This window comes from Lissotriton vulgaris, chromosome 4_1 (assembly GCF_964263255.1).
Source record: "Lissotriton vulgaris chromosome 4_1, aLisVul1.2, whole genome shotgun sequence".
NCBI classification, from domain to species: domain Eukaryota; kingdom Metazoa; phylum Chordata; class Amphibia; order Caudata; family Salamandridae; genus Lissotriton; species Lissotriton vulgaris.
Genome location: NC_141691.1, coordinates 1,868,215,386 through 1,869,368,818, shown reverse-complemented (window position 1 = coordinate 1,869,368,818; position 1,153,433 = coordinate 1,868,215,386). Strand labels below are relative to the sequence as shown.

The window sequence follows — 1,153,433 nt, the reverse complement described above, 5'->3', positions numbered from 1 at the left end:
AAGAGATCAGCAAGGTTGTTGCAGAGTTCTTGTGAAGGGGCGATGTTGGTTGCTGCGGCTGAGGGGTTGAAGTTCCTTGTTGTTGTTGGGGTTGGTTTTGTTTCTTGCTGCGAGGGCTTTTATCCATGTTTCCCATAGTTGGAGGTGGTAGTGATTTAATGCTGTTTTGTACATGGCCCTATCAGTGGTGTATTTGCTTGTTATCCATCTCCTTTCTAGTTGTTTGGAGTTTCTGAGGTCTTCAGTATACCATCTTTATTGCTTGTTTGTTCTTCTGCGTTAGGTGTTCTTGAATGGTGCAAGCGTGATGGCTTAATCTGTGTGCCAGATGTTGAACTTTCTGATGCTGAGCTTCAGACTGCTGGGCCAGCTGACCAAATGGAGTCAATCCACCCACCAGGACACATCCGCCATCATGAAGACAATTCACTCAGGGGCCCCCAGTAACCCTTGCCCACACAGCATTGTCAACTTCGGTGTACCCAAGATCAGCCTTGAACTTACAAACATCATCAATGCCTCAATCTACACCTCCACCTTCCCAGAAAACAGGAAAAACACAGAAGTCAATGCCCTCCTAAAGAAACCATCAGCTGGCCCTAGCAACCTAAAAAACTATTGACCAATCTCACTACTACCTTTCCCGGCAAAAGTGATGGAGAAAGCAATCAAGCAGCACCTCGCCAAATACCTGGAGCACCACCTACACCTGGACAGTTCACAAACTGGATTTTGCAGCAACCACAGCACCTAAACGAACCTCATCACAGACACAGGCAATATTCATGTCATACTCGATGGAGGCGACAATGCTACACTTATACTCCGCAGAATTCGAACCGTCTCACACCACAAGCTTGTCACCCAACTCCGCCACACTGGAAACCGGGGAACAGCACTCAAGTGGATCACCTTCTCTCTCACAGGATGAACCCAAAGAGTACGCCTAAATTCTTTCACTTCTGAACCTAAGGAAATCATCTGCAGAGTCCCACAGGCATTGTCTCTCAGCCCCACCCTATTCTACACCTACATGACTCCACTAGCGATCATCGTCAGATCACACAGACTCAACATTACCTCCTATGCTGGCAACACACAACTCATCCTCTCGCTCGCTGAAGGCCCCACCAACACCAGGACTACTTCCACAACTGCATGACCAGCATCATAGACTGGATGAAGCAGAACTGCTTGAAATTCAACACTGACAAGATGGAGGTGCCGATCTTCGGAATCAAGAACTCACTCAGAGCTTGGCCCACACTAACCCCGACTGCGCATGTCAGAAATCTCAGATTCATCCTAAACAGCATACTATGAATGGTATCAAAAATCGATGCCATCACCTCCTGCTTCTTCATCCTAAGCATGCTACGCAAGACCTTCAAATGACTTTCGCAGGACTAAAGGTGTACCGTCATCCAGGCCTTCATCACAAGAAGACTGGTGGTTTATGGCAGCTCATTCTATGTAGGAATAGCAGTTCTTCTCCTCCAAAAGGCTCCAGACCAACCAGAACTCCGACACCAGACTCATCCTTGACCTCCCACATCACCCCCCCACCTCAGGCACTGGCTCCCGGTTTAGAAACAATGTGAGTTGAAGCGCCTCACCTACACATTCAAGGCACTGCACAACACCGGACCATCCAACTTCCACTACCACCTCCACTTCCATCAACCTTCCAGGCACCTTTACTCTGCCTTTCTCACTCGCCATGCACCTGAGTACACCTGAGTACACAGAAGCAGAGCCAGAGACAAGAGACTGATCCTTCTCCCACCTTAAAGCAAAGTCCTGGAACAACCTTCTCCTTCACATCAGGATCTTCACATCTCTGAATGAATTCTGAAAGAAGCTGAAGATCTGGCTCCTCGACTAGTACACTAGTTCCTCAATCGTCCTCAGGCAGACTCAGATAATATCCTTCTAAAGCCTGGATACCCTGAACGGTGATAAGCCACCCTCTACAGATCCACTAACATAACATATGTAGGTGAGTTACGGTTAGTAAGGTGTTGTGGGTATACTAGGTAAATATGGTATTTATGTTAGCTAGGTATGGTAGGTAAGTAACATGGTAGGTAAATAGGTATTGTTAGATTTGGCACAGTAATTAGGTGAGGTGTGATAAGCTAGGCATGGTTGGTTTGTTAAGTAATGATAAGTATTGAAGGTATGGTAGGCTAGCTATGGTAGATATTTCTGGTTAGATAGACAAAGTATGACAAGTAAGGTGGGGTAGGTAATTAGGTAATGTAAGTAAAGTAATTAGTTTTGCTTGATTTCGTAGGAAGGTATGATAGGTTACGTTTGTTTTGTTAGGTATGTGAGGTAAAATAGATACGGTATGGTAGGCAACTATGGTAGGTGTGGATGGTATAGTAGACTTGTAATGGTAGGTAAGGTAAAGCAGATTGAATATTATTGGTATGATAGGCATGATAAGTTGTGCATGGTAGGTAGGGTAAGTTTTGTATGGTAGGTAGATATGACAGATAGGTTAGGTATGGTAAGTGAGATATGGTAGGCAGGTGTGGCAGGTTGGTATGGTAAGTTAAGAATGGTAGGTATAGTAGGTAGTAAGCCGATGGATAAGCATAGTAGCCTATGTATACGTGATACATATTGGCTGGTTAGATATGGTAGTTTAGGTATGGTAGGTTGGATATTATAAAACATAATATTAGTTTTGCCTGGTATTGATCAAATTAAAGAAAATCATTATCTAGACTTCTGGCTTACCAATTGTTAGAACTGGGGGTCTCTAGTTGGCTGAGGTAAGTACCTTAATCCAAATAGGGACCCTTGCTTCTAAGTCAGGGAAAGGAAGGACACCTTCTCAGATAGCCCATGCTCACCCCCTCAGGAGCTTGGCACGAGCAGCCAGGCTTATCTCCAAGGCAAATGCGTAAAGTATTTGCAACCACTTTCTCAGTAGCCCAGTGATAACACCACAAATGGACTCCACTCAAGTTTCATAACAAACAATTATATGTTTATAAAAAAAGATATACGATGAGACCACACAATAAAAATTCAACAAATGCGTATTTGTAATATTTCATCCTACCGGTTATTAGCCCAGCAAACCCTTGTAGGTTCTTGCAGTATTAATGAGCAATTCTCAATGATCCAATGCAGTCCTAATGCAATGCTATGCAGTTCGTAATGCAAGAATCAGGCACTTCGTAATGTAAAAATAATGCAGTTCGTAAAGCAACAATCAGGCAGTTCATAATGCCAAAATAATGCAATTCTTAATGCAACAATCAGGCAGTTCTTAATGCAAAAATAATGCAATTCGTAATGCAACAATCAGGCAGTTCATAATGCAAGAATAACATATTCCGGCACCGATCGTGGTGCTCTGGATGGTCTCTATGCCACTCTTACTGACTCGCGGTCAGCTACTGCCAAAATATGCCCCCAACACTGTTATGATGGAAAACAAAGTACAGCTCCACACTCCGGCCTCTGTACTGCCATTCCTCGGCAAGTACGGGCCACGATACAGACTTTAGCAGAGGCTCGTGCTGCAAAGATGGAAAAGGCCGAGAGCGTTCCTCTCGTAGCCTTCACCCCTTCCCAGGCGGCAACACACGCACGCTCGCTTGGTGTTACCTGGCGGATTTGATCTCACTCTCCTCTCCTGGTGGCTTTGGCCTCCGATGCGACTTCATTGATCTTGCGCAGTAGAACTCAGACCCCGACGGTGATTGTTCGAGGTCTCTCCTTGGCAAAAGCAGGCTTGGGCCGGTGGCAGTGAATTCTCACATCTCCTCTGGCAATGTCGATCCGGGCCGATGGCAATGACGATCTCAGCACTTCTGGTCACGCTGTCGATCGAAGCAGAGAACAAGACTGCTCTGGGACACACAGACACAGGGCAATTTCTCACAAAGGTCTCAGGCTGCAACAGGGCACACGCACATAGTGTCTCTGAGACTCACTTGAGCTCTGGGTTCACATGATCACAGGGCAATGCTCATGAAGGTCTCAGGCTGCACAAAGAACAAGCACACAGTGTCGCTGAGACTCACTTGGACTCCGGGTGCACACAATCACAGGGCAATCCTCATGAAGGTCTCAGGCTTCAAGAAGCACACGCACACATCGTCGCTGAGACTCACTTGGACTCCAGGTGCACAAGATCACGGGGCAGTTCTTACGAAGGTATCAGGCTGCAAAAAGCTCACGTGCACACAGCGTCGCTGAGACACACCTGGAAACTTTTATGTTTCTGAGTTTCCACAACAAGGAGCCAACTCACCTTGGGCCCTTGGAGACATGTTACATAGAGGCACAGCACAGCAACGCCCTTTCAAGCAAGGGGTCACAGCACACAGTAAAGTCCCTTAGCCTCTCCTTAGTTAAACCAGCAAAGTGCAGTCCAGCCCCAGAACACACAGCAAGGGTCAGTCCTTCTCTTCAGTCTCTTCAGCTGTTCTTCCTTTTGGCAGAGGTTCCTCTGGACCATGAAGTGGTTTCAATCCTTTACAGTCTTGATCAGTCCAAAGTCCAGGGGTTTCGGCTCTCATAGTTATACCCCTAAATGACTTTGAAGTCTTTGTGTTCAGGGGCACTGACCCCTGTCCAAGCCAGTTCTGGGTGTCTCCCTGCCAATGACACCTTCTTCCATTGATAGTGGGGGTCTGGATCCTCAATCTCTCAGCAAGAGATGGAGTCATTGTTTCATGGCAGCAGTCCAGGCCTCTTCACCTCCAGGGGCTACTCCTCCTCCATGGCTGTCTCACATACTCCTCTCCTGGGTCAAGACATTTCCCAGATCCTATCACATTCAAATCCAGACAGTCCATTCACAACCAGGCAGAGACACACAGAATTGTTAGAACAAAACAACCAGCCACATCTAAAAGTGTGGTTTCTAAACACACTATTCAAGAACCAACCTTCATAAAAAGATGTGTTATTAAATTTGTGCTTTCAGGCACACTAAACTTCACCTCTCCTTCTTAAATCTAGGGGAAAATAGGCTGAAAACATATTACAGGGCCTTCCCCATTCTGTCCTATGGGCAAGATGGCCTTGCAGCAGTGAAAAACGAATCAGGCAGTTTTTCACTGTCAGGATATGGTACACACTTTAGTACATGTCTTTCACATACACTACACCCTGCCCAGGGAGCACCTTGATCCTACCATAGGGGTGTCTGATGTGCATAAAAAGGGAAGGGTAAGGCCTGGCAAGTGGGTGCCCTTGTCAGGACAGCACTGCAGTGGCAGGCCTGAGTTCTCTCTTTAGGGCTTCTTGTGTGGGTGGCACAATAGGTGCTGCAGTCCCACTAGTAGCATTTGCGTTACCAGCCCTGGCACTCATAGAGCACTTTACTAGGGACTTTACTAATAAGGCAAACATACCAATCATGTACAATCAATTGCTATTACACCTTACATAGGTGAATAGATCATTGGAAGAGGTAGAAAGGGATGATACTCAGCAGATCTCTTCCACCTCCATTCTTTCCTAGACCTATGTGGGCCTAGATATTACAGCAACCCTTTCCTCATGATTGTTAGAGGTGAGTTTTCAAATTCAGAGAACCCTCCAGGAAATATTAGAAGCTCTGACGGTAAACACTGGGTTGGGGCAAACTCATGAAAATCAACTACAAGTGATTACAGAGGAGATAAAACAAATTAATAATTGCATGCTTACTCTAGTGCAACCCATGATAGAGAACAGCGACCAGGATGTGATCACGTTGGTTGATGTTGATGTGGTAGAATCTACCAACACGCAAGATTACCAGCAGTATATATATCAAAGCAACCTATGCTGGTAATGAAATGAGGGAGGTAACAGGGGGGGGAGGGGTTTAAGGGCGTTATACTCCACACAGAAAGTACAGGGAAGAAACAGGGGTTGGCCAAAAATAAAGAGGTCAAAACAACTAAGAGAAGAAAGAGCAGCAAAGTTCTGAAGCACGGCAGAAAAGTGAAACAGAAGACACAGGCTAAAAAGGTGCCACCCTGTAGACCCGCAAAAAATACAGTTAAAGGCATTATCTCCATGGAAAGAGAGAAATGCAGACTGAGGGGTGTGACACCTGAGGTAAGTAACTGGGGAGAGGCCCTTTTAGAACAAGCTAGTATTAGTGAATTCTTAATGCCAGCCAGGGAATTTGAAAGCAGGGGAGAAAAAGCTGGGGACAGTCTATGGGTATACTGAGAACCCCAGGAAAGAGGGACAGGTAGGAAATGTCAGAGGAAATTCAAGCCCCTGAACTGCTCACATCTACTGTAAGTGCTGACCAAATGAACTAGCCTACGTAAGATTGCAACTGGCGATATAAGGTAAATAGGGTCCATAACAAACCGAGAGGGAAAGGATGTGACCAAAGCCCTGTAAAAAACAGATGGTGGTGAGGTGGGAGGAGGAACTAGGGAAGAAGGGTTTGAGACTGGAACAGATGGGGAATTAGGAATAGAGGTGGGGAGTGGACATAGGGCCCTGACCTGCCATGCAGGCATATGCACTGATCAAGTGAGGAACTGCTCACAAGTGGTCCAACATAGAAGAACATTTTCTGACCCAAGTGTAGGCAGCCTGAGAGTGACCATAGCAGCCGGAGATAAAGGTCAAATTCAATTTGAGTGCCTATGTAATATAGTAATAAGTTGTGAGGATAGTAGAAGAGGGGAATGAGTGACCTGGACTAGGGTTCAGAAACATCACTCAGCCTAACAGTCTTGTCTTGAAATATTGGAGGTTATAGAAAACAGCTAAACCAAAACAGCTTCATGCTGGGAAGGTATGGAATTATGTGTTTACAAGAGATTTGGCTGTGCAAAGCACCCGAACCATTAGATAGATTTTTTATGATTTCTAAGAATGCTAAACATTTGGGCCCAGGTCATCCTTTGTGTGGCCAGCCTACTTTAGCCGCAACAAAAATAGTCAACAAAGTAACCACGTTGAAGGTTAAAAGTTGATGGTTATTAGCCGTCCAAAGCCCCCAGGTAAAAAAACATATATAACTGTAATTAATATATATATCCAACCATGGAATGCAGCAGATTATGTGACACAGTTGAGCTTGTTAGAAGAAGATATGGAAGCAATTTGTTTGACAAATTCAACCGAAATCAATATGGTTAGAGGGGACTTCAATCATAAGCTAGATCCATCTTTCAGCAATAAGATGTACAAAGATTTGTTAGCAGACACACAAGTGCCACCTGCGTTTTTCCTAAAATCATGCTGCTCAGCTCGTGATGAAGCCCTAGTGAAATTCCTAGGTTCTCTTGGGCTGTTTTGCCTAAATTGATGGGTGGATCCAGACTGCCCTGCGGGTCAGACATTCCGGGTAGGCAATGAGGTCTGTTCAATTGATTATGTTTTTGTTAAGGCTTGCCACTTTTCCTCAGTAAAGATATTTGAATTACTGCATACAAAGGGCAGTGATCATAGGCAATTTATAGGTATTGGTTGATAAATAGCTGTGCTTGGTTTAACTGCTAACACAAGAACAGTCACAGTTGAGAGGGCTCGACATTAAAAAAAAAACTATTCTTTCCGGGTGGCAACCCTAATTGTGTCCTCTTATATGCCTCTGTGAGTTGGGTCTAAAGCATCTAAAATTGGAATAAAATGACTATTGATTTACAGAATGGACTGTGCTCTCTTTGCACTTCTGATATGTGGTCCCGGCCCCACCAGAAGACACAGGGACCAGTCACCTTCCGGAGACCGACCCAGGTACACGTGACTCACTTTCCTCGCGTGCTTCTGTGTCTGTGTCCCTTACCTACCTTACTAGAGGTAGGTACTGTGAATGGTGGCGAGCCCTTTTCACCCACTACATGGTGTGACTCGTTCCTTACAAACACAAGCAAAAGTATCCTCTACTTTAACCCCTTCATCGTTCCTTAAGGCGTCCTGCACTTTATAGTCAGTCGCTCACTCTATAATGCACACATGTAATCAGCATACTTTATTATGCATTGCACTGTGGGCCCTGTTCTAAATTCTAACCAATCACCGGTGACTTTGGGACTGGAACACAGGGACATACATTTGCTAAGGGCACCTGCTATGTATGGGGAAGCATATTACAAAACCTATTTGTAGGAATAGGAAGCAATGCAATTCACGGCACAGGCGGTCTGATTTCATTCTCCGAACAGCTTCCCTATTTTTCTTGGATAAATTGTTTCTGTCAGTTTCCGTCGCTGCGGGGAGCAACAGGGACAGAACACGAGTTCTCAGCAGATGGTTTTCACGCATTCTTTACTGCAGTTTTCGAGAGAGCGGTGGGCACTCAAGAGTGACTGCATAAATAGCTGTGCTTGGTTTAACTGCTAACACAAGAACAGTCACAGTTGAGAGGGCTCGACATTAAAAAAAAAACTATTCTTTCCGTTTTACTTTACTGAGATATTTATGCACACAGAAATATGGATATAAAAATGTTTGTGAAATGTAATACAAGCTGACCGACTATCTAAGACTTAATCGGGGTAACAAGACACCTGCTTATCGAATATGTTCATTTCTATGTTTTGTGACACCTTTGCATTTTAAAATGGACGTCTACTCATTTCATTTATTTTTGTTTAAAATTATTTCCCATCAAAAGGACGGAAAATTACAATGTAAGTAATAAACTGTGCTGCAACTAATGGCGCGTCCTCGAGGGCATCATAACACTGAATGTACCTCTTTCCCTCTTGTTTCTCCCGAGGAGACTATCCGTTTTGTATAACAATCTATAAATGACATGTATTGGTAAAGACAATAGTTTTGTTGGAAAGACTCACCTGGCAGAGGATATTTCAGTTTGTGTTTATGTGCTGCAGGGCTTCTTCTGTCTATGCTCCTTGTGTTACTACCCGCTTAAGTCTTCCATTAGCTGCCCGTTTTAGCTGTATCAGGGTTGAGTGATTTTGATGATGGTTGGCGTTTGCAGCTAGGAGGAGCTTTATTGATTGCCCTATAATTCATTCTTCAGGGATTAGCAGAAGACACAGCCGTGGCCTAAGAAGAGGATCAAAAACCTCATTCTCCGGGTCACTCTTTTGGTGCTTCTCCGAAGATGTCCCTGTATACTCGATGATGCTTACAGTAGGTACCATGCACCACTTGTAGAGCCAATCACGTCATCCTGGAACCCAAAGCTGCTGTCTGCCTTGTAAAGGCAGGCACCATGTCAGAGTCAGGCAGTTGGTTTAACTGCAGCCTCCAGCCTGAACAGTGAAACATATTCAGTGCAAATTATTACAAAAGCTGCAGACCCACCTATATGGAGCAGGAGGACCTACTTCCAATAAAAACATGTGAGATCACACCTTAACAGCATGAAGGCAAAGTTCGGATGGGACAACACTGTTCGACATTGCCACTGAGACAGGAAAAAATCAGTAGCAGTGTTGTGGGGGACAGCTTTTTCTTGTAGCGTGCCCTACGCAGGCCGTTAGGTGAGGCCTAGTCGGTTGCAGTGCTGCGCTGCACAGAACAATCGTGCACTCAGTGATACTGTGTGAGCGAAGGCCTCGAGCGACCTTACACTCCTTAATTTATCTCCTCAGGCAGCGCCCGGCCCATGGAGTGATGTGATGGGTGAATTGTGGGGTAGAGGCAGGGTGGCTCTCTTTACAACCCTATGAATGAAACGTGAGGCTAGAGGTGTCTCTAGTCGCATCCCTTAGCAGGCACACACATTGTTGTCTTTAGTGAAAACAAGAAAGACTTCCACTCAAGGTTTGATTAGAATTCTGTTGTATTTCTTGTAAATTATATATTCAGTTTCTTCAATTTTTCAAAAGTTCATTTGTACATTTTCAAGGACTTTATGAACAATTTCTTAGTTCAGGCAATGTCTATGTTGTACATCCAATGCATTTCGGGCATTTTACTATGCCCTTCATCAGGGATTTGACACTGTAAATGATAATGTGAATGACCATTAGTATGGGGTCTAAACATATAAATAAACATCAATTTGATAGGTATACTGATAAAGTAAGCCTACTTTTAAATCAAACATGCTGTACATTTGCAACTGAGTGTACAGATATTATGCAATTTGTGACAGGTAGCATTTAACCCCTAAAAACGCTGAATTTAAACATGATATCGGCGTGTCACTTACATGCCTGGCGGTAAAGAAGGCTTGATTCTGTCAAGGGATAAGGAGAATAGATTTGCAGTGAATTGTTTACTCTCTTCGTTACAATGGTGAAATTTGAGCACATTGTCGTGCGTGTAACTAACCTGAAATGGGGTTTGGACGGGTTACGATCTGGTGTTAATCTCAAAAAACGCCAGCAAGACGCTGTTTGCCGCGTTTACCTAATTTAAAAGTTGCCGGTCACGTAACGCCGTGTTAGAGCGCGTCACGTGTGGGGGGCGGGGATAGAGACGATTGAGGTCTCGTTACTTGTGATAGATAGTACGGTTCAGGTAGCATTTCAATCATAATAAGGGTAAATTATATCACTGTGCTCTGGGGCACGTTATGTTCAGTGTGGAATTAAAAAATTAAAAAAATAAAAAATGGATAAACCGGGATGGTGGTTAGAAAAAAAGTCGGGGATCGAACTCCTAAGGTGGGAGGTGCAAGTGGGTGTCACTCACGTGTTGAGGCAACTGGAAGGTGGGTGAAAACTAGGGAAAAGGGTTGATAAAAGGTGTCAGTGTCTAAACTAAACATGAACAAACACAGTGGAAACACAGTTCGATCTACTGAGCAAATATTTACAGATAGCACGAAAGTTCAATTCTATCATTTAAACCACTTGGTTTCTGGGTTGACAATTTCTGTATCCAAAAGTTCTCTCTTTTAAGGAGGTGTTTGTTATTGTCTCTTCCCTCCAACTTATCAACTGTTTCTAGGATGATGAATTTGATTTGTGACACATTATGATGCTCTTCCACGTAATGTGAGGATAATGCTGATTTCAGATTTTTTAACCTGATGTTGGACTTGTGTTCCGTGAGACGCACTTTGATGCGTCGTTCAGTCTTGCCCACGTAAATCTTGCCGCATGGGCACTTAATTCCATAGATTAAATTGCTTGAATCACAGGTTGCGTTGACCCTAAGTTTGATAGGGTAGCCTTGTCGGGGGTGGTTAATGGTGTTTCCTTTTATTATAGAATTACAGTTACCGCAGTTGAGGCAAGGTTTCGTTCCTGTGAAGGCTATGTCTTTCTTCGGTTTGTATTGAAGGATTTCCCCCAAGTTTTTGGCCCTGGTGAAGGCAAATAGAGGCGGTTGACAAAACGAATCTTTGAAGTCTGGTTCAATACTTAATATTGGCCAATGTTTCAGAATAGCTTGTTTGTATTTTTTAGTCACTGTTGAATATTTGGAGACAACTACTGTACGTGTTTGTTCGTTTTTTTCTTTTGGTGTTAAGAGTTTGTTTCTGTTGATGTGGTCAATCCTCTCTTTGGTTTCTTTCAGTAGGGTTTGGGGGTAACCTCTGTTAGAAAATTTGTTGGCCATCTCATCAAGTCTTATGTTGAGTGTGTCTTCTTCAGAGGTGATGCGCTTGACTCTAGCCATCTGGGAAAATGGAAGGTTCCGTATCAAATTTGGTTCATGGAAGCGTGAATGTAGTAACATATTGTTTCTGTCTGTCGGTTTGACATGCAGATCCGTTGTATATCCCTGTGGGGTGATTGATACTTTCACATCCAAAAAGTTGACTGAACTGTCTGAGATATTCCAAGTTAATTGAATCCGTTGGTCTATTGCGTTGAATTTGATGAGTTCAGCTAGTAATGTTTCCTCAGTATTGGTCCAAATCATGAAGTAATCATCGATGTATCGGATTATCATCCTTAGGTTGTTAGTCCAAGCTGTCTTTGTTAAGATATGTTGGTGTTCATACCAGTGCATAAAGATGTTAGCGTACACGGGTGCGGCCGAATTGCCCATGGCCATCCCGGTAAGTTGTTGGTACCATTCTTCTTTGACTTTAAAATAACTATGGTACAAGGTAAAGTACATTAGTTCCATTAGGAACGTCTGTAGTTCTTGATCCAAGTTTGTGTTCAAGAGTGCTGCTTCCATTGCCTCAATCCCCATGTCATGGGGTATGCTCGTATAAAGGCTGCTGATGTCTGCGGTGCATAGAATTATCTTTTCATCTGGGTTCCATGGTATTTGTTGTAGCTTCAGTATAAATTGTGTGGTGTCCTTAATATACGTGTGTGTGTGGATTGTACTGAAGGTTGCAAGTATTTGTCGATCAGTTGACCTATTGGTTCATGCAAACTACCTCGGGTGGAGACAATGGGTCTCATCGGTGGGTCCCTGATGTTTTTGTGAATTTTCGGTGTCATCCGTAATGTTGGACTTCTTGGGTTGAGAGTTATGAGGAAGTTTTTAGTTCTTTCAGTTATTACTCCCTGTTTGTGTGCTCCATCGATGATGATCCTGAGTGTTTTCATATATTCCGTGGTTGGGTTGTTGTCCAATTTCCGGTAGGTGTTACTGTCTGTGATATGTTCAGTTACTTTAGCATCGTACATTTTGGTGTTCATGATTACGATTGCTCCTCCCTTATCAGCTTTCGTGAATGTTGTTAGTTCATTGGTTGCCAATTTTTTTAAGGTGTCCTAATCCTTTTGTGTGATGTTCCTCGTTTTAGGTTTAGTATGCTTAATCTTGCTAAGGTCTTGTTTAACTATATTTTCAAACAGATCCAGCGTTTTGTGGCTAATTGGTGCTTGAAAAGAGCTTTGAGGGCGTAATCCCAGCAATTGGTCTTTCTCTTGATGTGGGCGTTCCGGTACCACATTGTCAAAAAAGTGTCTCAGTCTGATTTTTCGCATAAGTTTGAAGAAGCTTACTTCAAGCTCCAGATGGTCCGTGGATGTGGTGGGTACGAAAGAGGTTCCTTTTTGGAGTAACCCCAATTCGTAACTGCTGAAATCATGGTCACTGATGTTGATGACTAGTTGTTCTGTGGTTGGTTCTTTTTGGTTCTTTTCTCTTTCTCCTTCTCTTTGGTTGTCGCAGTTGTACTTCGTGTGGTTGGGGGATCTCTCTCTTTGTCTTTTTCTCTGCCCTCTCTTGGGTCTCCTTTTTGAGCCTGACCCTGATCTAAAAAAGAATTGGTATCTTGTGTTTTGCTGGTAGTTGGTTCTTCAGTAGATGTTTGTTCCTGTGTTGTCCTAATAGGTTGGGATTTACGTGGTCTCTGGGTTGATTCGCTATCAGTAGATGAGGTATCCGTGTTAGAATTATATGGGCGATTCCGCCGTTTCTGGGCATATATGTCCGCCCAAGTATAAACTTCACCCAGTCTGTAATCCAAGGTGTCCCTCTTGTACTTCCGGATTTTGCGTTCATTTATTTCTCTGGAGTGGCGTTCAATTTGAGCATGTAAGTGACACGCCGATATCATGTTTAAATTCAGCGTTTTTAGGGGTTAAATGCTACCTGTCACAAATTGCATAATATCTGTACACTCAGTTGCAAATGTACAGCATGTTTGATTTAAAAGTAGGCTTACTTTATCAGTATACCTATCAAATTGATGTTTATTTATATGTTTAGACCCCATACTAATGGTCATTCACATTATCATTTACAGTGTCAAATCCCTGATGAAGGGCATAGTAAAATGCCCGAAATGCATTGGATGTACAACATAGACATTGCCTGAACTAAGAAATTGTTCATAAAGTCCTTGAAAATGTACAAATGAACTTTTGAAAAATTGAAGAAACTGAATATATAATTTACAAGAAATACAACAGAATTCTAATCAAACCTTGAGTGGAAGTCTTTCTTGTTTTCACTAAAGACAACAATGTGTGTGCCTGCTAAGGGATGCGACTAGAGACACCTCTAGCCTCACGTTTCATTCATATAGTAAGACGCCGTTGGGCCCTCGGAGTCACCTTGCGGAGCACCTGTAAACCTTAACCTACAGTATTCTATATAGTGTGTTCACCTTTTCAACAAACTACAGGCTGTGCATCTATCCAATACTATTCTCTTTACAACCCTCCCATTCTTTATAAAGTTCACACCTGGTACAAGTCAAGGGGATGGCGACGTCGAACACACAAAGTCTTGCAATATTCGGCTAGGGGCAGGGTTCAGCTGGAGAACATACTTCTGGCTCCAGGAGATGTTTCTGAGTCCATGTTCTTCAGGTCCTCAGCCCGGGTGTGTCTCGACGGGGCTTCCGTTGCGCTGTTTTCAGGAGATTGCCTCACTGCCGGTGATCCCTGGATGGAGGGATCACCAGGGTGGTATCTGGTGCTCAAGTTGTGTCCTCGGCTTCATTTTCCCTGTCATCTGGGGCATCCGCTACTTCCTTGAAACAGGAAAGGTTTCTTGTGACCGTGCAGTGACCACTCTGAGCAGTCACCATGGTACCATCATCCTGACTACTTTCTGATAGTGGGTCCATACGGGGTCCTGAACTTCCAACCCAGGCAACTGTCCTTGATGATGCCTGTGGATCTCACTTGCAGTGATGAATTTTGCACCCTCCAACGGATACATGCCTTGCGGTTGGTGATCACTCGCTTACCCTCTATTACAATGAAGCCGCCCGCCACTCTGGAACAACCAGGGTGCAGTCTTGTGCAGGTTTCCGAAATAACAGGTGGGCCTGAGGACAGTTTGTTGTGCTGTGTGGCGTCTGGCGGTAGGCATTTAAGAATTGGTGTAAACATATCTTATCTCCGCAATGTTTCAGGGATGGGGCCTACGCGACCCGTTGCGCACCAGGTACCTGTCGTTGCAAGGGGGGACAGCACGCAGCTTCTCAAAGAAGCGGAGAATGTGACAGGCAGACTCCCAGCAACCACAATACAGGGCGGCACAGGTCTGCAGCGTGCATCCACACTGACCCAGGCCCTTGGGGACAGGCGGGCTCTCCGCAGTAGCAGCACGCAGCTGCGGTAGCCCGGGTCAGGGAAAGCAAGGACTCTCGTCGTGTTGCTCCGTGGTGGGCGAACAGCGGCAGCAGCCCTCTCTCAGTTGTGGCGGCCCATACTCGCAACAGCCCACAGTAAAGCTTTAAACAAGAAGCTACCGTGCTTTCAGGAAAGGCATTTTCACAGCATATAATACCTAAACGGTCCTCACGAAAAGGTGGCCCTAGCTGGCCTGATTATAAACATATTAAACTCATAGTTCCTATCGGGTTCCTAGGTCCAGATAGGGTGATAGAAAGTAATCCTTAACAAAACAGGCTATACTAATGTAAGCGTCAGAGTTATTCTAATTCCCACAGTCATTTATATACATGGAGCATTTCAGCTGTGGCAACGAGTAGCAGTGGCACAGGGATGTATGTCGTTACAACGCATACTTTTACTCCGCATACCATTACAACGCGGTATTTACAACGCATACCGCTACAACGCATAGCGCTTTGGGGTGCTGGATAGTGGTAAGTATAATTTACTATTCTAACTCCAGTCCCCGTGGACCCTAGGGAAGGTGTTGGATAGTAAATTAAACTTACCTCTTATCCTAGAGCGCCCCCCAGCGCAATGCGTTGTAACGGTATGCGTTGTAATGCCTGCGTTGTAGTGGTAGTGCGGAGTAAAAATTGCGTTGTAACAGGTGCATACCGTGGCACAGCGCCCAGAACATCTATATCTAGCCAACATACAGGACAGGAAGAGTAGCAGGAGAAGGGAGACCTATGCCAATGATGCCAGGTCTAACAGTGCCCAAGGTCACAGTTGCCACAAGTCCCACTTTGTCTTGAACAAGTAAACTGGCGTGAAGAACCTGGCCTTTGCTGGATTGCCTCAACTCTTTCTATTTTGTTGCTGGGAGCCTTCGAAGGGACTGGCATTGTGGGTGGTTTGCTGAGTGCAGCTTTCATTTCTTCTGCCCTTGTATCTGACAGTTCGCGGGAATCTGCTAACTCCACAAAGTTTTCCAGAGGGATACCAGGCTGCCAAAGTGTCAGTCGTTTCAGTACTGCAGACCAACACCCCTGAATGATTTGATCATACAACGTGCACATGCTTGCTAGCTTTCTTAGTCTTGCATAAAACATGTCTACTGACTCGGTGTCTGATTGCGTAGCTTGTAGCAATTTGAATCGTTAAAAGTCTGGGTTGATTTTTGAGTCGAAGTGTTTGTTGAGCACTGTGACAGCCGCATCGAAATCCAGCATCATCTCCTGAATCTGGCAGGGTTTGGGAGAGTTTGTAGAGTTCAGCGCACGGAAATGCATGAGTAAAGTCCTTTTGACAGCGCAATCTGTTTCTCTGGTGCCTCGAAAGTAGTGTTTTAACCACCCAAGCCACGGCGCCACCTAGCTGCTGCTGTCGCGGGATCAGCTAAATTTCTGACTGGTCAAAGTGGCGCCACTGAGGCATGTGAACATTGCTGGTGTTCAGGTGCGCCGGGGCCTGCCACTGATCTTGGTCGCTCATAATGGCATGTGTTACTCTCTCCACAAAACAGTCTTCAGACTAATGGCATCAGGGTGCGGTTGCCGAACAGTAAAACTTGTGCCTTTGTGCTGCTGCGCCCGGCTCCGGAGAGGTGTGTGTAGTCTGAGATGACCGCAACCCTCCTTTGCCTTGCTCCGTTTTCCTGACTCATGTGCATATGTGATGAGTGTTCACCCTGTGGTTGTATTGCGCACCACATTGCAGGTAGCTACCCCTCCTTATTCAGGCCCACAGTCCAATAACTTACAGTTTAACTTTGGTTTGTTGGATTGAAGACGCACGGCACGCAGGAACAGGAGGTGTGAGGCCGAGCCACGTGTCAGGTCACAAATATAACTGCAGTAGATCGCTGAGGCACCCGGCATTGGTCGCAGCTTCGGGGATCTGAAGTGGGAGTGCTGGTGCAAGGCAGTCACAGGCGTAGCAGGCTGCAATGCGTGGCCCACCTGGCGTGGAGTAGGCCAAGCAAGGCGTCTCCATCATGGTCAAGGCTGCAGCCTGCTCACCCACAGAAATGAGCAGCAGTGCTTGGGCTGGGCCACAGGGACACAGCCACCAGCAGTTAGGGCGACATCAGGGCCCGTAGACGCATTGAAGTGACCGCGGTCTGATGTCAGTAGAGGACCGTGGCCAAGGGCAGCAGCGGGCTCTGGCCACAGTTTAGACATGCAAACTGGATGGCGGTCGAGGACAGGAGGTGACACTGGACAGGTGCCTCTAGCTGTGGTGGGGTGCGCAGGGCCGGACCACCATTTGTTGCCAGTGTATCGTGCCCTGTGCAGGCCATTAGGCAAGGCCTGGTCGGTTACGGCACAGAACAGACGTGCACGATTCTGTGTAAGCGAAGGCCTTGAGCATCCTTACGCCCCTTTATTGATCTCCTGTGCCGCGCCGAGCCCAGGGAGTGATATGGAGGCTGTATCGTGGAGTAGAGGGTAGCTCTCTATATTTATCTGAGGTGCAGCATGAAGAGAAATAATTTGAGGAATGCTGATGGCTTAGGAAGATTAAGGCACCAACATAGCAACCTGCCTCTGCATTGCAAAAAACAGAATGGGGATTTTGCAGGAACCCTGCATTATACCTTCAATGGCACCACAAGGTTATGCGTTGAGCTTTTACTGTCTGGAGCAGACCCGGACATGGTCTGTAGAACGAAAGTGCTAGTAGCTTTCACAAGCAGTCCAAAACAGGCATGTCATGCTACTGAAAGGTGAGGAAGCTGAGTGGGTCTCAGGCATTGCTCCTGAGAAAAGACCTCCCCTGCATACACAACTCTGCAAATAAAAGCCCTCTCACACCAATAGCACTACATATGTCATTAAATGACACTTCAAATACAGAGTGGCTTTATTGTGGGCTGTTCCAAAAAGTGAATGACACTACAAGTAGACAATGGCTAAAGGGGGCTAACCCAAAGGCCCATTGTATACATATGTAATATTATGTTTTGTTTCTGAGTGCTCTGGGAAACATCTGAAGCTCTCATTAGGCCAGAACTTAAAACTAAAAGGCTCATCAAGGTGAAATTTAGGGCCTGATTACAATGTCGGTCAGAAACTAAACCTCCCGACTCCTTGTCGGATTCGGTTCTGACCGATCTATTATGATGCTTCCGAACACCGTTCGGAAAGTCTCCCTTTGACTTCAATGGGGGCCTGTGTTCAGACCGACAACACAGGCTCTCATTGAAAAAAGCGGTCTTTGTGGAAAATCTTGCACCCTGTGGCAGGCACACTATGGTGCTTGTGACACTGTCCATGGTTCTATAGGGGGGTCCCTTGGGTAGCCCCACATCCCCCAACCGGAGACCTTAGGATCAGTTTCTGACGGCCTTTTTGTGTTGGCCTGTCCGAGTCGCAACAGGCTGTCCGAATCCTACATCGTAATATAATATGTCGGTCGGAAACGTGTTCCGTAGAGCTGTACAATTCGGCTACGACCGACTCGGAGTTTCCGAATGTCGGTCGCAACCGATTCGGAAAGACCGAACTGTTACTTTCCATCGTAATCGGTTGCTCTGAAATGTTTCAGACTCGGTCGGAAACATAGGTTCTGACATGGTGTAGGAAAATTCAAAGGCTGTTCAGAGCCTTTCCGACCGACATCGTAATCAGGCCCTCAGCGTGGAAAAGATGTTATATTTTAGGGGAGTAGTTCTTATCTGGTATTAGCTTTACTCCTGTTGGTTATACATTGGAAAGCCGACTATAAAATTATTGTGACACAAAAATATTGATGTAAAAAATACAGAGTTTCTATACCTATAATGTAAAAAAATCATGTAGTACAAAAATATTGACAGTAAAAATGTAGTAAATACAAAAATGTTGACTACTGGCAGATAAGAATACAAACGGGGACGATTACAATGTCGCTCGGAGGCTCTCTGACTGACACGGTCGGTTTGGGGTCTGACCTCCCGATTACGATGTCGCAGATAAGAATACAAACGGGGACGATTACAATGTCGCTCGGAGGCTCTCTGACTGACACGGTCGGTTTGTGGTCTGACCTCCCGATTACGATGTCAGTGGTCCGAACGTAAACCGACCGGTCATTCCTACTTGGTTCCAACCCGCTCTCGGAGTCATCCTGCCGGTCGGAACCTCCCCGTAATCCCCTATAGACGGCGGTTCGGTCATCGGGATTATGATATTGGTTTACCACAGCCTTTTCGTGCCGGCCTTTCTGACATGGAAAGGCTGCCGGGAAGTGTCTTCGGGGGTCCCTAGCAAGTCCTCTTTGGATCTGCAGCCTATGCTTGGTGGTTGAGGGGGTACCAAGGGTACCTCCTGTAAAACCGTGCACTGTGTGCAGGGTTTTACACACACCCCCATTCCTCTATTGAAGCCGGTCTTATGGCCATTATACAGCCGTAACACAAGCTCCCCTAGGGAAAAGTGAGTATGCAATCAAACACTGTTCGGTCCAATCGTAATCAGGCGGTCGGAACGGCCAACCGGAGGTCAGGCAGTCCTCAGACTGAGACGGTGTTGATCGGAGCAACTCCGACCGACATAGTAATAAGCCTATATTATTTATTAAAGAATAAAATTAACCATAATATCAATCAAACATATAGTTTAGGATTGTTTTTAATAGAAATATGTATCCAATCAAATATATTTAATTAATTAATTTATTTTTGATTTTATATTTAATACTTTCTGCAAATATTTCCATTGAAAATAAAAACATTTCTATAAATTTAGAAACCATCTGTAAAAATGAAAATATATGTATTGTGTATTTAAATAACTATCTTGTTAACAAATTATAAAATTGTTCATATTTATATTTTTTTAAATAAAGTGTACCGTTGATTACATTGTACAGTATATTAAAGTTGGCAAAACCTACAGAAATATAATTAAATTAAATAAAATATACATGTGAAATACAATTGAATGTATTAAAAATAAAATAATGCTAATATAAATATGTATTGTTTTATAAAACAACAATTTGAAATAAAGATTTATAAATACAAAATAACTGTATTAGCTATTAAAACATTAAAACTTAGCATAAATATTATTTTACTAATATGCTAATATTGTAAACTGTTTCACAAATATGATAACCCTTTTATCTAAAATGTTTTTAGTAAATAGGAAAAAATAAAACAAAACACTATCGCTTGAATGTATTAATTCCAGTTCTAGAAACATTTAGGAAAACACATCACTTGCGTGGGATTCAAATTTAAAATATAATATCCAGTCCCACAAATATTGCGGGAAATATATAAATAATGTGAGTCTGATTTACTATTCTATCTATATAAATTGGGGAGAGTGCATATACTAGTAGGCATGTGGTGTTACATTTACTATTTCAAACTCAATCCCGCAAACATTGGGGAAAGTGCATACATTGGGGGGCTAGTCTAAATTACTATTTCAACTCCAACAAACGTTTGGAAATTGTGTTATTGAGGGATGTCAGATTTAGTATTCTATTTCCAAATCAGCAAACATTGGGGAAAGTACGTACATTTTGGGTGGTCAAATATACCTTTCTAACTCCAATCCCACATACATTGAGAGAATTAAAAAACACTTATTTAGAGGGGTGTCTACATTACAATTATGAATGCAATCCTAAACACTGGTGAAAGTGCATATGTAGAAATAATGCATGTTTGCTATTCTAATTCCAGTCCCACTACACTTGGTAAAGTGCATATTCTAGGGACTCAGATTTCAACAAACATTTAAGGAAATCCAAATATTCAGAGGACTTACATTTAGGGCTAATTTCAATGTAGGTCAGAAAGCCCCTGACCAGCGGAAATTGTAATATTAAACTTATTACAATGCCGGCGGTCAGAGTTGAAACTGACCGGGGGGATACGACTTGGTTCCAACTGGGTCAAGGACCCATAAGCCAGTCAGAATGGCTTCAAAATCCCTCAAGGGCGACGTTTCTGCCGTCGGAATTATGATGTGGATTTCCGACAGCCTTTCCATGTCAGTCTTTCTGACATGTAAAGGCTGTCAGAAAGTGACTTTGGGGGCCCATACCAGGACCCCCGTGGCCCTCCAAATGTGGCCGGGGAGGGGGGGTGGGGGGAACTATGATGTCCCCCTGAAAATCCTTGCACCATGTGACAGGCACCGTGAGGTGTCTGCCACACGTTGCAGGGATTTTCACAAACTCCCATTTGTCCAAAGGAGTTAGTGCTGTGGGCGGTTTTTAAACCCCTAAATATGAATTCAAATTAATCATCCGAATACTAAAACAATGCCCACCCAATCCCACTATACAAACTCGCCACCCATTTACTGTACAAATTGCATTAATACAAAATAAAAAAATATGTACCCCAATATTATATTCAAAACATTTGTACAATTATTTTGTTCTGAATAAATAAAATGTAGAAGTACCCCAGTAGTACGTTTTTATACCCTCTTACATGCCTTTGTGAATAGGTATTGAATAATCAGAATGGGAATACAATAGGAATATTCAGTTACTGTTCATATACAATTATAAAAATAGAAAGGACAGTGCATTATTTACATTTCTACTAACAGGGATTTGACATTTGTGAGGCCAATTCCCAAAGGCATGATAAATGTGTAAAAGAACCCTCCTGTAGCACTATTTATCATATTCATTTTTTTTTAGTTGAATCAGTCTTTTCAATTATTCAAAACTCTACAGGAAAACATTCACAAATATAAACCAACTTTGATGTATTCACAAATGTTTAAAACAAAAACATTACCCATCCAAACCCTCAAAAGAATATGCCCCACAAAAAAATGACTTAAAAAAAGGAAACACTAACAGAAAATATGTTTATCTAAAATAGCAAAAACATACATACTACAACAATAATAGAAAATGTATTAAATAAAATATATTTTAGTAAACTATATTTTTAACATTGATATTAGTTGAAACAACAAAAAATACCCTTACATGTGATATTATTAGTAATTGTGCTATCCCTCTTACATACAATCACCCCAGTTTTTGAATAAATGGACTTAGAATTGTAAGAAGTCCTCTTTCCTGTTATATGCCTATGGTTAATGTTTAGTGGATTGGAGTTTGAACGGTAAATGTGACCCTGTTCCAATTATAAGCACTTTCCCCAATGTTTGTAGGACTGGACTTAGAATAGTGTTAGAAATTCTTTTTCTGGTTGACAGGGATGTGAGTCCTGGACAAGCAGCAACTAGAATACTAATCAAGGTAAGGCACATGCAAATCCCAAATTAGCCTGAGCTCAACCCCCTGGTAGCTTGACACAGAGCTGTCAGGCTCAACCTAGAGTCAATGTGTAGAGTCTTTATGCAGCACTTCAAACAATAAAACACTGAAAACACAACACAAAAAAGACCCCGCACAAGTTTAGGAAAATAGTTCTTAATTTAGTAAATAAAACAAGAACAAAATGACAAAAATCCAATCAGTTGTACCGGAAATACAACATTTTTAAGATTTTGGTCCAAATAGTGCCTAAAGGTATTAAGCATCTACTGTGCATATATGGCCACACCGGACTGGGACAAAGTCACAAGTTCAGGCCAACAGTGATGGAGCGCTGGCCGGTTACAGGAACACAGTTAGGCCTGCTGAACAGAGTAACTTAAATCCTGCTTTGCAGAGTGTTACGTGGATCTACGTCGAAGGTGCATTAATAGGTATGGCTCATGTTTAAAGAGCTACTTCAGTGGGTGTCGTATCAGTGCTGCAGGCCCACTAGTAGTATTTAATTTGCAGGCTCTCTTCACATGTAATACACTTTTCTAGGGACTTATAAGTAAATAAAATGTGCCAATTGGGTATAAGCCAATGTTGCCATGTTTTGAGCAGATAGCACAAGCACTTTAGAACGGTTAACAGTGGCAAAGTGCGCAGAGTCCTAAGTCCAGCAAAAACAGAAGGTCTGAAAGCAAAAAGTTAGGGGGAACCACTCCAAGGATGCCAGGTCTAACAAATGGTAAATATGCTGCACAGTCAATTACATGCGCTTACCTCAGTTCTTGTAGGATGAGAGATTAGTAATGAAGTGCCTGATTTATATTTTGGCAGACGGATTACTCCGTCACAACTTTGAAGTTTCCTGGCTTGCTGCTTCCTGGGCCTCTGTGGCAAGACCACACCTGAATCTTCACTTGCCTGCTCTTAAGCTTCTCTTTGCTTCCTTGTTGGTTTTGGTGTATTCACCTTGAGCTTCTGCTTTTTCTTCTCATGTTCAGCAGGTGTTGACTGTAGCTTTCCATTTCTTTCTATCTTAGATTTTTGGGAGAGTCTTGGTGGAGATCCATTTTTTATGCTGTGATTTCTTGAGCCTCAGTCCCTTCTGGGAGGTTGATTTTACTGTTTCCTTGATTTTCTCCCACTGACTTTCTATTGGGTCTCTGTCCTCTTCTAGTTCTTGCATGACTTGAAACTTGTTACTGAAGGTCAATGAGTATTCACTCCATTTCTGTGTATCTTTGAGGGAGGGGTATTATATCGCTGGCATTGGTTTGTCAGTTCCACTCATGCTTTCTTCAGGTTTTGCTTTAGTTTGGCCACGACAAGGTGAAAGGTCTAATGTCATTTCCGCTCCTCTCATCAATCTCACATCCTGCAGGGACCTCTGGAACTTCTTACCAATGCAGACATGGTCCATCTGATTCTCAATTGAATGGTCTGCGACATCCACGTTGCCTTGTGTATTCTTTTGTGTGGGAATACACTGTTGCTTATCATCAGACTAATCAGGGCACATAGATCTGCAAGTCTTTCACCATTCTCCTTCATATCGCGAAGCCTATGGTTGCCCTTGACTTCTTTGTACCCAGTATTGTCACTTCTAATCTTGAAATTGAGGTCCCACATCAGTATGGTGATGTCTCTCTCATGGTTTTTTCCAGGATGAACTAGAGTCTGTTGTAAAACTGTTTTTTTATCTCTTCTTCTTTTCATTTGTAGGTGCAACGCACTGGATAACATTCATGTTGATCCTCTTTTTATTTTTGCTGAAGGTCACTGAAATGATAAAAAGACTGTGGGCTTCCCATCTAATCAGAGCTCTGCGTGGACTGTGTCCATCTGGTCTCACTGATGCCAAGCAGGGCAAGGGTAATTTTTTATCTCCACTGCTACTTGCGCTGTCTAGCTTGTCTTGTACATGGTCCTCACATTCCATGTCCTAATGGTGATGGTCTTGGTTGAAAGCAGGTGGTCCGCTTTGTGGCCTCCAGGGATTTCATTCTTTCACCACAGGCTGTCATAGCTTTCCATTAAGAAGATTCCGCGCTCCCCAAGGCTAGAATATCTTTTGGCTGACATTTCTGTAGCTTGGATTTTTTACATGGTATGCTAGCTAGCCACACGCAATACCCTCTTCTTTCCACAGCAGGGCTTGGGACCAGCCATGCCAGAATTATATTGTACTTTTGCTTTCTCAAAACAAATTGTCTTTAACTTTTTCTTTTTCTTTAGAGGTATTCAGAGTCTCAGCCTCACCAGTAGAGCTTTAAGGTAAGTTACTGAATCAACTGTAGGCACCTCCACTTTACCTTATTACACTCATGGCTCCAGTCTTACTTCAGGTTGTAATTTTTTTCGGCCAGGAATTTTCCAGCCTCAGACCGGTCACTGAATACACTGGTTTCACTGTGAGGAAAAAAGAGGTAAGTCACTCTGCTATGGGACGCAGTATACAAGGAGCTCCTGCTATTCTGTATGCCTCTGAAGAATGAGCAACAGTGACTTAAATAGAAGAGCAAAACCCAAGATGGCCGTCACACCTCATGACAGTGATTTGGAAGTCTCTAGAAGCTTCTGGATGTGCCTATAGATTGCCTTGGCTGGAGTCTCAAGAAGCTTCTAGTGTGTCCATAGCTTGTTTGAACTTGAAGTTTCTGGAGGCTTCTAGAAGTTCTTATAGCTTGTTTGGGCTACTAGTGAACAACTGGTTCTGTTTGGTTTTTGAATTCTGACCTCCCCTACATGCACGCACACAACCAAGTCCTTTTAGGATGGTGATACCGACACATGATCCTTATTCCACATGATTGACAAAATGTGCGCAGAAAAGCTTGCAAAAGAGGTTTCTTAGTAGTTTACAACAGGTCCTAGTGAAGTGAAGTAACAAAAGTCTGTCTAATGCAGACCTTGAGCAGCACACATTTGAAGCAACCAGTGGTGAATTTGGAGTAATAAAGGGCAAGAGACAGGTCAACATGAAATGGCCAGAGTGGTTGCAGGACGGTGCTGTGGGCTCTAAAATAAACTTCCTGGCATTATTTTCCATGCTGGCTGCTGTGATGATTTTGGGAGGTAAGTGAACCTATAAGAGCCTCACGTTTCTGTCTGAAAGACAGCTGGTGAATTGTGACGGCGCTCAATAAGTACTTAGTACAATGTCACAATATCCTTCTACTGAAATTGCATCAAGTTCTTATTTATTAAATGTCTGAGGTTAAGCCTTAGGATGAAGAGGGGAGGTCACCACTGGATGGAGGCGGAATTAAAGGCTGCCTTCATGTAATTAACTTACCCAGCAGTGAAACATAATTCTGGGTGGTAATGAGATGATCAGCATTAACAGTCATTGCAAAGGTCTCAAAAGGGGAAGGAGACTCCTGTGGAGTTCCTCGTTCACAGAATGATGATCTTTTGGGGGAGATCTATGAGAGTACCACCCTACGGGGTGGGCTTATCTTTCTGAAGACCTTGAAGGGTTGGTGTGAGTCTTTCCACACATGTGCTAAAATGCTTTAATGAAGGCAAGACATTTTGCCCCTTTTCTGGGTCTATGACATCAAGGTTATGGCATTGGCCAGAAACAAACAGGGAAGATCGTGTATTATACAATACAAGGGTCACTGGATGGAGAAATAAAACAAAGACGACAGATAGATAAGACAAAGAAAGGCAAAAATGTATCTAATTTATTTATTGTAAATCATTGTTACATTTTCGCCTTTACCTGTCTTATCTATCTAAATTATTGTTAATACTCAGTTTGTGCTCAGTTCTTTAGAGATGACCAGGGTCAGACCCTAGAAGAGGGGTAGTGTTGTTAGACTATATGGGCCTATGCACTTTGCACTATGCTTTGGTCATGCAGGTTTCATCGAACTACGTTCTTCAATACTGGGTAAGCTTCTCACGCAAAAGCCACAGTACTGTCAGAGGAGGGCATTGTAAAAGTGGCCAGGAGAGGGATCCAAGTGCTTTCCAGTTGCCAGAGGGTTGCCATGGAGGGCACCATAGGCTGTTTATGGCTCAATTGAGGAGGTTCGAGATACATGTTCCTCCTATGTGTGTTGTTGATTTCTACTTCTTTCTGGTAGGCAGCATGTGATGGTCTCTGTGATGGAAGCTGTCGTGCAGAAAATTCGGGGAGTGACTGGTGTGCTGTGAGGTTTGAAATAAGCATGGGCAAATTTTGCGAATCTCGCGTTCGCGAATTTTGCGGATTTGCGAACTCGCAATCCGCAAAATCCGCGAATTCTCGCGAATTTGCGGATTTTTTTTTTTTGTGTTTGCGCGGGTTTCTGCCAGTTCGCGAGGGTTTTGTACAATGTCGCAAATTGCGAACTTACCTGTCGGGTCGCAAGTTTCGCGAACTTGTTGTTTCTACGTGTCCAGCCTGTTTGGGACACTCTTCTTCATCACTGCCACTCTCTGTCACCACTGCCACTCTCTGACTACTCATGCCACCCTCTGGCCCACCCATGCCACCCTCTGTTTCATCACAGCACCCTCTGGTTGTCCAGTCAGTGTACATTATTGTGGCAACGCAAGCACACCTTCCCTGCCTCAAGTGACCTGAATTAATTTGGGGCTGATTAATGTGTCACAGAATATTTTTTTAGCTGGCACCTGCTTCCTTAGTGCTTCCTGATTAGTGATCTTTTGCACTTGCTAAGTGCTTTCATTGTTGCAAAATTAGTTACAACACCTGCCCTGCCCCAACTGACAATAATGAATTAGGGGCTGATTAATGGATTTGAACTTCCAGCCTGGCTCCTGCTTGTCTCCCTTAGCTGTAATTCAGGACCTTTGTGGCATATGTGTAACTATTCTGAGGTTCAGAGCAGGGTCACATAATAGTTTCAACTGGCAACTGAACTCTGGAGGGGCCCCTCAGGAAGCACTACAGGAAATGGCTACTAATGATGAGCCTGAACTTTTGAACCTGGTAAGTAGTTTCAGTTTTGCTAAGATCGTATTTCTGCAATTTTGCACTTATTCGCGGGGCGCGAACTCACGCGAACAGTGCGAACAGTGCGAGCAAAATCCGCTGCTCGCGGATTTGCGGATTTTGCGGGAGATTCGCAAATCTCGCGGATTGCGAATTTACCGAAAATCCGTAAAATCCTCGAGCGAAACGGATTTTCCGCCCATGCTTAGTTTGAAAGAACATGGGGCATGCTATTCTGCATGGCTCCTTCTCATGTGTGCAGGGTTAGCTTATGGGTCTGTCTGATGTGTGTGTTATGAAAGGACAGCGGTGTGTGGAGTGCTGTGTGTCCCTACTATGTGAGTTTGTGAGTGTGTTTGTGGTTGTAGTGTTGAGTGTTCTTTTTAAGTGATACACTGTAACGTACTTGCAGTCCTTCTTGCCTTACACTTAGAAATCACTTCACTTCACTTCAGCAGTTATATGGTTAATAGCAGCTGATTGTGTTTTGACAAAGGGAGGACAGCTGGAAGAGCTTGTAACACATCTGCCTCAGAGGAGGGCAATGCAGTACTTTGGTCTAGACGTTTAAAGTATTTGGGAAGGAAGGAGGCTGAAATAAAATAACTACTAGAATTCTCTGCAAGAAATATTATTCACCTAGGGTGACCGCTTCACTCCAGGGCATTACGGTCACTGACTTCCATATGGCTTTTCCCACCTAGAAATCATTGTATTCAGGTGTATCAATCTAGATAGTTCAAAGGTTGCAAAGCAGACTACAGCGACCAGAATGCATTAGATAATCGCATGAAAGTCCAATGGGAAACAGCGTTCGTAATAACCTGGAGGGAGGTAGTCGTCACTTTAAACTCTTCCCACTGCCCACACCACTTCTTCAACTGCACACTGATACGTGTCAGAGTGAGGGCTGCATTTTACTAGTGGTTTTAGCAAGGCTGCTCAAATAATCAAATGCTATGCTATGAAAGCTCTTTAGATATGCAAATGATGATATCATTTGCATATAAGAAAATACATCCAAATTAGGCAGTTTTCTCATTACTGTCTTTGGAATCAGTTTATTTTTAATAATCTTCCCACAGTGCACCTACCCGGGCCCTCCCCAATTCTCCCCGCCAGCACAATCTCTAATAAAGCACTATTGTTTAACAGAACTGGAAAATGACACCTTTTATTATATTTCTTTTTCTGAAATCTGGACATTTTAAGCAACCGACGGCTCTTTGTTGTTTTCAGTTTACTGAATGACGAGACAGCCTGTTTGACAGCAGAAATGGAAGGACAACAGATACTAGGAGCTATTTTTAGCAGCTGAAGTTCTGCAGTGGAATCAGACAAAGGCAGGCAGATAATGGATGGAGAATAGTGCTGCAAATTAAAGACACACAAGATAATGGAGGAATGCTCACAAATAGCCTCAGGCTAGAAGTTCAACGCATCGTTTTTCATCCACTGTGCCACTCCGGAGAGGGGCCCACCGTATGCAAAACATTATTAACACGGACCTCGTTGGAACAACCCATCCGGAAATGCAAGGCACAGAAGGAAATACCAGCAGTCCCGGACCAGTTTTAACATTGTTACGCCTCCTCAGTGAGACATATCATGTATCATGAGGCACAGCGAGCAAGGGTCAACAGTCTGGGCACACCCATCATTTTGTGTCTGCCGTTCAGCATGAACTGTCCCCAGGGCCAGACTAGGTACCCAAAGCAGTGCAGGTAATTTTGTCAACCCAGCCCCTGTGGGTGGGGGAACGGCCCTGAGGTGCACGTGTGAAGTACTGCTGCTTTAGTTACTGTGGGCCGATATTGCAGCACACTGCAAAGGAAAAGCCCAGTGCCCGAAATGGCCAGTCCGCCCCTGACTGCCCCATAATGCAAAGCATAGACCTGAACTGGATGAGCTGTGCATGCATGGACGTGGGAAGTTGCAGAGCTCTTTAGATGGCAGGCTCCATATTTTCATGTTAGGGAAACTGTCAAGGACTCAAATAGAGTCCAGTAAGGACTTTTTTCAACACTGCTTTTTAGGTCTTGCCTAGGGTTGCAGCGCATGCGCTGCTCGCTTGCGAGTTCTATTGTCGTTGGTTTTCTGTTGGGTTTCCTTCAGAAGTGGGGTGGAAGCTCCGCCTATGCTTTCCACTGGCATGCGTCATACTTTATGTAAAATGCTCGCTTTTCATTTGGTGTTAGGCTTTTTGGTTCCCTCCCCGTCTCCTTCCTACCTCGCCCATACGGACTGGATTTTGTACTGGCGGTCTTACACGGTTGGATGTATATTTGTCGGAGGCGTTTTCGCTTTTTAAGCCGCAGCATTTATTTTTGTTATGCGAGTCATTGGTTTGTCATGCCGCATCTACTTTAGCAAATTGCGGCGTAGCGTGCTCCCATGCAGCGCTCATGCCCCATTCACTTATGTACTCATGTACTCTTACAGTAGACGGCGGCGCTTTCGCTTTTTAAGCCACAGCGTCCATTATTGTTATGCAAGGCATTTGTTTGTGTGCATCCTCTTATTTGGCGCTTTCGCTTTACTAAGCTTCGGTGCCCAGTCTTGTTCTATTTCTACAACACACCAGGGAGCAACACTGAGTCCGCCGTCACAAGATGCTCTTTGTGCCCCAGCGCCGTAACTGGTGTACTGCGCTTCCTTGTGAGCTACTCACCATATAATTTCCCAGGAATCTTTATGTATTTAATAGGCTGCAGGCAGGATGGAATGTGCATGAGGCAATTCATTACTAAAGAACATGGCGGGCAATCATCCCTGGTTTTACTTTTGGCAGAGCGGGATATAATCTACCTCGTTATTGTCAGCGCTTTACCACTTTGCCATTCTCGGAGACCTCGTAATCTAGGTGATTTACATAACTATCTCGACCCTGTCCTTCAGTGGCATCTAACGCAGCTTTTCCTCGCAAGGTAAAACACAGTTCCCATCATGCTGTGCTGCCATCAGGAAACCGTACGCACTTCGCAAGGAGCCAGCTCCTTCTCCTGTCGTCTTGCTCACCATGGTTTATTTAGATAATGTAATACCTTTTACTTAGCGATGTTTTTTTAGCTGAAATTAGAGCCAAACCTTCTCACAATTTAATTCGAACTATAATCTCCGGATATCAAGGTCTGCATCTACTCTCCATTCTCCCTAAACAAACCAATAAAAAAATGACACTTGAATGGCAGTAAGGGTATCGCATATCATTCGATTCTGCCTCCCAGCCTGCCCTCTCTACTTTATATTGCATCTGCTCACTATACTGTTCCTGTTCTCTACCTTCACCAAACAAAGCCTTAATTATTATACTAGGGTGGCATTAAGAGTACTAGAATTTGCTCATTTCCAGCTTCTGTTGTTATATTTCAGTCTACTGGCTTTTCTGGTCCTGCTAGCTACCTCCACTAACACGCATTTGCAATGCAATCAATCAATCAATCAATCAAGCATTTGTATAGCGCACTACTCATCCGTGAGGGTCTCAATGCGCTGAGGGGTGGTGGGGGTGGCAGCTACTGGTTGAACAGCCAGGTCTTGAGAAGTCTCCTGAAGGTCAGTAGGTCCTGGGTCTGACTCAGGTGGGCGGGGAGGGTATTCCAAGTCTTTGCGTGGGATGGTGGCGAGGGCGAGGTCGGCGGAGCGAGGCTGGCGATTCGAGGTGTGGAAGGACACTCATTCGTTGAGGTATGCTGGTCGGCGTTGTGGAGAGCTTTGTAAGCGTGGGTGAGGTGTTTGAAGGTGATCCTCTTGTTGACCCGGAGCCAGTGCAGATCTCTCAGGTGGGTGGTGATGTGGCTGTGGCGTGCGGAGGAGTTTTGAATGCGTTGGAGTCTCTTCTGGAATGTAGCGGTGGTTCCTGCTGCTAACGAGTGCTTGGGTAACTATTCCCCTTGTTTCGGTGGGGATCCATCTGTAGATCTTGCGGAGCATACAGAGGGTGTTGAAGTAGGAGGAGTTGACTAGCTGGGTCATAGAGAGTCTTGAGTCCAGGATGAACCCCCGGTTGCGTGCGCGATTAGTGGGTGCCTGGGCAGCTCCCAGCATGGTCGGCCACCAGGAGTCGTCCCATACGGAGGACGGTAGAGCCGAGGATGATTTCAGTTCAGTTTCAGGCGGCTGGTCTTCATCCAATCTGCGATGGCCTTCATTCCCTCATGGAGGTTGGATTTGGCGGTGTTCAGGTCCTTGGTGAGGGAGAGGATCAGCTGGGTGTCGGCGTGCGAGATGATGTTGAGGTGGTGTGCTCTGACGATGTTGCTGAGCGGTGCCAAGTAGATGTTGAGGAGTGTCGGGCTGAGGGATGATCCATGGGGTACGCTGCAGGTGACTGTGGTGGCTTCGGATCGGTAAGGGAGGTGGACTCTCTGGGTTCTGCCGGTGATGAAGAGGTGATCCATTCCATGGTTTTGCCTCGGATCCTTGTGTCATGGAGGCATGTGTGCAGGGTGTGTTAGCAGATGGTTCCTGATATCGTCAGTGGCGGCAATGAGGGTGGTTTCGGTGCTGTGGTTGCTGCAGAAGCCTGATTGGGAAGAGTCCAGGATGTTGTTCTCCTCCAGGAAGTGGGTCAGTTGTCTGTTGGCAGTCTTCTCAATGACTTTCGCCAGGAACGAGAGCAAGGAGATGGGTCGGAAGTTCTTGAGGTCCTTTGTGTCCGCCTTGGGATTCTTGAGGAGGGCGTTGTTCTCGGCGTGTTTCCAGCTCTCAGGGAAGGTGGCGGTGTCGAAGGAGCTGTTGATTATTTTCCAGAGTTGGGGTGCGATGATGGAGCTTGCCTTGTTGAAGATGGGGTGGGGGCAGGGGTCAGAAGGTGTGCCAGAGTGGATGGTGTTCATGATTTTGAGGGTGTCTTCGTCATTGATGTTCTTCCAGGAGAGCAGAAGCTCACTGCGTTTAGTCGGTGTTGGGTCAGGGGGGTTGGTGTTTGTCATTGGCGTCTGGGTGTCGAAGCTGTTCTGGATGTCTGTGATCTTGTGGTGGAAGAAGGTAGCCAGGGGATCGCAGAGTTCTTGTGATAGCGGTAGGTCATTGGAGCTGGAGCTGGGGGTGGCGAGTACTTTCACGATGTTGAAGAGCTCTTTGCTGCTGTGTGCATTGTTGCCATTGCGTTCCTTGAAGGAGGTTCTTTCGGCGGATCGGATGAGTTGGTGGTGTTTGCGTCTGGTGTTTATGAGAGCTGCGCGGTTGTCTGGTGTCTGTTCATTGTGCCATTGCTTTTCGAGTCTTCTGCAGGTGCGCTTGGAGTTCTGAAGGTCGGCGTTGAACCAGGTGGCTCTTGTGTCGGTGTGCCTATTTTAGGGTTTCCTGATTCGGGCGAGGTTGTTGGCGCAGTCGTCGATCCATTGTCTAAAGTTGTGGGCTGCTGCATCGGTCTTGGTGGGCTTAGGTGGAGGGTCTCGAGCGAGTGTGATGATGAGTTGGTCTTTGGTAACTTTTTTCCAGTTGCGGTGTTGCATCCGTTGCGGTTGGTTCTGTGCGGTGTGTTTCTTGAAGGAGAAGTGGATGAAGTGGTGGTCGATCAAGTGGAGTTCGGTAGTGTGGCTGAAGGTGACGTGGTTGCTGTTGGAGAAGATGGGGTCGAGCGTGTGTCCGGCAGAGTGGGTGGGTGTCGTGACGAGTTGTTTGAATCCGAGGTTGGCGAGGTTGTTGATGAGTGTTGTGGAGTTGTTGTTGTTGGTGTTCTCAAGGTAGAAAATCAGGTCTCCGAGGAAGATGTAGTCTGGGGAGGCGAGGGCGTGCTGAACTGTGGTCGGGGTCCCAAGGGTCTGTAGATGAGGGTTCCTCTAAGGGTGGTGTTGTGATCGACGTGGATCTGGAAGTGTAGGTGTTCGGCCATGCTGAGGGTGTCTTCGGTGTTGGTTGAGATTCTGATGGTAGTCCTGTGGATGATAGCGATGCCTCCTTCTTGTTTGTTGTTGTTTCGGTCCCTGCGTGTGACCTTGTAGCCAGCCGAGATGGCTATGGCTATGTCCGGTGCGGAGGAGGTGTTCATCCAGGTCTCCGTCAGGTAGGCGACGTCCGGGGCTGCGGAGTCGAGCAGGTCCCAGAGTTCTATGGCGTGCTTGTGGACTGAGCGGGTGTTAAGTGGTATGCAGCTGATCTGGTTGTTGCCTTTAGTTTTGGGATGGGCAGGATGTGCTGGTGTGCGCCGGCTGGTGTAGCTGCAGTTTTAGCAGGTGAAGGGCCCGTGGGGGAGCTTCGGGTGGCCTGGAAGCAGGTGGGATGCAATAGGTCTCGCATTTGTTAAAGTGAGAGCTGTTGGTGTTAAAAATTACAATACTTTTACTTCCACTATTTTATACCAATGGCCATAAAGCTATGAATATGTAGATACTCCACTACTGCTACCTACTCCTCTTGCCACCATCTTTATCTGTCAAATACATTCACTACACTACAAATAAAAACATTAAGCAAGCTTGTAATTACAATGCCAATAACTCTAACTCAAACTGATGCGAGACCTGTTGCATTGCAAATGCTTTTTTACAGTCTTGCTACTGACAGCTTTTGCTGTCCTCTGCAAGGAGCATTGTATTCATACTTTGCAATGACCTTTTGGCTATTGCATTGGAGGGATTTTTTGGTTTTTTACTGTTATGCTCTATTTGCTACTGTCCTCCCTATTGTTTGTTTGGCACACTTCATAACATAGGTCTTTCAACTTGCTTTTTTATTGGCTGTCTTGTGTATTCTTCCACTTCTGATATTATTAAACTCATTTTTTAAAATGTGATGTTACCTCTCTACAGCTCATTTAGCATGTCATAGCGTTTTGCTGTTATTTGCAGAGTGTTTTAAAATATGCCTGCATTAGCAAAACAAATTGTTTTCTATACTTGCAATATCGCCATCTTGTTGCATGACGCAACAAGCGATGCATCGTCACATCGCATAATACAATGCAGCATCTAGAATATATACAAAACAATGTTTTCTATAATTTCCAAATGTCCACTGAGTATGTGATGTGCACTATATTTTTACGCCATATCACTAAAAGCAAAGGCCATCTAGAGAGTACAGATACAACGTTTTCAACAACTTCAAAATAGCTGCCACTTTGAGTGATGAGACATGACAATTGCAACACATGTTATGTCGCATCACACAATGCAGCACCTTTCTTGGAAGTACAGAAATCAATTTTCTATATTTTTAAAGTAGTCAGTCAGGCAAGAACGAAGTCAATCATGTTGCTTGCTCAGCACTGGCAAAGCAAAACACATTGGCTTTGCTAGTGGTTGATTTCCTGAAAGCACTAGCAGCATCCATCTACTGAAAGCAGTTGAGTTATGGCCATTGCCTAGATCTGTGTGCAGGTTTCACAGGTATATAGTAGTAAATTATCCCTTCAGCAAGGGCAATAACCACCAGAGTTAGTTATCCTTTCAGTTTCAGGTTACAAGTCTGAAGTTTCAGCGTGTTAATATGACTGATGTAGAGCAAGTTGTGTAGTATCCTATTACTTACCGGTAGTCTTCATTACTCCTGGTCCTGTTGTCCCCGTCCCATTCATTACTTACTGAGATGCTCATCTCCCAGATAAAAAAAAGATCAAAAGGATTAGGGCATTTCCCCCAGATCCCTCCTATCCTTGTCTCATTCATGACTTACGGAGAACACCAAAGCCAGAAACCCAGTCATCCAAACTCCCAAAGACACCACACCGAAATCAGTATCTCAAGTGAAGTAATTTGAAGAACCACGGGAAAAAACAGGCAGGAACACATTGCCCATAACACTACAAATCAACAAAGGGGGTCTTACCACCCAGAAAAAGCAGGAAGCACCCCAAAAAAGACATAACCAGGAAGGGAGGAAGCAGCGACCAAGGAGCAACCCCCCACCAACCTGACGAGCATGGCCACCAGAAAGTTCAGATGACACCACTGCCACTGACAGACCCAGAGGAGGAGCAGGCCTTTCAAAGATTTGCCTCTTTCTGCTTTTCCATCTTGCAGCAAAGATACATAGCGCACCTTATCACCCGGAGAAATTAGGTGAGTTGCCCAGAAACGTAGAGCCACGGAGACTCGAACCGGGATCCCCAGCTCTCGAGCGGACACCAAACAACCCACAGGCAAGAACGTCCAAAACTGACCACCGGTGCTGACACAGGACGAATGCCAATGCACTCAGACCAGGGAAGGAGATCCGGAGTCGTGGAACTGGGACAGACCAACAGTCAAAGACAGAGCCACCCACAAAGATCGCAGGTGAAACTGGGTCTCAACAACTGGAGCACCGCCCACCACCCACCTTACTGGTATCCAGACAAAACATACTAACACAACACGTCTTCCACCTGACACCCGCCACTAGGAAGACACCCTACTGTAACCCGGAACTGCCCTGCAGACCCGGCTCACGAGCGGCATAAGGCCGGCAGTCAACATCCAATCCTCCCGGCAAGCCCACCAAAACACCATCAAAGAGCCCAGTAGACCAACCGACTCACCAGAGAAGAAACACATAAAACCACCACACCCACCTAGCAGGAGCAGTCACCAGCACACCTCATTCCATTCTGTAGGCAGATAGAAAACAGAACAGAACAAATGCTGGGTAAGTACTGTTTAAGTAATCCAGGTGGGAGGGGTGGGGTAGAGGGTCCCAGCATTCCTTTTTGTCCTTGTTTTCTTTTTGGGAGATAGTTATCTCCATAAGTCATGAATGGGACAAGGAAGGGAGGGCCCGGGGGGGGGGGGGGGTGGGTATTGTGTAGGCCATAGCTCTGCGTTATATGTACGATGGCTGTTAGTTATCTTATTGCAGAAATCCTTGTTTTGCCACATTCACAGTCCTTGTAAAATAGTTGTATGATTAATACGGCAACTTCAAACACCTCTGGGCAACCTGCTAGGCATAGGTTTTATACCCTGTGTTGCTTTACCTAAGCTATTATTATTCAAATATTAATATAATTGATTCTTTTAGGAAGTATTCAACACCCATTAGTGCCATCAAATTATGGTTGCAATGTATTCTATATTTGTAGTTATTATGAGAACATTAACACACATAGCTATAAAGAACTGACATTCTCACAAGCCAGCATAACTTATATGGATACTTAACTTGAGAAAACTCTGGAAAACTATTTTAGCTGTAACTATATTTCTTAGCGACGGGTGAAGTGACAGCCTGCTTGCATCTTTATTTCCCCTCCTGCCCAGCATTAGGCCCCAATAGCTCCCAATTAAGATGCAACTTGGAGAGTTGATTGTCCGTGAAGGAAGCCACCTGCACCTACACGGCAGGCAAAGCCAATCACACAGTGTGCGCTGGTGCCTGTGTCCCAAAGTCCACATACTGCACTCAGACACTAACATGGTTTATTGCTGTGACCGGCCTGTATCCCAGATTTAGCTCAAGAGTGGCTGATGGATTTGATATCGGGCAGTATTCCACTCTTTATAGAACTCTCCATCACAGAAACACAGAATGATAGGATGCGAGAAAGTGCAGTAAAAGAGAAAGGCTGTGGGCATCAGGGGAGCACAGGATGGTCCACTTCATGTGAGCATGGATGGTGCACTTCATGTAAACAGATTGAGCAGTGCATTGAGAAACACGGTATTTAAACAAAAATATTGGATTAGAAATATCGAGTTGTAGAAATATCGAGAAAATATTGTGATACAAAAATATTGCGATGCAGAAATATTGTCAAGAATATACATTTTTCAGGTAAGTAATATTGTTTTCAACAAGGTTGTTAATATCATTTTTAATAACATAGTTGTGAAAAATATCGATTTTTAATTATCTTCATGTGTGTTAGTTCATATATTAATTGTATGTGTTATTGTTAGTATAATTGTTAATAATATTTTTACATTTAGTGTGTAAATTTAAGAGATTTATAGGTTTTTACTCTAATTGCTAACAGCAATGCATATTGTCACAGTGGGTTGCTACACTTGTAGGGATGTAGGGTGGGGAGTTAATTAATTATAATTAATAAAATTATATTTGTTGGACTTCTCCAAACTTAGGGGCTGATTATGATGGTGGACGGACTTTAGTCCGTCCGTATCGTATCGGGGAAGTGGGGCCACCTGCCTACAAGGCGGGAGTCCCACAGGGGTTATTACAATGTGACCACCACCACGTTGGGGGCAGTATCTATATTTTATAATGCTGCAATGTAAAAACAGGACATTTAACATATCCCTGCACCATGTGGCAGGCACCAAGCGGTGCTTGCCACATGGTACAGGGATATGTAGGGGGCACCATAGGTTCCCCCCAACACCCACAACCAAGGGCCAGAGGGAAGGGGTGCTGGCTATGGGACCCCAATGTCCCTTTCCACCAGCCTTTTCATGGCATGTAACCCGCCATGAAACGGCTGGCGGAAAGGGACATCGTAATCCCTACGGCGGTGCCAGAAGGCAACACCAGCATTGTAGGAACTACAAGCCCCTCTGCCGCACCGGTGGGCTCAAGGAGTCCGTCAGATGTGTGGTGGTCTGTCTTTATGACCGCCACGCATCCGCCCGCCATTGTTATTGGCATGTGGTAAACTAGCTTATCATGGCGGGGAGAAAGCCACCGATAGCCTGTCAGTGGCAGTCTCCCCGCCATCGTAATCAGCCCCTTAGAGTCGACAAATTTTGGCCTTAACAGTGTAAGGCCTCCTAAGGGCAAAGGAAGATAAGAAAACACATACCTAAGAGACAGAACATAGTAACAATTTCTGACACATTCAATTACATACATATATACACATATGTTTACACCCCTTTACAGAGACCAACTCTGTCATGGGTAGTCATATGTCAGGACCTGGGCTTAGTATATCATGCACCATACGACACTCCGATGAATCTGTCTCCCGTGCAGATGTGAAAACTAAAACTCTGCGTTAGACTAGCGTCGATTGCAATAAACGATAAAAGTTAACACATCCATAGTCCATTTATACCGATCACACTGTGAGAGTCGTACAAAACCACAGTTTACAAGTACTTATGCATCATGCAGCATCTAGTTAGGTGTCTGTTCTTTCATGCGAAGCATGCATAGTCCGCCAATGCATATCATAAGATTAAAATCACAGAGTCATTAAGGGACATGCCAGTAAACATCTTACAGCAGCAAGCGCAAAAATGAATGCAAAAAGGAAGAAAGCTGCCAGCATCATAAGCAAAAACCAAATGCATTGGCATCAATTCAAAAATAAAGATGCAAAATTGTATATCTTCATTAGCCCTATCCAAGACTCACTCCAAGCGAAACATTAGCCAAAATGAATTTCCATGATGGAAGACCCGATCCACCAGGGGACGTTTCTGGGGTTAAAATGCCAAATGGAAAACCTCATAAAAGAGGACCAGAATTGGCTTGCCAGATGTTTATATGCAGGGGATAGAAGACTATCCTTATATACATTCTACTTTAAAATAAAAGGCCCTAGAAAGTACAGAATACTTTTTTCCATGTGCTTTACATTCGCCATATGTAAACCCCAGTGAAGCAAGAGTATGTGCCATAAAGGGCTCATGTCAGACGCGGTGCAGCGATATGAAACCCAGGAGACACTATTGAAAATAGGGTGCGTAAAGCATGCTGGTAATAGGAGTGAATCCTATAATCGATTTTTAATGTGATGTATACTAATGTGTGTCAGTCATCAAGATACATTTCGATGAATATGCATAAGAAGGTTGATATTGTGGACATACCGGTCATTTGATGTTGTGTTGTTTTGTGTAAAACTTGATACTTGTATATATCATATATGGATAATCTCTTATTAATGAAAATTAAAATACTCTTGCAATACATAGATTAGAACCCATTCTTGACATACCGGTCAAACATTAATGTACAATACCAGATTGCTAGTGTATTGCTTCCACTTCAACCAACTTCCTATAAAATTAGAATGCCATGGTACATGTCGCGTAGCTTGACACATGTAAAGGTATATGCTGGACTACACACAAATATTACTAATCAACGACCATATTTCATCAAGATCATTCAAACCAATTGTAGCTGTTTGAAATATTACAATCATTTTGACTTCCAACTTGGACTGTGCAGACAGAAATGAGCCACCTCTGAGCTGTGCTACGAACAAGACAGACAAAAATCGATTGTTATGAGGGTGATTCATGGTCACAAATTGTTCAACCATAGGTATACTTGATGCGAGACTTGTGTTTGTGACTTAACTAGTTTGATGGATTGTCCTATATGCACTTTCTCACAAGGGCATTTTTCAAAATGTTCGTGTTACAATTAGAAAATCTAGTCTGATCGTATAAGATTCCATTAAGTGTCATATTTTTAGTATTATTTGTAAATATGCAAGCTACACAACTTTGACATCTGTAGTGGTCAAACACCGGAGTAGGCCATGCATTTGTGGAAGATCTTTAGTCTGGTCTGCAGCACTTGTAGCCCTACCTAGATGTTGGCACAAATTGTTCCTTTTTTAAAAAAGAATTAAGTTCGTGGAACATCAAAACTGGAGAGTATTTTACAATTTTTATCAATGATCTGCTTGCCTTTGTTTATTGATGGTTATAAGTCAGCACACCAGTGAGAGGGTTACTACTTGTCTTGTTTTTAAGTGCTGGGGGTTTCACAAAGGGTGTACCATGCCCTTTTAACCCCTCCCATGCTGGTGACGGAACCGCTCCGTCACCAGCCACGGACGAGCTGTGATGATGACGGAGCGGTTCCGTCACGGCCCACTCGGCGCGCCTGCGTGGCGCGGATTCCGTGCCTGCGCTGCAAATCTGCTGAGCGGGCGGGGCCTTGACGGAACCGCTCCATCATCAGCACAGCGCACCCGAGGCTCGTGATGGAGCGGTTCCGTCACGAGCATGGGAGCGCCGCGCGGCCCCACACCCCACTAGCGCTGCGGTGGAATTGCCGCCGCAGCGAAGGGGTTAAAGAAGTTTTAACTAATTACTTAGGATATCCTCTATTGATGAGTTTGTTAGAAAGTGTATTGGCATTTGAAAAGTAGTCCTATTTAGGGGTATAGTTTCTATGGATACACAGACATTGTCTATAGATAGGTTTTCTTTCAATGTTCTTGGGTGCTGTTGCAAAGTCACCCAGTGCCCTGGGCACCCCTCACAACTTTCTGCTGACTGATACTGCTGGTAACTGACTCTGACTGACCCTGGGCTCTGCCTAACCAGGCCCAGGGCCATGCTATGGCCAAAGAGACACACTAGAATACAGTTACAACACCTGCATACACTAGGGTACACAATGGTATGGTGAGGTACCCTGTGATTGGCATGACCTACCCTATAAGCACCGAGTATATAATAGGGCAGGGGGATTGAAACTACTTAGAAGTCCCTAGTACCCGAGGGCATGGCAGTTTAGAGGTCAGCAGCTTTTTTTGAACTTGCATGTGTGCACTGCTGAAGCCTGAGGTCAGTTTAAAAGCAGCCCTGGGTGCCAGGACTGCTTTTAAAAAGTAAATTGTGCCCAACATCGACTTTTGGGTTTGGGGCACTTACAAATGGATAACCTACAATGTTTTGGCATATTACCCCCAGGGTCTCCCCTAGGTGTCCCAGAGATGGGGGGGGGGCAGATAATTATAAGGTACACCCTTATAAAAATGAGTTTTATATGCCCTGGGTTAAGTGAAATTTCACATTTCACTCCCAAAGTTGTGCTAAAATTCTGCCCAAATTCGACTTTGATGCAAGGAGCACTGTGGAGGGAGGGTCTGCAATATTTCTACAGATTCAGAACCCTTAAAGTATCATCTAGTTGTCCCATAGGGTGGTGGTCCTGTAGATATAAGCAACGTACTTATAACAACTACAATGGATAAGGGAGGATCCGCAATACTAATACTTTTAGATCTCTCTGCAGCTTTTGACACGGTCGATCATGTCACTTTGATCGACCGTGTCTCTGCCTTAGGAATAAATAATAAAGCCAAAGAACTTCTTGCCTCATTTTTGGCTAACCCTCCTCAGACAGTGAAGATGGGCAATTACATCTCCCAGACCTTTTCTCTCGCTTGCGGAGTACCACAGGGCTCCTCGCTAAGTCCGACACTTTTCAACATTTATGTTTCGGACTTAGCGAGGGTTATAAAATCTTATGGAATCGCCCTCACAACCTATGCGGACGACACCCAACTGGTGTTATCTGTATACAATGATGGTATATCGGTTGCGGCTAACTTCCAAGAGGGAATGAGGGCAATAAGTTCCTGGATGTCATCAAACTGTCCTAAATTAAACTCTGACAAGACAGAGGTGATGACATTCGGGAAATTGGAACCTATCTGGTCCCCCCAATGGTGGCCACCTGAGATGGGGACGCCCCCCCAACCGGTAGCCAAGGTACTTAACCTAGGAGTCATATTTGACAACAAAATGACTTTCCACCAACATGCCAACTTCGTGGTCTCCTCATCTTTCTATATCTTAAAGAGGATCAAAAAACTAATTCCATACCTACCTCCTTCCGCGGGCAAAACCTTAATCAGTACTCTGGTTTTCTCAAGAACAGATTACTGCAATGCCCTCCAATTGAATGCCCAGAAAAAGGTCCTCAACAGATTGCAGATGGTCCAAAATGCCTCGGCCAGGACCCTACTAACCATCCCCAAGTTCACATCCTTCTCCCCGTACATTAGACAGCTGCATTGGCTCCCAGTGAGGAGTCGGACCAAATTTAAGGCTTTATGCATAGCCTACAAAGCCATCAACAACCAAGGCCCACTATTTCTAAAAAAAGCCTTCCGCCCGCTCGAACATTCAAGAACTTTACGTTCATCATCAGCCCATCTGTTGAGGGTTCCACGTACAAGAAGGGCCAATTGGGGAGACAGATGCTTTACCACCTCGACAGCCAAACTCTGGAATACGTTACCCCTCCATATCAAAACCGCTCCCACGCTCATCAACTTCAGAAAAAAACTTAAGACTTGGTTGTTCTCAGCATAAATTATTATTTTTCCTGTCACAGTGAGAGTTTCTGTTACGCTAGCGCCGAGACACCCGTCTGGGTATTTGCGCGCTTTAAAAATCGCATTAAATAAATAAATAAATAAATAAATAAACATATGTTTGTGTAAGTCCTTGTGCTGGAAAAATGGCCCAAGTCATTTTTCTCATTGCAAATCCCCTCCTACATAGGTTAACATGGTAGGAAGTTATTGATTAATAACTCTTGATTGGAGAGGGCTAGAAGTGCCAATCAAAGACTTCCCCGAATGATTAATAAATTCAACAATATGATATTGTTGAATTTCTCCTAAAGTGTACATACAAGAAATTATAAGACGTTCTTGTTTGTAAGTCCAGATTCAGCCTTACAGAGGTCTGCCCTGATTGGTCAGAGTTAAGTGGATTGGCCAGGCTGCCTTGAAGAAGTGATAAAGATCCCTTGGGGTCAACCAGCTATGCTGGCAGGGCAGTTTGCTGTTCCATAGGAATGCCAGGCCAAGGGAGGCCAGGGAGTCGTAAACTATGTCCTTCAAAGAGGAGGGCAGAGAACAGTGTCATTTACAACTCTGAACTCTCCACTTTAGGCAGATGGTAGGATTAAGGAAGGTACGAGCAGATGCAGGGGGGAGAGTCAGGTAAATTAGCCATCCTAGGGGTGTGTTTAGTCAGCTCTTACCTCCTTGCTGGAAAATAAGCCATTATGGATTTGGAAGATTTGATGCACTTTGGGACAAAATAATGCCACACTCTACAGGATGTGGTCATATCTTTGAGGAGTTACCCTGCTCCCATTGGTCAGGAGTGACCTACTGCCTGACCCAGAGAACTTGGGATAAGTATCTGAGAGGGGCAGAGCCCTCCAGATCTGCTGCTTGAAACATACTGGATCAAGAAGTGCCCTGTTGAGAAGTTTTGCGGGCAAAGATTTCTAAAGCCTGACCTCTGAAGACTGCACCATCTTAAACTACAGCCCTGTGAATTATCTTGCTGGAAAGGAACTAGAGTGGACTCCCTGAAATCTACAGGTTAAAAGAGCTCATCTGGAACATTACCAACTAAATCTACACCTTGGAGAACTAACAGTGGATTTGTAAGGGTTTTGTACCAGTGGATTGCGAGAACTGACATCCTCAACTTTCAAGGTCAATCTTGGAGCTTCCAGACCCTTGGAGTGAGTTTGAGACACTTCGGGACTCCTTGAGAAACTTCAGGAAGAAGTTCAAGAACTTTGGAGAATTTTGGGGCAACTTTGAAAAAAAAAGCTCCATACAGGGACCAGCTCAACCTGGTCAGCTCAACCTTCAACCACGGATTGGCTAAGACAACCAGGTTTGTTCCACAAAAAGCTCCATGCCTCCAACTTCCAGAGATTGCCTGGGACTAGAAGAAAACTGAAGCCGGCAAACCCTCACCAAATCTGGCTACATGAGGAGCATCGAGAGACCATGAGAGAAAAAGCTTCAGAAAAGTTTCTAAGTGCGCTCGTAGAAAAGGTGACCGGGAGCAACCGTGAGAACCAAGCCGCCTGCATTCCATCACATGCCGGCCTAGATTCCTGGGTTGACCTGCTGAAGCATTAAAGGAAAATGTTCTAAGTCCACTCCAGGGAAGTTGACTGGGAGCTCGTCGAAAAGGCAAGCCGGCGAACCCTCACCAGGTCCGGACTGGCTGGGAGCTTTGAGGACCCTCGAGAAGAAAAGCTCCAGAAAAGCTTCTAAGTGTGAAGGTAGAAACTGAGCCCGGGACCTGCCATGAGCTGTAGTCGCTCAGGGCTCCATCGCGCCCGGCCTGAAACTGTGACTTTGGCCCGGTCACAACATGGTGCTATAATCTTCTAAGTGCTATATTTTATTAAATCATTGAAAATTCATATCTCCAGTTCCCTACATTGGATGTTTGTCGTTTTGGTGTCATTTTAAAGTTAAAAATATTTCCTATTTTTATAAATTGGTATTGAATTTTTATTATGTGTTGTGTCTTTAATTATTACTGAATTGGTGTTTTTAAATGCTTTACATACCTGTCTTTGAGGTTAAGCCTGCCTGCTCGTAGCTAAGCTACCAAGTGTTGAGCATAGGAATAATTTTCTAAGATCTATGCTGAGTCCTACCATGTGTTAGTGGCCTTATTGCCTGTGGCAGTCCTACATTTGCCCCTACCAATAACCCGCTTTCCAACAGGTGTTCACTGGTAAAGTGTATTATTGTGTTACAATCTGTGGGTTTGGTGTACGAGTAGCTGTTAATTCACTTTCTCATAGTTCAATAGATAAGTCCAAGAAATTGACTTTATCCTTGTTGTACGTCTTAGTTAATCTTAAAGCCTCAGTCCGGTGGTTCAGCCAATTGCAAAAGTCATTCAGAGGAGGCAGAGGACCTTCCTAAATCATAAACACGTCATCTATTCAGCTGTACCACTTTTTGATGAAAAGTTGGATTATCTGCACCATTGACCCACTTATTTAAAAAAAAATATATGACATACAGAGGTTAGCCAAGTCTGGGCAAAACTAAACCCCACAGCTACGTCTATGGTTTGTAAAACAAAAAGGTTATTTTTAAATGAAAAGATTTTTTTTTTTTTTTTTACAAATCGATGTCAGTTCAACCAAGAATTCCATGGGCACCTTATGTGGCTGTGCCTCTGAATTCTTTATTTGAAAAATGGCGGTGCACCGGGCTTAGTGCTGAAAATGCAAAATGTAGCTCTCAAAGCATAGATCTAAATACAAAACATCCAAAGATCTGATATCTTATAAAAATATATATTTTTTTATTTCATTTGATTTTTTCTCTTATTCTTTGTGATCAATTAATTCACGTTTTATAAAAATATACATACATATATATAATACTAATACAAAAAATTATTAACTTCTTTATCTTTCTATATATGTGAAGAAAACCACAAATTTACACAAAAAATATAATGTACCTAAGGAACAGCAGGTGTCTTCCGTTGTCACAATAGCAAACACAGTGAATATAATGTAATATGTGTGATGATTTGATAAACAATAAACCTGTAACGGTTTGTACCCAATATATAAAGAACCAAATCACAGATACCACTTGTTGGTATCACATGTACACTGGATTAAGAGAGACACTGGTTACAGATGTTAACCTTCACCAACGCGTTTCGGCTGTAGCCTTCCTCAGGGTATGCACATCAGTGGTTTACTAAAAATGAGGAAAAACATTTATTTACACAGTATTGTCTTTGTATTAGATCTATGATATGAATCAAAGCTATCTGATAATAACAATAGGTGGCCCTCTGGACCCTCCCTCTCTCTATTGGTTGATGGCACTCAAAATTCAAGGCTCATGCTCCACTGTCACATATATACATAATTCTTAGGACAAAGATACAAACATTTAACCCACTAAACAACACATTGAATTTTATGTGACACTTGGGTCACATCTTTGTTTTAAAAACATCACTTACATGTGTGAAATGCTACTCTTAATCTATTATTGGGTGTAGATGGTAATATCCAATGGGTTAAAATATCCACCTATTTCTGAAAGGGGCCTAATAGTTGTCTATCACACTCATTATTTTAAACTGTCATTGATTTTATAAATGTGAAAGCATTACTTCAAGTTATCTTGTACTTTATATCTCTGGAGTAATCTTGTACTTAATATCTCTAGAGTAATCTATTGGTATTTCAGGCATATCCAGATCTACCCTCATCAGAATAAAAATATCATAGAATATCTTCTGACCAACATTCTATCATTCTTGCACTGTATAACATCATATGTTTCAGTGACTGTTCATAAATCCTATATCTCAAATGGTAAAATAGCAAGTATTTAGCACTGACCCTCAGATCTGCGTGATAATGCTTAATGAGCTAAGGGAAATGCTTACCTAGACTAACTATCAATTATATATCGATAGTATGATTCTTGTCCGGTTTTCGAGATGAAAGATCAATAAGCAATGGAAGTCCTAGGGACATGTAGGTCAGCTGAAATTATAAAGGAACTTTCATTACTGTGGGCAGATAAGGTATATATTGTCTAAATCTACCTCTACTGTTACAATCACTAGCTGGATTTAACATGATCAATCTAAGTTTGTAGAGAAAGACAGATAGAATGCTTACCACGACTGATCTGAATGTGGGTACTCAAAGAAGGGTATTCCATAAAGATTTCCTCATGCTGGTGAGATGATAGCTCAATATGTATCAAGGGACTTGTAGCAGATGCCAAAAAATTAATTATTTTCCTCAGAAATTCACCATTTTGGTGTCTAAGTTCCTTGGTAAATTGGGAAGACCTTTGGTAATTCCAGAAAGATATAGATGGACTGTCTTGACTCATCACGATCAAAAATTAAGAATTAGCAGCCTAAATTAGTCACGTTAAATGTTAACCAGAGGAATTTGCATGACTTTAACCTCTCTTTTCTGTTATAAGATCTAAACGTGCTAAATACAAATGGTAGATACCTATCTTCTAGACATGTATCTATTGATGGAAGTTACTTAGATTTGTTGGATAGTGAGTACCCTTGTCGGTAGTTCTTTTGGATACCATATAAATCCAAATATCTTATAAACTATAAAGTTCAGATGCGCTGAGTCTAATAGAAAAATCCTTATATTTCCTCTGAATTCATCAGCTCTTTAATCAATGCTATGGTCTTGTACTGGGGGATGTTAGTGTAGAGAACGTCTTTATCAAACGTTGTAAGAATTTTTTCTCGATTATTAAAGCTTGTTCCCTCTACTTTATTGATAAGATCCATACTCTCTCATGTATGCATTGGTGGAACATACAAAAGGTTTCAAAGACGTGTCTATATATTGTGCGATAAGTTCTAGCAGGGAACCGTATGCAGAGATGATAGATCTACCTAGAGGATTATTAAGGTCTTTGCGAACTTGGGAAGGATATACATCACTGGTACACGTGGATTTTTATTTAAAAATGTGAACTCTTTTGAGCAAATGCACCCTTCCTCTATAACATTTTTGGTTATTTCCTTGATGTTACTGGTCAAGCTCATTGGAGGATCATTGGAGGATTCTATGATTAACTTATGGCGGACTTCCTGATTATAAGTCTCACTGTCAAGTTCAACTATGCCTCAAACCTTTGTAGGCATTTTTATAATGATTGAGTTGCTTGTGCCAGGTTGATGTAAGGCTTCTATTTCTAGCTTCTTACAATTGTAGTTGAAGTGAATTTTCTTGGTGTTTAAATTGTCAATCTCTTTCAAGACCAAGAGTGTTTCAGTGTAGCATAGTATTGTGCATCTGAACACTCTTTGCTGTGCTTCGGGGAGACATCATTTGCCACATTTTTGGCACTAATTTTGAGCATGGAGTTGACCATGTGATGATTGGACATCTTAGCTTTGGATGTAAAAATGGTGATGTTCAATTATGCGTGCACTCTGTTCAATAATAATGCATGTAAATGAAATAAATGACTACATTTTGCTGTCTACATTCAAAAGGCTCATGCCACACTTCCTTATATGCTTTAGAATTTTACTTATAAGAACCTTTATCCTTCTGTTCTTTATTGAACCCATTTATGTTTTTGACCATTAGTAAAACATGTTCCAAGCTTTGCAGGTTTATGCAGGTTCAACCTGCCAACACACATTAAACCGAACCAGGACGAGGCGGGCACTTTCTTTTCTACATAAACATCCATTGTTTTAGGGGGTGCAGGGCAACTCAAAACCTAAAAAAGGTTTACCAAGCCACGCGAGCTCACGTTGCATGACCCTGTGTGGCTTGGTTAATCTGGAGTATTTCAAGGCAGCACAAGTTGCTGCCTTGCATTACTCTGCCCCAGACAGGCATTGCGGGTGCAGTGTGGGTGTTCCCACACAGATTGTGTCGCATTCCTAGATTTACAAATACGGGTAGACCTGGGAATGCATCAGAATGCTACGCCTTCCTGGGGGAGTTGTAATAAGGAGAGATATCTTTATTTCTCCTCGTTTTTTTAAAGAGGAAAAAGCCACAGAGGATTCTTTTTGTATAGCAATCTTAATGCAGGCACCCTTGCTCCGTCGTGCAAGGGTGCTTGCATTGGTGCGAGGCAGCAATTTGTGCACCATAGCAGGCAGAGAGCAGGAATGTGCCATATCTATGGCACACTCCTGCCTTCTCCCTTTCACACAGTGCAGCGAGTTGAGTGAAATAATGATAAATATGGCCCTAAGTATCTGATAAAAAGTAAATGCATGTCATCCCATGTGAAAATTCATTTCAAGTTAAAATGAAGCAAAATTGAACTGAAATCAAAGGACACCATTAGACACCAATAACCAGCTTTAAGATTTAACTGGAATGAATTACAGTAGTTGTCATGGCAGTTCAGTAAACGCATACACTGCAAAATGAATCCAGTTGAAGCGACTCATAATGGTCACATTAAATTCCTGGCAGGGACAGAGCATGTTTAGCATGCTTTACCTTTTTCTTTCTCCATATAAAAAGCCATTTATTGTTTCCAATTATTGTAGCTGCATTTGCGCTGTGCCTGCTCACGGTTCATCCAGTTCAAGAAGCTCTTGGTAACCATGACAGATGGAACCTGCTGCTCTGGGGATGAGGGGCTTTTAATTGCTTTCAGCAAAACTATAATTTTCCATGGCTGTTCCACTGATTAATTTCATGATAAGGGACATCGGTTATCCTTGTGATGGGGAACTTATGATCTTGTAAGTAAAGGTCACATCTAGAATTAATTGTGGCTTCTGTTTGAAGGCTGGTATCCTTTCTAAACAAAACTAAGACAAGATGAAGCACCTGGCCTGCAAAGGGTTCCTAGCAATCCATTCACCTTTAAATTAGCAAACTACTTATTAATATATTAATAAAGTCTTTTAATTGCGATTCCATTGACAATATTTGCTTTTTTTAATTGAATAAATGAATGACTGTCATGTTTAAAAAAGAAAAATGATTGTGGACATTTTACATGAGTGGGACACGAGTGCATGCAGAGCAGTAACTTCATAGCCCACTCCAAGAAGATAGGTTAGGGAGGGTCTTATACAATGAGATCAAAATTTGGTCTGAAGATAATTCTATTTTACAACCTTGTCAAATGGGCTTTAGGAGCAGTGTGGGCACGATCGAGCAATGCCTCAATTTAAATGTAAAATTAGGGAAATACACCATTGCACAGAAGTCACCCATTTATGTGGCCTTTATGGATTTAAACTTTGACTATGTAAATCGGTCACGGCTGTGGTCAACTCTGTTAGACTATGGGTTAGACAAGGCCCTGGCACACTTTTTAGCACACCTTCATAAGGATCTGAGAGCCTGTGTCAGGATTAAAACCAGGGCAGAGGAATTAGGCAGGGGTGCATACTGGCTCCCTTGCTCTTCATCATATAAATCAATAACTTATACAGAAAATTAACCGATTTAACCATTGATGTTCCCAAAGTTAATGCTAACGTACTCCCTGCACTATTATATGCTGACGATGAGGTTTTATTGGGCCGCACACCTGGGGAAGCTGGGATTTTTCTCTAGATGTTCTTACTCATCTCTAGAATCCCAAACCAGGTTAACTGGAACTTTTTCCCTGTTCTAGAAATATAAAGAAAGATTTAGCAATGATGTCTTTAAACAACTTCCAAACAAATAAATTTGAACTCAAAGGACCACTGAATTTTAAAGATTTATTACAAAGCCAAAAATATTTGAACGTACCAACATCTCAGCAAGAGATTAAAAAAATAAACTGGCACTAATACAAACATAATTCTACGCAAAATTCTTAAGCGACTCAGGATAAAAAGCAAAGTCAATTCGAGTAACATCAAGCAACCAAGAACAGTCCCAGCTTGAAGTTTGGACTACATTTACAAAAAGAAAGAAAGGGGTTAGTCTGTTCCTACACTACTCTACGGTGACATCCCTACATAACATTCCCATCAAACAAGAGTAAAGGTGTCAACAGTGAAGACTTCCAAAGAAGTACGTTCACTTTCTTTAGGCAAATAGTCTAACTGTCAAGCTCGTTCTAAGATGCTCCTTCTTACACCCCACTTTACTCTAAGTTCCCAAGACTCCTTCTCTACAGCTTTCTACATCCTGCTCTGTCCATTCCCTAACTAAGATCTGCCCTCCACCTCAGGTGCTGTCCCTAATAGAAAATCCCCAAAACAGTCGACATGCCCAAAGGTATGCCCCTCTAGCAGGTGAAAATCTTCGGATTTTTCCAATATGGCACCTCTCCATCCAGCGTCCGTTGGTGTGTCCTTGGGTACCAGGCACCTTCCTCGCTAAATGTTGCACTCCCAAATTCTTGGCAGCTTTTATCCATTTGCGCCTACTATCCTAACTCCAAAACAATGGACCCTTCTATCTAACGAGCCTTGTGACCTTGCACCTGCAAGCCGAAATACACAGGAACATCTCTGCAAACATTCGAAGTTACAATTTCATATTTTGCTGAGGACAGCTTTTCCCCGGAGAGAGAAAATCATTCCTTCTCGACTAAGGCTCTAAAAAGAAAATATGACTAGGCCTCTCCTGGCTTCAGCATGTTTCAGGCCCTTGCACTTTCAAATGCATTTCTAACACGGTGTAACATTACATTTCACTACTTCAACACGTTAATTCTATTTTCAATGTAGCACCAGCTTTCATTATAAAGCCTACGTAAATTCACTCATTAATAAACATGTATTTCAAAAACATCCCATTAATAATACGACATTTCACAGGTGATTACATTTCTGTATTAGGCAACACTGCATTTCCATTAAAACTCTACATTATTCTCTGGTTAATAAACACATCCATATGTATCGTGCTGATTCTCAGCCTAACATTATAAGTCTAAACTACATTAGTAGGCCCTCTAAATTTGTGGGTGCTGACTACTCGGGATTATGGTCACCCCTACGAATTTCAAAATAACATGGCGTTCTCTCAGTTCCCCCCTTTGATGACCCCTGTCATCACACCCTACACCATCCTTAGGGGAGAACCTACTTATACAGAGCTTGTTGCCATTTTTCCTCTCCTAAGCAACTCCATATTTTTCAGAGTTTGATACTGACTGTCCTGCAGTCTCTCCATTCGTCTCCCTTGCATTCGCATTGACCTCTCCAAGCGGCTTGACCTATACCACTTGTACGCTCTAACCAATCCCCACAATCCAATTACACAACACACCACTATTATTATGGGCTTCAGGTTGTTACCAAGAATCCCTTTTCCAAGGTTAGCAAACCAACTTCCAACCTTTCCAAAGCCCTTTCCAATCTTTTCCCACACAGTTTCTCCAGCCAAATCTTCAATCTCATAATGAATCGCAGTAATGTTGCTTATATATTTCTCCAGATCCTTACAATTGTCTGGTATATAAGTGCAACATTCATGGACCTGTAAAAGTTTACAGACTCCTCCCTCTTTAGCTAGAAGGATGTCTAATGCAAGACGATTTTGTAAAACCATAGTCTTTATCGACAACATCTCACCTTCCATCAAGACCAACGACTTAGCTGTAGTCATCGACAACTCATCCACAACAGTCGCCAATCGTCTTATTTTCACATCATTCATGATCACTCCCAAAGTTGGTATCATTGCTCCAAAAATATCCCCAGCTAGAGCTCCTGCACTTTCACCTCGCTTCACTCTTACATGTGTCCTCCTTCAAGAGGTTCAAAATCATCTGTATGATAAATCTTAGGAAAAATGATCGCTAAATAGCATGTTCCATACCATTTCTCAGGCAGTCGCACATATGCATTCCTCCCATAGACAAAATACACCGTCAGAGTCACTTGCACCACACTCTGCAAGAAATCCTTTGCATAATACTCCAAAGCGAAAGTATGCTCACACGTGGTGTAACCGACATTAACATTCTCATAATATGTCTGTGGTCGGTGAATGCACAACTTCCCCTTCTGTACTTCATCTAGAGCTATTGGACCATAACTCCCTTTAGACTTGTGCAGCTTCTCTTCATCTGTCCAATCCAATTTGCCCTGTCTTGAATCTCGCAACTGTTTTTGTTTTTGGTATCTATCTTCTACCTGATCAAAGAATTTCTTCTCTGTGTCTGACAACAGGCACGTCAAATTATGACGATGCGCATAAGCTGTATCTAACTCCTGGGTTAGAATAAAATACTTTACAAGTCGATCCTCTGACTTATAATAATCATACTTGTTCAAATGCTTATAGGCAGGCATTTCAGGGAGCACCGCATCATAATTAGAAAAGAAATACTCAAAATGATTGCGACCATAAAATATGCTAAGCAGCAAACTACATGAAATTCAATATGTAAATGGAAGATGGTGGTATCTAATACCCTCGTGTACAGAAGCAGGCAATTGCATACACACATAGCAATCTTTTGCATCCATTGCATCAATGTACTCATACAACAATTTCACATACGCATTAAGCTTGAAAATAACCTTGGACAGATCTACATGTAATCTACGGCTCTCTTCTAGCAGAAAAGCTCTGTCATGTCCTACCTTTATCTCTTCTTTGCTAGGAGTAGGATGTGTAGGTGTACCCTCGACCTCTACTGCCTGCTCATGTGGTACTAAATAGAAGACTACAACTACTAGAATAATGAAGAGTATAACTCCTCCTATAAGTGTGCCTACAATGCACTTAGCTCTACGATTCGGGTTTACAGCTTCCATGGTCTCAAGACTTGCTTTTCAATATAGTCGTTTAACAGCAGGGTTCAAAAGTCTTTTTCTCCTGAAAGTCCCCCTTTATTTTCAGTTCCTTATTTACAGCGAACAATAGACAACCCTAACCCTTCTCCGTCCTCTATGGGAAGTCCCTAAATTTCTTCTTCTTCCACTCCGACCTAGCTTATTTACAGCAAATATTTATAACAGTCTCATTCATAAATAATAAGATTAGTTCCAACCGCTTCTAGCACATATTCCAAAAGTTCAAGACGAATAACAATGGAGTTTTGAGCTGATATTTCAGGGCCAAATGTAGAAAAAGCAATCTATTCAAAATTAGATGACAAATTCTGCTTAAAATCGGTGGATTTGGAACAGTGATGTCAGTACACCTTCGATCTCAAGTCCCGGCACCAACAACAGCACGTCCAGTTTGATGTTAGGACTGTTACTGATCACTGTCAAAGCCCTCACCCTCTCCGATCTCAATATGCCTGGCAACAGTCACAGGGTAGGTCCACTCAGGAGTCGCGTACCTTCGACAAGGCACTCTCTTTTGCCTTGATCTTCTCAATCGTCCGGGAGCTTGCCCTTCCCCCTCTCCATCCGATTCAGACTCCTCAGACACAGGAGCAAGGTCCCTTTCGGAAACCAACCTCAGGTTCAGCCGCCTTTGTCTTCCTGGCCACTGCTCCCCTGCTCTGCTGGTCCTCCTGCTCTCGACTTGCTCACTTTGTTCACTGTTTTCTTCAGCTGAGTTCGGTTTTGGGCCACTTTCACAGTCCCTTCCCCTTTCAGAGACAGTCTCAGACTCACTTCCATAGTGACCCTCTTCAGCTTGATCTGGTGAGTCCCCAGCTTCTTCAGGCACCCTCACAGCTTGGCATGTCCGCTCCTGTGGCCCTGTCACCTCAGCTGGATTTTCATCAAGGAAAGGAGCTGTTTCTTCCAAGGGTGCTGGAACTCGTCGGGTGTGTGAAGCATGCACCCAATTTGGCAGCCCACCACACTTCATAGCAGTTTTCGTTATAAGGATGGCTTGACAGGGCCCCTTCCAACAAGCATCCAAGCAGCTTTTTCTCACGTGCTTCCGAACCAGCACCCAGTCCCCCGGACTCAGGTCATGGCAGAGATCACTGGAAGCCGGAACCACAGCAGCCTGCACCTGATGGGACACAGAACGGATGACATCAGCGAGTCCCTTGCAATAATCAAGGACCAGATCATCTGTGATACTCAGCAAGGCTATTGATGGTACCGCTGGTAACCTCATTGCCCTCCCCATCAGCACTTCATGAGGCAAGAGACCTGTTCTCCTGTTGTCGCGTTCTAATCTAGGACCCTGATCGATACTGTGACCTTATGCCCCTATACAGCTATAATCCCTTTGTACCCCTATATTGGCATAACCGATCAAATGCAATATTCAGAAACTCGTCTCTGGCCTCACACGAACAGAGCCACATTTCAGAATCGCTTCCTCTGCAACTTCCTTTGCAGCTCATTAGTGCAAATGACACAGCAGAAGCCACTATCTAAGATTCCTGGATTACACTCCGAGTTCTTCAACAAGATAAAAACTCAGCAACCTGGGAAAGCCCCGCTTGCTATGTTTTGATTAGTAATAGAACTCTAATGAGCACTGAGAGACGATCACTTCCTAGTGACATCTTTATTGACGTCTTATGTCCAAAAACTTACGTCAAACCAGGCACCTTTCAGGTATAAATATTACCAACGTTGCCTTAAGCAAATGCTGATGATACCATCGCTGATGCAGCTGACCCTAACACGGCTGCTACTATCGCTGCTAACGAGCGAACGATGGTGTGGTGCACATAGGAGCAGAACAGCTGTCTCCTGAAGAGCCCAGCAGATGCAAGCTGCCTGCGGACGCTGCCCCTCCTCTTCCTCGACGCGCTGAGAGAGACGCTGTCTTTTCTCCTGCCGAGAAATCCAGCTCCTGCGTTTCCAGCCTACTCTTGCGAGTGACTCGGATATCGAGTCCCTGGAAGGAGATACCAGACCTCCAACATTCTATTCCAGAGGTATGGTGTTGACTAAACCCTTAGAGAGAATTCTTGAAGCAAACCTTGGCAAAACCAACTTAACTAAAGCTACTTACTTACTCCCCTCCCAAGTATTATATAGTCCCCAGCTTCTTCAGGCACCCTCACAGCTTGGCATGTCCGCTCCTGTGGCCCTGTCACCTCAGCTGGATTTTCATCAAGGAAAGGAGCTGTTTCTTCCAAGGGTGCTGGAACTCGTCGGGTGTGTGAAGCATGCACCCAATTTGGCAGCCCACCACACTTCATAGCAGTTTTCGTTATAAGGATGACTTGACAGGGCCCCTTCCAACAAGCATCCAAGCAGCTTTTTCTCACGTGCTTCCGAACCAGCACCCAGTCCCCCGGACTCAGGTCATGGCAGAGATCACTGGAAGCCGGAACCACAGCAGCCTGCACCTGATGGGACACAGAACGGATGACATCAGCGAGTCCCTTGCAATAATCAAGGACCAGATCATCTGTGATACTCAGCAAGGCTGTTGATGGTACCGCTGGTAACCTCATTGCCCTCCCCATCAGCACTTCATGAGGCAAGAGGCCTGTTCTCCTGTTGTCGAGTTCTAATCTAGGACCCTGATCGATACTGTGACCTTATGCCCCTATACAGCTATAATCCCTTTGTACCCCTATATTGGCATAACCGATCAAATGCAATATTCAGAAACTCGTCTCTGGCCTCACACAAACAGAGCCACATTTCAGAATCGCTTCCTCTGCAACTTCCTTTGCAGCTCATTAGTGCAAATGACACAGCAGAAGCCACTATCTAAGATTCCTGGATTACACTCCGAGTTCTTCAACAAGATAAAAACTCAGCAACCTGGGAAAGCCCCGCTTGCTATGTTTTGATTAGTAATAGAACTCTAATGAGCACTGAGAGACGATCACTTCCTAGTGACATCTTTATTGACGTCTTATGTCCAAAAACTTACGTCAAACCAGGCACCTTTCAGGTATAAATATTACCAACGTTGCCTTAAGCAAATGCTGATGATACCATCGCTCATGCAGCTGACCCTAACACGGCTGCTACTATCGCTACTGCTTTCGCTGCTAACGAGCGAACGATGGTGTGGTGCACATAGGAGCAGAACAGCTGTCTCCTGAAGAGCCCAGCAGATGCAAGCTGCCTGCGGACGCTGCCCCTCCTCTTCCTCGACGCGCTGAGAGAGACGCTGTCTTTTCTCCTGCCGAGAAATCCAGCTCCGGCGTTTCCAGCCTACTCTTGCGAGTGACTCGGATATCGAGTCCCGGGAAGGAGATACCAGACCTCCAACATTCTATTCCAGAGGTATGGTGTTGACTAAACCCTTAGAGAGAATTCTTGAAGCAAACCTTGGCAAAACCAACTTAACTAAAGCTACTTACTTACTCCCCTCCCAAGTATTAGGCTTAGGTCAGGCACACTGGGGTAGGCGTAGTTAGAAGCACCAGTTGAGTACGTTAGCTTAATGTGTATATGAATGCATATATGTTTTATTCATTTTAAACCATTGTATGGCTAAGAAACCATATCAATGCTTTTACAGTATTATTTCGCAATACTCATTTTACTGTACGCACTTTTTATAATAACTAGTCTTGCAATTGTGGCAATACATTTCTCTTGTACGAGAAGAAAGACTTCAATAAATAATACCTTTTATTGAAAACGCCCATCTCTCTATTCTCTGCACTTTGGTGAAAGTAATCTGCACAAAACTGACTGAGTAAAATAACTGTCTATTGTTTCACACGACTCTAGAGATTGACTCTTATTCTAAGGAGCAAAGTTGTCATGTTTATGCGGTTGTTGGAAAACTGAATCCCTTCTTGTCTGTACCAGGGAAGCTGATCACTTCCTATTCAGAGAAGAAAGTTTCCAGTGACCTCTGAGCTAGTTGGTAACACACCCAATTAAATTTAGCATAGTCAGTGGAGACCTGGAAGATCCGCACTTCTACGTCCATACTACTGTTTATGTTATTCCAATGCGCAGGGCATATTGGGAAAATAGGAACTACACTACATGGCGCCCAACGTTTGGTAAGGCGATAAACTAACGCAAGACGTTAGAGTAACTCAGTCGTGCATTTTTCACACAGACCCCTTTCTTCCGTAAATACTCCAATAGACGTCTGGAGTGGGTGAAAGGTTAAAATCCGCCCGACCTTAGTAGGAAGAGATTCCTATGTAAAGCTCTGGTTTATTCAACGTTGAAGGATACAGTGCTCCAAAATATTGTGCACCTAATCTTTGTCTCCTTGGAGACCTGCTCTGCAAAACCTGCATTTATAAAATGTCAGTAGAAAACAACAGAACTGATGCCGCAGTAGATGCGACTCAGCAGGGTCCCGACGGGACTACTGAACCGGGTGCAATAATCATCCCGGCACATTTAAGAAAATCTATAACGTCAAAACTTATAGAAAATGGACTGACCACACAAGGTGGCACAGTCGTCTTCATGATAGAGGCACACGAATATCGGCAGACAGAGGTTTTCTATTCATGGATAAAATTTCCAGCGGCAAATGCTGCAACACATGCATTCCACTATTATAAAAATAGACGTTACACCGGGAGAGTACGCTCCTTTCGAGGAGATTGAAATCCCATTAAAATTCCAAGAGCACCTGCTCTGGTTTAATGGCGCCCTAAAACATAATGATCATATTACCAGGCTAGGTCCACTAGGAAGACCAGGAGCAACGTGGCCGGTTCTAGCCAGCTACACACCACATCCGGACATTGATAAAATGTCTAGAGAAGAACTTTTAGCACAGCTAAAAACATTAATTAAAATACATAGGCAATTAGTCCAATATGTAATGCGGACTGCTACAGTCCAATCAGCTGTTAATGTACCACAGCTGACCCCTCATCAGGGGAACACTAATAAAATTACACCACAGAACATACAGTCATGTCTTGGTAAAACACCCATAAAACGGGAACAAATTCCTTTCTGGTTAGCGCAGAAAATCACTCAAATAGAGGCAGTATTTCCGAATACTACCCCTATTGAGAAACATAGGATCATGACCATCTGCCTTCCTATGGGGGTCGCACCACACATGGAGGACTGTGACACTTGGGGTACAGTCTTTGCTTCCATTTACACAAAAACTCATGGTGTTCCGTCCATGGCGGTAATACCAGAAGTGCTAAAACAGATTCAAAATGAATACGGTCCAGAACCTACTTTACCTCTTGGTATGAAATTACTGAAAGACTTCAAGCAGGTCTCGGCTATATTACTAGCCAACATAAAAGGAGAAGAAGCATCTGTGGTGATCCGCCAGAAGTTGAAGGAAACAGATATAACAGATCAACCCATTGAGCTTGCCAGAATCATAGAAAAATGCTATGAAGAACTAGGTAGAGACAGCTTGGGTGGAAGACCAGTAAAGCCCCAACTGCTCGAAAATCCTGAAATTTTTTTTATTAAAAATAATTCAAACACTCCTAAAAAGACCTGGGATGGAAATAAACAATCCACTCCCAAAGAAAAAGTTTTCCAGTCCAGAGGAAGGTCTCCTCGATGGAGGGAAAGAACTCTGACTCGAGAACACCAGTCTCCCCAGAGGGAGCCCTCTGAGAAAAGATACAACCTTAGAAATAGGGATAATTTAAAGAAGCTTGATAGATATCAAAGTATTGATACACGTCCCTCTCGATCTTTTTCGCAGAAATCGGAAAGAAGAGGACGGTCAGACCCAGGAGAGCACACCAAGTCCAAAGACAAGGAACCTGCTCAGAGTAAAAAATCTCAATTTCCAAAAAAGAAGGTAGCCAGTATTAGAGTAATCAACCATGCCGAGAATACTGAGGACACAGACAATGCTAGACAGTGCAGCAGAAATCAGTATAGCCCGCAAGATCCTGATGAGTCATCTGGAGACAGTGGACACGAATAAATACAGTCAGGTTGAAACTGCCGACACCAGACTTAGCGAGCCCCATAAGATATACGAAATAACATTGCGTATAGAGGGTGATAAGACTAGGAAAATAAAGGGTCTATTTTGGGATAAACTCTCAAAAGGCTATGATATTCTGTTAGCTGAAAAAGATTGGCCCCCAGAGTTTGTCAGGGAGTGCCCTCGTGGCGAAGAAATGATTATGCCTGCCTTCTCGAATCACATTCCGATTCACAAAAAATATACATATGCAAGGAAATGGGCAGTAGCCCAGGCACCGGCATTATATAAAAATCATGGAGGATGGGATGAGGACTCCCCTCCTCACAAAATCCAGTTAAAAAGTGAACCGACTGCCCAAAGGCAGTATCCCATTAAGCAAGAAGCTAAATAACAAGTCAGGGAGATTTTAGATCAACTGGAATACCAGGGGGTGATTGAAACATGCACCTCTCAAATGAACAATCCTTTGTTTCCTGTCTCCAAACCAGACAATTCATATCGTCTAGTTTTGGACTACAGACACCTTAATGCATGTTGCAAAACATTTGCAGTACAAAATTTGCATAGTCCTGCACTATTGAATAACATAGTTAGGAAAAAATATAAAACGACATTAGACATATCTAATGGTTTCTTTTGTCAAAACATTGCACCAGAAAGCAGATACTTGACCGCTTTCTCAGGAATGGGGTCTCAGTAAAATTTCTGTAGGCTCCCACAGGGGTTCAAGAACAGCCCAGGACTATTCTCAGCTAGAGTAACAGAGTTACTACAAATATATGATGATGAGGCATTATCTTACGTAGATGATATCTATCTCACAGACGACGACTTGGAGACTCACTTGAAAAGAGTGAACACCATTATACTTGGGTTCGCAGCAGAGGGTTACAAATTCAACTTTAAAAAGTCTTGAATTGCCCATCTGACAGTATTATTTTTAGGATACGAATTGTCAAGTGAAGGAAAAAGCCTAGCGGACAACTTCTTAGAGAAGTGCGCTGTACTCCAAGCTCCAAAAACACTGAAGAATTTACATTCGATTCTAGGCTTCCTGAATTTCGGTAGAACTTACATTCTAAATTACGCGGAGAGGGTTAAACCTCTCTACGAACTAATTAAACCTGATTTTAAACAAATCACCTGGACTCAAAAACACACAGAAATTTTGAGATCACTGCAAACAGACATGTTAGCAAAAACAAAATTAGATACACGTGACAACACACGCAATCTTGTAATCCGAGTCATCCCAGGAAGATGCGGATTCACGTACCTAACCTCTAATGACGGAGAAAAGGTACCAATTTCAATTAAATCTCACTTGTACACACAAGCAGAAAAAACATTCAGTCTCACAGAAAATACTGTGAAAGCAGTGCAAACAGTCATAGCTAATGAACGAGAACTAGCACACGGCAAAAGGATTAATATCCTCACAGCGGAATCCGCCTTTGAGGCGCTATTCAGCCCAGTAAACCTGCCTACAGTGTCACTGGATCCGAAATGGATACAGTGTGTGGATTCTCTAGGAGCGGAAGATGTGAAATACTATTTCGCCCCGCAATTAAAAAAACGGAATGATTTAGAATATGAAGAAGAATATCCTCTGCCAATCGAACTTCTGCCTCTCCCACAGTACGCCTGTATAATCTATACAGATAGATTTGTACAGCATTTCAACGTAGAGAACAAATCCTACGATGCAGCCTACGCGATTGTTAAAGGTTGTTGGCTGAGCGGTAAATTCAGACCGAAAATAACAAAAACTGAATCAGTAAAGTACTGTTCGGCTCAGAGAGCTGAAATCAGATGTTTAAAGATGGCGCTTGAAAATGCAGAACGTGAATTCCCGACACTAATCGTGTGCGATTCTCATTTATGCGTCAACTCTTACAATAATAAGTTGCAGAGCTGGATTGAAAACGATTACAAAGATGACACAGGTGCCACAGTAAAGCATAAATTGCTCTGGAACCAGGTAGCTCTTTTACAGAAAGAACAACAAAAGACTCATGTGATACACGCACAGAGTCTTCAACGTGATGGCGTTCGCCTTACAGGGAATTCATTGGCTAATACAGCCACAGCGGAAGCAACTAAACCGGCTTCCGTAGCCACAAAAAAGCGTTCAGAAAAATACATAGACGGGGAAACCATGCTGGCAGTCAAAACATCCGTAAAAGGCGACTGTGCAGCACTACCCGTGAACTATCCACTCAATTATGCATACGTAATTGATGCAAACTCTGTTCCTTTTGCTCAAATCCCTGGAGTGGGGGATAGGGTAATTCCAAACATGAACAGGAGAGGTTTCCTATTACAGGAGACACATATGGGGTTGGGTCTGAGACACCAAACAATCAGGGACTCTCTGAGAGAATTGCAATCAGAGTACTGGTGGCCGGAAATGAGTGAAGGAATTCATGCTTTTGCAAAAAACTGTGAAGATTGCAACAGAGATCGCAGTGGAGAACCAGCCAGTGTAGTGTCAGAAACCCTAATAGAGAGCATAAGGCGATCTATCCGCGCAATCAAGCAAGAGAAACGCGTCCCATTGTATATCATCAAGGCTAAACCCACTTAAAAAATGTGGCCCCAGCGCTCGGCTGACGCCAGAACGGTTATAAAAGATCTGCGAGTCTTTATCGGCACATACGCAATTGCCATGTTCCATTCTGACCAGGGTCCTGCTTTTAGCTCTCGAGCTTATAAGGAGGCCATGGCCAGCATGGGTGTTGGATTGCGGTTTTCTTGTCCGTCACACCCCGAAGGGAACAGTGTGGTAGAAAGAAAAAACCGGGACATAAAGCAATCTATAACAGCGAAGGTATTAGGTTCGGGTGCTGGGTGGGTCAAACATTTAATAAGTGTCCAGTTAAGCCTAAATAACTTGCCAAGAAATTCTCTAAAAGGTTTCAGCCCATACGAACTATTGTTCGGACCTAGAATGCGAATTCAGGACTTAGATAGTCAGGTATCAGTGGTACAAGATAAGAAAACAGACTTTGAAATCAAAGATCGTTTGGCTGTTTTACAGGACTTGAATGAAACAAGAAAATCCTTAAGCACCATAAAGTTAAAGCAACAGCCAGCTACCACTGACGAGGCACCACCAGCCCCAGCAAGGCCTGTCTGGATTCCAAAGATTGGGGATCTAGTCAGAGAAAAAATACCGATGAAGAAGGAATTTGGGCCTTCTTACAGAAAAGCAGTACCTGTCTTTGCTATCAACGGAACAAGATCAGTAGTACTACCGCCCCTTGCTGGTAAAAAGGAGAACAGGGTTGTATCAATCGACCTGGTAAAACCACAAGCATGTGGCCTATAATCAACAGTAGGCCCAGTGGACTCCCGAGAAACAACAGAATACCCAAACTTGCAACAATCCAAGAGGTTCAAACTGAAAGACTAATCACATTCGATCAGCCTGCAGTGCACAGAGAGGGACTATGCAATAAGGCCATGGAACTCGTGCCTCTTGAGACACAGATTGAAACAGTTCGTCAAGAAACACCAGTCTACAATGATGTGGCATCTGAATGTGCTACTGAAAGACAAATTGAAAGAACAATTCCAACAATTGACAGAACTGCCTCTGGCTACTTTATCAACTTCGATAACTTTTCTGAGGATCAAAACGACCCCGAAGTGATGCAAGAAATAAAAAAGGCTTTTAAAGAAAAAGCAACAGAACTCTTTCATCAACTCAAGGAAATTTACCTTATTTCTCCATGGTTAGAGTTCTGGTTTGGTCTAGGTATATTTTTCCCCCTGCTTTGGCTCATCATGGTACTTTGTTTGGGAAAATTCATTGAGGGAAAATATAGTACAATGGACACAGCAAGTCAGAACATCAACTTAGTCCTCAAACCACACAGATCATCCCACGTGAAGAAAAGAGAACTGTCAACAGTAAATGTCACAGCCATTCCAATACCCGGTGGGGTAGTATGGGAGAAAACTGACTATGAAATCTATGGTCCGGTCGAGATCCTGAAGTATCCTCATCAATTCAAGGTTTCCTTAAGTGACTATGTAAAACCTAGTACATTCTCTGATGATTGGGACTTTGAAAGTATTAATAATATGATGTCTGATTTGGTAATGTCAGCTAGATTCACAGATCATGATTATTTACAAGGTTCGTCTAGTTATGAACAAATGTTCTGCTTCACACACTATGTTGATCATTATTTGCATAAATCTGCACAGCCTAGAAATGTTTTTAAGTATAACCAATGGGAACATTGTGCTACACAAAAGAACAGACCAGGTCTGGGGACAATGTGCGGCTATACCAGTCACCGTGGCCACACGTAGTGCATGTGTTAGTGAAGGTTGCTGACAGCATAAATACAACTTCAACAGCAATTGTTAAGAAAAAACTTAAAACAGTTAGAAACAATTCCCATCAGACCACCCTTTGTGGTGGATTTCGCGTCATGTGGGAATTGCTGAACACTCCGTCCGACCTTGTAGTGCCGGAGATAGAATGGATAACAGTAATGTAGTCATGATAAACATCCTAGTGTAATACTGGTGAAAACGTGCAGTGCTAAAGTGATAATGATGGATAAAAAATGACTGCACAGACTCTGAAAAAGGTTTGAACAGAAGTCCATGTGTCACAGTTAAAAAGTGTGCCAAGTAGTAAGACTACCTACTGGCATAGTGCAGATCGGTCGACATGTTTCAGCCAAAGGGGTAATTACCCCGGCTTTCTTCAGGACCTATAAACATTTAATGGCTACTGCACTTATATTAAAGTGTAAGATATGAAAAAATGTACTACAAAACAATATAATAATTAATTATCCACAATGAACTTCAATACTTAAGTGTCCACTGGAGGAGGAGCAATATGTCTTCTTCCTATCAAAAAACATGGAAGCATTAAGTCAGGCCACGCCAACCTATACACAGACATCCACATATGTAAACAGAGACCGATTAGCCACATCTGCATGAATGTTTTTCATTCTGCAATTTTAAACAAGCATACTAGCTTCATCACCCTAAGGCATTTCCTTACAGTGATACTCACCCAGCTTTGTGTGGGTGAAGACCTCACCTCACCCGGCGACCGCTCGGGAGTATGAGGCCCCGCTCTGAAGTGTAGAAAAAGGGGTACAGTGAGCACACTTCTTCACGGCACCTAGTCCAATGACTCTACACTTATAACCCAACAGACGTGTGAGAGCAATCCATCTGTCTAACAAGAGAACCGACACCCAAGAGACACCATCAAGCACATAAAGGCCATGCAACTTGCAGCATTTCTCCTATCCCAGGGCAAGATACAAGCACTAGTGTGCGTATCTGGATAGCTAATCCTTAAGTGACATAGAAAGACTGTGTACTTCTTAAACACTTGGAAAACAAGTAGGAGAGTAAGGAGTTGTGTCCGTGAACGTCGGACGGGAAATACTCCTGATTCCCTGGTCAAGGATCAAAAGAACAAAATGGAGGAGTACTACCCGATGAGGGTATGTGAAGGCTCTTGTCTGAACTCAGGAAGAATTGTTCCTTTGTTAGGAAACCCCTCACTCACCACCTAGTGGTGACTTGCTTCATCATCGGGGCCCACCCAAGTGGCCTAGCGTCACTTGGGTGTGTTTCAACACCTGCAACTGCAGTGGAGCTGGTAGTGAAATGTGGGGTGCAAACAAAAAAGAATGTGAGTGTTAAAAATGTCCTGGTATTCTTTTGTATAGAGTTTTAATAAAAAAGATACTGGACAAAATTAAAAGATAAGGTTGAGATAGTAGTGGGGAAGTTACGGCCCACTTATCTCTATTTTATGTGTTGGTCTATCTCCGGCACCACAAGGTCGGACGGAGTGTTCAGCAATTCCCACATGACGCGAAATCCACCACAAAGGGTGGTCTGATGGGAATTGTTTCTAACTGTTTTAAGTTTTTTCTTAACAATTGCTGTTGAAGTTGTATTTATGCTGTCAGCAACCTTCACTAACACATGCACTACGTGTGGCCACGGTGACTGGTATAGCCGCACATTGTCCCCAGACCTGGTCTGTTCTTTTGTGTATTATATATTGACAGTAGGGGTATGAACAGACAGGTCGTAAAAGATTCCCCTCGACCCTCCACACACATGTTTTGTATTGTAATGTTTAGAGCAACTGTTCAGTTGCGGGTCAATTAGATATAGATGCAAACGCAGTTTTGTTTGCACTTTCAGCTCCCCCAACTCGGGTGTGTTTGTTGTCCTTCTGTCTACATCTCATGACGCTCAAAGATAACTATGCCCATCAAGAATAATAGAGAATATCAGTAAAGGGTCTTAATTGAGTGCCCCAGATTTTGTGTGCGAATTATGATGGTATTCATTCTGTTTTACCATTAATGCTGGAAATAGCCATGATCTTTTTTCCGCTTTCGACCCTTCTTGGTGTAGATCTATTTCTGACATCCTTCCCCTTTGTACATCATATATCTAGAGACCATGTAGGACGCATCACCTGTCTAGTGAATGTGCTTTCTAATACACGTGTTAATACACATCTATGATACACGATTGACCAAGTGTAATATATAATCTAAGATTCGTACACTTGCATCCATTTGGAGCGAGATTGTTATACACTGGTCTGTAAGGATGCAGTATACCAGTGTACCTCCCTGATTAAACTAACGTTTTGCATTGACGCTAATATCGTGCGTCTGCGTTCTTATGCGCATGCGCGACAAAGGAGTGACTCCGTCGCGCATGCACGACGAAGTAGTGTTTTGCCCTGCATTTTCGTCCGTTGAATCTCCTCATAAACAACGTGCAACGCGGATTATTCAACCACCGGTTGCTATTTAAGGAGATAGGGCGGCATCACCGTCACCTCCACTTCCGCTCGCTGCAACATGCGAGGTACCGACGGAGAGGTGAGCCGTTCGCCGTCACGCTGTGCACTGTTCTTTACCGTTGTTTAGTTGGGGTCCAGTGTCTATCCCTCTGTGATCTACTGATCATTTCGCATCAAGGAGGGTGCGCTAGCACTTGCACCACAAGGGAATATGACGTGGAGTAGAGAAAGTGCTTACACACTCTCTGGCAGGTTTAAAGGTTGGGAAAGAGTTAGTATGCTCCTACTATACTGTGTCTCTAGTGTTTCTCTGTCGTTTATGCTCCCCAGTGGGGAAGGAATAATGGGACTTTGGGTGGCAGAGTTGGCCACTCATTGGTATTTGACAGTACCCCCCACTCAGTAATGAACGCATAATGAAACTATGGGTGGCATAATTGGCTACTCAGTGGTATTCTATAGTATCTACCACATATGTCAAAGCACTGTGGTCTTTAAGAAGTACACAGTCTTTCTATGTCACTTAAGGATTAGCTATCCAGATACGCACACTAGTGCTTGTATCTTGCCCTGGGATAGGACAAATGCTGCAAGTTGCATGGCCTTTATGTGCTTGATGGTGTCTCTTGGGTGTCGGTTCTCTTGTTAGACAGATGGATTGCTCTCACACGTCTGTTGGGTTATAAGTGTAGAGTCATTGGACTAGGTGCCGTGAAGAAGTGTGCTCACTGTACCCCTTTTTCTACACTGCAGAGCGGGGCCTCATACTCCCGAGCGGTCGCCGGGTGAGGTGAGGTCTTCACCCACACAAAGCTGGGTGAGTATCACTGTAAGGAAATGCCTTAGGGTGATGAAGCTAGTATGCTTGTTTAAAATTGCAGAATGAAAAACATTCATGAAGATGTGGCTAATCGGTCTCTGTTTACATATGTGGATGTCTGTGTATAGGTTGGCGTGGCCTGACTTAATGCTTCCATGTTTTTTGATAGGAAGAAGACATATTGCTCCTCCTCCAGTGGACACTTAAGTATTGAAGTTCATTGTGGATAATTAATTATTATATTGTTTTGTAGTACATTTTTTCATATCTTACAATTTAATATAAGTGCAGTAGCCATTAAATGTTTATAGGTCCTGAAGAAAGCCGGGGTAATTACCCCTTTGGCTGAAACATGTCGACCGATCTGCACTATGCCAGTAGGTAGTCTTACTACTTGGCACACTTTTTAACTGTGACACATGGACTTCTGTTCAAACCTTTTTCAGAGTCTGTGCAGTCATTTTTTATCCATCATTATCACTTTAGCACTGCACGTTTTCACCAGTATTACACTAGGATGTTTATCATGACTACATTACTGTTATCCATTCTATCTCCGGCACTACAAGGTCGGACGGAGTGTTCAGCAATTCCCACATGACGCGAAATCCACCACAAAGGGTGGTCTGATGGGAATTGTTTCTAACTGTTTTAAGTTTTTTCTTAACAATTGCTGTTGAAGTTGTATTTATGCTGTCAGCAACCTTCACTAACACATGCACTACGTCTGGCCACGGTGACTGGTATAGCCGCACATTGTCCCCAGACCTGGTCTGTTCTTTTGTGTATTATATATTGACAGTAGGGGTATGAACAGACAGGTCGTAAAAGATTCCCCTCGACCCTCCACACACATGTTTTGTATTGTAACATTGTGCTACACCACCTAAAAGCAGTTCTAAAACATTCTATGAGAAATTTCAGTACTTCTCAGGGTTTAACACCAGTGATGCAGAAACATTTTGTTACAAACTGTTAGATAAAACAGGATTGAAAACAATGCTGACAAATACTAAATTGATATATTCAGAAGCATTTTATGAAACAATTATGACATTTGGTTTTGATTATTGGAAAAATAACATTGAAACAAAAACCATCTGGGGTACAAAAGAGTGGCAGGTACAAGGCCTAGAAGCACTATTTTGAGCCTGCATGATCCCAGAGCAAATAATATTTTTAAATGAAACAATTCAACAAACAACTTGTCTTGGCCTAGCTAAGATCAAAGACCTTAACAAACCGTCTATTCCAAAGCCAATACCTGATAATGCAACAACAGATATTGAGATAGACGTATCTAAAATTTTACATTTAAACAGAACACATCCTGATAGGAAAAAGTGGTTAATCTGGCCTACTGACACAAACAACTGTCAAGATAGATTCCTGAACAAAACACAGGGGTTAACTATGTCCAGACAAAACCCTAGATACTCCCAGAGACAACATCCAGGGATAGTAACAACATACAGTGTAGGGAAGCTGTGCCTTGAATGGCTAGAAACATCCACACTGGCTGAAATTAAGCAACACTTATCTTTACTTAAAGATGGTGCTGATTTGCGTGATTTTATTATGGGACCACGCAAACAGCGTCAAAAGCGCTTCATAGCGGCCAGCATCTATGCTGCATACAACGAGGCTTGGAAAGTCACACAAATTGAAACAGCTGAAAAAATACGAGAAATTGATCGTATTAATTTGGAAAAATCACTTTCTGTTGTGGACAATTCAATTCAATTCAATTCAAATGATTTATATAGCGCGCTACATACCCAGAGGGTCTCAAGGCACTTGGAGAAGGGTGGGGAATTACTTGTCGAATATCCAGGTTTTAAGTTGCTTTCTGAATGCTAGGTGGTTCTGAGTGAGGCGAAGGTGAGTGGGAAGTGAGTTCCAGGTTTTGGCTGCCAGGTAGGAGAAGGATCTTCCTCCCATGGTGGTTTTGTTGATGCGAGGTACAGCAGCAAGGGCTTGGTGGGAGGAGCATAGCTGGCGGGAGGGGGTGTAGAAGGAAAGTCGTGTGTTGAGGCATCCGGGTCCAAGTTCGTAAAGTGCTTTGTGTGCGTGGGTTAGGAGGCGGAATGTTATCCTCTTATTGACGGGGAGCCAGTGGAGGTTTTTCAGGTGACCAGAAATGTGGTCTTTACGCGGAATGTCTAGTATGAGTCTGGCTGATGCGTTCTGGATGCGTTGGAGTTTTTTCTGAAGTTTTGCGGTGGTACCGGCGTATAGGGTGTTTCCGTAGTCCAAGCGGCTTGTAACCAGTGCGTGGGTGACCGTTTTTCTAGTTTCGGTGGGGATCCAGCGAAATGTTTTTTTGAGCATGTGAAGGATGTTGAAGCAAGATGATGAAACGGCGTTGACCTGTCTGGTCATCGAGAGTGAGGAGTCCAGAATGACGCCCAGGTTCCGTGCGTGGTCCGTCGGGATGGGTGCTTTTCCAAGGGACTCTGGCCACCACAAGTCGTCCCAGGCGGAGGGGGAGGTACCTAGGATAAGGACTTCTGTTTTGTCGGAATTCAGTTTCAGACGGCTGAGCTTCATCCACTCGGATACTTCTCTAATTCCTTTATGTAAGTTTGTTTTGGCGGTGTTAGGGTCTTTGGTGAGTGAGAGGATCAGTTGAGTGTCATCAGCGTAGGAGATGATGTTGAGGTTGTGTTGGCGTGCGATGGCCGCGAGGGGGCTCATGTATACGTTGAAGAGGGTGGGGCTGAGTGAAGATCCTTGTGGCACGCCGCAGATGACTTCCGTGGCCCCTGACTTGAATGGTGGGAGGCGGACTCTCTGGGTTCTTCCGGCAAGGAACGAGGGGATCCATTCCAGTGCTTTTCCTTGGATTCCTATGTTTCTGAGGCATTGTAACAGGGTGCTATGACAGACTGTGTTGAAGGCTGCGGAGAGGTCGAGGAGGATGAGGGCGATTGTGTCTCCATTGTCCAGTAGAGTTCAAATGTCGTCTGTTGCTGCGATGAGTGCGGTCTCAGTGCTGTGTTTGGCTCGGAAGCCAGATTGTGAGGAGTCTAGGGATTTGTTGGTTTCAAGGAAGGCGGCGAGCTGGTTGTTGACAGCTTTCTCAATGACTTTGGCCGGGAATGGAAGGAGCGAGATGGGGCGGTAGTTTTTGAGTTCGGAGGGGTCAGCTGTAGGTTTTTTCAGAAGGGCGCTGAGTTCGGCGTGTTTCCAGCTTTCCGGGAAGGTGGCGGAGTTAAGGGAGCAGTTGATGACATCTCGGAGGTGGGGTGCGATGACGGAGTCAGCTTTGTTGAAGATGTGGTGAGGGCATGGGTCTGTGGGGGATCCTGAGTGGATGGAGTTCATCAGGCGGATGGTGCCCTCAGTGGAGATTGGGTTCCAGTCATTAAGGATGTTCAAGGGGGGTGGGGGTACGGCAGAAGGTAGGGTGGGTTGGTCTCCAGGATGGTTGTCAAAGCTGTTGTGGATGTCTGCTATTTTGTCGTGGAAGAACGAAGCTAGGGAGTCGCAAAGGGCTTGAGAGGGAGTGATGTCGTTGGAGTTGGCAGTGGGGTTGGTAAACTCTTTGACGATGTTGAATAATTCCTTGCTGTTGTGGGTGTTGTTATCAAGTCGGTCTTTGAAAGCGGCTTTCTTGGCGGTTCGGATCAGTTGGTGGTGTATGCGGATGGCGTTTTTGAACGCGTCCCTGGTGCTGGTGTTTGGGTCTTTTTTCCATGTCTTTTCAAGGGAGCGACAGAGTTTCTTGGATTTCTTAAGATCATCGTTGAACCAGGGGGCGTTTTTGCTGCCTAGTTTGATTTGACCTTTTTTCAGGGGTGCTAGGCTGTTGGCGCTGTTGGTTAGCCATTGAGTGAAGTTAATGGCTGCTTGGTTGGGGTTCGAAGAGTGGGCAGGGGGGTTTTGAAGAAGCGATGAGGAGATCTGGTCGATGGTGATTTTGTTCCAGTTTCTTCGCAGAGTAGGTTGAGGATGGTTGTGGGTTGTGGTCTTTTTGTAGATAAAGTGAACACAGCTGTGGTCCGTCCAATGGAGAGCTGTGGTGTGACTGAAGGAGATATGTTTGCTGGAGGTGAAGATAGGGTCGAGAGTGTGACCTGCGTGGTGAGTGGGGGTATTAACAAGTTGTTTGAGTCCGAGGTTGGCGAGATTGTCCAATGACTCTGTCCTCCAGAATATATTCGTTGGACAATATTGTATCATCTGCCATCGATATAATAGACAAAGACTTGCTAATGTTACAGCATGGCCAGTCGCAATTGCGTTCTATTGTACAATTAGGCTGGACGCTGCAAAATCTTCGTTCAGGCTATGTGCCTTGGCGTTTAATAAACACAACGTCATTGTTTTCCATCTTTAACCTTACTGATAAACAAATCAGCTTGGCACAGAAAGGAGCAGACTATACAATCCTGAGCATCGAAAAACTTGAGAGACTACCTTTGACAATGTCGGAAAGTCCTGTCAATTGAATGGATAATACACGGGATTATCACAATTCCGATAACAACTTTCCGATTTAAAAATTGCCTTGAATACATACCTACTGGCCAGTATGAACGATTGGGTAAAGGATATGTTAAGTCAACATGGAAATTACCATACACACACACATGCTATAGTGACAGCAACAAAAATGTATTTCTTAGTGGTGAAAACTGTAAACATTCACTAAGCGGTATACTTTTGTGCCAGGGTATGAATTTACACAGAGCCTGTGAAGGTAATTCTAACAACCTTTCATGCCACCAGCATGTCACACCTGCAACGCAGATAGAGCCGTTCTTTATGCAACTCGCAAATGGGAGTTACATTCTAAGAACGGATCACAGATGTTGTGGCCTTTTGCCAGGAAAAGCCTATCTCGTAAGCGTAACATCCATGGTCAAATGCTGTATGCAAGCATTGTTCCCGAACGGCCCTGGAAACACTGAGACTCCCATCTGGCCTCGTCTGAATTTCTCTTCTATATGAATTGATACTTTAAGCAGAATGAAGTCTGTGCTTTTGCAGACAACAGTGCCCATCACGTCATCAAAAGAGACGAATGATCTCCTAGTTGCAAGGACAGCTACAGAGATTCATGACCTTTTATCAACAAATTGCCCCGTGCATTTCACAGAAATGCTTAGCCAAATTCTTAACATGTCTAGTGCCATAGGCATCCCAGGCATATTTAAGACGAATTTTACAGGACTGCTAACACCATTCAAAGCAATTCTGGGAATCATTCCTAATTGTGTCCATTCAGTCTTTGGCGGCATACCGCTATTTTTGGGACTTGTAGCAGGGATTTTTTTTTTTACCCTCCTGCTCCGATATGGCAAGCCAAAGCTCAGACATGACTCCTACAAGGATGGAAGAAACAATCCTAGCAATCCGCTACCGGGACAGAATAACTAGAGTCCTTGGATTGGCCAGGCTGAGAGATCTAAACATGACCTGGTTTCTTTCATTCAGACCCATATGGCTATCCTGCATCTTACCTGTGCTTCGATGTATGCTATGCGGAGTTGAGTGCATGTTGGACATCTGTCTTGCACTTCCATCAGCAGTACCAATGGATATCGATACTTTGCTAAGTCCGATAACAGCTCACGCATTGTGTTGTCCCCAGCCGCTACCAATCCTGATGACGGCATTCGTTGAGACTCCTGTGCTACGACTAGGTGGTGACAGTGGAGCGAAAAACAAAAGCAACTTCACCCAGGTACGACCTTCTGTGAGCATTGCCGATTCAGACTTTGATGACAGCAATCATTCTCACACCTGCCAAGTTACAGCACTATCGAACTTGGTCGAACTGTCACCTGATTTTGTAGACCAATTCTTTGAGAGCCTGTCTGATATGATGTTCTCACCCGAACAGAAACAATAACTTTAGAAAAGCATTCAGACACCCAGCATTCCCATGAACTCTGAATTCGGCCTTCAGTTTTGAACAACAAAAACTGCTAAAAAGCGTTGAAACTCTATTCCCCTGTTCAACAAGAATTTTTTTGAATTGAACACTTTAAAAAAATATTTACCTTTTTCTGGCACGAAATTTCTTTGCTTAAAGTAGACCTATTCATAAAGAAAAGAAGCTTCTACTTCTATTTTTATATACATCTAGATACATAATAACTTTACACCAGCCTCTAGCACATTTTATTGCAATGCATTTATATGTGATGAAATGATCTCGCCTTTTCTTTTCTGTATTGAGAGATATTTCATGTGTAATTTCTGCAAAATAGTTCATTGATTACATATGCTATAATTTTGAATGATTTCTATGCTTAAAGACGTACAGTACCAAAATTGCCACGTATTACGAATACGCCATTTCAAATGCATATATGTATTGTGGGCTGGGTAATGTTACACATGCATCTTTTGCTATAGTTTTAGTAAATTGATGGACATAAATTCGTGGAGTTGGTGTCGCATTCTAATCTAGGACCCTGATTGATACTGTGACCTTATGCCCCTATATGGCTATAATCCCTTTGTACCCCTATATTGGCATAACCGATCAAATACAATATTCAGAAACTCGTCTCTGGCCTCACACGAACAGAGCCACATTTCAGAATCGCTTCCTCTGCAACTTCCTTTGCAGCTCTTTAGTGCAAATGACACAGCAGAAGCCACTATCTAAGATTCCTAGATTACAATCCGAGTTCTTCAACAAGATAAAAACTCAGCAACCTGGGAAAGCCCCGCTTGCTATGTTTTGATTAGTAATAGAACTCTAATGAGCACTGAGAGACGATCACTTCCTAGTGAAATCTTTATTGACGCTTTATGTCCAAAAACGTACGTCAAACCAGGCACCTTTCAGGTATAAATATTACCAACGTTGCCTTAAGCAAATGCTGATGATACCATCACTGATGCAGCTGACCCTAACACGGCTGCTACTATCGCTACTGCTATCGCTGCTAACGAGCGAACGATGGTGTGGTGCACATTGGAGCAGAACAGCTGTCCCCTGAAGAGCCCAGCAGATGCAAGCTGCCCGCGGACGCTGCCCCTCCTCTTCCTCAACGCGCTGAAAGAGACGCTGGGCCCGATTCACAGAACTAACTTAAGACAAAATCCTAAACTTACTACTTTTGTTATTCACAGAAGTTAGGATTTTGTCTTAAGTTTGTCTTAAGACAGACTTAAGACAGACTTTAGACAAAATCCTAACTTAAGTCTGTCTTAAGTCTGTCTTAAGACAAACTTAAGACAAAATCCTAACTTCTGTGAATACCAAAAGTAGTAAGTTTAGGATTTTATCTTAAGTTAGTTCTGTGAATCGGGTCCGCTGTCTTTTCTCCTGCCGAGAAATCCAGCTCCGGCGTTTCCAGCCTACTCTTGCGAGTGACTGGGATATCGAGTCCCTGGAAGGAGATACCAGACCTCCAACATTCTATTCCAGAGGTATGGTGTTGACTAAACCCTTAGAGAGAATTCTTGAAGCAAACCTTGGTAAAACCAACTTAACTAAAGCTACTTACTTACTCCCCTCCCAAGTATTAGGCTTAGGTCAGGTACACTGGGGTAGGCGTAGTTAGAAGCACCAGTTGAGTACGTTAGCCTAATGTATATATGAATGTATATATGTTTTATTCATTTTAAACCATTGTATGGCTAAGAAACCATATCAATGCTTTTACAGTAATATTTCGCAATACTCATTTTACTGTACGCACTTTTTATAATAACTAGTCTTGCAATTGTGGCAATACATTTCTCTTGTACGAGAAGAAAGACTGTTCAATAAATAATACCTTTTATTGAAAACGCCCGTCTCTCTATTCTCTGCACTTTGGTGAAAGTAATCTGCACAAAACTGACTGAGTAAAATAACTGTCTATTGTTTCACACGACTCTAGAGATTGACTCTTATTCTAAGGAGCAAAGTTGTCATGTTTATGCGGTTGTTGGAAAACTGAATCCCTTCTTGTCTGTACCAGGGAAGCTGATCACTTCCTATTCAGAGAAGAAAGTTTCCAGTGACCTCTGAGCTAGTTGGTAACACACCCAATTAAGTTTAGCATAGTCAGTGGAGACCTGGAAGATCCGCACTTCTACGTCCATACTACAGTTTATGTTATTCCAATGCGCAGGGCCTATTGGGAAAATAGGAACTACACTACACTGTCTGGGGTACTGCGCATACTCATTAGCACCAAAGGCAAGGCATCTGGCCACTTAAGAGACGTGAATGAGCACACTTTCGCCATCCGAGCTTTCAAAGATCCGTTGATCTGCTCCACTATCCCAGAAGCCTCTGGTCGATAACTACAATGGAGACTCTGATCAATGTTCAGTGCTGTACAAATCATCTTCATGATTTCATTATGGAAATGAGTTCCTCTGTCTGATTCCAAAGAGGTCGGGCCCCGAATCTAGGCACTAATTCCCTCAACAATAGCTTAGCTACTGTAAGTGTCGGGTCGGGTATGCCTCCACCCACCGTGAGAACACACACCAACACCACCAAAATGTACCTCAAGTGATTGCATCTGGGCATCTCGATAAAATCCAATTGCATTCTATTGAACGGTCCCCCAGACCTCCCAATGTGACTCATGGTGACTGCAGTCCTCTTTCCAACATTCATTTGTTGACACGTAACACACCTTTGACATACAGCTTCTGCCACTGCATGAAACTTTGGATTGTACCATGTCTGTCTGAACACTCGTATCATTGCATCTCTTCCCAAATGAACCGCACCATGAATTTGTCTCGCCATCGGACTCAACAGCTCATCTGGCAACACCCTCTCCTATCAGTCGAGACTCAAATATCCACATCTCCTTTCACGTAGCCTGAATTGAACCACACATTTTTCTCATGGTCAGACACCTGTTCCTGCATGCATCTGAGCTCATCCCAAGTATTCACTATGGCCAGCATCATGTCTAACTAGGTTCTTTCCTCGCACCCTTCTATATCTTGTTCAGTGAATGAATAACCTTGCTCAGCACAGAATCGTGCAACTTCGTCCGTGTAGAGGTTTCCAAGTGACAAGAAATCTGTTCCTTTACCATGAGCCGTGCACGTCACAACAGCAATCTCTAAGGGTACCTGCAAGGCTTCTAGAAGCAGCCTTACAAATTCTCCAGTCCGGATTGGTGATCCTGACGAAGTCATGTAACCTCTCTGAGACCATAGCTGTCTATAGTCATGAACCACACCAAACGCGTATTGGCTGTCAGTGTAAATGGTAATCCGAATTCCTTTTGCGGCCAAGCAGGCACGTGTCAAAGCTATTAGTTCAGCCACCTGAGCGGAGTATACTCCTTCCAGGCATGCAGCTTCCACGACGCCTGAAATTGTACTTAGAGCAAATGCCGCTCTCAACTGACCAACACTGTCTCTTATACACGAACCATCGACAAAGAAAGTTTCATCAGGGTCGATCAATGGTTCATCAACAATGTCAGGTCTCGGTTTGGTGCAAAGTTCAGTCACATCAAGACAATCATGGTCCTCACAATCTTCATCAAGCGCGTTTGGCAATGGCATCAAGGTAGCAGGATTCAAAACAGAGCACCTTTTAAGGGTCACATTCTCCGCACAACAAGTATAACCTGCTCGTAGTGCGTGAGCCTATTATTCGTCAAGTGCTGTGTCTTGGTCCTGGTCATTAACAACTCAACTGAGTGTGGTACAAAAACAGTCAATGAATGACCCATCACAATGCTTTCACACCTTTCAATGCTGACACCTGTTGCAGCAAGGGATTTGAGACATCCGGGCAACGCTGAAGCTACTGGAGCTAAAGTAGCTGAGAAGTTGGCAACTGGTCTACGGACACCTCCATGATCTTGAACTAGGGCTGCTAATGCACAACCCTCTCGTCAACAGCAGAACAATGAAAAAGGCTTTTTGTAGTCAGGCATTCCCAGGGCCGGAGCACGATAAAGGTCTTCTCGCAACTCAAGGAAAGCCTTCATACAGTCGTTGTCCCATGGTACCAGATCGCTTACGTCCTTGTGCGTCAGTCTCTGCAAAGGCTTTGCTTTTAAGACGAAGTCAATCCACTGGCGACAGTAGCCAACCATCCCTAGGAACATCCAAACCTCTCTCTGGTTGGAAGGCATCATCATGTTCAGTATTGCCTCAATCCTATCTGGTGACACTTTCCGTTTGCCCTTCTCTATCCTGTGCCCCAAATACTGCACCTCGTTCAAGCAGTACTGCAACTTATTTGGCGACACCTTGTGTCCGTTCTCTGCAAATGGTTCAGTAGGGCAATGGTATCAATCCTGCACCCATCTTCAGTCTCTGACGCAACAAGGAGGTCGTCTATATACTGGATGAGAACGGAGTTCTGCGGCAGAAATAGACTCTCAAGATTCTTTTTTAAGATCTGATTAAAGATCGATGGGCTCTCTGTGTACCCCTGAGGGATACAACACCAAGTTAAGACACGATTTTCCGGCCTGAAAGCAAGTAAAAATTGGCTCGCTTCATGCAAGGGTATCGAGAAAAAAGCCTGGCAGAGATCTATCACAGTGAACCTCTCAGCTTGGCACTGGATCTGAAATAAGATTACAGATGGATTCGGTACAACTGGACAACAGGGAACAACTATGTTGTTCACTCGGCTCTAGTCCTGTACAATCCTAAACTTCCCACTCAGCTTCTGCAATCCCATGATTGGCGAGTTACATGGACTCCCCATTATCTCCTTCAGCATTCCCTGTTTAATCGTAGACTCAATCAAAGGCTTTATCCCTGCAATCCTTTCTGGGGTCAAATTGTACTGGGGTGTTTGGGGGAAATCAACATTCTCCTTGAACTGAATCTAAACTGGCTCATCACCCTCAATCATTCCTATGTCTTCTCCAGGAAAGTGAGGAGTCTTACACCGAGTAAGAACTGCCCTGAGCACTCTTGGGGCACTGGAAGTGCGTGATTATAGATAAACTAGGAGTAAATAACGTAGAAATCAAAACTTCATGGATAATTTTATTCCTTTGATTAAATCCAAAACGATATCCATTGAAACATATTTCTTGTTCTGTAGATTTACACATCCATTTTAGAATAAATCCATTGCAATTCATGGCACATATTCAACATAAGGTAGAATGGAAACCCCAATGCATTTCGTGCTAAAACAGCACTTCTTCAGGGGGATATATTTCTAGGAGAAAAAGAAATGAAACAGACTGTAGGTATGCTGAAGAACAGGAACATGATGACACAAAAATATGGACTGAACAGACGTAAAGGAAAGTAGGAAAACCTCACAGGAAAACCTAGTGTAAACGTCCTGAATAAAATGGAGAAGAAAAAACAAGTAGATCAGAATTTAGTGCTCGTGAAAAAGAACCGGAGTGATCTTAGAGTGAAGGAAACGTTGTCACGAGAAATCCCAGTTATGGTAGAGAATCGCAGTGAAAAGAAATGAATTGAAATGTGCACGAATTTAGAAACACACCCAGTGTGAGAATATGAATGCTGTGTGTAAAAACGATACAATGAAGGAACCGCCACCTAAACCGGGGAAACTACAATGTAGAACTTACCCATCACCAAGAACGGGCGCGTGAAAAGAATCACGTCGGTGAGCTCAGGCCGCAACCCGGAAGACGCCAGGTGTACGCACTGGCACCCGTAAAAAGGAAAATATACGAAATAGAAACAGGACTCGAGGACGCAAGGGGTGCGTCAGACCGTCCGTGTGAGAACGAATAGGTGCAATGGAAATAGGACTAGACGGCACATACACAAATAGAAAAAGAATAATGGGAGAGTTTATTAACTGCAAGCGAAAAAGGAGAAGGGAAACGAACGAGTCTGGGTGAGGGTGAAAAATAAAAAATAAAAATAAATAATAAATAATAATAAATAGTGGATGACAATAGAAGGCACAAAGAATAGGGGAGCAGGTTGAAGTGGAACAGGTCTAAAGGGAACGAAAAGTGAACGTGATTCTTTTCACGCGCCCGTTCTTGGTGATGGGTAAGTTTTACATTGTAGTTTCCCCGGTTTAGGTGGCGGTTCCTTCATTGTATCGTTTTTACACACCGCATTCATATTCTCACACTGGGTGTGTTTCTAAATTTGTGCACATTTCAATTCATTTCATTTCACAGCGATTCTCTACCATAACTGGGATTTCTCGTGACAACGTTTCCTTCACTCTAAGATCACTCCGGTTCTTTTTCACGAGCACTAAATTCTGATCTACTTGTTTTTTCTTCTCCATTTTATTCAGGACGTTTACACTAGGTTTTCCTGTGAGGTTTTCCTACTTTCCTTTACGTCTGTTCAGTCCATATTTTTGTGTCATCATGTTCCTGTTCTTCAGCATACCTACAGTCTGTTTCATTTCTTTTTCTCCTAGAAATATATCCCCCTGAAGAAGTGCTGTTTTAGCACGAAATGCATTGGGGTTTCCATTCTACCTTATGTTGAATATGTGCCATGAATTGCAATGGATTTATTCTAAAATGGATGTGTAAATCTACATAACAAGAAATATGTTTCAATGGATATCGTTTTGGATTTAATCAAAGGAATAAAATTATCCATGAAGTTTTGATTTCCACGTTATTTACTCCTAGTTTATCTATAATCACGCACTTCTAGTGCCCCAAGAGTGCTCAGGGCAGTTCTTACTCGCTGTAAGACTCCTCATTTTTTCTTAGCATTGTTGCCACACCTCTTGGAACCGGAAGGTGTTTCCCTGAGTACCTATAAAATATTTCACTAAGTACTACCTGACTACTGGGTTCTTTACTTTTTGGAGTGCAGCGGTTTTCTTCTCTAGTGTACATTTTCTCCAGTAAAGTCCCACAACACATGTGAAACTGACTCTCTCAAATCAAAAGGAAGCTCTTCCACTGTCAAAGCAGGGTACATTTCTATGCACACATGCTGATTCGCAACCTTAAAGGTGGCATCGTCATCATTAGTCTGTAGTTCCACTCCCTTGGAGATGCAATAGATGGTGCATTCAGGTTTGCACAGGAGATCCTTCCCTAGCAAACAAACAGGACTTGAATCACACACCGCATATTGATGTCTATCCCTGAACGTTCCTATCTTCACAGGAATTGGTTCTGTCAAAGGATTAGTCATTTTCCTATTGGCAACATCTACAACTTGGATTGTCTTCCCGAGAGGGGTAGGTTTGGGACAACTGCAGATCTCAAAGTAGAACGGGTAGCACCAGTATCAACCAGAAAGGTGGTAGGGTGACCATCAACAGCAGCTTCTACAAATGGTCCCCTCTGGTCTACCTCCAGGACCGCCCCAAGAGTGCAGTCCTCCTCCCCTCTCAGGCACCGTCAGGCCAACGGGTCCAAGTAACAATCATCACTCTCCTCAAAGAGAGGCATCTGTCGGACAGTCCGAGTTCCTGTTGATATTTTTGGTGGCTGGGGAACCTGTACTCGAGGAGCCAAAGTCCCCCCTTTTATCGACTTTGTCTTTGCTACTGCTGTTGGGGTAACCTGAGGTACCTGTTCCTGAACCAGTTCCTCCTCCTGCTGTTCCTGAATTGCAGGATTATAGGAACACTCGCGTCTCTAGTGTCCAATCTGATGACACGGGTGGCACTCAGTAGTCTTTTTCAACATCGGAACATCTACCCTTGGCTTGGAGTCGTCCCCATTTCCCTTTTTCTGACCATTCTGTTTCCTTCCTAAAGTACCTCCCTTATCAGCAGATTACATCTGGACCAACATCAGCTTGTCTTTGAGCTTTTTGTGCTTCAAGTCGATTTCATCACTACAGTATCTAGCATACCTCAAAATCTCGTCCAGCGGTTTATTCAGCCAACAAATTAAATGTTGCTGGATCATAAGACAAATATCAGGCCTCACCCCTAGAATGAACTTTGAGACAAATTGTCCCATGTCCCTAGGATCCATCACATCTAACCCACTGTACTGCTTAAAGACCTGTAACAGTTGTTCATAATGCTCATGCACTGTCTTTTAAGGCTCCTGAACTGTCCGATCTATCTTCACCAAATCGATATCCTGTGGAGGTACCTTAGATTTCAACCACATGATCACTTGCTTATATTTTTTCATCACAAGAGGTGATGGTCCATTTGTGGCAGCATCCCTCTCTGGCTCCACATGGGCCATTCAACAGCGACCTTGCAAACTACCCACAAGTCTCCTGGTACCACAATGTCATATAAGGTGTTCAGATCAATCCATAGCACCTTCAAGATATTAACAAACCTTTCTACCTGCTTGTACCACTCAACTGGGCTCTCTCGCAACTTTAGGAAATCATTCCTAAAGGCAGCCAAATCTCCCCGACTCCAGGGCACATGCACATACCCTCCATTGGCCACCTCCCGTAAAGGGTATGCTTCAATTCCTGCCAATCCTCCTCCGGAAGGGGGTGTCTCAATAGTACTTCTTGTAACGCTCTTTTTCTTTGACCACCTTTCTTCCCATTTGTCAAGTCTACTCCAAGCTCGTATCCCTATAATCAGTTCTCGAATGTGAGTCTTCAATCCGATCACCCTTTTCTCTTCTAGATCCTGCTCAGTATATTGCAATCTGTGATTACCCTGCAGCATTTTTGTTTTGGACAAATCCACATCATATTTGTCTGCCAATTCAGTTAGTTTCACATGAGTCGACCTAGCTTTCCGAGTCACATCCTTCGCCACAAACAAGAACTCATCTGGTTCATAAAGCTCAATCCTCTCTAAAGGCAAATTTCCTTCAGCAATCTCATCCACTTCTGCTTTTAATAGCATCACATAAATTCTCTTTGCCTTTATTGCCGCACTCATAGTTCCTCGACTAGAGCCACTACTCCTTTCTTCACAAACACTGTCCTGTTCTCTGCATCTGTTCTCTCCAGATACAACTCTGCAGGGCGTTCGGTTCTCGATGCTCCCTTTGTCCCAGTTCTCCCTTGGCCTATCACTCTGAGCCCCTTCAATTGTCTCCCATGTTCTCAAGTCCGGCCTTAACTCCCCTATAGATTTTGGTCTCGGGCCCCTTAAATCCATCGGACCTCTTGACGAGTCTGCTGTCGCTGCCAATGGGGTACTCCATTCTGGAGGCCTTGGCATTTGACCCACCCTATCCACCACACTATTTCTTTCATTAATTATGCTCCCTTACATACCCATCCGCGAATGACCTCCACTTCGCATCTGCCCTGGATTATACACTGACACTATAGGACCAATAGTGACCGGTACTGTGAGAGCATCTGGCAACCTCTGAGAACTGACACTTTCTACATTCTGTCCTTCTCCTGTCGAGAGATTTCTTACTACCTAAGTTCTAGGAGGAACTGGTGGTACCCTCACTTCCTCCACCAGGGCTGACTTCTCCCCCTGCCTATAAGTTGTATGGGGGTGGTCTCTCTGATGACAGTCTTTCTATCAAGCTATCATCCGTATCACTGCCATCGTCCTCTGTGCTCTTTTTCTGCGCATCCTCTGCTTTAACCAACAACGGGTATAACCTGTCTCCCTCAATCGTCTGTATTCTCCATCTCTTTTCCATTGCATCCCACCTCGCGTCCTGTACTACTCTAACTGATCTCTTCACTCTTTCCTGTCACCTGTCCCTGTTTCTTTCATGCGCCGCCCTGATCCATGCATTCAATGCCTCAAACTGTGTCGGTCTAGGCAAAAGGTCGCATATAAGCCATAATCGCTTTGGAATGGAATGGAATTGGATTTGTAGAGCGCGTGGCTACCCGGGGGCGTTCCAGCGCTGAGTTGTGGACTGGTTTAATGAGCAGGGGTGACCTAGGGGAAAAGGCAACTTTTTAGGAGTTTACGGAATTTCAGTAGATTGGCTTCTCTGCGAATGTTGAGGGGGAGAGAGTTCCAGAGCTTTGCGGCATTGTAGGAGAATAGACGTCCTCCTGTTCGAGCCTTCCTAATTCTGGGAGTGTTTGCGAGGAAGAGGTGGTCAGATCTTAGCTCTCTGTTGGCTTTGTAGGGTGTGATCAAGGCTCTTAAGGATTTTGTGCGTTATGCAAAGGGACTTGAATTTGATTCTTTTCCTGATAGGGAGCCAGTGGAGGAAATTTAGGGCGGGTTTGGCTGAGGACCGTTTGTTTGTCCCTGTAAGCAGTCTGACTGCCGAATTCTGGACGAGTTGGAGTTTATTTATAACAGATTCCGGTGCGCCTAAGTAGAGGGCGTTGCCGTAGTCCAGTCGGGATAGGATGAGGCCCTGAATGAGGAGTCTCTTGGAGTGAGGAGGTAAAAGGGGGAGGATTTTCCGTGCAGTGCGAAGCAGGCCAAAACAGACACCAGCGGTTTTCCTGGCTTGAGTTTGGAAGGTAAGGTCCTGGTCGAGCCAGACACCGAGATTTTTGATTTCTGTTTTTGGTGGAGGGGCTAGCCCCATGCATGTCGGCCACATGGATTTGGGGATGAAAGTAGATTTGTGACCCAGTAGATTTGTTGCTCATCAGCTTTCAACTGATAAAACATTTCCAATCTGAAAGTTCCATATCTAGGAAAAGTCAAATCCTCATTTCCATCCGTCATTTTAGCCCAATTCTCGAGCCACAATATAGTGTGCAACCCAACATTTGTAGCCATGTAATGAGTTGGAGTATCCTCGGGTGGGGCCTCTTCTCCCCCCTGGGGTCCTAACCTTTTTTCTTTTCTAAACAAATCTCGCAAAACTTTAAAACCTTTCATGATGAGAACCAGCGCCTTTCTCTCGCATCGCTCTTTTACTTCCTGATGACACTCCACCAATCCCAGCACGGCTTCACACCAACCGCCTTATCGCAGCGTGGTAACTACTGACGTCACTCACCTCTGCTTCGCAGCAGTTCCCCTCCTTTACAGTTCGTCTCTCACTCACGCACATCCCAAGCATACACTGAAATGATCACTTCCGACCAAGCAACCACTTTGCTGACAGTACGTCCACAGTTGCGTAATTGTCACCAAACGGGTAACTGTCTGTCCACGAAACGACCGGACAATCACCCCAACTGATAGGTTACAAACACACAGCAACTCACGACCAGTGTCAGTTACTCACGCACTCACACATTTGTTCCCCTATCTCGGTCCAGCGGGCGATCAATGGTACCTCACGATCCCCTTTACAATGGTCGACAATTACTATGAGTGTTCGATACAGCCAAACCACTTAAGCTACTCCGTGAGCCTAAGATTTTCCCGGGCTGCGCGCGCTCACAGCCTGATCTCCTTTGATTCAACAGGCATTCCAACTCCGCAAGACATTACAACACAACACAACATATATAAACACCGCAATCTAGCAACATATAACCCTATTCATACTCACTCTCCTACGAACTGCTGCTTTTCGCCGCACCGTCACTCTCCTTCAGTTTCCATGAAGCGCTGTCTTCTGCCGACAATCCACTGGGCAATCATCCTCTAAATTCTATGGGCCTTGGGAGACTCTTATCCTAATCTAGATTAGATCTTTCCCTACTCTAGAAAGAGAACCATCCTACACTGCTACCAACTGGGGAAGCTGGAATTTTTCTCTAGATTTTCTTACTCATCTCTAGAATCCCAAACCAGGTCGACTGGAACTTTTTCCCTGTTCTAGAAACATAGAGAAAGATTTTGCAATGATGTCTTTAAACAACTTCCAAACAAATCCAATTAAACTCAAAAGACCACTGACTACGACTGTAATTTTAAAGATTTATTGCAAAGCCCAAAATAATTAAACGTACAAACATCCCAGCAAGAGATTCAAAAAAGAAACTGGCACTAATACAAACATAATCCTACACAAAATTCTTAAGCGACTCAGGATAAAAAGCAAAGTCAATTCGAGTAACATCAAGCAACCAAGAACAGTCCCAGCTTGAAGTGTGGACTGCATTTACAAAAAGAAAGAAAGGGGTTAATGTGTTCCTACACTACTCTACGGTGACATCCCTACATAACATTCCCATCAAACAAGTGTAAAGGTGTCAGCAATGAAGATTTCCAAAGAAGTACATTCACTTTCTTTAGGAAAATATTCCAACTGTTGAGCTCGTTCTAAGATGCTCCTTCTTACACCCCACCCTACCCTAAGTTCCCCAAGACTCTCTCTCTACAGCGTTCTACATCCTGCTCTGTCCGTTCCCTAACTAAGATCTGCCCTCCACCCTCGGGTGCTATCCCTAATTCAAAATCCCCAAAACAGTCGACACGCCCAAAGGTACGCCCCTCTGGCAGGTGAAGATCTTCGGATTTTTCCAATATGGCACCTTTCCATCCAGCGTCCGTTGGTGTGTCCTTGGGTCCCAGGCACCTTCCTCGCTAAATGTTGCACTCCCAAATTCTTGGCAGCTTTTACCTGTTTGCGCCAACTATCCTAACTCCAAAACATTGGACCCTTCTACCTAACAAGCCTTTTGGCCTTGCACCTGCAAGCCGAAATACATGAGAACATCTCTGCAAACATTCGAAGTTACAATTTCATATTTTGCTGAGGACAGCTTTCCCTGGAGAGAGAAAATCATTCCTTCTCGACTAATGCTAACAAAAGAAAATATAACTAGGCCTCTCCTGGCTTCAGCATGTTTCAGGCCCTTGCACTTTCAAATGCATTCCTAACATGGCATGACATTACATTTCACTACTTCAGCACATTAATTCTATGTTCAATGTAGCACCAGCTTTCATTCTAAAGCCTACGTTAATTCACTCATTATTAAACATGCATTTCAAAAGCATCTCATTAATAATACGACATTTCACAGGTGAGTACATTTCTGTATTAGGCAAAACTGCATTTAGATTAAAACTCTACATTAGTCTCTGCTTAATAAACACATCCATGTATATCCTGCTGATTCTCAGCCTAACATTATAAGTGTAAACTACATTAGTAAGACCTCTAAATATGTGAGTGCTGACTACTCGGGATTATGGTGCACCCTTACGAATTTCAAAATAACATGGCGTTCTCCCACACATAATGCCCTACACATCTTAGTACTGGGTTTTGTTGATTTTATGGCCTTCCTAGATTTATGCACCAATTAAAAAAATCTTTTATAATGGCATGTGGACAAAGGAAGCGCCTTTTAAACTCAATTTCTGTGGGCAACTAGAGCTTACGACGAACAGGCACTTTCCCCTAATTGGGGCTCGTTTTTGCTGCTAATGGTTCCTGGACTGGCCACATGGCCTTTTGTAGGAACAAGTTGATTAAAGCCATTAACTCGGTCCTCAGCCTCCCACAACCAAGGATGATAGGAGCCGTTCTAGTTATTTTAAATTTTTTTAAACTTCAGTGCATTCCCACAGCTACTTATGGCGCAGAAGCTTTGGGAATCTTGAGGGGTTGCAGTATCCAGCGCAAAGAAAACAGGTTTTGTCAGAAACTTTTGGGCTCCCCTATCTCTACATCACAATATGTCTGCCATAGCAAATTGAACCTTCATTATTTCAAAGATTACATACAGGCAAGCCCTGCCTTATTCTGGCTAGCTATCTGGAAAAATCAAGTGGCAATCCTCACACAGGATATCATAGGAGATTGCCTAAAAAGGGAATGGACATTCCATGGCTAGCAGAGTTGCACCTAAGTCTAAGCAGGGTTAACTATGAGCATCTTTTTACAAATCCAAAAGAGGCACATACCATCTTTTAAAGAGATGTACGCACTGCACTTTTCACGCACTGTACTAAGGCATGATTAGATAGGGAGGCAAAGAAATCAGCTATGGCTGCTTTTCTGCCCATTGAGAACACCTCCTACCAGCTGGCTAGTTACCTTACAAATCCCATCGGCCGGTGGGAGAGGGGACTCCTTTTTCGCCTAAGAGCTGGCACTGTGAAATGTTTACTTTGCTTCCCTCTCGGGTTCCATATTAAACTTGATCTCCTGCCATTCCAGTGCGATGGCCAGAGTGGGCAATCTATATTCCACTTTTTATTTTTCTGCAGGTTTTATAACAAATATGCTATATGGCTTCTAATACCCTATTTTAAAAATAACTTACCTATCCACCTCAAATCATCATACAGATCCATTCTCCTTCTGGAAGAAGACGAACTGGCGTTTTGAGTAGGTGCCTTTTTGAAAACTGCTGTGCGGGCCTGCAAAACCATGTGCACTTTATGAACACTGTTTTATACTTACCTGATTTTATATATTTTATTATGATGTAACTGTTTTTATGTGCTGAAATACAATTTGTGCTTTTATGGATATGTACCTATCCGAATAAAGAATTGAATTGAATTGAATTTGATGAGTTTATATCAATATTTCAGTGTGTTCTCTTTCTTTGATTCACCCATTGAAAAGGATGTGATGTAGTGTAAATGGGCGAGAGGGATTGCCGGTATTGACGACGGATCACTGAATACGCTGTTTAAGAAATCTGATGCATACATTCACTTTGAAATACATTCCCGTCAGCTCTTCATTGTATCCTATGTATTATTTATTTATTGTTCATTAAGGGATTCATCATCAAACTGGCAAAGAGGAAAGCGCTTAACTTTATCCTAAAATGTCATGGGCGCTTCTCATGTATACCAGAAGCATATGAAATATTATACATGTAAACATAAATAACATTTATTGCATTTATGTCATGTTTAATGTGCATGATCAAGTTTTCACTGAAGCTGGGTGCAGTTATTGCCAGGCAGAGATGCATGAAGTCTCACTGAGGTAGCCAGAGCTCAGCATGCAGTAACTGGTTTTAGTTCCATTATCGGCGCAAGATTATCCCCACCCGCACCCAAGTGGAAAAGGCATGCATAAATAAATACACAACACAACTTTTTTGTTTGGAGAAAATATGGCCGCAGGTTTATTCCATACAACAGTATGCAAATTATGGTGAGTTATCTTACGGGCGATCTAAGGGCAGGTAGCCGTACTAACCTATGCTACCCTGCCCACCTGATGAGCCAAGCACTGTGGAAACCCAATCAGCGCTACCCTTATAGGGGTGATCCCCTTACTGGATTACGTGACACAATGGTCCCTTATTACTCATGCCCCTTTCAGGGTGGAGCGTAGCAAGGCAAGCCCCCGGTTGTTCCGGCCACAACCGCCCGAAGGACTAACAGGGCGCCAACGTCATTGTTCCAGGACCCTCCCCCGAGGCTCCTGGGATTTGGCTCTCGCCCCCTATTGTGCTCTTGCAGAGGTATCCTTCTGTACCCAGACTGCTTCCAGATCACCCTGTAACTCCGCCACAGCTCTGGCGGCGGCCCCCGCCGCCTACTGAGCCCCCACCAACCAAACAGCACTTTCTTCACTTGCAACCGGATCCTTCCAGTGTCCAAGAGGATCAGGTCAATTCCAACCTGTGACAACTGAACCTCATCAGCATCAAAATAGCCTCACCTTTCTTTGGATCGGCTCATGCCTGATGAAACCCAAATCCTCTTTGGTCTGAACTTGCACATAGCACTATTCACTCTTTGCAGGAATGCTCCACTGCTTCATTAGACTTGGCCCCGTGCCAAGGGAGGCGTATCCCATGCCTGCTGAAGCCAAAGCCCCTTGCTCAGCGACTTGCGCATGGAGCTGGTTATCCTTCTCTGAGAATGTATCAGTGCCTCACATGCCCTCAAGACTGTGATGGCTTCCCAGGAGGGAACTCTCTCTTAAACATCGCTATGTCACCCTGCAAGCTGATGTGGCTCCCACCTCCTGGACACTGCAGTTGCAGCCCTTCTAGCATTTTGAGCTCCCTAACACTTGTTTCCCCAATTTATGGAACAGCAGCACACTTGGACCTGGGTCAGCAGACTCGATAATTCTCGCCTCGGTGCCTACTCTAACCTGGGATCACACTCGGCAACTCTGGGCATTAGCTTGCCTCATCTCTACAACGGCCCCCCACATTCGCTGGGGATGCCTGGTTTCACCTTGGAGATACCCAGAAGGGACCATCTCACAGGGATAGCCAGGACGGGTTTCCTAGCGGTCTACAGCGCCATGACGCCTCAGGGCAGCAGTGCGCTTTACAAGACACATACATTACATTACATTACTTGCGAAGAAGACCGTTTCTACAACGAGCCTACGTACTCTGGCTATGCGGATGAGGCATGTCATGCATCACTGAAGCAGCCCGTAACCTGCCCAGGGAGCAGAGTGCACCAACTTTGTTGGGGTTGACCAAACATGTGCACAAACCTTTGCGGTTAATAAACCATGGCGAACAAGTCTGTTCGCATAGCGCACACTATCGCAGTCACAGCAACCATATGGAGTGACAACTTACGCCAACTACCAGGCTTGCTTAACTAAAGCTCGATCACAGAAACCCACATACGTGCTAACCAGCTGTGACCCTTGATGCTCTTTAGGTCTTACCCCTTCTCTATACAGATTCCTGCAATGTACCCTTCTGCCCCTGTATGGGCGGGAAAATACCTGTAACATTGCGAATCCCACTGCACTGGCATTCTAGGTAGTCCAATGGGGGAGGGTCCTTAGCATTGTTTCTCCTACATTACCTGGCCTCCTAGCCTGTAAGCACCCTCGTCTGACAGCAGACTATCTGCTGTGTCGCCCGTTCAATGACCGCACCAAGGCGCAAGACGTCCCGTTCTACACCTCTGCTAACAGACTTCCTTCAGTGAGGCTGGAGTGAAAGGTGGTATGTTGTGCATCTGACCCTAAGAATTTTTTGTTTGCTTTGGCAGGGATAAAATTGTTGCACCCGTCACACTCAAAATAGTGCAATGTGCAGTTCTTTTGCATTCTACACTTCCGAGTGGGACTACATACCCCACGAGATAACGGAGTTGTGTGTATATTACCAACGATACTACTAGAATCTAAGGTTCCCCGGTGTCAATTGGTGACTATCCCGCCATGGAATATGGGACTTTAGGCAAGGGAGTCTTTGTGTACCTGCCATCATCCCTCCCGTTGTACGGTAATTTGCCTTTATAGTTCAATCTGAGGTATTGGCCCCCAGACTTCGCGGGCTGTGTACTGCTGGCCCCGTGCGCAGCTGCTGGCGTAATAAGGGAAACTCCTGTTGCAGCTTGCAACAAAACAACACCTGCTTGAATGTGCTACGTTGTATGCATTTAAGTGCCTAACATTTCACTTCCCCTCGTAAAGATACCACAAACCGCACTGTTCATTAGAACATTAAACAGTTCACAATTTTCCCTGGACCTACCTCTAACTGAGAATGGCTCTACACCGCCGCTTCGATGCTGACAATGTGACCAGTTGCTGAAATTGAAGGAATCTCACGCTTACCACTTGCAACTAAAGCGATTATTAAAATGAATATGATACAATATCTGCAAGAACTATGCACAGGCAACTGTCCCTGTACATGGGATTTTAATTCCCCTAACAACTGCACTGAAGGCAAGCCAACCTCACCGTTACTGGTGTCTGACTAATCGAACCTTGGAGGCCGTAGCAATGCTGCCCGGTCCGCAAGTATGCCCACTGTACCGCTGTAATGTTTTAATAACCCGTGGCGCCAATCTGCACGTGCCAAATACTGGGCTGTGTGTATGCCGCCAAAGAAACTAAGCTACAAGCTTGGTGTGGAAAAGTTGTTAACAATGCCTGGCAATGAGTGTAATACCTTTGACAGACCTCTCCTGACTAGCATCTATGTCATTCTTAAACATATTTACTGGTCTTACCACATGGCACCCTTCAGGTTGGTGATACGGAACCTTCTACCCAGCATAAGCTGACAGTCTCGCGTAGCCGTCATACCACCTGTGTATCTTGAATCGCCCTCCTCTGTCACCTAACCTTGGTTCTAGAGTGCACTTAATCTGCGCCGTTGAGCAGACAATTTCACAGACCTCCTCGATTGCTCGACCCTGGTGAACACATTACTGGTGTAACATCTGGTTTGAAACAACATATGCATTGGCCCTCTACTGGAGCCAGCTCACCCCTTCGTGGAGTGACAGCTACACAGGTGCCTACACATGTCACCCAGCCAACAAGTTGGCCCTGACTACGTTTGTGTTCTGGTGCCAGATTTGGAAAGAGCCTTGCCTTCACTTGCTGCACCCCGAGAAATAATGCCTGTGCTCTGGCCGAAGCATGGCAATGCCTTCGTGTAGCATCAAACCCATGGTCAAATAAGAGTGCCAACTCTAATTAAATAAACCAACACCTTGACCATGAGGGGAGACTTGCTCTCCTGAAACTTCTGCTGGTGTAACCTATGGTCACGCCTCTTGTTCAGTTCAATGTAGTAATTTATGGCACTGACAAACACAAAGGCCTAATACTGGGCTGTGTAAATGCAGCCCAGGGTGACCGTAAACAATCTGCTTGGTGTGGATGGATGCTAACATTACCTGGCTGAAGTGCAATCCCTTTTGACTATCACTCCTGACCCAATGTGCCAGGGCATGTAGAAGAAAGTTATCTAGCCCGCCTTTAATTTCTGTCCCAGTTATCGTTATAGTAAATTATAGAAAGATGCCTGCAAATGCTCTGCTCAGGGCAGCCCGCTAGACAATGGCTTCCATTGAAAGACTGTGCCAACAGACCTCCAAGGACTTAAGGCGGTACCTCAGAGTAGGGCTCTATTCTAACAGATGCCACTTGCATCTGATACCGCATCTGGCTGTAAGCTGCTCAGTGCTACTGATGCCTGGGCCCTTCCTGATCCACAGCCCGCTCACCCTAATACAATCCGCTCGTGGCTGGGACTCAACCATTCAGTGAAAGTGCGAGACATCCTAGCCTGACCTTAGCTCTTCGACAGACTCCCCCACAAGAGCCCTCCGCAAACCTTGTGGCCTAAAACATTCGCCCTGTGGGGTTGTTACAAATGGACTGCAAACAAATCCTAGGCATACTCTACCAATGTTGTAAATAGAGTTTCTGTTTTTTTTTGTTGCTTTTTTTATGTCTTCTTATATAGTGCTCGAATCACCGTGATGCATCTCGGCGCTTGCATTGGGAACCCGTCCTGGCTTTTCCCTGTGAGATAACCCATACAGGGCATCCCCAAGGTGAAAGCCAGGCATCCCGCCGCGAGGGGGCCGTTGTGGAGATTAAGCAAGCTAATGCCCAGAGTTGCAGAGTGTGAACCCGTGATTAGAGTAGGCACCGAAGCAAGAATTATCGAGTCCATGGACATTGTGGGCTCAAGACCCTGCCGAATCGGGAATTGAACCCTGGTCCCAGGTCTGACCTCTGCTTCAGGGTCTGCCTCCTCTAACCAGTGAGCCACACTTCTCCAAGGCTTGGCGAGGGTATGTGCCTGAGCCTGGCTGTTCACGACTATCTAGTCAGGAGAAGGGAGTACACACTTAAACTGAACCCAGCCCACCCCTTTATTGGCTAGGAAGAGATTTAGGCTTAGCCCAGAGGCAGTGTAACTGTAAAGTGCCAACCGCACTCCCACGATGGCACACTAGAGGACTCAATACCAGGGTATTTCAATTACCCTGGATTACATAACTCACTAGGTCAATCGGGCCACAGTCCTACTGCTCCAGTTAGCACAACCCTGTAGCTGCTGGTAGGAACTGTACTTAGCATAACACCTTATGCATCCACTCAATCAGCAGTGTACCCTACTAACACTTGTAGCAGGGCGCATATCATAAGTACCTCATGCCCAACCGAGGCATCACATATCACCATAGTGCTGTGTACCATTGGCTTCACGCTGGGAGTAGGGTGCAGCTTCTACCCCCTCAGGCTGCCTTGCCCCCACAACTGCACAAAACTGCATTCCGCGGCCATGACAACACAAATGGGGGGGGGCGAGATCGCACCCCAAAACGCTGGCTAGATTACCCCTTACTCTCATTCCAGCTAGGGTAAAACTGACCACAACAGCGGCCGGATACTGGGCTGGACATCTGCGGCCCAAGATGACCTTTCAATTGGTTCGGTGTGGATGGGTGTTAACCTTTCCTGCCTGTAGTGCAAAATTATTTTACCATCACTCCTGACATTAACAGCTAGATTCATCAAAGTGAACTGCGCAGACGACCTCGCCCCTCTGAAGACCCCGCCCAGCAGACCCGGCAGCAAGAAAGCCCCATGGTTCACCGACGAACTCAAGAGCTCCAAGAAGAACTGTCGAGCCCCCGAGAAAGCCTGGCGCAGAGACCCTACACCGAACAACATGACGGCCCTCAAGCTCGCCACCCGAAAACACCACCAACTGATCCACGCCACCAAGAAAACTGCATTCAAGGAACGACTGGACAACAACGCCCACAACAGCAAGGAACTCTTCAACATCGTCAAAGAGCTCTCCAACCCCAACGCCGGAAACAACGACATCACCCCTTCGCAAGACCTCTGCAACTCCCTCGCCTCCTACTTCCACAACAAGATCGCGGACATACACAACAGCTTCAGCTCTCAACCGACGCATGCCACGACTGAACCACCGCCCCCCACCACCACCCTCCGCGCCTGGACCCCGATCAGCACCGAAGACACCATCCGCACGATGAACTCCATCCACTCCGGATCTCCGACCGACCCCTGCCCTCACCACGTCTTCAACAAGGCCGACGCTGTCATCGCACCCCACCTGCGGGACATCATCAACACCTCCTTCGACACCGCTTCCTTCCCGGAGAGCTGGAAGCACGCCGAACTCAGCGCTCTACTAAAGAAGCCATCAGCCGACCCCACCGACCTCAAGAACTACCGTCCCATCTCGCTGCTCCCGTTTCCTGCAAAAGTTATCGAGAAGACCGTCAACAAGCAGCTGGCCGCCTTCCTCGAGACCTCCGGGCCAACCACAGCACCGAGACCGCCCTGATCGCAGCTACCGATGACATCCAAGCCCTGCTCGACAACGGAGAAACAGCGGCCCTCATCCTCCTAGACCTCTCCGCGGCCTTCGACACTGTCTGCCACCGCACCCTACTGCAGCGCCTCAGCAACGTCGGAATCCAGGAGAAGGCACTGGAATTGAACACCTCGTTCCTCGCCGGAAGGACACAGAGAGTCCGCCTCCCCCCATTCAGATCAGAAGCCACCGAAGTCATCTGCAGCGTTCCTCAAGGCTCCTCGCTCAGCCCAACCCTCTTCAACGTCTACATGAGAGCCCTCGCAGCCATCGCACGGCAACACAACCTCAACATCATCTCCTACGCTGACGACACCCAGCTGATCCTCTCCCTCACCAATGACCCTGCCACCGCCAGAGCCAATCTACACGAAGGGATGACAGACGTAGCCAAGTGGATGATGAGCAGCCGCCTGAAACTGAACTCGGACAAGACGGAAGTCCTCATCCTGGGATCTTCACCCTCACCGACAGACCACGCACGCAACCTGGGCTTCATCCTGGACTCCTCCCTCTCCATGACCAGACAAGTCAACGCCGTCTCCTCGTCATGCTTCAACATCCTGCGCATGCTACGTAAGATCTTCCGGTGGATCCCCACCGAGACCAGGAAGACAGTCACCCAGGCCCTCGTCACCAGCCGTCTGGACTACGGCAACTCCCTCTACGCCGGAACCACCGCCAAACTCCAAAAGAGACTCCAGCGGATTCAGAACGCCTCAGCATGACTCATCCTGGACATCCCCCGTCGCAGCCACATCTCCGGACACCTGAGAGATCTGCACTGGCTCCCGGTCAACAAGAGAATCACCTTCCGTCTCCTCACCCACGCACACAAGGCCCTACACAACCAAGGCCCAGGATACCTCAACAGCCGCCTCAACTTCTACGCTCCCACACGCCAACTTCGATCGACCGGCCACGCCCTCGCCGCTGTCCCCCGCATCCGAAGAGCCACCACAGGAGGAAGGTCCTTCTCCTACCTGGCCGCCAAGACCTGGAACTCCCTCCCGACCCACCTCCGCCTGACCCAGGACCACCTCGCCTTTAGGAAGCAGCTCAAGACCTGGCTGTTCGAGCAGTAGCGGACCCCCCCCCCCCCCGAGCGCCTTGAGACCCTCCGGGTGAGTAGTGCGCTATATAAATGCTGTGATTGATTGATTGATTGATTATTTACCGCAAAGTCAAACCTCGTGGTAAACAGCGGAAACTTAGAAAAATGCACTTAAGTGCATTTTTCTAAGTTGTATGTTACACACACACATGTCCTTGGGACATGTTTGTGCGTAACACCAGCATCCAATATCATTTCAGGGGTGCAACAGGGTGTCCTTTGGACACCCCTGCACCCTTGAAATCGCAAACTCAACATGCGAATCGCTACTAGCGATTCGCACATTGATATGTCTTCCCATTCATTCGGATGTATGACGTTACCACACATACTATTACCATGCATACCATTACAACGCGGTATTTACAACGCATACCGTTACAACGCATAGCGCTTTGAGGTGCTGGATAGTGGTAAGTATAATTTTATATTCCAACTCCAGTCCCCGTGGACACTAGGGAAGGTGTTGGTTATAAAATTAAACTTATTCCCTATCCTAGAGCGCCCCCCAGCGCAATGCGTTGTAATGGTATGCGTGGTAATGCCTGCGTTGTAAGTGTAGTGCGTGGTAAAAAATGCGTGGTAAACGTTGTATACCATTCATTCCTATGGGCCTTTAGGCCCATAGGAATGAATGGGGAGTTATTCCTTATTTGCGATTAGCAATTAGCTAATCGCAAATAAGAAAGCTGTAGAAATCGCAATAATTATTGCGATTTCTACATGAATCCCGTTTTGCGAATATGTAATAGCGATTCCTTAATAATCGCTATTACAGACTCGCAAAACATGCCGATGATGAATCTATATGAAAGTGCCAATGCAGGTAGAAGCCAGAGTCATCAAGCCCGCCTTACTTCTTATTCCAGTAAAAGTCGACAAGTGTGACTGACACTGCAATCACTCATCACCTACTTTGTGTGATCTTGACTCACTTTAGTGTGGGCGGAGCCCTGCTTATATTTGTCTTCATGGCCACTAATGCACAAAGTGAAATCCACTTCCCATCAAGGTGGGTCGCACTGTACCAACTCAGGGAGCAGGGGGCTAGCTGCTCTCCTGGGGGCCCACTGTCACTGTGCTTGCAGCGCTAATTTCCATTGGCTTAGTCAGTGCTTCCACCTGCATCAAATAAGAGCCACAAGTATAGCTCAGTTGCATAGCCAACCCAGCGCTAGCCAACCCCCTCCATGGCTGCCAAGGTTTCAGATTGCATGTTTGGCATTTCCATCATTTGAGTGCAACTATGAGTGACCTTTAAAGGACTATGACTGTCCCTTCCTTGACAGCAAAATCAAACAATGAAGATGAGGGAGACATATCCATATCAGTCATCACACCCATTAAACCTTGCGCAATGGACATGTGTTTCATAACCTATGGTTGCAGGAGGACCTCGTTGGCCAAGCAGCAAAGTATTCACACAATGCAATGAAGCGAAAACCAATAGCTTACAGCGTACGCCCTCCTAGGTACCAACGGGACAAGCCGAGGTTTGTACAGAGCATCCAAACTCCAAGGAAAAGCACCACAACAAACCAATCCACTGCGCAGGTCACACACCCAGGCACCACTGTAAGGACCCCACCTTAACAACGGCTCCTACATGCAACTTGAGTGTACCCTGCGAATAATGTAGGCTCATCCCCTGTCATTTCATGCAGAACGAACAGCGGTAGACACGGAGCTATTCCCCGGAGATACCACTGCTGGTCTATGGTGACATCATCTCTAATAAAAGAGAGAGGGACCCTCTACCAAAGGGATGGGGTACCAACTTATGACTTCGTCAAATAAGAAATTCCCTCTGGCCACATTAATCAGAACAACATAAATGACGACCAACAATACAGGCAAACTTAATAGTGCAGTAGAAACCAAAACTATGAAACAACAAATAAATTACCGAATGTATAAATTTATTAAAATCTAATTAAAAACTAAACAAATAGTAATGGTAAAATCAAGGGAACACAGTCAATATAGGGAACAAAAAGAACAGTGGTACATTTCTTACTTTGACACGGTAAGAAATGGACTCAATTCCCGGGAAGAGTGGGATAGGCTGATTGGGTGACCAACAGGGGTCCCGTTTTTATTTTTGTTAATCGATATTGCAGCCTAAGAGTCAAGACAGAGGGTACTTACCTATGGACTAATTTAGAGTAGCACCCTGTGCCTATAATATTAAATACTGATCCATTAGATAGTGTATAATCTTCGTTCTAATTTGCACATTGACAACCATAAGATAGCATATACCGGCGTCTACTTGACATATTGATATGCATAAGATTGGAACTAAGGATAGGCTGATAGTTACCGGGTTGCTAGATGTGCATATATAATACAGGCATATTTGGTAACTACCAATAGGATCTATACCCTTGTATCCCACTAATGAATTACAGAGACATTATACACACTTATATGCCGACTGAAGTTCGATAGAATGAGTAGGTACCTTCATTATGCTTACTTGCCCACTTATTTTATAACTTCATGTACGTGCTCATAGCATCGATAGGTTAATAGCCGGTACACATACATTCACGCGTTGGTGTAAACAATGAACGCGCGCATGCGCAGGCGCGGTCCTTTTAACATAAACAAAAGTGACATTCCGAAAATATTTATTGAAACGAGGAAGTTATAACGCCTATTGCGCTATTAACGATTATCCATACTAATAACGTTCCGTACAGTTTTTTTCGCAACTGAGGCGATTAGTTTTCGGAAAGCCTTCACTGTGTATCACTGTGTATCGGTAGCTTCTTTCGATGCCCATGCTTAAACTCCTGGGGTCGAACTTTCACTTCCGCATCGAGACGCCAGGTGAAAGTATTTAAACGGCGTGTACGTTTGCCATGTTAATTACAGGAAAGCACTGTACGGAGAAGACACACGGGAAGCTTGGAGTTTCATTTCTAAAGGTATGTGACAGCGCGTAGTGTAGATTCTTTGTTCAGCCCACATAATTACTTCCATACTCGTATACTAAGGCGTTTTTTCGCTTTGTAATTATTACAGAAGCAATAGCCACCACTGTATGGGAGACGGAGGCAGCCCCAGTTCAGTTGAGTTGGCGCCAATATTATCTTATGTAAGTACTAGCTTGGCTTTAATATCGTATGCTTAACGTGAAGGAAGCATGGGAACTTAACGTGTCCCGTTCTGCTTTATCTGCAGTATTTCCATTGTTCCTGGATGATTTCAAATCTAACAACCCTACTACCGCGTGATCACTAGATTGCTAGACTGCTTTTCGTAAGTAAAATATCGAGTATAAGTTGGTTTCATGTTAAGTAAAAAAGAACCCAAACGGTGACACACTGGTTCTATATTTTTTTTAAATCTACTAGGAAGAACAGACCCCTGGTATCCGCTCGAATGAATATGAGCGCTGATTATTAAGAGGAATATAATAATTATCTCATGTGAGTATCTGATCTGGGTACCCTCTAAACTAAATGTATTGGCGGCAGAACCAGTAGATAGTTTGTTTTTCTAGCTCTAATTTCATGAGTAATTAACGAGGTAGCGGGCATACTGGCTAGTCATCTTTAGAGAGAGACAACTGCGTATATGAAGGCTCCCTAAAATGTATATTTTTATACATTTTTTTCAGTTTTGCACGTATATACGGCATTGAAAAGAGAAAACTTTCCCCTTTTAATCAACAGGAGTGAATGACACCCCTTTAAAAGGTTAGTATTATTACGAGTAGGAGATATTGGGGGTACTACCTAGAAAAACTAGTGAATATTCATCACAGGGTAGAAACAACTTAAGCCATTTTTGGAACCCCAATCACCATTTGCAAAAATTTTTGTTAAATATGGCAACAGAGAGTACTTATGTTCTAAATGTGAATGTTTACTCTGATATGATTATTGTATGGCAAAACTACTCAAACAACATTGTGGTTTGAGAAAATAACACTATGTCATGTGCATATGTGAGTACTATCAAAAAAGTGAGGAACTTAAAATAATGGATGAACAGCAGTGATATGTCTCTTTATATGTGATGTAATGTTCTTTATGTAATTGTCAATGAGAGGTGTTATATTGTTTTGTGCAGTAGTGAGAACTTTTAAAAAACTATTGGGTAGCAGATGGATTAAGCCTTATGTATGTTTTTTGTGTAATATTTTTACATTTAATGATGAGACTTATCTCTCTTTTAACCTTTAAATCATAGTATCTCTGGGGAATACAGCTAATAAACTTCCTGAAGAAGACGGCTACAATTTCTCTGGTCCGTCGAAACGCGTTGAGAATTGGGGGAGAGAACTCATATCACCAACTAAGGACTATTCTGACTGCTGCTGAATATAACCTTAATGAGTTCCTCCTTCTATTATACTTTAGGAACCTGTGTGATTAACTGTGAAGATTTTTTGTTCCCTATATTGACTGTGTTCCCTTGATTTTACCATTACTATTTGTTTAGTTTTTAATTAGATTTTAATAAATTTATACATTTGGTAATTTATTTGTTGTTTCATAGTTTTGGTTTCTACTGCACTATTAAGTTTGCCTGTATTGTTGGTCGTCATTTATGTTGTTCTGATTAATGTGGCCAGAGGGAATTTCTTATTTGACGAAAACTATGGTGACATCAAACACCTCACCTGTGTGCTCTTAAAATCCAATCTTTTGCCCAAAGTGATATATTCCTGTGACAACAACTAGCTATGAACCGAACGCTTTATCGCCCTTATGCAGAAACTAGGGCTGGTCCACCTAGCAAGGACCCTGCGACTATATAATTCGGCATTCAAAGCATAACCTGACCCGCCAAACATATACTGTGACGCTACCTGCTCAGCGCTATCCCGTGCCTGGAAAACCAGTTAAATTACATCTGCATGAGGGAAAACATACAAATCACCCATGAGTAGCCGTTGGCAAGTGGGCACATGTTTGTAAGCAAAATGCTCCCAGTACATCCAAACGACGTTGTCTGTTCTGTGCCCCCCTGTGCCTGAGCAACGCAACGACCCTGACAATTAAACCAATTGCCGAAGCACACCGGGGGAATTGGATGTCCTTTGTTACTTCTTCGGCTATTGCACAAAACCACACTATCTCTGCCGGAATTCCTCTAAATTGTGCCTCTGCACTTAGGGGCTAATCAGATCACGCCTGACTCCGTAGTTTCCTGCTGCGGTTTTCCCCACTATGATCACTAGGCTCCAGCATGGCAAGCGGTTGACACCTTCGACCAAATGTAAAACACACCCATGGGACAGTGCCATCTGGTGATAAAGCACCCCCTTGATGATAGGTGATTACCCCTCACAGAGCATCAAAACAACCCTGTAAATTATAAAGAATTGGTGGAAATCCGCATTCTGTATCTGAAACCGGAAGCAGACCTGGTCCTTCCCGGACTATTATCCACTGTTCTCCCTGGGGGTTTTCCTCGAGATCCGCTAGATATTCAAACTGTTTCATCAACCTGCTGGGCATGGGATAGATTGCGCAGACTTCTCGGCCTAGCCCAATTGTATTCGCCGGCCCTTCCTTTGCCCAATGCCTCTTGGCTCCCGATCCCCGGGGAATCAGTAGTAAAACACACCTTAGCCAAATTCCACATTTGCACAATTGGCGATCTCTTTCCTGATGGCCATACTTTTTCAGTATCCTAAGATCAACGTTTCACAGACCGCTCGTTCATGGACTCCTTTGTATTGACTAGATTACGATCCTTGTTGAGGGCCTCGTTTTCTACATTTCCGCTTGCTCCCTTTGAGGCTTCCCCTCTCACTTTTCTCCTCCAGCACCCATCGGGAGCTCATTTAGTCTCCAAATTATATCAAATGTGTAGTGCTTCACTCCCCGCCCTTGATGCTAAAGTGCGAGATGCGTGGGAGGGGGACCTGGGTAACCCCATATCTGATGAACAGTGGGAACAGTGCTGCAGAGCCACTAGAGAAGTTTCACTAAACAGTAGACACAAACTAATCCATTTTAATTTTTTGAATCAGGTTGTATGTGCTCAAGTGGTGTGAGTGCAGAATTTAAAAAATCCCAGCAGTACCTAAAAAAACTTTATTAATGGGCCAGCTGGTCACATTAAAAAACAAGTGTGGACTATATGGTGATTTTGCTGGAAATCACTATGTCCTAATAACAAGAGATTAAGCATGGGCGAATTTTGCGAATCCCGCGTTCGCGAATTTTGCGGATTTGCGAACTCGCAATTCGCAAAATCCGCGAATTCTCGCGAATTTGCGGATTTTTTTTTGTGTGTTCGCGCGGGTTTCTGCCAGTTCGCGAGGGTTTTGTACAATTTCGCAAACGCGAACTTACCTGTCGGGTCGCAAGTTTCGCGAACTTGTTGTTTCTACGTGTCCAGCCTGTTTGGGACACTCTTCTTCATCACTGCCACTCTCTGTCACCACTGCCACTCTCTGACTACTCATGCCACCCTCTGGCCCACCCATGCCACCCTCTGTTTCATCACAGCACCCTCTGGTTGTCCAGTCAGTGTACATTATTGTGGCAAAGCAAGCACACCTTCCCTGCCTCAAGTGACCTGAATTAATTTGGGGCTGATTAATGTGTCACAGAATATTTTTTTAGCTGGCACCTGCTTCCTTAGTGCTTCCTGATTAGTGATCTTTTGCACTTGCTAAGTGCTTTCATTGTGGCAAAATTTGTTACAACACCTGCCCTGCCCCAACTGACAATAATGAATTAGGGGCTGATTAATGGATTTGAACTTCCAGCCTGGCTCCTGCCTGTCTCCCTTAGCTGTAATTCAGGACCTTTGTGGCATATGTGTAACTATTCTGAGGTTCAGAGCAGGGTCACATAATAGTTGCAACTGGCAACTGAACTCTGGAGGGGCCCCTCAGGAAGCACTACAGGAAATGGCTACTAATGATGAGCCTGAACTTTTGAACCTGGTAAGTAGTTTCAGTTTTGCTAAGATCGTATTTCTGCAATTTTGCGCTTATTCGTGGGGCGCGAAGTTGTACTGGGAAGCCGCGAACTCACGCGAACAGTGCGAGCAAGCCATAAAATCCGCTGCTCGCGGATTTGCGGATTTTGCGGGAGATTCGCGAATCTCACGGATTGCGAATTTACCGAAAATCCGCAAAATCCGCGAGCGAAACGGATTTTCCGCCCATGCTTACAAGAGATCGACATGTTTCTGCTGTTACGTGCCACATTTGACTCAGCTTTCATCAGGACCATAAAGTGAAATCCCCCGGGGGGTCCACGCTCGCTAAGGTGCCTCCACTCCGTGAGGATATGTATGTGAATTTTTTTTAAAAGATTCTTTTTCACACATACAACCTGCAACATGCAATTGCAGGCGTCGTAGCACACGGTGGGGACATTCAGTCTCCCCTGTGGGAACCCTATGATGAAGCATATCACCACTAGGGTGACTAAGGCTTCTTTTAACCAATAGAGTTGTTCCTTCGCGATTCCTGTTCTTTTTACTTTCTTTAATCCCCCCTTTTTCACACTGTGTACATCACTCTTTAGTTGTTTAACTATAATTGATAGGGGTAGAAGAGTGGCTTCTTAAACCCTAACTCTCCTGTTGGTTGGATATACCAAACTCACATTGCCATTTCTCAGTCAAGCAGCAGGTTATTAGCTAATGCACCGTTGAGCGGGGTCGCAACCAGCAATGTGCGCCTCATAGTTAATGTGCATTTTGACCTTCATTCCCGGCGCATCAGAGTTACGCCTGGGCTCGCCGCACCACAACGCCAACAGGGCCTAATTCCAGAACATAACTGTTACCTAACATAGTCTCTACATACAGCCATCAGATGAGGGTCTGAATGGTGCCCCATTGGGATCCACTCGTGACATTCCCGTCGCGCTAGGCTTAATGGTGATTAATATCACTTAGCTGCCTCAACTAGCCACCCGCAATGACCTGACTGATCAACAGAGGTTGCTGCGGTTCCTGAACCGCACACCCCGCACTTCCAAAGCCACCCCAGCGTGCTGAAGCTGGGGCGGATGCCTCCTGTCTGCGGCGCAGGGAGGGCCCAAGATCTGTTGTGGCACCCTCCCCGCAAATGCAGGCTCGCAGAATGGGGCCACAGCATTGTGTCTCTCACTTCTCTCGCTGCCCCCTGCGGCTCGCTCCAGGCAAAACAAGGGAATCATTGTGCCCTACAGCGCGATGTGGACATTGGGGCCCAACGGGGGAGAGAGGGGGGGAGAAAACAGAACCGACCAGGGACTCAAAATTAGGTGTGATAAAGGCCGCTTTATTGGAAGCAGTTGCACCTTACACAATGAAAACCCTTGCCTGCGCCATACAAAACTATACCTCACTAAATATGCAATTTCATGACAACCCCCCAACCCCCTCCCCTAAATTGTTCCCCCAATCCACAAACAGTAAATAGTTAGCAGAACGTCAATTTGCCTCTCCACCTGGCTAAATCCTTTATTATGCTTGACCTACCCCCGATAATCCAACAACAGGCTCCTCTACTTCCCCCATATATTTGGAAGAACCGCCCCAAAGGCAGAACATCACCCCCACGCCTGCTCCAGCGACACGACTAACCCCACAACCATCAAACAAAAACCAGAGGCACCGGTCCCCAAGAAAACTCCTTCCGAAAACCACCGAACACCACAAAAAAAACCCTCCTACACCCTGAAGAAAGGCAATCACCCCTCCCCCTGCCCCCAGGCCCCCTAACTTGAACCCCTCCCCCATCATCTGATCGAAAAAATTGGGAGGGAGGGTGGGAAAAGAATTACCTCCGCCACAACCCGCCCGGCTGCCGTGTCACCTGCCACCAAAATGGTGGCCTATAACGTAAAATGTCCGGTTTTAAAGAGGCCCAGCCCAAAAGCAGCCCAAAACTAGCCCACCCCAGCCCAGGGCTACCAACTAGCCCAAAACCAGCCCACGTACGGTGCTGGCTCTACCCCCCCTCCCCCGGCCCCAAACCCCCCCCAGGGTAGCAGACCTCCCGCTGGTCGGCCGCTCCCCAAAGCCCTATTGGGGCCCAACGGGGGAGAGGGGGGGGGGAGAGAAAACAGAACCGACCAGGGACTCAAAATTAGGTGTGATAAAGGCCGCTTTATTAGAAGCAGGTGCACCTTACACAATGAAAACCCTTGGCCTGCGCCGTACAAAACTATACCTCACTAAATATGCAATTTCCTGACAAACCCCCCACCCCCTCCCCTAAATGGTTCCCCAATCCACCAACAGTAAACAGTTAGCAGAACGTCAATTTGCCTCTCCACCTGGCTACATCCTTTATTATGCTTGACCTACCCCCGATAATCCAAAAACAGGCTTCTATACTTCCCCCATATATTAGGAAGAACCGCCACTCGAAAGGCGTGCTAACGGCTTTCGACCCCCCCCTAGGACTCCTGCACTTCTGGGTATCTGCGCACCACTGGCCTGCTCCAGAGCCTCCCTCAAGGGTAGCACATAACTCCACTCCGTACTAACAGGTGAACCCCATCCTCCCTGCACATCCACTGCCCCGTACCTAAGCTCCGGGTGCTCCATTCTTACCACCTTCTATCTCCTCAAAAAACCTTCATTTCCTTGTAAATGTCCTCCTGGTCCTATCTATGGCCGCTGTCTTCTCAGCCCCCCCTCAAACCGCCTGGGACCGAAACTCTGACCAAATGCCCGGACACCCCGCCTACCCACACCGTATATCTAACAGGTCCCTCTTCACTTGTTTAAACCAACGCTAACCCTTTGCACGGTACCAAGCCCACGTCAGGCACCCTCTCCCCTTTACCACTGCACACAAAGCCTGCAACAACGCATGCCATCTCATGCCCCTTTACCCTGCCGCTGACAATGAAACAACCTGTCGTCCGACTCCAACCTCTGATTCCGGTGCTTAATCCCAGTTCCCCTTTTTGCCTGCTTTATAAATGAGTGTTCACCAACTTAAATCTCCAGCGCCGCCGCAGTTAGCCCCGCCCCTGCACCTGAAAAGACACACATGTGAGAGGCGAGAAATGTCCTTTATGTCGTATGTTCACTCCCCACCCCCCGCAGCCTGACAGATGCCTGCTAACCGACCGACCGAGGCTTTCCCCAACCCTGATGCGCAGCCTCCGTTGCCACCCCCACTCAGACGGAATGCCTCTATAACTCCTTCGGGTCCTCACCCATACACCATAGGGCGTGCCGCAGGACCCCCGACCCTGTGCCGCATATACTCTGCCACCTCCACCTCGATCCAAGGTGGCAGCGTGAACCGGACAGCGTCAGACCTAAACGACGACGTTGCCGTCCCCTTGTCTTCCGGCAGGCGTGTTTCTGTGGCCACTGAGTCGAGCTCTTCACCATTGAATGACAGCACCGAAGCTGGGACCGTGCGTCTTCTCTGGCGCCCGGGGCACCCCCAGGTAAGCCACAAGGCCCGTAAAACCGTCCAGCTCCGCTGGCAGTCCGTCGAAACCCAGCCGTCCCACCAGAAAGAAGACAACCAGATAGTGCGTCATGACCAGAGCCTGTCCACCAGGAAAAAGCCCACTGCAAAAGCACTGAATGGCTCACACAGCACACACGAAATCGAACATCCCATGGGCAGTGCTGTCACCCCCCATGCCAACATCGCCGCCCCCTCGTCCTTTGGCAGGCGTTATTCCATGGCCCGGAGTTGAGCTCTATACCAAGCAAGGACAGCACCGTACTGCGACCGTACGTCTTCTCTGGCGCTAGGGGCACCCTCAGGCAAACCACGAGGCCCGTAAACTGACCAGCAACTGATGGCAGTCCGTCCAACCCGGCCGTCCTACCAGCAAGAAGTCATCTGGATCGTGCGTCCGTCCCAGAGCCTGTCCGCCCGGAAAAAGCCCACTGCAACATGGACTGAAACGCCCAAACCGCGCAAGCGAGATCGAACCCCCCATGGGCAATGCTATTGTCCCCAAAAGTGCCCCCTGTCAAACCGGTTCCCCCCGAAACCACCAGAACGCCAACCTAACCTCGCACTCTACCTGAATGACCTTTAACACTGCCGCCGCGCCATGTCCATGACCTATACGACACCCCCGGGAGCTCTGCCACCACAAGTCACCGACCGACTTCCCCCCACGACCCCGACCGCTGCTGGCACAACCGATACTGACCGGGCTCCTTCCTGAGCACCACCCCGATAGGGGAACATTCAAACCCAGCTTCGGCGGCTCCAAACAAAAGGAGGAGTTAGACCCCATCCTGGCCCCGCTCACCTCCTTAAACAACTGCCCAGCACTATCCCTGTGTTCACATTGCCGGCTCAACTTCTCCACCCTCACTGGCGACGAGCCTATGCCCAGACTCTTGACCCCCTTCCCCACATCCCCGCACCCCCCTGGCACCCCTTCCAACCGCGCCATTCCCCGACGCCCCCCCAGGATCCCCGGTATCTGCACCAAACGACAGCCGAGGATTCCCCAAACCACTTCCCTGCTCCGCCACCATCCTTACCTGGTGTCAAGGCCGGCGTTGTCACTGGATCCCGCCGCCTAACCAGTCGAGGCGGGGGGGAGGGCCGACACTCTCGGCGCTCCTTGCCGTGGGCATACCTGAAACACACTACCAACACCGTTACTCTGAACCCCCCCTTCCCGCATCTCCCCCTCCTCCTCCGAATCCTCCACAAAGTTCAATCGCACCATGGCCTCACCCCCTGTCCGCTTCTCCCCCTCCTCCACAGAATCCTCCACATAGTCCAAAGGCACCATGGCCTCCTGCCCAGCATTGGGCCCAACCTTCCACTCATTCCCCCAGTCCCCCCTTAGGGGCTCCGTCCTACTCCACCCGCCTCATGCTGACAAAAACCACATCAAAATCCCCCCGATCCAAGTCCTCTCTCCTCTCGTCTCCTCCACTCCTCCTTACTTTCTCCTCTCCCTAGTGCAATCATGGATGGACAAGCTGAGTCATTGAAACAACACACCTGTCATTGTCGACAGCGCAAAATCCCTTGGAGTCCTCATCGATACACAACGCAATCTACCCTCCCTATTAATTCAACTGGAAAACGTGCTCGATACCAACTGCCCCCTCTTAGTGGGATCCCTCACTTCTTCCTGCAGCATGACCTCAACAACCCTGGTCCCCTCGCTAGTCCTCTCCAAGACTGCTTCACTGCAATTCTCTTCCTACTGGCCACCCCAAATCCCACTTGTCCCCCTTGAATTCTGTTCCCCTTACAGCAGCTTGCTTCATTTATAGGGCCAAAAGGAGCGACCACAGCCCACCTATGTTATCCACCCTCCGCTGGCTTCCCATCGGTGCAAAATCCATCTACAAGACTGCCCGCAGCGCCCACCAAGCCTCACGCTCCTCCTCCCCCGCTATCTGGCGAATAAACAGAAACTCCCTGGAGGCTCTAGCCCCTCACAAAATGCGGAAAATCTACAGCTTGAACCTTCCACTTTCAAGAAGGAAAGATCGATGGCCCAATCCTTCTCAGGTGACGTAAGGAGAATCCGGAAGTCACTTCCGCCCCAGCTCCGGACCACCAACTCCTCCCCGGCCTTCAAAACTGACCTCAAAGGTCTCCTCCTTCAAGGAACTTCCAAAGTTAAATCATGCCCCCACTATTACCTGCAGGAAGACCCTTTACTAATGAAAGTTTTAGTCCCTCCAACTATGGAAATGCCGGCCCAGTGTGTACGTGTTGCCTGTGAGACTGCCAATATTTCAGTAATACTCTTTACCTGTGATTGAGACTCCTAGTAACATGCACACGTCACCGGGCCATTGTAAAACACTGTTTGCTACCTCCTACATTTGTTTGGTCTCAATACCTTCCCAAGGAACACCATGCCCACGTAACCCCTGCTCTTTTGTTCGAGTGTCCTCCACTTATTGCAGTATTATACCTCTACTCGCACATTACCCGCTTTCGTAACCTGCACACGTGTCACTCTTTCTCCTGTAACGCACCGTTTGCCACCTCTTGCATTTTGTTCACACACGATTGTCACTTATGCCTCATGTACTGTAACGTTGCTTTAGCAAGTCATTCACTTGTAATGCTCCTGTATCATGTCTGTTCCTATAGTGAAGTGCTCTGACACCTTCGAGTAAAGTCCGCGCCATATAAAACCCATAAATAAATCAATCAATAAATAATACTCCGCATCTGATCACCTGTCTCTTGCCTTCAGCCCCAGCCCCCGGCGGCCGTTCTGACCTATTGGGGTGGGAGTGGCGGGGGCGCACCGCCCTGCTTCCCCTCCTGCTTCCAAGAATGGTCCCTCGTGGGAGCATCATTGCCTGTACCGGGCATAGCCGGCCCATCCCCTCGGTCGAGTGGAGCCGCATGCTGCTCTCCCGAGCGCCTATCTCAGCGTCCCTGCCCAGAACAAGAGGTGGGGTCCAGCATGCCGGGGAAGAGAACCCCCCCTCCCACCCCCGAACACCCCCACCCCCCCTGCCTTGAACCCCCGCACCAGCCCCCGCAGGACACCCCACCCACCCACTCAAAGGCCTCCCCCCGAAAAGGACCTCCAACCCCTGTGAACTCTCGTTGTAAACGTGGGTTGACGAAAAAGCGGGAATTGGGCTGCGGTTTTGCAGGGGGCACTCAATGTCATTGACTTGCCTCGAGGGGGCATAAAGTGTGCAGATGCTGGTGTGCGCTTGCGCTCCCTGTGATTAGAGTGCCTGCCTTTCGCGCGGCGGTGCGAACCTCAGCGCCGAGGTTCTGAGATTAGGCCCTGGCTGGTGCGCACATAACCTGAGAAAAATGAAGAGGCATGGAGGCGGGCCAGCGCACTTTTATTGGTGCGAGGAGGGGAGAGGGTCAGCGAGGAGACACTTCGGGCCCAGCCTGCACCCACCGAGAGCACGGGGAAGCCCAGCCCTATCTGCGTCCGGCACTTCAAAAGGGGGGGGGGGAGTGGAGCAGCAGGGCTGCCGCCTGGAATGAAAGCAGCGGCTGAGCATGCTATCAATGCAACAGCTGGCCTCCCTCCCCTCCGAGGAGCGGCAACGCGTCCTCTGCTCGCACGCGGTAAGGATTCTCTCATGTCCTGTCCGCAGGCAGTGATTGTCTGGGTGCGTCGTGCAAGTGAAGTGCTCAGTGTTGTATTCATTTATTGAGCCTGTGCGGCGCTGGCTGCTCCATATATCCCCAGAAGGCCCCCCACAAAGAGAATCCACACCATCGCCATCCCCGAACCCCCCACACCCACCATCCACCCCCCTAACCCAGCCGCCTCCAAAACAAAAGAATTACCTCCGCCACAACCCGCCCAGCTGCCGTGTCACCAGCCACCAAAATGGTGGCCTATAACGTAAAATGTCCGGTTTTAAAGGGGCCCTGCCCAAAAGGAGCCCAAAACTAGCTCACCTCAGCCCAGGGCTACCAACTAGCCCAAAACCAGCCCACGTTCGGTGCTGGCTCTACCCCCCCTTTCCCCGGCCCCAAAACCCCCCGCTGGTCGGCCACCCCCCCAAAGCCCTAGTGTGTCCCGCGGGGAACAAAGGAGACCGTGCAGACGAGGCCAGCCACCAATTACGGGGACACGAGCCCGAAGAATGAGAAGGCCCCCGCACACGCTCTCACACCCAAGGCATCTATCTCCACAACCCTACCAACACGGGCTCGAGAAACTGGCTGCCTGACTGGGTGGGGCATTGCTCTGCCCCCGTAGGCCGCCCTCCCGGACCATGCCGCCCAGAGGAAGGAAACACAACTCCCGATTTGTACAAATCGGGCCCCACGAAGCGGGACAACCGCCCAGACGGCGTGTCGGGCAGCAAAGAGCTACACTCACCGAAAGTATGACGCTTAACAAGTGCAAACACCACCTTCCAGCCCGAGGAGCAGCAACGACGAAACAATGGGCAGAGACAGCGTGTCGGGCAGCAAAGAGGCCCAACAATGGCGGGGGGAGGCCTAAATACCCCTGCCAATCCCCGGCACGCCGGACAAGACGTGTCCAGCACGCCCTGTAACAAAAGCGAGTAGGGAGGCCCCTAAATACCACTAAGGGTGGCCGCCCTCCGAGGTAGCCCCCTGCGTGGGGCGGTGGGCAGCTGCAGAGCCACAAAATGTCATGTAGGATGTAGGAAAAACGTGTCTCATTTCTAAACAGATTAAATGATAAATGGAGAGCAGACAATTCTTGACAAAAGGTCAGAGTCTTCAGAAGGCTCTCGAGTGACTAAACCTGGTTGGAAATGGGCGTTGTCGGTTAATGGCAGGAGATGGGAACATAGAGGGCACGTAAAGTTGTCGACGAAGGGAGTGCTAAAGAAGTATTGTGTCATGAGGGGTTACTTAAGGTTCAGTCACAGGAGGAAGCTGCAAGTACATGTGCAGTACTTAGGAATGCATTCCAAAGGCAATGGTACCCGGGCTGAATATATGCAAAAAGGAACCACAGGAAGCTCATCACAACACACCTACTCCCCATGATTGATAACTAAAGACAACAAGGAGTAACACCTACCATGCCGCATACATCATACACAGGAACACACTGAAGATGGCTGCACCCAACTAGAGCGCCTTGTAGACTGACCCTCACCACAATTTATGACGTAAACAGTGAAGAAGGGCGCATGCCAATCTATTAATAACAGAAACACTCAAAAGCATAGACTTCAGTGAAGATGCTCCATCAACCAGTCCTCTGTTTACTTTCAGCAGGTAACATTAGATCTCAGGTAATAAATCGCTGCAATCAGACAAGCCACCAAGCAGCCGAGTCTCTCCTCAGCCAATGGAATGATCGGAAGATCAACAGCGCAAGGTGGTACACGCCCACTTTAAAATGGCTGCTGTCAAGCATTAACTTGCTTTCTAGCGAAAGTACCCAAGGAAATCAGAAACAGGTTTGTGACAGCTGTGGAGTAAAACCTGAAATCTGTCTCTGAAGCATAGTGTAATTCATCTTTACCACTCGTAAGGATATGGATCCTTTACACCTGTATTAACTCTAAAGGTATGTGGAATTCAAGAAATAGTTTGTGAACTATCAGCCAGATTCATGAAGATTAATTGCGCTCGCAAAGGGCCAGATTCTGAGAATCTGGCCCTTTGCGAGCGCAATTTTTGCATTTGGGATTCATCATCCCAAATGCAAAAATCAGTAAATGCGACTTCGCAAAATTGCGAGGAATTACATTTAAGGAATCTCTATTTGAGATTCCTTAAATGCAATTCATTAAGCATTTATAAATTGCGAATTTGCAATTTCGGGCCGCTATTTACCGCGAGGTCAAACCTTGTGGTAAATAGCGAAAACTTAGAAAAATGCTTTTAAATGCATTTCTCTAAGTTGCATGTTGCACACACAGGACATGTGTGTGCACAACACGGATGTAGATTACATTTTAGGGGTGCTACAGGGTGTCCTTTGGACACCCCTAGCACTCTTGAAATCGCATCCTTATTTGGATTAGCAAATTGCTAATCGCAAATAAGGAATAACTCCCCATTCATTCCTATGGGCCTTTTGGCCCATAGGAATGAATGGGGAGTTATTCCTTATTTGCGATTAGCAATTTGCTAATCGCAAATAAGGAATGTGTAGGAATCGCATTTGATTTTGCGATTCCTACATGAATCCCGTTTTGCGAGTCTGTAATAGCGATTCCTTATGAATCGCTATTAAAGACTCGCAAAACGGGCCTTGATGAATCTGGCAGTAAAACTAGAAACATTTTGCGCAAAACATTGGCCTGCACTTCTGGCAACACACCTGGCTTTGTAAGCCCATTGCTACGTTATGAGACATTACGTTACTTTATGTTATGTTGAAGACCCGTACTGTCAGTGTACGAACACGTGTACAATCTAAGCGGTTGTTACACTAGGGGTATTGAACTTCAAGGCATCACTGATGGCCACATATGGAGAAGTTCAGTGTTTTCCGGAGTTTATACGCTATTGTTTCCAATGTGAATCTGATGCTGATCAGATATTCTTTTTAGTATAATCCCTCTCACTGAATGTAAAAAAAACAACAACAAAAACAACAAAAGATAAAAATAAGGTGAAAAAAGGTACCTGCAGCTTACATCTGTGACCAATCAAGTTGCCTACCTTGCGGGCTGGCTATTTTTGGTAATTCGATTTCCACAACTAGTTCTGTGTCTCCATAGCAACCACTTTTTCGCTCCGACGAGCACATGGTGCATATTCATGTTTTAGCTATTCATGCACAACATGCCATAATACTACCCAAAAGGAAAATATGCTCTTCCTCAACATAACTCCTCTCTTAAGCATCACAGAAGCGACTCCATTAATTTCCAGGAGCTTTTGCGGTAATGCTGCGAGATTTCAAGGAATACTGCACACCTGCTGGAAAGGATCAGAGTTGCCTGTGACTGCCTTTTGCTCCTGGCCTGGAGTTCCAAGAGAGATAGGAGGAAATAACGACTCTTCTGGTTATTTCCCGAAGTATACTCCTACTTTATCCAATGTAAATTGATACTTGTATAGCGCACTACTCACCCACAAGGGTCTCAAGGCGCTTGTACGAATACCACTGTGGAGCCCATCCTGGCTTTCCCTGTGAGGCGTCCACTCCTGGGCACTCCCAAGGTGGAGGCCAGGCATCCTTAGCGTTGTGGGGGCCGTAGTGGAGATTAAGCAAGTTATTGCCCAGAGTTGCAGAGTGGGACTCCATGATTGGAATAGGCACCGAGGCAAGAATGATCAGGTCCGAGGAATTTTTGAGCCCAAGACCCGCTGAGGCGGGGAATTGAACCCTGGTCCCGGGCCAGACCTCTGCATCAGGGTCTGACGCTCTAACCATTGAGCCACACTTCTCCACTCATTGCTTTACATGACAATATTATCACATACATTGCATTAACCTAATAAGCGCATTGCAAGTTAAGATAAGGAAAGTAGATATGGAGGTTAAAATAGTAATATTATACTCAGCTTGCAAGGTGGGTATAAGTGGAGTATAGGTTGAGGCCACAAAAGTAAATGTATGGTCACGTTGTGGTGTAGTGGTTGCAATTTTATTGAGGCTCATTGTTACTGTCCTCAATTTAGGCCCAGATTTAGCAAACTGTCACACAATGCCGCGCAGCAACCACAGTTGCTGTGTTGGGTTGCTTGAACGGGAGAGGCCAGTAAAGCACCATATCTAGGGGGATGTGGCGCCCTACTCTCTCCCTGGTGCTGGCACTCAATCAGACTGCCAAGCACCGCACACACATCTTTGCATCCTAGTTCTGATTGAGTCTAGCATAGGCTTTGTACTGGAAGAGCACTCTTCAAGTGTAAAATACCATGCTTAGGCTAACTTGAAAACTTGTCTCGCTTTGGATGTTTGCTGTACAGTGCAGCTCACATGCAGTGGGAACACTTAGGAGAGGTGAAAGCATTTCTCATTTTTAATGTCTTCTTCAAAGTGGCATAATGAAAAAAATAACAAATCTGTTTAATTTAGTGTTTTGTAACATTAAAACGACAGAGAACTAAACAACAACCCCATACATGGTGGCTTACAAACCAGGAAATCATCTGCAGGATTACAATCAACAATAAGATGGATCAACCTCACCTGGATTCCAGCCCATCACTACCACCTCCCATCAGCGTCCCCCCATGACTAATTATGCTGTTATCATGTCATCAGGATCAACAAACCACATTGAGGCAGTAGATGTTACAACCCATGCGTTTACCACACATATGCCTTTACCACAAACGTCTTTACCACGCAGGTAAGTAAAAATGAGGTACGGTTTTTAGGGCAACCCCAATCCTTATATACTTGTTTTTCAGCCCGCATGCACCAGACCATATTGTTGTGTAATTATTTGGTGCAAAACTCTGTCTTCTATTGTTAGAAGATTGGGGGGCATATTTACAAGGGCATACAAGGGCATTTCGCCACCGGAACATCACTTTTTTCTGACATTCGGGTGGCACAATGCTCTGCTCCATATTTACAAAGTGCAATACCACTTTGCATGGCTTAACGCCGCTTTGTAAATATTGTCCCCTTTCACGTATCCGCTTGAAAGGGGCGTGCAATGGTGTTGCTGTGGGTACTGCACCGCAACACCCATTGCTTTTTGACGGTGTCCCAGATTTACAAGGATCTGTAAATCTGAGGCAATGCCACTGAATAGCAGGCGCTAGATTGGCGCAACAGGGATAAATACTTGTATTTCTCCTCGTTTTTACAGCACATAGAAAGAGCAAACCCCCTTTGAAGGTTGTTTATGAAAAAAACGAGTGTTGCACTGAAAAGTAAATCTAACAAAAACATTTGTGACCCAAAGTAAATGCAAAACGTTTGTAAATCTGACCCTGTATTTTACAAACTAACCTAACTCAGAAATACTGCCAATGTCCACAATATTGCCGAAACAAATGCCCACTGGGCACCCAGACCTGCAGTTTTACTAAGCATTGATACACTGATCCCTTAGACCGGTCTGTACCATAGACTAGAGGTATAAATATATGAGGCCATATTTACAAGGAAGTAACACAGCACGGTGCTGCAAGCCATTTCCCTGTACCGCTCTGTGTTACTTCCAAAGCAAAGGGATGCGTCATATTTACAACAATATGATCTATCCCTGAGCTCTCCCCGATGCTGGCACACAATTGGATCCCATACGCCAATGCAGGCACACTGCACAATGATGCAAGGGTGCCTGTTTTGCGGGGATGTTTGCTTTGTGCAGGAACGGACACCTTCTTGCACAAAAACAATCATGAAAGGTGTTTTCTTCTTTCTATGTGTGCCGCAGAATGCAGCACTCATAGAAAAAAGAAAAAATGTGGAGAAATAAACGTATTTCTCCTTGATGCCCCTCCATATGCCTCCTCTGGGGAGGCGTAGGATTCTGACGCATTACCAGGTTTACGAAACGTTATAAATCTGGGACTGCAGTAAATTCAAGGGGGGTGTTTGAGAACCCCTGGAACGCCCCTTTCACACAAAGTGCTGAGTGAAAATGGGCCATATTTACAAGGACACGAAAAGCCACGCAGGGTGGCTTTACGTGTCCTTGTAAATATGGAGAACTACTATGCGCCGCCAGTGCATCACAAAAACTGACACACCGGCGGTGCAGGAGGCTTGTAAATATGCCCCATGCTGTGAATCACCGTTTGTTTACAATATTGACAACCTTCCACCATCTCTTGTGTGCTCTGACCCTTGTTGAGAGCTCGGTCCCATATCGGGGCCTTAGATATGAAATTAACACACCGAGGCATATCCCCGCCTCAACCCACTAGATTATTCAAAATTGTGCAGGGCGAGGAACATCAAAGAGCATCAAATATTCCTTATTCAAAAGCGTTTCCTAATAAAAATAAAACATGAGACAATATAAATGCGCTCAGTGTAGAAAGCCGACAGGAAAGAGGGCGCAGAGGAAGATAAAAGGGTTTAGAATATCATTTAAAGGGACATGAAAGTGATTAAAATATCATGAATACCTTATTGGGTGGTTGAACCATTCAATACGAGCTTTTCAAACCATTACAAGCCACCGCACGCAGCTGCCACCTGGAGTTTCCATTAGCCCAGTGGAAACATGTCTCAGCCAATCTCTTTTGCCATACCAACTTTTCATTTCGAATCATCGAAATCTGGGAAGAGGCTCATTTCAGCATCATTATTTGCATAACAAAGCGTTACTTGCCAAAAATAAAAAGTTATTGCCAACCTGCTTGAGAGTATTGAAGGCCCAAAGTAGCCTTTGATCGCCTTCCTTTTATTGCTGAACCTGTCCTCAAAGGTGTTTGCAGCTGTTTAGAAATTCAGATGAGCAGCATCACAGCTAATGTTAAGCGCCATCTGCACTGTAAACACCTAAATGTTCCTTTAAAAATGCATTACATTCTTCCTTGCAGTACAAATAAAACGAAAGCCATGTGTACCGGCTCTGTTTAAATGTGTGCCCAATAGCCTTTGAGGTTGCCCAACCACTTCACAATACAGCATAGCATAACACACCATAACCTATTACCTGCCAATATTACAGCCAGTTACCCCAGGTGGACTTTGTGTTGATCACCAGCTCTCGCGCTCAAGGATTTACGTCATCTGAAACCTTATTATTCTTGCTTTCATAACTTGTCTCTATGACTTCTCCTTCTCCGGCAGCGTTGCTGCTTGTTGCGTTTATCAGTGTTTGTCCCCCTTCTCTGGAGCTCCGAGACACAAATCAGTGGTTTGAGCAGTTTACAAAAACTCACAAAGAAGTATATAATTAATAGTATGCGCACAATGGGACATTCCCTCTCCCCAAAGCCCTTCTCTTACCACCCCCTACGCCCAAGAACTCTCGGAATCAGGACATGTTGTCTACGGCGTAGCCTTTTATACACATCAATCCAAGTGAATCATCAAAGTCCATTACCAAATGAAAGTATCCTTCTTGGATATATAAGAACTATTCACAGCATCACACTTTATCTGCATCAATATGTCAATGGCAGAAAGGAAATTAGGTACAACATTACACTTTAACATTTATTTCAGCTGTACACTAGAACAACTTGGCCGTACATTTCGAACTTACACTTTAACTTTTAACTCGGCCGTTCACAAGAACTTGGCCGTACATTTGAACTTGGCCGTCTAGTACGCCAATCTCCCAATCGGCTGCGCACATTGCGCCACCAGGGCCCAACGCGCTACAGCCAACAGTTACATTACTTGATATCCTGGGCACCGCATACCGGACCGGGACACTGGGGTACCTGAACTCAGGCATCTTCCCCACAATCCCCAATTCGGCTGCGCACATTGCGCCGGCAGGCCCCAACGTGCTACCGCCAACAGTTACATAACTTGACATCCAGGGCACCCCATACCGCACTGGCCCACTGGGGCACCTGAACACAGGCATCCACTCCAAGATTCCACTCAGTCCATAAATGATGGGTTAGGGCATTAGAGTCAAGGATTACTGGCAGGCCAGTCCCTCCTCCCCACCTACCCCCTGCACTTGTGGAATCTACCCCTTCCAGGGGTCCATCGAATGGCTGCATCCCCATTGTTGTGCACCACCCTTTGTTGTAAACTGTCAGCGCTCCGCAACAGGGTGAGAAGCCCCCCGGCACACTCGCCCTCCCCCTACCCCTCCTTGATGCTGACACTGCTCCATAACACCTTTACCTACAGATGAACCTTAGCCTTAAAGAACCACACCGATGTCCTGATCGGAAAGAGATGAGCCAATAGTGAATTGTTTTGATTATTTTGTTATTTGTGCATCTTGGCCTGGGGGCCCCCAGCCTATAACGCCAAAGTAATTGACCCTCCAGCTATAAGCTGAATACCCAAGTGAACCATAACTGTTCCCATTTCCCGAACCTCCCGCATATGTTAATGTGACATCCGTAGTGTCACCATAGTGAACCATCACTTTTCCATTTCCAGAACCTCTTGCACATATTAATGCAACCTCTGCAGTGTCCTCCCCGGACACGTTTGCCCGTGCATACACAGCATCTACTGGAACATACGCTGGATAACTCCACCACATGTCCATGTTCTCCTACATCCAAGGAGAACACCCTTTTTGAGCCGTCCGCTGTGCGCGGCGTGCCAACAAGCCCTGCCTTGCCACAGCCTGTCCAAGGACCATTTATGGAGAACATAGTTGCAATACCCCCGATTAACCCACCCTGCCCCAAAGGGAGTTTGCAGAGAATAAGTCTGCACCACCTATCCAACTCCTCCACCATCAGGAAGGAGGGGAGCACTGCATACTGCATTGGCCCCCTGGGCAGCCGTTGAGTGGCACCATAGCAAGCCCGTATTGTGCACTAAGTTATTTACATGGACCGGCATTTATGTTTGACTAATAGGCTTCGGATCAGAGGAAATTTGTGCACCTACCCCCACTGTTTACAAGGAAAGCAGATCCGCCGGTATACCTGATCACAGGAGACTACCTCCTTGTCCCACTGAATAGCGCTTAACCGGCACTAGAGCAAGCCAATACTGTGCACTAAGTTATTTACATGGACCGGCATTTATGTTTGACTAATAGGCTTCGGATCAGAGGAAATTTGTGCACCTACCCCCACTGTTTACAAGGAAAGCAGATCCGCCGGTATACCTGATCACAGGAGACTACCTCCTTGTCCCACTGAATAGCGCTTAACCGGCACTAGAGCAAGCCAATACTGTGCACTAAGTTATTACCTAGACCAGAACTTATGTTTGAAGAAAGGGCTTTTGGAAAAAATGTGTGCCCCTGCCCTCACTGTTTACAAGGAAAGCACCGCCACCAGCATACCTGATCACAAGAGACTCCTGCAAATAACTAAGAGTGTCTCCCCCCAATCTGGTATTGATGATTACTTTATGGAAAATGCTATCCGGCCACAAGGCAGCTGCAGCATTTCTTATGCACCTACACCAAAATGAGTCACCATTGCACTGATTTAACTCCCCTGATGTTTGTTATGACCTTAATAGTTATAAACACACTGCATCAGCCAGGGTGCCTGGAGCCTCGCTCACACCTGACACCCAACCATCGAGCATCTCAGGTAAGGCCAGAAATGGTGTGATCACCAGCAGGTTAGCCCCCTCTCTCTCGCCAGCCCAAAGCCCACTAAGCTCAATTGCACCGAACTGAAGCTTGTTGGGAGCCACACCAGGTGTCCCATGTACCGGGAGACCGCGCACACGCTAAGCTAGCTTGTGTTCTGCATGAGGTAAAGATATTACCTTACATGTACCGCTCCCACTAACGCGGCCTGGTGACTGTCCAGATTATGTACTCCACTTAAGAAGTAGTTGCCAGTGCATCCAAGCAATCCAATACCCTGATGTTTTGATGTCCTCCGATCAGCAAGATGACTAACTACTTGTCCCAACTTTGGGAAGGAGGCGATCCTCTTGCGACAATGGCCGTCTGACTGATTTCGCTTAGGCTGTTAGCCATATAAGTAGGACCAGTGCACCTCGCTTTGCTATCACCCCAGCCAGGTGGTTAGATGATGGCAAGTGTATGTAGGCTGGTACTGAACTAGCCGAGACTCGCGCGGATAGCATTGGACCGTTGGGAGCTGTTTTGGGACACACCGGACTGAGACATCAGTACCCAACGGCTGCCCTCTATACCACCAGGGCGCTTAGCCCTGCAATACATACCAAAATGTGCAAGCAGGTGTCCACTGGAATAATTTCCCCAGTCGTGCCCACTTGCCTGTCACTTCGAGTGACAGACCATACACCCCATTCTTGTCGCCGCCCATATGAATGAGCTTAAATAGCTTATAAACAATGGCTGTTATGTTTCCGCCTTATGTTGTGCACAGGGGAATCGGGAAATCGACTCCCCGTAGGCTAGGCATGATAACATGTTCCGGCTAACCCAAGCCAACTTCTAGTGCCAATACATACCCAGACAGCCGTCGTGAAATCTCTCCACAAGCACCACGCCGCTGCTGGCCATACCCTTCCCGATATGTCGTCCTTGTTCCCATGCCATTATCATAGCCAGATGCCTCTCGGTGAGCGCAGGCAATAACACCGAGGAGTTATGATCTTTTTTTTTTAATGAACAGGTGAGAAGGTAAATATGCTCTCAATAGAGCTATATCAAATGTTCCTGAAAGCAAAACCACTGAGGGCTAATGTGCGCCTGTCCCCGCGCCTACTAAGGAGAGCTGCCTTATTGTCCTCAATTTACCAACTTCTGTAAATAAGAGAAGAGTGTAATGTTGGCGAACGCTTCCGCTGGGGCAGCTGCTGCTGGGAAATGTTGTCAGCCTTTAGCAATATTGTTCCTGCTGCAAGGGCTTTGGGAAGTATTCCCTGCCAGACGACCCCTGTACACCAAGCTTCCGCCTTCCCAGTGAAGCTCGCCTCCGGATATCACCGATATAAACAAGCATTTGCAATGCAATAGGTCTCGCATTAATTAATTTTTAGCTATTGGCATTGCTAAATATTGCAACACCAATTGCAACAAAAGTCTGTAAATTGTAGGCCAAAAAAATGTGTATTTATTTTTGTAGCAATGGTGGCATGCTGCGCTTTAGATGAAGATGTTTAAAAGTAAACTGCGCTATACTGCGATTGCTACAATAGTTAATTGTGGATGCGTTAACAATTGATGTGTGCACTGATGGCTGGTGGTATGTGTGCCTGGTGGAAGCGTGCACTGACGGCTGGTGATGTGTGTGTGCCTGGTGAAAGCGTGCACTGACGGCTGGTGGTGTGTGTGTGCCTGGTGAAAGCGTGCACTGACGGCTGGTGGTGTGTGTGTGCCTGGTGAAAGCGTGCACTGACGGCTGGTGGTGTGTGTGTGCCTGGTGAAAGCGTGCACTGACGGCTGGTGGTGTGTGTGTGCCTGGTGAAAGCGTGCACTGACGGCTGGTGGTGTGTGTGTGCCTGGTGAAAGCGTGCACTGACGGCTGGTGGTGTGTGTGTGCCTGGTGAAAGCGTGCACTGACGGCTGATGGCAAGATTGAGATGTCCTTTGATACCCCTTAGAATTCCAATGCTAAAATGTTGCATCAAAACTTTTCATTGTTTTTTTTCTGAATCTAAAAATTTCACTTACATCTGTGATGTTGATATAAAATAAAGTAGGTAATGAAGGATGCACAATTGATTAATGGAAAGAATAGTAATGCTCTTAAATGTTCTCCTGATTTACAACTGACAGTATCATCTATATTCCTGTACAAAATCAGTGTCCTCTAGGATGGCTGTGAGGTTCAGGGTTGTTCTCTGATCTCATTTATGGAGACCCTGCTCACCTGTGAGTGCTGGTGCCAGTGACACTATACCTGTATATGTGCCTGTTAATAATGAGAGTGTTTGATAGGACACTATCAGAGTTTTATCTGAGAAGAACCCTTGTCTTTGTGTTCTAGTTTGATGTCAGAGGCCTATGTTAGAAACATATACATGTGAATATGTCTGCTGTGTTCGCCAAATAGTCCCTACAAGCTGCTGCTGCCCTTAAAAGCAATGTACCTAATGCACTACAACCCCAACACTATTTAGAAGGTAGTCTGATATACCTGGTGGCCAGCAGGGTGACAGCGAGCAAGAAATAGTGCTCTAGGCTGATCCAAGAAGCGTTTCACAATGTATACTGAAGAAATGTCAATCCTATCTCTCTGCTCTGCAGCACTGATATACGCTTATTTGGGTTATTTAATATTAACAATATACTTCAAAATAGGAACTAGGGCTCATAACACCTCTTTGTATGTCCCTGTGAAGCTGAAATATTGACAAAAAAACTATTAAAACAATTCTTCATATCTACTTGTGGGTTACGAATTCGCCTTAGCAGTATACCATTAATTATAGCATCCAGACACTTTTCAGGCGATCATGAGCTTGGTATTAAACCGAAGGTTTACTAAGAATTCATGCAACGCTTTGCAGCAAGGAAAGATTCTGGGGTTGCGTGTTTGGGAGAGAGTGGAAGCGACATAATTACAAATGTAACACGCTCTTCAGCTGTTTCCCAGCACTGGCATACTAGTGGCTGCCTAGAGGCCTTATGTTATGCTGCAAGGGTGCCTGCATTACCAGCAGGATTGTTTTTGTGCCCAAAGTGATAACTTCAGGCACAAAACAATCCAAAAATGAATTTCCCTCTTTCTATGTGTGCAGCAGAATGTATCAGGCTCGAAAGAATAAGTAACCAGGAGAAATAAACATATTTCTCCTTGTTACACCTCTCTGTGATTGGTGTATCAATTTCAAGCAATTCCAGCTTTACAAACCTTGGTAAACCTGGAATTGTGTGAAATCCATGAGTGGAAGCAATGGAACACCCATGCTCCATCCATGGAAAGCACACCACTAAAAAATGTAATGCAGTGCTGCACAAGCTGCTGCGTTGAGTTACATTTCTTTACACAGCCACTCAATGCCACGTAAATCAAACCGTACATGGCTGTGCATACCCCAAGTAAGGCTTTGCGTTGCCCAGTGTTGCCTTGCGTGATGCAAGGGCGATGCAAAGACATAGTAAATTTGGGAATCATCTTTTGGGCAAATAATCAGAATGATTTGCTTCCTGCTCTGGTCATTTTAATTCCTGTTATGTAATGAAGAGTTCTAGCAGAAGCCTAGAATTTGAATCTCCTCTTACAGTGGTTTTTGTGCTTAATGTTTAATTATTAGGGTGATTAAATCTGCCTCAGGCCTCCACTAGCAACCAATATACTCATCTCAGGGCAAATGTTGCACAATCATTCTGAGGCATATTCGTGACAGCTCTGACATTAATATTCTTTCTCTACCATGTGGGTAGTATATATAACACCTTAGCTTTGAGTCTTCACATGGAATAGTTTTGTATCTCTGCATTCTTCTGCCAACCATGGGAAAACACACTTCGAATGTTTGGTGTTCTAATGAATCCACCTGCTGTGATACTGACCCATAGGCAGTATATATTTATTTACCTATTCATTAAATATATTTATATAATGCAGACCTAACAATGTGGAAAGCAGAAGGCTTCACATATAAACGCAAGTTGTAGGAGAGAAAATTGATGAAAAGTAGTAACAACCTGAAAGGGAGATGTTGGTAGTAGAAATAGGGTAACATTAAATTAATTCTTTCCGTTGGGCAGCAGAGGGCTTTGCACGTAGAAGAAATACAATGCAAGATGTGATGGTAGATGGAATTTGTAGGTAAAATGTAGGTGGGATCTGAATAGGAGGGTCTTCAGGTTTCTCCTGGATGATAGCAGGGTGTTATCGAATCATTGATCCTCAGGTAGACCATTCTAAAGTGTTGGAACCGGAAAGGAGGCAGCTGGATTCAATGTTTTTTAAAAGACTTTCTAGAATTTTAGGATTAATCATGATTTGCTCAGGCACTTCCCACCAGAGATCACGAGTTTGTCTTTTCAATATGTGGGCAGGCCTTGGTGTTGAGTCTGTGGGCATTGCATTTCCGTTTGAAGGGATTTCTGGCCTCTATGGGCAGCCACTGTAGTTCTTTCCTAATGTGGATGGTTTGATCCTGACTTCGTAATACAGTTAATGCGATAGTCAGCAGCATGTAGTATGACCACGAGAGGTGCTACAGCTGTTTTAGGGAGGTCTGAATGTACTACAATAAAGCCATCGATGTGTGAGAAGACCAAGGCCTGTACCGATAACACTGTCGGTAACACTTTCTAGCCAGTTCTGGTCCGATGGTGGATGTAGTGCGCTGTGGAACATGTTCTAGTGTCCTGCAGGAAGCTGTCATCCCAGCCACTCCCTCAAGAGCTGGACACACTGCCCCCCACACCCATCCATCACGGGTGCCACGAGTGACGTGGCCCCGTCAATAAAAGGGCCCGGGTGCACATGCTCGTGGCCAGTTATCTCACCATACTGCAACGTGTCTGTGTCCATCATTCCACGCCATGTGGGCCTGAGGCCCAATACTATGGTGTAGGTACGTGAGAGTAGGGTACGTGGCTTTCTGAAGGGATTAGTTTGAGAGTAAATGTATTGTTCCAATTCAGGAGGGTTTTCCAGCAATATATGTAGGGTCAGAATTATTTATTATTTTGAGGTAAAGTTGTATGACATCAGCATACTAATGTTATGACATCTCTGTTGTGTTTAGTGTCGGTCCAAGCAATTCCATGTAAAGGTTAAATAGAAGAGGGGAGAAAATAGACCCTTGTGGTACTGCACAGCAGAGGAGTTTGGAATGTGATCTAAAGGATTATATCTTCACAAATTGAGATTTCAATCTAATGAAGGATGAGAGCCATTTTAGAACCAGACCTTCCATTCTTATTCTTCGGAATAGGATGTTAAGTAGGATCTCATGGTCGATGATGTTTGATGCTAATGAAAATTTTAACAACACAAGAAGACAGACATCTCCTTCAGGAGCTTATGTAGGGCATCACTTATTTGTAGGGTGACTGGATATGAGTTGCTTAGAGGCAGCTTTTCTAAAACGTTTCCAAGGAATGGTGTTGTGGAAACAGGTCTCAGGTTTTGGAAGTCACTAGGGTCCATGTTTATTTTTTTCTGTAGCAGTAAAATCTGTCTTGGCTTAGGAGAAGAGTGACATGTGCCTTTGATGATAGAACAGTTGACAGTACTCAGGATTAAGCCGCAAATGTCCTGGACACAGTTTTTTTTTATCAAGTTTTCTATGATGTGGTCATCATCGTATAATAAAGTCATGATTTGCAGGCGGTTGTCCTACAAAGGATGCCCATTTTGCAGCCTTTCTGTCAGAAATGCATGCTGTGTCCTTTGTTAGGGAGCGTTTTTAATCTCATTCTGAATTTTTAGGATCTTTCCAGATCAGACGTTTTTCTATGTTGCTTTTATTTATGTGTTTGATATTTTTGCTCCTTGAACTTATCTGTGTTTTTAAAATATGTGGCCATTGAAACGTAATTAGAACCAAGTTTGTAACCAGAGAGATGGTATTAAACTCGAGGTTGATGTCCATAAGGATACTTAAGTGACTTCCTCCCAATGTACATGAAGTCTAATAAATGAAATGCTATGTTGTTTGTGTACTAGGGTTTTGAACCAGAGCTGGTAAGAAGTGTTTCTTGTGACTTGCCTTCAGTATCTGATACGAAGGCTGCCTTACACATGAAAAATCTCTTGAAAATCATTTGCATACCTTTAATTAAACTGAGGAAGCAATCCACATAAATCTTTGCAAAAAGGTCGCTGAGGCCCGTGTTAGGCAGTGAGGAGCAATCCTATTTTATTATTTCGTTTTAAATAAATAGTTTAATTTACATTTATTTGCAATTACACATTGGTAGAGCAGTGAAATGCAATAAAGTGAAGAATGCCGCCTGATATATAAATTACACGAATATACGGAGGAGCATGGTTTGAAATTAAACTACAATAAAACAAAGATGATCTGTTTTTCTGCAAATGGGCACACTCACAACCTGGATCCTAAATTAAAATATAAAGAACATCTAGTCCACACACGGGCCCAGGCAAATAAACTTCGATTCGCACTTAATACACTACGACCAAAGTTGGGGTGCCTGTCCCATGCTCACCTTTCAAAAGTAATTTGTATTTTGAGCTTATATAGCGCACAGCTACCCGCAGTGGGTTTCCCGGCGCTTGCTTAGGGAACCCGTCCTGGTATTCCCCTGGGAGATAACCCATTTCTGGGCATCCCCAAGGTGAAAGCCAGGCATCCCGCCGCGAGGGGCCCTTGTGGAGATTAAGCAAGCTGTTGCCCAGAGTTACAGAGTGGGACTCCATGAATGGAATAGGCACCGAGGCGAGAATTGTCAGGTCCGGGGAAATTTTGAGCCCAAGACCCGGAATTGAACCCTGGTCCGGGCCAGACCTCTGCATCAGGGTCTGCCACTCCAACCACTTGAGCCACACTTCTCCACTAGTAATCGAAGCCAAGTTTCTACCCACATTTACTTATGGTTTCAGAACCTTTAAAGGGAAAGGATGCGACTATATTGAATCAACAGCAAGCCACTCTGTTTAAATGTATCTTCCACCTCCCGCGATTAATCTCTCAGGCACAGATGCGATTGGAATTTGGCCTATTTTCCCAATGGCTGGTTAGGACGGCTGCACTTATCAAACTGTGCTGGAGATTGAAAGTAGAAGGGTAAGGTGCCTTCAAGGGACTTAATTTAGTTTATATTTATTTATTTGAATTGTTTTGAAGAAGGACTAGTCAATCGTCCTTAAAGTGAACAAATCAACAATCTATTGTATTTATAAAAAAACAACATATAACATATAAACAAAGACACAAGGTGTATACGAAAAAGTGTTTTTTATATCAAGTAGTTCATTAAAAGAAACCAACTTCATATACAGATAAATAAACAAATAGAATTTAGGACTGTAGGTACACATATAAATAAATTACTAAGTGACTCAACAGAACCTAAAAAACACCTATCCCAAAATACATTGAATCAAACAAACGAGAGGGATGAGGTGTGCTGTCGACGTTTCGGTTTCTTAATAGTTACTTGCTGAAACCATCATCAGGACTGTTATTTTAGATCTGTATAGAAATATTGTAATCTGAAAATCAAAAGATATTTGCAATTACAATATTGTACTGACTATATACGTAACACCCTGGTGACAAAACAGTGAAGCTAAACAAGACTGACAAGGGACAATGTTATAATATGTATAACATGAACACAATATGAACCTAAAGTTCACTTAATTTAAAACAAAACATGACGGTCATTTTTCTAAAAACAGAAAAACATTCCAGTAGTTCCTGCAACTTTGTCTTAAGTAGGACAATAGTTCATGACATTATCTACATAGTTTGTCAAAATAAATTGTGGTTCACAAAGGGAAAAAAATTAGATATATCTATCCTTTGAGACATTGGGTCTCCATTTCATTAAAGTTTGTAGCATCATTATTCCATCGCTCATTAGAGAAATTAATATAACGGATGTTTTATGAAACCACGTTAGATGATGAATATATCTGAGTCTAAGTTCTCAAGGTACCTGTTTGTAAAGATGCTGCCACTTCCATACAAGGAAGAGTAGTATAGTGAATCACACTGTCTTTAAATCCTGACTGAAATAAAAATAAGGGTTTGTCAGATACGTCGAATCTAAGTTTTAGGTTAGACCAAGGTAGATCTATTCATTTATCAGAAACATACCTATTCATTATCGAGCAAAGATCCTCGGAAATAGTATGAAGTTTGGGTATGGGGTGGATTCTTCACTTGTAGAACACAGGTATTTGGCAGGGCAAGGGTCGTCTGAAACAATAATGATAAGGATTCTAAATCTAATTTGTGTTGCAAAATAATTGCCAACATAGTGCTAAAAGGTTTTCGTCTTACCCGGTATGGATGCAATCCTGTCAAACACCGGGATTTAGTTGAGATAGGCACATAGGTACGCAGTCATCAGTCCTGCACCGCCTATTAAAAAGAATGTCTGCGTGTCAATTACATAGTTGTCCAAGGATTATTTAAGGAAGCTGGCGTTAGGAAAGTTGCCTAAGCATGCAGCGCTGACATAGGTGTATGCTGTAGTTTACTCGCATTTGGAGCTGTTTATACGAGATTCCATTCAATCATGTCCAAATGTTTTATACGTGACTTGCGTTATGGCAAGTCACGAAAGGAGCACTAGTAGTTTGGACACATGCACAGAGGCTACCAGATGCATTACTCAAACCGGCTGATAAGGGCGGGGGGATAGTTCTATGGCAGAGATCAAAATATGATGACGAAATGCTTAAACAACTTTCCATTTCGGCCCATTATAAAAAATTGCCTTGTAACCCGACTAAAAGACTAACTACTGAGATTGTCAACCTAAGTCAAAAGGGTCTAAAAGGTGGTTGGCTTAACGAAAAAGAGGCTTCTTTTTTGGTTAATAAAACGCCTACTATACCCGTAATCTACATGCTCCCGAAGGTGCATAAGGACCTAAACAATCCCCCTGGCCGCCCGATTGTCTCGGGTTGCAATTCAGTCCTTAAACCATTGGCACAATATGCAGATTTTTTTGTGCGCCCTTTTGCTGTTGAACGCTCCACCTACATCCGAGATACCACAGCAGTCATAAATGAAGTCGAAAAATTCCACTTTGATTCAACAACCAGTATACTTGCTTCTATGGACATAGAAAGCCTGTATACTAATATCCCACAAAATGAAGTCTTAGATTTACTCTATACACTCTTGGAATCCAGACCAAGACCCCACTCTGTTCCCACTGACTTCATCATAGAGTGTACAAGACTGCCTCTTTGTGAAAACTTTTTTCTATACCAGAACACGTTTTACCAACAACAGAAAGGGGTAGCCATGGGAGCAGTTTTTGCTCCAGATATTGCCAACATTTATGTTGCACATTTTGAGGATGAGCACATTTGGCACCCCTCAAATCCATTTTCATCAAGGATTCTCAAATGGCTACGTTATATTGATGACGTGTTTCTGATATGGGAAGGAACGGTTGATCAATTGAAGGAATTTCATACATGGCTTAATTCCAGAAATACCAACCTTCAATTCACACTTGAATATAACAACACTGAAATGCCATTTCTGGACATTAACATTAAGGTGGATATGAATAACCAGCTTTTCACTACCTTATTTACCAAAAAACTGCAAGGAATACTCTACTGAAATATACCAGTCATCACCCGCAGGCATTGAAAAATGGTCTACCATTTGGACAATTTCTTCGTCTTCGACGAAATTGTACATACAAGGAAGATTATTTTCAGGAAGCCAGAAAATTGAAAGATAAATTATTTTCTCGTGGTTATCCAGGAAAATTAATGAGGAAATCGATGAAAAGGGCCTGGTATCATGATCGGGAAGCCCTGTTAACAGTTAAGGAACACACGAATGAAACCAATATAGTGTGTGTAACCACCTTTGGTACGCATTCAAATGTGATTAAAAAAATTATATCAAAACAATGGAATCTACTTCAATCTTTTTCTGAATTCAAACAAAAACCATTGTTTGCCTTCAAAAGAGGCACCAACTTACAAGACAGATTAATCCATGCGTATGAGACCCCCTCAGTGGAAAACATTGTAGACAACATGAGACAACTCAGCCCTGTAGTAGGTCACTTTAAATGTTACAGCTGTGCTGCCTGTGCCACCACTATGACAGTGAAAAATTGCACAATCAATAACGTTCAGTTCACAAACAAAAGCTTCTCAAATTGTAACACCACCAATGTGGTCTACTGCATCCAATGCCCCTGTTCACTACATTATTTAGGCAAAACAATCCAGCCTATAAAAAAAACGTATCTTGCAACATCAATCACGCATTCGTTGCAAAAAGGAGACAGCCCCTCTTGTCGAGCATTTCCTACGCCTAGGGCATAAGGAAACTGATATGACATGGTGGGTATTGGAAGTAATAAAACCCAATAAAAGGCAAAATAACATCGATAAAGTACTGACATTATGTGAAGGCAAACTAATATGCCTCACAGATACTGTGAAACGGGGACTGAACTCAGCAACCGAATGGCATGCTCTTGCATGCCTATCGTAAACCATCTTTCAGTATCTTTACTACTTCTCCTTAAGAACGACTATATCAATTAGGCAAGCACTCTAATGTATATGAAATGATATGTTCTCAAATAATACATATCCCATACTGAAATAACGACTTTATACATTGATATGTGTTAGCTATGATATGTTGTCTGTTTGTGAATACTGTAATGATTACACATTGTGTACACCTCATTGTTATTTTATTTATTGTGACAACTGTAGTAGCGGATGTTTTATGACTAAATCCACTAAGTCCGCCTTTACGTTTGATTAATGAGTCCTTGGTCCGCTGACTAGTTCAATATGGCGGCCAAAACCAGTCCCATTTCGACTTCCAAACCTTCCCCTTAAAACACGCTAGCTATCAGTAAAAACCTGTGGCTCCGCTCTGGTGAGACGCTCAATTGACTTCTCTTCGTGAAAAATCAGGTAAGAATATCTGAACCGTTAAGCGTTAGGGACCGTGCCGCTTCTGTTCCGCACGGTTTAATATAGTCACAACGCGAGCAATGACGGACACGTTTAAACTCCTGTGCATGTGTCCAAACTACTAGTGCACCTTTCGTGACTTGCCATAACGCGAGTAACGTATAAAACATTTGGACATGATTGAATGAACCTCGTATAAACAGCTCCAAATGCGAGTAAACTGCAGCATATACCTATGTCGCTTCTGTTCCACATGTTTTAATATAGTCACAGCGCGAGCAATGACGGACACGTTTAAACTCCTGTGCATGTGTCCAAACTACTAGTGCACCTTTCGTGACTTGCCATAACGCGAGTCACGTATAAAACATTTGGACATGATTGAATGGAATCTCGTATAAACAGCTCCAAATGCGAGTAAACTGCAGCATACACCTATGTCAGCGCTGCATGCTTAGGCAACTTTCATAACGCCAGCTTCCTTCAATAATCCTTGGACAACTATGTAATTGACACGCAGACATTCTTTTTAATAGGCGGTGCAGGACTGATGACTGCGTACCTATGTGCCTATCTCAACTAAATCCCAGTGTTTGACAGGATTGCATCCATACCGGGTAAGACGAAAACCTTTTAGCACTATGTTGGCAATTATTTTGCAACACAAATTAGATTTAGAATCCTTATCATTATTGTTTCAGACGACCCTTGCCCTGCCAAATACCTGTGTTCTACAAGTGAAGAATCCACCCCATACCCAAACTTCATACTATTTCCGAGGATCTTTGCTCGATAACGAATAGGTATGTTTCTGATAAATGAATAGATCTACCTTGGTCTAACCTAAAACTTAGATTCAACGTATCTGACAAACCCTTATTTTTATTTCAGTCAGGATTTAAAGACAGTGTGATTCACTATACTACTCTTCCTTGTATGGAAGTGGCAGCATCTTTACAAACAGGTACCTTGAGAACTTAGACTCAGATATATTCATCATCTAACGTGGTTTCATAAAACATCCGTTATATTAATTTCTCTAATGAGCGATGGAATAATGATGCTACAAACTTTAATGAAATGGAGACCCAATGTCTCAAAGGATAGATATATCTAATTTTTTTCCCTTTGTGAACCACAATTTATTTTGACAAACTATGTAGATAATGTCATGAACTATTGTCCTACTTTAGACAAAGTTGCAGGAACTACTGGAATGTTTTTCTGTTTTTAGAAAAATGACCGTCATGTTTTGTTTTGAATTAAGTGAACTTTAGGTTCATATTGTGTTCATGTTATACATATTATAACATTGTCCCTTGTCAGTCTTGTTTAGCTTCACTGTTTTGTCACCAGGGTGTTACGTATATAGTCAGTACAATATTGTAATTGTAAATATCTTTTGATTTTCAGATTACAATATTTCTATACAGATCTAAAATAACAGTCCTGATGATGGTTTCAGCAAGTAACTATTAAGAAACCGAAACGTTGACAGCACACCTCATCCCTCTCGTTTGTTTGATTCAATGTATTTTGGGATAGGTGTTTTTTAGGTTCTGTTGAGTCACTTAGTAATTTATTTATATGTGTACCTACAGTCCTAAATTCTATTTGTTTATTTATCTGTATATGAAGTTGGTTTTTTTTAATGAACTACTTGATATAAAAAACACTTTTTCGTATACACCTTGTGTCTTTGTTTATATGTTATATGTTGTTTTTTTATAAATACAATAGATTGTTGATTTGTTCACTTTAAGGACGATTGACTAGTCCTTCTTCAAAACAATTCAAATAAATAAATATAAACTAAATTAAGTCCCTTGAAGGCACCTTACCCTTCTACTTTCAATCTCCAGCACAGTTTGATAAGTGCAGCCGTCCTAACCAGCCATTGGGAAAATAGGCCAAATTCCAATCGCATCTGTGCCTGAGAGATTAATCGCGGGAGGTGGAAGATACATTTAAACAGAGTGGCTTGCTGTTGATTCAATATAGTCGCATCCTTTCCCTTTAAAGGTTCTGAAACCATAAGTAAATGTGGGTAGAAACTTGGCTGCGATTACTAGTGGAGAAGTGTGGCTCAAGTGGTTGGAGTGGCAGACCCTGATGCAGAGGTCTGGCCCGGACCAGGGTTCAATTCCGGGTCTTGGGCTCAAAATTTCCCCGGACCTGACAATTCTCGCCTCGGTGCCTATTCCATTCATGGAGTCCCACTCTGTAACTCTGGGCAACAGCTTGCTTAATCTCCACAAGGGCCCCTCGCGGCGGGATGCCTGGCTTTCACCTTGGGGATGCCCAGAAATGGGTTATCTCCCAGGGGAATACCAGGACGGGTTCCCTAAGCAAGCGCCGGGAAACCCACTGCGGGTAGCTGTGCGCTATATAAGCTCACTGTGAAGAGGTGCAAGCTGCCTCTGTAAATTATTGGTGGCGCATGCTGCTGGTCTTGCTTCGGTAGCTGAAGACACCAAGAGCCACCTGAACCGGCGAGAGGCCACACTTCATCGGAGTGGGCGCAGATACCAGATACCACACAGACACCGGTCTGAACACATTGATGCTATTGCAATGATATGAGAGTTGGTGTCCACAACCCTACCTCAAAAGCAATATATCCCCATCAGTACAGCATTCTCTTATTCCCATTCCTCTAGGAGCTTTTCCATCAAAAGACCAGGTCCATTGTGGAAACAAACCTGGCAGAACTTCCTTTGCAGGCTATGCAGCATTTCCATAGAAAGCATACCACATCTCCTGTGCATTTGCCCCGCGGTTGATTCGCTGAGACAGCAACTATTACTACCAGCCCTCCAGTCTCTTCGACAAAGATCCTGTCGACCAGCCGTGATGACACTTTTGAATAGCCAGGGCAACTTATTTTCTTCAATGAGTAAACAAACAGCTACAAACACAGCTGGGGGAGAGAGAGAGAGGTCTGATAGAGCCAGTGTGGCACGTAGAAAGGAATCTAAAATTAAAACTATATTCATCTAAGCTTCAGTGGCAAATCAGCAACCACTGGGAACTTGTATCCCTAGAGTCTTTCAAAAGTGCACATGGTTCAATCAGACCAGGGGTCATACTTGGAGCAGAGTTGTTGTGGTTTCTGACCCAGCCACGTGGAGTCACACAGCTCACGAAAGGCCATCGATGAGGGCACCATGGCAAATCGAGTTTTGTTTGATTCCCCTTGATGCGAGGTATACTCACTTGTGTGGGACAGGTTCACCTACATTGAACTATATTGAAAACCCATCTCTTCCCCTCAGGTTAGAGGGGGAGAGGAACCGTTTCTGAGGCTTAGAGAGAGGGACCTCCCGTCCAACTGTTTACTAGCCGCACCATAGCACACGGACACACTGGCTCTAGTGTAACCAGGTGCTCTATAAATGTTAAAATTAAAGTATTAGAGGCACTTCTGTTTGTAATGACACCACTTCTAGAGATATCCCCAATCTACTTAAGTACAATATATGTAGCCATCATAGAAACATAATGGTGTCTACAGCTCAGTGTCTCTGTATCATTGACTTCTTAGCATCAACAATCAATGGTAAGTAGAATAATCAAAGGTATGTGGTATCTGGTGTCCATGAGAAAGCATGTACCCAATGTACGGCGGATCCATGTGATGGTGGAAACATGATGAAGCAAAGGTAGAGAACCCCGTGGGAGTGGTCTACTTGTGTTGTGTATTCTCGGAGAATGATGACAGTGACCTAGTGATATAGTCAATAATGTTGGGTGTAGTGTTCAAAGGGTGTGTGGCTAATGTCAGGACAGTGAGTGTTTGCTAGGTCTTTCCTAGCAGTCCCGGCAGGTCGGTGAGATCTTTCCGAAGCTTACAGTGTTTTACCATCTGTTTTAGCCTCAACGTTCTCCAGAAACTTTTGCCAGTCTGGGAGTGTGGCTGTTTTCGCACATTGCAGTCCCCTCTTGTCAATGAGTGTTGTTACACCAGGATGCCAGATCTTAGATCCAAGAGCCACAAGCAGGACAGTGGAGGCATAGCTGACATCCAGCACATGGCTATCTGCCCCTTTGCAAGTACCAAAGTAAAGTCTGTGAATTTGTTAATCAGCTTACGTGTGGCCGAGTATGAGTTGAGTCTCAGTGGAAAATGTGTGCCCTATCTCTGAAAGGGGTGTAGAGTGCTTCCGGAAGGAACTCCGTAACCACATACCAAAAGGGGATTAGTTGAAGGCAGTTCCACATCATTTGTGTGACATCTGCAGATGTGTATTGGCAGTGGGAGCAGGTGTCTGCAGTCCTTGAGTTCATTCGTGCCAGGGGTTCGGGGTGAGGTATGTGTGTTGCAGACAATTAAACTGCGTGTATTTCAACCTAGCATTCGTGGATATTAGTTTTGGTGCTTCTATATATTGTGATCACTGCTTGTCTCTTAGTGTGGTGTTGAGTGTGGCTTTCCAATGAGTGCGTAATTGATGGAGGAGAGCTTCTCTATCGAAACGTATAGAGCCATAGAGGTGAGTGACTGCTTTGTGTCCTTCTCCATGTGGCAGCAGCGTCTGGAGGAGCAGAGAGGTCTCTGGTTAATTGTGCATTTTGTGCCAAGTCTTGCAGGTGTTGCATGATTGTGGCATATAATGGGAAAGGGCCCTGAGGAAAGCATAGTCATCCACCAGACTGTCAAATGTGATGAGTATCTTGTCTGTGAATAGGTCTCCCCAGAAAGTAATGCCTGCTTCGGTCCAGTTTGCTATCTCTGGGTGCAATTGCAGTGTCCACAATCCCAACAGTTTCCACAATTATAACTGTGGAGCATATGGAGGGCAGTAGTGAGGATTAACCACATATTTAGTTCAGCATTTTCTAACCTCTTGCATGAGGGCATTTCCACCTTTCCTAGGTACCTCCGTAGGACCGGGATAGATAGCGCCCCTCTGAACCAGATTCCCAGTTCAATTATATTCTGGCCCACTAGCCATAGCGTAGGCCATTGTAGTTGGGCCGCTGCATAGTAGTGTTGGTAGTTGGGGACGCCCAGCCGACCACTGGCCAGGGGGGCATATAATTTGGTTAGTGCCACTCCATTGCATCATAGAAGACTATTGAGGACTATCCGTCAGGCTGTAAACCTTTGTGTGGGTAGTGTTACCGGTATAGCAGAGAAAAAGTATAGGAGTCTGGGTAGGATTAGCATCTTGGAGATAGCCACTCTTTTCACTGGTGCAACTGGCAGTTACATCCAGAACTGGAGGAAGGATCTCACAACTGTGATGACTCTTCCCACGTTGTCCTCTATGAGATCTTTTTCTGAAGTTATACCCTGACACCTAGATATTTAATGGTTCTACAGGACCATGAGAGTGGAGTGCATGGTAGCTCCGTCTGTTGGGTCTTGGACAGGGCTTCATGGAATACAGTTGGGATTTGTACCAGTTCACTCTCAGGTTGTATACCTCCCAAATCGTCGGAGGAGGTCCATGACCCGAGCCAGCATTGCAACATCCTTTCTCAGGTGCACCATCGGCATACAACAATATTATATACCAGCACCCATGGACCGGAATTCCCTATTGTGGGGCACACGCTATAAGTGCGCATGCAAGAGGTTTCATCGCCAATGCGAAAATATTCTGTGATAGTGGGCAACCCTGATGTGTGCTGCGTTCTATCACCAGTGGGTCTGATATGATGTGCCCTTTTTTCACCCAAGCTAGCGGTATGCTAGAAAGCAGAGCTACCCAACGGAGGAACTTGGGACCTATCTCATTCCCTGCCAGGACCGCCTTTACATATTCCCAGTTCATGGTGTCAAATGCCAACAATGCCCCTCAGGGGTTTGTGACTGTGGAGCGTGCCCATTCCATCAACATGAACAGGCGGCATGTGTTCAGAAAAGTATTTCTTCCGGGTATAAACCTGTGTTGGCCCAGGTAGACTATGGATTGTGATATGGGGACTAGCCAGTTAGCTATCATCTTCCCTAAGATCTCATAGTCCTTGTTCAGCAAGGAGAGTGTCTATATGACCTTAATAGCAGGGCGTCTATGTTCAATTTAGGTGGAACCATTAAGATTGTGTCCCGAAGTGAGTTTGGAAGTTTATTTATTTATTTATTTATTTATTTGCATGTTTATACCGCACTAGGATCACCTCCCAAAGGAGTATCGCCGCGCCTTTGGCAGCTAAGAAAACAACTAGCGGAGCTTGGCCATAGGTATGGATCAATTTTGAAAAAGGAAGGTTTTTAATTGTTTCCTAAAAGGAAAGTGGTCCTTGCACAGTCTCAAAAACAGTGGGAGGCTGTTTCACAAGGTTGGACCAGCAACAGCGAGAGCTCTTCCCCCTTGTCTTACTTTTTTAAATCTTGGGACCTGTAGCAAGGCCTGCTCACTGGATCTCAAGGAGCGTGTCGGTATATACCAGGAGAATTTATTAGTCAAATATGCTGGGCCCTTTCCCTGTAGACAATTATGCATTATACAGAAGATCTTAAACTTCACCCTCTGTTTAATGGATAGCCAATGCAGCTTTTTCAGAAGGGGTTTAGAGGGGGTGCGAGAGGGCTGGTTCAAAACCAGACAGGCAGCGGTATTCTGGACCACCTGGAGCCTAGAGATTACTGCTTCATTTGTTGACAGCAGCAATCCATTGCAGTAGTCCAAGCGACTCAATACTAGGGCCTGCACCAAAGTTCTCCTAGTAGAGTCTGGTAGTAGGGGAAATACCTTTCGTAGCATCCCGATGATATGAAAGCAGGAGCCCCCCACTTGATTACCATGATGTTTTAAGGAAAGTTCCTGATCGAGTCGGACGCCAAGGTTTTTCACTACCGGCTTAGGCTCTGGAGCCGGGCCAAGATCTTGAGGCCACCAGTCTGGAGTCCACAGAAGTTTCGCCTCACCAACAGCATCACCTCCGTCTTTGCAACATTGCACTACAGGAAGTTGGATGCCATCCAGTGTGCCACCGCCTTCATCCCCTGAGCAAAGGAGTTCCTGACCTCCACCGTAAGGGTTTCAAAAGGAAAGAGGAGTTGGGTGTCATCTGCATATGACACAGGAATAAATCCATAAGATCTCATGATGTTAGCTAGGGGGGCCACATAGATGTTAAAAAGAGTAGGGCTCAGACAGGAGCCCTGTGGCACCCCCTTAGAGATCTCCAACTCCTCTGACCGGTAAGCCCCCAGAGTAACCCTTTGGGTGCGACCTGTCAGGAAACTCCTCAGCCATGACAGCGACTTGCCTTTCAGGCCGATGTTAACTAGCCTGGTGGTCATGATGTCATATGACAGGATTGGTGTCAGTACAACGCGGATTTTTACATCGTATTCCGTTACAACGGAATTTTTACAACGCAGGATCCATTACATCGGATGCCATTACAACGCATGGCATTACATAGCAGATGCTATTACAACGCATGGCATTACATCATAAGTATAGGTAAGTATACCTTTTTTAAAAAAATGTTATTAAGTTAATTTAATTAATTTAATTTAATTAATTTAATTAAAATACATTTTAAAATAGCCATTAATTTATTTTAATAAAATAATATCTATTTAATAAATGTAATTTTAATAAAAAAAGGAAATAATTTAATTTAATTAAAATAATGAAATTAATTTAATGTACATATTTTTTAAACTTGAAATTAAATTAATTGAAATAATTTATTTAATTTAATTAATTTAATTTAAAAATGTAATTAATGTAATAAAATTAATTTAATTTATTAAATATATTTTAATTAATTTAAAAATGGTAAATATAATTTAATTATCCCAAAACACAAACCTACCCCTGAACCCTACAATACCCCTGTACCCCAAAACCCAAACCCTGACCTAAAACCTAAAAACACCCCTGTACCCCAAAACCCAAACCCTACCCTAAAACCTAAAAACACCCCTGTACCCCAAAACCCAAACCCTGCCCTAAAACCTAAAAACACCCCTGTACCCCAAAACCGTAACCCTGCCCTAAAACCTAAAAACACCCCTGTACCCCAAAACCCAAACCCTGCCCTAAAACCTAAAAACACCCCTGTACCCCAAAACCCAAACCCCGCCCTAAAACCTAAAAACACCCCTGTACCCCAAAACCCAAACCCCGCCCTAAAACCTAAAAACACCCCTGTACCCCAAAATCCAAACCCTGCCCTAAAACCTAAAAACACCCCTGTACCCCAAAACCCAAACCCTGCCCTAAAACCTAAAAACACCCCTGTACCCCAAAACCCAAACCCTGCCCTAAAACCTAAAAACTCCCCTGTACCTCAAAACCCAAACCCTGCCCTAAAACCTAAAAACACCCCTGTACCCCAAAACCCAAACCCTGCCCTAAAACCTAAAAACACCCCTGTACCCCAAAACCCAAACCCTGCCCTAAAACCTAAAAACACCCCTGTACCCCAAAACCCAAACCCTGCCCTAAAACCTAAAAACACCCCTGTACCCCAAAACCCAAACCCTGCCCTAAAACCTAAAAACACCCCTGTACCCCAAAACCCAAACCCTGCCCTAAAACCTAAAAACACCCCTGTACCCCAAAACCCAAACCCTGCCCTAAAACCTAAAAACACCCCTGTACCCCAAAACCCAAACCCTGCCCTAAAACCTAAAAACACCCCTGTACCCCAAAACCGTAACCCTGCCCTAAAACCTAAAAACACCCCTGTACCCCAAAACCCAAACCCTGCCCTAAAACCTAAAAACACCCCTGTACCCCAAAACCCAAACCCCGCCCTAAAACCTAAAAACACCCCTGTACCCCAAAACCCAAACCCCGCCCTAAAGCCTAAAAACACCCCTGTACCCCAAAATCCAAACCCTGCCCTAAAACCTAAAAACACCCCTGTACCCCAAAACCCAAACCCTGCCCTAAAACCTAAAAACACCCCTGTACCCCAAAACCCAAACCCTGCCCTAAAACCTAAAAACACCCCTGTACCCCAAAACCCAAACCCTGCCCTAAAACCTAAAAACACCCCTGTACCCCAAAAGCCAAACCCTGCCCTAAAACCTAAAAACACCCCTGTACCCCAAAACCCAAACCCTGCCCTAAAACCTAAAAACACCCCTGTACCCCAAAACCCAAACCCTACCCTAAAACCTAAAAACACCCCTGTACCCCAAAACCCAAACCCTGCCCTAAAACCTAAAAACACCCCTGTACCCCAAAACCCAAACCCTGCCCTAAAACCTAAAAACACCCCTGTACCCCAAAACGCAAACCCTGCCCTAAAACCTAAAAACACCCCTGTACCCCAAAACACAAACCCTGCCCTAAAACATAAAAATACCCAAACACCCCAAAACATATACCTCAGTACCCCAAAACATATACTCCTATACTCATACTTATTTAAAAAATTACTTAAATTAATATATTTAATTTATAATATTTAAAAACATAAATAAATATTTGTATTTATAATTAATAATAATTAAATCAATTATATAATATTAAATAAAATAAAAAAAAATTATATACTTACCAATACTTACGATGTAATGGTATGCGTTGTAATACCATCTGCTATGTAATGCCATGCGTTGTAATGGCATCCGATGTAATGGATCCTGCGTTGTAATAGCTGCGTTGTAACAGCATTACGACGTAAAAGTTGCGTTGTAAGTGTTACATACCCATATGACACGGTGTCAAACGCCGCAGACAGATCCAGCAGAACCAGGATAACAGAATGACCTTTATCCTGGAACATGCGTAGATCGTCTGCGACTGACAGCAAGGTGGTCTCAGTGCTGTGTCTTGGTCTAAAGCCCGACAGGGATGGATCCAGACCGCCTACTAGCTCAGTATAGCTGGATAAATGTATTTCTTTTGTGGAGGCTACATTGTACACTTTAAGCAGGTGAGGGGATGAACTTCGATCTGAAAGCGGTGTACATTGTTACCGGCCAGCCATCAGATCGTGGGTCTTGCCCCGTGCCATTTGATTGATTGTATCCACAATCTTGGTTTCAGTTAAAGGGGCTTCAAAATCCGTCTGCTGTGATGCCCGCAGATGTGGCAGTTGCAATGCATCTAGGAACACTCTGATCTGAGTGGCGTCTGCTTGGTTTGAGGCAGTGTAGAGCTCAGCATAATAGGAGCGAAACGCGGTGTCAATATCCTTCTGTGTATTGACAATGGTGCCTGCCCTATCACGTATTGAAGTAATCGGAACCCGAGGTGAGTCAGAGTGAAGATGCCAGGCCAAAAGCCTACCTACCTTGTCTCCTTCCATTTCTTTCCGAGTTTGGTATTCTTTATAGTCTAAACTGCACAACTGTTCTAATGTTGTGTTGTATGCCAGCCACAACCTCGCCAATGGGCCAACACCGTCTGAACTTCTGGTAATCCCCGCTTGTGCCTATGAATATCCATTTCTAGTGTGGTACCATATACCGTCTTGAGCACGTGTCCCGTAAGACCACTTTAAAGGCATCCCACTCTATATCAGGGTCAGATGCCATTCCTTCATTATCTGTAAAGTAGGAAGTGATGTGCTCAGATAGGGGTTTTTTTTCTGAAATAACAAGAGCGACCCATATGTCCTTGTAAACTGGGTATTGCTACTAAGCAAACAACAATGTTCACAAAGAACTATTTCGTGAAAAACAATATGAAATAAGCAAGAAAGTATGACTTGCTAGAATTAATCAAAAGACAAAGACAAGGGCTATATGATGAGACCTTAATTGGATTCAGTCAGACAGTATTCCATAGGTATAGAAGCCCACAAGACAATATAACTCAGTCGAAGTCACTTCAGCCAAAGTGAGTGTGATTTATTTATTTACTTATTTATTTAAATTATTTTATTGAATTTTCATAATGCAAAATTATACAAACAAATAAAAACCGCAAGAAATTAAACCATAAAATAACATAGAATATAGAGACTAATTCCGGCACATCATAACTGACAGTGTACGTTTAGAGAATACCTTCTATGTCATACATGGAATATCATGAAACCAAACTATGCTTCTTCATGTCATCCGAGTCTCAACATGCAGGAGGAAAAGTTATGACAGCAGTGTGCTAAGAGCCACAGTACAAAAAGTTTCACAGAATCTCTATGTTTTAACCCTAGAGTCAGCTATCTAGTCAGGCAACAGGCGCTCCAGGGCATCAGAGTGGAGTGAATCACCGACTCAGCCGCAGCAAGGCAAATACTCACCCCATCAAACTGTCACCTCCTGTTTCCTTCACGAAGGCCTTGGGGAAGCTTTGTTCCGATCACCATTTTCTTTAGAGACGAGGTACGTTTTGTACAGTTCCCAAACGTTTCTGTGTCGATTGCTCGGGGGGGGGGCAGCTCGCTGTAATTTTCGGTCTGTGTGCTACAGTACAGCATGTCTTTTGACCAACTAGCTACTGTGTGTAGAGGGGGCGGGACCAGCAAACAGCTATTCTACGTCTCGCGATCAGCAACCCCATATCAGTTAATATTAGAGGTTTAGAGTATCCAATCAGAGCAAGCATAGGGTCCGGAGTCAATGGCTTATTGATGATGTTCCCTAATAATTTAAAAATCTGTATCATGAAATTAGCTATCCCAAGCGAGGTGTAGGAAATCGGCTACGCCCTCACGGCACCGCTCACATGCAGCAGGCTCATACAGTCCATACCTATGCAGTCTCTCTCGAGCGTAGTATGTCCTATTTAGAAATTTGAAGTGGATCAGCCTGTGCCGCCCATTCAGCAAGATACGCTTCGTATTTTCACAGCAATATTTCCACTTTCAGTCATCTATTTCTACTCCTAAGTCCATTTGGCACACCAGTCTAGCCTTCGTGTAGTGGTTGGAGTGGAAACTCGGAATTGTCTTGTATAGCTTTGTAATTATGAGGGTCGGGGTGTCAGTTCGTGATGATGCATGTGAAGGCAGCTAATTCAGGAGGCTCCGGCATGTCAGGGCCCATATTTTCGAGTAGTGACCGCCCGAGCCGATGGAATTGGAACCTGGTAAGTATTGTGTGCTGCTGTTCCTCCGAAGCCGCCTGATCCCATGTTTTGACTATACCCTCAGTAAACATGTCCTCTATCGTTATGATTGGTAGAGTCTCCATCGCCCTTGTAACACCCCTATCAGTACATGCGGGAGTTTGATTTATTTCATAATCACAGCAATCATAAGTACCAGAGAAGAATTTCAAAGAAAGGAACTTTTTAAAAGTATATACATTATGTACAAGTTGGGGGTCGCGTAACTAGCTACACCCTCACGGCACCGCTCACATGCAGCAGAATCATGCAGTCCATACCTATGCAGTCTCTCTGGAGTGTAGTATGTCCTATTTTGAAATTTGAAGTGGATCAGCCTGTGCCGCCCATTCAGCAAGATACGCTTCGTATTTTCACAGCAATATTTCCACTTCCAGTCATCTATTTCTACTCCTAAGTCCATTTGGCACACCAGTCTAGCCTTCGTGTAGTGGTTGGAGCGGAAACTCTGAATTGTCTTGTATAGCTTTGTAATTATGAGGGTCGGGGTGTCAGTTCCGCAGGATACATGTGAAGGCAGCTAATTCAGGAGGCTCCGGCATGTCAGGGCCCTTATTTTCGAGTAGTGACCGCCTGAGCCGATAGAATTGGAACCTGGTAAGTATTGTGTGCTGCTGTTCCTCCGAAGCCGCCTGATCCCATGTTTTGACTATACCCTCAGTAAACATGTCCTCTATCATTATGATTGGTAGAGTCTCTATCTCCCTTGTAACGCCCCTATCAGTACATGCGGGAGTTTGATTTATTTCGTAATCACAGCAATCATAAGTACCAGAGAAAGATTTCAAAGAAAGGAACTTTTTAAAAGTATATACATTATGTACAAGCTGGGGGTCGCGTAACTAGTTAGCATGGAGGAGTCTCATTCGTTATCGGAATTAACCGAACCCCCATCTTGTGTGGGAGCCCTTTCAAGAACCCCTCGAACACTGCGTATTTCCCCTCTGGGTCGACCTTTTTGTTCAACACCTCTAGTGAAGTTCCTGGTGCCACCCAAATATGTGCGCCCCTGACATAACAGGAATATGTGGTGCCTACTAGTGTACCTCGACAGTGTCTGTGCATGCTCTATAAGTCCAGTGCTGTCAGATGTGTCTCTTGTATAGGCGCAACCTGGACTTTGCATCTACATAAGTATTGGTGCAGCTAATAACGCATGCCAGCCTCCTTACATTCCAGGTCAGTGTCAGGTATTGCGTTTCAGTCCCCATGTCATGCAGGTCCATTTAAAAACAGTCAATGTGCATTGCTTCAGGTTTGTAATACGACTTCCTTTAGTCCCCCCACCGCTATCCGATCTCCCCACCACATGTCCCATATTCCATCGTCTCCCAACAATAAAAGAGAATTAAGAAAATGTACCTGCAATATAAATATATAACAATTGCCGGAACCCCTCCTTCCCGGACTAGTACGCCAACAGATGCCCAGCCTGCTGCACCAAGAAGCAACTAGAAAATCAACATGTAAGATAGTCATATTCTGTGATAACGTGTAAACGTGGTGTAGCATCAGTAAAGCAGTACCAGTAAAAGTGGTCTCTGCTTCCACAGCCCCCAGCCATATAAGCAATTTACCACACCTTGGTCATGCCTCCTTTGCTTCCTTCTACATGTGGGCCAGGATCCGGTAGGGGTCACATCTTTACTTATTGCTATATCACATCCTCCGATGTCTATGGGGTGACTCTCAGGCCCCCTCAAAGCAGGTGATCAACCAGTGCTGATGGGCTGTCTTGTGTCTCCTCGTCTAGGTAGATTTCATAAAATCACTCTTTTTTCCACCTATGCGACCTCGTGCCCCCTTTCCTTGGCCACCTGTTGTTTGGAGTGGCCCACGTTGGAGCGTGTTTTTCGGGTGTGTGGACACCCATGCGTTCTCCAAGTTGTGATGGTGTTTGCAGGGTGGGGTAGCTTTTCCTTTGCGTTCTAGCCAATTCCATGCCTCCTCTGGATTTTCGCAGATGGTGGCATTATCCTCCTGCATTTTTTTGAGTGTGGCGGGTAATTGCAAAGCGTACTTGATATTATGCTCAGGAGGAACTGTTTCACAGGTAGAAGTGAGGATTGCTGCCTTTGCACATCCGATGTGTAATATGGGAAGATGTTGACCTGTACGTTGTCCACAGTCCATTGACCTCTGGGTTGGGTGACCTGCAGGATGTGGTCTCTGTCTATATTTTAGGAGATCGCGCCACCACCAGACGTGGTGGGGCTCTTGAGGGAAGGTGTTGACCCAGCACACTAGGGGCTTGTTCCACCACTTGCAGGATCATTGTGGAGAACAATTTCTCAAGGTAGCTTTCAATAATGGGGCCTTCAAATTGTTTCAGAAAACCTACGTTCCTGACGTTGTTTCTTCGTGACCTGCCTTCTTGATCTTCGGCTCGCTGTCTGAGGTGATCAACCTCGATATGCATAGAGGTATCTGAGACCATAAGCCTAATTAAGGCTAGAGCAGCTTCTGTGTTCTTGACCCGGTCCTTGAGTTTTTTGTGATCGAGAGGCACATATCTATTCCCAAGCGCCAGTCTTCGGCTCCAATGCAGTTTTAATGTCCACCACAGCAGCTAATATTTCAGCTAATCTGCATGAGTGGTCAGTGTGGTATGTCTCAAATGCTCCCCTGCTGGATGTTGTGGGTCTCCTTCAGCTGCACCTCCATTTAGGAACTGGGCTCCCCTCATCACCTGGTTTTGAGGTTCTTCTATAGTTAAGGGGCGAGAGTTGAGTCCCCTTTGTTCCTCAGATGGTATGAGAAAGTCACAGCCCCAGACTAAGCTTACAAGGTCAGTGCGCTAGCCGTCATAGCATCTTACGTTTGTGGCCCTACCGCTGCCCCTGTTCGGCCCACGTTTGAGAGGTCTCTGATGGGGCTGCCACTCACACAAGGCTAGACAAAAATTCCTGGATTGTGGTTTCTCGGCTTGCCCAAATTTCCTTTGCTAGCCCCGAGCGGCTGCTTCCTAAGGACGTCCCAGACTCTGGAGCAAGAAAAGGACTTCTCTTGCCCTTCACCTGGTTCCCAGAGGGTCTACTCAAGTCCAGACCATGGCCAGAATGTAGTGTGGATGGTTCAGGATATTTATGAAGAGGTCGAGGGCTGCAGAGCTCCGCGATGTGCGACCTACAAGGTCGCCTTCTTGACCACGTCCCCCAAGTTCCTGAATCATAAGCACATTATGTAAATTGATGGGAAAAGTGCATGTTTCAACCAATAAGGGACTAATGGTTTAATTCCTTAGTTGGATATTTAAAACTTTAATTTGATTATCCACTGACCTGGTCCGCACCTATTTTTGCCTTAAAACAGGGCAAATATTTCCTCTGAATAATAATATCATTCATAAATCTGATTATAGCATGCCACTCCCCTGAGTGATACGTAAGGTAATCAAATGGACTCCTAAAGGTGATTACTTTAAAACAGTCATTGTTACAGGAAGGTCTCACATGATTACACTATCTACATTCTTTTCTAGGAATTTTTTAGGACGTTTTAGGTAAGCCTGGTACTATGGAGAGTATCAGTCAATGAGGGTATTGTGTTACAATATTCTGAAGTTTAATAGTTGCTTTTTGGTTTAATAGATGGACGTTTTTGTATTTCCACTAGTGTCTTGAGGGGGAACCAGAATGAAATAGCTATGCTGAAAGGTACCAGGCTGAACAGAGGATGTTACTTTCTTTTCTCAATCTACTTCTCCTTTCCCCAAAAGACTGGCTTGACCTGGATTTTAAATAGGATTTCAGGCTGTGACAGTGCTTAGGTGACATTTGGAAAGTGCATTGAGATTGAATCTCACTCCCACAAGATTGCTCGAGCTAGGGACAAAAGGTTAGCACACAAGTGCTGCACAACAGATGTGCACACTATGCACAATACAATTGCATGACAGCCACTCAGTAAACAACATACTCAGACCCATCATGGAATTATATTGTTCATAGTTTATCATTCTTGTGCTGATGCAAGAGGGTTTACATAAGGTTTTTAAGCATGGTGCCCATTTCATATTGGTAGAACAATGGTAGTATGAGAAATTGTGTTGTCGATTGGGGGGTTGACCCGCAAAAAGTCACTAAATTAACCTGTGCTCCAACCTCTGGTAGCTTGGCAAAAAAGCAGTCCGGATTAAATTGGAGGCATGTGTAAAGTATGTTGCACAGAAATAGTAATAAAGTGAAAACACAACATAAGAAAAATCCCACACCAATTTAGAAAAATGTAAAACAAATTAATAAATTATTGGACACCAAAACAACAAAAATACTAGTTCAACCAGAGATATGCAAAATGAAAGGTTTCAGGTAAGTGTAGTGCTTACTAGCACAAAGCGCCTCTCATGGTTATTTGGTAGTGCGAGACCAGGGGACAGTCAAAGGTATATGCCGACCGTGATGGAGTGCGGCCCGGATACAGGAACAAGTTTAGTTTCACTGAAAAAGCTACCTTCTGAAGTCTAGCGCTAAGAGTTCCATTCACAGTGGAGGAGGCCTCGGGAAGCAAGGAGAGAGTTGCAGATAGTCATCGCGGTGGCATGAAGAGCAGGCCAGGCTTTGCGGACTGTTGCCATTCTAGTGCAAGGATCATGTCGGGTGTCGTGGACAGTCATTGCTGGAGATTTGTGTTGTAAGACACCGCAGACTGTTGATGCTGCAGCGCAAAGAGCAGGCTGGGCATTGTGGATGATCCTGTCACAAAAGCACAAAAGATCCTGTCGAGCATCGTGGACGGTTATCGCTGGAGTTTCACATTAGCAGTGACCGCGGGCTGTTGATGCTGTAGCCCGAAATGCAGGTCTTGCATTGCCGGTAAACGTAAATGTAAATGTATAGGCATTTATATAGCGCACTACTTACCCAGAGGGTCCCAAGGCGCTTCGACCGCTGCGAAACCCTTCCTGGCTTCCCTGAGAGATGGTCCCTTAATGGGTATCTCCAGGGTGAGACCAGGCATCCCCGGTGGTCTGGTGGGGCCGTTAGTGAAGATGAGGCAAGCTAATGCCCAGAGTTGCTGAGTGTGAATGCTGATCAGAGTGGGCACCGAGGCGAGAGAATTATCGAGTCCGCTGACCCTGGTCCAGAAACCTGCCGCGCCGGGAATCGAACCCTGGTCCCGGGCCGTCCTCTGCTCTCGGGTCTGCCGCCTCTAACCAGTGAGCCACACTACTTCACTGTCATTGCTGGTGGTCACTGTAGCATGAAGAGTTGGTGTTACTGGACCTTCACGTTGGCGGTAGGCATGGCAGCAAGATCTTGCCATGAACGGGCTCTTTCCTTTTTGCAAGAGCCAAAAACTTCAGGTGTTCTCCTTTTATTCAAGATGGAGCTCAACTGATGCCTCAGGATGGGTTCAGGACCTATTAGGCACCTCTTGCAGATCAGGAACTCACTCTATCAGAGGCCAGCAGGGCTCAAGCTGGTCCAGTTGTAGGTTTAGGAAGGTCCAATTGCTACAGGTCAGCTAGGAAGTAGTCTCTTTAGAATAGAAAAGGAGGCCAGTCAGCTGTCCCTTGGAGTCACGTCTGCCTGGGAGGAAGGGTTAAGGTCCATTCTTCCCTCTCAGTCAGCAGGTCGGGCCTCAGTCAGCAGGGCTGTCTTCTAGCAGCAGGGCAGTCCTTCTTCGGTAGTATCCACAGGTCCAGGAATGTACTGAGGAGTGGATCTGAGGGTCCCATTTTTTGGGCAACACAAAAAGATGATGGACTGAATGCTGAACATTGTCAAGTATTCACCACCAGCCTAAATTCATAATTTTTTTGCTCACCATGTCATTCCAGTTCGGCCTCAACCATATTCAGCCTTGACCCTGCTCCGGAAGGGAACAGTCCAGCCCAAACTGCCAAGCCAGGTTCTTGCTGGACCAGAAACAAGCATCCTGGGACCGGTTTTGGGGTTTCACCCCTTATCAGCCAGTCTAGCTGTATTCCAATGCAATAGTAAGCACAGGGCCCACTTTGGGTGACTGTAGCAACAGAAAAGATGATGGATGGAAAACTGAACATTGTCAAACATTTGTTCCCAGTATAGAGATCTGGGCATAAATCCATCGCTTTTTTTTACTCACCATGTTATTCCAGTTTAGACCCAGCATATGCATTTCAGTCCTGCCCTTATCACCAAAGGAACAGTCCAGCCGGAACTGCCAGGCCAGGTCCTCCCTGGACAAGGTTTGATATGCCAGGTAAAAATGGCAGTTTAACACTGCACACACAGGCTGCAGGGGCAAAGCTGCGCCATGTTCGAAAAGGCCACTTAAGTGACTGGAATAATAAGTGCTGCAGGCCCACTAGTGGCTTTTAATTTACAGTCCCTCTGTACATGTAGTACCTCTTAACTAGTGATTTACACATAATTTAAATGTGCCAGTTGGGTGTAAGCCAGTTTTCTCAAGTTTAAAGAGAGCACAAACACTTTATCTTGTTAACAGATGTAACGTACACAGAATACTAAAAGCAACAAAGTTCGGTTCAGAAAACAGGCGGGTGAAGCAAAAAGTTTGGGGTTGACCCCACAGAAAGGGCTAGGCCCAACAAATTCACTATGGAGATATTATTCCAAGATCGCTGCCATTATAAAAGCAATGGGCATGTGAGATGCAGTGCACTACAGATCAAATGTGCAGAAGTAAGGGGTGCAGTAGCATTGTCAATGAGAGCTGTTGGCCCCCAACTCTGGTACTGAAGTGCAACTTTTTTTTACGGCAGATGTGCATACGTTATAATGAAAAGTGCTGTTACTCAATGGAGCAACAGAGTCAATGGCTGGAGGGGTCTTACCAACTACGGCTATATACTGTCATGGGTAGATGTTAAAAGTGAAGACTCTCAAACAGAGTAAAACTAAAAGGGCCAGATGCATCAATCATACATTTGCGATTCTGAAATAGCGATTGTTACTGAATCACTATTTTGGAATCGCAAAATGCAATGCAAGTAGGAATCACAAAAATATTTAGCGATTCCTTAACGTTACCAAATAGCAATTCGGTAAATAGTGAATTGCTATTAGGTAATAGGACTCTAATCATTCCTATGAGCCTAAAGGCCCATAGGAATGAATAGTTTTGCATTTGCTAATTTGGTAAATTGATAATCGCAATTAGGGAATGGAAAGCCAAGGGTGCCTGGGGGCCTAAGGCCCCCCATGAAACACCCCAAAAAAAGAAAGTGTGCACATGTAAAGCACACAAAGGGCATGTGTGCGATACATGGCACTTTGAAAAATGCATTTTTGTGCATTTTTCAAAGTATGCACATGGTTACCATCAACTTAATGGTAATTAGTGTTTCCTAAATGCACAGTTCGCATTTTGGAAAGGCTTCTTGCATGTGCAATAGAGATTCACAAATTGTGATTCCCTATTTGCATTAGCAATTCAGGGAATTGCATAAAAATTGTGCTTCCCTAAATTGTGAATCAAAAACCTTTCATGCATTAGGAACTGCCATTTTGCGATCGCAAAATTGCTTGATGCATGTGCCCCAAAGAGTTGACACAAACCCCCTCTGCACGATTATACATATTTATGTATAGACACACAATTTATAATCTTTTTTTATTTACTACATGTGCCTGGCAGACAAGTAAACCTGCCAGGGATTGTCACAGTGCAAATCCTCTACTCCCAAAGTTTTTCAAAGGGGGTAGCCAACAACAAAACCTTTGCCTACTACAGTAATCTGTGAATTCCATGAAACAAAATACCCACCGACAGGCTTCAACATGGTGCAATGCAACCTTGAAGGCCTATTGGCTTTAAACTATGCTTTTCAAGTAGATAAGTCAAATCTATTACCTTTGTCATAATTTTGCATCAGAAGCATATCAGATCTGTTGCATCTTACATTCCTTTTCTCAATTAAAGCATCAAGCATACAGGCTTTCAGATTGGCCTGTTAACACAACTCACTCAATCTCACTGTTTGGACTCTAACCTTTCCCACAACACAACCATCTACATGCAGTCATATAATTGTAAATATGTACAAAAGTTTAGTTCACAAAACAATTTTTAACCCCTCCTGAGGGGGCCTACAAAGGGATATCATAGTGTATATCTATTACACCCATAGTTTGCCGTCAAAGGAACCCAACACCAAAGCATTTATCCACTACAATAATGTGTGAGATTCCATGTAACAAAGTACAAAGTGCCTAGGGGCTTTAAAAACAACTTGTAAGACCTGCCTTTAATAAATGCTTTTCACAATAAATATGTCAGGCTGACCTTATTTGTCTTAAGCAGTGGCAGCTGGTGACGGTTCAAAGTGGTTGGGCGAGCAAACTTCCACTAAAAGAAACCAGCAATGCCTTTAGGCTCAGAGTCAAAGCTCTCAGTCATGGCTCGTTATAAACAGGATTTATAGTTGAGACGGAATGCAAGGTGCTGACTGCCGACCCCAGCAACATTAAATTAAAACGCTTGCATGCAATAAATAACTAAATCGCTGACATGTATTACATTAACGTTTTATAGTTAAAACGTTAATGTAATGCGTGTCAGCGATTTAGTTGCTGTTTACATTGCTGATTCCTGTTGTGATATCCACTAAATATGTTCCCTAAGGGGGGGAGGGGGGGTCGTACAGTGCTTAGCTGTCTGATGGTCTGTGCACAATCCCCTGCCTGTTGTGTTGCTGTGCACAGTGACTGATGAGCAACGCAGTGTCTGTGTTGGTTGGTGGGCAAGGTGCTTGTTAGGCTGTATGGCCTGCCTGGCACCCCCTGCTCTGCAGAAGTAAGGGTGATCATTTCTATAGTGCCTCCCGCACACCACGGTTTGTACCGCCTATAGTATGCTTTGAATGTTGTTCTGTGGGGGCTGGCTGGCTGCTGCCCCTGCTCCTCTATGGGCCCTTCCTTCCTGTCTGCTGGTCGCTGCAGATGGGAGAGAGTGGTCATGTACATTTGTGGCGAAGGTTTTATTGGCCTGCTGTCTTTAGTTCCATTTTCTTTTCTTTTTGCAGTTCTATATAGTGCAAACTTGACCCGAAGGTATTGAATCGCTTTACATGAGCACCAGTTACTGACAGTTTCTTGTCAGGAGCTTCCTTCCCACATGGTCTGGGACTACTGACCACCCCCACCCTGTCTTGTACACCACCACACCAACCGTAAAGTAATTAGCCATGCTAGGAGTTTCTTTGGAAGGCAGGGGGTCTCACGAACCCCCGGCCGTATTTATTAAAATGTGAAAACAATTAAAATTGTGAAATAAGACGTTAATACAAACATTAATATGCAAAATTCTGACATTAGATTTACAGCAATGTAGAAAGGTATGAAAGGGCTAACCTTAACAAATGTCTAATACAGCGTGTTTCCTAACCGAATATAACATCTTACGTATGAATTTTGAATCCTAACATTTCTGGGCCTACGGCAAGGTCACTAACCGGTGTCAAATCCTACTATCCAGCTACGCCCTCACGTATGAGTGCCCATGCACGACACCCGCACCATTTCAACCAAGCAGATATCCATGCCCCTGAAGTTCTAGGAGAGACCATTAGCCCCTCCCCCTGGGTGGCCCCATTCAAGAATGGTGACGCCCCCTAGGACCTTAAATTGCTGCTCACCGATCATGACCTTACCGCCACAGGCCAGCATAGTTGACTGACAGTCTGGCCCCCCCCCCAAAACTCCTACTCTGAAAGGTCGTACCTACCTCGCAAAACCCTCCAACCATGCCAAGATATTCTTAGTACATAAGTCATTGCCTGTCTCAGTCAGATGGACCCAGTCGCGTAAGTAGAATTGATCCCCCCAGATGCACCCATGCGGAATAGTCTGCAATCGAAGCGTTCGGCAATAGTTTCTCTATCTTGTTGTTGATCCTCTTTACTGAGTGATTCAACGCCCTGACCGAGTCACCCCTCTCCACTGCAGCCTAGGTATCAGTTGAGACCACACTATGGTGCAGCCTGGGCATGTCTTCGCAAGCCAACCCACTGCTGAGAGGATTTCTTCCAAAAGGATCCTCCTGCCCAGTTTTACTAAATCGTTTCCCCCCAGATGTAGGATAACCACCGAGGGGGGCGGGATGTGTTGGCCGAGTAATTCTGAAAAGAACCCCCTAAGCTGGCTGAGGCAGAGCCCCCCTTCCATGAAAGGAAATCTTGCAACCCCTCTGCTTCACCCTCCGTCTACATTCGCCTGCAAGGAAAACATGTTTAGCACGTTTAACATATGAGTGACCCACAATCCATACTACATGTGTCCTCCGTCTGTCTTCTTGCGTTTGCCGTGCTGATGATGGATGCTGTTGATGACCCGGAACCAGTTTCCGCCCTGCATCACAGGCTCGAGAAACTGCAACAAACAAAACAACAAGGGAGGCGTCAGGTATTTTAGTTGCACCTTACATGTGCAGCCGCACATAACGTGTATAACAATTGGAAGACCATCTCCCAATTCTTTTTACACTGTTGGCATGCAACCCTCTCGCTATTGCTCAAGTGGCCGCTCCAATTCTAAAAGAATGTGTCCCAAAATCCTTTGGATGAAGACCCGCCTTACTGATTGCCATTGACAACACTCTTTTGAACTGAAACCTGGTCAGGGGCGTACCGTCTGCATGTACTAACAATGCCCCCCCTGCCGTGCCTACCTGTTGCCAGATGAATGCCTCCACATGGGACACGGGGCAGCAAGGGTTTGTCCGCGCCCGGTGAAGTACTAGGCTACCCCCCCAGGCCTCCTGATCTGTTTTCGATTTAAGTATTGTTACCAGCATTGTATCACCCTTTCTTCTTGTATTATCAAACCGGAGCCCACCCAGCGTGTCCAATTTGTTGTTAGCCACCAGTTCGCTCACACGAAGTGCCCCATAAAAGGCCAATGAAAACGTGGCTTTGAATAGTAGCACCTCCCTTGCGGAGCTACAGACGTCAGGCAAGGCCACCAATAGTGCCGCAAGCCGCTCTAAACCTATTAGTTGTCTGGAATCAGTGGTATTCGCCTGCATACGCCGCCTCCCCCTCAATGCCTTACGCACTATGAAACTGTTTGTGGGATCTCTGGCCCCCTTTGACTGCGCGAAAAAGGAGACGGCCGCCTCGTGTCTGCTAGCTGTCGCTGCTGAGCCCCCCTCCCTGTGCAACATCTCCATGTAAGAGGCAAAATTCTCTTCCTGATCCCACCTAACTTCCCAGTCCTGCCCCAAAAAACAGCAATAAGACATAAACGCCCCTTCGTAGGCCGTCCTGGTCCTGGGGGCTAGGCTAGCTGCCACGAGGTTCTGTAATCGGGGGCACCAACCTGCCAAAGTGTTGCTGGGAAATGTGCCGGTGTAGCCTCTGCAGCTGGTAGATGTTCCCTGAATACCTGCATTTTAAAGCGAGAGAGTGCATCAGCTGCGTTATTCAGGACCCCCGGGACATGTTTGGCCCTAAAGTGTACATTCAACTTCAAGCATCTCAGCACAATCTCCTTCATGAGGCGGAGTATAAACTTACACCGCGCTGCTTGTTGATTGATACATTCAACTACACTCATGTTGTCTGACCAGAAAATCACTGATTGATTGCACAAGTGTTCTGGCCAAACCATTAGTGCGACCCATATTGGAAACAGCTCCAAGAAACCGATATTCGCAGTCAAACCGCTTTCCTCCCACCATGCCGGCCACCGTTGTGCTACCCACTTGTTTCCAAGTATGGTGCCAAACCCAACACTACCTGCAGCGTCAGTCCATAGACCTAACTCTGCTGACGTAGTGGGAGGGCTGGACCACACTACTCTGCCGTTGAAGTCCTCCAGGAATGCCCTCCATATCCGCATGTCCTGACGAACCTCCACTGACCGCCTAGTGCGAAGGTGTTTTTCCCGCAGGCCCTTCATGGCCTGCGCGATTGAGCGTGAGAAAGGACGTGCCATAGGTATAACTCTCAGTGCGAAGTTCAGCTGACCCACGGTCTGTAATGTCACCTTTTCTTTAACCAAACATTGCTGCAGGGCTGCTCTGAATTTCTCGATCTTTTCTTTGGGTAACCTGAAACAACCCTCCACTGAGTCCAATTCGATGCCTAAAAATTCCAAGCATGTCCCTGGCCCAACAGTCTTTCCCGGTGCTAGTGGGACCCCAAAAGCCTGCATGAGCACGCAAAATTCCTGCAATGCCCACGCACACTCGTGTGAGCCCGCCGAGCCCAAAGAAAGAAAATTATCCAGGTAATGCATGACATGCTGGTGACCTGTTGCCTGCCTCATAACCCATTCTAGGAATGAACTGAATGTCTCAAAATATGCACATGAGATCGAGCAACCCATGGGCATAAACATATCCATATAGAATTTGCCTTCAAAGGAAAAACCTAGGAGGTTTTGATCTAGGGGATGTACTGGGAGCAGTCGGAATTTGGATTCAATGTCAGATTTAGCCATTAGTGCCCCAGGCGCGTGAGACCTCAACATCGCTACTGCTTGGTCAAAAGACACATACTTAACGCTACAAATGCCCTCGTCGATAGCGTCATTCAACGATGCGCCCCTAGGTGCTGAGAGGTTGTGGATGAGTCTGTACTCGCCCCTCTCCTTCTTTGGGACTACTCCGAGGGGTGAGCAAACAAAATTAGGTACAGGGATGTCATCAAAGGGACCAGCTATCCTACCCAGGTGCAGCTCTTTCTCAATTTTTGCGGATACCACAACTGGGTTGTGTCTCACTGACAGCTGATTCCTACATTCTGGCGTCCCAGTATATTCCACCGCTGGGATCCAGAAGCCATGAGAGAAACCTTCCTGCAGCAGCCTTGCAGAGGCATGATCTGGGTACCTGTTTAGCCAATGAATCATAGCCAGGACGTCAATGGGTGAGTGAGCGACCCGCCAGCCTCCCTCTCTATTCCTGTTTCTTTCTTCCCCTGTTTCCGGAGGTGTTACCTTTTGAATGGCATGCTGTTTCTGGGTGGGAAGGGTGTCCACATATGTAGCACGCGTTCTTGAACTTACAAGTGCCCGCTGCCCTGGTGCATGTACGTCTGTTAAAATCCCAACACACGCCCTTTCTGTCCCCACCGCCTCTGCCCTTCCCGGGCGTGTCACCCCCTTGTGCTGGCCGAAAGGGCTGCTGGGGTTTGGAAGGGTAGTCTATGTTCCAGCTTGTGCCTGCACCTACTGACAGCCCACCTGTAAACTGGCCATACCATGAGACAGAATCTACCCTATCCCATGTCAATGAGTGGTCAAATTCTTTTGCTTTCCTGAAGGCTATGTCATACTCCTTCCACCCATCCCCTCCGTGCTTATCACTAAACATTGTGATTCTACTCTGGTAACAGGCCATTTCAGCCTGCAAGTTGGGGGAACGTTCAGCAGTGATTTCCATGAATACCGAAAAGGCTCTAATCCAATTAATTAGTGTCTCCTCCACACTGAATTTAGCCAATTGCGTCCGCCATTCACTTGGAAGCATCCAATCCTTCTGTGACTTGGCATACTCCATCTCCCTGTTATCAATTAACAATGGAAATAAATTCACATATTTGCCTGCCCAAATCAGCTCCTTCACCCCCTGTGAAACATGTTGAGCCAGGTTTTCCCTCCTGGACGGTATTGAACCTTTCCCTAGCAGTGGCAAAGCAACCTCCTTACCACTTTCAGCGACTCGCGTTGGTGCCACACTCTTGTCATTCTCCGCTGCGCTGGCAGAACCTGTTTGAGGAGAAATAGGTGCGCTAGGCGCCCCACCGCCACACTTGGCTAAAAAAAAAAATTCCACCATTTTTTGTGCTTCGGCGGAGGGATCCTGTGATGAAGGTAACAACCCCCCAATCTGCAGCCATGGGAGTACAGCCGCTATCTGTGCCGCCAGCTCTGTAGGCACCGTACTGACCACCGGGGGTGCACTCACTGGGGGGGTGGATGCTGCGTCATGACCCGCGGCAGGTGCCGGGTTCACCACTGGTACCACTGGACTTACTGCTGGGACCACCGGGGGCGCCGGGTTTGGGGACGACGGTGGCGTGGCAGGAGCTGTTGCCACTGGTACACTTATTGGGGTTGGCGGAGTAGGTACTGGCACACCGTCGGGGACGATCCCCGGTGACCCCCCTCCCGCTCGTGACTTGGGGCCAGACTATAAGTCCTCTAAGCCCTGCCCCGTGTAGGCTGTGCCGCTAGCTCCCCCCTAGATTGAGGGGGCACTATCACCCGCTCAGGTCTCCCCTGTGGCACTATCTGACCATCTAACCTCTGACTCATCTCTGCCACACTTCTCCCCAGCTGATCCACTTTCCCCAATCTCTTGTCCATAGCTGTCATTCTGCGCATCATGGACTGTAACATGAGCTCCATACGGGAACTTTTCGCGCCCCGCCCACTAGCCATTCCCCTCTTTATGGGTGGCAAAACCTACATTGCAAAACCATGACACACTTATGGGCACGATGTGCCTAATACCTTATTCAAGTTGGAGGCTCAGAGGCTGGCCGTAAGCACCACGCAACTGTGACCGCAACACACCAGCTAGCCTGAGTGTGAAGGGCGAGCGTACTCTAGCCCGGCGGCCCGCCAGAAGCAGTGAAATGCAGGCCTGCCCCTGTTCTCGGATCGCATCGTCCACTGCGCCGCTCACCGACAGCTCTTACTGCAGTGCGCCGTATTATTATCTATTGTGAAAGGGAAATTAGGACACCGTACTGGAATACTGCAAGAAAATAACCCCAGCACTTCTGAAAAACACCTGTCCTTCTCACTTGCACCACAATGCGTCAGGAAGAGCGTACCCTTAGGATAACCCCACACTCCCCATGCCCCACACGCAAACCTTATGTATATTCCGCTCACAAGTAACCCCAAAGTGCCTGTACTATCACAGACCCTCACACTGCTTAAGCAAAAACACAATACAGTGGGAAACACACACAGCCCTGTATATTGCAGGCCTGACAAGTACAAAAGCGCCTGTTTTTAACTACCACAGGTTCAATAATTATTTTGCCCGCAGTTGCGCCATAAATACCAGCCAGGCCCACGCCACTTAAACAGCCCTGTACCTCTGGTTTACCGAGAATGGAAGAAAATAAGTTGATCTGCAGAATTCAGGATGGTGTTTGTGATGTTTTCCCTTTTTCCCTCTCAACCCTTTCTTCCCCTTTAAGTTATGTCATTCTTCTCTTGATTCCATGTTCTGAGAATGTACCTGCTAACATGATTCTCTTTGTGTCAGTTACCTGTGGCTGTTAATGGATGAGGTTTTATTAAACCCACTCTGCTTTGCTGAAACGTGTTTACCTACTTTTATTTCATTTAATTCAACAATATTATACTGGCGACGATCGGAAACGAAACAACCTCAACATAACAACACATCATCGGAGTTCCTGACCTGCCCCCTCCTCCAGCGGCAGTTTTTGAAGATCTGAAGAGAAGCGAAGTCTTCCCAGCGGCAGCGGTGAAATTGACATAAGGGTGAGGAGAGCGGGAGGTTTCGTGTAAAAGATTTGGGACTTTAAATATATTTCTAAAGACCTTGCGCGATTTAAAGACAATCGTTATATGCTCGCGCTTTGCTCTCGTGCTCGGAGTTCCAGTCCAGTGACGTCAGCCTGCGTATCAAGCGCATGCGTTCCAGACGCGCTGACGCCACTCTGCGTTTCATGTGAGCCGCGCTGCGGTTCATTAGAACGCGCTGACAAAGGGCTGCTATAAAAAAAAAAGAACACGCTGAACGCGCTGAAACAGAACGCGCTGTACAGGCTGAATGAAAAGTGCATTCCATTTGAAAAGAACGCGCTGAAACAACGTCATAAAGAGCTAAAAGGAGAGCAGGGTTATACACAATGAACATTGTTCATCAGTAAAGGAAAAGTCTCAGAACAGAATGTACATTGTTAGTCTCTGACTCTGCATTTCAAAGGAATTACTCAACATTCAAGAGGATTGTTCTTTATTGTAACACGTTCTATCCATTTAAACAAGCATTGGATAGTAAAACATTCAATTTCTACTACCTTATGAAATAAGATTAAGCTAAAAAAAAAATTGACTCTTTTTTTTTTTATTGTTTCTTTTCTCTCCACAAGTAAACATAGTTCTATCTAAGGAGAATTAACCTTAATAATAAGATATACACTTATTATTTCATTTTTTTTTCTTTTAAAAAAAAAGAGAGTGAGTTAAAAAATGCAGAATGTAACTCAGCCTGCATTTTTTCTTACAAGTCCAGGGGAGCCTAATGTTAAATGGAAAAAATGGAAAAAGATTTTCGCAAATTATGCTAGGGTTTGCGGAACCAACTTGAGTGCTGAAAGAAAACACTCACTTCTTCTTCATTGTCTAGGAGGTGAAGGACAGGATGTTCTTGAACATTTGCCAGAGTTATCAGCTGCGGAACAAAGAAACCTCAATGAATACGAAATTGCCATTGTACAACTTGACAGGCATTATCTACCTAGACTTAGCACCATCATGGAAAGGTACCATTTTGGTCTACGGGAACAGAAAAAGGATGAAACAGTAGAAGACTACGTATCTTCTTTGAGAAAACTTGCTTCCTCTTGCAACTTTGGACAAACACTTGATGAACGGATACGTGACCAGTTCGTCTTGAGATGTGCGCATGACGACATAAGAAAAGAATTATGGCTGAAGGATGAACCTCCTTTAGAAGAAGTTTTGACTATTGCTAAGCAAGTAGAGCATATGACAAGATGTGTTGGAGAACTAAAAAAAGAAAAGGAAAAGCCACCCGCTTCTGAGTCTAAGGACGAAGTAAAAGTTGATGAAACTGTCTGTCAAGTGAAGAAAGTAGTGAATGTCACAAATGATGAGAGGAATGTTAAGTCTACTAATCCTCCTTTTTCCTCCTCTAATAGCAGATTTTCTTGTTTTAGATGCGGGCAAATTAATCATTTGGCTAACTCTCCTATGTGTCCTGCATTGAAAGTAACATGTAATGTTTGTAATAAGAAGGGTCACTTTGCAAAGTTGTGCAGGAGCAAAACGTATAATGGTGACAACTCAAGAAGGCGGTGGCCTCAACCTCAAGTAAGGTCGATTTGTTTTGAAATTAAGGATGACAAAGCTGATCATCCCTCTCATTTAGTTAAAGTGGAAGGCACAATGATTAATCTAAAATTTGATTCCTGCTCAAGAATAACTATAATTGATGAAAAATTGTATAATAAGTTTTTAGTGACAAAGTCAAGCTGTTTAAATGTGATATTTTACCGTTGGGGTACAGCGAGAAACCCATTGGAATGGTGGGTTATTTTATGGCAGAATTGGAACTGGGTTCAAGAATCACTGTAGGTAAAGTCTACGTGTCAAAGAAAGGTGATGCTCTTTTAGGTTGGTTAGATCAACGCTATTTAGGTGTGACTCTTGATCCAAATGCCACTCCCCAAGTCAGAATTCAGGAAATATCTAATCCTGTATGTGACAACATGAGTGATGAAGGGTTGTCTTTGTCTTTAGCCAAACAATTTCCTGGTGTTTTTAAAGAAGAGTTAGGGTGTCTGCGTGGGTACAAACACCATATTAAATTAAAAGCAAATGCTTCTCCTGTGGTGGCTAAAGTGAGAAGAATCCCTCTTGTGGAACAAGCAAAGGTTCAGGAAGAACTTGACAAGCTTGTGAAAAATAATATTATTGAACCTGTGGAGGCAACTGAGTGGCTTGCTCCCGTAGTTATTGCAAAGAAACCCACTGGCGAAATTCGCCTTTGCATTGATCTAAGAGCTCTTAATAGGGAAGTAGTTGTGGATAGGTTTCCCCTTCCCAACATAGATGAGATAGTCAGCACTTTAGAAGGAGCAAAGTTTTTCACCACTCTTGATTTAGCTTCCGCTTACCATCAGGTAGAGTTGGATACTTGTTCACAAGACCTTACTGCCTTTATTACACCGATGGGCACATTTAAGTTTAAGAGAATGCCCTTTGGCCTCGTCTCTGCTGCCTCAGTTTTCCAACGAATCATGGCCAAGATTTTAAGAGGATTGTCAGGTGTCAAGTGTTATCAAGAGGATTTGCTAATCTATGGAAGTAGTGTTCTTGAACATGATTGTCGCGTGTCTGATGTTTTGAAACGGTTAGATAGTGCTGGTATGACTTTGAAAAGAACCAAATGCAAATTTAGAGTTCGTGAAGTCAATTATCTAGGTCATTGTATCACTGGAGTTGGTGTTTTTCCAAAGAAAGAACTTGTTGAGTCTATTGGCAAAGTTAAAGAACCGACTTGTAAGGAAGAACTTCTCTCGTTCTTAGGCATGGTAGAATTTTATGGGAAGTTCATTCCCAATTTTGCTGACAAAACACACAACTTGAGGAAGCTGACCGCAAAGAATGCTGTATATAATTGGTCTCCTGAATGTAAGTGTGAATTTGAGAGTATAAAAAAAGAGTTGAGCAAGGCCCCTTCTCTTCATGCGTTTGTTCCGGGCCTTCCTACTGTGATGTTCACTGATGCAAGTGATAAAGGCCTAGGTGCCGTGTTGGTCCAGAAGAGGGATGGTAAGGATTATCTTATTTGTTGTTCTTCCCGTTGCCTTAAAGGGTCGGAGTCAAATTACTCCGTAATAGAGAAGGAATCACTTGCAATTTTCTGGGCCTTGAGAAAGTTTAAGAATCTTATTTGGGGAACGAAAGTATGTGTGCTGTCTGATCATAAGCCTTTGAGAGAGGTGTTTTCTAAGAAGGGTCTTGATGCCATCTCCTCAAGGATCAGGAAGTGGATTGTTTCTTTGCAAGAATTTGAATTTGAGGTAGAGTACATTCCTGGTATTGCTAACAGGTCGGCTGATTGTTTATCTAGATTGGTTGACAGTGAGAACGTTGATCCTGATGATTTTTGTGAACTTGATGAGGGTACTAATGTGTGTGAAATAACCGATGGCGCAATTGATGAAAATGAGTGGAGGATGGAGTTGGGAAATGATGATGAGATTTCTCATGTTATGCAGTCTTTAATGAATAAGTCTCGTTTGTCCAAACCTTGGTTGTTAGTTTCGGATGAACTCTCTGTATATGATGGTCTTTTGACTAGAGGTACTAAACTTGTTCCTCCCTCTTCTCTTAGAAATAAGTTGTTAGCTCTTGCTCATTGTGGTCATTTGGGTATCGTAAAAACCAAAGAGTTTCTACGTATGCAATTTTGGTGGCCAGGCATGGATCTTGAGATCGAAAGGATGGTTAGAGAGTGTCCGGAGTGTTGTTCGAGCGATAAGATTCTGAAGACCAAACAAATGCCTATGGTTAAGAGGGCCTTACCTGGTCATCCTTGGGATGAGGTAGCTATTGACATTGTGGGTCCTTTATCTGGGATTGCCGATACTCCCTATCTCATTGTTTTGATTGATCTCTATTCAAGATGGATTGAAGTTTCTGCAGTCAGAGAAATTACCTCTGATTCCATCATTAAGTTCTTGGAACCTCTGTTTGGTAAAGAAGGTTTTCCAAATAGTCTTTTATCCGACAATGGCCCCCAATTCTGTTCCTCTGTCTTTGTTGAGTTTCTTAAAAAATGTGGGGTTGCCCATAAGAAATGTTCATTATATCACCCAGAGACTAACGGTGCTGTTGAGAGGGTCAATAAGACTCTGAAGGAGTCAATTCAACTTGCCCGTGCCTATGGCCTGAATTGGAAATCCACTCTCCAAGACAGGATAAATACTTATCGATTTGTTCCTCATTCTTCTACTGGGAGGTCTCCTTTTGAACTATTTAAAGGTCGAATTCCTAATACTTTGTTGTGTCCCGGGTGGATGTGTCTTAACAAAGGTCTAGTTGATAATGACATAGGTGAGTGGAGGGCAAGAGAACTGTCCAAGCAGGATGCACGTAAAATATATTTTGACAAAAAGAAAAGTGTGTGTTCTCAGGATATCAAGGTCGGTGATCTTGTAAAAATAAAGACTCCAGTTGGACGCAAACCGTGGTCCAAATATACTGATGTTAGAGCAGTTATCAAGGTATTTAGGAATGCTGTAAAGACAGAAGATGGTAGAATCTGGAACAAGAGTCGTGTTGTGCGTGTTAATCCTAATTCTCTTGTGGATTCTACTTGTTGTGATACTGCTTTGTGCAATAATTTCCTTCCTTCCTCCAATTCTCAATTTAACAGGTTATCCTCACCTCCTACAAGAAGTCAAAGAGTTCGTAGTGCTCCATATCACTTGAAAGATTATGTTTAGCCTTCCTTGTTCTTTTGTTTGCATTGCTTAATTTAGTTTGCTTCTTCCTTTTGTAAAGAAGGGAGATGTGTGATGTTTTCCCTTTTTCCCTCTCAACCCTTTCTTCCCCTTTAAGTTATGTCATTCTTCTCTTGATTCCATGTTCTGAGAATGTACCTGCTAACATGATTCTCTTTGTGTCAGTTACCTGTGGCTGTTAATGGATGAGGTTTTATTAAACCCACTCTGCTTTGCTGAAACGTGTTTACCTACTTTTATTTCATTTAATTCAACAATATTATAGTGTTCTCATTGGTCTCCCATCCGCCTGCTGCCTGGCCCGACCCTGCTTCGCAACCTTACTTGAAATAAGTGCCCAGGACTGTATCCTGCACTCCGCTGCACAGATTTCGCTTCCCCGCGCTGCAGGAGCCTCCTGATGGCCACCACGCCACGCACACCGGGATGCCTTCGGCTTCACTCACGCTTTCGGAACCACGCCGTCAGGGGTAAACTTGGTCTGCTCCCGACGCCACACTGTTGAGCCTGCAGGAGAAAAGAACGTATTTCGCAGAGGATGCCCTCGGCTCCCGTAGCTTCAGCAGATGATGGCCGAGGTTGGCAGGCCACCAATCCCAACCAAGCGCGATGCAGCGACGGCCGAAAACCTATTAAATAAAAAACGATAGGATTAATAAAATTATTTAGCCCCTAGCTGAGGGGCACAAAGCAGGCGTGGGGAGTGCGAGGTGCAAGAGAGCAGGCCTTTTAACCTCCTGTGAACTTTGGGGGCTGACCAGTCCAACTGGCCCGCCTCCCTGCCAGCCCACCCCCTTGACCCAGAAGCAGTACTACTGCTTCCGGGTCAACGGTCAGGCTGCACCAATCGGTGGAGGGGCGCCCCACGCCGCATCATAAAGATGCGGCGACAAAGGGGGGGGGGCGCACCCCACCATCGAGATGCGGGGGAAGTCGTTGCCCCGCCATATGTGCGTGGGGGCCGAGCGGCCCTGTAAAGAGGTGTATTTATCCAGAAATTATGAAATGCAGAAGCAGGATAAAATCCAAAGGTAGTTTTATTCCAAGTAAATATCAGCATTAACACAGGAGTGCTACCGCCTTCCAGAAAGTCCAACAGCTTAATAAAACTGACAGCAGCTGTGGCTCTAACTGGAAGACGCCTCACGAGGGATGCACCTTCGAACATAAACATGTTCGAAGATACACTCCTCTGCGAGGAATCAGCTGGTGAGACAATAGAGCGTGACAGCTGGTTGGATTATGGAGCGTGCAGCAGAATGTAAGTAAAATACAAAAGATAAAAGAAAGACTATACTTTACATCTTCTCCCTTCCTATAACATTAACAAAAATTTGAAAAAGTATGAAGTTAACTTAAGACATATAAACAAAAATCTTTAAACCTTGAAGGGATGGAGCAATTACAAAGAGTCCTAGGAGGTTTAAACATTTCATTAGTGGAAGAGCTGAACTGAATATTAACAGAAGTAGAATGCAAATCAGTACCGCACGAAACATTGTCTGAAGGGGCTCCTAAAGGAAAATATGAACATTCATGAAGAGCAGAATCAGATATGTGTAATGGAGTTACATCAGAACAACATCATGCACACAAAGAAATGGAAGAAAGACTATACCTTACATCATCTCCCTTACCATAGAGACAAAAATGTTAAACAATAAAATAAAATAAGACATATAAAAAATCCTTAAACTTTGTGAGCAAAGAACTTTTCCAATGTGGCCTAATGGATTCATACACTTCACTATACTGCAACATAGCAGAACACGTGGTGGAAGGAGTAACACAGAAGAAAAGACTAAGGATAAAAGAGAGTGTAACTGAAGAAAAATGTGAACATACACCATAGGGAGGATCAGGTTTGAAACAAAGAATTCTTTTAGCTGTAACCATAAAATGCTTTAACCATAAAAAGTGCTTAAAACCATGAAAATCTTCACAAAAACCCTTTTACATCACCATCCCTTCTTCTCAAAACAAACTGGACATTTTGAAGTCTTCATAATCCTACATAAACTACAACAATGCACCTAAAGCCTACCAAAGCCCAAGTAAACTTCATGCACATATTCCACAGATACCGTGCGGAAGGAAAAAGGTGCAAAAGGTAAGTAAAGAAATAGAAGGGGGAAAGGGTGAAATCTGCGCTGCACATAAGGCATAAGGAAATGACAGACAAGGATCTGAGACAGCAAAAACAACTAGGTCACACCAGAGTAAAGGTAGGTTGAATATAGAAAAAGAGTAACAAGTGCAGGATAGAGATGAAAAGGCACATATAAATCCCTTAATCTCCAAACATCAAAATATTACTTATAACGAAAAGTTCTTGACAATCCTTTGTATAAATTTTGTGGACACCCAATAAGACAAAGTGTGTGCTCCAACTAAAACCCTAGGTTCCTCAAACGCCCCCAAACAAATTAAAGTTTCTATAGTTGAATAATTCCTCCCTGCAGAGACTCATTTGAACTTGAAGGTAATTCTAAGGTGTTAATATTGACATGTTGCATATCAGATTCTAAGGGAACCACATCAAACCCTGAAAGAATATCATGTTGATCATGTTGATCAAAATTCTCAAGTTTTGACACAGATCTAACATGTACGGTAGGCCTGGCCCTGCACACGTTATTAAAATGACCAAACTTCTGACAGTTCGTACATTTCTTCCCTAGAGCATTACACATGGGACTGTTACTGAGATGTGTTCTTGATCCACACCTGAAACAAAATGTATTGTTACCTCTCTGCTGAGGTTTACTAAAACTATTCTTAAATGACACTGCATTAACCGAAACATCATTCTGTAGAAAGTTAACAGGAGAAACATTTTCAACCATAATACTTTTTGAAGAAACAATGCTCCTCTCGATACTTTTAGCCATATCAACCACTTCAGCCAATGTTGGATCTCTGCAACTTAATATCCTTTCTTGAATTTTTTTATGGCAACAACCATAAACAAATTGATCCCTGATGTAAATGTCTAAATCAGCCCCAAAGTTGCAATCAGCTGACATGTTTCTCAAAATTGAAATGAAATCTTCTACGCTTTCCTCTAGGTTTTGCTTTCTCTTTCTAAAATTAAAACGCTCCAGAATGACATTCGGAAGTTCCAAAAATTTCCTATTAAGTCTTTGAATTGCATCTCTGTAAACATTCCAGCCTTCGCCTCTTCCTGAAGGTGGAATTGAAAGGGGTAAGTTATCGTAAACTTCTCTACCAGCTCTCCCCAAGTGACTATAAAGAATAGCAAGCTTCCTTTTAGGAGCATAATCCTCTGCATCAATAGCCACTAAATAATTCTCGAAGCTTCTAAACCAAGTTTTCCACGGTTCCACAGGTTTTCCATTAACAGGTAAGAATTTGTTCAGAATAATTACCTGTTGATTATTAGCCATTTTTTTTAAAATAAATAAATAAATAAATAAATTCTACTGAAAATAATATAGTTTGTAAATATGCAACTCTTGTACTCTTTTCTTTTAGCTTTTAACTAAGCTTTGTAGTCTTTAAAAATGATAAATGTCTTTAAAATGCTGAAAGTGTAGTCTTTAAAATGTTAAATGTCTTTGAAATGCTGAATGTCGTTAAAATGCCCCAGAAGATGAATGGATGCTTCCTTCTAACTTTATGAACCCTTGTCAAAACGTAAATTCAAACCTTTACATACCATTTCGTAGTCTAAGTTCTGAGTAATGAGATGTGATCTCAAATGGGCGCTTACGCAACGATTTTCAATTGAAATAACAACAAAAATGAGTGTGTTACGTTTACCCTACAAAATCGGCTTCAGAAATGGTTACATTCCATGCGTGATGATGTCATCACGTTCAAATCTCGCGTGACTTGCCAACTCACAGGCTCCGTGAAAAATGAAGGAAACACTCAAAAATGCGCTGTCGGGTGAAATCTCTTCAGTTTTCTTCCGTTTAAAGAGGTAAGGGATAGTCACAAGTTTCCCTTTAACAAGTACGCAGTAGAACAATTTAATCTTTGAAATAAGATCCTTTTGACCAATGTAACATTCCAAAGATTTTGGTGAAAATGCTGAAATTCTTCCTCTTTTTGAAATAAATCCCGTCGCCAAATGTAAAGAGGTGTATTTATCCAGAAATGATGAAATGCAGAAGCAGGATAAAATCCAAAGGTAGTTTTATTCCAGGTAAATATCAGCATTAACACAGGAGTGCTACCGCCTTCCAGAAAGTCCAACAGCTTAATAAAACTGACAGCAGCTGTGGCTCTAACTGGAAGACTCCTCTCGAGGGATGCACCTTCGAACATAAACATGTTCGAAGATACACTCCTCTGCGAGGAATCAGCTGGTGAGACAATAGAGCGTGACAGCTGGTTGGATTATGGAGCGTGCAGCAGAATGTAAGTAAAATACAAAAGATAAAAGAAAGACTATACTTTACAGGCCCCCCCCTTTCCTTTCTTATCGGAGAATGGATGTGAATCCGTGAGTTGTGGCACTTTATGTAGTGCATATCGCGGTGGGCACAGCTTCTTGGCACTGGTCTGCTGGATGTGTTTCTGTTAATGATATTTGCTTGCTATTGGCTTTCTCCAGCTCGTTCTAGGATCTTCTTTCCCACCCGCACCTCTACGGTTGTGAGTGAGCGGTCATTTATACAGTGTTTAATAGAGATTTACCGTTCCCAAGCACTTATGAGTTGGTTCTCTATCTCATAGGCTTCAAGCCCTATATACGGCTTTGCCAACGTCTGGATGGACCAGATCACTGGGTCTGGGTCGATGAAGCTTGCCCATCCAGTCACCATGGACACGTGCCAGACAACCAAGGGCATATGCCGAGTACTTTAAATGGGCCGGTACTGTCCGGTACAGAGAACCAGCACTTGTTTATTTGGAGAGGAAGAGTACCAGCACTTCTGAAGAGAAATGCTATACTTTTAATTGGAGAGTACCGGCACTTCTCGGAAACGAGCAGGTACTCTGTTACAGAGTACCTGCACTTCTATTTTTCCATTACAAGCACTGCTGCCTCCGGGGCAGTGGTATGAGCGGTAGCTGGCACCAAGAGGCTGAAGACTTTCGACGGCCTACCAGCACTCAGTCTCGTTGAGTCATTGTACCAGTTCTTCATCAAGGACTACGTCCTGCTTACCTATGTTCTCCAGGTAACCTCTCCCTTGTAAATTATGCTTGAAGCTTTTCACTTTCTGCAATCTTGTGGATGGCATCATTAAAGGTGTGCGGGTCATTTGGCTTAACTGAAGCAGATAACGACTACAGGTCCCACAATGCACTCATTTGTTACATTAAAGCCCAAAAACGAATGTACGCTGGCTTACTATCACCTGAGTTAATTCAGAGGGTGGCACACATAGACATTCATCTTACTAAGGCAATAAAATGAATGCCAGAGCTGGGACAAGGGTTATTTTGCAACACTGCATCCTAACAGTGAGTTGGGGGCAATTTCTATGACTAGTCAAAGTTATCATGCACATAATGAAAATGTCTTATGGGGAAAGGTTGGCACTTTTTGTAGTTTGTGTTTTTTGCTGTAAGCGTTTTCAAGCCTGGTCGCATGTTTTGCCCCACCTACTGCGGGGGCGAGATTGTAGATCCCTATCTTATCACTCTAGATCTAAACCCCGTTCTGGTCGTCTGAACCTTTATTGCCTGTCGTTGAGGAAAGAAAGTGCATCCAATACCAGGTTAACTTTGCTAATGATGACTCGACTCAGAAAAACCACAAACTACTTCTAGCTTTTAAAGATTTATTATAGGTCAAGGTTAACTGCAAGTACAGGCATCTCAAAATGAGATTCAAAAGATATATAGGCACCACTACATACATGTGCTCTCGGAAAGCCCTTAGCGGAGCAAAGAACACAACAAGGACTAGTTCCAAAATTAAAAGGGCTGCAAGCATCGACACATATTGTGATCTCTCCGTCATTTACAAGAGGAGGGAAGGTTTCAGGTTAGGCTGTCCCTACCCTGCTCTAGATGGTATCCCTACTTAACAGAGTTCCAACCTACCAAAAGGTGTCAGCTGTGAATGGCTTCCTAAGAAGATCACCCACACTTAGTCTCTAGGTGAAAACCTATGATCGCCAGTCATGACCCCTCTCTGCCTACCCATCCGCTCTCTAAAGGGTCCTCAGGCATCTGCTCTAACTCCACCCCGGGGTGCTGACCCTAATACAAATCACAATAACATTTGAGACGCCCCTTATGAGACGCCCCTCACGTGGTGACGATTCTGGCTTTTTCCATGTTGCTTTTCCTCTGGGCCTCGTGCGTTAGCGTTGACCTTGCTTCTCAGACTCTTCTCCGGCCCGCCGATACCCCCTAAAACATTCCTGAACCCTCCTCCATGTCTGCACCAGTCCCTCGAACAAAGTTCTATTCATCCAGTTATTAATTGGATCCCCCTCACATTTGCAGACAGACATCCGTAGCTGAATCTTCATTCTCATAGACTTCTAACAGAAGCTTGCAACATTTTCCCCTGACACAGTTCGGCCTGTACCAGTACGTGCAAATCAAAAATCCTTTCATCATTTCAGGCCTACAACCCTTTCGCAAGTTAACTAAAATAACATGTTAGCGTCTTTCTCTGGCATAATAAGAAAACACATCTATGGAATATAAATCCAATGAATAAACAAATCAGTGTAACATTAGTGCCGTCCATGTCTATGCAAAACAATTTATGTTTCTAAACCCCTCTGACCTAGCCATAAGGCCCGTTCCCTTCTATGCCTTACAGCATGACCTTTTTCCCTTAGCAGCTACATAACATGGATCCTGATTAATCACGTCTAATAAGGTTATACATTTTCACACATTTCTGCATTAGTTCTACTTCTATATAAAATCTCTAAATTAGCTACACATTTCAAGGTATAGGTGAATATGTTTTCAGCACTCATAGCATTTCTCTTTATGATTTGTGCGTACTACTTGCAACTCTGGTGCACTCATACATTTTGTTCAGTTTGCGCTCTCTCATACTGTTCGCGCCTTAAACCAGTGTCACCTTTGGACGTGTGACACCGGACCCAGATCAGTTTCATTCTTGAAAAAAAGTTTCTATGACCTTAAATGCTATCCGAACTTACCCTCTGGCTGCACTCTGATTCTGGCGCTCTCTCTACTCCAGTCTCCCGAGCGCAAGTCCCCAGAGCCAAATCTCCTTACCAGTCCCAAAGCTGCTCTCATGCTGTTAACCAGCATGAAAACAGCACCATGATTGGATGGAGCGGGCTGACTCAGGCTCAGACTGGCTGTAGGGGCGTGTGCTGTCTCCACCCAGCTGTCTAACACATCTGAGGTTGAAAAAACTGTGGATGTCAGGCTGACCGCTGCAAGACAGCTGGCCAAAGTGACATGCACAGCTTCAACTAGTGTTGCTGGAACGACTCCTTCCTGCTCCCAGGCTGCACTGCAGCAATGGCCCCACCCTGCAATGACCTCACACTTAGCTCCAACTGGCAGAGCAAAAAATAAAATGGCACTTTCTCCACCCATATGGAGAAGCCGCTGCTGGTCTTAAGTTTTCGGACTAAACAGATCCTACTTATGTCCTCTGAGATAACCTAGAGCTTCTCATCATAAACAAGTCAGACCTCCTCTATTGTGTGTAACCATTCACACACAGCAACTATCAAGCTTACAATCATGAAATCATAAAACATATACAAAATTATAGTTAGTAAAATGTATTATTTATTTATTTGACTTCTAAAGCGCACTGTCACCTAGCAGGCATCCTTGCGCTGGCAGACTCATGGCAGAGCGGGGATCAAGACTGATAACAATCTAGGACTACGGGAATAGTCAAGTTTTTAATCTCCTCCTAAACGGTAAGAGGTCAGTGGTTTGTCTGAGCTCGAACGGGAGAGCATTTCACAGTTTCGCCGCAGCCACACCAAAGGATCTGCCACCTGCTTTGGCTTTCTTAAACCTTGGTATCCTCACCAGTCTGGCCGAGGAGGCCAAACAACAAACATTCTATCCTAAGAGTGTCTAGCAAGTATTATCAAAGTGCAGCCCTACAATAGGGTTTTTCAAAAGAGTAACCAACACCAAAAGAATAGTTGCTGCGCTAATATGAGATTCCATGTAATAAATACCTCTCTATACCTTCAACACAGTTAATAACAATCCACTCTCAAAAACCTATTGGCTTTAACATATGCTTTTAACAATTAAATAACTTTTCTAACTTAACAGGTCAAACCTGGCATCTGACATAGCTTTTCCAATGGACAAAACAGGCCTGTAGTCTTTATCAGCAATCAATCAATCAATCACAGACATTTATAGAGCGCACTACTTACCCGGAGGGTCTCAAGGCGCTATGGCTGCTACTGCTCGAATAGCCAGGTCTTGAGCTTCTTCCTGAAGGAGAGGTGGTCTTGGGTCAGGCGAAGGTCGGGAGGGAGGGAGTTCCAGGTCTTGGCGGCCAGGTAGGAGAAGGACCTTCCTCCTGTTGTCGTTCTTCGGATGCGGGGGACGGCGGCGAGGGCGTGGCTGGCTGATCGGAGATGACGTTTGGGAGCGTAGAAGTTGATGCGGTTGTTGAGGTAGCTCGGGCCTTAATCGTGTAGGGCTTTGTGTGCATGGGTGAGGAGACGGAAGGTGATTCTTTTTTTGACGGGGAGCCAATGCAGGTCTTTCAGATGTCCGGAGATGTGGCTGTGTCGTGGGATGTCGAGGATGAGTCTGACTGAGGCGTTCTGGATCCGCTGGAGTCTCTTCTGGAGCTTTGAGGTGGTTCCGGCGTAGAGGGCGTTGCCGTAGTCCAGTCGGCTGGTGACGAGGGCCTGGGTGACCGTCTTCCTGGTCTCGGTGGGGATCCACCAGAAGATCTTCCGTAGCATGCGCAGGATGTTGAAGCATGACGAGGAGACTGCGTTGACTTGTCTGGTCATGGTGAGGGAGGAGTCCAAGATGAAGCCCAGGTTGCGTGCGTGGTCTGTCGGTTTGGGTGCGGAGCCCTGGGCGGGGGGCGACCAGGAGTCGTCCCAGGCGGAGGGCGAGGAACCCAGGATGAGGACTTCCGTCTTGTCTGAGTTCAGTTTCAGGCGGCTGGTCGTCATCCACTCGGCTACGTCTTTCATCCCTTCGTGAAGGTTGGCTCTGGCGGCGGCGGGGTCGTTGGTCAGGGAGAGGATCAGCTGGGTGTCGTCAGCGTAGGAGATGATGTTGAGGTTGTGTTGGCATGCGATGGCCGCGAGGGGGCTCATGTAGACGTTGAAGAGGGTGGGGCTCAGCGAGGATCCTTGAGGGACGCCGCAGATTACTTTGGTGGCCTCTGACTTGTACGGTGGTAGACGGACTCTCTGTGTTCTTCCGTCGAGGAAGGAGATGATCCATTCCAGTGCCTTCTCCTGGATTCCGACGTTGCTGAGGCGCTGCACTAGGGTGCGGTGGCAAACAGTGTTGAATGCCGCGGAGAGGTCTAGGAGGATCAGGGCCGCTGTTTCTCCGTTGTCCATCAGGGCTCGGATGTCATCGGTGGCAGCGATGAGGGCGGTCTCGGTGCTGTGGTTGGCTCGGAAGCCAGACTGTGAGGGATCGAGGGATCCATTCGTCTCGAGGAAGGCGGCCAGCTGTTTGTTGACGGTCTTCTCGATGACTTTGGCTGGGAACGGGAGGAGCGAGATGGGGCAGTAGTTCTTGAGTTCGGTGGGGTCCGCTGTAGGTTTCTTGAGTAGGGTGCTGAGTTCGGCGTGCTTCCAGCTCTCCGGGAAGGTGGCGGTGTCGAAGGAGGTGTTGATGATGTCCCGCAGGTGGGGTGCGATGACAGCGTCGGCCTTGTTGAAGACGTGATGCGGGCAGGGGTCGGTCGGAGATCCGGAGTGGATGGAGTTCATCGTGCGGACGGTGTCTTCGGTGCTGATCGGAGTCCAGGCGCGGAGGGTGGTGGTGGGGGGCGGTGGTTCGGTCGTGGCGTGCATCGGTTGAGTGCTGAAGCTGTTGTGAATGTCCGTGATCTTGTTGTGGAAGTAGGAGGCGAGGGAATTGCAGAGGTCTTGCGATGGGGTGATGTCGTTGTTTCCGGCGTTGGGGTTGGAGAGGTCTTTCACGATGTTGAAGAGTTCCTTGCAATTGTGTGCGTTGTTGTCCAGCCGGTCCTTAAATGCAGTTTTCTTGGTGGCGCGGATCAGTTGGTGGTGCTTCCGGGTGGCAAGCTTGAGGGCGGTCATGTTGTCCGGTGTTGGTTCCCTTCTCCAGGATTTCTCGAGGGCTCGGCAATTCTTCTTGGAGCTCTTGAGTTCGTCGGTGAACCATGGGGCCTTCTTGCTGCTGGGTCTGCTGGGCGGGGTCCTCAGTGGGGCGAGTTCGTCCGCGCAGTTGCTGATCCACTTCGTGAGGTTGTCGGCGGCCTGGCTGGGGTTCGCAGAGCTGGCGGGAGGGTGCTGGCTCAGGGAAGCGGCGAGCTGGTCGGCTGTGATCTTGTTCCAGCTTCTTCGAGCAAACTGTTGCTGGTGGTGGTGGATCGTCGTTCTTCTGAAGGTGAAGTGGACGCAGCTGTGGTCCGTCCAGTGGAGTGTAGTGGCGTGGCTGATGGGCCATCAATAACCAACTCAGGCCTATTGTATTACACTTTCGCACAAGGCAATAATCATGCATGCAATTAAAATTACATATATGTACAAAATTACAGCTGAGTTTGTTAAAGGGGATAACCAACTCTAAAACCCTTGCCTACTACAGTAGTGTGTGAGATTACATTTAACAAAAATTACATCTCTACTGGCACTGAATACACTGTAATAACAATCCATTCTTAAAGATTTATTTTCACAATAAATATGTCAGGAATCCTGCCTTTGAAATAGCTTTTCGTAAGAAACATATCATGCTTATACTCTTGGCCAAAGGGTCATCACCATAACCAACTCAGAAGCACTAACTGCTGCCCAATAAAATGCTGTACTCAAGAAAGTCAATATGTGTTGAATGCTAAGTTCACCTCTCAGTAGTGCTTCTTAACCCCTCCCCTGCTGGTGACGGAACCACTCCGTCATCAGCCGCGGTTGCGCTGTGCTGATGACGGAGCGGTTCCGTCACGGCCCGCTCGGCACCACTGCGCGGCGCGGATTCCGCGCCTGCGCTGTGCGTTCCATTGAGCGGGCGTGGCCATGACGGAATCGCTCCGTCATGAGCACAGCGCGACGGCGGCTAGTGGCGGAGCGGTTCCGTCACCAGCATGGGTGCGCTGCGCGGCCCCCCACCCCCTTAGCGCTGCGGCGGAATAGCCGCCGCAGCGAAGGGGTTAAAGCTCTTTTTTAGTTGATTAGCGCAGGTCTGATAACAGCTGCGCTGTCAAGCCAGATATAAAAATGTAATATAGGGAGGTCAAAATATAGAGCCTCGCATTAAAGAGTTAAGCGAAACCCATTGCAAATGATTTCCATATGTAGCTACTGAAGCTGTTCTATTGTAGCTTATCCTAATTATCCAACATGGAATCAGTCAATAAACGTGTCTTTCGGCATTGCCTCATTAGTAGACAAAGCCTACATTAATTCATGCGTCCTAGGGACATGTACAGGAATTGATTCTAATAACTGGATTAACACTGATCCGTACCACGTGCTCGCCAGCACCTCCACTATTACACTTCTTTCAATGTTCCTATTATCAGTTTATGTCTCAGTGGCTAATAATCCATAAATAAGAACACGCCTTAAATTGTTGCGATGGGTCACGCTAGGATCTGTTTTAACATTTTATTCTACTTTCAGGAAATACTGTGTTCCAACACAGGAGCTGGCATTCCAGCATGAGAGATGGGCAATACAAAATAATTAGTTGATTTACAACAACATAATTTAGCCATACTTTAAGAACTTCTTCATTTTTCCGTAGTAAATAATGAATGGCTTAATGTGCCTTTTCGTAGCTGTGAATCCATGTATGTACTACCACCTCAAGTAATGATCACAGCCCTTGCCAGGGTGAACCACTAACGTCACTGAATAAACCTGAGCTCAACCTCCTGGTAGCTATGGCACTGAACATACAGGCTTAACTTATAGGCAATATGCAAAGTATTTATGCAATACAAAAACAGTAATAAAGTTGAAATGCAAGACAATAAACATCCCAAAACAAATCAGAAAAATAAAGTGAAATTTAATCCATAAAATGACACTATTGACAAATATCCAATAGGAAAAGCCGGAGATATGGATTTGAAAATTTGTATATAGAAATAGCGCCAAGAAGCCGAAAATGCCAATGTTAGTCAGTAGAAGCAGTAGAACAGGACTTGGGCGCAATTTGACACCCACTGCGATGGAACGCGGGTTGGATGCACTAACCAGGTTTGTCCTGGCCAAACATTTTGCCTCCTGATCCCGCCCAACCTGATTGACACTAGAAATAAAATAATAACAGAAATAACTTCTGTTATTATCATTTTCTTTTTTCTTTTACACAGCTCCAAGAGCAGTGGGGCGACGCTCCTCCGCTTTAGCGAAGGTCCCTCTTGTAACCTGGGTACACGCTAGGTATCACTGGGTGGGCCCGATGATGAAGCATGCCACCAACTAGGTTGGTGGGTGAGGGCTTCATGAGCACACTCACCAGGTGCCACTACCCCCTGACGAAACATACTTGAGTCCTTTGAATTAAAAATTAATAGTTTTTGTTAACCCTTTTTACTTAAGCTGGTCTCCTTTTGATTAACTTCACACTGCTGGATTTAACTGTTCCCAGGAACTGCTTTTCCTGTTCTACTGAGACGCCCTAGTGCCTGCTGATCTGGCCCAACATTGCCTGACTGCTCTCCTGGCTTCTAGCACCTCATGAGCACTATATTCTAATTCCCCCTGGGCTGCCTGCGGAAGAGCGGGAGCCTACTCCACATGTGGACACCTTTTAAAACTCGAGCGGGCCCAAGTTTCCTGTATATTTTATTAGCGGAGCCCGCGCTTTGTGCCTTTGAGCGGGTGCCCACCTCACGTTTTCTGCACTTTGAACAGGAGAGCAGGTACCCACCCTGCGTATTTTTGCTCTCTAATGGGAGCCTACCCCGTTTTGTGCCGATTTACAGAGCGGGTGCCCACCCCGCATTGCCCCGCCGAAGAAGAACGGAGCCAACTGAAATCACTGTCGCGGCCAGAGAGAAGAGGCGCAAAGAGAAGCCGACCAGGAAGTCAGGCAGGTGGCTTGACTGTGGGCAGGGCCGCAAGATGCAAGGAGAAGGCGACTCAGAAGTGGTGAATCGGAGAGAGCCCCGCAGCCACCGAGAAGTTGAGAGGTGCTTGCTCCATTCCAGCCGCCCCCACCGGTCAGAAGGGGAGGCAGAGATTGCGGGCGGACCAAAGCAAGACTGCTGGGCACTCCAGAACTACCCAGACCATGTCCCACAGAGGTATTTTAAAGAGATTAAAGCCACCCAGAGGGACCTACTATGCGACGGGACACCCCGTATCTCACTTCGTAAATTGACACTTGGCTGGTACGATGGGGGGATAGCACTTACGGACATCAGGAAATATTATTGGGCAGCGCACCTCTCGGCCATCAACCAAGGTACCATCTGTAGTGGCAGCGACCCCGGCTACAGGATGGACAGATGGCTTCTCCCGGGAGGGAACTTCGAGGCGGCGCTTTATTCTAGACCCAATAAATACCCCCTTATACAGGGCCCACAAGACACTCTGTCCAACTATGGCATATTGTAAGCTGCAACCTGGATGGGCTGATAAACTTACGTTGGCTACCCCACTTTGGGTTTCTGAACGGCTGGGCACACTGCGTCGGACTAAAGGGTTCGATAAATGGGACCTGATAGGGATCTCCCGTATAAACGACCTCTGGGGATCTAGTGGCATGGTGTCGTTTGCCTCACTACAGCTGACATATGAACTAGCACATACAGAGTATTTCAGGTATGCGCAGGTTAAGCACTCACTTCAGGCCAAATCCCAACAGGAACGTCCCTTCTGGAGTCCTCCCCACTTGAGGACAGGCTGCTTGACGGTTATTTGCCAGAAAAGGCCATTTCTCTCACATACAAAAAACTCATACACCACACCCCTGACCCCCTAGTCGAATTAAAGGAAAAGTGGGAGAGGGACGGTCTGGAGATAGATGATGAGGAATGGAGGGAGACGCTTTCTTCCCCTAGGAAAGTGGCAATATCAGCAAAACTGAGGCTGATTCAACTGAAGATACTGCACCGAGTATACCTCTCTGATAACCGACTGGTGTTGTTGGGCAGGAGTGAAGAGGGGTTATGTAGGAGACAGTGTGGTCTTGAAGGGACATTTCTGCATGTACTCTGGGAGTGCCCCTTTGATACAAGCCTACTGGAAGCAGGTACATGAATGCATGCATACAGTCTGGGGGGTAGAACTGCGGCTTGAAGCCAAAAGGTGTCTCTTGGACATCTGGGAGCCCACAGGCCTGACGGCAAAGGGCAGGATATGGGCGACGCTTGGTTAGACTATAGCGAAACGTAACATTACACGCGTAAGGGGGGCAGTAACACCACCAACTCTTAGCGCATGGAAAAAAAGACATGGACTGGTGCATGCTACAAGAGAAAACAGTATATGTTGCCCGGGCCGGGTTGCCCCCGGAAGTGGATAGCAATATAGACAAAAAGGAATGTGTACCATGGCAATCTATGTGAACCCCCCTAATTCCATCCCTTGACGAACCACTGACGCCCTAATTGATGTGAAATATGACCATCTTGTAATGTATAACACCAAAAGTTGTGATATCTATGTGCGATTCATAACATGTGACACTGAAACAAGTAATGACCTCCTGTATGTAATGACCATCTTGCTTAACTGTACCAATAAAAAGAGTTATAAAAAAAAAGAAGGGCAGGGTCAAGAGGAGTGCCTAACTTTATTACCTTTAAGAGGTCTGTGAGAAGGCTTACAGTAAGCTAAGGAAAAGATGAGAGGGGCTCTTTAGGCTGTATAGAACGATCAACCGAAGAATCCTCAAGGCTTGAGTTATCGGGGAAGAAGGAGTAAATATTCAAAATCTTTCTCTGAAAGAAAAGAGCCAAATTGTTTCTATGCTCTGTTGAAGCTTCTGGGTCAGGACCAGAAAACTTTGGCTCTGTAATATCTTTCAGAATCTGAAAGATTATTTTGGGAGAACTGGCAGAAATCTCTATTTTAGGGAAAAAATAAGCTGATTGAGCCGCCTTTATTTCAGCATGATAGGTCAGAGTGGCGTTCCTATACAAACGTTTGCTGGCTTCATCATATGATTTCCTTCAGCTTCTTTCCAGGCACCTAAAGTCCTTTTTAAGGCAAGTACGGAAATATTAAACCATGGGGATTTTTTACTGCGCTGATGGGGCGTATGGCACATTGCAGGAAGGATCATATCTAGTGAGTTGTTAGTCTATTCGTTGAAGTTTAGGGTGGATGGGATAACTTGTTCGGATTACTCTGGCCTGGTTGCTTCAAAACTAACTGCCCAGTCCTTGAAATTTGGTTTGGAGCAGTGTCTTTCTAGTTGACTGGCCAACAGCATGGGGGGAGGGAGCGGATAGAGTTTGCACCTGAAGGGTGGTCATATTACTCAACACTAGATAAATGATGTGGCCTTTCTCGTGTGAAGGGCCCCCCACCAATTGCAGCAACTGTAGAGAAGGAAGATTGCGTAAGAGATTTTTAGAGGCACTATCATTGGTGTTGTCAATATCAATGGTAAAATTACCCAGTGGGGCAAAATTGGCCTTATGCATGGCTAAACCAGCGGCCTGATCGGGAAGAGCCCGCAAAAACTGAGCAGGCAAACCTGGTGGCCTACATAACAGGATTCTAGAGTTAGTGAAAGTGGGACTAAGTGTTAAAGTAAAAAACAGACTTTCACTATTCGCAATCTGAAAAGGTGAATACAAGCCTGTAAAAATATTGTTTTAAATAATGGCTATCCCACCGCCTTCTTTGTCCAACCAATCTAACCTGTTAATGGAGTAACCAGGGAGCGAGGCCTAAACCACATCAGGGCCATAGCCTTCCTGTAAGCAGGTGCCGGTGATAAAAAGTAAGTCAGGTGCCTGTTCCACTAGGAGGATTCAGAAAAGGGGATGGTGATGAACAGAGTGTCTGAATTAAGCAGACCACTCTTACCCAGTCCAAAGATCAGGGCTTGATCCATCGCCGTTTTTTAGCTCACTGCACCATCCCAGCTCAGAACCTGGCTACATGCAAACTAGTCTGTCCCTGGCCCAGTGCATCATGGGAACAGGGCAGACCAGACTACCAAGCCAATTCTTAACTGGAAAGGAGACAAGCTTCCGGGGACCGGTTTCTGGCATTTCAGCCGTCGTCGGCCCGGCTTGCTTGAATCCTGATGGTGCAATGAGCAAGGGACTCCTGTCTGAGTATACCCTGCCACACCTATAGTGGCCAAAAACGATTCAGAAAAGGGGGTGGTGATGAACAGAGTGTCTGAATTAAGCAGACCACTCTTACCCAGTCCAAAGATCAGGGCTTGATCCATCACCGTTTTTTAGCTCACTGCACCATCCCAGCTCAGAACCTGGCTACATGCAAATTAGTCTGTCCCTGGCCCAGTGCATCATGGGAACAGGGCAGACCAGACTACCAAGCCAATTCTTAACTGGAAAGGAGACAAGCTTCCGGGGACCGGTTTCTGGCATTTCAGCCGTCGTCGGCCCGGCTTGCTTGAATCCTGATGGTGCAGTGAGCAAGGGACTCATGTCTGAGTATACCCTGCCACACCTATAGTGGCCAAAAACGATTCAGAAAAGGGGGTGGTGATGAACAGAGTGTCTGAATTAAGCAGACCACTCTTACCCAGTCCAAAGATCAGGGCTTGATCCATCACCGTTTTTTAGCTCACTGCACCATCCCAGCTCAGAACCTGGCTACATGCAAATTAGTCTGTCCCTGGCCCAGTGCATCATGGAACAGGGCAGACCAGACTACCAAGCCAAATCTTAACTGGAAAGGAGTCAAGCTTCCGGGGACCGGTTTCTGGCATTTCAGCCGTCGTCGGCCCGGCTTGCTTGAATCCTGATGGTGCAGTGAGCAAGGGACTCATGTCTGAGTATACCCTGCCACACCTATAGTGGCCAAAAACGATTCAGGAAAGGGGGTGGTGATGAACAGAGTGTCTGAATTAAGCAGACCACTCTTACCCAGTCCAAAGATCAGGGCTTGATCCATCACCGTTTTTTAGCTCACTGCACCATCCCAGCTCAGAACCTGGCTACATGCAAATTAGTCTGTCCCTGGCCCAGTGCATCATGGGAACAGGGCAGACCAGACTACCTAGCCCTGATCTCTTGACTGGGTGAGAGTATTCTGCTTAATTCAGAGACTCTGTCCATCACCACCTCTTGTTGTTAAATGTTCCACTAGGAGAGCATATATATCCAATTTATGAGCAGCCAAAGAGCGGCAGTGCGCCATGAACGTGCCAGGTTATGACTGTAGAGGTCTCAAGTGGTTGAATGAAGCTGAGCTGGGGATGCCAGCCACAGCTTTCACAAACCGATAAAGATTGGCTTATATTAATGGAGTGAAGATATGGGCCTGTTGGCGAGGTATGAAGAGCTCGTAATTGACTGGCAGTGCAACATACTCTGGTTGATGCGAAATGATCCCTGGTCCTGGATGGGCGTAGACAGGCTTGCCTTTGGTGCACCTTCGGTACGTCAGTGGCGTGCCCGCAGCGTGCCTGCACTGAATCCCGCATTTAAAGGGCCAGCTGGAACACTAGAGTGCATCAGGGGAAAATGGCGATCAACAAGTGTTAAAATAAATGCAAAAGTGCGCGTGCCCAGTACAATTCCCCTTGATAGCAGCCCCGCCTGTTCGGTATTGCAGATTCCCCAACAGGTAAAAAGACTTAAATTAACAGATTTTATATCCAACAACAGTGGTCCTATGCATAGGTAGGAATGAATTTCAATAAATATAAAAACAATGGAACTATATTGGTTGGTGTCATTTGTCCAGCCGGACAGTGATCACAAAAATCTTTTACTATTTAGAAAATTCAACAGGAAAATTATCTTACATTCACAAAGAGTGAGACACAAGCCTGTGCCTTCACGCTTACAAATTGGCAAGGTAAAAGGATAGGGAAAGGCAAAGAAAGGAAAATATTTAGGCAGAAAGTGAGCGATTTCTGGGAAATGAAAAAATAACAGAAATTCAGTGACACCATTAGTCGCATATCTCATTCAATATACATTTGCATATATGGTGTGACAAAGGGTCGACGAAGTTTCGATTCCATAACCACAATACACGGAATCATCATCAGGACAAAAGTATTGTGCCTAAAAAATGCATTACACAATAGCCTAAAGAAGAAAGGAAAATGGAATAAATCAGTAAAGGAATAACAGAACAGACTGTATCTTGTGACATCAAGTGAATTTAAGTGAATAAAAAGTCCTTAAGGGAACAACTAATTGTAGCACACGTGATCACGAGAGTGATGGATCATGGAAACATACGGCGAGTGTCTAGAAGTGAAGGGATGCTACATTAATGTGAAGAGCCTAGTACCAGTCGTGGCCTTAATTGGTAAGAGCATTGCAAAGAAGGGTTTGTACAGTGGTCGGAAGAGCGTCCGGTGAATAGTGAACACGAAAGTGAGGTCGTAAGTGATTGTTACGTGCGCGCAGTGGCACTTACGGAGAGACGTCAGAAAAGTGCTGGGGGTTACCTTTGAGAATCAGGGAAGAATTAACCCTGAAAGTCTTGTATAGGGATGGCGCCAATAGTGCTGCTGGTATGGAGCTGTGGAGGTAAAAATGGGTTCGGTCAATGTTCGTCACCCAGATTTATCCAAGGAGGAGGTCATAAGAAGAAACTCACCCGGGGGTGGTTCCCTATGGATGGCACTGGGAAGAGGGAGCTCGTTCAAATGGAAGACCAGTCTCGTTCACTGGAAAGTTCCAGGGCATAAGGACCTCCTTGTATAAGGAAGTGCCGTGTGGTGAACCTGATAAGAAGGAGGACGGTGGTTATAAGCAAGCAGGAAAAATTCTCAAAACCGCAATTGGCTAAAGTGTAGCCATACTTACCGGAGGATTTAAATTATCGTCCCCGGTTGAACTTAGTTGTTAGAGAGTAGTGTTGCCCGCAATGGGGGGAGTAATCCGACGCCAAAAATAAGGCGCGGAGTGGCGAGTCTGTGGACAAGTAGAGACAGGGTCAGAGATTGATTACAAAACCCGGTTGAGCGTAAGGAGCCTGCGTGGGCCTGCACTTACCTAGGGCTTCGCTATGCTGGCGCTTCACAATCGTAATCGTAATCGTAAGGGGTGCTTGTAAAGCGCACTGACACCATGGGTTTCCTGGCGCTGGTTGGAAATAGAGGGGACAGAAAGACTAACCAGAATGAGGGAAAAGTTAAGGGGATTTGCGAAAAAGAATCAAAGAATTAGAAGTTTTAAGAGAAAGAGGGAGAGAATTCCAGAACTTGGGGGCCAGGTAAGCAAATCTCCGGCCTCCAGATCTGCAGAGCTTGTAAGAGGGGACGGTTAAGAGATGAAGATAGGAGGATCTCAAGTTGCGGGACGGGCAGTAGGGTAGGATAAGAGATTTTACAAAGATGGGACAGGAGCCAGCCAGGGATTTGAAGATGAGGCAGCCGATCTTGAAGGCTGCCCTAGAGGCGACAGGGAGCCAGTGGAGTTTGACGAGGAGGGGCCTGGCAGATTGCCACTTCGGGATCCCTAAGGCCAATCTCGCCGCCTGATTTTGGACCACCTGTAGTCTGCCCATCGATGTTTTGGGCAGACCATGGTAGATCGAGTTGGAGAAATCAGCACAATGCAGCAGTCTTGCGCTATTCCGGTGAAAGTGTAAGCCGGAAAGGTTAAGCCGGGCCGGCTGGATGCTGATTGACAGGCAATCGGACCAATGAAATAAAAAACGGACTGGCAGCGGCGGCCATCTTAAGTGAGGTGAAGGATCCAAAAGTGAAAATAAAGAAGGGGATGAATGAGGAAGGCGTGGCGGCCATCTTAAGTGAGTGGGTGAACGCATGCAATAGCACAGTTAAGTGCAAAGGGATTACAGTACATAGATTATCCCTGACACATTTACACATACTGCTGATATGTCAAATCTTAAGACTCAATTACAGTAAGCTGGTCCAATCCTCCTGCAGATTAAGTCCTGTATTGAGACTATCAGTTCTCAGTATCCATTTCAATTCTTCTTTGTTCAGCATTCTGGTTAGATCACCTCCTCGGGGTGGTATTGTAATTTGGCTGATTACAGTCCATTTCAACTGATTCTCCGAGTGGCCTTTCTCCAAGAAATGTTCGACCAGTGGTGCATTGGCGGTTTTGCACCTTATTCTGCTTCGGTGTTGTGATATCCTGAGTTAGATTTTTTGTTTCGTTTGGCCCACATAAATCATGTTACAAGGGCACAAGATTGCATAAATCAGGTTGGAGCTGTTGCAGTTAGTAAAGGTCTTAAGTACATTTTTAGCATCTTTAAACACAAATTCCTTGCTCTCAATACAAAAATCACAAACCACACACGTACCGCATTTGGAGTGGCCTCAGAAGGGGGGAAGACACCAAAGGTCGTTTAAAGTGGTGTTGGTCTTTCCCAGAGGTGGTAGTGCCGCTCTCACCAGCTGGTCTTTTAGATTTTTATTGCGTTCAAAGGCAAAAAGTAGTAGTTCAAGGGAAATGTTTCCAGAGTTAATGATATGCCAGTTTCTTTTAATGCTTTTCTTTATTTTATTGGAGGCAGAAGAAAAGGTAGTCACACAAACCAATTTGTTAGACTCCTTCTTAGCCTTAGGTTCAAGCAATGTCTCGCGGGGGCAGTACCACGCCCTCTTCATAGCATTCTTTACCAGTCGTTTTGGGTAGCCCCTGAATCTAAGTTTGTTCGCTAGGATGTTTGCCTCCCTAAAGTAATCAGGTTTTTGAAAGCAGTTTCTACGTAACCTTAAAAACTGTGAGTAGGGGAGACTGTCCCTAAGAGCTTGAGGGTGGCAGCTATCATAACACAGGAGTGTGTTTCTTTCTGTTGGCTTACGAAACAGCGAGGTAAATAGTAAACCCTCTTTATGTTGAATACAGAGATCCAAAAATGGAATACTAATTTTACTGTGGTCTATGGTAAAAGTTAGTCCGTTACAGTTGCTGTTGAGCCAGTGTACAAAAGTAGGAAGGATTTCCACAGGGCCCCCCCATATCATAAAAACGTCATCAATGTAGCGTTTCCACATGAGGAGGCCCTGGTGGAAAGGATTGGTGACAGGGAGGATGGTGGTGCATTCTAACCAGTCCATATACAGAATAGCCAGCGTAGGAGCAAAAATTGCCCCCATCGAAGTTCCTTTGTTCTGTTGGAAGTACTGGTCTTCAAACATGAAATAGTTACGGGTTAGGCATATTTCCAAGAGTTGAATTATGAAAAGAGTAGGAACTGGATGTGGCCATGGGCGTTTGTTTAATATTCCTTTCATAACAAGTAATGATTCTCTCTGGGGGATATTGGTGTAAAGTGACTCAATGTCAAGGGTACACAGGGTTTGTGAGTCAGGGTCAAAAGGCAGATTTTCAATAAGATTTATCATGTTCATGCTATCCCTCACATAACAGAGGGTATCTGGTACAAAGTCTTTTAAGAAGAAATTGACGTATTGACCAAGTGGTTCTAAAACCGAGCCACATCCAGAAACAATGGGGCGGCCAGGTGGGTTGTCTTGGCGTTTATGAATTTTGGGTAATGTATAAATGACCGGTATACGTGGGTGGCTGACATTAAGATAGTTGAATTCATGCTTGGAAATGAAACCGGTGTCTAGGGCCTCAGATGTTACTTGTTTTATCAGGGTTTGTAGTTCCTTGGTAGGGTTGGTGGGGAGTCTACTATAATGATCAGTGTTAGAGACTTGGCGAGAAAGTTCTGCCTTGTAGCTGTCTATGTTCTGTAGTACAATGCCACCCCCTTTATCCGCTGGTTTAATCACCAATTCATTTTTGTCTCGTAATGTTCTGATGGCATTCCTCTCATCTAAAGTAATGTTATAGGGAATGAACATGTGCTCTTGGGATAGATTGTTTGTCTCTTTAAGAATGACCTTTTCAAAAGTAAGGATTTCCTTCGGGATCATGTTCGCCGAAGGCAAAAAAGTGGAGGGAGGTCTAAAAGGTGTAATGGTGACCTTGGGGGGAACGCCAAACGAGACAGAAGTTTTACAAATGGTGAGTAGCCCTGTAGCTCCTGATATGTCTATCCCATTGTTCACGAAATACAGGAACCCTATGTCAAGGGTCCAGAGACCTGGTAGGTGTTTGTATGGTCACTGCTTACTTAGTCAGTGTGTACCAAAAAATGTGTAAGAAAGAAAAATTTCTTTCTAGAGTCCCCTCACTCACCGGGGTTGCCCCACGGTGACATGCTTCATCATTGGGGCCATCCCAGTTCTCTACGAAAAGGGGCGTGCTGCGACAAGGCGACTTCGCTGGAGCACTGGTTTTGTGAGATGACTATGTGTGGTGCATGTGTAGTGATGATGGAGTGGGTGTGACAAACAATCTATCACAAGAGCACATGTTCATTCCCTATAACATTACTTTAGATGAGAGGAATGCCATCAGAACATTACGAGACAAAAATGAATTGGTGATTAAACCAGCGGATAAAGGGGGTGGCATTGTACTACAGAACATAGACAGCTACAAGGCAGAACTTTCTCGCCAAGTCTCTAACACTGATCATTATAGTAGACTCCCCACCAACCCCACCAAGGAACTACAAACCCTGATAAAACAAGTAACATCTGAGGCCCTAGACACCGGTTTCATTTCCAAGCATGAATTCAACTATCTTAATGTCAGCCACCCACGTATACCGGTCATTTATACATTACCCAAAATTCATAAACGCCAAGACAACACACCTGGCCGCCCCATTGTTTCTGGATGTGGCTCGGTTTTAGAACCACTTGGTCAATACGTCAATTTCTTCTTAATAGACTTTGTACCAGATACCATCTGTTATGTGAGGGATAGCATGAACATGATAAATCTTATTGAAAATCTGCCTTTTGACCCTGACTCACAAACCCTGTGTTCCCTTGACGTTGAGTCACTTTACACCAACATCCCCCAGAGAGAATCATTACTTGTTATGGAAGGAATATTAAACAAACGCCCACGGCCACATCCAGTTCCTACTCTTTTCATAATTCAACTCTTGGAAATATGCCTAACCCGTAACTATTTCATGTTTGAAGACCAGTACTTCCAACAGAACAAAGGAACTTCGATGGGGGCAATTTTTGCTCCTACGCTGGCTACTCTGTATATGGACTGGTTAGAATGCACCACCATCCTCCCTGTCACCAATCCTTTCCACCAGGGCCTCCTCATGTGGAAACGCTACATTGATGATGTTTTTATGATATGGGGGGGCCCTGTGGAAATGCTTCCTACTTTTGTACACTGGCTCAACAGCAACTGTAACAGACTAAGTTTTACCGTAGACCACAGTAAAATTAGTATTCCATTTTTGGATCTCTGTATTCAACATAAAGAGGGTTTACTATTTACCTCGCTGTTTCGTAAGCCAACAGAAAGAAACACGCTCCTGTGTTATGATAGCTGCCACCCTCGAGCTCTTAGGGACAGTCTCCCCTACTCACAGTTTTTAAGGTTACGTATAAACTGCTTTCAAAAACCTGATTACTTTAGGGAGGCAAACATCCTAGCGAACAAACTTAGATTCAGGGGCTACCCAAAATGACTGGTAAAGAATGCTATGAAGAGGGCGTGGTACTGCCCCCGCAAGACATTGCTTGAACCTAAGGCTAAGAAGGAGTCTAACAAATTGGTTTGTGTGACTACCTTTTCTTCTGCCTCCAATAAAATAAAGAAAAGCATTAAAAGAAACTGGCATATCATTAACTCTGGAAACCTTTCCCTTGAACTACCACTTTTTGCCTTTAAACGCAATAAAAATGTAAAAGACCAGCTGGTGAGAGCGGCACTACCACCTCTGGGAAAGACCAACACCACTTTAAACGACCTTTGGTGTCTTCCCCCCTTGAGAGGCCACTCCAAATGCGGTACGTGTGTGGTTTGTGATTTTTGTATTGAGAGCAAGGAATTTGTTTTTAAAGATGCTAAAAATGTACTTAAGACCTTTACTAACTGCAACAGCTCCAACCTGATTTATGCAATCTTGTGCCCTTGTAACATGATTTATGTGGGCCAAACGAAACAAAAAATCAAACTCAGGATATCACAACACCGAAGCAGAATCAGGTGCAAAACCGCCAATGCACCACTGGTCGAACATTTCTTGGAGAAAGGCCACTCGGAGAATCAGTTGAAATGGACTGTAATCAGCCAAATTACAATACCACCCCGAGGAGGTGATCTAACCAGAATGCTGAACAAAGAAGAATTGAAATGGATACTGAGAACTGATAGTCTCAATACAGGACTTAATCTGCAGGAGGATTGGACCAGCTTACTGTAATTGGGTCTTAAGATTTGACATTTCAGCAGTATGTGTAAATGTGTCAGGGATAATCTATGTACTGTAATCCCTTTGCACTTAACTGTGCTATTGCATGCGTTCACCCACTCACTTAAGATGGCCGCCACGCCTTCCCCATTCATCCCCTTCTTTTTTTTCACTTTTGGATCCTTCACCTCACTTAAGATGGCCGCCGCTGCCAGTCCGTTTTTTATTTCATTGGTCCGATTGCCTGCCAATCAGCATCCAGCCGGCCCGGCTTAACCTTTCCGGCTTACACTTTCACCGGAATAGCGCAAGACTGCTGCATTGTGAAGCGCCAGCATAGCGAAGCCCTAGGTAAGTGCAGGCCCACGCAGGCTCCTTACGCTCAACCGGGTTTTGTAATCAATCCCTGACCCTGTCTCTACTTGTCCACAGGCTCGCCCCTCCGCACCTTATTTTTGGCGTCGGATTACTCCCCCCATTGCGGGCAACACTACTCTCTAACAACTAAGTTCAACCGGGGACGATAATTTCAATCCTCCGGTAAGTATAAGTATGGCTACACTTTAGCCAATTGCGGTTTTGAGAATGTTTCCTACTTGCTTATAATCACCGTCCTCCTTCTTATCAGGTTCACCACACGACACTTCCTTATACAAGGAGGTCCTTATGCCCTGGAACCTTCCAGTGAACGAGACTGGTCTTCCAATTGAACGAGCTCCCTCTTCCCAGTGCCATCCATAGGGAACCACCCCCGGGTGAGTTTCTTCTTATGACCTCCTCCTTGGATAAATCTGGGTGACGAACATTGACCGAACCCATTTTTACCTCCACAGCTCCATACCAGCAGCACTATTGGCGCCATCCCTATACAAGACTTTCAGGGTAAATTCTTCCCTGATTCTCAAAGGTAACCCCCAGCACTTTTCTGACGTCTCTCCTTAAGTGCCACTGCGCGCACGTAACAATCACTTACGACCTCACTTTCGTGTTCACTATTCACCGGACGCTCTTCCGACCACTGTACAAACCCTTCTTCGCAATGCTCTTACCAATTAAGGCCACGACTTGTACTAGGCTCTTCACATTAATGTAGCATCCCTTCACTTCTAGACACTCGCCGTATGTTTCCATGATCCATCACTCTCGTGATCACGCGTGCTACAATTAGTTGTTCCCTTAAGGACTTTTTATTCACTTAAATTCACTTGATGTCACAAGATACAGTCTGTTCTGTTATTCCTTCACTGATTTATTCCATTTTCCTTTCTTCTTTAGGCTATTGTGTAATGCATTTTTTAGGCACAATACTTTTGTCCTGATGATGAATCCGTGTATTGTGGTTATGGAATCGAAACGTCGTCGACCCTTTGTCACACCATATATGCAAATGTATATTGAATGAGATATGCGACTAATGGTGTCACTGAATTTCTGTTATTTTTTCATTTCCCAGAAATCGCTCACTTTCTGCCTAAATATTTTCCTTTCTTTGCCTTTCCCTATCCTTTTACCTTGCCAATGTGTAAGCGTGAAGGCACAGGCTTGTGTCTCACTCTTTGTGAATGTAAGGTAATTTTCCTGTTGAATTTTCTAAATAGTAAAAGATTTTTGTGATCACTGTCTGGCTGGACAAATCACACCAACCAATATAGTTCCATTGTGTCTATATTTATTGAAATTCATTCCTACCTATGCATAGGACCACTGTTGTTAGATATAAACTATGTTCCCCGAGGTCCTGTGCTGACTCGTTGGGTGCCCTTGTTGTTCCTCAGCTATTAAATTAACAGATAGCAAAGGGTTAAAAAAGAAGTAAAAGGAGATTAACGAAGTTTTATATAGAGATGAAAAAATCTCGTCACCACTGTCAAGTGGTACTGTGACTATTATACTATTCTCATACGTAAGAGTGTTTCTTCACGTATTGTCAAATGTGTCATTGTATGGGTGCATGCTAGAATGAATGCTTAGACGAATGGATGGATGAGTGCGTGTATAGATGAGAGCATAAATAGATGGCTACATGAAAGGATGAATGTATGCACTGAAAAGCATCACATGTCCGTTTACATTCTCATCCATTCACTGAATCTTTCTCATATCCATTATCAGTTTGTATTTCGAGATACCGAGTCGTGAACCACTTGTCAGAAGATATTTATTGGATATTTAACTGACCTACAAAATGTGCTGCTTCATTGAATCAAGCACTGGTCAATAAATGCTCTAATCTATAGTTGCCTGACATCAACAAATGTATTGGTACACTGACATTTTAATCACTGTCCCTTTATCCGTATTAAACATATGTTGCTATCATTGTAGGCCTTTCATATTTAAATCTAAACCCGTCTATGAACATATGCAACATTGTGACGCGGTTCACACAGAAGGTTTGATAGGTTTGTTAGTGGCCTTGAACACACGATTTTCCCCTTGAGAGCCTAGCTGCTTGTAACAGTATGTGAGTGCGAGTTGCCCTACATTGGTTGCTGATAAACTCTACAGAACATTCATTATGGTTCCATGTTTCCAATGTAAACCTGTAGATTATGCTCTTGAACAGGCTCTTTAGATTTTTACTACGGATGCCGGTATCTTGTGCATGCTGCAAGCCTGTGCTGCTTCTGAATAGACTATTGAGCATTTATGCTGACTCCTTGTAACCAGTGCTTGCCCATGAGTTCCTCCTATAAAGCTATAATCAGGCTATCAAGAGATAGTGATGAACGAAGGGCGCCTCACAACTCTGCTCTAATCCAAGCGACAGCAAGTGGCGAAACAGGAGACTGGTGACATCTCAAGTGATAGGCACTAGACCTGGGCAGTAAATTCCGCTCCGCTCATTGAATTTGTGGAATTTTGGCAATTCTGCATTCTGCGGAGAACGCGGAATTGCCGAACATTCCGCGATCTGCGGCGTAGCAGAATTTTTCCTTGTTCACGCATTAAAAATGTGTGTTCGCGCTCGCTGTAGCGACTCCCCCGATTTCCCCGATGAGTTTTCTTATCCGTTCGTGTGCGCCACAAGATTTTGGTAGACGGCCGCGCGATCCCACTAGAGTGTGCAATCGCAAACATGTCATTCGGTCGCGCCATCGGACATCCACGGTCGCGAACAGGAAACACACACAGTGAGCGGGCGGGACAAGTGATACAAGATGGCTGCGTCATTTGACGACAGCATGGGCAAGTTCACGAGATATTTCCCCCCAAGCATGCAAACAGCGTCCCCAAACAGGAAAAACGCATTGCGAACTGCTGGAACAATCAATTCCACATGCTCGTGGAATTCTGCGTAGCTCGCAGAGAGTTTTTACAGTTTCAGGGAACTTTGCATAACACGACTGAGCAACTACCGCCCACCGTTAAGCACATCGGTCTAGAAACTCTACTTTGGCCTGCATGTGATAGTCCATGTTCCAGTTTACGTATTTGGAGATAAAGATAAAAAATAAATACAGACAAAATATGCAACTTTATTGCACATGATAGACTGTGAAAGACTATAACATAGTAAAACACTTGCCAAAAAGGCGAGGGGGCTCATAGTAAGTCGGACTTGCAAATTGGTTACCAAACTCCTGGCCTAATTTACAAGAAAGTGACACAACGCGGCACCGCAAGCCATTTGGCAGCACTGTGCTGCATCACTTTCAAAGCAAAGAGATGCATCATATTTATAACAGTATGCTGCATCCATGTGCTTTCCCCTGCGCTGGCACACAACTGGCTGCCGTGCCCTAACGCAGGCACCCTGGCGCCATGGTGCCAGTGTGTCTGCATTTTAAGGGATATTATTTTTGTGCAGGAAGGCACATCTTCCTGCAAAAAAACAATCATCTTAGAGTTTTCCTCTTTCTATGCATGAGCAGGAAAGGCAAAACAGAGGGTAGAAAAACGAGCAGAAAATGACAAAACAGAGCGCCCAAGAGGCAAAACAGACTAAGAAATCAGCAGAAGAGGCACAAACAGAGGGCATCAGGTAGACAGGTAGCAGAGGGTAGTGGATTGCGGGCAAGCTGGACAGGAGAACTGTTGCAGGGGGAGCTGGCACAAGGACCTGCTCAATTGGGTCACACTGAGGCCTTCATTAAGTAGGTCCTGGGGCAATCAAATCCTGCTGATCTTAAATGTCTAAACTGGCTCCAATGTGAGGCAAAGATTCATTTAAAAATTGCCTGGATGACCCTTAAAGCCCTACACATCAACACCCTAAGATACCTTGCACAAAAACTGGAGCTATCGGGTGGCTGTAGAGCATCTAGAGGCACCAGCACCTTACTGTTGAAACCATAGACTTGTTATAAAAAGAAAACATATAACCAAGCCTTCTCAGGTTTCGCCTCGAGAATCTGGAATTCCCTGCCCCCTAAAATCAGACTGAACCCCTCAATTGAATCATTCGAGAAAGAAGTTAAAGTGCTACTGTCAACAAATTTCTGCTCTAAAACCCACAAACTCTACTCCCGGACTTGCCACATCGCATTGTCTTCACCCATGTTTATTACTTGCTTGTCATGATCATATTTGTTACTTTTGTCGTCTTGGACCTTGCCTTGAGGTAGTCTCTTACCTCACGGGGGAAGCTGTTACATCGTGTTCCGTCCTTCGATTATGTTGTTGTTTATTCTACCTGTCTCCTCTTTCCTGAACATTTGTAAAGAGCTCTGATACCTACAAGGGTCATGTTCTCTCTATATAAAACTTTATAAATAAAAAATAAAGCTCTGCACACAGATATGAGCACACAGGTATGCTCCACTCATAACCACAGGCAGGTAATATTGCTGAGACTTTGAGAAGGAGTACCCCAATGGGAAAGAAGGCAACACAATAGCTTGATATGCTCAACTATAGGTCACTTGAAGAGCGCGGTCATGGTCCAGGGTGACTTCTGGCCTGACTGAGTTTGCTGACTCCATTTCAACTAACAAATTCACACGCTGGACAGCCAGCAGTATCGCGTGGTCCAGAGCTATGGATTCTGACACTCAAACTGTGAAAAGTCTCCAACCTCTCAGGAAAAGAGAGCGCCTCCTCTTCTGTACTTCTATACCATGAACACTGAAGAAGGCTCCTTCCCACCCCACCTCCCAGTCATTGGTTTCCCCCCAAGGGAGACGTGTGCATGCTTCATCTAATTTGTCACTATATTCCTACACAGCTATGGAAAACTCATGGCTGCAGGGGCTTGCAGCAATAATTTATGCTGCAAATTCAGTGTGGCAGAGAGAGGGGTCAGAGTTTGTATGTGGAATAGTCAGCCCATATTACTATCGATGCCCGAGCTGCGGGCGCAAGTCGCCTCTCAGTTCCCATTCTGAATAGTTACCAAATAAAGAGACAGGCGCTGGGAGCAGGAATCACAAGAACAGAGTTTATTACTCATGAGGAGAGCCTGTCATTTCAGACACGAAACAAGGTGTCATCGGGAGGTGCTCTAACAAGTTCTCTGAGACATCGCCTTTTATACATTACCAACATTCCTTATTACAATAATGACATTGTGAAGCCAGGAGAAAGACATCCCCGTAATCCTCGTGTCAATCCCACCCCCACATGCATCCACAATAGAGGTCCTCAACCTGCTGATAAGAGGAGGGGGCTATCACGCAGCTGAGTGTTCCGCCGATTCTTAGGATGTGTGCGCCTGATCGTATCCCAGGGGGTGGGGAGGCCAGGATCAATAGTGGGCCCTTTGAAGAGGAGCGACTCCACACAATAGGGGGCAGTAAACTGTATCTCCCGGCTTAGGCGATGGCCTCGGACCTGTGTGGACAATCGGACTCGGTGGAAGGGGTCATCAAAGGAGAGGTATTCATGCCGCGTGGACAATCAGGCGCAGAGGGAGAGTTTACCAACAGAGGGGTATTCATAAAAGGAAAGGAGGTGTTTGGTCAGGCGCGAGCGTGACTCCCAAGGACAGAGTCTTGCAGAAGAGGAAGGTTTATGACTTGCCCATGTGAGGGAGGAGGGGGGAGCCAGGGTACGCACAGGGACAGAGTCGCACAGAGAGAGAGGTCTTATGACCCGTACATGAGAGAAAGGGGGCAGTCAGATACAGCTGGGGGGGTTATGTCAGCTGAGGCGAAGGATGCTTCTTCGAGAGAAAAATGGGGGGGGGGGTGCATGGGTCAAGCAGGAGGGTTACTTTTCAGAGCAGGGTCGCGCAGGAGGGAAGCCGGGGATTCCAACGAGCGGGCAAAAGGCCATGGTGCCTAAAATGGCTGTCATGTACATATGGGCACGGGCTTTTACTGGCGGAATGATGCGGTCAATGTTTCACGGTATTCATGGTGCCTACAGGGAGGGGAATGGAAAAAGGCAAATGAACGCCGCTTATGTACATTAATTTTTCTAATTTCCACAGTCGCCGCTTTTTACATAAGAAAGTTCATTTCCTAATCGATGGGTGTACATATAAACATGTGGTTGATGAAAACTTATCAATACTAGCAGATTGCATATTACCATGAGCAGTCGATGTGATTGGCAGAATGCAATATATAGAAATTTACATTTGTTGGGTTACTATAAGCCTAGGGTGCAGCGTACTACACAGTATAAATGGTTCTGACTTTCTCATCAATGTACAGCTCTAAAGGTGACCGACAAACATTTTGAAAACAATACCAAGTGGTTGAGGGAGGAATTCAGTCCAATACATGATATCTTCGTCACAGTGTCTTTTTAGCAGTGAGCCATCACTGGTAGGCTCTAGTCCGTATCCTTTCGTTGGCGCTGTTGAGCACCGGCGGTGGAGCTATAGGTCCAGCTCGGATCTATCCTTACGCGTTGCAGGGTGCGGTCAGTCCTCTGCTATTAGACCACAGTCCTGTTTTACTAATTAGTCCTTGTTAGGGGTGCCTTATGCTCGGCACCTGCATTTTTCTTTTCCTTTCGTGGTGACCAAAAAGCCATGTGGAGAGAAGGGAGTGTTGTTGAATATTCGATGGAGGAGAGGGCGGAGTGAGGTCAAATCTTTTCCTGCACACATCAAGGGACCAAGGGAGCGAAGGAAAACGAGCAAGCAGGCCCATCAATCGGGCCCCAAAAGGGGAACGAAGACTTCAGGCACACGTGGGTTTAGCAAAACAGAGGGCTTCAGGACAGCTCGTCATCCTTTTATTTTCCACGTCTGAGATTGCTGTCTCGTCCTGTATCTTGTTGCTCTGCAGCTCCATCTTTGGTCGAGGTCACATGTGTCTCAAGATCTGCAGCCAGGCTGTGCGTCACGTCCAACCCTTCTCCTCCGGTGATCGTATATCTTTGAATAGGTACAAAACAAGCTTTAGAGAGCTGGCAGGAGAAGACATTTATGCATGTGAATTCCTCCTTCAATCCTACACACTTGGGAGATACGTTCATCGGTCACAGTCAGAAGTTTATTACCATGCAGTGTATATGTCGGCATTCCTACTGAGTTCATGCCAAGTTTATTCATCGTCTATTCATGGCACAAATGGAGAGAAATCAGACTCCTATCAACTGCGCATTTCATCAAATTCAACATTTCGGAACCTCCAGCGGGGATTTGTCTTTCTAACCCGAGCCTTAACAGTCTAACATTTCCCTTCAGAGCTGGCTAACCCTTTCAAACAGGGCGGGGGTGCTATCATCGGGAGAAGGGGGGGTAAACAGACTTTCATCGAGGAGCGACAGTTAATCAAGGCCATCAGTTATACCTCGGGCGTAGTTTATATGGAGCAGGGGTCAATGGGAGAAGCGGGGACGCTTTGAACATTCTCGCTTGAGTACATAAGGGTGGGGCAACCTGGACATTGGGGATCAATCTGGGCATTGGGGATCGTATTTCTAACGAACTGAAGAATAGGAAGCCATTGACATGTAGTCCCCCCTATAAAAGGCCAGATTGGGGGATATCAGTCGTCTTACCTGCCCTTTCTTTCTTAGCCAATTCAAGTTCATTTATTTTGCAGAAAGGAGAGGTAGTAATATGGCAAGTCACAATCGTTTTAGTTTCTGTCAATTTTGCTGAACACCTTTGCGTTAAAAAAAAAAGGGACCCAATTAGGCTGGTGCCGACGGGGCACAATTTTACCACGAAAAGGAAGAGGGAATAGGGAGACTCTCATAGATAGTGAGAGTCGTCCGCAACCTAAACGAGCCATTCGGTACACGTATGACATGTAGAGAGAGAGAGAGAGAGAGAGAGTGATAGGGAGATAGAGAGGGAGAGAGAGAGAGAGAGAGAGAGAGAGAGAGAGAGACGTGAGTGCGCTCACAACACAGAACAGCAGGGGTCAGGTAACACAGAGACGCGAACAGAGGGGAGACATAAACCCATACATTACATACACACAAACTCATTCAAAGAAAGACAGTACATGTATTTCATACAAAAAAGGTTCATGACAAAACATAAAACAGTTATTGGCCAAAAAGATCTTTCTGCATGCTGCGCATCTTTAGTATCCTATTTATCTACGTGCTGAGCTCTTTTTACCTTTCCTCCTTTTCCTCTCGTTTGCTATCTTTGCGAATGTTCTCGGTTGCTAATACTTACACCTCGGTCAGTTGGTCAGGAATTAACCTGGTTGGGCTACTACTCACGGTGGGATCTTTGAGTCATTTTTCCTTTTCTCCCTTTGGCGGAAAGGTTCTCCAGGCTGAGGCAACGGAGGGCATTAATCGGGAGAACAGTCGGACAGCTTAGCTATATCTATAAAAGTGCGAGAAGGAGGTGGTACATTTTTGAACATCAACATCATTCCTATTTTTCCAGACGGGTGGTGCCTAGGTAAACCTTACCCCGGAACTTTTCCTTGTCCTTTCCCTATCTAGTAAAACGTCATAGTTGCACTATCTGGCGTGCTGGTTCGAGTCAAATTCTATCATACAGTACTAACCCGTCAAGTTTCTATGTCAGTCCATCCTCCCAGTTGCTACTTTCTAAGGAGCACAGTCATATCTAAGTCTACGCCTTTCAAGGCTTCGTTAGCATAAGTACTATGCTCAGATCCCCTTTTTCTCCTTCTGTCGGTCGTTCGACCATCGCTCTTCCATACTTCAACCGATGTTCCGACGTGACCTGCAGAAGGGAGGAGAAAGAAGGGGGTGGGGGCAGCATTCAAAACACATCAGCGCGCAATAGTCCGAAAATGTTTTTACCTACCACATACTCGACCTATCTCCACGGGGTGCATTCTCTACCATCTCGGCGTTTAAGCCCAGAGGGACCAGTAGTGTTAGATAGATAATCATCGATGGTCTGCATATCTACATGAATCACTTGATCGTGGCCTTTTAGGTCATGTGCAAGGGTGGTGGTTAAGTGGCATTTCTTTGGTATCGCTTAAGGGCGTCTAAAACACTTTTCCGGCTGCCTGTGACACATAATGTAGCTGCTAAGTATCGGGCCTTTTTAACCTTCAACCTTAATCATACTGCATGTATTTTACTTATATCGGTGACAGTAGCCATACATTTCGAAACTCATCAATCCAAACGCTACGATTATATTTGCGTGTTCAAAAAACCTTTAATAAAAATGTTGGCGCACAAATACGGGCCTACAACCCAGTGGGCCGGCTACGGAGCAGACTGGAACAGTGCATAAGAGGAACGAAGTCGGTGGTCATTCATTTCATAAAGTGCAGCAGTGCAATAAAATCGTATCGAACTTTCTTAAGGGGCGAGTATAATGCGTGTCAAGAATTCAAGCTTTCAATAATATCATCTCATTGTCCAACTATTTACTCAAGACCTAACGTATATCAATTCGTTGTCCAAATGCTCAATCAGTGCCTATTTCATACCAATTCATTGCTTCCAACACATAATTAGTACCCACCCTAAATCAGTTCACTGTCCCAACACATAATCAATATCCATCTTATATCGCTTTCTTTTCCAAGCACATAATCAATATCCATCTTATCTACTTTCATTGTCCAAAAACCGCATACATATCTTGGAGCATCAAGGCTGAGCAATCAGGGTGCAACAAGGATTTTGAAAGTTTCATTTTGTATCGGCGCCATTTTTGGGCGAGGTCAGGCAAGTCCCAGTACAGTCAGATTGTCTCTTCTGACTCGTGGTTGGACCAGAACCTTCTTTTGGCAGTTCAAAAAGTTTTTCGTAATAGGGTAACAGACTAGTGATATGAGCCATCAGTCAAAAAGTGGGGAGGGAGGCAACAATCTTTCCTACCGGGTCATTCTGGTGTTCCACCGGAACTGAACAAATCTGTATCTTTGCAGGATTTTATGTTTGGAGCAGTGAGGGGCGGTGAAGCCTAATCTACCTCGTGTCTGCCTTGGTGTCAAGCTTGTCTTCCCTCGCCATTTTTATGTTTCTTATTGCGGATTATTTCTAGCGTTTCTTATTTTTTTTTTTTTAGCGAAGTTGATAATTCATCAGTGGCCTACTGATTTCGCTCGACTCTTTTTCTTATATTTTTATGCCATAACCTATTATAAGCTATAGCGACTAGTCCACACTTAATGAACATGTCCTTATTAGGTGTGCCCTCCAGTGGAGCTGGATGGTTCATCTCTAATAAGCGGTCCGGGCTAAACAGGCTACCAATCAGTGGGGAGAAGATAGGCATGACGGATTACAACGGGGACAAAAGTCTGCACTACCTATCTTATCACGGCGGGCAAAGACTAGACAGAATATTTCTATTCTCCGTTGTTTGCAGGCGGTGAATACCTCAAAAGAACCAATCTCGAACAATCAATGTTCGGTCAATCAAACAATCAGTGGGGAGAATAAGTAGGTACGACGTGTTAAAGGTTTGCGTTACCTACCTTTTCGCTACCTGCAAAGAGAGACCTTGTTCTTCCCTGTTTGCAGACAGAGAATCTCCAGACAATAATCCACGAACAACAGTTCGGGAAACAGTGGGGGAGGAAGATAGGCACGACGGATTACAACGGGGACAAAAGTCTGCGTTACCTATCCTTCACTGCTTGCAAAGGGAGAGCCTGTTGTTCCTCCGTTTGCAGACGGTGAATCTCCAGAGGAACCAACAAAAGAGTAATACTAGTATTATCCAAATCAAACAATCATTTCACAATTTGTCACATTTACGCGACCTTACCCGGACCGGACCGTGTGGGCAATTCTTCACCTTCCTCCTTCCAGCGCCCGATCGTTCTCTTACTCCATGATTTTACCGCAGCAGTCCTGTGGGGTCCCAGTCAGGACAGTGGGTCACTCGAGAGAGGTCCGTTCGGAATCGGTGAAGTTCATTCAATCAGCAGCTGGGCGAGGGTCCTCTCAAGGCAGGTATACTCCGATCGTTTAGATGTTCACCCCATCGTCTGGACCTCTCTTACCGGACCCTATGTCGCTGATGGGCCCCGCGTTGGGACGCCAATTGTGGAAAAGTCAGCCCATATTACTATCGATGCCCGGGCTGCTGGCGCAAGTCGCCTCTCAGTTCCCATTCTGAATATTTACCAAATAAAGAGACGGGCGCTGGAGGCAGGAATCACAAGAACAGAGTTTATTACTCATGAGGAGAGCCTGTCATTTCAGACACGAAACAAGGTGTCATCGGGAGGTGCTCTAACAAGTTCTCTGAGACATCGCCTTTTATACATTACCAACATTCCTTATTACAATAATGACATTGTGAAGCAAGGAGAAAGACATCCCCGTAATCCTCGTGTCAATCCCACCCCCACATGCATCCACAATAGAAGTCCTCAACCTGCTGATAAGAGGAGGGGGCTATCACGCAGCTGAGTGTTCCGCCGATTCTTAGGATGTGTGCGCCTGATCGTATCCCAGGGGGTGGGGAGGCCAGGATCAATAGTGGGCCCTTTGAAGAGGAGCGACTCCACACAATAGGGGGCAGTAAACTGTATCTCCCGGCTTAGGCGATGGACTCGGACCTGTGTGGACAATCGGACTCGGTGGAAGGGGTCATCAAAGGAGAGGTATTCATGCCGCGTGGACAATCAGGCGCAGAGGGAGAGTTTACCAACAGAGGGGTATTCATAAAAGGAAAGGAGGTGTTTGGTCAGGCGCGAGCGTGACTCCCAAGGACAGAGTCTTGCAGAAGAGGAAGGTTTATGACTTGCCCATGTGAGGGAGGAGGGGGGAGCCAGGGTGCGCACAGGGACAGAGTCGCACAGAGAGAGAGGTCTTATGACCCGTACATGAGAGAACGGGGGCAGTCAGATACAGCTGGGGGGGTTATGTCAGCTGAGGCGAAGGATGCTTCTTCGAGAGAAAAATGGGGGGGGGTGCATGGGTCAAGCAGGAGGGTTACTTTTCAGAGCAGGGTCGCGCAGGAGGGAAGCCGGGGATTCCAACGAGCGGGCAAAAGGCCATGGTGCCTAAAATGGCTGTCATGTACATATGGGCACGGGCTTTTACTGGCGGAATGATGCGGTCAATGTTTCACGGTATTCATGGTGCCTACAGGGAGGGGAATGGAAAAAGGCAAATGAACGCCGCTTATGTACATTAATTTTTCTAATTTCCACAGTCGCCGCTTTTTACATAAGAAAGTTCATTTCCTAATCGATGGGTGTACATATAAACATGTGGTTGATGAAAACTTATCAATACTAGCAGATTGCATATTACCATGAGCAGTCGATGTGATTGGCAGAATGCAATATATAGAAATTTACATTTGTTGGGTTACTATAAGCCTAGGGTGCAGCGTACTACACAGTATAAATGGTTCTGACTTTCTCATCAATGTACAGCTCTAAAGGTGACCGACAAACATTTTGAAAACAATACCAAGTGGTTGAGGGAGGAATTCAGTCCAAAACATGATATCTTCGTCACAGTGTCTTTTTAGCAGTGAGCCATCACTGGTAGGCTCTAGTCCGTATCCTTTTGTTGGCGCTGTTGAGCACCGGCGGTGGAGCTATAGGTCCAGCTCGGATCTATCCTTACGCGTTGCAGGGTGCGGTCAGTCCTCTGCTGTTAGACCACAGTCCTGTTTTACTAATTAGTCCTTGTTAGGGGTGCCTTATGCTCGGCACCTGCATTTTTCTTTTCCTTTCGTGGTGACCAAAAAGCCATGTGGAGAGAAGGGAGTGTTGTTGAATATTCGATGGAGGAGAGGGCGGAGTGAGGTCAAATCTTTTCCTGCACACATCAAGGGACCAAGGGAGCGAAGGAAAACGAGCAAGCAGGCCCATCAATCGGGCCCCAAAAGGGGAACGAAGACTTCATGGAAAACGTGGGTTTAGCAAAACAGAGGGCTTCAGGACAGCCCGTCATCCTTTTATTTTCCACGTCTGAGATTGCTGTCTCGTCCTGTATCTTGTTGCTCTGCAGCTCCATCTTTGGTCGAGGTCACATGTGTCTCAAGATCTGCAGCCAGGCTGTGCGTCACGTCCGACCCTTCTCCTCCGGTGATCGTATATCTTTGAATAGGTACAAAACAAGCTTTAGAGAGCTGGCAGGAGAAGACATTTATGCATGTGAATTCCTCCTTCAATCCTACACACTTGGGAGATACGTTCATCGGTCACAGTCAGAAGTTTATTACCATGCAGTGTATATGTCGGCATTCCTACTGAGTTCATGCCAAGTTTATTCATCGTCTATTCATGGCACAAATGGAGAGAAATCAGACTCCTATCAACTGCGCATTTCATCAAATTCAACATTTCGGAACCTCCAGCGGAGATTTGTCTTTCTAACCCGAGCCTTTACAGTCTAACATTTCCCTTCAGAGCTGGCTAACCCTTTCAAACAGGGCGGGGTGCTATCATCGGGAGAGGGGGGGTAAACAGACTTTCATCGAGGAGCGACAGTTAATCAAGGCCATCAGTTATACTTCGGGCGTAGTTTATATGGAGCAGGGGTCAATGGGAGAAGCGGGGACGCTTTGAAAATTCTCGCTTGAGTACATAAGGGTGGGGCAACCTGGACATTGGGGATCAATCTGGGCATTGGGGATCGTATTTCTAACGAACTGAAGAATAGGAAGCCATTGACATGTAGTCCCCCCTATGAAAGGCCAGATTGGGGGATATCAGTCGTCTTACCTGCCCTTTCTTTCTTAGCCAATTCAAGTTCATTTATTTTGCAGAAAGGAGAGGTAGTAATATGGCAAGTCACAATCGTTTTAGTTTCTGTCAATTTTGCTGAACACCTTTGCGTTAAAAAAAAAAGGGACCCAATTAGGCTGGTGCCGACGGGGCACAATTTTACCACGAAAAGGAAGAGGGAATAGGGAGACTCTCATAGATAGTGAGAGTAGTCCGCAACCTAAACGAGCCATTCGGTACACGTATGACATGTAGAGAGAGAGAGAGAGAGAGAGAGTGATAGGGAGATAGAGAGGGAGAGAGAGAGAGAGAGAGAGAGAGAGAGAGAGAGAGAGAGAGAGACGTGTACAGCAATGGGTCATTTAGTGCGCTCACAACACAGAACAGCAGGGGTCAGGTAACACAGAGACGCGAACAGAGGGGAGACATAAACCCATACATTACATACACACAAACTCATTCAAAGAAAGACAGTACATGTATTTCATACAAAAAAGGTTCATGACAAAACATAAAACACTTATTGGCCAAAAAGATCTTTCTGCATGCTGCGCATCTTTAGTATCCTATTTATCTACGTGCTGAGCTCTTTTTACCTTTCCTCCTTTTCCTCTCATTTGCTATCTTTGCGAATGTTCTCGGTTGCTAATACTTACACCTCGGTCAGTTGGTCAGGAATTAACCTGGTTGGGCTACTACTCACGGTGGGATCTTTGAGTCATTTTTCCTTTTCTCCCTTTGGCGGAAAGGTTCTCCAGGCTGAGGCAACGGAGGGCATTAATCGGGAGAACAGTCGGACAGCTTAGCTATATCTATAAAAGTGCGAGAAGGAGGTGGTACATTTTTGAACATCAACATCATTCCTATTTTTCCAGACGGGTGGTGCCTAAGTAAACCTTACCCCGGAACTTTTCCTTGTCCTTTCCCTATCTAGTAAAACGTCATAGTTGCACTATCTGGCGTGCTGGTTCGAGTCAAATTCTATCATACAGTACTAACCCGTCAAGTTTCTATGTCAGTCCATCCTCCCAGTTGCTACTTTCTAAGGAGCACAGTCATATCTAAGTCTACGCCTTTCAAGGCTTCGTTAGCATAAGTACTATGCTCAGATCCCCTTTTTCTCCTTCTGTCGGTCGTTCGACCATCGCTCTTCCATACTTCAACCGATGTTCTGACGTGACCTGCAGAAGGGAGGAGAAAGAAGGGGGTGGGGGCAGCATTCAAAACACATCAGCGCGCAATAGTCCGAAAATGTTTTTACCTACCACATACTCGACCTATCTCCACGGGGTGCATGCTCTACCATCTCGGCGTTTAAGCCCAGAGGGACCAGTAGTGTTAGATAGATAATCATCGATGGTCTGCATATCTACATGAATCACTTGATCGTGGCCTTTTAGGTCATGTGCAAGGGTGGTGGTCAAGTGGCATTTCTTTGGTATCGCTTAAGGGCGTCTAAAACACTTTTCCGGCTGCCTGTGACACATAATGTAGCTGCTAAGTATCGGGCCTTTTTAACCTTCAACCTTAATCATACTGCATGTATTTTACTTATATCGGTGACAGTAGCCATACATTTCGAAACTCATCAATCCAAACGCTACGATTATATTTGCGTGTTCAAAAAACCTTTAATAAAAATGTTGGCGCACAAATACGGGCCTACAACCCAGTGGGCCGGCTACGGAGCAGACTGGAACAGTGCATAAGAGGAACGAAGTCGGTGGTCATTCATTTCATAAAGTTCAGCAGTGCAATAAAATCGTATCGAACTTTCTTAAGGGGCGAGTATAATGCGTGTCAAGAATTCAAGCTTTCAATAATATCATCTCATTGTCCAACTATTTACTCAAGACCTAACGTATATCAATTCGTTGTCCAAATGCTCAATCAGTGCCTATTTCATACCAATTCATTGCTTCCAACACATAATTAGTACCCACCCTAAATCAGTTCACTGTCCCAACACATAATCAATATCCATCTTATATCGCTTTCTTTTCCAAGCACATAATCAATATCCATCTTATCTACTTTCATTGTCCAAAAACCGCATACATATCTTGGAGCATCAAGGCTGAGCAATCAGGGTGCAACAAGGAGTTTGAAAGTTTCATTTTGTATCGGCGCCATTTTTGGGCGAGGTCAGGCAAGTCCCAGTACAGTCAGATTGTCTCTTCTGACTCGTGGTTGGACCAGAACCTTCTTTTGGCAGTTCAAAAAGTTTTTCGTAATAGGGTAACAGACTAGTGATATGAGCCATCAGTCAAAAAGTGGGGAGGGAGGCAACAATCTTTCCTACCGGGTCATTCTGGTGTTCCACCGGAACTGAACAAATCTGTATCTTTGCAGGATTTTATGTTTGGAGCAGTGAGGGGCGGTGAAGCCTAATCTACCTCGTGTCTGCCTTGGTGTCAAGCTTGTCTTCCCTCGCCATTTTTATGTTTCTTATTGCGGATTATTTCTAGCGTTTCTTATTTTTTTTTTTTTAGCGAAGTTGATAATTCATCAGTGGCCTACTGATTTCGCTCGACTCTTTTTCTTATATTTTTATGCCATAACCTATTATAAGCTATAGCGACTAGTCCACACTTAATGAACATGTCCTTATTAGGTGTGCCCTCCAGTGGAGCTGGATGGTTCATCTCTAATAAGCGGTCCGGGCTAAACAGGCTACCAATCAGTGGGGAGAAGATAGGCATGACGGATTACAACGGGGACAAAAGTCTGCACTACCTATCTTACCACGGCGGGCAAAGACTAGACAGAATATTTCTATTCTCCGTTGTTTGCAGGCGGTGAATACCTCAAAAGAACCAATCTCGAACAATCAATGTTCGGTCAATCAAACAATCAGTGGGGAGAATAAGTAGGTACGACGTGTTAAAGGTTTGCGTTACCTACCTTTTCGCTACCTGCAAAGAGAGACCTTGTTCTTCCCTGTTTGCAGACAGAGAATCTCCAGACAATAATCCACGAACAACAGTTCGGGAAACAGTGGGGGAGGAAGATAGGCACGACGGATTACAACGGGGACAAAAGTCTGCGTTACCTATCCTTCACTGCTTGCAAAGGGAGAGCCTGTTGTTCCTCCGTTTGCAGACGGTGAATCTCCAGAGGAACCAACAAAAGAGTAATACTAGTATTATCCAAATCAAACAATCATTTCACAATTTGTCGCATTTACGCGACCTTACCCGGACCGGACCGTGTGGGCAGTTCTTCACCTTCCTCCTTCCAGCGCCCGATCGTTCTCTTACTCCATGATTTTACCGCAGCAGTCCTGTGGGGTCCCAGTCAGGACAGTGGGTCACTCGAGAGAGGTCCGTTCGGAATCGGTGAAGTTCATTCAATCAGCAGCCGGACGAGGGTCCCCTCAAGGCAGGTATACTCCGATCGTTTAGATGTTCACCCCATCGTCTGGACCTCTCTTACCGGACCCTATGTCGCTGATGGGCCCCGCGTTGGGACGCCAATTGTGGAAAAGTCAGCCCATATTACTATCGATGCCCGGGCTGCTGGCGCAAGTCGCCTCTCAGTTCCCATTCTGAATAGTTACCAAATAAAGAGACGGGCGCTGGAGGCAGGAATCACAAGAACAGAGTTTATTACTCATGAGGAGAGCCTGTCATTTCAGACACGAAACAAGGTGTCATCGGGAGGTGCTCTAACAAGTTCTCTCAGACATCGCCTTTTATACATTACCAACATTCCTTATTACAATAATGACATTGTGAAGCAAGGAGAAAGACATCCCCGTAATCCTCGTGTCAATCCCACCCCCACATGCATCCACAATAGAGGTCCTCAACCTGCTGATAAGAGGAGGGGGCTATCACGCAGCTGAGTGTTCCGCCGATTCTTATGATGTGTGCGCCTGATCGTATCCCAGGGGGTGGGGAGGCCAGGATCAATAGTGGGCCCTTTGAAGAGGAGCGACTCCACACAATAGGGGGCAGTAAACTGTATCTCCCGGCTTAGGCGATGGCCTCGGACCTGTGTGGACAATCGGACTCGGTGGAAGGGGTCATCAAAGGAGAGGTATTCATGCCGCGTGGACAATCAGGCGCAGAGGGAGAGTTTACCAACAGAGGGGTATTCATAAAAGGAAAGGAGGTGTTTGGTCAGGCGCGAGCGTGACTCCCAAGGACAGAGTCTTGCAGAAGAGGAAGGTTTATGACTTGCCCATGTGAGGGAGGAGGGGGGAGCCAGGGTGCGCACAGGGACAGAGTCGCACAGAGAGAGAGGTCTTATGACCCGTACATGAGAGAACGGGGGCAGTCAGATACAGCTGGGGGGGTTATGTCAGCTGAGGCGAAGGATGCTTCTTCGAGAGAAAAATGGGGGGGGTGCATGGGTCAAGCAGGAGGGTTACTTTTCAGAGCAGGGTCGCGCGGGAGGGAAGCCGGGGATTCCAACGAGCGGGCAAAAGGCCATGGTGCTTAAAATGGCTGTCATGTACATATGGGCATGGGCTTTTACTGGCGGAATGATGCGGTCAATGTTTCACGGTATTCATGGTGCCTACAGGGAGGGGAATGGAAAAAGGCAAATGAACGCCGCTTATGTACATTAATTTTTCTAATTTCCACATGTAGGAGAACTGAGGTTTCATGGTGTGACACATCTTATTGGTTACCAACATGAAAGCTTTTCTTATGACCATCATGTAACCACCAGCTCCACTTATCAGGGATTCCACACTTTTTTTTTTTTAATATATTTTTTATTTTTCAAGTTAGTCACACTTTATACATTATACATTATTCATCATTAATTAAATTACCATTACTTCATTTCAATCAAAGATATACAGATATACATATATGTATTATTCATTACATTTCATCATTTTATACAGAATTATATAAAACAAAACAAAGTATCCACTCATCCTAATCCCTCCTTCCACCTCCTTATAGGGTCCCATATTCCCAAACCCATCAGTCTCCCTCTCTTCCCTTTTCGAGCATATATATTCTTCTCTATAATATACGATGCTAATAAGTTAGCCAGCCAACACTGTACTGTCAGTGGATTCTTGTCCAACCAGGCCCTAGCTATCATTAGCCTGTATACCGCCATTGCCACGAATATAAATGCCTGCAGCCCCCCATCATTATCCCTGCCAACCCATAATAAGATACAAGACGGAGTAAGCTTTATTCGAATACCTAATGTACTACCCAAAAACCTCTCAATATCTCTGAGCAGCGTATGGAGTAGCGGGCAGGTGGCAAATATATGTATATTGTCAGCTTCGGTGGCATTGCATCTCGAACAGGTAATTCCTGTAGTGCCTCCCCATTGTGCTTACCTGGCTGGAGTGAAATATAATGAATATATAGTTTTGTAATGTTGAGATTGAAGGGAGGATGCACACAGTATCGATCGACCTAAATCTAATGACTCCTGAAACCAGCCTATTTCTCCCCTTATTTTCTCCGCCCATTTATTACTATATTTTTCTAAATCATCAGTTTTCTCTTTTGCCAAACTCGCATACATAGAGCGTATCGAACGATCTCCTGCTGTTCTTATTTTCTCCAAAATTTCATTCTTATTAAATCCCCTTGGTCCTCCTTGTTTACTACCTGGATAGCTCCTAATCTGGAGGTACTTAAAGAAATCTCTATTACTCAAATCATATTAATTTCTAAGATCCATAAACTGTACCAATCCCTCCGGTTTCAATATATCTCCAATTTGTACAATCCCTCTTTCCGCCTAGTTGTACATAATTTGGTCTCCAAATATTTCCAAAGGGAATGACTTATTTTTATACAATATTACATACCGATTATATCTCCCCAGTTTAAACATTTTCAGAAATGCATTCCATATTTTAACAGCAGCCAAAAGTGTCTTAAATCTCGTTCTTTTAAAGTAGCCATAATTTATACAATTTAAAAAACAATTTCCCGCTTCCACCCCTACTATCGCTGTGTATATTGTATCACAATCATTTCTACCTATCAATCCTTGCATATATTGCAAGGCAGCTGCCATATAATACAGTCTGAAATCCGGAGCACCCCACCCTCCCCTCTCTCTAGGTAAGGCCATAAACCTATAAGCTCTACGCGTTTTACCATGTGCCCAAATAAACCTATTACAAATGGCCTCCAGTGTATTAAACCAACTAACCTCAAAAAATAAAGGGATTGATCTAAATAAGTAAAGAAACTTGGGAAGAATTATCATCTTTATAACATTGGTACACCTCACCAGTGACAAATGTACATTATTCATTCTCTCCAGATCCCCTTTTACTTGTGACATTAACTGAGTCATATTATTACCCACAACCTGATCTAGATTTGCCGCTATTGCAACCCCCAAATATATTGCTGAGTTAACAACTCTATCATCATTACAATTCACGTAGCTATTCTCAACAATCTGTGTTTTACTTCTATTCAGACTATATCCGGACACCTGTCCAAAGTGTTGAGCCTCCTCCTCTGTCACCCTAATTGCGTCTCTGGGATCTGGTGTTAGTATAGCTACGTCATCCGCGTACAACAGTGTTTTTACTCTACAGCCATTTATATTCATTTCCGGTATACCTAAATTTCTCTCCAATCTGCACAGATAGGGATCCAGATATAACGCAAATAGCAGGGGAGATGAAGGGCAACCCCGCCTTGTCCCTCTCCTTATTCTAACAGCTTCCGAATGTCCTCTATTAACTCTTATCTTAGCTGTTGGATTTGTGTAAAGAGTTTGTATAGCTTTTATAAAGCTTTCTCCTATTCCGCTCCACCTCATAACCAACCATAAAACCCCCCAGGAGACCCTATCAAACGCCTTTTCAGCGTCCAGAAATAGTGCTGCAATAGGGTCTCCTAGGGTATTTGCTGCATAAAACACTGTTATTACTTGTCTTATGTGCTGTGTTGTTCCTTTTCCTGGGATGAAACCATGTTGGGAGGGACAGACCAGACTTTCCACCACACTTGATAGTCTTTTAGCCAGCATCTTTGAATAGATCTTTACATCTGAATTCATCAATGTAATTGGTCGGTATGAGCCTGTGGCGGTCGTTGGTTTCCCTTTCTTTGCAATTACTATAATGTCAGCTCCTCCCCATGATTCCGGTATTGACTCTCCCTTCTGCGCCAACAGCATTATATTAAACATATCCCCCATTAGAATTGTTTGGAATGTTTTATAAAACTCCAGTGGTATCTGATCCGGGCCTGCAGCCTTCCCTGCAGGTAGGTTACCTACTGCTGCAACAAACTCCTCTAGCTGAAATGTTGTTTCTAATTGAGCCTTATCCTCCATTGACAGCTTTGAAGGGGGTATTTCACTCAAATAGCTTTCTACATCCTCCATTCCTGCTGCATTATCTGCGTCATAAAGGACTGAATAGTATTGCCTAAATACCGCCCTTATCTGACCTGATTCTTGAACCATATTTCCTTGTGCATCTATGATCTCCCTAATATCTGCTGCTACTCCTTTCTGTCTAGTCCGAACAGCTAAAATATGGCCCACACGCTCACTAAGCTCATAAACACTATCCTTCCTTGCCAGGTACTTTTCTACTGTTCTCTTGGCAATCCCTTCTGCTGCCTCTGCCCTAAGTGCTATACCTTTAAGCAGTATCTGATCTAGCGGGGAGTGCTGTCTAATAGCCAATTCTAGCTCATCTTCGACTCTCGAGATGTTTCTATTCATTTCTTCTACCTTCAACTTTTCCCTCTTTTGTCTCGAAAAGACATAACTCAATGTCTCCCCTCTCACCCCAGCCTTAAATGAGACACAGCATCCCATACTCCTGGGGATGCTGTGTCTCTGTTTATATCCCAGAAACTCGTCATCCAATTTGTCATAGTTATTCTATATTCCTGATCCTGCAGCAAAGCCCTTTCAAACGTCCATTGTGTCTCTTTCCTTTGGGCTTGACCCAGTTTAACTGTTAATACTAGCGGGCTGTGATCTGATATAATACGTGGGTGTTTTTCTATTTCTGAACCTGTTACCAGACTATTTGAGATTAAGAAATAATCCAACCTAACTAAGACCTGATGTGGGGCTGAAAAGAAGGTGCTACCATCCAAATTTGGATGCCATTTTATCCATGGATCTATCAAAGCATTATTTAGCATCATTTCTGACAAAGCTCTATGGGTTTTTTCTTTCTACCTCGGTATTGGGTCCCTGGTTGTACAAATGAACTAACTGGGTCATGTAGATTAAATTCACCACAACATATGATTGGTTCCGACCATTGTGCCAACTCCACATCCAGATACTGAAAAATATCCGAATCGTCATCGGTGGACCCATAAACTGAGACCAACGTACTTGTCTCCCCTTTAAATACTAATTCCAACATAACCCATCTTCCCCATTGATCTTCTTTTTTCCTCTTTACCTCCGTGTCTTTCTTTCTACCCATCACTACCACCCCTCTAGTTTTTGTCCCTTGGTTGGTTTGTGCCAAAACCGCAAATCCCAACTGTTCCATAAGGTATGCCTTATTGCCTTCTATGTGTGTCTCTTGCAGACAGATCAGATCTAATTTCAAAGTATTCAATAGCGCAGCAACTCTATGTCTTTTATTTATATTGTTCAATCCGCAGACATTTATTGAGGCTATTCTACACGACATTGGAGTTGATTCTATAACCAGTAAGTACCCCTACTACTTTGTTCGATCGTGGGTATGTTATAGATGTTGTGAATACCTGTATATCTTGTATATATGTCATCTTTTTTCCAGTCCCAGTGTGTTGCGCCAATTTTAAATCACCAATCCTTTGTGACTCTTTTCTTCCCCCCCTCTTCCCTCCCCAGTCCTTCCCGCCCTCCCCCCTTTTAACTCCCCCTCACCCCCTGCCTCCCACCCCCTTACAGGCAAATAGGTTGTGCGACCTATGTGTGGCTGCGTCAAGTTGTGCATGTCGCTTCCCTCTCCTGCTTCATTCCTACTGTCCTCATGCTGTGTTGCTTCATTTTAGATTTACCCCCTACAATCCCAAAAAAGTCAAAAGAAAAATATCCATGAGCACTCAGTCCATTCAATTAGTATCCAGTTTTCTTCATCCCTTCCCCTGATCCGCTTTCTGATCCTTCAACTGTTCTAAAAAGTGTTGGGCTTTAATCTCTGAGGCAAACATCCAAACTTTCCCTTTTACCACTACTTTGAGTCTTGAGGGATAAAGAAGGTATGCTTCTGCCCCTAGGGCCCGAAAGGGTACTATCATTTGCCTCAGTTTCCATCTACGCTCAACCGTCATGTGGCAGAAGTCAGGTCTCGTAAAAAATGTAATACCTTTGAATGATCGTCTACTGTCGGGTCTTGCTTTGTCTATGATCTCTTGCCTTAACAAAAAATGTCCTATGTTGACAAGGATTGCCCTGGGTAGCACCCCCTGGCCTCCAGTAGTTTGCCCTTTCTTTAACACAAAGGGGAACCGATGTGCCCTTTGTACCTCCCTTTCCCATTGCCACTGGGATTCTGGAAAGGCCCCCTTTAATAGGTCTACAACAAATTGTCATACATCCTGCCCTTCTAACCCTTCTGCCACACCCAGAATTCTGATATTGTTCCTTCTTTGTCTGTTCTCAAAATCTTCCATCTTCCAACGTAGGTCTTCTGCCATCTTTTCATGTTCAGTTTTAAAAGATTGCCAACTCCCAACATCATCCTCCAATTTTCCTGTATGTTCTTTTACTTCTGTTACTCTATCCACTACTTCTTTATACAATTTATTAACTTTCCTAATTGATCCTTGTATTTTCTTAGTGTCCTGTCTTGCTCTGCGGCTTTCTGCCCTAGCTTCAGCTTGCATTTGTTTAAGTGTAGTGAATAGGATTCCAAAAGCGTCACTGGGAGCGGTACCTCCAGTTGCCCCAATATCTTGATATTCCTGTGAGGTAGCTGAATAGTCCCACTCTAAGCGTCTTTCAGGGTGAGATGGAGATCCTGAAGCCCCTCTCCTTGATCTAGGCATTTTTTTCCGTTGCGTAGACTTTTTTCCAGAGGTATCGGATCCTGAATCTGAGTCTGAACCCTCCTCCTCCTCCACTGGACTCTCTGAGGCTGTGGACTCCGATTCTGTGTCTTCATTCACTGAGAAAAATTCCCCCTCTATTGATGCACCTTCACCCCATTCTTTTATTTTTGTGCTCTTATCCCGGGCTTTCTCCATATCCTTCTTATCAGTCATTCTGTCTCTACTACACCCAACAGTATCTGTTTGTTTTGTGTGCTTATCACAGTTCATCTCAGCCTCCATTAAAAGTAAAGCCCCCATCATATCGGCGCTGCCCTGGTCTGTACTCCCCAGCGTTTTGTTTTTACCTTCTTCCGCTGATATGATCACCTTAGGTGTTAGTCCTGCCGTGCAAGCCTCTGACGTTACTTCTGGCATTATCTCCTTCTGCTGTAAACCCTCACCGAGCTGCTGCCTAGGCATCTGTCTGCTTCAGCTCCTCGCTCGGAATCCGATCGTTGCCTAGCAACCTGGCTCTCAGTGTGCAGCGTTGCTTCCGTAGCGTCCTCGAGGACGTTTCCACCAGCTTCCAGTTGTTCGTGTGCTCCTACGGTCTGCCCGGGGATTATCGCCGAAAACACTTCACTCAGGGTAGGTTGCCGCATTGCTAGGTCTCTCCCTTTCGGGGCATTGGCTCCTTTGCAAGGCTTATCCCCTCTGCCCCCTTTCTGATTTCGGGGCTCCGCCGTATTAATTATTGTGCTTCCTGCTGCCTCGCCTGACTTGTCCCGTAGCTCCGATTTCTTTTTTGTTGCAGTGGCTGGAACAGCCGGGATAGCCGGGACCTTTCGGGTCGCCCCCAGAAACTTTCCAGGCTTACCAGAACTCGAGTCAGCACTCGGTGTAGCTGCGATGACCAGTTTTTTCACCATTGGTAGATCTGTCATCTCCTTTCTTTTATCTGGTTTAGCACTTCGAAGGGGCATTTTGTAGATCGGCTCTAAGTTCCAGCGTGATAGCTTCTCACTCATCCAGTCCCAATTAAATCTGCTCCTGGCAAGATGTTTTGTTAATCGTACGTATGCCTTAAATCCTTGCTGCGACCAGCGTTCGCCAGCCATTTAGTTTCCACAGCGTTTTTAGGCTCCTTAGACCAACATTCGCAGGAGAGGAAAACAGTGCGACCTCTCAGCACAACTCCTCAGCGGCCATCTTGCCCGCGGGATTCCACTTTTTTAATAGATCATGCACAAATTTTCTCAGCAGGGCTGGCATACCTATAATAGGATGGCCCAACTCTTTTGAGCCGGGTTGATGTACATGTAATAAGACAAGCCCAACTCTTCTCAGCAAGGCTGATGTATTTATAACAGATCAGGCCCAACCTTTCTCAGAGAGGCCTCCATATCTTTAATGGGACAGGCCCTGCTCTTCTGAGCCCAGCTGCCATACATTTAATAGGACGGGCCCGACTCTTCAGAGGCGGGCCACCATACATTTAATAGGCTAGCACCAACACTTTTGCGCCACCCAACATATATTTAGTACAATAAGCTCATAACTTCAACATTTCCCTATGGCTCATATTCCAGCACTTATATAAAAAGAACCCCACTCAGTAGTACTGCCATAGCTTTAACAGGACAGGCCAAACTCTTCCCAACAGGGATGTTATACTTTTCATGGTCAAGGTAAGAACTTCTCAGGCAGTCTTCAGTACCTTTGATGGGACAGACTAGATCAGCTTTTCTTAGTAAACAAGAAGGGGTCAAACCATAGAGTTTGCACCTCAACTGACACTAAATTACCATGAAAGTTTCTAATGACACTGACTGAAGACACAGTTTCTTTTTAAAGCATTTTATTTGTACATTTTAAATATTTTTACAGCAGTTTGTGTGTATATTTTAAATGAAGATTGGTTACATACTGGCAGCATCTTTATAGACCAAATGGAAATATTGTTCTTAGTTTTTACTTGATTATAGAAATACAAGGATTACATACTTCATACAGTAAGCAAGAAATAAGGAAAAATAAACTAACCTTATGACAATGTCAATGACTAGCGAAATTGGGCTATAATGACACACAGTTTTATGTCCTTTAATATCAAAAACACATGCATGTCTATTACAATGTCACTACTTTGCCCCAGAGTGGGCTTACTTGTGTAACTAAAGTCACTGTTGCTAAGCTTCAGCAAACTTCAGAGTTAAGAGCAGGTCATAGCAGACTGTAAACATGGCGGCTGTAAACGTGGCTGTAAACATGTCATGAGACTAGAGCTTAACACTTTCGCTGCTAAGGCAATTCCCCTCCTGTGCTGGAAATTGCTATTTTCCTTATTTTATGACGAGCTGGGCTCGTCATCAGCACACGACCACTGTGCACCATGACGAGCCCAGCTCGTCATCAGCATCGAAAGGGTCATTCTCCAGTTGCTTGAGATTTAAAACCTTTATTTGAGGATTATGTAAAACTGTTTTCAGAGTGTTTTCATTTTGTGAACATAGTTTTACAGCATTTATAACAAACCTCACACCAGATGTCCATTCTTCTGTAAAAAAAAATGTAAACTGTTTATTGTTCATCTGATATCCTACATTGTGTACCTTGGTCGTGTTTTACCTGCACATTGTGAAACTAAAAAAATGAATGGTAGGATTTCTCGTTTCTTGTGTTTACTAAGGTGTACAGTGCGTATATTGATTACCTAGCTGTTATTTATATAGACCCAGTGCTCAGGCGAAATTCTCAGCAGGAATAGAGCAGCGCTGCGTTACTTTTATTGGATTATTGAACAAATCCTATTTGTAACATTTGCAGATTCTTCACACAAAATAATTAAGTAATAGATCAAAGCCATGAGTTGGGTAGTGGTGAAGTACTATTCCTATAAGGATTTATGGGCAATTGGAGGTTTCTAAGACTGCTTGATCCGTTCCTTGGGTACAAGCTGGCTATCCATCAGGTAATCAGCCAGACACACTGCCGCACCCTCCGTAGACTGCACCAGGGCGTGGAATATGTCAGATTACAGAGATGTGCCAATCTCTGGGCAACTCTAAAAGAACAGCTGAGGCCAGTATATTGCACAAAAGATCCGCAAATGAGCATTTTGGGTCTGGATCTGTCGCGGGTATGACCCCTCGCGATCATGTGCATCTCCTTAGCATAGTAGGGGAATGATGCTAATGGCACGCTAATTGTATTAAGGCGCCTACGATGACATGCTAGTTAATAAATCAGATATATGTTCCATGGCATCAAGTTTAATGCGGGTGACTATGTTTATCATGATTGTCTTTATTTCTCTGATGTCCTGTCTGTGGGCCATGATGATTGATATGTGAGCTGGCATTATTAGTATATGTTAATTGTACTGAAATACTTCAGCATCCACGAAGTGTATCCCGAATACTGTACCCAATAGCCTGGCTGCATCCATTCACCATATTGTGCAAAGCTATATGGACTTTTAAGAGGTTTTGTGATAAACAGAAACAAGTCTACCAGGTGTCTCAATCTGCACACATCACATAAAGGGCTTCCAGCTCTATTTGTCTTTCTTCTCTGACTTCCTATTGCTTAAGACTCTATGTACCTATTACGTACCTTCTTGCAACCTGTGCGTATACCACTGTCTGCTTCTAGCAGTAGGGGTGTCTCTGTGAGTCTCATGGTTTAGTGCCTTCTTTTTCGACAAATAAATGCTTCCTTACCCAGATCTTCTTGACCCTGTCCTTCAGTCTCCATAAATTGTATTGGAGAACCATACTTGAGTGTAACATTGCAAGTTCCAGGTGAGTTAGTGAAAGCCCAGTGAAGGGTAACTCTCCCATGCCTCCTTCAGGGCGAGCATTGGGTCCTAGATGCCCTCTTCAACATATCTTAGTGTTTCCTTTTCCTTTATTTCTCCATTTGTAGGGAATGGGATTTGACCAGCAGATCCTCTTACTAATACCTCTCTGGTTCTCTGGTGGAAGGTGGCTCAACAAGTTGACCTTGCCACCACCAACATCTGCAGTGATCTCCAGATCACATGTTCAAAACCCATTGAGGCAGACTAGATCTTCGATCCCTCCGAGGTAGGTACATTCAGTAGTATTAAAGCAGTCAATGTTAGCATCTTGTTTGTACATTGTATAGAAATGCCAGGCGGGGCATGAAGCGTTGTATAAAAATAGCATGTTTAGATTATTCTAGTACTCTTTTTATCACAACTGGACGCGGCCAGTACTGTATGAGACCAAATAAATATGCATGTTTGGTGGTAAAATGTAGAGCTATCCTTTTTTAATATAACTTTCGTCCAATATAAATTCACTTGGTAAACAAATAAAAAGACTGGAATGGTGAGCATAAATCACTGTGGCAAGCAAAATAAAATGTCTTAAAGGCCTCTTGTTTTAAGACATTTTAATAAAAAAAAGATCAAACTAATGGGGCAACTGGCCTCACATTTTGATGCTTTAGATTGCAATCATGCAAATAGGCAACACATCAGTCTTGTGACTACAGCATATAGTAATATATATATTAGTAAGTCAGAGAGATCAGAAAGTAAAAGTGTAACTGAATTTCAGCATGTTTATTTTACTTATTTTTTTTTTTAAGTAGGCGTGACTCTCGCTGGTTCATGAAGGTAGACGCTTTCATTCCAAGTGCAACAGGACTTCTGATGCGGTAATACCACACCCATATTTCTGATACTGAAAGGTGTGGTAACGTCTGTGTGTATAATTGCTGCACTATTCTTAGTTGCCCCCTCAGGAATGACAGTGGAAAGTAGTGTTTTGCCTTGATTCACGCCTGTATACTCCAATTTAATTGACATTGGGTTCAGATTCTACCAGGCCTTATCTGGCGAATGTGTTTCTCCAAGAGGATGCAGAAATGATGTATGCTCATCTCAAAATTCACATTTGACTATTAACACTGGTTATTGGCCTTAATGCTAATTTAGGGGAAATTTCTCCGAACTGCAAATTGTATGTATTACATTCATTTCTTATTCGTGAAATAGTGATGGTGGACCGTTGCACTAGCACCACATGTTTTGCTGTGTTTGTGAACAGGGTTAGTAAGACTGCAGATGAAGATGCCATCACATGCATGAGGATTCTAGACAACCTTAAACCCCAGCATTCCCCCTTTCATTGTTGTGATACTGGCTTGTCTTATGATTTTCCCTTCTGGGGAGAATTTGACCTTCACAGTGAAAAGGCTGAGACACAGACAGAAGTAACAAAAATACTTCGAGTACCTGCACAGTGTGATCTACAAGGATGACAGTGTCATGCTTGAAAGAGGAATGTGTCTTTTCCGTGTCTTCATTGCTTCCGCCAACACCTGTATTTTCAATTTGAATCAAGACACTGAATCAAGGTATAAAAAACAAGCTAAATGCATTGCTCTTCTATTTTTTTTGCACGTTTCGAGAATAATTATCAGTTTCAATCAGTGTGCCTTTATAGGCAGCACATATGCGATTCAGTGCTTAATTTGAGCCGGTGGTTCCCTGTGCTCTGCACCAGCACTTAATTGTCGACACTGGCACTTACGACAGTTGCCACATGGTGGCACTGTTTGTATAATTTAGAGATGAGCAGAATAGCAATTGTTTCTTAATTCAGTATGTATGAAAAACAACTAACATCTGCCGCCCAAGCTATTTTTATAGCTATGGGTGCATGAATGGTCACACTTGTAGCAGTGTGCTCGTTAGTAGTTGTGTAGGTACTTCATTGGCTGCACCGGTAGTGCCAAAGGGTGGTGCAAGCTGCAGAGACCTGCTGACTAGAGCCCTGGCACTCAGTTTTTTTTTGTTTTATAAATTAAACACTGAGGATTACTGTAGGCCTACAGCATCGACAATTTCCTTCACCGATGCCTGACTTAGTTGATTTAAGAGTACTGGAGCTCCGCTGTTCCTTTGAGTGTTGGAAAAGAGAAGAATGAGTATTTTCATAATCCTAAAATGCGGTTGCTGATGGCCCCTGGCAGAGTGTAAATCAAAAGGGCGAGGAAGAGGGTGAGGATGATCAGCAGCAGCCCAATGATGATGTACTTCTTGTAATTCTTCCAGATCAGATGATAGAGACACTTGAAAGGATTGATGAACCACGAGAAGGATGTGTCCGGGCGGCTAGACGGGAAGGACAACAAAAAGGTAGGAGTTAGCAAAGGAACTGGCTTTTAAACACGTTGAAAGATCACCCAAAAAAATGTATTACCAAAATGTAACTTTCCTTGTGATTTGTGGTACCACAATTATAATGGTGACACTTTTCTTGCAGAAATGCTCATTTCTGTAACATTACTGATATTGTTAGAATTTTGCCTGGTATTTTATGAAAGCAAAAGGAACAAATGATGGACGGAATGCTGAACAATGCAAACATTCACCCCCAGTCACAAAGATCTGTGTTTAATCTATCGTTCTTTGGCTCACCACGCCACCCCAGGTTGGACCCAGCCTTAGGCAAATCAATCTTGACCCTGTTCCTCATGGGAACAGTCCAGTCTGTACTGCCATGCCAGGTTTGCATTGTCCACCATTCCATCTATCATGTGTTCCTTTTGCTTTTGTTACCCTTAGTGGGAAGGGTATGCCCAGATGTGTGTCCCATGATCACTGCGCCACTGGATTCAAGCTAGCCTGGCTGATGAGGGGTGATGCCCTAAAAACGGTCACAGGATGCTTGATTGCGGTGGAGGGAGGGCCTAGCTTGGCAGTTTGGGACGGACTGTTCCCAGGGTCAAGACTAATTTGCATATGGCTGGGTCCAAACTGGGGTTTTGTGGTGAGCAAAAGAGCAATGGATTAAACCCAGATTCTTGTGGCTGGGGGTGAAATGTTTGCATTATTAAGCATTCCGTCCATCATGTGTTCCTTTTGGTATTTTATGAAGGCACTTGCCTAATGATTTTCCCACATATGATAGGATACTGTGCCTTCTATTAAATTACACATAAAAGCAATACATTATGACAGTGCCTTATCCTCAGATGTCAATAACCAGTTCATGCTATTTGAAAAACTTGGAGTAACATGGTGAAATGCACCATTGTCTCATCGATAAAGTGCCTACAAAATCCACTGATGGAAAACAGATTGTCTGTCTGTGATACTGGCAGACAGGATAAAGAGGGTGGAGACCATACCCACGGTAAGTCCCACAAGCGCATTGACATGCAAACTAAATTAAATTCAAGTTATCGTTTACCCTACTGAAAATGACTCACAATCAGGGCTCATAAAATTGTTACTCTTGTCCAGTGGTTTTACTCTCACATTTAAAGTTGAATTTTCAACTTTTTGGGAGATTTGCGAAGAATCCCAGGTATGGCCATTACAATCTATGACTTCTGTGCAAAATGTACTCATGCAGATTTTCCACTACCAAATCACAGAGAATTGTGCATTTGCACAAGTAACGTTTTATTTTAACTTTATTTTTACATACTGCTGTTTTTCACAGGAGGAGTTTTACAGGCACTTAAACAATAGAAGACAGTCTGCAAAATGTTCGTGAATACCTGCAGACCTACTAGTCTGTCAATGTACAATGCATTTTGCAATATAGTAAATCTCGTCCACCCAAGCTCTACTCAAACCCTAGAAATGTGATTATGGAAAATCTGCTACAGTGCTGTTTTTTTCAACGCCGTAAATTGAATTTACAATAAGAAAATTCTACAAATTCGTATTCTGTTAATTGCCATCTAGAATTTTATATCATCATAGCATTTGTTTGGCCAGTTATTTCATTTAAGGGCTCAAAACAATTCTGAGCAAGGTTTTTTTCAAGGACAGTACATGTCTAGAATAAACTACACAGAAAAAAGCCTGCTTTTTATGTGTCTCCTGGCAAAGTCCTGTAATTAATTGGAAAATATAAAATGTTTTGCTGCACAGCACCACTGAGACGAAATGTCACAGCGATCTAAGCTGCTATCATTATTCAATTGAAGCCAATGTAATTATCTACTGTGCTCGGCTCCGAAGGGAATATGGCCGCCCGCGTCCAGGCCGCGTGTCACTTTGTCACAATAGATTGGTCTGCATTGCTTCATGGTCTGATTTGCTCGCAGAGTGAAGCAAATCAAAAGCAGAGGTGATTCTACCCTGCTCCTCTTCCCGGTGACCAATCAGTAATTTGTAAATATATAGCCGTGACGTGTTGGATCTATTTAAGTTAAATGCTTTTAGGGCCAGGATGGGCAGTGGCATTATCCACTAAGAACAGTGGGTTAAGCAATTTGTTCCAGTGTTTAGAAATTCTATTCAGTACAACCACTCTTCAAATTTGATGATTGAATCCGTAATCGCTTCGGAAGAGAAAAGCTTTTCATTAGTTCCGGATAAATTGATTTATTAGAGCTGAAATTTAAATTCAACACCAAACACATGTACGCATAATTGTTGACATGACTGCTAATATTAATAAGCGATGGCAAAGCCAATAGGTCTCGCCTATGTGAGGGCTATTGGCTTTGCCTATGTCTTTTAGCCATGTTGTGGAGCAGCGTGGTTGCTGTACAGCTTGGTTAAAAGTTAGAAAAAAACACAGGGGGCAACACAGACAAAGGGAGGGTGGGGAGAGGAAAGAAGCAACAAGGACAATGGGAGGGAGGGGTGCGCAGGAAAGACACAACACGGAACATGGTGGGCCTGGGAGAGATAGAAGGAAGAAAATAGTATCTCAAACCCAGTACGAGCAGTGAAAGGGCAGTATTCAAGATAAAGCAATAAGTGCTGGTCCGTGCTCCGCACAGAAGAAGAGGAAGTGAAGCAGGCAGGCGCTATCCATTTAGAAGGCAGTATATAGTAAAGACAATGAAACCAATGAATTGTAAGCAATGGGCAGGCTTCAAACCCTTTGTTGTAAACAATATCTCTTGCAAGCGACTGTGCATGTGCGCTGTCTTAGGCAAGAACTTAAAAGGAGCTATCCTCGCACACTGCAAATACCAGGGCATTAAATGGACCTCTAGCAGATGACCAATCCAAGGTTCTCAAGGTCAGCAAATGCTCAGCTTTTAAATATAGTTGTTGACTTAGTTTGGAAACTATTAAATGGTGGTGTTCAGACACCATTTTGTTTTCTACTTGAATCACAGTAGGATCTTAATGAACATCAAATTAATAGAATTCTAACCTTACACAGCTTGAGCTGAAATAGGCAACAGAGAGAGCTCAATGTTTTACCAGTCTTCTATGTCATACAGTACAAGCAGCTGTAAAAGGCTGGGTAGTGCAGTTGCACAACTTTTATAAAAATACATCTGCAGCACAAATTTACTTATGTGGCATAAAGACACAATATTTGAAAGATTTGTACAGTTTCAATGTCCTAAATGTAGCTAACAACCACTGTTATACAATTACACCCTTTGAGACTTCCCAGGTTTCCTATTATATGGACCTGCTTGTAAAGTTGTTTGCATATGCAATTGAAATGTGGAGACCCAAATAACTGTTCAATATCCATAGATTTCCTGTACAAGATTCAAAGAAATTGATCAAGAGACAATTTTGCTCTCTTTTAATCCTTTTGAAAGTCCACCAATTTTGCAGATTTTCCATTGGAGCAATTGTTTGAGTAAGGTTAGCTATGGGTGATATTTCTGTAATACAAAGCCGCAAAACATTGCTGAATATCCACATACTCAAAGTTTGTGGAGATTCACAATTGTTTCACAGGACCTTACCAACCCTTGAAAAGTGACTAGTGTGAAGAACTGGAGTAGGTCTTTTGCAGAATTGGAAAGAGATGTGAACACCTCTGTGTTTCTTGGGAAAGGTGGGGACACATTTTTCCATGGAGGAATACATTTTCCCTGTGAGGAAAAATGTGTTTTTTTAATATTTCCGATATGTGTAATCCAGTGGATTGTCCAGCGGGCACTCAGACTGCTGGTGTATGTAAAGGAGGCCATTGTCCACTAATACACTTGGATATCTATGCTTTGGGTACATTTTCATAGGCTACTCATTAGGATTCTGAGATTCCATGAAAATGCATAAATATACTTAAAGCATAACTCCATAACATCGCAGGACACACACACTTGACCCCATCTTCTCGGCCAGTGACAGAGTCAAGCATAGCCCAGTCACCAAGATCACCTGGACAGACCACACCATTGTTCACTTCACCATCACAGGGTCCCCTGGCACTGCCACAAAACCATCCAGCACCTCACACCGAAGCTGGAACAAAGTATCAAAGAGCCAGTGGACCGACACCCTCAACCCGTGCCGCCCTGTCACTGCAACCAACCTATACAGGGTGTCAAAAATGTCTCCACCTGGATCACTTATTGCGCCAACAGAATCACCCCGTCAAACCCATCAAAGTCAAGAGATCTTCCAAACAGGCAAGTTGGACATCCCTTAACCAACACCATCAACTCCTGAAAAAGATGAAAAGGAGTGCCCTTGCCAACCGCATCAAAACCAGTTCTAACCACAGCCAAGAACTAGTCAACAGTGTCAGAGAGTTCAACCCCTCAGCCACTGAAAATATAATTACTCCGTCCCAGTAACTCTGAGACCCCCTAGCGGACTTCTTCCATGAAACGAACTCCACCATCTACAAAAACTTTGAACCCCAACAAACTGCGGTCAACATCCTCAGCGCCCTCGCTTCCACAGATGCAAACCCCAACCATCTGCTCACCAACTGGGACCAGCTCACCACACAAAACACCATAGCCATCATGAACTCCGTTCACTGAGGAGGACCCACAGACCCCTGTCCCCACCACCTCTTCAATTTCGGGAGCAAGATGATCCGCAACGAGTTCACCATTATCTTAAAAACATCCATCACCATGGCCAACTTCCCCGAAGAATAGAAACATGCAAAACCACTTCTTAAAAAACCGTCCACCGAACCCAGCATACTTAAGAACTATCATCCCATCACTTTGCTCCCCTTTCCCACCAAAGTATTCGAAAATGCCATCAACTGCTAACTCACGGAACACCTCGAGAAAAACATTTTTCTGGATACCTCCTAATCGGGATTCCGTACCAACCACAGCACAGAAACCACCCTGATCACTGCCTTGAATACATCAGAACACTCCTTGACTGGGAGAAACGGCGGAACAGATACTCATCGACCTATCAGCATCGTTTGACACCATATCCCACCACACCCTTATCAATAGACTTCTCCACTTTGGAATCAAAGGAGATGCCCTCAAATGGATTGCCTTCTTCCTCAACGGAAGGACCCAGAGAATACACCTACTACCTTTCACCTCGAACCTAAAAACTTTTATTTCAGCGTCCTTCAAGGGCTGTCCCTCAGCCCTACATTGTTCAACACCTACATGACCTCGTTGGCCAACATCATCAGAACCCATGGACTAAAGATCTATGCCGAAAACACCCAGCTCATCCTCTCGCTATCTGAAAATCCCTCCACCACGATGACCAACTTCTGAAGGTGCATGAGAAGTATTGCCGACTGGATGAAAGAAAACTGCCTAGAACCCAACACAGACAAAACGAAGTGCTGATCTTCGGACATAACACCTCCCCGTGGAATGACTCCTAGTGGCCCTCCTAAACAAAACCCTCACCACCTCCAACAGACCATGAATGAAACCTTGGCATCATCCTGGACAGCAAGCTCACCATGAAAAGCTAGATCAACTCAATCTACTCCATCTGCTTCCTCACTCTTCACATGCTCCGTAAGATCTTCAAATTGCTCCCCATCAACACCAGACAAACCGCCACTCAAGCCCTAGTCACCAGCCGGCTGGACTACGGCAATGCACTTTACAAAGGAATCACCTCACACCTCCTGAACAGACTGCAGATGATATAGCGCCAGACTCATCCTCGACCACTTTAAGTGAACCCATGTCACCCCCACCTCAAAAAGACCCACTGGCTCCCCATTCAGAAGAAATGCCAGCTCAAGATGCTGATCCACACCTACCAAGCCCTACACAGCCAAGGACCAGCAGATACAACCACAGCCTGAACCTTTCACCACCTGTGCTCCACCTCCCTCTTCCTCGCTCCCACTCATGCATCCGCCGAAGCAACAGTGGGGGACACTCCTTCTCCGACCTCAATGCGAAGTCCTGGATCGACCTTCACCTCTGGACCTCATCCTCTCTACTGGAATTCAGGAAAGGCCTCAAGACCTGACTGTTCAACTGAACCCTTCCTAAGCAGCACAGTTCTCAGCGCCTGGGATGGGGTGATTTGCCGCGCTCTATAACTCCTGTTTGGTTTGATTTGATAATGGTCGGCTCTCTCTATGTGATTGAAGATTACAACAAGCCTTTGTCCATGACCAAATTACCTGTTTTTGTTCAGCATCATACTCCACCAATGAAAAATATAGAACAAAATACAACATGGCGTTAGTTCTACAGAGCTGTGACGTCAGCCTGTTCATTCTCATCGTCTCTATGGTGCGGCTTCTACTTACTTGGGCTTCTCCAGGGGTTCCGGCTCTTTCCGGGCGCGGCCCACAGGACTCTTCTCGGCCTCCTCGGCAGTGACTAAATGGAACTCTGCTTCCACTTTACCCTACGTGAGATATAAGGAGACAGATAATCAGAAATGATGGAGTCCAAGTAATTCCTGTAGTCCTTTTAATATTGTTTATGTGCTTAAATGGCATTTGCCGAGTTCCCCTGTGCCCCACGCCATCGAAACTCTGAGTTTACTAGGAACATATTCATTTAACAATTTAGAAGCTGTTTCACATCTGCACCCATAAAGTTCTATATATGGCGGCTTCTGTTGAGTTCTGGGGATGGGGTTTGAAATTAGTCGGAAAAATCCTTAGCGGTTGTTAATCATGCAGTATTTTTCCAGGAAGTTTAGCTTCCCTTGCTGCTGCTAAAGTCGCTAAATGTGCTCACGAGGTGAAGAAGGCCAAAGCCATTACTTTTCAGAGCTACTTGCAGAGCAGCGTCCAAGCTGTTATGTGTCCCAGCGGACTCCTGTCTGATAACATCCGAACCTTGCTCAATCCTGGATTACATTTTATAACAAGACAGGCCCTCGCAGTGCTGGGGCAGAACCTTGAAAAGGGGCAGAGATAGTCTGCCCGGGTGACTTCAAATGCAACAAGGCTGTTAGCTGGGCCTGGGTAAAACGCGCAGGCGTAATCTCACATCATTTCATGTCAAGCTTGTTAGTGACACAGAATTCTTGTAATTATGCTGTTACGCCAAATTGCGCAACGCTAACAATAAAATTTACTGCAATCACACAGGACCAACATGAACAGCCTAAATGCGAGAGTCTGATGCATGGGTACATTTTGTGCTAAAATATAGCGGCAAATGCCGGTTTTGTATTTAGCATAACTTTGCGTAATTTACCTGAAAATCTCCTGTAATTTCACAAAAGCAAATTATGCTGATTGTGCATTCTTCTTCGATTAGCCCACCAGGGAGATTTAAACTGAGTGGGGTCTAAAAACACTGGGGCATATTAACAAGGCGAAGTATCGCCGCTTTTTCGGCGAATTGTGCTGAGAAAGCGGCGATACTTCTGGAGCCCTATCCACAAGGGCATGTTAACGCCTGCGACAAGCCCACTTGCATGTCAGCGAGAAACATCGCTAATGACATGCAAAGTGGGCGTTCCCACGTCCAACCACATCTAAAATGTGGTTGGAGGTGGGAACACCCTATTAAGTTACCAAGGCAGGCGTTGGGAGACAAAAACCTGCGATAAACTCGTTTATCGCAGGTCTCCCAACGCCTGCTCTGACCAGGTGTTAAGGCATTGATAACATGGGGGTTTGGATCATAACGCTGAATCCACCCCCCCATATTATCAAGGCATACATTAGTGCGTGAAAACAACGTTTGTTTTCATGCGCTAATGTTCCATATCGCAGACTATCGTCGGATTTAATTTCGCCTACGTGATGCGCATTGATATTTACGCGCTATCACGGCAAAAAAATCCGGCGATAGCCGGCGATTTGAAGATGTGCGTTTTTAACGCACTTCTAGATAATATGCCCTGTGTTTCCAGCACGAATATGAAACACAACAAGGGCACCCAAACGAGTCAGCATAGGACCTCGGGGAACATATGAGTGAAAACAACAGTGGTCCTATGCAAGGAATGAGCATACACAAAGAATAAATATAGACACAATGGATACTATAATCTCAGTTGACTTGCCCAGCCGGGCAGAGGTCTGATATTTAATTTTCAACACAGTTTTTGTAAAATACCTTCAACAATTTCTTGGAGGAGGGCACAAGCCTGTACCCAAACGTTTACAAATTGTCATGGTTAGCAGAGTGGATAGAGAGTAGAAAAGATTTTTTAGGCAAAAAGCTATTATGTGTCTCCATTGTGTCTATATTTATTCTGTGTGTATACTCATTCCTTGCATAGGACCACTGTTGTTTTCACTCCTGTGTTTCCAGCACAGCTGAGCTGTAGGTGTAATTTTAGGTGGGTACAGTGCTGGATGATAATGCATGTGGTGGCACACATGTAAATGGATTTAGAGTACATGATTATGGGGTGTGTTTACTCGATTCATTGTTGGTGGTTGGCTATAGATGGGTAAGTAGGGTGTAAGTGGTTGCAGGCACAAGGCATGGGGGTTGAAGGTGTCAATGTGGCGTATGGGTGGTGAAGAAGTATGGAAGTATTACGAATGGGTTGGTGGCGTAGAATATAGAATTTAAGTCTTCATGTAGGTTGGGTAAAGTGTAGGGAAGGCAGCTTGTGTAGGTGCAGATAAAATTAGGTTTAGGTTGTGCTTGTTGGTGTAGGGTGTACATCTGTAGGATCTAGGTGGGGTAGGGTGTATTTGATATAGGACGGGCTTATGTAGGGTTCTGTTGTGATGGAGTGTGTGCACTGAACAGCGTAGAAGGAAGAATAGATGGTGTAGAAGAATGGAGGTGGTGCAAGTGTTGGATTTGTGTGGTGGTGTAGGGTGCAGGGCCTCGGTTTTGGTGTCAGATGTACAATGCGGTGTATGGTATAGTTGGATATGTTGGTAGATGCTTCTAGTTTCTGATGTAATTGATAGTGCTTCGTTGTAGACTATAGGACGAGGGTTGCAAGAACTAGGGGCTAGTATCCGTATTGTATGTGGATGGTGTATTAAGGTGTAGAGTTTGGACTGTGTGAATGATGTATGTTATGTTAATATAATTTGTAAAGCACGCATCAACCAAAAAGGCGTCTTGACACAATGTAGGTAGTGGTCGTTAGTAAAGAGGTTATGTCTGTAGATGATGTAGGTGATGTGATGCTGATTTTGTAAGCGGTAGATGCTGCTTTGGGGTTTAGGGGGTATGTGCGAATTTCGAGAATCTAGACTTTAGTGTATTGAACAGATGATGCAGAAATATTTGTATAGCAGATGTAGGTGTTATGTTATGTTATTTTGTATGCACATAGCATGCAACTGCCAATGGTGTGGCATCATCTCATTTCTGCTGCCTTGTCCATTCAGTAGCAATCTGAGCCATGCCTCTGTGGCCGAGCGATTAAGTTGGAATGTGTCTGATGTAGAATCTGTGCCTGATTGTGCCGGTGCCTCTGCCCACTTAATTGCGATATCCCTGCTTGTGCTGTTTCGCTTTTTATTTCCTGCCATCTTGTTGTTGCGCCTCCCAGCCCCTCTCTCCATCCCGCTACCGCCTCCCAGCTGACCCTCCCCCGCTCCCCCCCCACTATCCACTTATGTCAGAACAGCTGACGCACAGCGTTCACGCGCAGCGAGCGCGCCCCATGCGCGCCGAAGGCGCGCCAAAGGTAAGCCCGTCTATGCCCGTCCGCGCCTGGACCGCGCCCAGCGCCAAACCCCCTGGCCCCCGCAAAATCCACTCCACCCGCTTAACGTACGACGCCGCAACCCTCTCAGCACTTAACCCCGGCTGACTCCCAAACTGCTACCAAGCCGCCCCAGGACACACCCATGGACCCTTCACCTGCCACTCCTGCAAGTTCAACTGCATCAGGACCCAAACCAAATCCACAAACTCCAAACAAAGCTCCAACACTAACCACCTGAAGTGCATCCTGCTCAACACCTGCTCGGTCCACAGACACGCCATTGAACTTTGGAACCTACTCGACACCACATCGCCGTACGTCACCTTTCTTACAGAAACTTGGATGAACGCCTCATCATCGCCATCGTCCATAAGAACACCATCCGCATCACGACCAGTTCCGACAATAACCTCGCAGCCGCCGAACACCTTCACTTCCAGATCCACACCGACCCCAAGACCACACTCAGAGGCACCCTCATCTATAGGCCGCCAGGACCCTGCACTCAATTCAGCGAAGACATCACTGACTTCATCAGCCCACACGCCCTCCCCTTCGAGGACTACATTCTACTGGGAGACCTCAACTTCCACCTGGAAAAGAACAACGACAGCAACACCACCACCCTTCTGGACAACCTCGCCAATCTCGGACTCAAACAACTTGTTGACACCCCCACCCACTATGCCGGGCACACGCTCGACCCAATCTTCACCTCCAGCAAGCACATCTCCTTCAATCACACCACAGCTCTCCATTGGACGGATCACAGCTGCGTTCACTTCAATTACAAAAAGTCTACGACCCACAACCACCCACAACCAATTCCCCGCAGATACTGGAACAAAATTACCACCGACCAGCTCTTCACATCGCTTCACCAAAACCCTCCTGCCAAATCATCGGACCCAAACCAAGCAGCCACCAACCTCACACAATGGATCACCCACAGCGCTGACGAATTAGCACCCTTGAAAAACCATAAAATCAAGCAAGGTATCAAAAAAGCCCCCTGGTTCAATGATGACCTTAAGAAATCCAAGAAGATCTGTCGCACCCTCGAGAAAGCCTGGCGAAAAAACCTTACCACTGACAACCTGGCCACCTTCAAGAACGCCACCCGCAAACACCACCAGCTAATCCGATCCACCAAGAAATCAGCATTCAAGAATTGACTCGACAACAACGCCCACAACAGCAAGGAACTATTCAACATCGTCAAAGAGTTTACCAACCCCACTGCCGGCACCAACGACATCACTCCCTCCCAAGACCTCTGCGACTCTCTAGCCTCGTTCTTCCACAACAAAATCGCTGACATACATAACAGCTTTGGAGACCAGTCCACCCCACCCACCTCCGAACTTAAACCCCCCTCCAACAACCTTTGCGCCTGGAACCCAATCACCACTGAAGACACCATCCGCCTGATGAACTCCATCCACTCAGGATCGCCAACCGACCCATGTCCCCACCACATTTTCAACAAAGCAGACTCCATTATCGCACCCCATCTCCGAGACGTCATCAACTGCTCCCTCAACTCCGCTACCTTCTCGGAAAGCTGGAAACATGCCGAACTCAGCCACCTCTGAAGAAACCCACAGCAGACCCCACTGAACTTAAGAACTACCGCCCCATTTCTCTCCTCCCATTCCCTGCCAAAGTCATTGAGAAAGCCGTCAACAGTCAGCTCGCCGCCTTTCTCGAATCCAACAAATCCCTCGACCCTTCACAGTCCGGCTTCCGAGCCAAACACAGTACCGAGACCACCCTCATCGCAGCAACAGACGACATTCAACGTCTACTGGACAACGGAGAAACAGCTGCCCTCATCCTACTTGACCTCTCCGCAGCCTTCGACACAGTCTGTAATAGCACCCTCATACTACGCCTCAGCAACGTCGGAATACAAGGAAAAGCACTGGACTGGATCATCTCGTTCCTCGCCAGAAGAACCCAGAGAGTCCGCCTCCCCCTTTTAGATCAGAGGCCACCGAAGTCATCTGCGGCGTACCACAAGGATCATCACTCAGTCCCACCCTCTTCAACATATACATGAGTCCCCTCGCATCCATCGCGCGCCAACACAACCTCAACATCATCTCCTACGCAGACGACACCCAACTGATCCCCTCCCTCACCAAAGACCCAAACACCGCCAAAACCAACCTACACGAAGGGATGAAAGAAGTAGCCGAGTGGATGAAAATCAGCCGTTTAAAACTGAACTCAGACAAAATGGAAGTCCTCATCTTAGGATCATCCCCCTCCGCCTGGGACGACTCATGGTGGCCACCGGCCCTGGGAACCGCACCCATACCAACGGACCACGCACGTAACCTAGGCTTCATCCTGGACTCCTCCCTCTCGATGACCAGACAAGTCAACGCCGTCTCATCATCATGCTTCAACATCCTACGTATGCTCAAAAAAATCTTCCTTTGGATCCCCACCGAAACAAGAAAGACGGTCACCCATGCACTGGTCACAAGCCGACTGGACTACGGAAACACCCTTTACACCGGAACCACAGCCAAAGTACAGAAAAAACTCCAACGAATCCAAAATGCCTCAGCCAGACTCATCCTAGACATCCCCCGCCAAGCTCACATTTCCGGTCACCTGAAAGACCTCCACTGGCTCCCCATCAACAAGAGAATAACGTTCTGTCTCCTCACCCATGCACACAAAGCCCTCTACGACCTAGGACCCGAATACCTCAACACGCGCCTGTCCATTTAAACCCTCACCCGCCAACTACGTTCATCCAATCAAGCCCTCGCCACAATTCCACGCATCCAAAGATCCACCATGGGGGGAAGATCCTTCTCCTACTTAGCGGCCAAAACCTGGAATTCTCTCCCCACCCACCTCCGCCTTACACAGAACCACCTCTCCTTCAGAAAACAACTAAAAACGTGGATATTCGATAAGCAAAATACCCCCCCTCCCTCAAGCGCCTTGAGACCCTCTGGGTGAGTAGTGCGCTATACAAATTTTAAACTTGAACTTGCCTTGAAAACTATCCTGCTGACACCTAGTGGATATCAGGATAAACAATTAAAAGTTATTTGCGTGTGCATGATGGCAACTGGATTTAAAGCAGAGGATACTTTCAGAAACTGCTCACCAACTATGTGACTAACATCAACCTGTGCTCAGCAAAGGCATCTGATCCCCCTAACAACCTCCAAGAAGAAGAAACATGCTGGTAGATCACTGAAGTCCAGGAATCTAGACTATAGAAGTCCATGCCCCAAGCCTCAGGGAAGACCTAGACCCGGGCAAAATGTAAATTAGGCAGTTACAATTAGTTTAATATGGGGAATTTCATATTACACTTGGTACTCACATTTCCCAAAAAGATATTATTTCACCACATCTCATAACTATGCAACATTTTACCACAAGCACCCAGGAACAATACAAATGGCCAGAATGTGAACAGTACTTGCGTTTTTCTTGCAATTTTTTAAGTGTGAAATGTGTATTAGTGTCAATATTTGACACAGGGATACATTACACTCCAAAATATAGCCCAAAATGACAATTTGCATGGTGGCAGTTCATGTTTGGTTCAATTTTCCCAAATGTTTACATAATTCCATGAAAACAAATCACACAAATTTGCACCCTCCTAGGTAGATACACATTAAAAAAATTTCAGGAAAAGTCTCAAAAGAGAATTGTTTAAGTGCAATTAGTTTGTCTCTTGCTCCCCCTTATTTATTGCTCACATAGCATTGTGCTTTTATCAACACTTTCAATAAATAAAGATCATCATGAGATCTCATATTAGCCATTACTTTGATTAAATTTGTAATGGGCTTAGCCTTCTTGAGGAAATCAAAAAAGTGATGGATGGAATGCTTGAATTAATTTCAGTCACTCATAATTACTCAAGGCTGTATCCTGCTCCTTGGTGTTTTTTTGCCCACCATGCCACCTCAGTCAAGAACCAGCCATGGGCAAATCAGCCTGGTCCTGCTTAATAGGAACAGTTCAACCTGAACTGTGAAGCCAGGTCCACTCTAAACAGGAACACAACCAACCCCAGACCAGTTCCAGCTTATTTGGGCCACACATGGGCACAGATGTCGCTCTTAGAAAGTCAGATTGTGTAAACAACAATGTGGTGTGTTGAAAGTTCGAATTGCTCTCAGCCACTGGTAATTATCTACTGTTGTTTTGCTCACCCTCATACCTCTGATAGGAACGGTCCAGCCTACAATATTGGGTCAGGTCCCCTCTGAATGAGACCACAAGCAATGCAACCCAGTTTTGTGATGATTGGGGTTTTTCGTTAACCCGTTTACAGCGGTGATTATTTCGCCGCATGCGGGCGTTCCACGGAGTGGACTGGGCCGCGTCGGCCGTTGGCCGTTCGCAGTACCAGCGAGGTAGTGCTCACGACGGCCAACGGCCGGCGGGAGCACGGAAGGGGTTAAAGGGCAGCATGTGTTCGGAAGCACGGTGAGCACAAGACCTATGCAATGGGCATACCTGTCACACTTAGGGCATCACACTGAAGAATAGAACAACGTGATGGATGGAATGCTTGAATTAATCTCAGCCACTGGTAATTACTCCGGCCCTTATCCCAGTCCATCCTTTTTTGCCCTCCACCTCAGACAGGAAAACAGCCTTATGCAAATCAACCTCAGTCCTGTTCCAATAGGAATAGCACGGTTCGAACTGCCTAGCCAGACCCCCGGCGAACAGGATCGGTAGCAACCTAAGACCGATTTTCGCCTATTTAGCCCTTGCCATTAGGGTGCAGGTTTAGCCCTAGGGCACAGTGAACAGTGAGTCTTGCTGATATTCACTGTTATTTGAATCTGGATTTTTCAATCATCGTTTGTGCTAACTTCAATGCATAAAATGTTTTGCAAACCACTAGATAGGTCTTCCCTTTCATGTTTGCTCTTCAGTTTCCATAGGCTTCCTATCAGTGCTTCATCATTGTTGGTAGGCTGTTCTTTCGGTACCTGAGCCACGATGCAATCTTTGGCAATGGGCCTGTAATAAACTTGGACACTAAGGTCGAGTCCTTAAGTTTCAGTAAAAGCTTTGTTTTGGACACTGGTGTTTTTGGGAACAGAAATGGCAAGTAGGTGTCTGCCAGATATCTGAACATTGGGCATGAGATCAGAGAGAGAGCATAAGGGATAAACCTGAAAGAGAAAAATAAATATGGGGCATAGAACAAGATGGAAGACTTTTTAGCAGTAACATATGTATTCCTGCCTTGTGGTGCGCTTTGAAACCTTTCTTTCCTTCTCCTTTTTCCATCCTTTGTCAATCAATATTTTCCTTTCCCCCTCAAACCTGGATGTCTAGGTGCTGCCAAGAGGAGCGGAAGTAGTCTAACGGTCAGAGCGGTCAACCTTGAAGCTGAGGAACCGGTTTCGAGTCTCGGCAGGGTCGCTCAACATCCTGTGATTCTGGGCAAATCACTTAATCTCCGTGTGCCTAAAAAAATGAATGTGTCCGTCCGTCTGTAGTGCAACTGGTGCTCATGTAAAGTGCTCTGATACCTTCGAGTCGGGTTTGGGCTATATGAAAATCTACAAGAAAAGCAAATGTGATTTCTCTGAGGCCAGGACCAGGACCTCTGCCGCTTTAAAATGTCACTTGCCGTCAATAAAAGCCCCCTTATCAAGCACTCATAACTATTCACCCCTGATCTACACACATTTTACAATTTCCCTGCACCCATGAACCACTGACAACTGATCATTCACTGACTCTGTAATCAGAAAAGAGCTAAGTCCATGTTAATTTCACTTGATTAAGTTAATTTGTTGCTCCTGCCCCTGACACAAATACCATCTTGATGAAAATGAGCTTGAGAGATTACAGAGAAGATTTGGTAAAAGGGTAAAGCTGAGGATGGTTAGGAGAATTGACGTGGCTGTGTTTGGTGAAGATACAGTAGGAGGGCAAAGGATCACACTGGGTTGAAGGGGAGGCATGAGAGAAAGTCATGTGTTAGGAAGAACATTAACAGACTTATACTTTGTGGGATTTAGCTGATTGACTACGATGTAGGCGTAAAATAAATTGTGTTAGAGCCATAAGAAAATATAAGAAGCTAATTAGAGAAGCAAAGGCCACACTGAATATACAATCACTGGGGCTAAGATCAGGGTCAAGGAGGTCTTTGAAATTGTGAAGAAATTCTTAATCCCCAATTATTGTGAAACTCCATTGACTGCAGGTCAAGATAGATGTGAGGTATTGGCAAAGCAGTTTTCACCTAAAATCAAATACATGTATCATTCTTTTCAGAGCATAATAGTTGAGACCAATAAGGTAGCTAATATTCAATACAGAGATATAATATCAAATGAAGATTCTCAGCTGATATGTTTTGCAACATCTACAATAACAGAGGAAAAGGGATTGCAATAATGGTTAAATAGGGCTCCCCATTGGATCCCTGCCCTGCAAAATTGTCTTGCTTAGCAGTGGACACAAAAGCCCCTTTACAAACAATTACTTTAGAAATGAAGAAGTTTTAGTTGATCGGAAGAAGGCAAACACAAGGCCAGTCCTTAGAAAACTAACGGCAGACCCTTAACACTTTAGTACGCTACAAATTATATGGATGCTACAATATTTGGAAAAAGTGACAGAGAAACTGCAGAATAACCAATTATCCAAATTAATCAGTGGTAGATGATCACCAGACAGGGTTCAGTGGAGCCGCCCCAGTCCTGTTGATTCTATGCACAGCATTTGATGCAGTATCTCATTCCACATTAAGGGGCATATTAATAAGGGCCAGCGGTAATTATCGCTGGCCCCGCGTAGCGATAGAAATATTATCGCCGGCTATCGCTGAAAATTATCGCCATGATAATGCTATATTTACAATGCATAGCGCTATGGCGATAATATTTCAGCGATAGCGGTGTTTACCATGGAACATAGCTGGTTTTCCAGCGATGTTCCATGGAAAACAGCGATGACATTGCTGATACGAGGGGGTGGAGCTTGCTGGGGACCAAGATGGCGCTTGAGCCTAGAGCTCTGTCTCGTTGTCGGCAATATCCTTAATTATCCTGCATCAGTTCTTCAAATTGCTGCGATTGAAGCATCCCCCAAGACTGAGGATGGCTGGAGTTCGCAGCGGCAGCCTAGCGGTTGAGATTTGGTGCCGAGGATCCGAAGATAATAGACACGGCGGTGCTGTGGCGCGGAAGGCCTCGCAGCTGCGTCCTGAAGTACAGCGCACACCCAGGCTGTGTCACAGTGCGTGCGGCCTGTGTGAGGTGAGATCCCGGGGCGGACTCGACACTGGACCGAGGGGCCTGGAATGGTGAGTGCTCCCCGGCTCCCGGTCCTGGTTGAGGAGGCGAGTAGCCCTGCACTGCCCCCCCCCCCGTCCCACCCTCTCGCCTACCATCGCGGGGCGGAGATGAAGGCTGTACGCCGCCATCGCGGCCTTGAGAGCGGAAAACAGAGACTTAGCCTGATTCCGGCACCCAGCGATCCTGGAAGGCGGCGCGGACGTGCCCGGTTTTACAGATAGAGATAGGAAGTCATGGATACTGAGCGGGGGGAGCCACATGTGGTCCGTGTATGCTGCTTCTGACCCGCGAGAGAGACCGGAGGTGATCCTACGCCGGGAGGCACCTGATCAGTGTGGTGGCATTGCGCCCTCAGCACCAGCCTGCGAGCAGCCAGGTGAGATCACTTACTGGCCCATCCAGTTAGTTCAGGTCGGAAGATACTACACGGCCAATAGTGCACTGGGACCCTACGATAACCTGGCAAGGTACCTGTGACCCCCACCCCCTTTCCTGGGGTAGAGGTACGGACAGCATTATAGTGGGCGTTTCACCTGATAGCCACATCTAGAGCGACACGGGCAGCAGCGAGCTGCGGGACCGCGCTGCTGGACACTAGAGAAAAGCCAGGAGAGCAACGGAGACGGCGATGGCATGGGGAGGCCCTGGAAGCCCGGAGGCGCCGGACCACGGTGCGGATCACGGGGTGAAATAGTGGATTCTCGCACGACGCATGTACTGGGCTGAGCCGTAGTGGATTTGACGCTTGCACGGAGGCATTGTACGCCCAGAACGGCCCCGATCCGTGGGAGTGAATCGTCTTTAGCAGGCCACGGCAGCTGCAGTGCTTTGCAACAGTTGGCAGTATGGGCAGAGGAGATAAGACACAGAGCAAGCTGTCCTTTGATCAAAGGTGCTCAAAGTCGCAGGAGGCTCCGGGCGAGGACAAAGTTAACACGCAAGCGTGGGAAGACTCTGTTGCGGGTATGGACATAAAAAGCATGCTTTTGGCCATGGAAAAAGGCCTCCAAAACAGTATGACGTCCCTAGGCTCGAAGATAGATGCCTACAGAATAGACAGAATGGCGGAGCTTATCGACAAACATGCGGAAAGGCTCGATATGTCCGAAAGAAGGCTAACAGAGGTGGAGGAGGTGCAAACGGAGCTGGACACTGATCACAAAAAGATCGAGAAACTTATGTTGGCCCTGCAAGATAAAACGGAGGATTTGGAGGCCCGCTCGTGTCGCTGTAATCTACGTATTACGGGGCTTCTAGAAACGACCCAGACGGGCAACATGGAGAAGTTCGTTGAAAAACTCCTGATCACTCTCGTCGGTGAGGGGGTCTTCTCACCAATGTTTGTGGTTGAGCGTGCGCACCACTCGCTGGGCCCTCGCCCACGTCCTGGAGCACCACTGCACCCCATCATTGCCAAGCTGCTCAATTATAGGGACAGAGATGCAGCGCTGCGGTTGGCTAAAGATAAAAAATTGCTACAATACGAGGGCTCAGAGATTTCACTAGATCCTGATTTTACTGCCAGGGTGCAGGAAGCCCGCAAGCACTTTGCCCCGCTTAAAAGACAGCTCAGAGACCTAGGCCTGCATTACGCAATGCTGTACCCTGCAAAACTTTTGGTAAACCGGCAAGGGCAATCCCCCCTCTTCACCGATCCCAGAGCCCTACAGCAAGCGTTGAAAGGTTGGACGAGGGAACATCGCAGGGACGCGAACAGGCCGTCGGATGGCGAGGAGAGGAGCAGCCAGCTGGATGAGCAGGAGTGAATTAATTCAACTTATACGCTTCATGAGGACATTGGTGCTATGAGACACTCTGAGCGGTGAGGTCTGATCTTGGGGACAGTATCTATGTTAGTTTGGATCCCGGATGTTGGGTAACAGGGAGTGAACAGGGGTCCTTGTGGCCCAGAGTGTCCATTACAGAGATTGAGACAGAGAGACTACTATCGCCAAGCTCCAGGATAGTTGTGATGGTCGAATGCTTGAGGGGCACGAACAGAAGACTAGCAAATGTTGCTCTTTGCGCTGGAACAAGTGGGGGAGGTATATATCAAGTGATGGGGACGCTTACAGTGATGCTAGAACTGCTTAAAGGCTTGAATGGCTTAACTTTTACTGATGCATAGTATACAGTACAACGAGGGTTGGAAAAGAGGGTCTAGTATATTGTGCATTCGCACTATACACTGGTTGTGTGGTAACCTTGGCCCACACGTGCAATGCACCCTTATGACTTCCAGGAGGTCTTGATGTTTGGGAATTGGGATGGGAGGAGGGTGGGTGGTGGAGTACTCTGCAAGGCCAGGTTTGAGGCGGTCTGTTATGGGTGGGGGGTGGAAGAGTTTCTGGGCTGGGAGCAAATGTTGGAGGGAGAGGAGGGATTGTTTCGGTTTTTGAGCATACAGTTAAATGCACACTCACACAGTGTCCATATTCATAGGAAGTTCAGGATAGAGTGCAATGGCGAGTACGGCTGATCCAGAGACAGCTAGATCCACTGCCACCTTTAGGGTGCTCACATGGAACGTTAGAGGGCTCAATGAATATCGGAAGGTGAGGAAAGTGCTGAGCTACCTACAGCAGCAGTACGTTGATGTAGCACTCCTACAGGAGACCCATCTACCATTAACGAGCAGAATGCTGCATAGTAAAGGTCTGGAGGGCAACATCATTGCGGCGGGCTTTACGTCTCATGCCAGAGGTGTTCTAACCTGGGTAAACCCCAAATCGAAACTCACACTAGCGCTTCTGAGGGCGGAAACGGTGGGCCGCATTGTTATATCGAGATGTAAAGGTCTGGGGATGGATCTAGTGGTAGTTAACGTTTATGGCCCAAACTATGATTCGAACAAACAAAGTAGTTGCCTGCGCACACCCTCCTAAGTACTAAGTACTCTGTGTGTAAAACTGCTTCAACAAAGTATGTGTGCTGTTTGGTTGGAAGGCAGCCAGCCTAAATGAAAGAGCAACTTCTGGTGGAAAAACCACTAGTATACCAAACGCACAACAGAATATAAAGTATGTCAATATAGATACATTGAACTGTTACTGGTTTGAGTCACCGTTAATCAGTCAAAATTACACTTTTTGAATGAATGTTGATTCTGTTTATATACTCATTTACATTTTCAACAGACACATAAAGCCATTAATAACAAAACATTTACTTGTGCTAAGACAAAATCATTATGATGCTACTATTGCACAAAATTAAATGAACATTACTATCAATCAATCATGAATACATTTTATTGTTGTCACAACCCGAAAATAATTTAAAGAAAGCCCAATGCATTTAGGGAAAAATCCCTTCTTCAGGGGCACTGTGGAATTAATGAAAATGAGACACTTTATCAGCACTATACATAAAAGGCCGAATTCGTATATACATGATATTGCTAAATACATGAAATTAACAAGATGGCAGTTCAAGATACTTGATGAAAGCATTATTTGTTGGTCGCAATAAATGCCTGATGTACTTATTTCTAGGTCAAGTCAAAAGATAAGTGCAGAGAAACGAAGGAAAATTGGTGCGGTTAAAAAGACCACCACCAAGGGTGTCCAGGTGTGGGGTAAATGCTTGTTCGTTATCTAGTGTTTGTGTGAATAATACAGATACCACCACCGTGGATATTAGAACTCAAGAAAAACCTAAGACAGCAACTTCTTAGCCCAGTGACACTCACTTCCAAGTAAGGTTGTGTAGAGGCAAGTTGATATGAAACCTTGTTGAGTATCTGGGACACTGCATTCTGTATTTATCCAAAATAAAACCAAATACCAATGTCAACAATGAGTAGTACGGGGTTTCAATTTACAGTTAGTGTGAAAACCGAGTCTACTAATAAAAAACTTACAGCGAAAAACCTAGCTCTAAAAAAGACTCCCAGCTCGATATGTTGGTCCACAACTTGGTATTACTGGTAACTATGATTCCCCAGAATTTTACCAGTCATTGGCAACGATATCTCGTGAGTACAGTACAACACATTTCCTGTGGGGCAGGGATTTTAACTTAGTGCTCGACCCGGCCCTGGATATATCCGCTGATCCTTCTCGTAGGACATCTGCTGCTGCGCTAACACTACACAGTGTGATCACTAGCGTAGACTTGGAAGATGTGTGGAGGTCGAGGCATGCAGAGCAGGGGGGGGGGTACACACATTACTCGGCCTACTATGACATACATACCAGAATAGATTACTGGTTGGCGTCCTCCTCCATATTGGGACAAATACGGGATTGTAGGGTCCTTCCGCGTACTTTGTCTGACCACTCGCCTGTGCTATTGGTGCTTGATGCCCCTAGGAGGACTATTCCTCCGTTCACATGGCGATTCCCGCCATATTCCCTTCTCAACCCTCTGTTCAGAGGGGAGTTAGAGGAGGCAATCGATATCATTATTCGATGCAAACATTGGCTCTGTCGACAACTTTCAAGCAGTGTGGGAGGCATTCAAGGTCTACATACGGGGCATAGCGATGTCCAAACATTCAGGGGTACTTAGGTCCAATAGGCAGAGGCTGACGGAGCTGGAGCGACAGCTGGCACAGTTAGAGGAGCGACAGCAGAGACACGCAGACACAGCAGTAGACGAAGAGATCAAGTCACTCTTGACAGAATATCATGAGGAGGCAGACAGGGAAGTCAAACACATGGGAAAGTATGCGACGGCTCGAGCGCACGGAGAGGGTGAGAGGCCTAGCTCAGTCCTAGCAAGACTACTGAGTGGGAGAAAGGGAAGACAACAGGTGACAGAGATAAAAACCGGGGAGGGCGTGGTCCTCACAGACGAGATGGATATTGCCGAGACGTTCAGAAACTTCTACACTGACTTATACTCCTCCAAGAGCGGAGACCTCGACGAGGAAATTCTTGAATACTTGGAACACATTGATCTACCCACACTCACCAACACACACAGGGAATTCCTGATGCTTCCAATAGAAAAAGACGAAATTGTCGAGGCTCTCGCGGGCATGCGATCGGGCAGTGCCCCCGGGGCAGATGGACTCACGGTGGGTTTTTATAAAACGTTAAAAAAAACGAACATTGCTGATACGACCCTGTTGTCGTATCAGCATAATCCACCTACCATTATTAGTATGCCTTAGTCTGTAATGTAACAGACGTTAAATTCAAGCGTTAAGGCCAAGGTAGTGTGATTTATTTATCGCTGCACCTCCTTGTTAATATCGCGAAGCTGCCTTCGTGATATTTTCATATGTTATTTTCACACCTTCTTTGCATCTCATTAGCGATGCGAGGAGGAGGCTGTGAAAAAACGGGCTCCACATCAAAGAAACACGCGCTAGTTGTCCTTTATGATATTGAGATATATATAAGTATCAGCACTTATCGCCAGAAAACGGACGCTAAAGCGGCGATAATTATATCGCCAGCCCTTGTCTAATATGCCCCAAATAGTCTCCCCGCATGGGGAAACTGGAGTAAAAGATCTGGTTTATATTGGTACCTGTTTTCTGAGTGGAAGAAGTCAACTAGTGATGTTACCATCCTATACCTTCACGTTTGGCAAGACAGAATGTTGAATTCAACAAGAGTCATTGTTGAGTCAAACCCTCTTTAGCAGCTACATCACCCCTTTAGCTTGACTGATAAGGTAATTTAGAGTTTCCTTTATGGTCTTCGCAGACAACACACAAATAGTAATAAATATGAGCAGGGGCACTTCTATCGCAACAATAAATTTAGAGGACTGTATGGAGGAAGTACCCTCTTGAATGAGAAAACACTGCCCTAAATCTAAATACATGTAAGACGGGGCTACTAGTGTTGGAAGGAGACAACTGCAGACAGTCCTGGTTCAGGTAGCCTGGATCATTGGAAGAATATCCAGTCCCTGTAAATTTAATGAGAAATCCTGGCTTTACGTGTGACATTAAATTGGATTGCATCGACTAGATTGCCAATTTGGCTGAGTTTTGCTTCTTCCATTCAAGAGTCTTGAGAGAATTCTGGCTGAACAGCCTGGTGAACAGAAATTCGCAGTAGCCTGAACAATAGTGTTCTCTCACCTTGACTACAGCAATGCTCTTTATTTAGAACTTTTGAAATGGATTTTGAAGAGGCTCCAGAGTATCCAAAACATGGCAATAATGTGTGATGTTGAGACTCCATCAGTATATTTTAGTCTCACGCCATCTAGCACAGTAACAATAGCTACCGTCTGATTTTATGTATGTACCATAAGGGTATTTATGAGATGGATCACTCCTTCATCAAGGATATAATCCCTATCCATGCTCCAGTGTGCAAATGGCGCTCAGCTGCAGCATGCATGGTAAAATCCACCGAGGATTCTTAACATGAAATCGGACTAATGCTCCTATTTTGCATCTATGATGTGGAATACATTACTTTGTTACCTATTACTTATGGATGATCACTTGACTTCCTGTTGCTCCAGACACATTTGTTTACTGTATAAATGTCAACATTGTCTTTGAGCCCAGATGCCTTTTCAGCATTTGTGTGCTCTATAAAATCTATTAATATAACATAACTTGTGAGGAGTGTGTGAAAGATGGATAGGAAGGAGCAGAAAGGATGTTAGAAAAGAAGATGTCATAACTGGAGAAGAATCAGGCATATAAGCGCTGAGGAGGACGGAGGGAGGGCAGCTTATGGAGGGTAAGAGAGCTTGACATGGGAAACAAAAAGAGGAAGGGATAACAGTAAAGCATGTGTGTAAGTGGTTAAGAAATGTACACACAAACCCATTTCTGATTGGATAACAGGCTAGACAACACCTCCCCTGAAAGTAAAGAACCAGGGGATACTTGTTAGCTATGAACTCACATTCCTACTCCAAATCAACATTGTGGTAAAGGGTATAAATCTACAGCTCTCCTACTCCACAAAGTCCTCCTACTATTGACCCCTGATTCGAGATGATAGGCATGGCATTCTGTTGTAGTGCTTTGGTCTCCCCAAGGAAGTCATTGCTAGGTTATAAAATCAGAATCAGGCAGCCTGAAGGCTGAGTAGACCTTTCATAATCCATACTGGGGCAAAGGCCCAGAATACCTCAAGAAAGTGGCACCTCATTACGACCTAACAGAAACCTCCATTCTCCATCTGCTACCTGTTTAATGAATAATAATGTAAGAGGCTGTAAGTCAGATGTCTGGATGTAAGAGATCTCAGACTTTGGCACACCATTAACCATAACTTGGGATCTCAACTCAATCACACGTGGCTCAGACACGTCTGCAATGGGAACTACTTTGACTTGCTTTTGAGAGAGCGCAGAGAACAGAGTTAAAAATTGTAGGGGTGCATCAAATTCACGCGTAGTCAGCACCCACATATATAGAGGACATACCAATTGTGTTCAAATATAATGTAGGGTTGAGAACTAATGTAGTGGTATTAGAGTTACACTAAGAGCTAATGTAATGTGCTTTAAAAATTAATAATGCTGTTTTAACATAGGGATGCCGTTTGTTGTGGAGTATTTCACTAATAAGAGATGTGTTTAATAAATCACCATTGTGCCTTTAGATTCGCCTTATTAAACTCACAGTTGTAACTTTTAAATGCGATTGAATGGCTTAGGTAGAAAATTGTATTTTGCATTAAAGATTGATGTTAAAGAACATAAATGTATTGCTTATGTTAGGATGTTGGTGCACATAAACGTGCAAGAGGCCCATTTCCTGGAAATCGCGTAGGCCTGATTTGAAATGCCTTGCTTAGCATTAAATCGTAGAAATGTTTTTGGAGAAGGCTGCTTCAGCTAAAGTCATTTGCAACATTTAGAATTTGTGAGCCGATTCACATGCGTTCCTTTGCAGGTGCAGGACAAAGTAGATAGTGGAGTAGAAGGGCCCATTGTGTATGAGGGTTAGGATGCTAGGCTCAGACGTGGAGGAGTAGCTGAGGAATTCAAGGAAGCAACTTGAAGCGAAGAAAAGCCTGGGACCCAAGGACGTTTTAACGGACAAGGATAGAGAGGTGCCATAATGGAAACATCTGAAAACCAACACCTTCTAGAGGGGCGTACCTGAAAGCGTGTTGTTCGCATTGTGGGGTTTTGTATTAGGGACAGCACCCCGAGGGTGGAGGTAGAGCAGATGGGCTGAGCAGTCAGAGAGAGAGGTTGGTTAGGCAGAGAGCTTAGCTAGGACTGAGTAGCCTGAAGCTTGAGATTGAAGGAAAGTGAGTGAACTCTTTTGAGAGTCACCACTGCTGACACCTTTTTCTGAATGGGATATTGTTGAGTAGGGATGTCATTTAGGATAGTGTAGGGACAGACTAACCTGGATTTATTCCTTTTATAAATGCTTACTAAAACTCAGGTTATAGCAATTCTTGTTAGCCTGATGATTCTTGAATTGATTCTGGTATTATTTCTGAGTCGTCTGAGATTCTTCCGTAGGATTATGTTTGTATTAGTGCCTATTTATCTTTTGAACCTTTTGCTGAGATGTTTGTACATCCAATTGTTTTTGGCTTTGTAATACATTTTTGAACTTACAGCCTGATTCATGAAAACCGGAATCTGCGATTCTCAAATAGCGAAAAATTGCGATTCGCTATTGAGAAATCGCAGATCGGAATTCATGATGTTTTGCGATAATAAAATGCGATTCGCACGCGGCCGCAAAATCCGTTTGCGATTATCGATAATCGCAGAAAAATGGCTATTTCCGGCTACATCCGTGTCGGGCTTGCGATATCGCAAATAGCGATATCGCTAATTGCGAGATCGCAAAACCGCGAGATCGGGAAAACGGGAAGTCGCATTTCGAGCACAGTGATGACATCACAACCAGGAAGCAGCCAGTTCCCACCCCCATTCACCACAGTGAGGCAGACCTCGAGTCAGCAACTGGGGTAGCTCCTGCTATTCTTTTTGGATTCCAACTCTGAAACAACAGTGCTGCAATGTCCGAGGAAGCTGTTCCTGGGCCCAGCAACACCACAGGGCGGAAGAGTAAGTTAAAATTTTCCGAACAGGAGCTGGAGCATTTGATAGAAGGGGTGGTGGCCAACCACTCCAAACTGTTTGGCAAGGACTCTAGGAGGGTGCCGAGGCAGGAAAAAAGGAGGATCTGGCAGGGAATAGCGTCCACGGTGAACTCTGTGAGCGTGGCTGATAGGTCACTGGACGAACTAAAAAAACGCTGGTACGACCTCCGAGGTCATGCCAAAGAGAAGGTGGCTGAGCGCCTTGGAGAGGCATCGGGCACTGGAGGGGGAGGACCTACAGTCCCTCCAAACACAGCCTTGGAGGACCAAGTGGAAGACACGCTTGAGAGTGAGGCGTTCATTGGAGTTGCGCGTCTGGACTCATCCCGCCCCACCCAAGACATCCAAGGTAAGTGGCATGCGACTGCGACCCTGTCCCCTATGAATGTCCATGACCATTTAGCCTCCCATAAAGTTCCATAGTCATGCCATTGTTGCACATCAGGTAATGCCCTGAAGCATTGTGGGACATGTAGTGTGGCCACAATGTAGTAGTACCACAATGCAGCCAGACAGGTTCCAAAGTACGCAAAGCCATAGCCAGTCAGGGAATGTCACCCAGCATGCAAGTAGCAACTGCACGTGTGACAGATACATGCAACTAATGAACGTCCACTTACCCTCACAGGTGGCGCAGACAGCAGCGACAGCGAGAGGCTGCTAATAGATGAGGAGGCCCAGGATGAGGAGGAGGTGCCGCCACATACACAGGCACCAGCCCCTGCCGCAGCAACAACACCAGCAGCCAGGTCCACCAGCAGTGTGCCTCCTGCGTCTGGCGCAGCAACCACTGCCGCAGCCAGGCCCACAACTAGTATGCCCCCAGCCTCAGCCGCAACAACTACAGCCGCAGCCAGGCCCACAACTAGCGTGCCCCCAGCCTCAGCCGCAACAACTACAGCCGCAGCCAGGCCCACTACCAGTGTGCCTCCAGCCCCTGCCGCACCAGCAACACCTGCTGTGATACCACCAGCAGCTGGTGCTTCTACATCAGGGCCCGCGACAGCGGCAACACAGCGGCCAGCCACTGTGTCAGGCCAGCAGAGCAGGCGTGGCAGGTCTCGCCAGCAGTCCAATGCAGCAATCAGCAGGAGGGGGAATGGACAGCGGCTGGCGCAAATGAGCGTTGAAAGATGCATGCTGCGTATACATCAGCTTCAGGCACGCCGGCAAGGTGCCATACAGCTACAGCTGTACAACATTGGGCGCAATGTGGCCGGAGTGGGAGACCGCATGGACCGCATGACGGCGGCCATGGCAGGTGTGGGGGAGGGAATGGCCTGCATGACTGCAGCCATGGAGGCCAACACTGCAGCTATAACATCTCAGCGCAACGCAGCACGCCGGCGCCACCGTCAGCTATTGACCCAGCTGACGGCCTACACCAGGTCCAATTATGTTGTAGGCAATGCAACATCACAGTTATCGCGGCGGTTCCTTGCGCAGCAGCAGCAGCTCATCCAGTGCTGCGAGGATGTGGCCAGGGTCCTTGAGCACCTGACCACTGCCGTGACAGCACTACACCCTCCTGCTCTACCTGCCACTGTTGGGGGTGATGATGTCATTGAGGGGACATCGAGCATGAGCAGCCACTCTGCCTCACAAGTAGGGGCACTCAGGCGCAGCACCAGGCCCACAGCAGGTACACGTGCCTTGGAAGAGGATGAGCCTCAGAGGCGCTTGGGTGGTACGCGCAGGAGGCGCAATTGACTTCATATGACTATTTCTGGCACAGGCTGAGTATAAGCCTGCCCTGTCCTTTCACACAGCAGTATGCCGAAATACTGTTACCAATGACAACATTTATAGTGGTAGCATTATTGTGAATGAAACAATAATAATTTATTTTGCAGCACACATTGGCGTTGTGTCATTATTACATTTTGCATGCATTTGTGATTTGTGGGGTGAGGGTAGAGGGTGCACTAGAAACTGTTCATTGTGATGTGGTTGCGGCGTCTGTGGCCTTTAGCTGGGTTCTCGCCGCGTGCATGGCGCGCATGTGCAGGTGGCCGGTCGTCCCCTTCCGATTCACTGCCAGAGATGTCGACAGGTATCCTGCGCTTGGTAGCAATGTTGTGTAGGATAGCACACACAGCCACAATGCGGCAGCACACTTCAGGACTGTAGTACATGGCCCCACCTGTCTTGTGAAGTATGCGGAATCTGCTCTTCAGTAGCCCAAATGTTCTCTCTATGCAATTCATTGTGCGTATGTGTGATACGTTGTAACGCCGTTGCTGTGGTGTAGCAGGGTTGCGGTATGGGGTGAGGAGGTATTCACGCAGGGCGTAGCCACTGTCACCTGAATGAGAGGAGCAGAGGGTGAGTGCCTGTGCAGCGCAGCTAGTCATTCGCAATGTGACATTGTGGGCAAAGTGTACTTACCAAGTAGGTGTCCTTCCCCGAAGTCTCCCCTGACCAGTCGTGTGTGGAGGCCGCTGTGACGGAATATGAATGAGTCATGTGTACTCCCCGGGTACTGTGCCACTATGTCGGTGATGTATGTCTTTGCATTGCAGACCATCTGGATGTTGAGGGAGTGGTAGGACTTGTGATTGCGGTACATGTACTCCGTTCCAACAGGTGGGCAAATGTGGACGTGGGTACAGTCAATGCATCCTATCACGTGTGGGAAACGGGCAACATTGTAGAATTGTAGCTTGGTCTCATCCAATTCCTGTTGGCTGGTGGGAAATTTGATGTGCTGGTGTAGCTGGGTCAGCATTGCGTCAAGGAAACTACGTAGGCAGCGGGACATGGTGGGCTGGGATATCCCCCCAGCTACCGCAACTATCCCTTGGAAGCTCCCAGAGGCCAGGAGGTGCAGGCTACACAATACCTGGACATGTGTTGGGACGGCATTGGTCCGCCTTGTTGCGTGCTGCATCAGGGGGTCAAGGTCCTGTATAAGCTTGATGATCATAGCCCCATTCAGCCGGTACTTTGCGCATATTTGCTCTCTGGTCTGGCCCAGCAGGGTGACCCGCTGGCGGAATATCCTCTCCTGGATTCTGCGTGTCCTCCTTGCTGCTCGCTGTAGCCTTCGCCGCCTGACCACCATGTACATTCCTGGCATTGTGAGACTCCTTCTGCTGTTGCTGCTTCCCCTTAAGTGTGTTTGGTCAGGCCTGCACCAGTTACTGATTGGCCAACGGTTTTTCAAAAAAAAATTTCCAATGGGTTTGATGGTTACCACCTGCTTTGGGTTCTCCTTAAATTGCGCCTCGCAAAATGCGATTTTTGGCTTTTTCGCCAATAGCGATTTTTCATGACTACCGATTGCGAGTAATGTGCGAATTCGCTATTATTTTCGCTGATTCCCTGCATTCTCGCTATTTCCGATTCGCTATTGGTATCCTGCCGGCATTCTGCGAATGTTTTAGCGATTTCGCAAATCTGTGTTTGCGATTTCGCATTTTTGATGGTGAATTCCAATTTTGGAAATTGCGCCCGCGATAGCTTTTTCGCAGCTATTGCGGGCGCAATTTTGCTTCATGAATCAGGGTGTTAGTTCCTAGTCAGTGGTTCTTTGGGGAAAGAAGGGGAATTGGTTGAAATTGTCTAATCATTGTTTAAATAGATTTCCTACTTCACTCTATGACAGGTAAAAAGGTCTAGTCGACCTGTGTCCGGGATTCTGGAGTAAGGTAGGCCGACTCTAGAAGTAAAATCCCGCCCTTCAGTTGGTAGCAGTGTAGGATGGTTACCTTCTAGAGTGAGGGTAATTTACATTAGGTTAAGATTTCCCCAAGGCCCATAGAGATCTAGTGATGAGTGTCCAGAGAACCGCGGACGGTGGATGGCGTCCCATGGAAACTGACGGAGAGTGACGGTGCGGCGGAAAGCAGCAGGTCGTAAGAGAGTGAGTATGAAAAGGGTCATGCGTTGCTAGATTGCGGTTACGTTGAATTGTTGTGTTGTGTTGTATTGTCTTGCGGAGTTGAGTGCCTGTCGTGTGAAAGGAGATCACGTTGTGAGCGCGCGCAACCGGTGAAAATCTTAGGCTCAAGGAGAGTTTAAGTGGTTCGGGTGTATCAAACACCTATAGTAAGTGTCGACCATTGTTAAGGGGGTCATGAGGTACCATTGATCGCCCGCAGGACCGAGATAGGGGGAACGAATGTGTGAGTGTGTGGGTAACGGACGCTGGTCGGAAGTTGCCTTGCGTTTGTAACCTATCAGTTGAGGCGATTGTCCGGTCTTTTCGTGGACAGACATTTGCCAGTTCGGTGACAATTACAGTCAGACTGTGGACGTACAGTGGTCGGAAGTGATCATTTCAAGTGTATGATTGGGACGCATGCGTGACCGGGAGACGAGCTGAGAGAGGAGGGGAACTACTGCGAAGCGGAGGCGAGTGACGTCAGAAAGAGCCGCGCTGGGATAGGACGGTTAGTGTGGAGCCGCGCTGAGATAGGGCGGTTAGTGTGAAGCCGCGCTGGGATTGGTGGATTGCCATCGGGAAGTAAAAGAGCACTATAAACAAAGAAACGTTGTGGTTTTCATCATGAAATGTTTAAAAGTGTTGCGAAATTGTTTCAAAGGCGAGAAGAGGATAGAACCTCGGGGTGGGGAGGAGGCTCCACACGAGGATACTCCAGCCCATTACATGGCTACGAATGTTGGGTTGCATACCATATTGTGGCTTGAGAACTGGTGTAAGATGACTGACGGAAGCGAGGAATTGACCTTTCCTAGATACGGAACGTTTAAATTGGAAGTGCTGTATCAGTTAAAAGCGACTATGGCTTCTTTGCGGCCTTTGCCCAGACCAACACAGTTTGAAGCATTGAATGCGTGGATCAGGGCAGCCCAAGAAAAGAACAGAGATAGGAGACAGGAAAGAGTGAAAAGATCAGTTAGGGCGGTCCAAGATGCGAGATGGGATGCACTGGCTAAGAGGTGGACAGTGCAGACCATCGAAGGGGACAGGTTATACCCGTTGTTGGTCAATACAGGGGATGCGCAGAGAAAGAGTACCGAGGATGAGGACAGTGAAACAGACGACAGCCTGATAAAGAGACTGTTGTCGGAGAGACCACCTCCATATAATCCTGAGATAGAGGGAAGACCAGCAACAGCAATGGACAGGAAAGCCTCTGTCGTGGACGGCGGCATCCCACTGGCGAGCGGTTTGGGCCCCTTAGGGAACAGGTCCGGCTCGGTGGAGGGAGAAAGGGCACCTCAAATTTCTCCAGAGGCGAGAGTAGTGGGAAGATTTACGGTGCAAAATGAACAAAACGAAGAGGGTGTCGATTCTCAGAGACTGCCAGACCCTCTTACGGTACCGGTTACCATAGGTCCCATAGTATCAGTGTACAATCCAGAACAGAGACAAGGCGAGGGTCTGCCACAGACAGACAGGGAAAGAAGTGTCAGCGAAGGGAGGAGTAATGTGGCGGACGGATGGAGCCAATTGCCAAGGCCTGTGGAAAGGAGCACCCCTTTGGCAGCATCGGCAGACTCATCTAGAGCAGGGGGGTTTGAGAGGACCGATGGATCTGAGAGGACCACGGCCAAGGTCGCTTAGGGAATTAAGGCCAGATTTGAGAACTTGGGAGACGATTGTGGATACCCAGAGCGACAGGTCGAGGGATGATTTTGATCATAGAAGTCAGGAAAATAGGGGGGTGTATCACTGCACACCTAGCGGAAGCAGGCAGGAATGGGATCACGGAAGTGTGGAAAGTAGGGGGGTGTCCCACCACGCACCTATCGATAACAGATCGGAGTGGGGCCACGAACGTTGGGAAAACCGAAGGGTTCCCCATAACACACCTGAAGAAGAGTCAAGTCAAGTCAGAAACACTTTATTCGATTGTTTTAAAATCATAAAAGTATGCTACAGAACCATAATCAATCATACAGACAAGTTTTTAAAACAAGTTAAAAAGTTAAAAAGTTACTATGCACATAAAAATTCATGTAAAAATCATCTTTGCAAAACATATTTACAATGATCACAATCTTATAATCCTTTAGCAGTAATCGGGTTATAAATACAGTACAAAACTAGAAAAAATCTTTACAATTTTAAATACAGGAAATGCTAGCCACCTGGGGTAAAGTGCAAAACGTGCAGTTCTTGAATTCAAATTTGGTACAACTAAGGGTTACATAACCAAAGGCCATTTATTCAATACAAGCAATTTAGGATACGCTAATTATTTGATTTTAGTCTTGCTTGCTTTGACCGAATTGACATAGTCAAAAAATTTGCCACCCCGTACATTACTACTGAAGTTTCCATAAGTTGTAAGTACAATAGGGCTGGTTTAACCTGCACGAAACCTCTCAGAATTGGTTTAATATATCTTTCTCTCCCATTTTTATAGAAGGGACAGAAGAACAAGAAATGCAATATGTCCTGATCTGAGAAGTAATCGCATTTGCACCTGAAGAAGACAGACGAGTGAGTCAGGACTGTGGCAGAGGGGACTCTAATGGAACATCGAGTCAGGGTACATTGAGGGCGGCAATAAAGGCAAGGAGGATTGATGTGATAAGACTCAAATTGGAAGTGGAGGAAATAGTGGAAGGGACGTTGCTACTAGAGAGAATTGAACTCTACGAACCAGATGAACTGTTGTTTGTGGCGAAAGATGTTAGTCGAAGGGCTAGGACAGCTCATGAGAAATTGTCTGAATTAGCGAACAAGTATGCTGTGGATTTGACAAGGACGAAAGCATTACAGGGTGGCCATATTTTGCAGATCTAGAAGAAAAGAGGGTGGTCAGATTAAAAACCCACATCAGGGAATTGGTTGTGGGACTCCGAACATGGGTCCAATTGGACAAGTGGGAGGAAAAGTGGTCAAAGAAAAAGAGAGTTAGGCAAAGCGCTATTGAGACATCTCCGGGAGGAGGGCTGATGCATGTAGAGGCGTATCCATTGCGGGAGGTGGCTCACGGGGGATATGTACACGTACCCTGGAGTAGGGGAGATTTGGCTGCCTTTACGAACTCATTTCCGAAGTTGTGTGAGAGTCCAGTGGAATGGTACAAACAGGTAGAGAGGTTTGTTAAGATCTCAAAGGTATTGTGGATTGATTTGAATACTTTGTTTGACATTGTGGTTCTAGGAGATCTGTGAATAGCATGTAAGGTCAGTGTTGAATGGCCCACAGTGGAGCCAGAACGAGATCCTGCCACAAATGGACCCTCACCCAGGGTGATGATAAAGTATGAGCCGTTGATCATGTGGTTGAAAACTAAGGTACCACCACAGGACATCGACTGGGTGAAGATAGATCGGACTAGGCAGGAACTAAAGGAGACAGTCCACGAGTACTATGAGCGATTATTGCAGATATTTAAGCAGTACAGCGGATTGGATGTGATAGATCCAAAGGACATGGGACAGTTTGTGTCTAAGTTTGTCCTAGGACTGAGGCCCGATATTTGTCTCATGATACAACAACATTTGATTTGTTGGCAGAACAAGCCCCTAGATGAGATCTTGAGGTACGCAAGGTACTGCAGTGACGAGATAGACTCTAAGTCAAAGAAGCTTAAAGATAAGCTGATGTTAGTTCAAATGCAATCGGGAGGACAGGGTCAGTCGAGAGGTGGAACCTTAGGGAGAAAATCAGGTGGTCAGAAAAGGGACAATGAGGACGGTACGAGACCGAGGATAGATCTGGCGACTCTGAAGAAGACGACCAAGTGTCATCAGTGTCACGAGATCGGACATTGGAGGCGTGAGTGTCCCCATAACCCAGAAAATCAAGGACAAGAAGAGGAGGAGGAGGAGGTTCAGGCCCCTCCGGTGCAGAAAGCAGCAATAGCGAAGGTTAAGACGGCCAAAGGGGGGACTTCGGCAGGGAACAAGGTTTACAAGCAGATGCCTTTCATAGTTGAAGGAGACGAGTGTTATTACTTTGATCCAGTGACAGGAAGACGCCTGAGTGGGGGGGAGGACTGTACCCTCGGGGCAGTTCTGGAGGTGGACCAGAGATCCCACCACCTTTCTGGTTGATACTGGTGCTACCCGTTCTACTGTACGGTCTGCATTAGTCCCCAACCTACCCCTTTCAGGACAGACTATCCAAGTTGTAGGCGTTGCAAACAGAAGAATGACGAACCCACTGACTGAGCCAGTCCCAGTGAAGATAGGAAGTTTCAGGGATAAACACCAATTTGTGGTGTGTGATTCCAGTCCTGTGTGTCTGTTGGGGAGGGATCTCCTGTGTAAACTCAATTGTACTATCTATTGTACCCCCAAGGGAGTGGAGTTGCAGACAAACGATGATGATGCTCCCTTTAAGGTTGCAAATGCGCATGTGTGCATAGAACTGTATCCTGCTTTAACTGTGGAGGAAATCCCTTGGGATTTGCGGGATACAGTCGCACGGGAAGTGTGGGACTTTACAGGAGAAGAGATCAGTTTGATTAAAGGAGTAGAGCCAGTTAAGATTCAAGTGAAACCGAATGCGGAGTTCCCAAGAACACCCCAATACAATTTGACTCCGGAGACGATTACAGGGATAAAACCTGTGATCGAATCCATGATTAGACAGGGAATTCTGAAGGAAGTCATGGGTAGTCCATGCAACTCTCCGATCATGGGTTTGCAGAAGCCTAGCGGGAAGTTCAGGATTGTGCAGGATTTACGAAAAGTGAACAACATAGTTGTTCCATGCTGTCCAGTGGTACCGAATCCATCAGTGATACTGTTTCAGATACCGCTCCAAGCTCAGTGGTTTACTGTGATTGACCTTTGTCAGGCTTTCTTCTCGATTCCATTGCATGAGGAGAGTCAATTTCTTTTTGCGTTTAAGCTGGAAAATCGTGTATTAACGTGGTGTCGTATCCCTCAAGGGTATACAGAGAGCCCATCGATCTTGAATCAGTTGCTGAAAAGGAATCTTGAGAATCTAGTACTGCCGCAGAACTCCGTTCTCGTACAGTACATAGACGATCTCCTTGTTGCGTCATAGACAGAAGACGCTTGTAGAATTGACACCATTGCCTTGTTGAACCATTTGGCAGAAAATGGACACAAGGTATCCCCCAGCAAGTTACAGTACTGTTTGCCTGAAGTACAATATCTGGGTCACAGGATAGAGAAGGGAAAGAGGAAAGTGTCGCCTGACAGGATTGAGGCGATCATGAAAATGATGGTGCCTTTGACCCAGAGAGAGGTTAGGATGTTCTTGGGGATGGTTGGCTACTGTCGCCAGTGGATTGCCAACTTTTTCCTGAAAGCAAAACCATTGCAGAAACTGACGCACAAGGATGTAAGTGATCCGGTACCATGGGACAAGGACTGTATGATGGCTTTCCTTGAGCTGCGAGAGGACTTGTGTCGCTCTCCGGCCCTGGGAATGCCTGATTACACCAAATAATTTTCACTGTTCTGTTGTGAGCGAGAGGGATGCGCTTTGGCAGTTTTAGCACCAGATCATGGAGGTGTCCGTAGACCAGTTGCTTACTTCTCGGCTACCTTAGACCCAGTAGCCGCAGCGTTGCCCGGATGTCTCAAATCCGTTGCCGCATCAGGTGTCAGCATTGAAAGGTGTGAATGCATTGTGATGGGTCATCCACTGATGGTACATGTCCCTCACTCAGTAGAATTGTTGATGACCAGGACCAAGACACAGCACTTGACAAATAATAGGCTCACACGCAACAAGCAGGTTATACTTGCTGCGGAGAATGTGACCCTTAAGAGGTGCTCGGTCTTGAATCCTGCTACTTTGATGCCATTACCAAATGCCTTAGACGATGATTGTGAAGACCATGATTGCCTTGATGTGACTGAATTGTGTACCAAACCCAGACCGGATATTGTTGATGAGCCATTGGTGGACCCCGATGACATTTTCTTTGTTGATGGTTCATGTGTAAGAGACAATACTGGTCAGTTGAGAGCAGCTTTCGCTGTTTGTACTATTTCTGGAATAGTGGAAGCGGCTTGCCTGGAAGGAGTACACTCAGCTCAGGTGGCTGAGATAATTGCGTTGACGCATGCCTGTTTGGCAGCCAACAAGATTCGGATTACCATATACACTGACAGCCAATATGGGTTCGGTGTGGTTCATGACTTCGGGCAGTTGTGGTCTCAAAGGGGTTACATGACATCATCAGGTTCCCCTATCAGGAATGGAAAATCTGTCAGATTACTGCAGGAGGCTTTGCAGGGTCCAGCAGAGATAGCCGTTGTGAAATGCACTGCACATAGTAAGGGTACTGACTTTGTGTCCCTGGGAAATTGTTATGCTGATGAAGTTGCACGTTACTGTGCCGAGCAGGGAAACTCGTTTACTGAACAAACTGTTGCAGGGACGCAGGGGAGGACAGAGTTAAACATGATACTGGAAGTGGCTGATACCTGGGATGAGTTGAGGTGCATGCAAGAGCAGGAGTCGGACTATGAGAAAAAGGTGTGGGGGACAGCCGGTTGTGTCAAGGGAGAGTTGGATTTGTGGGTTTCGGCTGATGGGAGAGCTGTGTTGCCGAATGAGCTGGTGAGTCCGATGGCACGACAGATACATGGTCCTGTACATCTGGGATGCAATGATGCATGTGTTCAGACAAACGTGGTATAACCCGAAATTCCGAGCGGCTGCGGAAGCGGTATGTCAGAGGTGTGTTACATGTCAACAAATGAACGTTGGGAAAAGAACACCAGTCACACTGAGTCACATTGGAAGGTCCGGCGGACCCTTCAATAGAATGCAATTGGACTTCATTGAGATGCCGAGGTGTAAACGCCTCAGGTATGTCTTGGTGATCGTGTGTGTGTTTTCCAGGTGGGTTGAGGCATACCCTACACGTAGGCGCGATACACTCACAGTAGCAAAGTTATTGTTGAGGGAGCTAGTGCCACGTTTTGGGGTTCCGACCTCTTTGGAATCAGACAGAGGGACGCATTTTAATAGCGAGATCGTGAAAATGCTCTGCTCTGCACTGAACATTGACCAGAGACTACATTGTAGCTATCGACCAGAGGCTTCAGGCATAGTGGAGCAAGTAAATGGAACACTCAAGGCCCGAATGGCAAAAGTGTGCTCATCTACGTCCCTGAAATGGCCAGATGCATTGCCGTTGGTGCTAATGAGCATGCACAGTACCCCAGACAGGAGAACAGGTCTCTCACCTCATGAAGTACTGATGGGGAGGGCTATGAGGCTACCCTCTGTTCCTTCAACAGCCTTGCTCAATATCACAGATGATCTGATTCTTGACTATTGCAAGGGACTTTCTGATGTCATCCATTCTGTGTCTCTTCAGGTGCAGACTGCTGAAATTCCGGCTTCTAGAGACCTTTGTCACGACCTGTGTCCGGGTGACTGGGTCCTGGTGCGGAAACACGTAAGGAAAAGCTGCCTGGACGTGCGCTGGAGAGGAACGTTTCAGGTTATCCTGGTGACGAACACTGCCGTGAAGTGTGGAGGATTGCCGAACTGGGTCCATGCTTCTCACACCCGACGAGTTCCAGCACCTCTGGAAGAAACAGCTCCTCTTGTAGATGAAAATCCAGCTGTGGTGGAAGATCCACTAGAGGGGACAAGTCAAGCTGTGGGGTGTCTGAAGAAGCTGGTAGCTCATCTGATCGAGCTGAAGGAAATCACGACGACAGCGACTCTGAGTCTACCTCTGAATGGGGAAGTTGCTGTGAAGGTGATTCGAACACAGAGCAAGCTGAAAGTAGTGATGAGCAGGGTGTGCAGACGAGAAGCAGAAGAGTGAGAAGCGCAGAGACACGTTGGCCTGAGAGGCGGAGGCGATTGAACCTAAGACTGGCTTCCGAAAGAGATCGTGCCCCTGTTTCTGAAGATCCTGACCAAGAAGAAGGTGAACAAGAAGTAGAGCAAGGAGGTCCAAGAAGGTCAAGGAGGGTGAGAGTACCTTGTCGAAGATACGCCACTCCTGAGTGGACCTATCCTGTGACAGATGCCCGGTGTACTGAGATCAGGCAGGGTGAGGGCTGTGACAGTGACCAGTACGAACCCAAATGTTAAGTTGGATGTGGTGTTGTTGGTACCAGGACTTGAGATCGAAGGCATACTGACACTCACCGTTCCTAATCCACCTTATCTAAGCAAGATACGTGATTTAATCCTGAATAGACTGATTTTTCCTACATTTGGTCCAGAAATACCAACTCACGAATCGATTGTGCTTCGCATGGAACTTTTGGAATACGTGCTAAGTGCAGTTGGAGCAAGTGTGATAATCGATTATTAAAGACCTTTGTAAGTAGCTGTTGAACTAACCTCGAGCCGAGTGGAAGAAGAAGAAATTTTGGGACTTTCCACAGAGGACGGAGAAGGGTTAGGGTTGTTTGAAGTTGATGTAAATAAAGAACTAAAAACTACAAGGGGATTTCTGCTTCCAGGTGTGGTTCGAGAGCTTTCAAAAGCCAAGAAAGAGACTTTGTGTTGTTGCTGAGAACGAACTACACTGTTCTGAGACCATGGAGGCTGGAAACCCGACTCGTAGAGCTAAGTGCATTGTAGGCACACTCGTAGGAGGAGTGATACTCTTTATTTTCTTAGTAGTTATAGTTTCATATTTAGTGCCACACGAGCAGGCAGTGGAGGTTGAGGGAACACCGACACCTACCACTCCTAGCAAGAAAGAGGTCAAAGTAGGAGCTGAGAAAGCTTTGCTATTAGAAGAGAGTCGTAGGTTACATGCAGATCTGTCCAAAGGCAATTTTAAGCAGAATGCGTATGCAAAGTTGTTGTATGAGTACATTGATGCGATGGATGCGAAAGACTATTATGTGTGTATGCAATTGCCGGCTTCAGTAGATGAGGGTATTAAATACCATCACCTTCCATTGACATATGGAATTTCATGTAGTTTGCTGCTTAGCATATTTTATGGGCGAAATCATTTTGAGTATTTCTTTTCGAATTATTTCGCTGTGCTCCCAGAAGTCACTGCTTAGAAGCACCTGAATAAGTTTGATTATTATAAGTCAGAGGACCGACTTGGATATTTTTTCATTTCAACACAAGAGTTAGACACCACATATGCTAACCGACACAATTTGACATGTTTGCTATCAGAGACAGAGAAAAGGTTCATAGAACAAGTAGAGGACAGGTACAAAAAGCAAAAACAGTTGCCAGATTCAGGGCAAGGTAAAGTTGATTGGACGGATGAGGAGAAGCAGCACAAGTCAAGAGGGAGCTATGGCCCGATAGCTCTAGATGAGGTACAGAAGGGGAAGCTGTGCATTCACAGACCACAGACGTATTATGAGAATGTGTATGTGGGTCATACTACAAGTGAGCACACTTTCACTTTGGAGTATTACACAAAGGATTTCTTGCAGAGCGTGGTGCAGGTGATTCCTACTGTGTATTTTGTCTGCAGAAGGAATGCGTATGTGCGATTGCCGGAGAAATGGTATGGGACATGCTATCTAGCGATTATTTTTCCCAAAATATACCATACTGAGGATTTTGCTCTCTTGGAGGGAGGACACCAGACGAGAGTAAAGCGAGGTGAAAGTGCTGGTGCAATAGTTGGAGATGTGTTTGGAGCAGTGATACCCCTGTTGGGGGTGATTTTGGATGACGTGAAGATACGGTGGTTGGCAACTGTGGTGGATGAACTGTCAATGAGTACAGCTAAGTCATTAGTGCTGGTTGAGGGTGAGATGTTGTTGATAAGGACAATGGTTTTACAAAACCGTCTTGCCTTAGATGTCCTTCTAGCAAAAGAGGGAGGAGTCTGTAAACTTTTGAAGGTCCAGGAATGTTGCCCGTATATTCCAGACAATTCCAAGGATCTGGAGAAATATATAAATAACATTACTGCCATTCATTATGAGATTGAGGATCTGACGCAAGAGAACGTGTGGGAGAAGGTTGGCAAAGGATTTGGAAAAGTTGGAAACTGGTTTGCAAACTAGGGAAGTTTCCTTGGATTTGTACTGAAACCCCTCATCATAGTTGTGGCGTGTGTGATTGGGTTGTGGGGTTTGGTAAGAGTGTACAAGTGGTATAGGTCAACTAGGTTGGAGAGATCGATGAGAGCGCAAGAGCAAATACTGGAGAGACTGCAGGACAGTCAATATCAGAGCTTGAGAGCGATGGAGATGTTCAAGCGAGGAAAAGTAGCGCCAGGCTCTGTTTAACTCGGTTCTTACCTTAGGGATGGTGTGGTGATGGTGATGACACAGGTCATCAAAGGGGGGAACTGAGAGAGCGCAGAGCAGAGTTAAAAATTGTAGGGGTGCAACATATTCACGAGTAGTCAGCACCCACATATATAGAGGACTTACTAATTGTGTTCAAATATAATGTAGGGGTTGAGAACTAATGTAGTGGTATTAGAGTTACACTAAGAGCTAATGTAATGTGCTTTAAAAATTAATAATGCTGTTTTAACATAGGGATGCCGTTTGTTGTGGAGTATTTCACTAATAAGAGATGTGTTTAATAAATCACCATTGTGCCTTTAGATTCGCCTTATTAAACTCACAGTTGTAACTTTTAAATGCGATTGAATGGCTTAGGTAGAGAATTGTATTTTGCATTAAAGATTGATGTTAAAGAACGTAAATGTATTGCTTATGTTAGGATGTTGGTGCACTTAAAAACGTGCAAGAGGCCCATTTCATGGAAATCGCGTAGGCCGGATTTGAAATGCCTTGCTTAGCATTAAATCGTAGAAATGTTTTTGGAGAAGGCTGCTTCAGCTAAAGTCAATTGCAACATTTAGAATTTGTGAGCCGATTCACATGCGCTCCTTTGCAGGTGCAGGACAAAGTAGATAGTGAAGTAGAAGGGCCCATTGAGTATGAGAGTTAGGATGCTCGCCTCAGACGTGGAGGAGTAGCCGAGGAATTCAAGGAAGCAACTTGAAGCGAAGAAGAGCCTGGGACCCAAGGACGTTTTAACGGACAAGGATGGAGAGGTGCCATAATGGAAAAATCTGAAAACCAACACCTTCTAGAGGGGCGTACCTGAAGGCGTGTCGTTCGCATTGTGGGGTTTTGTATTAGGGACAGCACCCCGAGGGTGGAGGTAGAGCAGATGGGCTGAGCAGTCAGAGAGAGAGGTTGGTTAGGCAGAGAGCTTAGCTAGGACTGAGTAGCCTGAAGCTTGAGATTGAAGGAAAGTGAGTGAACTCTTTTGAGAGTCACCACTGCTGACACCTTTTTCTGAATGGGATATTGTTGAGTAGGGATGTCATTTAGGATAGTGTAGGGACAGACTAACCTGGATTTATTCCTTTTATAAATGCTTACTAAAACTCAGGTTATAGCAATTCTTGTTAGCCTGATGATTCTTGAATTGATTCTGGTATTATTTCTGAGTCGTCTGAGATTCTTCCGTAGGATTATGTTTGTATTAGTGCCTGTTTCTCTTTTGAACCTTTTGCTGAGATGTTTGTACATCCAGTTGTTTTTGGCTTTGTAATAAATCTTTGAACTTCGTTCCTAGTCAGTGGTTCTTTGGGGAAAGAAGGGGAATTGGTTGAAATTTCTAATCATTGTTTAAATAGATTTCCTACTTCACTCTATGACAGGTAAAAAGGTCTAGTCGACCTGTGTCTGGGATTCTGGAGTAAGGTAGGCCGACTCTAGAAGTAAAATCCCGCCCTTTCACTTTTAATGAAATCCTTACAGATCAATAGAATATTGGACACAGTTACTCACCATACCTGAATGTACTTACCCTTACTCTCATTAAGCAGCAGTATTTTTGTCATCTCTTTCAGGTATCTGAAGGAACCAAAAGGTGACACATAACACTTTACAAAACCTATAAATCAATACATTTGTAAATACATAAGTGAATATTGTCTGTGGCCTAGACCTGGTTGATCAATGTAATCAAGGGAAATGACCCTTGTTTGAACCTTTGAGGTCTCATTAATTTGAGTGGTAGATCTTATATCTATTACATTGAGATTGTCAGGCTGGTGTAATTTTTAGGTCGAGCCTGAGCTAGTGTGCAAGCGCTGCTCTGGGGATGATCTGTGGTAGTTCAGTACAGCAGTGAAGCCCCACTCACTCCCCCGCCCATATTTTTCATTGGCTTGTGTCTTTGACCTTGGTAAATGCTGTCTTCTGATTGCTTAATAGGCTTGTTAGTCCCTCCTAAGTACCGCCATGTCGTCATTTGTATCCTCCCATGGCTACTGGCTCATTTACTTCTGTTCTTACACCGTAAGCACTTTATTCTTTATTGAGTTTGTCCTGTTTGAGTCATGAGGATGTGCTTCATTTACTTACAGCACACTGTGCGAGCTTTCCCTTTCTAAGGTAACGGGACAATCGCAACAGCTTTTTTAATTTTAAATGCGAGCGGGTTCAAGTAGCTCAGTTTTTTTTTTCTGCTCGCATGCTGGGGGCAGTTTACGATGGCACTCTTTCGCAGCTTGAAGACATCTGGTCTGGAAGGACTGGGAACATTCACATCAGGGGATCTGTGATTTGGGCGGAGTGCTGTCTGCTCCTGTGTTCTTCATGAGGGGGAGAAGCAGTGGGACTTTAATGCTCTTGCGCGTGCCAGTGCCCTGTGAACAGGCCGAAGACGGAAGCCTGCGTCCCTCTACTGTCATACTTCTGACCCGATGGGCCCTGAATGGACGGGCATTGGGAGAGCGGCTGACTGAAGCCCCGGCCCACTCCGCCCACCGTGCATAACTGGATTTCCCGGGAGCAGCTCTTTTGAGGTAATGTTAACATTGGTTAAACACAATATTTTTAATTACTACGGAGGGTCTTGTGGTACCACTGTAAAGAGGTATTTCGATTACACTTGAGAGCTTTGCTGGATTGCCAGGTTGTTTTATGTCCAACCTGCATGTTATGACGTACGTTTGCGCTTCATTTCTATTGCACATTATGGTTTTTTTTCGTTTGTGCCTCGAACCTGGCCTGAGGAAGGGCCCTTTTTCCTTCTTTTCATGCGTTACTTCTGAGAACCTACCCGCTGTCAGTGCTTCGAGGTCGGGCTCCTTGACGTTATAATTTGTTTCCCATTTAACTGTAATTGGTGTGTAAATGGACTAGTAGTCTTATAGCCAGGCGTAGCCTTGGAGTCCTCTCATGAGCGCCCTCTGCTGCCCTCTGGGATTTTCAGACCTGGGCACAAATAGGAACGCTTTACATGAGCACCAGTTATTTCAAACAAGGTGATCTTTTTTATGCATGGGGAGATTGAGTGATTTGCCCAGAATCACAGGATGTTGAGCAGACGCTGGACTCGAACCTGAGGCACCAGTTCCAAAGTCTGCACCTCTGACTTGCTCCACACTATGCTCGGCGCTCTAGATATTTTTAATCCATCTCAATTTATCACAGAGGTCTTCCTTTTACCAGCCCTGTGTCAAGATTTTTGTTTGCACCAGCATGAGTGTCCGTGCACTCTTTTTTCACTTGTATATAGTTGTAAGGCACAGGGGGTGTGCATGGTGGGTACATTTCTGCTTCAGGAAAGAACCTTCGCCACCATCTCCTTGGCCTCTCCCCAAGTACCCGCTCTCCTGCACAGCATCCATGCCCCCCTACCCTCGGTGAGTGCCAGCTGCGGGGCTCCGAGAATGAGAAACAGCAGGGGGCGCTGGCGCTCCTCATGGTACCCCGTTTGTGCCAGACTGGTGAATGAGGATGGTATATGTGACGTGGAGGAGGACAGGGAGGGGCTCCTCGTGGTACGCTGTTTGTGTCATTCTGTGTGACGTGGTAGGTGGAGCTTGTTGCCAGGTTACAGGATGATGCCTGTTGACGGCGCTAAGTTATCATTTCCGGCTCTGGCAGGTGCAGTTGGGTCACATGTACACCTGTTTTGCAGCACTGCAAACATAGTTTTGTATTGAATCCTGATGTAACCTCTTGTTCCCCACACCTACCTGCCTCTGCCACGGGTCCCATCATGCATGGTGGTATCCGTCATTGGCGCTGACCAGTATAGAGGAGTATTGTGGCAAGGAAAGGCAGATTTGATAGCATATCTGGTTATAGTCTTTTGTCTTTTTAGGTCGAGCCAGAGCCAGCGCGCATGCGCTGCTCTGGTGAGCTGTTGTAGTACAGTATGGAAGAGAAGCCTCGCCCACAATTTTCATCAGCTTGTATCTTTGTCCTTCGCAAATGCAGGCTTCTGATTGGTTAATAGGCTTGTTAGTCCCTCCTTAGTACTGCCTTGTCTTCATTTGTAACCTCCCATTGCTACTGGCTTTTACCTCAGTTGTTACACGGCACGTCTTATTTAGTCTTTTAACCACTATTTTCTTTATTGAGTTTCCACTCTAAGCTGAACGACAATTGCGGCTGCTTATTTAATTTCCTGTTGCTGTGCTCCCACCCCCCCCCCTGTTGTCAGCATTCTCTTTATTTCCGCCCCCTCCCTATTTGCGCGGCCCGTAAGGTAACCCCCTCCAGTTGTCCATGTTTACCAGTCTCCCGGCCCCATCCCATTGTCTGCATTCCCTTTGTTCCTGTCCCCCTCCCCGCTTGTGGCGGCCAGTGAGGTGCAACCCCACCCTTCTTTTGCGGCACACCATTGTTTGTTAAAATGCTGAACAGAGTCAGCGAAAATCATTGGCAAAGCTAAAAGGAGAAACCTATTGGTTTTGCCAATGCTTGTTTTTAATTCCCTTCGCCAACTGGTGGCGTTGCTATTATTTGTTTTTGACATGCTGCAGTTTCATGTCCACCCTGCTGTTCATACAAGGACATATCTAGGCCACCGTATTCTCGTTTTTTGAAAACAGCGCCGTTTGGCCCTGAGCTGAGTGACTGAAACCCCATGCGCTATTCGCGGACTGCAGCAGGAACCTCAACGTGAAGCTTAGACTCACAGTTGAACTAACATGGACCGGCCTGGCTTCCGACAGGCATCTGAGTCGTCTTGCCTGGGCGATTATTTTTACTTACATCTTTTAGGTCCGCAGTCGGCACCCACTCCAGTAACCAACCGGATAAGGAAGTAATTCGTAAACATTGCACTATCGGTACTCATGTGTGCAGCGGTGGGTTTATTTTATATCCCTAGACATTAACCAAGAGGGAGAGAGAGAACTTTAGAATGGGAAGAGAAGCATTGGAGGGACCAGAGTGACCTGGAGCTGCCCCAGAAAAAGCACAAATGCTCGGACCTCGGCTGCGGCAATGTGTACAGCAAGTCCTCGCACCTGAAGGCTCATCTGAGGACGCACACAGTGAGACTGGGCACAGTGTGAGGGTGACTGGCACTGCTCAGTCTGTCTGACTTCATGCACTCTCAGACCCTGTCCACAGTAAGAGCACATCTTTTTCTCAGAAACTCAGCACAAGTCTGCAATGGTGAAATATATTAAAACTTGGAACACTGCAAGATTTGTGCTCAGGGCTGTACCCACCTTGCACAGTATTATGGTAATATGGAATAGTCTGCAATAAAATTAATAAGATGATCTCTGTTCAGTGATCCAGGGTTCATAAACTCCAGGGACTGCAGCTGAACAAAGTAAATGGCCACTACCTACTAGTCTATAGCCCCTCTTCTCCCCCCATGCCACTGCATTCTGCCACACCTAGAAGACATTGTTAACTTCAATGCCAGAAATACAGCCAAATAGAACAATCAGGCTTGCTTCACTCTCTTATTATCCAAAGTAGGAGTTCCTGTTAGCACTGTATATCAAAGTACCTATATAATGAGGGTGATTCACTCCCATACACCTAAAGTGACTATCAGTGCCATGAATAACTCCTGCAGTGGAATGCGTGTTACAAAAAGAATTATAGCATGGTGTTAGACCTGGCACCATTGGTGTGAGTCTCACTTCCATTCTTTGCTGTTGTCACAACTGTTTTTGATATGGTTTGCTGGTTTAGATGCTTTGGGCACTGTGCCACTGCTATTCAGTGCCACAGTGCAAGTGCTCCCTATGTGTTAAATTGATGTAATGGATTAGTGACTTCATGATTGGCTTATTTAATTTACTTGTCAAACCCTTACCATGTGTGCCCAGGGCCTGTAGATCAAATGCTGCTAGTGGGCCTGCAGCACTGATTGTGCCACCCACAGATGCAGCTTGTAAAGTGTGTCTCAGGCCTGCCATTGCTGAGCCTGTGTACAGTCTAGTACTGCCATATGACTTGGTAAGTGCACCCACTTCCCAGTCCCTAAACCTTCCCTTTTCTACATGTTAGCCACCCCTAAGGTAGGCCCTAGGGCATGGTGCATCGTATGTGAAAGGTAGGACATGCGCTGATGTGTGTGTCATGTCCTGATAGTGAATTACAGCCAATTTCCTTTTTCACTAGTGCAAGGCTACCTATCCCCATAGGCCAGAATGAGAAGTTTTATTATAACATTTTATAATCCTAACTGACCCAGGGAACATGGTAGGAAACCGAATTTAGTATGCCTGAACTCTCTGTGTATGAAAATACCAATTTTAGAAAGTAGGTATTTTCTTGCCTAAACCATCCAGCCTGCCTCTGCTAGGTTGTGTATTGTATGTCTGGTTTGTGAGTGACAGTGGCTGAGGGGGCTCCAGGAGGCAGGGTGAGTCAGCAGTAGGCTGAATAGACCCATCTGCACTGGGAGTGGTGGGAGGAGTAGCACATGGGCCTGAATAGGGCTGTGCCTGCCTTCCACAATGCTGGCTCCACCTCCTGTGGTGCGTCTGATGACCCTGGCCCACACTGACAAAGCAAGAAGTTGTGCACTGGCGAATGCACCCATAACTGGTTTGGACTAGGTACAGACACTCTCTGCCTTCAGAGACAATGGATGTATGTGTATAAAAAGGGGGACCCAGGCCCCAGAACTTTAGATTCCTTCTGGGAATCTAGACTGACCTTTGCCAAGGAGAAGAACCAGAGATTCTACAGGAGTATTTGACTGCCCTGTGCCAGTGTGTAATTGCTGGGGTTGGCCTGCAGTGGTTTCTTTAGTGCCAAGGAAAGGAGAAAGACTTTTTATTTGCAACTTTCATCATCTTGAAGAAGAATCTCCAAGGGCTTGAACTGTGCTTGCCTCCTGCTGAAGTCTCAGGGATACAAGACTTCACCACCAGCTCCCACCTCAATTTCCTTGCTTCGAATTCTGTCTGCAGAAGCCTGCGTGTTGTTGGGACCTGGAAGCGCGACTCAACAAGAAGAAGCTTGTCGCATCCGCAGCTGTTGCAGTCGCATCATCGGTGAAGCATGTCACCACCGCAAGGGATGCCATCGCATTACCGGAGAAGCGTGTCTCCGTCGTAGCTGTTGGTCGTCGCATCCCCGGAGAAGCGTGTCACTACCACAACGGTTGCCGTCGCATCACCGGCGAAGTGTGTTACAGGGCCTGTCGCTGCTCCAAAGTTACAGTCGCCCCACGGCGGCCGAGCATGCACGCACCGTCTTTACGTCGTCGCATCGCATCAAGGGCGCCATCTTCTCGCATCACACCGGATCGTTGCATTGCATCAAGGCGCCATCTTGTCGCCTCGCAACCGGGACGCACTTGAGTTCGTCGCATCACCTCCTCTCCGGTAAGAAAGAGACGCATCGCTTACTTTGCACAAGCACTGAGGAACAGATGCATCGCCTCCCCCGAAGCAAGGAACCGACGCATCATTCTCCCTGCGAACCTTTTGTTTTTCTTGCGTGACGCATCCAAAGATACTTTGTGAGAAACGTGTTATTTTCTTAATACTGTATTGTGGGTTTTTGTCGTTTGGATCTTGTGTCAAGTGTATATAAAGAATTCTTATTTTTTATAAAACCTGGGTTGTGTCCATCTGTAGTGTTTTAACTGTATTACTGTATGTGTTCACACATGCTTTACACACGGCCTTTGAAATAAGCCTTCCTGCTCGTGCCAAGCTACCACAGGGTTGAGCAGGGGTTATTTTAGGAGTGTAACCCCCTTACTCTGACTGGAAGCAAGGGTCCCTATTTTGACAAAGGTGCAAGCCATTGCCAACTAGAGACCCCCAGTTCTAATTATTATTATTATTATGTTTCTTATATAGCGCCTGAATCGACCCCCGAAGGGGTATCTCCGCACTTGCCTTGGGAACCCGTCCTGGCTTTTCCCTGTGAGATAGCCCCTACAGGGCATCCCCAAGGTGAAAGCCAGGCATCCCGCCGCGGGGGGCCGTTGTGGAGATTAAGCAAGCTTAATGCCCAGAGTTGCAGAGTGTGAACCCATGATTAGGTCAGGCACCGAAGCGAGAATGATCGAGTCCATGGACATTTGAGCTCACGACCCTGCCGCGTCGGGAATTGAACCCTGGTCCCGGGTCTGACCTCTGCTTCAGGGTCTGCATGCTCTAACCGGTGAGCCACACTTCTCCACATCTTAACATGAGTTCATTTAACTTAATATCACATCAGAGCACAATGTTATAACACCGACCATTGCGTACATTATGCCTTTGCAAGCATTACACCATGAGTGTGCAAAATTGTGCAAAGAATGTTCACAATATATAAAGGAGTACTGCCATTTTGCTACATTAAGTATTACACTAGGGGTGGGCAACATTGTGTAAAGTGTGCTTATAACATTTACATAATTACCACGATTATGCCAGTGCACACATTACAAAAGAATGTGTAGAGATGCATTTTGCACTTTTATCCTAACTGCATTTTTAGATTTTCCTGTTGCTTAGCAGTTATCAGTGTGTGTTTAAATATAGCCCATCACCCAGTTAACCTTCCTGCATGCTTAGATTTGCACTAACATTCACTTCTGAGTGTGTGTTCAGATATATAAACAGAAATCTGGAGTGGTGGCAATGATTTGCGTCATCATTTAAAGGTCTTCGGCGCAGTGCTACCTCTTTGAACCATCACTTCTCATTAGTGTGTGTTCAGTATAACACTTAGGGGCATATTATCAAGAAACTGCATTAAAATTATTGCTGCTTTAGCGGCAGGACACTGCAGCTAAAGCGTTGATAATGGACTTCATAATATGCCCTTGTGAATTCCCATAGAACCATGTTCTGGTGTGAACATGGGCTTCTATTGGAATTCTCAAGGGCATATTATCAAGCTCATTATCGCCGCTTTAGCGGCAGTTTCCTGCCGCTAAAGCGGCGATAATTTTAACGCTGTTCCTGATAATATGCCCCTTAGTGATTCTAGTGCATATTAAGATTTGCCACATCAACCATTAGTGCATGTTAAGATTCACACACTAATTTCCAGTATATACCCAAATGTGGACTGCCACTCAGCCATAATCGGTGTGTGCTGGTATTTCAAGAAATAGTCAGACATCTTTAAGGTGTGCCTGGATTTGCATCATTACTCATAAATATTGAGAATATTTTTTACCCATAAATCAGAATTGCTTGCACCATCAGTTAGAAGTCCTTAATGCATTTTCCAATTTGCCCCATCACTTAGTAATCCTTGGTGCATGTTCATATTTGCCTTGCTCCTCAGTAATCCTAAATTAATAGATGTAATTCCTCTTTCTGTAATCTTTGCCTCGTGTTCTGAATATCACAGTCGTTCCCCGAAAAATAAATGCATGTTTGAATTTTACGGGATAATCCTTAAACCATGCTGACATTTATTTTGCTCCAGCACTCAGAAATACCGAACACCTGCCAGTTTTGCATCATTAATCAGATATCTTGGCTGCAAGGTCAGATTTGGCATATAAACAATTCGCCTCAACCCCATGTGCCTTTGCTTATCTTTCCCTGAAGATCCCAGAAAGTGGGTGAGGTTGGTGCTACAGACTCTATGTGACGTCATTCACCTGCCTCAGTCCAGCATCAGAGCTAGGAGTTTACATTGAGAAGCACAAAGTGGTATAAGGAATGCAGGGACTTCTGGAGCCACCTGGGGCCATGGGAATCCAGTGACCATGTGAGGCACAGAAGCTCAAGACGCAGTGGAGGGGGCATGGAAGGCGCAGGGGGCAGAGGAGAAATGGTGACTGGAGTTACATGTGATACTGGAGGAACAGCGTAGCATGGCTTGCACAGGAGAATGAGTAGGCCAGCACAGGGGTAGAGGCGCAGGCAGGGTGGCACATGGACATGATGAGATGGAGGAATATGAGCAGGTGGTGAAGGAGGACTAGGGAGACACGGGGCTTAAAGAGAAGAGTGGGGATGCTTGGGGTGTTACAAGGTAAGTGGATGGTGAGGCAGTAGTGGGAAGTCATGGGGTGCAGACTGCGTGCCACAGGTGGGGTGCTTGGGGCATATGCCCTCTGTCAGCTCCAAAGGGGCCTGGTATCTGCAGGAATAAATCTGGGTGCTGTGCAGTCCAGTGAGGTGGTATACAGAGCTCCACTGGCCTGGGCTTCACCCCGTGTGCCGGACTTCAGACAGCCTTTCCATGCTGCTAGTAGAGTCGGAATCTCTGATGATGACACCCAATGCTCCCCCCAGACCAGAAAAAAGTTTGCTTCCATCAGGGTGTGCAGGATAAACAGGCAAAGGAAATTGGAAGTCAAAGTCTTATTGGTTTTCAAAAGCGATCAATAAAAGTCTCTGCCAATGCCAATAGCTTAAACTCTCGCAAATGTGAGACCTATTGCATTGCAAATGCTTGTTAATTTTCTCTTCCTGTTCCTTCTTAGCAGATTTTCAGTCATTGACTATTATTGAGGATCCACTAAGGAGAAGTAATGGGGATCACAACGGTTCCACAAACGTACTTTGCTAAAAGCAACATTTACGTTTGTTGCGTTTCGTCAGTGGCAAAAAAGTAGGTCTCCCCAGACCACGAAGGGAAATAGATTTTAATTAATCTGGATCAAACCTTTTTTAAGATTGAGTTGAAATTCATCTCATTGCCACGGAATAAGAGAAGAAGAAAAGAGACCTCCAGTACTGTAACTTCTTCACATATATTCAATTTATTTTTTGGGTGATCTATGGGACCATCGAAGCACCAACTTTTTATGTATGTTTTTCTAAAGCATGTATCAACTTTTGTAAAAGGCAGGTTGATTGTTTCCTTGACTTTCAAACCAAGTGCGAGGGTGTCATGAAATGTACATTCATTTGCAAGTCTGAAAAAAGTGCTTGTGTGTCTATGAGTTTTCCTCGTTCCACTGGCGGACCTGCAAGTGGTGTTCTACTGGCCCTGTCCTTTGCAACTGAGCATTCATTTGCAAGTGTGAAAAAAGTGCTTGTGTTTCTATGAGTTTTCCTCGTTCTACTGGCGGACCTGCAGGTGGTGTGCTACTGGCCCTGTCCTTTGCAGCTGAGACACAATAAGATCATTTTCACGGCTTCTGATGGATGACCTTTTTGCAGTGCCTCTAAGGTTAACATTGGTTTTGCCCTCAGGATCAATTTAACCTTATATTATTGAATCGAACCTCTGTTTGATTAACCTCTTTGTACATCTGTAAATATAAATAACTGGAATAGACAGCCAATATACTTTATGCTCAAAGGTTAGTTTGATTACATTACATCGACCACGAATAAAAAAAATGCGTGAAAAGGAAAGCGGTTCCACCTTATTTATTTGTCATTTGCTACAGTTGTTACATTTTTCTCTCTCACTCTCTGGGTTTTGTAAGGCTGTGACTCCATCGGCCCACGTGGCTCAGAAATGTAGGGGAGGGGAACAGCAGAATTCACTTGATAGCCTGTCCTGCAGATATGGCCCGCATTCACATTAGAGAAGAGAATTAAAACCGCGAGATGAGAGCTAGCCTCAGGCATGAAGCCAGACTAACGTCCAGAGCACCGCCACCTGGCCCTCCAACACTACAATGGCGATGATGCGGGTGCGGTCCTTGGACTTCATCCTAGACAACTGCGTGAGCGCGTGACCCGCGGTGCCCTGAACAGCAGCAGTGCCCTGGATACCGCTCATGTGTTTAGCTATCCTGAGCCCCATGGGTGAAGCTGCAGTCGGGCCAGCACATGCCCGTACTTCACCACTCAGTGGCCGCCCGCATCTAACCGAAATACTATAAAGTAAGGTGGCTGTGAGTGTTTTCAAATCACTGGTTCCCTATTTGGCCTTACCAAGATCCTGATTCGTAAAAGGGTGGTAAAACAAAGACCAATCTTTTGGAAGTGGAGACTTCACCCACATAATGTGGCATGCAACATCATAGGAAGCCTCTCCCCACCCTGGTAGGGCAATACCAGAAGGCGGACACAACCTCCAAGTGCACCTGATGAAGGGACCCACATCTATGCTGGTGCTTGCAATGGGCCCTTCCTCATGTGCCCCCCCCTCCCGCAACACTAGCTACACTGACCCTCACAGTGGCCATTCCACGTGTGCTAGTGGCCCTGAGAACCATCCCCAGATGAGTTGCATGGTTGTATATTATCACCCAGTCCTGCCTGACCGCACGCAGTCAGCTCGCTGATGCCAGTGAGCAGTCACCAGCACTACTGTTCATGTGATGGTATCCATCACAACTATTGAACACTTTAAATTCTACGCTAGCTGCTTGATAGAAACTCTTTATAAAGCGCCTTGAGATTTACTTTTCTGCGATGGAGATCGGTGATGACTGGAAACGCCCACTGCTCCTCCAGGACGTGTACAAATCCATCACTGAGACAAGACCACACTACACCTGTTAAGCTGCTGTCATGGATCACGTGGAACCACCCCAGAGGAATCCGTAGACTCCGTCTACTCCCTTCTCCAACAGCTGGCCAGCATGTACACACCACTGGATGAAGAAGATAAAGAGCGCAATTCATACAAGGATGTGCATCCTCCATGTATGGAAGCATATCCTGCAAATCCAAGGGCAGTCAATGCAGAACATCTGGATCCTAGGGCAATTAAAGGAACTCTCAGAGGTGCAGGCGTTTCACAAGGAGGAAGATCTGCAATGCACCATCAAGACTGAACCGGACAACCTTGTGTTCAAGGGGTCCCAGACTGCCAAAAGAGACGACAAGAAAATGTCCACTACTCACAACCCATGCTGATGATGAGCAGGACAATCTCTTCACACAGGGTAATGCCCAATGAGCGGTAAGGAGCGCTTGACGTGCAGCAAATCCAACCACTTTTGCAAAGTATGGCACTCTACCCCACCCCGAGAAAGCCCCGAAGAAAAAAGTGAACACATATGTAAATAAATTTGAATGTTATCTGTGGCCTAGACCTGGTTGATGAATATAATCAAGGGAAATGTCCCCCGCTTGAACATTTAAGGTCTCATTAACTTGAGCAGCATCTCAGCCATCTATTCCATTAGCATTACGAGGCTGGTGGAATTTTAAATTTTCGCTTACTGTTCCGAACTAGTAGATTTTCAGTCATTGACTATGATTGAGAATCCACTAGGATGGAGTAGTAGTGGGTATCACAAAGGCTCCACAAACAAAACAAAACAAAAGCAACATTTTAGCTTGTTTAGTTTCATCAGAGGCAAAAAGATAGCCTCAGTAAACCTCAAAGGACATTAGATTGTAATTGATCTGGATCAAGCCTTTTTTAAGATTAGCATGAAATCCATCGTTATGCTAAAGTACTACGGAGGAAGAAAAGAGGCCTCCAGCACTGTAACTTCTTCCCCTTTTGTTTGAGGTGATCCATGGGACCATCGAGCGATCGACAAAGTATTCGTTTTTATGAATGTGTCTCTAAAGCATGTAGAAACTTGTAGCAGGGAAGAAGCTTCATGCATGATGATGAACAGAAGGAGGCTGTCCACGTCACCCCAGAGTGAAACAGGAGAAGAGGATTGTGGTGAAGACATCCAAGTGCCAAGTTCAAATCCTGGTGTAACCGCTGACAGGCGTAAAACTTTTTCAGAACATCATCAGGGAAGTCTTGGCAGGGATCCCTGCCATCCCAAATGTCAGTGATGACATACTGGTACACTCCTCAAACTTGGAAGAACATCTGAGGCGTCTCAGGGCAGTATTCAACAGGTTACAAGAAAGCATTCTAACGTCCCTCCAAGAAAAATACACATTTCTTAAGCAAGCTATCAGTTTCTTCGGATACCACTTCTAAGCACAAAGAGTTGCCCCAACACTGCCAAGGCGAAGGACATCCAGTCTGCACCAGCCCTGATGACTGTCTCAGAAGTTTACATTTTTTTTAGGGATGGTCACCAATTGCAGGAGGTTTATTCAGATTTTGACCACCCTCACAACCCCACTGCATGACCTTACGAAAGGATCCACTCCGTGGACCTATGACCCTGAACAAGAACAGGAATTCCAAGATACCAAGAAGGCGTTGTCTGAAGAGACCACACTAGCCTATTTTGACCCCAGGACGGAGTCAGAACTTTCAGTAGATGCCAGTTCCTCAAGCCTGAGAGTTGTACTATCACAAAAAGAAGACTGCGACGAGTGGGTGCTTGTCACATATGCAAGCCGGGCCCTCCCACCTACAGAGCAGAAGTATTTCCATATAGAAAAGGAGGCCATTGCAATCCATTATCTCCCATATTTAGGGCTATGTTTCCATATTTTCAACTATCTTTGCTTGCTCATGGCAAAAAGATACGAAAAAAGAAAAGGAGTCATGGTAGAAATACCCTGAGCCCCTAGGCCTCTTAGGGGGGTTTCACTAGGACCCCGCATGGCCCAAAAATGCATTTATTTTTTTAATTTCAGCGGGATCCGTCTGAAAATGTATTAAGAAATGACACGTGGGCTCCCGCGCTTTGTTCATTAAGGGCCCCAGGTGGACCGGGGGCATTCTGCAGACACAGGATAGCCCATCATGGGGCTTACTAATTCCCCGGGGACCACCACCTCCCCGGGGCTTCTTTCTAAAGAAAATGTGGGGGAGGCCCTTACGGCCTCCCACCCTGCTCCGGGGCGACCGCCTCCCTGGGGCTTAATATTTTATAAAGGAGGGGCCACCGTGTATTTTATAAATGAGGAGCTCCGGGGACCGTCACCTCTTCGGGCTTCACTTGAAAATAATGTGGGGGCGCGTGTGCCCACCCGTAGCCCCTAAGGGGCCGTCACCTCCCCTGGGTTTAATTTAAATCAATGCGGTGGCTCCACAGACCCCCACCCCCCCACAGCCCTAGGGACTCCCATCTCCCCTGGGCAAATTAGAACAAAGGAGGGGGCCCTTGCAGCTCCCCTCCTGGAGCCCTAGAAGGCCCTGTGGACCGCCACCCCCCAGAGCCGGCTCCTGCAATGTACCGGGGGGCCCACCCCTGGGACATTGCAGTTTGCTATGGCTTGGCTGGTTCAACGCCCTGGGTACAAGGCCCCTAATGACCCTATGGAGCGAAGGGCACTTCATCACCTAACCATCAGTGCGCTAAGAGGCGTGTTTGCAAAGTGGTGGAGAATTCAGGGCATAGAGGTCACTATGAGTTCTTACAAGTCCTTCTGTTACTTAGTGTGCTCCCTGTCTGATTCCAAGCTGTACTACAACCACACATCTATTCTTCAAATGTTTATCAGGACTAGATGAGTTCAAGATTTGAGTGTATGAGCCAATCCCCTCATGTAGCTAAAACGTGGGTTCTTCAGTGGCATGCTGCCAGGTGTAAACACTTCCTCCCCTCGTCAGGGGTAGTAAGTGCTTCACAATACAATCACAGACTGCACTTTTCATTGTCCTTTCTATTTTCGGGCTTTGATTTTCTTAGTTACATAGGGGCATATGTAGGTAATTCACATTTTGCGATTCTCAAATAGCTATTTTTAAGGAATCGCTATTTGAGAATTGCAAAATGGAATGTAGGTAAAAATTTGCAAATTTTTTGCGTATCAAAAATTCCTTAATTGCGATTAGCAAATTGCGAATCGCAATTAAGGAATGAGTTTCCCATTCATTCCTATGGGCCAAGAGGCCCATAGGAATGAAAGGGGATACATTCTCAAATTGCGATTTTCTATGAGAAAATCGCAATTTGAGAAACGCAATTCCAAGGGTGCCAGGGTGTCCAAAGGACACCTGTTGCACCCCTGGAATGTGCCTGTAAGTACATGTGGCGCACATACATGCCCTAAGAGCATGTCTGTGCGCCACATGGCAATTTGAATTAAAAAAAATAATTTAATTTTGAAAGGAAATCGCAAAATACCATCTACTTGAAGTAGGTGGTTTTTTGCGATTCCTTAAGCCCAAATCGCTATTTTACAGGCACCCCCACATAGCATTTAAGGAATCGCAAAATTGCGATTCCTAAATGCATGAGCAAAATAAGGAATCGCAATTTCCTTATTTTAATAAGATTCCTTATTTTGCTATGTGGCACCTACATACCAAATCGCCGTTTGCGATTCACAAACGCCTACCTACATATGCCCCATAGTCACATAATTCTTTTAACATTGCGTCTCTCTTTCTTGGCACGTTCTTGTTCTTTTAAGTTCAACTCCCTCCTTTTCATCATTCACGTTGCAAAGTTAGTAATCAAGAACACCTGAGCCTGTGTGGTAAAGTTCTGTTCTTGCGAAGTGAGGTGCACTTCACTTTACAAGAACTGGACTTTGCCACAGAAAAATACTAAATGTTAAAATAGTGATGCCACTCCTTGGCATAGCCTAGAGTGTCTGATAGGAAAATCAATGAAAGTGAGAATTTTCTCTTTCAGTGGTACTTTCCGATTCCCTGTGGATGCACACTCACTCACTCAACTCGCTGAGAGCAGATAGGGGATGAGGTGGTGGCGGTCGGGGCACCAGACCCTGGTTAACAGTAGGAAATCCTCCACCAAGCCATGCAGACCGGCCAAGAGAAGGTCTCTGGCTACAGATGTAGGAGATTCTATGCTTCTACACCGACTGCAGGCCCAACAGCAATGCTTAACACAGATCCTTCAGTACCATTGCAAACAGAGAGTGCACCCCAGAGTGCAGCAGCCTCTGCAGTCTGAAAAACAGAAGAGAGATTTCACAGACATCACTCACACAGAAATAATCATTTCCTCGTCCTCCCGGCCTGGGTTAGGAAACCTCAGTATGATAATGACTGTGTTACAGTGACTCATACATCCCCTGTGCAGCCGCAGACAATGGCTGCTGCGGGTATGGGAGAGTTTAATGAGTATTCTCCCCTGCTTGTTTACACTGCAATGAGTATTCTTATGCTAGAGTGAGAAGTTCACGTGGATTAGGGTCAGATTTTACTCACTGGATCATGGCTTCCTCAGTGATCGAATAAAGAAATGTGCCCAAGTCTACATCAAACAAGCATTTACAATGCAATGGTTTCGCCTTTGTTAAAGTTAGAGCTATTGGCATTGCTCTTGACATTATTTTTATTTATGTATTTTTTAACATAAATAAATGGCATTGTCATTTACAATGCCACTAGCTTTATCTCTCGCAAATGACACACACAGAGCCCCCCCCCACACACACAGCCACACAAAGCTCCCCACACACACAGCCGCACAAAGCTCCCCACACACACAGCCGCACAAAGCTCCCCACACACACAGCCACACAAAGCTCCCCACACACACAGCCACACAAAGCTCCCCACACACACAACCACACAAACCTCCCCACACACACAGCCACACAGAGCCCTCCACACACACCCACATGGCACAAGCAGGCAACAGGGGCACACTGAGGCACAAGCAGGCAACAGGGGCACACGGACGCACAAGCAGGCAACAGGGGCCGACTCACAAAAAAACGTAATGTACACATCGCAGACTTAGCGCTCCAAAATGCAAAATCCAGTGCATATTTATGGATTCAGAAAAATCCTCATCTTATATGCATAGACATATAGAGAAATTGTCGATTTCAATACATTGCTACTTCTGCACATCTTTGTGGATCTGTGCCTGCATATGGCACATTCGGTGTGCCTGTGAAGTGAAATTCAGATGCACAAGAAGTCTCGTGAACGGAGACGAAAATATTTTAGTTTCACATTTCTAGGTTCTACGATGATCTTTTCTGCCCTTACCTTTTCAATAAAAAAAATTAAAAGCAACTTTCCTAATAGTTCCATATTTTGGGTCAAAATCTCTTGTTTCAATACAGAACCCCCCCCCCCCTCCCCCACCACCCATCTCCCAATATTAATCAAACCCTCCCTGTGGAGTGATTATTTTGTGATTTACAGCATAATTATTCCATGACTAACTGACTTAATACCAGTTTTCCAATATCCATTCTACCCACCACTATGCAGTACTAAGCCTGAATGAGGCAACACTGGTTGCTTACAATAATGCCATTAGAAGAACAACATTATCTTTAAAAAAATGAAATGCCATTGAATGCTTTCATTAGTTCTCTTTAAGTCACTTTGTGTAGTACTACAATTCACAAGTTTTGGCTTTATTTTGTCTTGTTTTTCATCATAAGTAAGGCAAGTAAAAAGTGAAATCATTAATAGTGTCCAAAGATAGCACCAGCCCTATGCACCGATTTCTGCCTCTCCACGGCACTCTGAGAATACTAAGATGAGGGGGTGCAGCTACCCTTACTGTAGTATACACAGAGGCGAAAATGCCCAGGGATGCATTCTTTGTGCACCCCTTTGCTCGAAGCCTTCCTGATAAAGGATTTAATTTCCCCCCTAATAAAGAGTGGGGTGACGTCAAAGTAATAGGAATTTGGCTGTTAGTATCTGGATAGGCGCACCCTACACACTGGCTCCACATGTTGACCCTGAAGGCTCCCATAAGTGTAGGTGTGGTCACACCTATCCAGGGATGGCAGAGTTATGTGGTGTGCCCGTTTCCAACATATATACTAAACTGGACATGTTAGAGATAGCAATTTTGCTTTTAATGGGGCACATGAACCTCGCACTAGCACATTGGGGCACAACCAAGGCTATACAACATGCCGCCATAAACGATAGTAATACGGTGCCTTGGACGGGTGAAATCCCGACTCCCTGCCAAGTCTCACGCTTCCCGCGTGAGACGCGATCGGCCCGGTCGGGTCTTGTAGAGCGGATGGCCCCCCTGGTCTACAGGACCCACTCGGGGGGGAACCACCGACCTCAGGGCTATCCAGGGGGAGGGAAGGCCCAAGGACCCAGCGCCGCCTCAGTCACGCGGGCGGGGGCTTCGTTTGCAGCCTGCTGGACCCGACCGCTAAAGGATTCCAGCGGGAGGGGCTGGAGCGCTCTCGCAGCGCGGAGCTGCAGGCAGGCAGAGAGACACAGAGCGATTTCTGCCTCTCCACGGCACTCTGAGAATACTAAGATGAGGGGGTGCAGCTACCCTTACTGTAGTATACACAGAGGCGAAAATGCCCAGGGATGCATTCTTTGTGCACCCCTTTGCTCGAAGCCTTCCTGATAAAGGATTTAATTTCCCCCCTAATAAAGAGTGGGGTGACGTCAAAGTAATAGGAATTTGGCTGTTAGTATCTGGATAGGCGCACCCTACACACTGGCTCCACATGTTGACCCTGAAGGCTCCCATAAGTGTAGGTGTGGTCACACCTATCCAGGGATGGCAGAGTTATGTGGTGTGCCCGTTTCCAACATATATACTAAACTGGACATGTTAGAGATAGCAATTTTGCTTTTAATGGGGCACATGAACACCTATCCAGGGATGGCAGAGTTATGTGGTGTGCCCGTTTCCAACATATATACTAAACTGGACATGTTAGAGATAGCAATTTTGCTTTTAATGGGGCACATGAACCTCGCACTAGCACATTGGGGCACAACCAAGGCTATACAACATGCCGCCATAAACGATAGTAATACGGTGCCTTGGACGGGTGAAATCCCGACTCCCTGCCAAGTCTCACGCTTCCCGCGTGAGACGCGATCGGCCCGGTCGGGTCTTGTAGAGCGGATGGCCCCCCTGGTCTACAGGACCCACTCGGGGGGGAACCACCGACCTCAGGGCTATCCAGGGGGAGGGAAGGCCCAAGGACCCAGCGCCGCCTCAGTCACGCGGGCGGGGGCTTCGTTTGCAGCCTGCTGGACCCGACCGCTAAAGGATTCCAGCGGGAGGGGCTGGAGCGCTCTCGCAGCGCGGAGCTGCAGGCAGGCAGAGAGACACAGAGCGGTGCGAGTCAGCGGGAAGGGGCGGCTCGCACCGCGGGGGATATCAACAATACCTTGGCACTTGCAGGCAGGCTGGCAACCCCAAAACCAAGGGGGGAAACAAACGTTGCGGGCCCCGAGCCCGATGATAGTCTCGGTGGCGGCTTTTCTCCGGGGACAGATGCGACACGGGGCAGGAGAGACGTAGAAGTGCCGGCAATGCCGGACCAGACACGGGGGCGTTCCCGGCGTCCCGTGACGTCGGCAAAAGCCAAAGAATGTCGGGAACGCCCCCGTGTCTGGTCCGGCATTGACGGACAGGCCCCTCGTCCAATGGCAAGGCTCCGTTTACGGAGCCAGCCAATCAAGGACGAGGGCCGAACCAAGCCACCCTACGGTTCTCAACAGGATTTCGCCTGCGCCGAAAAGATGCGCAGAGCGCATCTTCGGCGAGGCGAAACCTAAAAAGTAGTGCCTTGACCAATATCTATCTATCTATCTATCTATCTATCTATCTATCTATCTATCTATCTATCTATCTATCTATCTATCTATCTATCTATCTATCTATCTATCTATCTATCTATCTATCTATCTATCTATCTATCTATCTATCTATCTATCTATCCACCTGCCCGTCTATCTATCTATCTATCTATCTATCTATCTATCTATCTATCTATCTATCTATCTATCTATCTATCTATCTATCTATCTATCTATCTATCTATCTATCTATCTATCTATCTATCTATCTATCTATCTATCTACTCACCTGCCCATCTATCTATCTATCTATCTATCTATCTATCTATCTATCTATCTATCTATCTATCTATCTATCTATCTATCTATCTATCTATCTATCTATCTATCTATCTATCTCTCTTTCTATCTATCTCTCTTTCTATCTATCTACCTTCTGTCTGTCTGTCCAACTATGGATACCTCTAGTAAATGCTTCAGAAAGCTCTATTCAATGTATTCTTTCCAGGACTTTGTCCACATTTATAAGCTCTATCAGGCATATTTAAAACAGTGGTAAAGTCAACTGCTTCATTTAATTTAGAGCAATTTATCTTTTTTCACAGTTTGTTATCTAATGCAAAAATGCAACACTGTAATTTCACATAGAATGGGTCTAAATTATTCTTCCCAGAAACCGATAGAGTCAAGATCATTATGTGAGATCATTGGCATAATGTCAAAGAAATCTCATATGTGGCATCATTAATTTTGCGAAGTGTAATACTGTGCTCATCCAAAATAAATAAATACATAAAAACAGTCGGTCCTTGGCGTTTCAGAGCAGTCAACAAGGAAAAACGCCAAGAGACAGTCACCCTTTGGTGCCGTCACACGAGCATCCAGAGTAGGCTCTCACAGGTGCACGGTCATGGCCTACACCTGAGGGCAGGGGCTGATGTTGCAGATTGGGGTTGTGTATCTTTTTAAGAACCAAGACCATGACATGGCTCAAACACATCCTTGCAACTGAGTTTATGGGATTGCACCACCTAAGGTGCACACATTTAAGGTGAACACAGTTCTCACCCTTGGTGCATAAGAGGCAGATAGCATAGGTCGGAGATAGAGAGCAGTATTTGAATTGCATTGTTTCCAACCTATGTTGTCTGCAGCTCACTCACTAATTCAGAGAAATTTAGAGCTAAATGCACACATAAAAACAGGGGTATTGTCCGTACCTTCATGATACAGCCCCTGATGCCGAAGGGGATGTAAACAGAGAAGCATGACAACACAAATCAGACCTCCATTCCATGTGTCCAAGCCTGTCTGCCTGTCTGCCTGTCTGTCTGCAGCTCCTGCACTAGCTTACACATTTAGTGCGGGTGCTGCAAGCAGCCAGATTTGACCGCTGAATCAGAGCTCAGCCCTGGTCTATCCTGTGCATACCTGTGCAGAGGTTCAGACGTGACTGTGTTATGGTTCATGAGACAGACCAAGGGCATGTGGCTGCTCCTTCGCTACGGTGGAGGAGCGTCGCCCTATTGCTTTTAAGCAGTGCCAAGCGGAAACACAAAATGATAATAACTTAGAGTTATTATCAATTTATGCTTTGTGTCCCGCTGCTTTGCGGTCTGGCGTTTGGGTGAGGCTGCTCTGCTCTCGGAGCAGGGGAGAAGTGGTTTGCCCACTTATAAGTGTGCAATGACTGTTTGATCGGCCCTCTCCGGCCGCCCAAATCAGTCATGCACTCTTCCCTGTTCTCCATGCAGGCTGCATTACAGCTTGCATAGAGAAAATGCCCAACCTCCTGCCCCTGGCTGAGCGTTGTGTCACAGCGCTCAGACCAATCACAATGCTGCATTGCAGCATTGTGATTGGTTTAGGGGAGGGAGTCTGGTTTCCTGTTCCTGGAGTCAGACGCATGAGAGCAGGAGCAGAGATGCAGGACCCCTCCTCAAGGTAAGTTTCTTTTTTTTATTCACCCCCCCACATGACCCTCCCCCACGTCCAGAAGCCCCTCACACCTACCCCACCACCCACAAGCCATGCCGGCCGCCGCTGGGCGGTCTGCATTGATACATCGCCCATTGAAAGGTCTATTTATCATTAATGTCTTAAAATAGTACTATACTAGCTAGTCTTGTGTGATAAAAATGTGCCTGACCCATGCAAATCTGTGTCACCTCTCCTTTGTACTAGTCAAATGAAGCCCATTACAAAAGCAGGAGCAACAGGAAACCCTCTTGAATATTTCACTAGACAGAATTTGCAGGGAAACATTATAGGTCTATGAGGAAACGAGGTATTATTCAAAGTAAATATCAAAAGTGTGTTACAATAGGAGAACAGCTAAAAAGTATGCAGTCCATACAGTCACACTCTAAGAATTTATGTAGCTTCACAAAACAAAAAGACAGCTATTCAAAAACAAACTTACTCAACAGCTCCTATAACCACGTCCACTAACACTTCCACTAATACAAACAAAAAAGGCACTGGAGCATTACTTAGTCCCAAACCTCCAAAATACGAGAGAAATAAAATAGAAACATTTTCCCATTTGGTAATTGATGTATTTTTGCCTGGGTCAGTGTCTGCTTTCACCCCAGGCCTGTTTACTTACTTATGCAACACATTACTTTCTGCTGTTAGCCACAAACCTGTTATAGTGATGCACCAAGTTAGTTGCCTACTTCTAGCCTCAGTGTATATACTGATGCACTGTGCTGGTGTCTTCACCTGGCACCAGGCCTGTGTACTGATGCACTGCTTCAGTGTCTGTTTCCAGCCCCAGGCCAATATACTGAAGCACCGGAGTGCATCAGTTTCCAGTTTCCATCCCCAGGCCAGTTTACTGATGCACTGCGTCATTGTCTACTTTCAGCCCCAGGCATGTGTATTTCTGCACTGCATCAGTGTCTGTTTACAGCCCCAGGCCTGTGTACTGATGCATTGCGTCGGTGTCAGCTTCCAGCCCAGGCCCTGTATGCTAATGCACTGCATCAATTTCTGCAGCCAGGCCTGTGTACTGACGCACTGCATCAGTGTCTTCTTCCAGCCCAGGCCTTTATACTGATGCACCGCGTCGGTGTCTGCTTCCAGCTCCAGGCCTGTATACTAATGCACCGCGTCGGTGTCTGCTTCCAGTCCGAGCCCTGTATACTGATGCACTGCATCAGTGTGTATTTCCAGCCCCAGCCCTGTATACTGATGCACTGCGTGAGTGTCTGCTTCCAACCTCAGCCTTGTATACTGATGCACTGCGTCAGTGCCTGCTCGCAACCTCAGCCTTGTATACTGGTGCACTGCGTCAGTACTTGCTTCCAACCTCAGCCTTCTATACTGATGCCCTGCATCAGTACTTGCTTCCAACCTCAGCCTTGTATACTGGTGCACTGTGTCAGTACTTGCTTCCAACCTCAGCCTTGTAATACTGGTGCACTGAGTCAGTGTCTGCTTCCAACCTCACCCTTGTATACTGATGCACTGCGTCAGTGTCTGCTTCCAACCTCACAATGTATACTGATGCACTGCGTCAGTGTCTGCTTCCAACCTCAGCCTTGTACACTGATGCACTGCATCAGTACTTGCTTCCAACTTCAGCCTTGTATACCGGTGCACTGCGTCAGTACTTGCTTCCAATCTCAGCCTTGTATACTGGTGCACTGCATCAGTGTCTGCTTCGAACCTGAGCCTTGTATACTGATGCACTGCGTCAGTGTCTGCTTCCAACCTCAGCCTTGTATACTGATGCACTGCGTCAGTACTTGCTTCCAACCTCAGCTTTGTATACTGATGCACTGCGTCAGTGTCTGCTTCCAACCTCACCCTTGTATACTGATGCACTGCGTCAATGTCTGCTTCCAACCTCAGCCTTGTATACTGATGCACAGCGTCAGTACTTGCTTTCAACCTCAGCCTTGTATACTGGTGCACTGCGTCAGTACTTGCTTCCAACCTCAGCCTTATATACTGGTGCACTGCGTCAGTGTCTGATTCCAATCTCAGCCTTATATACTGGTGCACTGTGTCAGTGTCTGATTCCAACCTCAGCCTTGTATACTGATGCACTGCGTCAGTACTTGCTTCCAACCTCAGCCTTGTATACTGATGCACTGCGTCAATGTCTGCTTCCAACCTCAGCCTTGTATACTGATGCACTGCGTCAGTACTTGCTTCCAACCTCAGCCTTGTATACTGGTGCACTGTGTCAGTGTCTGCTTCCAACCTCAGCCTTGTATATTGGTGCACTGCATCAGTGTCTGCTTCCAACCTCAGCCTTGTATACTGATGCACTGCGTCAGTACTTGCTTCCAACCTCAGCCTTGTATACTGATGCACTGCGTCAGTGTCTGCTTCCAACCTCACCCTTGTATACTGATGCACTGCGTCAGTGTCTGCTTCCAACCTCAGCCTTGTATACTGATGCACTGCGTCAGTACTTGCTTCCAACCTCAGCCTTGTATACTGGTGCACTGCGTCAGTGTCTGATTCCAATCTCAGCCTTATATACTGGTGCACTGCGTCAGTGTCTGATTTCAACCTCAGCCTTGTATACTGGTGCACTGCGTCAGTGTCTGATTCCAATCTCAGCCATATATACTGGTGCACTGCGTCAGTGTCTGATTCCAACCTCAGCCTTGTATACTGGTGCACTGCGTCAGTACTTGCTTCCAACCTCAGCCTTGTATACTGGTGCACTGCGTCAGTGTCTGATTCCAACCTCAGCCTTGTATACTGGTGCACTGTGTCAGTGTCTGCTTCCAACCTCAGCCTTGTATACTGATGCACTGCATCAGTACTTGCGTCCAACCTCAGCCTTGTATACTGGTGCACTGCGTCAGTACTTGCTTCCAACCTCAGCCTTATATACTGGTGCACTGCGTCAGTGTCTGCTTTTAACCTCAGCCTTATATACTGGTGCACTGCGTCAGTGTCTGATTCCAACCTCAGCCTTGTATACTGGTGCACTGCGTCAGTACTTGCTTCCAACCTCAGCCTTATATACTGATGCACTACGTCAGTACTTGCTTCCAACCTCATCCTTGTATACTGATGCTCTGCGTCAGTACTTGCTTCCAACCTCAGCCTTGTATACTGATGCACTGCGTCAGTGTCTGATTCCAACCTCAGCCTTGTATACTGATGCACTGCGTCAGTGTCTGCTTCCAACCTCAGCCTTGTATACGGATTCACTGCGTCAGTGTCTGATTCCAACCTCAGCCTTGTATACTGGTGCACTGTGTCAGTGTCTGCTTCCAACCTCAGCCTTGTATACTGATGCACTGCGTCAGTATTTGCTTCCAACCTCAGCCTTGTATACTGATGCACTGCGTCAGTGTCTGCTTCCAACCTCACCCTTGTATACTGATGCACTGCGTCAGTGTCTGCTTCCAACCTCAGCCTTGTATACTGATGCACTGCGTCAGTACTTGCTTCCAACCTCAGCCTTGTATACTGGTGCACTGCGTCAGTGTCTGATTCCAATCTCAGCCTTATATACTGGTGCACTGCGTCAGTGTCTGATTTCAACCTCAGCCTTGTATACTGGTGCACTGCGTCAGTGTCTGATTCCAATCTCAGCCATATATACTAGTGCACTGCGTCAGTGTCTGATTCCAACCTCAGCCTTGTATACTGGTGCACTGCGTCAGTACTTGCTTCCAACCTCAGCCTTGTATACTGGTGCACTGCGTCAGTGTCTGATTCCAAACTCAGCCTTGTATACTGGTGCACTGTGTCAGTGTCTGCTTCCAACCTCAGCCTTGTATACTGATGCACTGCATCAGTACTTGCGTCCAACCTCAGCCTTGTATACTGGTGCACTGCGTCAGTACTTGCTTCCAACCTCAGCCTTATATACTGGTGCACTGCGTCAGTGTCTGCTTTTAACCTCAGCCTTATATACTGGTGCACTGCGTCAGTGTCTGATTCCAACCTCAGCCTTGTATACTGGTGCACTGCGTCAGTACTTGCTTCCAACCTCAGCCTTATATACTGATGCACTACGTCAGTACTTGCTTCCAACCTCATCCTTGTATACTGATGCTCTGCGTCAGTACTTGCTTCCAACCTCAGCCTTGTATACTGATGCACTGCGTCAGTGTCTGATTCCAACCTCAGCCTTGTATACTGATGCACTGCGTCAGTGTCTGCTTCCAACCTCAGCCTTGTATACGGATTCACTGCGTCAGTGTCTGATTCCAACCTCAGCCTTGTATACTGGTGCACTGTGTCAGTGTCTGCTTCCAACCTCAGCCTTGTATACTGATGCACTGCGTCAGTATTTGCTTCCAACCTCAGCCTTGTATACTGATGCACTGCGTCAGTGTCTGATTCCAACCTCAGCCTTGTATACTGATGCACTACGTCAGTGTCTGATTCCAACCTCAGCCTTGTATACTGATGCACTGCGTCAGTACTTGCTTCCAACCTCAGCCTTGCATACTGATGCACTGCATCAGTGTCTGATTCCAACCTAAGCCTTGTATACTGATGCACTGTCAGTGCCTGCTTCCAGCCTCATTTCTCTATACTGATGGACAGAGTCAGTATCTACTCCCAGGCCCGTAAGCTGATGCACAGGCAGTCTTTTCTCCCGGTACCAAGGCTATATACTGATGCACTGCGTCAGTGTCTGCTTCCAACCTCAGCCTTGTATACTGATGCACTGCGTCAGTACTTGCTTCCAACCTCAGCCCTGTATAATGATGCACTGTGTCAGTGTCTGCTTCCAACCTCAGCCTTGTATACTGATGCACTGCGTCAGTACTTGCTTCCAACCTCAGCCCTGTATAATGATGCACTGTGTCAGTGTCTGCTTCCAACCTCAGCCTTGTATACTGATGCACTGCGTCAGTACTTGCTTCCAACCTCAGCCTTGTATACTGATGCACTGCGTCAGTACTTGCTTCCAACCTCAGCCCTGTATAATGATGCACTGTGTCAGTGTCTGCTTCCAACCTCAGCCTTGTATACTGATGCACTGCGTCAGTACTTGCTTCCAACCTCAGCCCTGTATACTGATGCACTGTGTCAGTGTCTGCTTCCAACCTCAGCCTTATATACTGATGCACTGCGTCAGTACTTGCTTCCAACCTCAGCCCTGTATAATGATGCACTGTGTCAGTGTCTGCTTCCAACCTCAGCCTTGTATACTGATGCACTGCGTCAGTACTTGCTTCCAACCTCAGCCTTATATACTGGTGCACTGCGTCAGTGTCTGCTTCCAACCTCAGCCTTGTATACTGATGCACTGCGTCAGTACTTGCTTCCAACCTCAGCCTTGTATACTGGTGCACTGCGTCAGTGTCTGATTCCAATCTCAGCCTTATATACTGGTGCACTGCGTCAGTGTCTGATTTCAACCTCAGCCTTGTATACTGGTGCACTGCGTCAGTGTCTGATTCCAACCTCAGCCTTGTATACTGATGCACTGCGTCAGTGTCTGCTTCCAACCTCAGCCTTGCATACTGATGCACTGCGTCAGTACTTGCTTCCAGCCTCATTTCTCTATACTGATGGACAGAGTCAGTATCTACTCCCTGGCCGGTATGCTGATGCACAGGCAGTCTCTTCTCCCAGCACCAGGGCTATATACTGATGCACCGAGTCATGTTCCTTTTCAGCCTCAGGTCGGTACACTAATGCACCAAGTCAGTGTCTGCTCCCAGCACCAGGCTTGTGTCGATCACTCACCGTGAGTTCTCCAGACTTCAAAAATGGCCACCAGCCTCGGATTCGTTTCTGCTGGAAAATGGAGATTTTGTTCTCCTCCTTCACGCCTGTCATCATGCCTATGTCACAGTTCTTTGCAGACTTCGCTCCACGAGGGAACCCATTCAGAGTCAGCTCTATGGAACCTGAGGAACGAAACGGATGAAATCAGAAGCTGGGCGCGGCATGCTGACTGGCACTATTTGTTACATGCACATTTTGAAGCCTGCACAAAAAATGCCAGACTCCCATCACCCTCTGTGTCAAGTATTGTGGCTGCGAGAATCAAGAGGGAGAGAGAGGACCAGATAGCTAGTCCAGATCCCCGGTTTATATGAAAGTAAATCAAAAGGAGACTAGCTAAAGAAGGGGTTGGTCTGACATTAATTTTGTTATTGTCAAAGCGACTCAGTATTATTGGCGGTGGCACCTGTTGGGTGTCTTTAGAAAGCCCTCACCCACCAACCTAGTTGGTGGCATGCTTCATCATCGGGCCCACCCAGTGACACCTAGCGTGTCCCGGGTGTGCTTCGACGCCTGATTACAGCGGAGCAGGTATGTCACTGTGTGTGCGGTGTGAGGTGTTAAGAAAAGTGAGATTAAAACGGCTTGGCGGATGGTCCCTGGGGTGAGGAAACTTTATTAAAAGGGCCTCCGTCAGCGGTTAAAAATAAGGCTGAGGGACGTTAGAGGCGGGTTACGACCTCCTACGTCCTAAGTGTGTCAACATGTTTCAGCCAGTGCCTTATATTAATCTGGCTTTCTTCAGGACAGTAAAAATATGTGTAGGTTAAAATTAGGGGAAGTGTAGTGTAGTCTATGTGTCTACACGCCCTAAAGTGTATATAACTGTGAGAGGGGGGATTCCCTTCTCAAGATCACCTGTACATTCAACATTGAGAGACAGGGACAAGACAGACATGGGAGAAAAAGAGTCACTAGAGAATATTGATCATATTTTATGACAGCCGGCTTAATAGCGACTTAGTGAAGGCTATGAGCGGCTCAAGTGTAATGATACTGGTGGTATCATTATTGTGGAATCGCACTGGAACTTCGAAAGTGAAGTGATTAAAACAGCGGTAAAAATACTGCAGTAGTGAATAGTGAAGCATTGTGGCGCAAGGACCATGTCTTACGCTTTTAGAGGCTTGCTTGTGCTCCAAGGTTATTGAAGTGGCAAGGGGTGGCCCTGGTAGGGAGAAAGAGGACCACTGGGGTAAGGAGACCTGTGGGAGAAAGGGTAGCGCTTACCTATGGTAGAGATGTTCTGCATACTCACAGGATTTCTGGTCAGCAGTGAGGTTACTGTCCTGAAGAAAGCCAAATTAATATAAGGCATATGGGCCCGATGATGAAGCATGCCACCAACTAGGTTGGTGGGTGAGGGCTTTCTAAAGACACCCAACAGGTGCCAACAGGTGCCACCGCCAATAATACTGAGTCGCTTTGACAATAACAAAATTAATGTCAGACCAACCCCTTCTTTAGCTAGTCTCCTTTTGATTTACTTAAGTATTGTGGCTGCCCATATGAATACACTGCCTCGGAATCTCTCTGTGGGCTTGAAAGCACAGCTGTGAAAACCCACAAAAAACTGGGAAAAACCTGGAAGACACTTTGACATTTTGCTACCATTTTTGTGGACTTCAGAGGATAATATTGAACACGTTTTCAATGCTTTCTTATGAAGTAGTTTTCTTTTGACCCCTACATTTTTTCTTCACTATTTCACCATTTCCATATTTCAGTTTTGCACCGTGTCTGAGCGCGGCCTTGCTGCTCATGCCTGGCTCCCAATGATGAACAAGGGATTCATTCTAGAAACTAGTTTACCTTTGTAGGTCACATTGACTCAGACTCCCTTCAGCCTAATTGCCTATAGATTTGCTCACACAGTCTAGTTACATCTCACCTGATTAGCATGTGGTACTCTGTTATGAAACTAGAGGGTGCCAGAGATGTGCAGGTGTTTCAGCAGCGCCTGTGCCTTTGGTATTACAGACGGGACTATTACCTGGTGTAATACTAAAGTGTAGGCCTGGCGATCAGACAGTATATAATGCGTGCACTGCTTTACTATCTTGTCAACAAGATCAGCTTAAGTTGTAGACTGAACCAGCGCAGTCACTTGTGTTTCCATCTTCCATGCACGGAAAAACAAGATGGGTGACAAGAAGGGGCATGAGAAGGAACAGAATAGCCAGTGTGAAAGCAGCCGGGCCCCCCTGCTTGGTCTGCCTTCAGAGCTGGTCCTGTGCCTGCGTTGCATGGTTCAAGAATCAGGAACAGGGAGAGGAAGCTAGGGGTTCTGCCAGCATTGTTTGAATCGCAGAAGTGTTGCACACCCTGGAGCTTAACTTCGGGCAGCCTCAGCAAATTAGCCTGAAAGCAAGATCAAAGTGAAACTATAGACTTCAGGCGAGACTCCCGCTGTCAGCACGTGCTAAACGGGAGGACGTCAGACACTGATGGCCTGATTCACATGGGTAAATGTACACTCGTGTGTGAGTTTACTATTCTTTGGTATTCACAGACTACGAGTTTAATTTTACCAATGGTAATTTTAGAACTACAGAGACTCCGCAGACAACTCCGGACATAAAAATATAGGACAGGTCTAACCTGTTTGTGTGTGGATTCTCCACCACGTGTACAGAGTTTCTGCAGTTGTAAAATTACTATTGGTAACATTAGAATTGTTGTTTGTGAATACCACAAACATAGTAAACTTCCACAGAAGTCAAAAATAGTGACCATTTCAACCAAGGTGAAGAGAAAGCAACAGCAGCAGACAAGTTCCTTGTTGTACCCCCCCTTCCGTTCTTCAAACGGCATCCATATTGACCCTCAAATCACACCACTGACAACGTGCTTTGGTGCCTTAAAAGGTCGCAGTTTATTCAACATAACAGACATTGTTGGATGTAATTGTCCTTTCAAAAAGAACACATCCACACACAAAGTAGTTCCCTTCAGTGCCGGGTTTATCATGTTAATATGTACTTTAGGAGTTAAGAAATTTATGGAGTATAGTATCAATGAGTGGCTTCAGATTTGCAAAGTCTCTGCATACTCCAATGGAGGTAGAAGGTGACAATGAAATATTAAGGAGGAGGCACAGGATCTTACACATTTTTACAGTGGCGGCTCTTCTATGGGGGCGTTTGGGTGCCGCCCCCCTGCTTTCTCGCCGTGCGAGAAGGCAGAAACAAATGGTAGTTATTACCATAATAACTACCATTTGTTTCTGCCTTCTCGCACGGCGAGAAAGCAGAAGTTCCTGGTTGGGAGTGGGCGTTGTTAATCGAGGGCAGGGGTGAGTGGCTTGTCCACTGTTCTTCATACTGACTGCTTGGGCAGCCTGAAGCCGCCCAAACAGACAGTATGAAGAACAGTGAGCAAGCCACTCCCCCCTGCCCTCGGGTAACACCACTCACTCTGCCTGTTCTCTATGTATGCTGCAGCATACATAGAGAAAATGACGCGTGTGGGGCAGCGGCCTCATCAATCACAGCGCTGCCATTGCAGCGCGTTGTGATTGGTAGAGGGGAGGGAGGCTGCCTTCCTGTCTGATGACGTGCGCTGCAGCTTAAACGGAGGACGGCGGGAGACTCAGGACTTAAGATGGACGGTAATTCGGCAGGAGACTCAGGACTTAAGATGGACGGTAATTCTAGAAGAAACAGGAGCGGAGGACGAGGAAGTGTAGGTAAGACTCCCTCAATTAAATTTATAGTAGGTTTTACGCTGGCCGTTTCTCAGTAACTGCCTCTTTTGTGTTCCAGCAGCATCCGTATTTCTCTGCCTGCAAGTCCTCTCGGCCCCAGTCACTCACCCTCCACCCCCACCCCCATGTCTCCCAAGGCAGGCCCTCAAGCATCATGTACAGTTTTGTTTTACGCTTTTGGTTTGTATTCGCATACTACACAGCTGCACAACAAAGAGTGTTGTGCAAAGCTGATAGTTAATTTGTTTACGTCAAGTGACATAAATCATCCCTAAATGGTGCAGCACAAGGCACGTCACGCTGCCCCCTCTCTGTGAGGACCGATAAAACTCTTTTACTGATGTACATACTATTAATGTAAAAATATTATTTACATGCGAGTGAGAGGGGAACCTGCACCGCACGCATTTTCAGTTTTTCACAACGACTTGGGCTGTCGTGATATTTTCATCACCAAGAGTTTATCGCCCGTCTGACTCTTGAGGACTGGCCTCAGCCCTGTGTAAATTCCTTGCCTCCAGCAATTTTAGGCAACAATAAAAATGTTTAGATAAACCCGGTGATTAATGTTCGTCCTGGAGAGAGATCGCACTTTTGGCTACTGGAAGTTTTGACTCAGTGTAATGTAGTGCATAAGGTCAATATGCTTACTGAATAGAACTTGTACCATACAGATCACACAGTGCATATAATGTAAATAGGTCAGTAGGTTACTGCTTTTGTCAGATAGATCCTTTTATTACTTGCAGTTTATATGTTAAAATTGTAATATAGAACAGAGAGTTGTCAACTGTCCTCAAAGAGAAGCATGCAAACTGCATGGTATAGTTTAGAGTATTGTGGTTTTACCCCAGTTTTTCATTATCTTAATGTTGTATAAAGGGCTCATTTGCATATAAATCTATTCTTATTACTAAAGAGAAACTCCAACAATAGTGTTAGATTTTAAATTGTGAGTTGGTGGTTCTCCAGACGAAGCGCTCGGGGGAGAACCCCCCCCCCGTAGGTGGTTAAGGCTCACTCGCTACACTCACTGCAAGGAAGTACGACAACTGTTTTACGCCTCACCACTGTCAAATGTCACCAGCCGCCACTGCATTTTTATATAGTTTCTTTCGACATTCTTCTACTTTCAACACCAATTAATCACAGTTCATTGGTCAATACAAACAGATTCCCCGGGCTGTGCTAATTTTGTTTTTTGTTTGCGTGTGACCCTTGTTGCTTTTTGTATTTAGTTTTCTTGGTGCTAAATTAATATTTGTCATGTGAGGTTTTTTTTTTAGAGGAAGTGTTTTTGTTTAAATTATTGCAATCCTGCGTGAAGATGATGGGTTGTAGTTTACATAGCTTTGTTACGCTTGAGCTATCATGAAAGTGTGTTCCCTCATTTGCACAGAGGCGTGGCCCCATGCAAAATGACAAAATCACTTTGCCTCTGGACCCGTGTCTATAATCATGCCCCGAGGAGGCGCACACACAGTGCGCAATAAAAAAGTGGCGCACTGTGTTGCACCCCCTGAGCGCAGCCCTCGGGGTGGTAGAATGGGTTCCCATGGACACCGCAGACATCCCCCTGCAGGCGGGTGAAGTCACACACTATACCCCTCTTCAAAGTGCAGACGGCTTGTCACCTGCACAGAGAAACAATGGAGTCGCCTGGAAACGCCACTCTGTCTTTCACTGAATGTGCTGACCCCAAGGAAGCGCAGGTTCGCAATTACGCTGGATGCACCACATTCATTATAATGGGGTGCACTATTCTGGTCTGCCCCAGGCCCTCATTTTGAAATGTGCACCATGACTGAAACAGCGAAAGAGTGCCCCATGTACAATACGGGCCCTGATCTCAGTATGTGCAGCTAGTGATGCAGCCTTTGTTGCATCTTAGTTTTGATGAGTTTTGTTCGAGGCATGCCACAGTGTGGGTAACAGCCAGCTATGTGGGCTACCTCCCTAATCCAGCCATCCCAGTCAAATGGGGTCAGCATGCCAGAATATAAAAAGGTGGAGTACATCGGTGTGGGATCGAATACGTGACTCTTGTTACAGCCCAGTCCATTCTGCCCACGCATTACTTCCCTCAGCTATCTCGCTTTCTTATCCCGAGATGCTTCAGCTATCCCTGTGCCCACTCTTGAATTGCTGGTGCGAAAGGAGGATGCTGGCATGCTCTCTTTTATTGTGGCGCTATGCCAGAGCTGATCTGATCCACCTGATACACCAATGCCTCAACACTGAAGTGTGGGTTATTGTTCTGCTCTACTAAAGGTGGTTCTTTTCACTGAGGCCGGGCAGATAGAATGATAATGAGCAGCAGGTGTGAGCCCTCTTAAATAGCCTCCATCCCAAATCTAGTGGGGGCACCCCGGTGTGACTTCTGAACAGTTCCTATGAGCAGCAGATTCCACACTAGCGGAGGTTTTAATGTGGTGGCCACAGACAATATATTTCACCGGCTTATGGGAAACACTAAGAGGTTGTCAACGCTGTCACCCAGCATGCAATGTAGCCAGCCACCATTTCTTTTTGTGTTGACATGCAGAGTTGAGATACACATCATCCCTCATTTTGAAACAACATCAATCCTGTTCTCAACTGCTCTCAAGGAAAGCTAATGTAAAAAAAGACAACTGGCCCTTGCGTTTCGCGACAGGCTGAGAGTGCATCCAGGCTGAGATGGATTACGGTGAGGATCACAATCTGCAAGCAGTGCATAGACTCCAGACTGTTTAAATCAATAACACTTTGATCAGAAGCTGTTTTAGAAGCGATCAAGTCGAATTTCTTGTGCTGCAGAAGCCTAGGGAAGCAATCCTCCCTCAGGCCACAGTGAGCGGATATCAATGTATGAAGGAAGCTTAGCCTCTGGAACCCATCTCTCTGCCCTGCTGAGCTCTGCTAGCAGAGATCAGGCCTAATTAGCCGTGTAGGCCTCCAGGACTGACAACCTAAACCCCCTAACAAATGCTCTACATCCAAAAAGATCAATCCGGGATCATGTCTACTCTTTATGCGTTAATGTCTTCTGCTAAGTACACAGCTTTAAGACACAAGGAGTTATATCCGTAGGAACGACAGAATGATAGAAACATTCACAGAGTTCATGAGTGCCCCATTCAAGCCCTGGTGTGTACACGTAGGACCTTATTTAAACACCCATGATCCGAACACGCTGGAGTTATGGCGCAGGTGTCAATTCTGAGGACCACTCTTTTACTAGCTCACTTGGCATCTAAGCCCTGAGTGGGAGAGAATGGCCCAAACTTTTCTTTAAAAAAATGCCAGGTCTGGCATTTCCTTTGATCTCTAGACCACTTGTATATGCTTAATTAACTGATGATAGAATTTCGGTAGAGTTTTTTGTGAAGAGCTTCAAAACTTTGGATTTTATGTTTAGATGAAAAGCATGTTGCGAGCCGCTAACATGTAAGGTTCAAAATCACATCTCTACTGCAGGACCATTGATGGCTGAGAAGCATAATCCATTAATTGCTTTCAATGTATTGACATTTTCATGGTTTATACAATTGGTGTATAATATGTATTTGTAAGGAAATCTCTCCTTTTTAGGGAATAAAACAGAGGAATATTTTTACTAAATGGTGGATTTATAAGTGCCTCAATCTCTTGCTATTAGAGTGTGTGTGAAAGTCTAGTGTGAAGGTATTCTGAATGGTTCCAGTTGTATCCCATCCAAAGAAAACCTTTCTTTTTTAACTTGACAGTTATTGGGTGCCCCATTTCTTTTGATTTACGAGCCCCCTCTCCTTGTAATTCAATGAGAAGCATAACAACAACATCACGCTTTTCCAAAATAAAAATAGCTGTTAAAATGTGAAGGCTACAAAGAAAGAATTCCTGTTGTCAGGTAATCTAAAAATGAAATCTCCCCTGTAAAGGCAACCCCTGGCACCCATTAGTCTGAGGATGGTATCAAATTTAAAAGGTTTGAGGTATGTTTTTGAGCATCTCAACCTGTAATCCTAAACAGTCCCTGCTGTACCTGTTTCACTTGTTTAGTTTTCTTGTGGATGGTGCAATCCATCTAACCTAGTGAGTAACAGCAGCGTGCAGAGAGTTCACGAATACGTAGATCACCAGTGAGTGAACTGGAGAGCAGAGTGAAGCACTCCCAGCAGAGAGCACCATTATTCCTGACAGGAAGAGGAGAAGGCAGCAAACCTTACCTTATTCCTAAAAAACTGACAACATGGCATGCTCTGTCTCCTCCATCAGGGGGCATGGACACCTTCTACACATGCTTGAAAGGTTTCTGCCTATTTTTATAAATACTTCCACTCCCAGCTTCCCTCTGTCCCTTTTCCATATCCTGGTGAGGTGCTTCTCAGCGCCAACCATGTTATCATGCATGGCCTCGCGGCAATCACTTCTTCACCTCTCTTTCTACTCTATGCATACATTCTGTACACTTCACGTGTTTCTAATATCCTCCTTGACCTCTCAGCAGCCTTCAACACCGTATGCCACCACACCCTGATACAACGCCTCAGCAACACCGGAATCCAGGAAGTGGCATTGGAGTGGATCAGCTCGTTCCTCGCCGGAAGAACCCAGAGAGTCCGCCTCCCCGTTCCGATCCGCGGCCACTGAAGTCATCTGCCCGAGTCCCGCAAGGATCCTCACTTAGCCCCACCCTCTTCAATGTCTACATGAGCCCTCTCGCTGCCATCGCACACCAACACAACCTTAACATCATCTCCTACACCGACAACACCCAGCTGATCCTCTCCCTCACCAACGACCCGCCACCGCCAAAGCTAGCCTCCAGGAAGGAATGAAAGACGACGCGGAATAGATGAAGATCAGCCGCCTGAAACTGAACTCAGACAAGATGGAAGTCCTCATCCTCGGACCATCTCCCTCCGCCTGGGACGACTCCTGGTGGCCCCCCGCCCTGGGCAGCGCACCCAAGCCAACGGACCACTCATGCAACCTGGGCTTCACCCTGGACTCCTCCCTCACGATGACCAAGCAAGTCAACGCCGTCTCATCGTCCTGTTTCAACACCCTGCGCATGCTCCGTAAGATCTTCCGTTGGATCCCCACCGAATCCAGGAAGACGGTCACCCAGGCCCTCGTCACCAGCCGCCTGGACTATGGGAACACCCTCTACGCTGGAACCACAGCCAAACTTCAGAAAAGACTCCAGCGCATCCAGAACGCCTCAGCACGACTCATCCTGGACATCCATCGCCGCAGCCACATCACTGCCCACCTGAAAGACCTTCACTGGCTCCCCGTCAACAAGAGGATGACGTTCAGACTCCTCATCCACGCACATAAGGCTCTCCACGACATGGGCTCGAAGTACCTCAACAGCCACCTCACATTCTACACACCCACCCGCCAGCTCCGATCCGCCAGCCTCGCCCTCGCATCCGTCCCACGTTTTCGGAAATCCACAGTCGGAGGAAGATCCTTCTCCTACCTAGCAGCGAAGACATGGAACTCCCTCCCCACTCACCTACGGCTGACCCAGGACCATCTCTCCTTCAGGAAACAACTCAAGACCTGGCTGTTCGAGCAGTAGCAACCCCCCAACCCCCTCAGCGCCTTGAGACCCTTAAGGGTGAGTAGCACGCTTTACAATTTTTTTTTGATTGATTGATTGATTGATAATACTTTTCCTTGCAACCAAACATCTTATCAGATGCCAAAATCTTTAGTTATTGCTTTTAGCTCCAAATTTCTTGAGCCCCCATCTGGATTTCCATTTCCTTGCGGTTACAGAGAGGTCTAGAAGAATAGGAATGTCCCAACTCGCCCTCCTTTTCCAACGTTGTGTAAAAAGCTTGGGACTAGTTGGCGGGGGGCTCTGATTCTCTTCGCTCAGCAGAGATTGACTGAAGCACAGCCTTTCAATATTTTTGTCGGGTCTCAGATAAAAATGGAAGAGGTCCTTCAAAACTGACCTCAAAGTACTCCTACTTCAAAGACACTTCCAAATCTAATTCACGCCCTCTCTATTCCCTCAAGGAAGTTCTTCCACTATAGGAAATTCTGTACTTCATGCCTATAGAAGTGCCTTCCCAGTGTGTTCTTGTGTTTTGAGTGTCCATTTATTGCAGTTTTATACCTCTACTTGTATCTTGTACGCTTATGTAATGTGCACACATGTCACTTTTTCTCCCTCTTGTAACCTATCATTTGCTACCTCTTCTTGTATTTTGTTTGCTTTTGATACATGCACAATTGTCAACTTTGCCTCATGTAATGTAACGTTTGCTTTTGTAACATGCCCACTTGTAATTTTCTCCTCATGTGACGCTACTGTTCCTATTGTGAAGAGCTCTGACGCCTTCGGGTAAAGTCCACGCTATATAAAAACGCATAAAATAAAATAAAAAAATAAATAAATTAAAGACATCAACGATTAAGGTGACGAGTGGTGAACAGAAGGGGCTATGTTTACCGAAGATTCGTGCATCTATGGTTCCTACACGGAAACTCGGACAGGCACACGCAAAAACAGATTCAATGAAAGGGGCTTCTGAGGGAACTGCCAAGCACATGCCCTGAAGATGAGCTGTGGAATCATTACAGGAAGAGAGAGAGTGCTTGCATCTCTTGGGAGAAGGGGAAGGCCAGAGGAAAGCCCAGGTGACTTCACTTTGCTGCGAACCCCCCCCCCCCCCCCCCCCCCCCCCAAGAAAAATGGCAACATTCAGCAGAGTGGAATAGTCAGACTAATTTGTTCAATTAGTTTGCGAAATCCATCAGCCTTATAACAGCCACATCTCTCGTTTCTTTCTAATGGGGTTTGACCCTGATAACTTGCCCTTTACATAGAAAGAGCTAAACGCCATCATCCCAGCTTGTGAGAATATGCTGTAGTAAAGTAAGGACCAAGCTTGCGTGCTGGAAGGAAATACATAAAGTGTCATATTTTTCAAGCACCTAAAGATATTCTAATCTAAATTTGAGAAAGCCAGCAGATGAGGTCGGTCTGATGCACATTACTTGCTGCAACTCAGGAGAAAGGGCATTTGGTGGTGGTTTTAATGAGTGGTTTAATTTTCCCAGGGAGCCCCGTTCCCAGTTGCAGCTGGATTCTGACTGTGGAATCTTAAGGGGTGTGGTAAAAGACATGCAAGATCCCTAACGATATTTGTATTTACCTTATCATTCTACAGCAAGTGGCTGATTTTCATCAGAGGTTTCGATGTGAGCTGTCTCCAAGGGGCGTGGGTCACCATGAACTGCTTCTTTGTGGAGGGGTTATAAGACATTTTTTATGCCTGCAACTCCTTCACGTGTGGGCAGACCAATAGTGGGTTAATCATCTTTTTGGTCTCGAGTCATTCGAACCAGCTTTAATGTCTTATCTACAGAAGTCTCATGCATGCATGCATGCGCATGCACATTTTTCACAAAACAATACGCATGTGCGCGCGTGCATGCGCATTTCTTGCAAGATGTACGGCAAGGAGGAGGAGGGCAGCCCGGGGACGTCGAAGTACAGTTAAGTGACTTTATTTCTTTTTAAATTACTTTTAAAGTATGTTTTATTAGGGGGGCGAAGGCGGGGTGCCAATTTAGCGGTGCACAGTCAAAATATCGATTTTTAGATATCGACCTACCTTAATATTGAGTTTTTAATATCGTAGGGATAGAATATCAAAGTCAAGTATATCATTGACCAGAATATTGACCTTAAGGTAAGAAATACAGTTTTTTTAATATCAAAGTAAGTAAAATCAAAGTAAGTAATATCGTTAGCAAAAATATTCTTGTCAATAATATTGATTTTTTTTGTGTCATATATTTTAGTATGTATTTTATATGTATTTTTAACATCTTTTTAATGTATTTTCATACATTTTTTAATAAATGTTTAGAAATTAGTCATTTTGTTAAAGTAAATTTTGCGCTTTAGTATTAGAGTGGGATTGTGGGTTTATAGGGAAATAGGGTGGGAAGTAATGTAATTATAATTAATTAATAATAACGTTTTTATTTATTGTTATTATTAATTAATTGTTTTTTAATTATTAATTGGTAATACATTTTTCTTAACTGTTAATTTATAATTATATTAATTGTAATTCATGTATTAATAATTTTTATTTGTTATTGTTAATTAATGTAGTGTTAATGAATTATTAATTGGTAATTACTTTTTAATGAGTGATTAATTGATAATTACATTAATTATGTGATTTTGTTTGTGTAGTAGGTTGTGGATTTATAGGGGAATAGGGTGGGAATTAATTAAATTAAATTAATTAATTCGCTTTTATTTATTGTTATTGATGATTAATTTATTGTTAATTATGAATTGGTAATTAATTTGTATTAATTGGTTGCTTTATAATTATATTAATTATAATTATTTTATTATTGATTTTTAATAATTGATAGTTACATTGTGTTTTTTAATGTGTAGTGTGTTGTGTGTTAAAGGGGAAATAATGTGGGAAGTAATTTAATGATATTTAGGTAAACATTAATTACATTTTATTGGTATTCATTAATACGTTTTTTGTTGATTAATGAGTAATATATTTATATAAAAAAAATTGATAAGTGTTTTAATTTAACCCTTACACTAACCTACATTTTCCACATTGTTACACTCACTGGAGTTGGAATAGTAATTTTAACCCCTACGCTATCCAACACTTTCCCTACTGTTGCACTCAATGGAGTGGGAATAGTAATTTTTACCCCTACGCTATCCAACACTTTCCCTACTGTTGCACTCACTGGAGTGGCAATAGTAATTTTTACCCCTACGCTATCCAACACTTTCCCTACTGTTCCACTCACTGGAGTGGGAATAGTAATTTTTACCCCTACGCTATCCAACACTTTCCCTACTGTTGCACTCATTGGAGTGGGAATAGTAATTTTAACCGCTATGCAATCCAACGCTTTCCCTACTGTTGCACTCACTGGAGTGGGAATAGTCATTTTTACCCCTACGCTATCCAACACTTTCTCTACTGTTGCACTCACTGGAGTGGGGATAGTAATTTTTACCCATACTCTATCCAACGCTTTCCCTACTGTTGCACTCACTGGAGTGGGAATAGTAATTTTTAGCCCTATGCTATTCTGCGCTTTCCCTACTGTTGCACTCTCTGGAGTGGAAATAGTAAATTTTACCCTGATGCTATCCAACGCTTTGCAATATGTGGTGTGAGTATATATATTAATTTATATGTATATGTTTAATTAATTTTAACATTATATGTATTAGCTAATATTTTCAAATATGTTTTAATATTTTAACTTTATTTCTTTTAATTATATGTATTATTTACTTAGTTTTACATTATTATTAAAACATTTTACAAAACAATATTTTTAACATCAATGGTTTTGAGATCAATATTTTTTTCTATATATTTTTGTACTTACCTTTATGTAGATTGGACTTCGATATTTATGACTTCGATATTTCTGTTTCGATATTTTTGTAGGTCGATTTTCTGTCCGTCGATATTTTGTCAGACATTCCAATTTATCAGGGGGGCTGGCTAACTCCGCTCCGCTGCGGAGTCAAAGCTTTGCCCTATACGCAACGTTCTCCGTGGAGTGCGGAGTAGGTAAAACTCTGCACACTCTGCTGGCGAACCGGAGTTCTCTTCCCCTCCCTTAGTCTGCAGTCATTGTTGAATTCACTTTATAGAGAAGTTGGATCTATCAGTAAATGATAACAAATCTTGTGTGATGATTGCTGGCCCAAGATTCACAAAAGCAACTACTTTTAAAGTAGAATCTTCCCCTGTGCAAAGACCAGCCTATTTTTTTTTCTGGGTCTGCTGTTCGACTCTGCTTTGATTTGGCACCCCCTGGTTATTAGGGAAAAAAAAGGACATTGCTAGGGTGAATGCCACTGTTTTCAACTTTGCATCACATTTGGGCAATAGACCCACAAAGGCTCTTTCACAGATCTACAGAGCCAAAAGCATTTCCAAATTAGTTTAAGGGAGCAAGATCTGGGTAAATACTGCCCAAGGTGAGCTGCAAATTGTTGAAAAAGCTTTTTTGAGATGGTTCGAGTGCATTCCGCAAAGCGCCCCTACATTTTCGGTACACAAATATATTGGAGTGGCTTATTTAACTGATATCACAGCATTTCACCCTCTCTCCTTTTGGTTGAATATTTGGTCCTGGCCTGGGATCCAATTGAGCAAGGAGACCATAAAGGATTGTTTAACCCTTGATTACTCGGATCACATTCCTGCGTTCAAATATATCAGGGATAGCTTTTTGAATTTAGGTAGGGGAGATTGATTTAGTAACCCAGATAAGATTTGTAAGAAGGATTAAAATTTGGTGAAAGACCATTCTTTTGACAGAGGCTATTGGTCAGGGAAGAGGGTGCCTTAATGAAGCTCAGTGTTCGTCCATATGTTATGTTGAATACTGCGCCCTCCACTGAGCCTTACCTTCTGTGTGTCAAAAGTAGGTATGACCTCTTTTTATTAAACAGGTTTTGGTTGGACCTACTGCCTTTTCTGTTAGCCTACCCTTGTGGGGGGAATAGGGTCCATAACCGTATGTCCTGTGGCTACGACAGTAGGTCTTCATAGGACACGTTACATTTTACAATGTTTTTCAGATTTTATGCTACGCACAGCAATCTATACGTGCTCCCCACACTAAAAAGGATTAGCTTTACTCAGGTTGGACCCACCTTTATATATTTGCAAATGCTTTCAGGAGATATTATTCTAAGTGTCCTTAGCTTTTTACAAGTTGATGTTAGGCTGCAAAAAAGATGTGATCAAATTTCTTTGGTGCATAGGACAGCTGCTAATCTTTTAGATTTATTTTTATAGGAATTTTTAACTGTGTACTTATTTATGATCTGTGGCTTACTCAATGCACTTTCGTACACTGTATGCTTCTCAGATTTTTAAATTGATCATTTTTAGGATGGTTTTTAATTGATGTGTATATTAAAGCTTGTTTTGATTTCATGGTTTTTATTTTAAAAAACGAATAACGTTTACATTGATTGATTGATTGAAATCCTGCAGCCTTTCCTTTCCACTCCCTGTACACCAGCAAGAGTGTCACATAATTCACTTTACTTTTCTTTTTCCAACTGCCAAATGAGATGAGTTTGTAAAAACCAATTCCCATGTACAACATATAAGCAGCAATTTGTCAGACACAGCCTGACATTTGAAGTGCAGCAAATGTCACAAGATAAATACAAAATTTAAAGGCCTCTTTATTTATTGCTTGAACTTTCGAGACCCACAACAAATTGGCTCATGACCCACCTTACGATCAACAGTTTGGGAAATACTGCAATAGAGATATGATTAATCCACTAGGCTCAGAAAATAAGTGATTGACAGAATCTAAAGCCAATTGCTGAAAGAGGCAGATCAAACAAGCCAGTGGTCGATTGAAGGGTCCAACCCCCACTCATTGTACTATGTAAGCAATCTGTCTGTTTGACAGCTTTGATTGAAAAAGACGTTCAACATCACCTGGCATAGCATTTGAGTTTTTATCAAGGTAACACACATCTGCACACATGCCCGCATGCAGTCCCACAGCCAGGCACATACGCAGACACAAATCACGCCATATGCACCAACAGAATCAGGTTGTGTAAAATAGCTCTAATTTTCTAGTTTGCTGGTATTTTCTTTGTGGCTGCACAAAGGTAATACTCATCTTGCATACAACACATCCCCGTGGCTGATAACAGGTGGGGCACCTCAGATGTGAAGGAGGGTGGCATGCTTTTGTAATTAGTGAAAATCTAAGATTGTGTCTGTCCAAATAACAGAATTCATTTAGTATCAAAATTGGAATGGAATGCATATACTCCAAGCTGTTTTAAATCAGTAACACTTTGGTCAGACTCTTTTCCAGAGACCCAGACAAAGAAACCCTCTATAAGGCTAAAGGAAATGGGTGGGAAATTATGAAGGAAGCTGAGCTGAGCTCCTGGGATGAATCTGAAGTTTCTTGATTAACAGTGTATGGCCCAGGATTAACAGCCTGAAACTCCCTAACAAATGCACTATATTAAAACATCAATTGTGGGGTATTTCAATGTTCTGTGCACATTTCCTTCACTCTAAAAACTCACTCTAAACCCTCGAAAGAGTCTGTGGAGTGTTCCATTCAAGCCCTGGTGACCAAGATCTTTCCCCTTTCCAGACTCACATTCCAGGTTTAGGAGACTTATTTATTAGGCACCACAGTCTGCAACAAGGCCAGTGAGAAATGATTGTAGATGTCTAGCAGCTTCTAACAGAAAACATAAGCAAGGGACATTGCATGTTAATTTTGTACAACTACCTCTGCATCCTGAGTTATCACTGAGTAGCTAAGGTAGATGGGCCAGCCACTTCGCTGCATCTAGAAAATACAGTTTGTGCCATGCATGCCTGAGTCTTAGCAGAGACTCTGTCAGCATGCAGTCCCATGTCCCCACTATCAGAATAGTCCAGCTACTGATGGATCACAGCACAGAGGTACAGGAAAATGAACTGTAGTAGATGACTGACTATAGAAGATGGATATGTGGAGGTTATTCCATCTGGTGCACTACTCTGGCAGCCATATAAACCAACCCAAGAACATCCTCATAAGAAATTGGGTTTTAGTCAAGGGGTGTGAGTTACCCAACTCAAGTGATAACCACAACCATTGTTATAGCGAACCATTAACGTCATGAAATAAACCTGAGGTTAACCCCCTACTAGCTATGGCACATCACAGACAGGCTTAACGTAAAGGCCCTATAGGTGTGGCCAAGGAAATGAGCAACTACTTCTCTGTGGTCCCTCTAGACCAGTTTGAGGGCAGCTGCTCTTTCACTAGAACTGGTGCCTATGACTAGGAGTCATAAGAAAGTGCTGGATGGAATAATTTAATTTATTTAAGCAACTGATAATCACTCGGACCATATGCCAGTCCGTCGTTGTTTTGCACACTAAACCACCGCAGTTTGGACCTAGCTACATGCATATCAGTCTTGACCCCTGCTCCAATGGGAACAGTTCAGCTTGAAATGCCAAGCCAGATCCTCCCGGAACCAGAAAATAATGCATGTCATGCCACCTCAGTTTGGATTCAGCTACATGCAAATCCGTCTTGACTCTGCTCTGATGGGAACAGTCCAACCTGAAATGTAAAGCCAGGTCCTCCCTGAACTGGAACACAAGCAACCCAGGACGAGGTTTTTTGCATGACTGCAACTCCGAATCTCCTTCAAAGCAGCAATGCCTTTGAGGGTGACAGAAATATCCAATGCAGTGATTCAATTAAGAGTGAAATGCATCCTTGTGAATCACGTACAGCCTGATTACGAGTTTGGCGGTGCGGGAGCAGACCGCCATGCAGGTGGCCCGCTCTCACACCACCCCCCAAATATGAGTTTCCTCGTGTTTGGTGGGTTTTTTTTCGGCGGTCCCACGGCAGTGCCTCTGAAAATGGGCACTGAAATGTGAATCCTCAAAAAAGTTCCTGCACAGGATGGACAGTAAAGTCCATGCCATGCAGGAACTGGGATGCATGCACACAGAAGGGGCACATGTTGTGCACCCCTACATGCATTCCCATGAAAAGGTGCAACAGGGGCTCTGTAGGACCCCCTTTGTTTCAGGACTGCCAGCCTTTTCATGGAGTAAAAACCAGAATTATACCTCTGGTAGTCTGGAACTTGTAATATGCATCGCAGTGCCCCAGCGGCACCACCAGCATAATACTGAGGCCCTGACCACTGACCACCGCTAGCAAACAGCCATTCCCTTTTGTGATATGGTAGTCGGACCACCGGTGCAGCGGTGGCTTGACTGCTGCCACTGCGCCCCCGCGAGTCTGGCGGTCCTTGGACCGCCAGACTCATAATTAGGCACGTAGACAGCTTTTAGCCTGAAAGGCCATATACATACCTATAAAGTACCACAACATTATATTGAAACTACGTAAACTAATTATACTTCAGAATCATCTCAATAGCTATCTATCATATTCCATGCAGTAGAAAAGTGCTAAATTGATCATTTTTTGTTTTAAATCTGAAAACCCACCTTTTTCTGTCCTCACATTGCTTCCTCAAAAGAATGTTCTCTGTCACATCATCAGCCCTATTATTTCTTCTCCCCCGCCCACATTGTGTTTGCATTTAATGTAGTCTCTCCAGGCAAGCCTCATTTTAGTGTCATTATTTGATAGATGAACAGAATGTTTCAAACGCTCGTAATGATACTCATTTCTGTTTTAGATCGAGCCTTGGGACAGCTTCAGCTGTCTGTGAGCAAATAGAACTATTATATCCAATATAGACTCAGAGAGAGCTTTGTGTGTCCATAATTTAGAATCCACTCTTCCACTTCTCTGCTCGGGATGTAATGGTTTTCCTCCTTATTGTGGTATTTGTCCATCTAAGCAGCATGTCAGTCTCATAGTGTTTTGATGAATATATTCTTTCACAATTGGCATCGGACAAAGTATTGCAAAAATTAGGGACACTTTTATTTTCCTCTTTCTGTCCCCCACCCATTCCTTTCCCACCCTGCTCTGTTTATAAAACAAATGAGGCCCTCCAAGCCGCCACTTGATACCTCAGCACCATGTGCTCTCTATGTCGCCCACATTAGTGGATGACCTTAAAAATGTTTTAGTGGCGTAACACAGGCCCCCGCAACCCCCGCAGTGTGCGGGGCAGAGCTGAAGGGGCCCCACTCAGCACCGTACTCTGGCCTAAGAGCTCCTGAATAAATCTGAAACAGGGGCCCCTCCATTTACCTTGCAGGGAGGCCCCCTCAAGTTTTGTTACACCACTGCATTATGGGCATGCATATGCAGTGGTGTTCTTGGAATAATTTGACTTGAACTTTTGAAAAAAATCTATCCAAGATGGCTGCTATGCATTTGCAAGGGCTATCTAGTAAGAGTTTTTTTTAGTTTACGAAAAATCATTACAGGATGGCATGGTATGTATGCACAGTGGCCATGCATGTGTGAATCATTTTTCTTAAACTCAAACAAAATTCATGACAAGCTGGCATGCACTTTGGTTCAAGGTGGCCATCTTGTAATGACTGTTTACCATTGAAAGATTGCTGCTGCAGATGCATGCACATTCTCTGCGCCAAACTTGTAATGTTATTTCTTAAACTAATAAAAGAAATACCAATAAAATATTGCTCTTGCACATCCATCTAGGGGGAAATAAGCATTGGCAAAACCAAAAGGTGTCCCCAGTGCATTATGTTGTGTTTGCCAATACTTGGGTTCGGTATACTTATACATTATAAGCAAACAAATAGTTTCTATCTTTGAACTAAAGCATGATGTTGGGTGATCTTGAAAGTAACACAGAAAGACAACGTTCCGCGCTCGTTTACTTACCCAGAAAGTCATCCGAGGAAAGCCTGTCGAAATCCCAGACCTGGAGCAAGAGCACCGCCGGAATCTTGCGTTCTGTCTTTTCTAAAGAAAATATATTTTCTCTTTTGCTGACAACCATTTGCTTTTCTGCTGGCATATAGAAGAAAGGGTAGACGAAGCGCCAGTTGAAGTTTCCTTCTCCGGTTAGAGAGTTGTAATGGACGTCTGTCTCCTGACTGTCATCCTCGAGTCCCTTCAGCCACCTATAAGGATAGGTTTCTCAAGTAATTAGTAGACTTACACACCTCTTGAATAGTAATACATTTGTCCTGCTATTAGATGATATGGTTACAAATGTATCACCTCAACACTTTGAAGTGTTCACTTCGAAACTGAACATATTTAGAGTGACTCTCTCCCAAAAAAGCAAAAGGCATTACAAATTAAAAGAGGGCTAGCTCAGGACAAAATAGATAAGATAATTAGAATAAAGGCAAACAGAAGAGAAAATGCAACAGGCAAAAAGGTCAAAGAATGCAGACAATAAGAAAATAACTATTGGATACACAATAAAACAATAAAAGAGGAAAAAGTAGTCACAAATGAAAGTGGGAAGTAAAATAATTTTCAAGGAAAACAGTCGAATTCATGAGATAAATTCATGGTGAAGTTAGTACGGAGACACAAATTGCGATTGCAATAAAAGCCCTATTCAGGGCCTAGTTACGACTTTGGCAGTCTTGGAACGAGGCTGCCACACTGCTCCAAGACTGTCAAAGCTGTACTGACACAGCCTGCCAGATACAACTTTTTTAGTCTCTGGCCGGCGGTTTTTTGGTGGTCCCATGGCAGTGCCTATGAAAAAAGCACTGCAACTGAGGCGTCAAAGCAAGTGTCCGCACAACATGGAATGATGCAGTCCATGCCGTGCAGGAACTGGGGTGCATGTACACATGGGGGCACAATATGGATGCACCCCATGGGCCTGAAGCAACAGAGGGAGCTTGTAGACCCCCTATGTTTACTCTTCGCCACAGCTTTCATGGCTGGCTCACCACCATGAGAACCGTGGTGGAGAGGAAACTCTTAATATGCTTGGCTGTGCTGCAGTGGTACCATCAAGCATATTGCTGCCTCAAGAATACCACAATACTGCCAGGGATCTCTGATTCCTGGCAGTTGTGGCGGTCCCATGGCGGTCTGACTGCCCAACTTGTACAAGGGCGATTGGAACGCCAGTGTAGCAGTGCTCGTACCACCACTGTGGCTCTAGCGGGCCATCGGACCGCCGTAGGCATGATTAGGCTTCTAGTCTCCTACTATAGACATTTTTTTTTAAATTGGTGGTTTAATGGTCTTCATTGAATGTTTTCATGTCTGTGATATGAGAGGCCGTAATGCAAATACATAGTTCAGAGTTATAATTGTACACAAATAGAAACTGAAGGAAATTGAAATAAATTCTACTAGGGAAAGCCCATTTAGGGTTTGCTTCTGCAAGTGTGTACTTACCTATTTTTGTGTGTTATGTACTGCTATTTTGTGCTGTTAACAAGGCCCTAAAAGATAAGGGTTATGTATGTAAACAAAAAAGCTACAATGTGGCAGTGGTATAGTCCAGCGAAAAGCCATGAAGAATACGGAGAAGAGAGGCCCCCAGTCACTGCTAACATACTGTTTTACTTGCATTATTGTACTGAGGTGAAACTGAGTGAAAGACATGATCAGTTCTGAACCCCTTCCCCATCAGCCACTGGCTGTCGTCTAAGGGCAGGCACTCATATTATGTATTATGTTTCCCTCTAGGCTTCCAAAACAACCTCAAATCTGTTTCCTGCCCTTGTGTTGATGGACATTCAGGCCAAACTCTATAAAAAAAATAATTATTTAAGTATTACATACAATATGCCAAATTCTTCTTACTTCCTTTTTTAGGAGGCACTCATATGCTAACCATAGAGATGCATACAGGACCCTTCCTAAGTTAACAGATGAAGAACTAATGTTTCGAGTGAGGGCTTTTTTAAAAACTGCTGTCCGAGCATGTAACTCGACGATTACTTCATAACTTTATTTTATTTGTTCTGCACTGCACTGAAATATTAAAAATTCATCTTTTTATGAATATTATGAATTGTGTGTTCTGATGTATTATTGTAGGACTTTGCTCTTTTATGGATATGTTTTATCTTAATAAAGTATGATGAAATATGACGAACACAGCATCTTCTCTCATCTGTACCAACCACTGTAGTATGTGTGACCTATGGGGAGGCGCCTGTAAATCAATGTGTAGATCTACAATTTTCTTAGACTTCCACGTGTATTTTTTAAGCAGTTAGGAAAGCAGCAGAATTCAGAACCCCTTGCAATCGTTGTCAGAGTCTACGATTCCAAAACGTGCATATTTGTTTGTGACTATGGGTCACCTACATTAGTTCCAATTAAACGTATGTCTAAGCCCTTGTTAAATTCTGTTATGTGTGGTAAGTGATGATACCACACATTACACAAGTAAGAGTATTGAGGGCGTCACAACTACCGAATATTTTCCCAGGTGAATTTCGGCAGTCAAACCTGCTTAAATTTATTGGAAGAAAAATACCTGTCAAATTCAGAGACCTGGGGAATTTGGTGCGAAAAGCACCAGTTCCACATGTAAATCCCTATTTTTCTTCACAAAACTCAGAACTGGAGGTATTTTCCCCACCTGGTGAATATCTCACATCTAAATAATGCTATTTACCAGGAGGGGTAAATACCCCATTCAGGGACATGTTGATAGGGGCCCGGGGGAATATTAGTATATTCACTTCATTATATTAGACAATGACAGCGTCTGCCTCATGAGGTACAGTTGACCCTATTAGGAATAAAAAACCTTCATCATTACACAAAGGACTCTCTAAATGCACCGATGATTTTACTGACTTGTTCTCTTGCTAAACACATGCTTTATTTAGACAGCACTGATCTGGTTAATGATACAAGAATTAATTTACTTTTCAAGATGGAGACATGGGTCAGTTCCGCTTCAATTCCTGACACAGCCATGGCTGTCCTGCAAGGGTACAACATTATGCCTTTTGATTGGGTCGGTTGAAGGGGTGGAGTGCTTGCTATTATTTTTACGGATTCATTTTAGTGCACCACTTTCCCAGTTCCTGAGCTTGTAGGTGCATAAGGTTGTGTTTTTTGCATAAAAACCTCACCCAACACCGTGTTCGCTGGAGCCTTCATTTATAGTCCTCCAGGTCTGGCTACTTTGTTTAGTTATTCCCTCAGCACTGCCTTTGATTCTCGTTGCACTCACATTCCAGCCTCGCGGTCCTTGGAGACTTCAGCCTCCATGTTGACACGGAGGCTGATTCTCAGGCGCAAGCTACCTTAGACACCTTTTCAGCGCTTAACACGAATAGATGATCACAGTATGCATGTGGCTGGTCGTATACTTGATTTGTTTGAATGAACAATTTGCCATTGCTCATCAACAATCAATTTGTCTGGTATAATCCGGCTATTTCTCAATTTTTTGGTTTGGCTGATTTCAATTCTGCAAACATTCTTCTGGGGAATCCCTCTAAGGCCCCAGTAAGCTTGTAAGCTAAAGAATACTGCCCATTGGTTCTCACCACTTCTAGTTGAGAACAAAAGTGTAAAAACATTTGACGCAAGTGGCGCAAAAATTGTCTGCCCATTTAATTATGCCCGAAAATTACAAGCAAGCTTTAAAGGTTATAGGAGATCCATGAAATTGGCTCAATCTGATTTCTTTACCTTACGAATTGACTCAGCTGGGAAAAGAACACGTGAGATTTTCAAAATCGTCTAACTTTTTCTACAGCCATAAGCCTGTAATTCAGCTATTAGTCTCTCACATTAACTAAGCACGGATCTCCCAGATTTATTTGATACTAAAATAAGACAGTTTAACCCTATCACTCAGGACACTTTTTCTGAAGCTGTCTCTTGGCCCTCGATATCCTCATCTAACTCATCATTTCATAGGTTTAAACCCATCACTCATCAGCAAACTAAACTTGCTATAATTAGTTGCAAATCAGGATCCCCATTGGATCCCTGCCCTCTGAGTGTGTTGGCTAAAGCGATCGATGTCATTAACCCTGTGATAAATAAATTATTCAACACCTCAGTAGAATGAGCCTATTCCAGCTATTTAGAACAAGCAAAGGCAATGCCCCTTTTGAAAAAGCCTTCTGCTAATCCAGAAATTCTTTTCATCCCATCTATTTGCCTCCTGCTCTTGCTAAGACCTTAGCAAAAGTGGTTAATGTCCAATTATCTGACTACCTGGAACAAGCAGGTTTTCTGCACATTTCACTATGGGGCTTTTGGGGCTTAGCAGTGCAGAATCTACTTTGCTGGAAGTGTTTCTGACTACATCAAAACAGCTCTTGATAAAGAGGAGAGAGCAGCCCTCAACCTTCTTGATTTGTTGGCAGCCACTCCTGTCTGAGTTAGGGACTTGCTGTTTGGTGCTTAGATGGCTCAGTCTTTTTTGTTGGACATACAACAATCGGTCAGTTTAGCCAATTTCTTTTCGGGCAATACACGGCTCCATTGTGGTGTCCCCCAGGGATCTTCACTGAGTCCTACCCTGTTTAATGTTTATATGTCCCCCTTCGCAGTACTGATTGAATATTTAGCAATTACGGTAATCTCATATGCTGATGATACCCAGCTAATTTTCTTGAAGGACTGCTCTACTAACACTCCGGCTGCTTCTTTTAAAATGTGGCTAACAAAAGTCGTTAAATGGATGCATAACAGGTTGCTTAAATGTAACTCTGATGAAACAGAGATCTTATCTTTTGGCTATAGAGAGAATTTTCCCAAGTTTTTCAGTCTCTGATTGGTGGCCTGAAGACTTGCCTACTCCACCTGCTCCTGTATCCACTGCTGGAAATTTGAGTTTCAATTTTGACAATAAGCTGTCTTTTTGTCTCCAAGTGCTGGCAGTTACTGGCTAATGTTTTTCTATTTTTAAAGCTCTAAAACGATTTCTGTACCCAGAGACTGGCAGTGAACGTAAGAGCGGCGGGGTGGGGGAGCGGGAAGACAACAGACAATGATGAGGGAGAATAAAAGAAAAAGAAAACTACTTACCTTGCGCTCGCCACATCCTCGACTCAGTGATGCAGTGAGCGTAAAGTAAATGGTTTTCTCTTTTTATTTTTTTTTATTTTCCCTCATTGTCATCTGTCGACTTCCTGACTTCCCACACTGCATCACCCCACTGCTCTTACCTACATTGGCTGTTCCTGCCTCTTTCTTTGCAGGCGTGTAAATCAGTGGTATCCCTGGCGGTGCCTGCAAGGCACCGTCACCATATTACAGGCCTTTTCCGCCCGGTAGGCAATCGGGCGGATTACTTACCGGCGGAATACTGGCAGACGGTCTTTCCGTCCGCCTGGGTCCCCACCGCCATCGTAATATGGCGGGGGAAATGTTAGGCGGGCGGATCGCCACCGCCATACGGGCGTTGGCTAATCGCCCGCCATCCTAATGGGCCCCTAAGACATAACTTCATATAAATCACCTCCCTTTTTGTCTTTGTTCATGAACAAGACATGCAGCGATTAACTTATTTTAAACCCCACTGATGGAACTCACCCTTTAACATAGATGTCGCTTGATCTTTGACCGGTAAATATGTTCTCATCCTCTAAAACAACATCCTCCGTGTTCCAGATTATTATTCTCAATTCGTATCTGAGAAAACAGAAGGAGAAATAATTTAACAAAATGAATTTATGGACAATCAACTGTGCCGCTGGTGTCTTAATAAAAGAATCACTGTTCTTATTCACAGGTTTATGTACACACCAGCAACATATACAACCAGTCAATTCGACCTCCATGATCCTCAAAGAACTTTGTTTTTGCAGTATGATCTTAGAGCAAAGTACAGCTGGTCACAAAATGAACAATTCATAATCATTTTATATTCACCTTGTGTAAAATGCTCATAAAAATATATGATTCGCATAATTCAGAAACATTTGACCATAAACATATACTTAAAGTGTAAGCAAAGAAACTACTCATGGAGAAGTGCCTTGGGAAAAAATGCAATTAACCCTGCATTTACAAATGTGCACAACATCAGTGGAACAAGTGTTCATTAGTGTGAGAAAATCGGAAAAAAACATTGCTACTTCCTTTCGACTTGCCCCACATGAATTATTGAATTTCTGTCTTATTTTGCCACAAAGGCAGCAAAGTAACCTGTCCACCAAACTGTTGGTCTGCTCACTCTCTGATGAGTTGGACAAACTGACATGTTTCTTTTAAATCATTAATCAGCGTCGGTCCAGTCACGGCTGGTATGATTCGCGGGTGGGGGTTATGCTTGGATGGGTCGTGGTGGGGTCTAATATAAAATTACAATTTAAAAAAAGTTAACTTAACTTCTCTGGCCCTGTCCTGCATTGTCTCTGCTCCTCTCCTGCTCTCCAGGAAGCAGGCAGGCATCCTCCCCTTCCCTAAGCCAATCACAATGCTGCAATGGTTGCGTTGTGATTGGTCGGGACACCGACCAGCCAGACGCCTATGTGGAGTCCATTTTTTCCATGTAGGCTGAATGCAGCCTACATGGAGAAAAGGAACAGTGCGCATTACTGGTTTGGTCGGCCCCAGATGTCCGACCCAATAATCAGCGTCCTCAGCAGTGGGCAAGCTACTCCTCCCCTGCCCTAGATCTGACCCCCACCAACCAAACACTTCTGCTTTCTCGCAGTGCGAGAAGCAGAAACATAAAATGGTAGTTTTACCAATTTATGTTTCTGCCTCTCGCCCTGCGAGAAAGCAGTGGGGCGACGCTCCTCTGACCTTGTGGAGGGGCCTCTCCTGCATCCATCAGATTTTGGGCCATCAGTCCTTAGATGATTGACAGTCGGGGGTAAACTCTCCGACTGTCATAGCCATTATTTCTTGTTTTGTTGAAAAACAAAGCATGTTGCTGACTGGTAGCATGAAAAATGTCGACCACTCAGCAAAGCTGCTGTGCCTTCAGAGAAGTTGCTGTGGTGGTAGCCCCTCTGAAGGCACAAAGTTCACTGCCAAGCCGGGGGAGATCTCTAAATACGGCGAATGGTTATCCACAGGGGTGGTAGAGGTTATGACAGCCCACCATCATTAATTATATATATAGCCTGGTGCAAGTGCAAGACCAGTTGGTTGCAAATTTTATTTTTCCTCTGGTTATTTGGTCAAATGTCGTTTTTGCATTAGTTGGTGCAAATTTTGCAACCAAATTTCGCCGGAACGACTTTAATCTATGTAATCTGGCTCAGGTTAATTTAGGACAAATTTAAACAGAACCTAATAGTTTGTTTCTTGTTTATGAAGCACCCAAGCCATTGTGTGGCTATTCGCTATTTTGGGCCTGATTAAGATGTCGGTCGGAAAGCCTCCAACCACTGCTCGGAGGCTTTCTGACTGACGTGGTAGGTTTAAAATCTGACGCCTGTTTTATGATGACAGCAGTCAGAGTTTAAACCAGCTGAGGAATCCAACGTGGTTCGATGGGTTTAAGGAGCCCATTGGCCAGTCGGAAAGCCCTCATAATCCCTTACGGACGGCTTTTACGCTATCGGGATTATGATGTCGGTTTCCGACACTCAATCCATGTTGGCCTTTCCGACATGGGTTGGCTGTAGGAAACTGACTTTGGGGCCCCCTCCCCCCTGGCCCTCTGCATTCAGACCTTGGGGTCACCTATTGAGCCCCCCTAAACAGTCATGGCGCTCACGGTGCCTGCCACACGGTGCAGGAATGTTTAAAAACAGGGATGTTTAAAAACTTCCATTGTTCAATGGGATCTTGTGCTGTGGGCGGTTTCAGCCTGCTGCACAATTTCCTATTTAAAAATGGATGTTTCCGACTTCACCATGTGCCGTCGCATCCAAATAATGATGTCGGAACTGCCGACCTGTTGGTTCCCAATCCGCAATGGTGTCAGTCAGAGGCAACTCTCTCAGACATCGTAATGAGGGTCTTTGTGTTTGTAGACCCCCACTTCAATTATCTGTCCAGGACTCTTCCTGTTTTATACATGCAAACTAGTTCATGATGCACTTTTCCCCCTTTCTCTACCCACTTTTCTACACCATGGCCAAAAAAGGACTGCACATGTTACACACATAATGTTCTCTTTTGTGACTCACTTACATCAAGCAGATTTATGAATGTACATTACTTTGTATGGCTAGACAACATTATCAGGACATTAATATAAATTACATGTAACAGGATTTGTCACGTAATCTATTAACTACCAGTAATTTAGGGTAAATGAACTATTTCAAATTATAAAAGTAAAATAAGGGTTTTTTTGTACAAACGAAACCTAATGTGTGCACTGGACATTCAGTTCTCCTTTCAACATATGGTAGACCGTAAAACATACAGCAAAACATGCAGGGACATCAATGGATCCACTAATAAATAGCAGTCACAATGAAGGCATTTTGGAATAGCCACAACAGAGAGAGTGAAACATGCTAATGTTTTGAGAGAGTTGTAGTTTGCAGGGCCACCATCATCATTTCCAACTACAGATATTCAAATTATTTCTCATAGGTTGAATGATTACCATATATATAAAAAAAATCATGCAAATAAATTCAGAGAAAATGACATTTTCGGATATTCTTAGGAACAGGAGGGAATGGAAATCTAATTGTTACGCTTGAATGAAGAAAGGGAAAAGCTAAATTGTTAAACAAATTTGATTTCTGTCACAAGGCGGCTTTTTAATTTGGGAGCTGGTAGTACACCCACCAAATTAATAAACACAATCTGATTGGGTGACAAAACTAATCTAAGTGAATCTGTGCACAATCTCTATCAGCTGTGGGACAAACAGAAGGAATTCCCCTGCTAAATGATGTTAGATTCAACTAGGGCCATACAGCATTAAAGTTAAGAACACAACACAATAAAGGGGCAGATGTATCAAGGTAATTTCTAGTAGCAAACGCTGCGATTCGCAAAAAAGCAGCGTTTGCAACTAAAAATTAGCAATTTGGAATGTATGAAGCAAAATGCATAGCAAAATTAAGGAATAGCAAAATTTGCGATTCCTTAATTTTGCGTAAGCATTTAAGGAATCGCAAATTGTGATTCCTTAAATAATTTGCATCAAGCATTTCAAATTAGCAATTTGCCCTTAAGAAATCGCAAATTACCACCAGCTTGTAGTTGGTGGTAATTTGCGAATTCTTTTACAAATGCACTTTTTGGCATTTGTAAAGGTGCCATGTGGCGCTCATACTTGCCCTTAGGGCATGTATGTGCGCCATATGCGCACACATGTTAATTTCAGGGGTGCAGCAGGGTGTCCTTAAGACACCCTTGCACCCTTGAAATTATTCTCAATTTGCGATTAGCAAATTGCGAATCGCAAATTGAGAATAACTTCCCATTTCTTCCTTTGGTCCTCCTGGCCCATAGAAATGAATGGGAAATTATTCCTTAATTGCGATTAGCAATTTGCTAATCGCAATTAAGGAATTTTAAGAAATCGCTAAAAAATAGAGATTTTCTACATACATCCCAAATTGCAATTCTTAAATAGCGATTTTTAAAAAATCGCTATTTAAGAATCGCAAATGATGGTGATGATACATCTGCCCCTTAGTCCCTAAACAATTCAGAAAAAAAGAAATATGTACAGAGAAAAAAGACACAAAAATATTTAAAATTAGGTAAGAAGAAAGGAAAATACAGAATGTAAATTTCTATGGTACAAAGCACCAAAATAACACATTACACCAACTGGAATTCACTGAATGTGGTTGACCGGGACCAAAGGCACAATTGTAGGCTGACCACAATGGAAAAGAAGTCAGTTACTCAATAAGGATCACATCACTCAAAGATTTTTATTTTAAGACTTAAACACCTAGGGGCAGATTTACCATTCTTTCATGCAACGCAGCTCGGAAAAACAACTTGCAGCGCTGCATGCGTTAAAGGGAGAAGGCAGAAATGCTTTATATTTACAAAGATATGGAGCGTTTCTGCTCTCTACTTGCACTGGTGTACTGTGTGCTGTTATGTGCAGGATTTATTTTGTGCAGGAAAGAACACCGTCCTGCACAAAAACATTTCTTAGAGGCATATTCCTCTTTCTATGTGTGATGCAGAATGCAACACACATGGAAAAAGGAACTAACAAGAAAAAATAAAAACATTTTTCCTCATTACGCATCTGGCATTGCATCAAAGTACATGGTGGATGCACGGAAAAGTTCATGCTCCACCCATGTAACGCCTACCTGACACAAAGTAAAATAAGACAGCGCTATGCGCTGCCTTGCTTTACTTTGTATTTACTAAATCACGCAAAGTGACTTTGGGTGGCTTTGTAAATATCAGTTAAGAAATTTTCACACAAGGCCAACACAAGTCTTTAGTAAATCTGCCCCAGATGTTTCTTGAGCCAGGGCTCTCTCAGCTAGTCAGCGGGGCCTTCTTCAGAAAAGGGAGTCCTTTTATTTTTTGTGTTCCTGTAGTAAGTATCATGAAGCTAACTACTTGGACAGTAGTTCCAGTCCTAAGCAGATGTCAGGAGTGCTTGGGACTGTTTTCACTAGCTGCCAGGAAGTCTCCTTTCTTGATGTTCTTCCCAGGTCTATAAATGATCTAAGGAAGTAGTGGTGAGGTGCTTGCCGTATCTTGATTATTAGACTGTGATTAGAGAATTCCCTACTCCCAATCCTGTCAACTTTCTCTGGGAAAACACAGCTCTTTTTTATTATCACTTCTGTCTTAACTTACTTCAAAACATCCCAGAATCCCTCACTAACATGGGCCTCAGCCTTCCTCCACATTCAGTAGACTTGGCCTCCTATTAAGCAACTCAAGGTAGCATCCTCTGTTCTCATGGTGGACAGTCTGGTCAACTAAGAGTCCATGCCATCCAAGAGATTAGCCAGTAACATCCAGTCTTAGATGTGTATTTTAGTCTGGCTATAAACCAGTTTGCTCTCAGTTAGCACGAAGTTACTGTTTTTTAAAGTTGCTTTTAAGCCTCTATTAAAAATCTACTTTGATTAGTGGAGCCAGAGGGAGAGCTAAATGCTGGGGAATTGCAGGTGATTGGCAAGTAAGCAGTTCCAAAACCTGCCATTCTGACGAAGCGTTCCATCATCCTGAAAGTGGGTCAATTGAGTACTATGGGTATTGTGAGTGGGTAAGAGTTATTTACAGCACTTAGAAACTGCAGGCATGTGGTATGAAGCGCTATATATAAAACAAGTTCTCATTTTTGATAATTGAACTTTAATAAGTGGAAAATAAATTTAACTGAAAGCTCTAGAATTTTCGAATGTGAAGTTATAAAAATCAGTTTTATTGGAAAATGTAGCTTTACATACGCAATGGCAAATAGCTTTTTGCAACTGATCGGTGTCAGGGCATAATTTTCCTTACTATTTAGCATGTCCTACTTTTATGTATTTACCACACAGCCTTGTGGTCTTACATGACTTAATAGGAGTGACTTTGTTAATATGTAAAAGTAGAGTTTCAAATATGGCAAAGCATTTTTTTCTGCAGTTTGTCACTGTAGTGATTTTAAAATTTCAGTCTAGCAGGTGCACAATGGTGTTCACTGGAGCCATATACTTTGACTATATATGTGTGTGGTGTAGATACACTCTGCAATTCAAATATGGCATTTGATGTCCACGTCATTAGTGCATTGTATGTGCTAATTTACCATGGCCTCACTGGAATGTTGGGTGAAACCATTGTAAAGTAAATGTTTTATGGGAAATTTACTCACACTGTGGCACTGTTAGCAGTGCCATAGTATGCAGGGTCCTAAAGCAGGCACAATAAACAGGAACAAATAGGGAGACCATTTAAAAGGATGGCCTTTTTAAGTATTACTTAAAAACCATAGTAAATATTGAAATCTCCCCACTGTCAATCAACATAACTTTACAGGGAGATTGTGAGAAACTCCATCTTTTTGCAGGATTGCTCCCATGTGTGTGCTTCTTTATATTGCTGGTTTTGTAACTCTGCACACTGGCAATCTTCTGCCCAGTCTCAAGTGTGTGTATTCTGATCCTAAAAGCATGGCCAAATTGGATAAGCTACAGAAATGATGCACACTGTCACACATCTGTCCAGTCTGAAGTGTGTGTATTCTGATTCTAAAAGCATATTAAAATTGGCTAAGCTACAGCAATGACTCAACTGCTATTGTTAATATTTATTAAAATTCAATTCAATTATAAACAAAAAGTAACTTTTAAAAAGCAGACTTCGACTGTCTGAAGCTCCATTAAGTTAATTAGAAATTAGCCTGCCAGCAGATGCCCCATCAGTGTTTTCCCTTCACGAAGTGTGAAAGCTGCTCTTACAGCAGATACAATGGCTTATGTATTTTGGCAGGAATACCTGAGTGCGAGGAATGTCACTCATCCTCTCACAGGAAGGGCAGTTAGGAATGGTTCAGGTACAACATTAACTTAGAAGGAACCAGGATGAGGCCTGACATTTGCAGTTAAGTGTAAATTTAGTTCTGGGAAAGAGATTTCCTTTGATCCCAAAGTATAGTGTAGCAAGATTTGCACCAACTCAGTGGGAGAGGGAGCTTTTGCCAGAACTAGCTTGGTGTGGTTTAGAAGATAACTGTGCATCTCTTCATGGATACCCCTAGCTTTGCCACAAGCCTCCTCCAGGGGAAGAAAGATGTGGCCGTGTTGGATATCCCTCAGAATATTGCACCATCATTAGTTTGCAGAAAGGCAAACAGGATGTGTTGCAAAAGAGGGAGGGGTTGTCCCTGAGAACCTTGTTCCAAATGGCCAGGGAGAATCCAAGAAGCAACCCCACCCAATGGCTAGTAAATCCTACAAAAGTGATACTTTACTTCAAGCTCCTCCGAACACATTCTGAACCATTGAAAGAATAGAGGAGGACTGAACCTTCTGTCTGTAAACTTCATGGAGACCTGAAGGCAACTGGCTCCAACGTATACCAAGGTCAGAGAAGTAAACTGCTAGAGTCCTTTGTTGACCTCTTGTGAGGACTAGTGGGACAGAACAAGCTGCAAGAGGTCTTTTTCCCAGAGTGACCTGCTGTCTAAGAGCAACTGGATCCTGACTAGACCGTCTGCTGGCTTCTGCTGGAATGAATCCTGGCCCCCACAGGTTGTCCCAGAATCCTGGGAGGCTAAGAAGAGACCAAGAGGAACTCCTCCGAAAGTCTGAAATGTTGGCACTGAGAAGATTTTAGGACTTCTAAGACCTCCAGATTTTCATTGGGACCTCACAACAAAGGCATGCTATTTCAAGTGGACTTCGTCAAATACAGCTTCTTTGTTGCCCCACTGGAGGATTTTGCGCTCGGAAAAAGAGACTAAATCCAAGTGCAGAAATCTTGACTGGGCAAAGGCATGAAAGTATTGGACCGATGAGAGGACTTCAGCTGGTGTGAAACTTGAATTTTACCACTCAGAGCTTTTTTAGCTAAAACCAACAGCTTTGGCAAGACCTCATCTAATAGTTATCCAACTCCGAGAGGTATTCACGTAATACATCCTTCAATCTTGCCCTGTTTGAGTATTTCGACTTCCATAAAAAAGACTAGGTCAGAAGGTAAACACTTTTATCCGGATTGTCCACTTGGTGGATCCTACATCTGCTCCATTGTCAATAGCCTGAAGTCGTGCCCATGTCCTGGGCAACCACAAACAAAGACATCTTATAGCAGCTTTATTTTGACTTGGAACATTTTGCCCTAAAACTCTAAAAATTAATATTTCTGGTTTGGTTAATTTGTGTAGATTTTCTTATCATATTTTTACATTATTACAATACGTTTTTCACTATTTTTAGAAATTGGGTGTGGATTTTTTTATTGTGCTGTGTTTTGACATTTTAATTGTTATGGTACTGATAACTACAGACATTTACCTTTGTTAAACCTGTCCGCTCTGTGCCAGAGCTACCAGGGGCAAAGTACAGATTAATTTATTGAACTTCTGTGTTGGCCCTGGGACATTCTGGACGTATGACCTGGAAAAAAAGCACGTCCTCTTAAGCCTGATTACCCATTCTCTTACAGGAAAGATGGTAAAGCATTTTTATTTAAAAAAGGATTTGCACTGGAATTAGTGCACCACGAGCTAGAGGAAGTAATTTGGTCAGTGCATGTATGTCGGAAGAGGCTAAAGGTGCTCCAGGCATTAAGGGCTGCACCGTCCACTGCCTGGTATAGAGGTGTCGCTCTTTAATACTGATCGCAGAATATCAATGGTACTTAATATTGAAGTGAAAATAATGTGCTAAATATATATTTTTTTCATACCAGTAATAGCAACGTTTCAAATAGCTATTACTTTAATTTAGTAATTTTTTATGTTATTATTAGGTGTTTTTATGTTAACAACTTTTAATCCATTTGATAATTGCTTTTTTCAATCAAATCAGTCTTTAATTCTTTTAATGGTTTCCTTATTGGGAGGTCTTTTTTAGTTTTTTAAGTTTCATATTTTTTAATCTTTTTCAAATAGAATTTGTGATTGTAATGTTTCTTCTGTTGTTGGGTTTTATAAGAGTTTTAGGGGCCAGAAATGTTTTAAATCAATGTTTTTGTTTGGTACTTTTTATTTTATTACAACTATTTAATAATGTTTATGTTTTTAATGACATTTTAAAACCTATATGTTATTTAAATTTAATGTTCTATAATTGTTTTGTATGTTTATATGTGTTTTAGAAGGGGAGTGTTTTAAAATAATATTTTTTAAGTTAAGTACATTTATAATATTATATTTACATTTGTTATGAGCAATTAAAAAACATAGATATTATTTGATGTTGCGGTTTTAGAGGTGTTTTGGGTGAATAGTGTTTTAAAATCCATTTATTTTACATTGTTTTTCTTAATATGTTCATATCATTATATAAAGAATATAAGAAGCATTTTGTTTAAGAAATAATTTTCAGATTTTTTTCAATGTTATTAATATGTTTTTAAATTAACATGTTTTAGTTTCATAGTAATACATTTTAAATTACATTCTGAGAGTGAAATTATCATGTAAATATACATTTATATGCCAGATATTATTCGATTTTTAGTTATTTATATTTATATTACCCTACATGTTTTATATATTAATTCATTTTATTTCACTACCTTTTTCATTTAATAAATAATAAATGACTGATATTTTAATGTTTTCATTTTAGATTAAGTTAATGCATTTATTTATTTTTTCTTTAATGCTGATGATTTTGGACTCAGACAGTAAATGTGATCCCCCGGAGAGAAATAGTTTCTACAATGTCGTCTATTTTTGATTTACTTCATCTAAACCACTGCCACCAGAATCAATTTTTTCATCAATGTTGCTTAGTATGAAGTGGGAAAAACAATCTGGCACTGATCCCCAGAGACAAACAGTTTCCCCAATGGTGATTAGGTGCATAGTTTGAAGTCTGTGTAGTAAATCTAACCCTCAGAGTGAAACACGTTCCTCAATGTTCCTTAGTGTGGAATGGGGAGGGAAATTCTGACCTCACCTCCAAACCTCCCAGAAAATAATGTTGCTTCGTTTGGGGTAGAAATAGTAAAGTTGATCCCTCCTAAATCCAACACTTTCACCAATGTTGTTTTCTATGGAATGGGAATAGTAAATCTGCCCCCCTCCCAGAGCTGAACTCTTTACTCAAAGTTATTTAGTTTCACCAGTGGCCAACCTTTTCTATAATGTTGCTTACTTTGGAATGGGACTTTTAAATATGATGCTCCCAGACCACAAATATATGCATTTTTTCTGTAATGTTAGTTGGACTGGAGATACAGTAGCAAACATGACCCCATTAAACGTATGCATTTTCTACAGTCCTAGTTGGTTTGGACTTAGAATGGTTAATCTACCCCATCTCAATATAGGTTCATTTATAAAAAATTAAAAAAAGATCATTGTATTTTTATTTTTAGTACATGGGGTTTACAAAACGTTTTCATTTTTTTTATTTGATTTCTCTTATTTAATTAAATGTTTTATGTAAAAATAAATACACAATTTTTTGATCATTTGTAATTTGAAATAGATAAGGCCTCATTAAGATCTAATCGCCATTGTAGCCGGATGGAGATGATCCAACAAGTAGTCGGCGGTTCCACTCACCATATTATGATGAGACCACCGTGTAGGAGGTCAAAAACATGCCTTTTACAATTGCAGCCTATCCTGCTGCCCGGAAAAGGGCCACAGTACAAGCCACAGTAGTAAAATGCATAGTTGCAAACATCCATGCACCATGTGCCCGCCATGGAAAGGCTGTGGGAAATGGACATCGTAATTCCTACTGCGGAGCCTGCACAGACACTGCCTTCATAATAGGGATTACTGTCCAACCGCTGCCCTGACACACTCCTTGAGCCTGTTGGAGGAGGAGGTCTTTTCCCCCATCCTGTGTGCTCCGACAGTTGGTATCATAATCTGGCAGTTGGACAGTTGCCCTAGATGTTTGGCGGACCGCCACCGATGGCCTGTTGGTTGCAGTCCGCCCGACATCATAATGAGGGCCCTAGTTTTAAAGACTAGCAGTGGCGGTTTTACCATTAGGGCGTTTGGGCGTTGCCCCACCTATAATTATCAGGCAATTTATTTGAGCGGCGCGTAAATAAACGTTTTATAAATTAACGCGCCGCTCGAATAAATTGCCCGATAATTATTGCCCTGCGGCCGTAGTGTGTGTCATGGACATGGACAGTATGCACTGTCTGACACTGGGTGGCGCTGGACTGACTCTGTGCCGGCACAGTGCGCACTCACTGCGCATGTGGTGTTTGCCCGGCAGGGCTTCTTCAAATAGTAAACTATGTGGCTTTTAAAAAAATGACGGATTAGGGGTTTGCCTGCCTAATGCAACGTACCCCAGTGCTGAAAAAACGAACGACGTTTTTTTAAGGCTCAGACCAATCCTGATGCTACTCTCTTTAGAGAGCAGCTCTCCTCTAAAGAGAGCAGCATCGGGATTGGCTACTACTGTGTCTCGGCGCAAATTGGCAGCCATCAGTCTAGGCGCCAACGGGACCCCAGAGCAGAGATGGTGCGGACCCGGTCAAGTGAAGACAAGGTAAGTTTTTTATTTTATTTATTCCCACCCCCCTGGCCCCCACTGTGAGCGAGCCGTGACTGCTTCCCACATTAGTTTCTTTGTGGCAATAACGAGATCCTTCGTGGCTATAGGGCCCCCGGCCTCAGCAGCACTCCATGGCTTAACACACACAAAGAGCAGCGTGACGTGTAACAGAGCTATGTTACGCAATCATTTGTGCTCGTGGTGAGGGAGGACAGGCGTGTACACACAACAAAGTGAAAGTATCCTGTTACCCGATACTTGCCTTGAGTGCTAACTCGTGACCAACCTGTTGTCGGGAAGCACTGCTTAACTTGTGGCCTGGGAGAGGTGGCACTGGCAAGGATTATCTGTCATGATATATTACACCTCTTGCAGCAGGGGTGTACTAAAATCCGGGTCCCACAGACCTGGGTAGTGCGTAGCTGTGGTGCTGGATTCGGTACCATTTGTTTATGAACTGGAATTAACATGCATGTCTGGCAGATGCTGTTAAATAGGTAATCAGTGGGAGGTGGTGACTGAACAGCAGTTTGATGCTCCTTTTCAATTTGTTCCTTTGGCCCCCCTGTCCTGCATCCCTCAATCAAGAAAGGGACAAACTGTGTTGTTTTTTAAGGGAAATGTTCACAGAAAGAAATCGGTAAAGCAGCCACTTGTAGGGAGGGATGTGACTTTATTGCATGGAATGCACTTGATGATTATTATTGTTAGGTCTGTGAGGGGCTGTCTTTGGTTCTAAGGTGGAATGGTGGGCTGAGCTGTGTTTATTCCCAATTATTATGAGACAAATTGGTTTGAATCAAAATTCATATTTTTGTGTTAGGGCATGGTGCTGGCAGAAGTTCTTGAGGTTGGTTATTTGGCTGCCTACAGACAAAACAAAAACAGCAGCTAAAAATGTGTAATCCCAGTGTTTGAAGAAGCCGGGTGTATGAGGGTAGTGAAACAGGCTTTCCAATCATGAGGGTTGCTAAGAAAGCTGCAAGCATGACTAGCGACTGCACACCAAGCTTTGTCACCCAAATATCGTTGTTTCGGTTTCCTTTTTTAGATTCAGAAAATATTTTTCACACAATTGTACTACATTTGCAGTTTGCAATTCTGTTTTGGGCATTCACTAATTATATACCATTTGTCAACTCTTTTTCAAAGTGTTCTCGGTTATTCGGGCTCCCTCGTTACGCTTGCTCATTGCAGTGCAGAATAATAATTTTTTACGCCCTACCACTTTCAAATCTCACCAGCCGCCAAAATGAATTTCATTTTAATCATTTACATGTATGGTCAAAAAATGTTAATACTTTTTTATTCAATATACAAAATGTTTTAATTATATTATTCCTATTTTCTACACTATATTTTTGTTTTCGATATCTTTGTTAATTCTAATGTTAATTTTAAAACTCAACAATACTGTAATCTATATTTCTGCATCAAATACATTTTAACTGACTGTTGATATTTTTGAATGAAAATATTTTGGAATCAATATTTTTGTAAGTTTAAGTACAAGTATAGAATTAACAATATTTTAGTGGTCAATATTTTGAGCCTAAAACTTTAGTAGATTTTGCAAGCGCAATTAAGCTTCATGAATCTGGCTGTTTGTTGTCAGGACTACTGTCTGTATGAAAGGTCTGTACAAAAGTTCACTGGAGACAAGCATGGTGCAGGAGGACTTCAACAGAGCAGCTGTTGACCAATTTCACAAAAGGGGAAACAAATGCTGACAAATATCGAACTGTTGATTCGGAGAAAGAAATTAACAAATATATATAGAATAGAGTGGTTTGTTACCTACTTCACCTCAGGGAAATTAGGTAAAGCAAATCTAATACATTCCTTTCAATATTTTGCTGTGAACATAGATCAAGGATACACTGTGCATAATGTGCTTCTGAGAAGTTAATTTACCCCATATCTCAAATAGATTATTTTTTTCTGTGAAAGTTTGGTAAATTGAGTGCACATCATCCCCAGTAAAAGTGGTGAAGTTACCTTCTCTCTTTGTGCAATTAATTTGAATAGCTATTTATAGACTAGATCAGTTGGTTACAGATTTAACTATTAATTGTCCTTATGGTACAATACTTATGTTCCCATTGTGGAGAACCCTTACATGAAGAAATCCCATTTATTTCAATGTTTAACGCTAAGGGTTACTGTACTTCTAGCAATAAGGCTGGAAAGGGGGTCTTGAGTTAATGGAGGTATGTTCCCTCGACCCTTCCCCTTTGCTTTCAGTCATTTGGTAGTGAGCATTGACTAAAAGAGGAATACTGAGGATTACAGTTTCACTGGTTGTCTGCTAAACTTCTGTAGCAAGAGTCCCATCCTTGTTTGTCTGCCCAGCTTCCTTGTTCCTTGCCGACGAAAGAATTTGCGTTTGATAGAAAGTTTTGCTTCCCTCTGTTCAATACTCAGTTCCTTGAAGTTTAGACTTAGGGAAAAAGTAAATTCCTTATTGGTGAGTTTAGAAGCAGCATTCACAATGTACCTAAAAAAACTCATTTCTACAAGGAAATAATACTCTGGGTAGAGAAGAATTCTAAAAAAATCATAAGGTATTATTTAAGGTCATTTGACAGTAGCCTCTAAGGCTTTACTTGTTGTCTGAAATCACACTTATGGAGAAATGTGGTTAAATATCTCTGCTGGCAATGAAGAATAGGGAATAAAATAACAAGAAAGAATCACTAGTCCCAGTCAGAGCCTCATTGGGAACAGAAAACATCACTGGTGTCCTAGCGATTTTTTTACCTTCCACATTTGGGGCTTAATTTCGGGACCACTATAGTTTTCCTTTCTTTTTCAAATAATATTTTTGGGTGTTTTAGTTTAAAATGCTTATTGATTTTCTTAGAAATACTTCATAACAAAGAGGAATCAAGAAATCAATAAGGTAATAAGAAAGGTGCTAATAATATACTGCATCAAGCGGCACTTCGAACATTTCTAAGTGCTGGGAATGACAGATGCCACTATTTCAAAATGTAATGGTACTCAATTACTATACTAAAAAGGATGGTACGCTAAGTCAGCCTGTCAGGACTTGAAATTGCGACATTTACATTGTTGTCAGCATGCTAGTGGCAACTATTTAAATTACTGACCCAAATTACAAGTATATTTAAAGCTAATTATTCTTTTAAAATGATAGGCATTCAATTTAAATGTTTACCCAATTTTCGTGCTTACTTAACTCCTCTTTTAATTCAATTTTACAACTCATTTAATCAGAATGTTTATTCACCATCATAGGATTTTACAAGATTGTTGTATTTTTGTGTTAAAATGAGGTAAAGCCAGTGCTTAATTTGTAAAAGAATGAATTCCGATGCCCAAAGCTCTGCTCTGGCGATGCTGTGAAGAGTCGGCACACTGAATTGTGTTGTAAATTCATACTTAGCTTTCTATGGCTTCTTCTTCCTTAGTCCTTTCTCTGTGTTTCTATCTTCTTACATAGCTGTGTTCTATCTGGAGTGTTGTGGATTCTAGCCCTGGCAGTTGGTCTGGTCAGCTGTGGGGTACTACTGCTCTGTGTCTTAACTTATTCTTAGCAACTTAATAAATACAACCTAACTACAAGAAGACGTGTCCTGCTGCCTACTTCATTCTATTTACAACAAATTCCAAGGCTGCATACTGTTGAATTCACTTTAGCTCACTTTTGCCGATTCCTGTTTCCTCCCTTTTTATCTGTTTTTCTTTCTCTTCCTCTGTCTTTTCCGTTTGTGTGTTTTCCCTCCTTTGCTCCTGGTCAATATCTGATGAGGAAAAATAAGTGCTGATCCTCAACAAAGAGTGCCAGTGGCCCCACAGACAGCCACTCACTCCCTATTAAGCACTGGGTAAAGCCACTTTAATAACATCATTCGCTTTGAGGAAGTTATCTCAAAGGTGTTCCCTCTCCTCTCCTGTTACAGTAGAAGTTGAGAAAACCTGAGTGTAGTTTCTGAGGACGACACACATTGCCACTTGCATCTGTAGCTGGCAGACAGCATTCTTGTGTTGCACTTTCAAATCAGAAATAAGTGGAATATTGCATGGTACCCGGGGTTTGTATTGACACTTTCCGAGGAGAGAAATAGCCATAGATTAAATTAGAATGTAGTGCCTGATTAGGAGTTCAGCGGTAAGGGAACCGCCGTTGAAGCAGCGTCGGATTTGCACAGATTGTGGACGGCTCACCAAATTATATATTGGTGGTCTGTTGAAGGAAAGACCGCCGAGTCCTGCCAACGCCGCCATCCATTCACAGACTGCCACAACGGCGGTAGGGGGAAATCAGCTGTCAGAGGGTGGTACAGACAACTTCACCGCCATCTAAATTACGAGTTGGTTTTCCATCAAGCAGGGCGTGGTGGAAAGACCGCCTGCTTCGAGTCGGCAGAGTCTTCTTGGGACTGCTCCTGTGGCAGTATGGCGCTATGGTGGTAAGATCGTCGAATCAGTAATCACGTTTCTGGACACCGGCTTCAATAAAGGAGAGAGTCCAAGGAATACCAAGCATAGTTCCCAGAGGGTAGGAGTTATTCATAGTAATGGGCACTTGCAAAAAGTCACTGCCCATTCAAAGGCCCGGACCTATTCAAATTCAGAGATTCAACTAACCACATTAGTGAGAACTTTGCTGACTTCTTCAGTGGATTTCCTGCTCAGTAGGGATGTAAGAAGGGAGAGCTTGAAGGTCCTTCCATCTCAAACTCAGCCAGGTGAGCAACACAAGGGGTGCAAATGTCATGGGGTCACGTTTAAAGGGGCAGACCGTTCATAGAGTTGACTTTCATTAACTGCCTGTGTCACACAGCCTGATACAGAGACAGGCGTGCAACGCCCATTGTGCTCGAAGGGCTTCAGGGGGCTCGAAGGGCTTCAGCCCTCTCCGTCGTGTGTGTCAGCCCGGGCTGAGACAGCATCCCGGGCTGGCAACCGTCTTATTGCAGCCGCACCTGAGTACCTCACAGGTCTTAAAAGACAATTTACTTGTTAACCAGTCTTTGTTGTGTTTTCACCCCTTCTTAGAGCCCCTACAGCTCCACTCTGCCTACTGCTGGAAGACTTAGCCCCCCCGAAATGTTTATTAGCCCCTCCCGAAATGTGGCTCTAGTTGCGCCTCTGCTCAGTGTGTAAGGGTCTCCGACCGTCCAGTAGGGTGGTCTGATGTAAAGCCTCCTCAATCACACTGAGTCGGGTACTTCAGTGTGCTACTGCCCACTAGTAAACAGGCGCCATTTTCGGCCCTGAGTGCTCAGTTGATGTCCAAAGAAAGGTGAATGCGGACACTTTTTGCAGCAACACTGAACTGAGTACACCTGATCCTTCCATCGTTTGTCACTGAATATGCTGCTCCTGCCCAAACACGCGCAAGGTTTCTGTAAATCATACCTGACGTTCTTTATTAAAGGCATTTGTAATGTTGTTCTATAGCGTTTAACCCCTGACTTTCTGTGCGCGGTGTCATCAGTTATTGTCAACCCTGCAATGTGCGCGGGTTTCTTTCTGCCAAGTAGCGCCTCGAAGGGATCACCTGGAGGTGGGCGCAGCGCCAGTGGATTTGTGACCCATGGGCTCTGCTAAGAATGTATCGAGTCAATAAGCCATTCAATATTAAGACAATAAACTACTGTTCAGATTCCGTGTGCAAAATGTTGTCAGTTGGACAAAGGTGTGTTAGTTCATTTGTGTACTAAGACTCACTGTTGCTACTTTGCCTTCTCCTGGTGTGATCCATGAATAGTTTGCCAGTGACGGGCCACGCTAATGACGAAACAGAACTATCTCTGTTGAATGTACAGAAACACAAATCCGGAATAATCGACACACCTTGGGTAATAATGCATTTTAATGTTAATATGGATTGTCTCTCATAGAAATAGTTAAAATGATCCCGTGAAAGGTTTAAATAAATACACGGTTTCTCATTATGCACATCATGACATTTTACAGCCAATTGAGTCTCGGGAGAAGGGATATATATTTTCTACCATTAGGCGCAAAGTTAGCACGTGTTTTCCCTGTCAAACAGGATTCTAATAGTGGCCAGGCAAGTATAGTTTGCTAAAAAAAATTTTTTGCATAATTTTAATTTGACTGCCACTGCTATAAATGACCTTTGTGAAAGTGTGTATTATTTCTCCATCTTAAATGTCACAACTGGGAGATTTAGGAATATTACAAAAAGAATTATGATGCTAACACTTTTTTGCATCCCATTATATTGCTCAGTGAGTAAATTGCTAATGCTGAGTGCAGCCTGCATGTTATCGGTTTACATTTCAGTTTAAGTCGACTTAGCCTTTCATTCTCCAGAGTTGATGAAGTGAGTTCCTTTTAATTAGGTTATAATGGTGCAGCACCGCTAAAAGGCGAACAATGTTATACTAAGAAATATATGCAACCATAATTTGAAATGATTCTAGTTTGTTGCAAGTGACTCAAATTTGACCTCATAGGAGGCTGTAAGTCCATCTCAATCAATCTAATCATAGCGCAGTAGTGAGTGCCAGAGTTTGCGCCTGCACTAAGGACAGCGCATCTTTTGTGTGTGATTGAATGCTCTTTTGCAGTCAGTCAGGTTCACTTGTTAAGGGTGTGCCCCAGTGCAAACCGAGACAGTGCACTCAAGAAATAATTCGAACCAGGGCCATTTTTAGGGTCGTGCGACTTGTGCGGCCGCACTGGGTGCTGACCTGTGGAGGGGTCGCTGAACTCAGGGGGGAGCGCTGTGTTTAGCAATAACTTATGATTGGTGAAACAGGTACCAAGATGTCAAAGTCAGACCTCCAGCCGGCACTTATCAAGTTGATATTTTTGTTCTTACGCGGTAAAGTCTGTTTTCCATAAGTGTAATTGGAGTAACTTAAAATAACAATTTTAGAGGGTAAAAACTAATCTTTGCCACAGAGGAAGAAATACAACCGGTTCCAGTAGGGAAGCAACTTGGCACCGGAAGGGTGGGTTGTCTGTTTGACCTAGCAATGGACTGACCCCAAGATGGCTGCCTAGCAAGATGGCGGATTTTGTTGTTAATAATGTGAGGATGGGGGAGGGTCAGGCTGTCACTATGTCATGAAAGAAAAAAACAGTGAACCTGCCCTGGTAGGGTCAGACTTGCTCTCGAGTCCTGACAAATGCAGAAAAACTAAAGCAATGGACAACCCCGGAGTGTGTGGTGTGTGTTAGCGAATGGATAAGAGCGCTAGCAAGAGGGAAGAGTAATTATAAAAGGGTTGTTACTAGACGCACAGCTTTTTAATATAAGTAATTATCTCACATGGAGCGGTGAAAGAGAACTAAAAATAAGTCTCTATAGGTCTCAGTGGAAGGATAGAAGCCTTCCAATCAGAGCTGAAGCTGAGAAGACCTGCTCCAGGAGCAGAACAAAAACACGAAAAGGGAGGCAAGCCAGAGAACAGGGAGCAGGGGCCTGACTGTATTGTATTGTAGGCATTTGGTGGTCACTCAACAACATACAGCTAAAGGTCTCTGTCGGCAAGACCTCAAAGAGATTGCTTTCTGTACAGAATGCGAGTATGAGATTAATAACTAAATATAAACACGGTGTGAGGATTATGGATTCTTTCCAGCTGTAAACTAGTCACTCGTGCCTTGCAATCGAAGCACTTACTAAGCACTTACTTAGAGGTAAAAAGAAACATCGAATAACATTAGGGCCGAGATGTTTGCTCTTGTGAAGCTCGCTGTATGCACTGCTGTGAGTGACAGGAGCTCTGGCAGGCTGCTGGAGTGTCAAGATAACAAGCTCAGTCAGGCATTCAGTTGACAGTGATGAACTACAAACTCATCTTCATTAATTCATTCCGGCCTTCTAAAACCAAACACCCGTGCGTCAACCCACAAACTATTAACATAACATGCAAGGTAGCATTGTACGGGCAGTCAATTAACTACTCGTGTTAACTTGGATCCCAAGAGCAATAACCAGCTTCATCCTGATTTTAAAATCAATTCAAAGAACAGCAAAGAACATTCATGCACAGCCCTTACTGGATGATATGAAAAAGAAATAAGTAAACAGATTACCCTTTGGGCTTTCTGGGTGAAATGTCAACGGGAGGACCAGGGAGAGGCATATCCGTGGGAAACATGTCAATCCACATCTGCACCCGCCCCTTTAAAAAAAAAAACAGATGGGAATGTCATACAAAGAGTACACTGTAAAACCAAATAGAATTGTTGATTTGTAAAGATGAATCGAGATCTAAGAGTAATTTACTGAACATTGCAAGTATTAAATATCAATTTTAGATTTTAGTTTTATTTGTGTATCTTTTTTCTTTATTTTTATTTATTTGTTCTGCAAACCAATACCTGGAAAAATCATCGCTTCTTGCTGCCAATAGTCGTAATAGAAGTAATTTGTTTTTTGTTGTTAATTTGTGCCCTAAAAATGGCTTACTGATTTATTGTACCACATTTACAAAAGACCAAACACTTTTTAACGTCTATGAAACCTTAGAGTACCACAATCTAGAAAAGTAAAATCAATACTAGATACAATGGAGTCTCTGGAAAAAACATGTCGATGAAAAACAGTTTGCTATTTCATTTCAGTTAGTTTGTATGCCACTATAATGAGGTCAAAACGATCGCCCTTCAAAAACATTGCATGCATTGCCTACCTGTACATCATTAAGGTAAGTATTCTTTTGTTGTTCTTAACTCCACATCCAATTACATTACAGCAGTAGATGATGTAGTGGATGCTATATTTTTGTCAAGTGATTTATTACTTGCAATATAGTGACCACCCCATCTTTCTGTCTTTACATAAGTGTACGATAATCTATCCAATGTTCATGTTCCCCATATATATTTAATTGGATTTGAAGAAAACACGAACACAAAAGGGTAATGGAAGGAATGCTTGCCAATAGTCTAAACCACTGATAATCACTCTAGTAGCATTCACACCCATTCGTTTTCACCCACAACGCCACTCTAGACAGAGAACTACTGAGTGCAAATCAGGACTGACCCTGCTCCTCATGTAAACAGCCCATTCTGTTGTTTTTAACACACAGATGAATATAGGATGTTACTGCATCACAATGAGGTAAAAGTGGGAATAGGGTCCTCAACCTTTTACAGATTGGTTTGAGGTCAGTTACACATTGCATGCACATTCCCCTTAGAAAAACACCTGCTTGAAATACTGGGTCTTTATAAACATCTGGTAGCACTGACCCCCTGCCTGATGCTAGAAGGATTTCTGCTATAGGGACAGTGGGGGACTGTGTTCTTCCACCTGAATAGCTGTGCTCGGGCCTTTTGTGTCCTTGATGTGGGAGAGTTCCTTTATTGACCTTCTCCTCATGGATATTTGAGCAATGGGTTCCACAATTTCAATAAGAGTTGCAACCACTATTGAGCCTGGATCAATATGATTGTGAGGTATCGATATCTAATACTTTAACACCAGAAGATACAAAATACTCTTTCCACCTGAATTCCTACCCCTGTGACTAAAGTGTTATTGGTGGTGTCTCTGATCTTTTTTTATCATTGTAGTTATTCTGTCCGATTTGTTTTATGTACATTTCAACATTTTCCTCCACATTTTTTAGCTCCTTCGACAATCTTACTTATTCCTTATTTGTATCTTCTTTAAATGTCCTTTGTTTTATTTCTAACTTGGTGTGGATTTTAAAAATGTTGGTTCATTGATTGTATTTTGTTCTATTGCACTTTTACAAATATCACCTCGACCATTAGCATACCACTCATGTCTAGCTCTCCAAGGCGACCCAAGTTTCTCAAAGTTCAAGAGACAATTTTGTCTCTGCCTATAGATGTGTGTGTCTGAACCTTTATAGCTGGGCAAGGTTGGAACATGAATTCAGATTTTTTTTTAATGTCACCTTCTGCAGGAAAAGCAAGGGTTCCTTCATACATGCCACATTCATACCCATTCTCAGAAACCTGTCTGCTGAAAAGGGATTGGTTATTGTTCTACCCATGCCACCTATACTTTACTTCCCTAATGCCTCACAGTCTCAGTTTCAGGCCTTAGTGGAATGGTAACGTTGGAGAGAGAAATCTTGAATGTTTTGAGGGTGAACGCAGATGGTGGGAATACACATTGTTTCAACTCAACATCAAGGTAGAGGTGATTGAGCAACCGCTCGCTTCCCTGCGCCATGAAACAGCAACTTACATCTGTATTTTCTTACAAAAACTCCATGTTGTTCCAGAAAGAAAACTCTGCAACCCCAGTTTGCTTTATAATGTGTGAACAACCTCCCCCTCCACCTCCAGCGAGCCCCCACACTGCCCCAATTCAGGAAGGACCTCAAGACCTGACTCTTCGTATGATCCCGGCATTCAACGGCGCCGCCCCTTTCCCTCAGCGCCTGGAGACCCTCAGGGGTGAGTAGTTGCGCCTTACCAACCCTGATTGATTCATACAATATAACAGGCTCTCAGATCTCTACCTGCTCCATGCCCGGCTTGTCTCTGTGGAAGAGAGGTCTTGTTTCAATGTGCTCTGGAACCAGCTGACAACCCACTCCAGGAACATTGGTCCAGGAACGCAGAACCTTTAGGGCCAGGTGTTCGTAGGATTCCACTTTCTCATCTGTGAGGAACAGTAATGGAAGAGGAGTAATTTTTTCTAGGATCTTCGTCATCAGGAATAAGTAATATAGTAGGGTCATTATTGAAAAACAGGCTAGTGACAGACATGACATTATGTACTTTCTTGTTCATGTTATGATATTAATGAAAAGCGACATTTTGTGAATGGTAGTTTTTTAGCAGTAACAAACTAACTATAATATTTTAGGCAATGTATCGTAAAAATATTTGACAAAGTTGAAAAAGGCTCTCTGATAGTTAGGAATGCACAAAGAGATCCAGCAATACGCACCCTGGCATCCACTCTTTCATTCACAGTTACAGATATCAATTTTCTCATTTAACCTTGAATGGGTGATAGTGAAAGGTGGAAACAGTGGCAGTGATTTACTAAAATGTGCAAATTTCAAGAGACCCATTACCCAAGGCAGGGGTCCTGAGGAAACATTTTGTTTCTTTCTGAATAACAGTTGCATACATGCTACTCCGATTCAGGCAGGAGACTACGGATTTCAAGATAGGATATGGCTTAAAGACTAGAGCGGCCGACTTTGAAGCTGGAGAACCAGGTGTGAGTCTGGCGGGAGGTTAACGCATCCTGTGATTCTGGGCAAATCACTCACTCTCCCCGTTCCTTAACCCCTTCGCTGCTGATGATGAGCTCAGCTCGTCATCAGCCACGGTGGTCGTGTGCGGATGACGAGCTGAGCTCGTCATGTAACGCAGCTTTTTAAAAATTGCCGCACACAGCGGGAAAAGCCGCCGCAGCAATGCGGTTAAAGTAAATGTGTCCATCTGTAATGATACTGGTGCTCATGTAAAGTGCTCTGATACCTGCGGGTCGAGTTTGCGTTATATAAAACTACCAAGAAAAAAGGGCTATTCTCTCGCCTCCCATTTCCTGCATGCAAAATCCTGATTCCTCTGCGGGCTTCAGCTGACAGGGCCTGGTATTGTGTAACTCGGAGTATGCACTGCAAGTAACCTGCACCTGCAGGCCAGTGCACAACACTTGCATCACGCTCTCTGCCTGCGATAGCGCTTCCTCCGTGCTTCTGACAGGTAAGAAAAAAAAAGTACATTCGCATTTCTAATATCCGATCCTGCAGCAGCAGACTTACAAAGCCCATGCATGGCAGTAATCTGATTCAGGTCCCAATAAAAGTAAATGGGGGAAATACATTCTCAATGTTTTCTTCAAAATCTCCCACTTTTCTATCTAGAATGTTGGCATGTATGCATTTTTTTCACGCTTTGTCTGCCTACTATAGTGATTTTACTGTGCTCCTGACAGATAAGGAAAATATGTATATTTGAATTTCTGACATGTGATTCTGTAGCAGCACACTTGCAAGTCCCATACATTACAATAGACCCGATTCAGGCCTCAATAGAAGTCAATGGGAGAAGCACATTCTACAGATTATTTTTTTGAAAACTTCTACTTTCCTCTTCCAAAATGTTGGCATGTATGCAGTTGTTTAATTTGTTCTGGTAATATGCCTCTATTCAAACAAGTGGCATAGATTAGTTGCTTTTTTGGGATTCACAAAAATTTTTCCCAACCCCTGGAAGCGGAGAAACAATTTTCGATCGAGCTCCGTGCATGCAGTATGCTGATAAGTTAAAAAATGTGCCTGACGGATAACCAACCCATTTCCCTTTGTGAAAGACTGAGGCAAGACAATAAATACCCAAAACTGGCAGGGAACAGAAATACTTTGAAATCCCTGGTCCACTTCACTCCCATTCGCTCATTTGATGAGTATTGAGCACAAAGTTGCTGAGTTTTCTCACAGTGTCACCTCCTGCCTGGTATAACATGATTGTCTTCACTAACATAGTTTTCACCAATCCGCATTGAAAGCAATAATATTGCATGTGATATCTCAAATAGAGAATTATGATGAATTTGTTGATGAGTGCTACATATGTACCCCCACGCCTCTTTTGTCTCTTTTCATTACAGATACTATATTCCTAATAGGACACAGAGTGGCAAAAAAGTCACTAAATACTACTCAAATTGTGTGAATAGTATTTTTAACTGTGTGTGTTTGTCCTGACGAATGTCCCTTAGACCCGGCTGGGCAATATGGGACAGAACATGTCGACCTTTCCCTTTTGAAGTGATATAAAGAGATCCATTGACTCGATCTTTTATTAAACCCCTTGTTCTTAACTACAAATATTCACTTTTTGAAAACTAAAGTCTACAACCAGGTGAAAGTTTGTTTTATGTAATTATACCCTTTTCTGGTGGAACACTTATATTTCTCTGGACACTACCACGTTACACCAGAGATTGCCTCAGGCTTGAGGCTGGCATACAGCACTAATGGAACACCCAATGATAATGCCACAACGCATATGTGGGGCGGAAAAACGATATAAACCGCAGAGTATTCATAGCGTTTACGAGGGTGATCCATAAAATCTATTTTGTAACGTGGTTACAAGTGTCCATTCACTATTGATTATATATGTTCCTGCCTTAGTCATTTAATGCTTGTAGCCTGTCTCTGGGTCACATGACTGGGTGTAGCTGACAATTGTGCTTGTGTATTCCTCTTAGACAGCCACACACAATAGAGAGTTTAGGTGTGCCTGGAAGAAACATCACTGGTAGGAGGGAGGGGAGAGCAGGGCACAGCCCTACTCACACTTGAATTGGGGGTGTCCTGCCTCCATACAAAGGGTTGCTTACCCCCTGTAGTTAATCTGGAACCAGGGCAGGTGAGCCAGGAAACCTGTGCACTTCAAAGGGAAACACCCATAAGCTCCTACCAATTCAAAGGAGGCACCAGGTATAGATATTGGATTTCAGACACCAACTCTTCAGCACACGTCTAGACCTGTGGAGACTCTGCCAGGAAGAAGGACTATTTTGCTGCTGAAAGGATTGCCACTCTGCTGGACTGCTGCCGTGCTGCCCTCCTGCCTGAGTCAGAGGAATTGGACTTGCACTTGAATCCAGCACTCCCAGAGTGACTCCTATGGCTAGTCTCCTGGCTTCCTGTCAGAGCCACTGAGACATAACAGGCTCCCAACTATCTGAACCAGCACCCAGATCCAGCAGGAGCAAGTCCCTGACCCCCAAGTGTTGTTCCTCAGGCCTTGGACACTTGGTACAGCCTCAGTGAAGCTGAATATAAGGTATTAGGCTCTTTGTGACAGTGAATGGGTCAGTTGGCACCAAAACCTTGTTGCTCGCACAGCCCGCCATTGCAAAGTTCTTTCAACGCGACCCTTCACGTTACAGGATCAACCGCTCATGGGAAGTGCCATCGCGAAGCATCGACTGAAGTGCTTGTGACAACAACAGGATCTTTGTGCTACAGAGCTAACCGTCCGTGACACTAGACCTGATCTTCGTACTACATCGACAACCATTCACAATGTTTCCATGCTCCTTGCTGACCCCACGCAACCAGGACTCCTTGCACTGGACTGAGAAGGTAGATTTTCAGCAGGAGTAAGCTGGTCCTTTTATCTGACCCATGCTCCATTGCAGTCGGACTGAACTTGTGACTTTCTCATGGTCTCGCACAAACAGATAGCCGCGAGTGGCGCTTTGGGCTTTTTCGTGCTATTTTCACTTAAGCCATTTAAAATTGCATATCTCTACTTCTACTGATTGTATGTTTGTTGTTTTGGTGACAAATTATTTATTACATTTTACTCCATTGTTCTAACTTGGCGTGAGTTTTTTCTGAGTTGTGTTGTCACTTTATTACTGTTTGAAGTACTGCATAAATACTTTACACATTGCCTCTAAGTTGAGCCTGACTGCTCTGTGCCAAGCTACCAGAGGGTTGAGCAGAGATTAATTTGGGGTTTTCTTGTGCTTCACCCTGACAAAAATAGTGTTTGCTGATTGAGTAGGGTTTCACCCCCCTCAACCAGCAAGATCATTTCTTACAGTGCGATCACTACTTTGAAACTTAGAATCTAAATCTGAGTGCAAACTTCCATCTAACTCCAGATTTACACAGGAGTTTACTGAGGACATAAGGCTACGCTCTGTACTGCGACTCATAGTATGTGGCTTCCAGTCAGTTCTTGTTCAGTGTTTGGAAGGCAAACCACTTATCTGTTCACTCAAAACATTTCAATGGGAAGTGCTTTCAAGCATTGAACTCAGGATGTCCATACTTACCATCTTGGTCAAATACTGTCTGCCCGGTGAATACTTTGCTGCCGATTTGAATCTGCCCAGGCCTGAGATGAGGTCCATCTAGTTTGTTGTCCTTGCAGAGTTTTGTCAGTATCTCCAGAGGCTTGGTTGCATCCCGCCAGGCATTGTATCCTTCACTGAAATTCAAGGAGAAAACCAGAAACCGCCATTAAAGGCTGATATGCATATACTCAAAGATGGATATTGTTAAAAGGTTCACAATAGGATCCTACGGAAAAAAACTAATGCGCACGCCTTTGCACTTGCCATGACATTACCCATAAAACTTCTTTTTGCTGCTACTGCTTTGTCCATCTGCCTGCAGCATTTACTGTTCTGTAGTAATTGGCATTTGACCTGTTCTGAAGCATTGCATGTGGCTGGTGGGCACCTCAGAGGACTATGGGTTATATAAATAATGAAAGAATGCAAAGGTAGGTCATGCTGAAAAAGAAGCTATCTGTGTCACAACAGTTGCAAAAATAAAGGGTTTCTCAGTGCAGGGGCCACCAAGAACATGTAATAATGCAACTGGGCTCAGGTTTATTCCAATCAGTATGGGTTGAGACACCCTGGTCAGCGAGAGGCAGGGGCTAGGAAAGACATGTCAGTGGCGAGCAGCAGCACTGTGTTAGCAAAGAAAGACTATTGTGAGGGAGGAGGTCCAAAGACAACCTGAGGGCAGAGGTTACATGAATTTGACCAGGACACCAGATATTACTTTACACTACAGCGATCTGAATCTCAAATATCCAGCACCTACTCACGATTTTGTTCCCCCATATCCTTTTGTAGAATGAAAGTGGTGCACATGAGAACGGTTTGTGGAATTCAATGCTACTGCTATGAGAGTGACGCAGACTCAATGAATAGACATGGCAGCCAGAGCTACACATAGTGTGGTGGTATGAATGACTTGTACTGGGATCAGAAACTAAGAGGCTGGTATTCACAGAGCAAAGAATCACGCAGAGCTTACCATCATTGCTGGGGAAAAAAAGCCCAAGGCCAAGCAGGCTTGCTGGGGAACAGTATTTACTCTCCAGCTTTCCATTTGTTCTGCCCTGGAACAGCCGAGCACCTCTCATATTCCCTCATGTTCCCCGAAGGCTGGAAAATCTGCTGCCTGTGGTAAACTGGCGCCAGTCCGCGTTGTAAACTGCACCAGACCACATCGAACAGTTTAATGCTTTGCTTTGGATATTTAAACTCTCTATCAGATCTACCAGTGGCACCTGCTGAAATGCTCTAAACAGAAACACGAGCATGTAGCACGTGACTGGGCCTCACAGAGCCATGAGTTGAGTTTCATGACTCTATGAAGTCAGGCACTCTTCCAAAGGCTGAAAAGCCTCATTTTCAAAGGGAGTGGTGGTGAGAGTCAGCTTGGAATTGACAGGTAGCCCCAGGAACTAAAGGGCTGAAACTGTACATGACGAGGCTACTGTGAAATGTAACACTGCATTGCGTCATTACTGGGCGTTCCCAGGGACCCCCAACGATTGCAGGCCTGGGCTGGCACCATGTCAGCCCCTAGGCTGCCGAAATTTCTCGCCCATAACTGGTACATGGGCACCAGTGCATGTACGCAAGAAAGAAATGACTGACTGCCTGTCGTCCATTTTGAGGAGCATCACTCTAGGCAGGCAACAGCAATTTGGATGTTAATTGCTTTTTGCAATTACCACCTATAAGGCTTCTAAACCTCTGGGGTGCAGCCCATCATCAGGAACCACCACTGATACAGTTTTAAAGTGCTTGTGCTTTCCCCTTAAAACATGGTAGAATTGGCTTATACCCAACTTGCATATTTAATATACGTGTAAGTCCCTAATAAAGTGGCACCACATACTAGTGGGTCTGCAGCACTGATTGTGCCACACACTTAAGTAGCCCTTCAAACATATCTCTGGCCTGACATCATAGAGCCTGCATCTGCAATTTTAAACTGTCATGTTGACATGGCAAAATAAACCTTTTTCCAGGCCCAAACATTCCTTTTTAATATATATAAGTCACCCCTAGGGTAATCCATGGACAGCCCAGAGGGCAGGGTGCAATGTATATAAAAGGTGGGACATGTACTTTTAAGTTTTACGTGTCCTGGTAATGAAATCTTTTAAATTCGTTTTTCACTACTGCAAGGTCTACCTCTCAGATAGAATAACATCGGAGTTGCCTTATTACATTTTATAAGTGTAAATTTCAAATGGGAATAAGTACCAAAATCAAGTTTGGTGTCTCTGGAATCCTAACATGATGAAGTGGGATTTTAAACTACAGTTTTGAAAATGCCACTTTTAGTAAGTTGCCATTTTCCTCCCTTAGCCATTTAGAACTTGTACCTAGGTCACATGACTGGGTGTAACTGACAGTTGAGCTTTGTGTATTCCTCCTACACATCCACACACAATATGGAGCCTGGATGGGGCGTATTTGGCAGGATAGAAGGGAAGAACTGGACACAGCCCTCCTTACACTTCATTAGGCTGTGTCCGGCCTCCACACAAAGGGCTGCATATTCCCTGTAGTTAGTTAGCCAGGACAGGGAAAGCAGGATGTCTGGAGACTTCAAAGGGAAACCTCTAAAAGCTTCTCTCCCACTTCAAAGGCACAAATGGGTATAAATACTGGACCTCAGACACCAACCATTTAGTACACGTCTGGACTTTTGGATACGTGGCCAGGAAGTAGGACTACTGTGCTGCTTCACGGACTGCCACTCTACTTGACTGCTGCTCTGAAGGAACTGCTGCCCTGCTGTGCTAACCTGCTCCCTGCTGAACTCTAGCCTGAGGAAGATGAACTGCACCTGCAACTTCACCTTGAACCTAGGACCCCAGAGTGACTACAAGTGCTAGTCTTCTGGCCTCCTGACCTGAGTCTAAGGGACATAAAAGGCTCCCAAGTCAGTTCCTGGATCCAACTGCAGCAAGTTCCAAGCCCCCAAGTGGTGTCTCACAGGTCCTGGACCCTTGGTGTGGCTCACAAGCACTTAAATCAAGCTTTTGGGCTTTTTGCATCCATGAACGTGCCAGTTTGTACCAAGACTATGCCGCTCACACCAAAAAATCAGCTTGTGCACAGCAGCATCAACAGGCCATGGGGGACCGCCAACACGAAGCTTCAGCACGCCCATCTGCGATGCCCGGCCAGCTCATCGCGCCTCACCAACAACTGCCAGTGTCGCGCTCCTTGCTCCCAGTGACCCTCTCCAGCGCGAACAGGACTCGGCACAAAACTTGAGAGGATTAACCTTTAGCTGGACTAATCTGGGACTGTTTCCAACCTGCCCTACAGCACGGTCTGCCTAAACTTTTGACTTTGACCCAGTTCAGCAAGACCAGATAGCTGTGTTTGTTGCTTTTTGCTTTTAGGTGCTATTTTACAGTTTATTCTTTAAGAAAATCATAACTCCAGTTCAGCTCATTGGATTTTTGTCATTTTGGTCTTGTTTTATTTATTAACTTTTGCTCTATTTTTCTTATTTGGTCTAGAATCAATTTGAGCGTTCTTTTCACTCTTTTACTGTTAAAGTTTTGCACAAATACTTTACACATGGCCTCTAAGTTATGCCTGACTGCTCTGAGCCAAGCTACCATAGGGTGAACACAGGTTACTTTGGGGTTCACTTGTGCTTTACACTGACAAGGACCGTGGTTGCTGCTTGACCAGGGCTCACACTAGGTGAACCAAAAACCCGATTTCTTGCATCCAGCTCTTTAGTTGTTTAAGGTGTCAAAATTGTAACAAGGTCCTGTGTTACTTTAGCACTTGAGGTGCACATTCTATGCGCTCAAGCCTCGACATCGTAAATTGTTTGCTGTGTGTTTTGCTTCTTCCTGTTAAACTAAAACAAAGTGTATGGCCCAAGGAAAAGGCAATCATTCACAACCATGCCTGTCGGAGACCCAGAAGGGAGAACCATTACAGCACATTGCGTTTTTCTCCCAGAGAGATTTTACATTCCCGTTATGGATTCAGAAGTTGTCTTTTGTCACGGGTAACAAAACTCAGACACAAGGCCTTCTTCCCCATGATCACCCCTCCAGGCGCAGCGAAAACCAGGAACTAAATATAAGAGCTATGGGATTTCTTCCACGGTGTGGCCCTACCAACGTATCAGCATTTGAGGGGTGTAGGAATACCTACAGCAGGCACTGAGGATTTGAGATTGAAATCTGAGTTGGTGCTCCCACTCCAATTCCCACATGCTTTCAAATACCATCAATTGCTACCTTCATCCTCAGTTTATAGCTGCATTTAGAACTTGAAACGTCTGGAAGGAAACAGACCGGCACACTGGGTTTCCCAGAGTACTTACAGCCTGATTCATCATAGTGCCGTTTTGCGAGTTTGAAATAGCGATTCATAAGGAATCGCTATTCCAGACTCGCAAAATGGGATTCATGTAGGAATCGCAAAAACAAATGCGATTCCTACATATTCCGTATTTGCGATTAGCAAATTGCTAATCGCAAATAAGGAATAACTCCCGATTCATTCCTATGGGCCAAAAGGCATTTTTATAAGTTTTCGCTATTTACCACGAGGTTTGACCTCGCGGTAAATAGCGGGCCGAAATTGCGAATTCGCAATTTTAAAATGGATGATGAATTGCATTTAAGGAATCTCAAATAGAGATTCCTTAAATGTAATTCCTCGCAAAATAGCGAAATCGCTATTACCGATTTTTGCATTTGGGATGATGAATCCCAAATGAAAAAATTGCACTTGCAAAGGGCCAGATTCTCAGAATCTGGCCCTTTGCGAGCGCTAATATGATTGATGAATCAGGCTATTAGTCCCGATTGGGCTGGTCGCAACCTAGTCAGTAAGCATCATGAAGCGTTTTTAGAACATACCTGACACTAACTAAATAAGATAAATTAGTAAAAACCTATTTTGAAAATCAAAACTGCTTTCTCAGTAAGAATTTCAGCTATCAGTTTACAGCCCTCGCAGTGAAAGGACGTGTCCAATTATAATGAAAAGGTGAAAACGACCTGGAGCATTCTTCGAAGAATGTGTAATTTCCAAACCTCGACAAAGAAACGGAATTGAAAAAAGAATTGATTTTTAAGTGGGTCCGTAATGAGAACAAGCTCATTCACTCACACCGCAGCGGGCATCCAATCATTTTTTTTTACAAATCTATTTTTTAGGCAAATTTTATAGATTCAAATTTACAGCATAGCAGACAGTCTGCACGTAAGGTGCGCAGATTACAACACTATCACACAGTACATTCCCATTCAGGACCTATCAGTGAAGACAGTGGTGTGTGGCACCTTAGCTGATAGGTGTGTAGTCTACAACGTCATATTGAAGAGAGTGTAGAATTGCCAGGGTAATAAAAAGATAAAACACATCTCAACCTCACACTAAAAGGACTAGCCCATCCCTGCTCAGGGATCAAGGAGACAGTATGGTACAGTATTAGAGCACGGCAATACCAGTCACCTGAAATGGAAGGGGCATATTATCAAGAACGGCGTTAAAATTATCGCCGCTTTAGCGGCACGAAACTGCCTCTAAAACGGCGATAATGGGCTTGATAATATGCCCTTGAGAATTCCAAAAGAAGCCCATGTTCTGGTGTGAACATGGGCTTCTATGGGAATTCACAAGGGCATATTATCAAGCCCATTATCCCCGCTTTAGCAGCAGTTTCCTGCCGCTAAAGCGACGATAACTTGAATGCCGTTTCTTGATAATATGCCCCGGAGGACGGCCCCGTTACTCAAAGAGAGATGGCGCGTTCAGGAATTAGGAAACCGCAGTTGGGCCAGAGGCGTGATGTAGTCAGGGCAGGAGGTTATCATCTCTGAGGAAAGACTGCAGATCAGACAGCTGAGTGTCCCAGCCGACAGAGATAGGATATGTATGCAAGCCCCTAATATCTTTGTGATGCAAGGCAGAGCTCTCAGTCTGAGCCCGGGTATCCATGGGTGGGCCCAGGAAGAGAGTTGAGGAGCTAGCATAAGAGCTAGATCCAAGAACTGTGCAGTTACTGTTTTGATGCATCTGAACATGCCCAACAGAATGAACTCCCGTGTGCGTAGCGAGGGGTTCCCCGTACAGTGGTCTTCGAGAGTTGTGACACCCAGACAGTAGTGGGAGAGCATGCGGCATAACAAATGCAGGAAGTCAGCACGTGGCAAAAGGCAGCGGGGACAAGCAGCATCCGTGCGGTGGTGGCAGGCCTCCAATCATATTGCAGCAGACAAAGAATGCTCTTCCTCAGGATGAAATGGTTCTGATAAGACATTATGTCAGTTGTTCTAGCGAATATGCGATCACCATATCCTTAACTTGGCTGCTAGGTGTTTTCCCCTCCTGTGCTGACATTTCATTATTCCTTTGGTTTCATGACGAGCTCAGCTCGTCATCAGCACAGCTCAACCGTGCATCATGACGAGCTGAGCTCGTCATCAGCATCGAAAGGGTTAATCACTGCTGATTTCTACTGTACATTCTCAAGTAAAACAAATTGGAGGTCGATTCAAAAAAGACATTTTGGAGTATGTAAAGTTTTCCTGCAGTGCCTCTTAGATGCCTTTGTGAGTTGACCACAAAACATCTAAAATGGGAATATTCTGGGAATATATTCATATACAATTAGTACAAATAGAAAAGACTGAGCCCTGTTGGACTTTTAGAAATAGGGAGTTGACTGTTTCCGGGCTCATTCACAAACGCATGCAGGGGTATGTAAAAGAGTACTCCTGAAGTACTACTTTCCATACGCATCAATGTTTTCGTGAGATGTCAGTCCAGCCAGTGTTAGTTGTGCCTCGAGTTAATCCTAATTAAATGTCCTAATACAAGTTAGGGTCAGCCCCTGTTTCACACATCCCCAAGCAGTCTTTAATGTGTTTAACCCCTTCCATGCTGATGACGAACCTCAGCCGTCATGCACTACAATGCTCGTGTGCTGATGACGGCTGGGGTTCGTCATGGCCCGCCCCTGTTCGTGTTGTTTACAGCACACCAGGGGAATCGCAGCCGCATGGAAGGGGTTAATGATGTATATCCCCAATAGATCCAGGTGAGGTTATTGGCGCAAAAAAATGTTGTTCTCTTTGTAGTTCTGTTTCACTTGTAATTTGAAGAACATTTTGATTGACACGAACAATATAAAATCTGATCTGTTGTTTTCCTGTGCATCTGCCGCAAACCAGGGGCATATTTACAAGACCCTTGCGCCGCCGGTGCATCACTTTTTCCTATTCTAAAAGTGACGCACCGGCGGCACAAGCGGCTTCTAAATAAGCCCCCCACCCCAACTTTGCGCAGAACCTGCCGCAAGAACTCACATTTCATATTGGCTTTGTAAACCACAGATCGCCCGATGCCTGCTGTAAAATCGATTCTCCAAATCAATTTTCGTTTCTCCGATGAGGTCGTCGCTGCCAATCACGTCATAGTCGTAGATCAGGACCGAGAGGAGAGACTCCTTGGGGAAAGTGGCTTGAAATTCAAATGATCTAGAAAACAGAAATCGGGTGAATTAGTAGAATTACACTGAGGTCATCAGAAGCCAGAAGAGGCATCTTTAAAAGGGGGTGTTATCTATGAAGCAATGGAATGTGATATTAAAAGTCAGCAATATAATCAAGGGCCACTTGATATTACATCACAGTACATTTATTGTGTATACATATACCGCTTAAGTTAGACTGTCCTAAAAATATTTAGGCACCATACATGCAAATTTCTAACCAACAGCAACAATCAATACCTTTAAAACAACTAGTGAGAGGCTCCTCAGCTCTACATGACAGAAAACATGCAAACAACCCGATTAATATATGGGAAGGATGCATAACAGGTTGAGTAGAGAGCAAGCATAACGCTGGATTATAGACAACCCAGTTCTACTAACATAATGCCAACTAGCTTTACGCGAAATCCTACAGCCACATAAAACCAGGCAAACGCTCCTATATGTGATTCATGTAATTCCAACGAAATTAAATATAGAATGTGATTTACCTATGGCAGGTGATCTGAACGGAGAAATGTGGGTGTACCCCATGATACTGCTACTTGCCTTTGCACAGTGGCATCCCTTAGTGTGGTGCAAAAATGACTTTTTAGCCTAAGTACTGGCAATGACATCATTGGCACACAACAATTTGTAAACACAGCACAGCTAAATGTTTCAGTCTCCAGTCACTGCATTGCTGCAGATTTTCCCACTGTGGAATGGGATTTTTGGTAAATATGACCCTGAGTCGCCTCACCTGTGAGCACGTTCATTTTACATATCTAACACGAAGGCTTATTTTCCTTTACACTGAGGATTCAATAAATATATTTTTGAATTCCATCTAGCTAAACATTAAGGGCCAGATGTACAAGTTTTTTGCAGGCGCAAATGTGTTTTAGACCCGTTTGCGCCCGCAAAAAACCTGTGGCCCATGTACTAATCCTATTTTGCGAGCCACAAATTGATTTGTCACTCGCAAAATAGGATTAGCGACTCGCTATTACGTAGGGGTGTTCCAAGGGTGTCCCTTACTAATAGCGACTCCAAAAGATATGTATGAATGTTTTGCAACCGAAATGGCAGTCGCAAAACACTCGCAGTTTACCACCCTTCTCAGAAGGGTGGTAAAGCACTTGCAAACGGGAAGGGGTCCTCAGGGGACCCCTTCCCCTTTATGAATGCACAGGCATATATTTTTTAAGGGCAGGCAGTGGTCCTAGGGACCACTGCCGGACCTTAAAAAATGAAACTGAAAAGTTTCATTTTTATTTTTTAAATGCACCCAGTTTTCCTTTAACACCTTAGCAGCTATGGAACGTCCAGCTCCAGTGCTGAACGTTCCATTGCGCAGGTGAGGTTCGAACGTCCAACGGCCGACGGCAGCACTCCCAAGGTAGTGGTGCCGTCGGCCGTTGGACTAGGTGCAGCACTTATGAGGTTAAGCTTTAAAAAAACTGCCATTTTAAAAAACAGTTCCAGACATGGAGGTCTGCTGACCCCAGCAGGCCACCATACCTTGGAGTGCCAGCCATTCCCAATAGGGTCTCAAATTGCGCCAGCCTCATTAATATGCATGCAATTTATGACCCCATTGGGAATTGCAAACAGTGTCTCAGACACTGTTATGCATCCCAATTAGCAAGTCGCAAATTGCGAGTCACAAATGCGACGCAATGTGCGACTCACTAATTGGCGGGTCGTACATCTGGCCCTAAGGGAGCCTATATTAGCAAAATTCCGCAAATTCGACCATATACCCAGCTATTCTTCCTGGAGATTTGTTTGGGATTTTCTTTCATATTTGAGACCTTGATGATTGGGGCCCTACTGTTAATTAATGAGCTGATGAGTTCAATTATCCCAGAAGATCATGGTTGCAAATACTGGTAACAAATTAGCAATGAGGGGGTCACGAAAAAATGAAAGTAGATAAGAGCTCATTGTCACCAGTAGTTTAGGGTTGTTGGGAGAGCATGGACCACTATGAATGAATGAATGAATGAATGAATGAATGAATGAATGAATGAATGAATGAATGAATGAATGAAATATTTAATAAAGCGCACGGTGGCCGAGCGGCTTCCTGGCGCTAGGGACCTGATCAAGAACTCAGCGGAGGGGACCCAGGGAAATTAAGAGGGGAATGCCAGAAGAAAAAGGAAAGTTTTAAGGGCTTTGCGGAAGTGAGTGTAGATGGGGATGGAGCGGATAGAGAGAGGAAGGCTATTCCAGAACTGGGGGGCAAGGACTGAGAATCTGGTGCCCCCCGTTCTGGATTTGCGGAAGCGAGGGATGTGAAGAAGTGAAAGAGAGGAAGAGCGAAGGGTGCGAACAGGGGCATGAGAAGAGACAAGAGTTTTAATGAACAGGGGCGCAGATCGGAAGTGAGCTAGGAATGCTAGACAGGCCAGTTTGAAAAAGGATCTGAAACGAACAGGGAGCCAATGGAGTGATTTGAGAGCCGGGGTGATATGAGAAGATTTAGGGAGGGAGAGGATGAGGCGAGCAGCTTGATTTTGAATGGCCTGTAGGCGGCGGGATTCGTAAGCAGGTATGCCCACGTACAGGCCATTCCCGTAGTCAAGGCGGGAGATGACAAGGGCCATGACTATGGATTTGAGTCCGGACTGAAGGCGGTGGCCAGCTGGTTGACAGGTAATTGTCTCCAGCTCAATGCCACAAAAACAGAGGTTATGGTTGTCGGGAAGGGAGTTGAGCTCTGGGGCGATCAGTGGTGGCCTTCGGAGTTGGGCCCCACTCCGACCCCTGTGTCGGAGGTGAAGAACCTCGGGGTCTGGTTAGACGCTGGTCTTACATTTATAGGGCACACCAAAAAAATCGCAGCCTGTTGCTTCGGTCTCCTAAGAGGGTTAAGGCCGGTGCTCAAGTTCTTCGACGCCCCTACCAGACAGCTTGTGGTCCAGGCAACCATCATCTCTCGTCTGGACTACGCCAGCTCTTTGCTGGCGGGGGCTAACCAGGCTGAGCTAACCCGTCTGCAGCGGGTGCAGAACGCCGCGGCGAGAGCCATCGTTGGACTTCCTAAGTTCTGCCCGGTGTCTCATGTCATCCGCTCCCTGCACTGGCTCCCGGTTAGGAAGCGTATTCTCTTCAAGGTCTTGTGTCTGACCTTCAAAATCCTTAGAGGCATAGGCCCTGAGATCCTGGCCAACTCCATCTCTTTCTATGTCCCTACCCGTAATCTTCGATCTCAAGGTCAGGCCCTTGCTGTTGTCCCCAGATTTAGGCTCAGCAGGATGGGGGGCCGTTCTTTCAGGGTGAGAGCCGCGTCAATCTGGAACACCCTCCCAGTTGAAATTCGGCTGATAGAGGACTTGCTGTCGTTTCGTAGAGCCATAAAAACCTTCCTATTTTAGCTTCCCTGTTTTAGTACTTTTCTGTAGTATTATCTCCATGCTGTGTTATGACTGCTTCGTGTCTCTGCGCCGGGATGCTCCTTCGCTGGAGTCGCTGTGCGCACTATAAATTGTTATAACATAACATTAACATTAACATTAACATAACATTGAGTGCATCGGTAGAAAAAAAGCGAGAGATTTTCCGGATTAAACGGAGGGAAAGAAAGCAGGAGGACACAGTAGAGCTAATCTGACAGTGCATGGATAAGTCATGACTGACTTTGATACCGAGAGTGCGGACAGAAGAAGAGGGGACCGGGGGGGGGCCAAAAGAAAGGGGCCAATGTGCGGGGGTCCAGGGGTTGGAAGGGCCACCAGTGAGAACAAGTTCCGTCTTATCTGGATTGAGCTTCAGTTGGTTAGCGCACATCCAGTCAGAAATAAAGACTAAGGTGGAACAGAACTTGAGAAGAGAATCAGGGGTAGAAGAAAGATCGAAAACGAGCTGAAGGTCATCTGCGTAGTTATACACAGAGACCCCCAGCTCAAGAAGAGAAGTGATGAGGGGGTGAATATAAAGATTGAAAAGGAGGGGAGAGAGAGAAGAGCCTTGGGGGACACCACAAGTGACAGGGCGGGGAGGTGCGGAGAAACCGGGGAGATGAACTGCCTGGGACCTATCCTGAAGGAAGGACGCCAGCCAGGAAAAGGCCACGCCCCGAATGCCCGCTGTGCTGACACGGTCGAGAAGGATGGCGTGGTCAACCGTGTCAAACGCAGCGGACAAGTCGAGAAGGACCAAGGCTTGGGGGAGATTAGAATCGGCCTTCCCCTTAAGCTCATCCAGGACCGCGAGGACCACCATCTCCGTGGAGTGGCCCGGGCGGAAGCCTGCCTGGTGGGATGCAAGGAGGCCATTCTCCTCAATATAAGAGGAGAGGCAGGAGGTGACATGAGCTTCGAGGATCTTGCCGAGGTAGGGGAGAAGAGAGATGGGACGGAAATTAGAAGGAAGGGAGGGATCTAGACCAGTTTTCTTTAGAATAGGAAGGACTATGGCAGATTTGAAAGAAGAGAGGACAGATCCGAGAGCCAAAGAGGAGTTGAGGAGAGCAAGAGGAGGCGCAGAGCAGTTGGTGAAAAGGGTTTTAAGAATGCGTGCTGGCGCACAATCCAAGAGGGAGCCAGACTTGATTTTGACCAGAAGTTTTAGAAATAGTTCAGTGGAGAGAGGAGGGAAAGAGGAAAAGGAAGAGAAAGGACAGGTGGAAGGACAGATGGGACGAGATTGAGGCACTGTAGGAATATTGGCTTTGATCTTTACGATCTTGTCGATAAAAAAATCGTTAAGTGAGGAACAGATGGACTGAGAGGGAACCAGGCTAGGGGTAGAGCGATCGGAGGTGGCAAGATTGTGGACCAGAGAGAAAATTTCACGGGGTTTATTAGCCGCGAGAGCTATTCTCTCAGAGAAATAGGCGGTTTTAGCCGCCAGGATCGCTTTTTTATATTCAGTAAGGAGTGATTTGTATTTGGCGCGCAATAAAGGACAATAGTTCCGTCTCCAGTGACGTTCCGACCGCCTAAGGTCGAGTTTGAGAGTTTTGAGTTCTGGAGAGAACCATTTGTGCGCGTCATGTGGACGAATCGCCTTGATCTTTCTGAGCGGAGCGACAAGGTCGCACGAAGAGGAAAGCCATGTGCCAATGGCGTTGACCTGGGAATCAAGAGGAAGATTGGACTATAGTCAGATGTGTCCCCGTGATCCTATAGAAAGAGAAAGTTCAATGCTGTTGGCTTCTAAACTCATGTTATTTTATACTAGCAGCCCGCCCCGGCGTTGCCCGGGGCAGAAGGGGGCTGGGGGCAGCATCGCAACAGGAGAGGCGCAACAGAGCGGCCGGGAGCAGCAGAGCGTACTTACAGTGTTTCCTTGCTCCGGTTTTGTTGGTCCTGGCCGCTTCTGCCCTCGGCTCTTGTCCGCTGTTTCCCCCGACGTCCCGACTTTGAGTAAAAGGCTTGCGAGCACTCAAGGCCCTCGCCCGTCCCTCCGCCCGTCCCTCAGTTCACACCAGCGGCTGCTTCACTTACTTCAGCCGCTGCTCCTCCCCGCGCTGCTGAGTTTACCGCTCCACTGCTCCTCCGCTTCTCGCCGCTCCTCACCGCTTGTCCGCCGCTCGCCGCTCCTCCCCGCGCTCATGTTCGTTGCTCTTCCTCTTGCTCCTGAACGCCGCTCCTCCCCGCGCTCCCGATGTCATCACGCACGTCGCGGCCAGCGCTACTTGCAAGGGACTACTTTTTTTTTATTCCTACATTTTTTAAAGAACGTATATTTTTTATTTTTATATAGCCTATGTCCTTCTGCTTGCCCTGAGGTTTTCAAAGATGTCTTGGGTGTTTGGATTGGTGGTGTACTTTTCGAGTTTATCTGGCTCAAAGGACACAGTTCTCTCTTTATAATAGTAGTATAGATTTGTGATAATGTGTATTAACACCAGTCTTGTTGTATTAGGGCCCTGGGGGATCTAATCTTGAATTTATCTAGCAGTCTTTATATCCATAGGCGGGGGAAAGCAATGAGTATTTTAAATAGCTCATGCCATACCAAATATATGAACAGCAGGTAGGACATATGCAAAACATTTTTGGTGCAGTATACCTTAATGCTCATTTGTGTTTGAATTGTTTCTGAATTCTATGTATTAGAGTGCAATGGTAACTGTCAAATGATGGTGTGCGTAGCTTGCAAAGCCATTCAAAATTAGGTTGGCAAGTTCATCATTTTCTGCCAAGTGTGCATCTAATTTGCTATTGCCATATCCAAAACAAGGTTCAAAATGTCGAACTGTCACAATTATGGGGAGCTTCAATAAATGGGTGACTTCAGTTTACCAGTCATGGAATCCCACTGCATTTGCCTTTCAGACCTCAGATATCCCAACAAATCACTACACTGGGACTTCTCTAACAATTAGTAACAGCAAAAAAATGTACTGAGTTAAGAAGATTTTACACACAGCTCTCACACATTTGTCCTATTTTATTCCTGGGATCCAGTCCCCAGTAAACAGTTTGCTTCATCCTTAAAGCAGCGAAAAGTATATAAATGCAAACCGCTTGGGTTGCAAACATGTATTTTCATATGCAGGAGAAGATTGCACGTAGGAAAGCCATAGGAGTCAATGGATGTATATCATGACTGTTGTTGCGAGTGTGGGTGAATAGCAAATATAAGAATTCTGGATCACTGAAGACAGCTGATTGGGAGTGCCTGCTTCTTAAATTCTGATTAAGATTTGCTGTTTGATTTTTTAGCCAAATTGTTGGAAAGGGGGGTCTGTAGTTGGAAGTAGTATGCACCCTGTCCAAGTAGGGACCATTCCTTCCAGTTAAGGTAAGAGAGTTAAACACCCGTGGAGTTTTCTCCTGCATGGCAGTGCTGCATTGGAAAAAAAGAGGCACTGGAAGGGCACGAAGCATTGATTTTGAAGTCTTTAGCAGAAGGAACCACCTCGAATTTGCACCACTTGGCAGGTCAGAGCTCCCAGCAGTGGAGTTCAGGGATGCCACAGGTGAAGTCTTTGATGGACCTGAGACTTCATAACAGGGCAAGCACACACAAACACTTTGAGAAACTTCTCAGGCAGGATGCCCAGTAAATTCCAGTCCTTTTCATCTCCAAGATAGAAGCAGAAACTGCAGGCCAACCCAACAAAGCAACACACAGCAAGGGGGCATTACTCCTCCTCATAGCTCTTCAGCTCTTCTTCTTAGCAGAGTTTCCTCTTGATCCAGAAGTGTTCCACCAGTCTGAGGTTTTAGGTCCAATACTTATACCCCTTTTGGTCTTTGGTGTAGCCATACTTCAAAAGGAGAGTCTTTGTAGTGCACAGATCCTTCCTTGCCTGGTCTTGGCTTCAGACACACTCCAGGGGGGGCCTTTCTGTGTCTTGGCTCTAGACACACTCCAGGGGGGTGGAGCCAGCATTGTTAGAGGACAGGTACAGCCCTATTCAGGTGTATGTGACAACTCCTATCCCCACTCTAGAATAGGAAGGCCCATCAGCCTGGTGATGGGCAATCAGGATATGCAGGGCACACCTCAACTCACTTTGTGTGAATGTCTAGAATGAATGCACAAACAGGCCCCTGTCAGTCTAAACCAGACATTGAGTGCACAGGCAGGCAGAGGCACGGGATGGTAAAACAAGAAAGTGCCCTCTTCATAAAAGTGGCATTTTCAAATACACAATTTAAAAACCACTTTATGTTCTTCAAATTCTGAGCTCAGAGAGCCCAAACTTCAAATCTCTAGCTTTTCCCATCTGAAGGTTACACTTGTAAGAGGTTACAAGGTAACTCCAATAATAACCTATGGGAGAGCTACTCCTTGCAATAGTGAAAACCGAAATTGGCATTATTTTACTATCAGGACATGTAAAACCCACCAGTACATTTCCTACCTTTCACGCACTCTGCACCCTGCCCAAGTGTATACCCTGGGCCTACCTTAGTGTGTGGCTTAAGGGTGACTTACATGTCGTAAAAGGGAAGGTTTGGGCCTGGCATATGGGTGCTCTTACCAGGTTGACATGGCAGTCTAAAACTGCACTCACCGACACTGCAATGGAAGGCCTGAGATAGGTTTACATGGCTACTCTTGTGGGTGGCACAACCAGAGCTGCAGGCCCAAAAGTAGCATTTGATTTGCAGGCCCGGGCACAAATAGTGCACCTTACTAGGGGCTTACTAGTAAATCAAATAGGCCAATCATGGATAACCAATCAGAATCACAATTTACACAGGGAGCACTTTGCACCAATCAGCAATGGTGATGTGCCCAAAGCATCTAAACCAGCAAAAACTAAGCCCCGCACAGCATCAAAAATACAGGAGGAAGAGGTGAAAAGGCACGGGGAAACCATGCCAAGGATGCCAGGTCTAACACTAATGTTGTGCAAGCGCAGAAGCCAGACTAAAGGGTGCCTTGGACTGGGCCCTATACGTTGTTTTTACAGTTACTATAGTCGTAGTTAAACTCTAATCTCTACTGTGCACCAACTCCTAACAATTGCTGAGACATATGTCATGGGAAGAATTCTAAATGCTGTATGTATTCAAGTGACCCTATAGATACGCCATTGTACACTTAAATCTTAACTTTTATCGATAAAAATGTGGAAAGAATGATTAATAATAACAATGTTGTTAAAATCAATAAAAATAGAATTTAAAAAATGAGTGGGAAGTTTGCACTGTGACCGCCCTAGCAGGGAAAACCAAGATACCGAAGAGTTGAGGTACATTTTGATGGAGCTTCATCTATTCAGGAAAAGTAAATAGAAAACAAGGGTCATCATTTTCAAAAGAAGTGGCAGTGTGAATATTATCAGTGTGAATTCAGTGTGCTAATGTTTGTTAGGCTATTTCCATTGAGATAGTGTATTACAAAACACAACGTTTTTCTGTATATTGTACCTCCTGCCTCACTGAGGAGTTCCATGAATGTATAGAGGAACGAGGCCAAAGGCTGTGTTCTAGGATAAGGACATGGGGCCTCATTTATGAGAAATGACGCATCGCTGCGTGAAAGCAGCGATGCGTCACTTCTCAGTGCGCACTCCTTGCGACATTCCTGATGCGTCATATTTAATGTATGACGCATCATGTCGCAAGGAGTTACAGATACGTCAGTATTTGTGATGTATCTGTAAGCGCAAAAGTGGCACATTGCTGGAGTGTGTCTCAAAAGTGACGCAACTCCAGCAATGCGTCCTTTCACATGGGGCAAGCCCCATGTGAAAGGGCCTGCATCAGTCTTACGCCTGCTGTGAGGCAGGCGCAAGATTTTGACGCAACGGCATCCTAAAAGTGACGCAGTGAAATCTCATAGATTTCACTGCGTCACTTCTACGACCCTTCCTTGCGTCAATACGCCCCCCTTGCATACATTATACCTGGCGCAGGTATAATGTGGTGCAGGCGTTTACAAAGTGACGCATCTACCTAGATGCGTCACTTTGTAAATATGGCGCAACAAGGCGCATTTTTTACGCCACTGGTACGTCACAAAAAGTGACGCACCAGCGGCGTGAAAGTGACGCACAGCCTCATGAATGAGGCCCATGGAATCTCTAGTGCAAAATTAAACATGCCAAATACCAGTTAGATATTTTTTTGTGAAAAACAATTAGAATCAGTCCAATACGTCTCAGAATGTGTAGAAACCTGCAAAGAGATTCTGTCTTTCCTATAATTACCTAAACTGTAGAAACAATAAAGATGTTGCCATAAATAGCTCTGTTCTTCTGATCACTGTTCATCAAGACAAACTGCAGCTTTAATTATGCTCCCTGGCCTGCCTTGCATCCTGGTTCTGGCAGCAGTCCTATTTAGGTCAAAACTCAACCGTAATAAGTGGCTGTTAACCCTTAACGTGCGGCCATTGTCCGACACTGGGAACATGGGGCGTAACACAGGCACCCGCAGCCCCCTCCACGTACTTTGTAGGGAGTCCCCCTCAAGGTTCGTTACGCCAGTGACTGGGAAAGGTTATAAACGTCCTTCTGGTGGTTTCCTTTTATTCCTGAAGCTGGTGCTGCTTTGGAAGAGCTTCCTGAGCTTATTTTTTTTGTTTTGTTTGTAATGACGATCAGCGCGCAGGGCACACTGATGTCATTACATTACAAAAGTTAAAATAAAACGAGCCGAAGGGCTTGTTTCACTTTCACTGAATCAGTGCTCTGGGGCATATCTCAGCGCTCTGAGCACTGATTACTATGGGAGAGGTATCTTTGGAGAGGGGTGAAACTTCCCTTTCCAATAGTGCCTCTGCCCAGTGGATCCCTACGTGGACTTACAACCCCTCCCCCACTACTCAGGAAGTATCATGGAAATACGGGCTAATGTAAGATCACCATGTGTCCTTTTTGTCCTCGTCCTCCTCCTCCTCCGTAGTTTTGTTTTTGGATCAGCCGTAGGGTAAGTGTTGGTACTGGCACTTTCTGGTTGGCTGAGGCAATCCCCCAGTCAGGTAGAACCTACCACTCCTGTCACGGGTGGGTAATTACACACATTGTATAATCTGCGCTCACCCTTGGGTAGCTTGGCACTAACCAGTCAGGCTTACCACAGAGGCATGTGTAAAGCATTGTCACAGCACACACTCATGATAAATAACGGGAGCATCACAAAAGAGGATTCACACGTGACGTAAGTAAATAACATTTATATTCAACACACACATAACAATCAACATAACATGAAAATTGTGTACTCTGGTCATAAATCACAGTGGGAATTATTTCTAGCAGTACAAGGCCCAACCATGTTCTAAGAACATCAGCAATATCTACACTTGGGAAAGATTCAATCCTACAGCCCCCATAGCACTCTTAAGTGATGCAATATGTTGTCCTGCCCAGGCTCATCCCAGCAATTATTGTAATTAAATGCAAGATATTGTGATGTGTGAGAAATGGCTTGCAATGATGCATAGAAATGTCCATTCACCACCAATGGCATTTGAAGTCAATAAAATCACCGTAGTTTCAAAAGTGCTGCTTCAACCAACTGCCCTCTCTACACCCGGCTTTCAATGACAACACCGTGGTGCCAGGTAGAATAGTCTACCTTGCACCACGGTGTTGTCAGGGAATGCCGGGTGTGGAGAGGGCAGTTAGTTCGCCGGGCTGAGGGCCAGGAAGGAACAAACAAGTAATGAGGAATGAAACAAAGTAGGGGGTCTCTCAGAGGGAAGAGGCAACCCTTTCATTACAAAGGGGTTGACACCAGGTGGCCTGGTCACAATGGCTAGTGTGCGATGATGCGGGTTGCACCAGACCATCTGGTCATGCACAACAAATAGTTGCAAAATCCATATGTTGCTGGAAATTAGTCACAATGTCCGGTGGTCATATTGGTCACACCAGACAATCTGGGCACAAAGTCTTGTTTGCACTAATATGAGTTGTAAAAGACCATTACGATCACATAGACAAAGAGTTGCAGTTCCGTACCTCCCTAGAAACATCTGGTGCACGTTGATATTGATCACAACAGACAGTTCAGGTCACACACGTAGAGGCACAAGTTCAGCAATACCTCATGAGGCAGAATGAGGCACTACTTTGGTTACACCCCCACCTCCAAGGTTTCTAACCAGTGAATCGGACCCCGCACACTATGAGCATGCAGTCAGCATGTGGCACACGAAAGATGCAGCATGATCAATGAATCAGGCCACTTTGTATCCTGCAACCGGAGAATCCGCTCACCACCAAGACACTTATGCATGCCAAGGTTTCCACAATGTGGGGGGCTACACACCTTCGAGTCCAACAAGACTTCAGGACTCAGCACGAGGCAATCTGGTCCCCAGGTACTATTCTTAGTTCAATGCCCACGCTGCGCTACCACAAGCACAAAGGCACACAAGAAAGTTTTTGAGCAATGAAATTTACCAGTTTCAGTAGTAGTATTTCTGTGCAAATTCTCATAAAGCCACCTTTATCATTGAAAATGGACTGTCACTATGAATCCACTGATAGGGAACATGATGAGGCTGTGACATTGCAATCCATGGTTGCAATGGCAGGCTGCACACATATTCAATGGCACCATCAGTGCCGGTGTACCCACCAGCCCGCAGCGGCGAGCTGGACACATGTTTAGGCCCACTATTGGTACAACACGCACCCCAGTATGCAATGTCAGGCTAGACATGCATTTGGAAATACCACCAGGGTGTATCGAGGGTGCACATGCACTTTCCCACTCTACCTACAGCGGGAAAGGGCCCTAATCCTTATGGCCACCACAAGAGAATCAGCCAAACCTGGGAGGAGAAATCAAAACATCTGGGGAAATGCAACCTGAAGGTTTCAGGTCTAAGAGTAAGCAAACCTCAAAAACAGTATTTTAAAAAATGGTAATTTATAATGAACAGCAAATATCTAGAAACTAGAGTTCCGTCACTAGATACTTGTCAGGCCTAAAAACATCAAGCTAATTGAAAACAAATACATTTGCAAAAGCTTTCAGGAACAAAGAAGGTTGGATTTAGATCAAAACAGCTCTCCTTGCCCTAAGTTTAGAACAGAAGACAGTACGCACTACTGATCCTAACCGCTTGGTTTAACATTTGTACATGCCTCTAACTACAGAAGGCACTTATTGTAAAAGGATTGCAGAAGAACCCCTTCTAAGACATCCAATTCTAAAATGCTCCGCCTTTTCTCCTCTGTGGCATTTCACTAGTCTCATTGAATCATGTGGCTCTACTGAAGTAAATGTTACCTACAAAGGTCTACATGTGTATTGTAACTAAAGACATTTTCAGGTAACTGGATCTTTTTTTAACATTTTCATGGATCTATGATTGTCACGTATACCTGTAGCAGCATATCAATTTGTAGGCCATAAATTCAGTAAATCATTAAAAAAAGAATTGTAGTAACAGTACAAACTTAAGAACTATTAAATAAAAAGGTAGCACTGAAATTGCTTCTGGTCCTCTGGGATCCTAATGGGTAAAATCAATTTCAACAGGTCATTAGAGTTCTTTAGTTTAGTGAGGCCATACAATGCTTCAATGCACAGGGGATATCCTGTGAACTCTCATGGCCCATTCATTGAATACCTTCTCTCCATACCTGTACTATATATAGCTAGTCCATGTTTTACCTGCAAGCTCAACTCAGCATTTGCTTGCCCGTCTAGATACCTCCTATCTAGCCGTGAAGCTGTCATATAGTATTTCCACCTACTGCCTAGTCACTTAGCTGCCCCTTACTCCTTCTGAGGTCACCTACCCATCCTTCTGCCATATCCCTTGCCCATTCCCACAATGTCCCTTATCCCTCTCTCCTATTGCCACTCCCTGTCACCGGTACTCACACTTACTTATTGTTTACATTTTACATGTTTTATTACTCTAAATATCCAATACATAAGTATAAAAGAGTTCCAAAAAGCTGAAACATTAGAAAATGGATTGTGGAATTATATGTAGCATACTGATATATTTCTTTATACAAGTAGGAGTAAATGCAAGTACCTTTTCTGAACAAGAACACTGGTTAAGAAGTGATTAAATGAAGGAAGGAAATGTCTATGAAAGCTAAAAGACAGCGATGGTGACTGATAGTACTAAAGATGTGCATTGCTAACAGTAGGCAGGGTAAACAACCACTGGCTATGGCAGCCTTTATTGAATGATAAAAGCATACTTTTTTCTTTCCGACAGAGATCATGACAATACTATTTCATGCTTCTATAACAAAAAGTACATAATAAGAATAGGAAAACAGCTAAATTCACTCGCCTTCCAAAAACTGGATTTAGTTGCTTAGGGATATAATTTTCACGATCTTTGATCTCTGTTTTGCCAATCCTGAGAACTATGTATGGGTCAGATTTTCCATCAGGATCAGCTGGGGTAAGATTGAATCCCTATAAATAAAACAAAAAAGTTTTACACATATAATCAACATGTCTAACTTTATCAGTTTGTCATTGGTTTGCAGTGGGCAAATGGGTAGATAATTGTTTACATATGTAAAGCTCACTTTGCAGCTTGGTACTGTTCAAGCAAGATGTTAACTCTGGACCAGTGTTAGGAAACAACTTGATAAGCTAATCTCTGATTTTGGGACACTTAGAATCTGCAGGTTTTTCAAAGAGTGGGACAAAGGAAAAGAAACAAAATATGTATTCACTTGGAACGTTAAAATTGGTTTGTGGTAGACTGTAATTTAAAATCCAACTTTACCATAAAAGAGGATTTTTCATTACAATTCCAAAGACAACAAACATAAACTGGTGGAATGTTCCCATTTGGAAATTACCTCTTATTAAATGTAATAAGGTAACTCCAATGTGTTATCCTATGGTAACGGAAGCCTCGCAATAGTGAAAAAGGAATACAATATTTTTTCACTAGAAAGACATGTAGAAATTAAATGTACATGTCCAATATTTTAAATAGATTGCACGCTGCCCTCTGGGCTGTCCAGCGCCTACTCAAGGGGTGACATATGTATTAAAAATGAAGGTTTGGGCCTGGCAAAAGGTTTATTTTGGCAAGTCGAAATGGCATTTTAAAGTTGCATGCACAGGCTGCAATGGCAGGCCTTGAGAGAGGTTTGCAATGGTCCTTAAATGGGTAGCATAACCAGGGCTGCAGGCCCACTAGTAGCACTTAATTTACAGGCCCTGGGTACATGTAGGACCTTATAAGGTCATTAATTATTCCAATTGGGCACAAGCCAATGTTACCATCTTTTAAAGAGTAAGCAAATGTCCAGGTAGTGAAAAACCTTAAATACGTTTTTCATTACTACAAGGCATGTCTCTCCTAACGAATAACATTGGAGTTACCTTACTACATTTAATAAGCAATAACTTCCAAATGGGGCCAGGTAACTAGTTCATGTTTGGTGTCTTCGGAATTGTAATGAGAAATCCTCTTTTATGGTAAAGTCGGATTTTAAATTACAATTTTGAAAATGCCATTTTTAGAAGGTTGGCATTTTCCTGCCTTAGCAAATAAGTGTTTACACCCTGTCACTGAGTCACACAACTGGGTGTAGTTGGCAGTTGGGCTTTGTGTATTCCTTCTAAACAATCACACACAACAGAGAGCTTAGGTGTGCGTGGATCAGTAGCAGGATGGGAGGGCGGAGTTAGGTACTGCCACTTACACCAGAATAGGCTGTTCTGGCTTCACACAAAAGTATTGCATACTCTCTATTAGTCTGGAGCCAGGGCAGGGAAGGCAGGAAACCTGAACACTTCAAAGGCAATCCTGTACAAGTTTCTCCCACTTCAAGGCACCAGGTATAAATATTGTACCCCAGACACCAACTCTTCAACACACCTCTGGACCTGTGGTTAGTACAGAAGAAGGACTGCTGTGCTGCTTTGCCGCCAGAAGGTCTGCCACTCTGCTGCCATGCTACCATTATGCTTTCCTGCCTGCTACCTTGCTTGCTACTGAGAAGGAAGATTGGACCTGCACCCTTCATTCCAGGCTTAAGTGACTTCAAGGGTCAGCCAGCTGACTTCCGGTTCTGAGCTAAAGGGACATAACGATCTCCAGAGGCTCCCTGCAACCGCTCAGCTGACCTGCTGCCTGGACCTGCAACTGGACTTGCCAGAGCACTGATGGCCTCGACTGGATCTAGTTCCTGACCCCCAAGGGCTGCCTCTCAGGTCCAGGGCCCTTGGTGTGGCCACAGTTTAGCTCCCCTAGAGTTTTTGGGATCTTCACTAATGTATAGGGGCCAGTTCAAGCCACAATCTTGTTGCCCACACTGCCAGCCAACGCAAAGTGAAATACAATGCATTTCTAATTTCTAGCAACATATTTTAAAAACAAAATGAGCAAGTTAATACAATGCTTATCGAGAGAGCTGAAATCAAATTGGAAAAATGTTCATTACTTACTGCAACAATATAAACTCTTATCATAACTTTCACAGCATGGTTTGGTGGAAGTCCTTGCAGTATCTTAAGTTGTCCAGTTTCTGCTGAGCTCGAATCCTCTGGACTTTTGTAAATACTGAAGCATCCCTTGAAATAAATGGAACAACTTAAAAATAATGTTATGCATGAAATAAAAGCACCTTACAATATAACTGTGACTGTATAAGAGATTCAACTTTGTAACAATTACAAATTTCAATTCCTTTGTTTAAATAATCCATACAGTGCTACATTGATTGCCTATGTAAATAAAGTAGTTGTGAAACTGGGCATTCCAACTGGATCCAGATTGTCTTATAAGAGCCAAAAGGCCAATGGTGGCAGTACCTGATTTATACAGCTGAGGATCCTGAAAAAGATCCTTCCATTTACTGACACTCAATATCGCATTCCTTTCATCAATGTGCTGATCCAGTCTAGACTTGACAATGCCAACTCAACGTATCTGGCGAACATGGGAGAAAACCTAAACTGACTTCAAGTAATGTAAAATGCAGCTACCTGGCTGGTTTCAAGACTTTCAAGAAGGGAACATTTCTCACTAATGCTTTGATTTTTACACTGGTCACCTATGTGCAGCAAGATCTGCTTTAAAGCCTTTTCAATTGCGCATATTCCTGAATATATGGAAAGAGAATATGAGTGGCGCACTCATAATTCTGCACTGCCCTTTGAAACAAGGTGAAATCACTGATCCTCTCCTTATGTGCCAAATCCAATCTCAACATTTTATAATCCTTCTGAAAGCCTGTCTTCTTAACCAGTATTACCTCTGAGCCTGCCTTTAGGTTTTCTTACCAGATTTCCCCAACTTCAACTGTGTTCCCACTTTCAATTACTGTGTTTCAGTCAAGAAAATCTGTGAACATGAGCTCTGTAAATAATTAACCATAATTGTGCTAACCACCCATCAGATATCTGGTCCTCCATTCAAAAGGCCTAAATCCAGAAATATGCCAATTCTTCTTGTTATAAATTCCTGCAAACAATTTGGACTCAGTGGCTTTCCAGTGAGGCTAAAGCCCATTGCAAAGAGAGAGACTTTTAGGGTCCAGTGTAAATGCCAGGAGGACAGGCACCCGTTTGTTGCCCAACAATCGACGGCTCTGCTAAAACTCAATTCAGATACAACAATCAGTTTTGCTAACCAGAACCCTGATTGTGCATCTCCCATGGACATGAGGGGTGAACCAACATAACTATCTTTGTTGGATTATGAGCTGCAGAAAGAGGAACTAAGGAGACCATGGCTGGGGTATACTGCTTGGAGATATCAGGCTACAGCCATGCCCTCTTCATTATCTCTTCCTATATGCACACACTTTGTGTGCAGATAGGAATTGTTCTGCATACTCTGTACAGGATACCATAACTTCTTAGGCAGCGTCACCCTTTATGAATGCTCATACTTAATGCTTGCACATTGCTACATTATGAAAGCCCTACATACCTTGAATTTGCCAATGACTCTTTCATCATAGACACTTTGATCTTCGTCATTAGCTTTTCCCCTGAAGAGCTCAAACGTTTTCACCCAGTCTTCAAATTTCTGAAACTCGCTCTCCAGTTCTCCATCATATATCTGCAAGAACAAAACACAGCTAACCTTCCATTTTCAGGCATATAAGTGGTTGTTTACTTAATGAACTGGAATTGAACTGAATTGAGGCTGATTTGAGACTTTGGCAGAGTATTTCTTGGGAAGTAGAGGAAAGTGGACCACAAATAAATGATTCCCTAAAGCCCCTGTAGTCAGCAGAAATATCAATATTGGACACATTAAGGAAAGTGCTGTGAAAAAAAGTGCAGCTCAGCATATGCCACTAAATTGATTTTGAAATGTGATGCTGGAAATAAAACAGTCCAATGAGAACTTTGATAGCGAGCCGCTATGTAAACATAAAGACTTATTTATCGAGATCTCATGTCCGTTTGTGTGAAAGGAACTATAACGTAAGTGCACTTACCAGGTTCAAAATGAACAGGTCATAATCATCACAGAGATTGTAGAGCAACATTCACTACATTGAAGGATGTTGGCATTACCTTTAAAAGGCCTTTTGATGTGTTTGAACCTCACAAATGAGAAATTAGCTGCCATACACTTACACCAATTGTGTCAAGTATCTTACTGGTTATCTGTACAAATATATAACATTGGTAAAAAAGCCATCCAGCGAGGGAGCAAAGGGGGCATTCCTTCAACAACATTAAATAGCACAGAGAGAAGGATGGATTGGCATATTGCAGCATCAGCAACACAGTATCATATGAAAAAGATACGGAAGAAGATAATCATCAGCAACAGGGATTCATTTCAAGAAAAGCGAGGTACAAAAGGTGTTCAAAAGATGGTACTACGACATTGGACACTAAAAATTCTACTTATTAATTCAAAGCCTTAGAGAATGCACATACTTTTCTAAATTAATGAATCATTGTATATCATGGATCATTGGGCTTCTGTTGTATAGTAGATCATCCCAACTACTGATCTATTATTTCTAAAGAGAAGAAAATCCTTCCTTACTTATTTACATTTTATTTTCACATACAGGCAATGTGCAAAAATGGAAATTTCATAATAATAATAATCCATAATAATAATCCACATTTGTAAAGCGCACAATCACCCGTAAGGGTCTCTAGGCGCTGGGGCCGTCGGGAAGATTAAGCAAACTATTGCCCAGAGTCACATGGTGCTGGGCTAACCTGCTGCCCTAATGAGATTGACAGGGCTTTAAGGGCCAGATGTAGGAGACCAAATACCGGTCGGTCACGGCCGATTTCGGCCGTGACCGACCGGTATTTGGGTTTTGTAATGTAGGGGGCCTTTGATTTACAGTATCGGTAAATTTACCGATTCGGTAAATTTACAGAAACTGTAAAATACCGAATCGGTAAATTTACCGATTCTGTAAATCAATATGTAGGTGGCACAGTAAACAGTGCCACAGGCCCCTAAGAATTCGTTATTTACCATGTAATACTATTGCATGGTAAATAACTAATTCCTGTGTTCATGCACATCTGTGCATATACACCTGTGCCATGTGGCACACAGACATGCCCTAAGGGCATGTATGTGTGTCACATGGCACACAAGCCAGAAACAGGGGTGAAACAGGGTGTCAAAGTGACACCCTGTCTCCCTTGGCAATTCGGTATTTTTACCGATTCGGTAATTATCGAATCGGTATTTACCATTGATTCCTATGGGCTTCAAGGACCATAGGAATCAATGGCAAATACCGAATCGGTAATTACCGAATCGGTAAATACCGAATTTGTTACCGAATAATTACCTACATCAGATTTACCGATTCATGAATAGCGAATCGGTAAAATTCGGTATTTATGAATCGGTAAATCTGATTTACCTACATCTAGCCCTAAGTGTGCAGGAGGCGGGCCTGGCTGCCAGAGTAAGTGTTGTCCCATTGAGGTCCAGCTGCTTTGGTATTTATTGGCTCCAAAGAACCATATAGTGATAATATATTTTATAAAGCGCATAGCTACCTCACATGATGTGTCCCAGCATTAGGAGCAGGACTTTGCACACTATACACCACTTTAAATTCTCAAATCTTCTGCCTTCAAACCCAGGTTTTAAGTCTCCTCTAAAAAAGCTCTTCTGATTGCACCTGAAATAGCGGCAGGGCCAAGTTAACCTTGGGCCCAGATAACCAAAAGAAATGCCTCCAGAGCGAATTCTCTGTACCCTAGGAACAATCGAGGGATGGACTGGCACCTACCCACATGAGCAGGTCATCAATCCTTTATCCAGTGTTCTGAGCTGACCTTCAATGCCTAACATTAGTTTAGGGGTATGAATGAGATTCTATATACTGAGGCATACAGATTGCACGAGTGTTGATGGGAAAGTATGCAGAACGCAGCATATTCATCCCCTCTGTGGATTGCAGAGTCCCCCGGACCAGTTCATGACTAATGAAACTTGAGGAAGCATAGGCAGAGGACAGAGGCTGACATTCCTTTTACAAATGAGTGACACACTTGAAACTGTGATGGCCACATCCCTGGGCCAGCACCCATCTGTTTCTGTCATACATATTAATTGTGCACTTGCTGCACATTTTACAGAGTGACACTTACACTTTGGCCTGATTACGATGTCGGGCAGACCGCCACCGACAGGTGGTCCATCCAACATCCAGGGTATTGTTCCGACTGCCAGATTACAATACCGGTGGTTGGAGCAATTGGGGCAGGGGGAAAGACTGCTGCCTCTGACAAGCTCAAGAACCCGGTCAGGGCAGTGGTCGGAGCCTAATCCCTACAATAGGGGTGGTGCCTGAAGAGGCACCGCCGTAGGGATTAAGATGTCAGTTTGGGACAGCCTTTTCATGGCAGTCCCACCGCCATGGCCTGGGGAGCCGGCACATGTGGTGCCCCCCAAACATCATACACTGTGTGCCAGGCGGCACATGGTGCCTGGTAAACGGTGCACAAATGTTTTCAAAATGCTATTTACTATTCCGGCTTGTGCAGCAGCCATTTTCCTGGGCCGCTGTACAAGCTGCAATAGTAAAAAGCATTTTATGACCACCTGCATGGGTGTCGTATCGCAATTGGGCTGTCGAGAACCCTGAGTCCTTGTAGCATGGTCTCATGCTCGAAATGATGGCGATGGGACGCTAGTTTGACTTCCTTCGTAAAGAGGGCTTTGCAATGAACCACAAGCCAAATGTAAATTTTATTGTGGGTATGACTAAGACGTGAACCTGGCTCAAGCCAGGATGCTTAAGACACACTGTGCTTCCATTTACAAGACAAGTAAGAGACAAGCAGTGATACTTTTTTGAAGCTCCCTGTAAAGGTATATAATATCCATGCATAATGTTATGGAGTGGCACTTAGTGCTGTTTACCCATCAGTGGAAACATCTCTTATACTTCGGAGTATTCTATCAGAAAAAACCTGGTAACTGGACAAATGACTGGCAGATACTGCAGCCCACGGAGTATCCTCAAACCATGGCATTTAAAGCTAACTTGGACCTTTCTAGAGCTGAAGCTCATTCTGCGTCTAGGAGCAATATAATCTTAGATCATTCTGCTAACAAAAAGCTGCTGTCAATCAGACTTAATTCCCCCATCGGAATTATGAGTACATTACTTTAACCAGTGGTTTTCAGTTCCCAAAGCAGCCAAAAATTCAGGCAGAAAGTCTGTCCCACAATGAGGACTTACTGGCAAATAAGACATGGAATTACCAATTCCCTTGGTATTTCATAATTTCTGAGGGAACCCTCAGGGTCAATCTCATTATGGCTGGGTTTTCCCCAGAGTTACTGGTATCTATGGAATTGGTAACTCCATGGTTAGGAAAAAATGTACTGCATTTCAAGGGCCACTCACAATGAGAGCTTCTGCTTACATTAACTACCCAGTAACCATGAAGAATGGGGGATCAGTCTGGGAACATTCAGAGAGGGGAAAGAGTCACATTCATTTGAAACCCGCTTTAATGACATTTAGACATTAAACTGCTGATTGATTACAATAATTTGAAGTTAACTGAGGGTCAGAATCATCATAAAAACCACCCTGCAAGCCAAGAGGTTGACACCATAGCTGGTCATGGAGGGCATAAGAAATGTAGAAAAAATGGCACATGTTTATCTCTTGCCTCTCGCATTGGTGAAACATGGCCGAAATGAAGCGGACCATGTCAAAGGAGCAGAGCTCAATTTGAGACAATGGAGCCCACCAGCACTCCCTACTGGGTACTGGTACTTGTTTTTCCTGGTCAGAGAGCAAGAAAGGGAAAAACATACTAAAGGGAAAGAAGGAGGAAGAGAAAGATAGAACAACTGTCACAAAGAGAGAAATCAGGAACCTGCAAGAGTGAGATAAGGCAGCGGACAATGTCTGGCAGTGGATTAAAGAAGCATGAGGTGACATCAAACTAGCAGCCTTGGTATTCAGCTCTGACAGCTAATAGCACCAGCAGCGGGCTCCTGAGCACAGCTTAGAGCACTGACACTCATTCTTTTAACCATCATTCCTGTATGGCAGAAAAAGAGAATGAAAGCAAGAGGATATGACATTTGCATACGCATTGTTCACACATATTGTGACCACAGATCTGATAAATATTCTTTCCTTCAATAAGAGGTCATAGACCATGAGAATAATGAAAGTCTGTCCTATATGTGTATGTGCTGAGTTCTCCACCCCGACTGCGAAGTCTCTACAGTTGTAAACGTACTGTTAACTTGTACTTTGTGAGTATCCCAAAATATTTTTACTTACACAAATGTGCATCTTTACCTTTGTGAATCAGGCGATAGGGGAAGTGCAGACAGCATAAGAAACTTTAGAACCTATTCACAAATTTATTTTGGAGTACATTAACTAATACTCTTGTAGTACTCTTTTCCAGACTCTTTTAATTGCCATTGGGAGTTGACACCAACGCATTTAAAATGGGTAAAAAAATGACATGCGAATATTCATAGTTTATGCCTATACAAATAGTGTAAATATAAATTACTGTTCCCTCTTTGCTATTTTATTAATAGAGAGTTAAATGTTTTGTGTAGATTCACAAAGCAAGGTAAAAGCACGTAAAAGAATACCCCATAGTGTTTCTTCCCACACTCATAAATAAATGCACTTGTGAATCAGCCCCAGTGGTTTAGCAGATAAAGTGAGAATGTTTTGGCAGAGTTACGGTGGGACCTAAGAAAATTAAAATGTCAGATCATCACCAAGGTAGCTTCTTTTTCAGCCACCACATTTCCAATAAGAAGATTTTGCTGTATGGGGCTGTTTCTGCAAGCTGTCTCACAGGACTCAGAAGAAATCAGCATTTTAGCACATAAGGAAAGTACTCAGATGAGATGAGTTGTACTCATTAATAGACAGAATTATAGATTGGTAACGGTGAATTATTGGGATGTTTTTCACTGAGGGGTTTGAGTGACATGAAATAAACAATGTATTTGATACCACGCAGAACCCCGAGGTGAAAAACATCTTCGTAATTCACGTTTTACCCATCTATAATTCTTTGTTATGCACAGCCCCAAAATCACCTGTCCTTGCATTCAACTGTTACACATAGACAAATGAGTAATGTGGGAGCCATACGTGACATTGCCTCTCCTTCCTAATACAACGGTGAACAAAGACCAGCCATCCTTAATCCACCCCCACCACCTTTCCCACCTTCCTTCCTGCCTGCTGCAGCTGTGCTTTCTGCTTTCATTCAAAGCAGACACGCAGCTCTCTGCTGAAAGGCATCCCAGAGTGCCCAGTCAGACTGGCCTAGATGGCCTTTATGTCGTAGCAACAGTAGGTAACACGTTTTGTTTTCAACTGTTGCTATGTCATAGCAGCGTGATACGAGATTTAGAATCACTCTGGCTGCCATTATGGGAAAATGGCTTTTCACTTAGTGCCTTCCAGTGTGACAATCTGGAACAAAGGTGGATCGATCAAGGGGAGCAGAGCCAGCCATTGGGCGTGGCTTACAGCTTCTTTTTTTTGATTGGTCCAGTAACCTCCCTCCTTGCCCATGTGATGGGCAGTCAGAGCAGTCAGTATTGCACGTAGTCTTTTTTTGTTGCTATTATGAATTTCCACGCAAGCAGTGGATTATTCCTTTGTTAAAATTCATGGGCTTGCGTCACTGCCGTCCGACACTCCTTGCCCTACAAACTTTGGACACTGAGTACAGTATTGTCCCAATAGCTCGTTTTTTAAAGGCATGTGTTAAATATCGCACAAATTATGACTCTGTGTAAAATGTTAGGATGTGATTGGGGTCCAAATTGCATTTCATGATTCTACAAGTGTGCTGCTGTGTATGTCTATGTTTGTTTTACATGAATTCTGCTGCTATTGATTGGAAACCGTATTGATTTAGTTTTTACATAAAACAACGTGTGATATAGCTGTCATTTTTAATATCCACGTATAAGAAATTGTTTACTAAATACTTTTTAGCGATTCTTTTTAACAACTGTTTTTAACTGCTTGTATACTTTTATGGACACAAAATTGTATCTGAATAAAGTTTTAATTGAATTGAATTGAATTGAATTGATAAAAGAAGTCACACAAAAGTAAAATGAGGGAAAGAACTGAAGGTTCAACACAATGACTCTGATAAGTACAGTACTGCCAGATGAGCTGAAGCAACAAGTACTGTCGGGCAGGTACAGACAATGAGCTTGACCGAGAGCGAATGTTAGTCTGGCGAGTGGCCCAGCGCACGGCGTATGGTGGAGAGGGTGGGATGGGGTGTGTGAAATGTCACCACTGCAATGCTGATTGCGTCATTACCTCTAATGTTGCCAGTTTAGGTTCTTCATCTTTTGGCTTCTTTTTCGCAACAGGAATTTGACCTTTCTTTTTCTTTTCTGGTTCTTCGGGAATGGTAACAGCAACCTGACCAGGTACCAAAGTGTCTGGAGAAAATCAGGTGGGTAAAGGGTGCACATGTCAGTAGGAATAAGAGCATGCATATACATATTTATAAAAACAAACAGTATGTGCCCCTTCCTACAAAGATGTTGCCATGTAAAACATGGCGAAAGTATTAGCTGGGAAACTGCAGCGGTGGCCCCTCCTATAGGGCGGAGGAGCATTCCCCCCCTGCTGCCAGTGAAGCAAAGGTGAAAAATAAAATGATAATAAAAGTAATTTATTGCCATTTTATTTTTCCCATTCCCCAGCCCAAGGGCCCATTTGGGGGCAGGGTCACTGCTGCTGACCCCGACGGGGACAATACGTATAATTAGGCTCCAGTTAAATATCACCTGTTAAAGTATTGTTTTTTCTCTTGTGCTGTATTACCGCATTAAAATACCATGGCAAATGTAATGAAGCCTATGAGTCCCAAGTAATAAACACTTTTTAACCTTCACAAAATCAAATGATTTGCGAATCCAAAAGCATTATATTTGTTGTATCCATTTTGTGAGCTAGAAAACCTTTTCTGACTCGCAAAAGGAGTTTTGCAACCCTTTCCAAATGTGTTAGAAATGGGTGTCTCTAATTGGTAATGGTTTGCACCTTAGTCCAAGCAGGGACCCTTCTTCCTAGTCACGGTAAGGGGGATACATTTCTAAAATAACCCCTGGTCACCACCCTGGTAGCTTGGCATTAGCAGACACGCTTATCTCTGTGGCAGTGTATATAGCATTTGTGCATGCATACACAGTCAAAACACTACGAATGGACCTCACACCAGTTTAGAAAACCATAAAAAACTTTATCTAAACCAACAAGACCAAAATACGACAAAATATCCAACCTACAATACTGTAAAAATAGTTACTTTGCAAGTTAATCTCTCAATTGTAGAAATAGCTGAATAACACAGTTCCTCCAAGTCAGAAGCTCCGTCCGGGCTACAGCGCTGCTGAAAACTACAGACTCTATCAATTCCAGTGGACCGCATCAGAGCGGAGTCAGTTAAAGCAAAGACAGACTCGGAAACAGTATCTTTGTCATTGCAGCTGACACGATGGTGCGAGCGGTCGAGGCAACCATCACAGTTGTGTTGAAAAAATGGAAGCAGTGCAGGGCAGCAACTTTGTGCCGATCATCCAGATGGCATGAGTGAGGCCAAGGCTTGCGGTGCAAGGTGAGGCGGTGCTCAATGTGGTGCTGGCAGGTTGTGGTGCAGACGACGGAGCTGGCCGATGCTCTGGTCGAGCAGCGACGGTGATGTCCAGGCAAGTTGAAGCGAGGCAGTGCAGAATGCGGTTCCTACAGGACGTGGTACGAACAATGGCTCGGTGACGATCATCAAGACGGCATGGATGAGGCCAAGGACGCAGTGCAAAGAGCGGTGGTGCCTTCTGCGGGGCCTTCAGGCCACGGAATCCTGCGACGGACTCGGTGACAGATTTGGTTGCCCTTTTTTTCTGCGGCAACAGAAACCAGCGATCTCAAAGACAGTGCCCAGAAGGATGGTGAAGTTTTTGCTGTCCCTGAGACCTCTTGAACAGGGGGCATGCTCCACTTCCAAGCCCTTGGAGACACTTTCTCAAGCAGGATACACACACAGTCCCTCTCCTTGGCAGAAACATCTACTGCAGGCCAACCCCCAGACAGCACACAGCAAAGGGGCAGTACTCCTCCTCCAGTTTCTTCCACCTCTTCTCCTTGGCAGAAGTTCCTCCTGGAATACAAAAGTGATCTAAAGTTCAGGGGTCTGGGCCCCAATTTCTATAGTACAAAATCCTTTGTTCTCTGGAGGCAGAGAGTGTCTGTGCTCAGCCAAATGAAATGAAATTAAATGAAATGAAAAATTCCACTTATATAGCGCATAACTGCCCGGAAGCCTCGCAGCGCTGGTGACTGATTACTGTGCTTGACTGCAGGGCAAAGTTAGTATGCTTTTGAAAACAGGTAAATTTTTAGATCTCTCCTAAATGACATCAAATTGTCATTTTGTCTAAGGGATAAAGGCAGGGAATTCCATGCCTTCGATGCTGAGCAAGTAAATGAACGGCCACCCCAGCGGGCTTTCTTGATTTTTGCCGTGGTTGCCACGTGCAAAGAAGCCGAGCGAAGAGTTCTAGGCGGCACATAAGGCAGTACTAGGGGAAACAGCACTGCCTGGCCAGTTTGATGAAAGGATTTGTGCAGAATGCACATGGCCTTGAACAATGTTCTTGCAGCCACTGGGAGCCAATGAAGCTCCTTTAGGGCTGTTCTGGCTGACTGCCAACGAGGAATGTTAAACAGTAGGCGCGCGGCACAGTTTTGAGTGACTTGGAGTTTTTTTGTCACTGATGCCGGAGCCCCTAGATATAAAACGTTTCCATAATCCAGGCGAGAGAGTATCAGGGCCTGTACCATGACTCTTCTCGCCTGGAATGGAAGTAGGGGGAGCACTTTCCTGAGCATTTTCATTAGCCCTACGCATACGGAAGCTGTTTTTGTGGCTTGAACCGAGAAGTCCAGTGCTCTGTCCAGCCAAATTCCCAGACTCTTTATCTGGTCCTTTGGGGGAGGGGGGGCCGAGACATGAAGGCCAGTTCACCGACAGGAAGGTAGGAGAAGGGTTGCCTAGTAACATGATCTCGGTCTTCTCCCCGTTGAGTTTGAGATGGGAGAGTTGCATCCACTCAGCAACAGCCTCTAGACACGGACCCAAGGTGTTGGACGAACCCTCCTTGTGGTCCAAAGAGACCACAAGTTGGGTATCGTCAGCGTAGGTGACAATCTGCACACCATAAGGGAGAACTATCTTCTCTAGAGGCTGCATATAGACATTAAATAGTGTGGGGCTCAGGGAGGAGCCCTGAGGAACCCCACAGCTGAGCGGATGCTTAGATGATACCACCTCGCCCTCAAAGACCTGGAAGAAGCGTTCCTCTAGAAAAGAGGTCAGCCACTTCAGGGCCGCGCCCGACACCCCCATGCCTTTCAGACGATGTAATAGGGTGGCATAGTTAACAGTGTCGAACGCGGCACTGAGGTCCAACAGTATGATAGCAGTTTTTCCACCTTGATCCATTATTGCTCTGGCCGCCTCTGTGACTGCCAGAAGGGCGGTCTCAGTGCTATGCTGAGGACGGAATCCTGTTTGGGAGACCTGGAGAAGTTTGTTAGACTCCAAGTAGTCCACCAGTGTTTTATTGATGTTTCTCTCCAACAACTTACTCAGCCACGGAAGCAGCGAGATAGGGCGGAAATTGGATACGTTGTTCTGTCCTCTCTGGTGTATCTGCCCGGCAGGAGGTGGAGACAGCATTGTACAAGACAGACCAGGCCCATTCAGGTGTGAGAAAAATCTCCTCCCCTACTCTAAATCCAGCCCAGGTCTATTCAGCCCAGCCCGACTCACACTGGAAAGGCAGGACACACCTCCCTACCCCCCCCCCCCCCCAGGGGCTGTCTGAATAGCATACACATTCCTAGCCCCTGCCACTCCAACACCAGACAGTCGATAAACAAACCTAGCAGAGGCAAACAGGATGGCTAAGCAAGAAAATCCCTACTTTCTAAAAGTGGTATTTTCAAACACACAATATAAAAGTCATCTTTCCTAAAAGATGTATTTTTATATTCTGAGTTCAGGCACACCAATCTCCTTTTTCCGATCTTGTTCTCATGAGCAGTTATACTTATATGATATTACAAGTTAACTCCCTATTCTGTCCTATGGGACAGATGGCCTTGTACTACTGAAAAACGTAATTGGCAGTATTTCACTATCAGACCATGCCACACACATCCGGGCACGTCCTACCTATCACATACACGGCACCCTGCCCACAAGGGTACCTTGGGCCTACTTTAGGGGTGACTTACATGTAAGAAAAAGGAAGATTAGGGCCTGGCAAGTGGGTGCACTTGTCAAGTACACATGGCAGTGCTAGACTGCACATAGACACTGCAGTGGCAGGTCTGAGTTACCTTTGAAAGGCTGTTTGTGTGGGTGGCACAATCAGTGCTGCAAGTCTACTAGCGCAAAAACAACAATTGATGGACAGAATGCAGAACAATGTCATACATTCACGCCAGTACAGAGATCTGGGCCTAAATCCATAGTTTTTTTGCAAACCACACCACCCCAGTTCAGACATGGCCATATGCAAATCAACCTTGACCCTGTGCCTCATGGAAACAGTCCAGCCCGAACTGCCAAGCCATGTCTTCCCTGGACCGGAATCAAGCATCCTAGGATCGGTTTCTGGCTATCAGCCGTCTTCTGCCAGGATAGCTTGACTCCAGTGGTGTGGAAAGCTCTGGACTCACGTCTGAGCACACCCTTCCCATTCGGGGTGACAAATGCAAAAACAACAATTGATGGACAGAATGCAGAACAATGTCATACATTCACCCCAGTACAGAGATCTGGGCCTAAATCCATCGTTTTTTTGCACTCCACACCACCCAAAGTTCAGACATGGCCATATGCAAATCAGCCTTGCCCTGTGCTTCATGGGAATAGTCCAGCCCGAACTGCCAAGCCATGTCTTCCCTGGACCGGAATCAAGCATCCTAGGACCGGTTTCTGGCTATCAGCCGTCTTCAGCCAGGAGGGCTTGACTCCAGTGGTGTGGAGAGCACGGGACTCATGTCTGAGCATACCCTTCTCACTCGGGGTGACAAATGCAAAAACAACAATTGATGGACAGAATGCAGAACAATGTCATACATTCACCCCAGTACAGAGATCTGGGCCTAAATTCATCGTTTTTTTGCACTCCACACCACCCCAGTTCAGACATGGCCATATGCAAATCAGCCTTGCCCTGTGCCTCATGGGATTAGTCCAGCCCGAACTACCAAGCCATGTCCTCCCTGGACCGGAATCATCCCATCCTAGAATCGGTTTCAGGCTATCAGCCGTCCTCAGCCAGGATAGCTTGACTCCAGTGGTGTGGAGAGCACGGGACACACGTCTGAGCATACCCTTCCCACTCGGGGTGACAAATGCAAAAACAACAATTGATGGACAGAATGCAGAACAATGTCATACATTCACCCCAGTACAGAGATCTGGGCTTAATCCATCCTTTTTCTGCACTCCACACCACCCCAGTTCAGACATGGCCATATGCAAATCAGCCTTGACCCTGTGCCTCATGGGAACAGTCCAGCCCGAACTGCCAAGCCATGTCTTCCCTGGACCGGAATCAAGCACCCTAGGACCGGTTTCTGGCTATCAACCGTCTTCAGCCAGGATAGCTTGACTCCAGTGGTGTGGAGTGCACGGGACTCACGTCTGAGCATACCCTTCCCACTCGGGGTGACAAATGCAAAAACAACAATTGATGGACAGAATGCAGAACAATGTCATACATTCACCCCAGTACAAAGATCTGGGCCTAAATCCATTGTTTTTTTTGCACTCCACACCACCCCAGTTCAGACATGGCCATATGCAAATCAGCCTTGACCCTGTGCCTCATGGGAACAGTCCAGCCCGAACTGCCAAGCCATGTCTTCCCTGGACCGGAATCCAGCATCCTAGGACCAGTTTCTGGCTATCAGCCGTCAACAGCCAGGATAGCTTGACACCAGTGGTGTGGAGAGCACGGGACTCACGTCTGAGCATACCCTTCCCACTCGAGGTGACAAATGCAAAAACAACAATTGATGGACAGAATGCAGAACAATGTCATACATTCACCCCAGTACAGAGATTTGGGCCTAAATCCATCTTTTTTTGCACTCCACACTACCACAGTTCAGACATGGCCATATGCAATTCAGCCTTGACCCTGTGCCTCATGGGAACAGTTCAGCCTGCACTGCCAATCCATGTCTTCCCTGGACCGGAATCAAGAATCCTAGGACCGGTTTCTGGCTATCAGCGGTCTTCAGCCAGGATAGCTTGACTCCAGTGGTGTGGAGAGCACGGGACTCACGTCTGAGCATACCCTTCCCACTCGGGGTGACAAATGCAAAAACAACAATTGATGGACAGAATGCAGAACAATGTCATACATTCACCCCAGTACAGAGATCTGGGCCTAAATCTATCGTTTTTTTGCACTCTACACCACCCGAGTTCAGACATGGCCATATGCAAATCAGCCTTGACCCTGTGCCTCATGGGAACAGTCCAGCCCGAACTGCCAAGCCATGTCTTCCCTGGACCGGAATCAAGCATCCTAGGACCGGTTTCTGGCTATCAGCCGTCCTCAGCCAGGATAGCTTGACTCCAGTGGTGTGGAATGCACGGGACTCACGTCTGAGCATACCCTTCCCACTCGGGTGACAAATGCAAAAACAAAAATTGATGGACAGAATGCAGAACAATGTCATACATTCACCCCAGTACAGAGATCTGGGCCTAAATCCATTGTTTTTTTGCACTCCACACCACCCCAGTTCAGACATGGCCATATGCAAATCAGCCTTGACCCTGTGCCTCATGGGAACAGTCCAGCCCGAACTGCCAAGCCATGTCTTCCCTGGACCGGAATCCAACATCCTAGGACCGGTTTCTGGCTATCAGCCGTCTTCAGCCAGGATAACTTGACACCAGTGGTGTGGAGAGCACAGGACTCACGTCTGAGTGGGGCCCACTCGGGGTGACATATGCAAAAACAACAATTGATGGACAGAATGCAGAACAATGTCATAAATTCACCCCAGTACAGAGATCTGGGCCTAAATCTATTGTTTTTTTGCACTCTACACCACCCGAGTTCAGACATGGCCATATGCAAATCAGCCTTGACCCTGTGCCTCATGGGAACAGTCCAGCCCGAACTGCCAAGCCATGTCTTCCCTGGACCGGAATCAAGCATCCTAGGACCGGTTTCTGGCTATCAGCCGTCTTCAGCCAGGACAGCTTGACTCCAGTGGTGTGGAGAGCACAGGACTCACGTCTGAGCATACCCTTCCCACTCGGGGTGACAAATGCAAAAACAACAATTGATGGACAGAATGCAGAACAATATCATACATTCACCCCAGTACAGAGATCTGGGCCTAAATCCATCTTTTTTTTGGACTCCACACCACCCCAGTTCAGACATGGCCGTATGCAAATCAGCCTTGACCCTGTGCCTCATGGGAACAGTCCAGCCGAACTGCCAAGCCATGTCTTCCAGGGAAGACATGGCTTGGCAGTACGGGCTGGACTGTTCCCATGAGGCACAGGGTTATACTGATTTGCATATGGCCATGTCTGAACTTGGGTGGCGGAGTGAGCTAAAGAACGGTGATGGATTAAACCCAGATCAGTTGACTGGGGGTGAGTGTTTGTATTGTCAACGCTCCGTCCATCATCCCCTTTGGTTTTTCTTCGCAAGTCTACTAGCAGCATTTGATTTACAAGCCCTGGGCACACACAGTGCACTGTACTAGGGACTGACTAGTAAATCAAATAAGCCAATCATGGAATCATTAATCCATAACAACAATTTCCAGAGGGAGCACTTGCACTTTGGCACTAATCAGCAATGGCAAAGTGCCCAAAGCATCTAGACCAGCAAAACTGAATCCAACACACAGGAAAACACAGGAGGCAAAAGGCAAAAAAATACAGGGGAAAACCACACCGATGATGCCAGGTCTAGCAAAATGGAAATAGGTGAAGCTTTGAAAGAAATATCTTCTGCTGCTTGCAAGTTGCATCAGTGGCTTGTGATCGCAATTGGGGTCCAAAACCATTGCTCAATTACTAATACCTCAAATGATGTAGTAGCTGATTTGCAAAGGGACACCTTAATATTTACAAATCATGTCAGGCACCCTGATGTATTCCCAAACAGATATCTATATACATATATTTTTTTTAAACCAGGACTCGTTCATTTGGGAATTTAAACACAAGGATGGTGGTGTGCAGTTCCTTGTAGATGTTATCCCTGTCTTTTTAGCCCCAGTGATAGGGAGTTGCAAATAATCACCTGCCTTATTCCTAATCAGGGATGCAGACTATATCCACTGAGGCACTTGAGCATCTCTGCCTTTGGAAGCAGATTCACACACAATTTTCAAAAATCACAAATCTATGAATCACAGTGATACGTCTAAAATTTGCAGGATTTCAGGTTTTTAATGAGCTTTAGAAATCCTCCTGCGTACTCATAAAGTTCGACAGAAGCCAAAGATTTGCCTGACTATTGCTCCCCGCTAAAGGCGCAACTTCAAATTCTCAGCAGAGCAGACAATCCACAAGATTACAGGGATCATTGAGAGTTTGGTGGATGTGGGACGTGGATGTCCCGTCCACCCTGTCTAGACTGGAGGCAGATCAATGCACTATAGTGAGGGAGGGGCAGACCCAAGTATTTGTGAACCTCTCGCATCTACAAAACTCTAAAAATCCATCTAAGTTTCTCTGGTGGGGAAAGATTCACTGACAAAGTAAGATGTACTCGGTGGATGCCAAATGCATTTTAATAACCCCGCTAACGCCTTGTCCTTTACCGTACAAAACCTCAAAATACTGACTCCTCAAAATCTGCTGTGAGTCGGCTTTCTGTAGGCAGGGATTGTTGCAGATTTGTGTAGTGGTGTGGAGTGGTGTGGCTCACTGGTTAGAGGTGGCAGACCCGGAAGCAGAGAACGGCCCGGGACCAGGGTTCAATTCCCGACGCGGCAGGGTCGCGGACCAGGGTCAGCAGACTCGATAATTCTCGCCTCGGTGCCTACTCTAACCAGGGATCACACTCGGCAACTCTGGGCATTAGCTTGCCTCAATTCTACAACGGCCCCCGACATTTGCAGGGGATGCCTGGTTTCACCTTGGAAATACCCAGTAGGGACCATCTCACAGGGATAGCCAGGACGGGTTCCCCAGCGGTCTACAGCGCCATGACGCCTCAGGGCAGCAGTGCGCTTTACAAGACACATACATTTACATTGGCTGTATTCAATTGATGACATAAGATTTGTTCAGCGCCTTGATTCATCCTCGTCAAGGGCATTGTTCGGTAAACTGAATGCATAAATGCAAGATTTGGAAATTTCCTGAGCAAGGGTTTTCCAACCTCTGTGAATTCTGAAGCCTGGGCTATGAAGGAGAGTGTTAGGGGACTGACAGGCGCCATGCAGCTATTTTAGAAAGTGCTTCAGCGGGGCATACAACGTTAATTACCATAATCGAGCTATTAATCAGCCAGATCTGTGAGAAAAGAACAATCTCTTCCTGTTTACATTCACTGAGAGGAGCGTGGCTGGGGCAAAATGAGGACAAGTAGATATCCACCTTCCGGCGCCACCACAATATGCAACAAAAGGGACTAAGAATGGTCTCAAAATTGTCCTTCTTCCTGGTGGAGGAGGAGCACCTAAATGGAAAAAGTCATTTTGACAGCTACTCCGACCAACGAATAGAATAATGGAAATTATGTTAATAGATAGAAGCGAAATATGAGAATATATGACTATAGGCATATTCAGAAAGTAGGACAAGTTATGGGAAAACCTCGCAAATGCAATGACAGAATGGTGAAAGGAGTGGGCATATAAAAAAGGAATATAAGGGAAAATTAATGCTCTTAACACTTTGAACAATTCAGTAGCATTGGAGCCCCACAGGGTGTTCTTGCTCTGATGTCTATTTAATTAAATCCAGGATACCTGCAGGAAGAGTGACTTATTTATTACTCAAGGGGTCCCCAAATTGTCACAGATTGCGGTGTCTTTTGCATTTATTCTGAAAGAAAGCATTAGTTCATGGCGTGGATGCATCTATATAGATCTCCCAAATCTTTTCTTTTTGGGTCAATTAAAAAAAATCGCGTTCCCTGGGGTTCCATAGCTCGACAGCAATGAGAGGACAAAATGTATTTATTTATTTTATTTTACAATAGACACTTCATTCAAATAGCTGAAGAGTCTACATGTTTCACTGGTATGCCTAGTAAGCGGAGCTGTGGAAATAGTCAGACGGGAAGGGCTATCCTAAAACAAGCACTGGCAAAGTCAATCGGTCTGGCCTTGTATGCTGGTGCATTTGGTTAAGGTGTTTTTGCATTTTCATTGCAAACTTGTCACAAAAAAAACATCCTGCTACCTAAACGTAATCAGTGACTACCACCATATACGTGCAATAACAATGTTACATTTTAAAAGCATTCACCGAAGTGGCGGTGGTGCTAGTGATTAGAAACAAGCCTATTAGTTGTGCTATGGATTATTTAAATGATGGTAACAAGAGGGAAAAGGAAAACTCAAGCGCACATCTGAAAATCTTGTACTCGCCATAATGAAAACAGTGGGCGGCTCGCCTGTGGTTTAAAGACATGTCCACTGGCAATCGAGATTGGACACATACAATTGAAACGATGCAAAGAGGAGGTAAGGTAAGAGGAGTGCACAATGTTGGTTTACATTTTCTATTCATAATATGGGTTTTATCCTAATTGTAGATTTGCTGTAACTACTTAAAAGCAGTAACGTGGAGTATATAATTCATTTAATCCAGTCAACAGTTTGTGGGTCAGGGTCTGGCTGAAGCACAATATAAACTAACCCCTTTCAAGGGAGATTAGTTGGCAAGAGTAGCTTCTATTGCCGCTGATGGGCAGCCCAGGGCACATCTGGGACTACCAGAGGAAGGGGGCTTTGACACCTGAATTACTGACAAGAAGCGTGCCAAGGACGGATCAGCCTATTGAAAGCACTTATCCCATCTCTAAGTATGTATGGAAACATTGCTGAAATTTATCAAGAAGACCCTGTTAATTTTGCAAGATACTTTGTAAAAACAAAGAGGGGACTAAGTTGGCATCTACCGCTTTTTTGCCCTCCAGAAGTACACCTCTGGAAGTGTTATTAAGTGTCACAGTCCGCGCAAAAACTAATATTGAAAACATATTTGGTTCAATGCACTGATGAAGGAGGAACACATTTACCTCAGTTGAGGACAATACATTTCACATTACCAGTTCACTAGTGACTCCTCAGAGACTCTACAGCATCTAAAAGAGGGTCTACTGGAAGTACCATCCAGGGATCTCACCTCCTGCTTAGGCCTCTCCGTTGCCAGATCCTGGTTGGAGCATTATTTTCTTCAACTAAAGATATCCTTGCCATGAGCACCCCAGTGCCAATCTAAGAGCATCAAGGCCTCTTTGGACAATACCTCCACAATGTTCCCAGATGGGCAAACTAAAATCTAAAAAAGTTTCCAAGTAGGAAGGTACATTTTGTTTGCAGACCCAAAGAACGTTTACAGACACCAGTCCTGGGACCCCACTACCTTCACTCTGCCTGGTCCCACAGGTTGATAATCCCACTGAAAATACAAGTAACAAGTATGTCCTGATTTATATTTGGGTCACAAGATAACATTTTCAGCTCTCAGGGGGAAATACTACACTTAGAAACAAATACAAGAGTGGAATTCCCTCCACAATGGGGATAGTTGGCGGAAGGCAATGTAGTTGGTGGCTTCATCCATGGACTTATTACTAATCTCTAAAGAACAGCATTAGTGTTTTTCCTTTACCTACTACCGTTCACTTGAATTGGATCATGAAATAATCTCTATTTGAAGGAAGGCTGTCTGCATAAGAGCCTTCTAGACTGTTTGACTTGTTTTTCTATCCTCACAGCTACCAGCTCTAACCTCGAATCTATTGTGGCGATCACTTCATACACTCTTGCTATTTTGAAGTACTCTTTATCTGGGCATTAAGAGCCGACTCTTTCAACTGAGTGAGATTCGGATAGATGCAGACTGCCAGATCAAGTAACTTGTTTGACTGGCCACATCTACAGACTTAAACCAAAGAATGGAAGTCTTTAAAGAAAGGAATTTGTAAAGAAATATCTTGAGGCTACCACTGGCTGAATATTAAGGACCTCTACCTGATTCAGATGCCCTTCATATTCGCATATACACTAGTAAATCTGCATTTTGGCTGCATATCCACCCACCCGTCCTGAGGAAGACCCGCCCTGACGCTATTTATAATTTGCCCAACATATGGGGTCGAAACGTCGACGCATCTTATATGTCTGTACAACATTCATGATCATAGCAAAATCTTTTCAATGGATCCTGAAGCATATGTGCAAAAATCATAAGGACAAACAGAAATTTGCCCTTTTTTCATTTTTTATCTAGTAAATAGTGTATTGTCTATAGCACTACTCACCACGTCACTTTTCACCACAAGTCACTCAAACCCTCTTCTCAATTGAATTAGCATATTATGACAGCCTTGAATATTTGATAATCCTTAAATATATTATTGAAATCTTAAATTAGTATGTGTTATGCTCTCTTTCTTAAATCGTTGATATGTGTTACAAGTAAACTGTATGTGTCTTGAACATCTAAAAAGTAATTGATATGCCCGACAGAACCATTTGTTTTGTTTATCACTTATACCCAGGTTCTGAAGGACACCGGGTCGCCCCATTATTATTTCTAATGTACTCTTTGTAAGCCAGGGACAGCAGTAAGAAATACTGATAGCCTCCTTATAGTGCAGCTACACACACCTGGCTTGTGTCAGTTAGAGAGGTGTACTCCAAAAGTCCATTAAATTCTGAGTAAAAGGGTCTGTTTGTTTGTGTGATCGACCTGCAGTTGGATTTTGCTATATAATACTCAGAAAAATATTATGGATGAGCAGAACTGTAGTTTGAGCATTGTCACCAACATGTAGTACAAAATGCTAAAAAATCACACACTACAATAGCCAATGAAGCAGACGTGGTAGTTGTTGAACTGAGTGCAACATACCTCAATCTTTGTGATTTACAGCACCAGTACCTGCTCACAAGGATGTCTGAACTAAATGTGTCACAAAGGGAGAACGAGGGACACTTTGAGATCATGCAAATCAAGCAAGTGCCTTACCTTTTTGCATTATACTGTTTTTGTAATTTGTAGTCACGGAAAATGTAATGATTCGACAAGAACCACAAAGAGTTTGTCCAGAATTGATTCCAGAATCCGAAGTTATCAACCTAACCACATAGCACACCTCCTCTATAATAGAAAAATTATGAACTAACCTTCATTTGTTGTTTTGCCTTTCGCAGCAATTGCCTTTGCCTATGAGAGTAGAATAAAAATAAAAAAAAACCAAAAAGATTCTGAAATTTCAAAAACATGCAACAATTTTACTGTTCAACAAGTCAAACCCTACTGCCAGTAATTTACAAAATGGGGTAGAATAGAGACAGATACAAGTCAATACAGAAAGGAGTTATCAAAATATGTCACAAGTTGGACAAAATGAACTGGTTTGCAAAAGAGAAAGCCTACAAAGTCTGTAGATGAAAAAGAGATGAAATGTAATCCTACCAATATGGCACTGGCGAACACAAAATGCATACTTAAACATAAGGAGGTTCTTCAGAGAAAGGGTGATACATTCATGGAGCTCTGGAACAAAAATGGCAGCCGATCAACACCAGTTACATAGGGGCGTGCCAGTCATGAGAACGAGCAGCACAGATTGGTAGCCAAAGGGACAAAGGGTCTAAATATGTAGCCGATGAAGGAGATGCTGGGCATAGTTAGCTGGTGATTGGATTGCATGGAAACTGGTGGTTAGGTCTTTGAAAGAAACAAATAGAGGTCATGCAGAGGGTGGAGGTCCTCTGAGTATGTTGAATGCTTTGGTGAGGAATTAGGCCAGGTTTAGCGCTCTGTGGCAGCCAATAAGTTGTCGGATGGGAACAAAAGCTGGTGCTGAACACTGTGCAAGAAGAGAGCTTTTCAAGTGCAAACATTCTATTAGAATTAGGAGCTGGAGAAGAAGGTAGGAGCACATATGCTCAAATGTATAATTCAAAACAGATTTTTTTCAAATAATTTGTGTAGACAAGTTTTTATTTATTCTTTAAAAAGCCGGAGAGCGACAATGCACCATATATACTGAGTAAAGCAGAGTAAATATTTAAGAGCTTATAATGTCTCGATGCCAAGCGCATGGGGGGAAATGTGAGTATGGGAAAAGCTTTGAAGGCCTCCTGAGTGGCAAAGTTATAAATTACTATCTCTATATAAGCGGGGAGAGGCTTATAAAAATCTTACCTTCTGAATTTTTTCCAAGGATGCATAGTACTTTGACCACCAGTCAATCACATTCTCAGCAGATTCATCAGCAATGGTTCTCTTCTTTTTCTTAGTTGACCTGCGAAGAGTGCCGCCTCTTGTTAAGCCCTGAAGAAGAATAAACAAAAAGAGCAGAGATGTAATTGGGTGTACATTAACGTAATCATAAAAGAAACATCAGAGGAAGGCCTGGATTACTAAGGGCTGTTTTATATACAATTGACAGTAATACACCCTCAATGAGGTGATGATAACTAATGAATAGCACACCAAAAATATGTTAATGGGAAAGAGAGGCAATGGTCCCTGTTAAAGAGTTGAACGAGGACAACAGAAAATGTCTGACAAGATTAGAGAAATTGCAAGAAGACAAAGAAGAGGGAGAAGGCTGAAGTTTTGTATGACTGTGAAACTATCAAAGTAACATGCAATTATGGTTCACAGAAATAAACATATCAGATAGCAAAATCGAAGTAAATATTTCTACATCACTATTGCTTGAGAGTATCCCATATATGGGAAGTTTGCTGCAAACGACATTGTTGGACTAGGCCCTTTCTGCAGAGTCATCCTCAGATGTTTTGCGTTTCTTCTCCATTTATCACTGGATAAGGTTAGGCTGGCCTTAGGACTCTGTGCATCTTACCTCTGCTAACCAGTGCTAAAGTGCTTGTGCTCTCTCCTCTAAACATGGTAAAATGGGCTTACCCCCAACTGATATATTTAAATTACTTGCAAGTCACTAGTAAAGTGGCACTAAATTAAATGCTACTAGTGGGCCTGAAGCGCTGATTGTGCCACCCACTTATGTAGCCCTTTAAACATGTCTCAGGCCTGCCATTGCAGTCTGTGTGTGTGCAGTTTTAAACTGTCATTTCTACCAGGCAAAATAACCTATTAAATATAAAAGAAGTGAAACTGTGCACGCGTATATAGCTGAAGTTAAACAGAATACTTAAGTTCAGTGTGCTACTCTATGATAGAGCTTGCTCTGCTCAATGGAAAAACTGCAACAAGGTACCTGTTTTTATGCAAAATAAACCTTTTGCTAGATCCAAACCTTCCTTTTAATACATATAAGTCACCTCTTAGGCTAGGCCATTGACAGCTCGGAGGGCAGGATGCAATGTGTTTAAAATGTAGGACTATTTTAGGTTTTACATGTCCTGGTAGTGAAAAATACTTAAATTCATTTTTCTCTACTGCAAGGTCTACGTCTACCATAAAATAACATTGGATCTACCTTATTACATTTAATAAGCTGTAGCTTCTGAATGAACAAGTACCTAGCTCATGTTTGGTGTCTTTGGAATTGTAATGAAAAATCCTTTCTTATGATAAAGTTGGATTTTGAATTACAATTTCGAACATGCCACTTTAAGAAAGTTGGCATTTTCAGCCATTTCATGTCTGCAGCCTGTCTCTGGGTCACATGACAGTGTGTTTTTGACAGTTGGGCTTTGTGTATTACTCCTAGATATTCACACACAATAAAGAGCTTAGGTGTGTGTGGATGGGCCATCACTGGCAGGCTGGAATGGCTGAGCTGGGCACAGCCCTACTTACAATTGAATAGGCTGTGTTCTGCCTCTACACAAAGGGCTGCAGCTAGTCTGGAACCAGGAGGGGGAAGGCGAAAGCCTGTGGACTTCAAAGAGAAACCTCTAGAAACTTCTCACACTTTAAAAGAAGGACCAGTTATAAACATTGGACCTCAGACACTAAATGCCCAGCACACTTCTGGCCCTGTGGATACTCTGCCAGACAGAAGTACTGCTGTGCTGCTGAAAGGACTGCCACTCTGTTGGTCTGCTGCCCTACTGCCTTGCTGGACTGCTGCCTTGTTGTGGTGGCCTGCTTGCCTCTTACCTGAGTGAAAAGTACTGAAGCTGCATCTGTTGAACCCAGGACCCCAGAGTGTCTCCAGGGGCCAGTTGGCAGGCCTCCTGACTACAGCCGTAGGGACAGAGGGCTCCAACAGCCTTGAATCCAGCTCCTGGACTCTGCCATCTGTGAGTCCTATTCTGCCATGTGATGCCACTCCAGTGGATCACTGGCAGAATATGGGAAACAAAAAGTATTGTGTGGACAAAATATTGTGTCAAAAATTTCAGGACCAATATTGAGACTTATGTACAAATAGGTAAGTATAGATACACTATTCTTAACACCACATCTATGTACCCTGAAGATATATATAACTTCAAGGTACATATATGTGGAGATCTGTACATAGTAAAACTTTGTTTACCTAAAGAAACTTACCTTAATAATATTTTTGGCCTCGATTTCTTGGCATGATATTGTGTCTCACAATATGTTTGTCTCCGGTATTCTGGCTAAATACCCACCCAAGTCCTGGAACCTTGGAGGTGCGCCTGAAGGTGCGCTGCCAGTCCATCTGTGGATCCAGCCGAACTGACACATCTCTGTTGCAGAGCGCAACCCAGAGCAGAACCAAAGCATCACCTCTACTGCAAGCTTTCTACCATTGTGTATTCTGCATCCTTTTCGCACCTCACATTGGAAGCACCACTGTGAGAAGCTGTACAAACACAGGCACTCACATTGCAAATCTCTCATCAACAACAGTCTCAACAACAATGCAGGTTCCCACATTTCAGCCCCGCAGATGTATGAAATTGACGCATCACCTCAACTGTGCATCGCATCATCAATGTCGGGCTTTACTTCACAAGCCCTCGTCAACAGGATCCTTGATGATTATGCAGGACTTCGCATTGCAGCTCTGCAACTCCTTGGAACCGATACATCTCCCTGGCTGCACAACATCCTTGACATCGGACCTCGCAACACTCCTCAACCAGGATTTAAGATACTACATTGAGAGGGTCGAACTAGGTCCCTGTGTCTGGCCCACGCTCCATTGCAGTTGTTGTCAACTTGTGACTTTGTCCTGATCTGGTAGTTTCCACAGTTGGTGCTTCGTGCTTTTTGGTGCTATTTTTAATAAAATATTAAAAATTGCACGTCTACAGTTCTACTTATTGGGCTTTTGTCGTCTTGGTCGTGTTTTATTGTTTAAAAATGACTATTTTTCGAATCTGGTATAGGGTCCCTTTGTGGTGTGTTTCACTATGTTAGTGTTGCACAAAAACTGTACACATTCCCTCTAAGCTAAGCCTGACTGCCAAGGTGTCAGAAGGGTGGCAACAGGTTAATTTGAGGTTTGCTTGCGACTTCCCCTTGACAAGGATTGTGGCTGCTGCTTGAGTAGGGTCCCACCCTCTCTTGACTAGTAACCTAATTTCTTACAGATATGTATCCACTAGGTGATGTGGTTTGAATTCAAAATATGTAAAACTGAGGCACGTTTTTATCAACACATCCTGAAATTCTTTATAAAAACTCTGCAAATATCATTACATTTGCATAGTGTTTTTTAACAGTTGTTGAAGAAAGATATCCTTTAAAAGTGTACAGAAACGTTTAATCAGAGATGTAACTATAGAAAATTAATTGTTAATTTTGAAATTTCATAAAGTTTCTAAATTGCGAAGTTCTTTAATTTTTGCCAGCTAACAACATTTTGCATAGCCTTAACATTCTTTATAACGATTTCTCGACCTCTCACTAACAGACTAGCTTAAAGGTGTGGTTGGGAATTAACTGTACCCATCCTATGAAACACATCCTGGACCTAAATCCTCAGGGAATTGACTTTCACTGCTATACGGAATAGTAGACAGAGATTATGCATAACTATATCTGCATATTACATTTTGAGATTTGAAACTACTTCAAAGAGCAATGGGAACGAACAGTAATTGTTTATTCATACTGATAATGGTGAAAAATGTATTCTCAAATAGCAATCTGAAAAGCTTTGCTAACAGAATGTGTTCATTAGTGTGATAGACATCAGAGAACTCTCATATGAAGGACTTACCATCACCATGCTACTTGGCAGTGGTAATACCTCCGATTAAGAGTGCTCTGGTGGAAATTGCACTTTTACAATACTACTGCTTTTCAGAATATTACATTGATGCCTTTCTCTAAGTCAGCCTTACAGTGTGTTTTTCTAATATTATATGTACCCTTGCTTTCTTACTATCAAGGGGACAATAGAATAACGTGTCTGTATTCATGATAAATGACATCACATTTGTTATTGTCGTAAGAAGTCTTTGTCTTTGCAAATATCCAGATACTGTTTTCCCTGGCACAAGTCTCTTTCGATCCATCATTTCTCCACCCTCTTCCTTCTATGCCGAATAAACTCCCTTACGGACTGCTTTGAGAATCTGCTGGAGTCACAATGAGTACGAGGCTTTGTAAATATAGGGTAATTTGACATGAGAACTTAGGGGCATTTTATCAAGAAACAGCGTTAAAATTATCGCCGTTTTAGTGGCAGGAAACTGCCGCTAAAGCGGAGATAATGGGCTTGATAATATGCCCTTGTGAATTCCCATAAAAGCACATGTTCTGGTGTGAACATGGGCTTCTATTGGAATTCTCTACGGCATATTATCAAGCCTATTCTCGCCGCTTTAACAGCAGTTTCCTGCCGCTAAAGCGGCGATAATCTTAACTCCGTTCTTGATAATATGCCCCTTAGAGTTATCTTTCAGTCAAAAGTCCCAGAGGTCTCAAGCTCGTACCCGTGGGAAAACATTTCTACCTCAGTTACAAATTAACGTGCACCTTTGTGTCCACTGACTATGCACTGACTACTCAAGACGCCTCATGAAAGCGGGCACAAAACAAGCACTCCCCTTACTGAAGATGCCCTAACATTTGGGGGGTTATGAATGGCCGCAGAAGAAATGGTCTTGGAGTCTTGTGTTCAAATTCCCAACACTTGATCTAATTGTGAGACCCTGTGCAAGTCTCTTTCTAACTCCCTGATCTGACACAAAATAGAAGTATCAACTGACAAAGAATTTAAAGGTTTGCGCTGTGCCCCACATGCCATTAACACACTCATCCATTCACCAATCCATGTCTAATGAGGTGCCACATTTCAGTGAAGGGGGAGGGGATTATACCCAGGTCTGCTATTTCCACCTAGGTTGTTACTCTTAGAAATGTTTAATGTTACACTTGCACTAGTGATGCAAAGGCTACATAGCCAGCATCATATCTGATCAGCAGCATACTAGCTGCTCAGTAAATAAAAGGGGCATACAAGAGTGATGTGGCTGTTACTGTGACCCTCTGAATGCTAAAGTGGTCAGTTCATAGTTGGCAGACACTGAACAGGCATAAAGACAGATATTGCTTGCTGGTCGCTCTGTGCTGAATTGTGCGGCACTGGAAGGCCTTGTATGTTCACATATCAGAATTGGCTGGTTAGTGTGTGATCCAGGACTAGACTTTGCGATTGAAGCCAAGTATATAATGCTCACCCTGATGGAGGCCTTAAACCATGCACCCCAACACTCACTCCCCTGCCCCTCAAGCCGTTCTGCTTTTCAGCAACCCTACTTCAAATAAGCAGTGACTGCTCATCTGCTAAATTGGAGGAGCGTTGTCATGCTGGAAAACTAAAATGAAATTAACCAGAGTTATTATCTTTTTTTGTTTTCCGTTTCCTGGTGCAGGGCGGGGCTGAACTGTGAGAGCAGGGGCCAGGAGGAGGAGTGGTTGCTCCACTCTCAAGTGCCCATAGCTGTTTGGCTGGCCCTCTAGAGGCGACCATAGCAGCCATGTGCACCTCGCATGTTCTGGAACATGCCCAGACCCACATTTCCCATCTGAGCGCTGAACCACGGCACTCGGACCAATAACAGCGATACTTTGCAGGATTGTGATTGGCTAGGGGAGTCAGGAGCCTGGGTACTTTGTGGTTCCTGCTTCCGAGGAGGAGAGGCGAGCGGACTGAGAGGCAGCAGCCGACCAGGTGGCCGACCTGAAGGTAAGTGATTTTTATTTTTATTATTTATTATTTTAATTTACCAACATTGTGTTAAAACTGTAATATACATCAACACAGGCGCATTGTCTATTGCTTAGAGATGTCAGGAGACAATGAGCCTGTATTCATGTTTCACAGCTCATTATTAGGAGGGAGGGGTCAAGCTCGGATTGTGTTGGGCTCTAGGGTCCATGAGGAGCCCGAGCTGACCCAGAGCCGAGCATCCGGATTGAGCCAGGCTCAAACTTTTATGGGCTCACTCTACTGACATGAGCGGGTTAATGTGGCGCATGATAGCTCACACGACTCCCATGTAGATGCTATACGCCCTACTTCTCAAAGAAATTCCTATATCTCCTTCTATATGACTACCCTTGCCTTCAGAGAAGATGCACACATTTTTGAAATTCGCAAACAGTCCAAGAGAGCTCCTGGGTGCCCAGAACTTTCCAGGTGTGCTCAGATACAAACTCATTTAAAAATACTAACCTTTTTTTCTTCAATAGGGAAAATATTTTTCCCCACTGAGAAATCCACCGATTTTGTGGTAGTACAAACACTCAGTCCTCTCAATGGAGAGGCATTTACTCTTTTCACTAGTAGGAGTAAATATATGTTCATTTTCTGGATTCGAACTGGCCAGGGCTGGACTGGCCATAGCGGGCACCGGGAAATCCCCCGGTGCGCCGCACGGGTGGGGGCCTGTTTTGGGCCCCCACCTAGCTGCAAAATCGGCCCTGTACCATACGAATCAATGTTTTACGACTGAAATAACAGTTGCAAACTTTGGAAAAATTCACAGACTTCCAAGGTGGGATGATAACCCACTCTCAAATGGGAAAAAACTGTTGGGAAGTAAGCAGGGGTCCGCGGGACCACTGCCAACTCTCAAGCAAACAGAAACTACAACTTGTCGTTTCATACGCATTCCTATTTCTACAGTAAATGGGCGTTAAAAAAAGTTTACTTTATTGAAAGACAATCGTAGACACGGAGGTCTAATAATAAGCACAACTGGCCACCATCACAACCTATCTCATGAATATTAAAGAGGCAGGTTGTATTGTTACCCACTCCAAATCTAACTTTTCCGAACTGACCTACTTATACATAGGTCGGTTCGGAAAATAATTTGCTGGGGCCATACTACAAGTCAGGGTGCACTGTCCCAGTATGTGCTGCGGCACACTTTTAAGTAGGTGTTCGAGGAACAAACAGGGGCACTGCAGCGATTAATTTTCTTCTTCCAGGGCAGCTGCAAGCTTGCACTGCAGTAGGGGAAGCCCAAAGTTTGGGGTCCAGTCCGCCATCCTTGCCCGTCCGCCACCTTTCTCCCCCGCCATATTACAATGGCGGGAGGGACCGTGGCGGAGGGGAAGACCGTCCGCCGCTTTTCCGCCGCGGTCGCCAGGCGACCACGGCGGAAAAGGCCTGATATGGTGGCGGTGTCTATCAGACACCGCCAGCCATATTAGGATGGCCTGGGAGGAATGCCTTTTCGTGGCGGCAATGTCGCCACAAAAAGGCATACAGTTACTGCTTTAAGGGCCCGTTGCGGGCCCTCAGGGTGAAGGTGGGGGGCACATGGGGGGTACCTATGGTACCTCCCCTTTGTTTCACAGCACAACATGGCAGGCACCGCGCGGTGCCTATCATGTTATGCTCACAATCGCACAAAAAGCATTTTTCACATTGCGGCGGCCGGTGCTTTAAGCACCGTCCGCCGCAATGTTAAAAATGCGGGATGCACCCGCCACTGTGGCGGGTGCATCCTAATTGGGGGCACAGTTCCTCTGCCCTTGTGACGGACGGTACCGGCCCCTGACAGGATGGCGGACGGACTTTGTCCGTCCGCCATCCTAATGGACCCCTTTGTAAGGTGGAGCTGCTGTTTGAAGCAGACGCTTCGCCTTTCACAGTAAAAGCACCCCAGGACCTGCACTTTTTAAGGGGGAGCTTAGTTGGTTAAGGATAGCAGTTCTATCTCTCACTTTGTCGAAATGCTTTGTTGTAAAGCCTGTTCTAAAAAGGGGAATTGCTCTTCACCCTTACATTATAGACTGATCAGCCTCCAGGATATTCAGAGAAGGTGTTTACATGTTATTGACCCATCTGGATAAAAGGACACTGGAAAATACAATCATCCCTATTGAGCATGATGGGTTTCGAGAAAGTCATTCCACTGGAATGTGAAATGTAGTCTAATTTGCTCCTGTAAATAAAGAACATAGCAGATACAACGGATCAGCTGAAGATGTGTTAAAATTGTTATTGAATGTGGCAGGATGTCCCCAGAAAGAGCTTTCTTCGCAGCCCTACTGCAGTGATGTGCAGCACATTTCTTATCTCTCCGCTTCATGCGGCACATTAAAGGATGATGCCTGCGGCTTTCTTTCAACAGGAGTCATGTCTAAGAGGTTTTCTTTACACAGGAGTCGTGTCTAAGAGGTTTTACTGTGCTAGCATCCCCCGGGGTGCAGAGCCCATCAGCGGATTCTGTTGGAACAGAATGCAAAGGCTTGCAATGTCTATAATCCAAAAATGCTGGCAGGTGTGTGCATAATCGTGCAGTGAAATGCAGATGATGTAGCATTGAGGCCTCGATGTCTCAGTGAGAAACATTCGCATCACGCGCTGCTTGCAGAGTTCATGAGGCTAAATAAGCCACATCCCATGTGGCTGGCTCGAAGGTAGCCGCTATTGCCCGTCGCCAGTAAATAGGCCCCAATACTAAAGAAGTGGCCGTTTTGGGGGGCCAATAATGCAGGGAAAGCATGTTTGTTCTAAGGTGCAGGGCCGGTTCTAGGATTTGCGAGGCCCTGGGCTAAAAGGGACTGTGCGAGGCCCCCTCTAATTTAGATAAGTGGCCCCTTACAAGGAGACCATTCACAGATACTGTGGGGGCCCCATTGTCCAGCATTTTGGCGCCCCCACAGCTTTAACTTTTACTCCACAAGCATTTCTCACACCTTCAGTCCAATAGGTGTGAGAATTGATTGTGGTCTAAAAGTTAAAACTGTGGGGGAGCCAAAATGCTGGACAATGGGCCCCCCACAGTGTCTGTGAATGGTCGCCTTGCAATTGAGGGAGAGTCTCCGTCTCCCTCCCCTATGCCTCCTGACACCATCCATGAGAGGCCCAGGGAGGGGGCCCCCTCCAATGGACCTTAATTGAAGGCGACACCTTTCTTTGTAATAGGTCGCTAGGGAAACAACAGGACACATCACCAGTGCGTGGCCCCATGCTGGTGGGCTGAGTGCGAGGCCCTGTGCAGCCACCCACGCTGCCCATGCCTACCGCCGGCCCTGCTAAGGTGTATATGTTGCTTGAATAGTTTCCCCTTCCATCTGAACAGCCACGCCCACCTTCTCTGAACAGAGGGGGCATCTTCAGGCTCGTGGCTTGGGAGCAAGGTGTAAGCAACAGTGAAAATTTGAAGGCACTGACACAGTCAAGAAAAGCTACAAAATGGCGGCCACCAGCATATGACTTGGCATACGACTAGGACATCCAAAACTGGTCTTTACTTTAAGGGATGGATCTATTCAAGAGTATTAGGCTGTTCACGTGGGACATATTTACAAACCAGGAATTGTTTTCAAAACCAGTCGGCCTGAACATCTGGAATGCACCAAGGTCTTTTGGACCTTCGTTGGACACTGCTGACAAGGGAGTAAGTGAACTAATAATTAGTTAATGAAGACATATGAGTGAATGTCTCAGTTAGCATGTACATGAAAACACACATGATTGACCTGTTCTTTCATAGTATAGTGCACATCACAAGGACGAAACCAATGTGTTGTAGGTGTAAAAAAGGCCATGCACAAAATGTGTTGAAATTTCACAGTAACTCTCAGAAATCACTGCTGGGCTTTCGGTGATCTCTAAATAAATAGGGCAGTCCTTGTCCATCAGGGTGGTGGAGCTAATGCCCGACGCAACCTTCAAGGACAGAGTTAGCACCATCACACTATAAATCAGGACCATCATGAAGTATCATGCACACACCAACACACTACATGAAAAACAGCAAATAATCAACACAGCAAACTAGACATCATTATTAACATGCCAAACATGCCACATATGGGACATCCCTACTGTCTCTGTGCACTAATGCACATGTGGCTGCCAAGCAGCAACGCAGACACTCAAGCGCCAAGGTCCAGGGGGCCTGCGTTACAGCCAGTATTTTATCTGTGCAGCAAAGGACACCTTCCTGCATGGAAAGTAATCCTGAGAGGCTTTTACTTCTTTCTACGTGTGCTGCACAATGCAGCACATGTATAGGGAGGAAATCATGAGGACAAATAAACATATTTCTCCTCATTACACCTCACCTGGGAAGGTGTAGCATTTTGACACATTCCCAGATTTACTAAGTTTAGTCAGTCTCGGAATGGGCGAAAAACCATGTGTGGATGCGTGGAAACACCCACGCTCCATTGGAATACCTTCCAAATGCAGAGTTACGCAGGGCAGAGATTTGCGCTGCCTTGCCTTACTCCATATCGGCTACGCCACACAGAGCCACTCAAGGTGACTGCATGGCGTAGTAAATTTGACTTTAGGGCTTGTGTTGCCTAGTGTTACCTTGCATGATGCAAGCCCTTGATAAATTTGGGCCAGAGTTTGGAAGCCCCCATACTGCCAAGACCATACCAATGGCAGAATGTGCACCAAATATGTGACTAACATAAAATAACATGATAACGTCTGTCCATAGTTTCAAACATGTCTTTCACGATGCATTTGGAGGGTTTGTTCAGGTACTAAAAATATAACTGGTTGACTGGCGAAGGCTGTTATTGGGATATGTTTGGTGGCATTGCTCAATCAAGGGGTTTCCTCGGGCCCATCTGGTGCAGTCAGGGACCTTGAAGTTCAATTAATTAATCAATCAATGCATTTCTAAAGCACGCTACATACCCGTGAGGGTCTCAAGGCGCTGGGGGGGGGAGGGGGTTCATACCCCTGAGCTACTCTTATGAAAAGGGTATCTCAGAATGTTTCTTTCTGTACCTGCAGATTGAGGAGCAGGGCATTGTAAAGGTACTTCCTCAATTAGATGAGTTTCTCATGGATGCCCCTCTGGAACCTGGAGAGGGATGCACAGCTTATGCCCCTTCTTAGAACTAGACATGAACATTGTATCTGGAGAAAAGTTTCTAACAGTTATATTCACTATTAAACCTGATATTAATTGAAAGAACCAATGTTATTGTCTACATATTATGTATTTCTGGCCTTACACAGCCAGCTGCAATTCGATTACAGTTGGGGTGCAAGGCGAGCAGGGTGTTTGCAGTAACACTTACACTTCCAAACAAATAAGCAAGACTGGCCTGTGTCTGCCCATCTGTGTAGGTTCATTATTATGTGGAATAAAAGAACACTTTGCTGTTACATGAGTTTCTATGAAAATAGTATTGTGGCCTTAATCCATATCAAAAAGCACCACACCTGCAGGGGTTTCCTTATGAGGGCAGGAGAGCGTCACCCCCTCGCCTGCTTCCAGCCACGCTAAAACAGGTTAACAGCGTGAGCGCAGTATCTGGATCCCTTAGGGAAGTTACCTCTTCCACTCCTGCCCGTCCTAGCCAGAGATTGCGAAGGACAGAGAGGATGTAGCCCTGGTAAATGCATTTATTTTATTTTGAATTTAATTTAAATAAAAAAAATTATAATGCGCGACGTATGGCCGAAGGCATATTGGTGCTATGTAACTGCAAACGGATTCTCTACACTTGACCAATCAAAGAATTAAAGAGGGAAAGTAAAAAGCCACGTTTTCACCTGTTTCCTAAAAGTCATCAAATTAGATTGGCCTCTCAGCTGTTCTGGAATAGAATTCCAAAGTTGTGAGGTTTGATACACTAAGCCTTTACCACCCCTGGAGGCTCTATAAATCCTTCGTAATGCTGCTTTGTGTTTTTTTACCACAGACAGCAGGTTCCTCTTATGTAAATACCAAACAAATATTTTCTTGAAATTTTCGGGGCCAGTCAGAAAGAGAGCTTTGTGGGCTTTACAAAGCGCTTTAAAAGCGACCCTTTTGTTAACGGGTATCCAGTGCAGGTCTACCAGCGCTGCCGAATCCCGCTTCTTGAAGTTACACAGCAGCCGAGCTGCTGCATTCCGAAACCTCAGTAGCTTTCAAACAGCCCTAGCTGCATGCTCACATAAAGGGAATTGCAGTACTTCAGTCTCGAAAAGATCAGAGTGATGATAACTGTCTCCCTGAGGTTGAGTCACATGAAGTTTGAGTCTTCTTTTAAATTCTTAGCACAAAGAAGCATGATGAGGAAGCTGGTTAATCTGATCCAAAAAAGTACGTTTGAAATTACACATGATTTCCAAATGTCTTACCTTTGTAACAGGAGTAGGCAGATCACCCAGACCTTAAGGCCACCATGTATAGTCCCAAAAAGAAATACCATTACTAAAAACAAGCATTGGCATGGCCAATTGGTATTGCCTTTTGGACCTTATAAGTGTTTCGCCAGAGCTATTGGATTTGCTAATGTGTTTAAGCTGTGAGCTTTCTAAAGGGGGGAGGGGGTGTCTTCACAAGAACGCATCGCCGGGGTCTGCAGCTGCCAGTTTTGCACTAGGGGATGTGACCACTGGCAGCACAAAGACAAGCACACACATTTCAACATCTACAAAGTAGATACAAGGAGGGCAGGACATATGTTGGAGACATTCAAAGTCCTATTTCAGTGACAGTGAGAGAAACATGCTTCGCAGCGCTGTTAGAAGCTGGGAGCCTGAGGGGTAACATAATAATAGATGTGTATTGTTTCCCAACTCAATGGTATTAATTTTATCTCCCTCAGAAGTATGTAAGGCTGAGTGGACCTGCCGGGATTTGAACCTGTGACCATGAGGTACCCTACAGTGGATTTGCCCACAAAGCCCCCCGACCTCTCCCTGAAAGGACTAAAGGCAAAGTTGGGGGGACTAGCACCACACCTCTGCAGAAGCCCACCTTACCTAACATAACATTAATAAGGAGTGTGGGTCTTCCAAAAAATGCCGTAGATTGGGCAAAAAGAAAACATAAACAGGCTGTTGAGCTCTCATTTTTCACAGCTCTGAAACGCGATATTTTTTCTTGAATTTGTTGCAGAAATAGTTGTAAACTGAACTTGCATCATGTTTACTTAATACTAAGTTGTGTAAATGTCGCTGTAGAAGAAAATATAGATAAAACATGCTGCAGGACCAACAAATCTGACAGCCACAGCCTCCTGTGTCTGAGACTCCCTCATAAATCCTGCTTGGACTTTCCAATCAGGTTTTTATAGTTTAGATGTTCCCGTTATCAATATAAGAAAGCCCATGGGAGGCAATAAATTGAAAGCCCAATTAGTGTTGCAAAATAATTTCATGTGGTGTGGTGAGGGGTGTGGCTCACTGGTTAGAGGCGGCAGACCCGGCAGCAGAGAATGGCCCGGGACCAGGGTTCAATTCCCGATGCGGCAGGGTCGTGGACCAGGGTCAGCGGACTCGATAATTCTCGCCTCGGTGCCTACTCTAACCAGGGATCACACTCGGCAACTCTGGGCATTAGCTTGCCTCATCTCTACAACGGCTCCCCACTGCCTGGTTTCACCTTGGAGATACCCAGTAGGGACCATCTCACAGGGATAGCCAGGACGGGTTCCCCAGCAGTCTACAGCGCCACGACGCCTCAGGGCAGTAGAGCGCTTTACAAGACATTTACATTTACATTTACATTGCAAGCTTCCCAAACAAATCACTGTGTCAGGCCGGGAACTAGGCTGTGGAAAAATAAAGATGGCTTCCTGCTGTGAAATGGTATACCTAGGAGGCTGTGTTCCATCTGTGATTCATGCAGCAATGTAATTGTTATTTATATTAGGTTACCCACAATTCACGTGTTCATACAAGACTTTAAGTACCACAATGCAATGGGGCTGGATAGGTCCCTCGCGTCTCACATGGGTCAGTTTCAACTGGACTGCAGCCAGCCTATTGGAGCAGGTAACATAACATAACTGCAGGAAACGGAAGACAGGTAACTGTTCATACCATCTCTGTCATTAGTGGGGTCTCCATCCATAAGAGAGAGAACATCCGGAGTAGTGTGTGCACTCATTAGTAAGACCTCACCTGCAGCACTGGGCCAACTAATCAGCAAGTATACTTTAATTACTCCGCAGTGCCTTGCAGCCATCTTGGAGTCTTTGGACTTTAGTTGCCAGGACATCCAACACAGCTAGATAAGAAACAGAAGATTGCCATAGCACTCCAACATCATTCAACAAGAATACAACCTGCCAGAGAACACTTCAGACAGAACTCAGGAGAAATTTACAACACAGCAGGGATGTGCTATACAGCTGGGTGTCCAAGTGCTCACAACAGCCCTGGCGATCACCACATACAGCACACATTAAGGGAGCAGGCATCCAACACAGCCAGAATAAGCAATCCACTGGCTATTGAGACATCCACCAGCACTTGCCAACATCAGCTGCTAGCCACACATGTACATTTGCTGAGCAATGTACACCCACCCGGTCTGACCAACCGTACAACTCATCACAACTGAGAACCAGCCATTAACAGCACACCTCACCTCCAAAAACAGACACGTGACTCTGGCCTCTGACAGAAACATTTGGGAAGTCATCGCTCAGACTACTACAAGGCTCTGTGATGCCTTAGTAAGTGCAGACTATGTGCTATGAAAGTACCAATGAAGAACAATAAGATTACTTACACCACATCTCTCCTGTGCATCTTGTGCTACACACCCTGAATTCATAAACAAATCACCTACTCTATTTGGATCATATCTTCTGTATATTAAGAGCAGGAGGCTACAATCACATTAACTGTAGGCAGAAAGAGGATTGAGCGAGGTGTGCACTCGCAGTCCAATTATACAGATGCTCAACAATCAATAACTCATGGCTGCTAATGGGAAGGGGCTGGAAAGAGAGGCAATGAAAGAAAGGCAGGATTGTAAGAGGAACAGGGCCAGAGTGTGTGCTAAAGAGAATGACAGAGTGCAACACAGCATGCACCAGAGAGACCGTGCGTATCCCAAGTACAGCGGAAAATGCATGTGCAAAAGAGCGCTACAGAGCATGAATCAAAGAGAGTGTCAGCCAAAGACTGCGACTGCGTACAGCGAAGAGATAGATACCGTGAGCGCACATAAAAGGAAGAGACAGATCATACAGCAAAGAGAGTGAGCCAAAGAGAGAGAGCAGTCACCAAAGAAGCGAAGTGTGCAAAGAGAGACACAGAAAGAGCGACAGGACATGCCAAAGAGAAAGGCAGAGAGCGCACCAAATAGAAACAGAGTATCCTACACTACAAAGAGAGAAACAAAGAATGCACAACAAATAGTGACACTCACACCAAAGAGAGATCGAGGCAATAATTGCCAAAAAGAGGAAGACAGCGCATACCAAAGAAAAGAAGAGCCAGAACATATGGCAAACGCAGAGTGTCAGCCAAAGAGACACCGTACCTGCCAAACACAAAGGGTGCCAAAGTGAGAGAGGACCCAGAGAACATGCTAATGAGAACAAGCGCGCGCACCTCGCGCTCAAAATCAAAAATTCTAAAAAAAGTTTGACGAGAGGTAGCAGGGGGAGGGGAGAGAGGAGGGGGCCTGCACCTGTTTCCCTTGCGGGAACGAGCAGGAACCATCTGTTAATTACAAACAGATGGTTTGAAAGCTCGCTCCCGCAAGGTAATCGCCAAACGTGCATGTGTTGCCATTCAAAGCAATGCAATGCGTGCACTTTTTTTACTCCGAACTGAATCGATTTCTAAAGGTCTTTTTCCGATGGGGGGCATGGGCGCTGTGTAGGCGACACCTAATGAGCACTTCCGTCTTGTTAGAATTTAACTTGAGATAATGACTGCTCATCCAGTTCACTATGGCTCTCATTCAGTTGTTAAATCACTCGGCCGCTTCCTCTATGTCATTGGTAATGGATATAAGATATGGTGAAAAAGCTAAACATTCTTACCAATTGAGCTGGTGGAGCCACATTCATGTTGAATAGTGCGGGTCTTAACAATTACCCCTGTGATGAAGGATTTAGAAATAACGACTCCCAGAGGAACTTATTGTTCCCTAAAATCTAAGAAGGAGCAGAGCAGATCAAAGGCTGACCCTCCAATACCTACTTCTGCCAATTGCTGTTTTAAAACTGGATGACTGACCTTGTCAAAGGCTCTGGATAGATCTAAAAGTACTACCCCAGCCTTCCTACCGTTATCCATTATTTCTCGAATCTCCTCTGTAGCTACCACCAAGCTGATTCCGTATCACGGGCTTTTCTAAACCCAAACTGGGTTTTGTCCAAAATCTTATTAGGAGTCTCAGATTTATATATTTAGATGTCTCTCTAATCTTTTAGCTATGATGGGGAGCCAGGAGATTCGGCTATAGTTCTTTTTTTTAATATGGATTTAAAAAAGGGTTTTCAAATAATGGAAGGATCGATGCTTCTTTTTATTTCCTAGAAAAACTTTTAGTCCTAATAATGCTGTTCAGCAAAGCAGCCAAAAGTGTGCTACACATCCCACAATGTTATTGTAATGGATGCAAGTGTTTTTAATTTGCATTCTTGTTTTATGAATATGTATTTTGGGATGCGGTTGGGAACTTCGCTTGACCCTTCACTTATATATGTTACCAGCTGACCCTCAACTGCACTACGTTTGCGGTAGTGGGTGCTCACTGTCAAATCCTGTATTGACAGTGTTTAATTCCAAGAGAGAGTGGATGGGGGAAACCCTAAAGACGCCACTGTTGAAACTTGGCAAAAGTTGTGAGTTCTTTTAGAAGACAGTTCTACAACAAAGGTTATCTGGAATCCAGTTCCCTTCTTATATGTAAGTCTGCCCGCATTTTCTTAACTAATTAGTAACTAGCTTTGCCCCTCAAGGCCTTCTCAATGAAATGAGATCAAAACTTCCTCACTTGTTATTTTCTATTTGATGGAGTTTTGTTACTTAAAATAGTAGAAACCTTGTTTTGATTGTCATGAAATGGTGGCAGGATTTTGAAGGATGGATATGCACAATATCCACCAATTAGGAAGTGCTCCTTACAACAGGATATAGATAATCAAGGTCAGATGTCAGATTGCAGTTTAGACCATGGACACAAGAATGGGAGAAACCAAACAACAATATATATCATTAGTCTAGTTTGTTGTCAATCTCTTCATTAGAAGGTGACTGCTCACAGTGCTGTTTGTTACTCCTTTTAGAACTTGCAGCAGACTTTGCTGTCAGCAGGGCTAAAACATGGAACTTCATTTGTGTTTCCCTAGCATGGTTGATAGGCAAATACAATATCAACTGTTGGAGGAGGGATTAGGAAAAATACCTGAATGCCTTATGCATAAATGAAGAAATAGCTAAGGCATACATGTCTAAATATATAGATAAAAAACATCAGCCCTCAAACTACCTGGCGATCCCTCTCTGCGTTTATGCTCCCAGGACACCCCCGCACCGCACGGCCACCAGCTGCTGCGAGTGCCCCTCCTGCCCGCTACCTCACTCAGCCTCGCAGAGCCTGCCGCCTCAACCCCGCCCCCCGCTGCCCTAGCGGGATCGCTCTCTCTGCCTGACTGTTGCCGCGCTAATCGGATTTCTCCCAGGTGTGCTCGGTGATTTCGTGCTTTTTTCCTCCAGTGTAATTTGCTGTCTTGTATCCCTCTGAGCCTGTGTCTGTTGATTAATCCCTGTGTTTTGCTCCCCCTGTGCCCCTGTGCCCCCGTCCCGCTCCCCGCTTCCCGCCGCCTTGCTCGAGGCCACACCCCCTTTTCTTTGTGTACCCTCTCCGCTCCCGCCTCCCAGCTCCTCCCTCCCTCCCACTTGGCCATATATGGCGACCGTGTGGCGCAGGTGAGTGTGTCCTGCTCCCAGGACACCCCCGCACCGCACGGCCACCAGCTGCTGCGAGTGCCCCTCCTGCCCGCTACCTCACTCAGCCTCGCTGAGCCTGCCGCCTCAACCCCGCCCCCGCTGCCCTAGCGGTATCGCTCTCTCTGACTGTTGCCAGGCTAATCAGATTTCTCCCCAGTGTGCTCGGTGATTTCGTGCTTTTTTCCTCCAGTGTAATTTGCTGTCTTGTATCCCCCTGAGCCTGTGTCTGTTGCTTAATCCCCGTGTTTTGCTCCCCGCTTCCCGCCGCCTTGCTCTAGGCCACGCCCCCTTTTCTTTGTGTACCATCCCCGCTCCCGCCTCCCAGCTCCTCCCTCCCTCCCACTTTGCCATGTGTGGCGAACGTGCGAACGCGCAGCGGTGACGCGCAGCGGGAGCGCCGACTGAGCGCCGAAGGTGCGCCAAAGGTAAGCCCGTCTGCGCCCGTCCGCGCCTGGACCGCGCCCAGTGCCATGACCCCTGGCCCCCGCAGACACCCGCCCACCCGCTGGACCTACGACGCCACTGAACTCAACGCACTCAACGCCGGCCGAATCCCGGGCTGCTACCAAGCCACCCCGAGACGCACCCACGGACCCTTCTGCTGCCACTCCTGCAAGTTCATCTGCATCCGGACCTGCACTACTCCAGCACCGACCAAGACCAAGACGAGCAACAGCAGCAGCCACCTGAAATGCATCCTGCTCAACACCCGCTCCGTCCACAGACACGCCGTCGAGCTCTGGAACCTGCTCGACACCACAGCCCCAGACGTCGCCTTTCTCACGGAAACCTGGATGAACGCCTCTTCAGCGCCCGACATCGCCATCGCCATCCCAGACGGCTACAAGATCATCCGGAGGGACCGCATCAACCAGACGGGAGGAGGCATCGCCATCATCCACAAGAACACCATCCGCATCACGACCAACACCGACGACACCCTCGCACCCGCCGAGCACCTGCACTTCCAGGTCCACATCAACCCCAAGACCACCATCAGAGGCACCCTCATCTACAGACCCCCGGGACCACGCACACAATTCAGCGAGGACATTGCCGACTTCGTCAGCCCGCACACCCTCCCCTCCGCTGACTACATCCTCCTCGGGGACCTCAACTTCCACCTGGAGAACAACAACGACCGCAACACCACCACCCTGCTGGACAATCTCGCAAACTTAGGACTCAAGCAACTGGTGACCACCCCCACCCACTACGCCGGACACACACTCGACCCCGTCTTCTCATCCAGCAAGGACATCACCTTCAGCCATGCCACCGGACTCCACTGGACGGACCACAGCTGCGTCCACTTCAGCTTCAGAAGGACCACGATCCACCACGACCAGCAACAGGTTGCACGCAGAAGCTGGAACAAGATCACAGCCGACCAGCTCGCGACTTCCCTGAGCAAGAACCCTCCCACCGGCGCAACGAACCCCAGCCAAGCGGCCACCAACCTCACAAAGTGGATCAGCGACTGCGCGGAAAACCTCGCCCCCCTGAGGACCCCGCCTAGCAGACCCGGTAGCAAGAAAGCCCCATGGTTCACCAACGAACTCAAGAGCTCCAAGAAGAACTGCTGAGCCCTCGAGAGAGCCTGGCGCAGAGACCCAACACCGGACAACATGACTGCCCTCAAGCTCGCCACCCGAATACACCACCAACTGATCCACGCCACCAAGAAAACTGCATTCAAGGAACGACTGGACAACAACGCACACAACAGCAAAGAACTCTTCAACATCGTTAAAGAGCTCTCCAACCCCAATGCCGGAAACAACGACATCACCCCGTCGCAAGACCTCTGCAACTCCCTCGCCTCCTACTTCCACAAGAAGATCGCGGACATACACAACAGCTTCAGCATACAACCGACGCACGCCACGACCGAACCACCGCCCCCCACGACCACCCTCCGCGCCTGGACCCCGATCAGCACCGAAGACACCGTCCGCACGATGAACTCCATCCACTCCGGATCTCCGACCGACCCCTGCCCTCACCACGTCTTCAACAAGGCCGACGCTGTCATCGCACCCCACCTGCGGGACATCATCAACACCTCCTTCGACACCGCCACCTTTCCGGAGAGCTGGAAGCACGCCGAACTCAGCGCTCTACTTAAAAAGCCATCAGCCGACCCCACCGACCTCAAGAACTACCGCCCCATCTCGTTGCTCCCGTTCCCTGCTAAAGTAATCGAGAAGACCGTCATCAAGCAGCTGGCCGCCTTCCTCGAGACGAACGGATCCCTCGACCTCTCGCAGTCTGGCTTCCGGGCCAACCACAGCACCGAGACCGCCCTGATCGCAGCCACCGATGACATCCGAACCCTGCTTGACAACGGAGAAACAGCAGCCCTCATCCTCCTAGACCTCTCCGCGGCCTTCGACACGGTCTGCCACCGCACACTAGTGCAGCGCCTCAGCAACGTCGGAATCCAGGAGAAGGCACTGGAGTGGATCATCTCCTTCCTCGCCGGAAGGACACAGAGAGTCCGCCTCCCGCCGTTCAGATCAGAAGCCACCGAAGTAATCTGCGGCGTCCCTCAAGGCTCTTCGCTCAGTCCAACCCTCTTCAACGTCTACATGAGCCCCCTCGCAGACATCGCACGCCAGCACAACCTCAACATCATCTCCTACGCCGACGACACCCAGCTGATCCTCTCCCTCATCAACGACCCCGCCACCGCCAGAGCCAACCTACACGAAGGGATGAAAGAGGTAGCCGAATGGATGAAGAACAGCCGCCTGAAACTGAACTCGGACAAGACGGAAGTCCTCATCCTGGGATCTTCACCCTCCGCCTGGGACGGCTCCTGGTGGCCCCCCGCCCTAGGCAACGCACCCAAACCAACAGACCACGCACGCAACCTGGGCTTCATCCTGGACTCCTCCCTCTCCATGACCAGACAAGTCAACGCCGTCTCCTCGTCGTGCTTCAACATCCTGCGCATGCTACGTAAGATCTTCCGGTGGATCCCCACCGAGACCAGGAAGACGGTCACCCAGGCCCTGGTCACCAGCCGACTGGACTACGGCAACGCCCTCTACGACGGAACCACCGCCAAGCTCCAGAAGAGACTCCAGCGGATCCAGAACGCTTCAGCAAGACTCATCCTCGACATCCCCCGCCGCAGCCACATCTCCGGACACTTGAGAGACCTGCACTGGCTCCCGGTCAACAAGAGAATCACCTTCCGTCTCCTCACCCACGCACACAAAGCCCTACACAACCAAGGCCCAGGATACCTCAACAGCCACCTCAACTTCTACGCTCCCAAACACCAGCTTCGATCGACCGGCCACGCCCTTGCCGCCGTCCCCCGCATCCGAAGAACCACCACAGGGGGACGGTCCTTCTCCTACCTCGCCGCCAAGACTTGGAACTCCCTCCCGACCCACCTCCGCCTGACCCAGGACCACCTCGCCTTCAGGAAGCAACTCAAGACCTGGCTGTTCGAGCAGTAGCGGACCCCCCTCCCCTAGCGCCTTGAGACCCTCTGGGTGAGTAGTGCGCTATATAAATGCTTTGATTGATTGATTGATTGATTTGGCAAGAGGAGAAAAGGGGTCATATTAACAGTGGCTATGCCTATTTATAGGATGCTAAAACCCTCATCCAATAAAGTGGCATGCTTCATCATTGGGTTTCCTCCTCACCCAGACAAGTCAGTAACTCTGTCAGGATTTCGTCATTTGAACACTAGGTGGTGCTCACATAGGCCATGTGAGACCTTTGCTTTTAGACCTGATCATATCAGGACACTCTCCAGCACACCGCACTTCTTGCATCACATTATATTCCAATCCTGGTTTCTACATTACAATCATCTTGGAGTGTGGTATATGACGTCTTTTATGTGCCACATCTTGTCCAATCATGTCCTGGAGGTCAAACTTGGTCCAGCATTTGCCACTGGCTCCCATGGTAATACTGACTCATTCAGACTTGCTTCCTCGCCTTGTCAAAATCACAACTCAATTTAATAATCCATCCCTTGTGCCTGATGGCTTACATAGTTTTCCCTGTTCTGTATTCCATTGGGGCCTTCCCCTCAATGGTGGTTCCCTGATCCCCAGAACTCTGTTGTTGACTCACACTTGTCTCCCTACCCGCACCTGACCTCCTCCCCTGAATTTTTTAATCCCCTATGACCTCAGTGTGCAGGGGCTTGCAACACTGGGGCAACTCTGGGGCCCCACTTATTCTGATGCTGTCTTGCAGCTCTGACTCCAGGCTTGATCTTCGATTCTTTGTACCTTTGTTTCCTTTTATTTCTGACACCCAGGCACGGTGCGTCCATTGGGGCGTAAGGGCGTAGCCCCACTAAGCCCCCTGGGCCCACCGCGCCGTCACGTCGTCAATGAAATAAAAATAAAAATATAGAATGATCGTGGGAGACACCAGACTTTTCCAGAGTGCGCAGGGGGGGCTGGGCCTGCTGCAGCTTGAGTGACAGTCAACTCAGCTGCAGCAGTACTGCGCAAGTGAATGTTTGGGCAGAAACTAGCCCGAGCATGCGCAGATAGTTTCCCTGCTGAAGTCCCCCTTAGAGAGAGGACCAGGGGGCGGTCCGCAGCCCCCGGGGTTCTAAAGGGCGACTGGGCGAGCAGTCATGGTGCCCTCCTAGCCAATCCTGGCGCTGCGTGCAGGCCAATCACTGTGTGACTTCGCGCCATCCGCTACCGTAACATACATTAAGTACAAATGTCACACTGTGTGTGTGGGGAGGGGGAGGGGGAGGGGGGTTCGCTTCTGCCTCCCAAGCAGCATCAGACCCTGCACTCTTCAGTGACTATCAGTGCATTACAAAATGAGCTCACATGGGAGAAAGCGGGGATTCCCATTTTGGTGTAAAGATGTAGAAATGTATACATGACTTTGGGCTCAATATATATGTTCCGATTTTGGTGTGAAGTTGTAAAAATGTATACATGACTTTGGTGTGAATATGTACCATCAAAACTGCAGAGCCACACCAAAGGGAAGAGGATGTGGTCTGACGGTTAGTGCAGCCGACTTTGGTGCTGTGAAACCAAGTTCGAGCCTCTTATGGAGCCATAGACATTTATACATGACTTTGGTGTTAAATAAATAGATGTTTTAAAAAACAAATGAAAATGATGTTTGGTGTCGAATAAATACATGTTTTAAAAACAATTAATATTAATCATGTATCATTGGTGCTGGAGTACAAGGTTCGAGACTGGTATTGAACACTGACAAGCTGTGTGCAAGTTATATGGTCATAAAAATACATGAATGATGGATGGATGCAGGGTGGATGCAGGGTGGGTGCATTAATGATTGGTGGATGGATGGGTGGATGGGTGCATGGATGGATGCATGCATGATGGGTGGATGGATGCATGAATGATGGGTGCAGGATGGATGGGTGGGTTGATGGATGGATGGGTGGATGCATGAATGGATGATGTATGGATGCAGGATTGGTGGGTGGATGGATGGGTGGATGCATGAATGATGGATGGATGGATGGATGCATGGATGCATGCATGATGGGTGGATGCATGATGGATGGATGGATGGGTGGATGCATGAATGAATGATGTATGGATGCAGGATGGGTGGGTGGGTGGGTGGATGGATGGATGGGTGGATGCATGAATGATGTATGGATGGATGCAAGGTGGTTCGGGCTCGCTCGCTGCGGTGCAATATGCAAATTAGTTTACGCCTCACCACTTTCAAATGTCACCAGCCGCCCCTGCTGACACCCTACTCCCTGCTAGTTTACTGTCTTTCCTATTACTGTGTGGTTGTTGCTGCCTACCCCGTCCCTCTTTTTTACCAGTGTTTTTGTCCTGCCTGCCCGCTCCCTGCCCTACTCTTGTTGGTGTGCAAATTCTTAGTCTTGGAGTCTTGTGCCTTACCCTGTGTATTTTGTTCCAGATTTGTCCCTGTTTCTGTTGTGTAGCTTCCCATTCTTGGATTTCAGTATTACCATTTCTGCAGACTTCCAATGCAGTCCTGTTCCTGATCTTAGAATCTGGTCCTGCTTTTCACTGAGTACAGATGCAGCTTTCAGTGTTTCTTGTCCCTTTTGAGGTTATGTTGATACCTTGCTTATTATTACAAAAGGTGTGAGTTTGAATCTGAGGTGTGTTACCTCTTGCACAAAGACTCACCCTGCTTGGTGTCTTCCTAGATTCTGTAAGAGTAGCTGATCCTTGCCTTTTGTATGATCTTTCCTCATATAAAGAGATTACTTTCGAAGGGGCATACAAACTATCATTTATTCCTTTGTGACTTTCCTTCTTATTGTTTATTGTTTAATATATGTCTTGTCTGAATAGTTTGGTTTTAGCAGGCATTACGCAATGTAATTCCATGTCCTAGTCCCGGATATTCCATCCTGTTCCAGTTCACGGCTGTCTTGTCTTACTCCATTCCAATTTTTAGGTATTGTCTTGTATTTACTAGCCCCCCTCTTCTAGAATTACCTGAGCCTGGCAAAAGTCATACTCTTCCTGTTTGTCAGTTTTGTCCCATCTCAGCAGCATCCCTGACAACCTACCCGGATGGGCTCCTAATATTAGGTGCTCATTGCAGAGATCTTTTCAGCAGAGGATTGGATAACAGGAAAATGGGTCTTATGATTGGAAAATAAATTACCTGGAGTTAGATCAGCTGTACTTTAATTAGGCTGGCTCTGGTAAGATACAAAATGTGAAAAGGGGATGTTTTGGGATCATAATTGTTCCCAAAATCCACTGTCAACGTGTTTCAGCCAAAATGGGTTACAAACTATAGGATCTAGAACCTTCACCTGGATCCACAGATCCCTAGTAAAGCTGTCCTTACTGTGTTGATGAAAACAATGAGGTGTAAGGTGCTGATTGTGTGAACAGTGCACAAATATTCAAAGTAAGAGCTAAATGTTTATGAAATATGACAGGCAATTTAATCGAGATATCAGGTTCATAATAGCAACCATTTCTCTTGTAGCTTTGAGCTTTCTCCATTAGTGTGCATTCATTATGTTGATTAAAAATGATCCCTTATTACACCCCATGCTGCACTCGTATGCCACTGCAAAATGTTGAACAGGCAACTATAGCACTTTTGTGACAGAAGTAACTGTTTTCTTACAGCATACAAATTGGGGTGGTGATCATATGGATGGATAGTTACAGTACCCCTGTGTAGACACAGAGTAATGAGGAAAAGAGGAAAGAGTTGATTCTTTCTAATACAATATGTCAATGTGTCTGTTAAAAAATCTATTATTCATTTACTACAAACATATCCTTTTCTTCTTCGAGTGGTAGCACCATTTATGGCACTTATACTGATAGCTTCTCACTCTCCAAACAGTGAATCTCACGATTCAGCTTGTTTTCTTTTAAGCATTTACTACCTACCTCTTTCACAAGTGGTGCGCATGACGCAGATCATATGGAGTGATGCGCAAGACTTCACTTGCACTGACGGCATACCATGCAAGTAAGCACAGCCACTCAACACTCAACATCTTTGACAGCAATTTGGCGTGAAGATGTGTGTTTGACAAAATAATCATTCAAAGCCATTTTGAATTTCCCCTCAGTGGGCCAGCCACACAAAGAAACCTGAACCGGCCCTGAATAAACCAATGATCATACACACTACTTATTAACTGTCTGGTATTTACTTTCTTAACACATTCTGCTCATGTGTAAATATTGAGGCATGTGTCTAGGCGTTGATATGAAGCAGTTTAGCATTTTGCACAAATGTCAGGCCTTATGTGCCCAATGCAGGTTAGTATGAAAGCCAACCAACATCCAGCATTGAAAGTCAGGCTTCCGTGCCCAATCCTACCTGCCTATTGCAAGATCAACTGGCATATACGCATAGACTGATATCTATCATGTGCATATGTAAGGGAGGTGCCTGCACCACAACAGAACATAGGCTAATCATAATGGTGTTATTGGACATCATGTTAGGTGTAATCTGCCTATAAACATTGTGGTTCATATAAAATGTATATAAAAAGGCTAAATGAAAAGTAAACTACTTGCACAAAAGAACAACATGACTGAGAAGGGCTAGCAATGTAAGTATATAGTCTTAGAGTCAACTAAGGTGTGAACAAAGTATGTCTTCAGTGATACAAGTGGGTGTATAAACTCCCTTGGAAAATGATTTGGAAAACTTGAAAGATGTAGTCAACCATGGCTCACCATTCCAACACCTGCTCCTTCAGCAACACATGTTGGAATAATGAGCCATGGTGGACAACATCTGTCAAATTGTACCCAAACCACCCATAGAATCTCCTTTTTACATTGACCTTTCTCTAGTTAATGGATTGTCATATGTGCCGTCTTCTTTTGACATCAGCTGTTGCTTCTATGTTCTTATATTCTTAAACGTACCTTCCCAGTTATTATTATCCTGATATATCAAAGCCAACGTAGCCAGGTGACTTTGCATTTGATATTGCCTGTGTTGCAGTTTATGTGTTTATTGAGTTGCCATGGGATGTTTAAATCCAAATCCACTTCATTGCTTTCATGAATTGATACATGCCGCATATGCCACAAGGAAAATGACCGGTCACTGGTGGGTCACCCAAGAGTGTTGCTATAACTCTTGGAGGAGGAGACTTAGATGGTTTGCTGTGTACCAACATGTCATGAAGTGTCCCTTTTAAAGGAAAATAATACATTTTCTAGAATTACTGAATTGGGGCTCAGAATATGCCAGGGCTTGTTGATGAGTTTTTTCACACTATTTGATAGTGGGGAGTATATAGTGACACAAGCTAACTGTGCATAAGACACATGCCAAACTTGCACTGTGAATGTGGGTTTCTATTAGAACCTCACAGTTATTATTGCATGTGCTTTTCTTAGCACTGTTGGCAGTTCTATGGAGACACTGTCAAGCTGTGAGTTTTCTAGAAAGTGCATCTGCCTAGTGGTCAAAATGTACCATATCCAAGCAATTACATCTCAGCCTAAAGAATTGGCAGAGCAATAAATTCTCCCTTAAGGCAGGGGGGTGAAAACTGGCAAATCTTAAAAGACAATTTTAGTCAATGGGCTTGTAGTAGACATCAGTAGCCTAGCTGCCTTCTTTGTGAAAGACGTTTAAATCTAAGAAGGCCAACAGTGTGGGCATATTTAAGGTAATAGTTTTGGGCATTCAGGCACTGGACAATTTTCAAGGCTTGATCTTTTTGGTCTGTCCAAATTATATAAAATATCACCTATTTACCTGTGCCAAAGTTGCATGTTTGTTTTGAAAGTATTCTCATCTGAATTGACAATTATAGTTTCAAAATGATGGATGTACATGATTCTAAGGTCAGGGCAAACGTGGTACCTATAGATGTCATCTGAATTTGTTGATAGATTGTGCCTTCAAATTAAAATGATTCCTCATTAGTGCATTGCCAAATAGCATTTGGCAATGCAGCACGCCCAAAGAAATGTGTTTTATTAATTTATTTGTCTACTTACCTCTGTTCGGCCGTATACCGAAGTTTACTACCCACCACCGTGCGCCTCCCCCGCCCGCCTCACCGCTCGCAGCACTCCCTCCACGGGCCGCTACTGCGCTAGTGTTAGCTTAGCACAAGCCATCACAAAGTCCCAAGTACTATTAAGAAGGACACTCTTAGGGCCAGATGTATCAAGATACCGTTTTGCGAATCCTAAATAGCGATTTTTTGCGAATCGCTATTTAGAATTAGCAAAACGGTATGTATGTACAAAATCGCAAATTTTTTGCGATTCCTTATTATTCTTTATTTGCGATTTCGCATTTTGCGAATTCGCAAATAAAGAATAATTTTCAATGCATTCCTATGGGCCAGGAGGCCCATAGGAATAATAGTGCAATAATTCTCAAATTGCGAATTCGCAATTTGCTAATCGCAATTTGAGAATTATTTCAAGGGTGCAGGGGTGTCTCAAAGACACCCTGCTGCACCCCTCAAATCTACATGTGTGTGCATGTGGCACACATACATGCCCGATGGGCATGTATGAGTGTCACATGCCACCCTTACAAATGCCAATTAGGGCATTTTTAAAAGAAATCGCACATTACCACCAACTACAAGTTGATGGTAAATTGCGATTTTTTAACACAAATTCGCAAACCAAAAGTGTGTCATACATATCATTTAAGGAATCGCAAAATTTGCGATTCCTTAAATGCTATGGCAAAATAAGGAATCGCAAATAATTGCGATTCCTTAAATTGCGATTTTTTCTTACATACCAAAAATCGCAAAACGGCAGTTTGCGAGTCGCAAAGGGTGAAATTCTGCGAATTTCAGCCTTTGCGAGTCGCAAAAGCCTTGATACATCTGGCCCTTAATTACTAAAAGTGTCTCTTCCTGTCGTATACCTGTGTAGAGACTCCAACCCCATGAAATGTTTATTTTAGGATGAAATGGAGGATCCTTGATCAAATTAAGGACATATTTGGTATCCTGCCGAAAAAGAGGGCAAAAACCTGACTAGTGGTCTCAGGAACCAGTCACAAAAGTTTGATAATGGTTCAAATACTGGACCTGTTCCTTTAATTATTGGACTCCCAGATGGTGGACATGTAGATTTGTGCAGTTTTGTTAATGTGAAGAAGTAAAGCGTTTTGGCCTTATTGGCCATTTTGCCACTTCTGCCATTGACATAATTTGTATCAGAAGGTTAGTAGTGGGGTCATGATTGCCTTGCCAGTAATTAGTGGTGTAGCCTAAGACTTTTATATTTGTACATAGTATTGGTTTGGCAACTGTTCTGCCCTTGTCTGTAGACTTTCTAACCAGACCGATATTGTTGCGCAATTCATCCAACACCCTGCTCTCCTTCGAGATAAATTATAGAGGTGTCCCTTGGCTCCACCTCCTTGATCAAAGTCAAACATTTTCAAAGGTATAGAGTGAGGTGGGGGCTTCAGCCTGGGTTTTATAAAGTAATCTTTTCTGTGCGGTCATCCTGGATTGTTCACTTTTTTCCTAGACCCTCTTTTTGTTGATATTAGAGTATTTTCAACACTGTGTGTTCAGTATCCTTAAAGTGGCACTATAACATTGGATTCCCCAATCTGTCCAGTAACGCCATCGTAAAATAGCACAGAAATTGCACCATTGCACACTGACAATGTACTTTTTGAAGGCACTTCCTTGCCTACAAACGTTTAAAAATCATATCTATGGTTCTCCTTATTTTATTCTGATTATTTTGGTGCATTTCAACGTTTTTAATTGTTCTCTATTTTTCTAAGCTGGTTTGGTAATTTTATTGTGTTGTTTTCTTAATTTGTGTTGGTGCTGCTTGAACTTAGCACCCTTTTCTGTATGGAGGTGCCTGTGCTAGAGCTGCCATGGGTTGGGCTGAGATTCTCTAAGCACCATGTTTTCGTGCAACTAGGGAGTGTTTATTAAGTTGGTGAAGGTACTTCCTTGGCAAATTATGAACCCACTTTCTGACACCAGGTTTTTTTTCTTGCTTTATTTCCTGAGGTAAAATCTGTTGTAAATCGGGCAGCAAATAATGTAAATATGCTATTTGCACACCTTGGAGAAGTGAATAAATAGCATGGGCTGTAAACAAGTTATCCCCGTTCCAAAGTGTGCACAGAGAAAGTGGGCGCAAATGTGTGCCCCTCATAAACACTTAAATGCGAGCAATCAGTTTAACAGGGGTGCAGTTTGCAGCGAAGAGACAACCCATTCTGAAGGCCTGTTAGTATCTGTAGTCTTATGTATTGTTCATGGGTCACATCCAAAATCAAAAGAGTCATTTAGACACCCTGCGGTGAGCTGCATAAGTATGGTTAGCAGTCAGGGATGATGTTCCACTGCGATCAGTTTCTCCTCCAATTAATCAATAATCCCACTGACACAGTTTTACTTAGAACCAGGGTACCCTCTTGGGTAATAGTGAGCTGCACAAATCTGCATAACATAACAACCATACTTAGAAATTAAATATATATTGTTCATGAGTAAATTATTTTACTGCAAATGATTGCTCAGTTTACAGTATCATAGAAAAATGCATAAGCACAGTAATGCACATCTGCACAACTGTTATCGATAAGGACTGGAATATTAGATATAGTTTGCGTTTATATGCTTCTATTTTAGGTAAAAAAGAAGAGTCTTAAAATTGCTACTAAACACTGAACTTATTGAACATTGCATCTCCACAGGCCAAGGGTGGCTATATCTGCTGCAATCCATCACTGAAACGTCTATAGAAATAGCAAACCTTTTGATCTGCTTCTTTTCCAGTTCCTGGAGTTGTGGTTGCAGTTGCAGACTTAGCAGCCTTCCCTGGAACAGGGTCGGGCACTGGAACTGGTGAAGAGGTTTGAGTTGGAGTTGGCGATGATGTACGAGTTGGGGCTGGAGATGAAGCTTGCGTCGTTGGAGTTGGTGACGGAGCACGCGTCGAATCTTGTGCCAGAGCGGTCTCCACGTCAACGTAGATATGGTCAGGTGCCGGTTCTTGATAGACAGGGGTCTCAAATGAAATCAGTGGCTCAGATGAATCTGAAATCACAACCATAGATGTCAAAGCAATTGATGCAATTGGGAGCCACATGCAAATATTGTACCTAAGTATCATCTTGCTTGATTTAAAAATTCTGCTGTTGAGTAGCATTTTTTCACATTATTCCAGCACTTCAAATCTGGATTAGTTGATGGTTTGTTGCATAAATTAGGTAGAAAGGAGCAAAGCAGGAATACAAAGGCAAAAAGCCTAGATTAGTTTTCATACATTAATTCGCTGATGATGCCCTCTGTTGCTTATCTTTCTAACTTTCTTAGTTGTGCAAAGTGCTTGATCTGAGAAACACAACCTGAGGGATTGTTTCACAGTAATAGCCCAATGACTGTGCTGGTGTCCAGTTGATATGGGAATGTACCAACAGTGCTCGGGGGTCTGTAACGTCCGTGATTTTTGTTTTGAACAAAACAACCATTCCACATCACCTAAAATCTGTCAGGAATCTCTTTACTTTTTAAAAGCTGGAGGTCAATATTTTTCTAAAGGTGATTTGATTCAATCATTTGTTTCGTACGCCAGCATTTCCCACTAATGATGTAAGTCACACGTATACCAAACAGAACTATCCAAATATGTACCTCAAGAGATATACACTGTGGCACACCAACAGAAAGTGAAAGCATGCTTTGTGCGTTCAAGACACTTAAAACAATTATATTAATAACAATCAAAATAGTTATGGCCGTTGATAAACATGGTAAACAACACTGATCTGATCATACTTCACATTGCAGCTTCGGTTTTATTAAATTAGTAAGGCATGTTTGCAAGATAAAAGATCAATTTAGTTGTGTGATCATGTTAGTTCACAACTAACTTTACAATGCTGCTATTTGAATGACCGGCTACAAATAGTATCTCTAGGAGTGCTCCCTAACCTGTCCCCTAAGGTTCAGAATGTAGGCTTTGCTCTAGACGAGAATCTATCTATGAAGCCTCAGCGGACTACGGTTACCGCCACCTGTTTTGCTGGGCTTAACTGGGTGAAAAAGATCATCTGGATGATACCCCAGCCAGCCAGAAGGACTGTGATTCAAGCCCTAATCTTATCTAGATTGGACTAAGGTAACATCTTGTATTTGGGAATAGATCAGGCGACCATTTGGCGTCTACAAATGGTCTAGACCATTCAGCTGCTAGACTGATGTTCTGGCTCCCAAAGCACGCTTCAGTCTTGAGCTTCATTTGCTTACAGTCACTAAAACTATTCAATTTAAGGCTCTATGCTCTATGTCTAAGGCCAAAGGTAGGATAGCTCCATGATATATTCAGGACTTGGTGGTATCCTATATCCCTGCACGCACTTTGAGATCTTCGAAACTGGCCTTTTGCACTGTGCCTCGGTTTCACTTGGCCTGGAGGGGAGGATGTTCTTTCACAATATTGAGGCAAAGACTGCAGAACTCCCTTCCCCTATCCCGGTGGTTCCCAAACTGTGCGCCGCGGCGCCCTGGTGCGCCGTTAGAAGTAGCCAGGGGCGCCACGCACAGCTTGGGAAAGTGTAAAAGGCAGCACACACAGCTCTGGTGCGCCCGCCTCCCAGCAGGCACTAATGCGACATGAATGAGTGTGAAAAGCACAGCACCGTGTCCCATTCACACACAATTACTGCAGCTCTACGGTGGCTGCCTCCCAGCATGCTTACACTGCACCACTCACCCTCCCCAGCCCTCTGATAATAGAACTTGAGCACCAGAGAGGCCGAACAGCAGAAGAACACAGGGAGACGTTCTCACCGTTGGCAGCTTCACACTGAAGTGTGTTTTTATCACAAGTGGTGGCAGCCTATAAAAGAAGCAACAGCATTCGCACTGAGGTGACGGGCTTTAAGGCCAATGTTTCATTCATGGTGTTACCCATAAAGTCAGCCACAAAATAGTCCCAAAAAAAACAACCGCTACATACCAAATACATATATTTAGCAATATTTCAGAAAAAAATTTTAAGTCAGAAAGTGCTCGTTGTCAGAGAAATGAACATAAGGGGCTCGAAGTAAACGTGGCCCCAGAATCATATGTAGGAAAATGTAAAATACGGCTCGTCCATGGTTTATTCATGGGTCACCTTCCTGATGTGAAACAAGGTTAAGGAAGCAGCAGAGCTTACATTCTTTCACTGATGTAATGGAGGAAAGTAGTCTAATTAGGATGGAAGGTTAAAGGATTTCCCCAAACAGACTATTGCAGTTTAGGTCGGGGCAGACAATTGCTGAGTGTCTAATTGTGCAAAGGAACAAAAAAATGGACCAACTAGAAGGGGAATTAATCTAAAGAGAATTGCCGAAAAAGCAGTCCATTATAGTCAGAATCAGTAGGACCTGACGAGACAGAAGCCAGGCTTTAAATTAATTGTAGTTTTGAAAGAATGAGTCTCGCATTGAAAGATAAATTAATTCAGTACCATGACACACCAGTCACATGATTTGGACACTCTTTTTCTCCCTGAGGTCTAGTGGTGTTACCATGTTGTCTTATATACAATAAGTGCACCTATGGCAGGGAAAGTAAAATGTCATGTGTGGACGACAGTGTGTATTTACACATTTGAATTATTATCAAGGATGCAAGTTATATGCACTACAAAATATATATATGTATTTATATCTCTTCCCTGTGTGACTTTACAACTTTTACATTTGCAATTGTGTTTCCTGTTTGTATCTTTAATGTAACGCATGTAATCCTAAGTCTTTATGTATCGCAACTGGTTCTTTTGTAAAGCGCTCTGACACCTTCGGGTAATGTTCGCGCTAAAGAAAATCGCATTAAGTAAATACATAAATAGGAAGGACCTCACAGAGGGCAGGAGCACGCAGGGAGAGAGAGTCTCACTGGCACAGTTTGGGAACCACCGAGGTAAGCACTACTGATTTCCTCATGTATAGCGTTTGGTGAGCGCTGCTCACTGTTGAAAGAAAACATGTGGAGAGTTGAACTTCCAAACGTCGGCTGAACTCGTAGGGAGTGCAGCATTGTTCCCCTGTGAGGAGTGGCCAGAGAGAAAAACATCAGTGACTATCGGCAGTTATCAGTGGTGACCGGCAAGCACGGATGGGCCCGCATTCACTATTGAAGTGCTTTACCATGAGGAGCTCCGACCAATGCCCCCAGGACCCGCCTCGCAGATTTTCCTGTGCGAGCCACATTCACTGTGGTAGGAGTGCAGATGTCCCTGTCACCTTTGTGTTGTGCACAGCACCATATATTTGGAGTGCAGGTTGCTGCTACTTGTACGTTTATGGCATGGTTTCGTGATTTCTGAGATACAGGGGACTTATGGTGATATAGATATGGTTATGCTTTGGGTAATTCCTCTGTGTTATGCATTACTCAACTGCATCATATTTATGCCCTGATGTGTGATATATGCTGTTTTCCTCACATTTCCAGTAGCCATTGGAAAGATGGTCTCGCATATGAATGGAGCATACAGGAAGGGGATATCTCAAATGTAGAAGTAGTGCACAGGGGGGCGGGGGGTTGTCACAGATGGTAGTGACACAGAGAGGAAGGGTACCTCTGACTACAAGGATAAGGGTGCATTTGAGCACCTTCAGGGACTCAGGCTAGGATGTGCATCAAAGCACCTTCTGGGACAGAGTAGCCGTGCATTCAAGCCATTTCAAATTAAAGACAGTGAGTACCTTTGACCATTTTCTTATGGGCCATGGTGGTGCATCTAAGCATCTTTAGGGATAAAATGGAGCATTTAGGCGGCTTTACAAGAGTGATGGGCCCCTAAGTATGTTCAAGGACATGGAGCTGAATCAAAACATCTTAGGCACGAGGGTATGTCCACACTTCAGAGCTCTGTTGTGCTCCAGCTAGGTCTCTGCTCCAAAAATACCAACACATACGTACAAACAGAGAGATGCCCCAAAACAGATGGAGGGAAAAGGAGGTGAACAGAAGCACTAGAGTCATAAAGATCACGGCACAGGCCCAGTGAGATTAACACAGACACCTGAAGACGCAGGAATGTTTCTATGCACTTACAGTCACTTAACACTTAAAGTTTATTATAAACGACTGCTTTCATTTTTATTTTGTTACAAATATAATTAAAATATGTTCATCGACTTCTTTCCAAGTACTTTCATGGAAAAAAATGAAAGTACTTCTGAGTCCGGGCTCACATCCCTCACCCGAAAAAAAGTGACATAATGGGGAGCCGCGGCCAATGGCCAATAGGTCAAGGGAGCCGCAGGTCAAAAAAGTTTGGGAACCACTGCCCTATCCCTAAGAAGCTGCACATCTCTGCTTTCTTTCCACAAAGGTTTGAAGGCTTGGCTGTATTAAGCAGGTAATCCGGTCTCTCTTTCTATGCCTAACACTGGGAAACCCTTTTTAGGTAGTTTTGCACTGTATACGACTATAAATAATAGTAATAATAATTATACAAATGGTTTCTTAAAGGTACACTTTGCTGGCGTGTAACATTTTTAAATCTATTGAATTGATAGCAAGAAAACGTATTCCAGCTGTTTACAACTCTGATTCCAGGACATCTATAGGATCAAAGCACTCATGAAAATCATTGGCATGTTGATGTCACGTGACCTCTAGCTATACTCTAGGCTCCAAGCACAGCATATCTGTGAGGAAATAACACTTCCTCTGTCTTTTCAGGATGGCACAGGTGTGCAGCGAGACTGTGAGGTGTAGTGTGAGACTTCAATGTGAGCTGAATCCTCCATGCAGATATACTTGTCACGTGACGGAGAAACTGCAAATAACTACAACCCTCTCATCTTAGTGGACGTAGGTGCAGAGGTCCTAAGTAGACTGGAGTGGTTCTGGTGTAATGGACTGCGTAGATTGCAAAGACAGTTTGTTGGAATAAAAGTGTTTTAGCTGTGCTGTTTATGAATTGTACCTCTTAAGTTAGCATTTGCTGCACCATTTTATGTTTAGCTGCCATTTTGAGCCATGATCGAAACTAATTTCTCTCTCTGCCCCTGCTAAAAGCAGCTGCAATAGTTTTCGCTTTCCCAAAGTTGAGCTTTGCTGTACTAATAAATACAATGTTCTTATTAGTGCATACCTTTCCCAAAAGATAGGCCTGCTCCCACCTTTAGAGTGGTGTGCACAGGCAGAATGACCTTGGCGTTAAGACAGAGTGTGCCAGGTCTCAGGTTCGAAACTCATTCATCTGTACTTCTTTGTCTAGCTGCCTCCAACTAAATATCTAAAGGGTTCTTCTTCTTTTGTAAAAGTTGTTGTAGTTGTTTTCGTACGTTGATAGGCAAAGATATGGAACTGTTCGAATATGCCTTTAAAATCCTTTTCTGCCTGTAACAGAGGCCAACATTTTCGGCTGGTCTGTTTGATTTTGAAACTCCTAGTTGAGTACTTCACTTTGGCGCATTCTGTTCTAGGACCATTAAATGTATCCTATATATTGTTTACAGAGAGAACCCCCTGAAGAAGGGCTGGTCCCGAAATGCATCTAGGATTTTATTGATATTCCTGCGAATTAAACAAATGTTCAATACTTCATTGTAATGAAGAATGAACATGTACAATTAATACAAATGAATGGACATTTCACTATTGTAATATGATGTTGAATAAACCCTAGTGAAATATAACTAAGGGAGTGTTAACTTTCTAAAGCGATTCTTTTTGCACAGGAGTGCTTACATGAGTTTACCCTTCCAGTGGTGAAGGACTCATTCTCTCATTTAATTGTTACATCTCATGATCAGGAGGTGATACTCTATAGCACCCACACACTGGAAACGTGGATTTAATAGTTAACCATTGTTACGAAAGGAGTGTGACTGTCATCCTATTTCTTCTGTTCTATAAAATGAAGGAGAAATATCTGACGACCTGTGAATATTATATGGCTAAATGCTATACTGTTGTTGTATTTTTACTAAACAATTTTGGTTCAAATTTGAATTCCTACTGAGCTCCTCTTGCAATGGACCTAAATGTGACATTTTGTTGCTCATGATGAAATGATTGTAACGCATTTTGTTTTTGAATAAACGCAACAATCTAAAAAAAGCAATTTGGGGTTGGCATTGAAGTGAACTAACATCAGTAACACAAAAAATATACCCAGTCACCATAAGTGCCCCAGGCTACACCTGGTTAAGTGAGTGTCTTACATATAAAAAACCTTGTGGTTGGTCTTGACTCAAAAGAAACTGGTGTCGCACCTGTCATGAGTTCCCCAAGCGAGTGTGTTCATATTCAGGACAGTGAGGAGGAAGTAGAATCCTTCCTTCTTGTTATGTTTCAATAGATAAAACCATCACTGCAAAGATTAACAATGTGAGTACAAGGGGTGATGGAGTTGTGGTCTGTGGGAAGGGCTCTCGGGTGTAGGGGTTATTACTATTTCAACTCCTGTGTATGGATTACATACATTGTACACTAGTAAGCCTGGTTTGGCCTAAGCAAATCTAGTGGTTGAGACTTTAGAGTCTTTCCCAAGTATTGCACCCATTAACCTGTGTTGGTTTAATGTGATACCCAAAGTGTAACAGGTATGACGTGGGTCCAATGACTGCTGTGCCAAGGGGTCCAACTTGCACTTACTTAAGAGGCTGAACTAGGCTGAAACCAGTCAGGGATTGCTGGTGCTCCCATTCAAGTCAAGTCAAGTCAAAAATGTATATAGCGCACTACATACCCGGAGGGTCTCAAGGCGCTTAGGGAGGGGAGGAGGATTACTTGTCAAATATCCACGTTTTAAGTTGCTTTCTGAATGCTAGGTGGTTCTGGGTAAGGCGAAGGTGAGTGGGAAGTGAGTTCCATGTTTTAGCCGCCAGGTATGAGAAGGATCGACCTCCCATGGTGGACTTGTTGATGCGAGGTACAGTGGCGAGGGCTTGGCTGGAGGATCGTAGTTGGCGGGGGGGGTGTAGAAGGACAGTCGTGAGTTGAGGCATTCTGGTCCGATTTCGTAGAGTGCCTTGTGTGCGTGGGTCAGAAGTCGGAAAGTGATCCTCTTCTTGACGGGTAGCCAGTGGAGGTTTTTCAGGTGACCAGAGATGTGTTCGTTACGCAGGATGTCCAATATGATCCTGGCTGAGGCGTTTTGGATTCGTTGGAGTTTTTTCTGGAGTTTAGCGGTAGTACCTGCGTAGAGGGTGTTTCCGTAGTCCAGTCGGCTCGTGACCAGAGCATGGGTGACTGTTTTTCTGGTTTCGGTGGGGATCCAGCGGAATGTTTTTTTGAGCATGCGAAGAATGTTGAAGCAGGATGAGGAGACGGCGCTGACTTGTCTGTTCATTGAAAGTGAAGAATCCAGGATAACGCCTAGGTTCCGTGCGTGGTCTGTCGGGATGGGTGCTTTTCCAAGGGCTTCCGGCCACCAAGAGTCGTCCCATGCAGAGGGGGATGTACCTAAGCTGAGGACTTCTGTTTTATCTGAGTTCAGTTTCAGACGGCTGTGTTTCATCCATTCGGCAACTTCTTTCATTCCTTCGTGTAGGTTAGTTTTGGCGGTGCTGGGGTCATTGGTGAGAGAAAGGATCAGTTGAGTGTCATCCGCGTAAGAGATGATGTTGAGGTTGTGTTGGCGGGCGATGGCCGCGAGGGGGCTCATGTATACGTTGAAGAGGGTGGGACTGAGTGAGGATCCTTGTGGTACGCCACAGATGACTTCAGTGGCCTCGGACTTGAATGGTGGGAGGCGGACTCTCTGGGTTCTTCCGGTGAGGAACGAGGTGATCCATTCAAGTGCTTTTCCTTGTATTCCGATGTTTCTGAGGCGTTGTAGAAGGGTGCTGTGGCAGACTGTGTCGAAGGCTGCAGAGAGGTCGAGGAGGATGAGGGCGACTGTGTCTCCATTGTCCAGTAGAGTTCGAATGTCGTCTGTTGCTGCGATGAGGGCGGTCTCAGTGCTGTGTTTTGCTCGGAAGCCAGACTGTGAGGAGTCGAGGGATTTGTTGGCTTCGAGGAAGGTGGCGAGCTGGTTGTTGACAGCTTTCTCGATGACTTTGGCCGGGAAAGGAAGGAGCGAGATGGGGCGGTAATTTTTGAGTTCGGTGGGGTCCGCTGTGGGTTTTTTCAGAAGGGCGGTGAGTTCAGCGTGTTTCCAGCTTTCCGGGAAGGTGGCGGAGTTGAAGGAGCAGTTGATGACGTCTCGGAGGTGCGGTGCTATGACGGAGTTTGCTTTGTTGAAGATGTGGTGAGGACATGGGTCTGTGGGGGATCCTGAGTGGATGGAGTTCATCAGGCGGATGGTGTCCTCAGTGGAGATTGGGTTCCAGTCGTTAAGGGTGTTCAAGGGGGGAGGATGTTCAGCATATGGTTGGGTGGGTTGGTCTCCGGGTTGGTTGTCGAAGCTGTTGTGGATGTCTGCAATTTTGTTGTGGAAGAATAAAGCCGGGGAGTCGCAGAGGGCTTGAGAGGGGGTGATGTCGTTGGAGTTGGCCGAGGGATTGGTAAATTCCTTGACGATGTTGAAAAGTTCCTTGCTGTTGTGGGCGTTGTTGTCTAGTCGATCCTTGAATGCTGTTTTTTTGGCCTTTCGGATTAGTTGGTGGTGTATGCGGGTGGCGTTTTTGAAGGCTTCCTTGGTGCTGGTGGTTGGGTCTTTTTTCCAGGCCTTCTCAAGGGAGCGGCAGAGTTTCTTGGACTTCTTAAGATCATCGTTGAACCATGAGGCCTTCTTGTTGCCAGGTTTGCTTTGACGTTTTTTCAGTGGTGCTAGGATGTCGGCGCTGTTGGATAACCATAGGGTGAAGTTGGCGGCGGCTTGGTCTGGGTTAGAAGAGTGGGCTGGGGTGTTTAGAAGGAGCGATGAGGAGATCTGGTCGATGGTGATTTTGTTCCAGTTTCTTTGCAGAGTTGGTTGGGGGTGGTTGATGAGCTTAGGCTTGTTGTAGGTAAAGTGGACGCAGCTGTGGTCAGTCCAAAGGAGATCCGTGGTGTGGCTGAAGGAGACGTGGTTGCTGGAGGTGAAGATAGGGTCGAGAGTGTGACCTGCTATGTGGGTGGGGGAAGTGACCAGTTGTTTAAGTCCGAGGTTGGCGAGGTTGTCCAAGAGGGTGGTGGTGTTGCGGTCGTTGTTTTTTTCAAGGTGAAAGTTGAGGTCTCCACAGTTATTACTAGGCCTAGGCGGAGTTCACAGAGTTCCACCACATGGAACTCCGCAAAGTGACAAAAAAACTCTGCTAAGCTACGCAGAGTTCAGCGAGCAGCGGAGAGCATTACCTTGCGCCGTTTTAGCATCAGGTGTTTGTCCCACAGTGCAAAATCAGCGCAAATGGCATCACGCTCAGGGCAAGAGGGCGCTGCTTCTTTCTGCCACTCAAGTACATTTTCTACTCGAGCAGCAGCTTCCTCAATACGAACTGATGTTTTCTCAACGCGAGCGGTATTGACCATCGGCGACCGCCTTTGTTGAGAATTCTCACTGAAAAGCGGTCTTGTGTTGGATTTTCCTGGCTCGTGCTTGCCAACTTACTGTTGGCGAGCGAAAACGAGGACAAAACTCCAATCCGCTGAGTGCCAAAAATGAGCAAACTCAGCAAACGGAGCGGACTTCACTGTCCAGGCATTCTACCCCTTACCTTTTGTTATGTTATGTTATAGTATTTTTGGATAGCGCCTATCACCGCCGGTCTCTAAGCGCTCATTGCTGTTTCAATGTGACACTCGCCATAGATTGCGTCCCTGCAACTGCAATTTTGCACTGGAATTACTACATTATATAGACTGCATAAGTGCTGATGGAATTATAATCAGACATTTTGAGATGTAAGGCGATGTAAATGTTAGTGCAAAATCACAGTAGCAGCAGTTCAATCTATGCATTTTGGATCTGCTGTTGTAAAATTATACTGACAGTGGTGATATCAGTCTGTCTCAGCTGCAAAGGAGCAAGCTGTTGCTGCTCAGTTAGTAACTATTTGTCATAAAACGAAAGAGGGACTAAAGATTAAATAGTAGGATCGTTAAAATGCACATACAAACTGGTATTTGTATTATAAGTGGAGTACGATTAGTTGATACCAGGACTGGGCAAACATAACTTTTGCTGATTTTGACTTAGCTAACAATTTTATAGTAGGGATTAATACATTTGTAAAAAAAAATGAAAATTGAAATAAAACTCTAATTCATGTCTGATTAACCGAAGATTAAATGAAAAATCTATGAATTAAACAGTGTAAGAGTGAATGCATGCGCCGCCATTCAGTGTATTCTTTTCATTTAACACAATCAGGACTATGTTTTGAGGTGCAGGTTTCTTTAGAGTGCGCAGCAAATCTGTTGAAATATGTCTGCTTGGAAATAAGGCAGACACGTTCAGTGGCTCACACGGTTGTGAAGTGTATAGGGAAGACAGTGACAGGGGTCTTCTGTGCACATTTGGCAGCTATTATTTTGCTGAGCATTAGAAACTGAGTAAGGATTGTGTCAAACAGTAATCTGCGTTTTATCTCTCCCGGGGTCAGCAACAAATGACTAGATATGTCGCTGTCATGAACCACAGCGTCTCATCTACACGGTGCAGTACGGTAATGGGGATATGCTTCGCTAGATTGAGAACGCTGAGACGACCACCTGCCACTCACACATCCTAATTAGGAACCATGCGGCTTACAAGCATCCGTAGCGGCGTCATTAGACGTAGCAGGAGTTTCAGTTGGTTCCAAGATTCAAGAAAGCAATGACGGAAGAGTGAGAGGGTTTCAAGTCGGAAAACACCTAAGCAGCATGTTATCCACCTCGGGCACCTTCAACGGGATTCACAAAGCCACAGTTGTAAAGGCCAGAAATCTGCTCTGAAAGGATATAGGTTTATGTTTCGAACAAGTATTGGACTTTTATGGAATTCACAAAGTATGCCAGATGTGCTCATGGGAATCTGTGGCAATCACTAGTACGACTGAATATTCTTATGAGTAACATTTACCCCAGAGGTCATTTTACAGATACGCGCACTGTCACACTGTGTGACATGGCACACACCTACGTTTTTCCAGTGCACTATCACAGCAATTGTGTTGTCACACGCCTGTACTGGTAACTGAACATTGGTGAAAGGCGTGCCAGGCTGTCTGAAGCGCCATCATTGTGATATTTATAAGGCGTGAAACAAACCCAAAAGGTCCAGTGCATGCAAAACAGAGACCTGTTCCCTAAATTGCAAATGATTATTCATGGGAGGATTGCTACACTGTTTACAGACTTACAGGTGAGAAGGCTCCACCCTGCAGAGAGCTGGGGCCAATTCACACATGAATTACTGTACTCTTTTACCTACTTCTATTTGCCATTCAAATTTACCCCAAAACATCTCAAATGGGACTATTCAGAGAATATACAAGTCGTACAAATAGAAAGAACTGTGCCCTCTTTGCACTTTTGCTGATAGGGAGTTGATTATTTCGGGGCCAATGGACAAACGCATTTAAGAGATAAATAAAAGACTACTCTTGTAATATTGCTTCCGGTAAATAAATACTTACGTCAATCAGGCCCATTCCATTGCAAGAGAGGTGTCAAAAAGCTACTTCTCCTGGGAACAGAGTTTTAGCACCTGATTCTACATCGTAACACTTTTTTTCCTAATATGGCCTTCTTCAGGATGTAAATAGAAACAATTGTCTGAAATCTATTCAGTGCTGTTCGCGCTCACAAGACATTTTTGGATACATGCTCTGTACTGCATGGTTTTATAGATGGCCTTACCTTTCACATCCCCCACAGGAGTCCCTTCTTGCCCTTGTTCCGCCGGCGCTGGAAGCGCCTTGGGTTTATATATAAATTGTTTCAGGCAGTTGATTGTGTGAGTCCCAACAAGAGTACTACGACCAAAGGCCCTCCAGTCGACCACGCAGATGCTAAGGGGTGGGTGCAGCAGCTCATTTTCTGGTAATTCCTACAGAGGAGTGAAAAATAAATAGTAACACATTAGAATGTAGTGTAGAGCTTGGTCTGCACCGTTTTGCATCCTATGTTATCAAAGTGAAGATATTTTTTTTTTATAACTGACCAAACATGTATGCGCTTCCATACAGGCATTAAAACAGTATTATTAAAATACCCCAATGATTTAAAAATACTGCATCAGCAAGGAAAGTGTGGTATATGTTCTACTGTAGTTGACATTAGATCAGATGTTATACATTAGATGTTTCCAACATGTTAACTTGGGTCACTGCGCTACCATTAAGCATCCATTGTCTATGCTCCTGATGACCACACCCTGCCACTGTGGGCAGCTAAGTGCTGCCCTAACTACTGACACATTGTTTCAATGACAGGCACTGAATGGACTCTTTAATATTCAAAAATGACATTGATTGCCAGAAGATGACCTCCATGTTCCAACACCCAAAAACAATAAGTCTTTTGACACGCTTCTTAACAATGCACCGTCTGCTATCAGGCATCTTTGTTACTGCCACACCTGCGCAGTGTCGGCGAGCAGGAATCCTTACCGTCACACCCTCCCACCAACAGTTGCCCTACTCCGACTGTCAATCAACAAACAACCCTTCTTTGCCTGAAAGGGCTGTAAAGTCTAGTTGTAAACATGGACGTCATTTAGGGGTCGCAGCTGCGAACCTTTGGCTTGCCCTTTGCTACCCCTAGCACAGTCTTTGGCCTCAGTGGTGGAAAATGCAGTGCCCGGAATCAGGGGCAGATGAGGTTCCACTCTCTTTATTTTTATAAAAAAGTATTACACCGAAAGTGAATAAATGAAATATATTGGTCACTAATAGTGCAATAAAAATAAGCTGGAATATGCTTTTCCACATGGCAGCTGAGATAAGTATAAAAGGCTTTTAAATGTAAGTTGTGTGCATGCTTGCATGTGAGAGTGTGTTTATGTGTGAGAGAGTGTATGTCTGTGAATTTGTGTGTATGTGTGTGTGAGTGAAAGTATAGGTCAAAGGGCATGTGATGTCACTTCCACTACCCCTGGCATTTCGGTGAACAGACGTCCACGGTTGTAAAGTATCAGGCATACAATAAGACCACCACAGATTGACAAGCAAGATCAGTGGAGTGAAATACGTACCACTTCAAACCAGTCAGCAAGTACATTGAAGTTGGGATTTGTTTTGTAGCTCGGAATGACGCAAGACTTCACCCCCTTTCCAGCACACTCTATGTTCACTTGAGGGCGGTCCACTGAGAGAAGCTGCACTTTCTTAAATTCACGAACACCCCAAAATAGAACCTAGAAAGAAAACAAAGTTTAGTCAAACAAATTAAAACTTTGGAATGTTGGGAGCTCCATTGCAGACAATAGAGTGCTCCCTGCTTCTACGGGCCGGTAAAGGCCCGCAGAGCAACATTCCAATGTTCGACAAAGGCTTCTAGAAGCTCGAGGGGATTTATATCCCCTCGAGCTTCGTGACCCCTTTGTTTAATTTGATAGAACATTCTGCCCTCTAGTGGCAGAATGTTCTAATAGCCTTATAGCCCTTCGTAGCAGGGCTATACCGGCTATTAAAGTCCCGCTGTCTCGTTAAAGTCCCTCGCCTTCGGCTCGGGCCTTTAACGATTCAGCGGGCCTTTAATAGCCGGTATAGCCCGCTACGCCGGGCTATAAGGCTATAATACACGCTTTCTGCTTTTCGACGCTCGTGGGAAATTCAAGTAAAACATTAACAAGCCCTGTAAAATGTGGCAGTTCATCTGGGCGTCCAACTAGTACTGACAATGAGACACCTATTGTCAAGACTGACTAGAATGTTCAAATATGATGTTTGTTTTTTAATTATTTATGTTCCCTTATTTAACATCTGATTCATTACTGGCTGCGAAAATTAAATAATTATACACTAGTTCATTTTCCATATTATTCTGACATGAAGTGCGTTAACTCAAGACCAGCATAATCTTCCTCAGACAATATTTTGAGGCGGTGGTAGTTATTTGACAATATCTATTATTTTATTAGGGTACTCAAAAGCTGTGAGATATGTCCTGTCACGTCTATGAGTTGAGGTCTTCTCAGAGTGTGTTTAGATTTCGGCTAAAACAAGAAAACCAGTGGCATAAAGTTAAAGTATTCTGGAAACAACAGTCCCTCACAGCAAGAAATATGTGACGAAAGTGCATATAGAGATACAATGATGTCTATATGTAGCTGTCCCCATGGACAAAATCTTTTAATGCAAATTGATTAAAACAAAAACCATACAAGTTGGGCCACATCAAACAGAAAAGAACAGAAAAACGGAAAACTCAGGCATTTACAGTGGCTTGGCCAGAAACACAAATCTTTAATATGGCCAGCAAAATCCTATTACAACACCATAGCACATCATGGTACAAAATAAATGGTTGTGTCAAAGTGCGAATAGTCGACGACTTTTCGATCCCTTAAAACCAAATAATGGGATCATCTTCAGGGCAATATAAACAGACGCCTGATACTGATGCCCTTAATTTGTGTAGCCAAAAGTATCCTGAGGCCTCTAAAAGGTACAGTAAATACGCTTGGAAACCGTCCCAGTTGGGAGATAGATTCCACGACGTACGGGGCAAGAACCAAGCAGAAGAACGGGCAGAGGGTACGCTTACAAGAACCCGAGAGCATTCAATGGCAATTCCTTTAGAATGAGGATTACGTTCTTCTCACGTCAAAAGAGAGGTCCTAGGCACCAATTTCTTGACTTTATCAAATACGTGCAATATTAGTGTAGCTTAACAGTATTTATTAAAACTGCACAAAAGCCAGGGTAGTTATGCTAGCAAAATAAGAGGTGCAAAAGGGGGTGGTGATGGACGGAGCATCTGAATCAATCCAACACTCACACCCAGTCAAAAGATCTGGGTTTAATCCAGCACCGTTCTTTAGCCCACTCTGCCACCCCAATTCAGACATGGCTATATGCAAATCAGTCTGACCCTCTGCCTCATGGGAACAGTCCAACCCGAACTGCCAAGCCATGTCTTCTCTGGACCGGAAACAAGCTTCCAAGGACCGGTTTCTGGCATTCCAGCCGTCTTCAGCCCGGTTTGCTTGAATCCAGTGGCAAAGTGAGCAAGGGACTCACGTCTGAGCATACCCTGCCACACTTATGGCGGCCAAAAGCGGTACAAAAGGGGGTGGTGATGGACGGAGCATCTGAATCAATCAAAAACTCACACCCAGTCAAAAGATCTGGGTTTAATCCAGCACTGTTCTTTAGCCCACTCTGCCACCCCAGTTCAGACATGGCTATATGCAAATCATTCTGACCCTGTGCCTCATGGGAACAGTCCTGCCTGAACTGCCAAGCCATGTCTTCCCTGGACCGGTAACAAGCTTCCGAGGACCGGTTTCTGGCATTCCAGCCGTCTTCAGCCCGGCTTGCTTGAATCCAGTGGCAAAATGAGCAAGGGACTCACGTCTGAGCATACCCTGCCACACTTATGGCGGGCAAAAGCGGTACAAAAGGGGGTGGTGATGGACAGAGCATCTGAATCAATCAAACACTCACACCCAGTCAAAAGATCTGGGTTTAATCCAGCACCGTTCTTTAGCCCACTCTGCCACCCCAGTTCAGACATGGCTAGATGCAAATCAGTCTGACCCTGTGCCTCATGGGAACAGTCCAGCCCGAACTGCCAAGCCATGTCTTCCCTGGACCGGAAACAAGCTTCCGAGGAACGGTTTCTGGCATTCCAGCAGTCTTCAGCCCGGCTTGCTTGAATCCAGTGGCAAAGTGAGCAAGGGACTCACGTCTGAGCATACCCTAACACACTTATGGCGGCCAAAAGCGGTACAAAAGGGGGTGGTGATGGACGGAGCATCTGAATCAATCAAACACTCACACCCAGTCAAAAGATCTGGGTTTATTCCAGCACCGTTCTTTAGCCCACTCTGCCACCCCAGTTCAGATATGGCTATATGCAAATCAGTCTGACCCTGTGCCTCATGGGAACAGTCCAGCCCGAACTGCCAAGCCATGTCTTCCCTGGACCGGAAACAAGCTTCCGAGGACCGGTTTCTGGCATTCCAGCCGTCTTCAGCCCGGCTTGCTTGAATCCAGTGGCAAAGTGAGCAAGGGACTCACGTCTGAGCATACCCTGCCACACTTATGGCGGCCAAAAGCAGTACAAAAGGGGGTGGTGATGGACGGAGCCTCTGAATCAATCAAAAACTCACACCCAGTCAAAAGATCTGGGTTTAATCCAGCACCGTTCTTTAGCCCACTCTGCCACCCCAGTTCAGACATGGCTAAATGCAAATCAGTCTGACCCTGTGCCTCATGGGAACAGTCCAGCCCGAACTGCCAAGCCATGTCTTCCCTGGACCGGAAATAAGCTTCCGAGGACTGGTTTCTGGCATTCCAGCGGTCTTCAGCCCGGCTTGCTTGAATCCAGTGGCAAAGTGAGCAAGGGACTCACGTCTGAGCATACCCTGCCACACTTATGGCGGCCAAAAGCGGTACAAAAGGGGGTGGTAATGGACGGAGCATCTGAATCAATCAAACACTCACACCCAGTCAAAAGATCTGGGTTTAATCCAGCACCGTTCTTTAGCCCACTCTGCCACCCCAGTTCAGACATGGCTATATGCAAATCAGTCTGACCCTGTGCCTCATGGGAACAGTCCAGCCCGAACTACCAAGCCATGCCTTCCCTGGACCGGAAACAAGCTTCCGAGGACCGTTTTCTGGCATTCCAGCCGTCTTCAGCCCGGCTTGCTTGAATCCAGTGGCAAAGTGAGCAAGGGACTCACGTCTGAGCATACCCTGCCACACTTATGGCGGCAAAAAGCGGTACAAAAGGGGGTGGTGATGGACGGAGCATCTGAATCAATCAAACACTCACACCCAGTCAAAAGATCTGGGTTTAATCCATCACCGTTCTTTAGCCCACTCTGCCGCCCCAGTTCAGACATGGCTATATGCAAATCAGTCTGACCCTGTGCCTCATGGGAACAGTCCAGCCCGAACTGCCAAGCCACGTCTTCCCTGGTCCGGAAACAAGCTTCCAAGGACCGGTTTCTGGCATTCCAGCCGTCTTCAGCCCGGCTTGCTTGAATCCAGTGGCAAAGTGAGCAAGGGACTCACGTCTGAGCATACCCTGCCACACTCATGGCGGCCAAAAGTGGTACAAAATGAGAAAAGCAATTTTTGTTTTTCTTCAAAAGTTATTATATGTGTAATAAGTTCTCTCTGAGAAGCCTGTTTCAATTAACAAACACCCTTCAGCCAGTCAGTTAAGGTTAGCTCATTTAAGGTGGACAAGAAATATGTTGCAAAAAACAACTCCAAATGATTATTAAAGAACTAAGCTCAAAATTGCTAAATTTGAATATCTACCTTTTGTGATCAATTTTATATTATGTCGGTGTTTGTTACTTTTTATGCCTGGCGCCTAAAATAATGTGCATTCAGGGGTTTGAGTTCAATGAGACTCCTCCCTCTCTGGGTTCAAACAAAGTGGTGATACTCAGTTTGCAGTTCACTTTGGATTGGGGACCACTTGATCTCTTGCTAATCCAGATAAATAGCAAAACATGCTGGGGACGAAAGTTGCACAGTTTGTTGTTGACTTTTATCCTCATGAACCTTGGCTGTGTAACTTACTGTTTTTTTTTTGTTCTGTTTTTTAACTTACTGTTGAGCGAAATTCGAAAAAGATTGATTCGGGTCAACCATACATGCATATTTCTGCCATCACGTTCACTTACTAAATACTTTATAAGAGGTAAGTAATTCCCCTCTAGATGAAATTGAATAGATACAATGTTGAAGCAAACCTTCATTGCGGTAAGCCCATTACATTATTTTCAAACTGATTGAAAAAGTAAATTAAAACATAGTCCAGATTTTCTCTATATGGAGATATGACATTATTTGGTCAATCAGAATCATGTTACAGGTCTGTACCTTCTCGCGTTCCAAAATAAATTACAGACCCTTCATTACATAGTCTAACATTCATAATATAATGTATTGTGTGTCATAAACTCTCTTACTGTAGTTTCTATCCATTGGTTATGCTATTTGAAGCCTATTCTGCCTCCCCGGGGGAGCACTATCGGTTAGTACCCCTGGCTGAAGTGTGTGGTGAAGTGTGTTGGTATTGCTTGGGATGGTTTTGCCAGCACACAATAATTAAATTACCTAGATTGTGTAACGTAGCTAAACAAATGATTTAGTATACAAGATATCTTAACTGAATAATGCAATTCACCAAAAAGCATTGTTGATAGGCAGGTATACAGGGCTTACAATCATCCTTTCCACCTGATATTAAGGCAGTGTTAATGGAAACATAATGTGATTTTTCTAAAATATACCTCTACTCTGTATTTACTCAGGACCGGTCGGATGTTGACGGGAACAGGATAGATTTGGCTGGGGTCTGGAGCGTCAATCGGAGGTAAACTCTCAACGCCAGACTCAGGAACCTGTAAAGCATATCAGTCATTAGTACAATGCATTTGGGCATGAAAGAACCAACTCCTTGGTGGTTGTCCTGGTTAAATTACATGATGGGTCTTGCTTCTGTTTCATGCTATATAGTTTTGAGGATAATGTATTTCCCCTTGACTGTATCAGGTGTGTTGAAATTGATAAGGAAAATTATACTTATTTGATAAGAGAACATAAACATAAAGGGGGTTGGCAGATGTAGATAGTACTGGTCGCAAAATACTGAATCATAGTGGGTCACAATTTTACCTACCTCGTGAATATTAATAGGGTATGTCACAAATTGAGAAATACTATGATTCACAGCACTCACTGGGATTGGCCTGCTGGGGTCAGCATACCACCATGTCTGCTAATGCTTTTAAATAAAGCAATCATTTTTTTAAATGCTGTCTGTTTTGCATAAGGAAAAACATGATGTGTTAAAAATAATGTTTTAAGTAATTAAGTCCATGGAGCCACTGACTATTCTTAGAAAATGTCCCCAACCAATTCATTCCGGTTTGAGAGTGGGCTACCACTACATATGTTTAGTAAGTAAAAAATGTATATTTTGTGACTGGATTTCTCTTCCAAAACATTAAGACATTCCATTCTAGATTGGTATTCTGAAGGGATGCCCTCAACATGCCCCTTCCAAAAACAGACTAGGCATTAAATCACAAACCCATATCACGATTCGGTAACCTGTTAGAAAATCAGAATTTGATTTAAGAACAAGCAAAAAGGACTTTTTGCTTTGCAAAACTGAGCTTTTGTGAATGCAAAATGCCTTGAAATATCTGGACCTCCATCAAAGACTACACAGTGGATCTCATTGCTGGTAAATCCTTCTTCTTCAACATTTTAATGCTCACCCCCTCATGTTTACTTACAATATTTTGCCCCTCCATTGGTGATAATGAGATTAAATCACCATATCAGCTCTGCCACCACTTCGATACCGGTTATTACTGCTCTACCTTTGCAAGTGGAACAAGTCTTCACTCGGTTAATGGTATTATTAGCTCTCTCAGACCCGTCAGTGGCAGAACATAGTGCTATATTAGAATAGGTAAGTGTATGAGGGCATGCATTAAAAAATGATGGAGCTAATGAAGCCTATATATTCAGGTATGTGCCCTCAGGTATTAAACTGAGACCTGTTGTTTTTGATATATATTGTCAACCTTGTAATAGGCCTTTGCCTGTGGCACTGACCCCCAACTCCAGAAATAGGCACTACATTTGGGTAACAGTAATTGGCCATGTAAAACAACAAAAACACATGTACATTTACATCATCCTTAAAATGCTTGTGCTAATATTTTTGTGACCTAGCTTAAGTTTCCTAGAGGAGCATAAAGTCTTAAAAGTTTTTAATGTCTTGCATGAATTTAATTTCGCTTTTTGATCCTGTTTCAAAAAGATAAGTATCCACTTCATACATAAAGACCTTCTCAAAATGTTAACACTAGTGGTAGCCTCTGTAGAAGGACATTGTTTGAATGTTTGAATGAGCTTCTAGCTTAGTAGCCATTTTAACAACGCGTCATGGTACATCAGTTCAACAGTGCACTTTGTATGTAGATGAATCCATCTACATTTCCTTTAACTCCAATATATTTTGAAAATGTGGGAGACTATGTTCCTGCATAACCCTCATCTGCTTCTACATAAATGTATAACCTTTCCCTGTGCTTGACATCAAAGTTTACAGTACAGTAAATACAGTATGGTTGAGGTCACAGAAAATACATAATGTTATTTTTTAAAGTGAGCTGAAAGAACATAATCATCTCTCTAGTAATCCCTAACTTTTTGCTAGTATGTTATCTGTTGTTATATGCATGGATACCTAGGATGCATACACGGCATCCTTTCTGATATCCAAGTAAATGTTAGCACATCATATTATGCCAGCGCTTTTGGGTGCAAAAATGTATCAACAGAATTTCAGATTTTCTCTTAACGAGAACCCTGCTGGTTTCCACTGACCTTAGAAAGGCATATCTTCCATATGGGTTTTTTTTAACTCCAGAGAAAAGAAAAAAGCAGTTGTCCTCTGAGAGAGATCCTGTTTGACCCAATCTGTTAATACCTGAGTTGGATTAGCTTGTGAATCAACCCAACCATTAAAACAGCAGATTACAGCCCTGATGCTCTGTCCTCCTTGCCTTCTGTGGGAGACTCAGGTGCCTGATGGTTGGTCTGACTTTATTGCTGGGAAACCAAAGGTCTGCATAGAGTAGGATTGGAGTATGAGTGTCCTCTTCCCATAGCCTTTTTCCATGTTCGTGAAACAATGTCATACTTGATCTTGGAGAATATTACTTGTTTTGGTGGAATGTAAGTGAACAAACCCCCAAGTGCAGATGTCCTGAAGTGCTTAACAGCTAACAAATGTTTGTATGACTCAATTCTTTTAAGTTTTTGTTACCCTTTCTCTAGTGATTTTTCAAGTTCTGTTGATATTTTTTTATCTTACTTTCTGTCAATGTCCATCTCAATTGGGGATTAAGTTGTTCCTTGAAATTAACTTGGCTTTATGAAAGGGCTTCACCCCTTGATAGTCTCACTCTGTTAGCATAAGGGTAATAAAGGAGAATCAGCCAACAAAATTGGTAGAATCTGAATTGTCTTTTAAGGAGGTTGATATTCTCTATTTGGATTTTTCTCAACGATGGTAGACAACTCTGACTCCTCCACCTTCTCCAACCAAGATGCAGTGCTAACTCTAATCAAGATAGTGATAGTTCACCGACCCCAAAACCAGTCATAGATCCAAAAGCGTGTTGAGTGGAATTTTCAGTATCGAACAATATATTGAAAGGAAAAGTACTTAAGAGGGCGTCATTAGCAGTGCTCTCCTTTGATAGTAGAAGTTTTAACAATTCAAGCATTGCCAGAATTTGCACTGGAGGATATCTTCGAAAGATTTTCTCCAACTATGAGTCAGCCCCTTTAATTGAGGAACCACTACCATCTTTACTGAGGACTAAAAATGTGATGGATTTTCCACCTTCCGCTTGACAGAGAATTTAGCTCAGCCATACTAGCAGACAGAAATATTACCGCAAAAATGTACTTGTTTGTGTTCTCACTAAACATAATTTGGAAACACTGAACATACAAAGGGCAGAACACCTAACTCCGGGATCAGGACTCACCTGAAGTAGTTCAAATGCTGCAAGAAGGTCCCCTCCAGATATATTTCCGCAGAAGATGGGGTAGTAGGCCAGGGCTGGTGGTGTGTAGGCTTCAGTTGCGAGGCTCACGCTAGGGGCTGCAACTGTGGAGCCGAGGTATTCTGGTTTGCCCTACAAGAGCAAAACATTTGCACATTTTATTTTTCAGAACCAGTGGCATGCACATTGATGAGATCGAGCACCAATTATAGAACTTAATACAATGTAACAGTGGGTTGAGTGGTATGAGTGAAGGGAATTTAAACAAGAGATTTCCTAAACAGTTGTGCTTTACTGCCATTGTTTATTAATCACTTGCTGGGATAGTTCTAGGATGTTAGGTATATGCTCCATGCATATAGATTACTACTTATATGGGTCAGCTTAGTGCCTTGAGTAATGGAAAATAAATGTAGATGATGAAAACTCAGGCACTGCTGCAAGAAAACTGCTTCATTCAGTCCATTATCCATCAATCGCTGTCTTGAGAAAAAGAGTAGGTCTGTTACTGTTTGAGAATTCGCTTTCAGAAGTGTAAACAACATTTGACTTTGAAAACACCTTGTTGGTCCTGCAATGATTTGCTAATGAAAAGGTAATCATCCAATGATAATCTTATATGGTTGTTTATGCTATGTTGATACAGAATGAGGTTTATGGTTTGAAGCGAGATTTGCATGCAAAGTCTATTAGTCACGTTATTGCCTTTTTTCATGCAACCTAGCTGCAATTTAAGTGATCATCTATTGATGCAACTTGGATCTTTATCTTTCATAGGATGATCTACACCTCATTCCATGCCATCATCACATTCACTGTTTGCAGTCCTGGGCATTAGTGTGACAACCTGCTACACGATATGTAAGCGAAAAACCCAGGTACCCAAGTGTTCATCACCTCATGGTTGTTTTTTGCAAGTTATTGTAATTTATATTACATAGTATGCATACAAATAAATTAATGAGATTAAACACTTACCACAGCATCATCATCGTAGAGTTCTATCACAATATGTGGCGGATCATTTGCAAAGTCCCTGAGATCGCCATTTAGGATGAGGTTGTTAAACAGCAGCATCTGATTCCAGGTGGGAGATAATGTCTGATTAATAATCTGCAGAGAAACAAAGATGGGATTTAATTGAATGCCTGGCTTCTACCAAAGAATGAATACATAAGTATGGAAAAGGGGTGGCAGAATTTAGAAGAATTACCCAATGCAAAGGAAAGGGCAATGACACAACACTTTACTAATCATGAACTGGAGAGGATGTGGCCCAACGGCTATAGCAGTCAACCTTGAAGCTGGGGAACTCTGTTCAAGTCTCGGCAGGGTGCTCAAAATCCTGTGATTCTGAGCAGATCACTTAATCATCCTGTGCCTAACCCAAAAAAAAATGTGTCCGTCTGTAATGCAACTGGTGCTCATGTAAAGCACTCTGATTAACCCTGGGCGTAGGACTACGCTACGCTCGCATAGTTTGCGTACTTTGCGCAACTACGAGCAACGTGAATTGCACGTAACACAGTGCAAAAACACATAGCAGGCCTTTTTTGCTTGCTCGCTGTTCTCAATGTCAAGTTGGCGACCGCGAGCGAGCAAAATAACATCCATGCGAGACTTTTTCCTCGTTCGCGATCACCAACATCAAGTTGCCGATCGCAAGCGTGCAAAATAAACCTTCCGGCAAGAGTCTCAAAGCGGGGAGGTCTGGTTTCTCATTGCAAGTGGTCACGTATGCTCGCGATGAAAAACTACCAGTCCGCGTTGAGAAAGCTGCCGCTCGAGTACAAATCTACTCGAGCAGAAGAAAACGACCGCTTGCACTGTGCGGGATGAGGTTTGCAATGATTGCACAGTGCGGACAAGCATCCGGCACTGTGCAATCAGTGCGAACAGCATTTTGCACAGTGCACTACGCAGTTCGCGTAGCTATGCGTAGCTTGCGTAGTATGAAGTGCACTTCGCGTAACTCCACACAAATAAACAGTATGCAAAAATTAATTGGACAAATTAGTGCAATGATATAGAAAAGCACCCCAGTGGTTTCAAAGTAGGACTCATTTTCATGACCACTCTTTCCAGTTAATAGTACACAGTGTTATCCAGAACTTAATTTGTCTGAGTTTAGTACTTGGATATCTGAGCAGTAATGGCTCCAGAAATATTAACACAGGGCCTGATTTACAACTCTGTGGTTATGGAATATCGTTTGATTTCTGGAAGAAGTGGTACAATCAGAAGGGAATCTAGGAAGAAATAATACAGTGGAAGATATTTCACTGATGGATTGATTGTCCATTACCACCCAGCTCTATATCAGGCATTAATTAATGTCTGGTTATTGGCAAAATCACTTGACTTCTACAAGCTTTAAATTGTAAATGTGTAATGAAAATGTATACAATCTAACTGTGTGATATATTGATAGTATTATCCCAGTTCCAGCTGTCTAACCACCACATCTGTTCTGTGTAACCTGGTTTAATCCAGACTCTACAAACTATATTCTATATACAGCAATTTAAAATCTGTATATTTATGGGCTAGGCTTTACCTATCACTGTGGAGCTTAGTCCGTGGTCTACCAAATACTCAAAAACACAATTGATTCAAGCATTAAAAAAAGTAAAGTGTTGTTGTTCAGCTTGCATAACATAGAACAGATTGCTGTGGCTGTCAACCACATCTCCCCTCTGCTCAGTTCATATAATTTTGCCTTAAAATATGCTGAAGGGTTAGTTGCATGAAGGTTTTTTTCCAAACGGGTGCATTTTGAAAGGGCCAAAGCTGCCCATAATCCAGTGGCACATCGAGTACTTCAATCTAGTTTTTCATATGGAGGCTTGGTTGTAGCTGAGACGCTGGCAGTTAGCCAGTTCAAGGCAGTGGCAAAGGCTGCACATGCATTGAGGTTTGGTGTCTGGTCGGCCTGATGGTTTTTGTATGTTCAAGAAGGAAATCTGCACTCTATGATGGGTGTACCTCAATATTCCTAGAGGTCATGGTTAGGGCTGAATTAAGAGTGACCTCAATTATGAACATCTTGCAGTGAGACCAGCCTATTCTGGGTCAATCTCAGGAGCAACAATCAGGGGATCTTTTTTAGATGGACTATGTATTCGTTAGACAGGGCTGCATAGACTTCCAGATTTGCCACATAAAAGAGTTGATGTTGTTATTGGAGTTGTGCTATTTCTGGGATTCCCCGTTAGCTGTGTGCCTGACTAAAGGATGTGCAAATCATGCCTTCTGGGATTGTTTCCAAATGGAAGAGGAGAAGTGGGTCTCCATTAGTATCCACACTCTAGCCAATACATGGATTTGAGATTTATCTGTCTCTAATCCACAAGGCTTCAGTTGATAGCCAATACCCGCTGTTCCAGATGGGACAGCTTTTCGTGCTCACCATGCTAGAGTTGTAGATTGGTAAATTTGTGAAGGAGTGTGGATGTATCTGTTCTCTCTGTAAAATCAAGGATATTGTGCATCTTTTACTCTTCTGTCCCCTAGCAAGCTGGCTGAGGAGAGCTTTCCATAAAAATCTTTTACGCCGAGTTCTTCGGTCTGTGAGGGATGCTATAGAGCATCTTTATCCCACATTATTCATGTTGTTGTCCATTCTGCCTCACAATGTCTCTCTAGAGATTGACAGCAATATGAGAGGTGCTTGATCAAAGACATATTGTTTTATGTTATATCACATTATGTAATGTAGAGTTGTAAAGCACATTATTACCCAGATCTGTATCCTGGCGATGAGCAGGTGTGAGCCAAGCCACATCAGAAGCCTAGTGGGTCTAGTCGAAAAGCCAGGTCTTCAGCTTCTTGCAGAATTCAAGAAGTGAGAATGAGGGTGTTATGTGTAGTGGCTGTTCTATGCTCTAGGAGCGATGCAGGAGAAGGCTCAACCACCATATCTGGTTTTCCAAGTGTGTGGGATGTGTGCAAGTAGGAGTCCAGAGGAGTTGAGGTGTCTTGAAGGTTTGTGAAAGCAGATGCGATTGTTAAGGATACTGGTTGTTAGAAACGGGGACCTCCCGGTAGGCTATGGCACGCGCCAGAGCCCGGCAGAAACCCCCAGTCTAGTCAGGGCGAGAGAGCTACACCATAGCTACACCCTGATGATAATATAACCCCTGCTCAACCCATTGGTAGCTTGGCACTAGCAGTCAGGCCCATCCCAGAGGCAATGTGCAAAGCATTTGTGCAAGCATTTGTGCAACACACACACACAGCGGCGACACACCAGGCACACTACAAAAAAGACTCCACACAAGGTTATATAAAAATAGCCTTGTATTATAAAAACACATTAGAATCACAGACATATACACTGGACATTATTTACAGGGGGATTATGTACAGTGCAGCACCAATCGGGTCGCTGCCAGAACAATCACACAAGTACATCCAGTAATTGCAAAGCCACCAGTCCCTACTGGTTAAAATAATGACGGTAGTAACACTGCAATCCATATAAACCACATTAGGCATAAATTATGTTAGCATTAGGCATACCCCTAATAGGCCTAAATTACACTAAGCATAACATTAGGCATAACCATATGGGTATTGGACATAATCTAGGGCATCGCATTCGGCATAATCATATAGGCATTTCATTAGGCATAAAAACATTAGGCATACTCTAGGGCATCGCATTAGGCCTATTCATATGAACATTGCATTAGGGATAACCTCTTTAGACCAGACATAAGCGTGGGTCACCATAGCATGATAGTAGGCACACAATTAGTATTAGACATGATCATAGTGTCTCATAGGGCATAAAAATCACACCGGGCAGAAAATCAACATGAAGGCACTATACCCCGACCCTACTTAGGCATGGACATGCACTATATCGCAATCATGAGACATAGATCATATTTGGCCAGTGGGAGTCCCCCTTTTGGGGCTCAATAGTCAAAAATGCCCCAACGTTGTGGCTGCCCACTCCTACGGTGCAGCTGAGGAAGAATAAGACCCACAAAGTACTGGTGATAACTGTGCAGATTTGGAGCCCCACTCCGGGGCTACTGAATCAAGACCACCACCGTTGTAGTTACCGCAACTGCGGTACAGCTGTGAAGTAAACAGGCAAGTCAAGGTAAGTTGGAGCCCTCCCTCTCTGGGCCTCTAGAGTGAAAATGTCCCCCACGGGGCAGCGCCCGCTCCTGCGGGGCAGCTGTGGTCAAGATGAGCCCCGCACAATCAAAGACCAAAAAGAAAGAGGCACAGCCCCACTCACCAGGGCTTGGTGCCGCTCCTCCAGTCTACGCGGGGAGGCTTGGTGGCATCTCTCAGCAGCAGGCGGGGTAGCAGCTTGCTCCACAGTTCCCTGTGCCTCGCTCACCATTTCCTGCCGCCCATCCACCAATCATGCCCAAATCTGAGCCCCCACTCACCAGCAGTCCTGGATCTCCTCCAGTATCCAGCATGCCGAGGAAGCTTCCATATGTGCGGCCAGTCTCGCGGGGCACTCCCACGCTTCCTGGAGCCCCGCACCACAACAAGTTGCCTCCAGGCCTCTCCTCACACTGCGGCCTGGGTGAGGAGTGAGGCAGCCCCTCCCGGGCGCGGCCCCATACTTCCCGGTTTCTCCTCACAGTCACGGGGCTCCCTGGGCACCACGGGAGCCCCTTTCCTCACTTCTAGCCGGCTTCCTCCCAATGACTGGCAGGGCTTCCCTTTCCGTCTGGGAGCCCCGCCCACAGTCTGCCTGACTTCCTCTGCTCCTCTCCCTGGCACCAATCACAGCACGGCTATCCCTGACATCACGGGGGAAGCCCTCGCTGTCCTTTTCACGGCTCCCGGGCTAGCGGCGGTGAATCTTCTCTTGGGGCCATGAGGGGTAGGCTCCCTCCTTATTTAAAATATAGAGCGGGGTGGCACCCGCTTCTTGGTGCTTTTGAGTGGCTCGGGCCGCAGCGGTGATGCACGGGGTGGGCACCCGCTTTCAAATAAAACATTTGCGGGGTAGTAACCCACCTGAAGGCACACGACGCGGGGTGAGCTCCCGCTGAGGGGCAACAAAAAGGTAGAGCAAACGCAGGGTGAGCACCCGCTCTTTCCATGAAACGCAGGGCTCTCCCTGGCACACGGGAGCACCGCTTGGAATGTGGATTCTCATCCTTGGAGGATAGCTAAAATGTAGGGCTCCTCTCCTCTTGCAATTAACATAGGGCATTCACGAGGCGCTAGGGAAGCAAGCAGGGTTGGTAAAGTGCAGCAGCCTACAGGGCAGCTCTTTCCCAGCACAGTAGCAATCCCTTGAGACAGTCAAACGCAGTGAGGATGGCAATCCTGAAGGGCAGCAGCCCTGGCTCCAGCGCAGCTCCTTCCCAGTCCAGTAGTAAGGAGAGGGGCAAAGTTTGGCACAAGGGCCAGCACGCAGTGTCCCACGGCGGTTCCTCCTGGCAGAGTGTCCCCTACATGTCAGCACAAGCACACCAACATGGGCTCAGAGCCCCTGTATTTATACACCTCCCTGCCCTGTGTCTGGAAGGAGATAGACGTTTCTGGAAGGGTCTGGGGGTAGGGGCTTCTGGAAGGGTCTTGGATGTTCCAGTCCCAACTGGCGCTGGGAGGGGTGTTAGAAGGGGGCGGAGCTAGCCTTGCACAGGGCAGGCCCTGACCTGGTCAGAGACAGGGGATTCCTCCGCCCACTGCTCTAGTTGCAGACCTCCCACTCAGTCTGACCCCGCTTCCTTGGAGTAAAAGTAAATCTGCGCACACAATTGCGCAGCATTTATCATTCTCATTCCACACATACCAAACATGCCATACTTATTTTATATTATTTAGGAATTATCCCATAAGGGGGTTGTTCCCAATGTTAGCCTATGGAGGGCAGAGAGTGCACGCACTCTGCACTGCTAACCAGTGCTAAAGTGCCCAGAGTCCTAAAACCACAGACACCAAGTCAGCAAAAAGGCTAGGAGGAAAGCAAAACGTTTAGGGATGACCCTGCAAAAAGGGCCAGGCCCAACACTGGTCCAATATTATGTAATGCCTTTAAAGTGTGGATGAGGACTGTGAATTGTGCTAGTTTGTGTATGGGGGCAAGTAGAGCTCCTTCAGGTGTGGTGTGATGTGAGTGCGGCATGGGAGGATGAGAGTGATTCGGTACACCAAGTGTAGTGTTGTCGCTCTTAAATTGACAAATTATGTTCTTAATTGATCTGTTCCAACATTTTAAAGTTTTTATTATGTGCTTTATTGTATTTTTTTATCATAAATATGTACTATGTTCTTTTATGACTTTTTTGTCATACCAAATAAAGATATATTGAATTAAATTGACTGTAGTCTTTGATGCTTTTAATCGTTGATGTTTTTATTTATGACCTTAATGTTTTGCCAATACTTTATCATAAATATTGCAGTTTGTAGAGTTTAGTTATTATCAGTAAATATATGGTGAAGTGAGAATATTGTATGCTCCATTCCAACAGAACATTACATCTGAATATAATCTTTAAATAGGCAATAAAAGGTACAATAGGGATTAAGAATAAGAACAACCTTTTGATAAATTCTGTATGCAGGGTCATGTTTCTGAAATATTGTGTAAGAGTGTACGTGGTCTTTAAACTACCTTTTTAGGAACTCATAACTTACATTATCTGAGTAACGGGGGGACAGTCGCATCTGTGACTCTATTACTTAAAATTCCACAAGTCGCCTCCAGGTAATAACTGTAATTTCTGATGCAAAATGGGATACCTGTCAATCTGCTTTATCACAACTGTTAAGAGGATGCATTACAACATTTATGATTCATGTAGAGATTACCAAATTTATACTTATGGTATTGAAGTCTATATTTTGTTGTAGTATTTTATACTATATTTAGGTATTTTAGGTTGCATTGTCATGTATTATCCTCTCTTGCAGTATGGCATGCCAAGCTAGTTTTGGCTATGTTATGTTTTATATATGTACGCAATGTTGTGGGACTGTGTGTGATGCTGGCTAAATTTATTTTATGCTGTAATATGTAATAAGTAATGCTAAATATAAACTTTTGCCATTTAGACTATGCTATGCCATTCATCATATGTTTTTTGCTCTGAAATGTTAAACTTTGTTAAATTATGCTCTGTTATGTCATGCTATACATTGCTATTTTATGCAATCTTCTTTTTATGTCATATCGCTTTATGCTGTGTAATGTTAGGTTAACCTCTGTTATGCTAACTATATTATGCTGTAGGATTAAGATTTTTATCAATCATTAGAATTTATTACTATGGCTATTAAGATTTTTGGAATTGTTGTGATTGTTTTTTATAGTTGTTCTTTTATCATGAAGTAATATATGCTTTTATTTCATTTTATGGTTGTTCATACAATTGTATTATGTTTTCTAAAGAAATGTATTTTCTTGTGTATGTTTTATTTTGTGAATGATCTGGTGGAATAATTGGTCAAATAAATCACTACTACTAATATGCTGTCTTCTATTATGCTATAACGTATGATATTTATCTTGCGTTCTGCCTTGCTACATCGTGGCATGCTATTCATGGTTACATTACATTATAATAAGTTGTGGTACATTGTGTGTTATGTTTAGAATGACAGGAAATGTTATATGATATGCCTTGTTTTGAAATACTATGTTGTTTATATACATTATTGCGTATGTCACATCATGTATTAGCTTTATAATAAAGTTGTATCACTAGATGTGGCTTCATGCTACCAGAGAGGCACACTGTAAGCTTTCAAGTTTTCCCATATTGTAATAATGTAATATTGCTTATAAACAGCTCTTCCTTTACCTTTGTTGTCTGACAATGTGAGACGTAGGTCACCTTGGCAAAGGGGTCTGACAGTCCAGTGTTATCAGCAGCAATTAATCCCCTGGCCTGGTACATGTGGGCTCTCAGCTGGAAAGTGTGTTGTTCTGCACAATGCAATACAAAATGAAATCAAATCAAATACAATCAGCCATATCAGATCACACAGCACTTCTTACTACCTTCATCTGGCACCAGCAGTAAGTGGTTGGGTTGTACATAATAATCAATTTTGTTTCGTTTTTACTGTGACATTGACTTTTCTCACCAATATGCCTTTTGAAACTAGAATTGATTCAACTTAGTTATTAACATAAATTAGTAAAATTTGCACTCATAACAGGTGTGTGTTTGTATCCAACTAAATGGTACCTATTTTAATGCACTGGAAAAAGGATCCACTGGGATTGGAACCAGTGACCATGGGGTCAAACCCAGATCCCCACAGTAGATGCCTTATTTCGCGGAATCATCAGACTCGGTAGTTAATCCGTAGTTAGAACTCCACTGATGCTTCTCTTTCCAGACTTGTTTGAATCAGCACATATTATTAGCAAGGTAGATTTACTAGGACAGAAGATCTATATTTAATGTATCTTGTTGTGATGGAGGCACAAGATTGACAAAATGCCAAGGTTTGTACTGAGACCAAAAAGTGATCTAACCACAGATCTGAGGGAACCCTTGAATATTATGAGTAAGGATAAGGCATTTACTATAAAACATACCACATATTTTTTTACTTCAAATATATGCTGAAAGAATGGGGAAACTTTCGGAAGTTAAGGATTCCTATGTGAGGGTGACTCCCAACCTTTTACAACTATTAAGGGATTTTGCATGGTTATTGGAATAATAATTCCACTTTTTCCTTAATGAGAACCTTACAATTTCAGATTTATGCAGTCAGCTGAAGGTTCAAAAAAACCTTACAGATTCACCTATGAGACCTGCTGTCTCCAGTCTGAATGCTGTCACAAAACCTTTAAGTAAATACATTGATGTATTTCTTAGGCTATTGGTACAAATATACACATTATATATCGAAGACACTACAGACATGTTATCAAAATATTGAGGACCTCAATTTCAGAGGGGAGGGTGAAATCTTAGACACGCTTGACATTACTGCTGTATACACATATACAATGCAGGATGATTCCATTGAAGTAATGGAAGATATTCTGTTTAAGCACCTACTTCCTGAGAGGCCATCAACTCAATTTACCCATATCTGTAGAGAAACAATTCGGAAGAAATATATTGTTATATACAAGGATGAACAGTCACTTATACAAATAAAAGGAACCAGTATGGGAGCTACTAGTGTTTAATGTCTAGCTTGTCTGCATATAAGTACATTTGAGAACAGCAAGCTGATCAAGAGGTGTTAAAGAGAGCAAGACTTTTCAAAAGGAACATATTAAGGCTAAGAAATATGTTCAATTATTATTTGCATGTGCAACTACTTTTTCTAATTTTATCAATCTGGGGAGTAAAAATTGGTAGGTTTGAAATGGAGCTAAAAATAACTGCATAAAGTAACCCCTATTTGCTTGTAGGAGGAACATAAACATAAACCCAAGTGTTTACATACTTATTGTAAGCAAGATTTGAAAAAGCAGGAGAGACATTGGGTTCTTATACCAATTATAGAAAGTTTGAGCTGAGGATCATGTTGCACTTTGTATATGGTCATGAGGATTTAAATGTAATCTGTCCTAAAAGAGGGCATGACGAAATGACTATGACCATTTGATGATGTAAAAAAGTACATATGTAGTTGTGCACATACAACAGTGGCTTGTATAGTGGAAACCAATATTGAGAATACTTGTAACTGAACATAAATTATCCCTGAAGACACAAAGGATGCAGTAACTTCAAATACTGCATGAAATAATGTTTACATAAAGTAGTATAATAGAGAGAATATCCCTCTCCAGAAATGACCCACAATATATCTGGGGTTTCAGTTTGTAAATGTTTAGTAATGCAATTTGGTAGGTAAGGGTTTTTTCATAGCAAAAGGGCATATTGCTTGAGGGACCATATAAAAGACTATCAGAAGAGAGGAAAATAGGCCAGAATAAAGCTTGAACATCCTTGCCAATTGGCCAGGAGCCTCAATGAGTCTTTCATGTATTAAAGTACCACAGCACAGTATGTTTGTGAATGGCACTCATGCCTTTTCTCATCAATTACTGTTCCATTTCTCCTGCTGCAATAGTATGTTTTAGCTAGATTTGATTAATGTAATGTTGTCCTTTCTTTCTATGCATTGAAGTTACTCTGCCTTTTCAACTTAAAGATGGGAGTTTTGGGGAACATATTATTAATGGCTGCTTGTCATCTCTGCTTACACTTTGGAACACAATCCCTTAATAAATGCTACAATGATTGTGTTCACAATCGAAAAGAAGGTTGTGTCTCTTTGATGTGGCCAGTGGGATGGTGTATTTGTGTGTTGCCCATAGTGGCAGAGAAGGATGGTGGCCAGACTTGAGGTAATGGTTGCATAAGATTAAGCTGGCAACATCAGCTCAGGGCTGGAAGAGGGCATCATGCCCCTCTCAACAACTTGTAGGGAAGTACACCTAAAGTACTTGTATGCCTGTCGCCAGCTGGGGTTTGGGGTGTTTCTGGTTTGCCATAGTCCTTGAGAGAATGATTGAAGGATGCAAGGGAGAGCCGACATGTCAGTACTGTGCTGGCAGTCTATCACCTTCAATAAGATATTCCAAAGATAAATACATTTAAAGTATTTTCACAAAATTTAATAATCTTGATAAAGAGACATATAGTAATGTAGTTTAGTTGATATCCTGCCCACTCAAATATAAATCCCATTATATCCTCTGAGATTTATATTTCGGCCGATGACATGTCCATCACCGGTGTGCCGGAGAAACCCGGTTACTGAGACCCAAATCAGGCCCTTAGTCACAGTTGCTTTTTAGCCTTAGCATTTGTTTACACCTTTGGTGAATAATCTAAAACTCTCATATAAGTTGAACATTAGACAGTATATTTTTTGTCTTACCTTTGTAGACTACACCTGCTGGTGAAGAACCATGGTGCCCAGCAGCTTCTGGGTGCATTTCCAGCTCATAACCCACAGGAAGGTTGTCCAGGATCACATAGGAATATTTAATGGGTCCAAGCCAAAGATACACATCCACTTTAGCCTGAACATTCCAGCCAGGAGGACGTTTTCCTGGCAGCTAAGGAAACACATACCAAACATATTTCTCAATGAAAGTCAGGCAACAAAATATTCACATCATGGCATGGTTCGTTTAAAATGAAAATATTTTGTGATTATTTTTAAGTGATGGTCACTTGTTTAGTGTGAATAAAGCACAAATATGTATTGGCACCTAATTTTCTTCTTACCAATTTTGTAGCACAAATTAAAAGCACAATGAATTGTGTCACATTTAATCAGAATGATTGTAACAATTGCCTTCCTAATATTTACATAAAATATGTAAAGGCATATTTAAAAGGAACTCCAATTTCATACTTCAAAATGTAGTTTTATGTTTGATAATATCATACATATGTTTCTCACAATATTATTTTGTCATGTGTATGTTGTTATAGATTACATGCCTGCACAATTAAACCTTCAAACCTAGACAATACTGCATGAACCGTTTTTATAAACCCAATTACAGCCTTAATCATGACCAAGTATGTGATGTTTCACAAGATACATATTCCAATAATGTTTTTTCCTGAATATTCAAAGAAAACAACCAACACGTGTTTCACAACACCTGTCCCTTTTTCAAGGCCTAGATTGCAGTTCAACTCCTCTTTCATTCAGTAACCTGTGATTGATTGGATAACTTTTTTGTTATAACCGAATAATACTCGAAGACTTCATAACTAACAGAAATCAATCAATCCTTCATTTCCATGGCAAGATGTTAACTGCTCAGCAACAAGGTGCACTCCACATCCCTCTGTCTTCAGAGCACAGAAAAGTTCATGATTTCTGGAGGTTTGCAAAGTGAGTCTGGAATTTGACAATCACATCATTCAAATATGTAAAACGGAAATTTAGTGGTTAAGAAAATCAAATTATTGTAGTAAGGATATTGATATGATTATGCACATTACTAGTGCCACAACTGTGTTGCCGCTGCAGTGGTCATCCTCCCGCCCACCATCTCCCTTGGGCCTCTTTTTCAGAAGGCAGGATGTGCTGCCTCCTCGACACTGAGTGCTGCAGGGAGAATCCCTTCAGCCCCAGTGTGCTATTGCCCTTCCCGAGGAGACCTTCTAGAATCATCTCCATGGGGGTCTCCTCTACGAGATGCATGCAGCGTCTCCAGGCTCCTCCTTCCCAGGGTTCCTCAGTGGAGGTCCTTGGGAAGGTATACTTCCCAATTCAAAATGGCCACCATGTTTTTCAAATCTGCAACAGTTTTCCCAAACCAAGAGTAGGACAGCTTGTTTGACATAATTTCCTGCTTTTTTGCTATAAAGGGGATGCGCCTTGTACTCCTCGTGTCACAATGCTTCAAGCAGTACTTAGTTGTGTTCTTCGCTCCAGATCTTTTTATGGATTGTTTCCTTGTGTTTCTGTTCCCAGTTTTCTGACTTCTGCCTCTCTTCAGGCTCCTTCCTCCCTCTCCAGCTCCTGCTTCAAGCACCCTGTCGGTAATTTGGGATTTTCCTTGGTCTGTATTTTCTTTGAGCTGCGTGGCTTTTCTTTGAGGTAAAACCTGTCAGACTCCAGAGCCTCGCCACCATCTGAAGGTTTTCTGATGTTGGGGCCCCTTATGAGGGTCACTTTCTGATTGATGGTAATTAGTGTCAGTGGAGACATGCCTACTTGAAGGGGTCAACCTTTTCTCTGGCTGTGAAGACTGTGAAGCCCTGGACGTCTGATACTAAAAGTAGCCTGAGAGACTCCACGAGGTGTAGTTATTGTGACAGTTTGCGACGACCAACATTCAATCTGACAGCTGAAGCTCAGGTGGGCCAGTGAATCAGATGCATGCCTTGGTTTAGACAGTTGAATAGTAGATGAGAGACCTACAACAACTGCATGATAAACATTCTTCTCTATGTTAGACTATTGTTACAAGAACTGCAGATGTTCCAATGGTTTCCACTGTGACTCCACGATTTTCTGGGGACCCAAACATAGTAAAGGAATTTCTGGATTCACTGACGGTGATCTTTGCCTTCCGCATGGTGAAATTCTCACAAGATCGAGATAAGGTCGGAAATTGAATCAGTGCCTTGTCAAGGCTTACGTTAGCTTGCATGACCCCCTTTAGTGGTAACTGCAGATCCTATGCTTTCCAATTATGCCACTTTTGTGGCTGCTTTTAAACAAATGTTTGAGAGCCCTGATCTGAAGTATTGTGTCAAAGAGGCTCTTAGTCATATCAATCAAGATGGATAGAACGTTTTGTCTTATATCACACGATTCTGCCAGCTAGCAACTAAAATCTTGTGAGTTGACTGGACTTTGTGGGCCCTTTTTCATAGGGAGTTGATCGAGCAAATTAAAGATAAAATGGTTCATTCCATCCACTGGCCACCTTTGCAGGTCTGATGGCTCAAGCTTTGATGATCGAACATCAAATGCAAGAATGCCAGTTCAAAAGATGAAAGGCTTTAATAAATCCAACAGTGGGAAGCTCTTTGCCGGTACCTGTTCGAACTAAGATATCCCTGGAATGATCCTCGGCCTCCACCAGAGAAGAGCCAATAAAAATTGGTGTTACCAAGGAGAAGACTGGGCTGTTCCTGGGGTGCAGGTACAGGTCAAAGGGGTGTGGATATGCAAGGGTGGTTAAATAGTAACCAACCAGTGGGTATCCATTTTGTTGGATATATTGGCCTCACACACCCTTGCAGGTGTCATGCTTCATCATGGGCAATGCTCCTCGTTGGGTGGGCGGTGCAATACCCAACGGGCTACACCTCAAAGAGGGGCTCTTTGGCGGAGATCTTTTTATCCAACTGCCCATGGGTGAAGTGTGGGTGAGGGGCCAGAATAGTAGTAGACGGTAAGTGAATTAAAATAAAGCAGGAGTACCAGAAGGAACTTTATTCGTGTGGTCCCGTGCGCTAACTAAAAACAATAGTTAGTCTGGGAGGTCTGGAAAGTGATGTATTCCACACTCAAGACTATACTACAAGGTGAAGGTAGTGGTCGACATGTTTCTCGCTTCGGGTATATTCACCAGCGATTCATCAGGACCTATAAATTGGCTGTCTACAGTATTGCTGATCTAGCTAAGTATCAGTGCTTAAAACAACAGTTTGGAAGTAAAATACCTGCTAATACATTGTTCCATGCCTAAAGGTCAATCAATCAATGTAACAGCAGTACCTGGCGGGATGGACATCAGTGAATCAAGCCGCTGTAGCTAAGGTTATTGCTCCCGTGCCTCCGTTGTGTCGCCTACCCCTCTCCACCAGGACCGGATAGAGAATAAAAATTGGCACAGCCCACGGCTCACTCTCAGAAGCTGAGTGAGCCCATTGGCAAAATAATGGTCTCTGTATGTCAGAACACCTAAGCTGAACCTGTCTGCTTCTAGGCCCTCAGTATATCCCAGACACAGGTCTCTTGCCTTTACCATCCAGGTAGAGTTACCTAAGGTGAACTCAGGAAGGATTTCCACCCTTCTAGATTGTTGTCAGTGGGCAGCAGGTTATACCTCCATGAATACTGGGCTAAGGAAGCACAAATTATCTTAAATCACAAAGGAATCTCCTGAACAGGAACAGACTGTGGATAGTACTCTTCTGACCTTTGGACCTGTTTAAGAAATGGCCACTCCTCTAAGACGGACCTTCGGATCCCATGATCCCAAGAATTGGTCTCTTTTGATCTCATATAATCTCCCAATCAAATAATAATTTTGAGGATTGCATAGTAAATGTGCAATAATCTGTATATCAAGTGGGAAATCCAAACCATATCCCTATTTTTTCACTTCTGTTATTTTCACGGTTAACCGTCTCCGGGCCATTGGACTACTAAAGAACTAAAGAGCAATCATTCATATGCTAGAATTATAAATATCTTCCAATTAATTCCATTTCAATATCTCCACAATTCTGAACTTTCTGAAAAGCCTAGGGAACTATGTTTACCTTCCCATCGAGAATTTGAATGTGCCAACCCAACTGATCCCGGAGCTATCAGTCCTTTTGGAAAATGTATTCCATTTCTGAGCCTGAGAAGAAATTCCTCCAGCAATATTAGGAAGAAAATCTACGAAGTGGCCTCATAGCATGATCTTCATCTTCTGCAGGAGTTTTGGTGTTGTTTTGTGCCCTATTGTACTCTGTAATTACTTTATAGATGCCTACAAATGGTGCTACATTTTCAGCCAAAAGAAGCGCGTTCCTTTAAGTATAGGTGACAAACAGTTATTTACCTCCGTCGCAGGAAAATGCACTTCTACAGTTGTTCGCCAATTTGAGACACCTGTTGGCACTGTATAGTGGAAGAGGCCAGTCTAAATTAGCACTTTCAGTGCACACTTTAGGTACATAGGCTATTGGGCTGGAAGACTAACAGACTGGATTGCATTTGGCTGTGGTCAGGTCCCGAATTATTTGTCCACCTGAGAGGGGAGTCTGAATGTGAGTGTGTTCGGCTATTATCATAACATTAATAAAATATTTGCAAACGTATTCTTTGCTCTGTTTGAATTCTCTGACCTGTAATTAGTTTCCCTTACCATTTCAGGTTCTCTTCACATTCTTAATGTTATGTTATGTTATGTTATGTTAATAACTTTTATTCGGCGCACAGCGAAGGGGCGTCCTGGCGCCTGATCAAGTACCACAACACAACAAATCGATGCTGGAAAGAGAAGGGATCAGTCAGCAGAAGCGAACAGATGGGTTTTTATAGCGCGTCTGAAGAGAGTCAGGATGTTTAGGGCACGAATATGGACAGGGAGGGAGTTCCATAATCCAGCCGCCAAACCTCGAAAGGAACGACCTCCTATCCTACTCAGTCTGAACCTAGTCTTAATCGCCAGATGAAGAGATTCCGACCTGAGAGACCGCGTGGGGACATAGGGGGAAACAAGACCCGACAACATATAAAATGTAACTTCTATCGCAATTGTTCTGACATTTGGCAAATTTAGCGCATCTCACACCCTTTTCATCATAAGGATGTTGCTATGTGCATTCAGCAGTTCCTGCCTAGCAGGAACATATTTAATTCAGTGGTTAGTATCATCTGCTGGTCATGTCAGATAATTTTAAAGCTCGTAAACTGATAGCAGTGTTGTAATAATGGTTGTTTTAGTCATCTTTTAGAGGTGCACTGATCATGATGATACTCCTTTTCACTGTGACCGGTTATGTGAAAGGATATCTCTTTATGGGTGAAGCGGTTGAATATAATTGCATGTAAAATGACATGACATAATGTATACAATCTACAGGCAAAAGGAGGTGTTGGGGCAGCTGCAGTACTGATATTTCCGTGGCCCGTCTTACATACAGGGCACTAAGCATGGGCGGAAAATCCGTTACGCTCGCGGTAAATTCGCGAGCTTTCGCGGATAGCGAATTTACCGAAAATCCGCAAATTCGCACGCAGCGGATTTTTTTTTCTTGGTGATACAATTTTGCGGCGTGCAGTGTAAGTTCGCAATTGCGAACTGGTACAAAACCCTTGCGAACTGGCAGAAATCCTTGCGGACTGGCAGAAATCCTTGCGAACACAAAAAAAGCATTCAGCAGGTTCAAAAGTTCAAACTCATCATTAGTAACAATTCCCTGTAGTGCTTCCTGACAAGGGCCCCTCCAGAGTTTAGTTGCTAATTGCAACAATTGTATGACCCTCCTCTGACCCTCACAGCAGGCTCATAGAATAGCTACAAGTAGGCCACAAAGGTCCTGGAAAAAAAATTGCACTGCAACAGAAAGCAAATTACAAATAAGGAAGCAGGTGCCAGTCTGGAATTTTAAAACAGTGACACATTAATAAATCAACCCCAAATTAATTCATGTCAGTTGAAGCAGGCAGGTGTGCTTGCTTTTTCCCCCCATAATCTACAGTGATGATGAACCAGAGGGTGGCATGGGTGAAACAGAGGGTGGCAGGGGTGAAACAGAGGGTGCTGGGAACCTGTGATGATGAACCAGATGTCAAAACAACATAATCGTGACCGTTGCGAGCCGACATGTAAGTTCGCAATTGCGAACTGGTACAAAACCCTCGCGAACTGGCAGAAATCCTTGCAAACTGGCAGAATTCCTTGCGAACACAAAAAAAGCATTCAGCAGGTTCAAAAGTTCAAACTCATCATTAGTAACCATTCCCTGTAGTGCTTCCTGACAAGGGCCCCTCCAGACTTCAGTTGCTAGTTGCAACAATTGTATGACCCTGCTCTGACCCTCACAGCAGGCTCATAGAATAGCTACAAGTAGGCCACAAAGGTCCTGGAAAAAAAAATTTGCACTGCAACAGAAAGCAAATTACACATAAGGAAGCAGGTGCCAGTCTGGAATTTTAAAACAGTGACACATTAATAAATCAACCCCAAATTAATTCATGTCAGTTGAAGCAGGCAGGTGTGCTTGCTTTTTCTCCCCATAATCTACAGTGATGATGAACCAGAGGGTGGCATTGATGTACCAGAGGGTGGCATGGGTGAAACAGAGGGTGGCAGGGGTGAAACAGAGGGTGCTGGGAATCTGTGATGATGAACCAGATGTAGAAACAACATAATCGTGACCGTTGCGAGCCGACATGTAAGTTCGCAATTGCGAACTGGTACAAAACACTCGCGAACTGGCAGAAATCCTTGCGAACTGGCAGAATTCCTTGCGAACACAAAAAAAGCATTCAGCAGGTTCAAAAGTTCAAACTCATCATTAGTAACCATTCCCTGTAGTGCTTCCTGACAAGGGCCCCTCCAGAGTTCAGTTGCTAGTTGCAACAATTGTATGACCCTTCTCTGACCCTCACAGCAGGCTCATAGAATAGCTACAAGTAGGCCACAAAGGTCCTGGAAAAAAAATGTCACTGCAACAGAAAGCAAATTACAGATAAGGAAGTAGGTGCCAGTCTGGAATTTTAAAACAGTGACACATTAATAAATCAACCCCAAATTAATTCATGTCAGTTGAAGCAGGCAGGTGTGCTTGCTTTTTCCCCCCATAATCTACAGTGATGATGAACCAGAGGGTGGCATTGATGTACCAGAGGGTGGCATCGGTGAAACAGAGGGTGGAAGGGGTGAAACAGAGGGTGCTGGGAACCTGTGATGATGAACCAGACGTAGAAACAACATAATCGTGACCGTTGCGAGCCGACATGTAAGTTCGCAATTGCGAACTGGTACAAAACCCTTGCGAACTGGCAGAAATCCTTGCGAACTGGCAGAAATCCTTGCGAACACAAAAAAAGCATTCAGCAGGTTCAAAAGTTCAAACTCATCATTAGTAACCATTCCCTGTAGTGCTTCCTGACAAGGGCCCCTCCAAACTTCAGTTGCTAGTTGCAACAATTGTATGACCCTGCTCTGACCCTCACAGCAGGCTCATAGAATAGCTACAAGTAGGCCACAAAGGTCCTGGAAAAAAAATTTTGCACTGCAACAGAAAGCAAATTACAGATAAGGAAGCAGGTGCCAGTCTGGAATTTTAAAACAGTGACACATTAATAAATCAACCCCAAATTAATTCATGTCAGTTGAAGCAGGCAGGTGTGCTTGCTTTTTCTCCCCATAATCTACAGTGATGATGAACCAGAGGGTGGCATTGATGTACCAGAGGGTGGCATGGGTGAAACAGAGGGTGGCAGGGGTGAAACAGAGGGTGCTGGGAATCTGTGATGATGAACCAGATGTAGAAACAACATAATCGTGACCGTTGCGAGCCGACATGTAAGTTCGCAATTGCGAACTGGTACAAAACACTCGCGAACTGGCAGAAATCCTTGCGAACTGGCAGAATTCCTTGCGAACACAAAAAAAGCATTCAGCAGGTTCAAAAGTTCAAACTCATCATTAGTAACCATTCCCTGTAGTGCTTCCTGACAAGGGCCCCTCCAGAGTTCAGTTGCTAGTTGCAACAATTGTATGACCCTGCTCTGACCCTCACAGCAGGCTCATAGAATAGCTACAAGTAGGCCACAAAGGTCCTGGAAAAAAAAATGTCACTGCAACAGAAAGCAAATTACAGATAAGGAAGTAGGTGCCAGTCTGGAATTTTAAAACAGTGACACATTAATAAATCAACCCCAAATTAATTCATGTCAGTTGAAGCAGGCAGGTGTGCTTGCTTTTCCCCCCCATAATCTACAGTGATGATGAACCAGAGGGTGGCATTGATGTACCAGAGGGTGGCATCGGTGAAACAGAGGGTGGAAGGGGTGAAACAGAGGGTGCTGGGAACCTGTGATGATGAACCAGACGTAGAAACAACATAATTGTGACCGTTGCGAGCCGACATGTAAGTTCGCAATTGCGAACTGGTACAAAACCCTCGCGAACTGGCAGAAATCCTTGCGAACTGGCAGAAATCCTTGCGAACACAAAAAAAAAATCCTCAAATTCGCGAGAATTCGCGGATTTTGCGGATTGCGAGTTCGCATATTCGCAAAATTCGCGAACGCCCGATTCGCAAAATTCGCCCATGCTTACAGGGTACACTGTCCTTCTTTGTGCCAGGGTGCACCTTTAAGTAGATGTGCCCGGTGCAAGCAAGGACAGAGCACTCTATTGCAATGAGTGCACTGCACATAGAGGAGCCTCAAGCTTGCGCCTGCCCTGGGGGTAGCGGATTCGGTGAAATAGTTCAAAGATGCTCTGCGTTTTTCTGTGCAGGGGGCAGCCCACCTGCACTTTGAAGAGGGGTTACAGATCCCCTTGCAGATGGGTGAAGTAAGTGGCTGCACCCACCTGCAGGGTGATGTCTGGGGCATCCTCAAAACAATCTCTCTTCCTCCAGAAGGCTGCCCTCAGGGGGGCGCACTTACAGGTTGCCACCTTTTTGCGGTGCACTGTTAATGTGTCTCCTAAGGGCCCGTTTGCCTCTGCACTCATGTCCGTAATGTGGCGTGGGCACAGGGGCAAAGTGTTTCCTTCCTTTGTATAGGGCCACGCCCCCGTGCAAGTGAGGGAAAGGCCTCTGAAGATAGCGCTGGTGCTACATGTTTGCCATCTCTATCAGTAGTCTCTGCGGCCCGTTTGTAATGCCACAGGGCCCCAGGGGTTCAGAAAAGCTGGTGCACAGGCCCATTATGCCCTGGGGCACTATCTGTTATACATCCACAGATGCCTTAGTTATCACCTCACTCAGAATGTCGGCCCAATGCTGTGTACCATTTGTCCGTGTCTCTTTCTCCATTTATTTTCTTGAAAAGTTTCATATAGCACAAACATAACCCTTGCGGGTATCAGCGCGCTTAAATGGCTACTTGTTCTCTTTTCATTGTCTGAAAAGGTGCACCTAATTAAGGCTCTCGAATGACTTAAGTTAATAAATTTCACAATAAGCAAGTTTCGGGAAATAAAACAATATTATTGGAAATGGCATTTTAAGCTGAAACCACAATTCTAGCCGACATTAAATCTGAGGCAACCACAGTACAGCGCCCATCAGTGCTTGACATTTCGGCATCAAATTATAATTATAGAAATTTTTTTTTTTTGCTATATCCTGAAATAACACGGAGCCTGGGGACATGCACATAGGCGGCCTGGCTCCTCTGTAATGGCCCCTGCTCAGCCCATCAGAGATTGCAATCAGCCGCCACTGCACAGCATTACACTTTACAGCCATTTAAGGAAAGCACGGATCAGTGCGCGTGGTCCCCCCGGGGTGCTCTGTAGCATGTGTACCATTGCAAAGCAGCACATGAAGATAGTCACATGAATGATAACTCACTTTGAGGAAGTGGGTTTTTATCTTGCCACAGTGGTTGCCCTTCTCTTCCAGCACGGGCGAGTACAGGATGTCTTTCGAGGGGATCCGGGCGTAGGCCACCCTTTTGTTGTTGCTGAGCATCCAGATGAACACGTCGGGCACTGTGTGTTGCGGCTTTTGGAAAGGATTTAAATCAAACGGTTAGGCCTCTGTGTTTATGTATTAAGGACAAGCTGTTCAACAATAGAAGTTATGCAGTTAGTCACCAGCCAATCAAATCTTTCAACCTGAAAATACTATTCATGCACAAAATGGCTGGGTCCATGTAGGCTAGACACAACGATGATATTTGACGGGTGGTGGTTTTCACCAAAGAAAGTTTTAACTTTCCCAGAAACTGAAGTTGCAGGCTGTTAAAATCATTCAATGAAGCATGAAGTATGAAGGTTGAATTTAATGCAGCACAGGAATACAGGTCCAAACAGTGCAGTGGCAAGAGTACAACTGTCTACATTAACACTGTGCTAAACCTAACTAACTCCACTGGAATGTGGAACTTATTTAAGAAATAACATCTCTCATGCCATGGCTCACGCAGGAGCTCATGCAGATTCATGCGACAGGTCTGATACTTAAAGGAAAACACACCATAAATAAATGAGAATGTAACATAGGCTCCATCTAACAATATCAAGGGTTGCATTGGATGACATGTGTAGTCCAGCATCTCTGGTGTAGTAACCCTCTGTGGTGGCTCTCGGCACACCCGCAACCAGGACAGCAACAGACTGGAAACAAAAGAAGTGTACAAAAGAGAAAGACAAGACAGCAGGCCTTTTCCATCTATGTACACAGGATCCAGAACAACATCCCTGGATCCATCAGGACCGCCCCAACCCTGCTACTAGTTTGGAAAGAGTTAAAGCCGTACTTCTGTAAAAATCACCACATCAGGATACAGTGATCTCTCAGAAAGCAGTTAGCTCTCCACTCACTCTTTGAGTATATTTGCGCCTTTGATCCTGTATGAGCCTTTACTGTCTATGATCACACTATACAATTAACATAAGGATATGCATATATGTGTCGTCTCTCACTCGGATTTGGCCTGAGATGGGAAGTTGGGCCTTCTAAGACTCTTGAGGGTTGAAGCAGATACAGTATAGCAAAATGGCAACCATGCATGTAACCAATATGAATTCATAGTAAATGTTGAGCCTTTGAAAAGAGGTAACACCTTTATAAACCTCTAAAGTACAGTAAAAATGAAAAAGATGGTGATTGGGATGTCAAGCCCTATTGGTACCCAAGATATTGAGGACAGCAGGTTTCTGGTTAAGGCGCTTTTCCGTGGTTCGTGGGTCTTTTCATAGTTAATTCTGTAGTTCTTGCCCATAATGCCTCTCGTGGGATGTAATGGCCCAACATTATGCTATGTAATTTCAACTCTATTGACAGCTCTGGGTCTATTCAGAGTACTTTGACTTTTCCACATGGTCAAGGGAGCAGTCAAGAGGTTACAGCTATTCAGAGTTATGGGATAATAAAATCTAATTCTACTCATAGAGTAGATCTGTAAGGCTAGTTCATCTCCTTTAATTTGCATATTGCACAGATTAGGAAGCACCATCTATGTTCCATTGCAATTCAGTGTATCGGCTTCCCGGTCACCAACGATTCTGCATGGGCCCTGGCTCCTTGCTCCAGGAGGGCAGGAACTGTGGGCCATGTTTCTCAACTTTTGCAGCAGGCCGTTCGCAGGCTGGGCTTGCTGGGTGTCCTGTGTCCGCCCCATCCTCTCCTACCTGTCTCTAACAAGGCATCATGGCATACTAGGGCCCCATCACTGCACCTAGGGTATTCTAGATGTCCTAGGAAGAGCTGTGGTGGGCCTGCAGGCCCTCCTACATGTACCAAAAGTATACACATGACCCACTCTAAAAACATAAGCCTGTGTTTATCGTGGATGGACCATGCATCCTCTGCACACCTAAGGCATTTCGCCCCCCCCCCCCCCATGAACTCTCCATGTGGCCCAGTTACCAAGGTACCGAAGCATTGACATGGGTAAGGAAAGAGGCCAAATTTTAAGCCCACATTGGTTGCCATGTTCAAGTAATATGGAAGAGGTGAGTGTGATATTTCTGACAGGGAAACTTCCTCCGGTAGCTGAATTTATGTGCCTGATTTAATGTTTTGTGGTTAAAAAAATGGACAATAAAAGCAGCAGGTGGTAAAATGAAATGCAAAAACCAAGTGAGTGAGAGTAATTAATGCTCAATTCATAATGAGTACGGAATAATGCTTCTTTGACACTACATCGCTAAATCAATAAAACGGTATATGAGACGATGAGAACCAACACCATATCTAGCATCGTAAGCAATCCTTCATCAGGGCATCAGCTTTAGTAATGACAAGAGAGCTTGTCCATATATTTTTCAATCATACCTCATCGATCAGGAAGCGTATTTTTTCAATGTCACTTTGAACTTCACGCATCATGTCACTGTTGGACATCTTCTTCTGTTTTGTAATAGCACTGGCAACACTTGACATGGCCTCCTGAAAAGAAAAACCACCAACAGATGAACAAGTAATTCCCCAGTGAGTTGGCGCCATCACTCACTTCACTACTCGTCTCCACAGTCAGGAGGAACGCAAGCAATCTAAGTCATGTCAAAGGCTTCTTTTCATCAAATGCCAAATTGACTCTCTCAAGTCGAGGACGAATGAATAGCTGTCGAATCTAACATTTGAACCTCGCTTGATAAAGGAGTTTGGTGGATACTCACAGAGCAACTCTGTGTTAGGAACCTTTCGCCTTCCGCCGAACATGGTCAGATCCAATACTCAGGCGGTGATTGATCTAAGTACTCAACAAAATGCGTTTGGCCTTCTCGACCTAGTTCATGATGGAAGGACTGGAATGTATAATTGTGTTCATTAATTGACCCTGATGGCACAAGTAACCCAACCAAATGTATCTGTAAGTTGTTTTGCTTGTGTTTGATTGGAGAAAGGGTGGAGGACACAACATCTCCTAAAGCCAATGAATAACCTTCTCTTTCTCATGAGAAATGCAGATTTCAAGGTTATCAGATAATTATTGGCTGAGCAGAAGTGGATGGACAGTTTCCTTTGACTCTTGAAATGTGGAAAATATGACCAGTGGTTCACGTGAGGGCGTGGGTGCCATCTACCCAAGCACACAGGAAGAAGAAACCGACAAAACATTGGAGCACACCCACTGAAAGAGAACACACGGCAGCGCACATGACGGGTCCAGGTCTGCAGGAATGCTCTCCCGGATTGGTGTGTACTGATTATTGTACAGCTAATGGATTGAAAGTTGATTAGATGATGTGTGTATCTTACCAGTTCTTGCCTGCATAATGTCACTCTTTTTTTGTCCAGAGCAGTCTGATTGGGGGTTTTCGATTTTTTTTCCACAATGCCACTGAAGGCTCTGAAACAGAGAATAGCAACACATAATAAAGAGACGTATACATCGTGGGCCACAAACTCCCGTCTTTACTAAGAGTATAACCTAACCCTTGGTGCTGGCACGTGAGAACTAAATACGCTGCCCTACAATCAAGGACTGACGCTATTTAAGGGTTCGCGTCGCTCATCTGATGGTTTATTTTGGTGTCGGCAAACTAATGAGCTGTATCATTTGCAAATGCGTTTGTCGCTCACAGCTTCTGGGTGTGTGGGGCTATAAAAAACACTGGAAGCGCGTGCGTGGTGTCACTGCCGGAAACGCTCACGTGAAAGTAGTGAAAACATCGTTATAAACCTACTGCATTTCTTTGCCCTTTGACCCTTAAATGTCCGCATCAAACCAGACTGTTTCCGTAAGATAGTAGGCTACCGCCTAAGCATGCAAATATCACAGCGCCCTCAGGTGTGTCAGGGGGAGAAGATAGCATAATGTGTATTTGTAAAGCGCACGTTAGCCCAAGAGTATATTGGCATTGAATAACAGATGGTTATTGTCACCCAACTCAATGGTACTCGTTTTATCGACATGAGAAGGATAAAAGGCTGAGTGGAACCAGCAGGATTTGAACCAGTGACCATGAGGTCGAACACAGGTGCCTACAGTCGACGCATTAGACCACTAAGGCACCAGAGCCGGTATTAACTGAAATTGTTTTTGAAAAACACTATTTTGTGTGTGTCTGTGCGTGTACTTGAGAGTGTTTGTGTGTGCGTTTTTGTGTATTATTGCGTTAGTGAATGTGTGTGTGCAAGTGTGTTTGTGGGCATGGGTGGAGAAGTGTGGCTCAATGGTTAGAGTGGCAGACCCTGATGCAGAGGTCTGGCCCGGACCAGGGTTCAATTCCCCTCTTCGGCGGGTCTTGGGCTCAATTTCCTTGGACCTGATAATTCTCGCCTCGGTGCCTAGTCCAATCATGGGTCCCACTCTGTAACTCTGGGCACTAGCTTGCTTAATCTCCACAACGGCCCCAACAGCGCTGGGATGCCTGGCTTCACCTTGGGGGCGCACAGGGGTGGACATTTCACAGGGAAAGCCAGGAAGGGTTCCACAGCAGTATGTGTTACAGCGCCAGGACACCCCGGTTGGGGAATTAGTACGCTTTACAAGTACAAATTACATTAACTTGTGCGTAGTTGAGTTTGTGTGTTTGTGAACGACTGTTCCTTTGTGTCTGTTCGTTCGTGTTAGTGCGAGTTTGTGTGTGTACTCATATATCCATGTTGCTATAGTGCCATCGATGAAGAGCAACACAACGGTGTACATCGAGAGTGTGGGGAGATGAGTTGAGGTCTTTAAAGGGGGTCACATTGTGGTTGGGTGGGTGGTGAAGCAGCGAGGCCTCTTATTGCTGAAGCTGCCCCTTAAAGATATGTCTTCATCACCTCCCTTAAGTGTAAGAATGAAGGGCTGCTCTCAAGCGCGCAGGCACTCTTCTAAGCATTGGCCTTACTTCTATTCAAGTGATTTCTATTTCTCGCTGTGTCACTTCCTGCCTGGCCAGGTCCTGCAGGTGACGTAGCCTGGAGGCGCCTCCAATCAGGTGCCCCAAGACGGGACAGGGATCATCGCATTCTTTCAGTCCTTTGATGGGAGCCCGACAGCCCTTCAGACGCTCTGTGAGGCGACCACGGTGGCCCTGGATGCACTGCAGAGCCTGGCGTTGACACCATCCAGGCGGAAGGCACCAGAGCTGGGCCAGAGGGTGTGGACTCTGCCCTGCAGCGGGGGATGGTGGGGCACACATATGTACAGAGAGAGGGAACCCAGCAAGCAAAACGAAATCCCTCCTTCTAGGAGGCCTCCTTGGGTTCACTTCGCAAGATATTTCTCACAGTAAAAAAGGACAAATAATGCTTTTTATAGCACAATTATAAAATACCTTGGTTAAAAACATAGGCATTGTAGCAATTTCTAAGGTGTCACTCATAACTTGTGCCAATATCTAATGGCAGTTTCAGTAAGCCAGACCACCAAGGAGGCGTGTCTGGGGAACTCCTTGAGAAGCCATCATTCTTTCCCTGCAGAGTGGGGCATTGCAGTCCTGGCACCATGCCAGAGCAGCCTTACCTAGAACAGATCTGAGCTTTGCAGCTCTTCCATGAAAGAGGCTTGATTATGTATTCAAGGCTTGCAAACAACTAAAGAGGCTTCCTTTCTGAGCCAGGTAAAGATGAAAGCCCTGTGGATTACACACGAGGCGCTGGCGCTTACCCTCACACCTGCTTGCTTTGTTGTTCCTTGAATGCATGTCAAAGTGGCTTTATATGCATCCTGTCGCTGGTAATTAATGGTATTTTGCTGCTGTATGCAACTAAAATAATACCACCCAGAGGAGGCATCACAAATATAAAAACACTGCTCAGGTGTAATTTGAAGACTTTAAAAATGTTTCCAGTTATATCAATTGAATTAATCTGCTCAATTATTACTCTTCTTTTCCCAGTGTCTTCATTTCCACTACAGTATCTTGCATGCTGTGTAGCTGGCTGATGGTGATTTACTGTGTGCGCCCCCCTGAGGCACTCTGGAGACGTGTACATTTTTCAGTTTTTTCTTTCTGTCTCCTTTAACAGTAACCACTACAAAGGGGTTAGCTGCATACATTTATTTAGGCAGTGAAATCAAGATCACCAGCTAAAGACACAAATGGGCAATACTGTGAGAATATGCTTATGAATGGTGTCTCCAGAGAGCCATGCATTCATTGCTTACTGTGACAGTCTAAAGAGCCATTGAGGTTAAACCTGGAACCTTTCCATCTGCTTGTGAAGATTGCGACATCAACCCACCCAACCCCTGCCGCCACCATGAACTACAGTCCACTGAGGGGCCACAGGTAGAGCAAGTGACATCATTTGCTACTGGTCCAGCCTGATGACCTCATCAGGTTCATCACTTGTCCCCCATGTAGCCCCTAAACCGATTTCTTTGTGCGGCTGAAGGGCTACTGGAAGGGCAAAGTGTGGAACGAACTAATGTAAACAGTGCTCTAAGGGCCTGCTTTGCTACAGTGCTTAATTTAGCTTAATTTGTAAAAAGAACTAGTGCTGGGGCCCTCATTAAGGGCCACTGCAGCTTGCACGGCTCATTGCCCCTATACGTGCCGCCAGTGACAGAATCAACACAACTACTAATCAACACACCCAACAAGTAGGACATTTCAGATTATTCCATACCCCAAAACCAAAAGAATGGCTTGGACAGCAGTTATTAGTCATTTTTAATGTTCACTGAGATGAAACAACTGTTGCTGTGTTACTATCTGTTTCAGAACAGTGCAGACTGTCATACGTGCCGGTGTTAACAATTAAGTTCTGGTGCTGAGCACCGGAACCCACCTGTTTAAATTAAGTACTGGCTTTCCATGCACGACCGGAGAGACCAGTTTTAAGGAAAATCCAGACCTACCAAGGGAAAAGCTGGGGTACCAGCTGTTATTTCTGGTAAATTCTAATCATTGCCAACGGGTGTAGTAGAGAATGTGTAAGTCAGGATGTATGAATGTATGCATGTGTTTGTTTTATTTCTACAGAATCACAAAATCATGTGTGTAGCGTGTTTTTTTGCCTTTGCAATGCCACCAATGACTATCAAGTGTGCTGACTATGTGTTCTTTCACAGAAAATGACTTTTATTATATTAAATATGAATTTCTACCCCAGGTTACTATTTTTGCATGGTGAAGATAAGAGATTCATTTTTCACCTGCATGCAGTTGTGCTCACTCGTATAGGGATCCTTTAACTCAGTTGCCCTAATGAATGTCCGGAACCTCTCATAGCCCTTTTGTTACGGGCAGAAACATGTCGGCAGAATATTGTATGTGTTGGTCATGGTACCTATAAACATTGGTTTTTAATATTTGTATCCATACCTGGGTACTCACTAATAAAGGATCATTCCACGGGTTTACCCTAGGGTATTTTTATACCTTAGTCCCTGCTGTATCCAGCAATCATAACTTATCTGAGAACTCCCTCACATTTTGGAGGTTGAGTCTGCCCTAGTAGTACCACCTTCCCAGGGTAGGGTGAGGAACCTATGATGAAGCATGGCACACAATGTGGGTGAAGCTTCCTCATCTACAAGCACCGGATCTGGTTCCTGTTGTGTCCTCCCCAGTCCAGGAGCATACGCAAGAAGAAAGGAAGGAATTCAGCAGCAGGTAATAATACAAATAAATGCACAGGAGAATTTAACAAATATTGAGGCATATTATCAAGTAGGGCATTAAAATTATCGCCATTTTAGCGGCCGGCGATAATGGGCTTGATAATATGCCCTGGAGAATTCCCATTGAAGCCCATGTTCACACCAGAACATGGACTTTTATTGGAATTCACAAGGCCATATTATCAAGCCCATTATCGCCGCTTTAGCAGCAGTTTTCTGTCGCTAAAACAGCAATAATTTTTAACGCCCTTCTTGATAATATGCCCCATTGTTACTTATCACATTGTTTATTAATCTTTCATTATATCGGGCTCATTTAACCTAACAGTCCATTGGAGGGAGTCTGGCTTGCTTTGAATGAAAGAGAATAGGGGTGCATGGAACTAGGTGTAACTAAGGAGTATTCCACATTAAAGGTAAGAATTGTAACCTGTACACAGATTTATGTTGCACATATTGGAACGTTATTTACACCCCTATAGTGTACACTTCGGCATTCTCTTACTTTGTAGCTAGGTGTGTGCTATGCAGATCCTTATACATACATGTGCACAGTGGACTGTACCTGCAGTGGCTGACAAACTCAGTGAGGACAGTCCTCATTTTCTCCTCTGATGCATAATCGGATTTCTTGATCAGCTCCTTTGCTTCCTCCAGGCCCTCCTCCTGTGGATTGCACAAACAGCCATGTCACTGAGGATTCCTGGACTGACATTTGAGTTTGGGTATCTTCGCTTCAGCCCTTTCATCAACAGCCCTTTTCGTTATGTTTTTCAATAGCCTAAAGTAACCTACATTCATTAAATCTAAAGCCTGAAGCATTTTAGCACACCAAGATCTCGACCACAAGGTCTCTATTAGTTATGATGGGGCCGTAAACAATAATTACTGGCCCCTTGCAAATTCAAACCCAGAATCACTGGTTTCCCTCTATTCGTCATTTTTAATGGACCCCTCAGGGTTTCATTTGCCTTCTGGTTTAACGCCCCCTCAAAACCCCTCACCCCCAGCCTCATACTCCCTCCCTGGAGTTACCTGTACCTCAGATATGGGTTACTCTGGGAGCGGGGTAGGTATTGGACCTCACAACTGGGACCTCTTAATGAGACTTCAATGCACAGATTTATCATAGGATCGCATTCCATTTGCGTCACGTGGGGTAACGCAAGGGCAGCACAATCCTTAGGTCAGATTTACCACGCCACGCAAGGACACCTTGTGTGGCCCTGCATGGCTTGGTTAATTGGAGCAACGCAAGGCAACACAAGTAGCTGCCCTGTGTTACTCTGCGCCAGGAAGGCATTACGTGGGTGGGGAGTGGGTGTTCGCACACACATCCTCCCATGCATTTTGGTGCATTAACAGTTTTATCATTAGTGGTAGACCTGGAAATGTGTCAAAATGCTACGCGTCCCCAGGTGAGGGGTAACAAGGAGAAATATCTTTATTCCCCTCGTTATTTCCTCTTTCTATGTGTCCTGCATTTTGGATACTGCAGGACACGTAGAATGAAGGAACCACCTATGAGAACTGTTTTTGTGCAGTAAGGCTGCACAAAATCAAACCTGCCTACAACGCAGGGGCCATTGCACCATGGTGCCAGGGTGCCTGCATTGGGCCCAGCAGCATATAGCGCGCCAGTTCAGTGAGAGGTAAATATGGTGAATTCCTGCCTTTCCATTTGATGCGAAGCTGCAGGTTGTTTTGCTGCGTTGCACAGCATCAAAGAGCCTAACTATTTAGTAACACATTAGTCACAGGAAGCACAGAATAAGAAGGTCTGTCTGGAAAAATTGGTACTGTTGATGGAACTGAACTCCATACCCCATTGACATCAATTGTTGGATTTTATGAATGTGAACTAATGATGTTAGTCACGCCTGCCACCTGCATGCTTTAGAATATAAGACACACCTTCTATTCACCGATCCGGCACAACAAACATAGCGCACTGAGTTAATGCAGAATGCATGGGGAACTAACCTACCTGGCGCGGATCTGTAAATCTGGGGAGCGGATCCCCAGCAGGACAGCAGCTGGCATGGCCTCTGCTGACCTGGCAGGCCAGTGAGCTACCTAATAGAATATAAATGACGTGGTTCCTACTTCTGATGAGCTGGTAACAGAGTGTATCTGCATTATAAGAATTTCTATAAACATGCCATTGCCATTCAGCCTGTGCTCGGTTGAGCTGTTTGTGCTACAGAGTCGGTGGAAGAACTAGGTCTTACTAAGGTGTCAGTCAGTGGAGTGAATTAACTAATCTAGACCCAGTCCTGTCCAAAACTGTTCAAATCTATGCTGTAGCGTGGTGGGCCCCGAGCGGTCTCCTGCCGTTTATTTATCCCCTCGGGTGGAGCCTGCCTGAGGGGTGCATGGATGCGTGTGGTGCAATACGTTGTAGTGGAGAGCCTGGGTGGCTCTCAACATCCCTCCTTTCTTTTAGTGATCGACTCTCAGGTACTTCAGGCTCACAGAGAGGTGCATATAAAGTCTTTAAGTCTTTGACTTGGCACAGGGTTTGGCCGGAGACCATACCTCTGGCTCCGGGAGCTGAAGCTGACCACTGCATCCGATGGAGTGTTTGGGGGTGACCCTGTCACCACGTCTTGACGGAGCCGACCAGCCCCAGCGAAAGCCTCTTCCCGCTATACTTGCGAGCTCCTTGGTGAAGAACCCAGCAGCATTGGCAAGCCAGGCTGGGTAAGATTTGGGGTGTCCTCGGTACATTCTGACTCTTCTTGGCCAGGACTTTGATCGCAGATCTTCTTGAAATTAGACACATTCCTCCTGACAGACTGCTGCCCAGGCTGGGCAGTGACCATGGTTCCTTGAACATCCACCACTGTCCACTCTTCTGGCTCATAGGTTGTCCTGAACTTCCAGCTGTTTCTCAGGCCCGACGCGATTTGCTCGCCTTTTGGTTAGTCATAACCCTTCTCGCTTGGACGGCATCATTCTCCCATTCTGGCGGCACCCACGAGGGATCTGTCGGGATGCTATTTCACACGGTGGCCGCTTTAGAGTAAATGCGAAGGAGCACACTTGGTCGTGCTGTATGGCGTCTGACGGTAGGCATCAAGGAACTGATCTAGTGCGACTTTGGTATCTTCACCGTGTCTACGGCAATGCGCATGGCTCGATTGAGCATTCGCATTAAATGCTCCACATCCCCGTTGGCTTGAGGCCACAACAGGGTGATCTTCAGGTGATGGACTGCTTTTCATTCTAGGGACTCTTGGAATTCCCGGCCTTGGAACGGTGGTCCGTTGTCTGTCTGAAACTCCCCTGGCAGACCCATGAGTGCAAATGTCTTGTTAGAACTCTTTGGACATGTGTGAACCGGAAACGTCGTTTACAACGTGGTGTTTACACCACACAACCTTTACCACGCTGCCATTACAACGCAAGTCGTTACTACGACTTGCGCTGGATTGCGCTATTGGTTAAGGAATATTGTATTTTTCTATTCCAACACCTTCCCTACTGTTACGTGGACTGCTGTTAGAATAGAAAATTATAATAATCCTCAATCCGCACCCTCCAACGCAAGCCGTTGTAATGACTTGCGTTGTAAAATCCGCGATGTAAAGTACCGCGTTCAAAATGATTGCATTGTAGTATCATACATCCTGTGTGATCGCCGTTGACGCCACTACTTCTACTATGGCAAACTTTGAGAAGGAGTCAACCATCACCAACATGGTGCGCCCATCCAGGATGCTTCTAAAGTCGAGGCTGACCTTGGCCCATGGAGTTTTGCTGGGTTCTTCGGTGATCAGTGGCGCCGGGCCTCCCCCTGTGATGGTGCAGGCATGGCATTGCCTCACCATTTCTTCCACCATGGAATCCATCCTAGGGAACTAGACCTTGTTCCTTAGCCTGGCCTTTGTCTTGGCCATCCCTTGGTGTCCTATGTGGGCCAGTTGAAGGATCCGCCGCTGCAGCCTCTTCGGGATGATGATTACGTGTCCTCTCAGAACAACTATGTGCTCCCCCACGCTTAGTTCATGGCCTACTTGCCAGATCTGCTGTCGGGTGCGGCTTTCTTCTGCTCAGAGAGCCTGTGCGCCATCCATGAAGTGTGCCCACCCATTGCTCAGCAGGGTGGCCTTTACCCTCGACAGTGTCTCGTCTTCATTTGTTTCTTCTCCAAGTTCCTCAAGCGTCATGGCTGCGGGGCATGCTTCCTGCGAGATCATTTTCACGAACACTTCAGAGTATGCCACATCCATCGGTGAGTTTTTAGGTGGCATGTCCTGAGGGTGCCGTGAGAGATAGTCGGCCGGGTTGTGTGCCCCAGGGCAGAAAATGACCTTGAACTTGTAAGCCTGCAGCTGTACCGCCCATCTCTATTCTCGGGTGCGCAAGTCTAGCGGACCCGCCGAAGAGCGGGATTAGCGGCTTATGGTCCGTGACCACTTGAAATTCTTGGCCATAGAGGTATAGATGAAAGTGCTGGCATGCCCATTTTATCGCCAGGGCCTCCCTCTCGATTTGGGCGTATCTCATTTCCATGTCTGTCAGTGCCTGCTGGCATGCGCCACGTTTCTCCAGGTTTCTGGACCGTGCTCCTGAAGGAGGAGCGCTCCAAGGCCCACTGGGCTGTCGTCTACAATCAGTTCGGTACGCCACCTCGGGTGGAAGTAGACCATTACCATCTTGTCCAGGAGCGCTGTCTTGATGCTGTTGAAAGCTGTGTTGGCAGCCACTATGCATTCCCAATTTTTGTCATTGCGTGTGAGAGAGCAGAGCGGCTCGGACAGGGCGAGTAGATTTGCAATGAATCTGCCACAGTATGTGGTCATGTCAAGAAAACTGCATACCTTCTTGGGAGACTTTGGGGTACTGGCCACTCAGATGGCCACGGCCTTCTTGGGGTCCACTTGTAGTACTTCTCTGGTGAAGGTGTATCCAAAGTAATCAATAGACTTCTGATAAAAGGAGCACTTAGCTTTGTGGAGCGTCAGGCCACAGTCTTCGAGTCTCTGGAGTGTCGCACGGCGGTGAGTGTGGTGTTCTTCTAGGGTGTTCGAGAACACCAGGATGTCGTCACTCAGGTTGATCATACGCTGCAGCCCCGACAGTGCTTCGCTGATGGCGTTTTGGAAGACTCAGTCTCTTGTACCTCCTAAGGCCAGCGTGTGTTGAGAACGTGGTGATATTCCATGCTCTCAGGGTCGAGCTCCAGGTGGTGGTACCCTGTGTTAAAGTCCAGTTTTGAGAACCACTTGTCTCCGTTCAGATCGGCCACTATGTCGTCAATGGTGAGCGTGATGTGGCACTCCCTCTTGACCGCCACATTCGGTAAACTCATGTCCATGTAGAGCCTGATGGCTCCAGGCTGGTTTGGTTTGGGAGCTACAACCAGCGGGAACATGGAGTTGGACCGGACACTTTCTCGATTACTTCTTCCACTTGCAGGTGGAGATTGAACGGCACCTTCCGCTGTCTAAGAGCTGCAGGCCTCACGGTAGTGTCGATGTGGAGCCTGACCTGTTTTCATTTTAGCTTGCCCAGTCCAGTGAACAGCGCTGGGAACTCCCTCAGAATGGTTTCGGCATGGGAGTCATGGATTTGGTTGGCGAAAAAGACCAGACCCAGGTCTTCTGCTGTGTGGCAGCTGAGTAGCGTGCCTTTCTTCCCTTCTGTGACATGGAATCGAGCCACTGTGACATGCTTCCCACTGGCGATTTTGACCTGGATGACTCCGCTAAGGGGGAATGGATCAATCCCTCCGTAGGTGTATATTCGGGCTTTGGTTGGTGCAAGCGAGGGTCTTGGTGGCAGACGGTCATACTGCTCGGACTCCATCATGTAGACAGCTGCGCCTGTGTCGATGAGTGCTCGGGCGGACGTTCCTTCCTCATGGAGAGAGCACATCGGTATCTGCCTACGGCGGTTGTCAGACCTGCTGACAAAGGACACAATAAACACCTCATTGTCATCTTCTTCGAGGGCGAGGCAGCGTTCTAGTGGTGGGTCATCCCTTGGCGACAGTGGGTCATGGAGTGAGACTTGGTGCAGACGTTGTGACATGCCTCGCGACCTTGGAGGAGCCTGTCAGGACCGGCCGCTGCGACACACCTTGGCAAAGTGGTTTATATTCCCACAGTGTGAGCACGTCTTCCCTCTTGCTCCACACACAGCCGTCACTGAGTGGTCCTCTCCACAGTGGCCACATGCACCTCTGGTCATCGTCCCCGGTGCCTGGCGAGTCACGTTGGTGCGTCATTGGATTGTCTCCACCCTTTCCTCTTTGACGGGCGCATATCTAGAGGCGTTCAGCGCCGCGGCTGGTTTGTGCAGAGCCGCTTCCATTTCGCCAGCCTGGACGTCCAACAGTTTGTGGGACCAGGCCAGGATGAGTATCTCGTCCAACAAGATCCCCGGCTGTCGAAGGATCAGCTTCCGCAGTAGTTTGGAGCGGCACCCTTGGATGACCTGGCCGCGTATTTGCTCTCTCTGATCCGTGAAGTCACACATGCCTGCCAGCCTGCGTAGATGTGCGTAGACCATGTCCACGGACTCCGTGTCTCACTGTGACGCCTGTCTGAACTTGAACCTCTCGAAGTCTGGGTTAAGTTGAGGGTCAAAATGCCTCTTAAGAGCAGCGACTGCCACCTCGTAGTCGTTGTCGTCACCCGTATTGGGGAGCATCTCAAAGAGGTCAGAGATCACTGAGCCTCCGTAGTAGATGAGTAGCAAACTTTTCACAGTGCCATCAGTCTCACTGAACGGTGGCAGCGGGGCGACAGCCGTGTGACTGTGTCCTGGGGGTGGTGAGTTGGCACCCCTGTCTGGATTGTTCCCTCCAGCCTGCTGGGCTGCAGCGCCCTCCGGAGCCGTGTTGCTCATGGTGCCCGTTGTGTCCGCGTGTAGGTGTGGTGGTGCAGTCCTGGCACTAGGGGCCTGGGGTGAGCTTGCGCACCGGCACGTGGCCATGCGTGGTTAGCTGGCCTGTAGGCCCTGTTAGCTCGGGCGAGGTGGCTTTGTCCCTCTGAGTAGCTACGGCTGATTGTGCCCTCCTGGTGTGCTGTTGGTGGAAAACCCAAGTGATGAGGGGCTCCTGTGCCTGCTGGTGGGCCTGGCTGTCTTCCTCTGTGTGTGATTCTCCTTTTTCCTTTCCTCTTCTTTCTGTGCAGGCAGCACGCAGGGCAGCTGTGGGTGCTGGGGGCCTGAGGTCCAGACGTGTTCCTGGGCCTGTGTAGAGGCCTCAGGGCTCTGGCTGGCCTGAGCACTGGACGGTGGAGATGAGGCATGGGCCCTGAGGGAGACACCCTAGGCAGACGCTGCCAATGCTCAGTGAGTAGGCCTGCAGTACCGCGAGGCACCACAGCATGGAAAAGACCCTTCCGGGCCTGACACTCACCGCCGATGTCTTCTGTTGCTGAGCACACCGCCAACTGAACATGCCCCTGCTGCTCTGGAGAGACATGTGGGCAGGTGCAGGGGGCAGCGGCTGAGATCGCAGTGCCGGTCCACGTTCGCTTCAGTGGCAGCAGCCAGGGGCGGCCTTAGGCATGTGCAAGCTGTGCACCTGCACAGGGCCACCAAACCCCAATGGCCACCACGCCAATATATATCTCTAATATAATAATCCTCTGAGGATGGATACATATTTGTGTGGCGGCCCCTGGCAGGGATTTTGGCGGCCTCCGGCTCTGTTCCACTTCCAAACACTCTGACCCCCTCTTCCGGGGCCCCTACCTACGCTCTCTGCCCAGGGCCACCATGGGCCTACAGCCGCCTCTGCAGCAGCGCTGGGTCGGTGATGTGAGCCCAGGCTACAAACAGCAACACACCGAGGTGCAGGGCAGGATCTTCACTGCGTGGAGTAGCGGAGCGTCGCAGGTGGGCTCCGCAAGCGCTCTGCTGATTGGTGACCAGGAAGCGGTGCACGCGTGGAGTGCGACCGGCGTCGTCACCAATGTAGCTCGGAGGGGCCACGTGGAGTGAAGGCCTCAGCAGTGCTGAAATAATGGTACGTCACACCAGTGTTACACTGCTGGCTGGAGGACCCCGAGCGGTCTCCGCCATTTATGTATCACCTCGAGTAGAGCGCACCCCGAGGGGTGCATGGATGATTGTGGTGCGATACCTTGTAGTGGAGAGCCTGGGTGGCTCTCTACATTTGTCAGAGTTTCAGGTTAACTATCCAAATTCACTTTATGTGTATTTATTTATAAAGAAGAACAGCCTTAAAACCCAGGTATGGGTCCAGCCCTTCTTACCGTCACTGGACACCTCAAAAGAAGGGCCATTGAGACTTTCCTTCTACCATATCAAACGCTTCCTGTGAATAAATTCAGGCGGCGTACATGGCTTCATCAGCGGTAATGAACGTGTGTGCCTGGAGCCTTTGTTCTGCCTCCATTAACAAACCATGGTTACTCCTTTACTATGCACAATACGACTTTACAACCTCCGAGTTCCAATTGTGCTCACTTCCTTTTGTGACTGGCCGCTTTCCCAGCCGAGAGGGACGTCCATTCATTCTACAGAACAAATGGCATCGCAGTGACAGCCAGTGTTTTCTGTTCAGACAAAAGGCATTAGAATAGCGTTTCATTAACTGTGTTATTTTTCAAAAGCCGTGACTGTTCTGCGAGGAAAACAATATCATTGCCCCGGCAGAATCACTGCGTTGACAGACTTTTATCAGGAGAGGAGACCGTGGTCTTTTAGTGCTTGGCATGGCCGGGCAATTTCTACATTTGTAAAAAGCGGTTACAACGAGGATGGAACAATGACGTGGCATTTAGGGGACCAGCCTTGACGTCCACATTCTAAAGTATGGAGGCACAGAAAATATGTATGCAAGTTGAAGGTTGTAAAATGGAGAAAAATAAAAATATATGAAAATCAACATATTATTTTCTCGCCCATTAGAAGTGCTTGACTCACTGTGGAATGGGAACACTGTAATATCAGTTTTATATGCAAATAGGATTTGATATTCATCTCGCTGTGAGCTCACAGACATTCGTTTCATATCACAGAAGCTGTTCTTGAAACCCCCGCCCCTGAAGGAATAATGAGAAACACTTACAAGGTGGTTTGCTATTTTCTCCAGAATGTTGGAGAAGTAGAGGCGGTAGGTCTGATCCCCCCAGGTGCTTTTGATGTAGACACAAGGCTTCTTTTCGGAGTACGGCAAATAATGGTAGTTTCTGGGGGAGAAGAACGACAGGGTGAATTCTATTTAACCGACTCAAACTCCTGAAACAGCCACTGAATGGGCGCGGCACATACAATACAGCCATATATCCCTTACACAATAAATCAGTCTATAACATACCCTTTTTAATAACACATTTTCACGTTCCTTTGTCTATAATTCTATCTCTTTTCGCACGTTTCAGTGTGCATTCTTTAAAAAAAAAGCTGTACCACACAGCAAAATAACTCGTTTTATCAGTGAATCAACTTCTCCTGCTGTTTGGATCCACTTCACATTTTTGTGTCAAAGACATGAAGGGTGATGTTTCATGGTTTTAACTTCAATGGGTGCATTCTCTTTTCACTAGCATGCCGCACCACCGAGAAGCAGTGTGCTACCTCTGTCCCATGTCAAAGAGCCCTTTGAAGATCTTTCAATATGTGTTCACCTGGGATAGATGGTCATGACATACTGAAGAGCCCCTGAAAGGAACTCTTGGGGTGATGAGGTACTACAACAGGGTTCAACATTCTAAGGCAAAGTTGCGGCTTGTTTGAAAAGTCCAGTGTGGACTGTACAATAAGAACCAGAGGGGGGGGGGGGGGGGGGGGGGGAGATGACAGCGGATCGTGGACATCCAGCACTGCAAAATATCAGCTGGTTTCCCTCTGGATGTAGTATTGTGCTTTATTGTGCATTCCCCACAGTCCTTTGCATACTGCTTTTCTTCATTCACACAATGCTATTCAGCAGGTGTTGTTATAATATCCAGGCCTCACACTGTAATGTTGCCTGTTTAGCTATTTCAGCGGTGATGTTCATTTTGCTGTACTGCAACACTCAAAGAGAAATACTTTGCCTCTGCACCTGCATTATATTATCGTATTACAGACTTAGGCGGAGAGGCAATATTGGTTTCGAGAGGAGCACCAGACAGAGCTGATGTTCAGTCAGTATGCAACCCGAGGGTCACCTGCTGTCACTAATTGCACTCACCTGTAGAGTGATCTCTGTTCTCCAATGGAAGACAGGTCTGAACCGTAAATAAAGAGCAGGGGCTGTCTCATGAGAGGCGACACTGACAGACTACAGAGCCAAATTCCACTTTTTATGCACCTATAGTGTGTAAAATGCAATATTTTAACCTGATATTTGTCTGAGCTAGTATATTATTGCTGGAAATCTGCCTTTTCTCCATGGCGGCCACTGATATTTAGCTTTTTCTACATTGTAATTTTTCTGTTTTTGGAACTCTGTACATTCCCCCCGCCCCGCTAAACTGGATTATAGTACCTGTGCTCTCCCTTTAAACATGGTTAAAATGGTTTATTCTTAATTAACACTTTTAACTTGCTAATATATTCCTAGTATATGTATGGAAAAAGCATTCAGAGTCTTGAAGTTAGAGGACACCTGTGAACCGTGGCACCAATTGCCCAGCCACAGATTGGGTCTACAAAACATGGCTTCAGGCCCCACGGACCACTGCCTGCTCTATCAATAATATAAAACAGAAAAGTTTAATTTTTCTTTTTTAAATTCATCCTGTTTTGGGCTGCATTAAAAAAAAACTATGTTTATTGAAAAAGCAGTCACATACATGGTTGTTTGCCAACCCCAGCAGGACACCATCCCTGTGAGGGCCGGCCATTTCTAATGGGTCGCAAATTGAAACCTGCCTCATGAAAACATAAGGCAAGTCATTTGCGACCCCATTAGGAATTATAAACAGTGTCCTTGACACTGTTATACACTCCATTTTGCGAGTCACAAATTGCGAGTCGTAATTCATTGCAATCTGGGACTCGCAAAATGGAATGGTCGTACATCTGGCTCTAAGTCCCATTGTGCTTTGCGCCTAGAAAGTTTTTAGGCATAAATCTCCCAAAGCTCCAGAGCACAAACCAGCTTCAGGTATCCATCCTTTGGTTCCATAGCGCCAACTACAAATCCACTGGTATCCCACATGGAGTGGATTTTCCTCTTCAAAAAGTGACACACTCCCATTCTACATTGGGCTTAGAAGAAATGTCAACATTTTTCTTCAAGAAAGTGAAACAATCCCTCCCTTTTTGAAGTGGGACGTAGAAATGCTTTTGAACTTTTGGACTTCCAGGCTTTCACCAGGATCAATCAACCTCCTGAGTTTGACCTTGGCTCGATCGAAGTAGGACTGAATTTGCATCTTGGTCCCAGACTACTGCTTCCTTTGGATATCATTGGTTAGTGGGTTTTGGCACTATTTTTACTTCAAAGTTATAAAATCATATCTCCAGCTGCCCTTACTGTATTTTTTTTGTTTTGGTGTCATTTGTTTATTGTGTTTTACTCTATTTGTATAATTCAGTTTGGAATTTCTACTAATTGGTATTTTTACTAATTGCTATCTATTTTGGCACTGCATAGGTACTTTCCACATTACCCTTACGTACACCTGCCTGCTCTGTGCCAAAGTTACCAGGTGTTCAGCTCAAGTTAAGTGAATGACTTTGAGGGTTCACCCTCACAAGAAGTGTTATTGTTCTTTGAGGTGCGCAATCTTCTACCCCGAATAGGAATCCACTTTCTTACAACTATTTTAGACAGCACAGCTCAGAAACAGAAATACCCAACCCCTGCCCACTCTCCGAGCTCTAATGTCTGAAAATTAACCTCTAACAGAGAAATACTAGGTTACATGAATTTGAGTGATACTCATTCAGCCTCCCTTCCCTGGCTGATTGTAGCTCAGAGACCCCCTTCCCCCGGACCCAACAGCATTTTGAAGGGCGAGTGAGACACACAGGCGCCATCCCGGGCAGATTTCGGCCCTAGGACCCAATCTCCCAGTGCCCTCAACCATAACAGGAGGCCCACCCAGGTCATCCACCATACTGTCATTGGGTGCTGTGGAGGGGCCCCCAAAGCCCCTGCAGCCCCAGAAGGCTCCACGCATACAGCGGGTGATGGCATTGCTGAGAGCAGTTACTCCCTGCTGTTAGCAGCATTATTTTTATCTGTTTCTCTGCCCGCTACAATGCGGCAGGCGGTGAGCATTGTTGAAGCTCCCGCCTGCTCTCAGCTGACTTAGTGTTTGCTCTTGCTTTGTGGGAGTTTTGAAAATGCTCTGGGCAAATGAGAGCAAACACAGGTTTCCCTGTCTGCACCTCTGTAGTTAGGGAAACCACTATGTCCCGGAAGTGGGCTCTCCTGAGCATAGCATCTGAGCCAGTCCCGAGGGATGGGGTCCCTGGGACCACTGATGGCTCAGAGAGGGGGCCTCCCCATGTCACAAAATGTTGGTCCTGGGGTGGGCTTTCCAGGGCCTCTCAAGGCTCTGGGAAGGGGATAGTGTGGTCCCCTCCCCTTCTTTAATCGTTTTAGCATGGGGTGGGCTCCCTACGGACGCTGATGTCTTGGGAGTTGGGAAGAAAATACCAAAGGGGGGAGGTAGAGTATAGAGATAGGATTCTCACTCCACGGGCACTGATACTTAAACAAGAAGAATCCTACTCAGAGTGCTGCCCTCAGAGATGGGGGACACTCAGTGTTGTGAAAAATACCCCTCACACACCAACAGGCCCCTTGGTGTCATGCTTCATCATCGGGGTCCTCGCATCCCGCTAGAGGGATGCGGCGTGCTGCGACCGGCGCCTACGCGGGAGCACTGTCAAGGTTGACTATGTGTGGTGTATGTAAAGTGCAAGTGATGGGATACTTAAGGAATGTGAGTGAAGGGTGTGGTGAGAAATTAAAAAGTACCTGGCTAGTGGTTTCTATAAAAAAACTTTATTCGAGACCCCTAGCTGGTGCTATGAAAAAAAGAAGTGCAAAGTGAGGTCAGTTGTCTTTATTATGGACACAACCTCTGGTGTGCGTCGACATGTTTCGGAACTGGTGTTCCTTCTTCAGGACGGGGGCACAACTTCCCAACCCTACTCACGTATTTCTAAGAAAAAAGGTGTTTTCTCTTAAAGTCGAAAAAAGTGAAACTATTTACAGTGAAAAAAGGGAGGCTAGAATGTGCCTACAGCGGTTTTTTGGTTCATGCAGTTGCATGTCCTAAAAAGAAAAAGAAAAGGCGAGTCAGTTTGGTTGCCACAAGGGACTAGCTCAGACAGGTGCAGTCACCTGGAACCCCAAACGGTTAAGTAAACCTGTGAAAAAGAAAGACAGACATAACACACAACATAGATGACACACTGATAGTTTGTAATTGTTCTATAAAGCATACTCATAGTGACTTTTGTGTCCTGCCTCATGAGCATATCCAGAACGCCAGGGTGGGTAGGTGGATCCGTAATCTGTGTGGGTAAAGAGTTGGTTTCAATATTTTTACTCACTGTATGGGTTAGTGCTTGGTAGGTCTCCGAAAGTTTGTCTACTGAATACTCACAGAATCCGCCAGAATAGGCCTCCTTCTACCACCCTACGCTGCTCCGCTGGTAATGTTGAGCGTTTAGGCCTTCGTTATATATTGGCCATCACATGCTGTCTGATTCGTTGATTGGCGGAAATGATGTGTAGACCAAATAAGGAGCGTCCGCCCTTTAGCCTATCATAATCATGGACCTAGTCTCAGAGTAACATGTGTCATTCTGGTCATGTTGGATCCGGTAGTCACTGTTGAGCCGGTTGGGCGCATGTGCGTTAGGTCGCTACTTCTGGGCGCATGGGCTGACGGTGTGGTCTTATGAGATAAGCGCTTTGGTTGGTTACACTATTTTAATAGTGATATGGTGTAAATGACATAAGTACATTTCAATATGAGTCGGTTATTGTGAAACTTGTGATGCGGTGTTTGGGACAACGCATGGGATTGATCAAATGAATGTTTTCCTGGATTTTCAGTAAAACAGAGACTAACCTCACACACCCTTACGATTACAGTTTGGTACGAATCCTTGTTTCTCAAAAAAAGAATTACAGACAAAAATTGTTCAGGTGTTTCAGGTTTTAACCAGACAGGTGGCCCCATGGAATATCATCATTTAGGCCTTCAATGTGGGTGCCCAGATGAAAAACCCACCGTTGTTCTTTTTGGAACAGACCGGTTTCTGATTGTAAACGTTCAATTATGGTCCAACGTAGATCATTGACACAGTGTTGTTGTTCTAGGAAGTGAGATGCCATCTTAGTGGTTGTTTTTTTGCAGCGTATGTTGCTTTTATGTTCTCCTATTCTCACTTTCACAGGTCGGGTGGTCATGCCTATGTACTCATGGCCACATGGGCATGTTATCATGTAGACAACATTTTTTGTGTTACAATTAGAAAATTGTCGTTGTTCCCATGATGTACCGTTTCTGAAAGTTAAGGCCTTGCTTTTTTGAGTTAGATGGCAACTACTGCAATCTCCACATGGGAAGTGTCCTTGAACTCCAATGGTGCCTGTCTGCCAGTTGGATTCTGACGGGGTCTTGTATGTACCAGTATGTCTTTGATATTTCTGCCCCTGCGATGTGCATACATTGGTTTTTCGAAATCCAAGTTTCCACAGTTCAGTATCCTCCAATGTTTGTTTATCACTTTCGATACTTCGTTGGACATGGTTGTGTAGGTCGTGACACATATTGGTCTTTTGACCGCTCCTTTGTCTTGAGGATTGTCTTCAAGGAGTGCATCCCTGTGTTGTTCCTAGCCCGTTTCATTGCCCTGTCAATGGTTCTAACGGGGTATTGTCTTTGTATTAGTTTAGTTTTCAGATCTTTGGCCTGTTTGTGGAATTGATTCAAATCTGTGCAATTTCTTCTGAGACGCAGGAATTGCCCATACGGTAGATTCTCCCTGAGGTGTCTGGGATGGAAATTGTCTTATCGTAATAAGCAGTTCCTGGAGGTGGGTTTAAAATGGGTCGTACTCTTCAGCCTGCCATTCTCCGCGTATATGTTTAAATCCAGAAAAATCATAGACGTGCTGGAGACAGTGCTTGTGAATTTCAGATATCTGTTTTGGTTGTTGAGCCATGTCACAAAATTGGAAGCACTGTCCAGATCGCCATCCCAAATGATGAAATTATCGTCTATATACCTTTTCCAGGTATTGATCTGGGAGTGGTATGGGTTGTCTGTATGTAGGGTTCTGTGTTGTTCCAGGTGGTGAACATACAGACCAGCCAGACTCGGAGCAAATGTACTACCCATGCTCGTTCCATGGGTCTGTAAGTATAGGGTCTGGTTGTATTGGAAGAAATTTTCTTTCAAGGCCATGGAGATACATTCCAGGACCACATTTCTCGGGGTTTGGTATTTCCATATATTGCTGAAGAGTACTTCCTCTATGATTTGCATTGTTTCATCATGAGGAAGGCTGGTATATAAGCTCTCTACGTCGAGGCTTAGTAGGAGCTGTTTTGATGGGTCAAATTCCTTGTCTTCCAGTAGTTGTAAAACTGCCTTGGTGTCTTTCAGATAGGTGTTAGTGGATTGTACCAAGGGACGGAGAAATGCATCCGCAAATTTTGATAGGGGCTCCAGAATGGATCCAATCCCAGAGACGATCGGTCTCCCAGGTGGGTTGTTCATGTTTTTATGTATTTTGGGGATGCAGTAGAAGTATGGTATTCGCGGTGTTGGTTGTTGTAAAAACTCAGCCTCTTTTTTGCTTAGCCAGTCATGGGCTAAACTTTCCTCCACCATGCCCCCAATCCTGATGCATAGTTTTTCAGTTGGGTCATCCTTCAGAATTTTGTAGTTGCGTTCATCTGATAGTAAACGTTTGCACTCCATATCATAAGCCTCGAGGGTTTGTACTACGATAGCGCCCCCTTTATCCGCTGGTTTGATAACAAGTTCACTGTTGTTTGTTAGTTCCCTTAGGGCTTGTTGTTCATCACCACTAGTGTTGTGGAAAGGGTTCTTCTCTTTCATGTTGAGTTGGTTGACCTCAGTGATGACCGCTTTTTCAAATGTCAGGATTTCTACTGGTATTGTAGAATCCGGTGGGGTGAAGGTTGATTTCAATTTTAAACCAGTATCAGTTTTATCCTCAGGCGGTGGTTTGTCTTTAAAGAAAGCTTGTAGTTTCAGTTTCCGAAAAAACTCTTGCAGTTCCATGTTGAGTCTGAAGATATCTGGTTTTTGAGTCGGTACAAACCCTAGTCCTTTGTTCAATACACTTGTCTGTGTTGTTGTCAGTGTCAATGGTGTGATATTGACAACTAGGTCCCTCTCTTGCTTGTCGATGGCTGGTTTGGGAGGGACCCGGTCATGCTCCTGGTTGTACGGGCGTTGGGCTGGTCCTGATCCTCCCAAGCCACGGTGTTGCCTTTCCGGTTCCTTCCTCGTGTGGTCTGGCGTGTGCCTAAAAAGGCTGTTGTTGGCCTCCATAAGGCTGTTGTTGACCATAGTAACCTTCGTTGTATTCCGGGTTCCATTGTGGGTAACCCAGTGCTCCTGGTGGTGGCCCAAATTGAAAAGGGTTGAATTGTGGTGGACCTAAGTATTGTGGATATTGGGTTTGTGGTTGGTAACCCCTCCATCCCCTTTGTCTGGGGAATTGCTGATTCCTTTGTCTCCATCCTCCTCTGCATTGTCTGGATCCTCTATTGGTACTTGAATTCGATCCTGAGGAGCTGTTATCCGAGACGTCACTATCCGCGTCACTGTAGGTGCTCTTGGAGACATAATCCGCTTTTGTATATGGATATGCATTTTCGGGTGTAAATTTAGCCACATCCTTGGCGAGTTTGTTCGTTTTGCTCTGTTTCAAGGTGAATTCGAAATCTGTCATTTGTTGGTTCAACTCCTCCAGTCTGGTTTTCAACTCTTCTGGAGGAATGTGCGTGTTGAGTTGGACCTCTATTTTGTTAATTTCAATTTTGAGTTCCTGAGTTACTCTGGCAGCAGTTTTGACTATTAGTACTAGCCAGTCTCTTGAGCAGTGCCAGGATATCAATGACCACTCCTTTTTAAAAATCAAGTCATTTTGAAAAATGAGTGGTTCGTTTTTAACAATTAGGCCTGGTGGTGCCATTTTGTTGCGAAGATACTCGGTCATGAACAGGCCGTGAAGGGCTGCTTTTATTTGGCTGCGTCTTAAGTTGAGTAACTCATTCCAATCGTTAGAGTGTGGACCAGTTTCCCGGTTGCTTAGGCCTTCAAAAAGGTTGGTGTCTGATAGAATCTTGTCAATTTCGTCCTCTGCAAAGGTGAGGCCGTGTTCGTCTTCCATTTTGAAAGGACCGCTGGCTTGTTTTAACTATGACGTGTGTCTCTCTATGTGTGTGTGGTATGGTTGGAGAATTGACTCCCGCAGCTCTGGGCTGCCTAGAACAGAAAATACCAAAGGGGGGAGGTAGAGTATAGAGATAGGATTCTCACTCCACGGGCACTGATATTTAAACAAGAAGAATCCTACTCAGAGTGCTGCCCTCAGAGATGGGGGACACTCAGTGTTGTGAAAAATACCCCTCACACACCAACAGGCCCCTTGGTGTCATGCTTCATCAAACTATCAGTGTGTCATCTATGTTGTGTGTTATGTCTGTCTTTCTTTTTCACAGGTTTACTTAACCGTTTGGGGTTCCAGGTGACTGCACCTGTCCGAGCTAGTCCCTTGTGGCAACCAAACTGACTCGCCTTTTCTTTTTCTTTTTAGGACATGCAACTGCATGAACCAAAAAACCGCTGTAGGCACATTCTAGCCTCCCTTTTTTCACTGTAAATAGTTTCACTTTTTTCGACTTTAAGAGAAAACACCTTTTTTCTTAGAAATACGTGAGTAGGGTTGGGAAGTTGTGCCCCCGTCCTGAAGAAGGAACACCAGTTCCGAAACATGTCGACGCACACCAGAGGTTGTGTCCATAATAAAGACAACTGACCTCACTTTGCACTTCTTTTTAATAGCACCAGCTAGGGGTCTCGATTAAAGTTTTTTCATAGAACCCACTAGCCAGGTACTTTTTAATTTCTCACCACACCCTTCACTCACATTCCTTAAGTATCCCATCACTTGCACTTTACACACACCACACATAGTCAACCTTGACAGTGCTCCCGCGTAGTCGCCAGTCGCAGCACGCCGCATCCCTCTAGCGGGATGCGAGGACCCCGATGATGAAGCATGACACCAAGGGGCCTGTTGGTGTGTGAGGGGTATTTTTCACAACACTGAGTGTTCCCCATCTCTGAGGGCAGCACTCTGAGTAGGATTCTTCTTGTTTAAGTATCAGTGCCCGTGGAGTGAGAATCCTCTCTCTATACTCTACCTCCCCCCTTTGGTATTTTCTGTTCTAGGCAGCGCAGAGCTGCGGGAGTCAATTCTCCAACCATACCACACACACATAGAGAGACACACGTCATAGTTAAAACAAGCCAGCGGTCCTTTCAAAATGGAAGACAAACACGACCTCACCTTTGTAGAATTGACAAGATTCTATCAGACACCAACCTTTTTGAAGGCCTAAGCAACCGGGAAACTGGTCCACACACTAACGATTGGAATGAGTTACTCAACTTAAGACGCAGCCAAATAAAAGCAGCCCTTCACGGCCTGTTCATGACCGAGTATCTTCGCAACAAAATGGCACCACCAGGCCTAATTGTTAAAAACGAACCACTCATTTTTCAAAATGACTTGTTTTTTAAAAAGGAGTGGTCATTGATATCCTGGCACTGCTCAAGAGACTGGCTAGTACTAATAGTCAAAACTGCTGTCAGAATAACTCAGGAACTCAAAATTGAAATTAACAAAATAGAGGTCCAACTCAACACGTACATTCCTCCAGAAGAGTTGAAAACCAGACTGGAGGAGTTGAACCAACAAATGACAGATTTCGAATTCACCTTGAAACAGAGCAAAACGAACAAACTCGCCAAGGATGTTGCTAAATTTACACCCGAAAATGCATATCCATATACAAAAGCGGATTATGTCTCCAAGAGCACCTACAGTGACGCGGATAGTGACGTCTCGGATAACGGCTCCTCAGGATCGAATTCAAGTAGCAATAGAGGATCCAGACAACGCAGAGGAGGATGGAGACAAAGGAGACAGCAATTCCCCAGACAAAGGGGATGGAGGGGTTACCAACCACAAACCCAATATCCACAATACTTAGGTCCACCACAATTCAACCCTTTTCAATTTGGGCCACCACCAGGAGCACTGGGTTACCCACAATGGAACCCGGAATACAACGAAGGTTACTATGGTCAACAACAGCCTTATGGAGGCCAACAACAGCCTTTTTTAGGCACACGCCAGACCACACGAGGAAGGAACCGGAAAGGCAACACCGTGGCTTGGGAGGATCAGGACCAGCCCAACGCCCGTACAACCAGGAGCATGACCGGGTCCCTCCCAAACCAGCCATCGACAAGCAAGAGAGGGACCTAGTTGTCAATCTCACACCATTGACACTGACAACAACACATACAAGTGTATTGAACAAAGGACTAGGGTTTGTACCGACTAAAAAACCAGATATCTTCAGACTCAACATGGAACTGCAAGAGTTTTTTCGGAAACTGAAACTACAAGCTTTCTTTAAAGACAAACCACCGCCTGAGGATAAAACTGATACTGGTTTAAAATTGAAATCAACCTTCACCCCACCGGATTCTACAATACCAGTAGAAATCCTGACATTTGAAAAAGCGGTCATCACTGAGGTCAACCAACTCAACATGAAAGAGAAGAACCCTTTCCACAACACTAGTGGTGATGAACAACAAGCCCTAAGGGAACTAACAAACAACAGCAAACTTGTTATCAAACCAGCGGATAAAGGGGGCGCTATCGTACTACAAACCCTCGAGGCTTATGATACGGAGTGCAAAGGTTTACTATCAGATGAACGCAACTACAAAATTCTGAAGGATGACCCAACTGAAAAACTACGCATCAGGAATGGGGGCATGGTGGAGGAAAGTTTAGCCCATGACTGGCTAAGCAAAAAAGAGGCTGAGTTTTTACAACAACCAACACCGCGAATACCATACTTCTACTGCATCCCCAAAATACATAAAAACATGAACAACCCACCTGGGAGACCGATCGTCTCTGGGATTGGATCCATTCTGGAGCCCCTATCAAAATTTGCGGATGCATTTCTCCGTCCCTTGGTACAATCCACTAACACCTATCTGAAAGACACCAAGGCAGTTTTACAACTACTGGAAGACAAGGAATTTGACCCATCAAAACAGCTCCTACTAAGCCTCGACGTAGAGAGCTTATATACCAGCCTTCCTCATGATGAAACAATGCAAATCATAGAGGAAGTACTCTTCAGCAATATATGGAAATACCAAACCCCGAGAAATGTGGTCCTGGAATGTATCTCCATGGCCTTGAAAGAAAATTTCTTCCAATAAAACCAGACCCTATACTTACAGACCCATGGAACGAGCATGGGTAGTACATTTGCTCCGAGTCTGGCTGGTCTGTATGTTCACCACCTGGAACAACACAGAATCCTACATACAGACAACCCATACCACTCCCAGATCAATACCTGGAAAAGGTATATAGACAATATTTTCATCATTTGGGATGGTGATTTGGGCAGTGCTTCCAATTTTGTGACATGGCTCAACAACCAAAACAGATATCTGAAATTCACAAGCACTGTCTCCAGCACGTCTATGATTTTTCTGGATTTAAACATATACGCGGAGAATGGCAGGCTGAAGAGTACGAGCCATTTTAAACCCACCTCCAGGAACTGCTTATTACGATACGACAGTTTCCATCCCAGACACCTCAGGGAGAATCTACCGTATGGGCAATTCCTGCGACTCAGAAGAAATTGCACAGAATTGAATCAATTCCACAAACAGGCCAAAGATCTGAAAACTAAACTAATACAAAGACAATACCCCGTTAGAACCATTGACAGGGCAATGAAACGGGCTAGGAACAATCACAGGGATGCACTCCTTGAAGACAATCCTCAAGACAAAGGAGCGGTCAAAACACCAATATGTGTCACGACCTACACAACCATGTCCAACGAAGTATCGAAAGTGATAAACAAACATTGGAGGATACTGAACTGTGGAAACTTGGATTTCGAAAAACCAATGTATGCACATCGCAGGGGCAGAAATATCAAAGACATACTGGTACATACAAGACCCCGTCAGAATCCAACTGGCAGACAGACTACCATTGGAGTCCAAGGACACTTCCCATGTGGAGATTGCAGTAGTTGCCATCTAACTCAAAAAAGCAAGGCCTTAACTTTCAGAAACGGTACATCATGGGAACAACGACAATTTTTTAATTGTAACACAAAAAATGTTGTCTACATGATAACATGCCCATGTGGCCTTGAGTACATAGGCATGACCACCCGACCTGTGAAAGTGAGAATAGGAGAACATAAAAGCAACATACGCTGCAAAAAAACAACCACTAAGATGGCATCTCACTTCCTAGAACAACAACACTGTGTCAATGATCTACGTTGGACCATAATTGAATGTTTACAATCAGAAACCGGTCTGTTCCAAAAAGAACAACGGTGGGTTTTTCGTCTGGGCACCCACATTGAAGGCCTAAATGATGATATTCCATGGGGCCACCTGTCTGGTTAAAACCTGAAACACCTGAACAATTTTTGTCTGTAATTCTTTTTTTGAGAAACAAGGATTCGTACCAAACTGTAATCGTAAGGGTGTGTGAGGTTAGTCTCTGTTTTACTGAAAATCCAGGAAAACATTCATTTGATCTATCCCATGCGTTGTCCCAAACACCGCATCACAAGTTTCACAATAACCGACTCATATTGAAATGTACTTATGTCATTTACACCATATCACTATAAAAATAGTGTAACCAACCAAAGCTCTTATCTCATAAGACCACACCGTCAGCCCATGCGCCCAGAAGTAGTGACCTAACGCACATGCGCCCAACCGGCTCAACAGTGACTACCGGATCCAACATGACCAGAATGACACATGTTACTCTGAGACTAGGTCCATGATTATGATAGGCTAAAGGGCGGACGCTCCTTATTTGGTCTACGCATCATTTCCGCCAATCAACGAATCAGACAGCATGTGATGGCCAATATATAACGAAGCCCTAAACGCTCAACATTACCAGCGGAGCAGCGTAGGGTGGTAAAAGGAGGCCTATTCTGGCGGATTCTGTGAGTATTCAGTAGACAAACTTTCGGAGACCTACCAAGCACTAACCCATACAGTGAGTAAAATTATTGAAACCAACTCTTTACCCACACAGATTACGGATCCACCTACCCACCCTGGCGTTCTGGATATGCTCATGAGGCAGGACACAAAAGTCACTATGAGTATGCTTTATAGAACAATTACAAACTATCAGTGTGCCATCTATGTTGTGTGTTATGTCTGTCTTTCTTTTTCACAGGTTTACTTAACCGTTTGGGGTTCCAGGTGACTGCACCTGTCCGAGCTAGTCCCTTGTGGCAATCAAACTGACTCGCCTTTTCTTTTTCTTTTTAGGACATGCAACTGCATGAACCAAAAAACCACTGTAGGCACATTCTAGCCTCCCTTTTTTCACTGTAAATAGTTTCACTTTTTTCGACTTTAAGAGAAAACACCTTTTTTCTTAGAAATACGTGAGTAGGGTTGGGAAGTTGTGCCCCCGTCCTGAAGAAGGAACACCAGTTCCGAAACATGTCGACGCACACCAGAGGTTGTGTCCATAATAAAGACAACTGACCTCACTTTGCACTTCTTTTTAATAGCACCAGCTAGGGGTCTCGAATAAAGTTTTTTCATAGAACCCACTAGCCAGGTACTTTTTAATTTCTCACCACACCCTTCACTCACATTCCTTAAGTATCCCATCACTTGCACTTTACACACACCACACATAGTCAACCTTGACAGTGCTCCCGCGTAGTCGCCGGTCGCAGCACGCCGCATCCCTCTAGAGGGATGCGAGGACCCCGATGATGAAGCATGACACCAAGGGGCCTGTTGGTGTGTGAGGGGTATTTTTCACAACACTGAGTGTCCCCCGTCTTGGGAGTTGGGCCACACCCCCTCACCATAAATAATACGTACGGCCAGGAAGTGGGATCCCTGGGGCCCCTAATGGCTAGGGGAGGTGGGCCGCGCATCCCCGCTCACCATGCATAATATGTTCGGACCTGGAGGTGCATCCTCAGAGCCTCTAATGGCTTTGGATGGGGGCAGTGTGACCCCCTCTACCCATTCATAGTATGTTTCAGCCCTTGCGGTGGACTCCCCAGGGTGTTTAATGGCTCGGAAGGGGGTCGATTGTCCCCCCTCCCCATACATAATATGTTCAGCCTGGAGGGGTTCTCCAGAGACTCTCATGGATCCGGTATGAGGGCCACACATCCTCCCTCCCCATAAACATTGTTTTTGGCCCAGGGGTTGGGCTCCTGGGACCCCTGGAGACTTGGTGAGGTGGCACACAGCCCCCTCATTTATGAACACAGCCCTGGAGATAGATTCCCTGGGGATTATAATGAACAAATGCTGCCCGGTCGCCATTTATTTTCCGATCCGACAAGAGTCTTTTCCTGTTGTTTTTATTTTTTGGCCCAGGTGGGTCCCTCTGAAATCACCCATGGGGAGTAGGTGGTCAGGGTATCCTTAGACTGCCCCCATTTAGCTTTCTTTATTTACAACTTCAAGACAGGGGACGTAGTCCCCGAGTCCTGTAATGGCTGACAGCAACATTTTTCTCATGTTGATGGCAGCCAATCAGAGCGCTCGCTCTCACAGGAGAGAGATGGCCCAAGAGAAATATAGCTCCCTGATCACATCAGAGCAGTCTATTTACTGCCAAATATACAATAATTTTTTACCTTGAATTTCTCAAAAACTACTGAATGGATTTACACCAAGTCACAAAAATCACAATCAGTGAAGCAAGATTCAGCCTCCTGCCAAAATTGGTGTAATTCCGTTCAGCATTTTTTGATGTTTCCCTCAGGCCCGGACTGGCCGTAGCGGGCACCGGGCAAAAACCCTGCTGCGCTGCACGGAAGGGGGCCGGCTTTGGGCCCCTGGGGGCCGTTTTTGTTACAGGGCCGTTTTTGCAGCATAGCTGCAAAATAGTGTTTGTTATAAACAAGGGAACCCCATACAATAGAACCTGGGGTAGAGAGATACTTTAAAAGAACAATGGTTCGAGGTAGGCCTTATGAGGTCCTTAGGAGAGAACAAAAGCGAATGTTTAATAAGTCGCTAGGGAGCAATGGTAGTAGGTACAGGTAGGAGTTTTTTATTTTACTCTTCTTGCTTAATGATATACATAAATATTTATACTGTATTGCAGGTGCTCAAGTGAATAGTACGGTGCAGGACGTGACATAAGTGATCAAAGTGAACGGACTGTCACACAACAACAAGGATAAAAACACACAACAATTATGTACAATAGAACAAGTGAAATTCCTTGGGTAGGTCGACGGCGTTTCGATCTATATAACTTTAGATCATCATCAGGACAGATGAGCCTCCTGAAACTTGCTGATGAATTGGGGCAAGGATGGTTATTTGTGCAGTACAGCTGATTGGATGGCGCTGTTTTCCAGAGAATATTGTAGTTAATGAGTAGGGTCTTCCAATGGGGAGATTCAAGTAGCGCTCACTTCTAATTAGGCAAGGGTCCTATTTGAATCAGAAGGGTTTTACCAAGTTAAAACACAATTACTGTGGGAAGGGGTTCCAAGAGCGCATTCGTCGCTATGGCACTATGAAGATATTTCCGCCTGAAATGAATCGTGGCAGTTCGGCGTGGCAGGAAAAGGGGGTCCGAGTACCTCTTTTGCAGTTGCTCACAAAATAGGCCCTGTACAAAATTGGCCGAAAACCAGCCCCGGCAAATAACTCGGCGGCACCTCCAATCCCCTCGAGTGAGGAAGGGGAGCCGGCCGAGCACTTTGCCAGGGCCGGTTGTGGTTCCCAGTCCGGCCCTCGTTTCCCTCAAATGTGCAGACCCACTGATCCCTTTAACGTCTTGTTGTGGGACTTAACTAAATAACCCTAAAAACAGCCTGCACCCCACTGTCGAGGTAGACATGTTATTGTGCAATCTGTCCAGATTACTGATGAAGCTCTGATATTCTGTGGCTGTGGTCTGAATGTGGTACACACAGTGGAATTGTATGGCTAATGTTGTGTTTTTTAGGTTGAGACTGGGCATCGCATGTGCTGCTCTGAGAGGCATGCTGTATTGATTTATGGACTTAAAGCCCTGCCCACTCGCTGCCCTTATTTTTCATTAGTTTGTATCATTGTCTACTGTAAACTGTGGCTTTTCATTGGTCAGTAGGCTTAGTAGTCCCTCCTTAGTGCCACCTTGTCTCATTTTGTAACCTCCCATTAGGACCTCTGAGCACTATTTTCTGAAATAACTCTGTCATGTCTGCTGTTGCATGCAGGACACCCTCGCTCTTAATACCAAACACAATGTAATAGGTGTTGCATTAACAACAGTTTAAGCTATTGGCATTGTAAATGACAATACCTTTTATTTATCTGTTTTGATAATTCACATAAATAAATGGCATTGTCATTTACAAAGCCAATAGCTCAAACTCCCACAAATATGAGACCTATTGCATTGAAAAGGCTTCTTTTATTCGCACACAGGAGCACAATATTGCTTCCTGTGGTTGGACACAGGCCCCAGATGCAGCCTCATTCTCTCTGTTCAGATACTTTAGTTAAACGTGTTAATTCACTGTTCTCCTATTTGTCAAGACAAGTTAACTAAACCTTAGCATATGCAAAATGCACGAAAGGATCATATCTTTTAAAGGTTTTCTAATGGAAGCATATGTTATCTGTTTAAGTATAATAAAAAAACCTTGTCCTGTGTATGTTCGTGGAATTTCTAAGTTGCTGTTCCATCGGAGAGCTGCCAAATAAAAAGCTTTTAATTTGGCAGCTCCGCGGATTCTTCAACTGCGGCTGTCAGCAGAAGCAGAGAAGAACAACATACATCCTGCGGTTTAGTTACACATTTGTGAGTTTGGGGAAAATATATGCTTAATTAGGTGGCGCTCGTGAATTTTTTATTAAACACTACAGAGAGCTTACTTTAAACATTTTTTTGATATCCCTCAGTGGCACCATTTCAGGCAGGCGGTGCTACGGAAGCTGCTCTAACTGCACAGCGGTTGACAGTAGGAGTTATTTCGTGCGCGTCATTGGAGCTTCAGTTACATGGTACAATTCAATAGACCCCCGTGCTTATATTTCAGGACCAGTCTCTCCTAAACTGATGTATTGCATGTGGCAGTTTAACAAAGGCTCCAGTAAATTTTATTTGCTCTAGTTCACTGGTATGTATACTTGCATGGAATGCTGTGTGATCTATGTACATGTGTTGGTCTGTATTGCATAAAGTGACCATTTGGAAGTGGTATTTTAAGGCCTGTCTCTGCCGTAGTTTCGGGCTATCTGGTATCTTAATTAGTTGGAAAACGCAAGCAGCGCCATTTTAGCATCTTAGACGGTGGTCAGTGGTTGTCTGTCAATGGTTGTTAATAGAACGTGCTGTTTTTGGCTGGAAATGTAACAGCATTCGTTGCCATTTCAAAAGCAACTACAGAACACATTAGGATACAACACAGTTCCATAACACAGAGTAAAATAACAACACAACAAAAACATAACAGAGGACAACAAAAACAACAGTCAAAACAAAATGCAAGACAACAACTACGGTATACCAAATCAATACAAAATACAATTATGCAGCACAAAAACAAAACCCATCACCACAAAATGCAACATAACAAATATGTACAAATTTTCTTGTCACACGTGACCACGTCCACAAATCTACTTTCATAATTTGGCATTGAAAGGTGTTTGCAGGTGTTGCTTGGTCTGATGGATGAATGGAGGGGAGGAGTGGGTGCAACAGACTTATGGTGGCTCCGTGTCTCCTCACCAAAAGGGACATAGCCCGATACTGGAGGGCAGGGTGGGCACCCTCTGTGACGACCTGGACTAATAGTACAGACTACTGTACAAAAACTGAGCAATATGTCTACAAATCAAGAGGTTGCCTCAAATAACATAATATGGTTTGAGGCTCTTGGACTGCCTATTCCACTTACTTCGATATATGACTGATACCGTTTCTATACCTGTAATACAGGTGGTAATGGGCTGTGCCAAGCATGCAATACCTTGTTTGACATTTTTCAACGCTTAGGGGCAGATTCACAAGCACCGTCCGCCACTTTTGTGCCACCGTTGCGTCACTACTGTGATGCAGCTGCAGCGTAAAACTATCCCCATCCTGCGACGGATTTACAACGTGACGCATCTAGGGAGATGCGTCACATTGTAAAGCCCAGCGCCACATTAAACCTGCATCAGGTTTAAGGTATGCAGGGTGGGCGTTCCGTCGGAAAAAGCCTAGGAAAAGTGACGCAGTGAAATCTACAAAATTTCACGGAGTCACTTTTCCGACGCCGTAGTGCGTCAAAACCCTGGGCGTGACGCAGCATGTTAGGTATGGGCAGCCCCTGAGCATTGCTGGAGTTGTGTCACGCTTGCGACACGACTTCAGCAATGCGCCGCCCTTACGCCTTCAGATGCGTCGCACATCTGTTTATCCTTGCGCCACGATGCGGCTGAAATGCCAGAAAGCGGTCCTGGGAAGTTTGTTTCCGGTCCCGGGAAGACATGGCTTGGCAGTTCGGGCTGGACTGTTCCCATGAGGCACAGGGTAAGTCTGATTTGCATATAGTCATGTCTGAACTGGGGGTGCAGAGTGGGCTAAAGAACGGTGATGGATTAAACCCAGATCTGTTGACTGGGTGTGAGTGTTTGATTGGTTCTGATGCTCCGTCCATCACCACCCCCTTTTGTACCGCTTTTGGCCACCATAAGTGTGGCAGGGTATGCTCAGAGGTGAGTGAGTCCCTTGCTCACTTTGCCACTGGATTCAAGCAAGCCTGGATGAAGACGGCTGCAATGCCAGAAACCGGTCCTAGGAAGCTTGTTTCTGGTCCAGGGAAGGCATGGCTTGGCAGTACGAGCTGGACTGTTCCCATGAGGCACAGGATCAGACTGATTTGCATATGGCCATGTCTGAACTGAGGTGGCAGAGTGGGCAAAAGAACGGTGATGGATTAAACCTAGATCTGTTGACTGGGTGTGAGTGTTTGATTGGTTCAGATGCTCCGTCCATCACCACCCCCTTTTGTACAGCATTGTCAATGCGGCGCATCTGTGGTGGCACAAGGGTAAACTTGCGTGACGCTTCGTACCTGGCACATCCCTGCCGATATGCAGGGATGTGCCAGTCAATGTAAATCTGCCATTAAATATGTGTAAAATTTTATAGCGTGAAAAAAAGTTGTGTGCAGCAAGCGTGGCCTTACTTACCACCTAGGACATGTAATAGTACTAGTCAAAAATATATTTGTGATCTGACCCGGCGTAAGCATTTTTATTAATTCCAAGTGTCAGGGTGGATATTCCTTTATGGGCAAAAACTACCTAATACATCTGTCTGAATGCAGAGGTGGAGTTGAGCACCACAACATTGAGTCATATAATGTGAACTATCAAACAAAACCGGCTTTAGGATTGGTTTTCTGTAATGATAAACCATCTTGTAGCACTGTTGCGCCATGCATTTTCTCTAAATAGCACATGCAGGAAGTTGTGTGTGCAAAAACCCGCGACTAAACACAATTTGTGCAAATCGTATGATTGCAAAACTGGGCTCAAGCGCCATTTGTGCCAAAGTTACACTCGGCATGCCACTCGACGTGAGGCCGTTTGAGTTCTCACTCATAAAAACACCAAGAAATCCTGAGGGTCGAACGCTCAGAAGCATTAAACCAGACCTTCAGAGATGCAGCTACATCTTTTTGGAGCTTTCTGCCTACTGACCTGAGAGCCAGTCCTACCTCTTTGCCTTCAGAAAATGTTTGAAGAAACCTTTTGGGATCATTTCCGATTTTATCTGGTTACAAAACTCAACAGGAAGTAATGCAGTTAATTATGCTCCTCAACCAATAATGCCGCCCTTAACCTGCCAGGCTCTATGTTCTTATGTACTTCAAATTCATGTTCTTTGTAAAACCAAAACAAAGGGCACTAATATACATAAGCACTATATGCAAATCTAAATAAAGAATTAAGACTGATCCAGTTGAGCAATGCAGATTTATAAAACGCCAAATTATAATAAATGATTCATATTCGTAAAGCGCAAACATATCACCCTTAAGGGCTTTAAGGTGCTGGGGGCCAATGGGGCGATTAAGTGACCTGTTGCCCAGAGTCACATGATGCTGAGCTGAGCTGCCGCCTGCCCAAGAGGTCGAACCTTGAACCCCGCGCTTCGGAGTCAGCCGCTCTGGAGGCTGCGCCACAGCTCTCCCTCTAAATTAAGCACTTGGGTTTGAAGGCAGGCAAGATTTATGCTGCATGTTTTTTATGTTCCTGGATAAATAATGTGTACATTACCACAATTTGACCATGTTCATGACAATGCATTTAACTTGAGGAATGCCCAGCATCAGAACTGTCCTCACAGGACATGGCTCCCACAATTCTGTTCCATCAGACTATAGTTGCATCTAGTAATCAGACTACATGCTTAAGAAAAGGCAAATCATACTGTGAGGGCAATCATCTGGGAATGACTGTACCACAATTACTGTCGCTTGCCATGAAGCAATCTTGTGACAAGATATACTGATTTTAAATGCGTCTAACACCTTTCTATATGGCTCCTTCTCAGGTGTGACACTAAGGCCGTCATCATGGGTGGTAATTTTCCACCTGAAGCAATAACTCCATGTGGTGACCTGATAACTCAAGACGAGAAAAAAAGGGAAATAAATCCCCACATATTCATATTAAATATGTCTTCCTCAGCGAAACTTATGTAATCAAATAAAAAAGTTAAAGTGCCAAGCCAAAGATTGCACTGCATGCCCAACTGAAAAAAGTACATTGTTGCGGCACTTTCCCTGCACCTTTTTCTTTGCTCCTTGGATAGCAGCCTTGGTGTTAGGCCAAACGTCTCCCTGATGGTCTTTCTGAATATATGGGGAAGGCCAAGGAGGCCTGCGGCAAGGCCAGCCATGCACCTAGTTCTGTAGATTTTCAGGCCCCTTCCTTGAATAGATAATACCACAGAGGGGATGAGGGCTAAAGCTTCATTACAGACCACGAGGCAAGGCTGGTGAGCTACCAATTCTGCTTTCATTTGTCATGCAGTGTTGGTGTAATGAAGAACATGCTCAACCTATTTACAGAACATCCCTGAACACTGTGATAACGGTGGTGAGGGCCTTCACCAGTCACTAAGAATGCAAGAATGTCAGAGCGACAAAGTCCTACGACAGACGTCCCTCTCCATTCGGACAACATTGGAAAGATTTGATCAAAACTTACCTGAGCTCTGCTCACTTGCCTGGAGAAAAGGATACAGTAGATTACCAGGGTACCAAGGTTGTTTGACTAAGTTAGGCTCTAGTTGTGAGTGACCTGAGTAGGCAACATCCCTTCCATTTGTTCAACAGGAATATAGGAAAGGGTCTGATCGGCGCCCCAGGTGAGATGATACTCTGGCTTAATACTGACATCCTTCCTAGAGGGTGCGCACACTTTGAGTTGAGAATTATACACATTGGACCAAGTTGCTTCTATTCTTTAATCATTGATGTGCGACCTGACACTCATCTTGGTGACAGGATCGTTCTGAAAATGTCACCACTTTAAACCTGCTGTTGGAAAATGGAAGGGTCCCTGGGGAGGAACAAAGCCTCTCTGGTCATGGTGTGCCGCCAGCCACTGAAGTCTGTATAACCTAGAGGCTGGAGAATGGCAGCGTGCTCGCAGCGGCTGGTACCCTGCATCTTCAGCCTGCTCACTGAAGCACCTCCAAACACAATCAAAGAACTTTCCTTACCCCTCTACGCTGCTGGAGAGCCAAGACAGAAAACTGATCTCCATCCAGTCGGGGATAGGCTAGCTATGTGAGGAGTGAGTGAGGTGGATGCATTTATGGAAAATCTGAATGTCAGGAACACATTTGTACATGATAAGTCTAGACTAGCCAGGAAAAGACAAATAGTCATCCTGTACTCATTCAAACACTAGCCACTGTGGTCTGTATTGAGGTTGGTAAACTCTAATATTTGCAGCTTTGATAGCTGAGAAGCATGCAGGAAGAAGCATGATGGAAAACAAGCATTGACAAAGCGAATTGGTCTAGCTTGAATGTGTTAACACATAAAAACAAAAGCATGCACAATGTGTATGCCTGTGTTTACAGGTGTATGTTTCAACAAGACAAGGGAACCCTTAAGGTATAGCATAGGGACCTTGGGCATTAACTATTATCAAGAACAGTGGTCCCTAAGAAGGAGGATACTGAAAGTAATGATCATACACTTGGTAGGTTGTATGTCTTCTGTCCGTCCGGACAGGAATTTATTTTTTAAGTTAGAGAAGTAATTTTAAGGTTTGTAGAAAATGTCAAGCGGGCACAGCCGTGACCTTCGACATACACAGGACAACAACAACAAACAAATAGAAAAAACATAAAATTTGTCTGTGCACTTGTATTTCAGTGGGACAGACGTTGAATATTAAACCGCACCATTGCAATTATCAATGTTACATTCACAGTTTGCATATGGGGTTATGTGTCGACGTTTCGATGCCTTTCTTAGAATATGGGCATCATCATCAGGACATTGGATGACATTATTGTTGTCTAAATGTAAATACATTTAGTGGCCTTTCCATCACATTTATATCACATTTTAAAAAAAATACATATTTACATTGGGGGGAAAAAGGGAGGGAAAAAAACAGGAAAATAAAAACGTAAATACCAGGCATATAACATAGATCCTCTTAAGGTTATACTTTGAGTGAAACCAAGTGCAGTTTATGATGCAGTGATTTCACTTGTGATATGACATGCACAGTAGATATCTCTTGGTGAAATACCTTTGTCTAATTTCGGGGTGGAGAGAGTGATTAGTGGTTCAGCTCGAACCGTGATTTATTGTGCTAAGTGCAACATACGAGCCGGTCGCAGAAATAGTGAGTGGGCCCTGGGCTGCGCGTGTCTCATGCTGTTTGCATGCTTCTACTGGAATTCAGTATAGCAATTGCTCCGAACGCGGAAGCAATGACTGTGGAGACCGCGACAATAGTGGCTGTGGCCAGAGGTTAGCATATAACGTGTTATTAGCATGCTGCTGGTAAAATACACTGCACTCAAACCTACATGTTTTCCACGGCGGGAGAAGCCTGATAACTTTTGGAAAATAAACGGTAGTGTTCGCAGACGATTCTGTGAATAAAGTAGCTGGACATTAGGTATGGGCACTTCACACTGTAGGTGCTGTGAGTAAAACGTGGTAAAACAGTAATGTACCTGTATCCACGGAGTTACGGCGAAATAATTTGCCGCGTTTATGTATACTTGAATGCACCGAAAAACACAATGGTTATCTACAGGGGAAAAGAGAGCGGGGAAATACCCAAGATATTGAGAAATGCACAAATGCTTAGGGCTGCAGTTATAATAGTCCCTACGGACAAGTACTTACTTCGGGAATTGAAGATAACAGCCACGGGTCTGGGGATCTGGTGCTGGGTCAATGTTGCTGGGTCGCGTTTGCGTGTATTAATGGAGCAGAGTGAGCACGGGGGTAGTGAACAGCGTGAACGGACTAACACAGGTGAAGGGAAATGGCAGTATTTACAGCGGCCATTTTAAGGTGGTGGAATAGTGCTCTAGTGGCATGCATTTAGTGACATTTCAGTATTGTTTCACAGGAGAAATCATGACAGATAGCAAGTTGGAGGGGTTACAGTAGAGACGTCCAATCTTCTAGACGGTTCAGCCCATTTCGAATGCTGTTGGTGCGCAAAATCCAGCGTAACTCCTCCTTATTCAGAAGTTGGGACATGTCGGCTCCTCTTGGGGGTGGTTTAATAGTTGTTATTACTGTCCAAAGAAAGTCTTTTTCTGTATGTCCTTTTGCAGAGAAATGTTCCACCAATGGGGCATTAGCTGTTTTACATTTTATCCTGCTTTTATGTTGTCCAATCCGTAGCTTTATCTTCTGACTTGTTTGTCCTATGTAGATAAGTTTACAGGGACACAGGATAGCATACACCAAGTTCGTAGAATTACAATTAGAGAAATCTTTCCTGTCAAATTTTATATTGCCAAATTCAAACGTTTTACCCTCAATGGTTGTGTCGCAGCAAATACAACCTCCACATTTAGCATGACCTATAAGCGGTGGTAGGCCCAGGCATCATTAATGGTGGTTTTTTGCGCTTGTGAGGGGAGAGCTGCTTTGACAAGGTGGTCTTTAACATTCTTAGAACGTTTGAATGCAAACATAGGTCTTTCTAGTGTCAGAAGACCTGTATTAAGGACTGACCAGTGTTTAAGTACACTTTTTCTTAAGTGTACTTAAACACTGGTCAGTCCTTAATACAGGTCTTCTGACACTAGAAAGACCTATGTTTGCATTCAAACGTTCTAAGAATGTTAAAGACCACCTTGTCAGAGCAGCTCTCCCCTCACAAGCGCAAAAAACCACCATTAATGATGCCTGGGGCCTACCACCGCTTATAGGTCATGCTAAATGTGGAGGTTGTATTTGCTGCGACACAACCATAGAGGGTAAAACGTTTGAATTTGGCAATATAAAATTTGACAGGAAAGATTTCTCTAATTGTAATTCTACGAACTTGGTGTATGCTATCCTGTGTCCCTGTAAACCTATCTACATAGGACAAACAAGTCAGAAGATAAAGCTACGGATTGGACAACATAAAAGCAGGATAAAATGTAAAACAGCTAATGCCCCATTGGTGGAACATTTCTCTGCAAAAGGACATACAGAAAAAGACTTTCTTTGGACAGTAATAACAACTATTAAACCACCCCCAAGAGGAGCCGACATGTCCCAACTTCTGAATAAGGAGGAGTTACGCTGAATTTTGCGCACCAACAGCATTCGAAATGGGCTGAACCGTCTAGAAGATTGGACGTCTCTACTGTAACCCCTCCAACTTGCTATCTGTCATGATTTCTCCTGTGAAACAATACTGAAATGTCACTAAATGCATGCCACTAGAGCACTATTCCACCACCTTAAAATGGCCGCTGTAAATACTGCCATTTCCCTTCACCTGTGTTAGTCCGATCACGCTGTTCACTACCCCCGTGCTCACTCTGCTCCATTAATACACGCAAACGCGACCCAGCAACATTGACCCAGCACCAGATCCCCAGACCCGTGGCTGTTATCTTCAATTCCCGAAGTAAGTACTTGTCCGTAGGGACTATTATAACTGCAGCCCTAAGCATTTGTGCATTTCTCAATATCTTGGGTATTTCCCCGCTCTCTTTTCCCCTGTAGATAACCATTGTGTTTTTCGGTGCATTCAAGTATACATAAACGCGGCAAATTATTTCGCCGTAACTCCGTGGATACAGGTACATTACTGTTTTACCACGTTTTACTCACAGCACCTACAGTGTGAAGTGCCCATACCTAATGTCCAGCTACTTTATTCACAGAATCGTCTGCGAACACTACCGTTTATTTTCCAAAAGTTATCAGGCTTCTCCCGCCGTGGAAACCATGTAGGTTTGAGTGCAGTGTATTTTACCAGCAGCATGCTAATAACACGTTATATGCTAACCTCTGGCCACAGCCACTATTGTCGCGGTCTCCACAGTCATTGCTTCCGCGTTCGGAGCAATTGCTATACTGAATTCCAGTAGAAGCATGCAAACAGCATGAGACACGCGCAGCCCAGGGCCCACTCACTATTTCTGCGACCGGCTCGTATGTTGCACTTAGCACAATAAATCACGGTTCGAGCTGAACCACTAATCACTCTCTCCACCCCGAAATTAGACAAAGGTATTTCACCAAGAGATATCTACTGTGCATGTCATATCACAAGTGAAATCACTGCATCATAAACTGCACTTGGTTTCACTCAAAGTATAACCTTAAGAGGATCTATGTTATATGCCTGGTATTTACGTTTTTATTTTCCTGTTTTTTTCCCTCCCTTTTTCCCCCCAATGTAAATATGTATTTTTTTAAAAATGTGATATAAATGTGATGGAAAGGCCACTAAATGTATTTACATTTAGACAACAATAATGTCATCCAATGTCCTGATGATGATGCCCATATTCTAAGAAAGGCATCGAAACGTCGACACATAACCCCATATGCAAACTGTGAATGTAACATTGATAATTGCAATGGTGCGGTTTAATATTCAACGTCTGTCCCACTGAAATACAAGTGCACAGACAAATTTTATGTTTTTTCTATTTGTTTGTTGTTGTTGTCCTATGTATGTCGAAGGTCACGGCTGTGCCCGCTTGACATTTTCTACAAACCTTAAAATTACTTCTCTAACTTAAAAAATAAATTCCTGTCCGGACGGACAGAAGACATACAACCTACCAAGTGTATGATCATTACTTTCAGTATCCTCCTTCATATGTGTTTACAGGTGTAAGCATATTAAAGTCAGAATGGCTGATTGTGCTGAAGCTTGTTTTACATAGTGCTTCTTAATGCATTCAGTTCTCGAAGCAGCAAATAATATATGTTGTTATTACTCAAGACAGTCATTTTAATTAAAAAAAACATGATGGCCACTACATTGATTTTAGATATGATGGATGAAGATCAAAGATACAGTCTGTACAATATCTTTCCAAGATGGCCACCACATTCATTCTAAACATGGTGCCCATCTTGAAATGGTATTGTGCAACATGTATCATTGTTTTTTCTGTTTAAAGATGGTGATCATGTTGATTCTTAAATGGAGAGCCATCCTAGAATGCTAAAACAATGATACATTGCGTACAGTATGTTCCCAGATGGCTGTTACATTGATTCTTAGAACAGTAAAACAACAATATATTATTTAAAATATATACTGTTTAAAGTACTGTTCCAAGATGGTCAGTTAACGTGCGGCCCGGGGAGCTGCACACTTGAGCATTTGGAAAATGTTTGCTACAGTAAAAAAGGATAGCATTAAAAATTATTGTTATGTAGGTTCATGTCTGAATTGAAGTGACAATAAGTGTGACGACTGACCTAACTTTTCAGGTGTAAAATTATTTCATATGCATCCAAATAGAGGTGGATTGATAGATAAAAAGGGCCAACAGAAACACAGTGAAACCTTAATACTCCAGTTGGCTGATCCAATATGCGATTGACATTTTCTCAAGCCAGAGACTCCAGGGCCCAGTGCCAAAAAGCCAATTCGCACCCAACAACTATGATACGTTTATATAATGTCTTTAAAAAACGAAAGGTCTTGGTTTATGCCAGACGCAAAAATATTTTTTCTTGTTTGAAACATATCTCCTTGAGGTCAACTGGTCTCCCCCTTCATTGGAGTCTGGATATGCTGCAATGTTTACACATCAGGTTATTTGGCTTAACTGGGAAGAAATTATCTTCCAAGCACCTACTTTTAGTTCAAGTAATGTGCTTTACTCGCACATGGTGGCCTAAAAGAAAATCCTTTCACAGATTTAAACCCTTGTATTGAAATGTCTGGAGCCAAGCTTCTTGAAATGACTGACATCGTATTGGTTTAAGAAAGTAGCTGTACCTCGTTTTGTCAGACCATGAAATAGGAACTCAAACCTTGAAGGGATACTTCACCTGCCACAGATGAAATCCAAACTTCTTTTTTCCCGATTATCATCCGAATTAAAAGTTCCTCCCTCTCCTTTGACATAACCTTGAATATTTATCCATCTTTTTCATCACTATCTACAGCACTCTCTTTTTTCTTAATTAGGTTTGAGATATACAAGTACACACATGTTTGCTTTTAAGAGTAGAGCCATCTGTACCTGTTTCCTTCAGTTATCACTGGTTTCTCCGGGTTTGTCATTGATCTGTAGGCCATTGAAACATCATGACCTGCTTCTGCCTCAGGGGTGTGTAGCAGTGGAGCACTCTCCCCTTCTTCAGGATCAGCAGCCTTCTTCTTAGCCCCACTGGGAGATGCACCATCCAGGACATTTCCATAATTACCTTTTCAAATAAAACCAATAAAAACTATTTAATTTTAATGTAGTGGTAGCTGTGAGGTGCATGACTGTGATAGAACTGTAAGGGGATGAGAAACTGTTATGTGTACTGAACAGCCCAGCATGTGGAAGGGCCTTGGATATCTTGTGTGTGTTAGAACTGGGGGTCTCTAGTTGGCAGAGGTAGGTACCACTGTCTAAATAGGGACCCTTGCTTCTAGCCAGGGCAATGAGGAAACCCTCTGAGATAACCCCTGCTCACCCTCTAGGTAGCTTGGCACGAGCAGTCAAGGCTCATCAGAAGGCAATGTGTAAAGTATTTGTACGAACACTCACAGTAACACAGTGAAAACACCACAAACTGACTCCACAACAGTTTAAAAAAATAAAGGTATTTAATCTAACCTACACAAGACCAAAACGACAAAAATCCAACATAAACAGTTCAAGAATATGGTTTCAAAAGAGTTCTTAAGGATGCAATAAAAGTTCTTTAGGTTGCGATAAAATAATGCACAGTTGCGTGAAAAGTTCACAGTTACGTCACGTTTCAGACACAGTACCTTTAGTTGCGACAAAGTTCCAAAAGCAGAAGCTGGTGCGGTGGAAAACAAGCGATGCGTTGCTCCTTTGACCCTGGAGAGGCGTTTGCGATAGCCCCGCTGCAGCAGCGGTCGTGTTGCGACAAATCCGGTCCGTATGGGGAGGAAGGCCACTTGTATGGATTCCGGTGCGTAGGTTCCGTAGGAAGTTTGTTCTCGCAAAGGCATGATGCGACGATCTTTGGAGGTGCGCCGATCTCCGGGGCGACGATGCGCGGACCAGCGGTGATCTTCTCTCTCGCAGCTCCTCGATGCGTTGGCTTCGGCGATAACTCTCGCAGCGACGTGATGCGGTCCGCAAGCAGGCGGTACGGCGATCTCACCCAGCGACGACAGGCTCTGCGACGACACTCGCAGCAATGTTAGACTTCTCGCACAGATCGGGTGCGTCCCGCAAACGAAGGATGCAATGGCTCTCACAGCGGCAACAGGCGCTGCGACGATCTCAACCTTCGTAGCAGCAGGAAACTTCTCGCACTGTCGGGGATGCACTCCGCAGCGAGCGATGCAATAACTTTTCTTTAGCAAAGTCTATCAAGCTTAGTTTCCAGCTTCCCAACACAGGTACAACTTCCAGAGGCACCAGACATGGGCCAAGCACTCCAGGAAGGACATAACTCTCTCAGTAGAGCTTAGGGGAAGCTGGAGGTGAAGTCTGTAATGATCCAAGGGAGGCGGTTGAGTAGATGGAGATAGATTTATTAGATGGCATAACAGAAACAGCCAACCAGTTCAGTCGTAGTCTAAGGTAGAGTGATTCGTTAGTGGAATGCACCTAATGAACATAGCAAGATTCTAAGAATACATCGAAGTCACATTTAAAGGGACAAGGTATCAATATGCAGTACAAGAAGAAATAAAACAAACCTAGAATATTACATCATCTCCTTTTCTTAAAAGAATGAATTATCATGAAAGAAAGAAAACACAAGAGAAAAGAAAAGAAGAGCAGAAGGAAATAACAGTCTAATTACAAAATTCATTTGTAAATTTACTCTCTAAATCTCAAAGGTCTATTTACAATGCGAGAGCTCTTCCTGGTACCAGTGTCAGCGGAGGAAGTCTTATTGAGTACAGAAGTATTGGAGGAATTTTCAGAAACATGTGAGGAAGTATTAGCTTTAGAGGGAACACCAGAGTCACGGACAATTTTTGCAACTCTATTAAGATTCCACCAGAAACCTCCATCAACTTGTATGGCATTACCTGTAACTTTAACAACTTTTACAGGAGGTCCAAACTTGCTTTCCCCTTTGCTGACATGCCCAGACTTCCTAATCCGCACACAATCGCCAACTTCCAAAACACTCTCTTTCGTTCCTTTCCTTACATCAAAATATTCCTTTTGGTTGGACTGGGCAAGCAAGACATTACTTTTAACAATGGACATGAGACTTGAAACATCTGAACTTGACTTAATTCATTTGGACATCCACCCAGGACAAAATGAAGTGTTAGGCTTCCGACCTCTCATTAACTCAAAAGGAGAGATCTTAGTGGAGGAGTGAGGAGTGGTTCTGTAAAACCAAATCATGCTCTTCAAAGCTTTACTGACCTCAAAATTGCTACTTCTAGCCCACTTTACACAATCGCCAACAACTCTGTTCATCCTCTCAACAAGGCCATTCCCTTGAGGATGATAAAGAGAACTCTTGACATGCTTGACCCCAGACTTGAAGAGAAATTCGACAAACTCATGGCTCACAAATTGCTTCCCATTGTCGGAAACCAACACTTCAGGAAAACCTTCCCTGCTCCACACATCACAAAGAAATTCAATTACACTTTTGGTATCAGCGTCTTTAGTTAGTTTAAACTCAGGCCATTTGGAAGCATAATCAACTAAAACCAAAATGAACCTGAAACATCCACTGAGCATAGAGTAAGGGCCCATTATATCAATACCCAGTTTAGCCCAAGGACGATCTGGACATTCAACTGGCATAAGAGGGGGAACCCAAGTCTTGAGACTCTTGTCAGAAGATTTACATATACAACATTCCGCAACAAAGAAATCAATATCTGAATCCATGGCAGGCCACCAGAACATCTCGCGAATCCTTCGTTTAGTGAGAGAACAACCTAAATGACCCTCATGAGCTTTGACAATGATGTCTTTTCTAAAAGCAAAAGGAGGGATAATGTTATCATTGCGTAATAAACCGTCCTCAATGGAAATCTCATGCCCAACTTTAGAATAGGGTTGAAGAGAAGCAGACAACACTTTTTCACGTGGCCAACCCATTTTAACAAAGTTGCAAACATCTTGAAGAATACGATCCTTTTCAAAAGCCTTTCTCCACTCAACTTCAGAACAAACTTGTAACTCAGGAATATCCACGCAAGCAACTAAGCAATCATCACAATCCTCATCAATAAGATTTGAAAATGGGATGTCGACATCATCGTCACACACAGCAGGAGGAAAGCGGGACAAGAAATCAGCCCTTACGTTTTTTCCCCCGGCAATATGCACAACATCAAAATTGTATTGTAAGAGCCTGGTGACCATTCTTAAAATCCTGGGTGTACAACACTTGGTAAGACCACCACCCAAGATGTTGACCAAAGGTTTGTGGTCGGTTTGAAGTAAAAAACGTCTACCCCAAATGAACGGTCTGAATTTCTCAATGGCCCAGGTGCAAGCCAAAAGCTCCTTCTCTATCACAGAGTATAGAATCTCAGCCGATCTCAACACTCTTGAAGCAAAACTAATGGTTCTTTCCACACCACCTTCGTTTTGTGTTAAAGTGGCACCAAGACCGACACAACTAGCATCAACGGTAAGGCAACAAGGTAAGGCAGGGTCAAAGGGCTTAAGTACAGAATCAGACGTTAGGGAAATTTTCACTTCTTCAAAAGCTTTGACACAATCTTCACACCAAACAAATTTGACCCCTTTTTTCAACAGATTACTAATAGGACGTACAATGGTCGCATAATGGGGAATAAACCTGGAGTAGTATTCACAAATACCCAGAAGAGACTTAACCCCAGTTTTATCAGACGGAGTAGGAGCTTTAGAGATGGCGTCCAAAAGTCCAGGTCTAGGCTTAATTCCGTCTTGTGTCAAAATGTGGCCGAGATACTCAACTTCCGTACACATAAATTTGCATTTTTCAAGTTTCAAAACAACACCATGATCTTGAAATAAACTAAGAACATTATCCAGAACACAATCATGAGAACCTACATCTTTGCCAAAGATCAAAACATCATCTTGGAAGACTGTTACACCCTTAACACCTTGCAAAATATTACCCATAACTCTCTGAAAAACCGAAGCGGCCGACGCTAGACCAAAAGGCATACGTCTATACTGAAACGTACCCAAAGGGGAAATGAAAGCAGTAATGTGACGGGAATCGGGATGTAGCTCAACTTGGTGGTAGGCACTGGCTAAATCAAGTTTGGTGAAGAACTTTGCTCCTTTGGTAGCTGCAAAAAGATCATTAATACGGGGAAGGGGATGAGAATCTACCCAAATCTCTTTGTTGACTGAGCGAAGGTCAACACAGACCCTAAGTTTGCCATCCCTCTTACGGGCTACGACCAAAGGCGAAAGCCAAAGAGAGGATTCAGTAGGTTCAATCACACCATTATCACATAACATCTCCAGTTCTTTCTTCAAATCATCTCTGACGCTGAAAGGTACACCCCTAAGTTTGTGTTTAACAGGTGTTGATCCTTCTTTTACAATGATCTTGTGCTTGAAGCCTTTTATTTTGCCCAATTTTGAACTAAAAACAGAGGGAAATTTGCATTTGAGCATTTCTAAATAATCAGAACATGTAGCAATAAAAACTTGTTCCCTCGCACCAGGTTTAAGTGTCATTCCGAAAAGACCCTGATGGAACCAACCCAATATATTGAGTCCTTTAATCGCAACATAAATTTTCCCTCTAATCTTCCTTCCCTGAAAACATAAGATGTCTTCAAAGAAGCCAAGGAGACTAATCTTCCTTCCTTCGTAAGACACAGGAGCACGGTCTGGAGGAAGAAGAGGACGAGTGTTATTCCATGTAATGTCAAATAAACCCTTATCAATCATGGTGATTTTAGCACCAGAATCTACAAGCAGTTTCAAAATTTTATCACCAACAGCCACATCAATAATGGGGTCAACACAGGAATCAGGATCACCTTCGATTATTGATTCATCAGGAAAATCAGAGACAACTCCAATAGTTATCTCAGAATCTGAAGAAGAATTAGAATCCACAACACCCACAACAGGTTTATCAAAACTTTTCTTGTTTTTCAATTTTAAGCAGACCTTAGCAAAATGTCCCAACTTTTTACAATAGTTGCACACAACGTTGGAAGCAGGACAAGAAGAACCTTTAAGGTGTTGGGAGTTGCCACACCTTATGCACATTTGAGAGGAAACAGCTTTATTCCAAACTTTACCTTTAGTGAGATTCGGTACGGATTTTTTTTTATTGAACCTAGAAGAAGGATTTAAACTTAAGGCATTTATAGGTTCAATAACTTTGTCCTCAAGTTCTTTGAGAGAAACCATGGATGTTTCTACACTTTTAGCTAATTTAATAGTGTCGTCAAGAGACGGATTGCTCAATGCTAACAACTTTTGTCTGATGTTCTTATCCTTGCAATGACACACAAACTGATCCCTTATAAGTTGTTCATTGAAGTTCTCAAATTTACATTCAGATGCTAATCTACGTAAGATAGAGATATAAGTATCAATATCTTCGGAATCAGCTTGTTTTCTCTTAAAGAAAGTGTGTCTACGAACCATAAGATTAGGTTGTTTATCGAAACGTATTTTAAGTTTCTGAATGGTGTCACTATATTCATCAGAAACAACACCTTCAGTAACAGGTAGATCAGGGAGATGTTTGTAGACTGACCTGCCCTCAAAGCCTAGGGAGTGTAGCAGAAGACATTTTTTCCTTTCAGGGTGAAATCTAGATGCTCCAATAGCTCCTAGATAATTCTCAAAAGCATCATGCCAAATTTCCCATCTTATAGAAGGTTCGCCAGGAGTTTCCAGAAAAGCTGGAGGTGGATTAAATGACTGTAGAGTAGACATAACTTGAAAAATAATTGACCAATAAAGTCAATAGTATCAATAAAGCAATGTAAATAGTATGAACAGAAATGTGAAATATTAGACTAAAGTTGTGTATAATAAAAACTGTGTGCACAAGCGTTGAATATGGGAACTAGTATCAAATAAATAGAATAAAGGTAAAACAGTACTTTGTGTTCGTAATTTAAACAAGAAGAGCTGTGCGCATCAGCGAATACACAAGAAGAGCTGTGCACATAAATAAGTTGAAAACGAGAGTTGTGAATACACGAGAAGAGCTGTGCGCAAAAATAACTTGAAAGCGGGAGCTGTGCGCATCAGCGAAAAATTGGTTGCTAAGCAATGAACGCTGTGCGCATCAGCGGTGAATGCGCGAAGAATGTAGACAAGAGCTGTGCGCATCAGCGGTGAATGCGCGAAGAATGTTTAGTACGTCATAAAGACGAATGGTAGGACCAATCCAGACAGTCAAAGCATTCGTCCAATGAAAAGGAACAATAGAAGACGTAGGGTGATGACGTACGACGCTCTTCACAACGCTCTTCACAAACGTGATGACATGGAGGCTTGTGTAGACGTCACAGGACTGCACATGAAACAGAATGTAGAAGATCAGAACTTCAGTCACAGAAGGGCTCGAGGTATGAAATGTAATTTTTTGAATTGACAACGGTCAAAGCCAAGGCAGAGCAAGAGTATCAGGGAAAAGGAAAATAAAGTAGAAGTCCGAGTAACCACAGGCGATGAGTAAGACAGATAAATAAGCATAAATAGTCTTACAGTTTTGGAGTCGTCTTTGTTTGAGGTCATTTGGTTTAGTCCAACGAAGGATGTGGTTCTCGAAAGTCCTTCCTGATATCTCCGTATTTGTAGGAATTCAGTGTTTGATGATTCCGAAATGGTAGAAATATACCTCCGTAATTGCAGAGAGCCCGTTTGTGATGATTCCGTGTTGAAGTAGAAAATGCCGACTCGATCCTTAAAGTGACAGGTGGTCAACAATAAACAGGAACGAAGCTCTATCTCTTGATGGCCAGACCCAAGGATATTACACAGCACGCATCGTCGCCAATAAATTTATGTAATGATCCAAGGGAGGCGGTTGAGTAGATGGAGATAGATTTATTAGATGGCATAACAGAAACAGCCAACCAGTTCAGTCGTAGTCTAAGGTAGAGTGATTCGTTAGTAGAATGCACCTAATGAACATAGCAAGATTCTAAGAATACATCGAAGTCACATTTAAAGGGACAAGGTATCAATATGCAGTACAAGAAGAAATAAAACAAACCTAGAATATTACAAAGTCCTTTTGTTCCTTGTACTTCAGAACAAGGAGCCATCTCTTCTCTGGCCCTTGGAGATTCCTTCAAGAAAGGGGACACAGCACAGCAAAGTCCTTCCCCTCTCCTTGGCAGCAAAGCAACAGCAGTGCAATCCAGCAGAGAAACAGCTGGACAATCTTCATTCTTCAGTTTCAGCTTTCTCCTTGGCAGAGGTTCCTTCTTGATTCCAGGATGATCTAATTTTCTGTTGTCAGGGGTCCTGTACTTATACCCCTAAAAGTCTTTGTTCTCTTTGTGCATGTGGGCCCTGAGCCTGATCTGAACCAGTTCTGGGTGTTTCTTGAGCACTTTGTTTTCCTGGCTTCTCCTTTCCTTTCAGAGTGAGGGGCAGGGTCGTCAGCCGCCCAGCAGGAGGTGGAGCCAGCATTGTGGAAGGCAGGGACAGCCCTATTCAGGCCCAGGTGCTATCTCCTACCACCACTCAAGTTGCAAATGCAGTCATTCAGCCTAAGGCTGACTCAGCCAGCCTCCTGGGGAATCCCCAGCCCCTGTCACTCTCAAACCAGACAGTCAATACACAAACAGGCCAAGGCACACAGGAAGGTCAGACAAGAGAACAGCAACTTTCTAAAAGTGTTGTTCTCAAACACAGGATTCAAAAACAACCTTTCCTAAAAGATGTGGTATTAAATTCTGAGTTCAGGGATACTAGACTCTTATGTCCTATTCTGTTCCTATGGGAAGAAATGCTGGTAGCCACTGTAGCCAGCATCCCCCATGTTAACCTATGGAGCAAGATAGCCTTACAATAGTGAAAAACGAAATTGGCTGTGATTCACTACCAGAGCATGTCACATGTACCAGTACGGATGTATGACGTTAGAACGCATACATTTACAACGCGTACCTTTACAACGCGTTCGTAACAACGAAAGTTGTTACCACGCATTGCGCTGGGGGGGTGCAAAATTGAACAATTTAATTTACTATTCCAATACCAGTCCCCGTGGATAGTAGGGAAGGTGTTGGGATAGTAAATTAAATCATTTACTATCCTTGAGCGCCCCCCAGTGCAATGCGTGGTAACAACTTTCGTTGTTACGACCGCGTTGTGAAGGTATTCTGTTGTAATGCTTGCGTTCTAAACGCTGCATACCACCAGTACATGCTCTACCTTTCACATACACTGCACCCTGCCCTATTCTGTTCCTATGGGAAGAAATGCTGGTAGCCACTGTAGCTAGCATCCCCCATGTTAACCTATGGAGCAAGATAGCCTTACAATAGTGAAAAACGAAATTGGCTGTGATTCACTACCAGAGCATGTCACATGTACCAGTACGGATGTATGACGTTAGAACGCATACATTTACAACGCGTACCTTTACAACGCGTTCGTAACAACGAAAGTTGTTACCACGCATTGCGCTGGGGGGTGCAAAGTTGAACAATTTAATTTACTATTCCAACACCAGTCCCCGTGGATAGTAGGGAAGGTGTTGGGATAGTAAATTAAATCATTTACTATCCTTGAGCGCCCCCCAGTGCAATGCGTGGTAACAACTTTCGTTGTTAGGACCGCGTTGTAAAGGTATTCCGTTGTAATGCTTGCGTTCTAAACGCTGCATACCACCAGTACATGCTCTACCTTTCACATACACTGCACCCTGCCCAGGGGGGTACCTTGGCCCTTCCATAGGGGTGACCAATGTGCACAAACAGGGATGGGTTAGGCCTGGTCAGTGGGGACACTGACCAGGAGGACATGGCAGTTCACAGACTGCACACAGGCACTGCAGTGGCAGGCCTGAGATACCATTTTGGGGTTACTCATGTGGGTGGCACAATCAGTGCTGCAGGCCCAATAGTAGCATTTGTCATCACCAGCCCTGGCACACCAGTGCACTTTACTTTGGACTTCTTGGTGATACAAATATGCCAATCATGTATATCCAATCATCATAACAATTTACACAGGGAGCACTTACACTCTGGCACTGATAAGCAGTGGCAGAGTGTCCAAAGCATCTAAACCAGCAAAAACAAAATCCAGCACAACATCAAAAATACAGGAGGTAGAGGCCAAAAAGACAGGGGAAACCACGCCAAAGATGCCAGGTCTAACATGCGTCTCCTCCAGCTGAAAGTGGGGGGAACTGTCCACCCTCTTGGGAGTTCTCTTCACTAAGGCGGAAAAATCTGGACAGACCATCAGCTTTGGCGTGTTCTGTACCAGGGCGGTGTTCCACCGTAAAGTATATTCCCTGTAGGGAGATGGACCACCTCAACATTTTTCGTTCTCCCCCCTTATCTGCATCAACCACCTGAGGGGCCTGTGGTCGGTTTGAACATGGAAGTGAGTCCCAAACAGGTAGGACCTCAGCTTCTTCAGGGCCCAGACCACAGCAAAAGCTTCCCTTTCAATCGCACTCCACTTCTGTTCCCTGGGGAGTAGTCTCCTACTAATGAAAGCCACAGGCTGGTCCCCGTCCTCCTCAGTGATCTGTGAGAGTACTGCTCCCACATCATGCTCTGAAGCGTCTGTCTGCACTATGAACTCACTGGAGAAATCAGGTACCTTGAGCACCGGTGCTGAGCACATGGCAGTCTTCAGGGCATCAAAAGCAATCTGGCAGGCTTTGGTCCAGTTCACTCTTTTGGGCAACTTCTTAGAAGTCAGTTCTGTCAAGGGGGCAACGATGGTGTCATATCCCTTGACAAACCGTCTGTAATACCCGGTGAGACCTAAGAAGGCCCTCACCTCTGTCTGGGTCTTGGGGGGTTCCCAAGCCAGAATGGTATCAATCTTTGCCTGTAGGGGCGCCACCTGGCCACTCCCCACCTGGTGTCCCAAGTACACCACAGATCCCTGCCCTATCTGGCACTTGCTGGCCTTGATAGTGAGGCCTGCCCTTTGCAGAGCCTTCAACACTTTGCAGATGTGTTGCAAGTGTTCCTCCCACGTGGAGCTGAACACAGCAATATCCTCCAGGTATGCGGCGCTGAATTCCTCCAGCCCGGTCAGTACCTTGTTAACCAGTCTCTGGAAGGTGGCAGTGGCATTCTTCAACCCAAAGGGCATTACTCGGAACTGGAAGTGCCCCTCTGGCGTTGAGAATGCGGACCTCTCTTTGGCCCCATCAGTTAAGGCAATCTGCCAGTACCCAGAAGTCAAATCAAAGGTACTGAGGTACTGGGCAGCTCCCAACCGATCCACGAGCTCATCAGCTCTGGGGATGGGGTGTGTGTCAGCCTTCGTGACCGCATTGAGCCCACGGTAGTCCACACAAAATCTGAGTTCTGGAGTGGCACCTGGCGCAGCAGCTTTTGGCACTAAGAACACTGGGCTAGCCCAGGGGCTGCTGGAGGGCCCAATCACCCCTAGCGCCAACATCTTGGAAACCTCTTCCTTGATGCTGGCCCTGACCTTGTCAGCTACAGGTAAACTATCTCCAGTGTCCACATCATGGACGCACCAATTGGTGATACCTGGGTCAGGGAGAACAGGGGGGCAAACTGACCCAGCACTTGGCGACAGTCCCTCTGCTGTTCTGGGGTCAGGGTGGGCGAAAGGACCACACCAACCACTGACCCATCTCGCTCCTTAGGTGCCAGGAGGTCAGGGAGAGGATCACTATCCTCTTCCCCTCCAGCGTCTGTAGCCATGAGCATTGTCACTTCAGATCTCTCAAAGTGTGGATTGAGGCGGTTTCACATGTAAGACTCTCAGGGGTTGCGTGGGGGTCCTCAAGTTAACCAGGTAGGTTACTTCACTTTTCCTTTCCACCACCTCATATGGCCCAGTCCACTTGTCTGGAGCGCGCAAGGCACCACTGGCGCCATCACCCACACTTTCTGCCCAGGTTGAAATTCGACCAGAATGGTATTCTGGTCATACCATCTTTTCATTTCTTCCTGGTTAGCTTCCAGGTTCTCCTGTGCGATCTTCCTGAAGCGCTGTGTCTGGTTGCGAATGGCCAGCACATAGCTGAACACGTCCTGGGGGTCTTCCCACGGGATTTCTCCCACCCCTCTTTCACCAGTGTGAGAGGTCCTCTAACAGGGTGGCCATACAGAAATTCAAAGGGACTGAACCCTAAGGACTTCTGAGGCACCTCCTTGTAGGCAAACAACAGGCATGGTAACAAGACATTCCACTTCGGTCTCATGGGCTCTTCTAGGCCCATAATCATACCCTTCAGGGTGAGGTTGAACCTTTCAGCCAACGCATTTCCTTGAGGGTGGTAAGGAGTGGTGAACTTATAAGTTAACCCACACTCCTCCCACAGAGACTTCATGTACCTAGAGATGAAGTTGGTACCCCGGCCGGAGACCACCTCTCTGGGGAACCCCACACGGGAAAAGATCCCCATCAATGCACGGCCAACCACGGGTGCTGTGATTGTCCTGAGAGGTACTGCTTCCGGGTACCGGGTGGCATGGTCCACCAAGACCAGGATGAACCTGTTGCCTAAGGCTGTCTTGGGGTCCAGGGGCCCCATGATGTCGATGCCCACCTGCTCGAAAGGGGTGCTCACCACAGGGAAGTGTTGGAGGGGTGCCTTGCACTTCACTCCAGTCTTGCCACTGGCCTGACATGTTTTGCAAGACCTACAAAAGGAACCAACATGCTTCCTCATCTGGGGCCAGTGGAAGTGGGTGACAAGCCTGTTTAGGGTCTTGTCTTGCCCCAGATGTCCCCGCCCAAAAATCTGGCATATTTTGATTTGAAACCTCCAACATTTAAATGAAATGCTTCTATATTGTCTTTCTTAAAGTTCTAATGAGAGAGTGGGAAACCCTCTTAACATAAGCTACGCCATTTATAACAATAATGTCAAAAGCATTTAACTGAGAAGCAATCAGAACAATGCCAAGGAGCGATCCTATTGTCTCAGGAACTGCAGCAATCAGAACAATGCCAAGGAGCATTCCTATTGTCTCAGGAATGGCAGCATTCAGAACGGTGCACAGACAAAATATTGAGATTTAAATATCGACATACAATTATATAGAAGTTTAAATATCGAAGGGACATAATATAAAAGGTAAGTAATATCGACACTCTTAATATCGATATTAGTAATATCTAAGTTTTAAATATCGATGTCAGTAACATCGATGTAAATAATTTTGATGTTACTAATATCAATTTTTAAATAATTTTTGTGTATATTATATTGTATTTATTATGTTATTTAATTTTTTTAATGTAATTTAATTACATTTTGTATTTTAGTACTGTAGCGGGTTGTGGGTTTATAGGGGAATAGGTTAGGAAGTAATTTAATTATGTTAAAAAGAATTATTAATTAGTAGGAATTATTAATTAATTTTAATTAATTGGTAAATATTTTTAATTAATTTTAATTAATTGATTAATTGATAAATATGTTCTGTAGCGGGTTATGGGTTTATAGGGGAATAGGGTGGGAAGTAATTTAATTATGTTAAATTAATTAATAATTAGTAGTTATTACTAATTAATTTTAAATAATTGGTCATTACATTTAATTAATTGGTAATTCATTTTAATTAATTGATTAATTGATAAATATGTTCTGTAGCGGGTTGTGGGTTTATAGGGGAATAGGGTGGGAAGTAATTTAATTATGTTGAATTAATTATTAATTAGTAGGAATTATAAATTAATTTTAATTAATTGGTAATTAATTTTAATTAATTGGTAATTAATTTGAATTAATTCATTAATTGATAAATGTGTTCTGTTGCGGGTTGTGGGTTTATAGGGGAATATGGTGGGAAGTAATTTAAATGTAATTAAGAAATAATGTTTCTAAATTAATTGTTTTGTTAATTATATAATTATTAATTAATTATTAATTGGTAATTAAATATTATAAAATGGTATTTTTTAATAATTTTGTTTGGTTAAATATATTTTGCTAATCATGTTTTTAATAATTATGTATAGGTATTGTAAATGGTTTATATTTATTTAATAGTTCATATTTTTATTATTGAAAAAAAAAAGCTTTTATTTATAAGTATGTCATTTTAACCCCTACGCTATCCAACACTTTCCCTACTGTTGCACTCTCTGGAGGGGGGATTAGTAATTTTTACCCCTACGCTATCCAACACTTTTCCTACTGTTGCACTCTCTGGATTGGGAATAGTAATTGTTACCCCTACGCTATCCAACACTTTCCCTACTGTTGCACTCTCTTGAGTGGGAATAGTAATTGTTACCCCTAAGCTATCCAACACTTTCCCTACTGTTGCACTCTCTGTAGTTGGAATACTAATTTTTACCCCTACGCCATCCAACACTGTCCCTACTGTTGCACTCTCTGGAGTGGGAACAGTAATTGATACCCCTACGCTATCCAACACTTTCCCTACTGTTGCACTCTCTGGAGTTGGAATAGTAATTTTTACCCCTACTGCATCCAACACTTTCCCTACTGTTGCACTCTCTGGAGTTAGAATAGTAATTGTTACCCCTACGCTATCCAAAACTTTCCCTACTGTTGCACTCTCTGGAGTTGGAATAGTAATTGTTACCCCTACTCTATCCAACACTTTCCCTACTGTTGCACTCTCTGGAGTTGGAATAGTAATTTCTACCCCTACGCTATCCAACACTTTCCCTACTGTTGCACTCTCTGGAGTGGGAATAGTAATTTTTACCCCTACGCTATCCAACACTTTCCCTACTGTTGCACTCTCTGGAGTGGGAATAGTAATTGTTACCCCTATGCTATCCAACACTTTCCCTACTGTTGCACTCTCTGGAGTGGGAATAGTAATTTTTACTCATACGCTATCTAAAATGTATTTAGTTTTTTTATTAGTTTTATGTTGTTATTAATTGTTATTTATATTATTATTTTATGTATATAAATTTATTTGTAATTTATTATATTTTTATTTATTTATAAGTTATTAAAATAATTAATAGAGTTATTGTTAATGAAAAATATACTATGTCTTATATCTTTATTATTATTAATTTGTATTACATTATGTATTAATTTTAAATATTATAATATATTTTTAAATATGTTTATTACATGTATAAGTATAATTTTGTTAATATTACATTTTTATTTTATTAAAATAAAACGATATTTTACAAAAAACAATATTTTTGACATTCTATATTTTTTTTCTCGATATTTTTGTACTTACCTTGTTAGGGATAGGATCCCGATATTTTTGCCATCGATATTTTTGTTGCAATAATTTTGTATCTCAATATTTTTGTATTCGAGATTTTGTCATAGATTCATTCAGAACAATGCCAAAGAGCGGTCCTATTGTCTCAGGAACTGCCTATGGCTGAAGAATAACTACGCAGGGTCAAAATTAGAATTGACATTAATGGACAATGACATGAAACTTTGAAAGACAAACCCAAACCTGCAATTCCATAAAAACTCAACTGACAATCAGTTGACATTTGAAAGTGGTAGTGGGGCGTAAACGTTCTGTGGGAGAGCACCGTGGCGAGCAAGCGAACCTGAACAATTTAAAGGGGGATGGGGGGGTTCTTCCCCCAAATTTGTTTTGAAAAAAGAGTGGGCAAATGGTGCATTTTCAAGAAAATTTGAGAAGCAAGAAGTTTAATAAAGCAATTGTGAAAGTAACGTTATTACATTAATACAGGGATGTCACAATACAACAACATGGTAGCTGCTTATTCAGTATAACCACAGAGCTTCATAACAGACTTCAAGATACAATGCTGAGAACCTCACAGATTTTTTTTTATTTAAACTGCAAGCAACTAAACGAACAACTAAACAGGTCACAAACTAGCACTATCACTGTTTATTCTCTCGTGAATTCAGTGGAGTAGTGTGCTAATATGTATCCTGTTTCTTTAAGTTGGGTATAGAATGGTTATGTGTCACTGAAGGTTTGTGTATTCTTTGTAGAACTTTACCGCTGGTTGCTAGGTGAGGCTCAGTTTACTTCTGATCCTTCGCCTCAGTAGCCGGTCTTTATTGGACTCATGGAATAAACTGCTTTACTTTATCACAGCTGTTTCTTGCCTCGGTCAATTAGCCTACCCCGATACTACAAGTGGTCACACTGCTTTATTAATTGGAAACTCTCCACTATTAACTGGTCACTCTGTCTATTCACAGAGTACTGTGCCATGTCACAGGCCACCTTGCCTCATTTATTGGTCCTTTGCATCAGTCTTTGAGCACTCTGTCTCATATTCACGTATTAACGTACCTTAAATGTACTAAACATTGCTGAGTCATTGGCCTTGTTTTCACTAATCACTGTGACACATATTCACAGCTCACTCTGCCAAGTTCGCTAGTTTCTCACTGTCCCAAACATAGTTTGCGTTGCCCCATTTATGGTTTCCGTTGGCACATAGTCGTGTGGCTCTGCTCTATTAACTTTTTTTTTATATATAAATCTTTTTATTATTTTAACACACAAACAAGACATTAAGGTGGGCTATCACAAGCATTCAACTTTCGGCAATACATCTTGAGAGAGAACAGTACAGTATAGGTTACAATAGGGCATCACTCTTGGATCCTGTTCCGAATCCTTCGTGGCTCTGCTCTATTATCATGCATATTTAGAGCTCAGGGTTCCTTGTTCACAGCTGAGTCCCCATCGCTCTTACCTGCAGCACAATATTATACTACGAGTTTACATGAGGTTTGAGACATGTTTTGATAGAGATTGCCGTTTCAGCTCACAATCTCCAGTTAGGTGACTAACGTTATCATGTCTCCCCTTCCACGATACTGGCACATGGATAATTAGCAGCATCAGCAGGCCAGCCCTCGTCTACTCCCTCTGCCTGCGGCCCTGGGCATAGCACTCCTCCTGTAGCCTAAGAATTACCCGACTGTGCCTTTTGCTTTCACGGCCACCTCTCCCCATGGACCACTCCTGTCTCAGATAGACTCACCTGAGGGCTGAGGCCTGGCCTAGGCTGCAGCTTCAGAGGCACGTGTGAGCGGGCAGCAGAAGACAGGGCAGGGCAAGGCTAGCCAGGCAGGGGCTAGTAATAATTTAAATGATGGCTGGTGATGGACGGTCCTTCTCAGTCTCTGGCATGGCTGGTTTCTGCAATGCCTCACCTCACAAGTCACAAGCACTTTTAAGGCATACAACCAGCTCAAAAGAAGCACTACACGTTTTAGTTGGAGACAACAAGCTAAATTGCAACAGATCACTTGCAAGAACCATTAGCTTGAAGAATACTTCACTGGTCAAAAACTGACAGCATAAACACCAAATACCGGCACAGATCAGACCACAAATGCATAGAGGATACAAATTGTCAATAGGTAGACTTTGGAGAAACAAACACTTTCTTCTGCAGTGTCCAACGTACACTTGAGCCATCTATTTCCCCATATTCCAAAAAAGAAAATCAAGTATTTGCAGTTACAAGTAAAGTAGGAAAACTCCGTCACCCTAAAAGATCCAAAAAAACAAATCTGCACACATTATCAAAAAGACAGAGTGTATAAAACATGGAAACTGAAACTACCACTGTTGGCAAGACAGTGAGGTTTAAAGAATTTTACGCTGTTACTTGGTCAAAACTTGTTTAACTCGTACCAGCAAAGTGGTTTGTATTGTATAAGCGAGGTGGTATTTTTTTGTTGCAGATTTATATAGAGCGAACTTGACCCAAAGGTATTGGAAAGCTTTACATGAGCACCAGTTACGTTATGCTACACAAGAACACATTCATTTGCACATTCTGTTGGCTAGTGGGGTGGGTCAGGGTGGGGGTGTGTACGTCTTTGTGGAAGATAGAATCGTAGGTGAAGAAGGATGTCTTTCCCCTGAAGAAAAAAGGGGCGGGTGTGATGTTGAAGGAAGGGAGAGGTGAGCCTTATATTGAAGGAGGAAGAGAGTAATGCCTTCTTCATTGTAATAAGTGGTGAGTCCGCAATTGTCTGGGAAAGTGTTTGGGAAGAATCAGTAAAGTTTTACTTCCTCCAAAAATAAGGCGAGGGGTGCTGTTCGCATTAATTAAATGAGACAATGTGTGGCTCAGGGAGGAAGCGGCGCTTCCTTAAAAAAGAGTTGCAGAGTGTTAAAAGTTACTGTCAATGTTTGTTTACTCTCAATCTAAACTAGCTGCCAAGTATGTCCCAGCTGCAGGAATGCCCAGCCTGTTTACCTCGCCTTCTCCAGGCCTCGGAGCCAGTTTTCCCTGGTCTGCACGCACAGGTGCAGGCAGGTGCAGCGAACTCACTCCCAGCTCCCCCGCCTGCACTGTCTGAGCGGTCAGTGCCGGGCAGCACCTTGCCCTGCCACCCAGGAAGCACCCAGAAGTTTTTAACCGGGGTTGTGGGCTGCAGTTTGAAACCAGCACACAAGCAACATCAAAGAGGGTGCGTTTCGAGCTATCTCAACTGGCTTTGTATTTTTTTTCCATTTTGCTTATAATTCACCTCGAGGCTACAAGCTTGCTTACCAGTGAATCAAAAGAGTTCTTTCTCACACATAAAAAGTAAATAAAATGTGTGATGAAAGCCACAATAATTTTTGGAATGTAAACCTCTTTAAATGCAAATTAGGCATTTATGAGGGTCCGGATTGCTTTTAACAGAATAGTTGTGTAAGGCTCTTTTATCAAAAGACAGCCACGCACAAAAGCTTTAAGCCATACTTCAACACGGACAATTCCTCATCATACTAAATGGGATTTTCGGTTTCCTCCCACTGGTTTCTGGCAAGCAGCTTACTGCAGCCTGCCTCCTCAAAGGGCCTCCGCTCACTGTGACCTCGCTTGTTCATGGGGACAGAGCCGCACATCCACTTTCACGTTGGAGCTGCTCGTCCTCGTCCATGCTGCCTTCTTTCCCACCTTGACCCCTCAACTTTCGTCTCCTGGCCTGAGCCCTGCAGCTTCGGTGGAAGGCACAGTCCGGTGCCGGCAGCAGAGACCAGAGATGCCATTTCCATTATAAATTGGTCCCAACCAGTGTACGACATTACGGTCCCATGGGCCCCGGCCTGCATGTATAGTTTACACTGCGCATGACTCCAGCGCAGCTCTGCCCCACCCTATGCCCTACCCTGAGGCTGAAGTGCGTGCGCAGAATGCATCATATTATTAGTGAAAAGCACCGATCGACGAGCATAACTTTCAAACTAGATCCAAGACCGACACTTACAATGTGAGTGCAGTGTGCACTCTGGGGGCCCCTGAAGCTGGGCCCCCCCCGCACCGCAGGGGCTGCGGGGGCCTTTGTTACGCCCCTGTCCTGGGAGAACTCTCCAGGTCGTTACCTAGCAGACATCTACAGGCAAGGCATCACTGACAACAACTTCCAAAAGACCAGAGACTCCCCCCCCCACTCAAAGGGAACACGTGCCACTTTGCAGAGGCGCACTGAACTATTAGCTGCTACTATAGGGCAGAGTACATTAGGGATACACTGCTCTTCAGAAACCCGCTGACACCTCACGGATGTCACACTTGCCCCGGTGTCTCTCAGAGCCTCTATCTCCCTTCCATTGACGGTCACCTTCTGCCCATATTTCTTAGTGTTCATGGGCAGTAAGGTTTCCTGGACCATCTCTTGGTCTCCTAAAGAGACAAGGGACATAACTGCTAGGCCCCCCTCCCCACTAGAAACCAAATCTCCCCCCAAAGCTACACTTGCTAACCCTGGGGCTGGAGCACCAGTGGGTGCTGGGGGCCTATTGGGGCACCGGCTGATAACATGTCCCACCTCATTTCAGTGAAAGCAGGTAGGGGGGCCTCTGTTGTCCCTGGGATCTCTGTAGTCCCGCCTACCCCTAGGGGGCCATGGATGTCTAGTTATGGGGGGCTGGGATTCCTTCTCCTGGGAACTATTTTGGGGCCCTGGTGTGGACTCCTTTTGATTGCCCTTGTCCCCCCCACTCTTCTGCTGGGGACCCTGCCCACCTTTGGCTGTGGTACCCACAATTCCTCTGTGGACCCTGGTACTGGGCCAGCGATCCGCCTCCTTAGCAAGCTCAATGGGGTCTGTCAGCTTGCTGTCTAAAAGATGCTGTCACAGCTCTGGAACACAAAGACTACTCAAGTGCTCCTAACTGATTAAATGCAACAACCCCTTAAAATCAGTTACCTTGCTACCCTTCATCCAACCTTCCAGTGCACGCGAGTACAAATTCACACACTACATCCAAGTCTCGAATTCTTTCTTCTTAGAATTTCTAAACTGCAGTCTGTACTGCTCTGGAGTAAGTCCATACCTGAGACATAAGGCCTCCTTCATATAGGGGTAGGTCATGGTACCTGCTAATTCTAAGGGCTCTTGAGCACTCCTCCCAGAAGCCTCAAAATGTTTCCACAGGCCCGCCCCCCAATGCTCTTCAGGCACACCATTCATTCTCAATGCAATCTCATAGGAAGTAAACCAGGCATACATATCCTCACTCCTATTATAATTCTGTACCAGATCCTTGGGAATTTATACTTTACCCCCATGCACTGGCTGCGCGCTGCCACCATTTGAACTGGCATCCACCTCCTTGGCTTTAAGATCCAGTTCTCTCATGCTCAACTCATGAGCCAAAAGCAATTTCTTTTCCTCCAAGGCGCGGGCACTTTTGCTCTCCTCCGCCGCCTTTTCTCTCTCTTTATCCATTTCCAATTGCTTCATTTTCATTTTCATGACTTCCAAGTCATATTCTCTTACTCTCGGATTTTATTGTAACTCTTCTGGGGTGAGGCCCCAACCGGAATGGTTGCTGCCAGCTCCTGAGCCTACTCTGCCCACAGGCAGATCCGCGGGTGAAAAACCATTCCCTGCATCTACATCATCATTTCCCTCTTGTGCCTCCCAATGGGCCTTAAAGATGTCTCGCAGCTCATCCTTCCTGTAGCCGCTCTTTATGGGGCACTCAAACTCGCGGCAGAATTTCCTAACTACCTCAACTCTGTACGAATACAAGTCTCCAATGGCAAACTCCAACTCTTTTTCTGCCTCGCTGAGTGCCTTTCCTTTTGTAGACATGATGCTTTGAAGAGTTACTCAAAAATAGAATCAAAATCAAAAACCAGTAGTATGCGGTGGCGTAGTGGTCTGCACTCACTATTGATGTACACCAATCACTGTGGGTCTAGTACAAATACAAGTTCAAATCTCCACCGCTGACCAACAATGTTAGAACTGGGGGTCTCTAGTTGGCAGAGGTAGGTACCACTGTCCAAATAGGGACCCTTGCTTCTAGTCAGGCCAAGGAGGAAACCCTCTGAGATAACCCCTGCTCACCCTCTAGGTAGCTTGGCATGAGCAGTCAAGGCTTATCAGAAGGCAATGTGTAAAGTATTTGTACCAATACTCACAGTAACACAGTGAAAACACCACAAACTGACTCCACAACAGTTTAGAAAAATAAAGGTATTTAATCTAAACTACACAAGACCAAAATGACAAAAATCCAACATACACAGTTCAAGAATATGGTTTCAAAAGAGTTCTTACGGTTGCAATAAAAGTTCTTTAGGTTGCGATAAAATAATCCACAGTTGTGTGAAAAGTTCACAGTTGCGTCATGTTTCAGACACAGTACCTTTAGTTGCGACAAAGTTCCAAAAGCAGAAGCTGGTGCGGTGGAAAACAAGCGATGCGTTGCATCTGAGACCCTGGGGAGGCGTTTGCGACAGCCCCGCTGTAGCAGCGGGCGTGTTGCGACGAATCCGGTCTGTATGGGGAGGAAGGCCACTAGTATGGATTCCGGTGCGTAGGTTCCGTAGGAAGTTTGTTCTCGCAAAGGCACGATGCGACGATCTTTGGAGGTGCAACGATCTTCGGGGCGACGATGCGCGGACCAGTGTTGATCTTCTCTCTCGCAGCTACTCGATGCGTTGTGTTCGTCGATGACTCTCGCAGCGACGTGATGCGGTCCGGAAGCAGGCGGTGCGGCGATCTCACCCAGCGACGACAGCCTCTGCGACGACAATTGCAGCGATGTTAGACTTCCCGCACCGATCGGGTGCGTCCCGCAAACGAAGGATGCGACTGCTCTGACAGAGGCAACAGGTGCTGCGACGATCTCGACCTTCGTAGCGGCGGGAAACTTCTCGCACTGTCGGGGATGCGCTCCGCAGCGAGCGATGTGATAACTTTTCTTTAGCAAAGTCTATCAAGCTTAGTTTCCAGCTTCCCAACACAGGTACAACTTCCAGAGGCACCACACATGGGCCAAGCACTCCAGGAAGGATAGAACTCTCTCAGTAGAGCTCAGGGGAAGCTGGGGGTGAAGTCCTTTTGTTCCTGGGACTTCAGAACAGGGAGCCAGCTCTTCTCAGACCCTTGGAGATTCCTTCAAGCAAGGGAACACAGCACAGCAAAGTCCTTCCCCTCTCCTTGGCAGCAAAGCAACAGCAGGGCAATCCAGCAGAGCAACAGCTGGACAATCTTCCTTCTTCAGTTTCAGCTTTCTCCTTGGCAGAGGTTCCTTCTTGATTCCAGGATGATCTAATTTTCTGTTGTCAGGGGTCCTGTACTTATACCCCTAAACGTCTTTGTTCTCTTTGTGCATGTGGGCCCTGAGCCTGATCTGAACCAGTTCTGGGTGTTTCTTGAGCACTTTGTTTTCCTGGCTTCTCCTTTCCTTTCAGAGTGAGGGGCAGGGTCGTCAGCCGCCCAACATGAGGTGGAGCCAGCATTGTGGAAGGCAGGCACAGCCCTATTCAGGCCCAGGTGCTATCTCCTCCCACCACTCAAGTTGCAAATGCAGTCATTCAGCCCAGGGCTGACTCAGCCAGCCTCCTGGGGAATCCCGAGCCCCTGTCACTCTCAAATCAGACAGTCAATACACAAACAGGCCAAGGCACACAGGAAGGTCAGACAAGAGAACAACAACTTTCTAAAAGTGCTGTTCTCAAACACAGGATTCAAAAACAACCTTTCCTAAAAGATGTGTTATTAAATTCTGAGTTCAGGGATACTAGACTCTTATGTCCTATCTTGTTCCTATGGGAAGAAATGCTGGTAGCCACTGTAGCCAGCATCCCCCATGTTAACCTATGGAGCAAGATAGCCTTACAATAGCGAAAAACGAAATTGGCTGTGATTCACTACCAGAGTATGTCACCTGCACCAGTACATGCTCTACCTTTCACATACACTGCACCCTGCCCAGGCGCGTACCTTGGGCCTTCCATAGAGGTGACCAATGTGCACAAACAGAGAAGGGTTAGACCTGGTCAGTGGGGACACTGACCAGGAGGACATGGCAGTTCACAGACTGCACACAGGCACTGCAGTGGCAGGCCTGAGACACCATTTTGGGGCTACTCATGTGGGTGGCACAATCAGTGCTGCAGGCCCACTAGTAGCATTTGTCATCACCAGCCCTGGCACACCACTACACTTAACTAGGGACTTCTTGGTGATACAAATATGCCAATCATGTATATCAAATCATCATAACAATTTACACAGGGAGCACTTACACTCTGGCACTGATCAGCAGTGGCAGAGTGTCCAAAGCATCTAAACCAGCAAAAACGAAATCCAGCGCAACATCAAAAATACAGGAGGTAGAGGCCAAAAAGACAGGGGAAACCACGACAAAGATGCCAGGTCTAACAGTGTGGATATTTGTTTGGAGGACACTTAGGAAGCTGGCATCTTTAGGACCTGGGTGTTGACCTTCACACAAGTGAAGCATGTAGGGAGATGGCATCTATTTTCCTCTGGATGAAAACTGACAACATGGATTGTAAGCAGGGCCAGCTTTAGGGCAGTGCGACCTTGGGGGGCAAGAGGGAGGCACTGTGCTAGCAATATCTTAACATTTAAAAATACCTGCTGCAGAGTTCCTTGTGTGGCCTGCTATCAGGCAGCAATAAAAATGTCAAGATAGCCTAGGTGATTCATTTTCCTGCTATGAGAACGAGAGATGGGAGTTCTGTCTAGTGGCAGTTTTCACTCACCATAAAGTAGTGCGAAGGGTTAATATGCCTGCTGCAAGCAAAACAGATCTGCATGTTATGTTGATAACTGAGTAAATTAGTGAAGCCAGCCTTTACCAGGGCTTTAAAACTAGTGAAATGAATGTAAGAGAAGAACTATGACGAGATGAGGGGGACTTTTGCAGGTTGGCAGTGAGGAAATCAGGGGAGGTAATAGTGCCAAAAAACATTGTCGCACTGGTCGCCACCACCGCTAAAGCCGGCCCTAATTGGAAGTTTATCAGGAGGGGAGAAATTATTTTTGCCAATCTAGTCCCAATTAAGTAAAAATTAGGGGCTGGAAAGAGAAACCATTCTGCCACATTTAAGGTGGCATTCCATTCTAAAAACTACACACAAAAACAATCCTGGTGCTCCACATGCAAAGAGGCCCTTTTCCTGAGATCAGCGAACAGCGCATGATAGAGCACTAGTAACAAACATCTGCAATTTGTGGAGGAGCGTTTTTAGCAAATAGCAAGCAGCCCCCCTGTGGGTATAATATATAATCAGTTTTAAAGTTAAACCTTTTCTTATCCATTAATATGGCATTTCAATTAGTGTTATTAGAAATCTTAGATACTAACTTATGGAAAAAATGCCTCTCTTCCCATATTCCTATAATTTGAGCTTAATCTGCGATTTGAGTTTAATTAGAAGATAAGCAACGTTTTTAAGAGCACTTCCTTAGTTTCTGTACCTCTGAGTGCACTGCTTGAGTTCAGGGTAGGATTTGGAGAAGCAAGCACTCTTCCTCACATTGTAACCCAGTTACCTATTGCTCTTCTAATTACCACATAAGGGACTCAAAATGTATTAAAAAAAGAGCAACTGATACTCAGAAACTACACCTATAATGTCACTACAGCCAAAAAGGTCTCAAAAGTATAAATGTTCTCTAGTCCAGCCTTTGAGTTAGCCCAGCAACACACATGCCCACTCACAGGCCGTGCAACACAATTCCATAGAAAATAACGGAGACAGGGACCTAAAATAACACCCCATCGAAAATAATGGTAAATAAATCTAATTTGTTTGACTTATAAAATATGTATATTTCTTTTTTTAATGTTAAAATAGATGTAATAAATACATACTAATTATATTATTTCAGAGTATAAAAATATAAAAACAATCATATTTTAAAATTAAAATGAAATTACACATTTACACTTTTGTTAAATTAAAATAAATTTTAATACGTTTAATAAAATGTTACTGTGAGTTGGAGTTTTGAAAATATCCTTTAAGAAATAATATTTATACATTAAATAAAAGTATTTTAATTTAATAAATTATTAAAAAACACATTTATGTGAATAAGCTAATCCTCCCATTGTTAATTTTTAGTTGCTGGTACATACTAACATGATAGTTTGCATAAGATATGGTGTGAAGGGTGAGTGCACAAGTCACTTTAGAAAAAGGGCGGGGTGAGGCAGGGCTGTGTGTGGACCCTCTTTCTCTTCACACTGTACATTAGTTATTTGGAGGTATACCTAAGAGCAAGGAGGCAGGACATGTCACTGATAAGGACCCGCCCAACACCTCTACTCTTATACACAGATGGTGTTATTTTTATGACCGTAACAGCCAATTGCTTGTAATGTTTGTTAGATTCATTTGCCCAGTTTATGGCAAATTTGGATCTCAATACAAACCTGTCAACATCTTTTTTATTGAACTGCAGACCTTGCTCTATGAAAATCAAGTCTTATTTTGGACAAGGTACATTAATTCATAGAGTAAAAACCTTTTCAGTTTCAGTACCTTGGAGTACCTTTCGAATCCGCGATGGGATGGGATCATTTGTGCACAGTTAGAGAACTACAATCCGAAAAAGCCATTAATGTGGATTTTAGGTTCTCAAGCACACTGGGGTCTAGACCTTTCAAGGAGATGTTGTCCATTTACCGAAGCAAATGTATTTTCTTTGCAAGTTTTTTTGCAGAATTTTGGACATACAAGGAATGGAATGGTTTACAGCTGCTTGAATATGCCTTTCTACGTAGACTTCTTTCTGCCCCGAAAAGCACCTCTAATTTTACTTGCCATAATGAACTAAGAATTTCCTGTTTGGGAAATGATATTAAGTTGCGCCCAATTCTTCATTGGCTTTCCATCTGGATCAAACAAGCAACTGATCATGACACTAGATTATAGTGGATTGCCCCCCCTTGCCAGATTTAGATTGAATGTAATACATAGCCAGGTGTCTTTGCTGCAGGAGGATGCATGGGATAAAACGTTACCCCTTTGTACTGGTGATAACTCCTCAACTCAATGTACATTGCACTTTATTTTATTTTGACATTTTTAAAAGTAACAGAGAATGTTGGTTTTAATTATCATTATTGCACCTACCAAATTTTAAATTGCACAGACCCGCTTTTTTTTTGTCTACACCTATTATTTGTATCTCTGTGGTTAGGATTCTCCAGCAATGTATTGCAATAGGAAATGGTTTGTCACAATTATGAGTCAGAGAACTTTTGCACTGGCATGATCAATTGATATGAGTATACTGTGTCTTTTTAAGCAATATTTTCATAACTCAGAGACTTATAGTATGTACATGTTAATGTATTGTGAATCTTCAATGCTGAATAAAGATTTCTTAACTGACTGAATGAGTTAATGTACTGTAACATTTTATTTGACTATTTCTCAGTTGATTAATACATATATACAATTATTTAACATTTATATTTTATAGGAGGATATGTTTATATATACTTTTTAAGTTTAATAAACGTTTATATTTTTGCCTATACTTTCCCATAGATATGCGCCCCAGGGGCAGAGGTCGCCACCTGGCTAGTAACTTTATAGTTATAAATTCTGTCTTGTTTTACGCATCTCCATTCCCTGCTATTAAGGGTTAAAGAGATGTAAGTCTGCCTTAGATGTTAGTCTACTCAGAAAAGGTGAAGAAATAAAACGTGTACACTTACATCTAGATTCAAGAGTAAATCTACTTGTTGGTAAATGTACCCTGGTAAATGTACCCTGGTAAATGTACCCTTGTACATTTACCTTTGTGACTAAGACCCCAAGTATTAATGGAGGTTTGAGGGTGTCTGAATTCTATGACATAGTGATCACCCCTCAGCATAGGCACGAGGATACTGTAATCTATCTCTGAGTTGTGGGACCATATAAAGATCTCATTTACTTATATGTTCACAGAATTTCTATGTGACTAAAAAGCTCCAGATTACATCTTAAATCAACTGTATATGTTTCTCTGTAAAAAGCTGATTACTCTTGCTAAAGTAAAACTCTCAGATTTACAAGCAAATGCATGGAATTCTTTGAGAATCGCATAAATCGAATAAAGGCAGAACTTTGCTTGAGGAGTTAACCAATGGGAACACATTTATAACATGTATGCTCTTAATTAATAGGTACCTATTGTAGACATTATACTAATCATAAATACTGTTCTGATCCCTGTATTTAACACAATTGATCACAATATCCCCAAATCTGCATTCTGTATTTTGGGGATTGCTTTTTGACCTGAAAGGGGTGACACAACAACCCCCAAATGAGACTCCTCAATATCTCTGACACAGATTTAAAACAGAATATGTTGTTTCTTACCTACAGTAACTTCAAAACTGATTGGCTTGTCTCCAATCTTCCTTTCAATCATGGTGGCTTCAAAAAATGAGCCAAATAAGAGAAAATCCTCAAATTTTTCTTCATGAATCTGTGGAATAAGAAGTTGATTAAGTTGAATGTTGATTGCACAATCATTTCTGATATTGCTGTAATTTAAGAGTAAAGAGCCATCTTGAATTTCTGATGGAGTTGCATTGGCAAATATTGCTACCATAATGTACTCAGAAATTGAAGGCGTCATTTCAGACTCTAAAAGTGTGCAATAGATTGCCGTTGTTTGTTGGCAGAAAGCAAACGTTTTTAGGCTCACCTCTGAACCCAAAAGCCTGCATTTGAATTGTATGGAACTGTGATTTGCGTGATTAGTGAGATATTGACTTGCATCCTAATCCTTTTAAAATTCACAGGTCGCACTGACTGTTATTGTTTTTAACTTTCACTCTGCAATCAGATCATAATTGAATTGCGCTTTGTCTAAAACACCGTACTTACTGAAAGTCACTCGCTCCCTCAGGCGCTCTAGTTCCAGGTTCGTATCCCGGCCAGCACGCTTCCAGCTGATCGCGGTCCCGCCCACTCTCCACATAAAAGAGAGTGCGCCGAGCGGACTCGCGCAGCATCGCACCGGAGTTTCGCCGGAGTCGCCCCTGAGTCAAGTCCTGCCCGTCTGCGCCAGACCAGCGCCACCCGCCACCCCCCCTGTGCGCCCTACTCCAGAGGAATCATGCCCATCATAAGATACTCTAGGAGTGAACTGCTGGCCTTGAACACAACGCCCGTGGTAAGTGGTAACACTCTGGATTCCATGACAGCAGCTCCAAAGTCCCCTAGTGTGTTATGCATATATTCCAATGCCCGCTGTCTCCCAAAGCATTCACTAGATATATGGGATATGTTAGACCAGATTGCGCCTGACCTCTTTTTCATAACTGAGACATGGCTGCAAGAATCCTCCGCACCAGACATAGCTTTGGCCATACCTGCTGGATATAATATTCTAAGACTGGACAGAGTTTCCAAACAGGGTGGAGGACCAGCTATTGTCTACAAATCTCACATACAAATCAGACTAATTGATACCCACCTGGCCAGTTGGGGAAAAATACTAACTTTTTCCCTGGCACTAAGCGACAAGGAAGCATGGAAAGGATCCCTTGTCTATAGACCACCAGAAAGTAAGACAAATTTTCCCGCACAACTCCTGGAAGTATTAGCCCCGCATGTACTAGCAAGCAAAAACTTCCTCCTACTGGGTGATTTTAATTACCATGTAGAACTACGACAGGACCCCAACACAATTGAATTAATCAACTGCATCCAGACGCTAGATTTAAGATTACTAGAAACAGAGGCTACCCATGTGGCGGGCCACAATCTCGATTTAGTGTGCACAAACTCGAGCGAAATTCACATTACCGAGCTCCTCCCAGTTCTATGGTCTGACCACTCAATTATTAAATTTAATATCAACTTACCTCCCCCTAAATCTGTCCATCAGAAGGAAATAAAAATGACCCGTGCCTGGAATAAAATAAATGCAGACTCTTTTATGCTCTCCTTTACACCCCCCACCGCTAACACCAACTCAGACCTAAATCAAGTAGTAATCAACCTGGATCTAGCCATAACGGCCTCCTTGGATATTATAGCACCCAGGCAAGCAAGCAAATGTCATAAGAAAAGATCCCCCGGTTCACCCCAGAGCTAAAACCGGCCAAGCTGGCCTCAAGAGTAGCTGAACGTAAGTGGCGGAAAACAAAGAGAGAAGAAGATAAAATTCTATACAAGACTCTCCACAAAGATTACATGAATCAGATATCAACAGCAAAAAAAATCTACTTAGGCCTAAAGATCACCCAAGCTGGTAATTCCCACAAAGAATTATATAACATAGTAAAGGAATTTACAAACCCTGCGGCATGTCAACCCCCCACTGTGGAGTCCCAGGAATGGGCTGATACCCTTTCATCCTATTTCTGTGACAAAATCAATGCTATCCATGAATCCTTTCCAAAATTTGATCAGGCATCTAACCCCGTAAACCGGTAGAGCCTGCAAAAATCTGACTCACTATCGCCTCACACCACTCTAAATGAATTCAATAAAATATCTGAGGAAGAGATCAGAAACATAATGAAGAAAGCTAAATCTGGATCCCCTAGTGATGCAGCCTCAGCTCAAATCTTGACCAAAAAAGCCCCAGCTCTAATACCCGAACTATGCACTATCTTCAATCACTCACTGTCCCAAGCAACATTTCCGGAATCCTGGAAAGAAGCCACCGTAAGTCCAATATTGAAGAAAAGTAATGCAGACCCAAAACTACCAAGCAACTACCGCCCCATTTCTCTCCTACCCTTGTTCGGCAAAATGTTGGAGTCTAGTGTAAATAAGCAGTTGACCAACCATCTGGAAACCTACAAACTGCTGGACCCCTCACAGTTGGGGTTCAGAGCCCGTCATAGTACGGAGACTGCTGTCCTGGAGGTTGTCGACAACATTCGATCTGCACTTGACTCCAAGAAATCAGCAATTTTGATCTTGCTAGACTTGTCGGCGGCCTTCGACACCATCTCACACAGTATCCTTTTGGAACGACTGCGTGAGATTGGTGTCAAGGGCATAGCCCACAGGTGGATCCAGAGTTATCTATTGGGGAGGAAATCCAGAGTCAAAATCGGATCCTCTTCGTCTGGATTCTCTGATAATGATAAAGGCGTCCCACAAGGATCTATACTAAGTCCAACTCTATTTAATATATACCTGTCCCCCCTAGCCAAAATAATCAAAGACCATGGATTTGATACGGTGTCCTACGCCGATGACACCCAAATCCTGGTCACTCTGGGCCCAGACCTCACCGATACAAAACTCAGGTTCCAACAGTCTATGATATCGGTGAAGGAATGGATGTCAAACAACTACCTCATGCTGAATGAGGGTAAGACCGAAATCATTCTATTTGGCATGGCTAAAAAGACATGGACAGAGGAATGGTGGCCAACTGCCTTAGGCCCTTGCCCAGAACCAAAGAGCGTAGTATGAAATCTAGGGATAACGCTCAACGACAATTTATCAATGAACCCCCATGTGAATAAAATTGTGCACACCAGCATTGGCCTGATGCGAAGTTTGAAAAAGGTATTCAAATGGATACCCCTCGCATCTCGCAAACCTCTAGTCCAGGGGCTAATAATTAGCCGCCTAGACTATGGCAATGCGCTACTGGCAGAAATTAATGAAGGCTCCCTGACTAAACTTCAGACCCTGCAAAATGCGGCAGCTAGGCTGACCCTGGATCTACCTCCCCGCACTCCATCTGCCCCTTGCTTGAAAAAACTGCACTGGCTGCCAGTTAGACAGCGCATAAAATTCAAAGTCTGTTGTCTCGTGCACAAATCACTACAGGGCCAAGGACCGCAGTATCTGAATGAAACATTTAGAGAATACTGTCCCCCAAGAACTCTGAGACCCTTAAATAAACGTCTCTTAAAAATTCCGAGAGTGCATACTGTCAGAAATGGAGATAGAAGCTTCTCAAGAATTGGCCCTGCAACTTGGAATGCACTTCCCTTTACTCTAAGAATTGATTCCAATCATAAGTCGTTCAGAAGAAATCTGAAAACATGGCTATTCTAACCATTACATATCAAAGGTTTCCGCTCACATACAGGGTCATCTTTTCACAGAGCTATGAGACCTAAGGGTGACCTACGCGCTATACAAATTAAAAAACATAACATAACATAACATAGATGCCTATGGCTGCATCATATTTGTCTAATAATGCTGTCCTATGAACCCTACGTAAATGCTTTTGAAATGAAGCAGAACACCGACACTCTCTCCATGAGAGGATGCAATTGTGAGTTTACTACTTTGTCCTATATGTATTTTTTCCAGCTTTCTTTCAGGATGCGGCTGATGTTCCTCGCCTGGTGCAATAGCATCAGTCTGTCTTGGAATGGGACAACATTATTTACTTTGTCAGTTTGACTCCATGGCCCGGGGAACATCCTTTACAACGCGGATGTTACCACGCAGTGCGGTTACGACGCGTCTTTTACAACGCAAGTCGTAACCACGACTTGCTCTGGAGGGCGCTCTAGGCTAAGGAATAGTAGATTTACTATTCAAACACCTTCCCTACTGTACGTAGGCTGGTGTTGGAATAGTAAATTTAACTATTCCTAAGTCCAGCACCCCTACAGCGCAAGTTGTGGTAATGACTTGCGTTGTAAAAGACGCGTTGTAAAGTACCACGATGTAATACATTGCGTCGTAACAACGTACATCCCTATGGCCCTGGTAGGAATGTTTTGACCCCTGCATTAACACCCTGTTTGCACAGGGGTCGGAATTCAAAGTTATGTGGTATATGCCACAAACAGCAACTACCGGGTGCAATAAATAACTCGCCCTTCCATAAATTTCAGCTGGTCTAACCCACTTGAATGTTGAAAGGAGAAATGTGTATGGTATTTAGCATAACAGGCAGATTTTTCAGCAATAAGCACCAAACTCCACATTTTAATCCCCAAAAACATATAATATCTGAGACATAACGTATCTAATAAATTCCAAAACCTAAATGTAGAAAGCAGCCTTCTCTTTCAGGATGCATGTGTTCATGCTCAGTTTATGTAAACCAAAAGCATAACGCTCAGAACCGTTCCTCTAAATGTTCCCTCTTGCTCCAGTATTGACTTCATAGCAATTAGCAACTCATCTGTTCATATCTGTGCTACCATCGTTGTACTTTGGCTTCCAAAGAAGCTAGTAAATGTGGGACCTGGCATTGGTACTTGCTAAGTGCAATATTGCCATGGCATAGAAGGCCAAAAATGCTCCAAATAATAAATATGGCTGGAAGATGTTAAAATGGACTAGGGCTAAAATAGAGTATACCAGTTAACTAGCACAGGGACAGCCGAATAACCACCTTTAACCAGGGGCATATACAAGTAACTGGAGCAATAGCAGTAGTTCCTGGCAGATGCAACAATAATTTGCATCGCGGCAAGCCGATCTTCCAGTAGGCTCTGCTTCCCTGCTATTGAGATGCAGCAAGTGATCCTTGACTTTTGCCCAGACATCCGCCTTTGACTTTACGGTGGCTGTGATTTTTCTGGCAGTTGTTCATTTGTTGCTTCAACATGTTCCTTTCTCTGGCATTTCTTTAATTGATTTTCTAGTCCTGATGATGACCCTTAAATAGTTTTGGGTTGAAACGCAATTGACAACCCTTGCAATGAGGACACTAAATTGATGAACAGCGTCCGTCTTTTCTATTTACTCAGAGTTGTCCCTTGTATAATATCAATTAACTGCTCTACTGCTTTTATCTACACAGTCCTGTACTAGTTTTGGCATTGTAAACTGTGTGATCAATTGAGCACAGAGCACTTGTTTGTACACTTATGCTTCACTTATGCCTCAATTCATTTTATATGTTTTATAACATTTGCCTAGTGGGACCAGCTTTTTTTCAGTTTGCCATGTGAAATTATTGTTGCATCTGCCAGGAGCCACTGTTCTTCTACTTACCAGGGACAACCGTGTAGTCGAGTGGTTTCCCCCCTGCCGACTACTGCTAGCGAATATCTGTGCAGTAGCAATGTTTAGATCTGGATGGTGGTGGTGCCCCCACTCACATCTGAACAAGAACACATTTGCTGGGTTTTCAGATCCTGGTTCTATGATTTCTGGATACTACTAAACGTTGCGAGGCATGTACCACTGATTCTCAAAGATGAATGCTGTTATCGCTTTCAGAATGGGCTATGACAAAAGCCAACATGCTGCCCTTCCTACTTATCACTAAATAATAGATAGGTTACAACATACACTGCTAAGCACCTTGTCTCCCAAACCAGTAAAATGCATTCTTTCTTTCAGCCACTCCTTCATTGACGCCACCCTCACTATAGAATCCTGTCTGCAGAGACTTGGGACGTTGTAAGTGTAATGGATGGAAGAAAGACCTAGGGGACACCTAACAATACATTTGCAAATATAAGACTGGAAGTAGGAGAGATTTACTATAGAAAAGGTGCTTCCCTGGAAAGACCTTTCCAAACTGCTAGTAGAAGCGATGAAGTCAAATGCAGTAAATTAATTCAAATATTGGTCTTTTCAAATATAAGGAAGCAATAGTAATATGCAGAAATAATATGCAGAAAACAAGGGGAGAATAAAGCCACCATTATGGTCTGGGTATTTGACATAGCCAGTAAAATTAGGAAGATACATCCACCTGAGGTCCTCATCTGCTATTCCTTTAAAACAGTCATAAACATAATATAAAACGGAGTCATCTAGGTTATATCATGGTCTCATCTTGATTCCAGGGCATTGTGATTGGCTACTTGTTAACTCACTGAACACACTCATGAATATTGCTTCACTAACCTCTGGAGGCACATCGAAATGTTCCACTTCAACTTGAGTTGAATTTGTCTTATCAGCTGCAGGAGATGTTTTTGCCTCTTCAGCTCCCTTTTCTCCTTTCTCTTTTCCAGAACCCTTGCCAGCTTTTGCATCCTTTCCAGGTAGCTTTATGTCCTTAATAATCTTCGAAAACTTTGATTCCTGGGCTCCACCTGACAGGATTTCCACTGCAATTTCAATGAGGATACGTCCTCGAAAGGAGACCCCTTCACCGAATCCTTCATTAAGCTCTTGATGGTCATCGATTAACTGGTGGTTCCGAGGGGAGCCATACAGGTTGATCCAAGATGGTCCAAAGGTAGGAAGGAACCCTGGAATGGAGGCAGAGGTACAACATGTGATCAGATTTCTACCACTCGCTCATAACTTTATAAATCTGGTTAGCAAAATGGCCAAGGGTCCAATTAACTGTGATTGTCTATTGTTGGCAATTGAGGCCAAATGTGGCTTTTAGACTAGTTTGTCGCATAATCACTTGTTAAGCTTCAGTATCCCCTTCAAATTGTATTTACAATCTTAAAAATCATAATAGTAATGCAAAATAAACAATAAAATAAAATCACCAACTGGGACAGCCGTTATTTCCAATGGGAGGTATTCTCCTAAATATATAGTCGATTTATTAAATAAGCAATTAAAGATACTTATAAATACCCGTACGGCGGGGTAATAGAATGTGTTGCTGTCTAGATCTACCCAACTTTCCTTTCATATCATTTCTAAATAAACTAACAGTGAATAATTGTATATCATTCACTAATTGTGGATTAAAAACTAGAGCATCAGGTAAATAAAATATGTGTAAAGTGTGTGATGTGTCCATGCTTGCAGGTGAGAGTGTGTTTGTGTGAGAAAGGGAGAGTTTATGTGTAGCATGTGTTTATGTGAACGTGTGTTTGTAAGTGAAAGTGACAGCCAATGATAGGAGTGGCAACAAATTAGATTCATAGTCATTAAGTGTACGTGAGTATGAGTGAGAATGATGGATTGAGAGTAAGAATGAGCGTAAGTCAGTGTGAGTGTGTAGGTGTGAGTTAATCAGTGTAAGAATGAGTGAAACTGTGTGAGTGAGTGTAAGATTGAGCACAAGAGAGTGGGAATGAATGAGTGCAAGGGGGTGAGAATGATTGAGTAACAGTGAGTTGGGGAGAATGAGTGTGATGTGTGAGTGAATGAAAATAAGCATGAGTGAGAATGTCGTTTTTATACTTGTTTGTCTGATTTTGGCCCTGGCATACTGGAGGCAATTACTAAGAGACAGGTGCCTGTCATATTAGAGATAATAATTGATATATAGGAATATCAATGGCAAAAGGCTGGCACAGGCATGCAGAAGGTAATTTTTGGCATGGAACACCCATGGCTAGATTCTGGTGCTAGCATGCTGATGGTGATTCTTGGCATAAAGGATGACAGATGTGGCATATAGGATGGGGAAAATATGACAAACTGCTGGCCCTTTCATTCTAGAGGTAAATTCTGACAGAATGGGCATCAGTTGTGTTTAGATAACATTAACAGTCAAATGCAGGAGTTAGGGGGATCCATGGAATATACAGGGCATTCAAGGCAAAATGCTGACCCTGGTATAATGGGTGGTCATTTTGGCATATCGGGGTACCCATAAAACATTTTTTTTAAAAGAGGGTCAACTCCTGTGGAAGGTCAGGTTTTATTAGTTTGGCACACCATGAGAGGTATTAAGGGCCTGATTTCAATGTCGGTCGGAAAGCCTTCGACCACTGGTTGGAGGCTTTCTGACCAACATCTAAGGATTAGACTCTGACAGCCGTATTACAAAGACGGTGGTTGGAGTTCAAACCAGTCGCGTAATCTGACTCGACTTCGACTGGCTCAACGGCCAGTTGGATGGGGCTTATAATCCCTAATGTACGACGTTTCCGCCATCGGGATTATGATGGCACTTTCCGACAGCAGCTCCATGTCAGCTTTTCTGACATGCAACTGCTGTCGAAAAGTGTCTTTAGGGGCCCCTAGCAGGGCCCCCTTCCCATCTGTCCCTCCGGTTGTCGCCCTGGAGGGCACCTATGGTGCTCCCCTTCACATCCATGCACCAGGGATGAGCAAAGACTTCAATTTTTCAATACGAGCTTGTGCTGTGGGCGGTTTCGGCCTCCGCACTAGCTCCCATTGAAAAATGGAAGTTTGTGACTGCACCATGTGCGGTTGCATCCTAATTCGGTGTGCGGAACCACCGACCTATGATCGGGTGGTTCCCTCACTTAAATGGTATTGGGCCGACAGAAGTCCGCCCAACATCGTAATGAAGGCCTATATATTTAATGAGTGCCTTTTCATAGTCCATGTTACTATAACAGATTTATGTGAAAGTTTGCTTTAAAATGAACTATTTGATTCATATTTTGCAAAAGTTTCTTGTGGGGAGAACCGCACCCCTGAACCCATTCAAAAGTGCTCCGATTCATTTGCTTTGCTCAGTACCATTTAGAGCAAGTATTGTATTACACCCCATTACGTTCAAAGGTTATGGCAGCACCCTAATATAAGTGTATTCAAAAGAGACATTTGTGTTGTATTTTTATATTAATGACAGTAATAATGTAACTTCAGTGATGTCGATTATTGTGAGATCATCTGGGTTAAGATTCGGTGACCTCACTTCCTAGGAAGATGATATCACTCCTTTTGATGTCAATAAGGTCAAGGGATATGTGATGTCACTTCCGCTACCCCAGGCATTTTGGTGAATTCATGTCCATGATTACCAGTACATGACATTCATTTGAAAAGTCCGGCCGTCACTTTTTTATTCGTCTAAATGCATTTACAACTAAAGCATCAGGTCTACCACTGGAACCTTAATCAATTCCTTGCATCACAACGTGGCACACATTTTTTAACTCCCTCATTTAATAACTCAGGAATCCTTCACTAAAAATAAGAGAAATATCCCTATTGCTTACTTACCAAAGAAACCAATGCCTAATTCTGAGTTTATTGCATAATACAGGCCACACATCATTCGTCCTTACCATGGCGAAAAACGTGAAAAGGTAGAAACACAACTGCACAGATATGTGGACCAGCACTTCCTGCTACACATCTGTGAATCAATATTCAGAGCAGTGAGAGGGACAGAAACTGCAGTAGGCAAATGGAAGAGAGGACTTCCTCATTGCCCTCGTAAAAGCTCTTTGAAATCCTCTGATTTTCTTTGACCTAGCAGCAGCATCAGATGGCACTATGGACTATCAGCTAATGATACAGCAGATTAGATAGGAATCTCAGGATCAGAACTAATCACTGGTTTTGAATCAAAACCAGAATATAAATAAAGTGTCCATCAAATGTTCAAAGTTTGACTTCTCATTTGCCACTGTTACTCAACGTACTAAAATGCAATTATCAAGGTAAATAAACATCACAACAGACAGTTACAGATGTGTGCACATGACACTATAATCTACCTCCAAATAGAGGCAATTTGCATGTCAAACCAACATTTACATTTTTCTAAACCATATCTACCATCTGATGGTGCCAGAGATTCTGGTGCTGCAAGCACCAATGATGGACCTTGAACTTTCCAGTAGCCTCATCTCTTCTTCATACAGCCCCAACTCCCCATAAAATGTCAGCAACTAATGACGTAATATTAGTTTCAGGCATACCTTTCATAGGCCAAGTAAAAGAGAGGGCAACGAAAACAACTTGCAACTAACTATCTGTACTTATCCAGACTTTACCATTGGCTTCAACAAAATGCTTAATGGAATTAAACATAATTCTGTTTATTCCATATCTGAACTATTGCAATGTGACTTGCATTCTGAAAAAGCTAATTGACAAACTGCAATTTGCGCAGAACAAGCCAACGTGGATAGCCCTAAAAGTCATACAACATATACCTGACATACAGCGCTGCACTGACTCTCGCTAGGATCTGGGATAACATTTAAAGTTCTGTGCACCATCGATAAGTCGTTCTGGAATAAAACATCCAGGTTACTTTCTTGAGATAGACATCCATTATATACTAAAATGAATCATCTTCGAAATCATCATCATAGACATGGGTATATAACACCACATGTGTAAGGCCTCAAACTCTAGAACATGGTCAACATTCCTATGCATCGTTCTGTTAAAAACTGGATTGTTCCATCACTCAACTTCAACTGTTTGCAGTCCTCAACATATTGCTTCTTGTAGCTAGCATGAACCCAGTGCACTCATTGTTACGTAACCTCCCAAAAACAGAGGAATAATCCTTATCTGATCCAGAAATTGATCAGCCGGAGTAAAATCGTAAATCCTACCTACACTACGTCTTACCTGTTTCCACATAGAGACACGAGAGTTATCTATGGTAACTTTACATTTTTTTTTTTACATATAGATTGTCAATCGCCTACCTTTATCTCCATCCTGCTCATCTGAAATTTGCTTCAAATCGATAAAATGGGTGGCCAAAGCCACATCATTCATGCTGCCTTCATCCCACACCTGGATTTTAACCTTTCGACACAGAGGCGGAAACATTTCCTTGAAGATAATTTGTTCGTGCCACACAGGATCTGCACAGCTCTTAACTGCTGCTGTTCTTCCCTGTGGTGAAAATGCAAATATTGATATCACAGAAGACACTATACAGATACATGACTCCAAAATGCGAAGAGATATTAACAGAGACTGACAGATCTTTACATACACTAGGGTACTCTTAGCACTCTCCAGTGGCTCAAGCAGGGCCCAGACCTGCACCATAGAACGTCCTTAGACCGCCAAGATACTTGAAAACCATAAGGTCACCAATCCAGATCTTTCTGGAATTCCATCTCCTATATCAATTCACCGACCCAGACACTGAACCAAAACTGTATTAGTGGAAATTATTGATGATGACAGCATTAGATATATTCTCATCATACTTAGCATCCTTATTCCCTTTTGATTTAGTTTCCAACAGCACTCTTATTGGTAAGTAGCAACATTCTGCCGGAGTCACAGGACCAACTCTCAGCTAGATCCGCTAAGTTTGAAGTGACTACAAGCAATCGATTAAAGCCGACTTCACTTTCATCACTGTGCCCCGAATTTACCCACATATCCTATCATGTTCAATATATAATTCCTTCTCCTAAGGAGCTTACAGGCACATCGGTCATTGTAGTTATTTGCAATTTCTTAATTGCGATTTTTAAGGAATCGCAATTAAGAAATCGCAAATGCCTATGCATGTAGAAATCGCTGAAAATGTGCGATTTCTAAACATTCCTTAATTGCGACTCGCAAATTGCGAGTCGCAATTAAGGAATCCCTCCCCATTCATTCCTATGGGCCTAAAGGCCCATAGGAATGAATGGGAAGACATTCTAATTTTGTGAATCGCAATTAGCGATTCGCAAATGGAGAATGCAATTTCAAGGGTGCAGGGATGTCCAAAGGACACCCTGTTGCACCCCTGAAATTGATATGTGCACCCATGTTATGCACACACATGCCCCAGGGGCATGTGTGTGCGTAACATGGGACTTTGAAAAATACACTTTGACGCTTTTTTAAAAAAAATCGCAATTTACCATCACCTTACATGTGATGGTAAATTGTGATTCTTATTTGCAAAATCGCAAATCTTTTTACTTTCTTGCATTGCATTTAAGGAATCGCAAATTGCGATTCCTTAAATGCAATCGCAATTTAAGAAATCACAAATTTTGCGATTTCTTAAATTGCGAGGGGCTACTTGTTTCATGCATTCCAAAAGCAATTTTTGCGATCGCAAACGGACGATTTTTGCGATTCGCACCGTTTGCGATCGCAAAATGCTTTGATGCATTTGCCTGTTATTGTTAACTCTCGGCCTATGATGCATTCCTCCACAATGTTTAGACCTATTGTCTAAACACACCACCTATTTTCTCAGGTTTCCAAATGTCTGTACCTATTTGATTAATGCAATGTACAAATTGAATGGAACATGCCTTTTGTCATCCTCCTCGCCCCAGATTTACTCCACTTTCACCCCACCATCCCTCACTGCAACATCCCCATCTTCAAATGGTGTATCAAATTCATAAACTCAGCAATGGATGTCGAAGTGTACAGAACAGGAGTCTTCAACAAGATTATTCAAAGAAAAGCTCAGTAACGAAGACATTAAGAAGCACTCACCACATCTATCCTGAGGTCTATGCAGCAACAGCATGATCCTAATCAACCCCAAAGAAGATTTACACAAATTCTGTCCACTTTTAACATCCAACTGTTGTCAGGCCATGGTGAAGCAAATCTCCTCACAAAGTTTGAGAGAATGGTGGAATTCTCCTGCCCATGCACAGCAAAAACTACAAAGTCAGGCCATCACATCCAGATTGCAATAATGAAACTGTCTGCCCCACATTCAAGCAATTAACATACACTGCTTCAGTAGAAGAATCCTCTACTATTCACCTTGAAGTTTCTTTGGCCAATCAGCAGGATCCTCCATTCCACTAGCATATTCCAATATGATGGCAGATTATTGCCTAAACTCTAGACCAGTACCTTCCCTGACCCCCCCCCCCCGATATCTCTCCTAAACCTCAATTCATGTATTCCTCTTCACATACTTCTTCTTCCTAAAATCAAGATATCACTAAGGGCCGATATGATTGAAGGCCACTCTGCAACACGAATAAGGTCATAGCCTGTTACGTGCAGAAAACAGTATGAACAAAGATCACCTCTAATTTTACCCCTGTAGCCCCCACATTTTTCATTGTAATCTTGAACATGCACATAAACGACCACTGTGGCCCACTACAACGATTTTGTATTCTTGCAATTGACAAATGTAATATATATGATAATGGCCTGCATTTATAGCTCCAGCCGAGCGGTAATAAGCACAACGCTATCCTTGTCATAATGTTTGCAGTATAGTATAAGATCATCGGTCTCAACGGGCCATTAATCGTTATCTGGAAATCAATGGCAATAATTTGTATCTGATTAGATTGGCTGAAATGTAAACTTCTTCTGCCCTAGGCACATTAGTCCACTGTGTCATATTTCTATATGTACCCAACTACAAGAGTTGCAACAATTTTCCAATTCGAGTATCAACATCTCAGTATATCCACTTACATGACACTCCAATGACTGCTTCATTCGTCAAATGTTGGCAGGTTATGGGTTAAACAAATACAAAGTAAAAACACCAGCAATGTATTTGCAAATATATTGGGTGTGAGAAATTGGGATGTCAGTTGACTGGGGTGTCAGCCCGAGTCAAGAAAGAGCCACAGTCCCTGGCAAGGTGAACTACAAAAAAGTCACTAAATTAACCTGTGCTTTGTGGGCAGTTTGGCACAAAAAAGCAGTCAGGTTTAACTTAGAGGCAATTTGTAAATTATTTATGCAGCCACAAGCAGTAATTCGGTGAAAACACAACTCAAGAAAAATCCCAGCCCAATTTAGAAAAATAGGGTACCTTTTAATACATTATGTGACACCAAAAGGACACAAATATAATCAGTAGAAATGAAGTTCTGATTTTGTTTTTAGTGAAAAATACTAATTAAAAGATCAAAGCACAAACAACAGTTATCTAGTCGCGCGAGACCTGGTCAGCCGACAAATATGGCCTACCACAATGGAGCGTGGGTCAGATACAAGAAGTGGATTGAGCTGGGATGGTGCTTATCTTCCAACTTAGAAGAATTTTCAAGAAAAATGTTCAGAGAAGGTAAAGTTCTGCCGGGCAAGGCTGCAGGGAGTTTCTGAAGAAGGAGTGTCATCGTCTGGGAGCTGCAGGATGAAGTTGAAGGTGAAGTTTTCCGTGTTTGGATTAGTCACTTTTATGGAAGTTGAAATTCTCCAGTGGGACAATGCAAGGGGCAGTAGCTGAGGCCGGTTTTCCATTCAGCAAAGGAACGCCGAACAGGATTTGTTCCAGTGAAGAAGAACGTAGTGGGAGCTACTGAGAAGTCCGGCCAACCGGCAATGCACCTCTGGTGGATAGACAAATTGGTTAGTCCTGGTCTTCCTTCATTTCTCAAAGCAGATTTTAGTTAACAATGTTCCACGTTCTAAGTTTTAGATTTTGGCTATCTTGGCATGTTTAGCACCACCACTGAAAATCCAGCACTTGGGAGGTTAGGACTCACTTGGGCTGGGTGGGAGCCTGTTATGTCCCTCTGGCTCCAAACAGGAGGCCAGCCAACTAGACATTGGAATTGCACTGGTAGTCCTGAATTCAGATGGAGAAGCAGGACTCAAGCAGCAGGACAGGCCTTGGAGGCATCAAGGTGGGCTCCTGGCAACAAAGCAGTCCTTCCAGGTGCAGCGAAGCAGTCTTGTGTGGTACGCAACAGGCACAGAAACAGACCGTCCTCTGAGAGTGCTTCTGCAGGTCCAAAAGGTGGACTGAAGAGTTGGTCTGAGGGCCCTCTTGGTATACCTGATGCTTCTGGTGATGGGTAGATGTTTCTAGAGGTTTCTCTTTGAAGTGCTTGGAATTTCCTGACTACCCTGGCTCCAATCTGGCTGCATAAACTGTGAAGGGCTGACAAACCTTTTGTGTGAAGTCAGAGCCCAACCTATGCAGTTGCAAGTGGGCTGTGCCCATCTCCGCCCCGTCCTCCATCCTGCCAGCAGACGGTGAATTCAGGCATACCTGATTCTCTCTATTGTTTGACTGTCTGGGAGGAATTCACAATGTCCTAACTGCCAACTGCCAACTACACCCAGTCATGTAACCCAGGGAAGGAAAATCATAGATCATAGATACCAAACATGAAATGTCATCTGTCACCATCAGAAGTTAGCACTTATTAAATGTAATTTAATGCCCCCTGCCATGCTATGGGGCAGGTAGCCCTCACAGTAGTGAAAAACGAATTATGAGTTTTTCACTACCTGTACCAATATAAGACTGACAGATCTAACATTGGGCACATTTCTTCAATTTTACAGCAACAGAACCCCACAGATAAAGATTCAACCTAGTTTTGTAATTGGAAAATAGCAGAAACCAAGGGTAAAAAGCTGCATCTGGAGGGTCTGGTCATAAACCACAAAATACGTGGGGAGCCATATCCCCTGGCTCTACTAATGATGCAATTCCACCTGCAATTTACAGAAAGACAGTAACAGACCCACATGTAGCCTTGCAGTCACTGAAGCTTTCAACTCTTTCCTATTTTGAGGAAAAGTACCCCCCATGTTTGGAAAAGGCAATCATAAACCCAATGCTTAACCTGGAACTGTTTAACTCAAGAAACATCCATCACATCTTAAATGTGTTGTTCTAAAAGATGTATGACTGAGCAATAACATATCAGTGTGGCACCTTCCTTGAATAGACTGTACATGATTCTTGTCAATCTCGTTTTCAACAAAAACTGGTACACAAAGAAGAAATGGACATGGTAGAGAAAAAGGTATTGAAGTGTCAATTCTACTGTATCTAGAAGCAGTGTTCAGCCTTAGCATCTATCAAGTGTTAATAAACTACTATAGACATTCAGAGATACAGGATTAGCCTAAGCAAGATGGGGTAAAGTGAGCAACATTTTACTTAGGTTGGATCTTGTGACTCAATGAAGGATGTCCTCCATATGGATTTTATATCTTCTTTATTCCAAACATAGATAACTGCAATTGGTTCTCCCTCGCCAGCCAGCAGACTTCTCACTTCAAGAAAGAATTCACCTGTGTCATACAACATCAAGACACTAGAACAACCCATACACAAAGGAACATGTACCCCAAGCCCATCAATTCTGATACAGCACATCTCCTTCCCTTCATACATCAAAAGATCAAGGAATTTAGCAGAGGCAAACTAAACAACAAGGAAAGAACAACAAAAGATAATATAATAAACCAGTGGCTCCTAAATGAAAATGGAGCAGCACAGACACTGTGAGTGTCTAACAAAACACACACCATAAAATAAAGGTATGCCCACCACATACCATTAAATAAATGTGTGCCACATCTTCCTCCTCTTCTCAATGACTATGGGGTGTCACCCTTTACCACACACATAATCCTCTAGGTACGTTGGGCGATATCTGTGTGTAGGCACCCTTCAACCACTGTCCTCCTGTGAGCCAACCATACTTTCTTCACCACACCTTTTCCTCTCACCTTTCTCCTGACTTTGTTTCCTAACACTTCATTATCATCGGTCCCATCATGACACTGAACAGAATTTATTTCGGAACTCAATTCTCGGTGATGCAGTAGGCCCACACCATATCACAAAACATTCTTTTGATATCACACCTCCTCCCCACCACTTGAATGACTCCCTTTTCTTTGTGGTTAGCCATCTCAACAATGCCACTGGCATTTTAAAGAACTGATGTGTTTTGAGTATTGGTCACAGTTATTTCACAGTTGATATTTTGCTGACTGTGAATCCTGCAATCAGACAGCGCTCTCCAGGTGGCGCCTTACAACTTACCTACAGGTCACCTGTATGCACCATACCTCATTCCTATATAAACCCAGGCCCAGGCTTACAGATGAGATGATGTTAGCTTGATTTACTGCCCTCTGCGGGTCTCCTAATTCAATGCTCTTCTTGGAATCCACATCAACAAGACCACAGGACATCTTTACTTTTGTCGTTGGAGCAGGAGGCAAGCAGAATGTTACATCTGCCCAGGTCCATCTTAATAGTAGGATGATGCTCAGAGACTTGTGTGCACATTGATAAAGAGGACTTATCCCGTGTGCACCCATAAGCTTTTTCATGTCCTATTGACAGACTTAGATATAATTTAGACCACAACTGACAAAGGAATTATCACTTCATTGTTTGCCCAAGTTTTATGAAAATACTGGAGACAATACATGGTCCTGGTGTGTGCAGACACACTGGCCGTCAAGGGGTTACTAAAGCATGCATGTAGCAACAGACCTATCCCGAATTAGTCCTCTTGGAGTTACCACTGTGGTTCCTACTTGGGTGAACTGTTTGCCTGTTTACACAGAAGCACTTGGCAGCTCAGGGATACAGAAAGCACTCAGTCTTCACTGAATACCCAAAAGCAGGGCTCAGAAAAAAGAGCAAATGTGGACGATTCATATGATGCAGATGAAATCTTGACATTCAAGTTATGCCATTAAAACGGATGAGCCCATATATAGCCTGCCTGCACTGACTGGATCCAACTTGGATTCATTCTTTTTCCAGGACTGATTATGGAAATGGTATTGAAAAGAGACTACCTGAGCATCCATTGGAGAGATTGGAGAGACTCAAAAAAAGCTGTAGGACGCATGCGAAGACCCCTCAAGGAAGCACACATAGCCCTTGATGCTTTTCATTGGTTGACTTTGGAACAAGGGTGCAACTCAAAGACCTGTGGCGACTTTAGGAACTGGTCTGGGCATGCTGCAAGCAATCATCGAAAAGCACACCAACAAGCATCTATCTACCTACCTAGAACAATCTGGTAGCCTCGATCCATCACAGTCAGGTTTTAGGCCAAAATTCAGCACTGAAACAGCCTTGCTGTCGATAACAGACGACCTGCGGCTGTACCAGGACAAGGGCTACTCTGTCGTCCTGGTGCTGCTAGACTTATCGGCAGCGTTTGATACGATTTCCCATACCATCCTGATCGAACAACTGTCTGTGAGTGGAATCGGCGGTAGAGCACTGGACTGGATCAAAAGCTTCCTCTCCAACCGCACCCAATCTGTCACCATGGGTGAGTTTAGGTCGGAAGAGGTTAACATTACCAAGGGGGTCCCGCAGGGTTCTTGTTTGAGCCCGACCTTATTTAATACCTATGTGGCTCCCTTGGCAGATGTTACTAGAGCTTTTGGATTCTGCCCAGTGTCCTACGCTGAAGATACGCAGCTGCTCTTCCCCTTTAAACAACTTACCCCGGAAATTATACAATCCTTTTCCGATGGGATGAAGGCAGTTGCAAGGTGGATGTCTTCCAACTTTCTTCAATGTAATGTTGGAAAGACAGAGGTGATGCTCTTCGGGGAAGCCATGGTTCAATGGTCCCCCGATTGGTGGCCTTCTGATTTGGGCCCAGTTCCTGAGCCCAAAACAATAATCAAGAACTTGGGAGTACCCCGGAAATTATACAATCCTTTTCCGATGGGATGAAGGCAGTTGCAAGGTGGATGTCTTCCAACTTTCTTCAATGTAATGTTGGAAAGACAGAGGTGATGCTCTTCGGGGAAGCCAGGGTTCAATGGTCCCTCGATTGGTGGCCTTCTGATTTGGGCCCAGTTCCTTAGCCCAAAACAATAATCAAGAACTTGGGAGTTAGATTGGAGCCGGAGTTGACCATGAAGCAAAATGTCAATACTACTGTGGGATCTTGCTTCCATGTGATTGGTCTCCTCCGTAGAATTTTTCCTTTCCTCCCTGACTCCCATAGGAAAACCTTAGTTCAGGCTTTGGTTATCAGCCGCCTTGATTATTGTAACGGTCTTCTGGCAGGTGCAAATGAGGAGGTTTTGGATCGTCTGCAGGTGGTGCAAAATACAGCAGCTAGGTTGGTGCTTAACGCACCCCCCAGATCCTCCTCCAAACCGTTACTTCACAAACTTCACTGGTTACCAATACGTCAACGAGTGAAGTTCAAGACCTGCTGCATCATTCATAAGGGCCTCAATCAATTGGGACCAGAGTATTTGGCCAGCAAATTTGTTCCTTATGTCCCTACCCGTGCCCTTAGATCCACTGACCAGTTGTTACTGAGTGTTCCTAAGATAACTAAATCTAGGTTAGGTGGCAGGGCTCTGTCCGTAGTAGGTCCCAACCTCTGGAACTCACTCCCGCTCTCATTGAGGCAATGCCATAACCATCTTCATTTCAGAAAATACCTGAAAACTTTTCTGTTTAGTTCATTCTAACTAGCACCTTTGTTGGTTTATAGGAGCTTCATAGCACTTTTAACTTCATTGCTTCCTTTATCAGTTTCCTTACCGGTTGTCATCAGCGCGGAGATACTCCTACAGGCGGCAGACCCGAGAGCAGAGGACGGCCCGGGACCAGGGTTCGATTCCCGGCGCGGCAGGTTTCTGGACCAGGGTCAGCGGACTCGATAATTCTCTCGCCTCGGTGCCCACTCTGATCAGCGATCACACTCGGCAACTCTGGGCATTAGCTTGCCTCATCTTCACTAACGGCCCCACCAGACCGCCGGGGATGCCTGGCCTCACCCTGGAGATACCCATTAAGGGACCATCTCTCAGGGAAGCCAGGAAGGGTTTCGCAGCGGTCGAAGCGCCTTGGGACCCTACGGGTAAGTAGTGCGCTATATAAATGCCAATACATTCGCAATACATTTACATTTACATTTACGGGAGTTTATTCACAGCGCTATATAAACACGCAAATAAATAAATCCATCAGTTTAGGGAAAGCAGAGCTTACAAATAAGTCTTCTGGGGCAGATATCTGTTTCCTAAGGAATTAAAGCAGAAAACGTTCACTACCTGCAATTTTATTTGAGCCTAAAGACCCAGTTACTCAGCAAACAGACTTCTCTGGTACAATTTTCCTAGTGCCATTAGGCAACAGTGTGGTGTATAAGCATATTATGAGCAACTATAATTTTATTAGCGAGTTGTGATATCATTACATGTCATTCACGAAGGGTTTCAAATCATTCTCCTTATCCAGCCTACAGTGAAGCTCCACATTGTTCTTCAAACAGAAAATGGCTTCCGTGAGCCCAAAAAACACTTGCTTACCTGCCTTGCCGGACATAGGCAACCTAAAAACAAAAGCGGTCACAAGTCACACAGCCCATGGGCGACAGTAAATCTCATTCTAAAATCTCTACAGTTGTATTATTGTTGATAATTAATAATCTGTAATATGGGTAATGGGAAAGGAATAATTTAAACCTGAATCCTATATGTCAGTATACATGTCAATTGTGTATGTATACCATGAAAGAGAAGGCAGTCGCCCACCCTGCTGTTCTACACCATATACTTCTCTTGTACTGTATTTACATATATGTGTTTGTCCATGTGTTTTTTTTGTTCTCACACAGTGGATTATTCAATGAATACTATTTGTACACACACTGGTTTTGTAACAGTCCTTAATTCATCTGACTTTTGTACCAAAATAGGAACATTTTTGCTAAAAAATGTACTTGCTGATACAAATACGTACACATAAATAAATGAATACTTGTGTTGAAAACTACACAATATGTGATGGGATTCATTTCAGAGGGGAGAATTGCTCCTTACCACTGAAATAATGATCCTTACCATCTGGCCTGAAAACATGACTACAGCATAGGGGTCCACCATGTCCTTGCCGTCTCCCATGAAGGCTTTGGTTACATTCGCCATGATACTGGAGTTCATCTTCGGGAGTCCTTCTGCTCTGTAGATTCGCACATAGAAGCGGGCCCATGGCCGCTCAGATGGAAATCCTTTAGGTATCAGCAAGTTCCTAATGAATAGAGAAATATTTCCGAACAAATGTAAATACTTTCTGAACGGATAAATATATCCCCCGCTGGGGAACTAAGATACATTGCAAATGGCTTGGAAGGACGTATCTGGAAGGATTTAATAATGGAAAGTAATAATAGAAAAAACATTACTTCTCAATTTGTTCTTCTGCGTCGCTCGCTTTTTGACTGGATGCGATGGAGTCTCCTTTCCCAGCAACGCTGATGTCACATTTCAGGTATCCCTTCACTCCTGTTCGAATGTCACCAGGGTCTGTCAGCACTGCCCACTTGTCACAAAACTGATGACCTAAGACAACCAAAACATATATAATTGTAACAAGATCTTTATCAGATATTGTTCTTCTTAATTCTCTTCCTACTAGTTTTATCCCAAATTCCCAACTTGGCGACTTAAGCTCCTTACCTCGCATCCACACCATTTATTTCTGCAAGTCACTGAACCTCACCATTTCTATCCGCTTGATGCCACCGCTATCTCACAAAGGTGGCTCCTTTCTTCACCTTTTCCTTAAGTCTTCTTTACTGTCTTGTCAAATTTTTCACCTGACTGAATCCTCACTTTCACTATTACTATCTTTCCTATCAGCACTTTTTGCCAGAGCCCAAGAATTGAAGACTTTGCGGATCTAAACTTGACAATTTCCTTGTACCATCCATTCAAAAGACTTGTCTCTCTCAAACTTCACTCTTTCTTACACTCAAGTGTCTCCCAATCTTATTAATTGCCTACCCATCCTTTACAGCCATTCAACCCTCACGTAAACACTACCAAACATAAGCAATCTGGAACCAGTTCGCCAAACAAACTGATCACAGACAGTGGTCACATATTGCTCACTCATTCTTTGACGACCAGTCTATAACTTTGCAACGCAAGCTATGTACTAATGAGTTGGAAGGGGCTGCAAGAAGGCCTACCTAAAACATATTAATTTGGTAGATCACTATTTGTGACCCCCTTGTGAGGAGCTGCAAACACTGAGATTGTAGTCAGTAACGAACAACAGACCACCGTCCCTGTGTTTGCATTACCACTTGATAAACTTTATTTTTCAAGTAGCCCGTGTTTCTTAATGGAAGCCCTGATCCGCTGCTCGCTTCCTCTGATGCTCCTGGCATGATTCCCGAAGGAGAAACAGTCCAAAGGGCACATCTTCTGTTTCACAAATCTATTTACCTTTGAGGAGTTGGTAACCTGCCAATGGTTTGAGATTGGACTTGCAGTCTCATTGTGAACCACAAATAGTATCACAAATAGGAGGAGACTCCCATTTCATTCGATTCATAATGAGTCATTGAACCCGTCTTGGGGTTTGAAAAGGCTTTACTACATGGTAAAATAAGCTTAAATCATAGGATTTAGAGGTCACAAACACCATGTGTAGGTGGAGACATATTTTATTTTTTTCTTATTTTTGTGGTTTAGGTTCGCAATATAAAAAAACAAAAAAAGAAAAATAATCACCACTACTTGCCAAGGTCAAATCTATTGACTTTGCCAATGCTTGCTTTACGCAGCATCTATTTCTCAGAAACGTTTGTCTCTGCTAACTCCCCAGTACACACCCCAGCATTAACAAAGCCAGTTGGTTTGTGCAACATGCGCAAGTCTGATGCACAGGTCAGACCTACAGGCTTTGCAGTGCTTGTTGTATAATTGAACAAACTTTAATTCGCGTTAAAATGGCGGCCTGCCTCTCTAAACAACAGGTATTTGTAAGACTTCCTTAGTGAGCTCAGAGCAGCCCTTTGGACCTCAACTTCTGCTAATGTTGAATTTTCAATATCTCATAAGTTTGCATCATAGAGAGCACTGGAATATGCTTACTGTTCCAACCCTTTAGAGTGAACACATCTTACTCATTCTAGTGCTGCCTTCTGTTTCTTTCATATTTTAGACCAAATACCCTGCTTGCTAGTTCTCTTTTTTCATTGGTCAATTTAAATCTCCTTCCCAGCATCTGCCCTTGGACTCAGAAGTAGCATCTCACACTTAACTGGTACTCTTTGCTCAGATGTGTGGCCCTCATTGCTGAGTGGTCCCCCAATCCCCCAATCCCCTGCCACCCAGCGTCATGAGTAACGTCATCGTGCTGCTTCCACCTTTGATGCCTGACATTATTTGCTCAATTTTATAATCACTTAAAATACAGGCACTTCCTGCTCTTGGAATACTAAAACTTTAATAAAACGTTATTCTTAAAAAGATGTCAGCTTGAAGAAAGCAGCGCAGCGCGCGGCTCCATTTGTCCCCACCTGGCTCGCCGTAGACTGTGCCCACGTCCACTTTAAAGGATCCAATCAGGATGCTGCCTATTAATTTGTTGTGCAGAACCTGTGAAAAAGGCACACGTGAACCCAGAGAAGGAATATTTAAAACATGTGTGCATGTGATATGCACCATTAAGCAAAAATGAAACACATGTAGATGCTATTTTGCAAAAGAATTGGTTTTTCGATCCAGAAATACAAATGTGATTGTCTTCACGGGTGGCTGATTGTACATTCAAAAACATAAACCACAAAGGCTCATTTTAGGGACCAGCCGGCCCGGGTAATACAGATGCAATAAGTGACAGGATATGGTACTTACATAAATCTTATGGTAATGTCAAAGATGTTTCCGACAGGGATTGCTGGCTGCTGTTATTGAAATGAAAGTGTCTGCTAGTGTTTTTTTTTTTAAAACCGGGTTGGATTCTAAAAATAGTAGTAATGGCTGTCAGTAATGGGATTTTCGACGAAGCCATTAACTCAGTGTGTGTGTGTGTGTGTGTGATTGTGCTCTATATACACAGGAATATATGCCCATTTGTATGCCTTTTACATCACTATCTGCAGTAGTAAGTATGGTTACTTGTGCTTGAATAGATGTGTGTGATTTTTGTGTGCGCATCATCTCATTTCCAAAGTGTCTGGGTATTTATTGAACTTCATTTTTTAGGAGGAGCCTGGTTAGTGCATGCGCTGCTATGCAATGTATGCTGTATTCGAGTGTGGTCTTGAAGCTCCGCTAACTCTGCCCATATTTTTCATTGGCTTGTGTCATTGTCCTTTGTAAATTCTGCCTTCTGATTCGTTAATAGGCTTGTTAGACCCTCCTTAGTACCGCCTGTTCTTCATTTGCAACCCTCCCATGAGGACTGGCCCTTTTAATTCTTTTGTTACACGCAATGTTTTATTTAATCTGTAAGCACTATTTTCTTTAATGAGTTTCTCGCACTGCAGGCATGACATGCTTTCCTGCAACATGCTGTGTGACATGCCATGTGCCTTTTCACTTTCCAAGCAGCCTGGGACAATGGCAGCCGCTTCTTTGAAATGAAATAGGTCTCGAATATACAGGAGTTTGAGCTACTGGCACTGTAAATTACAATGCCTTTTTATTTATGTGTTAATTATCAAAACAGAAATAAAAGGCATTGTCATTTACAATGCCAATAGCTTAAACTCTCACAAATGCTAGAACTATTGCTTTGCAAATGCTTTTTATTAATTAGCAGATAATTATTCTTAAGCCCTGCTTAAAACTTCAATTTGGGTGCAAACTCCAGACAATGAGATTTCAAGGTCAGTTTCTGCTCATGCGTTTACTGCACCCCTGCTATTTGCCTATAGCCTATGCCTGCGAATTGTCCACATGTTGGAGCAGGAAGCACCGGCAGAGACTATGTCAGCAAAGGCAAATAGTATGGAATTCTCACTGCAATGAGTGATGCTCAAAGCTTGCAACTTTACAGGACTTTTCGTTAGGAGACAGAAAGCTCTTGGCTCGTGAATAGCATGAATTGGCTTGCAACTCCGAGTGACAAGTTGTCAATACTGTAAAGGAGGCCTGCAAACAGGGTTTTAAGTGGGCTAGGGGTCACCGGTGCTGAGCACCTACAGTTTTTTAAGGGGGGGCTTCAAAACGTGTTTCTATCGGGCTCTGTTTTGTGCCGGGCCGAAGACGGCTGAAATGCCAGAAACCGGTCCCCGGTAGCTTGTTTCCTTCCCAGTATAAGAATTGGCTTGGTAGTTTGGTCTGCCCTGTTCCCATGATGCACTGGGCCAGGGTCAGACTAATTTGCATATAGCCAAGTTCTGAGCTGGGATGGTGCAGTGAGCTAAAAAACGGTGATGGATCAAGCCCTGATCTTTGGACTGGGTAAGAGTGGTCTGCTTAATTCAGACACTCTGTTCATCACCGCCCCCTTTTCTGGCACAGGTGGTACATTTCTTTCTGGACTGCAGTGACAGCAGACACATGGATGTGCGCATGCGCACACCGCTCACTTCTCACTAGTGGAGAAGTTGCGGCATGATGTCATGCCAGGTGAGCGTTGTAGGGGAAGGGAAATCCTTTAAAGAGAGTCATTTTCTCTCTGAATTTCACTTTCTTTTTGAAACGCAGGAGCAGCAACATTGTCCTGGTGTCACCAGGGCTTTAAGTGGAAGCTTTTTCAATATTATATACCAGCCATAGTTGCTGCTTATTTATCTTATGCAACTAACAACCATTGACAAAACCAAAAGCCTTGACTTGTTGTAGGTATGATGTTACTTTTAGTATCATATATCTGGATGCAATTACAGAAACAGTAAAATTTAAGTCGGGCGACATACTATGCTAAGCACAGATTTTAGGTTATGTGTTTTTAAGCCACACCCTTAATTACATTGGCAACACCCCTTTGAGAGAACCCCCCAGTTTTGTCATCACACTTAAAGCCCTCCCTGCAAGGGACAGCAGACATTCATCCCAGCATTTGAAATAAAACGTGCATGCACCGTGACACCCCCGTCCCTCAAAGAGAGGGGGGTCACAAGGCCCCAACAAGGGCCGCACTGCGATTCAGACATCTGGGAGAGCACACAATTTTTGAGAACCATCTGCACAGACCATTATGTCTTCATTGCTAAAAAAATCTCTTTTTCCAGGAAACCGTATTTTTACCAGTAAGTCAGATTCAAAGCATCATAAGACCCATGCGGTGCTTTAAAACTTGTCTGCTTTGATTCCCCTGTACCCTGTGTTCTGTAGTTATAAAAAACTTTTTAGCTTAAAGAACAGTTGCGTGGGCTATTTCCTTTCTATCTACAAGCTATAGTAGTATCTTTCCATTCAGAGTAAATGAAACAGATAATCTGAGCTAAATACAACTTTGGCAAATTAGATCCATGTTTAATCATATGTTTTTGAGTTTTTTCCAAAAAAATGCAACATCCATTGCTCTTTCGAGGTGAATTGCCAAATGTGTTTTTTTAGTACCCAGATTCAGCACCAAAGGCACTTACTAAACAAAGAGTAAAAAAGGCATTACCAGAGTCTTGAGGAATATAATCGTTTCATAAAATGTTTTCGTTTTACAAGGTGTCACAAAATGGATGGGGCTTATCTATTCCAAGAACCAAATATCGTGAACGAATCAGCGCAACAGCACAAATAAAAGATCTAATACACTTACGGATATTTTGATAATTTTGTTGAAAAGATGATCCTGTGCACCAATGAAGTCGAAAACAAAATACTGTAAACAAACAAAATGACATGATCAGCGCTTTGTACAGTTACATTCTGAGTGATATACAAGTGGACTGAGCTACTTCCTGTAATGTTAAAATATGCTATTCGTTTCCACAGAAACATAGTTTTGTCTGGAATTTTACAGCGCCAAGTGGCTATTCTACTTAAGTCTGACTGCTTCATAAAGACCGAGGCACAAAATATTAACCCAGTTGTACCCAGTGTGTAAATAAATACTTCTTGAAGGAAAGAAAAGTGTGCAGCTAATCTAAATTTCATGTTTTCAGAGAACACATTCACTACAGAGATGAAAGGGCTATATTGCACTGGTTATATTTCTTCACTTTCTTAAGGTTTCAATCATTTCCATTGGGTTTCTTAAACTTCTAATACAAATAAAACATTGTAGGTCGGCGTACCCACCTCAAAAGATAGAAAATAGAAACAAGAAAGTAAGAAGGGCCCCTGTTTGTGTTCCACCTCTTAACCCTGAACTCACAGTTTCTCCATCTCCGCCCCAATGTTTCTTTCCAATACTCAGCTTACTTTTCTCACTTCTGGGCGTAAATCAATGCTCTGTCCCAGAATACGCTGTCCCTGTCACATGAACTTGATCAATTAAGTCTCGTAGATTTATCACCTTGAGAAGGCCTAGTGTACTCAGTGATTATGGACAGCTGAGTCCTGGTCAGTATATGCCAAATTAATAAATTGTAAATTTCAATTGGGAGCAAATGGGGATGTCGAGTTTGGTGCTTAAAGAATTGTAATTTAAAACTCTCTTTAATGGTATATTCAAATTTTAAGTCACAAATCTGAAAATGCCACTATTAGAAAGTTGGCATATTGTGTTGGCAGGATGGGCCATCCCTGAATTGATGAGAGGGGAGGAGCCTACCACAGTTGCACACCATAAAGCCTCTGCCTGAGCACACTCACAAAGGATTTGACAATAGTCCTTTGTGCCCTCAGTCAAGCTGGGACCTGGGCAGGGAGGCTGGAAATTCCAAGCACCTCTTGGGTGGAAGCCTCTGGAAACGTCTCCTATTTCATAGTGGGCACCAGGTATGAATATTGGACCCTCAGACCCAGCCCTTCAGTATACCTTTGGATCTGTATACAACTCAGAAGGACTGCTGTCCTGCTCTGGAAGAAGGACTGCTGCCCTGCTGCTCTGCTGCCCGGCTGCCTGAGTGAGGAGGAATGGGCCTTCAATCTTAGCCCAGACCACTAGAGTGTCTCTAAGGGACTAGTTGTCTGGCCTCCTCATCAGTGCCTCAGGGACAGAAAAGCCTTCAAGCACCTTGTACCCACCTTGTACCCAGCACCTGGCCTCTATCTGCTTTAGTCTTCCCACCAAGTGGTGACACCCCAGTCCTGGACACTTTGAAGTGGGCCTGAAGGTGCTCAGCCAACCCAACTTGTGGTCCCAGCAGAACCAATGCAGCATGACACACCGCCTTGCATCGGAAGTGCTGCATGGTGAGGCATGACGCAGAACCCCACACAGTATGGAACCTCAGCTGAGTGACACATCCTCGATGCAGGACCGAACATCGCTGCTCCGCAGCTCCTCTGACCTGCTGCTGCATGATGCATCCTCAATGTAATTCCTTGCAGCTGCTGCTGAGTGACGCATCCTCATCGCGGGATCTCGCAACGTTCCACAACATGTATTTAGAGTACTTTATTCTGCAGCCTAATTTGGTCCCTGTATCCACCCCATGCTCGATCATGGTCAACCTCAACTTGTCACTCAGATAACCACATTTGATGCTTTGTGCTTTTAATCACTGTTTTCATTGAAATCTTTAACATTGCATATCTCCGGTTCGACTGATTGGATTTTTGTTATTTTGGTAATAAATCATTTAATACATTTTACTCAATTTTTCTAAATTAATGTGAGTTTTTTCTTGTGTTGTGTTTTCACATTATTACTATTTGAATTGCTGCATAAATACTTCATACATTGCCTCTTTGTTAAGCCTGCTGCTTTGGGCCAAGCTACCAGAGGGTTAAGCACAGGTTAACATTTGAGGGTTGCTTGTGTTTCACCCTGACAAGAATTGTGGTTGCTGCTTGAGTAGGGTTTCAACCACCTTAGCCAGTAACCCAATTCCCCAACAATAAGGATTTTGCAAGTCATCAAAGAGTTCTATGACCATATAGAGAAATGAGCCTTAGGCTGAGTTAATTTACAAGGTCACAGAACTCAAAGGTGACTTGCAGTATCATTATGTTGTACAACCGGGGTGCTTTATTGCTTATAATACATGGCAACACCATCAACTTTCCCACAAACAAGAAAATCCATTATGTTCTTTCATATGAAAGAGATAGTTTGTTTGCAAACATGAAGAATAAAGAGTCAGTCCTGAGTAGAGTAGGTAGTTCAAAATTAAACATGCTAAAAAAGCAATTAGATTTTTACTATAAAAAGATATTAAAATCAGTTTAATGGAAGTCAGACTTAAAAAAAAATCTGTAGCTCGGAATATATAGAAACACATAGGGTTATTCTATATTTTCTGTATTTAACTAAGTTGTGCACCAAACAAACTTGTTGCCATACATATCCGCTTTCTGCTCATTACTATTCATCTACAAAAATAGAGTAAAAGGAGGAAAAACCATGTTTAATTTTTTGTTTTTTTTAAAATAAATTGCAGCATTAATTATGCTCTTGGTTCTACCTTTCATCTTGGCTGCTGGCTGTGGAAGCAGGCATTGTGCCTTCGGAACTCAACTGGTATAAGTTACTGCTGATGAGCAGCTATGTAATTTCTTTGTTACAGGCGACTAGGTGCATCACACATTGCTTGTAATAATGAAATTACAGACAGGTTTTATTCAGGGATGGTGGGATCCCAGGTATTTCAAGTATATCGCTTTCTATACCCTTTTCATTTCCTGGGTAGAGACATTCCATTCATTTCAGGCACAGCGATTCATACTTGATTAAACATAAATGATTTCAGAGAAATATGTATTCAATTACTTTCAAACACAAAGAACTTTGCCACTTGTGTTGCAAAAGAAAGTAATCTTTTGGTCATTTGCTGAAGAGAGTGCAAGATGTGTCCAAAGATGTTGTCAATGGTTACACTCACCATTTTAACAATAGGAACATTATTTTACCAAGGCCTCTTGTAATCAAATGCAAGATTGCACACACAGTGTGTACCTCATTATAGAACGGTGTATTCGTTCCTTCCTTCACTGTCGTTTGCTTCTTTTCATCGCCAATCTCGATGATCACGATTGGATCAATGTTTTCTCCTACCAGCTGCCGGGCTTCGATAATTGTTATTGCAATCTGAAAATCAAAGAAGGACACACAACTGGATGTCAACACCTGTTGCATAAGGAAACATCAGATTCACATTTGTAGATACACAATCTTATGCACTCCTGCAGTTTGTATCGCAGTTTCATGTGACTGAGGGATCCCCGTTGGAGGTGGCTTGCCCTCTGGTTATTCATACTGACTATATGGGGAGAGGAGTTGGCCTAACGGCTAGGGCGGTCGTCCTCAAATCTGGGAAACTAGGTTCGGGTCTCAGCAATGAGGCTGAACATCCTGTGATTCTGGGCAAACCACTTAACCTCCCCGTGCCTGACAAAAAATGAAGGTGTCCTCATGTAACACAACTGGTGCTATGTAAAGCGCTCTGATACCCGATTCCAGTCAAGTTTGCGCTATATAAAACTCCGTAAAATAAATAAAATGTAAAAAATATTATAGCAGATACTGATGGAGTCACATCATGTAAAGCTTCAAACTTTAAATGATCAAATGGTTGCAGCGATGGGATAGATCATACACGCATAAGTATTTCACAAATGAATTTTATTGTTCAACAGTGTTCTTTCCTCAGAATCACTGTGTGTATCACTCTAGCCTACACGTGTTTCATCACAGCATGTGGCTGTGAATCTTCAGGGCTGATCTGAATGATCAAGGCGCGTTATCGGGAGACCGGTGATAATTCCGTCCCGGTCCTAATCGGGATGTTTGCGTGTAGTGGGAGAACGGTACCGTGGGTAATCGGTTGCCGTTTCGTCAAACAATAAGGATCGTGTGTACCAGTTCACACAGCGTCGGTGCTAATCGGGCTGTTAACCCGTGGGTTGAGCCGAATGCAGCTCGTGTTTCCGCATTCGGACGCTGTGTGAACTGGTACACACGATCCTTATTGTTTGACGAAACGGCAACCGATTACCCACGGTACCGTTCTCCCACTACACGCAAACATCCCGATTAGGACCGGGACGGAATTATCACCGGTCTCCCGATAACGCGCCTTGATCATTCAGATCAGCCCTGAAGATTCACAGCCACATGCTGTGATGAAACACGTGTAGGCTAGAGTGATACACACAGTGATTCTGAGGAAAGAACACTGTTGAACAATAAAATTCATTTGTGAAATACTTATGCGTGTATGATCTATCCCATCGCTGCAACCATTTGATCATTTAAAGTTTGAAATTCAATTTGATACACAAAGTGTGCTCTGGATTCTTGTCCAATTACATTAGAGAGGGGTCTCAGAACCTCTTCTCTCACAGAGGTTAAGGTTTTCCTCTGCCAAGAAGCACCTAATTCTATACCACGAGACCTTAATATTTACCGTGAGAAGCTGAGCGCCATATTCCTGAACACTTAAAAACCTTTTCTCTGACTCTATAACATCATGTAAAGCTTACAATGCAATGATCTGCACCAGGACACACCTTTAAGAGAGCGTGCCAGGCACAGACCTGGTCATTGTGCCCTATTAGACCACCTACGAACTTGTGCCTGCCCTGGGGGTGGTGTATTACTGAAAGGTGGACTGACTGCTTGTTTTAAGCAGTCAGTCTGTCATTTAGAGTGCAAGTGCCAAAACACCCTGTTTTTCAAAGGGGGTGCAGAGATCCACCTAGGGGGGTACAGTGAGTGACTGCACTCAGCTGCAGGAGGATGTCTGGGGGATCGAAGGGATCCCTGCACCTCCCTGTTCTCGGAAGAGGACAATGATGGTGCACCACCTCATTGTGGTCAGTGCACCCCTCCCCTGAAAGCTCATTGGTCCCAGTGTCCGCATATATAAATATGTGTTCCATCACTTGCATGTGGCCATGTCCCATGCAAATGAGAGATCACCCCCGAAGATTGCGCCAATATCCCAATGGCATCGAAAAGCAGACCGACACACGTCTGTTGCACCCCCGTGGCACTTTGTGTAATACGGCTCAAGATCTTTGCTTATGTTTAACTTTTTCATTTTTTTGTTTGCTTGAAGCACGGCTCCAATAATATTTAAAACAACACTTTCAATAACATACATTTGTTTCAGTTATTTTTCTGTTTATTAGTGACATTTTTCCTGGTAATTTGTCCCTGAGCAGCCGACCAATAATTATATATAGGGAATTGTCTTTTGAGCTTTTTCAACCCTGACTCAAAGTTGTTCATCTGTCTTCATTAAAATGATCTATGAGCAATAAATTGTGTTTTAGACCCTTGCAATTAAAATCATAGAAAGCCTATTTGTGCAGGAACCATGCAGTGGCCTGCTTGTGCAGCGCTGGCTCCTTTCCTCATACAGAGCACAGGGTCAGATATACTGATGCTTTTTTTTAATTTGCAAACCCACTGATTTGCAAATTCAGTGGGTTTGTGACAGCAAATTTATTTTTTGTTCTGTACAAAACCCAGTTTAGGAGTCTGAAAATGTGCCCAAACTCCTAAAATGGCAGTTGGCCACCACAACGAATCGAAATTTGGAAGGGTGTTCCTTCCAAATTGTGATTTGGTATGGTATGTGCAAATGGCTTGTCGCCGCAATTCCAGGTGCAGACCATTGATCTGTTTATGGCCTTCTCAAAAGAGGTGATACCTGATTCGCAAATGGGAAGGGGTCCCCAGGAGACCCTTTTCCCTTGGGAATTCGTGTTGGCAGCCTCTGGGGAAATCCTGGACCTCTGCTGGCTCTCCACGATATTTTCCAAAATGAGAAACCTTTATTTTCCAGAGCAGGAACAGCAGTTCCTTTGAGGAACTCGGGCTGAATTAAAAAAAATAAAAGTTTCCCACACTGAGATGGTTGTCTGCTGTTCCTTGCAGACCACCATCCCGGTTTTTGTAGCCAATCACATGGGTTTGCAAATTGCAACCTCTTACAAATGGACTCTTAAAAAAGGTGACCCACAGTGTGTTGTTTTACAATGAAATTAGTATTAGGGCTGATCATTAGCTCAGGAAATTGTGTTGGTGATGTTATGTGGTCAAATAAGAAACACAGATAAAATGGAGAAAACCTTGGGGAATGCCCCCAATAGAACTGAAGTAACATAGATGTCCTAAGTAACAGAAGGAAAAGAAAAAGAAAATTGATGTTATGGTGCCTTCCAAACTGTGTTAGGAAAACTCCAAACTGGATAATTTGCCAGGGAATATGTTTATTAAAGGACAGAAGCTCTCCCCCCTCCAGCCCTGGTATGCCACATTGGGCCACACCTCACAGTAGTGTGCCAGGACACTAGAGTCAGTGTCACCTCTGGCTAGCTGGGGGAGCTCTTGAGGATGGTATGTGAGGTGGGTACTCAATGGCACAGCATAGGTGAGTAACGAGTGGGAAGGTTAAAGGAGGCTTTGCCTTTGCAACCATGGCAGAGGTTCGCTTGACATATTATAAAATCCTCACCTTCCCAGCGGAAATCTCACTGCCTTCAAAGAATACACCCATTTTATGGTTACAGCGAATGTGCTGAAGGCAAAGAAGTATGACAAGTGGGCGATATGTGTTATGTGGCACTGCTCAATATACTTTTGTCTTTTTCTAAAACAAACTCACAATGTGGGTGTTGGTTTTAGAAGAAAAGCATTTATAATGCAATAGGTCTTGCATTTACACGAGACCTATTGCATTGCAAATAGTAGGCATCAGGGACAACGGGAGGGAGGGAGGGCATGAGAGGGTGCGAGAAGGCACGGGCAACGAGAGTGCAGGTGGGGGAGGTGGAGAAGGCACAGACAATGGGAGGGAGAGAGTAAAGAAGGAGAACCTCAATAAAGAAAATTGCACTCACAGTCTAAATAACACCTACTGTGTAATACTCAAAGTAAATGGGCCAGTCACCATGGGAGGTGACAAATAAAGAGGACAAGGTACTAAGGAGGATCTAACAAGCCTATTGATAAATCGGAAGCCAGCATTTAGGACAGACAATGACACAAGCCAATGACAAATATGCGCGAAGAGTACTCAGGCTTCTATACGCTACTCCACCAAAACAAGTCTTGTAGAGCAGCGCATGCGCCCTGGCTCAGGTTCAACCTAAAAACAATGGCACTGACATGCATGGAGATGTTTCTCTGACTATAAGGGCCTGAAAGTTCCAGGCAACGACATCCACTGATGTCATCCTGCCACAAATAAGACAGGGTTACAGTCACCTGGCCCCATAGTGATAGATGGGCCACTACGTCAAAGGTTTCCACTGACAACGCCAGCTGTTGATACACAGCCAAAATTCTGTAGTTCACCCACCTGGAAATGAGATGGGGGAATCACAAGTTTGGCAGGGTGGGATAACTGTCATTTGGCCATTCACTATTATTGTTAAGCTCTAAATGAACCCCAAATTATTATGTCAGATGGATCAATGAAAATCAGAGAAGGGCAACAGTTAAAATAAACACTGGTTCCATAAAAATGTTGGTGTCTCACATGAATATTGAAATCGAAAACACACCTTTAATCATGTGGTGTAGCAGGGTTTCCGTTCTCCCACAGAACTGTGCACAGAGATCTAGAACCTGGGTGAATTAGGATGACCCAAAACTCACCTTAGTATCAGAAATCCCCTTACCTAGCTAGCTACAGTGTCTCATTGGTCATAACAAACTCCCAATGACTTAGACAATCCAGAACATGAACTTAGGGTACCTCAGGTATCGGGGAACACATGAACACTCTTTCGCTCTATAATCATTTCAAACCACAACGGGGAGTAAAAGAACACACGTGCAAGTTTGAAATATTTATTTTTCAATGCAAGGTTCTCAAACGCAGTATCTTATATAATACCAACATACATATTATAAAAACCAGAGTTATCAGCATAGTCACTAGTCCATAGTAAGCGAACGGTGATAGCATATTATAATGCAAAATCTATAGAAATCTGTATCACCTATATTTCGCGCACCCTATTTAGCATACTATATTATATCTAAGAAGGTCTCATTGGGTTTTAGCAGGGCGGGCCCATACCTCTAAATGTCAGCAGAAGAAGATCACATCATCAGCTACCAACTCTCTTCGTGCGAAGCACCATCAAGTGTGTTTTTGCATTCTCAGTAACTCTATCTTAAACCCGCGTAGAGCCCAATGTTGGCAGCAACATTATTTGTGTTATGTCTAATGTGGTGCAAGAATCAGGCCTCCCAGCAACCTTGTGTTAGGTTATTCTTAGAGGCTATAGATCTCAGTGTGCAGACAGTGTACCAAGTGTACCAGGCACGACTGATATCAGAGCAATAACATATTATTCTCAATAAATCACATCTTTCGTCTAGGTTGAAAGCTACAATAACAATTATGTGCCGTGTGCAAACTGAAGCCGAAGGAAAATATGTCGTTTAAACATTTAATAAACTCATGCTAATTTAACACAATATATAGAAAAGCATTAACTATATGACACCCCCCCAATGATCCGAGGACGGTCAAGAAAAAAGCCAATAATATAATAAAGGCATAACATAAAAGCAGAGTTCAATAATATTGAGCCAAGCTAAATGTATGTATATGTATATAAAAATTGACAATACAAAATATGTATGAATGCCTATAGTGGCCAAACCAAAATGTAAAAAATCTCGAACTCGAGGCCTAATATAAAATCACAGGCCTAGAACATATGAAGTAAATTGTTCGTAAGAAAAATGGCACCATTCAGAATTACTAAAAAGTCACGTGCCCGTATAGTGAAAGTCTCCAAAGCCACTCATGGGTGGATAGAATATGCAAAATAGGTAGCCACAGCTTCCAACATGAAATCACTGTCATCATCCGAAAACAGTTCAGCCATCCAATTAAGCAATGGGAAAGAACATACGTGCTCCTCCAACACCGAACCCTCTAGCAACATCAGAGGACAACTCGGTGGGTTCTCAAGAACGCTATGTGCCAGAAACTCATGCGCCGCTGCGGGGATGTCCCACTGACCCATTAGTCCATGCATCGCTGCCAAGGCCATAATCCTTTCGCCAGACCAAATCAACTTGTGAGCAACTACGGGGCCCATCAGGTGATTAAAATCGACTTCAGGAGATAACGGCAAGCAGAGACACAAATCAATGGCCCAGTCAAATTCGCAGCTCAGGCAATGAAACACAGGCTGGGCACATGTGAAATAGGAAAATCGAAACGATAATCCAAATGCCGTGCTTAAGGTCGCAAGCGGCAAGGTGTCATAGTAATCAAGCATCCGGTTGCGAAATAGTGTCAGAAGGGGCTGAGCGGCTTCTTGCGCAGGATGGGCATCCATGTTTTAGGAAGCAGAATAACAACAAAACGCCTGCAGCTAAAGCCAGCAAAACAGGAAATCCGCCAAACAAGCTCGAAAATATTGAATGGAAGAAAGCTGGGATAACACCAAAAATCTTTTCAAATGTAGTCACGAGACCACTGCTAACCAATTTAAAAAAATGAGCTAAGCCAGACGTGGAGGAGGCATTAAAGATCTGATGTACTAATTTGCAGAAATGAAACGGCAAGTCAGTATTTAAAAGTGCCTGCACCTCTGTGCGTGTGTTAGCTATGTGAAGGACATAAGTTTCACGGCCGAGCTCAGGGCCACTTCTTTTTGAGACAAAAGAGCCCTTATTCGGCTCAAACCATTGAACTCCGCTCTCAAGGTTGGGATGCGCGGGCAGATGGAAACATCTGAATTCCCATGCGTGGGTGGATATAACACGTTCTTGCAACACACCACACGTTCTGATACAGTAACCACATAGGCAATACCGACCATTAACCCACAACACGCCTCGTTATTCAAAAGTAAATAACTACAGTTTGTCAATAAAGTAAATGTGGGAACTATTGCAGGAACTGGTGTGCCTTTTAAAACACAGGCTAAATTAGGCCTGTCCTGATTACAAGAACCATGCAACTGGATGTGTCTGCATACCAGAGAGCGATCAGGCGACTGTGTGCATTCTTCACCATTCAGATTCACTTCCTTTCCATCCTTCAGGCATCTGTATGTGTATGGTAAAGACCATGCCTCATGTAGGAAAGCACTGCCTAGTGGTTCATATCGGCCTATTGCAATATATCGCATACAATTAGTAAATTTATATAAAGCAAAAGGTAAAGTAATAACACCATGGATAAGCCATGTAGCAGCAGATGCCTCAGCTACAGAAAAGGGCAAAGATTCTAATTTTTCAATGTGCAACATAGAAAACGATGCATCTCGCATAGAAAGCATGCGCTGCTTGTCAGTCAAATTAAACGGGGCAAATAAGGATGATACGTTCATGTAACTCCAAGGAACGCGACCAGCTTTCAGAGTCTGTAGTGTCCATGCAAACTGCATTACAGAACGCAATTGATTTTGACCATGGTACAATACAGATACTTCATCATTTACAATGTCAACTACAGAAGAGACAATATTGTTCAACGTGTAAATTCGGGAAGAAAGCATGTTAATACTGTTATCGACAACTACAAGCACTTTTTCCAAATTTGCTTGGTCAATCGCTCTTAGGCGTTTAGCAGCCTCAATTTGTGAAAATTTCCAAATTTCATTGTAAACAGCATAAATCCACCGTTTAGACCTACTCTTAGCTGGGCCTTTTATAAAATCATTCAAATCCACGTTTTCAGTTAACTGAGCCAGATGTAGTTTAACTGCAGCTAAAGTGGAATGTTGTAACCAAGTCTGACACAGTTTCCCCACAGAATAAGTGGTGACAGTATAATCAGTTTCAAAACGGGGATCAGGTCTGACTTGTGTGAACCCTTCAGCCAAACTCAGAAAACGACGTTGGCAAGAATCAGCACTTCTTTGCCACATCAACCAACCCTTTGGATCCAAACTGGATATATTAAAGGATGAATTGTGCAAAAGAGCTTGTAACTCACGAATGGACAATTCAGTATAATTACCCCATCCTGAATATTCTTCCAATTCGGGGATAATTGGTGTATTTAATTTTTTAGAAGTAGCCAATCCAAAGCATATTGTTTGGAAAATGGATGAATTTAGAAACAACATGTGATTCGGGATGAGACATGCTCGGTGCAAAGCCTCAGTGCCTTGTACCTGCCAATCTTTGGTACCCCAAACCGATTTAAGGTCAATTGTTCCTTTCCAAAACTCGTAGCCATCTACAGCTAATCTGTCTAGAAAGGACTTCGAATACAGCAAGTTTGTATCGGTAAGTCTAACTTTGGACATGGACTTTTGTGTCATTTTGAAATAAAATGACTCAGGATTTGATTGATTAAAATCTGTAAAATAAGAATATTTTTTCAGAAATGTACTGGAGCTGCCTCCCAATGGAGCAGGGCAATGTTCTCACTGTGTGTAATTTACAGCAACCCTCCTGGAATTTGTCTTATGTAAAAAATGATTACCATAATGTTAAGAACAAAAGAAATCACCATAATTAATAGAATCTAAATACAGATCCTCAGCATCAAAGGCAGCATAGTATTTCAAATCAGAGAATAATGCTTCTACGGCCTGAATATCCCAATCATCAGAACGTATATTTTGTTTAATCACATCTCCCATGTTTACTCTAAGCACATTCGGAACATTAATCACTTCAGTGGGCCCATGTATTTGAAATCTAACCGCATCCCACACAATCCCATGAAGGACAGGCCAAGCAGTAATGTTGACTGTATTCAAGTTTCGTTTCAGTCTGTGTGCTGAATGTGAAGAGGAAAGAGGGGCCAATGTTCCATTAAGGTACCAAATTCCTGTTCTTTCTTTAACATAGTGATCATCGATCAGGCGGAAAAAATAAAACACAAAACCAATTGACATAAAAAGGTAAAATGAAAATAGAATCAACCAAATGTATGTCCAAGGGGGAATTAAAAAATGTTTTTTAAACAAGGTGGCATATTTTGCAATAGTTGAGGGTTTCTTTGAAAGTTCCGAAACAGAGTCAAAAGAGAATCTTGACTGGTCGGCTAAACGAGTCTGCAAATCTGGCATAGATAAGTCAGCAGAATAGGTGTAGTTCAGCTCATCAATGTTAGTAACAGGAATAGTATTTAATAAAGGACTGGATATGGAAGGCATCTCGAGGGACACCTCCTGTTCTGCACCAGAAGTAATAGCCAGCACAGAATGCCTCACCATGGAAGGACAGGATATAGCCGGTGTCATGCTATGAAGAATCGGCCACCCTGTGTGTCTTGACATTGTCAATAGAAATAAATCTGTTTTCCTTACGACCTGGAAGTGGTGGTAATATGACTTTGCCTTTTCTTGTGCCCTTCACTCCAAGAACTCGAACCGATGCACGATATGAGGGACCAAACTCTTTCTTGTTATCGATCGTCTCTCAAACCAGTTCTCCAACTTGGGGTAGCCGGCCAACTACCGGGATCTGCAACGCATCATCCGATGTGGAGGGCAAATGTTCCTTTGCTAGACTGTCTCTGGCCTTTTGTAGATCCTGTAAAACACTGCAATGTTCATCTACGTCAAAGGCCGTGGCCTGGGCCTTGCAGTCTAGACCGTCGAGGTCAGGGACGTACATCTTGATACCAAAGAGCATTTCGTATGGGGTCCGCCCACCCAGAGACCTTCTAGGGAGATTATTAAGCGCACGCTGCACGCCATTGAGGTGGGCTAACCAGTTTCTGCCAGTGCCTATAACTCGAGCTGTCAAAGATTGCTTTAAGTCACGGTTCATTTGTTCAACTACACTATTTCCCTCGGGTCTGTACGGAGACGAAAACTTGACTTGGACCCCCAACGAAACCATAGCATCCTTATACGCCTTAGAGGCGAAAGCCGGACCCTGGTCCGAATGGAAGGTATCACAGGCAAAAATACCTACAAAGACTCGCAAATCCTTAATGACAGTCCGTGAATCAGCGCTCCGATGGGGCCATACCCACACAAAGCGTGTGCATGAATCAACTGCTACTAAGATGTACTTATATGCAGTATCAGAAGAAAAAGGACCGCAGTGATCCAAATAAACGCACCCAAGCGGTTTATTAGAGATGTACAACTGTGTCTGAGGCGGACGCGCACCAGTTGAAGGTTTAATCTGCTGGCAAATGTCACATTGAAGGACATAATCGCGCGTCTGTTTGTACAGTCCCCGCCACCAGAACCTCTGTTGTAGCTGTGTTACAGTCGCTGAGACGCCCGCATGCGCAGACGCCACACCTTCATGAGCCGCTGTAATCAGAGAAGCCCTGCGATCCGAGTTGGGAATTAAACGTTCACCAACCTCAGGAATTTTCACATAAGGAACCTTATTGGGACTTAAGTGGTATGTGTATTTAGAAAGGAACCCCGCAGGATATTTACTTCCCTTCTCTGTAGCAGCAACCGCTGCCAAGATGTCATCATCTATCTTACTTTTGGACCTCGTGACTGCTGCAACTAAGTATTTTGATACTGCTGACTTCGCTGCTTCAACAGCAAGCGAATTTCCGACAGCGTGGACCCCCACGCGCTGATGGCCAAGAGTATGAATTACAAACACGAGAGGCAACTTCTCTTTGAGTTCTGCCACTCGGACCCAGATCATTTTATGTTTTATAGTACTACCTTTGGAATCACGAAATTCATTCTGAATCCAAAAGAACAAGTTCTCATTGTAAGACTGGACACAGTAGTAAGAGTCACTTACGACCAAAGTCGTCACACTCGGATCTGCGTACTCCAATGCAAGCATCAGAGCATGAAGCTCAGCCAACTGTGCGGTGCAGTCCCCAAGCGCCTGCGTGCGCACGACACTGGACTTGAACTCATCGTTCACCATGGCACCGACCACAATGGCGCAAGCGGAAACGTAGGCATGTTTAGAGCCATGCGCAACCTGCGCCGAACCATCAGTGTAAATGATGCAATGGAAATCCTCCAATGGCCGCATTGCTAAAGGAGCAGGATGAACAAATTCATACTGTAAGAACTCCTGCGACCGTAAAGTGGCATCAAAAATAAACATGACATCCTGGGATGCCAAGGATGCAGCCCATTGAATCCACAGACGGTGCAAAGCTTTAGAATTAGGTACACTGGCTTTCGTAACTGCCTCCAAGGCAGGACACAGGGTAACAACCAACATGCGTTTTCCCTGTGACAGGGCACGTTCCTTAAGAATGGCCATCTGCACAGCCGTCAAAACTTTCTCCACAGTGGAAAAACGCAATTCAGCCGAAGTGTACAAGTGTGACTTGTAAGCCATAGGTACTGTATCTCCTTCATTAAAAGTTAGGTACGTGAAACCTACCGTCCCCGGGACAATTCTTATCACCAGGTTGGTCTGGTTATCACGAGTCTGTAAGTATTCAGAAGCGAGCAAATCAGCTTGCAAAGATTGCAGAATAGCTGAATGCTCAGGCAGCCAGCATGATTTGGAAAAAGATGGTTGTATCAAAGCATACAATGTATGTCCTCCCGAAATTCAAAAAGCCCAGTAAAGATTGTAATTTTTTCAGTGTTGTCGGAGAGCGCGACTGAGCGCACTTCTCCAGGAAGTGAGGAGCCAAGCCCTTTCCTTCATTAGTCAGTTCATAGCCTAGCAACAACACCATGTATTCTGCAATGTGCGATTTTGCAAAATTAAACTTGTAACCCATGTCTGCAAAGTTACAAATAATACTGTTCACTCGACACAGATGCTCCCAAAGTTCGTCGTCTGTGAGATAGATATCATCCACATAGGAACAAGCATCTGGGTCGATCCTCTCCAACAGAGAGACAATGCGTGCGGAAAATACGCCAGGGCTATTCTTATCGCCCATTGGAAGACACCGAAACATTTTTTGGACCCCGCCGCATGTGAAAGAAGTCCATTGGGATCTAAGACTGTCCAATGAATGGGCATAAAAACCATTGGAAATGTCAAGCGTGGTTTTGAACCGCTTACGCACAAGACTATTTACAAGGGCAGAGCCGTGAGTATTCTGTACTGCACAGTTAAGGCAATGCGAGTTCAAATGCCGGTAATCTAAAACCAAACAGTAAGAGCCGTCCGGTTTGTTTACAGTAAAAAGGGGGTTATTCATCGGTGACACACACGTTTCAATTACACCTTGATATTCCAATTGTTCAAGGATCGCTGCGACCGAAGCTTTGGCTTCACGTCGTATGGGATATTGAGGTTGAGGCTGCGGCTGAGACCGTAAAGGAATCTCGTGGTTCGGGGACAATTTATCCCAGCCACACTGATTACGGTACACAGCCGGTGCAAGCGCCAGAGCCCACTCTTCTGCAAAGTGCCTCGCTTCCACTCTCTAAACTGTGTTCGCGAAACTGGGGAGGATCACCTCCTCCCCTCTTGGAGCTGCGAGCACAAAAGGTGGGGGCCAGTCAGCCTCCGAAAGCAAAATGTCATATGTAGACGAAAGATTTTCCCAAAATACCCCTTTAACGGTACGCTGTATGTCACCTTCAATTAACAGGACAATTTCAAAAAGTCTATCAGGGGGAGCAACTCTTGTATCTGCTGTTTCAATCACAACATAAGTGTCAGTCGCTGTCACCTTCAGTAGTGGACGGAGGGCCTCTCTCACTATGGTAATCTCCGCCGCGCTGTCCAGCAAGGTCAGAGCCCAAGTCAGATTCCGAAGCCTCGTTCTCACAATCTCGGGCATATCGATGCGCTGTCAAGGCTGCGACTTTCTTCTTGGCAAACTGTGGTATCTGAGGCGTAGAGCCCTCCTGCTTGTCTGCACCGTTGCGCGGGCGGGGCTGACCACGTCCTTGCTGGCCACCCCGGCCCCTGCCGCCCCCTCCACCACCGGTTGACAGAGCCGATGAGTCCTGAAAGGAGCGAGGAGAGCGTTGGTCAGAGGCCTGAAAACGTTCAGGTGTCTTAATCATCGCGCGGTCGCGCCAATCATAAACACGTTCCGGCTGCGCAGGCAACGGAGACGCAGGGCGTGAAACCTGTGTCTGTTATTGTTGCTGTTGCTTACCCTGATTCTGTTTTTTACGCCAATTTTGTTTCTTAGACTCGGGTTGAACCTCAGTTTCCGAAGCTTGTCCCTGGGGTTGCTTCTTCTCCTTAGTAGAAAAAGGCTTATTACCCTTACTATTGCGACCTACGGTTTTATAAGCCGCCACAATTATCCTTGCTAACTGTCGGGGTTTCTCGGCATTGGGAACCAGAGCTAAAGCGTTAGCCACCTGAAAGTTCACTGCATCCCCCTTGACATTCGCAAGGATCAGATCGCAAACCACATCAAAGGAGCCACATAGGCGAATACCCAACTCAACAGCCGATTCCGGCCCGTGATCATCTTGAACACGTTTAAGGACCGTAGACAGATTGGACACAGACGGGGAGCCAAAGCACCTCGAATAGACAGCCGCAAAAGTCTTACCCCAGGTCTCACAGTCAACAAGCTCAGGGGCCAAATCCTTCGGTAAACTAAGCGTAAGAATCCGGTGTTTTTCACCAGGAGTCGTATTAGGAAACACCGCCTCCAGCTGGTCAAATTTCTCGGCAAGCCAGAAAGGAAAATCATCCTTATCCAGGGGCTTCTTGCCCATAATGGAATTCACCATGACAGGACTGATTTTCAAACCAGCCTGCCCTGCCGGAAGGGCTGCACCTCTGGGGCCACCCCCGTGAACATTACGACTCGTGTAATGCACAAGGGCTCTAATCACTGCAATGGCGACTACATGAAGTCGCCTAAGGTCCGCTATATTACACGTGGCGTGATTAGGGTGAGGTGTAAATCCAGCCAAAGCGGGCCAATTTGTGCCCGGAATGGATAATGGACCTAACCTCGGAGCGGTTAAAGAGTGTGGTAGGGCGCCACCAAACCAAACTCCATGCTGCCAAACGTCAATAGGTACTTCCTGTGCTCTGTACGGAGCATATGCAGCAGGTACAGGTGACGCAGTGTACGAGTGGAACACACCAGAATTTGCGTCCACTGCCGGAAATGTCACCCACGAATAAAACAGTTCGTACGGGTAAGCATGTTCCGCACTCACCACCAGAACCACAGCCAAGCCTTCAGCAGGTACATCATAAGTCTGCAAATGATCACGCACCGCAATGCGACTATGCAGCGGGATTTCCACGGCTTGTGCCATGACTGCACAGGAACGTGAAAAAACAAAGATTACTTTGTAGCACAACTGGGTAGTAATTCAAGGAAACCGTTTTTAGATAGATTCAAGCTTGAAAAGACCTATTTCAAAAATAGGTAGGTTTTTCCGACACTGCAGTTTTCCGGAAACGGGAATGAAGGGGTTAAGGTTTGAATGATATACTACTCGAGTGTCATGATATAAGGCCAACAATGTTGGGCGCCATGTAGCAGGGTTTCCGTTCTCCCACAGAACTGTGCACAGAGATCTAGAACCTGGGTGAATTAGGATGACCCAAAACTCACCTTAGTATCAGAAATCCCCTTACCTAGCTAGCTACAGTGTCTCATTGGTCATAACAAACTCCCAATGACTTAGACAATCCAGAACATGAACTTAGGGTACCTCAGGTATCGTGGAACACATGAACACTCTTTCGCTCTATAATCATTTCAAACCACAACGGGGAGTAAAAGAATACACGTGCAAGTTTGAAATATTTATTTTTCAATGCAAGGTTCTCAAACGCAGTATCTTATATAATACCAACATACATATTATAAAAACCAGAGTTATCAGCATAGTCACTAGTCCATAGCAAGCGAACGGTGATAGCATATTATAATGCAAAATCTATAGAAACCTGTATCACCTATATTTCGCGCACCCTATTTAGCATACTATATTATATCTAAGAAGGTCTCATTGGGTTTTAGCAGGGCGGGCCCATACCTCTAAATGTCAGCAGAAGAAGATCACATCATCAGCTACCAACTCTCTTCGTGCGAAGCACCATCAAGTGTGTTTTAGCATTCTCAGTAACTCTATCTTAAACCCGCGGAGATCCCAATGTTGGCAGCAACATTATTTGTGTTATGTCTAATGTGGTGCGAGGATCAGGCCTCCCAGCAACCTTGTGTTAGGTTATTCTTAGAGGCTATAGATCTCAGTGTGCAGACAGTGTACCAAGTGTACCAGGCACAACTGATATCAGAGCAATAACATATTATTCTCAATAAATCACATCTTTCGTCTAGGTTGGAAGCTACAATAACAAGTATGTGCCGTGTGCAAACTGAAGCCGAAGGAAAATATGTTGTTTAAACATTTAATAAACTAATGCTAACTTAAAACAATATATAGAAAGCATTAACTATATGACAGTGGGAGACCTGCAAAAGACTGAGTTAAGGAAGATTTTTTTCTGCAAGACATTTGTTTGTCAAAACAATCAACATAGGGCATAAATGACATAATATTTTGCAGGAGTGAAATCTCCAGAAATTTTCATTCCATGAAATTCACAAACTATGCAAGATTTTGCAGACTTATTCAAAACTTCATCCTGGCCTACAGGTGGGGTGGGCATACAAGGCACTATTACAGAATATGGGTATTGAGCAAATATTTATGATTATTATTCAGCCATCCAGAAGATAGGAAGGTTAAAGTAAAATATCAGTGGTACAATCATAGGCTACAGAAATATTTACTCAAAATATAGAAATAGCTAGTTGCTATTATATTTCTTTTGAAAGAGATGAGTCTTATTGTGAAAGTTCTAGGGTTGCATCTTGAAGAGCTGTTCAACCATTTGTCCTTCTATTGTTAATTTGATTCTCCATGAAAATATATTTCCTGGTAGGGAAACCCCTTTCCCTGTGTTCATTTCCATTCCAAGTCTTGAAACCAAATTATAATTATAATTTTTGGAGCCGATTTACAAGTGTGTCCAGGTTGGATATGCCCATGCAAAATGTTTGTGAATTCAAGGATGTAACACAAGCCCCTGTAGCCTTTGGGCCCTCTAGGGCCCACCCCAACCATTCCAAACTAGACCCATGCAGCACAAGTCTAGTGGATATCTGTGAAAAGTAGGATAATCTGGGCCCCTCAACACATTCTGCAGGGTGCCCCCACTATTTTGCCTTATGCCACTGTGTGAATGCCTACAAAGTACTAAATCTGAGAGATCCAGGAATTTTCCAAGGACATCCATACTTTCCATTAAGCTCCCCTTTCCGACCTCTAACACCACATTTTCAAAGGAGGAAAGTCCTCCATGGTAGCTGGTATCCTCAAGTTTGATACATGGGTGTAAATCCCAAAAGAGCCTAATTCTGTTAAACAGGATTTGGTGAACTACATTCGGGGTGCTTTTATTATGTTATGTTATGTTACTGCCATTTGTATAGCGCAACTGCTGCCCCAGCAAAGGGGCGCTCTGGCGCTGTCAGCAGAGCCACAAGCATAGAGAGAAGGCAGAAACTACACAGTGGGAAAAAGATGTGTTTTTATGGCGTTCCTAAAAGCCAGATCGTTAGTATGGCTTCGAATGTGACTGGGCAGTGAATTCCAAAGAAGGGATGCCCTACTGCGGAAGGAACGACCTAAATTGAACGTTAGGTGTTGAAAACTATTCATTATCTGAACCCTTTGTGCACTCAGATGAAGCTGGGGCCAGGGCAGGTTTTAATGTTTCAGGTACAAAATAGCACATCCACAAATGCCAAGGCATGTGGCCCATGAAAGTACAATAATATAAACCCAGAAATAAAATCTATACTATGCAAAGCAGAAGGCAACAGCCAACAAAGTAAAGTATCTTCTTAACTTTCCCAGATCAGTGAATGAGGGTGAATACTGCCATCTTTTGCAATAACTACCCAACTGGCGGATGTAGTGATGTGCTGACTGCTGTTTAATAAAAAGGATGGTGATTGGCAGGTTGAAAACGCTGCACTTCTCTGTGCTATTCAGTGCCATCAAAAAGTGAGATTGTTCCCTTGTTAAGTGCACAAAGCCAATTCGCACAGGACTGCGGATCGAAAGAAGATTTGATCTTCAGAAATATTGGTTGCACAGGAGGTATCTCTGAGGAAGAACACTGAGCTATTTAAGATAAGGAAGCCCGAGACACCAGCAGATGTGAAGATCATGGCATGAAGGCTATGTTTGAGCGACTTTGCAACTAATTACAATTGATTTTTCTATCACCTCAAGAAAAGTGCCGCGTGGCAGCCGTTTAATGGTGGAAAATTAGGAATGTTCCCGTGGAAGCAGTTCTCATCAACAGACGGTACTGATCTCGTTACAGCTCAAATGAGAGAAAAATCAATTGAACACGTCGTGATATCTTCATCCGAGCAGTGCCATCGCTTGGCGAAGGCCTGCTAGCGGGCTGCAATTGGCACAAGGGAAAGTGATGTGGATAATACACCTACAGAGTGCACTGGTGCCTGATCATGGAATGCTAAATTACTCACAAATGGGATTTTTTCATTCTTTCTCCATCAGATTGCATGAATGAATTTATTCAGTAACAGTTTTTCACTATTCATGAAGGCTTCGAGGCGCTATCTAAATAAAAAGAAATCAATATAGATATAATTCAACATTTAAGAAAAGTGATTGGGATTGATTGTGTTGCACAATCTTTTAGAGCTCAAGGGCAAAAGTGCAGTCCAGACTTTGGGTGATAAGTATTTCTGGATGAATCTATACTTAAGGTGGAACCCAGCTTTTAACTGCAACCTCTGATAGGGAGTAGCGTCCTCACATGCAGCCGCTGCAGGTAAGAGTGGTGGGGCCGGCCGGGGGGCGGGGGGGGGAGGGGGGATTTTGAGAGACGACCACAAGGTAAAATTAAATAAATGATGAATTTTCCCCCGTGGTCGTCTCTCGAAATCCCACCAGCAGGCCCTACCACCCCACCCTCTTACCTGCAGTGGCTGCTAACATGCTTATCTTTTGCTGCAACCCTCTGATTGCCGAAGAGCTTGTTTAGAACTAAGACAGGGTTGGCATCGACATGTCTGCCTAGTTTAGGTGTAGATACCTTGTCCAGGAATGGGCAGTATCCTTGCAGTCCTGTGTCAGGATGGTCCTCCTGCACTAGCTGCAGCCATGCTCGAGTTCAGTGCATGTGCTGATGAGGCAACACTATTGCTGCTTGGCCTACAATTCTCAGAGGTGATATTGTTTCTGCATTAAATACAGGTAATGTCATGGGTAGCCTATCGGCACACATCTTAATTCTGTTTTCACAACATGTGCAGGACTGCAATGGCCATTAATGTGAGCTGGTTTACTCTACATAAAAAAATAAGCACTGGCAAAGTCAACATGTCAGCCTTTTGATTTTGTCAATGCTTATATTGCTTTAGTTTTTGTAAACCTTTATTTTTGAGGAGCTGCCAGGCTCTTGCCAATACCTGGTACTCTTACTAAGCAGAATGACAACACTCATAGACAATGTCTTTTGCCATTACTTCGGCAAAGTGTGTAAGTTTAGAATTAGCTAGCACCATCCACACAAAGCTGAAAAATGACAAAAGCTTTTACCATTCCAGGCACAGTCTAACAGCTTTGAATTTGTAAAAAACATCCACGCCTACCTGAAATGAAAAAAGATTGCAGGGTCTCATGGAAGGAACAGAGTCAGAGCAGGGCGGTAAAATAAGAACCCCAACAAGGGTCAAGCAAATAATGATACAATCAAATGAAAAAATCATCTCCGTCAGTGAGAAAGTGTGAAATGAATCTGAAAGAGGACTGATCAAAAAGGATTGGGACCTGTCCCTACCCCAAATGATGACTTTTAAAACTCAGAAGTGAAATCGCTTAAATCCTTCGAAGAATAATGACTCAAGGTTTTCTTTGAACAGAAGGAAATGGCAGGCAAAGATGAGAGAGAAATAAACACAGGTCTACACAACAGATCAACCTTCTTGCCATGCTTACACCAGTTACCCCTTGAGGTAGCAAATTTCGAATACGCAGTAATGATTGTGTGGATGCTCTACAAAATAACAGACCACACATATTTCCAAACATAACAAAAATAAGAGAGAGATGCAATGAAGGAACTGGAGAAAGATCAGTCTATTGCAATCAAAGCATCAGACAAGGGCAGGCAAATGTACCATGGTGAATGACTCAGGTCATTCAACGATGACAGGTACTACAAGCGACTGAGGAAGGACCCTGCTAAAGACGTGATGGAGGAGATCTCATTTCTAGTAGAGTCAGGGAAGGAAAAGAGGTGGATCACGACAAAGGAAGCAGATTTCCTTATCAAATAAGACCCACTACCATCATATTTTTACAGTCTGCCCAAGATGCACAAAAATAAACACCCCCAGGATACGCCCTGTTGTTTCAGGGATTGCGAAGGCATTAGAGCCACTATGGCTGTGTTGGGACATCTAACTATGCCCTTTTAGTGAGAGGAATGATCTCAAAACATGTCCTGAATCTACTAAAGGGAATAGAATTCAAACCAGAAAAGGCCATGTTGATCACTTCAGACATAAAGTCACTATATATGAACATCCCTCATGAGTCTACCCTTGAGGTAGTTGGTAACTAAGCATACAAAACATGACACCACCAGAGTTCATACTAGACCTCGTACATATGGTACTAACAGAAGATTTTACAGCCTTTCATGGCAGGGTGTTGGCCTAGGGCTAGGCCTTGTGGGTAACCAGCTGCAGCCAACCAACTCCCTGAGCACAGCTGGGGGATTGGCTGCCAGGATGGGCTGCAAGTGACCAACCCTACACCACGCACAACCTTCTGCAACACCAACATCTAAAAAGTGAGCCTATTGGCTTTATCAGCAGGTGAGCATATCACCATACATAAAGCAGATTTGTTATATCTGTGCTCGGCCCGCCTCGCCTTCTTGTTATTTTTTGTCCCTGGGGTATCGCGACCCCAAGACGCAACAAACACACAGGGATGCGAAACCCCTCCCCGTTTCTAATCATTTGGCCCAGGAGATGGGGCCCCAGAGCCCATTTGTGGCTCAGGCAAGGGGCAGCATGCCCCCTCTACTTAAATTAGCATTTGGCCAAGGAGCGGTAGGATCTCCTGGGCCCTGAATAGCCCGTTCCCAAAAATATAATAGTTAAGACCCCCAGGCCCAGGCCCATCCAGGAAAACACAGATAGGCATTTTTTATTAAAAGATGCAAGGTCACAGCTTATTTTCAAAAGAAAATGTTAGTTTGGCCCCAGAGGGGCAGGCTATCCTGGCTCTGCAGCTTTATATTTATATTTTTAAGTTAAATTCAGGACAGAAGAGTAACACCCCGAGTCCTATAATGACTGCCTGGAGCATTTTTCTTCATTTTTCAGGCAGCCAATCCAGTGGGAGCGTGTCTCCCATGGAAGCGAATTGGCCCAAAGGGAAAAAAGCCCCAGTCGTTTCATACCTGCAGGTCGAAATGCATCTGTTTCTTTTGCCGAAATAAATACAATTGACAAAACATGAGCTTGTTGGTGAGGCTGGAATTCTTTTCATGCTTGGAAAAGGAGTTTTATTGTAATATTGAGCGGTGGCCACCGCTGAACTAGCCCCAACTTGTGAGGCAAGTCAACCTCACAGGTAGATAGATAGATAGATAGATAGATAGATAGATAGATAGATAGATAGATAGATAGATAGATAGATAGATAGATAGATAGATAGATAGATAGATAGATAGATAGATAGATAGATAGATAGAGTGAGTGAGTGAGTGAGTGAGTGAGTGAGTGAGAGAGAGAGAGAGAGAGAGAGAGCGAGAGAGATAGATAGATAGATAGATAGATAGATAGATAGATAGATAGATAGATAGATAGATAGATAGATAGATAGATAGATAGATAGATAGATAGATCACGTAATGAGGTTTGAACACTGCAACACTCTTGCACCATGCCAGGTTGAGTGGGGAAAATACCCTACTGAACTTGTACAGCCACAGAAAATTGTCTACTACCACGGAAAGTGAGCGTGCAAGTACAGGAATCCCATGCCTTGCAAACTAGGCTGTACATTAGAAGTTCTTTGATTAGACACTTGATTGCTTGTTGTCTTTAAACTAGTTTATTTTACTCTCATGGGAGTAAAGAAATACAAGTTTGTGTGTGCAGTTTTGCCAGGAATAGCCTAGTGCAGAGATCTCCTAACTGGGGAGCAGGCCTCCCTGGGGGTGCCTTAATTGATCCCAGGGAGGGCAACCAGAGAACATCATGCTTGTAACAGTACTTTGCTTTAAGTGAAAAAATGAGTGTTAGTTTGCCACTCTGTTATGGGTCATCACTAAATGTCTTTTGTCATTCAAATCCTGTCTGGGAGTAGGTGTCAAAGAGGGTGAGACTCCAAATAATCCTCCAACCTCCTTACCCCAATTTCTGATAGAGAATCGCATTGTGGAAACATTTAGACCTGGCTGACCGGAATAGGATGTCTGTCAATCATGTATTTAATTGTATTTTTAAGAGGTATAGCAGAATTTAACTATTTAAATACGTTTAGACAAATTTACACATTGCAAATTTAATAGAATAATTGTGATAAAATGACTCATTATGGGAGCCCGATGATTTTTTATTTCCAGCGGGGGTGTGGGGATGCAGCATTAAAAAGTTTGAAGACCACTACCCTAGCGTGCTGCAGGGCACACAAAGTCTTAACTTTAAATAAGACAGAATTTCCAGCCACGCATCCCAACTAATCTGTGTCAGTGTGCATTAGAAGATTAACAAGGAACATAATTCATCCTCCAGAAGTATGGAGATCTTGCCTTGTCAAACTAGCCTGGCTGATGAGCGGTGATGCCCCAAAACCAGTCCCGGGATTCTTGTTTCCAGTCCAGGGATGACCTGGCCTGGCAATTCGGGCTGAACTGTTCCCATGAGGAACAGGGTAAAGACTGATTTGCATATGGCTGAGTGAACTGGAATGGCATGGGGAGCAGAAAAACGCTGGATTTAGGCGCAAATCTCTGTACTGGGGTGAATCTGTGACATTGTGCAGCATTCTATTCATCGATTGTTCTTTTTGCATTGGTGACCCTGAGTGGGACGGGTATGCCCAGACGTTGGTCCCGTGCTTTCCATATCACTGGGGTCAAGCTAGCCTGGCTAATGAGGGGTTATGCCCCTAAGCCGGTCCCAGGATGCTTGTTTCCAGTCCAGGGAGAACCTGGCCTGGCAATTCGGGCTGAACTGTTCCCATGAGGAACAGGGTAAAGGCTGATTTGCATATGGCTGAGTGAACTGGAATGGCATGGGGAGCAAAAAAACGCTGGATTTAGGCGCACATCTCTGTACTGGGGTGAATCTGTGACATTGTGCAGCATTCTGTTCATGGATTGTTCTTTTTGCATTGGTCACCCTGAGTGGGAAGGGTATGCCCAGACGTTGGTCTCGTGCTCTCCATATCACTGGGGTCAAACTAGCCTGGCTAATGAGGGGTTATGCCCCAAAATCGGTCCCAGCATGCTTGTTTCCAGTCCAGGGAGGCCCTAGCCTGGCAGTTCGGGCTAGACAGTTCCCATGGGGAACAGGGCCAAGACTGATTGGCTGTGTCTGAAATAGAATGGCATTGGGAGCAACAAAATTATGGATTTAGGCCCAGATCTCTGTACTTGGGTGATTGTTTGGCTTTTGCAGCATTATGCCAATCATCTGTTCTTTTTGCATTTTTAAAGAAAGTTAGACATGCGTGTCAGCAGAATTTTCATTGCACCCTAGACTCTGTCCCTGGACGATATCACGGTAACTGAAAAGAAAAGTCAATAAATGGTCCTGGTTGTCCCAGCCTTTCTCACAACACATCTATCGACCTCATAACAGCTCCTATTCTGCAATTCGAGGGTCCACCTCTTCACTTAGCACAATAGAAGGTGTCTGCAACCTGCTGACCGTAACCAATCTTGATTCATGTCTCCTAGCATACACCCACTGTTCAGAGGTCTGTTGTCCCAGCTAGATTTGTGTTTTACAAAAATGAATATACATACATACAAGGTCCAGAAAACTAACATGTATTGAACAAATGGGGCAGCATCACAAACTTAAGGTGGCTGCAGTCCTCGCTTATCCTGGACTAGCGGTCACCACTATTGTCTTGTAGGGCTGCCCAAAAATGCTGTGGACCCAAAGCATAAATGCCAAAAATGGACTGGGCCCAAAGCATAGATGCACATAAGAAATGATGACAACCTAGTGGGTTATAACTTGTAGGAATAGGTTAATCTATTGAAAAGTAACGATGTCTGCTACGTCCTTTAGTTGAAGCGCGGAAACCCGTATTCAACAGGGCAAGTGAAAAATAACAAGAGACCACATCTAATCCTCTCCTGCTCTGCTGGTTGCAGACTCATGCTTCTCTGAGTCTTTCTTTTGTTAAACTGGCTGCAGATCTCCAATGTATAGCAGGCAGCGTTAACTTGTCTCTATGCTTCTCTTTCAGGCCACCAACCACAACAGATTCTATGCTCCCGGGTCAGTTTACAAATCTGCCCTTGTTCCTCCTTTTATGAGAAGCCGCTCACCACATTTTTCTTTTCCATTTACTGAGTTCAGAGTCATACAGTGGCTTCTTGGGTGGATCCGTGCTACATGTCCATAATCAACTGGAATGGAAGATCAGGAGAGAACTTAAAAGTGCATTTGCGCTAAACTTACTTGATAATTTTGAATCCTTGCTTCTCCATCTAATATCTTCGGTACTAGTTTTGATCTGGTAGAAAACAAGAGAACATTTATAATTGAAAACAAGCACATATGCAACAGGTACATGAACCATGCAAAAGTCACCATTTTGAAAAATATCAACGAAGATATTTTACCTGCGAGGCAACTCAACTGCTAATAAATCTGTAATCTTCTAATTTATTGTGTGATCAGGATTATGATATATCAGAAGAGATTGCAGCTCCTACATGGACAGTTTTCTGTAAACCTATCAATATCTTAATATAGCATTTTTGTAAATACTTGGGTAGTCCTAAATGTGTACTGATTAATACATTTCTACGTTATTAGTATGGTACAGTCCTATAGAAATGTAACCTTGGTGAAATGTGAAAGAAAACAAAAAACGACATTTTCACTGGGATAGAAAATGCCCCCACCAGTCCATCAATCTGCAAGACCCTAATGAATCTAAAAGGATCGAATCTGGAACAACTAGGACAGTGCCCTCTCCACACCAGTGAGATCCACAGCCCATAGGCTCAGGCTGCCTGGCCTACTTCGGGCGCCATTCAGACTAGATCATGAAAGTGATCTGTTGGCGCTTGAAGGAGACATGCATTCATTCATTCATGCATTCTGCATCAACAATGAAAATAATAACTGCAATAGTGCAGACAATATTGTTGGCGAGATTCAACAGAAGTACTTGGCAAGGAAAACATCTGCCTAGTAGGCTGTTGAGCACATTAAGCAACAAAGAAGAGCAAGCTCTGCATCTTGTCATGAGATAGAGGCATTACAAATAATACTAATAACTTGATTTTATGTAGCATTTCATAGTACACTTTGTACTGTTTTGAAGTGCTGCAAGTCATAATTGTATTTATTCCCCATTCTAATGGTTCTCAGTCTACTGGCTTCGGAAGGACAGATGGCTGAGTTGACCGTGCTGGGATTGCAAATCATGCCCTTCAGACATCAGCAGATCCATTGGTGAGCATTTACCTCCTAAACCAGCTTCACAATGTTTGTGCGTGGTGGACAGCAGTTAACATGTGCCATGGAGCTGTGGTACGGGGAGGTTAATTTCAGCCATTAGTATAAGAAAACATAGAGCCCCATTACGTGGTTGGGTGGACCGCCACCGACAGGCTATGTTTACTTTAATTTTCAGTGCAGTGGTGTTGCAGTAGAAAGTAGTGAGTAAATTGGTCTGGTTTCGTTTTCGAGTCCGACTCTCCAGAATGTAAAACTTCCAATAAGCTTCAATGACAGTGGTATGTGAAGGGGTGGGTCATACATTCACAGTCACATACAATGGCATTACCTTTTCCTTGAAGCCGCACTGGAAATCAATCCACTGGAGGATGAAACGTCACCAAAAATACTCTCTGTACTTGCACTGTTGCCTTCTTGTCCACTGGAACCTTCAAGGAGGCTGTCGGTGTCATCATGTTCACCTGAAATATAGTGTTAACATGAGGCACAGTTATACCAATGGCACGGACTACCCCAAATGGCTCACATCACACATGGTGCAACATTAGACACGTACGTGGAAACCAGAGATTGTTTGTAGCCAGATATGATGAAAGGTATTTAAGCACTTAGGAGCAGATTTACAACTTCTGGCGCATCCCTGCAAATTATCAGGAATACACCAAGAAAGATGCGTCACACAAAACTACCCGTCTGCCACCATGGATGTGCCGCATTTACAATGCAGTGCTCCGTGGCTCACGGATAGGCAGATGCGTGACATATCTGCAGGCGTAAGGTTGGTGCAGTTCGAGAGTCGTGTTGCGGGCAGGACGCAACTCTAGCACTGTGTCAACCCAGCCTATCTCCAACGTGCTGCTTCACGCCTTACGCCTGCTTCAAGTAGGCGCAAGATTGTGACGCAGCGGCATCGGAAAAGTTACTGAGCGAAATCTTGTAGATTTCACTGCGTCACTTTTCCGAGGCTTTCCTCTGACCGAAGGCCCACCCTGCGACAGAACGCCCACTTGAAACTTGACACAGGTTTCATGTGGCGCAGTGCTTTACAACATGACGCATCTGCCTAGATGCGCCAGGTTGTAAATAAGTCGCAATGTGGCGCATGGTGTATGCCGACGCTGCATCACAAAAGTGACGCAAGGCGGCGTAAACTTGTCGTAAGGAGCTTGTAAATCTGCCCCAATGGCCGTAGCGGCTCCAGGAGGGAATGCTGCCCGGAGGTGACACAGGGCGTAGGAGGGGCAGGGTGTGGGGGTAGTAAACTCCAGATTATGGCCTATATATGGCGATATAAGTATACAAAACGAAGTTCATTGTGTGCGCTGCATTGCATTGCATTTGGAAATGCAGTGCGCGCAACAAAATTTGTTTTATTTATTTATTTGTATACTTAGTTCACCACGGATACTCTCTCAGCCCTACCCTCTTCAACACTTTTATGGCACCTTCGTCCAGCATCGCCAAAACCAACAAGCTCAACATCATATCCCATGCCGACGACACACAGCTCATCCTCTCCCTCTCCAAAGACACCACCAACACTGCATGACAGACATCGCCAACTGAATGAAGGATAACTGCCTGAAGTTCAGCACGGACAAGACAGAGGTACTGATTTTCAGAAGCAAAAGCTCCCTATGTGATGCATCCTGGTGACCCTCAGAACTCGGACCTACTCCTAGCCCCACTAACCATGCTAGGAACCTAGGAATCATTCTGGACAACAAGCAACCCATAATGACTCATGTCAACAGCGTCTCTTCCTCCTGATTCTTCATTCTTGCCATGCTTAATAAAATATTCAAATGGCTACCCCAAAGCTCAAGGCGCACCATAGCCCAGGCCCTCATCTCCAGCCGACTGGATTATGGCAACAGTTTCTACGCAGGGATCACAGTTCACCCCCTCCGATGACTACAGACCATACAGACCGCCGCAACCAGACTTGTACTGGATCTCCCTAGATGAACCCACATCACCCCATACCTCAGGGAACCCATTCACTCCCTGTACAGAAACAATGTCAGTTCAAGCTCCTGTCCATGCATACAAAGCCCTGCACAACAGCAGACCCACCTACTTGAACCACCACCTGAACTTCCATCAACCCACCGGACACCTCCAAGTCCCTTCTCTAACCTTCACCCCCACATCTGAAGTAACAGATTCAGAGGTTGCTCCTTCTACCTAGCAGCAAAGACATGGGACGAGCTACCCTTTCATCTACAGTCCTCCCAATCTCTTCCAGAGTTCCGAAAGTCCTGCAAGACTTGGCTTTTGGGCTAATCAACTGGACTGCCAGCGCCTGGATACCCTCACGATTGACAAGTAGTGTTCTACAATTCTATTGATATATTGAATTCACAATGCTCTGAATCAATGGTTAACAACTTCAATTGGAATTGCAAACCATTGAAAAGTTATCAGTTCCCATAATGGAATTGTGTCGGGTAAGCTTTGGGACAGCAGTGGTCCAGAGGACTCAAACAGAAAACCATTTTTTTCATTCCAGTCTTTATGTAAACAGGCTACTTAAAAAAAGGTTCCTTTCTGGGAAAGCAAACACATGGATTGTGATCTGCTGTACCTTACAAGCCACAATCACAGTTTGTAACCAATGTCAAGGGGTTGCAAAAATCGACCTTACCATTTAATATATACATTAAGGAAGTCATTTTTCCGAACTCCTGCAACATTTAGGGATATAACCTAGTAGTACACAGGTCGCATTAATAAATTACAGACTGGTACGAAAGAGACAGTGTACGATTTTCAGTCACGTTTTGCAATCAGTATTTTCATATGTTCTGCCCTGGACCTTAGTGACTGTTGCCTAGAGAGTGGCTGGAAGCTGGATGCTGGGAAGTAGGGCTTGATATTCCAGACAAAAACCCTGAACTATTCTGTTAGGGGCTTCCTACACACGTCTGTAAAGGTTAACTGACTTGTATTTATTTATTATTTATTTATTAGGAAGCTTATAGAGCGCACAGCTACCCCCAAAGGGGGTGTCCCGGCGCTTGTAGAATGCCATCTATTTGGCAAATGAGCAAGCAATTACTAAAAGCCAAAGTAAACGGTATTGCTGAGAGCGGCTTGGAACAGCGTGGCTGAGTGCTCTCGACAGAGGACTGTGACAGTCATTTTGGTAGAGCTCAGTTTCAAGTAGAGGATGAGCACACTACATTGTATTAGGGAGAGTCAGATTGTCAATCAATGGATGTCATTGAACAATGACACTTTGAAACTGAGTAGTGTACTGTCAAGGCACTCATGAAAAAAAGACCAAGAGTTGAATGTATGAGATTGCACATGTAAAATGCCAATAAAAAGAAATAAATAAAAAAAAACATATATATATATAAATTTCCAGCGAGAAGATAAACAATGGTGGAAGCAGAATGCCACTTGGAAAGAAAGTGACCGAGTTTACACACTGCGGTCAATTCCCACTGTAGGAAGGTGGATATCTGACTATGGTTACCCCCAAACTTTTTGCCTGGTGTTTAGCTGTTTTTTGACTTAGTTGGCCTGGGATCCTGCTATTCAGGGCCCCAGGCTGATTGCTCTCTCCTTAAAATGGACTCCATGTACCTTAGGTGCATAAAACAATTGGAATTGGTTCACCTTATAGGCCCCTGTAACAGTGTACCATAGGTACCCAGGGTATAGGTGTAGCCAAGGCCTACCAGGGGCTGCAGCATGTATTGTGCCACCCCTGGCCTGGCCTCCATATTTGACACAACCGGCTGATCACTCAGCTCGGGTAAGTTGGTGTAATCACCTCTTGCTTAGATATAGTATCCCTATATCTAACCCTAAACTGGACACATTTGTTCCTATCAGCCACTCCTATGGAAGGCCTCATCAATCCTGGAGGCAGAGTGCTTGGAAATATGTGAGATGGTGCTCTAGCATGAGCTGAGCCTGTCTGCAGCTGTCGGGAACCACTCCCTAAGCTGTTCCGGGATATTGCCATACCATATACTCTTAAGTGCATTATAATCCTCGCGGTTATTTGCTATCTTTGGTTTGGCTTTATCAAAACATGTCGAGTAAGGTGTCATACGAATTGGAATACTATCCCCTCGCCAATTCTGGCGACGGGGATAGCATTCCACCCTTCTAGAGGGACACGACATGTGTGTAGCCTTAACCCCGGTTAAAGTTAACCAGAGCCTCAGCATCACAAAATGGATGCTGCCACTACAGACACATGTCTGACCTCCTGCTGCTGGGAGTCCTTCCAGCGAGGAGGGCCTGGACAAAGGGTTTCCTGCCTGGGGAGGTGCGAGCACCACCCCAGACAGGGTTTTGTGTATTGGGTAGGACAGGGCTGAATAGATTGAGACATGCCTGGGGCACACAAGGTGTCCCTGTGCATAAGCCAGCCCCAGTCCTGGCGAGGAGCTGGACAAAGGAAAGGGGGTGTAACCACCCCCCTTCCTGGTCCCACCCATAGGGGAGGGACCTAGCAGGAGATCCACCCCTCAGATTGGAATAAGAGTGGGAGCAGTGCCATTGCACAGCAGATCATCCTGAATCAACTTTAAACAAAGAAGAAGACTGGACTTCGACATTCTGCTGCTCAGAAGACTGAAGAGAATCTCCCTTGTGGCCTAGGAGGGGCCACCCTGTGAACACAGGCATCACCCAGCACCTCAACGTCTGCTTTGCCGCCGCCTCCCGCCGGAGCCCGAGTGCAGAGCCTGACAAGACCCAGCTTCCCAGACTTCTCACAGCCCGATCCACAGTCCCTGCAAAGAAGGGACCCGTGGAGGCACCGAGAGATGTGGGAGCGGACATCTTGAAAGACCCCCGAGACGCTGACTGCGCAGCACCCGAGGCACCCTCGACTCTGTGCTTTGGGGTTTGAGAAGCCCTACAACCGAGCAGCATTTGCACCAAAGATCAGCCCTCCAGCATCTCCACGATCTGCGTGGGGCCCTTTTGCTTTGTGCCACTTGACTCGCCATCCTGGCCGCTTGTCACGTGATCAGCGGCCATCTTGGTGACGAAACCTACAATTTACACTGTTGGTCTGATTGCTCCAGACCTGCCCTCGCTCCTGTAGAAAGGAGTACCCGCTTTGACCTTGCTGGTCCGAGTAATAAGCCTTTTTCACATTCCCCGTGGCTTGCATTAGCCAAGGCTTGTTTGCTTCAATCGAGTTGCCGACACCGCCATCAGCTAGAGCCTTCAAAGGACAGCTTGTGATCGACTCCTGGACGTCCTTGACCTCTTCGTGTCTACGTGGCTGCAGAGAGAAGTAACACCTCATCACCTGTTTGCACCCGACTTTGCCTGGTTCCAATCTGGTTCCACGGTGGTCACTGGTCTGTGACTTTGAACATTGTCCCCTCTGCTTTCAGGTCTTCACCACTTCAGATCCACCCTTGGATCCACCGGACACTTCTCCTTCACATCGCCTGCAGCATCTTCAGCTTCAAGCGCCAAGAACCTGCGTGTCAAAACCCGACGCCAATTCGACCCTGTGCACCCACTTCCTGTGGGTGAGGTAACATTGCAACGCCGGTGTCCCTACACTGGTACACACCTCTAGGGTCTGTGTCTTAAGTTTTGTTCCTCTAGGTTCAGCGGAAGTGCCTTTAAACTAACTTTGTGTAACTTTTACGCACCATAGACTTTACATTGGAAAGTGCGTGCACTTTGAACACTGCACCCGAGTCCCGCGGGCCTTTCCCGACTTAATCATTGCTAGTCTCGAATAGCTCCAGCGATTCCCAAGGCCCTAGGCCTGTTCCCTTTCCTACTGGTATCTCTTATACCACTTTCTTAGTATATGGTTTAGGTGGCCCCTAGGGCTCATCCATATTGGGCAACTTTTGTGTAGTTTAAACTGTCTTGTGATTTAACGCTTGTGCTTCTGTGCTCATAAAGAGTCCAGGGGATTTTATAGTTAATAAATCAATATATATTTTCAATATATATCTGTGTGGTGTCCCTTTCATTTGGTATTCAAGGGGGTTGTGTATGGTATAACAGCTGGCTTCACATGCCTTTCAGAGTTTAGCCTAAGACTGCTTTGTCCACGTTACCACTAGGATAACTGGTCTACAAGGTTGAATTACAACCATCATCATAAGGGTTGCTTGGCATGGTACAAAGTGATCACTAAGAATTAGTGAGCATTATATACCAGGCCAACTTCTCACATTGGTGAGCAGCGGATTGGGATCTGAGCTTGCTGTTGTTTTACCATTACAATCTTTGAGATTATCATTTGAAAGATCATACAGGTACCTGCTAGGTACATATAAAACAAGACTAGTATACTTAAGTTCTACTGAACTTAGTTGTTGTAGAGCAAAGGGAGTAGCACACCCTAGCTACAACTACTAGATAGGTTTAGTAGGTAAACACCAGTGTAGGTAGATTGCAACACATCCACCCACACTAGAGCAATGTCTGGAGCAGAGGGTTCCACTGGGAATGTCTCTGTTGAGAGTGACCCTCCAAGGGCACCATCCAAATTTGCTATTTTTTCCTTTAAGGAATTAAGACAGCTTTGTGTCTTAAGGGGTCTGAAGACAGGGCCATCCCCTACTACAGACCACCTAAGAGAGATCTTGGATCAGTCTGAGACTCTGAAGACCTCTAAGGCAGACCCCACAGGGAATGCTGAAGGAGCCATCCTTCAGAGGATGACACTGTAGACACCCCTGGTCCTATCATCCTAGTAGATGAGGAAGCCCCCATCACTGGAGCTCCTCAGGTAGAGGAAGAGGAGGAGGAAGAGGAGGAATAGGAAGAGGTGGAAAGCAGTGGGTCAGATGATGACAGAAATACTCAGGTGCTGGTCAGTAGACTGAACCAGGCTAACTTAAGCTTACTTGGGAATGAATCAGGTAACACCCCATTCAGACCCCCAGGTGGACTTAACCAGAAGCTTAGGAGGAGAAGGACTCACTCAGGTGACTCTGACAAATCCCATGCTTCTAGAGGTTCTCATGGTCACTCCAGAAAGGGGATGACTAGCCCTCAGAGAAGGGAACATGAGACCAAATTGAGAGAATCTCAAATTAGAGAGGCTGAATTGAGAGTCCAGAGACAAGAGTTAGAGATTGCCCTGGCCCAAGAGAAACTTGCTAGAGCAAGACAGCCTAGAGAGAGTGGATTAGGATCCACTGGTGGCAGCAATATCCACAAGGATAAAGACAGGTCTTTTGATACAAGAAACCCGAGTAAGATTGTGCCCCCCTACAAAGCTGGGGATGATATCCACAAATGGATGACTGCACTTGAGAGGGCCTGCATGGTACAGCAGATCCCTCAGGAGCAGTGGGCAGCAATCTTGTGGCTCTCCTTTGAAGGTAGAGGCAGAGACAGACTCCTCACAGTTAGTGATGGGGATTCTACAAACTATATGGTCCTGAAGAGTGCTCTGATTGATGGGTTAGGCTTAACCACTGAACAGTACAGGCTAATGTTCAGAGATACCCAGAAGACACAGACTCAGGACTGGTCTGAATTTGTTGAGTGTGCCACTAAGGCTCTGGAGGGCTGGTTGCTGGGAAGTAAGGTTACTGACTATACAGGATTGTATAATTTAATTATGAGAGAGCAAATCTTAAGTAATTGTCAAAATCAGCTTCTACATCAGCACCTGGTTGACTCTGATCTGGCCTCCCCACAAGAATTGGGTAGGAGGGCAGACAAATGGGTCAGAACCAGGATCAGGCCTAAGAACCAGGGTGGTGACCAAAAGAAAGAGACTACCAAGCCTCAAGAGAAGGGTGGGGATAAAAGTAAGGAAAAGACTTCCCCAGGGCCCCAAAACTCCAAGAATGGGGGTGGGTCCCAAGACACTTCTACAACCCAGAAAAAGCCTTATTGTCATACCTGTAAACAGGTGGGGCATTACAAAACAGATAGCTGTTGTCCCAAGAATGGCAATAAGGAGAATATACCTCCAGGTAAGGCTCCAACACCTCCTGTCACTGTTAGCAGTGGTCCCCCAGGTGGTGGGAGCACCCCCAAGAATTTGGGTGGGTTTACTTTTGGAGGACAGGTGGACTCTGGCCTATCCAGGTCCCCTAACTCAGATACTCTTGTCTATGAGACTGGCATGGGGTTTGCCAATTTCATTGCTTGCCCAAACACTTTGAGCAAGTATAGACAGGAGCCCCTCATCAATGGTTTGAAAGTTGAGGCCTTCAGAGACACAGGGGCTAGCATCACCATGGTGGCTGAATGTCTAGTCCCCTCAAGGCAACTTTTACCTGATGCCAGATATCAGGTGACAAACATTGATGGCATAGAAACCAATCATCCCATGGCAGTAGTCAATCTTAGCTGGGGAGGTGTCACTGGCCCAAAAAGAGTGGCAGTGTCATCAAACTTGCCTGTAGATTGCCTACTGGGTAATGATTTGGAAATCTCAGCCTGGGCTGAGGTTGAACAGCAAACCCATTCTAGAATGGTAAATCTCCATGGAAAGGTTAGTGGGGCTGTAATGGCTACAGCCCCAATTCAAGATGTCCTTCCTGAAAAGGTTGGGAGGGCTGAGCAAACCTCAGCCCCATCTTTAGATAACCTCCCTCCTGAAAAGAGTAGCAGGGCTGTACTGGTAACCGCCCATACCCAAACTGAGTCTCCTCCTGAAAAGGTTGGTGGGGCTGTGATGGCCACAGCCCAAACTCAAACTGATACATGGGTAGTGAAGCCTGAAATGATGGATCACTCCACCCAAACAGAGAGCATTGAGGAGGAAGAGAAATCTCCCTCCCACCAGACTTTAGGAAAGGATCAGCCTCCTCAGGGAACTGATCTTACCCCTGATGAAGGAACTGTCCCAGAGGTTGTTAGGCCTGGCCTGACAGAGCCTCTGATGGCAGTGGACCCTTCTCAGGAGGGACCCAGTCTGGAGCAGGTAACCTGCCCCTCTCTACCTTGCCTTACTCAGCCCAGGGCTGCAGAGGACAAGAAGGACAGTGAGACCCAAAGGGCCCCCCTGTCAAATAAAGCACCCCCATCAACAGATTAGGGGCACCGAAACTAGTAGCCCTAGTGAGGTGAAAACTTTAAAAACTCCAGAGGGATCCCCCTTAAAAGTAGTTAGGGACCTCCCCCAGATGGATATTGTTGGGCACAGCCAAACCTGGGACCAAAAGGCCCCAAACCTGACCTGTCCCTCCAGTAAACCAAACAGAGGGACCCAGCCTCCAGCTTTAGGTAGCCAGAGGTTGACCCTGAGAGCACAGTGCAACTCAGTCAGAGAAAGAAAGGCACACATGGTGGAGAGTGATTGGAGGAAGCTGAGCCCTACAGAGGAAACTCACTTCAGTACTCCATCTCAACACCAGCCTTTGACTTTGCAAAGACACACCACAGGTAGAGATTCCCTATGGTGGAGACCCTCAGATACCCTTAGGGTGAGGGATTGCTTAGTGGACCATGAGACAGGGGGTTACCAAGCCAGAGCTGGTACTTCCTTATATGGCCACTTAGGCAATATAGGCTTACCTGGTCAAGGATAGCCTTATCTCCTTTCGTTTGGGGGGGGGGGGGGGGGGTTATGTAGGAAGGTGGATATCTGACTATGGTTACCCCCAAACTTTTTGCCTGGTGTTTAGCTGGTTTTTGACTTAGTTGGCCTGGGATCCTGCTATTCAGGGCCCCAGGCCGATTGCTCTCTCCTTAAAATGGACTCCATGTACCTTAGGTGCATAAAACAATTGGAATTGGTTCACCTTATAGGCCCCTGTAACAGTGTACCATAGGTACCCAGGGTATAGGTGTAGCCAAGGCCTACCAGGGGCTGCAGCATGTATTGTGCCACCCCTGGCCTGGCCTCCATATTTGACACAACTGGCTGATCACTCAGCTGGGGTAAGTTGGTGTAATCACCTCTTGCTTAGATATAGTATCCCTATATCTAACCCTAAACTGGACACATATGTTCCTATCAGCCACTCCTATGGAAGGCCTCATCAATCCTGGAGGCAGAGTGCTTGGAAATATGTGAGATGGTGCTCTAGCATGAGCTGAGCCTGTCTGCAGCTGTCGGGAACCACTCCCTAAGCTGTTCCGGGATATTGCCATACCATATACTCTTAAGTGCATTATAATCCTCGGGGTTATTTGCTATCTTTGGTTTGGCTTTATCAAAAGATGTCGAGTAAGGTGTCATACGAATTGGAATACTATCCCCTTGCCAATTCTGGCGACGGGGATAGCATTCCACCCTTCTAGAGGGACACGACATGTGTGTAGCCTTAACCCCGGTTAAAGTTAACCAGAGCCTCAGCATCACAAAATGGATGCTGCCACCACAGACACATGTCTGACCTCCTGCTGCTGGGAGTCCTTCCAGCGAGGAGGGCCTGGACAAAGGGTTTCCTGCCTGGGGAGGTGCGAGCACCACCCCAGACAGGGTTTTGTGTATTGGGTAGGACAGGGCTGAATAGATTGAGACATGCCTGGGGCACACAAGGTGTCCCTGTGCATAAGCCAGCCCAAACCGGTTCTGGGGCTTTCCAGCCCCAGTCCTGGCGAGGAGCTGGACAAAGGAAAGGGGGTGTAACCACCCCCCTTCCTGGTCCCACCCATAGGGGAGGGACCTAGCAGGAGATCCACCCCTCAGATTGGAATAAGAGTGGGAGCAGTGCCATTGCACAGCAGATCATCCTGAATCAACTTTAAACAAAGAAGAAGACTGGACTTCGACATTCTGCTGCTCAGAAGACTGAAGAGAATCTCCCTTGTGGCCTAGGAGGGGCCACCCTGTGAACACAGGCATCACCCAGCACCTCGACGTCTGCTTTGCCGCCGCCTCCCGCCGGAGCCCGAGTGCAGAGCCTGACAAGACCCAGCTTCCCAGACTTCTCACAGCCCGATCCACAGTCCCTGCAAAGAAGGGACCAGTGGAGGCACCGAGAGACGTGGGAGCGGACATCTTGAAAGACCCCCGAGACGCTGACTGCGCAGCACCCGAGGCACCCTCGACTCTGTGCTTTGAGGTTTGAGAAGCCCCACAACCGAGCAGCATTTGCACCAAAGATCAGCCCTCCAGCATCTCCACGATCTGCGTGGGGTCCTTTTGCTTTGTGCCACTTGACTCGCCATCCCGGCCGCTTGTCACGTGATCAGCGGCCATCTTGGTGACGAAACCTACAATTTACACTGTGGGTCTGATTGCTATAGACCTGCCCTCGCTCCTGTAGAAAGGAGTACCCGCTTTGACCTTGCTGGTCCGAGTAATAAGCCTTTTTCACATTCCCCGTGGCTTGCATTAGCCAAGGCTTGTTTGCTTCAATCGAGTTGCCGACACCGCCATCAGCTAGAACCTTCGAAGGACAGCTCGTGATCGACTCCTGGACGTCCTTGACCTCTTCGTGTCCACGTGGCTGCAGAGAGAAGCAACACCTCATCACCTGTTTGCACCCGACTTTGCCTGGTTCCAATCTGGTTCCACGGTGGTCACTGGTCTGTGACTTTGAACATTGTCCCCTCTGCTTTCAGGTCTTCACCACTTCAGATCCACCCTTGGATCCACCGGACACTTCTCCTTCACATCGCCTGCAGCATCTTCAGCTTCAAGCGCCAAGAACCTGCGTGTCAAAACCCAACGCCACTTCGACCCTGTGCACCCACTTCCTGTGGGTGAGGTAAAATTGCAACGCCAGTGTCCCTACACTGGTACACACCTCTAGGGTCTGTGTCTTAAGTTTTGTTCCTCTAGGTTCAGCGGAAGTGCCTTTAAACTAACTTTGTGTAACTTTTACGCACCATAGACTTTACATTGGAAAGTGCGTGCACTTTGAACACTGCACCCGAGTCCCGCGGGCCTTTCCCGACTTAATCATTGCTAGTCTCGAATAGCTCCAGCGATTCCCAAGGCCCTAGGCCTGTTCCCTTTCCTACTGGTATCTCTTATACCACTTTCTTAGTATATGGTTTAGGTGGCCCCTAGGGCTCATCCATATTGGGCAACTTTTGTGTAGTTTAAACTGTCTTGTGATTTAACGCTTGTGCTTCTGTGCTCATAAAGAGTCCAGGGGATTTTATAGTTAATAAATCAATATATATTTTCAATATATATCTGTGTGGTGTCCCTTTCATTTGGTATTCAAGGGGGTTGTGTATGGTATAACAGCTGGCTTCACATGCCTTTCAGAGTTTAGCCTAAGACTGCTTTGTCCACGTTACCACTAGGATAACTGGTCTACAAGGTTGAATTACAACCATCATCATAAGGGTTGCTTGGCATGGTACAAAGTGATCACTAAGAATTAGTGAGCATTATATACCAAGCCAACTTCTCACACCCACCTACTGTGTTAGGATGTTGAGAAGGGCCTGGTATTCAGTGATATCAAATGCTGCTGGTAGGTCAGGGAGAAGGAGCAGTGATGGGTCTCTTCTGGCAGTGTTTTAGAGTATCATTGATGCCCTAGATACTAGCTGTTTCAATGATGCTTCAAGGTTGATGTGCTGTTAGCCCCGAAGAAAACATCATCAGAGACCTTTCCAGTCTATATTCAGATTTTTCAGGTTGGGGGTTGGTCAGTAATCTGATAGCTCCTCTTGGTCTAATTGAGGTTTTTTTAATGAGGGGTTGAGTTTATGTAATTTCCAACATGTCGTACAATACTCCCGCCAAAATGGAAGACTTGATGATTTGGAAGAATTCATTATACAGAAGTGGATAGTATTATGGCAGCTCTTTTGGTGTGTGAGGGGCATTGTAGGAGGGTTGTGAATTTGCCACATGGTTTATTGGTAAGGTTATGCTGGACTGTGTGCAGTTTTGGATGGCATGGACATAAATTAGTATAACAGCAGAATGTCTTGACAGTGACTTACTTTGGCTGCTTCTCTCTGTAAATGTGTTCAGTCTGAAGTAAGCATAGTGACTTGGTATCTGCACGTAGTGTATGCTGATTTCGGTTATCTGTGGCTTTCAACAATGTGCTCCCAATGTGTAGATTCCTGTTTTGCTAGTACTGGACACGTTTATTTACCAAGACAATGAAGATGTGGCTAGGATTGTTTTCTAGTGAGAGGGTCATGACTGTTAGTATGCTGGCTTAGAGATTCATGGCACACCTCAAAGGGCACACTTATGTTTTGGATTGATTTAGGTAAGAAACTTTTATCCTGTGAAAATCTCATTTTTTTGCTTTTGGGCCTCTGGGTTTTGGAACTTTGTTGTGAGTGCGTTTCCCAAATTAAGTCTCCCCTATTGTAGCCATCTGTTCAAAAAAGTCGAAGCAGTCAATGGGTACCTCTTTAAATCAGGTGAGCTGTTGGTGCAGCTGGGTAAAGGACTCTGGGAATTGGGTGTGTGATCCATTTGTATAACATGTGTGCACAAGTGTACATCCTCGGAGATGAACTGCTTATCTGACTCATCCAACTGAGGATATAAAAAGAAATGCTCCTTTCTTTTTGAGTGAAGACCCAGAAGGACCGCATCAACCAAACCAGAGGAGGAATCGCCATCATCTACAGGGACACCATCAACATCATGACCAACGCCGAAGACACACTCTCCACCGCCGAACACCTACACTTCCAGATTCACTCCAACCCCAGGACCACCCTCAGAGGAACGCTCATCTACAGACCCCTGGGCCCGCGCACACAATTCAGCGACACCATCGCCGACTTCATCAGCCCTCACTCCCTGGCTTCACCAGAATACATCCTCCTAGGGGACCTGAACTTCCACCTGGAGAAAAACAACGACAACAACACCACCACCATGCTCGCCACCCTCGGACTCAAACAACTGGTAAACACCCCCACCCACCTCGCTGGACACACGCTCAACCCCATCTTCTCCGCCAGCAACCACGTCTCCTTCAGCCACTCCACCGGACTACACTGGACAGACCACAGATGCATCCACCTCACCTTCAAAAAGAATACATCACACCACCGTATGCAACAAATCCCCCGTAGATGCTGGAGAAAAATCACCACAGACCAGCTCCTCTCATCACTAAGCCAGAGCCCGACAGCCGACACCGCCGACGCCAATGACACAGCCCACAGCCTCACACTGTGGATCACCAACTGCGCCGATGACCACACCCCACTGAAGAACCCCCCAGGAAAGACCGGCAACAGGAAAACCTCATGGTTCACAGACACCCTCAAAGACTCAAAGAAATCCTGCCGAACCTTCGAAAACACCTGGCGCCACAAACGGACAACAGAAAACCTGACAGCCCTCAAGAAGCCACCCGCGAACACCACCAGCTGATCCGCACCACCAAAAGGGCATCGTTCAAAGAGCGGCTAGAGAACAACACTCACAACAGCAAGGAACTCTGCAGCATCGTCAAAGAGCTCTCCAACCCCAGCGCCAGCAACAAGGACATCACCCCATCGCAAGACAACTGCAACTCTCTTGCCACGTTCTTCCAACGCAAGATCGCAGATATACACAACAGCTTCGGACCCCAGACCCCGCCTCCAGCCACTGAAGCAGCAACCCCCACCACCACCCTCAGTGCCTGGACCCCCATCAGCACGAAAGACACCACCCACATCATGAACACCATCCACTCCGGCTCCCCCTCGGACCCCTGCCCCCATCACATCTTCAACAAAGCCGACAACATCATCGCACCCCACCTCCACAACGTCATAAAGAACTCCCTTATGTCAGCCACCTTCCCTGAGAGCTGGAAACACGCAGAAATCAGTGCCCTTCTGAAAAAACCCACGGCGGACCCAAAAGACCTCAAGAACTTCCATCCCATCTCTCTCCTTCCCTTCCCGGCTAAAGTCATCTGGAAGACCGTCAACAAACAGCTGACCGCTTTCCTCGAGGCAAACAACTCGCTCGACCCGTCCCAGTCCAGATTTCGAGCCAACCACAGCACCGAGACCGCCCTCATCGCAGCCACTGACAACATCAGGACCCTGATGGACAACGGAGAAACAACCGCCCTCATCCTCCTAGACCTCTCGGCAGCCTTTGACACCGTATGCCACCGCACCCTAACAACCGGCCTCCTCAACACTGGGATCCAAGGAAAGGCCCTGGACTGGATCACCTCGTTCCTCTCCGACAGATCTCAGAGAGTCCGTCTCCCTACCTTCCGCTCAGCAGACACCGAGATCATCTGCAGAGTACCCCAAGGCTCCTCGCTCAGCCCGACCCTCCTCAATATCTACATGAGCCCCCTCGCCGCCATCGCACGCAAACACAACATCAACATCCTCTCCTATGCCGACGACACCCAACTGATACTCTCCCTCACTAAAGACCCAGACACCGCCAAGACCAACCTCCAGGAAGGAATGAAAGACGTCGCAGAATGGATGAAGCTCAGTTGCCTAAAGCTGAACTCTGACAAGACGGAGGTCCTCATCCTCGGACAAACCCCATCTGCCTGGGACGACTCCTGGTGGCCCACGGCGCTGGGCTCCGCGCCAACACCCACGGACCATGCACGCAACCTGGGATTCATCCTGGACTCCTCCCTCACGATGACCAAGCAAGTCAACGCCGTCTCATCATCTTGCTTCGACACCCTGCACAAGCTCTGAAAGATCTCCTGATGGATCCCCACCGAAACCAGGAAAACGATCATCCAGGCCCTCGTCACCAGCCGTCTGGACTAGGACTACGGAAACGCCCTATACGCAGGAACCACAGCCAAACTTCAGACTCGACTCCAACACGTACAGAACGCCTCTGCATGACTCATCCTCGACATCCCTCGCCACAGCCACATATCCGCCTCACCTGAGAAACCTACACTGGCTCCCCGTCTGCAAGAGGATCACGTTCAGGCACCTCACCCACGCTACACAACATGGGCCCCGAATACCTCAACAACCGCCTCTCGTTCTACATCCCCACCCGCTAGCTCTGCTCCGCCAGCCTTGCCCTCGCCACCGTCCCACGAATCCGCAGAACCACCCCCGGAGGAAGATCCTTCTCCTACCTGGCAGCCAAAACATGGAACTCCCTCCCCACGCACCTACGACTGACCCAGGACCATCTCACCTTCAGAAAACACCTCAAGACCTTGTTTTTAGAGCAGTAGCGACTCCCCCCCTCCCTTCAGCGCCTTGAGACCCTCACAGGTGAGTAGCGCGTTCTATAAATGCATTGATTGATTGATTGATTGATCTGTAGCGTTTCAGCCGATTTACCCTTTTAATAAAGTGTGCCAATAATGTAACTTTTTATTATCATGAGGGAAGAAAGTCATTAGCATGTGGTTTCACGTCAACTCTGGGCCTGGCACTCATATTAGATTTTATCTATACAAGTTTGTTTATGCAGATATATAATTGGTTATATTACTCTGCTAGCCAGCTGGTAATTCAAGTTAAACCTGGAACAATAGGCCCATCCTATTAAATTAGCTTTCTAAGCTTTCAGTGAAAGGGGTGCGGTGATGTCACCATAATCTGATTAGCAGGACCTTCTTGGAAAGTGTTGTAAGGAATGTTCAGCAAATTAATTGGGTTCCTTGCTAGAAAACCTGAACTGCTTTCAGAATGTTATAATTTGTGCCAGGGCAGTTTGATGGGAGGTCTTGACGTGGGGGAGTTCATCAAGTAAACTCCATAAATACATAATATGTTTCCTGTCATTACTTTGAGGAGAAGTAACTGAAACAATAAGCACTTTTAGGATGTTCCCATATGGGGCAAAGGGAGGAGAGGCAGAGTTCTGGCTCCTTTCACCACAGGTCGTTTTTTTGAAGCGTGAAGGGAAGAACCTAAACCTGAGTGATTGGAGCATGGCTTAGAGAGAGGAATACGCCCATCTTATCCTTGCAAATGCCACATAGATGTGATGTCACTGGGTTTGGCAAGGATTCCCACCTTCTAGAAGACTTTCCTTAATTTTTAAACCTCTGTGTAGGGAAAAGCAGATGTGAAACAGTAGAACAGAAGAAGAAACATATACCTGCAAAGTGGATGAACCACTGTCTGGAGGACGGATGACCCACTCTAGAATTGTTCTTGTGCGATTTTTGTTGGACCCTGTTTCCTGAGCTCGTGGCAGTACCTCTCCACCTCCTTGTCAGCGCCAGTGGAGGGTTACTTTGCTGGGGACCAAAAAGGAAGGGGCATCTTGGGCCTCTTTGCACTGGTCGAGTTTATGGGGCAGCTTAGTAGCGGGTACTAGATGGTCATGCTGGACACAAAGGCACCCTGCAAGTGTCTCAAGGCCTGTGATCGTGTTGGGAGTGCAGGCAGGGAGAGTGCTTTGCCTTGAGGACTACAGGGTTCCTTCTTCCAGGAACAGTATGGGTCAGGAGCCTCCCACAGTTGGTCCAGGAGCTTTGAGCCAGCAGTTGCTGTATAAGTTGTAATAAAGCAAGAAACTATCACATCAAGTGTGTGAGATGTACAAGGTCACTCATAATACCCGAAGAACATCACCAGGAGCAAAACATCAAAACCCCATCTAAATTGGTCTAATGGGGCATGAGCCATCCTTTACTGAATAAGCCTCTCATTTGCAGTATTTTAGAGCGTGTTGCTCTGTCCCAAGGCTCGCAGGCACCTAGACAGGTTCAAGAAATCCCAAATGATATTTACAAATCACCAATTTACCACAAACTTTTTTGGGTCTTTTTTCATGATTCCAAGGTGCCGCGTTTTTGTCATTAGTTGGGGTGATTACTAGATGATATTCTACATGGGTTCTGTTCTATTTAACTCTTCTGGCCACTACCACCAAACCAAGACACAATCAGACCAAGAATTGTAAGAAAGAAAAAACAAGACAGTAGGCCTATTCCATCTCTGCACCCAGGATCTGGAAAAGCAGCACCATATATATCAGGATTAGCCCAACACTGCTCCAACTGAAGAAAGAGTTGAAGAGTAGCATCAAAGTGCATTACCCACCCAAATCCAAGCTTTCTCGCCTATTACTCATTCACTCTATGCTTTTCTTTGACCATAAACAGTGTTCCACTACCTTTTGTATAGGTTCACATTGTAGAAATACCATGTACATACATGCGTTATTTGGTATTTGGCAGAAAAAGAGTGTTTGGGTCTGTGTTGTTCAGTGAGTAAGCCTGTAGGAATGTGGTGCAGGGGTATTTGATTGGAAGTCTAAACTCAGAATGCTATGTATTTTGATATCTGCTTTGATATTTGTCATATTCTAATTGTTTTGATTGTGCATATTTGCTTGCAATTGTATGTTTAATATTTTGTTGTAAGTAAATGTAATATATTTATATTTGTTAAATCAATACCTATTATTCTGTGTTTTGCTGAGTTTTGAGAGTCAGAGCAGCTACAAGAAATTGCTGAGGAGACGTTTTGTGAGGCTGGGGTCACAGCGCCAGGGCAGAGTGTAGGTGTCCATGAGAACTAATGTGGTCTAGGATGAAGGGGCTGACACCCTGTTAAACTACTATTCGCTATAGACCTGCCAGCTGGACAGCAATCCAGGTTCCCGACACTTCTCAGCTCACCGCCGATGGCCTCTCCCACGTCTCACTCAAGAGACGGCCTCGTTTTCGTCTCGCGGAGGTGTGCGCAGGCCCAAAATGGAGACAATTGGACCCCCATCCCAAAGCTTAGTTCTTTGTCTAGACTTCAGAAAGTTCTGGCAGGTCTTTTTTCTCCCAGGCAGTAGTCATAGCTCCAGACATGCCTTGGCAAAGCCAATAGGTCGGCTTGCATTTTCAGTTGTGTTTCAGACCTTTTACCATTGCTCATGCTTTCCTTTTCCTTTTCTTGGGTGGAACAGTTTAGGGATCAATGGTTTGCTAATAAAGTCCACGTGAAGATCATCTAATAGGGGTCTTTTAATGCAGTTTGCATCTATTCCTCTGTAACTATATAATCGCCCTGGCTCCTGTCAATAACAAAACAGAGACTCAAAGCATTAGCACAGTATACAGCACAATCCAGTCGATAATTAAACTGACATGAACTCAGTAAGGAAGATAACTTTTACAACTGAATCTATTGTCCTCTCTTAATTTGTTTTGCATTTGAATATTTATGTACAAGAAGGGGCACTTATTGATCCGCCTTTCGGGAATAACAAGATAAAACAAATTAAAATAAACCCCTCCTGAGCCTTTAGGCAGATCAGCAGCCCTGGGTTTGTCATTCTGTGTGCATTGTGGGTGTTTTCTGTCTTCTTTAATGCTTCAGACAGAACATCATGTCGGCTTGTGACCACTTCCCTGCTCACATCCTGGTGACTCCAGGGCGCTCAGTCTGTCTCTCACTCACATTGTTTACTCTGCGAGTGACTCAGGTGATCCAGTTCACTAGTGAAATATCTTTTCAGGAAAGAAGCTCAAAAACATGTTCCGGGTTTGTGCGAGCTTGAGCATCGCTTGGCCTACTCAGAAAGAACCGAGGCAGTATGGAGGCGCTCAGTCACCCCAGCTAGAAGGTTTGTTTCTTAAAATGATCCTTAAAGCACTGAGGGGAGAATTTACACCCACCAGCAAATGCAGCAGTAATATCTTGTGCAGAAATACTAGGGCATGTTTACACTATTTTGGCATAGGGCATCACCACAAGCCTTCTAACTGTGCCGCCCTACATAAAAAATAGGGCAGGAATCTACCGTATCTACAAGATACTGCGCATTCCAGTCCTTTCTTGCAGCGCCGGCGCACAAACCGCAGCCAAGCATCAATGCAGGCACCCTAGCACCATGTGCAAGGGTGTCTGTGTTCTTGGCATGATTGCTTTTGTGCAGGAAGAGACACCTTCCTGCACAAAACCAATCAAAGGAGGCCCTTTCCTCATTAACCCTTTCGCTGCGGCCGCGATTTTACAGCTGTGCGTTAACAAAAGAACAGGGCGGGGCCGTGACGAACCCCAGCCGTCATCAGCACACGCCCACCGCGGGGCGTGACGGCTGGGGTTCGTCACCAGCATGGGAGGGGTTAACAGTAAATGTGGGGCAGTGTCGAAAACCATGGATGTTGCGAGGGCACACCACAACCAGACCCATGGAAATGCCCCTTCCAGGCAGCGGAAGGCATTGCCTGACTCCATATTTCCAAAGCTATGAAAAGCTACGCAGGGTGGCTTTGCGTGGCCTTGTATATATGGGCCGCACACTGTGCCTCCGGAGCATCACAAAATGGACACACTGGCAGCGTAAGAGTGCCGCAGGGGCATTGTAAATATGGCCCACTGTTTCCACAAGCCGTTACTGTGGCATTTATCTACCTTCATCTCTAGTTTGATCTTAATTCCCCTTTAGATGTAAACATGGGTGTGTGGCAAAAAATGGTATTATGAGTTCAGTAGTTTTTATGCACATGGCCCTAAAGCATTGAGTTCTAGGGACAAATCCTCCAGGTCAAACTCCAGAAAAAGCCAGATTTCATGGAGGCCCAAGCAGAGACCTGTGTCATAATACTGATCTGCACGTTACACCTCATTCCAAAATAGCCAACAGAGGACTCATTCATAACTCCGTAGTAGCACAGCAGTTAGTACTAATAACACCCGTAGTACCAGTAATACGAGCTGCCCTATTACTGTATGTGGTAACCGCGCTGAAAGAAGCCTACAGTGGTAAAGAGGAGGTATAATTGCCAGTAGCAAGGTTTCTGAAGGTGTCATCTGGATCTTTTCGGGAATTTTATTAGTAGCATTTAGCTTCCAGGAAAAAAAGCAATTATTCCTGTGAAGTCTCACAATATTAACAGAAATGTTGTAATGTGGTGAAAAGCAATAATTCCCAGAAACCCAGATTACCAGACAGTTGTACCAGTCAGCCAGCTTTGTAATGATTCCTGAAATCGTAACTGCACTGAACATGATTGGTATAGGGGATAAACAGTGCTTTCTTTGTGCCAGTGGCTAGAAGTGGTGGACAACAGCACGCATTTTTGGGAATTGGAACCCATTTTAGGTCTCGCTACCAGACAGCTCAAGCTGTTGGTGAAAAGACCTCAGCTTAAATTGGGTTTAGAGCCCACCCGTTGCTTACCATGTGTTGCTTTTATTCCCACACTCAGTTGGTTCCTTTTTATTCATATGATTTTGTGTGCTTTACTTCCTCTTCTTGTGTTTGCCCTCCCCTGGAGCATGGACTCATTACTTGTGTCCTTCCACTTCTCACATTTGAAAAACGATTTTTTTCTTTTTGTTTAAGCACATGTGTTTTCCAGCATTGTCCCTTGTACACTATTCCTCCCCCTCTGCCGGGCTACATGTTGCAATCACTCTCCCTTGTGACTCCCTTTGAACAGCTCCAGGTTTCTCTTTCTAGCCCATGTGTTTCTCTTCCTCCATGATCCTCGTTCCGCTTTCTCTCTAGAGTTGTATTCCCCGCCCTCTGTTAATTCACCCCTGTATTGCTTCTCTCCTCACCCATGCCATCTGTGTTGCTTCCCTCTACCCCGCATAAAAAAAGAAATATTTTCCTGCTGCTTGTTTTATTTTTATTTACCGATCCAACTCAGAAAATGGAATAAAAATATACCCAGACGCCTTTGTAGGTGATAGCATACATTTTGCATGCGCTTAGAAATGGAGGGAGGCAGGCACGTCATAGTGCCTTTTATAGTTTCCTCTTTAGGTGTGCTGCACAGCATCAGGCATTCTGTACAGCATTGCTAAAAACCATTAGCAAAGCCAATAGGTCCCATAATGTGTTTATTAATGGACTTTGGTGAACTATGGCCAAAAAGGGGGAAAGAAGTAGGTAAAAGAAAAAGATACTACAAGAGCAGGATAGAAAGATAGGAAATGTAGGTGGTGGAAGAAAGAGATATAGGGAGGATTCAAGACTATGCCAAAAACAGAAGTCCTCATCTTTGGCTCCATCTCCTCCGCATGGGACAAAACCTGGTGGCAAAATAGAAACAAATCACAGGAACCTGTGTTATGGGAAGCACTATTCACTTATTCACTAAACGTGATAGCTTTTTCGTTCTTATTCTTCATGCATTATCAATCAAATCTTAACATATTAGATACGCCAATCTTATATTTCAACCAAAGTTCATATAAAGTTCTCGCAGTCTTGTGAGTCAGACTGCTGCTGTAGCCATCACAAAAAGAGCATACACAACATAAAGGTGAAAAAATTCTCATCAAAGCTCTGGTCGCATTTCTTTTCTTCAAGATTGCTTTTATTCTTCTTATTTGTCAGAAGATAAATTACTTAAGATTCTTCAAACAATTCTTCATCATTAAACACGTGAAGTCATATCCCAATGCATTTCGGTATGCACCTTCATCAGGGGAATACACTACAAGTAACAAAACATTCAATCATATAAAGACCAAAACTATTTTACAGTTTACAATCATATGTCATCTGTTTGATTTTGAATATTACTCAGAAACCAGTCGATCTTCTACTGTGCAAGATATATCCTGTGTGTAATTACTCATCATGCTCGCAAAAGTTCACCAAAACCAAGTCCTATAACCTTATAATCCAAACCGGAAAAACTGGGAAAAAAAATTGAAAAAAATGTGAAAATGTGAACACACCCATGTAGACTGCCCCTATTCCTGCCCGCATGCGTGCACAGAAACCAAGGCATGCCAATCATAAATCTATCCTTAATATGCAAGAACTACGTCTGTGCTCTCTTACCTTCATAAGCTACAATAAAGTCAACACTGGTCAATGTCCGTGGTCTCCTTATCCTGAAACAACATATTTACCGAACACTTAACTGCCTGTTATCAAAGTGAAATCACTGGCTCATGCACAGTACTTCTAGACGCAACTTACTATTTCTTCCTGATTCCACTTCTCCTCACATGTAAACCGCTGTTGCAATGTCTGTGCGTCTGTGGATTAACCAAAAGGAAAACTCCTTAATATTGCCGTATGTTTAAAAATATTTCTCAGAATTGCCCAGAAGTGCTCTTCTAGATACGAGTTGTGTCCTACCTTGTCTCCACTTCCAAAACACTTCGTATGATTCCAACCGCGTCCTGACTCTGCCGCTCTATCGGTAAACGTGCTCCTTGCCGAGTGCCGGATATGGCGTGTGACGTCAAGGTGACATGAAAAACGGACTTCTGACTAATCTAACCCTATCCAAAATGGCGGGCGTATGTTTTTAAACACACGAACGAACGCTAAACCTAAACTAAGAAGGCAAATGCCAAATTAATACAGAAAATGTGGTTATTAAAAAGCAAGAAGTTGTAAAGTACTCCTCAAAGAGTGTATTTTAGTGGCGGCCAAAAATAATAGTGAGATTTTGGGAGCATGAGTGTAAATAACAAAGTCAGCAATATACATTAAAATACAATAAACATGGTAATCATAATATATGAACAATTACGGAAAGTTATTATAAAAAGCACATCATTTCAATCTTGTCATTGAGCCCATAGGGGGTCAGCGTCCTAAGGGACTTTATCCAATAGGTTTCCCTCTGTGCCAGCAGTCTACCTGTGTCAACATGTGGTCTTTCCACCAATCTCTCTAACACTGTGAATTTCAGTTGAGGTATTGTGTGCCCTCTTTCATGCCAATGTACAGCCAAACATGACTTCATGTTCTTTGTTCGAATCATACTTTTATGTTCGGTCATTCGAACTTTCACCTTTCTTGTGGTGCGTCCAACGTATACAAGTCCACATGGACATTTTATCGCATAGACTAGAAAACTTGAATTACAATCCGAGGTGTGTCTCAGAGTTATGTGTTTGCCTGTTTGAGGATGAGCAAATGAATTTCCTACTAATACATTGCCACAATGGCCACAGTTATAACACTTCATCATCCCTTTCTGGCCCAAGGCTGTACTTTCAAGTCTACGACCTTTCAATACCTCCTTGATATTTCTTGATCTAGAATGGGCAAATAGAGGTTTGTCTAGGAATACCTGTTGGAAATCTGGCTCTTGCTCAATTATTTCCCATCGTTTCCTTATGCATTTTTTTATCGCCGCTGCGGCTGTCGAGAATTTAAGTACAAAAACCTCCCTCCTATTTTTGCTCCTTGATTTTTTCTCCAACAGTGATAGTCTGGGCATAGCTTTTACTCTGTTCTCGGCTTGATCTAGAACTGTATCTGGGTACCCCCTTGCTTCATACTCTCCCCGCATTCTCTTGATAGTCTCCAGTCCTTGTGTCTCATTTGAACAAATCCTCCTTGCTCTGATAAATTGTGACAATGGTAAGTGTCTTTTTAGTGAATCTGCGTGAAAACTGTCAAAATGTAAAGCATTGTTTCTGTCTGTTGCCTTTTTGAATACGCTTGTCACAAGTGTGTTCTTCTCTTTAACAATCAAGATGTCAAGATAATTTATTTGCTCTGCACTGACAGTGTATGTGAATTTAATGGAGGCATGACAATTATTTAACTCCTGAAGCTGTGTTCTTAATATTTCCTCTGACCCTCTCCACACCATCAGTATGTCATCGATATACCTTAGGTATAGTGCCAAATGAGTTTGCCATATCTCTTTCTGTAGTATATGTTGATCTTCAAATCTGGACATGAACATATTAGCATAAGTAGGTGCCCCAGTAAACCCCATAGAGGTACCCGTCTTCTGTAGGAAAAAACAGTCTTGCCATTGAAAATAGCCATGATATAAACAAAATTGGAGAAGTTCAAGGAGAAAAATGTTATGGCCCTCCTCATAATCATGCTTCAATAGCATCCACTCTGCTGCCTCAAGACCTTCCATATGTGGGATTGAGGTGTACAAAACCTGGTGGCCCCATCCTCAGAAACCCACCCACCCCAACGGACCATGCACGTAATCTTGGCATTATGCTAGACTCATCACTCAGCATGAATCGCCAGACCAACGCCGTCTCCTCTGCATGCTTCAACACCCTCTGCATACTACACAAGACATTCAAGTGGATCCCACATAGCTCCAGGAAAACGGTCACTCACGCACTTGTCACCAGCAGATTGGAGTACGGCCCTCAATGCCGGAATCAACAAAAAACTCCTCTGCAAACTCCAGACCGTCCAGAATGCCGTAGCCAGACTAATCCTCGATGTCCCATGCCACAGCCACATCACCCAACACCTCTGTGTCCTCCACTGGCTCCCAGTCAAAAGAAGAAAAACTTTCGAGCTGCTCACACACACCTACAAGGCCTTCCACAACACCAGACCCCAATACCTCAATGACCGCATCTTCTTCCATTCCCCCAAGAGAAACCTCTGCTCAGCCGACATCTACCTAGCCCCTGTCCCACACTTCTACAGGACCACAGCAGGTGGAAGGTCCTTCTCCTACCTCGCAGCCAAGACATGGTACAATCTCCCCCTTCATCTCCGGCGAAGCCCAACACTAAACCAAATCAGGAAGGACCTCAAGACCTGACTCTTCAAATGACCCCAATGGAGCTGCTCACACCCACCCCCCAGCGCATAGAGACCCTAACGGGTGAGTAGCGCGCTTTGCAAAACCCTGATTGATTGATTAATATGCTGCAATGGTACTTGCACCCTCACATTTAAAGGTGTAGGCAGAAGGCTCCTGAGAACTTTGGTCCCCTTCACTTGTTTTTTTATTACATATTAAGCAGACATGGTAAAGTTCCCTCTAATGTACATCATAAGGATATTGAAATCCCAGAGACGTGAGTCGTTGCAGATCACAAGCACAGAAGGATGAGAGTAAGTTTCAAATACTGGGTCGACTGCCTCACCCAAGGAGCTGCATCCTGACATGATTCTCATGAGGAGTTGTTCGGGTGAATTGAGGAGGAAAAGATGGCGTCTTTACATGCATGCAACAGTCCTGTCCTTTTCCCTTCCTCGATATAAAAGAATACCACTTGCATCAATCCATAACATGACTTTTTATATAATGCCATATTGAATGTTTTGTTCCTTTATTTTATAGAGTGTATGTAAAGCACACCTTTCAACAATCCATTTCACAGTGTAGCCTTGCTACTAGTCTCATCTGGTAAACAAATATGACCCAGCATCTGAAATTGTCAGAATCTAGGAGTCATTTATCGTGCTAGATAAATAATGATACCCTGGGGCTGCGAAACAGAATCTATGACGAATTTCTGGGGAATAACGTGGTAAATACACAAGTGTTTTATGGTCAGATACTCCCTCAACATTAGGGGCAACCGTGTTGTCTGCAATAAACGCCCTACTTCACAGTTATACCAAAAGTTAGAGAAGATGTGGTCTGATTCAGAAGGCAATTTTCAGTTGCCAAAGTTAGGGTCTAATAGAAATATGAACAAGGTGCCAGTGCTTTGTTCATGTGCATTCATGAACGTAGTCAAATTAATTACATTTGTAATTCAAATTTAGTTAATGGTGCTGTATTATTTTTATTGATTTTAACATTAAAATAAGTACACTGAATTATTGTACATTAATATTTAACATAAATATAGTTTACCATTTTTTTCACACTACCATTTTGATATTCACAGAAGGCACTTACTCATTTTGGTATTCACAAAAGGCACTTACTCATTTTGGTATTCACAGAAGTTAGGAGTCCTAACTGTAGGACTCCTAAATGCCTTCTGTGAATATTGAAAGTCTTAAAGTTAGGATTTTTCTCAGTTTAGGAGTAGTAAAGTTAGGACTCCTAACTTTAGGACTCCTAAAGGCCTTCTGTGAATACCGAAAGTCTTAAAGTTAGGATTTTTCTCAGTTTAGGAGTAGTAAAGTTAGGACTCCTAACTTCTGTGAATACCAAAATGAGTAAGTACCTTCTGTAAATACCAAAATGGTAGTAAGTTTAGGATTTTGTCTTAAGTTAGTTCTGTGAATCAGGCCTCCCGTTATTATGTTTCATCAAAATATATAGGATGTTTCTAAATATTGTACATCAAGCTTATTTGACTTTTCATAAGGAAATTGTGCTGAGAATGCATAGTTTTGACAATTTGTCAAATTTCTCTTAAATCAAGTGAATGTGACACACTCCAGGATATGGTTAGGCTTACCTGGCATTATGAAAGCAATGGATTGCTTCTTTATTGCCTTTTTAGATTCTATTTTTTTTATCAAATATATGTTTCATATTTGCTTTGAAATGCACGTTTTGACCTCATTTCTTTCAACATTTTCTTGGAGGCGAACTCATGCCGAACTCTCATGAAACCAGTGGGACTCTCTTATCTCTTTTGCTCCCAGCAATTTAGGTCACTGGTGACGCATAACATAGCCCCTTTCAAAGACAGAGCTGCTATTGATCAGGATAGCATTATATTTAGAACAAGACAGTGCATTGATAATAAATAGAATCAAAGCGGTTCCATGATGCTAGTTAACAGTTTAGCAGCCATTAAAGCATTCAGTTTACGACATCCAAAATAAAATGAGGATTTCGTTGTTGGGATGGAAAATTCCCTTGCACTGTGATGAACAAGCATCCATGCCCTGACAGCCCCAGCTGCAGCGAGATCCTGATCCTTGGCACTGTAGAGGGATCATTTGTGTGTACTATGACTTAGGCCTGTCTCACAGACTGTGGTCTTGTTAAACTGAAAGGGGTGCATAAGCCTTTTCTGAGTATCAGTGAAGGGCTACATCCCTTACCCAAACATAAGTAGCACTACTGCGGTGGTGACAGCATTTTGCTTTGTAATATTGATCAAAAGGGTGAACAGGCCTTATAATTACCTGTGTCACTGGAGTGAGGTCTCTGGGTCCTCTAATGTAAAGATCCGCTGCTGTGTACCTAACATGCGGTTGGCCTACATCATATTAGTATGTAGCATTGAACAGAGCAAATATGGTTGCATTTGTGCGCTGTAATCTATGTGTGTTTGTGTACATGAAAGCCAGTGCGTTCCATATTGGAAGCTCAGGGCCCTGAGAAAGGCATCTGGAGGTGGAATATGGATCGCAGACAGATTTGTAGATTGCCACATTCTGCAAGCTGGGTGGGAAACACACACTTGGTAGAAGGGAAAGTCAGGCTCTCTTGTGCACTTCAAAAGTCTTCTTTGATCTTGAATTCTGAAAATGTTGATGGTCAGTGGGGCTTGGGTACATCTCTGAATGGAATAGGGCTGGGGAGAGGGGCTTTGTAACCTTTTGATAGGCATATATCAGTGAGGCTGACATCCAATTGTGATCCTCTGGTCACTCTGATGGCCTGTGTTGGAGGGGCGGTCAATTTTAAAGCCTCTCCGGTTGTGGCAGATTGCTACCTGGATAAAGGGCATAACAGAGGAGTGGGTACTCCAAAGGGGGAAACTTCTACCACGTGAACTTCAAAGACTAAGACTAGACTAAATCACATCTGTGTCAACAAATGGATTATAAAAAGGGGCAACTTGAGAATCATAAAAAATGTCAAACTGGAGCTGTATCTCAACGTGGAGAAGATCAGCACGACTTCTGCCCTGGACTGGGGACTACGCTCTGCTAATCTCCAACCCGGAGAATGAAGACCACTCACCTTTGAACCTAGAGCACCATAATCTGCCTACCTGCCACAACCATAGGACCATGTGAGAAGGAGGAGAGTGCTGGAAGGAGCAAGGTCCAGCGGGGATCCTGTCAAGTGAGCTCCTGAAGCTGACCCCATATGTGGAGGCCAAGGTGAAGATTAAGGACTGTAGCACCGATCAGGCTATCTGCCCGAGTGCTGCAGTTCACAACCCCCATATGCCAGGTGGAAGCTGCGGTTAAAATTGAGGGGCATTGTTCTGGTACATCGCTGGGACAAGAAGTGGGCCATCGCCCTGGGCAGTATTGCAAAACAGAGGGCTGTCCTCCCAGGTGCTACTTTATGTGATCGCTGTATGCCAGCTTGTATGTGTATCTGTATGTAAAGATTTAGGGCTGTCCCCATGGTGCATTGCTGTGATAAGAAGCGAGCTGTCACCCTGTGCAGTGTTGTGACCCAGAGGGTCTGTGTTGTTCATGAGGCTATGTTGAAGAGAGAGGGCTGTCGCCCTGGACTAGAGCAGAACAGTGAATTGTAGTGGGTTGCGACTTGTAGAAGCAGAGCAGTAATGCAATCGCCTGAACCCACGAGAACCGGAGACCTGCCATCAGACTCAGGAAGTGTTTCTGCATGATCAGAGGAGCGTTGTGGATGCCTGCTGCCTTGCCTGCAGCATTTAGACATCTACTCACCACCGGGCCACTGATGCACGCCAATGCCTGCCGCACTGCAGCTCCAACAACTCCAACAAGAGTGGATAAGACTGATAGCTGGGCCACCGAACCTCGGGGGAACTTGCTCTGACTAAAGGAACTACGGTGCTGAAGCAGTGTGGGGCATATGAACAACAAAAGGCGATAATCGCTGAATGCGTTTATCTCATTTGTCATTATCACCATCTATCGCCTTGTTAGCAGCATATTTACAACGCTTGGCTAACAGGCGATGGGAAATCTGGCGATCGGCGGCGATATTCCACATTACCGTGCGAAAACCAGCGACAACAGGACAGCGCTAAAGGAAATGTTATTAATAGGGAGATGTGGATTCAGCCATTCAATCCACCTCCCATTGAACAGATAGACAAGTCTGAAATTTATCAGACGTTAGATACCGGCGATAACTGCGGTTAGCGCAGCTTTTAATAACGCTATGGGTGTCAGAGCACAGTTTGTAAATACTGCGATGTGCGGTTACCCACTTTTTCCCTGTTGTTTTCTTTGGGAATGCCTTCTTTGCATCTCATTAGAGATGCAAGGCTAGGCGTGTGGAGAACAGCAGCTAACATGCGCTAATGCATGGTAGCACCGCATTGTGTATAGGGCGATGACATTTTCGCCGCTTTTGTGGCTTTTAAAGCCAGAAAAGCGGCAATATGGCCCTTGTTAATATGCCGATGTGACTTTTAAGAGTCAATTAAGGAACCTCCAAGACTTTCACTTGCTAGGCAGGCCTAACCTGGATGCTGCCTCACATGAATGGGGAATACCCACAGTGGCTAGAGAGGAAAGTGAGACTCAATGACTTATGACTTGTGTGCTGTATTTCAGTTTGTGTTAATATGTAAATACTACTGTTTTTTAATAAAAGCAAGTATCTGGCTTGACGTTCACTTATTGGGTTGCTGAGCATGTTTTTGAGTTGTGAGTCTGTGTACACGGTGCACCTTACCTCCCTCCAAGAGGCCTTGCAACTCTTGACCCTTTCTACCACTGAGAGTCAAGCGCTGAAGGGGTAGTACTTGCCCCAGTTACTCAGTCCAAAGTAGATTGGGTCTGGGTCGTCAGGAGTAAAATGCCTCAACCACCAGGGTTGGGCCCAGTAACCCCTGCCTGCCATGTGGCCCTCTGGAAGAAGTTCTGACAATCACATATATCTTTCCGTTCAAAAATGGAATTCTTTAGTGACCTTTTGATGTTTTTACTACTCTGATAAACAAAGCAGGATTAACAATTTGAAAAGGACTGATGGATTCGATTTACTCACGTGTGATAATAATATCACATTAGATGTGAAGTTCTGAATGAAATGACCCACTTAGATTGAGAGTTATCCAGCTTTATCATCAGTGTCAAGTGGATGTTTACTGATATACTCTGAGATGTAACTCCCGCTGCATGCGGCATACTGCTGCTCTCGCTCTGTGGGGCAATATGAGAGGCAGCTTTATTAGAAAGGATACAGTGCACCGCAGCCGTCATCCCCTGCACTCCCGCACTTTAAGATACCTTGCACCACAAGAACACCCTTTCACTATAGTGCAAAGGTGTGTGCATCATGTCCAGCACCGGTTACACTGGAAGGATAACCTTTCAGTACAAAGTTCTAAGCGTAAACCTAGTTCAAAACATTTATAATTTTGTAAGCGGGCTGTGGATTATTAAACACATGCAGAGATAGAAAAGTTTTGAGGAAACAAAACTTTTCTCAAATGTTACTCTGCATTGAGGAGGTGTACATTTTTCGTTGCAGAGCCCTGTGTACCTTTTTAGTAGGTAGGGCTTTGCCTCAAAAACTATGAGTGTTTGCATGGGAACACCCATCTACCACCTATAGGACACCCCTTAATGCAAAGTAGTGCAAAGGGCCACTTTGTGTTACTTTACGGTTGGTTTCAAGCAGAAAATAAATCCCAGTTCAAGACTTGTTTCCAGCTTGGCTCGTTTTTGTGACACCGCACCGCTGAGAAGTCTTGATAAAACTTATGGCCTAGATGCCAGTCATATGAAAGCTAAATCAATGGCGTAACAAAAGCCCCCGAGGTAGTGAGGCTGAGCTCCGGGGGCCCTCTCTGGCACTGGCAGGCTCCTAGCCTGAGAGCTACAAATGGGGTCCGGAGAGTGGGGGGCCCCTGCATGTACATTCGGCACCTCAATGAGCCAAATGCATCAGAAACCCACATAACTCAATGGTCAGAGCCTTGGAGGTTAAAAGTCGTGAAACCTGATTTCGTAGATCAGTACCACTGGTGGGAAAAGAAGCTCATGAAAGAGATAAGTGGCAATAAAGTGAGGTTATTGCTCATCATGCAGAAGAAGCAAGCTTAACATTAATACTGTCCTGTAACGTCTATCATTCATAGGACAGGGTTTTTTATTTCATGTAGAAACTATTGTAAAATAAAACTCACTTTCACAAGGTCCTGCTGAATTGGAAAAGCAGAAAGCATTAAAATATAACCAAATGAAAAAACGGTAAAATGTTCCCATTTATTGGTGTCCTCTATTTCAATTTCCTTCATAACTGTTAAAATCTTCTGTGAATAGGACTAATTCATGAGAGCCAGCCTATGCCTGGCCGAGCTCCATTTTCTGAAGATCCTTTGTTTTATTCCCAGCTGCGGATCAGCAAACTTGTCCTTCACATCTTGCAAAGAACGTCATCATTCACAGAATCTCTTCTGCCTAACTCACTATCTATGGATGAAAATACAATGTGCCACTAGTAAAGACGCTTAAAGCCATTCACCCCAGCATTTTGTCAGTGTTAAATCTATGATGAACACTCTGACGCGGTAATACCATAACCTCAACCAGGAGGCATGGTAATACCCCTGAATTAAAAGATTAACATAAGAGCAGTTCTGAGGAGGTCTGTAAAAACATACGGCGGAAATCGTTCTCATGTTCTTGCATTTGAAATGCATTACCACCTCATGGGTCCTCCTCATTCCGGGCCTAACGAATGTCTGACATAATATCGACAGACAGAATATCGAAATACAAAAATATCGGCACAAAAATATCGACATCAAAAATATCGGAGTCATATCTTCATAAAGGTAAGTACAAAAATATCGAAAAAATAATATCGTAGTACAAAAATATCGAAATTAAAAATATCGTTTTTTTAAATGTATTAATAATAATGTAAAAATAATTTTAAAATACATATAATTTTACAAATATTAAATAAAAATATTAAAACAAAATTAAAACGAATACATATACATTTAAAATAAATAAAACACTTAATAATTTAATGTAATTTTCTTTTTTTTAATTTCATTTAATTGATTTAATGTAATTTTTTTATTTTTACCCTGTACGCCTGTACCCCAAAAACCCAAAACTGACCCTGAACCCTAAAAATATCCCTGTACCCCAAAAACCCCAAACTGACCCTGAACCCTAAAAATATCCCTGTACCCCAAAAACCCAAAACTGACCCTGAACCCTAAAAATACCCCTTTACTCAAAAACTGAAAACTGACCCTGAACCCTAAAAATACCCCTTTACCCAAAAACTGAAAACTGACCCTGAACCCTAAAAATACCCCTTTACCCAAGAACTGAAAACTGACCCTGAACCCTAAAAATACCCCTTTACCCAAAAACTGAAAACTGACCCTGAACCCTAAAAATACCCCTTTTCCCCAAAAACTGAAAACTGACCCTGAACCCTAAAAATACTCCTTTACCCAAAATTAATTAATATTATTTAATTACCAATTAATTATTAATTAACAATATACTAAATATATTAGCACATTAGCTGTAATTAATTTAATTTAATAATTAATATTATTTTTCCCAATTAATTAATTAAGAATAACAAAAAAATATATATAAAAAAAATTACTCTAATTAATGTAATTAACTAATTAATTTTAATTAATTACCAACTAATTAATAATTAAAAATATGTACAAAATTATATTAATTAATTAACTAATTAATATAAATTAATTACCAATTAATTATTAATTAAAATATGTACAAACATATATTAATTAACTATTTATTATTAAATTACTTCCCACCCTATTCCCCTATAAACCCATAACCCGCTACAGAACATATTTATCAATTAATCAATTAATTAAAATTAATTAAAAATTAATTCTCAATTAATTAATTAATAATTCCTACTAATAATTAATTTAACATAATTAAATTACTTCCCACCCTATTCCCCTATAAACCCACAACCCGCTACAGTAGTAAAAGACAATATTTAATTAAATTACATTAAAAATAAATAATAAAACAAAATAAATACAATATAATATACACTAAATTTATTTAAAAATTGATATTAGTAACATCAAAGTTATTTATATCGATATTATTGACATCGATATTTAAAACTTCGATATTACTGATATCATACTAATATCGATATTAAGACTGTCGATATTACTTACCTTCGATATTTTGTCCCATCGATATTTAAACTTCGATATAATTGTATATCGAAATTTAAAACTCAATATTTTGTCTGTGTACCGGGCCTAACACAGTGAGGCAGTCCTGTCTCCTACCAGCCAACAAAACGCTTCAAAACAAAAAAGTCAAAGGCCACATAAACCCCTCCACTCACCGCCATACCTGTTTAGGTCGAGGACCTAAAGGCTGAGCTTGCGCAGTCTCCGGTCAGAGATGTAATGTCTTTGAGTACGGGGCTTGTACCCGCCTCTCTCCTCCATCTCTCCTCCATTGGTTGGTTTCCTAAACGGAGGCCAGCCATTGGAGGAGAGAGGCGTCACTCCAAACAAGCCCCGTCTCTTTCGGATTCAGGGGCGTGTTTTTGGCATTCTTTCCACCTGTGACGTCATCCTTCACTCAGAACGCCAAAACACGCCCCCGATTCCGAAATGTTCGGAGTTGCGGCCGCCATTTTCCTGCAGCGTCAGGTAACGATCCCTTGTCTGTGATTCTTTCCATTATCCCTTCCCTCCTTGTTGCTTTTTCCTTTCTCCTGTGTTTTTTTCTCTTCCTTTCTCCCTCCGTTCATCTTTTGTTCCCTCCCTGGAGACACACCGCACGAGGCATTTTGCGCCCTTGTAGGTACCGCGCAAATGCAGTGGCCGACAGCCGGTGACCAGCTCGCAGTCTCTTTGTTTCCGTGACAGCCGACACCTTAAGCCGATGCACCTCTTGAAGCCAGACTCAACAAGCAAACTTTGATAGCACAGAAAAACAATGCACCGCCAAGAGAGCAGCCCTCGTAGGTCAACACATATTTGTAAGGAATCTTTGCTGTGGAGTCTGTGCCCCAGGCAAGCGCCCCCTCGGAGCGGGTAAGGTTCATTGTTATCCGCAAAACATCCCTCACTCTCAAGGAATAAGAAGCGAGCATCGCGAGCCCGGGCGTTCTGTCCGTTGAACACAGCGGAGCCCCGCGTTCTATTGTGGGATCCCTTCCGCCCGGGGGCCGGATGTATCCGCCCACCGGGTCTAGGAGCACGGAGCGTTCTGTGGGGGAACGGCCAAGGCTCTGAGCGTTCCATCTGCCAAACGCCGCGGAGCTGAGCCCGGGCCTGAGCGTTGCACCCGGGGCCGGAGAGCAGAAAAGCCGCCGGGGCCACCGAGGGCAGAGCAGCCCGGAGGTAATAGCCACTGAGACCGCTGCGACCCTCTGCCCCCGAACCCTGAACAATGTCCACTTCCTGCAACAATGGATTAAACCCTGACACCTCCCCCAAACCACCATGAACAGGCAGACTCCGAGCCCAGTGGCATTTCCACGGAGCTGGTGACCCCGCAGGGTAGCCCCACCCCGTAAAGAACAAGCAGAGTAAGAGCCCATTGTAGCCGGGCCTGTGAACCCCGAAAAATACAATCCAACCCTACATGCTGGGCACACTGCCCCCACCTCCTTCCCGCTGACTGCAGGTGTGGTTAATGTCCCAGATATCCTGCACCCCTTCCAGAGCCACCAGACAATAAATACCTTCAACATCTCTGTGCCCCCATTTCTAGGTGTCCGAAATGTTGTCCATATCTAGGTTCTAGTTCCCCACTATTATATATGCCACCTTCTGAATTTGCGTCCCTGCACCTCTATTTCCGGGTTCGGTTTTGTTACGCGGCTAGCGCCTGCCTTCACGTCTCCTGGTGCACTCGCCCTTCATGGTTTCTGTGCCTTCCTTCGTTATTCCAGGGCTCGGTGCTTCCTTCTTTTCCGCCCCCACACACTCCCCCGCCCGCTACTATTTATATGTATCCCCTTCATACCCTGCTCGTTCTGTGCTCCCACCGTGCATGCATCCGCCACGTGCGCCTTTCCAAATCAGAGCGAAGCCCCTGCATGCTCGATCTTAGACTAGCGCCTAGATGCGGGGGAGTTCGTGCACCCCTTGATGAGAGCGCAGTGGGAAACGTATCTAGTGTTCAAAAGTGGGTATTCAGCAATTTTGCTCATTGCCTAGTGTACTTGCGTGCTTCTCTCAAGTGCTGGTGCTCTGCAAGTTAAATTATTGCACCTCTGCTGAGAAGTGCTGGGTGGGTAGGTTCTGTCGTAGTAAGGTCTTTCGTGTGCTTTGTGAAACACAAGAGTGGGGCGCTGTGCTGACGCACCAGGCACTGGTGTGAAAGGAAACAGAAGGGTTCCTGGAGAAGTGACACCAGATGAGCCGAGCTGAGTGATACTGTAGTAAAGACACAGTCGTGGTATTGATTGATTCCACTGTGCGCAACACATACCACAGACACAGACGTGCATTATGCAGAGTTAACTGGTGCATTTCAGTTTTGTTTTTGTACGTGTTTGCTGAACCTTAACTGACCTTTGACTGTATTTATTCAGTGAATATTTCTATATATTCTAAAATTGATAATGACCTAACAATAATCCAAGTTTACCTAAGGCGTAGGCGTTAAACTATACCTGTGGGATTGTCCTTTGTGTTGATAGATTGCACAACCTTGGACTCTTATTGGATGCTTAGATTGCATCTTTGGAATGTTAGTTTGGTCTGTGTGTGTGGGGGGGGGTCTTATGGTGATGACCCTGGCCATGAGCGTATTTTTAGCTTTTGTTGTTTAGGGTGCAAAGTCGTTATGTGGATGGTCCCTTGGGCTACTTATCCTGTGTGCATTTTTATTAGATTTTGTCATTAGTCAGGCTGTCTGTGGGTGACCTGTTAGGAGACATTCCTAGAGTGCTGCTCCAAACTCTCTCTTTTTAGGCCACTATCTGTGAGGGTGCAGGGGTCTCAGGTTTGCAGAAAATGTCTCGAAGTGGACCGTTTCTCATTCCCCTTAGCTTCGACCGCACGGTCCAGTATTCTTCTTGTCATTGTGTTCTTCTGCTCCAGATAGCCATTACAGAACCATTTATGATGCTTATTACCCTTATGAATAATGCAGAGCCAGTCCTCAGCATCTATGCATTAAGGTATGTATGGTGATTTGCATAATGCATGTGGTAGGGACAGTTATTACAATGACCAGTCCTTCTATCACACAATGGCTAATTTTATAGATAGTAAAACACAACCAGTTATTCTGCACATATGACACATCTGTCAGGCTAATGTAGTCTTCACATAATTTGCTTTTCCCTCCTCCTCATCCCCAGCTAACAAATAATCTGTAGAAAGTCTTACCTCAGCTTCTCACCAATGGTAAAGGAATATCTGCGTTTTATCACACATGCCTACTACCGACTTTATTTTTCACCTGTATGAACACATGTATTTTGACTTATGTCATTTTTTTAAGTTTCCATTATCATAATGGAAGCTCCCTGCCTCTCACCCCAGTAAAGGGAAGAGGCTGCAAGTGGCCTTTAGCATCAAAGAGGGAACGCACCTCCTCTAGTGAAAACTGGCTGTGTGGGTGGGTGACTGTGTGTGGGTGGGTGGCTCTGTGTGTGGGTGGGTGGCTCTGTGTGTGTGTGGGGCTCTGTGTGTGTGTGTGTGGGGCTCTGTGTGTGTGGGGGAGGGCTGTGTGTGTGTATGTGGGGCTGTGTGTGTGTGTGTGTGGGGCTCTGTGTGTGTGTGTGGGGCTCTGTGTGTGTGGGGCTCTGTGTGGGGCTCTGTTTGTGTGTGGGGCTCTGTGTGTGTGTGGGACGCTTTGAGCCGCAACCTTCCATCCTCTGTTTTGTACCATCTCTCTGTTCCTCTGTTCCAGGACCTTTGTCTTCGGTTCACGACTCCCTGGATTGATCTCTTTGCCTCTCCACACAACGCTCTTCTCCCCAGGTTTTGTTCAGAGGTGGTGTGCCCTGAGGCTTGGGCGGTGGATGCTCTTTGATTCCCTGGCCTTTGGGCCTTTTGTATGCCCTCCCTCGTATTCCTCTCCTCCCGGGGGTGGTACATGAGATTCGAAGGGAGAGAGTGTCGGTCCTGTTGATTGCTTCCTTTTGACTTTGCTGCCTTTGGTTTCCTCTCCTGTTGCGGCTGGCGGGGGACAGGTTTGTCCGGCATGTCTTGGTTCCAGCTCCACTTCAGTATCCACTCCTCTCTCTGCCTTGTCTTCGTCGCTTGCAACTCATGGCCTGGCTCTTGAGTGGCTGACGTTGGAGTCTTTGGGCTGTTCTTCTGTGGTGGCCAGTGACATCCAGTTGTCATGTCTGCCTTCGACGCTTAAGTGCTATGGTCGACATTGAGGCTCTTTTGTCTCTTGGTGTTCTTCGCATGGTGTGGATCCTGTGCTTGGGGATCCTGCTTCTGTGCTGGCCTTTCTCCAGGATGTTTTTTTGAGGGCCTTTTCCCTTCTACATTGCCTGCTCAATGATCTGCGGTTCATGCTTGTCGTGGTCCGGGGGCTTCCTTGGAGGTTGTTCCCCCTTTGGTGAGTCGGTTTCTTTGGAGCTTTCGGCTTCATATTCCGGTCTTTCCTGTGATTGTGCAGTCTTGGGATTTGTCTACTGTTCTGCGGGGTATGCAGTTGCCTCCTTTTGACCCCTTGTTGGAGGTGGACTTGTTGTGGTTGTCCGCTAAGGTGGCTTTTCTGTTGCTTATCACCTCCACTTGGCAGTTGGGTGAGTTGGATGTCTTGCTTGTTTCCTTCCCTTATTTGCAGTTCCTGAAGGATAAGGTTGGTTTGCAGCTTAACCCGGCTTTCCTGCCTAAGGTTTCCTCCAGGTTCCATTTGCAGCAGGAGGTGATCCTTCCTGATTTACCTACGGAGGGGGATTCCATTGCTCTTTCTTCTTTGGATTTTCGCAGGGCTCTTCAGAATTAACTCAAGCGTTCACTGGGGTTTCGGCTTTCTCCTGCCCTATTTGTCTCCTTTGACGGTGTGACTAAAGGGAAGAAGGTTTCTACTTCTACGATCAGTCTATGGGTCTGCCAGTCCTATAAGTCTGTGGGTCTGTCTCCACCGTCTCAGGTGCAGGGTCGTTCAACACATTCTGTGTCTGCTTCCTGGGCTGAGGCGGCAGGGTTGGCAGTCCCATCACACGTTTGTTTGGTATTATCGACTTGATGTTTTACATGCCTCTGTTGACAGTTTTGCTGTTGGCGTTTTGAATGCTGCTGTTTATTAATCTTTGTTCAATTAAAGTTTGTACCTTTTGCATGGATCCCTGGTGTCCTGTGTTTTTTCTTCCTGGTTCTCTGCTTTTGAGTTCCTCACTGTGTTAGTACTGGGACGAGGAGGACCCATGAGGGGGTAATGTCGTGTTACTTACTGGTAATCTTCATTACCTTCATTAGGGTCCTCCTTGTCCTAGTCCTCTTCCCTCCCTACCTCCCTCCCGCTGTGTTTGTGTCTGGTACTTGTTGATAACAGGCATGGCAGTGGGCGGGAGGGGTTTATGTGACCTTTGGCTTTTTCGTCTTGAAGCATTTTGATTGGCTGGTTGGAGGCAGGACTGCCTCATTGTGTTAGGACTGGGACGAGGAGGACACTAATGGAGGTAATGAAGATTACCAGTAAGTAACAAGACATTTTAAAACTGTCCAAGTTGCAGTCTACGATCTAGATAAAATACCATGACATGAGGAAATTCCAATATCACTTGTCATTGCTTTCATGGGTTACCTATCTGCAATACCGACTTAATGTAGTTACATGGCTATGCATGTGCAGACTCCACACCTCACAATACTAGCCCAGTAAACGTGTTCAGCAGAATTTAAGGAACTTTAATTGAGAGAGGAAAGAGATTATACCACCTGGTTTTGGGGTGGAAGATATTTATGGGAGTAACTTTGACAGATTTAGGTTTGAACTTACTACAGGAATATTACCATTTAAGTTATGGTATATTATAAGCACCTATTTGGTATATAATGTGCTATTATTCATAATGCTTTTTAAGCATGAACTTTTAGTATCGTCCATTCCATTCCATTATTTCTGTTGCTGAAAGAGCCTGTGATGATATGCTAACATTCTTCTTGTTCACATGTACCACTCTGCGGTGCAACTTGCTTGATGGGAATTGTGGCAAGAAGGCTTTACTGATTTCTAGCCTGATGTGTAGGTTAGTTACATGCCCCTTGCCTCTGGTGAGAACAGCATGTGATTGAAACTGATATCTATACAAGTGAACAGAGCTGTCATTCTTGACAGCTCAGTCTATGGTATGACTGAGCTATGCAGGATGTATGTGAGCAGCCCTGTTTAATGTGTTGCGTCGGTTGTTTTTGCGCGTTGTACGTATCCTTTGTATGGTTTGGAGTCCCATGATAGCCAACTCTATAGCCTTTCTGCACTGTGTTGGAGATATTTGTATTGTTCCACTTAATGTATCCCGTTCTATGTGGCACGCCTTGATAGCAAGGACTGTTGAGGTGGCGCAATAGCCATCTATAAGTAGGATTGCAGAAAGTATGTCTCCACTGGGACTAAACGTTGTACACAAGATAAGGAAAATGATGCTGCATATTGTGGCCCATTCTGAAGCAGGATTCATTAGCTATTGTGTTATTTTAACACATGAGCACAGTGTGGTAAAGATATCACCTTGTTAGTTTACACGTGAGAACAGCAATTGGCGACTGAAAGGTGACCATGTAACCTTTGCAAAGGATTTGCAACAGCGTGGCACCACATATTGTGGTTTAGTAACATTCACCCTGTTTGAGCTACAAAGACATATATGTTAGAACCTGCATATTGTGGTGAAGATTAGATGGCAAGGATTGTGTGGAAAGTGCATGTGCCTCACAATCATATAATTTGAGTGGCCCTACCTGGGAAGCATATCTGTGCTACATTAAATCTCTGCGAGAGTTCGATTGATTTTGAATTCTTTTTTGGACAACTATATGCACACAATGCAAAGTTTTGTCAGGCTGATGAATTATGTTACGCATTCAACTACTCCTTCAAATAAAGTCTGTTATTGGAATGAAATGAATTAGCAAATTACCTGCATAAATACTTATGCAATGCATCATGTGGAGTAACACCACATATAAGGTAATAAGGGAAACTATTAAATGCATGGAAGAATTACATTTAGGAAGTGATTCAGATTCTGAAGAATTATCACCAGACCCTGACTCAAAATTATGCCATAGCTCATTCAAAAACATGTAAAGAACATTTCTACAGATGTATTTTGCCTGAAAAAAAAAACGGCCCCTGGCCTAATTCTGATGTGGAGGAATTACTTATTATTATATGTATTTGAATCTGTGGGCCTGATTACGATGCCGGTGGCCACCATCAAGCCGTCCGTGGCGGTCCCACCTCCATCGGACCCTGTAGTTCTGCCTGCCACATTATGATGGCGGGCAGATGGTTGGCGGTTGGAAAGACCGACCACCACGCATCGGACGGGCTCAAGGAGCCCGTTCATGCGTCGGAGGGAGTGCAATCCCTACTACAGTGGCGGTGCCTGCTAAGGACATAGGGATAACAATGTCCCTTTCTACCGGCCGTTTCATGGCGGTTAATCCGCCAAGAAAAGGCAGGCAGAAAGAGACTCGGTAGCCTGTAGAGAGCCTACCATCCTCCCTGGACCTCCGATATGGGCCCTGGGGAAACCTATGGTGCCTGCCACATACTGCAGGGATACGTCAGATGTGCCTTCTTTGTATTGCGGCATGTGCTGCAGCCCGCACACATGCCGCAATACAAAGAATACACATTGCGACCGTCTTCAAGGTGGTCACATCATAATCACGATATTGGGACTGCTATCAGATGGTCGGGCTGTCCCGTTCCCGACAGGATGGCGGTCGGACAAAAGTCCAACCGCCATCATAATCAGGGTGTAAGTTCTGAAAAACCTTTCACAAGGGTGAACATTGATCAGGAGCGACCCGAAAGAAGAAACAAATGGACAGTGAAGGCTACTTCGTCTCAATTAAGCATCTAAAACATTTTCTAATTAGCAGAGATTACCTATTTGCAATGAAGATGCACCTTTTTTAGGGTCACATCCAGACTGCCATTTAATAATATAGTTTTGAGGTGTTAACATCCGGTTGGCATGGCTGAGTAGTCATCTTCAACAAATGGTTTTTCATTTATAACCCCCAGGTGAGCCTTTAGCAGCCTTCTTTTTGTTATGTTATGTTATGTTAAATTAGTCTTTTATAGCGCTCGGCTACTCCAAAAGAGTGTCCCGGCGCTTTTATTGACAGCCAGAGAAGAACAAACACAACACAATGAAATAAAAACAGAGCAGTAAGAGAAAAAACATACTCAGCAATCGAAAAAAAAGAGCGCACTAAAGGGCAAAGAGCCATGTTTTGAGGCCCTTCCTAAAGGTCAATAAATTAGATGTGCTGCGTAATGCCAAGGGCAAAGTATTCCAAAGCTGTGGTGCCCGCAACCTAAAAGAGCGACCTCCAATGCGGGACTTTTTTACTCGAGGAACCACAGCAAGGAACAATGATTCAGATCTCAGAGATCGGGCTGGATGGTAAAAGGCAAGCATCCTTTGGAGATATTTAGCTCCCGAGGCATAAAGAGCCTTGTGAGCCAAGGTCAAGGCCTTAAACACTATCCGCTTCTGGATAGGCAGCCAGTGGAGGGACTGCAAAAGGCCAGAGGCTCTGGCTCGCCTGTGAAGGCCAGAAATGGCCCGCGCGGCCGTTTTCTGAACCACCTGCAGACGTTGCAGGAGATACTCCGGCAGGCCAAGATATAGTACGTTGGAATAGTCCAATCTTGAACCAATTAAGGCCTGCACAGTAGTCTTCCTATGATCTTCTGAGAGCAGAGGGAGAAACTTCCGGAGCATCCTGAGGAGGCCGAAACAAGTTCCAGTAAGAGCAAGGATCTGAGATCTTAGCGTCAGCCCATTATCAATCTTGATTCCCAAATTCTTTGCTAGCTGGGACGAGCACCCTGGAGGGAACATATTAGCAGGCCACCATTCTTGCCAGTCTGGGTCAGATGGGCAGCCGAAGAAGAGTACCTCAGATTTCTCTGAGTTGCACTTGAGGCTGTTAAGCTGGAACCATTTGAAAACAGCGCCAAGGCACTCACGGATACTCTCTCCATCAAAATCTTCTCCTTTCCCGCACTTAAAGAGGAGCTAGGTGTCGTCGTCATAAGATACGATCTGGGCCCCAAAAGACTCCACCAATGCTGCCAGAGCGGTCATAAAGATGTTAAAGAGAGTCGGGCTCAACACGGAGCCCTGTGGGACTCCGACTCCGAAAGGCGACATCACGGCAGAGCTAGGTGAGGCCCAGACCGTTTGTCGACGGCCAGCCAAAAACGATCTAAACCAGCTGAGCACCGTGCCCCTCTGACCGATCTCATGAAGTCTGGCGAGGAGACCCTCGTGGGGGATGGTGTCAAAGGCCGCCGACAAATCAAGCATGACAAGCATAGCTTTGCCTCCCGAATCCAGCGCCTCTTTAATGGCTTCAGACACCTCCAAAAGCGCTGTCTCGGTGCTTAAATTGGGGCGGAAACCGGATTGAGAGGAGTGTAACAGATTGTGGGATTCCAGAAAATTGGAAAGCACAATATGCACATGCTTCTCCAAGATCTTAACCAGTGCAGGAAGGAGAGAGATGGGCCTATAGTTGGCCAAAGCCTCAGGGTCGAGACCAGGCTTCTTAAGGAGAGGAATGACCATCGCCTGCTTCCAAGCTTGCGGGACCACCCCCCGACTCAAGGAAAGATTCAGAAGTGGGTTTGCCAACGGATTTACGACTTGCGCCATTTTCGCCAGAAATTTGGCCGGGCATGGGTCGAGAGGCGACCCGGATTTAGGATTGGCCATAAGTGCCAATGACGAAGATACTGAAAATGACGGAAAGTCTGCCAAGACTGGACCCGAAGGGGCTGAAGGAAGTGGCCCATCCTCGAGGGTGGGAGAAACTTTGGCTACCCTCAAAGGAAAAAAGTCCTGGATCAACTTTATCTTGGTAGTAAAAAAATTGGCAAGGACAGAAACCCATGACTCGGAAGGGGCGGCCTGAGTCGAATTAGATCGTGGAGCCGTAAATTCCCTGACAATCGTGAAAATCTCCTTACAGGAATTAGATGCAGCCTCAATCCTCCTAGAAAAATAACCTTTTTTCTCCAGGAGGATATCCCGGTGGTAGGCCTTAACCGTTGTCCTATAGGCAAGCCTGGCGATCGGATCGTACTGTGAGCGCCAAGCCCTTTCAGTCACCTTGCACTGCCTTCGAGAGATCGACAGCGCTTCAGTGAACCAAGGGGCAGAAACCCGTTTAGATGTTGAACGGGGGGATATCACAGGGGCTAAATCGTTAAACCTATCCGTCAGCCGCGTCTGCAGAGACTCTAAATCCTTATCCAGATCACACGTAAAAGGGCAGGGATGGTCCAGAGATGCCTGAGCCAGCATCTCCGGAGTCACCCGGTGATAAGCCCTAGGTGCTAGTCCCTGCTGCCTGAGAGCAGTACTCGTTGGTTTCTTTGTGCCCGGCACATAAAAAATTGGCCAGCCGATGATCTGACCAGAGCACCGGCAAAAGTGCCGTCACCTCTATAGGGGACGTGGAGAAGACCTGATCCAAGGTATGGCCTTTGTCATGTGTTGGTCCAGAGAGGTAGGGGATAAGGCCTAGGGGGGCCGTGATGTCAATCAATTTGATCGTGTCAGGGTCCGATCCCTCATCCATATGGAAATTAAAATCCCCGGCCAATACACAGTGTTCCGCTCTCAGGACCAACGCCGACATAGCCGACTGGAGCTCATCAAAGAAGGATCCGGCCGGACCAGGGGGCCTATAGACTAAAGCCCTTTTCGAGGATTGTTGAGGCACCAGTGTTATAGAGAAGGCAAGGGATTCAGACCCTGTAATGGCATCCATCGGAATAATAGAGCACGCGGCGGATTTATTCACCACGAGTGCCACACCCCCACCCCTCCCTTCCGATCTATCTTGCCTAAAGATGTTATATTCTGGGGGATTGCTGTGGCGATGTCGGGATTAGACGACTCTCCTAACCATGTCTCTGTCAGCATCAGGCATAACGGCTTTTCAGTGGCGAGGAGATCAAAGATCTCCTGGGCATGTCTGCGAACTGATCTGGTGTTTAAGAGGAGGCAGAGATGCTTCACACTGTCCGCCTCCCTGAGCGGTATAGTGGCCGGGGCATTGCCTGGAGACCAACCACTGCCCGGACATTTCCTCTTACCCTTATAGCGACCTGGGAAAACTTTATAACAGGCACATGAAGCCTTTCGCAAAGACCAGAGCAACAGTGACGTATAGCATACCATGATGGTGACAGGAGAAAGTATACTCGTAGGACCAACCCCGCCCGCCGCTCCGACCGCCTCCGAGATGCTGATGGGCGCAGACGGGCAGGACTCTGGCACGACTCCGGTGCAGGTCCGGCGCGTTCGCGTCCGCTGCACGGAGTCTTGACTGTTCTTTTTAAAGCGCTGCTAGAGCGCGTCACCCGCCTGGCCCACACCCAATATGGCCGCCACTAACCGGAATCCCAGCCCTTGGCGTCGATACTCGGCCGAGGGCGGTCCGGAGGCAGGGAAGGGGGGAAGGCACACAGAGCGCTTAGGAACGCTGACAAAGTCTTTAAAGTGATTGATTCTCTAGCGCGTATAATTCAGGCGCTACCCGTCACACACTGTTAAAAACAAAGTTATAGCTAAAATCTCGGGCGCTTATTAATCAAGCACAGCGTATCACGCAAATTGAAAATGCAAAGTAAATGCTAAAATGGACAAAGTGACAGAGAAAGACCTCCCGGCTTTCGCCTCAGGAGGGGAGAAAAGGCTTCTGATGGTTATCCCGGGGCAGGCTCACTCTCGTGTTTTTAAAGCGCTGCTAGAGCGCGTCACCCGCCTGGCCCACACCCAATATGGCCGCCACTAACCGGAATCCCAGCCCTCGGCGTCGATACTCGGCCGAGGACGGTCCAGAGGCAGGGAAGGGGGGAAGGCACACAGAGCGCTTAGGAGCGCTGACAAAGTCTTTAAAGTGATTGATTCTCTAGCGCGTATAATTCAGGCGCTACCCGTCACACACTGTTAAAAACAAAGTTACAGCTATCTCCCACTGAAATCTAGTCAATATAAACATTTTACTTTAAAAGCGTTACCCTCAGTTTACTTAGTAAAATTTTCTGAAAACAAATGCTTCACTCTCATTATAACTAATCAAACACTTGCTACTAGCTGTCCTGTATGTAGCTTTCCACCTACAACTACAAATGTCTCAATACATGATAAGATGTAGCCGTAGGACTGAGGGGATGGAAACTGAAATGAAACAATTGAATCACATCCGGTACACTCTAGTGCTTTTTTACTAGCACTTTGAAAGTATTTATTGTTTTCAAACAAATTCTCAACAACGTTTTAACTAATGATCATTTTTTCTTTAAAAAAATAAAACTTCTAAACAACTTCAACTTACCTACCAACTCAAAGCATTGTTGGTTCATAGACATAATTAACAATAATACTTTTAACAAATTTTAAAAGCTCTTCAATTTAGGACACCTTTTCTGAAAGGGAAAAATTGCAAGACATTGTCATTGGTAAACCTTAATTGTGGGTCAAAATTAGTTTGAGTTCTCGAACTTAATAAATTATTTGCTTGGCTCTAGCAGCAATAAGTGTCAGCTTGTAGCTGTGAACTTCAAAAGGAGTATCAGCAGGTAAAATGTACAAATCATTATTTTTAGTATTTGATGTGCCTCTCTTGGAAACATGTAGTTCCATCATGTACTGTAGAGAGGAGAGACCCCCTGCAAAATAATATGAGTACCTATAGCTGCCCGGATCCTCACTAACACTCCTGCCAGAGCTTCAGCCAAACCAGCCTTGAAGCTCCTTCACTGGCTCCCAGTGAGGGAGCGAGTGAAGTTCAAAGCCCTCTGCCTGGCCCACAAACTGCTTCAAAATCAAGGCCCCCCTATTCTAAGAAAATTTATCAGACCTTATAAAGCTTCAAGATCCCTCCGATCAGATAAGGAGTCTCTTATCATCATCCCCAGATTCAAGAAGGCACGCTCGGGTGGAAGACGTTTTTTGGTCCACACCGCACGCCTCTGGAACGCACTCCCCCCACGACCTAAGAATAGAACCAAACTACTTACGATTCAGGAAGCGGTTGAAAACTCATCTTTCCCCCTAAAACTTTGCCCTCCCTGAACTCTGACCTTCCCCCCCGCCTCCCCCCGGCTTTTGTTTGCCCACTGACCCGCAGGTGTAGAGATCTTAGCGCTGGGATACCTCCGGGTGACTACGCGCTTTATAAAAATTTTTAATAATAATAATAACCTAGAGCAGGGAAAATGATTCAATATGCAAAAGCCTAGGGCAACTCTTAAATAGTTTCTAGTAGTTTATACAATCTGGAAATAGAAATGAATAAAGAATAACAACCCATAAACAAGGCACAAGGTATATGTGAGGAAAGAAATACAAATATTTTAAACAGTAATTTTTTTCATTTATATATAAAGTTGTCAATCTTTTTTAAATTATAAAAAACAATTACATTCTGTAAACACAATATGACATTAATTACCTTTCTTTCATACTACATTTGCATCTGTAGTTAAACAGAAAGAACCAACACATACACACTGAGAACTAACTAAATCAGATGTGATCAAAGACAATTAATGCAAAATGGATTGGTTGGGGAAACATCATTTACAACGCGGTGTTCACACCGCGCGACCTTTACGACGTAGCCATTACAACGCAAGTCATTACTACGACTTTCGCTGGATGGCGCTCTTGCTTAAGGAATAGTTTGATTTTCTATTCCAACACCTTTCCTACTGTTACGTGGGTTGGATTTGGAATAGAAAATTAAATTAATCCACAATTCAGCGCCCTCCAATGCAAGTCGTTGTAACGACTTGCGTTGTGAAAACCGCGTTGTAAAGTACTGCGATCAAAATGATCGCGTTGTACTGACGTACATCTGATTGGTTGCATCCTGTATTGTCATCGCGATTCTGCATAACTAGGTTCAAACTGAAGAACAAATAAGGAGGACCTGTTCCAAGAGACAATCCATTGTGGCAGTGGTGTTAATAATATAGGGCCTCATTTAGAGTTTGTCCTAAAGGCTACTCCTCCAAAACGCGGAAGAGTCCTGCCCGGTTGTATTACAAGTGCCACAGGATTAAATGCACTAGGAATATGGAGGAGGGAACAAATACTGCGCTAATAGTATCCTGCCATCAAACTCTAAGTAGGGCCCACTATCACCAATTATCCACTGTTGAGCAAACGTTAATGTTTAGCCTTCCAGTGGCACGCCCATGGGATGCCTGCAGCAGCTCCTACCTTGAAAACAGATGTCATGGTCCTCTGTTTATTACAGTGCTCACAGATGCCAGCAGTGCAGAAGGAAGTCCCATAGAAAAACAGCAACTTCTTACTGTGTGTCACTCTCTTGGGATAGCTTCTCCAGATATCTAATACTTAGTGCCAAAGTAATAACATGTAAATAGTTGTATTCAAATCCTCAGTGCAAACTCTGACATCTCACATGGGAATATTTGACTGATAATGCAGCATGATGTGGAAGAAGCCAAATGTGAACAGCATCAGAATTCTTCTCTCCCAACCCCCCCCCCCCCCCCCCCCCCCGCCCCCGAGTAGTTTTCTACCTCCACCAAAGTTGGTTGTGAAACCTGGTCCAACAGCAGAGATTTGTGAAATTCGACACCAGACATGGTTTTGACTTAACTAATGACTCAGTATTTCCTTACACAAAAAGTACAGAATCAATTCTTCTACTAGAAGAGGGGAGGTCTGAACACTGACGGATTGAACATTTAATGTGTAGTTATTTGGAGAGCCACTGAGATTACCTTGTAGTGTACTACTGCTTACATAAAAATACATATATGGATTGCAGAAATGTGAAGCTGTACAGCGCCTCCACTTTATAAAATGTGTATTTCTCTTCTGGGAAGCAAGCCTCCAGTGTTTATTCATGGCAGTTAACATGACTTCAAGTACTAGATGGTATAAGGTATTATAGCTGCATAGATGTTTAATTTATTTATAAACAGGTGCTCATGACGTGGTTCCCATGATTTTTTTGACTCAGGTACTCCAAAAACATCTAACATGCCTGTGGTAATGCCATCAATTTCAGTGTCCCTAACACCAGGACACAGCTATGAGTTACTATCAGAACACAAACTTTTCAAGAACTCTAACAACAATGAATGTTTCCTTTAGAGGCGCCTACAGACATTAGAGGTGTTGTAGATCTGGGTGCAGATACAAAGGACCTGTCACGGTGGATCATTGAATGTGCACCACAAAGGGTTGGTGCACAGTCAGTGCATCGGCTGAGCGGGACGGGGGGGAGGGGGCGACCCTTGACCCTTGAAAAGAGTGAAACGAGGTCTCAAGAACCCCTCAGAAATCCTCCTAGAGGTGGGTGCAGTCACTCAAACCCCCTTTTGATAGGTGGGCCACATTACCTCCTGCAAAGTGAAATACAGACCAGCTGCTTCAACCATTTGGTCCACCTTCCACTAATGCTCTGCCCTAGTTCAGGCATGACTTTGTGCTGTGCTGGGGGTAGGGAATTAATCGTAATAAGGGGCACTTCACCTCTTGTGCGCAGGCTTCACCCATTTAAAGGTGCATCATGGCATCCATCTGGGCAGTGTGATCGGTGCCACTGCACCGGATGCTGCCTATTGGGTGGCGGTGCAGAGTTAGCAAGTATATTATGGTTTTAAAAGCATCTGCTGCCACGTTCCTATCCTCCAGCTGTTACTATTTTCTGGCAACAATGCAAATGTCAAAATGACTCTGTGGATGAACATGCTTCCTGGGTTGACATCGCTGGTTTGTCTAGTGGACGTTTTGACTCATCATAAGATAGTGCAAAGGGTTAATATGGCTGCTGCAAAGAATGTGTACCATGCAGATCACAGAATTCTATATAATGTAAATAACTTGGTGGATTATTGCTTTTGTCGTAGAGATGCTTTTGTTGTCGTAGTTTATAAGTTAAAATCTTAGTACAGAACAGTGAGCTATTAACTCTCATCAAAGAGCTGAATGCAAACTGCAAAGTATAGATTAGAGCATTATGATTTTTTACCAGTTTTTCATTATCCTAATATAGCAAAAAGGGTTCATTTGGGTAGAAACAATTCTTATCATTTAACCCCTCCCATGCTCATGACGTTGCTCAGCTCGTCATGAGCCACAGTTCCTGTGTGCTCATGACGAGTTGAGCTCGTCATGACCATTGGAACGCTCACACGCGGGGCTAATTCCCCTGCTGTGCTGAGCGTTCCATTAAACCGGCGTGGTCGTGACGAGCTCAGCTTGTCGTGAGCACACGAGAACCATGGCTCATGACGAGCTGAGCTCGTCGTGAGCACTGGCGCGCTGTGCGTGCCCCTCCTCCCCCCAGCACAGCAGGGGAATGTGCCCCGCAGCCAAGGGGTTAAGGGAACCCTCAACCATGGTGTTACATTTTAAATGTGAGTTTGTGCTACCCCAGACCAGCCACTCTTAAACTATACTGCCTACCACTGTGGTTGACACGTGACCCCCTAGCCCTTGTAGTCCTCTGTCTTATGTAGCATTTCCTATACACTGATTTACACACGTATGATGTAAAGTACTCTGAGACCCTGCACTGGTGGGAGTGGCACTATAAAACTAACTTTATGCATCTGAGAGAGAGAGTGGTTATGGAGACTGGAGGAGCACTGTTAAAGGGTGATAGAGAGGGAATCTGTGGTGGAGGGGTTCATGGGGGGGCACCAACAAACATTGTTGCCCCAGGTGCCACCAGCGCTAAAGTTGGCCCTGTGGGCAGTGTGCTCTATACATTATACTGGACCCATTGACAGATGATGATGGAATATGCAAAGGGCCTGACTCATAAAGGTAAACTTAAACTTTTGTGGAGGTCTGCTGTTTTTGTGGCATTCACAACTACGAGTTTAATTTTAATGATACTAATTTTATAACTGCCGAAACGCCGCAGTTGGCGGGGCGAACCCTGCACATAAACCAACAGGAGGGGCCTATGTTTTTATGTGCAGCGTCTCCACCACGAGTGCGGAGTCTCCACAGTTGTAAAATTACTATTAGCAAAATTCAATTTGTCATTTGTGAATACCCAAAAAAACTTACTCAAATGTGTAAGTTAACCTGCCTGAAAAAACAGTAAAGTCTCTTACAGCTCCTCATCTTAGCACACACATTTGAATGCAAATACATTGACTTATAATTCATTTTTTAGCCTATAAGAATATTTACTTGTTTTTTCTATCCAATCCTGCCTAGGTATGTCCTGTACCAAGTCTTCAACTCTATATGGAAAAGGATGATCTTTTTGACCTCAAGGTACGAGTCGGGTGGAGGGATGGATGCAATGGGAGGGTTCCAAGGGTATTTGTGCCTATGAGAACACAGCGGGAGGATGGCTTAGTGAGGTGAACTTTCACTGCTGACAAATGAAGCGTTCTGGAGGTTGTGTGCTTGCTTCCCTGTAAGGAATATTACTCTTTCCACCTTTCCGAGTTCCAGTACCATAAATTGGGTAGTAGTAATATCTGGTTTTTACAGTGCTTAGAAATGGTAGCAGTATAGTAGCACTACTTTTGAGCTTACGCAACCAAAGCAAGATTTGTTTTCACAGGCAATATATTCACATAGGACTATCACAAAGCGGGCATGTCTGCAGTGCTTGCTCACTTTGATACGTTCTATTTTTACGTTGCAAGATACCTAGTGCTTGACGTGTGACCTCGAGGACAACAAATGCAAAGGAGATATTTATGACCCGAGAGGCGAGCACCAACCCACCTCGCCCTTGTTCCATTTGCCGGCAGTGGTGTGTACTTTGTAGGCCTTACCTAGCGCGCCTTTGTTTGCTATGGTAACTCCCTTGTCACCTTTGTTCTTCTTCTTCTTGAGGTGCAGTCCGGAGAACAGCCCCTTCCTGCAAGAAAGGAGGAAGACAAGGGTCAAGGCGCTGCTCCTAGCTAGTAACGCTCTGATAAACGCATTTGCAAGTCATCTGTGAGCGCAGCACTTCCGGGTCATCGCGACACGTATCAGTACAGCGGCACCGCCCTCCATGACAGTATCACCTAGAGCTCCAGAAGGGCTGAATCCGTGCCAGATATTTAAGATATCCTTATGAACGGAATGTACATACAATTTATTTACATGGGAATGATTTGCATATACAATGGTTATCCTGAAACCATGGCCCCTACCCGCCCAATGCAGCTTAAAGTGTGACTCTCTTGGAAGCCCAGACTGTAGTTTCTGGGAGGTTTGCAAGCTTGCAGTCCTAATTAATAAACAATCATATTCTGCGACTCGAAATATCATCAAAGCGAGCTTTTGGCTGAATTCTTATTACTACCAATTCAACTCCTAAATTGCTTTAGGAATCCCATCTTTTTCACAGTGGCTCAATCACACTATGGCGCAAGTGTTATAGGAATGTCCTTATAAGGAAGTGCAGAACTTATGGAATGGTGAAAGTGAGCCAAAAATCATAAATCACTCTTATGTATATGACTGACCACATCTCTTACTAAGGTGTACACCGAAGCGCTGGTATGTGAGTATCTAAGCATTTTAATCTATGGAACACTGTACATTCATACACTACACTGTACATTCATACATTCATCATGCCCGTACTCCGATCCGGTGTGAGTGATGGAGAATTCCCTTCAAGGTCCGGCCCTGGGGCATGAGAGTTGGGGGTGAGGATCAGTGTCATCAGTCGTGACAGATGCACAGTTTTTGCCCCAACTACACTTGTGGAGCAGAACATGGCTGATGCCGCTTTCTGATGGACTTTGAAATATGGAACAGTAATTTCAGGGCTTATCTAAGTGACAACACTGCCTACCAGCTGGAAGCCAAGAAGGCGCAACGAGTAAAAACCAAGAAGCTGCCTCGTGGCTAACACAAGTTGAACAACTCTATGTAACACAATGGGGAAAAGAAACAATGAACAAACACACAGTTAAATGTTTCAGAGCATTAAGCAGGAGCTAGAACCGTGAAGGAAACCCACTGACAATATAAAGAGTGTAGTTAGATGAACAATGACCAAACACACAGTCAATGACAACAGACTAGGAACAGAGACTTGGGTAGACTTGGGTCCTATAAGAATGAAGATCAGAAAGCCATGCAACCTGGTTCTCATAGAGGGTAACGCTCAATGTATTGTTGGCTGGACCACACATCACACAATCAATACAAGCTACTTCTGTGAATCCTGATATGAGTAAAATGTAACGTGGCGGAAAAAGCTGCTAAACACTTAACAGCATGTGACAGCACAAGGCGACCAAAACCCTGGGGAGTTATAATAGGACTTGACACTGCCTGGACCAGAAAACCTGCACGACTGTAGAGCTTCTACATGGCACGGAGTCAATCCCCTTTCCTTCAAAACACAATGCATGAGCGGTCTCAAGGAAATACATAAAAACAGCAAGGTTTGGCAATGTTTGTTTGTTGAGCTATGCTAATGAAATATTCTTGTGAAATATAAAATGCTCTATTGAGAGGAACATCTGACAGGGCATGAAGACCGGGAAATAGTGGGAACTGAAGGGGACACCCAACCAATCCCAAAAGAAAGCTGCAAAGGTTCTTCAATGGAAAGAATTTTGGGAGGAGTCCAAGAGGAGTGGATTGGAATCATGTGTTGGTCACAGACAGAACTAGTCAATTTTCAACTAGTTTCCCATCCTCACCCTCACATTTCCACCCAATGCAACTCCATTGTGCCTTTTTCAATGGTTGCTGTAGGCGTCTGTAGCTTCCGGAACCTGAATGCCCACTTTGTAGACTAATTATTTCCCTACTAATTAGTCATCCTTCTTTCATTGGTTTCAACAGGCCTTTTATGTTGCATTAAGTGTTTAATCACTTATTAATTCAGGAGTTTTGTGTCCCACCACCATACTTCACTTTAAGTTCGTCCAAGAGTAGAAGGTGTCATATGCAGTTTGAAGATGCTGAGAATAGTCAAATAATTTTTGATTGATCTTTGGGTGCAAAGACTTTGGGGAATTGGTTGTCCTGGTGGTAATTCTTATGGTCTCTATTGAATTGTGTTCTTTTTGGTTGGCCCAGTTAAGCCAGAGCCCTATGGTTTAGTCTAATCAACCTCTCATGTCCTGTGGTATGTGAACCTAAGATGTGCTGTAGAGGGATTGTCCTATTAGATGTTGTACTCCCAAAGCATTTTTGAATATATCATTTTTAAGATTTTCCTCAATTTGTAGTCCAGAGGTTAACATCTCAAAGTAGGATCTACCTATTTGAGAGCTGGATTTTGAGAGTCTTTATACTTTAATAGCCCATCAGATCAAGGCGAACGTGTTGACTTATTTTCAAATAAAGTGATAGTGGTGGGGGCCATATGTTGCACTGTGGCAGGTATGATGCTAAAACGCACAGCAACAGCCAATGTGCCAAAGGGAAATCAATTTCCCATCATCAGCAACATCTCACATCATCAAGGATGAGGTCCCTCTTTTACACACCTTGCCGCATGACCTGGGCGGGCAAGAGGACTCAGTGTAATAGGATAATTACTCTGAAGGAACAGAAAGCCAGGGGCGACTCCTCCACTAGGGCAGAGGAGCATCGCCCCACTGCTTCCTCGAAGCGCAAGAAGCAGAAACAACCTGGACTCTGGCAGCAGCAGCAACCAGGTGAGTTTCTACCTTTGAATGTAGCGGTCTCTGAAGGAGAGGCAAGTGGCACTGATAGAAGAGAAATAATCTTGATAATTGGATCCCAAGGAGCTCTTCAAGTGGCTGGAGAGAGAAGCATGGCGTAGCAGCTGTCTACACACGAGGTCACATCCGCAGGTCTTTGCTAAAGAACAGCGGAAGGGCGTGTGGTAGGGGTTGCTCTGGAAGCAGCCAGGGCAGGGGAGGAGTGGTGTGCCCACTTCTGAGGGTGCAATGACTGTTTGGTCCGCCCTCTGCAGCCGCCCAAACCAGTCATAGACACTCTGATCTTCTCCATGCAGGCTGAAATGCATGGAGAATACATGGCCTCCCCGTAAGTCCCTGGCTGGGAGGCGTCTCCCCCAATCACAATGCTGCAAGCAGCGTTGTGATTGGCTTAAGGGAGGGAGCCTGGCTGCCTGCTTCTTGTTCCTGCAGGAGCAGCAGCTTAGAAGACGCGGGACCCGGCAGGCTTATTGTTAAATTACCTCCCCCCGCCCCCAAGTGAACACCTCCTCCCCGCGCGCCCCTCTTGCATCCCCCACCCACGAGACATGCTGGCCGCGACGGCATAAAGCAATTCAAGGGAAGAATGTTACATCACTGAAACGGATGATTAATGACAGCAAAAGGGGCATTAATTCGGCCTTTATAAAACTCAGTGCATCATGGATTGCAAGACAGAGAAAAAAAGAGACAAATAAATTATTTATTATTGATAAGGATTAAATATAACCTGATATGTGAGTACGGAGGGTGGGACTGAAGAACAGGAAAAGGCAACGTAAAATAAGCCATTTAGGCCAATGACTACATAACTTTGCCTCTACAAATGGTACACATCAAAACAACCTAAAGCAGGAGTGAACCATGGCCAGCGGTCATTTGCAGTTTTCTGGTTACCCACACATACATTGCTCTGGGTCCAACGTCATGGATTGGTGAATAAATGCAAGGCATGATATGAATCCAGGCCAAATACACCCTTCGGAATGAAGAGTGGTTTTAGGTCTTCTCATTCCACTTGAACATCTGATGAGGGTCCTCCAAATCTATGTACCTGCGCAATCTTCTACATCTGAACTCATGTGGCAATGGATGTGTGAACAGTGCTTAATTTGTACCAGTGCTTCCACATGACGTTTGGTAGTGATTCAACAATGGAAGATGTCAATGCTCGGATCAGCTGAGATGGAGGGGGGGAATGAGGTTACATTAGTGGCTAGTGTGGCCTACCAATCAGATTTTGTTCCAGACATAGGTGGCTGAAGAGTGGGAGGGCGAGAGGTAGAAGTGCGAGAGGGGATTTAATTGTAAAGTGCATAATGAAATAATTGGACAAGATCACTGGTTCTGGGGAGTCAGCAGCAAGAAAAGGGCCAGTTCTGAAAATAGGGTTTAGCGTATGACCTGCATTCTGTGTAGCAGACTTGGTAATCTGCGTAAGGCCAATGGCAGTGAGAGAATTAACAAGGAATGCTGAATTAGGAGCCTGACAGACTCAAATCACACATTAATGTCTCCTATACCAAAGATCCTGGCTGCTTGAAGAGCTATAGAAGAAATGGTCTGTGTGAACTAGTGGAGGGATCTATACGTGGGCCATGGGTAGGTAGAGGAGACATCCTGTGGACAAACAGGCAGGAAAAAGAGAAAACTGAAAAAGCATAAATTTAACATGGAACTCTAGAGTATTAGGCAATAGAGAAACAGTAAAGATTGACAAGAAAATAATTCCTGATACACTACTGATCCTGATGTCCTTGGAACCTATCCGATACTTACTTCAAGTTCAGGGCCTAAGGCTTCTTTAATCCATTTGGATGAGTTTCCCTCAAAGAGCTCTCTTGTTCCTTTTAAAGTACTAACTGGGGGTAGGCCAAACTCTGGGTCAGAGAGGGCCACTTTTAGCTTTCTGTAACCAGTGTAATTTTACATTCATGGGCCATCATGAAGGATGTCACACTCAGTGTTTCAATAGCCAGAATGAATCCATTTAAACCATTCCCACTAGTCATGGAATCTGTAGATATAATTGTATTGCAACATTCATCCAACAATATTTTCGACAGAAATTGGTGTGTTTAATGAGTTAGAGAAAAGCTATTTTTTAGTCTGTGTTACATCTATCTTAAGAAAGATATATTTTACCAGATCCGTCTAGGCATTTCAAGGACATCTGTATCCTTCTAGGGTTCTGGTCAATGAGGATAATAACATCTTTACAACAGAGTAAATGACTTGGTAGATGTTCAAAATTGGGATACTGGTTGAGTGGTTGAAACCCTACTCAAGCAGAAACCAAAATCTATGTCAGGGGGAAACACATGCCACCCTCAAATTAACCTGTGCTTACCCCTATGGTAGCTTAACACAAAAGCAGTGAGGCTTAAATTTGTGTAAAGTATTTATGCAGCACTTCAAACAGTAATACATTGAAAACATAACAGCTGATAAATCCCACACCAATTAGAAAAATTGAGTAAAAGTAATACATTTTTTGACGCCACAATACAAAAATCACAAAGTTCATAGGTCGCACGCTACTCCACCATTCCAGCGTGTGTACCCCAGGAGCATCACGGTAGATGTAGTTTTCTCAAAGCGGGTGCGCTTGACAAAGTTCCGAAGTGTGATGCACAGTTGCAGGCCAACTCTGCAGAGTTGGCCTGCAACTGTGCATCACACTTCGGAACTTTGTCAAGCGCACCCGCTTTGAAAAAACTACATCTACCATGATGCTCCTGGGGTACACACGCTGTAATGGTGGAGTAGCGTGCGACCTATGAACTTTGTACACAATACAAAAATCAAATCAGTAAAACTGGAGATAGGCAATTTTGAAGATTTAACATAGTGGCTAGAAGCACGAAGCACCAACTGAGATTATCTGGTCTCGTCGGACCAGGACAAAGTCACAAGATCAGGTCAACCGCAATGGAGCGTGAGCGGGATACAGGGAGCAAGATAGGCCCACTGAACAAAGTTGCATTGAATCCTGGTTGCGCAGCGTTGTGGGATCATGCTTCAAGCAGCAGCAGTTCCACCGACCTGCGAGGCTGTGATTGGGTGTCGCCATCGAGGGTGCCATCGACAAGGGGCTTGTGATGCAAAGTCCTGCATTGAAAATGCGTTGTGCACAGGCAGTTCTGGAGAAGCAGCGGACTGCGATGTAAAGTCTTGCATCGTTGTTGAGGATGCCATTGATGAGGGGCTTGTAATGTGAAGGTCTGCACTGAGGATGCTTTGTGCAGCAGCAGTTTTGATGAGACAGCGGGCTGCGATGTGAAGTACGGCATCTGGGATGCCCCGGTTATGAAGCAGCTATGAGGAGATGCGTTGCATGGCATGGGTAATGCTCACGAACCATCTCTGAGCTGGCAAAGCACCTTCAGGCCCACTTACAAGGGTAGACCAAAATTTAAATAATAGGTTGGTCCCCTCATTTTCATTCATATGTATATAATTTTCTTTCGGTTTTTATTACGATAAATTCATCAAGCATTCAAGAATGAGCGGTCCACCTAAGTGAAAGTCAACTTTATGTTAGAGGTGAGTTGGATAGGATTGTAGCTTCGGAAAATTAGGAACTGCCTGAGTTGATAAATGATGTGTCTTCACCTCACAGTCTGGAGTGGGACAACACGGGGCATGTGGTGATGTATATTAAAGTAACACCAGAATCACCTTGGGGGATTTTTAGCTGCAATGTGCACAAAGTAGTTAGCAATAAATTACATTTTGAAAACAGTATAAGGGGGGACAATTTAAGTTGATATTTGATGTATGTTTTTAAACAGGCTTCTCATACAAAAAGTAGTTTAAATATTGTCCTGAAGGCGGTGGTGTTATACTGCTTTGATACCGTCAAAACGCGTCGATGCCTATGCTTGTGGGGTTACATCCGAGGAACAAAGGTATTGACTGTAAAAGAAATTAAATGTTGCCAATACTGTGATTGATTCTTTCGGAATAACCAGTACCAATGACCTATGTTTATGTCTGTTGGTTTTATCTCTCTTTGATGTTGTCTTTTTAATATGTTGAATCATTGTATGACAAATAGTTTTTATTCATATTGAAATATACATTCTGATGATGTTTTAATTAATTTTTTGTATACATACATATCCTTTGGTTTTTACTTTCCTCGACTGGTGAAGTAGTATGGTCTGATTGTTCTAATATACTGATTTGTTATTGCTTTGTCAAGAGCAGTTGTTTTTTGATACTAGCACCACCTGGGACAGACAGAGCCCAGGGGTTGGGTTCAAGGTGGTTGGACCCTTCTCTGTCCCTGAGGCTCTATTAGGATCAGGAAGCAAGCCAGCTACTCTCAGAGTCAATCCAGTGGTCCCCTGTTCAAGATGCAGGTCCAGTCCTTTCACTCAGACAGCAGGCAGCAGGGCAACAGAGTGCAGTCCTTTTTGCAGAACAGCAGAGCAGTCCTTCAGAGCTTTACACAGGTCCACAGGAGTACTGAAGAGTTGGGTCTGAGGGCGTAATATTTATACTTTAGGCCCATTTTGAAGGGGAGGGAGTTTCTAAAGAATTCCCATAAACGTCTTTGAAGTTTCCTGCCTCCCCTGCCTTGGCTCAAAACTGGCTGCATAAACAATGAAGTGGTGATTAGTCCCTTGTGTGAATTCAGGGCACAGCTTGTTCAGTTGCAAATGGGGCTGTGTCCAGCTCAGCCCGACTCTCACCCTACCAGTTGATGGCCCACCCAGATACACCTAATCCCTCTATTGTGTGGCTGTCTGGGAGGAATAAACAAAGTCCAAATGCCAACTACTCCCAGTCATGTGATCCAGGAACAGGCTGCAGGCACCAAATAGTTAGGGCAGGAAACCTTGCTGGACTTTATGAGATCGGCATTCTTGACGATGGGCTTAGCTGGATAGACTCTAACGTTACTGACCTGCCTCAATCACTCCACTTACCTCCATTCCAATCGGAATTTAAAAACTTACTTTAAGGTGCCCCTCAGGGCTCTTCTTTCCGTCTCAACCTTTTCATATCTACACATTTGTCGTAGCTATTTTGCTTCAGTCATTTCTCTCAATGATGACCTAGAGATATGATAACAACTCTTGATTCATCTAGATAACCTTTCCTAAACGACCATAAGAACTTTCAAAACTGTTTCAGACTTAGCACTGACAAAAAAGAGTATAGTATAGTATAGTATAGTATAGTATAGTATAGTATAGTATAGTATAGTATAGTATAGTATAGTATAGTATAGTATAGCATAGTATAGTATAGTATAGTATAGTATAGTAAAGTATCAATTAGTATGGTATAGTATGGTATAATATAGCATACTATAGTATAGTGCAGTATCATCTAGTATAGTATGGTACAGTAGAGTATAGAATAGTGCAGTATAGTACCCAATGTAGAGCAATATACTACAGTGTATTATAATATTGTATTGCATAAAATGGTATGATATAGTATAGTATAGCAAAGCACAACATCAATAAGTGCAGTAACGTGTTGCACAGTATAGTATAGTATAGTACAGTATCTACTATATAGATATAGCTAATTGCATTTCAACGCAAAATACAGATGAACAATGTTGGCCTTCGTATCAAATCCAAGGGAAATTATCAGGTGGAATTCATTTCAGCGTTTGGGTATGGATTCATATTTTAAGACGCGTACTGAAGTTTGTTCTCTTTACCTGGTTGTAGGATCAGAATATTGAGCTGCTGGACCATATTACAAAAACTGCAACTTTAAACACTTTCATAAACCAGACACAATCCTGTGGAAATTGGGCCCAATGTTGATTCACATGCTGCCCCTGTAGACAATATGCGAATATTGATGTTATGTCAGAGCAACCTTGCCCAAGCCAAATAAATAAAGGCGAAGAGAACCCCCTTATAATATGAAATATGATTCTAAAAAACGCCTCGTTGAAAATAATCACCACCTCGGCAGGTTATGTTGCCTCTGCACACGATTCAGATTAATTTGAAATCAGATTTGAGCAAAATATTCCCATTTGTGTCACTGTGTATTGTTTTTCAGTGCCTAAATAGAAATCGTGATATTTTTCTTTTAAAAGAGATACACTTTCAGATGACGCAGGCTGCATACGCACTGCACAGAGAAATGTTTTGCAGTTAGATTCTCTGTTTTCATGTTCATAAAAACACCCTGACTGTCCTTGATTTAGAAGAGGTGGCCAGTGCTGAAGGCACATTCGCCCTGGGTGTTTGGGTGCCACTCTTAAGTGGCATCAGGTCCCTGTGCGGTGAAGTAAACCACGGGGCAGGTTTATTTCCGCTGCACATAAGAGTCGAAGGGGCATATTACCAACAAGTAGCGATATTTATTGCTAAATAGACTTAGCGGCGATTTTTTTTATCGCTGAGCATCGCCGGAATTCATCGCTGAGATAACGTGCTATTAGCAACATTTATCTCCAAAGCGATACATTTTCTGGGGATAGAGGCGAAATGCGTGAATATCGCTGAGAATACAGCGATATTCGCACAAAAGTGATGAAATGCTCTTAGCCATGTTATCCACCTCCCATTGGATAACATAGCTAAGAACTGGTCTGGGCAGGTGTTAGTATTTGGAGATATTCGCGCTTAGCGTGAATATTTCCATCGCTACGCCTGCCTTGCTAATAGGCGACAGCGATGTTAGCGACTGTTTTCAGTCACTAACAGTTTGGGTACGCCCACTTTGCATGTCATTATCGATAAATATCGCTAACATGCAAAGCGGGCCCCAAACCGCTCGCTATCACCTAAAAACTGTCGCTAACTGCTGTTGGCGACAGCTTGCTAATAGGGCGATAGAATTATAACCGCTTAGCGGCCGAAAACGGCCGCTAAAGCGGCGAAAATTCCCTATCGCCACCCTTGATAATATGCCCCGAAGTTTCTGTAAATTTTGACCCTTCACCTACCCTATTGCTGCTTTTCTTCGGTACAGTAGCTTTAACACACCCTCTCCCTGCAGAATATACCAAAAAATAAACTTCAAGGATGGAAGAACAAAGACATAAGAACTTTGAGATCCAAGAAAAAATACTAAGAAAAGTACTAAAATGCTATAATTCCTCGAAAGCGTTTCTTTTTTCTCCTCCAGGAGAGCTCGGAGTTTGTTATCCTCCTGTGAACAGTGTCTTAAAATAACTCCCCTTGAAGAGTGGATCGATCACTCTTGCTAGGTCAACACGCACTGTGATAGGTCAGTCTTCAGCCTGCAGCAGAAATAGAGCTAAAAGTTTATACCACATGCTCTCTAATAGAAGTCTTTATTTCTGGAGTTCATCACCATACAACGGGTTAAGGTTGATTCTCATTTGTACAAATATTTCCCTTCCACTCTTGTTTATTATTTAAACAATGTTTGCTGATCTTCGCGTGTATTCTTGAGGCGCCTGCGGTAGTTACTTGCTATCTGTGTCTCTCTGGTGCGTCATAGAAAAAACTTCAGCCAGTTGCCTTATGGTGCTGCTGCAGGTCACAAGAGGAAGCCATATGGCAAAAAATGGCCTTGTTGCAGGGGAGATGGACGCTCTAGACAACATACAGTCATTAATTACCGGCTCATCTGTCTTACTTGTCCCAGTCCTTACTAATGAGGTTCCTGCATCCACCAGACACCATCCCAAGAAAAAATACTTTGTTCACTTTTCTATTTTTACTATTTGAACATTGAGCCACGCCTCTCCTTTTCCTGGATACAAATTAGGGACTTGCTCCTTCAACATCCTATTCCTTTTTGACTTTTATCAAGACAATCCTTTGATAAGTTCATCTTGTAGTTATTGTTTACTTGATATTAATATTGCATATTTAAAAAAGCGTGGATTGTTCATTTGTGGCAGGTGCAGCTGTGCTTAGCCAGCACGCCCTCGTTACTTCTGATACTTCTGATACTGACGCGCTGAGCGTATTCTTGTAATATACGGATGCGGCATAGATGCGCCTGTGCTTAGCCAGCACGCCCTCGTTACTTCTGAAACTGACGCGCTGAGCGTATTCTTGTAATATACGGATGCGGCATAGATGCGCCTGTGCTTAGCCAGCACGCCCTCGTTACTTCTGAAACTGACGCGCTGAGCGTATTCTTGTAATATACGGATGCGGCATAGATGCGCCTGTGCTTAGCCAGCACGCCCTCGTTACTTCTGATACTTCTGATACTGACGCGCTGAGCGTATTCTTGTAATATACGGATGCGACATAGATGCACTTGTGCTTAGCCAGCACGCCCTCGTTACTTCTGAAACTGACGCGCTGAGCGTATTCTTGTAATATACTGATGCGGCACAGAGGCGCCTGTGCTTAGCCAGCACGCCCTTGTTACTTCTGAAACTGACGCGTTGAGCGTATTCTTGTAATGCACAGATGCGGTACAGATGAAGCTGGGTGTAGCCAGCGCATCTTGCTCACCTTTAATGGCAGCAGTATTTGTTTTTAGAAGCTGTGACTCAGTGTAGCCTGCACATCATCTCCTTTCATAGGCATCTGGGGCCCAATACCTGGACAGCAGTGTGTGCTTACCAGAAGCCGAGAAGTCTGTACGTCTTCATTCAGAGCTAGTGTGAGACGGTACCTAAACCAGTCTCGGCTTGTGGGAGCAATTGACATAAATAAAATGATAATAACAACATGTTATCGTTTTATTTAGCATCTGCAGACAGAGGGCGACGCTTCTCCATCATTATTGGAGGAGCCGCTCCTGCAGGTTTGGTTTATCAAGGATCCGTAATCTCAGAAGATGCATGCCACTCTGGTGTGGTCGACAAAGAAGTGGCGTCAGCAATGAAAAGAGTTAACGCTACATCCAATTGTGGCCTAAGACCTTCAGCCTATTCGGTCCCGTCTTTATTGTAGGATTTTCAGGCTCTGGCAGAGGAGAATCAGGAGAATTGGGATTGAGCTGAGAGACTCTCATCTATGGAACAGCATGTCAGATTTCTCTCTGACAGTTCCTTTGACATTCTTAGCCCTCTGCTTCAGCCTCCTTTATCTCCGCTAGGCGGCACATCTGAATGCCCTCCTGCAGGGTTGATGTAGTACAGAGAGCAATCCTGAGTCATTTGCCCTTCAAAAGAGCAAAAGTATTTGGTCTTCAATTGGAGGATTTTCTCAAAAAAGTGTCAGAGGACAGAAAACGAATGACTCCATCTCGCATTCCTGCAAGAGGCCGTTGGTTCTTCAGTAAGAGAAGACTTTCTTCTCGGAGGTGAACAAGAGAAGTATTTTAGCCCTTTCAAGGAAGGGGGCATGGCGGTGGTGACCCTATCTCTGAAAAAGCCCGGTCCAACAAAGAGGATCCTCCCAGTCCACTAGCCAAAAGTCTTGACTATGACTGTTAGGACAGAGGCATGCTTCTTCATTTTTTCAACAAATTGAAAGAATCAATATCCGATGCTTAGGTGTTGAATATCATAAAGGAAGGTTACAAAATCTAATTTCAGAATACTCCAGGATAATTTTTAGTAGAAACTCCACTCCATGGCAACCCACAGAGGAAGACCAAATCTTTCAAGACATTCAGGATTTGGTGGACAAAAACACAATTATCCCTGTTCCACAGGAACAAAGAATAAACTGATTGTATCCGATATTTTTTGTTGTAAAGAAACCATTAGTAAACTACAGGCCTATTCTGGACCTCAAAAAAAATTGAATGCTTTCATCCGGCGCAGACTTGTCAAAATGTTAACTTTGCAATTGATTTTTCCTTTGATTGCTCAAGGAGATTTTTTAGCCCCCATAGACTTGTTGGATGCACATACTCACAATCCTGTTAATGCCCAATTTCAAACGTTTCTGTGCATTTGTGTCTCAGGCAGACTCTATTAGGTTAAAGTCCTTCCTTTTGGCCTTTGTATTGCTCCAAGGGTTTTTACTAAAGTACTCGCCCCCCTAGTGGGTTTGTTCCATGATCAAGGCATACATGTATTTCCCTACTTAATATCTGCATCTTCTTTTTCATATGTGCAACTGTGTGCAGTGTCCTACAGAGTCATGGGTTTTTGCTGAACAAGAAGTCTCAATTTCACCACTTTCAAACTCTTCAAACTATTGGAGCAGTGTTCCAGACTCAGAAGGCCATAGTGTATCTCTCAGACCGGAAATTAACTTGACGGTTAAAGGATCTTCTACAGAATAATTTTTTGTCAGAGAGAGAATGGTTGGAAGTTTAGGGAGGGATGGCCTCTCGTTTAGCAATTCTTCTCTGGTCCAGTCTATTCTTGGCCCCTTTGGTTGAACATCTATTGAAACATTGGAACCCGTGGTCACAAGATTTGGAGAACTCCATCCCAGTCACTTCCTGAGGCATGATTTGAACTGGTGGTTAATTCCCCACAATCTGGACAGGGGGTTGTCACTTTTGAGGCCAGACTCAAGGGTAACAACAACAGATGCCATCCTGACTGAATGGTGGGGGGGCAGTTCTGGAGGATCACCAGTTCAGGGTTTATGGACACAACAAGAGAAGAGGAATTCATCTAATTGGAGATGTATCCTCACAAGAAATGAGACCCTGGACCTGTAAGGGTGAAAATATTATGCCTTTATTTCATTTCCTGTTAAATTCTGCCCCTGTCATGGTGGTGGTAGCATACCACATTTTGTTAATCCATAGTTGTCATCAGATTTTTATGTGTGCCAACGGACTAGAGACCTACTAGCTAGAAGGTCCACTTCTACTAGTAACCCACATCCTAGTGCTAACATACCAAGGGTATGTTGTGGTTGTTCATGTATGTGGCAAGAATATAGCATACATTCTCTATGTGAGTGATCAGGGAGGATGGTGGGATCCATTTTGAATGCCTCTAGGGTGGTCTGTGCTCAAGATGGAGTTGAGGTTGTTTTCCCACAAAGTGGAAGTGTATTTCTGTCATTCCTGACACTGGAGGGAGGAGACTTAGACCCTGAAGTGAGGCGAGAGGAGACAAGGCTCCTTAGAAATTCAGAGAGGCCTTTTGACGGGAGAAGCCGCTGATTTGTCTTCCTGTAGCCCTGCGTTTGGTTAAAGGTGTGGGTAATGGGTGGGACAGCAGCCTCTGTTGTTCAAGGTGAAAGAGTCTTTTAGTACTATTTCGCGTTCACACACCACGCAGCTTGTGGTTGTTTTTGTTTGCTTCTGTTTCTGAAAGTTTAGGCTGTAATTCAATATTTGTTGGCATCATTAAGGTTTTAAGTTGCTGAAAATGAGTAATAAATTCAAAGGTTGTTACATTCAGGGGACCCCCAAATATATCTGGTGGCCCCATAAATCCTTAAAATGTCCCTGAAAGGCTGAAGGCCCAAGATTAACAAACCCAGGAAACATACCAAGGTTCAAGCTGAATCTTTCTATCTTGTTCATCTGTTGCAGTCTGCATGAAGAACCTATCATTCAGTGTTAGTTCGCATGCATGAAGGTCCCCTACTCTGTATGGGGTGAAACTTTTCAGCCAATGTTATAAATGCATGAATACTAAAACCTACTTATTTACTTCTGGTACTTGACAGTAGTGGAAAGCAAAGCTTCTTTTGACACAGCTCTGACATCAATCAGGAAAGCATACAGTGCCAAGTCTTCTCTCGCCTCTTTTAAGATTTCATAGACAGACGAGAAGTCATGAAAGGTTGAGCACAGATCTGCGGCTGCTTCCCCTGAGTCCACAGAGACCAGATGGAGGCAGCAGAATGATGGATGGCAAGTTGCTGAGTGCCCTGTCTCTCTTGGGTCTCTGCAGGCTCTGGGGAGGAGGGTGTCTGTGAGTTGACACTGTGAAGGAAGGGAGGAGGAGGATGGGGACAGGATACCAAGGACTTTTTATAATATTTGACAGAGTGGAACATCTAACTGTGATGGGAGACGATGGCAAGATTTCTGATATCCATCCAAAATATGAAATTAAGAAGGGAGAGTCGTCCAAATGTGTGGGGAAGGAGGGGTGGCAGGATATCAGGTATGTGTTTAATCAGGATATGGGAAGAGGAAGCACTTCTTATGTTGCATTTTTAGGTCTCGTGGCGTTAACCGCACGAAAGCGCGGTCTCGCCCGAGACCTTTTGTCAGCGACACAGCTTTCCAGGAGACAGGAGCTGGCCACACGCATCCCAAAATCGGCGATTGGAGCGGGCCGCGTGCGCGAACGCGCACGCTGTGGCCATCTCCTGTCCCCTGGAAAGCTCCAACACACACACAGCCACACCTCCCCCTGCACGCATACGCACACACAGAGACACACACACGAGCGCACAAGTGGAGTGGTGTGGCTCACTAGTTAGAGGCGGCAGACCCGTAAGCAGAGAACGGCCCGGGACCAGGGTTCAATTCCCGATGCATCAGGGTTGTGGACCAGGGTCAAAAACGGACTCGATAATTCTCGCCTCAGTGCCTACTCTAACCTGGGAACACACTCAGCAACTCTGGGCATTAAGCTTGCCTCATCTCTACAACGGCCCCCCACAGACGCCGGGGATGCCTGGTTTCACCTTGGAGATACCCAGAAAGGGACCATCTCACAGGGAAAACCAGGACGGGTTCCCCAGCGGTCTTCAGCGCCAGGATACTCCCTGGAGTCGCAGTGCTCTTTACAAGTACACCCACACATACATGCACACACACATACAGAGACCCCCGCCGCCGCACACACACACACAGAGACACACACACACCAGCGCACCTACACACACGCACGCACACATACAGAGACCCCCGCCCCACAGAAGGTTTCGGTTTCGCTCACGTCTTTCTCCAGGTCGTTGAGGACTATCGCTATAGTTGCTGGAATCGCTGGGGGCGTGTGGTGAGTACCCTTCATTTCAGACACCTAAAATTACAACCACTGTTGCATATTTTCTTTTCCTCCTGTCTGAGCGTCGAGTCTGTGTGGTGCAGGTGAAGTCGGGGACGTATTGTTGAAGATACCCTATTGCAATACATATTGCTTGTTATGCGACCACAAATGTTGGTATTACTATGAAAAGGAAAATTGCGAACTTCTGTGAGCAGTTACGGAACGTTGTGGTTGTTTTAAGGAGTTTCTGGATGACTGTGTCCATAAATGAAACCATGGACGCTTAACACCAAATCTCACGGCTTAACGCATTCTGAGGATTATCTGGGAGGGGGCGGTACTGATAATGTGTAAAGTTGGAGACATTCAGGCAATATTAGCGCATCATAGTCCCGAAGAGCTGATAGGCTGTAGTGTCAGCACGTGCCATTTTCCTATTCAGCCAGCCTAAGTTTATGAAAGGGTTTCGCACACGTTGGAGAGCTGGAGCTCTGTTAGTCGAGGACAGAACCGGTGACTTTCTGTCAAGGGTTGGACAGGCAAGAGTGTACTGCCGCCTGCTATTTTGAATAGGAAGGAGGGACAGCGCGGATTTGGCACCCAGTGTTAATAGAGAGCGACGGATTTGTCTTTGAATTCTTCACGTGAGCATGTGTACCCAGCTCTCTGCCTCATCTCTCTCTTTTTATTTTTTGGGGCAGTTTTTATATAGCGCGAAATTGACCCGAAGGTATTGGAGCTATTTGCATGAGCACCAGTTACGTTATGTACGGATACATTCGTTATTTGTAGGCAAAGGGAGATTTAGTGATTTGCCCAGAATTATAGTATGTTGAGCCAAGGCTCGAATCTAGTTCTCCTGTTCCAAAGTCGGCAACTTTGACCAGTCGGCCACATCCTTCAGGTGTTCGTCGCTGACCACTACAAGGAAATTATAACCTTCCCCAAGAACAGAAACATAGGAGCGTTCCCTAATAGCCTACATGTAATTATGGATTTGATTTATTGTTTTCCAGCTGTACACCCGTTTTTAAGTGGTGGCACTTTAAGAAACCTAAATTAAACCAAAAGACAAAAAAGAATGTTACATAGATTAGATTACTAAAGTTCTATGGATCATTCTCCTTGTTTCACATGGCATTCAGACGCATGTAGATATGCTTTTAACCTATAAAAAAAACTCAAAGAGGTAGTAAAACAAGTTGGTTTAAGCGCTTTACAATGACACCATAGCACTCTTCAAAGGCCTTAATTACTCCTGAGTAATGCAGTGTCATGTCGCAGATTATTGGTTATCATTCAGTACGGGGTAAGGATTTTCTGTTGCACTATATGTTCCTTTCAAAAGCAAATTAAGTGACAGGCTTCTCTGTGTGTGAGAGACAGCTGTAAGTGTTACAGTTACCACTTAATGCTGGTGGAAAAACTTGGGTCTGATTCACAAAAAATATCAAAATCTGCACTACACCATATATTGACATCTACATGCGGATGCAATTTTACTACTTTTTGCAATTAACTAATTCTAGAAGTACAATTGGAAAGTTGCACAAAGCACATTTCCAGTTATACTTCTGGGCATGCTGACTGACTATTCCCCGCCTCGTGGAATGCAGGGGGAGTCTGCAGAGGGGCGCGCAGCGCTGATAAAGAGGCAGGCTTTTTTCCTTCTTTTCGTCCTGTCTGAGCGTCGAGTCTGTGTGGTGCAGGTGAAGTCGGGGACGTATGAGCTGTGTGAATAATAACTGTGTCAGCCCCATGCCTGAGGTGCATCATCAGAGCTGTGTGAATAATAACTGTGTCAGCCCCGTGCCTAAGGTGCATCATAAGAGCTGTGTGAATAATAACAGCTGTGAGCCCGTGGCTGAGGTGCATCATCAGAGCTGTATGAATAATAACTGTGTCAGCCCCGTGCGTGAGGTGCATCATCAGAGCTGTGTGAATAATGACAGCTGTGAGCCCGTGGCTGAGGTGCATCATCAGAGCTGTGTGAATAATAACTGCGTCAGCCCCGTGCGTGAGGTGCATCATCAGAGCTATATGAATAATAACAGCTGTGAGCCCGTGCCTGAGGTGCATCATCAGAGCTGCGTGAATAATAACTGCCGGCAGCCCTGTGCTGAGGTGCATCATCAGAGCTGTGTGAATAATAACTGTGTCAGCCCCATGCTGAGGTGCATCATCAGAGCTGTGTGAATAATAACAGCTGTGAGCCTGTGGCTGAGGTGCATCATCAGAGCTGTATGAATAATAACTGTGTCAGCCCCGTGCGTGAGGTGCATCATCAGAGCTGTGTGAATAATGACAGCTGTGAGCCCGTGGCTGAGGTGCATCATCAGAGCTGTGTGAATAATAACTGCGTCAGCCCCGTGCGTGAGGTGCATCATCAGAGCTATGTGAATAATAACAGCTTTGAGCCCGTGCCTGAGGTGCATCATCAGAGCTGCGTGAATAATAACTGCGTCAACCCCGTGCGTGAGGTGCATCATCAGAGCTGTGTGAATAATAACAGCTGTGAGCCCGTGCCTGAGGTGCATCATCAGACCTGTGTGAATAATAACTGCATCAACCCCGTGCGTGAGGTGCATCATCAGATCTGTGTGAATTTCTAACAGCTGTGAGCAACAGCATACTCTTGCACACACTCTCACTGCTCACCAATTCAAAGTTTGCTAAACAATTTATGCAACACATTGTTATACACAATGCCAATAACTCAAACTTTAATGCTGCGAGACCTATTGCATTGTAAATGCTTGTTATATGATTCTAGCATCGTCTCCACCTGCACAGATGGGAGTACCTTATAGGGGGGATTATAGTTGCACATCCGACATTAGCCAGTAGATGACAGATTTATGTATTTACTTAAGCAGTTTTTAGCGTGAACATGGCCTGAAAGTGTCTGAGCACTTTACAGGAGAAAAGAAAATAGTTACAAGAGAAAATCAGTGGACCACAACAACAGCAATGAAAGCTCAATATAAAGGCAAAAAGTTAAATAAACTGTGGGAAACACGGAAAGGGTAAACAAAATAACAGGAAGGTGTCCAACTCATCAATCAAATGAGAATTTTTGAAATGAGTTCATGCTGAGATGCATATAAGAATCAAACTACTGCAATTCAGAAATGAGTAGAAGATGTTTATGGGGAATTGATCGCATGAAAGCAGCATTGGGGCTCAATGGGGCATAGGGTAGGAGTGGATGGAAGCTGGAGAAGATTCAACTAAAGTACATGGAAGGGAGAGAGAGGGCGGAAGGTGAGGGCAAAAAGCCAGAGAACAGTGAGGCAATGGGTTGATAAGGATCTTGAAGAAGGAGGCAGACATAACTGGGATGGGCAAAAAGTGCCTTAGGAAAAGAATGCTTTTCAGCTCAGTCTATTCAGGTAGCCAGACAGGAGGCGTCAATAACATGGAGCTTTCTACTTCAGGGCTTTTACTGACATCAAGCAAGACACATGATTTCTCCTCTTTGTGTATGATGTCATGTGGAACACCATGGCTGACAGGGATTCTCTTATTGACTCCTACTCATCCATACTTCTATATATTACTTTGGATCACCCCTTGCCGAGGAAATGCCAATTGTTTTGGACAAGAAGTTGAATCAGAATTGTACTCAGTCAGCTTCCATAGTGTAGCCTTGGGTAAATTACAACTAATTCCGGAGAGATAACAGCAAGAAGCTTCACAAAGCCACTCCTCAGGCTAGGTCTCCAGTGTTTTCCAGACGTACCCGCTGGCCAGTTGCCTGAGATCAGCTCCTCACAATCTTGTCTCCGTTTGCACAATTACATGTTTGTGTTGCAGAAGATCACGATGTATCCAGGACGTTCTTGGACAGAAGTATTTCTGATATTTTATAAAGCATTTAGAACCAGCCCCCTCCCTTGGGAATTACTCATGGGTACTATGTAACCTAGTAACACATGTCAATCCCTCTTGTTCAGAGGTCCAAAGGCTGACATGGGTCACAACAACATGAAAAACTCAAACCCAGGACTAGAAATACTTGGCTATGGGGAAACCATGGAGAGTCATTGTGTGGCAATAAACCTGCCACCTCCCCTGCCCTTAACCTGGAAGAGAGCATGGGTTTGTGGGGCTCATTACTGTAACCCAAATTCTTTTAAAACATTAACTATTTCATGGATTATTGTTCAGAATAACTGGTCAGTCAGATCTGTCAATTACAATGTTTGCATCACCGACCAGATCCTCCGAACCTCTCCAAAGCACTTGGAAAAGACTTTGAAAAGGGAACCAGCCCTTTTGAAAAAATAATAATGAATGTAGAGCCTGAAAGCTCTTTCCCATTCCTGCAGCCAAACATACAGTCAACTACTGGTACAGTGAGCAAGGGTAGCAAGTCAATGTGATTTTGGGAATAGTAGCTTTACTAAGTGTATTACAGAACTGTAGTTTATCAGCCATACACTTCTTTAGGTAAATTATTTAGTAACTGCCTCGTCCTCAGAATAAGTGTCGGTTGGCCTATCACCGGCACGGGAAAATATGCATTTTACCGAAGCTTAAAGTAATTTAGGCGTGCGCATCATATTGCACAGGTAAAGGATCAACACATTTGCACATTGCACTCTGTTTTACTTTACACACAAAGCAAAATGCATTTCAAAACTGGAAAATAGTTTTTCTTACTAGAATTTCATAAAAGGTCCAACTTCTGGCGGTGGCTTTGGAAAAAAGAAAGATAGCAATATTCCTAAAGCCATATCTAATGTGATTTAATCTAATCTGCACTTTTCCTTTGCAGAGCCAGCTGTCAGCCAACACTACGACGCTGTGCCTTATATACCAATGCATGTGGGCAGCTTCTGAAATGCAAACCTTGCACTGTCCTGAATATCCGACACAATGCAAATAGGCCATTCCCAAGCAATCGCCAAAATCCTATGTCATAAAACATTTACGAGGCAGGTTGCTTTCTATAAATGCTTACAAATAGCTGCAAATTCAGAGTGGGAGGTCTATCAGGAATGGAGGCCACTAAACACAAACAAGCATTGGCAAAACCAATAGGTCTCGCCTTTGTGGCGTTATAAGTGTTTAGATAGAGCTATTGGTGTTCTTAACGTTTTTGATGTTGTACAACATTGTGATTGTTGTGTAGCATGTTGAAAATGTATTATAATATTATAATAGTTATAATAACAATAGTGTTATAACCATTTCTGGTACCTTATATAGAGCCTAAAAAATATTATATACAACAGAAGTATCCAACTAAAAACCAGAATTAACACCAAAATGGTGTTGTAGTTTAAATGTTTATGCAATGCTGTACATTTTTCCTTGCTTGTTTTCATTTTTTTGTTATAGTTTTATTACTAGGTGTGGGATATAAATAACGGGAAGGTGGATGTTTTGAAATAGTACTTTAATTAGATAGGAGTAGTGGAGGGTTATTGTGAAAGCGCGAGGCGCTATGAACGTCCGAAACTCACAGGTAACAAACAGTGAGATTAGCCCGGGCCACAATATCCTCAGCTTTGGAATCTGCTGTTTGTACATCCCAGGGTGATGTGTAACGAGGGACAATCAGCGACAAAAAAGAAACCAGCCTGCCTGCCCAGCATATAAGTACAGACGTGCTGGCGGATTGTAGTGCCCAGCCTCCATATAGCACTTAGAAAATAAGTAGATCAAAGGTCTAGACTCGTATTTATAAAGTTATGTAGCGCTCCACAACTACACAAACTGGCACCAGGGCTGAGCACACAAACCGGCATGTTAAAGACACCCTACTATCATTTACCGCCCCCACCCCCACAAAAAAACGGTTCACCGTTCTACAGCTATACACTTAAGAAATAACAGCAAAATAAATATGAACCTTTTTTAAGTGTGTATGTGTGCGTGTGTGGCCCCCACCGCCCTCCCAGGTAAAAGCACAGGCTGCCACTGTCCAAACATTCACAAACTGCACAGGCAGTCAGCGAAACCTCCAATGTCTGTACAGTGGTGGATCGGTGGGACAATTACTTACCTCCCCTTTTCCTTGCGTTTTACAAGGATTTGCAGTGTTACCATTGGGAGTACACAGACATTTGTGACTTGCAATGCAACTCAAAATGCCACAGTGATACATTGCATTATCTTTTTCTCTCCCCTAAAAGCATGGCACCTTGAACAGCACAGGCTTTGCAAGGGTGAAAAATATGTAATGCTTTTGACCTATATATTCCCAAATGTAAGATAAATCACAAGGTGCTCTTGCAGAAGCTGGTCATCTTTCTGTGGGACAGTGCTACTCTGCCATTGTTCTGTCGGACAGTGCTACTCTGCCATGTTTCTGTCGGACAGTGCTGCTCTGCCATCTTTCTGTCGGATAGTGCTGCTCTGCCATCTTTCTGTCAAACAGTGCTACTCTGCCATCTTTCTGTCGGACAGTGCTACTCTGTCATTGGTCTGTCCGACAGTACAGCTCTGCCATCGTTTTGTCGGACAGTGCTGTTCTGCCATCGTTCTGTTGGGTAGTGCTGCTCTGCCATCTTTCTGTCGGACAGTGCTGCTCTGCCAACTTTCTATCGGACAGTGCTGCTCTGTCATCTTTCTGTCGGACAGTGCTGCTCTGCCATCTTTACGTCGGACAGTGCTGCTCTGCCATCTTTCTGTCAGACAGTACTGCTCTGCCATCTTTCTGTCGGACAGTGCTGCTCTGCCATCTTTCTGTCGGACAGTGCTGCTCTGTCATCTTTCTTTTGGACAGTGCTGCTCTGTCATCTTTCGGTCGGACTGTGCTGCTCTGCCATCTTTCCATCGGACAGTGCTGTTCTGCCATCTTTTCGTTGGACAGTGCTGCTCTGCCATCTTTCTGTCGGACAGTGCTGCTCTGCCATCTTTCTGTCAGACAGTGCTGCTCTGTCATCTTTCTGTCGGACAGTGCTGCTCTGCCATGTTTCTGTCGGACAGTGCTGCTCTATCATCTTTCTGTCGGACAGTGCTGCTCTGCCATCATTCTGTCGGACAGTGCTGCTCTGCCATCTTTCTGTCGGACAGTGCTGCTCTGCCATCTTTCTGTCGGACAGTGCTGCTCTGCCATCTTTCTGTCAGACAGTGCTGCTCTGCCATCTTTCTGTCGGACAGTGCTGCTCTGTCATCTTTCTGTCGGACAGTGCTGCTCTGCCATCTTTCTGTCGGACAGTGCTGCTCTATCATCTTTCTGTCGGACAGTGCTGCTCTGCCATCATTTTGTCGGACAGTGCTGCTCTGCCATCTTTCTGTCGGACAGTGCTGCTTTGCCATCTTTCTGTCGGACAGTGCTCCTCTGTCATCTTTCTGTCGGGCAGTGTAGCTCTGCCATCGTTCTGTCGGACAGTGCTGCTCTGTCATCTTTCTGTCAGACAGTGCTGCTCTGTCATCTTTCTGTCGGACAGTGCTGCTCTGTCATCTTTCTGTCAGACACTGCTGCTCTATCATCTTTCTGTTGGACAGTGCTGCTCTGCCATTTCTTAAGACAGTATTCTCTTTGCAATGCCAAGCCAACCAACTACAAACTTCACTCCCAAAGTCTAGCTAAATGAAACAACCAGGCAGCTGGACTATTAATGTCATCCATGAGAAATCCCACTTTGCATGGATATAGATTGTCACAGAAGCCATGCTCAACTACACGATGAAAACATGTTTTGTGACTCTATTTAGAACTATTGGCAGGTAAAAGTCAGTAATTTCGAAAAGTAATTTTATACTTTACTTATATTTGGCTTGTGGAGCTAAACGTGCATGACTTTGCATGAATTCGTGGTAACTCTTTCAACATTTGAATTAGTTATTTATTCTGTATTCTAGAATACCTGGCACTATATGCAGTTATTCTCGGTCTATTGGAGTATTTACTGCCTCCCTGAAATTGTGTCATCATTTTAACAACACCCACATCTGATGTATTACACACACTACATCATCCACCAAACCTTTCTTCAAATGTTCTTCATTCGGTTGGCTCATGCTGGATGAATGTACAGTCTTTGGTGTTATATCTTTGAATCGCCTCTTTGAATCACTTCAACTCTCTCGTCTCGTTTCCAATTCTCTGTCTTCTGCTCTGTTTAGTGCAACCCCAGAATAGTGTTGACGAAATGTACAATCAAGCTGTGCATCAGGTCTAGTCACAGTCTAAATATGTTGTGGATATGTAAGCCATAGTACTGACCATTAAGATATTGCATACTTACATATTATACCCTATCTTTGACATAACCACTTTCTAAACTAGATCAATGTCTACATACTGTATTCCCATGTAGTTTAATGTTAAACTCTATAATACCATCACAGTAAATCATCTCAAATGTGGCCTAAATATCCAACCGGTGGACAGCACTAAATTGATTTGTTCAATCAAACGACATGCCTCTTACCTAGATACAAAGTAGAACAGCTAAAATCCCAAGAGCAGAGTTTAAGTAGGCCCATACTTGTTTAAAGAGTTTTTAGACCACTATCTTCCGAGCCAGACACCGTACAAAGAAAAAGACCATGCATACTGCTGACACCAAGTAGAGATTCTGGGGGAGTTTATTATTCTTTCTGTTTTGAGCAATAATTAATCTTGCCACCATCTTTCTCGAAAACATTAATACAAGGGTATAATACTCATTCAATCCAGGTATGATGGTGACAACACCAGATTCCAGATTCCAACCAAGACATCCATCAAGACAGTTGACTATACTGGTCCAGAATTATTTCAGTCTGGGGCAAGTTGTGACTACATCAATCTTATGAGGATCTGGGCCCTGGCAGCCCAGGCATTCATAAATTAACCCTGGGCATAGTTCGCAAAGTAGCGCTACTCGTAGCTACGCGAAGTGCACTTTGCACTACGCGAGCTACTCGAACTGCGTAGTGGACCGTGCAAAATGCTGTTCGCACTGATTACACAGTACTGGGTGCTTGTCCGGCAGTGCAAACTGCATCTTGCAAAGTACAAGAGATCGTTTTCTGCCGCTCGAGTAGATTTCTACTCGAGCTGCAGCTTTCTCAACGCGGACTCGTAGTTTCTCATCGCGAGTGGTCTCATCGCAAGCAGTTGCGAGCATTCGCGACCACTGACAATGAGAAATCGGACTTCCCCGTGTTGAGAATTTCGCCGGGAGGTTTATTTTCCATGCTCGCAATCTGCAACTTGATGTTGCTGATCGCGAACGAGGAAAAAATCTCGCTGGGATGTAATTTTGCTTGCTCACGGTCGCCAACTTGACGTTGAGGACCGCGAGCAAGCAAAAAATGACCGCTGCGCTATGCTATGCTATGCTACGTGTGTTTGAACTGTGGTAGGTGCAATTCGTGTAGTGTGAAGTAGCGCAAACTACGCGAGCGTAGCTTAGTGCTTTGCCCAGGGTTTCTCATAATGATAGGCAGTCGCTTTGGTCCATTTTGTTATCTTAGTTTGAGCTATATAAAAGTGAAATAAATTGTGATATGGTTTATGCATCATCTTCATTGAATGCCCAACACATTACAAGTGATTTGGCTTTACATCCACCTTGACCATTTACTATCCCAGGTAAAAGGAATTGGGTTATTGCTTGTGCAGGAAGTGAGGCCTGAGCAAGTATTAGGTCCACAGTTTCCCCTTACTGGGAGCCTTGCACCCCATTGTGGCACTTGACTGTCTCAGGGTAATGAAGCAGAGCAGCCCAGGACATACTCAGAGGAGATGGTGTGGGAGCATAGAGTCGGGCATGAGTGAGAAACGCCAGTATGGATTCCGTTTGGTAGGAGTTAGAGGACGAACATAAGTTGGTGCAGAGTATCGTTGAATGACAGGTTGCATGACATGGTCATTTGGAGGAGACGATAAGAGCTGCTTTGTCGAAGTTTTCAGGGAAAATAGGTTGAAGACAGATGGCAGTTTGTGTTAAGGTGTTCAACCACATTTTTCTATCCCCTGAAGAAGGGCCAAGGGGCCCGAAGAAGGGCCAAGGGGCCCGAAATGCATTGGGCTACAAAGAATGAAAACTGCAAACTCCATCACTGAGATGATTTATATTATATGTTCTGTGTAAATAAGAGATTAAAATGTACAATGTAATGAAGGAATATGTTATGTTAGCCCAACTTGTAAAGCGCAACAGCTGCCTCTGCAAAGACGCGTCCTGGCGCTGACTACAGCCAGACTAAAAACTAGAGCCTAAACCGAAGGGATGAGATGAGCTTTTATTGTCTTCCAAAACGTCAGGTAGTTCTCCAGACTGAGAATATGGAGGGGGAAGAGAATTTCAGAGCTTGGCCGCTAGGCTACGGAAAGATCGTCCCCCGGCACATAGACGTTTTACTCGTGGGTCAAGAGCCAAGCAGGACCTCATAGAGCGCAGATGGCGCATGGGTGTGTATGGTACCAATAAATCGGTCAGAATAATCGTCACACTACATGTGTATTTTTGAGTTGAGATTATTTTTGGTTGAAAGTGTCATAGAAAACACTGTGATACTGTAAATATTATGTGAATCACAGTAGCAGCTGCCTGTAGAAATTGTGCACAGTAGCCAAGTTTCAAAACCTTGAGTAAAGGTGGGCTAGTAATCACCATTTACTGGCAAGCGATAATAACACTCAAAAAATCATTGTGCAGTCAATGCTTTTTCTTTGAAAAAGAAAAAGTATATTTATTACAAACATAGTACTAAATACTACACATTAATTTATAAATGTATACATCTGGGTGATAGAAATACTTTGGTGATGCTCTAAAAACACATTTGACCCCTAAATGGTCATGACCCCCAAAATCACAGTAGCCCCCCACCTAGTCAGATATTGAACATCATACTATGGGGAATATAATTTTTCATAAGGCAAGCCTATTGGCTTTGTCAAAATAGCTATCACAACAACATATAAGATAAGCCTATGAGCTATATCAAGGGATCACCGCATGCTTTGTCAAGCGTTACCACATTAAAAAGACCTATCACCACATTTTAGAAATCTCATCACTATCCCACTCCCGGCTGCCCCAGCTAGCTCTCCGCCCGGCTATCACTCCTATTTGCTGGTGTGGGAGCCGGCAGCTGTGTTCTTCCTGCCCTCTCCATGCGGGCAGGGTTTTGCTTTGCAGGTGACAAAGGCACGAGGAGTGGAAGTGAGCTCATCACCACTGGGGAAGGGATCGATGGTGGGCCCTCTTCCTACCTTTATGTCGGGGCCCAGGGGTGGGGTCCCGGGGCACCTTTATAACATATGCCGCCCTGGTGACAGGGTCCCTGGGCCAATAAAGAGTCTGTGGTGGGGTCCCCACACATGCCCCCTCCCTGGAAGAAACATTCATGAAAACCTATGCAAAGACATGGGCACTGGTCCACCTGTGCTCATTTTCTCCAAGAAGTCAAAGGTCACTAACCTTTAAAAAACCATAATTCGGAAACCATTGGGCCACCTCTGGTGATCCTGAGCTCATTTTACTATTGGTGGCAACCTCTAGCTACCAGGAGCAGTTCAGGCAGGTGTCCTGACCCAAAAGCAGCACACTTTGCAGAGAGGTGGTTCCACTGGCTCCTTAAAGCAGCTTTCCTCCCGATCTTTGTCTCTGGTACTCCTCTACTCCTAAAGGGTGCAGAAGTCCAGCTTTTTTCCCCCAACTGGTCGTTAGGGGTGTAAGGGAACAAGCCTCACTGGTTTTGGAGAGTCCCACTGGTCCTGGGGACAGTTTTTGGCAGATAATAGTACCGTGAGCCATCAAGGGAGTTATCCTTCCATTTGCCGCTGTCGCAGTACAGTTCGGAATCCAACAGCAACCTTTTCTCTCCCTTGTGAAAGAGTTTTTAGGTGTGGGTGTGGCCAATCATTGGGTGCCACATCACCCCTCCTCCCCTGTCCTAAACCCTCCTGTAGAGCATGCTGAGATAATTCAAGATGGCGCTATCAAGTGGTCGCTATTCACATCTCCTCTGAGGACCTCAGCTCCACACCTAGCTGACATCACTGCCTGGGACTTTCCCACTAAAAGTTCAAAGGGGAGACCTTTGTGTGTTGGCTCCAGTTCTCTGGGATTCATCCTTTGTTCAGTTGCCTTGGGATGTCCAAACCCTGGTACAGTGTGACAGCTAATTAACAGATTCATTTCTTTTTCTATACCCATTCCTCCACAGGAGCTGAGTGAAACAGTGTTATTTACTCGTTTTGTATAGGGAGGCCTTTGTTCCCTCTGTTGGGGAGCAGTGGGTCTAACTTGGCCCACCAGGGTGACCAGAGGCCTGACTCTGATCCTAAGCTGAGCCAGAGAAAGATGGCAATTCTGGATGACCTATAATGTGTAAATGTATATGTTTGGGTCTTGCACATTCAAACTTGGTGCAGAAACGAAACTTCACTCTAAAGCAGATTTCCCCTTATGTGTATAATACTGTGGCACAGCAGATAAAACAGTAAACCCTACTGCCTTGAGTGTCCCCTAATGTTATAAGGCCTATCCCAGGTAAATGTGTGTAAATGTAAGCGTCTTGTAAAGCGCACTGCTACCCGGAGGCGTCCTGGCACTATAGACCGCTGGGGAACCCGTCCTGGCTTTCCCTGTGAGATGCTCCCTCCTGGGTATCTCCAAGGTGAAACCAGGCATCCCCGACATTTGTGGGGGGCCGTTGTGGAGATGAGGCAAGCTAATGCCCAGAGTTGCCAAGTGTGATCCCTGGTTAGAGTAGGCACCGAGGCGAGAATTATCGAGTCCGCTGACCCTGGTTCACAACCCTGCCGCGTCAGGAATTGAACCCTGGTCCCGGGCCGTCCTCTGCTTCCGGGTCTGCCGCCTCTAACCAGTGAGCCACACCACTCCAGGCCAACATCTTATTTTGCAGAATCCCCTATGAGCCAGGCTACCTGTGCGCAGTCAATGCGCTGTGCACCATGGTAATCTTCTACACGAAGCCCGCACATGTGTTCATGTGTAACCAGGTAAGTGCCCCTTCGTGGTTAAGATGCGCAGTCCATTAACCATGTGATTACACTGGGTGAGACACAAGTAGTGAGACTTATCAATAGTAAAATGTCAAAAACCGGGGGCACAAATATGGGCATACAAAATGATTAGAACCCATTTGCAACACTGGGTATCATTATCAACTACAAAAAACTCACACAAGAAGCAGTACATACCAGAGCTGTAGAGGAATATGTCTATTGCCAGTTGGAGATGGCTGCACCGAGCAGGATCAGTTTTTATGGTCAAATGTGACAGGTCAGCCAAAGATTTACAGAATTGATTTTGTGTTATACTGCAGTGATTTTAAATAGTCAAAGACTTGTCGATAGAAAAGTTGGTAAGCAGAAAGCCGATGGTGTTCAACAACATATTATTCAAGCCAGCCACAAAAATATTTGGGGAGTGTTTTGTTCCTCTACGGCGCCACACTGCTGTGAATACAAGCTATCCAATAGATTTTTGCAGTTTCCCTCCAAAGTTTTGTGTCTGCCTCAACTTTTTAAAACCTAAAATGTTTTGTATTGTGTAAGAAATTGCTGATCAAAAGCAGTTAAAAACAAATAAAAAACACAAAGAGAAGAAGGAGCAACAAACCTCAAAAGTTTGACAACCCTTTGCCCTTAAGCCGCACAGTAGGAGAACTAAAAATTTGTAAGAGTAAGCCTCCCATCTTCTAAGGGAAGCTGTAGATACCATAATTGTCTTGGAGGTCTCTAATGGCCCCATATGAAAGATTAAGACGTTAAGTTGACCATGAAAAAAGAGCTGTTGGGCACTTTGACAAATACAGCAATTGTGCTACAATGCTCATCAGCAACAAAGTTAGAACTACCAAAAATTACAGCTGCAGTCTTGTTCCTATGTCCTCAATCATCAGTCTCGCCTCTCACCCAATGTCTTTGATCTTACAGTGAGGCACAGACATTAAATATCTCGAATATTTGGTTGCTTCTTTGAAATCAGTCTTAAGGCTAATTGTGATGCTGACGGAGTCAATAGCAACTGTGCTGCCTGGGGCGATGCACGTAGCACCATAATGAAGTTGTATTGCTATATGTCGAGAAGACAGAAAGAGCACCATTGAAAACCACAGAAATGAAGATCAAAGCCCCAGAAATGCACAGAAATGTGAATAAATAATAGCTCCAATGGCACTCTAATCTACATGGGAACAACAACAATCTTCAGCATCCGTTCTTCTTCGTCCTCCTAGATTTGTTGAGTAATGGGAGGTGGAAGGTGGACTGTAGGAGAGCGGACACCTATGTAGTAAACGTGGTTCCTTTCACACTGTCCACCTCTTGGTCAAGCACAGAAGGAGGGTTAGCGCTCTACGTAACAGAAGAGTATCAGAAATCTGCTGAAGGGGAGGCAGGCAGAGATCAACCACAAACAGATGGAGGAGACATAGGGGTATGTGAAATCGGGCAACAGCTTATTGTGAGCTGGAGTGACGTCTGTAATGAAAAACTGAGGTGGATCCTTTGCTAAATCTAAAGTGATCCCATCTCCCAAGCTTGACAGTGGCTGCCATGTTCATCGCCACTCCTGCTGCTGCGGGGATCTCTTCTCACCTCTGTAGTTCCCAGGACATCTTTCCTACTATGCACATCATCTCTGGGGATGGGCTCATTGGTAGATAACGTGCACCATTTACCTGCAGATATTTTAGCCCTTAACTCTCAATCAGGAGCTTCCAGCATCCTTAGCAAGCTGACCAGGGAGTGCACTTCTCCAGCTTCCGGCTCTAAGACTGACTCTAGCCTGGATCTTGTGCTTTCCCTCCTACACCGGCCATTGCCGTATGCCCTTAAATATGGAGTTATTTCAGTCCCAGCACTGAGAGCACTGCTGGAGCTTTGAGTTCACGTGTGGATCTCATTGCCGGTTACTTGGAAACTGCATTCGGTGCAGGGAAAAAAATTGCACTGACCTGCTGTCTTTCTCAACCGAATTAAGTGACTCCTGTTCCATCGGCTCCATAGGTGGGGTTCATACTTTGAAGTCCTCCTATCAGGTGCTAAACATGACCCGACACATCAAAGGCTGGTGTTTACTTTGTGTGTTTGGAAGAAGTTGTGTAAAGGGCTTAGTGTCACTGTTTAGGAGCACATTGGTTGTGGAAATAAGCTTTAACAGCAGTGACTATGTAGCACATAAACTGAAAAGTGTCTAGGCGCTTGAAAAATAGATCCTATTCTGAACCAGTTCAATCGCACTCAGTAATCGACCTCAGAAGAACCAAAAACAGAGGCAATCCTGATGGATGAATGGATGGAAAGACAGAGTGACTGGTTGAAGTTTGGATGAATGGATGGATCAATAGATGGATCAATGGTCATACTTCACTTACAGAGAAACCTGTAGGGAATCAATAGTATTTAGATGTGACTGACTTCAAACTTGAGATCCAGTCAGCAAGCAGAGATATCTTGCTGACTTTGACACTAACTGCAACTGACATGTTCTGCTAACGTTTTCACTAAGTTTGCCATTAACATATACAACAATCTTTAAATCTGTACCTTTGACTCTGTCCTCTAACCCAAGCCTTACAGCTATATTTTCAAACCTTGATTTATATTTTCTAGCTTCCCATAAGTGTGTTACGGCTGGTGATGTCTCAGGGGCAGGCTGTTCCCAAGCTGCACCTCACATTAACACTGGATTACGCCTGAAAGTTGATGTCTGGTGTGACATTTGGACAGCCTGATAAAAAAATCAAAGTTTTATCCGATTTCAGCAAGAAATCCATAAAAGCATGGCAAACCGAATCCATACATTAAAAACTTGCGCCCGTAGCCAGAGTAAAGTATTACGATATCATAAAACACAATAGAAAACAAAATTGACATAAAATATTACAAAACATACATATATATCGATTGCTTTTAAAATTGCTCTCCTAACGCCATATGAAGTTTTTAGGCGTGAAAATACTACACACTCCAAATATGCTCATGAATGGTAATATAGTTGCTAGAGCGCAATAGAATTATGAAGATATAATCAATCAAAACTCTTAAATTAATTAAAAAAAATTATCATTGAAGGCACAGCACTAAGAAATAATTAAAAACCTTCCAGCTAAAAAAGAGGTTATTGTAAACCCAGTGTTGGATTTGGGGCTACACGCGGGACCTTACATGATACTTTGTCTAAAGCAGTAGGCATAACGACCGGGGCCCATATTTAAACAACCTCATACCACCGCCCATCTAGGTGCCCTAGTAATTTGAGTCTACAGGTTGATAAAAGAGCTTACTGCACCTCAACAATGGTGAAAATCTCATCTCAAATCAACTGAACAAGAACATTCTTAAAAATACAATAACTTAGAACAGACAGCGACCCAAGGACCACATTCAGTCAAGCTCTTTGCAAAGGTGCAGAGTCTAGCTTCAGGGGGTGTTTGGGGTGTGACACCCTCCAAATAAATGCATTCTTGGCTTTAGAGTTAGGTCTCAGGTCTCCTGTGCCTTTGTTGGTTTTTATCAATGTCCTCGTTTGACTAAAAGTTTTAACTTGCTATTTTTTATTTTGTATCATGAACTTGACTAAGTCACCGGAGAAGATGAATGCAAATAGGGAGGCATATTGAGAAAAAATTATCGCCGAGCTGCGGCGATTTTTCTCGCAGATAAACCTTGATATTACCAAGGTTTATCGCAAATGCGATAGAAATCTTCAATAATGCATGAATATCGCTGAAAAGTCAGCGATATTCATGCATTACCGAGCTAATGCTCTTAGCCATGTTATCCACCTCCCATTGGATAACATGGCTAAGAACTGCTCAGGGCAGGTGTTAGCTTTTGGAGATATTCGCGCTTAGCGCGAATATCTCCAAAAGTTGGTAATAGGAGATAGCGATGTTAGCGACTGTTTCCAATCACTAACATCTTGGCACGCCCACTTTGCATGTCATTAGTGATACATTTCACTGACATGCAAAGCGGAACCCAAGATGGTCGCCATCTCCTACTAGCTGTCGCTTACTGGTGTGAGCGACAGCTAGGTAATAGGGAGATAATTTTATCTTTGCTTTCTTGGCTTTTAAAGCCAAAAAAGCAGAGATAAACCCCCTTGATAATATGCCCCAAGATTAGATTTCAGAACAAAGGTCATTCTTTAATATTGAGCACACTCGTGTCTGCTGTTTTGAAGCACACTGGTTGTGGGGTGCGTGTGGACGTTACTGCTGCAGTGAACCTGCAGCCGTCACTGGTTCGCCTGTGACTCTGTGAAAGACTTCATATGTGCATTGGTGCAAACTGACAAGCTAAAGACGTGTGAACTGTGACACTATACGGAACACAAGCGTTAGAAATACTTGAAGGTGGAACATGGTGGTTTTGACAAAGAAATCAGAGTCCATGAAAAAGTAAAGCAAACTCATTTTGCTCTGTATCTTCTACCTTTTCAATACAGAACACACTGATTATGTCTCAAACATAAATCATGTCAGTTTAAAAGTGGATAAGCTTTATTTTTCAATTTATTATGGTAATTGCAAACGGCTTGATTACATTATGTGCGCAAATCATGGATGCAAATTGTGCACCTGCTGATTAATTATATGATTAGGTGTGATAGCTAGCAGGCCTGTGCTTACACCCCAACCTGAGTCGACCCTACCCCACTTGGAATGGAGAATTATGCACACTTTGTGCATGACTTTGCCTAGGCTGGCGGGGGGAGCGCAATCCAGAATTGCACATATTTTGCACCTGCACTTTCCAGTAGGTTCTACTTGCTGCACATTGATGCTTTAAGATCCTGCAAATTGTGCCTGAGTTTTAATATTACTTTGGGTGCAAACTCCTGTTTGCATCGTTGCATCGCAACTGAATTACCATCCCAAATATAATCAGGGCTGTGGTGTGAAAGCAGCTTCAGGTTTTCCCTGGTATACCATTTGCTCCGTTCAAAAATGGTGCAAATGGATTTACTTAGTTTTGTTGCACCAGTGCAGGTTTTGTAATATGGCCATAGTTTCTCTTTTCAGGCAATGCTCATGTTTAGCTAAACGGACCTAGGCCTGTTACAGGTGTGGGATCCAACAACTGACTGTACAGCTAAACTTCAACAAGCAACTTTTGAGCAAATCTATGTGGGTGAATGTTGAGGGTTGAGAGGTCCTAACATCGGCAGTATGGAGCCCCCCACAGTCTAATGGTGTCTCCCAAAATTGTCATGGAAGGCCTCCTTTTAGAATATACCATTGGCGCAGAAAAGGTGCAATTGTACACTATTCTCCTTTGCTGCTAATGCTTCATCTGTAATGGGGCATCAACCTGTAATAACCTGACTCGCCTGCAGCAAGGGAATGTGCCTTCCAACGAGCCTCGCTTGCGCAATTTGAGGATTGTGTCAATTTTGTACATTGGTAAAAAACATAAGTGCCGTCTGTAAGCATGGTAGCTGCTCACCAGCAGGACCACACAGAAGAACGTCCTGGCAAGGGGGGTCTGCTGAGCCCAGAGAATGATGCCAGGGTTGGGTTTTAAACCAATGTCACCTTGGAAAGAGATCTTCCTTCACCTTTAAAAACATTCCACACATTTGGAACAACAAGCTGAACGTTATTTAACCCCTACCTGAGTTCTGCACGGCAAAGTAATACAAAACTAGTTTAAAGCTTTCAGTAAACCTCCAGTCAATATTTTATCAAGGGAAAAAGCTTTAATATCTTTAAATGAGCAAATAGGCAAATGTACGTACACACCTGCACACAACGGATGTAATTAATGATTTCTAAGTGGCATACTACGTGTTGATTACAAATTACACATTCTTTTACCTTTCAGTCAAGCTACAGCTTTCAAACTTTTACTTCCTGTAACTCCGCTCTTTCTCGTTCTCGCTACCCTCCCTCTGCTCACCCATCACTGACTCGACCCAATAGATAATTTATAGATATACAAATACAAGAATCGAAATGGTCCGACCAGTACATTCCCTTGTCTGTCCCCTCATCTTTAATTCTCACCATTCTAAGTCTCCAGTCTTAAAAGCTACAAATCACAGCGCCTTACAGTCCATGCTGAAATAAAGTGGCGCTATTGGCGCCGCGGGAGGACCCCCGGGGGTCCCCGGCCTACCTGTGGCCCTGAGGGCTGCTCTCGGCCGAGTCCATGCTGCGGCGGGGCGGCTGCTGTGACTGGCGGCCTCGATCAACACCCCGGCTCTATATCTTGGAATCGGCTCCTTGTCAGATGTGACTGGTTAGTCAGGTCTGTACACACCACATATTTGTGCCCGCACCAAAACCCCACAAAGAGTCAATACTTCCCGTCATTAATAATGCCTCCATCTGTGGGAGGGCGACAGGCGCACGCGGTACCTTGCCAAGGTGTACACGTGGGAACGACCATTGGCATATTTCAGGGGTGGCGGTAGAATGTCCACCGAGACTTCCTTTCACACATTTTTTCCACGGTTGAACAATCTACAAACTAGTGCATTATTTGTATTAAATAAGTACAAACCCTAACTGCAAAGGTACATTTTTTTAGGAGCTCGACTCTAGCTGCCACATGTTTAGAGTTTCCTAATACAGAGGTTGACTTCTTTTCATTCCACCTCATTTCTTTTTTTACCCAAACAGTCAAATTGCTGTGTCTTCATCTCAATCTTGCAAATGCTTCATCCTTGCTTAGTCCATTTGTCACAGCTCTTTCCTATATTCATCTTCCTCATTCTTTCTTAAGTTTAAGATTTTTCCTCTTTTCAGCTCCGCCAGCGTAAGAAAATGGAAACGATGCCCCAGTCCCTAAAAACGGTGCCCACCACCTACTGCTATCAATATAGCATTATTGTATTATAGGTTCTAAGATTTTACACTTAGAATAAAGGGAGGAATAAATGCTCTGAAGGTGACCAAATCTGCTGCAGTTAAAGCCAATTTTCACTGCTAAAGAATCACATTTTTTGAGGTCGAATGGATACAAAGGTGTGTGCAAAATTAGGATTTTTTTCTTTTGAATCCAACTGTCTGGAACTGGTCACACCTTTGAGAAGGTGGCAACGTTTTTCACTTTGCTACACTTACATTTCTGAGTTTTGAGGTTACTTATGTTAATTATAACTAATAAAAAGTGTCCACTTCAAACAAAACTTTGCATAAAACTTTGGATCTGATTTATTTATTTATTGAGGTCATATTAGAGACTTTACTTTTTGGCACCTGAGAAAATGTTTGTATGCACCCATAAACGAAAGCAACTTCTCTCAGGGGCTCTAAATTCTTTCAGTGCCAATTACTGTGACATATTGCAGAGTGTTTGTGCAGTTTATATTTTTTGTGTATTATTAACAACGTGCAGAACATTGATTTACTCAATTTTCTTGTATATACTGGTATATACTGACATTGTACTATCTTATTTTCTTATTTGAAACAAATTTGCTGTGACTCACTAAAGTATCTTTTCCTGGCTTATGTCAACTAGGCCTCAGTGATGTCTCAATGTCATCTTGTTCAAAATGGATGGCTCCGCTTGCATGTTCACTGTTCATTATTTCTGTAGCACAGAGTCAAGCAGGGTCCAGTTCTTTATTTCCATGAAGGTTGTTCTTGATGCTCCCAAAGACAACGTTCCAATATGTGCCCAGTAAAGTTGCTGTTTCACAGGGTCCTTCCGCTAGCTTACTGAACTGCATTCATTCAGAATAGTTGCTGTTGTTCTTGTTACTAGTTTGTCCTGCTATCTCTGATGACATTAGCATAGAGTGAGCAGTATCAGTATTCATGTAGCGCTTAGATGGTAAGACAATATCACGTTTATTAGAACTGGGCTCTGATTTGCTAAAGGTGTAATGCTTTTGCTCACATCATGATGATTTTGCAAAAACGAATGCTTTCCTGTGCAATAAAAATGTATATAAACCCCAGATTTTGGGGGGTGAACTAGAGTTTCCCTGAAGAATTTCTGATGCTGCTAGGGATGCTGCCCAATTTCTTATTGGTTCTACTGAAACTTTTTTCTTGATTTTTCTCATATTTCTACAATTGTCCTATTACTGAGAGAGCCTTCACGGCATTGATTCTTTATGCATTTGTACCTTATAATTTCTTTTATTGTACGTTTTGAATTTCTGAATACATCCTTTTAACTGTCTATCTCTGCCCTAGAAATCACTTGTTGACTTTTTCCTTACTTAATTGATTGATCTTATGAGATGCTGATTTGTGCTTTATCTCAGGGCACATTGCCTCATGAAATTAAGGTTTAACACAGTCCTCGACCCTTCCATCAGTGGGAGTGTTATTAGGATAAGTTGTGGGGTGTAAACATTTAATCGTCCCCGTGCCCACATACACCAACGTTGTTTGTTACCACCACCTAAGCCGTTTATGTTAGCTTAAATTTGAAAATGAACTTTATTACAGATACAAGCGACCCTCTGTACCTTCCTTTCCTACAATGGCCAGGTGAGGACACTTACAGGATACCCCACTGGGTACTAAAGCGCCTCGAGACCTGGAGCACCTTGAGGCGCATCTTGTTTGCCTGCTGGCCTTCTCATAACTGGTCACAAATGTTGGACCTTATTTCCTTCCCTCCCCCACAAAGCGGGATTATGTAATGGACTCTGATGAAGCGACTCGGTCAGGTGTAGCAATCTATATTTCTGAGGAATGTGGACCACTTTGTCAATTAAGTTCCGGTAATCACATTCTGAAGCTGGGCGAAAGGTAGAGCGGGGAACACTGGACAGGACGTGCATTCAGAGGGAATATCTGTCAAAGCAGGATCTTTCATGAGCTGCTCCAGGCTTGCGTGAAATTAGTCATTATGTTCCATGAGGGCAGACAACTATGGATTTCTGGAGAACTGAAATTTCATCTTCTCGAGTTAGGCTCCCCAGAGATTCTGCAACAGCTTGCATTCAATGGAAGCAAAGAAACCAGTTCTGTCTCAGTTATAAAATGAGTTAAATATTGCATGGACGTTTCCTTATGGGTCCAATTACTCCTGATAGGTTTCCCTTATAAATTCTCAGTAGAGTTATAATATTTTATATTATTCAGAACAAGCAAAAAACATACATATCGCAGATGAGTCCGCTCACACCCTTTGGCATAACAGCACTTTTCCACCAGTGGAAAATCTTCACGTTAATCATTGGTTTTATGGTGCAAATGCAACTAAACTTTTTTGATTTTTTATCCTTTTTATCAAGGAAGAATATATAGTTTTTGCTTTGGGGCTTCAGAACTTGTTGACCGCCTTCACCATTTTTATGGGCTCATTAGATTTAAATGTAAACCTGTCCAAGTCACATATTATGAGCCTGGGAGGAAAGTTAAATGTACCCAAAATGTTTGGTTGTGGCAGGACCAAAGCAACTAGGGTCTCCACATTTTCGTACCTGGGCCTCTTATTTGACAATAGGTGTTCTTGGGTTCTGCAAAGGAGGGCGAAGTGAAATGCTATGGCTAGATCAACAGGTGAGGTTCTTGATTTTGCCCGGAGGCTGGGCGTCAAGCCCATGCAGGCCATGTTGAATATATATGAGGCCAAGAGCATTGCCATTGTGTAGTATGGCTCAGAGATTTGGAGTTATAATAATTGCACTGAGCTCCAAATTGTTGAAAATAAATTCTTAAGAAGTTTGCCCTCAGTCCCCCAATCTATATCTTCGTATATAAGTCATCAAGAGGTGGGCCTGTTACTGATGCGATTAGAAGGTCTCCCATTCTTAAATGGATTTCAATCTGGTCTAATCCTGATTTGGTGTTAAACAAAGAGCTAATACGAGAGTGTATGGCTCTTGATAGGGCCAGTAGTATACCCTCGTTGAGACATTTTGAAAAGCACAGCTGAGTTGTTAGGTCGCCACAACCCAGGAAATATATGTTAAAAAGATCTTGTGTGCAGCAAGACCTAATTTCTGCACTTAGCATCACTAAAAAGGGAGGTCTCGAATTTATTGAAACCTACTGTCCGTGCCCACCAGCTCCTAAAAACCTCTTATTCTATGGAGCTTTACCTGGATATTGTCACCAAGCCCCAACACCACTTTCTTTTGATGAGATTTAGGTTTAATTATTTACATTTTTTGTTGGCTGACCCTTTAGGCTGGGCTAAGGTTGACGACCTGAGTCCCTGCTCATACGATTGTTTCTCAAGGCAGGACACTATGCATTTTGTCCTGTTCTGATTTTTTATCTGTCTATACGAAGGTGTTATATCCTTCCAATTTTAAAGAACAAAGGCTTTCTGCTGGCAAGACCAGCTCTTTTATACCTGCAGATATTGAGTAACCCTTGGGAAATTTTCAGCATTGCTAGCTTTCTAGTAGCAGCAGTTAGAGCAAGGGAAAAAAGAACTAGTGAGTGAAGCAGGTATATGTGACCGGATTTTATGTATTCTTGCCCTTTTGTATAAGAAATGTTTTTATATTGTTCGGATTTTATATTGATATATGCATATATGGATCTGTGATTATATTTTAATCAAGGATGATTTTATGTAACATGCTTTTATGGTTTTTAATGATAACCGAATAAAGTAATTCTGACTGACTGACTGACTGCTTTCTCTACACATTCTGGGAGTGCTTAGACATATTGCTCACACTTTTTTACACACTTACTTCATTCTTTTCCAAGCACTTTTAGGTGAGTTCAGCAGTGGCGCAGCTAGGTCTTAGGCCACCCATGGTGGCCCCCACATTTGCCGAATCTGAGAGCAGGGGGGTGCTTACGCCCCATGAGGGCCGCAGGTATGAGCAGGGGGCCTGCCCCCCCTTGCTACGCCACTGGTGTTCAGTGTTGGAAAAATCAATTAGAAATGCTAGTGACTGTCCACAAACTTCAATGTCAATGGTCACTGCACTGACCTGCCCTGGGAACACCTACATTCCCACTGTTAACCCTAATGGACATTTCCAACCATAACAAGCACACTTAGGGGGTCATTAGGATGACGGGACAGCCCGCCATAAGGGCGGGGGTCCCGTGGGGGGAATTAGGATGCGCCCGCCACAGTGGCGGGCGCATCCTGTATTTTTAACATTGCGGCGGGCGGTGCTGAATGCACCGCCCGCCGCAATGTTAAAAATACATTTTGTGCATTTCAAAGCACAACGTGACAGGCACCGCGCAGTGCCTGGCACGTTGTCCTTTGAAATGCAGGGGGGTACCATAGGTACCCCCATGTGCACCCCCCAGCCCTTCAGAGTCCTTGGGGTCCCACAACTGGCCCCCAAAGTAGACTCTGCATGCCTTTCATTGCCACCACGGAGAGGCATTGGAAAATGCCCATGGTAATATGGCTGGCAGTGTCTGATAGACACCGCCACTATATAAACCCTTTTCCGCCCCGGTCGCAAGGCGACCGGGGTGGAAAAGCGGCGGACAGTCTTTCCATCCGCCGCGGACCGCCCAGCCATACTAATATGGCGGGGGTCATTCCGGCAGGGATGGCGGGCAGATTGCCCCCACCAGGCTGGCTGTGGCTACCGCCGGCCTGACAGGGGCGATCCGTCTGCCAACCTAAGTCCTGTCTGTGATCTGAATGAACACAAAGATCTCCCAGTATTGATTGCTCGCCACAAGACTTGCTTGTTTTTATTAGTGAAAATAAATCAATTTCTCTATTAGTATAGACTATAGTTTGCTCTGACATATGAGGGCAATTTCCAATAATTTGTGTTTCCTATTTTAAGACAAGGCCAATATGACAGTATTTAAATACCCACACCGTGCTGTTGGTTCTAGAATCAATAGCGCCTTTATTTCTATGTCTTATGGTTAATCTGAAGTGCCTGGATATGGGTTTTCATTTCTAAGTAAGTGCCCACTGAGATTTGACTGGCAGGAGACCTTTTACGAGTTGATCTGCACTTATCATGAAACCGAGGACAGGAATGCTCTACAAAGTCAAGCCAAAGTTCTCCTCACTTTTGAGAAGTCTGAGCTGTTTTCAGAACTTAATCCCAAGAAGGTGCTGTGGGTGCAAGAATCAACTATTAAAACGCAATACTAGGAATTAAATCAAAAATATAAAGTCCAAACCAAATTCCTTAAATTAGAATAATTTATCAACTAAAAAAACTGAAGAAATGGCGCAAAGATGAACAATTTAATAAGTAACACTATTACATAAATTATTGATATAAAGTCCAAACAATTTGTTTACACAAATAGAACAATGCACTATGTAAACATTTAAAAAAAGAAAATTGAAAAAAACAGACGTCACCTGGGCCAGTCTTTGCAAGGAAACAATGGGAACCAATGTAACTCTATGATAAATTATGGAAAAGCTATCACCTCTTATTGGTGTTGGTATGGGTCTTTGTAAGCAGGACTGTGGTCAGAAGTTAACCTCACTAACCTGTACACACAGTGAATCCAGCAGTGGGATCCTAACAAGCCTTTCAAATTGGAAGAATTTTTGAAGTTGTACCATCTTAACTGTTGACTCAAGGCTCTATCCAGTGACTCAACTAAGGATGAGTTAGAGATAACAAGAAATATTCTTAAAAAATAGGACATTTATCAGAAAAGAAACAAAGAACCTCTAACAAGCTGAATAAGAAACAATGGTGCACATGCATCAATATAGGCAATTGCGATTCCTTAATTGAGATTATTAAGGAAGCGCAATTAAGGAATCACAATTGCCTACGCATGTAAGAATCGCGAACAAATTAGCGATTCCTACAAATTCCTTAATTGCGACTCACAATTAAGGAATGGCTTCCCATTAATTCCTATGGGCCCAGAAGCCCATAGGAATGAATGAGAATTGCATGCGCAATAGATACTCGCAAATTGCGCATGCAATTTCAAGGGTGCCAAAATTACACCCTGTTGCACCCTTGAATTTTCCATTTTACCACATGTTGCACACACACATGCCCCAAGGGCATGTGTGTGTGTGTGACATGGAACTTTGAAAAATGCACTTTAGTGCATTTTTCAAAGTTTTCGCAAATTACCATCAACATGAAATTGACGGTAATTTGCAATTCCTCTTTGCGAAATCGCAATTTCTATGTTTGTTAATGCATTGCATTTAAGGAATCGCAATTTTCGAATCCTTAAATGCAATCGCAATTTAAGTCATTGCAAATTTAGAAATTACTTAAATTGCAATGTTTGCATTTGGGATGATGCATCCCAAATGCAAAAATACCGGTCGCAAAGGGGCAGATTCTGTGGGGTAGCCGTAGGTCAGTCTGAGTACGTGGGATTTTAGCAGCTTGCAGAATCTAGTGAGTTTCCAGTGCAAGGTGCATTCAGAGGGAGTTCTGAAGAGACAGACCATTGCACATTAAAGGTTCTTCCTCCAGGTTTCTTGTAGCAGAGTGGACAAAATAACAGCAACTTGCAATTCTCAGATCTTAGTCTCCTAGTTGACAAGAGAGGGCTGAACAGACGGTCTTTTCTGTACTAGGACTCATTGGAAAAACTTAATGGCTGCAATGACTGGCATGATAAGATTGCAGCAGTTAGGGTAAGACAAGCAGAAAGACTCTTGACTGTCTGAAGTTTGAAAAAATTACTTGTTGCGTAGGCCACTGTAGGAAATTAACCAGTTGTTGACATGCTCCTCTAATTTTTACATGTCTGGATTTGTTGGCTTTAGAACCTGATGCGTTTTAGCATTGGAAATAGCAGTAAGGTTCCCTCTAAAACATGTGCTATACATAGGACATCCTGATTTGGCATATTTACTCGAAGTACATTGTAAATAGTGCCTTAGGCATTGAGCTATAAGTAAACACAAGGAGATGATAGACAGAGCGCTGAAACTTTTCAGACACTAACACCCAGTCCCAGATCTGGGCTGAATCCATTATCGGTCTTTAGCTCACTTCGCCACCCCAATTCAGACACAGCTATCTGCAAATCAGTCTTGACCCTGTGCCTCATGGGAACAGTCCAGCCCGAACTGCCAAGTCATGTCTGCCCTAGACCGGACACAAGCATCCTGCAGCCCCCATCAGCCAGGCTAGCTTGAATCCAGCACTTTAAATATTTCTAGAACTCTGTGCACTTTACCCCTGCTAACCAGCAGTGAATTGCATGTGCTTCCCCATTAACATGGTTGAATTGGTATACTTCTAATTGTTACGTTTAACTTGCCTATAAGGCCTTAGTATATGGCACAAAATGTACCCAGAGCTGGGAAGTCAAATGCCACTAGTGGGCAAACGCACCTGTTGTACCATCCTTTTGACAGGTGAAAGCCTTCCTTTTAAATATTACTAAGTCATTCCTGTTTCAGCCTCATAGCTCACGAGGTAGGGTGAATGGTATAAAAAAGTAGGAAATGTACACATATAGGCGCCAATTAGGATGACGGGCGGATGACGGGCGGACAAAGTCCGCCCGTCATCCTGTCGTGTCTAGGGACCCCCCGCGATAAGGGCGGGGGTCCCGTTGTGGGCATTAGGATGTGCCCGCCACAGTGGCAGGGGCATCCTGTATCTTCAGCATTGCGGTGGGCCGTGCTGAATGCACCGCCTGCTGCAATGCTGAAGATACATGTAATGCATTACAAAGCACAACGTGACAGGCACCGCGCGGTGCCTGCCACATTGTACTTTGCAATGCTGGGAGGTACCATAGGTACCCCCCATGTGCATCCCCCACCCCCCCTCCGGGAGTCCCTGGGGGCCAGCAACTGGCCCGCAGGGTGTCTCTGCATGCCTTTCCGTGGCGGCGGACACCGCCACCATATTAAACCTTTTCTGCCCCGGCCGCAAGGCCACCGGGGCAGAAAAGAGGCAGACAGTCTTTCCGTCTGCCGCGGTCCCCCCCGCCATCATAATATGGCGGGTGGGAATTTAGGTGCAGATGGTGGGCGGATTGCCCCCGCCAGGCTGGCGGTGGCTACCACCAGCCTGGCAGGGGCAATCCGCCTACCATCCTAATGGGCCCCTTAATGTTAAAATGTCCTTACTGTGACAAGCATCCAAAAGATATTTTCATTGTGGCAAGCCTAACTGTTTTATGTGAATGTACAGATTATAATACTAGTACTGTATCTCTGGAAACAGCAGTGATATAAATAATGAAACCCCTATTTCTAATGTTTATTAAAAATCCAATTAAATTGTAAAGTCAGATTTTTACAAAATATTAGGAAAAAGTAACTTTTAGAAAGTTACCTTTTCCCTGCCTGAGGTTCTTTGAGGTTCATTTGCATTAACTCTCCAGCTTCTCTCAGCCAGTAATTAGCCTTGAATACATGTCAATAGGTGTGAAAATCCTCTCAGGAGAAAACAATAGGCTAAACTGAATGGGCAGAGATGACTCTCCTGAATCCCTCAGAAAATGCAGGATGGGGGCTATGGGCATCTTTTTTTGACACTCTGTGTGAAATCCTGCTCGAGTATCAAATCCTGCTTGAGAAGTCTGCTAGGATCACTTATAACATTTGGGGCACTTTTGAAAGGGGGATAACATGATGCACAGCAATTCTTGTAGATCTACTCTCTGGTTGCTGAAGGTTTCTGTTTTTGTCCTACTAGGCTCCTGTCTCTGGATTTATTGTTGGCACAGTAGCTGCCTAAAACTGGATTTTAGTGTTAGGAGAACACTAGGATTACCAGAATACATTCCCCACACACACCCTGCCCTCATAGCCCGGGTTTAGTGTGCCTGAACATTTTTGCCATCTTGAAAATGGCCAAAATGGGTAGAGTTGTTGTTGAAAATTGGGTTAGTGGTTGAGAGGGGTGAAATACAAGCCCAACCTGCATAAAGGTGAAATACAAGCAAATCTCAAATTAACCTGTGCTCAACCCATTGATAGATTGGCACAAATGCAGTCAGGCTTAAATTTGAGGTGATGTATAATGTATTTAGACAGCACATCAAGCAGTATTAACATGACAAGAATCCAAACAGTAGAAATGGAGATATGCAATTTTAAAGTTTTAAAGAAATAAAGTGGATAAGGTAGCAAAGGCCCAAGGATTTCAAGGCTTTAGACAACACTTAAATAAGTGTGGTTAGTTGGTGGATGGAGACACACTCGAAGCTCTGGACCTCTTGGGCTTCAGGTTTGGGGAAACAGATTCGAGAAGTTGTAAGTGTGATCTCCACATAAGATTGGTTTAGTTTGCCAGGATTAATATCCGTTTCTTTCAGCTCGTAATATGAGGGACAGAGACAATTCTGTTTGCAGCAAGGTTTCTTTATTTTTATTCAAACGACAAGGACAGCCGACACGTGTTTCGCCCCCTCTTGGCGATTTGCGCCGGGGCTTTCTCAAGGCTGTTGAAGAGGGATAAGAGAAAGTTTTAAAATGATGTGATCTAAGAGCAGTTGACCCCAAGAGAAACCCGAAAAACACCAAGTGTGTGAGAATGATTAGATTAATTCTTTAATACCAAGACGCCTGAAGAAACGATATCTGTGCTTAGAGAATATTGGTGCCTAAGTACAATGCAGTGATCAGGAAAATCCCAAAGGACCGTGAAGCAAGAGAAAAAAATTTGTGGATGAGTTAGTAGTACTAATTTACAGATAGACAGCAAGAATTGGGTGAGCGTGAACGACAGTGTGAAGAGGGAATATCACTCTGTTCAATTGGTCAAAGCAAAAGAGCCCCCAAAGTGTTAAAGCACAGAATAATAAAGGAGAAGCGATAAGCAGTGTAAACAATAAGATGCAGTCATAGTACCTAAATGGGTTAAGTCACATCCAAGGTTCCTGTTTCATGATTTGTACATTGTCCATATAAAAATATAGTTCTTCAATAAAAAACATTTCCTGTCAATTTAAACAGAACAATTCATAAGTGCAATAAAATTGACATCCAGTCATGTATGTAACATATTGAATCAGACATTATGTCAGGCAGGTTCGTGCTATGTGAAGTCAAAAGAAGTTAAAAAGAAACAAATTTCAGACCGAGATGCCCGGGTTAATGCTAGCAAAAATTAGTCTAGCCCATTGACAATAATGTCTAGCAATTGTATATTGTACTGTTTCCACGGAAACCCAACCATCCAAGCGATCATATGGCATCAAATGCTACAAACATCTGGTTGTTCTTGATATCTTACATTTGAATTGGGGTATCTGTGTTACAGAAATCTATGTTTGCCTCCCCTCAGCAGCATTTGGTTAGTTGTGTATCAGAACGACTCATATAAATAAATATTTGCATAGTCCATACTTCTTATTTGTACATAATTTTTTCATACATTTAACACATTTTCTCGCATTCTGTGACATAATTGGAACCATATGTACTCAAAATTACTTAGCAGCTAGGTTGCTTCTGCATGGTAGTGTTAGTGTGGGACAGGGGTAGTGATGACTAACAGATCTTACAACCGGGCATATATCAAGATGGTCCGGAGAGGCCCAAACGCCCCACATGATCCGCCCGTTAATAGATATTACGTGACTGAACTGGCTGACATGCCGTCGGGTGTATTAATATGAAAACACCGAAAAAGTCACTACACGGGGCCGTTTGTGGAGGTGGTATCAAACGAGCTAGCAGGCGAGCCCCAGCATGCATGGTCTGCTGGAGTGGCGCAGGGTTAGGGAAAAGACAGGTTACAGACGTTTCTATTAGAAGCGGGGATAGAGAGTCACCCGTGTTAAGCACGAGGTTACGGAGAGCAGTTCAGCGCATTGTTAAAGATAGCGAATCCAACTTACTTTTCAGGCTAATGCCTCCGTTCCTAAGATCTTCCCGGCATGGCGATCCCTGCGTCAGGTCCTTCCGCATCTCGCAAGACGCGGGATCCGGTAGTTAAAGGGAGCGACCCGGAAGTAGAGCTATTTACTACGCGAGTTGGTTATATGTAATAGGCTTTAGACGGGAGTGTTTGTTGATAATTTTAATTCCATATGATTATTGCTCGGGTATGCGAAATGGTTTTCGCTAATTATGAAAAATATTTCGAATGCAGCAAAAAGTTTTTTTAAACTGGTACAAAAGGTCAGAAAGATGCGTTAATCTGCACTGTAAAGCGGACGCCATTTGTAAATGGTAAAAAAGCCGACCAAACAGTATTCTAAGTTTAGGGCAGGTTTTCCGATCTGTTTCATTTAGGATACTTATTGCGCTGAACTGCTCTCCGTAACCTCGTGCTTAACACGGGTGACTCTCTATCCCCGCTTCTAATAGAAACGTCTGTAACCTGTCTTTTCCCTAGCCCTGCGCCACTCCAGCAGACCATGCATGCTGGGGCTCGCCTGCTAGCTCGTTTGATACCACCTCCACAAACGGCCCCCGTGTAGTGACTTTTTCGGTGTTTTCATATTAATACACCCGACGGCATGTCAGCCAGTTCAGTCACGTAATATCTATTAACGGGCGGATCATGTGGGGCGTTTGGGACAACACCACCTCATTATCACCTACCACTTAGATATTAAGGTTCATTGTACATCATTTTTAGTCGCAGTGAGCCAACCACATCCAGTGTGCCTAGTCGGCTGACAGGCACCGGAAGGATAACAACAGAAGAAATAGAATCAAGGTGAGCACACGATCAGGTGCCCCAAAAACCAATTTAGATCCCGCACTGACCCATGGAAAGCCCTGACATTCTGTCATTCTTATCCCTAGGCTGTCCATCCCTTTCCCAGTCCTGATGAAGACCCGCCCCAGATGCACATAGTCAGCACATCACCAACAGGGTCGAAACGTCGACGTACCATACTATAGATCTAACTGTACAATGTCTGATCGAACCAAAGAATACATTTTGCCTAAATGACTATTGTGTTGACAGTTGACAACCCTAAATATTTGTAATTTGTATGTATTTGTGTTTTTGTAACACCTGTATTAGTCTTTCACACTTCACGTTGTATAGCACCATACATGTCTTTTTGTATTATGGACAGCACAATCAATGCTTAATGAAGTCAAAAGTATTGATAAAGTGTTTTACTAAAGATTTACTTTCTCAGCCATTTCGGGTTAGGGTTTAATGATTTATACTACTACGTCTGTACCCCGCCAGGGACACACGAGTTTGATTACAGGTTGAAATTACATTGTTTAAGTACAATTTTTCCTCACAACAGAACCATTATTGTTTGTCTAATCTCTTAGACTACAGCACCCACCTTAACTCACGTTCTACTAGTGAGTGTGTCATGAGTGCACAGACTCACCGTTTTCAGTGGGATGTAATATTCATTCACGAGCATTATAAAACTGCCCAATGGTGCTCATTGCACCCCTCTAAAACCCTTGCATGACAACATATGATCAATGCATCATAACACCCCAAGTAATTCTAAACCACTGTGGGTGTCGTATATTGTCGTACCTTGAGGAGCACTTCGCACAAGTTCTATGTCAAAATATACTGAAATGTGTGTTTGCCTTGTGTCTTGTATTTTCCCTTGCAGGTACTTTTTTCTAGGGTACCTGGAGAAAGTTACTCTTTAACCGCCATTTGAATTTTTTGGGTGGTTTCTCACATAGTCAAGGGCAGGGTACACCTTAGCGAGCGTATACCACCCGGGCTACTTCCACTGGTCCTGATGAAAACCCCATAATCACAACAGCGTTGAAACATGTAGACCATTTTTTATTTGCACTACAATCACCTTAACACCTGAGTCCTACCTAATCTTGTATGGTGTCCAGCTTACAAATTTTATAGTTGCCCAGACACTCCAGAATAAAGTTTTTTGATAGTGAGTAGCTTACTTGACAATTTTTAATCACCAACCCCCTTTTTTTACTCTAACAAAAGAATTCAAACGAACCCGCTCCACTGTACTCAGGTGTCGCAGCATACCCGGATGGCACTCGGCTGTCCGGGTGGGACCCCGATGATCAAGCAGGTCACCAACTAGGTTGGTGAGTGAGGGGTCTTCTAACAAAGGATGAAGTTGTCCTTTCAGAATTTTTGTGCACCTCTTTTCTTCTGATAGAGGCTTTATAGCACCACTCAGGGGGTACTCCTCCATCTGTTTAGTTTATTATTGACCAAGGGGACTAGGAGTATTCCTAATATATATATATACACATAAAAATACCTTTCTCTCTCATTGTTTTTTTTTTTAAAGCACAAAGTGCCAATTGTGGCTATTTGGTTGCACCAGACTGGGACAAAGTGACAAGTTTAGGCCAATCGCAATGGAGCATGGGCCGGCTACAGGGGCAAAGTTAGGCCAGCGGTACAAAAGTACCTTAAATCCTGGTTGCAGAGTGATGAGAAGTCCCATGTTGAGGATGGGTTGCACAGCACAGGCGATGTAAGGGGCTTGTATGAAGATGCGTCGCTCTGCTGTGGTTCTGAGGGTGCTGTGGGATTATTGCGAAGTCCAACATGGAGATGCATTGGTCAGCTGCAGTTCCGAGGAGCTGTGGTGGTGATCTGATGTCCTACATGGATATGTGTCATGCTACAGTGGCTCCGAGGACTGCGGTCTGCGATGTGAAGTCCTGCATCAGCGATGCATCACGCACCATTGCTAATGCAGAGTCTTGCGAAGCGATACAGCAGATGACTTAGCTGGGACCACAGATGGGCTAGCAGAGCACCTTCAGGCCTACTTTCAAGGATCCAGGATTTCTCGGGGGACAGGACTCATAGCTGGCAGAGTCCCGGTGCTGGGTTCAATGGTGTTGGAGACTGTTCTGTCGGCAAGGCTGTGATCAGGAGGCCGGCCAACTGGCCCTTGCAGTCATTCTGGTGGTCCTGGGATCAAGAAGCAGGTCCAGTCCATAATCAGGCTGCAGGGAAACAGACAGCAGGGCAACAGGGTAGCAGTCCTTCTTGCAGAGCAGCACAGCAGCACTTGTGAGTCTTCCACAGGAGCAGAGGTGTACTAAGAGTTAGGTCTGAGGGTCCAATATTTATGCCTAGTGCCAACTTTGAAGTGGGAGAATGTTCTGCAGGTTTTCACCCTCAGGGGTGCTTGGAATGTTGTGCCTCTCTCACATGACCCCAGCTTGTCTAAGGTCAGAAAACATTAGTGAGTATGCTCAGGGAGAGCCTTAGTGATGTGCCAGTGTGGCAGGTGACACCTCCTCTACCACGTCAAGTCAGATATGGTCGATCCTGCCAACACCTAAAGTTCCTTTGTCTCTGTCTCGAAGCAATATACAAAGGGTAACTGCCAGCCACACCTAGTCATGTGACTCAGGATACAGCAGACACCAAATGGTTAGGACAAAAGAATGACAACTTTCTAAAACTGCCATTTTCAGAATTGTGATTGAAAATATGACTTTACCATTAAAGAGGGTTTTCGAATTTCAATTTCATACACATCAAACTTAACATTCCTACTAGCTCCCAACTGAAAGTGATCACTTATTAAATGTGATGAGTTAACGCAATGTTATCCTATGTGAGAGGCCAGCCTTGTCGTAGTAAAAAACGAATTTAAGAGTCTTTCACTCCAGGACATGTAAAAGTGAAAAGTATGTTTCCAAGTTTTTAAATACACTACACCCTGCCCTATAGGCTGTCCAGGGCCTAGCCTAAGGGTGACGCATATGTAATACAAAGGAAGGTTCAGGTCTGGAAAAAGACTTCTTTTTGCCAGATCGAAATGGCAGTTTAAAACCACCCACACAAACTGCAATGGCAGACCTGAAACATGTAAAAGGCTACTGATGTGGGTGGCACAATAAGTGTTGCAGCCCGACTAGTAGCATTTAATTTAGAGGCCCTGGCCACAGGTAGTACCACTTTACTAGAGACTTGCAAGTATATTAAATATGCCAACTGGATGTAAGCCAATTCTACTATGTTAAAAGGAGAGGTCACAAGCACTTTAGCACTGGTTAGCAGTGGTAAAGTGTGCAGGAATCCTAAAGGCAAACAAAAACAGGTTAAAAAAACAGGAGGGTGAAGGCGAAAGGTTTGAGGATGACCCCACAGAAAGGGCCAAGTCCAACAGTTGCCACAGGAACTTTCACCACAGAGCAAGCCCAGGAGTTATTAAAACCCACTAGCTCGTGTCTGGCATAAATGTGGCACTCCGGGCACCCACCTCAGACCACTTCCTGGACCTGTGGAAGATCAGAAGAGGACTGGACCCTCTGTCAGTGATGTGAAAGAGGCCAGGAAGAACTGGACCTGCTTTCTCTTGTACCCAGGACAAAGAAATTGACTCCAATGGTCATAAGACTGACATCTTGTTATAACTAAAAGCTGAAAGAGGCCTTTAACTGGAAGTACCTAGATCAGTGGCAACTGCAGCTGGTGTGGAGTCTGCTCTTGCTCTTCCTGGCACCCTGAGTCTCTATGTGCCTTATCTGAGGTTCTGAGTGGCTTTAAAATTTTATGGATCTGGACTTTGAGGATTTAGTTATAAAGTAAAGTCTTTCACCAAGACGAACCTGGTTGGTGAATAGGACTCATGCTCCATTACGGTCAGCGTCAAATTGCACCTCGGCCCCAGTCAGCGTGACCATTGCCATCATTTGCGCTGTGTGCGTGTTGCCGCTATTTCTGCTTAAAACTTCAAAAATTCAGATCAATGGTACCCGTTATTACAATTGTGTCATTTTGTTTATTACATTTTGATGTTATTAATGTTTTGGACTGCATAAATACTTTACACATTGTCATAGGTTACACCTGTCTGCTCTGAGCCATAGCTACTAGGAAGTTGAGGTCAGGTTAATTTAGTGGCTTTGAGGGGTCACCCTGAAACAGCTTGTTATTATTCCTTAAAGTGGTTAGTCATCCACCCCAAATAATAATACAACTTTTTACATATCAGCTAGTGGTTGTGTAACAGCTGTATAGTACACAGTGTCTTTCCAACATTTGACCTAGCTGTCGCTCTATAGACCAAAACACAGAAGTGTTAGTGGTCAGGCCTTTCAACTACTTTTGACATATGTCTACCTCCAACTTCTGCAGGAGGCTCTTCACCTTGTATATATGGGATGTGTATGCTGTGCTTTCAACTTCTAGCTGTAGGAGTTTGGAAGTAGTTGGACATTTCCTTCATCTGTGCTTCATGCTGCAAAGTGCTTTTAATTGAAGTCTTTTTAGTTTGGTATTGTCAAGATATATTATATTGCAGCCATGTGCTAGAATTAGGTTTAAAGGGGTATTTAGAGTAGGAGCTAAAGCAAGTTTTGGCTAGAGTGAGGGTATCAATATTATTTCCAAGAACGAGTGAACCAAAGGTGGTAGAGTTCGCAATTGCTGATCTACTGTTTAAAAGGGTGGATTTAAACCTCTTCTCCTTTCCTCATTCCCACAGCATACGTCTGACGTGCACCTTTGAAATGAAAGTCAACAATTTCTCCAAGAGATTAATCTGAAATCTAGCTCCCACTGAGGGAAGTGTGCCAGCTTTTATGTTTGATTCATTGTCTCTGCCTAATTCCCTCTCTGGGAAAGGCCCTGTAGTGTAAACAGAACATACGGATTTAGCCACTCACAGGTCTATTAACAAAGTGAATGTCTGTTTTCAGAACAGTGGCATGGGATGCCAGGGGCAGAACCAGCATCACAGCCAGGATGGCCTTTCACCTGCTATTGCAGTTTCTTCTCATCTTCTCTTGGGGTCTTTCCCAGTGACAAGTACAAACAGATAGGCCAATTACTGTTACCTCTGGCCAGAATGATCAAGGCAGGTTCACAGGCGGGATACTTACAGGTTTACAAACAGGCGTGCATCCCATAAGATGGTGCTGCACATGGCAGCTCACTTCACTTCCAGATGCAAACATTTCGTTTTTCTTCGGTTTGTATGCTCCACATCGTTCTAACAAAGCTAGAGAACAGTTAAAGATGGTATGCATACCCCAACAAACCGTTCACATAGCACCTTCCCTTTATTTAACTGTTAAATTCGACCACTGAAACCCTCTGGAGGCTAAGGGCTCTCACATAGTGCTGATTCTCGTTGTCTTTATAAAATAAGTCAATAATTGATGGAGCATTACACGACATTGAAACTCACTGTCACCGACTTTATGAACTACTTTCGTTTTGTAACATTGAAAAGTGTGTTCAGAATCCTCCTGTTCCAAAGGCATTTCAATTATTACTGTCCTTCAATCAATCAATCAATCTGGAAATTTGTATAGCGCGCTACTCACCCAGAGGGTCTCAAGGCGCTTGGGGGAGGGGGGTCCGCTACTGCTCGAACAGCCAGGTCTTGAGCTGCTTCCTGAAGGAGAGGTGGTCTTGGGTCAGACGGAGGTGGATGGGGAGGGAATTCCAAGTCTTGACTGCCAGGTAGGAGAAGGATCGTCCTCCCATGGTGGTTCTTCAAATGTGTGGAATGGCGGCGAGGGCGTGGCTGGTAGAACGTAGCTGGCGGGTGGGGGTGTAGAAGGTCAGACGGTTGTTGAGGTACCTGGGGCCTAGGTCGTGGAGGGCCTTGTGTGCGTGGGTGAGGAGTCAGAACATGATTCTCTTGCTGACGGGGAGCCAGTGCAGGTCCCTCAGGTGTCCGGAGATGTGGCTGTGTCGGGGGATGTCCAGGATGAGTCGTGCGGAGGCGTTCTGGATGCGTTGGAGTCTTTTCTGCAGTTTGGCTGTGGTTCCGGTGTAGAGGGTGTTTCCGTAGTCCAGTCGGCTGGTGACGAGTGCCTGGGTGACCGTCTTCCTGGTCTCGGTGGGGATCCATCGGAAGATCTTTCGGAGCATGCGAAGGATGTTGAAGCATGATGAAGAGACGGCGTTGACTTGTCTGGTCATCGAGAGGGAGGAGTCCAGGATGAAGCCCAGGTTGCGTGCGTGGTCCGTTGGTTTGGGTGCGCTGCCCAGGGCAGGGGGCCACCAGGAGTCGTCCCAGGCAGAGGGTGATGATCCAAGGATGAGGACTTCTGTCTTGTCTGAGTTCAGTTTCAGGCGGCTGTTCATCATCCACTCGGCTACGTCTTTCATCCCTTCGTGTAGGTTGGTTCTGGCGGTGGCTGGGTCATTGGTGAGGGAGAGGATCAGCTGGGTGTCGTCGGCGTAGGAGATGATGTTGAGGTTGTGTTGGCGTGCGATGGCTGCGAGGGGGCTCATGTAGATGTTGAAAAGGGTGGGGCTGAGCGATGATCCTTGTGGTACGCCGCAGATGACTTCGGTGGCCTCGGATCTGAACCGAGGGAGGCGGACTCTATGGGTTCTTCCGGCGAGGAACGAGATGATCCATTCTAGTGCCTTTTCTTGGATTCCGATATTGCTGAGGCGCTGCACTAGGGTGCGGTGGCAGATGTTGTCGAACGCTGCAGAGAGGTCCAGGAGGATGAGGGCCGCTGTTTCCCCGTTGTCGAGCAGGGCTCGGATGTCATCGGTGGCTGCGATGAGGGCGGTCTCGGTGCTGTGGTTGGCTCAGAAGCCAGACTGCGAGTGGTCGAGGGATCCGTTTGTCTCGAGGAAGGCGGCAAGCTGTCTGTTGACGGTCTTCTCGATGACTTTAGCAGAAAACGGGAGGAGCGAGATGGGGCGGTAGTTCTTGAGGTCGGTGGGGTCTGCTGATGGTTTCTTCAGGAGGGCGCTGAGTCGGCATGCTTCCAGCTCTCCGGGAAGGTGGCAGTGTTGAAGGAGCAGTTGATGATGTCCCGGAGTTGGGGTGCAATGACGGAGTCGGCCTTGTTGAAGACGTGGTGGGGGCATGGGTCGGTAGGTGATCCGGAGTGGATGGTGTTCATCGTGTGGATGGTGTCTTCGGTGCTGACCGGGGTCCATGCGCGGATGGTGGTTATGGGGGACGTCGGCTCGGTGGTTGGGTGCATGGTCCGGGCGCCGAAGCTGTTGTGTATGTCTGCGATCTTGCTGTGGAAGAACGCGGTGAGTGAGTCGCAGAGGTCTTGTGAGGGAGTGATGTCGTTTTTTTCCGGCGCTGGGGTTGGAGAGCTCTTTGACGATGCTGAAGAGTTCCTTGCTGTTGTGTGCGTTGTTGACTAGTCGTGCCTTGAATGCTGCCTTCTTGGTGGTGTGGATCAGCTGGTGGTGTTTGCGGGTGGCCTGTTTGGGGGCGGTCATGTTGTCTGTAGTCGGGTTTTTTCTCCAGGCTTTCTCGAGGGTGCGGCAGTTCTTTTTGGAGTTCTTGAGGTCGTCGTTGAACCAGGAGGCTGTCTTGCTGTCGGGCCTGCTGGGATGGTTTTTCAGAGGTGCTAGGTCGTTTGCGCAGTTGGTGATCCACTGAGCGAGGTTGTTGGCTGCTTGGTTGGGGTCCATTGAGCTGGTGGGAGGGATCTGGTTCAGTGATATGGTGAGCTGGTCTGTGGTGCTCTTGTTCCAGCTCCTGCGGGGGACCTATTGCGGGTGGTGGTGCGTCGTGGTCTTTCTGAAGCTGAAGTGGATGCAGCTGTGGTCTGTCCAGTGGAGTGGCTGAAGGAGATGTGTTTGCTGGAGGAGAAGACGGGGTTAAGTGTGTGTCAGGCGTAGTGGGCGGGGGTGCTCACCAGTTGCTTGAGTCCGAGGTTGGCGAGGTTATCCAGCAGGGCGGTGGTGTTGTTGTCGTTGTTGTTCTCCAGGTGGAAGTTGAGGTCCCCTAGGAGAATGTAGTCAGCGGAGGGGAGGGCGTGCGGGCTGATGAAGTCTGCGATGTCTTCGTTGAGAGCGCGGTCCTGGGGGTCTGTAGATGAGGGTGCCTCTGAGTGTGGTCTTGGGGTCGGTGTGTATCTGGAAGTGAAGGTGTTCGGCGGCTGAGAGGGTGTCGTCGGAGTTGGTTGTGATGCGGATGGTGTTCTTGTGGACGATGGCGATGCCTCCTCCTGTCTGGTTGACGCGGTCCCTCCGGGTGATCTTGTATCCGTCCGGGATGGCGATGGCGACGTCGGGCGCTGAGGAGGTGTTCATGCAAGTTTCCGTGAGGAAGGCGACGTCTGGAGATGTGGTGTCGAGCAGGTTCCAGATTTCCACGGCGTGTCTGTGGACGGAGCGGGTGTTGAGTAGGAGTCACTTCAGGTGGTTGCGGCTGGTGCTTGGCTTGGCGGGTGTGGAGCAGGACCGGATGCAGGAGAACTTGCAGGCTTGGCAGGTGAAGAGTCAGTGGGTGCGCCTAGGGTTGGCTCAGTAGCACCCGGGGGTTCGGTCGGGTTTGAGTGCGTTGAGGGTGGCGGCGTCGTAAGTCCGGCAGGTAGGCAGGTTACTGCGGGGGCCAGGGGGTCCGGTGCTGGGCGCGGTCCAGGCGTGGACGGACGTAGACGGGCTTGCCTTTGGCGCGCCTTCGGCGCACAATCGGCGCACCCGCTGTGAGTGACCGCTGCGCGTACGCGTGCACTCCGCCATAAATGGCGAAGTGGGAGGGAGGAGCAGCTGGGAGGCGGGAGCTGGGCGGCGAATGGGAAGGGACACAGAAAGAAGGGGGCGGGGCCAGAGGGGAGCAGCGGCGGGGAGAGGGTGGGAAACGCGGCAGGGGCTGGACACAGCAAGTGGGGCGATAACACTGTAACGCTGGGAATAAAGGCAAAGAAACAACAGAGGCAACAAAATAAATGCAGATGCACTGGGGCGAACACACAATAACGCTGGCAGCAGAGGAAAAGAGTAACAGAGGCAAATACTAATTACAGACACAATGGGGCGAACACACAATGACGCTATGAGCAGAGGAGAGGAACAACAGAGGCAGAATACAAACTATACAAACTATAGGCGTAACAGCGGCAGGATACACTACACGGTCAGGACCAGGAGCACAGCTGCGGGCAGCGGCGGCACTCGGCGGGATCGGGGGCAGCCTGGGCTCACTCACGGGGAGTGTGCGTGGTGCGTGGGGTGACCGGCCCAGAGAGTCAGAGGTCACTGCTCACCACCCTGTGCACTCCGCCATAAATGGCCAAGTGGGAGGGAGGAGTAGCTGGGAGGCGGGAGCGAGGCGGCGGATGGGAAGGGACACAGAAAGAAGGGGGCGGGGCCGCAGGGGAGCAGCGGCGGGAAGAGGGCGGGAAACGCGGCAGGGGCTTAATTCCTTAATTCATATGCTCATTCATATGCTGCTGCATTGCCCCTTTTTCATTTGCTGGTTACTTTGCTTTTCTTGTTCTTATTTCACTAGTCTCTACCCTGTCTTTCTAGACACTTTTGTGTGTGTGTCTCATTCTCTCCTTCCCTTTCTTCGTTGCTTGCCCATCTTTCCCAGTAATTTAACTTCCATCCTGTTCACTGCTCATACTCTGATGTTATTTGGTAGAGCAAACGCCCTAGCTCGGACAGCTTTTGTGTTCACACTTTAACCATCTTCCCATTCATAGCTCTTCTATCCGTTAACTCTCCTATTCATCCTCCTGCATTTGACTTCTCCACCTTGATATAGTGCTACGTCACTGACTTTTCCTGGGACTGAATGCTTTTATGGACAATTTTCTACCTTTTGGCATTGATGATTAGTATATTTTCCGGATTTATGCTTCATCCACATATACTCATGATGATGGCCAGAGAATATTTGCTTTGTTCATTTATTTTTGTTTAAGATCTGTTATGCAACCTATGTTTTTGTTTAGGAAATGTAAACAATAAATGTGTACGTTTGCCAAGTGGCTCCGTCATGTTGTCGGAGCAATACAGTCAAACTTACAATGTATTGACAGGAACGGCCATGCCGGCAATTCCTACCAATGCTAGAGACATCTGCAGGGCTGGACTGGACTAAATCTCAGAATTTGGCAAATGGAGTCTTCATCAGGGTGGTAGAGACCTTTACTCAGTCACCCACGCCCGTCCGACCAACTCTAAATCAGTCCGTAAGTGTCTTCCTAAGAGGACACTGCTCGAATTGCTGTTGACAGGTAGACTGGAAGCCCCGAGGACTTATCTTCGCTTACCTTTCTTGGGTTTTTGAATATAATGTCTCTGAAACAGCAGCTGATGCCTCTACCAGCTGTATGTGAAAAGAATGTGAGAACAACAGATTTGTAATAATGTGAAATCGATTTTGGCAGATTTCATTTAATGTTTAAAAAACATTGAGCGAGGTAAGCAACAGGGTTGGGCCTTGCCGCCACTTATGTTTGCCCTAGCTATGGAGCGGCTGGTGGTGTAACTCAGGGATAAGATGCCGGATTGGGGCACAAGGGTGGACAATGTATGTTGTCTCCATGTATGCAGATGACACATTGATAAATATGTGAGACCCGGAGCACTCGTTGCCTCTCCTCTTGCGGCTGATGACATACTTCAGCGAAGTGTCAGGGCTTTGTGTTAACCAACACAAGCCAGTACTGTTTCCTCTGGCAACACTGGAAGATCAGGACAGATCATCCCTCCCAGTGGTGGTCCTCCCTCGGTAGACCAGGAGTTTAAGATATTTGGACTGCAGATTACCCACGATTGCTGTCTCCTATCTAAGTATAGGCGAATTTTGCGGATTTGCGGCCCTCAAATTTGCGCGAAATTGCAAAAAAATCTGCGAACTCACGGATTTGCACAAATAGACTGTTTCCCACTGTCTACTGGCTAATCAGTAAGTGCTACCTCGTTGGGTAAATGTATAGTGCTTTTCCTACACTACAGTAAAGTGCCAGAAGAGTTGTCTCCAGTGACCATGTGTGTGTTACTATGCCATCGCGCCGAAGGGCGCAGGGGTCCCTTGAGTGAGCTGTCCATCATAGTGGGTAAAAGGCGGGAAGACGGTGCACACCGCTAGTGTGGGCGGGGCCAAACGGGCAGAGCTTCTATGCGAGTTCACCTGCCTCTTGTGTGTATAAAAGGTCCGAAACCGATCAGAGCAGCAGACGAGGAGAAGGAAGCCCCTGGTCTCAGGAACTGCACAGGGATTGCGCTTGTGAAAGTCAAGGATGCAAAGGCCTCTATCCAGCACCACAGCAAATTTTCGACGGTAGATATGGGGAGAAAGCACACCTGCCCAGCCTCGGCAAAGCTCACAATTGGTTTTTTTGGGCTGATGAATGCGTTACTCAACTTGAGCTTCAACTCGGGCACCTGCTTTATTTATATCTGTAAGTGCTTCCTGTTGAGGTTTAATTTTTGTGACAGGAGCATCGTGCCAGAATGAGCCCTGCCCTTCATATTTATCCAAGAAGATGCCACCGTTTTGTGTGATACCTCTACTCAACTGGATTACTTTCTACTGGCTAATCAGTAAGTGCTACCTCGTTGGGTAAATGTATAGTGCTTTTCCTACACTACAGTTGCGTAAAGTGCCAAATGAGTCGTCTCCAATGACCATGTGTGTGTTACTATGCCATTGCGCCGAGGGGCGCAGGGGTCCCTTGCGTGAGCTGTCCATCATAGTAGGTAAAGGGCGGGAAGACGGTGCACACTGCTAGTGTGTGGGCGGGGCCAAACAGGCGGGCCTTCTATGCGAGTTCACATACCTCTTGCATGTATAAAAGGTCAGAGACCGATCGGAGCAGCAGATGAGGAGAAAGAAGCTTCTGGTCACAGGAACTGCACGGGGATTGCGCTCGTGAAAGTCAAGGATGCAAAGGCCTCTATCCTGCATCACTGCTAATTTTCGAAGGTAGATATAGGGAGAAAACACACCTGCCCGCCTCGACAAAGCTCACAATTGGTTTTTTTGGGCTGATGACTGCGTTACTCAACTTTAGCTTCAACTCGGGCACCTGCTTTATTTATATTTGTAAGTGCTTCCTGTTGAGGTTTAATTTTTGTGACAGGAGCATCGTGCCAGAATGAACCGTACTCTTCATATTCATCCAAGAAGATACCACCGGTTTGTGGGATACCTCTACTCAACTGCCCAAAATCCGCCGCGAGCGGATTTGTGAATTTTTCGGCAATTTTGCGAGATTCGCGGATCGCGAAATTACTGAAAATCCGTGAGTGGAACGGATTTTGCGCCCACGCTTACTCCTATCCGAGTTGAATATGGGAAGAGTAAGGGATGGTGTAATAGCATCTGTGCATTTCTGGACCAAACTGCCACTGTTGGCAATCGGAAGGGTAGCTTTACGTAAAATGGTCCTATTGCCTCGCTGTCTCTGCGTGATGCAGCACTCGTTCTGTGTGCTGCCCTCCACGTTGTTTCAACAGCTTGATAAGCTGTTGGTTAGTCTGAACTGGGCGGGTAAGAGGAGTAGAGTCTGACTGGAGATCCTAAAATTGGATCTCAACCGCTGAGGCCTTGGGCTCCTGAATCTTCAACTGTATTATTTAGCAGGTCTTTTACAATATGCTGCAATGTAGGGTGACAACAGACCTACTTGGGAGAAGGAATTACTCTCTAGATCGGCTGAGGTGTCCGACCTTCCCAAGTTGCAAGTTGCTGATGCACGGTGGAAGACTACCAGTGGGGACACTGTTTATTATTCATCGGGTGGCCCAGGCGTGAGAAAGTGCAGTTTCAAAGGTCTCTTTAAACAATGTAGCTTTAACAGAAGTCTGTCGAGCAGGTCTCAGCCACTTCAGAAGTCAAAAACATAGATGCGTAGAGCAAGAAAAACAGGAAAACCCAGTAGAAAGTTGGACTTCCTCACTGTGACACTTTGTTTATCACCCCAACTTCCAGAGATTTTAAGCTGGTAAAAACATGTTAACTAATGTATCTACGCAGAGATGTCTGTGTGTGTGTAACCGAAAAGTATCACAATTAAATTCTGGCAGGTCCACTACTCCTGTCTTTCTTCGATACCTGATGAAATGTGTAACGTGGACTTCAGTAGTGTTAATGACTATCAATTATTACAATATAATTTAAAGTATATTGCAGAAAGCCCGATACAAAAAATGGTTTGAGGGCTCTTATTTTGTGTTTTTCATTGGCACAACTTTAAAAGCTATAGGACAAAACATGCATATGACTCTATTTTGTGCCAGTGTGTGGCGTAACACGCAGACCCTGAGAAGCAGATCTGCCCATTAGGAAAACTTTGTGCCATAAGACATTAGGGCCTATATATACTTAGCATGTTTGCATTGCCCTTGTGTCACACAACAAGGAGAAACATGCTTATTTCTCCTGAATACTTGCTCTTTGTATTCGTGTTGCATCCTGCATCACACATACAAAGAGGAACATGCCTCTTTAGATTTGTTTTCATGCAGGAAGGTTTTCCTTCCAGCACAAAAACATTCCTGCCCGTAGCCCAGGCATGCATGCAGCATGGTGCAAGGATGCCTGTGTGGGTGCTAAGCAGCACAATTGCGCCAGCGCAGGGAGTGCGCTGGAGGGCGCCACACCTTTGTACATATAGTGCTCTCTCACATTTATGTAACGCAGCAACTTATTGCACTGCGTTGCGTGAATTCTTAATAAATCTGCTCCTATGTATCATGTAGCAATGCTCACATAACAAATACCTTGTAAAAAGCCAACAGACAGTTTCCTGGTGCTTTCCCCTGCAGTGAGCTTTGGGGATACAGCCTCAGGGTCCTGCCATGTTTGCATTTCACACTCCACTCTCGGGATGCCCCTGTTTGAACAGTGCCCAGAATAAACCGATGTGGAGAGAGGCGCTCTGAGCACTGACTGAGAACAAGCCTTGCCAGTTACCAGTTTTGCTTATACTTATTCTCAATTTTTGGTGCTTCTTTTTATACCTTATATTACTACCTTTACTTATCCTGATGTATACTTTTGCTTGTTATTTTCTTTGCCTTATTTTGTAAACTTATGTCATATTCTTTCAATAAAAATTTTCTGAACTTAAAAATGTCCACAAAGAAAAACATTAAATAAAGAAAAGTGTATATTATGCTCCTATCACACGACAACTACATTTTTACTGGTGGAGTGTGGAGGGAGGGGAGGTGGCGGCAGGTCCTTGCAGAGAGGGGGAGGGCTTTCCTTAAACCCGCTGCAAGTGGTTAAACAGAAACTTTGCTTATTTGCTTATTTGCTGAAAGGGAGTTCTCTCTAGTGTTGGACTTCTAGGAGGGACTTTGGAAAGCACACACAGCGTCACCGTGGGGTGTATGTCTTACTGAAGTCAGTGAACGCACGTGGGCTCCAGAGCCACGCTTTTCTGGCGGTCTGCATGACGGAAACCCGCTCTCTTCAGTAATATCGACAAGACGCAAGGAGCGAATCTTGTACTAAAGAGGGCTTCAGCCCTACAAGATGAACAGCTGTCAGGGTAACCGCGGAGGAAAGGGGAAACTTACTCCCAACAACTCTGTTCGACCTGCAGGATCCAGACACAGAGCTCTGTCACTGGCAGAAGCAATATTCTCATAGTCGCTGTGTATAGATGAGCTCACACCAGACTCTGATTGGAAGAGCTACAGAGAGAGATGCAGTGGTTTGCCCAGGAGCACACGATGCAACAGCTAGTTTACACCCCCGTGCTTAACAGGGGTGAGATGTAGAAAAATAACAGCCACTGAGCTCTTGCTGGGGAAAACATAGAAAATTCACCTGTGTGTGGCTGCTTCCATGGAACTTTGAGTAGATTACCTCAATTCTCCATTTATAACAACGAGTCCGCGGTAGTACAGGGAGGGTAGCAGCAGTAAAAAATTATAATAGTTGCAGAAAACAAAAGGGCATTTTAGCATCACAGATGGTCCATATGAGAGTTCACAGGACCGAGAGGGCAGATAATTCATAGCTGGTGTCAACGGCTCTCCTTCACGGAAGGAGTGGGTAGGGGCCCAATACAACACCCGGCAAAAAACAACAATCAAAATGTGTTTCATTGGTTATGCATGCCCTGGGAGAACATTTCAGGCTTTCTGAGAATGTGGAAGGAATTCCAGGAGTACATCTGCTAGTCTATGACTATCACAGGTTTCCAAGAGTACTCACAATATTCTTTCCACATACTGTGGAATATAATGCATATGGGAATTTACGCTTGGATTTTTGTTTCTTTTTTCTCCATCTCTCCCACTCTACTTCTCCAGCTAGACTGCGCTAGTTTGTCGGGGTTCCTTCTCATTCTCACTTTTAAAGCACATTTACTCCTGCCATTGACAGGAGTAAATCAGCGAATGTAATCAGGACGGAAACCCACCTGCACATTGTTAGTGCGCAGCCTGTCAGACATTCTTACATTCCCGTTTTCGGGCCTTGCTCCAGTTTCCCATATTACAGCTTTCTGACAATTTGTAGACGATTGCAAAAGGACAGTCGCATATGCTTCTATTCTTCCTTGATCAAAATTCAACCAATACCACCAGCAAACAAATGCATCAAGTCAAGTCAAGCAAGCTTTATTCGACGATTGTCATAAAAGCATATTCCATTTATATAAGAGTACATGTATAAAATTCGATAGATAAAACCAGATTAAAATCCAGATTATAAAAATTCATAAAATACATAAATAAAATCATTCTATTAACAATACAAATATGGGAGATATTATTATACAATTTTTAGCAAGGATACTTGGCCTACGAGGTTAGCTAGTATATTATGCTTTCAGGAGTCCGGCTCTAATCGTTCATGCCCAACCTAGAAATTTCGCCACCGCTATATACACAAACATGTTAGGACTGGCGCAAATGATTCTAACTGCAATCATTCCTCTCCTTGTTCCCAGTAACTTACACATCGGTCGTAACCACTTTCGTCTCGGCGCCACATACATTGGGCACTCAAACAGAAGATGGCCAATGGTTTCAGGAACATCTGTGCAAGCCGGACAAGCCACCTTACCCCCACTAGTCCATCTGTTAGAGAATGCCCTTACCGGTAGGCTTCCCACTCTTAGCTGGAAGTAGAGCTTGCCGTCAAGGGGCATCACGAATTCATGGTAGGGAACATGATATTTTTTTAAACCGAAAATGACCTGCTATTTGATAGGCTCTTTTTAGGTCTCACCTAAGACAGCACATGCGCTGTTGGTTGTGAGACATATTGTGATCAAACAGGGGGCTTATATCCTGCCCATAGCTTACCACTGGTTGGATTCATATTCAGTCTCATTTGCTTGCTTCTTATTTGATAGCTGTGTAGGCCTTCCTTCCTCTTTTTGTGTTTGAGCCACCCCTGGAGCATGGATGCATTACTATGTCCTTCACTGCTCGCTTTTTCTGGTGCTATATTTTTCTTTTTGTATAAGCACCCTACACTATCTCCTCTTTGAGCTTCTCTCTCTACCTTTGCCACACTCAATATTAATTTCTCTTGCCCATTTCTTACTCCCCCACACTTTGCGTTCTCAGCTATGTGCTTTCTACCCACCAGCTCCACATTGCTCTCTTTTACCAGTTTGATCGCCCAACTGCACCCTTCCTCCATCGTAGGTGCCCCCGTGTTGCTTCCGCCCCTCATCTCCAGTGTTGTTTCTGCCACTACACACTTTCCCATGTTGCTTTCGACCTTGTGTAGCATCCCCCACCCACTTTGAAAACCCACACCCAATGTTGCTTTACCCATCATTCCCCATGTTGCTTACCACAGTGTTGCTATCCCTTACCTGTTTAAAAAAAACACTTGCATGTTTTTTCTCTTTAGTTATTGATTAAATTCAGATAACAAACTATAAATCAGGATAGCTATTTGCTTAAGAAGTGTTAATTATTATTATTATTATTATTATTATTATTAATAATAATAATAATAATAACAATAATAATAATAATAATAATAATAATAATAATAATAATAATATTAATAATAATAATAAAGAAAAATAAAGCAGGTGCATGCATGGGTAGTGCAGGTGCCTATATACCCTGCAGCCGGCTGCATCAAAAGCTTTTATTTTAAAACTCTTTTGCCATTCTACACAACATCAAGAATGCTGTACTGAATTGTAAAACGCATTGGAAAAGGCAAAAGGTCCCACAAGTGCAACTTATTGGCTTTGCCACATGTTTGTTGCCAAAGCTGTTAGACCAGTCAGCCTTAGAGTTGAATTCCCCCAAACCTATTACCTTTCCTCCTCCTGTTTTGTTGAATTCGTTTTTGTTGACCATAGGACTCTGCGCATCTTAATACTTTTAACTAGTGCTAAAGTGCTTGTTCTATCTCATTTAAACATGGCGAAACTGGACTACACCCATTTGGAACATTATATCTATTTGTAAGTCCCTAGTAAAGTGGTACAGAGGGCCAGTAAATTCAACGTTATTATTGAGCCTGCAGCACTTTTTGTGCCACCCACTTAAGTAGCCATTTAAAATTAAAACTTACCCAGGCCTGCCATTGCAGCCTGTGTGTGCAGTTATAAACTACTATTTCAACCTGGCAAAATAATTATTTTGAAAAGGAGAGGGGATTTGTACCAGGGATCACAAATACTTTAATATTGGGTAACATTTTCAAAGTTCTCGATTGGCCTCAATAAGTGGGAGTAACCCCTTTCCCTCTAGAGCATAAGAAATGCAAAAGAATTAGAGGTCAATTATAGTGAATTTATATCCTTGATATTGCTCTGCGTGAAGACTCACAAATACAGATATTATTCATGATATGCTGCTTTGTTTAAGAAAAAAACAGGTCGCTGGTTCTAGCGCTGAACAAGGTTACATGAAATAAAAACAACAGCCAACATGTGTTTCGCCCCTTCCCAGAGCACAGGCCTGGGGCTTCCTAATGGCAGTGAATGGATCAATCGTATAGCTAGTGGGTTACACATTCTCTCTGGTCCATGTATGTATGCAGTCTGTGAAATATTCAGTCTGGTTTCAGTAAATTGCATGTCGAATTCGGTCCTGGTCGGTGAGGTTCACACAAATAATCTATGGATTTGTGAGTCCACACAGAGCAAGATCAAGGATATAAATTCACTCGATTTGACCTCGAATTTTTTTGCAAAAATATAAGCCTTTTGGCACGTCTAAACCTCACTTTTTAATACACATAAATCACCCTAGGGTAGGCCCGTAACCGTCCATAAAGCAGGGTGTAGTGTAATTGAAAAGTGGGATGTGCACTGTTAAGTTTTACATGTCCTAGTAGAGAAAATCTCCTAAATTCATTTTTCACTACTCTGAGGCCTACTTCTCCTATAGGATAACATTGGATTACCTTATTACATTTGATAAGTGTTAACTTTTGATTTGGAGCAGGTAGGAAAGTCACTCCCAGGGTCAAATGACTAGGTGTAGTTGGCAGTTGGCATTTGTGTATTCCTCCTAGACAGTATCACCAAGAAGAACTTAGTGTTCATAGGATGGTCCATCTCTGAGTTGATAGGGGCGTAGCTGTCACCTACTAAACCTGCACTACAAAAGGCACTGGCTCAGCTCACACACTAGGACTTCACACTAGCCTATTGAGCCCCCAGACAGCTTGGGACTAGGGCAAGGAGGCAGAAAATTCCAGACACCTCTCTGGGGGAAAATCCAGAAGCTTCTCCCACTTCAAAATGGGCACCATGTATAAAATGGGGGCTCTCAAGCCTACTCTTCAGTACACTCCTGGACCTGTTGATAGTAGAAAAGAAGGAAGCCCTGCTGCCCTGCTGCCCTGCTGCTTGAGGCGTAACTTGCTTTCTGAGAAGGAAGACCGGTCCTGCTCCATTCATCTCAAGCTGAAGTGACTCCAAGGGTCTGCTGACTGACCTCCTGTGCTGAGCTGTACTGATATAACAAGGTCCAGAGACCATCGCCAACTGCCCAGCTGACCTGCTGCAACTGGACCAGCCTGGACCTGCCTGTGCCCTGCTGGCTTCTGTTGGAGTGAGTTCCTGATCTCCAAGAGGGACCCTCCAGGTCCTTGACCCTTGCTGTGGCATCAGTTGAGCACCTCCTAAAAGAAAAGAAGAAATCCTGAAGCTTTGGAATCTTCGCGACCATAAACGGGCCGGTTCCTGCCAAGGTCTTGAAACCGGCACCGCCAACACAAAGCTCAGTGAACTCAACTGTTTGCGCTATGAAGCCAACCAGCAACACAAGATCTGCACTTCGCACTACAGCATTGACAGCCTGTGGTGACCGCCAAGTTGAATCTCCAGCAACGACCACACACACTGCCCAACAGCATCTTCACGCTACAGCGTACAGCGATGTCTTCCCAAAGCCTGCTTTTCACGCTACAGCAAGGACCATCGGCGATGCTCCCCTGGCTTCTCATGGCCTACTCCACTGCAAACTGGACACTTCATGGTAGACTTTAGCAGATAATTTCTTTCAGCAGGTCTAACCTGGTTACTGTATTTAGCCCGCGCTCCATTGCGATCGGCCTGAACTTATAACTTTTACCCGGTCTCGCACAACCAGATACCCGCAAGAGGCATTTTGAGCTTTTAGGTGCTACACTTACATAAATCTTTACAACTGCATACCTGGTGTTCTACTGATTGGATTTGATTTGGTGTTAAATATTTGTAATACATTTTACTCTATTTTTCTAAATTGGTTTTGGATTTTCTTTGTGTTGTGTTTTCACTTTATTGCTGTTTGTGTGCTGCAGACCAGAGGGTTAAGCAGAGGTTTTAGTGACTTTTTGTGGTTCACACTGATAGGGACTGTGGCTGTTGCTTAAGTAGGGTTTCAACCCTCTCAACCAACAACCCAATTTCTCAGAAAACCGATTTACATTTGTCAACAATTATAAGCCAATGTAAATGTAGTTAGTAGTACTTGTATAGCACATGAATCACCCATGAGGCATCTCGGCGCTTGTACGCATACCGCTGTGGAACCCTTCCTGGCTTTTCCCTGTGAAGTGCCCACTCCTGGGCATCCCCTAGGTGAAGCCAGGCATCCTAGCATTGTTGGGGCCGTTGTGGAGATTAAGCAAGCTATTGCCCAGAGTTGCAGAGTGGGGAATAGGCACCGAAGCGAGAATTATCAGGTCCTAGGAAATTTAGCCCGAGACCCGCCGAGGCAGGAATTGAACCCTGGTCCCGGGCTAGACCTCTGCATCAGGGTCTGCCGCAGGAATTGAACCCTGGTCCCGGGCTAGACCTCTGCACCAGGGTCTGCCGCTCTAACATTGAATCAACCACACTGTTTTATTCACAGTGGGAATGCATATTGAATTTTACAAACGTTAGAGCAATAAATAAGTAGTTAAGGCAGTGCCCCAAGAAAGGGAGGAGGGAGTGGGGAAGTGTGATCGTGTGAGGATAAGGTGAAGGAGAAAAAATAATTGGAAATGACAGTACAATCAACTAGTATGGAGCCTCTAGTTGACAAAGTTACACATTAAGTACAGAACACATGACATGTTAGTCAGTTATTGAAGTAGAGCATACTTCACATTAATCAATTAATGAAACATTCGGGCGTGAAGTTGACATTCAAAAGCATGAGGTTGTCGACGTTTCGACCCTTTACAATACGCAGGTATTAGTACTATCCTTGCAGTAGGGTCTTCATCAGGACGTGAAACCGGGGCAAACAACCTGGTTTAACATGTAAATAATCAAATTAGAATTGGGAAAACATATCCCTACATGTATCAACACGAAAATTAGCACACATGCCCTTGGTGACATCGATATGGGGTTAGGAAACAAGATTATTAAACATAATTGCGCAGACTAAGTGACATCAGGGATTGGTGCTATAGTTGTATCAATTACGTGACTATCAAAGACATTGATTGCCAGTATATGGACGATTGAAGTATGGGGAGAGCAGTTGGAAGGGTGAAAAAACAGCCCTACAGAGGTGAACATGGCCAGGGAGAGCTGCTTGAGAGCTGTGATATCAAAGAACAAATGCTGGCGTCAAATATGGGCAGTGCTTGTGAGGAACCATTGGACCTGAGGTGCAGATACCTGGTCTGGCGGTGCTTGTATCATGCAATTATGGGACAGCGACTGAAGTATTAGAGGTGGGTTGCTAGAGATATCGACTTACCAATCAGTTAGATGCAGAACCCCATCGACGTTCAAAGCTCAAAGGCAGTCGGCCAATAGGGCGAACCGACGATTAAAATGAATCTATCGGGATTGATAAAAGGAACCAATATCAGGGTCCACGTGAGCGGATTTACACATAGGCAACTAATGGCGATGTTACATTGAACCAAATGAAGCAGAGGGAAGACTCACCAATAGTAGTGTTGACAACGCGAAAATCAAAGATCAAGGCGGTGAATCACAGAGTAATCACACGAGATCTAGGGGGCACAGTAGAAAAGAACACCCATGAGCGGGCGACCGTAAATTGCGGTGATTTTTAACACCGAGCCGGTCTGAGATGAGGGTGAGAGGGAGGACACTTACCCGGTGCGGAGTTAATCTCGCTTGCAGGAATGCTCGAGTTCGCAAAGGCGAGCCGAGCTTCCGGGTTGATATGGTTGCCATGGGAATAGACCCACGTGATGTGGAACAGCCGTGTGGAGAGAGTAAAAAGACTCGATCTGTTGCCAAGGTTACCATAACCACGGGTATTCAGACTCTGCTTCAGACGCGTTACATAACGTAATGCGTGGTAATATGATTCTGATTGTATATTATTAGAATGTGAGGTATCTAGGTTTGAAGGGGCGTTTGTCATACAGTAGCAATTTGTCGTTATGTAAGCAAAAGGTTGAGAGCAGTGAATTGTCCATCAAAGAAGGATCAACATCGGTAAGGTCATACATGATTCATAGTACACGGCTACGAAGAAAGCAGTGGCGTACCTCTCGCATGAGGGTAAAGGCACACATGTTAGTCAAGGCAAGTCGGGGCTTGAAAGCCAAAGGTTTAAATAAAGTGGCGTGTCAGGTGGAGACATTCACAATACCCAAATTCACATAATGGTGGCGTACCACTCACAAGAGGGTAAAAGCCACACTGATGTATGGTATCCACGACTGGCAACAATTTATACGATACCAAAAATCCACAAAAGTATGGCAGCCCCTCCTGGTCGTCCCATCGTGTCGGGATGTGGCTCTATCCTCGAGCCTCTTGGAAAATATATTGATTTCTTTTTGAAGCCACTAGCAGAATCCACCCCTGCCTATCTGCGTGACACGATGCACACCATTAACATCATTGAAAATTTAGCCTTCGACCCCTGCCACCAAAGACTAGCAACATGTGATGTAGGATCGCTTTACACATGCATTCCTCAACAGGAAGCACTAACTGTGATCACACGTTGTCTAGAACTACGTCCTGCACCAGTCCAAGTACCCACTGACTTCATTGTGGCTCTACTCCGTATAGCCATGACCAAAAACTTCTTTATGTTCAAGAAAAAATTCTACATCCAGACATCTGGAGTAGCCAGGGGCGCTCCATTTGCCCCCGATGTCGCCATTTTGTATATGGCAGCCTTCGAGCAAGATACTGTGCTTAATCAAGTCAATCCATTCAGAGACCATCTTGGTCTCTGGATGCGCTATATTGACGATATTTTGCTAGTTTGGAACGGCGACCTTGTAGAACTGATGGCCTTTTTCACATGGTTGAACCACCAATCTGATTTTCTCAAATTTACCATTCAGTCAGATGACCATTCAATAAACTTTCTAGATCTCACTATCTATGAGAATGCCGGATATTTACTGACTACATTGTATCGGAAACCCGCAGAGAGGAACTCGCTACTGCACTATCACAGTCACCACCCGAGAGCCCTCCGGGACAACCTCCCATTCGGGCAGTTTCTACGTATCTGTAGGAACTGCTCCAACAAAGACCATTTCTTTACAGAATCTGAAGAACTATCAAATCGCCTACTGCAGAGAGGTTACCCTAAAAGATTGGTTAAGAAAGCAAAGAAAAGGGCATGTTTTTACCCCAGGGAGGAACTTCTTTCCCCGAAGTCCGACAAAGATCCACAAGCAAATAGGATTGTATGCGTCACAACTTTTAACACCAAGAGCAACAAAATCAGACGCATAATCAACCACCACTGGAAATTAATATCGGATGATATTGAGCAATCCGTGACCCCTTTACATGCTTTTAAGAAGGCAAGAAGTGTTAAAGATCATGTGGTCCGGTCCCTTCTAGCAACCCCTGATGATCCCACTATCACGAGTCTATGGAATCTGACTCCAGTGGTAGGCCACTCCAAATGCGGGAATTGCAAAGCTTGCGACAGCACAATTCAAACAAAAGAATTTGAACATCGCCAGCGGAAGATTCGCCTCAGGACTCACACTAATTGTAATTCTTCTGACATCATTTACGCAATTGTATGTCCGTGCCAAATGATTTACATAGGCCAAACACAACAGAAGGCCAAGGTGAGAATTCTCCAACATATGAGTAGAATCAGATGCCAGGTACAAGGTGCTCCCTTGGTGGAACATTTCACAGTGGCAGCGCATCCCCCCGAGAGCCTGAGGTGGGTAGTAATTGAGAAAGCTGTACTTGGCCCCAGGGGCGGGAACATCGCGAACATTCTAAACACACGTGAGCTGAAATGGATGTTCTTCTTTAACTCCATAGAGACAGGTCTTAATGAGCAGGATAGCTCCTTTTCCCAATTAGCTACTCTATCTTGATCTCTAACGGATGTATATTGTATTCTGTACATGGCCTTTACCCTCATGTGAGAGGTACGCCATATTCTCGCCTGGTGTATGCATATGTTGACATATTCTGTTTCTCTCGTTTTTATGTCCCCTGTAACATATTTTATATACCAAACATCAGTGTGGCTTTTACCCTCTTGTGAGTGGTACGCCACCATTATGTGAATTTGGGTATTGTGAATGTCTCCACTTGTGAATGTTTCCACCTGACACGCCACTTTATTTAAACCTTTGGCTTTCAAGCCCCGACTTGCCTTGACTAACATGTGTGCCATTACCCTCATGCGAGAGGTACGCCACTACTTTCTTCGTAGCCGTGTACTATGAATCATGTATGACCCTACCGATGTTGATCCTTATTTGATGGACAATTCACTGCTCTCAACGTTTTGCTTACATAACGGCAAATTGCTACTGTATGACAAACGCCCCTTCCAACCTAGATACCTCACATTCTAATAATATACAATCAGAATTATATTACCACGCATTACGTTATGTAACGCGTCTGAAGCAGAGTCTGAATGCCCGTGGTTATGGTAACCTTGGCAACAGATCGAGTCTTTTTACTCTCTCCACACGGCTGTTCCACATCACGTGGGTCTATTCCCATGGCAACCATATCAACCCGGAAGCTCGGCTCGCCTTTGCGAACTCGAGCATTCCTGCAAGCGAGATTAACTCCGCACCGGGTAAGTGTCCTCCCTCTCACCCTCATCTCAGACCGGCTCGGTGTTAAACATCACCGCAATTTACGGTCGCCCGCTCATGGGTGTTCTTTTCTACTGTGCCCCCTAGATCTCGTGTGATTACTCTGTGATTCACCGCCTTGATCTTTGATTTTCGCGTTGTCAACACTACTATTGGTGAGTCTTCCCTCTGCTTTATTTGGTTCAATGTAACATCGCCATTAGTTGCCTATGTGTAAATCCGCGCACGTGGACCCTGATATTGGTTCCTTTTATCAATCCCGATAGATTCATTTTTATCGTCGGTTCGCCCTATTGGCCGACTGCCTTTGAGCTTTGAACGTCGATGGCGTTCTGCATCTAACTGATTGGTAAGTCGATATCTCTAGCAACCGACCTCTAATACTTCAGTCGCTGTCCCATAATTGCGTGATACAAGCACCGCCAGACCAGGTATCTGCACCTCAGGTCCGATGGTTCCTCACAAGCACTGCCCATATTTGACGCCAGCGTTTGTTCTTTGATATCACAGCTCTCAAGCAGCTCTCCCTGGCCATGTTCACCTCTGTAGGGCTGTTTTTTCACCCTTCCAACTGCTCTCCCCATACTTCAATCGTCCATATACTGGCAATCAATGTCTTTGATAGTCACGTAATTGATACAACTATAGCACCAATCGCTGATGTCACTTAATCTGCGCAATTATGTTTAATAATCTTGTTTCCTGGCCCCATATCGATGCCACCAAGGGCATGTGTGCTAATTTTCGTGTTGATACATGTAGGGATATGTTTTCCCAATTCTAATTCGATTATTTACATGTTAAACCAGGTTGTTTGCCCCGGTTTCACGTCCTGATGAAGACCCTACTGCAAGGATAGTACTAATACCTGCGTATTGTAAAGGGTCGAAACGTCGACAACCTCTTGCTTTTGAATGTCAACTTCACGCCCGAATGTTTCATTAATCGATTAATGTGAAGTAGGCTCTACTTCAATAACTGACTAACATGTCATGTGTTCTGTACATAATGTGTAACTTTGTCAACTAGAGGCTCCATACTAGTTGATTGTACTGTCATTTCCAATTACTTTTTCTCCTTCACCTTATCCTCACAAGATCACACTTCCCCACTCCCTCCTCCCTTCCTTGGGGCACTGCCTTAACTACTTATTTAATGCTCTAACGTTTGTAAAATTCAATATGCATTCCCACTGTGAATAAAACAGTGTGGTTGATTTATCATCTGTGTGATTTATAATTTTATTCGTTTCTCAATCCCTGTCCTATGTAACTGGGACCCCCTCCTCTAAACATTTAGCTAACCCAGGTCCCAGTGACTATATTTGGGTTTACCCCCAATCCTTACACAAGCTCTAACATTGAGCCACACTTCTCAAGCTGTAAACTGGTAGTCGTTACCTTGAAAGGTTAATAGGCTCAGATGAATACATCCGGATCTAGTGAGTTTCAAACCCAATGAAGCTTATTCAAATATGTAGGCTTTCAATTCTAACATTTAAAAAATAAAGATATAAAGGAGAAACAACTTATGTGATGGGCAAATATATTCCTGCAAAATATTGCTATTGTATCGTCTGGACACCTTTCTCCTGAGGTATCTGGTTTCTGCTCTATATTACATTTCATTCAAATCAAATCATTATAGTCAGAGATAGATTTTTTTAATAGAGTTGTGATGTCACTTGCTAGTCTGGAGAGGAGTTTCAGGGGCCTCTACACCTCCCCTCAGCAGATGAGCTCATTGTCCCGCCCCTCTTACCCCCTCTCCGACAATGACCACATGTCACCTGCAACCAATCAAGCCTGTTGAAAATGGGAATGTTTGCGTCTCTTGTTTCAAGAAAGCACCACTCAGATTACATTTCAGAGGTTCTTTGACATTTTTTCGCTGCTCAGATGAGTTCTGCAATATCTCCACAGGATTTAAAGCACGACAGATATGCCTTATTGAATTGTGAAGGCGTTTTCTATACTGCTTGGAAAATAAACACGCATTTCACTGTAACTAATTAATATTCTTTCTAGAGCGAAGTGTGCCACCATATTTAAAATGGTGCTCGAGTTGATAAAATCACAAGTCTAACTTCTGCATAGTTTATTAATTGACTTGATGGAGGAGAGGACAGGTAACAGAGACCTAGTCTCAGAGTCAGGCATACATACAACAGCATTCGTGTCTATGTTACTTTTGGACATGTGGAAATGTAAAGTGTGTGCCAAGACTATGATGCACAAACACCTTATTGAGGCTCTATCGAGTTCTGCATGCTTCACACTTGCCCCTTTCATCACATGTAGTAACTTAGTACAGAACATCTGTTTACAGCAGTATATTTTAATATCCCTTCAGACACACTTGAGTAGCAGAGACCTTTGCCCTTTGGTTTGCCCCCCCCCCCTTCATGAAGGGGTGGGATATGGCTGGCCTACATGCCTCAGGCCAGCCCCCAGGTACACAGCCCAGACAAGGCAGGGATAGAGTTATGCCAGGAAGTACCTGGTATGTGGAGCAAGACACTGGGTCCATCCCAGTCGTAAACGTAGGTAGTAGGATTCGCTATTGGAGATAGAGGGTATTTTACCACAGGTGCCTGGCAAGGGGCCTTGTTTCTCCTGGGAATCAGCAGAGCAGACCCACTCACCCACCCACAGGGAAGGTGAGGAGTAGAGATTGGGAACACCAAGGAATATCTGTTGAAGAAGCATAGGAGACTCACAGGAGGTCTTGCTGAATATGAGGCCAAACAGAGCCTGAAGTAGGTGACAGTCAGGACTCAGGCGGTACTGGCATGCTACCGCAATGGCTTTGACGGTTGAACTGTAAGGAAACAATCAGTGAAAGAACCTGTGACCGGAAGGACGGATGATTGGGTCACCTAGCAAGGAAGGTAGACTTTCACCCAGGTGCCAATCCAGTCATGGGCTGTGTAGGATTTGGCCCTTTTTGGCTAAAGTTCCCTAAACTTTTTGCTTTCCCACTAGACCTTTTTTCTGACATGGTGTTGCCAACTTAGATGCTTTGGACACTTTGCTACTGCTAAACAGTGTCAAAGTGCAAGTGCTCCCTGTATAAAGTGTAATGGTAATTGGTTATCCATGATTGGTATGTTTGCCTTACTAGTAAAGTCCCTAGTAAAGTGAACTATGTGTGCCAGGGCTGGTAATGCAAATGCTACTAGTGGGCCTGCCACAATATAGAAATTAACAAACAGGGTGTCTGGGTTTTAAAAAAAAAAATAGAATCGTGAAAAACCTTAGACCATTAATTTCAAAGATTTTAAGCTTTATTTCGCTTATTTTTGAAATTTCAACAAAGACATTCATAAGTCAATTGAGCATGTCTTTTCAAAGAAACACCACATTAGTAAATCGCACAATACAAAAACGTTTGAAATAGAGCTATATACAACATTTACATAGTGCAGAAACCAGCGGGAGGGGCCGTGGTTCTCTGGTCCCAGCAAGCATATTTAGCGGAGGGAAAAACCATGTACAGAATCCCCTGTGGTATCGGTGGATTCCATAGTACCCTACGAATGAGATCTCACAAGTAATTGTGAATGTAGTCACTGAAGGTACGGAGCAGCACATAGTAGGAGCAAGAGAAGCTGAACATCTAACAAAAAAACATACCAGGGTGCCTATACTTTACTTTCTTCCGAAGGTACACAAGGACGCAACTAATCCACCAGGCCGCCCAGTCGTTTCTGGGTATGATTCCATTCTGGAACCATTGTCCAAGTACGTAGACGTATTCTTAAAACCATTTTTGCAGGACGTTCCATCGTACCTTCGCGATACCATGGATCTTATTAACAAGATCGAGGGTTTTCCTTTTGATCCGGATACCAACCTATTAGTCACAATGGATGTGTCATCATTATACACACAGATTCCCCAACAAGATGGCCTCGTTGCGATGGAAGTATTCCTGGAAGCAAGAGCCAGATCCCACTGGGTGCCGTTGGAATTCATTCTGAAATTGGCATTGAACTCACTGAGGAGGAACTTCTTCAAATTTGATAATGAATTTTTTATCCAAGTCAAAGGCGTAGCCATGGGCTGTCCTTTTGACCCTGAGCTAGCAATCCTGTACCAGGCGAAATATGAAGATCGATTTGTGTATCACAATAATCCATACAGTGCAATACAGCAAACACACTCTTTCATTCTTGGATGTGAACGGTGAAAACTTCACCCAGTGATTTGATCACCACATTACACACAAAACCCATGGATAAAAATAATGCCCTGCACCCCAGAAGCCTCAAGAACAATTTGCCATTTGGGCAATTTTTACGTATAAGACGTAACTGTTTGAGAAGGGAAGATTATGAGTTCCATGCAGAAGCACTCGTTAAGAGACTCTTGGCAAGAGGGTATCAAAAGAAACTGTTAAAACATTCTCTCAAAAGGGCAAGGTTCAACCACCAGGGAACATTTGTTAACTAAGAAAAGCAGACCACCTATCGACCCCATTGTTTGTGTCTCCACGTTTGGGTCCTACACATAACCTGTGAAGAAAATCATATATAATAACTGGCATTTGATTGAAGGAACCATTCCCAACATTGGGCCACCACTCTTTGCTCTTAAGAAAAAGAGGAGTATCATTCAACAAGTTGCCAAGACGGTATCATTCAACAAGTTGCCAAGACGGTAGGCCAACAGAAAAAAAACCAGCGACGCTTTGCACCATGTTAAATCTTCCACCTATTCAAGGGCATCATAAATGTGGAACATGCTCAGTTTGTAATTCAACTACAGAAGGATGCACATTTACTGACGGCCAAAGACACTGCCGGCACAATGAATTTACAAATTGCAAATCTAAAAATGTGGTCTACGCTGTGACATGTCTGTGCAAAAAGATACATATTGGAAAAACAACCCAAGAAGTGTGAAATCGCACTGTGCAACATCGCTCACGATTGAAAAATAAGATACTCACTGCTCCAATGGTTGAAAATGTTACAACTCTGAACCAGATTCGATGATTTTACATGGACTGTATTATCATTATAATAAAGAACAACCAAAACTGGCGCAGAGGAAGGCATTCTTAATTATGAAATTCAACACTGCATTGCACGGCCTTAATGAGTTGTCTGAAGTCACAAAACTCTGAAGGCCAGTAGGCCACAGTCTGAACAAACACGGACTACAGGTCCCAAGTTCCCCTTCCAGTGTGTATTAATGAACCAGCTTTATGATTGCCTGAGAGCTGCCGGTTTGCACACAAAAGGAGCATGTCGGATTTACATTTCCCACGGTAAAGAGACAGAACCACAGGCAAGTGACACACTGCCACTGGGGGAGGAATAATTGTATACAAATTATTTTAATTTTACCGTAATCTCGCCTCCCTTTACACAAGAAACAGAATCGATTTTGGAGCAGCTGTTGGGTTAAGAGCGTCCGCATTAATCACGGCTCTTCCCGATTTTAAGGTAACAATGTAGCCGAGTTAGTGTGCCAATGTCACGCAGCACTGTGCGCGCACATATTTCTTTTCTCACAGAGCGCTCACAGTCATTCCATTTATTGTTCACAGATAATAGACTGACACTACTGAGTTTTTCCATACACCATATACATTTTAAGGTAGGATTTCTTCCCTTTGTGGCCTCTGTTGTACTAAGAGCTGTCCCATTCAGTACATTTAATCTCTAATGCCCTAATGTTTAACATTTTGTAGCTTCGATTACAATAATAATAATAATAATAATAATAATAATAATAATAATAATAAAAAAAACATTTTTAAAGCGCCTGGTTACACTCAAGACAGTGTGTCCCGCGCTAAAATTACTGCTACTCCCAGGAGAAAGATGACCGGAAGTGAGTGGCCTAGGTCAAAGGAACCTAGAAGCATTTATTCGCGTGGAAAGAGATGAGTTTTGAGTTTCAATCTGAATCTAGTTTCAGAGGGTTCCATGCGTAGGTCGAGTGAAAGTTTGTTCCAATGTTTACTTGCTAAGAGTCTGAAGGAGCGACCTCCCATCCTGGCCTTGCGAATGCGGGGAAGTGGAAACAGCATCGCTCCGGTAGATCTTAAATTCCGGATAGGGCGATGGATGGTAAGAAGTTTTCACAAGTATCCTGGGTCTTTTCCCTGGTCAATGCGATGTGCAAAACAAAGCGCTTTAAAGTAAACTTAATACGTTCCTCAATGGGGAGCCAGTGAAGTTTAGCTAGTGCCGTCTTTCCTGATGCTCTACGTGGAAGGTTGAGTACCAGGCGAGCGGCAGCATTTTGAACGCACTGCAGTTGGTGTATACCTTTTTTGCTTAAACCTAAGGGCATTGCCGTAGTCCAGATGTGGAGTGACTAAGGCATGAATAAGTGTCTTCCTGGCGTTGATGGGGAGAAGGTCAAGAACTTTGCAAAGAGTTTTGAGTATGCCAAAACATCTTCCTGTGATTTTACTGACATGTTGTTTAAAAGAAAGCTGCGCGCTCCACGTAAGCTGGAGCAGACCATATTACACTCCTTCAGACACCGTGGCGCCCTCCCACGAGAAAACTATGGTCGACTCTTGATAACTACTTCACGTCACATAAACCACCTTAGATTTTCCCACACACCGTCCACGACCCACCAACATATGCTCCCCGACTGCCTTCATTGCACTATTGACTACCGTAGAAAATTGTCCTTAATGAATGAGTGAACTGCTGTTGGAATACAATGTCTGTTGCTAGATTGTTATTGGGTATGAGAAACGTGCTATACTGTTCTAGGCTAGTTGCCAGCCATGTACTTTTATACTGACATTTACTGTGATATATTGTAGCGTACAATAATTCTGATTCGTAAATTTATGACCCTTATTATGCTAATGGATTTGCTTTTTATTGTCTATGCTGAAACAACCAATAAAAAACTTTTGAAATCAAAAGAAAGCTGCGCGTCAAGCATAATTCCCAGATTTCTAACTGATTCCGCCGGGGAGGGAATCGCGCCCAGTTCCTTGGGCCACCATGCATGAGACCAGGCAGAGAGGGATTTGCCGATAACCAACAATTCAGTTTTGTCTCCGTTTAGGCGCAGGCAGTTGTTGTTCATCCATCTTGCCACAGCTAGCATACAGTTGGAAAAATTGGTGGCATCTTCCATCTGATTGTGCGTAAGTTTGATTATCAGCTGGGTATCGTCAGCATATGTGACGATATCCACTCCGAAAGGTTCCACAATGTGAGCTAGGGGTTCCATGTAAAGGTTAAACAGGGTGGGCTCAAACTAGAGCCCTATGGAACCCCATGTCTCAGCTTACGGGGGGAGGATTTATAAGGAGGGCAATGCATTCGAAAACTTCTGTTATCTAGAAAAGATTTTATCCAGTCATAAGCAGATCCCTCCACTCCCATATCTGAGAGGCGAGACAGCAGCGTCGTGTGCAGCACGGTGTTGAAAGCTGCACTAAGATCTAATAAAACCAATGCTGCTGTCTGCCCCTCATCCACTGATTGTCTAAGGCATTCTGTGGAAAAGAGAACAGCCGACTCAGTCGAGTAGCCTGCTCTGAACCCTGACTGTGTAGGATGGAGAAGGGATTCCTCCTCCAAGTATTTCATGAGTTGGCTGTTAACCACCTTCTCCACCACTTTGCCACAGAAGGGAAGAAGGGAGATGGGGCGGAGGTTCTGTAATTGGGAGATATGTATGTTGGATTTTTTTTCAAGGGGATGACTTGGGCCATTTTCCAGGCGTCAAGCACATGGCACTCATGAAAGGAAAGGGTGATCAGATGTTCAATCTGATCGATCATGCATTCTAGAATTCCCTTACAGCGATTAGGAGAAATCACATCATTGGGAGAGCCGGACTGGATGCTGTTCGCAATAATGAGCAGATCTTGCCTATCGGGAACTTTAAAGCTAGTCAGGTGAGGTTTAGTGGTAGAGTCGTTTCCCACTTCCGTGAGTTTAGTCGGCAAGTCCGTGCTACCTGTAAAAGTGGAATGTATTATGTCCACTTTATTTACAAAGTAGTCTGCAATGTCATCGCATAGCTCATTGGAGAAGGTGTCTTGGGTCTCCAGTCTAATGGGGACCGTAAGCTCTCTATAAATGGAGAAAAGTTCTTTAGTGGGATTGTTAGCAGATTGTATACGTTCCCTATAATGAGTGCTCTTGGCTGCTCTCACGAGTTTGTGGTATATTTTTAACTCACTTTTATATTTGAGCTTCCAATCTGGGTGGTAATTTTTCCTCCAGCCTCGTTCAAGGTTTTTGCATTTGGCTTTAGCTTCCTTAAGCTCTTTGGAGAACCAAGGAGCGGTTTTGGTTTTTCTGGCGGGGGGTTAAGTGTCCATGGTGCTACTATGTCTAGAGCCCTGGACATCCATTTTTCATAGTTATCCCACGCCTCCTACAGAGTGTTGCTACAGGGGGGAGGTTCCTTAAGCAAGGCGGCTTTAAAGGTGTCCTGATTGAACGTCTTCCAATCTCTACGTTTCTGGGGCCTGGGCTTGATCGTCCTGATATCCTGCGGGGCATCTTCTACCTCAAAGGGAATGATAAAATGATCGGACCATGATATTCTGATCGGAGGGGAGACTTTGATACCTTCCCAATTGACGAACACAGGGTCTAGAAGGTGACCTAACTGATATGACGGGGACATAGATTGTAAATTAAGCGTCAGGGATTTCAGTGCATCAGCCACAGACATTGCCTCCCCACAGTTAATATCCTCAAAATGGAGGTTGAGGTCTCCCAGGATAAGAATTTTTTTGTACCGGAGTGCCGGCTGTGTTACCAGTTCAATCAAATGGTTGCAGAACTGTATATTCCTGCCTGGGGGGGGGGGGGGGGGGGGGTATAGAAGGAACCCACTGATGATATTTGTAGGGTTGACCAGGGGGAACAGCTTCCAGAATTTCGGGCGTCGAGGCTTCATCTAGCCATGTCTCTGTTAGGAAGAGCACATCAGGGCCCCCTTCTTGCAACAGATCATGTATCTCTAGTTTGTGTTTTTTCATGGATCTGCAATTTAATATTATCATTTTTGTTTTAGTCGGCATTCGTCCGTCGCCCTTCCTCCCTTGGGTAGAGAAATTGCAAGTCGTGCAAAAAAGCGGCGACAAGTCCGCTGACAGTGTGTGACTGCAACTGTCTTTAAAACCTGGACGGAGGGCAAATAGATCATTTATAGTATAGTGGAAATTTTCTCTATTGTTGTTATCCTTATCAATAAGGGCATGAGGGTCAGGGAGTCCGGCCCCGCGCCCCGTTCGGCCGCGGACGGGCGCAGACGGGCAGGACTCTGACACGACTCCGGCGCGAATGCGGCGCGCCCGCTGAACGCGTCCGCTGCGCGGAGAATTACTGATTGCTTAAGTACTGGAGACTAGAGCGCCAACCGAAGAATGCCCAATGAAAGATGGCCGACGCCAATCCACACAGCCCCGGAGCCTCAGCCCTTCAATCGGCCCAGAACTGCCTGAGGAGTGTGAGTGGGGAAATTAATGTTAAAATCAGCGCAATAAAGTGCAGGGTGCTGGGAGGTCCGTGTCACAGCAGGGGGGGTAAAGATAATAAAATGGAGCGTCACGCTAAAATCCGTGAGCTCTAGGTGTCAGGCAGGGGTGGGGGATCGGTCACAAAGGGGCATCAGCAATAATAGAGTACACAATTTAAAAGCGCAGTTTGATTAAGAATCTCCCGGCTTCCGCCTCAGGAGGAGTAAAAGCAGTAATCTCTCGCCTGCACTCTGAGGGCTGCTTAAGTATTGGCGACTAGAGCGCCAACCGAAGAATGCCCAATGAAAGATGGCCGCCGCCAATCCAAATAATACATTTGAAGCAACGCTTTGGGACAACAGTTCCTGTGGAACAACTCCACACTCCACACTACAAATAAGGTACTTTAAATACTCTGTCTATAAAGTTATGGTGTCACACAGGGTTGTCAGAATGAAAACCAACAACATTTCTTTCAATTTTGCAGAGCCCAAACACCAAGTCCAAGTCCTGAAGAGAATCCCGGATCTGTTAGGGATTCAAAATGCGTTGGCTATGAGTACGGGGGACTGTTGATGGGGTGTGTCACGAGGAATGTAAAATAATATTTCCCTCAGCATTTTTTGACAACACCCACCTGTGGGTTAGGTAACCCCATCCTCTCACAGGCAGGACAGGAAATATGTGCTCTGAAAATGAGTAACTGTCGGTCTGGTGTTAATATGAATGTAGGACTGGTTTAGTTTTAGGCTGGCACGTATGAGTTATTTATGTTTGTCTTGTGATTATTTATTTGTGGTTAATATTTGTTTGCAAAAACATTCAAAATATATTTTTTTCTCACAAAAAAAATCTGCACTATGTAAATTTTGTATATAGCTCTATTTCAAACGTTTTTGTATTGTGCGATTTACTAATGTGGTGTTTCTTTGAAAAGACATGCTCAATTGACCTATGAATGTCTTTGTTGAAATATCAAAAATAAGCAAAATAAAGCTTAAAAACTTTGGAATTAATGGTCTAAGGTTTTTCACGATTCTAACAAAAAACACAAAACCCCAGACTATATTGTGGTGGTCCGGTCTGCGGAGTTACGGACCCAAGCCTTGCTTGTTCACACTACTAGTGGGCCTGAAGCACTAATTGTGCCACCCACACAAGTAGCATTAAAAAGGGAACTCAGGCCTGCCTTTGTAGTGCCTGTGCACAGTTTGTTAAACTGCCATGTTGTTCTGACAGGAGCACCCACTTGCCAGACCTTACCTTTACCTTTCTATGCACGTCAGACACCCCTATGGTAGGTACAAGGTACTCCCCTGGGCAGGGTGCAGTGCATGTGAAAGGTAGGACATGTACTAAGGTGTGTACCATGTCCTGACAGTGAAATAATCTCCATTTCGTTTTTCACTGTTGAAAGGCCATCTTGCCCATAATATAGAATGGGAAGGCTGTGCAATATGTTTTCTAGCTTAGCTTCCCAACGGCTTAAGATGGAGAGGTAAAGTTTAGCGTGCCTGAACTCACAATGTAATAACACATCTTTCTGTGACGGTGGTTTTTGCATTCTGTGTTTATACGCCACTCTTTTAGAAGTGGCTGTTTTTTTTGCTCTAACATTTCTGTGTGTCTCTGCCTGGTTATGGATTGGCTGTCTAGATTTGAAAGGAATAGGATCTGGGGAATGTCTTGACCCAGGGGAGGAGTGAGACAGCAACAGGCTGACTTGCATCTGGAGTGTAGGGCGAGGAGTAGCCCCAAGAGGTGAAGAGGCCTGGGTTGCTGCTATAAAACAATTGTCCAATCTCCACCTGAATGATTGAGAATCCAGACACCCACTAATCAAAGGCAGAAGGTGTAACTGGCAGGGAGGAACCCAGAACTAGTTTGAACAGGGGTCAGTGCCCCCCTGAACACAAAGTCTTCAAAGCCATTGAGGGGTATAACTATGAGAGCTGAAGCCCCTGAACTTTGGAGAATGGCTTGATCGAGATTGAACAAAACAGGGGCTACTTTGTGGTCAAGAGGAACCTTTGCCAAGGAAGAAACAACTGAAGAGACTGAAGGAAAGGACTGACCCTTGCTGTGTGTCCTGGGGCTGGCCTGCAATTTGCTGTTCTAGCAAAGGCAACTGCTGTGTGCTGTGTCCCCCTGCTTGAAAGAACTTTCTGTGCTATGTCCTGAAGTAACTTATCCCCAAGGGCCTGAGGTGAGGTGGCTACCTGTTGCGGAAACTCAGGAACACAAAAGTTTCCAGGAGAGTCTCCGCGTCGCTGTGTGCGTGTGCTTGTTTCAGCCTGAGACCCTCGTAAGCATTGCCCTGTGATCGTGGGCACCTGGAGTCCAAGCAAGGATCAGCGACGCTGTGTGCCTGTACTTTTTGCAGCCTGAACCCTTTGTGAGGATTGTCCAGTTATTGTGTGAATTGAAATCCAAGTGAGTCTCATCGACACTGTGTGTGTGTGTGCTTTGTGCAGCGTGAGACCTTCGTGAGGATTGCCTTGTTATCGAGCACCTGGAGTCCAAGTGAGTCTCAGCGAGGCTGAGAGCGTGTGCTTTGTGCAGCCTGACCTTTGTGAGGATTGCCTTGTTAATGTGCACCCAAAGTTAAAGTGAGTCTCAGCGACGCTGTGCGCGTGTTCTTCATGCGTCCTGAGACCTTTGTGTGGAGTGCCCAGTGCTCATGCACCCGAAGCTCAAGGGAGTCTCAGTGACACTGTATGTGTGCCCTGTGGCAGCCTGAGATCTTCGTAGCAGTAGTGGCCCGGACCGGCAGCCCAGGAGGAGCTGAACTGCCGGCCCGAGCCCGCCGTTGCCAATTCACAAAGATTGCATCAAAGGCCCAAGTCGCTGGATGAAGACGATGAGAGTGAGTTTATGCCCCCCAGGTAACATGTGTTGACTCCTGGGGCAGGGTGTGGGCTCGGAGGGAGACACTCTTGGCCTCTCTCTCATTCCAGCAGCACAAGCCTTTGCTTTGGCTCATATCATGGCCCGTATTGCCAAGGGAGTGACAGTACCGGGGCAGGAGTGTGGAGCTGCACTTTTTGTTACACCCATGTTCGGTGCAACTGTTGACAGAGTCAGAAGGAGTGGCAGAGAGACCGCCTAAGGCACTGTGATCAGTGCCAGAGTGTATTGCGCATTATCTCATTTCTGCCTAACGGAGTACCTGATTGTTGTATTACACATTGAATAATTTCTGCATTACAGAGTTCCTGATTAGTGAATTATGCATTGCATTATTCCTGCATAACGAACTACCTGATTAGTGTATGACGCATGGCATTATTTCTTCATAACGAACTACCTGATTGTCGTAAGGTGCGATGTATTGTTTCTGCACAACGAACTGCCTGATTAGCATATTACGTATTGCATTATTCCTGAATAACGAAGTACCTGTTTAGCGTATTACACATTGCGTGCATAACGATGTACCTGGTGGTCGTATTACGCATTGCATTATTTTTACATTGCAAAGTACCTGATTGTTGCGTTACGCATTGCATTATTTTTACATTGCAAAGTGATTGATTGCTGTGTTACGCATTGCATTATTTTTACATTGCCTGATTCTAGCATTACAAACTGCAAACCATGGTATTAGGATTACAGTGGAATATTTAGAAGTGCTCATTAATATCGCCAGAACTTACAAGCGCTGGCTGGCCTAACAACCTTCCGGAGCTGGGAGCACGGGGTAGGTCCTCCACCAAACAGAGCGTGTGATTCTGAAATGACACAATGCTTTAACGTGCTCTACTGCTGCCTCTGACCGATGAAGTCATTAGTGTTACTTCTTTAGTTTGACTCCTGTACTGAGGGACGCCCAACGCTCATGGTGCTCCAAGGACTGGTAAAATATAGGTCAATGCACCTCAGAACCAGTAACCAGTGTAGTTAATCAATTTATGCTTTCCCTTTTTTGGTCCTGAAGAATTGCCACTTGATCCCACTCCTTGGGACTGTTAGGCAAGAAACATGTTGACCAATTTGACCACATAAGTGCAACCACCCACAGTATTACTGTGGTTGGTTGCCATCACTTTTTTAACCAGGGTTGGAGGCAGGAATATTAAATTAGTGGCCCTGACCACCGTCCCCTGTTTTAACCCACCTTCTGCACACACACTACACTGTTACACCTTAGGGCCCCACACACGCACTCACCTAATGGCAAGGATAAAAAGATCTCCGCCAAAGTGCCCCATCGAGGGTGCCCGTCAGGAATTGCACCACCGTCCCGACGAGGAGCACGCCCAATGATGAAGCATGCCACCTAGCGGGCTGGGTGTGTGTGGGGGCATTATATCCGAAAGGAGGAATTCCCCTTCCCCTTTTCGTGATCATTGTACTTAGTTTGGTCCCAACATTAGTCACTATACCTTCATCCCATTAGGAACTGCATACCATTTTCTTGTTGTTTTTTTGGCCTAACAACCGGCCAGGAGAAATAGTACAAATACTCATATGTTGGATTTATATTGTGTGGTCTTATCGTATATCTTTTTATATAAAATGTATACTTGGTTTTATAAAACTTGTGTGGAGTCTATTTGTGGTGTCTTCATTGGGTTGCTGTGAGCGTGGTTGCAAATACTTTACACATTTGCCTTGAAGATAAGCCTGGCTGCTCGTGCCAAGCTATCAAGGGTGTGAGCAGGGGCTATCTCAGAAGGCGACCTTCCTTTCCCTGACGTGGAAACGCTGGTCCTTATTTGGCCTAAGGTACCTACCTTAGCCAACCGGGGATCCTGGGTCTAACAGGCTGGAAGTGAACGCTTGCTCTGAATGAAATCAATAGTTACACCGGAAGTGAACGGTCACCCGGCTCGGCTGGAAGGAGACACTTGACCAAAGGAAAGGGGATGGCTACAACAGAAGTGAAGGATCATCCATCTGGGCTGGAAGCAGATGCTTTTCCGGAATGTAAGGGTATGGTTGCACCTGAGGAGACAGGTCACACCGACAGACTGGCAAGTACTGAATGTAGGACACTATGCTTGTTGCAATGGTAAGGAGTGTAGAGGCATGTTAAATAAATAAGGACATTGTGGTTAAAGGAGCACTTGTAAGTTGGAAATCACCTCATATACTACACCCTCAAATGTTCCACAAAGGTGAAATTGGTTTGGTCTGAGTTTGTGAGATCCTGGAGGGTGACCAGGTGGGGGGGCACCGCAGCTAATCTGGGTGCACAGGTGTATCAGAAGAATGTCTCACTGCATAAAAGTAACACCTCATGCACGTGCTTGTGTAGTAAATGAGGAACCAACATCCAAACTGGGGAGGTATACAGTCGTAAGGGCGTGGTTTAGTCAGGGCGATTCAAGGGGGTATGCCACATATTTCCCATGTAAAAAAGCAGTGGGCTGCTGAGTGAAGGGGTGAGATGGCTACGGTTTCACAATGAACTGTTTGCATGAACACCTTGGTCAATACTGATGTGCTTTAGGTGGGCCTCTGTCTAGTGGCACCGTGGGTGAACTTACTGTAAATGTATTTTCACTTCACACACTCTTCTTCATCTGTGCTACAAGAAACTGTGATGATAGAATTGTCAAATCGGTGCAAGTGGGAAGGGATCCATATTTCTAATCCTCACCTTCAACAAATAATTTTTTCAAGTGACTGACTGGCTCATGAACTAAGCCCAAGTCGCAAATATAGGATGATGAGCAGGGACATTTCTAGGGCTAGCCAAGCAATGGGTCTGGCCTGGTTCTAAGCGTCCGTGCATGAGCCTAGCCATGATAATGATTAGCATGATATTCATGAAGCACAAAATGAAAAAATATGATACAATTGCTTCAAACTTAAATTTCTTTGACATGAGAAAGCGTTTCACCTCAGTACATCAGATTATATCAATGCCTAGTCAGACATTTAATAAAAGTGATAATCTTTATAAACATTCATGACTCACCCCCCAGTGACAGTGCCATTAGTAAACTAAAAGCGAGTCTGTAGTCACGTGAACCCTAAACGTGGCCTAGATTCTTATTATAAATGGAGCAACATGACAGTCTACTAAATCAAATATACGAGGGGCTTCTACAGCACACATCCTGAACTCAAGTATTTAAAATTGCTCTCAAATGTGCCTAGGATCACACAATTTGAACAAGCAGGGAAGCCAGTATTGATTCCAAGTTATTTAGATTCTCATTCAGAAATTCAGCCACCAGATGGGTCTCTCTCTTTCTATCTCTACGACCTACGACTACGACGTGTGAGGACTTACTTAGATGGCTATATGTGGTGCGTGTGAGGGTTTTGTTTTTATGTGCGTGAGTGGTGAGGTTATCGGTGAGTGATGCTAAAAAAGGACCTGGCTCGTGGGGTAAACTAAAAAATCTTTAATGGGCCCCCGGGCTGGAACTATTAAAAGGTGGAAAAAGTGGAGGTGTGGTATGCAGGACAATGTGCATCACCTCCTGTGTGTGTGTGCCGCCGGTAACTTGGAGTGCAGGAGATGCGACGTGCAGCCGGGACCCAGCAGGGAGGTCGTAGACGGCATGGGCGGACTTGCGGGGAGATGCGGAGGATTATATGACTGTGCCGGGATGTGCCAGCGGAGGTGAGCAGTGGACCGTGTCTGGGCTGGTACTGATTGTGCGACGTAGTGTTGTGGAGCCGCCATTTATAAAGTGCCAGGTGAGTCACCGGAGAAGAATTGAGCCGGCGGGCAGGGCCTCCCCAGAAGTCTACATGCCAGTTACCCCATAGAAAGGCTGAAAAGCAGAGAGGACGCAGGAGAGAGAAATAACTGCGAGGATTAGTGTCGGCAATAAGCAGAATTGGCACGTACAGAGGAGCTTGATGAGCAGGAGATCTGCAGCCTGGGCAGTAAGGTGAAGACTGAGATGGAAAGAAGAGATTGGGAAGTGTACAAAAAAATCGCGATATCCACCTGGTCTCTGAACCGCTGGTGGCCAGGCTCCGCCAACATCACACTCAGCGAAGTATAGGATTTACGTACAGGGGCCAATTGATATCCATGTACGCGAAAGCCATCACAATCTATCTCATGCACCCCAGAGAAAACTTGGATGTGATAATGAGAGAACTGGTGCGCTTTGGCGGATTAACCAAGATACAGATTAACTGGGAGAAATCTGTGTTGCTGCAACTCACTGATGGCACTGACCCATGTGACTCGGAATTTCTCATACAGTGGGCAGAGAGTGAAAAGTAGGGGGGTAACAGCCCTGAAGCTACTGCTCGCATTAACAAGCAGCCAAGTCTAGTGAACACGCACCCACCTGGTCTCTGCAGTAGGGGGAGCAACAACTCTGGAGCTACTGCTCGCATTACCAAGCAGCCAAGTCTAGTGAATGCGCGCTCCACCTGCTGTGACAAATGTGAGTACCATTGCAACAGCACCGTGTACCGAGTGAAAAGGGCAATAGAGAGATAGGAAGCTGTGCTGGGAGCTGATCAGTTGGTGGGGTGATCTGTGTGAGGCCCGCTATCGCCTTAGTAGTGCACTACCACGCGGATGCTCTCTCAAGGAGCCAGCAGGGCTAGACGGAGCAGACGATCTGCGGAAGGAGGGCAATAAGAGTGGTGATAGCAAGGACATGGCAGCAACGGCAATAGCCTTTACACAAGACTGGGGAGCCGTAGGGCATGGAAGAGGATCTGCACGGCCACACGCATAGCGAGAGTGTCCAGAAGATACAGGCTAAGCAAAGACGTCACACTGAGAAATACATTTTGCAGTGCTTGGACACGGAGGCGCAGAGGGCCAAAAATGGGGAAGCCGGACACAAGGCAGCCTAAATGACACTTCGACAAAAGTACTGCTAAATGGGCGGATGCGGACACTGGCCACCAAGACCAAACAGAGGACCAAGCAACCCAACAGCTACAAACTGATGTTATTCAGGAAATGTTTAAAGATTTAAAATCTAGTCTACAGAGCCTAGATACGAAAATGGATTTCCTGGCGGAGAGGATGGACAGAATAATGCAAAGAATGGATAAACAGGGGGGCCGTGTGAGCTTACTGGAAACAAGAGTAACGGAAGAGGGCCAAATGGAAATGGACAAGGAGATTCGCAGTATGGGCAGAATTTTATATGCCATTCAACAGAAAAATGAGGATTTGGAAGCCAGGTCGAGGCGCAATAATGTGAGTTTCGCGGGAATTGCAGAATCAACAGATATTCAGAACATGAGAAGTATGTTGAAACAATGATGACGGATCTGCTTGGACAGAATTTGTCGGCCATGTTTCTTATTGAACGGGCGCACCGCACATTAGGACCACGACCAAGACCTGGAGCGCCGGCACGACCCATACTTGTGTGAGTGTTGAACTACAGGGATAGGGACACAATATTACGGAAAGCATGGGAGAGGGGAGAAATCAAGTGCGAAGGTAACAACATAGCACTCTACCCAGACTTCACGCTCCAGGTCCAAGCAGCACGGAGGGAATTCATACTGGCAAAGAAAATTTTCAAACAAATTGGCACCAAATATTCTTTGATTTACCCTGCTAAACTTAGGGTCCAGGGGCCTGGAAAGCCTACCATTTTTATGGACCCCAGAGCAGCATTGACGTACGCCAAGCAACTGGCCAAGGACCAAAAACAGCGATCAAGGACAAATGATTCACAAACTGAAACAAACCTGAGTAATAATGACTAAGAGACGGCTGCCCGTACATCTAACACGCAGATAAATAAAAATAATTGAACACTGTGGGACTCTGTTGGGCCACTCCTGGGTGGAAGGTGGAATGGGAGACTTGAATAAGCTTAAGGTCTACTGTTACATTGCATTAATAGACGTCAGACCACTGCAGAGGGAACATTAAATATTTCAGGGCGGGGGATGTGTGTTCTATACTCGGCCACCCTGTCAAAAGTACGGGGGAGAGTTGCCGGCGGACCCATGCACCCCATTGTGATTATTTCCATGTGTTCACTGCTGTGGACCTTATGTTTACAGTTACCGGGGAAGAGGGAGGGTAGTTCACAACCTGTTTGGGGGGTTGGTGTGGGTGGAGGGGGAGAAGGGGAAATATTGCATTTGTTATTCCGGATTAGCCAAATGTCACAATTCATGGAACAGTGTTACATGATACAAGTCGCTGGTTGCATATTCACATGTCCAAAGAACTATACATGACTGCGGTAAAATGTCTTTCTTGGAATATAAGGGGCCTGAATGAACGCAGGAAGGTCAGGTTGGTACACTCCTACCTATTACGAAATGCAATAGACATCTGCTTATTGCAGGAGACCCATTTAACGGCCCCAGCAGCGGCTGCATTTGAACATACAAGATGGGGGGAGGTAGTGGAGGCAGGGTTTTCTAACTACTCAAGAGGAGTGGCGATCTTAATTGTTATGTTATGTTATGTTATACGCAATTTGTATAGCGCGCTAATACCCGTAGGTGTCTTGGCGCTTCCGGTACTCCTTACTAAGCTTCAAACTACAACAAGATCCTAGAAGAGCAATGCCTTTACTTGCTTCCTAAACTCCAAGAGCGTAGGTATTTCCCTCAAATATTGAGGGAGAGAGTTCCATTCCTTTGAGGTGTTATAACTGAAACTCCGTCCTCCCCAATTCAACTTCCTAATTTGCAAAGTGCTACAATGGCAAACGCACTATAAATACATAGAAAAAGAAGGGAGATATATTCTGCTCAAGGTACACTTTACAACACCCCAGTAGTAATTGCAAATATCTATGAACCGAACAGAGACGATCCCGATTTCTTCCAAAACATAGGGCAGAAGATCAGAGCCCAAGGAGACACGGCAATCTTGTGGGAGGCGATTTCAACATTGTCCTCTCGTCTGAGGCTGACAGACAGGGAGCATCACGTGACCATCACCCGAAAGCAGCTGAGGTGTTGATGGGCATCATTGAGGACCGTAGATTGGTTGACTCATGGAGAGGTTTACACCCGACAGCTAGGGAGGGTACTTGTATGACACATCATCGGAATGCATGGTCCAGATTAGACTACTGGCTTGTCTCTAGAGACATTCACACCTGGGTAACAGATGCTACGCATTGCCCCTGCACATTGTCCGATCACGCTCCTGCCCTGTTAACAATGCAAGTCCCACCACCATATCGACAACCCCTCAGCTGGCGGTTCCCTAGGGGAGCGTTACTGGATCAAGTATTCCGGGAAGAATTAAGGGACAAGATTACAGAGTACTTTGCATTAAATGAGTGGACAGTGGACTCGCCAGGCATGCTATGGGAGGCATTTAAGGTAGTTATCAGAGGGAACTGCATGGCGCTACAAACGAGGGTACTTAGGGACATACGTAACACTCTATGTCGGTTGGAACATGAAATAGGCGAACTGGAAAGAGCAATTCAACATGCCCCAACTCCTGCTGCCCTGGCTCAGCTACGATCAAAGTTGATGGAATACCAGTCAGAGGCAGAACGGAAACAGCGTATATGTACAAAATGCACAAGCAAGAAGATACAGAGATGGGGAAAGAGCCGAGAAAACCTTTGCTGGCCTGCTTAGAGCCCCGAGTGGAGCAAATTATATTACAGAATTACAAATGGAGAGCGGTGAGACATCAGAGCCCTGAGTGATAGTATGCACACTATGGCTCACTTTTATAAACAACTATACACCTCCCGGGTAAACCCAGCCCAGGCAGATATTGTAGAATACTGGACACGGTGGCATTAGCATGTTTTAACAGGGGCGCCCGAGAGTACATGGATTTGCCCATTACGGTTGAAGATGTGAGACAGGTGATAAGTAGAATGCCAGCTGACAAATCCCCGGGAGCAGACAGGCTGACAGCGGCCTTTTATAAGGAATATGCTGATATCCTTGCACCATATCTCTTACAGGTCTATTTAGAGGCAATGGACACAGGTATACTGCCGCCTACTTTAAGAGAGGCCACAATAATTATAATACTGAAGCCTGACAAAGACCGTACTAGACCGAACTCTTATCAGCCACTGTCATTAATCAATCTAGATGCAAACATTTACGCTAAACTATTTGCAAATAGATTACAGCCGATGCTGCCACAGATTGCACAGCGGGACCAATCCGGGTTTATCCCGGGCCGCTCAACGGCGCATAACTTACGGGCTATATTTGGAGTATTACATTACCTGGCCCCTCATGTGCAGGAAGTAGTGGCCTTATTGGGCGCTACAAAAGCGTTTGACTCGCTGGAGTGGAAGTACTTGTTCACTCTTATGCCCCGGTTGGGTATGAGCCCTAAGTTTGTGCAACAGATGCGGTTAATCTATAATACCCCGATGGCAAGAGTGAGGGTCAATGGGGGGATGTCGGATCCTTTTGCAATCACAAGAGGGACACGGCAGGGGTGTCCGCACTCACCGTTGTTATTCGCTATTGCCACCGAACCGCTGGCGGCCAGGCTCCGCCAACATCACACTCAGCGAAGTATAGGATTTACGTCCAGGGTCCTATTGATATCCATGTAAGGCAGAGGTCTTCAAACTTTTTGATGCCGAGACCCCCTTGTAGAACCTTTTTAGGGGTAAGGACCACCTTCTGACAAAAGTTTCTAGAAACTGGTACTCCTCATCATCATCTTTTGACAACCATAAATGCGCCTGTTAGACCTCATCACATCCATCTATCATTCATCCACCCACACTTTCACACATCCATCCATCCTTTCATCCTTACATCCATCCTTCATCCATCCACCCTTTCATCCTTCCATCCATACATCCATCCTTTACCCATCCACCCTTCCATCCATCCACCCATCATTCATCCACCCACCTTTTCACACATCCATCCATCATTCATCCATGCAACCTTTTATCCATACATACATCCATCCACCCATTCATCCTCCCATCCATACATCGATCCATCATCCATCCACCCTTTCATCTATCCACCCACCCACCCTTTCATCCATTCACCCATCATTCATCCACCCATCTTTTCACACATCCATCCATCATTCATCCATGCAACCTTTTATCCATCCATACATCCTTCATCCAGCTACCCTTTCATCCTTCCTTCCATTCACCCTTTCATCCATCCATCCTTTCATCCAGCCACCCTTTCATCCATCCACCCTTTCATCCACCCATTCATCATTCATCAACCCACCTTTTCACACATCCATCCATCCTTCATCCTTACATCCATCCATCCACCCATCATTCATTCACCCACCTTTTCTGTGCCTTTCTCATGGGGGAGGGGGGGTCAGTATCTCTGTGTGTGTTTTTCCTTCTTTCCCGATCATGGGAGGGCATCTCTGTGCCTCCCTCCTGGTGGCGGGGATGTGTCACGGGACCCACAGCTCCAGGCGCGCAATATCCATTGACCTCAAAGGGCAGGCTACACTACAGCCTGCTCCCCCAGCCCACCTCCCCGACTTCCCCCAGCTCGAAACGGCTTCAGGGACACACACAGCCACACCCGAGTACTTGACAAGTCTTTTACTTGTTAATGAGGCTTCGATGTTTTTCACACCTCGGTGTGAATTAGGCCTCGCCATGAGCACCCTCATCAGCCCAAGCCAGGGACAGAATCTGCGACCCCCTTCAAAGGACTCCACGACCCCCCTGGGGGTCGCGCCCCACAGATTGAAGACCTCTGATGTAAGGGGATGACATCACAATCTATCTCATAAACCCCAGAGAAAACTTGGATGTGATAATGAGAGAACTGGTGCGCTTTGGCAGATTAACGAAGATACAGATTAACTGGTGCTGCCACTCACTGATGGCACTGACCCATGTGACTCGGAATTTCCCATACAGTGGGCGGAGGGTGAAACACGCTACCTCGGCATTTGGATAAGTTGATCCATTCCATACAGGAAATATGGCCGGCAAACTACGGGAGAGTGATGGACTGGGTTGAGTGTAAGGTCCAATGCTGGAAGAGACTTCCATTATCTTTGACGGGCCATATAGCTATCACGAAAATGGCGATACTCCCCAAACTCCTATATTTATTTGTAAATATACAGATGCCCCTGAATACACATTTTTTAAAATGCTTACGCACTAGTATTATTGAGCTGACATGGGCGGGCAAGCAGCCCAGAGTATCCTGGAATCTGTTGTCACTGTCTTTTAGCCAGGGCGGGCTGGGGGCCCCTCCTTTGAGCTTTACGCATATAGCGCACCAGCACAATACCTACATTTCTGGCACCACTCCACGTCCTATCAGCCTCACGTAGCAATAGAAATAGACATAGTTGTGCCTACTCCGCTAAACATGGCAGTATACCAACATTACAAGAGGTCCCATATGGAAATAGATACGGTGGAGACAGCGCGAGGGACTTGGAAGAATGTAGCTAAGAGGGCGGGTCAAAACGAAATGTATGCCCCCACAATGCCAGCTGACGACCGGGCCACCACATTGAGGGCACAAGCACATGGCCTGATGAAGGGCAGTGACTTATATCCAGAGGACACATTTCTCACTCTCCAGCAGATGTGCAAGCAACAGACACCCTTGGCATTAGATATGTTGCTATACTACCAACTTAGAGCGGCGAGCAGAGCTAGGTATGATAACTTCCCACAGGTGCCCCCTACATTGGCGGCGCTGGAGGGTGCATTGTCGAATAGATCTCCACCTAAACTGATCACCCGTGTATATATAGCATGATGCAAGATACGTCCCCCATAAGCACGTCCAAAGCACAGTGGGAGGGTGAAACTGGATCCACAATAACTGATGAACAGTGGCAGTATTGCTGTTCGCAACTAGAACACTTATCACCGAATTTTAGACTGCGGCTAATACATTTTAAATTTTTACATAGGGTATATCGAACGCTGATTCAGTTGCATCGCATGGGCTTTCAGCCAGACACAAGGTGCTGGAGATGTGGGTCGTTAGATGCGACATTCATACACCTGGCCTGGAACTGCAGGTCAATCGCACCGTACTGGTTGAGGTTGGTAGACACATTGGAGACATCACCAAAGCACAGATGCACCTCACCCCACTGGTAGCACTAAGGTGATTCATACTGGAGATTCCAAAGGGTTCGCGCAAATTAACAGCTATGTTGCTACTGTTGGCAAAGCAGCTGGTGGCGATTCACTGGAAGAAAAAACAGCCCCCTATGATAGCGGGTTGGTTAACTACAGTCACATATTGATGCCCGCTAGATCGAGGCCAGTGGACATTTGGGAGACGTACGTGAGACAGCTGGGCTCGGGAGGTGTGGACCTTCAGGATGTCACTTAAAGTGGGACTAAGATTTGGAGCGGGAAGGGGATAGTCGCACTCAGGGTATACGCAGAGAGCGTAGGCATGCTGGTCCAACTAATAGAGAGCGTATGAGAAAATACATGGACGGGAGTGGTAGGAGATTATAGACATTATATAGCAATCGTACAGTGAGGCATGTGGCACTGAACTGGCAACTGGAGAATGGTATGGGGTATAAGGGGGAGTTTATGAGGGTAAATGGGTTTATATCAAGATGTGAAACAGAGCTACAGCACGACTGTGGAAATTTGATTCAAAGAGAATAGTTTCAATGTCTTGGAAATTCCTATCGCTGCCGGGCCCAAGGGATGTCGGCAAAAAGGCTGTGTTCAACAACCAAACAGATGTACAATGTATTCTGCTGGCCCCTGGGGTTGTAGGCGCTAAGCTGTGTTAACTGTAGATGTTGCAATAACATTTTTTTTTAAATGCTCTAAAGCACAGGTCTAAATAATTATTAAATATAAAAAATATCTCAATGGGTTCCATACAGGAGACTTATTGCTATGTCAATTGGTGTGGAGAAATAACAGAGAAAAGTGACACATGAAAAAAACAATAAGATCAGGATGTAAAACAGTGGGACAAGTTTCCAGGAGTTCAGGTGAGACAGGACAGGCAGATAGAAGCCTATTCAAATAAATGCCTGATGGAAAAAAAGCAGGTGTTAGCTCGGCTCAGAAACAAATCAAAAACAGGCTGTGATTTTTAAACACATTAATTTATACCGGAAGAATAAACTACAGGTAGCCTCTCTTCCACTGACAAACTTGTTACTCAAGTATAGTTGGAAACGTTTCTGAGACAATAAAGGCTTTATGCCCCTGCAAGTAAAAAGCAATGCGGCAGAACACAAATAACAAATATATCTGAAACATATCTAAAGTTAGGAATAGGACACAGTCATTTGCTGCCATCAACCAGACAGTCACACAGAGCAATGATGAAAGGAGACACATTGAAAAGATCTGAAGATGACCCCTGCGCTTCTCAAAGCTAAGCAGCAAAGCCCTGGCAGATACACAAGGGGATCAGCGTACGGTTCACCACTCAGAGATGCGAAGGGAGCACAGTATCTGTTAGAAAAACATCCTCCTCGCCACCAAAACAGCACATTGCTGTATCCTTGTCCTTTTAAATATTTTTATTTCAATTTTGCACTTAATAGCAAGTTTTCATAATATTCATGTAGGACATCTCTGTCAGATGTGGTCCAATCTTTATTCCGAAGTTCTACACATGTCACTGACTGCGAGCGACAGTATTACCACGAAACAGACACTAAAATGCAGTGCATGTGATTAGCAAACTCCTTTTAACATAGCATTTGTGTCATTGGGTAACGTTGTTGCAGATAATTTCCCCTAGGATCACTACAGTGCTGAAATAGTGCTGAAGACATTAACCCTGAAATCCGAACTGGAACCAGCCCCACACCCACTTTGATGATATGTGTGCAGAAACATAAAAACGTTGCCACCAAAATGTTAACTAATGCCCACTTCCAACACATGGGGGCTTATTTATGAGAGAGTTCTGCTGCCGGATAGTCACTGCTTTTGATGCATCTCAATCATATATATGAGGTGACGCAAAGCCACCCTGTGTGGCTTTGCATGGCCTCATAGATATGGAGTGAGACAAAACAGCGCAAGTCGCTGCGTTGCCTTATTCCTCCTCAACGAGGCGTACCATGGGTGTTACAGTGGTGGCAGCACCAAAACATTACGCCTCCCCAGAGCAGGCATAACAAGGAGAAATATTTTCATTTCTCCTCATATTTTCCTCTTTTCATGCATACTGCAGCACAAATAGAATGAGGAAAACACCTCTTGGGATTGTTTGTGCACAAGGATGCTCCTTTCTGCACAAAAACAATCCTGTCTATGTTGGTGCTAAGCATCAAATTTTGCGCCAGTGCGGGGAGAAAAGACAGGAATGCACCGTATTTTCTAAATATAATGCATTCCTGCCCTTTCACATTGACATAGGGTAGCGCAGCAAGGAGACTTGTGGAGCTGCCCTATGCCGATCCTCATAAATAAGGCCCCTGGTGTATGATACCTCATTGCTGTTTGTCTTCAACCTGACCTTCATACAATCAGATGTATAACACTACAACACATGCGTTTACAACGCATGCCTTTACCATGCAATGCCTTTACCACGTAATACCTTTACCATACGTCTTCACCACTCATATACCTTCACCATGAATGAGTTCACAACACAATGTAAGTATATTTAAGGTTAGTGAAACCACTCCCTTTTTGCATATATATATATTGCAAAGGAAAACCTGCCATCTGTGCTTAGATGATTATCAATCGCCTGACACGTTTCGGTCCTCCTGGCCCTTGTTCACAGGAAGAAAACTTTGCACCAGCATTCCGAGGCTCCTTCTTCCCTCACAATGGTCGCCAGTAGGTATATATAGTTAGGACCTAGTTACCATAGGATATCCCCAACATTCTATTGGGAATAATTTTGGCGCCGATTGAGGAATCTGCGTGCAATTTTACTTAAAATTGCTCATCTACGCTCCACTACTTCCCTGAAAGTTTCGGGGGGATTCGTCAAGCGGGGGCCAAGAAAAAAGGGGGATCCCAAAACGTGTTTTCCCCATGTTAATTTCCGTAGGGACCTTTAGACACGGCTACAACCCGAACGGCTGAATGGAATTACACCAAACTTGGTAAAATGGTAGGGCCTGGTATGCACATGTGCCTTTGCTATGTTTGGTGAAAATCCCTCCAGTAGTTCTTGAGAAAATTGAATTTGAAATGTTTCAAATGGCATTTTCTATGGGACCTTTAGACACGGCTACAGCCCGAACGGCTGAACGGAATTACACCAAACTTGGCAAAATGGTAGGGACAGGTATGCAGTAGTGCCTTTTCTATATTTGGTGAAAATCCCTCCAGTAGTTGTTGAGAAAATTGAATTTGAGCAAATTATATATCTATATGCGCTCACCGTTCGCGCACCGTACGCGTACGGTACGCGTACCGTACGCATACATGCGCATACCCTTACGTGGGCGAGCCAGTTTCTGATTGGCTGACAGTCGACTGTCAACATTCCAAACTGTCCAAACCAGGAAGTGTTGGCCACTATCTTGTTTTTCAGGAGAACTGAGGCACAAGAGAGCCCAAAACAAGAGTGGAAAACACGAAAAGGGGGCAGGGTATAGATCCTCCAACCCTCTAGCCCTTCACAGGGGGTCCCAAAAGGACCCCCAAGTGCAAAAAAAAAAACAAGCAAAAAAATCGAAGGGTACGCACACCGTACACGTACGGTACGCGTACCGTGCGCGTACCCCACGATTTTAAAAAGTATATATTTTTTGCACTTGGTGGTCCTCCTGGGACCCCCTGAGAAGGGCTAGGGGTTCAGGGGGTCTCTACCCTGCCCCCTTTTTGCGTTTTCCACTCTTGTTTTGTCCTCTCTTGTGCCTCACTTCTCCTGAGAAACAAGATGGCTGCTCAGGTGGTCCCAGAAGGATAATAACATATATAAACGTTATCCGCTAATAGAATTAGCATTTACAAAACCTTTGAAATTTATTGAAAAAATATAGGTTTCACGCCTGATATAGTTAGGATTTAGCATTTAAAAAACCTTGCAAATTCACTGAAAAAACCATAGGTTTCAGGCCTTATATAGTTAGGAATTAGCATTTAAAAAACCTTGCAAATTCACTTAAAAAAACCATAGGATTCAGGCCTTATATAGCATTATAGTTAGGAATTAGCATTTAAAAAAACTTGCAAATTCACTTAAAAAACATAGGTTTCAGGCCTTATATAGTTAGGAATTAGCATTTTAAAAACTTTGCAAATTCACTTAAAAAACCATAGGTTTCAGGCCTTATATAGTTAGGAATTAGCATTTAAAAAACCATTGAAATTGCTCCTATATAGTTAGTTGTACTAACTATATTTCGCGCACCCGCAATCCACTGCTGATGATGTCACATATTACATCATTCATGACATGGTCAGTGACATCACTGATGACATCACTGATGACATCTCAAATGACATCGCATGACTGGATTCCTGACACTGTGTGACAGCCTGAACTGCCTACTACGATCCTGAATGTGGGTGTATCTCGGCGCGGCGCAGCTGCTTGTTGAAGACCCCCTTCGCTAACACAAAGTGGGTTGTACATTTCTCCAGAGGTCATATTTAATGGTGTTACTCCCAGCCGACTCAATGCCCTGTTGGGTCTGAACTATAGCTTCCGCTGTTGACTATCTTTGAACTTTGGTTGGGATGCATCTATATTATAGCGACAACTCTACAAAATTATGCGTGGGCACGAATTCTGTGCCGGAAGCCCTTCCACTTGCTGCAGTGTGCCATTGACAACTCTCTGACCTGGTAGAGTTGCCAAATGCGAGGATGGGAAAGCCTGAGAAACAGCAATCCAAGCTGCCGTCCGAGGCAAAAAAACACACCAAGGGCGCAACAGCTCACTCGGGCACTCAGCTCGATAATGACGTGGTGACAAATAGAGGTATGGAACAAGCGTTACAGGCTATCCAGCAGGGCCTTCAGGACAAAAATGGGAAACTAGACACCATTACACAACGGGTCGACAACATGGCTGCTAAATTAGATAAACATGGGGAACGCCTGGTCGAAGCTGAAACTACACTCTCTGCAGTGGAAGACGATCCCATGCCACAACCAAAAAATTTTAAAAATGGAGAAGATATTGGAAGTCATCCGAAACAAGACAGAGGATTTGGAAGCAAGATCTCACCAGAATAATGTCCGTATAACAGGTGTGCCGGAATCCACCAACACCGGTAGAATGGAAACATATGTGGAGGAGATGATCCGTAGTGTGTTTGGTACAGAGCCCTTCTCGTCAGTCCTGCTGGTGGAGCGCGCACACAGATCCCTCGCCCCAAGACTGAAACCAGGCACTCCTCCGCGCCCCATTGTCGCTTGCATCCTTAACTGCAGAGATAGGGGCACCATTTTGAGGCAGGCTCGTGAGAAGCGTGACATTACCTACCAAGGCACAGCGTTTGAGTTCAACCCGGATTTCACAGTAGCGGTCCAACTTGCGCGCAAAGAGTACAACCCGGCAAAGAAGAAGCTACCTGAGTTGGGACTTGAATATGCCATGCTCTACCCAGCACGACTTAAAGTGACACAAGATGGCCGCTCTACCATTCTTCAAACATGCAGGCTGCGCAAGACTTCCTGAAGAAGCTCAACCGGAGGCGCAAAGATAGAAACTGGGAGGAGCAGCACCAAGACTAAGACAGAGCGGTCACTGGTATGGTAAGAGGAACTACATTCCTGCGCCATATGACTGGTAAGACACACGCACACACTACTGTTTATATATTAAACTGTCATCATTCTTAATCAGCAATGCCGGACTTCAGGACTTGGATATGTTCGGAGACCCCCACTCTATAGAAACATTACTGGCGCCATGTGTCTCTGACGATGCATTGTATTGTTCTAGTGGGGTTCACTGGGGATATGCTTAAATCTAGAGGCGGCCTGGGCGCACTGGCGGGACACTTGCGCCGGCTGTCGAACCCATCTATCTCAAGTTAAACTCTCTTTCTACAACCTGTCAAAAGACTGATGCTGAAAGCGCTGAGAGGACAACCAAACTAATTCCAGTACTGCCTAACTATTACTGACATATATTGAACACAAATGGTAGCAAATCCAAAGACACATCCATGAGGAAGATATGTTGAATGTATCACCTGTGCTTAACAATATGTACCGAGATCACTTATCTGTCCTCGTTTTAGCATCTACTAATGCTGCGTATTGCGGGCTTTGTTAAAGGGTTGTGACTTGTGGTAGGTGCCTAGATGTCAGTGTTCTCACGTGTGCATTACTACTGCCCGTGCTGTTCAGCAACTACAGTCAGATCATCCCTCATCCGTGTAGCTAACGAGTACCTGGCCACATCCACTATGTTGGATGCAGATATGTGCACCGGGAGGACCCCCAAGTTGGTGTTCCCCAATCACTGCTTGGTTTCAAGGTTGCTTCTGAAAGGGTTTGTCTTTGGCATAATTGGGATGCTGAAGTGGGTGGTGGGAGGGGGAGGGGATGTTGGGTTTTGTTCTACAGACCAATGCACTTGAGAGACATCGCAGAATTCCAGTGCTATACTGCAATATGTAACGTTATTACTTCCGGTAGACATCATTTAAAGGTTGTGCATGTTACAAATGTCAATCTGTATCCTGTTTGATATTTAGATCCACAGATGTTCGCTGAGACATTACAGACAAAGCATATAAATGTACTTACTTGGAACGTTAGAGGGTTAAATAATCCAAAGAAGATTCGCCAAATCTTTGCATATTTTGATAGGCAGAAGGTGGATATTGCCCTCCTTCAGTTGACACACATTGCTCCTCACACAATTAATAACATTGGCCGTAGATGGGCAGAATCAATACATAGTTCAAATAACTCCTCTTACTCTAGTGGGGGGGGGGTCCTCATTCTAATCAGGAAAGGTCTGAATTTTAACATCACAGAGGTCCTAAAGGATGAAGAGGGGCGATATGCTATAGTGATAGGGGTCATAAGTGGGCAAAGACTAGCTTTAATAAATACCTATGGCCCTAATGTAGACGACTCCGACTTTTACCATAGAGTGTGGCGTACACTGTACGAGTTGCGAGACGTACCATTCCTGTGGGACTGGGATTTTAATATCACTTTAAGGGATGACCTGGACAGATCTGGGAATACAACCGAGCCTCACAAACATGCATTAACTACACTAAAAGATATTATGACTGATATGCACCTTACCGACATATGGAGGACACGCCATCCAGAACGTACAGAGGCCACTCACACAACAACAGCGTACAGTAGTTGGTCACGTATGGACTACTGGCTAGGTACTGACAACATATCACTCTGGACGAATATGGTCAGGCATTTACTCCGGACACTGTTCAATCTTAACCCGGTACTACTTTCGTTAACCATACCTCACTGTACTCCACCTCCATTTCGTTGGAGATTTAATGCTACCGCTTTGCAAGACTCGGTGTACACTGACACTATACACACTGCTATAACTGAGTTTTTGGAGCTGAACGCCCTAACAACTGAGGACTCCGGACTGTTATGGGAGGCTTTTAAAGCATCAATTAGGGGAATTTGTATTAGCACCATCGCAGGCATCCTTAAAGATATAAGGCAACAACAGTTCACACGAGAAAATAAGCTGCGTGACTTGGAGCAGGACTATGAACGCACACAAAATACCAAATTGTTGGGGGAAATCAGAACTGTCCTAGCGGAGTACCAAACATATGCTAATGATGAACTAAAATATGTCACAAAACTTCAAACTGCTCATTCCTATGGTAAAGGGGTAGGCCCGGTAGAACTTTGGCAACCAAAATATGTGCAGGCCGCACCCCACAAATGATCTAGGTGATTAAAGACTCTGAGGGGATTCCGAGGTACGATGTGCAAAGTATACTGCGTGAATTCATGATAGCATATGGGGAACTGTACACATCACACCCCACTACCAATGCAGGGGAAATTATGGAATATTTGGTCGACGTGTAGATAGCAAGGCTATCAGATACGCAAAGAGAATACCTCTCATTGCCTATTACCGTTGATGAAGTAACGGGCGTTATTAAATCCCTACCAAATGGCCCTGATGGCTTCAGGTGCAAATTCTATAAATCGTTTGCAGATCTATTGGCTCCTCATTTGGTACACATGTATGAGGACGCTCATGACAAACAAACACTCCCACCAACTTTAAGAGAAGCCATGTTTATTGCCCTGCTGAAGCCGGACAAAGATCCAGAATATTGTGATTCCTACAGACCCCTATCGCTCAAGATTATTGCCAAACTGGTTGCCACACGCCTTCAACCGTTGATGCAGCTATTGGTCCTACCGGACCAATCGGGCTTTATCCCGTCACGATCAACAGCACATAACACTAGAACATTGTTTGCGTTATCACATTATTTTGTTCCCAATACCAAGGCCGCAGAAGTCTTACTAGACGCGGCCAAAGCCTTTGATTCCATCGAATGGCCATACTTACATACAGTCTTACGTAGAATGGGTTTCCTTCCCATTTTTTTACAATGGGTGTCAATGTTATACACTGCCCCAACGGCACGTATCAAAATGAACAAGTACATATCTGATCCAATTCCAATCACCAGAGGGACACAACAAGGCTGTCCCCTGTCTCCTTTACTATTTGCACTAGCGCTTGAGCCATTGGCGTGCAAAATTAGGCAGGGGCACCATTTTTCGGCACTTCAATTCCCACAACGACCATTACATATTTCGCTATACGTAGATGATATGATGCTGTATGTCCGGGGCCCGTGAAAAATGTAAACCCTCTACTTCGGGAATATATAAAATTCGGACAACACTCGGGACTCAAAATAAACTGGTCCAAATCGCATATCATTCCATTGACTGATACCACGTGCCCACATCCTAGGGACTACCCTTTAGAATGGCAATCAGAACCAATAAGATATTTGGGTGTCTGGTTCCATAGAGACCCGCACATTGTTATCCGTACAAGTTACGGTCGAGCGGTCAGTGCTATGGAAGACAAAATCAAGAGATGGAACTGTTTGCTGCTATCACTAGCTGACCTTACAGCCGTAGTAAAAATGGTAATCCTACCTAAGTTCCTTTATTTGTTTAATAATATTCCAATAAAGCCACCAATGGCAGTGTTTCGCAGAATATTTAATTATTTATTTATTTATTTATTTATTATTTGAGTTTGTAGAGCACGACAGCTACCCCTAGGGGTTTCCCGGTGCTAAGATTGTGCAGCTAATAAAGTCAGAGGCGGATGCAGTTATTGATCAAAGAGCCAGGTATTAACGGCTTTGCGGAAGTGAGAGTGACTATCCTCTGACCGAATGATCAGAGGAAGAGAGTTCCATAACTTAGGCCCCAGATAAGCAAAAGAGCGGCCTCCCATTCTTGCGAGTTTGACCCTCGGCATAGCGAAAAGGATTTGGGAGGAGGATTGGAGGGAAAGGTTAGGAGAATACGATTACACCAAGGTCTGAAGATAACTTGGGGCCACCTTCTGCCTGATCTTGTGCATATAAGTAAGCGCCTTGAACTTCACACAGTTTTCCACCTTCAGCCAATGAAGTTCACAAAGGTGGCTGGATACATGGTCGGTTTTACGGCAGCCACTAAGCAGGCGCGCCTTGGCATTTTGTACCAACTGAAGGCGGCCCGTGACAGCCTTGGCCGCCCCCAGGTAAAGTATGTTACCATAGTCCTACCGGGAGGTGACCAAGGCACTCACGACTGATCGCCGGGTATCCACAGGCAACATCCACAAGATCTTTCTCAACCAACGTATAATTGTGAAGCATGTGGATGATACCTTACTTACTTGGCATTGCATTGTCAGATCCTTGTCAATAACAACACCGAGAATAAGAACCTGTTCAACAGGTGCTGGAAGGGGGCCGAGTTCAATAGGCCAGTGCCTCGAAGTCCATAGGTCGGGTTTGTGCCCCAGGACAAGTACCTCGGTCTTACCCCCATTCAACTTGAGAAGGTTGTGATCCATCCACTTGGCAATTTTACCAAGCCCAACTGAAAGGAGAGAAGTGGAGGCCTTGTCAGATTTGGTGAGCGAAAAGACAATCTGCGAGTCGTCGGCGTACGTAAATAGAGTGAGACCGACGCTATCTGCTATGTGGGCTAAAGGGGTGACATACAGATTGAAAAGAAGGGGACTAAGAATAGAACCTTGAGGGACACTGTGAGGTTGGGGATAAACATTGGAGGTGGCGGATTGAGAAAAGATTTGAAAAGTGCGATCAGCGAGAAAAGAGGCTAGCCAGCCCAGGGCCGATCCTTCAACGCCCATGATGGCTAAGGCGTCCAGGAGGATTTTGTGGGAAATGGTGTCAAACGCCGCGCTGAGATCGAGTAATATCAGCGTGGCTGTCTCCCCTCTGTCATGCAGGGAACGGAGATTCTCTGTAATACCTAAGAGCGTCGTTTCTGTTGAGAAACCAGACCGGAAACCTGACTGCGAGGGATGGAGTAAATTGTTAGAGGTCACAAACTGGGTAAGGTGGTGATGAATGTGACGTTCAAGCACCTTAGAAAAAGCAGGTAGCAGTGAAATAGGGCGGTAGTTCGAAAGAAGTTCGGGGTCAGCAGAAGGCTTTTTCAGGAGTGGCGTGACCATAGCGTGTTTCCAGATGGCAGGGACTGTGGCAGTCTTAAGTGATAGGTTCAATGTGGAGCAGATTAATGACAGTTGAAGGGGGTCAAGGGACCTAAGTACGGCAATGGGTAAAGGATCCAGAGGGGAACCTGATTTTATTTTGAAGAGAGTATCGAGGAGGCAATCAGGCTCTAGATCAGACCAAGTCAATAACGGGCAGAGGATAGGGGCCGTGTGACGAGTAACCTCCTTGAGGAGAGTCGATTAAACCGTAGGATTGTGTCCCTGCTTACAAGTGGAGATGTCCTGGTGGATCTTGTCCACCTTATTTATAAAGAACTGGGCAATGTTGTCACATCTTCGGCTCGACAAGGGGGGAGCTTTGGCTGTGGTGAGAGACCCTGCAAGGTTTTTGACTAGGCCAAACCAGACTTTGGATTTGTCAAGGGCCTCTTCTATAGACTTCGCTACAAAGTTGGCCCTAGTAGAGGTACAGGCTGTGTGGTAGGTTTTTAAAGCACTTATGTAGACAAGAGCTGATGGCTTAGAATAGTCTTTGCGCCAAACGCGTTCCAGCTTCTTGCAACAGGATTCTCGGCCTTTAGCATTTCTGTATACCAAGGAGCTGGAGTCTTGTGAGGCACACCCTTCTTTAACGAAATAGGGAGACAGATATCAATGGCAGTTTTTAGCCAGGCATCCATTGAGGAGGCTGCGGTTTCTGCATCCACTGACATAAGCAGTTCTGCGGGGAGGTGGGATGCTAACACTTTGTTCAAAGAACAAATGTCCAATTTTTTCCAAGCCCTCTTGCTTTCCGCATGGATATCATTATGAGAAACTCGAGCAGTCCTGGACGTAATCCTGAAACTGACCAGAAAGTGATCGGACCAGAGGACGGGCAAGGCCGGGTAGCATGTCAAGTCAGGCAGATTCGAGAAGATGGGATCTAATAGATGACCACCTTTATGAGTGGGGCCGGAGTTAAAGAGGGTGACATTCATTGCCTGACAGTCGGCAATCAGGGTTCTGGCTGCACTGTTGCTAGTGTCGTCTAAGTGAATATTGAAGTCACCTACCACTAGGAGAGAACTGGCTTTAATAAAAAATGAAGCAATGAAATCGGACAGATGGGAAACCCAGTCGTTAACAGGTCCCGGAGGGCGGTAGATTAATAAGCCGGACAGCGAAGTTTTGGGGTGAAGAACAATGCCTTCCACTTGGCATTGATATATATTTTTAAAAACAATAGCGATGCCGCCACCAGCTTGTGCCCCTCTGTCACACCTAACAATGGCATAATTGTCTGGCAGTGCCTCCGCGATCTCTGGGCCAGAGCCATCGTGAAGCCACGATTCAGTAACAAAGAGGGCATCAGGCTGTTCGTTGTTTAGGAGATCAAAGATCTTGCGCCTGTGCTTGGGTATGGACCGGCAGTTCATGCTATAAAAGTTATAAGCAGTTTCAGGATTAATCGGCCGTTTAGGAGTGCAGCTACGACAAAGCTGAGGAACTTCGAGTGACAGGGAGCAGTTAGAGCAAGATTGGAAGGATTTACTGGTTGGACTGAACAGGGAATATGCCGCTTTGCGATGGGACCTGTAGGCTAGCAGAAGATTGGCACTATATATACGTCTGGAAAACGAATCAGCAGTTTGGCCAGGGGGTATGGGCCCTGGGCACGTCAGGGCATGGACGGGCGCAGACGGGCACACCTTTGGCGTGCCTTTGGCACGCCGTTGGCGCACCCGCTGCGTGGACGGGAACGCCGCTCCATAAATACCGGAAGAGGGCGGGGCGGAAGAACCAACTGGTCCGCAACCCAGTGCCTCCACCAAGATTGCGGCTTCCCTTACAGCGTCCCGCGTCAGCTCCTAATCGGCTGCGGGGATATCTGTGAGGGTCAGGTAAGTTACTGAATGGCCCCGAAGTGTGACCCCCCGTGAAAACAATAAAAACAATTTTAAAAATCGGTTTGTGCAAAATGGGCAAAGCAGCAATTCGAGCAGCAGATTAATAAATGCAGTGGCCTGAGCCCCGGCTTTCCGCCTCAGGGCATAAATTAGCAACAATATCAACTATGGTGCTAAACTTAATATGGGCAGGTAAGCAAGCGAGGATAGAAATGCATGCTTTAACATTACCATACTCACAAGGAGGGTTCAAAGTACCAGATTGTTTGCTTCATTATTTATGTGCGCAAGCACAGTACGCACATTTCTGGTATCATGAGATCCCATACCTTACACATGGCAATAGAAGAGGGTGATGCACTTCCCATACCATTGACGGTTAATATAACACACCGGAGACCCCCCATTACATGCTTGTGATATTAACACAATAGATGCGACAAATGTAGCCTGGTACATAATGGGAAGGAAAGAAAACAAGTTACCATTGCACCAGCTGCACTGTCATTACACCACCATCCAGAGCTTTCGGTCACTCAAGTGAAGGTGGAAATGGGCTTACTTAAGCAAGTTGGTATAGACACTATGGGAGACCTGTATCAGGATGGTCAGTTTAGGACCCTCCATGACCTATAATTCATAAGCAACCCGACCTTACTTTTTTAATTCACGTATTATAGGTTACAAAGAGCGATACGGAAATTGTCTCCCCCATACACCGCAGAACCGCAACAATTGTCCTCACTGCAACTATTGCTTACGACTCCCACAGCGAATCACATAGTTTCTAAACTATATGTTAAATTACAAAAAGATACAGCGGGAAATACTTTGCGAGCACTGAAAAAATGGAATGCTAGCTTAGACATTTCACTAACGATAGAGGAGTGGACCACAACCTGCACACTTATGGGTCTATTAACACCCAACGGAAACCTACGTTTACTACATTATAAATACCTACATCAGACCTATTATACACCTGACCGACTCCATAGATATGGGCTAAGCATGGACTTGAAATGTAAACGATGTCATTCGGATGTAGCAGATTTTATACACTTTGCATGGTATTGTCCGAAGGTAGCAGAATACTGAGTGCAAGTGACTAAAATGTTGAGTGATATGGTGGGCATTCCCATTGAATGTACGGTTCGCACATGTTTACTGGGGCTGGTGCCTGAAGTACGGGCTGCCAAGTGAAAGTTTTGTGTAGTAGCACTGCTTCTGGCTAAACGTAGGATATCAATTGGTTGGAATGGTACAAGGGCTCCAAAAATCAGACAATGGGTTGTAGACCTGACGTATTGTAAAGACACCTTATTGACGTATGAGGAGGAACTGCCTGCGGGCTCAAGTCCCAGGGATTATTGGAAACATTTAATTGACTATCTAAAATTGTACCAGACTGACTAAATGCATGTACCAACTATATAATCAAATGTGTATCTTTGAAGTCTATTATACTGTGCTCAAGCTGGAAAATGGGTGTTGTTGTGCAGCGGCCAGTTTGCTTATTTACTGTTGACTTTTTAAGTCTTATAAATGCCAATCAAAAAAAAAAGTTTTTTCCTTTATGGTAATTTTTGCCACAAATTTGCTGGTTTATTCGAAGATTCATGGCAATTTTGTTTTTAAAGCAGCATGGTAAGGAAGCCCCTGGGTGGCCAAAACTCGAGCATGTCGGGAATAATAAAGAAAAAAAGGAGGGGGGCCCCAAGGCAGTGGTGGCTCCTCCGCTGAGGTGTAGGAGCATCGCCCCACTGCCAGGAAGCAGCAAAAAAAGGGAAAAAATAAAATGAATGTTCTTATCTTTTTATTTTGTCCTCCTGCTGCGGCAGTGTGCATCTGGAGGCGGGGCAGCAGAACAGGTGAGGAGTGGTAAAACACTCCTGTGCGCAATACTGTATGGTCAGCCCTCTCTGGCTGCCCAAAACAGTCAAGCGCACTCCCCAGTTCTCCATGCAGACCCTGGCTGATAGCCAAGTCACAGCACTTAGACCAATCACAATGCTGCATTGCAGCATTGTGATTGGCTTAGGGATGGGAGACTGGCTACTTGCTTCCTGTTCCGACCTGGAGTCGACACAGGCGAGCAGAAGAAAAGACGTGGGTGGCAAGAAAAGTGTTATTTGAAAAATGTTGTTTAAAGCAGCCCGCAGCATCTCCCCTTGACACCGGACGCCCCTGCTGTAAAGCATTCTAAAAACCCAGGGACTGCCACCTCCCCGGGGTACTTCTTTTTAATTATGTGGGGGTGCGCGTGCAGCACTCCCCGGCCCAAGGGACCGCCACCTTCCCGGGGCAAAACAAAGTAATAATGTGGGTGGGGGTTAGTACAGCCTCCCCTGCTGCCCAAGGGCTGCAACCTCGCTGGGGCAAAACAACAAATCAATGTGGGGGCCTGCACGGCCCCCCGCAGCCTCGGGAACCATCATCGTTCTTTAGTTCACTTCGCCATCCCAGTTCAGACCCAGACACCCGGACCCAGGATGCTTGTTTCCGGTCCAGGGAAGACCTGGCTTGGCAGTTCGGGTTGGACTGTTCCTATGAAGAAGAGGAACAAGACTGATTTGCATGTGACTGGGTCAACACCGGGGTGGCAAAGTGGGCTAACGAACAATGATGGATTAAACTCAGATCTGTGACTGGGGGTGAGTGTCTGAAAAGCTCTGTCCATCATCTCCTTGTGTTTGCTTAAATTGGCAGGGTATGCCCAGAAGTAGGTCCCTTGCTCACTTTGCCACTGGATTCAAGCTAGCCTGGCTGATGAGGGATGTTACCCGAAACAGGTCCCAGGATGCTTGTTTCTGGTCCAGGGAAGAACTGGCAGGGCACTTTGTGCTGGACTGTTCCCTTCTACTACCAGCATGTATGACTTACAGCGAAGTTTGAAACCATGAGGCGAGTAGCAGAACAGCAGGTGTGAGAGGAGGTGGAGTGGGAATGTGTGTGAGTAAGGGTTGGTGGGGCAACCCACTGGTTGTCATCTAACAAGGTGCTTGAGAGATGGCTATTCAGCTCCACCAGGCACTGAAGAAGGACAGATCCTTGCAGATCCGGCAGAGATGGCATTCCATATACAAAGACCATAGCAGGCTAAGGCAATTACTTCTTTTCCTATCTCGATACGATGCTGCTCGGTGTTGCGCATGATTTACTAGAGGTCGACATCTGGATCCTTGGCTCGGTAGGGCCGGTTATGACTGCAGAATGCCTTGAATGTGACGCAAGAGAGTAGTCTGGGCATTGCCCCTCTTGTCTTTCTCGACCAGTCACTATACAGGATGCCACAGGCGTGTGTCACCAGGACGCTCAGAATGCGCCTAGTGGTTGGTGTGGACCAGACCTCAGTAACGAATATGCAACCCTGGCTGTCTGTGGTCATGGGGTTGGCTCTGTCTGTTCAACTGCAGAGTGAGAAAAGATCAGAATGAGGTACGAAGTTCGGCCAGTGTGTTTTCCTTGTGAGGTGATGATTGTGACGTTGTGGAATTTGTGTGCGTCCGATGTTGTGAGTGGTATGCAGAGTGCAATGTTTACATGCAAGATACATGCGTGAAGGGACATGTGGAAAGGATCACAGGATTTAATTGCCGAGAGGAAGTGTGACGCTATGCAGGAAATAGATGCGGAATTCCTGTACTTGGTAACACACCATGCCATAAAAAGTGAAACAGATGATGTCCTCATCGTAGTCCGTCCTTTGTTACCGGCGTCTGAGTGAGGACACGCCTTCCGGCCTGTTAAGAACTTGGGGGCAAATTTACAAGCCCCTTGCGCCACCGGTGCATCACTTATTGTGTCTTACCGGTGGGGCATTTTTATGCACCATATTTACAAGGACAGGAAAAGCCACCCTGCGTGAATTCCTGTCCTTGTAAATTTGGCACCTTTGCACGCAGAACTTTGCGTGAAACTGGTGTTCCATGGCTGTTGCTATGGGTGTTCCCATGCAACACCCATGAAACGAAACATCTCCAGATTTAAAAGGAATGGTAAATCTGGAAATGCGTGTGAATGCTACACCTCCCCAGGGGAGGCGCAACGAGAATAAACGTATTAATTTCTCCTCGGTTTTTTTTCTCTTTCTATGCGTGCTGCATTCTGCAGCACATTTACAGCCTGATTCATCAAGGTACCGTTTTGCGAGTCTCTAATAGAGAATCATAAGGAATCGCTATTAGAGACTCGCAAAACGGTATTCATGTAGGAATCGCAAAATAAAATGCGATTCCTACAAATTCCTTATTTGCGATTAGCAAATTGCTAATCGCAAATAAGGAAAAACTCCCCATTCATTCCTATGGGCCAAAAGGCCCATAGGAATGAATGGGGAGTATTCCTAATTTGCGATTAGCAATTTGCTAATCGCAAATAAGATAGCGATTTGAAGGGTGCCAGGGGTGTCCAAAGGACACCCTGTAGCACCCCTTAAATGCACATTTGAACAGGTGTTGCGCACACACATGTCCAAAGGACATGTGTGTGTGTAACATGCAAAAGAAAAAAATGCACTAAAGTGCTTTTTACTCTTACTTGCTGGTAAATTGCGACCAAATATTGCAATTTCGCATTTTATAATTGGTTGATGAATTGGATTTAAGGAATCTCTATTAGAGATTCCTTAAATCCAATTCCTCGCAAATATGCGATTTCGGTAATAGCGATTTTTGCATTTGGGATGATGAATCCCAAATGCAAAAATCGCACTCGCAAAGGGCCAGATTCTCAGAATCTGGCCCTTTGCGAGCGCAAATCAGCTTGATGAATCAGGCTGATAGAACAAGGAAATCAGTTATAATGATTGTTTTTGTACAGGAAGTGTTCCCTTCCTGCACATAAACAATCATTGAAACAATTGCGTTTTTCAACTTTTATGTGTGTTAATGCAGCACACATAGAAGTTGAAAAACGGCATTTCAGATTGTTTTGGTGGGACAATATCCCTACGATGCAGGCATCCTTGCACCATGGGGTAAGGGTGCCTGCACTGTCGCATTGCAGCAGTTTGTGTGCTAGCGCTGGGGAAGCACAGAGATGCCACATATTGTAAATATGTGGCATCCCTGTGCTTCGAAAGTGACTCAGTGTGGCGCAGCCAAATGGTTTGCTGAATGCACTGCGTCACTTTCTTGTAAATCTGCCCCTTGTTTTATTCTTTTCGTGGCAGCATGGTACCCTGCTGCTGCCAACACGGATTTGCTAAAAGCAACATTTTCGCAGCCACTGAAAAAAAAGGCTGATAACTATTATGTGAGACAGATAAATTATACTGACTGCAAATGCATTTGCATTTTACAAGCAACGCTTATGTAACCTTTGATCTATTGTAGCTAGAAATGCATTTTATGTTAAATCTTGGGACTATTCAGCAAGCAGTGTGACAGGATGTGTCACATAAAATGCTTTATTCACATTACATGTAGAAAAACAGTCTTTCCAGTCACATAATTTACTCCTATCACGTTCTGGCAAATGTTTGTTTGCCCTAATCGTTGAGTCTTGGTAGCCAGGGGTTTGTCAATGCTCCTATAGGAGTTAATTCAATATAATATACTGTAATGCAGGGCCTAGAAAATAAAAATTCTAAAATAGTACATTGATAACAGTTTTTGGAGCAATAAGGCATAAGGACGGTATGCACTAACGTCTGATCTGAAATACGATTAGCAGTGTATCGTCTCATTTATTGGACTTTTGTGGCAATCACAACTGGTCGGACTGGCCTATGGGGCAATCTGGCAGTGCCCGAAGGGCTAGAATGACAGATCGGTGTGTGGGCTGGGTTTTTAGCTCTTTTTGTGGACCTGTTTTACTGTCTAAAGTTGTTCTTCTTTCTCTGATGTTACCATAAACATTGCCTGCAGCAAGTACAATTGCATGTAGTCTCCATACCTTACAAACCACTTAGCATGTCTTTACAAGTTCAAAACTGCCCTAATTTACAAATGTGGTCACTGTCTCCCCTGACTCGTATGCAGAGCATGGTGCACTCTGGGATTCATAGTCCAACGGTGTCCCCAGAATAAGAAATCAGCTGCAGCTTTGGCCCACACTGGATGTTTAAACTACTATTGGGCTCTTTAAGTTCTACATTAAACAAAGTTCTGATTGTTAAAAGCCTTTCAAATATTTATTTACACTGGTGTCCTTCCCTCCCTCCCTTGTGTTGCTGAAGGGCACCTTTCATGGAAGTCTCAGAGAGGAACTCTGATGGCATTTGGTACCCATCCACCAGAATTCCACAGTAGATATGATGATAGTGAGTTTCTGGACTGCAGTTCGGTGTTAGCACCAGTTCACTTTTAGATCCCACTGTAGCAAGAACTGAGGCATCTTAGACAACAGGAACCCGTAGCACCTTCGCTTAACCGTGCCTAGAGAGGGTCTCTTCTCCATGGTTGACAGATAGAGAAATTGGCCTCAACCCTATCAAAAGACAAAGTCTGGAGAACCACTGGCAAGAGAGCAAGGAACAACTCAACACCCATAGCTTTGGACAAATAGGCGCCTTCTCCCACACATTGCTTAACGCCTTATGGTCTTGGCTTCAGTCTTTCCAGCACAGCTACTTGTCTACTTTGAGTCACTGAACGGTAGATCACCCTTCTAGGCAGATCCTCTTTGTAGGGTTAGCTGTAATGTCCATTTCTCCTCAATGATAGCGCCTTCCTTCAAGTCTTCCTCCACAGTGCTTTGAGCGAGATTAGGTACGGCCACAACCCCATAGGTGGCTGGCAGTCCTTAGACACCAGCACTGGAACTCAGAGACATTCTGCAGTATACCGCTGTGGACCGCCTTGACATTGGTCAGTGAAAAATCTTGGAACATGGCTTCCGGGATGCCATCCCATAGCAGTCTAAATGTGTGCACCCCTAGCCTGATCTGTTGTGGGTTTCTCTGGTTTCGCTTGAGTGGAATTCACGTCACTCCTAGCGACTCAGCCACAGGCCATTATTCTGTAAATCTTGCCGGCTAGAGAGTGGAGGCAGGTGTTCCCAGACATGAGCTTGTAAGACAATAGAACAAAAGAAGAGGACTATAGACGCGCGAGCGCGTCAACCAAGATGGCCGCCGCCACCGGAGCTCCGTGATTACTACGGCCCGAATTTCCCTTTGACGACGAATTTTGTGTTAAAAAGTCGGCGAAAATAGCAGAGCTTGCCTCTACCTGCTATTTCCTACCGGTGGGGTTTTTTTGAACGATTTCTTTCGACAGAAGTGCTCTTTAAGGCTCCATGGTTCCTGCTCCCAGCTTCATCTGCAGGTATTACTGGCTTTGAGTGCCTGGGAGCGGAGTAATATCTATGACAGAGCCTGGCTTGGGCCTAGCCACGCCTACAGTCCAATTTAGCTGTTGCACCTGTAGTTTTGAAGAGATTTTTGGTGTTTTCTTCATTAATTACATCATTTCTCTCCCATTTTGAGGTTGTTCCCTTCACTTTATTATTTTTACGTATTATTGAAAAATTTTTCACCTCAGAATGGATTCCAAGAATTCAACTACTAATAAAAGGAAGCAGCAGGTTTCTCCTCCTCCTACCAAATCTAAGGTGGTAGAATCCTCAGAACCTTCTCTTGCACTAATTTTGGAGGAAATTAAAGCGTTGCATCTAAATACTGATACTATTGCCTCAGAAGTCAAAAATGTCCATAAAGATATGGCCTCTATGTCAATGAAGGTTTCGGATAATGGCGTTAAAATTCAAGATAACAGGGGGAGGAGCCTAGCCTGCAACCATGATGGCCGCCTAACTCCTCGGCTCCGCCGACCCTCTTGTTCTCCTTCCAAAACGCCGCTGATCCTGACAGCTATCCTGATAACGCGTCGGCGTTTCGGAACCGGGTGGCGATCCTGATTCCGACGGTGTCCTCCCCGCTGTATTTCTTGCGGCAGAAACGGCGAGACATCCCTACTTTCGCTTCAGCGCTGCACGGAGGCGACCAGGTCTTTGTTCCCGGAGACGGCCGTCCCAGATCGCAACAACAGCGGACACTTACAGGGGGCGGGGCCGGCTGCTAGCGAGTTACGGTCGCCTTTATTTCTTGCTACAGTGTGCCGCCCGGCCCTGCACACCTCTACGCTCGCTTCATTTCATCGCTGCCAGCGCTACATTGTATCCCCTATCTGACTTGTGGCCGGCTCTAGGAGCCTTATTGTTCTTTAGCGCTACGGTGGGTGCCATCTTTGACCGAGCGCTCGGCACTTGGAACTGCCGACCACAGGGGAATGATTGAGGTGCTTATCACGGTTAACGCTGCATTGTAACCGTGTCTCGGTCGACAGGGACAGAGTTGCTGTTGTGACCCCCGAAGTGGTTGTGCTTCGTGGTCGGCTACTGGCGCTCTGTTTTCGCGATGGTCATCGGTGGACAGCCTCGAGGACGGCAATATGGCTGCGCCCTCCGGGTGCATGAGGTGAAGGCGCCCCTTGGGATTGCTGCTCTTCTGGGCGCCCTGAGCGATCTGCGAGTTTCCATGCGTGCAAATGCCCAGGACCTGGAGGGCCGACTTGATACCGCAGTGCCCGCAGAGCCCCCGCTTGCCCGTGCTGCTCATCATGTTCTGTGCACCTTGCCACACCCTGTGCTCGACGGTGGTTACCAGCCTACTCAGATGTATGTGGAGGCACTGGAGGCACGAGATATAGCACCCGCGGCGCTACCCTTTCAGGATGTGCAGAGGTATGGGACTCTTGGTCCTCCCCGACGGCTGGAGGTTTATTTTTGGACGCCACGCCTTGTGGCTACTTCGTGGCCTCCCGGCGGATCCTTCTGTTTCATCATGGGATTGCTGCTACGGTTTTGGCCGGTCAACTTTCAAAGACTGTTGCTGTGTTTTCCCCTTTTTTGGGTAGCCTTTGACCGTTTGGCTTTGAGTTGATCAGACCTCTGTGGATGGTGTTCGGCTCTGCTGTGGTCCTTACATTTGCGGTTCCCGTCCAAGATGGCTGCTATTCAACTGGACCTCATTGACTGGCTGGATCGAAAGGGACAAGGCTGAGGATGTTTTCTTTTTCTTTATTGCGTTCTGTTGCGGACATTGCTGGTGATTGACATGGACAGCTGGGGGAGGTAAACGTTGGTACGGTGTCGGGTCGGGGTCCGGGGAGGGGTGGCCGAGTGTGAACACGTTGATTGTTTTGTTCATTTTCATCTGGCCCTCCTCCGGTCTTATGTGATTCCTTTTCCTTCTTTCTTCTTCTTCTGTATTTCGGGTACTCTTTTTGGGCGACAGACACACTGCTAGGGTGGGGGTAGGCCGTAGCCTCTGCATGCGTGTAGGGTGGGGGGAGGTGGGGGTGGGTTTTATTTTGTTCGTTTCAGTTCCTATGGGCCTTAATTTTTTCTTCTTCTTCTTCTATTCTTTTCTTCTTCTTTTTTCCTTGGGTCATTAGGTGGATCGATGTGATGTGGGTAGTGGCCGGCGTATACCATTATGTTTGCTTGTTATCTCTCCTGTGCTATTCATCTGCGGCCGCTTGCTTAGCTGGTACTGTTTGCTGATTTTCTTTGCTGAACGTTGCCCACTTATGTCCTAGACGGATTGTTTTGCCTCTGATCCTTCCTCGTTTCTACTATTTTGGACATATTTTAAAAACCTTAAAATTAAACCTTCACTTCTCCTACTTCTCGGTGGCGCAAATACTTCCAGTGTAACTCAGATTAATCTTGCTTGGTTTTGATATGCTACCGGTTCACCCAATAGCTTGCTACTGTGCTTCAAATGATGCCGAGGCCGGCCGGATGGTTGTAGTCCCGTATTTGTTTGACTAAACTGTGCAATAAAGGTTTTAAAAAAAAAAAAAAAATTCAAGATAACAAAAATAAACTTGACGCTTTCACACCTTTAATGGCCAAAATAGTTCCAATGCATACTCAACCGTTGGACATGGAAAATCGTAATAGGCAATACAGCCTTCGTATTTTTAATTTGCCTGAAGATTTTGAGGGGACAAATTGTCGATTATATCTTGAATCTATTCTACCTGGTCTTTTGAATATTAAATTCACAGAAAAATTTGAGATTGACAAAGCCCATAGAGTCCCGTCACATCGGAATCCTCAACATACTAAACCCAGGCAAATGATATTCAAGGTCCTGCGTCATCATCATCTGGTTCTCATTTGAAAAGCTGCAAGAGAAATTCCTTCATTGTTGGTGAATGGAACCAAAATCTTTATTCACCAGGATTTTGCTAAAGAAACTGTGGCTATTCGTAGAGAGTTTTCTTCCCTTTGTCCGCAGCTGAGGAGCCTTGGTTTCAAATATGGACTTTTTGATCCTTCTACGATGTGTGTGTGGAAAGACAATGTCTCCAAATTTTTCCAACGACCTGAAGATCTTCGGCTGTTTCTTGACCAACAAGCTCCTCCATCCATGGACACTCAGGATCCTAATACTTGAGTTTGTCTAGTCTGACTTCACTTGTCACATCTCTGCATAATCTTATATTCACGGCTTCAACGGTTCCTGACCATGCTTGTGGAATGGGTGTGCGTTTCCTTGCCTCTATTCATGTTTCTTGTTTGTTCCTTCCTCTTTCTTTTCTGTTTCTCCCTTTCATATTTTCTATATAGAGTTACTCCCTTAACTTGATTATTTCTTCCCTCTTCTTGTTCTGATTCCTTTCTTTTCTTCCTTCTAAGTCTTAATGGCTAATATTCATAATATTAAAATTGTTTCTCTTAATGTAAAAGGTTTGAGACATCAATAAAACGTACGAAAATTCTAGATTATCTAGGGAGTTACAAAGCTGATATTTGTTTTGTTCAAGAAACACATGTTGAAGATAAAATCTTACAATACATGATCAAAAAATGGGTAGATACTATTGCCTCCTCACCTGCCAAAGGTAAAAAAAATGGGGTCGCTATTTTCTTTGCTAAAAGATTACATTGTCAAATTCTTAGTAAGATTTCAGATTCTGAAGGGAGATATATTATAGTTAAAATCAAAATTCATGACTCTATTTTCTTTTTGTTTAATATTTTACGGCCCTACAGCAGATGATCCAGTATTTTGGGCTACAGTTACTACTGAAGTTTTAAAATTGGGAAAAGTTCCTCTGATTGTTGGAGGGGATTTTAATGTGTTTGCTGACCCATTCAGGTTATCCACCTCTCGATTTCGACCATCCAGGATTTTCCATACCTTTTAAACTTTTCTTCATACCACCAAATTAGCTGACATTTGGAGATTACACTTTCCCACTGGTAAAGATTTTTCTTTTTTCTCCAACCCTCATAATTCCCATTCCAGAATTGATTATTTTTTACTTTCTCCTTCTCTTATTCAAGCTGCAACTAATCCTATCATTGGTACTATTGATATCTCAGACCATGCCTTCATTTCTTTTGTTTTGAATGTTTCGTCCACTTTTGCTAAACAATTTAGATGGTGTATAAATACTGGCATTGTCCTCAATGACATTCACAAGCCTAAATTGCTACAAGAGCATGCTTTTGGAACGGGTGTGCGTTTCCTTGCCTCTATTCATGTTTCTTGTTTGTTCCTTCCTCTTTCTTTTCTGTTTCTCCCTTTCATATTTTCTATATAGAGTTAGTCCCTTAACTTGATTATTTCTTCCCTCTTCTTGTTCTGATTCCTTTCTTTTCTTCCTTCTAAGTCTTAATGGCTAATATTCATAATATTCAAATTGTTTCTCTTAATGTAAAAGGTTTGAGACATCAATAAAACGTACAAAAATTCTAGATTATCTAGGGAGTTACAAAGCTGATATTTGTTTTGTTCAAGAAACACATGTTGAAGATAAAATCTTACAATACATGAACAAAAAATGGGTAGATACTATTGTCTCCTCACCTGCCAAAGGTAAAAAAAATGGGGTCGCTATTTTCTTTGCTAAAAGATTACATTGTCAAATTCTTAGTAAGATTTCAGATTCTGAAGGGAGATATATTATAGTTAAAATCAAAATTCATGACTCTATTTTCTTTTTGTTTAATATTTTACGGCCCTACAGCAGATGATCCAGTATTTTGGGCTACAGTTACTACTGAAGTTTTAAAGTTGGGAAAAGTTCCTCTGATTGTTGGAGGAGATTTTAATTTGTTTGCTGACCCATTGCTAGACAGGTTATCTACCTCTCGATTTCGACCATCCAGGATTTTCCATACCTTTGCAACTTTTCTTCATACCACCAAATTAGCTGACATTTGGAGATTACACTTTCCCACTGGTAAAGATTTTTCTTTTTTCTCCAACCCTCATAATTCCCATTCCAGAATTGATTATTTTTTATTTTCTCCTTCTCTTATTCAAGCTGCAACTAATCCTATCATTGGTACTATTGTTATCTCAGACCATGCCTTCATTTCTTTTGTTTTGAATGTTTCGTCCACTTTTGCTAAACAATTTAGATGGTGTATGAATACTGGCATTGTCCTCAATGACACTCATAAGCCTAAATTGCTACAAGCGATTCAAGATTATTTTATGTTCAATTCGGAAAACTCTACCTCTATTGTTAATAGATGGGATGCGTTTGAAGCTTACATTAGAGGTTCCACAATTTCTATTATGGCCCATGAGAATAAACAATTTAACTCTAACATCAAACTTCTTGAGAAGCAAATAGCTAAATGTGAGCGTTTATTTATTACTTCCAATGATCCTCAATATAAAATTAAACTACAAAAACTTAGATATGAGTTTAATGCTATCCTTAGTACTAGGGCTGGGGTCCAACTCTCTAAATCCAATGCCAGGTTCCGCTTTAATTCTAATAGGTCTGGGAAACTCCTTGCAAATTATTTGCGTATTAAAAGGGATAAAACACAAATTACCTCCATTCGGGGCCCTCAAGGGAAAGTTACTCTTTCCCATAATGATATTGTTCAGGAATTTTTGCACTTCTACTCCAACTTATATAACAAACAAGATCTTTGTGATAATTCTTTAATTGATGCTTTTTTAAACACTTCCCACATACCTCACATTTCTCCTTCTGTCAGACTTGGGTTAGATTCACCAATTACTACTGATGAAATCCTGAATGCCATCAAATCACTCCCAAAAAAATAAATCTCCAGGTCCTGATGGCATCCCTGCTGAATTTTAAAAAGAATTCCAATCTCATATATTGCCTCATTTGTACCAATTTCTTTCGCATTTTGGTTCCTAAGGTACCATTTCGGGCTCTTGTTCAGAAGCCTTAATTGTTGTACTCCCTAAACCTTATAAAGATCCTACCCTTGTCTCTAATTACTGTCCCATTTCTTTAATTAATCAAGACTGTAAATTATATGCTAAAATCCTTGCATCTAGATTAGCTCCTATCCTCCATTCCATTATTCACCCAGATCAATCTGGTTTTATGAAGAATAGATACTCCGCTAACAATACCAGAACATCATTACATGTCATTGAACAGAGTTCCACACTCCTTCTCCCTACTGGTGTTATGGCTTTGGATGCAGAGAAAGCCTTTGATAAAATCCATTGGCAGTTTTTATTTAAAACTTTATTATCTTTTAATTTTGGCCCCTCTTTTATTCGTATGGTTTTGGCTTTATATCATGCTCCCACTGCCCGATTGTTTATTAATGGTCAAATTTCTACCCAATTTTCCCTTTTTAGAGGCACTCATCAGGGATATCCCCTTTCCCCTCTCTTATTTTTATTAGGAATAGAGCCTTTTCTTAATTTCATACGTAGGTGTGAGGATATTCAGGGTATCACCATCAAAGATGTTACTGTTAAAACTTTAGCATATGCTGATGATGTGTTATTATTTATTTGCAATCCTATTTCGTCTGTTCCATTTTTACTTGACATTATTTCCAAATATTCAGCTGTCTCAGGATATAAATTAAATGTTAGTAAAACTGAATTTTTCCCTTTAAATATGCTTTGTACTCCCGATATGTTACCTTCACCTGATATTGTTTGGCAAAAAAGCAAGTTGAAATACCTTGGCATATTATTTTCTTCTTCCTTGCATGCTACAATTGTGATTTTATAGTTGATTATGTCAAGCAGAAATCTTCTAAATGGTCTTCCCTTCATCTTTCCTGGTGGGGGAGAATGGAATCTATAAAAATGAATATTGCCCCTAAAATATTTTATTCCCTTGCAATGATACCCACTCAATTCCCGCTCAAATTTTATAAAGATATTGATAAACTATTATCCAAATTTCTTTGGAATAATAAACCTCCTCGTATTGCTTATAAAAAATTGAAGATTCCTAAATGCCAAGTTGGTTTTGCCCTCCCGGATTTTTATCTGTACCATAAGGCTTTTATCTTAAAACAGAGTTCGTTGTGGTTTAATATGTCACCTGTTATTAAACCTCCTATCTGGTTTCATATTGAAAAATCACTTATAAAAGCTTTTCCATTGCCTTCCTTGTTAACTATGTCTCATACTTCTAAGGTTGTACATTCCTCGTCCATAATCAAATCTTCAAGATTAATTTTTAATGATTTGGATTCTAATTTTGCCTCTCCTTTACTTTCTACGGTACATTTGTCACTATGGCACAGCGCTTTAATAAAGTTAAATAAAAATGTCACTTTTTGGTCCTCATGGATTGACAAAGGCATTTTCTATCTTAAAGATGTTTTTCAGATGGTGCATTTATTTCTTTTGCTCAACTCCAATTAAAATTCAACCTGCCAAAGTCCGATTTGCTAAAATACCAATTTTTGTGTAATTCCATTTTAGATTCCTTCCCAACTGGTATTTCATCTATGTCCTCAGCTGTTTTTTTAATTTACCTCAATACTGTTTCTGTATCTTCTAAAGCAGTCTCTGTATTTTATAAAAAACTTAACTCGTCATTGGGCTCCAACATTGATATAATTTCAATTTTTTGGAATGCTGAACTTTCCATTTTCCTATCTGTTGACTCTTGGTCATTAATTTGGACCAATAGTATTTCTGGATGGTTGCCAGTTTCACTTTATCAAACTAATGCTTACATTTTGTTTAATTCTTTATGGTCCCCACTCCGTTTATTTCGTGATAAATTATTACCATCAGACATCTGTTGGCACAGTAAATTGTATCCTGGATCTTTACGTCACATGTTATTTGATTGTCCTGTTATTATGAAATTTTGGTCTGAAGTTTGGAATGTAATATTGAAAATGTTGCCTATTTCTGATGTGCTTTCTTATAAATTATTAATCTGCAAATCAGTTGTTTTGATTCATCCTCTTGAAGATGCTGAGGCAAAGTTATTTAACTTTTTGGTTTCAGCTTCGTTAAAATCAATTACTTTTTGTTGGAAGGATGCCAATTCTCTTTCAGTTCATGCTTGGTTTTCTTGGATTATCTTTACAAGAAGAGGTGCTTAATTATCATTAGAAGGTGTTCATCATAATTCTATGCATTTTCAATCTTTTTGGTCTCCTATTGATTCATATTTAAAGTTATGATTCATGTTTTTCACTGTTGCTGTCTTATTGATTATTATACTCTTTTTTAACTTATTATTAGTAACTCTATTTATTAACTGTATTATGTTATGAAATGTTGTATCCCTTTCCCTTCTTCCCCTCTCCTCCTTCCTTCCCTTCCTGATTTTGGTTATCCTGTGGTTGATAATTGTACTTTGCATTGTACTTTTTTATGACTGCTTATTTATAATTGTTCTTGCTCACTTGCTTGTAATTTAATGCTACGACTTGTATTTTTCTGTTTTGTCTCTTTGTGTTTTTTCTTTGCAAAAATTCAATAAAATCATTTTGAACAAAAAAAAAAGAAGAGGACTATTACACAAAACCTTTCAGTGCACATCTCAGGGACAAAATAAAGCAGGAAAGGGGCAGACAAAATCAGTTCATTTTAAAGAGGCTCCTATCGCCCTTCATCCTTTTCCATGAGCCTAGACCATGGCAAAGGACTTCAGGGATTTTCTAGGGACTACCTCCAATGTACAACTCCTTCCTAGGGTGCTTGGTCCACCCTCAATTGAACCACTATTACCAAGGAGTTCCAGGGTTGCCTTCAGTTTCCATAATCTAAACATGGATACCAAAATCACAGCGACTGACCAACAGATGACTATTTCTTGAACTGAGCAGCTGCCATATTGAAGTCTTCAATGGTCTAGTGACAGGCAGATTCCTCTGAACATGTTTAGACAGTAACAAAGAGCTGATAGAAGGCTGCTCACCTCCAGATAAAAATATGTGGACAGAAATGTCGTGTGTGAGGTTTTCAGCTTGTCTCAAGCTTTTGAAAGAAACAAGAATTACAAGTTTCTGGCCTGGCTACGAATACTATATTTTGTTGTCCCATGAGTTTTAACTAGTCTGATCCTTTGACAATGTCGGACATGAATGGGCCAAAGAGTGGCCTGTTAATACAGATTGTTAATACAGATTTTCATTGCTAATATTGCTGCCCTATAAAGACCAGTCTCAGCAACAAAGCTGACTTTCATGCTGTCATTAGTTATCAAGTGTTACACCTGAGCACATTAAATGAAATTAATAAAGAACACACCGATATGGTGTTCATACAGCACATACTGTTACAGAGCCATTACACTCTGTAGCACTTCCCATAAGAGTTGTCATATTTCCCCAGGTGAATTCACCCATTCCGCTTCTCCTGAATAATGAAAGGCTGCACCCACAAACAAGGATACATATTTGTTCCTTGGGTTTGCAAGTCCAATTATTCAGTGGTCATCAAAATGCTGTAAGAGTTCTGTTTGACCTGTTGCAAATTTCATTACAAGACCAGAGGCTGCCATTATGCATTATTCCTTTAATGCCACCACTCCACACAGCACTTGAAAGGCATTTAACATCGTAAAGAAAACATTTTAGAACAGAACATCCATTACTTATAATAAGTCCATGCACACAACAATCTGCCTCTTTTAAATGCTGCTTCTTGCAGATAAGTGCCTTCATTTTTCACTCGTAGTATATTGCTCGTTATCTCATAATTCATGTTTGTAATATCTTTACTGTGCATGTATGCTTCTCTTTCAGTTCCGATCTAGGGAACCTAGCTGCGCTGTCTAGTTAAGGTTGTTTATTAGTGTTGCCATGCCTTGCTAGCGTAACGTTTATCCAATAATAATGCTGGGGTAGCGTAATGTTTGACTAGTACTTATGGGCACTAACCCCCTTAGGCCTGTTAGCACCATACCTTGTGGGCAAAGCGGGCTGTCTTCCGACCTGTTAAAGAGCGGACAGCCTTCTACCCTTCTCCAGCGGGGCCCAGTCTGCCGAGGTTGCTTTTGAGCACCTTGGCGCTACAGTGGGCCCTATATTAGGTTTCCAGTGCATTCAACAAGCACAGGGGTCACGCCCATCACTACCGCCACCACCGCAATAGGTCTGAGTTATCGGACGTTCAGATTCCCTAGGAGCTCAGGGTTCACCCAACGTATCTCAGGCAATGATGGGTCGGGTTAAAATTGAAGGACAGCGATGGGCAATGGCCCATCGCACAATCTGCTGCCATCTTTGCTTGGGTTTACTCAATGCATCCCAATATATTTAAGCGACTGCAAGGAGACACCGCAACGTCACGGTGACAGTTGACAGTTGCCGTGTCTCCCCGATCAACTGTTCATAGCCACATTGTTCTACTCTTCACTCTGGGGCATCATGGTGAATTAACTCAGCATTAAATTAAAAATGAATATTGCCTTTATATATAAACTAATAACAAACGTCTCCCTTACTTAACGGCATAAATATTAATAAGACTCTCCCTTATTATAGATATGGTTACTATTGATTATTGAGAAAATACTATTGTTAAGAAGAACTTCCCCTCATTATTTTAACTATGTCAGACCTGCAGACAGAGAGCCCTGAGATTCGTCAGGCAAAGGTTAATGAGAAACGAATTAAAAACACTGATTCAGCGTGAGATGAGTACCTGCATATGTGGGTCCATTGATCAGATTATGACCCAAAAAGATTTATGAGTTCAAATAATGAGTCCTGAGAAAAAGGAGGTTAAGAAAAGGAGAAGATCAAAACATATTGAGAGAGGGGTTATATACCTAAAAAATTGGGAGGTCAAAGCACCTAAAAAGAGACAGCAGGTCAAAGCATATTGAAAAGAATGGGAGGTCTCAGCACCTCGATGGGGAACAAATATGAAAGGTGTCCGAAGAGGCACAACAGAATGTAAAGAAGGATCGATCCAAAATAGTATTTCCAAGTATATTTATTGGAAGACAAGCAGGTACACCTTATCCTGTCCAGCTGTACTCAATAACTGACTACAGTTCCCCCAGTCTAGAATCTAGCTGCAGTGCATCTTCCATCACCATGGTACCAGGAGAATGCACTACATCCAAGACACCACACAGAATAAGATGCCCACAGCAGCAGGAGAGGATGAGCAAGAGAGCAAAGTTCCCTTACACAAATACATACTAGACCTTACCCAAACGTACTTTGAGGAGGATGACCTCTTTAACGAGGATGAAACCCCTTTTAACACTGAGGGAGTGGGAGGGAATGTTCTCCCTGCACAACAGGCTCCCCAGATGTAGCTAGTGGTGGCCCCTGGACCATGTGGGCAAATTCATCAAACTTAAGAAAGAGGCACGCAATATTCTAAAGGCAGAATGTTCAAGTCCTGTAATTCATGAGAAAATATGCCTGACCGGTAACCTAGACTAGTAGCTCATTACCTTCATCTTTAAGCTGGGGAGGGGCCCAAGGAGGGGCTTGAGAGATCCCTTAAGGATTGTCAGGACCATCTCCTTTACATTGAGGGACCCCTAGAAAGGATCATCAACATTGTAGTGTAGTTCGTATATTCCCAATAGGCTCTGCACATTGGAATAATATACTCAATAGATTTGACATAGGGCTGAGGTCAGTATGTCTCTATTGAGTATACTAAACTTAATTGTGTGTGCCAGCTAGCTCAGAGGTCACTAGAAACTTTCTCGAATTCCCAAGAAGGGATTAGTCTCTGACAACCATATAACATGACAACTTTGTTTCCTCTAGGACCGGAAAAAATATCTTCAGAGTCGTGGAAACAATAGATTACTATTTCATTCAGTCAATCGTGCATGCTTCGTTTCTACAGAATTGCAGAGAAATAGTGAGACGGGCGTTTTCAATAAAAAGGTTTATTGAACAGCCTTCTTTTTCATTCAAGAGATATGAACTGCTACAATCGTTAGACAGAATGCGAAGTATAATGCGTACAGCGCAAACAGTAAGATAAAATAATACTGTAATAGCATTGTCTGTTGCTATGACATATATAAAAATACATACCTAAAGAACACAGGCTAAAATACTCAACTGGTGCTTTTAAAATACGCCTACCCCAATGTACCTAACCTAGGTCTAGTACCAGGGAAGAAGTAGGTGCTGTTTAGCATAGGTTTTAGTTATGCCAAGAATTGCCAAAGGTTTCTCCAGGTTCTAATCAGCTCCATACCTTAGATTGAAAGAGGTTGGTATCTCTGTCTCAGGACTCGATTTCCCAACACCCCACAAGGGGAGTCAGAAACACTGGAACTGGATTCTCGGCAGGAGGATGTCAGCTGCCATTCAGTGTGTCAGCTGGAGAGTTGGCTTCCTTCAGCACTTGCTATAGCGAGCTGCGTCGTGCAAGTAGGTAGGCAAACTGCACCAAACCACACTGTGCTTTGCTAGAGCAAGTGAAGGTATATTTATACCTTGAAGGTGTTTAGGAATGCCAGCTTTGACGTAAAGTTGGGCATATGAACGTCATGGATGAACCCCTAAGGAATAGTTGTTCATGCATTATAATTAATTTCTTGGAGAAATCAATATCCAGGCTAGGGGAAGTCCCTTCTGCTTAACAGTCTGGTTTTCCAAGAAATCGTTGTGACGTTGAAGAATGGATGGAAGTAGCCCTGCCTGTATTTGGGTAGCATGGGCTATGCCTAAATAAGGACTGGATTTCTATGCCTATATAAGTTCAATGTAAATTGGACGCATATATGGGCATGAATCGGGAATATTCTTTTGGAATCTAAAGCCTCACACAACAACATGGCCAAGGAGGCACATGTTAACGAGCTCCCATTAAACATAAACCTCTTCAAAGGAGCCGAAGGACTTTGGTCCTGCTTGGAAATGCCAATGCCAACCTCCATGCTGAGAGTCATAGAGTAGCTCTCATGAAAATTGATCCCAAACTCTAAGACCTGGCTGAGAGAGAACCTTATAAGAATCCAAAAGGCTTCCTCTTCGGAGAGGGCAAGATTAAGACCTCAAGCAAGTACCTATCAACCTTTACTGCCCTAGACAAGTCCCAATCCAACATGTGCAGGGTTTTCAGTCCAGGTGTTTTTCGACGAGCTGGTAGAAGGGGCCTTCTGCTGGCCTCGGTTCCCCGAGGTCCCACTCCGCAAATGCTCAACAAAGAGGCTTTGGCAGAGGGTATCAAGATGGAGGATTCACCACCTTCTATCACCAAAGAGGACATCTGCATCATGCAAGGGGAACATGTCGAGCAGACAAGGTTGAACTGGTTACCAGGGTGAGTACAGTGATTTTACTGACTTCTTCTTTACTGGGAAGAGTCGGAGGTCGTCTCAGACTTTTTACCCACACTTGTGAAGCTATAACACAGGATCCTTGGGTGTTAGAGACTGTGCAGGGATTCAGGAATGATTTCCTAATGGAACCCATTAAAGATGTTTCCCCAAGAGAATTAGCTTTGACACAGATCAGAAGAGAGTGGCGGAAGAAGAGGTAAAACGTATGCTGCAAAAGGGCACCATTATAGAAGTTCCCTTAGTCCACAGGTTTTTCATAAGTACACTCTAGTACACCTAGTAAAAAAAAATTCGAGTGGAGGCACGTGATGAACTTACGAGATCTATAAAGGTTCCTTGTATACAGAAATTTCAAGATGGAAGGAATCCATTTCTTAATAGATATGTTACTAGAGAAGGATTGGTTTGAAAAATTAGACTTGAAAGATGCTCATTCCAATGATCAGGGAGTGTCAGAGCTATCTTCAATTCACCTGGCAGGGCCATCTTTATGTATTCCGTACACTCCCCTTTATTCTGTCAGTGGCTCCATGGTGCTTTACAAAGGCGATGAAGGCTGTAGCTTCCTATCTCAGCGAGAGAGGTGTGCATATGATTGTCTACTTTGACGATATCCTAATCATGTCCCAATGCCAGACGCAGGTTTTGAGGGACTTGGTTATGGTCATGTGCCTTCTAGAGAGTTTAGGTTTCATACTAAAAAGGGAGAAGTCTATTCTTACACCCTCCAGATCTCCGGAGTTCTTAGGCTTCACAATAGACACAGTGAAAATGGTTCTACTTTTGCCCATAAAGAAGATCAACAAAATTCAAAAGGAGATAAGGTATGTGCTGAAATGGGAGTTGGTGACTCTGAGGGAACTAATAAGACTCCTGGGGTTTCTGTCCTCTTCTATTTAGGCTATTGCACTGCATAGAATAAAAGAGAAGGCCCTTCAGGCAGGTTTGTTGTCTGCAGACAAGGTAGCTCTAGATCAAGAACGCAAGCAGGAGTAGAACTGGTGGCTGGAGAATGTGAATGCCAGGAAAGCTCCTCAGAATTCATTCTAGAGTGAAATTCGAGTTCACAAGGTTGGGGTGCTGAATTGGGAGCATTTGACACTGGGGGATTGTGGTTGCACACAGAGAAATCGCATCACATACATTATTTGGAGTTGATTGCATGCATTTATGAGTTTCAAATATAGTTTGCAAGGCAGAGTGAGTTTTGTTAAAGATGGACAATGTTTCTGCTGTAGCATATATAAATCACTTAGGAGGGACGAGATCTTCATACCTGTCAGACTTAGCAAAGAAACTCTGTCTGTTTTGCTTGGAGCACAAGATCAGGTTGAAGGCAGAGTACTTGCCTGGAAAGGCAAATGTGTCTGCGGACTGGAATTCAAGGTTTTGAATGGATTTCAGCAACTGGTAATTAAGCATGGTCTATTTCAGGAAACTGTGTCAGATTTGGGGCTCACTAGTTTTAAACCTCTTTGTGGTAGAGTGACATTTCAACTGAAGAGGTACTACAGTTGGATGCCAGACCCAGGTGCTCTAGCGGTGAACGCTTTCCTTCACACCTGGAAGGGGACTAACGCCTTCGCATTCCCACCATTCGCAGTGATTCAGAGGGGTCTTCAGAAGGTGAGGCAAGAGATATGTTCTCTTGTCCTGGTAACTCCCTTTTCGGTATCACATGTGTGGTTTCCAATGACCTTGGAGCTAGCTTGTGACATTCACTTTATCTTCTGGGTGTAGAGGGTCTATTGAGACATGGAGAGGAGAATCCTCTAGTTCTGCCAGGGACTTTGAGCCTTCTTGCTTCGAAAATATCAAGAGATCTAGAGAGATGTCATGCCTTTCGGGAAGAGCTGAGGAACTGCTTGAGGAGTCTTGGGCTTCAGGAAGATGCTATAGGTATAAAGAAATCTGGAAGGCGTGGGTACGTTGATGCTTGGAAAGGGATTTATATCCCATGGAGGCTCCTATAGTTGAGGCAGTGAATTGTTGGGTTGGACAGTTTGATAGGAGCCTTAGCTGCAGGACGTTAACATGCTACAGGTCTGTAGTTTCTGCAGGACACAATCTAGTTAATAACAGGAAAGTGTGTTTTGTTTTAATGGTCTATAGAGTACCTAAGAGTATAAGGTTGAGGAGACCCCTAAGCCCTAGATATTAGACCCTATGGGATGTAAATGTATTCTAAGTATGTTTTCCTCTTGACCTGGTAATAGATAGTTGGACCTAAAAAACTTTCTATGAAGCTGGCTTCCTTACTTTGCCTAATTTCCTATCGTTTAGTCTAGGATGTTAAGGCTTTGGACGTAAGTAACAGAGTTTAGGATGCCTTTGGAGTAACTTTTGAGATTATTAGGAGAACAAAAACAATGTCCGACACCATATTTTACCTGAAATTTGATTCTTGCTGAAAATTGTGTACTGTGAACTGCATGAAGGAATATGAATCCAGGATAAGTGAGTTTGCATCCTTATTGTACTGATCAACTTCTGATTCCCCTTGTGAAACCATTTAAACTAAAGCAGTTACCAGTGCAACTGTAGCAAGATGGGTGAAATGTATTATGTAATTAGCTGGTGTTGATTTACAGAAGTTTCAAGCTCATTCTATGAGGGAGACTATGGCCAGTCAGTGGTTCTGGAAAGGCAGCAGATTGGAGGATATCTTGAGGGCTGCTGACTGGTCTAATTCTAACACATTTGCACAACATTACTGTAAGCCAATTGAACACATGTCTGAGCTGGAGGGCTGCCAACATGCATAATGGTAGCCTCCGGTCATGAGATAGCTATTCTCCAAATTAAATGTCAAGAGAATCTGAATTTCATTAAAGGCATGGAGGCTAACATTATCCCGCCCTCCCATCTCAGAGGTGGCGACTGATCTTTTGTTAGCATATTGTATGAAAAATATTTTTTTGTAAAGGAAGAAAAAGTTATGGATATAAACAAACATTTTGTTGATGATGATTTTGTTTTTCTTGTTCTTCAAAGTTGCTTTAGGTATTGAATTAATGTTTTCCTTTCCTTTCCTGCAGGGAGCTTTGTTCTTCTGAAGTTTTGCTCTCCCTGTGGATTCTTTATTCCTGTTCATCGTTCCTTTATCTTCCTTCAGCCATGAAGGATGGAGCAAGTTTTGCATTCAAAAGAGGCAGATTGTTATGCGCATGGACTTATTATATGTAATGGATGTTCTGTTCTAAAATGTTTTCTTTATGATTTTAAAGGTCTTTCAAGTGCTGTGTGGAATATCAATAAAGGAATAATGTATAATATTTGCCTCCATGTCTTTAATGAAATTCAGATTCTCTTGGCATTTAAATTAGAGAATCGCTATTGTTTCTGCCCTAATTTATTAGGGTATGAGTTATCCTAGCAATAAAGGAATCAGTGAGGCATAATAAATAAAGCATCTGTCCACAGGCCATTTTCTGCTGGAAGAGGTAATCTAGAGCAGGCAAGGAGTGCCCTAGGTATGGGCAGCTATGGCCCAGGGCCCTGCTCTCAGTCCACCAGCCAGTGTACCACAGCAAGGCCACAGCTTCTCACATCTATCACTATCCACATCAATCCTCTTGTGCCCCCTCCAAACCATACAAGAGTGAGGTGTCTATAATTGCAATAGATCCATGGAAGGGTCCTCTCCATCCTGAAACCTATCTATGGTGTAGCATGGCAAGACTTAGGGTAGGGGCCACCTCTCCTGGGCTCATTTGCAACGAGACACATTCTGCAGGTTTGTGCTGTAATAGTGGCACCTGTCAGACTGCCCGCAAAGGCACACTACAAGATACCCATTGTCCCAAATTTTGGTTCACTACAACTTTTGACCTACTCAAACAAAACACAACTGTCCTCCTTTCTCAGCTGTTAAAGAGGTGCTTGTAGGTGGCTGTGAGGAAGGTGCTACAGCACAGGAGGGGTCCTGCATAAAGCAGCTTTAGGACCACATTTAGTTAATGGCATGCAAAGAGCCTTGAATGGGTTCATAAACAGCATGATGGGGACCTGTCCTGGGAGTATGCCCTTGCAGTCCATCTATCTCTTCCATTAAGAGTGTTTCAAAGCGATCACACAATGTGACTCCATGTGCACAAGTGTCCTGTGAAATTGGCTCCCCTAGGTGGACTTTGCAGAGCTACACCATGAAGATGAGTCCCTGGGTAAGGAGGCCTCTCTTAGTGCTATGTTATTAGTAGTGCAGCAGTTTCAGTGGTACCAGGGCTTAGGGAAGTAAGGGACCAAATCTCCAGCATAATGTGCTTGCATCAGGGGCCATGGTGTCATTAATATGCCACTGGTACCCTCTCCTACGTGCTTCACAGGTATGATCCAAAGCTGTAATGCCCATCCTTTCCTGGACCTTGATGCCATGATCCAGTGCTGCAAAACCCAATGGAGGAAACATAACATAACATAACATAACATAACATAACATAACATAACATAACATAACACAACATAACATAACAAGCCCCTCTGATGGGCTTAGCTATCAATAGTGTAAAAACTCCAGTAACACAGTAGCCCTTAGGGGTTATGGACCAAATGCATCCAAATTCGGGGTGCATTTTACTGCCCAGTCTGGGGTTCCTAATTTACCTTTCTTGCACTAGGGCCATTTTACAATTGATATGCAACTGGTTTCTCCCCCCTAAGCCTCTCACCCACGGTCCTCAACTGCAAAAAATAAAGAAAGGGGTGAATCCCTTGGGCCTTGCAACACAGGTTGTATGAGCTTTTTCTTCTGGAAGAGTACTTTCAAGTTTGATGTTCCCGAACTAAAAAATAATTATGTTGGATGATTTTATATTGAATCCTTGATCACTAAATTACTCCCATCTATCCCAAAACTCGACCCATCCCTGAACCCTAAAACCCCTCACAACCCTAAACCTCTCACGACCACTAAGCCCAATCACCACCCTAACCTCCACACATCCCTGATGCTTAAAAAGCCCTTACCATCCTAAACTCCACCCACCTCCGAACCCTCGAAACACCTCACCACCCTAAGTTAGAACCAACCCTGACATATAAAACCCTCATCAATTGTAGGCTCCATCCATCCCTGAACCCAAACAACCACTCAGCGCCCCTTACCACCTACTATCCCTGAACCCTAAACAACTCTAGTCACCTTAAACTACATCCTTCCGACCCCTAAAGCCCCACACCATCCCTAAATACCACTAATTCCACTGAACCCTCTAAATCCCTTTCTAGCTACAACCTCCACCCATCCCTGACCATATCTATGGTGGTGTAAGATTTTTAGTATGATTATAAGGGCTTTGAAGGGACTCTAGATTGAGTGGTAGCTAGTGCATGGTTAATAGGAATGGTGATATCCTGTCATGTCTTGAAAGGCCAAACACGAGACAGTCAGCAGCATTTTAGAGGAGCTGCAATCACTTGAGGCATTTTTCAGGAATAGGGCTAGATAAATGGCCGTAGTGTTATCTGACCTAAATTAAAGCAATATGTTGATTACTGTTATGTGACACTTGCAGTAGATGTAAGGTAAACGTACCAGGCACTTTTGGCACTTGTGTTTTGAGTGACAGATTTTTCAATTTGTGTATGCCCTTAGCTGGGGAAGGAGAAGGTTGCATACATTCAGGTATGTATGCTGTGATACAGGAAGGAAATACTTTGATTGTTAGTAACACCTCAGTTTTTGTAGGATTTATCTTCAGGAAATCAGAAGACATCCAAAGTAAGACAGGTGGTCAAAGTTTTTCCATCTTGTGTAAGGTTCATATTTACACTCTGATAAGACAGACTAAATATGACTTAGGTGGTGTCCACATACATAAAGAAACTGACCCGTAGGTGTTATAGGACGTTCTTAACCTATGGTCCAGGGACCTATGGGAGTGCGCAAGGCTTCTTCAGGGGGTCCACAAAATAAAATATTATTAAAAGGAATGATTTTAAAATCAATAAAAGAATATCCAAATAAAGAAGCAAAATTGAAAAAGTGAAAATGTTTCCAAAATTGAATGTGAATTAAGCTGCATCTTCCAATATTTGGGGATTTGTTTGGTCTATACATGTTTTTCATTTTTGTGTATAGTTTTAAGATTCATATCATGGAAATTGTTTATGCTGGGGCTTTCAATTATGACTCAGTGGGGGATCCCAGATTCCAGTAATGATTTAGTGGTGGTCCACAGCAGTTAATGGTTAAGAACCAATGGTGTAGGAGATGAGAAAGGCAGTGGGGACGGGATTGAAACCTGCAGAACACCACAGTTCAATTGCTTTGATGTGATATGAAAAGGTGGTAACTCAATGTTCAGTTGACAATCAGATAGAAAGTATGCAATCTGTTTGATGGCTCGGCAGCCCAGCCCCTCTTCATCTATATGTTTTGTTCAGGGTGGAATAGACACAGTTCTTTACTGCATCCTGTTCAGAATCTGGGTTGGAATGTATACAGAAGGTTAGTGTCTTCGGCAAATTGCTGGAGTTGTTTGTGAACACTTTTCCATAGATATATAGGCCGTTTTGATTGCTACTTGGAACTGGGACTCAGACGAAAGAGATTGACCAGGGGGTACTACACCACCCATCCTATTATCTTTGTACCAGATTTCTACTTCATTCAGTGCAACTTCGTGATTATACTTAACCCTGATGAAGCCCGCATGGAAGAAATGCATTGAGTTAGAAACAGGGGTCGAGAGTAGCAAAAATGCAACATACATGTAATGGGAATATGACTTTTCAAAGGTTTCAAATAACTGTGTCTATAGAAAACTATTGATGCGTGATTCTACACAAAATACCTGTAGATGTGTCAAAATTCACAAGGCCAAACACCCATGGAGAAACAAAGAGATGTGTCAGTTCCTGAGACCTTGGTGAGGCGATGCAACAATTCTGCTACATGCAGTAGAAGTGATGCGTCGAGTCCGGTCTATAGGGGGAAGTGATGTGTTGACTCCAAGACCGTTTTGGTCCGCGGGTGATGCGTCGGGAAAACTTGCTGCACAGGTGCGATGCGTGGTAATCCGGGATACGTCAGCATTTGTTGCAGCAGCAACAAGTGGAGCTGCATTGGTGTCTTGTGCCGTAATCCCACTATGCGTCGGTTCTTGCAGCCACGACAGGCACTGCATCATCTCGGCAGTGCCGCAGTGCTGCTTGGGGATTCTTCTTGCACAGAAGTGCTGGACCAGGAAAATTAACTGCAAGAAGAGCGATGCATCAGTTTCAACAGTTCCTCAGGTTTCTTCCAGCTCCTAACAGCAGGAACAAACTCCAGAGGACCACAACTGGAACAGGCACCTTCTGGTAGGTCAGAACTCTCAGCAGCAGAGTTCAGGGGAGAGGGGGTGAAGTCTTGGTGCCAGCACACACAGGCTCTTGGTTATCTTCTTCAAGCAGGTTCACAGCAAATTTCCTCGCAGCTCTTTAGCTCTTCAGCTCTTCTCCTAGGCAAAGGATCCTCTCAAGTCCAGAAGTGATCTAAAGTTCTGGGGTTTAAGGTCTACTACGTATACCCTCTTTTGTCTTTGTTCCCTTTGTGCAAGGGTCTCTGAGCACAGTCCAACCCAGTTCTGGCCTTACTGTTGCAGAATGACCACAGGGAGTGGAGACAACATTGTGCAAGGGAGACAGGCCCTATTCAGGTGCAAGGAGACCTCCTTTCACTACTCTAAATGCAGCCATACCCCTTTCATCCCAGTTCTGAGTTATCCAGGAAGGGCCAGGCCCACTGCAACCCCCCAGTGGCTGTCTACAGTGAATGCACATCCCCAGCCCTTGTCAATCCAAAACCAGACAGTCAATCCACAAATAGGCACTCTGAATGGTTAAACAAGAAAATGCCTCCTTCCTAAAAGTGGCATTTTCATACACACAATTTTTAAACCATCTTTACTAAAAGATGTGTTTTTAAATTCTGAGTTCAGAGAGCCTAAACTGTATTTCTCTATCTTGTCCCAATGGAAAGTTACAAAGTATTTTCCGTTCTGTCATACGGGGCAGATAGCCTTTCAATAGTGAAAAACGAAATTGGCAGTATTTCATGATCAGGACATGTCACACACACCAGTACATGTCCTACCTTTCACATGCACTGCACCCTGCCCAAGGGGGTACCTTGGGCCTACTATAGGGTTGTCTTACATGTAAGAAAAGGGAAGGTTTTGGGATGGCAAGTGGGTGCCCTTGCCAGGTCAAAATGGTAGTTTAAACTGCACACAGACACTGCAGTGCCAGGTCTGAGATACTTTTTGATGGCTACTCATGTGGGTGGCACAATCAATGCTGCAGACCCACTAGTAGCATTTGATTTACCGGCCTTAACACATTCAGTGCACTTTATTAGGGACATGACAGCAAATCCAATATGCCAATCATGGAAACACCAATCCATAAACACGATTTATGCAGACAGAGAGAATATGCGCTTTAGCGCTGATCAGCAGTGGCAAAGGGCCCAGAGTCCTGTAGTCAGCAACCACTGCTCATAATAAAATAGGAGGAAGAAGCAAACCATTTAGGGATAACCCTGAAAAAAAGGCAAAGTTCAAAACACCCCCTTTCCAGCCTAAAGCCAGGGTAGACCAATCCATACCTCAACAGGCTTCCCTGCTTGGGGCAATAGAACATTGAACCTGGCCTGCAACAGTAGCGGTCTATTCCTCTTTTATGCCTTTCTGAACCTAGTTGGATCCCTCTATTCATACTCGTAGGGCCCACTAAGATGACCCCTGGGGAACTGTTCTCCTCACCAGTGTACCCTATCTGTGCAGTGCCTAAACTTACTTTGCTCACAGATGTGTCCCAACAAGCAGACAGTACCCACATGCCCATCACAGTGGTGTGGCCCAGGCCACACCTGGGGTGTGACTCCTGTCCCCCTCCCAGGGGCAACTCTGTCCACAAGGACACCAACCACATTGGCCACTGACAACTGTCAGTGATGAGATATAGGCCTCATGCCTTTCAGGGCTCCCTAACCTCTGTAGTGTCAGAGAGTGGGAGGGGAGTGGTAGACCCAGGTGCCTGGCACCCTTTGACCACTGTCCCTGCTGTCAGGTTGAGTATGACATCCTAACACTGATCCACCAGCCCAAGATCTTTACCCTGTGGGTGGACAAGAGACTGGGGTGGGCTCTCCCACACCCAGTCCTCCTCTCTGGGGCACTGCACCCTCCCACCTGGAGCTATACCCCCAGACTTTTGGATTTTCAGGGCACCTGGGGCAGGTGTCCCACACAATTCTCCCACCTGTTCAGGGGAGTTATTCTGCAACTGGTACACCAGCTTAGGGACTGTACCTTAGGTTGGAGAGGGGTCAGGGGTGAGCCAGTCCTCTCCCTGCCCCCCTCCTGGTGGTCTGCACCCTCCTACCTGGAGCGGTAACTCCAGAGAACAACACAATAGGGGCACTGCTAGCAGTCGCCTCTTCCTCCAGGTCAGGGGGGACACCCTGAACCTGGCCCTCCAACCCACAATCTGTACACTTAGCCTGGACCTGTGACTGGCAACCAAGGACTTTCAGGGGAGTAGACCCCTCCCCCCCAAGGGAAACACACTCAGGAGTTGTGAAAGATTCTGCCTGGCACGGGTCTCCATTCTCCTGTCCCCTTGTCTGAGCATGAAGACCCCCAGGCAGACGTGGCCTCAACAGGGTCAGTCCTGGGGTGCTCTGACCACAGAGCTGGCAACCTCTGACCCCTGGTCTTTTCACTGGGGACTGAGTCCCCCCTCACCCCTTTACCTGGACTCATGCACCATCCCACGCAGAGAGGTGCTGCCAGACACCAGAACTGGTGGGACGCTTGTTACATCAGCCCCCTCCAATTCAACTGCCACCTTGGGATCCCCCTCAGGGGACTGCCTCCCCGTACGGACTACTCCCCCTCCTGTTGTTCACTCATGGATCCAACCAGGCTCTGGTACTGGGTTTTGGGCACCTTGGTAGTCAGCCCACTCCCACTCCCTTCCCTCAGGACATGTGACCCCTCACCCATTACACTACACTAGTCTGGGACCCATCTGGGTCACTACCAACCTCCCCTACCTCATCTGGTTGGGGAATACCTGAGCCACCCCCTTCAGCTTCACTTCCAAAAGCTTCTCCAGAACCTCTGGAATTAACCAAAAGCCTCTAGCGCAAGCTCCCTGGGGTCAGAGAAATCAACTCCACCAGGTGTTGGCACAGCTCTGGAAAACATAGGCTTAAAATACACTCTCCAATAACTGAATCACACAGCCTCACACAAGTGTTGACCAAGTTACTCTTTGTCTCATACTCCAGTGCCTCACATCACCCTCCTGAGACTGGCACGACAGTGTCTGACTGTCTCAGTTACTCAACCCACAATCTTCTGGGCAGTCTCGAATATACGTACCAGGACTTCTACCATGGGGGAACCCCTCTCCCTGCACCATTCATCTAGAGTCAGTAGTGTGTCCCTCTCACCATTAGGAATATGAACCCCTGTGCCGCCAGTTCCTCAATCCACCTCAGGGACACTGCACACCACTGGAGGTACCTCATAACCCTCAACCCCTTGGTGTATGTCAACCCCCTCCTTCAAGTCAGGCGCCACATCTGTGGTTGTGTGTACTTCTCCCGTAACACTATATTTCTACTGCCACCATCTGAGCTGGACTCCACCTCCAACTCAGCCAAGCTCACTTCATGAGCTGCACACATTTCCTTTGTCTTGGCTAAAACACTCATGGCCTCAAGCCTTTTGAGCTCCTCATCAAACTCTCTCATTCTTAGCTCAAGTGCCAAGATCAATATCTTCTCTTCCAAGGCATAAGCACTCTTGCTATCCTCTGCCTTTAGTCTCATGACCCCCAACTCATGATCTCTGGCCCTTGCCTTTGCTCCAATTCCTTTGGAGCCCAGTTCCTGGAAGAATGATTGCTGCCAGCCATAGAGGCTCCTCTCCGAACAGGCAAATCCTGGAATCTGAAACCGCCTTCTGGCACACCCCCATCCACATCTGCATCATCTGTCTCCCCTGCTTCTCAGGCCTCCCGCCAGGCCCCAAAGGCCTTCTGTAGCTCCTCTTTCCTAGAGTTGCTCCTCGTGGGACATCCAAAGCTCTTACAGAACTGCTTGAGTTTCTCTACTTTACAACTGCTTAACATTTCAATGTTAGATTCCAATTCTGCAGCCTCACTTGCTGGTTTACCATTCAGAGACATGGTGCGAGGATACTTCAAGGGTCAAATAAAAAAAAATACCAAAAATAAAACGCAGTGTGTGGTTGCGTAGTGGTCTGCACTAAACTAGTGATGTACACCAATCACAGAGGATCTCGTGCAAATATAAGTTCAAATCCTCACCGTGGACCACCAATATTAGAATTATGGGTCTCTAGTTGGCAGAAGTAGGTACCTTTGTCCAAATAGGGACCCTTGCTGCTAGTCAGGGTAAGGAGGATACACACTTTGGATAACCCCTGCTCACCCCCTGGTTAGCTTGGCACAAGCAGACAGACTTATCCCAAATGCAATGTGTTAAGTATCTGTACTCAAAACACACAGGACTACAGTGATAACACCACGCATGAACACCACACGTCCCAGATATCCACTCATTGCGCCTGTGCTGCAAGTTTTCCTGATGCATCAGACCATACTGTCACCACTCTCTCAGATGACCTAGTTGTCCTGCAACTCACTCAACACGTCAAATCGCCGACTCACGTCAAAGGCCATTTGCTGGACCCCGTTTTCAGCAACTGTGCAAACTTGGTAACTGGACCTCCAGTTCCCCTCCCTTGGACGGACCATTTTCTGGTGCCCCTCACCTGGACCGTACCTAAGCCCCCTCCAACTGGCCTTACGACAAAATTCGCCAGAGCCTGGTCTCGTCTTTCAATCGACGACTGGTCTCTTAAACTTGTTAACAACCTACCTCCCCAGATTGAGGATCCCTGTCTTGCCAATCAGGCCTATGAAACCTGGATCTCACAAACTTTAGATGCTACCCTCCCTAAAAGCAAAATTACGCTCAAACGGCCCCAAAAATCTGCCCCTTGGTACTCAGTGGCTCTCAGGGAAAAGAAACGCCAATGTAGAAGAACAGAAAGACGTTGGCGTCTAGACTACTCCCCTGAAAGCAAAATTCTTTATCGAGATTCAATCAACGATTATAAAGCGGAGATTAAAGCTGCCCAAACCGCATATATCTCGAACAGAATCACTTTGGCTAAATCAAAACCCGAGGAAATCTTTCAGATCGTAAAAAAACTCTCCAAACCCCCTACCAGCCTGCACGAAACCAAATCCATAGCTCACTGCAATGACGTCGCAGAGTTCTTTCATCAAAAAGTACACAAAATGTACTCATCTTTTCCCCCCTCTACCACCACCACCCTTAACCAAACCATTACAACCTTAACAAATTCTACTTCTCAAACTTCTCCCTCCTTGGCCCACTTCCCCCTTTTTGATACCGTATCCATAGAAACCACAGCTCGGAAAGTGAAATCCGGGTCTCCAGAGGACCCAGCCCCACCTGATGTCCTAATGTCAGCTTCTCAGATCATATTGCCAACCATCATGGATGTCCTCAACGCTTCCATCACCTCGGGCACGGTCCCCCCGGGCTGGAAACGGGCCATGGTCCGAGCGTTGCTAAAAAAAAACAATATGGACCCTTCGGACTTTGGTAACTATCGGCCCATTTCCCTGGGTGAGTAAAATCTTGGAGAGATTTATCAACTCCCATCTGATAAACTTCCTAGAAAGTAACCAACTACTAGACCCCACCCAGACAGGTTTCAGACCTAAACATGGAACTGAATCTGCCCTGCTCATGGTCACGGAGGAATCCAGAAAAATCCTGGATCAAGGAGGATCAGTGGCAGTGATCCTCCTTGATCTCAGCGCGGCATTTGACACGGTCAGCCACAACACCTTGCTGAACCGTTTGTCTGATGTTGGAATAAAAGACAAGGCCTGGCTCTGGCTCAAATCCTTTCTGACGGACCGCTCCTTTCAAGTCTTCGACGGGGAGTCAGTGTCCTCTAGTAGACCACTAAGGTGCGGGGTCCCACAGGGCTCCTCGTTAAGCCCGGCACTTTTCAACGTCTATATGAGGCCACTAGCTGAGGTCATCCGTCCTTTTGGGGTTAAAATCATCTCTTACGCTGACGACACTCAGCTGGTGGTCTCACTGGCGCAGGAAGCCGGCACGCCAACATCAGGCGGACTCAGGGAATGCCTGATAGAAGTGAAGAGTTGGATGTCCTTATCTTCTTTAAAACTAAACGGAGACAAAACGGAGCTGATGCTCCTGGGACCCTCCGATCCCAATCTCTTCAATTCATTATGGCCTTCATGTCTAGGCACCCCTCCAGCACCTAAGGATAACATCAAAAGCCTTGGGGTGTGGCTAGACAGCTCTCTCTCTTTTAACAGCCAGGCCACAAAACTCTCGGCCACCTGCTTTGGCCTCCTTAGAATGTTAAAAAACATCTTGCCAATTCTTCCTTTCGAGGCCAAGCAGGTGGTCGTTCAGGCCCTCATTCAGTCACGACTGGATTTTAATAACGTTCTTTATCTTGGCGCTCCAGACTATACCCTACGCAGACTGCAGACAGTACAGAATTGTGCGGCCCGCACACTGCTCCAGCTTCCCCGCAGGCAATCAGTAAGATCTGGACTGATCATCCTGCACTGGTTGCCAGTACGTCAGCGAATTCTTTTTAAGGCGATGTGTATCGCCCATCAGGCATTCTGGGACTCGGGTCCCATGATCACCCGCGACTTAATCACCCATTATCAGCCCAGCAGAAACCTCCGCTCTAGCCAGTCCTTTATGGCCTCGACCCCCAGAATAAAAAGAGCTAGGTCTGGCGGAAGGACGTTCGCCTATAATGCCGCCAGGACTTGGAACACCCTCCCCCTTCATCTCAGAGCTGAACCCAACCTTTCACTTTTTCGTAAGCAGTTAAAAACATTCCTATTTCACTCCCCTCTGTAATTTTTCCTATGGACCAGCCTTCCTCTTAGGCTACCCCAGCCGGTTCCTCAGCGCTTGGACGCCCCTGGGCAACAATTTGCGCTTTATAAATTCACCAAATACCAAATACGCATCACCCATGAACTAGAACCACTTGGGAGTTGATGCATCCCTTCCCCCTACAGACCGAACTCGACGCGCCACTTCTCTGCGTGCAGCAGAACTGTTGCATCGCTTCCCCAAAGTCTCAGGAACTGATGCATCCTTATGTTTCTTGACGCTTCCCATCTCTGTGGCTGTTTGGCCTTGATTTGATACATCTACAGGTACTTTGTGTATAATTGTGCACCCATAGTTTTCTATGGACCTAGTTATTTGAAACCTTTGAAAAGTCATATTCTTATAACATGTTGGTTGGATTTTTGTTGCTTTGGTCTTGTTGAGTTTAGATAAAGATACTTTACTACTCCTAACCTGAGAAAAATCCTAACTTTAAGACTTTCGGTATTCACAGAAGGCATTTAGGAGTCCAAAAGTTAGGAGTCCTAACTTTACTACTCCTAAACTGAGAAAAATCCTAACTTTAAGACTTTTGGTATTCACAGAAGGCATTTAGGAGTCCTAAAGTTAGTAGTCCTAACTTTACTACTCCTAAACTGAGAAAAATCCTGATTTCAAGACTTCGGAATTCACAGAAGACATTTAGGAGTCCTAAAGTTAGGACTCCTCAATTCTGTGAATACCGAAATGAGTAAGTGCCTTCTGTGAATACCAAAAAGAGTAAGTGCCTTCTGTGAATACCAAAATGCAAAATGGTAGTAAGTTTAGGATGTTGTCTTAAGTTAGTTCTTTGAATCTGACCCAGAGTACCTTAATTCTGGTGCGCAGTCTCCGCAGCCGTGCTTTGAGAGGCTTCACATCATCCAGCATCAGTCCAGAGGAGATGCAAAGTCCGTGATGCAAGATCCTGTGCCAGTTGCATCATGCTCATTCTGTTTTAAAGCTGTGCAGTGAGGCTTTGCATCGAGTCGCGTTGGTTCCGATGGGCTGGCAGCCGGGCAGCAAGGCTTGGAGAGGCTTTGCATCACGTTGATTCTGAAGAGGCTGCCACCGATGCGGCAAGCCTCTGCAGGGCTCCGCTTTCTATGCGTCAGTTCCAATGAAGCTTGTAGCTATGATCCAAGGCTCTGTAGGGCTTTGTGTTGCATTGCACCAGTTTTGGTGGGGACCACAGCTGGCTGCAAAGTTCCTCTATCCCTCTTCCAAAGGTCCAGGAATGGAGGGGACAACTTTGGGGTGGTGGGTTAGGATCCACAGCAGGCTGAGTCCAGATGCAGTGTTCCAGAGAGTTGAAGCCTTTTTTGTAGCTGAGGCTCAGATCAGTAGCCATTCGAGTCACACTGGTGATCCTGGGTTCTAGATACAGATCCAATCCTTCTCACTCAGGCAGCAAGGCAGAAGAGTAACAGAGCAGCAGATTAGCAGTCCTTCTTTCATCAGAGCAGCACAGTAGTCCTTCTTTTAAGTCTTCCACAGGTTCAGATGTGTACGGAAGAGTTGGGTCTGAGGGTCTAATATTTATACCTGGTGACAGCTTTGAAGTAGGAGTAAGTTCTGGAGGCTTCCACTCCCATAGGTGTTTGGAATTTACTGCCCTGGCCTCAACTTTTCTGGCAGCACAAATGACTAGTGTCAGAACCTTTGTGAGTGTGCTGGGACAGAAGGTTTGTGATGTACAAATATGGTAGGTGACACCTTTATCAAGCCAGAGATGGCCCATCCTGCCATCACTTATTCCCCCTTTGTCTCACATTCTGGGGGCAATACACAACGACTTACTGCCAGCAACACATATTTATGTGACCCAGGATCCAGGCTGCAGGCATCAAATGGTTAGGACAAGAAAATGCCAACATTCTAAAAGTGGCATTTTCAAAATTGTGACATAAAATCTGACATTACCGTCAAAGAACGTTTTAAACCACCATTCTTTAGACACCAAACTCAACAGTCTTACCTGCTCCTAATTTAAAGTTATCACCTACTGAATGTAATAGGGCAACCCAGTCTGATCATATTGGAGAGGTAGGCCTTGCCCTGATGAGAGCCCACAAAAGAATCTGTGAGGCTTGAAACGTGTCGGCAATTGCTATTTAATTAGCAGATTGTAGAAAAAGGATCAAAAAGAAATGTAATTGATTCAAGACGAAGTTCAAATGTTTAGATGTTAAAAAGGCTTAATGAGATCTAAATTGAGCCAGTATTTGGGTATACGTGGCACATTGGCCTGTTGTTGATGTAGGCTTGATTGTACAAAGTCTTGTGAAACAAAATTGTGTATGTTGTAAAAAAAATGTTGGTCTTGTATATTGTTGTAAGTATCATGTAAATTGTGGAAAATGTGTAAGGTATTTATGTGTTCTGTATAAGGGATGAAATCCTTGGAAAAAAACGAAAAAAAAGTAGTTTAAAAATAGGGGGAATAAATAACCCAATCACGAAGGAACATAGTGTGGTTGAAAAGTATTATTGAAATAATCAGGATACCAGTTTTTTCTCTTTTAAAATACATATAAGGCCCTACCTGGGTCCTGTCTTTTGGGGAACCCCCCCCCTTTTTTGACAAACATTCTAAAAGTGGCATTTTCAAAATTGTGACATAAAACCTGACATTATCATCAAAGAACGTTTTAAACTACCATTCTTTAGACACCAAACTCAACAGTCTTACCTGCTCCTAATTTAAAGGTATCACATACTGAATGTAATAGGGCAACCCAGTGTGATCATATTGGAGAGGTAGGCCTTGCCCTGATGAGAGACCACAAAAGAATCTGTGAGGCTTGAAACGCGTCGGCAATTGCTATTTAATTAGCAGATTGTAGAAAAAGGATCAAAAAGAAATGTAATTGATTCAAGACGAAGTTCAAATGTTTAAATGTTAAAAAGACTTAATGAGATCTAAATTGAGCCAGCATTTGGGTATACGTGGCGCATTAGCCTGTTGTTGATGTAGTCTTGATTGTACAAAGTCTTGTGAAAAAAATTGTGTATGTTGTAAAAAAATGTTGGTCTTGTATATTGTTGTAAGTATCATGTAAATTGTGGAATATGTGTAAGGTATTTATGTGTTCTATATGAGGGATGAAATCCTTGAAAAAAAAGGAAAGAAAAGTAGTTTAAAACTAGGGTGAATAAATAACGCAATCACGAAGGAACATAGTGTGGTTGAAAAGTATTATTGGAATAATCAGGATACCATTTTTTTTCTCTTTTAAAATACATATAAGGCCCTACCCGGGTCCTGTCTTTTGGGCCACCCCCCCCCCCCCCCTTTTTTGGCAAACATTCTAAAAGTGGCATTTTCAAAATTGTGACATAAAATCTGACATTATCATCAAAGAACGTTTTAAAGTACCATTCTTTAGACACCAAACTCAACAGTCTTACCTACTCCTAATTTTAAGGTATCACCTACTGGATGTAATAGGGCAACCCAGTGTTATCATATTGGAGAGGTAGGCCTTGCCCTGATGAGAGACCACAAAAGAATCTGTGAGGCTTGAAACTCGTCGGCAATTGCTATTTAATTAGCAGATTGTAGAAAAAGGATCAAAAAGAAATTTAATTGATTCAAGACGAAGTTCAAATGTTTAAATGTTAAAAAGGCTTAATGAGATCTAAATTGAGCCAGCATTTGAGTATATGTGGCGCATTGGTCTATTGTTGATGTAGCCTTGATTGTACAAAGTCTTGTGAAAAAAAATTGTGTATGTTGTAAAAAAAATGTTGGTCTTGTATATTGTTGTAAGTATCATGTAAATTGTGGAATATGTGTAAGATATTTATGTGTTCTATATGAGGGATGAAATCCTTAAAAAAAAAAAAGAAAAAAAAGTAGTTTAAAAAAAGGGTGAATAAAAAGCCCAATCACCTAAGGAACATAGTGTGGTTGAAAAGTATTATTGAAATAATCAGGATACCAGTTTTTTTTCTTTTAAAATACATATAAGGCCCTACCTGGGTCCTGTCTTTTGGGCCAACGCCACCCCCCTTTTTTTGGCAAACATTCTAAAAGTGGCATTTTCAAAATTGTGACATAAAATCTGACAATACCATCAAAGAACGTTTTAAACTACCATTCTTTAGGCACCAAACTCAATAGTCTTACCTGCTTTTAATTTAAAGTTATCAACTACTGAATGTAATAGGGCAACCCAGTGTGATCATATTGGAGAGGTAGGCCTTGCAGTAATAAAAAACGAATGTAAGTGTTTTCCACTACCAAGACATGCAAAACTTACAAAAGTACGTCTAACTTTTTAAGTACACTGAACCCTGCTCTCTGGGCTATTTAGGGCCTACCCTACCCATGTAATGAAAAGGAAGGTTCAGGCCTAGCAAGAGATTTTTGACAAGTCCAAATGGCAGTCTAAAACTGCACATACACACTGCAATGGCAGGCAGGAGGCTGGCTTTAAAAGGCTGCTTACGTGGGTGGCACTGTCAGTGCTGGACATCCACTAGTAACATTTAATTTACTGGCCATGGTAAATGTATTACCTCTTTAATATGGATTTACAAGTAAACTAAATGTGCCAATTGGGTGTAAGTCAATGTTACCATGTTTAAAGGAGAGAGCGTAAGAACGCTGGCACTGGTTAGCAGTTTTAAAGTGTGCATAGACCTAAAGCCTGAAAAAAACAGGTTAATGGAAGGCAAAAAGTGTGGGGGTGGGCTACGCCAAGGATGTTAGGTCCAACAAGGAGGTTTACTGATTAGATTAGATTACATTACATTTTATAAAGCACTTGGTAACTCCCAACGGAGTGTCCCGGCTCTATGACATCTCAGTCCTTACCATGAAAACCCTATCCTAAAAAAACCCTAGTCCTAACAGAGGAGCCCTATCCGAAAACTGCAGAGATTACCACTAAGAAGAAGAGCAAGCATTGGCATAGCCAAAAGGTCTCGTCTTTGGGGCCTTATAAGTATTTAGTTATGCAGCACAATATCCTTACTGCAACAACAATAAGTAAACGCTTATAAGGTCCCAAAGGCGAGGCCTATTGGCAATACCAATGCTTGTTTGTTCTAGCCATCCCCCAGATTTATAACGCTCAGAATATATCAAAAGAGATGAAAACATGCATGAGCTTGTTGAAATTGACGCCGTACGAAATTTTTAAGTCTGTCCTCCTCAACTTCAGTTAAGTTTTCTTCAATACTCTGAAAGTAAAGGCTGCAAATGTTAAATTATGAAAAAAAGGATTCTCCAAAAGTAGGTTTTGTGTAAAAAAAAAAATTGCAGCAAAAACTCGCTTTTAGTGAAAGTATTCCCGTACATAGGTTTTGTAATAAAATTCTTAGGCAATCAAAGTTTTGGCAAGTTTAGGAAATCATTCCATCTTCATGAAGCTTGCAGACCAACAGAGTGATTTAACGTTCACCCCGTCCTGCCTTTAAAGCACCAGACGATGTTTCTTTCTTAATAATTATGTTTTAGTGAGTACGATTTCTGAAGAAGAGCCTGATTTCTTCCTTAAAATGTGTTCCCATACATGGTGTGTATTATTTGGTTTGCCTGCAGGGTAGCTCAGTGAGATGAACACCTTGCGGCTGAAACAGGCAGTGGCCGCGCGTCAGAAGTTCAAGTTCCAACAACGTGAAATCATTCATCAGTCCTTTTGAGGTCAGCAAAGGGAGTACCATTAAAATAGATAAAAGTAACATTTGCTGTTTACAGCTCATACAATTGCAGAAATGTGGTATACGGTGTTAACATAAAATATATTGTTTTTTTATTTAACTCTCAAGTGAAGCTCGCTGGTGAAAGGGCTGCAGATATTTTAAAGACCACGAGCGATGCCTATTATCTATTGCAGGGCACTTTACAAAACAGGCTCTTTTCAACCGGTTTCAAATTGTTGTGTGAATAAACAAGGTTGGACAAGGGAGTCTGATCAATGGTACCCAGAAAACACACAGAAGTTCCAAAGACGAGAGAGATTTCCAGGATTACCTCCGAGGAGTACACAAGTTCCATTCAGCTTCTTTAAATGGAATTTATCTTATGTGGCTATCTGGAAGGTCTGGCATGGACTCAATCTCTTGGATGCTCGTAGGTCCCCTCGGGCTTAAAAAGACAAAAACCATCCTGATATGGAATGAATACACAAGACATCTCTGGTTTGGGATTTCCTTAACGGAGCTTCGGGCTCTGTTGTCGATCGAGAAATAAACTGAAAGGGAAATTGCACCATGTATCTATCGGCAAAGCGCTTGAGAGCCTCTTTGGGGGTAAGAGGCGCTGGCATGCCTTCATTCCTGCACACAACCAATTCAACCTACCAGTCTTTTAAAAGTATGTTGTTTCCAATGCGTGTGTTTGACCTTTGGTGAGAATGTTACGGTATGTTATGATTCTAAAACTTTAAGTATTGATTTTAAACCCACTTCCGTTTCAATTCCTTGAATGACTTTGTGGCGGGTGATATATTGCTCCCTCCACTGTGCAGAGCACTCTTCCCTCACCCTCAGATCTTGCCGAAAGCAGCCAGGCTCTAGATACAGTTTGTTCTATCCGGCCAATGAACAGCAAAGTTTTTACTCCGGGTGTTAAAGGAAGTAAAGAAAATCTGAAAACACAATCTTGCACGTTGGCACCTATGCTGACAAAGTAGAACTGTCCTTTGAGGCAAATCCATCTTCGAATGAGTACCCTGCAAACTCAAACTCATCTGACTGCACAAAACCGCATAGCTGGGTTTTAAATATCGTGAAATAAAGCAAGCGTGTTCGACAGACCATTCAGCAACAGAAACCCTATTATCAGGGCTGGTGCTAAATTAAGACAACTGTAGACAGCAACCTTCTAGTGCCACCACAAATAGCCACAAGAGTTTGCAAAACATAGTCTAACAAGCGTGTGCGCCTCGCGCTGACAGTTAAAACAAGCATTGGCTGCACAGCCTTTAAATCAACGCGGCTGCGAAAGCGATCGCGCTAAGAAGCAGCAGCTGTTTGCATGTGTGCATGCCCCCGCAGTCTACTCTTTTTCGAAGCACATATTTGTGCTTGTGGCGCGCCCCTGCTCGCTCCGGCAAGGTGGAAGCCGCCGCAAGCACAAGTGTGTGCTTCGAAAAAGAGCAGAACGTCGGCTAAAGGTCCTCCTATGCGCACATGCGCGCTGCGTAGGCGAGACCTAAAAAGGTGAGTGGTAGAATGCTTGAAGTAATGTCAACTCTTGAATTTACTGTAGTAAGCATAGAAGGCAATCATGCCTCATGTGCTACAGACGAGGCAGAAAACAGAGAAAAATCTGTATTCTATTGTCCAATTTTGCTTTTTATTTAGACATGAAAATATTAGCCTGACACTAGAGGCCTGACCCCTCTCCCCTGGGCCATAGTCGAGCACTATAAAGACAAATGATATGGGCCAGTTAGTGAGAAAGGCTTACAACATCTTCTAACGTGTGTTTTCTAGGTGTGCTGCAAAATTGATTACAATCTTTGTATGCTGGTGAAAGGAGATCTATTTCAAACTGGTAATTGAATCTGTATCCTGGTAATTTACAAAGGGAAATGCACTCTGGAGTTGCTTAAGTTTATGCTAATAATTAGTCCTAGACCTTTTAAAGGCAGTAAAGGGCATTGATAGGGGTTTCGTAGCCATAGCTCCGGGCACATGCCTTTAAAGTCTTTAAGCATACATATCATTGCAATCTGGTACTTTGTGGCATTGTTCTGTGACTTAAAGGATGCCTTTAACAGAAATCAAGCTATTTTCAACTGTCTACTGACATATATTTCTTGCACACGCCTTATTTTGCCCTGGGTATCTAGAAAGGCACCTTGGAATGTTAATCTTACTGGCCCCTTTAAGGACATCCTACATGCTGTAGCTCACCTCTTTAGGGCCTCAATAAACACAACCACATCCCCCAAACCTGATGAATTGCCACAGCTCCCCTTTCCAGCCCCATCACCTCCCAAGCAGCTGCATCAGTTACGAAGCCATCATGACTGCCACCCAGTCTAGTTGGATACAGACTCACAATCTCTGAAGGCTCTCTACACCCACAGCAAGAACACCTTTCAGATTGAAAATGGGGAAATGCAGCAAAAACCAAGGCATAAGGACTTCCCCATCTATGCACCATAGAACCAGAACAATGATCCTCATAACCTGCTGGACAACCCCAGCCCTGCTCCAAATTAGGAAACAGTTGAATATTTGCCTCATTATAGAACGCTCCATCATGATACAGTGACAGTTCACATACCTGTTGCCCCTTCTATCACATGTGGACTCTTTTGCTTTCACCCTATGCAGCTCCCCTCTGCCTTTCGGCTAGGTTCTCACTATGTAAAAAACACATTCATACAAACATAATAAGGCACAAATCTGGAAACAATTCTTTAACATTTAATGAAAAATATAAGTTTTGGAGGGACCGAAGCCAAACCTTTCCACACATTATGACTAATATAAAGTATTCTACTTTAAAATATATATGCACCTATTTTATTAGGGTTAATATTTATGTTTTTATTGTTTTAGTGAAACCCTCACAAGAATAGGTGCGTCTTGCAAGGTCACTTCCATGAGGCCAGAGGACTAATAGTTAATTGATTTCAGTTATTGTTATGCATATTCCTGTGATGTCACGTTGTATGCTAATTAAAGGGACGTCGCACATTTCATTCCAGCCCGGGGCCCAAAAATGTCTCCACAAACAGACAGCTGAAAAGCAAGGCACCACGAACTAATGCACGGCGCACTGCCCTCCCTTGTGGGCGGAATCCAGCCTACCTGTGCTGGTCCCAGGGTGATTCAGTCAGCAGCAGGGAGGGAATGCCTTCACCAAATAAACAAAGCTGTTTCTCCGGTTTTTATCACCAGCTGCGGTGGTGTTGCTATCTGCCAGTGATGCTGCAATCAGCTGTGGGCGGGATCAGTGACCAAGTTGCATTCTAAGCAAACAATGCAGTGCGTCATTGGGCTGTGAAAAACCTGTCTCCCTACTGAATCTCATTCAGATACTGCCCAATCGAAGGCAAGGACAGATATGACACACATAGGAATGCTCTTTCTGCTGCAGCTAGCCAAATATGATGCCTAGCTGACCAGAGGCCCCATGACAGGGGTGGCATTAGTAAATCTGCAATTTGGCACCAACATTTCTGGGTTCCCATAGATTTCACAGCTGCAATTGGGAAACACCATTTGTTGGTAGAAGTTTGCATCAACGTTTGCATTGTAAAAAATAAAAGGGAATTAACATAGCACACCAGCCTGCATGATACAGATATAGGCTAAAGAGGTTTTTTACAGAGAACAGAACGCAGGGGAGGTTGTATTCACAAAGCGAATCCCAGGGAGAATTTTCCACAATTCATAGACTACAGAGCCTAGCCAGCAAAAACACAACAGAGTATGCGGGTTATATTGATGACTAGCCGAAGAGGAAAACGCAACAGAGTATGCGGTGTCTTGATGACTAGCCGAAGAGGAAACGCAACAGAGTATGCGGTGTCTTGATGACTAGCCGAAGAGGAAAACGCAACAGAGTATGCGGTGTCTTGATGACTAGCCGAAGAGGAAAACGCAACAGAGTATGAGGTGTCTTGATGGCTAGCCGAAGAGGAAAACGCAACAGAGTATGCGGTGTCTTGATGACTAGCCGAAGAGGCAAACGCAACAGAGTATGCTGCGTCTGCCTGGCTAGCCGAGGAGGAAAACGCAACAGAGTATGCGGTGTCTTGATGACTAGCCGAAGAGGAAAACGCAACAGAGTATGTGGTGTCTTGATGACTAGCCGAAGAGGAAAACGCAACAGAGTATGCTGCGTCTGCCTGGCTAGCCGAGTAGGAAAACGCAACACAGCATGCTATGTCTAGCCGGCTAGCAGATGAGTAAAACACAACATACTGTGCTGTGTCTGGCTGGCTATTCAAAGAAGGATACGCAACAGAGTATAATGTCTGGCTGGCTAGCCTAAGAGGAAAATGCATCAGAGTATGCTGTGTCTGGCTAACTAGCCAGACAGGAATAAAGAGAAAAACTCAACAGAGTACACTGTGTCTGGCTGAGGAGAAGAGAAATAGGAGGAAAAGGCAGCAAAGTATGCTGTGTCTGGCTAAATAGCCAAAGAGCAAATCCCAACAGAGTACATACGCTGTGCTCCACAACAAAGCCAGCTGCTGTAGGCGTCTGCGAAGAACATGAGCAGAGGGCCATTCATCACTTGTGAGAATACATAAATGTACAGAACTTAAAAAGAATACCAACACCCAACAGTGGTAGACAACAAGAGGTCCATTTGAGCCACGAATCCCTGGTTGAGAGTCACCATGTTATGCTTCATGCTGTGTATAAAGTCCTGTTTGTCTCAGTCACCTTTTTCAGCGCCAAGACAGGCCTTTGCTGACGCTGGACCGGTGAGACCTGGATGTTTTAATGAGCTGAGATGCTGGTCCTGGGATGCAGGTGTTTGAAGAGGTGTCAGAAGTGGGTGCACTGAGGGAGATAAGACCTCAAATGAGGAGCTAGGCAGCAGCCATGTTGCAAGGGTGCCTGCACTGCAAGGGCGATGGTTTATGTGGAGGAAGGTGTTGCAGTCAATAATGGCGACTTGCTCTTTCTATGTGTGCTGCAGAATCAAGCTCAAAGGGAAAAAGCAAAAAAAAGGAGAAATTAATAATTTCTCCTCATATTGCCATTCTAAAACCAGGTATTCCCTGGTATTAGTTTTTAGAGATGCCCTAGCCTTGGAAATCTGAGGCAGCATTAAAAAGCAATTTTGTGGAATGCCCACTGCAACACCCACTGCACTCCCCTCTGCAGCAGAGAACTTCGCCAGAAAGGGGCATATTTACAAGGTGGCGTTAAGCCACGTTAAGTGGCTTAGCACCACCTTGTAAATATGAGAAATGGCGATAGGCCACAGGTGCATCAAAAAAGTGATGCTCTGGGGGCGATAGGGGCTTGAAAATATACCCCAATATGGGTCCAGAAATACACTTCTAAAGTTGATGTCTGAGTCACTCATGCTGTGATGACTTCCAGTAATCTGTGGGGTGTTTAGTGCACACCATTGCAGTATGATCTGCAATTCTGAAGATGCATATTGCACTGGAAGAAATTGCCTTAACAGGTAAATAGTATCTATGTTGGTGATACTTGTATTGAATGCATGTATGTAGCTGTATGTAACTTGCCTAGTGGATTTCAAAGGCTCTTTGTGGAATATGTGCACAGATTCACAGCATTCACAATGCCTTATATGTTAAGGGTGGAGCTCGATCGAATTTACAAAATGGCTGCCTGGGCTAGGGCTTGTTGTCAGCAGGTGTCTGTATGCCCTGGCGCATTTATGCAAACTAGAGGTCTGCGAGCCACTGAAAGCACAAGCTAGGCTGAGCCTAGCTCTGGCTCAGCTTGAGTTCCTGTATGAACCTGGAGCCCATAACGAGTTGGGCTTTCATGTGGCTTCTGCTGCCAACCTTCCTCTACCCATGGTGTGGGGTAACGGCCAGAGCTGCTGACTTTGTAAATGAGAAATCAGGTTTGAGTCTTGGTATCAGCTCAACATCCTGCGAGTCTGGGAACATCATTTTATAAATGTAATATCCCCATATACCCTATAAAAAAGCGATCTTGTACAATATAAATGATGCTCATGTAAAGCTGCCAAAGGGTTGGGTTTGTGCTATGTGAATACTGCAGAAGACAAACACTGAAAAACAATACAAAACAGACAATAGACTTATTTAGTGGCTGATTTGTCCGAAGTGAAACCCCAAAACCTGGATAAATCGAGGCTCCCCTTCCTAAATTGGGTGATCTTCGGCATATGTTTTATTTCACCAAAGCTGTTATCTTCATTATTGCGCATGAATGCGCTTTCAATTATGTCAGTTCAGAATCCCAGATGTACAAAAAGCTCTCAGTTCACTAATGATTCGGGTATAAAACTATCACTGTTAATAAGTGCTTCTCAGTGCAGTGCTATAATGTGATGTATTAATATCAAATCTTCCATCTGTTAAAGAAATACATGTGCTTGAATTTTGAAGAAACTTTCTAATATTTAACTTGAAGGTTGTTGTTTAATTTAAATAGTAAACATTTTCAGGACTTGGCTCCTAAGATCGGAGCCAGATCCTTGGCTCAGCCCTGGTAGGGCTCTCTCCCTGTTAATTTGCTGGCTTGCCCACCTCTTATAGATGCTTAACACAGACCTGAACTACAGTGCACTACAGAGAGAAAAAAAGCATGCTCGTCACAATACATATGCCCAGAGTGCATGCTCATGAACATGAATCTTGGCGGTAAAGGGAATTATTGCACGTACCGGACGATTACGGGTAAATGCCTAATGCGGTACATGTTATTTGCCACGCAGGAGAATTGTAATTAAAGGCTTATGAACCTCCTTAAAAAGCAGACATGTGACATGTCTGCTAGCTAAGGGGCAGCATGCACCCCGAGACTGGGGCATTAAGACTCCATTAGACAAAATTGTATGATTTTAATGAAATCCGTGACACTCCCCATCCTCTAGTGTTTTACGTGTCACAATTGCACGTGTTTAGAATTAGTCTAATCTCAAATATTAAGTGATCTATAAAAAGCATTAAAACACACAAGATGATAGACGGAATGTTGCACAATGGCAAAACATTCACCCCTAGTCACAGGTCTGGGTTTAATCCATCGTTATTTTGCTCACCAAGCCACCCCAGTTCACACATGGCCATATGCAAATCAGTCTTGACCCTGTGCCTCATGGGAACAGTTCAAACCGAACTGCCAAGCCATATCTTCCCTGGACCGGAATCAAGCATCCTAGGACCGGTTTCTGGCTATCAGCCGTCTTCAGCCAGAATAGCTTGACTCCAGTGGCGTAGTGAGCATGGGACACACGTCTGGGCATACCATTCCCACATAGGGTGAACAGCAAAACTGATGGATGGAATGTTGCACCATGGCAAAACATTCACCCCAGTCACAGATCTAGGTTTAATCCATCGTTATTTTGCTCACCAAGTCACCCCAGTTCAGACATGGCCATTAACATTAGCACACGAAAGCAGTCTTTTTTTAAACACACGTTATCGCACATACCAGAATTATATTTTCCGCACTCAAACAAATTTCCCAGGTAAAGTTATGCAGTTCAAACCTACAGAAATGTACTGGTGCAAAAAAAAAAAGCCCGGTAATTAATTACTGGAACATTGTCATTTTCGGTGCGGAAAGCACAAAAAAGCACGTCAGTGCACAAGAATGATTTATCACCGCCGATAGATTTGGAATTCTGCAGATAGTTTTCACACATAACATAGGCCACAGGTAATGAGGGCCTACATGCGTTTTATTCCACGGATAGTTCTTGCTGTACTCTTACTCAGTTTCTTCACGAGTGACATTTTAGACAACATTTAATCCAATAGTTGATGATATTATAGGGAAAATATGGGATCCTAGTTGGGAGGGCAGTGATAATCCGCCTGGAAAGGCCTTGCCACCCATCCGACAGCCCACAATACACTGGAACATTGTCATCACAGAGTGATGTGTTGACAGTGTGCCAATTTCACACAACAAACGCTGCGCTCGAGGCTGCAAGACCAGAACGCGCTTTGAAAGATTGGAAGATTACAGGCTTCAAACAGATTTGCTGTCCGTCCTTCCTGACGGCGTGATGTGCAAACCCCGTGAAAGCTATCGCAAGGCAGCTGCCACGGATCACATCCACTGGAAAGATGCATTTATTGAGAAAAATTCACCGCTAGAACATCGTGTCGCGTTTCAATGTCACAGACACATATCATTTGTTATGCACGTGTCTCTCTCCACTGAAGCCTCTCCCAAAGGGATGTTAGGACTCTCTGCTAAGATCACGTTACAAACAAGCATTTGCAATGCAATAGGTCTCGCATTTGCGAGAAATTAAGGTATTGGCATTGTAAATGATAATGCCCTTTATTTATCTGTTTTGCTAATTAACACATACATAAAAGGCCTTGTCATTTACAATGCAATGGCTCAAACTCTTGTAAATGTGAGATATATTCAAAGAAGCGGTCGCCACTGTCCCGGAGTGCTCGGAAACTGAAAGTGCACTGAATGTTGCAGGAAAGCACGTTGTGTCTGCAGTAGGAGAAACTCATTAAAGAAAATAGTGCTAACAGACTTAAAAAGACGTACCGTGTAACAACCAAAGTAAAAGGATTAGTCCTCATGGGAGGTTACAAATTAAGACAAGGTGGTACCAAAGAGGAACTAACAGGCCTATTACCGAATCAGAAACCAGCATTTACTAAGGACAATGATACAAGCCAATGACAAATATGGGCAGAGAGTGGGCGGGGCTTCTATTCCATACTCCAATACATCATGCCGCAGTGCAGTGCATGCTCTGCCCAGACTCGGCCTAAAAAACTACAGACGCAAAGTAAACCATTGAATGTAAGTTATATATATATATCATGCAGAAGTTAAAGGCTTAGGTATGTGGCAGTTAAAGACTAGTAATAAATCAACACTTACACCACAATGCACTTCTCATCACATCACACATTATCAAAAATTACATCTCCAATGACGTTATGATGACATGAATTATTACATAACCAATCACAACACCAGTGCTTCAGATAGGACAAAGGATGCACAAGGCGTGGCCTGTGAAATGTCATGTACATATATACATAGCGCACATAGGACATATTCTTCAGGAATGTATGACGGTATTCGGCATGCATTTCAGTCTCATGCTTTCCGAACTTCGTCTTTTGTATGAGTGCGTCTTCAACACACTAGTCATTTTAACGACTTGCCTTAGGGCGGTGCTGGATGTTGGAATATTTTAATTTACTATTCCAACCCAACAGTAACAGTAGGGAAGGTTTTAGAATTTAAATCCAACACCATTCCACCAATGAGCCCCCCTAAAAGCAAGTCACTGTTACAACTTGCGTGCTGAATGAATGCGTCCTAATGGCGTGTTAGTTCTAATGCCGGCTCTGTGTTGGCACAGTGTGATTTCAGCTTTGTCCAAAATGACGTTTCGCATTCTTCAGACATGGCCTATGACTCTTATATACAGATACAAATGGCACACAGCCATGCCTGTGTCTTTGACAATGAGGGGAAAAGGCCATAAAGAGTATGATCTGCTGTCAGTACTTCTGTGTAGTACACACAGCACGTGGCACTTGTCCATGCCCTGTATGCAGTATTTCTAGGGACATAGAAAAGATAGAATAGGTCCTGCCCTGAAACCATTACATACAGGAGCAATGAAAATAAAACGAATGGTCTTGGACCATGCCCTGTAAGCTGCCTGTACTACAAAGCCATCAAATACCCTAGGAAAGATTAAATAGCGACCATTGGCCAAGGATTATCGTTCCATTGACATCCTAACGATGCCCTCCAGGAAACTAGAAATAGGACGTGTCGCCTCATGAGAAAAGTTACAATCTTATTGGTCATTAGTGGTTTCATCACTAACGCCAATTGTGATGTCAGCAGGGACTGTTACAACAGATGTCATGTGTGATGTCTCTGTGATGTCATGTGCAGTGCAATTAGGGGAGCAATGGGTGCACAGCTCAACATAACACAAGCATTTTAGTGATTGTTAGGTTTTGTATTATAACCATTACATTAATGCAAGTGTGTTTTTTCAGCAAATTTGGAAGGTTTGTAGTTATGTTGTTAGCTGTCTCTGGGCTCATTTTATAATGAAGAATACATGGAGCAAAGCTTTGGGTAAGCACCTTCAGCCATTCTTTAGCTTGCATTGTCTTTTACGTTTTGGGTCATCTCACATCACATCCGTTAGGTGATGGAAATGCCAGACATCTTGAATAATGGCATTTATTATCTTTATGTCAGTCCACATCCGGAAGGGTTATGCACCCACAGACAACAAAGAGGTTCAACCACGCCTCCCAACACACCACCACCCATGGAGTTGAATGATTTAGAAGAACGAAAATAATGCATCTTCAAATGATCTAGACACATTCATCCAATTAGATCAGAGGTCTCCAACCTTTGCTGTAATAGGAGCTACTTATGCTTCTATGAAAATCATCCAGAGCTACTAATATTATCAGTGTTTTAATAATGACCACATCAGACCAGATTGCATTAATGGGCATGCTATGCAAGATTAACGGCATTGGTCACCTCAGTGCAGGGTTGCAAGAAATGATCATTTCAGTGCACCAGGCTGGGTTGCCACAAGCAATGTAGAAAAAGCTTTATCAATGTGGAATTCCTTTACATGGCTAATGCATAGCAGCCATAGCTACAACCCTTGGCATTAAGGTAATAATATTAGTAATGCTTCCCGCAATGCCACATGATCTATCATTTTAAATATCAGCTCTAAATATGATGTGGAAATGCAGCCATTTTTTCCAGACAAGCTTATGATGTCTGAAAATATACACATTTTTGTCTTGAAAGCACACTTTTCAAATTTGGTGTATATATATATATATATATATATATATATATATATATATATATATATATATATATATATATATATATATATATATATATATATATATATATATATATATATATATATGTATATATTTATATATATACATATATTTATATATATATATATACACACTAAAAAAGCAATAGGTTTCACACACGTTTTAGTTGAAAATTAGCATTTAAAAAACCTTAGAAATTCACTAAAAAACCTTTGAAATTCACTGAAAAAACCATAGGTTTCACACATGTTATAGTTAAAAATTAGCACGTGTGTGAAACCTATGGTTTTTTCATTGAATTTCCAAGGTTTTTTAAATGCTAATTTTAAACTATAACGTGTGTGAAACCTATGGTTTTTTCAGTGAATTTCAAAGGTTTTGTAAATGATAATTTTTAAATATATTAATTGTTATATTTTTTATACTAATTTACTACATTATTTTAAATTATTTATATCGAAAAATAATGTTTTAAAAAAAATTGAAATTGTAATATTTTTATATTTTTTTATATTTTTTTAATTTATATATATATTATATAGCAGGCAATGATATCCTATAGAAGGAAATTGAAGTTACTGTAACTACGATTAAAATTACTTTTCAGGATCAATAGTGGGCTGAAAGATGCAGCACTGAGGTCTCTCCTGATAACAGGTGAGTAAATCGGAATTCCTAGTTCGGCTGATTTTGTGAGGAATTTTTTAAAATTCCAAAACTCCACACTTAGAAGAACTTCCAAGTGAAACCAGTCAATATTAGCCTATGGAAGGAAATTCAAGTTACTGTAACTACGATTAGAATTACTTTTCAGGATCAATAGTGGGCTAAAAGATGCAGCACTGACGTCTCTCCTGATAACAGGTGAGTAAATCAGAATTCGTAGTTTGGCTGACTTTTGAGGAATTTTTTTGAGTTCCAAAACTCCACACTTAGAAGAATTTGCAAGTAAAACATTTAAATGTTAGCCTATGAAAGGAAATTCAAGTTACTGTAACTACGATTAGAATTACTTTTCAGGATCACTAGTGGGGTGGAAGATGCAGAAATTAGGTCTCTACTGGTAACAGGTGAGTAAATCGGAATTCTTAGTTCGGCTGATTTTTGAGGAATTTTTTAAAGTTCCAAAACTCCACATATAGAAAATTTTTCAAGTGAAACCAGTCAATGTTAACCTATGGAAGGAAATTCAAGTTACTGTAAGTATGGTTACAATTACTTTTCAGGATTAGTAGTGGGCTGAAAGATGCAGCACTGACGTCTCTCGTGATAACAGGTGAGTAAATCGGAATTCGTACTTCTGCTGATTTTAGAGGAATATTTGGCTCAAAAGTGACAGGAGGGGTTGGGGCCTGAGGAGACATGTGTGCAAACACGCTCTGTGGCGCGTTTTAGGTTGGGGAATATATTCCTCTTCAATCCTGAGGTAATCTGTGAGCCAACTAGTCCATCATGTTCCTCCAGTTTGCGCCAGGGAGCTGCGTTGCAGAGAGGTGTTCAGAGGGCACGCCCCCTTTTTACAACACTCTGCAATGCAGCTTGTGGCACTTACTAGAGGTACCCGATTCCATCATCAATAGCTGTCTGATGGAAATTACGGCAATCCTCAAACAGGATGAAACTTTGGCTGTCAGTATTGATCACTTCGATAGAATTAATTCAACCATCAATAAGAAGTTCACTAAAGAAGTAGGGCACAAGAGTAGACATAAAAGGGGGTGGTTTGACCATGCTTGTTCTACTGCCCGGAGTGACCTTAAAGAGGCCCTAGCAGCTAAACCAAGAGATAAGAGTCTGGTGATTCAACTTAGGCAGGATTATAATCTGATCCTTAAACGCAGAAAGGCTGAACTACAGCAGGAAGCGTGGGACAATCTTAGCCAAGCAGCAGAACTGAAGAATTGTACTTTGTTTTGGGCCACGGTGAACAGCCCATTCCTTAAGGACGAGAAGGTCCCAGAGCTCACATCAAATGTGAGCATGGAATCATGGATTCAACATTTTTCCATTATTTTTGACTCTGGTAATAGACCGGCCTCCTATGGAGAAGGCTGGCCCATCGTAGCCTTAAATAGCACCATAGATGAGGTTATGGTTAGTATAAGAGCCAGTAAGGGAGGGAAGGCCCAGGGACCTGATGGGGTACCCATAGATGTGTATAAGACCGCCCCGGAGATTTGGGGCCCATTGCTGGTCAAGATCTTCAATGCAGCTCTTTGCTGCAAAATACCGTCTACTTGGGCAGAATCAATAATCGTCCCTATCTATAAGAAAGGTGACCGGGGCGATGCCAAAAATTATCGGCCAATATCCTTACTGGACTCATCTGTTAAAATCATGAGTCAGGTCCTTTTAGTCAGATTAGAGGAATGGGCAGAGACCAATGAGATTTTAACTAACTGTCAGTTTGGGTTCAGAAAAGGTCGTGGCACCATTGAGCAGTGCTTGAATTTAGAACTTTTGGTAGGGAAATATACCCAGGCCAAAAAAGGGTCACTTTATTTATGCTTTTCTGACCTAAGCAGCGCTTTCGATATGGTAGACCACACTATATTATGGGCTAAACTGATTGAAATGGGAGCTCCCGAAGGTATAGTTTACTTTCTGGCCCGCCTGTACGAAAAACTTAGCACCAGTGTTCGGTATGGACCTAATGGGGAGTGTACGAGCAAGTTCAGGATCAGGAGGGGAATTAGGCAGGGGTGTGTTTTAGCACCCCTACTTTTTACTCTCTTCATAAATGAGGTGGATTCTGTTCTGCAGACAGTTACGGCAGACGTCCCTACAGTTAACAACCTTAACATCCCTGTGTTACTCTATGCGGACGACGCCGTGTTGCTGTCCAGGACCCCCCTGGGTCTCCAACGCTTGATGGACAGGTTTGTGCAGTTCATCAAAAACAGGAAACTGGTGATTAATACATCGAAAACTTATGTGATGGAGTGCGGGCCCGGACGAGCTAAAACGAAAGTTAATTCCCATTATTTTATAGAAGGTGAACCGGTTCAAAAAGTTGACAATTTCTGCTACTTGGGGATCACTTTTTCAAATAATGGTAGCTGGGATATCGAACATAAAGCTGTTAAAACAACGATGATCAGGAGTGCTAATGGGGTTTTTGTATTTGCCAAGAAGCTGGGGAATAGACGCATTAAGGACATGTTAAAAAATGTTCAATCTAGATGTCTCTCTGTGGCCCTTAATGGGGCTGGAGTATGGGGTGTGTCACCAGCCGGGAGTCTACAGGTGGAGGAGAATAATTTCCTGAAAAGGCTCCTGTGTCTACCCAAATCTACCTCCAACAACTTGGTTCACAAGGAAACAGGGACTCAATTCCTGAACGATATGATCATGTTAAGACCCTTATTACTGTGGCGCTCTGTTTGGCTGAATGATGGCACCTCATTGAATAGAGCCATTATTGAGGATTGCCTCTCTTTGGACCAGCACTTAAAGATCCCTTGGATCAAATATATTATCGATTGTTTTCAAAAGGTTTTTGGGTTTAATGTGACCAATGATCGATACTGTGCCTCTGATATCTCCAAGTCACATTTGAAAATTACTTTTTTGAATTATTGTATAGAGAGGCGTGCTTTGGAGGAATCTAAACTATCCACATGTAAGCTGTACAATAGCATGAATGATTTTGCTGGATTTCATCCATACTTGACACAGGTGACCAGAGTTTCGCACTAGTTTGTACTAACCAGAATGAGGATGGGAACGGTACATTATCTGGTTGCGTGCCCTAATGTAAAAATGCGCCCTACTGGACCCTGTGCTTGTGATAATAATGCGGAACAGAGCACTACGCACTTTCTTTTATCATGCCAATTGTATAGTGAACTACGGAAAATCTTTCGTAAACCTATGTTGAAAAGATTTGGAGTAAGAACAATTACTGACTCTATGAAACTGCTTTTTAATCTGCACCATCCGGACATTTGCTTTTTTACGGCTACTTTCCTGCTGAAGGCAATTGGTGCCAGGAAAAGTATGTGTTTTTAATCATTTTAACTACTTATTCCATCCCCCTCTGGATAACAAATGTATTATGTGTTTCTTTTTTAACTAATGAAATGTTTGTATTTGTATGTGCTTTTATGGACATGTTTTTTATGCTCCGAATAAAGCTTTATGAATTGAATTGAGTATCAGTATGAGTCTCTGTATGGTTCAGTGGGGGATATTACTTAGCATATAGATGCATGAATGAGTGACTCACTGCTTGTATGTGTTTTGAAGACTTTAGGAAACAAAAAGGGTCTTGACTCCTAAACTCAGCAAGGCTGAGCCAATATAAACTATAACAAACAATACACTTGCCAGTGCTGAGAAACTTATATTTCAAAAACTGTTGAAATATGTAGTATACATGACAATGACATGAACACTTGCTTTATAAATTGCAACTTTTTAATTTTCTTTTTCTTGTTAACTGCTATTTTAGTTCTGAATCATTTTGATTTTGTGCATGGGAATACAAAACATTCTATGTACATTTATATACAAACATGAAATACAAATAAACAAACAATTAGGTATGTACAATGAGTCCTCAACTTACATACAACACAGTCTTGGCCATCCATTCATACAACACATACAAACTGGTCCCAGTGTCAAAATAAACTTTTTGTTCAACAGATGAAGAGTCCTTTTTTACATATTTGACACTTGATTGTAACAATTATAAGAAAAGCAAAAAAGTCTTTCTATGAGTTCCCCAAGAGTTTTCAAAAAAATCAGGGAAATGACCCGGGACCTGGTCGGTTGACGCGTTTCAAGCCCTGTGACTGGCAGGGTTCTCCCCAGGACCAAACAATAACTACAAGGAAAAGGAAAACAATCATGACTCTAGCGTTCTAAGAGATCAACACCTTGTTCGCAACCTAACCACCATCAGCCTACCTCTAGTATTGGGTCATGGCTCCAAACCGCAATAACAGGCAATTGTATTCCAAATGCAAGAAGTGGGTTGGGGGGGAGTGCTGGAACAAAGTGGGAAAACAAACGATAAGTGCACTGCATTTAAACACACACGTTAGTCATGTTGTGGTTCATTCGTGGGTGTGTGTATGTGCCCCTACCTGAGCTGCGAATTAAAGTTGTCGGGGGTAAGTCTCCCGAGAGTCTGGCTCTTTGGTGAAATGTCGTTCTGAATCTGCAGAAACAATCGAGGGAGAAAGTGTGTGTTAGCGCTTTCCGTCCGACGTTTCATTGTCAAAATTAAGTAAGGACTCGTGGACCCTTATGGTAACCTTCTTACCGTTGGTAAAGCTCCGCGCTGGTTCTTGAATTAAACCGCCGTTAGTGTACTTCGCTCCTTCCCCTTCGGTCTGTTGCGACTGAGTGAGTGCACTAACTGTTCTTAGCTGTGGGAGTGGCTACGAGCTGAAGGATTGTGGGGGATGTAGTCCCATTGATCTTACTCGGAAAAGCAAACAAATTTACGTGTTGGGTTTGTAAATTTCAGAAATCTCATTCAGTCCAGTTACTGCTGTGTCAAATTTCATTATTAGCATAGCTTCTCTTTGATTTAGTCTTGCTTCGATGTTACCACCTCTCGGGTCGTTTTCAATTTTAGACATCACAGTCCACTTAAGCTTGGTTTTATCATGTTTCATGGCTACCCAGTGATTGACTAGAGGTGCATTTTCAACTTCTCTACGTATTCTTGATTTGTGTTGGGTAATACGTTGCCTGACTTCTTGGGTTGTTCTTCCTATGTATAACATAGGGCATGGACACATTACAGCGTACACGACATTCCTTGTCTTACAGTTGGTAAAAGTGTCATGTTTCCAATTGATGTTATTGAAAGAGAAGACTGACTCCTCTATTGTTTCTTCACAGCAGATACATGTTCCACATTTGTGGTGTCCTGTAGTTGGTGGAAAACCGAATAGACTTCTTATGGTCGGGCCTTTCTCAGTTGGTAAAGCTGCTCTTATGATGTGGTTGGCCACACTTTTTTCTTTTTTGTGCGCGAATAAGGGTGGTGTTTTAAAGTCCTCATGTAAATCTTTTACTAGATGCCAGTTAGATGTAATCAATTTCTTCAATTGGTTGGTAGCTGGGCAGAATGTAGATACACAGACTAGTCGTTTCTGTTCCACTTTGGGCTTTTTCTGCAAAAGGGATTCACGCGGCGTCCACCATGCCCTTTTCAATGAATTTTTTAATAGTTTGTTAGGATATCCTCGTTGGAGAAGCCTTTCTTTGAGTTGGTTGGCATGTTCAAAGTAGTCCTCTTTTGGTGAACAATTCCTACGCACCCTGAGGAATTGGCCAAAGGGTAGGTTTTGTCTTAGGCTGCATGGGTGGTTACTTGAATACAGCAATGCCTTATTTCTGTCTGTCGCTTTTCGAAAAAGGGTAGTTCCAAGGCCTCCGTCAGATGGTTAAATTTTTACATCCAGAAATGTGATGGATGTATTGGATGATGTACAACTGAATTTTATGTCATTGCTTCGTGCATTCAGCCAGTTGACGAACTCATTCAGGGTTACAGGGCTACCGGTCCAAATGAGGAATGCATCGTCGATGTATCTCATATAATGGGAAATCAGCTCTTTAAAAGGGTTGTCATTATAGATGAATTTTTGTTCATAGAGTCCCATAAACATCACCGCTAATTCCGGGGCAAATGGACACCCCATAGCTACTCCTTTTATCTGTAAGAAGAATTCGGAGTCAAATGTAAAAAAGTTTTTTTGTAGAGCCAAAGTCGCCAGTTCTACTGTAAATTCCGTGGGTACTTGGATCGGTCTATCACGTTTATCCAGGAAGAAAGACAATGTCTCCAGAGCTTGATCTTGGGGGATCTGGGTATAGAGTGAGACGACGTCTAGTGTCACCATTAGTTGTTGGTTTTTATCAAACTGTATCGTCTCGATCTTTTGGAGAAATGCAGTCGTATCCTTGAGGTGAGCTGGAACCGTTTCAATTAATGGTTTCAAAAAGAAGTCTATGTACTTGGCTACTGGTTCGAAAAGGGATTCGCATCCAGAAACTATGGGACGCCCTGGAGGGTTGTTTTCGTCTTTATGGATTTTGGGCAGTATATAGAACACCGGGGTTCTAGGATTTTTGTTCTGCAGAAATGCCAACTCCTTTGGACCCACAAACCCTTGGTCAAATCCTTTTTGGATGATTTGGAAAAGTTGGTTTTGGAATTCATTTGTAGGATTTTTTGGAATGCGTCTGTAGCAAGTGGCATCATTCAGTTGTCTGTGGACTTCTGTTTTGTATTTGTTAACGTCCCAGACCACCACTGCACCCCTTTGTCTGCTTGCTTTATGACAACTGATCGATCATTTTTCAATGCGAATAGTGCCTCCTTTTCTGTTTTAGCTAGATTGTATTTCACATAACTTCTTTTTTTCTCAAAGGATGAAATACCAGATAGAATTGTTTGTTCGAACGTGATGACTTCTTTTGGAATTTTAGACCCTGCTGGACAAAAAGTGGATTTTTTCTTTAGACCTGACACTTCAGGTTGGTGGTCTTCGATGGTATCTGCAAAAAAATGTTTTCAGCCTGATCTTGCGGCAGAATTCTAAGGCTTCTAACTTCATTCTGACATAATCTGTGGGCCTGGACGGCACAAAGCCTAGTCCTTTTGTCAAAATCGATGTCTCCGCTTCCCTCAAACTTCTGTCAGATAAATTGAATATGGGGGGGAGATTTAGTTCTTGTAAAATCGGGACCGTGTCCTCATTTCCCATGGTTGGACTGGTCGTGTGCGACCTCTCCCTTTCTGATGGCCCTGCCCTAAAAAAGGAATCTGATTTTGTTGCTGTCTTTGTTGTTGGTCTTGTTGGTTGCTTTGTCTATTCTGGTAAGGTCTGCTTGTATTATTTGATTCACTTCCTGAGGAGGATGTGTCTGAAAATGTAACAAACTTACGGCGTGATCGCCCTTGATTGTCCTGTAGGAATCTCCTTGACTCAGTGTTTGAATAGAAATCTTTCCTGAGGTACGGATAGACGGATTCCAGGGAGAAATTTTTCTTATCCAATTCAAACTTGTTGTTCTTTTGGGCTACTGTGAAGTCCTTAAACTCTCCGATTTCTTTTTCTACCTTTTCCAGCAGTCCTTTGGAATCCGTTATTAGCTGATTGTCTTGGATTTCTTTCTCCAGCGCTGTAATTTTTTCCAATTCTTTGACAGAGATTCTATGTGCTGTCTCAATGGTAAGGACCATCAAATCCCTGCTGCACTTTGTTTCTATTCCACTGAAACCCTTTTTATATTCAGGATCATCCGTGAATACGACTGGGATATTGCGGATTTGAAGGCCGGAAGGGATTGTGCCAGATCTTAAATGTTGAAGTAGAAAATGTCCATGGAGGTCCGTCCTTATTTGTTTTTTACGCAGTCGGAGTAACTTCTCTGACTCGTTTTGGGTGTTCGCCGCGAGGCTAAGGGTTGCCGATGCAAACTGAGGTGGATCTCTTAAAAGGTTTTGAATGTGTTCCTCAGTGAAAGCTACTGTGTCCTGTTCAGCCATACCACAACTGAACACACGTGCTAGAAACAATATTAACAATGGGGAAGGGGGGAATTTGGGGGATAATTGACACGGAATTCACACTACTACAAAAACCCAAAACACTGAATCCACCACGTGAACAACCTAGTAATAACGAAGGGTATAACCCTGTGGCAGCTGCTGCTCTGCCCAACAGGACCTCGCGAGCCTAGACACCCGCACTACAGTTTAGGAAACAAAAAGGGTCTTGACTCCTAAACTCAGCAAGGCTGAGCCAATATAAACTATAACAAACAATACACTTGCCAGTGCTGAGAAACTTATTTTTCAAAAACTGTTGAAATATGTAGTATACATGACAATGACATGAACACTTTCTTTATAAATTGCAACTTTTTAATTTTCTTTTTCTTGTTAACTGCTATTTTAGTTCTGCATCATTTTGATTTTGTGCATGGGAATACAAAACATTCTATGTACATTTATATACAAACATGAAATACAAATAAACAAACAATTAGGTATGTACAATGAGTCCTCAAATTACATACAACACATTCTTGGCCATCCATTCATTCAACCCATACAAACTGGTCCCAGTGTCAAAATAAACTTTTTGTTCAACAGATGAAGAGTCCTGTATGTGTTTTGAAGACAGCATGTGTGCAGGACTGTATGTGTGGATGAATGTGTGTATGGGTGTGTTAGTAAGTGAATGACTGTCTCAATAGTGTCTATATGAGTAACTACATATGGTTTAAACTAGTATATGTGAGTATTGATGTATATAAGTGATTATATGTGAGAGTGAAAGATTGGAAGAGTTCCTGTATAAATAAGTATTTGTTTCTATAAGTGATTGTTTAAGAGAATAAGTATGTATACGTTTCTGTAAAAGTAAGTGTAGTGGTATGTGTATAGCTGTATATGCAAATAAATGGATGTTTGATTTGCATGTGTGAGTATGTGTGTGAGTAACTCTATGGATGAGTGTCGGTGTGTAACAGGATGTATAGGTGTATGAGTACATATGATGAGTGAGTACATGTATAAGTGACTATATAGAAGTGTTGGTGAAAGAGTGGATGTGTATGTAGATGTTGGAATTAGTGAATAGGTTGTTGTTACTGGTATTGGTATCTCCTTTTTTAAAAAAAAAAGTTAGTTTCTATTTTTGAATGTGTGTATCAAACATTATATTACGGTGAGAGGAGGTCTGCCACAAGGATGATGTTATCAGTGATGTCATCAGTGATGTCATTTGAGATGTCATCAGTGATTTCATGAGTGATGTCACTGACCATGTCATGAGTGATGTAATATGTGACGTCATCAGCATTGCATTGCGGGCACGCGAGTTATAGTTATATAATTTCAATGGTTTTGTATGAGTGAAATGTCCAGCCAACTATAACATGTGTGAAACCTATGGTTTTTCAGTGAATTTCTAAGCTTTTTTAAATGCTAATTTTTAATTATAACGTGTGTGAAACCTATGGTTTTTTCATTGAATTTCTAAGGTTTTTTAAATGCTAATTTTTAACTATAACGTGTGTGAAACCTATGGTTTTTCAGTGAATTCCAAAGGTTTTTTAAATGCTAATTTTTAACTATAACGTGTGTGAAACCTATGGTTTTTTCAGTGAATTTCGAAGGTTTTTTAAATGCTAATTTTTATCTATAACGTGTGTGAAACCTATGGTTTTTTCAGTGAATTTCAAAGGCTTTGTAAATGATAATTTTTAAATATATTAATTGTTATATTTTTTATACTAATTTACTTCATTATTTTAAATTATTTATTTTTAGATATTTTATTTTTTAAATTACATTAATTTTTTTTATATAAATCGAAAAATAATGTTTTAAAAAAAATTGAAATTGTAATATTTTTGATATCCTATAGAAGGAAATTGAAGTTACTGTAACTACGATTAGAATTATTTTTCAGGATCAATAGTGGGCTGAAAGATGCAGCACTGAGGTCTCTCCTGATAACAGGTGAGTAAATCGGAATTCCTAGTTCGGCTGATTTTGTGAGGAATTTTTTAAAATTCCAAAACTCCACACTTAGAAGAACTTCCAAGTGAAACCAGTCAATGTTAGCCTATGGAAGGAAGTTCAAGTTACTGTAACTACGATTAGAATTACTTTTCAGGATCAATAGTGGGCTAAAAGATGCAGCACTGGCGTCTCTCCTGATAACAGGTGAGTAAATCGGAATTCGTAGTTTGGCTGATTTTTGAGGAATTTTTTTGAGTTCCAAAACTCCACACTTAGAAGAATTTGCAAGTAAAAAATTTAAATGTTAGCCTATGAAAGGAAATTCAAGTTACTGTAACTACGATTAGAATTACTTTTCAGGATCACTAGTGGGGTGAAAGATGCAGAAATTAGGTCTCTACTGATAACAGGTGAGTAAATCGGAATTCTTAGTTCGGCTGATTTTTGAGGAATTTTTTAAAGTTCCAAAACTCCACATATAGAAATTTTTTCAAGTGAAACCAGTCAATGTTAACCCATGGAAGGAAATTCAAGTTACTGTAAGTATGGTTGCAATTACTTTTCAGGATTAGTAGTGGGCTGAAAGATGCAGCACTGACGTCTCTCGTGATAACAGGTGAGTAAATCGGAATTCGTACTTCTGCTGATTTTAGAGGAATATTTGGCTCAAAAGTGACAGGAGGGTTTGGGGCCTGAGGAGACATGTGTGCAAACACTCTCTGTGGCGCGTATTAGGTTGGGGAATATATTCCTCTTCAATCATGAGGTAATCTGTGAGCCAACTAGCCGATCATGTTCCTCCAGTTTGCGCCAGGGAGCTGCGTTGCAGAGAGGTGTTCAGAGGGCACGCCCCCTTTTTACAACACTCTGCAACGCAGCTCTGTGGCACTTACTAGAGGTACCCGTTGGACTAGTTGGCCACTAGGGGACCTCTGGATTGAAGAGGAATATATTCCCCAAGCTAAAACGCCCCACAGGGCGTGTTTGCACACATGTCGCCTCAAGCCCTGTGTCCTCCCTTCACCACTGTCCAAACATGCCCCGTAACGCGTTCTAAGTTGGTGGATTAAGTCCCCTTGCATACTGGGGGTGCCTGGGGGCCAACTAGCACACCAGAAACCTCCAGAATGTGCCAGGGGGCTGTGTTTTAGAGAGGTGTAAAAAGGGGCGTGGCCTCATTACACCTCTCTGCAACGCAGCCCCCTGGCGCTTTTTCAAAGGGGAACTAATTCCCCTTGCATACTGGGGGTCCCTGGGGGCCAACTAGCCCACCAGGTACCTCCAGTGTGCGCCAGGGGGCTGCGTTGCAGAGAGGTGTAAAAAAGGGCGTTGCCTCATTACACCTCTCTGCAACGCAGTCCCCTGGCACATTTGCAGAGGGGGAACTAATACCCCTTGCATACTAGAGGTCCCTGGGGGCCAACTAGCCCACAGGAAACTCCAGTATGCACCAGGGAGCTGCGTTGCAGAGAGGTGTAATGAGGCCACGCCCCTTTTGACATCTCTCTGCAACGCAGCTACCTGGCACGTTTGCAGAGGGGAAACTAATTCCCCTTGCATACAGGGGGTCCCTGGGGGCCAAATAGCCCACCAGGAACCTCCAGTATGCGCCAGGGGGCTGCTTTGCAGAGAGGTGTAATGAGGCCATGCCCCTTTATACACCTCTCTGCAACGCAGCCCCCTGGCGTATTTGCAGAGGGGGACTAATTCCCCTTGCATACAGGGGGTTCCTGGGGGCCAACTAGCCCACCAGGACATCCAGTGTGCGCCAGGGGGCTGCGTTTCAGAGAGGTGTAAAGAGGCTATGCCCCTTTTTACACCTCCTCCCGATCCCGTTATTATTTTAATTTTAATTTTTTTTACTTTAAGAAGGGGGGCTTCTGTATGGGGAGCAGCAAACATGCTGCTCCCCGTACAGAAAAGCAATCAGCTTTGATTTTTGAAAGAGAGAGCAGGTTTCCTGCTCTCTCTTTCAAAAATCAAAGCAGTTTGCTGTGGCAGGGCGGGAGCCGCGAGACTCCAGCCCTACCTGAGCAAACAGCAGTGTCCCGGGGGTGGGCACCCCAGGACACTCCAGGAGCCGGCCATAGGGGGTGGCGGTCCCCAGGGCCATCAAGGGCTCCAGGAGGGGGGCCTCACGGCCCCCCTCCCAACATCAACAAAGCCCCGTGGAGTGGTGGTCCCTATTTGCATATTAGTGCCCCGGGGAGGTGGCGGTCCCCGGGGCGTGTGGGGGGGCTTGAGCCCCCCCACACAGGTTTTTTTTATTAGAAAGCCCAGGGGGTGGCAGTCCACGGGGCTGCAGGGGGGCCGTGAGCCCCCCCACATACTTTTGAACAAAGCCCTGGGGGGTGACGGTCTCCGGGGTTGCGGGGGGGCCGTGTGCCCCCTGCTACCATAATAACTTTGTCTCAAGGGTTGGCGGTCCCTGGGGCAGTGTGGGGGGGATTGTGCCCCCCCACTCTTTCTTAAAATATGCCCCCGGGATTTGGTCCCCCCGGGGGCTAATTTTAAAAGAATAACACCCGTTGTTTTTTTTCCACGGGGTACGCGTACCTACGCATACCCTGCAAATTTCAAAAAAAAAATTGGGGGGCCTTGGGGGTCCTTGAGGGACCCCCTGATCAGGCCTAGGGGGTCAGGGTGTGTCTACCCTGCCCCCTGTGCGTGTTTTGCGCGTTAGTTTTCAGATTTCTTGTGATTCGGTTGTACCGAGGCACAAGATGGCTGCCAACACTTCCTGGTTTGGAGTCTTGACAGACAGTTGACATCCAATCAGCATTCAGCTCGTGCTCGGGAAGGCACAGAGTACAGTAAGCTTACAATAAGCTTATCGTAACACCTCCAATATATAATTATGATTTACTTATGATTTTCTCAAGAACTACTGAACGGATTTACACCATTTAACAAAAAGGCCCATCTGCAAACAGAACTCTACCATTTTGCCAAGTTTGGTGTAATTCTGTTCAGCCGTTCGGGCTGTAGCCCCGGCTAAAGGTCCTATGGAAAATTGCATGGGGAAAACACGTTTTGGGGCCCCCCTTTTTTCTCGGCCCCTGCTTCACAAATCACTCCCAAACTTTCAGGGAAGGAGCGGTGCGAAGCGGAGCAGGCCATTTTCTTGGAAAATTCACGAAGATTCGTCCACCGGCGCCAAAGTTATTCCAAATAGAATGTTGCGGATTTCCTATGGAAACTAGGTTTTAACTATAACTATCTACTGGCGACCGCCAGTAGGTAATATATATATATATATATACATATATAACTTTCCATGACACACAGAGCCTTCTTTGGCACTTTTTGGGAAAAAGTTCATGCAGATTGGTCAAACAACACCAAAGTTATAGGAAAGTAAAAAAAAATATTTTCTTATGGAAACTAGGTCCTAAATATAAATACCTACTGGCCTACGAGCTCAGGATGCCCAAAGCCTCATCACTAACTGGCGGGTGCTTTACTGCGCATGGGTGAACTCGCAGACTTAATGACTGCTCCATGAAAATTATGGTCAGCACTCACAGGAGAAGAATTTCATTACTTTAGTTAAAATAACATGCAAACAGCGCGTTTCAGCAAGCGCCTTCCTTAATGTCGGCGATCGCGGTCGCGATGCATCATTATATGTCATAAACAAAGGATTAATACCCCAACATTTGTGTGCATTCTATTTCCGCCATCTTGGAGTATATATTACCTCATCAAAATTAAATAAACAAATGCCCAATACGAACATGATTGCACTTTAGATTGTTACATCCACGTATAGTCTCATAATTGCCACAAAATCATAACCTGTATTGGTAAACAGTACCATCAATCCACTATACAATTTGCAGAACAGCAAATCTTCAAATGCAATAAAACATTGGTAATACCTACATGTGGGCAGTCACAGTACGTGAAAATATACACCAGTTTAAATTATAGAATTTTTGGGCAATTAATTAAATGAAAGCCCAACAGTTACATTATTAATAAATGAACGGATCATCATGCCATTTTCTTTTCCTAATTATTCATTTCCCTTGCGTCCTCTATGGGCATTAGGGACTCATAAGTCGTATCTCCTGTTATTATGCCCTAGATGGGCCAATATCAATCAGTATGCTGGACAGACAATCTCAATAACTGCATCCTCACTGTAGTATATCATAATCATTCGACTTATGTTCCTGATGTAGATCTTGGGAAAACAGTAAAATACAGTTGTTAAAAAGCTCTTAATGAAACTGTGGGCAATCATAATTAAATTCTTCTCTTCGAAATATTCTCTTGCTTAAATTTTCAACACAGATGGCAGGTGAAACACATGAAAAATAAGTAAGTAAATTCAAATTGCTTCTTAGAATTACAAGACACTATGATCACATATTAGGACGTTAAATTGAGACCTCACAAGATTGGTTTAACATATGGACAGTCGGCGTTCCAAAAGCCATAAGGAGAACAAGATCTCTAAATGGATGGAGTTGTATAATGGGCAGATCATCAGTGAGTTTTAAAGATGTTGTGCTAATTCTTCCCCACTGTTCAAACCCAAAGGTGTCTTGGTTTACATGTCTATAATGTATCTCGATCCCCCCTCTGGCATCTAAGGGTACATTGTTGACACAGAAATATTTTAGACGGTTTCTTTTACTATCATGATGGGACTCAAAGTGTCTCACCAAGGGATATGTTGAGTCTTTGTTAGTTATGACCCTCATTTTTTCTAGAATGTGCACTTTTGTTGGTATTGTCATGCTGCAGATGTATTTTAACTGGAAAGGACAAGAGTCACTAAATCGGTAAATGCTTTATTACAATTCACAAATGTAATTACTTTCTTCGGTTCAGTGAAACCAGGGATCTCATATGTCAAAACATTTTTACTGTTAACTGAAGCATTACATCTTACGCATGGAAAGAAAACTGTGATTTATTTTGAGTGGTGACTCTCAGTCTGCCTCAGTGAGATGACTATGAACCAGCTCATCTTTTATAGACCTGGCTTTCCTATATGTAATTAATGGAGATTCTGGGAAGTCTGGGCCTATTGTGGAGACAATTTTAGAATATGCCAATTCTTACGTAATATCTGTTTAACAGAGTTGGCATCACTACAGAAGTTGGTAATCAGTTTAAAGCTGCAATATATGTCCTCTTTTCTTGTGTTATCTTGGAGGAGATCTGATCTAGATTTCTTCTGAACCCTCTTCATACCTCTCTCTGGGGTCCCTTTCTGATAACTTCCCAGTTGGAATCTCTCCATGCTTTGTCTGGCTGAAATTTGGAATTCACTATCTCCCAAACTATTTTTCTTAATGCGTAATAGATCACCATAGGAAATACTACATTTTGATTTACTCAGATGGATGCTATCCGCATGTAGCAGGGAATTCCCTGCTTTTGGCTTCCTAAAGAGAGTGGTACAGATTCTCTTATTGCAAAAAAAGAATCTTAAGTTAAAAAAATTCACTGATACAGTACTCATCTCTTTGTAAACCTGAGATTGATTTAATCCTCATTCAGAGCAATGTATTCAGTGGCCGATTTCTATGAACCCTTCCATATTATGAATATATCATCTACATATCTATACCATTGGTCATGGGTTTCCGACCAGACCACCAGCTTCTCCCTCCAGCTCGCAAACAAGTTTGTGTAGCTTGGGGCAAGCTGGCACCCATGGCCGTTCCCTTTATCTGTCTATAGAGTTGGTCCTGTAAAATAAAGATGACATATTGCAGATAAAAGTTGGTAAATTCAATTTGCATGATATTGTGTCCCACATATTTTAGAGAGCATCCTTTCAAAAAGTATCTGACAGCTTCAAGTCCATTTCCCTGTGCAATGCTAATTAAAGATTAGTAATGTCTGTATGTCTTAAGCCCCCCTCCTATCTTGCTTCTCATATAATGTGTTTTAAATAAGATGTCCCAGCGTTATTGTTGGGAAATCTGAAGCTCACTTCCCCAATCATAGTGACCAAACTTCGCCCCTTTATACGTACATATACACAGGAGAGCTGTTAACAGATAGCTAGAGAGCTATCAATAGCTCATGAGCTACTTGCTGGAGAAGCCTGATCTAGATCTTTATTAGAACCTCGCCTTCCTCTGACCACACCATGGTGCGCATCGAGAAAATAGAACTGGGAGATCCTACTAATTCTATTTATAAACGAATCTGCAATCCAGGAGTTGTACTTTTTCTAACACTGTTATACTGTAAGTCACAAGTTGGGAGCTCATACCAAACATTGCTAACACAAAACCATTTTGCTATTTTTTTTTTATTATCAAGCATTCCAAAGTATGCAAATTATATGGTAACACAGTGAGAAAGTAATAGTCATTTATAAGTAATTGAATAATGTCTAGAGTTCATAAATAAGCCATCTTCTGCATGTTTCTCCAACAGTTTGTATTGCAACCGGTCTACTTGGTCATTGCCCTTCTGCTCATGTACTTAAGAGGAAAGCATTCAGAACCATTTTGGGCTGCAGGAAAAAGTGTGGAGTTCAAAAACACCCTACATAAAGCGCAAAAATGTTTATGTAAGCTAAAAATGGATAATATACATTTAAATATATAAAAACAAAAAACAAACAACAATCTTGACAAAGAAAAATATAGAATAAATTATATTCAATGTCACTCTATATTAATGCGACCCACAGTTCCTATGGTGCTGGGTAATAAAGGAGTTACGCTCTATCTGGCACAGCTGAACAGAGATCAAAGTCTAATGAGACCGCCAGTGGTAGTTTGGAATGGGGTGCAATGATAAAGCTGTAAAAGCAGTGGTTAATTTGTAAAAAAGAATAATTCTCACGGCCCTCGTCAGGTGTCCACTGTAACTGGCACCACCCATTGCCCCTCTCTGCACTGCCAATGACAGTACCAACGCAACTATTAACCATCACAACTGTGACACTTCAGACTTTTCCAGGCCATCCAATTCTATAACAATGGCTCCGGCGGCAGATAGAAGTAATCGGTACTGTATATTGAAATAATAAACAATTGTTGTGTTCATGTCTAAATTTAACAAACAGCACCACTATGTGGCAGACTGTAATAGATGCTGACTAGGTGGCAGTGCCGAGCATCAAAAATGACCGGCTCAAATTAAGCACCGTGAAGCATTAATTTCAAATTGTTATTCTTTAAATTCGGACCAGTGCCATGGAAGATCAGCAAAGAGCACTTGGTATCATATAACTAGGACAGTATGTTAATGTTTTTCCCCAGTAGAGTATCTTGTGATGATTTGTACATTTTATTACCACATCTGATTGAATAGGCTTTTTGTTCTTGATGCATTATATTACCATTATGGATTCTGACACTGTGCAGAGACATGTTTCCCAGCAATGCCCAAGCTAGGATAAAAATAAAAGTTTCCAGTGAATTAGGATGCCTACATTCACAGATGTCAAAAAGTAACTCAGGTTACCTTCACAAGAAGATAAGTCGCTTGCACACTTGCTGTCAGTGTGTGGATCTATGGACAGAAGGCATGGCATTTTGTTGCTTGCTCTTGTGCATGTAATAGCGATTGTGAGATTGGATATAGATAGCCCTTGCACCTTTCTCTGATATATTTGCCAAAGTCAGGGCACTGCGGTGTGTGCTAATTAAAACAAGGATTTTCAGTGCAATAGGTCTCGCATTTATGAGAGTTTGAGTTATTGGCATTGTAAATGACATGCTTTTTTTCATGTGCTCTTTTTAAAACGGATAAATAAAAGGCATTGTCATTTACAATGCCAATAGTTTAAACTCTCGTAAAAGCGAGATCTATTGCATTGTTAATGCATGCTATAAAACTAAAACAAAAGCCTTACAGAGAGCCTGTCCAGCCTACAACAGCAGGCAGGACAAAGATATTTGAGAAATTAGTGCTCGGAGGCTGTAATTAAAGCCTACCGAGCAATAACACATGTAACAGGAGGTGCATAAGAAGAACCTTCTCCTACATTGTGGCCAAGACCTGGAACAAGCTCCTGATCGACATCAGATGCACCCCCACCCTGCACATCTTCAGGAAGATCCTCAAGACATGGCACTTCAACTTCATGGAGCTGCACCCCACCCACCCCCATACCCCCAGCGCCTTGAGACCCTCATGGGTGAGTAGCGCGCTTAAAACTCCCTGATTGATTGATTGAAGTGTCGCCAAGGGAGGTTACAAAATGAAACAAGGCAGTACTAAGGAGGGGCTATATTGTAAATAAGATAGTCCTCAGAGACCAAATGATGAGTAGATATATTCTTAGATTTATTGATAAGATAATAACATCAATATCCATATGAAGATGGTAAGTCCATATGATGCCCCACCAGGAGCAGCCTCTGCCCTGCTCAGCCTGCACACACCAACTGACACTCCACAGCTCACCAAGCACCCAGCATTCCACGCCATCATCATACATCCAACATTCTAGACATCATCAGGCACACCAACACTCAAACTGGCTGAGCAGTAAAGAAGAGAACCATAGGGAAGGGAAATGCAGCAGTAGATTATAACACATCCCCCTCCCTAAGGAAACCAAACACAATGAAGGATAATAAAAGATGCATGAAAATACACTGAGCAAATGAATCAAGTACATATAACATAAAAGAAAATGCACGACAATCCAAAATGCCAATGAAATCACACACCTTGAATCACAATAAAAGAGTTCCCAGAAAGCATTAAACTTAGACAGTATAATAATCAATCCAACATAACAGAGGTAAAACCAAAAAACTCAAAAAGACTCAACCAGGTAAGGCCCAAAATTGCTTCAACTCAAACATATAATAAGTAAGAAGCATGGAAAACTCACAAGAAAGTGTCAACTGCAACACAATCTTAACCAGGATAGCACTTAAAGAAAGTGCAGGAAAAACCATTGACCCACCAACCAAACAGTAAGTGTACACGCGAAGAATCCTCATGTGAAGGTGTGTACTCTACGCAGACCAACATAAAACATTCACTCACCCAATCCAAAAGTGAGATAAATCGACAAACTAATGTCAACCAGGATAAAATACAAAATGTGGATCATAACACATAAAATGTGAATCCATAACCACAAATAAGTGGTTGATAAACCAAAGGAAACAGGCAAACTAGGGAAAAGTACTATACCCCCAAACTCAAAGCAACCCATAACGGAAACCACACCAACCTTAATATGAAGGCAAAGACAACAAAGACCACACACACAACCTCCTCTCATTCCAAATAAATGCCACATACCTCCAAACAATACCGCAAACACACCGTTGTAAATAAGTAAAACAACAGTAACACAACAAATTAAAACAAAAAACGTAGTCACTGTTGCCTATGAACGATGAGCGAATTCTCACCCGAAATTCCTGTAACCCCTCACCCAAAGTCCATGTAGTGCAGGTTAGATGCAGTGTATCCACGTAATTGCGCCAGCAGTACCACAGTCCAAATCTTGAGAGCAACATTGCAATAAACATCCATCGTATGGGTGACATCCAATGACCTTCCATGGATGAACTCGAGATCTCCCATCATAAAGTTCTTAACAGTGGCTCCTATCAGCCCACAAGGTGAAAACCCACAAAGTCCAGAGTCGAGGGACGGTGCCATCAAGGACACGTCAAACCACCATGAATTGGCAAAGTCAATCGCCACATCCCTTGAGAGGAACGAGTGAAGAGGAGACTGAAAGACAACGTGAATGAAAACGGAATAAAGACATGACTTGAAGTCCATGGAACAGTAAACTTAGACGTTATTTCTTATTACGTCGTGATTGTCAGCAAACTAAAAAGAACCTTCCCAAAGTGTTAAGATGGCCGCCACAATGTCGTCTGGCGTCGTTTTTTAAAGGAGATGGGTCTTGTTTTTACTCAAGAACCACCATCACCAACACGCTGTTGAACTCCAACGACGTCATCATTTGGACGCCAGCAGAGGAAGAGAGCAGAGCTCAGCCGGCCAACCGTCACCAACAACAAACGGTGAGTTAACGAACATGTAAAGATTTCTGCAAGTGCCCAGAATTGAAAGAAAAGTCCTGCTGAGTAGGAGAAATGTCACATTAGCCCATTTTAATTGTAGAAAACCATTGTCGCTGGGAAAATACACTGCAAGTGCACTAAAAAAGCATTCCGAGTTGACGACATAACATTGGCTTATTAAAAACAAAATTGTCTCCCTCTCTGTCCCACTGTGATGCTCAAATCTGCGCAGACACCGATCTCTCCACAAGCAGCAGAGTGTGCCACCGCCAGTCTTTAACTGAAGACCGATGCACGATCATGTAGACTCGCTAAAGTTAAAGGTCACAAACACACGAGCAAGTCAAATTGACTGCGCAGTCATCACAAAATAGAGAAATACCTTAGGCATAAAGGTGTCAACATAACCACAGACATTGTTAAGGTCTGTAACAGCGCCAGTATCCAAATTCAAAGCTTCTGCGAATTACAAACGGGCAGATCCTTATTCCAAGGTCACAGAAATATTAAACAAATGTCAAACGCTCTGGTTTGCAGGCCGTCCTGTTGACTAAGGACACTGGTGGGGCTTACCAGAGCGTAGTTCCTTGTAATCTTCTTCTTTGAAGGTGTAGTTCATAAGTTTCATTAAATAATCAAGTCCTTAGTTGTAGATAATCCAGGGTAATCCAGGGTAATGTAGGGTAATCCTTCACTAACACGTAGTTCTTTTACCTCGTCGCCAGTATTGTAAATAAGATAGTCCTCAGAGACCAGATGATGAGTAGTTTGTATGGATAGAGAAGAATTGGAATTGAGGAAACCCATGGTGAGGGCACATATTGCTCTAACGACTTCGCCCACCATGGAACCCTATTTAAAAATTGTGACTAATCCTCTCCATAGACTCCTCTTAACTAAATTCAGGATGAACTTAATCCATTACTCTCTAGGAAATTTCCCGGTGTGGTCAAAACCTGATGATGGACCGCCATGCGGCTGCGACCAATTTTCAGTTCAAGATACCCTTCATTTTATATTCTTTTGTGACTTTTATAGCAGCGAAAGGAAAAAATATCTATTCCCTGTTTTGAAAGCGGCGGGCTTTTCTCAAGTTAAGCCAGCCTTAATCTTTCTCCAAATGTTAGCAGATACATATACCATGTTTAGTGTTGCTTGCTTTTTAACTGCTGCATTTAGATCTAGGAAAAAAAGATTACCCCGGATAGACCTGTCTTAAACACAAATTTGTTCTTAAAGAGAAACAACCTGAGGAAATGTAATCATTAAGCAGAAAACTTTTTGTAATGAGATCGAGTAATGTTGTATAGAAATTGTATTTGTGTTTGTTCTATGTCTTTTATGATTTTAACAAAAATCGAATAAAGAGTATTTTGACTGACTGACTGAGTAGATATATTCTTAGATTTATTGATAAGATAATAACATCAATATCCTTATGAAGATGGTAAATCCATATGATGCCCCACCAGGAGCAGCCTCTGCCCTGCTCAGCCTGCACACACCAACTGACACTCCACAGCTCACCAAGCACCCAACATTCCACGACATCATCATACATCCATCATTCTAGACATCATCAGGCACACCAACACTCAAACTGGCTGAGCAGTAAAGAAGAGAACCATAGGGAAGGGAAATGCAGCAGTAGATTATAACAGACTACTAAACCTTTTGGCCAATGAACAGTGAATGAACAGTTTACAGTGGACAATGACACAAACCAATGAAAAATGTGGGCTGAGAGTGGGCGGAGCTTCAAGTCCCAACCTCAATCCACCAGTCGCGGTCGGCATGACTCGCGGGTGGCGGGGGGGGGGGGTTGTGCGGATACCCGGGACAGGTTTAATTAAAACATTTTAAAATGTACCTTCCCCGGGTCCCGCACCGCCTCAGCTCCTGGCCAGATCCCACGTTTTACTGCTGCTTTTGTGAACACGAAGCAGACACATGCAGCTTCCCTCCTCTAAGCTAATCACAGCAGTGCTATAGCAGCTTTGTGATTGGCGGGGACATCGCCCAGCCGGGTGCCTATGCGGAGGCCATTTTCTCTATGTAGGTTGTACAGCTTACATAGAGAAAAGGCAGAATGCACTTCACTGGTTTGGTCGGCCCCAGAGGGCCGACCAAACAGTCAGGGCCCACAGCATTGGGCAAGCCACTCCTACCCGACATGCCCACCCGCCCGCCCCCAACAAGAGTTTTTTTTTAAATACACCTAGCAAATATTGCAGTGAAATTTACATACTCATTTACATTCTACTTCAAGTAAGAAATAGGCCATATTGCATGATATTTTGCTTTTACATAGGAAATTCTTCTTTTTTTAGAGGACTTCTGCATTCACCAAGTAGACTGTGCCGCATGCAGAAAACCAAGCACCTCATGCGTTGCAATGAATGCCTTCTCCAGGAGGAATAATGCACCCATTAGCCAATAGGGTGCCGACTAAATGAACAAAGGGGCATATGTATCAAGCCCTTTTCCCATTCGCAAACGGGATGATTCTCAGAATTGACCTGTTTGCGAATGGGAAAAGGCCTTTTGGGATCTATCATCCCAAAAGGGCATTGCAAATTAGAGAATCGCAAAATTTATGATTCTCTATTTTGCGATTGCATTTAAGGAATCGCAAATTGCGATTCCTTAAATGCAATGTAGAAAGCACCTAAATTGTGCCCATTTCTTTAACTATCACAAACGAATATGATTTCTATTTCCTAGCTCTTGAAACCGTGGTATTCTCCTTGTCTTTGCCACCTACATGTACACGCAGCTGCCTGTGATTCACCAGGAGGTGGGAAGAGGAGAAGAATGAACAAAGAAGTGTGTGTTCTCTCAGCACTGGAAAGTTATACATGGGTTCTCATGAACAAGATACAATTAGATCTTAGGTATATAAGCCTCTTTGGGGAGGCACAGGCCTCCCTGACAAATGACAGCCGGATGTCATAAAAAAGGATGGGATTATGTATAGCTGTGGTTTAAATAGCACAGATTTTTTGTAAACTTCTTTGCGTTCAGAGTAAAGCAATGGGTCTGTAACTGGCCACAGCTGTAGGGTCCAGGGAAGGTTTTTTCAGGAGGGGTTTAATCACCGCCTTCTTCCAAGGACTCGGGTAGTGACCTGTCTGGAATGCAATATTGCAAATTTCCATGAGTGGACGTGAGATCACTTCTGTGAGTTTTGCCATCACGGAAGGAGGATAGGGGTCCAAAGGGGAGCCAGACTTAGTGGTGGAAATGAGTCTGATAATATTGTCTTGTGTGGTGGGCGTGAAACAGGGAAAGCGATCATGGTTATGATTAGAGATTGCTACTTCCTCAGTACAGACTCTGTGTTTTTAAGCCACGCCCTTAATTACATCGGCCCTACCTCCTTGAGAGACCCCCAGTTTTTAAATCGAGCCTGGGCAGCGCACGCGTTCCTTCTGTGAGGCATGCTGTATTCAGGAAGGGACTTGAAGCTCCGCCCATGTTCCGCTCACCTTTTCTATTGGATCCTTTTACTGTCCTTTCTAAACTGTTGCTTTTCATTTTTTAATAGGGTTAGTAGTCCCTCACCGGTACCGCCTTGTCTGCATTTGTAACCTCCTATGAGGACTGGACTTTTTACTTGTGTTGTTACACGGTCTGCTTTATCTAGGCTATGATCACTATTTTTTCAATGGCTTGCCCCTTTTCCACCCACTACATGCTTTCCTACAAGCAGCACGCTGCCTGCTTTTATTTTAATTACTAATAGCAGTCCGCTTTAACTAAAGCAGCCGCATTTCTTTATTTATTTACTTTAGCAGCGCAGTCCGCTTTAAGTAATGCAGCCACGCTTCTTTATTTATTTATTTATTTTTACAGTGCGGTCCGGTTTAACTTTAGTGGCCGTGCTGCGAAAGGTTTTTTTTCATCAGTGAAAGCCCCCATACCATGCTTTCACTTACATGGTGGCCATGCCTGTTTCTATAGACACTGCTGCCGTATTCAGGTTACAGCGAGCCACATCTAAAGAAAAGGGTATGCACACTATTAAAGTGAAAGCATGGCATGGGGCGCTTTTACCCCCAAAAAAACCATGTGTTTGTGAACAAAAGCTTTTTTTTTTTTTTGTAGAGGTGCACCAAAACTTGCTTTTACTTTAATGGTGGCCATGCCCCCGCGACAACCATGAAAATGGTCTCTCATTTGCGACAGTTTGTGCTATTGGTATCAGAAATGACAATACCTTTTATATATGTGTTGGATTTGAAAACAAGTAAATAAAAGATATTGTCATTTACAATGTCAATAGCATAAACTCTCGCAAATGTGAGACCTATTGCATTGTAAAGCTCTGTGGACAGGCACTTATTTTACCTCATCAGATTTTCATCCAAAGCAAGAGAGAGAAAAACACAAAAGAATGAAAGGAAGAGGAAGAAAAATATGTAACACCGGAGAAAGCAGTGATGACAAAAACCTGTAAGAGTGAGATGAAGGGACAGAGAGTCAGCTGGAGGATAAAGGAAGCGGGACTCTCAGGGCTGGACTAGCTACGGGTGTTCTCCAGGGCTGGCAGGGTGGGGATCAGTTTCACTGCTGTGGGGGGCGGTTTTGATGCTGGAGACCCACCGGCCACGTTCCTACTTCTAGCGCTTTCTAAAAAACACAATGTAAAGACACATAGTTTTAAAGCCTGCTTAACCCCTTGCATGCTGGTGACGAACCCCAGCCGTCACGCTGCGTGGTGCTCGTGTGCTGATGACGGCCCGCCCTGTTCATTTGTTTACCGCACAGCGGCGGAAATGGGCCAGCAGCGAAGGGGTTAAAACGTACTTTAAAACGGTTTATAAACAAACACCTGGTAGCCAGTCCGGCCCTGGCCATGAGGTGGAATCTACACTATTCGAATTCGGTTTCCCTGATACTTGTTGCGCTGTCCATGAGCTTCTGAGCAAAAGTTTGGGCCCAGCACTTATTCTTTTACAAATTAAATAAACACATATTTTTTAACATAGGTTAGTAAGTGATCTTAGTAAAGAAGATGTCATTTCTTTGAATCATTTTTAGTGGATATGTTGAGTTTCTCAGCGGTATACTTTGACTATTCATATTGACCCGAGTGAAAGCGTGTATAGCCTCTGGTCACGTGCACAGGGCATCATCTTCAGCCATGCCCTTCGAGCAGATCTATTGCCCAAAGGGCATGGTTACACTTGGTATATTATTTTGTCTGCAATGCATATGTGCAGTGGCCCCAGAGTTCCACATTTGCACCAGTAGTACATGCAGCTTGATGTGATTGATGGGCCACAGTAACATGTTATTCACAATCAACTGTAAGGTTGATACTGCATATTACTTGACATAGTAGCATCTTTTTGGCACAATGTGCAAAAGTGGACAACTAGGCACACAAAATCTGACCCTGAATCATAAATAGTCCATTTTCTTTGCATGGGGAGAGCTGCTTAGTTTGAAAAAAAATGGTGGGTCTCAAAGTATTTGTTAGAAGTCAGCCGCTGGCACTGCCAAATGCTGGAGTTACGGAATGTGAAGGCTGCCTAATTATAACTGCATATCAGGCCCCTTTCTTCCACCTGACTCCCTGTCTCTGTCACTCACTCTTGCAGATTTCCTTTCCATCTGTTCTCTTACATGAATCAATCAGGGTTGGTAAAGTGCAACGAATCACCCATGAGGGTCTCAAGACGCTGGGGAGTGAGTGGGGCGACTATGTTGTGTGTTGGGGTCATCCGAAGAGCCAGTTCTTGTGGTACCTCCTGAACTGGGGCAATGTGGGAGCTTGCCGGAGGTGGAGGTGGTGGTCGTTCAAGGCCTTGGCTGCGAGGTAGGAGAAGGACTTTTCTCCTGTTCTGGTCTTGTAGATGCGTGGGGTAGTGGCCACAAAGAGATCGGATGATCGGAGGTGTCTTTTGGGTGTGTGGAGGGAGAAACGGTTGTTCAGGTATGTGGGTTTTGTGTTGTAAAGGGCCTTGTATGCGTGGGTGAGGAATTTGAAGTTATTCTTCTATCAACTGGGAGACAGTGGAGATCACGGAGGTGTTGGGTGATGTGACTGTGACAGGGATGTCGAGGATCATTCTGGCTGCGGCATTCTGTACGATGTAGAGTTTGCGAAGGAGTTTCTTGCTGATTCCGGCGTAGAGAGTGTTGGCATAGTCCAGTTTGCTGCTGATGAGAGCGTGCATGACAGTTTTTCTGAATACGGATGGGATCTATCTGAATGTCTTTTGAAGTATGCAGAGGGTGTTGAAGCAGGCTGAGGATATGACATTGATCTTACGGTTCATTGTGAGCGATGAGCCTAATATGATGCAGATTTTTCGTGTGTGGTCCTTCGGGGTGGGAGGGTTTCTGAGGGCGGGGGGCCTCCAGGAGTCATCCCATGCAGAGGGGGTGGAGCCAAGGATGAGGACTTCTGTTTTCTCAGAGTTGAGTATTCAGGTAGCCATTCATCATCCTGGTGGCAATGGCTTTCAACCTTTCTTGGAAGTTGTGTTTGGTGATGGTGGGTTCATTGGTAAAGGAGAGGATAAGCTGATGATGATGAGATGTAGAGCCCGTGGTTCCATCCGATGGTTGTGAGGGGGGCCATGTAGACCTTGAAGGGGGTGGGGCGGATGGAGGAGCCCTGGGCAATGCCACAGTTGGTCTTAGTCGGTTCCGAGAGGTAGGGAAGGAGTCTGACCCGCGAGTTCTGCCGGTGAGTAAGGAGCATATCCAGTCAATGGCTTGCTGCGGATGCCAGTGTCATGGAGTCTGGTGGCTAAATTGCGGTGGAAGATGGTGTCGAAAGCAGCCGAAAGGCCTAGGAGGATGAGGGCTTATTTGCACTTCTAAACTTAAATGACCCACATTTTCTACAGAAGAAGTGTAGAAAAGTGAGCCAACATAGCATACTATTACAAGGGTGCACGGGGAAGCAGAGGCTTTGAGTGGGAAAATGTTTCCTGTGGCAAAAAGATTTTTGTAATACATTTCACATTTCATACTTGTAGGTTGGATAAAGCAGTTGTGTTATTAAAATGTAAGCAAGTAGTTTACATTTTCAGAGATAAATAATCAGGGTTCAACTGACATACCACTTGTATATCTACATTCGTAGCAGTTCTACAAACACGTGTAGATTTACGACTTTCTGAAATTCACAATCATTGGCATTAGTACCTTTATAGAGCTCCACCAGTAACAGAATGACAGGATGTTTTCTGGTAATGTATGGGACTATTCCACACGGGAGAAAGACGGGCCGCCTTGTAAGTGTGCATATATGTTTTTACCATGAAGGAACGTTGCGAAACCCCTACACTACTTCTACACTAAGTATGGTGGTGGTCCATTTTCCTTCCCACCTTGTGATCGGATTTACTCCAGCGTGGTACTAGTACACATCTCTGACATTTTCCAAGGCAGGAAAAGGGTTAAAGAAGAATTTGTAAAAGTCCACAAACTCTTCAGTTTGTAGGCATTTACAAACTCAGCGCACTCCTCGGGTGGCGTTTCCTACTGTGTAATTATGTGCTGTTTGCACTGCACATTGCACGCTAGTAGAGGCATTTACGCCTAGTACAAATCCTTCATAAAATGGAGAACTTTTGGCCATAAACGATTATCTATGGCCTAAAATGTCTTTCTGTATTGGCAGAGGCATAACGCAAAATGATGGGGTCCCCTGCAGAACGGGCTCAAAGGGGTCCCCTGAACGGCCAGGCCCCCTTACACTGCAGTGGCCTGCTGCAGGGGTGGCCTTAGGCATGTGCAAGCTGTGCACCTGCACAGGGACACCAAATCCCTTATCCTTAAAATAATGATCCTCTGAGGATGGATACATATTTGTGTGGCGGCCCCTGGCAGGGATTTGGCGGCCTATGGCTCTGTTCCACTTCCAAACACCCTGACCCCCCTCCTCTTCACTGGCCTACTCGCTCCGCCCCGCCCGAACCACCTCTTCCAGGACGCCCTACCTACGCTCCATGTCCAGGGCCACCATGAGCCTAGAGCCACCCCTGCCTGCTGGGTAAAGTAGAGTGGCTTTTCTGAGTGTTTAACTATTTCATATTCCAATCCATTGCAGCGGTCGAAGCGCCTTGGGACCCTACGGGTAAGTAGTGCGCTATATAAATGCCAATACATTTACATTTACATTTACATTTGAGGGTGAGATAAATATACCATTTCCGGTTCTTGGTGCCTTTCATTTACCCGCCACAAACTTGGAAACACTGTGTGTTTGTGTAGAGCTGTTGAAATTCTTCCCATGACAGCTTCATTCAGATTTCCCTTTCTAAAAGAGAAACATAATTGTCTAGAAAGTAAAATGCATCAGAAGAGAACGTATAACCATGTGTACAACACACCCACTACATACAAGATTTTATTTCCAAAAAATGCAGGAAGGGTCCTGAGAGGACTTCTACTCAGAGTTGATGAGTTTATCCAATGTGTCAATCAGCACTAATCAGAGGTATTCCAATTACAGGAAGGCACATTGTACTGACACACTCGTTAAAATATAATTACATATGCAGATGAGGCTTTGGATCTGATGCGCTCAAACTTTGATAAGCCTTGCAGTCTGAAATATGACTAAATCGAATTGGGAATTAAGCAGGCTCCAGGGTAGTCCCTTTATGTTAAATAAATATGCGAGCAATATCAGCAATGCTCATCTACTAATTAAAAGTGAATTAAGTACAGCAGAAAGAAAATTAAGGTGTTTCTTACAACCAGGTTCATTATTGAAATGAGAAAGTATTAGCGTAGCATGCACACTAGACAAATGCGCCTACCATGCCACCAAAATCACAGGATTTGCCAATAAATAAGGGAGTGAGTGAGTGAGTGAGTGAAAGCAGAGGCGCCCGCCGCTCCCAACGTTACTGAGGGCTGAATTTTCAAACAGTGCTTAATTTGAGCCAGTGGTTTCCGGTGCTCGGCATCGGCACTTTATTCTCAACACAAGCGGTTGTAACAGTCTGCAACAAGGTAGCGCTGTCTAAGATGACCACAACAACAGTCAATTATTAATTCAATATACATGACTATTACTTGCCGCCCAGGCCATTCTTACAGATATGGTGTCCTGGAACAGTCTGAAGTGTCTCACTTCTAGGAATGTGATGGTTAGTAGTTATGTTGGAGACCTGTTCTCTCCCCCAGCAGCTCTGCTGTTGTACTGCTGCTGCTGAGAGGTGTCCGGCAGGATTTCAGGGCCCTCCTCCACCCGCAGGCTCCTGCCTGCGCCTCATCCTTGGTGGTCCAGTGACAGGGCCTTGCTCTTCTGCTGTTCCACTGTTTCCTGTCTGCCTTGTGCCAGTTTTGTCTTTGTGTCTTTTGTCATTCTTCAGTGTATTTTTATGGTAATTTCTGTGCCTGTCTGTCTGTGTTTTTCTGCCCTTCTTCATTTTGTGTCTGTGCCCTTGTGTTTCTCCTACATGCCCGTTGTCTCACCGCTCTTTTACCGCCGCTTCCCCCCTGTGGTCCCTCCCCCTGCCGTTTCTGCTCCCACCTGGTGGCTGCTGCGCGGCCGCACCAAAGGCAAGCCTGTCTGCACCCATCCACGACCCGACCGCGACCAGCGCCAGAGACCCTGGATCTCCGATCAACCACCGCTACAACTCTACCGCACTCCTCGCACTCAACCCCGGAAGAAACGACAACTGCCCTCTGCCTCCGACATCACCATCCCCGACGGATACAATATCCAGAGGAAAGACCACCCGACTGCCCAGGAGGAGGCCTCACCATTGCACACAAGAGCTCCCTCCGACTTACCACCTCCACTACGCGCGACTCCCCGTCCACCACCAGGCACCTCCATTTCCAGATACAGACCAGCCCCAGATCCACCCTACACGCCACGCTCGCCTACAGATCCCCAGGACCTCAAATTGCGTTCACCACTACCATCGCCGACCTCGTTGCACCACACGCCATCGCCTCCACGGACTACATACTCGTCGGAGATCTCAACTTCCACCTCTACAACCTCAACGACACCAACCCCTCCATCCTTGGACTACCTCGCCAACTTTGGACTAAAACAGCTCATCACCACCCCCATACACAAGGCAGGACACACCCTCGATTCCATCTTCGCAGGAGATAACAACATCCACTTAAGCCACACCACGCAACCCCTCTGGACGGACCACCACTGCGTACACTTTCACGTCAACAAACCCACCTCCCCCAAACCTGCACCATGCCCACAGCAAAGGAACTGGAGCAAGGTCACAGAGGAGCCCCTCAACTCCACCCTCAAAGTCGATGCCTCCTCCACGTCGACCTCGCAGTCAAAGAACTACACAGATGGATCTACAACTGCGCTGAGAAAATTGCACCCCTTCGCAACCCTGACTGACAATGCCCCAGGAAAGCCACCTGGTTCACTGCCGATCTCCAAGAATCCAGGTGCACCTGCAGACGTCTCAAGAAGAAGTGGCGAAACAGCAAAATGACGGAAGACCACACCACATACAAGAAAGCCTTGACAAAACACCACCATTTCAGATCAACCAAACAAACCTTCATCCAGAACAAGATCACCCTCAGCAAGGCTACAGACATCACCCCTTCCCAGGACCTCTGCAACAAGCTCAGCTCCTACCTCCATCTGAAAATCAAGTCCCTCTACGACAACTTCAATGAACGGACACCAGACTCCGAAACCACTCTTTCCATTCAACAATGCCAGCCAACCCACCATCTCCACCTGGATCCCAGCCACTACCAAAAACACAGAATCGACCATGAAAGGCATCCACTCAGGAACACCCACAGACCCCTGCCCTTTGCACATCTTGCACAGAGCCGCCACCGTCCTCACACCTGAGCTACGACGCACCTTCAACACCACCTTTGAAACCAGCACCTTCCCCGATGACTGGAAAGGTGCAAAAGTCAAACCCCTGCTCAAGAAGCCCTCAGCAGACCCTTCAAACCTCAAAAACTACCGACCCATCTCCCTCCTCCCCTTTGCGGCCAAAGTCACTGAGAAGACCGTCAACGCCCAACTAACGAAATTCATTGAAGAGAACTCCATCCTCGACCCCTCCCATTCTGGATTCCCCAGTAACCACAGCACCAAGACCGCCTTACTCGCCACCACAGATGACATCCGCAGCTTCCTTGATCAAGGCCACGCCGCGGTTCTGATCCTACTCGACCTCTCCGCAGCCTTCGACACCGTCTCCTACCGCATATTCGCTACCAGACTCCACAACACTTGCATACGGGGAACCGCCCTCGATTGGCTCCGCTCCTTCCTCACCAGCAGGACCCAAAGAATCAGACTGCCACCCTTCCTCTCCAAACTCTCAGATATCAACTGTGGAGTACCTCAAGGATCGTCACTCAGCACTATGCTCTTCAACATCTGCATGGCCCCCCTCACCACCATCGTCGACAACACAGACTCAACATAGACTCCTACACCAACGACACCCAGCTCAGACTCTCCCTCACCAGGGATCCCATCACCACCAGACTCAGCATCCAGAAAGGAATGAAGGGCATTGCATCCTGGATGAGCAGCTGCTGACTGAAACTCAACTTGGAGAAGACAGAGGTCCTCCTATCGGTCCCTCCCCACCACCCTTGGCAGCCTGCCCCCCCACGGACCACACCTGGAACCTCAACATCGTATTCGACTCCTTCCTCTCCATGACCGACAGGTCAATGTTGTTGCCTCCACTTGCTTCCACATTCTCCGCATCCTTCGTAAGACCTTCAAATGGATCCCCCGAATCAAGAAAAACCGTCACCCATGCACTCATAAGCAGCAGACTGGACTATGGAAACGCCCTCTATGCCAGAATCAACAAGTCTCTGCTCCACAATCTCCAGACCATACAGAACACTGCAGCTAGACTCGTTCTCAGCATCCCTGGACAAAAACACATCCTCCAACACCAGCGAGACCTCCACTGGCTCCCCGTCGAGAACAGAGTAACATTCAAGATACTCACCAACGCCTTCAAATGCCTCCATAGCACTGGACCCAATACCTCAAAGAGAGAATCTACTTCAATGTATTCAAGAGAAACCTCTGATCCACTGACCTCACCCTTGCCAAAACCCTGCACATTTGCAGAGCCAGAACGGCCTTCTCCTACATCGTGGCCAAGACCTGGAACGAGCTCCCAATCGACATCAGACACGCCCCCTCTCTGAATATCTTCAGGAAGACCATCAAGACCTGGCTCTTTGACTTAACGGAGCTGCTTACTCCCCGCCCCCCTCCCCCCCCAGCGCCTTGAGACCCTCATGGGTGAGTATTGCACTTTACAATTCCCTGATTGATTGATTGATTGTTGTTGCTATCATTGGCAGCTCCGGCAGGGGTACTGTGTGGCACAAGCTGCAGTGGCCTCCTGATGAGAACCCTGGCATTTTTTTTTTTTACAAATGAAGCACTATCCTCAAGTAGATTTTGTTAACAGAAATAAATAAAGACAAGCCATGCGTTTTGCTACATATAGGTTATAGGGACAGAAAAGCTGCTCTAAGGGGGGGGGGGGGGGGGGGGGGGATATACAGTAATCTAGAGATGTGTCACGGGTTGAGAATTCCGAAGAGTTGCTGAGAGGGTGAGGAAGGTAGGGTAACAAGATGAAACTCCAGGGCAGAGACATTTAGAGATGAAAAGAACGGAGGGACAATTTTGACGAATGTAATGACGGAAGGAAGAAGAGATCACGATCCTATAACATTCATCTTATTGTTTTATTTCTTTCTTAGATACACTGCTGAATTGAGTTAAGATATTTCTGGTTTTCCACCTGATGCCTCTGCAAAGAGTCTTCCCATCTGATTGAATAGGGTATGTGTGGTGCACATTTCCCATTGGATGCCGCTGTTAAGAGTTATCTCATCTGGTTGAATAGGGACAGGGAGGTGCAAGTCTCCTGTTGGATGCCACTGTGAAGAGTTTTATTGTCTCATTGAAAAGGGTGTGTGAGGTGCAAGTTACCTTTGGAAGCCTCTGTAAAGGGTCATTTCTCTGGTTGTATAGGGTCTAGAAGGTGCAAGTTTTACTTTTGATAACCCTGTCAAGAGTGATCTCATCTGGTTGCATAGGGACAGGGAGGTGGACATTTCCCCTTGGATGCCTCTGTGAAGAGTTATATCATCTGGTTGCATAGGGTCTGGGAGGTGCAAGTTTCCCATTGGATGCCTCTCTTAAGTGTCATCTCATCTGGTTGTATAGGGTCAGGTAGGTGCAAGTTTCACATTGGATGCCTCTGTTAGGAGTCATCTCGTCTGGTTGCATATGGTCAGGTAGGTGCAAGTTTCCCATTGGTTGCCTCTGTTAAGATTGATCTCCTCAGGTTGTATAGGGTCGAGGAGGTGCAGTTTTTCCATTGGATGCCCCTGTTAGGAGTCATCTTGTCTGGTTGTATAGGGTTGCATAGGGTCATGGTAGTGCAAGTTTCCCATTGTATGCCCCTGTGAAGAGCTATATTGTCTCATTGAATAGGGTTGTTAGGTAAAAGATTCCCATTTGAGGCCACTGTTAAGAGTCAGCTTGTCTGGTTTCACATGAACAGGGAGGTGCCAGTTTCTCATTGGATGCCTCTGCGAAGAGTTATATCATCTCAATGTATATGGTCCTTTAGGTGCAAGTTTCACATTGTATGTTAGTGTGGAGAGTTGTATTGTCTCATTGAATAGAGTTGGTAGGTGAAAGTTTCCCATTGAAAGCCTCTGTTAAGAGTCACCCTATCTGGTTGCATAGGGTCACGGAGGTGCACGTTTCCCATTGGATGCCTCTCTAAAGAGTCATCTCATGTGGTTGCATAGGGTCAGGGAGATGCAAATGTCCCCCTGAAGGTCTCTGTTACAAGTCCTCTCATCTAGTTGTTTAGGGTCTAGAAGGTGCAAGTTTTCTATTTGATTACCCTGTCAAGAGTCATCTCTTCTGGTTGCATAGGGACAGGGAGATGCAAGTTTCCCATTTGATGCCTCTCTGAAGAGTTGTATTGTCTGGTTGCATGTAAATGTAAATGTATTGCGATTTATATAGCGCACGTATCACCCAAAGGCATCAAGGCGCTTGCTTAGGGAACCCGTCCTGGTATTCCCCTGTGAGATACCCCGGCAGGGTATCCGCAAGGTGAAAGCCAGGCATCCCGCCGCGAGAGGCCGTTGTGGAGATTAAGCAAGCTATTGCCCAGAGTCGCAGAGTGTGAACCCGTGAATCGAGTAGGCACCGGAGCGAGAATTGTCGAGTCCATGGACATTTTAGGGCTCAAGACCCCGCCGAGCCGGGAATTGAACCCTGGTCCCAGGCTGACCTCTGCTTCCAGGTCTGCCTCCTCTAACCAGTGAGCCACACTTCTCCACTTGCATAGGGTAAGGGAGGTGAAAGGCTCCCATTGGATGCCTCTGTTAGGAGTCCTCTTCTCTGGTTGTATGGGGTCAGGAAGGTTTAAGATTCCCATTTGGTGAGACCTGTTAAGAGTCACCTTGCTTAGTGACTTGAAGTAGATATCCTTCACAATTTCTAATCAAAATCAGCATGTAAATCTGTGTCTTATGTGGTCGCTCATGTGCATCAGTTGGTTAAACATATTTAGAGCAGATTTGTGCCTGTGGATCGAATGAGGTTAGGTAGGAATAAGACTGGGAAGGTGAAGCTCCTAAGTGAGGTGAGAAATATACTAAGGCAAAGGAGAGAAAGAGGTGAGACTCATAAGAGGATTTTGAAGGGGGCCCAGGACATTGAATTGGGAAGAGTGGGCTTATACGAGGTATCGCTCACAGACCAAGCGGGCCATTCTGGCATTTCCCTGATGGGTGGAAGCTAGTCGGTTGCTTTTAGAAAGGGATGGGTTGACATGCTCTAGCTCTATAAGTGCTTAGCTGTATATATTTTCGAAATTGTGCACTCATTTGCTCCAAAGGATGTGATTTTTAAAGAATTGCTTTTGGAATGATCCGCTGCCAATTCTCACTGGAGAGAGCAAGTTCTCTACACCCACTCTTATCATGCATCATGGGGCTGATTACAGCATTTTTGCCAGGACTGGTTCTGGTATTGCATCTAGTCCTTTGTTTCACCGGTGCCTCTGCCACAGAATTGGAATTTACATTCTTAAAGGGGATCATTTTAGTAGTTGTGAGGTCTATTCATTGCATGACTTAACTTAAAGGGACAATCTCCGCAAGTATATTTGGCTCAGGTGCTGGCAATGGAAAAGATGCTTATTTGGATGAACATTTCATAATGGCTGGGAGTTTGGTATCCTTAGAGTAAAATTTGGGAAGCGTATACTACAGGACAAAAGCACTTTAGTACATGGAGGAAAAATGTTAAATACCCTAGACAACACTGGGACCTTGTAGTTATTTATTGTATTTTTATTGAACATCATAGATCTTCAAAGCACAGCCAATATAAAATGTGTGATGTCTATGCTTCCAGGAGGAGGAAGCTGAGTGGTTCCACAATGATGCATGGAGGGTACAGAAACATATCTATGAGTTCACCTAGACAAGGTGAGGAAAAATCTGCCTTAAAAACACCAGTCGTTGCATCAGAAATAAGATATGCAAAACAGACATTTAAAACCTATGGGAAATTATTCAAAAACAGAAAACAACACTCACATATGTAATGATTGGGAAAGCATAGTGAGATAACATCCTATGGAAATAAATGATGTGGAGTATCGAGTGCATGGAGTATCGATTGCAGGGGCGGCTGCTCCGTTATGGCGGAGGAGCATTGCCCCACTGCTAGAAACAGCATGAAAACATGTAAAATAAAAGGATAATAAAGCAATTAATAAAACGGCTTCATTATCATTTTAGGAGAAGTGGTGGGCACAGGGCACCAAGTGTGCATGTCAGTTTGCCCGACCGTCTTAGGGTGGCCAAACCAACATGCGCACTTGTATATCTCCAGGCTGTTGCTTGGAGATATCAGCAGGGCTCAGGAGCACAAGCTTCCAGTCTATACTGGAGTCTGAAACCAACCTGCTCTGTCCAATCCTGGTGCTTCTCTCATGCTGGGTAAGACCAGCATGACAGCATCATCTGGGTTGGTGCAGGGTAGTCTTGGAGCCTATATGTGTAGCTCCTGTGCATCGGGAGCTGAAGAGCGTGGCAAAGAAGCAGTAGGCAGGTAAGTTTAATTTTTTTATGTTTTAGTCCCCTGCAATGCCTCACCACTTTTCCATGCTAACGGCCACCACTTATCGGTTGAAAGTAACATGGACCCATCTGTTTTGCCAATCCAGAGGAGATTTGATTTTCACTTATTAACCCCTTCCATGCTTGTGACGGAACCACTCCATCACGAGCCACGGGTGACGTATGCTCATGCTCATGACGGAGTGGTTCCATCATGCCCCAGCCCCTCCGCCCACGCGGCACTGATTCCCCGCCTGTGCGGGCGAATTCGTGAGTGGGCCGAGTCATGACGGCACCCCTCTGTCATAAACACAGCCCGCCCGTGGCTCGTGATGGAGTGGTTCCGTCACAAGTATGGCGGCAACACGCGACCCCCCACTCACCCTCAGCGCCGCGGCGGAATTACCGCCGCGGCTAAGGGGTTAAGGTATTGTATACAAGTGCCAACCCTGAATTGGTTGGTAGGCTCCAAACAAAACCCTCTAAGGCAAAACTCATCTAAAGGTTGAAGCAGATGAGAGAAAAAATACGTTCTCACGTGCAAATAGCCATGGTGGGATTCTGAATTTAGTACTAAAACATTACTCCTTATGGCAGGTTCTGCTATTATATCCAATAATGAAAGAACAGAATAACTTATTCTGGATTTCTGATTCTTGGATAGGAGCAATACTATTGCTGACACATAAAAAAGGATGGTAAAATATAGAACTCTGGTGAGAAGTTTCCTATAAAACAACAGCTAGATCATTAAATAGACTGGGGATACGAAAACAATCTGTTACCAATCTCGCAGAGAAGTATTTATGATACTGGAAGAAAGTTGTAATGCTTTGCAGCAAGATATTATGAGAAGTGGCTGTCCACTTATGTGCAGGAGATCTTAAAGGCATGCATGAGATTAGCAGGTGTTGATTGGAGCATTCTGGATGGGTGTTAGGGTTAGAGACAAAGTTGGAGATTGGAAGGACCTTGCTTGTAGAAGACAGATGTGGAGTGTAAGTGTACATCTCAATGTGCCTAAGTGCAGTCATTATTATAGGGGTGCTTCTCATATATTATAGGGTACTACTTAAGATTCTGCTCAATATTTCATGCTAATGAACAGCACAGCAAGGGGCTCTCATGTGTGGGAATGTTTCTACACATTCTAAGGAGCTGGTCAATATTCCTGGGAAATGTTGGATGTATTTGTATTTAAAATATTTAATTGTCTGTGGCACTGATGAACCACATATAGTCTCAAGAAGTTCATATTTGCATTACAGATAGAGTGGCTACATTGAGAATCCACGTGAGCAGTAGAGAAACTGGGAGAGGAATTTTCTACCCAGAAGTGCTAGAGGATGAAAGCTCACAAAAGTTCTTGATGACTTTCTCATAGAAAAAACGTAGAAAGTTAGCCACAGAGACCTTATGAAGATGAAATTAGACTGTTGTAGGGAATGGGTCAGTCAAGGGTGAAATGGTTCGAAAAATCTACCTAGTGGAGTTGACCTGTTTAGTTCTTGCCTATTACAGTGCATGCGCTAGCTCATGCACTATCGCTTCAGAGAGATATTGTTTCGTAGAAGGGGCTTGGAGCCTGCTCACTGCTTATGATGTGTGGGCTTCATTGTCAATCTTATTTCCTGCCTCCTAATTGGGCAGTTCGTGGTGGCTTCACTTCCTCATCTTTCACTTGGAGCATGGACCAGTACCCATTGCTTCTGCTTTATTAGGGTTCCTCCGCTGCTGGCCCTGTGATTGATGTATTATTTTTCTTTTTTTATCTTACCGTGTTATCCTTCTTGCTTCTTCCCCCTCCCCCCCCCCCCCCCCCCCCCCCCCCATCGGAAGGAGCTAAGTAGGATAGGGGAGAGGGACTCTGCAAGGTTTCTCTCAAAATTGATACCTGCACATGGTCACATGGTGGGCAGTAGACTGAGAGTAGACTAAGTAAGCCTGTCGTTGAAATATTTTTTTCATTGACCCAAGGTCAGTGACTCTTTAAAAATGGCATAAAACCACCAACACCCCTGTCAGAAGGAGGAAGTGTGTTGGTTTATATCCCTGTGCTAAGAAAAGCAAGTTCAGTTGTGGCAGTATCGTAGGACCCTGAATAAGTTAATGAATATCCCGCCTTTGCTTGTGGGGGTCGAGCTGTAATTAACTTGCAAGCCAGCTGAGATGGTTTGGATGGGAAAGAAGGGAAAGGGCTTGGTTTTAGCATGGATGTTTCCTCCAAGTCGTGTTTGAAATGCCTGGCTGAGGTGCAGTGGTTTTGAGCTCAATATCTGTGCTAGAGAGCAAGAGAGGTGGGGATGGCTTATCATTGTGCCCGGAGAGAATCCTGCAGAATAGCTGGTGCTAGGCAGATAACGCACATGAACAAGCACAGACAGGTTTGCTCATAGTGTACATGCCCATTGCACATTTACAGTAGCAGCTACTTTATAAGGTCCTGCATAACTCCCATGGGAGGCAGGTGGTAAAGGTCAGACGTGTGATAGAGGGCAGATTTTGCACTTTAATTTGTAGGGGTGCATTATACTCATGGGTAGTTCGCACCCAAATATACTCCTTTGTGGTTTTAACATTGGGTCATTAAAAATGTACTGTAATAACGTAAAAAGTGAAGTGTTAGAGATATTTCAATGTAAACGTGAAGAAATTAGCATAGCGATTGCACATATGATTAGATTAGATTTATAAGTGTGATTTCATGAGGCTATGTGCCATTTTCTTATGTTGACCGATTCGGTAAGTCAGAGTTGTATTTTCCCCCGAAAGCTCTTGCATTAGACTTGTTAGCGGATTTCATGTGCATGTGAAATTTGTTCTTTCTCACTTTTTTGTTGTACGTGGAAGAATTCATCCTTGTTAGCTAGGATAATGTCTTTGCTTTAGTTAGGTTTAGGGAGGAGAGGATCCATTTGAACGGCGATGCTGATAATAAAGAACTGCAGTACTTTCTCATTGGAGTGAGCCTGGGAATCAAGGTCTTCTAGCTAAGGCCTGTGAGCATTGCTGCCATGTGGAAAGTTACCTACGAGGAGGTGGCTTGCTTGGATGGGGTGATGTTGAATTGCATCCTGGGAAACTATCTGCAAGTTCATGTGTTGAAGTTAGGGACACAGTCCGGGGACTTCTGCTTTGCCATGAGAGAGAGAGCATCTTAGAATGAGCTCTGTAGCTTTATGCTACGTGACCCATCCAACCTGAGTGGACTTCTTAGGAAGCCTTTGTGTGCTGACACCTTAACTGATCTTGCCTTTGGGGAAATGCTACATAGGGATGTCACGTTAGAGGTAGTGTAGGGACAGACTAGGTGATTTTCACCTATGAACCTCCAATGAAGGGGAATCTAGATGGTGGAGCCATCATTTTCTGTATTCCTTATTGGTTATTCTGTGCATGTTGCACCACCTTAACTTCACTCGTAGGTTTGGCTTTGTATTAGTTCCAATTAACTTCTACACTGTCATCTTGAGGTGTTTGTATGTTCAACTATTCTTGCCTTTGTAATAAATTAACAAAATCTATTCAGGAGTTTGCGATTCTTCAGAGTCATAAGTCATTGGAATTGGAATGACTGATTGGCTAATGATTTTCCTCCCCTCCACACTTTAATGCTGAGAAAAGAGACAATCAAGAACGTGGAATCCAGCTCCTTCATGCGCGAAGACAGAAAGATCAATCAATCAGCATTTGTGAAGAGCCACTCTGTCACCTTTCGGGGTATCTGAGGGTATCGCAGAAAGGCTAAATGAGGTAATAAAATGCAATTTGGAGCCCAAGTGCTCCTAGTGTAGGGAGATCAAACACTACTGTGCACCTACCGGGAAAATAAGTTTAACTCAAATGATCAGGAGAAATTAAAGCAAAAACAAAAGAGTAAATGTATCAAAAAAGCTTGTGAGAATGCCAGCATGAGATACCAGTTCCAAACAATTAACTGGATAAGGGGTCCTGGCTCTCCCATTCATATTCTATTCAGGAAATGAAGTTACGTAAAAATTAAATACAGCGGTGTTACCAGCAAATTGTTATAGGATGTCTGGGTCAGTGTGAGGATTGGAGAGAGACAGGAGGACCTAGCTTCAGCGAAGCTGGACTTTTGACTGTAAGAAGGTAGGTTTTGGCTTGTTTGAACTCCAGCCTGGAGATAAATGTAGATGTAGTTTGATGTTGACTGTCTATCAGGTGGGAATGGTTAGGGGTGGAGGATAAATGAGTGTAGGGAATAGTGTGGGCAGTGTTGTGTAAACAGTTGAGCAAAGTAAGGCAAAGCTATGGTAGGAAGGACTAGTGAGCATGCCAGGAACTGCTCAGTTTGCCAGGGAACAGCTGGTGCTGATATGCCAGCAGAATGGTTCATGCACCACTGAAATAAAATGATCAAATTGGGAGGCAACAATTAAAACCCAGGTTTGCTATCTCCAAAGGAGGCAATTGAGCCACCAGACAACATCTACCCATGCAGAGAATTCAACAAGACAATAAATTGTGAAACCCATTGAACCTGCTCAGGTCCCAAGTCAATTAAGCTGTGAAGATCCTACTTAGGGAGCAATTTAGAATACTCCAGTAAAATATGATCAATGCAAAAACGAGCGGTAACTTGCATTTTGCATATTACGCATTGCCGTTATACAGTATTACCTACAGATTTGGCCACAAACTCTGCACATGGGCAAGAATCTGCAGTATTCCACTGCCTTCTACTAAAGTCCCAACTTTCCCAATAGTTTGCCACTTATCTCTGCGTCTTTTATAAACAGTGTGTACAATGGCTTTCCTGGGTGTTGCCAAGTTGCACGAGGCTTAGGTCATAGCAGAGATCTTACTACCTATGTTTCCCACACACTTGTCGATATCTCACCATTATCCACCTAACATCTATAAATCACAATCTCTCGCTTGCCAAGGCCTACCATGGCCAATGCTCCGTGTGCTAAGGATTCTTAGCTTAGGAAGAATAAGCCTCACAATCAACTCTAGCAGAGAGCACACTGAAGAGGTTGTGAGATAAGACTTTTGTCCACAAGGAATGCAGCAGAAGCCTTCTTGTGCACCCCCTGAGATCAATGTGGGACAAAAAAGGAGCTGAACTATGGCTGTCGATGAGTGGGATAGAAGAGGTGGCAAGGCTCCCTGGTGGAGTCGTGGAACCTGTGTACTTGGGACTTTAGGCGGCAGCGGAATACGGCCTTGGGAAACAAACAAGGGGTGGGATGCAGATGAGTGGGTCCTTCTAAGCCGTTTCTAATGTTCAATCTTCACTTTGTATGACACAGATAAGAGCCTAGCTGGCTCCCGGTTTAGGAAACCAACAACTGAAATAATTAGTTTCATGGGTACTTCTGTTAAATAAAAAGCGAAATGTTATATTTGTAAAAAGAAAATAGTGGTAAAAATGTTAGAGCTTCAAAAATAAAAATAAATATGGTAGAACACAATTCCTGTTAGTTATTGTTATCTTCGACCTATGTATGCCTTTAAACATTAATACACATCCAACTCAAAGGAGGGAAGGCCTACTTTGGTACAAGATTCAATCACAACTGGAATTACACGGAACTATATCTATGGGATCCCAGGCTATCATCTCTTCCAAACTTTAGGAGGGCGGAATCGTTTTGTGATACGTACCGCAGGTATTTTCACAAATCTGTACCTTACTTCATCATGTCATACATTTTTATTATATTTTATAAGTGTTATCTGTTACTTTAAATCAAGAATACACATATACATAATTAAAAGTATTAGACTACATACCATCTCAAATATTGTACAAGTGTTTGCATGCGTTAGGCAATATGGCTGGCACTTTTTCAATACAGTATGGTGGCACTTTTATAATACAGTATGGCTAGCACTTTTATAATATAGGATGGGGGCCCTTTTTCAATACAGTATGGTCGCAGTTTTATAATACAGTATGGTGGCACTTTTTCAATACAGTATGGTGGCACTTTTATAATACAGTATTGTAACACTTTTTTCAATAAAGATGGTGGTACTTTTATAATACAGTATGGTGGCACTTTTCTAATACAGTATGGTGGCACTTTTTCAATAGAGTATGGTGGCACTTTTATAATACAGTATGGCTGGTACTTTTCTAATACAGTATGGTGGCACTTTTTCAATACAGTATGGTGGCACTTTTATAATACAGTATGGCTGGTACTTTCATAATACAGTATGGTGGCACTTTTATAATACAGTATGGCAGGCACTTTTATAATACAGTATGGTGGCACTTTTATAATACAGTATGGTGGCACTTTTACAATACAGTATGGTGGCACTTTTATAATACAGTATTGTAACACTTTTTTCAATAAAGATGGTGGCACTTTTATAATACAGTATGGTGGCACTTTTATAATACAGCATGGTGACCCTTTTATAATACAGTATGGTGGCCCTTTTATAATACAGTATGGCTGGCACTTTTATAATACAGTATGGTGGCACTTTTATAATACAATATAGAGGCACTTTTTTCCCTTTTCCACATTTCCAAGTTAGGTTGGTGGCAGTGGTTATGCAAATCACCGAAAGTGATGAAAAACTCAAATGATGCCCTAATGGTAACCACGAGGGCATTGCCTTCTGTGTGTTTCATCACTCTCTCTGGCTGCATAAAATGTAATGGGTGCTAAGAGCTGAAGGAAGTCACAAAAATGATTACTGCAAATGTGCACATTTGCTTAATGGGATTCTCTCCCGGCCTTTGCACAGGGGGAGTAGGCAGTAGCACGTTGGCACCAGTAACATTTGAAGATAAAAGCTTTCTGCTGGATGCCTAAATGTTACAATAAAGGAGAACGCGGCCCAGATGATTTAAGGCTGCAAGGCAGGAGTATTTTATGTGGCACTGTTGGCTGAATCCTGCAGCACCAAAAAGGCCACATTTGGTTGCGTTTTATGCCAGTAAAGCCAATTTGGGTGAAACGTTCTGGGACATTATTATCTAACATATTTTAACGAATTCACATATTGACGAAGCCTTTCAGAAAATACAGGGTTCAAACTGGGGTTCAAAACGCTCCCCACATTTAGCTGGTGATGCATCTAATATTAGCCACCAACATTTAATGTAAGCATGGGCGAATTTTGCGAATTTGCGTATTTGTGAACTCGCAATCCGCAAAATCCGCGAATTCTCGCAAATTTGCGGATTTTTATTTTTGTGTTCGTAAGGGTTTCTGCCAGTTCGCAAGGGTTTTGTACCAGTTCACAATTGCGAACGTACTTGTCGGCTCGCAACTGTCGCGACTATGTTGTTTCTATGTCTGATTCATCATCACAGGTTCCCAGCACCCTCTGTTTCACCACTGCCACCCTCTGTTTCACCCATGCCACCCTCTGGTACATCAATGCCACCCTCTGGTTCATCATCACTGTAGATTATGGGGGGAAAAGCAAGCACACCTGCCCTGCTTCAACTGACATGAATTAATTTGGGGTTGATTTATTAATGTGTCACTGTTTTAAAATTCCAGTCTGGCACCTGCTTTCTTATCTGTAATTTTCTTTCTGTTGCAGTGCAATTTTGTTTCCAGGACCTTTGTGGCCTACTTGTAGCTATTCTATGAGCCTGCTGTGAGGGTCCAGAGCAGGGTCATACAATTGTTGCAACTAGCAACTGAACTCTGGAGGGGCCCCAGTCAGGAAGCACTACAGGGAATGGTTACTATTACTAATGATGAGTTTGAACTTTTGCACCTGCTGAGTGCTTTCAGTTTTGCAAAATTCATTTTTCTGCAGAACAGCAACTGTAATGCCCCAAACAAACATAGGCAACTGAACTCTGGAGGGGGCCCTCAGGAAGTAGTACAGGGAATGGTCACTAATGATGAGCGAACTTTTGCACCTGCTGAGTGCTTTCTGCAGAACAGCAACTGTAATGCCCCAAACAAACTTACTTATGAAAGTTGATTTCTAATCCAAAAGTGATCCAAAGAGAGTCTAAAGGCCTCAAATCCAAAAAAGTGCAGGCAAATGTCAAAAAAGTGTTACAATACTGAGTTATTCCGATAAAAATCATGATTTTCAGAAGGTCTATGCTGCTTGCTAGTGGATTTCTTGTGCAGAATTGCAAATTTTGTAATTTCGCGAGTGCGAGATTGTTGCTGCCCGCCGCACCTACATGTTCGCAATTGCGAACTCTCGCGGGATCCCGCAGCAAGATCCAAAATGGCGAAGCACTCGCAAAATATCGAGAAAAACAACTCGGCAAACGCTGAATGACGGTAAGTGAACGCCGCACGCCGCAAAATTGTATCACCAAGAAAAAAAAATCCGCTGCGTGCGAATTTGCGGATTTTTGGTAAATTCGCGAGCGTTCGCGGATTGCAAATTTACCGAAAATCTGCAAAATCCGCAAGCGGAACGGATTTTCCGCCCATGCTTAATTTAATGGCTTGCTTTGCAAGACGAGGACAATATTTCCAGTCCAATCTTCTGCGCCTGCCTCCACAGCTCGGAGTAACTATGTTGTGTATAACACATACAGTTCTGCACCCTGTAGAACCTTGGAGTTAGAAGTGCACCTCTGTCAGAATATATCCCAAAAACATAACCTCAAATTACCTTCTTGTATTGGCGAACATAAGTAATTGACGAATTCAAATGATTTCAGTGAGCAATCGCTTACTCTTTTGTTCGCTTCATAGAGTTCCTACACAGTGGCAATATTAGCACTAGGGCTAGGGCATTTCTTAAAGGTGGGAAAATGTAAATCCTTCACCCATAAAGCCGGAAAAAGTTAGAAAACTACGTCTCACCACTTCACACAGCTAGGTCTCAGCGAGAATGGTCCGCTACAGATGATGAGTTCACGGGCAGGGTGTCCTTGCCACATAGGGCAAGAGATACTGTGACAGGCAATGGACATCAGCTCAATTATGTCACTGGTGGAGATAGCCAATCAGGTGCGGGCGGCGAGAGCATGGATTCCATTTGCTCCTAACACCGACGGCTTCCATTAAGTCTGAGTGTCTGCTGGTAAACATTGCCACCTCCTGAAATCCTGCCTATTGGGCAAGACAGTGAGGGACCAGGAAATGCTAGACACAGACACGGTTGCTGTGGTCTCGCCACTGCCACTCACAGGCCCACAAATCACAGGCCTCGTTTCCGGTTGTAGTGAAGGGCCAATAAAGGGGACCATTTTGTTAAAGATTCTCGACCTTACACAAACATGTCAGTCACTGGAGTGCACAGCTTTGCATACCCCTAATTTTTGGGAAGCCCCAGGAAATTACAACTAGTTGAGAAGTGGGCACCAGCACTTCTCTGTTGCTCTGCGGGGATCTTGCTGGTCACTGCGACATAACTGTCTGCGGCAACCATTCTTAACCACCTTTGACGTTCTAGCGTGTCCTCATTAAAGAATCATACTGGACCAAATGACCTTCATTTGAAATGTGAAGTAGAGAGATAATTAGGACATTTACTTTACCTGCTGGTGAAACTGAAGAATTGCCCTCGTTTGTGCTAGAAGCTCTCCCTGAGCGGAATTGTTTCCAAGTACAGCCTCCTGATCCACTCACATGCCCAAATGGACTCTTCCATTTGTTGTGCAGACTGTGCAGTATGCAAACTGATGTGAAGCCTGCCTTCTGAGTCCAAAAGTACTTGCAACGTAAAAGGTCCAGCGTAGGTTTTACTTCTCATATTTTTATTTCGTTTGCCTTCTGTTTTTTTTACCACTTAGAGCTTTTAGCTCCCTCCTTTTTCCTTTTTACAATTATTTGTGCCATTTTTTTATTACTATTATTTTCTTGAAGGTGTAACCTGCTTCTCCTTTTTTTTTCTTTTGCCTTCCCTTTTATAAATATTCACTGTTAACCCTCTGTCTCCTTCTACTTTTTTAGTCAATTTCCTTTTCCATTTTTTCCATATGGTATTTTACCCTGTTGAGTTATGTTTTCATGATTCATGCTTTTTTTTATTCTATGTGTCTTGTCTTTCGATAGTTTCATAATTTGTTTATGTATTGTATTCGAAGTGTTAAAATTAGAAGTGTTAAATGTGAAGTGTTGAGGTAATAAATACCCTGGTTGCCTGTCTGAGTGGATAGCTGAAAGGACTTTGAGTCCAGGTGTACAGCTCGGGTTGTGCTGTTTTACCAGGTGTTCTGCATTGGCCTTGCTGCTCATGCCAATCTGTTAAAGATGGAATGTGACAGTGCTTACTGAACATCTTTCCTGGCTTTCTGTCTTTACAAAATCATTTAAATGCTGCATTTAAAATCCATTCTACACTAACTTTTGTTTTATCCCTGTGTGATCTTCCCAATTAGCCTTTTTGCGCCTGTCTTGACAGCCTAGCAGTTCCCACACCTTACTTGATCAACAAACGAGAGCTTTGAGAGTACCACCGAGAGAGGGGCTTAAGCTCCGCCCACGTGTTGGTTGGCCCACATACAAGATTTGATTCGCTCTGTGCTTTCATTGAAAAGTGGGCTTGTATTGTACCTTTTGGCTCGTGACAAAGCTTACACTTAATATAGCAGGACTGGACTGGTTATAGTGGCAAGCCAATAATCATGCATGTAGGCCTGATCTGTTCATTGTGAAATGTTACGATAAAGCCAGATTACCTGCTATATTTGGTTTGAAAAGCATGCTTTACCATCACACTATTTAATGGTGGATTTTGTATACCTTTGTGATTCTATGACTGTGTGCCTGAGGGTTGCCCTGTGGGAAAGCCTACCCTCATAACTGTGGGCCTGTATTAGTTATAGTGGCAAATTATATGTTTGATTGGTGCACTGGTAAAAGTTGTGTCACTTACCATAGTGCTGATCTGTTTATCAGTAAAGGTTATGACAAAGGCTGTAGGCCTAGCTAATTTCATATGAAAGGCATTTGTTAAAGCCAATAGGCCTCTAACAATGGATTCTGATCACATTGTTATAGGTTATCAACAGTTATTTTGTTACATATAATCTCACAGACTCGTATTGTAGGGAGGGGTTTTGGTACTGATTCTTATCAGGCCCTATTAAGAGGGGTTGTATATTATTCTTCAAACTGTATTTTTAATCCTATTTGTACATTTATAAATGTATGTGTGATGGGTACCACTTTATGTGCGCTTTAACGGGCCTGTGTTAGTTATGGAGACAATACAATTATAAAAGCTGAGGCCTTATTTGTTCACTGTGTTCACTGGCAATAGTTATGCCAGATTCCAGAGCAGAGATTTGATCTGTTCATTTGGAAACATTTTGCAAAGTCAGTTGACCTGACTTATTCATTGTGAAAAACATGTGTTAAAGACCATAGGCTTGCGAAGAGGAATTTTGTACACATTTGTAATGTTATAACAACATACCTCATGGTTCTCTTATGGGAAAGCTTAAGCCCAACATAGTAGGTCTGAGTTGGTCATGGTGACAAGCCAATGCTAAAGGTTTTAGACGTAATTTTTTATTGAAAAAGGCTATGATAAAGACAATAGGCCTGATATATTCATTGGTACAAGAAAATGCCAACTTTCTGAAAGTGGGGTTTTCAGAATTGGGACTTAAAATCCAACTTCACAATTAAAGAAGTTTTAAAATTACACATCCGTAGAGATCGAACTAGATTTTTCTACTTGCTATCAACTGCAAGTTATCACTTGTTGAAGGTAATAAGGTAACCTAGTGATATACTAGAGAGAGATAGGCCAACAGTAGTGAAAAACAAATGTAAGAGTTTTTCACTACCAGGACATGTAAAAGTTAAACATACATGCCAAACATTTCAAATGCACTGCACCTTGCCCTATGAGCTATTTAGGGCCTACCCTAAGAGGGACATTTAGGTCTTTAAAAAAGGTTTAGGCAGTGTATGGTGGAGGAACAGATGATGGATAGGCACACATAAAGTCTAGCACACAATGAGGTTTACAATTAGATCATGTCCAGCTGGGAGGCTTCATCATGCACAGGGAGGTGGGGAAGGGTAGGGTGGATGTAAAATCTCAGAAATTATGGCTTGGCTTTTGCTCTGCTGTTGTGTTAGTGTAGGGCCTGTGCACTTATTGTTCATTTTATTTGAAAAACAATAATATTCTAATAAAAAGAAAATATTGAAGCCTCACAAAAGGTGTATTTTTCCAGGTCAAAAAGGCAGTAGAACTGGACACCCAGGTTGCAATGGGAGGCCTGATACAGATTTAAAGCGCTACTTAAGTGGGTTGCGCAATCAGTGCTGCAGGCCCACTAAAAGCATTTAATTTACAGGCCCTGGTTACAGGTAGTATCACTGTAATACGGACTTACAGATAAATTAAATATGCCAGTTGGATGTAAGCCAATTTCGTCATGTTAAAGGCTAGATCACTTTAACACTGTGTAGCAGTGATAAAGTGTGCAGAATCCTAAGGCCAGCAAAAACAACTTCAGAGAAACCTGGAGGAGTAAGGCAAAAAGTTTGGCAGAAGACCACCCTACGATTGACGTGCCTAGCACTCACCGTAATTGGACAGCTGCCTGTGTTTTTTCCTACTTCAATGAGTGCCAGAGTGCATGTGTCGTGACTTATGACATCAATGATACAAAAGACACCTTCATTCATTCATAAGCCAGACCTATTGGTATAGTCAATGCTTGTTAATTTACTTGATAAATGACGGAAAAGGCAAACGTCGAATACATCATCATATGCAGGCAAGTAAAATGAAGATCTTTATGAAGAAATATTCCAGTAGAGTTTTTATCCACTGGAAACACAGGCATATGTTTACATGCTGGTGCTATATGTTAACTTCCCAAATACAAATTTGCCTGCAACTGTGTGCAAGGGAAAAAATTATCTACATTCGGTTAGCTGACATTTTTTCCCAACACATAATAAATCTGCATTCCTATTAGGGGATACATTGTCAATACCGGGAAACACCCTGCTGATACCGCCTATATCCTCATTTTTAGGATGGATCTGTCCTTTTTTTGCCAAAGACAACTAGCAGAGTTTCTATCAGAAACATTGTTTACACTAGCTATTCTCAAGATGCAGCAGAAAGTGTTGCTAGAAATGGCATGACCTGCTTTGCCCGTATGGTCATATTTATCAGAAACAGTTCATAATCAGCCCTACGGAGCCACAGTTTACCAGTGTTATTACCACAGTGGAAGCAAAAACTAATTATGACCCCCACACTAAGGGCCAGATGTAGGTAGGCAGAATCGGTAAATTTACTGATCGGTAAATTTACCGATTCTGTAAAATACCGAATCTGTATTTTTTCTGATTCGGTAAAATTGATATGTAGGTGGGACTCTTCTGAGTCCCACAAGCATTACAGAATCGGTCTTTTACCATCAAATACTATTTGATGGTAAAAGACCGATTCTGGTGTGCATGCACATGTGTGCATGCACACCTGTGCCAGATGACAGGCAGACCTGCCCTTAGGGCAGGTATGCCTGCCACATGGCCCCCGAACCTTTTTTGGGGGTGCTAGAGGGTGTCAAAGTGACACCCCCTGCACCCTTGTGAAATTCGGTATTTACTGATTCGGTAAATACCGAATCGGTAAAGCCTATTGATTCCTATGGGCTTTGAAGCCCATAGGAATCAATAGGCTTTACCGATTCGGTATTTACCAAATCAGTAAATACCGAATTTTACCGATTCGGTAAAAGGGAACATCTGGATTCCCTACATACCAACCCCTCACATTTACCGAATCTTAATTACCAAATCGGTAAAATTCGGTAATTTTCGGTAATTAAGATTCGGTAAATGTTACTTACCTACATCTGGCCCTAAACCCTGACTAAATGCCAGTTGCTATTTTCTGACTGCTTCAGAGAACATTCCATTTGATTCAAGTTACTTTGGAGAGCTAGTTACATATATATTTAGAGAACTGATAAAAGTCTGCCTTGTAAAAATGTATGGGAGCGACTGGAGTCATGCAGTTTGGCATGCTCCCTGGCTCGAACATTTAGTGAGAGGGCTCTAAAAAGTGACTCAATCTTGCCATGTCCCAGAAAAATACATTAAATGTTTGAATGACTCTTATCCAGTGGTGAATGCTCTGAGCATGTTCCGTTTTTTCCTCACTGTTCCAGCTCGTAGAGATATAAAAGGCCGTAGCCACTAATGGTAGCACTCACTGCACCGCGTGTTCCTGTGTTAGGCTCCTGGAGTGAACCTTTTTTGCTCATCACACACTTTCTTCACTTGATTGTTAGGTCTGGCCTTTGAAACACTTTTACCTATCTCGTCAGCTTTATATAATCAGAAAGTTCATAAATAAAAAATACCTACATATAAATATCACTTTCAATCCATTGGTCTGCTCAACTGTCATTCACATTTGGCTTCCACCCACAGCATACAACATGGTGCAATGGGTCAGCCTATTTTAGCCATTGGCTCTCTTGCACAGGGGCCGGACTTTGGTCAGACAGTGTCCTGGGCGAAACCACCTTGACACCTTTCTGGATACTCTTCCTCCAACCCTTACACACATCCCCTCACCCCAGGCGTTGCACAGTGCTGTATTTAACAGTGGTTACTGCAATTGCAATTTCAAAGCTTTATTCGACAGCATGTCATAAAAGCAAAACACACATCCCATCACAAACATTATAAATACTACATAACAAATACAATGTTTAAAAAGTTATTAAATCTAGATTGCTGTCATTTACAGAATAAAAAATTTAAGAAAGTATTTTAGATCAGCTAAGATAATACATAAAATGAAGACAATGTTTACGTTTTTAAATGTCTTAGAGTTCTTTAGCTAGCTTCTAGAGACTGTAAAGTGCGAGTGCGTATGATCCAAGCCCACCTTAAAAATGTAGCAACAGCAATCGCTATACAGGGTGAACAGTCTGACTCTAGTATCCTCATAGCCTCAATGTACCTCCGGGAGCCCAAATTGGTACACGTTGGTTTTAGCCACTTACGACGAGGGCTTGTATAAAGGGGACATACAAACAATATATGGGCTATGTTCTCAGTCAAATCTTTACAGTTGTGACATTTATCATCCCGGATTACTGACCATTTATAGGTGAAAGCTTTTACAGGGAGAGTCCCAATTCTAAACTGGAAATATAATTTACGGTCAAACGGACCCTCTATGATATCCCAATAAGCCTCACAAAGGTTTAAATTCAAGGAAGCGGCCTGTTAGATTGGTATTTACACAAATACTATGAGTGGACATCCAGATCATTTCCCAATACTTTTTTTTCAGATTTTCAGATTTGTTTTTGATGGAAACCTTGAAGGGTCTGAGTCTTCCCTTAGGTGGCCAAGTTCCAGCTTTGTTAATAAACCCCTTATCTCTTTAAGCAATGGGATAGAATGAAAACGATCTGCCCTAATAATATCCTTTAGTGCAAGGGCATAGTGGGCTAATTCTGGGGTTGTCCAGATTCGTCTCCAATATAATAGAGGCCGTAACCGTGCTATATCCTCAATATTTTTCCTGCCAAGATCATATAAGAGCAGAACAGTGGGAATACTTTGGGGGACCCCAACTAAACAGCGTAGAAATTTATTCTCTGCCTTTATTAGTTGGTTCAAATAATTAACTCCCCAAAGTTCTGAACCATACAAAGTGGCACTTATAACCTTCATATTGTAGATCTCTAGGGCAGGTGTGATTGGCTTGGTAAAAGAAGCTTTATGCTTGGTGGATAAGGCACCCGCAAGCTGGTGAAATTTTAAAACAGCCATGTCAATGTGACTTTTCCAGCCCATATTACTCTGGAGAGATATTCCTAAATACGTAAATGCCTCTACCTGCTCTAATGGAGTTCCATTTAGATAAATTTTACCTTTGAAGGTTTTCCGCTGGTTCAGGGACATGAACTTGGTTTTTGAGGTGTTTATCTCAAGTCCACGCAGTTGACAAAACTCTCCAAAAGCATTCACAGCCTTGTGGAGCCCACTTGGAATCCGGAAAACAATCAATGTATTGTCCGCGAACTTGAGGACAAGTACGCGGGCCCCAGCTAGAACGGGAGCATCAGTGGGGGAACGGCTAAGATGATCCACTATGCCGTTAATGTATAATGAAAACAGCGTGGGGGCCAGAACACACCCCTGCCGAGCACCACGCTCGACAGGGAATGAGTCGGTCACCTCACCCTGTGCCCCCCATCTGATTCTAGCGTAGTTGTTCTCATGCAGGCGGACGAGGAGAGTCAATAGTTCCGGAGACATCCCTGCTTCAGCGAGAACCCTCAAAAGTTTGGAGCGGGGGACTAAATCGAACGCCGATTTCAGGTCTACAAAGACCGCATAGAGTGTCCCATTGGTTAAGGCCATATTCCTCCAATAGAGTGCTATAGAGTAAAAGACCTGGTCAATTGAACTAGTGCATGGACGAAAGCCAGCTTGATATGGGGACAAGATATTGTGTTCTTCTATCCATATTTGCAATTTATTTTGCACTAAATGACCTATACGTTTTTGGGCTGAGTCTATAAGACTGATAGGTCTATAATTACTGGGTAGAGATTTGTCACCTTTTTTAAAAACCGGAATTATTTCAGCGCCTTTCCAGTGCTGTATTTAACAGTGGTTACTATTAAGTACCATAAAATACTGCTGCTGTGCTATATGTTTTCTGGGTGGATTGAGAAAGGTGTGGTGTGCTACCTGACACTGCTGTATATTAAAGAGAGGAGGAGGCCTAATGGCTAGAGCAGTTGACCTTGAAGCTGGGCTCAAGTCTCAGCTGGGACTCTCAACAAACTGTGATTCTGGGCAAATCACTCGTGGACTGATTAGGATGGGGGTCGAACTTTTGTCTGACCGCCACCCTATCCTAAACGGGACTGCCCAACAGGCTGTCAGAGATCCCACCAGAGGCATTAGGATGTGACCGCCACAACGGTGGTCGCAATGCCGATGTTTTACACTGCGGCGTGTGCTGCTGGCTGCAGCACACGCCGCAATGCATAAAGGGGACACTTTACATATCCCTGCACTATGTAGCAGGCACCATGTGGTGCCTGCCACATGGTGCAGGGATATGTAGGGGGCACCATAGGTGCCCCCAAAAACCCACAGCTTAGGGCCAGGGGGAAGGGGAGCCGCTACGGGCGGGTGGAAAGGGACCTCATAATCCCTATGGCAGTGCCTCGCAGGCACCGCCACCATTGTAAGGATTGGATTTCCCTCTGACGCACCGTCGGGCTCAAGGAGCCCTTCGGATGCGTGGCGGTCGGTTTTTCCGACTGCCAACCATCTGCCCGCCATGGTAATATGGCAGACGGAATACATGGTTCTGATGGCGGTGGAACTGCCACCGACAGGCTGTCAGTGGTGTTCCCACCATCATCGTAATCAGCCCCTTAATTCTCCATGCCTACCAAAAAGTAATGTGCCTGTAATTTATCTGGTGGTCATGTAAAGCGCTCTGATACCTTCGGGTCGAGTTCCCTCTATATAAAACTGCAACAACAAAAAATTATGTCTGAAAGACGAAGTTCACTGCTGCTATCACAGCTGTAGTGAATTACTTCCACACTTGCTTAAAAAGATACACACAAAAAATGGCACCTTACAAAACACGTTTTTATCTTACTTATGGTACTTGTCCTACATTTAAAATGAGGGAAAACAAACCTGCATGTACAGAATGGGAGAGAGAAATCAGAGAACTTAATAAAACACCCACATATAAATTTACCCATATAGCTCTGGCCTCATGCAAATTCCCTCCCCCACATCCCTTCCCACCCCCTCAGCGTGTCCTCCTTTCATCCATGATAACATTTGGGAACAGGCCAGGAAGATATTTATTTAAAAAAAAAACATATGCAAGTTTAATTTAATTATCTTTCGATTTTAAGGAAGATAAAGTGAAAGAACCCATTTTTTATTTTATTTGAAGCTCTGCACTTGAATGTTGTACTGATGTGTGCTCTTACCTGCCAAGCTTCCTAGGTCTTTGCCTGTAGAGCTGCCCTCATTCAAAGGTTTCGTCTTTCCATTCTGCAATATTCTGGGACTTATAGTCACAATCTCTAGATCACAAAACACAAACCTGGACGGGAGCATCTAGTCCCATGCAGGCTGGGGAAACTTGGCAGCTCTGATGCATCTTAAGAGCCAGGGCCCTCGTCAGGAGGCCACTGCAGCGTGCACCACCATTAAATGTAGGACCTGAGCAGGAGCGGCCCATGCAGGTAAGAGTGGTCCAGCGGGGAGTCGACAGACCACAACGTTGTTGAGGCTCCCCCCCCACCCTGCCCCATTGCTCTTATGTGCACGAGCTGCTCCTGCACCTGAGGCCTGTGTCCAGCTTGTCTATGTTTAATGCTGGCCCTGCTCTTGCACTGCGACTTATGTCATTGTCACCTAAAAAGAACTGCGCGTTGGTGCCATGGCTGGTAGGACAATACTTTTCTTTGGCAATGCGTTATTCTTTACACTCTTTAGCCTTTATTTTTACGTCATCCTAGTGTGTTTAAATTATGTCACCAGGTTACAGTAATTCAAAGCCAATAGCACCCTTTCTTTGCCCCATAAGAATCATTTAGTCATGTGATGCTCATTAAAACTAAAGAGGCTTTCTATCAGCGGGTCTAAGAGCCAGGAAGCACCTGTACTATTCTATTAAAATGACATGTGACGCTTATCTATTCATTTTTTTTAATGTATGATTTCAATTGAAAGCATTTAGCTGCCAAGTTTAGGCAGAAACGTTTTCCTCTTTTTATTTTTGTTTTGTGTTCGCAATGCAAGTGTTAAAAGACAATCACATCAGTTTGCCAAGGCAGGACAAATGCTTGCTATAGTTAAACTAAGGAATTTGCTTTCCAGCTGTTGTAGAGATACAAACATTGCAGAATGCACACCCAGTCATCTGGTGATAGGAAGGAGCAAATACCGCCTTTCTAAACCGAGTTGTTCAGCAGAGACTTAGCTGCCATTGGTGCGGCTGGTGCACTGCACCGGGGTCAGTCTGCCCACTACCTGCTGATGTTACTCCAGAGGCTGCCTGTTCTGGGTTTTTTCTTAGACACAGTGCATGCCAGGGGCTTGGCCATGTTTACTTTTCAGGGGGAGGGGTACAGAGAGAGTCGAAGATAAGGGAACAGGACAGCAAAGAAGAGAGAGAAAGGGGATGAAAGAATAGGAGAGGGTGAAAGAACGGGAAGGAAAGCAGGAAAAGTGAAAGATTGGGAGAAGGATATATGTATATCTGTAACGAAACTGTAACATCTGTAACGAAACTGGTGCTCATGTAAAGCACTCTGATACCCGATGCCTCGGTTTGCGCTATATAAAACTAAATAAATAAATAAATATATATATATATATATATATATATATGGTTTTGCGAGAAAGAGAAAGGAGATAAGCGAAGGAAAGAGCAGTAGAAACAGAAACTTCGAGACCCGTGAATGACATACATTGGTTTAGCAAATGCATTGACTCCGGGGTCCAGGTGTGTCTTTATAGCAGTATTTTAATGTCGGCTGGGAGCAAGGGTGACCAACCGTCCGTAAATTTCATGGACAGTCCGTAAATTGGAACTCACGTCCGTTGTCCATGAAGATCCCTCTTACGGACGCCCTTTGTCCGTAATTTGGGGTTTACGGCGGCCTGCACTGCTCACCTCTGTGACGCCTCGGTGTTCTGAGGGAGCTCCCTGCTGGAGGCCCCTAGCACTTCTCTGTGCTACAAAGCAGCCCCTCCCCACCCTCTCACAAACTGTGATGGGCCCATTGTCCTTCTGTATGCCGGCTGATTGTGGCATACAGAAATGACAATGGGCAAGTCTGGACAGTTAAGGCATGTGGTGACCCATGTGCACTTTATATAAGTAAGAATAAAGCTGAAGGCGATGTTTAGTCTAATTTGCAAGGGTGTTTCCAGATTACATGCTGTGTTTATTCACCACCATAAAGTGATTTAGATTATCACCTTTAGGCAAAGTGTAGGCACGTCATTTCACACTGCTCATGGGCACTGTGCTAGATGTATTGTTGGTGTCCTTTATAAAACGCAATTATTTTCAAAGAACATATTTAGAACTTTTTGTTGCAGAATAAAAAGTTGTCCCGTTAAACAAAATATCTTGGTGTTGTGGGTTCTACTTTACGTCCCAAGCCCTTTCATGGAGGGCCATTCTTGCTCATAAATTTTGTGCAATATGGGTCTGGTTCCAGCACTGCCTTTGACTGCTTTTCATACTTTGATGAGGTGACTGGAAGCACAAAAACTGCAGTAGGACTACACTATCTATTCCTCATTTGGTGCTGATTCGAGTCCGGAGTATGGAACGGTGTAAGGATTTCTACCGTTCCGGGCAAAATAGGAGTTTGTTTTGGTGTGCTCCCTCTACAGAAAAATAAGGCTATTGTCAGACCTTTATTGTTTTTGGTGTAACGCAGTGGCAGTTCTTAAAGGGTCCTGTCTTACCTAGCTTAATGAAGTGCTGGCCCTACCTTCTGGCTCCATGTTTCCGTTCCTGATCTTTTCATTTGCAAATCATTGCTATCTGTTGTGTTAGTCTAAATAGGTCAATATAAACAATAGTTATTAGTAAAAGCACTCCCAACCAACATGTTAGGGTTTAACTCCTGAGTTTCTATAGTTACCCAGGCCACCCACTCTTAAGACATAATACCTACCAATATAGATGACATCCGACTCTTATACCTTGTAGCCCTCAATGTCTTATGTAACATTTTCTATACATTGACTTACACATTTATATGAGTCATTGTCTCAATATAATTTGTGTGTGATTTAACGCACTCTGACATCCTGCCCTACATACTTGGCATGACAAGAACTATGTATGGGTTCCAGATTAGCATGCTACTCGCCGAAAGAAACCATTACAACCCCCCATCAGGGGTAGCAAGCACTATATAAATTCAAACCTTTTTCCCTTCTCTATCCCTCCACTATCCTTCTCAATCCAAATAATCTGGCTGACATATCCACCACTCAAATTTCTTTCATATTTTCACTATACGAATTCCCCACTAACCCTTTATGGGTTCCGAAGTATCATGCTACTCACCAAAAAAGCGCTTTAACACTCCATTAGGGGTAGCAAGCGCTATATAAAGCAAACCTTTTTCCCTTCGCTATCCCTCCACTATCCTTCTCAATCCAAATAACTGACTAACATATCCACCACTCAAATAACTTTAATATTTTACATTATACTAGTTCACCACTAATCCTTTATGGGTTCCGGAGTAGCGTGCTGCTCGCCGAAAAAGCACTTTGACAGGGGTAGTAAGCGCTATAAAATGCAAATACAATACAATACAATAAAAGAAATGAAATACCCATGAGAGAGGGTCTAGGTGAAGGGCACCATTGGTGGATGGGCCGTACCAGGCATCGGGATTTTCACAGGAGGCTGGAAGGGTATGAGGCTGGTTTTGTTACTGGGGGCTGGTTTTGTGGCAGTGTAGTAGTTTTGAAAGCATTGCTAAGTACCTTGTATATCCAGCAGTTTTCAGGCAACAATAAAAGTGTCACAATAACTCTGGTGATTAATGTACCTGCTGGAGAGAGATGGGAGTTTTGTCCAGTGGCAGTTTTGATAAGGTAGTGCAGAGGGTTAATATGCCTGTTGCAAAAAAATGTGTACTGTGCATATCAAAATACAGTATTTTATGTACGCAGCTCACTGGTTTACTGCTTTTTGTTACATAGATTCTTTAGTTATTGTATAGTTCATAAATGACAATCATAATCTAGCACAGTGAGCTATGGACTGCCATCAAAGAGCTGCTTTATATTGGTTAGAAAGTTATGGCTGTTTCCCAGTTTTTCATTAGCCCGATGTTGGTAAAAAATGGATGTTTGGGGTGAAATAAATTCATATAATTAAAGTCAACCCTAACCACAATGTTATGTTCTGAATCCTGAGTTTGTGCTTCTTCAGACCAAACACACTTAAAAAATGCCTATCAGTATGGGTGACATGTGCATCCTACACCTTGTAGTCTCCTTTGCCCTACGTAACATTTTTTAGACACTGATTTACACACATATGAATAATTGTCACTGTATGTGTGTGTGATGTAAAGTGCTCCAGTCGTCAAAAAGGAGGGAGAGAGATCAGTCGATCAGACGGGCACCAATTACCACCCAAAGAGAGGGAGGAAGGTCAAGTATCAGCTTGTGCCCGTGTAGCCTAAATGTTTCAAAAAGGAGGGTTGCTGAACTGTTCCTAAAGGAGATTAAACAGATTGGCTCGACCGAAGGTGTATATTTTACACCTTTGGGCATCCATTATGTTGGACGTGTTTGCCTCACACACCCAAGGGTGTCATGCTTCATCATAGGCGTTTGCTCCTCGTCGGGGAGGCGGTGCAATCCCCGACGGGCTCACCTCAGAGAGGGGCTCTTTGGCGGAGATCTTTTTGTCCAACAGCCTATTGGTGAAGTGCGGGTATGTGGGCCAGGGCAATCAGTATCCTGATGAAGAGTGAATTAAAATGTAGCAGGGGGTGCCGGAAACCACTTTATTCTGGGGGTCCCCCTACTGCAGTTAAAAAGTGAGAATAGCTCGCTGGGTGACGGCAGGTTAGGTAGCGTAACCCTAAACGATAAAAAAGGATAAAAAAGGATAAAAAGGAAAGCATGGTTTCCTTTTTATCCTTTTAACTACTTTTCACCTTCACTAGGTCCTGAAGAATCGCGGGAACTTCCCATGCGAGAAACATGTTGACCAACCCTCACTTTAGTCTCGTTTAGGGTTACGCTACCTAACCTGCCGTCACCCAGCGAGCTATTCTCACTTTTTAACTGCAGTGGGGGGACCCCCAGAATAAAGTGGTTTCCGGCACCCCCTGCTACATTTTAATTTACTCTTCATCAGGATACTGATTGCCCTGGCCCACATACCCGCACTTCACCAATAGGCTGTTGGACAAAAAGATCTCCGCCAAAGAGCCCCTCTCTGAGGTGAGCCCGTCGGGGATTGCACCGCCTCCCCGACGAGGAGCAAACGCCTATGATGAAGCATGACACCCTTGGGTGTGTGAGGCAAACACGTCCAACATAATGGATGCCCAAAGGTGTAAAATATACACCTTCGGTCGAGCCAATCTGTTTAATCTCCTTTAGGAACAGTTCAGCAACCCTCCTTTTTGAAACATGTAAAGTGCTCCGACACATTATACTGGTATGAGACGCGCCATAAAACAAATGAAATTTATCTGAGAGAGGGACTAAGAAGAGTTAAGAGGAACTGTTGTTGATGGTGAGGGAATCATTAAAAAGCCCCAACAAAGATTGTCCTATACTGGTGTACAATAACGTCATTATTTACTATATTTTAGAAGCTAATACAGTTTAATATCTAATGACAAATGTGTTGTAGAATGCACCATGCATTTCCACATTTTTTTGGGGGTGTGCAAACAAATGCTGTAAGCTGTCAGTAATTTGAAACCTTTGAATACCTGTAAATCAAATAATACAAATCAAACAGCATTTGTAAAGTGCAACACTTTCACCCCTAGGGGTATATAGGTGCTGTGTCTCAGTCGAAGAGCCAGGTCTTGAGTCTCATTCTGAAGTGTGCCAGCGAAGGGGCTGTACGGAGCTGGAGGAGAAGGTGGTTCCAGGTCTTGGCAGCGATGTAGGAGAAGGAGAGGCTACTGCTGAGGCTGCAAAGTATTTGAGGTGTGTGTACGAGGGCGAGTGAAGAGGAGCGCAGGTGTCTAGCGGGTTGGTGGAAGTTCAGTCGATGGTTGGAGTAGGCAGGTCCTCAGTCATGGAGAGCTTTGCAGCCATATGTGAGGATCTTAAACTGGCATCTTTTCAGGATGTGGAGCCAGTGGAGGTCGTATGCGAGGCAAGTCAACTTGAGGAGGTTCAGGATGACTCTGGCTGCAGCGTTCTATATGGCCTTGTGAGGAGCTGGTTGGTGATGCCAGTGTAGAGGGTGTTGCCATAGTCGAGGCGGCTGGTGACGAGGGCCTGAGTTATGGTCTTTATGTTGTTGATTGGGATCCACCTAAAGATTCTGCTTGTCACATGAAGTGTGTGGATGCAGGAAGAAGCTACTGTATTGACTTGTCATTTCACGGTGAATTGGCTGTCGTGGATGATGGTGAGGTTGCGTACATGGTCGGTTGGTCGGTGTGGGCATGGGTCAGAGTTCTGCAGGGCAACAGCTGTTTTCCAATGCAAAGGAGTTCTTCCCGAAGACCAGTACTTCATTTGTGTCAGAGTTGAGTTGGAGGCAGTTGTCTCTCATCCATTTGGCTACATTGGTCATGGCGTTCCAGAAGTTTATTTTGGCTTTGGAGGGGTGCTCGGTGATCGAGAGGATCAGTCGAGTGTCATCTGCGTAGGAGAATATGCGGAGTCCGTGGGATCTGAGGACGTCTGTCATGGGGTCATGTAGGTGTTGAACAGGGTGGGGCTGAGGGAGCATTCTTGTGGCACACCGCATATGATGTCTTTGGGTGCGGAGGTGAAGGGAGGCAGTGGGATGCTCTGTTTGTGTCCTGTAAAGAAGGAGGTGATCTACTTAAGGGCGCCTTGGCGTATGCCTGTGTTGTAGAGTCTGTTGATGTGGGTGTTGCTGGAGACTGTGTTGAAAGCTGCGGAGAGGTCGAGGAGGATCAGTGCCACGGTTTCTCCACGGTTGAGGAGTGCTCTGACGTCTGTGGCGGCAATCAGTGAGGTCTCAGTGCTGTGGTTGGCATGGTATTCTGATTGCGAGGCGTCCAGTAAATGGTTTTGTTCCAGGAATTCGGTGAACTGCTGGTTGATGGCTTTCTCAAGAACTGTGGCCAGGTAGGGAGCAGGAAGATTGGATGATCATTTTTTTAATTGTTGGGGTCAGCGGAGGGTTTTTCTAGGATGGGTTTGAGGTCTCCGTGTTTCCATCTGTCTGGGAAGATGAAGGAGTTAAGGATGCTGGTGAGTTGCGTGTTGGTTGGGTTTGTTGCACGGTTGTAGAACTGGTGGAGGCTGCAGTCAGAGGGCGTCCCTGAGTGGATGGAAGACATGATGGCTGAGGTGGTCAGGGTGGTGAGTGGTAACCAGGTGGTGATGGTTTGGCTGGTTGGTTGAGGTCGTCGGGTTGAGGGTGGTAGGTTGGATGTTGACATTTTTGTAGATGGTGGTCTTGCTGTGGAAGTAGTCTGAGAGGGGTGAATGGTCTCCATGGCTGTCGGTTTGGAGAATTCTTTGACTATTTTGAAGAGTTCCTTTGTGTGGTTGACTGTGGAGTCGATGAACTGTGCAAATGTCTCAAAACATGTCAACAGTTAGGAAACCACAAATGGACCACTTGTTTGTAATTCAGAAGTGAGCTCAAAACAAAGTTTTAATAGGATAAAAACAATTAAGGCACTTTACTTGCAGATGTTCAAATGATACATATTTGCCGAAACCACATTTCCAAACATTATTGTTTGTGCGCTATATGGATTTATCAGTAAAACTGCATGTTGGCATTGTTCTGCTATTTCAAAACAAAATGTTCTGTATGTAAAAGACAGTGTCCCCTTCTGACCTACAATAATGCCACAACAGTTTATACAGTTTCTAGTCTATAGCACACTTCTGTGCATTAGTGAAAATCTGCAGTTTAAACCTTACAGAAATGAAACAGTCCAATCATACATAGGTAAAATAAGTAGGACTTATATATGGCTAACCAGGACATTATATAGTTATGTCAACTACTATCTAATCGTTCTGGCCCACAATAATGCCATACCACTCAGCAGAGTGCAGCCAAGCATAGCTCATGCAGGGTGGTTAATAACTCTGTTTTCCTGCTTCATGCTCTTACCCTCACATAAGACCTGTGTGCTACAGGTCTTATCCATCACTGAGTACTGTACCAGCCTCATAACCAATCATCACCAGCTGAACAGAAATTAAATAACTGATGCGATCTGACACATAATGCTGGCCACTCGGAGGACTGCATTCTAGTCCAGCACTGCAGGTCCCAATTAGTTACCTTCTAAGCGTGCTGCTTTACATCTCACAATGGAACTCAGATATGAGATGCTGGTAACTAAGTCCATCCATTCAACCAGTTCTCTCACCAAACATGCCTTCTCAGGATCATGAACTGTAAACAAAATATCAGACTGGACAGCCCTGCGCAGTAACCATATAAATAGATCATGATCAAATGAAATACCACTAAAACACCTACCCAGTTGCTCAAAGCTGCACGAAAAACTGTGACGTGCACAATTGTCTCAACCTAATATAAAAATATTTTGACTTGTACTTATGTTGGTTGTCCATTTCCTTATATATTATTGTGCAACCTCCTCTGATGTGTCTGGAAAACGTACTGTTTGGCCCAAAGTTTTGTCCTGAATTTTGACCTTCTGTTCAGAATTTTTTGTCCTCAATTTTGACCCTTTGTCCTGGATTTTTACACTCCCCGTCCTGAATTTTCACCCATGCCTGTTGGTCACCCTACTGGGAGGCTGGTTTCATTGCTAACACTGGGGCACACAATCCCCGGTCTACACCACGGGTGAACGTAATTGTACAAGGAGGGACGGTCACGTGGTCAGTTCAGAGGGGCGCATAACAAGACCCCGAGGAATGACGTCAACTGCCATGCTGCAGAAGTGCCAGCGCATGATCACGGGACGTTAGGGCATAGTCGGACCAAATAAGGACTCGTGAAATAACCCCTACCGAAGGTGGGACCCCCCCCAGGAGCACAAGTCCACCAAGCCCACGAAAATGCACGGATTGGTCGCGTGATTTGAAGCACCCAATAAGGAGGGAAGGAATGTAGCCATCCAGAGATCAAAAGCCAGAGTGCTATACCCTCGCCAATGACTGACCAATTTGGCCCACACACCCACACCAAACGGCAGGCGTCGCAGCTGCAGAGTGGCTCAGGCAGGGAAGCACAACTAGGTCCTTGGGATGCCTCAGGGCAGGGGCACAGCGGCACAGACAGCACCTAAAAGGCCCCTTAAAGCACAATAGATGAGGAAAGAGCTGCTCAGACCCCGGTGATCAGGTGATTGGCAGCAAGAGTCAGCTGTAGGCAGAGATGACACTGGTAGCCCGGCCGAGCCTAATGGCGGCCACATAGATCTGGCAGCAAGGGAAGCCTAGAGGCCGCAAACGCTAGACAACTGCAGAAGGGGGCCGTCGGGCAAACGGCTGTGTCTGAAACGCTGTCCATAGGTAAGACGAACCACCAAACAGGAACTGATTCATCATCAATAACCATGGGCGTCCGCAGGGGGGGCAAGGAGGAGCGCTTGCCGCCCCCTGGAGCGCCTCTACTTGTCTCCCCTGCGCACGCCCATGTGCACAAATGCCTCCCGGAGGGAAGCCTGACGCCAGGGCTCATCCTTAAGCAGGACATCATCCAACCGTCTGCCTTAATTTTGAGCATTGCAGGGAACAGCACTGTTCCCCTGCAAAAGGCCTCCGCTCCTTGATGGGGCCACCTCGCACTCCCCTGTGCACAAGAGCAGCCCCACCCCGCCCATTATCATTCTGCATGGGGCTGATTGCCACATACTGAATGATAATGGGTCAGTCTGGGCTGGCACAGCATGTGGTGGCCTCCTCCTGCCTCCTAGGGCAGGGCATTCTGTCACCTGGAAGTCCAAAAACGCCCATGCTGCTGCTAGGTGAGAATCCTATTAACCAAAGGAAGGTCGTGAAACAAGTTCAAAGGAAGGGATTATAGTTATAGTATAGCAACCATGGTTGCTAATTTTTTATTTTATGCAACTAACAACCATAGACAAAGCCAATAGTTCTGGCTTGTTGTAGGTGTAACGTTACTTATTCCAAGTGTAACGTTACTTGTTGTATTATGTTTCTAGATGCAATGACAGAAGCAACAAAAATACCAGTTGGGCGGCACATTATATTAAGTACAGATTTTTAGCTTATGTGTTTTAAGCCACACATTTTATTACATCAAACACCCTTTTGGAGAGACCCCCCTAGTTTTTACATCCCACTTAAATCTCTGAAAACAACACCATGTCACAGTCACCCCACGTCAAGGCATTGTGCGTCATGCATGTCCCATTCCTTGCACTTTTTCAGATTGCCTATGCAGAGGGGCATAGTGAACCCTGCTGCACCCCACCCCGTGCTACAGGACCTACAGCGAGGGTGGAGTTCTTGATAGGTCTCATAATTAATGTGAAAAGGTGAGTGTGTAAGTAAGTGAAGGGATGGGTGGATGGATGGCTGGATAGATGAGTGAAATGATGGATGGATGGATGAGTGAAAGGGTGGATGATGGGCGAGTGAATGGATGGATGGATGAGTGAAATGATTGATGGATTGATGAATTGATAAGTGAAAGGGTGGATTGATTAATTGTTAAGTGAAAGAGTGAATGGATGGATGGATGAGTGAAAGAGTGGATGTAAGGCTGGATGAGTGAGTGAAAGGGCGGGTAGATGGACAAAAGGATGGATCGATGAGTGAAGGAGTGAAAGGGTGGATGGATGATTGAAAGGATGGATGAATGATAGGTTTAATGGATCGATTCATGAGTGGATAAGTAGATGGATGGGTGGGTGGATGGAAGGATGGATGGCTAAGTGAAAGGGGAATTGAAAGAGGAAGGGGGATGGGTAAATGGATGACTGAACAGGTGAATGGCTGGATCGATGAGTTAATGGATGGATGGATGGGTGGAAGAGTGGATGGACGAGTGTATGGATGGATAGGGTGAAAGGATGGATGATGGATGAGTTAAAGGATGGATTGAGGGATAGATAAGTGAAATGATGAATGGAAGGAAACTTGATGGATAGGTCGGTAAATGGATGAATATGGACATTGTTGGGCACACAGATGGAAGGACAGAATGAATGGTGAAAGACTGAATGATGGATGAAAGTATGATTACACATTGTAAGCCCCATTATCTTAAGCAACATTTCCTATACATTGACTTTCCCATTTATATGAGTGATTGTCTCTTTATAATATGTGTGTGTTGTAACGCACTCCAAAACTCTGCCCCACATTCTTGGGATGAGTATCACTGTAGAAGAAATTAAATACACATGAGAGAGGGTCTATGTGAAGATGAGGGGCGCCATTGTAGGGTGGTATCAAGGCCAGACTGGCCGGACCAGGCATCAGATGTTTTCTCTGGGAGCTGGAAAGTTGGGGGCAGTTTTGTTACCACAAAAAGACCTGCACATTTGCTTAAAGCTGCGCGTATACTGACAAACCATGAAGTGCACAATTGTCTCAACCTAATATAAACTTATTTTCACTTGTACTTTAGTGGTTGTCTATTTACTTACTTATATACTATTGCGCAACATTCTCTGATGTGTCTGTAAACCTTACCTTTTGTCCTGAATTTTGACCCGCTATCCTGAATTTTTGGCCCGAATTTTGCCCCTTAGTCTTGAATTTTTACACTCACTGTCCTGAATTTGCACCCATGCCAGTTGGTCACCCTAGACATCACAGCGACCCCAAAACTTTCAGACACCATGGAAAGGCAGCAGTATTTGCTGTCTGCGAGTCTGCCAAATTAGATTTGAACAATAAACCCATTTGAAAAGGAAACTGCATTAAATGTCTGCCCCATCACGGTCACCACTGTGCGTCTTCAATCCCTCGTTCACCCCTCTTTTAAACCTCACGTCAACTCGTCTCCCTCAAATTTCGGGAGGGGGGGCTAATTCATCCAGCCAAAGCCATGTACAGAGTGTAGATGCAGGGGCTCTAAGTGGGGGTGAAAACACAACAAAGCCTCATTACCAAGTAAATGGTCTTTTAAAGACCTGTCTGAAGTACTTGGGTGCGGCTGTGTGTGTGTGCTGTGTCAGGAAGCTGTCTCAGACAGGCACACACATTCTTATAACATTCATACCCCTCAGAATGACAAATCACCACTTCAAGCTGCCTCCTCATGGGGTGGGAGTGGGAAGATGTGCACAGCAAGGGGAAAGGGATGGCCAGTTTGCTGTCTGTGCACTTGTATAGATGCTTATTCCATCAAGTGCACAGACAGCAAACTATGGGCTATGACACCAGCAGGAATTACTTTACAAAGGAAAAGCGTCACATGCACTGCCATCCCTTTCCCCCTGCTGTCTGTGCACTTGTATGGAATGCACATCCACGGCGCAGCTCACCAGCTAAATGGTGAACAGGGCCATGCAGAAGAAGCAGAGGAGGCCCAGGCAAGGAGAATCCAGGAGACATTTGACCCACACCTATCTAGAAAGTGAGACCTTCGGGAGGGGCTGGATGCCAGGACGGCAGTGCTGCTGATCAGCCCAACTCCACTGAATAGTATCAGAAGAGCAGGCAGCAGTTTTTAAGAAGTTCCAGTAACTTTAGTTAATGCATTCTACTGCATCACCAGTATTACCTACTGGCTGGATATCTAGGTTACGGTGTTTTAGACTTACATGCATGGAAACATCAATGGAGGACAGTCCCCTCCTAAAAATGTAGTGTAAGCTTGTAGGGGCAGATTTACAAGCCCCTTGGACAACTTTTGCGTCACTTTTCCCACATTAAAAGTGACGCAAAAATGTCGCAAGGGGCTTGTAAATGTGCCCCGTAGCATTCAGCTTTTGGTATGCCAGTGGGGTAATTTTAGGGTTCAGGGTGGGTATGGGTTTTGGGGTGGCAGTGATAATTTTAGTGTTCAAGGTGGGCATGAGTTTTGGGGTGCCAGGGGTAATTTTAGGGTTCAGGGCGGGTATAGGTTTTAGGGTGCCAGGGGAAATGTTAGGGTTCAGGGTGGATATGGGTTTTGGGGTGCCAGGGGTAATGTTAGGGTACAGGGCAGGTATGAGTTTTTGGGGGGCAGGAGTAATTTTAGGGTTCAGGGTGGGTATGGATTTTAGGATACCAAGGGGGTAATTTTAAGGTTCAGGGTGGGTATAGGTTTTGGGATACTAGGTGAGAATTATTATTATTTTTTTTTCCCCAAAGACCTTTATTGTACTTTTAACATTAGACACAGCTTCTGGCCCACAACCCCTAGGGCCGGCCGCGAGTTATTCACAGGTACTCTGTAATATCAGGATAACACAGCCCACGTGCCGACATCCCAGGGGCACGGCGGCGTTCCATAACAATGCGGGTACACAATTCACAGTAGGATTAAAAATCTGCATAGGTCCGTTTTTTTTTTTAAATTAAACTTGTTGGTATTGCATCAAACACGGAAGACGACATAAACAACCATGTACGTAGTATTTTCAATGTGCATAGTGCAATTACAGTTAAGTCCCCATCGGTATGTCTTTTGTAAAGTAATGGCTGAATTCCGGAATGGACTGAAAACCCACCGTACAGGACTTAATCGTGGGAATGGGACTTTTAGTCTAAAAGGGCCTCATCCGAGTCAATCTGGGGCGGTTCACAAATATCCCCTCTGAACTTGTTCCATGCCCCCCAGATCTGCCCCCATTTCCTAGGGCACCCCCGATGGACAAACACCGCCTTCTCGGCAACCATCGCTACATCCATATCTCTACACCAGTCCCTCAGCGGAGGTGACGCTTCAGCACCCCACAGTCTAGCTATGTTTCGCTTTGCCACCATCATCCCCAGCATGGCCCAGTCCTGCTGTCGAAGGGTTAAGTCCGTTGCGTCCCATACATTTAACAGGCAACGCCGGGGATCAGGTAGCAGGGGAACAGTTGTGGTTTGAGAGATGGTACGCATCAAAGCAGCCCAAAACATAGCCATTCGGCCACAATCCCAAATGGTGTGATAGAACGTTCCCTTCTCCCCGCATCCGCGGAGACAGTACTCGTGAGAGGCCTTTCCTATCTTATGCAGGACTGTTCTGGTGTAATACGTGCGGTGCAATATTTTCAGCTGTACCAGTTTAAGTCTGGAGGGGATCGCTGTTTCCCGCGGCGAAGAGATAGCCTCCTGCCACTCTGAATCATCAAAGTCGCCAACGTCCCTCGACCAGCTCAACCGCAACTTAGCTAACCTGTCCGGGAGATTGTTGACCAGCTTTTGATACGTGAATAATGTTGCTTTGCGGGGCATGTGTTCTGTCAGTAACCTATCTTCAAGAGGAGTGGATTCCTGTAGTGCAGTCTCTGCCGGGACGGCTGTCTGCAGTGCATGGTGGATTTGTATGTACCTATAGTGTTCAGACTGTGCCATCTCATATTTGGTTTGTAGAAACGCGAAATCCACTACCCTGCGCTTTTTCCAAAGGTCTACCACAACCGATATTCCTATGTTGTCCCAAGCCTGGAACCCTTTACTGTTGCGAAGGAAACCTAGTCTGTATGAGTCCCACAATGGCGTCATTTGCGTGATTATGTTAGCGCATTGAAGGTGTCTGTGCTCCTTGTACCAGAGTTGAATCGTATGTCGTGTCGGTCCCACTAGGTCGGTCGGAACACTACGGCTATAGAGGTTTCGCAACAAACCTCTGGGTTCCAAGCATTGCCTGTCTGCTAAGTAAGCGGGTTCAGCCTGCGGGGATGCAACCAATAGTTGATTTGTTTGAGGTGGGCCACCCAGTAGTATAGTTCAGTGTCAGGGAGTGCTATGCCTCCATCATACCAGTCTTTTACCAGTTTGCATTGCGCAATCCGTGCCGGCCTAGCATCCCACAGCAAAGCCGAGACCGCAGATGAGATCGCCGTGAAGTAGGGGGGCAGGACCGGGAACAGCGTATTTTCAAGAATGTACAGGAAGCGGAGAAGCGTCATCGTTTTGAACAGTGCAGCTTTGCCCAGGAGAGTAAGAGGGAGGGAGCACCATACCTTTACATCCCGTTTGAATCGGTCCAGTGGGGGTTTCAAATTTAGGGCATAGAATTCGTCCGGGTCTGATGAAGCATAAATACCCAGATATTTAAATGCTGCGTCCTTGTAAGTCAAAGGGCAGCTCGCCGGGAGCAACGGCGGATGGCCTGCAAGAACGAATAGGACCGATTTAGTCCAGTTAATCCTATATCCCGACACTCTCCCAAATTTTTCTCAGACGTTGAGGAGCTCAAGAATTGACTTTTTGGGAGAGGTGAGATAGAGAAGGATGTCGTCCGCATAGAGAGATATTCGATCTTCCCACGTCGGTGACCATCGGATGCCCTTAATGGATGGTTCCCATCGGATCCAGATTGCTAATGGTTCAAGGACAAGAGTAAATAGTAGGGGGGAGACCGGGCAACCCTGCCTGGTCCCTCGACCGAGCGGGAAGTCCCTAGAGATGTGACCATTCGCCACTACCTGGGCCAGGGGTTTGGTATAGAGTAGACGAATCCAGGCGCAGAACTTAGGGCCGAAGCCCATGTGTTGAAGCACAGCAAACAAATAGGGCCATTCCACGGTGTCAAACGCCATAGTGGCGTCAAGGGAAAGGAGAACCGCAGGTTCTTTTATGTGTTCCCGGCGGGCCGATGCAGCCTGCAAACGTCGTAGGTTATGTGATGTATTGCGGGATGGCATAAAGCCAGATTGATCTGGGTGCACCAAGGTAGCAAGGTGTGGGGCCAGTCGCTGTGCTAGTAATTTGGCGAGGATCTTTGGTTCCGCATTTATTAAAGAGATAGGGTGGTAAGAGGCGCAAGCCTCTGCCGCTTTACCGGGTTTATGGATCGGAATGATCGTGGCGAGGCGCTGATCTTTAGGGAGTTCTCCCGCTCCCAGACTATCGGTAAACATTTTGATGAGATGGGGGGGCCCTGATTTGAACTGTGTTCTTGTACAGCTCCACTGGGAACCCGTTGGAGCCCAGTGCTTTACCAGACGCCAATGCATAGGTTGCCTCTTGTATTTCTTCCACTGTGATATCTGCCTCAAGTAGAAGTGCTGCTTCTGGGGAGAGGCCGGGAATGGTCAGGTCTTTGATATAATCATATGCCTCCTCAATCGAGTACTGCGCCTGAGGGGTGTACAGTGTTTCAAAGTGGTCTGCAAGTAGGTCGACTATGGCCCCAGGGTCCGAGGTCGCATGACCAGAAGGTGACGTCAGCTGTGCAATGACCCTACCCGCTCTCTCCTTCTTGTCCAACCATGCCAGCATCTTTCCGGCCTTGTCCCCCAGCTCGTTAACCCTATGACGTGTGGCCTGTATTGTATTCTGCACCATTTCTTTCTGGTATGCCATCCACTCGGTGCGCCGTAGCCTGACAGCTTGCGCAGCTCCGAGGGAAGGACGAGTCTCCTGTTCCCGAATTGCAGTTTTAAGTGCCTCCTCCAAAGCGCTAAGTTCCTGCCGCTGCGTTCGCTTGTAGTCAGCAACGGAGGCTATGGCCTATCCGCGTAGGACTGTTTTATAAGCCTCCCATAGGGTGCTGTGTGAATCTACTGATCCAGAATTCTCCTGTAAATATTGTTTAGTGGCATTATTTAAAGCCTTCATTAGAGGGGTGACCTGCAGGTAGCTCGCGTGGATAGGGAAAATGCGGCTTCTATGGGTGCGGTGGTTCGTGTATGTGAGTCGCAGTGGAGAATGATCAGATATTCCCCTGGAGCGGATGTCCACCTCCTCAATACCCTGCAGCCCATCTCCAGACACCAAGATGTAGCTGAGTCGTGGGTAGCTGAGTAATAAGTGTATTGTTTATCTTAAGGGTGTTTTCTGTCTCCAGCAGTCCGTGAGTCCCAAGGCGTCAAGTATCCGGAGGAGTCGTCCGGCTCCCCGCACCGCTGACGTATGTGGGTGCCGATCGAGTTCTTGATCTGCAATGTCATTGAAGTCGCCCCCTATCACCAACGTTGCGGTTGGCAGAGTCAAGAGAAAAGCTGTGAGGGCAGTGTGTGTTGTGGCGTGTAGGCCTGGCGGGATATATACGGACACAAAGTTAAAAAGCTGGCCGTTGCCGCCGCAAAGCGTCCCTGATTATCTATATGTGTCTGTTGAACCACCATCTGAAAGTTCTTCCTTATTAGTATCCCTGTCCCCCTCGAACCCGATGAGAAGTCTGCATGTGCAATGAACTTATATCCCCATCTATACATTGCCTTTGAGGCCGAGCCCACCAGATGAGTTTCCTGCAGCAAAACTATGGCCGGGCTACAGCGTTTTAAATATTGCAGCACTAGGCCACGCTTTACTCTGTCCCCCAATCCCCGGACATTCTAAGTTAGGACTGTTAAAGCCGACTGGTGGGTTATACGAGTCTCAGGTGTATCCGCTACGTGTGCAGCCATCTATTAGTGTGTGTAACATTGCGCATATCAATGGGGGGAAAATCCTGCAATGCATCTACTTTCGAGAAACATGTTGTCTTCATTATCATACAAAAAGAAAACGCAACATCGAAAAACAACCCAACCACCCTTCCACCCTGTGTCCCACCCACCCTCCCTGCCTCCCTGCTAGACGAACTTTCAACTGCCCGCCACCCCAACTCAGCAGAGCGCTCTATCCCACCCGGTACCCCAATACTTGCTTGTCGGGGGAAGAGTTCAGCAGGTACCAGCCCCTTAATGCCCCTAGTCTTGACCCAGGTCAGAGTCTCAGGCAGCAGAGGCCCGAATTCGCACCGGATCACTGTTGTAATCAAGGAGCAGTGATATGGAAACAGAGCTCATTCCTCGTCATGATGCGGAGAGTGGTGCAGATCGGGGTCTCCAGAGCTAGAGCCCCCGGCTGCACCTTCAGCGTCCCGGTGTCGGTGTGGCTTTGGTCTACGATCTGATCTGTCCAGAGTGCGCCATCCTTCCAGCCAGTCATGTGCAGCCTCAGGGGTATCGAAAAACCAAGTCTTCTCGTCTGCCACCACACGAAGTCTTGCAGGAAAAAGCATTGAATAGGGCAACTCCTGCGCCCTAAGTCATTTCTTGACCTCCAGAAAGCTTCGCCTTTTCCTGGAAACAGACGCCTTGTAATCCGGGAAGAACGAAACCATAGAGTTTAAGACCCGGATGGGAGAGGCGTTTCTTGCTGCTTGTAAGATGGCGTCTCGGTCCCTAAAGTTGAATAACCTAGCGAGTACCGGTCTCGGGGGCGCACCCGGTCTAGGTTTGCCACCGGGCACCCTGTGTGCATGCTCCACCAAGAAAAAGTTCGAAAGTCCCTTAGGTTGCAGTTTGGTGGTAATTAGCTCCTCAGCATACAGGTCCATAGCTCTTGTGCCTTCTGATTCCGGAATACCAATGATCTGAACATTATTTCGCCTTGCCCGCCCTTCTTGCTCATCGAGCTTCTCAGCCAGCGCCTTATTCTCCTTTTCAAGCTGGGCGACCGAGGTCTGCAGTTCAGAAGTGTCCGCCACGAGAGCCTTGGCTACTATTTCCACTTCTTTGACCCTATCCGCCATTTTGTGGAGATCGGCTCGCAACAAAGATACGTCTATAGATATAGTGCCCACCGCCGCATGTACGTTAGCAAGGGCCCCCATCAGGTCTTCGAGAGTGACCTTTTTTGTCCCTTCGCTGTCTGCAGGCTTAGTTTGGGAGTGGCCGGGAGATGATCCTTTCTCATAAGCAAATTTATCCAGCTTTGCCTGTGTGGTGGTATATTGCGGTCCCCTGCCAACCATGGCGACTTATGTCCGTTGCGTACAACACTACGAAACAATGGGGCAGTGGGGCCGCCAAAGAAACTGTTGGGCCGCGAAGAAGGCAGCAGTAACGTTTTATGGCGTTCCACACCCCGGATTCAGGCCCTCTAACACTCCGTAGTCTTGAAGAACGTGGGACCAGGCCCACGATGCAGACCGTTTATCTGTGTATGCGCCGGGCCATGCTGGAGTCTGTGCTGGAGAACGAAGGTGAAGGTGGAGAGGGTCGCCCCTGGGGCATAGGCCGCCTTTCACACGGCGGTAGCTGAACAGAGGGGTCCCGCACTCACCACAGCCACCAGTTTCGATTCTGTCACGGCCAGCAGCCGGAACCGCAGAACCCAGATCAGCAGTTATAGATGTTAAGCCTCCAGGCGAGCACGTATCAGCGCTGAGGGATCTTCCGCCCGCTCGTTCCACCGGATGGGCACGCTGTCTTCAAACTTCCGGTTCTTAGGCGTCAGCCGGATCTCAACTTTAGCCCCCGGACCCAGTTTTCAGGTAGGCCGCAGTTCGTCAGCAAGTCTCTCGGGTCGATTTAAACCTCTGATTTACACGAAAGTCACATCAGGCGATACTGCTATTCCTCCGATCCTAGAGGCCGTCGTCGGAGCAGCATATTTGTCAGGATAAGTGTGCAGATTTATTGAAAAGAGCGGCTTGGTCCCCGGAGCTCACAGGCTAAGCGGCCATCTTGATCGGCCGGTAGCCACGCCCCCCCCCAGGTGGGAAATTTTAGGGATCAGGGTGGGTATGGGTTTTGGGTTGCAAGGGGGGGGGACATTTGAGGGTTCAGGGCGGGTAAGGGTTTTAGGGTGCCAGGGGCACAATTTTAGGGGTCAGGGTGGGTATGGGTTATGGGTTTTGACATGCCAGTGGGCAAATTTTAGGGATCAGGGAATGTATGAGTTTTAAGGGGTCAGGGGGGTAATTTTAGGGTTCATGCGTGCTCTAATTGTTGTCCAGTTTCAAATGCAGAATTCACCACTTTCTTTTTCCCAGCTTGGCCTGATCATTACCCAATCCTGATTGTCTGCCATTTTAGCCCAGCCCCTACTGATTAACATTAGCCACGCCGCTTCGTTTGCCAGGTTAGCCCCCCCCCCCCCCCCCTGGAAAAATTTCTGCGGATGCCCATGGCAATAACAGTTGTGTACAAGATACATTGAATAACCCCTGGAGAGTGCGTATGGCCATTAAAGTGTGATGTTTATGATCCATGTTTTATATGATGCCAATACATTACGGTGGTTGAGCACCAGCCGTGGCTCCCCGTTGTGGTTACTAAAACAAGGAGGGAGGGTGCATGGGGTTGGCCGCAAGAGGAAGTGAGTGGCCAATCGCACTTCTGGGGGTGGGGGGCAGGTGAGGCTCCGAGAGCAATAAACAGCCCTGTAGTGTCTTAGCGTGGAAACGTTCTAGTGTTCCAGTGTGATGTAACACACTCTACACCCACCCACCACAGACGTCATGGTGTCACATGACGCTGCCAATAAAAGAGGCCGAGCGCACGTGCTCGGGACCTTTCCTACCACTCAATCCTGGTGTCCGTGTCCATCATTGCTGCGCCTAACATGAGGGCCCAGGGCCCATAACCTTCATCATTACAATGGCGACGAGGTTGGTAGTGCAACCCATGCGTGCCACTACCCTACACTGAGGAAAAGGGGGAGAGAGCTGCCCGCCTGAAGGGCATCCCCTGCAGCAAGGTGCAGCGAGCCGAGAAGCCGGTGAGCACGTCGGAGCCCAGCAGCCACCAAGAGGCTAACAGCAAGCCGACCGAAGCTACCCGCGTCAGCCGCCACCAACATGTGCCATCAGGAATGAGCGTACCGCCCAGAGCCCACCTGAGATGGCCGCGAAGCAGTGACCCCCCCGGAGAGGTGTACCGGCCGGGCGGAGGCCGCGACAGAACGTCAGGCCCGTTGACCGAAGGTGAGCCCCAGGGGCGAAGCGCTAATAAATAAACTGTGCCCAATCATAAGCAGGACCAGCGGAGCCTACCCGCGGCCTGCCTGAGTCATCCCCTGCCCCCGCCGCGTGTGTGACTGTAAGCGGCGGGGCCCAGAGACAAGCGACTGCGTGAGGGAGAGTGCGGCCGGACCCGCAATTAACATAATCAACGAGGGGGAGGGAGCGGAGTAGCTAACCGCCTCCCGACCCCCCTCGCAACGTGGTCCGGGCCAGCGGAGTCCACCCGCGACCTGCCGACGGCACCCCCAGCGAGGATAGACTCAGCAGCCCCAGCGGAGCCCACCCGTGACCTGCCGGCGGCACCCCCAGCGAGGAAAGACACTGCAGAGCCTGCGGAGCCCAACCGCGGCCTGCGAAAAGCAAGGCGGGTCTCCGCCGCGCAGCGAGTGCCAGTTGGAGCTGCTGCGGCGGGAGACCGGCGAAAGTGGAGCCTGCTGGGCCAGAGAACCAAGAACAATCAAGTCGGCAGAGCCGGCGGAGCCCAACCGCGGCCTGCCTCGAGCGCCCCCGCCCAGGGAGGAGTGACCGGAGCGACACGCTCCCCCGCCGGAGTGAAGCACCAACACCCCCGCCCGCGTGAGACTGCCGAGGTGGCCGCGGGCTGGGAGGGGAATCAGGGGAGAAGCAAGCGTCTGCACGCGGCCAGCGCCGCCAAGATCAGAAGGCGCCCCCCCTCCTCGTGTGCTCCGTGCGAGGAGCAGAGTGCATGGAAGCAGGGGAGAAGTAAGCGTCTGCACGCGGCCAGCGCCGCCGGTATCAACAGTGCCCCTCCTCGTGTGCTCCGTGTGAGGAGCAGGTTGGCTGAAAGAAAATCTGATTAAATGGAAATTGTGCCCAGGGAATGTCAAAGTGTGCGAGACACGTAGCCTGCACACAACAGTACTGCCTCGCCATCATGCCTGTGCATTTCTGCCCCCAAAAGTGAAAAGGAAAGAGACTCACCAGGAGGACACTTTGAAACAAGTTCTCAGCAGCAGCCCCAGCCCCTGTGCACCGAGTGAAACAGTAGAGTGCACCTCAGGGAAGACAAGACCCACAAGACAGGCTGCTAACAAATCCAGCAACACTGCCACCCAGTGGCCAAAAGCAAAAGTGCACTTACATCCACCAGTACCAAAACAAGCATTGCACAACGCAAGAGAAATTTAGCAGCATCTAGAGGCAACAGACTGAGTAGCGCCCCCAGGGGAAGCATCTGAACTCCCGCAGCAAGAAAGCGCGCAACAGCGCAGAAGACACCCACACCACCAGCAAGGAGTCGGCAGACGCCACTTCCAGAGTGACGTGGGAAGAGGCACCAACGCCTCACCAAGCATTCAAGCAAGGACGAAACGTATGGAGAAAACGACTGCCAAGCATTGGAGGAACGATCAAGGAAAAGACTGCCGCGACCAGAAGACGGAGAGAGCAGTGACTCCTAGTGGCCACAGGTGTTCACCGCAGCATCAAATAATCCCGCCAACGGTCCGAAGCAGCAAGTACCTGACGCCTGCCAGGCAGCAAGTACCCAACGGTCCAAAGCAGCAAAGTACTGGACGTCAGCCAAAGCAGCAAGAAATCGACGCCAGCCAAAGCTGCAAGCACCATCGACACGCAACAAGTGTCTGAGAGCCCTGAAAGGGACGGGCGCAGATAACGCGCCACGTGGCAAGGCACAGCCACCACAAGATGATAGAAGGGCACAGGTAACGCCACAGTGCAGAACAGTTACCGGAGACGACCACTAAGCGTGGCGCCCCCCAGAAGCCGATCCACAGAATGATCGCGTACCAAGTATGACCCGCGACGGGTCCCCAAACACAAGAAAGTGATAGCGTACCAAGTCCGACAGGACGACCGAAGAAACCTGCCACACTGCGGCAGAAGTGGACTGCCAAACGGTCCAGGACGTTCAACCTAGTCAAGGTCTAGGAACATCATCCCACGAACGTCACCAACAAGAATCTAGAGAATCGGGTTCGCGACACCAACTCTGGCAGCTGAGGAAGAAGGAGGAAGGGTCCCTGTCGGGGACAAACCAGGAGTACACATGCAGCGGGCGCGCCCTGCATGTTGGAGCCAGGTCAGGAGAGAAGATGCTAGATCGGACCAAGTGATGTCGCGAAACAGGAAGGGAGAAAAGGAGAGATCCGAGTGGCACGTCTGCCACCGTGAAAAGAAAGGAAGAAGAGGAGAGAGCTGTGTGGCACGTCTGCCACTGGGAAAAGAAAGGAAGAAGAGGAGAGAGCTGTGTGGCACGTCTGCCACTGTGAAAAGAAAGGAAGAAGAGGAGAGAGCTGTGTGGCACGTCTGCCACTGTGAAAAGAAAGGAAGAAGAGGAGAGAGCTGTGTGGCACGTCTGCCACTGTGAAACAGAAAGGAAGAAAAGGAGAGAGCTGTGTGGCACGTCTGCCACTGTGAAACAGAAAGGAAGAAAAGGAGAGATCTGCGTGGCACGTTTGCCACCGTGAAAAGAAAGGAAGAAAAGGGGAGACATGTGGCACCTCTGCCACTGCTAGAGCGCAAGGAAGTATATCCACGTGGCCGTTGCCACAGTTAGAGAGCGGAAGGAAGTAAATCCACGTGGCCGTTGCCACAGTTAAGAATGGAAGGAAGTATACCCATGTGGCCGTTGCCACAGTTAAGAATGGAAGGAAGTATACCCACGTGGCCGTTGCCACAGTTAAGAATGGAAGGAAGTATATCCACGTGGCCGTTGCCACAGTTAAGAGTGAAGGAGAAGTCAGTGCGAAGTAGGTCCCCACAGTGAATCCAAGGCCGAAACTGGTACGTAACCATCATTCCACGGCGAACTACAGTAACTCCAACCGCACCCGTTACAACGGAAGTCAACAACAGAAAGACTGTGAGGACAAAGGGGCTACCCAGTCGTCTACAGACTGTTTCCATCGAGCACCACCAATCGGTGCCAATGCGGACTAAGGTTCCCCGAAACAGATTGAACTCCATCTGCCAATTCCAAGCAGCGGCGGATAGAAAGGCATGGTGGAAGCTGAACTCTTCACTGCATCCTGAGACATGTTATTTTCCCCAAATGTGGATTCTGAAGTTGGGTCTTTGCAATGATTAAAAAGGGGAGTGATGTAGTGTCTTAGCGTGGAAACGTTCTAGTGTTCCAGTGTGATGTAACACACTCTACACCCACCCACCACAGACGTCATGGTGTCACATGACGCTGCCAATAAAAGAGGCCGAGCGCACGTGCTCGGGACCTTTCCTACCACTCAATCCTGGTGTCCGTGTCCATCATTGCTGCGCCTAACATGAGGGCCCAGGGCCCATAACCTTCATCATTACAAGCCCCTGTGGGCCCGTTACCTCGATGTGAACCTAATCAAGTGCATTTCCAGAGGGGTGCTGCACTGCGCTCGTGTGTGTGACAGTGAAAACAGGGTTTATAAAAGGGTCAGGGGAGGCTCCTTCCGAGTTTATCTCGCGCACCTGTCCTGTTCCCGAGGGATTTGTCCAGTGATGTGAGGCTTCCTGCACGGCTCTCGGGCAGAAAATCTCAAGTCTGCCAAACGCCGCAGCGATTTTCTATTTATAAATCCGTTCACAGCTTGAAATGTCAGCCTTTGTTAGGGCTGAGCTTTGCCGGGGAGCGCCACCTTGTGGACTTCTGAGAGCAGTGCTCCAAAAGGGGCACTTGGTTTTAAAAAAAATAAATCAGATTTCTGATTTGGAAATGCGCCGTAGACCACATGCAAGAACAAATTGGATTTTTCATTCAAATTCGGTCGGTAAATAATACCGTACATGGGTGATGAAAAATACCACAATGTCAACTGCTCTGCAGACTCTTCAACACCAAACCAGTTAGCAGAAAAATGGAACGGCATCAACATTTTACAAGCAATCTTCGTTTTCATGACTTCGAAATTCTTTCACAAGCCGTCAATTCAGTATTTTTTAAGCATTTGGTTGCATTTAAGTAGACGCATCTGCACAAACTGAACACACATTTGGAATTCTCTCGGCGTTCTTGAATGTCAGTAAATAAATAGAATCCGGCACGCGTGAAAGAGAAGGGACGCTTTCAAAAGGCGGCTCCCAATCTCTTATTGACTGCGAAAGCAGTGTTCGAGTTACCTGTGAGGTGAATCTGCCCCGGCCCCCTCTCTTTTGCTCCTATTTCTTCTCAGGGGAAAGTCCTTAAGGACAGACATACACAGGGCTTTAAGTAGGCCGGGTCTCCATCGGGCTCTGTTTTGTGCCCTGGCACAGGCGGTCCTCTTTTTTTGTTCCGGATTGCAGTGACAGCAGGCACATCGATGTGCGCGTGCTCACACTGCTCACTTCTCACTAGTGGAGAAGTTGCAGCATTACGTCATGCCAGGTGACCCTTGAAGGGGGAAGGCAAATCCTTTAAAGAGAGTCATTTTCTCTCTGGATTTCCCTTCTCTTTTTGAAACTCAGGAGCAGCAACATTGTTGTGGTTCACAAGGGCTTTAAGTGGAAACTTTTTCAATATTATATACAAGCCATAGTTGCTGCTTATTTATCGTCAACTAACAACCATTGACAAAGCCAATAGTCCTGACTTTTTGTAGGTATGTTACTTGTTGTATCATATATCTGCATGCAATGACAGAAACTGCAAAATACAAGTCGGGCGGCACACTATGCTAAGCACAGGTTTTTAGCTAACGTGTTTTAAACAACGCCCTTAATTACATTTACCAACACCCCTTTACGAGACCCCCCAGTTTTTTCATCCCACTTAAAACGCTGCATATATACGAAACCTGGGTAAGAGTTATATCAAAATTAAATGCCCTGTACAATGAATTTGAGTTTAACATGCCTCCTTGGCCCGCTCAAGCAATACAGACAAGTCCACGCGCCCATAGGAGCAAACGGCTGGGGAGGAGCAGGAGAAGAGGTCGTAAATTAACATATATATCATATATCCACTGATACTTGGCCCAATTTTGTGCTTCATCCACAATTCGCTAGATGGGTTCTCTCTGCAGTATAACGCGAGTCTGCCAAGCTAGACTTAAGCAAAACCAGTTCCTTAAGCTGAGATGTGGAAAACCCTCTGTCATGAAGGGAAAATTGTTTTATACTTGACATCAAGCATCAGTTTTTGACATGTTGAGTTGAACCGAGCCCACAGTCATTTCCAAAGTTCCCAAGCACCAGCTGCTGACTCAGTTTCACTTTAGAGAGAGCCCTACTGGCAAAATCACTTTGGGTCCTGAGTGAGCGAGGGTCCTACCGGGCAGACGGACACTTCTTCCCTGCACTGCTGGTCCCCCCGCCGCTGCATTCTACCACCACTGCGGCCGGCGAGGAGGGGATTACAGCACTACATTGCCCAGGCTCCCCAGCGCTCCAACGTCGGCGCAACGCCACCACGTCACCTCGGTGCCCGGAGGCGCTTGAAATAGCGGCCCATCCCCGCGACGCGGGAGCGCGCGGGAGCGTAGCCGGGCTAAGCCCGGGCAAAGGGCGGGCCCTCTGTGGCCCTCAGAGGCCAGAAGAGGCTGGGCTGGGCCACCCCCCTAAGTTACTGTATTAGGTGAGTCTGCTAGTGTCACCTTTGAAATGGGGAAAAGAAACACTGTTAATGTGGTACCAGCTATCGAAGGGTCTTTTGTGAGACTAAGTTCCCTAGAAAGAATGCTGGAGAATGCCTTTAACATGGTAACTAATGAGATTGCCAACACTGAGAGGAGGATGTCAATGGGCTTAGCTACCACACTCTCTGAGTCATCTTTACAAAATGTAAACTCTGCCCTCCCACTTTCTCCCACGATTATTATTTCAAAACAACCTCTACCAGCTAGCACTCTAGAACCACTGCTAGGTGGGAACTCTACAACGGAATCCCCACTAGACTCAGCACCCCCTATGACCTCTACCAACAAACTGGGAGGTGAAAAAAGGAAAAGAGGGGTCCCCAAACCAACGGGAAATAAGAGGAAGCAACCACCTCGCAATAAGAGCCAGTCAACACCTCGGAGCATGTGGTCCAAAGGAAACAAAGATTCCTTAAGGGGTGGCACTGACACAAGCGAGCCTATACCGCCTGATGACGTGATTCTAGTTGCATCACCAACGACCCTGGTAAATGAAGACCATACCTCTGTCTGCACGCAGACAGAGTCACTACTCGATAGCATCAGCCAACCAAAAACTAATGGGAACTTGATTGAAACTATCGTAGACACTATTTTTAAACAGAAGGAAAGTAAAATAATCAAGCAATTTAATACTATTTTTAAACGTTTAGATAGACTGGAAAATCTTGTTAAGAAAGATGACGTAAAAAGGAAGGGACAAATTAGCCTTGATCTCCTGAGGGGAGATCGTCTATTGAAAGACATAGAGTCAATTTGTAAGGATAAGTTGGGCAAAGGGCCAAACACTGCTAACAATAGTACACCTATACCAACATCTGCACCCACTGCTACCCCGCAAAACAACATCACTGCTAAAATTCAATCTAACAAGAAACCACAGCAAACCACAGTCACGACAGCTGCACCCCCCAGCTCCACCTCCGTCATTAGCACGGCCAGCGGACCCCCGAAGGATATTCTGACCCCTGTGGTCCCCAAACCAGGGGCTACAACGGCCACAACCACTACTGCCCCTGACAAAAGGCCGGCTGTCACACCAAGGCCTGTGAAGACTATGGCACCCACCCTGCATTTACCACTAGATGCTTGCCCATATGTCTTAGTCCTAGCCGGCGTTCCACCACTCAAAGAAGGGCAAAGCGAGTCTTGGGTCCAGCTAAACAATAAATGTATATACTGGTTGCGTAAACACAAGGGGTGGGTCATGACATTTCAAATGAAATCTTGTCAGCCCGCCTGGTAAGCTGGGTTGGTCCCTTATTTAAGAACATTATTGGTGACTGTATTGTGCTCAATTTTCGCCATCCTGGGACAGCAAAATACATACTGATTAACAACAATATTTACCCTGGTCCATCAACCGTCATAACCTTACTCCCATTAGGCTATTTTTATAGGCCCCCTCAGAGATCATTTAACCAAGTACCATCACCTTACCCCTAGTTCAACAGATTTAGTATCTTATCGGACATAAGTAGTTTCGAATGACCACCATCTACACCCACTCTGGAAACATCACAAACTGACCAACCACTCGTAACCGTTTCCAACGTTGTAACACTATGGAGTATTAAATCACTGGCCCCCATCGAACCAGAAATATCGGTCCTACCAATCACACCCCTAACATCTTCCCAGGGCAAGCACACTCTACCTTCTACTGACAACCTGGCCATCCTGAGTTGGAACATTGCTGGTCGAAACGCCAAAACACAAATCAAAGAGTGGATAGAGTGGGTCACTAATTTTGATGTTTTGATGATGCAAGAGACATGGTGTACTAGCCCCCTATTCCCGGAAGGGTACAGTTGTTACAACCAGAACGCATTCCCTTCAGCCATGGGCCGACCAAGCAGGGGTCTAATTATCTGGACTAAAATCACGGCAGGAGTTAAAACCGAACTATTACCTGTTAATGACAAGAGTTTTCAGGTGTTGGCATATACCAGCAAGTTATGCATAATCCATTTTTATAATAATGATTTTGTAACTCATCCTAACCCGAATTTCACAAGATTATTTGATTTTATAGATGAAATTGTGGAAGGACATAAATATGGCAACTTTGATGGTGTCTGTATAGGGGGTGATTTTAATGCCCACATCCACTCAAGAACCTCTAGCTGTAAAAGAGGCATGGAACTACTTGACCACATAACCTCTCGCGACCTAGTTAACGTCATGGATGAGGTGAAAAGCAAAGGGACTGAAGAACCACAGGCCACCTATGTAAGGCGAGGGTGCTCAACCACCATAGATTATGTATTTTTATCCTCGATCTTAGGAGATCTCCTACTAAAGGCCAAGGTAGTTGACGTCCCTTACAGTGATCATTACCCGATACTAATAAATCTAAAATCCATCAAAAAACAGGGGACGAGGAGAGAAATTGGCGCACAAAATTTAGCAATCTCCACAGACAGACTTAGGGTGGTTTGGAGGGGGGTTGATAATAAGGAAGTTTTGGCCCGTATTGTTAGGATATACCCCCAACTAGTGTCAGTCTGTCTTTCCACCGACAGCTCCGAACATACGATCATAGAGGCCTTTATGGACCTCTGTAAGGCCATAAAAAATGAGATCTCGAAACCAACCGGAACCACCGGCAATAAACAACCACGGTGGTTTGATTCCCAATGCTCGAAAGCCAATCGCGATCTTAGGGCAGCCCTTACAATGGTCCCACGTGACCAGTCTGCTGTGAGGTGACTGAGGGCTAGTTATAAAACTGTACTTAAAAGAAGTACAGAGGAGCTATTACAAGAACACTGGGATTCCCTTGTGCGTTTTGCTACATTGAGGGATGTAACTGGATTTTGGAGTGAGGTTAAGAGCTTAAGATCACTGGGAACTAACATCACCCCGATAAATTGTAATATACCTGGGGACGAGTGGGTGAAACATTTCTCGAAAATATATGAGGCCCCACTAAACACCACGGGCCCCGTCCCACCCTTAACCCCTCTTAACATCACTATAATGGAGGTAGAAGATGCCATCTCAGCTAGCGCAGGGAACAAAGCCCCTGGTCCCGACGGTCTATCCATCGACCAAATTAAATCGGAACCAGAATTTTGGGCGCCACTACTCTGTAATATCTTCAACCATTTATCCCATACCCCCCGCCAGTAACCTGGTCATATAGCCCCATTGTGCCCATCTTCAAAAAGGGCAATAGATTGGAGCCTGCCTGTTATCGACCAATATCCTTGATCGATAACACTCTGAAGATCTTAGGCAGGGTCCTTTTTAGCAGGATTAGTATTTGGGCAGAAGAAAATTCCATTTTACATCCATGCCAGCTAGGCTTCAGAAGCAACGTGGGCACTGTGGAACAGTGCCTCAATTTAAATTTAGTAATGGCAAAGTACACAATTGCTAAAAAATCCCCCCTTTATTTAGGTTTTATGGATTTAAGTTCTGCATTTGATTTTGTTAACCGTTACCGTTTATGGTCAGTTCTGTTGAATTATGGTTTAGATGAATCTTTAGTTCCCTTCCTGGCTCATTTGCACAGTGATCTGAGAGCCCGCGTCCGTTTGAACACCCTAGGCGAGGTATCCAGAGATATATTAATTGGCAGGGGGGTCAGACAAGGGTGTGTCTTGGCCCCCCTGCTTTTTATCTTGTACATAAATGAATTAAGCAACTGTGTGTGTAAATTGACATCTGATGTGCCGCAAGTGAATGGCAGACTACTTGCAGCTCTACTCTACGCGGACGACGCAGTACTTATGGCCCGCACACCCAATGCACTACGAATTTTAATTTCAGGATTTGTTGCCTATATGGCAGATCTGGGGCTCTGTACAAATTTTAACAAATCATTTATCATGTGCTGTGGTCCAAAAAAGCATAAGATCGACTGTATTTCAATAGGGGACAATGTTTTAAAGTGCACTAACACTTTCCCTTACCTAGGCTTGTTATTTGCTGATTCTGGGTCTTGGCAACCGCATGTGGCACAAGGTAGAAACAAACTGAGCAAAGCCATAAACTCTGTTACCTCTCTCCGCCAACCACAAAGCGCTGAGGTAATTGCCTCAATGTTACATATTTACAAGACCCAATGCTTACCCACAGGAACTTACGGCGCCGAGGTATGGGGCTATACAAACTGTACTAACATACAAACAGAGGAGAACCGGTTTTGCAGGAAGATCTTGGGGGGGGGGGGTTATCTCTGCCCCAACTTACTTGTGCCACCAAGAACTGCACATTAAATATACGGAGGACTTTATAAAAGCCAGACCTGCTTTGTTTTGGCTGAAAATATGGAGGAATCAAGCCGCGTCCCTGACCCGTGATATCATTAAGGACTGCTTGAAATGTGACCGGGCCACCCAGATACCGTGGCTCGCGGCTGTGGAAAAAAGCCTACAGAGTGTGGAGCAGGGACATTTATTTACATCTCCCCACATAATAGACTGCTCACATAAGAACTTAGTAAAAAGGGCCCTGTATAGCCACTATAACTGTGAAAGAGAAAAGAAAGACCTCACAAAACCGGCAGTCCTAAGGTATCTTTCATTTTTCACACCAAGTGACAGGCCTCCTAATCTACCCGAAAGTTATCTGTGCAGAAAGATGAGTAGAAGGAACAGGAGTTTGCTGTTCCGGTTCAGGGATGGGAGTATTAAAAATCTATTATGCTTCCCAATAGGATTTAATAGGAATTTGGAGCACCTAAACTGTCCTTGTAGCCATGGTGGCAAACAAAGCCTTTTGCACTTTACACTTTTTTGTGGTTTTTATGTTAAATACACCAAACATTTTTTAATGCCATATTTTCGTAATACTGACCAATTTGACTGTGAACTAGCTTTTGTAGAGTTATTACGGTTAAGCTGTGACGAAGTAATTTTTAGAGTCAGTTGCTTTCTTAAATCTGCAGTCCGCTCTAGAGCATCACTGAACTTGCCTTGAAAAGTTTTGTACTGTGAATTGCTGATTTGCACATCGCCTTATTTTGCACAAATTACTGCATTTTTGCACACATTATAGAATTATTTTTTGGAGAGTCGCCATTCGTAGTTCTTTTTAATATGAAGTCCGCTCAAGAGTGTCATTGAATCTGCCCTGAAAAGTTTTGTAATGTGAATTGCTGTTTTTGCACATTGCTTTATTTTGCACAAATAATTGCGTCCTGCACACATTATAGAATTATCTTTTATAGAGTCGCCGATTGCAACTCTTTTTTATGAACTCAAAACTCGATACTTCTAATTTTGAAGTTATTTGCACATACAGCCCATGATGAATTTGCTGTTTTTATTACAGGATTTTAAATGTAAGTGCATTGGACTTGGTTTCTTGTATGATATTCCATGATGTTGAGATTTTATGTACTTTTATGTATGTTGAATCCGAATAAAGATCTTTTGACTTGACTTGACTTGAGAGAGCCCTCAAAGAAAGCAACAGATGGAACTCAACTGTGGATTGCAGAATAAAGCTCTATTCCCAATGCCTGGACAGTAGTGCACGAGGCAACGCTCTCGTGGCGCACTTTTCCTCCACATTTCATTGCCGCCCCAGTGGAGTTGCTGGATTGCCCTCAAATGCCTTAGGTATGAAGACACAAATGAGTTTTGTCACTTCTGTGTCACCTGTCAAGCCAGTGGTAAGGCAGGTGGCACCACAAAGGCCCCCCTGATACCACTACCTGTGGTGGGGGTTCCCTTTGAGAGAGTGGGGATTGACATTGTTGGACCAATGGATCCTCAGACAGCATCTGGGCACAGGTTTATACTAGTGGTGGTGGATGCATGCCACTAGGTACCCAGAGGCGATTCCCCTTAGGATCACTACAGCACCCGTGGTGGCAAGAGCCCTCTTGGGAGTGTTCTCAAGAGTGGGTTTCCCAAAGGAGGTAGTATTTGACACAGATGCAAACTTCATCTCTAGATACTTGACTGCAATGCAGAAGGAGTGTGGAGTGAATTACAAATTCACCACACCCTATCACCCACAATGCAATGGTTTAGTTGAAAGATTCAACAAAACCTTAAATGGTATGATCAAGGGTCTCGTAGAAAAGCTTAGGCAGAGATGGGACATCCTGCTACCCTGCCTTTTATTTGCCTACAGGGAGGTTCCTCAGAAGGGGGTTGGCTACAGCCCTTTTGAACTTCTGTTTGGGCATCCTGTAAGAGGCCCATTGTGTCTGGTGAAGAAGGGATGGGAGTTACCTCTCAAGCCCCCTAAACGCGCGATTGTTCCTTCCATCTTCAGTCCTATCTGTGCTCCTGCTCCCTTCTTTTCTTTTGCTTGATGATCTGTTTTTCATCTGGTCATCAATTCATCTGATGGCGTTAATGTAGTACTGTGATTATATAGAGAGTTCCGAATGAGTGATTTGTTGTATGGATAGAGTGGAGAGTGTGTTTTTGCGAGTGTGAACGGTGTTTGTGGGACTGTATATTTTGATTATCACATTTGTGTTTTTATTCAATGATCTTATAATGAAATATCTATTTTTGTAGTATTTATTCACTTAATTTTGAATTCTGAGAAAAAAAGAAAAAAATGAAAAATGAATAATAAAATTAATTGTTTATACATCATTGGTTTTGCTCCCTGATTTGCGTATGGGTGGTTCCGTTGTCCAGTTTAAATTTTAGGACCCTATATTGGGCCTTATGTTAAACATTTTGATTGGCAGGGTTCTTTTATGTTTTCATTGATTGCATAGTAGACAGCATATGCCAGGTCAACTTGACTGTAAGCAGTTTTTCATTTGTTGCCTAGGAACCAATCACGGTTGGCTGTCCTTGTCCCAAAAGCAAGGTCCTGCGTCTTCAGGGAGCTACATATCAAATGATTATGTAGAAAGTAGAGCTGCTGATGGTTCAGCTCCCGCTGAAGGCCAGTAATTGACCTATCATTGACAAGATCATCAGTGTGCAGTAGAATATTAATAAACTTATGCTACCGTAGCACTTCAGTAGAGTTCATCCATAAATACATGAAGACAAGTCATGGAAGAACAAGCAAAAGAGAAGTCAAAACACACTGCTGCATTAAGTATCAAAAAGTCAGCAATGGTAAAGCATGCCGGTAATAAATTGGTTTATCAAGCTGAGCCAGAGGGCAAGTTACTTTCTGAAACCGCGTAAGAGCAGAATTCCTATGCCCATCACTGTCAACTTCCAAACCTGATACTAAAAGGTAAATAAAGGATTTAAGGGCACCCATACAAGAGCGAAACACTGCTTACTCCTAAGGAATTAAATACTTCCAAGTAAGAAAAGTAATGTGCACAAATCTTTGCTGCCATATCCAAAATAGAAATTAGACATGATGGTCACCTCAATTAAAAAATGTGAAAATTGGTCAAAGCTTCTTGTATGGTGCACCGGTTAGTAGGTTTAATTTTTCCCACAATTCCAATGAGCTCACCACTAAAGATTCCATTGGGTTTCAGCACCCCCCATGACTTAAGGAAAAAGCTGACCTTCACTATATGGGCCTCTGTTGAGCTCTTTTCAAATTCAACACGAAGAGAAATAAGTGGTGGTATTGGCTTTATTTTATCTATTAGTGCTTCCTGATGAAGCTAATTTAGTAACTATTTTAGGATGGCGCTGGCAGCTTGCCGGCGCCATCCTAAAATAGTTACAGCAGTCCATAAATGTGAGTTTTGTCCAGGTTGGGCAGGTGTGCGTTCTCCCCATATCTATCGTCAGAAATTAGCTATGATGCTTGATGGAGGCCTTTGCATTATTGACTTTCACGAGCTCAATCCCTGTGCAGTTCCTGTGACCACGAGCTTCTCTGATCCGTGCCTGTCCTTTTATACACACACGAGTCATGTGAACTCGCATATAAGCCTCGCCCGTTTGGCCCCTGCCCACACACTAGTGGTGTGTGCACCGTCTTCGCGCCCTTTACCCACTTGATGGAAAGCTCACTCGAGGGACCCCGGCGCTCTTTGGTGTGATGACAAAGTTAATCAGCCCCCCCCCAAAAATGTATGTTTTGTCGAGGCTGGGTAGGTGTGCGCTCTCCCCATATCTATCGTCGAAAATTAGCTATGATGCTTCATGGAGGCCTTTGCATAATTGACTTTCACGAGCTCAATCCCTGTGCAGTTCCTGTGACCACGAGCTTCTCTGATCCGTGCCTGTCCTTTTATACACACAAGAGGCATGTGAACTCGGATATAAGCCCCGTCCGTTTGGCCCCTCCCCTCACACTAGCGATGTGCTCCGTTTTCCAGCCCGGCCTTTACCCACACAATCCGCAAAATCCGCGAATCCGCAAATTTGAGGATTTTGCGGATCGCGAATTCGCAAATTCACGAATTGCGAATTCGCAAAATTCGCCCATGCTTAGTAAGCACTAGGCTGGTTAGATCAACCAGAAAGTGTTGGATCTTAAAATACAAAACTCCAGACAGATAAATGCTCTCGTGTATGGTGTGCACTGCAATATATACTATTTAGTTTTGAAGTCGCTAAGTGAAGAAAATTAAATTTTAAACGTAACCACCATGGAGGACGGTGGTGGAAGAAAGCCCATTTCTAACACATTTCATAGATTACAGGCTGGGTCTACAGTGAGACTGGCCACAGCATTAGACGGCAAATTACTTAGACGTTGTTGGTGCTTCCTTCCACCGCCTCTCTTGGAAACTTGCCTTGGCTGCCACAATGGCATCCAAGAGAAAAGCTTTGGGCTGTTACAGAGAGCAAAGCGCCCCTTCTGCGGGATTTCCATTGGAGAAGCCAGCCACAAGAGACCTGCAAGTTGAAACAGCCAGGGAATTCTCCAATCCCCATCCCTGAGGTACTACATGTTCCTTGGAGAATGGTGTCATCAGCTTGAGGAGGCTAGTTTTCCCTGCATTGTTTCTCTGATGACATTGCCTGCTTGTGTGGCTTGGGGAAGTGAGGGTGTAAGCGGGGAATTGAGGGTTGGCGCTCTGCCTTCAGCTGCCCAAGCAGCACACCTCGTGCAGAGCTGTTGGCGCTGCCAGGCAACAAGTGGTGGGAGTAAAGCTCGGAGACTTACAGTGGCGCGGCCGCCTAAGGAATCTAATGACACAAATTAACACTCTTCGAGCTTGGAAGAGGTCCCACTGCAGAATTCATCATGGGGAAGCAGCGATTTTTCATGAGAAGGCAATGCAAGCAACTTTAATGGCGAAGAGCTTGTTACCTTTTTCTTGCAACGTACCCTTTCAAATCCAACTAACAGACTAACATGTCCACCGCTCACATTAACTCATATTTCCCGATACTAATTCACACTAATACTTTTTGGGTTCCGGAGTAGAGTGCTACTCGCCAAAAAGCGCTCTGATACCTCGCCAGGGGTAGTAAGCGCTATATAAATGCAATTACAATTGCAATGGTGGACAAATCTTTGTCCAAGAGAGCAGCAACAAAAACAAGCATTTACAATGCAATGGTCTCGGCATTGTTAAAGTTAGAGCTATTGGCATTGCTCATGACATTTTTAGTTATGTTTTTGTTTTTAAAACATTTAAATAAATGGCATTGTCATTTACAATGCCAATAGCTTAATCGCTCGCAAATGCGAGACCTATTGCATTTGCACCCACACACAGAGCCACACACACAAAGCCACCCACACACATATACAGAGCCACCCACACAGAGCCACCCACACAGAGCCACCCACACAGAACCATTCACATAGAGCCACACACACACACACACAGCCACCCACACAGAGCCACCTACACACACACACACAGCCACCCTCACACAGACAGAGCCACCCACACATAGAGCCACCTACAAAAAAAGCTACACACACAGAGACACACACACACACAGACACGGAGCCACACACACAGACAGAGCCACAGACACAGACAGCCACACACACAGACAGACAGAGCCACACACACACAGACAGAGCCACACACACACAGACAGACAGAGCCAAACACACTCAAGACAGACAGAGCCAAACACACACAGACAGACAGAGCACAACACACACAGGCAGACAGAGCCCAACACACACAAACAGACAGAGCCCAACACCCACAGACAGACAGAGCCCAACACCCACAGACAGACAGAGCCCAACACCCACAGACAGACAGAGCCCAACACACACAGACAGACAGAGCCCAACACACACAGACAGACAAAGCCCAACACTCAGACAGACAGAGCCCAACACACACACAGAGCCCAACACACACACAGAGCTCAACACACACACAGAGCCCAACACACACACACACACACACAGAGCCCAACACACACACACACACAGCCCAACACACACACACACACAGCCCAACACACACACACACACACAGCGCCCAACACACACACACACACACACAGAGCCAAACACACACACACACAGAGCCCAACACACACACACACAGAGCCCAACACACACAGAGCACAAAACACACACACAGAGCCCAACACACACACACACAGAGCCCAACACACACAAACACACAGAGCCCAACACCTACACACACAGAGCCACACACACACACACAGAGCCACACACACACACACAGAGCCACACACACAAACAGAGCCACACACACACACAGAGCCACACACACAAAACCACACACACACACAGAGCCACATACACACACACAGAGCCACACACACACAGAGCCACACACACACACTCAGAGCCACACACACACACACAGAGCCACACACACACACACACACAGCCACACACACAGAGCCACACACACACACACACACACACAGAGCCACACACAGAGCCACACACACACAGAGCCACACACACACACACAGTCACACACACACAAAGCCACACACACACACAGAGCCACACACACACAGAGCCACACAAACACAGCCACACACACACACACAGCCACACACACACACATCCACACACACAGCCACACACACACAGCCACACACACACACAGCTACACACACGCACAGCCACACACACAACCACACACACATACACGCACAGCCACACACACACACACACACACACAGCCACACAGAGCCACACACACACAGAGCCACACACACAGAACCACATACACAGAGCCACACACACACACACACACAGCCACACACACACACACAGCCACATACACACACAGCCACACACACACACACAGACACACACGCACAGCCACACACACACACAGCCACACACACAGCCACACAGAGCCACACACACTCAGAGCCACAAACACACAGCCACACACACACAGCCACACACACAGCCACACACCCACACACACACACACAGCCACACACACACACGCAGCCACACACACACACACAGCCACACGGACTGTATGTTGGGCCGGCTCATGCTTAGCTCTCTGAGCTAAGTCAAACTTCTAACTCTACTCTGACATGCTTCTTTCTGCAAATTTTCTGGCTTCTCTGCCTCTATGTATGATTTGCAGGTTACCTGGACAAAGAATGCCGTTAACTTGTCAGATTTGTAAGCCGCGCATCTTACATCTGGCACACAGATGCTCCAACTGAAAAATCAAAAATCAAAAAAATACAGCTCTTAATCAAACCATCTTCTGCTAAGCATGATTATGGAATCCCTTACCTACAGAACTCAGGCTCAACTCTTATGTGCCAGGCATCTTGAAATGCTTAAAACCAAGAATTTTCAGACGCACCTTAATAACTAACATTGTTCAAAACGTTGCTTTCTCCATAACCTAACCTTATCGTTTCTTCCTCATAACTGCAAAGACTCTGCTGCTCATTTGGCTAGAGAAGTGCTAAACATATATTTACAGCTAAAATAATGACCGCCCAAGTTAAAAATAGGGTTGCTTTATACCTGCCAACTATTCCAATTAAAGTTCAAGGCCAATCTTCCGCCTGTATGAAACGTTCAACCCATGAACGTCATTTAGGGTCGTCAGAGTCACAGCTGCGACCCCTGGCTTGCCTCATGCTACCCCCAGCACTGTCACTGCGATCCCCTGACCTTAGAGAACATTAGCTAACTTAGAAAAGAATAATTTATTGTTCCAAGTAATGTGGATCATCTCTGTGCCTCCTGTTGCCCCTGAACAAATGAAGAGAGTAAGAAACAAATACAGGGGACAGGGAGAGAGGAGGTAAAGTTAAACAGCTTTGAGACAAAGGAAGGGTAAAATAACGAAAGGAAAAGGACACTACAAAGACATAGGTGATCAAAAGAAAACACAGGCGGATGTATGCTTGAGAGAGACAAAGAGGGTTGAAAGAGACACCAATAATACTGTGACAAACAGGTGAAAAACACAGATAAGGGAGTAGGAGAAAGACGACTGTAAAAAGAGATAGAACAGGTGAGAAAGTTAGGTGAGAGAGGGGAAAACATGTTTTATAAGGAGATCAGTGAGAAAGACACAGTTAAGGTAGACAGGAGGAGTGAACAAGAGTCAGCAACAGGTGAGAAAGACGTGACAGAAACTAGAAACGTTAAACAGATGACAAACAGCTGAGGGGAGTGTGACAGCGTGTCAAAAAGCCATATGCTATCGGGGTTAAAACAAATTGATGTACATCCACTACCCCTGATATTTTGGTGAATTGACGTCCATGGTTCAACCTATGACAGAGGATCGCAGGCCAAGCACGGGATGAGATGATAAAAAGGTGAAAATGGTTCACAAGCAGTTCCACACCTGGTCAGAGGTAGTTGGCAATATTAAGCCCCCTGTGCAATACCATTGTATGTATGTATGTATGTAGGCATACTTATATAGCGCGTCTGTCACCCAAAGGGCATCCTGGCGCTTTGACCACAGAACATTCCTACCGATGTCAATTACACTGCCTTCGGGAAAAGGTAGGTTTTAAGATCCTTTCTAAAAGACGTGAGATCCTGTTTGCACCTTAGGGCCAGAGGTAGAGAGTTCCAAAGCTTGGCGGCCGTAAAGCTGAAAAAGCGGCCGCCCATCCCCACCCTTTTTATCTTAGGAACAGTCACCAAGAAGGCCGAAGAGGATCTCAGAAGTCTAGCAGCAGAGTACCCAGAAAAAAGACCTTGCAGTACCACTGGACCCAGCCCATGTAAGGCTCTAAAGACCAAGCAAACTGATGTAAAACAGATCCGTTTTTGCACCGGAAGCCAGTGCAGGTCTGAGAGTGCGAGAGAGGACGAAGCAGACCATGGACGCGAAAGTGCCAGTTTAGCTGCCATGTTTTGTACCTGCTGTAGCTTCATAATTAGAGTGCCGGGGGCTCCTAGAAGCATTGCGTTGCAGTAGTCTAACCTACTGAGGATGATACTCTGCACTGCTTCCTTCCTCGCTGAATGAGGAAGTAATGGCAAAATCTTCTGCAACATACGCAACAGCAGCATACAGGTCGCCGTGGTTTTGTTAACGAAGGCGTCCAGCTGGAGACTAGGCCCGAGCAGGACACCTAGGTTGCGGACTGAGTCTGCCGCTGCGATAGTGCCTAAGGTAGAAGAAGGCCAAAGTCCCTCAGGTAGAGGGCGAGGCGTACGATCTACCTAGCAGTAGAGAACTTCAGTTTTTGCCCCGTTAAACTGTAACGAGTTCTGACGCAACCAATCCGCAGCTGCTGACATGCATTGGTGAAAGGATTCCAGGGAGACCGCCTTCCTGCCCTCGATGGAAAAAATAAGCTGAGTGTCATCGGCATAATTGATGACAGACATGCTGAATGACTTAATCAGACTTATTAGAGGGTGAAGGTATAAGTTAAAAAGAATTGGGCTGATTGCAGAGCCCTGCGACACTCCCTGTTTTACCTCTCTCACCGCCGACCGAACGGCGGTAAAGCCACAGATTGTCGCCTGTTACAGAGGCATGATGCCAGCCAGCCCAAGGCTGAGCCAGCTACCCCTTTAAAGTTGTAATTCCACTCTTGGCAGTCCCCAGTTCTACCACACTCGTGTGCACTTTTACTCCTCCATTAGCCAACTCCATGTTGTTTTAATGGGGCCCTCTTTAAGGGTTAGGGCCCTCTGGAAGGTTGGGGCCTCTAATGTGCTACGCCCCTGCTTAAAATACTGCAGAGCGTTCACAGTAGTTATAACAATTCGACGTTTAATTGCACTTTAAGTCTCTTCTGTTATGTGCTACTGTAACCCAATGTAATGGTATTGGATTTGTCCGCCTTAGAAGGATGAAGTGCTGAGCTGGTATTGCCGGAAGCAGGAGCAATGGCGTTTAGGTGGCAATCATTTGATTCACTAAGCCAGCTTTACAATCAAGTAATGACCAAGCTCGCCAACAGGACGAAAAGTTACATCAATCAGTCAATCAATCAAAGACATTTCTAGAGCGCACTACATACCCGTAGGGTCTCAAGGCGCTGGGGGTAGGGGGGGTGCCGCTACTGCTCGAACAGCCAGGTCTTCAGCTTCTTCCTGAAGGAGAGGTGGTCTTGGATCAGGCGCAGGTCGGTCGGGAGGGAGTTCCAGGTCTTGGCGGCCAGGTAGGAGAAGGACCTTCCTCCTGTAGTCGCTCTTCGGATGCGGGGGACCGCGGCGAGGGCGTGGTTGGCTGAACGGAGGTGGCGTTTGGGAGCGTAGAAGTTGATTCGGCTGTTGAGGTAGCTCGGGCCTTGGTCGTGTAGGGCTTTGTGTGCGTGGGTGAGGGGGCGGAAGGTGATTCTTTTGTTGACGGGGAGCCCGTGTAGGTCTCTCAGATGTCCGGAGATGTGGCTGGTTCGTGGGATGTCGAGGATGAGTCTGGCTGAGGCGTTCTGGATCCGCTGGAGTCTCTTCTGGAGCTTGGCGGTGGTACCGGCGTAGAGGGCGTTGCCGTAGTCCAGTCGGCTAGTGACGAGGGCCTGGGTGACGGTCTTCCTGGTCTCGGTTGGGATCCACCAGAAGATCTTCCGTAGCATGCGTAGGATGTTGAAGCACGCCGAGGAGACGTTGTTGACTTGTCTGGTCATGGAGAGGGAGGAGTCCAGGATGAAGCCCAGGTTGCGTGCATGGTCTGTCGGTTTGGGTGCGGTGCCCAGGGCGGGAGGCCACCAGGAGTCGTCCCAGGCGGAGGGTGAAGAGCCCAGGATGAGGACCTCCGTCTTGTCTGAGTTCAGTTTCAGGCGGCTGGTCGTCATCCACTCGGCTACCTCTTTCATCCCTTCGTGCAGGTTGGCTCTTGCGGCGGCGGGTCATTGGTCAGGGAGAGGATCAGCTGGGTGTCGTCGGCGTAGGAGATTATGCTGAGGTTGTGTTGGCGTGCGATGGCCGCGAGGGGGCTCATGTAGACGTTGAAGAGGGTGGGGCTCAGCGAGGATCCTTGGGGGACGCCGCAGATGACTTCGGTGGCCTCTGACTTGTACGGTGGTAGGCGGACTCTCTGTGATAACGTTTCATCTCTGTAGATGCAACTCCTGTAAGACAACAGTTATTAATTAATTGATTCATTCATTCCTAGTACCCTCAGCTTCCATTAGGAAAAGGTATTAATATATTCAATGAATCCATTCATTCATTATTCATTCACTAATGCGGTAATTTGTGCGTTCGTTCATTTGTGATAGCCTCAGCTTTCGTGAGATAACATGCCCATCCGTTGAATGCATTAATCAAACCACTAGCCATGTGTTCATTCATTAATGGTAGCCTAGCATTCATTGTATTGAGTCCATTCATCAGCCATCCATCCATGCATGCATGCATGCATTCTTTCGTCCACAAGTGCACTCATTCAACGATTCAGTTAATCTGTTGAATTATTATTCAGCCTATCCACGTGTTAGCTCATATATGCATTCATCCATTATCGAGTCGTGGCTCAAGACTGCAAATGGGACATAAAGGGGGTAGTTGATTCATTTCAACTAGTCATCCACCCATTCAGCAATTGAGGAAGGCAGCGCACGCCCTTCCCCCATCCCTCTTAAGAACCGACAAGGTACCGCAGTTTACTCTATCTGGCATGCATTTGCGTTTCGTATTTTTTTCTCGGGACCCCCGCCACTGGTTAATTGCAAACTTATATATAAAGAAACGTTGTTATTTTCAGCGCCAATACCCAAAAATGTAACTAATGTGAGACCTACTGCATTGCAAATGATTGTTTTACGTTAATTTTCAGACACTAGGATTCGAAACACAGACAGGACAGGCCTGGACCTATCACAGTGGCGCCGGGGCACAAAGTGGCAAAAGGCACCCTACCACCTGAAATGTGCCCTCTGCCGCTGCAGTATCCTATCCCCCACCCCCACCCGATTAGAAAGCAATGAGTAATCCTGTTATCAAAGCAGTGCCCGGGCCGGGGGCCGGTGAGGGGTCACTGTAAACAAAGCCGGACCCGCCCCCGCCCCTCCGCACACTCAGGAGTGCATCAGTGGGGGGGTGGAGGGTCCAAGGACCCCGCCCGCTGCTTTACATTTAACTGCTGACCGAGGTAGGCGCTATTTACATTCTCCAGCTCTGTGTATATTCAAGGTATGCAAAGCAATGACCCCAACAGCTGGCAGCTACCCGCCCACAAATCGAACTTTTCAAATTTGATGTGTAGTTACCACACCATTTAAATGCAGACCTCTTACCCACAGAATAATGAAGTAATGAGACAAAGCGTGAGAGGCTGGTCAGGGGCGCCTCGGGCGCACAGATGCCTGCGCTGATTCAATGAGTTGTTTTACTAGTGAGTGAACGTGTGAGCAAATCAGGGGCGCCACGAGGGTGTGTTTAGAATCACACAAGGTGCTAGGTGGCTGCGAGGTAAGAGGGGGCACCTGATTCGAAGGGCTAATCATGAGAACGCTTCAGTTCACTTCAAGCCCCGGCTGCCATCCCACGCTCGCCCATAGATACCCATCTGAAGCCGGGACTCTCACAGACCCGGACCGTTCTCAGCAGTCACTCCCCCGCCCCCACAGCCAGGCGGGCTTCGCTTTCTTCTCAATAGCCAGGGAAAGCATACATGGAGGAGAGCTGCGGGCAGAGGGAAGAGGGGAGGCGAGCGGAGCCGAGTAGCTCCAGAAAGAGCCGAAGTACGGCAGGGGGAAGACTGGGGGCAACAACACGAGGACAAAGAGCAGAAGTTACCTGCTGATGGTTACATGCAGCACAGGAACACACCAGAAAGATGCTTTTGTTCTGGGACACAGGCTCCAACACCACCATGTTTCTCCGAGGCGAGGCACAAATGCCTCGGAGAAACGCATGGTCATTTTGGGATTCGGGGGCGTGGTTTTCTTTCTCTCCTCTTCCCATTGGCTGGAAGGTAAAATTCCAGCCAATGGGAAGAGGAGAGAAAGAAAACAAGAAAGAAGCGAAAAAACACACCCCGAATCTGAAAAAGACGGGGCTTGAAAGGAGTGATGCCCCTCTCCTCCAATGGCTGTCCTCCGTTTAGGAAGCCAGCCAATGGTGAAGAGGGGCGGGTTCAAGCCCCACTCTAGAAAACATTAAATCTCAGAGCGAGACTGCGCAAGCGCAGCCTACGGTCCGAGACCTAAAAACTGCATTCGGAGTTTGCTGACGGAATACCTGCATGTAACATCTTAGAATGAAGGGTGAGGCAGCAGTAGAAGGCTGTGTGCGCTGCATCACCAAATGCGATGAAGTGCACACAACGAAATTCGTTTTATTTATTTATATGTTTACTTACCTGTTATAGTTCGTAATCCATACATTACAACCCCCCACCATGCCCCTCCCCACGTCACCGCCCTGCAGTTACACCTACTACCGGACGTGGCTGCTAAAACCCAAATTACAATAAAAGTGTAACAACAGTGCTGCAAATTTAACACAACAAAACTCTGTTTTCTTCCTGGGCAAAGTTTAATAACGAGCCATTGATGAAACCGAAACCAAGGTAAACAATTCTGCAGAAATGTCCACATTCTATAATATTAGAACATTGGAATGTGGAGCAGTCCATGGAAGACAATGGAGTGCTCCGTGCTTCAACGGGCCGGTAAAGGCTCGCAAAGCAACATTCCAATGTTTTCACAAAGGCTTCTTGGAGCTCAAGGGGATTTACATCCCCTCGGGCTTTGAGAGGCTTTTGTTTTATTTGTAAGAACATTCAGCCCTCTAGTGGCAAAATGTTTTAATAGCCTTAAAGCCATTTGTAGCTGGGCTATACCGGCTATTAAGTCCCGCTCCCTTGTTAAAGGCCCTCGCCTTCGGCTCAGGCCTTTAACGGTGGAGCAGGACTTTAATAGCCAGTATAGCCCGCTACAGCGGGCTATAAGGCTATATTAACGTTTTAATTTTGTGTATTATCTTGGAATGGATGGATAATATTACACTTCATTGTGTGTATGGTAAAAAGAGGATTACGTAATGCAGAACTGTTTCAAATGAAAACAATCTGGTATGCGATGAAATGACCGTAGTCAGATGAACCAAGGCCACTCAAAAAGAACTTCCAACAGCATTGGCAGGAGACAGAAATGCTAAAACGTGAATGTGCACTGTGCTCACATCAAAAGTATCTTTCTATCACTTCAGACTCTAAACACAATGGCAACACTAAAGTAATTATAAAGTGTAATGACGTTGATGCAAAGTGCCCAGTGACCACACTGGTCAGGCACTAGGACCGGCCCGAGTGAGGGACGAGGGCGGGCGGAAAGGGAGGAGCTGGGAGACCAAGGGGGCAGTTAGCCGATAGCCCTGTATGAGGAAGGAGCTGAATAAAGGAGCTGATGCCTACAACTGAGTCCTTGTGCAGTTTGTAATAAGGAACGACACTACAACTTGCGACGAGGGTGTCCTGTCCCCACGCGGCTAACATGGCACCCAGAGGTTATCGACCCGCCTGGAGCTCACCCCACGTCAGGAGGTTCGAGCGCGTTGCCAAAAGCGCGCACCGAGTGCCCACCTCGGCGGCAGAAGCACGCTGCTGAAAATGCCCACCGAGTGCCCACCTCGGCGGCGGAAGAGTGTCGACCAAAGCGCCTACCGAGTGCCCACCTCGGCGGCGGAAGCTCGCTACCAGAGCGCCCACCGAGTGCCCACCGCGGCGGCGGAAGCGTGTGGCCAAAGAAAACGCCCACCGAGTGCCCACCTCGGCGGCGGAAGAGAAAGGAAGCCACCCTACCTGATCGTGACTCAAGCGGTGGATCCTGGCTGCGGTGAGTGAAAGCGCCGATTACCTGGGTCCCCGGTGAAGAAACGAAGAAAAACGTCCGAAATCTCGCTAGAAACATGATTCCCGGGTGGCCATCTTGGAGTCAGGCAGCATTGACCAATCCCCTGCGAGGGATCGTCGGCGGCCATTTTGAAGTCAGGTAAAGAGCCTGAAACAGCAAAAAAAAAGCATTGCAGAGTGCAACAAAGACAGCAAACAAGCACTGGCCAGTGCAACAAATAACAAACAAGCACTGGCGAGTGCAACAAAAAACAGCAAACAAGCATTGGTGGGTGCAACAAAACAACAAACAAGCACTGGTGAGTGCAACAAAGACAGCAAACAAGCACTGAGAGTGCAACAAAGACAACAAACAAGCACTGGCGAGTGCAACAAAAAAACAATAATAATAATAATAACAAACAAGCACTGGCGAGTGCAACAAAGACAACAAACAGAGAGTGAATTAGGACTGCAAAAGCCGTCAGGAACCACAAGCGTACAATGCCGGACTCAGCCCCCGAAAGCATAATGAGAGCATCTCTCCTGCGCCGCCCCGAGCCCCTTGTTCTTGAACCGGCGGGAGCATGGGCCCGCGATGGCAAGAATGGATAGAGGATTTTGAGGACTTCATGAAAGCATCCAAGGTGTCAGACCTCGGAGAGAAACTGCTTATTCTCAAGAACCTGTTTGGCAGAGAAGGTGGACGACTCATAAAAGAACTGCCAGAAGAATCCTCTGATTCCTACGCTAAAGTACGTGAAGCACTAGACAGCAAGTTCCTACACAAAAGGAACATCGACTTTGAGCGGTACACTTTCAACTTGGCCGCGCAAGAGAAAGGTGAACAAATGGGGGCATTCGTAACACATCTGAGACGATTGGCGAAACACTGCGATTTAGACAAATTCTCAACTGAGGACGCCCTGCGACTAAGAGTCATAGAAGGTTGTCTCACCGAGCCACTGAGATGCAAGTTATTTAAGAGAAGCTACGCGTTGGAAGAGATCGTAGAGATGACGAGCGTAGATGAACAAGCTGACGAACACGCAAAGAAAATGGAAACCGGGAAAAGTGAGAGACAGGAACAAATCTTCAGGATGCAGTCTCGACAAGAGCACAGACGGTCTCCACCACAAGCTCATTACTCCAGATCAAAGAGACATCACCACCAGTCAAACAAAGGACACAAAGACACGAGTCACACGAAGGGCCGATCAGACAGACAACTCAAATGCTACTGATGCGGATACGACTTCCCGCATGCAGATGCATGCCCAGCACTAGGACAACAATGCCAGAAATGTGGCAGAGACAACCATTTTGAAAGCATGTGTGGGGCAGTACCGAAGAGTGACCACGGGGGAAGACACCGACGACACCAACCTTCAAACAGTCGTCATCATGTCAGAGCAGTCCAGGATAGACGAGACTCATCCTCTGGGTCATCACAATCCAGCTGCCGCTCCTGCAGCACATGTCAATCTCGGCGATCGTCATCAAGAGAATCTCGATCCCCATCGCCCATCCCCCGAGTTCGAAAGGAATACCTTTACCTTGTAGCTGACCTTCATCAGCTGAAAGAGTACCAGCGTCTAGACATCAGGGTTGGCTCCCAACCCACCCAGTTCGTGCTAGATAGTGGAGCAACGCTAAACTACTTACCAGTAACAGAGTACCAATGCATGAAACCACCGCCAAAGCTAGTTGATGCCCACGTACAAGTGTATACGTGGATGGCCAAGGAGCCACTTACATGTCTTGGGAAGTTCGAGACCGAACTGTCATATGAAGATCGAACAATACAAGCCTACATCCATGTCATCGAGGGGCCTGAAGCTGACTGCCTCCTGACCCTAGCCACTGCTGAGCGATTGAAATTGGTGGACATCTTATTCAGAGTCACTGACAAACCAGCACTCATCCAGAAGTTCCCCAAGCTCTTTCAAGGCCTCGGAAAAATGAAGAACTGCCAAATAAAATTGCACATAGATGAACAAATCACACCTGTGGCGCAACACCACCGAAAAATCCCGTTCCACCTGCAAGAAGCCGTGGAGAAGGAACTCCAAGATCTGCTGGAAGCCGACATCTTTGAGAGAACAGATGGACCAACTCCATGGGTCTCCCCGGTCGTGGTGGTCCCAAAGAAAGGAGAAACTGTCCGAGTCTGTCTGTGTGTAGACATGAGGGCGCCCAACCCGGCAATAGAGAGAGAGAGACATCCAGGCCCTCACATCAGTGACATGATCACTTCCCTCAATGGAGCCAAGATCTTTTCAAAACTGGACCTCAACAAAGGATACCACCAACTAGAACTGCACGAAAGGTCGAGATACATTACAACATTCTCGACACACCTTGGACTATTCAGATATAAAAGACTAAGCTTTGGGGTGTCATCAGCAGCAGAGATATTCCAAGAGGCCATCAGGAGAACAATACACCACATCCCACAGGTCCTAAACTACAGCGATGACATCCTCGTCTATGGAGCAACGACTCAAGAACACAACAAAGCACTGGATCAGGTCTGTCAAGCACTGATGGACGCCAACCTGACACTCAACAAAGATAAGTGTGAACTTCACAAACCAACGCTAACATTTTTCGGACACCTATTCTCTGGCAACCCTATGCTCCCCGCAGACTTGTGCTCATCCTCTGCAACTAAAGCATCACCCAACTAAAACTTTGGAGTACTATACTCTGTCTGGTGCTCAGCCCCTAACTTCATTCCAAGAGCGATATCTTGTCTGTTTACTTGGTCTTCTGCAGTGTATGCCCCCTCGCTACTGGTTGCAACAGACTGTGCCACGCAACCGCGTAAGTGGTCTTCTCCTACTCATCACCCTATCTGGCTGGACCCGGCCACATTGATAACTGGATCATCAATCCCCAGGGCTGCGCCACAGGTTAAAGCCTGGCAAGAGTGTCGTATGGCCTTCACAGAAACATGATGTAGGGGTTTGCCTTGGCCCCTTTTCCTCTGTGCAGACTGAGAGGGTAGCCCATATTATCCCATCTGCTTGGACAACCCCACATTGGTTTGGGTTCCCGCCACCGTTATTCAAAATAGGGAGCTGCTCTTGGCAGTTTGCCAAATAGATTAGATTATTTTTATGCGATCAGTGAGGGCTAAAAAGGAGCTCAGGTGTTAAAGTTTGTCCCCCCACAAATGAGCCATCGAAACTGTAAGAAGTTGGCAGGATTGGAGAAGTCGCCTCGGTGGTTCTCTGTGGAATCCTGCGGATGCAACTATGCCTGTTACTATTTTAGGAAGAACACACGCATTAGAATTTTTATTCATATTACAGTATTGTTCCAATAAATGTCCTAAAGGCAGCATTAGCTTGAGCCTGCTAACAGCTTTCCTGGCCCTGCCACATCCTGTGCCGCTAAGGCCAAATACCTGGAGCGCGTACAGCGAGGGGGTGGCACCTGGACAGGTCATTTCTATGCTTCACCTGTTCTAAGCAGATGGGCACACACAAGTATAAACTATTAACAAATAATACTTCAATAACATTATCAGATTGTGCGGTTAAAGAAAATTTGAGGCAGAGTGTCTGGCTTTTCCCCACAGTAATAGTGTAAGTGTTTCTTTCACAGATAACTGCAGCAGTAAAAACATCTGCATGGCAAGTCTGCACCCCGCACCAGAACACTTATCACACCGTCTGCTGCATCACAGATGCCCTCTAGGGCAGAGGCATTGCAATAACACACGAGTGGGCCATAGGCAGCTCCCCAAGGTGCAACTTTCTTGCATTTATGGACGAGTGCTGCAGATGTCCACTGCATCTGTCAGCAATGATATAAGCTCCTCTTGTAGCTTTTCGTGCCACTGTCTGTGATGTTCTTTTACTGAAGGAGAGGAAGCTTGGCAAGCTAATCCTCAACTGTTCTGTGTCTGAGGGAAGCTTGCACTTTACTGCCGGTGCTGTGTACACCTGCGTGTGTTAGCTGAGCCTGCCTTAATGCTGCCAGTGCTGTCTACACATGTGTATGTGAGCTGAGCCTGCCTTACTGATGCCTGTGCTGTCTACACATGTGTCTGTCAGCTGAGCCTACCTTACTGCTACCAGTGCTGTGTACACATGTGTGTGTGAACTGAGCCTGCTGTACTGCTGCCGGGATTGTGTACACATGTGTGTGTGAGCTGAGCCTGCCTTACTGCTGCCTGTGCTGTGTACACATGTGTGTGTGAGTTGAGCCTGCTTTACTGCTGCCAGTGCTGTGTACACATGTGTGTGTGAGCTGAGCCTGCCTTACTGCTGCCTGTGCTGTGTACACATGTGTGTGTGTGAGCTGAGCCTGCCTTACTGCTGCTGGTGCTGTGTACACATGTGTGTGTGAGCTGAGCCTGCGGTACTGCTGCCGGGGCTGTGTACACATGTGTGTGTGAGCTGAACCTGCCTCAATGCTGCCGGTGCTGTGTACACCTGTGTGTGTGTGTGTGAGCTGAGCTAGCTGTACTGATTCCTGTGCTGTGTACACATGTGTATGTGAGCTGAGCCTGCCTTACTGCTGCCTGTGCTTTGTACACCTGTGTGTGAGAGCTGAGCATGCTGTACTGCCAGGGCTCAAGTAGTGGGTACACACGGGTATACGGCGTCTACCCACTATTTTCACAGGGTGGTCACCGTCCCCCCTGCTAAAAAAGTTGGGCCCTGCAGAAATATGTTGAACTTGTCCCAGTGAAATGTTGAAACGCCGGGACACGTTCATCAGCTCTTGCACGTTGTCTGCTTTCAAACCCCCCCAGCAAGTTGCAGGCAGTGAAAGGAGCTTTGTTTTTTTCACCTTCAGCTGGGCAACGATAAAGACAGAAGTTAAGGGGCCATCAGGCCTCCTTTCGATGGAGAATGGGACTGGAGGCATCCTGGAACCTCACCAATGCAAATGCACGGGCGAAAAAACAAAAGCACACAACTTGTTATCTGTTCACAGATACTTAAGAGAAGCATGCTTTTTACTTTATTGTATATAACTGCATGCACTGCAAGAATGTCAGGTGGGTTGGTCTGTCTTAGTATTTACACAAAAAACAATTTCAATACCACTATTTTATTTCTTTTATAGCGCTACTCATCCCAATGCAGAGTGTTTGAGTGCTTTACATAACATGCACATTATCCATTCCAAATAAATCATGTAAGTGTGTGAATCAATGTTCAAGATGTGTTACATGAGACAGTCAGGGTTGCAAGGTGTAGGAGTCAAATGCCCTTCATAGCTCACTGTGGTCATCTAGAGGGATTTCAATTTATGAACTGCAAGTAACAACAGGCTCTGTGTTCATAGCAGTGATCCACTTACCTATCCATGTATATTAAAAATCTGTGTTCTGCATGTTACATGATGCGCTTTGTAGGAAACACCTTTTTAAATAAAAAAGCAACGTTTTATTGCATTTTCATTTGGCATATGTTATAACATACACATGTCAGAGCGTCACTTCCAGTGAGGTCGCTTCCTGTGATGCAACGTGAAACGTCACGTGTCATGACGTCAGGTGCTTTGATAGCAAGCGTCATGATGTCACTTGCATGCTGTCTGACTTGGTCAGTCCTCCCACTTATTTTTTTAGGACTTGTGTCCTGCGTACTGCTGCTGGTGCTGTGTACATGTGTGTTTGAGCTGAATTTGCCTTACTGCTGCCTGTTCTGTGTACACATGTGTGTGTGTGAGCTGAGCCTGCCTTACTGCTGCCTGTGCTGTGTACACGTGTGTTTGAGCTGAATTTGCCTTACTGCTGCCTGTTCTGTGTACACATGTGTGTATGTGAGCTGAGCCTGCCTTGCTGCTGCCTGTGCTGTGTACACATGTGTGTGTGAGCTGAGCCTGCCTTACTGCTGCCAGTGCTGTGTACACATGTGTGTGTGTGAGCTGAGCCTGCCGTACTGCTGCCTGTGCTGTGTACACATGTATGTGAGCTGAACCTGCCTTACTGCCGCCGAAGCTGTGTACAACTGTGTGTGTGATGCTGTACCTATGAAGGAAGCTGTAGTGTCCCAGTCGGGGCCTATGTATGGAAGACACAGGACACGTGTATTGCAGTTAGTGGCGGCAACTAACCTGACCACGCCCAGAGCCCTGGGCCTTTTATTGCATAACTTGCGTGTCCACGCTTGCGCCTGGACTGAACCAAAGACCCCTTACGCTCCAGGGGTAAACTATGTAGGAACAGTGGGAGGGGGCGTGTGCTGCAGTGGTACACCCCACTGTCAGCAACACTACATTCCTCCTTTACCTAGGGATAAAACAACCTGGAAAAACACAAATGCACACAAATGTCTCTCTGGTCAGCGGAAGTGCTGTGACCGTTAAAGCTGCAATGTTCGACAAAGTCCGCCAAACAGTCTCTGGTGCAGTCTCTGAATTTACTGACAAATCCATAACATATAAGATACAAATTAGAACAGTCTTACTTTATTCTCGGCGGGGTCAGCCATCTAGATCAGTTCACCGCCAGCATTGGGCCACAAAGTCTCGGTACCTCTGGGAAGGTTTGGGGCACGGACGTAAGCTGTATCTTGCTTGGCTGCGACCTTCCGCCGCGGCTGGGGGTGGTTCCTCTGCCTCTCTAGTCTCGTCGGCGCTGGGGACTTCAGCTGGTCTCTCTGGCTCCTTGTTGCTCGGGGTGATGTCACCTGTTAGGTGTGTCGTGGTGCTTGTCCCGGTTGGTTCTGATGGTCTGCGCGGTGGACTCAGGTGCCAGTCATCCGGTTCCGGGTCTTCTCCTCTCTCGGGTACTTGTTTGAAAAACGAAATGTTCCTTGTGACTACTTCCCCATTCCTGACGGCCGTGATCATTGTCCCGTTTACCTCGGTGACCCTCCAGGGGTCCAGCTCGAATGGCATGCGGAACTTCCCGCCGGGATGGCGGTCTTTCACAAGAACCGCGTCCCCGACTTGAATGGGGCTGTCTGCGGCCCTCCATCTTCGGGATGCTTCCTGGTTGTTCTTGGTGCACTATTCCATGGACCGGTTCCTGGGATTAGGGGCTAGCTCCCACATGGGGTGGTGTGGGATGGTGTCAGCAATAGCCCGGTTAAAGGAGAGTCGGTTTGGGGAGACTCCTGTAGTGCAGTGTGGGGTCTGGCGATATTCTCGGAGGAATTGGTAGATGTCTAGCTCCAGACAGTGACCATCGGCGACTGCAATTTGGATTGTTTTGTTCAGAGTTCTCATTAGCCTTTCAACCTCTCCGTTGGCCTGCGGCCATCTTGGTGTTATCCGTTTGTGTTTGACGCTATGGCTCTGCAGGTACTCTGTAAACTCGCTGCCATTGAACGGGGGTCCGTTGTCTGTGCGGACTTCCTTCATGATCCCGTGGGTGGCGATGATCTTTTCGAACTTTGGGATCACCTCAGATGCCGCTGTCGATGTCACAATTTCTACTTCGGGGTAGCGAGAGAAGTCATCCACCACGACAAGCATGTACTTGCCTCTGGGAAGGCTGCCAAAGTCTGCACTCACTCGTACCCACGGGGATGTTGGCCCTTCTTCGGTGATCACCGGTGCTGGAGGGTTTGGTAGGCTCGTCGCTAGGCACACCGGACAGCTATGAACCACTTCCTCGACTGCTCTGTCGAGTCCAGGGAACCACAACTTGCTTCGGAGTCTGTTTTTAGACTTGACGATCCCTTGGTGCGATCCGTGTGCCAGCAAGGCAGCTTGCTGGGCGAGGCTGCTGGGCAGCACAAGGCGCGGGCCTCTCAGGAGACATCCTTCAGCTGAGACGGATAGTTCGTGTTTGACTTGATACAGGGCCTTCAGGACAGCTTGGGCGTCTTGAGTGCGAAAAGATGCCGGGCTTTGCAGCGCCTTCCAGTCGCCGGATTCTATGGCATGGATCGCGATCTGGAGGCAGTCATCGTCCTTAGTGGCTCTCGCTACTTCCTCCAGGGACATTGGACGTGGCCTTGACCGTTCGACGACTAGCCGGACGTACTCTTCCGTGGCTGCTGCTTCAGCTGCTTCAGCGTCGGTAACTGGACGGGCGTGTCTTGACAGATAATCCGCGAGGTTCCGCGTGCCGGGCCGGTATTCTACAGTGAATTGGAACTCCTGCAATTGCAGCACCCATTTTTCGATTCTCGGTGGTGGGCGAGAGGACGACCCTTGGAAAAGTGGAATGAGGGGCTTATGATCAGTGATCACTGAGAAGGGATGTCCATAGAGGTAGATATGGAAATGGCGGCACCCCCATAGAATGGCTATCGCCTCACGTTCAATTTGCGAGTAACGTTGTTCGGTAGGCGTCAGCGTGCGGCTGGCGTACGCTATGGGGGCCCACTCTCCGCATGTCTGACGCTGCGATAGGACCGCTCCCAGGCCAGTGGGGCTGGCATCAACTAGCAGTTGTGATTCGTGTTGCGGGTTGAAATAGGCCAAGGTCGTGTCAGCCGACAGGGCTGCTTTGGTGTTCGTGAACGACTCCTGCTGTTCCGGGCCCCACATCCAGGCGGCATTTGACTTAGTGAGGTCGCGGAGGGGCCCTATCAGATCCGACAGATCCTTGATGAAACGCCCGCAGTATGTCGCCATACCTAGAAAGCTGCGGACGGCTGTCACAGACGTGGGGGCTGGCGCGTTGTGGATGTCTTTGACCTTTTCCGGGTCGGAGCCCACTCCTTGGTCGGAGAACTTGTATCCAAAGAAACTAATGTATTTGCGTAGAAACTCGCATTTGTCCTTGTGGAGAGTTAGTCCTCTCTCCTTTAGCCGGTTGAACACTGCTTGGAGGCGTCTGATGTGTTCTTCCAAGGTTGGGGCATGTACCAGGATATCATCGCTCACATTGAGCACACCGTCGAGGCCTTGGAGGACATTGTGAATGATGTTTTGAAACACCTCCGCTGCGCTTGAGATGCCGAAGTTTAGCCTCGTATATCTCCACAGGCCTGCGTGGGTGGAGAAGGTTGTGATTGGGCGCGAGTCTGGGTGAAGAGGGATCTGATGGTACCCCGACCGCAGGTCCATCTTGGAGAACCACTTGGACCCTGCGAGCTCCCCGATTATGTCGTCAATGGTCGGCGTCAGGTGACGTTCTCTCTTAATTGCTAGGTTGGGGAGGCGCATGTCCACGCATATCCTTACTGCTTCGGGTTGCTTCGGCTTTTTGGCCACAACGATGGGAGATACCCACGGCGTGGGTCCAGTCACTCGCTCGATGATGCCGGCTTGTTCAAGCATCCTTAGCTCAGCTTCGACTTTGGGCCGGAGGTGAAAAGCGATCCGTCTGTGCCGGAGGGCTACTGGGGCTACCGACTGGTCAATGTGGAGTCGGACGGGGGGCCCTCGTAGGCATCCGATGCCCTCGAACAGCGAGGAATGCTCTGCAACCAGATGGTCCAATCCTTGGGCTTGCACTGTTAGGGCAAAGTATTTGAGCCCGAGCTCCCGTGCTGTCTTGCAACCAAGAAGTAACCCTGATCCCTCCTGGGATACGTAGATCTTTGTCTGTAGCTGCGTTGAGTCCTGGGACACAGTCGTCCGGAATACTCTGCACAGGCGCAACGGGCGCCGGGTTCCGTAGGCAAACACTTGCACTCTTGTGGGGTGAAGCGTGGGGGCGTCTTCGAGGCATTGGTACACGCTGGCGGCCATGAGGTTTATCGTGGCGCAGGTGTCGATGAGGGCTCTGACTGCTTGGCCATGCACTTGGATGGTGCACATTGGTTCGGTCGAAGACGCGGCTGCTAGGGTATTGAGCATGCGCACCACGTGGACTGACGCGGCGTCTTCTTCGTCGTCGTCCATGTCGCTGCTGTTCGACATATTCTGTAGTGGCGCCATCTGTCGTACCCTCCTGGGTGGGCCACTCTGCTTCTTCCTTTGAGACGATAAGCAGACACTTGCAAAATTATTTGCTTTTCCACACGCGCTGCAGATTTTGCCATGGGCCGGGCAGGCGCCTTTGTGGGGGGTGGCACCTCCGCACCACATGCAGGCTTGGTCGTGGGTGGACTGGCCTTGTTTCGGCCGCCCTTTCCTGGGAGTTCTCATCCGGTCGTCTGTAGGTTGCGACTTGATGGCACACACGGGTTCCATCTTGATTGTTACTGTTGGTTTCGGTTCCATGTGGGCAGCACGGGCTTTGGAAAGTTCTTTAGACCGCCCCAGGGCTAGGATGTCGCGCATGGACATCGCGTCCGTTTCAAGCACCCTCTCTCGCAGCTTTAGGGAGGCACATCCCTGTATGAATTGGGCGCGAATTTCATCCTCCGCATCCGGGAGAGTGCACGTGCTGGCCAATTTCTTGAGCCGAGCGTAGAACACATCTACGGACTCCTCTGGGAGCTGGCGTGCCTGGCGTAATAGAAAGCGTTCGTAATCCGCGCTAGCAAACGGCTCAAAATACCTTGTGATGGCGTCTCGTAGGGTGTTATATGTGTGGTGTCCTTGGAGATGTCGTGGATGGCTTCACCCCCTGCAATATCTGCTGCGATGAAGTAATTTTCAAGCCGCTCTACCCACTTCTTCCACCGGGCAGCTTGTGAGGGGGGGGGTCCCTGTGACTGCAAAAGGCTCTAGAGGCGGCACGGTGGCCATGATGGCTGAAGCACTGCCGATTGGGTGACAGGAGAGGCTTCAGGTGGCTCCGCAGGCTGCTGCAGGTACCAGAAAATGGATTCCAGTAGCGTGGAGGGTTCCTAGGCCTCGTTCCGCGAGATGCGTGAGGTTTGGCAGGGTCCGTACTCACGCGAGATGCGTGAGAAATGGCTGAGCAGCCGCGTCGCGCGCCAGGAGCGTGGTGCGGGCACTCACTGCGCATGCGCGGGAAAGCCGATGAACCGACCGGGGACCGGGGGCCGAGCAGAGTGGTGCAGCCAGGGGCTGGAGGCAGCGGGGAGCAGCGGGAGCACCTGGGGGTACCCGAGGACAGCGACCAGGTCCGTGGAGCTGCGGATGATGCAGGACCGCCCAGGAGGCGGGCCGTAGACTTCTCGGGGCACCGGTGAGTGGCGCGAGTCACTGCAGGGCGTAGGCAGGTCGACGGTGACACCGAGGCGGGCCACAGCGGGCCGTCGGAGCTCGGGAGTGCCGGGCAGTGCGCCACGTACAGGCCTGCACGGCGCTAGGCAGCGGAGCACGCCTGGGTCGCGGTGGTGCAGCAGTGCAGCAGGGCACCCGAAGGGGTGGATCGTAGACCACCTCGTCGCCAGTGTAGTGTCCCAGTCGGGGCCTATGTATGGAAGACACAGGACACGTGTATTGCAGTTGGAGGCGGCAACTAACCTGACCACGCCCAGAGCCCTGGGCCTTTTATTGCTTAACTTGCGTGTCCACGCTTACGCCTGGACTGAACCAAAGACCCCTTACGCTCCAGGGGTAAACTATGTAGTAACAGTGGGAGGGGGCGTGTGCTGCAGTGGTACACCCCACTGTCAGCAACACTACAGAAGCTTGTCCGTATTATGCCTCTGCTTTGCCTGCCCTGCACACGGAAGGGTGTTTGCTCTCCTCTAGCCCACACTGTACCTCTCATGTGTGCGTTAACTCTGCTTAACAAAACATTCTAACATCTGAAAATCCCGAACGATTGGCTTTGTAAAGCTGCTTTGTTTCCTCATGCTTTTTGTCCTAAGTAAGCTTCCTTACATCGTGAAGCGTTCTCACTGTTTTCCACACAGCGGTGTGCTGCTGCTAACCTTGCCTGCTGGCGGCGGTGTAAGTGTTGCTGTTTGTTTATAGTTTAAGGGTGTTCATAACCTTTAATGAGCCGTGATAAATCGCCGTGTTCGTGCACCGAGCCCTGTCTAAATATACCACAGTTCTCGCGCGCGAAGCTGGGCTGCCTCGTGCTTTCACTTGCCAGCACGTGCAGAGTCTTGCAGTGAACGTTTCCCCTGATCCCAATGTATGCTGGCCAATCACAGTTGAGCGCGGGGCCTGGCCGGAGCCTGTGAGCACCTGGAGATGGCTGTCCATGAAGGCCACGCAAGGCGAAGTAGGCTATACTTTCCAGATGTTGGATTTAGTAGATTATTAAAGAAACAGATATTGAGTGCAGAGAAAGTGAAATTATGGTTAATTTAGGGGCATGTGAGTTTCCTCCTTTTTTCGCTCCCAATGATATTGTATTTATTACAGGACTCAACATTCGCCTTGATTTAATCACGGATTCCTATAGTTTCTGTGACACTGTATGTGCTATTCCTCATGTTCTCTTACTAATGTTTTTGTTTCTAGGTTTCCTATCAGATGGAGACCCAGGTATTTTTTAGATATGACCCCACATAAAGACATCATTTTTTGTTAGCGTAATGCGCGTGGTTGACCAATTGTTCTGCTTTATTCTGTGGCGCTTCCTACACCTTTCGTGCTCAATTATTCTCCATTGCGCTCCGATGATGACCCAATAAATCAATGAGGGTCGAAACAATGCTGGCAATGTCTTGGCTTAAAAGAATTATCGAGAGACTTTAAACATACACATATTTTCAAAACCTCGCTTTTTTTTAAACACGTCTCTGATTGCGTTCATATGAAATTGTTGTTGATCTTTTTGCCAGTTTCTTTATTTGTGAGCAGCTCTGTGCTGCCGTTTCACTTCTCGAGCGCTGTGTGCTCCCTTATGACACTGAGCACTTACTAGTAAATAATGTATTTGTTTCTTATGATGCCTAAAACTACCATTAAAATACACCTACAGTATTTATATACAAAGGAGTTTGGTCTGTATCCTTCTGTTTTACAGTAATTATATGTAGCAATACATTATTGGGTACTGTACTGAGTTTATTAATTTGAATTCACAATAAAACCTACATATATAAACCAAAGGTTACAAGTACGTTATATTTAGGAATTAGCACTTTAAAAACCTTAAAAATTCATTGAAAAAACCCAAAGTTAGGGAGACGTTATAGTTAAGGGCAGATTTTACTCGTACAAAACCAGAGAAATTCATCTGTTATGTTCCTTAGCATGCTTCCCCCCGGTTTCACCCGTTGTCACCTCCCACACATCCCACGCCAGTTAGCGTTTTTTCCTCCCACTCGCTCCCCTGACTTGTCCTTTTCGCCCCGCAGCACTACAACTAAAGACAACCATGTCCTGATGACGATCCCAAACAATTGAGGATCGAAACACCGTCGACTCTACAGCACAGTAATTGGCGCATTTTCTACTGTGGCTGTTGCTTAATCGTGAATTGAACACATAAGTCACTTGATTTGTTTCCCTCACCCAGCCACCCACTGTACGATACTTTCACTCCTGTTCACTTTGCGCCGTTCACGCTGTTTACCCTACCACTTGCGTCGCCATTGTTCACTTACACACTTTTAAGCAGCAATTATAATTTTGGTTGTCATATGATTTGTCTGATACAGTGCTGCTCCAACTGTATGAATATGACCCTGCATAACGATTTTTTTTAAATACAAGATGAATAACGGTACAAGACCAATTGAATAACCGTCTCCTTTATTTCTGTTTGTGTAATGTGTTCCACATAGATATGTAATTGTCTACCAAATATTACCTGTTGGGATATTGTTATTTGTTCTACCTATTTACAACGTGATGCATCTAGGGAGATGCATCACTTTGTAAAACCCTGCACCACATGAAACCTGCGTCAGGTTTCATGTGGGCGTTCCGGCGCAGGGGGGGCGTGCTGTCACAGGAACGCTTCGGAAAAGTGCCTGAGTGAAATCTACAAGATTTCACTCAGTCACTTTTCCGACGCTGCTGCGTCAAAACCTTGCGCCTGCTTGAAGCAGGCGTAAGGCGTGAAGCACCATGTTGAGGATAGGCCAAGTTGGAACAGTGCTGGAGTTGCGTCGCACCAGCAACTGTTTATCCTTGCGCCATGATGCGCCGCATTTGTGGTGGCGCAAGGGTAAACGTGCGTCACGCATCTTTCCTGGCGCATCCCTGCTGATTTGCAGGGATGCGCCAGGAATCGTAAATCTGCCCCTGTGTTTGTGTTATGAAGGCTGGAGAACAAGTGCAAGAATTGTATTCATAGGCTCCAAAGTCTCCAGGTGGCCACTGCTTTTGGTGAAAGACAGGCTGTCCCAAGGCTTCCTTCATGCAGCTCTATTTGGTGATCTGCAGATCTCTGTGCCAGCGTACAGGAGTAATGCTGCAGGTAAGATTTCAGGATTCTGGTATCAGCCTCTCCTGTCACTGTGAGCAGTATACAGCAGTTGACTGTGCAGGTGCCGGCATGCATGGGCCGAGTCCTGTAACTGTGGGGGGTTCCAGATGTGGAGCTGTATAGGCCTTATGATGTTACAAAGTTAAAATAGGGTGGGGCAAATGGTTGTCAGAGTTTAAGGTGGTCTTGGGTGCAACATTGCCACACTTTAAGAGTGGATATTACAGTGTGTTTGCTTTTTAACTTCCCTTGTTAAAGAGTCTTCTGATATAGAGTTCACCCTGTCAGGACATGGTTGGGAGGGACCTGTTCACTAGAACTGTATCCATGTCATATATGCTCCACACAGATCACTGCAGTTGATTATTGACCCATAGAGTCATCTCACTCAGTTTCAAAGCATTGGCTAATTCACTGCATACAATTTTCAGCAGTAAGTAAGAATATTCTCCCTGGGATTAGAATTGCGACGTGGAAGATCCACATTGATCCCTGCAGTAACTGTATGTACTTACCGGTTTTGCTGAATGGGATTAGGATCTGTGAAGTGCAGGCTACACATAGATCACTGCAGTCTTTATATAAACCCACTGTACTATCTCACCGCAACAGGAACTGGAGCTGATGAGTCATATATTATACATGCAACTTTTTAATAGGCACATAATCTCAAGTGGTGACTCACTCAGATTTTCACCTGCAATATACAGAGCAGGTTTATTTTCTTTCCAATTTTGCTAGTGTTTTCATTCTTTTTCAAGCCTGTTGATGGGGCCAGATTGGTCATTTACTACATGGGGCATTTCCCCAGAGGGGCTGCAGCCATTGAAGGGCTATCTTTGAAGGCCCAGGGCAACTGCTTCTCACGTCTATGTCACACTCTCCAGAGTTATGGGTTCCATTACAGCAGGAACAGTGAAGGCCTCAGCACGGGGAAGGAGAGGTAAGTGAAAGAAGGTGAAAGGCAGGAGAGGGAGGCTGGAGAGAGAGCACAGAGAGGGAAAAAAGACATGGGAAGAATCAGTGGGAAAAGGGTGTTAGGTACGAGCAGGGCTGGTTTAGATATGTTTATGTTGTGGGCTCACGTCTAGTTGTATTCTATTACAAGAGCTAGCGCCTAAGGATGGGGTGTGATATTATTTGTAATGGGTTCTAAGTTCCTGAATGTCGGGGGAATGCTCTGTAACCAGTTGCTGCCTGGTGCTGTGCTGGAAGGATCGTGTTACCTCCTACTTGTGCACTTGAGGAATAAAGTACATTTTGGAAACATCTGCGTGTACTTCGTTACTAAAATTTGATGACGAGGATCCTCAAGTCCACGCCTAAACTAGTGTAATATCCGACCAACCTCACATGTGACCAGATACAAAACACTATTTGATCTAACTTAAGATAATGTTACGTAAGAACGAGTGTGTGCAAAGGTGTATCTCTCTGACAAGCGAGCACCAATTGATAGAAACACCATCACCGATCGTATAAGAGAGAAACCTACTAAACACCTCGAGATACGTTTACAACATACGCATGCTTCACCAACTCTAAGCATGCTATAGCCCTCTGCATGAGTCTGGAGAAATGAAGAGAGAGTTGACATTGCCATATGTATCTGTCGGTCTATGAAGTATTGCCATTTTTTAGTTGTTATGAAGTCTATCATCGAATAGACGTTGTCTAGCAGATTTCTGCTCAGTCTGTGTCCCTTTGAACCCCACCCCTTGTATGTTGAACAAAAGAATTGTGTTTATCTTTCCACAGGTACATTGTGACCTCCTATACAAAAGAAACAGATTGACAATTTCCCTATTTCTCACCCACTATTTTAAGAGCACATCTTTTATAATCCTTATCACTTTATTCACCTAATGGTCCTGATGAATGCCTGTAAGTCCTAATCTAGGCCATCAAGGCAGAAACATGTCGACCAATTTTTAACCCCCCCCCCCCACTAATTCCCATCTCGACACTCTTAGTGCATCTATCACTCATAACCAGTTCATGAGATGCACTACATAAGAGTCTACCAGACTCAAACCCAGAAATAATAAAAGTTTTGCTCGATCTGGTTCTCCGGGCCTTTTAAGACCCCTCCCTCACTGGCTCACTATTGTTTCAACCTTGGGTAAGAACCTCCTGGTGGAGGCTGCATAACCTGATCGACCTGATGATTATGCACAAACGTGATTAGACAGCGGAAAATCAAGATATACCGCTCAGTTACCACCATACCCATCACGTGCATGAGGGTCTTTTAATTGGGACACCCCACGTTCCTCCTGCATACCGAAGGTTGTGCAGGACAAGTGATCCTCCCCATTTGATTAGCGTATTTACAAAGGATCCTCAAGTGCCTGCGGATTCATCGCCATTGTGCTTCCTGCACAATTTCACTTTCTGAGGATTACTTTTGCAGACTACTTGGGTGTGTTTGGCTTACAAACTATTTCTGTAGAAAAACGTCTTACTAGGACAGTCTTGGGGGTAACCTTTTCTTTTCCGGAGAGTTTCAAGCATATTATGGAGGGCGTCTGTGTACTGTTTCCTTCACGTGCTGCGGCGCGCGACTGCTAGTGCACGCTCCAAGTACGACACCTTCAGCACCGCCAAACACCTGCACTTTCTGATCCACACCGAACATAACACCACCCTCAGAGGAACTTTGATCTACGGACCGCCCGGACCCCGGGCACAGTTCAGCGACTCTATCGCCGACCTCGTCAGTACCCATGCCCTCGCCTCCACAGACTACATCCTCCTCGGAGACTTGAACTTTCACCTCGAGAACAAACAACAACACCAACTCCACCACCCTGGTCGACAACCTCGTCAACCTCGGACTCAGACAGTTCATGACAAAACCAACTCATATCGCCGGCCACACGCTTGATCCCGTCTTCTCCGCTAGCCCCCTCATCTCCTTCAGCCACACCATGGAACTCCACTGGACCGACCATCGCTGCATCCACTTCACCTTCTGGAAACCCACTGATGGAGCAAGTTTTCACATATACCGAAACTTGCTTGGATTCAACCCTCTCAATTTAACTTGTAATATATTAATTAATATGTTTTGTTAACCGCATTACATGACATTTCTAGTATCTAGGGGAAGCTTTTCAATGTGCTTTTACTAACAGTAACTCAATTGCATTAAAGTGGCTGCCGCAATGGGGGAATTTCACTGCGCATGCGTCTGTCAAACTCACTGTGACATGACGTCTTCTCTGCTTTGGTGGGAAATTTTTGCTTCTGCGCACTAAGACTAAAGATGGCTGCTCTATGTTGCACATGTTAATGCTTATGCTGCTGCTTGTACTAAGCTTGTTCATTCTGCCAAACTATTAACGCTCAAGTTAAAATAAAGTAATGGGGTTAGAGTAGAGATAAGTGGTATACAGTGCATTAATCTATTTTTGTATTCTAATATGTTTCTTTTTGACTTTGCTACTAGCTCATACTTTGGGCCTGACCATTGACTCATCCTCCATCTTGGATGATGCCGCACATGCGCCCTTTGCCTCTGAAATTGCTGAAGCATTGGCACTGGAACCCTGCCAAGAAGCATCTTGCCCACGATATGCTTGAGAACCTCACGTCATGACCTGGAAAAAGGAAGAAGACTTACCAAATGTGTTAACATTGTATGCGAAAATGAAATAATGTTGATGGGCAGAATAAAAACGTGAGAAAGTAAATTGTGGGTGGGGATTTAATCAATATGAATCAAACTGAAATTACATCATCTTAGTATGGTGTGATGACCTCGCCTCATCTTTCCAACCAATCACTGAAGGGGAACACATAGATTTGCAACATTTAGGGGTGGTACATTGCCCCAAAATTGTATAACTAAGGTAGGTTTAGATAGTGAAATTGTCCGACTTGTCCGAATAGCTGACCTGTCACCGACCCAACGCACTCAATAGGCTGTCGAGAACAGAGGTGCTGGTTTAGCACTTTGTTAGAAGAACCGATTAACCAGTCGGGGTACTATTTGGCTTTTCCTAGAGAGAGGGGTGTGACGCTGGCATTGCACTTAGCTGAGGTCACCTGTCCTGATCTGCACCTGTCTTGTCCCTTGGGCACCTGATTAGTCGGGAGCTTTGTCCTGGTTCTGTTTTGCCCCAGCCCGTTGCCAGGATTGGTCATTGCACCATTCAAGGTAAATATAATCTGTGTGGTATGTCCTTGTGCTATTTCAATGTCTGAAGGTGTTACAGTGATTTCCTACAAACTTTATGTCCTACTGGTTATATTCTTGTTTGTAAATGTTTATGGTCACGAGATTGTGGCTTTTATTCATTTGACTCAGAAAATCTTACATAGATTAAGGTTTTAAATCTCTCCCCGAGTCTGTGGTTATTATAGAAAACGTAAATGTGTCTAAATATTATCTGTTTATGCTAACTCTCTGATACACAGGATTTATAGTAAGGTGACAAGGATTGGTTAAGTCATGGTAAACAACTATAGGTCCTAAATCGAACCTCTGGGCAAACTGATAGGGTGACTAAATTAGTGATTGATTAGGCAGGATTACTAGTTCAATGTGTGCATGCTGTATGGGCCAAAGGTGAGTATGGTAAACTGAGCTAGTATTTCCCTGCACGCTCTATCACCACCACGCACCACCGCAGCCAAAAGATCCCCAGCCGCAGCTGGAGCGAAATCACCGAAGTTCAGCTGAACACCACCCTCGCCAGAAGCCCACCCTCTGACCCCACCGACCCAGACTCCCCCACCAACAACCTCAGACGCTGGATCGACGACTGAGCCAACACCCTCGCCTGATCAAGAATCCCTCCAACAGACGCACCAACGAGAATGCCAGACGGTTCAATTCTGACTTCCAGACCTCCAAAGAAAAACTGCCGAAAACTGGAGAGGAAATGGCGCCACGAACACCGGAGAACCAAACAGCCCACAAGAACGCCATGCGCCAACACCATCACCTCATCAGAACCGCCAAAAAGACCTCCTTCAAGGACTGCATAGAAAACAGCGCACACAACAGCAAGGAGCTCTTCAACATTGTGAAGGAACTCTCCAACCCCAGCTCCAACACCAACGACATCCCACCATCGCAAGAGCTGTGCAACTCCCTTGCCTCCTTCTTCCACCGCAAGATCGCAGACATCCACGACAGCTTCGACAACCAGACCACCACGGCACGCAACGACACCTCAGACCCCACAACCACTACCACAGCGACCCCCTGCTCGCCTGGACTAACATCTACGACGATGACACCATCAAATTCATGAGCACCATCCACTCCGGCTCACTGTCAGACCTGTGCCCCGACCACATCTTTTACAAAGCCAGCGCCACCGTCGCACCCCCATCTCTGCAAGGCCATCAACATCTCCTTCGAGATCGCGATCTTCCCGGAGAGCAGGAAGCACGCCAAGATCAATGCCTTACTGAAGAAACCCCAGGTGGATCCGAGTGACCTCAAGAACTTCCGGACCATCTCCCTGCTTCTGTACCCGGTGAAGGTCATCGAAAAGACCGTCAACAGACAGCTGACCCGCTACCTCGAGAAGAACATCCTGGACCCATCCCGGTCCGGGCTCCACAGCAACTACAGCACCGAAACAGCCCTCGTCACCGCCACCGATGACATCAGGGCCCTGCTGGACAACGGCAAAACCACGGCCCTCATCCTCCTGGACCTGTCAGCCGCCTTCGATACTGTCTGCCACCGCACCCTAAGCACTCGCCTCCACGACGCAGGAGTCCGAGGCAAAGCACCGGTCTGGATCACCTCCTTCCTCTCCGGCAGAACACAGAGCATCCGCCTCCCCCTTCAGATCCGAAGCCTCCAAGATCATCTGCGGCATACCCCCAGGATCGTCCCTCAGCCCGACATTGTTCAACATCTACATGGCCCCGCTCGCCCATGTCGCCAGACTAAATGACCTCAACATCATCGCCTGCGCAGACGACACACAGCTAATACTCTCCCCTAACCAAGGACCCACTCACTGCCAAATCCAACCTCCATGAAGGAATGAAAGCCGTCGCCGAGTTGATGAAGAACAGCCGTCTGAAGCTGAACTCAGACAAGACAGCGGTCCTCATCCTGGGCTCCACCCCCTCTGCCTGGGACAACACCTGGTGGACATCTGCCCTGGGAACCTTAACGACAACCACCGACCACGCACGCAACCTGGTATTCATCCTCAACTCAACACTCTCCATGACCAAGCAAGTCAACGCCATCCTGTCCTCCTGTTTGAACACCCTCCACATGCTCCAAAAGATCTACAGGTGGATCCCCACCAACACAAGAAAAAAGATCACCCAGGCCCTCGTCAGCAGCAGGCTGGACTACGGTAACGCCCTTTAAGCGGGAGCCCCAGCCAAGCTGCTGAAATGACTGCAACGCATACCCAACACCTCTGCACGCCTGATCCTCGGCATCCTTTTCCAAAGCCACATCACACCCCACCTGAGAGACCTGCACTGGCTTCCCGTCAACAAGAGGATCACCTTCAAACTCCTCAACTACGCACACCAGGCAGTCCACAACACCGGACCAGCATACCTCAACAAACGACTCACCATCTATACCCCCAACCGCCAGCTCCGCTCCGCTTACCGCGCCATGGCTACCGTCCCCCGCATATGAACAGCGACCACCAGTGGCAGATCCTTCTCCTACCTCGTCGCCAAATCCTGGAACACCCTCCCCCATCCTCCTACGACAGACCAAATACCTACTAACCTTCAGGAGGTTGCTTAAGACCTGGCTCTTCGAGCAGTAGCAGCCGGAACCCCCACTCTCCCCCAAGCGCCTTGAGACCCTTACGGGTCTACAAATGTACTGATTGATTGATTGATTGATTGATTGAAGTGGTGCATGTGTGTGGCTGCCTAGCAACCTTGGATGCCAATTACGTCATTTGATTTCCACAACCTTTGGAATGTCTTATTGAAGATGTGGGGTGTCACTGTGCATGACCTAACGTGGCACCTTATTGGATTTCTCTGTCAGGATATTTTTAGTTATCTAAGTAAACAAAAACAGAGAGGTCAGGTCAGTCTCAGAACTGCCACAAAGACGGAGCAAGATAGATAATCGTCGGGGTCCGGTTTTGAGATGATACCGAGGTTCAAAGCGGGCTGCGAGCGTTGAGGGCGATGTGCCAGGCACGCTCCAACCCCCCTCCCGAGACCCATGGTGCAAGTAGCGCCCTGTTTTAAAGTGCTGAGATACTCCAGAATTTGGAGCATTTTTGGAATGAGCGACTTGCTCTTCTAATTTTTTCAAGCACTTTTTTCACTATCTTTATTTTCACTTTCACGTCCCCAGGTCAGGGTGGACGATTAGAGAGTCCATACCGCCGGGGTATAGTCCTGACGAATGCCTTGGTAAATTGAAACCACCCGTATGGCAGAAACATGTTGACTGACTTATTGTATTTCTCTGAATTTAACCAATCCTAAAACCTTGGCATCTAAATTCAGACACATAAATACTCTTCACTTGTGTCTTACGGATCACTCATTAAAAATCTTTTACTGATACCCTTTTAGGCACTTTTAATTGTAGTTACCCTCACGTCACGCCCTTTTCACACAACCAGCTCCGCAGTCTTTCTGGCGTTGCAGCACACCAAAGAGGCACTCGGCCTCTTTGGTGGGGCCCAGTGATGAAGCATGACACTGACTAGGTCGGTGTGTGAGGGCCTTCTAATTCACCCATAGTGAGTGTGTGACTCTTATCTATCTTGCTCTGTCTTTGTGGCAGTTCTGAGACTGACCTGACCTCTGTTTTTGTTTACTTAGATTTAACCGGGGACTGAGAGAGTGTCCTTGAATCTCCCTACCTCTCCCATTGTTGTTTTGTATTTTTAGTTATCTGCAAAGATATTCTTTTCACCACAACTAAGTTACCATTGTTCACTGGTAAATTATTTTGTGTCTTTTTGCAGTGGATCGTTTTCTTCTACATCGAATTTTAATAGTGAATATTGGACAGTGTATTTATATTATTACTAAACAATGAACAAGTCCATCAGCATGAGTACTCTGAATTGCACAATCAGTCAGCCCCAATGGTTTTGGTCTTCAGGGAATGAGCCTCATTAAAATGGATGGAGTAGAAAGAATATTTTATGAACTATATTGAAGCTATTGATGTAGAGGAGGAGATGTCTCCCACACTGAAGAAGAGGATCTTATTACATTCCTTGGGGCCTATCAGATCGGTAATGTCCTCTCGCATGACTAAAACACCAGCGGTGGGAGATTGTAGCGGGGAGACCGGGGAGTCCAAGCAGGAAGAAGGGTTGGCCCCAAATGTGGAATGGTGGGTCACTGACTTGACTACCCTTCCCTCTTTCCACATACCCCAGACCGAGTGGAATACGGACTCCCAATCACTAGGGAGAGACCACACCGATGAAACAACTGAAGGTGCCTTTAACTGGGCGTACCTAGAGGAGGAAGAGACCATGCCCCCGGATGACGCGTACCTTCCTAGATTGGACAAAGAGGCGGAAGCAAGAAGGACGGCGTGTGATGACATCGAGAGAGGGTGTTTGGTGTGCAGCGGAGACCGAGAAGAGTTCGGAGAAGGAGCGTACAGCGTGAAGGAGACGGGAGAAGGAAGACCCGAGGGACTACTGAAGGAGGTTGCAGTGCCTGGAGGCCACCATCACCACGAATCGCCCAGCCACACTCGCGGAGGAGTGTGGCTCAGCCAGGTACGACAGCGTGTGTCGGGCTGGATGGGGAGGCGGGGAGACTTGTTTCAGAAGTAGAGCGTCCAACCGGCTACTGCCTGTAGGGCTGGAATTGTGTATATTCCGTTTGTGCTCCCCCCCTTTATTATCCCGTTCCTATCTCACCGTCACCTCACAGTTGTCTCACCCACCCCGTGTGTATAGGTATTTTGTATATACACACGTGCAGTGGTGTCCCTTCACTCCCGGGTTTCCCCTTGGGATACATACTGATCAGGATAAATTCCTAACACGCCCTTATTTCTTCTCTGCATGTCCAACGGTGGCGCAACCAAGAAGGAGCAGTCTACAGAGGACTACGAGGGATGTATGTCGTTACAACGCATGCTTTTCCATGCATGCCTTTACAACGCAGGTTTTACAACGCAAGTCGTTACAACGACTTGCGTTGGGGGCGCTGGATAGTGAATAGTTTAATTTACTATTCCAACTCCAGTCCCCGTGGATAGTAGGTAAGGTTTTGGATAGTAACTATTCCCTATCCTACAGCTCCCTCCAGCGCAAGTCGTTGTAACGACTTGCGTTGTAATTCCTGCGTTATAAAGGTACTGCGTGGAAAAAGTTCAGTTGTAAAGGATGTTTCCCACTACGAGAGAGCCCAAAAAGACCCAAGAAGACTCCAGACGTGTCCAGTGACTACAAACCCTGCTATATTGTCACGAGAAAGACTCTCTCAAAGGAAAAAGAAAACGCTCATTAAAATAAAACCCTACTTACCAAGGTCAAGTCTCCGAGCCCTTCCTTCAACCCCGTAACAGAGATGTTAATGTATTTATGTCTGTGCTGAATAATTTAGACAAGCATTTTGCACCAAATGTTTGTGTGGGGAGAAGTAGGTACAAGTTTTTCCAACGTGAACAATCGAAGGTGGAAACTGTTGACAAGTATATGGCTAAACGACAAAAGTTAGCAGTGGGTTTCAAATTTGACAGATTATTAGACGATCTTAGTAGAGATCAAGTGGTGATGCATGCTAGTAACCCCGCCATACAAGAGAAGTTAGGGATAAATGGGAATTTCTCTTTAGAAAATATTTTAGCACTTGTTAGAAAGGCATTTAGTGGAATTTGTACATTAAATCCGTGTTAAGGAAGACGCTTGTCCTCAAGTTCACAAGGTGAGAATTGTACCCATCACTGTGCATGAGGAGTTATCTAGAGAATTGGAAAGATTGATGGAAGCCAGAGTGATTGAACCATTAGAAGTATCAGAGTGGATTTCTCTGGTTGTAATCACTAGACCTAACAGTGGAAAGATTAGATTGTGTGAGGACTTATGCTATTTGAGTAACAATATTATTGTTAATAAGTTTCCACTTCCATAAATTAATGAGATGGTGAGCCCTCTCAAAGATGCTTGATGGTTCTCTACCATCAATTTATCCTCAACTTACCATCAGGTTTCTTTGACTCCTGACTCTAGAAAATACATTGCTTTTATTATCCCCGATGGATGCTTTCAATACAAGTAGATGCAGTTTGAGCTCGGATATGCTACTGCTGTTTTCCAGCTGTTGATGTTTAACTTGTTCTGTAAGGAAAAAAACTTGATCTTCTTCCAAAAGGATATTTTGGTTTTTGGAAAGCATGAGGAAGAACTTGATGCCAAGTTAATGAAAGCTCTATCTATTCTTGCAAGTAATGGGCTCACTGTAGATTTGACAAATGCAACTTTGCAGAAAAGTGTTACGCATTCAGGTCACATAAATGATGAGCTAGGAGTATAACCATCAATGGTTGCAGCTATTAAGAAAGCTGCGACTCCCAGTTCCTTGGATGATGGAAGATCTTTTTTTGGCCTAGCTGAATACTGTACCAAATTCATACCCAAATTTGCAGAGAAATGCTATCACATCCGTCAACTATTGAAAGAATGGTGTAAAAATGGTATGGTCACAACAGTGTGACAACGCATTTAAAAGCATAAGGATACTATTCCTAATGCTAACAGATTACACATTTTTGACCCCGTTCTTGATTGTATTATTGCTACTGATGCAAGCAATAAGGGTTTGGGTGCTATGCTATCTCAATTGGATAGACAAGATGGGGAACACGTAATGGCTTTTTCAACTAGATCTTTGTCTCCCACTTGAGATAAGTAGCCCACTATTGAAAAAGAGGCTTTAGCATGCGCCTTGACATTAGAGCATTTTTGGGCATTTGTATGGGGAAAACCTGTCATGATACAATGTGACCATAAGCCACTTATCAAATTACTTACTACAGAGGGGACTGCAAATGCATCAGCCAGAATAGCTAGCATTTCCATGCGAATGCAGAATTAGGGTACAAAATTATGTATAGTCCTGGAAAAATCAATGTAGTGGCTGATTGTCTATCCAGTATGCCTCTGTTTCTTGAGGAATGTAAAGATAAGAAATGGAATGATTGCCAGATTACTTTCGTTCATGATGCAGGACTTCCTGCAGTGCAAAAAGGAGGATTGGAAAATGGAGAATGCAAACGATGCTCTTTTACATGAAGTTGCCTCATTTGTTGGCAGTCAATGGCCTAGTAAAACGAATATACATGTTTCAGACCTTTTTGGGAAATAAAGTCAGAACTTTCAGAGATGGGTGCATAATGTTAACAGGGAAAGAATTATTCCTCCTTTGGGGTTACTCAATGACATTTTGTAATTATGTCATGATGACTATTTTGGAACTGGACGCACCAAATCTGTGGTTTTGGTGGCCGTGAGTTGATTCTGCAGTTGAGTGCATGATGAGAGAATGTTTAGATTGTTCCAAGGCAGACAAGACCCTACAGACCTTGAGGCCTCCAATGAATGAGGGCAATCTGCCTAAGAATCCGTGGGAGTCCGTTGCTATCGACATAAGGGACCATCACAAATGTACATCATTGTTTTAATTAAGCATTTTTCACAATGGCCAATGGTCAAAGTCTTACAGAAAACTTACACCAATGCTATCTTGTTATTTATAGACAAAAGATTTAGGGCCCGATGTAGGTAAATCTACATTTACCACTTCATAAATACCGAATCATACCGAATCGGTATTTATGAAGTGGTAAATTAGAGGGGGGGAGATGTAGGTATTTCAGATTCGGTAAATACCGAATCTGTAAGATTCGGTATTTACCGATTGTAAATACCGATTCGGTATCCCCCATTGCTTCCTATGGGCCTTGAAGCCCATAGGAATCAATGGGCATTACCGAATCGGTAATTACCGATTCGGTAATTACCGATTTGTGCAAGGGTGCAGGGGGTGTCACTTTGACACCCTCCAGCACCCCAAAAAAAGGCATGTGAGCCATGTGGCACACAGACATGCCCTAAGGGCATGTCTGTCTGTCACATGGCATAGGTGTGCATGCACACATGTGCATGCACACCTGGATTCGGTATTTTAACACCCAATTGGATTGGGTGTTAAAATACCGAATCTGAAGGGCCTGTGGGACTGAAAGTAGTCCCACCTACATCCCAAATTTAAAAAATCGGTAAAATTACCGATTCGGTATTTTTGCGATTCGGTAATTTTACCGAATCGGTAAAATACTGAATCGGACAAAAAAAGGTCCCCTACATCTCAGTAGGCCAAATACCGGTCGGAAATGGCCGAAATCGGCCGTTTCCGACCGGTATTTGGTACCTACATCGGGCCCAAAGTCTGGAAGGAATTCCTGTATCATTTTGAGCGACAATGGAGTGCAATTTCAATCTTGTGCATTTAAACAATACTGTAGCGGGATTGGGGTTGCATTAAAAATCACATCACTTTATGACACAAGTGGCAATGGAATGGGTGAGAAATTAAACTGGGTCATTAAGGTGGCAATCCAATCTGCTTGCGTCAATAATGAAGATTGGGAAATTAAGTTGCTCAAGACTATATGGGCATACAGAATTACCAAGAATGAAGCAACTGGATCATCTCCTCTTAATTATGAGGGGGCAAAACCCAAGAACAAAGTAAAACCCTGGTTGGTTATTTAACTCTGAGGTTGAACCATGGTCTTTGGAAGTAGTCAGAAATACTATGTCCAACACACATAAAAAATCAGGAATTATTACAATTCCAAGAATAGTACTAAAACAGTTAGTGTTAAGGTAGGTGATTGGGTACACATATTGAAGTCGGGATTCATAGCGAAAGGTGAAAGTACATTTTTTGAACCTGAAGAGGTAATTGAAGTGCTGCACAATGCTGTTTGCTTAAGGAATGTTAAAGGCTGGACTCTCAAGCGTGTGGCATCAAACAACAAAGATGCCTATCGTAATTAACCCTGGGCGTAGTTTGCGTAGTAGCGATACACGTTTATATGCGAAGTGCACTTCGCACTACGCCTGCTACGCATGCTACGCGTAGCTACGTGAACTTCATAGTGCGGTAGGGAAAATGCTGTTCCCACTGATTGCACAGTGCCAGATGCTTATCCACACTGTGCAATCATTGCATCAGCATCTTGCATATTGCAAACAATCGTTTTCTGCCGGTGGAGTAGATTTGTACTCAAGCGGCAGCTTTCTTAACGTGAACTGGTAGTTTCTCATCGCGAGCGGCCGCGAGCATACGCGACCCCTTGCACAGAGAAACCTGACCACCCTGCGTTGATAATCTCGTCAGGAGGTTTATTTTCCACGCTCGCCACCGGCAACTTGATGTTGCTGATCACGAACGAGGAAAAAGTCTCGCCGGGATGTTGATTTTGCAAGCAAAAAATGCCCACTACGCATTTTTGCACTGTGCTCCGTGCAATATGCGTAGTGCATAGTAGCGCAAACTACACACGCTCCACAAGCGTAGCCTAGTACTATGCACATGGTTAATTGTAATAGCAAAACAAACGTATAAACTTTGATGAGAGTATGGATGACATTTTTGAAGGAGTCGAGGAAGCAACTGTTGGGATTGAATCTACTCCCTTTGCACGGGGTGGTAACAATGATTCCAGTTCTTCTGTTGAAGTAACAAAAACCTTTATGGATGTATGTAATACTGATACCACGGATACTGCACAAGAATGTGAACTTCTGCAAATGAGAGGTCCTCATTCAAATGAGGGTAAGACAAGTAAGAGAGTTAGAAAACCACCCTCATGGTTAAAAGAATTTTTGTGGATGTAAATAGGAATGGTTATATCCCTTATTTAGTATTGTTGTCGTGTTCCTGTTTTTAAAGGGGGTGGGTGGTCATTACATTGTATTTATTCGCATTTTTATTACTGCTACTGTGTTTAAGAGAAGGGGATGCATTGTGGGCTCATGTTTAGTTGTATTCTATTGCACGCTCTAGCGCTTGAGCTCAGGTGTGCTATTATTTGTAATGGGTTCTAATTCCTGAATGTCAGGTGAATGCTCTATAACCAGTTGCTGCCAGGGGCTGTGCTGGAAGGATCGTGTTAACCCCTGCTTGTTCACTTGAGGAATAAAGTACATTTTGAAAACATCTGCGTGTACTTTGTTACTGCAGTTTACTAGGGCTGCTTTAATCTTTCCAGTCCTACCATGCCTGCAGGTTGAAGATACGCCTGATGCTTTTTTTTCATGATGTCATAGTAGGTGCTCCGTTCAATTCCAAATTAGACTATGTAAACGCTGTTTGGTCGGCTCCCAGAGGGCCAAATTGCTAGGTGCAAGCTGTATGGAAATGAGGTGGTGCGGCTCTTCTTTGAACTCCAGAAAGTGACCCAGCTTTGCATCTGCAGAAATGCATCCACTGATTGGCTGTAGGAGCTAGTACCAACTTTCAGATCTTGACCCTGGTCTACCAACTTCTTTCCATTATGTTTGTCACAAAATTAGAAGATTAGAAGATGTTCAGGTTAATGCCGAATAGTCTGCAGAACTCTCATTTCTCACAGTATTAGAGTATTTTCTCGTCAGTGCAGCCAGATTGTGGAGTGAACGCCCATTAAACGTTCAGAAGAAGCAATCTCTTCCCTTCTCTACAATGCACTACAAGCCTAGCTGTATTGCTAACTCTCCTCTGTTCTTCCTAATTGCACTTTGCTTCCATAGGCACTGATTCCAGAGGCACGGGCCAGTCTCTTACGTGCATGTTACAACAGAACAGGAGATGATGGAGTGTTGACGTTTTGGTCTAGGTAGCAGTCGTCAGATAGACCATCATCAGGACGGTGTTTTTTATGCAGGAAAAACTCCCTTGAATCCACGAGTAGGTTTTAAGAGCTTGAATGCCAAAATGGCATATGGAAAAAGATGTCGCATATAAGCGTGGGAACGGCAATGGCGTGTAGCAAGAATGTCTGACACGAAGCTTCAACTTAAAAATTAGATGAATACGCGTAAAGGCAGATTGTCCAATTTCACGTAACGATCAAACATCAAAGGTTCTTGAAACAGTGTTTGGAGCCGGCAAACGGATGCGTTGTCATCGGTGTGTTTGGTAAAAAAAAACCGATGACAACGCATCCGTTTGCCGGCTACCTAGACCGAAACGTCGACACTCCATCATCTCCTGTTCTGTTGTTGTGTCACTAATTCGCAACCTTTTTTATTAATTAATTTTGGTTGTGTTTCGAATTAACTGGAGTTGATGTTTTCAGTTATGAACTGCAGTGCAAATTAGATTAGTCTCTGTTCATGACTTTCTTGCTTTATTTCATTTGTACCTGTCTCCCTACTTCTGTTGCAGTATAAAGAATTTTTTGAATACTAAAACGATTCATGCTCTATATGTTCTTCTCTTTGCCTTCCAACTACATATTTGTTATAGCTGAAACAATACGATTATCCTGTGGATACATGAGAGTTCGTTACATATGTACAACTCATAAATGAACGGAAATCTGTTTCATATAAGTCCCTTGTAGCACCCCTTGACCTTAAACGCTTTGTGCCCAAGCCTACAAGGGTTTATTGGGTTTCCCCTGCCTTTAACAGTTTACAAGGAGGGGCTGCATGTAAAGGTCAAGTTGGACGCAAGCAGCCCCATGGGCCGTACATTGAGTATCACAGATTTAAAGTATACTCGCAGCAAGTTAGAACGGTAGCCGGGCCCTAAAGCAGCAAACCCATTACTTTCAATTAAAAAACGGGAAGTAACTATCACCATGACCACTTCGAAATGAAGCAGTTTTTTCCGCTATGCATCTTCAGCAACAAAAACAAAAGACAATGGCACTTAACCTACAACCACAGCGCTTTTAACAATTTCACTTATCTCACAGACTTTACCTACCTCCACTAGGCTGACCTGTGCTGAAAAGGATGCAGTTTTGTTAGTAACAAGCACCCCTACATCTGATTAAACTAATATACTTGATGCTCCATGATCAGTATTGTTGTTCAATCCTCATAAAAATAGATTACATTTACAACGAGCATAAACTAGGTAATCAGATGTAACTAGAGTGGATGGCGTTTATGTTCAATAAACTTGTGAGACAGGGGTTGCATTGGCTTTAGATCTTAAAGGCACACAAGCAACGAGGGGGGGTGAGGAGCTCACGCACACAAGCAACGAGGGGGTGAGGAGCTCACGCACACAAGCAACGAGGGGGGAGAGGGTGAGGAGCGCACGCACACAAGGAACGAGAGGGGAGGGGGGTGAGGAGCTCACGCACACAAGACGGAAAACAAAGACGACAGCCACGAGTTTACCTTAAATGCAAAAACAGGAGCATACATACCAGGCAAAGACGGAAAACAGACACGACAACAACGAGCCACGCAAAGACGGAAAACAAAGACAACAACAAAAAAACAAGACGGAAAGAAGCCACGGAGACGACAATCGCGCAGCCCACTCCTGCAAAAGACACTTTCAAAAAGACCAAAACATGCCGAAAAAATAAAAATAAAAATACTGCCCACCGCCGCAATGACGTTGTAAAAGGGGTGGAGAGCGAAAAAATCGCCGGAACACCCACGAATCTGCTCGGGTAATGACTGATGCATCTCTGTTCCAATGGCTAGCCTCCATTTATGGAGCTAGCCAATGGAACAGATAGGCGGGTTAAAGCCCCATACTGAAACTCAAAAGATTACGCCTGCGCGAACACTACTGCGCAGTGGACGCCAGGCAAAACCTAAAAAGTCTTTGTAACCACAGGAAAACAAATGTGAAAAGTTTGACTTTTAACAAGATAATGAAGATATTCATGGATTGAATAAAAATACATGATTCTTTCACCTTTTTGAATAAACTGGAATTTGTTCTTGGAACATTCATTCAGAACAATAACTAATCGCATCACTGCGATCCCCGCTGCGCCCAGAGGGTCATCCCTTGAGTTCAAGGGATGCTTTCATTTGTGAACATCCTGAGTGGCAACATGACCAAATGCTGTACTCCCAGGATCTTGAGGATGGTTACTAAACTACTTCAATATCGGTTTGATGTGTGCCACATTTCGGGGGGGGGGGGGGGGGGGGGGGTTAAGAATGGTAGGGCAAATCTTTTGTCTCGTTTCCCAGTTACGAGTGATGAGCATGACCAGATCAACTTTAAGGATCTGGTTGATGAAGATTGTGAGGATTGCCTGATTGCAAAGTTAGAGATACCAAAGTTGATAATGTGCTCTGAGGAGGAGTGGAGGCATGCTTTTCTTGAGGATTCTGTCTTATAGGATGTGTGTGCTCTTGTGAAGAAGGGTTGGCCCGGAGAAAAGGGTGTTGTCTCCCCTATTGCCACCCTACTGCAAAGTTGAAAGTGAGATTTCGTTAGAAGATGGATTGTTGTTACAAGCTGAGAAGCTTATTCCTCCGCTGGTATTCAGAAGTGGCATAATAAAAAGGGCTCATGAAGCACACCTAGGAGCCACCTTGACCAAACGACGCATATGTGATACCTTTTGGTGGCCAAGTATGGACAAAGCAGTTGAAGAGACAGTTTTGTATGTTGTGTGTTATGGCGCTTCAGATAAAAGTTTAAAAGTATTCACTCCTCCCCTCTTACTATAGAATGTTCAGACAGGCCTTTGATGAAAGTAGGGGTTGAAGTCATGGGACCTTATGACACACTATGGGGGTGCTCAAGATATAGATTGGTTCTAATGGATTATGCTTCCAAGTGGCCTGAATTCAGACTGGTGAAGGACGCCAATGTTGAAAATACCATTGATTTTCTTAAGGGGATGTATATATGAGAGAGGGTTTTCCTGAGTGTCTCGTTTCAGACAATGGGAAGCAATTTGTGTGTGATAAATTTCATGCCTTTCTCGAGGCTTCAGTAATTAAGCATCTGAAGAGTTCTCCTTATCGTCCTCAAACCATGGTCTCATTGAGAGGATGAATCGTGTGGTAGGAGAGTGTGTCAAGTAGACCAAGAGGGGTAACCACAATGCATGGAACAAGAGGTCTCTCACTCTATATTGAAGGTCTCTTCCCAGACAGTGAATTTCAGGAGTGCCAGAGTGAGTGTCAGACAGCTAGATTTAGGCCATAATATTTTGTTTTGTTTTGTTTTCTGTTTTTTTGGCTTTGTTTTTTTGTTTTAGGAAGAAGGGAAGATGTGTAGTATTGCATCTTTTATTTGATATTGCATCTTTCATTAGTCCTGTCAAGATTCTTTTGTTTGAGTGTTCTGATGAATAATTACATGTTCAGGTGTATTGTCACTGGTTACTAAGGAGGTTGGAACACACTATGAGTGGGACAGCTGGAGGTTGAGTTGTGCTTGGTGGGTCCTGCACTGCGTGGGCTCTACAACCATGTAGCCTTTGAAAAAACCCATCTCTGTTTGAACCTTCAGTCTACAGCGTATTTACTACAATTATGCATTGTCTGTTGAAGGACCAGCCCGCCTGTTTTATTTATGATTTAAAACAAGAACACAGATGAACCTTCACAAATCATTAGACTGACGCATTCACTCAGCCCACTGACCACGCACCGCTGCAAAACCAAAATTGCTTCCCGTCTGCAAAGGAAATATGTGGAAAGTGATACCCAGGACTAGGCAGAGTCGCAGTAACCCCATACTAATGCCACTATGCAAGCGGTCACAATACAGAGGAAACAACACATTTCCTGCCTTCTTAATCGAAGAAGATACTAATATTTGACTTTTTGACGTTCACTTAAAAAACAAAAACAGAGGACATTTTCAGTGGCTGGCAGGAAGCCAATGTTCATAACATGGAAGTGACGTAAACGCATCTTCCTAATAACATATAGTTAACGTGCTCTGGTAGCCATTTACAGCCAGTGACTCAGATTAACCTTCAATCCCTTCTCTCAAGTACTTTAAGCAAACAAGAAAGCATCCTAGGGTTAGAGAAGCGCGTGCTGTCTCAGCTGTATGGTTGTTTTCCATGTGTCTGTTCTCACAATGGTTAAGTCAACAACCTCCAGTTCCTTGGAACACACACCCTCTTTGAAGTTTGTTTGTGAAATTTCCGCATTTGAACTATGAAGATTGTGCCAAGTTTTCCTTTCCGGAACAGTGGTAACTGCTGACTCATCTACAACTTAAATGTCATTATTTATTTCTATTTAAATTGTGTTTAATTAAGTGATTCATTGCTGTATCAATGCTGGTTTTCTACTGATAGATAATCAAGGCTATCCATAACAAAGGTACACCAGCTTTGGCAGTGGTGCAGTATTTCCCACTTATCCAATAACCAGTCCTGGTCCCAGGAAATAATGTTAGGTGTATTTCTATAGCTTATTCCTCTCCTTGCCATGGTCCTAAAGTGCTTTCAGAATCTGGTTGTCCTTCAGAATTCTGGTTTTCTCTTCAATCAGAAGCAAATCTGTTGCTACTGTATTTAATTTTGTATTAAATTGTTGAGTCACATTGTACAGTTGGTTGGATTAGTCTAATTTACCATTTACTGGTGGGTATATTTGATAGCCCCTGTCTAGATTCTGTTATCAATCTATGCGGAGCATTATGTGCATGGATTCAAGAAGCATAAGGGTTTTTCTTTGAGGTGGCAAGCAATCAGTGGTTACGGGGCAATATCGCACGCGGGTACTGTTGTTTGCAATCAGAGACCATAGATCACCAGTACGCGTTAACTCCAGATGGAAAATCCTGGTATTCGCTTTCGCACTTGACTCTCCAGTGATGGCAACGTTCCAAAGTGAAGTGTTAGAACCTCAGCTAAAGCACGATACACTAAATGAAATACAATAATCTCATGATCAGTCAGCGTGGTAGGTCAAAAGATTGGGTACAAAAGTAATATTCCATTTGCACTGTGCCCTAAATATGGTTAACAAAAATATGCTGGAGTGATAATATTGGATATAATATGTAGAACATAATATGTATGTTAAGAGATATTTTTGCTAGTAATATTCTGACCTAAAACCAGTGAAGCCATTCATACCAATATCCATGTCATAACTTTAGCTCATTTTCACCCATGCTCACCCATGGAAGGAGGTTTTTCCTCCCATACATTTCCTAACCTTCACCAGCTGTGCATTTTCCTATAATTAGCATTATGTCCAGATGCATAGAATGTTAAATGCACTGGATCATTTATTAATCAATTGCCACCACTGATCATGAAATGCTATGGAAGGGTCCTGGGACACATCCAGTAGACAAATGCTTGGGCGGCTTGGTTGTTTCGACATGAGATGATACAGGTCAGTGTCGCCTGGTTCATATACTCTGACAGCTTCAAGTAAGAATCACCTTGCTTGTGAGTAACTGTGGGAATTGTTCAATATGTAAACTTTAATATCAAACACATTGCTGATGACAACCTGATACGCTTCACCAATAGTGCTCGGGGGCTACCGTCCATATCTGGCCGCATCATTCCATTTGAACTATGGAAATCTATCAGCTATGTGAATTTGTAAATAAATAACATGTTGTGATCCAAAACAGAAGCAGGTAGTGGAAGCACTGGGCGCCATGTTTAGTGCTGTAACATTTCGAGCAACCCTGATACTAATTTTGCCTTTTAATAACAACTTAATTATGTACTTTTTGCTTCTTTCACCATGAAAATCCTGAAAATGTTAAACTCATTCCATATCCAGTGTTCATAGCTGTCTGTAGTGATCAATACACGGGTCCTTCTGATGTCCTGGCTGGTGGTGCGGGACAGTGGGTGGGGCAAAAAAAGCTTTTTAAAAACTATGTATCCCTCCGTCCTCTTCTTTGTGCTCTGGTCCTGCGGCAGGATACAGGAAGTGGCAGGAAGCATCCGGCTCCTAGGCTCCCAATGCAGCGTTATGATTGGTTTGAGCGCTGTCGATCAGTGCTGAGCCAGGGAATGGGGGCCTAGGCATCTTCTCCATGCAGGCTATAATGCAGCCTGCATCGAGAATATGGGAAGTGCGCATTACTGTTTGGGCAAACTACTCCTCCCCTGCTCCTCTGTCCTCGGAGCAGCCCCCCCTCCCCCACCCAGAAAGCTGTAGCAGCAGAAGGAAGCATAAGATGATAATGCCAGTCATTTAATGTTGTCATTCCTTAGCGGAGGAGCCACCACTACTTTTTCACAAGGTTCTGTTTAAATAGGTTCCCAGAATCCGACAGCATTTGTAAGACTAGACAAAAGGGAAGTTCACAGCAAGATGATCCTTTAAGCCACTAAATCAACATAATATTATGTTTCTCACGAGGATTTTCCCCCAAGTGCATGCAGTCACATACACAGTTTATCAGCATCAGAGAGGATATTGCACGTGTCCCCTGCCAACTGGGATGCCTGGAACAGCAATTTAAGAACACCTAAAATATAACCCTGAGTGTAGAGGTTCAAAATGTATTGTGAAGGATTAGTGCCCACTTCGAACCAGGCAGGTCAATTCTCAAAGGGCCAGGGCTGTCAAAACCAGTGTGTAACGACTTCAGGCCAGCCCCAGCAGGAAAGGAGCAGGAGAGAGGAACAAGGAGTAGGGGACAGTCTGTACTTGGTGGCTCTGTAGGCAGCAGCCATCCTCCGCCTTACACTCGGCTTTCATACAAAAATATGCTTGCAATCATCTAAGGATAACCATAATGACCAATGCCCCAAATGTTGATCGCAGTCATTCCTCTGGCCATGCTTGTTTTGAAGTTTGTGATCATTATTGCAATCATCATTCAAATAATATAAACGGGCATTAATATTGATTAAAAACACAAAACAGGAAGCGGTCCCTGTTACCAGAGGTCATTGAAGTTAACCTCTTGAGTGCCCATGACGAGTTGAGTTCGTCATGTAGCACGGTGGCGCTGTGCTGATGACGAGCTGAGCTTGTTATGACCGTTACGGAACGCCCACGCAGGGATAATTCCCCTGCTGTGCTGGGCGTTCCATTGAAATGGGCGTGGTCATGACGAGCTCAGCTCGTCATCAGCACAGTGCCACCGTGCTGCATGACGAGCCGAGCTCGTCATGAGCACCGCGGCTCCGCACGCGGCCCCCTCCCCCCGCGCCGCGGGAAAATTAGCCCGGCAGTGAAGGGGTTAACTTACACAAAGCGAGAATGTATACCAAAACTATGGGAATACTGCTGTTTGCCATACCTTCAGGTAAAGGAGGGTGAGTGCCAAAGTCTCATAAAATTACAGCTTGGGGGGGCCAGTTTCAGAGTCTCCCCTGCCCTAGGGTATTTCAAAGGGGGTATTTACAACACAATATCGGAGTACGTTGTTACTCCAAAACTGGTAAAGCCATGCTTCGACATTTTTAAAATGCAGGGATGCCCACCATTTACAAAAATATAGCACACCCCTGTGTTTTTCCCCAGTGCTGGTGCTAATAAAGCTACCTAGCACCAGCACAAGCACCATTGCACCATGTTGCAAGGGTGGCTGCGCTTCAGGGGCAATTATTTATGTGCAGGAAGCAACACCTTCCTGTACATGAACAATCTTGAATGGTGATTTGCACTTTCTATGTCTGCTACAGAATTCAGCACAGATAGAAAGAGCAAAAAACGAGGAGAAATTAATAATTTCTCTTCATATCGCCAGTCTAATACGAAAATGACTCGTTACCATGCGAGTCAATATATCGCGTGGCGTTGTAACAACCGCCTTGTTACCACACAATGCCATTACTACGCTCAGGTAACGCCTATATTAAAAAAAAAAACGACAGCTGGCAGTACAGATCTTAACAACTTCCGACCTATCTCCAGTATCCCCACACTAGCCAAACTCCTTGAAAAATGCGTCCAGTCTCAACTATGTGCGCATATCGAAAATTTCAATCTTCTGGACCAACACCAATCTGGTTTTAGGAGTGGGCAACACACTGAATCGGCTCTCACTCACGTGATGGATGACATCTTGATGATGATTGATCGTAATGAATCCTGCCTCCTTACCCTACTTGGCCTTTCCTCCGCCTTTGACACTGTCAATCATGACAACCTCCTATTCATCCTTACAAGCTCGTTTGTTTTTTAAACTTAAAACTACCTCATTATAATCTATACATCCATACTGTCCATGGCTCACTATATTGACTACAGACCTGTCGGGTTGGAATTAACACTGGCATCTTTATTACACCTACTGGTGCTCCCAAGCACAGATTTGTGGTCTAATCCGAAGTAAATACTTACCCACCTGTTTCGATACACCGGGTTGGAATTTTCACCTGTGTCTCGAATACACTGCCTTGCATACACCAGCACAGCCCTGAAGAGTCAGCGGTTAACTAACACCCTGACGAAACACGTGTTGGCTGGTTGCAGAATAAACATAAAGGAAATTGAGAGAATTTGGAAAGAACTGCTCTGCTATTGTTATTTATGGACTGTTTTCTATGGACTTACACTTAAAGAAAGTTTCTAATTTACTATTGCATATGAGTGCTTTGGACTTCCTTGTACTTTAGTGTTGTGGGATTTTCCCACACAGATATGGGGGTTACAGGGGTCTCCCCTACATGGTTAGCACCATACTTACTACTACGCTGCTCTACATATGCACACACACACGCAATTTTAGCTGAGCACCATTATCTCTTATTACTAAAAACCCTCTTGTGTGATCCTGTTCATTCTTGAGCATAGGATGGGCCTCTCTGGTCAGGTACCACATTGGTTCTCATCCTTCCTGCAGCACAGGTCCCAAAGAGTTAAAGCTAACCACTCACTCCCCCTGCCATCCCCAGTCACCATGGGGGTTCCCCAAGGGTCCTCCTTATCTCCCATTCTTTTCAATTTGTTCCTGGAACCCTTAGCTAATATTCTAAAATCTTTGAACATTCGCTTCCACATGTATGCAGATGGCACCTAACTATATCTGAAAATCTCCTCCCCGGATGACATCACGTCACTCAACTCCACCTGTCTGACTACCCAAAACTAGTTAACTGAGAACCACCTCCGGTTAAACACTTCCAAAACAGAATTACTCCTTATTTCTCCCCGAAACATACTCCTAAAATAGACATCTGGATGAACCAACTCACCGCCTTCAACTGCTCCCCCGCATTATTGACTCAGCTAAATCTCTAGGAAACACCCTGGCCAAGCATCTGAATTTGAAGACCCATATTAGCAATGTGTGCAAGGGAGCTAACCACCTTCCGAGAACACTCAGGAATCTCAAACCCTTCCTACCGCAATCAGATTTCAAGCAAGTGGTCCAAACGCTTGTTCTGATGGACTATGGCAGTGCTACGCTATGTGGCCTCCCAAAATACACTCTGGCCCCCCTAAAGGCTTCACTGAACGCGGCGGCCAGATTAGTCACGGACACCAAGCGAAATGCCCACATCTCCCCGGTCTTGAAATCTCTAAACTGGCTGCCCTATGAAGCTAGAATTCAACTGAAGATTGCCTGCCTTTCCCACAAAGCCTTCCACTTCAAAACCCCCAACTACCTTGTGCAAAAGCTAGTACTATCCGGAGGAGGTAGACCGTCTAGGAGTGCTAACTCCCTCCTCTTGAAACCTCAGCTATTCTGAAAAAAGAGAACATGCCAACGAGCCTTCTCTGGCTCTGCACCAAAGATTTGGAACTCTCTTCCACCGGAAATTTGCAGAATCTCTTTCAAGGTTGACTTCAAATTGGAAGCAAAAAGATGCTTCATGAATAAGTTTTTACCTTAACATGATGGACGATTGTAAGCCCTAATCACTCTGGAAATACTACAGTATTGATTAATAATCCTGTTTGTTACTATTTATTTGCCCCCTTACATCATTATGTATCATCACTCCCCTTATGTCATTATGTATCATTGACTATCCCACCCTACGTTACCCCTGGTTTATATAGGATCTGTTATGTGTGCACTATATGATTCAATGCCTATTAGATTCCCCATTTTAGTCTTGTTGTGATATGTTTCCTTCCTCTCCGTCAAATTGTAAAGCTCTATGATATCCTTCGTGATCAAGTTTGTGTTGTGTTCCAGGAGGTGGTTTGGCACTCCTATGGACGACGTAAACAGAGAAACTCTCTCAATTACAAGTTAATCCATTCTCACAATACTTTTTATCTTTCCACTTCATAACTTCTGAGTTGACAAATCCCCTCCAAAAAGTGTCAGGTTAAACCTCACACCCCTACACATTTTTCTTTTAATTATGACTTCAGAGAAAACTCTTTATTGTAAGTCACCTTTTTCTAAAAGAAAGTGGAATTAGCAAATTGTTTTTCAAGGGAATTGCTGGAGATTTTATGTGGGCAATCCATTAACCATCTTACAAACAGGCCAGGAGTGATGACCTTGCCATCTTTTAGTCCTAAAAGATAAATAATGTAAGAAAAGAGGCAGGTTTTCTCCACCCCCTTGTGAAAATGAGCAAATCATCATCTCAAAGGAAATTCCATGAGTAGTTTGAAATACCTTTGCCTCATTACTACCAATGTCGTTAGGGATTTTGTAATCTCAAGTAAACTTCAAACTCCTCTGCTGATAATATTCCACTGTCCTTTATCAAAAACCACATAAAATAACTCATTCCTCTCTGGCTCCACATAGTCAATAATCCTTTTGTTGGCATTGGAATTGGCAGCGCCGACAGGGGCAATGGCTGCCTTGGCCTGACCAGGGTCCAGGCACTTATGTTTTGTACAAAGTAGGCACTATCATGAACAAACTGAAAATCACTGACCGCACCCAGGTCTCCCAGTCCTTGACGAAGATCTTAATAGAGATATGGAAAACGAACTAAATTACATCACCTAAATCATCTTCTAGGAGAACATCCATAAGGCTTCTGAATTGACCATAGCAGAAACCACTTGGCCCAGGGTTGTGGGCAACCGTCTGCATCTCTTCTGTAGTAGAAAAATCTCCATCCTAGTGGCACCGGGCTCATCGGAGGGCTTTAATACTGTTTGACACAATACCTTTTTAGAATCTTACAGTATTGGCAACGCAGTGCTTCAATGGCTCAGATCAGTCTGATGAACATGAGATGTATCGAAAGTGTCTCACGAAACCTTTTGGTACTCATCATGCCCTTCTACCTTTCTAACAGATATGTTGACCCTTCTCAGACCTACTATGAAAAGAAGATGGCGCATTCCATGAATACACTGACAATACTCGGACATAGCTGAGGTCTGACTAAGTAAATAGCCTTCCAGCGTGGAGCTCCACTATGAATAAGTCGTGGATGGTCCAAATGAAATCTAGTCCATGCATACATAAGACTTTTGTTCACAAATCAAAAAGAGAACCTCCTAACAGAGCTTCCTTTCAGCTGGACGCCATGGGATTCTTCCCAAAATTGTCACTAGTTTTTTGGGGCGTAGCTTAATTGGTTAGATTCGGGGGAGGGACAAAGATTTCCAAACCATCATTGATGAAAACAGTATTACATTTAAAAAGCTTCTCTGCACCATATAAGAGTCATCCAGTCCTTTGTTTATTCTTGGCCTGTTTTGTGAGAGAGGGAGGGGTGGGTGTGTAAAAGCTCTGCAGAACTTCAAGGAGACGTGTGTCTGTGGTATGAGGGCTGCTAATCGGAGTGGAAACCCGACCACAGACACTACTAGCCCAACTAAACACACCAGAATCCAATTCTCCCCACCCCCCGGAGCTACACCACTGCTAATGTGAAGTTCATGTTTTCATCTAGATTCCACTCTTCATCTTGGCTCACATGTCAAGACCTTAGCAAACAGTCCTTGATTCCATTCATGACTGCTTTGCAAAATTCAACTCTCCATTCCCAATGGGGTCCTCAGGCTAGCAGTACACACCGCAGATATGTCATGTAGAATATGGCCATGCTCCCCAGAACATTTGTTCCAAAGTACATTTCAATCATCTCAGACCTGTGCTCCCTTCTGCTACCTGCCTTATCACAAACAATAAGGACAGGCCCCCCTCGCCTCTCTCCAGTGGTTGCCTTTGGATGTCCACAGCATGTATACCAAACCACATTCACCGCTTATACGGCATTACACATGCACACCTCAGTTTATCTGCCACACAAATAAACATCTCTGGGGGAGCATCTAAGGTATTGGAGAAACTGCTAAATACTAAGCTCACCTCCTTTATTGCCTCTAGAAACCTCCTAGACCACTCACAATATGGCTTCAGAGAGGGTCACGGAACTGAGACTGCTCTGATCATGGTCGACAGAGGAACTCAGAAGATCACTGGATTCAGGAGGGGAGGCCACCTTGATTTTATTAGATCTATCGGTGGCCTTCGACACTGTCAACCACACTATACTAATTGACAGACTAGAGGAGCTGGGTTTGCAGGAATCCTCCACTACTCTACTGTCATCCTATCTAACAGACATATCATTTTCAGTAGAATTAGGTGGCTTTAGTTCTAAAAATTTGTAATTGCCGTGTGGTGTGCCCCAGGGCTCGCCCCTGAGCCCTACACTATTTAATATTTACGTGGCCCCTTTGGCCTCGATGATTAGGCAGTATAGTTTTTCCGTGGTCTCCTATGCTGATGACACCCAGGTGGTCGTGTCAATAGCAAATGACGAGGATGAGATAGCTGATCGCTTTAACAACTGTATGTCTCAGGTAAACACCTGGATGCAGACCAATTGTTTGAAATTGAATGGCGAGAAAACAGAAATGCTGTTACTAGGTCCCAATCCTCCCACCTGGTTGTCAAGATGGTGGCCGGCAAACCTGGGCGACTGTCCGACGCCTGCCCCTAAGGTCAGAAACCTAGGCATGATCTTTGATGATAGACTGACATTTGACAGTCAAATCAACAAGTTCTCAACCACGTTCTGGGGTATTTTAAAGATGATCAGGAAGATGTGTTCTTTTATGCCCCCAGAAGCTTTAAAGACACTTGTTACCACCTTAGCGCTGTCCAGACTGGATTATGGTAAAGCCCTCTATGTGGGGTTATAGGCACAAAATTTACAAAAACTACAAAGACTGCAGAATGCCCCAGCCAGACTGATATTGGACATCCCTAAATATGAATCAGTCTCACATCGACTAAAAGCCCTCCACTGGCTCCCAGTGGAAAAAAGAATTAAATTCAAATCACAATGTATTGCATTCAAGGCGCTCCAGGGCACAGGACCTTTGTATCTGAGATCGCACCTGAAATGGTACATGCCATCCAGAAACCTGAGATCTTCTCAGTCAAAGCTGCTACAAATACCCAAGTTCAAGCAGGTTCGATGGGGAGGCAGAAGTTTCCATTTGGGAACTGCAAAAACCTGGAATCTCTTGCCATTATCGATAGAAAACTGTACATCACTTATCTATTTCAGAAAACTACTGAAAACATGGCTATTCTCCAATTGACCTCCCATATGGAATCCCATAGATATGACTCTACCCGTCTACACAGATGTTCGGCCGAATCCAGCGCCAAGACGCCTTCGGGCATACGCTACGCTTTATAAATCGATAAATCAAATCAAATCAAACAAGAAACCTGAGAGGTAAAACAAGTATTTGCATTGAGAACACTGGTGTCAAGAAGAAAGCCACCCCAATAGTACTGTCGCAGTATATTCCCGCAAAATATTAAACACCCAGTCAAAACATAGCAAGCTTGCTTCCTCCTTCTTGTTCAAAAAGGCATCAAACAATAGCTGTGAGCTGCGATCCACAAGCACTAATATTGTGACAACATTCTTCCATTTCCTTGGAATTTTGGACATGTCACATTAAAGTAAGCACAGTAAGTGGTAACTTAGATTTGGACCGACTGCTGCCTTTAAGTAGCAGAAAGGCAGGAGCAGCCGTGTTTTATTACCAGTGCTAAATGGTTGTTTGCCAAAGGAACTTTAAATGCATCTGCTGCTAGTGGTTGAGAATGTAGCAACATTTACTGACATTTCTAAAGTAATCCACATAACACAACACAATAATATATACAAAACAACATCACAACACAATTAAAATGTAGGAGGGCACAACAAAACAGTCAAAACAGAGGTCAACAGCCACAGTACAGTACAACACCAAAGTGCTGTAATGCAGCACAAAAACAGAGTAGCACAAATAAATCACAACACACCAGAAACATAACAAAATACCACGTAACAGATATTCACAAACATTCTTGTCAAACATACTACCTCCAGAAATCTGGGGCCTTATTTATGAAGGCCTGCGTCAGTTTTGCGCCGCTGGTGCGTCACTTTTTGTGACGCACCAGCGGTGTAAAAAATGCGCCCTGTTGCACCATATTTAAAAATTGACGCATCTAGGTAGATGCGTCACTTTTTAAACCCCTGCGCCACATTATACCTGCTTCAGGTATAATGTATGCAGAGGGGGCGTTCCCCCGCAAAAAGCCTCGTAATAGTGACGCAGTGAAATCTATGAGATTTCACTGCGTCACTTTTAGGACGCTGTTGCGTCAAAATCTTGAGCCTGCCTCACAGCAGGCGTAAGACTGACGCAAGCCCTTTCACATGGGGCTTTCCCCATGTGAAAGGACGCATTGCTGGAGTTGCGTCACTTTTGTGACACACTCCAGCAATGCGTCACTTTTGCGCTTATAGATACGTCAGAAATACTGACGTATCTGTAACTCCTTGCGACATGATGCGTCATACATTAAATATGACGCATCAGGAATGTCACAAGGTGTCCGCAGTGAAAAGTGACGCATCGCTGTTTTCATGCAGCGATGCGTCACTTTTCATAAATGAGGGTATAGCTTTCAGAAAATGGTGGTAAAAGGTGTTGTGTGAGTCAAACATGTTTGTGATCAAGCCTTTGATATTTCCAAAAAGGCACATCACTCTTCTTGTTTTGAAAAATGTTCTGCTGTTCTTTGTTATCTTCCTAGTGTATACAGTGCTCCGTGGGCCTTTTTAGCAATATAAAAACACGGAATTCATACACAGTAATGAATTCACTCTGGCTAGCGATACCCACACGCGAATTTAAAGTAGTTGAAACATCAGACACAGGGTCAGACTGGCTTATAGGGCAATCTGGCAATGCTCGACAAGCTGGTCTGACAGGTTTGTGTGTGGGTTGTTTTTGGCTGTTTGTTGGCCTGTTGTATGGTCTGGTGGATCCGTTTTTAATGTTGATTTCCCTGATGTTAAAACAAACATTGTCTGCAGCAAGCTTAAATCCATGCAGCCTGCCTCAGCTTCCAAAACACACAGTATGTCATTACAAGTCGAAAACCGCCCCTGTTTACAAATATAGGCCACTTTTTAAGCTTTCTAATTTACTAATGGGGGCCACTTTTATTTTGTTGCCTGGGTCTATTTTCTCTCCTAGTCTGACCCAGATTAGGCGACAAATATAATGGCATTTGTATAAACAAGTGGCAGTATACAACCAGGTTGTTACTTCAGTAGTAAGAGCCCGACGTGTGTGTGTGGGGGTGGGGTGGGGCGGGGGTGGGGGGTGGGGGGGGGGGGTGGGTAAGAGAGATAGAGAGAGAGAGGTCCCATGCAGTAAAATCAGTGACTGCAGCCCTCCTAATGCAAGCAGGAACATGACTCAACCCCACCTCCGGTTGTGAAGTGAAACACAGCCATAATTGGGGTGCAGTGGGTCCCCGACGCTCCTGGGTCCCAGCACTAATGCACCTGCTACCCTGGGTGTTTACCTTGAACTGGAAAGCAAAGAGTTAAAGAAACAGCTGACGTATCTACCTTACTACTTGTGTTTCGAGGGTGTGGCATGTGGCATGCGGACCTAGCAGCCAGCTGCCAGGGACTGGGTGGTGCGGTGACGTCACGGCATTGCACATACTCTATAACCTAGGGAGCTTATTTATTCTATAGTTTCGAACAGTAGAAATCACTCCAGCACTCCAGCACTTATACAAAAATGAATTCACATGAATCATTGGGTGAAGTGACGCACCAGGGCTATGCAATGTATCTTTGCTGAGCAGCGCATGCTCAGTCAGCCATTGGTGGAACGCTCACACACTTCCAGCAGTAAACATGAATGTCAAGGGCTCAATCAGAGGCTCACACATGCCCAGGCATGACCCTCCTTGATGGCCTCAGTCTAAATTGATCAAAGTGGATGTTTGTTGGAAACTGTGAAGACCAAGCGGACGACCACAGGTCTTTGGCAAGTTGACAGCTGCTAGGTGGGAGATATCCTCGTGCTCAGGTGGTTTTCATGGTGTAATACCTGCTTAGGTGTGCATGGCATGGCGTTGTCCGCTAGGCCCTTTGCAGTGGGAGGAGAGTCAGATGACCAATGCACCTTGCCACACAGGGGCGCTAACCTGTGCTTATTTAATGAGGTGTCACATGGTTCCGTAAACAACCCCAGTAGTTTATGCCTAAAAGGACAGAATTCTACTACAAATGGAGAAGAAACAATATGGCGGCAGAGTTCTGGCTTTTACATTGGGCTTATCAGAGGGTGCACAAAAAAGAATACAACTCAGGAGTGATGGGACCACATCTCAATTCATCCTGTGTCCAGTATTAAAATCTCCACAAGTAATAGTTTTTCATGAATTTTTAGATTTATAGCTTTGCTCATCCGTTACAAATGTTGAAAATAAACTCAAGGATGCATAGAAAACACTAAGGGCCAGAGGCGCAACTAGAGCCACATTTCGCGGGGGGGGGCTAAGAAAACATTTCGTGGGGGGGGGGGGCTGAATCCTCAAGCAGTAGGCAGAGTGGAGCTGCAGGGGCTCAAAGAAGGGGTGACAACACAACAAAGCCTCATTAAAGACCTGGAAGTACTCTGGTGCGGCTGTGTGTTTGCCGGGAAGCTGTCTCATCCCGGGCTGTCACACACAACGGGGGAGGGGAGGGGGCGAAGCCCTTTGAGCACTGGGAACCACAACCGGCCTTGGCAAACTGCTCGGCCGGCCCCCCCCTCCCCACTCGGGAGGGTTGGAGGTGCCGCCGAGCGCTTTGCTAGGGCCGGTTTTCGGCCGATTTTGTTGCAGGGCTGATTTTGCTATGCTGCAAAAACTGCCATGTAACAAAATCGGCCCCCAGGGGCTCAAAACCGGGCAACACCTGTGCGGCGCACCGGGGGATTAGCCGGTGCCCGCGATGGCCAGTCCGGGCCTGCCTTTGAGTCCAATGGGCATTGTACGCCTGCTACGGGCAGATTTGCAAACATTTTGCAGTGATCTTGCGTCACAGACGTGTTGCAAACCTGCTCAAAATATTTATTTAAATTCTAGTGCAAAACTTGTTTTGCTCTTGAAACTTGCCTGAAACTAACACAAAGCGCTGCATTATTCTGCTTCAAAGGGGCACGCCATGAGTGGTACATGGGCGTTCCCTTGCAACAACCTGTTGTTTGTGCCCTCAAACCCTATCTACTATCAATAGAACATGGGGTCTTGCACCAAAATAATTGCACTAATTGAAAGCAGGCACTTTAAAGGAGAAACAAAAGCTTTTCGCCTAACTTTTCCCACTGTGCACGTGTGCTGCATTGTACAAAACACTTTCAACATGGGAAAAGATTTCAAATTAGTTTAAGCAAAGAATTTTGACCTAGAAAGGTTCTCTTCCAGTACAAAATCTATGCTAGACTCACATAGATACATTTGCACTATGGTACAAAAGTGTGTGCTTGGCGCTCGGCAGCTTAACTGTGCGCCAGTGCTGGGGGGGGGGGGGCAGAATAGCACCATATCTTATTTAATCTGGCGTTATTCTGCTCTCTCCCAGTCACACAACGCCGCACAGCAACTTTGGGTGCTGCACTGCGTTGTGTGATAGTTTTGAAAATCTGGTCCCACGAGGTGATGAGATATTCACACTTAGCCTGAAATAACTTCAGGCCAAGGAAAAGCACGGCGAAAAGAGGAGGTGTAGAAGGAGCAGAAATAGGTGGGAGAGCATGGCACCAAGTAGTAGAAAAGAGGAATGTAGAAGGACAGGTAGGGAACGACAAGGGAGTAGAGGGAGACATAAGTAGAAGGAGGGAGAGAAGGAAGACTTCAAAAAGGTGAGAAAGGATTAGAGAAACACATAGACGCGTCAGAAGTGCCAGTAGGGAGAAAGAAAGAGGAAGCTATACGTTGAAGTGTGTGGATCAAAATAACAAGGAAGGCAAGGAAGAGAATGCTATAACTATTAAGATGAAGTGGGCAGCTAGAAGTAGGGAGAAGTAAATACAAGTGAATGTGTTGAAGGTGCAGGTAAAAGTAGAGTGAAAGTAATGAATGAGGTAAGAAAGGCGTGAAGAAGAGAGAGAGGAAGTGAAGAGAAGTAGATGGAGAAAGTGATTTGGGGTGGAAGAATATTGGAGGTACAGGTAGCTATAATGAGGGAGGCTCCCACCTGTGCTTATTTACTAAAGTGTCACATGGTACCTGGCTGTAAGGAACACCAGTAGTTTCTTACTAACGGTTAGACATCTACTACAAATGGAGGAGTAAAACTATGGCAGCAGAGTCCTGACTTTAAAAAAAACTTACAATGTGCATATAAAAGGTGAGCAAAAGAGGATGATACTCAGGTGATAGGACCACATCTCACTTTATCCAGTGGCGGCTCCTCCACTAAGGCGGAGGAGCGTCACCCCACTGCAACGCAGCTGTGAAATCGGGAAACATAAAATAATAAAAACTCAATGTTATCATTTTATGTTTACCTGCTAAAGCAGCTTGGCAGGTGGGGGTGGATGGACTGCTCACACAGGAGCAGGGGGAGGAGTGGTTTTCGCACTCCAAGTGTGCATGAATGCTTGGTTGGCCGTCTCAGGCTGGCCAAACATTCATGCACACTTTGCATGTTCTCCATGCAGGCTGCATTACAGCCTGGATGGAGAACATGCCCAGGCTCCCACTGCCTGTCTGAGTGCCGAACCACGGGGTACAGACCATTCACAACGCTGCTTTGCAGCGTTGTGATTGGCTATGGAGAGCTTCTTTTTTCTATAGCCCCTCCCCTCCCAACGGTGCCAGCTGCCACAGGCTTTATCCTGTGCACAGCGTTAGCAGTTCAGGCTAAGAGGCAGAGAGAATAAGAGTTGTGAAGGGTGTCATGGAGAAATGGAGAGAAGAGGGAATGAGAAGTAAAAGTGGGGAGTGAGAAAACGACAATGAAAGTTTAGAGTGAAGCAGAGTGAAGTTAAAAGGGTAAAAGAGATGGAAGAAAAAGGCAAGTGAAAGTTATCAAGAAGGAAAGAAAAGAAGAGCATGAAGAAAGATCAAGAGTACAAGGTGAAGTAGATAAAGTGAAGGAGGAGATGGAGAGGGGGAGAAAGAAGAGGGGGAAATGAGGAAGATGTAAAGGGAGGTATGGAAATAGAAAAGAAAAGTAAATAGAACACGAATGAGCGATAAACAATACAAAGAAAAAGAGTTGGAGTAGAGGGATAAGAGAGGAAGGCCAGTAGGCACTAGAGGCGGAGAGGCACAGAAAGGGAGGAACAGGGAGATGCATGGAGAAGTAGTGTGAGTACCCCTAGAGAGTGTAGGAGGCGAGCATACATAAATAGTAACATAAAAATGGATGGTGAAGAGAGTGTATAGGACGGTGAGATGAAAGAAAAGTAAAAGTAGAAAGAAGCAGAGAGAGGTAGAAGGGTGAAAGCAGAGGATGGAGAGTTAGAGTGGAAAGAGTGCCAAGGACGGGGTGAAAGGCGTGTAGCTAGGGAGAGGAAGAAAGATAGAGAGAAGGGATGTGTATGCAGGAAAAGAAAAGAATCAAAACAAATGGATGACAAATGTAGAGTGAGTGTGAACGAGACAGAGAGGTTGGCGAAATAGGGCGTACGAGTGAGAGAGGAGTGAAAGTGGGGGGAAAGAGAGACCTGGGGAGATGAGTAGTGAAGGGATATGGCAGAGAGAGAGGGTAAGTGGTGAAAAGCAATGAAAGAGAGTGAAAGAAATAGCAGGGAGAAGATACACACATGCCAACATTTTACAACTGGAAAGTTGTAGATTAAAAAAAAAATCGGGGGAATGTATTGTTCCCATTTTACGCCTATTAAAGTTAATGCAATTTCAGGGGGAGAGAGGTAAAATAAAGCCATTTATTGCTTCAAAAATAGTAGGTCTCCTGCCTGAATCGGGTCTGTTGGCATGTATAAAAGAAAGGAAAGGACAAGTAGGGAAAAGTGGGGGGGGGGGATGCAGAAAAAAAAGTGAAACAGAATGAGGTGAAGGGAAAGGCAGGAAAAAGTAGAAGCAAAAAAGGATGTAGACTCTACACCCTTTTTTGCTTCTACTTTTCTACATTCCATCTCCATTACCCTCTAAATCCTATTGTCTTTTACCTGCTAACTCTCCTTTACCTCCTGCCTCTACAGTGTAGTGGCAGGAGGTAAAGGAGAGTTAGCTGGTAAAAGACAATGGATTTAGAGGGTAATGGAGATGGAATGTAGAATGCGAAACGATAGCGGGAGGAGAGGCAGTAAAACTAAAGGGAGTGAAAGAAAGCTGGATATGCAGAGAGAACGCTAATTAGGGAGAGGAAGAAAGAAGTTGAGGGCGGGAAAGGAGGAGAGAGAGAAGTGGAGAGACCATTGAAAAGCGATGGAGGGAGGACGTGCAAGACAATAAACTTCTCATTTGGCTGTCGATCAGCCTAGATATCTTCAGCTGACAGATTTGAATCTCAGCAGAGTGGGCTCAGTCTTTCATCCTACTGAAGTCAACAAGATTATTACCATTGAGAATGATAATGGCACCCTCTGTGTCCCGAGGCAATGCCATTGATGGTTCGTGCTAGATAAATTGCCTTATTGCATGGATACATCTGTACCTTTTTTGCTTCACAGCCTACACTATTGTCCCTAATACAAGTTCCCTGATGCCAGACCCATTTTTCATTTCATTTCCTCATCCCATGCACCTCGCACTGCGCCCATACACATTCCACAATTTTCAGCCTCGGTTTATCTACCACTTCTACTGACAGACATATTTCCTGCCACAATAAATCCCAAACCGCCCACAGTACCAGTTCTCCATTATCAATCTCTCCCCATCGCCTTCTTTAGCATTAAGTCATCCAATGCCCACCCTCCCTCCAATTACCACTTCCCCCCCCAACCCCCACCATCCCCGCTTCTCCCAGTTTGACATTTCCGGCCTTCATTTACCCGCTTCCCCTGACCTACGCCACCAATGGGATATATCAACACATAAAGTATACCACAAGCCCTGACACTAATATCATTCCCAGAGACCTCCTGAAAATAGAAATCCTTCCTGTGTCAGTAAAAGATGCTGCCTTGGTAACACCTTTTCCCACGGCTGGGCAGGCACATCAGTTTCAAATCATACCAGTGCATTTTTCCTTCAGAAGAAATAGCGCCCACTGTAAAAAGCGAAAAGACCAGAGCTCAATTGTAACTGATTGCTGTAATAAATAACAACCATTAGGTGAATCTTCGCTTGCCAACGTCATTTCATGAGTGACATACAGCTGCATTTGCAAAGCTCAAGCATGAGGGGCCGAGGTTGGCTCGATAATGGTTTGCTTGGTAGCGGGAAAGAATAATTTGTTTGTTTTTGCCTGGGTGATGTTTTACAGAGTTTGTTCATTTGCTGTTCTCTACCCCCCCCCCCCCCGCAGCCCCCAAGAAGCTGTTGTATTACTTTATGCATGTTCACTTTGCTTAAATCAATCTTGGTGCTGCACCTCTGGAAAGAGTAGGGTCACTGAGGCTCTCTATGAAACGACTGCAACATCCAGTTTAGATAAAGGAAAATCAGAAATGCTGTTTGCTTTAGAATGCGCCTCGAGGAAGGGCAAAGGGGTGCAACAGCATCTAGGAGCAGAAAATATTGTATTGTATTGTATTGTGATTGCATTCATTTAGCGCTTACCACCCCATACGAGGTGTCAAAGCGCTTTTTTGGCGAATAGCATGCTACTCTAGAACCCTTAAAAGATTAGTGGTGAAATTAGTATAGTGAAATAGGAAATTAATATGAGCTGTGGATATGTTAGTCTGTTATTTGGATTGAGAAGAATAGTGGAGGGATAGAGGGGGGAAAAGGTTTGCATTTATATAGTGCTTGCAAGCCCCGATGAGGCATCGAAGCGCTTCAAGGCGAGCACCACGCTACTCAGGAAGCAAAAAGCATTAGTGGTGAATTAGTCTGGGGGAAAACGAAATTTGGGTAGTGGACATGTTAGTCTGTTATATGGATTGAAAAGGATAGTGGAAGGATGGAAGAGGGAAGGGTTTGCATTTATATAGCACTTGCTACCCCTGATGAGGCGTTCAAGCGATTTTGGCGTGCAGCACGCTACTCCAGAATCCAAACTGGATTAGTGGGGAAATAGGCTGCTGCCTTGCCAACGGGCTATTTCTTTAAATTGAACTTGAAATGAAAAATATCACCTGGATTACCAAAGCATGTCCTCGATTTTCAACAAACGTTTGTATACGTGCATTTTGCTTCTTTTTGCGCAAGGGATAATTTGCAAAAGAGACCTGGACATGGCAAGGTACCAGCACTGTAAATGTGAGGTATGGAAGCCACTGGGAATGAAGGGCCCGATTCACAGAATTAATTTAAGACTCAATCCTAAACTTACTACTGTTTTGGTATTCACAGATTGCACTTACTACTTTTGGTATTCACAGAATGAACTTACTACTTTTGGCATTCACAGAATGCACTTACTACTTTTGGTATTCACAGAATGAACTTACTCATTTCGGTATTCACAGAAGTTAGGACTCCTAACTTTAGGACTCCTAAATGCCTTCTGTGAATACCGAAAGTCCTAAAATTACGATTTTTCTCAATTTAGTAGTAGTAAAGTTGGGACTACTAACTTTAGGATGCCTAAATACCTTCTGTGAATACCGAAAGTCTTAAAATTAGGATTTTTCTCAATTTAGTAGTAGTAAAGTTAGGAGTCCTAACTTTACTACTACTAAATTGAGAAAAATCCTACTTTTAAGACTTTCGGTATTCACAGAAGGCATTTAGGAGTCCTAAAGTTAGGAGTCCTAACTTCTGTGAATACCGAAATGAGTAAGTTCATTCTGTGAATACCAAAAGTAGTAAGTGCATTCTGTGAATGCCAAAAGTAGTAAGTTCATTCTGTGAATACCAAAAGTAGTAAGTGCAATCTGTGAATACCAAAACAGTAGTAAGTTTAGGATTGAGTCTTAAGTTCATGCTGTGAATCGGGCCCCATTTGTTCATGGCACTGTGCAATAAATAATAGGGTTCTTGGAGTGAAATGCTGGAAGCACACAGAAATATGTCAGGACACAATGGGGGTTGAATTAAGGGGGCAGCAATAAATAGAAATAGAGCTCTGGTGCACTAGCCATCAGCCCACTCTTGGTCCATCGGTGGTATGCGTGTTTTGAGGGGACTCATTCAAAACCTACAGCTCTGTGGAGAACATCTGGAGTGATTGTGGGGTGTCCGTGGCACAAGGACAGCCTGTGTGGCAGCATGGAGCACTGCCTACTTTCTTGAAACGTTGGAGGCACTGGCTGCATTCATGAGTGGCGCCCAAGGAAAGATTAGATGGAGGCCCAGCCTGCATTCATTAAACCATTGAGACACTGGCTGTGTTCATTATTGACAGTGTATAATGCCAGAGGACATTGGCTTACCTTCTAGTAACATCAGAATGGTGGGGCAAGGTGATTATTCTGTTATTCAACTTATTAATATGCTTCTAAATATCTCACTTGCCACCATTTGTTCTTAAACTTCATTCGACAAACGTTCATCACAACTATGAAGAATTGCAGCCTCCTACCACAGTGGCACCTTGAATGCTGCCCTGTGCAACAGATTACCAAGCAAAATGATCAAATTAAGTTCAATATACCTGTTACTTGTGGTCCAGCAACTGTGCCAGCTCTGAGTGTGGGCATAGACTATGCAAGTTCGAAATGTGTTCGCAATTTCATTAAATCTCCTCGCGTTTCTCATCGCCATCAGCAGGGTGGAGATACCTGCAGTGTGAACATCTCACTGACACAAGTGCACAAATAATGAAAGAAAGTCTACAAAGAAGAGGTTGTGAGCATCCAAGGTGGGGTGGTAAAGCTCACGCTACTGAGGACACTGGGGAGCTTTACCAGCAACATAAGTAAAAGACTGGGATCTGGCAGAATGGGAGCGCAAACAAAGACCCCTAAAATCAGTTGCAAAGACTCACAAACAGATGTCACAAGTTGCCATATTAGGGGAATCATTTTATAAGGTTTTGACCCGCTGCTCATGTGGGGCAAAGAGGAGCAAAGCATTGCGTTGATTTACTTACCATTATCAAACCCCGTTGGTGCAACACAAAGTTGCACAGCACAACATGGGCACCCTCACAACCCAAAGTGAATCTGGACCTCACAGGGCAGTGAAGGGAAGCAGAAGGACGTCTGAGACACAGTGGGCGCCATAAAGATAGTCACCAAATTAACCTGCGCTAAAGTGTTCACATTGGTGGCTTTATTTCATATACCCAGCTGGCTGAGTGTGTTTCACCTCACTGTGGTCGCATTTGGGGCTGTATGTGAGCTATGCTGCAAAAACAGCCCTGTAACAAAAACGGCCCCCAGGAGCCCAAAACCGGCCCCCACCCTTGCGGCGCACCGGGAATTGCCCGGTGTCCACAACGTCCAGTCCGGGCCTGGTCAGCTATCCTTAGGCCCACAGGTGGCATCCATGGTGGGCTCTTGTTTTGGACTACTAAAGTCAATAAAGACATTTTTGCATTTACTCCGTGTACAGGCTTGAATAACAGTCATAGATTCCATTATCACCTCCCCGTCTTGATTATGCCAATACTTTCTACATCTGTCTACCCCCCAACCTGCTGAGGAGTCTGCAGTTGGTACATATCACAGCTGCCCGATTTTAATTAAAAGTACTGAGGCAGTCGCACATTGGCTCATATCTGAAGGAACTTCACTGGCTGCCCATTATGGAGAGAATTGTGTTTAAAGGACTCGTGCTGGCATTGAGCTTTCTACTTGTCGGGTCCGAGGTACCTGTCTGCATGGTTCACCCACTATCACCCTGCAAGAACTCTCCTCTCCTCTGGAGCAGGGTTGGCTGTTGAACCTCGAATCAGGAGAAAGAGATTGGTTAGGTGTTTCGTCTTTTTCATATCTTTTGGCTCGGGCTTAGAATGCATTTCCTTTGAATTTTCCCTTGTTTGCTGAAGGATGAGAACTGCTTTAGGCATAATCATAAAACATGGCTGTTCCAAATCGCTTTTTATCGTAATTTGGTTGTGTAGCTAGCTGTCTATTTTGACCTAGCGCAGGGACATTTTTTGAGTAGCCACGAGCTTATAAATCCTGCCTAATTGATTGGTTGAGGATGTATTTGACTCTAGAAAATCCTGCAGTTGTTCCACTATTCCTTTCTCCAACAATTGTGTCAGGTAGGGAAACAAGGATATGAGGCAATAGGTTTCTGGGTCCTTCATATATTTTTTAATTGAGGTAGAATTATTGTTTTCTTTAGCTCTATCAGAAGGCAGCAGAATGCAAAGAGGAATTTACTATATTTGAAATTTATGGTGCTACTTCCCCCGAAACCTCTTTTAAAATATGGTCTGGGCAGATGTCTGTCCGAGACCCCTCTGGGTTGCTGAGACGAATCAGGCTTTTAAATTCCTTCTTATAGAGAGTCTTGAGTCCAATAGCTTATTCAGCTTATTTTCAATTTAGGATGTCTTTGACACCTTAGATAGGCCTGTAACTGTATTCCCAATCCTTTGAACATGAGAACATGTGCCCATATTTCTAAAAGCCTCTTTATGCAATGTACGCATTTCGATATGGTCTTTGCTTTTAATTTTGCAACATCTTTTCATTCTGGGACACTACATGCCAGTTTGGTTTCAATGTGCACTTTAGAAATAATTTACAATAACACCTTGTAAGACAAACACAAAAATGACCTCAGATAAGTTATAGAAAGTTCCTAAGTAGCTTGTCAAGTCTAGAAGGATGTGTGCTGATTAATTTACAGAGATTTCCTACCTGTGCTACAATCTGTGGTTAGGTAAAATACTAATTCATTGTCAATGATCCTACCAACGATAACCACTGCTGACTCTTCTCTGATTCCTGACACCTCCAGGTGAAAGTAATCTCCTACTCTGCTAGTTAAATCTTGAGTGGGAATTAGTTTAGTGACTTGAGCAGTCAGATTGGTCATATGTTTGATTGTGGAAACAATCATGGATGATTGAACTAATGCCAAAAGGAAACATTCCAAAGAAATAAAATAAATCCTAGAATAAAAGATATGACGATGGGTTCCCTAAATCCTAGGGGAATTAATTGTGTGACTGTGAAAATCAGGAATTCAACTTTAAATTAATGTTTTACATGGCAGGGAAAATAACACTGCACTTTTTTAGGGTGGGGGGGGGGGGGGGGGGGGGTCAACTTACTACCTGAAGCACCTAAAAAGGGCAGGGATCAAAAACTGCCCATTATCTGTCAAAGGATTATTGTGTAATGATATTTACAAATTGTTCCCCTTCACTGACAAACTCCAAGCTGACTCTTTTCCCAAAAGTGCAAAAGAAGAAGCTTTATCAATAACATTAATGCCCATATTACAGACAAGGTCAGCTGCCCTGGTCTACACCAAAGCACAGCTTTATCTGGTTTGGTGATGCGAAGACTCAGTTAGTGCCCTCTATCCCAGTGGACCTGCTGTTCCCTGTGTGGGCCAGAACCTCAGCCTGCACTGGGAGCAGTGCATTAGTGGTCCGCATGTTTGAAGCTGCAGGTCCATCTTTTACTATGGAAGTTGTAATCCGACCTACATTTTGAAATGGGACTGAGATAAACCTGCTGGAGGGTGCAGTGAGTGACGGCAGCGACCCACAGGACGAAGCTTGGAAGGCCGCCTGGACCCACTTTCTTACTTTTAAGGGTTGTCCTCGGGGGTAGAGCAATGGTTGTGTATCGCCTCCATGTGGCACACAGTCATTGCGGTACCTAAAGGCCTGGTTGGTGCTGTGCCATCTTCTATAATGTGGTGAAGGCGCGTAGACAAATGATTCCCTTATTTGCCTGTGGCCATGACCCCATGCAAACGAGTGGGCATCCCCTTGAGACCACACCGGTGCACATTTAGTGCCAGCATGAACTGCATTACAAAAGGGGCATGCAAGCATCTGGGGCCCCTTCTGTGAAACCAAAGTGCCCCAAGGGTGCAAACAACTGGTGCGCAGGCCTGTGGTGCCGCTAGAGCACTTCCAATAATATGACAGGGAATGTGAGGCTCTCCAGTTAACATTTACCCTGTCTCCTTTCCTCGCCGTTAGAACTTAGTTTGAAAATGATCTCCTGCAAACAGGGTTTGATTTGTTCCCTGCCCTTTGTCTAAGCATACTAACATGTAAACCATATTCCTAAAAGCCTCGTTGTGTTCTGTGCTCATTTGGCTATGGTCTTTGTGTTTTTTATACTGCGCTATCTTTTTACTCTGGGACACTACATGCCAGTTTGGTTTGCAATGTGTACTTAAAAAATAATTTACAATAACACCTTAAAAGACAAACACAAAAAGTATCTCAGATCAGATCTAGAAAGTGCTCATGTAGCCTGTCAAGAGTAGTGGGACATGTACAGGTTAAGTTTCAGACAGTTTCGACCTGTGCTACAAATTTTGGTTAGATAAAACTATTAATGAATGGGTTACTTTGATCTTCCGGCTCCTACCTGCATCTTTGGTTCACCACACTGGGGTGGGGCTACATCCCCCAGCAACCCTGCCTGCAAGGAGAGGAGGGGTGGGGCTAGAGAATTGAATCCCGCTAAAAGCACGCCTGGCAGCCTGCAGCGCCAGTTACTTTGAGCTCCATGCTCCTCCCACATTGTTAGTTCCCCAGCAACCCTTCCTGCAAGGAGAGGAGAGGCGGGACATGAGACTCTCGAATTGCGCTAAAAGAGCGCCTGGCAGCCTGCAGCGCAGGCTACTTTAAACATCCAGGTCCTGCCCACATTGTTGGTTCACCGGGCTGGGGTGGCACTGTGTCCCCCCACAACCCTTCCTGAAAGGTTAGGGTAGGAAAGGTGGGCTAGAGACTATCAAATCACGCTAAAAGCGTACCTGGCAGCCTGCAGCATGGGACGCGCCCGGGCGAAGACCAGGCCAAGACGGGCCCATCTTCGCCCGTCTTGGCCGGAAGAGGCTGGGCTACTTTATTTGATCCCTTTTGGCGTCATCCCGCAGTGAGTCGATTTCCAATCTTTCATTCCCCAGCCACTGAATATGATCATGGCCAAACGTAAGATGGTAACAGGGAAGGCTACTGCTGCAACCACTTCTAATATTGGCATGACCCTGGACTCTTTTCTGGTGCGGACTGTCAGTGTAGTATCAAAGGAAACCGAGTTAGCAGAAAGACGGCTGTCCCTTGAGCTGGAGGAAAATCCAAGCGTTGCTCCCTCAGGGCTGAGTTCTTCACAATCGAACTCTACTGAGGCAGTCCCAGGAAACAGCACAAATAAATCTCTCCTTGAGGACATTGACTCTGCGTAAGTGGTGCTGATGGAAGGAGGATCTGAATCTGGTTTCCCAATAGTCACATCAGACCCAGGCCTCAGTAACAGCTTGTGTGAGCCCTTGGCAAAAAAAGAAAAATGAAAATGAAATCAGACACTGTTTTAGTGAATTTCCAAAAACTGGGCCCCAAAGCCACGTGACAGAATGTGGAATCCCCAACCCAGTCGGTCTCTGCACCTGTTTGAACAGAGACCCATGTTTAGAGGAGCTAAATTTACCCTGGAAGGAATTGTGGACAAAGTTAAGATTATTCTTGCCTCTGCTATATTGGAAAGGTTAAGTACGTTGGAATGGGTAATCACTGAACTAGTGTCTATGCATAAGTCTATACCAGCTTTCCTAGTTCCCACCCAGCAACTAGCTTCAGTGGCTTGAACATCACTAGGAGGACTGGTAAACAAGCCTAGAGTTAAACTAGGTTAACGGGCTCCAGCACTGCTCCAGCGAAGAATCCTGTTCCTGCTAATATGAAGAGACATGTCCCAGCCCCCATTAATTCCAAAATGCAGGCTGGACCTAGCCTCGAAAGGCCATTCAACCCTCTAGTCATCACCAGCCATACCCCCAACCCAGTCTTCCACACGTTTACCCGTCCTTACATTTGCCGCCTGACTGTTGCCCTTACCTGGCAGTACTGGTAGTGGTACCCCGAGTTCCTCCTCATATAGATTAGAGTTACATGTCTCGAAATAATAAAGCGTGTCACTAGCTTGTCAGGAATTCTGCCTTTGCTATCCGGTAATATGATGATATCCTCATGTTGAGAAGAGTTGGTTGGATCAGGTGCTAGAAGTCTTAGAAGGGGACTGCATTGTTGTAAGCTGCGGTATCTAGAGCTGTAGCACCGACGGATAAAATCTGGCAACAAGAGTGGGACGAAGGGAGTCCCTGATTTGTTGTCTGTTATCCCATTGGGATATTTCTATCGCTCATGCATTCCCCGCGGGCAGGGAGAAAGGGCTGGCCTTTTGTCTTGCCCTGTGCAGATTTATGGGGGGTTCCTGGGATCCTGACTTACTTGACTTGCATGTTGTTTGCCTAAAGGGGCACTGTTCTCACAAAGAAGGGCTTGTTGGATTTGTGCTTAATATTTCCTTTACCCCAAAAAGAGCTGACCAGTTGATATCTGGTTCCATAATCAGGTCATTGTGCCCTCAACCTCTAGGGAAACAGGCCTTTTTTAATTTGGGCAGGTCTAACTTCTCCAATATAACAAATACTAATAGTTTTGACAGGATATGGTCATTACAGGAGGGCTTGTCAGGCCCTGGTAATGCAGAAGAGGCATTGGTACTTTCCCAGCCCAGAGGAACCCCTGTTGAACCAGAAGGAACCCCTGTCAACCAAAGATAGCTCTCCTGTACAGTGTACAAAGGCTTTACGGCCCCTCTCTTGGAATGTGGGAAGGCTTCAATCCAAACTATTTAATAAGGATGGGTGGACTTTTAGTCCTTGTATCAAATGCAGTTGGGAATGTACATGCCAAGAAAATGTTTTCTAACCCCTTTTATCAACTATTGAAAATATCTTACCCTAAAGAGTTTTACATAATTTTATTACATTTTATTATAACTTTTATGTGTCTCAACCTGTGGGAATCATCGATGACTTGGAGCTCATATTTTCTGATTTAATGGATAAAGAGCCCAACGGTGTTTCTATTTTATGGGTAGGTGATTTTAGCATAACCAAATGTAGTTTCAGCGGGAATCATGTTTGTGGAATCACTAATGGGCAGGGCGACCCTGTTGCCCATTTTTCGCACTCTGCATATGCAGAAGCACTAATAATACTGATCAGTAACTTGTCCTCTTCGATGGAGTTAAGCGCTGATACTTCTGTGAATACTACAACTTTTGTAGGGAGGGACAACGGCAGTATTATTGATTACATTTTAGTGTCACATGACCTGATCCCGTTGTTGAATATTCACACGGTCGTCCCTCCCCTTGCAGTGATCACTATCTTATTATCATTACTCTTGTCTTTACACATCTATCCCCTTCTACTCCCAGAAATAAGCAGTTTCTAATCTATACCTCCAACAAAGGGGTTCGCATAAAATGGCAAAATATTAATCCTAATACAAATTTCTTAGATATGGTTAGCAACAATGATGCAGCTATTTTAAGTTGTCTCAGAGAAAATTGTGACCCAGTTAGTATATGTGACAACTTTACTAAGATCTGCAAATCAATCTCTGATATGCTACTGACCGATAATCCTTGGACGACTCATTCTGCTCACGCATGGTTAATTCAAAATGCAAAAACACTTATAAAGTTTTCAAAAATGTAGTTAGCATAATCCCATGAGACCCAATGGTGGTGAGTGTAGCTAGAATAAATTACAAAGCAGCTATTGAAAAAATAAATGTTGAAATAGGAGCTAATGCTTGGGATGACTTAGAATGTTCTGGTTCTAAGAAAGATAATAGGGGCCTTTGGGAAATTGTGAACAGGCCCTTTTTTTACCAAACAAACTCCCTCAGGGATAGACTGTCACATGATGGATCATGAATGAGTTTCCCATTTCACAAAAATATTGACGTCAGAGATTTTCGGATTAATGCCAACATTGCTAGCTGACTCCGCTGCCACGCTTATGACCCTAGTAGAATTTAGCAAAACTATTTCAGTGGGGCAAGTGCGAGCAGCTATTTTGTGTTCTGCAATAGGAAAGGCGTCAGACCCAGATGGGCTTCCAGGGGGCATCTTCAAACATAACATAGAATTCTGGGCCCCTCTGATTACAAATGTCTTAATGGCCTTAATAACTGGGGGGCCAACCGAGTCTTGGAGGCAGTCAGTTACAGTTCCCATATATAAGAAAGGAGACAAAAGTACCCCCTCAAATTACCGGCATATCTCGTTGCTCGATTCGTCTGTGAAAATATTTAGTAGGGGGATTCTGGACAAATTGGAAGTCTGAGCGGAAGCAAGATCTTTTTTCAATGAAGTGCAATATGGGTTTCGTCCAGGCTTGGGCACTACTGAGCATGTGTTAAATCTAAATATGTCAAGGCCAGAAGAAGTGTCATACATTTGGCCTTCATGGACCTCTTGTTCGCCTTTGACCTAGTGGACAAAGGCAAACTCTGGGACATTATGGGCCATGCAGGTGTTAAACCTCCTTTACTGAATGTTTTAAAAGGTCTCCATCAAGACACCAACATGGCAGTGTGTAACTCCCAGATCGGAGACGAGACGCCCCTTATTCAAGTCACCTGTGGGGCGAGGCAGGACTGTGTTCTGGTCCCCTTTCTATTTTTATTTCAAATTAACGCTCTTGATTCTTTTTTAAGTACTTGTCCTCCTGATGTCCCCAAAAGTGGTTCTCGTTCAGTCCCCATAATGCTGTATGCGGATGCCGCTGTGCTCCTAGCTCATACTGCAAATGGATTGCAAGCACTTTTATAGTTCTATGGAGCGGTTTTAAGCTCAAGGCCAATATTAATTAATCTTACATTTTAACTTGTGGCCCAAAGAATACCCTCTCAAAAACGTTTTCATTGGAGAAACACCCATTATAAAAACAATGAACTTTAGTTATTTGGGTATCTTATTTAACCCCTTGGCTGCTGGGACTATTCCCTGCTGTGCTGGGGGGTGGGGGGCGCGCACAGCACCCCCATGCTCATGACGAGGTCAGCTCGTCATGAGCCACGGTGCTCCGGTGCTCATGACGAGCTGAGCTCGTCATGACCAGCCCGTTTAATGGAATGCATAAGTGTGTACACTGAATGGTCCTGAGCGACCATAGCAACGTGAGTTTGGGGTGCCTTCTCCCTTAAGAAAGTAGATGCCACACAGTGCATTTATGACTTTTTAAAATAAATTATTTAACACCTCTAGCAATTAACAAGTGGGTCTACGGAGGAACCACCTAGACTGCAAAATCTGAAACTATGCTTTTGACTGGCTTGTCCATCAGAAAATAGTACTAACAGAGGTAATTCAACTGCTAGTAGAGGGCAGTGTCTGTGTTGCAGCCTTTTGAAATTTTAAAAATAAGTCTGTACAGTGTCAGTGGCGGCTGCTTGATCTTTGATGTGCACAATGAGGAGAGATGGAGAGTATTAGAAAGTGCATCCAGTTCATGCACTGTGGGGACAGGACTACAATGTTTCTCTGATTTACAGAACACGAGCGCTCAGTGGCTCAGCAGGGCCACCCTGCGCCCTAATGCAAGCAAGAAAATGGGGCCTCCCAGCCACTGGCTGATTTGAAAAAACCAACTAATTGGAATGAAGAGGCCAGCTCACACTCCATGGCGGTGGTGCTACTGTCCCATTGGACTATTGTTAGCTGCTCCCATTATGTAAAAGCAAAGAGCCAAAGTTTGTTTCCGGCTCATCTGTTTCACATCAATTTCTTTGCATTCTGATATTTGTGCTGATGATTTCACAACAGATCGAGCATACATGCCTAGTGGGAAAAAAGCCAGTCACGCAACTATCGGAAAATGTGAAAGCTCTTTAAATGATGCCTCTGTTTCAACGGGTTAGCAGGTTCCACATGTGCTTTGTCAAAAAAGAGAGATTCCCTTTGGGCACATTAACAAGGACAAAATGACATAACATACAACAAGACTTCAAATATATTCAGAGCAATACAATAATTAGCCAAATTCTGAAACGACAAATAAATTCAATATGCACAGTTTATTTTTATAAAAATTGAATTAAAAAACAGATTAAAAAGTATATAAATCAAGGTAAAACAGACAATATATATGGGAACAAATAATACACTAAAGTTCATCAAAAAAGTTCCTAAAACTAAACAGAGGGAGATACACAAAAGGTATATTCGGCACCAGTCAGAATACTCCTTGATTACCATAAGATGGATTCTCTCCCCCAATTCTCAACGCGTTTCGACGGACCAATTATCATACAGCCGTCTTCCTCAGGAAAAATATTAGCTGTCTTCCCCCGATAAATGTAATTTAAGTAAAAAGTATCTTAGATACAATATTATCTCTCTGTATTTTGCTCTGACCTGCTTGGAGTTCGCCACCTGACCTGTTGGAGTTCGTCACCAGCCCACTTCTTGCGGAACCCGCTCCGCGGGTCCCGCTGCGCCAGGAGTGCTGCCTGCTGTCTCACAGAAGGGGACGCTGAGGGAAGGATTTTTGACGGGGCTGCGAGCGAGTGTGCGCGCTGAACTGCGACTGCATATCCCAGGAGCGCCCGCCTGCCTGCTTGACTGCTTACACCTGGGCCGCTCTCCCCGACCCCTCCCCCCTCTCAACGAGGGCTTATGAACTCTTTCCCTGGATCTGGCGAGTGGGACGCCTCTCTGTATTTTGCTCTGACCTGCTTGGAGTTCGCCACCTGACCTGTTGGAGTTCGTCACCAGCCCACTTCTTGCGGAACCCGCTCCGCGGGTCCCGCTGCGCCAGGAGTGCTGCCTGCTGTCTCACAGAAGGGGACGCTGAGGGAAGGATTTTTGACGGGGCTGCGAGCGAGTGTGCGCGCTGAACTGGGACTGCATATCCCAGGAGCGCCCGCCTGCCTGCTTGACTGCTTACACCTGGGCCGCTCTCCCCGACCCCTCCCCCCTCTCAACGAGGGCTTATGAACTCTTTCCCTGGATCTGGCGAGTGGGACGCCTCTCTGTATTTTGCTCTGACCTGCTTGGAGTTCGCCACCTGACCTGTTGGAGTTCGTCACCAGCCCACTTCTTGCGGAACCCGCTCCGCGGGTCCCGCTGCGCCAGGAGTGCTGCCTGCTGTCTCACAGAAGGGGACGCTGAGGGAAGGATTTTTGACGGGGCTGCGAGCGAGTGTGCGCGCTGAACTGGGACTGCATATCCCAGGAGCGCCCGCCTGCCTGCTTGACTGCTTACACCTGGGCCGCTCTCCCCGACCCCTCCCCCCTCTCAACGAGGGCTTATGAACTCTTTCCCTGGATCTGGCGAGTGGGACGCCTCTCTGTATTTTGCTCTGACCTGCTTGGAGTTCGCCACCTGACCTGTTGGAGTTCGTCACCAGCCCACTTCTTGCGGAACCCGCTCCGCGGGTCCCGCTGCGCCAGGAGTGCTGCCTGCTGTCTCACAGAAGGGGACGCTGAGGGAAGGATTTTTGACGGGGCTGCGAGCGAGTGTGCGCGCTGAACTGGGACTGCATATCCCAGGAGCGCCCGCCTGCCTGCTTGACTGCTTACACCTGGGCCGCTCTCCCCGACCCCTCCCCCCTCTCAACGAGGGCTTATGAACTCTTTCCCTGGATCTGGCGAGTGGGACGCCTCTCTGTATTTTGCTCTGACCTGCTTGGAGTTCGCCACCTGACCTGTTGGAGTTCGTCACCAGCCCACTTCTTGCGGAACCCGCTCCGCGGGTCCCGCTGCGCCAGGAGTGCTGCCTGCTGTCTCACAGAAGGGGACGCTGAGGGAAGGATTTTTGACGGGGCTGCGAGCGAGTGTGCGCGCTGAACTGGGACTGCATATCCCAGGAGCGCCCGCCTGCCTGCTTGACTGCTTACACCTGGGCCGCTCTCCCCGACCCCTCCCCCTTCTGCACCAATTTGTGTTCATAACGTTCATTACGCACCATGCATCCCCGCTGCGCGGGAGCGCGCGGGAGGGCGCCGGGAGAAGCCCGGGACAAGGGCGGGACCGTCTGTGGCCGTCCGGGGCCGCTGGAGGCCGGGCTGGGCCACCCCATTAACATCCACGGTCCAGGTATAGACCCACCCACTGATATAGCAATTGACTTGTGACTTGTGTGTCTTGTGGGCTTACTGGTGGGTTGAAGGGGGGACCCCTCTACTATGGCATCTTCAACAAGCACCTCCACCCTCCTACCTCCAATGGCCGAGACGGAGCCGGCTGTTATGGGCCCCCTTGATTCCTACTTTAAACGCTTGCCACAGGATATAGACAAAGAAATCGCACTGGCGGAAAGGCGAGCTGGGCGTAGGCTGTCGATTGAGCTTTTGAAAAACCCGCCTGATAAAAATCAAGGTCTGAACTTTCCTGCGCTGGTCACACCTTTGTCATCTATTGTTTTACCAGTCACTCAGGACTTATTACTTGACTTATCCTCCCATAATGAGCTAACTGACATCTTACCACTAGTCTCCGTAGCAACTAGTCTATCTGTTGAGCAATCTGATGTAACTAGCCAACTATCCAAAGAGAAAGGAGATGTGGTAAAATCTAGTGTGTATTTGAAAGGGCCTAAACCCAAGCCCGGTGTCAAAAGGAAATGGGGAGTTACTGCCAAAAAACTACAACCCCAAAAACCTGTTAGAAAGCATAGGAAGGTGGGTTCCAAACCATTCTCAAGTAATGACCTTGTAATGTCAACGGGGGAGGCCATAGCAGCTCAATCAGAAGTGGTCCCTGTAACTATGGTGCCTCCTACAAAACTGGTGGCACCAGCCGTAGATCCAACCTCCATAGTAATGCCGCGGCCACTATCTCCCAAACATGACTTCCTGGTAGAAGTGGAAAAAATAATGCGTTCCCTCCTACATCCAGTTGAGATTAAACTGCAAAAGCTAACTGAACAACTTGACCACCTAGAACAAGCTAGCCTAGATAATTTCTTTTCTATCAAATCACTAATTAAGGCTGGCAATAAAATGGGTGGGATTGGGAAACACCAACAGATAATTGATAAAGACCAGGGAGTCGCGTTGGTAGACTTACAATTCGCGCCTGCAAATGTTATTCCTGTCCAGGGAAATAAAGGGGTGAATAGCAAGGAATTATCTGATTTAATGTCCACCAAAAACTTTAACAATAGTGGGAAAACCAAGCCCAATAACACTGCCAACAAGGGTAGCAAGGATAATGTGAAAAACCTGCCAACCACTATTATTAAAAATGCCACACCTCTGCCGACCGGACCGGGGAAAATTGCGGCCAAAGGGCCAGGAAAGGACAAAACCCATTGTAGCAATGGCAACGGGAATAAGGGGGGGCCTACATCCCAGATAGCAATGGGTGGTGGTCCCACAAGGGATGCCCCTAGTACCGGGAACGGGACTAATTCTGTTGTGGCAGTGGAAAACATCCTTACACAGTGCCGTGCTCCTCCTGAGCAAGCACAACCAGAATCCCATATAATTAAACCACCGACTAGGATCCCCCCAGTACAGCTCACCCCGGACTCCCACCCATATGTGGCCATACTTATGAATGTACCACCACTAATGGAGGGCCAAAGAGAAACCTATGACATGCTAAAAAATAAGGCCATGCATTGGCTTAGCGTCAATAGACCCCTGCCAGGGGGAGTGGATGGCTTGATAATTGGGGCAAGAAGGGTTAACTGGATAGGGAATACTTTAAAAAAGCAGGGGGGTGAGTGCATTATAATTAACTTCCAGGATCCAAGGGTTGTGGGGCTGATAACGGGACCTGGCTGGAATACTAATATAGGTGGGATTGGGGTTGTGGACCTCACTTTCTTTTATCCCAGACCGGTCATTCACCTAGGGGGCTGTAGGGAGCCACTGAGATCCAGTCCTTATACCGGGGTAGAGGCTGGCCCCATAGCCACTCCCATACCAAGACCAAATAATTGCTATATACCAGCATTTATTCCCCAAAATGGGCCGGGGCAGATGAGATGGGGATGTTGACATAGATCAGTCACGCAATTACACCTGGAAGGGGAAAAAGCTGGGTGGAGTAACCCTGTTGAAACAATGATACACAACGAAGTTGAAACAAGCCCATCAACTGAAGTAGTGAAGGTGAATGATGGGAGCACCATTGCAAGTCCGGCAGGTTGTGCGGGTGAACTAGGCATTTCAACCACTATTTGTATGAAGGAGGTAATAGATGTAAATTGTGTAAATATTGTTTTAGGAGAGGATTGTGATGGTGGGAAGCTGGATGATTTCTTGCCCATGGCATGTAACGAAAAGGGCACTTGTATAGAAAACACTCTGGAGAGACATCTGTCATGGAACATAGCGGGGTTGGGGGCCAGACTATTGTCACAGCATTGGATTGATTTTGTAAGTGGATTCGAAATGTGCCTTTTCCAAGAGACGTGGGCTTCTGACCCAATTTACCTCCAAGGATATCAAAACATTTTTATACCAGCTACGAGAGGCCCCAGGGGTAGACCTATGGGTGGCCTCGCAATTTGGATCAAACAAAACTCTAATGTTAAAGCAAAAATTATTGACCTAGGTTGCAAGGACATACAATTATTGAGATTATCCGTAGGAAAGGGTGGTTTGATAGACATCTACAATATATATGCTAGGGGCAGGAGTCTTGGGAATTCTCCTACCCTAGAGGTCCTATCTGCCTCCCTCGAATCCCGGTCACTTGGAAACAAAGTAATCTTGGCTGGTGATTTGAATAGGACTTTTGAGCCCTTAGAAAACAATGCATACCCAATAGGAATTGAGGAAGATGCCCTTTGGGGCATCCCAAATCTAAACCTCATACCTGTGAAGCGCTGGACAAAAGACATTTTGTTGTTGAACGCGTTATGCTTGGAGTATGGTTTGAGGGCCCTCAATGGCAGGACAAAAAGTGACCAAGGTGGCAATTGTACATTCGATAATGGGCACAATAGAAGTAGGATTGACTATGTCATCTGTAGTCTTGAGTTATGGTGTGGAGTGGGCGACATGGAAATTGTGGGGAGAGTAGAAAGTGACCATAACCCCCTCTGTGTCTCCCACTCATGGTGGAAGGCTGCACGAACTAACCTAGTCTCAGGTTGTGGGAGTGTACCTGTTATGGCTAATGACTCAAGACGGGTGAGATGGCCATACGTCCTGGCCAATTTGTCCACTATGGAGTCCATTAATATGGAGATAGTCAATGCTATTGATGCCATGGCAAAAGTAGACAAGGTAACACCAGACTCTGCCCAAATAGCTGACATACACGACACATTCTTCTCCTTGATAAAACCGCACTTTACCAAGCCTCCAAAGACTACCAGGAAAGCACCAATTACAATGGCGACCTGGTTCAACAAACAGTGCAGGGTAGCTAGACTGGAGTTGGGCAGAGCACTCAAAAGCAGGGACAAGGCCTCGATTAGCGCCACCAGGAAACTCTATAAGGACAGTATCCACAAGGCTAAGAAGCGGTGGGATGAGGAGCACTGGGAGGAGTTACTCGAGGCTTCAGGACAAAAGGATTCCAGACTTTTCTGGAAAATTGTGAAATGGGGAAGAGGGGGCGCCCCTAACAATCCCGACAACAATGTCGATGAGGCGTTGTGGGTCGAATATTTTAAACCCCAGTATGCTGAGAGTAGGGATACAATGGCCATTGAACCAATCCCTTTGGTATTTTGCAAGGGTGATTTGTTCACAACTAAGGACGCGGAACACGTAATAGCAAGTTTGCAGGGGGGAAAAGCCCCTGGGCTTGACGGAATCCCCTCAGATATTTTTAAACACGACAAGGTCCAGTGGGCAAAATACGCGACCTTGTTGGGAAACGGCCTAGCGAAAGGGGCAAAAATCCCAAGTATATGGAAGGGGGCAATAATAATACCGATCTTCAAGAAAGGGGATCGGTCACTCCCGGCAAATTATAGACCAATAAGTTTGTTGGCCACCATGCAAAAAGTAGTGGGGAAGATGCTGGTCGACAAACTTATGGCCTGGGTAGATGATAATAATGCTTTATCCCCCTTCCAGGCAGGATTCAGACGTGCAACTAGTACGGTCGACCAAATTTTTCGCTTCACCATGCTGCGGTGGGGGACTGTACTCCTGGGCAAAGGCAGCATTTATGTACCATTTGTTGATCTAAGGGCTGCCTTTGATCTGGTGCCCAGGTGCACGCTGTGGGAGGTTCTGTCCAAAATAGGGGTCCCACCTGATTTGCTTACGCTGATAATGCGTTTGCATGAAAGTAACTATGCAAAGGTCCAGTGGGGGAGGAATGGGGAAACCACTACCAACTTTCCAGTTGAGCGGGGGGTCCGGCAGGGATGTGCAATGGCACCCCTGCTGTTCTCCCTGTTCATTAATGGCATTGTAGACAGGATGACGGGTGCAATGGTTGACGCACCTTCGCTAGCGGGCATCAGAGTTCCAATTCTGATGTTCGCTGACGATACTTTGATCGTGTCCAAAACCCCGTCGGGCCTTCAGCGAGCTTTGACCATTTTTGACTCATTCTGCAAAGAAAGGGGTCTTGAGGTTAATGTAAACAAAACAAAGTTGATGGCCTTTGGGCAAAAGCGTCAATCTCGACCCAATGTATTTTTGAATAACGCCAAATTAGAGTTGGTAAATGTTTTCACATACCTTGGGGTTGAGATTTCAAGCAAACTTGGTTGGTCACGTCACATAGAGAAGGCGGTGTTGAAACACCAACAGATCTCGGGAGCCCTTAGGGTTGAACAAGTAAAATCCAAAACCAGGCCTGTAAAACCTGTTCTGATGGTCTACGACGCTAAAGCCTTGGGCGCAACCCTCTACGGGGCTGAAGTCTGGGGCTTTGAGAGTCTTACTACCCTACAAAGATCAGAGAACAGGTTTATGAGAGGGATAACCAGCCTACCCCAAAGTACACCACTGATACCGCTTGGTTTGGATCTAGGTAGAAGATCGCTTAGTGACCGTGCCCGTCTGAGGCCTATCCTCTATTGGAGACGCCTATGGACCACAATGGAAATTAGACACTACGCTGAGGGGTTCTTAGCACTAGCCAAATTAGATGTTTTTCACAAAATCACATGGTTAAAAATGCTAAGGGACACCCTTGCTGAGCTTGGGCTCTCCAAACTATGGGAAAACCCCCTTGGGGAAGTATTCCCAAGTAAATCCAGTATTAAAGAACTATATTGGAATTATGTCGACCAGAAACTCTGGAGGAGAGTATCCTCGGAATCCATGGGGGGTAGATTTTTGGAAATCAAACAAAGACCTTCCTTAGAAAAATACTGGGACAGCATAACTGTCCCATTAGATAGGAAATTATTTTTCCAATTAAGGGCAGGTTCTCTCCCCCTGAGGTGCATGACGTCGAGATGGAGAACTAATAGTGACTCGTGTTGTCCGACATGTGGGGCCCCTAAGGAAAGCATCGCACACTTTCTTTTTTTATGCGTTGCTTATGTAAATCCAAGAAATTCTTGGCTGGCACCAGTTTGTAGGAACCTCGGTGTCCAAAGTGGTGTTGAGGGGCTGAGAATTATTTGTTCCTCCACTGAAATACCAATCGTAGTTGGAACTGCTAAATATCTGGGGTGGGCTTGGTCTATAAGGAGGAGGGCTCTAACCTCTAATGTGTTATGAATTTTACACTTTCCTATGTACGATTTATCCTTGCAGGCAACAACTGGGAGATATATATGAATTTTAAATTTAAAAATGCGGCTAATATGTATGGCATCAGCCCCTATTGTATAAATTTAGGAATGGTCCGCAAATTGGAGGTTGCTATATTGTAACATGCATCTAGTTTCCGCATACTATGAAAAAGCTATTTTTAATTCTAATTGATAACAATTTTTATCTTATATATTATGTGTTTTTAATTATAAAATTATTGTCATACGATGTTGATGCTTTTAGAAATGTATGCATTTTTATGTGTGTGCTTTTATGAGTGTATAACTCGAATAAAGCTTTTTCTACCTACCTATATGGAGATGCCTCCAAATATTATGGCAAATTAAAAAACTGAACATTTAATGATTAAATGTTCATCGATGCACCTACAATGTGAGATGTTATAAATGTATGCTGTGAGTTGTCTTAATGTGTAGAGCAATAGCGAGAAAAAACCAATTCTATCTAGCATATTTTTGCCTTATGTTCAGTTTTTTAATTTGCCATAATATTGTATCTAAGATACTTTTTACTTAAATTACAGTTATCTGGGGAAGACAGCTAATATTTTTCCTGAGGAAGACGGCTGTATGATAATTGGTCTGTCGAAACGCGTTGAGAATTGGGGGAGAGAATCCATCTTATAGTAATCAAGGAGTATTCTGACTGGTGCTGAATATACCTTTTGTGTATCTCCCTCTGTTTAGTTTTAGGAACTTTTTTGATGAACTTTAGTGTATTATTTGTTCCCATATATATTGTCTGTTTTCCCTTGATTTATATACTTTTTAATCTGTTTTTTAATTCAATTTTTATAAAAATAAACTGTGCATATTGAATTTATTTGTCGTTTCAGAATTTGGCTAATTATTGTATGGCTCTGAATATATTTGAAGTCTTGTTGTATGTTATGTCATTTTGTCCTTGTTAATGTGCCCAAAGGGAATCTCTCTTTTTTGACAAAGTCAACAGTTGGTACCCCATCCCTTTGGTAGAGGGTCCCTCTCTCTTTTATTAGAGGTTCCACATGTGCAGCATAGTCCACGTATGTCTTTAACTTGCACAGAGGCAGGGCTTTAAATAAATCCAAACTTACCTTCGGCGATCCAGTCTCGCGTTGCGTCGGTCCTCCTCACAGGGAGCAGCTGAAGGCAGCCTCTCTCCCCTCCCATAAGCCAATCACAATGCTGCAATGGCAGCGTTGTGATTGGCTGGGACACCGTCCGCACAGGCGTCTATGAGGAAGCCGTTTTCTCCATGCAGACAGCATGCAGCGTACATTGAGAAAACGGGAAAGTGTTCATGACTGGTGTGGTCGGCCCTGGGGCTGACCAAACAGACATCACCCACAACATTGTGCTAGCCACTCCTCCCGGACCCGCAACCAACAAAACCCTTCTTCTGCTTTCTCACAGTGCGAGAACTAGAAACATAAAATGGCAGCTATACCGTTTTATGTTTCTGATTCTGGCCCTGCGAGAAAGCAGTGGGGTGATGCTCTGACGCCCACATGAAGGAGCCGCCCCTGAGTAACGTACTAGCTTTCCTTGGATTAACTGTTTTAAATTACTCTCCGAGACCTAGGATTAAGCAGTCTCTTTGAGACTACAGATAAGATTAGCCTACTTACCAAGGTTCTGCTAAAGGAAACGTACGTAGCCCACAAAGAAAAGTTGAGATTTATGAAAGCGCTTGATATGTTCAGAGTGCAATTGTATATACTACTCTTAACTTTTAATGGCAGGAAGCCATACTTCACATGAATACCGGCAACAGAACACAGGTTTTATTTAACAAGGTTTAGAGCCAACATGATCCACTTTTTAGTGGCTTTTGCTGTTACTGGGTCCTAGCTTGCACTATTACCATGTTGCCCTTGTGATGGAGTTCCTAACCAGTCAACTAAGCATTTTGTGCTATTTTGCACTTTGTACTCTGCTTTCAGAACTTGGTTTTACGCCCTATTTTACATGGACAATGTCTTAAGACAAACCAAGTGTGTCTATTGGACTTACAGTGCCTTGAGCCTCAAACTATTTGTTACGCGTTTTTGAATTTTATCATTCAGGAGATGAATTTAAGGAAAAAGCATGCCACATGATTTCTTTATGGTGTTTGCTATATCGTGATGTATATGCTAATAACTAAACGTTTATGATACTGAACTGCTGTGATTTTTATATGTGTTTTTAAATATGTACTTTTATGACAATATACTTGACCGAATAAAGATTGAATTGATTGATACAAATGAATTGTCAAGGATCATATCAACCACAACCCTGAATGTTATAACAGGCGGTAGCCCCTTAGCTGTATATACATCTGCAAGTGTCCTGCTTATACAACACCATCACCATTGGAAAACAGCTGGGTTACGCTGTGTTCTGCTGAGTTGCATTAAGGGGAGCTGCAAAGCTTTTTGGTGTTTTTAACAGTGCTTCATTTTTGCCAGTGGTTTCCTGTGCTCGGCACCAGCACTTCATTTTCAACACCTGCGCTTGTGACAGCCTTCCACAAGGTGGCGATGTCTGACTAACTTAGGGGTGCAAGTTGCTGTGTCCTCCTGACGCAGGTACCCTTGCACCATAGTACAATTATTGTTTATGTGCAGGAAGGTGCTTCTTCTGCATTCTGCAGCAGACATAGAAGTAACAGATCACTATTATGGATTGTTTATGTGCAGAAAGGAACACTTTCCTGCACACAAATCAGGAAGGGACACTTTCCTGCATATAAACTATCATTCCTAGCAGCACTGTCACCATTGCACTATGGTGCAAGGGTGACTGCATTGGTGCCAGGCAGATAATACTTGTACCCCTTGTCACCCCCCCTGTGCTTAAGCCACGCAAGTGGGCTCAGATGCACTCAGGTTCTACAAGATATATTTTCACGAGTGGAGCTCCATGTAATCAGATTGCCCATCCCTAACCCTGCTTTAATCATTTACTCACTCACTGGAGCATGGGAGTGTCTGAAGGCGTTGTTTATTTGGATGCATGAGGTACTGACCAGAAGTCCAGTCACGTTCAGCTTATACTCCTGTTTTGGTCACTATGACGTAATCCAATTTTGGACCCAGAGTACGAGGGTCCTCAGTAGCCTGAGCTCAGACAGGAAATGCTGATGCATTTGGGAGGGAAGAATGAATGTGTATCACATGTAGAACAGATGTATCTGATGAAGATAATAAGTTTCCTTACTCAAGGTGTTCGGTGTCACTACCAGGATTGTCCAGACCAGTGGCGGTGCTTCGCATCACTATATAAACCAACCTCCTTTTGGTGAAAAGTATAAGAAGGCAGCCCCTTTAAACAGGGGAACATCATTTAAGCAAGAGCTCACAATAAACCCAATACTATTACACCTGTCGGATTCACTAAAGGGGCAGTGGACTCTCTTGGGGTGCTTCCCACCCTATCTCTCCACCTGGGCATACACATGGCAGTTCCTGGAGCAGAAGAGACAGAGACGTATGTGGCACAGTCTCTCTGACAGCCTCCCCTTGACATCCATAATGTCCTCAGGCTCATGAAACTCAACTCAGGACCAAACTAAAAACCTGCATTCCTTAATCTAGCACCGGCTTTCCCCGCATTCCCTCCGGCTGTCATATTTTGCTGATAAGGTTCTACAGAATATAATTAAGGCTCCCAGTTTTCTGTTTTTACTGATTTTTACAGATAGATTCAGACAGGAACCAATGTGATTCCTGTCTGCATTTATTTTTAAGAAATGGAAAAATCCAGAAAATTGGGCTTCTTTTGAGTGACTTTTCATACTGTCTTTCATCAATTCCAGGCTTACGGCTGAGCAGATAGTTGGCATGAGGAGTTAAAAAAACAGGATGAGGTTTCCTTAAATAACAACATATGTCAACATCCATTTATTGCATAAACTGTTAATATTTACCTGTGGGCATACTGCTATGATATATTTGGGTGCTTAATTTCCTAAAACATTACAGGTATCAAAGTATGAGTGCAAGTTTATTAGTTAAATAAATGTGGAAATATATCAATACACAACTTCATGTATTCACGGAACACAAATAAATATGGATAAATACTGATAAGATGGCTAAAAAAGAAATATGGATAAATACAGACGAAATGTTCAAAAAATAAATACCATAAAACCGGGATCCCTAAATATAATGTGATGCTCCCAACATGTTATCCTATATGGACACAACATGGAGCTGTCACTAGGAGGGAACCTATAACCTTGATTCAACCAATTGTACTATATGGCCTGTGCACTCTTGAGCACCTACGCTTAACAATGTGAACCATACAAATAAACATCAATATAGCTTTCAAGGCATCCTTAATCTGCAGCCAACGTGGCATTCACCATGTACTTTTATTATTATGTCCTCAACGGGACCAAATATTTACACGCATTTCCAACCAAAGAGACATCATTTTGGGCCAGATGTAGGTCAACATTTACCGACCGGTAACGGCCGATTTGGCCGTTACCGACCGGTAAATGGCTATTCTAGATGTAGGTGGCCTATTTTACCGATTCGGTAAATTTACCGAATCGGTAAAATACCGAATCGGTATTATTACCAATTCGGTAATTTTGCAATGTAGGTGGGACTCTTCTGAGTCCCACAGGCCTTACCGAATCGGTATTTTACCACCCAATCCAATTGGGTGGTAAAATACCGATTCCAGGTGTGCATGCACATGTGTGCATGCACACATATGGCATGTGACAGACAGACATGCCCTTAGGGCATGTCTGTGTACCACATGTCCCACATGCCTGAAATCGGGGTGCTAGAGGGTGTCAAAGTGACACCCCCTGCACCCTTGCAAGAATCGGTATTTACCGAATCGGTAAATACCGATTCGGTAATGCCCATTGATTCCTATGGGCTTCAATGCCCATAGGAATCAATGGGCATTACCGAATCGGTATTTACCGATTCGGTAAATACCGATTCTTACAGAATCGGTAATTCAATTACCGATTCTTTCTACATATCCCCCCTTCTATTTTACCGATTCATAAATACCGAATCGGTAAAATTTGGTATTTATGAATCGGTAAAATATGCTTACCTACATCTGGCCCCAAGTGTTTTGTGTTAACGTGCAATAACGTTACAATTACAAAATCTCTTCCAACCTCTGTCTTTCACGTCCTTTACCTCTCCTGGTTTCTGTGTTCAGTCGCCCTCCCCTACAGCCTGTCAGCTGTTTATGGAAGTTCACTCTCGCACATCTGCGCCCATCACCAATTTGGAGCTAAATATGGTGGTCTTGGTCAAGTGGTGCTGTTAGAATCAGTAATGGATGATTTCAGAAAAGTTGTGTAATATTCAGACCATCAGATCCTGTTACTGCACTGTGCTGCGCTGCAAATGAAAGATGACAACCTCAAAGTGTTGAGGTGGTCCATCTCCCTACAAGGTATGGCCTACAGAAACAGCATGCAGCTTCTGTAAGTCATCCCCAGAGCAGGTCTCACAGTCATTAGGCAGGGTGCACCATACTGCATGTGTGGACATATCTGCATGAAGAGATATTTCCCCGTGCTTGCCTGTACAATTGCTGCCAGTACAAGTGACCAGGGAATCCTTTTTAAATATATGTGCTGGATTGGAACTCGTTCTGGCCCTCACATATGACACATACCACTTACTACATTGGTTATTCTAAACAAATACTCTTCTTAATTTATATAGCAAATGCAGTAACCTCTTATCTGATCACCCTGTAAAATCTGAAAGGTGTACCCCCAAGTGGACAAGTAGCAAGATCCAGCTTCATTACTATAAAAACTCTGCAACGCATATTCCCCCACCTGGGATTTCCACTCAAGGTCCAGGCTACTATCTCTCTTGTTCTGTCTAATCTCGATTATGACAATAGCTATTACCACAGATCATCTTTAACACCTTGGCTGCTAGGTGTTTTCCCCTCCTATGCTGACTTTTCATCATTCTTACTAATCATGACGAGCTCAGCTCGTCATCAGCACAGCTCAACCGAGCATCATGACGAGCTGAGCTCGCCATGAGCATGGAAAGGGTTAACAACTATGGAAAGATTACAACAGATTCAGAACTCTGCTGCCAGCATACATATAAAGCCACAAGCCCACATTTTCCCTGCCTTGAAGGCTCTGCATTGGTTACCGGTTGCCAGGAGAACCACATTCAAGTTGCTTTGTTTCACTCACAAAACAATACATGGAACGTAGCCGCTCTTCAACAGGAATAAAATCACCAAATACATTCAGCAAAGGGGCCTCCGCTCTAGATGGGCATCTTGCCTCAAAGTCCCATCATACAAGAAAACAAAACATAGGTGGCACATCATTCTCTGTTCAGGCAGCCAAACTATGGAACTGTTCACCCCGGAACACATGATTTAAGGATAACGACCTCATCTTGAGACTACTCAAGAGTTGGCTCTTCCCCACATTACTGTCATACTCAAACATGAATGTACACCATATGCCTATGTATATAAGCAGTTTTTGGATTATAAATATGTACCTTGATATGTATATTCCTTTGTATAAATGTGTATAATAATCATATTTAGAAATATATAGATATTTGTTAGTTCTGCTTAACAAATGTACATATTACTTTTTGTTATATTGTTCAATGTTTAACATGTATGTAGGAAAGTCACTGCATAAATAGGCAATTTTTATCATAACTATCCATCTACAATTGCTTCACTACTGAATACTGTTTTTTATAAAAACAAATTAGCTTAACATACAGCAACACTTGAAAGTCAACTTAAATCTAGATAAAGTACCTTACTTATATATATATACCTTCCATCTACTTATGTATCTTTATATTTATTTCTGTACTCCAAATTCAGCATCTCCAATGTACTACCCTATATCTCACCATATACCTCTCTCAATATAACCTCTACCTCCACTCTGACTCATCCCAAAACTCAATCTACTACTTTCTCCAATGCACTACCCTATTTCTCACCGTATGCATCAATCAGTATTACCTTTACCTGCAATTACCTCTACCTGCACTCAGACTCATCCCAAACCCCATTCTACTTCTATTATCCCCAAAATAACCCTTTCTAGAATCTTCCCTCCGCTATCTCTCCTTGCATCCTCTCAAACCTCTTTACTATTATGATCTCCCAAACAAGCCTTTCTAAACCCTTCCCTCTGACTCTTAACGCCTGCTCTCTACTCATCCCAAACCACTTCCTGCTGCTATTATTTCCAAATAAACACTTTTGAGACCCTTCCATCTTCTACCCCTCACCTCTAATCCTGTTTGGGTTCCGGAGTAGTGTGCTACTTGCCGAAAAGTGCTCTGATGCCTCATCAGAGGTACCAAACGCTGTATGAATGCAAACCCTTCCCTCTCCTATACCTCCACTATTCTTTTTCAATCCAAATAACAGACTCACATGTCCACCGCTCAAATTAATTTCATATTTCCCTATATTAATTTACCACTAATCCTCTTTGGATTCTGGAGTAGTGTGCTACTCGACGTAAAGCACTTCAGCGGGTAGTAAGTGCTAATAAATGCAATTACAATTACACAACTTTACTTTCCTAATAGCCACTATTACAAAGTAATATGTATTTCCAGCTTTGTAACTCAGTCAGCATTAAAAATTCGACCGATCAGAGCATATTTTGAAAACCAGGCAGACATTTAATGAGTTATCCAATATTCTCTAAAATACCATTGTTCAATCGCTTTCGCTTTCAGTTCGTCTTGTATTTCCTGATGTCCTACCTTTCTACCCTTCTTCTTCCTTTGCTCCTTCCTCCGCCTAATCGCTTCTGGTATCCTTCCATCGTCTCCCTGAATTCATTTTTTACTCCTCTCTAGGTTGTTCTATTTTCGGATTACATAAAGAGATTTCTTTCCCCTCTCTGATCTTCGTGTTTTCCCTATTTCTTTTCTTCTTACTGCCTTTATCCTTCCTTTATTCTTTCTCCCTGCTATCATATATGTCTTGCTCTCTCTCTTTTCCTTCTTCTCATGGTGCTTTTATCCTATCCATGTTTTCTGGTGACATTTTCGCGCCCGTTTCTCAGTTGCTCTCTTTCTACGCCTGCCATTCATTGAAACTTTCCCTGGAACTCTCATCTCTCTTTCGGTCACACTCTTTGCCTTCTTGTCACCCCTTGGTCCTTCTGTCTACTCTCCCGCCTCTCCTCCCCAATGACACCAGCCCCTCAATAATCGAGCAGAGCGTTACATTACTTTGTCTTGGGGGGCTTCTCCATGGCTGCTGATGCGTCCCTCCCTCGTGCCCGGACGTCGCCTCGCCTCAGGCTGCTAGAAACGCGTCCTTCCCTCTGCGCCTCCGAGCGCCGTATGTGCTTATGATTACCCAGCGAGATAGTCTAGAGAGCAGCCAGGGTGTGGTTGTTTGAACACGACATTACATTCACGGGCCACTTTCCTCTCGGTGCCACGGATTCTGCCAGAGAATGTGCCCGGATCATTAGCTTAATAGCTTAATACGCGCACTTAGGACTTTATTGTCACTTGTCCACTTGTGGCTGGCCTGGTACCCAGGGGATGCACAGTGCATAGGGAAGGTACCACCGTTGTTATCCAATGGGAAAGGTTCACATTGCATACTGTCTGAATGCTATATATCACATTGCTGTTGTAGTATGCAATGCCATAAAGCTGATACGTTTTGTACCATATTATGCTGCTCTCACATTTTAAATTGTGGGCCTGTTCTATTGTGTGATACTAGGATGTTACGTCACGCTATTCTGTGTTATGCTGTTCTGTTATGCTCTTTTACTTTCTGCTTTTTTTGTTATATATTCTGTGTTGTTACTCTATTCTGTGTGGTACTATATTCCGTTGTTTTGCCACAGGACCAGATGCTGTGATAAGTTGCGTCACATCAGACTGTCATGGCCTATAGCAGTTGATGCTGCTGATAAAGGTAGAACAGTGAGTGAGAGTGTCTCAGGGGGAGGCTCTGAGGCGGTGACAGCATGAGTGGAGAGACAGGCCCCTGGCTCACTCTGGAGGATCTGGAGTTCCGTGTATTTCGCAGGAAAGTTCCAGTTTAGGGCTTTCATTGCTGCGAGGCTCTTGTGTCTGGATTGCACATGGCTGCCCTTGTGTATGTCATCAATGCATAGATTATCTGACCTCCTGGAGATAGAGAGAGAGAGACAGACAGAGAAGGCGTGGGCCTGAATCAACTTGTGCTAGGGTAGAATCCAGATGCACCAAAAAATGGTGGTGTAGTATTTATGCGGCACTCGTGGTATCAGACTGAATCCGTTCCTATTCCAATGATCCGGTGGTGTACCACAAATACGTAACGGTTATTTCCTGGGGGGAAGCAACCCCCCAGGAAATAACCGTTTGAACAGAGCGCATGTGAGCACGCACACTGTCACGGTGCCCTTTTCCACCCACGAGCACCTGCCTTATGCATTCCTTGTAATAGGCTGTACGCCCGATATACGTATGTGCGATACAGCCCCGGATGCTTGGAATAGGAACGGATTCAGTCTGATAGCACGAGTTGTACGTCCATGCACATCACCACCCCTGAAACGCCTGCGTGTATTACTCGAAAGTCACCGGATGCTTGGAATAAGAAGGGATTAACTCTGATATCACGAGTTGTATGTCAAAATACATCACCACCGCTTAATCATCTGCGTGTATTACCCGCAAGTCACGTCATGAATGAATATCTGACTTCTTACTCATCTAGCAGTGAGTAGCATTATCTTGCCATTATTGGTTCTCCCACCTTGACTATGGTAGTATTCACACTTGTCTATCTGTAGAAGCGTAATTGACTGAATACCGATAATTGTTTCGTCTTGAGTAATGAAAAAGCACACTGAACTCTGTAGATCTCCCCACAAATTGCTCTACCTGTGGAGCTATTGAACAATAAGGTGTGATTGTGTGACCCACCTCTCTGAATGTATTGTAGAGTATATAAGGGTGATGGATACTGCTGTTCATTCACTTACTCCCTGATATACTCTCAGCTCATGAATTTATCTCGTATATTTTCTCCTTCACGCTATTGGAAAATCCGTATCTTCCTATACATTCCTTCTTTCACAGTTTCGAACGTGTCTTAAGGTTCTCTGATTATGTCTCACCCAAACTTCTGATTCTAATTGTCTTTTAAAATGTATTGTTTTCATTGTAAATTAAGGATATATTTCATATATGGTTGTTCTTTCATCACCCTAGATTCCAATGTGCTCACCTTTACGTCCTGATGATGATCTCAACTAATTGAGATCGAAACGTCGTCGACCAGCTTACAACAAAAACGTCCTTAAATCGGTTGAATTTACCTATGGAGTTTTCACAATGTAGTCAATGCAATGTTTTCTTTTAATTTCACTATCACCTTGTCACCACGCACTATACACTTGTTTGTTGAGCACTGGAACTAGCATATAGTTTATTATATATAATTTATGGAGCTAATAAATGTTATATTGCATCTATCGTGTCTCCAAGTATCTGTCGCATAAATACTTGACCACCATTTTTTGGTGCATCTGGATTCAACCCTATCACAAGTTGCTTTAGGCCCACACCTTCCTCAGGACCCCTAGGGCCACTTCAGACCCTTGTTACCTATCTTAAGTATCACATAAAGTGAGCACTGCAAGTACTAATTTAAGACACAGTCTCTGATACATTTCTAGGCTGACTGGTGGGGTGAACAGCTGGAGGAGCACTATTTTTCCACCGTAAACCGAGGTAAATTGTTGCTTGCCATGGGAACTTTAAAGGCATGTACTGATTGTAACCACATATGTAACAACATGCATTCAAACAACTACAGTAAATAAGGGAACATAAAACAATAACATACAAGAAGCAAAATAACAATATAATTAAAACATGATAGGGCACAATGCAGAACACTGTAAAATTAGAATTTAACATTGGTACCACAGTGTAACACAACAACAACACACTGCAATAATGCCGAACAAAAGACAACAGCAAAAAAAAGAAAAAATACCACAAAATGTCACATAACAAATATGCACAAACATTCTTGTCACATATTACCACCTCTAGAAACCTGTTTTCATAATTTGGTGGTAAAAGGTATTTACACCGAGCACTGCTTTTGCTTACCACATGGACATGAAATAGCATCGGTCAAAAATGTCTTGTGATTCGATACTGGTAGTTTTCGGGTAAATTTAGGCATAAAAATTAGGGAAATATTAAAATTTTGGCAGAAAGTATCCTATGAAAACAACATTCAAAGAAAAATAATTTCCTTGTATAATAGATAACTATGAAACATATTCTCTTGATATTATCAAAAGGACACTTTTCCATGGCATTAGTCAACAGAGAATGACCCCAGAGTTCAGAACTTAAGCAAAAGTGGTTAAAAACTTTAAACAATTTAAGGTATACTCAGTGTGTAATCTGCATGATACAAAGCTAAAAACAGTATGGACCTTATTACGATGGCAGTTGGATGGGCATCCAACCGCCATCGCAGTGGGATTGAGTCCACCCGACAAGTAGTCGGCGGTCCCACCCGTAATATTTTGATAAGACCGCCATGTAAGTGGTCAGAAACTGTATTTTTCTACTGAGGCTTGTGCTGTGGCCCGGCAAAGGGCATGTTTTCAAACATCTATGCACCGTGTCCCAGGCACCATGCGGTGCCTGGCACACGGTGCATGGATGTTTGGGGGCACCATATGTTCCCACCCTGGCCACTTAGCAGTGGCACATTGAGGACAGGGGCCTGCTTGGAGCCCCCAAATCCCCTTTCTGACAGCCTTTTCATGGCATGGGACCACCATGAAAAGGCTGTCGTAAATGGACCTCCTAATCCCCGTTTTTTTTTAAAGTTTAAAAAAACCTTTATTAAAGACCAACAGTAGACGTACATTTCCGCTTACTGCCTACAACCGTATCTCGGCCAGCATGGCGACATTGTAAATATAAAAGACGGATATGCTACAGGGGTAGGGGAGTACACAGCAAGCCACCTACAACCCCTTCGGGCTGGCCGCGTTATTAATAACATTAATACACAACTAAGGCATCTTGTAAAAGAAAAAAAAATTCCACTTATGTGTCACATGTAAATAAGATCATAACCATGATGAGGAGGTATTGCGGCCCATAAATAATACAGCTACGACATACATCGTCCCAAGCCTATTAGTGCACGGCAGGTGTGCGTGTTGCTGGAGAGAGATCGTCAGGGAGTAGGTGATATGTGTTATGAGGTTTCCGCGCTATTAGCTGGGGCGTGTCCTAATAAATAGGTTTGCAACAGGCCCCATATATCTCTTGGGCGTGATGAGGGGGGTTGGAGTTCTGCATAAATGTGTAGCTGCTCCTGGCAATATATTAGGTCCTGGAGCCAGTCCTTAAATTTCGGCGCTCTCCTCCTCCCCCACCTGCAGGAAATGTTCCTTTTGGCGAAAAGTAGTGCCATGGAGGTGTACTTCCACATTTTAGCAGCAATGGGTTCGGTATAACCCAGTAGGGCAATAAATGGGTCAGTAGGGACGTGCAAGCCAGTCATGAGATCTTCATCCCAGCAGGGCTGTATAGGCGGACAGTCCCATGCTAAGTGTCTAAAGTCGGCGCCCTCCCTACCACATCGATTACATCGATCGTTGTCTCGTAGTTTCAGCCTGCACAGTCGCGCTGGCGTGTAATATAAACGATGTAGGTATTTGTAATGTATCATCCTAAATCTGCTGTTGGAAGAAATTTCACCTGTCTGTGCACAGCAGTATGTCCACTGCTCATCGGTTATAGGGTGACCAAGTTCTATCTCCCACTTGCACTGGGCCAGTGGTGGGTTATATTCTCTATTGGTTTGGACGGTGCGATACAATTTGGACAGTATATGTTCAGGGGCATCCTGTTGTAGCAGGATATGTAGCGGGGGCATCACTGGGGGTTCTATAGGAAAAGAAGGTGTAGCAGCTTTCACGTCTTGTCGGAGTCTGATGTAATAAAAGCAGTCTAAAGGAGTAGGGTCTGCATCTTTAAAGAATTCCTTGCTGGAACTAAACTTCCCATCGGTATATAGGTGTCCCCAGGTATGTATAGAGAGTTTACGAAGGAGCTGCCGACATCCACCCTTCTGAGTAACTGGGAGGTCCTGTCTCCCATGAAGGGGAAGGAGAGGAGAATATAGTGGTGTGCATTTGGTCTGTTTATCTAGGTCATGCCAGGCACTAACCTTACATTGAACGGTGGTGGATGCAATGTGTCTGGGGACTGTAGGGACGCTGATGTAGGCCGTGCTAGGGGTGGGGCGCATGTATCCAGGCTCAATCGCCAGGTGAGGCATGTAGGGGGGGCTTTATCCAGTATGTAGCAAAATGAGCCTGTGCGCAGCTGAAATACACGTCGATGTCTGGTACGGAGAACCCTCCCGCTTTGTAAGGGCGCGTAAGTGTGTCCCATCTGATTCTGGCTTGTTTCCCTCCCCATAGTAGTTGTATCAGTTGGGACTTCATGGCAGAAAAGAAATGACGGCTGGGGGCCTATGGAATGTTAACAAATAAATATAGGAGTTTAGGTAGGATGACCATTTTAATCAGTAATGCCCTGCCAGCTATGGACAGAGGTAGCGCAATCCACTGGGTGCTTTTGTCAGTGATGGAGTCTAGAGCACGCCCGTAGTTAGCTGTCATAAGTTCATCGCGTGAGCGGGACATAGTGATGCCCAGATAGGTGAGAGTGTCATCACACCACTTAAGGGGGAAGTCCGGGGTGAATCTTGTTGTAGAGTCAGTAAGTGGATAAATTGGGGACTTAGACCAGTTGATGTTGACCCCCGATAATTGTCCAAATATGATAAATAGGCGCAATATGGGATTCAAACTAACGTCAGGGTGTCGTTAATATAGAGTGATATCATCGGCGTATAAAGAAATAAGAATCTGCTGCTCTGGGTAGATGATAGCATGGTCTTGATAATGTTGTCTGATTTTATCAGCGAGAGGTTCAACAGCCAATGCAAATAGTAGAGGGGAAAGGGGACACCCCTGCCTGGTGCCTCTCACCAGCGGGAAAGAGGAAGAGCACAGTCCATTCACCATCACGGTGGCGGGCAGACCAGTATACAATAAGTTTATCCAGGCCAGGAAAGGGGGGGGGGGGGGGAAACCCATATGTACCAACACAAAGGATAGGTAGTCCCAGTCTAGGGAGTCGAATGCCTTGGTGGCATCGAGAAATATAGCGGCCGCGTTCTCCTCGGGATCAATGTCGTGAAGTAAGGCAAATAATGTCCTCAAGTTGTGAGCAGTGCTCCTAGTCGGGACAAAGCACGATTGGTCCGGGAGGACCAGTACTGGCATCAGGGGGCTGATGCGGTTGGTAATTAGTTTTGCCAGGATTTTGGCATCTACATTTATAAGGGAGAGGGGTCTGTACGAGTCCAGTTGCGTGGGTGATTTATTTGGCTTTGGTAATGATATAATAAGGGCTTCTAGCATTGTACGGGGCAGGATGCCAGTCTCACGGGTTTCCTCCAACACGTGTCGTAGCACTAGAATAATGTGATGTTTATATAATTTATAGAATTCAGCCGGAAGGCCATCAGGCCCTGGGGCTTTGCCAGATTTTAATTGCATGATAGCTGACATCATTTCGTCATCTTCATGGTGAGCTAGTAGGAATTCCCTTTGGCCATTTCTTAACCAGGCTATGGCAGTGTCGTCAAAGAAGGATTCAAAATCTACTGGGGTGTGACGGAGGGTGGAGTATAGACCTTTATAAAATTGCCTAAACGCTGCTAGATTGTCCGAGGAGTTTTGGCGTATAAGGCCATCTTCTTCTTCGATTTCCAGTACTGTGTTAGTAAACCGGGGAGGGCGGACAGAGGAGGGCAAAGCTATGCCCGGTCTTTTGCCCTCTTCATAGCGCCGAGCTTTGTGGTAGTTCTCCCTGAATCTACACTTGCGCTCTGCAGTTTCTTGATAGTCATTGAGGAGCTCGCGTATTCACGCCTGTAATGTGGGAGAGGGCGCAGACTGAAGAGCGGTCTCAGTTTGTTTCAAGTCTACCTCTAATTTGTGGAGTGTGTTTCTTATTTCTTTCAGTACCCCGCTGCTCTTCGCAATACAAATGCCCCATATGGTGAGTTTGAAAGCCTCCCATATGGCGAATATAGGGGGACAGAGCCAGTATTATGAAGGAAGAAATCAGATATTTCTTGTTCTACTTCACCCTTGAAGACAGGGTCAAGTGAGGATTGTGGGTTGAGGTGCCATGTTAGGTATGGGTGTTCCTCCTGCGGCGGGGTGAGCATAAACAGCACTGGAGAATGGTCCGAATATCTGCGTGATAAGTAGGTGGTGTGTGATGTCCAAGTCGCTAATCCCCTATCCACCAACCAGTAATATATGCGCTACCAGGAGGCGTGTACAGAGGAGTAGCAGGAGCCCTGCCGTGTCACTGGATGGTGAGTTCACTATGGGTCTGCAAGGTTGTGTTCCTCCGCAATACCCTGAGGGTTTGCTGCGCAGCGGTGTAGTGATGTGATTGGGGGTTTGACCTGTCTAGGCTGGGGTTAAGCGTGACATTAAAGTCTCCACCCCAAATCAAGTGTGTGGTGTCTACATGTTTTATCTTCCCCCACAACACCCTAAAAAACTCAGGGTCATCTGAATTTGGGCGATAGCACGATACCATGTTAATGGACTGCCCCAATAACCTGCCCCACATAACATTATACCTCCCTTGAGGATCTGCATAGGAGCCTATCGGAGTGTATGAGAGTGTATGTCGTACCAGCACAGCAGTGCCCGGGCATATGAGGAGTAACAGTAGAATCCTCTATGGGCTGCCCAGCGGGCAGCGAAGGTAGGGGATGAGTTGGGGGATAGATGTGTTTCATGCAGCATAGCGCAATGAACATTGTGGCCGTCCAGATAAGCAAGAATATGACGACGTTTACAGGGGTCTCCTAAGCCGCGCACATTCCACGATAGGAAGTTATATTTAAGCATATTGGGACGGGTCTCTGTCATATAATCGCAATATAAGAAAACGTGATGGGCCATAGTGTGTGTAGTGACATGTAGATAAAACAAGCAGTTGAATCATGCCAAGTGCTGGAATAAAAGGAACTTGAAGAACAATACCCAATCCCTCCCTCCTCTCACAACAGCAACCCCAACTTGCTGTGCATAGCAGCCTCCCCCCGCCCAACAATCCCACAAGTCCCAGTCCCAACAGGGGACAGTAAGGAAACATTGCAACTATGTTGCACAAAGTCACGTGAAAGGGTTTACCTGGTGGGTGGTGTCAAGAGGGCAACCAGATACTCCTCGCAGAGGCGAGGGCGTTCGGGCTTAAGATCTTCGGTCCATTCAGGCATCTAACATGGTTGAGGTGAGAGATCGGAGCAGGCCTGAAACAATACCAAGAACCCATTGCAGGGGTCAATGCGAGCATTGCAGGCCAAGCTCAGGAGCAATCGTCTCGTCTTTGGGCAGATGATAGTATGACCAGGCCAGGTGTTATGGGCTTCCTGCGATATCAATGTTCGTGTCTCTGCGGCCGGGGAGTGATGCCCGTAGTTGACAGCATGCGTATGATCTTGTCTCTTTGCAGCCAATGACCGGACTTTCTGTTAGGTGCACGTGTCCCTTCGCAAGAGGGCCCAGCCGCGGATTCTTGTAAGGTTAGCTACTCGATGTCCGATGCGCCCCTGTTCTCTTATTCCTGCCTCATAGGAGAGTGGCGACCTCCAGATGGTTTGGGCAGGGTCTTAATGAAGTCTTGAGCGTGCTGCGGGATTGTGAAGAAGTGTTGTTTTCCTTGGGCCGTGACTTTCAGGCGGGCAAGGAACAGTATAGCATAGGGAATGCCAAGTTGTTGAAGCTTTCGTTTGACCTGAAGGAATTTGCGTCTTTGCTCCTGCACAGCCATAGTATATGGAAATCTCTGACCCCTCATGATGGAGGCATCCTTTCTCCCTGGATAGGCCGAGGGCAGTGCCTCTATCACAATAGTTTAGCATTTTAGCTAATATTGGACGAGGGGGAGTAGCAGGGGGAAGACGACCACAAAGACTGTCGAGAATTCTTCTCTCCCAAACAGTGTCAAGAGTAAGCGTTCAACATAAGTCTCCATTTTCCCGGTTGCGGTGGATTCCGGTATCCCTAAAATGCGGAGGTTGTTTCTCCTTGAGCGCGATTCCAACTCCTCGTTCTTGTTGGCTATCACCTTCAATATTTTATCCATTTCAAGAGTGCGATTATTTGTGGCTGTGGTTGAGTCCTCCAGGTCTGATATCCCCCTCTCCGCTTCAGTCAATCGGTCTTCGTGTTTTTCATCCCTATGCGTAAGGCCATCCATTCTAGCCGACATGGATTCCATTTTGGACTCAATGGAGGTCAAGCTGGACTGCATCACAAGCAGCAGCTCCTTCAGGTCCGCCGTGGATGTGGTCACGGGTTCGGTCTGTTCATCATCTGGCCCCATCTGGGATCGAGGACTCTTCCTAGTGTCGAAAGTGAGCTTCGGCTGCCTGTTATCTGGCTTCCCCATAGCGGTTAGGCGAAAGGATCTGCGATGGAATGTGGTGTCGGGAATATCCGTGTCTACTTTCGGGGTGGCACCGCAGGCACAGGGCAAACAGCGATACGCACGCGTGTTGCACGTGTGCCTGTGGAGTATATTCAATTCCGCTCACTCCGCGCCGGGGGCAGTTTCCTCGCGCACCAGTTCCTCCAGCGGGCTCCTCCAGGCCCCCGGCAGTGCCTCAGCGGGTGCAGGCGGCGATTTACGTAATCAGGCTGTACCACCCCAGCGAGCGCGGGTGTCAAAGTCGTTACAGTGGCTCACAGTGCCAGAACCGGGGCAAATTGCACCCCACCTCGGGGGAATACCGGTTGGCAAGGGCCGCAGGAGCATAGGGCCAGCACAATAGGGAGTCCAGAAGTGTCCAGTAACGTGCGTAGAGTGGAAGGCGGGTCACAGGTGCAGGAACCTCAAATCAAGGGGCAGGCTAGGCTCTGATGGCAGTGTTGATAAAATCTAAAGGGCCGCGGCACTAGGTTCGGGCCCCCCTCGCAGTGCCGACTTCGTGAGTCAGATGTCCGCCGCTACCACCCGTCCACAGCAGCAGTGTTCTCCGTATATTAGCAGGAGCTCCCCAGTCTAATAAATGGTGGCAGCAAGAGGGGGCCGCAGACCGACCGAGGTGTTCTCGGCGCCGCAGCTCACTTAGCACAGGCCCGGTGGGGAAGGCGAGGCCGCGAGTCTACCCAGGCCCGCCGACCGCAGGTCTGGGCTCTCTCGAGTGGATGACGAGGTCTTCGTCGGGCAGATGGGAGGCGGCGGGCCGTGCTCCTAGGCCCAGACGCACCGCAGCCGCCAATGGCCCCCCTCTAACACGCTTGATTTGAATTTTTGCGCCGCATTTTGTAATTGTAATTTTAATGCATATATCAAGGTGTCAGTCAAAGAGAACAAACAAAATCATGAATGAAAAAGTAATTCAATAATTAAAAATCATACTGACCCTTTCCTGTGTTTGGTTTTGCACTTTAATGACCTATTTGAGGTAGCATAATAAGTAAAAAAGTTATGTTTTGATTACAGTTGAAGATATGTACAAAATTTAAAGCAATTGTTTTCATACTAGACAGAACCACTGTTGAAACTATTACCCCTCTAACACGCAGCGCTGGCCCAGCCACCAGGAGCGGGTAAGAGCGGCAGGGGGGAGCAGCTGGGCGCAGCAGCGGGCCTGCGCGCACAGGTTCCGCCGCCCCGATCCCTCTCACAGCTCACCTCCTCGGCTGCGCTCAGGTCTCGATGGTGTCGCCTCCTGTCCAGGCCATCCAGAGTTGGCCTCCTCCTCGCCGTCCGCACCGTGCAATGATCAGCCCCGGAGCCGCCAGGCAGCGCCCGGGGATCAGCACAACAGGCCAGCGGGTCGCAGGACCAGACCCAGTCCGCTACGGGGAAGGCAGCACAACCCAGGCTCCCCACGGGAGTCAGTAGATGTCAGTCTGGCAGCCGGTTGTAGGTAAGGCACCACTCAGCAACAGCAATGCTTAAAGCGGCAACTACTTCTCATGCTACTCGCGCCGTCGCCATCTTAGGGGCCGCGAGCTCCGGGCTCACAACAGCAGCAATCGCGCCTCTGGGCCATAACAAGACGATCTTCTAGTCCTAGGCTGCCTCTGGGGCGCTCCCTATATATTTATGGCCGGTTGTGTTGAGTCAGGATGCTAGGATGTCCAGGATATTGAGAGGATAGGAGCCCGAACTGCAAGAGCCTCACACAAGTGCGGCCTTCTCGCTTGGCGCCCTCTAGCGCCCCCCGGTCATCCTAATCCCTACTGCGGTGCCTATACAGCCACTGCTTCCATTGTAGGGATTAGTGTTCGACCGTTGCCCGACGGGCTCCTTGAGCCTGTCGGAGATGGAAGTCTGTCCCCCAGACCGCTGCGGTTGGATCGTACGCATCAACATGCGGATGTCGGACCGATGGCCTGGATATCGGTGGGTCCTAAGTTTTGTGATGAGGTGAATGTCATTGGTGTAAATATAGAAATAGAAGTTGTTGGACCAGATGAGTTTCATTAGAGGCTACATATAAATATTAAAAAGAATATGTGAAAACAAGTTCCGCTAGGGAGCCCTACAGTTACAGAACGGGATGAACTGTGGCAGTAAAAAGGTGGAATAAGAACTGCACAAATGTTCCCCATCAAGAAGGGTCATATCTAGGCTCAGCCAAAGACAAACAATTCAATCTTAATGTAATGAAGATAAAGGCCTTCAACTTCCTTGAAATAGCTTTATTCAGACACCCACCGTTGGCTTGTGGCTGTAGCTGTAAAAACTGACATTCTCTGTGTGACACAGCTCGAGCACACGCTCTCGCTGATGTCACAACATTCTCCAACAGAATGTCAAACATTAAAGAGAAACTACAACACATCTTCTTTTTATAATGATAAATAAATAAATGAAAAAAAAGAATAAACAATTAAAAGAAAAATCCATTAAAATAAATATTCAAACACATACAAATAACAAAAGAATGCAGAAAAAATCATTATTCAAGACAATAACCCTGAAGATACATAGGTGACCTCTTAACTCTGATACTGCGAGAAAAAGAACCTGGACCATCTTTGTGATTACAACTCTGCGGCACATCAATGCAAGGCAAACTCTTCTGAGCCTCCAGATTATCACAATTCTGATCTCTTTGTACAACAACTTTACCATGACAATCTTTGTGCTGAAAATAATGCAATTTAGGCTTTACATATCCACCCCCCTTCGTACACTTTGCCAAACGAGACATGCTCCAAACATCTCCCCCATCAAGCATAACAACATTCTTCATAACTTTAATAATGCGTTTAGGTCCAAAATATTTAGATTCACCTTTAGGTGACCAAACTGCTTTCTTTACATAAACAAGGGCACACACTCTCCAAAAATATTTCCTCGCTCCCATTTTAACATCAAATCTTTGTTTATGATTGTTCTGATATCTTTTAATTCTCCAGTTGTCAGCAAAACAACCCCTGTCTTTTATGCTCAACCATAAAGGATTAAGTTTAGAACCAGCAATTCTACCTTTGAGTTTCTTAAAAGGTGAACAACCAGTCACACTATTAGGAGTATTTATGTGTGCCCACAGTTTTTCTCTAAGTATCGGTTTAAGTGGAACTTTCATTTCCAAAGCAGACTGTGCAGATGCTCTGATCAACCTGTTCATACTCTCAACTAAACCATTTGCCTGAGAAGCATAAAGGGCAGTTTTATGATGTTTGATGGATAAGTCTCTAAGAAAATCTGACATTTCCTGAGAGGTAAACTGAACTCCGTTATCAGACACAAGGATATCAGGAACACCCTCGCAAGTAAAAGAATCCTTTAAAAATTCAATTATATTTTATGTCACAACTGAACTCATGCAAGCAGCAGAAACCCATTTAGATGTATAATCCACTAACACAACAACAAATCTTTCCGAAGGCACTAAGTTGTCAAATGGACCCACTATGTCAACTGCAAGTTTAGACCATGGACGTTCAGGTATAGCAACAGGAGAAAGGGGAGCAACCCTTGCTTTCTTGGATTTGTCATTCCCAGCACAAATGGTGCAATCCTTGGCTATTTCTTCAACTTGACGATCAACCTCAGGCCACCAATAAGACTCTCTGATCCTAGCCTTTGTAAGACTACGGCCAAGATGCCCTTCAAGTGCAAGATTAATGACCTTCTCACGCATCTGACATGGTGGTATTAATCTATTACCTCTCAAAAGCTCACCTTTCACAATGTTTAATTCCTCACGAACATTCCAATAACCTTTTGCACACTCGGGAACCTCTTTCAAACAAGGCCAATCATTGACAGTAAAGTCTATATTTACTTTCCTTGCCTCATCACTAGTTACACCATTCTGCCATTCTTCCTGGTTAATAGCTGATTCCTATACCCAAGAAACACTAACACAGTCAGTACTTAAAACAGATTTATTTTCTAAAAGCATTCTTGACAAAAAATCAGCAGGAACATTCTTAAGTCCCGGCAAGTACTCAACACGGAAATTAAATTCCCAAAGCCCTTCAATCCATCTTTTAATCCTTGGTGTAGTGCTCTCCCCATTTCTACAAGAAAACATGTGAACTAATGGCTTGTGGTCTGATCTGACTAAAAACGGTAAACCCCACAAATAAAATCTGAAATGGTTAATAGCCCATGAGCATGCAAGAGCCTCACGTTCTACTACTGAATAACGCTCCTCTGCTCATTTTAATGACCGCGACGCAAAACCAATGACCTTTTCATTTCCATCAATGATCTGTGACAAAACAGCCCCTAACCCACGCACACTTGCGTCAGTGGTCAAAATAGTTTTTTTATGTACATCAAAATGTCCCAGTGTTGGCATTTTCACAATCTCACTTTTTACTTTGTCAAAAGCATTCACACACTCATCATTCCAACAAAAAACAGTCCCTTTCTTTAGAAGGATCCTAATGGGTTGCATAACACTCGCAAAATTGCAAACGAACTTCGAATAGAATTCGGCTAGACCCAGTAAAGATTTAACTTGATCCTTATTTGTTGGAGGAGGTGCTTACAATATCGCCTCTGCTAGATCAACCTTTGGACTAATACCCTCCCCAGAAATGGAATGTCCAAGATAAGACACTGAATTAACTCTGAAATTACATTTTTCTCTTTTTAAGGTGAGGCCATTTTCTTCCAACCTGGACAAAACTTTAAACAAGATTTCATCATGCTTAAAAGAATCTTGACCATGGACAAGGATGTCATCCTGAAAAAATATGACAGAATCAATTCCAGACAAAACATTTTTCATAACTCTCTGGAAACAGGCTGCAGCACTCGCAAGGCCAAACGGCATCCTTATAAATCTGTAAGTGCCCAAAGGAGTTACAAAAGATGTTAAGTGTCTAGAATCTTCATGTAGCAAAAACTGATGATAAGCTGCCGATAAATCCATAACACTAAAAACAGTGGCACCCCCAATTTTTGACAAAGTCTCATTGATGTTGGAAAGAGGTTGTCTGTCAGCCCAAATGGAGTTGTTGAGGCTTCGCAAATCCACACACATTCTGATTTTAGTTCCTAAAACAATTGGTGCGAGCCATTCGGAGGATTCAATTTCCTCAGTTACACCTAAATGAAGTAGTCGTTCAATCTCCTCACGAAGTGGTTCCATCAAATGATTTGCATCCTTCCTGACTTTATGCACAGATGGTTTTGCACTGTCTTTTAATATTATTTTGTGCTTGAAACCCTTTAAAAGACTAAGTTTTCCATTAAAAACTGCAGGAAACTTGTCAATAATGTCTTGAACATCATTCTGCAAAGAAATTAACATGACTTGTTCAGGTGCATTTGTATTTAAAATAATGCCTAGATCTCTCTGGTGACGCCAAGCCAAGAGGCTATCACCACACCTGGCAACATAAACCTTGCCTACTGTTCCTGTGCCTTTGAACAAAATTGTTTGAATTGAATAGCCAATTAAATCAATTTTTTGTCGCCCGTAGCCCACAGGATTGATGTCTGGTGTCAAGAGTTCAATTTTTTTGTTCCCAAATGTTTCAAACCAAAATGTGTCGCTAATTAACGTATATGGGGACCCAGAATCTGCTAAAACTGGAACAATTTCATCCCCAATACATATATCACTTTCAGGCATAGCCACAGTGTCAGAGTCTATCGTCTTGACATAATTTATACTGAGAGAGTTCACAGATGTATCAACAATAATACAATGAATACCCTGTTGACGGAATTTTTCATCATCTTCAATCAAATTCACTCTTGTCTTTCTGCACATATGGGCGTAGTGACCTTTTTTCCCACAATTTCTGTAATTTGCACTCCTAGCATAACAATTTGGGAAATTAGCTCCATGGTTCTGGCTGCCACACCTCAAGCATTTGAATTTCCTATCTTTATTCAAATTAAAATTTGACTTCTGTTTCTCATTCCTTATAGGAGTTTTCTCTTGCTTATTAGGCGCTTTATTGATGGCTGCCACTTGATTTTCTGAAGATATGTATTCAATGTTGTCTTTTCTTAAATTGACAGGAGCTTCAACGTGCCCAGGAGTTCTACGTATTTCTTTCACCCAATGTGCAGTGTGCTCCACACTTTCAACAATGGTTATTGCCTCTTTTAAGTTAGGGTTTTTGGACAACAATTTTTCCTGTATTCTTGGATCATTAGTGCACCGAACAAGTTGATCACGAATAAGTGAGTCTGTCAATTGTTCAAATTCACATGTTTGTGCTAAAGACTTGAGAGCTGCAACATAGTTTCCAACTCTTTCCCCTTTACCTTGGACACGCATGAAAAATGTATGCCTCTCCATAACCACATTTAAACGTGCACCAAAATGTTTTTCAAGTAAAAGAATACTCATCTCAAAAACGTCATTAGGTTCACCAGCCCCTCTGCCAATAGATATGGGATCCAGACTGTCATAAATACTCCTCCCCTCAGTGCCAAGATTGTGCAACAATACACCTTGCTTTCTTGCAGCAGAACATTTTTCTCTACCTATGGCAATTAGATATGAATCAAAAAGTGGTTTCCACTTCTTCCAGGAAAGAATAGGTTCACCTTGTTCACTCAAAAACTGAGGCGGTTGGCTCATTCCAGTAGCCATAGCTGACCTGTAAAACAAGTTAACTAAACAAGCTATTAAAATAGACTAAAACAATTATCTAAAACAACAATTCAAAATAAGAAAGGAAAAAATAAGAAACTAACACAAATCCAACAGTAAAATCCTGGTAATTGTGAAAACATTTAAAAACTCACCAGAGTTTAAAAATTACTAAAAATAAAATGATCAAAATGATAATTAACAAAATAAATTAAAATAATTGATTTATCTTGTAGGTGTTCAAAGTTTCTGACCATAGTGTTGTAATTTTGTTACTCCAAATCCTTTCTTTTGCATGTTGTGGCGATGGTGTTGCTTCAATTCTCTCCTTTCCTTTCTGTAATTATTTGTTAAAACTTTCACTTTAACTTCACAGATGACACGCTAAAAGCTTTCTCCTTCAGACAAACTTCCCCTTTAATTTCTATGAACGACGCGCTAATGGCTTCTCCCTTTAAGTCATCTATGTGTTTCGCGCATGCTCATTAATGCGCCTCTCGCGGCTGACGTTGGCTTTCATAACACTCCATGACGCATATGACCCGCTTCTCATAACACGTTGGAAGAATATATTTTGAATATACTATAATCGCAAATGCCTAATCATAGGCACTTCTTTCAACCTCCCTTTAATTTTCCCATAAATAAGCCTTATCCATACATTTTTGTAACTTTAAATGTTTGCAGTTCATTAAACGTATGAGCAAGAAGTGTTTATAAATAGAAATCTTGTCACCTTTCCTCAGTAAGGGCAGTTTCTGGAAGATTTCTTACCATCTCAACTTAATCAATTAGGTTTTATATTAAATAATCATGAAATAGCCATTAGTCTGTCCATCTGAGATTAAGGTTTGAGTCAATGCAGCATTTATATTTATTGCTAAATGTATCCCCAACCCAATAGTGCAACCAATCTATTATTTCTCTCACGTAGCGTAGTTTTAAATCAGGATGCCTTATGTAGTGTAAAGAAGTTTTGGCCATTCTAAGCATACTATAAATGAATTTGTCTTCTTCTGCCCAATTCCTATACCACCAGAAACTTGTTGTATGTATGGGTGTTAGAACAGATTTAGTCTTACAAACGTTAATCATGGGTTAACTCACATCATCTGTAAAAATGATAGCCCTATTAGACCGGCCCACACTTACAAGTCTAGGATGCTGGAGATTAGCCATATTCAAGGAACAATCAAAATGTATCCTCAACTTTGAGAAGGATAATACCTTTACTATCCTTTCTGCACTTCCATATATGCTCTTAATTTTTGTCTCTGCTGTGCAATGTACACACATTTCTCAATATTTGTTAATAAGCAATGGAGTGAATACATCTGAGATACACGTCAAGCAATTTATAATGACTATTGGTAGTTTACAAGCGTTTAAAAACAGAGGAAAGATACAACAAATTTATTGAAAACATGGTGCAAAAAATACTTTGCATGGGGAAAACATAAGGATAGAAAGGAAAGCGATCAAATCAGAAACAGGGAACAGAGATAGACAAGAAAACCATCAAATCATGAGCAATGGATGAAACCAAAGCCCATTCTACATCAGTGTTGGATATAGTAGGTTTGTTGCAACAAAGAGTTAAAGCAGTCTGTAGGTGAGACCTCATCAAGAGGCATTTCAACAGAGTAAACCCAAAATACAATTTCCACTTTAAATGCCACTTCATATTGCAAAACTACGGTGATTAGAACTCTGAGAAAAAAAACTTGTTAATGAAAAATGGCAAGACTGCTAAATCATCTAAACCTTCCCGCTATTGAGTTCCTCAAGGCACACTAGAGTAGAGTGGTTAACTGTCTCCTCAACAAAAAAAACGAGCTGAGTACATGTTTCTTAGCAGACAGAGCCAGCCACGACAATAAGTTTCTTCCAGGTATTACAAAGAAAAGTACAAAACAGAGCAAAGAAAAGCAAGTGCAGGATTCAATGTGATGCCTAGGGACCGGTTTCACTCATCCTTGAGGTTACTGAACAAAGAATGGACAATATATTCTTTCTTGAATTCCAATATATTATAAAAAATAACCAATGCCTGTACAGTTCACATACATATATAACATAAAGCATAAATAACAAACATAAATATCCAAGTGTAACACAGGACTTAATTTTAAAAAATTTAAATTTCTCCCAAATATGTTCATTTGTTTCCGATTTTACTGTTGATTTCCAGGAATGGTACATAAATGTTTTCACTTTTTACTTTGCAACCTTTTTTTTAAAGCAGTTTATTCTAGTAGATCTAGCTTCACGAGAACAGTATATTCTATTTTCATTTCTGATTTACAAGAATATTTACTGTGATTACTGCCATTCCTCCTAATTCCAAATTCATTATCTCAAACCTCATTGCAAGTAATTCAGAACAATCTCTGACCACAGCCAATCTGTATGACATAGAAATCAGAACTTGCGAAGATTTCCTTGCTGCTGTTGGGGATGTTGTTTAAAAGTTCACTGGGGTCTTCCTGTTAGTTCCTCGGATTAGCTCGGAGATACCTTCTCTGGGCAGCTTTGAAAGCGTCTTTTTCCACTTCTATTCCTCTTCTAGTTGTTTTAGCATTTCTGTCTGTATTTATCCATGTTTACTTTTGGCTATCTTATCGATTTATCCATATTTATTTTGTGTTAAACCTTTCTCAAGTTTGGATGCAAACTAACTGAGCTCCGCGCTCAAGACCCACTGTCTGGTTAAAATGGGTGCAATCCGTGACACCGCGGCCTGGTAGACAAAGAAGGGTACGCAGTTCTCCAAGGTGTTTCACCACAATGAAGTCAAGAGGTGGGACTAGGACCCAGAGAAAAAAAGGGAAAGGGAAGGGAATCCTCCCTTTCGGGACTAAAACCCTCACACACCCAGCAAGCTAGGTGTCATGCTTCACCCTTTGGGTTTTGCTCCTCGTCAAACTGGCGGTGCAATGTCTGACGGGCACCCAAAAGGGGCTCTTTATTGGAGTTCTTTTGACCCTGCCAGTTGGTGCTGTGGGTGTGAGAGCCCTAGGTGAAGTGTAGATGCAAAGGAGTGGTGGTGATTTAAAAAAGGTTAGGTAATCCACTATGCAATTTTAATGGTGTGGCTAGCTACCTTATTAAAAGAAAAATAGGAGAGGTCACTATCCGGTACAAGTATCCAGGGAAGTCCACTCTACCTAGTGGCCAACATGTTTCATGCTTGGTGCTCATAGAGATGCAGTGCAATTCATCAGGACCTACAAATTAAAAACTATCTATACACTGTGGTAGGCCAATACTACCTACTCCACATGGTATTCAATGACAGGCCGAAGGTTCTGCCATTTCTTAGTGGGACCTGGAGTGGGATGACAGTAAAAAAGAGAGAGATTACTGAAGAATAAGTTGCCAGTCAGTAATATCTCATCAAAATGCACAGAACTCAAGATTAGGGCATATAATGGACCTGCCGTGACATTGGACATTGGTCCAGTAAGAGACAACAACGGTTAAGACGAAGGTACCATGGCGGGGGGAGGTACAGATATATTGGGGTGACTTCCTGATGACCTGAGGAGGTGGCTAAGTCCCTGTTCAGGACGCAGCGGGCGTGAAGGACCAGACCGCATGGAAACTGCCATGGCCTGGGCCCCATTCTCCTCTCCCCCCCCCCCCCCGTCCCCCTTCCGGTGAGCAGGAGTGGCTGAACTGCATTCGGGAATCCGGCCTCCAGAGGAATGTGTGGGTGATCTGCACAATCAACACAGAAGACGGTGCTATGTGATTGGAGGCCTGGACGGTGGTCTGTAGAGGCCAATAAGTGGTCAAGGAGGCTGGCTAGGGCCTGGCAGGTCTTGTGGAGCAAAAAGAACTGCTGCAAAGGGTCTCGCTGGCAGGAGCTTCTTCCCCCTTGGGGTGAATTTTGCTAACCTGCTCTTACTGGTAGTGACTATCCAGCTGCCTCATGGATGGAGGCAGTGGCGCAGGTCCCCAGACTGAAGAGCACCAAAGCATGGGGTCCTGAGCCGTGAAGACGTTGCATTTGGTCAGGAGACCATGCCAACAACCACCACAGAAGAAAAACTGGAGAAGGTTCTGGAAGCAATCGGAGATTTCAGACAGGAGCTACGTGGCAGGATTGAAGTGTTCATCCTTGAAGTGGGTCTACTAAGGGCAGACCAACGAAAACTCAGGACCTGGGTGGATGACATGGAGAATGTCATAGCAAGCTTACACAGTGGCCCGAAGGACTTGAAGGGCAAGGTACGATCTCTCAACACCAAACTTCAGGGACTTGAAGGCATGGTAGAACATTCAGAAGGGTGGTTCCACCAAAAGAACCTCAACATGATGGATTTTCCATAGGAAGCAGAGGGGACCGACCCTCTACACTTTTTGAGGACTGGTTGTCAAAGTTAATTGCCCCAGTAAGTTGTCTCCACATTTCCTAATTGAGTGCACCCACTGAGTTCCTGTCCACAAGCCACCCATGGGAGCCCCACCTGATTATTGCAAGAGTGATGAATTACCGGGCAAGGATGCTAAGCTCCAAGCGACCCGAACCACCGGCCTAATCCTTTTCGAAAACACTTGCATATACTTATTTCCAGATTATACAGGGGGGGGTGCAACCCCACAGAGCTTCCTTCCTAAACATTAGTCAGAGACTCAGCCAAATTGGCCCTTGCCACTCTCTACTATTTCCTGCCAAACTAAAATTTATAGCCAAAAACAGTAGCTACTTCTTCACTGAGCCTTCAGATGTCTGGGACTGGGTGGAGTAGCAGCAATAGGACACCACCACTCTGGCCTCGCCTGCAGAGAGGACGTGAGGGGATGTGTCCAAAAGGGCTGTCTGGCACTGGAACAGGGGGCGCGGACCTGTACTTCTGAGCATGACCCCCAAACCAGCAAAGGGGAGGGAGGATCGGTCATTGGCCCTGACCACAGCAACATACTGGTGGGCTGAGAGGCACATCCCCACGAGGCCCGACGAATTATGATCTCTCCAAGACATATTCCTGTGATTCTGTGAGCAGCACTGACTCTGTGGCTCTCCTGACTCAGTTGTCCTTTTGGTGAGTGCTGTATCCAGTGGCAGAGTGCACTGACTACCTGAAACCAGAGGCTTGTCGATGTACACATCCTCCTTGCAAGACTACCTCTCACCCAGTGAACACACCTGCATCACCGCCGCTTACCCTCAGTGGCAGAGATTTAACTGTGTGCACATCCCCCCTTCCCTGTGTGTTGATAATGACATTGGTGTATGTGAGGAGAGATGCTCAGATAGTGCTCCTCCAGGAAACTCATATTGCTATGGACGAGGAGGATGGCTTGCGGAAGAGCTGGTGGGGGCAGTGCTTCTGCACGACCTACTCAGGCTTTGTGAGAGGAGCACTTATATGGGTCTGCCTGGGGGTTGCATTCCACATTATGGCTGAAGTAATAGACTCTAAGGGGCGCTATGTTCTGGTGGAGGGCCAACTTGATGGTAAGCCATTATTGTTGGATAGTATTTATGCACCAAATACGACTCAATCTATTTTCCTAGCACACCTGCCTGTAACACTAGCATGCTGGGCTCATGTCTCCTGGATTCTGGGAGGGGATTTTAATTGTGTCCTTGACCGGCAGATAGATCACTCGTTTCCTCCACTGCCCACTTTACCAGTGGTAGCAGCTGCTACCTGCCTTACCCAATGGCTCACACACTGGTCCCCACTCAATGGCTGATGTACCTTACACCCGGGAGCAAGGGAGTACGCACATTAATTGATCCCGCATGAGCTTTATGTGCGATTTGATGACATCCACTGTCACTCCACTCTTCAAACACAGGTCACAGGAGTGGAGTGCCTTGGGAAATTATTCTCCGATCATAAACTACTAAGCTGAGACCCCCACCTCCTACCTGGCCCCCAAGCTGTCAGAGCTGTATCAGGCTGTACTTGCAGAGGGCAGCTTTCCACAGTCCCTCTGCAAACTTCTACTGGTGTCTCTGCCAAAGTCTCACTGGGATCCACGAGAAGTCACATCTTACCATGCTTTGTCTATGCTGGGTACTGATTATAAAATACTCAGTAACATCATAGCGGTCCACTTGATGGAACACTTGCCACACCTGGTACTACATTCGTACCAGACTGGTTTCATTCCAGAGCGTTCCACAACCCTTATAGTTAGACGCTTGCATAGGGCCATGGAGCCTACCCCAGCTTGATGGCCGTATGCAGGCTGCCTGGTTTTAGACTTTGAAAAGGCGTTCAACACAGTGGACTGGAGCTACCTTTTCTCTATCTTAGATATGCTGGATGTCATTGGCAGGCTTTAGAGACTGATCTGGCTCTTGTACACAGAGACCACAGCCTGTGTGATAATTGGCCAGCTTATCTCCCCCCGTTTAAGGTGATCTGGGGAGCCCATCAAAGATGTCCCATATCACCTCTGTTATTCACCCTCACGATGGAGCCGCTGGCCCAGCTCTTCCAGCGCAGCGCTGAGGTGACGAGTTGGGGAGCCCCCTTGACTGGGAAGGCGCATATAGTCTCCCTATATACCAATGATTTGCTCATCTATGTTCAGGACATTGGGGAGGGGATGCATGAGATTGCAGATACTTTCTAGGAATTCAGTAAGGCCTCGGGGATAGGGAATAATTAGACCAAGTTGTGTGTCTTCCCACTCTATGAGAACTGTCCTCCACAGCAGTTAAGGGTGTGAACACAATTGCTAACCTGCGTTCCTCACACATTTCGATACCTGGGGATCTGCATGTACCACACCACGCAGGACCTCATCGATGGGAACCTCACTAGAGCTATTTCCTCCTTATGTCCACAGGTGACGTTCTGGAGCACTTTACCCCTCAAAGTATAAAGGCGAATGTCACTTTCAAAAAAGGTAATGTTACCTCAGCTCCAGTATTTCATTCATAACCTCCCAGTGCATTTTCTGAGGGCACATTTATGGCCCTACATGCCATGCTGAGTACCTTTAAATGGAACAGAGGCAGGAGATGAGTGGCATTGAAGAAATTGCAAATGCCCTTCGACAGAGGAGTCTAGGTGCACCCAATTTTGAGTATTATTTTTTGGCTGCACAGCTGCAGTGGCCTGCGAGGTGGCTGGCGGGATGGCTGACGGAGGAACAAGGCTTACCCTCTGTGGCTGAGGCACAGGTTGGGTGAGTAGTCTACTACATCCGCATGCCTGACCTCGGAGGAGTCCAACAACTTACTGAGCACCGCCTATGCAAGTTACCGCAGGGGACTGCAGCTCATACCATTCATACCTCCATACTTCCCAGAGATTAGCCTGAGTAATACAGCGCTAATCTGCACATCATTCGGGAAAAAGGGCATAGCGACCGTGGCTGAGGCTGTGGTGGGCACATTAGGCCACTTACTCTGCGAGGGAGTGCTTGTCCTGTTTGATCAGGTGCGGGAGGAGAATGAGCTCCCAGCAGGGCATTTCCTGCGTATGGTACATCAGTGGCTGAGCTGACGAGAATGTGGGACATCACGGACTCTAAACCAGAACAAAACTTGTTCATGCGCACACTCCATGTTATGGGCAATGGACGCGGGCTCAACATGAGGTTTGCAAGGGCGTTGGCATATACCACGTCAGATCCCCTGCAGGCAATGTGCCACTGCTGGGAAAGAGACATTGGCTGAGAATTCATGCCAAAAGAATGGGATAAAGCTCGACATTACTCAAGGAATGTGTCCCATAATGGCAAAATTCAATGCATGCAACACATTCTTCAAAGGGCATACCTTACCCCTGAACGATTGCACAAAATGTTTGGGTCTACAACCCTATGTCCCTGGTGTCAAGCGCAGAATGCCAACATGGTGCACAAGTTTTGGAACTGCCCAGTGGCCGCAGCCCTCTGCTAGTGGGTGACAGAGACACTGTTGCAGGTGTCTAGCCATGAGGGGTTCCTTGCCATGGAAGGGGTGTTGCTGGGCTCATTCAAATGGAAGAAAGCACATACGACAACCAATAGATTCCTAGATTTGGCTCTCCTCCTGACATGACAGTCTATTTCAATGCATTGGAAGGCTCACACCCTACTGACCATACAACAGTTGTGTGCGTCAACCATCAAGTGGGGCAGAGCAGAGATGGCGGCACTGCGGCAAGAGGAAGTGTGAAGTCTGAAGATAGCTGCATTGTGGGAGGGGTTACTGCATGAGCTCCAGACGTTCAAAGACTCATTGGTGGCCTAGCTGGGAAGCCTTCCACTCCTGCTCGATGACGCTTCCAACTACTGGTACACTAACTATGCCCGGTATCCCTGACATAGGGCTCCTGAAGCTCACCGCTCAAGGGGAGGGGGGGTGTGGGGGAGGAGTTAATCCTTCACTCCACTGGCAATCTAAGTGTAATTTGCGCTGTGAGGTGAGGGGGTGGACTTACCCACTCCCTGCCATTACAGTATGAAAGAATAAAGTGGAGGCACTAATAATGATAATATTATAATGATAACTGATTTGCCGACTTGTGCAGACAACGTCTGGATCTCCCTGTTGTGATTTGATGGTTGATAATGTTATTCTTCTTACTATGTTATAATGAACCAATTGCTACACCCCTTCGATGCTGATGACGAGCTCAGCTCGTCATCAGCCACGGTGGTCGTGTGCTGATGACGAGCTGAGCTCGTCATGAATATATGGCATCAAGAATTTTACAGCACAGGGGAAAAATAACCACAGCAGCCAAGGTGTTAACAAATACTGTCTTTACCAGTAAATCTACAATGTTCAAATGCATTTTGAATATTGCAATCCTGTAACTTGTGTACCGTACTTAAAAATGAATACAAATTGTAAAAAAAACAAAAAATAGTGTCACATTTATTAGCAGCCCAAAAAATGCTTTCCCTATTGAAACATGGTCCTAACTATAACTAGCCACTGTTGACTGCCACTGGTGGGTGGATGAGGTCCCCTTGCCTCCTTAGGGCCTCTAGACTAAAGTGGACGGCAACCCGTCAAGCAGCAGTGCACCAGGAGGCGCGTTTGCAGAGTAGTGCAGAAAGGACGTATGGCCTCTGATGACCTCTCAGTAATCCAACTGTGTGGGTCTTACTGGTGTTAACAGGATGGCTTGTTGGCCCCCAAGGACCCTCGAAAACCAAGGGAACTTCCTTCCCCAACTAGTAGCACACCAGGAGGTGTGTTTGCAGTGTGGTGGAGAAAGGGGGTGGGGCCATCTTAAAACCTCTCAGCAAACCCACTATTTTGGCCCCTAAGGACCCTCAATAGCCAAGGGGACTTCATTCCCCTACTAGTAGTGCATCAGGGGGCTTGTATGCAGAGTGGTGAAGAATGGGGGCATAGCCTCCTACCAGGTCTCAGCAATCCTGCTGAGTGGGACTTACTGGAGGTAACAGGAGGAGTAGTTGGCCCCCACAGTTATCTCCAATAAGCCCCAAATGGCATGATTGCTAAGAGGTAATCTGAGGCCATGCCCCTTTTCTCCAGCACTCTGCAGACATGGCTCATGGTGCACTACTGGTCGGGAGATGAAGTCCACATTACACCTGAGGGACCTTGGGGGCAAATAAGCCCTTCTGGTACCTCCTGTAAGTCCTACACAGCGGGATCCCTGAGAGCTGGTCAGAGGCCAGCCCCCTTTCTCCACCACTCTGCAAACGTGACTACTAGTTAAAAAAACATAGAAATTCACAGAAAAAACAAGAGTTAAAGGGGCATTATAGTTAGGAATTAGCATTTAAGAAACCTTAGAACTTCACTGAAAAAAACAAAGGTTACAGGGACTTTATAGTTAAGCTCAGGTTTCACTCGTACAAAACCAGAGAAATCCAGCTGTTATGGTTACTAAGCTAAATATAACACATACGCCGCAATGCACTGTTTATGACCTCACATATTACATCACTCATGACATTCAGATAAGTTTTCAATATGGAATAGTAGAGTGAATGGTTTTGCTTTCTATTCGCCAAGCCCAAGAAGTTAGGATTGTTTCCACTGTACTCATGTGGCGCTTTACCTGAAGTACTTGCTAGTTTATATTTGTAAGTGTTTCCTGTTGAGCTTTAATTTATCTGAAATGAACATCAGGATCATAATGGAATATAATCTTCTCTAACAAGAGTCCACAGTTTTGTGGAAAATGTCTATTCAACTGCATTAGATTTTATTGGAAAATTACTTACTATTTTGCCGTTCCGCAAATGTCTACTGTATAATGTACACTATACCTGCATAATGGACCACCCATTTATGTATTTCTCGGTCTCACTCCTTATCATTTATTTCAGTCGGTTAATACCGGTGTTTTAACCCCTTGCATGCTGCCATCAGCCGCTGGCCGATGGCAGCTCTACCTCCCTAGTGCTGCCGTCGGCCAACGGCCGACGCAGCCCCACCCACTCTTCAGAATGCCCGCACCACTGTGGAAAAAATGCACCGGTTAAGGCGTTAAAAAAAAGAATTTGTTGTGAATTCTTCCTGAATTTGTTGCACGTATGTTCTGTTTTTGTGGGAAAGTCTTGAAGATTGCATGTTTTTGAAAAAGTGTAAAACACATATATACACATAAGGGCCGATTCCGATTCGGGAAAAACCACTCGGAATAGCCGTACGGAGCGTTTTTCCCAAATGAATCGTACCCTGCAACGTCCCCGTCTTTACGATGAAGTATGATTCGTACCAGGAGTAGGACTCCGTACGAATCGTACAAAGACCGTACGACTCTAATCTCCGCACGATTCTCCCTCGGAACCCGCTGTACGCGACATCCATACGGTTCGAAGCAGGTTTTCCCGACCCAGCAAGTACGATTCGTGTCAGGTACGCACCGTACAACGCTTTTTTTACGGGCGCCCAAAACGTTTGTAGAAGCAGAGTTCGCCTTGAAACAGATACGGAATGCCCCCCCCCCGGGTATGGTGCATGCACCCCATGTCTGAAGGGGTACGGTGCGTACACCCTGCGATCATGGGGTGCAGTGTGTACACCCCATGATCGCAGGGGTATACACCGTACCCCTGCGATCATGGGGTGCACACACCGTACGGTATGTATGTGATTGTGTGGTTGTCTGTACGAATCGCCCTTACCTGACGTGGATCGTACGAATCGCGCCGTCATACCCTGGTCCGGATCGTACTCTTCGGGTCGTACAGCATGTTTACGAATCGTACGGTTCACTGTGATGGTCTGTGTCGTACGGTTTCACCCTTGCAGTTCGTACGGTTCGCGTTGATTCAGACGGATTGACGAGATACGGATCTTACTACGCGAATTGGACGGACGTGTACGATTCGTACGGAGAGGGCTCCGGATACGATTCGACAGATGCTTTTTTTCCCGAATCGGAATCGGCCCCATATTGTAAATAATGTTTGTGAACAACAGTTTTCTAATGTAGTGTTTACACTTGTGTTTCTGTAATCATTGTAAAGCATTTTTTTATACTATTTCACGTCTTTGCGACAACGTCTGTACTGCGATGACGTCGGCATTCGCTTTGAACATGTGACCTGGTGACAAAAGATATGATTGGAGAACACACTTTTCATTATCCTCCAAAGAAAGTGCCCACCTATTTCTTCCTCCTTGACAGTTCTAGTGGGTATTTGCTTCTTTCTTGTATGTGTGCTTTACTCATTGTGCAGACTTCTCTTGAGGACGTTTTTTGTCATTTTTTTAAACTCCAAATGGCAGCAGGAGACAGTAAGCAGGAGAAGGTGCCACAGCAACCAGAGGAGCAGGAGGCTGAGGGACATCTACAAAACTCTGGCAATGAGGGACCAGCACCTAAAAGGCAAAGTGTTGTCTGGGATTTCTTTACAATTTTGTCCGAGGAATCCAAAACAGTGGCCCCATTCGTCAAATCCAGCCTGTGCAATAAGACCTTACGGAGAGGCCCAGCCAAAAAATATTCTTGTGGTACAACAAGTATCTTATACCACCTTAAGACCTACCACAAAAGTAGCTTGAAGAGGGCACAGAAACAGAGAGCTGGAGAGGGGCCATTCACCTTGAGGGCTGCACTACTTGTGCCCGGAGAAAGAGTGCCAGCAGAGGTGGAGAGACAACACTCTAAAATTTTCCCAGAGTTAAGGTACATCGGGACATATTGCCTAGACTGCCACACTATCCTGACAGCTGGTGAGCAGTATGTCGATGTAATTTTGCAGGCAGCAAGGCAACATATCTACAATTCTTTTTCATAATTTACTGCAGTGTTTTCACGTTTCTCTGTTTGTGGTTCGAATTCCCCCCCTTTTGCCATTTTATTTGACAAAAAATACCAAATGTTAGAGAAAAAAAACACAGTTCCAGAAAAAGATGAAAAAAGTTTATTTTCAGAACCATCTTTCATGGTTTAAAATATATAAACTGTATGTATGTGTGTATATACAAATAGCAGTGGTTGTATAAGTGTGTTTCTGAGTGTGTTAGTGGCTGCATGGGTAACTGATTGGGTATGTAAGTTTTAAATAGGTGAGTGACTGGCTGTATGAGTGACTTACTGGGTGGATGTGTAAATGTATTTTTTTGTGTGAGTGACTGAGTGAGTGTATGAGTGGGTTTATGAGTGAACGAGTGGGTGTATGAGTTGCTGTATGAGTGAGATAGTGAGTGTGTAATTGGGTGTATGGGTGAGTGAGTTGGTGTCTGAGTGGCTGCATGTGTGAGTGAGTATGTGTATGAGGGCCTGAAGGGTTGAGTGAGTGGGTGTGTCAGTGGTTGTGTCAGTGAGTGAGTGAGTACCTGAGTGGTGTATGGATGAATGAGTGTGTTTGTGAGTAGTTGTGCGGTCAAGTGAGTGGATGTATCAGTTACTGTATGGAGAAGTGAGTCGGTGTGTGAGTTGCTGTATGTGTGACTGAGTGGGTGTGTGAAAGGCTGTATGGGTAAGTGAGTAGGAGTGAGAGTATGTGCATGAGTAACTGAGTGGGTGCATGAGTAGAGTATGGGTGAGTAAATGGGTGTGTCAATAGCTGTATGGCTGAGTGAGCAAGTGAGTATATTAGTGTTGTATGGCTCAGTAAATGAGTGTGTGAGTGGGTTTGAGTGAGTGGATGTGTGAGTAACTGTGTTGTTGAGTGAGTGGGTGTGTTTGCGCTTGTATGAGTGACTGAGAGGGTGCATGAGTTGGTGTATGAGTGAGTGAGTGGATAAGTCGATGCTGTCTTGGTGAGTGAATGACTGTCTGAGTGGCTGAACTGGTGAGTGGGTGGGTGTCTGAGTGACTATCAGTAAGTGAGAGGGTGTGTGAGTATTTGATGAGTGACTGAGCGGGTGCATGAGTCAGTGTATGGGATAGTGATTTGATGCATGAGTGAATGAGCTGGTGTGTGAGTGGTTGTTTGGATGAGTGAGTGGGTGTGACAGCACCTGTATAGGTGAGTGAGTGGGTGCATGAGTGGCTGCATGGGGGAGTAAGTGGATGTCGGAGTGCGCATTGTAGTGTGTAAGTGGCTAATTGAATTGCTGTGACAGTGTGTGTCTAGATGCCTCAGTGGCTGTATCACACTCTCTCTCGGTGTGTATCTTTTTTTTAGAACTCTGTGTATTGGAAATACACATAAATCAAATAAAAACAAAACTGGTGCAGTTGCAAAACAATATACAGTTCCTGAGGACAGCAGGATATATGAATGAACCAAAAGAATACATTGGGTCAAAGGAAAACACAATGATATCATTAATGCCTGCGACAGCCAGCCTATGGTGTTACGTTGTCAACAACATCAATTGTCTCATTAAGTGGCTCTCGGTGTGTATCTTGATGATGTAAGTTTGAAGAACAATACAGAAAGAACTAATTAGGAGATTACATTATTCTCAATAAATGTTGTCATGTTCTGTTAATGTTAATTAGACAATATAGCACACAACTCATCCCGAGGGGTATCTCGGCGGCGCAAAGTCTGAGGCAGAAGGTAAATTCAGTTAAAAATCATTCGTGGAATTTTCTGAATTTGTGGTATTCAATGCATACACAGAAATGAAGAGGTAAACTGTTCCAGTAAACCAGAGTCAAGTAAGAAAAGGCTTTGCTGCTGCTTCTAGTCAGTCGAATACAGGGGTACTTTCAACAATGCTTTTTGTCCATTGATCTTACATTTCTGGTAGGGGAGTAACGTTTGAGTTGACCTTTACCTCCTAAAGAGTTGTAAGTAATGCAACAGATTTTAAAAGGGCTTCTCTGCTTGACTTGTAGCCAGTGTAAAGATTTGAACAGTGGGGCCAAGGCACCGCCAGACAGAAGGTTGAAAACAAACCTGGCTGATATGTATTTTGCACCACTTGTAATTTGGACGTAGTGCATTACTGATTATTAAAACCTAGCCCAGCGTTCATCTGTGTGAGAGGGAGAGATAAGGAATGACTTTTGGGAATCGGCGCATAGTATGAAAAAAAATATCTGTGGTAGCCAGGATCTGCTCTTTCATAAACGATGCTTTGTCTATTTTACACCAAGAAATGTCACTTTCTATCTGGGGTCAGAACTGTGCTCAGTTCATGGGGCCACCAGTCATCTGACCAGAGTAAAATAGCCTTGCCAAACAACATGATCTTAGTCTTACCGACATTCAGCTGTAGAGAGTTGGCTGTCACCCATCTTGAAATCGCTAACATTCCCTTGGCAAATGATATTTTGAATTAGCCAGGTCTTTGTCCAAAGAAAAGGTCAGCTGTGTGTCATCTGTGTATGTTATTATTTAATAGCCATATGACTCTAAGATCTTAGCAAGGGGGGCCAAATATATGTTGAACGACGTGGGGCTCAAACACGAGCCCTGTGGTATGCCCTTCTCAATCTGCATATTTCAGGATTTAAAAGAGCCCAGTGCAATGGCTAGTGTTCTATTTTCCAAACCTGTTTGCATCCATTTGAAGGTCGTCCCATAGATCCCTATCTCTTGTAGTCTCTGAAACAGCCTTGAGTGTGATACGTTCTCGAGAGCTGCGGACAAGTCCAATAGCACTAACATAAATGGAACCCCAGCATCAAGCGAGAGTCTTAGTGATTAAGTGACGGCCAATAGTGCTGTCCCTGTACTATGGTAGGATCCAAACCCTGATTACGAAGGGTCCTGGATTCAATTCACCTCAAGATAGGCTGCCAGTTGTTTATTAAATAAAACTTCTAAAAGTTTTCCTAAAAGGGGAAGTAGTGAGACAGGTTGGTAGTTGGATGGCTTATTGGGATAAATCATCTGTATAAAAGTAAAGAAACATAAAGATAAATATAAGTTAGCATTACATTTTACAGAATTACTCAATAACATTTTTATTTCTGTAATAAAACATTTATATTATATAAAAAAACAGTAGACATTTGTTAAAATGTAATAGTATCTAATATTACATTAAAGCATTTTATTTTCCTTTTGTTACTGTTCTCAACTTTCATACTTCTTCACCATAAACAATGGTCTGCATGAAGCATCATCCTCAAACAGTGGGGTAAAAACAATAAATAGATTGTAAAAACAAAGGGAAAAAAGTGCACAGTATATCACGATAAATAAGAGATCCTATGCATTGCACTCACTACAATTCATCAATCAGTTCTTTTATCCGAAGTTACTACACTAATCTGTTACAAATATTGTTTACATTATCATATCTGGTACAATACTGCAATTGAAATTAAATCACTCTTTAATTTCGGAGAACCTCTTGCAAACCTCACTCCTGGGAGGTCAAAGGCCTTGCAAACTGCTGATGATCCATTTAGACAATATCCCACACAGTAGTTTTTTTTCTTTTTTACCATGAATAGTAAGTAGAAGTTTGCTTGAAGAAACAAAAGGGGACCATTTTTTAGTTTTTGAGGCAGTTTTTCGGTTTCAACTTATGGCCGCTGTACTTGGAGTATGCCCATACAGTTTCAGACTTTAATTAAAGAGTGTACTATGTAGATGTTATATTGAATTATTTCTGAAAGATAAAAGGATTGTTAAAAAACATTACCCCCAAAAGGCCAAATGATGTCTAACACACAGATAAAGCATGTAAAAGAAACATAGTGCACCACATTTTTCTATCCAGAATCCCTCTTTCGAAATGTGGTTGAAGAACCAAAAGACAGTCATTGCATTCTGTCCATCCACTGTCACTCTTTAAATAGACAGTGTAGTGTCCAGAAGTCGTATTAATTCGGTGAAAAATGATAGCCAAAGTAGTAAAAGTTATCCTGTACATTGATATTAGTCCACCTTTTAAGTTTGTAATTTAAATTTCCAATTTGGAACCATCTGCTCTGCATCGTTGCAGCATTACTACAAGGTGATTTACAGTTGTTAGGATTAACATAGACATAACATCTAATCTGCACTGTGGGCAGGTCATATTTTGGTTAGCGTTCTTCAACAATTTCTCAAAAGGCACAGTTTCAGATCTGGTAATGTTAAATAGAGAAAACGCTCCTAATATTTTTGAGTGGTATATGAATAATCACAATTTTCACAGTTATGGCTTGTTGTGTAACTCAGTCCGAATAAATCATCAATATTTACATCTTGTTCTAAAACTGCAGACATAAGCCTAATACATTTGTGGGCGTCTTGTTGAGAATTGAAAGTAAATATTACTGATCCGCTACATATATCTAAAAGATCTCAAATACATGAAGCAGAATGTATTACAGGTCTGTTAGTCAGTAAATGTTGGAGCAAATGATAAAGCGCAGAGCATAATCTCTTATCTAGTTTTTGTTGAATTTGCTTTACTAAATGTGGCAAATGGAACACTGCATTCAGAACAACATTGACATAGTGGTTGACACCTGAACTGTTTTCCAACTGGTAACCTACAATATCTCCCTCATTTTCCAGTTTCCTCTTCTTAAGAGCTTCTAGTTTGTCTTTGTGTCCTTTCTTTTCTTCAGAATCTAAACACTCTTTTGTAATCTTCCACTTTGGACAGATTATCAATTTTTTCAAAAACAGGGTATTGGCCTAAATGAGGAGCATATATACTTCTTAACTGACTGTACTCTCTTACACAGCTTGCATCAGCACTAACTTTCTTATCATCAGAATCAATCAAAAACAAACCAGTCAATGTTCTAGCTCGCAACGATGCTACATTCGACATTCCTTCTTTAAACACAGTACTTTCAATATTAGCAAAAGCTGTATCCACACTTAATCATTGTGATTTATGGGTAGTTGCAGCATACAGTAGAGAGAGTGGGAACTGCTGGTGCTGCACATATAAGTCGAACACACAAGGTGATGGACGGAATGTTGCACATTGCCAAAACATTCACCCCAGTCACATATCTAGGTTTAATCCATCGTTATTTTGTTCACCACTCCGCCCCAGTTCAGACATGGCCATATGCAAATCAGTCTTGACCCTGTGCTTCATGGGAACAGTCCAGCCCGAATTGCCAAGCCATGTCTTCCCTGGACCAGAATCAAGCATCCTAGGACCGGTTTCTGGCTATCAGCCGTCATCAGCCAGGATAGCTTGACTCCAGTGGCGTAGTGAGCACGGGAACCACGTTTGGGCATACCATTCCCACATAGGGTAAACAGCAAAACACACAAGGTGATGGACGGAATGTTGCACATTGGTAAAACACTCACCCCCAGTCACAGATCTAGGTTTAATCCATCGTTATTGTGTTCACCACTCCACCCCAGTTCAGACATGGCCATATGCAAATCAGTCTTGACCCTGTGCCTCATGGGAACAGTCCAGCCCGAACTGCCAAGCCTTGTCTTTCCTGGACCGGAATCAAGCATCCTAGGATCGGTTTCTGGCTATCAGCCGTCATCAGCCAGGATAGCTTGACTCCAGTGGCATAGTGAGCACGGGACCCAAGTCCGGGCATACCATCCCCACATAGGGCGAACAGCAAAACACACAAAGTGATGGACGAAATGTTGCACATTGGCAAAACATTCACCCCCAGTCACAGATCTGGGTTTAATCCATCGTTATTTTGCTCACCACGCCACCCCAGTTCAGACATGGCCATATGCAAATCAGTCTTGACCCTGTGCCTCATGGAAACAGTCCACATCTGGGGGTGAATGTTTTGCCATTGTGCATCATTCCGTCCATCATCTTGTATGTTTTGCTGCTCACCCCATGTGGGAAAGGTATGCCAAGGCGTGGGTCCCTTGCTCACTACGCCACTGGAGTCAAGGTATCCTGGCTGAAGACGGCTGATAGACAGAAACCGGTCCTAGGATTCTTGATTCCGGTCCTGGGAATACGTGGCTTGGCAGTTCAGGCTGGACTGTTCCCATGAAGTACAGAGTCAAGACTGATTTGCATATGGCCATGTCTGAACTGGGGTGGCTTGGTGAGCAAAATACCGATGGAGTAAACCCAGATCTGTGACTGGGGGTGAATGTTTTGCCATTGTGCAACATTTCGTCTGTTGAGTTATGTAGGTCTGGTGTTGTGGAGTGCCTTGTGTGCGTGGTGAGGAGCTTGAAGGTTATCCTCTTGTTGACGGGGAGCCAGTGCAGGTCTCTCAGGTGAGGGGTGATGTGGCTGTGGCGAGGGATGCCCAGGATCAGGCGTGCAGAGGCGTTCTGGATGCGTTGCATCCGCTTCAGGAGTTTGTCAGAAGCTCCAGCATAGAGGGTGTTTCCGTAGCCCAGCCTGCTGATGATGAGGGCCTGGGTGACCGTTCTTATCGTTTTGGTGGGGATCCACTTGTAGATCTTGCGGAAGGTGTTGAAGCAGGAAGAAGAGACAGCGTTGACCTGCTTAGTAATGGAGAGGTGGAGTCGAGGATGGCTCCTAGGTTGCGTGCGTGGTCGGTGGGTGTTGGAGCTGTTCCCAGTGCGGTCGGCCACCAGGAGTCGTCCAAGGCCGAGGGGGTGGAACCAAGGATGAGGAATGCCTTGGACTCAGGAGGCGCAAAATGTACTATTACCACTCCAGTGTGTGCAACAGTAGGGAAAGTGTTGGACTCAGAAGGGATAACATTTACTATTCCCACTCCAGTGTATTCAACAGTAAGGAAAGGATTGGACTTGAGAGGGGTAACATTTACTATTCTCACTCCAGTGTGTTCAACAGTAGGGAAAGTGTTGGGCTCAGGAGCGGTAACATTTACTATTCCCACTCCAGTGTGTGCAGCAGTAGGGAAAGAGTTGAACTCAGGAGGGGTTACATTTACGATTCCCACTTCAGTCTGTGCAACACTAGGGAACGTATTGGAGTCAGGAGGGTTTATATTTACTATTCTCACTCCAGTCTGTGCAGCAGTACAGAGAGAGTACTTCTCTTCAAACACATAACATATTGTAACAACTATATTACATACCCAAAATATAGCATTCTAAATATAAAAAATAAACGTTTAAAGATTTTAACAAAATACATACATATTGCAATTGTTAAGAATTATTATAAATTAATACAAATGTTATTAATATATTAAAAATACCACACTATATTCTCAAAAATATAACAACAATTAAAATGTAGTGGAAATAAACAAAGTATAACACAATTAGCATATTATAGAATAAAAAAGTACATTTTTTATAAATGAATACATATTTTTAAAATGTATGATTACTTCAATAAAGTCCCACTCTATTCTACTACAAATTAAACAACACGCACCTAAAATATAACTTAGCAAATATTATAATTTCACATTCTACATAATTATCAATTAGCTAATTAATATTAAACTAATATTTATCATAAATCAATTCTTAATTAACTTTCAACCCTGTAACCCTAAAAACACAGCAATCCACACCTAAAATATATATAAAAAATATGATAATCATACTTTTTACATAATTATTTGCACATTATTCAATTAGCACTAAATAACGAATATGTAACTAATTATACTTATCTAACTTCCCACCCTTTACCCCTACACACCCAACGATCCGTAACTGACAAATAATTGAAAAATATCTTAATTACACAATTTACATAATTACCTGTCAATTAAATGATTAATAACAATAAAGAAATATTGTTAATTAATTATAATTAATTTACTTCCCACCCTGTACCCCTACAAACCCACAACCCACACCTAAAACATAACTTTAAAAAATGACTTCATGACACAAATTACATATTTAATTTTCAAATAATGATGAAAAATTATTTATTCATTATAACTAATTTACTTCCCACCGTATACCAGCCGCGGCCCGTGGAGGGAGTTGCAGTGGGGCAGAGAGGCAGGGCGGGGAAGGGGCTAGGTGGGGGGTGCTAAAAACTGGCATATGGATAATTGGAGGTAAGCAAACAATTTAATTAATAAAGCTAATTTCGTAGCGTGCCCTGCATCGCAAAATGCACGTGCTGCGAAATTCGTTTTATTAATTAAATTGTTTACTTACCTCCAATTATCCATATGCCGGTATTTAGCACCCCCCACCCTGCTCTTCTCCCGCCCCGCCTCTCTGCCCCACCGCAACTCCCTCCACAGGCCGCGGCTGCCTTATACCCCTACAATACCCCACACCCGCATCTAAAACGTAACTAAAAAAGTTATTTAACTACACAATTTACAGAATTAATTACTAATTAATAATAATTAATTATAATTAATTTACTACCCACCTATACACTTAAACAATATACTAAAATACATAAAAATAATGTATAAATCGATATTATTAACAACAATATATTTGGAAAATTATATTAGCAACATAGATATTTTTATTATCGATATTAAAACCATCAATATTTTTGTGAACTATATTACCAACATAGATATTTTTAAATCAGTATTACTTACCTTAGAAAATCAATATTCTTGTCAATGATATTCCTGCATCACAATATTTGTGGATCATGATATCAAAAACGTGATATTTGCGCATATCAATATTTTGTCATCAATTTTTGGTCCAAATATCATAGTAAACTTGAAATTGGTGACTGAAAACAAAAAAAACGTATTTTACCTTTTAATTATGTACTATCATATTAAATATTGTAGGTAGTTAACTACCATTGTAAACAGTTCTCTTATTATAATATAGCTAACATTCCTCTATAATTTTTATGTGTATGTCTCTGTCTTTGTATGTATCATTGCATGCATTACTCTCTCACTGGGTCTACTAATATAGCCATTACTGAGTTCCTGTGTCTCTAGCCATGTTTAAAGGACTACTTCTCTGGATGGGAGACTGGGTTGTGTCAGTACTTCCCTAAATATGTGAGTGAGTGTAGGAGTCCACCTGAAGCAGTGCAATGAGATGTTTAAGTAAATGTGCCGGTATGTGACTGTTTGTTTTTGAACCTTTATAGCTCCCTAAATGTGTGTGTAAGTGGCTGAACGAATACTTCAGTGCCTCTGTTAGAGAATAGAGATGTATTTAGGTTCATCAGCAAATGTGTTTGATACTGCTGCATACATAAATAATTTCTGACTATGTAAGTGAATGTATCAGTGCTTATTTCGCTGTATGACTGGCTGGGAGAGTATCTATACCTTTGAAATTATGCATGTAAGTTGCATTATGGGTGATATACTCTAAGGGCCTGATTACGATGTAGGGCAGACTCACGTCCACCTGACATCGCCGCGGTCTCTGGACCAACCGACCTCTGGATGGCAGTCCAGCGCCTTCATTACAATGCAACAGCACATGGTGCTGTTGCATACTCCCGTTTCCCTATGGGAGCTTGTGCTGCGGACGTAAACCAGCCATAGCACAAGCTACCATGGAGAAATAGGAGCATGTGTACTAAAACATGGGTTTAAGACTTGACAAAGGGGTTTTACATGTCAAGTCGCGTTGGTAATGAGAGTACACAAACATGCTCTGCACTGCTAGGCCTGACCCATGTTTAAATGACTATGGGGCTCATTATGATGGCAGAAGGCTCGGGACCGCCAGCCGTGCGGTGGCGGGCCCTCCTCCATTGGACAGCGATTTTCTCCCCGCCAAATTAGGATGGCAGGGGAATCTGACCGTGGCGGACTCAAAGACCGCCAGCCACAGATCAGCCACAGGCAATCATTTCGATTGCCTGGCGGAGCGGTCAGCATCTGTAAAATGGTGGCGGTGCCTAGCAAGCACCGTCTGCCATATTACGATGCTGCATCCCCGTCAGCCAGGGTATGGTGGTAAAACCGCCATTCACAGGCAGGCAGGGATTGCATTTGGGGGCCTGTCGCGGGCGCCCCTTGTGTGTGGGTGTGGGGGAGGGCACTGGGGGGTACCCATGGTACCCCCTACATTTCCGTGCCTTAAGTGGCAGGCACTGCATTTTGCCTACCACGTAGTGTAGGGATATGCATGACATGGCTGTTTAGCATTGCAGTGGGTGCTGCAGCCAGCAGCACCCCTTCAAATGTTAAACGGCCGGGATGTGACCGCCATGGGGCGTGGGCGCATCGTAATTTGTGGTGCAGGAACACCGCCCTACAGGCAGGCGGTCCCAGTCACTGCAACTATGGCAGGCGGACTCGAGTCCACCCACCATCGTAATGACCCCCTTTGTGTCTGGATGAATGACGAGCTTGTGTCTCTACTTGCCTATATTTCTGAGTGAGTGTAAGAGTCTCCCTATCACAGTGGCATGAGATTTGTAAGTAAATGTGCCAATATGTCAATGTTTCTTTCAGTATCTCTATGGCTCTCTAAATGTGTATGTAAGTGGCTATGTGACTACTTCATTGCCTGTATTATTGAATAGAGGGGTTTTTAAGTGTATCTGCAAATGTCTTTGTTACTGCTGTATACCTAAGTCATTTTTTAAGTATGTGAGTGAATATATAAATCCCTCTATCGCTTTCTGACTGGTTGAGAGACAATGTCTGTTCCTTTGTGAACATGTTTGCCAGTTCCATGATTTTATTTATTTATTTTATTACCAATTTGTAGAGCGCATGGCTGCCCGTAAGCGTCCCAGCACTAATGAAAGAAGACAAGATGGGGGGAAGTGAGTTTAAGGAAACAGCCATGTCTTGAGAAGTTTACGAAAAGAGAGCAGATTCGATTCAGCCTGAATGTCCAGCGGTAGAGAGTTCCACAATTTGGAGGCATTATAGGAGAACAGACGGCCTCCAGATCGGGCTCTCTTGATTCTAGGCACTGAAGTAAGGTGAAGATGGGAGGATCGGAGGGCTCTGTTGGATGTGTGGGGCATGATAAGATCCTTCAGAATGGGAGGGGCCTTATTGTGCAAGATCTTATGTGTGGTGCATAGGGCCTTGAAATGCACTCTTTGTTGGATGGGCAGCCAATGAAGGACCTTAAGGGAGGGTTTAGCTGAACAATGACTATGCGTGCCCGTGAGAAGACGTGCCGCTGTATTTTGTACGACCTGGAGTTGTGAAACAACCTTTTTAGGAGCTCCAAGGTAAAGGGCGTTACCATAGTCTAGGCGAGACAGTATTAATCCTTGGATCAGGAGTTTTTGGGAATGGGGGGGTAGCAGAGACAACATTTTTCTAGAGGTTCGTAAGAGGCCAAAACAGGTGCCCGCTGTTTTCCGGGCCTGGTAGGAGAAGGTGAGACCCTCATCCAACCAAATCCCCAAGCTCTTAATTTCATTTTTGGGAGATGGAGGGGGTCCCATACATGGGGGCCATAAGGACTCTGGGCGGAAATGAGATTGGTTTCCCAAAATCATGATCTCTGTCTTTCCGCTGTGTAGCTTCAGATGGGATCTGTCCATACATTTAGTTATCTCTCCAAGACAGGTATAGAGGTCAGGGGAGGAATGATTTTGCTGACTTAGAGATGCCACCATCTGGGTGTCATCCGCGTAGGTGAGTAACTTAATCCCTGACGCGGTGACAATACTCTCCAGGGGGGACATATATACGTTAAAAAGGGTTGGGCTCAATGATGAGCCCTGGGGAACCCCACAATGTATAGGTATATTTTTAGAAGTGAAGTTCCCTTCTGCCACCTGGAAGGACCGGTCACTTAAAAAAGAGTTGAGCCAAGACAGGGCAGACCCTGAAATTCCTATCCCCTTAAGCCTGTGAACCAGTATTGAATGGTTCACGGTGTCGAAGGCCGCACTGAGGTCTTATACGTAGTATCCTCTATGTAGTGCTTGCCAAAGGGGTCTGCAAGTGGATGGGTAACTTAATGAAACTCAAAAGGTCACACCATATCTTTTAAGCACAAAGAACCATGGTTTATGGCACACCTACAGCGTATTAAGAGGTGAGTCTTGTGTACATAATTGTGGGTTTAGGACTTGAGTAAGGACTTTCACGTGCTAAGTACAGCTGGCAGTGAGAATGAAGCGACCGTCTCTGCACTAGTAGGCCTGAGTCATGTTTAAAGAACTAGTTGTCTGGATGGATAACTAGGTTGTGTCACTACTTGCCTACATATGTGAGGTAGTGTAAGAGTCCACCTGAAGAAGTGGTGTGAGATGTTTAAGTAAGTGTGCAGGTATATGACGTCTGTTTTAAAAACTCTGTGGCTATGTATGTAAGTGAGCTAACAAATATCTCAGTGCCTGTGTTAAGGAATAGAGTGGTATGTAAGTGTGTCTGCAACTGCCTTTGATTGAGCTGCGTGCATAAGTAGTTTCTGAATATGTGGGTGAATAGCAGTCCCTCTGTCTCTGTCCGACTGGGTGAGAAAGAGTCTCTATGCTTTTGTAAACATGTGTTTCTGTTGAATTATGGGTGGCATGCTCTGTGAAGTAATTGACTTAGGGGTCTGCAAGTGCGTGAGTTACTTAATGAAACCTGAAAGGACATGTCTCATCTTTTCAGCACAAAGCACTGTGCTTGATGGCATATCTACGGTGAGCAGTCAAAATGTTGACCAGAATATCTACCCAAAAGTAAGTAATATCGTTTTATTTAATATTGAAGTAAGTAATATCGAAGTCTGTAATATCGTAAGCTAAAATATTGTTGTCAATAATATCATTTTTTTTAGTGTTATGTATTTTAGTATGTATTTTAAATATTCTTTTATGTATTTTCATAATTTTTAGAATAAATGTTTAGAAATTAGTAATTTTGTTAAGGTAAATATTGCGTTTTAGTATCAAAGCAGGTGGTGGGTCTATAGGGGCATAGGGTGGGAAGTAATTTAATTACAATTAATTAATTAATACGTTTGAATTAATTGGTAATCATTATTAATTAACTGTTAATTAATTATTAATTGGTAATTTATTTTAATTATTAGTTAATATTATGCATTATCATTACTGTATTATTAATTATTTTATTGTTATTGTGAATTAATTAATTGTTAATTAATAAGTAATTGTGATTAATTTTTATTAAGTGATTAATTGATAATTACATTAATTATGTGATTTGTTATGTGTGGTTGGTTGTGGATTTATAGGGCAATAGGGTGGGAAGTAATTACATTAAATTAATTAATGAGAATGTTTTATTTATTGGTATTTATTATTAATTAATTGTTAATTAATTATTAATTGGTAATTCGGTTTTATTAATCCATTAATTATATTAATTATAATTAATTTATTAATGCGTATTTTTATTTATTGTTATTGTTAATTAATTTATTGTTGATTTATAATTAATTGGTAATTAATATTTATTAATTTGTTAATTTATAATTATATGACTTATCCTTCATTTATTAATAATTGTTAGTAACTGATAAATTAATAGTTAAATTAATTTTCTTTTTTGTGTGTGCTGTGTGTTAAAGGGGGAATAGTGTGTGATGTAATTTAATGGTATTTAAGTAAATATTAATTTTAATTTATTGGTATTTATTAATAATTTTTTGTACATTAAATATTATGTTTTTTTTTTTAAACAATATTTAATTTATAAGTATGTTCATTTAACCCCTACGCTATCCAGCGCTTTCCCTACTGTTGCACTCTCTGGAGTTGGAATAGTAATTTTTATCCCAACGCAATCCAACTCTTTCCATACTGTTGCACTTACTGGAGTGGGAATAGTAATTTTTACCCCTACGCTATCCAACGCTTGCCCTACTGTTGCACTCACTGGAGTGGGAATAGTAATTTTACCCCTATGCTATCTAGCACTTTCCCTACTGTTGCACTCTTTGGAGTGGGAATAGAATTTTTTACCCATACAATATCCAACGACTTCCCTACTGATGCACTCACTGGAGTGGGAATAGTAATTTTTACCCCTACGCTATCCAACGCTTTCCCTACTGTTGCAGTCTCTGGAGTTGGAATAGTAATTTTTACCCCTACGCTCATCAGCGCTTTCCCTACTGTTGCACTCACTGGAGTTAGAATAGTAATTTTTACCCCTACGCTATCCAGCGCTTTCCTTACTGTTGTACTCACTGGAGTGGAATAGTAATTTTTACCCTCCCGCTATCCAACACTTTCCCTACTGTTGCACTCACTGGAGTGGGAATAGTAATTTTTACCCCTACGCTATCCAACGCTTTCCCTACTGTTGCAGTCTCTGGAGTTGGAATAGTAATTTTTACCCCTACGCTCATCAGCGCTTTCCCTACTGTTGCACTCACTGGAGTTAGAATAGTAATTTTTACCCCTACGCTATCCAGCGCTTTCCTTACTGTTGTACTCACTGGAGTGGGAATAGTAATTTTTACCCTCCCGCTATCCAACATTTTCCCTACTGTTGCACTCACTGGAGTGGGAATAGTAATTTTTACCCCTACGCTATCCAACGCTTTCCCTACTGTTGCAGTCTCTGGAGTTGGAATAGTAATTTTTACCCCTACGCTCATCAGCGCTTTCCCTACTGTTGCACTCACTGGAGTTAGAATAGTAATTTTTACCCCTACGCTACCCAACGCTTTCCCTACTGTTGCACTCTCTGGGGTGGGAATAGTAATTTTTGCCCTGACACTAGCCAACGCTTTTCCTACTGTTGCAATATGTAGAGTAAGTATATATATTAATTTATATGTAGATTTTTAATTAAGTTTAACATTATGGGGTTGATTCCGATTCGGAAACAAATCTGTACGACGATTCGAATTCGTAGCCGTTTCCGTATGAATCGTACAAATCCGTCCGAATCGCGTAGTACGATCCGTAGTAAAAAAATACGTCCGAATCGTTGCGAACCGTACGAAAAGCAAGGGAAAATCCGTACAATACAGACCCTGAAAGTGAACCCTACGAATCGTAAACATGCTGTACGACCCGACAAGTACGATCCGGACCGGGGAATGAGTACCCGATTCGTATGGTAAACATCGCGTATGAGAAATTTGTATGGAGAGCCTCACAATCACATAGGGTAGGGTTCATACACCCCATGATCGTAGGGGTACGGTTCATACACCTACGATCATAGGGTACTGTTCGTACACCCCATGATCGTAGGGGTACGGTTCGTACACCTACGGTCATGGGGTGTATGAACCGTACCCCATGATCATAGGTGTACGAACCGTACCGGGGGTCCGTTTTGCACGCATTTCGAAAGGAATTCTGCTTTTCCAGACGTTTTGACCTCTCTTAAAAAAAGAGTTTTACGGAGTGTTGACTGGACGAATCGTACTTGCTGGGTCGGAAAATGATGCTTCGATCCGTACGGACATCGCGTACTGCGTGTTCCGAAAGCAATTGGCATGGATTATTGAGTCATACGGGCTTTGGTACGATTCAGACGGAGAATTGCTTTGGTTACGCATCGTACTGCATCGTACGTACGGGGAGGTTCGAGGATACGATTCGTTCAGGAAAATACTCCGTACGGCTATTCGTTTGGGATTTTACCGAATCGGAATTGACCCCTATATGTATTAGTTATCTTTTAATTATGTTTTAATAGATATATCTATAATTATTTTAATTATATGCATTATTTACTTATTTTTACATTATTGGTAAAACATTTGTAAAAAACAATATTTTTAACATCGATATTTAGGACAACAATTTATTTTTTTGATTTTTTTGTACTTACCTTTATATAGATAGGACTTCGATATTTTTGCCTTCGATATTTCTGTGTCGATATTTTTGTAGTTCGATTTTCTGTCTGTCGATATTTTGTCAGACATTCAATATCTACAGGGTATTTCAGAGGTGAGTTATGTGCACTAAAGTGTGGGTTTAAAACTTGAGTAAGGGCTTTCACATGCCAAGTACAGCTTGCAATGATAGTGCACAGACAGGTTCTGCAGTAATAGGCCTGACCTATGTTTAAAGGACTATTATCCCTGGATGGATCACTAGGATGTGTTAGTACTTGCCCACATTTCTGAGCAAGTGTAAGAATTCACCTGAAGCAGTGGTATGAGATGTTTAAGTAATTGTGATGGTATATGACTGTCTGGTTTAGAAACTCTAAAGCTCTGTAAATGTGTATGTAAGTGGCTGAACAAATTCCTCAGTACCTGTGTTAGGAATTAGAGGGGTATGTAGGTGTGTCTGCAACTGCCTTTGATAATGCTGCATACATTAGTTTCTGAGAATATGAGTGAATGTATAAATCTCTCTGTCGCTCTGTGACTGGGTGAGAGAGAGGCTCTATGCTTTAGAAACATGTATAGCAGTTGCAGTGTACACTCTATGTAGTTCTTTTTTGGGGGGAATGTGTTTATTAGCATTTTCTTAATTGCAGTACAAAAAAAGCATGGGTTTCCAGAGCACATGATTTCTTTCAGTGTTACGACACTATCATTCAATAGCAGCAGACCATAATACTTTAGCCAAGGCTTCCTCATTTTCTGGAACTTTTTGGGACAGCCCCGTGCTATGTATGTCATTTTATCTCCCAACATATACATGCCCATTCCTTGAAGCAATATTAACTTCGGTCTGGGGAGGTCAATCTCCGTGTGTAAGCCCAGCAGAATAAACAGGGGATTCAGGGGTATTGTCTCCTCTAAGATAGCTTCAAGCTCTTTCAACAGGGTTACACAATACCTCTGAATGTGAGGAGACTCCCATATTGTGTGAAAGAATGTGCACCCAGTCATGTTGCATCGCAGGCAATTGGGCGCCTCCGCCCACCCTATGTGGTGCAGTTGAGCTCTATCCTAATATGCTCTATGCAGGTATTTGAATTGAATCAATCTAAGGCGGGACTTGATGGCCACCTCCCGGGGGTACATCAGCGCTATTTACCAATCCAGGTCCCCAATCTCACCTAAGTCTGCTTCCCATTTTGTTTTCAAGTTTTTCAGGGAATCTATCTTGTTGTTAATTATGTTTCTATATGTCCAGGAAACTGCCTATTCCCCAATCTCACCCATCAGGAGTCGTCCCTATAATCAGGCGTATTCAGAAATGTCACTTGCATCTATACGCTGCGCTCTCCACTCATGCACCAGCTGCAAGTATTTATAGTGTTGCATCTGGCTCATATCGTAATCTTTCTGGAGGTAGGACAATGTTACCAACTCCTTACACTATATTATGTCTTTAAGTTGTGAGATACCCATCAAATCCCACTTTTCGAAATATCTCAGCTTCGCAATTTCTTTAAGCCGGCTCCCCACCCACAGTGGGGTTTCCCTGGTCACCCAATTATTCCACTTCATCTGTCGTTCAGCCTTCTTCCAGGCTGCAATCACAATCCGCGTGGCTGTCAGGAGCTTTGCAGTGCCCTTCCCTCCGTAGAGGTTGTGTGTGTGCGGGTACCCAATAAATTGCATGTGCTCCAGTGCATATGTGGGGTGATTACTCTCCATATGTTCCCATTCATTTACGACAATTAAATGGGCCGTAATATTCCCGAAGATCAGGCAGGGAAATACCGCCATTATATTGGTTGCGCTGCAATGTCGCCAGTGCTATCCTTGGAGGTCACCCGTCCCAGAGAAATGTCCGCAGTGTGTCAGCGTTTTTAGTGAAAACCTCCTCTGGTATCAGCTGATATGTGTTTTGCAGAACATATAAGAACTTCGGGAGCACTATCATTTTATAAAGCGCTGCCCTGCCTAGCAACGTCAACGGCAAGGATTTCCACCTTTTCACATCTGAGCGAAACTTCCTGAGCACCCTGTAAAGATTGAGGTCCAGCCTCACTGCTGATCCTGCCATGACATAAATCCCCATCTGTTTTATGCCATTGGGGTCTAGCTGAAGCTGGCTATGGCGATCGCTGTACCATCCCCCCCGGCCCACTGGATTAAGGCATGATTCTCCCAATTTATTTTATACCCCGCATGTGCGCCGTAATCTTCACAACAAGCCATGATATTGGGGAGTATCATTTCAGGGTTTGTAACATAGAATAGTATGTCGTCTGCAGACAAGGAAATGCGCTCATCAAAGACCTCGCTCCCACCCTGCCGGAAACCCGTTATACACAGATGCACTGGAATAACACATGCGAGGAGTTCCAGCACCAGGGCAAAGAGGAGAGGGGACAAGGGACATCCCAGTCGAGTACCCCATCCTATTAAGAATTCCCGCGACACCACACTGTTAACCCTGGTTTAGGCCAGGGGTCTCTTATAGAGAATGGCGATCCATTTCCTGACGGCTGGGCCAAATCCAAACTTCTCTAGAGCGGACATAAGGACCAATGAACAGTGTTAAATGCTTTCTCAGCATCGAGGGACAGGATGAGGTGTGGTACATCCTAGTGGTTACCACCTCCAGCCAATTATGTAACCTCCTAAGGTTAAGTCTCATTGACCTCTTTGGCATAAAGACGGGCTGATCCTGGTTGATGAGAACAGTTATTACAGTGGTAAGCCTGTTGGCTAATATTCTGGCCAATGTTTTAGTCTCCATATTAATAAGGGAGATGGGTCGGTATGAGCTACAATTCTGTGGCGGTCTGTCCTTCTTAATAATTACCAGGATTATAGCTGTCCTCAAATCCCTGGGGAGACTGCCCACCTCCTGCGCCTCTAAATATAGCTGAAGGAGGTATGGACTAAAGAGCACTGCGTTTTGTTTAAAAAATTCAGCAGGGAGCCCATTAGGTCCCGGGACCTTCCCAGTTTTCAATTGACCAATGGCTGCTATAATTTCCTTGTTCGTAATCTTTTTGTCCAGTGTCTGTGACTCGCTGGGTGCTAGATTAGGGAACGAACTGTCTGAAGATATGCCTGCATTTGTACCGGCTCTGCCAGAGAGCGCTATGCGTAGAAGGTCTCATAGTACCTGGCGAACGGTTTGGCTATGTCAACGGGAATTGTGTGGATCTGGCCGTTCTATGTCTGTATTTGAGTAACCCACCTACTATCTAGCTCTTTTTTGCTAAGCCTCGCAAGCAATCTACCTGTTTTGTCACCTGCATCATGCAGACGCCGATGCATGGCCTGTATCACATGCTGTATGTCCTTCTTGGCCAGCGTGAAGTATTCTGGTAGGAGAATTTGTAGCCTTCGCAACAGGGACGGGTCATCGCTCACAATGTCTTGTGTTTCGATCTGTAGGAGTTGGGACTCAAGCCCCAAAATCTCACCTTCTTTCCACGTTTTATTAAGCATGGGCGAATTTTGCGAATCTGGCGTTCGCGAATTTTGCGAATTTGCGAACTCGCAATCCGCAAAATCCGCAAATTCTTGCGAATTTGCGGATTATTTTTTTTTGTGTTCGCAAGGGTTTCTGCCAGTTTGCGAGGATTTTGTACCAGTTCGCGATTGCGAACTTACTTGTCAGCACGCAACGGTCGCGACTATGTTGTTTCTACGTCTTGTTCATCATCATAGGTTCACAGCACCCTCTGTTTCAACACTTCCACCCTCTGTTTCACCCATGCCACCCTCTGGTACATCAATGCCACCCTCTGGTTCATCATCATCACTGTAGATTATGGGGGGTAAAGCAAGCACACCTGCCCTGCTTCAACTGACATGAATTAATTTGGGGTTGATTTATTAATGTGTCACTGTTTTAAAATTCCAGTCTGCATCTGCTTCCTTATCTGTAATTTGCTTTCTGTTGCAGTGCAATTTTTTTCCAGGACCTTTGTGGCCTACTTGTACCTATTCTATGATCCGGCTGTGAGGGTCAGAGCAGGGTCATACAATTGTTGCAACTAACAACTGAACTCTGGAGGGGCCCCAGTCAGGAAGCACTACAGGGAATGGTTACTAATGATGAATTTGAACTTTTGCACCTGCTGCTGAGTGCTTTCAGTTTAGCAAAACTCGTTTTTCTGCAGAACAGCAAATGTAATGCCAACAAACTTACTTGTGAAAGTTTATTTCTAATCCAAAAGTGATCCAAAGAAAGTCAAAAGGCCTCAAATCCAAAAAAGGGCAGGCAAATGTCAACCTGAGGAGTTATTCTGATAAAAATCATCATTTTCAGAAGGTCTATGCTGCTTGCTAGTGGATTTCTTGTGCAGAATTGCAAATTTTGTAATTTCGCGAGTGCGAGATTGTTGCTGCCCGCCGCACCTACATATTCGCAATTGCGAACTTACACCGCACGCCGCAAAATTGTATCACCAAGAAAAAAAAATCCGCTGCGTGCGAATTTGCGGATTTTCGGTAAATTCGCGAGCGTTCGCGGATTGCGAATTTACCAAAAATCCGCAAAATCCGCGAGCGGAACAAATTTTCCGCCCATGCTTACTTTTTATACACTATAATGTTCTGAGCTCTATCCCGCAAGACAGGTTTATATGCCTCCCATAGCGTGATAGCGGAGTCTACTGACCCCACATTTTCATAAAAGTTTAGTTCTGTGTCCACCCTGAGCTCCTTGGCCATCTCTGGGTCTCTCAGTTCCCATGGGTAGAGCTTCCATTCTCCACCCGGGTATTGTGTACGGGCACTCACTGTAAGCCACAGAGGTGAGTGGTCCGAAAGACCTCTCGCCAAGTATTCTATTTTTTTTACTTCCCCTAGTTCTCCTGCTGGGGCTAGTATATAATCTAACCCTGAGAAGTCTTTGTGGGCACCGGAGTAAAAGGAATAGGCTTTAGTCTGGGAGTGTTGCCTGTGCCATATGTCAATAAGTGTCAGTGTGTCTGCAAACCGTTTAAGTGGCGTCTCTTTGGGGCCGCCCAATGGGATAGTAGTGCGATCCCTTGTGGGGTCCATTACATCATTGAAGGCTCCTCCAATAATGTGAGTGTTGGAGCCCACCTCCAGAAGGACCGCTGTGAGTTTCTCCAGTGTTTGACTTTGTAACCTAGGGGGTGCCTATACAGTAATGTAAGTAATGCTACGTCTGTCCCACACACCCTTAACAGCAACATATGTACCATTGGGGTCTATCCATGTGAATGGTGGACTTTTCCTGATTAGGATGGCCACTCTTCTTGCCCCGGTAGAGAACCCGGTGTGAGCTAGTGTGTGGTATGCCCCTCGGCCTTGGAACCCAAAGTGTGTGCTCTTTAGATGAGTCTCTTGCAGAATGATGATATCCGGCTTTAGTATTTTGATCTCAAACTACTGATACCTGAGGCTGTCTAAGTGGTGAGGGAGGCTCTACACAGGAGTGAACAGTTCAAAAAGTCCAACCTAGAACAAAGAAACAAAGAAAAGGGAGAGAGAAAAAAAGGGAGGGGGCGGAAGGGGAGGGAAGGGTGAAACAACAGGGGGGGGGGGGTGCGGGGAAGGGGACAAAGGAAAGTCAAATACACCAGGGGAAACTAAACACGCGGGGGATGTGCAAGCTTTTCTGTCTGCGTACTGTCCTTGTGGTTCTCCGGGCCTGGTGCTGCTCATCATTCTTCTGTTTCTTCTTGCCTGGTCTGAGTGTCCGTGTCAATCTCAATACCTGCCTCTCCTGGTTTTTTTTCAAGGAGATTGATGTTCTGCAGTAGGGGGTGATCCTCTTTCAAGTCCATTGTAATGTCCTGATTGGTACGGTCCGCCGAGCGCTGCAGAGCGGATTCCTTCATCTGTGATTTCACACCGAGTCCATCTATGCGGTGCACTCTTTCAGAATCCGAGGCCCATGGCGTCGGCCCTGCCACCCTCCTGCTCCGATACTGCATCGCCTTGAGTTGCGCACTCGGTGCAGTCGTGTTGCTCCTCCTTTTAAGACATTGAGATCTTGGTTTATTGCTGTGTACCAGTGGGGCCTTCCCCGGGAGCGATACCGTGCTCCCCGCTGCTCTTATCAGAGGGCACTCCTCTAACTAGTGCCAGGCCTCCTCCGGTGTGTTGAAGAACAGTATCTTGGCCTGATAAATCACTTTGAGTTTTGCGGGGAAGAGAAGCATATACGTGATTTGCAGCTGCCGTAGTTTATCCTACAACGAATCAAACGTTGATTTTGCACCTCTCATGAGTAGTCCGGAAACACCAGTATTTTAGTATTGTCCATTCTTATTCCCCCCTTTTACCTGATTTCTCAGAGGATGAGGTCTCAGTCCTGATAATTAAAGAACCTCGCAATCAGTGGACGTGGTGGGGCTCCCGGTGGAGGCAGAGGCCGAGGTATTCTGTGTGCTCTTTTGATTACAAAGCAGGAGGAAAACCTGCATCGGGGAGAGAGTCCAGTAGCTATTTACGCAGGTGAGCGCCAGAGTCTGACACCTCAAGAGCCTCAGGCAAGACAAGAAAGCAGAGATTGTTTCTCTTAGCTCGATTTTTAGCATCGTCGACCCTCCAGAGCACATCCTTCATGGCCGTTGTTAAGGCTGTGACCTCACCTCAGAGCATGCATATTAGAAGTCTTCAACTTCTAATATGCGGTGCTCGGCTTGCGTGACTTTTTCGGTGTCATTCCTGTGATCTTGACGGAGCAGGTTAACATCTATTTTAATTTTGCCAATTTAACCCTCCAACACCTCTCTGGAAGACTGAATTGCTTGAAGGATGATGTTATTATCCGGTGCGTCCGTGGAGACAGAGGCAGGGGGGTCTGTCATAGGCAGGTGTTTGGCAAATTTGTCCATCTTCCCCCGCCTCTGCAGTTTTGGGTCTTTGTCACACGCCATCTGGGAACCTCACCCGGCCGGGGTGGACAGGCTACACATGCTAGGAGGCTTGTGGGGCACCCGCGTCTGTGTGTTGCATGCTCCCAGAGGGTGTCCTGCAGTGAAGCTGTGTCGACTGTGGATTTCATCTGGAGCTTTCCCTCCTGCCACCCTTGGGGGATGTCTTCCCTGCCTTCACGTGTGTTGGGAATGTATTCTTGTTGACTCGAGCTGTCACGGGCGTTCAGGCATGTCTGGCTGCTCGTGACAAGCTCGTGTTGTTGTACCATCTTGTTATCTTTTGAAACATCGAGAATGTTATCGTTGTACCACATCTGTTGAGCTGGCATTACTAGCCTGAACTTTAAGACGTGAGCACCTAATAAACTCTGTCTCTGATTTCAACTTTCTTCGTGTCCTTCCTTGACTTTCCTACACTGGCGACGAGCGGGAGCTGCATCACCTGCGTCTAAAGACCATTGGATTATTATTCTTTTTTTATTTTATCCCGGATTTTATTGGGAAATTGCCGGCGCTACCAGAACAGCGTTGGATTATGGCTGTTTAAAGGGAAGCTGAAGGACCATTGGATTGTTGCGTTTTAGAGGGAAGCAGAAGGACCATCGTTGGTTTAAAGAATCTAAAAATTCGACATTTCTTACTTTTTCACTGTGGTGGCATCTTTTGAATCGTTGCTGTAGGAGTCCGTGCACACTACTCGGAATTGCGCAACCCTACGTTCTGTCATCGCGCGACTTCAAGCCAACCTGACGTTTTGCATCATCGCGCACGAGTGTCATCACGCAACGTTGCTAGGCAACCCATTGCCGGTTTTTCTTCGCGCAAACGGGAACCATTGTACGAAATTGATCGTTTCTTCTTCTAAAGTACTGTGGAGATCCTGCTACCCTCAGTTATCGAACTACTGGAAATTCAACCAAAGATAACTTTAAGCAAATTCAAAATAACTTTAAGTTATTATTGTTTTTTTTTTTTTCTCTTTTTTCTTCTTTAAGTGTCTTGGACGATTTTAGTCACTATTTATTCGCATTTTACACATATTTATGACTTACAGTGCATTTGTGTATTTTTTAAGTGCTTATACATATTTCAATAATAGTTATATGTGCATATCAACTTCCTCATAGTGTGTAAATATTTAAGGTAACATGTCTGGCATTGTACCACCCCCCTCATTTTTGTCAGCACCTGGAGAGCCACCTATGGCTTGGGAGATTTGGGAACCTGTCTTTTTGGCTTATGTTGATGTATTAGAAGAAGGGGAGTGTGAACCAGAAAGGAAGTTGTCCTTGTTAAAACATTGTTTAGGCGGCATTGCTTTGAAGGAATTTAAAACTTTACCTGTTTTAGTGAATCCTGGAAACATAGATGTGTATGAATATGCTTCACAACAGTTATGTTTGAGATATGGGAAAAAGAAGAACGTGGTCATGGAGAGGTTTATATTTTACTCTCGGAAACAACGTTCTGATGAACCTGTTGAGGATTTTGTATCAGCCTTAAGATCATTGGCTGTAACATGTGATTTCGAACATATTTCTTATGAGCAAGTATTAAGGGACCAGATTTTGATGAGAACTAATAACAAAAAAGTGCAAGAACGTCTTTGGACAACCTCTGATAGGTCTCTCAATAATGCTATAGACATTGCAAAGTCTATAGAACACTCAGAGAAGTTTGTTAAAGAAATCAGGGGTAATGATAAGAGTGATGTTTTCAGTGTATCTAAAGACAGGGATAAGTTTAAGAAGAGTTTTTCGCAGAGAAATGAGTTTTTTTCTAGGACCGATAACAAATATAAGAATCAGAAATATGACAAGAGAACCTCTAAACTATTGTGTTTTAGGTGTGGAAGTGATGGACATTTAGCAGATAGTAAGAATTGTCCTGCACTAGGCAAAACTTGTTCAAAGTGCTATAAAAAAGGTCATTTTACAAAGTATTGTAAATCCACACCAGGGAAGATGAATTGTGTACACGAATGCTGTGAAGAGTTTCAATCAGATGATGAAGAAACTTTTCAAGTTAACACCGTTATCAATGTTTGTGAAGATGGAGATTGCACAAAATTTCCATCTTGTATTATAACCATTGATAATGTGAGTTTGGAAATTTTTGTAGACTCGTGTGCTTGGTACACTTTAATTTCCTTAAATGTCTTTAAGGATAAATTTCCGAATAAGAGTCTAATTGACTCTGATGTTTCCCCTGGTGGTTATACGGGTCACAGAATTGACTTAATTGGCTATTTCATAGCAGACATACAATTTTCTGGGAGCCACATTTCAGGGAAGATTTATGTGTCAAGATCTGGTCTGTCACTTTTGAGTTGGCCACACCAATATCAATTGGGGATGAAAATTGATCCCAGGGCTGATCCTCCCGTGTATGTGGTGCAACCTGTGAGTGTATCTAGTGTCACTGGGGACAGTTCTTTACTTATTGAGAATTTACGCCAATCCTTTCCCACTGTGTTCAGTGGTACCTTGGGTCGGTACAAGGGTTTTGAACATGTCATCAGATTGAATGAGAATGCCATTCCTGTAAGACATAGAGTAAGGAATGTTCCTTTATCCTATAGAGTTAAACTTAAGGATATGCTAAAAGATTTATGTGAGAAGAACATCATTGAACCTATTGAGTCGTCACCTTGGGTTTCTCCGATTGTTATTTCGATTAAGTCCAATGGTGAACTTAGGCTATGCATTGACCTTCGCAGTGTCAATAACGCTATTTGGGTTGATTCACACCCTTTACCAAACCTCCATGAGATGGTGTCGACATTGGCTGGTGCACAAGTTTTTTCATGTGTTGACCTAGCCAGTGCTTACCACCAAGTTGTACTTGCTGAGGAGTCCAAAAATATCACTGCCTTTATCACACCTGAAGGGTTATATAGGTTTTGTCGCATGCCCTTTGGACTGGCAAGTGCTGCCTCCGTGTTCCAGAGGCTAATGAGAGATACCCTGGAAGGTTTGAGTGGTGCCATAGCATTCCAGGATGACATTTTAGTGCATGGGAAGGATGACTATGAGCATGACAATAATCTAAGGTGTGTGATCGCTGCATTAGCACAGAAGGGTCTTACACTTCGCCTTGATAAATGCAAATTTAGGCAAAAGGAGGTAGAATATCTTGGACATACTATTAGTGGAATGGGAATCAAACCAAAGAAGAATCATGTTAAGAGCATTGTGGATGCTCCTGTGCCTACGTCAAAAGAGCAACTTGTGGCCTTTTTAGGTCTCATTGAGTTTTACGCTAAGTTCATCCCAAATTTCTCAGTAAAAGTTGATCCGTTCAGATGTCTTTTGAAGAAAAACGCAAAGTTTGTTTGGACTGATGTAATGACACAAGCTTTTGAATCCTTAAAATTGTTTATTGTGAATGCTCCTTGCTTAAAACCTTTTGTCATTGGCGTGAAATGCATCATCATGGTGGACGCCAGTTCCTCCGGTTTAGGTGGAGTTCTCTTGCAGAAAGATTGTGAGAAAGAATGGGTTGTGGCCTATGCATCTAGGGCTTTACGTGATGCTGAAAAGAATTACTCCGTTATAGAAAGGGAGTTACTGGCATGTGTTTGGGGTGCTGAACATTTCAGACCTTTTTTGTGGGGGACTAAATTTTTGATAAAAACCGATCATAAGGTGGAGGAAGGACTATGTCAGCACGCCTTGCAAGATTAGCTTCTAGGTTGCAGTCTTTTCAATATACTATTGAATATGTTCAAGGAAAGGCGAATGTTCATGCGGATTGCATGTCCAGATTGATTTCCGAATCTGATGTTTCGGGAGTTGTGCATGAAGAGGAGTGTGAGGTTGCTTTCAATTTTAAAGATGTCAATTCTGTGTGTAGCGAACGATTTTCTTTACAAGAGGATGTTTGGATGGAAGAGATGGATAAAGATTTGGAGTTAAGCAGTGTAAAGAAGTACCTTATACAGGGTTGGCCTGAACAGAGGAAGTTGTCCGGGAACATGATGGGTTTTTTTAAGGTTCAGGAGGAACTTGCGGTGGAAAATGGTTTGATTCTTCGTGGCGACAAGATTGTTCCACCCTTTCAACTTAGGAATTCTCTACTTGAAATTGCGCATGAAGGACATCTGGGGATTTCTTTTACCAGAAGGCGTTTGAAGGAGTCTTTCTGGTGGCCAGGTATTGACTCGTGTGTAGAGCATTTTGTGCGAAAGTGTACCCAGTGTTCTAACAGTGATAAATCAGCAGTCGCTTTACGTCCTGAGCCATGTCCCATTGATTTACCCTTAGGTCCCTGGCGGAAATTGGGGTTAGACATCATTGGGCCTTTCAGTTGTTTACCAAAGCAGGAGGCTTTCGGCATTGTACTCATAGACTATTTTTCTAAATGGCCTGAGGTCAAAATGGTTAGGGAAGTTACTTCGAGTCAAGTTATAGAATTCTTAGATGAGACCTTTTGTAGGGAAGGGATTCCCCAGGAAATTGTGACTGACAATGGCCCACAGTTTGTGAGTAAGGAGATAGAGCTTTTCTTTGCTAAATGTGGTATTGTCCATAGGAAGATTGCAGTTTTCCATCCTGAAGCGAATGGTCAGGTTGAACGCTTCAACCGTGTGGTCAAAGAAGCCATACAGCTTTCCATTAAAGGTAATCTAAACTGGAGGAATGCCTTGCAATCCATGTTATTGGCTTATAGAACTTCTCCCAATTCTGTGACTTTGGTTACTCCTTTTGAGCTTCTGAGAGGGCGGAAGCCCAGCACCAAGTTAGTCCCTTGGTGGCTAAAAAAAAATTTAGCTGGTTTTGAAAATTGCTCTAAAGTTGATTTTGAAGCTGTCCTACACAGGGTTCAGTCATATAAGGAAAGGATGAAACGCGATATGGTCAAAAGGATTGGTCCTACGTCTAGTCGTTCTATCAAGGTGGGCGATCTCGTTCGCATTAAAAAGAAAGAGGGTGTGAGTAAGGGTTTTCCTTTTTGGTCAAATCCCAAGAAGGTTGTTGAAGTTTTTAGAAATGCGGTCAGGCTTGATGGTGGTTCTGTCTGGAACTTGAGCAGGGTTTCCTTGTTTAATGGTCCTTTTCAATCGGTGGAAGATTCGGACAGCAATGTTTTTTATGATGTTGGAAGAATGAGTGATAATGGCGAATGTCCTCAAGCTGTGTGTGATTCTAACAACACCAGAGCCTTACGCTCACATCGCTTACCTGTTAGGTTTAATGATTTTGTGATGAATTGATATTGTTTTTTTTTTGTGTTTTTTTTTCTTTTAAGGGGGAAAGGTGTGTTGGGAATGTATTCTTGTTGACTCGAGCTGTCACGAGCGTTCAGGCATGTCTGGCTGCTCGTGACAATCTCGTGTTGTTGTACCATCTTGTTATCTTTTGAAACATCGAGAATGTTATCGTTGTACCACATCTGTTGAGCTGGCATTACTAGCCTGAACTTTAAGACGTGAGCACCTAATAAACTCCGTCTCTGATTTCAACTTTCTTCGTGTCCTTCCTTGACTTTCCTACAACGTGGCCATCGGGGGAACAGATTGTCATGCGTAAGGGGTACTGCAGGTGTCCTTGGTGGTGGGAGCAACCAACTGCTGGCAGTCAACAGTGGCGCGTATGGCCGCCTTTGACAGGGCTTTCATACACTCTTTGGCCTGCAGCTCCTGCACCAACACAGCAGAGTCTCTGCTCCCACTCGCTGGACTATATATAACTCCTGTGCCTTCTCACCAATCCTAACGGTCCACGCAGAAGAGGGCTAGACCCACTTGGTGAGCTGTCTGTTTGCTCCCGGGTATCCAAGTGCCACAAGTCCCGGCCTCTGTCCTCGGGTGGGGTCCCCCCGCAGCGCATCCCTCCATGATGCCTGTTGCAGGGCTCCCTTGTGGCACACTTTAAGCCTCTGAGTTCAGTGGGAGACTGAACTGGGGCACCCTCTGATGCCCAAATAATAGGAACATATCTTTTTAAAAAAAATGTTTTTATTTAAGCAAGGCAACCACAGAATACATGAGTGCAGAGAACATACGAGGGTCGTTCACAACGTCCACGTACAATACAGTAAATAATGAAAGGAGGGGGGGAAGGAGGGAGGAGGAGAAGGTACAGAATAAATATGGTGTCAGCATTCACAGCAAGGGGTCATGGGGAAAGTGGGACATAAAAGATTGCATTCTCAGGCGGGTTACATATGTTTCCGCTATATTGATTCCAAGGGCCCCAAACATTATTCCATTTCCACAGGCGGCCCCGAACCAAATACACTGTTTATTCCCGGAACATGCACCAGTCGTTGTTTTCTATCCACACCTCAATAGCGGGCGTCCTCTGGGACCCCCACTGCTGTGCTATGTTCTGTTTGGCAATCATGGCCCCCAAAGTCACCCATTGGGTCTGTGCCGTATTGAGATCAGTCGGCTCCCAAATATTCAGCAGACATCTCCTAGCTTCGGGTAAGAGAGCCACCCGACACTTCCTGCATCACCTCATGGACCCTGCCCCAGTAGTCAACCATATACCGACCTTTCCATATGATATGCAGAAACGTCCCCAATTGACCACATCCCCGCTGACACAGACCCTCCGTCGTGAAACCCATTCGAAAATCAAACGGGGACCCGTGACATAGACCCTGTGCAGAATTTTAAGCTGATCCAATCTCAATTGTGCCGGAATCGCGACCTCCTTCGGTGAGGAGATCGCCGATTGCCAGTCCTCATCATCAAGTTCAAGGCCGTCTCGGGTCCACTTATCCCTTAATTGTATCAAAAGGTCAGCTCTATGAATGATCAGCTTCTTATACACAAGGGAAATGGCGCTATCAGGCAAATAACCATCTAATATACGGTCCTCCAATGGGGTTGCTTCCGGTATCTCTGCTCCCTCCGGGAAAACCGATGTCAGTGCGTGACGAACCTGCGCATAACGAAAGTACTCCGTCCCTCCCAATTCGTATTCAATTTGTAAGGCTGCAAATGACTTAACCTTTCCCTTCACCCAGAGGTCGCCCACTGTGGAAATGCCCTTAAGATCCCATTTGTCGAAACCCTTGGTATTCCATAGTCTGACAAATGATCTTTTCATCCAAGCAAGCTAGTGGCATCATGCCATATCCGTACGGCCGCCCTGGCTGGCCCAGCCAAACTCTTCTCCACAGACCTAGTGTACAGCGCTCTGCTATAATTGCAGCCAGGAAGTATCCATCTATCCATGGAATAGCCTGGATCCGATGCCGTCCCGTACGTACCATGGTTAATAGCTCCCAACTGCGATGCCCAATAATATCTCTTGATATCAGGGAGAGCAATTCCCCCATCATACCACAGGATTGTCAATTTAGCTAACGCTAACGCCTACCATCCCACAACAACTTCCGCTGTAAACCCTCCAGTTCTCGAAAATAACTAGCCGGAACAACATCAAAAGTATTTTGAAGGGCATAGAGAAAACGAGGGAGCGACATCATTTTAAAAAGGGCAGCCCGCCCCAACATCGAGAGCGGAAGCTTCTGCCAGCCCGCAACATCTCCCTTCAGCTGAGTCAACGGAGGGAGAAGGTTCTTTTTGTATCTAACCACCGGATCCATGGATACATATATCCCGAGATATTTGAACCCCTCCGTTGTAATCTAAATAGGACAGTTACGAGGCAGAACAGGGGCATCACCACACAGAACATACAAAAAGGATTTTGCCCAGTTTATGATCAATCCCGAATTTCTACCATAGGAAGCCAACACGTCACAGAGCACAATCAAAGATTTCCTGGGAGAAGTAAAAAAAATGAATATATCGTCCGCATATAAGGAAATGCGATTTTCGAACTGCGGAGACCATCGAATACCCTTGATCGAAGGCTCCCAGCAGGAGAGAGCGGGCAGCCCTGTCGGGTGCCCCGCCCAAGACAAAATGGCGCCGAAACACGACCGTTAACAACCACTTGAGCGAGAGGGTCTGTATAGAGGAGACGCACCCAGCCGATGAATTCCGGGCTGAAACCAAATGTAACCAAAACTGCCTATAAATACGGTCAGTTCACAGTATCAAAAGCCATCGTGGCATCCAGCGACGCCAGTATGGCCAGCTCCCGCAACGTAGAGGCCTTCGCAAGCATCCCGTGCAAACGCCTAAGATTCAACGCAGTATTCCTATGCGGGATAAAGCCCGATTGATCCGGATGGACAAGCTCACTAATGACCTTAATCGATCTGTTAGATAATATTTTAGCCAAAACCTTGGGTTCCGAGTTTAAGGACGAGATCGGCTGATATGAAGCACATCTGTTCCTAGGCTTCGCTTCCATATGAATCACCACTATCGACGCCAGTCTCTGATCTCGGGGGAAAAGACCACACTCCCGGGACTCCAGGAACATGTCCCTCAAATAGGGAGCAATCTTGTCCAGTCTAAGCTTGTAAAGGTCAATCGGGAGACCGTTGGGGCCCATTGCTTTACCCGAGTTCAGGGAGCGCACCGCTAAGGCCACCTCATCCGCGGTAATCCTACCGTCCATGAGGTCACGATCTTCCACAGACAGGCACGGAAGCGCTATGTCCCGCAACAGTAAGCAAGAATCTTCCTCCAGCCTATCCGACACAGAAGAATACACAGAAGAATAGATAGTACGAAAATGGTCGGCAAAACAGTGCACTATCCCCTGCGGGTCGGTTATACAAGCACCACCCTCTATCTCAACCTCAGGAACCATACGACTAGCTCTATCTTTCTTATCCAGCCAGGCAATTAATTTACCAGCCTTGTCAGCCTTGTCACCGACGTCATAAAGACGCCCTTGCTGTTCTCGACTAAGGGCCTTCGCCCGTCAGTAACCAACGTTCTGTATTCTAGCTGCTTCGGTTGCAAGACATGCGGTCTAACGAGGGTCACCTCGTGTTCTAGTTGCAGTCTAAGTCGTTATCTCAGCCTCAACTCGAACCACATCTTCCTCTTTCTGCTTTTTGACCCTTGCAATAAGGGATAAAGCCTGACCCCTGAGCACCGTTTTAAAGGCCTCCCATGGGAGATCGACGAGGAAACTGAACCCTCATTCTCCTGGAAATAAGTCTGCAACGCCTTCACTAAACCATACGGAATCTTAGGATTATGCAGATACCAAGGGTTAATGGGGGCTATCCTACCCCCGGAGCCAAGAGCCAGTTAAAATCTAAGCCAAAGCGGGGAGTGATCTGAGATACCTCTAGCCATATGCTTGACCTCCGCAACATACGACGACATAGTCGATCCTCGAAAGACTACCGTGGGCGCCTGAGTGGAAAGTATATTGCTGCTGACTAGAATGAAACAATATCCAGCAATCCGTTAGGCCCAGTGTCTCAATCAAGTCCGGCAGCCAGCCATAGGCCCTTCTGACATCCCTAGGCGGATACCTATCTAACACACCGGAGACCACCGCATTAAAATCACCACCAAGAATCAAGAAACCACAAGGAAGATAAAAGTATAACCCTTCCCAAGTCAACAAAGGTCGTAGACTGCAGGCCAGGAGGAACATAAATAGACACCAGAGAGAGAGTACGGCCTTCCCAGCGTCCCGATACCGCAACATAGCGCCCCCTCTCATCCAAAACAATAGATTCCACCTCTAACGGAAGAGAATTCTTGAGTAGGATCTCAACTCCTCGGGACCCAGACGTAAACCCAGCATGAGCCACAAGTCAATACCCTTTCCTATTCATCGCTTTGCAAGTATTCCCTACCAAGTGGGTTTCTTGAAGTAGCACCACATCAGGAGAATGCCTTTTAAGATATTGCAATACTACGCTGCGTTTAATCTTATCTCCCAACCCATTCACATTCCAGCTCAACACCCTCAACCCCCTACCCCCCATCATGAAAGAAAAAGAAGACCCAACCCTCCTCTGAGTCCAGCACAACAATGAAAAATTCTTACGATACAGTGCCTTGCAGGAACATGAACAAAACAAAGATTCAGTACCCCCCCCACTTCCCCCTAAACATCCCGTTACAATACCCCCTCCCTGTACCCCTGCTTCCGACTATAAAGCCACCCCAACTCGCAGTGTGCCTGTCGACCCACATCTAAACTAAACTACAAGAAGTAGATCTGAGGAGCAGAGAGACCCACCGATAGCCCGTTAACCCCCCCACTCGTACTGCGTACATCAATATGATGAGAACAGAACCACAACAATAGTCAGCACCCTGGTGTCCCCAGATACCAGAACAACAACACTCATTCCTGCTCCTGCGCTCCCCCCTCTTCACCACCGCTCTATCTCTCTAGTTCTTGCTGGGCTGACAAAGTGTCCAACCAGTCGGCCGTGTTTTCCGGCTTGTCGAAGAAGTAGACCCACTCTCTGTGTTCGATCCTCAGCTTAGCCGGGTAGAGTATGGCATACATTAGTCCTGAAGTCTTCTTTTCACTCCCAGAAAACAGAGTCTCTGCTTTTGGACAGCCTGCGTGAAGTCCGGAAAGAAACTGATGGACGAGTTTTCATACTTCAAGGGCCCACCTGCTCTGGAGGCCTGGAGGATGGCATCTCTGTCTCTAAAGTTAAATATCCAAGCTATCATGGGCCTAGGCGGGGCGCCCACGCGCGGCTTCCCACCAGGGATCCTGTGTGCCCGCTCGACAGTAAAGAACTTGCTCAGACCTTTGGGTGCAAGATGGTTAACAATGAGATCCTCGACAAAGAGATCAGCCGCTTGGTCTTCCGTTTTTTCCGGCACTCTGATGATACGCACGTTGTTCCTCCAGGCCCTTCCTTCAAAATCCTCCAGGCGACGGACAACGAGGTCATTCAAGGCCATCAGATTCCGAACCTCGGTCTGCAAGTCTGTGACGTCATCCGTGAGATTCGACGTTTTAATGTCCAACGATTTGACCTTTTCGCCAGTTTTCGTGAGGTCTGCCCGAATTAAATTAACCTCGATGGATACTGTGTCCAACTTATGAGCAAGGGTCTCCATTTGCTTCCCAAGGCAGGACTTGATCCCATCGATGGCGGCCATTACATCTTGCAATGTTGGTTCGGCCAGAGCCGAGGAGTCCTTCGCCTCGTTTCGCGACCATTAGGTGCCCCCTTAACTTGGGCATAGCGGTCGATAACATTTGATTGGGTGTATCCACCCCGTCTAGTGGTCTTTAATTTCTGCTTGTCCCCCTCCGGTTTGTTCGCCATTGCAGGACAATCCCAATTTGTCGTCCAATTCAGGGGGAGAGGGGCAGGACTCAAGCCTGACCGTCAACAGACAAGATCGATCTCCCAGTTTCCGGACCTTGTGGAAAAATCCATCAGTGATACGTGATTGCACCGCTCCCTCAGAGTCAAAGTACTGGAAGGTATCGACCCCAAAGCACCCGCGATGGATTGCCAGACACCTAGCCCTCAAGGCAAGAGGTCGCCACTCAGCCGACTGTACAAATGATCAGGCACACCAACAGCGATAGGAGCGGACATACTAGCGAAATGTACCCAGGCCCGAGTATGGTGCCCAATTGTCGAAATCGAAAGTGAAAGTAAGGCCAGACCGGCCACTTTCAGTAAACTGCGCCTTTGTTGTTGAATTACACCTCGGGCACTCTGCCAACTCGAGCGACGGGCTTCCGAGAGGTAGAGGCTGCAAACTCTCCAACTTCACAACTCTGGCATTCGGGGTCCGTTCGGAACACGGCTTACGACGTTTGAGTCTCCTGTGGTTCCGCTACAAGAGGAACTCAACAGCAGACAGGATTAGTGGCAGGATGTATGCGGGGGGCTACGAGGGTCTCGGGAGCCCTGTGCTCACGCGGCCATCTTGGATACGCGCAAAGCTCCTCCCCCCAACATATCTTTTATTGAGCTCACCACACAGCCTCTAGTACCGCAGGGGCGGAGTCTATCTATAAGGTTGTCGCTTATTGGTACTATACGTCCTGGGATAGAACTAAGTCAGACCTCTGCTGGCGGGGGTGTGGCTCTCCTGGCACCCTGGTTCACCTGTTATGGCACTGGCCAAAACTGGAGGGATATTGGACTGGGGTTCTTGATGACCTTGATGAAGCATTCCACATTGAATTGCCCCGGGCCCCTGAGCACACTCTGTTGGGACTTCCCCACCCCAAATCTTTCCCTTTGCGCTCGCTGAGGGGCAGACAGATTGCGTTAGCATTGCTAGCGGCGCGCCAGGTTCTTCTAGCACAATGGGGCTCCTCGGTTGTACCTGATATACGTGATTGGCTCCGGAGACTTTGGCATCTTCTCCCAATGGAGTGCCTTCTCACTTAGCATAGATGGGAAGGGAGCAGAATACGCCAAGCTATGGGGTCCATTCCTGCGGCTCCTCTCCAAGGAACTAAGGGAGGTGACATGTCCAAAATACCTGCAAATTCTGCAGCTTATTCCTTTGAAACCAGTTGGGGCCACAAACACAGTCTAAGATACTATAAGGGGTGACCAACAGCCATGGAGTGGTAGGATAGGAATGTAGAGACTGATGCGGAGAGGGTGGGGGGGGGTGTTTGTCTGTTTTCTTGTTCTTTCCTTTTATAAAAGTGGTATCTTACCAAATTTCTGCCATGACCGCTATGGACTGAAGCTTCTTTACGCGGGTTTGCCCTCCGGGCTGTACACCTGTACGCTGTGTACTGTCCATATCGCTGAGCTCTGCCGGCCGATGGATGTAGGCAGTTGAGCTGTGTCTTTGATACCATGCCACGTAATAAAAACGATTGTTTCTGAAATATATCTTTTTTTTAAATGTGTTAAAAATAATATAAGAATGACTAAATAATAAATACATTTATAAAAACAGTTACAATTATTTAAAAGCTGATAAATGATAAATGTAATATAAAAATTAAACATACAGATTTTATTTTATATATTAACTTAATAATAGTAATATATAATTATTTTATTTAATTATAAAATGTTAGAAGAAAGTAAATATATATATATAAACATAAACCTATATGAACGTACAATAAAATACATATAATAAATTAAAATATTAATAATAATATTTTTTTCAAATATTGTTTTTTTTACTACATTAACTATAAAAGTAGGGAAATGTTGGAGAGCGTAGGGGGTAAAATTACTATTCCCCCTAAAGAAAGTGCAACAGTAGAGAAAGGGTTGGATAGCGCAGGGGAATCATTTATTATTCCCACTCCACTGAGTGCAACAGTAGGGAAAGTGTTAGATAGCAGGTGGGTAAAAATTAATATTCCCACTCCAACAAGTGCAACAGTACGGAAAGTGTTGGGTAGGATAGGGGAATAATTTACCATTCCCACTCCAGTGAGTGCAACAGAATCGAAAGTGTTGGACAGCGGGTGGGTAAAAATTACTAATCCCACTCCAACGAGTGCAACAGTAGGCAAAGTGTTGGATAGCGGGTGGGTAAAAAGTACTATTCCCACTCCAGCGAGTCCAACAGTAGGGAACGTGTTGGATAGTAGGTGGCTAAAATTACTATTCCCACTCCAGCGAGTGCAACAGTAGGGAAAGTGTTGGTTAGAGGGTGGGAAAAAAGTTACTATTCCCACTCCAGTGAGTGCAACAGTAAGGAAATTGTTAGATAGCGGGTGGGTAAAATTACTATTTCCACTCCAGTGAGTGCAACAGTAGGGAAAGTGTTGGAAAGTGGGTGGGAATAATTTACTATTCCCTCTCCACCAAGTGCAACAGTTGGGAAAGTGTTGGATAGCAGAGGGGAATAGTTTAGTATTCCCACTCCTGCAAAATAATTAACATTAATTAACAAATAATTAATTTTTCCAAAAATAATTTACCTCCCACTATATTCCCCTATAAACATCACCACAAATATTGTAAAACATTAAGCAATTAACATAATTATTTAACAATTAATGAATTAACTAACAACAATTAGCAAGCAAATTAAAGAAAATTAAAATAAAACTATAACATTACTTTAAGTAAATATTGAATATTAAAAATTAATAAAAATGTTATTCAAATTAAATACATTCCCCCACTACTCCCCTATCAACCCACAACAAACAAATAAAAAAATTACACAAGTAACATATTTACCAATTATTAATGAATATCCCATTAATAAGTAATTAATAACATGTTTAACACAATTAACTATATAAATTATTAATTATATAAATATTAATTAATACATATATCAATCAGTAAATATAATTAAATTACTTTCCTCCCTACTCCCTTATAAAACCACAACCCGCACCTCAAAAAAGTACATACTTAACATATTTACCAATTTATTATTAATTATTAATAACAAATTAATAATTAGTTAATAACACATTAATTAACACAATTAACAATATCAATTATTAAATATAAAAATATCAATTAATACAATTATTATTTAATTAATTAAAATTAATTTCCTTCCCACCCTATTCCCCTATAAACCCACATCCCACTACGGAACTAAAAAAACATTTTTCTTTTTTTTTTTAATTTGTAACTTCTAAAAAATTATTATTAAATATATTATAATTAAATTACTTCCCAACTTATTCCCCTATAAACCCACCACCCGCTACAGAACTAAAATGCGCAAAAATTAATTAACATAAAATTAATTAATTGTACAAAATTCAAACATACATTACACAAATAAGCTATATTTTTAGCACATATACTAACATACAAAACACAAAAACAAATCGATATTATTAACACCGATATTTTGACTAACGATATTACTTACATCAATATTAATTAATTAAATATTTTTTACCTGCATTTCGATATTCTGGTCGACGATATTCTTGATGGTAGATATTCTGTCATATCAATATTTAAACATCGATATAATGGTTTATTGCTATTTAAACTTCGATATTATGTGTGCATACAAGATGAAAAATACAATTGTGTCAGGAACTCATGACAAATTTAGATTTATGTTGCATATAATATACCTGATAAAGCATGCCAATGTCAGTGTGGACACAAGCTGTTACTGAGTGTAGCATTCTCCTTATCACATGCAAATTTAGATTATGAAATTCTGTCCAAAACCATTGAAGAATTACAGACACTCCGAAGCATACATACACATAGGACAACAGCAACATACAAACAAACATTTATGGGCTGACTCCTCTCATAGAATACTCACATTTATGTAAAGAAGTTACAGATAAGTTGTTGCTGGTTCCTCCCTTGCTGGTGGCTACTGGTCTCTGCATCCCGTAATAATGGTATTTCCTTACAGATTGCAAGGTTGTGAAGCATGCATCCTGCTGTGATAATCTTGCACACCTTCAGGGGGCCATATTGTAGTGCACCGTCTGTCCGATCCAGGCACCGTAACCTTGTCTTCAGTAGCCCAAATGTACGCTTAATCACTCTCCTGGTCCTTCCATGTGCCTCATTGTAACGAATCTCAGCTGGGGTGACAGAGTTCCGGAGTGGTGTCAGCAGTGCTTAATTTGTGCTGGTGCTTTCCAGTGCTTGGCACCGGCACTTATTTTTCAGGGCTGGGTCTACAACTGAGGGCTACTGCCAACTCACATGAAGGACTCAACTGCACGTGATATGTTACATTATGGGGCCGATTCCGATCTGGGTCGGAAATCACTCTGACCAAGCCGGATCCGGGGTGTTTTTCGACCGGTCCGGACTCCTGGAGTCCGACCAAGCGAGTACGATGCAGCCGTATGCTATCGGACTCGTTATGGTCGGACTCCCATTTAAGTCAATGGGAGTCGGTCTTACAACGCGTACATGGGCTCCCATTGACTGAATGGGTACGTTCCGGACAAGTGCGCCCCTACAGTGTGTACGCGTCAGTGCCATCCGCACCGTACATGCCTGTGTTGGGGAGACCCATGGGTCTCCCCCTGTGTCCGAGTCGTAAGGCTGCGGGTACCAGAGGGTCTGATGCGGACCCCAAAAGACCAGCTCCGGGAGCTATTGCGAGCCGGAAGCTCCGACTCGATCCAGCTGTCTGAATCGCGCATCGTACTGGCTCGGTCGGAATTCGGCTCCATTGCATGCCATGGTTAGCTTACGGTCGAGACGTACGGAGCGGTTCAGACCCGGAAACAATTCGGCCGGAGATTTCGTGCTTGTTCGCAACGTACTTCGTCGGCCGGACTCGTGTACAAACCGGACGGAAATTCAGCCTCCGAATCCAACCAGCTAATCCGGAACCCGATTCGGAGCCCTTCCGACCGAGATCGGAATCGGCCCCCATATGTTTGACTCACTGCAGTGTAGTTCACTCTCTATCACAGTCTCCCGAGTCCCTGGTGAAGAGTGCTGCTGAGCTGAGCCGATACTAAATCCACATTGGTTGTTGCCTTCAGTTCAGTGTTGCCGGTGAGCAGGCCACTCATTGGACAGGATTTGGTTCTGTGGGGTAGGAGCGGCAGCAGCGTGCGTGTGCGTAACCTTTCTTTCAAAATTCAGTTTAGCAGGACGTATTGTAGTTTTTAAAGCAGCCACTGTCGTGCAGCAGTGTGTGTGCAACAGCAGGCTTAACAAAGGCAGTGACATCAGAAAGCCAGTAAGTACCCACACAAATGCTGCTTTTTTATTGAGCGAGGTTTGACAGTCACCGTTTGTTAAACAGACTTCGAGTCTGAGCAATCATACCGCCGGCACCATGTGCAATGCTCTGGGACTGGTGGCTTGAAGGAGAGCAAGGTCTTGTCTTATGACCTTAACCCTTTTCTTTCTAATCATTGACATAGTTGTCTTGCATGAAATTCTGTTTTCTGTGCGTTCATATCTCTTTCGCATATACTTTGGTTTTGGTATTTTAATACATGTTCTCCCCAGTGCTCCTGTTGAAATTTTATTTTGGACGTCATCAAGCCTCACACTTGTGGCTCAGGTTGTTTGTGCAGTGATGTGGTTGCTGTTGTGGGGAAGGGTGTGCATCCTTCACCCGCTGGTAGTAGAGTGATGCTTTACATTCTAGTGAGCACATGGCACCTCCGTAGTGAGAGCATGACACAACGCACACACCCCTTACCTCTGCTGTATTTGTTTGCTGGCACTGGCACACACCCCATGCAGAATTCACTCTGTATTAAAAAAATTCATGTATGATGTAGGTCGAAATACATGTTGTGCCAGCAGCCAAACCAGTCTCTGGACCGAGTCCCTGTGAATGCTACTAGTTTCAGCAAAACGCCGTGGGCATGTTTTCATTTTATTTCTGCCCTTGTCCTCGTTGCAGTGTTTTCATTTTATTTCTGCCCTTGTCCTCGTTGCAGTCCTCCCACAACACTATCTACAAATGCAGTGCATGCTGCAGAGGTGAATTTGGGTTTACTGACAGTGTTGCACCCTCTATGTGCCACGGTGAGGTAACACCGTGACCCCAGTAGTTCATTGGTTTCATGGCCGGCTGTAGTCGTACGACCAGTATCACCAAGCTGGGTGCTGGCTTCAGGGAGCGCAGTGTTTCAGATCCTTGCCTCCAGCAATTTCCAAGCAACAATAAAGATGTCAGGATAACTCCATGATTAATTTTCGTCATGGAGAGCGATGAAAGTTGTGTCTAGTACAGGGTTTGACTCATCAATAGGTAGCGCAGAGGGTTAATATGCCTGCTGTAAAGAATGTGTACCATGCAGATCAACAGTGCACATAAATAGGTCAGTGCTTTCCTAAGAGTCACCGTTTTGTCACTGTTTATATATTAAAAATCCTAATTTAGAATAGTGAATAATTAACTGTTGTCAAAGAACTGCATGCACAATGCAAAGTATACGTTAGAGCATGGATTAATGTTGCAAAAAGGGTTACTTTCAGTAGAAATCAATTTTTATTATGAAGGAGAACTCCCAATTATGGTGTTCCATTTTCAATTCAGAGGTTGTGCTTCTCCAGACCAAGCAGTCTTAAACTATACTGCCTACCTACTTTGAAGACCTCTGTCCGGCTGGACATGTCACTCCTAATATAGATTGACTCTGTCTATATTTTATTCCGTTCAAATTTCTTGTATGCATGGGACCAGTGTTGCATGTACAAAACACCTGATGTTGCCAGAGTATACTGAAATGAACCTGTGGCGAAGAAATGTAGTACTGCCATCACCTTCACCTTGGGGGTCAGCGCAGTGGGATATGTGAGTCCAGGCTGAAAATGCGGTGCCAACTGGTCAGCCAGCTCAACAATTAGTGGCCTGGTAAGCAGAAACTACAAATTCAATCATGTTCTTCTATGTCTGGAGGTCGTGGAAGGGCCTGTAGGCTGGTGGTCTTCTGTGATACCTACGTTTAGAGTGTAAACACAGTTGATGTCAGATTACAACGTAAAAAGCTACATGCATGGCACACACATAACATGATATCTGGACACAAAGAAGTCTCAGGACATTGGAAAGGAACATTGATAGGATAATTGTTGAGCCTCGTTACTAAGCACAGCATTATTTCCCTTTTCAGACATGTCAACAAACTATGTTGACACAACAGTGTCAGTGCTGTGCTGCAAATAGTCACTAGTGTCTGTCATCGTACATGTGAGCAAACATCACATACTTAACAACACGGCAAACACATTATACAAGAAATGGGTTTGTGACAGCCATCACCTGTTTGAAAGACACACACAATAGGATTAGGTAATGGCACATATATGTGCAACATCATACACACCTCGGGTCACCAAGAGAAACCTGCACAGCACTGTCACAGGTTGGACACTGTCATGATGTCAAGTCTGACAACGATGTACAATCACATACACAGAACGTCTACAATGTAGAGGTGGCATTAAGTTTGAAATCATTCATGTAAGCCTGGGACACAAACACACACCTGCAACTCGGTGAACAACCTTTACAACAAAACTTTTACAACGCACTACCATTACAACATGGTCATTACAACGCAAACCATTACAACGCATTGCGCTGGGGGGGGCGCTCTAGGATAGGGAATAAGTTTAATTTTCTATCCAACACCTTCCCTAGTGTCCACGGGGACTGGAGTTGGAATAGAAAATTAAACTTTTCACTATCCAGCACCTCTAAGCGCTATGCGTTGTAAAGGTATGCGATGTAAAAACCACGTTGTAAAGGCAGGCGTTGTAATAGCCTGCGTTGTAACGTCATACATCCCTGCAACTCACATAACATACACAAGCTGATGTGGCAGCTAAAAGTGTCACGGTACAAAATGTCAACATTTTCTGCATTGTACATGGCTGAAAAACAGCAGAGTACCAGTCAGAAACTTCCCCCAATGCACAGTGGGTCACACAGTCCACCAAATATGTGTAGCCAAAACATGGTTTCACAAATTATCCCCTGGGACTGTGAGCTAGCCTATTAGGGTAATCTGAGTGTTCCCTCAATGTTGTAATGTGAGTCACAAACAGTGTGTTGTGTGCCCTTCAAGGTTAGGTCATCATTGGAGTGTGAGCTATCAATTCAAATGTACAATATATCACAAATACACTGACTCCACACATGTAATGCACAAGAACATCAGTATTTGCACTATTGTCTGCCCTGCTGAACAATTAGTGGCTGCATCCGAACTGAGTTTGTTGCGCCCCCATTGGCTGTTGGTCGTAATGCTGAATTGAATGATGCGGCGAGTATTCAAAGGATGCGTTAGACTCATCCGAACCAAGTCTGTTGCCCCCATTGGCCGTTAGTCGTCATGGTGAACAATGTAGTAGAGTATTCAAAGGACGCGCTAGACTCATCGGAACTGAGTCTGTCGCCCCCATTGCTGTCGATCATCATGGTGAACAACGTGGGTGAGTATTTAAAGAACGCTCTAGATGCATCCAAACCAAGTTTGTCACCCCCCTTGGTTATAGCTTGTCATGGTGAGCGACACACATTTTGTTTTGTGTCCGATTTGCATGCAAAACTATTTGATAACCTTCCTTCACCAATGTATCTAAGTCAATAGTGGGACGATGCGGGTATTTTGAACGTCAGGGTAGGCTTATTGTATGCTAACAATGTTATGGATTGGACAGATTCAGATAATGCAACCGAGTGGGACCTATAGCTTTGTCCGCATGGGAAAGAGACCGCATCTGCTGTACATATAAAAGTCGTCTGTTCCCTACATACCTCACTTGTCTGCACTACCTGCCTATTACCTGCATCTCCCCATCTCTCTGCTGCTGTCTCCACATCCTATGGAGCTGCCATGGCACATACAGTGGACAGGGCCCCAGCCTTCACTGAAGAAGAAAACTAGGCCCTGCTGGATAGCCTCCATACACAACTATTTACATGTGTGTAAAATCTCTTGACTCTACATACTTATGGCTTGGTCATCGATGTGCATGTTGCATTTCCTTCATCATGATAGATGTAAACAGTGCATCCAAGTTCATTTGTGAGTTCACAAACCCTGGTGGTGAACAAAAGCAATGTCAGTTTGTCAAAGTGTGCAAATTGTGTCTACCATGTAAGGAACGTTTGGATTTGGCAGCCAAAGATGTGAACTGATGAAGGTCCGGGTTTTCTTAAGACCCAGCGGTGCCAGGGGTAACACCTAAAACCTTCGTGGGTAACCTGTTCCGGCGTACAAATGACAGAGACACGGGACACTTCCTTCGGCGTCAAAGATTCGAGGTTTATTACTGCAGGGAATACAGAAGTCACAGGAAGTACAACACGTGTAGGTTCGAGGAGTCTGCTTCAACTTGTATCTGTGGATCGCTCCTTATATACAGTTTTCATGCATAAGATAACATAGTACACAAAGGTTTACAACTCGGTTCCCATCGTAAAGACCATAAGGGGTTGCTTTCATGTATTCAGGGCCCGGAACATAAGTACAGAAACGTTTGGTAGTTCCCTACTGTAAAAGCCCATCTTCCCACCATTAGTACATTCCAATCAGCAGTAAACAAATCGAGAAAGGGACAGAAACAGGTGCAGAGGAAGGCAGAAACAGTGGGAAGATCGAAAAGGGTGTAAAAGGGGTGGTATCGGGAAACACGAGTTGCAGGCATCAAAGGGGACGTGCCTAATGAATGCACAACTAAGACAATAGACCGGCACGGCAAGATGAGCCTCGAGCGGGGCCATCTGCCTTACAGTGCCATCCCCCTCATCATGTAAATGTAAATGTAGGTATACTTATATAGCGCGACCTGTCACCACAAAGGGCATCCTGGCGCTTGCCTAGGGAACCCGTCCTGGTATTCCCCTGTGAGAGGCCCCGGCAGGGTATCCACAAGGTGAAAGCCAGGCATCCCGCCGCGAGGGGCCGTTGTGGAGATTAAGCAAGCTATTGCCCAGAGTCGCAGAGCGTGAACCCGTGAGTCGAGAAGGCACCGGAGCGAGAATTATCGAGACCGTGGAATTTTTAGCCCAAGACCCGCCGAGGCGGGGAATTGAACCCTGGTCCATGGCCGATCTCAGCTTCCGGGTCTGCCGCCTCTAACCCCCTATAAAGACACTTTCAAAGGAAACGTGTCTTCCGCAAGAGTTTGGGAATCCCAGGGTCGCGAAGCGGACAGCGTCCGTTCGCTGGCTACTTGAGGGCAAGAGACAAAATGGATGCCGTATCTAAGATGGAGCCCGTGGGCTCGGATGAAGAAACCCACGAAACAAACGAACGGTTTAGGCTAGCACAGCGAAAACGCGTACACCCACTAAACTCGTCATTTGCGGTTCATAGATACCAGACTCGACCATATTCGTGCGAGTCGAAAACAGCACTTACGATCGTCACGGAATCTCAGACGCTCCTTTTGCCCTCATGTAGGCAAGCACTAGTCGGAATCATAATCGATCTCAATATTCATCAGACCATCTAGATGTTGCTGTAACATAATTCTGTCCATCAGAGTTCCTTTGGTAACAGGCGGCTGTCTTATACACGTCGTAGCACATAGGCCACATAAGGCAGGACCACACTGCACACAAAGACAACACGTGAACAGGAATGCTACAACAGCCCCGATGATCATCAGAATTTTCCAACCCCAAGTCGACATTAGGCCCCAAAACCACTCAAGTAGCGTCCAATCCCCTACGTCCACGTGTATGGACTCAGAGATCTTATGCAACTTTGAGATGGCTTGATAGACAGTCGGAGCGTTGTCTGGAATGAAAATACAACAGCTCGAATGGATCACCTTACATACTCCACCTCGATCTGCTAAGACAACGTCTAAAACCATACGGTTTTGTAACGTCATAAGCCTATCCGCCTGAAGCTCTGCTGTGATATTACCAAGGGCACTGGCAGTGATATTAGCTGTCGATTCCACCACTCGGGTCAACTGTCTCAGGTTCCTACTATTGACCATAGGTCCCCAAAACGGAAAGAAACCCTTGAAAAAGTCTCCTGCCTCTTGACCGGCAGTGTCCTCTTCGCTAATCACGCCCCTCACAATTCTGGTCTTGTGGTAATCGGAGGCGACTGTGAAAGTCGGTGGCAACAAGTTTGCAATATAACAGGTGCCCGCAAAGTCAAGGGGCAACCATGTATATGCACGGTCATAACAGACAAAGTACGTACCCTTTGCAGTCAGGAAAACAGGGGAAGAGAGCATTGGTAGGACATACGTCTCAGAGCAAGCACTCTCTCCAAGGTGAGCTCTCGGGCTTCGGCCACAACCTTTTAGACAGAAATTACCAAGGTGGGGTACGATCCATATTGGAGACGAGCTTTTAAGCTGTCTTTCACCCACGAGCGCACTATACTCAGCCTCACTCAGATCCCTATAGGCTCGCACCTCTTCCTCTGGGATGAGCGACGGCTCATAGATATCCCTATCTAAATCAGCAATCGCTATTGCCAAAGGCTTGTGGTACGGACCGGGACCAAAGTGTGGAGAACGTGGCTCTCGATTGGGGCAAGAATCTAGTGCGCTTCGAAACATTGTTTGGAATGCTCGAGCTGAACCCTGGGAACTATAAGGAAGGACCAAGTACGGAATTCCCTTATCGGTGGTATGTGGCATTAACCCACACACCCAACAATTGGTAGTGTTCACCACCAACTGATGCTGATGAAGGAGCTGAATGAAGGAATTATTCATGAATTCCGCACGTCTAACCTGCTCATGTTGGGGTAGGATGTGGAAGGAATGAGGAGAAACAGTGGAGGTAGGTTTAGGTTCAGAAGAAGGGGTAGGTGAGGCAGAAGGCAAGAACAACTGTATCATGTAATACACCCCACCCACCAATAGCGAAGAAACAGTTAAGAACAGAAGGAACACCTGAAACATGAAGCATTTTGTACGAGCAATTTGCTGCAACTTGAATCTTTGGGCCTGAGCTTTTTCCAAATCCAAATGTGGAGGGAGCTCGCACAGCACAATGTTCGAATGGTGTAGGATAGTAACGGGTTGTAGTGTGCAGCAAGAGGAAAAACACTGTCTGGCCAGGCAGTGTGAGTGTTAAATCCAACCAAATCCAACAGCTTAGAGAATGCCATCCTCTAAAACCGTCCGCAACGTTTTTGACGCACTTTGTTCTGTGTAGCAGTAGTCAATCCCCAGGAGTTCCCAGGAACCGACGGCCTCTGACCTAGTGTCAAGACCTACTAACCAGAAGGAAGTACCCGCGCGGCCCTACGGTCCACCCGGATGTAAGGTATCTTTTATTACAAATATGTACAAAATTTCCTAGCTGTGGAAGCAAAAACACATATATGGAAAAAGACTCGCAATATTACAAAACTCACAAGTATACGAGTGTGTTCAGACTGAATGGTGTCAATGGGGTAACGTGGATGTCAAGGGAGAAAGCAGAGCTTTTATTAGTCTTTGATATTGGATCGCAGAAAATATCGGCTTCTCCCAAGACGTGTCTGTTCGTCAAACAACTGATCCGACGATGAGGCAGAGTTCTGCTGATCAGTCAATTGTTCAGATCTTGAGTCTTCCGATGACAAATGTTCAACAATGTCGTCCTGCTGCACTGAGGGCTCCCCAACAGGCTGAGCGTCGCTAAAAGGGACGAAGGTCTGCACAGCTTCTGTTTCGGACGAGGCGATGCCCTTCCTCACCCACGAGTCTGCTGGTAAAGGTATAGGTACCTTTTTAGTATGAGTGGCGTGCACCCAGTTTTTGCGTCCTTCCAAACGAACAGCAGTCCTCGTGGCAAGGAGCACTTGATAGGGTCAAGTGAAACGGGGCTCAAGGTTGCACTTCCGTCCAAAGTTTCGCGTCACCACCCAGTCTCCAGGCTGGAGCTGGTGGCCTGGACCCTCTGTCTGCGTCGGCAGTGCTTCAAAGACCTGTTGGTGAATTAACCTCAGTTTAGCAGTCAGATCATACAGATAATCAATCAACATTGGATACTCAAGATCAGAATACAAACTCGGTCTAGGGACCCCCCAAACATTTGCAGGACGGCCGAACACAATCTCGTAGGGGCTAAGCCCTACTCGGGAGTGTACAGTCACCCTAGTTGACAGAAGAGCTAAGGGCAAAGCGTCAGGCCACGAGAGACCAGTCGTAGCCTGAATCTTCGCTAACTTCAATTTAAGGGTGCCATTATACCCTTCAACCAAACCTGCTGACAGGGGATGATTGGCGCTGTGGAATTTCTGTGTGATTCCAAGGCCCTTACACACGCTCTTCATCACACTCCCCACGAACTCACTTCCGTTATCAGACCATACAATCCGTGGCATTCCATACCTAGGAAAGTATTCCTTCAGTAGGATTTTCGCAGTGGACAGAGCAGTGTTATCTTTGAGAGGGTAGGCTTCGATCCATCGGGAGAATGCGCAAACCACAACTGAAACGTACTTCAGGTTGTTGCATCGCTCCATATGGATGAAGTCTAGCTGAATCACCTCAAAGGGACATGAAGGGGGAGCAAAATGGCCAGGAGGTGTAGGGGTTCCCTTACCAGGATTGTACATCATACATATCATACAATTCTTAACCAATCTCTCAGCACACTTAGCAATACCATCATTCTTCCATACAGGAGACAACAACTTGCAGATACCTTTCACACTAATATGTGCCAAGCCGTGTGCCATCGTCACAACAGCTAGTACATACGCATCCGGCAACATCCACCTCTTATTCTCCGACAAATCAATCCAACAACCATTCGCATCCAACTTTCCCATACTCTCTTTCCATTTCGTCTTTTCAGACTCAGTGGCCTCGTTCTGAATCGCTTTCACACTCTCGATAGTGTCCTCACACATACCAGTCTCTGTAGGCCACCTGACCGAACTCGTCACATACATTCTAGTACTAAGATTCCGGGCAGTCTCCTTAGCAATCTCATCCGCAAACGCATTGCGACGACCAACATCATCCGTCACCTTACGGTGTGCACTACATTTAATGATCGCCACCTGCTTGGGCAATGTAAGTGCATCCAAAAGATCATTCACGAGCTGTCCGTGCTGAATCTTCGTACCATGCGATGTCATAAAACCTCTCTCTCTCCACAAGCGTCCGAAACTATGGGCAACGCCAAATGCGTATTGGCTGTCCGTAAACACATTCACCCGTTTCCTTTTCGATAACACGCACGCTCTAGTCAAAGCAATCAGCTCTGCCGCCTGAGCAGAATTCTGATTCAATCTCGCACTTTCCACAACAGTACTTAATGTCACCACAGCATAAGCAGTCGTTACATCGCCATTCGGCAACTTAAAACACGACCCATCCACATACAGGGTCCCATCGGGATCTTCTAATGGAGTATTTTTCAGGTCTACACGACCTTTTGTTTCTTCCTCCGTTCGTAAGTAGCAGTCATGAGGTGCTACTTCGTCTGATTCCATACTGATTGGCAACAAAGTCGCCGGGTACAGGACGTTGCAACGTTTTATTTGAATGTGACTTGCCAAAAGCGTCAACTCATACCCAGACAACCTTGCACTCGCCAGGTGTTGAGTTTTCGTACGATTCAAGAGAGTGTCAACTGCATGCGGAACCATCACCGTAAGCATATTATCCATGACCAATCCTGCAGATTGTCGGATGGACACAGCAGCTGCCGCTGTTGCTCTCAAACAACTCGGCAATGCTCTAGCTACCGGGTCCAAGGTCGAGGAAAAATATGCACATGGACGTTGCTTACCGCCGAATTGTTGCGTCAAAACACTCAACGCACAACCTTCCCTCTCGTGAACGTATAGTGTAAACGGCTTACTGTAGTCAGGGGTACCTAACACAGGAGCAGAACACAACGCATCACGTAGTTCAGAAAAACTTTTCTGACATTCGTCCGTCCATGGTAAAGGAGTTGGAACATCCTTGCACGTAAGAGCCACCAATGGTTTCGCTAGCAATGAAAAATTTGGAATCCATTGCCTGCAGTATGACGTGATACCTAAAAAGGCACGCACATCTCTCTGAGTCGTTGAGCAATCGCTGCAATTCTCTCTGGGGTCAACCTTCTTCCCTCCTTTGACAATAAGTGACCTAGATAGGTTACTTCTTGACAACAATATTGCAGTTTAGAAGGTGACACCTTGTGATGTAAGTCACAGAGATGCTGCAACAACGACACCGTAGCAAGTTTGCAAATGTCCTGAGTATCTGCAGCCACCAATAAGTCGTCGACATATTGGATCAAGGCCGCACCGGCCGGCAACACAAACGCATCAAGTTGGCCCTTCAAGGCTTGGCTGTATATTGATGGACTCTCACAGTAGCCCTGAGGAGCGCGTTTAAACCTAAAGCTGCGGCCACCAAGAGAGAAACCGAAAAGGTCCCTACTTTCCTCAGCAATCGGAATGCTGAAGAAAGCATTCTTCAGATCGATCACTGAGAACCAGGATGCAGAGGCTGGAATCAGAGTCAGTAGAGCCGTAATGTCAGGCACCACAGGGAACTGAGGAATCACAATTTTATTCACCTCCCGTAAATCGATAACAAAACGATAAACAGGGGGTTTTGATGGATCAGTGCGCTTCAAAATGGGCAATACAGGGCTATTGCACACGTTTCCCCGAGTCTCCTCGATAACATCTTTCTCAATCAAATCGTAGATGATGGCTAACAATGCTCGTTCACCATCAAGGGAGATACGATACTGGGGAATACGTGTCAATCGCACATTAGATTTCAAGTGAACAACATAAGGGGAGATATCAATCAGGCCCACGTCATTGGGACCTGTTGCCCACAAAGATGCAGGAAGAGAACTCAATTCCGGTGGAAGCTTATCGATTGATAAGTACATAGGAGAGACAACTTTCTCACCCAACGTAAGCTTTACTCCCGCATGAGAACAATACAAAGTCGCATACAGACGTTTCAGCAAATCCAGGCCCAAAAGATTTTCACCACAACCAGTAGTCAAAATCAATGGAGCTTTCAGTTCACGAGGCCCAATAGTAAGAGGCAAAGGGCACGAAACCGTATTGCTAACAGGGGCGCCAGAGAATCCAACGGAAACATTTGTTAAGCCAGACAAAGGTGCGCCAGGGAGTTTCGAATGCATGATGGAACTTTTCGCTGCACCAGTGTCCAACAGAAAAGGCTCAACGACGCCCGAGGTGGCAACTGCGACGTAAGGCCCTCTCTGATCAACCGGAACTGATACTACTCCCTCTCCATGTCTATGGCTGTCCTAGTAATTACCGTCGTCAGCGTCCTGATCGACGTAATAATCGTCCACATTGTACTGAGCAGATCGCCCTTGCGACGATCCGCGCTGATCCAAACAATTATTAGAGTCAGAAGAATTGTTGGAACGATCATTTTGAGCACCGCGACCTCTACCACGTGATGTCTGTTGAGGACCACCACGACCTCCTCTAGATGAATTACCACTATTTCGATCACGCAAAACTGGACAATCGAATTTCAAATGACCCTCTCCCCTACAATAGGCACACTGATTGTACCCTAACGAAGATCTCTGCGAAGAGGAGTCATTTCGTGATTGTGACCTATTCGACTGAGACTGCGATCGATTCCATTGTTGCGAATCATTCTGATTCGAACGTGGAGGTTACGCCTGCTGCAACAACACTTTAGTTTTGAGTTCTTTCGTCTTTTTATCGGCACGATCATTTTCCTCTTTCTCTCTATTCTCATAATATTGGGCCGTGGCCAATATTTGAGCAGAAGTGGAAACAGCCCACGCACTTTCTGAATTTCGTAATTTGTTGCTTAAGTCCGGCAACAAATTTGAGACAAACTTGTCCACAAACAATCGCTGACCTCCCTCAGTACCCATATCCTGACGACTATGATCAATGAATGCCTCCTCAAATCTCGTAAAGAAATCAGAGACACTCTCATCCTTCTTTTGTTTGCAAGCGGACAGTTTGTCCCAATTCACCTTCATAGCTGGCATAAGCGTTTTCATTAGAGCGATAATTCTTTGGGGCAAAGCCGTAATTAGCTGTTCGGGCTTGGCCCCACCAACTTGCAAAGCATCAGCAGCCCCTAATGCATTCCAATCACCGCCTAATTCCGCCGCATGGTCTTCCTAACGGATTTTTGCCCATACCGGTTGTGGCACGACATTGCCAAATAGCATATCGATATCGGCAAGATTCATTATCGTAGCATCCACAAGCTGCGATAATTCTTTATAATACCCTGCAGGATTTTTGCGAGGGTCAGGCAAAGATTGCTTCACCTGCAAAACTTCCGACCGTTTCCACGGAAGATGTATCCACACCCTCTGAAAATGTGGCAGAACAATAGGAACAGCCTGAGCATCACCAGGCATCCACACTGGTGGAACTTCGCGCATGGGATACTGGCCAGGCGCTGCAAGCGGTCCCTCAATGTCTTCTAAAAACAACGCCCGAGGCATTATAGAAGGACGAAAAGACAACAACTGCTCGACAGCACGTCGAACATTGGTGCCCACCAACATTCCGCTCGCAAACTGGAGCTGAAGATTAGTCAGAGCAGTCATTACATCGTCAGATGCATCAGCCGATATTTGGTCACGTAGAACCTTACACATTTCTTCAAACACGAACCTTTGTGTCGGTACGTTGAATTGGCAGAACGTATCAAGCACCACACGTGGAGGATTTCTAAGGGGGTATTTCATCCAACCCATCGCCATGTTATACAGTGCGTCACGTTCCCTACTACCGGGAAGCTGACTTCGTCTTTGAGGACCATCCGAACCAGCGGTCTCAAGAATAGGTCCAAGAGAATTAAAGAAGTTAGCAGCAACAGAAGGGGTACGACGTCGAACAGATGGAGAAGAAGAGTAACACAACGGGGTAACAAAAGAAGTATCAGGAACAGAAGAGACAGCAGGAGTAACCAGAACAGCTGGAGCAGCGGGAGCAGGAGTATGAGGAAGTACAAGCGGAGGAGCAGTAGGGACGGGAGCAGGTAGAGGAGCAGGAACGGGTTGAAGAACGGGAAAAGGTTGTGGAACAGGAGCAGGAGCAGGAGCAGGAGGAGGAGCAGGGACAGGGGGAACCACAGGAGCTACAGTACCCTGTGCGTACGGAGGTGGTAACTTCAAGAGATAGGACAACAAGGGGTCCTCCACTGATTCCTCCTTCTTATCCGTACCCGTCGGTAAAACGGGGTAACATTTATCTATAGTCATACGCTGCAATCTATCGAAAACTTCCTTTTCCTTTTCCTCCTTATCTCGCTGGAACTGCTCTGCGTTTCTTACCGTTGTAACAACTCCTTCTCTCTTATTATGTTTAATCTGTTTGATTTCTCTCTGTTTGGCTTCTTTACGCCACAACCGAAAGGAATCAAACATGGCCGGCCTTGCTTTTCTCTGAAACAATTTGGCTTCAAGATTGTCTAAAATCGGGGTCTCAAAACTACCATGAGGTGGCCAACTAAGGACACCGTCTTTTTTAGTATAACGAACCCAACACTCATTGAATGTAATTGGACCTAAACCGTGTTTACTGTACAGCTCATAAGTTGGAGTTCCAACCGGAGGTATCGGACACGAGTCCTCCAGTCGGGAATCCGCACCACAACTTCTAAAGCAACTAAACAAAGTACTACGGCCAGGCATCTTGCACACTAACCGAGTTTCACAAACGTCAAGGGTTATAGGATTGACAATGTCCCTGCAAAGAGCAAAAACCCTTGGTTTTTGGCGACTGCAGACATCAAATATCACAACAAAGAACCAAGTACTAAGAACCACAAATGCAATGGAACCATGCAACAACTAAGCACCCCCAACAAAGGACTCTGGGAGCGACCCACAAATACTTAACTCAAAGATCGATGGCGTCACCAGGAAGGCCCGTCAATCGTCTCGCTGTACCAAGGTCTACGCCAGGCGCCAAAACAGGTCTACAGTCAGGGCAGCAGTCTGTCACAGCCGTCAGGAGGCGGGGATCTTCGCGGGAAAAGTCGTCGGGCCACTTGTTTCGACAACAGGATCGATGAAGCGGGGTGCACCTTCCCTCGGAGATTTCACAGAAAGTTCCTCACGATCGTCGGGCTTGGACCGGTACCACTGATGCAGCCCCACATTGGGTGCCAACTGAGGGACCGGGTTTTCTTAAGACCCAGCGGTGCCAGGGGTAACACCTAAAACCTTCGTGGGTAACCTGTTCCGGCGTACAAATGACAGAGACACGGGACACTTCCTTCGGCGTCAAAGATTCGAGGTTTATTACTGCAGGGAACACAGAAGTCACAGGAAGTACAACACGTATAGGTTCGAGGAGTCTGCTTCAACTTGTATCTGTGGATCGCTCCTTATATACAGTTTTCATGCATAAGATAACATAGTACACAAAGGTTTACAACTCGGTTCCCATCGTAAAGACCATAAGGGGTTGCTTTCATGTATTCAGGGCCCGGAACATAAGTACAGAAACGTTTGGCAGTTCCCTACTGTAAAAGCCCATCTTCCCACCATTAGTACATTCCAATCAGCAGTAAACAAATCGAGGAAGGGACAGAAACAGGTGCAGAGGAAGGCAGAAACAGTGGGAAGATCGAAAAGGGTGTAAAAGGGGTGGTATCGGGAAACACGAGTTGCAGGCATCAAAGGGGACGTGCCTAATGAATGCACAACTAAGACAATAGACCGGCACGGCAAGATGAGCCTCGAGCGGGGCCATCTGCCTTACAGTGCCATCCCCCTCATCATAAAGACACTTTCAAAGGAAACGTGTCTTCCGCAAGAGTTTGGGAATCCCAGGGTCGCGAAGCGGACAGCGTCCGTTCGCTGGCTACTTGAGGGCAAGAGACAAAAGATGGAACCCGTGGGCTCGGATGAAGAAACCCACGAAACAAACGAACGGTTTAGGCTAGCACAGCGGAAACTCGTCATTTGCGGTTCATAGATACCAGACTCGACCATATTCGTGCGAGTCGAAAACATCACTTACGATCGTCACGGAACCTCACTGAAGTAGTCTGGACAGGATTGGTACACAGTGGGGACTGGAATCATGTGATGTTGAGGTTCTGTACTACTAGTCCATACAGATTATGCACCCAGACAGGCCTGTGGCATAGTGTTCCACATGAAGCATTGTAATGATGTAGTCATTGTGCAAATATGTAACAGTTTGACTGTATACAATGTGCATGACATCCAGGAGAATCCCGCAAAAACTATCCATGCTTAACATAAGACAGTGGGCCAAGTGCCTCTCACCCTATCTACGCCTAACACCTTGTGGTTTACAAAATGAGAATTTGATGTGTGACCTGACAGCAGAGCACCAAAAGAGAGTGGACAAATGACCACAGTCATCTGCGTGAAATGAGTCACTCACTGACTATGGAAGCCTGCTGTATTGCAGGCTGAACCTATTCCCAGTTGTGCCATAGCCATGGCTTCCAAATTTGATGTCTGGGGAAGTAAGAATGTTTACCATGTCACATTTCAAATGTGTGCATCCCATTTGGAGTGTCAGTTCAAGACTCTTTTGCATGAGATGAGGCAGGTATGAAATTAGACAAGACCGTCAGGAGCATTACAAATCATACCACATGCTATGTAGTATAGGAGTCGACAGTGTGGTTGTGGGCTTTGCAAATGATCTAACCAATGTTGCACATGACATCATGTGACTGTGAACCATGGTTAACTTGCCGACTGGCAAGTGCCATATACACATATGTGTAATGAGTAGAAAGCTGCAGGCAAAATAATGGATATGCTTGTTCTGTGATGATTTGCGATGATACACATGTGTCAAGTACATGTGGATGACTCATGTGAATCTCTTTGGCATTCTTATTCACAGTATCAGCCCCGGCATCCGTAGGAGGCAGTGCCACCGACCAAGGGGAAGCGGCTCGCCAGACTGGGTCCAGTGCAGAGGAGGAGGAGGAGGAGGGACCTAGTGGCACAGAGGGTGAGGGGAGCCACATTGAGGGCAGCTCCACATCACCATCAGAAGGAGCTGACAAAGATTACGCCTTCAGTGATGACTCCATTGTGGTGGTGGGTGAGCTAGAATTGGTTCCAACTACACCAGAGTCTGCCACCACCATCATCTCCACTCTCCCAGCTGCTCCCATGCCTATTGTCCGTGGCGGCTCCGATGTAGGAGAGCATGTCTTCATTAGGCCAGGCGCAGCACCCCCTGCACCAGTCTCCCCTTCTGCCCTGAGTGTGGAGGCAGTAGATTTGCTGAAGCAGATCCATGTGGGGCGGACATCCATTTCCCCCCAAAGAGGAATAGCCCAAATCCCCCCACCTGAAAATCCCTCCGGAGTCCCCAGTCAAAAACACCACCACTGCCCCATACTTAACTGGGCAAAAAAAGTGTATCCCAATCCAAGGCCCCCTCTCCCAAAGATCCAGAGTTCATCCCCATCAGGTTTCACCCTCCAGAAATACACGATCCCAAAGATAGTCAGGCCCAGCCCCTCCACCTCACCCACAAACATTTCCCCACCAACTGTCCTCCCTCAGTCAGGCCCAGCCCCTCCACCTCACCCACAAACATTTCCCCACCAACTGTCCTCCCTCACTGCTGTGGACCCCACCCCTCCTTAATCCGCCCCAACCACTGCAGTGGACCCCCCTCCTAAATCTGGCCCAACCACTGCAGTGGACCCCCCTCCTCAATCTAGCCCAACCACTGCAGTGGAACCACACATCCTTCCTGATCCCATCCCTCCCACAACCCAACACAGTCTTCCCTAGTCTGGTCCCAGTGGTGGCTGACATGACCCCAGATCCCCCTCCCAGGGGAGGTGTCCCTTTGTGCTCAAAGTGCAGGCAATTGATGAATGGGGATTGACCCTCTTAAAGACTTTGAAAATTATGGACTGGCCTTTGGCCCTATGTTTGATGTTAAAAGGTTTGCATTTTCATGCTGAATGAAGCATGTATTTCACTGTTGATTTCTGTGTCCCACAACTTGCTTATAAGTCAAATGTCAATTGTGTTTAATTATTGTGGTGGGTATAGAATAAGGTTGTTGTGTCATGGACTGCATGTGGTCCCTTGAGTTTGTGACCTATTACAGTATGTATACAAGTCTGCATAGTCTGCCTTTGCAGGGTATCATCATCCATATCATTTTGGGCCCTGAAGGTGATATGAATCTGCCAAGCTTCCCTGTTTAAATTTCACCTTTGCACGTTGGTAATGCTGCCATATTTTAACATAGTGTCAGTATTGCAAAGTGCAACAGTTTATGATGGGCATGCAGAATAGGTTTGTGATGTGCAGCAAATCACCTGTCTCATTGATAAGTGAGGTTTGTTGATACTGTGCATGAGTCCATGGTGTTCTTGCTTATGAGAGTGGGCCATATTGAGACAATGTTTTAATAGTCATATGTGACAGAGTTGACAAGTGTTTGTGGAGGTATGTACACCAGTAGTGTGATAATGGTTGCTAGATGGTGAAATGTGAGGTGTTGTTGAGTTGTAGTATGTTGTATTTGACTCTGCGAATCAAGCTTTTACTCAAGTGGCATGTGGTTGGAATTGTGCAGATATAAGTGGGTATATGGTGATATGCAAATGACTGAGTACACAACCATTGAGCTATGTATGTGTCTTATTGTGAGATGTAGTGATGTGTTGAGTGTGCATGTCAGTGTGTGCAGTGATGCTGCACGTTATGGCATGAGTGCAGTCCAGGGCATAACTAAGTGTGCAACAGGTGATGGGAATTGTCCATCTGGCATGTCACATTTTACATCTGCTGCGGAGGGATGTGTACAGTACATTGTGTGCATGTCATGCATGTGCGAGGTGTTGTGCACATGCTGATGGATAGTCGTGTTGCCAGTGTATGTGTGGATGAGATGAGGACAGCGCACATGTGAATGATGACGACTCAGATTGGAATGGTTTGTGTAGTGAGCCGGAGCTTGTGTGTCAGACATGCTTTTACATTTAGGTTAAACATAGGGTGCTTGTGACGTGCTTTTGTGCCTGTTAGAAAGGAGAATTGAGCATGTCCTGCGACCTGGATGTTGGAGGGGTGATACCTGCATATGTTGAGTTGATGCAGGCCTTTTGTTGAAGTTGACGTGTGCATATGTGTTGATTGTATCTGAGTGTGCAGAAACAATAGCCAGAGTGAATCTGTAGATGTGTTATGTGTTTGCTGAAGATTGCTGTTTGACAAAATATGTACATGGATGATTGTTGTGATGGTCACTTTAAGGACACTGGTGTGTGCTAAACCGATTGGCATCACAGGAGGAGTAGCCTCCATCTATCCTTGGTTTGTGTGAGTCGTGTGTGGGCATGAGTGACAAGTTAATCTTTGTAGCCAGTAGTGGTCACTGATTGGTCAACTATGCCCTTGCATGATGCCCTTGGATGGAGGTGGTGCTTCTCATGTTTAGTCATGATGCAGGAACCTTGGCTGGCATTCCATTGCTTAGGGTGTTATTCGCACCTCAAGTGAATGTGCAAGGATGTGTGTAGGTATGCCACCAGTACTCCAACTAGTCCAGAAAAGAATCCCCACACTTGCCAGTAGACTACATACATGTGGATATTCCTGGCATTCTGATTTGAATGGCCAAGATGTTGGGGCACCAGGGTAGTGGACTCTTTGTGATGACATCAATGGTTGTGCTGAGGATAACACTCTGCACTGTGAGGAAAATCACAAGTGACACTGGAACAGATCACACATTTCCACAGGTGTTGGCATTGTCAATTTCTTTGTAGCTATCATCTGGTAGGGCAAGAATGAGACTTGTATGTGTACATGAGTACTCACATTTAGAAGTCTGTAATCTGCCCAGGAGCTTGAGGTGCATGTGTCTTTGTTGTGGATCTCCTTTACGGATTGAAGGATTTTGATACATTGATGAAGTTCAAAATGTGGCAAAGTCAGATTTAATTCTGCACATGTCCACCATCCTCACAAGATATAGCCATTTACACTATCTTGGGGATAGCAATGTGGATAGCGCATATGAGCCACAGATTGATCCCCCCTCCGGTGGCGTCACCAGGGCTGTCACATTCGCAATATTCCAGCTAAGTACCTTAAAAATTTCCTTCGGTCTACCTTCCTTCTTAGTTGATGCACTCGGGATAGAGATGCCTTGAATAGACTGATGCGAACCAGACATAGGGGAATGTTTTATTAGTCAGTCATTAGAATCTAGCTGACTCAGGAGGAAAATCTATTTGCTGCTACAAAGGTATTCCCTACTGCCCTCTCACTGATTTCTACCTCTGGCGTTAAAAGGCTAAATGTTGGGTAGCACGGGTTCAGAGCGAATAGGTGACCATCCTATTATCACATTTACTGCCCGGCCCACTATATACTCGCTCTGGTGTGTATCTAGACATGGGTATATGATTTATAACCTGATTTAACACAACTGGACAGTAAAACTAACCAAGAGGGAGCTATTTGATGCCCCCTGGACCTTGATTGCTTCCCTCTTGAAAAAGCCAACCAGCTATGTTAATCTGATCAAAGTTCATAATAATACAGTCATGCTCAACTATCTTCATACCCTGACCAACCAATCCCACCCGCCTGGCCATATTTATATGCGATGATGCTTTAGCCCCCCCATCTGATAGCTTAGTGCAACAAAATTTCACCTTATGAATTAGTTTATTTATGTACTCAGTTGTGTTAACTTTAAGATAAGGTACCCCTACTAACACTGCTGTTAGAGGCTTAGCCTCTGCGGGTAAGTGAAGCCAACGTTTATTACTGACCCCGCCTGAGGGGGATTTGCTTAACTCTCTCTGAACAAGAGCTTCTAGCGATAAGTGGGGCCCTATAAGATTTTGTCTGGCAGCCAATTGCCGCCGCTCTTTATTATTCCCTTTCTTATTGGGATCGGGTGTTGGGTCCCACAGGGGTTGGATGATATGTAAAGCCCCCCTCGACGGCCCTGTCTGTAGAGCACATAGAACATTTTGAACATCTTGCAACATATTACCCAAAGTATTATTATGATTTACCCCAAAATTGAGGTCTATCAGTTCACCTAGTTTAGACTATATTTGAGAAAGCTTAGTCAGCATGCCTTCTAATACGTTCTTAACACATGTGCTCAGGTCCTTTCTAAGTGTCCCAACAAAGGTCTCTAGGCGTGTTTGGATAAGATCTTCTAATGCTGCATTTGCCCGGTCCTCTTTAGCTGAGAGTCCTTTGCATCCCTCCTGTAGGTGGAAGTCAGTTGTGTAGGCATCTTGCATCGTACCTTTTTTCCCCCTTTTTTTATTGGGGGCCGCGATCAGAGCAGGGCCAACATTACTAACCAGTCTACCCCCATCTTTCTTAGCTGGTCCCTGAGAAGGGGCCAAGGGGTTTTGGGCGAGCTGAATGGAAACGCCCTCCTTCACAACTGAATCTGATTCAATATTTACAACTGGAGTTCCATGCCATGCAGATGAGGTAACAGGAGCATTAACAGGTATTACCCCCCCGCCCCCCACCCGAGCCCAAGCTGTTCTTCCACATCATGAATTTCCTCATTTACTGCCCCAGCAGTGGTTGTTAAATATGAAATAATGGAGGCACGATTACGCTGAACCTTTGCTTTTACTTTACCCCATCACTGTTACAAGGCAATTTTTGCTTACCCATGCTGGTTTCAGGATGTAAGAGAGTTGGCCCGGCCAGCCTCTTTCAGGCTCTGACGGCCGCAGACGGGCCCGCCCTTGTCCCGTGCTGCGGGAGCCTGTGACTGCCATTATGCACCCCCACCACGTAGAAAGTGATGCTGGCGCCTCCTGTCACTTTGCTGCATGGGGGATGTTGTCCCCAGTATGACTGGTGGTGTCTGGTGACAAAAGAAAAACAGATTTGCAGGCTCCCGCACTGCCCCCCGGTTCAGAGAAAGTGATGCTGGCTCCTCCTAGTGCGTTGCTGCATGGGGGATGTAGTCCCCGGTATGACTGGCGGTGTCTGGTGGCAAAAGAAAAACAGATTTGCGGCCCTCCTGTAAAATACAGTCCATTTGGGTTCACTGGCACTGACACTGAGATACTCCTCTGGAGTTCTTCCCATACATTCCCTGATCTTCGCTGTCATGGTGGCCTCTGCGATGTCACGTTGCAATGGTGGTTTCAATGAGGTACAATGCTGCTGATCAAGGGTGGGGTTAGTATGGCCAATAGTGACTTTGCTCCCTGCAAGGCCCCTACCTCCAATATAGCCTCACTGCGCCTGCCATGCCCTGTAAGTCATGGTTGGGTATGTGAGAAGACACTGCTACTTGTAAGGCACGTAACAATGGACGCAACAGAGTGTCTGCTCTGAAGTCTGGCCCACATCATCAATTTGCAGCACAGCTGATGAGCAGACCAGATACTGCAACTACAGTGCTGTGGCCTGGTGGGGACATGGGAATTGTGTCAGTCTCTTGTTGTGGTTGTTGGAGGCCACCTACAGCTTGTGCTGCAGGTGACCCTGATTGACCACATTACCAATTGAAGGCTGGTCTAGGCCACTTCTGGATTAAACACAACACATATATGTGTCAGTGGAGTTCTGCACCCCCGTTATGTGTGTCATGCCAGGCTGACACAGCTTACACACAAACATGCTGAAATTGATCTTATGTGTCTGGCTGCCCTGTTGCTTGTGTGCATCAGCACCTGTGTGTTTCCCCTGCATTTGAGATGTATTGAGTGGATGTTGATCTTTGTTCTTTTTTCTCATGGCCCCGGGCCTCCAACATCTCCACTCTAGCCATTCTTTACGCTTGCCAGTCAACATTAATGCCAAAGTGTGGGACTGCGTTTATTTAAAGGTGGCATTTGGCATAGGATATTTTGTTTTTGCAGTAGCTTGTACTCCAAATATTTGTTTTTATGCATTTTCATTGGTAAAGTGATACATTGTCCAATTACACATTGCTGGGAGTGTTTACCCCACCAAAATCCAGATTGGCTACACATAGCTGTGTGTATGTAACCGCAATCAACAATGCTTGCCTGTACACTGCTGTGTGTATTTGGCACCAAACACACAAATGATCTCAGACTTGTGTGTGGGGGTTTGCCCACACAGCCCTTATGATTATGCCATGCTATGTTTATTTGACCCCCACAAACTCCATGTATGACTCTACTTGCTTGGAGAGGTGGGGGGTTAGACCCCCAAACCCCATATTGCCTCCACATTTCTGGAAGTGTTAGACCCCAATCCCCAAACGTACTTCACAATGCTGGGGGGGGGGAGGGGTTTAGACCCCCAAACCCTATATTGACTCCACAATGCTGAGGGGGTTAGATCCCAAATCCCAAATTGACTCCACAATGCTGGGGGATTAGACCCCCAAAGTCCATATTCATTAGTGTTAGCCATCCCCCCTCTTTAGGGTCCACAATGCTGGTAGTGTTGGACATTCCCCCTATGGGAATTAGATTGCTGGTAGTGTTAGCCACCCCCCTACAGGGTAGACAATGCTGGTAGTGTTAGCCATCCCCTCTATGTTAGACAATGCTGGTAGTGTTAGCCACCCCCATATGGTAGGCAATGCTGGTAGTGTTAGCCATCTCCCCTATAGGGTAGACAATGCTGGTAGTGTTAGCCATCCACTCCCCTATGGGCATTAGATTGCTGGTAGTGTTAGGCATCCACCCCCCATGGGATAGACAATACTGGTGGTGTAAGCCATGCACCCACCTATATGCATTAGATTGCTGGTAGTGTTAGCCATTAACGCCCCTATGGGCATTAGATTGCTGGTAGTGTTAGACAACCACCCCCCCTATGGTAGACAATACTGGTAGTATTAGCCATTCCCCCCTATACGGTAGAAAAGGCTGGTAGTGTTAGCCATCATCCCCACCCCCAACAGGGTAGACTATGGTGGCAGGGATATCCACCCCCCATAGGGTAGACAATGCTGGTAGTGTTAGCCATCCACCCCTATGGGCATTAGATTGCTGGTAGTGTTAGCCAACACCCCCCTAGGGTAGACAATGGTGGTAGAATTAGCCATCCCCCTTCATGGGGTAGACAGTGATGGTAGTGTTAGCCATTAACCCCCCTATGGGCATTAGATTGCTGGTAGTGTTAGACATCCACCCCCTATGGGCATTAGATTGCTGGTAGTTTAATGCTTCCACCCCCCTATGAGGTAGACAATGCTGGTAGTGTTAGCCATCCACCCCCCTATTGGCATTAGATTGCTGGTAGTGTTAGCCATCCACCCCCTATAGGGTAGACAGTGCTGGTAGTGTTAGCCATCCACCCTCTTATGGGCATCTGATTGCTGGAGTGTTAGCCATCCCCCAGTCCCCTATGGGGGAGACAATGCTGCAAGTATTCCCCCCACCACAATGGTGACTGTGCTTTCTCACAAGCTGTGTGTAATGTTTCCTTTCGCGGGGTAGTGGCGTTTTGTGTGTGGTAGGTCTCTGACTTACTGTCTGTGACGAACGCATTGGTTGGGGTTATAGTATTGGCCGTAGGTGTAGAGTATGGGTATGACGTGAGCGATAGGATACAGTGCTGCACTATCTCGTTTGCAGGGATCATGTTGTGGCTTGAATCAGAGCTGAAATCCTCCTCCTCCGGATCCCCTGATGTGTGGGTAGTGGCGATGGGTTTGGCACATGGGAACTACGCATTGGACTTGGCCGGTCGTAATCGGGCTGGGAATATGCCTGTGTACGACTCCATTCAGCGTTTACAGAGGCTTCTTGTTTGGTGTTAGCCATCCACCCCCCCTATGGGCATTAGATTGCTGGTAGTGCTAGGCATCCCCCCCCCCTATGGGATAGACAATACTGGTAGTGTTAGCCATCATCCCCCTATAGGCATTAGATTGCTGGTAGTGTTAGCCATTAACCCCCCTATTGGCATTAGATTGCTGGTAGTGTTAGCCAATCCTCCCCCCCCCCCCCATAGGGTAGACAGATTGCTGGTAGTGTAAGCCATCCACCCCCCTATGGGATATACAATGCTGGTAGTGCTAGACATCCACACCCCGATAGGCATTAGATTGCTGGTAGTGTTAGCCATTCACCCCCCTACAGGAGGGTGGATAGCTAACACTACCAGCAATCTAATGGAGACGGATTCGAAGTGACCGAGACGTTCGGTGAGTAAAGGATTTTAAGCATCGTACTTCTTCGTTTGGAAGACGCCACTTCCTGTACAAGTCGGTCGGAGGCTACAGCTTCGGACAGCTCTGGGAACACCTTCCTTACGGGATCGGAATTGAGCCCTAAAAGTTAAAAGGACATCCTGAATCTTTTAAACATAAAGCACTGTACTTTATGACATACATACAGCTTATCTCGGAGCTGAGTTATGTCTACTAAAACTTGAGTTCAAGACTTGGCAAAGGGCTTTCACAGTCCAAGTCGAGTGAGCAGTAAGAGAACACAGACAGGCTCTGCACTAGTAGGCCTCACCAATGTTTACAGGACTATTTGTCTTCATGCATGGCGAGATTGTATCACTACTTGCCTACATATCTGAATGAGTATGGTAGTCCACTTGTAGCAGTGTCATAAGATGTTTAAGTAAATGTGCCAGAATGACTTCTGTTTTAGTATTTTTATGACTCTCTAAATGTCCATGTAAGTGGCTGACATAATACATACATCAGTGGCTATGTTAGTGAAAAGATGGTGATGAAGGCGTGTCTGCAGCTGCCTTTGATACTGCTGCATACATAAGAGGTGACTGAGTATGTGACTAAATGTATAAGTCCCTATGTTGCTATCTGGCTGGGTGTGACAGAGGCTCTATGTTTTTGAAAGCATGTATGGTAGTTGCATCATGGGTGATATACTCTATGTAGTACTTGTCTTAGGGGTCTGTAAGTGCACAAGTAACTCCCTTAAACTCAAAAGGGCATCTTTCATCTTTTAAGCACAAAGCACTGTGCTTTATGGCATGCGTACAAAGTCTGCCTGCCATCGTAATAGGCCCCTTAGTCTCCACCTCAGAGAAACTGTTGCATACTCACACACTCAGAAAGCATCATACGCACCTATTAATATATATATAAAACCACTCACACTCATAGATCATCTCATGTAGTTTCAATACTTTTCTATATATTTCATACTAACTTTTAACATTCTCGCATACACATACCTTTTCAATCAATATTTTTTTCTCTAAACGTTATTCACATACCTGAAAATTTAGTTTGTTGGTGAAATAGTTTTTATGCTCCTATTTGATAGATTCAATACTCTCAGGAAATATGAAAACAAAGCATAAGCACGGTAACAGAGGCGTAGCTAGAGCTTGTGGCGCCCGGGGCTATCCTTCAGATTGCCGCCCCCTGGGTGGTGTGCTGGGGAAAAAGGACAGCGAGCACCTGAAAGAGGTCCGAGAGACAAGTAGTATCACCGCTAATAGTTACCTGGATCATGCAAGTTACATGCATATACATGACACGGTCCAGGGCTAGACAGCCCCCGTCCACAAAATAGTGCCGGCTGGGGCGGACGGCCCCAACCTAATTATGTCGCTGATGGTAAAGCAGAAGGAAACCCAAAACTTACATCAGTTCTACCTACCCTGTTTGTGACATCTCACTCATAACCTCACAGTTTGTGCAGGACCCTAGTCCCCTGTACCCTATCTGCCCCATCCATGACCTCAGCACTATCTGCAGACTGGTCCACCACACTGGGTTTGACCACGATTCCCCTGGCAGCACCTTCAGGATACTACAGGTGAATCCTTTGCCCCTGATCACTAGACTAACTTGAGTTCTGCAGTTGGGGCAGTACCAGGCCGGATGAAGGGGAAGAGGGTTGGGAGGGGCAGTAAGTTAAAAACAAAGCTGGAAGGACAAAATATGTTTATTCTGTCCCAAGTTTCGATTGTCTTCACCTTCAGGTAACAGCATATAAAATAAATGCATACTGTATGTTTAACAATAAATCCAAGTTAAAGTAATCGGTAGGAAATGCATTTGTTTGCATTATGATATTTTATTGATTAATTCAGTCACTACAGATGTGTGTAACCAGACAGTAAAGGAATAGATGGTTAACGACTTCTGTATTTAAAGTGCTATGATGTTCCAGCCTATGACTTAAAGCACAATGAATAGGTAACTCATTATTTTAACACAGTGTAAAATGTTTTTGAAGTGTCACATTTCGCTTTGGACTGTCTTTCATAAATCATTGCATCAATGGAAATGTCACATTAGCAATGCGAATACTTGGCAGCTATGATATTAACCACCTGCGCTACCTCACACAAATGAATCCTGCCACTAGATGAAACTCCCATCTCTCTCCAGCAGGTAAATGAATCACCAGAGTTTACTTGACACTGTGTTGCCCGAAAACTGCTCAATATGCAAGGAACATTGTAGTACTTTTAACACCTCTGTACTGCTACAAAACTGTTAAACAAAAGTTCCATTACTGAAGAGAAGAGTATTTTGAAGTGCAGGCCCATTTAAAACATTGCTCCTATTACTCTGCCTGTTTGTCCCTGTGTCCAAGGCCAAGGTCAGAACCTGTAACCCACTCAATCTACACATAACAGAGAGAGCACCATAGCTGCCAAGGTTTCAGACTGCTATGTGTGACATTTCATAATTTCAGTGATATTATGAGTAACATTTCAATGACAATGAGTAACACCTTCACGAGAGTAACATTAAGCAATAAAGACGAGGGAAACACCATGTGGTTGAATAAAAAAATCCAACATAAATGACTAGAACTGTTTTTTTTGTCCAAAAGCTAACTTGACTCCAACCGTAATATAAATCATTAACCCTGAGAGGTCCGCGCCCACCCCTCCCCCAGTTGGGGAACCTCTATCTGCCCAAGGCACAGATCACACCATGACCCCACATGCTGTCAGAGCTACTCTAGGCTCTATTGACTTAGGTGACACAGTGTGGCTCAGAAACCCTTTTTAGTGCGACTGTATGTGGAGTGGCGCGTCTCGTGAAAACGAGTGATTCAAGAGACACAGGCTGTGAGTGACTGCAAAACTACATCTTGTAACAGAGCAGGCAGCTGAAGATAATCATGACTGCGCACTGAGCGCTGCTAGTTTCAAAGGCAAGCACATCTTTAATTTTATTAAAAACTAGCAGAGTGAGAGATACAATTACCTCACTCCAGGGGAGCGGCAATTCGGCCCGGCCCGGCCTCCTCATGGCCACACTGACTCCCGGGGCAAACCATGCTGCCCGGGCATGATTCAGGTTCAGCAGCAAAGCTGCCAACAGTGTGCCTTGGGCTGCAGTGGCCGCTGTGATCCTTGGGGTTGGGTTGGGTTGGGTGGGTCCAGTTGCAGGAACACATTTTTTAAAATAATTCCTGCGGTGTGAGGTGCGTGTTGTGTCCTGTAGTGGGGGAGTGATCCCCCTGTGGGTATTAATCTGGGACCTACACTCCGGGGCATCTAGGTCTGACTAGGCCTAACACGTGGCCCTAGAAATAACTCAGTCGGACACTGGGAATAACTTGGTGGCTCGGTCTGCGCGCATCAGAATGCGTGCGTGCGTGCAAGACCTCTTTTTATTATAGGGAGTCACATGACTGGCACGCCACACGCCCAGGGCGTCGGGGGCGTGCCTCCAGGAACATAACATTCCTCCTAAAAGAAGGAAAAACCAGAACACAGCAAAACTCAAACTCAACCGTTTTCAAACAGTCTCATGTAACACTTTTCTGTAGACACCTTCAGCGTCCCTTGATTGCAGCAACATCATATCTACTGTTTTTACATAGACACTCAATAGGAACAGTCTTACGTGAAATAGTCGCGTAGCCGGCAGGAGGGGGTGGGATTATTTCTCAGCCGGTGCTGCGACCCCCTTTGACTCAGCATTTCCGCTCCAGCTCTTGAATCGGGACCTGGCGCCTCTCTGTCGGCCCCCTACGGATCTGGAGCCTCCTCGAGGGCCTCAGCGTCACCTCCCACTTCTTCACTCGCTGCTCTCAAATCGCTACTTGGACTGACCTCGTGACTGGGTGTTGATTCAACACAGGATGTGTTAGTTGCAGTTTCAGTTCGGCAACACTCCGCAGAGTATCTGATTCTGTAGCTGTTGAATGAAAATGTTTGAAGTGAGATACATTGCGAGTTACTGTCTCTCGTCCTCGGATCACAGTGAGACGGGTACCTTTTACTCCAATCACTCGCCACGGTCTTTTCTCATAGTTGAGTCTGAACTTGCCACTGGTTGTGCGATTGCGAAGAAGCACCACATCTCCTTGTCTGAATTGGGGCGTTACCGCCCGTCGCTTCTGGCTGATCTTGGCAAAGGTGGCCTTTCTTTTCTTAGCAACGACCTCCTCATTTACTGCCTCAGGCGACCACTGTGGGTGATGAGGAATGGAGTCAGTCACCACTCGTCCTAGGAGAAGATGTGCCGGGGCTAACCCCGTTGTGGAGTGTGGGGTCTGGTGGTAACTTCGGAGAAAAGTGAAAATGGCCATTTCCACTGACTGACCCTTATCGTGAGCAATGCGGATGACTTTGTTTAGGGTTCTCATAAATCTCTCGGCCTCTCCATTGGCTTGGGGCCACCGGGGTGTTATGCGTCGGTGACGGGTTCCGAGGGATGACAGATAGGTGGCCAGGTCTTGCCCTTGGAATGGGGGCCCATTGTCCGTTCGAAGCTCCCTCATGGCTCCATGAGTGGCAACAATTTTCTCCATCTTCGGGATTACACAGTCTGCGCTTGTGCTTGTCACGATTTCTACTTCCGGGTATTTTGAGTGGTCGTCTATCATTACCAGCGTGTGTCTCCCATCCGGGAGACTGCCAAAGTCCATGCTGACCCGCTCCCAGGGTCCTTGGGGTCGGGCTCTACAATAATAGGGGCCTCCCGGGGAGTGTCTCCCGTGACCTGGCAGGCGGCACACGACCTCACCATGTTCTCCACCATGTCGTCCATGAGGGGAAACCATACCTTTGTTCGCAGCCGGGCTTTGGTTTTGACCATCCCCTGGTGGCCCACGTGTGCTAGTTGTATTACCTGACCCGTGAGGGCCGTGGGTATTACCAGGCGATGCCCTCGCAGCAGACATCCCGCAGTGTCCTCATTGAGTTCTTCCCTGACGTGGTACAGGCTCTCCATGATCTTTTGAGCCTCAGGGGTGAGCGCCTTCCAGCTCTCCTTGGCTTTATGCCAGTTGGCAGTCCGAAGGATGTCCTTGGCTCGCTGTATGCAGGCATCTTAGGCGGTGGCGCTCACAACGTCCTCCAGGGAGATGGGACGTGGGCATGACCTGGCCACTACCCATTTTACATACGCTTCCGTTTCTTCCGCCTCGTCCATCTCCTCCGGAGTGGCTGGCCTGGGATGGCGCGATAGATAGTCTGCCGGGTTCTTCGCTCCAGGTTGGTACTCAATGTTGCAGTTGTATTCCTGCAGTTGTAATAGCCACTTTTCAATTCGTGGGGGCGGTTTTGATGAAGTCCCTGAGAATAGAGCCACTAGCGGCTTGTGGTCAGTTACCACCGTGAACGGCTTCCCATAGACATACAGGTGAAAGTGTCGACATCCCCAATGGATTGCAATTGCTTCCTTCTCAATCTGTGAGTATCTCTGTTCTGTGTCCGTGAGAGACCTACTGGCGAAGGCAACTGGGGTCCAATCTATTTCATCCCTCGGCCTTTGCATCAGCACGGCCCCCAACCCCGCCGGTCCGGCATCCACTGCTATGAGTGTGGCATTTCGAGGGTCAAAAAACGCCAGCGTGGTGTTACTGGAGAGGGAGGCCTTGATGTCTTGGAATGCCTTCTGTTGCTCCGGTCCCCAGGTCCACGGAGTGGAGTCCTTTGTAAGCTCACGCAGTGGGAGAGTTAGGTTGGCAAGGTCTTTGATGAAACAACCACAGTAGTTCACCATGCCAAGAAAACTCCTGACTTCTGTGACCGTCGTGGGTGGTGGCGCATCCTTGATGTCCTTTACTTTGTCGGGGTCCGGGTTGACACCATCAGCCGAGAAAACATATCCGAAAAACCCTATTTTGGTTCGCAGGAATTCGCACTTGTCTCGATGAAGTGTGAGCCCCGCGCTTCGGAGCCTGCGAAATACCTGCGTCAGTCGGTGATTGTGTTCTGGGATGGTGCGAGCATGCACCATTATGTCATCGCTGACATTTATCACCCCGGGTATGTCGGCGATCAGTTCCTGAATGACGTTTTGGAATACTTCATTAGCACTGGAGACCCCAAAACTAAGTCTGGTGTATCTGGGGAGTCCGATGTGTGTGGAGAAGGTGGTAATGTTTCTTGACTCTTTATCTAACACCAGCTGATGGTATCCCGCACGGAGATCTAGCTTTGAGAACCAGCAGGCTCCAGCCATTTCCCCAATCAGGTCATCTATTGTGGGAGTGATGTGGCGCTCCGGTTTGATGGCGGCATTTGGGAGGCGCATATCCACGCAGATCCGGACCGCTCCTGGCTGTTTCGGTTTCCGAGTAACCACAATGGGCGAGACCCAGGGGGTGGGGCCTGAGACCTTCTCCATGATTCCGGCCGCTTCCAGCTTGTGTAGTTCTTCTTCCACTAGCGGCCGAAGATGGAATGCAATGCGACGGTGTCGCAAGGCTACTGGTTGCACTGTGGGGTCCACGTGTAAATGTATTTCACGACCTTTGAAGCATCCAATGCCCTCAAATAGATCTGGAAAATCCATGAGTAGTTGTTGCACCGACTCTTCATGGACTCCAAAAGCAAATGTAACCACTCCCAGGTCTTCGGCTGTTCTGCAGCTCAGTAGCATGCCTTGTCCTTCTTCCGACACAAAGATGTTGGCTCTTGTGACTTTGTCCCCATGGCGGACTGCCGCTCGAAACTTTCCTCTGATCCTGAGTGGAATATCTTGTCCATAGGCAAAAACGGTGATTGGGGTGGGGCTGAGGATCGGAGGTGTAGTCATGTTTCTATAGAGTGAAGCACTCATGAGATTTATGGACGCACCTGTGTCCACCACCGCCATGATCTCCTGATCCGCCACCTGGATGGAGCATTGAGGCAAAGTCCTGGTGCGCCGTGTGGCGGTGCCGATCATGTGCACCTTGTGCACGGACCGCTCCTCCTCTTCATCATCATCCATGTAGGCGTGGGCGGAAAATCCGTTCCGCTCGCGGATTTTGCGGATTTTCGGGAAATCCGCAATCCGCGAGATTTGCGAATTTCCCGCAAAATCCGCAAATCCGCGAGCAGCGGATTTTGCTCGCACTGCTCGCACTGTTCGCGTGAGTTCGCGCCCCGCGAATAAGTGCAAAATTGCAGAAATACGATCTTAGCAAAACTGAAAGTAACTACTTACCAGGTTCAAAAGTTCAGGCTCATCATTAGTAGCCATTTCCTGGAGTGCTTCCTGAGGGGCCCCTCCAGAGTTCAGTTGCCAGTTGAAACTAGTATGTGACCCTGCTCTGAACCTCAGAATAGTTACACATATGCCACAAAGGTCCTGAATTACAGCTAAGGGAGACAAGCAGGAGCCAGGCTGGAAGTTAAAATCCATTAATCAGCCCCTAATTCATTATTGTCAGTTGGGGCAGGGCAGGTGTTGTAACTAATTTTGCAACAATGAAAGCACTTAGCAAGTGCAAAAGATCACTAATCAGGGCGCACTAAGGAAGCAGGTGCCAGCTAAAAAAATATTCTGTGACACATGAATCAGCCCCAAATTAATTCAGGTCACTTGAGGCAGGGAAGGTGTGCTTTGCTTTGCCGAAAATAATGTACACTGGACAACCAGAGGGTGTGGTGATGAAACAGAGGGTGGCATGGGTGGGCCAGAGGGTGGCATGAGTAGTCAGAGAGTGGCAGTGGTGACAGAGAGTGGCAGTGATGAAGAAGAGTGTCCCAAACAGGCTGGACACGTAGAAACAACAAGTTCGCGAAACTTGCGACCCGACAGGTAAGTTCGCAATTTGCGAAAGTGTACAAAACCCTCGCGAACTGGCAGAAACACGGGCGAACACAAAAAAAAAAAAAAATCCGCAACTTCGCGGGAATTCGCGGATTTTGCGGATTGCGAATCCGCAAATCCGCAAAATTCGCGAACGCGAGATCCGCAAAATTCGCTCATGCCGACATCCATGTCGCTATTGCTTGGATCACCTTCCACCACGGTCTGTACGGCTTGGCGTGGCTTGCGGAACCTCTTCGATCGGCACACCTTCTCAAAATGGTTCATCTTGCAACATCCGGAGCATCATTTGCCCCGTGCCGGACATTCTGGTGCCGGGTGTCGCGGGCCTCCGCAATACCCGCATGAGTGTCCAGATGCCCCCCCTTGGGTAGGTGTCGTTCTTTTGTGCCACTTGGACGGTGTCTGGACCTGTAGCTTGTTGACCGGTTCCACCTTCACCGTAGCTCTTTCGTGCGGCCGAGGGTGAGGATGTCGGGCAATGGCTTCCCCGATTCTTCCAGAATTCTCTCTCTCAGTTTTGCAGAGGCGCAACCCTGTATGATTTGTCCCCTGATTTCCTCCGTTATGTCTTGGAACCCACACATTAGTGCCAGCTTCTTGAGTCTGGTGTGGTATGCGTCCAGTGACTCTTCCGGCAGTTGCCGGGCTTGTCGGAACACAAAGCGTTCGTAGTCCTGGTTCGCCATGGGCTCAAAGTGTGCGTTGAGGGCATTAATCAGGGTATGGTGAGTCTTGGGGGTCGCCTCTATGAGGGTCCGAGCAATGGAGTGAATGTCTTTGCCGCCAAGGTGGAGGACCATGGCGCGTTTCTGTTCCTTGTGGACCTTCGTGGCTTCAAAGAATACTAGGAGCCTGTCCACCCATTCCTTCCATTTCGGAGCGAGAGTGGAGGGCGCACCATCAACCACAAACGGTTCAATGGGCGGAATGGTAGCCATCGCCCAGGACGCGCTTGATCAGGCTCGTGGCCAGCCGGGGTGGCACCGGAGTTGGCACTCGGACGAAGTCGCTGATGACTATGTCCTTGTGTGGACGTGTCGGTGTTCGCAGGCAGGTTGGCCAGTGGCCGCGGCGTGCGGTACAGAGCAGGAATATCGCCGCAAAAATATCGCCTAACATAAATATCGCCGCAAAAATATCTACAGGAAGAAATATCGATGACAAAAATATCGTCTGACCAAAATATCGACAGACAGGTAAGTAATATCGTTAACATTAATATAGTTGTAATAAATATTGTTTACAAAAACATAGTTTACAATAATATCGTTTTTTAAATAATTATAAGTAATGTAGTGTTTTTAATGATTATTTTTAGTCAAAGTACTATTTTTAGTAGTATATTATTATTTAATAATGTATTTTCAGTTGAATTTAGTATTAATAGTTCCGTAGCGGGTTGTGGGTTTATAGGGGAGTAGGGTGGGAAGTAATTTAAATATAATGAAATAATACATTAATTAATGTTTTAAATGAATATAAATAGTGTAATAAATAATAGTTAATTAATTTCAATTAGTTAATTGAATAATAATTATGTAATTAATTATGTTAATTTTTTAATTATTTTTAGGTGTGTGTACAGGATTTTTTTAGTGAAAATGTTTTTGGGTAAAGGGGTATTTTTAGGGTTCAGGGTCAGTTTTCAGTTTTTGGGTAAAGGGGTATTTTTAGGGTTCAGGGTCAGTTTTCAGTTTTTGGGTAAAGGGGTATTTTTAGGGTTCAGGGTCAGTTTTCAGTTTTTGGGTAAAGGGGTATTTTTAGGGTTCAGGGTAAGTTTTCAGTTTTTGGGTAAAGGGGTATTTTTAGGGTTCAGGGTCAGTTTTCAGTTTTTGGGTAAAGGGGTATTTTTAGGGTTCAGGGTCAGTTTTCAGTTTTTGGGTAAAGGGGTATTTTTTGGGTTCAGGGTCAGTTTTCAGTTTTTGGGTAAAGGGGTATTTTTAGGGTTCAGGGTCATTTTTCAGTTTTTGGGTAAAGGGGTATTTTTAGGGTTCAGGGTCAGTTTTTAGTTTTTGGGTAAAGGGGTATTTTTAGGGTTCAGGGTCAGTTTTTAGTTTTTGGGTAAAGGGGTATTTTTTGGGTTCAGGGTCAGTTTTCAGTTTTTGGGTAAAGGGGTTTTTAAATATGAAATAATAGATTAATTAATGTTTTAAATAAATATAAATAGTGTAATAAATAATAGTTAATTAATTTTAATTAGTTAATTGAATAATAATGTCATTAATTATGTTAATTTTTTAATTAATTTTAGGTGTGTGTACAGGATTTTTTTAGTGAAAATGTTTTTGGGTAAAGGGGTATTTTTAGGGTTCAGGGTCAGTTTTGGGTTTTTGGGTAAAGGGGTATTTTAATTATATATATGTATTATTGTTGTTATATAAAGTAATGTGTAAAATTAATTTATATGTCCACATTTATTAAGTTTATAATTAAAAAGTGTAGTAAATTTGTTTGAAATAGTTAAAAAATAAAAGTAATGTAATGTATTTTGTTAATAGTACTTATATTTATTTATTATTTAATGTAATTTTAATTATTTTAAAAAGTCGATATTTTTTACATCTATATTAATTACAACGATATTTTGGAGTCGATATTTATGTACTTACCTGTTTAAGTATAGGGTGTCGATATTTTTGTAAACGATATTTTTGCAACGATATTTATGTTAGCTATATTTTTGTTATCGATATTTTAACACCCTACCGCGGCGTGCACCTCAGCGAGGTCAGGAGAGCGTGTGCGACCGGCGCTCTGGTTTCGGATGGTAGTGGTGCGCCTCGGGACGGGTGGACGCCACGTCCCCTCGAGCTGCCAGGCAACACCGGCGCCTCCCTGATCGCCGTGCTAGGCGGGCCGAGGTGCGCTTCACACACGTGCCGTGGGGCCCGGTGCGGCACCGGCCGGGGAGGCCTTGCGCGAGAAGTTCGGCACACGGCCAATCGTGCCACGATGCGCGGCAGGTCAGCACTGGGCAGCGCGGCTCACCTTCGATGTCCCAGGGGTGGAAATCTTCTCTCCAGGCGCACTGTGCGGGGGTGTGTGAGATAGCAAGGCACGAGCACCACGAGCCACAGGCAAGGCTCGCAGCCGCCTCACAAGAAAGTGGGCACACACACACCCCGAGCGAGGAGTCGGCAACCACCCTCGTCGCCAATTGTTGTGTCCTGTAGTGGGGGAGTGATCGCCCTGTGGGTATTAATCTGGGACCTACACTCCGGGGGCATCTAGGTCTGACTAGGCCTAACACGTGGCCCTAGAAATAACTCAGTCGGACACTGGGAATAACTTGGTGGCTCGGTCTGCGCGCATCAGAATGCGTGCGTGCGTGCAAGACCTCTTTTTATTATAGGGAGTCACATGACTGGCACGCCACACGCCGAGGGCGTCGGGGGCGTGCCTCCAGGAACATAACAGTGCGCTCATTGCCCCTGGAGCAGCCCACAACTTCATTCTCAGTCAGGCACCGCAGACATTCGTTGACACTACATCGGGCAGCAGCAGGAAGTCACGTGATGTGCGGTTCTGCTGCGCAGGGCTTGCACTTCAAAATGCGTCCGCGCTGCACTGGCCCATTGCGGAGGCCTTTATAATTTATTTGGGTACACTGATTGACAGTAGTGTCAGTGAGTGTCCCTAAATAAATTATAAAGTCTGCAGCAACATGCCACTGCAGCGCGGCCGCCGCCCTCCAAATAGTGCCGCGTGGGGCGGACTGCCCCCACTCCCCCCACCTGCTACGCCGCTGGAACTTCCGCCAAGAGGCAGGAGAACCCGGATATAGTCCAGCACGGTTGGAAAAATTCTGAAGTGAGACATCAAAGCCTAATGGTACAAAATTGAAAAGTGGCGTATTCCAGGAATTGGCTCAAGAGATTAAATAATTACCTGCTGGTTAATTGCTGTGGGCAATCTATGGATGTTATAGGCAAATATCTAGGGAATAGCATACATACTCACTAGTGTGGTAAACCCTCCTGGGGGTGGGAGAACCCTCCTGAGGGTGGGAGTGCGGGTGAGAGTATCAAGGCGAGTAGAGGAATCCCAAGTGGTCCTTTTGAGAGGTGCCCAAAATACAAGGAGTAAATATATAATTACATAGGATTAAAAGCCTTAGTGCGCTAGCGCTGTTATTGCAACCAGGGAGGTCACAAGGATGAAGCATGAATCTTCTAGTTTGCAGCCATAAATTACTCACAAAAGACAGGTAGCAGAGAGCGGTGGGGCTAAGGATTGCCAGCCAGGTCCACAACTTAAAGACATGAACAAGTACCCATTTACAGGATTACAATGTGTCTGGAGCGCTCTTCTTTGAGGTGCACAAGTATCGAGATCATGAACGTGAACATCTGCTATGGAGAAGCACCAGTGCATGAGTTTTATCCGCGTGAGCCGTAAATTAATTACAAACGACCTCCAACAGAGTGCGTTGGAGCCGAGAGTCTACAGTGAGTTCCATGACTTTAGGAGAAGAAAAGGAAATGGCGTTTGGCCTTTACCTGGCTAGCAAGCATTAGAGAATACAATGTGGTGTCCGGATGTCGGGCGCAGTGACCTGAAGTGGCTGAAGTGGCTGCTGTGGTATGCCTCGGGCCCGGGCAGTGAGTCCCAAATTGTTCAGGTGCTGCATGCCAAGATTTCATTTTTTTAAATAATTCCTGTGGCGTGAGGCGCGCTCATTGCCCCTGGAGCCTCCCCAACTTAATTCTCAAAGAGGGGACAGGCAGATAGAGATTACAAAGTCAAGTTTACGTTTAAGACGGAGATAGAAAAAAAGGCAGATAGAAAGACAAAAGAAGAACTCAGGCATTAAAAGGGAGAGAAAAATAAAAAGTGTTAAAGAAAGTAAGACAGGCTGTAGAGGAGACACAGACAAAGAAAGATAGAAAAGACAGGAATCCTAACAAATCCAATTAACTCGATGACTTGGTTTTTGTGAGGGAATCTGTTATGTGTTGCAAACGAGGTGAGCATACAGTGGTGTTAACACTAAAGAAAGGGAGTTAGAGGAACAATAGCAAGGCTCGCCCTCCAAACAATTATAGTTACACAAAAGGTCTCTGTCGCCAGATTCCTAGGAGCCCTGCTAGTTACCATAAATCACAACCAACACACAATGGGGTCGATCGTGAGGAAATGATATTGTGTACAAAAAAGGAGAAATTGCTCCTTTTTTAGGTGTCCCCTCACTCACCAGGGTTGCCCCATGGTGACATGCTTCATCATTGGGGCCATCCCAGTCCTCTACGGGCTGGGGCGTGCTACGACTTGCGACAGTTACGTAGGAGCACTTTATAGAAGACTATGTGTGGTGCATGTGTATTTGTGGAGTGGTCTATGTGATGTATCTTAAAAATACCTGCCCAGTAGGTTGTCAATAAACTTTATTCTTGCCTCTAGGTCGTAATATTAAAAACGGGGTGGGTAGATAGGGCGCCCTAAACGTAATGTGTCAAGGTGTACCTATCAACTCCTATCGTCAGTTTATTTATTTATTTATTATTATTTATTTAATGGTTTTATAAAGCGCGTAGTAACTCATAGAGCATCCCAGCGCTAACCTGCTTCTCCAGGGGTTTCTGCCGTCTGACGGGATTATTTATTTATTGACAACCTACTGGGCAGGTATTTTTAAGATACATCACATAGACCACTCCACAAATACACATGCACCACACTTAGGGGCAGATTTATGTCGGGAATGCGCCACGTTTGCGTCACGCAACTGCGGCGTAAACGTGGCGCATCCCTACGACCCATTTACAACGTGACGCATCTAGGCAGATGCGTCACGTTGTAAAGCCCTGCGCCACTTGTGGGCGTTCCGGCGCAGGGTGGGCATTCCGGGGCAGGTGCGCCTCGCAAAAGTGGCTGAGTGAAATCTATAGGATTTCACTCAGTCACTTTCAGGCCAATGCTGAGTCAAAACCCTGCGCCTGCTTGAAGCAGGCGTAGGTCTTGACGCAGCATTGTAAAGATGGGGCACCCCCGAGCCTTGCTGGAGCTGCGTCGCGCTTGCGACGCAACTCCAGCAATGCGTCACCTTTACGGCACAGATGCGTCACGCATCTGTGCCGTTTTGGCCCCATGGTGCGCCGCATTTTAAATGCGGCGCACCATGGGTGGCGGAGCAGCGGCGCAAAATAACTGGTGCATCCCTGGGGATGCGCCAGTTATCATAAATCTGCCCCATAGTCTTCTATAAAGTGCTCCTACGTAACTGTCGCAAGTCGTAGCACGCCCCAGCCCGTAGAGGACTGGGATGGCCCTAATGATGAAGCATGTCACCATGGGGCAACCCTGGTGAGTGAGGGGACACCTAAAAAAGGAGCAATTTCTCCTTTTTTGTACACAATATCATTTCCTCACGATCGACCCCATTGTGTGTTGGTTGTGATTTATGGTAACTAGCAGGGCTCCTAGGAATCTGGCAACAGAGACCTTTTGTGTAACATACAGTGGTGTTGTCACTGACTGGGCATCTTCGACCTCTGATGCTTAATGACACAGGCTGTTACTGTGCAGCAACACGGGTTATCACTGATGGGCAGTGTTTATGGCTGGGCAACTTATACTGCTGACACTGGCAGAAAGCTTTCACTGCTGGTTGTCCCTAAATGGGTAAAACATACACCACTTACTACCACTGGCAAACCCAACTTTCACTGTTGGTTTTCACTCACCAAGGTAACAAACACCACTAGTTATTACTGTCCGGGCCATTTTCGACACTGTTTCTGAGGGAACAGGACAAAATCCACTGCTAGTAAGTTACCCTGACCATGGGCACCTTCCACTGCTATTTATTACAGACCAGTGCAACTTCCATTGGTAATTCTCACGGACCGCAACAACTTCCACCGATAATCGTCACTGACCGCAACAACTTTCACTGGTAATTTTAACAGACTGCAGTAACCTTCACTGGTAATTTTAACAGACTGCAGCAACCTTCAATGGTAATTTTAACAGACTGCAACAACTTTCACTAGTAATTTAAACAGACAGCAGCAACCTTCAATAGTAATTTTAACAGACTGCAGCAACCTTCATTGGTAATTTTAACAGACTGCAGCAACCTTCACTGGTAATTTTAACAGACTGCAGCAACCTTTACTGGTAATTTTAACAGACTGCAGCAACTTTAGCTGGTAGTTTAACAGACTGCAGCAACTTTCACTGACTACAGCAACTTCCACTGGTAGTTTACACTGACCACTGAAATTCCAGCAGTAATTGTCACTGACTGCAGCAACTTCTACTGCCGGTTCCCAGCACTTCTGGTGACCGCAGACCACATCACTTATTAATTAACTGATAAATGTACACTCACCATATCCAAGGGTTGTACTGTGCTAAGTGGCCACATGGAATAAAACAATACACTCCCCTGCAAACAACAGAGGCGCAGCACTGCCCCAGTGTCCAGCTAGAAACCTGAGGTCTTCTACTTCTCGCATTTATTAATCCCTCGTATTCACAAGTACAGATCATGCGGGTAATTACTCTTACCTTTCACACTGGGCTCATGCAAAATCATGTCGACACCCCAGACCTTTTTAATTAATTCCTATGCATAGATCCAGTATCCTGCTTTTTGGATCATCTTTTTAAGGTTTAATACCCCTAGGACACTCCTAACAGGAATCAGGGTAACACACGCTATATATATATATTCCACCTGGCAATAAAGTCGACTTATTTCAAGAACTTATGGTTGAGGAAATAATGAAAATCTCGGATAAATCTACAGTAAATGGACGAACTAGAAGACAAAATCTTTCTTTGGAAGAACAAAAAGCAATGATGGAGTTAAAAAATGATGCATCCATAATCATAAAATCCTCAGACAAAGGGGGTAACCTCGTTATCCGAAATGTCACAGATTACATTGAGGAAGCAAATCGACAACTTCTTATCCAGGAACACTACGAAAAACTGACCATAAATCCAATTGAAGCATGGACAAATGAATATCATTCTAAGTTGTTAACCTGGAAAGATAGGTGTCTATTGGATTTTGATGAGTACAATTACTTGAAAACGAACAACCCGATCATGGCCACCATATATTTCCTACCAAAAATCCATAAGTCACTAGATCGTCCACCAGGGAGACCCATCGTGAGTTCAGTAGGGTCTCTCCTAGATTCTACCTCAAGACATTTTTTTGATGAACTATGTGACCAATTTACCATCTTTTCTAAGGGATACAATGGATTTTTTACAGAGAATATCCACATGTGAATGGCAATCAACCTATCAAATGGCAACAATCGATGTCACATCACTATACACCTCAATACGCCATGAGGATGGCATTGAGGCTGTGAAAGAAGCCCTAAAGGCACGATCTGTGAATTTCCTGGAACATTCAAACATGTTACTGGACATGCTCCAATACTGCCTGACTCATAATGCGTTCCTGTTCCTGGGGGACACATATCTCCAGAAACAGGGGACAGCAATGGGGACATCATTTGCACCCACATATGCGAACATCCTGATGGGTGCATGGGAGAGTGAGGTGATGAAAAAAGACCGAGAAAATCCGGATGGGCCAAAAATCAAATTGTGGTGTCGATTCATTGACGACTTGTTCGTCATTTCGGACGGAAATGAGAACTCACTGAAGGCCTTCACTGAATCGTTAAACCATAATCGATACAGTCTAAAATTCACATCCACAACTAGCTCCCATTCTCTGATATTTCTCGATGTGGAAATTTTTGTCAAAAACAACAGACTATGCTCAAAAATCCACAGAAAGCCAACAGCATGTAATAGCATTTTACATGCTAACAGTGGACATCCAACAAGACTGAAATGGAGCATCCCTTACGGCCAAATGTTAAGGGCAAAAAGGAACTGCTCTGAGGAAGGTGACCTGAATAAGGAAATAGAGAATATGAGCCTCAGATTCCTTGAAAGAGGATACCCAATGGAAGTGATTGCCACTGCAAAAAGTCGGATGCATTTGAAAAGAAGAGAAGAACTATTATCCCCAAAAAATAAGAAACTCAAGAGAGATCAAGAACAAGAATCAGATCAGGGCAGTGAAATAACCAGACTAATAGTTGACTATGACAACCAAAGCACACAAATGAGAAAAGCCTATAAAAAGCATTGACAAATTCTCCGTCTGGATAAAACTTTGAGTGAGAGCTTGACAAAAAATCCCAGTATAACATATAGAAAAACCTCCTCTCTAAGAAACATATTGACACAAAGTCATTTAGAACTGCGTGAGGAGAAAAAACAGAGATGGCTGACAACACCTGGCTTCTGGAAATGCCACAAGTGTAAGGCCTGTGAGCATGGGGTGAACATTAAACACTACTTACTACAGAATGGCAGAAAAGAAACCATACATGACCACATTACATGCGACTCCAAATGTGTGGTTTATAGGCTTCAATGCCCTTGTGGCAAGTATTACATCGGGAGCACTATAAACAAACTAAAGTTAAGAATATTGCAACACCTAAGGGCGATAAAAAACAAGGACCCGTGCTACCCAATGGCCACACATTTTGCCCAATATCATCAAAGTGACTCCACTCTTCTGAAATATTCGGGAATTAAACTGTGCAAACTCCCGGAACGGGGTGGCGACCAATTACAACAATTGAGACGCTTAGAATCGAGAATGATACTAAACATGGGAACGGAGGCACCATTTGGTCATAATTTGGATGCCGAACTGTATGTACATTTGTGATCTGACATAGAGATAATTTAATGAAACTGTCATTTCAATGTGTGGAATTCTATGGAATCCTTGGAATGCCGTCTCTTTGTAGCTGAAATATGTACATGTTGTGAATATCATGGAATCAGAACCGATCAATTACTCAGATCTCAAAATCTTCACTAGAGGATAGAAAATGTGGGGAAAAATGACTTATAGAACGTGGTTGTGCTATACCTGGATAATGACATTATGCATTACTGAGACTCATCCCCATATATATTTGATACTTCACCTAGATTACTGCAGCAATCTCGGAACTTTAAAAACTTTGGTCTCTCGTAAATTTTCTGATTTGATTGTCATATAATTTTAGGTCACCACCCACCTTGATTTACTTTAGTCCTCGGTTTGTGTACTTCACATGGAAAGGTATAATACAATACCATAACAGTCTAGATGGATCTGATTGTAAATAATTCTTGTAAATACTTTATTTAGAAACATCGGCTCTGTATTACCAATGGTGCTTTACAATAATTTTCAACATCTATATGTAAAATGGAACACAATATTGGTGCAAATACTTTATTTTGAAGGTATAGTTCTGGATTACCACTATTGTACTTTACGTTAATTGTACATATTAGTGTATATACCTTTAAACATGTACAGGCCATGTGTTTACAATGCTGGGTGGGTTGGTCTAGATGACCATGGAAATGGTAGAGGGTACTTACACTGTTCACGTTATTTAAACAAGGTCTAGACCTAGGGACTCTATGGTCCAGTGGAAGGCAGGAGCCGAAACGCATAGACCGTCCATTTGATGCACGTTACTTTTGCACTGGTGTGTAAATAAAGAACGCTGAAATCCATCTGTTGCTGTGCCGTGTCCTTTAGTCTACTTAACGTAGAGAGAAGAAGCTGTGGTAATATATGTATATATATATATATATATATATATATATATATATATATATATATATATATATAAGAACGCTGAAATCCATCTGTTGCTGTGCCGTGTCCTTTAGTCTACTTAACGTAGAGAGAAGAAGCTGTGGCAATATATATACATATATATATATATATATATATATATATATAAGTAAGCAGACTCCTCGCGGAATGGAAAGGAGAAGAGGCCACAACAGGGAACTTTTCAGGAGCCGTTTAATCGTGGACAACATGGCAAAATGCATTTCGGCGATAGCCTTCTTCAGTTGCTGTTGCTGTCACGTGCTGACCCCGCCTGCACCTTTGTAGTGTCCTGTACCACCCTCATTGGAAGGTAGGTAATGCTCCCGCCCCCAAGTCACATGTGTATTCGACCATGGTGGCACAAATGGGACTCCAACTCCCAGAAAGCATCTCTTCTGGTGAGCATAGCGTGGGGACGGCAGGCAGCGTTCAGGGCAAAGATGCAGTGATGAATATATATATATATATATATATATATATATATATATATATATATATATATATATATATATATATATATATATATATATATGATCAACATACAAAGTCCATAACCCACGCTCTCAGGAAGCAACACGGAGACACCAAAATGAAGCCAGTGCTGTTTAATCCACAAACAGCTTGAATTAAACAGCACTGGCTTCATTTTGGTGTCTCCGTGTTGCTTCCTGAGAGCGTGGGTTATGGACTTTGTATGTTGATCATAATTCTGTCTGATTCACTCCGCCGACGTCCACGCCACCTTTCATGGGTCAAGGGACCCGGAAGGAGTTCTGTTGCAAAACGAATATATATATATATATATATATATATATATATATATATATATATATATATATATATCCACAACACTTTCCGCTTCTCTTAGTGGAAAAAAGGCGAGCACGCTGGAATCCAATTAAGAAATTTTATTATGCAAACCCCCCTTTACCCCTGACAGACACGTTTCGCTACTCTAGCTTCGTCAGTGTCTGTTAGTTTGTGCAAACTTGCGTAGTTTTAAACCTATTGGCCACTACCCACATAGTTGACATAGATAAAGTCCTTTGAAGTTATAATGTGGCGGCCATCTTGTAACGTATAATTGTTAAAAAATACATGGTTTAAAAGACTTAACGCAATAAAATGTAAAGTGCTCAGTGCTCATTAAAAACATATCTTACAACAAACATTTCATTTCACTATTTACATACCAGTTGGTGTTATGACAATATTGACAAATTAGGTACTATTAAGGGTCAAGGTATATGTTAGAATTCCTATAAGTTTTCATTATTTAGCATATGGGGGATGTATTCCCAATTACTCATAACCTTAAAGATCTGAGACCCTCCTATAATTGTCACTGTTTTTTTCTGTTTTGCAGCCCTGTATGGGCATTTATACTTTTTACACCAGAATTTAACATTTGAAAGCGGACGGGAGATTTTTCAAAATACAAAGGTAGTAATAACTGTTGTTTTTTGTATAAAATCCTGAGTACCACTATTTTTACACAAAATGCATGATCCTATGCACTTTTATCAGAGATGGACCCACAGTTCCTCGTCGTTGTTCAGGCCCCATGGAGTCATGGTTTTAAGATCTATAATATACCTTGACTCCCGGATTCTCAAAGCCTTCTCTCTGTCACCTCCTCGTTCTTGTTTATTCACCCGATCTATACAGTAGAAGCTTAGCAGGTCTCTATTGCTCTATTGCTCTGATGGTGTTTGGCAAAATGACGGGCTACCGGATAAGATCTATCTTTGTTCATGATAGCCCGCATATGTTCCAAAATTCTAAGCTTCGTAGGGTTGATGGTGCTCCCTATATATCTTTTTTTACAGGGGCACTCAAGACAGTAGATGGTGAATTCAGAGTTACAATTTAACAATTTAATGATTTTTCTGTTGGGGCCATTTCCTCTTGTTCTATTAGGGTACTCTAGAATTTGTCTACTACCCTTGCAGGCTTTACAGCGTAGGCATGGGAAAAACCCTTTTAGATTGGACACAGTAACTGGCTTGGATTTTGTCAAGTAATGACTGTGGAGCAGATGATCAGATAATGACTGACATCGTTGGTATGTTACTAGGGGTTGCTGTGTTAGATGCTTTTTCAGCACGTTGTCAGTCATGAGGATGGGCCGGTTTCTTCTTAGGATGTGAGTAAGATCCCCTGATTTGGTGTTGAATTTGGTGATCATTCTAACATCCTCCCCCTTCTTGGGCACATCTTTTGGTATTAGGAGATCCCTCCTGTCCATTTTAGATGCCTTTTGTGAAGCTTGCTCTAATAGGCTCTTGGAATAACCCCTATTATGGAACCTTTGTTTGGCCTCTGATTTTGCTGCCTGAAAGTCGGTGTCCATTGAGCAGTTTCTTTTTAAACGTAATAGCTCACCATAGGGTACATTTCTAACGAGACTCTTCGGGTTAAAAATAAATAAATAAATAAAAAAAAAATATATATATATATACACACACACACACACACACACACATACCTCTGTCCCTCTTCTATCCCTCCGCTACCCTTCACAATACAAATAACCACATAACATATCATCCACCACTCAAATTACTTTCACATTTCACTATTGTAATTCAACACTAATCCTTTAATGGGTTCCGGAGTAGCGTGCTACTCTCCAAAAAAGCACTTCAACACACCAACAGGGGTAACAAGTGCTATATAAATGCAAACCTCTGCTATCCTTCTCAATCCAAATAACTGATTAATATCCACCACTCAAATTAGTTTCATATTTCACTATACTAATTCACCACTAATCCTTATGGGTTCCGGAGAAGTGTACTGCTCACCAAGAAAGTGCTTCAACACCCCATTAGGGGTAACAAGCGCCATATTAATGCTAAACTTTTTCCCCTCTTCTATCCCTCTGCTATCCTTCTTAATCCAAATAACTGACTAATATCCTCCACTCAATTTACTTTCTTATTTCTCTATACTAATTCACAACTAATCCTTTATGGGTTACGGAATAGCATGCTACTCGCCGAAAAAGCGCTTTTACGCCACGTCCGGGGTAGTAAGCGCTATATAAATACTATTACAATACAATACAATAAGGCTAGCAACAAGGGAGCAATGATGAATCCGAAGACCATAGAGGTAAATTGATGGATGTTTATAAGATTATCCCCTACAAAAGTATTTTTGTGCTGCGATATTTAAAACACTGGTACAATACACCTGACAGCCTTCATGGAAGTAGCAGGCCTTACAGGACAAAAGTCATCACCTATCTTTCTAGCTTTCCCTCCCTTTCTGTTTATCCATACTTGTCTGTGTGCCAGCCCACCTCTATGCTTCTTCGTTTCCCCCGTTTCTGTCTATCTTTCATCTCTGTCTCACTGTTTGTATTTTTTCCTAGTTGCCTTTCGTGCCTTTCGTGGAGAAGTGTGGCTCAATGGTTAGAGTGGCAGACCCTGATGCAGAGGTCTGGCCCGGGACCAGGGTTCAATTTCCCGCCTCTGCGGGTCTTGGGCTCAAAAATTCCACGGACCTGATAATTCTCGCCTTGGTGCCTATTCCAATCATTGAGTCCCTCTCTGCAACTCTGGGCAATAGCTTGCTTAATCTCCACAACGGCACCCACAACGCTAAGGATGCCTGGCCTCCACCTTGGGGGTGCCCAGGAGTGGACGCCTCACAGGGAAAGCCAGAATGGGTTCCACAGCGGTATTCGTACAAGCGCCTTGAGACCCTTGTGGGTGAGTAGTGCGCTATACAAGTATCAATTTACAATTTTATTTACCTTTCCGTTGGGTTTCATGACTACCACTAGTGGCGCCAGCCATTCTGCGCATGTGATTGGTTCAATGATTCCTCTTCTTTCTAGTCCTTGCAATTCTTCCTGTACAGCGTCTCTTACTGCCAGGGGTACGTTACTCACCTTGTGAGACACTGGTATGGCGCCTTCCTTGAGGACAATTCTGTGTGCAAACTTCTCAAGCTTACCCACCGTTCCTCCAAACACTTTGGTGTACTCCTCCTTACGATTATCCAGGTTTGGCCACACCTCCGGCTCGGTGAGGAGGATCTGCTCCTTGCCTCCAGGATCCAGTTTGATGCCTAGATCGCCCTGGTCTAGCCATCCCAGTAACAATGGCCCCTTTTCAGAAATGTACAGCTTGCAGTTGGCGGATCGTCCTCTGAATTCAAATCTCAACGGCCGGAAACCCAACATGGGTATGCGGTCTCCGTTGTACGTGAACGGCCGTATGTCCAGTCTTTCCAACCCTGGACCTAGATGTGGCTCAAATGTTTCTATCCATACCGTTCTCTGGACTATGGTGTAGGGCGAACCAGAGTCAGCCACCATGCTTATCGGTACTCCTCCAATTGTCATGTCCAATACTGGTTTAGTTGACCTTTTGCCATCTACGCTCAATACTAGGTCATAGATACAGAGAACGGTGTCTCCTTCCTCCTGGTCATCTTCCTCCCCAATCTCCTGTCCTTGGTCGATGTACTTGACCACGCTTCTGGAGGATTTCCTTTCTCATAGTGCCCTACGATTCCGCAGTACATAAATTTGGCGCGAAACGCCGGGCACTTCCTGTCATGGGCTTCATGCGCCCAACTTCCACATCTGTAGCAAGATTTCTTACTGTTTCCTGCCTGTTGTCCTGGTGGCCCCGGGTTCCCTTGCCACCTATTCGGTCCTTTCGGCATGGCCCCCTTGCTTCTGCTGTCCTTGCGGGGCTCCTCTTCCCCTATTCTGTTCAGCATCGGGCTTGTCACTGCCTCTCTTCTCGCTGCTTCCGCGCATCTCCGCGTCAATTCCGCTCTCTTGACCACTACCATTACTTCTTGCGATGTGGTGCCCCCACTGGCCCACAGATTCTCCTGCACGGCGGTGGTCGTGGTGTGCATCACGATCTGATCCTTGATAAATTCATCCTGGAACGTGTCATATCTACACGTTGATGCCAACTTTCTTAACGCCGTCACATACTCTTCCACTGACTCCCCTTGTTGTTGCTTTCGCTGCTGAAAGTTATATCTGTCTATCGAAACGCATACCGTTGGTTTGTAATGTTCGTTCAATTCCTCAATTGCGTGGGCATACACGTCATCATCAGTACTCGCTCTTTGTTTGGGCGTCAGATTCTTGAAGATCCTGAGTCCCTCCGGGCCTAGATTGTGCAACAATATTCGTCTCTTTCTTATACTTGAGAATTTCTCTTCGTTCTCGTCCTCTAACACTTCTATAAAGTTGTCGATATAGTCTCTCCAGTCTTCCCATCGCATGAGTGGTTCTCCTGGCTTGGGTAAGAATTGCACCGAGGCTGTCACTGATGCCGCTTGCGCACTCATCCTTTCGCGCTTTACCGTGGATGCGGTATTGCTGGGGCCTCTGGGGCTGCCTGGTGCGCTATCTTCTTCTGGTTCCACTTTTTTGATTTGGGGTATGTCTGTGTCTGCCCCGTCGCTCTTCCCAGAGGTCGCCAGTGCTCCTGCCCTTGTTTGGCTGGTGTTGGCTGGTGGTGGGGTGTGCTGCTTCTGAGCTGACTGGACTGACTGCCCTTATGTGCCTGTGGGCTCTGCCGCGCTCTCTGGTGTCCACTTGCCTGTTTGTGTGGTTGGTTACAGGTGGGCCGCTCCTGTGGTGCCAATGGCTCGTGGATTCTGGCTGTGGATAGTCTGCTGGTCAGTTCTGCAACTTTCCGTTTTATTTTTTTTTCTTCTGTGCAGGTCCTCATCCTGACCTTGTCGCCATTGAAAAGTCGCTATACCTCAAATAAAGACAGGACACTGTTGTGTAGTTGTACGCTGTGTTTATTGAACAGTTCACTCCAGAGAGCGCCGAGCCCGTGCAACCGTGCTCCGGGGTTCGCGCCGATTCTCCCTTGCTGCGCGCGCATCCTCTAAGATGGCCGCCGGCACGTCGCGTCATGACATGACGTGCAACCACTATAACGCCAACTCTACAGTCAGTCTCCCCAAATAAATATAGAGGCCGCTGCAACAGGCCAGTGCAGCACAGCCGCAGCCCTTGAAATAGTGCCGCCTGGGGTGGAACGCCCCCACCGACCCACCCCCCTAGTTACATCCAAATTGATGCAGACCTATCCATGCAATCACAGATAGGCATGGTTACGTGGTCCCACTTCCTTCAGCTCAGGAAAACCAGAATTTTTTTTTTCCATCGAGGCCAGCACTAAAATTATTATCGCCTTGATCCTGTCCAAAATTGATTATGCCATGCTTCATACCCGGGTCTCCATACCAACCTGAATCACAGACTTCAGATGATACAAAATCAAGCAGGTAGAATTATCTTTCAACAGCCTAGACATTGCCACACGAAGCCGCTGATGAAGGAGCTTCACTGGCTCCCAGTAACACAGCTATCCATGTTCAAAACAGGATGTGTTTGTTATCTTTAAAGCAATTCACAATAAATGTCCCAAATACCTTTCCACAAGGTTCCAAACATATACCCCAAAATGAAACCTTAGATCTGCGCAAATGAATCTGCTGATAGCCTGAGATTCAGATGCAAAATGATGGGTCACTCACAATGAATCTGCTGATAGCCTGAGATTCAGATGCAAAATGATGGGTCACTCACAATTCTCCACGCTAGGACCCCAACTTTGGAACTCCATGCCTATTGCATTCAGGCAGACAGCAAATTACATGTGCTTTAGATAACAATTGAAAACATGGCTGTTTATCCAAGCCTACAGCTAGATGCAGTTCAGCGGTGGTTCACTAACTCAGCGCCAAGAGACCTGTTGGTGTACGTGCACTTTATAATTCCCCATTAAAAAAATAGGAATGGTACACCGCTGTCATACAAAACAACCATTATTGACTTGATTTGGTTTTGTAAAGTGCTCAAATGCCTATGGGCGTCTTGGCGCTGCTTTCCAGACAGATGCCTGAATACTACCGATGATAGAAGTCGTTGTTACTTAGTTGATAGAAGGACAGATTTTTAGGGATTTTCTAAAAGACCATAGATTGGAGCTGTTTTTTATGTTTAGAGGAAGTGTGTTCCAGAGTTTGGCTGTTCCTGGAATAAAACTTCTTCCACCCCCAGTGCACTCACTTGGCTCTGGGGATCAGTAAGAGTTTACTGGTGGAGGATCATAGATTTCTAGTCAGTGCATAGCAGATCAGATGGTCCTTCAAATATTCTGCGTCGATGCCATGCAGTGTCTAGATGAAAAGATTAAAATTTTAACCTTTTGTTGACTGAAGGCCAGTGCAACTTGGTCAAGCCGCGGACCACCGACTGACATTTTGGGAGAACCAGCAGCAGGCGAGCTGATGCATTTTGAAGCTGCTATAGCTTTTGCAGATATTTTTGGGGCTGTTTACATAAAGGACATTTCCATAGTCCAATTTGGACAAAGGCTAGTGCTGTCACAAGTGTCTTTTGTAAGTCAAGCGGTATCATCTTTAAGATGAAAAAGACTGCAGAGGCAAGGGTGCTGATTTGGTGTTTGAAGGTCAGTCTGTCATCAAAGATGAAGCCTAAGTTTTTCACCCTTTTCACAGGAGATGGAAGGCCCCCCAAAGCTGTCAGCCACCAACTGGGTGACCAAAAGGAGGTGTCCGTACCCAGGAAGAGAACCTCTGTTTTCCCACAGGTAAGTTTTAGGCAATTGGACCTCATCCATAGATTTACCTGAAACATGGACTTATTGAATCATTTTGCTGTTTTTTAAGGTTGCTGGATAGTGAAACAACTAGCTGAGATTCGCCAGCATAGGAGACAATGGAGAAGCCAGAGTCTCTGATGACTCTGGCCAGGTGAGTAACATAAAGATTAAAAAGGGTAAGGCTCAACGAGGAGCCATGCTGTACTCCACATGGTAGTGTGAATTTCTCAGATGACTGTGCCTCTCTCTCCTCAAATTGTACTCTGTTGGATAAGAATGATTTAAGCAGCTTGAGAGCATGCGTTTTATCCCCAATTGAAACAGTGTGTTCTCCATGTTTCTAGCCTTTTCTAATTCCTTCGCCTGGAAAGGTAATCTGGAGCAAGGCTTGTAACTCCCCCTTTCCCTGGGCCGATTTTAGTCACGGGGACCACATACCCCACATACCCCAGGCCTACCCATTATTATTTTATTTATTTTTTAAAAACAAGTAAGGAGGGGCCCCCTCTTGGGCCGATTTTAGTCCCAGCCTTTATTGATATGTTTTTTGTTTTTTTTAAAGAGGAGGGAGGGCATGTGGCACCACTCCCCAGGCCAATTTCGGCCCAAGAGACCCCATCCTCTGGGGGCTGGCCTCTAGGCTGAGTGTCCCGGTCCCAACCAGGGAACCCATGGGGACCATGGGGGAGTCTGAAGGCCCCCGCGGTCTCTGCCGGCTCCCCGTCTCCTAAGGGAGCCGGCATTGCTTTGGGATCAAGGGAGATACTGACATGCAGCTCCCTGGGTCCCAAGGCAATGTCTGTTTCCCTGCTTGCTTCATAGCGAGCAGGGAAACAGACCTGCTCTGCTTTCAACAAGCGAGAGCATTTCTGCTCTCGCTTGTTGAAAGCAGAGCAATTATGTGCTATGGCATGGCGGGAGCAGTGCTCCTGCCATGCGATAGCAAACATCAATGTCCTGGGGGTGGGCACCCCAGTACATTGCTGGATCTGGCCATGGGAGGTGGTGGTCCGCAAGGCCATCTAGAGCTCCCTGATGTGTCCCCCCTACACTGCTAACGTTAGCCTCAGGGAGATGGTGGTCCCCGGGGGTCCGCAACATAACCATTTCATTATTGTGTTTGTTGTGCCTTGGAGAGGTGGCAGTCCCCGGAGTTGCAGGGGTGCCTGGTGCTACCCGCATTCCATTAAAACAGTGTACCCTGGGGAGGTGGCTGTCTCCGGGGCAGCTGGTTGATAGGTGGGCACCTGTATTGTTATTATTTATAGCCACGGGAAGGTGGCAGTCCCAGGGCTTTTTATAAACCTGAGGAGGGGGGCACCATTATCCCCCCTCCATGCCCCTGGGATTTGGCCCACCCGGGGCCTTTTTTAAAATGGCGCGAGGGAGCCCATGCGTCTTTTTTTCAATTATTTTTGCCGCAGATCCACCGGCGAGCCCATGGAAAAATGTGAAAAAAAATGTTTTTCCCCCCCCCCGCCGGGGGATCATATCTGAGGTCAGGGTATCCATATCCTGCCTCCTTCTCTTTATTTTTTACTTTGTTTTTGGGACTCAGCTTCTAGACAAGTCCCAAGATGGCTGCCAACACTTCCTAGTTGAAGTGTTGGCAGCCAATCAAATTTTAGTAGGGTCCGTGAGTTCTCAGGAAGGACTCGCGTCCCCAGATATCTAAATTTCTTTAAGTTAGGTATCTGTAAAACTACTGAACAAATTTACACCAAATCACAAAAAGCATGCTTTCTGCCAAATTTGGTGTAATACCATTCAGCAGTTCGGGCTTTAGTCATGTTCAAAAAATGAAAAATTCACATAGGCATAACATGGTGAAAATTAGCTTTGGGGTCCCCCTTTTTTTTTGGCTCCCGTTTGACAGATCACCCTGAAACTTTCAACACAGCAACTGAATCAAAAGGAGGAAGTTCTGTGACAGTTTTGTAGAGATTCATCAAGCTGGGATAAAATTATTGGCAAAACAAAAAACGCTTTTTCTATGGGGATTTTGGTCCTAACTTTAACAACCTATTGGCTATCACCAGTAGCTAAAATATATAAATTTATATAGATATATATTCACTGGTTACAGGGACTTTATAGTTAGGCTGACATTTCACTCATACAAAACCAGAGAAATTGAGTAGTTATAGTTACCTGAGAAAACTTTAACTTACTCCCACACAATGCTCTGCTTATGACCTCACATATACAACACTCCTGACATGGTCAGTGACATCACTGATGACATCATCAATTAAGTGTAAGTGTTTTCTAAAGGTTTATGTGTGTTAAGTATATATAGTTAACTACCACATTACTTTCATTAGTATAGGAGTGCTATTTCTAACATATATATTTTGTGAGTGGCTGTGGGACTGTGTGTATGTGTGTGTGAGTGGGTGTATGGGTGTGTTAGTAGGTGTGTGAGTGGCTGTATGGGCTAGTGAGTGACTGTGTGACTAGCTGTATTGGGGAGTGAATAACTGTGAATGGCTGTATAAGTGAGTGAGTGGATGTATGAGTGGCTGTATTAGTGAGTGAGTGGGTCTGTGAGTGACTATATGGGTGGGTAAGTGGGTGAAAGTGGCTGTATCAATGTGTTAGTGTGTGTATGAGTGGCTGTAAGGGTGAATGAGTTGGTGTAGCAGAGGTGTATGGGTGAGTGAGTGGGTATGTGAGAGGCATGTAAAGGTTAGGGATGGGGTGTGAGAGTGGCTTTATGGTGGATTGACTGGTTGAATAAGTGTTGTATGGGTGAGTGAGTGGGTGTGAGTGACTGAATGGGTGAGTGAGTGAATGTGAGAGTGCCTGTATGGGTGAGTGTGTGCTTGTGTCAATGACAGTATATGTGAGTGAGTACATGTGTTAGTATCTGTATGAGAGTGAGTGAATGGATAGGTGAGTGGCCATATGGATGACTGTATGGGTGAGTGAATAGGTGAGTGAGTGGCTTAATGGGTATATGAGTGGGTGTGTAGGTGTTTGTATGTCTAAATAACTGGATGTGTCAGTAACTATTGGTGAATCAGTGGGTGCATGAGTGGCTATATGGGTGAGTTAGTGGTTGTGGGAGTGCTGTATATGTGAGTGGATCTGGGAGTGGCTCTATGGATCAGTGAGTGGGTTTTTGAGTACTTGTATGGGTCTGCGAATGGGTATATGAGTGGTTGTGTAGCTGTGGAAGTATGAGAGGTTGTATAGGTGTGGGAGTGGTCCTGTGGATGATGTCATCAGCGACATAATCTGTGATGTCGTTTCAGATGTAATCAGTGATGTCACTGACCATGTAATGAGTGAAATAATATGTGAGGTCATAAGGAGTGCATTACTTGGTCATAAGTTATAGTTAGCTTAGGTAAAAATAACTGCTGAGTTTCTCTGCTTTTGTACGAGTGAACAAGCAGCCTAACTATAATGTCCTTGTAACCTTTTTTTTTCTTTGAATTTCTAAGGTTTTTTTAAATTCTATTTCCTACTTATAATGTCCCTGTAACCTTTGGTTTTGATAGTGAATTTCTAAGGAGTTTTTAAATTCTATTTCCTAACTGTAACATCCCTCTAACCTTTGTTTTTTTAGGGAATTTCAACATTTTTTGTATTCATTTCCTCACTGTAACCTGTTAACATCATGTTAGAATTAATCCTGCCCTTTGTTTTATCCAAGAGGAGGACACCGTTTTGTGCAACAACATTATCCAGCTGGAGTACTCTCAATTGGCTATTTAGTAAGTGCTACCCAGTTGGATAAATCTATAGTGCATCTCCTACACTACAGCTGTGTAAAGAACACTGAGGAAATGTCTCCAGTGGCTTTGTGTGTCTGTAACTTTGCCAATGTGATTGTTGCTCGAGCATCTTCAACAGATAACGTAAATTGGAACTGCAGAGAAAACACACTTAGATTATTTGTGCTTTATAGAGAAGTAAGTGTTTCTCTGCAGGGGTGGCCTTAGGTATGTGCAAGCTGTGCAACTGCACAGGGCCACCAAACCCCAGGGGCCACCACACCAATATATATCCTTAATATAATAATCCTCTGAGGATGGATACAGACTTGCATGGCGGCCCCTGGCAGGGATTTGGCGGCCTCCGGCTCTGTTTCACTTACAAACACCCTGACCCCCCTCTTCACTGGCCTCCGCGCCTGCGTTCCTCCGGGGCCCCTTACCTGCTCCTCACGGGGCCCCCCACCTATGCTCTCTGCCCAGGGCCGCCTGAGCCTAGGGCCGCCCCTGTTCTCTGTTTGGTGGAGATGTGATCGTATTCCTAGGCATCAAGACCCCATCTCCAAAGTCCGCGATGGTGTCTTTTTTTTTAAAGCAGCCCACTTATCTTCTAATAATAGTTACTCGCTAATTATTGATCTTATTTTAATTGCAAACTTATTTCCTTGAGATTAAAATTCGGAAGAATCGATCGGGAAGGGAGGCAATCTGTTTTATTTGCTTTGTCATTAGTCAGCAAGAGCTCAGTGTTTGCCACTCCTAGAAGGAAAGATAGTGTGTGAAACGTACACTTCCCTATCATGTGTACACACTTGTTAAGTCTGTGGCATGCAAATGCTTTTGTGGAAAATAAACTGAAATGCTTTAAGGATATTTGCTTCCGGCTCTATTAAATATGAAGCCCTGTCAGTCCCGTATGATATACAGGCTGCATATACATGTTAGTCAGTCATATACCGCTGAATCTGGGTGCTTGTCTGACATTTTCAGGCTGCGTCTCTGCTAATATTCTACTGCTCTCTGCGGCGCACCTTTATACAGCTGCTTTCCTTCCCTGAGTGCGTTGATCACCCAATTTTAAGCCGAAAGTAAATTAAAAGGTTTTATGGTCATCATCTATGCTACGAAGAACTGATTATTTATAGGTGGAAAGGCAGCACCTGCTTTTTACGTGGGCCATTTACTGCCTCCTCGACATTCTGATGCATTTGAGGTCAGAAGCAGCGTAGGCGTGTTTGACCGGTGCTGTGTCCTGTGCAAGTGGGTGTGTTATTGACTGCCAGTGGGTTCCCTGCTCCCCCATGGTAAGTGGCGTGTGGAAGGTGCTCTTGAGCTGAATATGTCCAGCTCCCTGCTGGCTGGAGTCGGGTGATATCTTGGTGGAAATCGCAGATCCTGTAAAGTCTGCTAGGGTTGTGCAGTATACTCAGCAGGTGTTGTAAACAATGCCTTTCATGAGTTTGCATAACATGCGAAGTCAGTATTTACCACACCGATTCCAGAATGTTCTATCCTTTTGTCCACTCATTTCCCCAGATATATTTTTCCAGGCAGTAATTGCCTCACAATGTGGTTGCACGGAAATCTGAATTCATGCCTGGCTGGTGGCAAAGCTGTATTCATCATACAGCGAGGAACACGAATAAGTATCTTCATGCTACATTGATAACATGAATTAGTATTATTAGAATTACAGCAGCATGGTGCTTCCCAAACTCAACACACATCTTTTAGGAGCTACAAAATAAAAACAAAGACATACCCTATTGTATAATTTGGCATACAAATTGCAAAAACCCTATTAATAAACATACAGTTCAAAGAGAAGGTGGTAATACCACTAGCATTAGTTTTAGGGAAGATGACACATATCTCATCAATAAACGATATATATCTCATTAGCTAATAAGAAGGTTTGCATCGAACAATAATAGAGAAACGAGTTAGCTTTAAATCACATGTATTTAAATGTAATTTTGATAAGGAGAATGGCGGAAGAGGACACTATAGGTGGCAGGCTGGGTTAAGTGTTTTGTCACAGAGTAGGTGGCATTATATTGGTCTATGAGCAGACTTTGGCATCCGCAGGCAAAGGCTTTTGTTTTGTCTTTGAGGGCCCTTTGCTGAGCGAAGAAAGATCTGTCTCCCCATGTGGTAACATTAGGGAGCGCGAAACAGCACTTCTGATTGCTGCCTACAGGGGGCAGCAGTGTACACCTTCTAGCACAGCTCTGAGTGTCTCCAGTTGTTATTAAGAGCAGAGCTCTGAGAAAATCTTGGCTTTACCAAGAACGAGGATCCTTGATTGACTGATGCGGAGGCAACGACGAGAAAGGAGGCAGGGTTTAGAGACATGTTGACGGGCATGTCATAGCTTAATGAAATTGTTGTATGCTGTCACCGTCCTCAAACACAGTGGGAAAGCCGACCCTTTGTCATCACCACAAATACACAAAAAATCAAAACTTGAACTTATCAAATATTTACTGAGGCTTTACCAGGCATGTTTGATGTCCTGCATCACTTTTCAGGATTTAATGCGTTAATGTGTTCGTTTTATTCCTCCAGTTGCACTAGATGACTGTGGTCTCGAGCAGTTGTCTTTTGACACCCAAACTTTGGATGGTACAAAACGACAGGAAAAAAGATCAAAACATTGAAAGATACTTTATATGTTGACAAATAAATACTGCTATGACGCTTTAATTAGTTTGGATTTTTGCGTTTACTGTCAATTGCTGATTTTATTAAGCGACCCATGTGTTATACATTCTCATTTCTCATATATGATCATTGCAGGTCCACAAGAATTATGCAGCAAGATTGACTAAATTTTGTGGCAGGAAAAGAGAAATTAAGCAGCCTAATGCAGCACATTTCGTGTTAGAAATAACCTCGTTATTTTGGCCTTTTTAGATCTCACCTAAACAGCGCTTGGACAGTGCTTGAGAAATCTATTGTATTTTATATAAACTTAAAACGGATTTACTTCCCACATCCTCTCTTCCCTGGCTTCTCATTGGTTGCTATGCATGCCACTTACCTTCCCTCCAATTCTTTTGGCTGTAGCATATTTTCTTGCCCTTACCAATGCTTGTTCCTCATCTGCTTCTATTATCAGTTTCCGTGGAAATACTGTTAACATCCGATATGCTGGCACGCTATTTTCATAAAGTTTTGATATAAAAATGTAGTTGCGGGAGACATTTAGTGATTTGTATTGATTCACAGGATATTGTCAGCCTGCTGACTCTCCAACCTGGGTCCCCAGCTCTCAAGTCAGCCGCCCTGCCCGCTGCTCCACATCCTTCCACTTTGTGTTATCTGCCAGAGAGCTCTTACCTTCTCCCAGACCATGATTGATGAAAACTGGTCTTTACTCTTACATAGGCGAAACCGATGCATTACCAATGCTTGCTACACATGTTAACACTATCCAGGCAAAGGTTTACCCTCATTATCACTACCTTGATACCCAAACACAGTAATAAAGAACACAAAGGTGACCATTCAGCCTTTGCCAGGGGTCTTCCACGTGTTGCCTCCTTTTTAGTAACCATTGATCTAGAAGCTCCTTCTTGATGACATCGGCAGATTATGCAGCAGATGGTGGATTATGCGGCAAATTCAGGAAAGCCAAAATTATGGGGCAAAAACTGCAGCTGCAAAATCACATAATTCAAGTGGTCCCTATTAAAAGTAAGGCTTTCACTTTTTTGATTTTACTATTTTTTTTACTAATACTGTAAACAGATAGAAATGTTACAAAATACATGCCATCAAACCAGGAACCCTAATAAAAGTATTAGCCACATTTAGCTTGTGTGCAGCATTATATGTGAGTGGTAGTGCCCTCACTCACCCTCAAGAAGGCCATAGCATTGTTGAAATGTTGGGCTTGCTACCAGCTTCCCACCAGTCACAATGAAACTAATTTAGCTCACGTTAATGAGACATCCAGTACAAGGAAGAAGAAATAAAGTAACCCTTTTCCTGTAAATATGCCCTGCCCTCCTTGCGTTGTTTTCTAATAAATGTCAATATGTGATGGAGACTCTTACTAATTGTTTTACCTTTTGTTTCAGCCCTCCCACAATATATGTCGAGAAGGTGGCTCAGTAAATTAACTCTGACTAGTAATGTCTACAGTGATATGAAAATAAAGATATCAAATCCATGCAAGGCTGACTCAGTTTTCCATCCTTACAAGATTACTAAATAAATTCAGAAACTATAATGGGCTAATAGTAACTAGTGTCCTTCTTATCCTTTAAAACGGGCCACAAGCTGCACTGTAATAAAAGGGAGCAATATATTATGCTAACAAGCATTGCAATCCCAGTAAACCAACTTAGATTTACGGTAAATTACACATTTAGGCTATTGGTACGATTTAGAGCTCGATTTGGGTTGTAACAGTCAATCCTTCAATTTCTAGCTGAAAGGCTAATTCAAAGGAAAATCCAATTATTGAAATGTGCCCGATATCTATACTACTATAATAAAGAAGAAAGTTTCAGGCTTTGAGGCGGGTAAACTCCGGAACCACAGCGCCAATCTACACATCCGATACACCGTAGAAATCGTCAGGGTGTGTAGATGGTTATAGGCTATATAAAGTTTCAAAATAAACCTTATTTAAAAAATTAATATTTAAAAAAAGTAGACCCCCCCAAAGTAGCGCCGGCCGTGATGTGCGTGCTCACGTCGAGGAGCGGCGTCAGAGCGGTGTCAGAGGAGCTCCGGCCATGGCGCGGGGCAGGAGCGGTCACGTGAAGAGCAGCACGGAGAGGCGGACATGGAGCGGGAGAGGAGCGGCGGCGGACAAGCGGTGAGGAGCAGAGCGGCGAGGAGCTGTGACCTCAGGAGTGGCGGAAAAGGTAAGCAGGCGGGTGTCGGGCCAGGTGGTGAATGGCCAAAAGGCAATGTCGGGGCAGGCGGGGGTCGGGCAAGGCGGGGGACGGGGATTGGGATTGACTCAGGCCACGCGGCAGGCGGGGGACGGGGCGGGCGGGGGCACTGGCTGCAGGCGGGGAATGTACAAAAGGCAATGTCGGGGCAGGCGGGGGTCGGTGAAGGCAGGGGACGGGGACGGGGATTGACTCAGGCCACGCGAGGGTCGAGGCCGGCGGCAGACGGGGGACAGGGCGGGCGGGGGCACGAGCTGCTGAGCAATGTCGGGGCAGGCGGGGGTAGGTGGAAGCCTGAAAGCTCCCGGACAAGGTCGGGACGGGCTGCTAGTTAGGGTAATATTGGAAAGGGTATGAGGCAATCAATTCTACTCCAGAATTAACATTTCAACCAGAACCTGCTCTGACAGGGCTCTCTGAGAGCCTATATGATTTGATGAAGGGCAGAGAGCACATCTTTGGGAGGGAAGGAGGAGGAAAGGCACTGTGGTGGTGGGGTTGGGAGGTAGGTGTTCCGGTATTATTTTACATTTGGGACAGGGAGAAGAGACCATGTTGTGTATGTCTTTATCATTGCTCCTCCCGCCACTGCACAGTACTTGAAAACAAGGGCAGATACATTTGGGGTTCTTAAATATCAAACAATTAGAAATGGGTGAGCGAGTACTCTGGACATTTTTTACCTCAGGGTTCAGAGTGATATTATAGACAACACAAGCTTTACTTCAGTTGTCTATTTGATGCTAGTTTGAACACCAAGGTAAAAAACATCTCCTTAATTTACAGTTACCCATCTATAATCTATACATCAGTTAACTCTGGGCCTGATTTAGATCTTTGGCAGACGGGTTACTACGTCACAATGGCGATGGATATCCGGTACGCCAAAGGATAGGACATAATGGGATTTATATTTCGGGGAAGGGATATCCCTCACCATTGTGACAGAATAACCCATCCGCCGAGATCTAAATCCGGCCTTCTATCTCAGACCTTAACACTGTATTTATACCGTTATTCCAGGTTGTTGCTTCAAGGACCTCTTCTTATTGGGGTCTTGTGGTCGGGCTCTCCACATGGGTCTGATAAAGGCCAGGTGGGTCCTTTGTCAAGCTTCTGGTTAAACTCCAGTTGCTGCTTCTGGAATTTGAAGGTGCTTTACTAGACCTCTTCAGAAGGCAGGCACTGAACCCCAGGCAACTTTTTATGTCTCGCCTACATAGCGCGCAAGCGCTGTTTACGAGGGGACCTTTGGCCATCGCTCAAGACTTTTGCCTAAACGCGTGCATGTTTTCCATTGGTTTGCATTGCCACTCGTGCATCTTTGGTATTTCCCTTGCGGGAGCGAGTAGGGGCACTATCTGTTTTGAATTATCTTGATCGCTCTTTCAAAACTGATGGCCCTGTTGTTTGCTCCTGCCAGGGAAACATTATACATACACGAGTGGCAAGGTAAACGCTGCATGTCTTGTACTGTCCGGCGGCCATGCTTCTCTGAATCCATAAAATGATTACGGCAGTGGATCTGCTCTTTCAAATGCATTTCTTCTCCCTGCACCCTTGACTCGTGTTTCTTTTTATTTCTATCATTCACAAGCACCCCTATCCCCCGGCAGGAAAGGTTTCTAGCCTTTCCAGGGTGCAGGACTTTACTGACAGCTGGTGCGCCCCATCATCCCGATTGGCAATGTGCGCAAGTATGAGCACCCTGGATGAACTGGAGAACAACCGGGCCCCTCACCCAATTGACAGTTTGCTAGCCTAGACAACTAGCCTCTCCCCTCAACCCCATATAGAGGCTGACAGGGCGACGTGTGCCCGAACCCGGGTCCTGTGGGTGAGTTCAGACCTCCTGTCTCGTGACCTTCAGGGTGATGTCAGCTGCTCGCTCTGCCTGTTCTTGTCCACTAACGCGTTCACCTCTCCTCGGAATTTAGCCTTTCCTAGACTGCCCGCCCACATCTGTTGCCTCGCTGTCCCATTTCTCGATGTAGGGTCCTGCTGGTCGAAGTGAACTTGGACATTTTCTTCGTGACTTGCTTTTTTTTTAATATGCCCTGGTGCCTGGAACCTTTCTTCCCCTCCTCTGCACCTAAAGAGGAAGAGGCTGGGGAAGTTAGTATCCGCCTCAGACCGAAAGTGTGCCATCTGAAATGGCGTGGCGAAGGAAGGGGGAGTGCCCCTGCTCAGACTAGCTGACTGGCAGTCTGCTGTGTGCACAGCGTTAGCACAGAGGTCAGAGGCGCCATGAGAGACACCGCCGTCATCAGGGCTGGGCTGGCTACCAGGCGTTTTGGCATGTTGCCGAGCTGGGGGCTGATGTCACTGCGGAGGGGGCTAATTTAGTTGATGTTTGTTATTCGAAATAAAAAAAGCAAAACGAATTTCGTTCAGCACACGCAGGTCCCCATCAACGAAATCAGCCCCCAGCTCGGCAGCATGCCAAAACGCCCGGTAGCCAGTCTGGCCCTGGCCATCACTTCGCTGTTTATCAGACAGAAGAAAGGTAAGCCAGCCTGAGGAACGCAAGTGAAGCTGAGAATGTACTCCAGGCGCAAGGATAGCTTGGTGAGCTGCGCTCCTCCCCGGAGATCTTTATTACATTTGTGGCCCCAGTCCTCTCCAACCTTTAAACTTAAGGGGATATGCGCAAATCACAAGGGGCAACTTAAACTGCTATTGTTGCATTATGTCTTGAGGTAGTCCCTAAAACAGACTTATGAAGCAGTAGCAGGACTACTGCGGGCCTGTACAGAGGCGACTGATTGAGGTGTGAGGCAGTGAGTGGCTGGACGGCAGACACACGACGGTGGCCTTGAGGCTGGGGGCCGGCCAGAGCGGGCTGCTGAGTGACTGCTTCACTTGCTCCCCACTTTGAGGAATGCCACAGAGGGGAAAATTCGAACGCGGTGAGCTGGCAGCTTAGCTGCTGGCATGAACACAGCAGGTCTTCGCTACTGAAATGTGACAGCTGAATGCGGTCAGCGGGTAAGCCGAGGGTTACCCTGCTACTGCTGTTATTATCTGTTATTATTTGCTTTAAGAAAAACTGCAAAGAGAAGCGTCTCATTGAAAAGGGAGAGGAAACGTGGCAGGTTGAGAGTCCTGTCACTGCCATGCCTCAAGCCTGATATGCCTTGTCCCCAGAAAGTGGGAAGTATTGTTTCTAAAAAGTAAGAGTAATCTTGACCAAGAGCTCGAAACGTCCATTCTGCCGGTCACCACTGTTGAGGGTCAACTTGCCGGGTCTGGAGTCTAATGGTTTGGGTTCGGTTACCAGGAGGAATACTACACCTCCCAGCATCCCCTGCGGCACTGCAACTCTACTGCCAATGCTACCACGCCCCTAAGCGTCAGGAGGTGCCAACACAAGGCACCAGGAGCTCCCGTGCCCTGCCGGTTGTGCCCGTCAGAGCTCGAAGGAGGCTGGGCTGGGCCACCCCCTCTGATAATTGGTCATCGGTTTTTTACTACATTTTACAGGCTATGGGTACTGTTGCACACACTTTTATCCCTGATATTAACCCTTGTGTTGGATTGTAATATTGTGTGTAAGCTACTAAACTATCCAAGACTCGCAGTTCCAACATGAGCAAGCGCAAAGGAGTAGTGGGCATCTTAGATGCATTTATTATCAGGGCAGAATCGTTGTTTACCCATGAGATCGAAATGACAGAGTGGGGACTTTCCCTAGATCCATAAATACTACAGAGATGCTCAACATGAGGTATCTCCAATCCGGGGAACTCCACACTCACGTGCCTGTCCACTATGCCTCAAAATGTGCCCCTGACCATCCCCTTGCCAACTTTGGACATACCACCAAAAGCTGTTCCAAATGTATAAAGTATAGCTACTAGAACATGGGTTTCTAAACCACCAGATGAGAATAAGGTGAGAGAGCCACCGGTTAAACGAAAGCTGGGTGTTGGCCCTCAAAAAACTAAGAGCACAAAAGGATCTCAACTAGCTGATGATGTAACTTATCCTGTAGCACCATCGACCAACTCTGTAGGCACGCAGACTGACGTGGTTCTGCTTTCTTCTTTACCTAGACATGAGAGTATTGGGTACGCTGCCTTTGCCGCCGTTGTGGAGATCGCTTTGGGAACTGAGCTAGCCCACATCAAAGAACTAATCGATAAGAACTATACTCTTCTTTGGGAAAAGTTAGAATGGGTGAACATTGTCATAGGCAATTTAAGTAGCAGTAATGTAATTTCACACTCTGATGCCATTGAGGGGGAGGGTCCATCTACATCAGTAGATGCTAATTTAATTGTTAATTCTTGTAGTAGAAGCTTTAAAGCAAAAGAACACCCTATACTGAAACCTAGCATTGGGAAGGGATCCCAGGATCCTAATGCAAAGCGTATGGGCTCACACAGCATGTATCCTGAACGCCCACTCTCGGGCACTACACCAAGCAATCCAAATAGGAACACTATAGACGGCTCAAGGAACAATTGCCTGAAACCCAATACTGATGTTTTGAAGCTTACCTCCAGCCACGTGTCCCTGCGTCTTAATTTTGACTGGTGTCCCTGCCCTTAAAGGGGATCAGAAGGTGTCCTGGGCTAACCTACGTAATAAGACTGTGGATTCATTAATAAAACACAAAAGGTTCTTATGGTTAGAGTTGGGTGGGTTGGTCAATCTCCTAAGAGCATTGATGGCGACTGCGTAGCGATTAATGTCCGCAGGCCACAAATGGTTTGTTGCTTTTTAAGACTCTGTAAGCAAACATTTACCCAAAGCTGCAGTATCTGTGCCCTTCCTCTGGGTTATTTTTACAAACCACCATCTAGGTTTATTGGAAACAATTGTGCCCTTACCCCTCTAACCAAAAGATTTCAGGCCTTATCAGACTTAGACGCCCAGGAATGACAACCATCCTTATCAGAATATGAATTATACTCCCTTGTTAGTTTTCAGGCTCCTGTACCCCCACCTGTATCCCCCCTCCTATTGATATTCTAGACGACCAGCTAGCCATAATTAAAACTAAGGCTGGCATAGATTTAAGTATTTCAAGCTGGAGTGTAGCAGGTCTCCAGCTGAGGATTGGTGACCCGGATCGGCTATGTCTAATAAATGAACAAGACACAGCCACGCCCCAAGAGGCACCATTGGTGACCGGGCCCTGTGAACAAGTGGTTGGATTTGAGTTATATCCGTCCTTATATAATAAGGTTATGCGCCCCCAGATCCTGTCAATGAACACTATGTAGTTCAGGAAAATCGGACTGAGATGGAAACTGTACATAATCAGGGAACAAGGGAAAACCGGCAACTAGAAATACGACTTACATCATGGAACATAGCGGGGCTGAAATGAAACCTAAGGGATGTAGAATGGCAGGAATACATTGAACAAAGCAATATATGTCTTTTACAAGAAACTTGGGCTTTAGAAACTCCCCACAAAGTTGGGTTTAAAACATTTAGGGGGTCATTATGATTGCGGTTTTTCCGCATCCTCGGGGCCGGCGGAAGGCACCGCCGGCCCAGAGGATGCGGAAAAACCGCAGCGGACTGACCAAAGACCGACCGCCACATTAGGATGGCTGGTGGGTCCTTGTTTCCGTCCGCAGCTTTTCCGCCGCGGTCGGCTTACAACTGCGGCGGAAAAGCTTTAATATGGTGACGGTGTCTTCCAGACACCGTCTACCATATTAGGATGGCCTGTAAATGATGCTTTTCCGCGGCGGGTTTTCCGCCGTGGAAAAGCATACGGAACTTCACTGCGGGGGCCCGTTGCGGACCCCCTAGGTGAAGGGGGGCTGGTGGGTGCACATGGGGGGTACCTATGGTACCCCCCTGCATTTGCATGCAGAAAGGATGTGACTGCAACCCTTGCGGTCACATCCTAATTGCACAGGAGGGAACCCCGCATGCCATGCGGAGGTTCCCTCCTGCTCTGGGGTCGCGGACGGACGCAAGTCCGTCCGCGATCCTAATGACCCCCATAGTGTTAATGCTACCCCCTCGGTTAGAGGCAGGCCCTCGGGTGGCCTTGTTATATGGGTAAAAATCACCCTTTGTATTGACATAACCCAGTTGGATTTTACAACACAGGATATAGTTGGTGTGAAGATTTGTACATGGGACAAAACTGAAATATACTTAATAAATATCTACAGTAGACCTAGCCCATCCGGCAAGGACCAGCTAGATCAGTTTTTAGGTTCAATTGACCCAAGGGCAGTGGTTATTGTGGGCGGGGGAACTTTAATCACAAATTTGAACCAGTTGTGGGACTTGAAAACATTTTTGAAGAGGAAGATATGGCAAATAATATCCCCTCTCTGGAAAGTAGTCCGGTAGTACCCTGCTAAGTTGCAGTTTCCCAACTTACAAGATTGGTGTCAGGGCAAGGACTCAGAGCTTGCAACGGTCGATTACCTTCTGATAGTCCAAATGCCGCTACATTTAACAGGGGTAATTGTAAGAGTAGCATTGACTACGTATTGACATCCATTGGGTTTTTGCCAAATGTACATGACTTGGTCGTTGATGCCAGAACAGATAGTGATCATTACCCCCTACATTTGACATTAGCAGCTCAACCTTTTCAACCGGCTTCTTGGAGCAATGGAGACACAAACCCTATCTTGGATGAACTCTTAGTAAGTAATAACGGTAGAGCCTTAAAATGGCTATCCATAGTGAGAAATAATAAAGCTATGCCGCAAATTTATGACACCTTTGCAGACGTCATTTCTCCATACATTGATCTACCTGCTGCAGAGTTCCCAATACTGACTATACATAATGCATTGGTTGATGCATTAAAACCCATTTTGAGAAAGATCCCTAAAGAACGCAGAGGGGGGAAAACTGATGCAAGCAATTTATTTGATCCCTGGTACAACAAGGAGTGCTGCGAGGCAAAAAAAGAACTTGTATTGGCAACAAAAATTAACAATGTTGTGGCATTAAGGAAGAAAAGGATTAAGTATAAAATATTACTTGTACAAACTAAGAAACATTGGGATGATAATATCAGGACAGAATTGATTAGTGCAGCAAAAATTAAAGATCACGCTGGTTTTTGGCGATTGATAGCCAAAGACAAAAAAATGGGAAGATGTAACAAAGACCTCTTTTTAGATGCGCACACCTGGGTCAATCACTTTTCCCGCCTTTATTCCATATCCACAATTGAAATAACACAAGATCATGTCATCAGCCCTAGTATAGCCCCCCTGTACTTTGGTTTGGAAGATACTCTGGCAGCAATGAATGCAGTAAAACCAGGAAAAGCACCAGGCCGAGATAAGATACCAGGAGACTTGCTGAGGCATGATAAAACTGTTTGGGGTCCTTACATTAATTCTCTCTGTAATTCAGTAGCTGCTGTGCACCAATCCCAGATTCATGGAAAGGGGCCAAAATTATCACCATTTAAAAAAAGGTAACCATCAAGACCCTTCAAATTACCAACAGATTAGTTTAATAGATATTTTACAAAATGTATGCTAGGCAAATTTAAACAAAACTAAATGAATGGATTGAGGAGAACTGCATTCTTTCAAAATATCAGGCTGGATTTTGTGTCAGAATCAGCACTATTGACAAGGTCTTTAGATTTCTCTGTGTAAGCTGGAAATATACAATTTTAAAGAAAGGTCATCTGCATATTGCCTTTGTCGACCTGAAGGCCGCATTCAACCTCATCCCTAGAAACCTGCTCTGGCAATCATTAAAAATCAAGGGGTACCAGGAGAACTCCTCGTGCAAATAATAAGATTGCATGAGGATAACTATGCAAAAGTGAGATGGGGTCAGAGGGGGGAACTCATGGAGGCAATTCCAGTTTAAAGGGGCGTAAGGCAAGGGTGTGGGTTGGCGCCCACCCTATTTTAATTGTACGTAAATGATATCCCAGAGCCTTTATTGGGTTGCGCACCTGATTCACCCAAGTTAGGGGGGACGCATGTACCAGCCCTTTTATTCGCAGATGACACTATTTTAATATCTCAAACCTCTAAAGGTTTACAATGTGTAATAGACTCTTTAAGCGCATACTGTGATACTATGGGCCTGGAAATAAATTATAGCAAAACAACCCACATAAATCTTTTAAAAAGAATTTAAGGATTAAAAATCAGAAGCTCGAATATGTGCAAAATTGTAATTATTTAGGCATAACCTTGGATACCAAAATTACCTGAAAACTGCAATTGGAGAGAAGCAAGACTTCCTTGCTCCAAAATCCCCTACCGATAGTAAAGAAACACGAGGGTTGAAATTCTAAGGCAGTATCCCCTGCCCTTGAGGTATACAAGTACAGGGCACAATCGGCAACCCTTTATGTGGCGGAATTATGGGGACCCTCAAGCAACAATACCTTCATGGTTGGAGAAAATAAAATTTTCAGGAAGCTAATATGTCTTCTAGTGTGCACACCTCTAATCCCTATTGTTATGGACCTAAACATTAAAAGTATAGGTCATCAAGCCATATTGAGACCATTATTGTTTTGGGTGCGACTGTGGTCTGCAACAGAACTTGCCCACTGTAAAGATGGACTAGAAGAAATTCTAAGGTTTGCTTAAAGTACGAGCCTCCAGTGGCTGAAGCTTGTTTTCTGTTGTTTTTGTAAATTAGGGCTGGGGCACTTTTGGGAAGAGCCCGCTCAACTGACACTGGCTTCTAAGAAAATATTAAAATCCACCTTTTGGACGTTTATCCAAAATAGTGTGTCCCATAATTCTGCTATTGGTACACTAACAACCCAGTTTCTTCTTATGAAGCCAACTTCGAATTTTGAGCCATTTCTGGATGTAGTGCAGCTACAGTTAGCAAAATCACTATACATGAAATTTCGATATGGTGTTCTGCAAACCAACTCAAACACATCGAAATGGGTCCGTAAACAAGGGGAGAACAATAGTGAGTGCTGTGTATTATGTAGGGGTGGGCGTAGTATGCATAGTGTGGCTACGCGAAGCACCGCGAAGTGGGGGGGAATCTACGCCCACCACACACTTCACGTAGCCCCACTACGCGCCTTCCGCCTCCCTCTCGCCCTCTTCTAAATATCCAAATATAATGTTAAACATTGTAAAAGTAAATAAAAAGGACTTACCTGAGATGCGGCGTCCCGGGGCACCCTCTTCCTGGTGTCGTGCAGACTTCTTTCAGGCAAATGCTAATCTATATATATAAAAATAGATGTATGTCTGTCTGTTTGTTCTTTATGCATTACTACACCATTCATCCGATAGGCATGAAACTTTGGGAAGTTGTTGAGTACACTCCTGCAAAGGTTTCTGGCAAAAAAAAATATGTTAAAAGTTGTTGAGTACACTGCCGCAAAGGTTTCTGGCAAAAAAAGAAAAAGAAAAAAAAGAAAAATTTGTTAAATATCGGCCCCCAGGGCCCCCTAGGGCCCTCATAATCTTTCCAATACTGAATGTTTACAGTTTCCGGTGCAAAACATTTGCAATGACCATCAACAAAGCAAAAGGACAATCGCTGCAAGTGTGTGGACTAGATTTGGAGAATCCGTGCTTCTCACATGGACAAATGTATGTGGCCACCTTCTGATTTATTTGTGTACGCACCAGACGGAAAAACAAAAAATACTGTGTATCCACAAGCACTCGAATAAATAAACAGAATTAAAACAACACTTTAAAATATTTTCCATATTAAAATCAATAAGTTTCAATGAAAATGACACAATGTAAATTAATTGTTATCATAACAAGTTTCCTTAAATTTCCTTTCTTCTGAGATCGCAGCAACGCGCAACGGGTAAGCTAGTCCTAAATAAGCATTGGCATCTGATAAGGAATGATCCGATTTAGGGCCCAAAAATGAATCAACACCCAGACATAACGTTCAGGAAATCAAAATCATTGAAAGATCTGATGGTAAGGAGCGAGTTTCAGGAAAGGAAGAAAGGAACTGCTACTTGGCTCCAACAAAAGATGGATTTTAAAAAATGTTTTAAATGTAAGGTGTGCCAACATGGGTTGAGCATCACGCATTTTAAGACATTTTTTAACAAAACTATCGCGTTTAAAGGCTATCTAACATGCAAATTGAGTTTTGCAGTGTATTTGTTACAATGCCCATGTATGAAGGTATATAGAAAGTACCACTCTACCTGTACATCAAAGAATTTTACATCACCGCAGAGCGATAATCAATAAGGATAGAACATACCCAGTTGCAAGGCACTTCGAAACATATCATGAGAGTAATCCCTCTAGCTTGCAGTACCGCTGTGTAACAGACATTTCTAAAAAGAAGAGAGGGGTAGGCAGGGAAAAAGAACTTAGGAGACTCGAAACTTATTTTATCTTAGAATTTAATAGTAAAGAGCCCTATGGTATAAATATTGATAAGGATTTGTATACCTGCCTGAATTAAAGAAAAGATGATATTGGAGATAATGTAAAATTGCTGCACATGAGAATTTTCTATAAGAAGCGGGCATGGGATGGAACAGACGAATCATAAAGCGAAGATGAAAGTTTAAAATTGATTAAATGAAACAGTACATTGTATAAATGCAAATTTATATTTTTTGGAAGAGTATTATTTTGGAGTTAAATGGATAGTAAAACAAGGGAGGTAAAACATCCACTAGAAGAAAAATAATAGTGTTCCCCCGTGTTTTTCCGTATATTGATTTTTAAGAATGCAGGGTATTTATATATTTATAGTGATTTTAACAAAGATATATTTATTAAATCGTTGCTTAAAACAAGCACTTGCACTTTCTAGAATTGCTGAAGCAAACAAAAAGGCAATTGAGATATAATAGCATTTAATAAGTACTTGCACTTTTTCACTATTGTGAACAGTGAGGATCATTGGCATGTCTAGTAACGACCAAAAAAAACATAAGGAAGGAGATGTATAGAAAGCATTAGCACTTTATAACATTTAGTACTGTAGTTTGGATTAAACAAAAGCAAATAAAGCACTTGCACTTTGTATAATTGTAAATATTAATAGTGAGGCACTGGCCCTTTTATTAATCAGAATCAATTCATTGTTTAAATAAAATTGACAAAGGAATGTTCCAACATGTTTCTAAAATATGATGCCGATATCTAAGGAAATGTAATGAAAAATGCATGGAATTAGTTTTCCTGCTGTAATTAATTCCTACTGCTGTCATTTTGGAAAACATTTTTTATCCAAATAAGCACTCTGAAATGCTGAAAAGTGTTCAATAATCTTATATATTGTAATTCCAAGTGTTATTTCTCTTTGAACCGAATGTTCTAAGATGGCCGCTATGTATTGCACAGCATTTACTCTATGTTTGCATTTAGTCTGTCGCCCATGTTTACTTTTTCTAAATCCCTATTTTAACTGAAACAAATGGTTCACCTACATCGTGAACAAGGCAGTGTAATCATCACATAATAAATAACTGAGTGCTGGCTGATTTCTGCTGAAGCGCGGCAATCGTATTTTGGATATATATATATATATGTATATATATATATATATATATATATATATACTAGCAGCCCGTTCGATGTTAGGTGTTTGGAGTACTTTAAAAAGAGTGAAGCGGCGTGTTGAGCTGTCGCCCACCGGCTGCCGGATGCGGAGTGAAGGGGAATCTCCACAAGGACCGTCCGTGTGAGTAAATTTGCTTGAAAATGCGCACCATCTAAGCTTTAGAAGCTTACTTGCATTTCGTGCCTAGGGTGCTGTTTGCATCTTTATATTTTAAAGAAAAGCACTAGCCACAGAGCCCACGCCGGGTCTTTATATTTCTGTGAGCCCGGAAGACTTAAACAGTGCATGAAGCCGTCTGTCAACATAAGCAGATTCCGCGCTGTACATCTTGTTTAAAAACTTACTGCTGTAAAGTTTAAAACCTTACTGCTGGAACACACGTTTATCGCGCTGCCTATTTTGAAAGCTTTAAACGATAGAGCTAATGCCGGGTTTGTTTTCACCTTCTATCCACCAGATCCCGACGGTACTTATTGCTGAAAGCACCGCAAGACGAGATCCTTTATTTTGATTGCGGGGGCGTGCTGAGAGCTGATACTCGCCTGGACCCTAAACTCTGTGAAACAAAGAAAGCTGCTACGCGCTAATTTGCAACGCGATTAAGTAGGTATCCTATGCTGTGAACCGCCTGTGCCTCAAATTACTGTGGTGGAAAGAGGTGTTTTAAACCCTGTTTTCCCTTTTTCCAGGCCGATTCAGTCTCCGGCCCGAACCTACTACCACGCTGCTTTATTCGCATATTAGGACTCTTTTGTGCCTGGGTAAGACGTGACACTTGTGAATCTGTGAGAGAAGTGTGAAATTAAATCTTAGTTAGGTTACTGAAACGCTACTGTTATCTATTGTTCAGGATTCCAGGAAGGTTCCGAAATCCTGTTTGTTATTTAAAGGTGGTGACCGGCCATCACTTCCCCTTGGGCGGACTGCCTAAGTGAATTCGGGCCTGAATAAAAGGTAATGCCCTTCCAAAACACGATCTTGATGGGGCTACTGAGCATTTTTAAATGGCTGTCACTTAAAACTGCACTAGGAACCTGAATGTTTCTTAAAACTGCATTAGGAACCTGAATGTTTGGGTCCTCGAAAACGAGGGGTTAACCAATTATAATTACAATAGCGATTCTATTTAACCAAACAGATTTTGGGACAAGGCCACCTCGGCGTATGATATGAAATAAATAGTGAAATGCAGATATAAAAAATGGATAAATGCTTCGTGCACACAAGTACAGAAACAAAAGAGCCAGGATGTATGTGAGGGTCCACTGCAGGGGTCGTGAATGTACCTTTGACGCTAATGACTTGTTTTTTAATTTTTGCTTATTGTGTCACCCATTTTTTGAGCTCACCAAGACCCCCGACTTGTGATTAAATCACTGTGATAAATTACTATGTGATCAGTACATATGTATATAGGTCTACAGGAAAATCATTTGAGAGAAAAAATATGAGGATAGTAAATGATTATCTTTTTTAATTGTTTATGGAATGGGGGCGAAACACAATATTAAAATATGTGTTTTTTCTACAGAGTGCCTGGATATCAGAAGCATTTGTGATACTGTTACCTACTACCCCCTCTCCTTCCCTTTCTTTTGCCCTGACGAAGGTGCGGCCAGTCTACGGGCCTGGCACCGAAACGCACGTCGGCGTTGAAACAACTTGCCCTGAACCTTTAATCATCGATCTCCGGCCTATGGCTGAGAGGGCATGTTCAGGATGTTCTCAGAGCATTATTCCTTAATTCCTGTCTGAGTTGAATGAATGAATTATGTATGAGAATGTTTGTTAGTGATTGATGAATGTGTTTGAGTTTGAATGCAGGAAGACTGGTTGTTGATGGGGTGTTTTTTATCTTGTTATATTGAAATGTTTGAATAAATGAATATGTCTATATGCACTCTAAAACATGAAGTAAATAAAAATAAAAATGATATATTTTTTTATAAATTTGAATGTGTTCTTGTCTGAATCTAATGTGGCACTGATACTTTGGTGAGCGCTAAATGGGTGACTATTGAAAAAAACTGGACTCTTGAAGAGCCTATTATTGATTAAAAACGGGGCAGATCTATCTTCTTCTTCGCTTACTCTGATTATTTCCCCTGCTGATCTGCCTCATATCCTACTCAGGGGGCCCCTTCCTTTGTGATATATTGGATACTTTTTCCCAGCCCTGTGCTTTGGGGTTTAGTGTGACTGTGCATGCAGGGACCCTCATTCATTTGTTTGAAGCACTTCGTGCTTGGTGCATGTGTAGTGGTGTATGAGTGTGCACTAGCTGTGCGAATGTGAGCATAATTAAAAGTGAAGACCAATAGGACGCCTCTCTTGTCTATTCCCCAAAAGTAAAAAGCGGGGATCTAAAAAACCAAACTTTATCTGTAGGGCGTCCTCCATATATCATCTAAAAAATGGACAGTATAAAGTCCTTCGGTTTCTCTGACGAAGAGTTTGCAAAAATGATTGGTGCAGAGTGAACATCTAGTACTTTTGTTCCATCTAAAAGAATTGATGGTGAGTGGGACGAACTCCTCAATCTAAAAAAGAAATCTATACGAACAGAAGCCCACGCTAAATATATGTTGGATTACTTAAAGGCAGGTACCATACCCATAGGCCTAAGGATCAGGAATATTCCTGGACTGTTTGTGGAACTCCGCCATTTTTTGGAAAAATGGGCATTAATCTCCAAGAGATGTAGCAGAGATTATATGATGCTCATTGTTGAGACCGCACGTGAGGTTTTAGCCATGTTAGCTAAAGAAATCCAAGAACTAGAAGAAAAATTAAAAAAGGAAAATCCATCCGACCTTGGGAAAAAGATCCTTGAGGAAATAAACATCGAACTGGACTCCTTTTCTGACTATCTTTTAAAAAGAAAAGTTGAAAAGTTCAGAAAAGATGTTAGACTTTTTTCGCAAGAAAAAGCATACCCGTATTTGAACCCCCAATTCTATACCAATAATGGAGGGACCAATCAATATGGCAACCAGAGAGACACTAAGAGACGAATACAAAGTTCTCTATTTCAACCGACTCTGATGGCGATAATGAAATGAACAATGACCCAAACTACAACTATGGGTTTCAACAATATCCTGAACAGTTTGATAGATCCAATGGACAGGATCATTTTTTAGCCAATCGCCGAGGCAACCATCGTCCGAGAAATCGGACCCCTCCAGTACCTCAAGTCCTGCGAGGCCAGGGACCTCCGCAGAGATACATTCAAACTCGACAAACACAGTATTGGAGGAGGTAAAAGAGATTCCGGTGTTCAATCTATCGGACTATGACATCTCTAAAGAATCATTATCGTTACTAACTCATGGCCTATCATATGTCCCTTCCACTCAGGTGGATCGATTCGGGATATTCAGAGACTTACATGCGTTTTTTAGAAAGATACGCCTAAAAAAATTCTTTCTAACAAGACCTGATTGTGAGAACACAGACAATGTGTCGGGTTTTAAGCCACCCTCTAATTTCACTCCCAGTCTCGAGATTGTGGGACCTGAAGTAGGTGTTTTTGAGAAGGCGGTCAACCATAAACTTTTGAAAGCACTTAAATTTACTCCATCTCCCAAACATAATCTAACCATCAGGGAGAATATGGGCCTGAAGTCATTAAGGAATAACCAAGATCTAACGATCAAGCCGTGTGACAAAGGCGGAGGAATCGCGGTATTTAAAACCAGCGATTACATTGAAAAGATGGACAGTTTACTATCTTCTGATGCCCACTATAAGCGGATCTTAAGATGCCCTGAGGAGAATTTGAAGAGACAAATCTTAACGATTGTGACAGAAGCGGCAGATGAAGGTATAATCTGTACAAAAGAAGCAGAGTACCTTACCCCCACACACACAAGAATGCCAATTATTTACGGCCTTCCCAAAGTGCACAAAAGTCAAACGAACCCTCCAATGCGTCCAATTGTGTCTACCATTGGATCTGCTACAGAACCGCTGTCCAAATATATTGACAAGTTCTTGAAACCCCTAGTATGCAAATTGAAATCTTACATCAGGGACACGGGTGACTTTATTGGAAAAATGGAAAATTGTTTATTCGATCCAGACAAAGAACTTATGGTTACCATGGATGTGGAATCGTTATATTCTAATATTCCACAAGAAGGAGCTATTATGGTCCTAGAAGAACTGTTACTTAAAGAAGATGCCTTACCCAATGCCCAGCTCCTCATTGAATTTTCGAAAATTGTGATGAATGAAAACTATTTCGAATTCAACCAACAGTTCTACCACCAAGTAAAGGGGGTAAGCATGGGGGCCTCATGCGCACCGAGTATAGCTTGTCTATACATGGGCCATTTTGAAGATAAAAACATCTACAACGAAATGGCCCCATTTTCTGAGAATGTGAGAGCCTGGTCGCGCTTCATAGATGACATTTTTTTCATCTGGAGTGGCGACCAGGGCTCTCTGGATGAATTTATCAAATGGATAAATCTAGCGGACGACCACATCAAATTCACTGCCAAGGCGAGTAATGTGCAAGTGGAGTTCCTGGATGTATGGGTAAGACATAATGGGGAGTGCCTATATGTGTCATTATATACTAAACCCACCGCAAAAAACACACTCCTGGACTATGGAAGTTACCACCCTCGCTGCCAACGTGATTCCATCCCCTTTAGCCAGTTCTTGAGAGTGAGAAGGAACTGCTCTCGGATGAGCGACTTTCTAGAACAATCTGACCTACTGAAAGTCAAACTCATGAAACGTGGGTACCCCCACCGTTTAATCAAGGAGTCCTTTAAGAGGGCCCGGTATTTCAATCGTGAAAGCATGTTCCAAACCCAAACAAAGGATGAATTAAACAGACTGGTTTGCATCACCAATCACTCTACGGTGAATGACAAAATCCGTCAAGCCATAAATTCGCAGTGGCACATCCTGAATGGCAATGAAGGAGAAGAAACTTTAACCAAACCCATCTTTGCTTTTCGGCGAAACAAGAACTTGAGAAACCATCTTGTACGAGGGGCAGTTCGGAGCCCAGTTGGACCTAAACAAAAGGGCCTCTCGGGCCTTCCACCGGTAAAAGGTAACCACCGGTGTGGCAACTGTCACACATGTCCCAATGCCATTGTTGGCGAATCTCTTACCATTGGAAATCACCAGATAAAACTAAACACCATGAGTAACTGCCGATCATCCAATATTATATATGTTATCATTTGCCCCTGTGGATTGCCATATGTGGGCGAAACCGGCCGTGAATGCAGAATCAGAGTTGGCGAGCACAAGGGAAATATTTGGAATGAAAGGCGGGGAGCTCCCCTCGTTGCCCACTGGCTGAATATGAAACATACTGAACATGATGTAAAATGGTCCATCCTGGAAAAGATTCGTGAAATTTTAGGCAAAAATACTACCTCCATCAGGAAAAAGAGGGAGGTCTTCTGGATTTTTTTATTAGATGCGGCCAATACTGGCCTAAACGAGCCATGCCCATGGGAAAATGCTATTTATTGAATACTTTCTGTACTCTGAGATGATGGTACCATGTAAATTAAAGGAAAATACGAAGTTGATTACTCCATCTCGTGTTTTGGTAAAAACCAGGAACCTAGTCCGGGTCTTTCCTTTTCCTTGAGCCAGTAGCTGCTGAGCACACCTGAAACGCATTAGGTGTTTGCAGTACTTTAAAAAGAGTGAAGCGGCGTGTTGAGCTGTCGCCCACCGGCTGCCGGATGCGGAGTGAAGGGGAATCTCCACAAGGACCGTCCGTGTGAGTACTTTTGCTTGAAAATGCGCACCATCTAAGCTTTAGAAGCTTACTTGCATTTCGTGCCTAGGGTGCTGTTTGCATCTTTATATTTTAAAGAAAAGCACCAGCCACAGAGCCCACGCCGGGTCTTTATATTTCTGTGAGCCCGGAAGACTTAAACAGTGCATGAAGCCGTCTGTCAACATAAGCAGATTCCGCGCTGTACATCTTGTTTAAAAACTTACTGCTGTAAAGTTTAAAACCTTACTGCTGGAACACACGTTTATCGCGCTGCCTATTTTGAAAGCTTTAAACGAAAGAGCTAATGCCGGGTTTGTTTTCACCTTCTATCCACTAGATCCCGACGGTACTTATTGCTGAAAGCACCACAAGACGAGATCCTTTATTTTGATTGCGGGGGCGTGCTGAGAGCTGATACTCGCCTGGACCCTAAACTCTGTGAAACAAGGAAAGCTGCTACGCGCTAATTTGCAGCGCGATTAAGTAGGTATCCTATGCTGTGAACCGCCTGTGCCTCAAATTACTGTGGTGGAAAGAGGTGTTTTAAACCCTGTTTTCCCTTTTTCCAGGCCGATTCAGTCTCCGGCCCGAACCTACTACCACGCTGCTTTATTCGCATATTAGGACTCTTTTGTGCCTGGGTAAGACGTGACACTTGTGAATCTGTGAGAGAAGTGTGAAATTAAATCTTAGTTAGGTTACTGAAACGCTACTGTTATCTATTGTTCAGGATTCCAGGAAGGTTCCGAAATCCTGTTTGGTATTTAAAGGTGGTGACCTGCCATCACTTCCCCTTGGGCGGACTGCCTAAGTGAATTCGGGCCTGAATACAAGGTAATGCCCTTCCAAAACACGATCTTGATGGGGCTACTGAGCATTTTTAAATGGCTGTCACTTAAAACTGCACTAGGAACCTGAATGTTTCTTAAAACTGCATTAGGAACCTGAATGTTTGGGTCCTCGAAAACGAGGGGTTAACCAATTATAATTACAATAGCGATTCTATTTAACCAAACAGATTTTGGGACAAGGCCACCTTGGCGTATGATATGAAATAAATAGTGAAATGCAGATATAAAAAATGGATAAATGCTTAGTGCACACAAGTACAGAAACAAAAGAGCCAGGATGTATGTGAGGGTCCACTGCAGGGGTCGTGAATGTACCTTTGACGCTAATGACTTGTTTTTTAATTTTTGCTTATTGTGTCACCCATTTTTTGAGCTCACCAAGACCCCCGACTTGTGATTAAATCACTGTGATAAATTACTATGTGATCAGTACATATGTATATAGGTCTACAGGAAAATCATTTGAGAGAAAAAATATGAGGATAGTAAATGATTATCTTTTTTAATTGTTTATGGAATGGGGGCGAAACACAATATTAAAATATGTGTTTTTTCTACAGAGTGCCTGGATATCAGAAGCATTTGTGATACTGTTACCTACTACCCCCTCTCCTTCCCTTTCTTTTGCCCTGACGAAGGTGCGGCCAGTCTACGGGCCTGGCACCGAAACGCACGTCGGCGTTGAAACAACTTGCCCTGAACCTTTAATCATCGATCTCCGGCCTATGGCTGAGAGGGCATGTTCAGGATGTTCTCAGAGCATTATTCCTTAATTCCTGTCTGAGTTGAATGAATGAATTATGTATGAGAATGTTTGTTAGTGATTGATGAATGTGTTTGAGTTTGAATGCAGGAAGACTGGTTGTTGATGGGGTGTTTTTTATCTTGTTATATTGAAATGTTTGAATAAATGAATATGTCTATATGCACTCTAAAACATGAAGTAAATAAAAATAAACATGATATATTTTTTTATAAATTTGAATGTGTTCTTGTCTGAATCTAATGTGGCACTGATACTTTGGTGAGCGCTAAATGGGTGACTATTGAAAAAAACTGGACTCTTGAAGAGCCTATTATTGATTAAAAACGGGGCAGATCTATCTTCTTCTTCGCTTACTCTGATTATTTCCCCTGCTGATCTGCCTCATATCCTACTCAGGGGGCCCCTTCCTTTGTGATATATTGGATACTTTTTCCCAGCCCTGTGCTTTGGGGTTTAGTGTGACTGTGCGTGCAGGGACCCTCATTCATTTGTTTGAAGCACTTCGTGCTTGGTGCATGTGTAGTGGTGTATGAGTGTGCACTAGCTGTGCGAATGTGAGCATAATTAAAAGTGAAGACCAATAGGACACCTCTCTTGTCTATTCCCCAAAAGTAAAAAGCGGGGATCTAAAAAACCAAACTTTATCTGTAGGGCGTCCTCCATATATCATCTAAAAAATGGACTGTATAAAGTCCTTCGGTTTCTCTGACGAAGAGTTTGCAAAAATGATTGGTGCAGAGTGAACATCTAGTACTTTTGTTCCATCTAAAAGAATTGATGGTGAGTGGGACGAACTCCTCAATCTAAAAAAGAAATCTATACGAACAGAAGCCCACGCTAAATATATGTTGGATTACTTAAAGGCAGGTACCATACCCATAGGCCTAAGGATCAGGAATATTCCTGGACTGTTTGTGGAACTCCGCCATTTTTTGGAAAAATGGGCATTAATCTCCAACAGATGTAGCAGAGATTATATGATGCTCATTGTTGAGACCGCACGTGAGGTTTTAGCCATGTTAGCTAAAGAAATCCAAGAACTAGAAGAAAAATTAAAAAAGGAAAATCCATCCGACCTTGGGAAAAAGATCCTTGAGGAAATAAACATCGAACTGGACTCCTTTTCTGACTATCTTTTAAAAAGAAAAGTTGAAAAGTTCAGAAAAGATGTTAGACTTTTTTCGCAAGAAAAAGCATACCCGTATTTGAACCCCCAATTCTATACCAATAATGGAGGGACCAATCAATATGGCAACCAGAGAGACACTAAGAGACGAATACAGGGGTCGTGAATGTACCTTTGACGCTAATGACTTGTTTTTTAATTTTTGCTTATTGTGTCACCCATTTTTTGAGCTCACCAAGACCCCCGACTTGTGATTAAATCACTGTGATAAATTACTATGTGATCAGTACATATGTATATAGGTCTACAGGAAAATCATTTGAGAGGAAAAATATGAGGATAGTAAATGATTATCTTTTTAAATTGTTTATGGAATGGGGGCGAAACACAATATTAAAATATGTGTTTTTTCTACAGAGTGCCTGGATATCAGAAGCATTTGTGATACTGTTACCTACTACCCCCTCTCCTTCCCTTTCTTTTGCCCTGACGAAGGTGCGGCCAGTCTACGGGCCTGGCACCGAAACACGCGTCGGCGTTGAAACAACTTGCCCTGAACCTTTAATCATCGATCTCCGGCCTATGGCTGAGAGGACATGTTCAGGATGTTCTCAGAGCATTATTCCTTAATTCCTGTCTGAGTTGAATGAATGAATTATGTATGAGAATGTTTGTTAGTGATTGATGAATGTGTTTGAGTTTGAATGCAGGAAGATTGGTTGTTGATGGGGTGTTTTTTATCTTGTTATATTGAAATGTTTGAATAAATGAATATGTCTATATGCACTCTAAAACATGAAGTAAATAAAAATAAAAATGCTATATTTTTTTATAAATTTGAATGTGTTCTTGTCTGAATCTAATGTGGCACTGATACTTTGGTGAGCGCTAAATGGGTGACTATTGAAAAAAACTGGACTCTTGAAGAGCCTATTATTGATTAAAAACGGGGCAGATCTATCTTCTTCTTCGCTTATTCTGGGGGTAATGAGGCTTCAGGGCCAACCGCCCGCCCAAGCCCCCGCCCGCCCCGACATTGTCCGTGTCCCGGAGCCACCTCCCACCCCCCTCCTGCCCCAACATTTTACGTGTCCTTTTGCCATACCTGAGCCGGCGCTCCTGACTTCACGCCGCTCCTTGCCGCTCGTCACTGCTCCTCCCCGCCTGTCTGCCGCTCCTCCCCGCCTGTCCGCCGCTCATGTCCGCCGCTCCCCCTCGTCATCACGCACGTCGTGACAAGAGCTACGTCGCAGCCAGCGCTATGTCGCGGCCGGCGCTACTTCCAGGGGACTACTTTTTTTAAGTAAAATTTTTAAATTTACGTTTCATTTTTCTTTTATATAGCCTATGTCCATCTGCACACCCTGACATTTTCAACGATATATCGGGTGTGTGGATTGGCGCTGTGGTTCCCGAGTTTACCTGGCTCAAAGGTTTGTGTTCTCTCTTTATAATAGTAGTATAGATATATATATATATATTTTTTATTGGTGCGAAGAAAAAGACTGCACTCACAGGGGGTCAAATCCAAGACGGATTTATTACTCACAGAGTAAGAAAGTTCAGACGCGTTTCGGCGGTACGTCTTCGTCAGTTACAGGCGGCCGCCATGACGCTACAAAATATACTCATTATTGCCTCACGAGATCTCACGGGAATCGTCTCTCTGAGACGCCATTTTGACATCAGGCACTCTCGATAACAGCAAAAAGTAAAGAGTAAACAACCATGTTAGCACTATCGGGGTTGGGTGGACAAAATTTGCATACATAATCGAACTCCTAAACAGATATCTGCATAGCATGGATAAACCTTATACACATTCTGGGAAACCACATAATTTGTTCGAAATTAAATGCAAAAATTCACAAAATAAATACTTATGGTCACAATATTCCCTATCTATGGTAAACAGCCGTTGAAGCCCTCAGATGGGCGAATCAAACAATTTATCCAATACAAAAGCCATTGTACACAATTCAATCTAAGATTGTCAAACTGGTACTGCCCTACCCCGACTAAAATAATGTTATATATAGATACATTTCTAGCTGATATTCACAAAATGCAATGTCAATCAAAGAGATTAATTTTCTCAATTCATCTCTAGAGGCCTAAACTCCCAATGTGAGGAAAATAAAAAAGAAGAAATGTCAATTGATAAATGCAGTTCATTCAGTGTTTACAAGTGTACCTTCAATTCCTCTCCCATATTCAGACCCAAAGGAGTTTTAGTTGCCCAATCAATAATGTAGTGAGACTCCAATCTCCTGAGGCGTTTTTGTCGATCGCCTCCTCTGGAGTCTACAGCTACATGGTCTAGACAGAAATAACTGAGAAGTTTGCGGTTGCTGTTATGATGTGTGTGGAAATGACGCGCTACTGGGTAACTGCTATCATTATTCAGTATAGTTCTTTGATGTTCCAAGATACGAATCTTGGCTGGGTGTTTTGTGCTCCCTATGTATCTGAGGCCACATGGGCAGCTCAGACAGTACACTACATAGGGTGTCAAACAATTCATGAATTTTTTGATCGTCACTGGATCACTCCTGCCGGGCACATGATAGCAGGTAATTTTCCTGCTGTCTGCGCATGCCTTGCATTTGTTACAGGGATAGAATCCTCCTAAACCCTGTATGTCTCTGCTGACTGGTACTAAGTGGCTTTGTACCAATAGGTCTTTCAGTGATCTGGTCTTGCGGAAGGTAATACATGGTTGCGCAGGTATATCACGACTAATGATAGGGTTGGATTTTAATATATTCCAATTGGAAAACATTATTTTCTTCAAGCTCTTTGCAGCATTTGAAAAATTTGTGATGAGCCTGAGATTGGTGTTACCTGCAGTTCTGTTTTAAGATGTATCTTTGATTAGGTCTGATCTGCTTCTACCCTGCGCCTTCTTCCATGCTTCACTTAAAACTCTCTCTTTGTAGCCACGCTGCCTGAATCTGTTAAGAACAGGGGACCCTAGTAAATGAGGATCGCACAAATAATAGACATATACTAAATAGTATACATAACCTCCGTCCAGCCGGACGGGTGTTTATTTTTTAGTAATTGTACCGATTTTTTTATATAAAACATTTATACAAAAGTGGGCACAGCCTGTGACCCACAGACAACAAGACAGAACAAGTGACAAAAACAAATATGTGAAAATGCACAAAAGCGGTCTGTACTTATTATTTGGTTTTACAGACTGAAATCCATTCATAGCAACCCATTGTTGATCAAAATTCATGAGGTCAAAACAACATATGGAGCATTTAAGTCGACGCCGTTTCGATGCAACTGATTAATACATGCATCATCATCAGGACAAGGAAATAAATTGTCATGTTTGTCTACAGAGCCTGTTTCAATCACAGTGCCTCTATAGCAATTTATACACAATTACAACCACATTTGAAGGAAAATACAAAACAAAAAAGAAGAAAAATAGACAAGGTTAGACAAGACTAGGCATGGGTGCTCATTACATCAATGACTAACCGACTTTGAATTTCTGTGTCTCAGCTAAATTGGTGCCATTGTGCACATGCTGGTGATCAAAAAAACGGCGAACGTTTACTTAAAAGACGGCGCAGTGAGTGGAGCACGTGCTATTAGCCATATTCGACTTAAATGTAAGAGAAATAGTGAATCTATGCACATGCTTGTGGCCATGTTGCTCAAGGGATTGGTGATTGTATTATACATAAAAACTGTTAAAAACTGGCGTAAGGAGTGAAGAGTGAAGGATGAAGAAGTGAAAGTGACCAATCGGCGCAGTGTAAGGTTGAGGTAAAAAACGGTGCAGGTGAAATCTCGAATAACCGGCGTCTAGTTATCATGGTTACCTTGTTACGAGCTAGTTTGATGCTCTTTGCCATATTTAGGGAATCCGGCGTGGCAACGCATCTATTAGAACCGGAAAACGAAATAGCGCTGTTAAATTAGGTGACCGAGTAATTACAATAGTCTGTAACGCTAACGCGAGCAAGGTAATACTCACATCAGCTCCGTAGTTGAGAGGAGGAAGCTGAGGAAAGAGGAATCAATCAATAGGGCGTTTGCGCGGGTTGAAATTAGTAACATGCAACCAAACCGGACTTACTTAGTACTGTTTCTTAAAGCGTTTGCTCGTGGCCGTTCCGAAATTGCATCATAGATATCTAAATAGAAATGAGGCATGTATGAGCCGAGCATAGTGGGCTATTTGTAGTCTAGGGCAGGGAATATACGAGAGCAGTACTCACTTGGTTAGTGCAGCATGATAGCTGGACAATGGGGTTCTGGCGGTGATCGCTGTTCAGCAGAAGGAGGGATCTGGTAAATATACTAGAGGAAGGACTACGCGCAGAGCACCGTGACTAAGGCGGCCATCTTACAGTGGTGATTTAAAGTGAGCCCCGAGTGAGGTGAAAGTGACAACTGATCCTTTCGTGACAAATTGTAACATATTTTAGAGTAAAAAAACTACATTAATAACATATAGCAAGGGCTAGATGATTATTCATAGCAAGGAGGTCCAATCCTCAACTCTGTTGAGGCCATTTCTTATACTGTCCGTTCTCAAAATCCAATGGAGCTCGACTTTGTTCAATATTTGAGAAATGTCCGCTCCTCTTGGGGGGGCTTTAACTTGAGTGATCACAGTCCAAGTAAAGTCATTCTCTGTGTGACCCTTTTCCAATAAATGTTCCACTAGAGGTGCATTGGCAGTTTGGCACCGGATTCGGCTTCTATGTTGTCCCATCCGTAGCTTGATTTTTTGACTGGTCTGTCCTATATACATCATCATGCAAGGACAGAGAATTGCGTACACCACATTATTTGAATTACAGTTAGTAAAATAATTCCTTTCATATTTAACTGTCCCATAGGTGAATGTTTTGCCTTCTATAGTAGAATCACAGGAGACGCATTGGCCACATTTAGCATGTCCTTTCAAAACAGGTAAATTCCACATATCATTTAGAGTATTTCTTGGATCAGATTGGGGAAGCGAGGCACAGACCAGGTGATCCTTTATGTTTTTCGCTCTCTTAAAAGCAAACATTGGTCGATCTAGATTCAGAGTACCAGCATTTAAAACGGGCCAATGTTTTAAAATACTTTTCTTAATTGCATTTGAGGCAGGTGAAAAGGTGGTGACACAAGTGATTCTTTCCTGGTTATTCTTACTGTGTGGTTCTAGTAGTGTCTCCCTTGGGCAGTACCATGCTCTTTTTAGTTTCCGCCGTACCAGTTTGCGTGGGTAGCCTCGATGTCTCAATTTCTGGCTCAATGTTTTGGCTTCTGTAAAGTAGTCCTGTTTATAGTAGCAATTCCTACAAATACGTAGGAACTGCGAATAGGGCAATGAGTCTTTTAGGGCCCGGGGATGGTGACTTCTGTAATTTAGTAAAGTGTTTCTTTCCATCGGTTTTCGGTGGAGACTTGTTATTAGTCGTCCTTCCGAGTGTTTTATTTCGATGTCTAAGAAAGGCAGAGATTCTTTACTGGTAGTCATGGTGAATTTAAGCCCTCCACTGTTATTGTTGAGCCAGTGTGTAAATAGGTCAAGAGGGGTATCAGAGTCTGACCAAATCATAAAAATGTCATCAATATACCTCTTCCACAAGTGAATGCCACTGTGGAAGGGGTTTGATGTATCCAAGATGGTATGATTTTCTATATGGTCCATAAACAAAATAGCCAGGTTGGGGGCAAAAACAGCCCCCATGGATGTACCACGGACTTGTCCATAGAATTGGCCTTCAAAAAGAAAAAAGTTTTTCGCTAGGCATATCTCCAAGAGCTGAAGAATGAATCTAGATGGAACATTATGCGGCCTTGGGCGAGTGTCTAGAATGGTTTCAATGACTCGGAGGGATTCAAACTGAGGAATGTTAGTATAAAGTGATTCCACATCCAGCGTGCACAGGGTGCTGGATGTGGGATCAAATGGATACTCCTCAATAAAGTTGATCATTGACATGGTGTCCCTGATATAGCATGTAGTTGTGGGTACAAAGGGTTTGATGAAATGATCTATGTATTGTCCCAGTGGTTCTAGAATCGAGCCACATCCAGACACTATTGGCCGGCCTGGGGGATGTTCTGAATTTTTATGAATTTTGGGGAGGCAATATATTACTGGGATCCTTGGAGCTTTTGTGTTCAAGAAATCAAACTCTTTTTTAGATAGAAACCCAGTTTCTAGGCCTTCATTCGTAACTTCTGCAATCAATTTCTGTATTTCAGTTGTTGGGTTGCGTGGCAATTTACAATAGTGTTCAGGATTGCCTAGTTGGCGTAAAATCTCTTGTTTGTATTGCTCAATCTCCTGGATAACAATACCTCCGCCCTTATCGGCCGGTTTTATAACCAGAGTTTGATTGTTCTTAAGGGTTGATATGGCGTTTTTCTCTAGTGCAGTAATGTTATAGGGGATGAAGGATTTTTTGTTTTCCAATGTAGTAAGGTCATTGAGGACCAGTTTCTCAAAAGTAAGAATTTCTGATGGTACCATAGAACTTGTGGGTGAAAACTTTGATGGAGGTTTAAAAGGGGTATTGGAGTATTTCTGCGGACATGGATTCAATAGGAAATAGCTGTGTAATCTTATTTTCCTAAAGAACCTCAATAGTTCAGTCTGGGCGTCAACAAAGTTAGGGCGTACAGTCGGAACAAACGATAAACCCTTACTTAGTAATGACAGTTCACTGCTGGATAGCGTATGTTTAGTTAGGTTAAAAATAGGGAGAATATTGGTATCATCCCTTGTAGCAGGGGAAACATATTCAACCTGATTATTATCAATTACCAACGGTAATGTTGGCGGCGAGTGAAACGTTCGCCCGGGGGGTTCGGCCATTTCTGCGGTTGTTTGCCTCTCCCCTTCCCTGGGGGTTCTTGTTGTCCTTGGCCTCTCGCTAAAAAATTCCTATTTCTATTGGATGGGCCTGGGCTCTCAGTTTGGTCAGAGTTTTCAGATGATTCTGCTGAGCTATCTGAAAATCCCACGAAATGTTTCCGTCTATTAAACCTACCCCACGGTCTTTGATATTGAGGACCGTTGTAAGAACGATTTGTATAGTAGTCCTTAACAAGATAGGGGTATGCTCTTTCTTAACTGAAACTTTTTATATCCTTTCTGACTTTATTGGTTTTTTTGTCAGTTTCAAATTTATGAAATTCATCAATTGTTTTCTGGATTTGGTCCAAAAGTTTTTTTGCCTCAGTGTTGGTGTTATTATCATTTATTTGTTTCTCAAGATCAGCTATTTCTGTCGACAGTTTTTTTAATTCTTCTGTTGCGATATCAATCCCTAGCACCATCCAGTGCCGGGAACATGTAGTGCTAATATAACTGAATCCGTTAAGGTATTTTGGATTATCAGTAAAGACTCCAGGTACGTTTCTCACTTGAAGGCCTATCGGGATTATATTTGCCTTAAGGTAATCAGTGAGAAGTTTTATCATCAATATTAATCTGACTTCTTTCTTTTTTGCCTTTTCTAATTCGTCTTTCAGAGAAGGACTCGGGGTGTTAGGGGTGAAGCACTGAGTTTCCTGCAGTTGGCTTCCTGAAGAGTGCTGTTTGCTGTTTGTTCTCAGTGACAAAAATTCTTACATCAAGATAGGTTACTTCAGTGTTGCTAATTTCCCCAGAGAACCTCAAGTTTAGATCATTGCTGTTAAGATGCCTGATATATTCCTCAACTGACTCTCTATTGCCCCTCCAGACCAAAAAGAGGTCATCAATGTAACGCCTCCAAATTATGGTCTTATCGACCCAATGGTCACAGGAGTCAGACCAGGCCGCCCGCTTCTCCCACCAGCCAACGAAAAGGTTTGCGTAGCTGGGGGCAAAGCAGGCTCCCATGGCTGTCCCCCGTCTTTGGCGATAGATTTGTTCCTGAAAAATAAAATAAAGATGTTATTAAACAGGCAGAAGCGAAGAAAGTCAATTAGCATCTCACTGTGTTCTCTAAATTCAGATGGTCTTTGTTGCAAAATCTGAGTGATGGCGTCCAGGCCTTGTTCATGAGAGATACTCGTATATAGACTGGCTATATCTAGGGTCACCATTAGGAAATCAGGCTCCCACGGACTCCCCTCGATGTACTGTAGGAAGTCTTTGGTATCTCTTGTGTAGCTGGTAAGTTCCTCCACAAATGGAAAGAGATAAAAGTCTATGAACTTAGACATATTTTCCAACACCCCCCCAATCGACGAGATTATTGAATGCCCTGGGGGTTTGGTCTGGTCTTTGTGCACCTTGGGCAGGTGGTAAAAGGTGGGTATCCTTGGTTCAGGAACTTGCAAGAATTGGAATTCCTCCACTGACAGCATACCTCTCAGGTGCCATTTATACGTCAGTGCTTCATATTGTATTACACTCTCCAAGTAGTCTTTCGTGGTGATAGGTACATCATTTTCACGGTTGCTTAGTTGTAAAAGAGCCTCGTTACAATAGTTCTTCCAGGTTTGCAACACCACGTTCCCACCCTTGTCAGAGCGTTTGATTATTATATTCTTATCAGCTTCCAAGCTCTTTAGTGCATTCCTTTGATTAAATGTCAAGTTCCATTGTGGTCTAATATTCTCCATTAGATTCTCCCTCAATTTCCTTAGGCCAAGCATGACCCTTTCGTGAAACAGATCAATCATATCCATGGTGGTCGGCGGAACAAATTTTGAAACTGGTTTGAATGGACTTGTTGTCGTTTCTGGGTGACACTGCGAGAAGGTTCAAAATTGTCGTGTTCCTCTTGGCTGGCTGTTGAGCCTTCCACATTCAGGTCTTCCATAACTGCTAAGAGCTCCAACTCATTCTCATTAATGGTGTTCTGACTAGATGTTATCGGAGTCTCCGATGTATTGAAGTTTTTGAGTTTGAAGAATTTATGTAATTTGATTTTCCGAACCAGTTTGAAGACATCAATTCGTGTCTGCACAAACTCAAAGTTACTGGTGGGGCAAAATGTCAGTCCCAGCTGTAAAACCGATATTTCCGAGGGTGTCAGGACTTTAGGAGTCAGGTTGATGATGGTCAAGTTTTCAGTTTCATTTGTTGCTATCGTTGGCATCATTGCTGTTGGGGGTTTTTTTTCTTCTGTTTGTTGAAGTTGCTTGAGCCTCTTTTTGGACGCGTGCCCCCCACCTCTCCTTGTGCGCCTGTGGCCGGTTCGGGCGGTCTCCCCTTTCCTCCTCTCAGCCACGCTTGCCTGACTAAATCGAATTCCTCGTGAAAATGGGAAAATGGGAAACCGCTGGTGTGCTTGGTCCTGCCGCTCCTCCTGTTTCACTGTCCGTATATATTACACCTTTTCTTCCCGCAGGGCTTCCTCGTGCACTCACGAAATCAGGAAACGTTTAAACATCATTTCACACAGTTTGACTTTTGTTTTAGCATGCCAGTAACATCTCTCTACACATTTCGAGAATAACGAACCAACAATGACTGCAATTTTTTTCTATTATAAACCTCATTTACCAGTAATTACCTAATTTCTTGCCTAGGGCAGCTAAGCATCCTGGTTTCTGAGTGCAAATTATATAAATAAACAGTCATAAAACAAATTCTATTTTGCAAATTGTGTAAATGCATCAAATATATTTAGGATTGCACCTATCATTTTTAACATGCGATTGATTCATTGATTATCAGTACCGCAAAGTATTCTGAGCGCACCCAAATACGTATGTAATGCATTTTTACCATTGCTTTTGCATTCTACCCTTTCGATAATTACTGTGACTACATAATTATTTTCATTTACTATAGCCCTATATATATATCTGACAGAGATATTGGCTAATACTGTGAAAAATCCTGTCAGACAGGAGAGTTTCAATAACAATGAAGATCATTACAATGCCAGTCAGACTGGCTTCTGCACGGTGATATCGTCGGAAGCAGTCAGTCTAACCGCTGGATTACAATGCACGCGTCTACACAGAAATCCAACCGCCGCGGTCCCTCTGACTCCACCAGGAAATTCCGGCTGTGGTGGTGTCGGAAAGGACCGATGGAACTACTCGGAGAGCGGACCGTCTCACAAACCTCCCGCCTGATTGCGATGCGCCTTTTCGATGAGCTGACCGTGGCAGTCCTGCCACCTCACCAGAACTGGCGGAAAGGAAGGGAAAGAACCTACATACACCTGTACTCCGCTTATGTCCTGTGCCACCATGGAGCCGATCGCACACCTCCTGCAGCTGATGTATCTGCTGTATCCACCATCATGGACTCAAACACCAGTAAGTGTCACACCTACCCGTGCACATGGAGTCCTCAGCAAATCGATGCACCGCCATGAAAAAGCAGGGGGGTAGTTTGCTCAGTATGAGTGCATGTGTGTGAGTTACATGTTTCCAAGTCATCTCACTGGGACATCTTGCCTATACAAATTTCACGAGAAGCTGGACATGAGGGTGTGTAAAAGGACAGTGGAAAGAACGAGTAGTGAGAGTTGTGTAGCAGGACTTGAAGTGGTCCAGGGTCGGCCGGTGGTTTGCACCAGCAGGGCAAAAAAACAAATGCATTTGTGTGTCATACGCTGACGACACACAACTGCTGTTCACCTGCGGGAAGGGCTTAGAATTCAATAGCAATGAAATTAACACTTGCTTATCTGAGGTGCTTCTCTGGCTCAGGTTAAACGAACTGAAGTGCAATCCAGAGAAGTCAGAAATAATGTTTTTCAGCTGTCGGTCTTGTGATCTTTGACATCAGTGGTGACCGCAGGAATGTCTCGACCCACCTCAGCTGTCCTGACGATAAAAAACTTGGGAGTCAAGTTTGATGACTCTCTCTCTATGAACCTTGAACAAAAACTACGGGGTTTGGGCTCCCAACAGCACAGCTTGCCACAAGCTAATAATAAACAACAGAAGATGCACGTGCTGCTAATGAATTACCTGCCCTATTTTTGGCTAAACATCAGAGCTGAAACAGAGCTGAAACAAATGTTTGTTTTGACCACAAAGTGTCGTTTATTTATTTTATTTTAATTTGACTCATTTATTCATTTTTATCTCAGAGAAATTAAATTTTTACCAAGTTCATTTTTTAAGACCTAGTGTGTACATAGTGTGGTGTGAAAGTTGTATGACTGATGGTGTGTGATTTGCTTGATCTAATTTTTCTAATTTTTCTACTTGTAAAAATATATATTTGAATATATGCTATTTGTGGTTTATGTTGTACATAAGGTCTTAAAAAATGAACTTGGTAAAAATTTAATTTCTCTGAGATAAAAATGAATAAATGAGTCAAATTAAAATAAAATAAATAAACGGCACTTTGTGGTCAAAATAAACATTTGTTTCAGCTCTGATGTTTAGCCAAAAATAGGGCAGGTAATTCATTAGCAGCACGTGCATCTCTCTCTATGAAGACCCAAATTCAATCAGTGGCTGGGACCTGTTTTGGGATGTTGAGGATGTTGAGGAACTTTTTGCCCCTTCTTCTGGTCTCCCATCGAAAGACAACTGTCCAAGCCTTGGTGGTGTCGAGATTGGATTATGCCAACGCTCTGTATCTTGGCCTGTCGTAATCTTTGCTTGGGCGGCTTGAAGTGGTCCAAAATGTGGCAGCCCGAGCGATCTTCCTGTCTGGCCCAAGAACTCACTCCACCCCCCTTTTAGCCTCCTTGCACTGGCTACCGATTAAGAAACCGATCTCCTTTAAATCACTGGTGCTGGTCTTTAAGGCCTTCCATAAAATCGGCGCCCCCTACTTCGGGCCAGACTGCATCCCTACATTCCGTGTCGAACTTTGCGATCATCATCTCAGTCTTTGATCATCACCCCTTGTATTCAGCTTTCCCGGAGGGATGGTAGATCCTTCCAAGTGCTGGCCTCATCACCTTCATACGGAAACTTAAAACATGGCTATTCCAACAACTGACTTATACAGAGCGTGCTGGGTCTCATGATATATGCGGGTCTTGTTTGCTCTAGTTCCGGGACACTCCTTGGAGTAGCCGTACACTTAATAAATACCCGCTAACATAACATAACGTGGACGGATCCCATTGGACTCGCCATATTTGCCCTCACCCTCAGGGAGCAAAATATATTCAACTCTGCAGCAGTACCACCTTCCACGGCCTCAGATGTAACTGCAAAGAAACTCGTAATACTCCATTCCCAGTGTTGTCAGGTTAGAACTGAAGCATCATCATGATATCATGCAATGAAGTCACAGTTATTGCTCCAATAACTAATGCAACTAACAACCATAGGCAAATCCAGTAGTACTGGTGTCCCGTAGATGTAATGTAACTTCCTGTATCAGATAGCTTGATGTTGTGCAATTTCAGAAGTAGGAATTTATTGTTTGTGTGGGACAATATGTAATTACAGATGTAGAGCTTACATGCTTGTAAGCTACGCCCTCATGTACAGCAGCTACACCACTTTGAAAGCTCCCGTCCAGTACGGTCAATCCACTCAAAGTCCTCTTTAGGAGAAGACTAGAAAACACATTGAAACATAAAATTCACAACACTGTACAAGTCCACCATAACATATAAGACAGAGAGCATGTGTATGTGTCAATGTGGGTAGGTCAAACATTCCTGGTTAAAATCTACATTTTCTGCACATTACATGACTGAAAGCACTCCTAGCCAACTTTTTCTCACACGATACATCAATCACAGGGCTGTGACACTACATACACCCGTCTGGAGCCACAACACTGAGGATAAGGCTAGGGATTTTGTATCCCTGGTCCAAACATATCTTGTGGATCCCAGTACGCAACATCAAAGAATGTATATTCCCATCACATCTACATGAGCCCCATATGTCCAGGTCAGTGACAATGTACAAGAACACACTCACAAACTAACATGTGTGGCCATCTCAGAAGCTGGTGTAATGATGTGTACAATAAACAGTGTCACAAAACAGCACCTCCTCACGAATAACATAGCCATCATCATCTGTGACACCCTCACATTGCTTATAAGCTAGGGCCTTTTGCGACACTGGACATACATCAGTAAGGATGTCTCAGGAAAATTAAAAACAGCTCAACTGCTAAAGCACCATAATGGGCCTTCACACAGCACCCAAATGAAAAAGGAAAGTCATGTAAATGGAATTCCCACAAACCACGGTCTCATACATTGGAAGGCCACAAAGTGGCATGCACACGTGTCAAATATGTAAGTGCAAGTCCTCAAAAAAACACTACAGTAACAACATTTGTCAGACATCTAGTAAAAGTATGTGGAAAGAACACACAAGATAATTGTTACATGTACATACAAATTCCTAATTAAGTATGACAATACTACACACCCCATGTGTGGAGTAACAAATACCTAATTTGCACACATTAAACACATATCCACCCTCACCCTACATCTTGGGTAGTGCTGCAAGCCTAAAGACTTGGACATTGGTCCAAGCAAACTGCTAATCTTACCATAGCAGATACCACCCAATGCAATACCTACCTCAATTTAAACTCATCCCATTGAACATTGACCCTCGGCCTCTGTAATTCCATAACTTGTCCCACGCTCTAACTATACTCACCACTGAAAATCGATCAGCTATCATGGTGAAACAAACACAGCTGTAGTCACACATCCCAAACTATCTATTAACAACAATTAGCATCAGTAGCATGGCAGGACAAAGGTCTACAAAACTAATAAAGTTTTTATTTGAGACAACAATCTGTGTCCGAAAACAAAAGCCAATGGCCAGTCCAAAATCTGTTATGTGGTCCAGTAAACTGCTGTGCCACCTAACTTTCCAACCAGAACACTACCCAGGAATTCTTCCTATGAAGGGGCATCTAGTGGGCAGCCCAGGCATCTCTATGAAGTTATTTGGGTGGGCTGGGGTTGGGATTGGGAGGGCTGGGTTGGTCCTTGGGAGGGCTGGGCTCAGGATTGGGAGGGTTGAGTTGGTCTGTTGGAGGGCGGGGCTAGGGATTGGGAGGGTTGGGTTGTTCTGTGGGAGGGCTGGTTCTCATCATAAGGGGTATTTTGTAGGCTTGAAGGGTAGTGATGGGTACAGGGAGGGGGAACAGGTTTCATTTCTTTTCTTCTTTTACATAAAGAATGTATGGTGGGGTGGGGTGAGGTGGGGAAGAGGTCCTTTTGGTTCTGGAAGCCATGGGTTTGTCTCTGGATAGGTTAGTCTCCTTTTTTGATGCCCTTTCATGGTAGGGAGGGGTTTAGGAGGGGGAACAGGTTTTTTGGGGTGGACGTGGAAGTGGAAGTGTGGGGGAGGGGTGGATAAGAAGATATTTGGGGTTTTGGGCACATATGTGGCAGGAAAGAGTTCAAGGGCAAACAGGGTAAGTTCTTTGAGAGTTTTGAAAAAAGAACAACGGTGGAGGATTCCCATCAAAACAGCACCTGGTCAAATATTCTCCCAAAGTTAGTTTAGATCCACATTATAGTACATGGGACAATATGTGTGCACACTTCCGTAACACCCACCGTTACAATGTTGGTTCAAAACATGAACTATAAATTACTTTAAACAAGGTCAAGGTGCACCACTTTAGAGTTTGCATGAACTGACAACTTTGATGAGGTTAGCAGCAATGATCACATTAGTTGTTACTTGTGTTCTTTAAGAGTTCTTTTATTGAGTTCAGTTGTAAGTAACAAATCACACACAGGAGCTACAGCCGACGCGTTTCGTCCTCTTGGGACTTCTTCAGGGCTGTTTACAGAAAAATGACAATATACAAAAAAACATACAATTAAAATTTACATTAAAAACAATTGTGCTTCTGTAGACAAAGCCAGGCTTAAAAAACAGTACATTACAGGATTAAAGGCTAGTGCCAGGATTATATGCAAATTGCCAACAATAGTTAGAATAGAAGATTTTGAAAAGTTAATTAAAAGACAACATTTTGGAATTTTTCAAGAGCGGTCAGCATGTTCTAGGTTGTTGTATATTTTTCACCATAAGGGTCTATCCCTCTTATATCTGCAACCCACCTTAGAGAGGTAATATGGGGGAATAATCAACAACTTGTCAGCAGAAATGAGTAACGCTTAAGTGAAGAACATACCGAAGTGAAAAATAGACTAGTGTCCTTGTGTCTTCTCCCGTGACTATCAGGGTGCGTGGAGATATCCGTAACGATTTGTTATGCTCGATAGGGCATCTAAAATTGATTAATGGGAAAACATTAGTGAATTGTCAAATGTCAGAAGTCTTTAGATCAACAGACACTCTGAGAAACTCGAAAGCTTCCAATAACTCGATAGTTGCGAGTGAAGACTATGACCTACCCTGTTGAACTTATTGTCACAATTCCCAGTAGCACTGGCCAACTCTGCATTTGACTTATTGCTATAAGATTAACAAAAGATTCAGCCTATCTATCAAATAGCGGATCACTATGCCAGGCTTTAAAGATAGGAGACAGGAATTAGCCCAAGATCTATTTGCCAACAATCCTAATGTGAACAACAGAGCCACCCCCTCTACTGAGGGACTAAAAATAAAATTTCAGAAACTAGAAAAACTTTAAAAAAGTGAAATGTCCCGCTGGTGGGATGGGACCACCCTAGGCAAATATATAGAAAATGAAAAAATTCCTAGGGGTTTAAGAATCTTAATATTTCCTACGTTTGAGGACCTTAGCCCTGAACAGCTAGAGGACTGGGAAAGCAACCTAAAGAATGCCTCCTTCAATATGATGAAGATACTGATAAGAAACTCAGAAATCAAGGGTGAAAAACTCAAAAAAGAGATAGAAGACTTAGAAAAGGAAATAGAAACATCCCCTCTAAAAGATACCATCAAGAAGAACTACGATATATTAGATGGTATCCTTGAGAACCACCAGTTATACCTTCGTGATAAAAAAATGAAGAAAATCAAAAGAGATGATAAGGACTACAAGGAGGGTCGAATATATACCTTCTCACACAAATTTGATAATATCAGAGTACCTGGGGATGGTAAAAGACAGAGAGAGGACACCCCTGAGTTAACATCAGCAAGTAGTCTGACTTCCCTCTCGTCCACTGCAAGCTCACTTTTGAGTGAGGTGCCGGCACCCACAGTGACAGGAGAGACAAGACCAGGCCAGAATCCTTTTTTAGTGGAAATGGAGAGGGTGAGGCTAGGAACAAGACCCAAAGACCCAAAACAAGGAGGGGGGGGGCGCAGTTGGAAGAGATCCAAACAGAGGCAAGAACTCAAATGCAGAAACGGTGGCAAAGAGAACAAGGTCCAACAAGAATTAATTGATGCCAACATTGAAAATGGGGGAGGGAAAGAAAGTATGAATGAATCAATCATTGTGAACCTCTCGGATAAATGTCTCTCTCAGGATGAAAAGTCTGTACTTGAAATGGGATTGGGTTTCTGTCCAAATCAAACGGGGGACGACACTGAAATATTGGTGGATTTATGTAAATTTGTTTGCACACTTAAATTGAAGGACCATTTTGCTAGAAATCCTGTTAAAGCAAAAGATGTTTGTAATGATGGAAACACTGTGACTCAGTATACCATGAATGAAATAAATTTGTTACAATCACTGATAACTATTGAACTTGAGACTTCTATTGATACAGAGGATATTTGTAATGAGTTGGATGTGTGTGAGAGTATATCTAAAACAAGTGGTTTAAAACCAAGATTTACCTTTGTACCAGTGGGCACCCATCCCAATATAGACTTATTCAAAAAAAGAGTAACGGCAGGACTTTACAAACTTATAGACTCTCCGACTAATCGCAGTGACAAGAACCAAAATCTAACCCCCCAGGAATTTACTGCATTAAAAAACCTTAAAGCTGATAACTCTATAGTCATCCGCGAGGCGGACAAAGGGGGCAATATTGTCCTCATGAGAAAAGCTGACTATATGAATGAAATTGAACGTCAATTATCAGACACTAACTGCTACAAAAAATTGACCACAAATCCAGTGGGTGATCTTATCACCCACATTAACCTGAGACTGTCAGATTGGCGAGAAACGGGGCTAATCAGTGAAGAAGAATATAGGTATTTGGCTGTAACCTCACCGACCTCGCCTATCTTATATATTCTTCCTAAAATTCATAAAGGCGGTCCCTTTCCACCGGGCCGCCCTATTATTGCAGGCATCAACTCACCCACGGAGAGACTGTCGGAATATGTGGACACTTACATCCAACCCTTTGTCCAGAATTTACCAGCCTACATTAGGGACTCCAAAGACATTTTATCGAAATTCCAAAATCTAACATGGTCTGAAAACATGCTTTTTGTGACTATGGATGTGTCAAGCTTATACACTTGCATTAAAAAAGAATTTGGAATGAGAGCTTTGGCCTTCTTTCTGGGACAACGGACTGCAGATCATAGGTTGCACAACGAAGTACTCATGGAAATGACTGAGATCATACTGTCGAAAAACTTTTTCCTTCACAATTCAGTGTGGTTTCAGCAGGTACAGGGCACGGCGATGGGTTCGAGGTTTGCTCCCGCTTACGCTGGCCTATTTATGGGCTGGTTTGAGCGGGAGCATGCCTGGGGCCGTCACTCGGCTAGGTGGTCGGATCACATTATTTTCTGGGGCAGGTACATTGATGACGTGATTATGTTATGGAATGGGCCTGCCCCGGACTTACTGTCATATTTTGAATTCCTGAATGACAACCCGTACAATGTGAAGCTCACCATGGAATACAGTGAACAGCAAATTGATTTCTTGGATGTAACCTTTTTTATTGAGAACAATATGATTCAAAGCAAGACACACAGAAAAAGCACTGCATGCAACAGCACGTTGCATTTCAAAAGCGCGCATCCTCGCCATGTGGTTAGTAACATACCATTTGGCGAAATGTTACGAATGCGAAGAAATTGCAGCACTGATGAGAGTTTCCAAACTAACATTAGAGAAACCGAGGAACGCTTCCTCCAAAGAGGTTACCCTCGAAAAGTACTTAATAAAGCAAAGGAGAGAGTTTCCAAAATAACTAGGGAAAGCACATTGGAAAATAGGGTTCCAAAAAATAACAACGAATTTCCTCTTGCTTTCTCTACGAGATTTTCTAATGAGAACAGTAGAGTTTTCAACATTTTAAGAAAACATTGGCATCTCTTGACAGAGATCCCCAGCATCAAAAATGATCTTCCTGCCAAACCCAAAATTGTCTACAGACGTGGGTTTAATTTGAGGAACATGCTTTGTCCCAGCTTGGTGACTACTGTGGAACAGAAACATTGTTGGCTGCCGCCTAAAACCAATGGTTTTTTCACGTGTAGAAATTGCAACGTGTGTAACTTAGGAAAGGATAAGACCAAAAATTTCTGTTTTAACACAAACAAAACACACAAAATCAAGCATTTCATAAACTGCAATACTACCTTTGTAGTATACATCATAGGCTGCCCATGTGACATAATCTATGTGGGCAGCACGAAACGACCTTTGAAACAAAGGATTCAGGAACATGTACGGGCATATCGCAATAATGATCATAAATACGCGATGACCTTCCATATGCAGGACAAACATACACCAGATGACACACTATGGTTTATGGGAATTGATCATGTCCCTGTGAACCCGCGAGGAGGGGATTGAACGCTAGCCTTAAGAAAATGTGAAGCAGAATGGTTATGTAGACTACAGAGCGTGGAATTGGGACACAATTATGATGATGAAATGCATTATCTTATCTCATAAACTGCATGTAGACACCTATGAGTAACCTGTTAAGATGGTCACACTTGATGTCCATAGGTCGCTATCCTAGTCTCTCCGTAAATCTATGAGCTTAATATCATCATGCCCAGTGTTCTTCCCTTTATCGACCAACATCAAGATCTAGTATGCGTTGAATGCTTCTGGTAAATGTTTATGAAATAGAATATAAAATGTTTTCATTAATGAATGATAAACTATGTTAATGACGTGCCCAGTGTTCTTCCCTTTATCGACCAACATCAAGATCTAGTATGCGTAGAATGCTTCTGGTAAATGTTTATGAAATGGAATATAAAATGCTTTCATTAATGAATGATAAACTATGTTAATGACGTGTACTATGTTTATAACATAAAATAGTCTTTATGTGAATGACAAGTTAAATCTTGCATATAGTGTATTGTTCCTATATAGGTCAGAGATAATAGGGCTGGGAATCAGATTCTTTTAAAATACACAAGGTTTTGATTGCTTTTTGCTAATTCTATATCAAAACACTCCCCCTTTCTAATGAAGTTTGTAGTCTGAGGAACAGACCACAAACAGCTCTTCTCTGAACATTATCACTTGGTAGCCATACCATGTCACCTTAAAGTTGATATTGGTATTGCACAGTACACTTCAGCAATAATACTTATAAAAGCCAATCCAACATAGCAGCTGTACACATTGATATTTGAACAATAGGGTTTCTATTAAAAAAACTTAAGGACATAGAGATATTTCTTCAATACCCCTTAAGTTGCATCAAATAGTCGCTGCTCTCTTAAAGCCTCCTGCATCCATGCCCAAACCAACATGGCCGCCGTATTTCGGATCGACCCCTGTATTTTATCTAAATAGGCTTTGACTATTTTTTTCCCTTATTTTGGGATGCAATCTCCACTCTTCGTTTATTTAATCCCTTAGTAATAGCTAATTTGGGCCCCCCGGGTAATCCACAACGCCAACGCGATTTTAGCCCGCAAGGGGTTTTGAATTTCTTTTGTGTGCTATATTTTTGCTTTGAAATCACATTTATCCTTACATTTCCGTTTTTCTATTTTATAGCAACAAAAGTGTAGAACGCCTGGATAATATAGACAAAGATTTCTTCTTTGACATAGATGCTCTTAACCAACAACAGGTACCAATATGGCGCCTGTTTAGGCTTCACAACACGGACAAAAACAAAATGGCCGCCGTATTTCGGATCGATCATCGAAACTTATCTAGAAAGTTTCTAGCTACCTTTCCCTGCATTTTGGGATGTATTCACCTAACTTGATCATCAAAATACTCAACAATAGTTCACTTGGGCCCCCTGGGCAATTTAGAACGCTAACGCAATCTTGTCCCGAATGTTGTTTCAAACACTTTTTTGCGCTCTACTTTTCTTTTGAGAGCACTATGACCTATGAGATTTCACTACCTACCGATAATAGTGCCGAATGCCTTTACAATACAGACAATCAATCACTCAGGGACATAGACGCCCCTAACCAACATGGCGCCCGTTTAGGCTTCACCACGCGGCCTCAAACAGAAATCGGGCACTTATGCAACATGGCCCCCATGCCAAATCGCCGATACAAACAAACGTTTTCGAACAAGATAGGCGCTGCAAACCCAGATGTAGGGGATTCCATATGGGCACAGGCTTATAAATTCCTTTGCTCATTCGATCTCTAGTTTTACAGCACCATCTTTTTGCACTGGTTTAAGATGCTATTCGGTACATACACAAGATGGCGTCCGCTATAACCTCACACTGCATTGCAGAATGACAATAGGGCACTTACATAATATGGCCGCCGTGCCACTTGCCAAACTGAACCAGGTGTTTTCAATTAGGATTAATTAAAGCCTATATATAAACTGAGTCAAAATGTTTCAGTAGTCTGCTGCTACCTGACGGAGGAGGACGTTGTACTGCAGGTGGATATAGGAACCAGGGGATGCCTTAGCTCACTTTATCAAGGTAAGAGGGCTTATTCAACAGACTAAACAGGGGTTTATCAGAACTTTGGGTCTTTAGAGAGATCACTCTAGGGAAATTATCATGTTAGTTCATTAACTATAGTAAATGGGGTTCTTTGACTATATTTACTTTTTGCCCACTTAAACTAAACAGACACATTAACAGGTGTCCATAGACAGAGAGATAGGATTTGTAATAATTAAGTCCTTTTTGGGGTTACTCTTTTATACTGAATTCTTGTTATATATTTTTTCCCCTCTCTCCTTCTTGTATATTCTATTTAGAGTGCCTAAGCAGAAGGTTTAATACCCCTTTCCTTATAACAAGCCAACTACAATAGGTAAGATATATTTACAAGCACACATTTTGATGCTTAGTGGACGTTATAGGTTCTGCCTACATTGGCTCCTTAGTTAACAATGAGCAGTTATTTAAATAAACAAATATTTAAATAAATAATTAAGTATATTAAAAATGCTTTGCTTAACAATGACTCTATAGATAGGAATAGCCATGGGAAGGATTTCCTTCTCAATGCACGCCTAGTTTCTAACAAATCTTATCCCCATCCTCCCTCCTTATCTTGTTGTAGATAGCCAGACTAAAACCTACATTTTCTACTACCCTGGTTCCAGCTCTTTTTGGATCATCATCCATATTCTTGATGTAAGTGAGTTGCCGTCCGTTCATTTCGATTATGTAAATACCTGGCTACCCTTTGGTTGCGGATGACCATTATGAGAAAAGTACCATGGAAGTGTTCTTGTCCATTGCCCTTAACTTATCGATTTAGCTTATCTTCCTTACTAATCACAAACGTTCCAGTGTTGAGGAGCTGCCTTGAGGAGGATTTCTAAAACACTCTGTTTGCCCTATAGGATAAATAAATGTACAACATTAAATTAGTTTTTCTTTCTTGTCAACTGCAAACATATATTTTCTTGTTGTGGAGTTGTCTTTGAGAAGAGTATCTAAAACACTCTGTTTGCTCTTTAGGATATTTACATGTACAATATTGAAATACCCTTTCAAGAGAATTTTGGCAGTACAGACCACAAATAGATATATACCGCCCAATAATAAGAACGACTCGGACAGACAAGATTCCTCCACAGAGAACTTTTTGTTCAACAGGGTAGGTCATAGTCTTCACTCGCAACTATCGAGTTATTGGAAGCTTTCGAGTTTCTCAGAGTGTCTGTTGATCTAAAGACTTCTGACATTTGACAATTCACTAATGTTTTCCCATTAATCAATTTTAGATGCCCTATCGAGCATAACAAATCGTTCACTTCGGTATGTTCTTCACTTAAGCGTTACTCATTTCTGCTGACAAGTTGTTGATTACTCCCCCATATTACCTCTCTAAGGTGGGTTGCAGATATAAGAGGGATAGACCCTTATGGTGAACAATATACAACAACCTAGAACATGCTGACCGCTCTTGAAAAATTCCAAAATGTTGTCTTTTAAATAACTTTTCAAAATCTTCTATTCTAACTATTGTTGGCAATTTGCATATAATCCTGGCACTAGCCTTTAATCCTGTAATGTACTGTTTTTTAAGCCTGGCTTTGTCTACAGAAGCACAATTGTTTTTAATGTAAATTTTAATTGTATGTTTTTTTGTATATTGTCATTTTTCTGTAAACAGCCCTGAAGAAGTCCCAAGAGGACGAAACGCGTCGGCTGTAGCTCCTGTGTGTGATTTGTTACTTACAACTGAACTCAATAAAAGAACTCTTAAAGAACACAAGTAACAACTAATGTGATCATTGCTGCTAACCTCATCAAAGTTGTCAGTTCATGCAAACTCTAAAGTGGTGCACCTTGACCTTGTTTAAAGTAAGTTCTTTGAGAGACTGGAGAGGAGGTAAGGCAAGGCGTTGGGTGTTGGCGGTAGAGGGATGTGAGGCCTGAGGTCTGGATATTCATGCTGTGCTTGCATCTGTGTGCGTGTGTTTGTGTCATGAATGTTCATGTCCCTGGCCAATGTGTGAAGTGTCTGTGGCTGGTGGTCTGGGTGTTGGGTCTGGGTGTGTGAGGTCTGTAGTGGATGTGGCTGGTCATGTAGGTGTTGTGTTAGGGTGTGTGATATTGGTAGTGGCTGTAGCTGGTGGTTTGGGTGTGGTATCTGGGTGTGTGATATCAGTAGTGACTGTGGCTGGTGGTGTGGCTGTAATGTCTGGGTGTGTGATGTCAGTAATGTAGCTGTGGTGTATGGGTATGTGAATTTGGTAGTAGCTTTGGCTGGGTCTGGGAGTGTCGTGTCTGTGTGTATGTCACTTGATGTGGTGGTGTTGTCTTTTTTTCTTATGTTTGTCTTTGGAAGCTGCATGTGGATGTTGAGGTGGATGCATGATGATGTGTGTGTGTGCTTTGGGTATTGTGAATGGAGAAGAGGTTGGAGGTGGGGTGGAAAGCTGGAAATGCTGGAAGGCTCCCCTGAGTGTGGAAGCCAGGGCCTGAAAAGGCCAGACATGTCAGCATGAATGCCTTCCTGGCACAAAACGATCTAAGTTAGCTGGGGCTTTGTACCTGGATGGCATTCAGAACTGAAGTCTGACCCACATAGATAGGCCTCAGAATGACAATTGCCTCCGCACTCAGGGCAGCAGGGGAGACAGGTGCATGAGGTGAGGTGCCTGGTGTAAAGGAGACTTTTCCATTACTAGGGAGTGGGCCTGTACATGTAATGTAATGTAGTGGTACTTGTATAGCGCACAAATCACCATGAGGCATCTCGGCGCTTGTAGGAATTCCGCTGAGGAACCCTTCCTGGCCTTTCCCTGTGAGGTGCCCACTCCTGGGCACCCCCAAGGTGAAGCCAGTATCCTAGCGTTGTTGGGGCGGTTGTAGAGATTAAGCAAGCTATTGCCCAGAGTTGCAGAGTGGGACCCATGGTTAGAATAGGCACCGAGGCGAGAAATATCAGGTCCGGGGAAATTGAGCCCAAGAGCCGCCAAGGCGGGAATTGAACCCTGGTCCCGGGCCAGACCTCTGCATCAGGGTCTGCCGCTCTAACCATTGAGCCACACTTCTCCACATCTGGTTGGGGAGCAGCAGAGAGTGTAGAGATGGAACACGGAGTGGCATACGTGAACATTGCGGACGCAGGTCAAGGGGGGTTCGCCACCTCCAGGGAGTGGACACTGGAGCTTGACAATGATGAAGAGGGTGAGGAGTCATTATGTTGCTACTCCATGATACTCCCATCCCCCTCTGTGTCACTACGGCAATGGGAACCACTGTGGTCAGCTGCTTCCCCAATGGTCTCCTTCATTGGCCTAGGTTGATGCTGAAATAAGAGTAGAAATAGGTTCATTGCAATTGCATGAACACACTGGGCAAACATATCATTACACAACACATTACACAACAGCACAGATCACAACATGTACAAGGATTACTACATTGGCTCCAACATTGGCATGAGCACATGCATAAATGCTACATGACCTGCGCATAGTCACACATAATGGTGTCATGAGCACAGTCTGCTCCAACTGCATGTGTGACTTTGTCCCAAATTCACCCTCATATGTGTATCAGGAGATAGTATCACCCTCTCAACCTAGGCCCTTGTAGCATACCATAGTTACCTGATGTCATCAAATGGGAAGTCCACCTGGAATGCATATTTGCCTATCCACAAAAGGCCCTACAATCAGCAAATGGTCAGGTTTCCCTAACCCACAACCTTTATAACTGCTGGGCACCTGCTACAGAAAAGTAGCATCAATATGTGACTACCAATACTTAGTTGACATGGAAGTGCCATTCTACATTGTTCTCACTTCCTAAGTGACACTATTCACATCTGTCCACTGCCAGATGGCACAGTTCATAGCTGCCCATGAATAGCTTAGCTAGGTGTCATATGTAGTAAAGAAGAGTAGAATGGAGACAATATTGCTCCAAGTGGTGCAAGATTGCAACTCAAAGAACCATTGAACATGAGTCTGCATAGGAACATCCCCAAGATTGATTCATGTAAGCACACCCTTTTGACATTGCAAATCTCACTACTATTAGTACACTGAAAATACATGAGGCTTAGGAAATATCCAGACCATAAAAAGGTCTTACTCATGTCCAAAAGGGAAGGGAAATCACAGTACCTTCCTTGTCTCTCAAACACATAAACCAATGTGGTACTGAGTGCTGACACATAGATGTGACCTCATGTCAGCATGTCACTCCCTGATGCATATCACCAGCCCGTGAATGACTCTCCACAAATGCATGTGTGTATCACACCTAACTGAATACACCCCTTTCAATGGCATGCTCACATTGCCAGAAAGTACTGGAAGTCTTCCAACGATGTGTGTCAATGCCTCAAAATATTTCACCTGGCTTATGGCATCCATCAATGTCATTGGGTTTGTGTTTCTCACCCACCCATGTCTACACACTGCTGTAAGTTATATACTCCTATTCTGTAAAAAAAATGGTCATGTACATATTGTCCAACACATACAAATATGATGACATCCTAATGAAAACCTTTTAGACCCTCATATCATGTATGGAACAGTTGTACATATGACAGTACAACACATAAAGGTACACATGCCAGCATATAGGCATCAAAACAGAAGGCACCAGTGGTTGTAGCCACCTCATGATACTGTACATTTCACACTTAACAAGGGAAAGTAGTGCACAGTGTATGCCTCCAGAGTGCATTGTATGCCATGCCACAAGTAAGTGCTCCACTATCAAATGAGTGAAAGAAACAGGAGTATAACCCATAGACCAAAATGGGACTGGGTACGTTAATTGTAATAAGAAACAATGTCCCACTGGGTATCAATGAAGAAGGCAGTTCAAAATTATGCATACAATACGTATTACAAAGGAAGGACAACAGGGAGTCTCAGTACATTTTGTGATAGGGTTATTAATTACCAATTGCATCAAACACGGAAGCACAGTTAAAGGCAGCACTGTACATGAAAAGACATCATGAAACAACCCAAAGAACACTTGGTGAGAGTGTGATGACGTAGTGATGGTGACGACGCAAGTGAAAGTGAAAACTATCAAATGAGACACAGTAGCGAGGGAGCATCACTCCAGACACAAGTGGCCTGTTTGAGACCACTGTCATACATGACATCAAAAGGTAATGTAGGTTGTCTGAGACATTAGGCAGCTGTTCAACTGTGGAAGCTCAAATTTGAATGGACCCTGCTCAGTTCCTAGTCACATGGACAGTGGTCTATGGTTTATACCATGCACCTACTACCAGACCTACACATGCAACCACGCTCCCATTGAGTGGGACACGAGTCACCTTCAAACTTGAAGGGAAAATAGCTGCCTGTAACAAATGATAAATGGTCATGCATAATATTTTACTCAAGCCAAAACTCACCCCCTCCTAGCAGATGTTGGGCTCTCAACTGCCCACCAAGGTCCTGGTATGCCGCCACCAGTATACGGGCCATTAGAGGGGTCATGAGTGCCCCTTCTGCCTTGAAAGGACAGCTCAGGCTGGACCTCCACGATAAGCATGGGTGAATTTTGCAAATTCGCGATCCGCGAATTTGTGGATTTGCCAATTCGCGATCCGCAAAATTCGCGAATTTGTGCGAATTTGCGGATTCTTGGTTTTTTTGCGCGTTTGCGGGGGTTTTTGCGTGTTCGCGGGGTTTTGCGTGTTCGAGGGGCTTTTTGCGTCTTCGTGAGCCGCTTGCATAGCGAAGTTACCCATGCAGTCGTTTATGGGAGAGGGAGAGAGAGATAGATAGATAGATAGATAGATAGATAGATAGATAGATAGATAGATAGATAGATAGATAGATAGATAGATAGATAGATAGATAGATAGATAGATAGAAAGAAAGAGAAAGAGAGGGAAAGAGAGAGGGAGAGAGAGAACCAGAGAAAGAAAGAGAGGCCGGATCTCTGAAGGGCCAGATTCCTGAGTTGCCCCTACAGAACATACAGCTTTTTATTTTTAGCAAAATGCATATGAAAATTGTGCTGTAAAGGTCTCTTTTAGTTTAACCACTCCTGACACCTCAAAATGGGTGTATTTGCCATCCTCTCCCTTCTTCCTGTTTTTTATATCTGTAAGTGCTTCCTGATGAGGCTTAATTCCTTGGACAGGTGCCTCGTTGCCTACTTGTAACTATTCTCTGACCCTGCTTCAAGGGTCAGAGCAGGGTCAGAGAATAGTTGCAAGTAGGCAACGAGGCGCCAGGAAGCAATTAGCAGCAGGTGTCCAAGTTGAAGTTAATTTGTTTGTAACCCTTTTGTAAAAGGTTACAAAGAAATTAGGTTCAACTTTTGCACATGCTGCTGTAACCCTTGCTTGGCTGAAAATTCGTCCCCGCTGATTCGCGGATTTTACCGCGATTTCGCGAGATTCGCGGATCGCGAAATCGCGGAAAATCCGTAAATTCGTCCGCGAAATGGATTTTACGCCCACCCTTACTCCACGATCTTACGGTTCCAGCATCTCAGGTCCTTCCATCTGCGCTGACGAGTGACCCCCAGAGTCCTCACCTTCCGGGTGATTGCTTTCCACATAGACACCTTCTAATGGGCGTTGACCTTTATGGATGCACTAGATGAAGAGACTGAGTGCAAGATATAAGTTATCTGCTAGGTTTACACAGAGGTTGTAGACAGAACGAAAATATATTGATCATACTACATGTATAAAGCACACGTCGCTTTTGTAGACCCGTGCACAGATGTAAATTTTGTCCCTCAGGAGAAAATGTGGAAAGTATTGGAAAACGTGGGTATTGACCCCTCCTTTTTGAATATTTGGTGAGAATTCACGTGGGAAATAAGGCACGGGTCCGATAGGGAATGGAAAGGTAGTTAACAGACCCATTTAGGGTGGTACAAGGCATTAGACAGGGCTGTGTTTTAGCCACTACCCTTTTCTCCTTGTATATCAATGGGGTGATTGACCATCTTAGCAAAGAGGGATGTGATGCACTGAGTCTCAGGGGAGGAGGGTCCTGGCCCTCCTCTTCGCCGATGATACTTTTTTGATTTCTAGGACACCCCAGGGCCTGTAATTGCTCCTAGACCATTGCTCCCTATTCTATGCTGGGGGGCCTTAAGCTAAATGGCACCAAAACAAATGTATGTTTTACTCCAGGACGAGGGACTTCGATTGTAGCAGACAGATATGGATGGGAAACACATGTATTGATTGTGTGTCAACCTTTGATTACTTAGGTATACACATGACACCCAATATGAGTTGGGCCCCTCAGATTGAAATGGCCAACTCAATGCTCATCCACCAGTCCATAAACCTGGACCCCTGCCCCCACCACATCTTCAACAAAGCGGACTCCATCATCGCACCCCATCTCCGTGATATCATCAACTGCTCGTTCAACTCTGCCATCTTTCCAGAAAGCTGGAAGCACGCCAAACTCAGTGCCCTTTTAAAGAAATCCACAGCAGACCCCTCTGAACTGAAAAACTACCGACCCATATCCCTCCTCCCATTTCCGGCCAAAGTCATTGAGAAAGCCATCAACAGCCAGCTCGCCGCCTTACTTGAATCCAACAACTCCCTTGAAACTTCTCAATCCGGATTTCGAGCCAAACACAGCACCGAAACTGCCCTCATTGCAGCCACTGACGACATCCGAACACTACTGGACAACGGTGAAACAGTGGCCCTCATTCTACTTGACCTCTCCGCCGCTTTCGACACAGTCTGCCACAGTACCCTTATACAACGCCTCAGCAACATCGGAATACAAGGAAAAGCCTTGGATTGGATCATCTCGTTCCTCGCTGGGAGAACTGAAAGAGTCCGACTTCCTCCATTCAACTCTGAGGCCACTGAAATCATCTGCGGCGTACCACAAGGATCTTCACTCAGTCCCACCCTCTTCAACGTCTACATGAGTCCACTTGCCTCCATCGCGCGTCAACACAACCTCAACATCATCTCTTATGCCGACGACACCCAGTTAATCCTTTCCCTCACCAAAGACCCTAACACCGCCAAAACCAATCTTCACAAAGGCATGAAAGAAGTAGCCGAATGGATGAAACACAGCCGCCTAAAACTCAACTCAGACAAAACGGAAGTGCTCATCCTAGGATCTTCCCCCTCTGCTTGGGACAACTCTTGGTGGCCTTCCGCTCTGGGCACAGCACCCACACCCACAGACCATGCACGCAACCTTGGCTTCATCCTAGACTCCTCTCTCTCAATGTCCAGACAAGTCAACGCAGTCTCATCCTCTTGCTTCAACGTACTTCGCATTCTCAAAAAGATCTTCCGTTGGATCCCCCTCGAGACAAGAAAGACTGTCATCCACGCACTGGTCACGAGTCGACTGGATTATGGTAACACACTATACGCTGGAATCACAGCTAAATTACAGAAAAAACTCCAACGCATCCAGAACGCAGCAGCGAGACTCATATTAGACCTCCCTCGCCAAGATCACCTCACCGAACACCTAAGAGACCTCCACTGGCTTCCCGTCAACAAAAGAATTACATTCCGCCTTCTCACCCATGCACACAAGGCCCTCTACAATCTAGGACCCGAATGCCTCAACAATCGCCTGTCCTTCTACAAACCCACCCGCCAACTAAGATCGTCCAATCAAGCCCTTGCCGCTGTCCCGCGCATCCGAAAATCCACCATGGGCGGCAGATCCTTCTCCTTCCTTGCCGCCAAGACCTGGAACTCCCTCCCCACTCACCTCCGCCTTACTCAAAACCACATCTCCTTCAGAAAAGATCTCAAAACCTGGCTATTCGACAAATAATGAACCCCTTCCCCAAGCGCCTTGAGACCCTCTGGGTGAGCAGTGCGCTATACAAATGCCCGAACTTGAACTTGAACTTGAACCTCTAGGAGGAGGGCGTCTGTTCTGGAGATATATAATGTTAAAGTTATTGGATCTGTGTCGTTGAAATAATGGACTATTCAAACACTAATAACATTTCATGAGGTCTATGTTCTCTCTTCCAATGAGCACTCCTTTTATACCCCTATAGCTTGATCTTGCTCAGAGTAAGATTCTACACAAAATTGAATACAGAATGTTATAATTTTGGTATCATCTCCGGTCGACCGATAATTTAGAATTTGATCAAGAAGGTGTTAGAGATCTTGTGGCTCAACTGTGTGTGCCAAAAATTCTTTGGTTACACGCTCTTAAAACACTCATGCAGAGGTTGAGCCTAAGTATTTATTGGTCTTCCCCTGAGCAATTGTGCCAGCTGTCTTGAGCAGAGATAAAACATCTATATTGGGAGGCTGCAGCCATGGGTATAATGACTAAGAGTACAGGTAGCCTTACATTGTCTTTTATTCATTTTAAACCAAGTATGAGTTATGAGGTTACCATTGGAAGCCGATGTAGGCGGCAGCGATTCTCGGAGCTCCTCCGTAGCCGCCCTAATCCCGAAAGTATCCTAACGGCACTCCTGGTTCCCCGATGTCGGAACAGGCTCCTGAAAGTATGGAGTTCGACCTAGCAGGGGGAAAACACGAATTCGGGACCCCACCGCGGCGTGGGAGCATTTTTCGCCGAGCGCGGGGCAGCCTTAACATCCCCGAGACAAAATGGCGGCCGGAGCGCGAGAATGGAGCTCCTGACCGAGGCTTCCCATTGAGACAGGAACGACCTATGAGGACCAGTGTCACAAGCAGTAGGAGCAAGACTCTTGCCCACACAGGCCCACAGAGCAGGGGGGGGGGGCAGATAGTATTCACAGGAGAGCCGCCCGCGAGCGATCAGGCAGAGGAGTACCTGACTTCAAAATGGCGGCGCCCGTGCTGTACCTCGAGACACATTGAATCAGTGTTTAGGGGACAGCGTGAGGGCCTGAAAGGGTGATATCTTGGCAGTTCTACGGCAGTAGAAAAGCACGATCTGCTACCGAGGGTGGAAGATGACCACTGGCGCTGGCGGACCGCTAATAACTGCAAGCCTGCCAATGGGACCCTGCTGAGACACGAGGATACGACCCGGAGTAAGGAGTCCACAGGAGTTGACCTATTGAGGGCCCACAAAGACCCCCCTGAAGCTGAGGAGGTGAAAGGCGAATAAGGGGGTTGGGCGGAAGAGGCCCCTGCCCTACTGGTGCGAGTTGAGGTCCCGCGCAGCTGAGCCTAACGATCAGCGAGGAAACCCACGTCAGGGTTCCCTGGGAGACAGTGGCTGGGCTCACACACGCAACAAAGAAGCGCGGAACACAGACCCCGCGAGTCACCAGCTATAGGAGACCTACGCTCGGGGGGGAATACAACGCTACCTGAGTTGGCTACTGCATGGGAGCCTCTGAAAGGGTACCACTACTACATTGACCATTGACACAGAGGCCCAGTAACATGGCGAGTGCGGAGGTGCTGAGGGGCCGGGCACTCACTGAACTACCCAAGATGGGCAGAGTGACCAAGAAGAAAGGGTTTGAAGCCCTGCGGCTGGATGACTCAGGTCACGCCATGGAGGATGAGGAATTGGCACCGGGGAGTAGAGCGTCCACGCAACCACGGGACCCTTCCTTGGGCGACATCATGCAAGCTATCATGGCCTCGAGGGAGGCCCTGGAGAAACGAATGGACTCCTTTGGATCTGACCTCTCACTGCTGAAAGACGACCACCGGAAACTCAGGGAACAAGTGGTGTCTCATGAACTGACCATGAAAGACATTCCGGACACGGTTGATGCCTTGCGAACGCAGCTAAATGAGGTGGTGCAGACGGTCTGCGTGCTGGAAGTGCGAGCAGAGGACAGCGAAGGGTGCTCCAGACGTAATAATCTCCACATAGTGAGGATTCCGGAGCAAGAGGAAGGATCCGACGCAGTGCAGTTCCTGGAGACTTGGATAAAAGCGGAGGTGGCGCCTGAGGGTCTCTCCCCCTTCTATGCGCTGGAGCGAGCGCATAGGGTCCCGACACGACCTCCAAAGCCCGGGGCCCCGCCGCGCCCGATGGTGGTAAGACTCTTACATTACCGTGACCACGACTACATCCTCCAGAAAGCCAGGGATTCACAGAGTCTGAGAATTGGCAACAGTAAAATTATGATTTTCCCAGACTACACCAGGGACGTGCAGCGCCAAAGAGCTTCCTTCATGGCGGTGAAGTGGAAATTGAGGGCTTTGCACCTCCCTTACGCAATGCTATTCCCGGCTCGGTTGCGGGTCAAAGCTGATGGGAATACACACTTCTTCCTCACGCCTCAGGCCGCCTGGGATTGGCTGGAAGCTCGCGGTGAGAGTGGAGAGCGTGCACCAACTGCGACCTCGCCTAGACATCCCTCCTCTACCACATTGCTAAGGCAGCGGCCAGCCTCCCCCACAGATTGGCGACAGGAACGCGACAAGGCGGTTTTGGCAGTGGCGGCCATCAGCCAGGGAGCTCTTAGCCCAACCAGCAACACAACGGAGCATACGCGAAGTGGAGAACAGAGCCCCAGTTCTAGCAGCGCCCACAGGCTCTCGGAGACGGAATTACCCGGAGTCACTCCACAAACGGCGGATGGGGTGTTTGGCTGACTGAACTGTTGCACAACCAGCCTGACTTTATGAGGTATCGGGGTAGCTGCTGGGCCTTGGAATTGGCGCCGGGTGGGGGGACTGTGCTGACGGGGAGTGCAGTGGTATTGATGGTGGGGAGCAGGGTGGGGAAATGTTCACACAGGAGTGGGGAGGGGCCTGGGGGGAATTCTGAGATTCTTGAATCGGAGTTCCAGGCAGCCTGAACTGATTGGACTGTCTACGAGCCTTTTGTTTGGATGGGGTTGCCGCGTTGGGTGCCTGTCCTGGGGAGGGGGAGTTGGAGATGTTTGAATTGTTCTATCTGGGGGGAGGATTCAGGGGACTTAGGCGTGTCGGGGGGCAGTTGGGGTGGGACATGAACTAGAGCAATGTCAGCAATGGGACCCGTATTAGGATACACGTGTCTCACATGGAATGTGAGGGGTATGCATACTATGCATAGGCGACACAAGATACACTCCTTCTTGACACGTAGAGAAATTGCATTTCTCCAGGAGACCCACCTCAATGCAAAAGAAGGGAAGGCGCTCCAATGCCGCTGAAGGGGTCAAGTTTACTACACTACATACTCTGCATATGCGGTGGGGGTCTTAATTTGGGTAAGGGCTGGAGTTCCCTTTCAATGCACCTCCTCATTGATTGACCCAGAGGGCAGATACGTGGTGCTCCAGAGGAAGCTAGATGGTCGGGATTTAACTCTCGGATGTTTGTATGCGCCTAATGTGGACCAACAGGCCTTCTTCTCATTACCGTCCAACAAATTGGCGTCAGTTTTAGTTGGGCCACTACTGTTTGGGGGCAATTTTAATTGTGTCATAGACATTGATCTAGACTGCTCACACCAACCCTTACCGAATGCACCAGCGGGGAAACTGGCAGTGACGCGCTCTACCTGGCAGCAGACTTGGGGGTTGATTGACACTTAGAGGGTTCAGCACCCCTTAGATAGGGATTACTCCTTTTTCTCCGCCCTCCACGAATTACATGTCCGCTTGGACGCATTTCTATGCTCCCCTGAGGTACATGGAGAAATTAGCCATAGCGAATATCTAACTCGCACTATTTCTGACCATAACCCGCTCATGGTCCAGTTGCAGTGGTCGCGGCTGCGGCCCAGAATCCCTACCTGGAGACTGAGGCCAGAAGCACTTGAAGATCAGGTATTCTGAGCCACTATAGCCAAGGCCATTGAAGACTATTCTCAACTTAATGCAGGGACTACGAGCTCGGTGACCACTGAATGGGACGCTTAATAAAACAGTGATGCGAGGGAGATGTATTTCGGCGGCATCAAGGACCCGGAAGATTTTACTGCAAGACATCAAAAGGGATGATGAGCGCTTAAGTGCCCTGGAAATAGAGCACCTCGAACGGCCAGATAAGCAAGACGAGTTATTGGCAGCTAGGGAAGCAGTTGCAGTAACAGTAGAGTGCCTACGGTGCTTTGACTACAAAACCTATCTCACACGGGCGCACTCAGAGCGGGATAAGTCGGGAGCCCTTTTGGCCTGGGTGGCTAATCCAGCTAGGCGCGTCTCTGTTATACTAGAATTGAGTGACCGGACTGGTGCGGCCCGCTTTGACCAGCAGGGGATCAATGAGCTGTTTTTTGATTACTATACAGAGCTTTACCATAGTAGGGTGCTTCCATCAGAGGTAGACCTACAGAACTTCACGAGGGGTCTGGATTTGCCGGAATTGGGAGATGAGGACACAAAACAACTGGGAAGAAACATTGAGGTGAGGGAAGTGCGAGTAGCCATTAAAAGCATGGCAAAGAATAAAACGGCGGGATCTGATGGCTTTCCGGTGGAGTTCTATCTCATTTATATCGACCTCCTTGCGCCTCGTCTGGCAGGGCTCTACAACGAGGCCAAACGGTTGGGCAGATTGCCGGAATCCACCAAGGAGGCGATTATTATCCCGTTATTGAAACCGGGAAAGCAACCCTGGGATAAAACGGCGTATCGCCCTTTATCCATGCTAAACCTGGATTACAAAATCCTGAGCAAAATCCTAGCAACCCGGTTGCTGCCCCACCCGTCCACGCTGATCCATGATGATCAGTCCGGGTTCATCCCCGCCCGCAACACAGCACTCAATATACGATGGCTCCTACATGGTCTGGAGGTCGACACTTATGAAGTGGATACTGCAGCGGTGTTTGCTGTAGACATCGAAAAAGCTTTCGACAGTTTAGAGTGGGATTACCTTTTCCATGTCATGCGTCTGATGGGGTTGAAGCCGGATTTTGTGAGCTGGACGGCTTTATTGTACAAAGATGCCACGGCCAGAGTGCGAACGGGAGGGGTGATCTCCGAGGCGTGTAAAGTGGGTAGGGGCACACGCCAGGGTTGTCCCCTTTCCCCGTTGTTGTTTGCTATGGCGGTGGAACCTCTTGCGGCGCACGCCCGCTTGGGGCAAGCATTCCAGGGATTGGACGTATATGGGCAGGTCCACCATATCGCACTTTATGCGGACGACCTCTTAATGTTTTTAGCGGATACGGGGAACCCCTGCGGGGAGCATAATCTCTGCTGAGGGCTCTAGGTGTGGTAGCAGGGTTGAAGGTCAACTGGGCGAAGTCGTGACTATTTCGGGCTCGTGGTGGCAGAGACTACCCGTGATCTGTAGAAGGGGTGTCCTGGGAAGAGAGACGTTTTCCCTACTTGGGTACGGTGATTTACCACGAACGAGGAGACATCCTAGACGGAAATGTGGGGCAGGCGATAAGGGGTGCCAAAGCGAATTTTTAGTTCTGGAGCACCCTCCCTTTATCTGTAGCGGGGTGTGTGGCGCTACTCAAAATGGTGACCCTGCCGCGCTTGCTCTACTTCTTTAGGACCCTCCCGATCTGGATTCGGGCGAGCTACTTTCTGAAACTTCGGGGAATGATCAGTTCCTTTCTGTGGGGTACAGGTAGACAAAATCCTGAGCAAAATCCTAGCAACCCGGTTGCTGCCCCACACGTCCACGCTGATCCATGCCGATCAGTCAGGGTTCATCCCCGCTCGCAACACAGCGCTCAATATACGACAGCTCCTACATAGTCTGGAGGCCGACACTTATGAAGTGGATACCGCAGCGGTGTTTGCTGTAGACATTGAAAAAGCTTTCAACAGTTTAGCGTAGGATTACCTCTTCCATGTCATGCGTCGGATGGGGTTGGAGCCGGATTTTGTGAGCTGGATGACTTTATTGTACAAAGATGCCACGGCCAGAGTGTGAACGGCAGGGGTGATCTCCGAGGCGTGTAAAGTGGGTAGGGGCATACGCCAGGGTTGTCCCCTTTCCCCGTTGTTGTTCGGTATGGCGGTGGAACCTCTTGCGACGCACACCCGCTTGGGGCAAGCATTCCAGGGATTGGACATATATGGGCAGGTCCACCATATCGCACTTTATGCGGACGACCTCTTAATGTTGTTAGCGGATACGGGGGAAGCCCTGCGGGGAGCAAAATCTCTGCTGAGGGCCCTAGGTATGGTAGCAGGGTTGAAGGTCAACTGGGCGAAGTCGTGCCTATTTCCGACACGTGGTGGCAGAGACTGCCCGCGATCTGTAGAAGGGGTGTCCTGGGAAGAGAGACGTCTTCCCTACTTGGGTACGGTGATTTACCACGAACGGGGAGACATCATAGACGGAAATGTGGGGCAGGCGATTAGGGGTGCCAAAGCAAATTTTTAGTTCTGGAGCACCCTCCTTTTATCTGTAGCGGGGCGTGTGGCGCTACTCAAAATGGGGACCCTGCCGTGCTTGCTCTACTTCTTTAGGACCCTCCCGATCTGGATTCCGGCGAGCCACTTTCGGAGACTTCGGGGAATGATCAGTTCCTTTCTGTGGGGTACAGGCAGATACAGGGTGGTGCTGGGGACGCTCATGAGACCCCGAGCAGAGGGGGAACTTGCGGTCCCAGACTATGAGACATACTACCTAGCTGCCCAACTTCAATGGCTCACACAATGGCTGGTGCGGGCCACTGGGGAAGGGGGAGAGGAGGGGGAACCGATGGGCCCCTTGCTGGTGCTGTCTCCTATAGTACTGCGGCTCCCGCTTGGAGATATGCAGCTCACTCAGGAGTTTGCCACAGCACGTAAATGTTGGCACGGATATCTACAACGAGGGGGTATAGCGATCCCCTATGCGCCCGATATCCCATTAAAATTGTGCAGAGCACTGCCACACGGAGGGACCTGGCGGAGATTGGACGACTGGGAGCAACAGGGTTTAGCAAACATAGGAGACCTACACGAGGACGGCAATCTGCTGCCATTTGATGCATTCAAAGACCGTTTTGTTCTGCCCGGGGGAGACTTCCTGGTCCATGCTGCGCTCACGACAGCAATTTGACGCCACTGGAAAGCGGGCTTGGCGGAACCGTCCACCTCTATGGCCTGCAATACGTTGAGGTCGCTGCGGGCACAATCAAGGCGGTCTCATGTTTATATAGGCGCATGACCCACAAAGCTCTAACATCACTGGTAGCTTTGAAGACAAAATGGGAAGCAGACATAGAGATGGATATACCTGATCCGGCGTGAGGTGGGATAGTGGAGAGAGCCTGGAAGAGTACCCGTAATGCGCGGTTCCAGCTGGTGCATTTCCACATCCTACATAGGGCATACCTGACACCAGCCCGATTGCATAAATACTTTCCAGCCCAGTCCTCGGCCTGTCCAAGATGTACACAAGAGGACGCCGATTTTAAACACATGGTGTGGGCTTGCCCGGAGCTCGATTCCTTTTGGCAGGGGGCGACGGCACTGTTGAGGGACATTACTGAGAGGGACATACAACCCACTATGGCGCACTGCATCCTTCATTGGTTTCTCCACACTTAAAGAAACAAAATCACTAGTAAATTTTTTGATCTGGGTTTCCTCTTAGCTAAAAGAACCATAATTTCTCAGTGGAAGGCGAACAAAGGCCCCAATGTAGATAAATGGAAGCAGGAATTTAGTAAGTGGACCCGATGTGAGGGGGAAGTCTGACTACAAATGGCGCATAGAACAGGCAATGAACAGGCATTAGAGAGGGCAAGAGCCTGGGAGAGATTGGTCATGGAACTTACATTCCCTGCAGACGAGGATGGAGGGACCCCGGCACATAGCCCTGGGACACACCAGTCATAGGAGGTCAAGCTGAACGCAAGTCGCTGAGCGCTAATTGGTTGCCCACCGATGCCCCACACTGAGCAGTGAGATGCCTCTTACCGCATAGTATCTACTGGGCCCATAGCGGGATAGGAGTAAAGCAATCAACCCCTTTCAAGCCCAATGGGGCTGAACCACGACACGCCTGGGGGGGAGGGGGGTGGAATGTGTTGACGGGGGTAGAGGGGAGGAGGGAAGATGGGGAGATTATAGTCGGAATAGGGGGTGGGGGAGGGCTTCCTGGGGGGTTTTAGTTGGGCCTTTTGCATTTGGTTAGACTGTCACTTTAATGGCTCAGAGCACAGGAGTAATGTGTATACAAACTTCGCTGATGCCTATGGTCGATGACTGTGTACTAGTCTGGGGATAGGGTGATGTTTGCGATAATTCAATGATCCAAATGCAATGTTTTGCTGTGCTACCATTTCAATAAAAAATATGTTAAAAAAATGAGGTTACCATTGAAACCCCTTTGGCGCGTACATTATATTTGTAGCTCAGTTATGGCATCCTCCCGGTTAAATCCCTGCATGTGGTGGGGGAAAAGAATCATTGGCACACATATTGCTTTTTTGCCCTCAGTACAATAGATTTCCGGTTAGAGGCGGCAGACACAGAAGCAGAGGTCGGCCCGGGACCAGGGTTCAATTCCTGACGCGGCAGGGTACGGAACCAATGTCAGCTGGCTCGATAAATCTCGCCTCGGTGCCTCTCTAACCATGAGTCCCACGCTGCAACTCTGGGCAATAGCTTGCTTAATCTCCACAATGGCCCCCTCGCTGCCGGGGATGCCTGGCTTCACCTTGGGGATGCCCAATAGGGACCATCTCACAGGGAAAGCCAGGACGGGTTCTCCAGCGGTACACAGCGCCAAGAAACCCCAGGGTGAACGTGCGCTCTACAAATTCATACTAACATAACATAACAATCTAGGTACTAGAAGCCAACAGGTTGCTTTTCAAATTTTGAGCACCTGTTCACATCGTCTCTGTATCTTTGGTGTGTCAAACTTTCTTATGGCAATTTGTATTGGTCGCTCTAAGTGTTAATAAAAAGTGGTAGCTATGGGGTGGCCTTCAACCTCATCCTGTGAGCAAATAACATAGGGATGTGATTAGTGTAATTAATATTCAGACCCTTTTTATTGTAAATGTGCCCATATCATACAATGGGTTGTTATGTTTTAATGCTGTATCTACTTTTATGATACCAGCTGGTCTGTTTTTTACCTCTTTTGTTTTATGTATACTGTTTTATATTATTTTTACTTTGTTGATCTCTGATCGAAATAAAGTATTTTGACTGACCGAAGGCGCACATGCAGAGCTCCACAAAAAAGGATTACTTTACTACACACTATCGTCTGAAGACTGCCCTCAATCCTAAATATGCCTATACTGACTAGACAAGGCCACAGTGATCACGTAGCCCTGGGCCACACAGCATGTGCTCTGAAATGAGTTATGTGACACAGCGCACCATTGTGTCCTCCTGAAGGGTTCAGTACTAGTGCATCACTGGACAGACACCAGAACAGTCTGTACAAATGACTTGATTCAAACAGTCCAATACATCACTGCTAACATTGCATTGACTACATTCCAAGATTTGGGTCACAATGAAAGGATGGCATGTGTGTCACATAGAGCTCCCATTCTGAGTATCAGTGGACATGTGATTCACTCATTTTGACATCATACTACATTTTAATGTGTTTGTGTGGAAAGTTCTGGCATCACAGGACACATCGTATGCCATACGTGGCAGTGTATATTAATTAATTAATTAATTAATTGTGGGTTTCTAACGCGCTAGAATCGACTCCCGAAGGAGTATCTCTGTGCAATAGACCGCTGGGGAACCCGTCCTAGCTTTACCTGTGAGATGGTCCCTATTGGGTATCTCCAAGGTGAAACCAGGCATCCCCGGCGTATGTGGGGGGCCGTTGTGGAGATGAGGCAAGCTAATGCCCAGAGTTGCCGAGTGTGATCCCTGGTTAGAGTAGGCACCGAGATGAGAATAATCGAGTCCGCTGACCCTGGTCCACGACCCTGCCGCGTCGGGAATTGAACCCTGGTCCCGGGCTGTCCTCTGCTCCCGGGTCTGCCGCTCTAACCTGTGAGCCACACCACTCCACATCAACATACCAATGTACATGCTGCCTGATTGGCCATTCTTACACAGCTGGTGATGCACATCAGAACTGCACAGCAGATAACCAACCATCTGCAGTGTATATTTTTCACATGAGCCATGTTCCTGTACAATGCTAGCATCACTCATAGGACAGTACAATTCCAGACTTGTGGGAGTAAGGTGCCTGTCCTAAGGTATTGACACATAGTGACATTATGGATCCATGGACAGTAGTCTCTGGTCTGGGGATCTCATCATGAACCACACAAACTGTAGTAATACAAAGTGAATTTAGGCCATCTCATGGTCCATTTACACTAATTTAGCCCACTTTCGAGGATCAGCAGATGTACAGGGAGAGAACTCTGTGCATCAGTTCCATAGCCACATTACCTCAGCCATAGCCTGGGCAATTGACCATACAGGGCACAACTCATTGTCAGGGTTTGCTCTCTGCAGGCTGAGCATACTGTTCCCACATGACCATCATATGTCCACATTTTCAGTAATGAACTGTATATCTTTTAACCATCCAATATATTACATGCCCGTTGTGGGTCACTCTGAAGGGGTCTGTGAGGGGTTGGTATCTCCCAGTCAAAAGTCTAATGAGGCCTTGTGTGTTGAGTGATACGTGGGACTGTACACATACTTCACAATCTGCTCACATGGTACTTACAAGATAGATACATATGTTAGGGTGTAAGGCCTATACATCTGTTAGCATATCTGCCATGAAAGGAATGCCAAATTCATCAAAGGCAACACAATATCAATACATGCATAGATGTGTGCATGCAACTGGTGTAGGATTTAGGACTGATTACCCATCAATATGGTGATGTAAAGACAACAAAGTGCAGTGCTACATGAACCATGACATGATTGTCCTATGTAGGGCCCACACTATCTGACTTACTGAACTCTGATGTCAGTCTGGGACTCTGAGACACATTTAGGCCTATGGGATTGGAAAGGAGTTATTGTTGCAGAGTACAGAATGTATTAGCAGTACTTACCTGCTCCTCTAGTGATACAGGGGAAGTAACTTGTTCACCAGGGTCTCCCGCTACTCTCGGGTGAAGGCAGGGGTCCTGCTCCCTATACATCATGCCATAACAGCTCCCTGAGGTGTCAAACAGCAGCGGAGGTTGAGGAGGTGTTGTAAGCAGCAGTGTCTGGAGGCAAGTAAATAGATTCTAAAACCGCAATGTACTTGTACACCACATAGGCAGTCTTCTGTGTAGATGGCCACAGCCATTAGACTGCGGCGTTCGCATTTTCCAGAGTTAGTCTATGGCTGTGACTGTAGAGGATAAATCCGTCTACCACACGGTTTAAATCAGCCAGCGGTTAACGACTCAGCCAGTCCCCTATCGAGGTCTGGCATTCACATAGGAGGTATTCTGTGTAGGCGGACAAAGCCTTTGGACCGCTGCAGTCATAATAACTAACGTTGGCCTATGGTAGTGGCTACAGTGGAGGCAGCCACCTACCGCGCAGTTGGAATCCACTACTGGTCAGCGATTCAGCATGCCACATTAGTGAGGTCTGGCATCTTTCATGTCAGTGTTTAA

The 1,153,433-nt window shown here is 44.7% G+C and overlaps 1 protein-coding gene across 1 annotated transcript; it reads right to left on the bottom strand.

Annotated features, from left to right (window-relative positions):
- Positions 1–210,984: 210,984 nt before the first annotated feature.
- On the bottom strand, positions 210,985–966,789 carry FER1L6 (fer-1 like family member 6). Its single transcript, XM_086966191.1, has 42 exons — positions 966,672–966,789; positions 630,512–630,597; positions 579,560–579,692; positions 578,221–578,275; positions 554,622–554,753; positions 551,376–551,438; positions 548,185–548,263; positions 546,058–546,214; positions 545,717–545,903; positions 535,876–536,068; positions 531,440–531,789; positions 525,008–525,116; positions 498,356–498,539; positions 470,412–470,532; positions 461,925–462,025; positions 457,057–457,147; positions 456,130–456,243; positions 453,700–453,852; positions 443,843–444,023; positions 440,782–440,906; positions 432,968–433,102; positions 431,972–432,121; positions 428,687–428,797; positions 423,458–423,619; positions 422,122–422,311; positions 410,156–410,439; positions 380,072–380,200; positions 379,045–379,084; positions 365,926–366,050; positions 359,061–359,192; positions 357,572–357,697; positions 355,449–355,576; positions 341,590–341,760; positions 334,253–334,407; positions 329,952–330,094; positions 327,541–327,629; positions 307,985–308,083; positions 302,372–302,613; positions 283,264–283,427; positions 221,611–221,711; positions 211,561–215,291; positions 210,985–211,428 (listed from the first exon to the last, which is right to left on the bottom strand). The coding sequence occupies exons 1-41, from the start codon at positions 966,692–966,694 to the stop codon at positions 215,111–215,113; spliced, it is 5,694 nt and encodes a 1,897-aa protein (XP_086822317.1). The 5' UTR covers positions 966,695–966,789; the 3' UTR covers positions 210,985–211,428; positions 211,561–215,110.
- Positions 966,790–1,153,433: the final 186,644 nt, after the last annotated feature.

What these genes read in the sequence shown, in the direction of transcription:
- FER1L6 (XM_086966191.1), bottom strand. Translation starts at nt 966,694, where the DNA reads ATGGAGAAGCCCCCCAAGACAAA. An exon ending in AGCAAACAAAGGCGCGCTAG is followed by an intron (nt 579,693 to 630,511) that starts GTAAGGCCTACA and finishes ACTATATTTCAG; the next exon opens with GTGAACATGATGACACCGAC. An exon ending in TCCTGTGGGGGATGTGAAAG is followed by an intron (nt 410,440 to 422,121) that starts GTAAGGCCATCT and finishes TTGTGATTTCAG; the next exon opens with ATTCATCTGAGCCACTGATT.